The sequence below is a fragment of the Schistocerca serialis genome, chromosome 3 (genome assembly GCF_023864345.2).
Source record: "Schistocerca serialis cubense isolate TAMUIC-IGC-003099 chromosome 3, iqSchSeri2.2, whole genome shotgun sequence".
Taxonomy (NCBI): domain Eukaryota; kingdom Metazoa; phylum Arthropoda; class Insecta; order Orthoptera; family Acrididae; genus Schistocerca; species Schistocerca serialis.
In genome coordinates, this window is record NC_064640.1 from 192,667,286 (window position 1) to 193,820,718 (window position 1,153,433).

The following is a 1,153,433-nucleotide window of genomic DNA, read 5'->3' on the forward strand; positions in this document are numbered from 1 at the left end:
TGACATAGGAGAGTGGATTGGGAAGCTGTGACAGAACAGAGGAAGAGGAGACTGTGGGGAAAGCTATGTTACAAGGATAATTCTCATCTATGTAGTTTCAAAAAGCTGGTAATGGGGAAAGTATGTAGATGGCACAGATTGTGAAGCGGGCAATGAAATTGAGCATGTTGTGCTCGGCCGTGTGTTCTGTCACTGGATGGTCAACACTGCTCTTGGCCTTTATTCCTAAGTTATTTAAATTCTGCCAGAAATCTCCATTACATATTCATTATTTGGTTTGATTGATAACATATTTTAATAAAGATTTTGTATTAAAACTACAAAAGCTATACAATCAGTTGAGTTTATATGGATGAATGCTTACATCTTCATATCATTATCAGACACACAATGAGTAAATCATCTGGGCAAATAATGTCACACCTGCATCTTATTTAACTCATTTGCAGAACTACAATGTTAGCAAATATCACAGATGCTTTACTAATTGTTAACATACGTTACACCAGCTTTTTGGAGTCTTGTGCTTGTGTTAGCCTACATTTATTTAAAATGCAGCTGTCGTGTTTTGAGAGTTGACTTCATTCCACATTGTGATGAGTGCATTATCGGGAAGTTCGAGAAAACAGTAATCCTAACCCTCCCATAGTTCAGAACGGACTGAGGTAGCTAAGTGTCTCCTCCACTTTATCTACCTGGTCTAAATGCACTGATAACAATAGAGGCATCAAAAGAAAAACTGCTTTACTTTCCAGGCATACATTTGTACTCAGCACACAATGTGTGACAGATATCATCCCTCCTCCCCTCCTATTTCCTACTCAACTTGTGAGTGGTATGCAGTATGAACAATTGATGGTACCCGTCTGTATAAAACCAAATTTCTGTAATTAACTTGGCAGTAAGGGGTATTGTGACTGTTTCAAATGAGGCAGAAGGGAAATGTGAAGTGTGTAATGGTTACTTGAGCCTGAACTCCAAGTTTGACCTGAGTAGTCTTTGTTGGAAGCTTGAGCTTGACCTCTATAGAATTGTACATGTTGTACAAAATTCCTAAAACAGACAGTGACATTTGTGGGGTCAAATTACTGTACACATGACTTGAGTTCCCCAAAACTGTAGCTGGAGGGAGGGAGGGGAGGGGGGGACATTTGCTACATATCTGAGCAGAAGCATGATACAGTGCAGCACACATATTCCTACGTATGTGCATATCTGTCTAAATAAGGAATAAAAAATAACATTACAGAAAAGAAAAAGCTTATGTGGCTGTGGTCATCTTCAATAGAACCTTTCCCATAATATTTATTACTATTACCACTATTTATTACCACTGAAATATCATTTGCCAGTCAGGATTGGTTGGACTGCATCAGTGTTACAAGGTTAAGATTACAAAAGTGTTATAACACAATAACTAATTAGTGTAAGCACGCATAATAATACAAGAACACATTTGCATAGGTATAGCATAACAATGATATATGGAGTGAGAACTTTTTAACGAATACATTTTCATTTCATTTCATACATTAGTGCATTGCTTAGACAGTACAGTTTGCTGTTTCACTGTCAAAGAACTCATTTAATTATACAGTGGTTTCCGGTGTAGGTTTTGTGACATCTTTCCTTAAAATTACACCAATTCCAATGACTGAATTTTAGTATTTAGATGGTTGAACATTTTAATAGCTACTGATGGAAAACTGTCATGTGTCATGGAAAGTCAACAGCTTGGGAGTCTATGTTTTCCTTATTATGTATGTTATAATTATGGATGTTACTGCTGTTGGTGAATGTTTCATGATTTTCTTTCATGTTCATGAGACAGGTGAAGACTGAAAATTGTCATCACTCCTAGACATATGAAGATGGGTTTGCAGTGGCCCAGTTTTCTGCTTGATGTTATGATCCTTACTGTGTTTTTTATAGTAGCAATATTTTCTTGCAGCTTGTAGAGTGACTCCAAAGTAACAGGCTATAGCTGACGTGGCTGTGGAACAGTGAATAATACACCATCAGCAGATAATGAGCAGTTACCACATGCTTCAGTTGCCTCAGAAGGCATATGACTTGTGACAGTTTGTCGCATACATACACAGTGTGTTCTTGAGAAATGAGTTTACTATCCACCACGAACCTCAGAAGCTTCACACTTCCTGCACTATTTAGGTATCCTTTGTCACTGAGGCAATATACCAATGTTTTTTTTTTTTGTTTTTTCCTCATTTATTTTCATTTTGTTTATAAAAAACCACAACTTTGTAGCATCAGACAAAGCATCTATTGCTTCTTGAGCCTTACTGGCAACAAAGCTTTTCAAGTACAGAGCTGTGTTATTTGCAAATTGCCAGTACTGTCCATGAGAGTGTAAATCGTCTGCCTTCTGTTATCCAAATAAGATTTGAGGGTTGCCAGAACAGTGCCTCCAGCACCATATTTACTGAGCTTGTTTAGGAATACTTGATGAGGAATGCAGTCAAATGCCTTACTAAGGTCACAAAGTGTCAATGCTACAGATTCTTTTTTCTCAAAACTTTGCTTTACCCTAGTAACCAAATCTAGTGCTGCTGTTGTTATAGATTTGTCTTTCCAGAACCATGCTGTGGATCTGTGAGATTAGATTAGAGATTAGATTAGATTAGATTAATACTAGTTCCATGGATCATGAATACGATATTTCGTAATGATGTGGAACGAGTCGAATTTTCCAATACATGACATAATTAGGTTAATTTAACAACATACTGAAGTTGATATAACAACTTTATTTTTTTGTGATTTTTTGTTTTTCTCTATTTTTTATTTTTATTTTTTTAATATATTTGTTTTTTTTTCTTGTTTTTTTTCTTAATTTATATCTAAAAATTCCTCTATGGAGTAGAAGGAGTTGTCATTCAGAAATTCTTTTAATTTCTTCTTAAATACTTGTTGGTTAATTGTCAGACTTTTGATACTATTTGGTAAGTGACCAAAGACTTTAGTGCCAGTATAATTCACCCCTTTCTGTGCCAAAGTTAGATTTAATCTTGAATAGTGAAGATCGTCCTTTCTCCTAGTATTGTAGTTATGCACACTGCTATTACTTTTGAATTGGGTTTGGTTGTTAATAACAAATTTCATAAGAGAGTATATATACTGAGAAGCTACTGTGAATATCCCTAGATCCTTAAATAAATGTCTGCAGGATGATCTTGGGTGGACTCCAGCTATTATTCTGATTACACGCTTTTGTGCAATAAATACTTTATTCCTCAGTGATGAATTACCCCAAAATATGATGCCATATGAAAGCAATGAGTGAAAATAGGCGTAGTAAGCTAATTTACTAAGATGTTTATCACCAAAATTTGCAATGACCCTTATTGCATAAGTAGCTGAACTCAAACGTTTCAGCAGATCATCAATGTGTTTCTTCCAATTTAATCTCTCATCAATGGACATACCTAAAAATTTGGAATATTCTACCTTAGCTATATGCTTCTGATTAAGGTCTATATTTATTAATGGTGTCATACCATTCACTGTACAGAACTGTATGTACTGTGTCTTATCAAAATTCAGTTAGAGTCCGTTTACAAGGAACCACTTAGTAATTTTCTGAAAGACAGTATTGACAATTTCATCAGTTAATTCTTGTTTCTCAGGTGTGATTACTATACTTGTATCATCAGCAAAGAGAACTAACTTTGCCTCTTCATGAATATAGAATGGCAAGTCATTAATATATAATAAGAACAACAAAGGACCCAAGACTGACCCTTGTGGAACCCCATTCTTGATAGTTCCCCAGTTTGAGGAATGTGCTGATCTTTGCATGTTACGAGAATTACTTATTTGTTAATGTCAAAGTAACTTGATATATGGTCTTTCATTGCAGTCTCAATGACTTTAGTAAAGGCTGGAATTATAGAGATTGGTCTGAAGCTTGCTAACATGGCTGGGTCATCCTGTATATAAACTGACACTGACTGTGCAGTTCCAGAAAATCTGAAAATACACCAGCAGTGAAACACCTATTAATTACCACAGCTAATGTTTCAGAAACTTCATAGATAATTATCTTGAGGACATTAGTGAACATCTCATATATTTCCTGATTATCAGAAAGTTTATAAGATTTTGCAGTCTTTATTATTTCATTTTTTGTAATTCTCTCCAGTTCATCAGGGTGCATCTTCTGTCATTTATAACAGTAGCAGCAGGGTCTGTATTTAGGTCTGCGATTTTACTTATAGCATTTTCCACAATGTCAATAAATTAATTTTTAAAGTGATCTGGACTACACAAGCTTAAGAGAGAGGTGTTTTTCTCCCTGTGTTCATTGATCAGATCCTAGCCTGCCTCTTGATGAAGACCACTAGAAACAGTGCTCAGTTTGTTGGTCTATATAAAAACATAATGAAGCAGTCACAAATCCAGAAATGTTTCAATGAAGAAAGTGTAATGAATATAGAATGTGATAGTAGATGTTCAAAAATAAATGTAGACCAAACTTGAGTAATACACCAGCAACTGCTTAAAATACAAGTCTGCTTTCTTCTGTAACCCATGTCTGTTTGTTTCATAGAATAAATTACTGTGTTAATTGTCTGTTATAATTTTATTAATATATAAAACACTTAATCTGTCTCTTAAACTTCAATTAATGAAAACAAAAAAATTAAGGAAGAGCATGTCTTGTTATATTTTTGTTAGGGAACAATTAACTGGTCATCTTGTCCAAGTCTCTACCTTTTACAGCTGTATTTTATTAAGAAGAAACTACTGAACCTCTATGCACTCAAAGCAGACAGTGACAGTAATTGTGTGTTTCACTATGGCACTTTGTAAAAAATGAAGGAACCAGAAAAAGAGTATTGTATTTAAAAATATAGTGAAGGCAAAGAGACCTGGAGAGAGTGGAAGGTTTTGAATAAATTACATAATGTTAAGACAGAGATTCCAAAACCAGATTTGAAATTACAAAACATTTCCAGGAGCAGAAGTGGACTCTAATCATAATTTATTGGTTAGGAACTGTAGATTAAAACTGAAGAAACAGCAGAAAGTTAGAAAAATTAAGGAAATGGGAACCAGATAAGCTGAAAGAATCAGAGTTTGTTGAGAACGTTAGACAATGATACTAGAACAAGGGTAAGGAACACAATATAAGATGAATGGGTAGCCTTGAGAGATTAAATAGTGAAGGCAGCAGAGGATTAAATAGATTTTAAAAAAAAAGTCTATTAGAAATACCTGGGTAAGGCACAAGGTATTGAATCTAATTGACAAAAGGAGAAAAAATAAAAAATACCACAAGTGAAATGCAGCAATGAAATTCTTAAAAAATGAGACTGACAGATGGCAAACTGGGAAAGCAGGAATGGATAGGCAAAAAATGCAAGGTCTGAGAAGCATGTATGATTATTGGAAAGAAAGATGTAGTGAACAGGAAATTTAAGGAGATCTTTCGAGAAAAGATAAACACATGTATGAATATTAAGAGCTCAGATAGCCTGTACCAATCAAATAAGGGAAGGCTGGAATGTGGAAAGAATAGATAGAGTATCTTTATAAGGGAAACAAGCTTAAAGACTACATTACAGAATGAAAAAAGCATGTAAATGAGGATGAGATGGGTAGTAAGTAGTATATTTGTCCAGTTTGATAAGGATGGGACAGATAGTTGGCCATGGCATTACAGTAGGAACCTAATCGGCAACTATCTCATGTAATTTAGGTGAACGATAGAAAACCTAAAACAGGGTGGTTGAATGGAGACTCAGGCCCCCATCCTCCCAAATATAAGGCCAGTCTGTTTAAAACAGAGTGATCTAATTTGGTTTAGCCCTTGCAAAGAAGTTATGTAATAATGTAAAAAGCTAGTGCTACATTATTCATTCATTTGTCAATAATGATCATTGCACACACTGTACACAGGGTCGGTTTAAGAAGTGCCACAAATCGTCACTTGGGTACCATGCTGAGAGGGGCATCAGAGGCACCACAACTGAGATTTCTATACAGGATGTATCAGAATTAGTAGCAGCTGCTTGGAGCCCAAGCTAAGATGGGTGCTGAAGTGCAAGATGTATACACACTACCTATTAAAATTAGCAGCAAAAAGTGATTTGAATAAAGTATGTGAAGTGATAAGGGGGGAGGGGGGGTGGGAGAGGGAGCACCAAATGATAAGTCACTTGTGTAGTAAAACATTCTTGGGTCGGCCTTGACTCATGTATCATAATGATGTAACATCACACACACTTTCATTTGGCCTAAGGACCACAGCAATAATGTTTCTCTTCCATATTGTGTTCCAAAAATTCCTATTTGCCTCTCTAAAAGTCTAAGTTAGTATACCTCAATAACGAGAGAGATGTTGACTTTAGAAAGAGCTTTGGAGCAGAGTTTACTTGAAATGAAAAAAATAATAAATGTTAAAGAGCAAAAGTGTCATTTGAAATGACAGATATGTTTTACTATCATTATTATTATTATTATTGTTGTTGTTATTTGTGTTATTTTTTTATAAAACCCCTACTTTGTGCAATCCAAGTAATCCATCACTGTATAGAATGTATTGCTTAACAGACACTTTTAAACTGTCTTTTTTAAATAAGTTTGTATTATTGACAGTAATCTCTTTAATCTCCTAGGGTAATTTATTTTACAGGGTCATTCCTTGGCAGAAAATTCTGTTTTGAGTTTTATATCTATTGTTCCTTGCCAAATGTAAGTTCGGTCTAGATTTTTTCCATGATTGTGGACAGAGCTGTTTGTGCAGTGATTTCCAAGGTTATTTTTTGAAGCGCATGACTCAATTGTAAATCTACTTCCATGGTGTGGTTAAAATAACCTGTGCTTTGAACAGATCATCAGAATTAGCCCAATTGCTATTTTGGTTATTATTCTTCTGGCCCTTTTCTGTAGTCTGAAAACTGTGTTCATGTTTTGTGCATTTGTTCCCCAGGAAAGAGTTCCAGAACTAAGAACTGAGTGGACATATGAATAGTATATGGCTAAAAGACACTGGCTGTTCCATGTGCCAGGACTCTAATAGCTTAACATGCTGATGATATTCTGTTTGCAAGTACCTTTGTGTGTTTGCACCATTTCAACTGTGAATCAATATTCATTTCTAGAATTTTTGTGTTTCTTTTGCAGTCTATAGGGGTACCAACTACATTTAATTTAACAGTCCCATTTTCCGTCTTCAAAATGAAATTCATGGCATTTTTTTTTTTTATTTTTTTTTTTATGTTGTGTATTGGCAATTATTGTAAACTTCCTTGAGGATTTCATTTACTTTCTCTGTAAGGAACTATCTTGGTTTTTCAGTATCTGTAATACTGAGGTCATCAACATAGAGAAATTTTTTGCCTATGATTCACACTTTTGCGAAAGTCATTGATGTACACTCCTGGAAATTGAAATAAGAACACCGTGAATTCATTGTCCCAGGAAGGGGAAACTTTATTGACACATTCCTGGGGTCACATACATCACATGATCACACTGACAGAACCACAGGCACATAGACACAGGCAACAGAGCATGCACAATGTCGGCACTAGTACAGTGTATATCCACCTTTCGCAGCAATGCAGGCTGCTATTCTCCCATGGAGACGATCGTAGAGATGCTGGATGTAGTCCTGTGAAACGGCTTGCCATGCCATTTCCACCTGGCGCCTCAGTTGGACCAGCGTTCGTGCTGGACGTGCAGACCGCGTGAGACGACGCTTCATCCAGTCCCAAACATGCTCAATGGGGGACAGATCCGGAGATCTTGCTGGCCAGGGTAGTTGACTTACACCTTCTAGAGCACATTGGGTGGCACGGGATACATGCGGACGTGCATTGTCCTGTTGGAACAGCAAGTTCCCTTGTCGGTCTAGGAATGGTAGAACGATGGGTTCGATGACGGTTTGGATGTACCGTGCACTATTCAGTGTCCCCTCGACGATCACCAGTGGTGTACGGCCAGTGTAGGAGATCGCTCCCCACACCATGATGCCGGGTGTTGGCCCTGTGTGCCTCGGTCATATGCAGTCCTGATTGTGGCGCTCACCTGCACGGCGCCAAACACGCATACGACCATCATTGGCACCAAGGCAGAAGCGACTCTCATCGCTGAAGACGACACGTCTCCATTCGTCCCTCCATTCACGCCTGTCGCGACACCACTGGAGGCGGGCTGCACGATGTTGGGGCGTGAGCGGAAGACGGCCTAACGGTGTGCGGGACCGTAGCCCAGCTTCATGGAGACGGTTGCGAATGGTCCTCGCCGATACCCCAGGAGCAACAGTGTCCCTAATTTGCTGGGAAGTGGCGGTGCGGTCCCCTACGGCACTGCGTAGGATCCTACGGTCTTGGCGTGCATCCGTGCGTCGCTGCGGTCCGGTCCCAGGTCGACGGGCACGTGCATCTTCCGCCGACCACTGGCGACAACATCGATGTACTGTGGAGACCTCACGCCCCACGTGTTGAGCAATTCGGCGGTACGTCCACCCGGCCTCCCGCATGCCCACTATACGCCCTCGCTCAAAGTCCGTCAACTGCACATACGGTTCACGTCCACGCTGTCGCGGCATGCTACCAGTGTTAAAGACTGCGATGGAGCTCCGTATGCCACGGCAAACTGGCTGACACTGACGGCGGCGGTGCACAAATGCTGCGCAGCTAGCGCCATTCGACGGCCAACACCGCGGTTCCTGGTGTGTCCGCTGTGCCGTGCGTGTGATCATTGCTTGTACAGCCCTCTCGCAGTGTCCGGAGCAAGTATGTTGGGTCTGACACACCGGTGTCAATGTGTTCTTTTTTCCATTTCCAGGAGTGTATATCACGAACAGTATTGTTCTTAATATTCTACCCTTAGTAACTCCTATATTAATGTATCTTGGTTCTAATAAGTGTATCACTAGACTTGTGTCATTTCTGCTCTCTGTACACAGTCTGCTAGACATGATCTGAACCAGTTATTAGCTACACCTCTTATTCCTAATGATTCAAGCTTTAGTAAGTCTTGTGGTCAACAGTATCAAAACCCTTAGGCAGATCTAAGAATATGCTTGTAACACACTCAGCCTGTTGAAGAGCAACAAATACCACTTTTGTGAACTCTACTATCGATGAATTTGTACTTCTACGACTTTGGAACCCAAACTATGATTCACTTAGGTTTCATTTAATCAAATAATTCATTAATCTGCCTTTCATAAACGATAGCATCATATACTGCCTGACAAAAAAAGTAATGTACCCAGAACACATGGTCAGGTGTCAATGTAACTTTATACCTGTACGCACCATATGCAGGTATGTAAATGATTAGAATATCAAATCTCTATGACCTATCAGAGTGCATTAGTTTTGTTTGCATTTATTGTTGTTATCAGGCATTGCAGGATATGTAAAGATGGTGAACAGTTTTAGAAGCTAAGTGATCTCTTTGAAGGACGTGGAGATGGGAGTGTACTCACGTGAGACAGCATTATCAACTCCTGACAGAGTTTTAAAGGCACATCGTTGTGGGTCTCCATTTGACTGGCTGGTAGAATCAAATAATATTCAGATATGTGGAACATTCATACGTGACAGTAGCTTGACATTGGACTGCATGGGACCGTGAGAGCAGGCATACTCATTGTCAAGGTTCCAGTTGACCACCACAAGAGAGTATCACTGTATTGTGCACTAGGCACATTGTAACCCTTTCACATTTGTGCCTGCCATCTAAGAGCAAGTAATGTCATCTTACACCATCGGTCAGAGAGTATCAGGAGCCAGGCGAGGGAATTACAGTGCCATGCGTAGGCTGCTGCTGATACCACAACACAAACAGCTACATTTGCAGTGGTTCTGTGACTGGGAAGTACAGATTGATGATGAATGGCACCGTATTGTATTCAGGAATGAATCAGAGCTCTGCAATACCCTGGATGACCATCATTGATGAGTATGGTGGGACCTGTGAAGAGATCCCATTATTACAAGGTTTTAGAGAAAGACAGGAATATTACCTCTGGCATCATGGTGTGGTGAACCATCAGGTATGACTTCAAGTTACAGCTGGTAGTGATTGACAAAAAATTTGCAGATAAGTCACAACTACTATGGAAAAAGCAGCACATTACCAGGTAATGGCAAAAGAAAAAATACTTGCAAAACAGTCAGGATAATGTGTCAGAATATTCAATGCCTCAGAAACAAAGTACTAGATCTAGAAGTAGCTTTAAATAATCTTGCTGATGTCTCTTGTATTTGTTTATCTGAACACTGGTGCAAGGCTAGTGAATTAAGTCTCATAAATATAAGCAAGTTTAATTTAGCAACACATTATTGCCGAAGTGTTTTTAAAAATGGTGGGGTATGCATTTACTCTAGAGTAGGACTGCAGTTCAAAGTGAAAACAGAATTGGACCATCTAAATATAGAAAAACATTTTGAATCATGTGCCATAGAGTTAAAAACTGAGGAGAAGAGTGAAAAACTAGTTGTCATTACAGTATATAGATCTCCACTGAGTGACAAAAACATATTCTTCAAAAAAATAGAAGCAGCATTAAACACTTTTTATAGTAATGAAGTGAAATTATTTTTATGTGGAGATTTTAATATTAACCTGTTAATTGAAAGTTATGAAAAAAGACAGTTTTTGAGTATACTCAGCAGCTTCCACATGAAACCACTCTTTACAGATGCCACCAGAATAACAGAACTGTCATCTTCTCTTTTAGACAATATTTTCTCAAATATGGAGAATGGTATCACTGAGCCACTAAACGTAAACTTAGGTCTTTCGGATCACAATACACTATTAACGTACATAAATTACTCTATCCCCAAGGCAGTAAATTATAAGTGGGGATACAAAAGGCACTTCTATACAGAAAAAGTAAATACTTTCATCCAGTTGTTAGCTAATGAAACCTGGGAAGATGTCTTTGCACAAACAACAACCGAGGAATCTTTCAATGCTTTTTCTAGTACATTCATGTCCCTATTTGAGATGTATTTCCCAAAAAAGCTCACAAAGATCAATGTCATGCCTAGGAACACAAGCCAGTGGATAACACCTGCTATTAGAGTATCTAGTCAAACACTAAAACATATCAGTCAACTCAAAGAAGATAACAAAGATGAACACTTCACAGATTATGTTAAGACATACAAGAAAATTTACAGGAAGGTGATCAAAAAAGCCAAGACAATGCACAATGACAGTGTAATTGCTGGGTCAGCAAACAAATCAAAAGCTATATGGAATGTAGTAAAAAAAGAAATAGGCCCAAGCAAAAATGTTAGAAATCCAGATGACTTTGTTTTAAAAGATGATCAAGGTGTGCTAGTCAGAAATCGTACTTTAGCAAATTACGTTAATGACTACTTCATAAATAGTCCAATCAATCTGCATAAAAATTGTTCTAAGATTAGTAGAACATCAATCCCAGAAGAACAAAGTGTTAATTCATTATTGCTACCTCCCACAAACAAATTGGAAGTTAATCAAATAATAAAAACAATGAAGAATAAAATGTCCTCAGGGATTGACGAGATACCTTGCTCAGTCATGATGAGATGTGCTAGTGTCATATCAGACCCACTCTCACACATCATAAACATATCATTTTCAGAAGGTGTCTTTCCACAACGATTAAAAATTGCAAAAGTAAAACCATTGTATAAAAAGGGCAATATACATGAAGTGGGAAACTATAGACCAATATCTTTATTATCAGTATTTTCAAAAGTAATAGAGACAGTCATGAAAAACAGAATTACAAATTACCTCGAGAAATTCAATCTATTGTCTGTAAACCAACACAGCTTTCGCAAAGGAATGAGTACAGAGTCAGCCATCACCCAATTCATTGAAAATATTGTAACGGGGCTAGATAAGAACAACAGTACAATAGGAATAAATTTGGACCTTTCAAAGGCATTCGATACTGTCCAACATGATATCCTGCTAGACAAATTAGAATATGTCGGTATACGAGGAGTAGCTAAAAAGTAGTTTCAGTCATATCTCCATAATAGTAGAAATTGCAACAACAAACAGTAAAAACCAAAGTATTGTTTACAGATCGGATATTCAGACTGTGCCGCCGGCCGCGGTGGTCTCGCGGTTAAGGCGCTCAGTCCGAAACCGCGCGACTGCTACAGTCGCAGGTTCGAATCCTGCCTCGGGCATGGATGTGTGTGATGTCCTTAGGTTAGTTAGGTTTAAGTAGTTCTAAGTTCTAGGGGACTGATGACCATAGAAGTTAAGTCCCATAGCGCTCAGAGCCATTTGAACCATTTTTTTTTTCAGACTGTGCCAATAGGGGTACCGCAGGGGAGTGTTCTAGGACCTCTCCTATTTCTTCTTTACATAAATGATATCAAGATTCCAGTAAATGGTACTCATATAACCCTGTTTGCGGATGACACAAACTTTGTAGTAACTGACATAAACCGGGTATTGCCAACATCTGCAACCAGAGTTATAGAATATTTGCAAAATTGGTTTGAAGTGAACAAATTAACCATAAATATCTCTAAAACTAATTATATCCATTACAGGAAAGCAGAGTCACACTCTGATCTAGATCTCAGAATACAAAATAAAGAAATTGTGAGAGTTGCTACCACAAAATTCTTAGGTGTACATATAGATGAAAATTTAGACTGGAAATCCCATATCCTGTATCTCTCGCATAAGTTAAGCTCTGCTTGCTTTGCTTTACGCGTTATTAGCTTTGTATGTAGTAGGGAATGTAGCAGAGCTGTTTAGTTTGCTTATATACATTCTGCTATTACCTATGGTCTCATCTTCTGGGATCATAGTAAGAAAAATCTCAAAACCATCTTCACTCTACAAAAACGAGCTGTTAGGATAATTACCAACAGTTCAAGGCTAACTCCTTCAAAGCAATTATTTAAACAGCTGAATAATCTACCCCTACCATCCCTCTATATACAGAAAAGCATAATTAATGTAAAACGAAATATTAACAATTTCCAATCCAACTCGGATCTACATACTTACAACACAAGAAAGTGCAATGACATTCATATAAAAAGAGTTAACAAGGCTTTGGCGCAGAAACAAGCAAACATACAAGGAAGCAGATTGTATAACAAACTACCGGTAAAGATAAAAGAAATAAAAAAATTGTCTTCATTTAAAGAAGCAGTATTCAAATTTTTAATGACCACTGCTATTATAGTGTAAAAGAATACCTGGAATAGCTTCATACTAAACAATTATATTTATGTACTCTGTGCCAATAGTAATTTTTATCTGACTGTTGCTATGATCTAAATAAATAATATGTACAAAAGTGCTAGAATTGTATGTGTTATATCTAAATATCAACTGTGTATTCCATGTAAAAAGTCTTTCTCATACATCAATGTAAATAATCAAAGTTGTACATGCTATTTCAATGTGGTCTGATGTTATGTAGTCTACTATGCACATCTGTATTTTGTATAGTATTTTTCACCCTATATGTGTGTATATATATATATACTATGTATTTTTTGACGAAATCCATGCAATGTAAATTGTCTCTGGATGAATAAACTACTACTACTACACAGACAACATCCTGTGCTCCTCCGTGTTACCTTTAATTTCATTGTATCATGATGCCAGTTTTCAACTGTACAATGCCCATCCACATTTGATAGGTGTCTCTATGAACTGCCTGCATGATGTTGAGTTACTACTGTGGCCACCCAAGATCCCCAGATCTGTCCCTGATAAACATGTGAAGCACAAGCTCGGATGCCAACTCCGTCGCAGTGTCAGTATCCAGGACCAGTTACAAAGTTGTGTGCCAGCTTGTCTCAGGAGAGTATGCAATGGCTTCATGACATCATTCCCAACCAAATCACTGCATGTATCCAGGCTAGAGGAGTTGCAGTATCACACTGATAAGTGGACTCATAGTGCCAACTTCTTTGTCATTTTGACTCGCATTTGGAATCACTGAAATAACATTATTCTCTCTCAGTTAATGAAGCTCTATTTTTTCACCTACTGCATTAATTTTATTTATCAAAGGCATGCCTTTTGGCTGTTTTAAACACTTTGGAAAGTTTCCTGATGCAAAAGAGTCATTAATTATGCTTGTTAAGGGAACTTGTAGTCTCTTTCGACATTGTTTCAGCACACAGATTGGTACTTCATCTAATCCTGCTGACTTTTTAGGTTTTGTACTATTTTAGTGACTTCATGCTCTGTAGTTGGCAATACTATCATTGTACTTAGTACATAATATTATAGATATATGTTTGTATATGGGAATTTATGGTGTAATTTCTCTGTAATACTTGAAAAATGCTTGTTCACATAGTCTGATTGTTCATGTTGATTACTTATTGCTTTATCCACCTCGATTATCAGTATGTTGTTATTCTTTCATTTGTCTTTCCCTGTTTTCTGTTTAATGACATCCCAGTATGCTTTTTATTTTCTGCACTATATATTACTTTTTCATCAAGAAATTGAAGATCATTATGACCTTTACTCATGAAACGGAGACTTAAGCCTGGGAGGATTTTCTAATATCTGCTGTCAATGTCTTATTTTTGTGAGATGTTGCTACTTTGTGTGTGTGTGTGTGTGTGTGTGTGTGTGTGTGTGTGTGTGTGTGTGTGTGTGTGTGTGTAGGGGTTACTTTTAGAAAAGTCTTTTCAAAAGTTCATTTTAAATAGTTTTGAGACCTTAGAGAATTTTGTATTTACATTAGTTTCTCTGTTCACTTCATCATGTCTTTGGTTTGCTAGTTCTCTTGAAAAAAGTTGTGTGCTGATGTTTGATGAGAGTCCTTTGTAGACTTAAGGTTAAGGACGTTTTCTTGGACCTGATTTTACTATTACTATTTGTCAGAAATTGTCTGGGAGTCCTAGATCATTTACAGCTACGTCATACTTTTCCTTCTCCATATTTGTAGCCACATTGTTGATTACTGATGCCATTGTTGTAGTTACCTTTGCTGCACTGTTGACCAACAGGGACATGCTAAAACTGTGAAGGATGTTTATGACGGTGCATCTCACTTGATATGTGGTATATGTGTTTATGTTTATGTCTCCATACAAAACTATGTTCACTTTTGTAGTTGAGACTATATCTAGAACTTCTGTTAATTTATTAAAAAAAGTATCCACGCTACAGCTAGGTGACTGACACACACACAAACTGGTTAATTTCTCATTGATTTCAAGCCTTGTTAATTCAATAGCTAATATTTAAAAGTGTCTGTCTTCACTAACTGTACTAAGGTCATATCTTAATTTATGTTTATTCTTTGATATGAATGCACGATCATCCACCCTATAGACATCAAAAAGTAAGTATGCCCTTTCATACGATAACAGCACTATACATTGGATGTGAGTGCCTCTACACCAGCACTCAGTGACACAGACTGCCATGCAGTTCAAAGACAGCAGTTCAACTTCAGATTTCTGTATTTTCTGTTTTAATGAAGGATTGTTAAGACAGTTAAAAGTCTAATGTTACTGGTCCCAATTGTTTCTTTACCTTTATGACACATAATGCCTTTTGGTTCAGTATAATCTATCTTGTGAGTGCTTATAGCACTAGCTTGTTACATGTTCCAGCAGTATGTGCTGATTATTTACAAATAAATATATTTAGCAGTAATTCTTAAGTAACTAGTTATTCTGAATTATTCAGTTGAATGAAGTGAGTGAAAGGTTTTGGAAATAAGATATCATGAGGAGATATATGTCATGAGCACATAAAATTCCAGTTTAGAGAAAAATTTGAACATAATGCAAAACAAACTAGCATATTTCTATGACAATGTGCATTGCATGAAACATGTAATAAATAGTATTTTTTGGGCTGAGTACATCTATACATTGCAAAACCTAAACTGCAACTGTCTGCTGAAAATCAGAGTAATTGTGCCTGACAACTCTTAGGACAGACACCCAGTATATACAACAAAAACTTCTAAGATCTTGTCATATTCGCTATGTTTGTGTTCTAAAGCTATCAGTATTGTTTCCTTTATTGTCCAGAACTGAATAAGTTAATTTTTCTGCTAATTATGAGAGATCCATTTGCATAATACCAAGCAGCTCTTTTAAATTGCATTATTTCCAACTTTTCTTGTCATATGTCTATTGAGATTGATCATTGTACTTGCGTCTTCTGGAAAAAATTGATTAATTCTTGATTTTTGTATATTAAAGTCAGTCCTTAAGAACACAATGGTTGTGTTAAATAGTTTCAGCCTAACATTTAGATACAGCAAGAAAAGTTATGGAATGTAATGATAGGTTCTGGGTCTGTTATTAGCTAAATCTATGTCTTCATATAATGAAACACACACACATATTGTGTTGTGAATGAGTATTTAGTTGCTTTATTGTGGGACTGTTGCAACAGATGTTTTGAAATGAAATGGTTCATTGCATAGGAATGTTCTATTTTCTGATAAGAGTTGCATCACATATTATGTGTGTTTTAGATGCAAAATTAAAATCTCTTTCTGAAAAATTACAGTGTCTGATATTTCGCATGAGAAAAATTCACAAGAAGTTCATACACATCTACAGTTAACACCAAGAAATTCTGTTAAAATTTTTCTAAATCATTTTTTTGCATTAAACATCAAGTTCTTTCGGTGATGTTACAAAACATCACTAGCTCACAGATCCCAAGGAAAGATAATGACACTGTAAGTAAAACAATGAGATTCAAAACATATAGAATGCATTTTATAGGAAACATATGATAATCCACAATGATACAGTCATTAAGTTTATAGTGCACAGACAGACAGACAGACGGCACATCAGTATTTCTCTGCAGCTCTCTTTAAATGAGCCTTTTATTGTTCAAAATTGTAACATCATAAATGGAAAAGATTTTTTTACATATTATTATCAGTTCATTTGTATATTCTGGAATGCCAGCACCAAGTTTCTTTGTAAACAACTCCATGAGCACAGAAATGGTTTTTTCTCACTTCAGGAACAACATATGATCTTTTCTGAGTAATCACATAAATTCTTCTAAAGAATGATTTTTCTGAAAGTAGTTGTTTAAGTTTAATGTTGTAAACCACATTTTTTTTATTTGGTACAAACAGAACTTTTTTACCAGAAATTCAACTGTCACAATAAAACTGCTGACAGACGTAAAATGGTAAGTTCTATTTAAATTAATTGCACAAGAGTTTTCATTTCATTTCTCCTGTAGTATACATATTCAAACTAAATGTTCAAAAGTAACAGTTGACATTTCTACAGGAAATTTTGAAACCTATTATGCTGTATACCCAACTTAAATATAAAGCCTGGAAAAATTAAACTGGTGTTTTAAAATGTTTTGTTTACATTGGAAGAGATAAATTATTTGTTTTCTTCATGACAAACAAACTTTCTTCTTCTGACAACACTAACACAGTTGACACACCACAGCTCTTTGGTTTACAGTTCGTTACTTAAATAACGAAACAAATACACTGTCAGGTTACACAGCAGAACAGGTGAAATTTAGGAAACAATAATAACCTCAAAGTTCTTTCTACTAAATTGAGCACATTATTGCTTAACTACAAATTAATTTACTCGACGCATAGGCACCCTCTGAAAATACTTCTCACAGTCCAGATTCTACACTTCTTTCAGTTCCATTGTGCTAAAATTTGAGCAGTCTCAACAACAGATCCTCAAAACATTTACTAAAACAACAACACTTCATTCAGAGGATATCATTACTGTCCCTTCTCTTTCAGACCGAGCAGATGTTCACCAGTTACTAATGAAGAGGCTGATGGCTGATGAGCATAGTTTCTAATTTGGTGCAAAGAGATCAGCTGGTTAGGGAACGTGTTTGAACCAGTCTTTGGCATCTCGACACCACCTCCACCCATGCCAGAAAGTTGGCCTGCTGCCGACGTGACAACTTTTGGCGGTGGAAACGGTATAGCGTCATACGGAATGTACGGTGGCCGAGTGGGAGGTGAAGCTATCCCCAGCTGGTGGTGATTCAAGTGATTGAGATGATGGTGGGTCTGTGTCAAGCCACCCATTGACTGTATAGGAGTGAAAGCAGAAGCTGACGATGGAGTAGTCGAAGTCTTTACCGTAGAATCACCATAGACAGAGGAAGGTGACGATGGCACTGTCGCTTGCTGCTGTTGCGATTGTGAAGTGGGAGTTGGTGGTGGAGCAGGTGGTGCAACCGAATGCTGCTGGTGTAGACCAGCAGCTCCACCCTGCTGACTCCGGATCACCACGAGATTCTCACTGTTTCCACTACCTCCATTACCACCTCCATCGCTGCCAGAACCATTCACGTGGCGACTCCCGTGTTCCAATAGACTCCTGTGATGTGACACGGCCAAGTGGTGTTCCCCGAGACCTCCACTGCTGGCGTGTTGCATGCATACCTCGTGCTGGTTCATTGCTTCGACCAGTGAGCTAGCAGTGTCAGGCGATACTTTAGGCCAGTAAGGATGTGGGTCAGCAACTGAGCTACCATTGCCGCCTCCGAGACCGGCGTTTCTCACATCAGGCCCAATACCTGTTATAGGCGGTCTCTTGTCAGTCCTTTCTGCATGCTTTTGCATATGTTTCGTAAGATACGTTTCTTGTGTGTATGATTTTCCACAGTATTGGCAGATGTGTGTCTTCAAATGCTTTGATTCTTTGTGCTTGGGAATGTGTTCAAGTAAAGATGGCTCATCTGAAAAGCACTTGTAACACGAGTTACACTTGTATGGCTTATCAGTCTGGTGACACCTTGAATGACTCTGCAAGTTGCTCAGCTGAGAGAAGGCTTTGTTGCAGCCAGGATGACGACACTTGTACGGTTTATCTCCAGTATGCGTGCGAATGTGCTGCTGCAGGTGAGAAAGTTGTGTAAATTTCCGTTGGCATATTTCACACCGATACGGTTTGATGCCTAGATGGATCCTCGTGTGCTGAGACAGGTAAGAACTGTTTGCAAATGCTTTACTGCACTGAGAACATTTGTATGGCTTCGCTTCTCTCATGTGGATCTGGGTATGAAGCTGCAAATCAGCCTTTGAACCAAATATCTGTAAACAGAAGAAATATTAAATTAAAAGAGTGCATTTAATACAAAACACTGCTTATTATGAAACAAAGCGAGATTAATTTTCCAGTGGAGATATGAATAACCCAAACTGTTTACAAAAAGTTTTATATGTATCAACTGAAAATTAATAATGAAGCAGCATACAGATCCAAGTAGACTGAAAATTATTTAACAAGATTATTTTCAAAATATTACATAAATGACAGTGGATTCATGTAACAAAATGTGTATGTATCCTTAGACACACACAGAGAAACTGATGACCATCTGAATTATTCAGTTAATGGATTTTGTTTTCCTGACAGGTTTTCGGTAACTTAAAGACATCACTTTGCAGAAAACAGGGCTTCACTAAACATGAAGCACATGGCAAAGAAAATAGCACTTTGCACAATATTTTAACTAGTTTTTGTAGAAATTCATACAGAGGATCAGGACATACACTATGTGATCAAAAGTATCTGGAAAACCCCCAAAACATACGTTTTTCATATTAGGTGCATTGTGCTGCCACCAACTGCCAGGTACTCCATATCAATGACCTCAGTAGTCATTATACATCATGAGAGAGCAGAATGGGGCACTCTGCGGAACTCACGGGCTTCAAATATGGTCAGGTGATTGGGTGTCACTTGTGTCACACATCTGTACACAAAATTTCCACACTCCTAAACATCCATAGGTCCACTGTTTCTGATGTGACAGTGAAGTGGAAATGTGAAGGGACATGTACAGCACAAATCCATACAGGCTGACCTTGTCTGTTGACTAACAGAGACTGCTGACAGTTGAAGAGGGTTGTAATGTGTAATAGTCAGACATCTATCCACACCATCACACAGGAATTCCAAACTGCATCACGATCCTCTGCAAGTACTATGGTAGTTAGGCGGGAAGTGAGAAAACTTGGATTTCATGATCGAGCAGCTGCTCATAAGCCACATATCACGCCAGTAAACGCCAAATGACGTCTCGCTTGGTGTAAGGAGCGTAAACAATGGGTGACTGAACAGTGGAAAAACATTGTGTGGTGCGACAAGTCACAGTACACAATGTGGAGATCTGATGGCAGTGTGTGGGTATGACGAATACCCAGTGAACATCATCTGCCAGCCTGTGTAGTGCCAACAGTGAAATTTGGAGGCGGTGGTGTTATGGTGTGGTCGTGATTTTCATGGAGGGGGCTTGCACCCCTTGTTGTTTTGCATTGCACTATCACAGCAGAGGCTTACATTGATGTTTTAAGCACCTTCTTGCTTCCCACCATTGAAGAGCAATTTGGGGATGGCAATTGCATCTCTCAACACGATCAAACACCTGTTCATAATGCACAGCCTGTGTCGGAGTGGCTACATGACAATAAGATCCCTGTAATGAACTGGCCTGCACAGAGTTCTGACCTGAATCCTATAGAACACCTTTGGGATGTTTTGGAATGCCGACTTTGTGCCCGGCCTCACCGACCGACATTGATACCTCTCCCCAGTGCAGCACACCATGAAGAATGGGCTGTCATTCCCTGATTGAACATATGCCTGCGAGAGTGGAAGCTGTCATCAAGGCTAAGGGTGGGCCAACACCATACTAAATTCCAGCATTATCGATGGAGGGCGCCATGGACTTTCAAGTCATTTTCAACCAGATGTCCGGACACCTTTGATCGCATAGTGTAGGTCCAGATGTTCACTGGAAAGTTTTTAAATCATAGTTATGTTTAAAATTTTCATCCTTTTCAGTAATAAAAGCACTTAAGCAGCCGGTTAGCCTATTATTGGCTAATTATTTAATTTAATGTTTCATTTGAGGAATTTTCAATGAGTACTGTAATGTTGGACATATTAAATCCTACACCAGTCACATATATTTCATAAAAATATGTATAGTTGCACACTGACTGCTTACAAATGTGCAACTGATCATGTGCATACATTCAGGAACTCATCTTTGATATAAAAGTAGTTGTTCACGAGCAGTCATTTAAGTCTGCCTTAACAAATAACTGTAAGCTAACTTTAAATATCAAAACGCAAGTGATCATACTTTTTCAAGTGTGTATATATTTTGTGTGTCTCAAAACACTTGAAAGAAGAGTTCATACATAACACATAAGAGAGTTCAAAAGGGGATGCATGAACTATGAAAATGTACATAAGAAGCTAAGTACTTTTTAAGCTATTAGAACATTCATCCTCTTAGAAGAAACACACAGATGATGAAATATATGCATAGGGTAATTGGAGACGGAAACATTCACTTAATCTTTACCAATATCTAGTTAAAAAGACTGAGAAATAAACTTTCTTACATCTTAAATTACACACATCTCCCTCCTACTGCTTTGTTAAAATTATGCATTTTATCTATAAACATTGATGTACTGCCAGTCATCAATGTGACATAAAATCTTACATAATCTACAGATCATTGTTGCAGAGAATAGTGATTCTACTTTTATTATGAATGAAGTCCCAAAATTATTGTAGAATTATGCTGGTGTATGGCTGCGAAATTAATTTAAAAGAGCACCAGAAGAAAATAGATTTAAACTGGACTCAGAGTAGAAGCTACATTATGAACATATTATGGTAGTATAAAAATTGCCAGATTTTGTTCACTGGTTCACTGTATGCTTAGCAAAACAACTGATTCCAAATCATGCAGAAAAACACATACACACAGTTTGGAAGGCTACCCCTCTTCAACTGTCCATTTTCCCCTTCAGTCCTACTTTTGAGAGAGAGAGAGAGAGAGAGAGAGAGAGAGAGAGAGAGAGAGAGAGGTGGTGTGGGGTGAGGGAAGGAAGTAATTTGCAAGCAATGGTCTTTCATTTATGAGACATGCTATGCCAATTGCAAATGCACAGTGAACAGTGGACAGAAGTCAGCTTGGCTAGTAGGTGGTCATGTGCACCTATCCAGTTTATACATGAATGTTTAACCAACATTTTATGAGCACAAGAATTTGACTGATTATCTTTACAAGATTACATGACTCAATGGAAGGAAGTAACAGTATTACCTGCAGTCAACATGCAATAGACTGGTAAGTTATATCATGCAAGCAGTACACAGACTTAACATGCGAACAAGCTTCTGGGACAGAAAGACCTTCTCTCCACAATATATGTACACTAGCATAATGTAACCATGCACTTTAGAGTTAACCTTTCATCTAACTTCACTAGCTGATTTACTGCACTTCCAACAGAAATAACAAGATACTAAGGAAGAAATGCTTTACAAATCCAGATGTTCCTAAAGACATGATATTGATATGATTTGAGAACCATATAACTCTTAAAATAGCATTTATCTTATGAATTTTCAAAAATGTCTGCTTATAGGACTCTTGTCTTTGAACATTGAACGAAAACATTTGAGACAAAAGGTAATGTGTAATAAAGAGTATTTTACAGCTCGTTTCCCCAGTTAATGATAGTAATATACATTTTAGTACAAAAAGTAATCCAGCTGCTGAATATCTAATGGAATGAACAGATGAGAAATAGTCTTCATGAATCATGATAAGCACAGTGAAATTTGAAGAACATTAGAGATAAGTGTAGCTTAAGCACTGAAGTTACTTGTGTAAGACCAGAGCACTAGCTTCCTTGGAAATGAATGGGGATAAAGAATATTTTAGTGATTCACTAAACGCACGTGGAAATATTTAATACTTTGAGCATTTCCCATCGATCGTTAGCAAATTAAATTTAAAAAAAAAAAAAAAAAAAACTTTTAAAACTTTTACAATTCAGTGTTTCAAGTTTCAGATTAAAAACAAGAAGAAGGTTGAATAGATTAAATGTCTGAATGATGATGATACGAGAATGAAGATACATCTAATAGTCTTACAAAGATGACTGCACCATACATCAGTGCTTTTTCGGGTGAAGTCAGTTTCCACACAGATTAAAATACTCACCGGTAAGACCACTTTATATAAAGGGGGAAATAGATGTGCTAGATAATTAGGGGTCAAGTTCATTAGATACAATGTTTTTCAGAAGATGATGGATATAATAACAGTAAAACAAATCAGTAAACATAAATTGTCACACCCACAGTATGACTTCCAGAAAGGACTGTTAACAGAATATGAAATAATCATTTCGTGTGTGATAGATGTAGGCTCTAAGAAGCAGTTGAGGCCAGTAGTTACCTTCAATGACTTACACAGGTATTTAACTGTGTGAACCACACATGCATGAGTTGATACATTATGGACTAAAGGGGAAAGGTGATCACTGGTTCCTTCTACATTCAGTTAAGAAGAAGCAGAAATTTGTTCTCCAGGATGAACAAACAGGGAACAAATTTTAATTTTATTGGTTGGTCTAAATGCATAAGATGTCTCATTGGTTTGTTTTTGGTTTACAGCATTTTTTGAAAAGTGTCGATGGTGTACTACTTAACATGGCAGATAAATCCAAAATTTTGTTATTTGTGGATGAAAGATTTTGATTATGAAAACTGTAGAATATTACATAAATTATTTAGCAAATAGAGAATAGTATAACGTTCGTAAGCAGCTTACAGATAACAGAACACTGACAGAGAATGTTGTTAAAGTAAAATTTGATAATCACAAGAAGATCAGATAATCAGTTAAATCTAACATTTTAAATGTCTAACACTGAAGATAAAAGAAAAAGTTTTCTGAGGAGAATGATATTTTGATATATGTTGGATAAAGCGAGTACTGCTGTCTTCACCACCAGGACAGTCTACAGTGTTACTTTCATTCAAAAGATTTGGAAAGCCTCAGAGTCGCCAGGAGCACCTCCAAAGATGTTCAGTGCAGTGCTGGATGAAACTTCAGGAACCAAAAAGTTTCTTTGACCATGACCATACAGCTCAAAAGACTCATCAGCAAGTATGACATCCAGTCATAAAAGTCTTCGCCGCATGATTCAAAAGATTACTTGTTTACTTTCTTTATTTTCACTTTATTATTCGCTGCTGTATTATACTATGGGTAAGTCTACAGATTAATAGAAGTTATTCTTATGTCAGAAGAGGGCTATTAGAATGACCTGTGATATGTGTTACAAAACTTTATCCAGGCTGCTGTCAAAAGAGGATAGGAATTTTCACATTTCTGTGATACTTCCAGTTAATAATATGAACTCTTTCAAATGGACACATAAGGGCTGTAGACATAAAAAATTCAGTATCTGCACTTGTAGAATATTTTCTTGTTCATTGCAGAGAAAGATCCATAGGCCATTATTCTGCAAGTTGCATGTCAAGAAGACTTCCAAAATAATTCAAAATTGAGAGCAATGAATCTTGTAGTTTCATCTCTAAGTTAAAAGGTCATCAAATGGCATATTCCTTACTTCCAGATCCCTGAGACCCTCTTTTAAGGATATGTGGAATACAACTAATAACATGTAAACCCGCAAAAGAGTTCTGCAGATTAGCTTAGAGCCTTTTTGCTGTAATATAGAACTCGTATGAACGTACTAAAGCAAATACATTTCTCTTCTTCTTCTAGTAGCTTTTTGTGTATAATATATGTAGAACTCATTCCAGACCATGTAACTTCGTCGCAAATGGACCCATAGAAATATTGTAGGAGTAGGGTGTTGGGGTGGATATGACATATCAAATATTGTAGAAGTTTACCCAAAATGATTAAGAGTAATTTATAATGGTCCATCACTAAATTTTTGCCAGTGTTTGAGAATAAACACTAATTACTGGTACCCATCAGTTGATACATTAAGCAAATGACATTTGTGTTGTCATCTTGCAAATACTTAGTTTTTCATTTCTACGGATAATTTGAATTTCTCAATTGATTTATATGGAAAATTAAATGGAAATGGAACAAAATTGATATTTCTGTCATTTAACAATGCAGAAACTTAATAAACCTGGTAACAGCTGAATTGTAAATGAAGATGCACGAGCCAAGTAAAATAATAGTTTCAAACCCTATACCCATTTCATTTAATTTCTGCACACGCCTCTGTTCTACCTCAAAACATTGGGTCTTTAGGGAAGTTTAACCTGAGGTGAAAAAGGTGGTCCCAAACAGACTGTTCTACACATGCCACTACAACATGCTAAGAGAAGGTGTTGAGCCTACCTCCGGGTTTGTATGGTCAATGCCTGGCCAGGATAAGCTGCCATCCCTCGCTTTGGCACCAGCTCGTTTCCTACCTCGGACCTGCCACAAGAGAGAGACAACAAGATATGTAAAATCCTAAGCAGAAATCATTTCTCTTATCCGGCTTGCTTTCTACCGTCGACCTAAAAGGAAAAAATCAGTGTTAGGGTTTAATGTCCCATCGATGACGAAGTCATTAGAGACAGAACCTCGGAGCTGCCACAACAGAGAGACAACAAGACATGTATAATCCTAGGCAGAAAATCACTTCTTCGACATCATCTGAACTATTAACCACTTCTTTTGATAGTCCAAACACGCTCCCTCTTAATTAAAATTATGGTATCCTCTTTTTCTTCTGTGACCGAGGACAAACCAACACAGCCAAATTTGAAAGCTCCTCAAAAGTACTGTATGGTATTTTACAATAATGTGTAAATTTTTTTCTTGACGAATTTCTTACCAAAACTTGTAGGTAGTTGTGCTCTCCTCAAAAGCACTTTCCTCTCCTTTACAGTTTGTTGACTTGCTCGCGTTCCAAGTATTAGTTGCCAACACAGGTACACTTCTCACCATGCCAGATATACAGTGAACAATAGGGCAGCGATAAGGTGCATTATTAAAATACAATATGTTATACAATCTTCAGTGGATCAACGTCTGAAGTGCAACAATGGACATTCAAAATGCCATGATAATCAAAACAGTTAGCAGACTACCTGGAGTTTGTAGATGCGATGTCAGTAACTAATTCTTACTCATCTGCTCTGCTCATCCAGATGTCACAAATATTTCCATCCCTCAAAATATATTGAAATAAATCAGACACTACTCAAAAGATTTCACAAACTACTGACGTTGGAACTTTAATAATGGCAACCATTTACTTACAACTTATACAAAATAGATGCAGGTTTCAAAGTTTTACTGTCCTTCAAACAAGTTACCAACATTCTGTATAACACTTTAACAGAAGTGTGGAAGTAGTAGGTAGCCTTAGCGGCGCCAATTGTGTTGACCGTTCGAGTGGATTGGTCCATTGCCCGACGAATCTCTGTAACAGTTCTGAAGCGAATGCCGTCAAGTACTTCATTCGCCTGAGGCTTCAAGTAGAAGGCATCTGGGATTACGCTCGGGGAGTGGCGCAAATTGTGACTGATTTGTTCGGTCGATTGGGCTGGGAAGTGCTGTACCATCCACCACACTTCCCAACGTCAGAACTTGTGACTTCAACTTGAATCCTCACGTGAGGGAAGTATTTCACGACATTCGCTTCACAACTGTTACAGAAATTCGTCGGGCAATAGCTCGCTCTTCTCGAACTATCAATACAGCTGGCGCTGCTAAGGATATACTACGACTTCCATATCCCTGGCAACGGGCTATACACAATGTTCGTGACCATTTTAGAGGGCAGTAAAACTTTGAAACATATATCTCTTTTGTATAAGCTGGAAATAAATAGTTGCCACTATTAAATTCCCAACCCTCGTAAACTACGTAAAAATATGAAACACTTGAAAATCAAAATAAATGTGGCACGACCACGTGGCATTTTGTAGTTGGATATCTCAATATTGGCTGCACACAGCAATGGATAGTCTACTTTCTAGAGAGGATCTCAGAGTTGAAGCGATTCTGGTCCGGTAATCCAGCCTTATCCGAGGCTAAAACGCGTTGTGACTCGATTCACTACGAATTTGGCCGGCTGCTGTGACCGAGCGGTTCTAGGCACTTCTGTCCGGAACCGCGCTGCTGCTACGGTCGCAGGTTCGAATCCTGCCTCGGGCATGGATGTGACTGATGTCCTTAGGTTAGTTAGGTTGAAGTAGTTCTACGTCTAGGAGACTGATGACCTCAGATGTTAAGTCCCTTACTGCTTAGAGCCATTTGAGCCACTACGAATTTGTTTTCTCCTCCGCTACTGGTTTCAGTACATTTAATAATTTCGAATGAGATAACTAAATATAGATTTAACTGACTTAAAAACAACAAATAAAGAAACAAAATACGTCTGGACTTCTTTCATCCCCATAGTACATAGTGCAATAACGCGGCGATCATTCAGATGCACTGAACATGATTTTTAATGTCAACATGTACTGCCTCCCAGGCCACATCACTCTTTGGTACCAAACTCTGAAGGGTGACTGGTTTGCCCTTTACATATTTCAATTTGCATCCGTAGCAGCTGCAATTATTCACCATTGCTGTTACTAATAAATAAATGTTCAAAAACAAGACTAGTATTTGTAATATCAAAGTCTCCGTTTTTTCGCAAAATATAAACAACTGCGTTAAACCAAAATTTATGTGAATTTTCTCCCCTGATGTTGGCGACGTGTACAGTACGCTATACTCGCTCCACAGATATTCTTACTGTGTTCTTGTGAGTTGAAACGCACACACATTTATTAGCAGAATTAAAAATTCTTTACATTTTTACATTGAAAATCCAGTGCTGGAATGTGCTGGTAACGTGCGAGAAGCCTCTATAAGACCCTGGCGACAACTGCAGTAAGCTGATAGGATTGGCACTTTTATGTACCGGGTGATATGATTTCCAAGCGTCACAGCGCCACCGCCCAGTTACAACTATGCCCACCAGGTGCCGTGATCAGTCATCGTTACTCATAGCCTCATACATCTGACCAGTCGCAGTGCAATTGTTGAGGTGTCAACACGAGCTCGGACGAAAGGAGCAGGGCATTACTGGTGAAGTTCTATTATCAAAACAGTAGTAATGCTGCAGCTTCACTTCGAGAAAATCGCCTGGTGAAAGGATTACGGAGGGGTCCTCTTTCTCCTCCTGCTGTGCGGAGTATGATGAGGAAGTTCGAATCAACTGGAGAACTGGGCGTCGCTCGGGGAAGAGGCCGGCGACGGTCGCACTACAGGTGGTTGATGAAATTGCTGTAGCTATGGCAGACAACGCTGCGCGCAATTCCCGATCGTCAGGCAGCGCGCGTGCTGTATCACGTTAGTTGAACATCCCGTGGTCCACTGTACGGCAGGTGCTTCCAACCATTCTCAAATGGTATCCGTACGAGATCCATATCGTACAGCAGCTTGCACCACAGGACGGACAACGACGTGTTGTTTTCGCTCTCCACTTTCTCTCAAGGATTAAAGTTGACGAGGGTTGGCTCTGAACCATCCTATTGACAGACGAAGCTCATTTTTCTCTGACGGGTGAGGTGAACACACAGAATCGCCGAGTATGGGGATCTTCACCTCCAGTCACTGTCATGAATGTGTCACCGTATGGTGTGGCTTCACGGCTACGTTCATCATTGGCCCATTCTTTTTTGAACAGGCTGACGCTCAAGGACCAAAGACGTGCAGTGCGACTGGCCAGCACTACTGCGATATGCTTCGCCAGCACGTTATATCCGCCCTACAGGAGAGAGATGCATTGAACTCAACAGTCCTCATGCAAGACAGGGTCCCACCGCACATCGCTCATGAAGTTCACCTGCTTCTCCAAAACACATTTGGCCGGCACGATCACCTGATCTGGCCGGTGTGGCCGTGCGGTTAAAGGCGCTTCCGTCTGGAACCGCGTGACCGCTACGGTCGCAGGTTCGAATCCTGCCTCGGGCATGGGTGTGTGTGATGTCCTTAGGTTAGTTAGGTTTAATTAGTTCTAAGTTCTAGGCGACTGATGACCTCAGAAGTTGAGTCGCATAGTGCTCAGAGCCATCACCTGATCTCACTCCCTGTGAGTTCTGGTTGTAGGGCTACCTGAAGGACAGGGTTTACCAGGGGATCTGAAGCGCAGCATATCAAGAGAGGCCGTGCTTTGTTCTGCTATGCAGAATGCAATGCTGCGCTTTCAGACTCCTCTGGACACTGACGGGAGCCATGTTGAGCCCCTTTTGTAGCAATAATAATACCGGTATTATGATGTACTTGCAGCAGCACATAAAAGTGTTTCAATTAAACTTATTCTGCGCTATTTCTTTTCTCCGTGTCCTTGACATTAACGCTACCAACTTTGGTCATCGTACGGTAATTGGTTTCCATGTTATAACGTGTTAAATTGGGAAAGTTTAATTATAGCCAACCGGTACCTCTGATGGCACGGTCTATAGAGGGAAGCAGTTTGTACTTACATTCAAAGCGGATCACAGATTAGCTTGCATTGTGATCCATTCTTGCATTTACATGGGTTCGCTGTGTGAAACTGTTGAGAAAAGGATAACCTGAAGTTTTTGAAAAACTAATTTAGTTTTCCTCTCCAGATGCAGTTCCCTTTTTTGGACGCCAACGTGACATGGACGCGACCGCATGTTTCTAAATGTACAATTCTTTTCTCCCCGAATTTGTATGAAACAGTGAAACGAGCATTTTCCAATTTGTTACCAAGCGCCCCTCCAATGAGTCCCGTTAACATCTGGACAACCTTGCACAGATTTGACGAACTCCGTCTCTTCCTATACATGCCAAGGCTTTTATCCTCCCCATACACTCTCTTCGCTCTACATTAGCTGGGTTCGAGTATTTCTTCCCATTCTTTTTTTATAACTAGCGAGCCTGGAGCGAAACTCTTCGTATTACACCCGGGCAACTAGATAATCGACTATTAGCTCGGAAGTTTGAACGAATTCACGTAGATCATGTGGACTAACAGGGAGACATGTAGAGGCACGGGTATTACTTCTCTATATCCATATCAGAAACTAGGCTACTGTCCTGTCTTCAGCTTCTTCGAATTTACCTCTTCTTTCGCCTTTCTACAGGTTTTGTTGTAAGTCGCTCGGACGCTATACAGTTGTTAATGTCTTGATTAGATGGCATTCAGCGGTAATTGAAACAACGCAGAGATGTGCTCAATGTAACTACAGTTAACTGTTGTTACATTGAACACATCTATTAGACTTTTGTGGAACATGTATTCTTTTCTTATACCTATTATGACGGTTTGGATTTTCTGTCAGCAAGAATAGAAAATGATTCCCGTATTCACCAGATCTTTCCTTTCCTTAATCCTGTGCAAATGGTCTACCAAAACAGGTAGATATTAAGGTTCAAATAAAAACAGTTGATAGCTAAAACGCGTTTTCTTTGTTGTACAGTATGTCCCAAACCATAAGATGAAGAATTATTTTATGTTGATGTAAACGACTTACACCTGACCGCGACTAGTGGAGATCGCCAATGCCAAAGCATGACTTACAACAGCGAATAATATTTTGCCGTGTCTTTTCTAACACTCCAAATTGTACAGGCAGCTAGGGGCCTAACAATGATTTCATGTATCCCAACCATTCTCCCCTCGATAGTGGAAAAAAACACAGGAGTGGGAGCCATGGATCGCGCTAGCCATGGGACAGGACGACCTTTTCCAACCCAACAATAAGGGTAGCCGTTGCTCAGGTGCTCACGGACATTAACTTTAAACAGGCCTGGTACACCATTGCGTCGAAACCAAATGTTCTCGCGGATAATAGGTAGGCCTACTGTCTCCAACAAGTGCGGTTGTATATCTCGAAAGAATGTCGATCTTGTTTTTTATGGAACACAAACAGTTCATAAACATGGTACTCACACGCATTGCTCATTCGAGACCTCGTAACACCTGAAATATTCATTCCCCACCATCGGCCCCTTGTCTCAAAATACTCAGTTTAGGATCCTCCTACGTCTATAATTTTGACCGTAAAGACTATGGGCGGCTTGTTTAAGTCGGAATGTGAGCAGGTATGCTTTATCCGGTAACAACTGTGTGTCCCTACGAGCACTTCATCAGATTTAGCAATGCAGAGTGATAACGGAGATCACTGAATGGGCAAAAGTACGGACGGCAGCAGCACCGCTACATCGAGTCGTACGTAAATGCCGCGCAGTGCGAGTGGCATAGCCTGCAGCAAACGTCTAACGTGCAGGAAAACAGCGGTAAGATAGCGCGCTCACTACATTATTCGAGACGGGTCACACGTTCGGATAGGGTGAAGAAGGAAACATCCTGGCATTCACCATTATCTGCTTCGGGAAAGCCGAAAGAGGGGGGAGGGGGATCTGAATGCGAGTACAGATTTAAGAGAAGCGCCAGCGGCTCCGCCTGGGAAGGACAGCACCCTCCGTGCCATTTTGAAGGAATCATTCCGGCACTCCCCTTAATCTGTTTAGGAAGATGGTGAAAAAGTTAAATTTGGATGGTCGGACGGGGATTGGAAAATACAGACTCCGACAAAATGTTCGTCAAGGACTGTATTTGAGCGAACTCAGTGTACGGGAAGAGTCAGCGATAAGATAATATCGGGCCCTGATCCTGGCGTAGGGTTCACGGTGATGCAAGAAGACAAATTAACATTAAGAACGAAAAACCGGAACCAAACGTCTGTTAAACAGTGACTGGAAACGAAATACACGATCTGTGAGAATATTCCTACAGACCATACGAAACGAGAAAATTTATTGGTAAAATGAGGGATGTAAACCCTACTACTAAAATATCGCGAAGAAAAGTGCAAACTGCATTTGGAGATGACAAATTCTTTGGGCCGCATAACAATAAATATAGTTACTATATACAGGGTGTCCCACGAGGGCTGGGCAATATTCAGGGATATGACAGGAACGATCATTCGAAGCAGAAAAGCCTAATAAACACGGGCTCTAAAAGGCACCCCTTAAGAGCAACGAGCATTATCTTCGATACTGTGAAACAAATCTCTGGTCCCGCAAGCTCTTTGCTTTTCATATTTTAGGAGGAGATCATGTGGACCAAAACAAGAAAAATATGGATTCTAAAACGCATACCTTAATAGGCATGAGCGCCTGTTCAGTAGAAGAGATGTGTTACCCAGTAGCGAAGATGAACAAGTGCTCATGGTTCTTAAGGTATGTTCTTTAGAGCCCGTGTTTACTTCGAGTGATCGTTCCTGTCATATCCCTGAATACTGACCATTCCCACTGGCACGCGCTGCATACACAGAGCAAAATGTTCAAATGTGTGTGAAATCTTACGGGGCTTAACTACTAAGGTCATCAGTCCCTAAGCTTACACACTACTTAACCTAAATTATCCTAAGGACAAACACACACACCCATGCCCGAGGGAGGACTCGAACCTCCGCCGGGATCAGCCGCACAGTCCATGACTGCAGCGCCTAGACCGCTCGGCTAATCCCGCGCGGCTACACAGAGTAAGTAGTAAAGGAAACTAGAGATGCATTTGGAAAATGTGAGGAAATGTAAAAAGTTTAAGGTCTGTAGATGGCATCACAGTTCTGTCAGAGATAGCAAAGGAGCTGGAAGAAAAAATTAAACGGAATAGATAGTGTCTTGAAAAGAGATTATAAGATTAACGTCAATAAAAGGGAAACAAAGGTGATAGTGAGGATGGGGAAACGAGATTAGGGTGTGAGAAACTAAAAGTAGTAGATGAATTTTGCTATTAGCACGGCAAAATACCTAACGGTGTAGGAAGATGGCATAAAATGTAAACTGACAACAGCGAGAATTGTTTTTTTCTGGAAAAGAAAAAAATGTTAACACTAAATACAAATCTAACATATGGAAGTCGATTCTGAAAGTATTTTTTTGGAATGTAGTTTTATCGGCTTATCTCAAAATACTCAATTTAGAATCCTCTTACGTTTATAACTTCGGCCGTAAAACAGTACAAACAAGATGAAAACACGAGTTTTTAAATGTGGTGTGACAGAAAAATGGTGAAGACGAGACTGGTAGAGCGGACAGCTGAAAAAGAGGTACTCAGCCGAGCTGGCGAGTAGGTGGCAAACACTTTCAGGGGTATCCAGGAACAATCGAGTTGGTAGTGTGCGGAGTCCGCATTATGGACGGAATCCAAAGCTTCACTATAGTAAGGGAACAGATTTAAATCGATGTAGGTTGCAGTATTTGGGCAGAGAGGAGGAGACTTGTACACAAGATTACAACAAAAATGCCGTAGATAAAGCAGTACTTCACAGGTGATTTGTGATTTTAGCTTGAGCTTAAAATTTTTGTTGTCTGTGAGGTTACGGTACAGATCAGACGTTTCTTTTCCTTCCGGCGGAGCGCAACACCGCTCCTGTATTAAATTCTTGTACACTACCAGTGAGTTGGCCTACTTCGATTAAACTTGTCACAGAGAAAGGAAAAAGTTTAAAGTCGGATAACAGTCGCACATTAATAATCCACGACACAATTCTTTTAGAAAAGCGAGCGTTCTCGTTCATTTGTGTCGAGTTAGTACACGACGAGACACTTCCTTGGATTTAACAGGTCTTTCTCGATGGATTTAACACGTCTTTCTTGACGCCGTCACTAAGCACAGACTAAAAACTATTACTCGGACAAAGATGGCCGAGAAAGACGTCCGTTGTGTTATCGAAGAAACAGAACACAAACGTAAAGAGCACAACAGTGCAGACAGAGGCTGTGACTGTACACGATTTTTGAAATAAAAGCTACTTAGCTAAAGCATGATTACGAAAAACGTTGATGGCTGTTAACAGATCTGACTATCTTGAAGTTTCATTTAACGTAACTTAGTAATAAGATATCTAATACATAAGTAGGACCTACTTCCAAGAGCGTAACAACACTAGTGTACGTGTGCTACGGCTTCTGAATAATCATCGCGTTTGTGTTTGTTTACATCAGGTTTATTTTTGTGATGAACAGAGTACTGTAGTTTTTTTTTTTTTTTTTTTTTTTTTTTTTTTTTTTTTTTCACCACGGACGTTTCGGGATAGCTAAGATTTTACATTTGCTTCAATTCACGAGTGACCCACACAGGGATCGCGTAAATTCCTATAATTCCAGTGTGGAACGGCCCCCTTTACAGTAAAGTGTGCGCACCACAGTTATTTCCAGTTAATGCGTAATTTTTTCACTTCTGATTCTCGTGGAACGAGTTCTTTAATGACCTCTTAATGCGTGGCTCGCATGGCCCAGTTCACACGATTTTTTGCAATTGAATTTAACGGTTCACAGAACTAAACGATATAATCGATATTGATCAGGAAGAGTACTGAGTCTCTACTGCACCTTTGCCTTTCTGGCAGCCAATGTCGCTGTTTGTACGAATTAATTACCTTTTCAGCTGTTTATCTCACTGCCTTGGAATGACATGTCAAATACCATTGTATAAATGACATATGGGCGACAAAACCAACTAACTTTAAAAGTTACAGTATCCTGCAATTAATAATTAAGTATAATTATAACAAATGAACACATTATGAGATATAAATTAAAATAAACACACAGAAATGAGAAGCAATAAGTAATACTTTCATTACGTCAATCCGTCACACTGTACTTGAATCTCAGCGAAACGGTACATGTGACGCCCCTCCGTACAGATTAAATGCAAACAGTAGGATATACCAGGTTTGCGACTTAATAGAAAATTCTGTGACAGACGGGGCGCAGTTCATTAACCTGAATGGAGGGTCATTTACAGACGCTGAAGTAACATCCGGTAAGATCCAACCGACTGAAATAGGTCCGTTGTTATTCGTTTTACACATTTATGTCTTAGCGGATAGTATTCAGGCCGTTAACAGATAATGCAGTACTCAATGAGAACATTCTGTCGGATAAAAATGCAGTAATATCCAGTTGTATCTTGACAAAATATCAACACGGTGGAAATAATTATTAATGAAGAGTAATGGAAAGTTGTGAACTTCATGAAACAAAAAGTGTACGATCCTTCGATTACAGCGTTAAGAAGCACAACTACGAAATGCTATGAGATAAAAAGAAACCCTGCGTGACAATAAAGAATGGAGCACTCAGAAGATGTGTCCGGATTTCAGTGTAACTTCTTACCATTCACATACACACCATCAGCGGGTATGTAAATGATTAGACTCGCAATTCTCTGTGACAGCTAGAATGGCCACCAGAGTGCATTAGTGTCGTTCGTGTTTAGTGTGTATAAGAGGTGTGAAAAGCTTCAGATGTTGAGTGGTCACTGTGAAGGACACGAAGTTACCGCGTACGGTACTCGTATGAGATAGCGTTATCAGTACGTGACAGAATTTGACAGGAGCCTCAGTGTGGGTCCCCAGTTGAAGAATTGGTCGAATCGTGCAGTAGCCAGATTTGTGGGAAGTCCTCATATAAAAGTGGCCCGATCTTGGGAACATGAGGTTAGGCACATTCGTCAACGAAGTTCCGCGCGGCCACGTCTGACCACGCGATTCTGCACTATCCCGGATGACAATTGTCGTCGTGTATGATGCCGACTTGGGGGGAGATCCCATTCTTGCAATGTTTTGCAGAGGACAGCGGTGTTAATCCTCTTGTCGTGGTGCAGGGAGCCATCGAGTATGACCTCAGGTCACGACTGGTACTGGCTGAGAGACCTCTGACTGCACAGCGGTACGTCACGGACATCCTGTGCTCCTCCAGTGCGACAGAATCGTGGTGCCATTTTTAACAGGGCAATGCTAGTCTGTATGAACTGTCTGTTTGATACTGAGGTACTCCTGTGGCCAGCGAGATTCCCGGGTCTGTCTCCGTAGAACGTGTGTGACCGGCTAGCACGCCAACTCCATCTCAGTGCCATTTACAACAGATGTGGACCGGCTTGACTTTGGAGACGATACAACGCCTTTATAATGCACTTCCCAACAGAATCGGTGCATGTATCTATGACATAGGGGTAGGGGGGGGGAGGGGTGCAACGTCTTATTGGTAAATGGATTCATACTAATAATTTATTTGTAACTTTGAATCGATTTTGTAAACACATGTGGAGTTTCATTTCGTTTCCTCCTCCCCTTCTGGGTGTGCGTATTGTGTATTGAACCGGGGACCTAGTATCCCTCAATGGTTCACAACCCCACAACAGGCCAAAGCAGTCCACCCGCCTCACCGCTGCCCCACACCGAACCCAGGGTTATTGTGGGGCCTCCAGTGGACCCCCTCCCTCCCTCCCTCCCCCCCCCCCCCCTCCGGTAACGTCTCATACCAGACGAATGTAACCCCAAATGTTTGCCTGGGAGAGTAATTATGGTGTACGTGTACGTGGAGACAGTGTTTGCGCAGAAATTGCGGACATAGCCCCTTCCGGGTGCTTCACCTTTTCTGTAAGGCAGTGTATTTGGAAGTAACATCGTGTAGTAATATGCAATGGAGCGATCACGTAGGCTCAGTTGCAGGAAAAGCAAATGCCAGCTTCCGATTCATTGGTAGGACACCGGGAGCTACAATCTGTCTACAAAAGAGACTTCGTGCACGAACTGACCTATAGATAACATCCCATAAATGTTCGGTGGGATTCGTGTTGGGCGATCTTGGTGGCCAGATCATTCGCCCGAATTGGCCAGAATTTTATTCAAATCAATCGTGATCAATTGTGGCCGAGTACATGGCGCATTGTCATCCATAAAAATTCTATCGTCGTTCGGGAACATGAAGTCCACGAACGGCTGCAAATTGTCTCCAAGTAGCCGAACATGACCATTTCCAATCAATGATCGATTCAGTTGGGCCAGCGGACCCTGTCCATTCCATGTAAACACAGCCGACGCCATTATGGATCCACCACCAGCTTGCACAGTGCATTGTTGACAACTTGGGCAGCCCTCGCGGGGTGTGCTCCAAACACGAACCCTACTGTCAGCTCTTACCAACTGAAATGGGGACTCATTTGACCAGACCACGATCTTCCAGTCGTCTAGTATCCAACCGATATGGTCGCGAGCCCTGAAGGGACTGTGCGGACAAAGTCCTGGTGTTAGCAAAGGCACTCGCGTCGGTCGTCTGCCGCCATAGCCCATTAATGCCCTGTCCTAACGGATACGCTCGTCGTACGTCGTACATTGATTTCCGCCATCATTTCTCGCAGTGTTGCTTGTCTTCTAGCACGATAACTCTACGCAAATGCCGCTACCCTCGGTCGTTAAGTGGAGGCCGTCGGCTTCTGTGTTGTCCGCGGTGAGGGGTAGTGCTGAAATGTGCTATTCTCGGCACAGTCCTGACACTGTCGATCTCAGAATATTGAATTTCCTAACGATTTCCGAAATGGAATGTCCCATGCATCTAGCTCCAACTACCATTCCGCGTTCAGAGTCCGTTAAGTCCCGTCGCGAGGCCGTAATCACTTTGGAAACTTTTCACATGAATCACCTGAGCACAAATGACAGCTCCGTCAATGCACTGCTCTCTTATACGTTGTGTGCGCAATACTACCGCCATCTGTATATGTACATATCTCTGTCTCATGACTATTGTCACCTCAGTTTATGCCACGTCAAGTCGAAGTAAGAGAGCACGTCAAGTCTATACATAGATGAGCAGAGTGAATGGTCAGTGGTTTGTCTGACAGGTGAGAGAGTGTAACAGAAATATCGAAAAAACGTAACTGACTGGTATTCGACGAGGAAAGGCACACAACTCGCGAGAATCTGATTAGAAAACTTTGACAACAATCTTTCGTAGGGTAGAAACTGCGAAATTTCTTCAGCCCTCTACGTACCAAGCCCGTAAAGATCGTACACATCGAGTTTTTATTTTATTTATTTGTCCTCTAGCTGTCCACCTATTTAGCCAGTATTTATAGAGTTAGGCAAGTAACAGCTCCCACAGGGGCGTATCATCAGTATTCCATCCGCGAATGCAATGGGAAGAAACCTTAATAAAAAACGGGAACATTTCCAAATTCAATAAAACTAGAAGCGATGAAGGAAATAAATTGCATTCATAGTAATTGTATCCTTACAACTCTGCCATTTACGAAACATTGATGGCATTTATCATTTTTTTTTAATTACGTCCTTTAGATGTGCATCCTCCTGTACAAATACATTCGTGAAATCTGCTGTTGAGATTCCTCATTGACCGCTGCAACATCTCACCTGGGATATGTGAATTGCATCCCGAATTCTCTGTTTTAACTAATCCAGGGTTCTTGGTCGAGTCGTGTAGCCTTTGCTCTTGAGGTAGCCCCACAAGAAAAAATCACAAACGGATAAATCTGGCAATGTAGGGGGCCAGTGAATGTCACGGAATCGTGAGGTCACACGGTTGCCAAACAATTCTCGCACATATGCCATTGATTGGAGTGCAGTGTGTGATGCCGCTCCGTCCTGTTGAAACCACGCTTCTTGAACTTTTGTTGTTCAATGCGGGTGTAACGAAAGTTCGTAACATCTCCACGTAACGATCGGCATTGACAGTAATTGTGTGTCCCTGTCCATTTGCGAAGAAATACGGTCCTATAACCCCATGTGATGAAACACCACACCATACTATCACTTTACTAGCGTGTAAAGGACGCTCATGAACGTCATTAGGATTTGTGTTTGCCCGGTAACAGTAGTTCTGTTTATTCACATAATCTGTGAGATGAAAATGTGCTTCATCTGAGATCCACAACTTGTTTAGAAATTCATCGTCATTGTTTATTTTTGTTGTCAGACTCCTAATCGTAACCGATAATCGTTGTCCTTCAATTGTTGCACCATCTGTGGCTTGTAGGGATGACATTTTAAATCAAGATAAAGAATTCTGCCAAGACTCTCCCGGGATATTCCAACCACTGCTGCTTGCTTACGAATTGAATGCCGTGAGCTCCGTAAGACAGACTCGCGTGCGACATCAATGTTCGCTGGAGAACGAACACTTCTTGGTCGTCCTGTTGGCTTCTTCTTGAGGGCAGATCCAGTCTCTTCAAAGTTATTAATCCAACATTGTATCGCGTCTTTCGACGGAACGGCATCATGACGTCCTAAATTACAACAACTATCATTGTTTTTATAAAACATTTTTATGGCTAACGAACGCTGTTGTCGGTTCCATTGATCCATGATTACTGAAATGGCGGTCTGTTTACTCGCTAACTGCCACGAACCCGCAGTGCTGCCACCTGCCCACGGATGCCACTGCTCATTTCAAACATTCCCGTTATTCTGTGTCACCCTGTATATGCTATAATAAAAAGTACACGCTGCCACGCACTTCACAGGGATTCGCAGAGTATTGATGAAGAGCATTCTCTGACCGTCTAGGAGTAGTGGCCGTCAATGTGACACTGGGGTCAGTTTCGCGATGCTTTACCGTAATAATACAATGTGAAATATCGAAGCAGCTTCTTATTTGAGGCCGCGCCGTGTCTTCCGGAGCTGACGTGGCGCTCACCGCGCCTGAGATATTACGGCACTGCTGTCAGAGACTGCCACTCAAGCTCGCCTCGGTCGTCGTATGGAGGGTGTTTCACAATTCGTGTTACACTCTTCTACAAGATGGAGAGATGAATTTGTAGATGAAGTTTTACGTAGGAACACACGTCCGGAAACGCCATCCAATGACGCTACAGAGCGTCAAAGTTACAGACGCCGGCACCTGTATATACACTCCTGGAAATTGAAATAAGAACACCGTGAATTCATTGTCCCAGGAAGGGGAAACTTTATTGACACATTCCTGGGGTCAGATACATCACATGATCACACTGACAGAACCACAGGCACATAGACACAGGCAACAGAGCATGCACAATGTCGGCACTAGTACAGTGTATATCCACCTTTCGCAGCAATGCAGGCTGCTATTCTCCCATGGAGACGATCGTAGAGATGCTGGATGTAGTCCTGTGGAACGGCTTGCCATGCCATTTCCACCTGGCGCCTCAGTTGGACCAGCGTTCGTGCTGGACGTGCAGACCGCGTGAGACGACGCTTCATCCAGTCCCAAACATGCTCAATGGGGGACAGATCCGGAGATCTTGCTGGCCAGGGTAGTTGACTTACACCTTCTAGAGCACGTTGGGTGGCACGGGATACATGCGGACGTGCATTGTCCTGTTGGAACAGCAAGTTCCCTTGCCGGTCTAGGAATGGTAGAACGATGGGTTCGATGAAGGTTTGGATGTACCGTGCACTATTCAGTGTCCCCTCGACGACCACCAGTGGTGTACGGCCAGTGTAGGAGATCGCTCCCCACACCATGATGCCGGGTGTTGGCCCTGTGTGCCTCGGTCGTATGCAGTCCTGATTGTGGCGCTCACCTGGACGGCGCCAAACACGCATACGACCATCATTGGCACCAAGGCAGAAGCGACTCTCATCGCTGAAGACGACACGTCTCCATTCGTCCCTCCATTCACGCCTGTCGCGACACCACTGGAGGCGGGCTGTACGATGTTGGGGCGTGAGCGGAAGACGGCCTAACGGTGTGCGGGACCGTAGCCCAGATTCATGGAGACGGTTGCGAATGGTCCTCGCCGATACCCCAGGAGCAACAGTGTCCCTAATTTGCTGGGAAGTGGCGGTGCGGTCCCCTACGGCACTGCGTAGGATCCTACGGTCTTGGCGTGCATCCGTGCGTCGCTGCGGTCCGATCCCAGGTCGACGGGCACGTGCACCTTCCGCCGACCACTGGCTCAAAATGGTTCAAATGGCTCTGAGCACTATGGGACTCAACTGCTGAGGTGATTAGTCCCCTAGAACTTAGAACTAGTTAAACCTAACTAACCTAAGGACATCACAAACACCCATGCCCGAGGCAGGATTCGAACCTGCGACCGTAGCGGTCTTGCGGTTCCAGACTGCAGCGCCTTTAACCGCACGGCCACTTCGGCCGGCCGACCACTGGCGACAACATCGATGTACTGTGGAGACCTCACGCCCCACGTGTTGAGCAATTCGGCGGTACGTCCACCCGGCCTCCCGCATGCCCACTACACGCCCTCGCTCAAAGTCCGTCAACTGCACATACGGTTCACGTCCACGCTGTCGCGGCATGCTACCAGTGTTAAAGACTGCGATGGAGCTCCGTATGCCACGGCAAACTGGCTGACACTGACGGCGGCGGTGCACAAATGCTGCGCAGCTAGCGCCATTCGACGGCCAACACCGCGGTTCCTGGTGTGTCCGCTGTGCCGTGCGTGTGATCATTGCTTGTACAGCCCTCTCGCAGTGTCCGGAGCAAGTATGGTGTGTCTGACACACCGGTGTCAATGTGTTCTTTTTTCCATTTCCAGGAGTGTATACGTATATACAGGGTGATTCCGTGATTATTTTATAAACTTTCACAAGTGAAGGCCGCGCGGGGTAGCCGCGTGGTCTTGGGCGCCTTGTCACGGTCCGCGCGGCTCCCTCCGTTGGAGGTTCGAGTCCTCCCTCGGGCATGGGTGTGTGTGTTGTCCTTAGCGGAAGTTAGTTTAAGTTAGATTAAGTAGTGCGTAAGCTTAGGGACCGATGACCTCAGCAGTTTAGTCCCATAAGACCTTACCATAAATTTCCAAAAATTTTCAAAGGTGATGGAGACGGATAAATGTACCAATTTGAGATAAGCGTCCCTGGTTTGGAAATGAATGAGTCGTAAGTTAGAAGGGAAAATCATTCTGATACAGCTGACAGTGCAATACATGTATCGGTATTGTTGCTACTAAAATTGTAGGGTTTGCAACTTTCAGAGGTGGTAGTATGGGCCAAGAAAATAAGAAATGTCTAGTAAACATGGGCTCGAAAATGCATACCTGAGGAGCTTTGAGAGCTTGTTCATCTTCGCTACTGTGAAACACGTCTCCTATTGAACAAGTGCTCAAGGTATGCATTTTAGAGCCCATGTTTACTAGACTTTTTTGTTTTGGTCCATACTACCGCCTCTGAAAGTTGCCAAACTCTACAATCTTAGCAACAACAGTACCGGTACATGTATTCCACCTCTAGAAGTGTGTAACATGAACAGTGAAACACCCTGTACATCTGGCAGGGCTGATGAGGCAAGCACTCGCTTTTCGCCCCTGTCTATCGAGACGGAACCGTGTATTGTGGAACATTTGTGGTTGCAGGCGTTGCTTCACGTACGCAGTTCCGGCACACGATTTGCTGTAGTCGCCGTGCTGTCACCCCTCCATTCGGGCGGAAGGAGCAGACAGTCTTACCGTTGGGTGCCGGAATGAACACCTAGCATGTGACTGAGACTCTTTCTCTGAGTGCGGTTAGTTTATGCCCAGCTTTCTTGCAGCTGACAGATACAGAGGCTGACTTTCGAGGCTATCTATAGTAACTCGAAAAGTGATAACTCAGCAACCCTATAGTCGAAATATCCGTAATAAAATCGTACGTCATGACTTAATTCGTCCATCACTACGCAACGTATTTATCAAAAAGTAGGGAACAGTGGCGCAAATAGCGTTGACTTGAAAGGGAATAAATCAATTAGGTCTTGAATTAAAGATTGGTCAGCTGTCTGGGAACTATATGCATGTGGAACCCAAAATATTTCTGATCGTCGGGACATTCACGAAAGCAGTAGAGTATGTAAAGAGTGAGAAAGCTGCCGACATCTCCAACCTTGCTGCTTGCGACAGGCCGTATTAATACATCTTTCTGCTTCCACAGCATGACAGTTGTAGCATGTAGACAAATGCTGCGACATTTTTATGTTAATCACTAATAACGGTAACACTAATATTTACAATAAAACAAAAATCAAGATATTAAAAAAACTTGATGAAATAGAACCAAGATAACATCGCTGCAAACTACTGCCCAGCCGTCAGGAGAAGAGGTTCCAAGAACTTTGCCCTGCTGTACCAAAATGTAAGCAAAATACGTAACTCATACATGGCCCGTATATATACTAATATGACATTCATGTCAAGTTATCAGAATGATGAGTATGACCATGGATACTTGGTATAAAGCGATTCCCGATGGCTAACACTACACATTGAATTCCGTCTGGAATTACCGTAGTACAGACCCTGTAACACGATTTTTCACGTTTTCAGGGGTCGTCTGTGTTTCCCTCTAATCTTCTTGTTTTAATTTTCTCCACAAATAAATGTTCAGAGGTGTTAGATCTCGTAAGCATGCAAGCCATTTTGTAATTCTCGAACGACCGATACCACAATCTCTAAATATTCTCAGAATGAGATTTTCACTCTGCAGCGGAGTGTGCGCTGAAATGAAACTTCCTGACAGCTTAAAACTGTGTGCCGGACCGAGACTCGAACTCGGGACCCTTGCCTTCACAGAAGAAGTTTGGAAGGCGGGAGACGAGGTACTGGTAGAATTGAAGCTGTGAGGACGGGTCGTGAGTCGTGCTTGGGTAGTTCAGTTGGTAGAGCACTTGCCCGCGAAAGGCAAGGAACCCGAGTTCGAGTCTCGGTCCGGCACACAGTTTTAATCTGCCAGGAAGTTTCTAAATGTTCTGTTAATGAGGCCTAAAATTATTTTTGCGGAATGGTCAGAACGTGCTTCATTTTGCTGGCCTTATGTCGAGTGAAATGCGTTCGCCATATCTGCTACCAACAGTGGGTACTTGTGCCAATTTAGAGCCCGTCAATAAAACTGGGACCAATGACACGATTCTTGAAAAGCCCGCACAACATGTTGGACCCAGGTCGTTGTTTATCAATTTCTCTCAGCCACTGTGGATTCTCAACTGACCAGTACTGCATATTGGGAAAAATTGATTTGCTCTTCGCAATTTCGAAAGTCAGTGCCACGAAGTGTTGATGGAATGAAATGTTGGAAGGATGGTCTCTCCTTTGGCTGCCCCCACTGGCCAATCAAGCGGCCTGGTAGTGACTTTTGAACTGTGTATGTCTCTGGTCAGTTGCTGTTCCTTTACGTTACAGCATTTTATTCTCACACTTCCAGTTTCTTTCTTTCTTTCTTTTTTTTTTTTTTTTAATGTTTGCAGATACAGTCTGAACAGGTTCAAGAGCAAGTTGCCTGACTGCTTCAACAGCAGAGCGTAGGCTGTTGGGACTCAAGCACAGATTGCGTGCTTGCTTACATTTGGTACAGCAGGGCAGCAGGGACAGCAGCAGACGTTCTCTTCAAAGGCTCTTCATAATGCCACAGAAAAAAGTATACAGTTCCACAAAAAACTAGTCGGTGTCTCAATGCGGCAGTTTGTCTCAATTCGGCAGCTATAAGCGTTGAAATTACTATCGTACAAAAGAAAATTCGGTACAATGGCTGCTATAACTTAAGAGAAAACAGACCCTAGATATTTTTTCTATTGTTCCCATACTTCGGGTGGAGCGCCTTGTAACAGCCTGTAGAACAGCAATTAAACTACGGGCACCAATACAGGGATAAAGAGGAGTTGAAACAAGCGATAAACATGTGTTCCGTATGCTAAGGTAATGTTAATTCAATTTAAGACGAAGATGATGGCGAAAGAAACACTAATGCTGTGAATATAAAGGTGATTCAGAAGTCATGTTCCATAGGACAAGGTCTACATTGATGATTCAATAGTCTTGAGCCATAGGACGAAGCCCTATTCAGAGACAGGAACGATTGTTCTCAGCAAAAATGCCTAGTAAACATGGGTTCTAAAATGCGTATCTTAAGAGCTGTGACCACTTATTCATCTTCGATACTGTGAAACGAATCTCTTCTACTGCAAGCTCTTCGTTTTCCGTACTTGGGAGGGAAGTAGTATGGACGAAAACAAGAAAAATCTGCCTGGTCAACATTGAATCTAAAGCGCAAACCTTAAGAGCGACGTGTACTTGTTCAGTAGAAGAGACGTGTTTCACAGTAGCGAAGATGAACAAGTGCTCACAGCTCTTATGGTATGCATTTTAGAGCACGAGTTTACTAGAGGTTTTGCTTCGAATGAGCGTTCCTGTCGTATCGCTGAATACGGCTTCGTCCTGCGGACCACCAATGTAGACACCGTCCTGTGGGACACGACTTTTGAATCACCCTGAATAACAGAGGTAGCCTGAGAAGCGCATGACGCTTCAGCTACTTGAATCCGTTTTCTTCCTCGATCTCGACAGTTCCATTGGAACTAATATTTGCCCAGAAATCAGGATTTCTTAATGCAAAGCGAACATCTGTGAACAGAGTATCACTGTTTAGAGGCGACGTTCCAATGGATTGCTCCTCCACTTTCTTATCTGTCCATCGTCTTTTGCTGATTTTACGCAGGCAGAGAAGGTATGGCCCACGTTCCGTTATCAAATGGATCGTGCCCATACTTGGGGTAACATACTGCAGCTTCATTCTGCCTGGGAGCAGTTGATGAACATTGTAGCTAGTGTCGTTGTTGTGACAATCCCTTTACCATGTACCGTTTCTCCACGGCTTTAGTTGAGCCCTAAGCCACAGAGGAAGTCATCTTACACTCTAATTTGTGTCTTCTTCTCCCACATGTGTAGCCTGCTACAAAAAATTTTACGATTTTTTTTTAAAAAATAGGGTCTTTCTTATATTTTACCCCAGCACCGTCATTTTAGCGATTATTAAATATTCCGTCTCGATCGCACATTTTTTATTTATAACGGAAAACCATACGTACGAATTTTTAGCCCCTATCATCCCAATTTTATTACAATGCATAATGATGGGCTACACAGACGCACATCTTGGTTATTCTGCTCATGTCGTACGATTTGACCCGGTACAGTGCAGGCCTGAATGGGATACTACGAAAAACAGGCAGTCTACAAAGGAGGCACTTGTGCGTCCCATTTTAGATCATTTCTCATGAGTGTGGCACTCACACCAAATAGGACTAACACGGAACGTTGAACGTGTGGAAAAGAGGACAACACGAATGCTTACAGATTTGTTTTACTTACGCGAGAGGGTTACGGGAATGCTGAAAACGTGAACTGGGTAGGTGACAACGTTCCTCCTAAAGCCTACTTCCAAAATAGTGGAGAACCTAGGACTGTAATTGAGCCCCCTACATATCAGTCCCGTTGTGGCAGAAAGGAAAAGATTAAACTAATTAAAACGCACACAGGAGCATTTAAGCATCATTCTTGACAATTGTGTTGTTTTGGAAAACAGTCTTACGCAAACAGAATTTATTTTTGTATTTGCCCAGACATGTTTCGACACTTATGTGTCATCTTCTGTGGGTCAAATTTTTATTTCTGTAAAATATAATGTCAAATTTGTGAAGAACCTCTACCCACGAAACAGTTCTTCACAAATACACAATAATTTTATTCATGGCTAGTTTGCAAATGACATGATGTCAAAAAACGACGAAAAAGGACACAAAAACCGATGTATAATAACGCAGTTCATCTAGCGATGTAATTTAAGGTGAGCGTGTTAACAAAACAAAGCAAAAGGCACATGTTGTAATTCTTAGGCCTACGATAGATAAATTATTATAAATTTGACATTATATTTTACAGAAATAAAAATTTGACCCACAGAAGATGACACATAGGTGTCGAAACATGTCTGGGTAAATACAAAAATAAATTGTGTTTGCTTAAGGCTGATTTTCAAAACAACCCCATTTTTAAATCGTAAACACGGAAAAACATCAAGAGAAGCTTCACTTAGTAACATGAATAATTCTTTACCTGCCCCATCGCGGTTGGAACGGGAAAAAACCCTAATATGTAGTACAATGCCAAGTACCCTAGCCATGTAGTTCACAGTGGTTTGCAGAGTACGTATGTATACGTAGATCGCGAAAGCGATTGACGCTTGAAAGAAGATGGAATTTTCTGGACAAAACTATTCACGACTGTGCGGCCGAATCTCGATGTCAAATGGGCAAAATGTTTCATCAACTTATCACCCCATCTGACAAGAATGTATCCTGTTACATTGTAAGTTGCTGGTTGATGTGATTGCCGGTAATCCCTCTCGCTTGTTCTTTAGCTCACGTGCGCCGAATCGCAATAATGATAACACAACGACAAAAAAAAAAAAAAAAACTTTTGCTTTCTGTTTCGGCAGGTTCAGTTCAAATACAACAGTGCCGCGTGATTTTCGTCGAGAGTACTGCACTGCGCCCACCGTAACGGGCGTACGAATCTCGCGTCGAACGTCGCCTCATCTGACGGTTTGTGACAGACTGTGCGCCTCCGCTTCCAACAACGCTGCCTCAACTGCGGCGCCAAACGCCTACAACAGTGGACGCAGACAAGCTCGCAAAAGTGTGGCACGAGTTTGACCGTCGTCTGAATGTCTGTCGTGGGTTTAGTAACACTTAAGAATGGTCTATGAAATTTTGATCCTAAACGTGATTTTATAAAGTACCCTAAAGTTGTCTGTGCATGCATGTATCAGTATATCCTTGTAAAATCGGATGGCTCTTTGAAGATAAAAACTTTGCAGTCCTACGTGTAAGATAAAATTCACCAACACCAAGTAGTAGTAGAAAAAGGTGCCGATAGAAAGTGAAGAATCGCAAACAATTTTCTCATCCACCACACTTCCCTTTGTGTCTGCCAAACGATTCCACAAATGTAACAACCCGAGAAACGAGTCAGATGACCCAGGACTGGCTTGTCCTAATGGCCGGGAAAAGGAAGTAATATTGTGGCGGGTGCGAGTGTAATGAGGAAGGTGACGCAGCACCCAAGGACACACTGCGGAAATACCTGCCGTTCCCTTGCGAGCCGTTTCCTTGTTCTTCACCCAGACGGTCTTATTTTTAAGGACAGTTAAGGTGGTTTTTTTGTCTATTTCGGTGTTATGTTATGCCATTTCTGGCGTTATTTTCTGCCAATTTCTGAGTTATTTTTTGCCGATCTTGATATCCATTTCTTGTGGCTTATTTTTGAAGTACCACATGTCTGTTATTCTAGTCTTACTTGTTTCAGTGTGAAGAAAAAAATGAAAATATACCCACCAATTACATTACATTTATTGACATGAAGACCACATTTATTAACACGATTAAGAAAGGGATCTATTATATTAAACCCATTGAATCTCACAAGTTAAACAAAAAATAACTTTGCTACCATATACTGTTAAAAATATTTCCAAAGAAAGCGTTGTCGTAAATTAAAAGTTCTCTTCTCAGACATTATGGAGGCGATCCGTCGACACTTCGGCCGGTCGCTGTGGCCGAGCGGTTCTAGGCGCTTCAGTCCGGAACCGCGCTGCTGCTACGATCGCAGGTTCGAATCCTGCCTCGGGCTTGGATGTTGTGATGTCCTTAGGGTAGTTAGTTTTAAGTAGTTCTAAGTCTATGGGACTGATGACCTCAGATGTTAAGTCCCATAGTGCTTAGAGCCATTTGAACAATTTTTTCGTCAACACTTCGCTATAGTGTGGAACAGCTTTCCAGAGTCTAAATACACTGCCTTCAGTGCAACACCAGACGTTTCGCAATGCCCTCATATCCTGCTTGCTTTTTGACTAAATTATGAAGGGATCTGTACCACTTCAGTATATCTTACGTGGCTGAAACTGACCATATGAACAGACTCTTTAGCATTCTTTGCATTCACAGAGTTCATCATCCTATGCTTGAAACAAGAGCCTAGAGCAGTGAACACAACTTACGGGGATGTGTGGCCATATGAGTTATTATCCTTATTTGAAGGTGCAGTCTAACGTGTTTCGGTGTTTCCTTCGCCTCTGACTGAAGTATGCGACCCTTCTTATTTCTCAGAAGCTTCCCATTTAATCGTTAAAAATTCATTTTCTCACAATAATGAAGGAATTTTAGATTTTAGCTTGGAATACAAGTCCAGCGACGTCATATTTCCTGATATTTTTGTGCAAAACGTCGAGCCAAAACGAAGGCGTTTTTGTGAGATCTCTAATGCGATGCACAATTAAATTCCATATGTTTGTAGTACATGAGTATAAATGTGAAAATCACCAAAGTATCTTCGTTTCACGTAACATCTAAAGCCTTAGTTCTTAATACGGTAAATCAGCTGTCATTTTAAGATTACGTACGGTTTTCAGTGTCGAGAAAAAAGTGAATATCTAAATCAGCATTCATTAACTGTCAGCTATCAATACTAACAAGCTGTCGCCCTCAGATAGTTTTACACAGAAACAGGGAAAATGCCAAATTTCGCACTGCACCCCACCGATTTTGCAGATCGTTTCGCTTTATCGTTTTATGTTTCTAGCCGTAAGCGGTGGGGAGGAAGTGCGGCTGGAAGAGACGCAAAATAAGCTGCGGCCGAATGAAGTGACAGTAAGCCATAGTTGGCTTTCTCCCGTTTATAATGTTCGTCGAGTATGAATTCCAATGCGACACAGTTTAACGGAGTGCGTTTCACATTATGACACGAAGGCAGAAGGGAATATAAGTGTGGGCCTGTCGTCTTATTTCATCTGACGAAACGAGTGTAGCATGTTTTAAAATTTTGTGATCTGTCCGAAACTCAGCCTCAACTCGTGGCTTCGAGGCTTTAGTGTTTTCAAGAGCGGTCGGTTCATGAATCCTCAGTTCAGTGATGAGTCGGCTAAATAAATATGACGCATTTTTTATCTCTCCCTTCGAGCATTATCTATTCTACTTGTCAATAATTCAAGAACAGTCTTAATCGCATTTATTATTGTTATAATACCGCCAACCGGTTTCAGCCCGACGTAGGGGTCATCTTCTGGGCGTTTACACCATTGGTCGACTGCTGGTGGTGTCACTCCTGTCTACATAACGGCAGGAAACTATCAAAAGTAGACAGGAGTGACACCACCAGCAGTCGACCAATGGTGTAAACGCCCAGAAGATGACCCCTACGTCTGGTTGAAACCGGCTGGCGGTATTATAACAATAATAAATACGATTAAGACTGTTCTTGAATTATTGATTAATCATACTAATCGCTGCTTCTCTCCACAACCATGTTGTCCAAAAATCTATTTTACTTTTATCTAAAGTTTTCACATGTGACATAGCTCAAGTTTTTAACACGTTTATGAGGGCGTCTGTGCATGCGACTTTAGAGCATTATTATTTTCTACTTTTTTAAAATTTTCCTCGCCTTTTATAACGCTTGTCTCTACGAGGGGCGTTCAATAACTAATGCAACACATATTTTTGAAATCAGATTTGTTTTATTCAGGATTACAATATACCATGTTATTCCCGTACTTTTGGCTACAAAATCCTGTTTTCCAACATTATATCCGTTCAATGCGATGACCTTACGCCACCTTACTGGGAGGCCCTGTATGTCCGCATGGTACCACTAGTCCTAACCAACGGCTTGCTGCATCAACGATCTCCGCGTCATACACGTACTACTTGCAGCGGACGCATCCTTCATTGAGCCAAACTCGTTGCTAGTTATGGTCTTCTGTTAGGTGGTGAGGAATCCAGCGGGCATACACCTTTGAGTTCACTAACTGGTGGACGAGTGTGTCAGCACTACCAACAGGGAAGTCCAGTTGTGCAGCGAGGTGTTTGTGATCCGCCGATCACCTCGAATGAGAGTGTCCGTACGTTCCAACACTGCAGGACTCAAAGCTGTGTGCAGCCGGCCGGCAGACGCGAGATCGGACATTTCTGCGTGATCTTGTTACGATGATGACAGACGCCTCACCCAACGACTCACCGTGCCTTTTCTCATTTCCAGGTCTCCGTAGACATTCTGGAAGCGCCTACGAATGTCTACTATTCTCTGGTTTTCTGCCAAAAGAAACTCAATGACAGCTCTCAATATGGAACGCATCTCCGTCACAGATGCCATTTTGAAGGCTACGTAGAGCGTCGCCACCTATCGCAACTTCATAAAACTGAAGTGGTAATATTCCAAGATATTACACAATTTTGCAATTGAAATGGCAGAGAAAAAGATGTGCTGCATTACTTATTGCACGCCCCTCGTAAGCATTTCGGTGCGGAGCTAAAGATCATGACGTCGAGGACCTGGAAACATCTATCCATCCTCCTCATCAGAAACATCTGCTGAAAGAAAACGTGGTCAAAACTATCGCTGGTTGTACAACGCTACCTTACGTAATCGACTATTTTCAACCTGGAACGTCAACCGCAAAGCTGATAGCTTAGACACGACCGACGTCCAAGCATCGCGCTCAAGGGATCTGTCGAAGGTAATCAGAACGACATTCGCCTCATCGGTTTAAGCATTAGAGCAATATCTGATAACAAAACAGAAGAGAAATCAGGACATTCTGTCAGCGAACTCCGCTTTTCGGCAGGATGAAGTACTCAGCGTTGAGGTATGGCTTCTCAGACGTTTACTTAGTGTGGCCACAAGCTTCGTTAAACATTTCGGGGCCGATTCCGAGTTTCGAACCCATCTCGCGACTACCTATGAAACTGGAATATGTTTAAATAGATAATTTAGAGCGCAATGAACTCTTTACAAGAAGAAAGGCGAACACTTCAGAACACAGAGATCACACTGTGGCCAATTTCCTTGTCAAGGATGATTTTGCTTCAGATTTTCTCAGCGAGCAAAGCTGTGTGAAATAGCACTGAGGGGGATACTAACGTTTCCAGTAAGTTTGCTGACTGAACTTTCTTCCCTCACAAATATGTTCCTTCTCGCACGGCAGCAGAAAAGAAGTTCTTAACTTCTGTTCAACAGGAAATGATTAAGGGCACTGTGTTACTACGGGGTGGGCATAAAATCTTTCCCTGAAATTATTTCTAAGGAAGTATGCTAGACACAAGTACGCAAGATTATTGCAAATGGTAGCTTAACCCATAAAAATTTTATGGCAATATTTCCATATGTCCGTGCCTCTATTTACGAATTGTCGGTTAACTCACAAGGTTTTTATGGATACACTTCTACATGTGCTCCTACAGACACTAATTTATTTTGTCCTCTCTCTCGATGCAGGTAGAATAATTTCGGAGTGCTGCTGTCACAGTGGCATCTATGCAGGAGGAAGCACAGTGCGTTTTGTGGTGTCATCAAACACGGTCGCCTATTGCAATTCGGCGACAGTTCCAAAGCGACTACGGTCGAGAGCCGCCAAATAAGAAGAGCATGTTTAAAGAGAGTGGCAGTGTTGGAGACAAGGCGAGAAGATGTCGTACACACGTGTACAGCATTTCAGCGCAGTCAGCGGAAATCGACGCGTCGTGTTTCCACAGCAAGCGGCGTACCTTAGAATACTGTGGTCAAGATTTTATACAAACGGTGTCCTTTCCGTGCATGTAAAGTGCCTCTCGTGAACGTTTTGCAGCCAGATGATGACCCAGACGCACTGAGTTTATTATGCTGGAACGAACCGATGCCGACAACGACTGCTTTAACGAAGTTTTATTTTCCGACGAAGCAACTTTTCGCATCTCCGGGAAAGTAAACAAGCATAATGTCCGTATCTGGGGGATCGGAGAACCGACATATCGTGGTACAACAGTGACAGCCCCGAAGTGAATGTGTGCTGTGACTTAATGCACAACACAATTACTGGAACGTTCTTTTTCAGTGAGCCTACCAGCACGCGAACAGTTTACCTGGACATGTCGGAACTTTACGTTGCATCCCCGTTACAGGAATATCTACCATGGGTGGCGTTTCAACAAGATAATACACAGCCAGTTCTCGGGTGAAACCTTTCGGAGCAGACAGATCGGCAGAGGCGGTCCGATGTCACAGCCACCGGATATAATCTCTCCTGACTCTTTTGTGGGTCACGTTAGCAAATTCTTACAGGACGAATACGAGATACTGTTGGAGCGGTGACAGAAGACATGCAGGCAAAGGCCTGGAGAGTAACTGAGTACCGCCTGAACGTTCTACAGCCAACAAACGAAGCACATGTGAAAGTGTATAGATAAAGAAAGTGTATACAAAAAGAAAAAGTAAGTCAAACGTGGAAAATATGTGTGAAATAGTGGAAAAGATGAACAGTGTAAACTTACCAAATAATCCCAGAAAAGCGTTTTTAACGTTTTAGCACCAGAATGCGTTCATTTCTCCATCGTTTTCGTACATATCACTTGATTCAAGAAGCACATTCGCATAAACATGTTTATAAACACTTCACAGATGCTTTTGTACATCGTGTGGTCAAAGATGAATTTGTCATAGTGCTAAAGATATAATTATTGAACAGTTGACATACACAGGAAACAACTGACATATGCAGGAAATAACTTTAGACTAAGTCTTTAAAATTACTGAAATAGCTGTGGCTTGAGAAATCTGTTTGTTCATTTAACACTGATTTTGGTTTTTTTTATTTTGTGGAGGTAAATCTCCAGTTGTTCTAACAGATTTAGGATCTTACCATTGGCTTCATTATGTAATACTACCAAATTGTTTTCTAGATTGTTGATGACATGCTTCGTTTGCAACATATATTGTGCAATTACTGATTTTTGAAAGTGGTTGAGCCTGGAAGCATTTACATGTTCTTGAAAACGAGTTTTGAATTTTCTGTCTGTTTTCCCTACATAGTAGGCAGGACAACTGGGGCATGATACTTTGTACAGTCCGCTGTGTAAAATCACACACGCAAACATACAACAACAGTGGAGTGTACTAAATATCATGCCCCAGTTGTCCTGCCTACTACGTAGCGAAAACAGGCAGAAGCTTCAAAACCCGTTTTGAAGAACATGTAAATGCTTCCAGGCTCAACCACTTTGAAAAATCAGTCATTGCACAACATATGTTGGAAACGAAACATGTCATCAACAATCTAAAAAACAATTTGGCAATCTTACATAATGAAGCCAATGGTAAGATCCTAAATCTATTAGAACAACTGGAGATATACCTCCACAAAATAAAAAAAAAAGACAGAATTGATGTTAAATGAACAAACAGATTCTCAAGCCACAGCTATTTCAGTAATTTTAAATAACTATTCTAAAGTTATTTCCTGCATATGTCAGTTGTTTCCTGTATGTGTCAACTGTTTAATAATTATATCTTTAGCACTATGAAAAATCTATCTTTGACCACACCGTGTACAGAAACATCTGTGAAGCGCTTATAAATATGTGTGTGCGTATGTGCCTCTTGAGTGAAGTGATATGTAAAAAACGATAGAGAAAAGAACGTACGCTGGTGCTAAAACGTTAAAAACGCTTTTCTTGGAGTATTTGGTAAGTTTACACTGTTCATCTTTTCCACTATTTCGCGCATATTTTCCACGTTAGACTTACGAAATTCGTAACCTGACTTCAAAACTTTAAATCGTGTGCGGCCATCCTGGCTTAGTTTCCTCACTAGCGGTCCTGCACTTGCCGACGGCCAGTTCCTTCCTTCGATACGATTCAGCTGGGCTAGTGCTCCGTCTTCGATGAGATATGTAGACGGAATATCAAGCGGTAGCATTCTTTCGTTCCAGGACAACTGCTCGAAACATGCGCAGCGGTACTAACACACTGCGGTAGTGGTCGTATTAGCGTATTCTGAGCCTTTCAGCGTTACGGAAGACACCTCGAATGCCGCTAAACACGCTAATTTTGTTGCTGACCACTAAGATATCTGGTGTCTTCTTCACTATGCACGACGTTTACGAATCGGACAGAAACTGCCAAATCCCTAGGTCAGAACGCACTGCTTTGGTCTGAGAAGCGTGATGGACTCCAGAAATAGGCATATCAAACATGACGATCATAAGTGGAATACGACGCCAGATCGTAGCTCAGTACCAAACTCACACTACACAGGGACGACGTGGTGTGTGGGCTGACATCCAGAATTAAACTGTACATCACCGCTGGCTGTACGATAGGTCACAACGAATTGCATTTAAAAGCGAAGCGATATGTTGCCGGGCGCGTGGTGGCAATAATTCAGCTGGTCAATATCTTTTTTTCTCAATTGTGTGGCAGCCAGACAGAACCGCCGGGTGACGGTCTCAGTCACGATTTCCTGAAGCTTCTCTGCATCACTATAAAATGGCTCTGAACACTATAGGACTTAACATCTGAAGTTATCGGTCCCCTAGAACTTAGAACTACTTAAATCTAACTAACCTAAGGACATCACACACATCCATGCCCGAGGCAGGATTCGAACCTGCTACCGTAGCGGTCGCGCGGTTCCAGACTGAAGCGGCTAGAACCGTACATCACTATAGGTGCACAGTAACGAGATACAGTATCTAAATCTGTTTACTGCCAATGGACTCGCCGAAAGACATAGGGGCTCGAGTTATTTCACTTCGCCACCGAATTTTAAGGACTCTACTTTAAAGAGCTGTCCGCCGCCTTCTTAGCTGTGATGTCAGCGCGACATACTGCCATGCGGGGTCCGGGGTTTCATTCCCGCTACTGCCAAGGATTTTTCTTGGTACAGGGTGCACTCATCCTCGTCAGGCCAATTGAGCAGCTGCTCGACCGACTAGTAGCGAACGCAAGGTCAAGTACCTCGATGACGCTGGCAGCCTGAGGACAGTTCACCCTCGCGTCACCTGTGGCCAATACCGCTGCGAGAAATTTTTCCCCGGAGCAACTCGAGGACAAAAGCATCTGCTTATCACCTGAGGCTAATCCTGCAAGTCAGGTAGTCGTAACACCACATCGAGAGGTTCAGCAGCAATAATATTTCGATGTTAAACCTGCACACATGCCGCACAAGTAATGCTTGCCAGATAAGCGAGCGAACCGCATTCGATGACGTCACTGGCAGAGAATGACAGGCGGTCGATCGGGTGAGAAAGGGGCACTTAACATTTTACCTTTACTTTAAAAAGTTAGAAATACAGAATGGATCCGCGAGGTGATAATTTCGGAGGAACTATTAGGACATTCACTTGTAGTTCTTTAGGAAAGCAGCGGAAAATTTGAGCAGAAGATCTTACTGGTATTTGAAAATTGGTCTGGGCGCGACTTCTCTCCCAGGAAATCTCGAATCGTTCCCTGTCGTTGTCAGTACTCAACATGTTCTCCGTTTGTAATAACTTCACAATTGGTGTGATCCAAAATTATGCATTCATCTCCTCATCCTTGCAGCTGATCCATCTATTGCCCTTTCTAGGTAGTCTGCCTGGCTAATTTGACACGCCCCTCCGCCACTCCTGCATCCTTTGCCATTCACTGTGTGCACAAAGTTGTGGTGCACATTGGTTTTACACGCGGCGACAAGGATACCTGTGTTAGGGTAAACTGTTCCTAATGTATACAATTCAGCGGACACCAAATGCTATTGAGGTCTTTCCTTACAAGATTGTAGTCTGGTATCATTTTCGAAATCTTTCGTGGTGAAAAACTGGAGCAATGAGGAGACGCATTGTTAATATCATTCCTGTCCCATTCTCCTGATGTCCCTTTAGTACCCAAAGAAGCGTGAAACAGTGCCCGCCCTTCCGCAAGCTAAGCGAGGCAGACGTAATACGAAATCTGACCCATCTGAGTCTGCGAAGGACTCTGTATTCTCCTGCAGTCCCAAGCAACTTGAGGTCATTAACGCGCAATAAGAGTTGATATTTGATTCCGGATACTGTGGTCTCTTTAGTCTCTTACACTTATCAGCGAGGTGATGTATGGCTAGAACTGATATCTGTTTGCTTATAAATCAAATTAGTTCGTTTTCGGGTCATCAAATAGTATGGTATATTATCGTTTGTTTCAGTCAGTAACTGTCATTGGTCTCTTTAAAATATCATCTCGTAATGGGCTCTGAGGCAGAACATTTAACAGTATATGCAATACACAAGCGATATTCGAGCAAACACGCGACAACAGAATATGGATAGGGAAACGCGTCGTCTAATTTAGCACAATATATTTATAATTGAATATCGTACGAAGTCTGGAAAAAATAATATTAAGAAAGTATCGAGAAAGGAGCTGAATCCTGCAGTCTTATTTGTTGCATTTCCACAGGAGTAGGCACACCAGGAATGGCTACTAATAATTTTATCATCCCTTCGTGTTTATTCTACTGCGCTGTGAACTATAACCAATAACGCATCACAGTAGCTGTAACAATGGCTTTATTATCGCGTCTAGCACAAAACGAATACTCTTTAAAATTGGTGATAGGTTGAAGATGTGTCAAGTTTTATTTTGCAAACCTATAGAGAGACCATAATGGATCAGTTAATAAGTTGTCTTGGAACTATCAATTTAAAAAAAAATATTCTTTGTGTGCTGATACATTTGTCATCCAAGATAAATGCTAGTTACTCTTTTGGACGTTATAAAAACATGGCACTTTCTTTCGAAACACATTCTTGAATTCGATATATTTATAACCGTTAGAATTTAATTTTTCGGGCAATAGACACTTCATCTTTGCTCCCATAAATTCTGCATATCAATATATTCAGCTTTCTAAAACACTATGTACTAATCGACTAGATAATTACATGGACACATCATCAACAGAATGTGGTCAAAGGTTTGATTGGACTACCGATATGTAGGCAAAGGCAGACAGAGCTACTGAGATAAATCTTTGTAAGTGTGTGGGAATCCGTACACAATATTCATGTGCACAACGCATTCGTTTGATTGTTCATTTTCGCATGCGCTAATAGAGAACATCTGACCAACCCGCAGTAATGAGGATACGAGTACGTTAAAAGTGCGATTTAAACACATCCCTAGTTCATTTACGTAGTCTTCTCGTCAAACTTCCTTGTTCCATTAGTTTCAGATCAGATTGTAAAACTGTTACAGTGAAAAACCAACCAACCAAACTACACAATTTCTTTATTCGGGCCTTTAGCGGTATGAAATTTACAGTGGAAATGAAAGAACTCTTTCTGGCTACACGTTCGAAGGCGTATCGTACAAAGACTTCTTTCCAGCTGCGTTCTGTGAAACGCGTACAAAACAGCTTTATTTTTTCCCTGTATGGATGCTAGAGAGGAGAGGAATGTCGGCTGGCTGCACCCCCGTCGGGGGACTTCCGCTGAACTCCTCAGCTAATCATGTATGGCCGAGGGGGAGCTCCCCAAACCCCAGATACGGACTCTTTCACTGAGAGGAAGCATTAACACGACCGGCCTGTAAACAAAGCCCACTGCCAAACGTTTTGCCCAATATATTGTTTTGTTAATTCCATTTCTGCGCTCTGATATTGCCGTATACGCCTCCGCTCGTAATGTTCATAAAACGTTTAAGTGGCAAGGACAAATTCATTAGGAACATTATGTATCGACGGTTCGCTACATTTGTGATTTAATAAACAGAACACTGCAAATGTTATTTATTTAATGAGAATTGAGGGTGCGAGATATTCGAAACTTTAATTAGACCATATTGCAAAAAGTAATTACAATTTAATGTGTTTACCCATCTCTTTTACTCCAAGTACTTTCAAATTTCTTCAACAACGTGATACACAAATTTATCGTTTTGTTTACCTTGTAGCTCATTGTTGATGCACGCGTGCAACAAAAGGCAAACAAAACCGGTGCAGTAGAAGGACGCAAGTTGGTACACAACTATGGATACTTAACGTGTCATGTATTTTCTTCGTTATGTATGATTAAACTGTTAGAATATTTTTAAAAAGTCGATGAATTGCTTGATAGACATGACATTGGGCGTTATGAAACATTTTTTTGTGAGAACAGTGAAATGTACCATTAAAAATGCAGAACAACAAAGATTTACTCAGAGCGCATCTCGTGCAATTGAAGCTGATTCGCACATGCAGTGTGATGAATCTGTAGAAAAATAATGGACTGAGCTAATTTCCGTGATGATATCCTCATGTTTTCCACAAAATGTGAAAAAAACTTAAAATGTCCAACGTAATATAGAAATTAGGAGCTGCATACATGTACTTGACAGATGAAGGACATTAATTTCACAAAACTCATGCCCCGAAGAAGTACCTATAGCAAATGCACTCTGCTCGCGCCTCATAGGTTCAGATTATTTGAAACAAACCTTGGTTTCGGCTTCGACTTGGGGGGATGGTGGTGCACTGTAACATCCCTTGACGTCCGCCGCCTCCGTCTGCGAATGGTCCTTGTACACTTCCGTATCGATGCAGAGCTTGAAAGACTTATAGTCTGTACTGTCACCGGCGTACTCCCGGTGGGTGTACTTGACGTCTTTTTCTTCGTGGTGGTCATGTCCCTTGTAGGCTGTCGCGTCGACGCACAGCTTGAGTCGTTTATAATCTGCGAGGGCGGAATGCTGGTCATGTCCGACGCCGACACCTAGCGGAGGCTGTTCCAACTCCGCCCGGCGATATTCCACAACCGTGCTCTCCAGCGTGAGGCGTCTCAATCCGTGGTACACTACGCAACACTTCACGCACGACAACCCCGAAACACTGTCAGCAGGCCGATAACATTGCTCCCGGCGCGACAACGGAGATATGTTGTCTGGGGAATACCGTCAGTTGAGAACGACAGGAGCAAGCAGAGGAAGACGCGCGAGGGGGCGACTCAGAACATCTTTTTTTTTCGTTATTTAGAGAAGCCCACAATGCGGCGCCGTGAAGCAGACTGCTAGTTTGGTAGAGAAAAGGGAGTGAAAAGTGCCAGGGAAGACGGAGGGTGGTGGGGGCCGGGCGAGCGTGGTGGGGCGCCCAGACTGACGGAAGAAGGAGGGGGGAGAAGTAGGAGCCGAGAATAACGCTCGTTCATCAGTTAGTGGCTGTGCGGATGGCCACCCTCTTCCTGCTCGCATGTGGTCCAATAAATAAGACTGCGGCAAAAGAATCTCGATGCAAGAGGCTGTAGAGACGTTAATCCCTCGCTCTCCTTGCGTGCAGCGTTACCGCAATAGACGTATTCGACCTTCGCTATTGGCATGTAACGAAGCCGCGTCTGAAAGGAAAAGTTTTCAGAGAATGACGTCGGCTAACTTTGCGTTACGTGGCACACCGTTTTAAGGTAAAAAAATAGAGTAACGCATTCAAAATATACGGCGTTTCTGGCAATGCTCGTGTAAATCAGCCAAACTATGTACTTGGTATGTTTACGCATCTGCAGATTGAAAATGTCTCGTATAGACGATTTTGATTAATAGAATAAGTGTTTCGCTTATTTACACGTTATTTCGTGGTTATTACTGGCTGCTAAGAAATGTAATATAGGAAATGTCTCAGGGCAAATCCAAATTCTCATTTATCCACAAGTGCATTCCTGTTTCGTGCTTCACTTTATATGTGGTAGTTGCGAATAGGTATCTTACTAACGAATCAGTGATTTAAAGAATAGAATGTGCGCTAGATTCGACCTTAAATTTCAGTATGAAACTTTGTGTGCGACATAATTCTATTCTCGAAGCAACTGAATTGCTTTCAACTTATTGCTCACAGTGAATCACGGAAGTAGATTCTGAAACTACAAGAAGTAAAACTCTTCTACTGAATACTGAAATGTTCAGCAATATGAAAGAGTACAGAATATTTACATTAGTTGCTTGAAATTGAATTCACGTACCGAGATATCTTTCGATCTGTATTCCTGCTGTTAGTTGTTAACGTTGTGGCGATCGTTTTAATCTGACGGGGATGAGGAAACTGAAAGTAACTTGTTCAGTCTTCATTTAGATTCTAGAGTATTGCAGGGAGATCGCTTTCAACCTAAGACTTTACGGACCGCATAGACATTTAATCTCGGCTTCACGGTATAACGTTATCTACCTTTCAACTCGTTCGTCATCAGCATATCAAGTACACTTCATACATAACAACGATCGGTTTTTCGAGTTCGAAGTGCCATCTAAAATTTGGGGGCGAATACATCATAAATGAAAATCTGTGGCATAGTAAGTTTCTGTGGCAATTTGTTATTTCTTTAGGTTCAGAAAAATGGGCTCAGTAACAAACGATGCCAATCTGCAAATGCAAGCAGTATTTATCTGTGTGTGTTAGTTCTTCAATGACCTCACTTCGGCGGGACATTAAACCCCCAGCTTCGTTCTTCAATTATGTTAAATATCTGTTTCTGCACTGAACATCGAAACAAATACATACATACTTCTTCAGAATGAGTCTCCTGAAGCTACAAAACAAGTGTACCACAAACGGATCTCTTTAAAGTTATAGAGTGTAATGCAAATCACTGCGAGCTTTGCAAATTTCAGTACATACAGCAATTATTCTCATAGAAAAATTAAGATGTCATATTACAGCCACATAAATCAGGCTTCACCCACGCATTTTTTTCCAAATAGTTGTAATAGACGCGGGCCTGTGATTAACGAGCATTTTCCGTAGTTGCCTACAAACACAAATCAGTTAACATGCCGAAGGCATCTCTCATCGGAAAAAAAAGAAAACGTCCCGGCAACACCGAAGCCCTCAAAAACAGGACAGAGTTTGAGTTTGACAAGAATGGGAAGGGAACCGACCTGGCCTTTTAGAAGGAACCAATTCGGCATTCGTCTGAAATGATTTAGAGAAATTACAGGAAACAAAAATGTGGGCAGCCGGACAGGGACTCCGAGTACGAAACCTGGATGCAACCATGATGCCACCTTTGCTGGTCCTTCGACATGGTGTTATATTGGCTGTCAGGAGCCTGTTGCGTGACCTTCACACTGACCTAACTTGCCTGCTATAGACTTCTTGTTTCGCGATTTCACTTGCACCTGGTTATCTCCCGTGAATTGCAGCCATGCCGCAATTGTAGAAATGACACTCCATCAATTAGCACAAGTCTGTGATGAAATTGACTTCAGATGTGATGTCTGCTTCATCACAAAGCGTGCGCGTATCCTACAAACTGACTGTTCTACAACAGATGCATTTTACTTAAAAATTACGCCTCAGCAGCAGCATATATTATAGTACTGAAAGAGGTACTGAACACTTCTTCTTTTGAATGCTCTTGCTGGAAGCTCCAGTTTGATCTTCACTTGGTTATACATCCTCTTCGACAGAGTGGTGTAGAACATTCAGCAGTATCAGCAGTCCCTTCAATTTCATTAGCAGACGGTGCGTTTCTCCACTCGGAGCAAGTGATAGTTATCGGTTGTCACTTGGTACCGAGTGACGGCTAACAGGTTGTAATAGACGCGGGCCTGTGATTAACGAGCATTTGCCGTAGTTGCGCTGGTGGCGTAAGAGAGGGATACCAACACTTGAAGAGAGGGGGAGAGGTTGTGCAGACACCCTCTGCGTCCTCACAAAAGAGCAGCCGTCTAGTGTTCCCGTTAGCGATCTCCAAAACGTGAAAGGAGAATCGTACAAACACGCCCGTTGGCTTCCGTTTTACCGCAACGCCTTCGTCTCTTATCATCATCTGTGCATCTACATAAGTTATTTCCTTGACTACGCTCCAGGTTAACCTTGGCACAAGATTGTACAGTACAAACGACTATTCGCAGTAATAATGAAAGCAGTGTATACAGCGAAACGGGGTAATATAATTCACAAGATTTTTAACGAGGTTTGTGAACTATGAAATGGATAGTTCCATGTTTGGAAAGCACTGTCGATAAAAAATTTTGCTCCTAAGTCAACTATGATAATTAAGCAAACTGTGTCTCTTTAAACATAGCAGTTCTCTCCGTATAACGAAACAAAACCATTTAAATGTTGGTAGGCAGACTTTACGTTTGATTCGTGCCGATCTTTTATTGTAAACTGGAGTTTTGAACTGGTCCTGGATCCCTCCAGCCTCCGTCTTGTTTTCCTTCACTTCTCCCACCTATATCATTAGAGTAACCGTGTTGCAGTTACTTCTCTGCTTCTTTGTGTAAGTTTCCGTTCCTGTTAGCTTTTCTAGATAACTCTGCACTCTTCACGAAAATTTGTCAATCGTCTCACCCCTGCCTGCACATTTTTATTTATGGGAAATCTTCGGTAAATGCGCTCTATTATAGTTTCTGTTTTAGTTTCCACGTTAAATGAATAAATGCTTATAGTTACTTTTCTCTCTATATGTCTACATTTAAATAAAAACGAATCCACTTGGGTTGAAACAGATTTTAGTATTTTGCAGCACGAAAAAGTCCTTTTTTATCGCAGAAAATGCAATCACTATAGCTGCTGTGAAAAATGATCATTGCATCAAACTTGTCCTCTCCCATACTTCGACGAAAATTTAGTCAACACGAATTGTATCACTTTCGAGTTACTTGCGTGTTTATATAAGTGACAATCCGTCTAAAGTTAAGTTTAGCAAAATGGTTTCATTTGAAGTGTCTACACATGTCAGCATCAGTCTAGCTTCTTGTGTAACCAAGTAGTTACATTCTTCTATACAGCTGAGATATCCGTGTGCTAAGACGTTATCCGGCTTCTCGCCGTGGCAGCGTATAGGAGCAAAGGAAAGCCGCAAACCGTTACGCTTGTAGTCTGAGTTACGCGCAGCTTACAAGATCAGGTAACTGTTGCATCTCGTTGCACTAGCCATCAACTCGGTAACATCAAAGCTTATAACCAACAGCATTTCACTGCCTTCTCCAGATTCCAAAGAGAAAATACTGCTACTCTCCCATTTAAATTATGACGGCTATGTGTCTGGGGATATTTTACAGGGATATTTTATATCTCCTCCGGAGATCTCTGTCTCAGAAATTCTTTTGACTTATGTACAACATAAGTATATTCCAGCCGTGGCACGCTGGAAACTGCCCGAAACTTTTACTTGCCCTAATGATACTACCTTCACAGAGGCTACATCGCTAGACAAAACAATTTGTTGACAACGTAGTGTAGATGAAGTTCAAAAAATGGTTCAAATAGCTCTGAGCACTATGGGACTTAACATCTGAGGTCATCAGTCCCCTAGAACTTAGAACTACTTAAACCTAACTAACCTAAGGACATCACACACATCCATGCCCGAGGTAGGATTCGAACCTGCGACTGTAGCGGTCGTGCGGTTCCAGACCGTAGCACCTAGACTGCGTTAAGGTGCTTGCTTGCAGCATTTTCAGTCGTTCGAAGTCGCAGGGTATCGCAGCGTCCATCACAACACGTACATAGCAGTAGAAGAATTAACGCTACGTACAAATCTGTCATAGTACCATGTGCGTATAAATGCGACGTGTGACCAGTTGCCATTGTGTTGGGATTTTTAAGTGTAGTTGTGCGAATTCTTAGTTTCACGCAATGCAGACATTTGTGAACGCAAGTCGTTATGCAACCAGTGAGATTCAAAATATCACTGCCGAAACCGCGAGCTGCTGAATGGATGGAGATTTCATCCCAAACAAATACGACTGATACGTGTTATTGGTATAACCTGTAAGTTAAACAACAACAGGAGTGGATTTTGTTATATTTACTGATGCAGTCTTTCCAAATTAAAACAGTAACGGGAATGTATAAAAAGTGAATTGTATTATGTGGCGTTCGAGTGTATCCAAATTTAATAATGTGATGGTTTAACAACTTACTTGTCTCGTTTTTAATAAGCCGGGAACGCAGAGAATTTATCGTAACATATCACCGATCGCACCAAAATAAGTTGTAGCTTTGTTGTTATGTCACGCTACTCTCAGAAATTTTTTAAGTTTACGATTTTAACTAAGAGGAGCCACAGGCTATTTGCAAGTAGACACGATACTCTGAAAGCTTGCCGGCCGGTGTGGCCGTGCGGTTCTAGGCGCTTCAGTCTAGAACCACGTGACCGCTACGGTCGCAGGTTCGAATCCCGCCTCGGGCATAGATGTGTGTGATGTCCTTAGGTTAGTTAGGTTTAAGTAGTTATAAGTTCTATGGGACTGATGACCATAGATGTTAAGTCCCATAGTGCTCAGAGCCATTTGAACATTTTTTTGAAAGCTTCTTCAATGAAGTTAGTGAAACGTGGTCGTATGGGTGAAGGAAAAACAAGAAAATAAATTTTTCTCAAGACAGAATATGTACTGTTAAAACAAGCACTGGCGCAAAAAGCAACCTTTCATAAAGGGGAAGACGAATATCTCTTATAACGCATACTGTCCTCCCAACACCTCTGATTTCGACAGTAGCAAATCTATCTGTCGGCAATGATTATTGTTACGTAATTGTCTGCGCTACCTACTTCGTGTCCTGGTACATTACGAATCAAAAATGTAGGTTTTATGAGAGCATTAGCAGGCTGGAGTCATTCTGAAGTAATTGTGGAATATATCATAATTATTATTTAGATCGAGAGTAAAGCTCTTTTCATTTATACGGCACATTAATGCATTCCTTCCTCCCTCCCGCCGTTTCAACCTTCACCTCAGCAAAAGAGAATTATCGTAATGATACAGGTTTATGCGACAGTCTGACGACTAAGTACGACATCGTGCAATGTTTTAGTCGGCAGCCGGAGTGCGTGCAGCCTTGTTTGTCAATCGCACCTCCCGGTCACGAGAGGAATGAGGCTCTCCTATATGGAAAAGTTTGTATTGTTTTTTAATTATCGGTCTCGAAAAAGCCCCTCTACGATGGTGGGTGAGATGCAGGGGTGTCGCGGAGCATTTTACTGTACACGTGGTGAAGGCCGCGGCCAACTAGCCAAACCGGATCTGCGGCTTAATAAGGCATGGCCCTGCTCTATACAACTTCATGAACATCCACTGTCCTCGCGGGTCAACGTCACAGCACGAGCAGAGGGACCTAGTGGTGGTGGGACCGTGCAGTGGGGCTGGCATCTGAAATCAAGTTGGTAGGCTACGCACCAGCTGTAACTCTCTCGGAGACCTTTATGTTAAGCAGCTCCAAACGATGCGTCGATCCAGCCGAATATCGAGCAGCTGCTTCTTCCACAAATCTTTCTCATTCAACAAACGAGGTTATTGCCAGTCATCCTTTTTAGCTGTTCGGTCGGTCGTCTACAATTCGACCACAACGTCTCAAAAAACGAGCCTGTTGACAGAAGGCTATTTTACTTTTTTCCTTATTTAACTACGTTACTAAGAAAACAGAGAGAGAAGCGTGGCAGAAGCAAGTGAAACGGAGTCCCTACTGGCGAAAAAAAAAAAAAAAACTGAAACAAACAAAGCAAATGAAACAAAAGCTTTGCGGGAAGAGATTAATCATTCTAAAGTAAGAGCTTACCTGCTGAGATGCAAAAATCTTAAAAAGTTTTGGTCCTACTTAAAATCGATAAATGGAACTGCCCTTGTGCTCGTTGATATGATGACATCGAAACGGATGCCAAAACAAGGGCTAAAACAGGAAATTCTGCCTTCCTAATTTGCTTCGGCGAAGATCACAAAACAATGCCAACTTTGGACCGTCGCACAGATGCGTCGTTCTTAATGGAGACGCATCGTCAGTCAGTGATGTGTAACGCCGGTGTCTCCCAGAGCTTTCCCGCAGACGACGCAGCTGTGTACAGTGTGGAGACATCTTGGAAAATTCTTGTAAAATGCAGAGAGAGCTGCTTGCGCAAAGATTCGTAGCTGACATTCGGGACGAATAAATGTGAGGTAGCATGCACAGAGAATCATGAGGTCAACATTATATTTAATTTGTTAACATTTCCGATAATCAGTTGTACAGTAGGCTGAATGGATCTGACATCTACGTAGAGTGATCTGCAGCTCAGAAAAATCTCTGTCACTTAACTGGGATTGCGACTGGCTCTATATAGCACGGAGGGCGATGACAATGAGTTTGAAAATCAATTATAACAAGTCTCAATTAATGTACAATAAATACATGGAAATAGAAAACTGTACATATTAACCGGCTGACATGTTTTAGTCAGTTGAGGACAGAAGAGTAGAAATGCTCTGGAATGCTTGTGGTAAACTAAATGAAGTTTTCAAAACGAAGTTTCCCTTGCAGTGTCTAAAAGGGAAAGCGTACAGTCAGTGTGTATCACCAGTTTTGACATAGGGCAATCAGAATACAGTATTCATTCAAAAACTGGAGTGTTATCGACGAACAGTGCAGAAATGTATGGTGGGAATTACTCGGAGCCGGCCGGAGTGGCCGTGCGGTTCTAGGCGCTACAGTCTGGAACCGCGTGACCGCTACGGTCGCAGGTTCGAATCCTGCCTCGGGCATTGATGTGTGTGATGTCCATAGGTTAGTTAGGTTTAAGTAGTTCTAAGTTCTAGGGGACTGATGACCACAACAGTTAAGTCTCATAGTGCTCAGAGCCATTTGAACCATTTTTTGAATTACTCGGAGGAGACGGGAAAACAAGCTGTATATCAAGGAACGGACGAGGCCGAGGGGCCAAGAAATAAGAAAAGAGCGAGACAACGGCGTAATGGGAGGTGGGAAGATGATATTGGGAAACGTGCAAGAGCAACATGGATGCATAATGCGAGGAAAAGTCTAAAGGAAGCGTTTACCGCTGGTGCACATGAAATGGCTTTTGATGATAGTTTCTCATCAGCTTCTGCTACCAGCCCTAGCTCAGTGATACAGTGGTTATGACACTGGGCTCGCCACGGGAGTATCCCCGTCCGGCCATCTACATCTATATTTTCCATGGTTTGCGGAACTAACGTGAGGCAAATTCCGACACGGTTCTTTTGAAAAGGTTGCTGTCGAGTTCCTTCCGATACTTCCCCAGTCAGATCCGATCTTGTGTTCTCTCTCTAATGACGTCGTCGTTGACGGGACATTAAACCTTTATCTTCCTTCCTTCATTTCTGATCTGAGATATCAATTGCAATTCGCCTGAAAGTTTCTGTTGCGACGTAAAAGTACATATCGATATTGTTGTGGCAATAGTTAAGTTAGTTAAATCGAATATCGGCAGGGACATGAGTCGAACCGTCGTTCTCACATCCTGAATTAGCGTTCCTGTCGAGTTTTTGAATCATATCAAGTCATTGTCTGTCCAATTGAGCGGTTAATCATGTTGCTTCGTAACGAACATGTTTTGTGGTTGCGCATTGGCAGGTGAGGTTTATTGAAAAGATGTGCTTTTTCCGTTTCGGCACGACCTGTGACTCGGTTTCCACGCAACATTGTGTCAACTTGAACGTTCAGTTATAGTAACACATTGATTACGCAGGTTCATATGCGTTTTTGCAGAAGATGTTATCATTTACACAAAATTCGATACCGACTTTACTGCGCTCGCATATGCTGTCAGAACATTCAATGTCGAGGCTATTACATTCGTTGGTTAGTTTCATGTTCCATGGATCACTTGTACGTTTAATCGTAATGATGTCGAACTAGTCGTTTTAAACGCACATGATACACTCATGTGTAAATATGGCTACACGCAGACCGTTTACAAGGTTGGCTTTTTTATTTTTTGTATTTTTATTTATTTTCTAAATACAGATGTGAGTTAGTAATTCCTACCTACCACATTTTATACATTACAGTAATAGAAATTCTTATAGAATTAGTTGTGAAGGAGAAACTTCTTCAGTTTGTTTTCAAATAGAACTTTGCTGTCAGTTGGACATTTTATGTCAATGGGTAGGTAATCAAAAATTTTGGTGGCAGAATTATGCGCCCCTTTTTGTGCTAAGGCAGCCCTAAAATAGAGTAATGAATGTTTTTTTTTTCTTCTGGTATTTTAGTTATGTACATCATCGTTCCTTTTGATCTGGCCGGCCGCGGTGGGCGAGTGGATCTAGGCGCTTCAGTGCGAAACCACGCGGCTGCTACGGTCGCAGGTTCGAATCCTCCCTCGGGCATGTATGTGTGTGGTGTCCTTAGGTTAGTTAGGTTTAAGTAGTTCTAAGTTTAGGGGACTGATGACCTCAGCTGTTAAGTCCCATAGCATCACATACTATTCTTAAAACACGTTTTTGAGCAATGAAGACCTTCTTTCCCAAATATGAATTACCCCAGAAAATAGTCTATATGACATTATTGAATGAAAATATACAAAATATGTCAACTTACTGTTTTCAACAAGATTTACAATGATTCGAAGTGCAAATGTGGCTGAAATAAGTTGTTTTAGGAGCTCAAAATTTTGTTTTCTTTTTAGGTTAAATTCTCAGTAGTGTTGACACCTAAACATTTTGAAGTTTCCACCCAAACTGGAATGTCGGATGAGGTGGAATGACGAGGAACCATTTCTGACCCACTGGATCATAGTTACTCTTACGCAATATTCAGTTTATTAACAGGAATCCTACTTTGCTCGGTTCCTCATTGGTTCAAATGGCTCTGAGCACTATGCGATTTAACTTCTGAGGTCATCAGTCGCCTAGAACTTAGAACTAATTAAATCTAACTAACCTAAGGACATCACACACATCCATGCCCGAGGCAGGATTCGAACCTGCGACCGTAGCGGTCATGCGGTTCCAGACTGAAGCGCCTAGAACCGCACGGCCACACCGGCCGGGGTTCATCATTCTTCAAGGCTTCTATAGTTTTCAGCAATGCTGGATCTTCCCTCTGTTCAGCAGCAATGTCATTTAACGCAGCGATGACTGAGATATCGTCTACGCTTAGTGTTCCGCCAAAGGATTCCTTAAAAGGCGGTCAGAGTCATTGTGTTAGTGTCCACTTCTGTATAGCACTGTGACGTTGTACTCCTAAAGTCTCATTGCCCGTCTCGCCAGTCGCCCCAATAGATTCTTCAGGCTAGTCAGCCAGCAATGTTCCGGTACTATGGTGAATGGTTCACCAAATAAATACGGCGGGAACTTGTTGACGGCCCAAAAAACTGCAAGGTACGCTTCCTCAGTTGTAGAGTAGTTCATCTCGGAGAGTACTCCTTACAGCACTTTCCAGAATTTTAAATAGAACTGCCCCTATCATAAACCAGCTAGTGTCAATGTGAAGTTCTGCCTTGACATTCCAGTCATACAATGATAGAACTCGAGAAAATGTTAGCGGTTCCGTAAAGACAAGGAAAGATCTCTCTTGCGACACGTTCCAGGAAAATATGGCATCCTCCTACAGTAGTTCTTGCAAAATCTGTGACTGGTGTTATTTTCTCTGGATTGGGGCGGACTCCATCCCCATTTACTAGGTACCCCATGATATTTATTCCTTAGGTGACAAAAAGGCACTTTTTCGAACTAAGGCGGGGATCTGCAGTCTGAGCACATTTCGACAGGGTTGAAGTTCTTTAAATGTATTAGAAATAACGACAACGTCATCCAGATAGCAATAGCACGTCATACATTTAGGGTATCGGAACAGGTTGTTCATTATAAGTTCGAAGGTGGCGGGAGAATTATATAGACCAAACGGCATAACTTCGAACTCACAGAGCCGTCAGGTGTTATGAAGACATTCTTTTCCCAGTCAGCGTCATCAGTCTCGATTTGGCCGCGGCCTGTCGGCATATCCACAGGTGAAAAATAAACTGCTGAACAAAAATTAGCACACCCTTTTAGAGATTTCCAATTCACTTAAAACTTATTGTTGAAACAGGGCATGTGGAGTATACGAAACGATTACATTTACAGATCAATAGCACAAGCGGTTCTGAGGTACCAGTTATGTACCCATGCTGAAATACCAGTATTAGCACGTGGTGTAGCCTCCACGGGCAGCGATGGAGGCGCTCACCCTGGCATTCAGTCGATCGTACAGATGGCGAATACGTCCTGGGATACGTTATGCCACGCTTGCTCGACTTGTCCACGCAGTTCTGTAAGAGTTGTTGGTTGAAGAGTCGTGCGAGTCGCCTCTGGTCCCATCATATCCCACACGTGCTCGACTGGAGAAAAATCCGGAGATCGTGCTGGCCAGGGAAGTTGCTGCGCACACTGTAGAGCACGGCAGTGTATGGGCTGGCATTATCCTGTAGCAACAACACATCACCTTCCCATTGCAAGAATGGCAAAAGGACAGGTCTAACAACATTCTGCACGTACCGAGAGCTGGTTGGCGTCCCCTCCAGGAACATCAAAGGTGAACGAGAGCTGTAGCTTATCGCACTCCAGAACATAAGACCTGGTTTGGGGCCAGTGTGTCTTGCGCGAATGCACTGTACGAGACAGCGCACACCAGGTCTACGTCGTACGCGCAAATGGCCATCACTTGCGTGCAAACAGAATCTGCTTTTATTGCTGAAGACCACTGCTGCCATTCCATCTTCCAAGTGATCCTCTGATGGCACCAGCTGAGCCATGCACGTCGATGGTGTGGCGTGAGTAGATGGGCTAGAGCTGTTAGTGCCCGAAGTCCTACTGCTTATAACCGGGTCGCAAGAGTTCGTGTGGACACGTCAGAATTCACAAGCCGTCTTATTCACGCCGTGGTAGCTGTACGATCTGCCACTGCTGCCCTTATAATGTGACGATCCTGGCGGGCGTCTCTACTGCGTGGACGTCCACAACCTCGTATACGGATGTGAGAATGTTCACGCGACCACTGATACCAGCATCGTTGTATAACTGACACAGCACATCCAACGGATGTGGCAGTTTTCCGAAAGGACCATCCCGCCACTCGGAAGGCTACAATTTGATTCTTTTCAAACTCGCCCAGTTGGCTGTAGGAAGCACGAGTGCGTCTCTGTAGCCGGGTGCTTTGAACCACCAGGAGCCTTCTCGCTGTGAGCATTCCGTATTAAAGGGTAGGGACAAATGGCGCTCTGGTAGCTATGCCAATACGCTATCTGTTGGCGGACGACATTGAAACGATTATCAGTACGTCTGTTATCTACCAGGTGGCATATGCCGTCATCGGATTAAAATCGACGTCGTCTTTCTAGGAGCAATAATTTTTTTCCAGCAGTGTACTTCGATCGTTTCAAGCAGTTCTGGGCGTCATCAATGCGCGGCAATGGATAGACATCTTTCTTCATGATTTTGTTCAGTCATCAGTAGTCGATGCAGAAATGCCATGTGCTAGCAGGACCACCAGTGAGGACCAGGGACACAGGAAGTTCACTGATGTCACCTTGCAGCATCTCCTTCACTTCCTCTCGGATTATCCGTCATTCAGCCGTCGACTCTCTATATGAGCGCTGGCTAACTGCGGAATGATCCCTAGCGCTGTTACGATGCTTTGCCACCGGTTGCTTGTTCTGTCTTTCTACACTCCAGATCTGAAAGCATCCGAAATCTGAAGCAGAATCGATCCCACTCTCCAACGTTGTTCATTCGTCAGGCCAGATCCTATTGATAGTAGCTTCCTCTGTAGTGGTAGCGGAGCACGGTTCTTCATCAACGTCATGCCCTCCCTGGACTGGCTAGGCTGTCCCTAAGCACATACCTTTAAGGATGAGTTGTGGGTGCTCGTCGCAGTGATCCACAGTTCTCCGTGACCAATTACAATGCTTACGATCGTCGATGGGATGCAGATTTATACTGTGAGCCTAACCAGCTTTTTGCAATCGACAAAAGCTTCACAGTTTAACTGAGTATCTCGACTGACGATTGGCACTCGTCAAGTTGATTATGGCAGAATAAATAACGTCTTCAAAGGCAAGCAACCGCCCGGGGCAGTCTCTGTAAAGTGGACGTGTTGCAATAGCATCGTCAATCTGAAGCTTTGGTCTTCCAGAGTCTATTACTGTTTAATCCTGCCTCGGGCATGGATGTTTGTGATGTCCTTAGGTTAGTTAGGTTTAAGTAGTTCTAAGTTCTAGGGGACTGATGACCTCAGATGTTAAGTTCCATAGTGCTCAGAGCCATTGGAACCATTTTTGAACTAATTTGAAGTTCTGTGTTCTGTCATTGATAGTTATTCTTGCAATACATTTTCCTATCGGCTGGACGTATTTCCAATTTGCGGCCTTCAGTTGAATCGCTTTCGTATCACGGAACCCGGTCTTTTTTAGCTGATGACAATAAGCATTTGACATTACAGCACCTCAGTCTACTTGCGATAGGACAGGCTGGCCGTCGATAATGATGTTGATGAGGTTTTCTGTAATTTTGGTAACTACCGTCCATGGAGGATTTTCATCTGTAGTCTCTCCTCCATAGTTGGTCACCTCACTTAGTTTTCTGAATTCGGCAGCTCGGTGATGAAAAATCCTTACCTAAGGACTGGGAAGGCAGGTCACACTAATACTCGAGAAAGGAAATAAGAGTAATCCGCTACAGCTCCATATCAATGGCGGTCGATTCACAGTAGGATTTTGGAACATATCCTGTGTTTGAACATTATGAATAACATCCAAGAAAAATATCTGTTGACACGTAGTCAGCACGGATACAGAAAATATCGTTTTTCTTAAACACGACTAGCTCTTTACTTACATGAGTCTTATGTCAGTGGGATCTCAGACTGATTCCATATTTCGAGGTTTCAAGAAGACTTTCGACTCCGTTCCCCACAAGTGGCTTCCAATCAATGCGTGTCCCTATGTAGCACCGTCTCTGTTGTGCGACTGGATTCGTAATTTCCTGTCAGAATAGTCACAGTTCGTAGCAACTGATGGAAAATGATCGAGCAAAGCAGAAATGCTATCTGGCATTCACCAAGGAAGTATTATAAGCTCTCTAACGTTCCTATTCTATATAAATCTTTTTAGGGGAAAATGTTAGCAGCCCTCTTCAACTGTTTGCAATCCTAGCTGGTAAGGATCCTCTGCCGCGCAGCAATGTTCCAGAGGACGACGTAATAATTGCAATTCCAACATATTTCAGTGAACTGACAGGCTTTAGATTTGTATGGTTTATTGTGTAACCGAAATTTAACGGATTCCTTTCAGAACTCATTCGGATGACCGCATACTTTTCATTGTTTGGATTCAATTGCCTCTTTTACTCCAGTCAAAAGTAGTATATCAGTGAGAGTTCTGGAACAAATAATGAAAGTATCTCAGGGTCACGGGAGACCCCCTAAGGGGAACATCCGCCGCTCAAACCCCCTATGCTCTCACATCTCAGGCCGTTGCCTATGGTAAACTCCTCGTCAGGATGTAATCTGATGTCTGTAATGTGTCAAAATAAGCCCCCTTCCCTGCCACCACCGACGCCTCTCGGGCAAATGCGTGACATAAAAAAGGTGGGAAAATGAACGTCACCATTCACTGTGCTGGTTCTGGCCTAAAAAATGATCTAAGACAAGGTCACCCACCGCTATCAACGTTTTCCCTCTAAGCCAATAGGAAGAATTAAATCAAGTCCTCACTCCCCCTTTTTTACAATTCCAGTTGTGTGAGTTTCGCCATTTGTGCTCTGTGCAGCATAGTGAAAGTATCATCACCAACCAGAATTTTCCTACTTCAAAAATACAGTAATTATTAGTGTAATTTTTCAGGGTTCCTGCAGTTGCAGTGTGTAACTGGGGCGCAGCTGAGTCGGCAAAATGGTAGGACATGTTAAAGTAATTTATAATATAAGACACATTGATATTATAATATATGACTGTGGCATGGCTGAATTACTATAATTTAATGACGTCATGGCATATTCTGCAAAATGACAGGATGTACACTGAAGAGCCAAATAAACTGGTACACCTGCCTAATATCGTGTAGGGCTCCCGCGAGCTCGCAAAAGTGCCGCAACACGACGTGGCACGGATTTAACTAATATCTGAAGTAGTGCTGGAGTGAATTGACACCACGAATCCTGCAGGGCTGTCCATAAATCCGTAAGAGAACGAGGGGGTCGAGATCTCTTCTGAACAGCACGTTGCAAGACATCCCAGATATGCTAGTACGGGAAAATCCCCACTTCATCGCTACCTCGGAGATGGTGTGTTTCATCGCTCGAGCACCAACTATAACACCATGTTCAAATTCACTAAAATCTTGATAACCTGCCATTGTAGCAGCAATAACCGATCTAACAACTGCGCCAAACACTTGTTTTGTGTAGGCGTTGCCGACCGCATGGCTGTATTCTGCCTGTTTGCATATCTCTGTATTTGAACTCGCATGTCTGTATCAGTTTCTTTATCGTTTAGTGTATTACAGTAATTTATAACATAAGACATTGACAATTAGAGTGTGATCGGGTCATTGCTGAATTATTATAAGTTAATGAGGTCCCGAATTTTTCTGTAAGCACTCCAGTGTATGAGTATCCCCCTTGCTATCTGCAATATTGGCAGAAATTGTTATAACTATACCTATTTTTTTCCAAACACCCATTATTCAAGAAGACACATGTAAATATGGGACTTTAAATGCTGAACAATTAGCGCAGATTGACATTTAAACAAATGCACTAATGGCACACTGCAACAAATACATACCAAGCTCGCTCCTGCATTATTAGTGAGCTACGAACAATGCTGTCACTATAAGGTTGTTTTGAATTATAGTAGAGTTGTAAATAATGACAAAAAATCCATGCTGAACAGTCGTTGAAGAGACACTTTTGGCAGCCCGTTGGTTCATCTGAACGGCCAGTTGCTCAACAGCTGCACGTCTGTTCGCCGGCACACATCCGCAGCGTCTGTTTACCCCTGTTTTCCAAGTCCCATGGTGCACCACAGTTGCGTCAGCGCCAGCTTTGGATAGTGCCATTTTGCCATCCACGGTGTACTTTAACCATGGCAGCATGTGAACAGTTTACAAATTTAACGTTTTTGGAAATGCTTCCATCTTTGGCCCGAAAGTCAATGGTCATGCCCTTCTAGATGTCAGATAAACTGCTCCGTTTCTGCGTTACAACAACTACACTGTTTTCTGTGTATTCTGGACACGCTTTATATACCTCCCGCTGCTAGTGGCTTGTGTGAGTGATTATTGCACATCGACATTGAACACAGACAGTGGTTACATTGATGTGACAGGACGGCGCGCGCGCGTTTGTGTGTGTGTGTGTGTGTGTGTGTGTGTGTGTGTGTGTGTGTGTGTGTGTGTCACTTTCCCAAACATAATTTCCATCAAGTATCTTTAGAATATATACGAAGCTTTGACAACCATAGCCGGATAGCACTTGTGTTATCCCAATATGGGAAAGTAGAGATAGATGTCATCTTTGTCAGGTGGTCATAGAGGTAGATTTTGTCAGACTCGGTGAACATGAAGTTGTGTTTAAGAAAGCTTAAGTTAGCACTCTATCTCAACCACAACCCATGTGTGTTTTAGAGTAAATTAGGGTTACCTTTGGCATTTAGCATTGTGTGTTGACAGGAGGTTTTTTTCTGGGTTGACATTTGGGAAAGCAAGAGGAACAAGTGACCTTGTATACACTTTTGTAGATTCTCTCTGGCTTGTTGGGGGAATCTGAATCAATTTTGGATGCTAAGGAAACCTGATAAGGTAATGAATAGGAGTATAAATATTCTTGTGCATTTACATATAGAGTATAGAATACAGAAAATATGGAAAATATGGAAAAATAGGAAAAATATGCTAGAGAAAGCTACAGGTGCTCCGATACACGACAAAACAAGGAAATTGAAAATCATTCAATATACGGAATGCATCAACACACTGGCCCTATGCAAAAAAATGGTTCAAATGGCTCTGAGCACTATGGGACTCAACTGCTGTGGTCATAAGTCCCCTAGAACTTAGAACTACTTAAACCTAACTAACCTAAGGACATCACACACATCCATGCCCGAGGCAGGATTCGAACCTGCGACCGTAGCGGTCGCGCGGTTCCAGACTGTAGCGCCTAGAACCGCTTGGCCACTCCGGCCGGCGGCTCTATGCATAATGTGGTATGTTGCACAAGTCACTCCATTGATAGAAAATATGTAGCACAAACAAACAAAAATCATTTGTTATATATACATGAGGCAGAGAGGTGTCTGGCAGAAAGCAGCGGCTGTGCTCAGATACTGTAGCGAGGCGTGGCCGCACTAGTTTCTGAGCAGATTCACACATGACCACAGGAGACCATGACATGTGCATCTCCACCTCACATTTTTGCTTGTTTTTAAAATGAAGTGTAGACCATGCCTATCTAAAGAAAGTGGAGGTGGTAGTTGATTACAGTGTACATTTCTTAAAGTGTTTTGAGCGTACATACTCTACTATAACCCTGTACTGTCATACTCCTGTAAGGCGACCTTATAGTGAATTCATTGTTTTTTAACACACTAATAATGCAGGGGTGAGATCCCTATAGACTTCGTACATATTTGTTGCAGTGTACTATTTGTTTTACGTGGAATGTCAGTGTATTTATTAATGTGTCCCACCATGCTCATTGCTTAACATGGAACAGTGGTGCGTTTGTTTCAATATCATGCTGTGCTGTTTGTTCAACAACTAAAGTCTCTTATTTATGTGTGTCTTCTTGGAAAGTAGGTATCTGGAAAAAATAGGCAAAATTATAACAAATTATGCTAAAATTGTTGGTAGCAATAGGAGTTGCACATACGTGCTGGAGTGCTTACAGAACATGTCATGATATAATTAATTTGTGGTAATTCAGCTGTGTCCCAGTCATGCACTGCAACGTAAAACCATCTTACATCATAAATTATGTTAATATTCCCCACCTTTTTCCAGAATATGCCATGATGTCATTAAATTATAGCAATTCACCCACACTCCAGTCACACACTCTAATGTGTAAGTGTCTTACCTCATAAATTATGGTAATGTATTTACCATCATTTTATGTAGGATAAGTCTACTGCTGATGATCCTTTCATTATGGTGCAGGGGGAGTGGGGCTTGATTTAAGTTTACCTATTGGCCTAGACACAAAAGGGAGAGGGGGAGGGTGGCCTTGTCTTCGGTAATTATCTGGGTATAGTGTACCAGTGACCTTCATTTTTCCAATATTTTTATGTCGCTCAACTGCCCGAGAGGCACGAGGGATGGAAGAGAGCGTTTGTCTTGACACGTGACTGATGTAAGGCTACATCCTTACCTTCAACGTACCACATGCAATTGCCTCGGAAGGGTGGGTAGAGGGAGGTAACCGCACAGGTGTACCCGTTACCTTGAGATAAGAGAATTATTTGTCTCAGAATTCTCACTGATATACTACTCACTACAAGTAGATCACCTAAATCATTTTGCATTTGTTTTCGATCTTCTGATGATTTTACTAGACGGTAAACGACAGAGTATCTTTACCAGCTAGGATTGATGGAGGGCATCGAAAAAGTTCAAAGAAGACCAGCTTGCAGCTTGGATTGGGGGAGTGGAGGGGAGGGGTCACGGACGTGATACGTGAAGCGGGATGGGAATCACCACAACAAAAGGGTATACGTTGCGGCGAGGTCTTCTTCACGAAATTTCAATCACTATCTTTCTCCTTCGACTCCGAAAATATTTTGCTGTACATCTACATAGGAACCATCGTAATAAAAGAAGAGAAATCAGAATTCGCACGGAAGGAGTTAAGAATTCGTAGTCCCCGCGCGATGTTCGATATGGAAATTTGTGGTAAGTTCTATGGGACCAGGCTGCGGAGGTCCCTAGGCTTACACACTACTTAATCTAACTTAAAATAACTTACGCTAAGGACAACACACACCCATGTCCGAGGGTGGACACGAAACTCCGACGGGGACAGCCGCGCCGACCGTGACAAGACGCCTAGAGCGCACGGATACCCCGCGCGGCATATGAAGGCAGAAAAATAGTCTGAAGTCGATTTTTTGGACCCTCTGCGAGACACTAAAGTGTGAGTTGCAGACTAATCATGTAGATGTAGGCGAGATGCTATCTCTGGACGGCGACGGGGAACAGCTACGGCATGTTGGGGAGAGACCTCGGTCAGGGTACGGCGATGAATTTTTTTCCAGAGGTCGACCGAGCGTCTGCAGCTGACTGATGCGAATAGGACTGTTATGACGGTTGACGTCTTGCGGCGTACTAGTCGTCGATCACTCACCTTCTTTCTGTGCAGTAACGTACAACGAGTCCAGGGCGTCCATAGTGGGGACCCACTGGCGTGTTACCCTGTGTTGTCTGTTTCTCTGCGGGGCGTGATACGTGGGGGAGGAGTTGGTTGCACCTGCACTGTCACAAGTTAGTTGCACCGTAATTCAGCGTTAGCCGAGACCATTTTTCATAAGCGTTCAACTGGTATGGAGATTGGTTCCCACAACTGCCGTTGTGACCACATCCGGGAGACAACCATACCTCTTTCGTCCGACACCTCTCTCTCTCTCTCTCTCTCTCTCTCTCTCTCTCTCTCTCTTCCTTTCTTTTGCATTTTCTCGATACGGTGGCACCACTTGACGAATTATTCTGTCCTTTAGCAGGAGAGTATAGTAGCTTATATGTCTTCTGCGACTCCTTTCATCAAATGTGAGATTTTGTCGGCTTCTATCACATTCACAATTCTGCATGACGCAGGGCCCTATACTTCATTTGTTCTATTAAGCGGACTCGTTCTTGAGTGTCACCAAATGTTTTCTTCATTTCGGCCTGCAAACTGTCCCCTCTATTTACCTTATGTTCGTTGCTATAACCGAAGACCAGGGCGTTTCTTCCGTATATACACGCAACGTGCACACTTTCTCCGCATTATTTGCCTTGGAACATTTGGCGATAATTCATCATTAATTTGCAAAAAAAATATATATATATATATATATATATTAAGGGGTATTTATGTCAATATACATGCACTTTGAGACCAGAGCTCGTCTAACCTTCATCCATAGAACAAATTTCGAGAGAAGGTAAATGCACTCATAGCTGTAAGTGCGAACTTACACAAATGAAGGAAGCTGATGGTGGAAACAGAAAGGGCTGAGGGTCGGGGGGGGGGGGGGGGGGAGAGGGGGAGGTGACCAAAAGCAGTTACAAAAACAAGCCGAGGTTTTACAATGGTGCTCGAGTAAGAGATAGGTGGTGCGAACCGTGTGGAAGAAATTTTCTTCGTTTGGCCGGACGGGGTTGTGGTGTACAGTTTCTACTTATCCGCCTTTGTGCCAGTGTCCTGCATTGAATTCCAAAGATCCCCGGTTTGCGTCACGGAGTGAGAGTATGTTGATAATGATCTGTCCGTCTAGCTGGGCTTGTTCGAGAGGAGGCGGCTGTCTGCTGTCGCCGAGTTTCGCCCTCCCTCTCCCCTCTCGCAACACAAACGTGACACTGAATTATACGCAAACTCCTCACAGTCGCTCACACAGGACACATACACCGTAGGAACAGTACTCACGCTTTGCCTTGGAAAGATGCTATTTTGAGTGAGAAAGAAAAACCTTCCCAGTTTGGCGGTTGCACAACGCATCTCTTAGCCGACAATACTTTTACCGAAGCGATACAGTAGAATTTTCTGTGTTTCGTTGAGCAGCCAAAAGGACGAATTAAGAAAGATTGGAGCTATCAAGAAACTATTCTCCACCGTACTAACTGAAGACCTCGGCTGTAAACAACGGCAAGGGACAGGCTGGTTGTTTTGAGAAACGGCACAGTGAATAAAGTCTCTCAAACAAGAAATTTCAAGTACGTCCAATGTGATTTTTCTATCCAGTGCACTTATCGTGGATTAGTGCTGGCTTACCACTGTTTCTTTGCTTGCCAAATTGACGAAATATTTCTGCGAAACCTTTCAAAAATATACAAATTTAAAAGTTCCGAATTTTTTCAGCTTCTGATATTAAGATTTTCATTAACAATTTTTGCAATAATAAAATACGACAACGTCAAAAATCAGTCTACGATTCGGCACAGTATAAAATTAAATTTAGCAAGCACCTTACTATAGCACGTAAACAGTGTTAGCCCTCAACATTATCATCACCCCGTCACGTAAACTTTGGTAAGGCACACAAATGAACACCGTTTACTCGCTTAAATAAATATTCAGATTTACCTGAGTAGCAACTACTTTTAAAGCGCATTCGCGTTCAGGATCGTTATCTGAGCCGTAGCTGTGCACATCACCGTCAGATTCATAAAAATCACCCCTACTGGTGTCACTCACCACTGTTTACACGCACATATCCTGACAAAGCTGCCAAGCGACAACGTTGATCGTGGAACTATGGACTAGTACTAATAAAGAATATGACTTACCATGTTTTTCACACAATAAAAATGTTTCTCGCGCGGTCTAAGGCGCCTTCCCACGGTTCACGCCCCCTCCCCCCCCCCCCCCCTCGTCATAGGTTCGAGTCCTCCCTCGGGGCATGGATGTGTGTGTTGTGTGTGTTGTCCTTAGCGTAAGTTAGGTTCAGTAGTGAGTAAGCCCAGGGACCGATGAACTCAGCAGAGTGGTCCCACAGGAACTTACCACCACTACCAACTATGTTTCTCATCCACTGATCCTTAGTATTGTTTACAGCCGATGTCTTCAATTGTGAACGAAGCAGGAAAGAAACCGAATAATACTGGTACGAAGTATCGTTGCCTAGACACTGAACAGCTGCAAATGCTGATATAAATGTAGATGTAGACGAAACACGACAATCGTATCTGCAGCGTGCAGTGATGTATAGGGTGTCTATTTCGCCGTAAGAGAAAGGATGTTTGTGAAGGACTGGCGGGCCAGCCAGCAATTCGACTGTTAGGCGCCAAGGCCGCCGCCTTGGCACGACTTATATTTCTTCTTAATTGTGACTGCGCAAATTGCTGCCTCCGTTGAGTGTTTCCCCACACAAAGTCTGCCGCTGGTCGCCTAATTTCAAATTCCGATTTAGGCCTATCGGGCGACCCATCACGGAATACATACGCGCAGCATTTTTCGGTGAGTGATATTCTCTGTATGTTTTAAGTATAACTTAAAAGGATACGAGTGTTTGCTCCCTTCACATCAGAAACGGAAGTCGTCAACTGGAGGGGTATTTTTCTCTTTGGTGGGCATATAATGAAATATTACGACGCTGCCTGCCGTGCGCTGCGGCACATTAACGGCGAGGTTATTAGCGTACTTAATACGTAATAAAATACTGACAAATGTGCCTTCTCGGAATTTATAAGCATGGGAGTGTGTAAAAAACGAAGGAGCTATAGAATGCACGAACACAAGGTTGGCTGCCTATGCGACCTATAACATTTGCATACGGGCAGCCTTCTGAGAATAATGCGCTTCTCACACTGCAGACGAACCCCAGTAAGTTCTAGCGGTGCGTAGTGCAACATTGTTCTGTAATGTCGTGGAGGCGAATTCGTTGCCGTGAAAGTAAGACACTCGTCTGAGGGGTAAATGCCGCCCACTGCAGCCCAGACGCCTTTCGTTCCCTGTCTTAACGCCAGCCTCATGTAAATAGCGTCGCCAGAAGCCGTTGCTGGATCACCATCTTCATCGGCTGCCTCTACACTGCTGGTGCAGCGTGTTTTCTAACGGTGTCTATACACCCTCTTCTAGGTCATTGTCTCATTCCTCTTTCTTGTTATATCAACTATCCTCTCGCGTAGCTACATTCCCGCCCTTTCCATTTCATTTCCTTGACGATCGTAAGTACATTTTCCAATCCGGTCTGGTCTTTTAACGTTTGTGTTTGCTATCCTGTGTCTTCTAGTAAGTCCTAGCATGTATCTCTCCATTGCTTACTGAAAAACGCTCAGTTTTTAAACGGTTTTAGCATTAAAGGTCCATGTCGACCAGCAATAAATCAAAACGTAATACGCATTGAGTGTAAAAAATATCGCGAACTAAAAATCATGTAGTTATGTTTTGGTAAAGAGGCAGTGCATCCTATTATTGTTTTTTTTAACTTGTATGTGATCCTACAAATTTCTCTTGTTACAATGTAGTAACTACTTTTTCGTATCTTTCAAACCAATTCATCGTACAGTTTCTACACACCATTACTTGTACTCCTATTACAAACACTTAAAGCTTCTGACATAATTAGTTTAAATAACATTTTTAGTCCGAATTAAACAAAAAAGAAGGAAAAAACGGAAAAGAAGCACGTCCTTTACGCGGCCATCGTAGCATGGCTGAATGAGGAAAAAAGCGTAATTTGAGGACGAGCTACTGGAAGTCCAGTAAGTCTTTGATTACGCACCCTCGCACAATAAAGAATTGAGAATGACACATCAAATCTTTAAACCATTCAAATACTCGAAGAAGAGAAACTTAACAATGAATTCTACACACGCAAAACTACAAAAACCGTCGTTTTTAGTTTTAACAGAAATAAACTGACATAAGCAGATCGATAGACACAACGTCGTTTTATTTTCGCAAGCAAAATGTTGCCGACAGAAGGAAAAAATCCGTAGTCGCGACCGGTGAGGCAGACTATTTTAATTTTTTACGAAGATTTACAGACAAAGAATTATTCGAGATTATATCATTGACTAAAATCCGTTCGTTCATTCCCTGGCTGTAAAATGCACCGCTCTGTACTTGTAAAACTGGCCGGGGTGGCCGAGGGGTTCTAGGCGCTACAGTCTGGAACCGCGCGACCACTACGGTCACAGGTTCGAATCCTGCCTCGGGCATGGATGTGTGTGATGTCCTTAGGTTAGTTAGGTTTAAGTAGTTCTAAGTTCTAGGGGACTGATGACCTCAGAAGTTAAGTCCCATAGTGCTCAGAGCCATTTGAATCATTTTTGTACTTGTAAATAATCTGTCTCGCACTGTTTCGTCTAGAATCTTTTGCAAGGAATTATTGATATGGGCGGCTGTTCAGAGCGGCCCGGCGTGCAGCCAAGGCCAGGGGATGCTGTAGTGTTCACACTTTCCGTGAATAAACATCGCCATCCGCTGACTGTCCCTGCCAGCATTCCTAAGTCAGGCAGTTTGGTGTTACCGTCCGCACAGTACTTAGTGTGCAGCTTTCGGAACATGCTGCAACAAAAGCGTTATGCGTAACGGAAAGGATTACTTATAAACCAACTTCCGAAAAAAGTAAATGAACGTATTATTATTTCACAACGGTATATCACGTAGTCAGAGAAATTCCAGCCAATAATACTTCCCGGATTTCATACGGCAATGGGGCAGGGAGAGGCGGTGCAGATGCGGGTATAAATAAGGATGTCTTATTCCAAGCGAGAAACGAGGACATGCAGCTTTTCTGGGAGGGTTGTGAGGGGTGGGAGGGGGGGGGGGGGGGCAGGTGCACGTTTGCCGCTGCCCCATTCAAATTTCTTGTCCGAAGCAAGTGGGTAATTCAAGACCTTAGCTGAGTGCAGCTCTGTCGTCACGATATCCCCCACCCACAAGAAGAAACACGTACCAAGTGAAACGAACGTCAGTACGATGCAATAAATGAGTCCATTACAAGCAGGCCGAGGCAAAAATTGTAAATTATTCCGATTCTTCCCCAGACGTGCTAGTAAGAGATGGACCTGACACAAAAACAAAAACAAAAATCTACGAAAAATAATTGGAAACTGCAAGAGGAGTGACATAAGGGATCCTGACATATCAATGAGTGCCGAGAAAGCATTACATTGCAAAACAATTCATTAAGGATTTTATAGCTCTTAGACAGCATAAAAATAAAATCTGAAAATATTTTAATATATTAAATAAATAGTACAAATAGTATAGAGAGATCAATTTGAAACGGCTGGTGCCACTGAGCTCCTTCTCCAAATATTTCGGTATATTATCTGTAAACTTGAGCTTTAAGTTTAGTAATGAATTACATGCATAAATGACTACGCTATCGAGTAGACTTTCTGCCGATGAACTTTAATGCAAACGTGAAATGACGATTAGAAACTGCTGTTCACGTTAAACAGTCGTATAGCCAATTGCTGGGACTTTATTTCAGTAAGCGTGAGTGATTGCGGGACTCGATAGGAAAATCTTCATGGGTAACACTATAAAGGAAAACCAACATTTCCGATCCACCACTCATACCACACTAAAGAAAGAAAGGGAAGATATTGTTTAACACCCCGTCAATAATGATGTCGTTAGAGGTGACACAAAAGCTCTGTTTTGATGAGAGTGGAGAGAGTACATCAGTAGCTGCCTTTTATAAGGAACCACCAACTTTCACTTATGTTTTGCGATTTCTTTTCCGCCAGTGTATATTTACCTGCACTATATAGAGCAATCAAAATGCATTTCTATAAACTCTGCGAAATCAGACGTACCTCCCATGGGACCGCTCATAAGAAATACGAAATAATACGTGAACTATTCCAAGAACCTATTCAAGATCCCAAATAAAGCAGGTGTTGACAGATGTGAAAATTACCGAACTATTAGTTTAATAAGCCACGGCTGCAAAATACTAACACGAATTCTTTACAGACGAATGGAAAAACTGGTAGAAGCCGACCTCGGGGAAGATCAGTTTGGATTCCGTAGAAATGTTGGAACACGTGAGGCAATACTGACCGTACGACGTATCTTAGAAAATAGATTAAGGGAAGGCAAACCTACATTTCTAGCATTTGTAGACTTAGAGAAAGCTTTAGACTGGAATACTCTCTTTCAAATTCTGAAGGTGGCAGGGGTAAAATACAGGGAGCGAAAGGCTATTTATAATTTGTACAGAAACCAGATGGTAGTTATATGAGTCGAGGGGTATGAAAGGGAAGCAGTGGTTGGAAAGGGAGTGAGACAGGGTTGTAGCCTATCCCAAATGTTATTCAATCTGTATATTGAGCAAGCAGTAAAGGAAACAAAAGAAAAGTTTTGAGTAGGATTTAAAATCCATGGAGAAGAAATAAAAACTTTGAGGTTTGACGATGACATTGTAATTCTGTCAGAGACAGCAAAGGACCTGGAAGAGTAGCTGAACGGAATGGACAGTGTCTTGAAAGGAGGATATAAGATGAACATCAACAAAAGCGAAACGAGGATAATGGAATGTAGTCGAATTAAATCGGGTGATGCTGCGGGAATTACATTAGTAAATGAGACCCTTATAGTAGTAAATGGATTTTGCTATTTGGGGAGCAAAATAACTGATGATGGTCGAAGTAGAGAGGATATAAAAAATGTAGACTGGCAATGTCCAGGAAATCGTTTCTGAAGAAGAGAAATTTGTTAACATCGAGTATAGATTTAAGTGTCAGGAAGTCTTTTCTGAAAGTATTTGTATGGAGTGTAGCCATGTATGGAAGTGAAACGTGGACGATAAATAGTTTGGACAAGAAGAGAATAGAAACTTTCGAAATGTGGTGCTACAGAAGAATGTTGAAGATTAGATTGGTAGATCACATAACTAATGAGGAGGTATTGAATAGAATTGGAGAGAAGAGAAATTTGTGGCACACCTTGACTAGAAGAAGGGATCGGTTGGTAGAGAATATTCTGAGGCATCAAGGGATCACCAATTTAGTATTGGAGGGCAGCGTAGAGGGTAAAAATCGTAGAGGGAGACCAAGAGATGAATACACTAAGCAGATTCAGAAGGATGTAGGTTGCAGTAGGTACTGGGAGATGATGAAGCTTGCACAGGATAGAGTAGCATGGAGAGCTGCATCAAACCAGTCTCTGGATTGAAGACCACAACAACAACACACAAGATATTCAGCAAATGAGAGCAATTATATCTTATAAAAAGGTTTTTCGCTTCCAGTAGGCTCCACTCGCCGATAGCCAAAACTTCATGCATGTGCGGCAACTGATTTGTTGAAATAAACTTGGAGGAAATAAGTTGAGTTTTGGCGTTAGTGAATGTGTGGTACTTGCTTTCGGCTTAGTCATCGTACGAATGATAATTTATTAAAAAATAGCGAAATGAAGTTGTCATCAACCCAAAGGCTTCTTCCATCACCACTGGGCTAAAGCTGTTGCAGGTAGTATGCCTCTGACATTCCTCCGACCTTCGAAATGACTTATCCAGCATTGTTAGGGGTGTCAAAAGTGACAGCTGCAGAGGAAAATCGTAATACTGACTGGGGAACGAAACCGAGACCTTAGGATGGGTAGAAGCAGAACCACAGCAAGAAATAATAGCTTTAAAAATATTTCAGCTGTGTAATGTGTAGTGCGCAAATGAAGTCATGTCCGGACAGGAAGAGGCTATTTGAATAGTTGCAGTGTTTCGCAACTGGGATAATTTGATTAATGCGCTTGTCGCTGGTCTGTGGGGCGTCCGCCAGTACCGCGGTGCTCGCGTCCTGGACCCAGCGTTCATTTCCTCAACTCGAACATCGCAGTGCATTACTGCGGATGGTGGTGTGTCCCGGCCTCTGAACCGAGGTGTCCGGCCATTTATGAGGAACCAACTGTTTAAGGTGGAATCCGAACCGCGGTGCAACCTGGCACATACAAATCATTGCGACTGGTGAAAGCAGGGATACACTCCTAAAAGCCGGCCGCGGTGGTCTCGCGGTTCTAGGTGCGCAGTCCGGAACCGTGCGACTGCTACGGTCGCAGGTTCGAATCATGCCTCGGGCATGGATGTGTGTGATGTCCTTAGGTTAGTTAGGTTTAAGTAGTTCTAAGTTCTAGGGGACTGATAACCACAGCACTTGAGTCCCATAGTGCTCAGAGCCATTTTTTTACACTCCTAAAAGAAATTCGACGCACACAGGAGTGGGTCCCGACGATTTGGATTTTCAGTGTGATCCTTACGCGTTTATTTTTTATCCTCCATTACCCCCTTGCGTGCTATCTTTTCACCCGAGCGGTCTAAGGCGCTGCAGTCATGGACTGTGCGGCTGGTCCCGGCGGAGGTTCGAGTCCTCCCTCGGGCATGGGTGTGTGTGTGTTTGTCCTTAGGTTAGTTTAGGTTAAGTAGTGTGTAAGCTTAGGGACTGATGACCTTAGCAGTTAAGTCCCATAAGATTTCACACACATTTGAACATTTTTTTATCTTTTCACTCGTCGTACCGCCTTCCTAGGAGATGTTTATCGCGTATTATACGCACAAATTTAATGAATCAGTGACCGTCCAGGTTTCTACCACACGTTTAGTGAGGAATCGAAACTGGTCCCCTCCGAAAAGTGAACTGAAAATTCTCTTCCTGTCATGAGGCTAATGTCGTTAAAATCCTTCTCGCAGTAAATTAAAGTTTCTTTCACTGGGTTCCTCCAGAACACAGGGTGTAACGAAAATTTATGACCAAATTTTCAGGAAGCATTCCTACACGAAGAGGAACTATGTGTGTTATACGGACATGGATCAGACAATGCTTTATTTCCACGTTAGAGCTCATTTTCTACTTCTCTTCATAATCACACTAATCGTGGGAAACAGAACGTTCCAGCATTACATTAAACTTTTTTGCATGAGATGTTGAGAATATCCTCTTGGTTACGTCTTGTTAGAACGTATAGTAAGTTGTAATTCGCAGTTTCAGCGAAACTGTTTGCTGTTCCAATTGAACGAACATAATGTCGACATGTGACTCATTTAATCTCTTGTGTCGACATGCGATTAACTTCATTGCTCTACGAGCATCAAGCACGTATCATCAACTGTTCAGTGATCATCACGGTCAAAGTATCCGGTACACTGCAATGTACGCGCACTTAAATGCGAAATTGGCAGCTGCCGATTTTCTGTACTGACTAGCAGATAGGAATGGCCGTGGCGCTAGACGTTCGTATCGGGACGTATTCCCAGAACGGCAGTGCTACGACAGAGGACGTCTGAAGCGATTGGTCGCGTTGTAGGCAGCATGCTTGTGTCTGGAGGGAGGCCAAGAAAGATGAGGGGAGGAAGAGCTTCTTCGCTTGGTTGACGACAACTCTAGTGTCAGAACAAGAGAATTAGCTTCAACAGATAGCGTTGACCAAATGACTGGCTAGAGAGCCGGATACAACCGGTTTGATGAAGTCACTTCCAGTGTCAGGCTATACAACTGAGAGAGTTATGCTCGAGGTCATCCATGGGAACCAACGTTCTACCTACACACTTGTATGTTGTGTATTCAAGGTCATCCATACCCCCTCCTCGCCAGGCCTGTCCACACACATTCAGTACAGCCGGCACAAGCACAGAACAAGTTATAGCAGGTCTGATGACGCACTTCCGGCGTTGGGGTGCACTTGACCTTGAGAGGGGGTATCAGGTTACACATGAGGCAACTGGGCATACTAGATCGCCTTGACCATTAGTATCATGTTAGACATCCTGCTCATGCACCCTCCCTTGCGCCCCCTCCCTTGCACCCCCTCCTGGACCAATGGGATTAACGCTTCCCTCCTCCTCCTCCTCCTACTCATCCTTTATAACTAGAGAAAATGCCTGGGCTGCATCGTTCGAGTTCTGTGGATCAAGTGAGAGGACCAACAGATTTGTTTGGGGTCTGGATACGGCATTGGTTATAAATATAATAATTAAATTTATTACAATTAGCTAAGTTTAATATATTGTAATTACATAAGTTTCGTCATTTGAGGTCTATGGAGAGGCTCAGGTTGTGGGTGTTTGTTAATAAGAGATTTAATATGATCACAAATATGCAATTTTTGTCATTTGAGGCTCCAGCAGAGACCAACGAGCACCCCCAGGCAAATATGTAACAACTCTCATTTTCCATATTTTGCCACATTTGTCTTATTTTTGTGTTTTCCCATATTTTCCACAATTTAAACATTTTGCCATATTTTCCTTAGTTTATATGTAAATGTACAAGAATATATTCTCCTATTGCAGCACATCATTTAATGTTCAAATGGCTCCAGTCACTATGGGACTTAACATCTGAGGTCATCAGTCCCCTAGACTTAGAACTACTTAAACCTAAGTAACCTAAGGACATCACACACATCCATGCCCGAGGCAGGATTCGAACATGCAACCGTAGCAGCAGCGCGGTTCCGGACTGAAGCGCCTAGAACCGCTCGGCCACAGCGGCCGGCACATCATTTAATGACAAATACTCTGTTTCAGAGACTATTTAACGGCAAATATACTCTTGCAAAGACTTTAAATGTTATAAAAATACCATTGCACAATAGATAAACAAAATAAACTAGCTACGCCATCCATACATTACTAGTGTGTGTGACGTCATAGTATCTCTGTTCTCCTATTAGTAAAAACCACGAGTTCACGGCAAAATCTCGGTAAATTGATGACCTCATAATAAAAATCTGAGGTTTACCTATTTCGAAGGCGTGCATGAACACTGTATGTACAAAACATTATGACCACCTGCTTAATAGCTTGCCACCTTTGGAACGAAATACATCACTGATTCAGCGTATCACGGATCCATCAGTTTGTTGGTACTATTGTGGAGGTATGTGGAATTTGATGTCTTCGCATAGATTATGTAATTCGCCTAAATAACAGTACGCTGATTTGCGTACGCGGTGATGGCGCCCGATAGCGGATCAGATCCATAGAATCTACATCAGGTCAAAGTGAATTCACTATAATGCTCCTCAAACCACGATTCTGGCTCCGCTACACGTACAATTGCACTGCTGAAAGATGCATCGCCTTCGGGGAAGAGCCCGCATCTCGTGGTCGTGCGGTAGCGTTCTCGCTTCCCACGCCCGGGTTCTCGGGTTCGATTCCCGGCGGGGTCAGGGATTTTCTCTGCCTCGTGATGGCTGGGTGTTGTGTGATGTCCTTAGGTTAGTTAGGTTTAAGTAGTTCTAAGTTCTAGGGGACTGATGACCATAGATGTTAAGTCCCATAGTGCTCAGAGCCATTTGAACCATTTTTCGGGGAAGACATCAAGCATAAAGGGATGCAGGCGGTTCGCAGTGTCAGCTTGCCTTCGGTTACTACCGCACGTCCCATGCAAAAGCAGGAGAATGTCTCCCATAGCATAATACCGCTCCCACCAGCCTGCGTTCGCGGCGCGCTGCACGTTTCGAGCCGCCGCCCACCTCGATGACGGCGTTTGTGGAGACCATTATCGACCTAAGGTAGCAAAAATGTGATTCACACAAAGAACCGACACGTTTCTATTGATCGACGATCGAATCCCGATTGTCCTGTGCCCACTGCAATAGTAATTGACGACGTCGTTGTGTGAACATGGGAACACGTAGGGGTGGTCTGCTGCGGAGCTCCATGTTCAACAGTATACGATGAACGATGTGCTCCGAAACACTTGGGCGTGCACCGGAATTGTGTTCTTTCGGCAAAGACGCCGCATATCACCATCTATCCTACTTTTACAGAGCGCCCAAGCCTCCGAACCTCACGATCTGTGAAGAGACGTGGAAATCGAACCATTTAGCGCCTAGTGGTAGTTTCACTGTCCTTCTACCTCTTTCCGTAGATGCTCACGACAGTAGCACGTGAACGTTCGAACAGCTTTGTCGTTTCCGAGATACTCGTCCACAGGCTGTGCGTAATAATAATCTGCCCTCTGTCGAGATAGTTTATCTCAGTGCAGAGCATACCTTCGCTAGAGTGACCCCGGCCGGGTGTGCTCCGCTTACATACTTTTGTTACCGCGTCACGTGACGACAACGGCAGGAGGCGGCGTCCAATGTCGGGGTGGGCAGTGGTCATAATGTCAGTGCAAGTTTTCTCGGCGAATTTCATACACGAAGTCTTCACGGGTTGTCAGCCGAGTAGCGTCGTCGTCTCGTAGCAACGTTTCGATGGAATGCGTCTCCATCATCTTCAGGCGACGATATCGCGACACTTCGCCTGAAGATGATGGAGACGCATTCCATCGAAACGTTGCTACGAGACGACGACGCTACTCGGCTGACAACCCGTGAAGACCTCATATATCAGTGGTCATAGTGTATTGGCTTATCAGTATATAACAAATACTACGCTGTTATAATACACACCTACATTACGCGGAACTCTCAGAATAAATGCGACACCTGTAGCGCGGGAACTCTATCTTGGCGCGACCGAACGAACCCGAGCAGGCAGCGGTCAAGGAATACATTTTATTCAAACAAACAATGTATGCGTAATCCTCTGAGTGCCAGGTGCGGCCATCCTAAATGCTGGTAGAGAAGAAATTGGTACGAAACTCAATGAGGGCCATCCTGGAAACGTGAATATCAAGAGACAGGTTGTGACGCGCTGGCGGAAATACGTGGTCGGCTTTGCAGATAAGAGCCATTCTCTGCCTCCCGTCTCTTTCGACCAATAAGAAATAATTGCAAATATCAATGAAATTCTCTAACAGTCCTATAAGTAAGATGTTATTTTATTTTATTTTGACGACAACCAGTTTCGGCATTCTACTATGTCAACTTCAGGACTTGTCCTCGAATGAAGCACTTGTGAAACGGTTTGAATTCACGAAGTGCAGGGATATATGGCACTGTGTGGCATTATCGTTTGTTTTGAGAGATGCACATGGGCCCTGAAGGTGGCATAGTGGAGTGCCAAAACTGGTTGTCGTCAAAACAAAATAAAATAACATTTTAGTTACACGACTGTTGGAGAATTTAATTGATATCGACAATTACTTGAACAGCTGATGTCCCCTGTCCATGATGGACCAACAGAGAATAAGAAACAAGGTCCCCCAATTACCCTGCTTTTAATACCAGAGAAACTGTGGGCGATATCTCTCTTTATCAGCCAGAGTTCCCAGGGTAAGAAGACAATTAATCTCCTCCATCCGGTACCGTAGGCTGGTTCGCGGAGTACATTTGTTCTGAGACACTTAGGGAGAGACCTCATGACCTTGTGACCAACTTATATGCATTATATACAGGTATATTAACAGAGACATTACAAAACACGGAAAATCTGCGACATGTGTGCAGAAATAGGGAACATCTGTCTGTTTGGCATATCAGTCGAGTAGTTGTTCCGATATATGCACATGTAAACCTTGATCTGGCTCCCCCACTCTGCAGTAAAAGTCTCGACCTGTTTTTGCCCTCCACCAGGAACCACACGGTGGTTTGTGGAGTGTATGCGTTCTAAAATTTAGGGACGAACGTCATGATTATGTGACCAACGTATAGGCGTACGGTGAGCTACAGTTCGGACCAGCAATGAAAAAACGCGAAGAAATCTGCGACATGCGCGGAGAATTGGCGAGCGCTTCAGTCTTACAGTTGTGCGGACACATGCATACGTAAACCCTGGACTGGCTTTCCGTCTCCCCAATAAAATAGGCTGGAGCCAGAACACAGTTCTCGCAGAACTCTGCTGCATAATTTTTTAGGGAACATTTGTTTAAGGTAGCTTCTGTGATAATTATACATCGCATCTATTAATCCAACGAGTAAATATAATAACCTCATGTTTTTACGTAAAAGAGCATAAACGCCGAATCATTTCCCGAAGTGTGGTATGAAAGTGGTAAATAATTATAGATGAAACAAGCATGACGGGTAATCGTGAGTATTTATCCAGTGCGCTAACCACTGTGCCGCCACGCTTCGTTTCTTCATTCAGACTCATTAGTCTCCCATTAACTGATGGGACACTAATGTGGTTTGTTTTGCGAAGAGTATGCAACAGATGGTAAAATATATAATGTAATCTTCAGCCCTCCTGGGACAATCTCTCTCATTCACTCTCATACTTTTACACAGAGCACCAAAAAATGTAACTCTCAAGACAGTTTGTGAGTAAATTACACACACTACAACCACACAACATCTAAAATAGTGAAACAGGGAGCTTTGCCTGGTTTATCAATTATAAAATAAAAAAATGAAGCAAACGCTTTGGAAACACGCTAGTCTTCTGCCTAAGACATCACAAAGAAGCTTAAAACACTGACTACATCCGTGTCTTCGCCATCTTAAATAGAGGGCAGGTCAGCTGCAGTTTAGTCTCTGCCCTCATATATTGATATAAAACGCATGTTGTTAAAATGTGTTCAGATGCCTGTACATGACAAGTACTGCATACCAGCGGAGGAATCCATGCGTCAGAGGACAGTGCCCTATTCGGAGGTGCGTTTAAGGTGCCTTCGAATATGGAAGTTATGAGGTGCAACTGCCCACTGCACAAGCTGGAATCATTCTGACATTGTCTTCATCTCCTGTTCTTCATCAGCGTATAAACTGGACTCAGATAAAGAAGCCGGCCAGAGTGGCGGAGCGGTTCTAGGCGCTACAGTCTGGAACAGCGCGACCGCTACGGTCGTTGGTTCGAATCCTGCCTCGGGCATGGATGTGTGTGATGTCCTTAGGTTATTTAGGATTAAGTAGTTCTAAGTTAAATCCCATAGTGCTCAGAGCCATTTGAACCATAAAAGAAAATGGAAGTACTGCGTGTTGCATCATTTGCCATGTTGTAAGTATTCCTGCAGAATTTATAAAATTTGTATCTCTCCTTCTGTGAGATGCTCTGTAACTGAATAACCTGGAATCAAAGGTTTGGAAGACAGGCGCAATAGGCAGTTACTATTTGTTATGTCTGGAATGTTAAGCACGGATGTGCGTCTGCAAACGCTGCCATGGCATGGACATTTTTAACATCGCAATAGAGAATGCGATAGTGCACGTTACAGCATAATCAAGTCTGGTTCTAATTTATCGGCAGGAGCCAAAATCCTAAAGAGTACTGTTCTCAACATATTCAATACTACCCCGCGCTTCAATAGCGGCCGGTATAGAACGCTACTGCCGTAGCACTCGCCTGGTGAATACATTTTCATTGCAAGAATATGGCTGGCAAGAGAATGAAAGATAGTTGTGTAAGGTACCCGATCACCTAATTATGCCGCGATACCAAATCCTCGACACAATGACCTGTGGAGTGAGGGACTCGATACGTCGATTCCTTTACGAACTGAAAGATGCGTCGTCGTCGGGGAAGACATCAAGCATAAGGGGATGCAGGCGGTTCGCAGCTGTCAGCTTGCCTTCGATTACTACCGCAGGTCCCATGCAAGCCGCTACTATCCCCACATTAACCGTTGATACTATTTGAAAGGAGCCAGCTACGTGCTATCCGGAGTCACCCTTCTATTCTCTCTCGCATCGTTTCAGTAATTTAAATGCAACTATATACTGGACAGAGACCCACTGGAGTGTAAAATTTGAGCTTCTCAAATGAAAAGTACCGAATGATTTCGAATAAAGAAACTGCGCGGAATGGCGCAGTGGTTACCACACTGGACTCTCATTCGGGGAGGACGACAAGTCAAATCCGCGTCCGCTCATCCACACTAAGATACTCCGTGGTTTCCTTAAACCGCTTAAGGGAAATATCGAGTTCCGTTCTTAGAAATGGCACAGCCAATTTGCTTCAGCATCCTTACAACATTCCGAGCTTGTTATCCGTCTCTATTCACCTCGATGTCGAGCGGATTGTAAACCCCAATATTCCTTCCTTCCGCATGAAAAAAGCCTTTTGCTGCCCGTCAGGACGCCCCAGCCCAAAAATCCACACGACATTTTCATTTTAAATTCGATTTACGTGTTAACTGTCACAGATGAATTAGTGAGTAAATCGAGTTCTATAAATCTGACTTACATGCTCTGCAAACAAACTGAAGACGTGGAGGCACATGGCTATCACTGTTTATTGAACTATGTAAAAAGCCTGACATTATCGGGAAAGACGGCAGCGGTCCTAACGTAATTTATTAAAATCAAAAAAAGTTTTATACGAAAAACTTTTATTGGCAAGACAATTAAAACATGCTGACTAGTTTCGTTTGCGTATAACAACCATCTTCACAACGTTCAAATCGTAAATGCAGGTGCATATCCACGGAAAAACATACATTCGTATCAAAAAAACAACTGCGGTGTCGTCGAGGTTCGAGAGCGGAGCAAGAAGTATCGACTACCACAGAGATACTGTATAGTAACGCGGTAGCAAGAGGCGCCAATGGAATGCTAGAAAGATGCGATCTCATCGGTTCAATCGGGTTAGGGAAGGATGGGGAAGAAAGTGGTTGTGCTCTTTCAAAGGAACCATCCCGGCATTTACGGGGAGCGGTTTAAAGAATCACGGAAAACTTAAATCAGGATGGGCGGACGTGGGGTTGAACCGTCGTCCTCCCGAATGCGAGTCCAGTGTGCTAACCACTGCGCCACCTCGCTCTGTCTCTGCCGTGAAATATCGTCGCCAGTGTCCAGCAGGGCAGTTCTAGCCGAGGTAGGATCCTGTCCAATTCCAGAAAGTTTCTGTCAGAGTATAACGTCGTTGTCCCGTCTACCCGCCGTTTCAGCCGTCGGGGAGTGAAGAGACTTCCGTCTCCCGTGAACTGTGCCTACACGCCAATGCTATCAGAACTGTGTCAACAAGTGTCTACGTACTTGTGTTTTCTCACACTGTACTGTAGCCACTTGCGTCAATCCGCCAGTCAATAATCGTGGCTCATTTAATGTGTTATGAACCGCAAGTCCGTGTGTGCAATTTCATAGCTACAGCCGAACAAAGATACGTTTTGTTGTAATTAATGAAGTATTTCTCATACATAGCGTTCTAATTAACTGCGTTATTACTAGCCACCTCAGTGTCCATGAAGTCGGACACAACAGCAACAACTGTACTAAGATGGTACCGATATTAAACGCATCGTCAAGGGTGAACCAGGTCCTAATCTGTATCATGCGAGACGCATCTGTCCATCTCCTCTACAACCACTGTCTGTGCACCTCCTCTACCTCCCACTCTCTGTCCATCTCCTCCTTCCCCCCTTTCTGTCCATCTCTTCTACATGCTCTGTCTGACCACCTACTGTACAACCCACTCCCTGTCCATCTCCTCTACACCCTCTGTCTGTGCACCACCTCTACATCCCACTCTCTATCCATCTCCTCCTTCCCCCCTTTCTGTCCATCTCTTCTACATGCTCTGTCTGTCCACCTAATCTACAACACACTCCCTGTCCATCTCCTCTACACCCTCTGTCTGTGCACCTCCTCTACCTCCCAATCTCTGTCCATCTCCTCCTTACCCCCTTTCTGTCCATCTCTTCTACATGCTCTGTCTGTCCACCTACTCTACAACCCACTCCCTGTCCAACTCCTCCGCACCCTCTGTCCGTCCACCTCCTGTACAACACACTCTTTGTCCATCTCCTCCTTCCCCCCTTTCTGTCCATCTCTTCTACATGCTCTGTCTGACCACCTACTCTACAACCCACTCCCTGTCCATCTACTCTACACCCTCTGTCTGTGCACCTCCTCTACCTCCCAATCTCTGTCCATCTCCTCCTTCCCCCCTTTGTGTCCATCTCTTCTACATGCTCTGTCTGTGCACCTCCACTACAACCCACTCCCTGTCCATCTCCTCTACACCCTCTGTCTGTGAACCTCTTCTAAATCCCACTCTCTGCCCATCTCCTCCTTCCCCCCTTTCTGACCATCTCTTCTACATGCTCTGTCTGTCCACCTACTCTACAACCCACTCCCTGTCCATCTCCTCTACACCCTCTGTCTGTGCACCTCCACTACATCCCACTCTCTGTCTATCTCCTCCTTCCCCCCTTTCTGTCCATCTCTTCTACATGCTTCGTCTGTCCACCTACTCTACAACCCACACCCTGTCCATCTCCTCCACACCCTCTGTCCGTCCACCTCCTGCACAACACACTCTTTGTCCATCACCTCCTTCCCCCATTTCTGTCCATCTCTTCTACATGCTCTGTCTGTCCACCTACTGTACAAACCACTCCTTGTCCATCTCCTCTACACCCTCTGTCTGTGTACCTCCTCTACGTCCCACTCTCTGTCCATCTCCTCCTTCCCCCCTTTCTGTCCACCTCTTCTACAAGCTCTGTCTGTCCACCTACTCTACAACCCACTCACTGTCCTTCTACTCTACACCCTCTGTCTGTGCACCTCCTCTACCTCCCAATCTCTGTCCATCTCCTCCTTCCCCCCTTTGTGTCCATCTCTTCTACATGCTCTGTCTGTGCACCTCCACTACAACCCACTCCCTGTCCATCTCCTCTACACCCTCTGTCTGTGAACCTCTTCTAAATCCCACTCACTGCCCATCTCCTCCTTCCCCCCTTTCTGTCCATCTCTTCTACATGCTCTGTCTGTCCACCTACTCTACAACCCACTCCCTGTCTATCTCCTCTACACCCTCTGTCTGTGCACCTCCTCTACATCCCACTCTCTGTCCATCTCCTCCTTCCCTCCTTTCTGTCCATCTCTTCTACATGCTCTGTCTGTCCACCTACTCTACAACCCACTCCCTGTCCATCTCCTCTACACCCTCTGTCTGTGCACCTCCTCTACATCCCTCTCACTGTCCATCTCCTCCTTCCTCCCTCTCTGTCCATCTCTTCTACATGCTCTGTCTGTCCACCTACTCTACAACCCACTCCCTGTCCATCTCCTCTACACCCTCTGTCTGTGCTCCTCCTCTACATCCCACTCTCTGTCCATCTCCTCCTTCCCTCCTTTCTGTTCATCTCTTCTACATGCTCTGTCTATCCACCGACTCTACAACCCACTCCCTGTCTATCTCCTCTACACCCTCTGTGCACCTCCTCTACATTCCACTCTCTGTCCATCTCCTCCTTCCCCCCTTTCTGTCCATCTCTTCTACATGCTCTGTCTGTCCATCTACTCTACAACCCACTCCCTGTCCATCTCCTGTACACCCTCTGTCTGTGCACCTCCTCTACATCCCACTCTCTGTCCATCTCCTCCTTCCCCCCTTTCTGTCCACCTCTTCTACATGCTCTGTCTGTCCACCTACTCTACAACCCACTCCCTGTCCATCTCCTCCACACCCTCTGTCCCTCCACCTTCTGTACAACCCACTCTTTGTCCATCTGCTCCTTCCTCCCTTTCTGTCCAACTCCTCTACACCCTCTGTCTCTCCACTTCTTCCATGACCCACTCTCTGTCCGCTCTCTCTGTCTATTTGCTCCTCCTTGCTCTCTCTGTCACCACCTCGTAACCCCTATCTGTGTCCAACCAACTCTTGCTTCTCCCTCTCTCTCTGTCTGTCTCCTCACCTCCTTTCTCTCTCCACGTTATGAATCTCACACAACAGTAGGCTGGGTGCTCTTAAATATATTTCGCATATATTTAACTCACTTTACATCCGTTTGTACACATATTTCGTCTGTATCTCTTGCGAATTTCGCCCTCTTGCAGTTCCACTTTCCTGCAGCTCAATGGTTATGATGTCATGCTCCCTGAATTATGTGCTGTACAAAGATTATTTTGCAGGTATATTCAGTGGTGTACACGTTGCTACTTTTTTCCTTTCATCGTTTTGTGGGGGTTTTCAACGAGAAAATGTTTCGCAGTGGTTTGAAATTATGTGTAAAGTTTGTTGGAAGTCACTAACTGCTCTCACTCTCAAATACTGGATGACTGAAGAAGGGAAATTCGCGCGTCATGGGGTACACGGTTTTTTCACTCTCACCCCTTTGATAGGTACGCGGTACTTACCCTCACAGCGATTCTTTCCAGACAGTAAGTGTTATACATACCAAGTCTGAATGAAATCGGTCCAGGATTAGGAACATACATTCATACATGCACACACACACACACACACACACACATATATATATATATATATATATATATATATATATATATGTGGATTCAAAATCGAAAGCAATGTAATGATGTATTTGGAACGGTGATTTTATTCATAAAATATATTTATTAATGAAGGTTGTGTTAATTATTTCCAACAAATCGGTCCGTTTTTCTCTGCAGCTACAAATGATTCTGACACAAAGTATAGATGAAATGGCTCTGAGCACTATGGGACTCAACTGCTGAGGTCATTAGTCCCGTAGAACTTAGAACTAGTTAAACCTAACTAACCTAAGGACATCACAAACAACCATGCCCGAGGCAGGATTCGAACCTGCGACCGTAGCGGTCTTGCGGTTCCAGACTGCAGCGCCTTTAACCGCATGGCCACTTCGGCCGGCAAGCATAGATCCATCAGGAAGTTGCTGATCTAATTATTTAGTTTCAGCCAGCTTAGAAGTTTTACGATTTCGTAGTTAGCGACTGAAAATTTTTCTGATGCTCCCGCTTCGTGCATTATTTCTCCGTCTCTTAATACGGAGTTATCAGGTGAACTACATCACGTTGTTAAAAATCAGAAATAAAGTTGATTGCGTAATTTTTTCGATATTTCTTAAATTAAAAATGTCTGTTTGTAGTTTACGGACTCACATAACTAAGACATTTAGTATAGTATTACCTTATACATATTTGTATATGTATTATTGTTCGGCTGCAGCCGTACCTAAATGCCGCAAGTGAACGTGTTGCTGGCGTTCAAAAATTAGCACTCCACGTATAAGTTAAGAGCGGCGATCCCTGGCATCGGTTTTCGGTACTGCGTACGGGCAGCGTTAAGAATTCAATAAATACAGAGGCTGGTCAGCGACTGTATAGCTCGGAGGCACAGCACACTGCCTGTTACTCAATCACCAGCAACTCGTTCCCCTCAAGCGGGCCTACTCTTCTTTTTAAGTCTGTCCTTTTCTGGTTTTCGGTTCACACGGGTCTGCTTCCTCCCTACGGGAAAGTACAGACAGGTTCACGTTTGCAGCGAATGGGCCCGCCACGGCTATAATTAATGTACTTTCACGTCGCTACCACACAGCTACTACATTAGGATCGTCGTCGCATCTCGCAGCAGACTCACCGCGGAGACTGTCTTATTTGTCAGACGGAGAAGTAGGAACACTAGTGCGAATATCGCCACCGCGGCAACTTAATACAGTGCAAAGCGTACAGTTGTATTTCACCACGTGCAATTTATTATCAGATGTTAGTGGGAAAAAGCGCGCTGTGGCGCGTAGGTGTTGATGTAAGATATGAGAACGGTGTGGTGTGGAATATATGTTAAAGCTCATTCTCGGTACATAATGTAAGCCTCGTAGGACAATTTGTCAGGCAGGATTGTCGGGTGAACGTGTGTGGAAGCGGAGGCTGCGGTGCCGGGCGGTAGCGGTGGTCCAGTTGCAGGAGGCACAGAGCAGCTAATGCAGGTGTTCAGCGGTGCCTCAGGTAAAAAGCAGGGACGGCGGGGACACGCGGTGGAGGGGGAACGTCTGGCGGGGAGGGTGCCCGCGGCTAGCGCAACCAGCCAAATTAGTACACACGGCCTCGCTTTATCGCCGAGCCAGCTACTTTTACTTCCGTGGAAGACGAGTTTCGTTTCACCTGTGAGCGACGCTGGAGCTCGAGTAGAACAACCCTTCCGATACTCAGTACCCTCAAAACAGCAATATATTGTTCATTACGCAAAATGTTATCTCGACTGCGAAAAGTATTTACAATCGAAAAGTTGCGTCGAATGTCTACATAATTTACAAATAATTGTCTTATGTACGCCCGATAGACACAATTTTGTCTTTATTGTTGTTTGCAGCCACGCCTGCCACACTGAGATTATCCTAACAATAGATTTTTACTCAGTTTCAGGAAGAGTTTAATAATTCGTAATTACTAATTGGCCCAAAATAAAGACTTGGCGCGTTTGTGAATCATATGTGAGACCAAAAACTAAATAACACAATAAAAAATCCTGGCTTTGCCTGAAGAGATTTAGGGAAAAATCCGTGTGGGCGGACGGGGATCAGTGTGCGCAACGGCCGAGCGAAGTGGCGCAGTGGTTGATACACTGGACTCGCATTCGGGAGGACGACGGTTCAAACCCGCGTCCGGCCATCCTGATTTAGGTTTACCGTGATTTCCCTAAATTGCTTCAGGCAAATGCCGGGACGATTCCTGTGAAAGGGCACGGCCGATATCCTTCCCCGTCCTTCCCTAATCCTGTGCTCCGTCTCTAATGACCTCGTTGTCGACGGGACGTTAAACACTGATCTGCTCCTCCACTGCGCAACGCCGCTCGGTAACAAATTTTAGTTAATAGCTACGTGTGAGCCAGTTGTATATTATTCTGATCGCATAAACGGAAATTTGTCACAATACGGAACGTGTCAATATGTTTACCGAGGCAACGCACTGCTCTAGTGCTTGCGCGGCTGTAAATGTGTTGTTCGTATCATATTTAAGAAAAATTAAGTTAAATTATTCGTTTGAAAGTACTCTCCCCTTTTCACATGCCCAACAATGATATTTGATTGCTCCGCTGCTTTGCCGAAGTCAAGCAGTTCTCAGGCAGAATATATTTTGCTTTTTCCACGTATTAATTTTTGGAAATCAATTCTGTTGGTTGAATATCTTTACGGTACAGAATTTATTTACACCGTATGTTATAATCAGATCGTTTGCCAGGCTAGAGTTAGGTCTATGAGTGTTAGTATTGTTTTCAAACTATAATCCATCGTAGTATCTTTCACAAAATAGCGACTACGATGTGTTACAAAGTGAGATGGTTACCAATTTTTTTCTTGAATGACCCGTTTTTCCTGGGAGAAACAGTTTTAATAAAGGAACTGCCCTTTCGTGTTTATCTTCTTAAGACTTTATTCTTAGTTAAGGGTGAATTTGTTTTCTGAAAAAGCTTTTAGTCCAGACAAGATGGGAATACTCATAAAACCAACATGACAGTCAGTTAATTAGACTGACGTGCAGTGTTAATGCTACGCGGTCGCCTAATAAAATCGCATGAAGCCCTTAATGAATGACGTACCCTCTCGAAATGATGTACACATAGTGCGTGCAAATTACTAAAAAAGCAATGTTATCCTAACGTATGCATTTTAGCAGCTGCATCTGAACCTGCAGTCTTGGTACGATCAGCAGGAATCGATGGCCGTCTACGAAGTAATATTGCTCATGTTTTCCCCTTCTGCTAGCTGCTTATGACTGGAAACTTGTGGAAATATGTGTTCTTGTAATAACATGCCGCTATAGCAATAGCGACAGCAAACGAATTTTGATTAGCCACTATCCTTACTGCGCAATAAGATGGAAACATGTAGCTACAAGCCGGCCGCGGTGGTCTCGCGGTTCTAGGCGCTCAGTCTGGAGCCGCGCGACTGCTGCGGTCGCAGGTTCGAATCCTGCCTCGGGCATGGATGTGTGTGATGTCCTTAGGCTAGTTAGGTTTAAGTAGTTCTAAGTTCTAGGGGACTGATGACCTAAGATGTTAAGTCCCATAGTGCTCAGAGCCATGTAGCTACATATCTCCCCCACAGGGTACGAGTAAGCTACAACAGACATCTGTGCAGGCGTCTTCACAAAACAGCCGCAACGTGATAAACCGGTAATAGCGTCACCATATCGTTAAAAATATATTGTCTGTCACAAGATGCTATAACGAGCGGTATGTTGCGTAGCTGCACAGCAGTGAAGATGTTCCAGTTTTTAGATGCATATATTTCAGTATAAGACATAAGGTACCGGAATGGGTACTACCCATGTGGTGCACATCGATGGTGAGCAATCAAATCTCTGAATTCCGTCTGTCTGTAAAAAATTGTATTTTCAGTAACCAGTAACTCCACAATCAAAGAGAGATTTGAAAGTGCATCGATTTCTCTAATCCATCAATAACTACGCTTCTACTTTACAGTTACACATGTAGCATGTTTCAGAGTCACGTATATTATTTTTGTAAGAAGCTTGGTTCAAATGGCTCTGAGCACTATGGGACTTAACTTCTGAGGTCATCAGTCGCCTAGAACTTAGAACTACTTAAACCTAACTAACCTAAGGACATCACACACATCCATGCCCGAGGCAGGATTCGAACCTGCCACCGTAGCGGTCGCGCGGTTCCAAACTGTAGCGCCTAGAACCGCTCGGCCACTCCGGCCGGCTTGTAAGAAGCCGTTATTGCTGCACCTGTAAAATTGAACAAAATGAAGGTACAAGGTTCTCAGTGCCTACCACCGACATGTGAAAACCTCGTCTTGTACTACATGCGTAATTTAATTTGACGCTGGGGGTGCTGAGAGGGTATGGAAGTAATTCCTCCGTTCCCGGAACACACCGCGCAAAATACTGTTGTATTGAGCATATGGTATTAGAGAACACATCTGGCACGGTTTATTAGAGCTAGCCCTTTAACAACTATATGGCGTATTTCGTGTTTTCTACCTGTTATGCGCGAACTACTTATAACTGTGTATGTGCCTTTAAAAAATTCGAGAGATGGTGCAGTGTTAGCCTAAACAGGTAGTAACACACTTATCAACGCGAAGGCCAGTTTAAGCGACTCATTGCTCGTGCATCAAAATAACATTAAGGAAAGTCAAGCACCGGCTATACGGATACGTAAAATCGCGTATATGCATTGAGGAGGATCGACAGTTTATAATTTGATTGACTGAAATGATCGTGTATGTCACACAACGCAGTCTAGTTAACGCGACGGACTAAAAAATACATCCTGAACTCTGTCATCCAGAGAGAAACACGAAGGAGAGCCACCAGATTAATTTTTCTTATCAAATTCGGTACTTTAATTAAAAAGCAAGCACTGTTACTTAGTAATAGCCTGGGGCTGGTACAGAGGTGGGGGCGCAAAGCTTTCTGTGCCTCATTCTTGGAAGTGGCTCCGGCTGAGTACGGGGCGGATTTCCTCGTCTACAGGCCGTGTTCTTAGCGTTGGGAGCATCTGAAAAGAACAGGCCTAGGGATGATGTATGCTGAGCCGTTCTCGCGGGTCCATTGAAGCTGTTACTGGAAGAGGCTCTCCAATCGCGGTTTTCTACCAATGTCACACCACTTATTAATGACACTGACGAATCGAAAATCTTCCTATACATTCAGAATACGAACTCACGTTTTTAGGGCGGGTGGTTATCTGTCTCGGATAACATATCTGAAATGGATATCCCTTCCGGAATAGCACCCTAGTAACGTAGAACGTGCGTCAGACACGTAAGCAACTAAGAATGGTCACCGGAAAGATAAAGAAGACGGAAGCAGATCAGTTAGTGAGAAAGAGAGAATGTTTTCCCCCTTTTTCGGTTGCGATCAAACATACATGTATCAACGGTATACCCGTCGTAGAATATGATGAATTACGCCCTCGAAACTAGAGCAATTTCCCCCTAAAAGTTGGTTACACCTATGTCGAATACAATACAGCTTGGCGAAGAGCAATTTTTGGCGACAATATGAAAAAAAAAGTAGATATTTTCTGCAGCTGTTCAGTCTGATCTGTCCTGTGCAAGTCATTTCATTCCTGCATAACAGTTGCACTCTACAGCCTCATGGACTACAGTCAACGTTCGGTCTTCATCTACATAGCTTAACCCTCGACGGCCGGTGTGGCCGAGCGCTTCAGTCTGGAACCGCGCGACCGCTACGGTCGGAGGTTCGAAACCTGCCTAGGGCATGGATGTGTGTGATGTCCTTAGGTTAGTTAGGTTTAAGTAGTTCTAAGTTCTAGGGGACTGATGACCTCCGATGCTAAGTCCCATAGTGCTCAGAGCCATTTGAATCATTTGAGCTTGAAACTCACAACTCGCTTCATTGCATATTAATTACTCCTTGATTCCTCAGGATGTGTCCTGTCAACCTGTATCTTCCTTTCGTCAATTTGTGCTTTAAAGCTCTTTTATATCCAAATAAATTCGATATTTACTTGACTTTGAGCTTCAGAATGCTTCTGTAGTATCACATTTCAAATGCTTCTATGCTCTTCTGTTTATCGGCCGCTTTCCACTTCCATATAAGTCTAGATTCCAGTTAAATAACTTCAGAATAGACTTCCTGACACTTACGCTTTTATTGAATGTTAACAAATTTCTCCTTATCAGAAATATTTTCTTGATATTCAGTCTGAACTGTATATTCTCTTTACTTCTGTCGCCGTCCGTTATTTTGTTCGCTGAATAGTACATCTCATCTACTGGTTATAATGTCTCATTTCCTAATCTAATTCCTCAGCACCAACTGATTTAATTCGACTATATTCCATTGCCGTTATTTTACTTGTCGATATTCATTTTACAACCTCTTTTCAACGCACTAGCCACTCGATCTCTAAGAGAATTACGATGTCATCGGCAAATCTCAACATTTATGTATTTCTTGTTCATGGACTTATATTTCCTTTATAAATTTCTTCTTGGTTCCCTTCACTGCCTGCTCAGTAGACAGTTGGAATATCGTGAGGACAGGTTATAAGCATGTCTCACACCTTCCTCAACAATTGCCGTCCTTCCACTCCTATAACTACCGTCCGGTTTTTTGTCTTAAAAAGTTGTAGATAACCATTCGCTTCTCGCCAATCAACACTGTCAAAAGATTTTTTCTAAATCTGCAGATTCTATACGTGCAGGATTGTTTTTCTTCAGTCAGTCCGTTAAGTCGTGTTGTCATTACTACCTCACATTTGTCCGGAACTCAAACTGATCTGGCCTGGCCGAGTCCTCCGGGTCGTTGCCACCCTTATATAGACAATTCGTGTTGGCATTTTGCAACCACAACTTATTAAAGTGGTGGTTTAGTAAAATCTACACCTCTCAGGGTGGAACAAGTTTATCACGTGGTTGATTTTTACAAGGATGATTTCGCAAGTCGCTATGCTCTGGTGAGTTTTACAAAGCTAATATTCAGATCCGGTGAGGGTCAACCAGCGGTGAGACTGCACGGCACACCAGTCTAAAGTGAGTGCGCGATTTGTCAATAACCTGTATGAAGCTTCCCCGTTGATCGGCATGAAAATTAGTTTGATTACTCGCACTTAGATGAATAACTCGTTAAAAGTTTGAGTAAAGCATGAATATCTCACAACATTGCCTGGTTTCATATACTTAGATTAGAATGAAGTTGCTCCTGGGTGTGCATTTGTCTCAAATTCGGTGAAAAACGAAAACTCGAATATTTTTTAAAATTTCCGTTAAAGTAACAGGATGAGGCATCGGCGAGAAGAGTAAAGTATCATAAAGATGGTTAATGAACATTTATGCCCTAAATGATTCATCAGAATTATATTGACTGAGGTAAGTCGATCTTTTAGAAAATCATTCGATAAGATGGTGATATCTGAAAGGTAAGCACACCAGCGAAACATCTCTCTGCTGAACTAAACACTGTGCATTAAACGGCTCATTAAACCGTCCGTCCACTCGACACCTTACATCATTTTTTTCTATCTGTGGTTATCGGTTAGTTAGAGAACCAACTCGTGAGGGTAACGTCTTAGACCTCGTAGCAAAAAACAGACCTGCACTTCTCGAATTAGTTAACGTAGAGGAAGGTATCCGTGATCATAAGGCTGTGACAGCGTCTAGGAGGACGGGTCCTACGAGGAATGTTAAGAAAGGTGGAGATCCACAGCGCAGTGGACAACGGCGCTCAGGTTAATGCCGTGTTCCTTGATTTCAGTGAGGCATTTGACACCGTCCCGAATTGCCATTTAATGAAAAGAAATACGAGCTTACGGAGTATCGGAGCAGACCTGCGATTGGATTCAAAACTTTCTTGCAGATAGAACTCAACACATCGCTCTTAACGGAACTAAATCGACAGATGTAAAGGTAATATCCGGAGTACCACAGCGAAGTGTGATAGGACCGTTGCTGTTCACAATATATATAAATGATATAGTAGAAAGCGTCGGACGCTCTTTAAGGCTATTCGCAGATAATGCAGTTGTTAATACCAAAGTAGCAACGCCAGAAGATAGTAAGAATTTGCAGAACGACCTGCAGAGAATGGATGAATGGTGCAGACTCTGGCAGTTGATCCTGATCGTAAATAAATGTAACATATTGCGAATACATAGGAAAAGAAATCCACTATTGTACAGCTACGCTATTGATTACAAACAGCTGGAGACAGCGTCTGCCGTAAAATATCTAGGCGTAATTATCCAGAGCGACCTTAAGTGGAATGACCATATAAAACAGATAGTGGTAAAAGCAGACACCAGACTCAGATTCATCGGAAGAATCTTAAAGAAAGAAGTGGCTTATAAGACGCTTGTTCGCCCGATTCTGGAGTGTTCATCTATCTGGGATCCCTATCAGGTAGGACTGATAGAGGAGATAGAGAAGTTCCAACGAAGAGCGGCGCGTTCCGTCACGGGATCGTTTAGCTGGCGAGAGAGCGTTACGGAGATGCTAAACAAATTCCACTGGCAGACGTTACAAGAGAGGCGCTGTGCATCACGGGAAGATTTACTATTGAAATTTTGGGACAGTACTTTTCAGGAGGAGTCAGACAACATATTACTCCCCCCCCCCTCCCCCCCCCCTCCCCACACACACACATACATCTCGCGTATTGACCACGAGGAGAAAATTCGAGAAATTAGAGCCAATACAGAGGCTTACCGACAATCATTCTTCCCACGCACTATTTGCGAGTGGAACAGGGTTGGAGGGATCAGATAGTGGTACCGAAAGTACCCTCCGCCACACACCATTAAGTAGCTTGCGGAGTATGATGTAGATGTAGATGATATCGGACACGATCCACTCAGCCAGCTTTCGATACGTAGCATGCTTCAAATTATTGTTAGTAACACTTATTTTAGTAAATAAAAAGTGTATTCAATCACAAATACACACACACACACTACTCGCATTCCAAACATTTTTGCGAAGAGGCTACTGTCGAGTTTCTGTGTTGGTTGTCCCTGCGAAGACGTGCCGGTGTGGGCAACGGCCTATTGCGAGGTACTCGACTACAAATGTCCGTTGCATGCGGTTCCCTTCCCAATGTTCGGTCGGAAGCATGTTGAGATGAACCTGCATTCACAGATAGCAGAAATCCCTCTCTGGTTTGAAACGATTTATCAGTGAGAAGGTCCCTGTTGCTTAGGATCTTTTTACCACAGTTCTTACGCCGCGTCGCACTGCTGCTGGTGGTATACCACTCCGTCTAGTCCGAAACTTCTATACAAGCGACTAGCACTGTTAGCTCAGCGGATGATGGTGGCATTACCAGTTCTACACCATCCACAGCCCCAAGGCAAACAATGTGCGGTGAACTTGTTTATTAAAATCACCGTATTTTGTGATAGTTTGTTGTTGGAAACAATATAAAATCATGTAGTGGGTTATAGTGCGATTGATAATCTTCGCGGAATGACTGCAGGAGAGATAATATTTAGTGGTGCAGAAGATGAGGCCCAAAAACAAATAACAAAAACTATTACAAAAGTTTTCGATGATGCTGAGCCTCACTCATGGAGTATTTTTTGATAGAATACACCGCCATCTGACTGTTTATCACTGTATTTTTCTCCTGTACAATTTAGATTTCGTGTTTTACGCTGTTATAGAGCACCAATGCAAAGAGTTATTAGGCCAATGTCACGCCACATGTGGTGAAGTCAGCCCAAAGCAGGTCAGCAAGCCTAGCACATGTCTTTAAGATGTTACTTCTATAGTTACATCTTAAATGCATGTTCTAGTCTTGTTTGCCTGTTTTAGGCTGGCTTTACCAGATATGACGTGTTAATGGTGTAAGAACTTTCAGCATTGTACTCCATAATGGCGCAAAAGCTGAAATCTAGATTGTACAGAAGAAAAATACTGTAACATACAGTCAAATGGCGTGTATTCTTTTTTTAAAGCAATTACCCTTTGTGAAAGACAGAGCTTCCAGTTAGGAAGCACATATTGACAAAAAAGAAAAAAATATTGAAGTAGCGATAACAGTGGGTCAAAGTAATGAAAATACCTCCTCCCCGCTTGCGTTTATCTCTGCCTGCGTTTATCTCTGTATTTTCCGTACGACACGAGAACTGCGGAATGTGTGATGCACATCTTCGCAAATTCCCTGACAGCAGAGGAAGGCTCGTAAGGGAGTAAGTCCATGACTCTCAGATTCATGATGCCTAGAATAAGAACAAACTATGCTTTCGCAACTGGTGTCAGCAGACACAACATCTTGTCTTAGAGCCACGAGCTGCCGATACAGTAGCATGAACAGCACTTCCATGCGCAACAGATGACCGGCTAGTTCAAATTTTCTCGCATTAGGAGAACGATTGTGAATGAAGAAGCGGGAAACTGCACTATGCGTTACAAAATATTCATATTTTTAATAACATAATAATAGTAATAATTTCACATTTTAACCTCAAGTAAACCCGGAACCATAATTTTCGGATAATAATATAAGCCATAAATAGTGTTACGCAACCTCTTCTGAACAAATTATCTTTATGAGTTGAACATTACTCTCAGACTGCTCTGTTGGCTGATAAATACATGCCTTATTCAGGTGAAATACGTATTTAATACAGACTCATGTAGTTCGGTAGATCTCAAATTTTATCTAATTGTTACACTAACTCTTTCCACTGGCACATACAAAACTTTTTTATGTCCTAACACTGTTGGTTAACTTCCAAAATAACTTGCTCAAAGTGTTTGACAGTAGAGCACGTCGAACAGGAGGAACCAGTGTGACTGGTGGCTGAAGATTTTTTTTTATAATACAGCTGTAACCCACAGGGCAAGTGTTTATCGTTGACAGAGAGCTAGGGTGAGCGGTGGCACACAATCATTGTGGCATAACACAGACCTTTGTGTGAAACCTGCTCGATTGCTTTCACTCGGCAACCAGCCACAATAGGAGTGCACTTGTTAACCCGACGGGAAGGGCGATCGGCACGTTCGGGCGAATGGAAATCGCTCATAAAAAATGCAGTTTATCTGCAGGGAGGGCGCGTCCGCTTCTCGGGTAACAGGTTAGCTAGCGCCACAATGCCCCAGCTACCTGTCCAATGGCGCTGATTCACTGCCGCTGGACTACGCCAAGGTCGCGGCAACTCGGAATGACTCGCAAAACTTCGCGCATCGCCACTATACGACGGGTCTAGTGTTTTAGTAAATGACCTCGATAATGAGTGGTAACAATACCGCCTTCATTTTTTAACAGTTTGTGCTCAGGGAGTGATCTAAATACCTGCTCACTTTTTTGTACTTATTACGGATATCCGCCCCGATTGGATCTTATCATTATCTTATTTGTTCACTAATACTAATATTTTACTGTGTCTTTTCTACTTCCTACGAATAAAATAAAGCGTATTAAACTCTAAATGTAGGGCATCTTTTACACAATGCATAACCTGTTTGTTGTGAAGCTGATATGTAAATACTTTGGCTTTTAAACCTTTGAAAAAAAAACTATGTTCGTTTGCAATATACCGTAAGAACAATATTGTGTCATTTATGTACGGTGAGAAGCATGTACGATTTTGTATATCAAAATGCAACACAAATGATGTTCGTCTTGTGCTGTAAATACTTTTCATATCTTTAAACTATTTAGTTTGTTGCATCTATAGACGTTGTGGCTAATTCGGTTAATTATTACCAGAGCAAGACGCAAGGAAACCTCAAACGCTCTCCCAAAAAACCTTGAGTGCTAGCAACTAAAAACAGCTACGTAAAAGTTGCCTTTCACCTAATGTTTTTTCATTTTAATGAACAGCCGCGGTCCTCACAACATACTTCATAATGGATGAAATTGTTAAAATCGAACGTCATTCAGGTGGTCATCTATAATACGCAACAGTCGATAACATATATTTATATAATGGCTTCTGATTTTTCTAATGTATTACTTCTCAGAACAAACCCAGTAAATGCTGTAAGAAATATCGGCCTATTCTTGTTGGAGTAATTAGCTGACTTTTGTGGGAATTGAACATTATGACGTTCTAAGCTGACATTTCATGGGAACTGGACAGCCCGCATCTCGTGGTCGTGCGGTAGCGTTCTCGCTTCCCACGCCCGGGTTCCCGGGTTCGATTCCCGGCGGGGCCAGGGATTTTCTCTGCCTCGTGATGGCTGGGTGTTGTGTGCTGTACTTAGGTTAGTTAGGTTTAAGTAGTTCTAAGTTCTAGGGGACTTATGACCACAGCAGTTGAGTCCCATAGTGCTCAGAGCCATTTGAACCATTTGGGAACTGGGCATATGATGTTCTTAGTCACTGCATACATTTTTTCACACCTCCTTATGTCTTGAATGGACTGTAAAATTAATAAGAATGCCGCTTTCAGCTATTCTTTCTTTAACGTTAGTGACCAACTGAGATATTCATTTACCTGTTTACGCCTCGAATGGACTGTAAAACTGACAATAATAGCACTTTCATTAGTTCTTGTTTCCGTTAGCATTAAATTTAAAAGTAAAATAGAGCGCAGAGTGCTTTTGATAAAACAATTAATGTTTTCAAAACAAGCTTCTGATGTATCTGAAATTAATATGTATTACTAGTTTTGACTTACGGCAATGAGACTTGAACTTTCAAGGCGAAAACTATTCAGAAACTGAGTTTCGCACAGAAAGCGATGGGGCGATTAATGTAGGGAATTACTAGTAGAGACAAAAAAAGGGCATACGGAAGAGACTGGAGTGGAAGTCGTAATGGGAATGAAATCAAGGTGAGCGGGACACGATACCAGGCACAGTCGCTCTTCGCTGAGAGATACGAAAAGACCGAGACGACCACCCGAAGGGCAGCACGAGATTACGAAACATAAAAGAGCAATCCATCCGAGTGAAAGATGACGTCTTCGTACGCACCCTTATCACACTCTTATTCTCATGATCCCTACGCGAGACATACGATAGTGGAAGCAGAGTGGTTAGAATTATCCTAACAACGTGTCTATGAATTGTATCGATGTCTGTTGTCATTGGCACGACAGGACTCCAAACGCTGGAACGCCTATCCTATCTAGAATTGGTCGCAGTAGCATTTTGTATGCGATTTCCTTACAGATTCCACCGAAAAATCTAACTGGCGGCTTCACTGAAGAATGGCGCGTGTGACAAGCTCTGAACTGGCTCAGAACATAAGTTGCATGTCAAAACACAATTTGCAGAAATGGGGTCATCCCGCACCATCAAACTTTGGTGGTTGTGGAGTTCAACAAACTACAGAGCACATGTACCAATGTGCTCTGTACAGATCACACTGGTATGCAAAACTTAAAAGACGAAAGTAACTTTCATGTCACGTGTCACTGCTCTTGGCAGCAATGCGAACAGTGCCATCTATGTGCAGGTGTCAACGGAACACAGCGCACAGGTCGTCGAACAAAGAGACACCCTCATACAGTCGCCGTGTCACTGATATTGCAGTCCTGTTACATGTGGTTGCAACTGCACCCGTCTTTTTTTTTTTTTTTTTTTTTCGCAACGTAGCGGTCACCTGGTGCTGTAGTTGACCGTAGCCCACTTCTTCCCCTTTCGCGCAGCATTGCCTGTGTGCGGAACGCTCCCCCATGCACGTGAAACAGTTCTGTGAGCAATACCAAAATCTTGCGTTACACTCGTCACATTTCGACCTTCTTCCAGTTTCCTGGTGATTATTTCTCGTGTGAAATCATAGAAATGTAGTCTCTGTGCCACGTTTCAGCGAACACCACCATGGAGTAACTCGCTGAGTGACACACGCCGTCTGTTCCCGTTCTTTCAATTGTCTCGTGTTCCGTGGGCCAGCCCCATTTGGCGTTACAGTCACGCTGACCTGTTGTCATGTGACATCCAACTTTCTGTGCACGACTGGGAGAGCTCTGGTAACATACTCCCGCACTTTCATCCATTTCTATCGAGTTGTTAATATGTTATCTTTATCTGTATCCTTCTTAGGTTTTGCAAAGCAGCGTATGTCCTACAAGATGTACCATTACTGAGCTGATGTCCGTCCTAAGCTCTGAAGCCGCAGTGACAGACAAATATTGGGCTAGAGTTGCTTAGATTGTTATCTTTGCCTTTAAATCTTCTGTTTCAACATTCATTTAATGTATTCTTCAAATTCCAAATTAGCATTACTTTATAAGTGACTATGACTGGAGCCGGCCGCGGTGGCCGAGCGGTTCTAGGCGCTTCAGTCCGGAACCGCGCGACTGCTACGGTCGCAGGTTCGAATCCTGCCTCGGGCATGGATGTGTGTGATGTCCTAAGGTTAGTTAGGTTTAAGTAGTTCTAAGTTCTAGGGGACTGATGACCTCCGATGTTAAGTCCCATAGTGCTCAGAGCCATTTGAACCATTTGACTATGACTGGAGTTCAACGAACTATACCGCTGTAGACTACTCGCATGACTTAAGATTTGAAATTAGTAATTAGTTTACAAATGCCGTTATGTGTGTATATACACGTATTATGTATGCTGAAGTTTGATGCCTTGGACACGAATACATAAATTTAAAGATGCACTGTACTTTCTGAGAACCCTTCCAACAAATCAGTGTGTTCATTTCGCCTTCCCTTATGCTAATTTTACGTATTCGACCCATTCCACATCAGTTCTTAGTACTACCCCTACAATAATAATTTAGTGTGGTCCAATGGTCAGGCCTGTTACAGGTCTTTCAACTGACTATCTGTCTGTACAAGTCTTTCTGTGTTTCCTTGCGATTTTACAAAGATGATACCTGTTACAACAGTATCGTCAGCGAGCAATATTACAATGTTCTAGGTCTATCTGATAAATACAATGACGGAAAGAAATGGGAACACCAAAAAATAATTAATGTAAAGTAATGAAATTTCGGGAATACATTTGCCTAGGTAACATATTTAAGTGATTAACACTGAAAGTCACACGTTAACGTAAGAGCGAGATAAGCCATTGCAAATTTGAAATGCTGGTACATTAATTAATAAGCGATGTAACCGCCAGAATGTTGAATGCAGGCACACAAACGTGCATGCATTGCGTTGTGTAGATGCCGTACGTCAGTTTGTGGGATGGAGTTCCGTGCCTGTTGCTCTTGGTAGATCGACACAGAGGCGTTTAATGCTGTTTGTGGATAACGCTGGAGATGTTGTCCGATTATGTCCCATATATGACCGATTGGAGACAGATGGGGTGATTGAGCAGGTCAAGGCAACATGTTGACAGTCTATAGATGTCAGGTTACAATATCGGTTTGTGAGCGAGCGTTATCCTGTTGGAAAGCACCCCCTGGAATGCTGTACATGAATGGCAGCGCAGCAGGCCGAATCACCAGAGTGACATACAGTTCTCCAGTCTGATTGCATGAGATAACTACGAGAGTGCTGTAGCTGTCATACGAAATCGCGCCCCAGACCATAACTCCAGGTGCAAGTCCAGTGTGTCCAGCACGCAGACAGGATACAGACATGAGTCGCATGTGTTCAGATCCGGAGAATATACTAGCCAATCAGGCCCATGCCACTGGCCTCTGGGTACCCCATAGCCAGAATGCGATCCCCAGATTGCTCCCCCAGGACATCGTAAACTCTCCTGCTTCGACGCGGTCAATCTCCGTCTTGCATAAACCACATCTTGTCGAAATCAGAATCACTTTGGATAATGGGGACGAAATCATCTTCCAAAACCTTGACGTACCGTTCGGTAGTCACCGTGCCATCAACGAATATTATTCCGTGACTGGACAGTGCACACCACATAGTCACCTGTTGAAGGTGTAAAGACTTTTCGATTGCAAATCGCGAATTCTCAGTCCCCCAAATGCGCCAGTTTTGCTTACTGACGAACCCATCGAAATGAAAGTGAGCTTCGTCGCTAAATCAAACCATACAGCGCATACTAATTCCCATCATGTCCCGCGGCCAACCACCCAATTTGAACGTCCTAACGCAAGCCGTTCAGAAGTTATGACGATTTAATTTCATATACGGTAGTTCAATATTTGTCACCGTGTATGAGCAGAGTACCTACGCTTGAACTCTGGTTCTTTCCCAGCGCAGCTACGGCAATAGACAATTACAATGCAGATTGTTGCTAGGTTTACACTCGTTCTGTGTCTCCCTTGAACTACTTTAGACTGGCGTCTTTTCCGTAGTTTGTCGAGGCACTCTAACCTAAAAAACCGTCCAGTCCCCTCCACACAGCTCCCTCTACCCGTGTCGTCGTTTCCTGTGTGTAGTGGATCCCTGACCTATTAAATGGATCCCGAAAACCCATCATTCTATGGCGCAAGTCGCGAAATCTGCAGCCTACATAGTCGCAGAACCGTATGAGTCTCTGATTCTGACCCTCCATTCGGTTCTCTGCCAAAGGTCCGGAGTCGTTCAACAATGTTACAGATGGTAAGCTCCATTTTCATCTCACAAGCAAGACTGGCAGTCTTCACCACTACAGCGAGCCATCCGAAACAAGAGAGAATCTATTCTGATCCAAAGCGACACACATCGTTAGCAGAGATATGAGCCGCCTCCTGCAGTTGGCTGTACCCTGTGCTTTTCATGGCATCTGGAAGCATCCGTTCCACATCTGGAATGTCTCCTCCCCGTATGCACACAGAGTGGGTACTGGATGATTCCTTCCCTTCCTTAGCAGTCATACCCATAAGGGGCCTCATTATGCGTCTACCGTTGGAGCTCACAGCTACCAGTAATCCCATCCTCTGTGACTGCTCAGATCTTGTCTGTCAAGAGGATTTCCTAGAAATAGAGCAAGCTACTGCATGTTGCTCAGGATGTTTTTCAGACACGACAGTACCACGTGATGTGGTGAGGCCCTTCGATTGGCCCATCGAAATATCTATGTCCGCCCCCCCCCTCCCCCCCCCCCCCCCCTCCCGTGATGCCTAACAGCCCAAAACTTGGGAGTTACGAACGAAGGGTCACCAACTCAGCTCACATCTGAATAAAGCAATAATAGTCCCCATCCATGCTAAAGACGACGGAAGAAATTTGCTCTGGGCAGTTATTAAAACGCGGAACTGTGCCTGATAGCCAGCCGTTGTGGCTGAGCGGTTCTAGGCGCTTCAGTCTGGAACCGCGGGACCGCTACGGTCGCAGGTTAGAATCCTGCCTCGGGCATGGATGTGTGTGATGTCCTCAGGTTAGTTAGGTTTAAGTAGTTCTAAGTTCTAGGGGACTCATGACTTCAGAAGTTAAGTCCGATAGTGCTCAGAGCCATTTTTTTGTGGCTGATAAATAAACAGACAGGAATAAAATTTAAGAGGTTAAATTAAAGAGCTCACAGGAAACTCAAAATATAGCACTTCTTTTTAGAAGCTGTGTGAACATACAAACGGAACAGTGTGCTTCTGAGCGCTGCTGCAGGGACGGAAGCTACCAATCAACTGAAGGAGCTATCAACTGCAAGTTTGAAACAGATAACTAAAAAGTGTTACTCCACTAGTCACTTTGGCCTTAACAAATGGAAGTCGTTTCTCTGCATATGTGCGCATTACTTACAACGATGCTGGGAGCTCAAATGCGCATCTTTTTCCATAATTTACGCAACTAATCAGAAAGAATGTCGCTTACCACAGTCTATCTTGTTCAGTGTGTTATGCCTATTGTTCTGTAGTTTCCCGAAGTACTAAGATTGAGAAACGAGATAAAAATATAATATGTCCATGAGATAAAATAATATGTCACAGAATTTGAATTTTTCCATGACATGGGGGATTGTCTTGCTAGCGAGAAGGAAACTTTCTGAAATACTGATCGCAGATGAGGCTACATAATGATTTATAGTCTACTGCAATGTCCTAGGCTGTTGTCTGTGGTGTGTTTTCGCGATGTTGATACGAACTTCAGAGAAAACACGGAAGGCAACTGTGTGAGTCTGAGATAAGGCAACGACTGAGCCAAAAGTTATGAAGCCAAACCTGTTGTCGTAAACTCTGTCAGGGGGCTAGGAAATCAGTAATTGTTGTTCGTACGCTACAATAAAAGGAATTATTGTGAACGTTATTGCTAGCAATTTAGGTTAGTAGAAGAAACACCACAGACTACATATGGCGCGAAATGTACACTGGCATTCTCAGTCGTCTTAGGAGACGAGGTACTGGAAGAATTGAAGCTGTAAGGACGGGTCGTGAGTGGTGCTTGGGTAGCTCAGATGGTAGAGCATTTGCCCGCGAAAGGCAAAGATCCCGAGTTCGAGTCGCGGTCCGGCACACGGTTTTAATCTGCCAGGAAGTTTCATATCAGCGCACACTCTGCTGCAGAGTGCAAATCTCATTCTAGTAATTGCAGTAGTCCAGAAATTTTTTCATTACTCGTTTCGAGACAGATAAATGAATTAATTGACAACACGACACAGCAGTAACTACATAAGAGTTACTATAATGCTGTACACAATATTATTATTATTATTGTTAGAGTGGTTAGACACAAAGCATTGACAGCCTGAAGTCGTCAAATTTCTGTCAGTTCAGAAACAAGGAGTGCAGCAATTAAGTGATTTACAAACAGTAAGTATAGTGCACACATCTGGACCTGTTTGATTTTAAATGGCGCTGCAGTGCGCAGGTCAAGCAGGTGTCTCAATGGAGAGTAATAGTACAGGGGATATATGTTTTGTAACAAGTGTCTAATCTCATGTGTATAGCTAGCTTACTTATCTGGGGAGGAGTTGTGAGTAACACTTGCGATGCACCACGAGTTCTTTCTTCATTCATTTTCACACACACACACACACACACACACACACACACACACAAACAAAAAATCATTCATCTTTCGTCATATTAAAAACAAAAGTGTCCCAAGAAATTCTTTCATTCTACAGTTTAGTTAGGTGCTGAAGTTGGTGATTATGTGCGGCAGGGGAGGCAACAGATGGCAGAGGTAGGAGGTAGTAGCTGATGTCTGATTGCACTCAAGGGTAATGGTCTAAGAAAGACTGGGAACCACTGTCTTACATAACCTGAAGTTTTATGGGATTGGTGGTATAGTCAACCAGTGGACACTGTCATATCTAACCAAAAGAATGCAAAATGTTGTACTTAGTAATTCAATCAACGTAGGCGGGAGACATTGTTTTGATTGGAGAGAAACCACGTATAGGGGTCCCCAAAGCTCAGTCATAGGTCCACTATTTTCCTTATATATGTAAACGATCTTCCGTCTAATATACAACAAGGAAAATTAGTTATTTTTGCAGAAGACACTAGTATTGTACTCAATCAGAGCATACACACAGAAAGAGAAGAAATGGTAAACAGTATCCTTAAAAGTATCGTTGACTGGTTCTATGCGAATTGATCACCCTCATTTCTAAAAAGGCACAACATATTCAGTTCTGTACAACTAGGGGTACTAACCACTGATAAGTGAACACATGGCGAGGAAATAATTAATAGGGCGGATACTTCAAAATTCTAAGCGTTCCTTACCAGTAAGAATTTAGAGTCTTCAGGACAAAAGGGGGTACACACTGCCACAATAAATTTTTTGATAACTTACGCAGTGCTATAAACTGTATGACAGACAGCAAAGCAAAATTAGAAAGCAAACTGAAAAATTTTCTCCTTGACAGCTCCTATTCCGTAGAAGAATTTAAATTACTGTAATGTGCTACAGGCGGTGGGTAGGAATTACTAACTCATATCTGTATATTTAATAATAATAATAATAATAATAAATAAAATTTATACACTGAAGAGCCAAAGAAACTCGTACACCTGCCTAATATCGTGTAGGACCCCTCGAGCACACGAGTGTCGCAATACGACGTGGCATGGACTCAACCAATGTCTGAAGTAGTGCTGGAGGGAATTGACACCATCAATCCTGCAGGGCTGCCAATAAATCCGTAAGAGTACGAGGGGATCGAGATCTCTTCTGAACAGCACGTTGCAAGGGATCTCAGATATGCTGAATAATGTTCTTGTCTAGGGAGTTTTGTGGCCAGCGGAAGTGTTTAAATTCAGAAGAATGTTCCTGGAGCCACTCTGTAGCAATTCTGGACGTGTGGGTGTCGCATTGCCCTGCTGGAATTGTCCAAGTCCTCCAGAATGCACAATGGACATGAATGGATGCAGGTGATCATACAGGATTCTTACGTACGTGTCACCTATCAAAGTCGCATATAGACGTATCAGGGGTCACATACCACTCAAACTGCACACGCCCCACACCATTAAAGGCCTCCACCAGCTTGAACAGTCCTATGCTGACATGCAGGGTCCATGGATTCCAGAGGTTGTCTCCTTACCCGTACACGTCCATCCGCTCGATACAATTTGAAACGAGACTCGTCTGACCAGGCAATATGTGTCCAGTCATCAACAGTCCAGTGTAGGTGTTAACGGGCCAAGGCGAGGCGTAAAGCTTTGTGTCGTGCAGTCATCCAGGGTACACGAGTGGGCTTTGGGCTCAGAAAGCCCATATCGATGGTGTTTCGTTGAATGGTTCGCACGCTAACACTTGTTGCTGGCCCAGCATTGAAATCTGCAGCAATTTTCGGAAGGGTTGCACTTCGGTCACGTTGAACGATTCTCTTCAGTCGTCGTTGGTCCCGTTCTTGCAGGATCTTTTTCCGGCCGCACCGATGCCGGAGATTTGATGTTTTACCGGATGCCTGATATTCACGCTACACTCGTGAAATAGTTGTACGAGCAAATCCCCACTTCATCGCTAGTTCGGAGATTCTGTGTCCAATCGGTCGTGCGCCGGCTATAATGCCACGTTCAAACTAAATTAATTCTTGATAATCTGCCATTGTAGCTGAAATAACAGATCTAACAACTGCGCCAGAGACTGCTACGGTCGCAGGTTCGAATCCTACCTCGGGCATGGACGTGTGTGATGTCCTTGGGTTAGTTAGGTTTAAGTAGTTCTAAGTTCCAGGGGGCTGATGGCCTCAGATGTTAAGTCCCATAGTGCTCAGAGCCATTTGAATTTGTTGTCTTATATAGGCGTTACCGACTGCAGCGCCGTAATCTGCCTGTTTATATATCTCTGTATTTGAATACGCATGCCTATACCAGTTTCTTTGGCGCTTCAGTGTAAATGATCAGCATGTAGCCATATTTACAAATTGCGAAGGGAGTTCTCCAAGTAATTCAACACATTATTTTCGGCCATTTTCGGTTGCGAAAACGCGGTTGTTGTCGGGCATCAAGGACTACTCCCGTTTCAGGCCCTATAGTTTCAATGGAGTTCCGATATGTGGCGGCGCTAGACGTAGCTTTCAAATCGGCGTCTGTAACGAAGGTGCGTCCCAATTAGAAAAGTGTCATTGAGTTCGTTTTGGCGGAAAACCAGAGAATCGCAAATATTAATAGCCACTTACAGAATGTCTAGGGAGACCTATAAGTGAACAAAAGCACGGTAAGCCGTTGGGCCAAGCGTCTGTCATTGTCGCAAGAAGGTCGCATACACCTATCCGATACGCCGCGTGCCAGCCGGCCGCACACAGCTGTCGCGCCTGGATTGTTGATGCGTGCGTAGACTCTTATTCGAAGTGCTCGACGGATCACAATCAAACACCTCGCTGCTCAAGTGGGCGTCCCTGTTGCTAGTACTGACACTCGTCCAGCAGTTGGGGTACTCAAAGGTGGGTGCCCGCTGGTGCCTCTTCGCCTAGCAGAAGACGATAAAGAGCAACAAAGGAACACCTTTGCAGAGTTGCTTGCGGGCTATGAGGATGATCGTGACATTCCTTTGACGAACATCGTGAGAGGCGTGGGTTCATCACTTAGAACAGTTTATGGAGTGGTGCCACACCACTTCTCCTCCGAAGAAAATGTTCAGAGCCGCACCCTCAGCCGGCAAAGTCATGGTCATTGTCTCCTGGGACTCTGAAAGTTATTCTGTTTGCTTCCCTCCCTCACGGTGCAACGATCAATTCTGAAGTCTGGTGTGCTACACTGAGGAAATTGAAGAACCGAATTCAGCGTGTTCTTCGTCACAAAAAAAAAGCAAACCAATTTCTTCTTCTGCATGACAACGCAAGGCCTCACACCAGTCTGCACATCCGAGAGGTCACAAAACTTCGTTGGACTGTTGTTCGTCATCGACCCTACAGTCCGCATCTCGCACTCTCCGACTTCTGCCTGTTTGGCCTGATGACTGCTGCACTTCGCACGTCGATGATGGGGAGGTTACTGATGCAGCATGACGGCGACCAGTAGAGTGGTACCGCGCGGGAATACAGGCCCTCGCGGTGAGGTGACGTAAGGCAGTCGCACTGAACAGAGATAATTTTGAAAAATACGGTTTTGCAGCCAAAGGAGTGGGGAACAGTATGCTGTATTGAAATCCTGAAAAACCTAGACTCGTTTCAGAAAAAAATGTGTTGTATTACTGACTGAACGCCCCCCGTAATTTGTGATGTGAATCTAAACTCATTTCACAATATTACGATCTACCGATCCATGGAATATGAAACAAACAAACTGTGTACTTTTTATGTGGCACTGGAAAGAGAGTTTTGAAGAGGACTTCAGTGATACAACATTTGTGAAACTTGATGCAATACTGAGGTGTGTAAGGAGAAGAGGTCCTATAAACATCTGTCCTGTTGAAAATAAACACGTAACTCTGGTACAGTTCTTGTGTTCCTTATTATGACTATCAATTAAAGTACTCAAAATATTGACCTCGAGCACTGGTACCTGCTACGAGGACAGTTCAATAAGTAATGCAACACATTTTTTTCTGGAACAGGGGTTGTTTTATTCAGCATTGAAATACACCAGGTTATTCCCCAATCTTTTAGCTACACAACACTATTTTTCAACGTAATCTCCATTCAATGCTACGGCCTTACGCCACCTTGAAATGAGGGCATGTATGCCTGCACGGTACCATTCCACTGGTCGATGTCGGAGCCAACGTCGTACTGCATCAATAACTTCTTCATCCGCGTAGTGCCTCCCACGGATTGCGTCCTTCATTGGGCCAAACATATGGAAATCCGACGGTGCGAGATCGGGGCTGTAGGGTGCATGAGGAAGAACAGTTCACTGAAGTTTTGTGAGCTCCTCTCGGGTGCGAAGACTTGTGTGAGGTCTTGGGTTGTCATGAAGAAGGAGAAGTTCGTTCAGATATTTGTGCCTACGAACACGCTGAAGTCGTTTCTTCAATTTCTGAAGAGTAGCACAATACACTTCAGAGTTGATCGTTTGACCATGGGAAAGGACATCGAACAGAATAACCCCTTCAGCGTCCCAGAAGACTGTAACCATGACTTTACCGGCTGAGGGTATGGCTTTAAACTTTTTCTTGGTAGGGGAGTGGGTGTGGCGCCACTCCATTGATTGCCGTTTTGTTTCAGGTTCGAAGTGATGAACCCATGTTTCATCGCCTGTAACAATCTTTGACAAGAAATTGTCACCCTCAGCCACATGACGAGCAAGCAATTCCGCACAGATGGTTCTCCTTTGCTCTTTATGGTGTTCGGTTAGACAACGAGGGACCCAGCGGGAACAAACCTTTGAATATCCCAACTGGTGAACAATTGTGACAGCACTACCAACAGAGATGTCAAGTTGAGCACTGAGTTGTTTGATGGTGATCCGTCGATCATCTCGAACGAGTGTGATCGCACGCTCCGCCATTGCAGGAGTCACAGCTGTGCACGGCCGGCCCGCACGCGGGAGATCAGACAGTCTTGCTTGACCTTGCGGCGATGATGACACACGCTTTGCCCAACGACTCACCGTGCTTTTGTCCACTGCCAGATCACCGTAGACATTCTGCAAGCGCCTATGAATATCTGAGATGCCCTGGTTTGCCACCAAAAGAAACTCGATCACTGCCCATTGTTTGCAACGCACATCCGTTACAGACGCCATTTTAACAGCTCCGTACAGCGCTACCACCTGTCGGAAGTCAATGAAACTATACGAGACGAAGCGGGAATGTTTGAAAATATTCCACAAGAAATTTCCAGTTTTTTCAACCAAAATTGGCCGAGAAAAAAAATGTGTTGCATTACTTATTGAACTACCCTCGTATATAGAGATTATGAACAGACAGAGCTTCACGTGGCATTTAATTTGCACTTTCGGTAGCGCAGGCCCCTGATGTGTGTCATTTCGTATCTTCGGGAGTCCTCTTCGTTTCGCCTCGTTGTACGCCTTTGTGTTTCTTCCAACCTCTACCTCCTACAGCCTCCCCCTAGGCTCTTGCCAATACTTATCCCACACCCTTTCTCGTGCATCTAAATCCTTCGGCTAGCAACTGTTATCAGGAGGGCACAACACCGCCGTCCTTACAGGTTTCGAGACCCACACATAGCAAACATCTCATCGATCTTAAGACCGTGGTTTTTATTGCTATTAACGTATATTATGTAGATTTAATTTAATTTATTCGAAAGCAGAAGAGAGCTGATATCGCCCCTTTCAACCCCCCAACAGCCGACCGGTCTCGAGGAGAAAAAAAATAACGTTAGTTTTCAACATCCCGAACCCGAATGGGCCAGAAACGTGTGTTGAGGTTCATTCTGCAAGAAGAAATTGAGGGCTGGGCTTACCTGAGGACACATCTTGCACTGGTACTTGCGCGGGGGCGGGCCGCCGTTGGTGGCGGGCGCCTGCTTGGAGGCGTTGATGGGCTGCGGCACGACGAGCATGGCGGCCGGCGGCGCGGGGGCGGCGCCGGCGTGCGCGTGCGGGTGCGCGTGCGTGGGCGGAGAGGCGCAGCTGCTGGAGCTGGAGGAGCGCGCCGCCAGCGCGCCGCCCAACTGCTGGTCCTCGGCGCCGCCGCCTCCGCCTGCGCCGACACACGCGTTACGCTCCAGAAATTCTTTTATATTTCTACGTCGATCATTTTCTAAATACCTTAACTAACCTACGGAAAATAAAACAGAATGAAAACTTAAGTGCCTTGTAAATGCCGCAAAATTTAACACAGGATAAGTTCCAGTTCTGTGAGTGCCTGGCCACGTGGAAGGGCTGCAGGGAACATTCCACAGCCTGACCGTACTTGCTATCAACAACAAATCCACAGCCAGAAACAGCAAATCACAGCAAGTTGAGTAAGGCAACACAGAAAGACCGTCTTTGAGAACTGAGGCACAAACGACTGAAGGAAACAGCGTTCGACTCATTAACGCGGTAGACAGTACACTAGCTGAACAAAAGTATCCGGACACCCTTCACCTACATACGGCTCGATCTCTATTGAATAACCTGCCTCGAGATGACTGGGTGTTTGTGTTGTCCTCATCATTTCATCATCATTCATGCAAGTGGCAAGATTGGACTGAGAAAGGGTTGGGAATTTGTACTCCCCACAATTCAAACATCATCATCACCATCATCATCTATTGAGGACGCTTCCAATAAGGTGTATCAGTGTCTGTCCAGGAATGTCAAACCATTGCTCCTCGAGAGCCGTAACCAGAGAAAGTAGTGACGTTGGATGCTGGCGTGCCGAGGGAAGTTGACGTTCTAACTCATTCCAAACGTGTTCCACTGGGTTCAGGTCAGGACCTTCGGCTGGCCAGTCCGTCTCAGGAATATTAATCTCCACAAACCATTGCCTCACAGCTGCTGCTTTATGACGTAGTGCATTGTCCTGTTGGTACAAACAACCGTCGCCTCCGAACTGTTCCTCTACATACTCTGTAGACAACGATGCAAAATATGTTCATATCCTTCCGCATTTAGCGTTTTATTAAGCGCAGTGAGGGAATCATACTCTAACCACGAAAAACAACCCCGTACCGTAAGACAACCTCCAGCGTACTTCACTGCGCAGCCATTCGCCAAACCCAAACCCTTCCATCGGATTGCTACGGGATCCATCACTCCACATCACTCGTTACACCACCTGAAAGCTCGCTTTGCAGACTACAGAAATGTGTGGCTTACGAAGAGGTGCTCGACCGTGGTACCCCATTCTTTCTAACTCCTTGTGCACAGTCATTGTGCTAGCTTTACTGCTGAGAGATCTTTGGAACTCACAAGTGATTCCTTCCTCAGAAGCCGCGCGCGGTAGCTGCGCGGTCAAGGGCGTCTTGCCACGGTTCGCGCGGCTCCCCCAGTCGGAGGTTCGAGTGCTCCCTCGGGCCTGGATGTGCGTGTTGTCCTTAACGTAAGTTGGTCAGATTAAGTAGTGTGTAAGCCTAGGGACCGATGACCTCAGCATTTTCGTCCCATAGGAACTTACTGTTGTGGACTGGCAAGACAGCCAATCCACAGTGACGGGTAACCGAAAGGCACGCGTTTAATTACACGCAGACTGTCGTGAGGTCTGAAACAGGATACGTAATGAATGCTATAAAGAAAAGTACGTAGCTGCTGGAATACTTAACTTTAATCCACAATTGGTGAACATTGGTCTTGTTACTGTACATGCTTCATTAGATACATAGCAAAGGATAAAATGGCGCCTTGCTAGGTCGTAGCAATTGACTTAGCTGAAGGCTATGCTAACTATCGTCTCGGCAATTGAGAGCGTAATTCTCAGTGAACCTTTCCTAGCAACGTCGGCTGTACAACTGGGGCGAGTGCCAGGACGTCTCTCTAGATCTGCGTGTGGCGGCGCTTGGTCTGCAATCACTGACAGTGGCGACACGCGGGTCCGACGTATACTACCGGACCGCGGCCGATTTAAGGGGAGTTGGAATGCCCTATCTCGCCAATGTTAAATTTGCTAACTTTGTGTACCTTTTTCTTTGGAACTATTATCTTCAGAACTTTGAAATTCTGGCAGAGGTTTTCAGCATATATTGTGAGCCCACTGAACTAGAACCAATGTTTTCTTTTTGTTGGTATAGTATTTATGAATTTTTTACCATTAAGCCATTTTTTATTGGAAAAAGTATAACATAAACTTCCCTAGTTCAGAGAATAAGCCAGTTCTTGTCATGATTCTAGTTCAGTGGCCTCTTTGAACTGTTTTGCAGCATTTCTGAAAATTTGAATGTTGTTGGTTGAGTGGTTTATGAGATAAAGGTACATGTAACACTAAAAATGTCAAATGCCAGAAAATGCGATTAAAGTAATTTATTATGAAAATTCACAAATACCTTTTATTCTATTATCAAAAGTGTCCAGCAGAGTAATCAGGGTCATCTTCTAGTTCTTCTTCTTCACCTAGAAGCTTTCTTCTCCTTGCTGCCCTTGCTTTTTTTGTATTAAATTCAGCTGCATACTGAGCCTTCCTTACTCGCACGCTGTCCAGAAGCTGAAGACCTCTGATGGTGTTGATACCAGGAGCAATGCCGAGCCTTGCCATGACCTTTAGCCTACCCATATGACCATCATTGAATGAAATAACAGCATCACTGACTCCCCATTTCAATGTTTTTATCCCAACAAATACATTCTTAGGTACACGAGTCCAAATGAGGTTGTTGAACGACTCGTTTTGATTCTGGGTACAACCATGAAGACATTTTCGCAGAAGATCAGGATGCCCCAAGTCTCTATATATTGGTTTAATTACTTCCATAACAGCCAATGGAATATAATTTTTATGGTGATAAGGATCCCCAGTAGCTTGAGATTTTCTATAATTGCACCATGACTGAGGACCATCTGGACAAGCAAAATGTTGAGGATTATCATCAGTTGATGATCGATGTAAATATGTGGCCCATACAGCTTGTCTCATTTCCTGCAAATTATTTGCATTATTTCTTATTGCCATACCATAGTATTGTTGTAATTCATTTATAATTTTATCTGACAGGCGACCTCTAATGGTTTTACCATCTGACAAAATTTTGTCCTTCAGATTCTGTTTCAGTTTCCTTAGACGAGTGCCCATTCGTTTCTGAACATGACCGACACATTCTAGTTTAGTTATTGTCTTATTGACATATGGCATGGATTCTGTAACACTTTTGTATGCCTTGGAGTCCCCATCTCCAAGGAATTTTGTGTAAAATACTCCCCGTTCTTTTTCTGATCTGCTAAACATTTTCACAGCAGCGGCAGCCTCCATGCCTCCACTCGTACCTTCATAATTCTTGCTACATATGTGAGCTGCTTCTATCTTACCAGATGCACAATGGTAACAATGTTTAGTGAGCACTTCATAGTCCAAAACTTTACCGCTGTCCACACTAGTAACAGTAGCAACAGCATTTTTGGATGTGTGACCCCTTTTCTGCCAGGTTCCATCAAAAGCAACAGGGATATCTGGGTTTCCTTCATTTATATATTTTGCTTCACTGGCAGCAGCTTTCATTGATAAATCTGCTACAGACTGAACAGCATCTCCTATCACTTCAGTGTAATTGTCAATTTTAGCAGGTGGAGGTGGAAGATTCATTATGGCACAAAATGTTTGAGCAGCAGTATGTCCTTTACCAATTGCTCTCATTGCATACATTAGCCTGATATTACTCTCAAACAAATTGCTACTGCATGTTTTAGAGCTCCAAAAACAGGTCTCATTTTCACAACTGGCACAAACTATAGCAATTTTGCAGGAAAGTCCTATAGATTTTGTTATGTTCATATCAAAAGAACCTCCACAAAGATTACAACACAAACATTTCTTCATAAACTCAGTAAAAACAGGAAAGTCGACTAAAACATATTGTTCATTAGAAGCTTCATCTGTAATTTCACTTGCACAGTTTGATAACTTCTTTTTTGATGCACTGGTGGGCGTGTCTCCTTCACACATCTCAGCTGTACAAACGTCAGAACTTTCACCAGCATCAACAGGTGCTGAAGCAGAATCACTTGAACAAACGTTATTTGTAAATCTATTACCGCGAAACTTTCGCTTTTTAAATAATGATGCACTCCTAGGCATCGTAGAAACTACGCACTCACCACTGAAAGTCAAAACAAGACAGATAACAAACTCCAAATGAGCGACAAACTAAACTCGAAGCTCAAAACAAACACTCACAGATCAAAAACTGAACAATAAACACAGCTAGTCGTAAAAACAATGGTACCTATGGAAGGATCAAAGATTCTACAACTGAAGAGTGAAATCCACAGCCTTCTATATGTAATGTTTTCGGAAATGCGAAGATTTAAATGTGTACAAATCACAAGATGGGTAACTTTGCTGGGCGCACATGTAATTTTGAAAAATTAAATAAAAATACTTCCAATTGGAATTTCTTAACAAATTTTGCACCATTTTAAGCAGAAAATTTCAAATTAAGTTATAAGGTTAAAAACTGAAAATGTGAATTTTTTCCATTTTCCGGCATTCCAACTCCCCTTAAAGGCTACCACCTAGCAAGTGTGGTATCTGGCGGTGACACCACACTTACCACTACCACGTTCCTCAGAATTCGTGTGAACTTTTACAACTACCCTACGCAGTGCTCGACGACCCCTGTCCGTCAGTACGTGATAATCGTCTGGTCTCGATTTAGTTGTGCTTGTTATTTTGCATTTCCACTCCGTAGTCACATCAGCAAAAGTCGATATGGGCTGCTTTTGAAGGGTTGAAATGTCCCTGATGGATTTGTTACTCAGGTGATATCTAGTGAATAGCGCAGGTGGGAAGTCATGAGCTTTCCTGGTGTTACTGTCGCTCTGCTGACTTCCTCGTGACATCTAGCGGTCAGTTAAGCAATACGTAGGGGTGTCTGGATACTTTTGATTAGGCGGCGTACGTTCACAGTGTCGTAATGCTTAGTGAAATATCGATAACGGTAAGTGGATACTACGATATTATAGCGTGTAGATTATGACGTTGTGAAAGTTTTCAGAGATTTTGTTGCTGTTGTAGAGCTCAAATCAATTGCATGATATAAGTAGTTCTCAAATTTTTTGACGTATTATTTTCAAACGCTGCTCTAATTAACTAATACAAACCAATTATTATTATTATCATTATTATTATTCCATTGAAACATTATATATATTTCGTTATAAATATACACTTGTTATTAATATATTAAAAGATTTTATATTTTGTAGTGACGTTATTATCAAAAATCGTAGTCATTTTAGAAGCGGGAGTGACGGGAAGTTCCGTTAGGAGTGGCTGGCTCTGAGCACTATGGGACTCAACTGCTGTTGTCATAAGTCCCCTAAAACTTAGAACTACTTAAACCTAACTAACCTAAGGACAGCACACAACACCCAGCCATCACGAGGCAGAGAAAATCCCTGACCCCGCCGGGAATCGAACCCGGGAACCCGGGCGTGGGAAGCGAGAACGCTACCGCACGACCACGAGATGCGGGCTCCGTTAGGAGTGACGGAGGGACAGAGTGACATTAACAAACTCATCTCTCTCCTCTCCCCCCCTCCCCCTCCTCCCAAAATCGAACCCTGAATGCGCGACTGACGAGGACATTACTCAGATCCTAATGTTGTGTATCGTACCTCGGTTTAGCTACATTTCTAAGAATACACATTTCGCCGTATTCCGCCTCGGCTATACAGTGTGTATCCTAAATAAAGGCAAAGCTCTCTGTGTCAGTTTTTCCCCAAGCGGCTCATAATCCGTTCGCGAGGTTGTTCCGCGCCCCTTAAAGAGTGTGCGCGTAATAACGTCTCGCTTGTGTCGACAGTAACCAATTCCGTTGCACTCAGATGTATAGCCTGTTCGCACTAGAAGCGGCAGACACGTTCCTAAAAGAGGAAATGTCGTATTTATCTGACGCTCAGTGAAATCTCTAACAGCTTGCAGCCATTCGTCTCACGCTATGACGTAGTAAGTTGACGTATAGCTTTTACGCTTGAATGCGGAGGGTTTAAAATCCCAGTCCGGTCATCCAAATTATATTTTCCGTTGCATTTCTAAATAATGTGTGCTGAGTGCCGCAACGGTTATTTTTAAATAAAAAATAAAAAAATAGAAATAAAACATTGAGTTTCCATTCTTCCACATTCGGAACTTGTCCTAATAAATGACTTCGTCGTCAAAAGGACCTTAAATCCTACTTTTTCCCGTTCCTTGTATCAGTTATGCGGCGAAGCATTCATCGAGAAACTTCTTTGAATTAGGTAAATCGTTCAATTTCCTCAGTACCACACAAGTGGCTCGTAGTGAAATTGCGTGCTTATGGAATATCGTCTCAGTTATGTGACTGGATTTGTGATTTCCTGTCAGAGAGGTCACAGTTCGTAGTAATTGACGGAAAGTCCTCGAGTAAAACAGAAGTGATTTCTGGCGTTTCCCAAGTTAGTGTTATAGGCCCTTTGCTCTTCCTTATCTATATAAACGATTTGAGAGACAATCTGAGCAGCCGTCTTCGGTTGTTTGCAGATGACGCTGTCGTTTATCAACTAATAAAGTGATCAGAAGATCAAAACAAACTGAAAAACGATTTAGAAGACATATCGGAATGGTGCGAAAAGTGGCAGTTGACCCTAAATAACGAAAAGTGTGAGGTCATCCACATGAGTGCTAAAAGGAACTCGTTTAACTTCGGTTATACGATAAATCAGTCTAATCTAAAAGCCGTAAATTCAACTAAACACCTAAGCATTACGAAACTACCTGGCAGATTAAAACTGTGTGCCGGACCGAGACTCGAACTCGGGAACTTTGCCTTTCGCGGGAAAGTGCTCTACCAACTGAGCTACCCAAGCACGACTCACGCCCCGTATTACAATTACGAACAACTTAAACTGGAAGGAACACATAGAAAATGTTGTGGGGAAGGCTAACCAAAGACTGCGTTTTATTGGCAGGACACTTAGAAAATGTAACAGACCTACTAAGGAGACTGCCTACACTATGCTTGTCTGTCCTCTTTTAGAATACTGCTGCGCGGTGTGGGATCTTACCAGATAGGACTGACGGAGTTCATCGAAAAAGGCAACACGTTTTGTATTATCGCGAAATATGGGAGAGAGTGTCACAGAAATGATACAGGGTTTGGGCTGGAAATCATTAAAAGAAAGGCGTTTTTCGTTGTGACGGAATCTTCTCACGAAATTCTAATCACCAACTTTCTCCTCCGAATGCGAAAATATTTTGTTGACACCGACTTAAATAGGGAGAAACGATCACCACGATAAAATAAGGGAAATCAGAGATCGTACGTAAAGATATAACAAATACATAATAATCTCCAATGCAACATAAAAAAATAAAAATTGTACTAGTACTTCTTTGGAGTTTAGTTTCCGTCTCAGAAGCTTTCTTTGCACACTCTGCCAATTTTTGTACAGTATTCAAGGCAGATTGCTGCTTATAATGGTAAACATAACAACTCTTCCTCTTCTTTTTTGGGTCATAGGTGGAGCATGTCTTGCGTTTTTCCAGTCGTTCTACGACGACTTCTGCTCCTGGTTCTGCTACGAATGGATGCACGAAGTTCACAACGTATGTGAGAGTAGTTGACTCGCTTTTTTATTTGTGGTGTCACCAATGTGTATGCAAGCTTCTTCAAAAACTTAAAGCGGTTGATTTGGGTAGTGTCTTTATTGGTGTAATGAAGGACAAAGGTATTTACCCCACTTAGGTCCAACATGAGGAAAAACGATGCCATTGGCCATCACGGGGTACGTCGTGCAGAGGAATACTTGGCACACTTCTCATTTAGGGCATCTACACCATCTTTACTGCCATTATAGTATGAAGTATTATGTATGGTTTCCTCCATCTTTACATTCATCATAGTGCACAGACGATATTAGAGTCACTACCCTACTCTTTTTCGGCATAAATGAAACTAGAGTTAGATCATGCATGAATGCATACATTGAAGAACTGACTTCCTTGCTTCTTCTCATAGGTAAGAATTCTTCTGGTATTTCTCTTTTATTTTTTAAATTTTTCAATGCTCAAATGGTTCAAATGGCTCTGAGCACTATGGGACTCAACATCTGAGGTCATAGTCCCCTAGAACTCAGAACTACTTAAACCTAACTAACCTAAGGACATCACACACATCCATGCCCGAGGCAGGATTCGAACCTGCGACCGTAGCGGTCGCGCGGTTCCAGACTGAAGCGCCTAGAATCGCTCTGTCACAGCGGCCGGCTTTTCAATGTTCCCACGTACGTTAGTCCTCTCGATCTGAGACATGTTGCTAACTCGATTGAGCTAAACCACTTATCTGCAGTAATGTTGCGGTTAGTCTGTTCAGTTGGTTTAGCTAATATAATCACAGTCTGGGTTGCTTTGTGGAACTTTTTTTTTTTCTACTGAGCTTAGATTTTTTCAATCGGAATCCGTTCCTGTGTAAACATATGCACAGATAACCAGTGCGAGCATCAGTAAGGCACATGACTTTCGAGGCATGCTTGCACGGTTTGTTCGGCAGGTACATTTTGAATCTGCATTTGCCACGAAATGATACCAGCATTTCATCGATATATGTGCATTCTCCAACGTTGTACAACATTTCACAGCCGTCAATAAATTGTTTAAAAATTTCTGACACTGAGCCAAAGGATCCTTTTGCTTGAATTCAGTATGGATTGCAGGGTCATCGAATCTCTAGCATGTTAAGAGTACACCAAAGTGGTTTCTGGATATAACGCACCTAAATATATCATGTCCAGTACTATCTGTGGCATACAATGATTTGTAATCTTATCTGGCCGGCCGCAGTGGCCGAGCGGTTCTGGGCGCTACAGTCTGGAGCCGCGCGACCGCTACGGTCGCAGGTTCGACTCCTGCCTCGAGCATGGATGTGTGTGATGTACTTAGGTTAGTTAGGTTTAAGTAGTTCTAAGTTCTAGGGGACTTATGACCACAGCAGTTGAGTCCCTTGGTGCTCATAGCCATTTTTTAATCTTATCTGCTGAATTTGAAAATAGTCGAATAAAACAGTAAATCGAAAAACGCTTTTAGTTCACATAAATCGGCTTCATACCAAACATTTGTATCATTTTCAGGCTTTTCTTTATTTTTACGCTAGTCTATTTCAGTAGAATACTCGAAATATCGTCAGTCACAAGCAAATTCCAAGTAGCAAGATGATCTAGTTTATTACCTACTTGAACAGGTGGCTGCACTGTCAGCAGACGAATGATGTTGTGCTGCTGAACACCATATCGCTCGAGAAAAGGCTTTCACGACGAGCGATACTGGTTTCGACCAAATATATTTCTAGCAGAACGTTTAGCTACAAGTTCAGTCTCTCTCCTTATATCCTCATCAGTCTGATCACTTGTTTCATTCAAGGGATTCACAGGTGGTAAAACAAATTCATCTTCACTTTCACACTGTTCCGATTCTTAATTATGTTAACTTTCAATTCAGCTGTTACTATCTGATCAAACACTTCCTAAACTGTCCTCAAACCATTTTACAACCGTACCCTCGAAGTCAGGGTCTGTAACAAGAACAGTAGACGAAGACCTGGCTACTGAATCTATAAACCAAAGACCCAGAGACCGCTAGCATGAAAGAAGCAGTAATAGCATCGATCGACGTCACGTTCAAGTGGCTAATGACGAAGGACACCACGGCAGAAAAGAACAACTAGACAACGCTGTAATCCCCTACCCCACCTCTATCCATTAGCAACAGAGTAACAATAAATGTTAGTGGTCTCTGAGACCGCGCCTAGGACGTTAAGGGATAAAACAGAGTGGGGGACGTGTGCTGCTGAGTACCCCGGTCCCGCTTTCCGCTACACGTTGTGCTACAATACAGCTCTTCGAACAACACGACGTTTCAACTTGAAATAAGAAAAGCCAGTGGCAAGTTAAAGATTTGAGTCGGTCAATACGTTGCGTTCACTGCTCGTGAAAACAGCTATCCCAATTAGGCGCACAGTTTTCCTCTGCCACATGCAGGAAAAGATAAGAAGGTCTCGGGTGTGAACTTGCTTCCTCAGTACCTACGTGAACCATAATTGTGACAAAAAGGGTTAACCTAATTTAGGATGGGTGAAATGAGTTCAAAAATGGTTCAAATGTCTCTGAGCACTATGGGACTTAAACGTCTGAGGTCATCAGTCCCCTAGAACCTGGAACTACTTAAACCTAACGAACCTAAGGACATCACACACATCCATGCCCGAGGCAGGATTCGAACCTGCGACCGTAGCGGTCGCGCGGTTCCAGACTGTAGCACCTACAACCGCTCGGCCATCTCGGCCGGCGGTGAAATGAGTCACTCCATATTTAAGTGATGCACTATTAGTCCGCTAATGAACAAAACCAACACACAATAAATTCAACAAATGTTTGATTTTATTGTGAAAGAAAAAAGTAGTTCGTGATAAGAATACGCTTCTATCTGGGTCTGAAAAACAGAGGTGCAAGAAATGCAAAAAGTTTCTCTAGAACTCCTTACATTTCCGAAATACATTCATGGACATACACTCAACGTGCAAATGCTCTCTGTCTGGCATTGACTGAATGGATGAATAAATTGTTGGTGGAGAAAGACAGTTTCATATCTATTTTCTTAGTTAAATTGCCAGTTTTTTTTGGGGGGGGGGCATCGTACACATGGAACAACGAGTTCAAACATCCACTAATTCATAACATAAAATCTAAAAAAGAAAATAGTGGCATAAATTATGTACGTTATGGATGCAGTCCTGCACACTATATTGTCGAAACAGGTAGAAGGTGCGGCACTCGTTTCATGGATGCATTTTGTCTGTATGAGGAAAAAATGAAACTCGCGGTCTAAGGGAGCCGAAATTCCTTGATACGTCGCAGAGCTCGACACTCATCAAGCATGGCTGAACAATGACGTTACTTTGACTCGCGCGTCGCGAAGAGCAAGCAGTACGCGATAAATTACGATCTAGATGCAACAACAAGTTTTTAGACAATTTCGAGAAAAAAGCACAGAAATAAATAGCATTCAGTTCTAACACAGCACGAACACTTGTTGTATTTGAACAGTTTTTCAATAAGAGTTCTCATACTAAATTATGATCACAACCGCCAGAATCAATTACGCGCTAAGATTCGTCGTGGCGCTAGTACCATTAGAGATCGCGATCCAAAACTCCGGTCGAGCCCGAAATTTCCCCAGCTGTGACGTAAACTCCTCGAGCTCTTCCACGTGTGCTCAAAAACTCAACAGCCTGAACCATTTCGACAAATCGCCGAAAGCTAACCATATTGACACCTCTGGACAACAATTAAATGACATACGTGTGAATTTAAAAATTTACGCACGAAAATTCGGTCGCAGTTTTTGAAAGCATCTAATTACACGATAAATGCAATAAACGGAGTTCTTGGATCGGCAGGAAAAAGAACTAAACTAATTTATAAAATTAAGTCTATTTCTAACAGTCTGAAGAAAACATGGCTTCTGGAATCGATACTGAATTAACATCTTTGCAATAGCTTGTTAGCTGTTACATCTGTGACACGTTTTCCGTAAGTTTCAGCCATTAACGGAAGAATGTTAACACGTTTTACTTATATTTTATAGGAATGAAAATTCACGTCATTGCAGCTGTATATTCGCAGTAAGTGTATTTTCAAATCTACATTAAAATATTTTCAAGAGTACGTTTTAAATTGATGAAAGAAACAAGAAAAATGTACTGATTTAAGATCGGACGTTAAACTCCAAATCGTTCCTCATCGAACCGAAATGGGAACTTTTTCTGTTTTTTCCTTCTGATTTTTAAGGTTATAAACTCAATTAGTGGCTGTGTAATAGGTTACATAACCTACATAAACTTGACTAAAAGTTGCTTGCATTTAAAAGGAATGGTACCACGTATCTATTGAGTGCACATTGGTTTTACAGTATTTTTTTTTTTTCATTTTCCGAGCGGTAAACATTAATTGCTATCAACATAATGGTAAGAAGGCGAAAAAAGTTTCATTTTCCGATTTGGTGCATTGAATATAAACGATTAGACACTCGCAAAATATAAGGACATGAATTTTGCACCCTAGGCAAATTTAGAATTTATTTGTGTGTGTACGTAGCCAATTTAAACGAATGTTGGTGTATTAAGTAACAATATATTTAAGCCCCTCGTGTAAAAGGTCAACATATGGTAGTATTTCATTGACAAAATATGTCTTTTTTTAGGATTCTGTGCCTTTGTCGTTCAAAACGTAACCCTTGTAGACTCACTTTGTAGTCTGTCTCTCAGGAATCGGTAGATGGATCAAGTTGAATGTCAAATACTAGGGTCTACGGTCCCTTAGCGGTGTAAAAAATTGAGTCAATGTAATCAAAAGATACGGCCATTTGTGTTTCCTATTTTGATACTCGCAAACTCACTTGTCAGGACCTATAAATGAACTGTCTAAATACATAATGTAATTGGTGCGGAACCGTCAGACCTCGAGTCCTACTCGCAATTGTCTGGTTTCTTCTATACCAACTGACACGTTCCACTATATAGTCAGACGTCATGAACAAATGCGTCGGCATTCGTACTCTTCGAAAATACTGCGGTACTGTTTGGACATAAAACTACAACAAGTTTACAAATCGATGTGTTCAGAATCTAAAATCGGTAGCTGAGGTCTGGAAACACTTCTCAGAAGCTAGTCCGACCAGTTCTAGTAAGTCACTTCGCATACAACACTACAGTGCGGCTATGCGACCATTTCTTGGATACAGTTCCAGCGTATTACAGCAGACATGGAAGGTGTAGAGAGATGCGCTGTCAGGATTGTAACAGGTCAGTAAATCCCACACAACATTGTTACAGAAATGCTCTGTTTGTCTTACGTGGAAAGATAACGTTCTAGCGAAACCTGTAGCGCAAAATTAGAGATGACTTCTGTGAAGACTACGCGACTATTCTACTTTCACTATCATATATCTCGCATAGCGATGATGGGAACAAATCGAGAGAGATTAAGGGGCGTGCAGAGGCATATAGCCACTAATTTGGCCTCCCTCCATTTGTGAATGTAATAGGACAGTAAATCGCAAATATTGGTGCAAAGTCACCTTCGCTTACGGAGTATGTGTGTAGATGTAGATGCCACTGCCGTTTGTCACTGAGACACTTGTGTGTGAAACAGAATATCGTGTTCACACAAGAAGGTGTCGCAACGGTGAACAAAGTAAATTGCGACATAACAGGGCAGAAATTTGCGTATTTGATAGTTGCACTACAAATGGCATTCGTGTCCCGGGACGCTCGAAGAATAAACGACACAGAGAGCTGTTTAGCGCCATTGTTGCAAAGCCATCACTGTGAAGTAGAATCGGAGAGCTAACATTCGATTTATGCAGGCCTCCAGCAAAACGTGGCAAGGAAATCCTTTACACCTGTTTCCTGCCGCACTTAACGGAGGCCTAACAACTTGTATGGCGAACGGGAAAACTGCTTCGCTAAACCACACAGATCCATAACTTTGTTTAAAGGAGCGAAGACATCCGCCTACAGAGACCAATAAATATGTATGAGCCATTCGGTAAGGAAAACCCATCGAATATAGCTTCCGACCCTCACGAACGTAGCCTTACTGTAGCCGGAAAACGTAATGGCACTGAAATTCAAAAGGTAGCAACTAAATAAATCGCACGCCGACAAGAAAAGTGACACTTGTCGACAAACGGCAATTTTTAATTTGTCACTGAAAAATAAATGTGAAGTGCCACAACTTGCACTAAAAAAATATAATGGAATTTACTGCCAACAATACATACTTGAAATTTAAAAGAAGCTTATACTGTTTTGGTATAAGTTTCGTAGAATTCATTTTTAAAGTCGAGTTTTCTGAAGTACTGTGTTGTTGAGCTGTGTTACTTTTCTTGCCGGCGTGCGAAATGTCAGTAACCCCTGTTAAAAGTTCTAGCTTCTCTCAGTTCGATAATAATTCTTTTTTAATTGTAATCGGAACTGTAAGTAGCGTCATGTTACTCGCATAGCAAAGTATTGCGAATAGTTGAACAGTGTTCGACTGGGAAATCGACTATCGTACGTCTACGTTTGTTAGGTTCTACTGTTGATTAAATTTTCTTTTATTGTATAGTTCTCATTTCAAACTATAACAAGTGTTTCACTGAATGTGGAGTCAATATGACTTGTAAGCTCAGGAAGACGGAAAATGTTGTCAGATTGTAGTTTCTTCGAATTTTAAAGACGGTTCAGTGAAGAATTATACTCGTCCTGGCACATGAGGCTCCCTTCTCACAGTCACATTGGCGAACTGGTCGTGGGATTAGCACGGCGAATAAGTCGCATTTGTCACTTGGTACACTGTTCTCGCAAGACATCATCATGCGTCAAAAGCAGTGCACCCGCCTGTTCCGCGACCTATAGCAGCGAATGGCGCATTTGACGACATAACTCACTAGCAAATTCAACAGCGTAGACAGTGTCGGTAGGCCGCTGCCGCCAAGGCAGATTGCACTGCGTTTGTTCGTTAGCAGTTAGTGATTGATGCTTCACGCACTTCCTGCATCTTTTTACATTTACAAGGTGAACTACAAACCGCGCACTTTTGACGCCACAGTGCGACTCCTTTTATACTAACAGTCAAAAAGTGTCTCCCAAAAAATTTCAGCCGTGCATATTTTCGTTCGAAAATGGACGTGAGAGAAAGGCAATTTGGAAACACTAGTCACGTGTGCAGCAAGAATCTTCATTCAGTACCGTATATCTGAGCCGGCCGCGGTGGTCTCGCGGTTCTAGGCGCGCAGTCCGGGACCGTGCGACTGCTACGGACGCAGGTTCGAATCCTGCCTCGGGCATGGATGTGTGTGATGTCCTTAGGTTAGTTAGGTTTAAGTAGTTCTAAGTTCTAGGGGACTGATGACCACAGCAGTTGAGTCCCATAGTGCTCAGAGCCAACTGTATATCTGTATTGCCAGTTAGGGCAGAGGCTAGGGTTTTGCGTTACAATACTTGGTTCGTAAACTGGATTCCTGGTTTAAATGCATTTTTTTTATTTTTATTTATTTATTTATTTATTTATTTATTTATTTTTTTTTTGCTGAGAAACTCGGCATTGCCCGGGTATATATCTATGCAAATCTTGTATTAGTCCATGATCTCCTCCTTCCTGTCACTGTCCATCTCCTCCTCCCTCCTCATTCTGTCCATTCCTCCTCCCACCTCTCAGTGTCAGTCTCCTCCTCCTCCTCTTTCTATCCACCTCGTCCTCCTCCCGCTCTCTATACATGTCCTCCTCCCTCTCTCTCTGTCTTTCTGGGATGATGGAGAAGGGTAAATGTATTAATTCTGGGTAAGGGGCCCTCGTCCAGAAACGACGGGGTCGAAAGTTATGAGTGAAAATCCTTCTCTAAAATGCATACCTTAAGAGCTATGGGCACTTGTTCATCTTCGCTACTGTGAAACACATCTTCTGCTGAACAAATGTCCACAGCTCATAAGGTATGCGTTTTACAGCCAATGTTTGCAAGACATCTTTTTCTTGTTTTAGTCCAGCACTGCAAATTTAACAGTCTTAGCAGCAGCTGTAACAGCACATGTATTCAACTATCAGAGGTATCATATCGATTTTTGCTTATAACTTTTGATTCATTTGTTTCCAGAACAGGATCCCTTACCACAAATTATATGAAAGTTTGTAATAACATCATGGAATCACCCTGTATATGCCACATATATCAGAATGCCCGATTCTCTCTTGTCTTACGCCATACGACTCCAGAGAGGATTTTAAATTTAAATGTGGTATTCAGTCGTGTGGCTTGATCCTAAATTCAGAAAAAACTTTTTACAAAGTTAATGGCTCGCTGCAGTGCTCATTCTCGGGATCTTGTTGACTGACACAATTGACAGTACAAATATGAGACGAATTGCACTTTATACGTTTAAGGCTCTTAGGCCGAGCCTACAAAAAAAATTCAAAATAATTCGTCCATAGCTGGCCGGAGTGGCCGTGCGGTTCTAGGCGCTACGGTCTGGAGCCGAACGACCGCTCCGGTCGCAAGTTCGAATCCTGCCTCGGGCATGGATGTGTGTGATATCCTTAGGTTAGTTAGGTTTAATTAGTTCTAAGTTCTAGGCGACTGATGACCTCAGAAGTTAAGTCGCACAGTGCTCAGAGACATTTGAGCCAATTCGTCCATATTGAATTTAATCCAATCTGATCACGTACCTTTGTAGATGTTTTCAAATATTTTACGACTGAACTTCGTATATTCACCCGCCGGTATAATGCATCACTCCTCTTGCTTTGTAACCAATAGCAGCTCGGAAATCTGTGCTTGTTACGACCATGCGCAGTAAGCCCGTTTCTTTCAAAAAATGGTTCAAATGGCTCTGAGCACTATGGGACTCAACTGCTGAGGTCATTAGTCCCCTAGAACTTAGAACTAATTAAACCTAACTAACCTAAGGACATCACAAACATCCATGCCCGAGGCAGGATTCGAACCTGCGACCGTAGCGGTCTTGCGGTTCCAGACTGCAGCGCCTTTAACCGCACGGCCACTTCGGCCGGCCCGTTTCTTTCACGTGGCGGACTGGAGTTCTATAACCAATAGCAGCTCGGAAATCTGTGCTTGTTACGACCATGCGCAGTAAGCCCGTTTCTTTCACGTGGCGGACTGGAGTTCTACAGCCTGCATAAGGCTGCGTTCACACTGCCGGCCGGGCCGCGCCGAGCCTGGCCGGGCCGTCGCCCGCTTCGATATAAAACACATGGTTTTGAATTGCGGTGTACACACTGGCGGCCGGGCGGCGCCGACACGGCGTGAGCCTCCCGGAGCCGAGCCGGCGACATCCCGAGTGTTTAATATTGCCGGCGCGAGCCGACCGCAGGCGCGAGCCTGTGGAGCAGCACTACAGCTTCTGCAGTACACGCATCACACGTCTCCCTTCTCCTTTCTTCACAAGTGTGACTGCACACGTCTTTTATTTTAAGATGTTACCTCACATTTCACAATCAGTGAGGAAAAATTACGTTTATTATAATGATACATGCGAAATTACTTTTATTTCATTTATTTAATCTGCAGTATTTACATGCATTTACAACAATAGCTTGCCAGCCATCGCGGCATTGCCGCCACTGAATAGTTCGCATTTACTTGTAAACGGAGACAGATATGAGTGTCACTGAGGGACGTAAAGTGTCCCTACCAGTTGATAATGCATTGTAAAGTCATGCTGTGGCAGTTCCTTATCAGTGGAAATAGAACCACTGAGTCAAAGGGCATTATCTCAAAACTCTTCGCCTATCAATCTGTCTATCTTACAAGGTAATGAAAAGAATTCTGTGAGGTCATCAGTGGCTCCACATGATGAACAATCACCACTGCCAAGCGCTGCATCATGAAGAAAAAAGAAGAAAAAAGTTGGAAAATTCTGAAGGAGGATTTCTGCGATTCTTCGTTGAAGGCACAGCAAGACATTACCCAAAATGACGAAACTAATTACTTACTAATGATTCTCAGGAGTCCCATAAACTCTCTTCCCCTCAGAGGTAAGCGTTTGTGAAATTTAAAATACAAAAGCATGACTACAATTAATTGGGGGTAGTGAATGCTGTACAAAGTTCTACTGCAAACCAAAAAGTGTGTACAAACGAATCTTACCTTATCGTTATACACAATTTTTCTTCTGCTGTTATACTTCTGCGAAAATTTGTGTTCTGCTTAGAAATTTTGTCTTGAATGTTCTGCAGCACATACTGAAATGTATTATGATTCATTCTGTAATTTGAATAAAATTTTTCAGGATAGTTTTTAAGTTCTTCATATAAAGAAAAAAACTCTCCTAAATGTCTGTCGCTATTTATGGGATGAATCCATAACCTCCTAGTTCTTCTGTACTTCAAAACTCGACGAGTTACTGCAGAGTCAAAACAATACCAATAAAAGAGTGAAGACATTGTTCTACACGAGAGCACAGACTAGCTAAAGACGAGCAACTGTTGACTGCAGCTGCGTTTTCTACTGACTTGCTTGTCAGCTGTCGAAGGGTGGGGATCTTTTTAAATTTATTTATTTGGCCTCCCACCAGCCATTTAGCCAAAGAGTGGGGATTACCAGCCATATAGCCAAAGAGTGGGGATTACCTTGACAGTGCAGCGCAGCCCGCCACAGAAGAAAAAAAAACAATGAAGAACAATGAAACGCACATCTGTGCCGATCTACAGTAGTTTCATTAACTCTCCATTATTTTTTCTGTCAAAGTAGACAACGAGACTACAGAATTGCGCTTCAGTTATCTTTTAGTTCGAAATACGAAATGTACAGCATACTAATTGTAGGATGTAGATGACAAATAATTGTTTGTCTTTTGTGATGCAACGTGTGGCCAATTATAAAAGCATAGCAGATGATTGTCCAGTAGCCGAGGGAAAAATTCTTATACATTTGGATTTATCTAGAGAATGAGACCATTAAAATAATAAGAGGGACCGGCACTAGGTCTGCGCTGATCACTAGTAATTAGTTTTTTTCTGTCCTGCATTATATGACTACACTGAACCAAGCTGTAACCGCACAAACTCCGTGGCTTGCGGACGTGGCACTGACGCCACTGAATAGCTCGCATTACTTGAGACCAGAGACAGATATCAGTTTCATTATCATTTCAAAAACTTTTTGGTACTTTTAGCTACATTTCATTCCCAACAATGTATGGTCTAAAACGGATCTAACAGTAGGCTACCCGCTACATAACTTTTTCACTACAAGATTTGTAAATCAAGTGCACAACGTTGACAAATAGCATGATTTCACAATGACTGTTAAGAAATATGGAAATATAAATGATTCAATACGAAGCTAAGATGTTGCACTACCACATGTACAAAAATCAGATTCTTTAGCCGCATACTTTCTTCAAAATCGGATGGGAAGCGTTACGAAACTAAGAAATCACGCGAAACGAAAAGTAGACTTTTTCTTTTTTCACGACGTAAGTAACGCTTTTAAGGAACGATGTGGCGAAGTCTTATATACCGCTAAGAATTTTTAGAACATGAAAATCGGAGAAGTGGATTTTCCCCCATTTCGCCGTCCCGGCTCGGCGCGGCGCGCAATGTGAATGCACTACTCGTCGGCCTGAGCTGGCTGGCTAGGCACGAGCCGAGCCATTACGCGTCAGCCCGGCCCGGCCCGGCCGGCAGTGTGAACGCAGCGTTGAGATTATAATTCTTTACATCAAGCAATTGTGCTAGATAGTATTCAGATGACCAGACTTTTCTTTTTCTACTGCAGCTGTAGAGTTCCATTTTCCTGCATACAAGCTTCTTGTTTGACATGTTTCAAAGTAAAACTGTGGATATAAGACGCTGTAAGCTTGAAATTGAAAACTGTATTAAAGCTGGTGAATGACTAATATGTGAGGAAATTATTCTGAAATGCATAGTGGGTGCTAAGAGCCTTATACATTTAACAGAAGTATCTGAAATAAATTTTAACGAAACAGAAGTAAGTATTCAGAAATTGAGAAGGGTAGTATTCAAAATAATTGACACAGTAGTAGTAAATATTGAAACTAGATTCCAGAACTTCCATGAAACAGATTCTACAGAACGTGTAATCGAGAAAACGTTCTCAGGTTATCGTAGGACAAACAATTTCCCTGTACGTGAAGTTAAAGAACTACGTAAAGTATATCCTTTATTGACAATCGAAAACTGAAAAGAGAACTTATGTTTATTTACAGCAGTGAGGATAAACTTCCAGAGCCTCAGGACCTCCTTACCATTATAAACAATGGATTAAAATTATGTTCTCTGAATGTGTGAAATTACTGTCGTTGGTTCTTGCAATTCTAACAACCACTGCTTCTTGCAAAAGAAGCGTGAGTACATCAAAACGCGTTAAAGCCTACCTTCGCACCACAGTGGCAAATGACAGACTGTCAAACTTGGCGATTTTGGCTATAGAAAAGGGAAACGGGAAATGTTCAACTAATCGGCAGGATTTCATATCTCTTATTATCAATGTTTACACCCTGAAAAAGGGTTGGAGGATAGAACAAATTTATAAACATATGTGACGGTGCATTACTATGTATTATATTTTTATGAATGTGTAGATGCTTGATATTTTTATGCATTTATTTATCACAGTTTCGGTAGTAGTTTCAGTCTTAGTAGAAATATGTAACCAAGTTCCTTGGGCAGTGTTTCCGTTTTACAAGATTTGTTTTAAGATTTTTTTTTTCATTTATCGCAATTCTAATTCTCAGCCTACCCTAAAGAATTTAAAGACTCACTGGCTCGTGCCTCTCTGAAAGCTTCGGAGCATAACTGCATCGCCAATTATTAGAGCAGGATGGAACGTGCTATCAGATCTTCCACATTGCAAATGCGTAGAAAAGTGCACGTGAACACTTCGTTAGTCGAAATGGACTGTTGTCCCTACCCGTGCGTCAACCCTTTTGCGCAGAGACGCCGACTTATAAAAAATATTTGGGGGGGGGGGGGGCATACTGGGGGTCTTGCCCCGAGAAATTTTCGATCAACATTAGATCCCCGAAGACTGGACTCTCGATAATTCGACACTGCGGGAAATTCGACAAGCCTACACATTTTTTACTTTGAAAAAAGAAACAAAACATAAACACGCACAGTATTTTCGTAAAATGCTAATTTAATTTAACAGTAGTAATCATGCTTATAGACTATTACAGAGCAGTGAATATATAGCTCTGAAAAGACAGAAATTATATTTAAATAAATCCTAAACCATCATTAAAAGAATAAAACATAAAATATTGCTGTCGCACAGTGATAGCACTTTGATTAATAAGTGAAATAGCTAATTTAAGCTTACTTTGAATAAGGCTCAGGGTTCATTAAATAAAAACAATATCTCGAAGTTAATGATTTAATACAGTTAATAAAGTTAATACAATATGCCTAATACTTTCAGTCAAAAAGTATGTAAATAGCGCGTTTTAATTGGGTTTTACAGCCTAATAATATTTAAGTATTTGAAAATAACTAATACAGTACTATAGTAATATAGTACTAAACTAGTACTAATATTTTGAAACTGAAAACATAATGTATGTATTTAATTCTCTATTTTATAAATATTTTTAATATTGGTCTAAATGCAATTGTTAGGGCTAGAGTGTCTTTAGAAAGGTGCAAATGTCGACTGTCTGACTGGATTACTGAATATGAAGTCGTTGATGACTGGTCGGATATCCAATTCATCCAAAACATCTCGGTGGGCATGAAGAATAACGAAGTTGTCCAATCTCTTCTGTCCCATTGTTGATAGGAGATATGACTTCAGACATCTAAGGGCGCTTAATGACCGTTCTGCTGTTGCTGTCATGAATGGAACTACTCGGAGAAGCTTAATGCACTTCACTACTTCACAAAACATTTCTCTCAATGTCTAGGTCATTTATGAAAAACTCAGTTGATTTTGCCAAATTTTTATCACCGCTCTAAAGCAAGCACTCTTGTTCAACTGCAATGACCTGTGTGAGTCCAGTTGAAGCAAACCGCTCAGTAATGCAAGATTGCACCGTTTCACAAACTTCAATGTAAATAGCTTTGTATTATTCCTTTGGGGGTTTGAAAGTGTGCGGTGAGCTGGCTTCGTTGTTTTCATACTTCTTTGGTATACTTCGATTCCGAGGAAGCGAAGGATCATCAACCTGTGAAGGTTTTTCTTTTAAACACAATTCCCAAAAGTGTAGTAAAAATTGTCTCGAGAGCTAAACGGCCTTTCTTCATAACTGTTCATTCAACTGGGAGGCCGCACTTCGGTCAGTGATAGAATTTATGCGTAAACGTATTTTCATGAAGATGGAATTTTTCCAAAGCCTTTTTCCAGTTAGAAAACCCTATGGAAGTAAATGCATCTTCTTTTTTTGAAGAAAATTGTAATAGATTTTTAGCATCTGCTTTTTTGTAGATTTTGCAGAAAACTTTTTCGGGAGATGCTTCATATTCTAGCCATGTATATTTGATCAACCACGACTTCTGAAATGATCTTCCTTTACCGAATTGTCCAGGTTTCGACTGTGAACGGTTCTCTCCTGAAGACGACGAAGCAATTGACGACGCAGTAATTGATGGAGGTTGACTTCCAGTATCATTAACTTCCAAGCGCCCCTTTTTGTAACGAATTTTTGCATTGCAAACTTAATTCACAATACACTAAGAGACCAAAATAAACAAATAAAATATAGTCATATAAAATAGTCCACTAGACACTTAAGTCGGAACACTAAACACATCTTCAGCGTACACTGAACGAAACTATCCACGCGGAATGACTGCGACAGCAGGGTGGGCTTTATATAGCCGCGGCGCCGTATTGTCTGGAAGCGTCAAGCCGACACGAGGCGGAGGGTTCCAGCCGCTTCTGTTCCCGTCCTTTTGATGTCGCCGCGGCCGCAGAGCTGGCCCGCCGGCGCCAGACTTTTCCCGAAGCGCAACGGGTCAAATTCTAAGTGTGCCCGCAGCACCGTAACAGTATCATGATTCACACCACTCGTCTTCAGTTAACCTGCTTACTACCGTAATAATTATTTGTTTTAACTCATTACTGGATGTATTTTAAAAGGTAACTACCGTCAAACAAGGAAAATAAAAAATTCCAACATAATTTTGTGATTTTACAAAGCATAATATAACTAATAATTTTCTTAAATTATTGGGGGGCGGGGGGGGGGGGTCCGCCGCGCCAAACAAATTTTTGAGTGAGCTCAGGCCCCATGGTGTCGGCACCTGTGATTTTGCAGGTTGTTTTTGGTGGTGTTTTTACAAACGGAGTTATGGAGGTAAACTTTGAGTTCTTAAAACCGAACTTTAAGTAGCAGCACATGTCTTGACAAATTCAAAACGATTTGAAGATTTTCAGGACACTTTGGGAGTACTTTTGGAGGAAACAGAATGACGATGAATAATTAATGATTCAAGAAAGAGTCATATGTATGTGATGTTCTTAACATGTAATCGCCTGTGTAGAATGCAGCTTTGTAGAAAGCAGCTTTTGTTCTCCATTATTCAGCTCAACACTGCTGCGAGAAAGGCGTCAGTTTTCAACTACGCCGTTTCCCTAGCAGCAATAGACAAGATTTTTCCTCATCCATGTTTTGTTGTTGTTGTTGTGGTTGTGGTTGTGGTCTTCAGTCCAAAGACTGGTCTGATGCAACTCTCCATGCTATTCGATCGTGTGCAAGCCTCTTCATCTCCGAGTAACTACTGCAACCTACATCCTTCTGAGTCTGCTTAGTGTATTCACCTCTTGGTGTCCCTCTACGATTTTTACCCTTCACACTTTCCTCCAATACTAAACTGGTGATGCCTTTATACCATAGAACGTGTCCTACTAACCGATCCTTTCTTCTAGTCAAGTTATGCCATACATTCCTCTTTTCCCCAATTCTATTCAGTACCTCCTCATTAGTTACGTGATCTACTCATCTAATCTTCAGCATTCTTCTGTAACATCGCATTTCAAAACCTTCTATTTTCTTCTTGTCTAAACTGTTTATCGTCCATGTTCACTTCCATACATGGCTACACTCCACACAAATACTTTCAGAAAAGACTTCCTGACACTTAAATCTATACTCGATGCTAACAAATTTCCCTTCTTCAGAATCACTTTCCTTGACTTCGCCAGGCTACATTTCGTATTCCGACCATTACCAGCTATTTTGCTGACCAAATAGCAAAACTCATCTACTACTTTGTCTCTCTTTTTCCAACCTAATTCCCTCAACATCACCTGATTTAATTCGACTGCATTCCATTTTCCTTTTTTTTTTTTTTTTTCTTTTGTCGATGTTCATCTCATATCCTCCTTTAAAGACAGTGTCCATTCCTTTTCACTGCTCTTCCAAGTCCTTTGCTGTCTCTGACAGAATTACAATGTCATCCGCAAACCTCACGGTTTTTATTTCTCCTCCATGGATTTTAATTCCTACTCAAAATTTTTCTTTTGTTTCCTTTACTGCTTGCTCAATATACGGATTGAAGAACATCGGGGATAGGCTACAACCCTGTCTCCCTCCCTTCCCAACCACTGCTTCCCTTTCATGCCCTCTGACTATTATAACTGCCATCGGGTTTCTGTACAAACTATAAATAGCCTTTCGCTCCCCGGCTTTGGAAGAGAGTATTCCAGTCAACGTTGTCAAACGCTTTCTCTAAGTCTGTAAATGGTATTAATGTAGGTTTGTCTTTCCTTAACCTCTCTTCTAAGAAAAGTCGTAGTCAGCATTGCCTCGCGTGTTCCTACATTTCTACGAAATCTAAACTATGTAGGCAATAATAATAATGATGATGGCAATAAAACATCATTGGAAGTACTTGTCGTTTTCAACTGCCAAAAAGTAACATGAAATTTATATAAAAACTAATGTGTGATCTATTTTAACAACATAGAACGTAGAAGGAACTACGTTCCAAGATAATTTATGGACGTCACTCCACAGATATCGAAACAAACTTGTCGTGAACTTATGTAATCAAAAAGAAATAAAAAAATTTGCTGCTAATTTTGCCAATAATATAATGAAAAATAATAATAGTAGTAATAGTAGTGGTAGTAGACTGAAAGCCGAAAGGCATTACTAGTCGAATAGGTTGGTTGGTTGGTTGTTTCGGGGAAGGAGACCAGACAGCGAGGTCATCGGTCTCATCGGATTAGGGAAGGACGGGGAAGGAAGTCGGCCGTGCCCTTTGAAAGGAACCATCCCGGCATTTGCCTGGAGCGATTTAGGGAAATCACGGAAAACCTAAATCAGGATGGCCGGACGCGGGATTGAACCGTCGTCCTCCCGAATGCGAGTCCAGTGTCTAACCACTGCGCCACCTCGCTCGGTTAGTCGAATAGTAACAGAGTGTGGAAACTACCTGCGGAGGGGGTTGCTACACCTACTGGCGACAAGATGCAGTAAAGAAATGTAACGGACATGGGATTGATAAGCATGATAGTTGTTACTAATCGATAGGACCTATGGCAGAGGCTATACTGCAAACTGGGTTCGAATGTAGTTGATGAAGTAGGGCAAAACAATACACTTACGCGATGTGACTATGTATTTTCCAGGCTGCAGTGGGAGGATCTAGGGTAAAAGAAACAATGATATTCCAAGAAGGAACTTTTTGTTGAGGGGGTGGGATGTATTTGAAGAAAAGTAATACAATGCTGACAATCGGCCGGAAAGCATGTAGGGGAATAGTATGTGGAACACAACAGAGTAAATGTTTCCACCCAAAAAGGAATATTTTGTTCTTAAAGAATTGGTGTCATTGCTGTACACAGTGTTCTGGGAGGAAAGGTCAATATTTTACACAGTGACAGTATAAGTAATTCTGAACAAAAAATGTTATATGAACGTAGGTCCGCAAATGCTTCGTTAGGGAGGTATGGGTATTGAAAGGAACTTTAATTCTGCAAAATTGATGTGCACAAAGTGAACGTATACGCAATGCAACTGGACCGTAACTTGATTTTCTTGAAAACAATGTTACAGAGAAGTACAGTTACGTTACACGTTTTTACATACTGTTTATTTTCTTTGCATTTAGTACATAATGCATTACAACATGCATGTTACATGTATTGAGTTGAAAAAGACGTGCCACCTCTTTTACAAACGGTTTTCAAAAATGGCTCTGAGCACTATGGGACTTAACATCTATGGTCATCAGTCCCCTAGAACTAGGAACTACTTAAACCTAACTAACCTAAGGACAGCACACAACACCCAGCCATCACGAGGCAGAGAAAATCCCTCACCCCGCCGGGAATCGAACCCGGGAACCCGGGCGTGGGAAGCGAGAACGCTACCGCACGACCACGAGATGCGGGCGCAAACGGTTTTAACACTTATCGTACAAACGTAGTACGGTTCACAGAACAAGTTCGAATATCCCACCATGAACATCAATGCACTTTTGCGCTCTAGCGATAACATGTTGTGTTGCTTGTTCAATTGCCTGTGGTTGGTTCCTAATGAATTCAGCAGCGTCCATGATATGGCGAAGCAGTTCATCTCGTGTATTTACCTTTACTTTATGCACCTCTTATTTCATCCAACCCCATGAACAGAAATGCAAAGGTGTAAGGTTAGTTGATCTTGGAGGCCAGTTAATACCACCGCCACGGCCAGGGCCGGCCTTAGCCATCCAGGTGCCCCGGGCGAGTCGTCCAGTTGGCGCCCTTTATTGTATAAATAGCGAACCTGGCAGTGCTTTGCAACACGGTATTTGACTGTTTTCTAGAAATCGTCTTAAGTGGTTAATGGTGTCATCTTATGATCATAACATGGTTTTTTCCATCGTAAATTTGAGTATTTTATTTTTTAAAATGGAAATTAAATCCAAATAATCTGAAAGCCCGCTAAGACGCTCCATGTGAGTCTTGTGTAGCCTGTGACGTCAGTCCAGCATGCTGCTGTCGCTGCCGTAACAGTCAGTATAGCAGTGATATATTGTTTGGGCATTCACGTTTTGGGAAATTGTCTAATAATATTGCGTAGTACTGCACTGTACATCTACAACAACTCCAGAAAATTGTTTTTGCGTGTTCCAAACAAAGAAAAGATGCGTAAAATGTGGTTGAAACAGGCTCGTATATCCCAAATATTTCTTTTCTTTTCTGAAGCACCCGTGTACTAAAGCGAACAAAACAAAACAAAAAGTATTCAAATTGGTCAAGCCATTTCTTTGTTTTGGTGAGACTAACACACAACAATTGATTTTTATATATAGGAGGTAATATGTATAACGAAAAAACACTAATTTTGAATTGGGTACCATATTTTTATTGAATTTAATATAACTGTAAGCCATAAACCTATATTTTCTGTCAGTCATCTGAACACAAAACATATTACGCCTAATGAAAAACAATTATAAACGACTAAAATTTTACTTTTCTCGCTTTTCTGTCGGCAAAGTCTCTGATCAGATTAGCAAAGTCCAGGTTTTCTGCAACTTCATTTTCAATGGACAGTGAGGCCAAACTGGTTAGTCTTGTTTGAGACATTGTAGACCGCAAGTACGTTTTTATCAACTTCAGTTTGGAAAAACTGCGTTCGCCGCTTGCGGCAGTCACTGGTATTGTTAGCAAAATACGTAACGTTATCCAGATGTTGGGATATAACTCTTGAAGATTATGCTTTTTTATAAGTTTAAGGCTTCAATAGGCGTTGCCTGGCTGTCTTCGAGATAGTGTTGCAGGCCTAAAATTTCGTCGCACAGCAAATTTCCATCAATATCTGACTTCATGTTGACAGTTAACTTTTCTTGTAATTTAGAACAGCATTGTATTAGTTCTTCTGTATTTTGATTTTTTTTAATGTCAAACAAGAAACTCCACGTCGCAGAAAATTCTTGCATCTGTTCAAATCTTTCTTTCATGGATATGTGCACGGTGTCCAACAGTGCATTGAAAAACTCTACTTTAAACTTCTTTTTTGGGTCAGTTATTTAATCATCAACAGCCTCTTCACCCGGCCTGCGTTTAATACGTCTTAATCGCATTTGTGGTTTAAATAATGGCTGCGTATCAAGATCCGAAGCCAGTTCAGTTGCTGTTACAATAGCTTGTTCGAAACCTGTTTGTCTATATGTTTCCAAATAAGAGCAACATTTGTCAAGGATTCCCATAATCTCGACAAAGTTGATTGTGGGTGACTGACTTGCTTTACTCACAACGTTAATTTGAAACAGAACATCATACCATGTCACGAGAGAAACAATGAAGCTGAAGTCTTTTAATTGTCCTCCTAGTGTTGTCGCTTCGTGTGACACCGCAGCATCGCTTTGTTCAGTAGCATCAGCCAAGGAAACCAAAGCGTCATGCATTTCGCATAATTGATAACGAACCGCTTTGACGCTATCAATTCGAGCTTCCCAGCGTGTATCACTTACATTTTTCAGGGTGTATATCTTCAAATGGTCGGTCAAAATTTTCCATCTATTAACCGATCCAGCAAATAGATTAAACATTTTTTGTAACATTCTGAACAGTGTCACGGATTTTACTGATGATTTTGCCGCATCACACAATACCAAATTATAACTATGGCATCCACATGGCACAAAAAAAGCTAGTGGATTTAACTTCTTAATTCTGTTCTGGACGCCTTTATTTTTCCCCTTCATGTTCGCGCCGTTATCGTAGCCCTGTCCTCTGCAGTCATTAATGTTAAGGTCAAGATCACTCAATGTTTTTAAAATGCTTTCTGTGAGGCCTTCACCGGTTGTATCATCTATTTGCAGAAATGAGATGAAATGTTCTTTTACACTTACGCCATCCTCTGTTATGTCGGCGCATCTTAAAGTTATAGAAAGTTGTTCTTTGTGGCTTATATCTGGAGTACAGTCAGCTGTGATTGCATAATACTTTGAACCCTTTATGCGGGATACGATTGTAGACATAACGTGTGATGCCATGAGTTCTATTAATTCATTTTGTATATTTTTGCCGCAATAATGGTCAGCCAAATCACCATTCAATGCCAGTCTGACGTGCTCTTCCATGATTGGATCAAACTTTGCCAATAACTGTACAAGGCCTAAGAATTTTCCATTATTTGGGGTAAATAATTTATCTGATAACCCTCTGAATGCCATATTATTTTCAGCCAAATACAAAGTAATGTGCATCAATCTTTGAAGCACATTGCTCCATCGTAAACTTTCTTTAGAAATTAGATTTTGTTCTTCCTTGTCAATAGCTAATCCAGCTTTAAACCTGATTTCAGCTTCAGTCCATTGAGTAAATGCTTTTTTGTGATTAGGACTATTTTCATGCAGTTTCAGAGCTTCACTTAAATGTTTCCAATTTCTGAATCCCACAGTGGTAGTCAAATTAGTAGTTGAATTTAAATCAAACAGTCGACAACAAAAGCAAAAGACACTGTCGTTTGATACAGAATAAACTAGCCACCGTCGTCTGATAGTTTCTTCGTTTGATAGTTTTCTTGTGTAATGAGTTGAAGAGAAATGACGCCCATTTTCATCTTTTGGAAAGTCATTTAGACATACTTGTGAGGGTCCACATATTATAATGCGATCTATATCTCTAGCATTAAGTACTTTTGGCCACGTACCTACATCAGAAACATTGTATTCTTTTATTGCAAGAACGTTGATACTTTCATCGACCACAGATGTCATGTGTTGATTTTGACTTGGAGAAATATCAGAGGATTCATGCAAAGATGTACTGCGCTGGTCAATTTGATCACCTTCAATAGGTGATTGTATATTTTTTGTGTATAATTGTTCACAGTCTGAAGAAATATTTGCTGATACATGGACTTTTGATTCAATATCTGAAGTATTTGCCTTAGAATTTCCTTTAAGGTACTTATAAAAATTCATGTGCTTTTTAGTTTCTTCAAGAACGAAGTATTTGCCTTAGAATTTCCTTTAAGGTACTTATAAAAATTCATGTGCTTTTTAGTTTCTTCAAGAACTTTTTCTTTTTCAGCTTTTCTTTTCCGATTTTCTGAACCAGAAAGCTTTTTTTTAATCATTTCCTTCTCTTCTGGCATGATTTAATAATTTGACAAATTATTGCTTGGACACTGCTCTATTTCGCGACCACAATATTCGATCTATAACAAATAAAGAAATTCACCTATCAGTAGATGTAACTAGAAAAAAACCTGAACTGAAAGATAAAAATGTTTTTCGCACCTACCAGAAAATTAAAATGTTGACACAGTCACGACACTCGTTTCACTCACAATTATTCAGCCACGAAAACATGACCGCTGCCTCCGACTCTTACTGACAATTACTGACATGCGGGTGCAAATCGTAGCGCTGCCAACATATGCAGTCTAACAAACATCGTGTGGCGCTGTATTGTTTCAGTAAGTTAGGGGAGAATTCTCTATGAATGCAGTGCACGCATTGCATGAGCTATTAATTAATGTACATGAGTTCATTAAGTCACAAATATTCGATATAAATACATTCGTATTAATTAAATCATAATGTAATGTATATTTCACAGTCTGTATTTCCTTTTATTTGGAGCGACCGGTAGTTTCTGTTGTAAACGAGAGATGGTGCGGCTGCATGGGCTCTTCCTTGTTGCAGTTCTTGAAACAAATAAGAGAGGCGCTTTGGTAGAGCCCGTGCTAGCCCGCGTCAAACATGGATGGTTGCAGACAATACGAAGATTGGAATCAGCATGATTTCTTTTCTGTTACCCCGAATTCATCGCGCATTCGTGAGATTAGCGACGTAAGTTGAATGAGACTGAATAATATTTTAGTTTCGCGAAATGGGTGATTGTAAATTGTAATTTTTTTTTTACATGCGTTTAGTACGTGGCGCCCCTTGGGCCCCGGCGCCCTGGGCGACCGCCCGAGTCGCCCCACCCTAAAGCCGGCGCTGGCCACGGCCAATCCAGCGATTACGTTTGGTGCGGTTGAGATGGTCCCTTACACGTAAGGTAACATGTGAAGGGGCACCGTCATGTTGAAAGTACATTCCAGTTCACTTGGCTAAGGGAACGTCTTCCAATAGTTCCACAAATGAATTTTCCAAAAAATGCAAGTACCTCTCTCCCGTCAGTCGGTGATTGATAATTAATGGACCTAACATAAGGTTACCGATCATGCCGCACCAAACATTTATGGCAAAACGAACTTATAAATTGCTATACACTAAAGCGTGTGTATTTTCCCGTGACCATGGATGATTATTGCGTGTGTTGCTTATTCCAAGTCGTGAAAACTGGGCTTCGTCAGTGAACCGTACGTATGGAAGCAAATGACTATTCTCAATTACTCAGTGACAGAACTGAAGTCGTTGCGCATTGTCGCCAACGTGGAGAGTTTGGACACGCTGTATGTGAAATGGATACAGGTTTTCCGCATTTAATGTTTCCCATACACATATCTGTGGAACACTGATACATAGGGACATTCTTCGTATGGTCGTACTGGGACTTCGCTCAACACTTGCGATAATTTCTTCACGTTCTTGAAAAGTTTTTTGACGTGCACGCTCGGACGAAAAATGTCTACTTGAAAGAGAGCCTGTTGCACGCAAAGTGATAAACATTTTGATTAAAAAAAATTCACCTACCTCCGCAGTCGAACTCACGAAGTCTAGAATTCTATGATAACAGTATACCTAGCGTCCTAATTGGACAGAACAGTTATACAGTACTGACTGAAGACACTTGTCATATGCGTGGTTACAGTGTTGGCAAACTGCCTTTTTTTGACGTCCATTTTCTACCGAAAATATGCAAGGGATAGAATTCTGTAAGAGATCTTTTAGGACTGTTAGTGTGCAAGGAATACCGCTGTGACGTCCAAGTTCATAAAATTTACATATCTTCAATTCGTGGTGTTTGCTACGGATTTTTTTCCTCGGTGGGATGACTGGGGCGGTGGAGCGCGATGCCATCCGCCACGTGGTGCCAGCTGAGGAGCTACGTGAGACACAAGTAGCGGCTCCAAGGCCCGGCGCCTCCACACAGCGTCTGAACGACGACATTGGCAGAGTGTGACACAGCGGCCGGTCGGTACTGAACAGCCAGTATCAGTATGCGGAGAGCAACAGCACACGATGGAAAAGGCGTTGCACACATTGTGTAATAATTAAATAGTTTTGGAGATTTTTCTCTCAATTTCTCATACATAAAAACGAAAAGGCCCGTTTCTTCATCTACTTCTTAACCAAAAATTGCTCTGAGCACTTTGGGACTTAACATCTATGGTCATCAGTCCCCTAGAACTTAGAACTACTTAAACCTAACTAACCTAAGGACATCACACAACACCCAGTCATCACGAGGCAGAGAAAATCCCTGACCCCGCTGGGAATCGAACCCGGGAACCAGGGACTTCTTAACCATTGATCAGTCTAATTTCTCATTTTGGCGCGATCGTCGTCCATTTTAGCGAAAATTGCGAGGCTGAATCGGCGTGACTAACGTCACCTTGTAAGCAGCCTTAAAAAGTGAGGAACGCAACTTCTGAATGTGAATGAAAGTGGCAGAGATATGCATCCAGGGTTCCTCAATTGCATGATGTAAGAAACTTACAGGCTTTGCGTTGTCCTGTATAACACTTTTCGATGGACGGACACATATTGTTCTCCAGAAACTAGTTAGCCTCGGTAAGCTTCATTACAAAGGGTGATACTTCACGATTTTTTAAAATAGGGCAGAGGTATGATGCAGAAATAATACATACATGTTGCGTATACTGTAGTTCGATAATTTATTTTAAACAGACTGATAAGGGTATAAATACCAATATATTACGTACCTAACTCAAAGCAGCTAGTTCAACGGAATACGGTGCGTCTCAGGACGAGTGGAAGTTTGGGAAGTGTAAATCTATTTTTCAAGAACGACTTGATTTTTGCTATCGAAACAGTGGCCTCTTCATATGCAGAGTGACTAAGACAAGTTAGAAGCTTATTACATACGCAAATGGAAAAGTATTGGTCGTCGTCACATGGAGTTGAGCTTATAGGCGATGAGTTCTTTTAGAATACAAGGAAATCCATAATTTGAGCCGTTACTGACCTCTCCACTATTTCTATGTAAACAACAAAGTGCATATTGCGGCTCCTGCAGGCATTACGTACGCTAACCTAACAAATGATTCCAGTCTGATACTGCTGCCCAGCATGTTATGAAGGACGACAGTTGCAGCAAACGACAAATAGTTTATGATGATTCTGTTGCTGAGGTGAATCACAAAATTTTAAAACTTGCAGGAGTGAAAACGTTTATGTGGTCGACTAACATGGTAGAGATTCTCTCGGAGATGTGTGTTTCGCGCCATTTCCGTAACTAATATATAATTATGCCTCTTTTTTCGATAAACAAACGTAATAGAAATTTTAAGACGTGGATATTTTACAGATCTGGTTGAGTCTTCAACTAAAAGATTCGAATGATATAATTTCCCTGCATGAGGGAACGCCATCTCACTTTGACCTGGAGATCTGACGGACAATTCAATTATTTCAATTCAATTCAATTTATTTGTTACTCTGAATTTTAGGCCCCTTTAAAAGGAAACTCTAAACTGGTCGTACATATTCATTAATCTTGGTGACATACAATGTTTTATATTATGTATGCTGTAGTAAATCATGTTAACAGCAACCACTGGTAATACTAAAGTACAAATAAAACAGAACAGTAGAAAAATAAGAATAATTTAAAATAATAATAATAATAATATTAATAACTCTGCTATTACCGATTCGAAGCCTGGGCCCCCTTTAGCAAATGACGTTGAAGGAGGAGAGGGAGGAGTAACAACCTCTTTAAAAACCTAGGTTCATCGGCCAACGGTCTCGAAGGCGGAAGACGAAGTCTGATTTAATTTCCAATGGAGGAGAGAACGGAAGAGCCTAGTGAAGTGTACCACGAACAAGAAATCAAATTTAGGTCTAACAATCGGATCTTATCGTGGTATCTAATTCCTTACTTTGTATGCAATACAACTTCAGTTGCACTATAGAAAGTCCACAAAACGAATGCACTCCCTCAGGTGGTAACTAAAGAGAAATCCACCATTGCATTACGCAGTGCATTGGGGCCAAGGGTTCTGGGGAGACCCAACAACTGCAATCAGAGGGTTGAATCGGAGCAACCGTGGAATCCCTCTAAAATAAAATTCAAAATGAAATTCTTTCCAGACACTTTAAATGTAAATTTTCTGCTCAAGACTGGTAAACAAAAAGCATTAGGAATATTTTTAGAGAAAAGCAAAATTTAAATTTTAGCAGTGCAAGGAACAAGGTTCCTAGGTGAAAATGTAGTAGATACTTGCAACTACTGAATCTTCAAAGACAAACCAGCAATCAAATTTATAAATCAGATGCCATTATTGGGTACAGCTTTCTATGTTCATAAATGTATAATAGGAAATGTAACAGAATTTAAATCCACCTTAGAAAGAGTATCTTTCCTACCAGTTAAATGCAACAATAAGGTATAGACACTTGTTAATTGCCATGCACCAGTAAATGAAGACAACAAGAAAAATCAACAAAAAACAGGAATTCTGGGATTATTAGAAACTGAAATATCAAAAATTCCAAAGATGAACGCCATGTTACTATTATACGACTTTAATGCACAAATAGGCAGAGAAAAGAAATTTAGAAATGTAGTAGGACAATACCCACGAAAGACAAGAAAGTTGCAGACAGTTTCTGGGAGGAGCTATATGATACACTGAAAAATATACCACATAGACATGTAAAGATACTCGTAGGAGATTATAATTCACAGATTGGAAGAGAGAAGCAACATGCAGTAGTAGTGGGCGAGTACCCTGCGCCTGTCTCCAAATCTTTTTAATAGTGTATTACAGGAAACAGTGAGAATTTGGAACGAAAAACTTATTGAACACAACATTTCGCCGATAATGTTAAGAAGAGGAATCAAAAAGATCGAAATCAATTGCCTTCCTTTTGCAGATGATTTTGCTATACTTTACGAAAACGTGGAATCTGCTATAACGCAAACAAATCTCGTGGAAGAAATAGGCAGGAGAACTGAGTTAAAGCTTTCTATACAAAAGAAAAATTTTTGACAAACGTTAAGGATGCTCCGAAATTCCCGAAAACATGTATTGGCCAAATAGAGAGAATAAAAAAATTCAAATATCTTGGGGAGATAATCCAAGAAAATGCTTTGGAAAGATCTGCAAGACAGAAAATGCTGCTTAAAATGGGAAGAGCATATGGTATAACGAGGTACCTCTACAAAAAAAGTGCCTATCCAAAAACGCAAAAAAAGGCATTATAACACACAACATAGTAGTGAAGCCAGAATGCCTATATGCAAGCGAATGGCTGGCATTGAACTATAATACACGTGCGAGTGGCCATAGCATTCTTTCTTTTTTTTCTCTTTTTGTAACTTTTGTATTTGAGGTTTCTCTTAATTAAATTTATATGTGCCTGTCATTATCTATAATTGAGGGAACGTTTCTTGTAACCTGTTGACACTATTGATATTCAGAGCGTCAACTTGATCTTGTAGACTAAAAGTTAAGCAGTTGCCTTTTAGATTTTCGATGTGCCACGATATTGACTTTAGTCCATAGGTTATGATCACTTACAGTTGCTTGCACATCGCAGTCTAATCGTCTGCAGTGTCTCTCTACATGAAAATGGGGGAATCTGAGAACGAGGTGATCAGCGGAACCGTTCTCCCCCATATTCAGAGATTGGCGTGTTACTACATCCCACTAGATGAAGATGTTTGGGATATGGACTGTCACCTGTCAATAGGTACACCATACCTTGTGTAGGGGCAATGTCACGCAGTTCGAGCCTGTTCCTAGTCCTTGATAATATGCCGTAAACGGACCTTGCAGTGCTCCTAGTGTCCCAGTCAGACTGCCATTCATCTGACTTCCAGGCTCGTAAATGTATTTTATCAGTAATATGCGTTCCTGTGATCTCGTACAAATGGCTCGATTATATTGCTCACGTCCCAACCAATAAAGAACTGCCCTGTAACGTACCACGATATCCATCGTACATAACCCGAGGATCACCTCTGAACCCTCTACATGTGTAGTGCGAAAAGCACCAGTGAGCCTCAGACGTATGCTCCGACGAATTCATCGCAGTATTGTTTCGTACCTGCCTAGTCTAAGGTGATGCGTCCAGACGCTGGCTGCGAAACCCACAATAGCGTTGAAGATAGCTTTGTGATATGATCGCACCACATGCAACGGAAATTCGTAGTCAGCAGTTACAGCACGGGCATTCTTATGCATAATTTTGGCCACTTTCTGAGTGACAGATTTTACGTGTTCTAGAAAGTTTCTTTTCTCGTCTAGAAGAATGCCTAAATATCTACAGACAGTTCAGCCTCAGGAAAGGATATCTGGCAAGAGAAAGTCTTCCCTTCAGAAGTGTGAATGTGGTTTTATGAAAATCTATAGCAGTTTGATGCTCTTGCACCAATACTGAATCTGAGCAAGCACATAATTCGCCGTTTCCTCAAGTCTCGCCCTGGAGTCTGCAGACACAACCTCAAGGATGTCATCTGCGTATGCAACTCAGTAGCATATGCATACTGGGGTTCAATATTACGATTCCAGAACAGTGGACCACTTATGGTGCCTTGAGAACAGCCCTTGGTAACCTTTATGATTGTCTTGCTCTGCCCCGCGAATCACTGAACAGTAAGTCCACCACAATAATCTACAAAGCTCTTAATAAGACATTTGGGGCCCTGAGATCTCGAAGGCTTGCGACCATCGCAGACCACCAAAGATTGTCGAATGCCCCTGCAATGTCAATCATGAGTGAGACTGCATACTTCGTTGTCGAATTTTCTACAATCTGAAGCGCTCTATTAACTGCAACATCTATAGACTTCCCTTTTCTGAATACATATTGACACTGGTTTAGACCCAAGAGCTCCATGTGCACCTGCAACCGATCATAAAGCAGACGTTCCTGAACTTTGGCCAAAATGTTTAATAAGCAAATAGGTGTATAGCTTTACGGTGATTTTTCCTTTCCCTTTTTAATCGCTATTGCCCTAGCTGTTTTCCATATCGCCGGCATCCTACCTATTCGCAGCGCCTATTTTGGTTTGCTGTCAAATATGGCACTGTTAGTGGATCTACCTTCCACACGACCTCAGGGTGGACGCCATCTGGACCAAGTACTTTTCCATTTCTGAGCTTGGAAATTGCTACAGCAACTTCTTCTTGAGTGAACGGCATCACCAACATCTGATTGCCGTATCCGTTATCCAGTTCACTTCTAAGTTGTGCGTGTATTTCAGTATCACTGTCTGAGTTATCATCAGGAAGCAATGCGGCTAGCAGATATTCTGCTGACTCCCTCCACCCAGCCATCATTGAGCCATCCTCTTTGTGAGTTGCGGACATGACTGTAGGCCCCTTAACCTTTTCAGTCAACAATTTACACGGTCTTCCCCATGTGTCAAACTGCAGTTGCCTTAATAGAAATTTCCCTCGGTGTATTCTTTTAATTTCCTGAAGCATTGTTTTGTAGCGCGTCTTAATTGCCCTATATTCATGGGGCCTGGCAGCCTGATTGCCCTAGAGCATGTTGATAAGGTCTTCTTGATATTACCGAACCCCTCAGCTTGGAGAGTTCTGAACTCCAAGTGAACGTAGCCTGATTGCTTACCTTTTTCCTGGGAATATAAAAGTCCTGTACTCTTTGCAAGAGTTCAGTTAGTAGCTGCGCACCCAAGACCACGTGTACCGGAAGCATTTCCATTGGGAATCCTGCGACGAAGGCAACTAAGCCATCCCAATCCGTTTTCCTGATGTCTAACCCAATCCTGCTTTCCTCTGGTTGTCTCCCTGTGTTACTATCATTTGCCCCATTGCACTTGCCAACTATTAATCTTAGTTGCTGCCATGCAGTTTGCTAAAGAGACATCTATGTTAGTTGCTACACCTGCTCGTCCCTCGGCTGGTCTTCTAAATTTAAAACAATGCGGTCCAGTTCCTGTATTGTGTCCTCTAGTATCTGATCTCGTTCGTCAGTTTGCCTACTGTGCCACAGAGAGCATTTTGCATCCGCATCTGTTGCCACAAGGAGGCACGCATCTCATCCATACAGAGCAAAGGCCCTGAGTTCATCCACATGAGGTGCGATGGGATGAGAATACACCACGTATATGCATACTACAACACTCTTTGCCTGCGCGTCCTTCACTTCTGTTGTGACCATCTGCATTGCTATGCCACCTTCGTCACAATGAATTTCCTACTTGTAACGGCAATGGCAGAAATTGTCTCATGGTGGCCAGTAACTGTTACCATATCCGCAGGAGAATGTGGGAGCTTACTGTTTCTACAGTATGGTTCTGGTGGACACCGAAATATCAGCGACCGTAGCTCGAGGCAAGTGAAAAGAGCATCTTGCTGTTGATTAAAAACATTTTCGCTGTTTATTGCTGCAGCCACTGAATGAAAAAAAAGTCACAGTAAACTTTTGACGGTTGGACACTATATTTTTTCTTACTCAATGTAATATTTGTTTGCCGGCCGGAGGGGCCGTGCGGTTCTAGGCGCTACAGTCTGGAGCCGAGCGACCGCTACGGTCGAAGGTTCGAATCCTGCCTCGTGCATGGATGTGTGTGATGTCCTTAGGTTAGTTCGGTTTAATTAGTTCTAATTTCTGGGCGACAGATGACCTCAGAAGTTCAGTCGCATGGTACTCAGAGCCATTTGAACCATTTTGTAATATTTGTTTGCGAATGTACGTAAATGGAAGGCCTGATACTCTCTCATATAGGTTATATAGAAATAAAAGTTGTGCGTACAGTAAAAGCGTCTCGTTGATTCCTGTGTGGCAAGAAATTGGTTATCGTTTTGATGTTTGTCGTATGACACATGGTCTTCAGTGAATGATTTGTCGAAATTTTTGTGAACGCTTCTTATGTGTTTCGTATTTCGTACTGAACTTCAGTACGAAAAGTAGAAGTGTTGCAGGGAAGTAGTGAATACTTAAATGTTTCGTAGCGGTGCCATACTGACAAGTTCATAACCAATAATTACACTTATTGCTACGCATACTCCCACTGGTTCAGAAAAACGGCATTCGCTCACATTATTGTTTTCACGCTTCACTCTGAAGTCATAGCTAGCTTCTGAACTAGGCCCAGAATAACTTCAAAACACATTTGGAAACACGAATGTTCCTGACTGCCACAGTGGCTACTACAGTGCTACACCCAGTACTGCCATTGTTTTCCGTCTGTTAAGCTGGTAGTGACCGGAGAGAAACGCTAGTGATCTGTACTATTCCGACTACTACTGACTTTCCCGATTCAGGAGACGTTAGATAAATAGTGCACGCCTACGAACGTTTCATAACAGTAATATGTTCAAATGTGTGTGAAATCTTATAGGACTTAACTGCTAGGGTCATCAGTCCCTAAGCTAACACACTACTTAACCTAAATTATCCTAAGGACAAACACACACACCCATGCCCGGGGGAGGACTCGAACCTCCGCCGGGATCAGTCGCAGTCCATGACTGCAGCGCCCTAGAGCACTCGGCTAATCCCGCGTGGCGTAACAGTAATACCTGAAATGCGTTTAAGGCTTTTGTAATGGATTTATATATAAATGTACAAGATGTTATTTATTTCGAGTAACTGTCCAGGAAGTCAAAGGGAACCACTTCAAAGTCTGTTACGTAAGGATAAGAACATATGTTTTAAGACAATTGAGGAGGATTGTAAATGCAGTCACATCAGACTGAAGAGAAGCGTATGGTAAAGACATCAATCAGAAGCGAATGACATACAAGAAGTTAGATAGGAGCGATCTGTATTGGGTGCTGTGTCTCCCAATTTGATTGCCAGAATTTGTTGGACCTCTCACGCCTCCAGGTAACATTTCACCTTTTCCGACAAACGGTGTTGTGATGCGTTTTGCCCTGCCGCTTTACTACTATGGTGGAAGTTTCACGTTGGCCTCGCTGGCCGTTGCGTCTGCGGCGATTATAAAGATTGGTAGCGGCGTGAGAGGAGTGCAAACAGTGAGAAGCGTATCAATCCGGGAGGCGGGAGCGGCTAGGAATGTGGATGTTGACAGGGGCAGGTAGCAGAGCCGAGGCCGTGCCGCGCCACACACTGTGCCAACAGCTCTGCCTCACAGCTGGCCTGCAGGCAGCCGCCGCCAAAAAGAACACCGCTGCACTTGCCCAATACTGCACACTGGCACAGGCACGCCCTGAGCCAGGTCCAGCAGTTTTTTGTTCGTGCTTGTTTCAGCCGTTTTTTGGCTACTTCGCAAGAGGCGTTATTGTTCTATTGCCGCGCTCGCCTTGTTACAGATACATAAAATATTACGTTACAATAAATTCTGTGCACATCAGATGATTGGTTACAATAAACGATCTGTCACTCTTCCACTGGGAACTGAATTCGGTATCCATAACTGCAAACTCTCTCCATTTATGACACAATTCAATAAAAGCCCATACAAGTGTTCACTATTTATCGCCAGATGTTGTTGTTATAATCTTACAATAATATTTCCCTAACTGGAGTATGTTTAGTTAGCATAGTTAGATTAACATAAATAAAACTAATAATACATATATTACACAGAAAAAACATGAAAGTGTCATCATCTTCCCGCTAGTGGGAATTTACACCAATATTACTCCTATTTGGAATCGTGTAAGTTTAAATTGTTTTACAATAATTGCTTTTATCTGTTATTATACTAATTCGGGGCTCACATTAAAGCAAATTTGTTCCTCGTTACCATACAGTTGCAGCCATGAAACCATTTTCAGACATTATAATTTGAGTCAACAAGTTCTATCATAAACACCACAATTAAAAATGAAGTGTGTCATATGCTAGGATCAGTTTAAAACAACCTGCTCATCCAATGACCATTACATCTGAATAGTCCCCATTGGAGTGCTTTTGGAAATGGCTTCGTTTTTTATCTATACAGTAGTGAGGAATAATGGATCGTTATACGTTCAGCCTGCTGTGGAACAATGTCGTTATTGATAACTTTTTGCCCGGCCGAAGTGGCCGTGCGGTTAAAGGCGCTGCAGTCTGGAACCGCAAGACCGCTACGGTCGCAGGTTCGAATCCTGCCTCGGGCATGGATGTTTGTGATGTCCTTAGGTTAGTTAGGTTTAATTAGTTCTAAGTTCTAGGGGACTAATGACCTCAGCAGTTGAGTCCCATAGTGCTCAGAGCCATTTTGATAACTTTTTGCGGAGCCTGAGGACAGACGGACATCCAAAATGATTGAAATCTGATTACTAAGTTCTTGGGTTTGGCGCTGAGTTAACGTTGCCATTTTGCTTCCCAAGTCGTCTTTGTCGGGGGTCAAGCGCTGTTTGGACTCCAAACTGTGAACACGACAAGCGGCTTGTCGTGTTAGCGGTTGTGCGCTGCGCCATCAAACAATCTCGCACAGATTTAAAACTAGCCAAACTGTGAAACGTTGTGGGTGAAGAAACTGTCGTATGATATTAACCTCACCAAAAGCGCGGAAATATGCGATTATCTTTGAATGGAGATATAGCGTGATATGTTTTCGCACGTGGTTGAAGCAGTTCATCGACAGATCCCATAATTTGCCGGCCGAAGTGGCCGCGCGGTTCTGGCGCTGCAGTCTGGAACCGCGAGACCGCTACGGTCGCAGGTTCGAATCCTACCTCGGGCATGGATGTGTGTGATGTCCTTAGGTTAGTTAGGTTTAACTAGTTCTAAGTTCTAGGAGACTAATGACCTCAGCAGTTGAGTCCCATGGTGCTCAGAGCCATTTGAACCAGATCCCATAATTTACTGAAATAAATGATCCGTCATTCTAAACTCTATTGCCTCCGTTACAACATGTTGGACTCGTACACCACGAGGCTGGTGAGTACACCGGACAAAAAATCAGTCACCAGGTTAGACGAACATTCAATCATCCATCGCACCTCGACTGCCCAGTTAAACCACTAAATCTTAATCGCATAGAAAATGACTCGGACTATTTGGGACAACGGGACAAATTTAGAAATTAACATCACAACAGTCCGATATCTCTACCGGATCTAATCATCAATGACTGGCTTCATCTGGATATGACGTACTTGAAGAAACTAGTGGACTCTCTTTTTTACTGGTCGAATTGAGGCCTGTATCACAGCTGCAGGCAGCCCTGTGGGTAGAGGGGTGACTAATTTTTGGTCCAGCGTGCTTACGATATAATTTTATGGAGTATCCGTTTTTAAAAAACGTAAGGCCAACATATCAAAAATTTATCATCTTTTTAATTTGTTTTGGCACATCCACATGAACTAACCAAGGATTCATGTGCCAATTCGCACTTTCGTCTCTTCTCGATGGTTTTTGAGACGTTTATCGGGGATATCTAACTAAGATGTTCTACAAGAAAATGATGTAATAATTATAATTTATGTGTCAGCCAATGCTCTTGCTGCTTTGGAAACACCGGTTCCTCCCCGATCACCGGAGTTAGGCAACGTCGGGCCCAGTTAGTACTTTGGTGGGAGACTGGGAGCAACCGGGTGCCGTTGGCAAGTCTCCGAAATGGAGTCCAATTGAAAGACTTGCTCCAGGCCGTGGTACGATACGGGATTATTGTTATTATTATTTATATGTTGTCACAAATAGCCGAAGATAGGCGACGTACTTTCATAACGCATAACGCAAACTTTTTGGACATGAATGCCTGGTGGTAAGCTATTGTCACCTCAGAGCAGAACAACAAAGATTTATTTTTGTAAGATCATTTTTACAATTCAAACGTTTCAAACACGAACGCCTTAGGGTGAGACGTAGTCACGTCAAAACGAAACGCAAAGGTGCTATTTGAAGATCTATGCTGCTAACAGCCGTAACAGCACGTTACCGAAATTGAAGTATATACACTAGAAAGCCGAAGTATTCTTCGAAACTTGATTACGTCATTAATACAAGTACAATAAATGACGTTACACAAAAACAGTTTTAAAAGTAACTAACATTGATCGTAAAAGCTCTTACCAATAATAGTTCCTACTGACGTCTGTCTTTGGGGTTTGACGGAAAACCGAATGTATACTGAAATAGCTGTACTGTGTGGAGCGTATTGTTGTTCTTCCGCAGTGCGTTGTTTCTCTTTAACCACTTAACTATTAGTTAAATTTGCAGTTATCACGAAGAAAGATGCAAATGATTCGAAACTTGTGCGGTGTTCAAACAAGGTATAAGATTTGACAATTTACAGCACAGGTAGGGAGAAAAAAAATGGTTCAAATGGCTCTGAGCACTATGGGACTCAACTGCTGAGGTCATTAGTCCCCTAGAACTTAGAACTAGTTAAACCTAACTAACCTAAGGACATCACAAACATCCATGCCTGAGGCAGGATTCGAACCTGCGACCGCAGACTGCAGCGCCTTTAACCGCACGGCCACCTCGGCCGGCTGGTAGTGAGAAAGTAGAGTGTTTTTCAATGTGGTGTTACAGAACAATGCTGAAGATTGGGTTGATAGATGAAGTAACTAATGAAGAGGTAATGAACAGAACTGGAAAGAAAATAGCTTTATGGCACAACGTGACTAAAAGAAGGGGTCTGTTGATAGGACACATCCTGATGCATCAAAGAATATTTACTTCGGTAATGAAGGGACGCGTCGGGAATAAAAATGGTCGAGGTAGACTAAGGCTTGCAGTCAGTAAGCAGGTTCAGATGGCTGTAGGACGTAGTAGTTATGCAGATACGAAAACACACGAGATAGACTAGCGTGGAGAGCCGCATCAAACCAGTGTTCAGACCGACGACAACAATAATAGTGCATGCATGGGCTGACGTTTAGGATTATAAAATGGATGCAGAGATCGTTTTATCACTGCCTGCCGGCAGTAAACGCCCAGTGAGATGTCACTGACCAGATGGCACCAGTGAAACCGTTACATAATTCGAAGGAAGGAGAATGAACCGCGTTCGGGAAAGCAGGTTTTCGTTGCTAGAGATTTGAGCCCGTTCAGGGCGTAATGTTGCTGCGGGGAGGCCTGTACAGAAACTGCGCTCCGAAGAGAATCGGACGGGTCTCTTAATCCAGGCAATCGATCACGAAATCGGACATCAGCACAGGTTGACTGATGCCACGTCTGCATAACAGGTTTATTTCGAATGTCGTCACAACAAACGTGTACTGCTGCAATAGCTATGCCATTGTCTGCGTCCCCTCCTCCGTCTGTAGAGCGAGATCACTTATCTTGTCCAGACTGCTGTAGAAACCAAACCGAAGACGCGCAAATGGCGTGTTAAAAATCAACGCATCGTTTTTCTTTGCGTTTCGCTTTATCTTGGATTGAATACGCGTGATGAGAGATGTACACTATTTTTCAGAGTAGATTATTCAACATCATAAAGCACAAGCTACTGGGATGGGGATCTGAAGTGGCACTAAATCCAGCTGTTCCGTACATAATGTACAGAATTTTCAAATATTTTTCTGCACTGCAGGTGTATTATCTTTCCTAGCCCGCTCATTTATTGGAAATATCAGCCTTTGAATCGTCCCGCCGTTACGACTGACGATAATGTAATGGGCAGTAAAGCTGAATTTTGGACTCAACGATCAAGTTCTGGATGCATGATGGAGATGAAGTGATTTTAACTGTAATGTGGCCGTGAAAAACAGCAAGATGTAACTGACAGTGAATGTGGTAGGCGAGGACGAGGAAAAACGAAAGGATAGGCTGGGATTAGGGTAGAATGGAGTGTTGTTTACGATGGCTGCTAGAAAGTGCATATGTCGGGAAGGATGTCACGGTTGGAAAGTGAAAGTTGTTTCATGTTCCGCCTGATTGGATGGATAAGGCCTTGGAAGTACATGGGAAGTTGAAAATAGTGATTAGGGAATAAGATATTGCACGCAGAGTGTAGATTTCTCATTTAATGAAACGCGTTCGAAGGTTCCCCAGAACGAGAAGAAGGTGTGGGAAATAGGTGGGATGGTGTAGGAGGCGAGTTGAGGAATGCAGGTGGGTGTAGAAGGCGAGGTGAAGGGATATGTATTGTCTGGGACTTGCAGAATTCTGGAGGGGAAATTATTCAGGCAGTACTGTTACACATTAGGAGAAGACCAATAAGAGTTTCACAGGTGAGAATGTTGGTAGAAGGATGTAGGCACCAGGTGCGTCATGTTAATCATTTTAGTGATTTTAGTCGGTTTCAGGCTTTTTTTGGATCCTGAGGTGGCATGTGTCCCAGGTTAGTTTCTTGTCAAAGGGTAAGTCTGAATACTTGACGGTGTTAGTAAGAGAAATTGAGTAGTTGAAGATGCAGAGGTGGAAAACGAGAACAGACTCAATGCGCGGCATATAGTGGCTTTTGAAGATTCAAATTTTGAAGATGTCTTACCCTTTCAATATTCTATTCTTTTAACTGCGTTCGCGGCGTTGCTCTTTCATAAACAGTAGTGTAGTAGTTCTTAAGCCAATCCTCAAGAAACACTCTGTCACTAATGGTTTGCAGAGAGCAAGACTAACCGTCCCAAGTAAAGTAATACGATTCACAGTGGGAAAAGCTGAACCGTTCTGCACTGCGCGCCTATATTTGACGCAGCGCTGCCACCAGAAGCCCCAGAACTCCGAACGGAAATTGTGTTATCTCTGTAGGGTCACGGAGTCATACAGTCGGACGAAAGAGATGCGCCCCATGTTGCGCCTTCTACTTGCTTCACCCGCGACCAAACGCGCGCCTTCAACCTCGTTCGTACTGTTACTCCTACGTGCTAATAAGAGTAAGACAACGGTTCCCGCTGTGAGACGCTTGTCTACGTGCACGCACACACCCGGTAACTCGAGATAAAGTGCACTGCGGAGAGTACTTCGTACCAGTATTAACTTACCCCTGTCCTATTCCACTGTGCACGCTAATCCCTCTTATGTTCTCATCATCCCTACGCAAGAGATACGATGGAGGCAGTAGAATTGTTGGCCATTCCACCTCAAAAACAGGTTCTCTGCATTTACTCGACAGAGTATCGCGGAAACAACCTTGACATTCCCAGTAAAGATACCATGAGCGTTTCTGTTGCACTTCCGTATGGGCTAGCACCACCATTATCATCAGACATTTAACATCTATTTCTGAAGAAAGGCCTCCCATGTTTTCCTAGAGACATTACGGTTTTCAGCGACAGCCTTCAATGCTGCATGTTTTCTAGTGACACCTATCCGCCTATCATCATCCCGCGCATTTCTGATGGCGTGGAATCCAGCCACGAACTTGCTTGCTTCATCTACGAGCCATTCGCCTGGCCAAATTTCTGCCAGGTCAGTTTCGTTTTCATTACGGCCATACTGAAGTGTATAGATACCTGATCCGTCGTTGATTTTGCTCTTTCTACTAGTAGTTCCCAACTCGGGCGCACTTCCCCATTGACCACTGAGAAAACCTTGAAAGAGTTTCACATTTAACGTACACGTCTACTACCACCTTAAGGCAAAACTAGTAATACACACCGACTACAAATATTTCTCTTAAGACATATCGATAGCTTAGGTTTGAAAATCCAATGCATTTTACCGAAAGCACTCCTGATAATTTCTAGTTTTATGTTCAATTCTTTTTTAGTGCACCCATCGTTGTCCATAACCATCGTAAAATCAAAAATCCATCAACTGATTCTGTAACATAGTGAATTAGTACAATTTACTTTTCAATGTGTTCATTTTACGTTATGTTAGTCATATTATAGTTGTTTTGCAGGTAATTTTAAATGGCTCTATTAAGATTTTTCGTTTGTTGTTTATGTTGATCTTCACTATAGCCAAAAAGGTTAATGTCATCGTCAAAACGGAAATGCTTCAAATATGTTTCATTAACGCATATTCGGTCTTCGTTTTCCAGTTTAAAGATATAAAAGTTTTTATAGACCAAGTGAGAATACTTTTGGTGATGTGGAATCATCTTGCAGTTGTTTTTTCACTCTCCTGGTGAAGCACAACCCGAGCTGTAGCATGAACGCCCACGTTCTTCAGTATATTAACCAACCCGTGTTCCTAGCAGCACGTCTGTATTTTCTCGGAAACTTCTGTCAGGTCTGCGTGATAAGCATTTCAATTACAGGCTACTATCATATTTCTTTCTGCGGCATGCACAAATCTGCGTTATCTACTTGTAGTGCAAGTTGCTAATCACGGAACCAGGCTGCAAAATTGCCGATAATTAACGCAATGTTTTATTCCGATAATACTAAATCGTAAATAATGACGTTATCTGGTTAATGGCTGTGTCTGCCGCCAGCTGTATCCGCCACGTCATTCATACATACTGGCCCAAACAAATGCGGGGTCACGCAAACTGTCAAACATTACATAGTCATAAATTTTGACTTCACACCGATACTATACGTTTGAGCATGTGAGCAGTAGTCCACTCTTCGCTAACTTCGCGACGTCGGTATATTTTTTTTCTTTATTGTTGCTCCATTTCCTCGGCCATCAAGGCAATGGTGGGCTGACAGCAATACATCGGCATTTTTCAGCCGCGGGCAATTATAAAATATACAAGCATAGTTTTTTAAAACATCAAATGTTAAAATATGATCAGTTGCATGAAATTATTGAAGCTAGCGGTTTGTTCATCGAAGATTTTAAATAAAAGTCGTTTGTCTTTTAAGATAAAAAAATTACACTGGTCTTAATAAAAAAGAAGCACTTCACTTTCCTGTACTAATTCGCAGGAAACACTTCACTTTCCTGTACTAATTCGCAGGAAGTGAGCTGTATGTTAGGACAGCTTTTTTTTTTGAGAAAGTGTTTTGGAAAGGATGTAGGATGAAGAAAATGGGTAGGACGATTCCAAACTAAACTTTGGGCTGAAAGAGGAAACTGAGTATTCTGCTGAAAGAAGAGCGAGGGAGAAAAAGAGAAAGGATGATGATGTTCTTGGAGGAGAAGAAGAAAATGAAGGGGCTACCTGTGGTCCTACAGAGACCATAATGGAAGAAACTTTCACAATGAAATAACGTAAGATACCTACACTTTTCAAGCCTTTTTCCACTTCTGTGAACTAAGCACAATAGATTTTTTATTTAAGGAGTGGACAAAGTTTCAACAGTACCACCCTTGTGGTCACATTATTCTCAGCTTACCACAATAAGAAATCCTTCAGTTCCGAGTGGTGTCTGTACTTTTCTCTATATGTGATAGCACTCGGTTGTGCTTTACTCAGCAGTTTTTATTTTCTCTGTCTGCTTAAGCTCTTTCTCAGACTCTTCCTTTCGTTGGCTTCCTGTTGTTTTGGCAGATCTTTCTGATTTGTTAAGAAGCAGAAACACTATGCTCTGTTACTTATACGAAACTCAGGAACTTTATTTTTGATGAATTTTTCTTTCAATGTAGCAGTAAGGGATAGTCAAATTTTAAACTAAACTAAACAAAAAAAAAAAACAAAAAAAATTTAAACTAAAACTATGCAGACGTGCTGTCTTTCAGTCATCAGAAATGAGTTTCCTGAGCATATAGATCTTGTGTATAGTAGCGTTTGAGCTTAGCCATTGATGGATACTGATCGTTCGTTATAAACAGCTTTGGTAAGGTGGTGTGCCATTTCCATCTTGTTGATACTTAAGATTCAAATGGTTCAAATGGCTCTGAGCACTATGGGACTTAACATCTGAGGTCATCAGTCCCCTAGAACTTAGAACTACTTAAACCTAACTAACCTAAGGACATCACACACATCCATGCCCGAGGCGGGATTCGAACCTGCGACCGTAGCGGTCACGCGGTTCCAGACTGAAGCGCCTAGAACCGCATGGCCACAACGGCCGGCAACGAGAGGGAAGACCGTCATGTTCAGCTTATGGCTGTTGCGCATCATATGGCGTCTGCAGCAGCAATTCGAGCAGCAGATTACAGCTGCAGACGCCATATGAGGGCGGATTGGAGGTATGTTGTTTTATTTGTTGAAAGCCGGTTCTGCCTCGGCGCCAGTGATCTTCTTCTACATCTATATATATACTCCGAATGCCACCGTATGGTGTGTGGCGGAGGGTACCCTGTACCGACAGTGATGGCCGTGTTTCGTTAGGAGGAGGCAAGATGAGCGTCTGCAACCAGTCTGCTGCTCAGACCCACTTGACCTACATCTGGAGTTAGGTCTGGGTTGCAATTTCGTATGACAGCATGAGCACTCTAGTGATTACCCCAAGCATCATAACTGCAAACCTCTACGTCAGTCTGGTGATTCAACCTGCTGTGGTGCCATTCATGAACGGCATTCCAGAGAGTGTTTTCCGACAGGATAACGCTCGCCCAGATACTGTTGTTGTAGCCCAACTTGCTCTGTAAATTGTTGAAATGTTGCTTAGACCTGCTCGGTCACCATAGCTGTCTCCAACCGAGCACGTATGAGACGTCATCGGACATCAACTCCAGTGTCATCCACAAGCAGCATTAACTGTGCTAGTGATCGACTACGTTTAACGGCCATGGAACTCCATCCCACAAACTGACATCCGATACCTGTACGACATAACGCATGCACGTTTGAATGCTTGCATTCAACATTCTGGCGATTACGGTTATTAATGTACCAGCAGCTTTTGTCGCGTTCACATTACCTGTGATCTTGCACTGCTAATAACTGAAATGTGTTAGCTAGACAAATGTATTCACGAAATTTCATTACTCTAAATTGATTATTTCTTGGTATTGGGATTTTTTTCCGTCAGCGTATACCGCCAGAGTGCCTCGGTGAATCTGTGTGCAATTTAGACGTGTTGTCCATAATAATCCAAATGTGTCGCATAGTTCAACTTTGGAGTATGTTTCAAGTTGCCGTGCCACTTTACTCCGACACTACGATGCGCATGTACCGAGCAACAACAGAACTGTGTCTGCAGGAGAGACAGAACATGTACCCTCTGGTGTTAGCGTGGGGCGGGAAGTGTAACTTACTCTTTGTAGTTCCCTCGTAATTATATATTCAGTTACTGTTTCGTCTGGTATAATATGAGATATGTTTCATCATATGCAAACTCGACACGACTTCCCTCCCCCCCCTCTCCCCCCCGACGGTTTAAATCGAGGAAATGGTACTGGAAAGTGGTTTAGCTCTAGTAGTGTTTGCAAAAACTGGATCTCTTCCCAGCGACCGTCAGCCTCTGATGACTCACACTGGGTTCTTCTTGACATTTTGACAATTCTGTGTCTTACTCTGTGACGCAAAGAGACAAGTTTTCAAAGTATCCTACGTACTGATCGGCACCTACATACACTTCTTAACAACAGTAGCGATTTCTGTGCTATTCTATTTGCGTATTGAGAGAGTGATAAATAACTGTCTATACGCCTCTACTTACGCCGTGTTATCTCGTATCTTACTCTCGTGATCCCTATGCGAGGTAGATAATGGTCGCAGCAGAACTGTGGTACATTCTTCCTCTAATATCGGTTCTTCAAATTTACACAAGTGTTTCACGCGAATAATGTCGTCTTTTTAAAAATATTCCACTGTATCTCTGTTACTCTTTCGCATCAGTTCTACCGACATCTTACGATGTTAGCAACGCGTCTCTGGTGTCGTTATACAGTGTGATTCACGAAGAGATGCAAATATATTAATTTGTTATTCTACAAGCAAAACTAAAGGAAAAAGTTCATATAAACATAGGTCCGCATATGTTTAGTTACGGAGTTACGTCTAATAAAATATTTTGCCTGAAATGTAACGACTTCGCTAATATGAAGCCATCGCAAAACGGTACGAGGTTAAAGTAAAGCACGATTTCCATTTATTTTGTTGTTATTGGTCTGGTGAATCTAATAAAACATGCCCCAGACGTGTACGTGCAGTAGTTTTCCAGAACATCCAGAGAAGCAAAGATTATTATACAAGTAAATTTGTTTCCTTTCCATTAAGAATGTAGAATCGTTTATGTCATTGTTGGCAACCGTTAGTGGGTTATTTCAGTCGTTTTCTGACCTTGAAACGAGTTAGTTTCTGTATTTTTCAGTGCAAGAACATAATAACAACAGTGTACTTAATTGAAACCACATAGTAAATGTTGTAATTTGTAGATTATTTATGAAATAGGGGTGCCTTTCAAATTTACGAAAGAGGAATACGCCGATATGGTGTTTATTTATGGCAAATGTGATGCTAATGCTGCGGCTGCAGTTAACGAATATCGCATACGTTATCCAACTCGGAGGATTCCGAATGCACGAACCATTAGTGGAGTATTTCGAATGTTACGGGAGACACGTTCTCTACTACTCCAGATACACGTCGTGGACATGTTTTATTAGATTCACCAGATCAGTAACAACAAAATAAATGAGAATCGTGCTTTACTTTAACCTCGTACAGTTTTGCGATGGTTTCATATTCGCGAAGTTGCTAAATTTCAGACAAAAACTTTTATTAGCCGTAACTCCGTAACTAAACATTTGCGGACCTATGTTTATAAGAACTGTTTTCGTTAGTTTTACTTTTAGAATAACATATTAAAATATTTGCCTATCTTCGTGAATCACCCTGTATCTCTGCTGTCATGTCTGCTAGGGACTCAACACTCACTTAGACTTACTCTAGAATTCCTCGTTGCAGCGTCTTGTATGCGATTTCCTTTAATTTCTTAAAACTCTTACAGCAAATCTCATTATTGCATTCATCTTCCTTAATAATGTATTTACGTGTTCGTCCCGTTTCACGTCGCTTCTTACAATTACTCCTACATATTTAAACGATGTTCGTGATCTAGACGTTTACCACTAATCTTGTAAATGGATAACGTAGGATTATTTCCCTTTATTAAAGGCATTCATATTCGTTTAGAAAGAGCAGTCATCGGTACACCAAGTGGAAATTTTGTCCAAGTGTTTCTGCATTTCCTTACGACCTCAAACGAAGATACTTTCCTGTTGACATACATTAAGGGTTCAGTCACTCTTCCTTAGGGTACGACTGGTGTTTCTTTCGTTTCTGCGAGTTTTTTTAAAGTGTATTTTCACTAAATAGTTGATGTATGGGTATTTATTTACGAAAATGTCCTTGAGAAATACAAATTTCTTTTTAACACCTCTAATGTTGTCGGTCTGTCAGTCTTCAGTTGCTGTTAATATTATATTGAAAGCTTTTAGGTTAGAATCGTCTGTTTGCACCTGAATAAAGGCAGTATTTGTTTTCCAAGCACGTTTAGTTCAGTCTATTTGGGCATCATCAGTGGCATGTAGAACAATGTGAACATACACAGGCACTGACGATGTCCTAACAGACTGAGGCGAAACGCGTCTGGCAAAACAAATATTGCCTTTATACATTTGCAAACGGACGGTTCTAACCTAAAAATCATTAATATTACACGTCGTCCAGCGTTAATCTGACGCAGTATTCTCCGAACTGCATTCAAATATTCATCTGTAATCTGTAGGCTACTGTGCTGAAAAGTACCTGTACTAATTTCATTCCCCTCGTTTTGATTTCATGCACAAATCGTACGCGGGGACTACACGGGCCCGAAGTGACCTAATTTCAGTGTCGTCTTTATTACACGAAATTAAGGTTGGAGGAAATATGTTTATTGTCCCATTTTGCAACGAAGACTTCCGAAATTTTGTGAGCAAGCCTCTCTGCGACGCACTTTATGTTTTTTTAACGTCTCCCAACGCAGTTTGTTGAGCATTTGTGTGACACTCTCACGGTGACTAAACAAACCTTTGACGAATATTGCAGCTCTTCTTTGAATCTTTTCCATCTATTCCGCTAATCCAACTTGGCGAGTGTCCCAGCCTAACGGACGACACAAAATAATTCGAAGGAGGGTATTGACAGCGTCACTTTCGAGAGTTAATTACACATTCTTATAAGTTTTAACATAAATGTGAATTTGCGTTTGACTTATATACTGCTAGATTTAAGTTATCGTTTTATTCCGCATCGTTCCGGGCAGATAATTCTACTAGATACTTGACTATTGTGACTGATAGCAGTGACTGATGGTCGAAGACGTACCGGTATTATATTACACTGCCTGAAAAAAACGTTAAACACTCAAAGGCGAGGAGGAAACGAAATAAAACTGCACTGCTTGAGAGAGTATATGATATTATTCCAGTGATTATGAAACTGAGTCAAATTTTCAAAGAACTTGGCAGTATGAGCCCACTGATGAGTATGACGTTGCGCCTCATATGGCATGGATACTTGCACTGACTCTGTTGGGAGCGGTGTCACAGAGTTGTTGTTCCCTCTCCTGTGCCAAGCTGACCCTTGATATCTTGGATGCTGGCGCTGGGACGGAGTTGACGTTCGTGCTGGCCCCCACACAGATTCTATAGGTACAGGTTTGGGGATCTTGCCACCCATGGGATAACCACATAACACGCATGCAATTCACAGAGACACTTCTCATGTGTGGACGAGAACTGTCAGAGTTCCCTCAATCACTACCGGTATTGACGTGAAGTCATACCTGATGACTTCCCCCCCCCCCCCCCCCCCCCCCCATTAGCGCCGGGAGTAATACTGCTGTGCCCCTCCAAAATACTGGAGGAATGGGACCTCAACAAAGTTCGCCTCCATATTTGTCGTCGATGGTCATCCGGGGTAGTGTAAAACCGCGATTCACCGATGAATACAATGCGACGCAGAAGTTCATGCTTCCCGGTCACGGCACCACTCCAAACGCAGCCATTTGTGTTGCGGTGTTAACAGCACGGGCCGGTAATTCCCTAGTCCCGATGCTACTGGTCTCAGACTAATGGTGCGGGATGGTACAGAAGGTTACAGGAGGTCCACTACTTGTTCTCGGATGTAAAGGATTTACGATGTGCTTGGTGCATAATACGGGAATTACCCGTTGTGATGGTCTGACGTGGTGCTTAACGGGACCTTGACGACGGGTATCCCTACCCTCACATTCTCATGCAATCAAACATCGGGCCGCTGTCACATACGAATGCTACACAAGTCTAGACACTGCACGATTCGGTTAGCCGACCAGATGGAGACCCACAATGAAGCCCCTTTCACACGATTCGATCAGCCAACCAAATGAAGACACACAATGAAGCACCTTTCAAATTCTGTCACATACTGATAACGCTGTCTCAGACGAATGCGTGGCATCTGTGTGTCCTTCACAGTGAATACTAATCATTTGATGCTGTTCATGCCCAATATGTACCCAAACATGTCTAGTTGCTGTTGTGGTTTTCAGTCCAGAGACTGGTTTGATGCAGCTCTCCATGCTACTCTGTCCTGTGCAAGCTTCTTCATCTCCCAGTAACTACTTCAACCCACATCCTTCTGAATCTGCTTAGTGTATTCATCTCTTGGTCTCCCTCTACGATTTTTACCCTCCACGCTGCCCTCCAATACTAAATTGGTGATCCCTTGATGCCTCAAAACATGTCCTACCAACCGATCCCTTCTTCTAGTCAAGTTGTGCCACAAACTCCACTTCTCCCCAATTCTGTTCAATACCTCCTCATTAGTTATGTGATCTACCCATCTAGTAACAACGCAAAATACGAACAACACTAATGCACCCAGCTGACCGCTCTGCGTGTCACAGAGAATTGTAACTCCAATCATTTATACATCTTCCGGCCGGAGTGGCCGTGCGGTTCTAGGCGCTACAGTCTGGAGCCACGTGACCGCTACGGTCGCAGGTTCGAATCCCGCCTCGGGCATGGATGTGTGTGATGTCCTTAGGTTAGTTAGGTTTAAGTAGTTTTAAGTTCTAGGGGACTGATGACCACAGCAGTTAAGTCCCATAGTGCTCAGAGCCATTTGAACCATTTATACACTGAAGCGCCAAAGAAACTGGTATAGGTGTGCGTATTCAAATACAGAGATATGTTAACAGGCAGAATCCGGCGCTACGGTCGGCAATGCTTATATAAGACAACAAGAGTCTGGCGCAGTTGTTACGTCGGTTACTGCTGCAACAATGTCAGGTTATCAAGATTTAAGTGAGTTTGAGCGTGGTGTTATAGTCAGCGCACGAGCGATGCGACACAGCATCTCCGAGGTAGCGATGAAGTGGGGATTTTTCCGTACCACCATTTCACGGGGGTATCGTGAATATCAGGCATCCGGTAAAACATCAACTCTCCGACATCGGTGCGGCCGGAAAAAGATCTTTCAAGAACAGGACCAACGACGAGTGAAGAGAATCGTTCAACGTGACAGAAGTGCAACTCTTCCGAAAATTGCTGCAGATTTCAGTGCTGGGTCATTAACAAGTTTCAGTGTGCGAAGCATGCAACGAATCATCATCGATATGGGCTTTCGGAGGGCAAGGCCCACTCGTGTACCCTTGATGGCTGCACGACACAAAGCTCTACACCTCGCCTGGGCCCGGCAGCACCGACATTGCGCTGTTGATGACTGGAAACATGTTGCTTGGTCAGATGAGTTTCGTTTCAAATTGTATCGAACGGATGGACGTGTGCGGGTATGGAGATAACATCGTGAATCCATGAATCCTGCATGTCAGCAGGGGCCTATTCACGCTGGTAGAGGCTCTTTAATGGTGTGTGGCGTGTGCCGTTGGAGTTATATAGAACCCCTGATACGTCTAGGTACGACTGTGACAGGTGATATGTACGTAAGCATTATGTCTGATCACCTGCATCCATTCACGTCCATTGTGCATTCCGACGGACTTGAACAATTCCAGCAGGACAATGTGACACCCTACAGGTCCACAATTGCTACTTAATGGCTGCATGAACACTCTTCTGAGTTTAAACACTTCCGCAGGCCACCAAACTCCCCAGACACTAACACTATTGAGCATATCTGGGATGCATTGCAACGTGCTGTTCAGGAGAGACCTCGACCCCCTCGTTCTCTTACGGATTTATGGACATCCCTGAAGAATTCATGGTGTCAATTCCCTCCAGCACTACTTCAGACATTAGTCGAATCAATACCACGTCGTGTTGCGGCACTTCTGCGTGCGCGCGGGGGTCCAACACGATGTTAGGCAGGTGTATCAGTTTCTTTGGCTCTTCAGTGTGTACGTGCACGATTTTACGTTGAAGTCTGATCATGTCTTCTGGGTGCATCACTTTTTTTGTTGGGTAGCGTATATTGTATCGGTCTGCCAGGTGAGGAAGAAACCCTCGATTTTATGCTCAGTTAGCTAAAATCACCCCCTCTGTCATTTTCAAACATTACACAAATGTGTAGTGTAAAGGACTAATGTGTCAAAAGTATATCAAAATGGTTCAAATGGCTCTGAGCACTATGGGACTTAACATCTGAGGTCATCATCCCCTAAAACTTAGAACTACTGAAACCTAACTAACCTAAGGACATCACAAACATCCATGCCCGAGGCAGGATTCAAACCTGCGACCGTAGCAGTCGCGCGGTTCCGGACTGAAGCGCTTAGAACCGCTCGGCCACCGCGGTCGGCAAAAGTATATCATGACCGACAGAACAGTGTAGAATATATCAACATGTAACAGCGTAATCATCAAATGGCATAATTTCGTATATTCGCCAATACCAATTTCTACGCTGCGAATGAATGACTGCAAACCATATTCGGGTCTAATCACATTACCGGAAGAAAAAAATGGTTCAAATGGCTCTGAGCACTATGGGACTCAACTTCTGAGGTCATTAGTCCCCTAGAACTTAGAACTACTTAAACCTAACTAAACTAAGGACATCACAAACATCCACGCCCGAGGCAGGATTCGAACTTGCGACCGTAGCGGTCTTGCGGTTCCAGACTGCAGCGCCTTTAACCGCACGGCCACTTCGGCCGGCCATTACCGGAAGACACAGTACATTATATTAATATAGGTCAGCATATGTCTTGGCAGATTAATGTATGACTATCAAATCGCATAATGCGTTACCGTGTGTGTAATAAGGCAAACCACACGGTCTGTACAAAAAAAGGCTACATCGAACACCAACGGCACACTCTCCACTACAGCCGAACAGACCTGCAGTGCCTGACCATTGTGTTTCTTCTGGTCATTCCATTAATTACAACAATGTTTAGACACTGCTCACAGCCTCATCCTTTTGAGATTCTGGGATTTAGGATGTCTGGAAATACGACTGGTAGATAATCTGCTCAGTCGCGACGAGGGCCTCCCTCTAGACAATTTTCGGAATCCTCTTGTTTCAAGTAGTCGCTCTCGCACCAATTTCTGGTTTCTATCTTCTCTGCCTGAAATTCAGAAACCTACCACGAATTTCAACATTGCGGATTCATAGCTTCTCGGACCAGTTTGCTTTTTATCGATGACACAAGTATTACCTATGATTGGGGTTGTTGTGTCACTTGTATCATCTATGACACATGCAATAAAACTAAGTTAAAAATAGGTACTATTTCCTAGTTCTGATCAAAGGGTTGAGAGATCTCCCTTGTATGGCAAAACGCCAGAATTCGAATTCCGCTCCTACGAGAGCCCCACTGCTAGCTCACTCATTATTTATTTGAAAAGACCCTGAGTCTATAATTGCCAGACCTGGAACAGACTGCTCTGCCTCTAGGGGTAGGGAATGGAAAGAATATGAAAGGAAACACTTACATGATATACCAACTCTCCTTAACAATAGCTGGAAAGGACCCAGCAGACACTCTGCAGTGGAAGCAATGATGGAATATGAAACATCTGTTTTGTTCACTTCAGACGTCTTCAAATTTCTATACTAAATTCCTCATCTGGAGCCGCATTTTCTCGTGTTTTCTATGGCCTGTCGTGTGATATACATTTAGGCTAGATTTCATAACAGTCAACGCTTGTTGCTAGATTTTTTTTGAATTACAGAAAAAGAGCACTTTTGGTTACTATGTATACTGTACGTTACAATTTATTCGCTAGATATTGGTTTCATTTTCTAGTTCTTTTAATAATGCTCAGTTTTCCCCTGACAGAAAATTCATAAAATCGTAGAAATTATTTAGATTTAAAAAAATTAAAATAAGAAACACGACCATGTTTTCATCTCAAAAAAAGTGGAAAAGTAGAGTGTAAAGTCCGTCGACAGCGAGGCCAGCTGAGACGGGAGACAATGTCAGACTGGGGAAGGGTGAAAAAGTAATTCGACTGTGTCTTTTTCATAGAAACCATCCTGATATTTGCCTTAAAGGAGTTTAGGCCAACCAAAGAAACGCAAATTTGAGTGACCACACGGAAATTTGAATCTCGCTCGTCGTGAATGAGAGTCCTGTGTCCTAAGCACTGAACCGCCTCGCTTGGTTTTCCGTTTTGTAGCCTCTGTTTTGTTTCTACTTCTAAAAATTGTAGCAATTTTGTATTAATCGAGATCTAAAATGGTAATCGTAATGAGAGGATAAACAAGCCATTGCCGGTGTACACTCTTTACTTCTGTGGCCAGGATGCTCCAATTAGACATTCCTTTGTTGAGAAAATATACGGAAGCGAGTGCAGTCAAACGCTAGGCTGTGTAGTTAGCGTACAGGCCACATCTATTGACCCGGGCTAATCAAGAACGGGGCGCGCGGTGCCTACTTTGCAGAAATGACTCAATTCAGCCCCGCAGGGACAGCATCTCATACTTGGCCACTGATACAGTTTGAGCTAGAGGAAAACTGCGTTTTAGCATCTGTGTCAGATCAGCGTAAATATTTACAACAAAAAAATAGCGAAACGGAAAGAACTAATTAACAGAGTAGATGAAGCTTTGGGAAACGAAACAAAAAAAGGTCCGCACATAGGTGCCATGCATTATGCGACTTTAAATATATACTGTCAGAACCATTACAGGGCAGTCACAATGAGTCTGCAGTGTCTAGTAGTAAAGGAAAAATGAGGCATCCCGTTAATCACGAACTTCACCCAAAATCACGAGTGATGAATGAAGCATTCTCTAGTACTGGAGATCCAGAAGTTGTCGCCATATGCTGTCAGTATTAATTTCGATACAGTTATACGTTGTACACTGACGTTACAAAGTCATGGGTTAGCGATATGCGTATATACAGACGGCGGTAGTATCGCGTACACAGGAATAAAAGGACAATGCATTGGCAGAGCTGTCGTTTTAACTCCGGTGGTTGATGTGTAAAGGTGTCGGACGTGATTATGGCTGCACGACGGAAATTAACAGACTTTGAACAAGGAATTGTAGTTGTAGCCAGACGCATGGGACATTCCGTTTCGCATATCATTTCCGATATCCACAGAATCAAGAGCCTGCCTGCCGAGAATACTACACTACTGGCCATTAAAATTCCTACACCACGAAGATGACTTGCTACAGACGCAACATTTAACCGACAGGAAGAAGATGCTGTGATATGCAAATGATTAGCTTTTGAGAGCATTCACACAAGGGTGGCGCCGGTGGTGACACCTACAACGTGCTGATATGAGGAATGTTTCTAACCGATTTCTCATACACAAACAGCAGTTGACCGGCGTTGCCTGGTGAAACGTTGTTGTGATACTTCGTGTAAGGAGGAGAAATGCGTACCATCATGTTTCCGGCTTTCATAAAGATCGGATTGTAGTATATCGTGATTGCGGTTTATCGTATCGCGACATTGCTGCTCGCGTTGGTCGAGATCCAATGACTGTTAGCAGAATATGGAATCGGTGGGTTCAGGAGGGTAATACGGAACGCCGTACTGGATCCCAACGGCCTCCTATCGCTAGCAGAGAGATGACAGACATCTTTTCCGCATGGCTGTAACGGATCGTGCAAACACGTCTCGATCCCTGAGTCAACAGATGGCGACGTTTGCAAGACAACAACCATCGGCACGAACAGTTCGACGACGTTTGCAGCAGCATGGACTATCAGCTCGGGGACCATGGCTGCGGTTACCCTTGACGCTGCATCACAGACAACAGCGCCTGCGATGGTGTACTCAACGACGAACTTGGGTGCACGAATGGTAAAACGTCATTTTTTCGGATGAATCCAGTTCCTGTTTACAGCATCATGATGGTCGCATCCGTGTTTGGCGACATTGCGGTGAACGCACATTGGAAGCGCGTATTCGTCATCGCCATACTGTCGTTTCACCCGGCGTGATGGTATGGGGTGCCATTGGTTACACGTCTCGGTCACCTCTTGTTCGCATTGACGACACTTTGAACAGTGGACGTTACATTTCAGATGTGTTACGACCAGTGGCTCTACCCATCATTCGATCCCTGCGAAACCTTACATTTCAGCAGGATAATGCACGACCGCATGTTGCAGGTGCTGTACGGGCCTTTCTGGATACAGAAAATGTTCGACTGCTGTCCTGGCCAGCACATTCTTCAGATGTCTCACCAATTGAAAACGTCTGGTCAATGGTGGCCGAGCAACTGGCTCGTCACAATACGCCAGTCACTACACTTGACGAACTGCGGTATCATGTTGAAGCTGCATGGGCGGTTGTACCTGTAGACGCCATCCAAGCTCTGTTTGACTCATGCCCAGGCGTATCAAGGCCGTTATTACGGCCAGAGGTGGTTGTTCTGGGTACTGATTTCTCAGGATCTATGCACCCAAATTGCGTGAAAATGTAATCACATGTCAGTTATAGTATAATACATTTGTCCAATGAATACCGGTTTATCATCTGCATTTCTTATTGGTGTAGCAATTTTAATGGTCAGTAGTGTATGTTTCATGTATTACCTCTCACCGCGGGCAGCACCAGTGGTCAACGGCCTCCACTGAACGACCGAGAGCAGCGGCGTTTACGTAGAGTTGTCAGGACTAAAAGACAAGCAACAGTGCGTGAAGTAACTGCAGAAATCAATGTGGGACGTTCATCACCAACGTATCCATTAGGACAATGCGGTGAAATTTGGCGTTAGTGCGCTATGGTAGCAGACGACCGACGCGAGTGCCTATGCTAAGAGCACGACATTGTCTGCAGCCCCTCTCCCGGGCTCGTGGCCATATCGGTTGGACCCTAGACAACTGGAAAACCGTGGCCCGGTTAGGTGTGTCCAGATTTCAGATGTTAAGAGCTGATGGTAGGGTTCGAGTGCGCCGTAGTCCTCACGGAACCAAGTTTTCAACAAGGCACTGTGCAAGCTGGTGGTGGCTCCATAATGGTGTGGGCTGTGTTTACATTGAATGAGCTGGGGTCTCTGGTCCAACTGAACCGATCATTGATGGCAAATGGTTATGTTCGGCTATATGGAGACCATTTGCAGCCATTAATTGACTTCATATTGCCAAACGACGATGGAATTTTTATGGATTATAATGCCTAATGTCACTGGGCCAAGATTGTTCGCTATTGGTTTGAAGAACATTTTGGACAGTTCTAGCGACTGGTTTGGCCGCCCAGGTCGCCTTACACGATTCTCATCGAACATTTATGGGACGTAGTCAGAGGTCAGTTCGTGCACAAAATCGTGAACCGGCAACACTTTCGCAATTATGGATGGCTATAGAGGCACCATGGCGCATATATCTGCAGGGGACTTCCAACGACTTGTGGAGTCCATGCCACATCGAGCTGCTGGACCACACCGGGAAAAACGAGGTCCTATACAATATTAGGAGGTATCCCATGACTTTTGTCACCTCTGTGTGTAATGGGCAGTCAAATGAAAACGACATAAAGTAAGTAAACTGTTTGTTATTTCAAAAGTAAGCGCTATAACTATTAATATATTTGTCCCATTGTGAGATTAGATGGTCAATGCCTTCATGAAAAAATGTTTGGAGTTGCCTATGGTATCATGATTGTACTGAAGTGTGCACCTCTTTGTACGGAGAAAATTGATGGACACAAAAATGTCATTCACTAGGGCTTCAAAAACATGGAAATCGCATGTGGGAGTAGGAACTGTGTGGAGGATGTGTAAGGGCTTCCCAGTGAAACTTCCACACCACAGTCGAAAGAACAGGCACGCTAGCTCCAGGAAAGTCATGACAACCTTTTACTTTGACTGCAAGGGCTCTGTGTGATTGACTCCCTGGAACACGGCGCCCCAATTATCTCACAGCGATATATGGACACTTTACAAAAATTGAAGTGCGCCATCAAGTCCAAACTCCCATCATTCTGTTGTGCAGGATAACGCCCACCCACATGTGCCAATGTAGTTTTCATTATGCTGCAGACCCTCCATTCAGACCTGATTTCTTCCATGGTGATTCCCATATTTTTGGAGCCCTGGAGACAGAGAGAGAGAGAGAGAGAGAGAGAGAGAGAGAGAGAGAGATAGTCATGGCCATCGATTTGCTTTGGATGAAGAGGTGCAAGCCTAAGTGTAGTCATGGTTCTGTAGGCAACTGCAAACATTTCTCTGTCTTGTGTCATAGCGGGATAAATGTATTACCAACTGTGGTGAGTACTTTTAAAATAATAAGCAGGCACCCACTTCTTTCCATCTGTCTCATTTTCATTTGACTGCCCATTATACACTCCTGGAAATTGAAATAAGAACACCGTGAATTCATTGTCCCAGGAAGGGGAAACTTTATTGACACATTCCTGGGGTCAGATACATCACATGATCACACTGACAGAACCACAGGCACATAGACACAGGCAACAGAGCATGCACAATGTCGGCACTAGTACAGTGTATATCCACCTTTCGCAGCAATGCAGGCTGCTATTCTCCCGTGGAGACGATCGTAGAGATGCTGGATGTAGTCCTGTGGAACGGCTTGCCATGCCATTTCCACCTGGCGCCTCAGTTGGACCAGCGTTCGTGCTGGACGTGCAGACCGCGTGAGACGACGCTTCATCCAGTCCCAAACATGCTCAATGGGGGACAGATCCGGAGATCTTGCTGGCCAGGGTAGTTGACTTACACCTTCTAGAGCACGTTGGGTGGCACGGGATACATGCGGACGTGCATTGTCCTGTTGGAACAGCAAGTTCCCTTGCCGGTCTAGGAATGGTAGAACGATGGGTTCGATGACGGTTTGGATGTACCGTGCACTATTCAGTGTCCCCTTGACGATCACCAGTGGTGTACGGCCAGTGTAGGAGATCGCTCCCCACACCATGATGCCGGGTGTTGGCCCTGATTGCCTCGGTCGTATGCAGTCCTGATTGTGGCGCTCACCTGCACGGCGCCAAACATGCATACGACCATCATTGGCACCAAGGCAGAAGCGACTCTCATCGCTGAAGACGACACATCTCCATTCGTCCCTCCATTCACGCCTGTCGCGACACCACTGGAGGCGGGCTGCACGATGTTGGGGCATGAGCGGAAGACGGCCTAACGGTGTGCGGGACCGTAGCCCAGCTTCATGGAGACGGTTGCGAATGGTCCTCGCCGATACCCCAGGAGCAACAGTGTCCCTAATTTGCTGGGAAGTGGCGGTGCGGTCCCCTACGGCACTGCGTAGGATCCTACGGTCTTGGCGTGCATCCGTGCGTTGCTGCAGTCCGGTCCCAGGTCGACGGACACGTGCACCTTCCGCCGACCACTGGCGACAACATCGATGTACTGTGGAGACCTCACGCCCCACGTGTTGAGCAATTTGGCGGTACGTCCACCCGGCCTCCCGCATGCCCACTATACGCCCTCGCTCAAAGTCCGTCAACTGCACATACGGTTCACGTCCACGCTGTCGCGGCATGCTACCAGTGTTAAAGACTGCGATGGAGCTCCGTATGCCACGGCAAACTGGCTGACACTGACGGCGGCGGTGCACAAATGCTGCGCAGCTAGCGCCATTCGACGGCCAACACCGCGGTTCCTGGTGTGTCCGCTGTGCCGTGCGTGTGATCATTGCTTGTACAGCCCTCTCGCAGTGTCCGGAGCAAGTATGGTGGGTCTGACACACCGGTGTCAATGTGTTCTTTTTTCCATTTCCAGGAGTGTATATATAACTAGTAGAGTAATGGCGTCATGAACGTGTTTTGTTATTGCGGGTTACCTACTTCAGTGGCAAGTATACGAGGTGGAATCCAAAATTTTCGGGAGTGGTGCTGCCATCTGGAAAGTGGGAGTAGTAGATTTTTGCATCTCTAGGTGGCGAGAGCTGCATATCTGATGAGTCAGTGTGCGGAGCGGCATTCAGCTGGGAGGACTTGTTGTGTGTCCACAGTGATTTCTGTAGTACTCTGTGTTTTGTGTGTGGCGATTTTACGATGGATAAACAGAACAGCGTTTGTTTATCAAATTCTGTGTGAATCTCGGGAAAAGTGCTATGTAGACCCTTGCTGGATTTACGGTTATGACCCAAAGACAAAGCAACAATCGTCTCCAAAACCCAAATAAACGAGACAGGTGAAGAGCAAAGGGAAGAAGATATCATCGTTTTCTTTGATACCAAGGGAATTGTGCACAAAGAATTCGTCGCACCCAACCAAACAGTGAATTCCACATACTACTGTGACGTTTTGCGAGGGCTCTGTGAAAACGTGCTGCGACGATGGCCCGAACTTTGGCGTCAAGGGAACTGGCTGCTGCATCACGACAACTCGTCCTGTCACACGTCCTTGCTCACCAGGAGCTTTTTGGCAAAAAACAACATGGCGGTTGTACCCCACCCACCATACTCGCCAGATTTGGCACCTTGTGGCTTCGCGCTATTCCCAAAACTGAAACTCAAGTTGAAAGGCCGTCGGTTCGACACTCTAGAGACGATTCAAGAAGCATCGCTGGTGGTGATAAACCCCCTTCCTAGAGCAGGACTTCCAGAAAACGTTTGACCAGTGGCAGAAGCGCTGGGACTGGTGTGTACGTGCGGATGGGAACTACTTCGAGGGTGATGGTGACCATTAGTCCAAATGTAAGGTTTTCAACAGATGGCAGCACCAGTCCCGAAAATTTTGGATGGCACCTCGTACAGTCAGAGGTAAACTTATTGTTCTCTTTTGATTGACAGATCATTAACCTACTGTTCTGCTAAGAGTATTATGATTCCCAGGGGATAATCCATTCTTTTGATTGACAGGTGTATGGTCAACAACGTTGCTGTCTCGGATTGGGTAAAGTAGAGTTTTTAAGCTTGGGGGGTTGCGGCCTTATATCAGAGTGGAATTATTTAGAACTACTGTATACATCGAAGCTGCAGCTGTTTGTTTCGCAGTGCATCGCTGCTGGTGGCGTTTGTTTCGCTGTGCACTGCAGCTATTGGCAGAAGTGGTCACCAGGCTTTGGCAATCGGAAGTTGCGGATTAGCTCAACCGGTGGCGGGTGGCTAGGTGCAAAGAATGTACTGACACGTTTTATCTTTCCCGCGGCAGTGGAGGCTCGTGAAGCGACTAGTATGCAGTTTGAGCGGTGACAGAAGCGGATGTGTGTGTTGTGTGAGGGAAGATTCAAATGACAGATGTTTGCGCTGGACATATTGATAACATTCAAATTCCTACCACTCCAATAATCCCCAGATGCCGTCCATGGCTAGGGATGGTGCACTCTGGTACACATGCACGCCCATTACTGTGGCTGTGGCGATAGTTTTTACTGACCTCTGAACGCTGGGGCCAGTGGCGTGCTGCATGTGGGCATCTGGACAAGAGCGCGTGGAATGTGCAAGTGTTTTCTGCGATCTCAAGATTCTAGCAACGACAACTACTGCTACGGATCGGATTGTGGTTTAAGTGTGTTGTATTTAGTCCTTCTCAATACATCGCTGTGGACTCCGCCTTGCAGAGGTATTTGTTGTTGTTGTCTCTATCCTATCACATGGTAGTCCCTTCCTCCTCCTTCCTCATGTAGTGGAAAGGACCAATTTAGGAATTCTGTTGTGTTTTAAAAACCCAGTCGCAACGTCAAATTCCTGATTGGTCAATTTATTGTTTCTCCATCCGTTTGGTACAGGCAGTCATGTTCTGTGCGGTTGTCACCTGGCCAGTGTGGACAGGGCTACCCTGTAGTCAGCGGATGGCGCGTGCCTCGCGATCGCTAGTTCGTGTGATTGGTAGGATATTTTTCACCAGATATCGTTAGTGGAAACGCAGTGGTGGAGGTGGGTATTTGTGCTCTCGCACGTTGATGTGTACAAGACCTTGTATATATGTAGCGTTAAAATTTCTTTGTGGTCGAAATTTCATTACTTGATTTTCATAATGTTTGCATGTGATACTCAAATGTTAAAAATACGATTTATTATGAAGAATGATAGTTGTAAAGTCGAGGTGAGTGGTTTAAGCGATGTATTTGACTTCTGTAAATTGTTAAACAGTTAATTTGATAGGGTAGTGCAGATGGATTATTGCACTCTATTTTTGGTATTGAAACTGCATCAGCTCTCCCTTAGTCTCCAGCATTAGCCAATAGGAACACCATATTCTGAGGAGAGATGAAAACCTCCGTCAGCGTGTTTCGAGACGTTGGTTCTCACAGACAAACAGGGAGTGGTCTCTTGAGAAAGACAGAAAGAGGAAGCGAGACTGGAATTTCCCGATCGACAGAATGCTGCCATTTGATGATTTCATTGGGCGCGGGGGGCGGGGGGGGGGGGGGGCGGGGGGGGGGGGGGGGAGGGGGGCCTGCGAGATGAACGGAGGCCGATATGCTGTCCATTGTATTTAGTAACATGATCTGTAATTAAGATATTGGGCTGTTTTGACCTTTGTGGTGGCGCCATGATGATGGACATACTCGCTGGAGGTAGTTGCTTCACTACACCTCATTCTACTCATGATCTGTAGACCACTGTTGCAGGGTTTAACTGTCAGTGCAATATGACTGCTGTGTGTTTCTCGATCTGTACAAAATAGTTTGCTGCTGAGATTCTAGTAATTTGTCTATCTGCAGTAAGTGGCGGTGGGTTTCGAAATAATATTTCTGATTTTCGTGTCTGTGCTCAGATACTAGTATGCTTCAAAAAGTGGGGGAAAAAAAATAAGAATCTTAACATCTCTGACTCCGGCAGCAAATATGACCTAAGCCTCCTCAGCGATTCCATGCACGATCAGAATAAAAAGTGCCACAGTTGTTTAAATATTTCATAGTGGCTTGTTACCATCAAATCGCTTCAATAAACAGTATTCCACTCAGTGCAGTCAGTTTCCCAACAAATTGTTTAACTAAATACTTAAACTGTATTCCAAACATCGCTTTGTGTCCCATAAATTTTTTAAATAAAAAATATTCCACACATTGACTTCTCTTCCAGATTTTGTTTAAACAATATTACATACACTGGAATAGATTTCTCACCAAATTGTTTAAATAAATAAATAAACTATATTCTATACACTGTCGTGGATCGCATAGTTTGTTTAAATAAAATATACTCAATGTATTGTCTAAATTGTTTAAACAATATTGCATACACTGCAATCGATTTCCCGCCAAATGGCCAATCAGCTGAGCCTTTGTCCCATCAATTTCCAGGCGGGAGAGGGAAGGGGAAGGGGTGGGAGTTTCCCAGAGGGGGAGGGGTTAGTTATGTGATTGATTTAATTAACTAGTCAATCAAATTGAAGTCAAAAGTGTACTTGTATCAGCGTGGGGATTTCCAAGAGGGATGAGGTGGGATGGGAGGGGGAACGGTGGGGGTTTCTTATAAAACCATTTAATTGAACTATAGGTTAAGGGCCTGTCGATGAAAAGGTCGGATTGTCCCCAGGGAATCATAAACGTCTTAGCAGAACAATAAGTTAAGGACCTGTCAATCAAAAGAGAACAACAGTTTTGTCTCTGAATGTATACTTGCCCCTGAAGTAGGTAAACTGCAGTAACAAAATGCCCTCATGGTACCATTACGCTACTACTTATATACACTGCCTGACAAAAAAGTGAAGCAGTGAGAAGACGTGGGATGATGTCAATGCAACTTCATACACGTACAAACCATTGGCAGGCATGTAAATGATTTGAGCTGAAACACACTGTGCCAGATAGAATATCCACCAGGGTGTATTAGTGTTGTACACAGGATGAGCTGAGAATGGCCCATTAGAATATACTGTATGTTTTGGGCCTTAGCGTAGTCACAAAGAATCGATGAACTGGGCGCCGTGCACATTGTAACCCTTTCACCTCTACACCTGCCATCTGAGAACAGTAGTGGACTCCTCGCAACATTCTGTATCATCCATATCATTGATCGGACACTGATAGCAGCCAGCCTAGGAAATTACCATCCCATGCTTAGGCTACCATTAATGGCTGTGTTAGGATTGGTGCTATGACGCGGCAGTGTGGACTGCTGATGCAATGCGTCACATTGTGTTGAGTAATGAATCTTGGTTCTGCATTTTCATTGGTGACTACAGTATGGTATCAATGGGCATACGAGCTCAGATAACGATACGTCTCTAGGGACCTAGGACAACAGCGTGTGGTAAATTCAACGTTATATTGTAACCTGATGACTACCACGTGTCAACCGAATCAGTGCATGCATCAAGGACAGACAGGCTGTAACGTCATAGTGATAAGAGTGTTAGTACTGCTAAAGTACTTCATAAATTTGACTCTATATTCCAATCTATGAAATAACATCAAATACCCTCTAAACACGTAAAGTTTCATTTCGTTTTTTTCTCCCATTCTGCTCCGGTCTGGTCTGGAGTGATGTGTGTGTGTGTGTGTGTGTGTGTGTGTGTGTGTGTGTATGAAGTAATGGTATCGGCTACAACGATCATCGAGACTGTTAATATTATTAATATAACATGTAGCCGTTCTCAGATGCCAATAAAAAGAAATATTAAGTAAACATGGTATAAAACCTCTGTAAAATATTTTTTTATTCTCTGTCTTATCTAGGTGTCATAAAATTCCTACAGTTTCTTAGGCCAGTACTTATCTACGCCGGTGGCACCCCTATTCGTTTCCCATAGATATTCAACAGCAGGAAGAGTGAAACAGGGTACTCAAGATATGCTGTATGTTTGGTACCTGACTGCAGTCACAAAGGATGTCGACGGCACCCTTCAGGCCATATCTTGCTAGGCTGGTCTTCACCGCTGCAGAAAGAACATTCTCCAAGTCTTCCATGGAAGTTTAATGCCAGTGGGCTCGTCCCCTTGAAGTGGACATCATCTTAAAGGTTCTGTGTTGAGCTGTGATGCGACAGAGTTCTTTGGTTTTAGTAGTTGTGGTACACCGACTTTATCCTCTGCTCAATTAATCTCACGTCTTTTACCATAGCCTTTATTGAATTTACTATGGTATTGATGAGCTACTCGTTACACTGTTGGAGCACAAATGTCTTCTGGTTTCTACACCTTGTTCAAATGTGCACCTTTCGTGCAATCAATTATTATCTAGCAAGTATAATAAAGGATGATACCTACTTTCTTCGCATGAGCGGATCTGTTCCAGTTTGACCAAGCATTGGCTGATTTTTGAGAGCAGGAGATTTGAACTCAATTTGTGGCGCACAGACTTTCTATGTGTACTATAGCTTGCTTCAGTATTCTTAATTGTATGTTTACAAACGTTTTCCCAGCAGAACAATCTCTAAGGTATGCATATGCTTTAGTATGCATATGCTTTAGTAGCTGGCTTACTATGGTACATTAAGTTTTATCGTGCTAGCCCGAGTACAGATGGAAGACACAGAATTCAGTCGCTGAAGAATTTTGTCTCTGCACTGTCGGTGTTAGATGTTAAAAGAATATTAGGATTTAAAGCCCTGTCGACGACGAAGTCATTGGAGACGGAGCACAAGCTCGGTTTGTGGATGGTTGGGAATAGAAACTGGTCATAATCTTTTCAAAAGAACCATGTCGGCATTTACGTTAAGCGGTCTACATAAACAAAGGAAAATGTAAATCTGGATGACCAGATGAGGATTTGAACCGCCGTCCTCCAGAATGCAATTAGTGTTCTTCTGATTTGATCTTCGACCTATAAGGTATATTCAAAAAGAAGCGAGGGGAAGCTGTAAAATGAAAAGCGGTGAAGGGATCGTACACCACTGCCTACGGAAGAAGTGTCATCCTTCGGCTCCAGAATCACCGCTGGGAGGCATGGGCACACATCCACCTGACGACAAAGCAGTTCAAATGGCTCAGAGGACTATGGGACTTAACTTCTGAGGTCGTCAGTCCCCTAGAACTTAGAACTACTTAAAACTTACTAACCTAAGGACATCACACACATCCATGCCCGAGGCAGGATTCGAACCTGCGACCGTAGCGGTCGCGCGGTTCCAGACTGTAGCGCCTAGAACCGCTCGGCCACTTCGGCCGACGACAGAGCAGTCACGTGCACGTGTCGACCGTCGACCGTCGACCGTCCATTGCAGTCAATAATGCTGAAAACAGGGAATGGAGGCTTCAGAAGAAGAGCAAAGGGGTGTAGTGCGTATGCTTCCAGGGAAAGAGGGTGGGGGCGGGAATTCATGAAAGACTAGCACAAGTTTTCAAAGAGCACTGCATGGCGGAGCACAACTGTATGAGGAGCACTGCATGTCCGTTGGAATTCCGACGCTCAGTCCGACCTTTGGAGCAATGGCTTCCATCGTATGTCACCGGTCTTCAATAATGAGGAGTCAACTTGCTGGACGATGTTATCGGAAATGCGGTGTGGCGTTCCAGATCGTGCGTCATCGGCCAGCGATATCCGTCCTTCATTGAATGGCTTGAGACACGCCTTGACCCTTGCAATGGACGTGCAGTGCTCTTCGCAAAGTTATGTCATTTTTTGGAGAATTTCCGTTTCCCGCACTCGTTCCGCTATTAGGAAACACATTACACCCCTTTGCTTATCTTTTGAAGCCTCATTTTCTGCGTTTTCAGCATCACTGAGTGCAGTGGACGGTCGACACGTGTACGTGCTCGCTCTGTCGTCACGTAGATGTGCGCCCATGTCCCTCTAGCGGCGAGTCTGAGGCCTCAGCTCTCTAATAGGGGCCACACCTTCTTCACAGCCAATACATTATAATCCCTTCAGCGGCTTTCAAAAAATGGCTCTGAGCTCTATGGGACTTAACATCTGTGGTCATCAGTCCCCTAGAACTTAGAACTACTTAAACCTACCTAACCTAAGGACATCACACACATCCATGCCCGAGGCAGGATTCGAACCTGCGACCGTAGCAGTCGCACGGTTCCGGACTGAGCGCCTAGAACCACGAGACCACCGCGGCCGGCAGCGGCTTTCATTTTACAGTCTTCGGATCGATTCTTTTCGAATGCACCTTATATTTAAGGGTTCCATCTTGTACGACGAGGGCAAGATCATCTGCGTCTAGAAAATTTCTGGCGTCCTGGAGAAGCAGCTGATCATTTGCATACAGGCTGAACAGTATTTGTGTCAGAAAAGCAACGTGATTTACTATGATTCGTAGCACTGGTATATAGATCCTAGTCAATCATAGCGTGAAGCGTTATTAGGGTATCCCAAAGTGTAATTCCAGTATCGAAGATAACGGCAGCTGCTCGAAGAGAGAGAATTTCTCACGTAGCGAATCCTCCCACGTAACTGCTCCCACGTACCTGGACAAGAGCATAAGCCACTTCTATATACAAAAAGATGAAGGAACGGATGCACAAATTTACAAACGAATATCGCCGAAGTTCGTCTATTGAAGGATCCTAGTGCATATTTTAACTCTGAAAATTATGAAGCTTCTCCAGAAAAACAGGCTTTACTAAAAGTATCAGCACCGGTTAAAAAAGTCCTGCCGTGTGAAACACAGTTTGCTTCATTCGACACGATACCTTTTAAGCTTCGATTAACAGCGAAGATACAGTCATACGGGACATCTTCACAGATATGCGATCGTCTCGAAGGATATTTGACTAACAGAACACAGCACGTCATACTGGTAGTGAAAGGTTAACGGAAACAGCAGTAACGTAGTTCGTCTTCGAAGGAAGCGTATGTGGACGACTAATGTTCTCAATATTATGATGACGTCCCATACTCCGACGAGTAGGGGGCGATGCGGGAGGCCCGCACCGCCGACTAGGCAAGGTCCTAGCGGAGGTGGTATGCTATTGCCTTCCTCCGACCGTAATGGGGATGATTGATGATGATGATGAAGACGATACAACAACACCCAATCATTTCGAGGCTGGGAAAATCCCTGACCCCGCCGGGAATCGAACCCAAGGACCCCGTGCGCGGGAAGCGAGCACGCTACCGCAAGACCACTAGCTACGGACGTTCTCAATATATCAGTAAGTAATTTATCATATAGGGTCAGCAGCACTACAGATTGTTCGCTAACGATACTGCTGTCTACAAGAAAGTATCGTAGCTGGACGACAGGAAGGAAACTAGGTACGAAGTTTGCACTTGATGTAACAAATGTGGATAAACGCAAGATATTGCGGATAAAAAAGGGAGCAACCAGACTGTGCCCGGTTGCAACAGTAGTAGTAAACTGCAGTAGGCCATCATATTCTTCAAATACTAAAAGTGTGATGAAATGCGACGAACACTTAAAGTCAGTAGTAGGGAAGGTGAATGGAAGATTTAAGTCATTGGCAGAGTACTGGGGAAGTACAGGGCATCTGTAAAGGAAACCGGATAAAAGGTTTCAGTTTTAGAGTACTGCCCCAGCGGTTGTACTCCCTAACATTGCGGCAGATATCTATCGAATTAAGACAGACGCGCTGCTAGCATCACAACAGGCCCGTATAGCCCAAATGAAACTGTGAAACTTAAATGGCAATCTTTGAATGAAAGATGACCTTGTTCTCGTCGCTAAATTTAAAGAACCTTTATTCGAGGAAGAATGTGCGATAATTCTGCTTCCTCGAGTTTACGACATTGGCGTATAGACGTTCAGTTTGCCCGCGCTCCATACGCGAATGGAATAATACAAAACATCGCAAACATTGGTACAAAATACCTTCAACTTTGCGGAATTTAAGTGTCGATGTATATGTAAACAGACTTTTTAGTGTCAACATCGACCTAAGAAAATAACAAAGATAAGTGTTTCCCTCTATGGAAGACTGCTATTAAGAAGTCACAAGTAGCTTGAAGTGTACATTTGCAGTACACGGAACTAAATATTCTTCTGTGTAATAGAAGCTTAAGTTATTTTGTGAGGAATTTAAAAATTCCCAAGGAGATGTCTTTATCCCAAAGCTAAGATTATTCCACCGGCAGCTGCGAAAAACGATGGCAACAAAGGGCCTGTATTGCTTTATTTTCGGTAAGTGCTGGACGAATGACATCAGTAGCCAGAAATACGGCGTACGTGCGCAACCGTTCCCCTCCCAGCTGCCTTCTGACGCTGCTCGTCTGAGGCGCGCAAACTTATTCGTTCGTTTCTCGCTTCGTGCTCACCGTCCGTCATTACAGACGTGGTATGCTTGGCGTGAATATTGAATCGTCGCTTCCTTAAGCCGGAGCCGTCGTAAAAAAAAGTTATGCCATTTATCTGGCGGATTATATGCTCCGTTTGAGTTTCAAAAGTCATTTTTTGCGTGTAGATGGCAATCTGGCGCACACAGTGTCGTGAACGAGATGACCTGAAGCTTATGATGGTTACTACGAGCATCACCGTTATGAGTCGTTTTTAACGACTCCTAATTCTAATACTCTTGTATGTATACGTGCAGTGTCATTAACAGTAGTCAACATTGTTTTCATAAGGAACACCATGTAGATTATATTGGACGAAGAGGAAGGAGGCAAATTAAAAAATGAGATTAGACGTCACCGAAATGGTGTACTACTCAGAATTGAAAGAGGAGTCAGGCAGTAAGACGAAGTACCACCAAAATTATGTATCGCTCAAACTGTTCTCTGCAGTTGTAGAAAAAGTTTGAGGAAGCGTAAACTAGGAAACCGAAAAAGCAATACCTATTAATTGAACAAATGTAAACTAATTACATTTTGCTGGTTTATTGTGCTCATTTAATTTTTACAGTCTCTCTTCGTTCACACTGGTTACCTGGAGGAATAAGCATTGTCGACGATCAATAGCTGTAGTGAATATTACGAAATTTGTTTGCTGATAACGATTTCTTTGACATCAACTACATTAGGTGTAGTTATACCTTATTCGTGATGCATGAAAATTTGTACCGGACCGGGACTGGCCTCGTACTCTTTCCATTTAGTGCAGATATACTGTACTTCAACAACGAATGGAAGTTTTTAAGTACGTCCGAAAATCAATTGTAACCGGAGTAATATAATGTATAATCGTCTTATCGAAAAGAAAATAGTATAAACTCTCAGTTAACTCACTCAAGAAGTTGATAAGTTTTTGTATTTGGGGCAGATGAAGACAACGACTGCATGGGCAGATAAGGGAAGTTTAAAACAATTTACGAAAGCTTGGCATGTTGTAAAGTGGAAATACTCGAGACAACTGAATTTTTGCTATGTCTTTTAGTCAACTGCCGCCTTTTGCCACAGTGATGCTATACATTATTTTCACGTGACACTGAGGTACCTTACTCATTTATGGACGTTGTTTATACTGGGTGAAAGTGAGTCGCTGCTCTGTAACTACTATTGACCCAACGATGTTCTGTCAAACCTGTTTTCTGGAAAAAGTTCCGACAGTTGATTGTAATAACATACTTTATAATAATTTACAATCAGAATTTGTTAATGCTTTTGATTTAATGGCGGTGAAACCAGACTTATAATCTGAAAAAGTTCAAAAATTGAGAGTGGTTCAGTGAGAAACGAAGAGATGCATTTTGAGTGATGCTGTCAGAAACAGGAAAAGAAACAAATGGACGCATCAGATAAAAACTGGAGTGGAAAATGTAGTTACGACTGGAAAGAAAATGAAAGGGAGGTGTGACATGTAGTCAGGCTAGTATATAGCAGATGGACCAGTGGAGTTCTTTGCAGGGTTAAAAGATATAAGTAAACATCGAGATGGCGCCGCAGTCATGGAAGGTACATAGATGATTTTGCGAAATACGCGAGAATATGGATATAGCTAAAGACCGTAACGCACAGGAAACTCTAGAAGAGGCCTTTATCTAGCAATGATTGTCAAATGATTGGTAATGATGATGATGACGATGATGATGATAATGGTGATGGTAAGATGGTGTGATCGTGATGAAAACAAAAGAAAGGAGCATAGGCTCACGATGGCTTAATAATGAACGAAAAATAGTCACTGGTTATGATTTGATAATTTTTTTCAGTATCGGTTTGTAGCGTTCGTGAAATGGTTCAAATGGCTCTGAGCATTATGGGACTTAACATCTGAGGTCATCAGTCCCCTAGAGCTTAGAACTACCTAAACCTAAATAACCTAAGGACATCACACACATCCATGCCCGAGGCAAAATTCGAACCTGCGACCGTAGTGGTCGCGCGGCTCCAGACTGTAGCGCCTAGAACTGCTCGGCCACACCGGCCGGGCCTTTCCGTTAAGAGTTTCATGGCCAGTTCTATTTGCTAGGAACTCTTTGAGCCAATCACAATAGCAAATCTGATGATCTCGCATTTTGTTCATTAGGCAACAGTACGCAACTGTATAGAACGTCTTCTGGAAGTTAAATATCATTCGATCTTTCTGCGACCCATTGTAATTACGTCTCAAACGAGGCTCTATACAAACACTGGTATGCTTGTTAATAATCTTCCACGTACGCCTCTTCTACCACGACGACATAAATATTCTTTCAGGTGATGCCAACTTGGATCTATGCGTTAAGGCAAAGGTAACGTTAGCCTGCACGAAGAACAGCTACATTTGATGGCATGAACCAAGCCATCACCTCTAGCCGAACTTGTACTCCAGTGTAAGCTGTACGTGCTGCTTTACCTCAGCGTGGCCAGTATACTACGCGTATGTTGGCTCACGTGTAACTTGACGGGACTTCGGCTTCGCCTTCCTCAAAGAGCTTTCCCAGGCCTGATCTTCAGGTTCCGTTACGAAATTTCGTAGCTTTCTTACACGGTTCAATTAATATTCTCGGAGAGGCACACATTCTTTCTGTACACCGATTGACAGGATACTTCTCAGACTGGACAGGTTTGTTCCACTCTGACCGTTTTGCTTTATATTTGTCGTAGTTCTGCCTAAAGCATTTATAAACGCGGCCCACTGTTTTCACGACTTTCATTTGTGTCAAATGATGCGATTTTTAATGACAAGCAAATTTTCTTCCTATGCTTCATCCTAAAAAAAAAAAATATTTCAGTGAAGAAATCTGTTCCATTAATTGTTCCTTTTATTCCACATCTAATAACGTTCTATGTGCTGTTACTTTCTGCATAAATGAGCACATACCCATACGCTTTGGGAAACGGCGGGCGTAATTTAAGCTGTTTAGTTCTGGAACTCACTGGAATATCTGCTGCCTTGATATAACAGAGACATCTGAACGGAGAAATCGGTACAATTTTGCTTCAGTGGGTGTTAATACAACTCACCCTCGAGAAGCTTTCTAGATAATCGATGAGTAGTTCTGCTGATATTTCCCGCTAGTCATTCCAGGCTTCCCTTCTGTTCTTTATAGTACGACTTAGTGCATCATATTTTCAGTGAAGACGTACAGTTGCAAATGGTCTTCGTCTCATATCGAATACTATACAGTGTTCTGAAGGTTCTGTGCCGCTACCAGAACAGTTGCCATCCTTTCGCAGTTTCTGCAACTGGAATTTTTGCATTCGTGCGGCTATTGCATGTTTCATAGTCTCTCTAATTTAACACAAGGATGAGGCCATTGTTAGTTGGTACATACTTATGCAACCTGCTTCACACGTAAAGGCGCCCGATGCGCTAAATTGCACAGAAGATTGGATACCGTGTGCCTGTGCTATGCCAAGAAAATAATTCAAGCCACGAAGTCTTCATAACCACTACGCGGAACATACGTTTCATAATAAAAGATACGCCGAAATGAAAGAAATACAGCATTCCACATGTTCATTTGACTGCTTCCCGATGAGGACATTTAGATATAGATGTTAATCGTGCGAATTTGAATCACTCGTTCGTCCACTTTTTAGTTTGTTTTTTTTTGCTACCATGCATCGATTTACGTGTTCAGAGTCATTTGAACCATTTTTTTCTTAACGGAAAGAAATTTACAGACGTAAAAGTAGTTTCTGAAGTACCTGAAGGGAATGTTATCGGGCCATTGCCGTTCACAGTAAGTATAAATGACGTAGTGGATAACATTAGAAGCTCCGTGAGACTGTTGGCGAATGATGCTGAAGTCACAACACTGGAAAATTTTCTAGTTGTTCAGGCATTAGCAGTTGACCCTCAACACAAACAAATGGAGCGCATTTCGCATAAATAAGGGAAAGCCTGGTTACTGTTTGATTATACTATTCTTGAACAATCATTAGAAACAGTCACATCCATTGCACGGAACGATTTAATTTAGAGGTACGTTCCTTGAAGAATCATTCAATATATTGCTTCCTCTTCCACATACCTCGCGAAAAAATCGTGAACGTAAAATTAGAGGGATTCGAGCTCATACCGAGGCTTACCAACAGTCGATCTTTCGATGCACCTTTTGCGACTGTACCAGGGAAGGGGTAGGCGACAGTAGAAGTCGAAGTACCCTCCGCGGTTTGCGGAATAATGATGTAGATAGATTATTCGTCGACTGTTTAAGACAAGGTTGTCATCTTGAAAGAAAAGGTGACGCTGGAATCATTTCGCATGTTAGATTCTAACAGCCATGATATCGACCGAATTTCTTAATTGGCGAATGCGCCCCTAATGCGAACCGAATAGGTAGAATGTGTTTTCTGTATTTATTTAGGCCAGTGCCGAGAAAGAATATGGTTAAGTGATGTTAGAGGTAGGCTCTGGCTCTATATGGGTGCCTTATACATATTACTCGTTTACGATCACGAGATAAATGTGATGGTGAAGAGGATGCAAAGCTCGGGCAGTTTGAAATGCCCACCCGCAGCTCTAACAAAACCTCGTAATAACGACTTCGTGCCATAGAAACAGACTTTACCAACAAGACTAATAGAAATTTATGTCTATCGAGAAGAATAAATTGATATGCTATGGGATTTTAATTCCATTAGATGCAAAGTACTATAAAACATTTTAGATCTTTAGACGTGGAAGTGTCCACTGCCCATGCTGATTGTACTCGTCATCCATAATTGGATAAATTAAAATAATGAAAGAAAGAACTGAACAAGTATAAGCATGTCCAGCTGTATATAAAATGTTATTCCAACAATTGTGGTGAAAACTGCAACGATACGAGCACCGAACCACGAGATATTAGAGTTTTGATTCAGCTGATCGATCTCAATTTATGAGTGCCGAAAGTGAGGGGGAGACGCCATTGTTGCAGAGAGGGGCAGTGATAGTCGTAAAAACGCGTTGTTGGGACGCGGGAGAAGCCACGGCGTAGGGAATGTTTCGAAGGCTGGCGGATGGATTCGAACTGTGTACTAAGCAAAAATACAGCGTAGTTTGCAGCGGCAGACTCCGAGCGGGTGGAAGAGTGCAAAGTGTATAGAGACAGAGGAAAAGTAGGATATGATAAAGTTAGGAATTGTCTTAGGAGATAGGCAAAATTCTGACAGATATCCTTCTGCAATGGAGCTGTCGACGGAAGTTTTTCTTGTACCAAAAACATTAACACTTTTGTCATTGTGGCTTAGGACAGGCAGCAATTGGGAGGACGCGCCATTGATCAGAAGAATGTGACTGGGGCCTGAAATGTCGGATGTGGTGTGAGAGGCAGCTGCACAGCTATGGCAAAATACGCTTTAACTTTGTTCATATTACACAAATAAGGTATTTGCAAGTTAAGCTGCGTAAGAAGTGAATTTGTTTGGTGACTGTAAGTATTTTTGATTGGTGACAAATTCGCAGACTTAGAAAGCGTCAGACAATGCGCAAAGCTTATGCCAGTCGTGATGCCATTACCGGTATTCGTGTTAGTTAAGTTGGGTGTCTTTGCTACTCCAGTGTTTACTGCTTCAGCGTTGTGTTTGTTGAAACACTATCCTGGTGATGTGGTAGCAAGACCTCTGTGGCTGGTACAGGTTTCAAAGCACAGCAGAATTGTGGCAGATTAGTATTTTACATTCTGGTGCAAGTAACTTTCTCTTGTGTATCGGTAGGGTTGGGGCGAAAGTAAAAAGGTTCGTTTGACAGAACATGATGAATTCTGAGCGAATCATTTATAGCTGTGTGCAACAACTGTAACGAATGTACACTTACACAGAACCTCGACAATATAATAAGCTTTTACTAGATTTGTCTGTGAGTCATTTACGGGTGTAACCACATCACCAGAGTGCTATTTTCGTAGCACATTCGATCCCAGAATTAATATGCAGGTGTGAAACGTGCTGTTACCTGCCCTGCAGGTAAGATCAGATAAGTCTGACAGGTGGGGAAGGCGTGGTTAGACTTCGAAGATACAGAACAAAAAGGTGGATCTGCTATTTACTGGACCCAGGTACCCCTGATAGACCATCGCTTCCTGATACAGGCAGTTTACATTTGGTACGTCGTTTGCCAATGTTTGGACTGCCGTTATTTCCTCTCGTGGCACACCGATTTTGTTTGACACGTAAAGGGGTGACAAGACAATTTTACTTGAAATACCAGATGAGTTAAGGAAATAGGTTTCAAACTGAAAACACAGTTTAAAAAACAGTTTCATTTGCTCATTATCGCCGGCCGGTGTGGCCGTGCGGTTCTAGGCGCGTCAGTCTGGAACCGCGTGACAGCTACGGTCGCAGGTTCGAATCCTGCCTCGGGCATGGATGTGTGTGATGTCCTTAGGTTAGTTAGGTTTAAGTAGTTCTAAGTTATAGGGGACTGATGACCACAGATGTTGAGTCCCATAGTGCTCAGAGCCATTTGAACCATTTGCTCATTATCAGACCATAATTACAGACAACTGGCTTATAATTGGCCCAAATCAGCTTTTCAACTCAGTTTTACCTTTACAACCTAGATATATACTTTAGCAGCTCTAAGGTAATGGTATATAATGAGAAATAGCCAGTCCATTCAAAGATCGTAATTGAAAATAACGCACCAGTACACGGGTGCGGAAAACTTAAGGACGAAAGTAACTCTTGCATGATGTGCCACTGCCAAGTAACATAACTCGATGAAACTGGGACCATACATAGAAAGAACTGCTATGGTGTAGTACAGAAGATAATTGAAAGGAATATACAATGAGACTAACAGAAATGACACTGTTATTCAAAGACAATAATTACGCTGAAGTCACCATAATTTATTATGGTACCCTGGACATAAAAAACGGCGGGATATGGCTCTTAATATGGTGTGGGCTCACCGTAGACAGCGCAGCATGCTCTGCAACGTGCTCCCATGCTGGACACAAGGTTAGTAAGGAGTTCTTGCGGTAGGACGTTCCATTCCTCCACAAGCGCGATTGACAACTGCTATGTGGTCGTTGGTGCATGTGGATGTGATGCAATACGCCTTCCCAACGCATCCCACACGTGCTGAATGGGATTCAAATCGGGAGAACAGGCAGGCCATCCCATTCCCCTCATTCCAAAAGCTTCTCCACCTGCACCGTTCGATGCGTTCGCGCATTTTTATCCTTAAAAATGAAGCATCTAAGGATAATTGATCATTTAATTTCACATAATTTGCTGTCAAATGTACAGCTTGGTTTTAGAAGTGGTTTAACAATTGCAAATGCTATATTCTATTTTCTCGGTGAGTTACTGGACGGATTAAACAAAAGGTGTCGAACGCTAGGCATGTTTTTTGATTCAACTAAGGCGTTTGATTGTGTTGATCACAAAATATCGCTCCAGAAGTAGGATCATTGTGGAATATGGCGAGTAGCTCACAATTGGTTCACCTTTACTTTCAGAACAGACAGCAAAAGGTCGTTTTCTACAGTACTGCGAATGGCTATGATGTGGGACCTGAGTGGGGCACAGTTAAATGGGGGTGCCCCAGGGTACATTGCTGGGGCCACTCCTGTTCCTCATTTGTATAAATGGTATGCCTTCTAGTATTACAGGTGATTCTAAAATATTTCTGTTTGGTGATGACACTAGCTTGGTAGTAGAGGGTTTTGTGTGTAACGTTGGCACTGTTTAAAGAGTGGAGTTCAAGAAGTAAGTTCATGGCTTGTAGAAAATAAACTGACGTTAAAACACAGTAAGACTCAGTTTTTACAGTTTCTAACACACAGTTCAACGAAACTTGACGTTATAATTAGACACAATGAGCATTAGTGAGACTGAAGGTATACATTAGGAAGGACTACAGGGTCACAATGTATTGGCCAGTGGATGTATCATGTTCAAAGGTTTGGAAATCAGTGTACTTACGCAATATTATGCCTTTCCACTCCCCAGGATCATTGTGAGCTCTGGCCCAAAAGTTGTTGACGTCAGTATCACCATTACTGGGATTCATGACATCAGCATCAGCATCCCAAAAAGCGCCAACATAAGCATCAGCATTCTCTCCGTCCTCCCCTTCCCTTGTGGCCAATGGCACTACATGTGTGTCGATATCATCACGCTCTCAGCCAGTTGTGTCGGAGCCATGGAGCAGTGATGCTTCAGACAGTTGTGTGCAAGTTCAGCCCTCCACCCATCAAGCAATTTTAATTTTTATAATTCTGTTGTGTGCGCGCCATCATTTGCCATCTATACTTTGTCTAGTATTAATATGCATGTACGCAACACAGCACTCCAATGTTGCATAAGAGTAGCAGCTAATATTGTACTACTTTCATGCTAGACATAGGGAACTATAGCATGTGTATTTTTATTGATGAGCTGACCTATTGTGATAAATTAATAACGTTACGACATTCTCTATAGATTTTGTTGTTATTCGTACAGCTCCCCATCTGATGCTGGTAGAATGTGGACACACACACACACACACACACACACACACACACACACACACACACATAGAGAGAGAGATGGAGAGAGAGAGAGAGAGAGAGAGAGAGAGAGAGAGAGATAGAGTGACCTTGATGATACATGCAGATTGTGCATGTGGCCAGCATGTGTCCTTTCTCAGTGCACTGCTTGGATTAAAAAACCTTCAATATCAATGTGAAGTGCAGAATAGTAGTTCGTGCCATGCTGTTGTGATGACACTGCATCACAATCCATGTAAAGCATGAAGAATCTGTGATGTGTGCAGAATTAGCTAGTTGTTCAGATATATGTATATGTAAACACTACATGAGTTTACATTGCCACAGTAAAATAGGCTTTGATCATATTTTCTCATGATAAATATACCCCAAATTCATTGATCCAACCTCGTAAGTGTATTAGGCAGACGAAAAATTCCTGTATTTTTTATATTAGCACATCACACAAATCAGAAACGTGTTTTAGAGGTGATTAATAATTAGAGACGGGATCGAAAGTGGCTGGTGATTGCGGATATTTTTATGGATGTATGTTTACATTAATGTAGCACAGTGGAACTGTAGTACATTTACACATGCAATACTGCATTCAGCGTATTCACATTGAAAAGTTACATCTTGTTCCTTGACACATTGCCTTCTTTAGATATCTACACTCCTGGAAATGGAAAAAAGAACACATTGACACCGGTGTGTCAGACCCACCATACTTGCTCCGGACACTGCGAGAGGGCTGTACAAGCAATGATCACACGCACGGCACAGCGGACACACCAGGAACCGCGGTGTTGGCCGTCGAATGGCGCTAGCTGCGCAGCATTTGTGCACCGCCGCCGTCAGTGTCAGCCGGTTTGCCGTGGCATACGGAGCTCCATCGCAGTCTTTAACACTGGTAGCATGCCGCGACAGCGTGGACGTGAACCGTATGTGCAGTTGACGGACTTTGAGCGAGGGCGTATAGTGGGCATGCGGGAGGCCGGGTGGACGTACCGCCGAATTGCTCAACACGTGGGGCGTGAGGTCTCCACAGTACATCGATGTTGTCGCCAGTGGTCGGCGGAAGGTGCACGTGCCCGTAGAACTGGGACCGGACCGCAGCGACACACGGATGCACGCCAAGACCGTAGGATCCTACGCAGTGCCGTAGGGGACCGCACCGCCACTTCCCAGCAAATTAGGGACACTGTTGCTCCTGGGGTATCGGCGAGGACCATTCGCAACCGTCTCCATGAAGCTGGGCTACGGTCCCGCACGCCGTTAGGCCGTCTTCCGCTCACGCCCCAACATCGTGCAGCCCGCCTCCAGTGGTGTCGCGACAGGCGTGAATGGAGGGACGAATGGAAACGTGTCGTCTTCAGCGATGAGAGTCGCTTCTGCCTTGGTGCCAATGAAGGTCGTATGCGTGTTTGGCGCCGTGCAGGTGAGCGCCACAATCAGGACTGCATACGACCGAGGCACACAGGGCCAACACCCGGCATCATGGTGTGGGGAGCGATCTCCTACACTGGCCGTACACCACTGGTGACCGTCGAGGGGACACTGAATAGTGCACGGTACATCCAAACCGTCATCGAACCCATCGTTCTACCATTCCTAGACCGGCAAGGGAACTTGCTGTTCCAACAGGACAATGCACGTCCGCATGTATCCCGTGCCACCCAACGTGCTCTAGAAGGTGTAAGTCAACTACCCTGACCAGCAAGATCTCCGGATCTGTCCCCCATTGAGCATGTTTGGGACTGGATGAAGCGTCGTCTCACGCGGTCTGCACGTCCAGCACGAACGCTGGTCCAACTGAGGCGCCAGGTGGAAATGGCATGGCAAGCCGTTCCACAGGACTACATCCAGCATCTCTACGATCGTCTCCATGGGAGAATAGCAGCCTGCATTGCTGCGAAAGGTGGATATACACTGTACTAGTGCCGACATTGTGCATGCTCTGTTGCCTGTGTCTATGTGCCTGTGGTTCTGTCAGTGTGATCATGTGATGTATCTGACCCCAGGAATGTGTCAATAATGTTTCCCCGTTCCTGGGACAATGAATTCACGGTGTTCTTATTTCAATTTCCAGGAGTGTATATCTTTGCCAGCAAGAGTCAGATCTCTAGAGATGCCTAGCTATCCTTTGCATTCCCATAGTTACTGTCATGGAGACAATGACTCTTACTGAGTTTTGTCGTTATTGTCAGCACTAGCAAAGAAAACCGTTTGGAAGATGGTTTTTTTTCCAGCCATAAAAATTGAAAATAGCCATATGTTGGAGTACTGGTCTAAAATGTCAGAATGGAGACCATTTACTGCATTAAGGGACACATGAAAAATGTTTATAAAGCTCCATTCTCACCTAGATCTGCTGAAAAAATGGAAGCTACATTCCATCTAAATGGAGGGGACTAGATGTTGTACACCTAGTCCTATGCATAGAAGTAGCAGTTTAGCAACCAAATGTTAATGCGAAAACAGAATCTTGTAGCTGGGAACAGAATGGATTGCGTGTTTCACCCTGTGTAAAGAACAAAAAGTACTATTTACAACTGTACTCAATGCCCCACTTCCATGTTGTATCAATCTGTTGTGGATTGGCAAGAGAGCCAACCCACTATGAGAGGAAGCCGAAAGGCACGCGTTTTAGCTCACGCAGGCTGGCGTGAGGTCTGCAACAGGACAAGGAAGTTAGACTTTAGCAAAAAAGGACGTAGCTGTTGGAATACTTTACTTTAATCCGTAAATGGTGAACATCGCTGTTGACGGTACATGTTTTACAGCATCAATAGTAACTGGTAATGGCGCTTTGCTAGGTCGTAGCAAATGACGTAGCTGAAGGCTATGCTAACTATCGTCTCGGCAAATGAGAGCGTAATTTGTCAGTGAACCATCGCTAGCAAAGTCGGCTGTACAACTGGGGCGAGTGCTAGGAAGTCTCTCTAGACCTGCCGCGTGGCGGCGCTCGGTCTGCAATCTCTGATAGTGGCGACACGCGGGTCCGACGTATACTAACGGACCGCGGCCGATTTAAAGGCTACCACCTAGCAAGTGTGGTGTCTGGCGGTGACACCACACAATCAATGAATAAGTTGTAGAACAGCTCCTGTGTGGTGTTTAACAGTGTTCTATAGTTTTTCCACTGGGGTGATAAGTGTTGTGCCACAAGAAAATACATTCGCCAGCACACTGATGGTTCTTTGGTTTGCTCCAGGAGGATATTGAACAGAACTATTACATGTAAAATATTAGTTCAGTTTATTACATTATAGAGATGAAGATTGACATAGATTTGTACAGTCAAGGAATGTTGTGAGTATTTCCTGCTGTCTCTTGAATATTAAAGTATCACTTGATGCAGACAAATTTAAAAGACTCTTCAGCTGATGAATAACAAATAATGTTCACATTAAGTTCTGCCTGAGACATACACTCCTGGAAATTGAAATAAGAACACCGTGAATTCATTGTCCCAGGAAGGGGAAACTTTATTGACACATTCCTGGGGTCAGATACATCACATGATCACACTGACAGAACCACAGGCACATAGACACAGGCAACAGAGCATGCACAATGTCGGCACTAGTACAGTGTATATCCACCTTTCGCAGCAATGCAGGCTGCTATTCTCCCATGGAGACGATCGTAGAGATGCTGGGTGTAGTCCTGTGGAACGGCTTGCCATGCCATTTCCACCTGGCGCCTCAGTTGGACCAGCGTTCGTGCTGGACGTGCAGACCGCGTGAGACGACGCTTCATCCAGTCCCAAACATGCTCAATGGGGGACAGATCCGGAGATCTTGCTGGCCAGGGTAGTTGACTTACACCTTCTAGAGCACGTTGGGTGGCACGGGATACATGCGGACGTGCATTGTCCTGTTGGAACAGCATGTTCCCTTGCCGGTCTAGGAATGGTAGAACGATAGATTCGATGACGGTTTGGATGTACCGTGCACTATTCAGTGTCCCCTCGACGATCACCAGTGGTGTACGGCCAGTGTAGGAGATCGCTCCCCACACCATGATGCCGGGTGTTGGCCCTGTGTGCCTCGGTCGTATGCAGTCCTGATTGTGGCGCTCACCTGCACGGCTCCAAACACGCATACGACCATCATTGGCACCAAGGCAGAAGCGACTCTCATCGCTGAAGACGACACGTCTCCATTCGTCCCTCCATTCACGCCTGTCGCGACACCACTGGAGGCGGGCTGCGCGATGTTGGGGCGTGAGCGGAAGACGGCCTAACGGTGTGCGGGACCGTAGCGCAGCTTCATGGAGACGGTTGCGAATGGTCCTCGCCGATACCCCAGGAGCAACAGTGTCCCTAATTTGCTGGGAAGTGGCGGTGCGGTCCCCTACGGCACTGCGTAGGATCCTACGGTCTTGGCGAGCATCCGTGTGTCGCTGCGGTCCGGTCCCAGGTCGACGGGCACGTGCACCTTCCGCCGACCACTGGCGACAACATCGATGTACTGTGGAGACCTCACGCCCCACGTGTTGAGCAATTCGGCGGTACGTCCACCCGGCCTCCCGCATGCCCACTATACGCCCTCGCTCAAAGTCCGTCAACTGCACATACGGTCCACGTCCACGCTGTCGCGGCATGCTACCAGTGTTAAAGACTGCGATGGAGCTCCGTATGCCACGGCAAACCGGCTGACACTGACGGCGGCGGTGCACAAATGCTGCGCAGCTAGCGCCATTCGACGGCCAACACCGCGGTTCCTGGTGTGTCCGCTGTGCCGTGCGTGTGATCATTGCTTGTACAGCCCTCTCGCAGTGTCTGGAGCAAGTATGGTGGGTCTGACACACCGGTGTCAATGTGTTCTTTTTTCCATTTCCAGGAGTGTATTTTATACACTGGTAGGCTATCTAAGAAGATGCTGACGGCTTGATCATTGACTGAGAACTGGGCTGAGTGTTCCTCTGCTCAACTGTAAGTAGACTATCGATTGTGATAGTGTAGCAAAGCTCTAGGAGGCGTGGCTACTCTGGCATTTCCTATTCATCAATGCAGCACGCAGTGAGTATACTCTTTTGGTTTTGTTGTGAGGTATTAATCTTTCCTACAGCACCCCTTTCTTTGGATGAGACCACAGTAAGCATATCTGGAAGAATGGATATACAGTATTCACACACATACAATTCTTTTCGGCCACTACAGCTGCATTTTGGACTAGTCTACCAATTTCCGATTTGGTTTGATATCATTATTTTATACTGTCAAAGTATCTGAAGGCAGTGTATGTGCAATTTATGTATGATATATTTACACACACACACACACACACACACACACACACACCACAAACTCCCTCTAGCTATTCGTTCTTTCTTCTTCATGGCATCACTCACCAGGTTTTCTTACATCCCACGTATTGTGCAAACTGCCCCCAGCATATATTGATTGCACTCCAGGGCATGAGGTTCATCCAGATTACATACTGTGCATCTTACAGGAAACAGGCTACTGTCTATCTCCCTCATATTGCCCCTAAATTCAGTAGATGGTTGTGACTCTACCGACACTGTATTGGGGGCTGTAACACTAGCAACTAAACCTAAGTATAAATGCAATAAATAAATATAGTGTGTACAGAAAACTCATAACATTATTAATTTATTACAACAGGTCGCCAAGTCTGTAAAAATACACATGCAGCAGTTCTCTAAGTCTAGCATGGAATTAGTACAACGTAAGTTGCTGCACTTGTGCCACAATGGAGTGCTGTGAAAACAAGCACATATTGGTAGCCTTTGCTACTAACAACCATACTGTTATCACAGAAAGAATTGACAGATACTTACTGTTAGGCTTCTTCTCTCTGGCTGATTGCTGCTGCTGCTGCTGGTGGTGCTTTGTATTGGACAAACTACAGATGACAAATGATCATGCACACATAAGGAAAGCATAGAAATGAAAATTGCTCAAGGTTTGGGGGCTGAACTTGGCTGAAATCCCAGTGTTTCAGGGCCCGAACACAATTATCTCAGCGCATGACAACTTTGACGCAGATACCATTGGTCACCATGGGAAGGAGGGAGAGGGAAGGGGGAGGGGAAGCTGATGCTGATGTTGGCAATTCCAGGAATGCTGATGCTGATGTCATCAATTCCAGGAATGCTGATGTCAGCAATTTTTGGGCCAGGACCTGCAGTGACCCTCTACTCGCCATAACTCCTGGTCTACCAAATCTATCACATTCAACAATTTTCCTTGTGCATTATGTGTTCGCAGCTCTCGCCATATAAGGGTATGTCTAAAATTGTTGAATGTGATCATTGTGGTTGTCCAGATCTTATGGTGTGGGGAGACATAAGGTTATATTGCCTGGCTGTTAAATCTTTCAACACTGTACTCCCACTGATCATTGTCACTGTGACATTGTACTGCTTGTAAGAGGTGCATACAGATATTTCTTCATTTTTATGGACGAAAATCTGTGACTGCATCGAACAGTGAATGTGGAGAGGCTCTTGGAAAGAGAATATATTCGGTGAATTGACTAGCCTGCCTGTTGCTGCAACTTAAATCCCCACACATGCTTAGATGACCTAAGATTAGATAGTCTTTTTATTCTAATGGAGCCATAGTGAAGAGATCCTCCAGAATGTAAAAAATCCCAGAAAAACAAAAACACCAATAAATATTTACAAATAAAAAGTTGCTAATGTACCTTCTACAGATCCCAAGTGATGTCCTTACAGGTGTGGAATAACATGTTGTGGTATGCATTGGGGAGATGTATTGCAGCATGTCCCCATGGACCAGTGACTATCGACCAGCTGTTGCACTAATGGAGAAATGGAATGCCCTACCACAAGAACCCCTTACTATACAGAGCATGTGTTGCCATCTGTGGTGACCACACACACTATTAAGAATCATGTTATGCCATTTACAATATCAGAAGACCATCATCAATCATGATGACTTCAGTGTAATGATTGTCTTTGAATAAAAGTGTCAATTCTCTTTCTTCAATTGTGTATGTCTTTCAGTTAACTTACATACTATACTGCAGCAGTTCCTACCATGCACGCACCAAGTTGCATTGAGTTACGTTATTTGATAGTGACACATCATGGAGAAGTTACTTTTGTCCTTAAGTTTTGCACACCAGTGCATAATCGAGTACTTCAGCGAGTTTAACTATGTGGGATGCTTGATTTCCAGTAATGAAGATAAACAGCTGAGAAACAAGTTTAGTAAATTCCAAATGATAAGTGGCTTTACAAATAGAACACTTAATGACATAATGTATGATATCTTATACAGTGTGGTAGCAGTGCATATGAAGTTGTATGGATGTGAGAATGTGGCTTCAAAGTAAAAGGAGAAGGTAGGTACTGAATGAAGAAGAAAGACTGGGTATATACTTAGAGAAAAAATGAGAAACGAAAGCATCAAACAAGGGAAAAATATATTTAATGTATCTAGAATGAAATTTTGACTCTACAGCGGAGTGTGCGCTGATATGAAACTTCCTGGCAGATTAAAATGGTGTGCCGGACCAAGACTCGAACTCGGGACCTTTGCCTTTCGCGGGCAAGTGCTCTACCTCTGGCGGAAGTAAAGCTGTGAGGACGGGGCGTGAGTCGTGCTTGGGTAGCTCAGTTGCTAGAGCACTTGCCCGTGAAAGGCAAAGGTCCCGAGTTCGAGTCTCGGTCCGGCACACCGTTTTAATCTGCCAGGAAGTTTCATATTTAATGTAACTGTAAATTAAAGAAAACAAAAATGTAGCTGGTACAAGCACCATTGCGAATGAACGCAAAAGGCCTGAGCAGAAGGCTCTGATCTGCAAAGTGGCTTGTCAGAGAGATGTTAGATGTCTTTGTAATGGATGGAAGGACGGTCCTGACATCCTATGATAGTAGATATGTGTGCCTTAGAATGTGGCAGGCTGCGGCCACGCCCCTCTCACACCACAATCTAAGATGGTTTCAAGGCCTGCTCCTTCTTATCAATGGTGTGATCAGGCCAGCTCATCTCCCCCTCCCACCTCCCCCTCTCTTCAACCAATCAAAACCCATTATGGCGGAATTAACCTAGTTGTGGCAAATTAATATTAATTTGCGAAAATCCATACTTTATTTATCCAGTATTTGAGAATGAGAGCACTTAGTGACTTAAAACAGACATTTCACATAATTTAAACCTTTACAAAATTTTTTCTCGCTGACAACCCCCGCAAAATGATTAAAGGAAAAAAAGGCTATCGCTTGCTGCATTTTTGCTGCTCATGCAGTAAAACTGCCATATGCAGTAAGACTTACTTCTTTATTACGAACTGTATTGTTGACACATTGTGCAGACAGTATACAGATACAGCACTGAACGCACCAGCGAAATTACATCATTGTACGATACATAGTTCAGGAGACATGATGATGTAAATACTGAGATGTGTGAAAAACTGCCGCACCATGCATGGCGTACAATTTATTAATTATTTGGTACTAACTTCATGCGCAACACATTTTGCAGACAGTATCCATATATGCCACCGAATGTGCCTACAAAAACATATCATTGTACGACACATAGTTCATTAGATATGACCTCAAACATTGAGTTGTATGTAAATGAATCTGTGCGCGAAATTCGCTACATATAGTTGTGAAATATGTCTACAAATATGTGTGCAATACTATAAATATATGTGAAATATGTTTGACATGTGCTTATGTGGGCAAAGCCATAGGTTAAAAGCTCATTGTAAACACCTGGAGCGATTTCAATCAAATTTGTTGCACATATTAGTTACACTCTGGAAATAAATACTATGAGTTAAGAACCACCTGCCTCCTATTGGGATGAGAGTGATATCATGGATAGAGAAGGTGGGAGTTCGAGATGGACAGAGAGGTGGGAGTTGGAGCTACACACAGGGAAGAGGGGAGCAGGACATGGACAGAGAGGGGGAGGGGAAATGGATAGAGAGAGGTGAGAGGAGGAGATGGACAGAAAGAGGAGGGAGGCTAAGATAAAAAGCAAGAGGGGGAGGAGCAGATGGGCAGAGTGAGGGGGAGGAGGAGAAGGACAAAGAGAGGGGGAAGAGGAGATGGAATTAGAGGAGGAGATGGACAGAGGGAGAAGGAGCTGATCGACAGAGGCAGGAGGAGGAGGAGGAGGAGATGGAGATGGACAGAGAGAGGAGCAGATAGGCAAAGAGGGTGGAAGGAGAAGATGGATAGAGAGAGAGAGAGGGGCAGGAGAAGATGGAGAGAGAGTGAAGGCTTCAGGAGGTAGACAGCCAGAAGGGGTGGAGGAGATGGTCAGTGAAAAGTGGAGGAGGAGGTTACAGAAATAATGCGTGTTTTTGAACTTGGTGTCAAAAACTTGCAGCTACATTCTGATCAGTTGTCTCATTTTAATACTTCATTAGGGGAGAGGGTAAAAAGCACAACTGGTGTAGTTCTGCCATCTTAGATTTTAATTTTAATTTGCCATTAGCTCAGCTGGGTTAAGTCCGCCATTTTGTATTTTGGTTGGTTGGTGAAGGGGAAGAGGGAGCAAAATAGGATTAGCTTGATGATGTCATTGATAAGGAGGGGCGTGGCATGCTGCAACCTTGGACTGTGGTATCAGTGGGGTGTGGCTTCCATCCACCACAGTCCGAGCATCTAATTCAGACAGCCCAAGGAATGGCCAGTGTGCGTATTTGGTCCAGAACCGTCATTACATAGTGTGTCATGAAGATGATGATCTTTACGAAGTTTTTCGTTTTGTTAAGCCGGCAGTAACCGGGAGTATTTTTAAGCTCTTTCACATTTTTCTGAAGAGAAAACTAAAAAAAAGTTGTATAGCATTATTGGTTGTGTTACTTGAGGGGGGCTGTTAGCAATCTAATTGCAGTGTCTTTCCTTCCTCGCGCGGCTAATGCCGTTTCCCACGTGAAGTGCGGTTTTTGTGTTTCTTAGCTCTCCCTGTTAAGTACAGGCAACTGTCATGAGTGCGTGTGAAATTTTAGCGTCATATTAGGACTGTGATGACAATGTGAGTGACGAGAGAGTATGAAATCATAACTAGCACCAGGTCTACTCCTCTCGAACACAATGGCGGGTGCGCCGAAGTTAAAATCCCCATCCGATGAGAAGTTTGGAATTTATCTTAGAACAGTGGCGAAAGGCTGTCTTGAAGGAAGTGTCTGGTCAGCAGCATCAGGTTGAGGATATGATGACAGTGCATAGCAGAAGTTTTTCAGTTTCTGATAAGCCATATACACGTACAGTATTTAATAATCGCTTTCTGAATATAACAAAATAGAAGTTTAGTTCCAACAGAGAATCATATAACTGTCTTAGAAAATAGTTTTCTGAGACTGTTATCTGAAATACTCCTAGATGATACCGACAAGGGAGAGTCTGCGTCAATAATTAAATCACTGAAGGCTAAGAACACTCATGGATACGATAGGGCATCTAGCAGAATACTTAAGTATTGTTCTGCATATGTTAGCCCAGTACTTAGTCGTATCTGTAACTTTTCCTTCCGGAATGGTCAGGAAACTGTCCTTAGAGTACTCTGTTGTGAAGCTACTTTCTGAAAAAGGAGAAAGTGGTAATGTAGACAGTTTTTGACCTATTTCTATGCCATCGGAGTTTACTAAAGTTATTGAGAGAGCTGTACACACAAAGGTGTTTCAGTTCAAGTAATTTGCTGTCAAATGTACAATTTAGTTTTAGAAGTTGTTTAACAACTGAAAATGACATATTCCCTTTTCTCTGTGAGGCTCTGGACGGAATAAACGGTTGCGAACGATAGGCCTCTTCTTTGATTTAACTAAGGCGTTTGAATGTGTTGATCACAAAATAATACTGCGGAAGTTCATCTCTTACGTTAAGAAAACACGTCAGAAGGTCATTCTCCGCAGCACTGAGAACGGCTACGATGTTCAGTCCCAAAGGCGCACAGTTTATTGGGGGTAATCCAGGGGTCGGTGCTAGGACCGATACTGTTTCTTATTTATATAAATAATGTGCCTTCAAGTATTATAGGTGATTCTAAAGTTACTCTGTTTACTAGTGACGTTAGCTTGATAGTGAAGGATGTTGTGTGCAGCATTAACACAGTATCTAATAATGCAATCAAGACATAAGTTCACGGCTTGTAGAAAATTGATTGATGCTAAATGATAGTAAGACTCAGTTTTTACAGTTTCTAACACACAGTTCAGCAAAAATAACGTTCTGATTACACAGAATGGACGTATGATTAGTGAGACTAAACAATTCAGATTCTTAGGCGTTGAGATAGATAGTAAGCTATCGTGGAAAACCCATGTTCAGGACCTTGTTCAAAAACTAAACGCTGCTTTATTTACGATTAGAACAGTATCTGAAATAAGTTGTAATTCAACACGAAAAGTGGTCCTCTTTGTTTATTTTCAATCGCTTATGATGTAAGTTTTTATTTTTTAGGGTTACTCTTCTGATTCAGAAAGGGTATTTTTGGCTCAGAAACTGGCGGTTCCAGCAATACATGGTGTAAGTTCGCGAACCTCTCATGGACCCCTGTTCAGAAGTCTGGGAATTCTGACATTAGCCTCTCAATACATATTTTCTGTAATGTATCAGTCTTTTCCCAAGAGTTAGCAGCTTTCGCTCAGTTAATATTAGGCAGAAATCCAATATTCATTTGGATAGAACCTCCTTGACTCTTGTGCAGAAAGGCGTGCAGTATTCTGTTGCATCCATTTTCAATAAAATACCACAAGAATTCAAAAATCTTAGCAACAATCCACGCACTTTGAAGTCTAAGCTGAAGAGTTCCTTCATGGCTTACCCCCTTTTGCTCTGTCGAGGAACTCCCGGGAAAATTTAAAAAAATTAAGCTAATTCCTGTGCTACGCTGTTGATAGAGAAATTAAATAAACTGAGAAATAAAGCGTAAAATCTTCTGTCTTTGACAGGCAATATACTATTAACACTGTTGGGAATTTAACATTCCCAAGACGAACTAGCCTCACTGATATACTCTAACAACGTAGATCGACGTAGACGTGAAAAAAATACGGTAAACAGAGAACCACTGTCTTCTAGGTCGGAAAAGCTAAGCGTTAATTTCGTTGTGTTCCTAGAAATTGAGGCTAAATCTATTGGCTCTGGTGGCAGGTGAAACAAAAATAATATCACATTGCACATAGAGTTTAGGAAAAAATATTGGCATCAGTAAAAATGAATTAATCGTGTGAAGATTCGAGAAATTACTTAAATTACAGAGGAAGCTACAGCGCCCCATACAGGTAGTTGGATAAGTTTGTGGAAACTATAGATGAGATAGCAGGAATCTGATCCCACTGCAGCCGCGGTAGCTGGCGGCAGATTGCGCGTTTTCACATACGATACAATGACAACATGCATAACGCTCCGTGGACATACATTTTCACCAGTAGGTGGTACCGGCAATTAAGCCAAGCTTTTGTAAACTTTTTAATTCGTGTTAGTATCTTAATTACCTTCCATGGCGTAAGTTTTGAACTGGATGCTGTGTTTCCGTAATACTGTCTCCTCCTTGCCCATATCGGCAACTAAGTAATGTGGCGTCAAAAAGTTATTCAAAAACTACCACACACTAAACATCGTGCCACTTTCTATGAAATAACAGTAATAAAAATGGTTCTATTGTGCACAAAAAAGTTCCTTGGTTCTCTTCCTTAAACTGGAAAACGATTAGGAACAATAGCGAGGAAGCTGTATGGCATTCTTGTTTGACTTAATTAGAATCTTTGATCTTCAAAGACGAAAGAAGTTATGGTCCGTCTAGTGACACCCATTTCGATTAGTTGATGCATCCTACAACACGGAAAATGAACTCTGAGAAACAACACAAAAGGGTCAGGTAGTAGACTGAAGTGGACTACGTAATTATGAATGTAATGAAAAAGATCGAGAAGACGACCTAACGGAGGGTTGATAGATGACATTAGAGAATATGAAGATCAAAGTGCATGCAGAAGTCTGGAATAGGCCTGTATCTATCTGTGGTTGCCGTATCGCTGCTGCTGATCATGACAGTGATGATGGTGATGAATGCTCCTACCAAATACGGCGCGCTGATTTCACGTTTCACCACGTCTACCAATTGAGGATCACGTGTCGGGCTTCGTCTGTTATGAAATCCGTAGCGTTCTCACACATTTGACCTAATTTTCAGTTAACCCTGTCAAAAAACTGGTCCTCACTCACGAAGAGATGCATATGATCGTGTACCGTTATTTTTTAACAATTTATATTTTGTTTCACGATAAATTATATCAATTGTCGATGCAATATTAATTGTACGTTTCTTATTGCAATACCTACATTCGAAAGCGAGGAGTGTCTGTTGTTGCAATGAATACCTGTTTTACTCTGTCACATTCGGTTTCTCAATGATATTTTCAAACCATATTTTGTCTTTTTGTAGAGTATTCTCGGAATTAACGTTTGATAACACAGGAATTTGGCAGAAGCGTAAAAGAGTTCACAGATTACTACTAATTCTACTTTGCATTCAGATCATCCCTACATGCATTACTTTGGACATACACTGTTGCTATAATGATAGTAAATGAAATATAGCTGTACAGTACACGAAGATCTGTAAGAACACCATAGTCCCTTATTAAGCATGGTCCAATTGGGAGTAGTATGTCCTTGTCTTGCTGCGGCTTCTGAACTGACTTATTCAGCCATTTGTATGGGGGAACTGCATTAAAAACCTGGATTTTGAACCATGGTGCAAGATGGCATTTTTCATGTGTAATAATCGTTACCATAAATGGAAGAAATGGTAAGTGACTGAAAACCATCTTAGGGCCAACTGGGGATCGGACTAGGGAACTTTGGATAACTAGTCTGGCATTTACTCATTCTTCGATGAACTGTGAAGAGGTAAACAGTTTCATCTTTGGCTTCCCAACAGCGCCTCTATTTGCATTCGTATGGTTTACAGGTTAATATTTAGGCGATACAGTGACCAGTAGAGACGTATTACGAACATAAGTTAACTTTTGGTAAGAACATGAGAGAAAGTCGGCTATTCTCTGTACGAAGAAATCATATTGGTTACCTGCTGTAATTTGTGGAAACCATAGAAGAGCTGCACCAGAAGGGACGGATTTCGGTGTGTTTACCCTTGAATGAAAGTCAACGGCTTTATTAAATTGATTCTTAAGTCTTACGATCACAAACATAGTCTTTCCCTGCCACGCCTCACCTTGAGGTATTTAGCCTGGTGACTTACTGCTATATCCGTCAGTACTTAGACGATTCCTGAAATACACGTAGTGGGTAATGGGAAAGAAGGAAAATGAAGGTAATAATCGAGTTCCAGAGCCTGAGTACGTGTGTGTGTGTGTGTGTGTGTGTGTGTGTGTGTGTGTGTGTGTGTGTGTGTGAGAGAGAGAGAGAGAGAGAGAGAGAGAGAGAGAGGGAGATACACGCGATCAAGCTTGGATTGGCACACCACATCTTTTTATCTGTAAGAGTCTTTGTTCTAGGTGTGTAAACAATTAAACATCGCCGTTTGGCAACCGATGTTATTACTGTCTTTTACTAAAAAGCAAACTCGATTCGTCCAGTAACTCGATCTTAAATACGAACGGAAGAAAAAGAAAAAGAAGAAGAAGAAGACGAAGAAGTGGAAGACAAAAACAGATTGTCTGACCCGTTTGATTTTTTACTGCGTTTTCTCGTTCTGCTCGTGTTTAAGAACCAGTTACTTTTGAAAGCCACTGTGGATCAGAACAGCAACAGCCCACTCCAATTTTTGGGTAGAAAATGAAAAGTAGGTATATAGAAATGCAGTAATTGTTGAATGAACTAGATATGTCACGAAGGGTATTGTAACCTACAATCAGGACCGACTCAAATTACGAAATCGTGTTAGGAAAACAGATATTATCTTTATTACCACTATATATTGCTCTATAATCAAAATAATGGCGTTTACATAGGTGTGTTTCGAAATGCAAAGATATTACTAAAGCACATGAAATACTATTTTCAGGACAGTACTGTGGAAGTGTTAATTTGTTTTCATTTTATGTTACAGTTTATTCTCTGATAGCAGTTTTTCGGTAGAGAAAATGCGCTACGAAACTTGTGATGTGCTTGGCTCAGAGAGAGAGAGAGTGAGAGAGAGAGAGAGAGAGAGAGAGAGAGAGAGAGAGAGAAACAAGTTGTGGAAGCCGGATAAATCTCGTTTTCATCGCACTTGTGACTAAGATAACGATTACGTAACGCAAAAGACAGGATTCCATGCACTCGAATACTGCAGAACAGAATTCAAAAATAATTCAGTCATGCATGCACACATTAATTGTCAGAGATAAGCGGTTGACTCACCGTACTCTAATGAAAGATCCAACAACATCGATCTTTTATAGGAAGCTGTTTGATGTCTAACGTATCGACAATAGACATTAGAAACGGTTTCTTCCTTTTTGCAGAGACAAATGACAAACAAATGCTCTAGTGTGCCGCACAATTATCCACGCGGTGACAATGCAGTGCCTCTTATCGCAGTCGGCAACATCTGCCTGTGTGACGTCAGTAGCAGCTCTTGTTTCAGTCCCCCAACGAATGACGTCAGCAGTCTAGGGCAACAATTAACTTAACGAAACACTGCACTTTACATAATGCCGGAACTTTCTTTCGGCTCTCACTGCGCTAGAACCTGTCGGCCAGCACACAACGCTCACTCCCGAGTACCACAACAACCGAACGACATTCCAGATACTTTATGGGTACTACCGAAAACTGATCAGTACTGCAAGTAACGAACAATGTATCCAACGCAAGTGGTAACAAGCCGGAACAACTATCAAAAGCATTGCCAACTGGACCCGGGCTGGCATTCGAAAGCTTAGTTCGTACAGCTGGACTTCCCCTCCTCCTCGGAGTCGGACGAGGAGGAAGGAGATAAAAGAAAGGAGTCGGGTCGATTCCTATTGGCCAGTGTTTTAAAAGCCGCAGTGGAGGAGGTTAGGGGAGTACCAATGGATAACTCCCCTCTTGTGAGGCAGCGTCCACCTCCAGTGTTACGGTCCTCTGCGCTGCGCTCACATATGCTCGCCGTACTTTCTCCGTGTCTGAGGTAGCGCAGGGCAGAAACACGTTCGAGGAGCGTGACTCCAATCCCCGACTGGGCTTCGGAATCACGATTGGCTTTGGATTTGGCGAACACATCCCTGAAATACGTATTTCACAGCTCACGGGATGCTATAGTACGACACCTTTCGAACTACGGAAGTGTATCGCTTCTAATGGCTTTTAACAACTAAACATAGGCCACAAACATTCCGATGTTAACTAAGAATTCCTGTCACCTTTAATCTACAAGTAATGAAGGTTCATCGAGCTAGAAAACCTAATACGATTCCCTCTTAGCAAAGGGTGGTATTGCTACTAAAAACTTGTTTCCGATCACAGTAAGCTGTTGAATGAAAGAATCTCGAATATCATTCCACCATACCAAAATTCTCTTTATAAAGCTCCGGCGTCTTAAATCAAGAACATTTTCTTCTCTAAAGATATTATGTAATAGTACTTTTACAAACAATCTGTAACAGGAAATGGAATTTAAGGAAGGAAAATGAGAGCTATCGTAGACTGAACAGCGCAGTTGCAAAGCATTCTAAGCTATATTACATCAGTTTCTACTACCATTCTGGCAAAATAAATAACATTAACTGTTGTGGTAAAATGCTACCAATCCAACCGCATCTTCTTCCAGGTGGTAATGAGAACTTTAAAAGCTGCATTTATTTGATCTGTGTTGCCCTGTTGCGAATCACAACGTTATGTCCTACAGGTCGTTAGGGAATAGGGTTGACAGGGGTTGGTGCTGTCTTTAGTGTCAAGGTTATCTCAATCTCACGTTCGTGTTCTGGGTGCATCTTGAGTCCCTTGCTACAGTACGGCGATAAATCTGCAACCGAGCGAGATGGCGCAGTGGTTAGCACACTGGACTCGCATTTGGGAGGACGAGGGTTCAATCCTGCGTCCGGCCATCCTGATTTAGGTTTTTTGTGATTTCCTTAAATCGCTCCAAGCAAATTCCGGGATGGTTCCTTCGAAAGGGCACGGCCGACTTCCTTCCCCGTCCCTCCCTAATCCGATGAGACCGATGACCTTGCTGTTTGGTCTCTTCCCCCAAACAACCCACCCCCAACAAATCTGCAAGCCAACTCTTGACCGAAGGTTAGGGGGTGTGATTCTCATGTAAGGTAACTGCACCAATTCTAAATATTTTTCGAATGACGGTTGTACTACAATTCCACAATCCGAGCTATAGATCATCGAACGAAGAAAGACATAGTTGTATTGATTCCGCAACAAAATTAGCAAGTTTGTTATATGATAATAGTTACCTGCTCGACTATGGTCGGCTTCTTGAGGAATTCCTTTAGGAACTATAAACAGTATGACTTCAACAAAATGCGAACAAGATAATTCAAGGTCACCCCCTTCTTTCGCAAGATACCGAAGGATGTAGAAATCAAAAGCTCAGCTCAGCTCAATGCATAGGAAAGGTTTTGATACAGTTCCAGATAGTAATTTAGTAAAACTATTTTACTCATTGTTGGACTAGATACGCGACTGAGCTGGTAAACTTCTAGCGCACAAAAAAAATGGTTCAAATGGCTCTGAGCACTATGGGACTCAACTTCTGGGGTCATAAGTCCCGTAGAACTTAGAACTACTTAAACCTAACTAACCTAAGGACATCACACACATCCATGCCAGAGGCAGGATTCGAACCCGCGACCGTAGCGGTCGTGCGGTTCCAGACTGTAGCGCCTTTAACCGCTCGGCCACTCCGGCCGGCTTCTAGCGCACAAACTCATTTGGAGTACCTCGTTAGAAGCGAAAATTACTTCGGGCGAACGGCAAAAAGTGTAATAGGAACATTGATAGTGACGGTATATCACGTAAACCATAGCTGGGATTTGCAACGCCACGTCCGATTTTCTGCCGCATCCTTGTCCAGTCCTGTCAATCTCTAATAACTTCGCCATCGACAGGACGTTGTCTTCACTGACAACAGTCGTAGAACTTGACGTCAATCATGAATAGTACAATAATCCTACTGTTCTAAAGTCAACACGGGACAGCGTTTGAAAAATTCAGTTGCGGATCTGCATCTTTTTTATTCCTGAAGTGTAGCACGGACAATACTGGTGCACGTAATGGCAAGGACCCATATGTGTCCTGTACAACTTGGAGAAAACTGTCATAAATGTAGTGGACCTGCACTCTTTTGTAAAAGACAGAAAAATGGCATGATCGCCCAAGAATACATATTTTAAGTTAATTTCCGACTGGCAAGATTTTTAAGACATCACTTCTTCTCAGGGCTGTGGTAATGACATTGATAGCTTTGCCTCTGTATTGTCACTATCTTTCAAATATTGAATGAAGATCAGAAATAAAAAGTTTTTATGCTTTATAGATTAATACATTGCACAATAAAAAGCAAAGCAAAAATTAACGGTTCGATACACCTACACATCTAAGAGAGAAGCACTTGGTTCAGGTGACAAACGTAATCAATGTGAGACAATACACAAACCTTTCTGCATGGAATGGTTATGTTGATCCAGCGTACTCATCTTCGCCTGAAAATAAGAAACATGGGAGTTAGTACAACTCTTTGTTTTGGCCTAAACATAGACATCACGTTGAAGAATCAAGTTACATAATACAATTTCTCTTAAACATAAGCACGTACAGTTTATTTTCTGAAATCAATATAACGTAAGTCGTACACTGTATCAGAACTACAACCTAACAACGGTGTTTTTACAGTGCCATATTAAAAACATCGAACCTCACCTTGTAATCTTACGTGTCTGTATCGGTCTTAAAGACACAAGCGCATTGTTATATCTACTCTATTTGACAAATGCTAAGACAAGGTCATGTATTATGAAGTAGGATTTCCTAATATGAGCACTGGCCACATATAACTATATGGAAAACAGAAAGTTTGCATTCAATTTACAGTACATTACTTTGTCCTTCTTATTCTGCTAATTAAGAAAGGGAGAAACGACTGTTGATAAGTCAATATGTGACCTGTTATTAGTCTTCACGGTTTACGTCAGAACTATATATAGGGTAAACATTCGAACATTACGCCCTGAAAACCGGTTCCTGGAATTTTCTAAATAGGCTTTTAAAATATTTTAAACCTCTTTGACTATCATTTCAGATTTTACACCATTTTCCTACACTTACCCGCTAGTCGCACGATCGTGTACGTAATTCCACTGCCATTATCCTTATCCGATCAAACACTCTTGGTGTCAAACCTGACATCTCAACAGTATCCCATTTCAGGTCTTACAGTTACTTTGTAAACATATATTGTCGTCGACAAAACGACAGTTTCTTAGTACCCTGGAATTTAAGGGGAAATCTACATTTAAATCTACATGGATACTCTGCAAATCACATTTAAGTGCCTGGCAGAGGGTCCATCGAACCACCTTCACAATTCTTTATTATTCCAATCTCGTATAGCGCGCGGAGAGAATAAACACCTATATCTTTCTGTACGAGCTCTGATTTCCCTTATTTTATCGTGGTGATCGTTCCTCCCTATGTAGGTCGGTGTCAACAAAATATTTTCGCATTCGGAGGAGAAAGTTGGTGATTGGAATTTCGTGAGAAGATTTCGTCGCAACGAAAAACGCCTTTCTTTTAATGATGTCCAGCCCAAATCCTGTATCATTTCTGTGACACTCTCTCCCATTTTTCGCGATGATACAAAACGTGCTGCCTTTCTTTGAACTTTTTCGATGTACTCCATCAGTCCTATCTGTTAAGGATCCCACACCGCTCATTATTGTCGAAAATATTCCAAGAAAAAGGAAATAAGGTTTTGGTTTAACGTCTCGTCGAAGAAGAGGCCATTAGAGACGTCATACAGGCTCAGATTCGGGAGAGGACAGGAAAGGAAATCGGCCGCCTCCTTTTCAAAGCAATCATACCGGCATTTGCCTTGAGGAATGTTAGGAAATCACGGAAAAACTATAACGGGATGGACAGACGCTGGTTTAAACGTCTGTCATCCCAGATACGAGCTCAGTGTGTTAGTACTGTGGCACACCTGGTAATATTACAACTTACTTGTTTTTAAGCTAAAGCTTCTATATACACCGGCACGCAAAACTTAAAGACCTATTTAACTTTCACAACACATGACACTGTGAAGTAACATAACTCGATGAAACTTTGCCCACACGTAGAAAGAACTGCTACAGTACATTACAAATGGTAATTGAGTCGTGCAATAAATTTTAGCTTGTAATAGCGAATATTCTGTTTATGGAAGTGTACATGGAAAAGGCCGGGAGATACGGAAAGATTCCAGTTAGATTACATCACAGTCAGACAGACATTCCGAATTTAGTTATTGGATAGTAAGGAGCACTCAGGAGCAGATATAAACTGAGATCACAATTTAATAATGACGGAAAGTAGGCTGAAGCTTAAGAGACTAATGAGGAAGAATCAGTGTGCAAAGAAGTGGGATACGGAAGTACTAAGGTATAATGAGATACGCTTGAATTTCTCTAAGGATATAGGTACTGCGATAATGAATAGCTCACTAGGCAGTTCAGTTGAACAGTAATAGAAATCTCTAATGAGGGGCCGCGCGGAGTGGCCGTGCGGTTAGAAGCGCCATGTCACGGATCGCTCGGCCCCTCCCGCCGGAGGTTCGAGTCCTCCCTCGGGCATAGGAGTGTGTGTTGTTCTTAGCATAAGTTAGTTTAGGTAGTGTGTAAGTCTAGGGACCGATGGCCTCAGGAGTTTGGTCCCTTAGGAATTCACACGCATTTGAACATTTCTAATGAGGGAAATATTAGAAATTGGAAAGAAAAACATAGATACCAGGAAGATAAGTCCGAAGAAATAACAGCTAACAGAAGAAATACTTCAGTTGGTCGCCGGCCGGTGTGGCCGAGCGGTTCTAGGCGCTTCAGTCTGGAACCACGCGACCACTACGGTCGCAGGTTCGAATCCTGCCCGTGATGTCCTTAGGTCAGTTAGGTTTAAGTAGTTCTAAGTTCTAGGGAACTGATGACCTCAGCAGTTAAGTCCCATAGTGCTCAGAGCCATTTGAAGTTTATTTTTTTTATTTTTTTAACTTCAGTTGGCCGGCCGCGGTGGTCTCGCGGTTAAGGCGCTCAGTCCGGAGCCGCGCGACTGCTACGGTCGCAGGTTCGAATCCTGCCTCGGGCATGGATGTGTGTGATGTCCTTATGTTAGTTAGGTTTAAGTAGTTCTAAGTTCTAGGGGACTGATGACCACAGATTTAAGTCCCATAGTGCTCAGAGCCATTTGAACCATTTTTTAACTTCAGTTGATCGACGAAAGAAGGGAATACAAAAATGTTCAGGGATATTCAGGAATACAGAAATACAAGTCACTTAGGAATGGAATAAATAGGAAGTTCAGAGAAGATAAGGTGAAAAGGGTGCATGAAAAATGTGATGAAACCGGGAAAAAAATGACTGTCAGAAGGACTGACTAAAGATACAGAGAAGTCAAAACAACATTCGGTGAAACTGAAAGCAATGGCGGTAACATTAAGAGTGTAACAGGAATTCCACTGTTAAATGCAGAGGAGAGAGAGAATGGGTTTGAACAGTACATTGAAGGCCTCTATGGGCGGGAAGACTTGTCTGATGACGTGATAGAAGAAGAAATAGGAGTCGACAGGGAAGAGTTAGGGGATACAGTATGAGAATCAGAATTTGAAAGGGCTTTCGACGATTTAACATCAGATAACGCGCAAGGGATAGATAACATTCCATTGGAATTTCTAAAATCATTGGAGGAAGTTGCAACAAAACGACTGTTCACATTGGTGTATAGAATGTATGAGACTGGAGATATACCATTAGACTTTCGAAGAAACATCATTCACACAATTCCGAAGGTAGCAAGAGCGGACAAATGCGAGGTTTATCGTAAAATCAGCTAAACAGCTCCTGCACCCAAGTTGCTGTGAAGAATAATATTCAGACGAATGGAAATGATAATTGAGGATCTGTAGGTGACGATCAGTTTGATTTTAGGAAATGTAAAGGCACCAGAGAAGCACTTCTGACGTTGCGGTTGACAATACAAGTAAGACTGAAGAAAAATCAAGAAACGTTCGTAGGATTTGTCGACCTGGAAAAAGATTCGACAATGTAAACTGGTGCAAGATGTTCGAAAGCCTAATAAAAATAGTGTTACACTATAGGAAAAGACGGGGAATATACAATACGCACAAGAAACGAGAGGAAAAAATAAAACTGGAAGACCTAGAACGAAGTACTCGGATTAAAAATGGCGTAAGACAGGGATGTAGTCTTTCATCGCTACTGTTCAATGTATACATCCAAGACGTAATGACGGAAATAAAAGAAAGGTTCAAGAGCGCGATTAAAATTTGAGGTGGAAGGATATCAGTGATATGATTAGCTGACGACATTGCTATCCTCAGTGAAAGTAAAGAAGAACTACAGGAGCTAACTGATTGGAATGAACATTCTAATAAGTGCAGAATATGGATCGAGAATAAATCAAAGAAGGCGAAAGTAATGAGAATTAGTAGAAATGAGAACAGCGGGAAACTTAATATCATAATTGGTGATCACGAAATAGCTGAAGTTAAGGAATTCAGCTACCTAGGTAACAAAATAACGCATGGCGGACGGAGCAAGGAGGACATAAGAAGCACACTATCACTGGCAAAAAGGGAATTCCTGGCCAAGAGAAATCTGCTAGTATCAAACATAGGCCTTAGTTTGAGAAAGAAATTTCTGAGAGTGTACGTTTGGAGCACAGCATTGTTCAAATGTGTGTGTGAATTCCTTAGGGACCAAACTGCTGAGGTCACCGGTCCCTAGACTTACACACTACTTAAACTATCTTAAACCAACTTATGCTAAAAACAACACACACACACACACACACACACACACACACACACACACACACACACACACACATACGCGAGGGATGACTCGAACCTTCGGCGGGAGGGGCCGCGCAGTCCGTGACATGGCGCCTCTAACCGCGCGGCTTCAGCATTGTGTGCTAGTGAAACATGGACTGTGCGAAAACCGGGACAGAAGAGAATATTCCTTCCATGGTACTAGAGGCAGCCGTAGATGGTAAAAACTTTAGGGGAAGACAGAGATTGGAATGCATTTAGCAAATAATTGAGAATGTAGATTGCAGTTGCTACCCTGAGATGAAAAGGTTGGCACAGTAGAGGAATTCGTGGCGCGCCGAACCAAACCAGACAGAAGATTGATGAAAAAAAAATTAACTTGGCAGTGATACATCATGCGAAAGTTACTTTCGTCCTTAAGTTTTGCACAGATGCTATATTTAACATTGGATACTACATAAGAATCACTCAACAGTTTGTTTAAATCGCAGTACACTGTCCACCTGACAAAACTTAAACATGCAATGTCGTCAGTGTTCAAACTGATGAGCGAGTGCGAGTATCTGGCGGATTGGTGAGTTATGGCGAAGTGTTCTTCCGCGACGATTTGTTGCCGGCGTGCACCCCTCTGCGCTTGAGACGTCTGGCGCCATCCCCTAGGGACGCCAGCAGCCTGCCATGTGTTCTGTCTTGCCTTCCTCCCCTCTCGCTACAGCTTTACGCCATTTCTGCTCTCAGATGGCAGACTCACGCGATTGGAACAGGTGGCAACGATAGAGATCCTTTTGAGATGTCTCATTAGTAAGTTACCTTACGCAGTTAGAGCGCAGTCGCTTAGGGATAGCATCTTATAGCTCATGTTTATTAACATACTCGAAAGTTTCGATTTCATCAGGTTAACGACGGGGAGGGGCGGAGGCGAGATCGACACTTTGGTGTTGCCGTCTCCTCCCCGCTAATAGAAACTTGCCGTAACCTCGCTTTTAACGAGCCACAGATACATTAACATAATAATAATAATTTGTTTACATCAGCACTTAGTAAATTCTTTAACATAACTTCCAAGAAAATTCGGTTCAGAGAAACACATCGCTTAGAAAGTACTCATTTGAGAATTTGAGAAATACAAGTGTCATGAAATTGATATAAAAAGTTGTATGGCTTCGACAATGTCATATTTTTCAAAATATAAAATTGAAGTGAGCACTCACCATTATCAGTATTTCAGTTACCACTACGAATAGCCAGGTCTATAGTCTATGGCTATACAAACGAAGTGTGCCGAGGTAATCCGTATATCCGCGATAAATACTATGCGTTGATGGCGCAGTGGTTAACTCAATTGCCTTGTAAGCAAGAGATTCCAGGATCGAGCCCAGTCCGGCACACATTTTGACTCGTCTCCGCAGTTACCGTATAAACTCCCGATGCAGCTGGTATCACCAGTTCCCTCTCTTTCCTTACCTTTCTCCCCAGTCCACCTTCAGTTTCCATAATTGTACCACAGCTGCGGATTCTGCGAGATGTTCTTTCGGAATTGTTCTTTCAGTTTTTCTGCCTATATTCGGGATAGCCAGTATTCCTGATATGTTTTTCTTAGCGGAGTGTCTTTCCCTTTCTGTAACATCTTACTCAACTTCCGGGAGTTTGCCGATTCGACTACTGGACTCATGAACCATGTTAGATGTACTGTTAGCAACAGTATAATCACCCTCTGAATCGACACTTTTACCTGGCTGGAATATTTTCTTCAACCACGTAGGCAGCAAACTTATACATGTGTACCAGCAACTGAAAAGTATCTTACGTTACACACATTTCGTAAGTGCCTTGCAACTTCCGTGACATTTTATTTTCGTGCTAACTTTATTTTTCGAAATTTAGTCGAGAAATTTGGAAATTGATATATAAAAGTAGTGGTACTGTACCATTTCAAGTGAAATCTGCATTCTTGCCAGATCTCCTCCCTCCTCCAAACCAGTCCACCTCTCCTCCTCCTTTCTGAACAAGCTGGGTGAGGTATGAATGGTAGGAAATTAAAAAGTTAGGGGTGGGGTATTATCCTATTCGCTGAAGCATAGCGGTGCAGCCTGAATAGTAGCCAGATTTTTCCCATATATATCTAGGTCCAATTTATTAGGCCGGCCGGTGTAGCCGTGTGGTTCTAGGCGCTTCAGTCTGGAACCGCGTGACCGCTACGGTCGCCGGTTCGAATCCTGCCTCGGGCATGGATGTGTGTGATGTCCTTAGGTTAGTTAGGTTTAAGTAGTTCTAAGCTCTAGGGGACTGATGACGACAGATGTTAAGTCCCATAGTGCTCAGAGCCATTTGAACCAATTTATTACCCAACTGTCTTAATGGTTATGATTTATGACCCCATTACCGAAAGAGACCTGCCTTTGTATTAGCATCATCCTTATCTTAATTTGTGATGCAATATAGCCGCTGGATATGTTCCCTCTTACACTCCTGGAAATGGAAAAAAGAACACATTGACACCGGTGTGTCAGACCCACCATACTTGCTCCGGACACTGCGAGAGGGCTGTACAAGCAATGATCACACGCACGGCACAGCGGACACACCAGGAACCGCGGTGTTGGCCGTCGAATGGCGCTAGCTGCGCAGCATTTGTGCACCGCCGCCGTCAGTGTCAGCCAGTTTGCCGTGGCATACGGAGCTTCATCGCAGTCTTTAACACTGGTAGCATGCCGCGACAGCGTGGACGTGAACCGTATGTGCAGTTGACGGACTTTGAGCGAGGGCGTATAGTGGGCATGCGGGAGGCCGGGTGGACGTACCGCCGAATTGCTCAACACGTGGGGCGTGAGGTGTCCACAGTACATCGATGTTGTCGCCAGTGGTCGGCGGAAGGTGCACGTGCCCGTCGACCTGGGACCGGACCGCAGCGACGCACGGATGCACGCCAAGACCGTAGGATCCTATGCAGTGCCGTAGGGGACCGCACCGCCACTTCCCAGCAAATTAGGGACACTGTTGCTCCTGGGGTATCGGCGAGGACCATTCGCAACCGTCTCCATGAAGCTGGGCTACGGTCCCGCACACCGTTAGGCCGTCTTCCGCTCACGCCCCAACATCGTGCAGCCCGCCTCCAGTGGTGTCGCGACAGGCGTGAATGGAGGGACGAATGGAGACGTGTCGTCTTCAGCGATGAGAGTCGCTTCTGCCTTGGTGCCAATGATGGTCGTATGCGTGTTTGGCGCCGTGCAGGTGTGCGCCACAATCAGGACTGCATACGACCGAGGCACACAGGGCCAACACCCGGCATCATGGTGTGGGGAGCGATCTCCTACACTGGCCGTACACCACTGGTGATCGTTGAGGCGACACTGAATAGTGCACGGTACATCCAAACCGTTATCGAACCCATCGTTCTACCATTCCTAGACCGGCAAGGGAACTTGCTGTTCCAACAGGACAATGCACGTCCGCATGTATCCCGTGCCACCCAACGTGCTCTAGAAGGTGTAAGTCAACTACCCTGACCAGCAAGATCTCCGGATCTGTCCCCCATTGAGCATGTTTGGGACTGGATGAAGCGTCGTCTCACGCGGTCTGCACGTCCAGCACGAACGCTGGTCCAACTGAGGCGCCAGGTGGAAATGGCATGGCAAGCCGTTCCACAGGACTACATCCAGCACCTCTACGATCGTCTCCATGGGAGAATAGCAGCCTGCATTGCTGCGAAAGGTGGATATACACTGTACTAGTGCCGACATTGTGCATGCTCTGTTGCCTGTGTCTATGTGCCTGTGGTTCTGTCAGTGTGATCATGTGATGTATCTGACCCCAGGAATGTGTCAATAAAGTTTCCCCTTCCTGGGACAATGAATTCACGGTGTTCTTATTTCAATTTCCAGGAGTGTATATTATGTACCCTTATTTTCATTGCTATAATTTGCGACTAAAATATAGACACCACAATCAAAACATGCCTGGTACTGCACCATAATGTTACAGTATAGGTGTAAAACCGGCTGTAAATTTAAAAAAATCAAAGGAGGAATATTTTCACAAATGTACATGTACCAGTAATAGATTAAAATACACATTGCAAGTCTCAGAAGTCATCGTTAAATTACGTCATGGAGGTGCATAAACAATAAGTTACGTTGATATCCCACAGTTCAATGTTTAAACAATCCTGTGGCCCGTCTGATGAAACAGTTTAAACAAATTCCCCCATCAGCTGCCAGATCTCTTGTTCTGTTACTACCAGTGCTAGGATAGGATAGGAACAATTGCACCTTTGTTATTTAAACAACCACTGCAGTGTGCAGTGCCTCACATGGTGCATTACACCATCCAGATTGTGTCATGTTGGAGAGCTACAGCTGACTGCTTTCATGCCAACAGAGCAGGGCCAAGCTACAGCAGGCACGACACAATTCGTCGTGCCACTCACTGCTGTGCAGTCCTCTATATGACTACGATAGTGGCAGCCAGCAGCTACTACCTCTGGCCAACTCAGAGGTGAAGTGTGATCAACAGCACTGTGTGAATCTAAGGGAGCAGCTGGCGGCACACATTCGTAAATAAATTTCTCACTCCTCCCTACCCAGGAGCATATAAGACGCATCCTTCCAGGCCCCATACCACCAGCTCGACACAGCATCTAAACGAATGTTGATACTTTGACAATGATGTATAGCACATAAGAAAACCGTGGCTAATTACAAATTTATTTTGGCATTGTCCATGTGCAAATTTCCTTCTCTACTAGTTTCTTTTGTCATTTACATTCTGCATATACTATCTAATCTAAAGTATCCAGACACATACTACTGGATATTAATATGTAGTGTTCTATCAGTCGAATAGCACACAGTATTTTAAATAAGAATAATACACTACTGGCCATTAAAATTGCTACACCACGAAGATGACTTGCTACAGACGCAACATTTAACCGACAGGAACAAGATGCTCTGTTATGCAAAGGATTAGCTTTTCAGCGCATTCACACAAGGTTGCCGCCGGTGGCGACACCTACAACGTGCTGACATGAGGAAAATTTCCAACCGATTTCTCATACACAAACAGCAGTTGACCGGCGTTGCCTGGTGAAACATTGTTGTGATGCCTCGTGTAAGGAGGAGAAATGCGTACCATCACGTTTCCGACTTTGATAAAGGTCGGATTGTAGCCTATCGCGATTGCGGTTTATCGTATCGTGACATTGCTGCTCGCGTTGGTCGAGATCCAATGACTGTTAGCAGAATATGGAATCGGTGGGTTCAGGAGGATAATACGGAACGCCTAACTGTATCCCAACGGCCTCGTATCACTAGCACTCGAGATGACAGGCATCTTATCCGCATGGCTGTAACGGATCGTGCAGCCACGTCTCGATCCCTGAGTCAGCAGATGGGGACGTTTGCAAGACAACAACCATCTGCACGAACAGTTCGACGACGTTTGCACCAGCATGAACTATCAGCTCGAAGACCATGGCTGCGGTCACCCTTGACGCTGCATCACAAACAACAGCGCCTGCGATTGTGCACTCAACGACAAACCTGGGTGCACGAATGGCAAAACGTCATTTTTTCGGATGAATCCAGGTTCTGTGCACAGCATCATGATGGTCGCATCCGTGTTTGGCGACATCGCGGTGAACGCACATTGGAAGCATGTATTCGTCATCGCCATACGGGCGTATCACCCGGCGTGATGGTATGGGGTGCCATTGGTTACACGTCTCGGTCACCTCTTGTTCGCATTGACTGCACTTTGAACAGTGGACGTTACATTTCAGATGTGTTACGACCCATGGCTCTACCCTTCATTCTATCCCTGCGAAACCCTACATTTCAGCAGGATAATGCACGACCGCATGTTGCAGGTGCTGTACGGGCCTTTCTGGATACAGAAACTGTTCGATTGCTGCCCTGGCCAGCACATTGTCCAGATGTCTCACCAACTGAAAACGTCTGGTCAATGGTGGCCGAGCAACTGGCTCGTCACAATACACCAGTCACTACTCTTGATGAGCTGTGGTACCGTGTTGAAGCTCCATGGGCAGCTGTACCTGTAGACGCCATCCATGCTCTGTTTGACTCAATGCCCAGGCGTATCAAGGCCGTTATTATGGCCAGAGCTGGTTGTTCTGGGTACTGATTTCTCAGGATCTATGCACCCAAATTGCGTGAAAATGTAATCATATGTCAGTTCTAGTATAATATATTTGTCCAATGAATACCCGTTTATCATCTGCATTTCTTCTTGGTGTAACAATTTTAATGGCCAGTAGTGTATTACTCAGTGAAGAAAGAACTTTTATGTAAACAAAGTCATTACTTATGTGTTTTGTATTTGCTACCATTTGTCTAGTACACAGATCAGCCTGAGAGATGTTTGGACATATGCATATGTAATTCCCAGGCTGATATCTCATCTCTGCAGTAAATGAGATTCCATGGAAGAAAGGCAATGTAGTTCTCAAAAAATCCTATTGTGTAATTTTGGGGAATGAGCTTATGATGTAGACTGTACAATAATTCTACTGGTGCCACTGTAAATGTCATGCAGATGCCATAGGAATAAGATAAAAGAGATCACAGTGTATGAAGACAGTCACTGTTCCGTTGCTTAACATCTGTACATGGCAGAAAAGCTGCTAAAATCTCTAGTGTTAGCTTCCGGCATGTACAGGGATTATGTATAAAAAAAGCGGATTCAATAATTTGAACTCTGCACTGCTTGACAGTGAGAAAAATGAGGTTACTGCATTTGTAATATACATATATAAAGGACTGTACTTGGGATTCCTAGGTTGAACGTAACGTATGGCTGTCAGTAAACTTCATAATAGTTCTAGTTTCTCTGATTTTCCGATTTTGATCATTTCATGAGACATGTGTGGAAGAAAGTAATAAGTTGCTGTATCTTCTTAATGTGTACATACTCAATAGTTCAACAAACCCTTCGCGTGATATGCAATGCTTCTTTTGTAGTGACTGCCACTGTAGTTGTTCTTTAGCATCTGTGTAATTTTCTAGCACTGACTAAGAAATTACATGCATGCCACTTGTCACTGGATCTTATCTGTCTCTTTTATTAATCCAACCTGGGAAGGGTCCCAGGCAGACAAGCAATACTCAAAAAAATCAGTCAGATAGATGCTTTGTAAACCACTTCTTTCGATAATGGATTACATTTCTTTAAGATTCCCATCAGCCTGGCATCCCCTTTTCCTACTATTTGTCTTACATGGCTGTTCGACTTTAGGTCTGTCTAGATGGTATTAGATATTTTGCGATTGTTACTGCCACCAGTGATTTATCACCAATAGTGTAATAGAACAGTAGTGAGCGGGTTTCTTCTCCTATTTATATGCAGTACATTACGTTTACGTGCCTCCAGTGTCAAATGCCACTCCCTCTATCAATATTCTGCAATTTGGTATAGTCTTCTGGCTTTGCTATCTTCTTCTTATAGACAACCCCACGATTTGCGACCAGCCTCATGGAACCCCCCTGTGTTTAAAGGGACACTTATATCAAGGTCACTGATAAAAAGTTCTGTTGTCAAGTTATACACTTGTGCTAGGTATATTCAAGGTTAACCCAACTCCCCTACCTCCTGGGGAACCACCAGCAATTTACCACGGTCATCCAGGGGAAGCCCTGTCCTACCCACGCACCTTAGGCAAATGGACTAGCTATATTCAAGGTCATAACATATCTCGAGAATGGTCACGTGATATAAAGTTGGTGAGAAACCCCTGGAACAATGGAAGCATTGAGATAGCAGGAAACCTCTCCTTCTCCCCCTGGACCAATAAGATTCAGGTTCCTTCTCCCCATTATCAGCCTTTGTAACTAGTTCAGTTGAGTAAGCCTCTTCATTCAAGTTCTGTGCATCATGGGGAAAGGTTCAGGTTTGCTGTAAACAAGTTATTTTTGAGAATAATTCTATACTGAAAGAGTTTGGAAATAATAACAATGATGTGGCAAATAACTAATGGTTTATTCTTAACAATTCCGTTTTTGGAATATAACTTTTTTACAATATTTTTTGTTGTTTATTAAATTTTTTTCTTTTATGATTTTATTTACAGATGCAATCTATAATTTTTTTGATGGGTTATATACATTGAGTTCCTTACAAAGCTATTTTTTCTGATGACTTATGACTATCAGAAGCATTTATTTATACTAAAACTAGTAGAGAGACGAACAGCTTAGGTCCTACGTTTCCCATTTTTGTTTCTAGATACACTTTTTATTCTTTTACACAAAATTTACATTTTAATGATTTTCTCTCTGATTATTCTATGTACAATATTTACATTTTACACATCCTTTTCCTATCATATTTCTATGTACGATATATATGTCGTCATGACGGAACAGCCCTACTTTCAGCTGCAGTGCAGTATGTACCTCATGGCCTCGTGATTGAAACACTACCTGGTGCACCACGTATGGAGCGGCGCCAACGCTCTCGAGCAGGCATCTATTGTAATCCTCGATTATGAGAGCCTTTGAGGCCCCGCAATACACATCCTTAGCCCGCCTCTGGGTGGCACCTGCATTTATGCAGTACGCATACATTTTCGACCTTAGCCCCCAAAACTCCACAAACTGTGAACCATTCGTCTCGTCTTTCATCAGGCTGATAGCTCTCTTATTTTGTGGTGTTATTGCAAAAGGATTATCGACTGCACATTCAGACATGTTGAATTATATGTGACTGTACCATATTACTTCATATGAATCGCAGCTGTTCACCAAGTAGAAGAAACTGTCTGTATCCATATAAAATAACTTGTAATAGGTGCAGTTTGGCTTCGCAAACTCATAGTAGAATCGGTACATGTGGAGTTTGGAGAGGTCCAGAAGACACGTACCGATAGAGACAGGTTTTGTGAACTGCGCTGAAACCTTGGCCATCTCCGCATTGAGTAATCCTTCTTTGAAAATGGCGGCATGCATGGAATTTGTCGCGGAGAAGTAATCTCTTGTGCCACGACAACTGTCTGAACGATAAACTAATTGAATTCCGCGTTCTCCTTCGTTTTTCCGAAAAAATGAATTAATAATCAATTTGTAAAACACTTTTGCAAAGTCACACACCGCGAGAGCCCTCTGTTCGGTGTTTAGATCACTATAGTCTTTTCACCAGCAGCGCAGCTTGAAGGAGGTGTTACAGGTGATTTTAACGGGTTCCACACTACTTGAGGTTTCTGTAGTGTAGAATATACTGCTTCTTGTTCCACAGCATTGCAAAAAGCTTCGGGATGGGGTCATTTCAGGGACTAAGCACTTTGGACACTATGTCGAGCCACTGTGTGTGTCATGTAAATGGGTGGGATGTGTCAGTTCTACCTCCAGAACACATCCCTCACCAGCATTAGCATCCACGTCATGGATCTTTTCTTTTGGTATGATAATGTCCTCTTCAGGCAGCCATTGGATTCCTCCAAATGAAGGAGTTTGTTGTATGGCTTTCCTGTAGAGGTTGTTTACATCCAAGTAAAGGATGTAAGTTAATAGTTCAGATGCCCTGTACTTCTCCTCACTCATTTACGGGAAATTTGCCTTAGCGTACCTCTGCACGCCCTGGCTAAATCCCGCCGCAAACTCCGCGTCCAAAGAACAGCAGCATTTCAACATCGGTCAACAGTTCGGTGCTCACACGTGTTCCTCAAAGCATTATGTCCCAGGAAAGCCGTGTCACGGTGATACAGAAGGCAGGAACCAGAGAAACTGTGTTTAGGCATAGAATTTGGCATTCCTCGAAAATGCCCTTAAGCAGGTGTACATTGGTGTTCATCTACAATGTTGGTGATTCTCCTAAATCAGCGATGCCAAACTCCTGCCAAACATTCATCGCAGGCTCATATTCCACATCCATTATGGCAGTGCCTGTCAGTTTATTAGAGAATCTGGTTATGTCGGGCAACGTGGTTTCATGAAGTCTCTTCATCAAATCCAGTTATTCGTATGGAAAGACTCACTTCTCGGTCACAGTATGAAACTTTAGATCATCAGAATATGTGGCTTTCGTGATAAGCATGTCCTCCTGACACACCATCTTAGCACATTTCTGAATAAATGAGTGTATGAAACGTAGTGTATCAACGAAGCCGAGCGGTAATTTTGGCATGATTCTCTTGGAAAAAAGAAGTATAGTTTTCAACAGTGTGATGAATAACACTGACTCTCTCATACTTTGAACCAAAACCATCCAAATGCTCAACGAGAAAGTGGGCATCATACCTGCTCAAACTGTGAACGACGACTGGTATGTGCCATGGCGGTTGATACTTCAAGTTGCATGGGTTGTGAGCTGCGTGTGGAACTTCCCTGTTAGATGGAATAGGGCTCTATGTAGAGTTTTTGCTTGTCTATCCAGTGGCAGCACACAAATATAACAATTAACTGCCTGCTCATGTAAGGCATCATTCTGCTATGAGTCAGTCACGGGAACGTTGTTGTGATAAATCCCATCAACTTCTCACACAAGATTTTCGAGCTCAGTGACAAACCATCTTGCAGGATTATCCCTGACGTAATTTTCGAATTTGTTGTGATTGGAGTCATATAAGAATACAATTATATATGCTACCACATACTGTACGTGCTGTTCTGTGAAGGTAGTATGGGAGGTATTGGAGTTGCCTTCACAATGTGCCACAAGAGCTAGGATGCACTCAGAATCATCGTATATGATGAAGGGACATCACTCCTGGTGGTGACATCCTTAAAGTCTAAGAACTTTTTATCCTCGGTAGGCATTTCCGCATGTACTAGTTCCTGGTTTGAGTAATCGATGAGGTATTTTCCAAAATTCTTGCTCTTGGAAAACGAGCTGAGACATCTATAGCAGAACTACCTTACTCCTTTATTTTTTAACAGTTGACACAGGAAACGTTTTTGATCCACACATTAAGTGTTGCTTCTCGCCCTCACAGAAGAGCAAAAAATCTACATGTTTAGGGCGCTGACTGGCTAGATTTGAAAATTAGAGGTGTCCAACTACTTCATACTTAACTTCTTTGTCCTGTACAGTGTGCTCATGGCTATCTTCTGCCTTGATATCAACATCTAGCCCGTATATGTGAACTGAATAATCAGGGTTTTGCCTCTCGAATTTTGGTACCTCCTGTACCGTTATGGGGAACGAGATGCCTTGGACATTGTAATGGTCACGGACATGAGATGTTTGATATGTTTTCGTATCAGCTGCATTTTTAGGGTAATTTCTATTGCAAGCAAGAAGCAACTATGCAAAGCAATATTTCTCCTTAAGATTATAAATCTCAATGGATGCTTTTAGGAGCAATAGTTTTTGGGACAGGGATGAAACTGGACCACCACTAAATGGATCAAAGGCATGTGAGTAAAAACCAAGATGGGGTACATGGCTGAGCGCCCTACCAGACCCTCTTTCCAGCATTTCGGAAAAATATCCGAGTACCCCCAAGTTTGGACGATGCTTTTTTTACTTAACAGTACCGCTGCCCTCTTTCACAGGATGCGTGAGTTCACAGGACATAACCGCTTTGCACTTAAAGGCAGGATATCGAGAGTCGTTGATGAATTCGGGGAGGTGCCTTTCCAGGACGACTTGACCACCATTAAGCAAAGTGGCAGGATCTCTGCTGCCCACATTAATGTTGTCAATGGGATCCTGTGATATCTTGTCAGCAACTGTACCAGCAACCACAAAGTACTCCGATGCAGCTGCAGGACTTACTTGGTGACCCATAATGGAGTGGGTGGGGGTGCTGCTGCTGCTAGACCCAGGGCAGTGTCTTAGTGATGCCCAATGGCAACGTTCATGTAATGGGCCAGGGTGTGGAGAGTGTGGCCTAGACCTTGGAAAAAGAACTTGAGTTGTAACGCAATGCCGTGGTGACGATGATGGACCAACCCGGGGTGAATACAACATTGTCATTGATGGGCCAGCCTGCGACACATCCAGCAATGGGTGCATAATCATTGTCGGTGAGAGGCCAGTCAGCAACAGTCTGGTCACTGCTGCACCGTCATTTATATCAGTTATTGTCACATGCGCAAGCCCACATATCTCATCCATGCCACCTGCAAAGAAACAAAAAATTTATGTATCATGTGTAATGAAAAGAAAGATATATGCAAGTTGGGTAAAGTACTTTCACATATGTTCCAGATTAGAAGCGCCCGAATCAGTCCATGAGACATTCGTCACACCACTATTGGCTGCTATCTCTCATAAGATCCTATCCAACTCTACGTTCAGATCGATCCGCACTCCCCTTGGGTCATGGCAATATTTTCATCAAGTGCACGCAGAAACTATCAAAATCACCTCATGTTGGTAATGCATGCAATTGTGTAGGTAACAAGCATGTTATTGTAGAAGAACAGAAACAACTTCTGCCCACGTATTCGTTCCTCAATGACTCGAGTCAACCCCCGTGAGCTAATTCTGGAGACTATGGTGCGGGTCCAGTCTCCATCATAGACTGCAGCACTGAATGAGCTAATTCTATCTCTGAAGCATCACAACGGCATCCACAAACAAACAAGAACACATCACATTAGTAATGCATACAGCCGTATGGGTAACAAGCATATTATTGTAGGAGAATAATAGAAAAAAACTACTACTTATGTATTTGCCCATCAATCACTGGAGTCGTTCCTGATGACCTCATAGTAGAGAAAGCCGATGGCTCGATTATGAGGATCATTGGCGCTATTATGTGAACACCATCCTTTGAATCCATCTCAGTAAGTGATTGCAGAACTGAGTTAATTGTTATTGAAATCGGCAATACCTGATCGATGCCCATAAGTGCGATTTTGTTGAAGAATTCTACAACAAACATAAAACAAGCATAACGTTCGATGATTGCATTATTCACACACATGGAGAGGGAGAGGTAAAATGGGTGCTTACGTTCACGAGATTCGGCAGTTACCGATGTACCAACCTCTGGAATGCAAAGTCGCTTCATCAAATCCTCAAGTGTACTGTCATTCATCGGAGCTGACGGTATGCACCCATGTGCAGCAGAAAGAGAAATTAGTCATCAGATTGTAGCTAAAACATAAAGACAAAAATAACAATATGGACAGAAATCATCATCACACGCTATGTATTTCCAACATGAAGTCAGGACAGCGTCAGCAACTTGGATAACACAAATTATTTATTGTAATTCCGTGATAGATGTGTTTTATTAAGTTGGCGACTAGTTTCGAACTAGCAGGTTCAACTGCACCTCATGAATCATCTACACTGTGAAAGTGGTCTAACATTCAGTGTGAATATGTATCACGTGTTTATTACCTATGTGTGAATTGATTATCGCCTAACCAAGCACTATTAGTGCAGCTTTAATAGGCCTGGCTTTAAAATAAATTTGGTAGTTCCTAACTAGTCGCCAGTATATTAAAACGCAACTGTGACGTTATTACAATAAAGGATCTATTACATCATCACATACCTGTAGAATCACTGGAGTTCAGTGTGGGATGCTTATTAGCACCACCATAGCTCACTGAACGATGACGAGTTCTGGGAAAGAGCTTTAAAAAAAAAAGGAGGAGCAGTGGTTTGTACTGAGAAGCACTGGAGAGTACTCTAGCCAGTTTACTCAGTGGGAAGGAAGGAATCCTGGGATGGTGGGATGGTTGCTATTGAGAATCACTAGAGAGTTGCTCTAGCCTGTCTACTCAGTATAGGAATGAAGGGAAGGCTGGGATAGGTATTGAGAAGCACCGAAGAGTGGCTCCGTACAGTCTACTCAGAAGCCAGGAAGGGAAATACCTTCTGTTAGTGATCCGACCGGAATGACAATCCACGACAAAGTGGTCCTTTCTATAGGCGAGAACTGCGTTCCATTGCTTATTTCAACCAACAGGAATCCAGGCTGCCTATCGCTGTGTAGCTGTGTAGACAGGTTGGATTCTGCATGCACAGTCTCGGGCATGCCAGAGCCTTCTCGCTATCATGCTAGTGTGTTCGTTGGTCAATAACTTGAGCGGCGGTGGAATTTAGCCTCATACTGAGAGCAATAGAAAAATATTTTCTTCCGACGTTTTGTGGCACCCAGTAAACGGCAGCGCTATCACACTGGTGTACATTTCACTGCAGGTATGCACTATATCATATTTGTCGTACGTGGGCTGCATCCCACCCAGTGAAAAATATTTTTCAGACACTTTGTGGTGTTCTACGTCAACGGTAGAGGATCGAACCAGAGATGAGAAAGATGGCCCCCGCTAACTGCCACGATGTAGTTATCTGCAGAGCTGTGCCCAGGCTGCTGGCCATTATCACTGGCCACCTGGGCAGACACGGCCACTGCTGCTCCGAGCTGGCGTTTGCCAGGGCGGCTCACTGCAGGCATTCGCCGTCACATGCTGTGGTGCGGTTACACACGTCTGTATATAAAAAAAATTGTGACATAGACGTCGCAGTGATGATGAAGAAAGTCCACTTTCCAGATGAGGTGTGCACTTCACGTCACATACGAAAAATTATTGGCCCATTATCGTGTACAGAGAGACCCGCATGGTGCCTTGGAAGCAGGTGACTATGCAAAGGTGGCACTTTCAAAAATGTCTAGAGGAGGCTTACAACCCCTGTACTCAGTGAACCTCACAGGCAGTGTATAATGAATACCTACCTGAACCCTCTAAGTGTATTGTGAAATAAATAAAATAAAATAATACACAGTTTAAAAAAAAGACAATATCTTTTATTGATACTCCAACTTAAAGGTCTTTGTGCTTTTCTGGAGCACACATATTATCTCTTATCTGTTTACCACACTTTTTCCTGAGTCTCTGATTGGCTGGGCAGCTATAATCTTCAAGATACCTTGTTGATGCACTTTTGAAATTGTCGCTAAGCCAGAACACTTTTTCACGGTCTTTGACGCAAACTTTGCTGTCTTTATCATCGTATATTCGGCGCGGTGTCGCTGTTTCTTAATACTGCAATCCGTCATCATCCCACCACTTTCCGTGGTGATAGTGAGACAACCAAGCAGCTGTCTGTAGAATCTTGGCACTCTATACTGCGCTAAACAGTTTGGGTGAAGCGACGATATTCAGCACCTCTCAAGTGTTGGAGAATGAAAGGAATGCAGCGTCTTTAGACACAAACTGTCCACACAGGCCTAAAAGCCCTGCACATCCGTGACGATGTTCGCTCATTGTGGTGTCGTCATGGAATGCTTCTGGTGTGAAGCCGCACTGACACATTTATACTAATCACTCTACAAAACCTGTGTGAGGTGAGTAATTTATCACGTGATTATGTAACAATAATGCGTACGCTATGGTGCTTGGAGGGAAATAGTCTAATGATTCAAATTCAGGACCGAGTAGTTAGGTGACACAGTGGTTAGCACAGTGGTTAGCATTCGAGGGGAAGACGGGCCAAATGTGCATCCGACCATCCTGATTTAGGTTTTCCATGATTTCCCTAAATCGCTTCAGGAAATTACTGGGATGGTACCTTTGAAAGGGCATGGCCGAATGCCTTCCCCACCCATCCCTAATCTGAACTTGGGCTCCAGCTCTAATGACCTCACTGTCGACGGGATGTTAAACATTAATCTCCTCCTCCTTCCTCCTTTCCAAATTCAACAAGGATGTCTATAGGGCCTATCTTAATACTCTAATTTTGCTCGGAGTAGTCGATCATGAGATCTTCGACTAATTCTTTAAACTACTGTGGGCTGAGCATGCATCCAAATTCATCACCCTCATAGTAAGAACAGCAAAACCTTGACTACATATCGTGCAGTAAACTTATTTTGTAATTGTTGATTATGATGTTTGGGTTGTAGGGCGCTCAACGGCGCGGTTATCAGCGCCCGTTGTAATTGTTCTAGTCAGGTTGCAGATTATCATGTGGGTAATATACTGAATTCAGTAACACCATTGCACTGATTAGGTTACAGTTGTTGAATACGCTGGAATCCTTATTCACATTCCCTCTCCTGTCTGTCTGCGGCACCAGAATAATTAATTGAGGAGTTTATAGTTGAACAGTTGTCTCTATTGACCAGCTATGTCCTGATGTTGTTGGTAGAACTGGATACTTGTAGTGTTCCCACTAACAGAACTTAATGGCAGCTGAACTCCAGAATTTACCACATGTAAAAGTCTAAAATGGTCCTCATCTGATATTGATATGTGCGGAACTTTACATACCAAATTATCCTAAACAATTTTATTTTCTGCTGTTTGCACTTGTCGAATGTACACATTATTGTCTGAAGCAATTTGAATGAGAGTCAGTTCTCGTTTGGCGTTCAAAAGGACTCGCTTATTATCCTCAAAGAACCCATAGACATTTTAAAGGGATACACATACTGAAGTCATTACTTAAAGATCTGTGATTAAACCATACTGTGTTTTGTACAGCATTCAGGCCTGAATTTAATGCGCGTACATAAGTTCTGAGTGTTGATATTTCTTGTGCAGTTGACTTCGACGTCATTACGTTTGTATCAAATATGTTGAGACAGAATGTGGAAAGCGTTATGTGTAAGTTGCAATGTTTCTGCTGAAGAGCTTCCATCATTCTTGATAAATGTGCCTTCCAAGTAGATGAAACCGTTGTTCAGAATTGTTAGATGATTCTGAAACTGAATCAGAATTCTTATTTTGTCGTTATTATCGAATGTCGCTTCAGTGAAAGGTCTGTGGGAGATACATTTCTGAAAGTGATTTGTTCATCATGTTGTTATATGGTGTGACGTCATTGTGAGGTTTCAGTACTGTTGACTTGAGGAACTCTTAATTCTTATGTTTTACCACACTGCCTGCTGTTGCAGAGTGGAGTACTGACAGGTGTGTGGACTGGTTTTGTACCTTATGCCCATAGCGCTGATTCAAATTAAAATGTACCATGATTTCCTCTGCTCGGAAAATCTACTGGATTTCAGTCCTGGTCAATAACGTTCCACTTTAAATGGTTTAATGCGTGTACAGTCACTGGAAGGTATATTGGGCTGCTCGGTACCTCATGAAATGACCATGACGAGAAAAATTCAAAAAATTAAGAGTTAATACAGTGACTCAGTGACAATCATTCTTCCCACACGCCATTCACCAATGGAACAGGGTAGGTGGATCAGTTAGTGTTCCCAGCAGTACTCTCCGCCACACGTCAGGTCGCTTGCAGAGTATGATGTAAATATGGATATCCTGGTTCCACTGTTGGGAAAAGTTTGTAGATAGTATGTATTAGTCATCTTTTAACGTATGAATTCATTGCGATATTACACTCGACATGTATCGTGCCAACAAGTGGAATATCCACTGATGGATCTGACTCTTAAATTTTCTCGGTATTATTAACCGAAATGTAATGCCTCAAGAAATCAAGTACTGATCTTGTTGAGCTGTCCTGGCTAATGTCTACTACCTGTTTTTATCGTTTTTATCTCTGTTTTAAATGTATTAATGTTTGTATATAAGTCAAATATTTTTACAGATTGTATTATAATTGCATTTAGATCATTATTGCTGGAAGAGTCAGAAGGAATCTCCACAATTTTGCCACCTCGTAGATAAAGTTTATTGTTTGCCTCAGAGGTATTTGGAATGCTGTTATAAATTTCCAGACTCATCAGTACAACGCTCGTCTTCGGCAAAGTATTCCACGTAAACACGCCACGAAATCTTGACATTTTCAGTTTCTTGCTGAATCCAAGCAGATCTATGTTGGTAAGTCGTCTGTCCAGTAGAATACTTAGGGGACTTCCTTTTTTAAATAAGCAGTCCAAGTCATTTCTGGTATGGTTTTATCCTATTATGACATTTTGGTTTCCTGTAATTGCTCCTGAGAGTTTTGTGCGTTCTTTACTGCTCAGAATACGGCAGCAGTTTCTTCTGCTAATGACCCAACTGCCTAAGCCCCGCCAACACTGTAATTAGAAACGGGATAATCCACAGAACCCTAGGCGTTTTAACATAGGTTCTTCTTCTTACTCCTTTCTTCTTCTTCTTCTTGAAGACACTTTATGTCCCTATCACTGCTGATAGGACTGCAACTTTTTAAACATGTGGGTTTCTTCTTTAGTGTATGACCAACTGCATTCATAATTTTTTCGGTATTATTCAAGCACCCAATTTAATTTTCGTATCCATTGCTTTATCAATTGTGAATATTGCAATAAGTTGTCCAATTCCCATGTCCCTTCTTCGATGTATATACGCGGCTTTATCGTTTGTCAAGCAGCCTAATAGCCTTATAACCATGAGCCAGGCTGTTTTAGTTTCGTTCCAGGTCCATAGAAGTTGTATCCAGGGATACAAAGTTCAAGTGGGAGTTTATCAAGAATATCATCGCCACCTCTGGTGCACTTCCTAGCAGTCATGTTATGTTACTGCACTGTCAGAGGTTGCGCACTCTGTTAACTACCAAATTGTGAACCTTCACCCAACTGTTTTGTGATGATGGAAAACTAAGCATCTCACTAAAGCCTTGATCCCGTGATGCCTTGTGACACGCTCTATGAGAAACACGTTCGGTTCAGAACTTTTCCATAATTCCTCCATTTAAAAACTCTCTGCAATATTCGCACATTAGTTGTCCTTTAAGATGAAAGTGCTTAGGTTTGTTCTATGTACTTTGGACACTGTAAATATCTCCGTTGACCAGTTAGGAAAGTAACACTTTTGAAACACAGTTTTGTATTTAGAAATTAGCTACAGTGAATTTCTGCTTGCAAGGATCCATCTTAATACGATTGTATGCTGTATTTAGAAGCCCACTGTTGTATATATCTATAGGTTTCATTTTAACTATATGATGTTCAATAAGAATGTAATTTGTGGGAGAGTGTCTAGCGATGTGTATGAACCATGGAGTTTAAATTGCATACACAAAGAGCTTTTTTCTGTTCAGACACTCCACATTACCTGCTTTCATGAGGGAGAATGTTGAGTAATGGTTTATTCCATATAACGTTATTACTAATTTGAAACACTTATTTTGAAATTCACTTCCGCGGTTGGTTTGTAGGTTTTCAGGGCACCGATTCGTCCAAGTCTGCAGAAATTGTTCGAACATCTGTGTAACTTCCCTCCCAGTCTTTACTTTCACAGGAAGGATCTAGGCAAACTTGGAATACATATCCATCATCATTAAAATGTGTTTGAAACCACTGGATACAGCTCCTGGTCTGACGTCGCACTGACACTGGTGCATTTACAGCCTCTATTGTACAATCTATAGCATTGTTAAAAACATAATTATTGTGTCACGTGGCTGCTTCACCTCACCTGCTGTGCACCTCAACACCTTCACCCTTTGCCATTTCTCTCATGAGTGTATTTATCATCTGCTGTTAATATACATTATTTACAGCATTGTATCCAACTTTAAAAATTTATCATCACAACATAAAAGACAAATATGCTGGCCTCTACTGCCAGTTCATCATCAGAATGAACAAGGTTATGATCCTTTGCAGACCGACAATGCTCGGCATTAACTTTTGTGGGGGGAATATTGTAAGTGATGTCCAGTGAGGCGTCAGCTATTTTGTGTATTCCTGATCATGTCACAGTGCTTCAGCTGGAAGACTATTGTTTCCAAGACGACAATATTCGTATTGTTGCCTATTACATGTTCGAGTTGTTAAAATCACGAAATACATGTAAAGTGCTTGTGAACATTTATAGGAAACACACTGAAAGACGCCACAGATTGTATGCTTTAAACTATTATTTGTTCCCTGAGTGGTTTACACCTTCACTGTGTGATATTTCGCACAAATTTTACTTACTGCCTCAAGCGTTTAAAAATGATCTGCTTCTTTCTATGTATGAGTCCTTATATAGACATTATGATGTGAATGCATTATGTGAATGCATTATGATGGGCCTCCTTTTACCTAATGGCAATTTGTTGGTTCTAAAAAGAAAAGTAAATGACTTACTTTTACTCAGTGTACTTGTATTAGCAGTATAATAAAAATATGTTAGACACAGTGGCTTAGCAAGTATGTGGTAATGTTTAGGAATCAAAGCCGGTTCCCACTAAGCTGCTGTGTGTACATCTTTGTGTGTGTACATATTATCACAGTCTCTTATTTCATAAGTTAATGAGGACGACTTGACTATATGTCAGTCTGCCCATTGTTACAGCGCTCTGTGGATGGCGGCTGCCCATTGAGACCTGATATGTCTGGGCTGGCGGCATCAGGGGCTGCAGTGTCGGGGATACGTGAGGGCTGACTCTTGGTAAGAAGCTATGTTTTTATAGGTAGTTTGATAGGACACTGAGGTGTGAAATAACAACAAAAAGAATTTATATATATATATATATATATATATATATATAATATTTTATTGATTTATATGTACACAAATTTCACTGCATGTGGCCAGAATAGAATATTGAAAAAAAGCTGCCTTCTGTAACCCTTAAATTCGACTTTCATTGCATTCAGTCCAGTAGATGGGATAATGTATATAGGAATTTCTTCAGTCAATACAGCCTCTGTAGACTTGATAGATTATACGCTAACACACTTTGGTACAGGGGGAATGCAGGTATTAATACACTGCTCTAATTGGTACGTAGTTACGGTATTTTTGCTTAAATGGTGAACAAACTTGCAGTAAAACCCCTTGCATATGGGCATCTACGGTACAATGTATCTGTGGTGATTGATAGTGGAAAGTACAGATCATCTAATTTCACAGCACTCGAATGTTTTAAGTACATGCCTGTTTCACATGAAGTTAATTCTAGTATTGCCTCATCGTAAATATCTAATACAGAGACTTTACAGCCATACATACGAAATTCTTTAGGAGTATGGGATGGAACATATTCGTCCATCATCTTATTCTTTATATACTCCATCATATTACACAGATAGTCCCACTTACATCACGACTATTGGACTTTGGCACCATCATGTTCCACATTTCAGCTTCAGTTACGACGCCAAAGTCGAAGTCCTGTACCAGGCTTATATTTACATGTTTAGATCCACTCACAGTCACGTCATAAGTGTTCGCAGACAGTAGCACTCTTGAGGGACACACCTGCAGCTGTGCCAGTTGAACGCCAGGTCTGATAAATTAGCAAGACCATCTGTTGGCTGGTGTGGCAGTGTAGCTAATGGTATGTCAGTGTTCTCGTCCAGCTGTTCTCTCAATACTAGATCAAGGCATGTTGCACTGGAGGAAGAAAAGTAACAAAACTTAAGTATAATCGAATATATTTATGAATAGCAATGTTAATAATTTCAGAATTCATAGATACTTACTTTCAAGTCAAACAGTCTTATTCTTCTTATGCCTGTAAGTGTTGGCTTCTCTCTGCTGGAGCTACATCCTTGCACTGTGAAGATCATACCTCGAATGTGGAGGGTGGAGGGTGGAGGGCTTCGGGCAGCTGGATTCATAATACAGGGTTTTCCATTTATCTGATGACCGCCTGGCAGGGGTATTGCAGGCCGGCCACGGAAACCGCGCCTGCCGGTCGAATAGGTCCCACGAGACTATGCCATGCCCCTCCCCCCCCCCCCCCCTCTTTTGTGGAGACTGTACAGACATACGCACCTTGTCAGACAGTGTCATTTGAGCAGTGAATCAGGCATCACGAGTGTAACAGGGAAGTTTTGCGAACACAGCAATGGCAAGAGCGAATTATTCAATTCCACAAGGAGTGTTTATTTACGATTCGTATGTGCGAACATAGTCCGCTCGTACCGTTCGGAGATTGTTTGAACAGAAGTTTGCAGGTATTCGAGTTCAGAATCGTGATGCAGTTCACAAATTAGTGAATAAATTTCGTGAAACGGGAAGTGTTAAAGACAAGAAACGCAAACGATGACGTACAGTGCTCACAGCAGCTCGTCTCGATGACATTGCATACCGCCTGGAAAATTCCCCTAAAAATCCCTGAGACGTCTTTCGGAGCAAACACAAATATCGTGCATCTCTGTATAAAGTATCAGTAGTACAAGAACTTCGACCTGGTGATCCTGTGCACAGGATTAAGTTTTGCGAATGGACTTTAAAACAAATGCATGACGGTAAAATGGATCCTTACCTCATTCTGTTTTCAGACGAGGCTCGTTTCCATTTACACGGGTATGTTAATTCCCATAACTGACGACATTGGAGCGCAGATAGACTTGTTGTGCTTCACGAGGAAACCCTTCATGATCAGAAGATAGGGGTGTGGCGCGCAGTTAGTGGTGACAGAATAATAGGCCCAATTTTTTTTTAATGACAGTTACAAGTGAAAGATATGTGCAAACTTTTTTTTGACCGTTTGTAATGAACTGAGTGAAAGGGAACGGAGTTTCGCATTTCTTCAAGAGGATTTGGCAAGGGCTCATACGGCCAGTGTTTCTTTGCACGCAAGTCACGATGTGTTCGATGAAAGAATGATTGGGAACGATATCTGGCCCGCCAGAAGTCCTGATTTAACTCAGTGCGATTTTTATTTTTGGTGTGCATTGAAGGGCAAAGTGCACACAACAAATTCTCACACGATAAAGGAACTCAAGGATAATATCTGTGAATCAGTTAATTCAATATCTCAGAGAATTACATCATGTGATGTATAATTTCTTGAGTAGATGTCAGAAATGCGTGGAAAATAATGGCAGGTGGTTCCAGCATCTCCTTGCGCGAGTACAAAATTTATTTGTTTATCTTTTAAATATGGTCATGTGGTACGTACCGCAGCAATAGACGGGCGACGCGGCATCTGATCGCCGGGCTACGGCATCTGACCGCTGGGCAGCGGAGCGCTCGCTGCCTGGCATCTACTGCGCCACATAGGCAGTTATCAGAGAAATGGAACACCTCTCTGGGAGGAGGCGAGGCGAGAGGGTTTGGGGTGAGCTTGCTCATCTGCCGGTGATTCCCCAGAGGAGGGGAGGGGGTGTGTAACCTTATCAGTGACCTTGAAGTAAGTGTCTCTTTGAAACCAGACCCGACAATGTTAACCTGCTGACGTCAACGTTGCAACTCTTCCAGAAGGCGTTCCATTGGGTTGAGGTTGGGACTCTGGAGTGGCCAGTCCATTTCAGTGAAATTATTGGCCACAGACCGTTGTCTCACACACACTGCTTTATGACAGAGTGCATTGTCATGCTAATACAATCATAATCTCCAAACTGTTCCTCTACAGTGTGCATTACACAGTGCTGCAACATGTGTTCGAGTCTTTCAGCAGTTAGCGTTTTCTCGACTGCGGTAAGTGAGCACACCCCAAACAAGAAAATCTCCCTTCTACCGTAACACCATCTCCGCCGCAGTTCACTGTTGGCACGTGAAGGCAGGAAACGTTCTCCAGGCATTTTCCAAACCTAAACCCTTCCTTCGGACTGCTACATGGTATAGTGTGATTCATCACTTCGCATTTTACTCTACCACAAGTACCGCTAAGCACTGACTACAGAAACGTTTGGCTTACGAGAAGGTGCTCGACCATTCTGCCCATTCTTTTAACTCCCTGCACACCGTCAACGTGTTAGCCCGATTGCTGACAGTATTTTGGAACTTAAGAGTCATTCTTTCCGCTGATTTCATGCGATTTTTTTACAATCAGCCTCTGCAATGCTCGACGGTCCCTGTCCATCAGCACGAGGGCTGGCTGGTCTCGGTTTAGCTGTTGTTGTTTCTTCGCGTTTCTGCTTCACAATCACATCACTAGCGGTTGACTTGGGCAGCTGCAGAGGGGTTGAAAGGTGATATCCAGTGTCTAGTCCACTTTAGAAGTCATTGAGTTCTCCTGATCGACCAATTCTGCTGATACTGCATCTCTACAGACAACACAATACTGTCCGCCTCCTTTTCTACTGTCGTGACATCTAGTGGTCAGTACCGCAATACATAGGTGTGTCTGGAAACTTTTGATCAGATAGTGCCTGTTCACAGTCGCACTGCTATGTGGAATACTGATAACGGTAAGAGCACACAACAATTTTATATCGTGTAGATTATGACGTGAAAGTTTTGACAGTTCTTATTCTTCTAGTTCTTAAATCAACTGCACGCTGTATGTACATCTCAAATTTTTGGACTAATTCTTTTTACTTGCTGTATTTCTCTGAACTCCAATTTATCGTAAGTTTACGTTAAAGCAATCTACTAATCACCGATCTAAACAAATTATTATTATTATTATTATTATATTAAAAAGGTTTTATGCATTTGTTGAGATAAATAATTTATTATTACTATATTAAAACATTTTATATTGTTTATTGTTGTTATTAACAAAATCGTACACACGTTAGAAGCAGGGATGACGGCAAGTTGTGGTAGGATTGGGGGGACGGAGAATAGACGGTGAGAGACAGTAACAAACTGTTTTCCCATCTCCCTCACAACCGAACATTGAATCAACTTGTGACGGCAAAATTACTTAGATCAAAATGTTGTATTTCGTTTGCAGAGTCATTTCGGTTTAGCTACATTTTCTAACAATATAGCTGGTTCAAATACTGGTGGTGGAAGAAGTTTTCATCGTCAGCATTCGGCTGCCAAGTGGAGGCGATGTGGTGACGTACAGCTGCTAATTATTCGTAGGATGGGGACGTTAAGCTCGGCGGTCCCTTTAACGGTTTTCGAGAGTAGCAGGCTATTTGCCGACACCGGGTTTGAAACTGTACCTCCCTTCTCATCCTCATCGACATCAACAACGAAAACTTGACAATAAACTCTATATGCTTTCGTCATAGTCACCTACATTGGATACTTTACTTAAAAAACCTGTGCTTTGTGAAGGAAAGCTGCTACTGCGTGCAAGGAATGGAAACCTATCCAAATAGGGTCTCTCAGCTGACAACGTCATATGTTTTCACCCGGTGTATAAAACGATGTACCTGCATGGCCGTTCCACTAAGTTCACCGCCTTCAAGGTACATCGCTAGGTTTTATAACTACATTTAGTGCACGAAGTGTGTGCAGTGTAGCCAGTGAAATGAAATTTAGATATAAACATTCGTATCGAGGTGAAATGTATCGCCTCAAAATGAAGGCAAAATATCATTCTGCATTTCAGTTTGAGGAAGGACAGGTATCGATCAGAAATCGAAGCACAAGAGAAGCACACTCGCAACGTATGATGTCTAGGTACAAGGGCCTTAGGCGCTTGCATTAAAAGATTAAGTTGTTAATAGAACGATATTAGCTGTCAGTTATAGTATTTTCATCGCTAATTGACACGTCTTCTGCTTGAACTTGATATCTGACGTCATCCCATCCTAACTTAATTAAAATTCAAAGTGAGAAAATTTATTGCTGACTGTAATTTAGTCGAAATCTTGAGGTGTCTGTGTGTCATGCTTCTTTTCCTAAATGCTCTGCAAGTTGTCGAGACTTTCTGGCGGAGAATACGTCGAGCGCTTTTAATGATACCCGTGCAAGAGCTAGGCAATAAAAATTACAAATCGACCGAAGAAGCCGTATTTCTGACATCTTTATTCCACTGGTCGGACACTTATAACTGACATTTATTTCATAGAATTTACGACAAATTTTAATGAGGTCATAAATTTTATTCGTACCTAATATCTGAAAGACGACGACTGAGAAATATTGGAGCTATTCTCCATGTAATCGTGTAGTGGCTTTGTATTTAGTCTATACAGTGTGCATTCAGAGACAGACATGTAACCACCAATCTGGTGAAAAGTTCTTCTTTCTCATCTGTCGATATTTCTTGAAGCAAGACTACAAGAGCGTAAGTGTACCCCTGTTAGATTTTGCTTGCCTGTCTCTGCTCCTTATACTTCTATTGAGCGTATAAGCTTTCGTAAAAAATTACGGAAGTTTGGAAAGTCTCTCCTACTTACAAGCTACACCGACAAATGAATTCATATTCGCTGTTTATGTTATTACTATGTAAACGAGTTGTCTCACATTCTTGGATGATACAGTTTCTCGCTTTTTAAGCGTATTTGTCATAATGACATTTTAGTAACAATTACATAATACGCACATGTGTCTGGAGTCGATGCACGTCAATAGTTTTCAGAAAAAAACAGCGTAAATTATTAGACACTTGTCTAATACATTTCTACCACAAGTATACGATTATCACGTATTCTTTTACAGCATGGCCTCTTTCTTTTCTTTTCTAAAAGTCTTACATGTATGTCTGTCATACAGGAATTACGTTTCAAGCGTGTCTCATAGCCCTTGAAGAGGGCATGTCCGTAACTCTCAAATGCGCTGCAAAACCCCGGAGGAAACAAATTCAGGTTCAGACAGCCTCATGGGAAGGTAATCGAACATCAGTATCGTTGAACAGTGCTCTCAGTTATGGAAAGCTCTTTTGTCCGGAAAGTTTTTGATGCGCAAGTGCTTGTTTTTCACTGTTGGCACGCAGTAGCTAATTAACACTACCAAATTTCTCATCCTCTATCCTGATGCTTAACGGTATATCGCCGATCGATAATATGCGGCCTCAAATAATGCGTTACAATAGTTTAAGGATCTGGCTCAGATTTTCCACGATTAAGAGATTTTGAAAAATGGTGGAGCAATCACTCACTTCTTTTTTAATAATTTGGACACACGTCATCTGCTCACACAGAATGGCCAAAATAAAACTTGTCCGAATAGTCTGTAATCAGTTACCAGAAACTGACTATATGGATGCTTTTGATAAGACAGAGCTTCAACACCGCATGCCGCAAATAACTCTGGCACGAGTTCGTGTGGTGATCGTTGAGGAGATGTCAGTCGGAAAAGGCAGTTAAATCTCCTGGCCTTCAAGATCGCCTAATCTCACTCCATGCGTGTAATTTTTGTCTGCGGGAAGAGTTCAAGGATCAGGTGTTCTCAAACAATCCCAACGCACAGCAACAGAACGTAAAAAACGATACACCTGCCATATTTGACGCGGAGCTGTTAGGCGTGTCTCATAGTGTGACTAACCGCTCACAGCGGTCATTTCCAGCATCTTGCGTATAGAGCAGGTCTCCTGTTCACTTACAAACGTAAATTATGTCATATATATATATATATATATATATATATATATATATATATATATATATATATATCGGGCGAATTTTACTTTGGCCAATCTGTATAATTTCAAGAATACTACATGTTGAAGCTTTTTCTTCTCTGCTGAAAATCTATGGCCTGTTCAGCCAGGATGTCATAGAGACTGGGGTAGTTACCGTGAAGCCGATTTCCTTCCCTACGCTTCCACTATCTGTGAACTCGCATTCGGGAAGACGATGGTTCAAACCCCCTTCTAAACTAAATTAAACTGAACTCTGCCCGAACAGACCATGAAGGCTCAACGGTACCGACCGGCCGCCGTGTCATCCTTAGCCCCTTTGGTTGCAAATATGGTGGAGCATCTGAACAGGGTACCATTCTCCCGGCCATTTGTAAGTTTACGAGACCGGAGCCGTTACTTCACAATCAAGTAGCTCCTCAGTTTGCCTCACAAGGGCTGAGTTCACCCCGCTTGCCAACAGCGCTCGGCAGAACGGACGGTTACCCATCCAGTTGCTAGCCCAGCCCGACGGCACTTACCTTCGGTAATCCGACGGGAACCGATGTTAACACTGCGGCAATGCCGTTGGCTCAAACCCCTTCTGGTCACCCAACTTTAGGTTTTAACTGACTTCACCGTTATGTTAAACCCTAATCTTATTCCCTTTTCCAATAACCCCATTTTAGACGGGACGTGAAACCCTAATCTTCCTTCGTTTTGGAATGGGACAATATTTTATTGGAACGTTGCTGACCATCAAACCGATTGCCAAGAATTATGGTTAAGTCCACTTATTTTGAAATCCTTTTTCGCTGTTGCAAATGATAATATAAATCGATTTCTCGATTCTAATATGTCAGGTAAAAGGTTTTTCTTTACCTATGGAAAGTTACGGCAAGATCTACGGTAAGGTGTCGTGGCTGACGTGCAGACCTCCACAAGATTTCATGTATACCTGTCATGAGCGTTTCGTATCTCTTTGGGCTCGGTTGTGTGTTTGGTACTTCAGCATTTAACAGGTCTAGGAACCCTGACATTTTTTTGTACGGAATGTGACTGCTAGAATGGTGGCACTCCAGAGACTGCACTTTTAGTCACTGTTATAAGAGAGGGAAACACGCAACTGTGTGTTGCTTGAGCAACGGCGAAATGCTCTTTAGATTGGTAATTCACTAAATAGCACAACGGATCTTTCTCAGGATTACAGTTATTAATGGGTAAGAAGAGATTCGCTACTCACCTCATATCCCTGCTTTGCGACGACCGACTGCCGCGACCACGCGTAATCCAGCTCCTTCCCGTGGGGGCCGCATTGCTGCCAACAAATAACAACCAGTTAGCAAACAAGGCATCAGTATCGCCACCTGGTAATTAACAACAAAGAAGCGGGTGTAAATACAGCTACGGTTGAAGGCCAAACCATCTGCTACGTCTAAAAAGATGCTATATATCTCATGCGTGCATTATGTTTCAGTTTGAAATGTGTTCTAGTAATGTACAATGAGCATAAGAGGGTGATTCCGGTAAATATGTCACACACATTATGAAAAAATACTTGCAGATCGTTTCGATCTACATAATAAGGACAGCAAGAACGATGCGCAGGAGAGTAGAAGTATCTGGTTGACGTAAACTTCATGCAGAATTATGGAACGTATATGACTTTTTTGAAAATCGAACAACTCCTACGTGAGAATAAACAAGGATATCACAAGCACTGACGGTGTGCAACCCAGTTTGTTCTGTTTATTCATGAGATCCAGAGATATTGGAGCAGGGTTGATATTGTATTTTGTGACTTAAACAAACCCTTAGATTAGTTCCACACCGACCCTTAGTAAACAAAGCACGTGCACGGAGGAAATGAGACGACACTTTGGATGGGCGATAGATAGTCTGTCACTGGAATGAGTCACCAATTTCATCTGGGAAACACCGTCCAGAGTGATTTAAGAAGCAACTACTACATAAATCCAGCTGTGGGGAAGGCACATGCCGGAATCAGCTTTATTGTAAGTACGCTGAAGAAGTGCATCAGGCGCACCAAAAAGGTCGCTTACGAAACGCTAGTTCGAACAATTCTTGAGCATTATTCGCCGATGTGGGCCCATATCAACTTGGTTAATGGAACAGGTACAGAAGATTCAAAGAAGAGCCGCACGATTGGTCACAGGTTTGTATAGTCGGCACGACGGCGTCACAGACATCCTCGAAAAACTACAGTGGGAGAGGTAACAACTAAAGTGTTGTTATTCCCGGAGTGCCTTACTCTACTAATTCCATCAGCCCATGTTACAAGACGAGCCGAGAAACGTGTGACCTCCTACAAAGTAATAAAGACTGCGCTAAAATTAGAGGAATTCTGCTTTCCCGCATACCTCGCGCGAATGGAGTTGGAGGAGGCGAAAATATTATTATACTTATTAAGATGGTTTGCGGGGGTAAGATGTAGATGTTTACTATTGTATAACGTACAAGTTATCTCTAATGGGTAATGTTAGCTGTAATTCCAGACTTTTCGAATGTGATGCAGTTAGCAGTGAGGAAACTCTTTTCAAATAGATTTCGATAACTCATCAACCTGGTAAAATTAGTTATTAATATTGACAAATGCAAAGATGTATACTTCACCAAGCGTAAAATCTGACATCCTTCGACTACAACATTAATGAGTTACGACTACCCAGTCAAGATTCATAAATATTTGCGAGTACAAATGTGCAGATCTACGAATGGAATGATCATATAGTCTCAGTTATAGGTAAAGGCAATGGCAGGTTTAAATTGATTGATTGAATACCGGGAAACTACAGTTTGTCTGAAAAACAGATCGCATGCGAAATATTTGTACGTTCCATACTAGAAAACTGTTCAAGCACACGGGGTTCTTTTCAGGTCGGTCTAATAGGGAATACCGAGTGTCTACAAAGAAGAGCGCTGCAGTGGTCCTATGACTGTTTTTCGCGAGAGTGTATCAGATACGTTGAAAACGATTAACTGGCAGACAGTGAAGACGTCTGCTATACATATCGAGAGAACATGCGAGGAAAACCTCAAGAACCGGCTTTCAGAACCGAAACTACGAAAATTCAATACCCTAGCTACGTATTTGTACCGCAAAGATCGTGCGGATGCAGTTAGGCAATTAACCCTTTCTGCGTTTGCGATTCCAAATGGCTTTTTTTAGCTTCCCAATGCTTCAATGATATAGTTTGGCATCGCTTCACGTAGTTCCAACAGATCAAAGTGGCGTTTGCTTTCGTGACTCGCCCTTTGTTTGAAGTGCAGAACAGAGAAGTGTCGTGAGTTGTGCTACTGAATTTGTGAGTGAAAAATAACTGTTGTGTTTAGTTTTATGCTGTGTGTAGTGAAATTCTTGGTTATGGAACCAACTTTACGTAGTTCCTCAAGGGCAAGGGAAAGAAATACGGTAAGTTTACAATACAGTTATATATGCATTTTTTGAGTAATTATTATGTAATTTCTAATGATGCCATTTGGAATCATTATTTTATTTATTAACCAATAGCTTCAAAAGAACTTTTGCAATGGATATGGCATATATGCAACATGTATAGTAAATATTCATTACAAAAAAATTTTCCCCAATTTTTTTTCTTAATGTAACGCACAAAGGGTTAACAGCTCAAACGCAGGCTACAAGCAGTCATTGTTCCCACCCTCCATCCTGGAATGGTAGCTTCCGGAAACATGAATGTACGGTACAATAAAAAGTACTACATTTTACAGTTATTTGCTGAATATGGGTGCAGGTGTATAGGGGTGGGATAATTCTCCGTAGTCATTCTACATCTACATCTACACTCCGCAATCTGAGGGTACTTTGTGTATTCCTGTTCCAGTAGCGTGTCGTTCGCAGGAAACACGATTGCTGGTATACCTCCGTGTGGGGTTGAATCTCTGCAATTTTATCTTGACAACCTTTCCGCGAGATATGCGTAGGACGAAGCAATGTATTAGTTGTTTCTTTTAGGAACGTATGCTCTCGGAACTTCATCAGTAGACAATGATGCAGAGCACTTCTCGTGCACTGTTTGCCACAGGAGTTGACTGCGCATCTCCTTGAAGCTTCCGCGCTTACAAAATGTACCTGTAACGAAACGCGCTGCTCTTCTATGGATCTTCTCTATTTCCTCTATCAGTCCTATTTCGTAAGGATCCCATACTGACGAGCAGTATTCAAGTGTTGGTCGAACGAGTGTTCTGTAAGCAATATCATACCAATATGCCAATATTGTGCCACGCTGGCCTCAGCTCCATTGTACTATTGTGCAATGGGGCGGTAAAAAAGTCAGTAATGCGCGGCACAGCTGTGGTATTCAACCGCTGCTGGAAACATCAATTGTCCTTCATGCTTTGCTGGCAGCCTCAGTAAATCCACTTGAATTGAATACTGTAGCAGACTAATTGGAGGTTGCTCTATCGATTGGACATAGGAAATTACAGTGTAGAGAAGTTTCATGTATAGTGAGAAGCAAAACGAAGTATTTTACACTGTTTATCTTCCTGAAAAAAATAACTGCTGCTCGTATTTTGCAGCGTTTTTAAAATTTCGTTTGCTAAAGACGATGAATAATTATTCTTTTGCTTGACTAGTGACTGAGGAAGAATGACCGCAATTGTTAACAATAAAATTTTTGTCCATTGACATTTTGCATTGCATGAAATGCCTCATCTGTAGGTATTCTTTTTGATGAAGCTACCTCCTATACATCACAATAACAAAATTTAAAACTTCATAAGAAAGACCACTTTACTTGTAATTGTGAAACTGGGTGTTTTCTATTATCAGCTGGAAAACGCTGCTGTCAGACACAGAAAGGCGAATATGCTCTTCTTTAAGAGACTGACAGGAAAATGGGGAACCATCTGCTTCAATCCTTATTATGCCGTACTCACCAAAAATTTTGCCATGCGAACATATTCACGCACTTTTAATACAGAACATTTTGAATCATTTTACCCAGTCTCTCTTTCTAGTGAAGCCTTCATACACAGTATTTCCCTCTCACTGCCACTTGTCCCATTCTTTGTCTCTCACTGTCTCTTTCTCTCGCACTTACAGTCAGTCGGCTGTCTTTCACTTCAGCCACCATTGTCTCCTCTCCACGCATATTCATGGGGATGGTCTGCTCAGAGTTTTGACCTCTAGACTGGGAAATGTGGGAAAGTGAGCAAGTTTTTACGTGCTTAAGTTCGCTGCGGTCGGGGGGAGAGGTCCAGACGTTCCAAGTCCATGTATGATCTCCACTCATCTCTATTTTTCATTTCCACTGCCTCCTCTCTCCTTTGCTCCCACTGCTACTATCTCCATCCATCTACCATCTCTCTTTCTCTTTTACTGCCACTATATCTCACTGACGATCACTTCTCCTTTCTCTTTGGGTCCCAATGCTATTGTCTTCATCCATTTCTCTTCTCTCTTTCTCTTTCACTGTCGCTCTTTCTCTTCCAGTGGCACTGTCTCCCCTTTCTTCCACCGTCACTGTCTCTCTGTTACTCTCTTCCATCACAAAAAAGCACGAATATGTTCGCACTCCAAAAGTTTTGGTGAGGAAGGTAGAATGAGGATTAAGGCAGCTGGTTACCCACTTTTCTGTCGGAATCTTTGAAAAAGGAGCATATTCGCCTTTTTTGTGCTCTGACATGAACATTTTTCCTTATCGCAACAGAGGTGTGCTGTTCATATAAAACGAACTGTGTAGATAAGTTTTCACATTTTGTTTATATACTTCGACATATTTAATTATTTTGACAAACATAAACAACAAATAAGTACTCATAATATAAGGTTAACACAAAATCGCCTCGCATACAATGAAAGTTCACTTTACACTACTTTACATGAAAATACACAACATTTTTAGGCCATACCTTCCATATACCAAAAATGCGGTATTTGATTTGCAAGTACAAGGAATTTCTGTGTCAAAATAATTTTTTGTAAGGTGCTTACGCTGCCAGGTGGCATCATCGAATAAATTACAGGTCAAGACAGCCTTTATTGGCGTGGAGTGCCCATCATACATGCTTTCTTTAGCTCGTCCATCAGTCGATGTACATATAGTAATTCATACCTCTTAATTCCTTAGTTCTGCTATTGGTTACCGTATATCTCTCTTCAAAGTATGTGATGCGTTTCCATGTACTTGCTCAACATGAGAGTCACGTATATGATAGTGAGAAAATTTTTTTGACATTTTTACGTACCCAATAATGTGTGACGCAGTAATGTTGAATATTATCTTGACAAACCGCTCTGCCTTAGGACTATGGTTCATATCTTAGTGTTATGCTCGGTTTCTTATTTTTGCCGTTATTTTCGGGCGTCATTTTGCAATATGGTGTATTTTTATTGAACTGACCAAAATGTTTTTATATGTATTTTACAATATTACAACGGAATTTATATCATGATAACAGTATACATGTTATGTCGTGTACAGTGGTGGCTCCCACACTTCTCGTTGCAAGTCAAGTATTATTTGCTGTCCCTCCCTACATTTTACAATTGTTGATACCTTTTTTATTCTGAATAAGTAGTGTGTATTAGCTCATCCATTTACTTGATATGCGTCATATAATATTGTATACCTGCTTCCGTCGTAATTCTGCTATAGGTTACTATATATCTTTCCTCAAACAATATGATGTATTACCATGTATTTGCTCAACATTATAAGCATGAATATGATTGTGAGAACATTGTTTTGGAAGCTCTATGTATCCAATAGCGTTTGATGTAGTGAATGTTGAGTAACAAACTGCTATTAATTTAGGACTATGACATTGATTTTTACACATTTTACATTTTACTGTTATGCTTACTTTATGTGGCCACATAACTCTTTCTGTTTCTTCTCATGTATAGTTATTTCTCTTGATATTGAACCGATCCCATGATTTTTTAATGTATTTTATATTATGATATTGTCATACTCCGTAAGTCATGAAGTACCTTATGATCCCAATACTGGCTGATACATTTTTTAGCGCAGTAACATTTCGTCACCACCCTTTCAGCATTGCATATTGGTTGTTGGGTCTGGCTTCTGTGTGCCTAGAAACAGTTTTCATACACTGATTACTTACGATATAAGGCAATCGTTATATCTGACACGCCAGCAGTTGATGGAATATTCTATTTCTGTTATCTGTGGAACTTTGGATGTACCTCGTGTATACTTTTGTTAATATGATGTTTAAAATAATGTAGTTTGCCCGGTGATAGGCCATGTACTTTATATAATATTTTATTTCCATTTGTATACCCGTAATGTATTCTTTGGTCGATGACTGTTTTTATACATGACATCAACTAAGTCTGGCACGCCAGCAAATATGTAATGTGCGTATGATACATGCAATCTAGAGTCTTAAGGTCTTTGGATGAAAATGAATCTATTACAACAAATTACCAGCTGCTGTCAGTTACCATGTGGTTGTAAGAAATTTGTGCAGTAAAGTTTTATCTTAATGTGAGGTGTGTAAACTGTTATTTATACATGGCAATGTATGCAGACAACGTAGTGTTTTTCTATGTTGGTTTTACAGGCACTTGACAGTGACAGGTAGTCGAAATTAACTAATCACACGATTAAAATCACAATACAGCCTACGACGGACCACGTTTACTTTTATGGAACATCATAAAGTTTTATTGATGAAAAAATGACAATTGAAAATGACAACTAAAAACATAGTTTCGTGACCACAGAACCCTTGTGATGGCCTGAGGATCCTTGTCATGTGTTCATAATTTATGTGCATTAAGTGTGGTAACTTTGAACCTCTGGTCTTCGATAATGGATAATAACACTGAAAAAAGTTTCAAGGTTCCCGAGAACACCATCTTAAGAACACATGGTATAAATTTCGACGTTTTACCATGAAAAGAAGTTATGGAAGCGGCCATACCCACAATTAGTACTTTTGGTACCCAAAAATCAGGTTTATCTTTGTAAGGGCTACAGGATTTCGAAAATGGGGAAAATGGCTTTCTACACGAATGTCGAAAGAAAGTACAGTTGAAACTGGAACCATCTGCTAAGGTTAGTTATTTAGATAAATGTGGTCCAATTTGTGAAAATTGCTAACAACCGTTTTTTGCATTTTTCTGCATAGGTACAGTAACTTTGTACCTCTTGGTCTCATTAACGAATAATGATACCGAAAAAGTTTCGACATTCCCCGAGAATATCATCTTAAGAACATATGGTAAAGAATTCGACAATTTGCCATGAACAAAAATCATAGAAGAGGCTATTCCGGGAGTTGGCACCTCTCGTATCAAAAAATCACGGTATTTCGGGATTTTCTCAGGAACCGCTGGTGAACAAATGGTGCTTTTATATACCGACAGTGTCTACCCTAGACCACACCTAATGCAGAAAAACCAACCGATTTGCTCAATTTGCCTGGTCTGGAGGAAGTGTGAAATGTTTAAATTTTGACCCTGTACTGGAGGATAACTACAGTATTCCCGTTGTTCCGATAGGTATAACATAGTCGCTAGGCCAAGGACTATCCAAAACATGTGACCCCTTAGCTCTGTGACCATGAGAAGGGTTTTTGGAATGTATTGGTACAGTGCACCATTGTGCATGAATCGATCTGAATGGCAATATTTTTGAGAGATTTTATTGCTTGAATGACAAAGCACTATAGTGTGACAGTATATAAATCATAGCGTGGTTAAATGTATTTGTACCACAGTTTATGTTGTCTGTAAATATGTGAGACAGTAACCAAACGCCGGCCACTGTGGCGGAGCGGTTCTAGGCGCTTCAATCCGGAACCGCGCTGCTGCTACGGTCGCAGGTTCGAATCTTGCCTCGGGAATGGATGTGTGTGATGTCCTTACGTTAGTTAGGTTTAAGTAGTTCTAAGTTCTAGGGGACTGATGACCTAAGATGTTAACTCCCATAGTGCTCAAAGCCATTTGAAGTAACCAAACTTCCTCTTCCACAAAACTCATAATATCTGTCATGTGGACCAGTGCTTATTGAGTGGATGACAAAGTAATGGACTTCACAGAATGATTGGATATAGTTGTCTTACACGTGCATTATAGCTGTGCCAGTTCTGGCCCACTCTTCATTGCTGCCAGATTTCTCCCACTTTCACGATGGGTAATAGCACTCTGCATGGAATGGCAGGAAATTCAGAACTTGGTGGGAAATTTAAAAAATGGCTGCAAATTCAAAAGAGCTCAATTGTGCTACAGTGCTTTCCCCCACTCCTGTGATACCACAGTGGAAATAGGGCTCTTATCCTAAATATAAATTGGTGGGAAATTCAAGATGGCGCATTGTCTCTGTTAGTTGAAAACTCAAGAGGTCAGCCCTATTATGTCAGAATTCAAGATGGCTGATCTGGGATACTGGCCCAGCCTGCAAAGTTATCAGTTTTTCCCCAGCCTGTGTCACATCACAGTCGCAGATGGCAATTAAAGATGGCGACTTCGGCATACTGGCATAGCCTGCATGATTATTGGTCGCTAAAATCCAAGATGGTGGACCCTGTGATACTGGCTCAGCCTGCTCAGTTGTCAGCTTTTCCTCAACCTGATGATGTTACAATTCAGTTTCCTAACTCAAGATGGCGACCTTGGCATATTGGCTGCCAAGTCACTGGATACTGAACCAGGCTGCATGGTTGTCATATCACTTATCCTAAATTTAAGAGGTGGGAATATCGAAAATCATTGATTCGCGCCTGGAGTCACATATCACTTGTCTTAAGTTTAAGTCAACTTGTGCTATGTTTAAACTACTGGCACCACTGATGGGGTATGAAAGGAGTGTTTATGTCTTTATTAAAACAAATACCAGTCTGGGGAGTACTATGCCTGTAAAATTCATCATGAAAAATTAATGCATTGTATCGGTAGCAGCTAGTCAATAACCAGCCCAACATTTTCGTTCAGTCATGTGAAGATTATATGCACCCACACATACACACCAGTTTTGAGAACGGAATAAACTCGTGAAGAGAGCAGACGAATCATGATCCTCAAAAACATGGGAAATATAGATGTGAAAAGAAAGAGATTTTATGACAGCAGTGGTCTGTACCCTTCTTATGCACAGCATTTCAACATGAAAAACTCTGTTATCACCAGAGATAGAGTGCAGCCCCAATCTAATGACTAGACATTGAACAAGTAGACCGCTAGCAGACACACACTACACTACACGTATCTAGGACATGACGAAGTGAGCAAGAGCTGCTTCGTGGCCAGAGGCAGGTATCTGATGTGAGAACTGTTCTACTAGATATGTATGTAACCTGTACGTGGGCAACTGTTCATTTAAACTTGAGCTACAGTTCTGCTGCGTGCTCCTGTCCGTAGGTAAAGTTAGTTAGTCAGCTAGTTAGTTCCATGTTCCAGGTATCATTTAAATGATTCATTTATTGAAATGATGGGGTACAAGTCAGTTTACAGGATACGTATACATGATTGGTGCCAACATTAATGAATACATTATTTTGTTAGCCTTTATCATTCAAGTACTCTTAAAAACAAGATTTTTTTGTATACAAGCTACCAGTGTTTAAATAGAAACTCGCCCATGGAATGGAAGGAGTTGTCTAGAAGAAATGTTTTAGGTTATATTTAAAACTTGCTTTTATACTTGTCAGACATCTGATGTTACTGGGCAGCTGATCAAATATTTTTGTTGCTGCATATTGAACTCCTTTCTGAGCCACTCATAGCTTTAATAATAGGTAGTGAAGGTCAATTTCCCTCTAGTGTTGTAGGTGCAACCCTCACTGTTTTCACTTTCACCTTAAGATATATCTCGACTGCCTCTTTATCATGATTACTGGACATGTAAATAATTGTAATTGTCATTTGCACTTTAATAATCTTAACTTTATATTTTATTCAACAAGTCTGAGATTTTTGATGAAATGGAATACAGTTTTGAGAAATAAATACTAATTTATTTTCTATTTTTTTAACTTGAGATTATGTTGTAGATTATACAAATAAGTACAAATTTACATATAATTTTCTAGCAATGTCAGATTGAGACGATCCTGATTCATCATACATATTGTATACTGAAGTGCACCACATATCAAAATTAGCAGAAAAGACTTCTTCTGAAATGTAATGATGGGTAAGCTTTGTAAGTGCATGCGATATATATCCAAAAAATCCATACACATATTCTGTACACCCAAGATGCTCATAAACGACACATGGAGTTTATGATCCTAGATTCCTGAAAATGAATGCACTGCATGGTATACTCATTGTTATATACTTTCAATATTCTTGGGTAGTCCCCAACACACATTATATGACAATTCAGTTACACTGCAGGCATTTGAACATTGAACACTGCAGTTATTTGTGTACATAACTGATACTATTCATTGTCTGAAAGCAGTACTGTTATGTCACTAAATAGTGAAGTTTCGAAAATTACTACTACATTGAACTCGTGATCTGAGAACAAGCCTAAAGTGATGTGTTTACTGTTACTTGCATTCAGCTTGTATGCTGCCAAGAATAAAACCACTTTCATAGTTGCTTCTTATGATGGTAGCAGCTCGGAGAGTGGTGCAGACAGTGGTAATGGGAATGTCGTGTGGCTAGGGCCTCCCGTCGGGTAGACCGTTCGCCTGGTGCAGGTCTTTCGATTTGACGCCACTTCGGCGACCTGCGCGTCGATGGGGATGAAATGATGATGATTAGGACAACACAACACCCAGTCCCTGAGCGGAGAAAATTTCCGACCCAGCCGGGAATCGAACCCGGGCCCTTAGGATTGACAGTCTGTCACGCTGACCACTCAGCTACCGGGGACAGTGGTGATAGTGGAAACCCAAAGTCTGGAAATAATTCTACAATGCTGGCTTGATTACTACTCTGAAGTATCAGGTGCACTGTGCAGTGCTGGTGGCGTGATTGTCGGTGCATATGCTTGATATATTAGAAACTTGAAGTCTGGAAACAGTTCTGTATCCTGCTCCCATATATCAGGCACTGTATCACGGAGTCTGGCTGCATGCTGACGTGATTTCTGCTGCTGCTCAGCTGTATCAGCCACTGCTTCATCTATGTAAGGGGTTGCTATGCTGAGGGAGAATTAAATGAAAACTTTGAAAACATGTACACATACACACAATGAATAATAATAATAAAGATTGAGAGAAAAGCACGGTTTAATACTTATAATCCACTGTATAAGTTAGTTTTTTTCTGTCTGGAGGTGGCAGATCTCTGATGATGCTTCATGATGATCAGCTTTTCACTAGGGTGTACTGAATATGTCTGCCAAGCTCGACTGATTAGTGGATACTGAGAATGAGCGGTGTGAAGGTAGAGTGCAGCTCTACAGAAATTGGAACAAGTATTTTGGAGTAGCAATGTTGCAGTCTGCACTCATATCCCCAGGTCAACAATCTTGTATCGCCATCTTGGATCCTGATGTCATTGATAACTTCATGGATTACCATCCCAGATCGCCACCTTGAATTCTGAACTTAGAACTATGCAGACTGTGCCTATACCTTCAGGATCTCTACTTTGGATTGTTCGCTATGCCGAATGCTTCAGTTTTGGAGCACTTTGTTACAGCTTTTGCTGTGGCATTTAAATGTATGGGGTGAGGTGCTATGTAGCCCCCACTATGCAGCATTCGAATTGTTCAATTTCCCACCACGTTTCCACTTCATATGCAATGTTCGAAGTCCAAACTTTGTTCAATATATTTCGGAGTAGCCTTAGAACTCCTCACCAACTTGAATAAATCATAGTTCGGAGATTGTCGGAAATATCTCGTTACAGTTGAACATTCTTCAGTGTCCCATATCTTAGCAGACTTGTAGAATATCTCCAACACTGAATCCCCCCTATTCCATCAATTGATTATGAACATTTTTCACATGTCGCTCACATCTTCAGATTCCTCAACTACCACCACTTATGAATCCGCTGGAAATGTTAGACTTTGTACGTATAATTTAAAAGGCAATTTATGAGAGAAATCGCCATAAAATCGTTTAAAAATGCACCGCTAACATGGATATTAGATTGCTTTATGTTTATAGGAAAGGTAATTGGAACTTACCGTTGTGTCTACATCGATATGAAATTGCCATCACACCAAGGCTTTCCTAAAGCGAAAATCAATGTTAGTTAAAGAAGAATACTGTCAAAAAGTTTGTGGTCGTTACGATGCAGCTAGTTGAGAATCTATGGTATTACCCTACTAGTATAGCTAGTGGGAACCTAGTTCAATCTTTCGTACGAATCTACTGCTACTGCCTTACTGAATTCGCCATGACCTACTGTTTGAATCCATGTAATGAATGTACTACTACAACAACCACTACTACTCTACCAACTGAGCCACACAGACCAAACGTCGTTAACAGCTACTATAACATATTTTCGTGTACAAAAAGTCTTATGACTGACTGTGGTCTAAGCCTCAGTTGTGCCGGAGTGGTTTAAAGTCTACTCACGTTGATATTTTAGGAATCAAATTCGGCTGATCTGAATGCATCTGGGATTCTATTGGACGTTAGCGCTACAACAGCAATTTACAGGAGTTTATGTAAACATACAACGTCAGATACATCCGGAAGAAACGGATGTAGAACTGATTCATCTGCATGCTGGATCTGCCAACAACCGTAAGCCTGTGTGTGGAATGTAATGTAAGTCATGGCAGCAGACCTCTCTATAATGAACATCTACAACCTTGGCCAGCAAAGACTTGCAATGTAAGTATGTTGTAGAAAGAATCAACCTGCATTCATTAGAAATGATTTAGAAATCCTAAGGAAGAATGTGAAATATATATCTGACAATTAACTCACAGCATATCTTCTGCGACAGTTTCAAATGGTTGTACTGTGCTACCATCTGTCTACGATTGCAAACCTCTGACACTTGTCGTCGTTCATCTAGTATGTAGCAACACTTCACTTTCATCAATCGAAAGGGATACTCTTCCATGTCTAGAACTATTTGCAGTGCTTGTGAGTCAAGACTTTCAAGCTACCTGTGTCAAGCTAGAAACTGTGATCGTAGATGCTGCTCATCTGCACTGATATAAAAATCCTGTGGATTTGATGTCAATGTCTGTCGTTCTTGTATATTGAGATGTGTGTCATTCAGATTCCAGTGTTATGAGATGTATTCCGTCTGTGGTATAAAGGCTGAATCATGCAATGTTGGTTTGAGGTTGAATAGGCTTCAATGTAATGGTAGTCTAATATATGCAGGACACTTCAGGTTTCTGTTATGTAAGCTGTGTGCTATTCGGTCGAGGGTGTTGCAGTTATGTAAAGATGAATTACAGCGAATGCCCTACTGTGAAATGCTGTATCAAACTTCTAGAGGAATTTTCTCCACCACATTTAGGATACTTGTAAGCAATTTGGAAATAAGCTGAATCATTCAGATTCATAGCTGTAGTGACTCTGAATAAGTGACAGGAACTGGTAAGATTCTACCAGCACCATGCAGAATTTTCTCTAACCATGTCCTTGACGATTATTGTGTGACAGAGATTGGGTGAGCCTCTGTTCAGTTCTGTTCGTGACATTAGTAAAATATCGGCAGAATACTGTTACTTCAAACCTCAAACACTGCTGCCTTGCACGTATCTATTCCTTACAAGGAGATAATAGTCTTTTAAGTAAAACCGATAACGAACTGTGACAAATGACACAACCACAAGTATTGGGTAAAACCAAAGACTTATTTGAAAAATGTGAACACTGTGTACAATATTATTCTCCAGATATCCAGAGTCGAAACATATATCACCAACTAAATACAAAAACATAATGTACTTGAGAGTTGAAGTGCAGCTAAATATTCCAAACTACTGCCTTAAGTACGTAGTTCTTCAACACTCCTCCGTATATGGTTTCTCAACCCTTTTTCTGTTTGGCAATGGCGATACAGGCAGATGAAATTGTGTCATTAGACCGTGTAAAACACGTGAAACCATTATTATTTCACAAGTACAGGGGAATTATTACTTGACTACAAACAGTACAACTCTTACAGCAAAGTATTATACATTACAGTGTGGATTCTAGGTTTTGTGTGTGAAATTCGAGACATATCACTAATGTCAGCAACGTTCTTGTCTTTTGTAGCACCGAATCAGCACTGTAATATGTATAGTGACACACTCTTAAGCAGTCACTCCCATTTTTTTAGAACGAGCAGTAAATCTCGTATATTTTCGGGTTATTGTATAAATGATGAAGTACTCTGCGTGATGATCTTAACCATCAAGTAGCGATACTTTAGTGAGGAGATAACGAGTGTATACTTCCATATAAGTCCTGATTTCTCATGTCTTCAGGCGTTCAAGGCTGTAAATCGTTCTGCAGTCTGCTGCAAGTGTAAGTTCCCTAACCTTTTTCAATAACTGCTCACGAAAAGAATGCCTCTGCCCTTCCAAATTGTTCTGACGTATTCCGAAACTGCAAATAACTGGAAAACGGCTCTTCTCAGAAACACAGCGACTGCGAGGTAGGGCTGTTGACTAGCTGGACAACCACAGCGCCGACAGAAAGTTACCGGTCGAGAGTGCAATGCAGGTGCACTTCAGGCGTACCTCACATTGGCTACCTGCCTCCAGCTGGGTAGTGACTTTCACTCAGTTTCAAGTCTCGGGTATACTGTGTGCTAATGGTGTAGCTGATCAGCATCTAGTCGCTAGATGGGGTTGCACCCTATCACTGGTGATATGAGGGGTTTTCCTTTGAAATGCTGTACATAAGAAAGGGTATGGGCCACTACTGTCGTAAAATCTCATTCTTTTCCAGTCATTTATATTTCCTGTTTCGTGATTATCTTGATTCGTCTCTTCTCTTCACATGGATGTATTTGATTCTCGGAAGTGGTGTGTATATGTAGATGTATGTGACGTTCACATGGCTGAATGTTGTGTATGCCCCCCTCCCCCCCCCCCCTCCACCCCCCACCCATTTGCATTTGTACTCTATAGTGTAGTGGTTTTCCGTGAGAGTTCAGTGCTGTGTGTCCCCATTTTTAAGTGATGCGAACAGAAACCAGACTGTCACCGTGTTTCTTATTTGTGCCTGTCTAATTACTGTGTGTTTTAATCAGCATCACCCACCCTTTGATTTTATATTTTCTTCGCAACTTTTCACCATGTTCGTTTTCAGCAGTCACAGTTTTATAACCTGTTTTTATTGTTATATCTCCTCATTATGTTTTTTAACTTACTCTGTAGGCTGCAGAGCGTCGTATTACGCTGCTGCCAGCCCGCCTCCCCCTCTGGAGGGGAATCGAAATACAATAAAGAAAAAAAAAAATGTGAAGTCTGCCCCCCCCCCCCCCCACCCCCTCCGCCGCCATTTGCCGTCGTGTCTCCTCTGCGGTGCAGTTTTAAGTGGGTGTTCAGTGTTGTGCGTCCCCTTTCAGTGTTGCGAACAGACACCATACTGCCGCTGGGTGTGTTTTTTAACTCTTGCGAACAGAAACCAGACTGTCGCCGTGTTTTTTAATTGTGACTGTCTAATTACTATGTGTTGTAATCAGCATCACCAACCCCTTTTTTTATTTTCACTTCGCAAATTTTCGCCATGTTCCAGTTTTAACCAGTGATCGTTTTGTCGCGTGTTTTTATTGTTTTGTTATCTCCTTTTATGCTTTTAACATTTGATCTGTAGGCTGCAGAGCAGCATATTACGCTGCCAGCCAGCCCCCCCCCCCCCCCCTCAGGGGAATGGAAATTCAATAAAGAAAAAAAGAATGTGTATGTATTCTACAGTGACGTCAAGTGCTGTGCTTTTAATCGTGTGCTGGACTCGTGTATAGTGTTACTGTCCGTGATTGTTCTGTGCTACGCCGCCCATCGCAACTTTTATGCTCAGACCGTATTTCGCCTTGTGTTCTTTTATTCGTCACACTTTTTTTTTTTAGATTTTCATCTCCATTTTTACAGCCACCCCCTTTTTACGCTATCTTCCATTATGTTTCCTCTTTTACATGTATGTTTCGCCATGTTTCCTTCTTTATGTTGTTTCAAATGTCTCCCTGTTCCGTACTGTCTCTCGGCTGAAGAGCGGCGCCTATGCTGCTGCCAGAAAAAAAAAAGAATGTGTATGGGGGGGGGGGGGGGGTGACGAGCTGCCACTCATACAACACACTGATTGTTTGTGGTAAATTTTACAAGCAAATACCAGAACATACACTCCTGGAAATGGAAAAAAGAACACATTGACACCGGTGTGTCAGACCCACCATACTTTCTCCTGACACTGCGAGAGGGCTGTACAAGCAATGATCACACGCACGGCACAGCGGACACACCAGGAACCGCGGTGTTGGCCGTCGAATGGCGCTAGCTGCGCAGCATTTGTGCACCGCCGCCGTCAGTGTCAGCCAGTTTGCCGTGGCATACGGAGCTCCATCACAGTCTTTAACACTGGTAGCATGCCGCGACAGCGTGGACGTGAACCGTATGTGCAGTTGACGGACTTTGAGCGAGGGCGTATAGTGGGCATGCGGGAGGCCGGGTGGACGTACCGCCGAATTGCTCAACACGTGGGGCGTGAGGTCTCCACAGTACATCGATGTTGTCGCCAGTGGTCGGCGGAAGGTGCACGTGCCCGTCGACCTGGGACCGGACCGCAGCGACGCACGGATGCACGCCAAGACCGTAGGATCCTACGCAGTGCCGTAGGGGACCGCACCGCCACTTCCCAGCAAATTAGGGACACTGTTGCTCCTGGGGTATCGGCGAGGACCATTCGCAACCGTCTCCATGAAGCTGGGCTACGGTCCCGCACACCGTTAGGCCGTCTTCCGCTCACGCCCCAACATCGTGCAGCCCGCCTCCAGTGGTGTCGCGACAGGCGTGAATGAAGGGACGAATGGAGACGTGTCGTCTTCAGCGATGAGAGTCGCTTCTGCCTTGGTGCCAATGATGGTCGTATGCGTGTTTGGCGCCGTGCAGGTGAGCGCCACAATCAGGACTGCATACGACCGAGGCACACAGGGCCAACACCCGGCATCATGGTGTGGGGAGCGATCTCCTACACTGGCCGTACACCACTGGTGATCGTCGAGGGGACACTGAATAGTGCACGGTACATCCAAACCGTCATCGAACCCATCGTTCTACCATTCCTAGACCGGCAAGAGAACTTGCTGTTCCAACAGGACAATGCACGTCCGCATGTATCCCGTGCCACCCAACGTGCTCTAGAAGGTGTAAGTCAACTACCCTGGCCAGCAAGATCTCCGGATCTGTCCCCCATTGAGCATGTTTGGGACTGGATGAAGCGTCGTCTCACGCGGTCTGCACGTCCAGCACGAACGCTGGTCCAACTGAGGCGCCAGGTGGAAATGGCATGGCAAGCCGTTCCACAGGACTACATCCAGCATCTCTACGATCGTCTCCATGGGAGAATAGCAGCTTGCATTGCTGCGAAAGGTGGATATACACTGTACTAGTGCCGACATTGTGCATGCTCTGTTGCCTGTGTCTATGTGCCTGTGGTTCTGTCAGTGTGATCATGTGATGTATCTGAGCCCAGGAATGTGTCAATAAAGTTTCCCCTTCCTGGGACAATGAATTCACGGTGTTCTTATTTCAATTTCCAGGAGTGTATTTTCATCTTGTTCGGAGTCAATGCACAAGTATTCCTCCAGGACAACGGATGTGCACCTCCCGATTGCTGAAATTCCCTGCGGCGTGTATGTTAGAATTTTAAATTTTCTCCAGCAATTTAACTCGTGTTACAGCAGCCGTGATGTTACAGGAGTTGTGCAGGATGCTACCCTGACTTCAGAGGGGTAGGGGGAAAATTGTTTAAACTTAGCACAAGTGGACTTGAACTTAGTACAAGCAGTATGTGATGTCAGGGGAAAGTCACTGATTTTTGAATTTCCCACCGTCTTAAACTTAGGATAAGTGATGTGACCACCGTGTAGCCTTGGCCAGTATCCCAGGATCAACCATCTTGGATCGCTGTCTTGAATTTTGGCATCATAGGGCTGGGCAAGTGTTCCAAGTCAGTCGCCTTGGAGCGCTATCTTGAATTCTGATGTCATAGAAGTGGGCCAGTACACAAGTCCAGCCAAATTGACATTATATGGCTGCCATCTTGGATTTCAACTTACAGGAGAATGTGCCTTCTTGCATTTCACACCAGTTTATGCTTAGGACAACAGCCCTACTTGCTCTGTGACATCACAGAAGTGTGCAAAAGCCCTGTAGCACTATTAGGTTATTATGAATGATGTGGAGTTCTGTCTGATATACAGTGTAGGAGAGATAAAGACAATGTTCTGACGAAAGTTTTCACTTAAACATTTCCTGACTAGGAATACCGGAAAAATAGCCGAAGATCTTTTCTTATGGCTGGAAAATTTCTGTGAAATAGCAGAGAATTTTTCCAACTGCTTCGTCGTAGGCAAGGGTGATTCCTTCAACGATTTTAAACCCCGTTTGAATGGGATACGTCAGCCACATCATTGTTAACAGCCACCTGAAATGATCAGTGTAGTAGCTGCTGTGGGACATTGTAAAAAGTTCCGTGTTATTATTAAACATTTTCATTTGGATGGTTGAATAGCTGGACAGATCAAAACTGAGTTGGATGAAGGTCACCAGGTCTCTGAACCAAAACTGAAAGCCATTTACTTTTGGATTAATAAGTTTCATCGTGGAACTAGATGGACTGAAGATAAAGCGTGCTTCATCCTGTCACTCGTGACCACCTGAACTGAAATCGTTGAAACAAACTCCATGACTGTAATGAAAGACCACCGAGTCGCGGGCAGCAAGCCTTTTCATTTGTCGACACTTCATCCATCTGTTCAATTACTTGTTCTGTTACACTCATTTGCAAAGCTGAGTGGACTCCTTCTCAGATCTTTCCACCCCACAAAAACCTGAGATGGTTACCGGAAATCGATCTCGGAACCTCAGCATGATTAGCCAGCAATGCCGTTTGGCATACTTACCACGCGGCCAAGAGCCCCAAGAAGTTGAGAGTGTTGGAATCTCAGCTGGACGAAATACTGGAAATCAGAAAGCTGCATGCGCGACGTGTGCCGCGGTACCGACTGTTGACCATAAACGCATTTGGAAGAATGTTTTACTATAGGATATTTTAGCTGATTCCGGACTGTCGATGAAACGCAGCCCAAAACAATGGACAAAGGCCATTGAGAACTGCGGCGAAGAAGTTACGTACTGCTCATCGGCTAATGAAGTAATGGTCACTTTTATTTTTGTATTCCCGGGATATAATCATCGTACATTACTTGGAAAGATCGAAATCATACCCACAACTTACTATGCTTTATTTCTGTATAGTCTGAAATATAAGATGAGCGAAATCGACCGAAATTGTCAGGCAAGAAGGTATTTTGATTACCGCAATAATGCATCGTTCTAATACTGTAGTAATAGCAGTAGTAAAAATGCGTGAAATGTTCTTCGAATTAGTTACTCATTAGGCGTATTCCATTGCTTTAGCTCCAAGTGACATTTTCTCATTACTCAACTTGAAATTTGGTTTGCGCAGAAGAACCTTTTATATTTCATGAGGAAGTAGTCGCTGGCGCCAATATTTTGCAATTTCATAAAATCTATTCTCTGACAGAATTAAAGAATCTGCAGCGCACTGGGCAACAGGAATAGTCACGGATGGAGACAGTGTTGAAAAACAAAATGAATTTTTTTCCTAAACTGATATTTTATTTTATTTTCAGTGCGTTTGTCAAACGACCGTCGTACTACTCACATGGACACTCGGAATATATCCGAGAATAAGTGAAGAAACTCGCTACGAGTTAAACAACTCTCACGAGTCTGAATATAACACCGAGAAAAGTTGCTACAACGCGATTTCTTTACTCAGAAAGTTCTTTTGAAGCCATATCGATACGAAAGTTGCTAATATTCTCCTCGGATGCTATTAAATTTACTTAATCCTGTTTTAAATGAAGCTATAAAGGAGTTTAACTAACAATATTTACAGGCAATTGAAAGAAGCCTATCAACATTTTTATGAAACCCTTACAAAGATAGATTAACAGAAACCGAAGTGGATGAAGCGATATTCTGATATTCTTCTCTACAATAAGACGAGAGAGCGTCAGTCGTTAAACGCAGCGCGACGTATAAGGAAACATTACACAAGCTGCTACTGTGCCTCATACTCCATTACAACGGAAGGGTACAGTCACGAGCGTAAAGGCTGCCAGCCACCGTTGGAGAGCCACGAGTCGTTTCTTATGGACGTGTAGTCCCGTATTTTGTTTGGAGCGCCTGCCCACGCACGCACTGTCTGCTGCAGTAGGCTGGGTCAGGGTTCTAACTTGGGTGGGGAGCCAGACGAGGGAGGAAAATCAATAAGGCGAGAGGACGCAACGCGCAGGCGCACCCCGATACTGGGTCAAACAGCGCCAAGGTCGCCCGCTTGCTCTGAAAAAAGCGACTGCCACGAAGAGCAGCGAGGAAAAAGTCATTTTCTCTGTAGCGTTTACGTTAGTAACAGGCTGCACTATCGGCTCGGAATGTTAAAGGAACGAACTTCAGGAGTAACTTGGCTTCTTAGCTCAAGACTTACGCACGTATTTGATTGTCCATCCCCGATCTGAAGTGACAGTCTGATCACCATTAGTTCGTGTGTTTCCATATTGTAATCGGGTGAGAGCAGACCACTCATTTTCCTTGGACACCTGCTTTCGGAAGCTGAGCCGCCGGTTATCGAACAATGAACGACTCTTTTTCTTTTATACAAGTATTAGTCGTGGGTGTGGGCATGCTATCGCCTGGTGATTTTTTGCTGCTTCAGAGTTTACAATTTGTATGAGTTTTTTCTCGCTGAGCGCGCCAGATTTCACAAAAATTATGCGTTCACTATTCTTATGAATCCTAATACAAAAGGAACTTTATTTTTACCTTTGGGAACCACTCAAATCTTCAGCTCACTCTTGCACACAGGAGCTTAACTTTTATGTGTATATAAGATGAAGGAAGCAATGGACGTGTAATGTAGGCTCGTGTTAGTTGAATCTTTCCCTAAAAGCACGTGGCGTGCAGCAACCCCCCTCACCCTGAAGATGGCAGCGATTCCACGTGGCATACAAGGCGGGAAGCATGAGGGGAGCCACGCTGGTCTACAGGCACGTCTGCTCTGCGACCGTTCACAACTCTGGTACATTGGTCTGTGCAGACTCCAGAGCACTTCTGGACTACATCTGTCATGTGCGCGATTTCATTATCCGTTACCAGTCTCTGTACGAGGATACTACTACCAGCATGACATGTACCATTTGTTTGTCACCTTGTGCACTCTGTCAGTGGTGTGTAGCAAGATATGTTCCGCTAATCTGCGTGGGCGACATTTTCGCTTATTCAGGTGCCCAACAGGGGTGTTCCCAGACTCGTGCTAATCTGTCTTCACCTTGGCGTGTCGTTAACAGTAAGACTCGTGTGGAAGTACGCCTCATGTATCCAGTAGTAAAGAGATAGTGCTAGATCTTTGTGGTTAATAATAGTTGCTGCTATTTTTTGTCAGTGTATTAATTTATGGCTCATAAGTTATCTGCTGCGCCATAAGCTAATAGCTAGTGACCTCCATCATCGCTGTGTTACTGACGACGGTAACTGGCTCTGCTGGTGCCAATTTAACTTGGATTGAGTGGCTCACTACAGACTCTTCACATGGTGCCTGAACGACTTCTGAGATAGTCTGGCATGTGAGTTCGCGCACCTTGTCCATTTCATACACAACTGTCACTCAAATAGCTCTTAAAAGATCTAACGACCTTTGTTTTACGCAACACGACGAAGTACGGCATTAACCAATGTGACCCAACAAAGTCTATGTACTATTGTAGATAAAACAGTTCCAGATTCCCAGACTCCTTTATGACTGTGTTGTAGTGTCCTCAGAGTACCTACATATTTATATTGCTTTTGTGATAGTGATTCGCCGTTAATGATATTAAATGTATTATAGCTGCCACGGGAGAACGACAAATTAGTGCCATGTTTGAGTGTACTAGTCCGTCTGTATCTTGAAAGAGAAGGATTGTCTCTAACTGCCTCAACGTCGACTTCTTTTTTTTTCTGAAAAGAAAAAGGAAGACGATAGACAGAAGAGAAGGTTACAAAAGAGAGTACTTAAAATGAACTAGGAAAGAAAAACGCGACGGGTGCTAACAGCTCATTAATATTCCGTCAAAACGTAAGTTGTTCATTAAACAAAAGTTGAGAACTGTGTCAGAAGCTTCCTAAAATAAAAGAACACAACATTTTGCCGATCACGATTATTTGCTACATTCTCTATTTTGTATAAGAATAAAACGAAGCGATAATGTTTTTGTTTCCAAATCGAATAAAAAATCTGCATTGGTGCCATAAGTCTGTTGTTTACCATGTCTCCCGTGGGAGTATTCTCGATAACGATGGTGACTTACTCTTCATTTTATACACCTTATTAGCTTCTTTCAGATATCAGCGAACGATAAACAACAGCTGGACTTCGATCCATTTCTCGTGACCCTCAAATAAAGCGAAAACTCTAGATATTATTTTTCTTACAATCAACTTACAATTCAATTATGATTCTCCGCAAGACTCTTCGTTCCTCGCACATCCTTATCAGCTTGGTGCCGTTCTCGGAAAAGTAAAATCACTGTACCCCCCTCCCCTCCCTCGCACGTTTATTTTGTATTTGAGTTATATAGTCAGTATAGTTCTCTGTGTTTTAGAGCTTTATTGGGACATTACAGGTCTATATTAGTTATTTAGAACAGCTGTATTGTTGTGTTTCTCAATTTGACAACATAATTTTGGCCAAGGAGAACTGCTAAGCTGGTTGATAGTGGTAGATTGAATCTGCTTAATTATATCTGATTAACAACTGTAAAATCGTTATTTGGTGGTATCTACGCGCCTTTTAAGCAAAGGAAATATGATTTACATCCCATATATGACGGTAGTATCTGTTCCCGATAGAACAGTTACCGTGGATGACCATGCAGCTTTGCTAGAAATGAAATGATAATTAAATGGACACCCTAGCTGCAAACAGGCGTTGATGAACTTCATTGGGGACATGTTGAAAATGTGTGCCCCGACCAGGACTCGAACCTGGGATCTCCTGCTTACATGGCAGACGCTCTATCCATCTGAGCCACCGCGGGCACAGAGGATAGTGCGTCTGCAGGGACTTATCCCTTGCACGCTCCCCGTGAGATCCACATTCCCAACATGTCCACACCACTACATTCGTAGTGCGCCTAATAGATGTTTGCCCATCATACTCATTACTCGTGGCAGATTAATCTACCAAGTCCCGTACGAGTTCGGGCATAGCGTGTGCGTTCGCACAAGGAGGTCAATGGCCGGGAAGCCATATTTTAACTATATATGACGGTAGTATCTGTTCCTGATAGAACAGTTACCGTGGGGAATGTGGATCTCACGGGGTATTTCGAACTTGTACATCGACTGTGAAACTTCAGTTTCTTCACAATGCTTTTCAAAGAAACTGTCGAAAAAAGTAAATTGAGGGGCTTCGTAGTTCGTGAAACTGTTCCGTACAAAACCTATTACGTCAAGCAGGATGAGAGGTGGTTCTAGCTTGAAATAAATATTAGTAACAGGGGGATAATTTCTAAAAAGGAACATAATTACAAGAAATTGAATTATAGGAAAAAGCTGATAAAGTACATACATTATAAATATCTATATGGAAGAAAATGTATAATTTGAAGTAATGTTATGTAGAAGCCAAATGTGTCTTGTATGTTAAATCAGAATCAGATTCATCAGTCGAAAATGTCGTTTATGATGAAGAAAGAGCCTTCCTTCTGAAACATGCGATTGCAAACTGTGCTCGCAATCGATCTTTGATTTCCGAAAATATCGGAGAAATCAACATAAGTATATAGTAGTGTGTAATAAGATGATGTGAATTTGCAACAATATCAACAACATCCGTGGAATAATCATTTATTAACTCAAGAAAACTCTGTTAGCACCGCATTATGTTATTGAAAACTGATCTGCAGATACAAATGTATAGTAATCCATGTGACCTATAACTTCACAATTCAGGTTATAGGTTTCTGCGTGACCTGTAATTTTGAGATTGTTGTTGTACTTTCCTTGCAGATCGTTGGGAGCTGAACTTGCTATGAACATTTTAATGAATAATCAAGAATAAAACCGCATTTCTCACGACCGAATGGCTGCACAACTTCAGCGCCAATTCTTGTACTCAGCAAGGTTACGTAGGTACTGGAAACGATTTGTCTCATGCAGAGGTCTGCACGCCAGCCAGTGAGTTGGAGTAAAATTTATACAGCGAAGTTACAGGCAAAATACAGCTCTACCACAATGTTTATTAGTTTAATCTTTTCCATTTTACCTCTTCTGCTTTTTCTCGTTGTTTTCCTTTTCCTGATATCTTCTGCCCCCCTCCCCCCCAATCTCGTTTAGGAACCTGTCCTGCCCCCCCCCCCCCCCCTCCCTCTGTGTTCAGAAACAACAGTGCTACTCTATTCCCATGCTTTTTTTTTTAAATTCAGTATACAGTGCTTTTTCTGTTTCGTCGGCTGTATACTTGATGAGACAGCAGGTTCAAACGCCCGTTGTTCTTTAATACGTCTATTTCCTTTCGCGTGCGTTTTGATGTATGTTGTCATATCTTCCGAAAAATTAATTTCACTAAGTTGCGCATGGACTTCATGGCTTTCTCCTCTACTGACATCTCAAACGGTTCAAATGGATCTAAGCACTATGGGTCATCAGTCCCCTAGACTTAGAACTACTTCAACCTAACTAACATAAGGGCATCACACACATCCATGCCCGAGGCAGAATTCGAACCTGCAACCGTAGCAGCAGCGCGGTCCCGGACTGAAGCGCCTAGAACCGCTCGATCACAGCGGCCGGCTTACTGACATCTCATTGCACTACCAGCTAACAGCACTGTCACAGTTCGACAAGATGTTGGTTTCGTTTTCCTACGCAATTCACCTTTTACCGTTCGTTCCGTCTTACATAACTTCAACGTCGGCGAACGTTAAGCAATCTTCTTTTTTCTTTCCTTTACCGTTCGTCCTAGTTTACTATTGTGTTCACAGCAGTTATCATATTTAATTCATAAAATAACAGTGTAACCCAATTGGGAGATACTAAAAGCCCATACTGTACAGGGTGTAACGAAAACGTATTGTCAAACTTTCAAGACACAGTCTTCGCACATACGAACAGAAAATACGAGTATGTTAAATGGACAAGGGCCTGGAAAGCTTTATTTCCAAGTCTGACTTAAGATTCTACAATTCATCATAGTGCGTTAGGTACGAGGAACACACAGGAACTGAACGTACTACCATACCTCACGTAGAACCTTGCTTACATGAACGGTTCGAATTGCCAGCTCGGTTGCGTCAGGGTAAGATTTACTCTTAAGTCACCCTGGCCCCCACGTTCTCAGGACCTAAATCCACTAGACTTCTATTTTTGAAAAAAATTTTAAGGCTCTTGTGTATAGAATTCCGCTACAAGGTACAGTGTCTTCGTGCCACTAATGCGTAAAGATACGAAACCGTACGCAGGATTTCAGAGATCATGAGCGCATGTGGTAATCAATCTGACGACGAATTGATCATGTATCAAAGCTAACGGAGATCATGTTAGACACTTTATGTAAGAGAAAATTGTATATGACGTGCTGATACGTTCTGTCCATATGTGATTACCATGATTAATGCAGTATAGAAGTTTATAAAATGAATTCTAACATGAAAATTAAGCGTTGCCGGACCCACGTACAGGCACATTATTTTCTTCGTCTGAGTGTAAGCAATATGTCACGAACATACGGCCGTATCATTTTGTTCCAGCGTGCCTGAAACAGTTGTATGAAATTTGGAACCCAGCGTTCACGCATTACCAAACAGAGCAAATGGACGTGAACTGCTTTAGAAAATATAATTGGGATGCTGCCTCTCTAACGCCAACTTTCGCATCCGACGGATGCGGCTGTCGATGTCCCGGTCTCCACTGGCAGCGACTGTATCGAGCAACAAGGTTTATATAGTTATTGAACTATATGAAAAAAAACGTAAATTAGTTACAAACTTCGGCGTGGACACACTTTATTCGACATGTAAACGTCACTAGAGATATTCGGATTTAGGTTATGACATGTTAGATATGACTGCCATCATTGGCGATGATGTGGTGCAGACGAATAGCGAAATTCTGCATGATCCGCTGAAGTCTCGGATCATCGAAGCTGTCGATAACCGCCTGAATGGCTGTTTTCATCTCAGAAATGGTTTTGGGGTTATTGGTGTGCACTTTGTTTTTGGTATAACCCCACAAAAAGGAGTCGTATATGTTCAGATCCGGAGAATATGGCGGCCAATCGAGGTCCATGCCAGTGGCTTTTGGGTACCCCAGAGCCAGAATGCGGTCCCCAAAGAACTCCTCCAGGACATCAAACACTCTCCTGCTTCGATGAGATCGAGCTACGTCTTGCATGAACCACATCTTGTAGAACTCAGGGTCACTTTGAATAATAAGGATGAAATCATCTTCCAAAACCTTCACTTACAGTTCGGTAGACACCGTACCATCAAGGAATATCGCACTGATTATTCCGTGACTTGATATTGAAAAACACACAGTCACCCGTTAAGGGTGAAGAGACTTCTCGATTGCGGATTCTAAGTTCCCGAAATGCGCCAGTTTTGCTTATTGACGAACCCATCCAAATGAAAGTGGCCTTCATCGCTAAACCAAACCATACAGCGCATACTAATTCCCATCATGTCCCGCGACCAACCGTGCAGTTCGAACGCTCTAACGCTAACCGTTCAGAAGTTATGACGATTTAATTTCATATAGTTCAATAATTGTCGTCCTGTATTTGCGATCTGGCAGGCCAGCTATCCGCGAGGAAACGGCGGAAGGTAGCAACTCATCAGCAGACGCTAACGGTTGATACCGCGCTAACGTATGCAGCGCGAGTCGGCGCATTAGTCGAGTCGCAGTGCGAGATAAAGCCCTGCCTGGAATACTAAGCGTACGCCGCCCCTTCCGTTCGGTGGGGCCGTTGCACAAGTAGATGCGTCCTCCCTGTGCTCTTCCGTTGCCCAAAATAAAACACCACCCCATCACCATCAGCAGCAAAAATAATTCTATACAATTTGTTCCTGCTTTTCTTGTCAGTATCTTCTATGCCTCAAGTACTCGAAAACACTTATCAACGGGTGAATGGTCAATTGAAAGGAATGGACAGTTTGTTGAAAGGATATAAGACGAACGTGAACAAAAGGTCCATGCCAGAATGCGGTCCCCAAAGAACTCCTCCAGGACATCAAACACTCTCCTGCTTCGATGAGATCGAGCTACGTCTTGCATGAAAGGCAATCAAATTAAATGAGGTATTACTGAGGGAATTAGGCTAATAAGTAAGACGTTTTTCTATTATCGCAGTAAAATAGCTGACAATGGCCAAAGTAGAATGGATATAAAATGCAGACTAGCAGAAAAGCGTTTCCGGAAAAGAGAAACATGTTAACATCGAATATAAATTTAAGTGTTAGGAAATCATGAATGCAGGTATTTGTCTCGAGTGCAGCCTTGAAAGGAAGTGAAACGTGTACGATAAACAATTCAGATAAGAAGGGAATAGAACATTTTGGACTGTGGTATTACAGGAGAATGCTGAAGATGTGATGGGTAGATCAGATAACTAAGAAAGAGGTACTCACTCGAATTGGCGATAAAAGAATTTTATGGCACTATCTGATTAAAAGAAGGAGAAGGGATCACATTGTAGAGGGTGCCCAACGTTTGGCTACAGTGAGCGGGATCAAATGGATGTGCGCTGCAGAAATGGATCAAATGGATGTGCGCTGCAGAAATGGAGAGGCTTACACAGGACAGACTAGCGTGGAGAGCTCTTCCAAACCTGTCTTCGTACTGAATACAACAACGACAGCGGCTACCGTAGCTTCCACTTTCGAACTCAAATATTAGCGTGTTGTAAAGACTGGTAGTAAAATGTGGCCACTTCGCGAAACTTAAAAGCTTGGTATTCTTTGACTACGGAAATAATGCGTCAGACCTAAGAGCCAATCACGTCGTTCACATATTTGGGAATAACGATATCTAGAGATATTAAGTGGAAAGAGCACATTCGGCCAGTTGAACGTAAAGCGCATTCATTGACGCGATGGTAGGAACCTGCAGTTTGTCTGCAAAAGAAATTGCATACAGAAAACTTGTACTAAATGGTTCAAATGGATTTGAGCACTATGAGACTTAACATCTGAGGTCATCTGTCCCTAGAACTTAGACCTACTTAAACCTAACTAACCTAAGGACATCACACACATCCACGCCCGAATGGTTCAAATGGCTCTGAGCACAAAGGGACTCAACTGCTGAGGTCATTAGTCCCCTAGAACTTAGAACTAGTTAAACCTAACTAACCTAAGGACATCACAAACATCCACGCCCGAGGCAGGATTTGAACCTGCGGCCGTATCGGTCGTGCGGCTCCAGACTGTAGCGCCTAGAACCGCTCGGCCACTCCGGCCGGCTTTCAGGATTCGAACCTGCGACCGTAGCAATTGCGCGGTTCCAGAATGAAGCGCCTAGAACAGCTCGGCCATACCGGCCGGCAAACTTGTACTAACCTGCATAAATACTACTGAAGCTTATGGGACCCTTATGAGGCCTGACTAACAGGGTACATCAACCGTCAACAAGGAAGGGCGCCGCGAATCGTCAAATGAGAGTTTCACTGGTGAGAGACGGTAGTACAAGTGCTAAAAAATCTTAAATGGCAGTCACTCGTAGGATGACGCCTTGCTTTTAGCGAGCGCTTGCTTAAAAAGGTTAAAGAAACGACTTACATGGCACAAAACTACTTATGTGCTCTCTCGCTCTACATACCTATTCCATTCAGATCGAGCAGATTTTAATTTCTTTATAGATTTAAATTGTGCTAGTTACAGTTCTCACAGTGGCGTACAAGCAGTTATTCTCGCCACTCTCTGTTAGTGTGTGGAACGAGAGGAAAACCTAATGTATGGTGGTGCGTTAAAAAGAACCTGCCACGCACTTCACACTGATGTGTAGGGTATAGATGTAGATGTAAAAAAACTTTCTTTCAGAACTGGAAATAGACAGTCAGAAGGTGCTAAATCTTACGAACAGGATCGATATTCCAACATTTCGTACATATATTCCCCAACATTTGTAGTCCCAACGTCCTATCTCATGTTTCTGCATCCAGTTACTCCGGAAGACTCGAGTATCCTAAATTTTTTATAGCTTTACACTCTGCAAGGTACTCAAAAGGAAAGAAATTGCTTCCCAAAACTATTGACCGAAATCTTTTAGGCATATAAAATCGATATCGCCTTATTTGAAGCAGCTTCCACACGCTGCTTTCATAGCTCTGTCGAATCTGGAGTGACATGATGGACCTAAAAAAGTCATCTGTAGCAACGAAAACACTTGGGATATTTTTAAAACAGCGCTGACAAATGCGTATCGTGTGTGCTGTGGAAAAGCATTTAACAGATGCGTTGTTTGGGCTGAGAATGACCCAACAGTGTAGGCCTGTCATTTTACAGGGACAGTTATGTATATGTACACGATATGCTGTTAGACGAATCTGCAAGGACTAGTGAGCTATCTATTAGTAAGATATTTGTCTACATGACGTGTTGTTTTAAGTTACACATCACCAGTTTAATGTAAATAATATAAATAACAACTGAAGGGCTTAGAGTAAAAGTGGTACAAGCGCTATTTTGTAAGAAAACGACCTAAATCCACATTTGGGAAGCTAAAGTGTTTGTATCTTCTGAGAGAAAGAAGTATAAGCGATTACCGCATAGTGCCGCACTCTCGGATGATGAAGTTTAAGCTCTAAACCAATCCCTGGACTGCATTTAGAATACACTGAGCTGACAAAAGTCATGGGATACCTTCTAATATCGTGTCGGACCTCCTTTTTTCTGCCGTAGTGCAGCAGCTCGACGTGACATGGACTCCACAAGTCGTTGGAAGTCCCTGCAGAAATATTGAGCCATGCTGACTCTATAGCCGTCCATAATTTTGACTGTGCTGCCGGTGCAGGCTTTTGTGCACGAACTGACCTTTCGATTATGTCCTATAAATGTTCGATGGGATACATGTCGGTCGATCTGGGTGGCCGTATCATTTGACGAAAGTTGAGCTCTAGTTAACTTCTTGGGTGCATGTTTCTGTAGACGTTTTTTAGATCTAGTTGTTTTCTCTTTACAACTTTTTCTGTTTGCCGCTTTTTCCAGCTTCAGTTTGTATGGACTGCTTGTGATATCTATGGCTTTCTGAGCCTTATTCAAGTTTATTTCTCGAGAGAGTTTTTCCAGCATGGGAAAAAATTTATGCAAGGAAAGTTTCGAAGCGCATGTTGCTGCGCCAACTGGAATAAATTCCGGCCTATCTTGACTTCTAGATGCGGGGACGACTGTATTGGGCCTAGGAATATGCCTTACCAAAATTAGCTCTTTAGCTTGTCGTTCTCTTATAGAAATATTGTTTGTTTCAAACTGCATCACAGCTACATAATGGCAGTACGGAAAACATTCATGTTTACTGACCAAACTACTGTTTTTGCGAAACCATTTACTGCACCCCTTATTGTTGCAACCTGTCCCTGTGCTTTACGTTGCAACCTGTCCCTGTACTTTGCCGGAGAGACACCCAAGGTGAAACTGCATAACAACTTCGTGTTTCCCTTCACTGCGTTTTTGCGTTAGAAAATCCTCCATCTCTGCAATTTAATAACTACTCAAAGGCTTAAAAATTGTGACACCAGTGGTTGTAACCTGTGGGTAGTGTGGTTTGGCAGTGACAACAGGATGACATCGTTTCCTCGAGCACTATAAAGGACATCGAGATTCTAGGTGTGGGTTGAGTGACCATCAAGTAGAAGCAATATTTTTCTCTCCTTTGAGGAGTGGAGTGAGTTGATGAAATGCCTTAACCACCTCTCATATATATCCCTATTGATAAATCAAAAATTGTTCCTTCTACTAACCCTTCATCCTAATAGGAACGTTTGTAAATCGTTAAAGATGGGACATACTGGCTAGTCTCTTCGCCACTGGCTGTTGACCCCACCATATTTTTACAGTTGTGGGCAAGTACCTTTCTTGGTTTGTTCTGAATTGTTGATAAACCTGTCTCGTTAACGCTGAATACTCGTATTGTGCTGAGCTGGATTTCATCAACGGTCTTTTCGAGTATATCAAAGAAGTGGATCAAGTTCTGTTTGTTAAAACCCTTACTTCGAGCATACGAAGTCGCTTCTGGCTGACGCAAACTAAGCTCAGGATGCCCCCCGATTGATGAATAATACCATTTTTTCCCTGGGGATTCTCTTTGCCGTACTGAATCTGTGTTAAATATCATTTCTGTCCGCTATCTCAAAGCTAATGAACATAATTCCTCTGGTATAGCGCCAAATATTAATTTTTCTAGTTTCAGGACCTACACAATTAGTTACTCCTCCACTGCCATGGGCCGGTCAGCCGTACAGCCTATAACTCTTTTGTTGTCAAGAGGAAAGTAGTTTTTCCTCACTAAATGTCTTTGTAAAATGGCTGTCGACACGCTACAAGTTCTGGTAGCCGCATTGATTCCCATATCACCATTTCGTACTGCAGCTAATGCACGATCCATATCGACTTCCTGCCACTCTCCATATTTCAGTCCTGGAGGCATCCAGGATAGAAACCTCACATGTAATATATGCATGTGTTAGTACTAGTATCAATTAATTAATTAAGTAATTCACTATTATCACATTAATTATGAGATTATTCATATGTTCAAATGTGTGTGAATTCCTAAGGGACCAAACTGCTCAGGTCGTCGGTCCCTAGACTTACACACTACTTAAACTAACGTTAACTAACTTATACTAAGAACGACACACACACACACACACACACACACACACACACATGCCCGAGGGAGGACTCCAACCTCCGGCGGGAGGGGCCGCGCAATCCGAGACATGGCCACTCCACGCCACGTGTGACATTAAATAGCCCCATAAGACTGCGTATCAAGGGAAAACAGCACGTGAGAGCTCATGTACTGCCTGGGGTAAACAACACCAAATATAGAATAATATATGATTTACGAAATTAAATATTATCCTTTGTCATGCACTTAATCATTACTCAGTTAACAGTTATTCAATTGATGGTTAAATTAATTTTTCAATTATTTTTATCAGATCTATCGTTATTATTAAATTGATTTTTCACTATTCGTTGCTCATATAGTTGTTATTAATTAGTTGCTTATTACTCATAAATTATTAGTCAGTTAGTTGTTACTTAAAACTTTAAGTCAACCATCGCATTTGTTTGGTACATAACTCGAACTCTTGTTGTGACAGTATGTGTAGAGATAGTTCCCATATTGGGCCACGAACGTATTCACAGAAACTGAAAATGGCTTGCTCAAGACAACTCGCATGGCATCGCTTAAGAATACCTCGTCTTCGTCCACAGCACGTATTGTGAATATGACAAAATGGTGTGAACTGCTCCTACTTTTCAATTATCGCCGCAGAAATTTAATCACTATTACAGTATCACTCCAATGTTTCAGTCTTTAACAGTATTCAGTTACGAGAACATACTGAAAATCTTACCTTATTTCACGGTTGCTTTGTGTTTTCGTGGAACGACTTACAACTAAGATAGCTAATCTTTGGCAACATGGGGTGCACTTAATGACCGCTAGAATGTGCCTATTGTCAATATAAGGAGAGAAATCAAGCCGGTTTATCGATGGAGCTGGTCCATCAATACTAACCTTACCCTACTTCTTTACACGAAAAGAATAAATAAACGAGAGTTGTATCTTGTATACAGCAACTAACCAGCTAACTACTGAAATAATTACAGTGTACCTTGACCGTGACTTAGCTAACACATAGGCAGTCAGTATCCGAAGACACAACAACACACTGTAAATTGACTGTTAATAAACACCATTGCTTCCAACCCTCTTGTTCTGCTCCTCCTTCAGTACATTTTGTGGCAGTGCAGTACACTCAGCTAAGACAGAAGCCAATACTTACCATGAAATCATAAATCTAAAAGTTTAGTGATGCTAATGATTTCATGAAAGTTTTTCACTTGAAAAACTTGATTGTGCCAGTACCTGATTGGAGAAGTTAACTTTCATTTTGAAAGGTGATGCAAGTCCCAAATAAAGAAGCATAAAATATAACTTGGAAAGCAATTGTGGTGTCTTAAAACATGATAAAACACAGGATAACTGTTATTTGTGTTAAAGCCAATACTTTGTCAATTAAAGCACTGTGAAGATTTTTAAGTTTTCTGCCTGCAAGAATTAAGCAACGTACTACCTCTATGTATTTACTGACAAAGCTAAGAATATCTGGGTAGAAAAATAGTTAAACTTCCAGACTCACTGAGAATCACTACAGCTCATCTTGTATGAACCAAAGCAGCAGCAGGTGCATTAAGTATGTTACTGTACCGAACACGCTCTCATTACTTCCACTATAATACTGTGGTCACATAATTGCTTCTCAGTGGAGTACACGTTAAGACGGTATAAACAAAAGCAGTTATAACTTCAATTAACTAATAACGATTTGTTATTACTTTCATGAACTTCTGTGAACAATGGAATAACCATTTTTACTATAATAGAATTAATGGAATGGAAAACACCGTTTCTGTCAGATATTTTCTACAAAATATTAATTAATGTATTTGCTGCCTGAACATGTAAACATGTAAATAGTTACTTCTCACTTTAATGTATATGTATAGAAGCTTTTCCATGTGGAATGACTGATGGATTTTGGTATATGTATCAGTATATGTAAAATATTTAATGATAATCGCTTTGAAAAATGCACACTCTTTCAATTGCTGTGAATCAGTAATTATGTTCACTTTGTTAGTAATTTTCATTAAATAACAGGCGCTAAATATCTATCTGATTTTAACTGTTCAAATTAACAAAACATAACTTATCTGAACCCTGTTACAAAACTAATGTATACAAAAATAATGTATACAATGTTTAGATCATGCCTTTTGGTGGTTGTGGTCGACGAAGTATGTACTCATTTTGCGGCTGCTCTTAGATACAATTCTCTACAATACATATCACATGTTAGTATACACATTATCATCTTGAAGTACCAGTATGTGCATTTATACTCTGCTTGCTGTATGTGATGCAGACAACTTAGTAGAGGCTGGTAATTGGTGTTTAAAGCAGAATACCCCACAATACATCTGCTCTATTATTTTTCATGCCACGCATCGTAGATCATCCATACCTTTACAAGAGCACACACCACAGTTTTTACCACTGCACTCGTATGGCAATTAACACAAATTAACTTTATCCACTAAATAAAATTCATAGTGCAGTACTCAGTCTCTTACTGAATTATTACAACTCACTTCATATCAAATTTACTGTTGTTAGACTATCAATTAGTCAAAGTTCTGACACCACAGAGCGACCATCCTCACTACATCTTACTTTATTGGCAGTCTACTTCATACAATGTCTTCATCTCTCTGTATATTCTTGTATGCATGCTAACTTTTTGCGCCATCCACATCATCAGTACTTTCCCATATCAGAGATATGTATTTATTGATACTACTCATGGTGATATCATACATCCAATTTTACATTACCATTTTCTCAGACTTCTTCCTGTACAATTTTTGCTGCTGCAATTACAATAATACATAGCTGCACTTAATTTGAATTTACATGAAATAATTTTAAAAAACAAATTTGTAAAAGTACAACAAAAAAATTTAAGATTTTTGTTGTTGTGTTAATGGTTAATTAGTGTAGATCTATTACTAACTGTAACTTTACATTCATGGGCGGTTTCATTTCTATGACTTGATACTGCGTAAGGAAATTTTCGTTTTCCCGTCAGTGTGCAGGGTCTCACCGGCATAACCCAATGACAGAGTCTCTTCTCAGGTAATTTACCAACAAATCGTCTCACTTGCTCTTGATGCTCGAGCATTTTAGTGTTTGCTTTCTTCACCCATTTCCACATACCCTGTAACATCTTCACAAACTTCTTCAATGACTCCCTATTTTCCCAACTCGAGACTCAATCACTTCAAAAGACCATGGCACCTTTCTTTCATTACCGACTATGGTGAGACCCCAATGCTATCATGTACATTAGAATTCTATGCAGCTACAACATACAGTAAATAAACTTAAGAAATTGTTATGATGGGTGTCCACATAATAACTTAACATTTTGGTGAGAGACCAGTGGATGTGTTCCATTCTTCAATAAGACTGAGGCTGTAAGGACAACTTCTTAGCTTCCAGATTCGCAATAGATGGCGCAAGTGCTTAATCAGCTTGAACATGAAGTTCGGGCCCCGATGTGTAATTATTGTGTTAGGAATACCACATTTCTGTAACCAGTTGTTTACTGTTGTCCGTGCCATCTTACTCACTTGCTCATTCAGTACTGCAAACACTGTGGCATAACGTTAGATGTGCAATATGATGGTTAACACATAGCTGTTACCTGCAGCTGTTAGGTTGAATCGATCCAAAATGTCCATTCCCACCATTTGGAATGGCTTGGATGCCCTCAGTACTCTTTGCGCTCTTTGTGATGATGACTGAGATCGGCATATTGCGCACATTGTACCAAATGCCTTACATTCTGGTCAACGTCCTGTCCATTTGTCCTCCACCAGTTTTGCTCAGCTTATGTGTGGTTGAGTTGATAGTTAATTTTCTGAATACTGCTTAGGCTAATGCTGAAAGTTGCGTTTATAAAGGAAAGTGTATCTATCCGAAAGCTTTATTAACAACAGTTTGCAAAACTTTCTCATCGCGGCTTACAAGGGGAAGGCCTCAGACACGGCCAACCGATTCGCCTCAAATTTGGCAGGTCGCTTGAGTACAACCTAAAACGAAGGAATCTAAGATATTTTGGGTCAACACCCCCGCAATTTTGAGAAAATCACCCCTAAAGGTTATGACGAGCAATCGACTCAAAATTGGACGGATCGATAGATAATAGTAAATAGAGCATTTACCATAATCAAGTATGGTGTCCGCAAACGCAAACTTTTCCAGAAATCGAGGTAAGAAACTTTTACAACTGCCGCTTCTGTACCCACATGGTACACACTGTTCACCGACTAGTTTGTTTTATTACTTTTAAATGTCTGTTGAAAATTGTGTACTACTGTGGAATGTTATGACCAAAAAAGAAAAAAAAAAAAGGCCAAGGTAACTGGCTGGCAATCGGAGAACTCGGGCTCGAAACTAAAAAAAAAACTAGAGGATGTTCTTCTTTTCGTTTGTATTTTTCCATATCTCAATTGATAGGGATAGCAGGGTTAATACGGTATGTATCAATAAGGAATGATAATAATAAGGTAGGCAAATAAATTTCTCAAACCTCTTAGGATAATAAACAACTAAAATGTTACTCCAGGTCACTTTACAATGGCTCTTCCAGTCACTGTTACGTGTCCTCACTTTTCTTCGAACAACTAGATGGATGGTACTTGTCATATAAAAATTCGAAACAAATATACTCACGGCACCAAGAACATATAATGAATGCAATCTTTCGACAGCTGCACTGTTCCTTCCGAAGAGTCGACGGGAAAGCACTTTGTTTACATTTAAAAATATGTCTTTTTCGGGAATTAATTTTAATGCGCACCACGCATGCGATATCATTGCCTGAATAATCGGTGCTGAAAGTTGGTTATGAATTATGCTGTGAATAGTTATTGCGTCCGTGCGGTTGTGCCATCACCGCTGGGTTTCCAGAAGCACACTGCAATTCTGAAGCCTGGATATAAAGTTTTTAACTTGGCGATAGAAATAAACATCACACAGCTGGTACACAGGTGTGCAGTTTGGCGGTATTACTTTTACTGTGCACGTCGGCTGACCCTCGTCGTATGTTACTTACGGAAGAACATTGTACTCATGCAATAACGTATTTCATTCGGCGCATTAGCGATGGAAAAATCACTACATGTATCCGAGAGGTTCGCGGCAGCCAAATGACGGAAAACAATTCTTTCAGATTGACTTCTATAAGGCTCGTACTGGACACCTTCACTCTTGCAGGTTCACAACTATGATATGACGAAGAGGCAACAGAGACAACATAACTTTCCCACGTGCATTCTGTCCCGTGCCTCGCTGTAAGCAAGCTTCGCGCGGTTGGCTATCTGTAATCCCTCGTGAGGAATTCATAGCACTCTTACTCGGAGTTGTTTTCATATGACAAGGCTTAAAAGTTTAATACTTTACTAACTCACGGCGTTTGGGAAATTAGTTTGCCTACCTTATTATTATCATTCCTTATTGATTTACTTACCTTATTAACCCTCCTATCTCTATCAGTTGAGATATGGAAAAATACAAACGAAAGGAAGAACATCCGCTAGGTTTCTACGAGATTTGAACCCGGGTTTTCCGACTCCTGCTAGTTACCTTTTTTTATTTTTTTAAATTTTTATTTTTTTTCTCTATCCATCTTTTTTTTAATTGCAAGTGCTCTACCAACTTTTTTTTTTTTTTTTTTTTTTTTTTTTTTTAAGGCAGCTAACCCTTTGGCCGAACGCGCTTTTTTTTTCAATGTCAGGCTTACCACCTTTGCTGACATACATTTTGTTGTACTACCGCACAAATTGTGTCTACAATGTCCATATGTTGACAAATAGTGGCTAATTAGAAAATTAATTAATAAAGGAAATGAAGAAAACTGTGCCGGCCGCGGTGGTCTAGCGGTTCTAGGCGCTCAGTCCGGAACCGCGCGGCTGCTACGGTCGCAGGTTCGAATCCTGCCTCGGGCATGGGTGTGTGTGATGTCCTTAGGTTAGTTAGGTTTAAGTAGTTCTAAGTTCTAGGGGACTGATGACCACAGATGTTAAGTCCCATAGTGCTCAGAGCCATTTGAACCATTTTTGAAGAAAACTGAAAATGCCCAAATGAAAGACAGGAAGACATTGCGGATAGGACAGATACAAAAGAAACATGCTTCTGTAGCAATGAAATGAAATTCGTGTCGGGGGCGACACCTGCTCACGACCCGACGTTCGATAGAGCAAGAGAGCCATCTATCGACTCGTTCCTCAGACGTTGGTGTAAGACTGGGTCGTCTTCTCGAAATTAACTAAGGGTCCGTAAGTGTGATCGATGTCTCTCGGCTTCTTCGTCTATCTCATCTCTCACCCGTCACACCCCATCTGGCCGGCGGGTCGATAAATGTAAGTCGCAAATAATTAGCGAAGTCTTGCCCATATCCTTATGCTGTTGCAACTTCGTGTGTCCATCCAGGAGAAAATGCCAAAAATCAATTTTATCCTTTTCCGATTCGTTATACACGTAGCCCACCACCATTCCCCGTACCCACGTCACTGCATTGGTTTTTTGGACCGGAAAATAAGATTCTTGGGGGAAAAAAAGTGTGTCTGACGAAACTGTGTGAGGGGCGGAGCGTAACAGGAACGCCAATATCTGTTGTGTTAAGTGCCACACTGGAGCCGACCCACTACATGCTAAACGATGTTCATCAGTGTCCACTGTTGCGCAGCCTAAACATAGTGGAGTGTCTGCCAAATGAATCGCGTGCCGCCGTTGATTCGTTGCGAACTTCCTATTTACCACCACATACCATGTTGAGCGTACCGACGTTGGGAGGTAAACGTTCCCTATAACGCGCCGTATCTGTCGCCAGTTCTTGTCTGGGTACTTCTTTTCCAGGGTATTTCTGGGGCACCGGCGCAGTAAGAATGGTTCAAATGGCTCTGAGCACTATGGGGCTCAACTGCTGAGGTCATTAGTCCCCTAGAACTTAGAACTAGTTAAACCTAACTAACCTACGGGCATCACAAACATCCATGCCCGAGGCAGGATTCGAACCTGCGGCCGTAGCGGTCTTGCAGTTCCAGACTGCAGCGCCTTTAACCGCACGGCCACTTCGGCCGGAGGCGCAGTAAGAGTTGGTATACATCTCGCGTCGTCGGTAGTCGTGTTGTTGGGAAGGAATCTCTGACATAGCTAAGCTCCAAAAAAAAAAAAAAAAAAAGACTTGAAATGTGACAGCTTCGGTGAAATATGTCCCACATTGACTGGGGGCAGCATTGAAGTGGGCGCTAGTACATCGGCCAACGCACCCGAGATATTGCGAAATTGGCCGCGCCACTGTCGGAAAATCGTACTGACGAATAACGCCCGTGCCTTTTCATAAACGTTCACTAGACCAAGTCCACCCTGTCCAGGTGGTAGCGTAAGCGTTGTGTATTGGATCTTAAACAGGTGTCCCACACTCACGTAGGTTCCGAAAGTTGCTTGTATCTGTGATGGCATTGTGCGCGTTAAAGGCAGGACATTCGCTACGTGAGTGAGTCTCGGCGCTAGGTATACGTTAACATAGGTCTCCCTCTGAATCATATCCAACGCTCTTAATTTCTGTAACATCACCATTGTCCGCATCAGCTTCAATATGTGTCGGTAGTTATCCGCTGCAGTCCGCTGCACATCCGTGTGGAATGTAACACTTAGACATTTTATGGTCTTAACTAACATGAGCGGGCCTTCCTCCCCCGGTTGTAATACTCGACCGACATTCATGCAGCGCGATTTCTGTAGATTAAGCACGCTTCCTGCCGCCATCCCGTATCGCTGTATCCATGCCAACGCCGTACGTACTTCGTCGCCTGTCCTTGTCACCAGCATCACATCGTCAGCACAAGCGCGGCAATGAAAGGTCAGTTGTGGCAACGGCACTCCCTCCAACCGTCTTCGGAGACCGTATAGACAGGGTTCCAAAGCCATTGCATACAAAAATATCGAAAGGGGGCAACCTTGACGAACTGACCTTGAAATAACAATGTAGTCAGTGCCCCGTCCATTCACCAAGACCTTTGATCGCACGCCGTGTAACAGTCGCATGATCACTAGAATGAAGGCCTGTGGGATTCCCAATCTGCCCATCACCGCATGCAAAAAGGTATGATCCACTCTGTCGAACGCATGATCGAAGTCAATAGCGACGAGTGCTCCACGCACTCGGCATGACGCTGCTAATGCGATGATATCTCGGTAGTCACCGAGCGCCGTATGTACGTTACTCTTACCGCCGAGGCAAGTTTGATCTATGAGGAGTCTATCAGAAATTGAAGACCGTAGGCGGGCCTCAAGGATGCGCGCGAAAATCTTATAGTCGCAGTTCAAGAGAGTGAGTGGTCTATAATCTCCTGGCCTTCTGCCACCGTGTTGTTTGGGTATTGGGATGATGATACCCTCCGTGAATTTGGCAGGTATCTCAGTCTGTGGTAACAGGAGTTCGTTGTACATCTGAATCCAGGTCCGTCCCATGAGGTATGCAAAGGCACGGTAAAATTCAATTGGGAAGCCGTCCTGTCCTGGGGACTTGTTCGGAGCCCCCCTGGCAACTGCATCTGTCAGCTCGTCCTCTGTTATCGCTGTGATGAAAGTCTCTGCATCCAGTGGTGGTCCTCTATCTGGCATTTCCGAGATGACATCATGTAGTGTCTCGTGGTTCACTTGTACAGGTCCATATAACTGGCGGAAATAGTCAGTAAACACATGAGCAATATCACGCTGGTTCACAACTTGCTGGCCAGTTTCAGAGATTAGTTCCCTGATCAATGTCCTGCGTCGTCGTTGGCGTTCACGTACTACGTGGTGCATGGACGGGGTTTCGGCAGTAACTGTGTCCGCCAATCTCGCCCGGACCATTATACTTTCCATTCTTAGTCTCGTCAGCTGTAATAACTTGGCTTTTATCCTGCGCATGGCCGTGTGCCTTTCCAGCGATGGTTGTTGGGTCATCAGCTCCTTCAGGGCTGTAAAATAAAAATCAGCCGTCGTGCGGTTCCACTGCGATTTGTCCTGCCCGTATCATATCAACGTTCTCCGTAACGTTGGTTTTGCGCATTTGATCCACCACTGGAGAACTGAGGTGTATGCTCGTTGGCGGCGAACGCAGGTCTCCCATGCCGCCTCTATCGACCGGCGACATGCAGCGTCACGTAAAAGTGCACAACTCATTTTCCAGGCACCCTTACTCCGCCATATCTTCTGACGCGTTAGTGAAATCGTACAGACGTACGCCATATGATCCGTAAAAGCCGCTGGCCAGATTTCGGCATCCAGTATCGCCGTCCGTAGAGCTCGTGTCACATACACTCTATCAAGTCTACTCGCCGAGTGTCCCGTTACAAACGTGTAACCCGGTCTGTCGCCATGCTGCAGTTCCCAGGTATCCAGAAGCGCCATTTCGGTAATCAACGCACGCAGTTCCATGCATGGCACGTAATGAGGTACTTGGTCCTTTTTGTCGACGACACAATTAAAGTCGCCGCCCACTATATAGTTATCATAGTGTCCAGCGAACAACGGTGCTACCTCTTCGGTGTAAAATGTCGCCCTCTGTCTTCGTTTTGTGGAGCCAGATGGCGCGTATAAATTGATGAAACGAACGCCGTCGACAGTGATCGCTATGCCACGTGCCGAAGGGAGAGACATGGCGTCCTCCAGTCCTATTCCTTCCCTGGTGAGAATCGCCACACCGCATTCACTTTCATCGTGCACTGAATAATGTGCCTCGTAGCTGTAGAACTCTGCCGGCGATGTGAAACGCACTTCTTGTAGGAGTACAATATCCACGTCCGCAGCGCGCAACATATCTTTCAGCATTTGAATTTTAAGCGGTGTCCGAATGCCATTAATGTTTATCGTTGCAAAGCGGTACGCCTGGCGTGTGTTCATCAGTTGGAGGGCGGTGTCATTAAGCGTCTATCTGCACCCCCGGCGCTCCTCACCACACTAAGTTGTTCAACATTTCCCGACCCCTCCCGGTCTCTGTCCAGGAGTATCCTCAATCGTCGCGTTCGTATTTTCATTCTGTTCCTGTTGGTCCAATTCTTGCGCCCAGTCCCCCAGCATATTTCCGGAACTGGTCGAAGGATGGGAGGCAACGTTGTCACCGATCTGATGTTGGACAACTGTCATCTCCACTTCTGCCTTCCGGTCACCAGAAGGAGAATTCAAGTTTTCGTCGCTGTGTAATTCCTGCACCGTCATCTCGGTGTCTGTTGAATCCACTGTCTCAGGTCGATACTGTCGTTGTCGTCCACTGTCCCATCGGGACTATGGCTATCGTCGGCAGAAGTCAGTCGACGCTTCTTTCTTCTCTTCGGCGAACGCTGTTTCCGTTGCCTTGCTTCCGCATCGGCCGTTGGGGTTGCGTATTCTCTGTCTTGGGCCTGGCCTATCACGCTATCGGTGGAAGCACTGACAGCCACCACGGATGAGCCTGGAGCGGCCGTCAGCTGCATCTCTTGTGTGGTGTCCTGTGTCTGCTGTGGTGGAACCGGTGGTCTGAGTTCCAGTCCGTTGGTGTCCATGTTCTCTATAGGGGGCAGCTGCTGGTGCCCATCGGAAATCTCCCTCGCGTCGCCTCTCAGGGCTTCCACAAAGGTCAACAACGGTAAGACAGTCATCTGTTGTGGTGTCTGAACGTCATCCCGTGGGGTTTGCACTAAACGTCGCTGGAGGCATTCCGAGCGGACGTGACCTTCTTTCCCGCACCCCGAGCAAGTGCGAGGTTGCCCATCATAGATTATAATCGCTCGACAACCTCCTATGCTTTCGCAGTTCTATCCGTATTTGTCTCACCCCATTTAAAACGGGGTACGTGGTAAAACTCGTCCATTTTTCGGCCACATGGGATAGAACTGTACCGTATGGTCGAAAGGCGTCGGTAACAAGTTCAGACGGGACCTCAAACGGAAGTTCGAAGACTCGTATAGTGCGGATCCCCATTCCCGCGTGATCGACCGTAACCACACCAACATTCCCGTCGGCATGAGGGAAACGATACCCGTTCGGTGATCGTTGTAGAAGTCTTTCGCAAGCAGCCTCGTCAACAAGCTTGACATAGACGATGCTTGAAACGATCGATAAATTGATTCCCACGATTTCCTGTGGATCGATTTTTACCTCTTCTCTTAAGAAACGTTCGATCTCGTGTGCCTTTGGTCGTGTATAGTCGTTCGCAAAACTGACCTTCAAGGTCGTTTTTCTGTACGAGTGTGCCATCTCGTTCTAGACTCACAACACCGCACACGCGATGCTGCTCCGGCGTAAACAAACAGGCGTGCGCACCACAGCGCGGCCGGCAGGCAACACGGTCCGCACTGTGTCACTGCCGAAGGCAGACTGCTGCAACACTGAAGCCTGGATATAAAGTTTTTAACTTGGCGATAGAAATAAACATCACACAGCTGGTACACAGGTGTGCAGTTTGGCGGTATTACTTTTACAGTGCACGTCGGCTGACCCTCGTCGTATGTTACTTACGGAAGAACATTGTATTCTCCCACGTGCATTCTGTCCCGTGCCTCGCTGTAAACAAGCGTCGCGCGGTTGGCTATCTGTAATCCCTCGTGAGGAATTCGTAGCACTCTTACTCGGAGTTGTTTTCATATGACAAGGCTTAAAAGTTTAATACTTTAATAACTCACGGCGTTTGGGAAATTAGTTTGCCTACCTTATTATTATCATTCCTTATTGATTTACTTACCTTATTAACCCTCCTATCAGTTGAGATATGGAAAAATACAAACGAAAAGAAGAACATCCGCTAGGTTTCTACGAGATTTGAACCCGGGTTTTCCGACTCCTAGCTAGTTACCTTAGCCGTTGCGCTAAGGGCGCTGTCGGCGAAAAGCGTGTACCATGTGGGTACAGAAGTGGCAGCTGTAAAAGTTTCTTTCCTCGATTTCTGGAAAAGTTTGCGTTTGCGGACACCATACCCGATTATGAAAAATGCTCTATTTACTATTATCTATCGATCCGTCCAATTTTGAGTCGATTGCTCGTCATAACCTTTAGGGGTGATTTTCTCAAAATTGCGGGGGTGTTGACACAAAATATCTTAGATTTCTTCGTTTTAGGTTGTACTCAAGGGACCTGCCAAATTTGAGCCGAATCGGTTGGCCGTGTCTGAGGCCTTCCCCTTGTTAGATACACAGCGTGGTGAGAAAGAGTCTGATAAGCTTGTAAGTGTGTTGCAGGGTAGGTTGTGCTGAGGAACAACTGTTAAGAAAAAAATTCGATACGCTGCACCGTTTCCGAGTTAATTACTCGTAGCATTGAAGTTAGACACTCAGGCCGCCGCGCGCGCAAATTCAAGCGGCCCGCCGGGGACGGTGTCGCCTAACGTGTGCTGCGTTTGGTTTCCTAAAACCGAACAAGAGAGCGATACTGAAGTTGGACATGGAACAGCATTAAGGTTCTAACCCACCAAAGGCTGAGCAGTCTCGTTCATTATCATCTACGCTATGAATTTGCGTTCAACGGCCTAATTGGCTGACTTCAATTCTAATTAATTCGGAAACGGCGCCACGTATAGATTTTTTTTCTTAACAGGTATTTCTCAGTACAATTTACCTAACAACGGCCTTACAAGCTTTTCAGACTGTTTCCGACCACGCTCTATTAGACTGTCTATAAGCGTTCGGTTCACAAAATAACTCCTGGATATCTGGCACCCCATTGTCCAGTTGATGGCATTACGTTACATTACAGTGACCGTATGGCGTGGATACCGCTGAGAGGGGTCTCTGGGATGCACAGTGCCAACCTGAATTGCAAAGTAACCTAAACATCAATTTTAAGAGATTCTGTAGAGAACTATTCAGTGTAGTAGAAGAAAACTTCATTAATTCAGTCTTCAACTCCGCCACATAAGCTACTAGATATTTAATATAGTCTGGCAGCGTGTTGAATACATACGTACCCATGTATCTAACTCCTTTCTGTACTAATCTCAACCCCTTTGAAGTATTTGTTGAGGTGGTTTTTAGTCCTAGTATAACATTCACGGTTTTCGTTACTCTTTGAGAAAACAGGAATATTTGTAACGACAAAGGACACTGATGAATGTGTGTGTGTACTTGTGAAGCCGTTGTCAAAATACCAATTGTTTTCAAGGGTTTTCTACGGGTTGTTCTAGGACTGACAGCAGATAAAATGTTAGAAATCGCTTGTTCATTCTGAAAATAATATCCTTATGAGTTGGGTTTCCACAAAACATGATTCTGTACCTCATTAATGAATGAAAATGTGCAGAATAAATTAGTTACTTCATTTTTAAATCACTTGTTGAAGTAATCATTCATACTGTAAATGTACCTGAACTAAGGCGTTTCATTGATTTTAGGGTGCGCGTTTTCCAATTAAGGCTGTGATCTATCTGTAATTCCACAACTTTACAAATGTCTACATGTTTTAGTAGTTGGTTTGAGTAGACTCTTTAAACCATGTGGCCACCAGTTCGCGTCTATTAACATCGCCTGATTTATTAGTGCGATATTCATTCAGAATTGTGACTTCAAAAAAATCTCGAAGTCTTTGCGACGGCGTATGTTGATAAAGTATTGCACTATTTGAGTGTTTTTCTGGAATCTTCGTTACTGTATGCGAGAAATCAGAAGTGATGCAGCTTCGCTGCGAAAGCGTTTTACCAAGAGAACAATTATTTTTCCCGTGCCTTTCACGACGACTGTTACCCAAAAATAAATTTTGCTTACGAAACAGAGGTAGTAGTGATTAAACAGTACATATTCGCATGCTGTCTCTACCCCTATTTCTCTCCATACGGGCACGGACTCTGAATACGAAAGAAAATAACGGTAGACTTAACTGTGCTTAATAACCCCTTCCGTCTGAAACGGAAAGGGCTTTGTCGGGACTTCTTTTATGCTGTCCCCACCCCATCTCCTTCCACGCCTTTCGTAATACTTGAGACGGTTTAGCATACACAAGTAGGAAAACCAATTCATCACTCTCTAAGCGAAGAAAAGGGATCCATCCCTAATTATTTTGCGTGACACTGGCCTCTAAATGCTCGGTCTCGCGCTCTTGGGCCGAAGAGATGTCAGTCAGTTAGTCGCACGAAAATTTCATTTACGTTCACTTTAATTTTACTTGGACGCCTTCTGGGGAGGAAATATGTCCCTTCATGTATAGCTTGCTGCTGTGATTTCGGGGAATGAAAGAATATAGCTGTCCGTAATCACCTGTACTCCGTACGGTGTTTGGCGTAGGGTACGTCCTGCACAAGATTCGTGTCCTTCCTGCCGTATAATATTCACAAATGGTACACAGGAAGAAATCCTCTCAGTGTAAGCCTGAATTTATCTGTTATTACCGTTGTGATAATTGCTTGATATGTATGTTGGAACTCGGAATTTTGTGTGGAAGGTTCTCCAGCATACACAGCGCCTCCCACTGCAATTTGTTGAGCATTTCTGACTCTCACAAAAAGAACCCAGTACGAAGTGTGGAACGTTTTTTTCACCTTCTCTCTCTCCGACGTGGAGACTAATTAGGCTAATCCAAATCTAATTTGTCTGACGTCTAATTACTTGTCTCTGCACGACAATGGTGTTACAGCATTAAATTCGAGCGTGCACAGGAAGTACTGTAATACGTACATACATGGAGAAATAGACACAAGTGAAGTTTTGGTTGATATTCAGGTCCTGCAGCCTTCGACTCCTATAATAACACAAAATACTTCATTCCGCTGTAAAGCGTCCAGCCATCTTATTAGATACAGTTTTACGGCCCAGGAGTTGGCTGGACGGTTCTCAGCCGAAATATCAGCCCTCCCTGAACTTTCTGTTCTAATTATTTTCAGAGTAAACCTTTTCTTCAGATAAACGTGTGATTTCTTTTGTTTCTTATCTACTTCTTCTGTAGAACTATTGCCTCGTATTCTGTGTATTTACTCTTAATATACGCTCAAAGTCACCCGGATGTAACTGCAGATTTGTATTTTCTCGAAACATAATAAGTCAGCATAGTCTTTTTTTACCTCGTTTCTGAAAGGCGACGTATAAAAGTTACCTTCCCATGGCTATTTATCATCGTTCGTTATTCACACTTACTCTAGTTTCTGGGTAGAACGAATTTATACTGCGACTGTTTACGTAAATTTTGTGTATTTTCAAAAAATGGTTCAAATGGCTCTGAGCACTATGGGACTTAACATCTGTGGTCATGAGTCCCCTAGAACTTAGGACTACTTAAACCTAACTAACCTAACGACATCACACACATCCATGCCCGAGGCAGGATTCGAACCTGCGACCGTAGCAGTCGCGCGGTTCCGGACTGCGCGCCTAGAACCGCTAGACCACCGCGGCCGGCTTGTGTGTTTCAACAGCTGATATAATTTCCATACGGAAGTGTAATAAATATTCCTATAATATTATAATCGTTATAGATTGCCTGCTTTAGTTGTTAAAAATTTAAAGAGCAATATAAAAGTTTGAAAGTTCCTCGTGCGTTGCGTCAGATACTGTTACGGAAACTGCACAATGACGAGCAGCTGCCGCGTTGATATATTGTGCAGTTTCCACAACACCATCCAACGCAACACCCGAGAACCTTTCAAGCAGACATTACGTCGGGGAAGCTGCAAACAACAACATAATTAGCGACTTATTCTATGGTCCCAGCATCTGTTTCAGCATTATTAACGGAAGGTGTTTTATTCTGTTCCACGAAATCTTAATATTCCTTTTAGCTTCACATCTCCATCTGTACTCCACAAGTCACCTTATGGCGCGTGGCGGAGGGTACTGTGTGTACCACTTTCACATATCCATTGACCTGCGTCAGTCGTGACAGATTCGCTTGAAGAAAAGTTTCTGGTTAGCCCCCGTGTGAGCTGGATTCTCTCTAATCTATGGTCTTTTGGCGAAGCGTACAGGGTTTGCATAGAAATATGGGAACACCGTGAGAAATGTATGCATGGACATAAATACAGATGCTAGCCAAGCGTGCAGGTTGTGCTATTCTACTTGACCACGAACTATACCTGTGCAATGTCCTCAATACGTTGCAAATGCCAATCGTGGTCAGAACAGTGTTCTGTGGAGTTGTGAGTGCGTTATATCGGAGCTAAGTGAATTCGAGCGTGAGAAAATTGTTGGTGCTCGTATGGTGGGTGCTTCCGTAGCCAAGGTAGCCCAAGCGTTTGGTGCTTCAACGTATCGAAGATTTTTACCCCTTACAGGGAAAGCGGAAGAATATCAACCGCAAGTCACACCGCGAAGGAAAATGTGTGTTGATTCATTACGACGGACGGTCACTGGAGAGTACTGTGACGAGAAATAAGAGGATGACAGCTGCAAAAGTCACTGTAGGACTCAACATCGCACTGGCGAAGCTTGTCAGCACAAAAACACTACAAAGGGAGCTCCAGCAGCAGGGAATTACAGGGAGAGCTGGAATTCCAAAACGACTCACCAGCGAGGCAAATGCCCGTAACAGAAAAACTTGCCTCCGAAGTCGTAAGGCCTGGACTATGGAGCTTTGGAAGAATTCGTTTGGTCGGATGAATATTGTTTCCAACTGTTTCCAACTTCTGGCAGAGTTTACGTCTCAAGAGCGAAACATGGCGGGGGTTCTTCGATGATTTAGGCAGCCATAACTTGGTATTCCATGAACCTAATGGGTTCTCTGCAAGGTCGCATTACTGCCAAGGATTATATGACGATTTTGTGTTGATCGGGTCCATCCAATGGTACAGTGTTTGTTCCAAAACGGTGATGCTGAGTTCCACAGCTCGCATCGTCCAGGACTGGTTTTGTGAGCACGAGGATGAACTGTCGCATCTCCCCGAGACGACTGGAAGCTGTTTTGTATGCCAAAGAGTTTCATACAACGCGTTATGTATGGTAATGTGTCGTGTTTGTGGTGTCTCCATATTAGTGTCCGCTCCATGTACGTAGGAGGAAGCAATATATTGGCTGACTCTTCTAGGAAAGTACACTCTTGGATGTTCAACGATAAACCACAATGTGATGCTGAACGCCTCTCTTGCAGCGTCAGGCACTAGAGTTAGCTATCGCGCGTACCACATCAGCCTGGCCCGGGTCTCGCGGCTGCCAGGGTATTGGTTGGTAATTGGCTGGCGTTCATGACGTCATAAGGCAGAAAGTCTGTAAGAGCACCGCCTCGTGACTTGGCCTGTAAGGAGCTCTACTGACAAAAGTGACGTCACTCACCTATTCACCAAATCGTTTTAATAGAGACCGAACCTCAGCTGTTATTACGGAACTTCTAGTCAATACAGATTCGGACTGGAACTTCGGTTATAAAAATGAAATGTACAAGCCAGATTCGATTGTGATAAACCACAGTTGTGGTGACAGACTGAACCGTAGCGTAGTCGGACTTAAAGATTAGATTGTAAGACGATTCTCTGAAGCCAGTGAATGTAACTACGAATAATTAGTCGAATGACAGACTGATTTATAGCATAACACAGTCTCCGTAAATCTGCATCTTTAGCGGCAATAGCAAATGCGGAAAATAGGCTAAATATGGATAAATGTTATCTAGTGGACACCCTTGCCTTTTTTCTTTTTTCTTTTTTTTTCAGTTTATTACGGTATGTGTAAGGAATATGCATCAAAATACTCGTCGGAGACTTATTCATTGTCTAATATACGTTCTCTGATTTGTTTTTGCCGTTTTAGTTTTTATGGCGAAAAGGGAGTTAAATATAGAAACGTCATTTAAATATGAGGCTTTCGTAAATGTTAGGCTGCGCTACACTTAAACCTGTCAACACAATCTTCGTTTGGCATTAACATTCAGAGGCTTCGCCAGCTCACAACCACATTACTACGTTTCAACCTACCCTACACCTCGGGATATGCTACAGATCAGTCTGTCACCACAACCAAGATTCCCTGGAAGGGTTTCCAGTATAACACTCTAGGCCAAATATGTGTTATGCTTAAATTTCCGTCGTTTTATTGTGAAAACAAACAGATATATTCCGACTGCATGTGACAATCTCATCTTCCTATATGTAGTTTTTCAAAATCCAGTTCATTTATCTGTGGCATTATGATAAATAGGGCTGAATGAGGAACAGATCTAGACAATACTCTTATCTCCAAATTGTGTTGTAGATATATGTCACTGATTATAACAGTGTATCTGTTGTATCATCAGCACTTTTGATGTGTAACCAGATATCTGAAATAAATCACGAAATTTTCAACTCACTAGCCTCAACTAATATGTTTTAATGTAGTACGTATTAAATTGCATATTTTCCGTATTCATGTGAAGGACATTGAAATACTTAGAGGAATTTAGTCATAGCACTTCCATGATTTCTATAGGACAAGTTAACGAAAATATTCAAATCACTTTACAGAGAACTTTCGAAACAATGACTTTACAATTTATTACTGCATCTGGTAGGATCCAAGGACGTGTATAAGATTCACTACTTCTTGAAAAGCTGCTGGCATGATACGTGCATAGAATGTTTTTCTTAGCTGAAACTCTTTATCGCACGCAAGGCACTTATTGGAATCCGCCATTATGAAACTAGAGCAGACCGACATCATGAACATTACCAATACGACGCCATGCACAACAGGCCGTCAGCAAACCCAATTCTTTGGCAGCTTCGAGATGCAGTAATGAACATTTAACGAAACACGCTGCTCTCCTTTAGATCTTCTCTCTTTCCTCTATCAATCCTAAATGGTACGGATACCAGACAGACGGACAGTATTTAGGTACTGGCTGAGCGAGGTCAATGAATCTGTCTGGCATCTACCTTACCTTTAATTAGTTTTTTGTGGTCGTTCCATATTAAATCTCACCGTACTCACACTCCTAGATATTTTATGGATGTGACTGGTTCGAGAGATTGTTCTGCGATCATGCAATCATACGAGAACGGGTCTTTCTGCCTGTTTATGCTAAATGCGTTACATTCGTTGATGTTGATGGTCAACTGCCAATCCCTGCACCATGCAGGTCTTCTTGTATTTCGCTACAATTTTCTACCGGTGGTACTTCTGTGTATACAACACCATTGTAAGCGAAAAGCCTCATGGAACTTACTTCGCCATCCATTACGTCATTTAGATATATTGTGGAAAGTGACGGTCCTAAAACACTTGAAGTTACTTTCGCGTATGAAGATTTAGCTCCGCTGAGAATAACATGCTTTGTTTTGTTTGCTAGAAACTCATCAATCCAACCACACAGCTGGACTAATAATCCGTACGCTCGTATTTTGTTCATTAGACGACAGAGCGGAACTGTATCGGACGCCTTCCGTAAGCCAATGAACACGGCACCAACTTGAGCGCCTATATCTACTGCTTTCTGTGTCTCGAGGACGAACAGTGCGAGTTCGGTTTCACACGAATGTCACTTTCTAAACCCATGTTGATTCCTACAGAGGACATGTTCGGACTCCAGAAATGTCATAATACTTGAGTATAAAAGATACTGCAAATATCTACCGCAGACCGACCTCAGAGATACAGGCTGTAGTTTCGTGCGCCAGTTCGACAACCCTTCTTGAAAACACGAATGACCTGCACTTTTCCCCAATCATTACTAACGCTTCGCTCTTTCAGCGACCTGCGGTGCGCTGAGAAGTGGAGCAAGGTCTTTTTCATGCTCTATGTAGGACCGTATTGGTATCCCGCCACGTCCAGTGGCCTTCCCTCTGCTGAGCGATTTCATGTGCTTTTCTGTCGCACGGACACTTATTTAGATTTCTGTCATTCTGGCGTTTGTGTGACGGTTTAAAGAAGGAATTACAGTGTGATGTTCATCAGTGGAACAGTTTTGGAAAAAGACGTTTAGTATTTCGACCTCCTCTGTGCCATCCCCCGTTTCGATACCGTCATGGTGACACCGTGTCTGGACAGATGGCTTGATCCGTTTACTGACTTAACATAAGACTGAAACTTCTTAGGATTTTCGGTCAAGTCAATAGATATAATTTTACTTTCGAATTCGTCGAACGCTTCTCACATGGGCAGCTTTGGCTTCACGTTATTCATAATCTCTTTCAAGTCTTCTTCCCTGCAGCTGACCGCGTTTTGCCACCTATATAACTCTAATTCATTGGAACTGTTTCCTGTTATAAATTTTGATTTCTTTCTTTTTTCCGTGTTTTTGACTTATCATACACACACTGTAAAAAATACAAAGAAAAGACTCTTTCACTGTGCCATAACATCTTTCATTTGACTTCTGTCATTTTGCTTTAAAGTTTTGAGTTTGCTACCAGGTATTGAATAATTTTCTTACGGTCATCGACCGTGAGCACTTACCGACCCACACTTTGTTGAATAGAAAAGGTCAAAATGATCTTTCTCAAATAATTTCAGTCCACTGTATAAAAAGATTATAGTTTCACACATGTACAGGGAGCAGACTGAAGATGGCGATAATAATCTTCTAGCTGTGCAATACACATGGATCTAAGAAATTTTCTTCTGCAACTTCAATATCAAAGATAGCTCCCTTGAGCTTTCCTAATACACAGTGCCATATCTAATGACAGATTCAACAACTACAAAATATTATTTTTTACGTGTCAGTAGCATTTGATAATATTTACATTTGAAAAATGCTCCGTTTATTCGCTAGAAATTGAACATGGTTAAAGCTTAAATTGTAGTCTGTATGTAGTCCATGCAATTGGATGCATCAGGTTATTTGTTAAGTTGACTGTATTGACCTTTTTTAATTTTCTGGAAATTTTAATGTTTGGCTCTAAAGTGCTCAATACAGAGTTTGAAGATACTCAGTTTCAATCCATAAATTTGTTACCATGTTTCTAGGAAAATGAGGTTTATCACACTGGAACATTATTTTGCAGCGCCATTACCATCTGTCAACATTTATGAATCGTCTGCAAATAGAATTTACATTAATGGGCAAGTCCTTTACGTAAAACTGAAACAGGCTTGGCGGTACAATAGTGTCTTGAACCACACTTCGTGATATTATACTCCACTAAGGAAAGAGAAGTATTCACTTCCGAGACTTTCACAACAAAACTAATAACACTGGTTAATTAAGATCTTAGGATTGCAAATGTTCCTCACGTTTCAGCGAGAGGTCTCGCTACTTTTCACGTGAAGAGTAGGAATTGACTACGGCCACCCGACACTTGTGTAGAAACATCTAAGGAGAAATGAACTCTCGGCATTACGTGAAATTATCCAGCGCTGTAGCGCAACGGAAAAATGCTACACCACGAACTGTTGTCTGTGACTCCTCACCGACTGTGGTTTTGCTAGATCGCTATACACTCATGTGATCATGGCGATCTTCGAAATAATTCATCACTGAGTAGCTCTTCTCCGTCCCAAACTAAATTCTTCAGGAAGCCACTGGCCGGCGGTTCGCCTCTGAGATGCAGCAGGTAGTACATGCTCAACACGTATCCAATGAACCGTCGGTGGTCCTGCTGACTCACGTACGAGACAATGAAACCTCAGCCAAGTTGCGTCCGCTGGTCCAGTTCGTTATCCACCAACGGTCTCGTTGTAACTGTCGGCAGATTCCCGGAGTACAAATGAGCCGAACTGAAACACAGCGAAAGAGATCTCTACCTAGATACCACTCACAGATTCACGTTTAATACTGGTATAAAAAGCTCAGACAGGACGACGACTCGGCAGTTGAGATTCGTTGGACGAGTCGAGGTGTGAGAACGAAGCTTCCCGCTTTTTCTTCGGCGTTTTTTCTATGCTCGTAGGGACAAGAGCGACGCGAATTTTTTTCTCATCGCCTTGAAAGCGGCGCGGTCCCCACCTCGGTTAGTTCTTACTTTGCATGCGTTATAAATGATGAGTACGGTGTTCTCTCAGTTGAATGTCTACTGCCTATTCATTTATTAACCCCTTCCCAGCGCTGGCTCTTGCTGATTGAGGGTTCTCCGAGAGACCACTAATCCTTTCCTTATGGACCCTCTGTCTCTCTCTCTCTCTCTCTCTCCCCCAGCGCCTTTGAAAACAAGCCTTTTATCTTAACCCCTGTATACCTTCGGTCCTTAGTAAAGATCTCGCATAGGACAACACCATTTGCATACTTAACCCTAATCTTTCTCGGGGGCCTCTCTGATCACCGTACCCCGGCAGAGAAATATATTTGCATACTCGGACACACACACGCACGAAGACGCTGCACAAAAAAGTCCGGCCCCTCTTTTTATACGGAGCCGTTAGAGAAAGACCGCTTATGTTCTTACAGCCATCTACCACCGGCAGATTATTTTTTACTCGGGTGCCTGGAATCAAGACAAAAGGAAACAGCGGAACAGTGGGAATGCCTAAGTGCGAAAGAGCGCCGCGAAGGGCCGTCCCGTCTGGGTGGGGATGTTATCTTCCGTGTATGTTTACGGGCGCGCGTACAAAGGGAGGGAGCGACAGCGCAGCTTCCCACAACTCCCGAACCGGTCTGCCGCGACCACTTGCCGTCATTTCCATTCAGCACAGGCGGTTGCTACTAGATCCTTTCTCATTCCCTGTCCTAATTCTAGGCATGATGATATTTCTTGCAAGCAGAATACGTATGCTATTGAATTCTGGAAACTTTGGCATCTACACAAATCTCTCGTCCCTGGATAGACAGTCAACAATTTTTATTTTTCTTAACCACATCTGTTTTACATGCGGTTCCACATCCACGTAGCTTTTAGAACGTCTTAGGTGGTAAAAGGCTAGTTTATCAAAAAGGGACGTAATTATCCCCTAAACGTGTTCGCTTTGTCAGACCGCTATCCCCCCCCCCCCTCCCCCCAATTTTGTAAATTGCATTAATTTCGTATTAAAATACCACTAGTATCGCGTTATTTACAACTGTCATCATCATGGCGTTTGAAACCCAGTGATAGACCTTTCCATACATTATTCTCTTCAGCTACGCGCATTTATGTTGCTCCTGCATGTTTCCTTAATATCATTTACCCGCTTTCTATTCGGTAGTCGTCTCCGTCGTTTTTATCTCTTGGAATCGAGCGAAGAACTTCTTTGGTCCACCTACAATCTGTTCACTTGCTTACACCTCGCATCCATCACATTTCAGTTTTATTACAGTCACAAGTGCGTCTTCCATTCCAGTGAGTACGCTGATCCATTTTTTTGCTTTCCAGATTCTCTTATGCATCTCTCGATTGATCGCTGAACATCCTACATCTACGTGTATACCTTTTTGCGTAGAGAGTCAGTATCTCACTCCCATAAATTAAAACTGCTAATGTAACTGATTGTAAACTTTATGTTTAGACAGTACAAAAGCTTAGTTTGAGACCAGATTAAGTTTAAGTGCTGCAGGCCACATTTAATTTCATGTTTATTTCTTTTACTTTCCATTTAGTTGTCGTTTCCAGATGCCCAAAATACAAAATTATAAAAAAATCTTGTCAACTATTTCCATTACTTCATTGTGAATCTGTACTTCTTTCTTTCAGATTTGTTCATCATACTTTATTTTAATCGTATTATAATTTATTTTCAGACCTGATTCCAACCTTGCTGTTTTAGGTTCTTCCATTCGTTATTGAAGTTTACATTCACTAGATACAAACAGTACGGTGTTATGGACAAAATGAATGTGCTTCGGATATGTTCCCTGAACACGCGTTCCTCCAGGTGTCTTCCCGATTTAAGGGTCAAATAACTTAGTTTAAAGATCAAATAACGTCCTCCAGGACCGCCGAAAATAGGTCCCGTGATACAGACTACTGGTGACATATCGCCTTCTTTCCAGATGCCTCTTTTAGTTCTGAATTTCGCTCTCTCCAAATGAAGTCCAATGGAGATTGTAGCATTTATGTATATATTCTTCAACATACAACATAGGTTGAATCAATGCCTTCGTTATGTACTCGTAGTACGTATCTTCTTAAACCTGAGTCAAAAGAGTTCTCCAGATCTGCGACTCCCTGCGAACGTGGTAAGTGCTTTGTATCTCAACTGCATGCAAGTGTGACTGCTTAAGCCAGTACACGGCCGAGCCCTCCGTAGTGTCCCCTCAGGAAGAAAAAATTGCTGGAGAGCAAAAAAGCGCTTTGTCTTCAAGCCACAGGTGTCCGAGTAGTGTCAAAAGCTGGCAAAACAACAACAAAAAACTGCCATCTCAATGACCGCAGAGCGTATTGAATGAATACAGCCCAGGTGGGGGCAGTTTTTTGAGTGCTTGTTCATTGGTCGACTGGAAATACGCGCGAGCAATAAACAGCCGTGGCAGTCAGCGCTTAGCTACAGAATCGTCCAGATCACACCAACCTTCATCCCTCTTGCGAGCCTGCTGCATAAGCATTGTCCCAGTTCGGAATTGTTAGTACGCAAATAGTGCGAGTTACGTCTGCCTGTTGTTCGTCATGTGGGGACAGTGAGTGCCAATGTAGTGATTTACAGAAAACGTATGTGAATAGTCTTTAGCCGTGTCGACTGCGTATGATCGGATCACACTTCTGTGCGGAGACAGACATATCGCTTCCACGTGAGTAATAATGAACTGTTGAATGGGCAGTTCGAAAATAGAAGTAAAGCAACATTACTTGACGAGCAGGAAAATGCGATAGCCATCGAGACAGTTGGTGTGCATTGGTGAGCTATTACAAAATGAGAACAGCAGGCTGCTAGCTGCAGCAAATTCAAATGTCAAGCAAGTTACTGTGTACCTCACAAAAAGCTGTAAACGACAGAAAGGACTGCCGTGTGTCCCTGGCGTGCGTTCCAAGAGGTATTGTTCAACAGATGCAAGGCATCACACCGACAGAGATCATATCTACTACACACGATTGCATCCGGAGAATAGTGACAGTGGTGAAAACAGTTGACGAAAGTCTGCGGTTCAGTGATCCGTCGACGACGAGGTCATTAGAGGTGGAAACACAGTGCTTCGTGGCCCAAAAGTGCAACGGTCAATCTGGAGTGTTGATCCCGTTATTGTCTGCTATAAAGTGAAAGGTTTCAGCCAAACCGTACATCGTTTGTCTGGTGCGTAAGTGAATATATGATGCGATTCTCAAGGCAGTGTAGCAGTTATTACGTCGCATGTGAGCATTGTTAAACCAGTATGTACCTTGTCTGTCCAAAAAGTTTCGAGACTGGATTAATAAAAAAATAGAGAAAAGTTAATATGGTGACTTTAATGCTTCAGGTGTGCTACATAGTCTGTCCCCACTTGCATAAAACACACAGAACGTTCATACAACCATGTGAAACGTTCAGAAAAGTCCTTCTTTGGGATGTTGTTCAACTAGCGCATGACATTGGCTTGAATATCAGTTATGCTGTCAAAGCGTTGACCCTGCATGTGAATTTCTGCACTTCGTCGTTTTGTGGTAGGTTCGTATTGATAACACCGAGTCTCGCCAACCGTGATGATGTTTTACAGAAAAGACTTGTTCGTGTGTTATATTTCAATCAAGTCGCGGCAGGCGTCCACGCGTCGACGTTTTTGTACGGGAGTCACGGTGTGCGGAACAAAATTTGTTTACGCTTTTCTCTTCTTCAAAACATTCTCAAGAAAGGCTTGAGCACTAGGTTTAAATATAGTACTCCATTACGATTTGTGATGCAACAACGCCGCCGCATGTTCGCTGCTTAACACTACTTGTTCACAATCGACTGGTCGAATGCATATCTGTTGTTTATTGGCGGACGGTTACTTAGAGTGCCCACGTGTTATTTTTCTGCTGTGAAACACTCAAAATTAAATAAATATATATATATATATATATATATATATATATATATATGGGCGTCAGATAGTAGCAGTAACAGCAGAAAGTAGCTACACGCCGGTATAGTAGAACAGGGCTTTTAATCTTGCTCCACTCGTTTACGAGTTCGGTGTGCGTCATCTCACTCTGCCACATTACCACGTAACTTGTAGTGGATATCGTTAAGGCCGACCGCTGTGGTCGAGCGGTTCTAGTCGCTTCAGTCTGAAACCACGCGGCTGCTACGGTCGCAGGTTCGAATCCTGCCTCGGGCATGGATGTGTGTGATGTGCTTAGGTTAGTTAGGCTTAAGTAGTTCTAAGTCTATGGGACTGATGACCTCAGATGTTAAGTCACATAGTGCTTAGAGCCATTTGGACCATTTTGATAACGTTAAAAACAATGGACTGGAACATTCTTGAAGTACGTCGCTTTCACAATAATGAAAATTCAGTATGTTATTTAAACAACATAAAAAGTAGGTAATGTCTGGTATCTCGAAAGCCTAATATTAAAGGGTCATAAAATGCGATTCTACATAAAGTGAGCAGCTCTTCCAGAAGCTTAACGCATACATCCTCATATTACTGTGCGGTACGCGCTTTGTAATTTTAATTCGTTGTATCCATTGTTCCTACAGGCACACAGGACAATGAAGACTCCAGAGTGCCCCCCGATGTGCTAACGCAGACATGCAGATATGAATATGATCCATCACCTACCCAGCTAACCAGCGCAGTTTCCTGAACAAAGACAACAAGAATATTAAGTTGTAACATCCTGTTGGGCTATTAGACACGGGGTACAGGCGGGGAAATCGGCCCTATCCTCTTCTCAGGAACAAACCACAGCAATTTAACATTTGTACTAGTCGACTACTACCAATGGTTAAATATTTAAAGAAATTCATGGCACACGGATGTATGAGTATTTACTTTACTACGACCAGATTCGGTCATTGTCTATTATTGTACTGTAAAAGCCTCGTACAAAATTGCGTTTTCTATCTCTGAAACTAATGTGATGCTCAGTTGATGTATGGCACCTTCAAAGGATGATAATGGCTAATGACCGAAACTGGTAGTAATAACATAAATACTCACACACTGACGTCTCATGAGTTTTATAAAAATAAATAAAAATAAAAAATCTAGATATGGATGTGCAGGCGGAAAACTGGCCGTCAGTCCGACAATATGCTAACCACTGTGCCACTTTGCTGACAAGGGGACGGCACCTGCTCGTCGAAATTTGTGATACATGCAGGTCTTGCGCAGAAACGAGTGACAGAAGTGCGAGATTCAGATGTTCAAGTATTTAGAAAAAAATAGTATTCCTGCTGCAAGTCAGGCGAGAAATGAGCCATTTATTTTAGCGTAGCTTCTATCAACTGTTTGTGCAGTGGAATGAGTACAGAACGATAGTTCGAGGGTCGCTGCATCGAGTCCCTATGAGGAAACTTTTTTAATTATCAGTTTTAAAATTACTTAGCGTGCCAATAATCTGAGATAATGCTCAATATATTGTATTTATAAAGGAAAGGCAAAGGAAAATTTCGAGGAAGGGATTGTACTGCTTACACGAGAACTCCGTGTATATAATTACATACTTTTGCTATTTTACAGTTGATGATTTAAATGTGCTTGGGTAATATTCCTCGAAAAAACAAGGGAAGCTGTAATTTTCTCGGCTTTCAGCACACGTCATAAACGCTGCATTTTTAAGCCGCTCCACTCAAAACCGAGGAAAGAGATTCGGCGTTTCCCGTTCTCCATTTTTATCGACGCGCGCGCGCCTACTGGAACAACTGCCTCACACCTACGTACACACTGACACTGCTCCATTCTGCACAGTTTTGCCCTGGTGTGCACCATTCTGCCCAGTGCGTTTCCGAGAGGCGCTGCGCGGCGCGGCTTTTACAGTTACATGGTTGTTTTAAAGTTTCAGATAAAAAACTTGGTTTACAGTCGTAAAAGGTTCTCTTTCATCGCAGAGCTTGACTGTAAACTACGTGTAACGAATAATTTTTCCAAATGTTGGTGAGGTTAGCTTGTGATGTACAATGGAATGTATTTTGATGCAGTCTTCTCGTAATGTGATTTGTTTGTCTGTCTCGACAGGGTAGGATCAGTTATGCAACTTTCTGATAAAATTATTTCGTTGACGATAAAAATAGACATTGCAGGGTTTTACTAGCGGTTTGCATTTGGTTGGAATCCCTTTAATACTGCACGATGGAAATCATTCTTCACCTCGTCGTATAATTGTGGATTTGTGTGTCCTCCTCACGAGCCAGTTACCAGAAAATTATGAGAAGAAATTCGTTCTTCTGCACATAGTGTTTCATCACATAAATACAATACACAGAGCATTATCTCAGTTTATTTTCAGTGTAAGTACCGTAAAAATTGAATACAGAAAAGAAACGAAGTTTCCGCATAGGGACTTGATTCCACAACCCTCGGGTTAACGTACTCTCTATGTTGCACCAACCGCTGTCTGACAACAACGCTAACATAATAAGCTAATGCCTCGCCCGACCCGCGCCAAAAATATTATTTTTTTTGAACACTTGGTCATCTGGAGGTCCCGCTTCTGTCCAAGACCGAGATCTCCATAAATTTGGATGAAATCGGTGATGACGAGTAAACGTGATTCCCCTGCGAATAGGAACGTTGATCTGTATTCTACACTACTGGCCATTAAAATTGCTGTACCAAGAAGAAACGCAGATGATAAACGGGTATTCATTGGACAAATATATTATGCTAGAACTGACATGTGATTACATTTTCACGCAATTTGGGTGCATAGATCCTGAGAAATCAGTACCCAGAACAACCACCTCTGGCCGTAATAACGGCCTTGATACGCCTGGGCATTGAGTCAAACAGAGCATGGATGGCGTCTACAGGTACAGCTGCCCATGCAGCTTCAACACGGTACCACAGCTCATCAAGAGTAGTGACTGGTGTATTGTGACGAGCCAGTTGCTCGGCTACCATTGACCAGACGTTTTCAGTTGGTGAGAGATCTGGAGAATGTGCTGGCCAGGGCAGCAGACGAACATTTTCTGTATCCAGAAAGCCCCGTACAAAACCTGCAACATGCGGTCGTGCATTATCCTGCTGAAATGTAGGGTTTCGCAAGGATCGAATGAAGGGTAGAGCCACGGGTCGTAACACATCTGAAATATCTGAAATGTAACGTCCACTGCTCAAAGTGCCGTCAGTGCGAACAAGAGGTGACCGAGACGTGTAACCAATGGCACCCCATACCATCACTCCGGGTGATACGCCCGTATGGCGATGACGAATACATGCTTCCAATGTGCGTTCACCGCGATGTCGCCAAACACGGATGCGACCATCATGATGCTTTAAACAGAACCTGGATTCATCCGAAAAAATGACGTTTTGCCATTCGTGCACCCAGGTTCGTCGTTGAGTACACCATCACAGGTGCTCCTGCCTGTGATGCAGCGTCAAGGGTAACCGCAGCCATGGTCTCCGAGCTGATAGTCCATGCTGCTGCAAACGTCGTCGAACTGTTCGTGCAGATGGTTGTTGTCTTGCAAACGTCCCCATCTGTTGACTCAGGGATCGAGACGTGGCTGCACGATCCGTTACAGCCATGCGGATAAGATGCCTGTCATCTCGACTGCTAGTGATACGAGGCCGTTGGGATCCAGCACGGCGTTCCGTATGACCCTCCTGAACCCACCGATTCCATATTGTGCTAACAGTCATTGGATCTCGACCAACGCGAGCAGCAATGTCGCGATACGATAAACCGCAATCGCGATAGTCTGCAATCCGACCTTTTTCAAAGTCGGAAACGTGATGGTAGCATTTCTCCCCCTGACACGAGGCATCACAACAACGTTTCACCAGGCAACGCCGGTCGACGGCTGTTTGTGTATGAGAAATCGGTTGGAAGCTTTCCTCATGTCAGCACGTTGGAGGTGTCGCCACCGGCGGCAACCTTGTGTGAACGCGCTGAAAAGCTAATCGTTTGCATATCAGAGCATCTTCTTCCTGTCGGTTAAATTTCGCGTCTGTAGCACGTCATCTTCGTGGTGTAGCAATTTTAATGGCCAGTAGTGTATTTTACAGATGTTGCTAATTAGATGAAATTTCGGGAATGCAAACAGGCGGTACTTGTTTATGCACTGATATCAAAGCCCCTTTACGACGATACTATAATTCTTTTTCGGTAGACAGTGAGAAAGTACATGCATGATAGACGTCGAAGATGTTGCAGCGCCCGACAGTGGTGTTAGCGAATCTGCACCATTCACGAAACTATCTGTCCGACAGCCAACACTCGGAAGAAATGTCTTAGGCCTACTGGCTAGAAGCGGGTCCCATCTTTTCAAGTCCGTCACCAATCATTAGTGATCATGATGCTATTAGAGGGACGATGCTCACCAAAGTGAAAAGATCGTCAAAACAGCTGGAAGAGTATGTGTGTCTGGTCGAAGTGATTGTGTCACTAAGAGCCTATTTAAAAGACGAACTGAGATCATTTTGTTCGAATACGAGAAACGCAGATTAACCATCCACCTAAATTGTTTTCTAGCTAAACACGTCCCACTTTGGGTTAATGGTACTATCTGGAGAATGGACTTTGGACTCTCGTTACAAAGAGAATAGAAGTAACTTATACAGTAAAGTTAATGGTAACTCTGCCATCTTTAAGAGGACTTTGCATCATGCATGCAATAATTTTCGTTTTCAGATCCTGGTGAAAACATACCAAAATATCCTAGGAAGTAGTGGTCACATGTAACATTAAGGTTAATGAATGGATCCAGCCTTTCCACCGAGGTGCCGTAGTGGTAAGACTCCGTACTCGAATTCGGAGGGCTGGTGCTTCAATTTCCCCTCTCACCATTTAGTCTTCCTGGGGTTTCCCTGAATCGATTGGGGAAAATTCTGGAATGATTCCTTTGGAAAGGTAAAGGCCGATTTCTTTTCCCATCTTTCCCCAGTACGAGCCTGTGCTCTGTCTCTATCGACCTCCTCGTCGGCGAGATGTTAAGCCTTAAATTCTTCGCTCCCTTCTTTTCAAACCTTTCATCGAATCACAAGTGGATCTGTTTGGTGTTAAAGTGAAGAAAGAGCATTTACAAATGTATTCTCACAAGAGAAGACAGCCACACAAATGTTCGACAGCAGAACACTCACTCAGATATTCTATAAGCTCCCATCCAGTATTGAAAAACGAGTAAAACTATTCAAAGCGAACAAGTCACTACGCCTTGACGGATTTTATTTTAGATTTTGCATTGAATACGCTGCGGGATTTTGCCCCTTTCCTAGCTCATATTTATCGAGGAAATCTTGCTCAGAGAATAGTCCCACGTGACCGGAAAAAAGCGCACGTCACCCCTTCTTTCGAAAAGGGTAACACGACGAATGCATTGAGTTACATACATCGGTCTGCTGTATGGGCCTAGAAAGAGGAAAAGAAGCTGCTCTGAAAGAATCAGCACGGCTTCGGGATACAACAGCCTTGTGTAACACAGGTCACACTAATTATCTTGCAGCCGGCCGGAGTGGCCGTGTGGTTCTAGGCGCTGCAGTCTGGAGCAGCGACCGCTTCGGTCCCAGGTTCAAATCCTGCCTCGGGCATGGATGTGTGTGACGTCCTTAGGTTAGTTAGGTTTAATTAGTTCTAAGTTCTAGGCGACTGATGACCTCAGAAGTTAAGTCGCATAGTGCTCAGAGCCATTTGAACCATTTAATTATCTTGCAAATAGTGGATGCAGTTGAATAGGCAGATTTTACGAGTATATTCCTGTTTCTTCAAAACTGTACTAACACCGTACCACACTGCCGACTTGTAAACTAGATACGATCAGACCAAGTATTTCACAATGTTATGACTGGCACATCACATCGGACAGGAAATGTTCAACAGAAAAAAGTAAGATCGTATAATCCACAAGGAAGCGTAATAAGACCAACAATATTCTCAATATACGTAAACGGTTTATCAGATAACAGTCAGCAGCAAAATTAGCTTGTTCACTTGCAGTGATTTTTTCTACAGGAAAATATCATCTTTCGTTGGTCATAAGGAAATCCAGAACGACTTGGCTGTAATTTACGCTCGGTGCAATTAATAGGATCTCTCTTTAAGTATAAATGAAAGAATATGTCCATAACAAAAATAATGTGACAATATCCTATTACAAGATTAATAGTGAATCTCTGGAAACCGTTACAGCATTTACTCGCAGATATTTAGAGGTAATGGTAAGGAACGATATTAAATGGGGCGATCACGTAAAATGAGTAGTCGAAAGGTGAATGGAAGACTTGGATTCGTTGAAAGGATTCCGGGAAAGTGCAGTGCAAAATTCACGTACAAGACGCTTTTGCGACCAGTTCTAAATTTCTGCTCCGGAGTTTGGAGTCATTGTTAAGAAGTCATGAGAAGAGACATCCACCGAATTCAGACACACGCTGTTTGGACTGTAACAGTCACGAGACCCTGTTGAGCAAAATTTAGAGAATCGCCATTCGAACAGGAAGACTGTGCGACAACATTGTATCCCACCATTACATACCGCGTGTAAAAGACCACGAGAGTAAGATAAGAGAGTGTAGGGTGCATACGTCGACAAATAGACAGTCATTTACCGTCACTCATTACGCGAATCGGACAATCGGACAGAATATCGCTGAAATCGGTACGAAGCATCGCCCGACACAAACTGTTTAGTGGCGTGCGGAGCACAAACAGTTGCAAAAAACCACAGTGCAGGGAAACAAACGACAAGTATATACTGGATTTACTGTCTTTAACCTTGGAATCTGTCTTATTGTACAAGGAACGTGGAAAGTGTGGACGAGGGAGACTCGACGTATACTATTTCAATTCCAGGAAAGGACAGTGACGTTGCAGTCACCCACTAGAGGAAAGCCATAACTTACGTAGAAACATAGTGGTATTTCATGCTCGTCTGAGATAAATGCCTTAGAGCCAACACTGAGTCTGGCCGGCAAACATTGGTATAAATTTAGTGCGTCGTCCACCGCTTCCCCGATGTTACCACGAGCTGTTATGGTGTGGCTTGTGGGCTAGGTCGTGAGCGTATTTTATGGGTTCAGGTGTGAGGCTTTGAAAGGGGCCAAGAGATTAAAGAACGCTGGTAGCGCGAGGGGATGGGACGCAGGGCGCGGCTTTTGTAAGCGCCGATATCCGAACGCCAGGTGCGTGTCCCTCTCTCTGCGCAGCCTGTACCCATCACAGGGCCGCCAAGTCCGTGCTCCATTGTTTACAATAATGTTTGCATTTCTTCTATTTTAATCACATCCACATCCGTACCAGAAAAGCTAAAGGGTGGAACAAGAATTAGACAAATTCGTGAACGAAAATTTACGCACAAGTAATGTAGCTTGTATCACGCTTTTGCGACTGCAGTAAAAGTGTTATTCAGACTAAACGCTTTTCGCTTTATTTCAAAGCATCCACAACGGCCACCATGGGTACGTTACAAAATTAAATAAGAAAATCCAGAAAACAATAAATATAAAACAAGCCAAGAGAGTAAAACAAGACAACACATATCCATGGACTCAAAACACTCACCACAGACACACATACTAACAGCACCACTACTTCACAACAAGGACACATCACTAAAGCTCAACAACCAAGCTAGTACATATTCACATATGGAAACAAGCTGACACATAGAATTGGTATTATCTTTAAGAAACAAGGAATAAATATAACTTGCCAAAGTTATAACTGAATATCGAAAGGTTTAAAGAAGGAGGATGGCACTGACGTATCTTGTGTTTAGCAACAAGAGAAACTCGACTTATATTATTTCAGAAATTTCAGGAAAGGACAGTGACGTTACAGTCACCCACTGGAAAAAAGCGATTATATTTACCAACGCCAATAGAATAGTTGTGATGTTCTATACTTAGGACATACCAGAAACCATTTTAAACAGGAAATAAAGAATATAAAAGAGCATGGAAATATGGCACCAGCCATTCAGGAATTGCAGAACACCTCCGACAGGGAAACCTTCCCCCAACCACTACAGAAACAGATATGAAAGCAATCAAACTCAGCAATGATCAAAATCTAACACGACAAGAAAACATACAAATTCAAAACGCAGTCACAGAAAAGAAACAGATAATAAACGACCAAACAAACATCAGAAACCAAACGTTATTTAAACTATAAAACATTTAGTAGATACCGTAAATAACAATCCCTCTAGACAACACAAGAACAGTGTCATATAAAACAGCCGACATACCCAGCCATGATCACTGTTTCGGCAACACAGTAGAGAAGCTTTAACAAAGTAATAATTTGTGTACAAAGAAATTAGAAAACATGTCTCTCCTGCACACACACACACACAAACAAACAAACAAACAAACAAACAGGGCGTGCTGGAAAGTAATGCCTCCGAATTTGTAAAAACTCTTAAAACTTTTTAAATAACACAAACGGTATTAACATTTCTACAGCTTTTTATTATTGGTGTCTACGTACTTGAAGTTTTTTACCGCTAGAGTGCTCCAAATTGTAGCGTGTAACATGGCGGCGTGTTGTAACTAAGTCGCTACGTGAGAAACAACGTGCTGTAATCGAGTTTCAAACTCGAAGAATTCGTTCACACATGGAACACCTCTCCTTCAGCGTGACAATGCCAGACCACACACGAGCGCTGCGATATCTGCAACAATCCGACACTTTGGATTCACTGCCATCGATCACCCTCCATGCAGTCCCGACTTGAACACTTCCGATTTTCGTCTTTTGCAAATACGTAGAGAACACTTTCGAAAACTTCACTTTGACAATGACGAGGCGGTGCAAGCAGTGGTGAGGTTGTGGCTCCGTCAAAAAAGTCAAACGTGCTATAACGGTGCTAGCAACAAATTGGTCTCTCGTTATATATATATGCAGTCACACATACTAGTCGGAAATTAATGAAAGCACACACAGACGAGCAACAGACACTTCCACAACCACAGAAAACAAAACATAAGACAATCGCATCTTGCAACATGAAAGCCGGCGGCTGTGGTCGAGTGGTTCTAGGCGCTTCAGTCCGGAACCGCGCTGCTGCTACGGTCGCAGGTTCTAGTCCTGCCTCGGGCATGGATGTGTGTGACGTTCTTAGGTTGGTTAGGTTCAAGTAGTTCTAAGTCTAGGAGACTGATGACCTCAGATGTTAAGTCCCATACTGCTTAGAGCCATTTGAACCATTTTGAGCAACATGAAAACAAACTGTACGAGGGCGTAAGTTGTAACTGCACAATATGACGACGTAAATATATATAGTGTCAGTGAAGACAGTGGTCTACAAATCGAGCGCCTATATGTGGAAGAATATTAGGAATGAAGTAGGAAACAAAAATCTTGAGTAATAATTGTAATTTAATACTGTTTAATAGTAGTAATGTAAATCATGAGACCTATTTAAGATCTTGACAAACAAGTCTGTAGGAAATATCCAACTATTACAGTGACCATTGACGATGCTCTAAAATAAAGCGAAACAACTATGGTCTAAATATGACTTTTATTATAGTCGCCAAAGATGGTCTATAAACAATATTCCTTGTATAAGTACGAATACGAAAAAACAAACCCTTAAAAACATTAACATAACTGGGTGTATTCTATCAAGTTTTGAAAAGACTGTAACCGTTACACTTCAGAAGAAAGAAAGAGCGGGTGGTTGTGAAGATCACTGTACAATCAGTCTATAGGCACATGCATAAAAATAATCGCTCGGGTACTTCATCGAAGAGTATCACGGGGAATTGGAATTAGATTAGGTGAGGATCTGGACAATAAATAGTTTGGACAAGAAGAGAATAGAAGCTTTCGAAATGTGGTGCTACAGAAGAATGTTGAAGATTAGGTGGGTAGATCACGTAACTAATGAGGAGGTACTGAATAGGATTGGGGAGAAGTTTGTGGCACAACTTGACTAGAAGAAGGGATCGGTTGGTAGGACATGTCCTGAGGCATCAAAGGATCACAACTTTAGCATTGGAGGGCAGCGTGGAGGGTAAAAATCGTAGAGGGAGACCAAGAGATGAATACACTAAGCAGATTCAGAAGGATGTAGGTTGCAGTAGGTACTGGGAGATGAAGGAGCTAGCACAGGATAGATTAGCATGGAGAGCTGCATCAAACCAGTCTCAGGACTAAAGACCACAACAACAACAACGAGGATCTGGAGCACTTTAGGAGAAGTATAGGCACCGCGAGCAAAGTTTACGATAAACGAGGAACACATATTTCATCGTAGATTTGGAGTTTGGAGAAGGACTTTTGAAAAATTGAAATGCATTTCCTTTATGCGAAGCAAGTTGGAATAATAAGCACAGAGGGCACTGTACAAGAAGACAAAATTAGGGAGGGTGAAAGGCAGACTTGCTCGTAGACAAATCTGTTGCTTAATTTGTATATAAAAGGGACAGTTAGAGCACCAAGAACTATCTCGATCGAGGAGTTGTTTGCTATGGAAAAAAATCAGCATGATATGGTTCCCTGATGAAATAGCAGTGGTCGCCGAAAGTTAGCAGGAACTGAGTCGGGTGCTTAATATTGTGAAACGTGTATTTGACGGCTCTAATATCGTCACGTAGAATGCGGAATTAAGTACCAGTCAGGAGAGCAGGACCGTCAATAGAAATTAATACTTCGCACCGAAAGCATTTTTTTAAAGCACACAGGAAGCTAAAGCCGGACCTGAACTTCCTGTCTCAGCGGAGACTGCTCCTATTTGTATACAAGTACAATGTGCTCCTATTCATATATACGTAGAATATTCTAGCAAATTATTTAATTCCATAAAGAAGTCCCAGAACTTAATAGAAATCACAAATGGTAAATAATTTCAGTAGGTAAACATCGAAGCAGTTATCCGCACATCTTCATCCACCGACTATAACCACTACGTGACAACGGACGTCGCAGAACGCGCAGCAATGTGCAGATAAAGAAAAAGAAAACTAGAGCTATAGTATGTTCAGTGGACATGCTGTACGTTTAATGCTAAACTTGGGCAAGAAAGTTTTGAAAAGGTGGACGAATTTTGCAGTCTTGCATGTACATTGGTGTGAAAAACTTAAAGGACGAAACAGACTTTAACATAATGTGTCACTGCTAGGTAACATCCATACATATTATACTATAAAATATGTATGTACGTTTGTTCCAAATCTCCTCCTAAACCATTTTACCGATTTCAACCAAACTTGGTACACATATCACATACTGTCTGGTTCAAAATGGCTCTGAGCACCATGGGACTTAACTGCTAAGGTCATCAGCCCCCTAGAACTTAGAACTACCTAAGGACATCACACACATCCATCCCCGAGGCAGTATTCGAACCTGCGACCGTAGCGGTCGCGCGGTTCTGGACTGTAGCGCCTAGAACCGCTCGGCCACCCCGGCCGGCCATACTGTCTGGGAAGTATCGCTATGGCGGTAAAAACCACCTACCTCACAAAGGTTTGGGGGTGAGGGTGGAGGTGAAAAAAAAAGTGTGACTCACGACGCGAGAATACGCAGATTTTAGTCATCCAGTATTTCAGAATGAGAGGACGTAGACACTTGGAGCAACCTTGACATATAGTTTCAAACCTCTACGTAACTTTTTCTCGCTAACAGCCCCCAGAAAATGATGAATCAAAATAAGTTTATCGCTTACTACATTTTCGCTCTTCATATAGTAAAACTGTACATCAGACATGACGTTTTAGTTTGTTACTTCTTTACTACTGTGTTCACGACAAAGTTAGCAGACGGTTTCCAGCATATACCACTGAATGTACAACAATGATTATATCGTTATTAGACATACAGTTCAGGAGATATGACGTCGTAAACACTTAGATGCGTGAAAAACTGCCGCATCATGTATGACGTTTAAATTTACTACTTATTTGTTACTAACTCTATTCGCAATACATTTCGCATACAGTATCCACATACGCCACTGGACGTACCCATAAAATATATCAATGTGCGATACTTTGTTCAGGAGATATGACGCCATAAATATTGAGCTGCGTGAAAACGAAATTGCAGGGCGAAATTCGCTAGAGGCATAGGTGAATTATTTGTGCAAAAATCTGAGTGAAATATGTTAAATATATATGACGTGTGTATGCGGGCAAAGCCACGGGTAAAAGCTCATTCTAAATCCTTGGATGGAATTCAACCACTTGGTACACATACTACTTACTGTCTGGAAAGAAACTCTGTGGACGTAAGAGCCAGCAATCTCGTATTGATATATGGGTAATAACGTGGGGAGAGAGCGGGGTAGGACGAGATGGACAGGCAGAGAGGGGAAGGAGGAGATTGTCACTGATAAGGGGAGGAGGAGATAGACAGAGAAAGGCAGACCGAGAGAGGTGGCGGAGTGGTTAGTACACTGGACTCGCTTTCAGGAGGACAACGGGTCAAACTCGCGTCCGGCCATCCTGATTTAGGTTTTCCGTGATTTCCCTAAATCGCTTCAGGCAAATTCGTGATGGTTCCTTTAATAGGGTACGCCCGACTTCCTTCCCCATCCTTCCCTAATCCGATGGGACCGATAACCTCGCTGTTTAGTCACCTCCTCCATATCAATCAACCAACCAGAGAGGAACGGAAGAAAAAGATGGGCAGAGAGAAGGGGGAGGAGGAGATGGATTCATGGAAGACTGAAATAAATACATACCACGGGGAACGCCGGGTACTCAGCTGTATCGCGATCGTGATGACTGGGTGTTGTGTGCTGTCCTTAGGTTAGTTAGGTTTAAGTAGTTCTAAGTTCTAGGGGACTGATGACAATAGATGTTAAGTCCCATAGTGCTCAGAGCCATTTGAACCTTTTTTGTATCGCGATAAAACTTGGACCAAACATAGAGAGAACTACTATAATATAGAACACAAGGTAACCTGAAGTAATACGCAATGATATGAACAAAAATGACACTTAGTTCAAAGAAGATATTTATACTGTAGTCACAGGGAGCCACGATGGCCTCCTGGACGCTGCAAAACGCCGAACTTAGATATTATCGTGGAGTGTGATCACCACCGACGGCACTGCATGCTTTACAACGCGCTCCCAAGTTGGCCACAAGGTTGGTACAGAGGTCTTGTGATCGGGGGTTCCATTCCTGCACCAGTGCGGTTGACAGTTCTTGGATGGTCTCTACTGCATGTGGATGTGCTGCGATAGGTGTCCCCAATGCATCCCACGCGTGCTCGATGGGATTTAAGTCGGGGAAATGGGCAGGCCAGGCCATTTGCCGAATATCCCTTCGTTGCAAGAGCTCCTTCACTTGTGCTGTTTGATGCGATCACGCATTGTCATCCATAAACATGAAGTCAGGGCCGAATGCATCGCGAGAAGAGGCACATGGGGAAGGAGTAGCAGGTCACAGTAACGTTAACCGGTGAAAGTAACATGTTCAAAGATTTGGGGGTCAAGACACCCATGTAACGTTGTGTCTATCGACACCATAGCACCTGGACCGCTAAAACGATCATGGTCGACGATGTTCCTGTGTGCATCACGTATCCTCATACGGCGAGAGGTGGAAACACATGATGCACCCAGGAACATTGTCGAACATGATCGTTTTGGCGGTCCAGGTGTTATGGTGTGGGGAGGCATAATGTTGCATGGGCGGGCTGACCTCCAAAGCCTTGACCGTGGTAACTCACTGGTCAACGGTATTGTGACACTGTACTTCTCCAACGGGAGGATGTTCGGCGAATGGAGCGGCTTCCCCGACTTGAATACCATCGAGCACCTGTGGGATGTGGTGGAGGGACGTTTTGCAGCACGTCCACATGCACCAACGACCATCCAGCTGTCGTCAGCCTCGCTGGTGGTGGAATGAAACTGCTTACCAGCCTTGTGGCCACACGGGAGCACCTTGCAGTGCATGCACTGCCGTCTGTGGCGATCACGCACCCATTAAAAACTATTTTCTGCCTTTGGTAATGACGAGAGGACCATCACGAACCGCGGTGAATTCAGTGTAAATATTCTCATTGCGTATTTCTTTCATTTACGTTCAGTACTATTCTGTAGTACATCTCTATACAGGGTCCAAGTTTCATCGAGCTATATTACTTGGTTGTGACACGTCATGTGAGAATTACTTTCGTCCTTAAGTTTTGCACATCATTGTAGAATAGACAAAGAAGGAGAATACAGGGAAGACAGACCAGCAAGGATTGCACAATGCAAAAAGGGCTTCCTATACAAAGAAGCAACCGGAGACATGAAAAATATAAACCGTGTGACAGCTATAGTGGCAAAACATTAACAATGGGGACGTCAGAAATGAAACCATTGGAGGCCTTTCAAGTGTTGTGTTACGGAGGAGGAATAAAGAATCGATGGATTGATCGTGCAATTGGTGAAGACATGTTGCAACGAGTCAACGATAGAAATGCCTAACAAAGAACATAATGAACCGAAGAGAAAGATTGGTTTCTCATATTTTACGACATTAGTCATAAGTGAAATTTTTAGTTCAAGGCATAGTGGAAGGCATGAATCGCAGGTGAAGGCCTTTCTATGTGTGTAAAAGGTAGATCAGCAATGATGTGGAATGTAGCAGTTGTGCGAAATGGATAGCTGGCAAATGACAGGATTGGAGGGAGAGCTGCATCAAATCATCACCGAAGCAAAAACACATCACACGTAAGTACAAGTGACAACTTCGTGATGTTAGTAATGCTTCGTGGATATTCAGAGTGAATCTCAAAGAACTTAGTGCGAGATCTTTACGTGTGAGAATTCTTCACAAGGAATCTTGGTGAGTGACGTGTGATTCAGCGTTAGATTTCCTCCTCCTGCCTTTGCTTCTAAGCAGAGCGCGATAAAAGAGTTTATCGACGCATGTCTTCAGTTTAAACTCATTTTAGTATAGCATAAGTTTACCTTAGCTTTCCGGAGCGACGGAGTGTGCAACATGACTGGAAATACGCGCAGGTCGTTCCTACCTACGAACAAGATCGTAAGACCGACACACAAAGACGTAAAATATATCCCACTGACTTAAATTTCTTGCCACAAGTATTATGGGTGAGAATTATAATGGATTTTCGGGAAATCGAGCAACTGCAAACACCCGTCGTGTGAAACGCAGCTTCTTCTGTAAATTCATACGGGGTGTCCATGAAGGAATCCCTGATTTCAGAATTAAATATCTCGAAAACTAAGAGCGACGAGTGCAACAAAGGTACCTATGCTTATTATGAAAGCTGTAAAAATGTTATACAGAATCTTCGAATAGTCTGAAAAGCCTTTAACAGATGGCGCTGTACGCTGTGCGGCTTGTTCAGTATCAGCATGCTTAATTAAACTTGTCCTCTGCAAGCTACCTGTGCAATCACTTCACAATGATTCCGGAATGTCCATTAATCGTAGGACGTAGGCGGTGCAAACGAACAATGAAATTTGCCATCACGTCCTGCAGTGTCTCAAGGGAAATACATTCAGAGTCCACACAGATCGCCTATTCAAGCTCGTCCATCTTGGTGGGATGGTTCCGGCAGACAGTGTCTCTCAATGTGCCCACAAAAAGTAGTAACAAGAAGTCAAATCAGAAGAATATGGAGGTCAATCCATACACGTGCCGGTAAATTTGCAATAATGCAACGCAATTGTTCCAAAATAGCAACGTAACGTTGACTAGTGATCGGGCATTTTCGGAACCTCAAAATCGCCAGTTTTATTTATTAGCGACTCCATTTCATCTGTGAACCACATACAGCCAACAGCAAATCCTTCCTTATCAGTCATACGGTTCACAAAATCAGCCCTCTGTAACACAATTGAGCTATGGCGTGCTGGCTTTGGATTTTGCGTGGAAACAAGTGTAGCTGTGTTACAGTATTTTCTGCGTGCTGGAACACTTCAAACCAGTCTCTGCTCTAATGCTTCGGACGGATGTCCCTGGATTTTGCTGAATAATCCAAGAAATCGTGGCAATATTTTCAGGAGTATACCCTGCTAGATCATCAGCAACGCTACTTGTCCGTTGGAGCAGACCATTGTGACCGATCGGTTTTAGGCGCTGCAGTCCCGAACCGCGCTGCTGCTACGGTCGCAGGTTCGAATCCTGCCTCAAGCGTGGATGTGTGTGATGTCCTTAGGTTACTTAGGTTTAAGTAGTTCTAAGTCTAGGGGACTGATGACCTCAGATGGTCTCATAGTGCTTAGAGCCATTTTTGACCGTTGGAGTTTGGCGATGAGCTTGAGAATGGTTTTCACATCGGGTCCTGTTGCAACAGTAAACCGTGTTTGGAAACTGCGCCTAGTTGCCGCAGGGCTGTGTTCTAACCTCTGGTATACCTGTACCAGAAAAATACGTTGCTCAGTGGAATACATGATTTATACTTCTTCCTTCGGTACGCTAACCGCCTTTTACGCTTTAACGGTGCAGCTGATAGCACTGAACTGCGGCGCACAAGTTATAGAGACTATGTATTGCGATTACAGTGCCATCTGTTAGCAGCTTTTCGACCTATTTAGAAACTTTTGTGTAACTTCTGCACAAACTGCTCACAGCTTTCACAATAAACATTCCTTTTGTTGCACTCGTCTATCGATCTTAGCTTTTGAGATGTTTAATTCTGAATTCAGGACTCTTTCGCTTGACACCTGTATTGACACCTTAGCGAACAAACCATGGTTTGACTCGTTTATTTATCTTTGGTCTGAAATACCAGTATACATTAAGTTGTCGACATTATTGACAACTATTAGCAGTCTAGAACACTTACAACCATTGTTTAAAAGCCAAAAGTACTTCAAAAGCTAAAACTGAGTATTATTTAGAAAAGTAAGTGTATTTCTTTACATCTGAATTTTTCAGGTGATCGTAAGTTTAACTTCGCGAATAGCTGGCTGTTTTTCAAGGACTTCCTTGTGGGGTGGGGGAGTGGCTATGTACGTAAAAAAATCAGTATTCCTTTTGAGTCCATAGACCTATCACAGCACTGCACTGAACAGATAGGTATTTGAATAATGTTCAGGGGCAGTTCAATTTAATGAAACTAAACTTCTAATAGTTGTTGTTTATAGGTCCCCTAACTCTGACTTCAGAGCATTTCTGCTCAAGCTAGAGAGGGTTCATGATTCACTTTGTAGGAAATAGCAGAAATTAGTTATATGTGGTGACTTCAATATAAGTTTTGTCTATGATGGTGCAAGAAATAGGATGTTGGTAGGTCTCCTAAATTAGTATGATCTGAGGCAGACTGTGTTTTTTCCAAGTAGTTTTTTACACCTTGTCAAGGAACAAGAGTGGCAGGATTTTTATAGTGCCGATAACATAGATGATAAATATAATGCTTTCCTTAACACATTTCTCATGCTGTTTGAGAGTTGCTTTCCATTAGAACGTTCTAAACGGGGTAATAGCAGTTAATAGGTGGCTGCCTAGTGGGATAAGGATATCATGTACAACAAAGCGGGAATTATATCAAAATGTTAGAAGTAGTCACAATGAGGCTGCAGTAGCGCATTACAAACAGTATTATAAAGTGCTTAAAAATGTTATTAGGAAGGCAAAGAGTATGTGGAATGCAAAGAGAATAGCTAATTCACAGTATAAAATTAAAACCATATGGTCAGTTGTGAAGGAAGTTTCTGGTCAGCTGCACTAGGTCGACGATATAATGTCCGTTCGCAGTAAAAATATTTCTGTTACTGAGAAATCAGATATATGTACGGTATTTAACAATCATTTTCTGAGCATTGCTGGTGAATTAAACAAAAATTTAGCTTCTACGGGGAATCATATAACTCTCTTGGCAAATGCCTTTCCGAGATTGATGTCTGAAATACTCCTCAGTGATACAGACAAGAGGGAGATTGAGTCAATAATTAAATCACTGAAGACTAAGGACTCTCATGGTTATGATGGAGTGCCTAGCAGAATATTAAAGAGATGTGCTGCACATGTTAGTCCTGTACTTACTTACATTTGTAATTTTTCAATGGTCAGTTTCCTGAACGATTAAAGTACTTAGTAGTTAAGCCGCTTCATTAACAGGAAGAAACGGATAACGTAGACAATTTTAGACTGATTTCCATGCATCAGTGTTTGCAAAAGTTATTGAAAAGGCCGTGTATGTAAGGATAATGGATCATTTTATATCACACGATTTGCTATCAATTGTACAGTTCGGCATTAGAAGTCGCTTAACAACTGAAAATGCTATAATCTCTTTTCTCTGTGATGTACTGGATGGGTTAAAAAAAGTTTTCGAATGCTAGGCATATTTTTTGATTTAACTAAGGCGTTTGATTGTGTTGCTCACAAAATACTGCTCCAGAAGTTGGACCATTGATTTCAAAAATCTTAGCATCCACGCGCTTTCAAATCGAAACTAAAGAGTTTCGTAAGGGGTCACTCCTTCTATTCTGGCGAGCATTTCCTTGAAAAAGAAAGTTGATTCTTGTTGTATTGTTAATTGCTTTTACTTAAACTTATGGATTTGCTTTTTCGGGTTCATAAACATTTTATTTTTATCTGTTTCTACTTTTATGTTGTAATTTCATGTACTGATACGTTACATGACCTTGGAGATTTACTCCTCAATTTGGTCCTACGAAACTTGGCGTGTAAATAAAATAAATAAAATAACATACTATGTGGTAATTTGGTAACACAGGAGACATTTGACCATTGACCATTGTAGATATATCTGAGAAATTGTAGCATAATATATGCCATTCGTAGTGTGAAATCTTTACAGTCATATCACTATATTGGCCTTTTCAACCATTACCAGTTTGCTGAACTCACAATCTGAATATAATCCTACAACCAAACATTTACTACCACTCATATTTAGACTGTACATTACAGAAAATAACATCACCTTAATAGGCGAGTTATGCCATGGTAGCAGATTGATGAGTGGTGCTGATGATGCCGATAATGGGAACTCGATGTCTGGGAATATTTGTCGTATACCAGGTAGCCTGTCGCTGTGACTGCTGCTGCAGTGCATATGCTAGCCGCGTTTCCCTGTCCCATAATTCAGGTGTCTGCTGCCGTGGTGGTCGTGCAGACAATAGAATCTTAAACACCTGCATGTTCTGGTCCAACATTTTAGCTAGTGCCGCATCACGGGGGCTTTTCTCTTTTGGAAAATAAAAAATAAAAATCGTCAGAATTTCCAAAAAACATATAGACTATTCATAAATATATACTCATTTGCGGAAAAAAGAAAAATCGTTGGTATATCTAAAAACACATAGGATATTAATAACTGATTAATAATGAAAGAGATGTATGTACTAATACTTACTTTCGAACGTGACAGACTTTTTTCTATTCTGGTCAGAGACAGTGGCTGATGGCGCTTCATGATCCTTTCACTACGGTATATTGGCCTTGAGTGATGAAACACTTACAGTTGCAATAGTAATAAAAAGGGTCGATGGCATGGGGAGAATGATTCGTATTGGACTAGAAGAAGAAGGCGACAGAGGGGGATGGTGACCTTCGTTTCCCCGCCCTTTTTATGTCACGTACCCTAAAAGTACGGGTGAGGTATTTGCTTACATCCGGACCTTCAATGACCCACACACAGTTACCTTACAGATGTGGGCAGTGGAAGGGGAGAAAACTTGACACATTTCAAGTTACATCCTGACCTTGAATGTACCAAACCCAAGTGGCTGACAGGTTTGAGGAGAGGGGGGTGGATTTCTCGGAAGTGTGGCTGTGACCTTGACATAAAATCATCATCTGCCCTCATAGTCTCCCTGCCTCTCAACTAGCAGCCAACGGAGACCACGGGTCCCTTGTAACAAAATGCTCATAAATTAGTCCTGAACAACATCTAAAAATTCGTGATTGGGTTCACCCTACATAAATAACCTGGCAGATGTCCGCCTCCATAGCTGAGTAGTCAGTACGGTAGAAAGTCATGCCAGGGGCCCAGGTTCGATTCCTGGCCGGGTCGGAGGTTTTCTCCACTCGGGGAGTAGGTGTTGTGTTGTCTTCATCATCATTTCATCCTCATCGACACGCAAGTCGCCGAAGTGGCCTCAACTAAAAATACTTGCAGCAGGCTACCGGTCTACCAGGCGGGAGGCCCTAGCCACACGCGCATTTACATTACGTGGCAGATGGAGTCTGTAGCCGTATGAGGCTCTTTCAAGATCATGTAGTTCTGCATAGGGAGGTGACAGCGTTAGAAATTTGTTTAAAAATGCAGACAGACCGTTAGCGCCCTGGCATGAGGCTCTTTCAAGATCACGTACTTCTGCATAGGGAGGTGACAGCGTTAGAAATTTGTTTAAAAATGCAGACAGACCGTTAGCGCCCTGGAATTAAATGTAAATAAACGTACTATAATGTGCGTAAACAGACGAATCGATTCGATATCATTTAACTACACTGTCGCCCACTAATTGCTACAGTCATTCATGGTCTTTAAGTATCTATAATTTTCTGTCCGAAGTGGTTCATGGCGGTACAGCCTCATGATACCGTCCGTGAGGAAGGCAGATGCCAGTCTCGGATGTATTGAAGGAATCCTAAAGTCGCAATAGAGGTCGGTTACAAAATCTTCGTTCAGAGAATTGTTTAGTATTGCTCGTAGATCTCGGAGCCCTTCCAAGTTACTTTACCGGAAGAGACAGAAAAGATTCAGAGATGTTGGGTTGGGTTGTTGTAGGGGAGGAGACCAGAGAGCGAGGTCATCGGTCACATCGGATTAGGAAAGGACGGGGAAGGACGTCGGCCGTGCCCTTTCAAAGGAACCATCCCAGCATTTGCCTGGAGCGATTTAGGAAAATCACGGCAAACCTAAATCAGGAAGGCCGGACGCGGGGTTGAACCGTCGTCCTCCCGAATGTCACAGTAATGTTCAACGAACTGCAGATGTTACGTGAAATACTTTATGGACCGTGGAGAGCTTTACAAAATTCCAAAAATTCCCGTTATGAGTCAAGGAACTTACTCCTTCTCTCCAACATACATCTCGCGTAATGTTCAGTACGGTAAAATTAGTGAAATTCGGGCTCATATCTTTTATGTGACAATTACGTGTAACTATCGCGAATGGAATAGGAACCATGGGAAAACACTGTGCAATCCCCGCCACACACCTTGCGGTGCCTTGACCCATGCATGTGGAGATCACTTCCTCACGCTTGCCCTTTATACTCGTACACTAGCAACTGATCTGGCAGAGTGCCCGAAAAAATTCTGGTCGTATGTAAAATCACTAAGTTGGTCGAAACCTTTCATCCAGTTAGCTGTTGACAAGTCTGGTGTGTCAGTTGAAAGTAGCAAAACGAAAGTCGACGTTTTAAGTTTCACGTTCAAGAAATCGTTCACGCAGGAGAAACGTACAAATATACCATCGTTTGACCATCGAACAGACTCCTGCAATGAGGACATAGTACTAAGCATGCCTGGGCTAAAGAAACAACTGAAGCAGTTGAAAAGAAATAAGTCGCCAGGTCCGGATGGAATCCCATTTCTATTTTTTAAAGAGTACTCTACGGCATTGGCCCCTTACTTAGCTTGCATTTATTGTGAATCTCTAACCGAGCACAAAGTTCCCAGCAACTGGAAAAACGCACGGGTCACTCCTGTGTTCAAAAATGGCTCTGAGTACTATGGGACTCAACTGCTGAAGTCATTAGTCCCCTAGAACTTAGAACTAGTTAAACCTAACTAACCTAAGGACATCACAAACATCCATGCCCGAGGCAGGATTCGAACCTGCGACCGTAGCGGTCTTGCGGTTCCAGACTGCAGCGCCTTTAAGCGCACGGCCACTTCGGCCGGCCTCACTCCTGTGTATAAGAAGGGCAAAAGAACGGACACGCAAAATTACTGACCAGTATCCCTAACATCGGCTTGCTGTGGGATCTGTGAACATATTCTCAGTTCGAATATAATAAAGTTTCTTGAGACTCAGAAGCTTATGTCCACGAATCAGCATGGTTTTAGACAGCATCGCTTGTGCGAAGCTCAGCTTCCCCTTTTCTTTCATAATAAAGTGCGAACTGTGGATGAAAGGTAACAAGCAGATTCTACACTACTGACCATTAAAATCGCTACACCAAGAACAATTCCAGATGATAAACGGGTATTCATTGGACAAACTAGAACTGACATGTGATTACAAAATGGCTCTGAGCACTATGGGACTTAACATCTGTGGTCATCAGTCCCCTAGAACTTAGAACTACTTAAACCTAACTAACCTAAGGACATCACACACATCCATGCCCGAGGCAGGATTCGAACCTGCGACCGTAGCAGTCGCGCAGTTCTGGACTGAGCGCCTAGATGTGATTACAGTTTCACGCAATTTGGGTGCACAGATCCTGAGAAATCAGTACCCAGAACAACCACCTCTGGCCGTAATAACGGCCTTGATACGCCTGGGTATTGAGTCAAACAGGGCTTCAATGGCGTGTACAGGTACAGCTGCCCATGCAGTTCCAACACGACACCACAGTTCATCAAGAGTAGTGACTGGCGTATTGTAACGAGCCAGCTGCTCGGCCTCCACTGACCAGACATTTTCAATTGGTGAGAGATCTGGAGAATGTGCTGGCCAGGGCAGCAGTCGAACATTTTCTGTATCCAGAAAGGCCCGTACAGCACCTGCAACATGCGGTCGTGCATTATCTTGCTGAAATGTAGGGTTTCGCAGGGATCGAATGAAGAGTAGAGCCACGGGTCGTAACACATCTGAAATGTAACGTCCACTGTTCAAAGTGCCGTCAATGCGAACAAGAGGTGACTGAGACGTGTAACCAATGGCATCCCATACCATCACGCCGGGTGATACGCCAGTATGGCGATGACGAATACACGCTTCCAATGTGCGTTCACCACGATATCGCCAAATACGGATGCGGCCATCATGATGCTGTAAACAGAACATGGATTCATCCGAAAAAATGACGTTTTACCATTCATGCACCCAGGTTCATCGTTGAGTACACCATCGCAGGCGCTCCTGCCTGTGATACAGCGTCAAGGGTAACCGCAGCCATGGTCTCCGAGCTGATAGTCCATGCTCCTGCAAACGTCGTCGAACTGTTCGTGCAGATGGTTGTTGTCTTGCAAACGTCCCCATCTGTTGACTCAGGGATCGAGACGTGGCTGCGCGATCCGTTACAGCCATGCGGGTAAGATGCCTGTCATCTCGACTGCTAGTGATGCGAGGCCGTTGGGATCCAGCACGGCGTTCCGTATGACCCTCCTGAACCCACCGATTCCATATTGTGCTAACAGTCATTGGATCTCGACCAACGCGAGCAGGAATGTCGCGGTACGATAAATCGCAATCGCGATAGGCTACAATCCAACCTTTATCAAAGTTTGATACATGATAGTACGCATTTCTCCTCCTTACACGAGGTATCACAACAACGTTTCACCAGGCAACGCCGGTCAACTGCTGTTTGTGTATGAGAAATCGGTTGGAAACTTTCCTCATGTCAGCACGTTGTAGGTGTCGCCACCGGCACCAACCTTGCGTGAATGCTCTGAAAAGCTAATCATTTGCATACCACAGCATCTTGTTCCTTTCGGTTAAATTTCGCGTCTGTAGCACGTCATCTTCGTGGTGTAGTAATTTTAATGGCCAGTAGTGTGTATTTCTAGATTTTCGGGAAACGTTCGACACGGTGCCCCGTCGCAGGCTGTTATAGAAGGTACGCGGATATGGAATAGGTTCTCAGATATGTGAGTGGCCGAAGACTTCTTATGTAATAGAATCCAATATGTTGTCCTCAACAATAAGTGTTCATCAGAGACAACGGTGCCGTCAGGAGGGCCCCAGGGAAGTGTGATAGGATCGCTGTTGTTCTCTGTATACATAAATGATTTGACGGACAGGGTGGGCAGCAGTCTGCTGTTGTTTTCTGATGGTGTTGTGGTGAACGGTAAGTTTAGTGACTATAGGAAGATACAAGACGACTTAGACAAAACTTCTAGTTGGTTTGATGAACGGTAGCTAAATCTAAATGTAAAAAAATGTGAGTTAATGCGGATGAGTAGGAAAAACAAACCTTTAGTGTTCGGATACAGCATTAGTAGTGTCCTGCTTGGCACAGTCACGTCCTTTAAATATCTGAACGTAACGCTATAAAGCGATATGAAAGGGAACAAGCATGTAGGGACAGGTAGGAAAGGCGAATGATCGACTTCGGTTTATTAGGAGAATTCTGGGAGGGTGCGGTTCATCTGTAAAGTAGACCGCAAATAGGACGCTAGTGCGACCTGTTCTGGGTACTGGACGAGTGTTTGAGATCTGTACAAAGTCAGGTCATAGGAAGACATCGATGCAATTCACAGGTGGGCTGCTAGACTTGTTACTGGTAGGTTCGAACAACACGCAAGTGTTACAGAGATGATTAGGGAACTCAAATGGATATCCCTGGGGGGAAGGCGACGTTCTTTTCGAGGAATACCACTGAGAAAATCTAGAGAACAGGTACTTGAAACTGATTGCAAAACGATTATGTTGCCTCCAACATACATTGCGCGTAAGGACCACGAAGGTAAGATATGAGAAATTATGGCTCACACGAAGGCATATAAGATAGTTGTTTTTCCCTCATTCTATTTGCGAGAGGAACAGGAAAGGAAATGACTAATAGTGGTGCAGGGTACCCTCCGCCACGCGCCGTAGGGTAGATTGCGGAGTATCGGTGTAGATTTAGCTGTATAACGCTTTCTCAGAAAATTATATCGAAAAATTAGTTCCGGAGCCCACTCTAAGTGTAAATGGTTGCGAAAACGTACTTGACCTCTTAGCAACAAATAATCCTGAGCAAATTGGCAGCATCATGACGGATAAAGTGATTAGTGACTACAAGGTTGTTGTAGGAAGAATGAATACTGTAACATTAAAATCTACCAAAATTAAACGTAGTATATGTCTGCTTGAAAAAGGAGATAAAAATTCGCTTGACTCCTGCCGAAGAGACAGCCTCCCCTCCTTCCAATCTGACTATGCAAGCGTAGATATGATTTTGTTTAGATTCAAAGTAGCAGTGTCGACGGCAACTGAAAGATGTAAAGTAATAAGAGATGGCACTGATTCCACATGTTGAACAAAACGGGTCGGAACACTGTTGAAGCAACGAAAAAAGTATCCCAAATTTAAAAGAACACAAAATCCCCAAGACTGGCGAAGTTTTACGGAAACTCGAAATTTAGCACGAACTTCAATGCGACGTGCTTTTAATAGTGTCGACAACGAAACTCTATCTCGAAGTCTGGCAGAAAACCCAAAGAGGTTCTAATCGTATGTAAAGAACTCCAGTGGCAAGATGCAGTTAATACGTTCACTACGCAATAGCGACTGTAATGTTACTGCTGACAGTGGCACTAATGCAGAGTTACTAAACACGGTTTTTCGGACTTGCTTCAACAAAGGAGAAGAAGTAAATATTCCATAATTATAATCAAGAACAACTGCCAACATGAGTAACTTAGACATAGATATCCACGGTGTAACGAAGCGGCTTAAGTCACTTAATAAAAGCAAGGCCTTAGGTCCAGACTACAGGGTGGTCCATTGATAGTCAGCGTGCCAAATATCTCACAAAACAAGTATCAAACGAAAAAACTACAAAGAACGAAACTTGTCTAGCTTGAAGGGGGAAACCAGATGGCACTATGGTTGGCCCGCAAGATGGCGCTGCCATTGGTCAAACGGATATCAACTGCGTTTTTTTAAAAATAGGAACCCCATTTTTATTACATATTCGTGTACTACGTAAAGAAATATGAATGTTTTAGTTGGACCACTTTTTTCGCTTTGTGATAGACGGCACTGTAATAGTCACAAACGTGTAAGTGCGTGGTATCAGGTAACATTCCGCCAGTGCGGACGGTATTTGCTGCGTGATACATTACCTTTGTTAAAATGGACCGTTTACCAATTGCGGAAAAGGTTGATATCGTGTTGATGTAAAGCTATTGTGATCAAAATGCCCAACGGGCGTGTGCTATGTATGCTGCTCGGTATCCTGTACGCCATCATCCAAGTGTCCGGACCGTTCGTCGGATAGTTACGTTATTTAAGGATACAGGAAGTGTTCACCCACATGTGAAACGTCAACCACGACCTGCAATAAATGATGATGCCCAAGTAGGTGTTTTAGCTGCTGTTGCGGCTAATCCGCACATCAGTAGCAGACAAATTGCGCGAGAATCGGGAATCTCAAAGACGTCGGTGTTGAGAATTCTACATCAACATCGATTGCACCTGTACCATATTTCTATGCACCAGGAATTGCATGGGGACGACTTTGAACGTCGTGTATAGTTCTGCCACTGGGCACAAGAGAAATTACGGGACGATGACAGATTTTTTGCACGCGTTCTATTTAGCGACGAAGCGTCATTCACCAACAGCGGTAACGTAATCCGGCATAATGTGCACTATTGGGCAACGGAAAATCCACGATGGCTGCGACTAGTGGAACATCAGCGACCTTGGCGGGTTAATGTGTGGTGCAGCATTATGGGAGGAAGGATAATTGGTCCCCATTTTATCGATGGCAATGTAAATGGTGCAATGTATGCTGATTTCCTACGTAATGTTCTACCGATGTTACTACAAGATATTTCACTGCACGACAGAATGGCGATGCACTTCCAACATGATGGATGTCCGGCACATAGCTCGAGTGAGGTTGAAGCGATATTGAATAACATATTTCATGACAGGTGGATTGGTCGTCGAAGCACCATACCATGGCCCGCACGTTCACCGGATCTGACGTCCCCGGATTTCTTTCTGTGGGGAAAGTTGATGGATATTTGCTATCGTGACCCACCGACAACACCTGACAACATGCATCAAGGCATTTTCAATGCATGTGAGAACATTACGATAGGCAAACTACTAGCTGTTGAGAGGAATGTCGTTACACGTATTGCCAAACGCATTGAGGTTGACGGACATCTTTAGAGCATTTATTGCATTAATGTGGTATTTACAGGTAATCATGCTCTAACAGCATGCGTTCTCAGAAATGATAAGTTCACAAAGGTACATGTATCACATTGGAACAACCGAAATAAAATGTTCAAACGTACCTACGTTCTGTATTTTAGTTTTAAAAAACCTACCTGTTACCAACTGTTCGTCTAAAGTTGTGAGCCATATGTTTGTGACTGTTAGAGCGCCATCTATCACAAAGCGAAAGAAGTGGTCCAACTAAAACATTCATATTTCTTTACGTACTATACGAATATGTAGTAAAAAATGAGGGTTCCTATTTTAAAAAAAACCAGTTGATATCCGTTTCACCTATGGCAGCGTCATCTAGCGGGCCAACCATAGCGCCATCTGGTTTCCCCCTTCAAGCTAGACTAGTTTCGTTCTTTGTAATTTTTTCGTTTGACGCTTATTTCGGAAAATATGTGGCCCGGTCACGATCAATGGACTACCCTGTATATTCCAGTTAGGTTCATTTCAAGGTATGTTGATGCAATAGTTCCATACTGAGCAGTCATATACAATTCTCGCTCGTCGAAAGCTCCTTAGCTTAAGACTAGACAGTTGCACAAGTCATACCAATACCCAAGAAAGGAAGTAGAAAAAATCTGCTGAATTACAGACCCATATCACTAACGTCGATTTGCAGTGGGAGTTTGCAACATATACTGTGCCCAAACATCATGAATTACCTCGAAGAAAACGATTTATTGACAGATACCCAACACGGATTAAGAAAATATCGTTCTTGTAAAGCACAGCTAGCTCTTCATTCACACAAAATAATGAGTGATCTAGACAGGGGACGTCGAATTGATTTCATATTTATAGATTTCGAGAAGACTTTCGACACCGTTCCTCACAAGCGACTTCTAATCAAATAACGCGCATACGGAGTTTCAGTTGTGCGACTCGATTCGTGATTTCCTGTCAGAATGTATGTTCATAGTAAATGACGGAAAATCATCGAGTAAAACAGATGTAATATCTGGCGTTTCCCAAGGAAGTGTTATAGGCCGTCTACTGTTCCTGATCTATATAAATGATTTAGGAGACAATCTGAACAGTTCTCTTAGACTGCTTTCGGATGATGTCATTTACCGTCTTGTAAAGTCATCAGATGATCAGATCCAACTGCAAAATGATTTAGACAAGACACCTGTATAGTGCGAAAAGTGGCAACTGAATCTAAATAATGAAAAGCGTGAAGTCATCCACATGAGTACAAAAAGCAAACAGCTGAATTTTTGTTATGCGATAAGTCACACGAATCTAAAGCTGTGAATCCAACTAAATACTTAGGGACTATAATTATGAATAGCCGGCCGTGGTGGTCGTGCGGTTCTAGGCGCTCCAGTCTGGAGCCGCGCTGCTGCTACGGTCGCAGGTTCGAATCCTGCCGCGGGCATGGATGTGTGTGATGTCCTTAGGTTAGTTAGGTTTAATTAGTTCTAAGTTCTAGGGGACTGATGACCACAGCAGTTGAGTCCCATAGTGCTCAGAGCCATTTGAACCAATTATGAATAACTAAAACTGGAACGTTCACACAGATTATGTTGTGAGGAAAGTGAACCAAAGACTGCGATTTATTGGCAGAACAATTAGAAGATGGAACAGGTCAACTAAACAGACTGCCTACTCTACGCTTGTCCATCCTCTTCTGGAGCATTGCTGCACGGTATAGGATTCACGTCATATATGACTGACAGAGGACATCGAAAAAGTTTAAGAAGGGCAACTCGTTTTGTATTTTCGCTGCGTAGGGGAGAAAGAACCACGGATATGATACGCGAATTGGGGTGGCAGTCATTAAAACGAAGGCGTTTTTCGTTGCGGCAGATCTTCTCATGAAATTTCAATCACCAACTTTCTCCTCAAATTGCGAAAACATTTTAGTAGGGAGAAATGATCATTATAACAAAATAAGCACTCGCGCGGAAAGATTTAAGTGTTTGATATCCCCCGCACTGTTCCTTAGTGGGACGTCAGAGAAACAGCTTGAAGGTCGTGAACTCTCTGCCAGGAATTTAATTGTGAACTGCAGAGTAATCATGTTGACGTAGGTTGTGCTGCTGAAACTATGTGTACTGCACCTAGTTTTCAAATACTGAGTTTAAAAATTCTTGCACCATCTAGATGTAGCTTTTCACTGTGCACTGTATCAGGAAAGAATGTCGTCAGCACACGAAACACCCAGGTTTTGTGTCGATTTTCCATAGCCCGCATACGTGAATTCTGTGCATTCACATATCCAACAAGGCGAAACTATTGGCCTGCCTCGTCGAACGGAAACCAATCATAGAGTTCTTTATTATATAGAGTTACAGAAGCCATGAACCACTGAAAGAAAGATATAAGTTTTTCATTATCCCCATGTGACAACTCACGAGCACCGATGTATATCTAGCATGCCTGCGTCTACGTCGTATTCTGCGCCCCTAAGGAAATTAGTTTTATGTTAGTGAAGCAAAGCTACGTTTGTTTCTGTAGTTCGTTTTTCGGATGTCATCTTCTTTTTTGTTTGTACACATGCAAAAATAAGGTAGTTTCTGGATTAGTGTGTATTCCTTATTTTCCAGTCTTTCTCATGCGATTGTAAAGCAACTATTCTGTAAAAATCATTGTTAATGTTAATTTAAAACTGACAATTAATTCGACGTTTATTCGTCGGGAAAATTACTGTGTGATTTTGTTCTGTTGAAAAGAGGTTAAAGAATAGAACTTAAATCTAGATTTAAATTGAAAATTAAACAACTTCTGTATTTTCATGAAACTTGTTTCCAAAATATTTATTCTCCTGTGTTTCCGAGTTATTTTTTAAAATTAATGAAACAGTTCTTAGCGAAATTCAGTAGAGTTACGTTAATGCAAATATCAAGTATGTATGATCCAGTGTTGTTTTTTAATACATTTATCAGTGAAATAATCTTTTGTATAACAAGAGAACAAGTGAAATCTGTGGAGCAAATTTCCGTAGGAAGAGGCAGCTCAAAACACCCGGGAATGAATACTCATTCGTGAACTGATAAGTTTTAACAGCCAACAACTATTCTCCTTTTGGCTTCGAGTGCTACCGAAACGAGCCGATACGCTACACAAACGAGGTCTTGTTTTCGAATGTAGTAGCTGAAAACTCGTTAGTTCTCGATAATACTAAGAACGTGCTGGAATCGAGAACTTCTCAGGTACTCTGTGCGTCCCGCGGTGAAGAGGAAGATCGAAATCACATTGTATCTGGCTGCATACGCTGGAACGACATGTCAGTTGCGTTACTAAGAAACCTCAGCCGTCTGAAACATTAGTTGTCAACCTTAGGCTCTGTACTGTTTCATCGGAAAACATTTTGGTATACAGAATTTCCATAATGAAAGCAACAGTAATTATATAGGAGACTTCATGAAATATGAAGCAACGATTTTGATGTGAGAATAGAATACGATCGTAAAGACTAGTGCTATAACATCAAGGTGGTTTAAATATGTATCTACACTGCGCAACAGAATTAAAGGGTCACTTTTAGAAACCCCGTAACTATTTCCCATTGCGAACTAGAACTTTGAATTTTTTTTAAAGATACCTGCAACCATCCTCTGTAATGGTACAAAAGCGTGGCGCGTTGCAACGTCATCCTCGGCCACGACAACGCTTCAAACAGCGACACACGCGAAATAAAGGCCGAAGGTCAGAAGTTCATGAGACCTGTAATGTGAGTTAATGGTGTTACATTGGCCGAAAGCTTCACCACAATTCTGGCTAACAGCACCGTGGAAGTGTCACACGATAGGAAGGTCATCACATTTCCTCTTACCCACATTTCACTTCCTCTTTTGACGCCTAGGCGACAGAGGGCAGAACAGCGACGCCTAGGGTTGAAATCACACGAGTTTCTTATAGGTGGCCGAGGAAAACAATTAAGCCACACCGCCGTTCAGGATCGACACAAAAAGGCGTCAAGGGTTGGTCCGCAGCTCGTGGTCGTGCGGTAGCGTTCTCGCTTCCCACGCCCGGATTTCCGGGTTCGATTCCCGGCGGGGTCAGGGATTTTCTCTGCCTCGTGATGACTGGGTGTTGTGTGATGTCCTTAGGTTAGTTAGGTTTAAGTAGTTCTAAGTTCTAGGGGACTTATGACCATAGATGTTGAGTCCCATAGTGCTCAGAGCCATTTGAACCATTTGAACCTCAAGGGTTGGCGTAAAAGGCGTGAATGAAACCACCACTTTCCTTGGGGCGTTGATTCTCACACATTTCGCGGTTTAAAATTAGAATTCCCAGTGCGATGAGCAACGACGACGTACTTGAAAACCTTTGACACTCGTCTGAGGGAGGGAGAGGGGGGAAAGCGGTGCGACATTGGTACATGGGTGAAGAAAGTGGCAACGAGTCCCTCTAAGACCACCAGTTCGGCAACACCCTTGTTGTCACCTGTCAGCCTTCGTTGAGCACTTTAAAAATGTGTCTGTACAGAGACAACCCGTGACGGAGTCATAGGCACTTGCAGACAGGCTACGCTGCTGCTAGCCGATGATAGCGGGTATGTTGAGTCGGTGGGGGGTCAGGGTGTTGTCAGCCTGGAGGTGCCTAGGACTACAGCAAGGGCTGTCTCTGTACGGGTACATTTTTAAAGTTTCCAATAAAGGTGTGCCGATGCCACCGAGGGTGTTGCCATAATGGGTGGTCTTAGAGGGACCCTTTGCCATTTTATTCATGCATGTGTCAACGTTGCACCCTCACTCTTCCCCTGTGATTACGCCACAAGAGGAAAGAGGGCGCGAAACAGGAGGGCTGAAAAAGCATAAGCGCCCTTTGCTGCTTCCGACCGCATTCAAACGTCGTCGAATAGTTTTGAACGGACCCTAATGATTCCACTCCGTACAACAGAGCTAAATTGCGGCCATGCTACACTCCAAAGTGTTGCGATCATGTTCGGTGGGATTTGTGGCCCACGATGTCCTTGGAGAAGGATTGTATCGTCCATGGGATGTCACTAGAATCAAAAGTTGCCGGGAACGTATTCCTGTTGGACATCACAGTGCGGAGTGTAGTTCTCGACCGCGAAATGTGTGGGAGTCAACGCCCCAAGGACAGTGGTGATTTCATTCACGCGTTTTACACCACCGCTTGAGGCGTTTCGTGTCGATTCTGAGCTGCGGTGCGTCTTAAATGTTTTCCTCGGCGACCCGTAAGAAACCCGTGTGATTTTGACGCTAGGCGTCGCTGTTCTGACCTCCATCGCCTAGGCGTCAAAAGAGAGTGAAATGTGGTTAAGAGGGAGTGTGATGACCTTTCTACCGTGTAACACTTCCACGGTGGTGTTGGGCAGAATTGTGGTGAAATTTGGGGCCAATGTGACACTATTAACCCACATTAAAGCTCTCATGAGCTTCTGAGCTTTGGCCTTTATTTCGCATGTGTCCTGTTTGAAGCATTGTCGGGCTCGAGGATGACGTTGCAGGGCGCCGGCTTTTGTACCAAGACAGAGGATGGTTGCACGTACCTTTAAAAAAATTCAGACTCATAGGCCGTATTGGGAGACAATTACGAGGTTTCGAAAAGATGGCCCTTTAAATGTGTTGTGCAGCGTATTATTTCATAACGTTTGAGTATATTTCCTTCAAGACTGGCATGTGTGAGGGGTAGTCGTAAAATTTTAATAATCGCATCCAACGAATCAAGCTGTGATCATGATGTAGGTGATCGTGTTAGACCTTCTCTACGTATTCACCCTTCAATGGAAATATTTTTCCCAACGGTAGATGACTCGGCGGAGACGGTTGTGTAAGTCTGATTTTAGCTGTTCACGAAACGTTGCATCACAGATATCACATCGTCGTCACCCTGGAAATGTCTGCCACTGGATGGTCTCTTCATCTGAGGCGGCAGGAAGAAGTCACTGACTGGGTGTCACGTCACGAGAACACAGGACGTGAGGCAAAATTTGATGGGCAAAGCAGCAACATGTGTGACTGTTTCCTATACAGAATGTACTGGGGCGTTGTCGTCGATCAAAAACAATCCCTCGGACGGCTTCCTGTGGCGCTGCATACTGACAGGCTCGAGTAACCTCATCTGGAGAGTGCCGTAGTATGATCTTGTGGCAGTTTGCCGCTTACGAGCGTAATCTGCACCTCGATCGACGAATGTTCTGTGTTCGCCTTCTTCGGCGTCAGTAAATCTACAAGTTTCCACTGCGTGCTTTGCTGTTTTGTGTCTGGGTCATCCTGAAACACCCATCACTCATCCATTATGATTAAACGGCTAAGGAAGTCATCTGGACTGGCCTGCCACTTCCGAAAAGTTTCCGCTACTGCCTCGGTTCGTTGGGAGAAAGACGGTTCAGATCACTCTGATTTAGGTTTATCTTAGCTTTCTCAATCGCTCCCAGGAAACGGAACGGCCGATGTCTTTCCCCGTGCTCGAAACAACGAGAACTCGTTCTCTGCGTCTCATGACCTCGATGTCGACGGGACGTTAAACTCTAATCTTCCTTCCTTGCTTCGTCGGGTCTTTTGAAACGGAGTGTTCATTTGTGGAATACAGTGAACGATGGGTGCGACCTCCGTCGTGTTCAAACTTCGTGCAACGTGGTGAAAACTGACCCACGACTGATTTTCATTTTCTCCACTATCGCCTCGATTGCGCCACGTCGGTTTTCGAAAATTAGGGCTCCTACTTCTCTCGTGAGTCCTGGCTGTTCACGGAGAAATTGTCTGTCACTGTGTTCTTCACAATTCAGACATCACTGACATTGTCTGCGTGACGTAACCACTGGGTCATTTGGTGTTGCACTGTTACCGTACACTTCCACCAATTCACCGGAAAGCAAATTATCGCACAATGGTGTATTTTATAAACGGGATGTGCCGTGTTCTTTGACCGCACTAGCAGCCTACTAGACCTACCGTGTCGGGAGAATTTCAGTGTGTACCAGTACCTGTAAAACAAACAATTAACTACGTAATTTTTTTTGGAGGTGATAGTTAAAACTTTATGCCCATCCATCGTATGCAGGCAGCTGACGCGGGGTCACCCGAAAGCTAGTAAAATAATTAAAAGACAAGTTGCGAGACGTCGATTGTCGGATTGGCCGAGACTAGGGTAGCGCGACTGACCTCGACGCCGTTCCACATGTAGTGCATGGAGTCGTGGTGCGGCGTGTTGATGTGCTCGGCCATGACGGACATCCAGTGCACTAGGCCCTGCGCGGAGGCGGGCGGCGCGTGCAGAGCGGCAGCGGCGGCCGCGGCGGACTTGCCCTGGTGCGGCGCGTGCGGCGGGTGCGGCTGCTGCAGCTGCAGCTGGTGCTGCTGCGACACCTGCTGCTGCTGCGGCGCCGGCTGCGGCTGCTGGTGCTGCGGCTGCTGCTGCGGCGGCGGCGGCTGCTGCTGCGGCTGGTGCTGCGCCTGCTGGTGGTGGTGGTGCGCCGACGACGACTCGCCGCCCCACACGAACGCTGCCTTCTGGAACAGAGCCGCCAGCACCGGGCATCACCCCTCACGTTTCAAAAAACAAATCTGTTTTATCATAGATTTGGGAGTATCAATTTATTCAAGAGGTTTGTCGAGTAATATGCTTAATCTAAAAAATAAAAACAGATGTTAACATTTTCATTTCTTTTAAATTAAAGAAACTTTATAGAGTTGGGCCAACGACCTTGCCGCAGTGTTAACACCGGGCTTGGCTCGTTCTCGGTCAGGTGACGGTCCAGATCTGCCGAGCGCTGTTAGCAAGCGGGAGGCACACAGCCCTTGAGAGGCGAATTGAGGAGCTACTTGACTGAGAAGTAGCGGCTCCCGTCACGAAAACTGTCAACGGCCGGGAGAGCGGTGTGCTGACCACATGTCTCTCCGTACCCGCATCCAGTGACGCCTATCGACCGTGGATGACACGTCGGTCGGTTGACACCGTTGGGCCTTCCGAGGCCTGTTCGGACGAAGAAGTTTAGAAGCTACAGAGATGGGTGATTACATTAAACCTGCACTAATTAGACTACCTGCACTAATTAGACTACCAAATTAGACTAAAGTAAAGGATAATTTGATTGGACATCCAGAGGCATCGAGAAATGGTTAATTTGGCAATAGAGAGAAAGTGAGAAGTGGAGTTTGTAGAGGAAGACTAAGGCTCGATTGAATACAATAAGCAAGTTTAAGTGGACGTAGGCTGCTGTAGTTGTACACACATGAAGGGACTTGCGCTGCAGTGACTGTCTCGAGAAGTCACATCAAACGACGTTTCACACTTCCAACTGCAACAATGCACTGAACAGATATTTGAGTGTTGTACAGCGGCAGTTGAATTTAGTGAAACTAAACTTATAATCGTTGTTGTTTATAGGTCCCCTTACTCTGACTTCAGAGAATTTCTGCTCAAGCTAGTGAGGGTTCTTGCCTCACTTTATAGGAAGTACCAGAAATTAGTTATATGTGCTGACTTCAATGTTAATTTTGTATAGGATTGTGCAACAAAAATTATGTTGGTCCTCCCCCTAACTCATATGATCTGATGCAGACTGTGTTTTTCCAACTAGGGTGCAGGGGAACAGTAGCACAGCCATAGACAATATTTTTATTAATTCTTCATTACTAGATGTGCGTTCTGTTAGTAAAAGGGTGAATGGCATTTCAGACCATGATGCACAAATTTTAACATTAAAAGGCTTTTGTACTCAAAGAAATGTCACATATAATTACAAACTAAGTAGGGAAGCTAATTCAACGGCACTAGAGAGTTTTTTAAACCTCGTTAAGTAACAAGAGTGGCAGGATGTTAATAGTGTCGATAACATAGGTGACAAATATAATGCTTTCCTTGACACATTTCTCATGTTCTTTGAGAGTTGATTTCCATTAGATCGTTCTAAACAGGCTAGTAGCAGTAAAAGGTAGCCTGAGTGTCTGACTACTGGGATAAGGATATCATGTAGAACAAAGGGGGAATTATATCAAAATCTTAGAAATACTTAGAATCAATCTACAGTAGCCCATTACAAATAGTACTGAAAGGTGCTTAAAAATGTTATTAGGTACGCAAATAGAATGGCTAATTCGCAGGATAAAATCAAAGCCATATGGTCAGTTGTGAAGGAAGTGTCTGGTCAGCAGCACTAGGTCGACGATATAAAGTCAGTTCGCAGTAAAAATATTTCTATTACTGATAAATCAGATATATGTACAGTATATAACAATAATTTTCTGGGCATTGCTGATGATTTAAAAAAAATTTAGCTTCTACTGGGAATCATATAACTCTCTTGGAAAATGCCTTTCCGAGAATGATGTCTGAAATGCTCCTCTGTCCTCTTCAAACCTGACAAGGGGAGATGGAGTCAATAATTAAATCACTGAAGACTAAGAACTCTCATGGATATGATGGAGTGCCTAGCAGAATATTAAAGTGCAGTGCTGCACATGTTAGTCCTGTACTTACCTATACTTGCAATTTTTCAATGGTCAGTTTTCTGAACGATTAAAGTACTCTGTAGTAAAGCCGCTTTATAAAAAGGGACAAACGGATAACGTAGAAAATTTTAGACTTATTCCTATGCCATTAGTTTTGCTAAAGTTATTGAAAAGGCTGTGTATGTAAGGATAACTGATCATTTGATGTCTCATAATTTGCTATCGAATGTACAGTTCAGCATTAGAAGTCGTTTAACAACTGAAAATGCTATATTCTCTTTTTTCTGTGAGGTACTGCATGAATTAAACAAAAGGTTTCGAACGCTAGGCATATTTTTTCATTTTACTAAGGCGTATGATTGTGTTTATCACAAAATATTGCTCCAGAAGTTGGACCATTACGGAATATGTGGAACAGCTAACAATTGGTTCACCTCTTACTTTAGCAACAGACAGCAAAAAGTCATTATTCACAGTGTTGAGAATGGCTGTGATGTGGGGTCTGAGTGGAGCACGGTCAGACGAGGTGGTGCCCCAGGGATGAGCGTTGGGGCCACTTCTGTTCCTCTAGTATTACGGGTAACTCTAAAATATTTCTGTTTGATGATGACACTAGCTTGGTAGTAAAGGATGTTGTATGCAACATTGGCTCTGTTTCAAATAGTGCAGTTCATGACATAAGTTCATGGCTTGTAGAAAATAAACTTACGCTAAATCACAGTAAGACTCGGTGTTCACAGTTTCTAACACACAATTTAACCAAACTCGACGTTTTAATTTCACAGGACGGCCATATAATTAGTGAAACTGAACAGTTCAAATTTCTAAGTTTTCAGATAGATAGTAAACTGTCGTGGTAATCCCACATTCAAAATCTTGTTCAAAGACCTAATGCTTCCATATTTACTGTTCGAACAGTATTTGAAGTGATCGTTCGACACGAAAATTAATCTACTTTGCTTATTTCCATTCGCTTATGTCGCATTGTATAATATTTTTGGTACTTCTTCCCATTTTAGAAGGATATTTTTGGCTCGGAAAGGGGCAGTTCAGGCAATAAGTGGTGTAAGTTCGCGAACCTCTTGTCGACTCCTGTTCATTAGTCTGGGTATTCTGACATTGGCCTCTATATATATATATATATATATATATATATATATATTCTTTACTGTCGTTTCTTGTTAACAATATCAGCTTATTCCCAAGAATTAGAAGCTTTCACTCAGTTAATACTCGGCAGAAATCCAATCTGCATTTGGATCGCACTTCCTTAACTCTTGTGCAGAAAGGTGTGCAGTATACTGCTGCATCCATTTTCAATAACCTACCAAAACAGTTCAAAAATCTTAGCAGTAATCCACCTGCTTTCAAATCTAAACTGAATAGTTTCCTCATGGTCACGCCTTCTATTCTGTTGAGGATTTCCTTGAAAAATCAAGCTGATTCTTATGTTCTATTCTATTCTATTGCGTTGACTTAAACTTATGGCTTATCAACATTTTATTTTATCTGTTATTACTTTTATGTTGTAATTTCATGTACTGACACGTTCCATGTTCTCGGAGATTCGCTCCTCAATTTGATCGTACGGAACTAGACGTGTAAATGAATAAAAAAATAAAAATAAACAACGACGACGTTTGGCAGGTTGTGGAAAAAATAGTCATCACATAGATCCAATAACCACTTAAACTGAAAAAAATAAAATTTTTGAAACCCTATAGTTATACGAGAAATATAACGAAAGCTTTCAGTAACAAGATGTTTGGTCGAGCGGTTCTAGGCGCTTCAGTCCGGAACCAGGGGCTGCTACGGTCGCAGGTTCGAATCCTGCCTCGGGCATGGATTTGTGTGATGTCCTTAGGTTTAAGTAGTTCTAAGTCTAGGGGACTGATGACCTCAGATGTTAAGTCCCATAGTGCTTAGAGCCATCTGAGCAAGATGCTTGGTTTGAACACCGCAATACTAGACAGGTCCAGTTAGAGGTGGTATATCCTTGTCTTCCTCCGACCTGATTCACCCACCAAGTCGTATAGGGTGATTCACCTGCATCTACCGACGTCGCTTTATACAACCCGCAATGTTACATCTGGCCTTCAAAACCCACGCGCAAGATTTTCATATTCTCTCGCTCGCTTCGCGCTAACTATTAGTCATATAGAAAAAAAGAAATCGGACAATCCTGTACGAAATTTAATGTTGTTAAGTTTTGTTCTGGGATGTGTTTTCGCTAGAGGCAGTAGTTTTCGAGTTATTCGAGAGACACGTACAAAAGTGACCTTCAAACGCACGCACACTCCTCTCCCACCGGTCAGGATTTCTAATATGTTTTTTATGCACTTCCTCCTACCACTGTACAAAAACTCGCGCCTGCACTAATTATTTCCCACATTCGACCTTTTTTGGTCTCCGTTGACTGACGTTTTATGCCACCGTCTTAGTCGAGCACTTGCAAATTTTCAAACTGACGTTTGTGTAAGTTCTACCTAACATCTCTGTAAATTTAAACAACATAAAATAAACAGGTACATCGTTGTATTCTTCAGGCTTTCTGACACGAAACTACTGTACTCATAAGAGTTAGCTTTGCATCGAATTGTGAACGTAATTAGTTCCAGCGAAACACTTACAAAAGTCGTTTTTCTTTCATTACCCTGATAGGCACGTTTAAATTGATATTGTTAACGAAGTAGCCGAATATGCTGATGGCGTAATAGCCCAATCGATAGAAAGCAAAAAAGGTCGAATATCGGGAATAGTTCGAGTAGTAGGAAATTTTGTAGGAGGGAGTGCCACGAACAACATACTATTATTCCCGTCTGGTGAGGATCGAGTATCGGGTTAGTGGTGCGTTTGAAGGTCACTTTAATAACTCGGAAACCGTGGCATCCAGTGAAAACGTATCCCAGTACAAAATTTAACTATATTAAATTTACTACAAAAATGTCCAATTGGTTTATTCTTTAGAATTAATAATTTGTGCGTAGCGAACAAGAGAATACGAAAATCTCGCTCGTGGCTTTTGAAGGCCAGATGTAACATTAGGGGTTGCATGAAATGATATCCGTAGGGGAAACTGAATCACCTTCTATAGGGATATACAGTGTGACGTGGACTCCAAATCACAATGTTACATGGTACTTTTCACACACAAATCATTGCCGGAGCTAAAAGAAGCGATAAATTATCAAAATCCTTAGACAGTGTGGGGATCGAGCCCTGGATTTGTTGTATGACACTTATACGTTAAGCTACCATCGACTAATCTCGTATGCAGTTAGAATGCAAAACGAGTTTCCACGTTTGTTTTAACTGTTTTTGACGAGGCACATTTGTAGACAGCTCCGGAAGCAATCTAGTTATTGCAGTGTCTATAGTTCAAAGTTCGATCACTTGACGATGCGCATGGGTTGCTACCGATACAGCTCATCTTTAGAGCTTTTTTGTCACACTTCTTTCTATGATTCTAAACCAAGGATCCTCACATCCTAATACAAGAAAAATATTTAGTATAATTATCGCTTCATGAATATAGGGGAAGACTACTCACGATTAAGTAATTAAAAAATCACAACATAGCAAATTCTAGATGAGTAACATAATTACTAAATCAGATACGTCAGATTCCGTGTTGGTTACTTTTTTAAGGACACATTCGATTTCTTTCTCCAGTCCAAACTTACGTCCACCACTGACAAACTCGGCGTCGACAGGACTTAATACTTGTAATTTACATTTTCTTCATTCACAACTTTCACAAGGATTCTTATACTTAGTTACTGGACCACATGATTCGTTATTGTAAAAGAAAAAAAGACGTCTCGGCATTTACAATATTTTTTACCTTGAATCTATGATTAAAATAGATGTTCTTCTGTTATTCGTCATTATCATTTTTAATATTTCCGACGTGGAAGTAATACCCGGTTTAGAGGTTCATGTTCGTGTCGATCATAGATGTCATAGTAGGATAGTTCATGACTGTGTATTTTGGTGAGTAAGCGTTCAGATATAGAGCGAACTTCTTCTGAAATGCTTTGATTGTTAGGTTATTATGTATTGTTGAGTTTCTACCAAACCGCGGTGTATGTAGTATTATTCGCTGTGTTTTGTTCGGAAAGTATGGAGTTTATCGATGAGCGTATGCGAAGTTCTGTATGGGATAGGCATGCGGCATTACCGGTCTTAGAATCGATTTGTAAAATAAGAGATTTCTCGATATTAACAGAATATCAGCCCAGTTTACTAAGTTATTGAAGGGGTACAGGATTTTCACCAATGGCTCAATCCTTCTAGCAAGCAAACAGTTTGAGCGGGACTCAGTCGGGAAATATTTGGGTAGCTCTGCCTTTAGCGATCGCGACGGTTTGACCTGTTGATTACTAACACAGAACTTCGCAGAAAAGTGGTTTTCTCTTGGTATGTAAACCCGAAAAGACTCTTTTGAACGCCGCTTTGGCGTTCTGGACGTATAATGCGTTCTTCTTCGTCCGGCGATTGAAGTGACGTACCCAGCTAGCTACTCGGGGATCCACAGTTTAAAGTGTACTCCGAACCACGATGCAACTTGCCACTTTTCACATTAACAAAACATTGCCATAAGTAAAGATGCAATAAGTGTTAGAAAAAATTCTGGGACCGATAGAGCATCCGATCCCCGAACCTTTCATAGTCTTCTTCTCGCGTCCTGAGGTTCCTCTTCATGAGTATCCAAGCCATAAGTAAACCTTCAGTATATTCTTAATGTGTACACGTGCAGTCGTATAGTAAAACATAAATACACGGACATGGTTTTTCAGACTTGTTGTTCTTATCTACTTTAGCTTTCAAACGGAGTCTTTCCAATGAAATAGTAATGTAACAGAAAAATAAATGAACGAAAAGATACTCCCTACTTACAGTTACGTAGCAATCACCACTTGAAGGAAGCAAGCAGACATTCTTTGTTTTTAAGATGTGCAAATGATCACCCCAGCCAAACGCTCTCCTATGACTGGCATTTATTCTTCTTTTATCTCAAATACAGTTGATAACATGCCCACTGTGTAGTATCAGTGAACTCCATTCATCCTGATAGCACTGCAGACTAAGCGGATTTTTGCTGGTGGACTTCCATGTGTTAGATGTTGCTTTCCATCTTCCTTTTAAATTTGCTTATAGATTTCAAGCAGAAGTCTTATAATTTCCGAGCGCTGACTTTTTCATTTGAGCAATACAACAAAATTGCTTACAGACAGAATAGTAGTCATATAGTGGGAGTTCGAGATTTAATGGAACATACTGTAAATGGAGGCGATTTAAAGGAACAAAATGGTTCAAATGGGTCTAAGCACTATGGGACTTAACATCTGAGGTCATCAGTCCCCTAGACCAGAACTACTTAAACCTAACCAACCTAAGAACATTACACACATCCATGCCCGAGGCAGGAATCGAACCTGCGACCGTAGCAGTCGCGCGGTTCCGGACTGAAGCACCTAGAACCGCTCGACAACAGCGGCTTAAAGGAACAGATATGATTCAAAGGGTCAGCAGATAAGCAGTACAAAATACGAGCCAAGATAACGATCTTATTTCAAGGTTACTGATACGGACTTCAGGTGTCAGGTTACACATTTCTGCTAGTAAATCCAAGGACACTTGCACTGCCTCCCCCTCACGGGGGACTACCAACAATTGATCCAGATCACTTGGGGTAATTCCTGTTGTACCAACACACCTTAGGCATGTAGGTTAGGTGATGATGTATCTCGATATTGGTCGTGCGATATAATGGTTCTGAGCACTATGGGACTTAACATCTGAGGTCATCAGTTCCCTAGACTTAGAACTACTTAAACCTAACTAACCTAAGGACATCACACACATCCATGCCCGAGGCAGGATTCGAACCTGCGACCGTAGCGGTCGCGCGGTTCCAGACTGTAACGCCTAGAACCGCTCGGCCACTCCGGCCGGCCCGTGTGATATAAAATTGGTGGGGAGTCCCTAGACTGATCGCGGGAAACCTCTCACCCCTGCACCAACAAGATTCAAGCTCCGCTTCTCCCTTATCGTTGTTCATAACTACTTCAGTTGAGTCTGCACGTCATGGGGAGATACTACACGTTATCAACAAACTTCTCATTATTTCATCTGTGGTAGTGTCAATATGTAATTCATGTGTATTACTTTAGGTTTACGGAATCTTATCGCTTTACACTCCATCCAAACACTTTCCGACATCGCTCGAGGTGGCGCAGTGGTTAGCACACTGGACTCGCATACGGGAGAACGATGATTCAAACCCGCGTCCGTCCATCCAGATTTAGGTTTTCCGTTATTTTCACAAATCACTTCAAGAAAATGCCGGGATGGTTCCTTTGAAAGGGCACGGCCGATTTTCTTCCCCATCCTTGAAACATTCCGAGCTTGTGCTCGGTCTCTAGTGACTTCGATGTCGACAGGACGTTAAACCATAATCTTCCACTTAAATACTTTCCGATTCTAAATACATACGATTTGCAACGCACGTGTATTGGGAGAGAATACCATAACATTCAGAATCTAAATAAATAACATTACCGCCTCGTCATGCACACAGAATTAGTGTGAGGATGAAAATTTCGTCTTGTTACTATGTCTCACTAGAGTGCGCATCTTTCGACTGTTGACGCATATGCGGTGTTGCATATTCTGATTACTGTGTCTGTATAATGCTTTTTAGTTCTATGCGTATGTGTGTTGTCATATGTCTCCATCCCACCGCTGTATAAATAACAAACTCGATATATTTTTGCGAAGGTGTCTGCGAGCGCTCTCAATATTCAGCGCTAAGCTCTCAGTCATTTTAGGAGCAGATGGTGCTGTGATTCTAATAGTTATCTTCCTTGGTACAAACTTGTAGCTTTCTGGGGGAATATCTAAGAGATATCCAGACACTTTCATCTACTGCTTAAGTCACAACTTCCGATTACTTCCTATGTATTAATACAGATATCCTGTATAACCGTATCACAACCAGATTTTACCGTATTTTTGACATTTTTTACTGTCTTCCCCATATTTTTCCATTTCTTCTGTTTTTCAGTATTTTGCCATTTTTCCACATTTATCTATATTCAGTAGGTGAATGCACAAGTGTATATATGCTATTATTTCTTACGTTAGCAGGTGTGGGTTGCTATTATTACCATGGAACTGAGATACAAACCCCAAACCCAGCCAGAGTACCTACAAGCTATACTTCTTCTAAATGTCAAATTACGTTACACTAACTGCCAAAGACAGAGCTAATACACTTACACACACACCTAGATCGATTGCTATGGAGGGAGTTTGTTGACAGTATTTCTTCCTACATCTCTCCGCCCCCCCCCCCCCCCTCCTTCCTCCCCTAAGCGTACTGCAGTGGATCCACCTTCGGACTATATCCCTGGTGGTATGTGGACATTGTCCCACATTAGGATGCTGCCCTGAACTTAACATACGTGGATCCATTTTCAGACACTTCCTATATCCACGTCTACATCAACACTTATATGAACCCGTCACGAAACGTGCTGCTTTTCATTGAATCCTCTCTATATCATCTACCAGTCCTACTTGATAAGAGACCAGGATTGACAAGCAATATTCAGGAATCGGTCAAACGAGCCCCTTTTAAGCCACATCTTTCCTGGATGTGTTACATTTCCTTGAGATTCTTCCTATGAAACACGGACGTAGCGCAGTTAGATCCACTCCGAACAATACCCCAGGTATAATGTTAGTGGATCCACTGGCGGATATTAACCTGGAATTAACCTCGGTGCACCCACGCCGAGTAATATGCCGAATGTATCACTGATGGAGCCACCTTGTGCAGGTATCGGCCCGTGTGTTTTCGATACACGCTGTGTCTCAGGTTTTTACCATCCTTCGTGATCAAGTTTTAGTTTCTTTAGCTTCTCAATGAAATGTCCTGAGTCCTTCAGGTACGTATCATGCTTTCTCACGTGCGGATGAAGCAGAGAGGCCAAGTTTTTCTCCAGTTTATACATTGATGAGCCAGGAGCTCTAACAATAGGTCTTATGAAATATTATTTTTATGGATCTTTGGTAATCCATACAACACTTATGTGTTGCGCAGGTTCCTCTGTATGTCGGCGAAGAGAGAAGACGCCTTGATTAACTGATTCGTATTTCTTGTGATCCGCTCGCCGGATCAGCGTTTAGTTTTCGGTAAGTAGTCAGATCTAATAGGTCCCGGATGTTCTGCTCATAAGCGCTGATCCGAAGCAGCGGATCATACGGGATACGAATCGGTTAATCAAGGCGTCTTCTAAATGGTTCAAAATGGCTCTGAGCACTATGGGACTTAACATCTGAGGTCATCAGTCCCATAGAACTTAGAAGTACTTAAACTTAACTAACCTAAGGACACTACACACATCCATGCCCGAGGCAGGATTCGAACCTGCGACCGTAGCAGTCGCGCGGTTCCGGACTGAAGCGCCTAGAACCGCTCGGCCACCGCGGCCGGCAAGGCGTCTTCTTTCTCGGCCGACATACAGATGGACCTACATAACACACAAGCTCTACCACATCGGCTATATGGATCAACGAAGATAATAAGAAGAATGTTCCATTAAGACCGATTGTTAACGCCCATGGCTCACCGGCGTATGAACTGGCGAAAAACTTGACCTCTCTGCTCCAGCTGCACGTGGAAAAGCCTGATACATACAAAAGGACTGAGGACATCTCATTGAGAAGCTGCAGAAACTAGAATTTGGATCAAACGACATCCTGGTCAGCTTTGCGTTGTTCCTTTGGTTAGCAAAGAACCGCTCAGTGACACTCTGGAGCACATCGGTTCCATTTTCCCAGAAGACATCATCGAGTTCTTTCATGCATGTCTCACCGCGAGCTATTTCATGTGGAATGTCAACTTCTGCAAACAGCTGGAAGGTGTCACCATGGATAAACCTCTTAGTCCAGTGATGACCAACTTCTTCGTGGAAAATTTCGAAGCACAGGCACTAGACTTGGCGCCTTGTAAACCTAAGGTGTGGTACAAATATCTCGACGAAATCTTCGTTGTATGGAACCATGATGAGGAGCAGCTCGGTGACTTTCTAAGACTCGTGAACAACCTCCATGCCAACATAAAATTTACCATGGAGGTAGAAAAGGACCAACAGCTACCTTCTCTAGATGTGCTGGTCACGGGAGATGCTGAAAACCTAGGACAAAGCGTGTACCGAAAACAGACACACACGGACCGATACCTGGACAAACTGTTAAATATTCACCCGAGCCAGAAAAAGAGGCATGATTGACACGCTCGAAACGCGAGCAAGACGAATATGTGAGCCGCAGCACCTCATACGCGAGATGCAGTACCTGGAAAGCGTCCTGAGGGACACGTACACCACTTGTTGCATCAGAAGTGTCACAGAATCCAACATACTGGGATTGAAACATTGGAAAACGAAATGTCGGGTACTTCCTTTATGCCATGTATTCCCAGAGTGACGGACAGAATCGGCCGTATATTGCGCAAACAGGCCGTGAAGACTGTTTGTAAGCCGACAAAGTATATCAAAGAGTGTCTCACATCGGTGAAAGAGAAATGGGACCCACTTGCAATGTCGAGAATATACTGCGTACTATGTACATGTGAAAAGCCTGTGTTGAAATGACTGGACGCTCAAACAACACCAGGGTCACCGAGCATAAGCGTCATTTCAGGCTGGAGGAGGTGGGGAATTCGGTCGTGGCGGAGAACGCGCTGTGTGGCACCTCATAGTAAAATTCGCTGACGCGGAATTTCTTGCTGTAGAGAAGAACTATCAAACCCGCTTATTCAGAGAAGCTATAGAAACACACAAACACGACAATAGCTTCAATGAGAAATAAGGAAGCCTCAAGGTGGACGGATCCTGGATTCCCGTGCTGCAGCGAACGACTGTTGCATGTAGCAAAAGCCACTGGGCGGGCGCGCCAGGTCACATAATTTGTTGCCGTGAGTTCGAGTTCAGTCCGCGGTCAGCAGTGCATGGTGAAGCGTTGACAAAGCCAGCGAGTCGCGCTAGCGAATCGTCAGAAAAATTAACAAACAAACGTCGGCCGGAGAACCCAAGGCAAAAGCCAACAGGCAGTTTAACCACAGTAAAAAATGTCGAAAATACGGTAAAATCTGGATATAATATGGTCATACAGGATATTTGTATTTATACATACAAAGTAGTCGAAAGTTGTGAAATAAGGAGTAGATTACAGTGTCTGAAGAGTTCTTTGATATTTTCTCAGAAAGCTGCAAGTTTGTACCAAGGACGAAAGCTATTAGAATCACAGCACCATCTGCTCCCAAAATGACTGAGAGCTCTTCGCTGAATGCAGAGAGGGGTTCGTAGACCCCTTGGCAAAAATATACGGAGTTTGTTACATATACAGTGAGATGGAAGAGACATGACGCCACACATACATTGAGAAATAAAACAGCATTACATAGATGGAGTAATCGGAATATGTCGTAGAGAAGGACTAGTGATCCTTAATGTAACGGATGTATATAAAAGTGATTTTGACGCCACATATGTTTCAATAGTGGATAAACGGTGCATTCTAGAGGGACATAGTGTCAAGACGAAACTGTCGTACTCGCACTACTACTGTGTGCCTGATGAAACGATAACACTATTTGTTTGGATTATGAATACTGTGATATTCTCTCCCAAAACACCCAACTTGTAAGACATATTTATTTGAAATCGAAAAGTTTTTGGATGCACTTTAAAGTGGTATGATTTCATAAACGAAAAGCGATACACATGCATCACATATTGACACTACTACAGATGAAATCACGAGAAGTTAGCTGGTCGCAGGTAGCATATATTTTCAGAATGAGATTTTCACTCTGCAACGGAGTGTGCGCTGATATGAAGAACGGGGCGTGAGTCGTGCTTGGGTAGCTCAGTTGGTAGAGCACTTGCCCGCGAAAGGCAAAGGTCCCGAGTTCGAGTACCCGTCCCGTGCACAGTTTTAATCTGCCAGGAAGTTTCGTATCAGCGCTCACTTCGCTGCGAAAGAAGTGTCCAATGAAAAAAAAACACCAACCATGTAAGTAATGAGGGTGGTGTAAAAGTTTATTTTCAGCAGTTTGTATTTGGAGTATCAATACTTTAGTACAAGTCAACTTTTGCAGTGTTTTCTGCAGCAATGTATTACTGTAATAGACATTTATTTTTCTACAAAAAAGTAATAAACAGTAATTTCCTTTGTGTTATAGACAAATCAACGCGCTCCTCAGGAGGATTTAAATCATCGCACATGAAACAATGAACAGGAGTCAAAAGTGGGGTCTTTTCGCAAGTCGTCTGTAGCTGACTGTCGAACTTCCGTTCCTTTGAGAAGCTATTTTGTCTTCACAATGTCAAATCAACTGAAATTGATTTCATTAGCTAATCACGGGCAAACTTTCTGGCTCAGTAGAAGGGGAAATTACTGAGACATAAGCCTGAATTCCTGCACACAATTCTGTGAGAGGGAACGACGCTGAAAAGGCCGAGTACTGCTGCACAGCCGTGCCAGGTGCACTAATAAATTTCCAAAGCTGTTGTTCGACACTGTCGCCAAAAGAAGCTATTGCTCGACACAGCCGTTAAAACAACACTCATAACCTAGAGCACACGAAGAGAGCCAATATTGCAAAAGCAGGGCAACTGCAAAAGCAGGGCAACGCTTGTAACTCATTACCACAGAGCGAGCAGAACCATAGCAAGGAGCACAAATGGTGCAGTATGACAGCATCCAAAATGTCTTCTCACACCTCTGGTTAACACTTTAGAAAAGAATCCCGAGCATAGCTCGGCCCACAACTTTATGTTAAAAACACCGCGCCTGAGCCACCTATCGCTCTAAAACTGGATTCATTTCGTATGAGAACAATGTACGGGCGTCTCGCTATCTGTCTCTTGACTGTTACTGCCTTCGGTTGTAAATCTCTATAATTATTTCGAAAGATACATTATCGAACGTTACGGCTACTGACACGAATGGCTGAGCCAGTATGAGCGCACTGAAGGTGTGTACTCGCTAGGTTTCACAGTTTGCTGTAATTCTGCTACAAATCCACCACGTTTGTTGCTTGAGCAAGAAATTTTGGAAGCTTAAGAGGAAGTAATTGCTCAACAGCTCACCCCACAATTTTTTCATGGAAGGATAATTATACGTTCTGTCATCATTATTTTAAAGAACTAAAGAATATATGAGAAATAAATCTTGAAGCCAGGTCCTTTTTGTCCAGTTTCCTAGGCCCGATATTCTTCTAAGTGGGCGGTCTCCAAAGTGTTATACGAGGGCAAATGGACGCCTAACATGCTACAAAGACTTCATGTCTGCCTTTAAGTACTTCAGTTCCAGACATCTCCTCCTCGGTGTGTGATCATTCTGTCTACATCATCGATCCCGGCGGAATGACAGCCTCGCTAATTACAGATTAGGCCTACTGGCCAACCGTGGTTTGTTGCTTGCTGCCTGCCTAAAGACTTCCACTACGACACTGCAGCCTGTCGGCTGTGGTGGGAATCCACTGCCGTGCGACCGCTACGGTTCGAATCCTGCCTCGGGCATGGATGTGTGTGATGTCCTTAGGTTAGTTAGGCTTAAGAAGTTCTAAGTTCTAGGGAACTGGTGACCTCAGATGTTAAGTCCCATAGTGCTCAGAGCCATTTGAACCACTCCACTGCCGCACGCTACTGCCACAGCCGTGACTGATAGAAGATGCGGACCTACTGGGTCTTCCTCTGATGAGGGGCCAAACCGACTAACTGCAAGCTTCCCTTCTGCTGGAGTGCCGACCGGCTTTAAGATTACTGCATTCCTGACTGTATGCTGCGTGTGCTGAGCGAGCCCTGGGTTTCCACCTTCACGACAGCTGCCATCCGGAAGATGCTGTGGGTATAGGTGTAAACGTGCATCCATCTTGGAGAGTCCTGATGCCCACTGTATCCGCAGAGGTGTGGGTCTGTGGGCCCTCTGCCTCACTACACGCCACCTTGCTGCCAGGCAGTGTGCCTGACCTGTCGCAAGCTACGTGAGCAGCGGAGTGTGGTGACTACCATTCCTCGCCGACATGTAACCGAGGAGCCCAGCCTGTTTCCTGTGCACCAGGTAAGACAGTGTGCATTGTAGAAATCACGTAAATAAAATATTACTGCAGATACCACTGTTTCAGTGACGCATTCGGTGCTAAGACTGAAACACTCACCAGCACTCAAAGCTCGTCCTCCGACACTTGTAGTGTCACCGTCTCATCTGTCCAACCTCGACGCCCACTGATCTCCTGAGCCGGTAGTTGGCCGTTACAGTACTATTGACTCAAAAATTAAATGATTGTTTTAATCTAAAGCTCTATGTAAGCTGCAATTTCCCAAATTATTTGCCGGCCGGTGTGTCCGAGCGGTTCTAGGCGCTTCAGTCTGGAACCGCGCGACCGCTACGGTCGCAGGTTAGAATCCTGCTTCGGGCACGGATGTGTGTGATGTCCTTAGGTTAGTTAGGTTTAAGTAGTTCTAAGTTCTAGGGGACTGATGACCTCAGATGTTAAGTCCCATAGTGCTCAGAGCCATCTTTGAACCAAATTATTTCATGAGGTGTGCAGCTGTAGATATTTGCAATAGGCTTTGTAAGCTGTAGAAGTATAAAATAATGATTTTTTTTTTACCTTGGACTACTTGTTTGATATCACTCTTCATGTACTATAGAACTCCGATGTCAGTTTGAAAAGAATTCAGTACTTCTATATGACGTTATTGGGAAGCAGAGTTAGAGAATCCGTTAACAGAGTCTAGGCAGTCTTCACTCTACCCACCCCCTTACAACCGCCGGCAAGTCCCACATCCTCATTTTCACAGTAAGGCAAAAATAATGTGATACACGTGAGCGGAACATGCGGGTGTCCAAGCACACACGGAATTCAGTCCACCATAATCTTAAGAGGCAAAAAACGAACAATTTAATGAAGCAAATACGGGTTGGCGAGCTTGGCCTTGAGCCATCTACCTTGGTTATGTGGTCCGAAAACGATGTGTCCGTGTACTTGTAAATTTATCTTTACTTTTTTTACTGTGGTTTCGTTGCCATCACCGTTGTATAATTACGGAAACTGCTGTTGCAATGTTACATATTATTGCTGCAATACTTTTTTCTCATCCACGGTATCCTGTTGAATTTACGTGGTAGACTTCGACCTATCGACATCCCAAGTGCGACTCTAGTTGCTGTTTCTTTACTGACCGATTAGTTTTGGGTTTTTCCCTTCTCAAAAGTCACTTATTTGGGTTTAAGATATGTTTGGTGTGGATAGTTCTATTTGTGCCATCGCAGATACGCGACTTTGGAAAATGGGAAAATCCCGAAACTAGTCAGCCAATAAATAAACGGCAGCTTGAGTGTTAAATATTTTAAAATGTGTTTTCTACAGTATCAGAGAGCTGTAAGATGCAACCTACTGAACACGTCAATACTTTTATTCGGGGTGCTAAATGTAACATATTACATATCGTCTGGTGAACTTACGTGTTTATTAACAAGGATTTTCTGGCTAATATCTCAAATGACGGAACAGAGTTGCGCATTAACAAGATTAACCAGAAATGGACGACAAAATCAAGTATCCAGATTGAGAACCTGGCTATTAGGTTTTGTAACTGTCGTGGCTGGTCTCTCACTTATACATTCGGACGCGGCATGAGAAAAATGTTGATAAGGCAGACAGTCTTGTTTAAAGAACTAATTTATCTGTGATTTCGCCCTCTGTTTTGGCTTGGCTGCGCCAAGTTTAGGGATATTTGGAGCTTGGACATGAGTGCAACTTCGGCAATAGTGGCCAGTTGTTACAGACAGTGCTAATGAAGAGACCGTCTAGGGATAGTACTTGGCTTTTCTCATTTTTTACATACTGTGTTTAGCCAGCATGTGAAGTTCCACAAAACCAAAGTCAAAGAAAAAATAGAATTCATATTCTGTTGACATCAGACGTCATTGGAAACACAGCACTAACATAGCTGGAGGACCAAGTGAACGTTGGTATGTATAAGAGGCTATCAAAAAGTTTCCGTTCGAAGGTCGCTCAGAGCAGAATCGATATGACAATCACGCCAAACCGCTGTTAGCACTGAGGCACTCATCCCACCGACGCACCAGGTTGAAGATAACCGTTTCAAATGTTCAAATGTATGTGAAATCTTATTGGACTTAACTGATACGGTCATCAGTCCCTAAGCTTACACACTACTTAACCTAAATTATCCTAAAGGACAAACACACACACCCATGCCCGAGGGAGGGCTCGAACTTCCGCCGGGACCAGCCGCAAAGTCCATGACTGCAGCGCCCAAGACCGCTCGGCCAATCCCGCGAAGATACCCGTTTCGTGAAACAACCTGTCCTACTGCATGGAAGAGTCAGTAACTGCCTGCTGCGCATCCTCGTAGGACAGGAATCGTCGACCTTTCCAGTCCTTTCTTAAGGAACCGAAGGAGTGATAATAGCATGAGGAGAGATACGAGGGCTGTCCAGAAAGTAAGTTCCAATTGATTGCGAAGTAGAAACCACAATGAAAATCAGAAATGTTTTGTTTGTAACAGTTGGCTACACCTTCCAGCTACTTCTCTACGTAGTCACCGATAGGACTTAGACGTTTGTCATAGCGTTGTACCAACTTTCCAGTACCCTCGTTATAGAAAGCAGCCGCCAGTGCTTTCCGCCAATTCTCTACGCTGGCCCACAGCTCGTTGTCTGTGCCAAAATGATGTCTTCATAGCCAGTGATTCATGTGAGCAGACATGAGACTCAGTGGGAGACAATTACGGGCTGTATTGTGGGTAATCAAACATTTCCAATTGAAAACGATGCAGGAGCATCTTCATTGCCCCTGCAGAATGCGGCTGAGAATTGTCTTGAAGAAGAAACCGGACGACACTTACATAATGTTGGCTGCATAGCTTCAGGCGAAATTTCTGACCAGGCCCTCGTACTTGGCGGGAAACACTATTTGCTAGACATCTTTACGCGCTCACTGTGAGCTCAGAAATGAGAAGTGCGACGTGTTGCTATCTAGGGTCGTACTAGAGACATTGCCCAACACATCTGTGCAAAGCTTTATCGGATTTTCATAGTCGTTTCCATTTCGCGACCGATCGGAACTTACTTTCTGGACACCCCTCGTACTATAGGGCGAGTGCTCGAGTGTCTCCCGCTTGAGTTGGCCTAACTTCTGCGTTGCGATTGGCTTGGCGACTTTTGTCGATTCGCGACCAGCACGGAGCTTGGCGCAACATTTATCACAAGAGTGGGTTCTAACAGACATGCTATCCAATACACATTCTTCATTCTCCGATGAATATCTAGCGGCGTTTGTCCTTCGGGAGCCAAGAAAAAAATAACAACACGTTAGTCCTATTGGTGATAATGTCGCCATAGTTTACGTTTCCGTATTCACCGCACCCACGTAGGAGAGACACAAATGCCACACCAATCCCTTGCCTACATGTCGGTGCTTATACGCCAGCATCAGCTTCACGCTACGTTGCATATAGGCTGCAGCAACGCCCTCAAACGGGAACTTTTAGATCGCTGCTTGTAGAAATAACCATCCAAGCTTTCGCATGAACTAATTTAGGGGCACCACAGCAAACTGAGATCAGGACCCAGAACCCTGCTTCTCCATAGTTTCGGACTTTTCATATTTCTTGGAATCCAGCAAAGATCTCCCTTCTTTCCTTTACCAACCTTCCGCCTGGCTACATGTCCAGCCCACAGTCATGTCAATTTCATTATAGTCATACTTATATCTTCCACTCCCGTCTATTCCGCGATGCATTTGATTGTTTTCTTGTTGTTGTTGTCTTCAGTCTACAGACTGGTTTGATGCAGCCTCCATGCTACTCTATCTTATGCAAGCTTCTTCATCTGCAAGAAACTGCTGCAACCTACATCCTTCTGAATCTCCTTAGTGCATTCATCTCTTGGTCTCCCTCAACGATTTTTACCTTCACGCTTCCCTCCAATACTAAATTATTGATCCCTTGATGCCTCAGAACATGTTCTACCAACCGATCCCTTCTTTTAGTCAAGTTGTGCCACAAATTCCTCTTCTCCCCAATTCTATTTAGTATCTCCTCATCAGTTACGCAATCTACTTATCTAATCTTCAGCATTTCGAAAGCTTCTATTCTCTTATTGTCTAAACTATATATCGTCCATGTTTCACTTCCATACATGGCTACACTCCATACAAGACTTCCTGATACTTGAATCTATATTTGATGTCAACAAATTTCTCTTCTTCAGAAACGCTTTCCTTGCCATTGTCAGCCTACATTTTATATCATTACATCGACCATCATCAGTTATTTTGATCCCAAAGCAGCAAAACTCATCTACTGCTTTAAGTGTCTCGTTTCCTGATCTTATTATCTCAGCATCACCGCATCACCTGATTTAATTCGACTACATTCCATTATCCTCGTTTTGCTTTTGTTGATGTTCATCTTATGTCCTCCTTTCAAGACACTGTCCATTTCGTTCAACTGCTCTTCCAGGTCCTCTGCTGTCTCTGGCAGAATTACAATGTCATCGGCGAACCTCAAAGTTTTTATTTCTTTTCCATGGGTTTTAATTCCTACTACAAATTTTTCTTTTGTTTTCTTTATTGCTTGCTCAATATAAAGATTGAATAACATCTGAGGTAGGCTACAATCCCGTCTCACTCCTTTCCCATCCACTGCTTCCCTTTCATGCCCCACGACTCTTACAACGGCCATCTGGTTTCTGAACAAATTGTAAATAGGCTTTCGTTCTGTGTTTGACCCCTGCCACCTTCAGAATTTGAAAGAGTATTCCAGTCAACATTGTCATAAACTTTCTGTAAGTCTACAAATACTAGAAACTTAGGTTTGCCTTTTCTTAATGTAGCTTCAAAGATAAGCCGTAGGGTCAGTATTGCCTCACGTGTTCCAACATTTCTACGGAATCCAAACTGATCTTCCACGAGGTCGGCCCCTGCCAGTTTTTCCATTCGTCTGTAAAGAATTCGTGTTAGTATTATGCAGCCGTGACTTATTAAACTGATAGTTCGGTAATTTTCACACCTGTCAACACCTGCTTTCTTTGGGATTGGAATTATTATATTCTTCTTGAAGTCAGAGGGTATTTCGCCTGTCTCATATATCTTGCTGACCAGATGGTAGATTTTTGTTAGAGCTGGCTCTCCCAAGGCGATCAGTAGTTCTAATGGAAAGTTGTCTACTCCCAGGGCCTTGTTTCGACTTACGTCTTTCAGTGCTCTGTCAAATTCTTCACGCAGTATCATATCTCCCATTTCTTCGTCATCTACGTCCTCTTCCTTTCCATAATATTGCCTTCTAGTACGTCGACCTTGTATAGACCCTCTATATACTCCTTTCACCTTCCTGCTTTCCCTTCTATGCTTAGAACTGGTTTTCCATCTGAGCTCTTGATATTCATGCAAATGGTTCTCTTTTCTCCAAAGGTCTCTTTAATTTTACTGTAGGCAGTATCTATCTTACCCCTTGTGATATATGCCTCTACGTCCTTACATTTGTCCTCATCCCTGCTTAGCCATCTTGCACTTACTGTCGCTCTCATTTTTAAGTCGTTTGTATTCCTTTTTGCCTGCTTCATTTACTGTGTTTTTATATCTTCTCCTTTTATCAATTAAATCCAATATCTCTTCTGTCACCAGCCGAAGTGGCCGAGAGGTTCTAGGCGCTTCAGTCTGGAACCGCGCGACCGCTACGGTCACAGGTTCGAATCCTGCCTCGGGCATGGATGTGTGTGATGTCCTTAGGTTAGTTAGATTTAAGTAGTTCTAAGTTCTAGGGGACTGATGACCTCAGAAGTTAAGTCCCATAGTGCTCAGAGCCATTTGAACCATTTTTTTCTCTTCTGTCACCCAAGGATTTCTACTAGCCCTCGTTTGCCACAAGCACTCGTCAATTTACTATTGTGTATATTTCATTTCTTGTCTATCCCGTCGATGTCATCAGCAGTCCTAAATATAAAAGCTCAATAAGCGGTTCTATAATTTCATTGTTGGTTTGTATTACGTTTCTTTCGATACTAACGTTCTTCCAGTCGTTGTTGAAGTCCATCTGCACTCAAGGCAAACAGTCATCCGCAAAAAAGTGGTTTAGATATATTCCATTAACACATATTCCTTCTTTGTTTCTTTAGTTTAAGGATTTTGGAATTTTCTCCAGTTCTGCTGAGAATGGTTTTACTCTACATCTAATTCTAAGTTTCCCGCATTTCCGTTGAAGTGTAATCGCTGACATACATAATTTCTTCGGTTTACTAACCCAAATTGCACCAATGCCTTGTTTCTGAAAAGCAGTTAGTACAAATTTAGATGAAAGTGAGTAAAAAACTATGAATCCCAGGCGAAGTGGTAATTCACACTTATTCTGTAATTTCTGCCACCATCTGAGTGCCCACTTCTAAAGCCAGCTTGTTCCTTTGCTTGATTGAACACCAAAGTTTTTTTCAACATTTAGTTGTAAATGGAAGTAATATATATTACAGAAACCCGAAAGTTCTCTGTTCCAGCTACACTGTTCTCTAAATGAAAGCTACTTTCTGCAGCACTTCATGTAGAAGGAAAGTGAGGCAGGTGCAGAATATTTTCTACGTACTATTTAGCTACTCTTGGTCCACGGGGCAAAGAAGGCCCGTCAATAGGGGTCTCTCACCTGCTTGGTGCGGCCTTCAAGCTAGGTTTGCACCAAGTACGGGGAACTGCCACATGTACCGTCCTGCTTGGCTTCCGAAAGAAATTACTCTGCAGGAAGAGCACATGTTTTAGGTTCTACAGCATCCAACATGACTACACGAGAGTGAATACTATTAAAGTTTGTACAGTGTCCTCCGGTGCTTCACGTGTCTCTGCTCATTCTATGAGTCTCTTTTCCCCGAGTAATTTAATACTAAACAAACCAGCACCCGGGCCTCAGTTAGCGCGAAGAAAGAAGGTAGTAAGAGACCCCAGAAAATTTTTGATCACATGGTTCATAACTACACTCCTGGAAATTGAAATAAGAACACCGTGAATTCATTGTCCCAGGAAGGGGAAACTTTATTGACACATTCCTGGGGTCAGATACATCACATGATCACACTGACAGAACCACAGGCACATAGACACAGGCAACAGAGCATGCACAATGTCGGCACTAGTACAGTGTATATCCACCTTTCGCAGCAATGCAGGCTGCTATTCTCCCATGGAGACGATCGTAGAGATGCTGGATGTAGTCCTGTGGAACGGCTTGCCATGCCATTTCCACCTGGCGCCTCAGTTGGACCAGCGTTCGTGCTGGACGTGCAGACCGCGTGAGACGACGCTTCATCCAGTCCCAAACATGCTCAATGGGGGACAGATCCGGAGATCTTGCTGGCCAGGGTAGTTGACTTACACCTTCTAGAGCACGTTGGGTGGCACGGGATACATGCGGACGTGCATTGTCCTGTTGGAACAGCAAGTTTCCTTGCCGGTCTAGGAATGGTAGAACGATGGGTTCGATGACGGTTTGGATGTACCGTGCACTATTCAGTGTCCCCTCGACGATCACCAGTGGTGTACGGCCAGTGTAGGAGATCGCTCCCCACACCATGATGCCGGGTGTTGGCCCTGTGTGCCTCGGTCGTATGCAGTCCTGATTGTGGCGCTCACCTGCACGGCGCCAAACACGCATACGACCATCATTGGCACCAAGGCAGAAGCGACTCTCATCGCTGAAGACGACACGTCTCCATTCGTCCCTCCATTCACGCCTGTCGCGACACCACTGGAGGCGGGCTGCACGATGTTGGGGCGTGAACGGAAGACGGCCTAACGGTGTGCGGGACCGTAGCCCAGCTTCATGGAGACGGTTGCGAATGGTCCTCGCCGATACCCCAGGAGCAACAGTGTCCCTAATTTGCTGGGAAGTGGCGGTGCGGTCCCCTACGGCACTGCGTAGGATCCTACGGTCTTGGCGTGCATCCGTGCGTCGCTGCGGTCCGGTCCCAGGTCGACAGGCACGTGCACCTTCCGCCGACCACTGGCGACAACATCGATGTACTGTGGAGACCTCACGCCCCACGTGTTGAGCAATTCGGCGGTACGTCCACCCGGCCTCCCGCATGCCCACTATACGCCCTCGCTCAAAGTCCGTCAACTGCACATACGGTTCACGTCCACGCTGTCGCGGCATGCTACCAGTGTTAAAGACTGCGATGGAGCTCCGTATGCCACGGCAAACTGGCTGACACTGACGGCGGCGGTGCACAAATGCTGCGCAGCTAGCGCCATTCGACGGCCAACACCGCGGTTCCTGGTGTGTCCGCTGTGCCTTGCGTGTGATCATTGCTTGTACAGCCCTCTCGCAGTGTCCGGAGCAAGTATGGTGGGTCTGACACACCGGTGTCAATGTGTTCTTTTTTCCATTTCCAGGAGTGTATATACGAAATGGACATATTAGTTATTTTGAGCAAGTGGATTGAACTATAAAGTAAGACACCGTAAATGGAATACCGTGATGTTCTTTTGTAAATAACTAGGATCGTATTTATGAGCAACTGGATTGCTTTGTTAGTGTCATGTTTTATAATAGGTCTATAAGTGTTACAAAAAACACAAATTTATTAACGTGTTGTTGTTTCCATATCCAACTATGTGGGAGCATATGTAATGTATTAATTCAACACAGAAGTATTCAAATGTTCAAATGTGTGTGAATTCCTAAGGGACCAAACTGCTGAGGTCATCGGTCCCTAGACTTACACATTACTTAAACTATGCTAAGCACAAAACACCCACACCCACACACACACACACACACACACACACACACACACACACACACACACACACAACCATCCCCGAGGGAGGACTCGAATCTCCGGTGGGAGGGGCCGCGCAATCCGTGATACGCGCCTCAAATCACGCGGCCACAAAAGTATTGAAACGACGACGAGATCACAGCACATGCTGCTCTTCAAAGTAACCCCCCCCCCTCCCCCAGTATTAGCCTAAAGTGATTTAAGGAAATCATAAAAGCCTTTATCTCAATGGCTGAACGGGAATTTGAACCGCGGTCCTCCCGAAAACGAGTGCAGTATCGTAACCACTACGCCACCTCGCTCATTGAGGCCGTTATAGCTCGGATAAAATAACTTTGTGGTTGATAGATTGAAGGAGTATAGTACATGTTGGGGCACTGCATATGCCTGCGAAACAGGCAATAAAACGTCCACGTGGTGTTCGAGGAAGAAAGACTGCTCCCTTCCAAACGACTCGCTGAAACGCCAATTACAAACTTATTGTAAGGGGAAGGAAATCGATGGTGTCCTGTTCGCAACAACTAGCTCTGCATTTGCGTTATGAGATTTAGGGAAATCACTAATCACTTATAAGTCGACGAGAAGGGGATTTGAAGCGTCTTACTCCTGCATACGAATGTAGCGTGCTGGTTCAAATGGCTCTGAGCACTATGCGACTTAACTTCTTAGGTCATCAGTCGCCTAGAACTTAGAACTAATTAAACCCAACTAACCTAAGGACATTACACACACCCATGCCCGAGGCAGGATTCGAACCTGCGACCGTAGCGGCCGCTCGGCTCCAGACTGTAGCGCCTAGAACCGCACGGCCACTCCGGCTGGCGGCGTGCTGGTCACTGCGCCACCTCGTTCAGTATATATAGCAACGAAGCCCAGTAGTCGTTCACAGGAGAGTGCAGAAATCCATGTGAGGTACTCAATATCGATCATGGTAGAAATTTTAAATCTGAAAACTGATCGGCGGATTTAAAGCAACTTATTTATTTGCTTCGAAAAAAAAAAGGCTCTGAGCACCATGGGACTTAACTTCTGAGGTCATTAGTTCCCTAGAACTTAGAACTACTTAAATCTAACTAACCTAAGGACATCACACACATTCATGTCCGTGGCAGGATTCGAACCTGCGACCGTAGCGTTCGCGCGGTTCCAGACTGAAGCGCCTACAACCGCTCGGCCACTTCGGCCGGCGGCTTCGAAAACATATGAGCAATTATTACAGTACGATGACTGTTACAAAGGGACAAGAAGAGCACTGACACATTGCTAGTAAAAAGCTTTTATGTAAACGTGTCACATTAAATAAGACCACACCAAAAATTATTCCCAATTTGATACTATTAGGAAAGCAGTGTTTTTCCGTGATGATGATACGAAATTTCAGGGATGATAAAGAAGAGCAAATATTTCAATTTAAGATGAGAGGCTATGGTTCGAGAATGACTGAGTCGAACATTATAGAGCCAAAAGTGTAATGAGGTAACTCTATCAGCGGAATACGAGAACCTACAAATCGTTGTTTGTACAGCGTAATGAACGGATTTATTTTTTATTTAGTTACCAACAGAGTAAGGTAGCCAAACCCGACCAACCTAGAGGAAAGGGAGATAAACTAATGTACTGCAGATGGCGTTATGTGTGAAGTGGCATAACGGGTCTTGATGTAACGGTCTGACTTAATAAATTGAGTTGTATAGTCGATGAGCCGTAGTGACTGGCGGTGTACTGAAAATTTGCAGACATAATAGTGGTGTACGCACAAGCTAACGGAAAATGCAGGGAATGTGACAAGTGCTATAGAGATAAGTATCCACGTAGGAGACATCCGACGCACACCATATTTCCAAGATTGTAGGAAACATGATAAGTGGTACCACAGTGTACCGACTGAGGAGAATAACGAGCTGTACAGGCTTCTAAATCGGAAGCAGCCTGCTTGCTCTTGGTATTCTGGAAGATGGGCCTTCAATCAGCAGTCGACCGCTTGCTTATAAAATGTGTTTCGTGTAGTGTCCTATATGTAAAGTGGTAACTGAACAGCAGCAAAAAGTACAAACTTTGACGCCTGATGACCTCCGGCATCGCGACGTCTCAAGCCACTGGGTGCTGCAGCACCTTGCCTTGCTGCAAACCTTCTCTTCTGAAATGAAGCCCGTGCAAGCAACGACAGAATGTTCGTAGTCGCAATAATCTGAATGAGCCGTTGAGGCTGCCCAGACTATGGTAGTGAAAAGTCATTAGACTTGTAGTGAACATAGGGGCGGCCAGTCTCAGTTGTTGCATAATAGGCCCGTATCTCCTCCTTCCTTCCTCCCTACCCCCCTCCCCCCTTTCAATCCCTCCGGTGAATACTGTGTTTCTGAGAGGCATCGTCTCATGGCCAGCACGTCCGACAATACTTGTCTTCTTATTGTTGTACCACGTGAAAAGTCTTGCGATTTTGTTGTTGTTATCTTCCGTCCGAAACTGCTTCACTGCAGTTTTCCACGCTGTTCTAATCCATTGTACGTACGCAAGTCCGTTCATCTCTGCGTAACCACTGCAACCTACAACCATTTAAACCTGCTCGTTGTAGTGAAGCCGTCATTTTCTTTACCTCTTACCTCTCGCCACACACCCTTTCTTTACACCTCAGGATGTTTCTCAACAAATTATCCATTCTTTTAATCGGACTGTGCCATAAATATCCTTTCTCCTCAATTCTACTCAGTACTTTCTTATTAGTTATCCCATCTACTCATATAATCTTCAGTATTCCTCTGTAGCAGAATATTTTAAAAGGTTCTAGTCTTTTCTTGTTTCAACTGTTTAACCTCCACGTTTCAGTTCAACACATGGCTACAGTCCCAGATCAATACCCTCCGAAAAACTTCCTAACACCTAAATTTACATTCGATGTGAACACTTTTCTTGTTATTGTAAGTCTGCATTTTATACCCTCTCTGCGTCAGCCACCGTCAATTATTTTGCTGTTCAAATAAAAAAAAAATACTAATCTACTACTTTTAGTGCCTCACTTTCTATTCTAGTTCTCTCAGCAACGCCTGATTTAAATCGGCTACGTTCCATTACCCTTATTTTATATTTGTTGGTAATCATCTTAAAGCTTTTTTCAAGACATTACCCATTCCGTTCACCTGATCTTCCGAGGGCTTTGCCGTTTCTGACAGCATTATAATGCCTTCGGAAACCCTTAAAATTTTCATTTTTTCCCCGTGAAATATTGCGTACGAGGTACCTATCGATACTGAAGAGAATCTGCTGCCAACAATTCTCCCTAATATGTTTCGACTCAGACAATTTTGAACCAAGGTTCCGTATGTCAAATTGATACATTTTCTCGTTCTCCTCGCCCCCGACTTTCATTGTATATATATCGTGGTGGTATAACGTAGAATTTTATATACAAAAAGAAAAAAACCAATCTGTTTGAAATTTGTAACAATTATGACTCTGCTTTCCCCCCTTCGTCCACACCCTTTGTTCCGTCACTTGTTTCGTTTCTTCACTTCGAAATACGCTCTTTTCATGTGTTTCATCGTTTCACAATCGCATTTATCTCAAAATGTCTGCACACCGTCTAAAATATATAACTCTGTGGAATCATCTGCATGTTTTACTTTTGCTTTTCTTGTCCTTTTTTTGTACTTATATAGTTTTTTTCTAGTGGAGAATTCCGAATTGCGTTCTCGTGTTTTGTGGGGAAAGGGTAACAGCTTTCTTTGGAAAGGAAAGGGCTGTTGGTCAACGGAATATGGTGCGCTCCGCTGCATCTGCCGGTTTTCCAGTGAGACGACCAACTTCCGCATAGTTGGCCATTTTATCGCCCAAGCGCTTTCATGTTAGTGGTTTGCCCTGCATAATTAGCTTTTCTTTGTTCAAGTGTAAGGGAAAACAGCGGCTGCCTGGGTCTGTTATTCTTCTTGTTTCCAGCAGTGTCGGAAGTCGAGTGTCCGTCCATGCGGAAAGTAATTCAAATCGGTTGCGCATGAAACTTTTTTGTCTATTATAGGCGTCAACTCGAACCTCATTGTTGTCCTTGTGGTTGGTACCATACCTGCAATGTGTCACAAAACATTTATCAGCAGCAGTATTCGAAATGCGTCTTAAAACCAAGGGTTGTCAAACAATGATGTGCCATTTTAATTTGTTAATTATGCGCTATTTCTGTGAGTGAAAGCGTTTCTGTGAAATGAAAACACGAAATAACTGTTAAAATCACGAATATTCGCTAGCTGAAATATATTAGTAGATCCTAAAGGAAAAGAAAAGGAACTATAGAGTTTAACGTTTCGTCGACGCCTAGATTATTGGAGACACTGTACTGGAGCTCAACTGATCGATGATAAGGAAGAAAATCGCTCATGTGCTTACTAAAACTAAATTTCAGCAATCACCTGCGTCGATATATGGAAACCACGGAACCGAAATAAGCATGACATGCGGGGATTTAAATCATGTTTGTCGCGAAATATGATGCAGTGACTTATAGCTGCAGCACCTCTTTCTGTCATACATAATGAAGAAATGGATTTTGTCACAGCACATTATTTATTCTCAGACAGCGACAAAGACTGTGGAAAAGTTAACAATGCGTTCGTAAAATACCATCAATCATAAATTTATGCCATGTACGTGTTAGCCGGACAGTTGAAATGATAGTTTGGCAAACAGTTATTGCAGTTTCACAAAACCTTATCCTTTGGAATGAACCTGACTGATGGTCACAGTGTGGTGTGATCCTTCCATTCCATGAATTTACGAACGTTGGTAGTGGGGCATTACATCCCTCATTAAATTCTCCCTCCGTTATTTTTCGCTGTTATTTATGCATGCCACCTGTGACGTAGCTGTGAATCAAGTCAATTAAAAGTTTTAATCAGTTACATTTCCGATCATAAACTGTAAGATGAACAACAAAACTAGGTGGTACATTTAATCTCAGACTATCACTTCGAATATCTTCGCAAACAAGAGATGAAATCAGATGTTGCGAAACTCTTCGTAATAGACTAACTGCAACCAGTTTTGCCCGATTAACAACACGTGTAGCGAACGTTGCTCAACAAGGCCAAATGTAACAGCCGTCATGCGTCCGATTTTTTCTACGAGTATAATTTTGTAATTTGTAGCTTTATGCAAATCTGAAATATTAGATATGAAATAATTGCCCGCTCATGGTAATGCAACGGTGAGAAGGGTTCAATACCGGCACATATATCGTAGTATTGAAGGATGACCGGTCGCGGTGGTCTAGCGGTTCTAGGCGCTCAGTCCGGAACCGCGCGACTGCTACGGTCGCAGGTTCGAATCCTGCCTCGGGCATGGATGTGTGTGATGTCCTTAGGTTAGTTAGGTTTAAGTAGTTCTAAGTTCTAGGGGACTGATGACCACAGATGTTAAGTCCCATAGTGCTCAGAGCCATTTGAACCATTGAAGGATGTCGCTTGTATTTTTCGCGGTGTTTTATTTAAAAATGAAGCATGCGTCAGTAGGAGACACCCTCCGACGTGTGCCACTATCACTCTAATTTATTTGCACTTTTACATTATTGCTTTTCACACATCACCTGTTAATGATGGTGACCTTTTTAGAGACGTTTAATCAACGTATAATGCCAGATAAGGTGTATAAAGCCATTCGAGTATGAAGAAAGAGAAGGCGCCTGGAGAAGATGGTGTTTCTCCAGAGCAGTGATTAGAAGATGGTGTTTCTCCAGAGCAGTGATTACAGTCGGAGGGAAAGTAACACAAAAGAAACTTGAAAAATTGTTTACGGAGTGTTTGCGGAGGACAGTCTTCCAAATTTGGAACAATGTTGTTAATATTCAACTTCACAAGAAATGAGAACTGCAAGACGTAAAAAACTGTAGAGGTATCAGCTTCCCCTCCGTTATGTACGAATAATTCACCTAAAGTAATACCAAACACTTATAAATCAATGTTGGATTTCAGTCAAGTAAGGGAACTAGCTGGCTTTAATAGTGGAAGTAGAACAATGGAGTACAAGCCTCGCCTGGATGAAACTGTAGAATGTAGCAATGAGTACGAAATACCACTTTACTTTGGATTTATACATTTTGAGAAAGCTTTAGACTCACTTTCCTCTAAATCAGTACTAACAGTTGTTTAGTAACAAGACACTGAATTTAACTATATAGGTTGTATGATAATTAATAGCAAAAACTGATACGGGTGATAGCCTGGAGGGCTTTTGGTAAATTAAATGAGCTTCTTAAGTTGAAACTTCCGATATATCTGAAAATACAAGGTACCAGTATTGAATTATTTACAATGAGACGTGCACACTTAAAGCGACAACTTTTCAAAAATTGACGGCTGATCAGCGAGAAATGGAGAGTTGCATCATTTTGGGAATTGCTAGGATTGACAGGCTTAAAAAAATAGGGTAAAGCAGTAAAATTCTGTGCTGCATTCCAAAATATAATAGACGATAGGGCGACTTAATGGAATGTGCATTGACGTATGCTAGACGATGGTAATACATGGGAAACTCTAGAGGTCTTTAATCAGTACCGGATGTCAGATGGCTAATGGTGGTGATGTTGTAGATCAAATATGAAGGCCACATTTCTCTCTTGCAATGTACAACGGCAACTTTTCTTTTCAAGGTCCGATCAGTCGTGAGATTAGAACCACGGTGAAAATCTGAGGAAACTTGGAACAAATGTGTTGTGCAGTGTCTCTATAGTTTGCCCATCGACCGCATCAGGTTGCACTTTCGAGTTGTGAGCTCCAGTGAGCTCGTAAAGGTACTTAGAACCATAGAGTCTTCCGCCAAGTGCGAAGTACGTGCTGTCATTCAGGGTCGCCTCCTGATTTCTGACAGAAACGTTCCTCAGTGGTGCAGAACGTACAGACCTTCACGATGCTGGCGGTCAGGGAAGAAAGGGAGTGTCAACCGACGATGTTGTTCAGGAAGTTGACCAGGAAAGTCGAGAAAATCGTCTACGAAGGGTAGTTCAGAGCAAGCGATTCGCATGTTGTCATCTACCACTGTGCTTCTTCGTGACATTGCTCGGCCGCGCACTCCAGCTATAACAAAGACATTCCTGCAGCGTTTTTGATGGGACATGTGTTATCACCCACCATACACTCCAGATTTGGCTCCCCCTGACTCATCTACTTGCTCTGTAGCTGCAGGCCGGAGCAGGGAATTGGCGGAAAGTGTAGGCAGCTGCGTTCTGTGAAGACGGTATTGGAAAGTTGGTACCACACTACGACAGATGTCTTAAGTCGTGGTGGCGACTATGTAGACAAGTAGCTGGAAGATGTAGCTAAATGTTGCAAATAAGAGAGTTTTGATTTTCACTGTCGTTTCCATTTCGCGACCGATCGGACCTTGGAGAGAAGAAAAAACCCTCTTATATTACTAAGCGCCGGCCGGAGTGGCCGCGCGGTTAAAGGCGCTTCAGTCTGGAACCGCACGACCGCTACGGTCGCAGGTTCGAATCCTGCCTCGGGCATGGATGTGTGTGATGTCCTTAGGTTAGTTAGGTTTAAGTAGTTCTAAGTTCTAGGGGACTTATGACCACAGCAGTTGAGTCCCATAGTGCTCAGAGCCATTTGAACCATATTACTAAGCGAGTAACTGGGAATCTGGATTTCAGTACCAGGTGAGGTTGCATATCTTACGGCTTCTAGGAGCAATAAAATTTTTTATTTCAGTATTTCGCTTAATTATGGGGGGAATTTGACAAATTTAAAAAACCATCATTATCTGCTCATAAAGACGTATAATCGTACGCTAAAACTTTAACACAATAAATAGCTTGTTATAGTTGTTTTGTCCTGAGGCTGCGCAAGTACTCGGGCTTTCGTTCAGTATTTGAGAACGAGAGCACATAGCGACTTCCAACAAGTTTTACACATAATTTCAAACCTTTACGAAACTTTTTCTCGCTGTCACCCCTCCCTCATACGAGAAGAAAGAAAAAAAATTTATAACGTATTACATTTTCGCTGCTCATGTAGTGAAATTTCATCATCGGACAAAACGTTTCATTTTATTACTTCCGTACTACCGACCCTGTTTGAGACCCATTCTGCAGACATTACTGCAGTCATGGACTGTGCGGCTGATCCCGGCGGAGGTTCGAGTCCTTCCTGGGGCATGGGTGTGTGTGTGTGTGTGTGTGTGTGTGTGTAGTCCTTAGGATATTTTAGGTTAAGTAGTGTGTAATTTTAGGGACTGATGAAAAAAATGGTTCAAATGGCTCTGAGCACTATGGGACTCAACTTCTGAGGTCATCAGTCCCCTAGAACTTAGAACTACTTAAACCTAACTAACCTAAGGATATCACACACATCCATGCCCGAGGCAGGATTCGAACCTGTGACCGTAGCGGTCGCGCGGGTCCAGACTGTAGCACCTAGAACCGCTCGGCCACTCCGACCGGCTACGGACTGATGACCTTAGCAGTTAAGTCCCATAAGATTTCACATACATTTGACCTTTTTTTTTTTTTTTTTTTTTTTTTTTTTGCAGACAGTATTCGCAGATACCACTGACGCGCCTGCAATATTATATCATTTCGTGCGACGTATTTTGACAGATATGACGTCATAGACATTTAGATGCGTGAAAAATTAGCTTCTGCTTAAAATGGCGCACAGTAAATCTTCAACATCGGGCACGATGTTTTAATTTGCCATTTCTTTACTACATATTCTACTCGCACCACACTTTGCAGGCAGTATCTAAGCATATTACTGAACGTGCAAAATTACATCATTGTACGACACACAGTTCAGGAGACATGACGTCATAAACACGGAGATGCGTGACAAACTCGCTTTTGCTTAGCGCAAACTGCCTAGTTTTTATTCATCCGGTGTTCCATAATACAACTTTTAAGCACAATTTCAAGCTTTCTGTAAACTTTTCCTTTAACGTTTGAAGCTTGGAGCTGGATTGTGGGTTATTGTGCTGAGGCTGGGAGCGTGTCTGCGGGCGCAGCGCCGCGGGCGACACCTGCCCTTGAGACGGCAGCGCCGGCCCACACTTCACACGCGCTGCGCCACACTTCCCACCAGTTTCCTCACTCACACTTCTTTAAAACCGTGACTGTTTCTTAAAATTTTGTAAACAGCTTTACCAGGGCCCGCTACCGGTCACAGTTTCTTCGTTAACTTGCTTAAATTATTTATTTTTGCAACGCGGTTTGAGGTATCACTTCATCATCAGGCGAAAGGTAGCAGTACAAAAGCATTTGACACAAATACACACAGATCTCAATGTAGTAGTTTTCTACTTTGGCATGTGCTGTGGCATGTGCTGTTCGTTAGAATTGGCTCTCTTCTTGCGGTGTATTCTCCTTCTTTAATTATTTTCTGCTATTTGTATTTTGATATTCTCATAAACAACTAAAGGTTATTTGCTTTATTGCTAGCACTAGAAACTAGCTGTGATTCAGATAATACTATCTGGACATTAATTCCTAACAACCGCTCTGTCCACAGCAAGAGATGCCTGCGTGTACTAAATAAATCTGGATTTCTGTATATCACGTGTAGAAGTATGAAACCGGAATTTCCCTATAGATAGTGCTAACCGTCAGTGTAGGGCCCATGAGACAGTGTCTGCAGCACCATCTGCTTCCTGTAACGGCTGACGACGAATGTCAACACACAGTAGCCCAAGTTCCGTACTTCGGTATCTGTTTAAAACCCATAAACATGTCGAGATTTGTGCCTACCAACTACGATTTTCGGACATCATTGGTTTTCTGTTATCATTTGAAGAAACCTGCTGCAGAATCGCATCGAATTCTTGTCGAAGCTTTCGGCGAACATGCTCTTGGGAGAACACAGTGTTTCGAGTGGTTCAAAAATTTCAGAAGTGGTTATTTTGACTTGAGAAACGACGAGCGCGAAATACCACCGGAAAAGTTCCAAGACAAAGAACTGCAGGCCTTATTGGATAAAGGTGATAATCATCCTCAACAGGAACTCGCGGAACAATTGAATGTTGATAGCTACGGGAAAGGTTCAGAAAGTGGGAAAATGGGTTCCGCATGAACTGAATGAAAGACACCAAGCAACTCGAAAGACTACTTTTGAAATGCTGCTCGCCAGATATAAAAGAAAGTCGTTTCTTCATGGAACAGTTACAGGCGATGAAAAATAGATCCTAATCGTCGCAAATCGTGGGTGAATCCAGGGAAACCATCGACATCCACTGCAAGACCAAATCGCTTTGGAAAATGCTCTGTATTTGGTGGGACCAGAAGGGTTTCATCTCTTATGAGCTGCTAAAACCTGGAGAAACTGTTAACACTGGTCGCTACCAACAGCAGATGATCGATTTAAATCGAGCATTATGTGAAAAACGAATGGAATATGGAAAAAGGCAACACAAAGTCATATTGCTCCATGCTAACGCCCCATCGCACACAGCAAACCGGGTCAGGGAAACGATCGAGGCATTCAGTTTGGAAATACTAAGGCATGAGGCTTATTCTCCAGACTTGGCTCCGTCCGATTATCTTCTATTTGCATCACTGGGACACGCTTTCGCTGAACAACGCTTCAGTTTGTATGAAAAGGTACGAAAATGGCTCGCTGACATTTTCGCTTCAAACGTAGAACTGTTTTCTTGGCGTGGCATCCATAGCCTGCCGGAGAGGTGGGAGAAATGTATAATAGCAACGGAGATTATTTTGTATAAAATATTGTTTATCAGTTTCAAACAACAGACGTGTAATTATTGCAACAAAATTCCGGCTTTATACTTCTACACTTGGTAAATCCGAATTTTTGTTGTCCGCTCTTTACAAACTTGTGAATAATTCTTATTACATGTTGTTTATTATAATCAGCGCTACTGTGGACTAGAGTCGAGGTGTGGAAGTCGAGCTTTTCCCGGCATGTCGAATGTTCGAGTAACTTACGCGAATGCAACCGGGTTACGTCGTCGACAACAGCCGATATTTCGACAGATGAATACAAGAAGTAACAAATGAAAGGAGAGCCCCCTTTGCCTCTCAACTTAAATCCTCGGTGGGCCACGCTGCGTCAACCGGAAGCTAAAAGCAGCATGTATAGAAAGCCGCACTTTAAACAACTAAGAACAAAAGATAACCAGCGCCGGAAGTTATCGACAGCGAAAGATTACTTAACAGCGGGTTAGCAAGTGGCAGTAACTCTGTCACTCTATTGTTTGGCCAGGGACAGTCACCGCTGATTTCCCATCCGTCATTAATTAATATTTTGCGACCGATAACTTCTGGCGTTGGTTATCTTTGGTTGTTGTTACAGCTTCTGTTGTCTTTGCTCGTACGCCTTCTGTTGTTTCTGGTGGACGTAGCCCAGTCCACTGAGGGTTTAATTTGCCACACACAGCAATCTCCTGTTTCGTTTGTGCCTTCAAAATGGGGAGTGTTTCCCGCCGAAATATCGGCCGTTGCCGACGACGTTAACTGGCTGCATTCTCGTAAGTTATTTCTAGAATGACGATCAATCACTAGAATCTTCATTCTAGTGCGTAGTGGTGTTGATTATAATAAACGTTTTGTAATGGCTCTTCACAAATAAACAGTGGACAACAAAAATCCAGATAGCCACAGCAACGGAAGAAGTGAAATACGCCTCAAGGAGACAATCATTTCTGATGGACATAGCAGGCCATAAAACATGTCAAAATAAAAGTAACTAAATAAAGATCTACGTGTAATGTTGTTAAATATTTTGTATTGCCTTTTTTGACGTACTGATGAGGTCATTCCTCGAAACATGTTGCAATATTAAATAACTTTAGCAAGTTAACGAAGAGTTGTTACTGGTAGCAGTTTGATAAAACCTGTTTTTAAGCATTTCAATTCATCGTCTCCGCTCGGTTTACCATTGTTTATCCGATAACAATCGCTTGAGATACGTCAGTTTCCACGTGACGTTCCCTTCTGCCTAAGCAAGTGATTCAGAATTAGATGGCCCCTTCCTCAGCCGCTAGGGGATTGATGGTACTATCCGGAAACTACAACCGCACACTAGTAAGAACGAAATTACGCTCTTGGGACTGTTGGCCCTCGACTACGATTATGCTTGCACGTAGGTCTTGTGAAATATCTGTGATCTCCTGCTACCTTCTTAGACGAACTGATTCCTTCAATTTATCCATGTTATATCGAACTTAAGAATAAACATTAATGTAATCGGAAACGTTGTCCATCTGAAAATAGCCCGAAACATGTTATGCATGTTATGGTACTGAAATAAAGCATTTTAAAAGCATTTACGACTGGTTGCCTTATTCACCATCAATCTCGGAAGCACATTAGAAGCAAGATACTTTTCTGCTTTAGTCGCATTTAAAAGCAAAGTCTAGTTCGACACGACGAGCTATCCACTAATTAGACATTATTTTCCCCGAGTGCATTTGCCATAAGTGCAGTGTTTTCGTTTTTCGCGTGCTATTTGGTTTATTGTGCAAGAAATAGATTCCTCGTCAGACAAATAACTAAATTTCGTCACAAAACTTAGCCAACACATTAAATAACAAAAATATCGAACTTATGACAAAGTACTCACCCAAAATAATGTATGGTTAATAGATGAGCATCTGGTGACGGCGGCATTCTACCCAGCGCCTCCAGTCAAAGTAAATACTGATACTGAAACGTGACTGAAGAGTAAAAGAGTGCCTGTTTATAAGTTAATAATTCCGGCTGCAATCGTTGGATGTGACTAATCAAGCCACCCAATCTCTTACAGGATTAAAGATCTCCATCTTTGGGACACCATATATGAAGAACATTAAAACCATTTCTTCATGGTTTATCTTAGAAGGAGGCAAAATTCAGAAAGTAGAGGGATTTAAACATCTAGGAGAGTGGATAAATGTTGATGTGACAGAAACACATTACTGTAGTACGAATCAACCCATTATGAACAGCTTTCGATCAATATAAAGTTAAGACATTATCAGCCTGTGATCTAACCTGAAAACTTGTAAGCTGCTGGGAGTCTGAATCTCTATTAGGAAGCTATAACGTTTGGAACTTTCTGAAAAATATTGTGTCCTCGAAGAACTGTAGACTGTTCATTTAGAAGAATACCTAATCAAGAGTAACATATCGGGATGGAAAAGATCTCGGACACTGCCATGAACAAATGGACTATTTTCTTTGAACACATCTGTAGAATGGACCAGCGAAGATGAACATAACAGTTTATTGTGAGCAAGAAATCCAAAGAGCGATAGATACAAGAGGTACAAAGAGCTATAGAAGAAACATGAGCACAAGAAATAGATGCATACCACAGGATAAACGTCAAATGAAAGTCGATGCTGCCACAGTTTCCTAGGGCAATAGGTGGATGACCAGAATGTCACTGACAGAGGCGCGAAGAGGGTTGCAAAGTGTGATAGCAAAGGCATACTGGACGAGGATAAAGAGCGAAAGAAAAGAAAATGATCCCAATTAATGTTGTCCACAGATGACCGAAACGAAAAGAAGAAAAATTTTGTTTGGGATCCTACAACTATCAATAATATAATTAAAAATAAACAAGAAAAAATAATGTAATTAATAATAATAATAATTAATGCTGTATTAATAAAATTTGCACAGGTGCAATACGATTGGGAATAATAAAACTGCTTAGGAACTAACAATGAAGAAAGAAAGTAAGGATACAAAAGTGAGATATTATAGCATATTGAGATACGTGGGAGAGGATTTCAGGGAGGCTATCCAAGCTCGGGAATTCGTGGTATGGAACTGAAATGTAGCCCACATTCCACCTTTTGACACTACGGAGGAATGGTTCGTTTCAGTTCACATAGTGCCGAAATAACGAAGTTGCACATTCTAGCGAAGAAGCGGGCAGAGTGCAAACTTCCAGGCAGATATTTCTGAAGGAGGCGAACTACGAGGTCACATATTTGAGCTCAGGACGACGCGTGGTGGCAGCAGCTATTGTAGTGAGGAAACAGTTGCTACTTGTTACATTCCTGCACATGGTTTCTAGAAAGAGTGTTAGAATTTGAGAACTCCTCCGAAGGTAAGCATTGCATTGCTGTCTGGTTATCAAATGGTTCAAATGGCTCATGGGACGTAACATCTGTGGTCATCAGTCCCCTAGAACTTAGAACTACTTAAACCTAACTAACCTAATGACATCACACACATCCATGACCGAGGCAGGATTCGAACCTGCGACCGTAGCAGTCGCGCGGTTCCGGACTGCGCGCCTAGAACTGTCTGGTTATCAGTAAAAGGAAAGACACTCTTTGAAATGGAGCGAGAAGAGCTATGTCACAGAAATGGAAAATATCGTAAAGTATGCCCTAACTCTCTCGATCTTACAGTTCAAGGTTCGCACTAATTTAAGGGCATGACAAAACATTTAGTTTGTGTACTGCAGAAGTTACAGAATCGCGGGTGTAGCGATTAAGACACTGTACCTGCTTTCGGGTGGAGCCGGGTTCAAACAAGACATATGATCAGTATTTATTTTTTCTTGATGTTTCATGAAACAAAATGACGCAGATACCATCATTTTTCATTTCAAACAGAGCTAACAGCATTCCTTTTCTAGCATTCTCTATTCCGAGCTTGTTCTCAATCTCTAATAACCTAAGGGACGTTAAACCCTAACCCCTACTCTTCCTTTTCCTGGAACGCACTGCTGCTGCATTGAAGACCACCGACGAGGACCTATTCCAACGTGTGAAGGTCAAACTTGAACACATGAGCAGCTGTAACTTGTGATGGAAATAGGTTAGACAGAACTTATAGTTTCTACTGCTTACATTGTGCCGCTAATTTTTTAACTTTTAATAAATTTGAAGTATATTTTTATAGCCCTATGCATCTGATAGAGAGACTTTGTTTACATCGGTAAAGATTGTGATCGTTATCGCTGTACAGCTCCGACAATCGACTGAAATGTATGTTCAACTATTTGGGCTCGACCAGAGAGAGGTAGAGGCAGTGCTGGTGTGTTATAATAAGAGTAAATGGAGTGCTCGGAGCGCGCGGCCACTCCTCGCAGTCAAACCGGCTCCCCGGGACTTCCAGCCATTAGTACTCGCTCCTAGACGCCCCCGTCTGCAACTGGAAGCTGCCACCTGAATATTCCCAGCGGATGCTGGAAGTCAGGTTCGAGTGCAACAAGGTCGCGCCCGCTCAGTGGCGTCACGCGGAACTTCCGTCTCGAGTGGCCGTGAATTAGCAACAAACAACTAGCAGGAATTACCATGCCGGCAGTGGAAATGGAGCCATGACGATATTACGAAACAAGTGTATAAGGGTAATCATTTTTGTGACTAATATCGACGAAATTAATAGTCTCACGTGAAGATTAACGCCTACAGCCAGGATTAGTTGCACTTGGCTTTTATTGGCATTATTATTCACGATTTCTGTATCTCTTTACATCTGCATCTACATATATACTCCGCAAGCCACTGAAAAATACCTGATGAACGGTACTTTGTAAAAGTTTAGCGATTTTCTGCCCAACTCGGCTCATGTATTGAATGAGAGGAAAGTGACAGTTCATATGCAGCAGTAAATGAAACCAAAGAGCAATATCGGAATGGAATTACAGTTCAGGGTGTAGAAATAAAAATTTTGAGGTTTGTCAGAGACGTCAAAGGGGATGGATGATCAAATAAATAGATGAACGAATGATCAGTGTTACGAAAAGATGTTATAAGATGAACTTCAACAAAAGTAAAATGAGAGTAATGGATTTTAGTCGAACTGAAACAAGTGCTGGTGATGGAATTAGATTAGGAAATGAGACACTAAAAGTAGTAGATGAATTCTGTGATTTAATCAGAACACTGGCTGAAGATTGCCGAAGTAGAGAGGATGTAAAATACTTTCTGACAATGGCAAGAAAATGGTATTTGAAAAAGATAAATTTGTTAACATACAATATGAGTTCAAATGTAAGGAGATCTTTCCTGAAAGTATTTTTCTGGAGTGTAGCCTTGTACAGAAGAGAAATGTTAACAATAAACATTACAGATAATAAAAGAATAGAAGCTTTTGAAATGTGGTGAAATGTGAACAGAAGACTGCTGAAGATTAGATGTGTAAATCGGATAAGTAATGAAGAATTAGTTAGTAGAACTGGAGAGAAACGAAATGTATGGCACAACTTGAGTAAACGAGGGGCTCGATTGATATGTCATTTTGGCAATGGAGGGAAGTGTGGGTGTAGAAATTGTAGACGAAGAGCTGTGTTTGACTGTAGTATGCAGGTTCAAGTGGGTGTAGGTTTCAGTAACTACGCACAGGATACACTACCGTGGTGAGTTACATCACAAGTTTTCGGACTGAAGACCACAATAGCGACGACGACAACAACAACAACAACTCTACGCAGTACATACGATGGAAATAGTGGATTTATCACATTTTCTTCCTCGAATGTCGCTTCTCTAAATTTAACCAATAGCGTTTCGAGAGAACACTGTCACCCTTCTTCAAAATATTTCCATTTACGTTGCATAATCATTTCTGTCACACTTTCGAATGGGCTATAATGATTTTCTGCGATTCTAGGAGTACGTAGCTCAATTCGTTCGATATCCGCTGTAATATATACTTAATAAGGAAGAGTACTGTAGAAGTGGTCGACTAGTGTTTTGTATGTGGTTTCTTTACAGGTGCGCCGCACTGTCCCAGAACACTGCTTGCAAATATATGGATGGGCCTTGACATAGTCTACCACCAGTTTCACGTTTATATCACATGCCATATCGCTTCTTAGCGTTAACTGAAAGTTTTTAAACGTTGGGCTCCAGAAATATATCAATAACATTTAATCATGTACTAAATGTAAAACTGTCTTCAGTTCCTGGTTTGATTTGAGTTACCGAGCCACACACAATCCAATAACGTCCGCTTCTTTCTCTTTTTCACAAATCTTTTATGTATATTGAAACGTAAATGTTTCTATCCTGGTACTTTGTGGGTTAGCCGGTGCTGGCCGGGGTGGTCTAGTGGTTCTAGGCGCGCAGTCCGGAACCGCGGGACTGCTACGGTCGCAGGTTCGAATCCTACCTCGGCATGGATGTGTGTGATGTCATTAGGTTAGTTAGGTTTAAGTAGTTCTAAGTTCTAGGGGACTGATGACCACAGCAGTTAAGTCCCATAGTGCTCAGAGCCATTTGAACCATTTGGTTAGCCGGTATTACATACGTTTCTGTCGATCATACGCTGTTCAGTTTAACGTACTGGGTTCTGTAATCAAAATTCTTAAACCCCTTCACATGTCTGTGAATATATTAGGTACAATCGTCTTTTGATTATTAGTCGACAGTATATTGGAATAAGAAATCTTCCCGTTCACTTGCATGTATTATTTACAAGACTTTGTGTGTGTGAATAAAGCGATCTGTGTCTTAAATTAGTGGTTCGACCGCACAATGCGTTGCAGCATCCTACAGCGTTTATACCCATTCATCTTGCGATTATACCCATTTTGACCTGTGCGCTTTTTCCGTCACACAGGACAATTCGCCGCACAAGATTTTCTTAGTAGATTTGGAACTAATTTAGTACAACGTCTAACAGGAATTCTGTGAGGACCTGGTGCCTTTTTGAACTAGAGTAGTGTTAATTGGTTTCAATTGCCTCACACAGGTGAGCGTGTGCAGTGACCAAACGATGTCGTGTAATGAGTGCCATCGGCAGGGGATCTCATATTGTATTCATATTTCTAGATCCCCAGAATGCTTTTGACGCCGTTCCTCACAAGATACTTCTAAACAATTTGCATATCTATGGAGTATTGTTACAGTTGTGTGACTGGATTCCTGATTTCCTCTTAGAAAGGTCACAGACCGTAGTAATAGACGGAAAATCATCGAGTAAAACAGAAGTGAGATTAATTGTTCCCGAGGGAAATGTTGCAGGCTTTCTGCTGTTCATAATACATACAAACGATTTAGGAGGCAATCTGAGCAGCCCTCTTAGACTGTTTGCAGATGATGCTGTCATTTACCGTCTGGTAAAGTCATCAGACGATCAAAACCAATTACAAAGTGACTTAGTTACGACATCTGTTTGGTGCAAAAAGTGGCGATTGACCGTAAACAATGAATAGTATGAGGTCATTCACATGAGTACAAAAAGAAATTCGTTAATTTCAGTTACACGATGAATCACATAAATCTAAAGGCTGTCAACAAAATACCTAAGAGCTACAACTGTGAACAACGTAAATTGGAACGATCATACAGATAATATTATGAGAAAGATAAATCAAAGACTGTGTTTCACTGACAGAACATTCACAAGACGCAAGAGGTCTACTGATTGCCTACACTACTCTTGTCGTCCTCTGCTAAATTACTGCTTTGCGTTAAGGAATCCTAACTAGACAGGATTGACGGAGGGCATAGAAAAGTCCAAAGAAGGACAGCGCGTTTTGTATTATCGCGAAATGGGAGAGAGAGACTCACGAATATGTTGGACTGGCAATCATTGAAACAAAGGCCTATTTCGTTGCGGCGATATCTTTCACAAAATTTCAATCACTACCTTTCTCTTCTGAATGCGAAAGTACTTTATTGTCCCAGCTTACATAGGAAGAAACGATAATTGTGAAAGAAATAAAAGAAATTAGAGCTCGTACGGAGAGATTTTAAGTTTTAATTTTCGCGCGTGTTTTTCGAGAGTGGAACGAAAACAGTCGAAATGCTTCGAAGAACCGACTGCCAGGCACTTAACCGTGACTTGGAGAGTAGTCATGTAATTGTTGATATAAGTGTGATAATTTCTTTATGCGTGAATTCAGTATTATTAAATGAAGTTCATATACGGGCTCTGTTTGTGATGTCTTCACTTTCAACACCACACTGATCCACGGGAGATTGGAAAGAGGGTTTTTATGACACATTTTTTCTTTCCAAGGTTTAGAAACTGTATTAATTTTTGGGGTACATGGCTGTGAAATTGTCTTCGGCATTACTATCAACTGCAAATCACCAAAACTAAGTGGAAGAACTATAAACGTCTGAACCTGTATTCTCGAGGTGTTATAGACTCAGATTTGCGCGAGCCATACCTCTTTGCGTTTTCCGATTTGGATAAGTTAGTCTACACGAGTGCGGAGTTAGTTCCTGTGTATATGCCTCACCCAACTCATTCATTAACATTTGTCACCGAAACTGGGCTGGTATCCATTTCTGATAACATCACCGTTGATACGAAAGTGAGCTAGCAGAAGAAGCGAAATATACAGGCTGAGGCGCCCAACGTTTTCACCTCAAATAACTTTTGACATTTTCACAAGATGTCTCTTTGTTAAATACATAGCCGGGCGGAGTGGCCGCGCGGTTTGAGGCATCATGTCACGGACTGTGCTGCCCCTCCCGCCGGAGGTTCGAGTCCTCCCTCGGACAAGGGTGCGTGTGTGTGTGTGTGTGTGTGTGTGTGTGTGTGTGTGTGTTGTTCTTAGCATAAGTTTGTTTAAGTTGTGTGTACGTCGGGGGACCGATGACCTAAGCAGTTTGGGCCCTTAGGAATTCACACACATTTGAACATTTGTTAAATATATCCTTTCACACCCACACCAACAGATTGGCGTTGCTGATCTCTTGTCATCCTAATGAAGGTTCTTAGATACCAACTGGAGCTCTGACGATGAAACTGTGTCATCGAAATGTACACTGGCGAAATAAAAAGTTATTAAAAACAGTAGACGGATTATATTATTAAGTTTTACATTCATGTTAATTTGATTTAACTCAGTTCAATTACATCTTTTAATCGAAAAGTTTCATTCTTCTTCCGTAAATAATTTCCAAAGAAAGTAGTTTCGTTATACGAGTAAATAGACCGATAATTTTACGCAGTGTTGTTGTTATTCGTAAATGATAATTTCGTACATAACGATTCTGACTTAGAGCACAACTGTGTAGCTTCCGACTCCGACTCGAGCACCGATAAACCACCTCAGTAAAATCTGTATTCGAACCCGCGAGTTCAGGATCTAGTACGGCCAGTGTAAAAGATCTGGGACGCCCCGTATACGCGACTGCCGAAGTTTGTTCGTACCTCAGGGGCGCGGGCGGCGGCGGCGGAAGACGCACGGAGGGCTGTCGGGACGCCCACGGAGACGCAGCTGGCCGCCTTGTCTAGCAGAGCGCTGCTGAGCAAGCTCTTGTAGAGCGCGGGCGGCAGCTGGAACGGCCTGGACGCGGGGGCGGAGGCGCGCTCGTCGTCGCCGGAGCGGGGAGAGGAGCCGCGGGACGTGGGGGCGGCGCGAGCCGCGGGGCCCGCGGCCCGCATCTGGCGACCTGCCGCCGCCGCACTGGGGCGCCGCGCCACCAGGCCACGCCTGCGCACCGGGCCCGCTGCCGATACAGCCAAACAAACGCGAGATCTCTTTCTCCTACCCACCACCTACAGGCACTAGTAGATAACAGCGGAGGAAGCGGGATCGGGATATATCTTACCGTCGACGGCGAGGTCATTCGAGACGGAGCAAAATCTCGAACTGGGGAAGAAATCCGCCGCAACCTCTCCGAAGGAACCATGTCGACACTCGACCTTAAGCGTGGTACGGAAACCACACTCCCTAAAACCGAATTCGTATGTGGAGATTTCAACCGCAGCCCTCCTGAATGTGTATTAACCACTGCGTCACCTCTCTCGGTGCAAAGTAACTAATTAATGTCTTTTAATCTCTCCTTTTCTAAAAAGTCTCTTCCTAAAAAGAGAAGCAACTGTGTAAATATTAAGAGTTAAGATGGGAGGCCACTTCTAAGCAAAGAATGGAAAACTGAAAGGTGGAAGAGATATAGAGAGGGGCTATACGAGCGAAATGAACTTTGAGGCAGTAGTGTAGAAAGGTAATAGGAAGTAGATGAAGATGAGATAGGAGATGTCATACTGATAAGTGGGCTCACACTTCCAAGTACTTCGTAAAACGGACTCCAATTTGCAGTCACTGAAGTAACACCGCATATCCTCTGAGCCCGTGAAATTTCGTTTCTTCCTCCACTTCTGGGTGCTTCACTTTTTTCTCGGGCGATGTATGTGAGACAGGCGAAATACCCTGAGACTTCAAGAATGAAATAAATCACAGGTGTGAATATTACCGCGGTATCATTAACGCTTGCGAAATACTGGTATGAATTTTAACAGAAGGGAAGACTGGTATTTGCCTTCCTCGGGGAACATCCGTTCGATTTCGGGAGAAATGTAGGAAAATACAAGGTGATACTGTCTTAGAAGGTATCTTAAAGAAAGGCAACTCGATGCTTATAACATTTGTAGAGTTAGAGAAAACCTTTGACAATGTCGATTAAAGTACACACTTTCAAATTTTGACGGTATCAAAGATAAAATACAGGGAATGAAATGTTATTTACAACTTGTACAGAAACCATACTGCAGTTATAAGAGTCGAAGGATATGAAAGGAAAGCAATAGTTGAGATGAGCGTAAGACAGGTTTTAAGCATATCCCCGATGTTGTTCAGTCTGTACATTTATAAAACAGTAAATCAAATTTTAGAAAAAGGTTGGAAAAGTGTTTAAAGCGCAGGGGGAAGAAATAGGAATTTTGAGGTTTGCCTATGAGACTGTAATTCTATCAGACACTGCAAAGCGCTTAGAACAGCAGATGAACGAAACGGATAGTGTCCTGAAAGTAGCTTATAAGATAAACATTTGCAAAAGTAAAACAAAAGAAATGGAAATTAAGATAAGTAAATCAGGCTCGAGCGATGCTTTCTGAATCCGTGATGATTTGTGGAGACATGTTTTTTTTGTTCCAAGGAAATTTATTATTTTCAAACTTAGACTATACTAAAAAATTCTGCAGCAAACCGAGGTTAACGGAACTGGTCTGTAATTTTCCGGGTCCGTTTCTCTACCCTTCTCATATACAGGAGTCACCCGCGCTTTTTTCCACTCGCTTGGAACTTCACGCGGGGCGAGAGATTCGCGATAAATGCAAGCTACGAAACGCGCCAGTGCCGATGAATACTCTCTGTACAACCGAACTGGAGTTCCATCATAATCTGGCGATTTATTTGTTTTCAGCTCTTTCAGTTGTTTCTTAACGCCATGGATGAATATTTCTATGTACACCATATGTGAGTCTGTACAACGGTCAAACGATCGTATGTCTGTACAGTCCTCCTGCGTGAATGATTTTTGTAAACTCGAACTTTAAAACTTCAGTTTTCCTTTTGCTATCTTCTGTTGCCACGCTACACTGGTCGATGACTGAATAGCAGCCTTCGACCCGCTTAGTGATTTTACGTAAGCCCAGAATTTTCTCTGCTTCTCGGCAAGATCTTTCGCTAACATGGGACATTCAAATTTGTTGTATGCTTTGCGCATAGATCATTTTATTGATGCACGAAGTCCTACTAACTTTTGCCTGTCGACATTTATGCGTTCCTTTTTAAACCGAGAGTACTAGAATCTCTGTTTCCTTACTATTTTCCGAATTTTGTTACTAAACCACAGTGGACCTTTTACTTCCTTAATCCACTTACTCGGCACATACTACTCTAGAGTGCGATTTACATTTACTTTAAACTTTGTACAAAATTCCTCTAGGTCCGTCGTATCGGAACTAAATGAAATAATTTCTCCTAGCTACATATAGATTCCTAACCCATACATATAGCTCTGAAAATTTGTGACTGAATATTTAATAGCTATGAAAATACTTGTAGGATTTGTAATGAAGAACATGGGCACTTGCAATACATAATTGATACACGAATAGTTCACCTCCTAACTATTACCTGTTACATGTACCCAGCGTCTTTCATTATAAATCATAGAAGTGGAATCTGTATGGGACTAGGAGAACTTATTTTATACCTTTTAGACCAGTTTAAAAGAGAGTTACATTCTTCTTTTTCTTGTGCCTTTGTCCCGAGCTTGGCATAGTTACGAACGAATTTGGCATGGGTTATTTAGAGGGTGGCCAGATGCGCTTCCTGTCGTAACCTTGTTACTCCCAGGGACGGGACGGAGTGTGTGTACTCCAGCTGTCTACTTTTAGCGTTGTACACTGAGGTGACAAAAGTCATCGGATAGCTTGGCGTACTGCAGCAGCTCGAGGTGGCCTGCACTCAACAAGCTGTTGGAAGTTCACTGCAGAAATATTGAGCCATGCTGTCACTATAGGCATCCATAATTGCGGAAGCGTTGTCTGAGCAGGATTTTGTGTGCGAACTGAGCCCTCCATTGTGTCCCATAAATGTTCTATGGGATTCATGTCGGACGATCTGAGTGGCCAAATCATTCGCGCGAATTGTCCACAATGGTCTTCAAACCAATCGCCAACAATTTCCATCGTTGTTCGGGAACATGAAGCCCATGAACGGCTGCAAATGTTCTCCAGTCAGTTGCAACAGCGGACCCACTCCATCCCCATATAAACACAATCCACAACATTATGGATCCACCACCACCTTGCACAGTACCTTGTTGACAACTTGGGTCCATTGCTTCGTGAGGTCTGCGTCACTCTCGAACCCTGCCATTAGCTCTTACCAACTGAAATCGGGTAGCCGGCTGCTGTGACCGAGCGGCTCTAAGCGCTTCAGTCCGGAACCGCGCTGCTGCTACGGTCGCAGGTTCGAATCCTGCTTCTGGCATGGATGTGTGTGATGCCCTTATGTTAAGTTAGGTTTAAGTAGTTCTAAGACTATGGGACTGACGACCTCAGATGTTAAGTTCAAAATGGCTCTGAGCACTATGGGACTTAACTTCTTAGGTCATCAGTCACCTAGAACTTAGAATTACTTAAATCTAAGTAACCTAAGCACAACACACACATCCATGTCCGAGGCAGGATTCGAACCTTCGACCGTAGCGGTTGCGCAGTTCCAGACTGTAGCGCCTAGAACCGCTCGGCCACCTTGGCCGGCTCAGATGTTAAGTCCCATAGTGGTTCAAATGGCTCTGAGCACTATGCGACTTAACTTCTGAGGTCATCAGTCGCTTAGAACTTAGAACTAATTAAACCTAACTAACCTAAGGACATCACACACATCCATGCCCGAGGCAGGATTCGATCCTGCGACCGTAGCGGTCGCGCAGTTCCAGACTGTAGCGTCTAGAACCGCTCGGCCATCCCGGCCGGCTCAGATGTTAAGTCCCATAGTGCTTAGAGCCATTTGAACCATTTGAAATCGGGTATCATTTGATCAGGCCACGGTTCTCCAGTCATCTAGGGTCCAACCGATAAGATCATGAGCCCAGGAGGGTCGCTGCGGGCGATATCGTGCTGTTAGTAAAGGTACCAGAGTCAGTCGTCTGCTGCCATAGCCCATTATCGCCAGATTTCGCCGCACTGTCCTAACTGATACGGTCGTTGTAACGTCCCAGATTGATTACTGCGGTTATTTCTCGCAGTGTTGCTTGTCTGTTAGCACTGACAACTATATGCAAACGCCACTGCTCTCGGTCGTTAAGTGAATGCCGTTGGTTACTGAGTTGTCCGTGGTGAGAGATAATGCCTGAAATTTGATATTCTTGGCACAGTCTTGACACTGCAGATCTCGGAATACTGAATTCCCAAAACGATTTTCTAATTGGATGGTACCATGTGTCTAGTTCCAACTACCATTGCACGTTCAAAGTCTGTTTAATTCCAGTAGTGCGGCCACAATCACGTCGGAAAACTTTTTCATGAATTACCTGAGTACAAATGACAATTCCGCCAATGCACTGCCCATTTATGCTTTGTGACACGACTCTACCACCATCTGTATATGTGCATATTGCTACCCCATGACTTTTGTCACCTCAGTGTACATGTAGAGGTCATGAAATTTTTTCCAAATTGTTTGCAAGTCGTGTTACTGTGGCAGGACTTCGGTACCAGTCCGGTATTCACCTAGTGGGATGTGGAAAACTGCCTAGAAACCACATTCAGTCTGATCGGCACACCGACCATCGTCGTTAATCCGCCCGGCGGATCCGATCTGGGACCAGCGACTTTCCTGTACCGGAAGTGGCGGTGTTATATTCTCGGCTATCCGGGCGGGTAAAAGAATGTTACATTAAAAATGTATGTCATTTAAATTATCATTTGCAGCTTCTTAGCCTTGTAAGTGTGAAATTTGTCAGTGGGTCAGTGTGTAATGAGAACGATGCAAGAGCTTAATGCAGTCGAGTGCAGTATTTGGACAGTAAGGTGGACGTGGCCCTGCGGCTCCGCGAGGTATACGCTGCAGAGGCAGTGCTGGCGCTCACAGATGCAGTAGTGCCGTCTGGCTGCCGACATCGAGTTCCACACATACCACCTGGAAAGCATTCCGATATTACCTGCACAACGAGCTGGTCCCGCATAGCAGCCGAGATGTCAGGCGTTACTAATCCTTTTCATCTCCAACCCCACACCCACCCCTGTGGGACCTAGGTGGATCAGACAGACAAGAAAGCGAGTTAATATTGCATTGACATCCAGTTGTGAGCTGCGTTTAAAATTACAAGTCTCTAGCTCATTGGGAACTTAGTTTAAAATCAACTGCAAAAGTTGCACCAAACAAACAGAAAAGAAGACAATCTAATAAAAACGTAGTAAAAAGAGGAGTTTGTTAACATATAAAAATCTGAGTGTTAGGAATTCTTTTCTGAAGGTATTATTCTGTAATGGAGCCCTTGTATGGAAGTAAAACATGGATAATAAACGTACCAGACAAAAACAATTGAAACGTGCTGCTACCGAAGAAAGCTGAAGATTATATGGTAGATCCCATACCTACTAAGGAGGTACTAAATCGAATTTGGGAGAAATGAAATTTATGGCACGTCTCGACTGAAAGAAGTGATCGGTTGACAAGAAATTTCTGATTCTTGAAGAAATCGTAAATTTGGTTTTGGAGGGAAGTGTTGCGAGTAAAAGTTGTAGAGAGAAATAAAGGGACGAATGCAGCAAGTAGGTTCAATGGATGCAGGTTGCAGTCGTCATTCACAGATGAAGCGGCTGGCACAGGGTAGACTTGCGTGGAGAGCTGCATCAAACTACTTGTTGGTCAAAAGACCAAAACAACAACAATCTCTCCATCATTTTCGACGATGACATCTCGAAGGCTCGCAAGCGAAATATATTTTATTAGCCTGTGTGAAATATTAAAGACTTCCTAAAGATGTACTTTATTGATGCTTATTATTCATGCAAGATACATTATCAGCTTCGAAATGCACACTCCATCATCAGGCGTACCTGGGATCCAGTACCGTCTATGTCCATCCAATGATATATGTCTATACTTGGATAGCCTCTAACCACTGATATCTTGCCATTCTGCTTTACTGTGTAGAAAAAAAATCAAGAAAATTTATGCGAACGCTTTTTGTTTGCTTTTGCTTTTCAACACATACGAAGTCCAACCATGTCTTGGACTACAGCAAGAAAAACAGAGGCTTCCATCAATCTATTAGGGCGAGTGACGGGACGCTTTCTTTGAAAAAAGATGACCGCAGTTTTCCTTCTCCTGTCCTTGTCTAACCTGAACCTATCTACAAGAGTGCATCCTCAACGGAAGATAGAGGAAACATGCACAATCACTTTGATGGAATTTCCACTCGATGTAATGAATGGCAGGTCTCTTTAAACGTCGATAAATGCAGTAATATGCAAGAATCCTACGGTATATGACTATAAGATTTGTACGGAGCTTATGAAGTCCGTTGTATCGTTTAAATGTTTAGGAGTAATACTAAGAATGGATATTAAATAGCACGAATACGTGAAATCTATCAGAGATAAGGCGAATTGGAGACTTGCATTTGTTTGATGGACTCTGAGAGAATACATTGTCTCTGCAAAAGAAACCGCATAAAAGACGAAAGAGCGACAAATTCTAGAGCACTGCTCCAGCGTTGGTTGTTATCAGGTAGGCGCGAGTGCACATATCTAAAGAATTCAGAGACGCGACGCTCGGATCGTAACAAATGGGTATAATGCGTACGAAGGTGTAAGAGAGATGCTCAGCGAACTTAAATGATAATCTTTGGAAGAAAACTGACGTATTTCTCGTCAAACTCTGTTGCGTAAATTTAGAGCACAGATACTTGAGTGCGCAATAGCTGCGCTGCCAGCTTCACGTATCACGCGTAGGGATGGTGAGAATAAGACGAGAGAGATTAGACTGCGTGCAAAGACATATCGAACAGTTATTTTTCAGTCACTCGATACGCAAATGGAATACGCAATGTACCTTGGTCTGCGCGGAATATATGTAGATGTACATATACATGTACTCCATACCTAGTCGTGACATAGAACACTAAACTTCCGTTCCTTCATCAGTGTATGATATTTAGATTTTACTTAAGACTAGATGTTTATTTCACAAGGTGTAAACTGTTGTTAGTGGAACTAATTTTATCCCATTGAAGAAAGAACTTGCTCGAAAATCTCGGAAGGACTGTCCGAATTTATTATAGCGTCACTAGCGATGGAATAGTAGCTCGGGTTGGACGAGGATAGAAAACGCTCTGCGAAGTGCTTGGCTGGTTGTGCCTTTTATTGTACCGCAATACTGGGTTTCATTCACTGACTATGCGTTGGAAGAATGTCTGTCTGTGTATCTCTGTGGCAGTAATTGTCAAATTTTATTTACGCTTTCTTAACTGGACGGATACCCAGGTAGCTGAACAATATTCGACGTTAATGGATATCAGATCCTCCTATCATGCGAAACACTTGTTTTTTTTTTTTTCATGTGATTCAAGCATGTCTCAGCAGCTCTGTGCTATCATCAGTGGGTTTTCTGTATTCAAATTTTAATTTTTACATTATCTGTTATACTGGAACATTTGTACATTATCGTGTACTGGTAACTTGTCATGGTTTTCTTTGGCAGATCCTTTTTCTTTTGCGTTGTCACCACTTATTGAGAACCGCACACAAATACTTCACATATAGCCGGCCGGAGTGGCCGAGCGGTTAAAGGCGCTACAGTCTGGAACCGCACGACCGCTACGGTCGCAGGTTCGAATCCTGCCTCGGGCATGGATGTGTGTGATGTCCTTAGGTTAGTTAGGTTTAAGTAGTTCTAAGTTCTAGGGGACTTACGACCACAGCAGTTGAGTCCCACAGTGCTCAGAGCCATTTGAACCATACTTCACATATTTTGCAGAACTTTGTTTTGGCAAAGTGAAAAGCGTTTGTTACAAACATAGTGCAAACGTTATTGTGTCTCCCATCCCAGTCGGCGTTCATTAGTGAACGAGCTGTTCACTTTCTTGGAACACATCCGGGACCAGATTAGAGAAAGAAGCGGCGTCACTCCCTGCAGGACCTGCCCATCATTTTGCAGGACATGCTCGAACGCCTCACGTGAAAACTCTGAAGCGTGCGTGTAAAAGTAACGAGCCCAGGGCTCGCTGAAAATCCGACTCGCGTGGTTGGATACATTTCGAAGGAAATTCATTTTTTCAGACAGCTTGTAGGGTCCGTGCCTGCCAACCGAAAGAAACTGTTTGTTCACATTACACTGTGCGATAAATTTCTATTTCTCATACTGAATATATCTTGGACCAAAGTGCATTTTCAACGGACGTAATAAAACAAAACTATGAGCGGTGGTGTAATTAGGCTAACTGATTCCCAGAGTAAAGTCCGACTTTTCCGCCCTCCCCTCGCGGTCGACGTCACCTCTATTTAGTGAAACTTGCACGTTTCGGTATCTCTTTTTTTCTATGATATAATTCAAAATATGGAAAACACATAGTCCAAAGTCACATTGCCTGCAACAGTAACGCTATTCTTTTTTCGGTTTTAATTGCTGACCAATACAAAGCCCTAAAAAAAGAAAAATATACTACTTACGCTTTCATTGCCATGGCTCAGCTGGCATAACGAGAGTGGCTCCATCTTGCAACCGACAAGAAGATACTCGCTTCCCCGTGCCAGCGAGAGCTAGGGATTACGTAACTACACCTCCACCCTCCTACCACTTCAGTGCCCTCCAATCCTTTCCCTTCTTCTTCTTCCTCCTCCTCCTCCACCTTCTGCTCTGCTTTCCCTCTTCCCTTTTTCTTTGGCCATTCCTTGTTTTCACTCGTCACAAAACTGCGCCCACACGGAAACAGCGCCCAGGGATCGCGCCCCGGCTGCCATACCCTACTTACACATCTGGGTTTAAGAACCTACTTAAGTTCGGTTATTTCATCTCGTAAATACATCAATATAATATACAAATGGAAAAAGGCGCAGCACGAAAGATAAGACTGAACCAAAGCAGGAACAAAAACATTTCAGAATTTCAAATGTAACCCATGTATTCGTTCTTTGCTTCAATATTCTCTTGACTGCTGATCCTTTTTCCACATGTATTTTGTATCGATGAATATGGGACCTCTTCTTACTGTGAGACTGTTAAATGAACGCATCCTCATACCTTTATTTTATCACGACGACTGTTGAAAATGGACTTCGGTTCGAAACATATTCAGCACGAATAAAAGGTTTATAGCGCAGCCATAGATGTATGAAGATGGTGCCCTCTCTCGGGCATGCAGCAGAATTGACTGGTCATTGTAGAAGTAGATTTCGACAAATTAACGTGACATCCCTATCAACTTACTCCTGCCGACTGTCGTCCTGTTGTTCGCAGGATATTCCTCGTTGGTTCTTTGATGTTCAGCATCTTACTAGAAGAAAAAAGAAATACGAACAGCTGCAGATAGTGTGTTTGGACATTTCCCAACTTTTCTATTCAGAGCTATGCTCTTGTTCGGGACATCCAGAATACGAAACTTTTCATTCATAATCTAATACACTTTAATTTGCAACTGAAGAAACGGCCATAAGAGATGCAATAAATGTATGTTTAAATTAAAGAAAAACGATTATTTGAAACAAGCTGCTTACACTATGTCATCAAAAGTATCCGGACACCTGGATGAAAATGACTTACAAGTTCGTGGCGCCCTCTATCGGTAATGCTGGAATTCAATATGGTGTTGGCCCACCCTTAGGTTTGATTACAGCTTCCGGTCTTGAAGGCATAGGTTCAGTCAGGTGATGGAAGGCTTCTTGGGGAATGGCAGCCCATGCTGCACTGACGAGAGGCATCGATGTCGGTAGGTGAGGCCTGGCACGAAGTCTGCGTTCCAAAACATCCCAAAGCTGTTCTATAGGATTCAGGTCAGGACTCTGTGCAGACCAGTCCATTACAGGGATGTTATTGTCATGTAACCAATCCGCCACAGGCCGTGCATTATGAACAGGTACTCGATCGTGTTGAAATATGCAATCGCCATCCCCGAATTGCTCTTCAACAGTGGAAGCAAAAAGGTGCTTAAAACATCAGTGTAGGCCTGTGCTGTGATAGTGCCACACAAAACAACAAGGGGTGCGAGCCCCCTCCATGAAAAACACGACCACATCATAAAACCACCGCCTCAGAATTTTACTGTTGGCACTACACACGCTGGCAGATGACGTTCACCGGGTACTCGCCATACCCACAACCCGCCATCGGATCGCCACATTGTGTACCGTGATTCGTCACTCCACACAATGTTTTTCCACTGTTCAATCGTCCAGTTTTTACGCTGCTTACACCAAGCCAGACGTCATTTGGCATTTACCGGCGTGATGTGTGGCTTATGAGCAGCCGCTCGACCATGAAATCCAAGTTTTCTCACCTCCCGCCTAACTGTCATAGTACTTGCAGTGGATCCTGATGCAGTTTGGAATTCCTGTGTGATGGTCTGGAGAGGTGTCTGCCTGTTACACAGTACGACCCTCTTCAACTGACGGCGGTCTCTGTCAGTCAACAGACGAGGTCGGCCTGTACGCTTTTCTGCTGTACGTGTCCTATCACATCGGAAACAGTGGGCCTAGGGATGTTAAGGAGTGTGGAAATCTCGCGTAGAGACGTATGACACAAGTGACACCAAATTACCTGTCCACGTTCGAAGCCCGTGAGTTCCGCGGAGCCCCCCCCCCCCCCCCCCCATTCTGCTCTCTCACGATGTCTAATGACTACTGAGGTCGCTGATATGAATTACCTAGCAGTAGGTGGCAGCACAATGCACCTAATATGAAAAACGTGTGTTTTTGGGGGTGTCCGGATACTTTTGATCACATAGTGTATATTTAGCACCGGAGACATACATAAAATTACAACCACGTTTCTCACTGAGCAACATTAGTGATATGTCCTAACTGGCGAGCCAAATAAAAACACTGTAGCTTCTGCTTAGCCAACTGAAACCTCCGAAAAAAGAGAAGCACATTCGCCAGCCGCAAGTCGTAGCATATCTTTCCCATTTCAGGTGCATCAGTTTGAGAAAAAGAAAGTAAAATTAGCTGACTAGAGCTTTAAAGTATACAAAAATTTTGCTTCAAGTAGGATCAGAGGAGTAAAAGGAAAAATTAAGGACTAATACAAATTCTCTGCAGTTTTCTGGCGTTTCAACTATATACGCACAAAGACACTTCCACATCTGATGACTTCTCCCCCATAAGAACGCATGCAGAGTTCTACCATTAATTATAAAATCTAAACGTTCGGGGATGAGTTTAATGTTCCCAGTTCAATTTGTCGCGTCTTTTGGAAGTGTAACCGGTGACAAACCCATCCGCCTGGATGTGTTAAACGTATGAAAGAGCTTGAAAGCCGGAGTTTAAATAGAATGTGGAATAGATTAACCATTCTACCTCCGGTGTACGTGCCTTCACTCCTCTATTCCTAACAGCACCAAGTCATTTGTTAGTGCTCTTGGTAATTCGCCAGTAAAATTAAAATTCGTCAGGCTACAGATCCAAAGGTGGGGTGTTCGGTGGACGGAGAAGCGATATCTCTCCTCACGTAGTATGGACAGTCACTATTGAAATAGTCGGCTGCTGCTACGTCGAACCTCGACAAATAGAATTTTTGTGTAAACTGTAATTGTTGTCAAGTATCTTAAAAACGATAAATCGAAGAAATCCTGTGTGATGTGGTACAGTAGAAAAAATTCTTGCAGAGATTATATAGCAAATCATTCGGTATCGTCTCTGCTAAATGCAAATGCACACGGTACGAAACATTTTGAAGGAAACTCTTCAACTGCACACTAAGAAAATTGATTATGTGCGAAGATATTTGCGTGCTTGCTTTATAGATTGAAGTGCTTTGCCAGACGAAGGCAATGTTGATAGTGGGCACTGTACGTAATTACCCCCATCTCGTCCCACTTCGTTGAAAAGTGACGAGTTGCACGCGGTTTATCTCTCAACCATAAAACCGAATTACAGCTCTGCAGGGTGTTTAGAGACCGGAGTGTGTTACGTAGGTGATTCAGCTGTAAATTCTCTCACGGAATGCGATAACTTCAAACAGAATGTCAAACGAATGAGGCAATGCCTGATGCTAAATGCAGACCGATCCATAGTACAGGGTAAGTTGGCTGTTTCTTGCGCGCTGCTGGACTAGGAGTCCGCCTGTGGGCTATTAGATCCTGTGCGGGTCTTCCTCTAATTATCTACTTTTTATGCTTTATAACTTCCCTATACACAACAGTATTATTCTACCCGCCAGAATAGCCGAGAGCGTACCCGCCAGAATAGCCGAGAGCGCTAATGCCCTGATTCTTGGACTCGGGTAGGCGCGCCGCCCCGGATTGAATCCGCCTGGCGGATTAACGACGAGGACCGGTGTGCCAGCCAGCCTGGATGTGGTTTTTAGGCGGTTTTCCATATTCCACTAGGTGAATACCGGGCTGGTCCCCACGTCCCATCTAAGTTACACGACTTGCAGATATTTGAATCAAATTCACACTATTTCATGATTTACACTATACGCAGACAGCTGGAGTACACTAATTCCGTCCCGGGGGGTACGGGGTGGCGGCAGGAAAATTAACTATGCCAAATCCGCACTTAGCCTTGCCGACCCTGCGTACGATGCAAATAAATGGTTCAAATGGCTCTGAGCACTATGGGACTTAACATCTGTGGTCATCAGTCCCCTAGAACTTAGAACTACTTAAACCTAACTAACCTAGTGACATCACACACATCGATGCCCGAGGCAGGATTCGAACCTGCGACCATTAACAGTCGCGCGGTTCCGGACGGCGCGCCTAGAACCGCTAGACCACCGCGGCCGGCCGCGTACGATGCAGGATAAAGGCAGTAGCAAAAGAAGAAGAAGAATACAACCGTATAATCCGCCTTACCTTCTTTATCATTAAGACTGATGAGCTAGAAATTCGTGTTTCAGAGGGCCGTCTGTAGAGCCAAGAAGAAATGACAGAACCGCTCATTTTCTGACTGGATGACGTCTTTGGTAATGAGTCCATCACACTAATCTTGTGTGGAAATGCAGGATGCGACTAACTGCTTCCCAGTATGAATGTGCAGAACTGTAACTAGCAGAATATTCAATCACTGTTGTAGATTAAATTTAATTGTGATATTCAAAATTGTTGTTACAGTTCGGCCACCACGGTGAATTTGAAAATAAACTGGATCAACAACAACCGCGATATTGGCGATGCAGTACTAAATTCATAATTATGTCGATGGACATTAAATCGTACCAAAACTATGCAGTTAAATTTAGTGCAATGCCCATATACAGAGTCAGCAAATTTAAATATGTGGCAAATGGCTTTCTGTAGACTAGATATCATGCAGTGAAGTAAAATTCCGCATTGGACGAGCTAGACAAGCGGTCTTAAAGTGTTTACAAGTTGGTATTTTGAACGGAACGTAAGAAAATAGGTTTTCAAAAAGGTCACGTTCAGTCGATACATCCTTACGGAGTAGGTTGGACACTAAGAAGTAAACACCATCAACAAAATAGAAACTTTCGAGATGTAGATGCAACGCATAGCATTTAAAGATACCGTGGGCAGCGGGAATAACAAATGAGGAACTCGTTAAGTGTATCAATAGAGACCGGATCTACGTAGTAAAATAAAGAAAAGAATGACGAGTATTTCGGACATATCGTACCAATAAAAAAAATACCGATTCTTGAAGCTGATAGCCGGTCGCGGTGGTCTCGCGGTTCTAGGCGCTCAGTCCGGAGCCGCGTGACTGCTACGGTCGCAGGTTCGAATCCTGCCTCGGGCATGGATGTGTGTGATGTCCTTAGGTTAGTTAGGTTTAAGTAGTTCTAAGTTCTAGGGAACTGATGACCACAGATGTTAAGTCCCATAGTGCTCAGAGCCATTTTTTTGAAGCTGATACCTGAATACAAAATTAAACGCGGAAGACGAACTGAAATATATAGGGCGTTTCGGCTGCAAAGTATTAGGACACAACGATATGCAATCACTGATATACTCAGCAGAAGAGCTAAAAATTCGTTAGTGGCTATACACTGGAATAAGAAGAAGACATAGTTGATGATGACAAGATCTTGCAGATCAGGCGTAGTTTGGAGGAAATCCGATTTTGCTGGTTGTGGTGACACTTTATTTCGCTGTAGATGGGAATTCCTGGCGCTTAATGAACGCGACGCTATCACCTCCCCTCCCTAAACCCGGGAAGGCCAGCAGTGAGTCAGGACGACGGTTCAATCCCGCGTCCGGCCATCCTGATTTAGGTTTTCCGTGATTTCCCTAAATCACTCCAGGCAAATGCCGGGATGGTTCCTCTGAAAGGGCACGGCCGACTTCCTTCCCCATCCTTCCCCAATCCGATGAGACCGATGACCACGCTGTCTGGTCTCCTTCCCCAAAACCAACCAACCAACCAGCAGTGAGTCTTCGTTGCGTGGCCAGCGATTGTCAGAGGCGTGGAGCTCGCGATGCGGAAGACTCAACGGAGAAATCGAGAAAGTTGAATAGGGGAATGTTTAATTGGCACACATACTAGAACGTTGCTACACGAAAGGCCGTGGTTGATCATTTAAACCTATAGGAGAGAGCCTTCCAATTGCTAGTAGGGCGGCAAAGAGTTTTAAATGAGATGACTAACATCTTTTAGTTCTTATTGCCCCTTAGCTACTGAAGACTTATCATCAGATTATTATCGTTTATTATTTAGCGTATGGGAAAATTGCAGAAAACGTGACATTTACAAAAGAGAAAAATAAGATGTAAAGAAAACGTACGAAATATTAAGGAACTAGTGTAAAATTATAGCGAGTGAACATTTAGAAACGTTATTAATATTACAGTTTCATTAAATCTCTATGTCCGAGAAATTTAACCATGCAGAGCCGGTTTGAGAATGTTTTTCCACAATAGCGACTTACTTGATACCTGCATCCCTCTTCCCTCTTTTGTCTCGTACACCACGACCGGTAAGCAAAAAAAGTCTTGCAATTGGATGCCCGTGGCACCCCTCTCGGGTTGTCTCCCCAAGCGGCAGCTGCTAATTGTGGCGCGTCCTGTACAGAAATCATACAGTTGTGGCCCCCGACAGCTTGGCGCCTTAAGCGACGACTTGGGCCGCTTCGGCCTTAAACCGGCCCTGTAACCACGCAGTAGCGTTTGCAGAGGCCTGTACGAATGCGTTCCAGTCTCCCTAAAATCTTCTTATTGGGCATTCGTTAATAATGCGATCTACTGTTCGACCTGTTTTGCCACATTATCGACAGAATACAAAATCCCATGGTTTGAATCTTTCATGCCCGGTTCTGTGCGACTCATGTGGCTCCAGATTTTTCTCCGTGGCTCCATGTCTTTAGGTGATATGACTGGCTCATATGAGTCTTGCCATGATTCATTTTATATGATTTACTTGAAAAAAAAAAAAAGGCTGCCCATGGATCAGTGTCGGCTCCCCTTTTCTTTAATTTCTAATCAAGTGTTATGCCTGCAACAACATCTCATTGTTAAGCATATGATGTTGCTCTGAAAGCACAATAGAAATTTTTCGAAGCAGACGAAGAAACTTCTGCAGATGAGCAAGGTATATCAAATCTTCTTCTGTTTTTCCTGGCCTTACCCATAATTTGGAGGGGTCGGTATATTAACCTGTATTTGGCAATCTTAGTGGTGGAGGATGACCAGGCGCCCTTCCTGTCGCCACCCGTTCACAAGAACTACATTTTGAAGCTAAGTCGGAATACTGACTAGCAGTTTTGGTAAAGATGATCTTACAACTTTCAAAAGTTGTAATAATGTCGATATTCCAATCACTGACGAGTTTAGCGTAGTTCGATTGATCAAAGTGATCTATTTCTGTTTCAAGGTCAGACACCATGGTAATCTTGGAGTGCTATAAAGCTAGTTTTGTTTTTAGAGTCTCTAGTATTACGTCATTTATCCGCCTGCATTCTAGTCAGAAAATCGTCGGAACCGTGGGTCTGTCGTGGCAGAGTCTTCCGTGGGTCTTCCGTGGCAGAGGGCGGCGAGCTTTGAGTGACAATGCCTGTGGAACACGGCGCTCTTCTTTTTGAGTATTCCAGACATGGGATTAAAATGTGATACCAACTGGCGGACACCGTACAACTCGCAAAAAGCTGATTAACGAACTCCAAGAAACGGCTTCGAGACCAAAAAATAAGAATATTCTTCAGCCTCTTCGTATCTATTACGTAGAGGTCGTCAAAGTGAGACGAACATGTTACATATTTCCCACGCTTCTTTCGTGAATTTACCGGGAAAAAATGGTATGGTATGGTATAGTGTATTGAAATGTATGTTCTCCTACACACTCTTAATTGTTGGTCGTCTACTGGATGAAATCGAAATATTACATGAAATTGAGAGAATTTTCAGATCAGAAGAAGTATATTTTGACTTGTTTTTCCCTAATGATCGTGACTTCTACGGTCAGGATCTATGAGAATATATCACACGGGCCGGCCCGTGTGGCCGAGCGGTTCTAGGCGCTACAGTCTGGAACCGCGCGACCGCTACGGTCGCAGGTTCGAATCCTGCCTCGGGCATGGATGTGTGTGATGTCCTTAGGTTAGTTAGGTTTAAGTAGTTCTAAGTTCTAGGGGACTGATGACCTCAGAAGTTGAGTCCCATAGTGCTCAGAGCCATTTGAACCATTTATATCACACGTTGTAGGTAGCTGCTCTTTCTGATAATACATTATTTCAGTTTGGTGAGGTGATCTGATCTCGAGAATCAAGAGAGAACCTAATGTAATTCGTCGTCTTCAGTGTATTTTCCTTTTTGTCGCGGTTTAACAGCTCATGTGTTTTAACTGACAGTCACACCAGTACGACACTGACGAAAGATGGGCTAGCAATGGTCTCATCACTTACGATGAGGTAGCAGTTCAGCTAAAGAAGGGTCGCGCAATTCAGATATGCGCAGTTCTCTAAAGATATTCAAGGTGTCACACAACGCTCAGCCATTATTTGTCTTTATGCGGTCGGTCACTGACCAACTACTGTAAGCTTTTAAGTGTGCGGCCAGCACGGATCAACGAAACTAGATGAAAATCAGCGTTTTAGGAGAAAAGGGAGCAAGAGCCATTGTCAGTATCATAGCAATAGACAAACAAGACACGTGACGAAATCCACCCCCCCATTCCCTCCCCCCCCACCACCATCCCCCAGGCACGTGAGAAGCTGCTCAGAAAACTCCAATGACCGGATTCAAGGGCAGAAACTACGAATATTATTAAACATTAAATGGCAACCACGCATTTCACGTACTTCAGATTGCATGAAGTAAAATGAACGAGAAGAAAGAAACTGGAACCAGTCATTACATTTTACATTTTTAACTCACCACATTGGGTTTCAGAGCCGAAGTTCCTTCCTTAGCTGATGTCAAGTGATTCAACAGAAACTTAAAGTCATGAATATAAAGTCTTATGACGTAACATGATCATTAAAATCAACAACCCCAAGCACGACCTACACACAAAGTGCTTACATTTAAAAAAATGGGTCAAGGACTCTAATCAAGGAAATATCAACGATGATGGTGTTCACCATTACATAATCAGAAAATTAAAGGAAGGACTGATTACGTCAGTACAGAATGAAGCTACCCTGCGAGCTCTACTTTTTGAGGAATACGGTTTTGTAGATGACATAGTTGTTTCCCAAACGAATTTTGAGTTGAGGGGGATGAAACTGAATTCTACGAGTTAACATTCCACGTCAGTTTTCTTTCCTATCTCATTCACGACCATCAACGACCATAGCGAAACTGGTAGCATTTTGGGAAATTCTCTACCGTCAACAACAGTCGTCGACGATACCGGTGCTAGGATAACGCGGTGACAAAGAGTAGGCAAAACTTATTGCTAAGGTCTCGAGCGGAATGTCATTCGTTGTCATTATTGGCTAACGCATCGTAAAAGTGAATGTATGAACGAAAATGGAGGCATAGAGCTTTTTGCAGGAGGCAGCCTTACAATGAGTTTTAAATAATGTCACTCTTCCTATGAACGACTCCCTTCTTCACGAACTGTAGAAAACAGGGAGATGTAACTTAAGTAGAATAAGGGTATCAGTGGCTGCGATAACCTGCGAAATGGCTGCTACCCAAAGAATCGAGCTCCTGTGACGGCGTCCGATCTGCCCGTGCCATCTAGTGACGGAGGCGGCAACTACTTGACCGAGTCTGTAGTCGTGTGGAAGGTATCAGCGAAATAAATAAAAAGAAACATGACGGAAAAAGAAAAAGTGTCTGAACGTGTCAGATTACTCAAGACGTTACTGCTGTCGTAAAACCAGTTAATAAGAGTTACTCGCTGCCCTGGGAAATACACTGAGCGGAGTATTTTATATCGAATCGAGTCTCCAGACAAGCCACATGTAAGAGTCATCAGCACTCTGGGGCATAATTTCAGATTAATATCGGTCTTTTCCAACATAAATGCTGTTGCTAAAAACGGTCTGCATGTAATCTGACACACTTTTCTGCATTATTATTGTTTCCTGGTTGTGCATCTTTAGGTCCGTCAGAAACTGGTCGATCATTTTTTGTGAAGTGGCGAGGAAAAATTCTTTGAACTACCCGTAATTAAAAGTTTTGAAAAAATAAATTGGAATATAGGGTTCCCCTATTTACTACAAATATCGAGAGCATTGAAAAAGTGCTGCAGACAGTAATAAACTATTGCAAATTGAACATCGGATTTTAAATGTGTCATTACTTTTAACAACTAAGATTTACTTTCTTAATACAAAGAGCACCAACAGCATATGGCCGCGACGTTTATCCGCTAAGACGATCCCGAATTAGAATTATTCATTGGATCGATCAAGTCCATTAACTATTGTTAATTATGGCGCATAGAAATGAAACACAATATTTAAAGAACTTTAATCACTCAGTAAAGATCCTCCGATTCGCAGATTACGAGTATAGATGTTTAAAAGGAATGTTTAGGAGAAGCTCCTTTGAGATAGCTGCCAGATATTAATTTAACACGGCAGAGACGTCCCACACAGACATACACAGTGTTCTGTTCTATTGCTAGTGTTCGTTGCGTTTCCTCGAATATGAATAAGTAATACGATATCGTCGACTAATAACCAAGATATAATCCTACGGAGTATTTTCACAAAAAAGCGACTGGCTCGGTGAATTTTTGACTAATAGAGCCAAGTACGTTATACCAACCGGCGAAATTTCAACAGGATCACTCTATTATCGGGCGTACAACTGTTTAGCATGGTTAGACCTATAATATAGGTTACTCGCTATTCATAAACTATTTATCATAAGCGCTATGGGATTATTAAGCGCCGACCTTTGTTGTCTACAAGAAAGTATTCTCGTTGGATGATCGTAAGAAATTGCAGAAAAAACGTGAAGAAAATTTCCTCTTGGCATAACGAGAATAATATAAGAAGTTTTATGAAATATGAAGAAATGAAAATCAATGTTAAGGGAAATGGAAGACTTAAATTTATTGGAAGGGTGGTGGGAAAGTGCTAGGTGTCTGTAAGAGAATTCGCATCGTTAGTGTGACCGCTGGAACGAATTCAGAGACGCGCTGCTCGCATTGCAACAGGTCGGTAGAGCCCAGACGAAAATGCAAGAATGGTCTGTAAACTTAGAATAGTGGGGACATTATTCTCAGGAAACTCTACTGAGTAAATTTTGGGATCCGATATTGCAGGAAGACAGTGACACAGTTGTGCTGCCATCATCGTATAACTCGCTTATAGACCATAAAATAAAGTAAAACTGATCTGGGCGGGTGCAAAGGCATAGAGGCTATCATTTTCCGCTTACACAATACGCCAAAGCAATCGGACAGAACATCGCTAATAATGGAACCCTGTGCCATACATATGAAGTGTGTAGTATACTTTATGCCAGTTTGACCAGCAGTGTACTCGCATGCTAAATAAACACTATTGTTATTGCTGTCTGAATGACCCAACTATATGTGAAGCCGAGTTATGTCTCATAACCGTACGAATGTATACCTGATGAGCGACGGTTTTGGGACCGAAGTTGTGGATAACGCCTAGAAAGACGCGTGGGCAACGTTCCGAAGTTAGCCGAATGTTGTCGATGGCGAAGAGCATAGAATGACGGCTGTCTCGATCCACTCGCACCGCCTACTGCGCGTTGCATTAGATGGAGAGTGCGCGACCTGCGTGCAGAAGCTTTTAGCCCACGTCCGTTCTTTCCTTTTTCTTTCCGATACAAAAAGCTAAATAATTAAAATTACTGTGCCTCCCGCAACACAGTAATTACAGGTAGGCGACGACGTCCTTCCGCAGATAACCGGTGAGCGATGTGGACGTTTAGCAGCCCATGTGTCGGCTGTGGGGGTCGAGTGAAAGCTATTCTAAGGTTACCTCTGCCAGCTAAACCCTCACATCCCAATACTTCTGAAACAAGTGTGTTCAACGCGGAGTTTCAATCACCACACTCTCGTGTCCTGTAAGAAATGCACTTGACACCAATTAAATGTAACGAAACTTGCGATTTATCAAAAGATGTCACAATAGCGCCGGCTGGAATGGTCGAGCGGTTCTAGGCGCTGCAGTCTGGAACTGCGCAACCGCTACGGTCGCAGGTTCGAATCCTGCCTCGGGCATGGATGTGTGTGATGTCCTTAGGTTAGTTAGGTGTAAGTAGTTCTAAGTTCTAGGGGACTGATGACCTCAGAAGTTAAGTCCCATAGTGCTCAGAGCCATTTTTTTTATCACAACAGCTATTTTTTTAAAACACATTTTTATTTTGCAGTCCGTCACATTATATGTGTACTAAGCTTCTCATCTATAAGCAACTACTACAGTTAACATTCTCTATAACATTCTAGTCTTTGTTTAACCCTACTATTTTTTCAGTCTGCTGCTACTACAGGCGCAAAGTTATCTATCCGTAGATACCTTAGCACACGTCCCATCAAGTTGACCCTTCTTTTGGTAAGGGTTTTACTGAGCCTTATGTCCTCATCACTTCCTATACTACTTCTTTATTTCATGTTTTAACTGCCTACATCCTACAGTAGCATCACATTTAAAAAATGTTTAGTTTCATCTTCCTCGGATTTCTAATCATTCGCGTTACACGTCCACACACTAACGTACCCAGACGTATACTTTCAGGCACTTTCTTCTCACAAGGGAATCTCCCCATCGCACCACCTTCTATTGGTAAGATGGTCTAGTGGATAGTCCGTGAAAAACTAAACACAAATCAAACATGAAAACAGCAAGAAGGCGTTCTGAGCTGTAAAAGAAAGAAAGAAAGAAAGAAAAAAGAATATAGAAATAGTGAACGGTCCAAGTTTAACAAGTGTAACATCGAGAGAAGAGAAGTAGCAGTGGCTAGGTGCCTAAGTGGCTACGGTGTTGGACTGCTAACCGGACGAGCCGTGTACAAACCTACCTTTCCATTTACTTTTATTATTTTTTATTCACATAACGGACATCCGTCCGGTCATTGATATGTTTGTTCTCTTTCTGTAGTGCTGGCAGTTGTCATACTATACACTCGCTATAGAATATGAGTCGTGTGATAAGAATATACACTAAAGAGCCAAAGAAACTGGTACATCTGCCTAATATGGTATAAGGAAAATTTGGTAATTTGTAGGAAGATCTTATGGGACCAAACTGCTGAGGTCATCGGTCACTAAGCTTACACACTACTTAATCTAACTTAAACTAACTTTCGCTAAGGATAACTTAAACTAACTTACGCTAAGGACAACACGCACACCCATGCGCGAGGGAGGACTCGAACCTCTGACGGTGGGAGTCGCGCGAACCGTGCTAGGATGCCCTAGACCACACGGCTACCCCGCGCGGAATGGTGTAAGGCCCCCGCGAGCACGCAGAAGTGCCGCAACACATGGCATGGAGTCGAATAATGTCCGAAGTAGTGCTGGAGTGAACTGACACCATGAAGCCTGCAGGGCTGTCCATAAATCCGTAAGAGTACGACGGGGTGGAGATCTCTTCTGAACAGAACGTTGCAAGGGATCCCAGATATGCTCAATGTCCATGTCTGGGGAGTTTGGTGGCCACCGGAAGTGTTTAAACTCAGAAGAGTGATCCTGGAGCACTCTGTAGCAATTCTGGACGTGTGGGGTGTCACATTGTCCGTCAAAATGCACAGTGGACGTGAATGGATGCAGGTGATCAGTCAGGATGCTTATGCAATCTTCACAAGGTCAGAGCCGCATCTAGACGCACCAAGCATCCCAACTGCACACGCCTCACACCATTACAGAGCCTCCACCAGCTTGAACAGTTCCCTCCTGACATGCAGTGTCAATGGATTCATGAGGCTGTCCCCGTATGGACACGTCCTTCCTCTCGATACAATTTGAAACGAGACCATATGTTCCCAGTCATCAACAGCTCACTTTCGCTGTTGACTGGCCCAGGCGAGGCGCAAAGCTTTGTTTCGTGCAGTCATCAAGGGCACACTAGTGGGCCTTCAGCTCCGAAAGCCCATAAGGATGATGTTTCGTTGAATGGTTCGCACGCTGACGCTTGGTGATGGCCCAGCATCGAAATCTGCAGCAATTTGCGGAAGGGTTTGACTTTTGTCACGTTAAACGATTCTCTTCAGACATTGTTGATCCCGTTCTTGCAGGATCTTTTTCCAGCCGCAGAGATGTCGGAGATTTCATGTTTTATCGGATTCCTGATATTCACGGTACACTGGTGAATTGGTCGTACGGGAAAATCCCCACTTCTTCGCTACCTCGGAGATGCTGTGCCTCATCGCTCGTGCACAGACGATAACACCACATTCAAACTCACTTAAATCTTGATAACCTGCCATTGTAGCAGCAGTAACCGAATTTAACAACTGCGCCAGCCTCTTGTTGTCTTATATAGGCGTTGTCGACCGCAGCGCTGTATTCTGCCTGTTTACATATCTCTGTTATTGAATACGCACGCCTATACCAGTTTCTTTGGCGCTTCAGTGTATTACCGTTGCAGGTACGAGTGATGAATAGTGAGAGCAGGCGAGATCCGTCGTAGACTTCTCACAAAAATGAAAACAACAAATAAACGGTTGTGAACTATGTTGTAACGAAGGAATTGAATAGTCAAAACTTTGGAAACGGAACGCAACTTCAAAAACGTTATAAATATATGTTTTGACAGAGCACAGATAAACTGTGTGATTGTGAAACTGTTGCATTCATTTGTTGCAGCTTATGTGACAGACTATTATGTTTTCATCATTTCCTTGGGGGAGGTCACATTCACATTCATACGCAACACCTAAATCGGGCAAGGAGGCATATCTCACTCACTCACCACGCGTATAAATTAGGTGCGTCGATAAGAGATTCGTATCATAAGACAGATGTACTGTCACTAATGCCGTGTATGACACACCAGACGTGTTTTCCGTTGGAGGATTCGGTTGACTTGTCGCCTTGTCATCAAACGTTTGCGGTTCCCATTCGAATGCTACTTCCTTTCGGCTGCTAATACGGTAGTTGTGCAGAACCAACTTTCATTATAGGTCCCTTCCTTACACCACGTTGATGCAAACGGACGTTACACCACGAAACAGACTCAAATTTCAATACAGCGAACAGCGGAAGAATCAAGCGAGCTTTGAACAGGGCTCACCCGCTTGGTAGTCTAAGACCGTGACCACTTGACCACGACTCCGTTACTCTTCTGCATTGCTCTATGTTGCACTTTTTGCGTGGACCGCTCACTGTTTCTGGTTTTTTTTTTCACAGTTCAGTACACCTTTTTCCTGTTTTCATGCTCGATCTGAGTGCAGTTTTTGACGGGCTGTCCACTGGGCCCTCTTACCACTAAATCTGTGGGGTGCGATGGGGAGTTTCCCTTGTCAGTACCGTATCAATATCTGACACAAGTGGAGCTGTTTTATTGAAGAATGGTACCTGGATGCGTGAGTGCTTTCAATTCTTTGACTAGTGTGTTGTTCCCTATTTTGATGTTACACAGCAGGTAGATGCTTACTTTCCGAGAATCATGAAGATGTTAGGTAACTGAGGTTAATTTGCTTCTGGTGATTTTGACACTGGCAGAACACCACACATCAGCAGTTTCAGTGGTGGTAAACGGGCTAGTCACCATGTTCCACCATTTAATATTCATGAGAAGCTGATCAATTGTTTTCTATTTGGTCCGTGCCAACGAAATGTGATTTTTCTCTTGCTCTTCTTTCTGACTTGCATACAGGACTCAGCAGCTGAGATATCTGGGGGTTTACCGTAATAACAATGATACAGTAATGTGTAAACCCCTTGGTTGCGAGTAATGTCACGATTCTTCAAAAAAGTGATTTTTCCATTAAGGGACTATGTCTACACGACTACCTCGCACAGTGACGTACGGCGACATTTAGCATGTGGCATACTGCGTGACAACAGCTGTCTTTCATTGCCCGTACTACTCAAAAATGTGACAGCTATTTGTCATACACTACTGGACATTAAAATTGCTACACCACGAAGATGACGTGCTACAGACGCGAAATTTAACCGACAGGAAGAAAGAAGATGCTGTGATATGCAAATGATTAGCTTTTCAGAGGATTCACACAAGGTTGGTGCCGGTGGCGACACCTACAACCTGCTCACATGAGGAAAGTTTCCAAACGATTTCTCATATACAAACAGCAGTTGACCGGCGTTGCCTGGTGAAACGTTGTTGTGATGCCTCGTGAAAGGAGGAGAAATGCGTGCCATCACGTTTCCGACTTTGATAAAGGTCGGATTGTAGCCTATCGCGATTGCGGTTTATCGTATCGCGACATTGCTGCTCGCGTTGGTCAAGATCCAATGACTGTTAGCAGAATATGAAATCGGTGGGTTCAGGATGGCAATACGGAACGCCGTGCTGGATCCCACTAGCAGTCGAGATGACAGGCATCTTATCCGCATGGCTGTAACGGATCATGCAGCCACGTCTCCATCCCTGAGTCAACAGACGGGAACGTTTGCAAGACAACAACCATCTGCACGAACAGTTCGACGACGTTTGCAACAGCATGGACTATCACCTCGGAGACCATGGCTGCGGCTACCCTTGACGTTGCATCACAGACAGGAGCGCCTGCGATGGTGTACTCGACGACGAACCTCGGTGCACGAATGGCAAAACGTCATTTTTTCTGATGAGTCGATGTTCTGTTTACAGCATCATGATGGTCGCAACCGTATTTGGCGACATCGCGGTAAACGCACATTGGAAGCGTCTATTCGTCATCGCCATACTGGCGTACCCCCCGCGTGATGGTATGGGGTGCCATTGGTTACACGTCTCGGTAACCTCTTGTTCGCATTGACGGTACTTTGAACAGTGGACGTTACATTTCAGATGTGTTACGACCCGTGGCTCTACCCTTCATTCGATCCTTGCGAAACCTTACATTTCAGCGGGATAATGCGCGACCGCGTGTTGCAGGTCCTGTACGGACCTTTCTGGATATAGAAAATGTTCGACTGCTCTCCTGGCCAGCACATTCTCCAGATCTCTCACCAACTGAAAACGTCTGGTCAATGGTGGCCGAGCAACTGGCTCGTCACAATAGGCCAGTCACTACTCTTGATGAACTGTGGTATCGTGTTGAAACTGCATGGGCAGCTGTATCTGTACACGCCATCCAAGCTCTGTTTGAGTCAATGCCCAGGCGTATCAAGGCCGTTATTACGGCCAGAGGTGGTTGTTCTGGGTACTGATTTCTCAGGATCTATGCACCCAAATTGCGTGAAAATGTAATCACATGTCAGTTGTAGTATAATATATTTGTCCAATAAATACACGTTTATCATCTGCATTTCTTCTTGATGTAGTAATTTTAAAGGCCAGTAGTGCAGTTACAGGAATATACTTTGGTGGTCACCAATATTTTTGCACCGCGATGACGGATTTAACAAACGTCAGATTGCCATGAAGTGTACTGCATGTTAGGATATCAAAATGAGAAGAATTTAGATCCAGCCGCAGGTGTGAGCAACGCTATCCACATTATGTATATAAGGAAAAATTAGGCAGCGAGTTACTCAATTAACCGTGCGGGATTAGCCGAGCGGTCAGGGGCGCTGCAGTCGTGGACTGTGCGGCTGGTCCCGGCGGAGGTTCGAGTCCTCCCTCAGGCATGGGTGTGTGTTTGTCCTTAGGATAATTTAGGTTAAGTAGTGTGTAAGCTTAGGGACTGATGACCTTAGCAGTTAAGTCCCATAAGATATCACACACATTTTTCACAGTTACTCAATTAGAAATCGCATTTGAATGTTAGTTGTTTGTAACAAGCAGAAATGTCAGCCAGCACTGTCGGCAGGAAGGTGTCCTATCGGGACTGCGGTTTATCGTTGCTCACGTTGGTCTGAATCACAAGACTCTCACGCGAATATGGCTCTGGAGGGCCATATTCGACGTATACCATATCTCAATGGCTGCACGCGGCTAGCGCCCTGGACGACACGTAGCTCACATCTGCCACGACTTGGCGAGACACTGGTTTTCTCACAATCGTCAGCCGCTACTCTGCCATAGAAAGAGGTACGGGTATCTGAAATACAGCCGGGTTAGAGACAAGAAATGGCAGCTCTGTCTATTAGATTTCAAACTCTGTATAACCGCAAATCATCGATAAATGTAATCATATATACTAGGAAAAAGGAAATATCGTAACGAAAATCTCGACAACGAGAAAGAAATTATAAGAACTCGTGATGAGGTGCAAGGCATAAAATAACGTCAATGGATTACTAAAACGTGGCAAGCTACGACCCCGAAACCTATACATGATGATCGTAAAGTGTAAGGAAATTTGTGGCGTCTATAAGAAACAGTGCTCCACCGTCCAACGGATTTCAAAATGCAGAGATGACATAACAGCATGTGACTGAAGTTCGGAGTGAAAGGTTGTTTGAGTTAACCAGTTCATCAACACCCTTAGGCGAAATGATTTTTGTCTGCGGGAACAACAGAGAAGGAAGGGCAAAGTGGATGGAGCGAAGTCGAGTTATCAGTCAAAGACAATTCGGGCACCTCTTTTCCTTAGATGTTAAGCACTTCTTTTAGTAATCACATTCTTTTGTCTTTGACAGTGTTGTCAGTGTTTGTCAATTGTTAAGCAGACTAAACAACTATTGAGTGTGTAGCTAGGTTTAAATACAAACAATCTCACATATCACCACTCGTCACTAATGTACAGTTGTACACATGTTGTTTCAGTGGATACGGCGAATATTTGAGAAGGTAGTACCGAAAGCTTTTGTATACATATATGTGTTCTGTGGTTTTTAGGTACTGAATTTCGGATGTTACAGTTATATATATATATATAAACAATCAGAGAAATTAGCAACTCTAGGGCAGTAGCTTGATGATAGACATTTGCCTGAAAGTATTCAAGTAAATTCTAGGAGTGTAATAAATTTTTTAACAATACAACGTCCAACTGCAGCGAACCATTGTGCAATATCATTGTTCCAAGGTCGCTCGTATGTTTTACTACGGTGGCGGCAATGTTGATCTGGTCTATTACCTTTATTCGTAATTATGTTTATTGTAATTCTGTAAACTTCAGTTTTTGTTAATACTTACGAGGAAAAAATCTGATGGAGTAAACTCAGAATAGATCGATAATCAACAAATGTGAACACTGCGGCCTAATTGTTCTCAGGGAATTCGTAATTAGTTCGCTGTTAAAAACATGTTTCTACGGGGCTGCGAGCTCCTGCCAAAAATTAAAACATGTTTGTCCATCATGACTGGTTAGTTTTGGCCTTAGAGGCGCTTCTCACGCGGTACGTACTGAGCCTGATTTACAAGCATGTGACAGGTAACGCGAGGGTTCGAACTTTTAGTAGTGGCAAACTTTTGCTTATAATTAATGCAAACTAGATACATGTTTCAGAGTTTTACTGTTCTTCAAAGTGGTCACCATAATTGTGTATAACCAACTGTCAGCGATGTGGAAGTCGTAGGATAGCCTTAGCAGCGCCAATATTGTTGATAGTTCGAGTGGAGCGGTCTATTGCCCGACGAATCTGTGCAACAGGTCTGAAGCGAATGCCATGAAGTGCTTCCTTCAGTTTAGGAATCAAGTTGAAGTAACAAGGGTTTAAGTCCGGGGAGTGTCGTGGGTAGTAACGGCACTTTCCAGCCACATTGATCGAATAAATCAGTCACAACTTGCGCCATATGCGGCCGAGCATTGTCCTGCAAAATGATGGGAAGGTCTTTCATGAAGTGTCACCGCTCCTTTCGCTAAGGTGTTCAGTTTTGGAACATAGCCTGAGCCCACGTGTAATACGCAAGCCTAGTGATAACTTTTAAAGCAGTAAAAATTTGAAACACGTGTCTACACAGACGGAAAAAATCGCAACACAAAAATAATTAATGTAGAGTAATGAAATTTCGGGGATACGTGTGTCTAGGTAATATATTTACGTGATTAACATTGCAAGGTCGCAGTTAATGTAAGCGCGAGATTAAGCCATTGCAAACGTGAAATGCTGGTACATTAATAACGGGTGTAACTGCCAGAATGTTGAATGCAAGCATGCAAAGTGCATACATTGTGTTGTACAGATGCTGGATGTCAGTTTGTGGGATATAGCTCCATGGCAGTTTCACTTGATCGGTGATCAGAAGGACGGTTAATGCTGTTTGTGGATAATGCTGGAGTTGTCGAGCGATGATGTCCCATATGTGCTCGACTGGAGACATGTGGTGGTCAAGCAGTCCACGGCAACATGACGGGACGAGCGTTATCATGCTGGGAAACATCCCCAGGAACGGTGTTTATGAATGGCGGGACAGCAGGTCGAATCACCAGATTGATGTACAGATTTACAGTCAGGACACGTGGGAAAACCACGAGAGTGCTCTTGCTGTCATACCAATCGCATCCCAGGCCTAGTGTGTCTAGCACGCAGAGAGTTAGGTTGCGGGCCCTCAACTGGCTTCCTCCTAACCAACACACGGCCATCACCAGCACCGAGGTAGAACCAGCTTTCTTCAGAAAACACAACAGACCACCCTGCCCTTCAACGAGCTCTCGCTTGCCATCACTGAAATCGCAAATGGCAGTGGTTTGGGGTCAGTGAAATGCACGCTACAGGTCGTCTGGCTCGGAGCTGTCCTTGAAGTAACCGATTTGTAACGGTTCATTGTAGCGGTGTAGTGCCAAATGCTGCTCAAATTGATGCTGCAGCTGCAGAACGATGCGCCAGGGCCATACGCCTAACACGGTAGTGCCACGTAGCCATCTGGAGCCCGGTCTTCTGGCGACCGTACATTCTCAAGACCACTGCTGCCAGCAATCAGGTACAGTGGCTACGCTCCTGGCAAGTCTTTGTGCAATATCGCAGAAGAAACATCAATTTCTCGTAGCCCTATTACACGACCTCCTTCAAACCCAGTGAGTTGTTGATAAAGGCGTCTTTGTCGCCTTAAAGACATTCTTGACTAAAATCAACTCACCACGTCCAATTCCATAGGCAAGACTCACGACAGTTACAGCGTGTATTTAAAGCAAACCTATTTTGCATCCTCATAGTGGCGCTGCAAGCACCGCTTTTATACGACTGGCGCGAAATTTGAATAGTCATCATCTTTCAGATGTAGAAACACATCAGTTAGCTTTCGTTACTGTCACACAACTCCTTCTCGGTGTTGCGATTTTTCCCCGACAATGTATTTTGTATAAGTGATAAGTAAACAGTTGAGATTATTAACGTTCTAACTCTCGTACTTGTGGCTATCAATACGAATTTGAGTCACGTGCTGCGCTTTATGACTGTTGTTTCGTTGTATCCCTTGAATTCACTGGCCAGTCATGGTGTACCAATAATTCTAGCTTCTGGCAAAAGCTTACAGTGTCGACGGAACCATGATTCGAACGGTTAATTAGTTTATAACGGCTGCTAAACAGAAAGTAAAAAAATGTTATCGTTAGTTTGGTTCAGTGGCAATGTCACTCAAGTACATAGTAGGCAGTTGCCAAGACGTATTATCTGAACATTCTCACACGTATAGCTAGAGTTCGTTGTATAGGAAGGTAACGGATATTATCTCTGAAGGGTCTTAAAAATTAACATTTGGGAAAAAGTAATACAGTCGGCTCATTAATATAGGTCGGAATATTCCTACGTCTTCTTTTAGCAATACTTTGCTTATAGAATATTTATGACACATGGAACTTCATTCCAAGCTATCATTAACTTTCATGCTTGCGGTAGTCATGTGCTGTCCTCTTCGTCAGTAGTCTCCACGGTCACCTGACTTACCTCCCCGTAATCTTTTTATAGGATTATGTCAAAGATCACGTCTTCCTGCTTCCACCGACACTTGCTTTGGAAGTGTTGCAAGGAAAGACAAGCAGCGCGGTCACTAGGATCATGACATGTTGGGACGTGTCTGTACTATGGTTGGGTCGCGGACGGTACCCACATTCAGAAACTAGAATGTGAGCAGACAAAGCAGGGAGGTGCTCTATCCACTGACGTGTGTCTACTTTCTGTGATATACTGAAAATGATGACATTTCCTGAACGAGGGGATGAAACGGTAGCATCGTATTCTAGGAGCTTATGCTGCCAGTATGTTTCAGATTTTACTCGATTTTATCACATCTGTTAAGCTGAATTCCCCAGAATAACGCATCGACGAATTTAAACCAAGGATTGTCCCTCTCTCTGAAAAGTTTTCAGAGGGCATCATTGACAATATTTTACCGAGTTCATTTCATGTGGATTAGTGTGACAAAGATTTCTTTCAAATTCTTGTTAAGAGAACTCGCCACCTACATGAGAACAAGACGCAAAGAATTCGTTTGGTTTAAAAGCAATGAGAGAAAGAGTGTAATGAAGCGATATTGAAGTAACGTTCGGTTTTCATCTTAAATAGCTCAAGGAAACTACAAAAAACCTAACTACAATGGTCGGACAAGGATTTAAAGCCATTCCTTGTCTAGTACAACGTTTGACAAGACTTTTTCTCCATGCTATGGTGTTTATTGTGAGCAAACATATTCATCTTTACTTGTGGCGACGCAATCACGGTATCTCTTCTTTCTTCTGAGTATCTGCAATTGAAAAAATGTTTTCATCGAAGAAATCCTGTGTAACATCTTCCGTTCCGTTTCGTTTGGAAATTTTCCTTTCCCGGTCTTTCGTAATGTAGAAATATAAGGCTCCTCCGCGGCCGGGATTACTACTTCCTGACAGTGTGCGGTGCGCCAACCAAATTATGCGATAAATTACACGGCTTATTGTTTCACGAAACGTTGATCAGAAGACCCAGATCAGTTTTCGGTACAGCTATCCTTGTGCATACAACCGAAAGCTGTTATTGCATATAACTATATTTTGCCGAAACTTATTTCCACTGTTCGTCATCATCTGGCAGACTTTACAGTTCTAAGTGGTATAAACCACGTGTCAGTGATTTCAATGTATGTTTAATACATAGTTAATGTTGCGTAAGTAAGTGGGTTTAGTGTATATCACATCATCACCCAGTACCCAAAGATACAAGATTTGTTTTGCGAGCTAGATGATGTCGTGCCGTACACTTCGTTCCTCAATGTTAACAACATATTTAACACACAGTGCAATCATGGACGCGTGTTTTATACTGCTTTTGAGATGTGAAGTCTGCCAGATCACGAAAAATCGAACCAAGTTTCAAGAATATAATAAGTATATGAAATGTCTCAGTATTCGCCCGTTGCCACAGTAGAATAAAAACTCCAGTGTCAGAAAGTTTCAAATAAGTGCACACTCCGGTGCAGACGGAGAATTCATTATGGAACCACCATCTTCTTCGTCAGGAGCAACTGACAGTCTTAAGTGTTGTGTGGTGACCGTATGTAACGAACAGTCGGCGTGTGATTGACGGACTTACATCATATAGTGCCGTGCTGCCAGAGATAGTGTCGGTACCTACAGTGTTACGATGTCACCATTCCTGTTGAAATGCCGAAAGCATCGCTGGTGTATTACTGTAGCATCTTTGTCGGTCATTCAATCCGTACAGTTTCCAAACGCTGTACAGAATACCTGGGACACCTTAAAAATAGTGTACCGCCAGGGCTTATTAGAAAATTCAGCGGTTGCTGAAAATTGTCTCACGAATAAACATAAAATTATGTTTGACGAAACGAAACTCTTGTCTCACGTATAGACCTGTCGGTCACAGGGGCCACTAGACCGTAATGTGCAACAATGGCTGTAATCGGGACAACAGCTACTATCTTAGTGTTTGCACGGAAGCGGGCTGTCGACGTTGAGTCGCTACAGAGGTATTCGTCGAGTTGTCTACGTTCCATCGGGAGCGGTGGTGCCGGCATCACACACATCGACACGACCTCTGGTAGCATTAAGTCACGATACTGTACGTCGACCAATCATAGGTCGATTATTCGTTGCGTAAGGCCATCACAGCATGAGTCAGTTATTCCTAGCAAAGACAATGGAGTTTTATTCTAATTCGACGCGGCAAAAAGGCTGGGAATTTTTGTACACTCTTAAGCTTGATTTCAAGATCCAGTGTCCCCCCTTCTAACGGAGCCAGTAGTATGAGAAAGTACGGTTTAACGTGGCATTAGAACCATCAAACGACTGAGTTTTTGCACATACTCTAAGCACTACAAAATATCAAACCTGCGGGTAAGGAATGAAGATTTGGGTTCAATGCCCTATCCACGATGGGGCCAATATAGATGGTGCTCAACGTCAGAATAAACAAGGTTGGGGAAGCAAATTTGCCGTGTCCTTTTGAAAATGCCCATGTGGATATTCATCTTGAGAAATTTAGGGAAACCACAGAATCTGTTGAGATCCAACCAGGGACACACTAAATAATAAGCAGCCACACATTTTGCTTTCTGTAATGTGAGAAACTCGTATTGAACGCGGACCTAGCGACCTGGTAGTTGATTTACCATTTTGGCTTTGTGAACAGCCTGATTTCTCGCCACTAGCTGGTACCGCTGTAGCTGCAACGTCATAGGCATGTTTACAAAGTTTTTGTGACGCTGCAGCTTTCTCGCAGTCCGATCTGAAATCATGCACGAGCGTCGCCGCTAAAACCGTTCGTGTTCCTCGAGAACGAGCTCATTGGGTATGTACGGAATTTCACTCCCGAATAAATGACTCGCCAAAACCTTACAAAAATAGTCCATTTAAAGAAACTTGTGCTATGAAACAAGTGATTCAGCAGGCCGGAAATAATGTGGACGAGGAAACTACGTGTAGCGTCGTCGTGCCCGCTGCGAGCTCTCGTATAGCGCGGGAGCGGCAAGAAACGCCGGCGAATGCACGGAAACAATCAAAGCCGCACGGGGCATGCTCTCTAAACGATTTGACACGGCCCGGGTAGAAAATGTGATACCGTTAAATCACGAATCCCGATTTGTTGCCAGCCGCTAGCGCTGCAGCACGTTCGTCCGCCCTCACCGCTAAACAGCCGCCCGCTGACCAAGCACATTCGATGCTTCCCGCTTCTGCTAGGGTTTCCCGCTTTCAGAAAGGAGCTGTCTCAACGCATAATGGGATTTATTTTAACTTTAAAGATTTAGTACCAAATAGGTGCGACATAATCGCGAAAGGTGCAGAAGTAACAAGGCTAGTTTAATCTTTGCTATTTATATTTGTTGACAAAGAGGGTTGAGTATCTAGAAGCAAAGGTCCGATGCCGATACGATTCCTTACACATACGCACCACTAGAGGTATGTTAGTAATTAAGAGTTGCAATCGTCTGTGATGGCTAGGATGTCCGCCAGACTGCATTAGTTCTTCACTGTGTGACCACGTTATCCGGGCTGACAGTATATACGATAGGTGTGCAGTGCATCATATCGTTGACGAACATTTTGAAGGACCACGGAGAGTGCTCTGTGCTCACATGAGACAACATCAGCGTTTGACAATTTGAAAAGTGCATCGTTGTGGGTCGGCATGTCCCGGCTGCTCGATTACGCAATATTCAGGCATTTGGATGTGACCGTGATCCATTGTTGGACTGAATGGGATCACGAGGTGAACCACACAAGCCGTCGATGTTTTGAGCGACTGATAGAGTACAGCCATATTGTTCACCAACCGTAACCGCTTCATGTTCGCACCTTTTATCTTCGCACAAGTAATGGACTCCCTACAATATCCCGCACCATTGTCTGGAGACTAGCTGAAGCTGGGCTACTGAATCGCCATCCAGTGAGAACACTGCCGTTAACACCGTAATACAGGTGGCTTCCTTTAAGAGTGGTGCCGCACTTGGGGGCGTGGACTGCTGACGGGTGGCGTCGCATCATCGTGAAAAATGAATCTCGCTTCTGCAGTACCTTGGGTAACCACACTCTGCATGTATGAAGGCCCCGATGGGAGGGGATACATTATGCCAATGTTTTGGAGACACAATTGGGTTTTATCCACAGCTTCAATGTGTGGGAAGCCATCGGGTATGACTTGAGTCCACCTCTGCTAGTGATTCAGGGAACTCTGAAGGCCCAATAGTACGTCACAGACAGATGTTAAAACACCTGGAGCACCAAAACCATCATGTTCGACAATATTTCTGGCTGCATTACATGTTCCCACCTCTCGCTATATGAGGGTGCACGCAGAATCACTATTCAGACTGTATCTGCTCCCTTCCGAGAAGAGCATGCACACCATTCATCATTGGTCTAGTGCCTGTGCTCTTGGCACCATCCCAAACAGTGAGGTTGTCAACGGACGCACTGGTTGTCGCGTAAAGAGGCCACCCCATGCTGTCGCCATGCCACTGTGGACGAGATTGCGTGCCTTTCAGTCCTGTTAAATAGGGTTGCAATTGCACCCGTTGTTTATGTGCGTCCCCTCTCGCCCGTTGCACAATGTACCGGTCATCTGCTGTTGTAGTTGTCCGTGGTCGATCAGCTCTTCTCCTTCCGGCAGCATGCCCATGGGTCAGAACGTTACCCACGCACATGAAATAATACTCTTGCGCTACACTCGTCACTCTTCTTCCAATTCCCCGATAATTCTTGTCCGTGTGAAGTCGTCCGTAGGTTGTCTTCAGGCCATGTTGTAATGAAGAACGCCACCACAGTACACCGTAACTATTCTCTGATTGACACACACTGTCTTTCCCCATTCCTTCAGCTGCCTCGTGTTGCGGGGCCAGCCCCATTTGGCGGTTTAGTCACTCTGACCTCACACCGAGGCCAACGAGAAAGACAGGCCGTGGCGCGTTGGTCACAGCACGTGACACTGCAGGTCTTCCGAGTGACAGCAGCCGTCTCCGGCGGGGAGCGAGTAACTACTTCAGACGAGTTTAATAATTCTTGACTACGCGTTTAAACACATGCAAACTCTCGATAGCTAACAATAAAGTCAAGGCCTTTAGTGAGGGTCTTTTCAATTACACATTGATTTCTCGTGGGCCTTACAAGGAGTCGAGCGTTCGCGAAGTATGGTGGACAAACTGACTAGTGTGACGTCACAAGTATGTTTCAGGGCCCGTATTTTTCATAGGCCCCATCCCACGCCATGTGGCGTCCAGCTTTCTGTGCAAGACTGGGAGACCTCTGGCAACATGATTCCGCACTTCCCTTCATTTTCACGGAGTTGTTAATACTTTATATTACTTTGTCTACCACGTCCTTGAATTTTGCAGTGCAGCTATTTACCATGAAAGATGACCTTATAGAGTGCTGAAACCAACTGACATGAGGCTCACAAGTTTCCTTGCAAAATGTTAGACTCCGAGCAGAAACATTCATGGTAACCTCTTCAGCAATGTCTTCTCTCGAAATAAGATATTGCTCCAAATCTGTGACATCAATCGTATGCCGGAAATAATCATGACTGTGACTATTCCGATGAATATGCACCATATATACCAAAAAGCTGTCGGCTTATCCAGGAAATCTACTATCCGCGTAGCATACATCAGTCAAAAGCTGGGCGAGGAATTAATTTACGACACAAGAACGCACGCAGAATAAAAAACAAGCAACAGTGTTGCATACGAAGTTTGCTGTGAAAATGGTTCTGCATATTACGTAAGACAGACTGAACGAAGTTTTAAAAACGCTTTGAAGGACACTTTGACGGATATTGACTGAACCACTTCAATGAATTATCCATAGTATCACACATGCAGGGGAGAGGTCACAAAACGCATGAAACAGATAACACATTCAGTATGCGTGACACCACAGTAACGAGAAATATTCCAGTCTTCCTACCAAGGAAAAATAGCTGATAGTTTCGGGAATTCAACCCAAATTCTCCATATAGCAGGTAGACGCTCTGACCATTCAGCTACAGAAGTGGACGAGTGACTTGTACAATAAGTAGGTTTCAATGTAGCTTACTGTTTAGTCTGTGACATCTAGGGTGGTCATTGCTTCACAAACTCTTTTGTCGATCACATTATTAGTGGTGGATTTTAGTTGTTACATCATTCCAGTTTGTATTTGAAATTAGGAAACATCGCAGATAGTTAAGACATAACGGTATTTATGACGAAGCTTATGTACCCAGCACACACGTGTGCTCCACGCAACTCACCGAGTTAGATGGTTTTCTGGTTAGGGTTCTGGACTCACTGTAGGGAGGAATGGAGTTGGAATTTCTGACAAGGCTACCTGGAATTATATTTTACGTTGTTGTCCTGACTTGTGGTGGTTAGCTTTCAGTCGACGCTATTTTAGTTCTCGCCATTAAACTTTAGGCACGTCGTCTGTCAGTACCTGCGTTCAACAGCAGTGCAGCTTTTAGTGTTCGGCACTGAAGTCTGAAACTTTCTGGTAGCTTAATACCAGATGGAAATCTTCAATGATACGCTAAAAATAGTCGGTTGTCAGTACAATCTCACAGTCTGTTGGTGTAGCCTGATCACTTTTGTTGGCACTCTGAGGCAGTTTCTTAGAGACAAATGTATTAATGAGCAGTAGACTGCATATCTGGCTTTTTCATGTATTGTTTGGCGAATATATTTTGCATGTTTGCAATTTACTTCACCAGAACAAAGGGTTTGAGTTTCCATTCTTCGAATTAAGTACGTTGGTTTAATTTCGTACAATGTCGCAAACCCATTCCCCCGCTAACGGCTGACGCTGGAAGTCGTCTATCAGTTTATCGAATCAAATGTGGAGGAGTGAGCAGCCGTCGGCGCTGTCCCGGCGTGTTTTCAGCGCCGCAGGCTGGGTGCGGCCGCGGCGCACGCGTCTCTATCGCGGCTCGCACCCTCGCAGCCATTCATTTGATCGATCGCCTCGTAACGCGGAAAAACTGTACGTATTAACGCCTGTCCCCACACCTCTTAATCAATCCGACGACGTCAACTCACACGTAAAACTCAAAGTAGGGAAACAGTTTATAGTCAGCTAGAAAGACGACGTGTTTAAACTGATTGTGAAAGAGCAGAAATTGATAGCGTCAGTGTTAGTGAAAAACGCGAGTGGTAAAAAGAACATTCAGGCTGAATCACTCGCACAAGAGAAATGTTCAAATGTGTGTGAACTCCTGAGGGATCAAACTGCTGAGGTCATCTGTCCCTAGTCTTACACACTACTTAAACTAACTTAAACTAGTTTATGGTAAGAACAACGCACACATCCGTGCCCAAAGGAGGACTCGAACCTCCCGCTGAAGGGGCTGCGCAATCCGTGACAATGGCGCCCGTAACCGCGTGGCCACTACGCGGGGCACAGGAAAGAACAAAATTTTTTACATCGACTGGGGTCGAAAAGCGATTTATTTCCTGGTTAGAACTCATTTTCACAACTTTCAAAGTACATTACTCATGGGAATTACGCGGGAACAGAACGTACTTGTAGTATACCTCATAAAATTCTTCCTTGCACGAAATGTTGAAAATATGTTCCATTAGTAGCACCGATACACGCACCAACTTGATGCGCAGGAAATCTTCGTACCCGTGTTGTGGAAAGCAACCTAACTATACACAATACGCCAGGGATACATCAGCGCATCTAGCATTCAGTACTGAGGCGAGTTGAAGCTGCATTTAAATTTCAAAGGTGTGTGATGTCTCTATCCAATACGAGGCCTTAATATACAGGAAAGAAACCATCTTACCAGGCAGTGCTGCTCCAGACGTCTCCCGAGCGCTGTTGTAGTCGTGTAAGAGACCTCGGCTTGTTGCTGGTCTGCAAATCAGCGATGATAGTGCACGATGGATGAACCAGAGCCCTTCCTGAAGGGCCATAATATTTATGATCCGACGGGACACAGAGTTTTGCAGATTTTGGTAAACTAAGCACTATTGTGCGTTGCTTTTGGAGGGAAATTTTTTGATGCGTGTGCATTTTAGCAAGGGAAAACAGGACATTACTCAGTAGTAGTAAGTTAGCTAATGTTAGGATTTGTGGGACTCAGAATAATAGTTGGTTATCAGAAGTAAAGACACGCAAAGGGAAAATTTGGTAGTATGTCAGGGGAGACAAGAAACTGATACTCTGCTGCCAGGGGACACTTCGTTACTGCATCTCATGTGAGGCACTTCCGTTTTTGCTGGAAGGGCACTGAAGATTTTGCCAGATTATCAGTACTTACACTCGAGGCCAGAGTCGTTGCTGTTAAATGCTCGGTGTAGCCTGGCCCACTCGCTGCCAGGAAGCCGACACCAACAAAACCATATTTCAAAATGGATTATTCGTGCTATATGAAAGCAATTGCGATTTACTTTAATGATCTAATAAAATCTAAGTAAAAGTGTCAACGTTAATGTGTGAAAGACGTTACGTGAGTTACAAACAACACTGATCTCTCCGCAGTAGGAAAACGACAAAGTAACCATTTACAAAGTAATAAAAAAACACGTCGTGATCGCGTCTGACTCTCATGCGGGAGATCCAGGTGCAATTCCCGGTACTGCCAGGGATTTTTCCATGGTGGGAGGGCCGGCCGCGGTGGTCTCGCGGTTCTAGGCGCTCAGTCCGGAACCGCGCGACTGCTACGGTCGCAGGTTCGAATCCTACCTCGGGCATGGATGTGTGTGATGTCGTTAGGTTAGTTAGGTTTAAGTAGTTCTAAGTTCTAGCGGACTGATGACCACAGATGTTAAGTCCCATAGTGCTCAGAGCCATTTGAACCATTTGAACCATCGTGGGAGGACTGGAATGGGATACACTAAGCCATCTGAGGAGCTACTTGAATTAGTGGTGGCTCCAACGTCTGGAAGTCACCAACGGCAGGGGGAGCGCTGTTGTGACTCCGTTGCCCTCCACCATAGTAGCACAAGGTGACGCGCCGGCTGTTCGACGTCGCATAGTCTTCAGGGCATGATCATAGACTTTCTTTTTTTTTTTAATGGTGGTCTCGTAGAACACCTTCCTAGTGTAGGCAAATCTAAGAAATATTACTGCCACATTCTCAGTACACGAAGTTAGTGATGAATGATCACTTCACTGCCAGGAACAACATCCAGAGAGATTTAGCATCGACTTAGACTTACGAACTCTCTTGCAGAAAGATCTAACAGTAGATCTCACCACCACTGTGAAGATCGTATTCGCCACGGTATGGAATAGTGCGTATTATAAATTATCGTGTCAGTCTGCATTATATTGCAGTAAACCTATGCACTTTAAACTTAGAGAAGTCAAAATGAGTGAGTCAGGAAGTCCAGGCATAATGAAGATTATGGGCATTCGTGCTCCTCGGAAAAGTCGGTTAGGACGTATATTTCATTTTAAATACAACACTGCAAGTTTTCTACCCACTATCTGTCCCACTTACACGGTGACATCTGGTAGTTCGTCTACTCCCTGGGCCGTCTGAGAAGCGACTATAAGCCAAAGGTATACAGTTGGCGACTTGCCTGGCAAACATCTAGGTGACCGTTTCCTGCTCTGCTGCGATGTTCTGATCGTTCTTACAGAAACAATTTAAGGTTCGGTTTTAACGTCCCGACGACGATGTGGTCATACGAGACGAAGTACAATCTCAGAAAAGACAACGAAATCGGTCGCATCCTTTGAAAGACTCGATGCCAGTATTTGATTCAGGGGAAACACGAAAAAAATCATAAACTGGTTGGGTGTTTGAACCGCCTACATCTTGAGAGTGCACCACCTGGTTCGGTTACCGCCAGAAATGTGCTGAACGAAACGTACGACTTTCGTATAGTTGACGATTTCAATTCAAGGTACCCGCAATTTGTGTCGGTCGTGATGACGATAAATCCTTCAACCGCTTGCTTAAAAATGGTACTGAAGGTTAGACGATGTAGACAGCTTTTTATGCATCCAAAATACCGGTGCAGTAATGCTGCTCAGCAGAACGCATTGTCGCTTAGATTCTGTTACAATGATGGCTACGTACGCATCAGATATTCAGTTTGTCATACACTATGACGTGTTGTATCAGATTATGAGTGACAGTGCAATGCGGATTAGGCGCCGTCAGATATCTCGTAATAGTGATTTTTACGTTTACGAAGCTCCAGAGAGCAAAGTTATACTCCTCAATGTCCTGATTTCCCGTCGACAGCGATTCACTACTTGGGCTGTCAGCAAGAGCGCGCATACGGTTCGGTTGTTGCAAAGCCCCGTGTGCAAATATGAGCGGTGAATGCTGTGTTATATCAAATGCATGGCACTCGTAGCATATTTTAGAAAGCTGTATGTTGCGCTGAGACCCAGGTTGTTTCAGAGACGATGACACAAATTCTTAGGACCAGTTTATTAATATGAGATAGGAAACCCTACTTCGGAAATGGCGTATTCGAAGTTACTAGCGAAAGTGAGGAAATTTACGAGTGGTATGTTGACGATATTAAAAATGCAAGTAGATACATTTTTGTAATAGTTTCATTTATCTATACTACCTGCGCTTCACAACATTTATTCAAACTAGCATTCCCCAGATTCTGTGAAGCCACGTCATTGTGGCACAAAGTTCGGTCGTACTCTTCTGGAAAATCCCAATGCTGCACGTTTCACATGGCCCTCAAACAGACAAAGTGGTTTCAGGTCAGATGAACGAGCTGGTCACCATACAGGATTCCTCACGGCGTACGCCTGTGTGTTGCTTGGGTTTGCCTACTTACCAGTGTTAGCAACCACGTAAATAGCAAATCAGTTTAGTACATCGTAAAAACAACGACTCATATTCCACTGACCGAGTTATTTCACAACATGTTTTACTTTGTAACTTTCGATTCAGTAATTTTTTGGCCATGGTTCTTTACCTCAGACTGATACCTTGCTCCAAAACCATTATCTCGGAAAGGTTCACCACGAAAACAATGCAATTTCCACGAAAAAATGTAGCCATAATGTTATACCTGACTATTATCCTCTCCCAGCGACTCTTCAGTTTTGTTCTGCTTCGATTTTATCCTTAGCATTTTCACTGTTTAACTTTCGACCAGACTACACATTACCTCCTGTAGTTAAACGAATGGGCTCTAGATTCCTGCAAGGCTATTAAAACCCACTGATTAAAATATTTTAGGATTTCTGTTCTTTGTTCGAGACCATATTCTGTCTCGTCTGTGGTGTAAGCCGTCTTCATCTGTGAAAAATATGCAAACGGAATGCTACTGCGACTCAGTTCCACATCACTGCAATAAATTTTGATCCAAAACAGTGCGAGATCCGACATAAATTGGATTCGAATCTCACTGTTACTTTTCGGATAATGTCGGCCATATACAAGCAATTGTTAGTTGTTCGGCCGTATTTCCTGACTCCAGCTGATTGTCTTAAGCAGCTCTTGTCGTGTGCCTCTACAGGTTACCAGCGTTACTTACTGTCCTGATGTTTGGTGCTATTTATACCTCACTTAGAAGATACCTCAGCGAGGCTCTTATTTAGTCTTGCTACGTTTATGTTTCAATCTCCCTGCAAGCGTAACGACCACAAAAAAGACTCATAATGAAACGTAATTTAGCCGCGAAATAGATAACTTATAAAAATCTCGTTCGACTAATTCTTGAGAATTGTTGGTCATTCCAATTTCTTGGAGGAGGTAGAAAAGATTCAGAGATGAACTCGTTTCATCAGGGCTTCGTTTAATACGTGCGAGTAGAAGAATATCATTGTACTTGCTATTACAGTTCCGTGGGCGTACTTTCAAAGAAGTGTTTGACAACATGTTACTTTATCATACATATACAGTGACTCCAAAAAGTATTCATCCGACCATAGCGCATAGCATGTAAGCAACCACAGTTATAAAAATGTAGCTAAGAAACGAACAGTATCCATTTTCCTTGCATCGGTTTATATCAACATATAGAAATAAAACTCTATTTGGGTTCGTATGTCGCTTAATTTATGAATAAATCCACGTTATTTAACATCATGCCCCTGTTGATATCAAACAAGTATTCTCCTAATAAACAAGATCCCAGATGTGGTGCCGCACTGACACACGCCCCTCTCCCTTTCCTTACGCAGCTGTGTTTCATAGACTGTAGTGGATAGTTCCGTCTCTGTTTCAAACACTTAAGTAGCATGGGCCGAAAACGTCGCGATATTACAAAAGAAATCTGCATCAAGTTTTTAAAAAATGGTTCAAATAGTTCTGAGCACTATGGGACTTAACATATGAGGTCATCAGTCCCCTACTTAAACCTAACTAATCTAAGGACATCATACACATCCATGCCCGAGGCAGGATTCGAACCTGTGACCGTAGCGGGCACTCGGTTCCAGACTGTAGCGCCAAGAACCGCTCGGCCACACAAGCCGCCGAAAATCTTTTCGATAAATCGGAGAAACCATTGGCAGATCTACCAGTATAGTGAAGACTATTGTATATAGGTTTAATCAGAAAAAAATGTGAAGCTCCGAGAAGAAATGGTCGAATGTCGATGTAACTTTGTACACGTACTCACCATCGCCATCATTAGAGTCACAATTTTCTGTGAACGTGTAACGGCAACTAGTAGATGTTAGTGTTTAGTGTTTCACCAAACCTGGCAGAGTATGAAATGGAGCGACAACAGCGAGAGATGTTGAGCAATCACTGTCAAGAACACAGAGATACCGCATATTCGTACGAGACAGCGTTATCAGCATCTGACAAGATCTTGAAAGCGGGCTCATTGTGGGTCTCCACTTCACTGGCTGGTCGAATCGTGCTTCATGCAGCTTTGTGGGGCATTAGGATGTGACACTGGACCTATGTCGGGCTGCATGGGGACATGGGGGCAGGCATATGCGTCATCAAGATTCCGATCGTCTCACCATCACAAGGGAGGATCGTCGTATGGTGCACCAAGCACTTCGTAAACCCTTCACGCCTGCGCCTCCTAACCGAGAACAAGTAATGGTCTCCCTGCAGCATTCTGTGTGATCCCACAACTTTGGTCGGAGGCTAGTAGGACTAGGGAATTACCGTCGCATTCGTAGGCTGCCGTTGGCACAGTAACTGAAATGGCTGCATTTGGAATGTTGCCATGATCTGGAATCTTGGAGAGCTCACGAATGATATCGCATTGTGTTCAGCGGTGAATCGCGGTTCTGCGGAACCCCTGGATGACCATCGTCAACGAGTATGGTGTCGACCTGGGGAGTGGTCCCATTCTTCCAGTGTTTTGGAAAGGCACGGTGCTGTTACTCCTGGCGTTATGGTGTGGGGAGCCATCGTGTATGACTTCTGGTCATGGCCGGTGGTGACCGAGAGAACTCAGACAGCACAACGATACGTTACAGACATTCTGCATCCTCGCGTGTTACCTGTGATGCGTTAGCTAGTAGTGCTACTTTTCAACAAGACAATGCTCATCCTCACATAAAATGTGTCTCTAAGGATTGCCTGTGTAATGCTGAGTTACCCCCGTGGCCAACCAGATCTCCAGATCTGTCTCCAATAGAACATAAATGTGACTAGCTCAGACGTCAACTTCGTCCCAGTGTCAGTAGCCGGGATATCAAGCACCAGTAGCAACTGTTGTGTGCCAGGGTGCATCAGAACAACATTCAGTAGCTTTATGACATCCTTCCCAATCGAATCAGTGTATGCATCCAGATGAAACGTCATACTGATAAATGGGCTAATACTGCCAACTTCTTTATAAATTTGCCTTGAATTTGTAATCAGCGAAACATCATCACATACTGTCTCAATTTGTTTTCTCCTTTCCTTCATGTTGCTGAACTGTTCTTGTCAGGCAGTGTAGATTTAAAACCGTGTGAAATAGTAAGAAGCTAGAGGAAAAAAATGCAATTCTGGGAAACGAAAATACGGACGATGTTGTCAGAAGTGTCCGCTAAACGATTTGTGTCGCGAGAAACAGATTTTTCATTGCATTTTCATGAGAAGTTACCAGTGTCACATAAAATGCAGGCAGAAATTCGGTATCCTTCGCAGTTTCTGGGCTCACTCCAAAGAGATCGGCATTTACTTTGAAGACGAGACCACACACTTTCACAGCACTTTTTTTATCCAGAAAGTATTTCATTCGCGGGAAGCATGGGATTGCAAGTAATACTATTAGCTAAGCGATTAACGTATTAAGTGAACAAGCAAAGCTCATTTAATGCTTTCTTGGTCACGTAAGACATTAACTGAATGTCAATTAAGTTGTTTTTGCTTGAAGGTCTCCTCTCCTCTTAGCATTGGCTCGTAGTCCGTCGTATCGGCTAGCCGGTACAGTTGTACCAAGTAGTATTTTTCAGTGTTGACGGGTATGTGTTAATGTAAACCATGGTCACATGTTACCGGTCCGTAAATAATGCGAACTGTGGTTTTCCGCACAAAATTTGACGTTTCCCAGATTTCCGCGCCCTAGGTAGATGCTTAGTTTGTGTATACCCTGTCTGAGTAAGGTGTCTACCAGAGTCATAACACATTTCAAAGTTGATCTCAGCCACTGCAATTGTCTGAATGATAACATTTCACCACAACGGCTACCACTGGGCGCATTACAAGTCCCTTCATTTTGTTATTATTACTGAACAATTTTGGTGGTGAACTAATTTACAAATGTTCTATTTGTAAAAATGATTTGTAAAAATGAAAGTACTTAAGCTAGAATCCAACAATTCATCAAAACACGTGGGATTACCAAGGAAGTACACAGAAAGGGACAGAGGAGGGCAGCTGCCTCATCCCTTATCTAGAGAAAAATTATGATCTGCGCCAACTGAAGGCTTATGCTGTCCGGCACACAGACCGACGTAGTTCAAGTCGAACAGAACGCGTCATATATGCTGACTAGATGCAAGTGTACCAACAGCCATTTGTCATGAACTTTTAAAACTATTTCGCCGTTCATCAGTATTCTCCTTGCAGCTGAAAATGGCTGATGTCTCTGGATCCTTGAAGCTTTCCTTAGCGTTGTTGTTTCAGATCACGATGTATTTTCAGGTACTACTCTACTAAACCGTGGAAATGCAAAGTATTCGCGCGTGTATGAATGTCACTTTCCTGGCAGAAAAACAATAGTACGAATGTCATACAATCTGTACACCGCAGTTAAGTACATTGTACGTCGTGGGTACTTATGAAGGGGTAGCATTAGGATGTTTACTAACTGGACTATGTGTAGCAACGTGTCACCTGAGATATGCCTGATCACGTCTCTAATTGTGAAGTCCAGTATTGTGGCCAACCTCCTACGCTTGCACCATTGTGTGATTTGATGAGTTATTGGGCTCTAGACAAAAGTGTCAAATTTGGTAACTTGTACATACAAACATTTGAAAAGCGCTTCACAGTCTAAACTGTGCAGAGACGGAAGCAAAATTAATGATATGTACTGGTAGCTGTTTTGGTAAGATATTTGCGATATGACGAGAGTCTTGTGGGTGTTTCGGGAGAAATGGGAGGAGCACGTGGCCGCTGAGACCTGGCGACGCCGTAGCTGCCGCGTCCTCAGGGCTGCTGCAGGGTGCGCGTCTAACCGACATGTCCATCAGCTTCACCAACTGACTCGCTCACGTATTCGTTATGAAGACCATTCTCCACTGGAACTAGGTATCGAGGATACTGTCGCTCAATCAAAGTAGGAATACGTTTGAAACATAATCGCAAGGTCTATTTGGCGAACATTTATTGTTTAGTATGTTACAGCCTCTTGCATTAGTGGTACAAAGCGAGCTATTCTGCGCTGAGCCACAGTCCATCAGATTTTTTAGTGTGCGTAAGAGCAGCTACGAACGCTGATATTTAAACGACTACTAAAGAAACTTACAAATAAAAACTACGCACAGAATACAGGGAAGAAACGGTTTACGTAACGGTAATTTTCAATGAAATACTACACTTACCCTGCGATCCTTCCCTCCGTCATTTCACATAAACGCAAACACTCGCGCCACCGAGAAAATCGCTTCCGAGAAACTAGGAACGCAAGGAGAGCATCGTGAAGGCGAGAAGAAGAGGGCTGCGCTAAAAAAATAAAGCCCGGCGCAGGGGAGAGTGCCGACTGTCTACTGTTAGCGTTGCTCAGTTACCGCCACGCAACTTCGCCTTTCGGTCCGCAGATGGCAGCAGGGCGCCGAATCGTGCGCCCTCCCCGCCACACCGCAAATCGATAAAAATGCCCAGCATTTTTACAACCCGCGTTTTCGTGTGGTAATTGACTGAGCGCATCTTTGTGCAACAAATTTCGCAGCTTCTGCTCTAGATTTGATGCCCGAACTGTGAAGGCGGACTATCCATTCCCGGATAAATAACAGAGGGGCAGGAGAGCTATTTCGCGATAAACACTGAGGAACGCGCGTTTTATTGTTGTTATATATTTTTTTATTTTTTTAAAGCGGCGCCTGTCTGGTAATACAGCGAGTGCAAAAAGGAAGCGCTGTGCGCAGAGCTTTAATGAGGCCCTGTTGCACCGACGTAGGTCGTAAAATGCCGAGAGTGACGAACGCGAAAAATTGAGGAAGCGCTGTTAACTTTCGCGGTTCCACGAATTTTATTCGGCTATCGCGTTCTGAGTATAACGCGTTTTGTAAATAACTTAACACAAACATATATACAGCTTCGCCTTTCAAACAGGTTTGCCCCCTGTGACGTGTTCAGCTACAAAGGAGAGTAAAAGTCATGGACCTTTCTGAGCTCCAGGTATAGCTTCTGTTTTTATAGCAAGTAATAAGATTTTGAACAAGATTAAAAAATATTTTTACCGTATCCTGTCAACTTTAAAAGATGAGAACGCCGTATACAAATCCACTTTGCTCACACCGTCGATAGACGCTACAAAAAGCGCGGCTTAGATGAAATACGGAGCTGGATTGCTAGCTACGTCACGTTACACCGACGGCGAGCATACTTACGCCTGTTCGCAATGGGATTCGAACTCGCTTCCCGTCTACACATCTCAGTGCCCAGCGCTTGGGCAACGCTTATTTAAAAACGCATCTCATCGTCTTGCTATGTACTCTTACCAACACAACCTACAAGCAACTTGAATCCTGTATTACTTATAATGATATAGTTTTTGGAGTTCCTGCAAATGATTAAACAACAGGAAACGTCCCGCGAAGCACAGAACTAAATGGATGCCAAGGGGCACAGACAATGGTGGCGCAAAGGGAATTTGGAACAATGAGATTCACTACATCGTCATCTTAAAACTTACGTCCACATCTACACATATTCTCCACAATCCACGCTACAATGAAAGGCGCTCTGTACGCCCCCAATCTCTCTTATTTTCACGAGTCCTTTGCATATTATGCAACAGTGGCAGCAGAACTCTGTTTAAAATACCACTTTTCTAAGTTTTGCCAATACGGTTTCTGCATCTGTCTTTACACACATAGTCTGCAAAGCACTGTGAAATGCATAGCAGAAGGCGCTTCCTGTTGGACTTCTTATTAGAGTTTCTTCCCTTTCAACACACGTAATCCAAGGAACAACGTCGCCTTTCTTCTTGTTTGTATCCCCTGAGCACCTCTATTACTACTCCACAAAGACTATACTGATCTGCTACGATCGTAGCAGCGCTTCTCTGTATTAGTTCGATGTTTGGTGTAATTTTTACTTAATAACGTACCCAAACGCTGCAGAAATAGTTCAGAATTGGCCACACTTGTGTCTGGTATAAATTTTTCTTTACATACGCACTACACTTGCCCAGAATCCATCCAATTTATGTAACTCTTCCCTTCGTATTCCTTAGTACGCTATTTATTTTAAACTGTATATTCATGCCATTTCAAATCACTTCTCGTTATTATACATAAATACATAAATATTCAAAACTATCTGACGAACTCCAAAAGTTAACCACTAATCTTGTAATTGGATTATGCTGTGTTCTTTTTCTTTGCCATGGATTATCCTAGGCTGTCCCTATGATCGAAAGTTTTGGCTCTGAGCACTATGGGACTTAACTTCTGAGGTCATCAGTCCCCTAGAACTTAGAACTACTTAAACCTAACTAACCTAAAGACATCACACACATCCATGCCCGAGGCAGGATTCGAACCTGCGACAGTAGCGGTCGCGCGGTTCCAGCTGTAGCGCCTGTAACCGCTCGGCCACTCCGGCCGGCGATCGAAAGTCCACTCTTATAACAATATGTCACTTCTAACAACGCAGATGTAATGGCACACAGCACTTATACGAATAGTTCCGTCGAGAACAGTGTAGTAAGTGTAGCAAGGAATGTAGCTCAATATGGGATGTGCTTTGATGGTCCGACAGTAGCACTTTTCTTCTATCACTAAATTTCGTTTCACGGTGAGCTATGAAATGAACAGAAATACGACTGTTAATTGTGGCCATACTGACTGTGTACATGGTGGCTACAAATGAATGACGCAGCTTCGCCATTGCAGCGTAGCTGTAGTTTTTGAAATACTATTGTGGGGTTTTACAGTCACACAGAGGATCGTATAAAGCTTCAGTTAAAAGTGCTGAATGTATTCCCTGTAGTTAATTCTGCAGATATCGAGTCTGTAATCAAGCTATTACGACACTCAAAGTAACATATCCATATCAGTCTTTTCGAAGGCGCTGGTGGTATGTTAGGTCTCCTAGTAAAGATGGCACGAGCGCTAAAGAATATCGCTTGAAGCAAAGTTAGTTGATTGCGGATGCAGTTGTAGGAATTTCTCATCGTCATCCCCACCACGATTTATCCATCAGTTCCCCACTGTTGTGTTTAAGGATTGACGAGCATGGAGACAGATATGTGGTGAACCAATATCTTGTCGGTAGATGAAGTCCACGCTGTCCATCTCTAGCTAAGGTATAGGCCAGTTTCGCAACATATCCTCACAATTTTCTGCTCCATGAAGGAAATGAGATCGCAAAACCTAATAAAAATATCATTTTCGAGCAATAACCATCCTCAGATATGCTTGCAAATATGAAGTCTAGGAAAAAAGCAAACAAACAGAGATATATCAGCAAAATGAAATCCAATAACAGGATAAGTTCACCGAAGAAAGCATTAGTCACCTTAAAAGAAGACACTGGTCACTTTGCAGTGCTGTTGATGGTGAGAACTGGTACCAGTTTTTCGTATCATACCTTGGGCCACTCATTCACGTAACTGTGATCGTCAACCACGATGTTTATTTTAACATTCGGTGCTCTGGTGTTGTCCTTTCTTCTTCATCTTCAGGATGAGTATGCTGTGGACAATCTTATCTACTAAGATGACAACTGTCGTGTTTTGAGGCCTGCAGGCAAACGTGCTGCTTTGACGAACATGCAGGCATCTCCAGTGTACCGCTAAATCAGCCGATCTTGTCTGGGACTGTTTGGAACAGCGAGTCAAACGTAACAAATAAAATTGCGCGCAATTTAGTAGCTTTACGGAATCTAATTATCAGTGAGTGGCTTTGCAGGATATGGTATACCTGAACAAACATGTGGAGTCTCTTCTTCCTTTATCAAAGGTATAGCTTATGTTCTACACTATAGCTTCATGGCTCTTGGGGTGATTCATTTGTTACCCGGTCTGCTTTTGTGGAATCAATGCAACATAGAAAGAAACTAGAAAATGTAGTGCATCATATAGTCGACTGAAAGCTATAATCTACGCATATTTGCCTGCCATAATTAACTGAAAATAAACAGAAAAATATCTACACCTCGTAGATCGCTGTGTTTCTCAAAGCGATAAAACTCATAAAACATTAATCTTTGGTGACTTGCGAACATACTGCATAATAGCCCGTGAGTTTTGTATTCCCCAGATTCGCACATTATCTGTTTACTTCGCCAGTCACAAAAAGTCTTGACTCATAGAATAAGGTAAAACAGTTTCTCAGAAAAAATATCCCTTTTAAATGATACTGCACTCCTATAGCACACTCAGAGTGACTGATATTGTATACGCTAGTCAAAATTTGTTGCAACAGAAAGCGATAACATTCTTATTTCAATCGTTTCCGTATGATCTCCTAAACGATTCTAGTGGAATATTTAGGTTTCCGTTTGCTCTGTTCGGCGGCTTCTTGAGGGTACGGGGTACTATCAAATTTAAGACCAAAAGTCTTGCCCATGTAACGCGAAAAGTTGGAAAAATTGGTGCCCTTTAGCGATTTAAAAAAACATTAGCACTTAATAGATACAATAGGAGAAAAAGACTACAGATTTATGTTTTGCAGTTGCATTATGTCTGGAGCAATATTACCAGAAAGAAGTCATTTTCTCAGAATCGAGATTATTCGAAAATAATGGGCCTCTGCAACCGATGACGAAAAAACAGTTGCTGCTACTGTATCGTGTGGTTATAATTAAAGTGCAGCTACTCACAGAGTGTGAGCTACAATTATCGTATGGCAAGGAAGCTTGGTATATATTCTAATCTTTTAAAGCGGAACCGATCTACGCTGGGGGAAATTAGTTAAAATTGTGTCCACTAGATGCAAACCTGGCGCTGTGAATGCAAGAAAGACGTATAGAAATGTTTCCATATGTACTGCATTAGAAATGGGACGTGTGCAGGAAATTCAGATAACCGAGAATGACATAATGTCGATTTTATTATTAACCGCAGCTTACACAATTTTTTCACTATGAGCACCAGATACGTCGACGAGATGCTGTACAGCGCCAGATTTGTACCTGGTGGCCAAAATTGGAACTAATTTTTTTCCAGCGTAAGTCGATTCCCCATTAATGTATTAGAAAATCTATCAAGTTTCGCTGCCATACGATAATTACAGCTCCCACTGGACCTCCGCGGGTAGCTTCACTTCAATTATAGCCACCTGGTACGTACTGTGTGGCACAAGAGTAACAGAGAAAGTAAAAAATTAGCAACTTGGTAAGTATTTTCAGTAGCGCGGTACGACTTTCACAGAGCGCCAAAGTGGTACTAGAGATGACATTAATAACTATTTAAATATACGCTACTGGCCTTTAAAATTGCTACACCAAGAAGAAATGCAGATGATAAAGGGTATTCATTGGACAAATATATTATACTAGAACTGACATGTGATTGCATTTTCACGCAATTTGGGTGCATAGATCCTGACAAGGGAACCTCCCCATCGCACCCCCCTCAGATTTAGTTATAACTTGGCACAGTGGATAGGCCTTGAAAAACTGAACACAGAGCAATTGAGAAAACAGGAAGAAGTTGTGTGGAACTGTGAAAAAATAAGCAAAATATACAAACTGAGTGATTCATGGCAAGATAGGCAACATTAAGGACACTGGAACCGTAGCAGCGCCGTGGTCTCGTGGTAACGTGAGCAGCTGCGGAAGAAAAGGTCCATGGTACAAATCTACCATCGAGTGAAAACTTTAAATTTTTATTTTCAGTTTATGTGACAAACTCTTATGTTTTCATCACTTTTTTGGGAGTGATCATCACATCCACAAGAAAACCTAAATCGGGCAAGGTAGAAGAATCTTTTTACCCATTCGCCAAGTGTACAAGTTGGGTGGGTCGTCAACATATTCCTGTCATATGACGCACATGCCGTCACCAGTGTCGTATAGAATATATCAGATGTGTTTTCCTGTGGAGGAATCGGTTAACCTATGACCTTGCGATCAAATGTTTTCGGTTCCGATTGGAGAGGCACGTCCTTTCATCTACTAATCGCACGGTTTTGCGATGCGGTCGCAAAACACAGACACTAAACTTATTACAGTGAACAGAGACGTCAATGAACGAACGGACAGATAATAACTATGCAAAAATAAAGAAAGTAACATTTTCGCTCGTGGGAAGACTTGAACCAAGGACCTCTCCTTCTGCAGCTGCTCACTCTACCACGGGACCACGGCGCTCCTGAGCTTACGTTCTCCTTTATGTTGCCTATGTGGCCAAGACTGATGACCAGTTTGTATATTTTGCTTATTTTTTCACAGTTCCACACAACTTCTTCCTGTTTTCTCAATTGATCTGTGTTCAGTTTATCAAGGCCTATCCACTGAGCCAAGTTATAACTAAATCTGAGGGGGGTGCGATGGGGAGGTTCCCTTGTGAGAAATCACTACCCAGAACAACCACCTCTGACCGTAATAACGGCCTTGATACGCCTGGGCATTGAGTCAAGCAGAGCTTAGATGGCGTGTACAGGTACAGCTGCCCATGCAGCTTCAACACAATACCACAGTTCATCAAGAGTAATGACTGGCCTATTGTGACGAGCCAGTTGCTCGGCCATCATTGACCAGATGTTTTCAGCTGGTGAGAGATCTGGAGAATGTGCTGGCCAGGGCAGCAGTCGAAAATTTTCTGTATCCAGAAAGGCCAGTACAGGATTTGCAACATGCGGTCGTGCATTATCCTGCTGAAATGTAGGGTTTCGCAGGGATCGAATGAAGGGTAGAGCCACAGGTCGTAACACACTTGAAATGTAACGTCCACTGTTCAAAGTGCCGTCAATGCGAACAAGAGGTGACCGAGACGTGTAACCAATGGCACCCCATACCATCACGCGGGGGGTATGCCAGTATGGCGATGACGAATACACGCCTCCAATGTGCGTTTACCGCGATGTCGCCAAACACGGTTGCGACCATCGTGATGCTGTAAACAGAACCTGGATTCATCAGAAAAAATGACGTTTTGCCATTCGTGCACCAGGTTCGTCGTTGAGTACACCATCGCAGACCTGTGATGCAGAGTCAAGGGTAATAGCAGCCGTGGTCTCCGAGCTGATAGTCCATGCTGTTGCAAACGTCGTCGCACTGTTCGTGCAGATGGTTGTTGTCTTGAAAACGTCCCCATCTGTTGACTCAGGCATCGAGCCGTGGTTGCACGATCCGTTACAGCCATGCGGATAAGATGCCTGTCATCTCGACTGCTAGTGATGCGAGGCCGTTGGGATCCAGCACGGCGTTCCGTATTACCCTCCCGAATCCACCGATTTCATATTCTGCTAACAGTCATTGGATCTCGACCAACGCGAGCAGCAATGTCGCGATTCGATAAACTGCAATCGCGATAGGCTACAATACGACCTTTATCAAAGTCGGAAACGTGATGGTACGCATTTCTCCTCCTTACACGATGCATCGCAATAACGTTTCACCAGGCAACGCCGGTCAACTGCTGTTTGTGTATGAGAAATCGGTTGGAAACTTTCCTCATGTCAGCACGTCGTAGGTGTCGCCGCCGGCGCCAACCTTGTGTGAATGCTCTGAAAAGCTAGTCATTTGCATATCACAGCATCTTCTTTCTTCCTATCGGTTAAATTTCGCGTCTGTAGTAAGTCATCTTCGTGGTGTAGCAATTTTAACGGCCAGTAGGGTATTTGCTAGCTGTTCGTATGTGAAATAATGCGACAGGCTATTAAATGCCACATGTACATACGATCTATATCTTTGGCTTTTTGTGAGTGTAAATATACAGAACTGTCAGATGTGTTAATCCAATAAACAAACTATTGACTCAAATGAAGCTCTAACCACTTGTTAAGTAAGTAACAATTCTGTTAATAAATTGTTATTGCATAATGAATGTCACGTTCAGCTGTACATCAATGTGAAAACTGAATGGTGAAATTCTTAAAATGACGATGTATTTTACTTTTTCTGTTAATTTTAACTAGCAAAGCATTAGACCAGACGGCAGAACTGACATCTGGGTGTATGCGATGTGAAAGTGCGCAGTAAATGGCAAAAAAGGATGTAAACGTCGTCCGCAAAATGTAACGCAGCAAATAGAGCTCTGTCTGGTACGCCACCACTGGGCCGTTCTGTGCACACACCGGGTGGTTCCTCTTAGAAAGAAACCAAGAGGAAATGATTAGGTAGGCGAAACACAGTTCATAATTTGCTCTCTGTAAATGAAATTCTCACAACAGAGAGCAGCGATTTGCAGTTGTGGTCGCATGTCCTTGACGGTAAATTGTTTACAGCTTCTGATTTCCTCCTCAAAAGTGAATCTTCCTTTTCCAGTCTTAACTATTTCAGAAACGTTTCGAAGGAACAAACCGACGGTGGGAGAGAAGTGTGAAGAAAGGAAACTGTTAGTATAGCGCAACCCGAAGTGCGCTTACCGTCGAGATGGGAACTAAGCGAGAAATGGGTGAAAGCCACGTAACAGACTAACTGATATTAGTTTTCGAGTAAGTTTATGTAATTTCCCAGACATACGTTATGTGTCACCGATTCCAAAGGGACATAAATGATACGAAGATATTACGGAAACGGGTCGTATGGGTGACAAGAATCAGATAATAGGCTGTTGCCTTTTGAGAGTCGTCAAGGCTCTGACCATCAATGCGGGGCTGTTAATTGAAAGGAAGGGAAATTACGGTTTGTGGAAAGAATTGAGGTTGAAGGAAGGAAACGGAGGAGAACTACGGTTTAATGTCGCTTCAACTTCGTCTCCATTAGAGAAAGAACTCATCCTCGGAGTGCGTAGAAAACAAAAAGGGTTTTGCCATTTTCAGATTAACCACAGCTGAAATCGGTTTAAGCGATTTAGGGGAAGGACGAAAACATAAAACTTGGTGGCCATAGTGGAATTTGATTACTTCAGTCCGAGACAGCGTTCCATCTTCAGTGACCTCGTAGCCAGTGAGACGTTAGATCCTAATCTGCTTTTGTCTTTCAAACCCATTAAGCAATAACTGGGTGTTAGTGCGTCTCCCTTAAGATTTATAACACGTAGCACAAGCTATGCAGCGAGCATAAACTCACCAGGCTGAGAGGCAGCATGTTCCTTCCACAGCCATCTGTACTCTATCTTCACAGACTTCTGTCGGTAAAAGTACTGAAAAATGGTTTGTCATTAAGAAGGCAGTTGTTTTTTTCCGATTTAGTGTTGGCACTGGTCTGTTTTTCTTAGTGCGACATTGTTCGAGGAAAACTGTAATCTGGCCTTTGTCCAGGAATAGCATGTTCATTGGGACTCTGAGCACTATGGGACTTAACATCTGAGGTCATCAGTCCCCTAGAACTTAGAACTACTTAAACCTAACTAACCTAAGGACATCACACACATCCATGCCCGAGGCAGGATTCGAACCTGCGACCGACCGTAGCGGTCGCGCGGTTCCAGACTAAAGCGCCTAGAACCACTCGGCCACACCGGCTTGCAGCATGTTCATTAATCGGGACGTGGAACCTATACAGAACGAGGCACACGAGTCAAAAATCTACATGCACATGCATGTATATACATCGCAAGCCACTATGAAATGTTTGGTGCAGGGTTTTTCGTAGCTATATTGTCGATTTTGTGTCCTTTTCCATTTGTGTACTGAGCGGTGAAAAAATTACAATCTGTATACGGCTCTGGAGGCGCCCTAATCTCTCGTATTTCATTCTAACGGCCCCTACGAGAGATGCAGGTCGGTGGTAACTGAATTGTCGGACTCTAGTCCTCTAATAACGATTCTCTAAATTCACCCATCAGCGTTTCGAGAGTACTAGGTCGCCAAAGGTTCCCACACAAGTTTCCTGAGCATCTCTCTGTGCTACATCGGCCTGTTACGATCCTAGCAGCCCGTTTATGGATGCATCCACGTCTGATGTCACGCCTACTTAACTAGAACACTAAACGCACTGGCATCTTGTCTGAGGCTTCGGTTGCATATGCACTGCTCTTCTCCAGAACCCTTCCAACAACTCTAAATCTTTCATTTTAGCCTTCTCTGATGCTTTTACCTGTTCGTCCCATTCCATATCAAGTTATACTATTACGCCTACGTACTTAAACGACGTGACGTGCTTCATGTGCGCCATTAATCTTCTAATCAGATACTGTTGAGTTCTCTGTGTTTGTTAAAGGCATTATATTGAATTTAGCCACAATTAAAGAGAGCTACCGTCCACTACACCACGAGGAAATTGTGGAAATTTTATTCAAGTATTCCTGCAGCTCCTTACGATATTCCAACAGCAATGATGACCTCAGGCAAATGTCGAGATGACCACCTCTAAAAGGCGAATTTCCCTCCGCAGTCCTAGCTTATGCTTCGTATCTAATGCCTTTGGTATCTGCGGTACGTTAAAACCTAATGTGTCATTTGATTTTAGACCCTTTTATCAGGAACTAGGTGTTACTTCATCTTCGCCGAGTCCGATAACACTGTAGTACAAGTTATCCGTCGAATAGCAGGTCGCCAGAATGAGGGACAGGATATTTCTTTCCGCAATCACCTGTAACTTCTTCCTTGCGGCATCCTCTTACACTTCTGAGAGTCTAAGTACAGAACGCAGATTTTTCATTAAGAGGGTAAGGGTAACGGTTTGTTTGATTATAGCTCTGCTCTATTTCTCCTTGTCTCATTGTGCAAGGACGATAGAACTCTGGCCTTTGCGCAGCCATAGCACATTCCTCATAAAGCTTACGAATGTCGCACCTACGCAGAACTAGTTAAATTGTTCTGTTATTTATAAATCAGTGAATGTTTCGGAGTGCCACAACTTTTGCAGTTCATTATTGTTTCTTACTGCAGAACTGTGGATTGACTATTTCACTGATCACGAGCTTGTCTTCAGCAGTGTTTAATTTTATCCGTCGTTTGTTTCTGTATTTCTTGGGACTCTAAGCTGTACTAACGACTGTAACCTAGTGTCGGCGGTAATTGGTTCGGCAGCAGTCATCGATGTAGTCCAGCAATCCTTTACGGTCCGACGTAGCTTTATTGGTAGTAAAGACGTTAAGAGTGTATCCGTTACAGTTAATTACGAAATGTTGCCAGATAGCAAACTTCTTGAGCGTTTCAAACGCGAGTTTGAACTCAGGCTTCTAGTTACATCATCCGAGCCTTCTGTTCTGAGTGTTGCCAGCACATTACTCTCGAGTTTTACGTTACACGCAGGGCGTCCCCAACCCTTAGGGTTAATATTATACACGCTATAAGGGATAGTAAACTGAGTATTTTGAGATAAAGAATCAGTGGTCAGCAATGAGTATTTCAGGCGCTACGAGATCTTGAATGACCAATGTGTGTGAGGCAAGTGTTTGTAAACTGTTTGTTTCATAAAAAATTACTGCTTACCGCATCAACGAAGGTAGCCGCACTTTGGTACACAGTACTTGGTCGTCGGCTGTCTCGTGTGGGAGTAGATTCATCAGTAAGCATCCTTAAGCTTCACCGTGAAAGAGAATAGTGCGAAGAATACTTGCGGAGCAACAAACAAACATGTGTGAACCGTGGGGACCAAATGATTTGTGTGCACGGTTCAATTCCGTCCGTGGACTATTTTGCAATGCATGTACTGAGACTGATGGTCGTCACTTTGATCAGTTGCTATACCTTAAGTTTTTTGCATATGAAGTGTAAGGTGAAAAAGTATATATTCATTTCCGGTCATTAGTACCAAACACTCAGTTTACAATCCTCTACCACCTGCATAATGTTAACCCTAAGGATTTGGGGAACAATCTACGATGGACGGGCTGGATTGCGGCAGTTGGTCTCCTTTGTCATGAATGGAAGGAGGCCTCGCACAAAATTTATTTAGCAAACTACAGAGAAGCTAACTTTGGGTGTTGTGGTTTGCTTTAAACCATGCTTCTGCGTCATTTGAGTTCAGAGTTTCACTGCTTGGCTGTGCAGGGCCTCTGACGCCGTAAGTTGACGGAAGAGATGTTGTTCTTAGCTAAATAGTGAGCACTTATAAGTTGAATTCTTATTTTATGGACCAAGTTGGGTAGTGCATCGCTAAGAGACAGTGAATGATACTTAACGTGATGGGATGTTGGTTTTGAAGTTATCAACCTGCTCATCTTCCGTATTTACCAGCACAGAACAGAATGATTCTTTAATCATTGCTACCAATGATGGTTTTGTGCAGGACTTCTCAGATATGAAATGGAGTCTTGTTCTTCACTCTCGGGATTTTTTCGGTCCATCACAACTCCAAACATTGTTTCTGTCGTATTCACACGAAAGTTCTATCCTCCAGTGACTACATTAATATATTAAGAAGATAAAGTGCTAATATCGAGTGTGGCTTAGCTGACGCATGCAAGCTTTCAGTGCGGATATTATTCCAACTCCTAGCTCGTTGGTTTGGAATTTGGGCAAGCTAACAACAATGTTGTTCACATGTTCTATGTTGATTGAAAACGATCAAATTTATGTGATTGTGTTCCTCACTTCTTTTACACCACGTAATTTAATGTGACAAGGCATTTTGCACGCTCAAAAAAGCTACGTTATTTTTCTAAAAACTGTAAGATTGTTTTTGACGTCTGCCACGTAAGTGTCTAATGCCAACTGTAATGTCGAAGATGGTGTGCACATTAACAGAACTGCCCGAAAATGGAACTAATTCTTTACCTGCTGTCGTCCGCGGTTGTAGTGTGAAAGTCACACCAAATAGAGAGTAGCGTCGCAGGAAGCGCAAATTATTCCTCGCGGGGCTGCGAGTGAACAGCAAGCCATAGCGAATGCCCCTCATTCAACCCTTCTTTCATTGGAATTCAAAACCCTGTCATATATTACGCTTTGCTTCGCAGAATTCACTTCGTTTCACTTGCATCCACCCCAGTCGTCCACACATCATGCTTCAAAAATGGTTCAAATGGCTCTGAGCACTATGGGACTCAACATCTGAGGTCATCAGTCCCCTACAACTTAGAACTACTTAAACCTAACTAACCTAAGGACATCACACGCATCCATGCCCGAGGCAGGATTCGAACCTGCGACCGTAGCAGTCGCGCGGTTCCAGACTGAAGCGCCTCGAACCGCTCGGCCACACCGGCCGGCCATCATGCTTCACTATCTATTATTCGTCTCTTCCACGTCATTTCTTGCTTACATGACGGAAGAAGGAAGCCTAGGAAAGAGCAGTTAAAGTAGAATTTCACACTTTTAGTTGCCGAAGAATTTACATCTTACGAGCGTTCAACCAGGATGTAGAAAATAATACTCAACATAAACGACAAATTTCGCGTTTCGGACTATTAATTCTCCTCCTTTAAAAGCCTGGAAGTTATTTGTTCTTCACAACAAGCTTCATAAGGCAGAACATATATTGTAAGACTGTTGACAGTGTGCCTAAACAGTTGCCTACAGTTCGACGGTTCACACGAATTTCATGATAGCACGCTTCCGAGCAACGGCCGATTGACATCTATATGTGGAATTGCCTTAGAAAATTATTCCATGTGACATTAATAAATGGAGTTACGCGCAGTAAGCCAAGTTTCTGATTTTTTACCACCAAACTCAGTAATTACAGGGAGAGCAAGTTTACCTGAATTCGGGTGTTTAAAATTTACAGAATATATTATTTCCTATTGAAGTTCTAATTAGTACGCCCGCCCTGGAATTTCAGCAATCAGTTTTACATATTTCCTCACTATTTTTATCACTGACGATGATATAGCTAATTTTATACGCAACTGAATGAACTGTGCTCTTTTGTAGGTTAAGTGTGTGTCCATTTATCGAGTCGTGGTTCGTTAGTTTTCACATGGGGATTGTAAACAGTCTCAAAATGATGCACCAAAGAAAATAGTTCACTGAATAGACGATCTAAATTATATCGTCTCTCTGAAGATCACAGAGATCGAAAGATTAATGCACGCTTTTATTCGACGGTAAATTAATGCCCAGCTTTACAGAGGAAACATTTACGATTACTCGACAGCAAAACCACTTACTCTACTTTTCGGTAGTTACACAGCTACGAGTAAGCAAGAAAGACTGAACTACAATGTGTATCACTGTGGTAGAAAACGGCTTGTATCATGATATAATTAGACGATAAAGTTTCATCGCTGGGGAAACCTTGTATTTGCTGCTCACTGGTCTGTAGAAATGTGTAGTTCTGGCGGAGCGCCGTGGTCGAGAGCGTTCCCCAAGGCCGTCAGCTGCGAGACGTGGAAAGAACACGGACGGTGCAACTGCACTTGGACTTTGCCCCGAGCAAAAGTTGCAGTCCCGCTCTGTCGAGGTACCCATTGTCTCAGCAGCACGCCGAGTGCACGCCCCCCTCATTTCTAGCATGCAATATACTTAGTACGAATATAATGTGTTCAGCAGCTCTCGAGTGATTTGCCAGCACTGGTTCTCCTTCAGGCGAGGCCTTCTTCAAGGTGATCCGCTGGCGGGCTCTCAAACTACCACAACTTTCGTCACTTATATCGTAGTTCGACCTGTCGGAATTTTCCTCGGGCGATGATCTCGAAACGCCCCAGAAGTCGAGCAACGGGGACTGTAAGATATTTTCGTTTGTCTTTTGCGCCCGGAAACACATTTGCGTCTATAAACTACATTATTATTATTATTATTATTATTATTATTGGGAAGATTTTTTAATATCTTTGGTATGTGTTGCCCCTGGTTAGATGTAAGAGAGGACCTTAAGGTCATAACCTTGTCAGGCTAAATAAGCAATAAATAGAATCAATAGACTCTGCAACGATTTCATTTGGACTGCGATGCATACTTACAATGCCTTTTGTCAAAATTTGCTAAACCAGTAGAACACAAGTGACTGAAAGGGATTTTGTACATAACAATATAGAAATGATTAGCATTATAGAATTGAAAATGGTCTATTACTTTGAGAATATAGTATAGCTTGAAGTCTCAGTTTACTGCAAAAAAGAGTCTCTAAGAGTCGTGCAAGTTAATTCAAGAAACGTTCATATCCATTTCTTGGGAATTTCATTCCACTATGTTTTAAAACTAGGCCACAAACTATCAACAGGTTTCACTGGTTAACTGTGACGAACTAGTTGCCGCTCAACAAAATCTAAGAAATATTCGATAGACGTCATGTCAGAGAAGCAGTGATATCTGCTATTCTTCGAAGAAGACTTGCACGTCCTTCGTCACTTGTGGCTAGGCACTTTCCTGCTTAAATATAGCATGTGAGGATGCCTTGTGTGATGCATCAGTTGCTGTTCGAATTACCGCTAATAAACTGCAGTCGAGGGCACATGTTGTTTCTAATAGCTCCCCAAACCATCATACAGTTTTCATTTATATCCTCAGCCATGAAAAAAAATAGCTCTGAGCACTATGGGACTCAACTGCTGAGGTCATTAGTCCCCTAGAACTTAGAACTAGTTAAACCTAACTAACCTAAGGACATCACAAATATCCATGCCCGAGGCAGGATTCGAACCTGCGACCGTAGCGGTCTTGCGGTTCCAGACTGCAGCGCCTTTAACCGCACGGCCACTTCGGCCGGCGTCAGCCATGAAAGATGCCTGTGTTACGGTCAGCATGATGGCATCTGATATGTATGAGGCCATGACTGCAAGACAAGTTCAAGTGGGACTTTACGTAAGGCACCACATTCTGTCATTCAGAGGAGATAAATGCCAACGGCAGTCTAAGACGATTTTAGTAAGTATTCGGATACTAACGAAAATGCGACTAACGAAAAAAAAAGAAAAAAAGAAACCAGACTCGAACCCGGAATTCCTGTTTATCGCGAGCAGTCGCCTTAATCATAAGGCTCTATGAACACGTCTCCAGTACCATTAACAGGAACTAAACGTATGCCTGACAAAGTAACCGCCCGTAGCAGCTGGTGTAGCTCCATGATGACCCTCCTGACAGAGCTGTTCAGTTGGGGCCGATCATACTGCATGAAAGCAGGAAAGAAGCCAACATTTGTATGGTTCGTTGCAGATGCTATTTTAACCAGGTCACTCTCAATATTGTTGCCCTGATCCCTATGAATACTGTTTCCTGCTCCACCCGCTATCACAACATGATCCTGCTTTGTAAAATGCTTGCACAATGATCCTGCATCCTTTATCACTTGGCTAAGACAAGCACTGGGCTTGAAAAAGATTGTGACCTGGTACCTGTCATCTAATTTTTCCAGCAGGATGTGGCCCACACCTCTTCCATGGCTAGTGTCTAAAAACAGAACTTTCCTCCTACTTTCTACGTTGATGGTTGTGGGGTAACGCACAGATATGAATGGCACCCGTTTCCCTACACGTCACACCAACAAACTGTGCCTCAAAACACGCGTTTTTGAGAGTACAATCGTTTTATATTCACCCCATCTTCAGATGTTTAAATTTATTTTTGCTTTATGAACACTGTTTCGTTACTTACAATGCTTTACAATAGGTGTATTAAAAACTTCCGTTGCAAAATTCTCACCACCGTTAGTAAAGAAACAATGTTCTGACACATAAGTAAATGTAAATATATGAAGATTGGATACCAGTCAACCTGAAATATCATTGCGAAAAATTAGCGGGTATAAAAACTGTTTGCAGCTAAATCATTACAAAGTACCTTCAGTTTCAACATTTGCAGTGTTCTAGTACGTCCACAATGCACAAGAATTATTTACTAATGTTAATACGAGAAAGGTTAGAAAAACAGAATAAGGCAATGAGATAGGCAGTCCCAGCCGCAACCAATCAAGAATATCTTTGATCTTTTTAATCACAGGCAGATCATTCGAATGTGTTAATATCGAGAAACACTGTTAGCAAGCATTTATTAAAAAATATTTGTTCAAAAATACTTTTGATGACTGATCACATAGTCATGGGTTGCTTCTGCAACATTAAATAAATTAAACCATCATTTATTTGTTCATTATAAAAAGTTTAAAAGTCTAAATCGATTGACGTTAGCATATATCGGCTGTATCACACTGAAGAAAAACTGGAAAAATGCGAACAAAGGAATGGCGAATTATCAAATCGATAATACTCGCCCTCACACACTTAATACGCATTGGTAATACTGAGGATATTTAGATCGTCAATATGTCTCGTACTGACAATACAACAATACTTCGGGACAAATTTTCATTGTCGTCATTCTCTTATATAGGTGATGGTTGGTGCTATTTGCAACTACGAATGCATTTCAAGGATCTGATAGTTCCCTGCTTTTTTATGGTGGTTCCATCACTTCCGTGATCCACACTTCCTAGGTGGCAGTGGGAGGGTTTTAATTCTTATGTATTAAAGGACATCTTCTATTTACGGTCCGCAGCTCGTGGTCGTGCGGTAGCGTTCTCGCTTCCCACGCCCGGGTTCCCGGGTTCGATTCGCGGTGTGGTCAGGGATTTTCTCTGCCTCGTGATGACTGGGTGTTGTGTGCTGTCCTTAGGTTAGTTAGGTTTAAGTAGTTCTAAGTTCTAGGGGACTGATGACCATAGATGTTAAGTCCCATAGTGCTCAGAGCCATTTGAACCATTTTTTCTATATACGGTGAGCTGCACTAGAAACGTTTATTTGCGAAAACCAGATGCCAGCCCTGATGACCTGGTTATGGAATAAGAGTTGTGTATGCATTACTTGACCTTTGGGCCCTATGGTAAATTCTGTCCGTGAAGATTTAATGTTTGGCCTGTTAGGGCATTTATTGCTGAAATATACAGCTGTTGTATTTAGGGAGCTAATCATAAATTTGATGTTCCGACACCATTGAGACATTAAATTAAGGTGAACTTGCTATGTGTTCCTCCGCTATAATCCATTCACCATAAGAATAAACCTCATTAAACATTGCATTATGTATTCTTGCGCGTTTGCTGGAACCTCATTGGATTTCCGTTTCACATAGGACTTCAGCCCAGCTGTCTCGAGTACTGTCAAGTACGATAATAAGAGTACGTTTTGTGCTCTGCTTTGCTCGCACATTGACTTAGCGATAATACGGGACAACAGCTTTACCGGCACATTTAACTTGGACAGCACTGTCCGTTCAGCTGGTAGAGCTAGCCTGCATTGACGTGACCGGCTGTAGTTCACACGTAAAACAACAGAATCCACGAAGCCAACCAGGCGCAGCATATTCTCTTCTTCTTTTATGACGAGCTGTTCTATATCCCGCCAGCGATCGGCAGTGACGTGTGAAAAAGCTGCGTGCGTTATTTCCAGTAAGTTTGGCAGCTTAACAGTCTTGTTACTTCTCGGGCCAAATCCCGCAGCTTGACTCCAGATCAGTTCTGTTGGGTTCATATTGTAATGGGCCAGTAGCAAATGTAAAAATGCAGCGTTTGTTCGATGTATTCGATGCTGTGAAAATGATTGGTTTTCGTGTTTCTGTGATACGTATCTACCATTGTGGTATAAAACGATGGGCATAGTCCAAATAAAGAGGATTGGTTTTTTTTCATTTTTGCTTTAAAAAATTAAACTGTCATGTTTTCTTAATTTCAACAACTTTTATGAACAGTATTTCATGAAACATCGATAATTAAGAATTTGTATTGCAAATGGAAACAGGAATTTCGCGTCCAATATGTAGAAACAAGAAGTCGTGCATTATTCATAAAAAAATGATGGTGAGTTTTATAATTACGAGATGTAGGTATTTCAAATTGAACGAGAAAAAAATGATACTGTGGAGGCTTAAACCACAGCACGAACAAACGCATTTGGCTCATATTTAATTACGCTACCGACTGCGCTATACTTTGAATGTGAGTTTCTTTTGTCAACTGCAATATATACACCACTGGGAAAACTTCAAAGCCGATTATCGTCGTAAATTGATGAAAAACATTAAGAACAGCCTATTTCTCGGAACTTATTAACTGTCTCATTACGGAACAGAAAGCAGCCACGGCCATTTTCATACTGCGCTTTATCAGCGCGACAGTCAGAGCGCAACGCTGCAGAGGCTGTGGCTGTACCCAATTTTTTAACTAAAAACTATATAGCTAAAGCGTGATTAAGAAAAACGTTGATGGCGGTTAATATATTTGAATATCTTTAAGTTTCATTTAACGTAACTTACGAGGGAACCTCCCCATCGCACCCCCCTCAGATTTAGTTATAAGTTGGCACAGTGGATAGGCCTTCAAAGACTGAACACAGATAACTCGAGAAAACAGGAAGAAGTTGTTCAGAACTATGAAAGTTATGTTCATTGGCACGGGACTTCGCGTGGAGTGCGTTACACCTCTCACCACCGTTGATACCATTCGCTGTTTGGGAATAGATTTTTCATCTGATCTCCGGCGTTCAGCCGCCATCAACTGTCGACGCCTCCTTTTAGTGATCAGAGCAGGTCTTATGGACCATCGCCTTCGATCCCTAGATATTCTCCAGCGAGCTCGATATTTAATATACACTCCTGGAAATGGAAAAAAGAACACATTGACACCGGTGTGTCAGACCCACCATACTTGCTCCGGACACTGCGAGAGGGCTGTACAAGCAATGATCACACGCACGGCACAGCGGACGCACCAGGAACCGCGGTGTTGGCCGTCGAATGGCGCTAGCTGCGCAGCATTTGTGCACCGCCGCCGTCAGTGTCAGCCAGTTTGCCGTGGCATACGGAGCTCCATCGCAGTCTTTAACACTGGTAGCATGCCGCGACAGCGTGGACGTGAACCGTATATGCAGTTGACGGACTTTGAGCGAGGGCGTATAGTGGGCACGCGGGAGGCCGGGTGGACGTACCGCCGAATTGCTCAACATGTGGGGCGTGAGGTCTCCACAGTACATCGATGTTGTCGCCAGTGGTCGGCGGAAGGTGCACGTGCCCGTCGACCTGGGACCGGACCGCAGCGACGCACGGATGCACGCCAAGACCGTAGGATCCTACGCAGTGCCGTAGGGGACCGCACCGCCACTTCCCAGCAAATTAGGGACACTGTTACTCCTGGGGTATCGGCGAGGACCATTCGCAACCGTCTCCATGAAGCTGGGCTACGGTCCCGCACACCGTTAGGCCGTCTTCCGCTCACGCCCCAACATCGTGCAGCCCGCCTCCAGTGGTGTCGCGACAGGCGTGAATGGAGGGACGAATGGAGACGTGTCGTCTTCAGCGATGAGAGTCGATTCTGCCTTGGTGCCAATGATGGTCGTATGCGTGTTTGGCGCCGTGCAGGTGAGCGCCACAATCAGGACTGCATACGACCGAGGCACACAGGGCCAACACCCGGCATCATGGTGTGGGGAGCGATCTCCTACACTGGCCGTACACCACTGGTGATCGTCGAGGGGACACTGAATAGTGCACGGTACATCCAAACCGTCATCGAACCCATCGTTCTACCATTCCTAGACCGGCAAGGGAACTTGCTGTTCCAACGACAATGCACGTCCGCATGTATCCCGTGCCACCCAACGTGCTCTAGAAGGTGTAAGTCAACTACCCTGGCCAGCAAGATCTCCGGATCTGTCCCCCATTGAGCATGTTTGGGACTGGATGAAGCGTCGTCTCACGCGGTCTGCACGTCCAGCACGAACGCTGGTCCAACTGAGGCGCCAGGTGGAAATGGCATGGCAAGCCGTTCCACAGGACTACATCCAGCATCTCTATGATCGTCTCCATGGGAGAATAGCAGCCTGCATTGCTGCGAAAGGTGGATATACATTGTACTAGTGCCGACATTGTGCGTGCTCTGTTGCCTGTGTCTATGTGCCTGTGGTTCTGTCAGTGTGATCATGTGATGTATCTGACCCCAGGAATGTGTCAATAAAGTTTCCCCTTCCTGGGACAATGAATTCACGGTGTTCTTATTTCAATTTCCAGGAGTGTATATATCGCATCCCGAGTTCCCCATGTAGCACAAGTTCTACCTTTCCCGCTTACTGTGGCACGTCGCATGTTGGCAGCGATGGCATCTTTCGTCAGCTCTGGGCTGTTGTTCAAAGTTAACTATGCAACCCTTACTCTTCCCCGCGAACGAGGTGGGATAGGTCTGTTTCATGTGCCGGATAGAGCTCGCGCCCTATTTGTCAGCTCCCAGATGACGGTATGGACACGTTGCCCAACGAGCCTCACAGGTCTCCTCCTGTCGGCATATTCGCCGGTTTCACTGTCAGCCCCAGTGATGAGCTCGGATGTTCCGGCTCAGTTCCATTATATACGATACTTCTTTCTTGAACTCAGTTATCTACGCATCACCTTACCAAGACAGCTTTTACTCAAGACAAAGGCAGTATACAATGTCCTCCAATTAGGTCGTCCACCTAACCCGACTGAACAAAAGTTCCCCCAGGTTGACTGGCGTCATGTATGGCGCGCGGTTTTCGCCTGTTACCTTGACACGAATGTTCAATCTGTCTGGTACCTAACTGTCAATGGTAAGCAAATTAACCAATTCCGCCTTCATCGTATCCACCTCACCCAATCACCTCTCTGTTCCACGTGTGGAGTGCCAGACACTAATGAACATCGACTTGTTTGCGGACCGGCGGAGGAGGTTTGGCACTTGATTCGTCGTATTGTCGCTTTTCTAACGCGGGACATTCCGGATCGGATTACTCCCCTTTCATTATTAGTTCCGGAACGTGAATATTTTCCTCGGACAAAGACCAATGCTGTGAATTGGATTCGCGGACATGCCATTCACTACCTATTTTGACAAACTGTAAACTCTGTACTCGATTTTTGGACATACCTCAATGACCGTCATTATGTCGTTGTCCGTCACCCAAAATACAGAAAATTTTTCTCGAACTTCCTTGGGAGTGCTTTCCACGACCCGCCTCGCAGCTGGAATGTGTTAAGCCAAGAGAGAAGAAGGTTTCCTGTTTGAACCAATGAACATTTCTGAACAATTGAACGGAACACATCAATTTCGAGAAGACGTGACTCAACATATTACCAGCGGGGCGCAGAAGGCCTCTGATCGATTACACAAAAAAAACATAAAAACAATAAAAATATAATTCAGGGAAAGGAAGGTTTTGTTTTGTTTGTAAGGATAGCCCTAACCTTGATTTCCCATATTTCCCCTGGTATATAGGCAGCTCTCTGGGGTAGGTTTCGTCAGGAGCCAACGCCTGAAGTGGACCAGATTTTTTGTTATAGGATGAAAAGTGGCGGTGGCACTTGGCCCTTTTCTTTATTTATTTATTTATTTCTTTTATTATTAAAGGGTTTTCAAAAAGAAAAGAAAATGTTAAAACAAAGAGAAAAAAAACAACAAACAAAAAAATTAAAATAAAAAAGTTGGTAGAAAAAAGTAAAAAATGAAGAAGAAAAAAGAAAAAAAGAGAAAAAAAGGGGGTAGCGTAAAAAAAATAGTCCCGTGGTTAGCGTGAGCGGCTGCGGAACGAGAGGACCTTGGTTCGAGTCTTCTCTTGAAGAAAAACTTTAATTTTTTATTTTCAGACAATTATTATCTGACCGCCGAATGTCATTGTGAATTGCAGTGCGTCAGGAAAAATGGAGAAAAGACTAGTGAAAGACTTTAATGAACGTGTGATTGCTGATTACGCGGACAAAGTTTTGCCTTATTCCTTGACAGCTATACAGGACAGAAGGATCAGGCATTGTACAATTTTAGTGTGGGAGTAGACGTGATCACCATTACTCCAGGTTGTACACCTCTTGTGCAACCGTTAGATGTGTTTGGTTTTCGACAAGTGAAATACTTTGTGAAAACATTCTATGATTTTGCGAAGCTGCACAGGTACACAGAGCAGTATTGTTTACGTGATCCTGTGTCAATTATCAAAGTTCAGGCACTCACATATAATCAACTTCACTCTCCAAAATTCAAGGACATGTTCAGATTTGCTTGGACGTATGCAGGATTTGACGGTCTACACACGGAAAAATTTGAAAACGTTAAAAACATATGTTTTGACAGATCACAGGGAAAACTGTGCGACTGTGAAACGGTTGCATTCATTTGTTGCAGTTTATGTGACAAACTCTTAAGTTTTCATCACTTTTTTGGGAGTGATTATCACATCCACAAGAAAACCTAAATCGGGGAAGGTAGAAGAATCTTTTTACCCATTCGCCAAGTGTACAACTTAGGTGGGTCGACAACATACTCCTGTCATGTGACGCACATGCCGTCACCAGTGTCGTGTAGAATATATCAGACGTGTTTTCCTGTGGAGGAATCGGTTGACCTATGACCTTGCGATAAAATGTTTTCGGTTCCCATTGGAGAGGCACGTCCTTTCGTCTACTACTCGCACGCTTTTGCGGTGCGTCGGAAAACACAGACACTAAAATATTTTCAGTGAACAGAGACGTCAATGAACGAACGGACAGATCATAACTTTGCGGAAATAAAGAAAGTAAACTTTTCACTTGACGGAAGACTTGAACAAAAGACCTCTCATTCCACAACTGCTCACGCTAACCACGGGACCACGGCGCTCCTGAGCTCAGATTATCCATGATGTTGCCTGTCTTGGCCATGGACTACTCGGTTTGTATATTTTGCTTATTTTTTTCATAGTTCCACACAACTTCTTCCTGTTTTCTCGATTGATCTGTGTTCAGTTTTTCAAGGCCTATCCACTGTGCCAACTTATAACTAAATCTGAGGGGGGTACGATGGGGAGGCTCCCTTGTTAGTAATGAGATATCTAATACATAAGTAGGACTTACTTCCAAGAGCGTAACAACACCAGTGTACTTGTGCTACGGCTTCTGACCAATCAGCGCGTTTGTGTTTGTTTACATCAGGTTTATTCTTATGCTGAACGGGCTATAGTCAGGGAGGTCGTGTCTCAGCAAATAGTGTCAATGAGGTGTTACTGGTCATCGGCACGTCATTAACGTAAATTGTGTATAGTACAGGTATTAAGACAGAACATTGTGGTATTCCTGGCCGTAGTCTTTTGGTGTCTGTTCTTTTTCGCTCGATTTTAACGATCACTGTTGTGTCTTTTAGAAAGCTGGCGATGAGCTTCGTGTCCCAAAGTGGTATTGTTGTTTGGTCATGTATCTTCCGTATAAGGTTGGTTTTCCAAGTTCTTAGCAATGTCAGCCTGTGCACTTGAAGCTCCGCAGAGATCGTCCTTCGGAAGTCAGACTGTTCTGTTCTGATGGTTTCATCATTGGCGAGTTCTTGGATCCGCTCCTTGAGCAAACTTTCAAACACTTTGCCTAGACTGCTTAGAAGGCTTATTGGCCGATGGTTTTCCGCTCCTGAGAGGTCTTTGTTATGTTTAGAGATAGGTACGATACTTGCTAAATTCCATTTTGTTGGGAAGTGGCAGTTTAGTAGACAGCTGTTATAAATTCTGGTTAAGAACTCCTTTGGTTTTGTCGGTTACCATTTTAACTGCTTGTTAGATATACTGTCCCATCCCAGTGCTTTGGAACTGTTCAATTTTTATCGTCGCCCTTACTTCTCGTGGTGTAGTTGTTTGGGTTGGACGTTGATGTCCGTATTTACTATTCTCTCCACCACCTGGTTGATTATGATATCCCGTTCTCGTTCTTGTACGGTGGGATCCTCCTCGAGAAGTGTGTTTTGATCTTCGTATACATCTTTTGGAGATTTCTGCTTGGCCACTGGGTCTGTTATGAGTCCTTGGTGGGTGCGAAAAGTGTTCTTGTGTGGTTTTTGCAACCGTAACCATTTCGCTTATAGCCATTCTTCCTTTGTTTGTCGTTTAAAATTATTCGTTTTTTCCTTACACTTCTCTTGTCTCTCCTCTATTAATCGTCTGTCGAGTTTACTCTGCAGTCCATGAATTCGCCTTCTGTCCCTATGGTTTCTGAGTTCTTGCCAGAGTTTACAGAATCTTTTTTTTTATGGTTAAGTTTCCGGAGAAGTGGCGGTAAAGATTCATTCTGTAGATTAACATATATTATTGTAATAGATGCTAAGTTCTCCGCTTTGTGCAGTTTCGGTCACATAATGCACTGCTCTGTCAATCTGTTGGCCGGCCGGGGTGACCGAGCGGTACTCGGCGCTTCAGTCCGGAACCGCGCTACTGCTACGGTCGCAGGTTCGAATCCTACCTCGGGCATGGATGTGTGTGATGTCCTTAGGTTAGTTAGGTTTAAGTAGTTCTAAGTACTAGGGGACTGATGACCTCAGACGTTGAGTCCCATAGTGCTCAGAGGCATTTCAACCATTTTTGTCAATCTGTTCTGGTGTTCTCAGTTCGAATGTGGGGACAAAAATGGCTCTGAGCACTGTGGGACTTAACATCTTAGGTCATCAGTCCACTAGAACTTAGAACTAATTAAACCTAACTAACCTAAGGACATCACACACATCCATGCCCGAGCAGGATTCGAACCTGCGACCGTAGCGGTCGCGCAGTTCCAGACTGAAGCGCCTAGAACCGCTCGGCCACTCCGGCCGGCGAATGTGGGGACAGTATTGTGATTTAGAGATCTGGAGTATCTCTCCTAGTCCGTTTCGTGTCTAGTACGCAGTGTTGGTATTGTCCTTACTCGTATTTTTCCAAGTACTGGCTGGTGATCCGATGACTGTTTGTTAACTGTCATGAGCTCAGGGTCGCATTTCACTCCCTTAATCATCACAATGTCGATTACGTCTGGCATTTGGTCTCGTTGTGTTGGCATGAGTGTTGGGTCTACTGGGTCCCATATCATTGCACCAGTTACTTAGGTTCTCGGCGTTTAAGTTGCCTCCTACAATTAATCCGTTATATCTATCAAAATGTCCCCGGAGTGCTGTGCAACGAACTGTGCATTTGGTATTAAATATGCTACGAAGTACTCGGATTAAAAATGGTGTAAAACAGGGATGTAGTCTTACACCTCTACTGTTCAATGTGCACATCGAAGAAGCAATGACGGAAATAAAAGAAGGGTTCACGAGTGGGATTAAAATTCAAGGTGAAAAGAAATCAACGTTAAGATTCGCTGATGACATTGCTATCCTCAGTGGGAGTGAAGAAGGATTACAGGATTTTCTAAATGGAATGTACAGTCTAACGAGTACAGAATATGGTCTGAGAGTAAACCGAAGAAAGCCGAAAGTAATGAGAAGTAGCAGTAATGAGAACAGCGAGGAACTTAACATCAAAACTGGTGGTCACGGAACAGATGAAGTTAAGGAATTCTGCTACCTAAGGAGCAAAATAACCCATGACGGTCGGACGTAAAAAGCAGACTAGCACTGACAAAAGGGGCATTCATGGCCAGGAGAAGTCTACTAGTATCGAACATAGGTCTTAATGTTAGTAAGAAATTTCTGAGAATGTACGTTTGGTGCACAGCATTGTATGGTAGTGAAATGTGGAGTGTACGAAAACTGAAAAAGAAGAGAATCGAAGCATTTAAGATGTGGTCTTACAGAAGAATGTTGAAGATTATGTGGACTGATAAGGTAAGGAATGAGGAGGTTCTCCGGAGAATCGGCAGGGAAAGGAATGTATGGAAGACACTGACAAGAAGAAGGGACAGGATGATAGAGCATGTGTTAAGACATCGGGGAATAACTTCCATGGTATTACAGGGAGCTGTAGAGGGCAATAACTGTAGAGAAAGAGAGCTTGGAATACATTCAGCAAATAATTGAGGACATGGATTTCAAGTGCTGCTCCGAGCACAGTGACAGCTGTCTCTTACAGTTGTTGTAATTGTTATAATTTTTGTTCCTGGTGTGTGCTGTGTTGTTTGAGAAAGATGGCGGTTCCTCCTCCTCTTCTGTTTATTCTGTCTGCTGGATATCCTATCGTGTTCCTCAACTAGAGTGGTTTGGTTGTCTGAGGTGGGTTTGGGTTAAAAATACGAAGTCTGCAGTGTTGGATATTAGGATGTCTTGCCGTTCTTCTTTCCTTTTCTGAGTGCTGCTGCTGGTCCAGATACAGATTTTTAGGTCTTTTGTTCTGTTTCTGGCCATTGTGCTTTACTCAAAACAGTTCACTATTTCCTTAATCAAGGTGATGATCTTGGACGTTGTGTCTGGTGTTCGTTTTATTACCTTTCTCGTCTACTGGTCTTTTACAAAGATTGTCGATAAGCAAGAAGTGGACCAAATCAGCAAATTCACTGATCTCTTAACTTGTCTCGGTATTGTCTGATGTGGTGGCGTATCTTGCTGTTTACTTCCCTCCTTGTTTTGTAGGACGTTAGATTAGAGTTTTCCTCTCCTTGATGGTGACTGCGATCTCAGGTGGATTTCGTCCTTGTTACTGTCCTGTGGATGTTGCATCTCTTTCCTGGTTTCTTTGTTCCCCCATGGGACCCATTCGGTTCTTTTCTTGATAATACTTTTCTGTCCTGCCTCTGTAATGGATATGTTCGCTACTACTCTGCAGGCTTATAATGCCTTGAAAACGCCGGATGTCCTCTCTCCTTACAGTTGGCACATCTTGTTGGTTGGTCTTTTCTCAGTTTACATGTCTGTCTTTGGTCGTTGTCTCCACACTTAACACATGACGACGGTAACAAACAGTAGTTACTTGTTTCCAGCGATGAAAATTTTTACATTTAGGTTTTCGTCCCTTGACACATACTTTTCATTCTCACCCTGGTGTATAACATACATATGACGTCGTAAATTGCACCTACTGCTGGGTGACTGGGAATGTCTCCGTGAAGGTGGCCTTTCGGATGATCTCTCTTGTCGTTTCATATGTCGTCATGTACTGGTGGATTTCAGTAACCTGAAGTCCTTGTGTAAGTATGTCTTGTTTGATATCTTTCTTTTAAGTTTCTGAGGGATACCATTAATCAATACTTTGAGCTCAGCTATGCCTGTCTGATGGTGGACATAGAGTGGTTGTTGTTATGGCAGAACTGGGAACCCCTCTTATAAAATAGTCCACAGAGTCAAAAGTAGTACGCTATGTTATCTCCTCGGGCCTTCAGTGTTTCGTTTAGAACGTCCTTTGGTAGACAGTTGACAGCTTCAGCTACTGAGCCTTTGTACATATCAGCGCACTTAACAACAGAAAATAAATTAACTCGATAAAGTGAAAATAACTCGACTATATAAACATGAGTTCAATAAAGTTACTTTGCGTACGCACGTTAGAGAAGTGTACAAAAAACGTTGAGGAGGTGGTCCTGTCTGTAAACTGAAAACGGAGAAGCGCTCTTGGTGTGGAAGCTGCCTTTCTCGGAAGAACGCTGCAGCTGACGTACAAGATCACTGAGAATCAGTTTCCCCTCTAGCAGTGTAGAACAGTTTGAAATATATTTTTTTCATCTACATCTACATGACTACTCTGCAATTCACATTTAAGTGCTTGGCAGAGGGTTCATCGAATTACAATCATACTGTCTCTCTACCATTCCACTCCCGAACAGCGCGCGGGAAAAACGAACACCTAAACCGTTCTGTTCGAGCTCTGATTTCTCTTATTTTATTTTGATGATCATTCCTTCCTATGTAGGTTGGGCTCAACAAAATATTTTCGCATTCGGAAGAGAAAGTTGGTGACTGAAATTTCGTAAATAGATCTCGCCGCGACGAAAAACGTCTTTGCTTTGATGACTTCCATCCCAACTCGCGTATCATATCTGCCACACTCTCTCCCCTATTATCTGATAATACAAAACGAGCTGCCCTTTTTTGCACCCTTTCGATGTCCTCCGTCAATCCCACCTAGTAAGGATCCCACACCGCACAGCAATATTCTAACAGAGGACGAACGAGTGTAGTGTAAGCTGTCTCTTTAGTAGACTTGTTGCATCTTCTAAGTGTCCTGCCAATGAAACGCAACCTTTGGTTCGCCTTCCCCACAATATTATCTATGTGGTCTTTCCAACTGACGTTGTTCGTAATTTTAACACCCTGGTACTTAGTTGAATTGACAGCCTTGAGAATTGTACTATTTATCGAGTAATAGAATTCCAACGGATTTCTTTTGGAACTCATGTGGATCACCTCACACTTTTCGTTATTTAGCGTCAACTGCCACCTGCCACACCATACAGCAATCTTTTCTAAATCGCTTTGCAACTGATACTGGTCTTCGGATGACCTTACTAGACGGTAAATTACAGCATCATCTGCGAATAACCTAAGAGAACTGCTCAGATTGTCACCCAGGTCGTTTATATAGATCAGGAACAGCAGAGGTCCCAGGACGCTTCCCTGGGGAACACCTGATATCACTTCAGTTTTACTCGATGATTTGCCGTCTATTACTATATGAGATTCTCTGTTAATATTGCTAGTAACTCATATCGGTATTCCATGTAGCCAGTGATTGGTAAGGCGGAGGGTTGGTATATCTCTGTGAAACACCCTGCTTCTTGTGACTTAGTGGAGAATCTGCGCGCTCTTCAGTTAACAGACCTATGAAGGAGGGAAGCGCATGGCCACAATCCAGCGACCTACTTTCCCTCGCACTTCTACCCTCCAACCCCGCCCGCTCCATCCTATTACCACCCCCCTCCCTCCAAAAACACAATCTGTCCCTTAATACGATTTTATTGTACGTAGGTGAGATATACAAATTTAACATTTGTTCTTCGTCCATTTCAGTACAGAGATCACTAGATACGTGCTTACCGCGATTCCTATGTTTGTGCCCAGCATTGGCGGAACTAACGGCCGTGCGATTAATGTCTAGGTGTTCGAGTTCGTGCGCATCCCTGTAACGCTTGACGACGGGGATACGGCGGACGTCGCAAACGAAGGAGAATATTGGGATAAAAACTACTCGATTCTTCCCTAGTTCATTTAATCGGCACGAGAGCGTCACAAAGATATTCAGCAATTCCTAGCAGGAGATGTTAAAGGTGGGCCGTTATGTGAAGGCTTACTCTTTAAAATTCCTAAATAGCACTTTCGAAACTAGTCGAGAATTGTAGCGCCGCCACCGAAAGAGCACCTATTACGAACAGGAAGACCTTTATGATTGGAAAGTAAAAATGACCTAAAACTCTCTGGCACGAGAAATCTTTGACGGGAATACCATAGACTTTACGTTTAGAGACAGATGATGACTGGGAATAGCAGTCACACTATTGTAATCGTGATCAGTCTTAATAACTCTCATGGTTAAGAGCAGAGTTTTTTATTCTGGACGTAAAAAGTTGTCCGCGTTCACTTGTCGCTGCCGCGAGACTTCCTGTACTGGCGAACAGGTCTTACGAGTATTTCTTTGCAGCAGCCAATACTGTCCTTTTTGTTTTGACTCCTAGGACTTACGGTTCGGAGGAATGAAACTTGCAGGTAGTTAGTAACATGTTCCACAGATCATTTGAACGATTCTTTTATCGAAATTGTATAGAACGAGTCACTTTATCACATTACAATTCGCTATACATTTGCTTGTCGCCCAATGCTGCATTAGAATTTAGCGACATGTATTACACAAAGGACCATTTTTTCGAATTTGGCAAATGCTTTAAAAATGCTGAGCTTGAACTGCCGTCTTGTGCAATGCTACCAGACATTGATATTAAACGATTCAAGAAATATGTAAATAAAATTGGACACTAAAAGATTTATAATGTTCCTTGCAAAAATTATTAAGGGCTTCATAGATTTTAAAGTGATGCAGTGAATGTTTGTTTGTACTTATATGGAAATAAGAATGAAAAAGGCATTAGATGACTTTTTTACTTTCCTGCGTGTTCCATAATCGATGTGTACAAGGTGATCTCTTTATCTATCATCTTCTTTTCTTCAGAGATGTAAATCGAGTCCCGTGCCACAGTTACGTCTGTATGTTCGCATTAATCTCAGGAACTACTCAAAGGGGGTTCAAAGGGCTCTGAGCATTATGGGACTTACCGTCTGAGGTCAGCAGTCCCCTAGACTTAGAACTACTTAAACCTAACTAACCTAAGGACATCACACACATCCATGCCCGAAGCAAGATTCGAATCTGCGACCGTAGCAGCAGCGCGGTTCCGGACTTAGCGCCTAGAACCGTCGGTCACAACGGCCGGCTGAGGAACTATTGTAGGGATTTTCATACTGTTTATACAGATGGGCAATATGATTTACAAGAAATGTTTCTTTGTAGAGTTTATAAATGTTTCGTGCAAACTGGCTGAACTATGATGAGTTAATTCCCTCACTGCTATGCAAACGATGCCTTTCCTATCTAGTGGTGAATGACAGAGCTCCTCGGGATTATGGTAGCTCGTGCGGCCAGGCGCTGCTGTCGGGTGGGTACTAATGTTACGTGGCATAGGGTACTTTGTAGCAATGTTGCTCGAAAGAATGTGCATCGTGCTGATTTCGCGTGGCAGCGAGCGCTTTGTAGCGTTGTTATGTTGGGAAATGCAGGAAAAGGTCACACAGAAAATGTAGCTCGCGCCAGACTGGCGCTGGAGTTGACCAGCCGGTAAGTGGCCGAATCAGGTGCGATCGCGAGGTCCGTGCGTACTCGCAATGCAGTCGGGGGTCGGCAGCGGGCAGATGGCTGGTGAATTGGCACAATGCCTCGGTAGTTGCGGGGTCAGCGCGGCGGGTTGCTAACCGCTTGGACCCGCGTTCGATTCCCGGCCAGGTCGGAGATTTTCTCCAATCGGTACAGAATGTTCTGAATTGTCGCGACACACAGTCGTATCGCCTTCCCATTGTTGAGGTGGCTGTGTGGGCACGTACCGGAATAAAAAGCAACAGTCGGGCGGGCCGGGCGGCGCAGCAGATCGCAGCTGCCACCGTTGTCACTCCAAACGCCAAATGGTTCAAATGGCTCTGAGCACCATGGGACTTAATAGCTGAGGTCATCAGCCCCTAGAACTTAGAACTACTTAAACCTAACTAACCTAAGGATATCATACACATCCATGTCTGAGGCAGGGTTCAAACCTGCGACCGTAGTGGTCACGTGGTTCCAGACTGAAGCGCCTAGAACCGCTCGGTCACCACGGCCGGCTTCCAAACGTGAAAGGGCTACCAGTACGAAGCCGCACACGTCGATGGCATTCTTTTGTTTTAGGCACATTGTACAGCAGATTTTTCCTCGTGGTAGTATACTGATAGCTTAGTTGTAAAGTACGCGTTTGAGTTAGTGTGGCCTGATTTGTTTGTCATATTCCCGAGTCGTATGCATGTTCTATCACGCAAAAAGTGTTACGCCTCAGAGGACCGAGAAGTTCTCCATTCATTCTTTTCTTGTTTCCATAGCGAACACTTAATTAATATTATGACCAAAGCGAGAACTGAGGAAGGAAGGGGAGGATTAGAGTTCAACGTCCACTGAACTAAGAGATTGTTAATGATGGAGCACAAGCTCGGATTGGTTAATGACGATGTACCAAATCGGCCGTGCCCTTTCAAAGGAACCGTACCAACGTTTGGATCAAGCGGTTTAGGCAAATCACGGAAAATCTAAATGTAAAATCTGTACTTTTGTCCTCCCGAATGCGAGTTCAGTGTGCTAACCAATTTTCAACCTCGCTCGGTATTGTCGCGACCCTTACGCTACTGAGAGCAGGCCGAGGTCCTCCACAAAGGATTGCAAGTCACTTAGAGCGGTTGCTATCCCTCGTCGTTGCTGCAAGGTTTAAGTTGCTTACATCAATAAAAAGTTGAGTATTTCATGAGCTCTTTCCTCATTTTTTGCATTTTACGTCGTTCGTTAGTTTCTTCCGCATTCTTCGACATGTGGTCCGTCTATGCAACTAAGTGAAAGGCTGTTTGTTTTGTGCCATTTGCATTTCACTTCTTTGTATTTATGAAACATCTTTAGTAGCCTGTAATGTATGTTTGTTTTATGTACATAATAACTGCGTTATACAAGGTGATTTTCCCACTTTGTACAAACTCTAGGGATTGATCGATGAGAGGATATGGAACAAATAAGCTCTAATGAACTGTCCAGTGTCTTCACATCTGGAATGGGCTCTGAATACACAATACTTTTGAGATGCCCCCATAACCAGAACCCGCACGGGTTGAGATCCGGTGAACGAGGAGACCACGCAGCTGTACCCCCTCGTCTTACCCATCGACAAGGGAAGACCCGATTGATATGCGTCCCGCCGTTAACGGCGAAATGGGCTGGAGCACCATCATGTAGCAGCCACATAACCCTTCGAAACATCAGTGACATTTCTTCCATCAGTGGACACAAAGCCACCCGCAAGAAACGTCGATAGTTCCGGCCTGTTAGGCGGCGTGGAAGGAAGACTGGTCCCAAAATAGGTCGCCAATTATCCCAGCCCTCACATTGCGGCTGCACCGATGTTGATGAATCGCTGTCACCATACCAAGGGGATTGTGCGTACTGTCCCACAGATGACTGCTAGGAAAGTTGAAGGTATCACTCTGCGTAAAGATTGCCTCGTTTGTGAATAGGATGGCTGACACAAATCCCAGAATCGTTGGGGAATGCCTGGTGGGGAAACCAGTGACAAAACTGCTCCCAATGTGGAATGTCTGTCGCTAGTAAGCCCTGCACACGCTGTACGTGGTAAGGGTAGTAACAATTGTCATGGAGAATGTTCCACTCGGTCGTCAGGCTTACCCTGTACTGGCGGGCCAACTGCCTGGTCCTGACACGTCGGTCGCCTTCCACAGTGTTAATCACATTTTCCTCCAAGCCTGGTGTCCCATCATTTCGGGTAAGCCCTTCAAGATTTCCTGCTTCCTGGAACAACCCATGCCTCGGACAAACAGCGAAAAACTGTTGCAGACATTGAATGCTGTGGTTGTTGTCAGCGGGGATAGGACTCCTGATACAACCTTGCTGCCCGCCGCCAATTGCTATTCACGTTTCCGTAAGTAAACACGCTGTCGGCAAGTCCTCGATTCGAATACGGAACCATTGTGTACAATGCTGTATCACATGAACTACGAGGTGAGTAAGCAAGATAAGTGGATCGGACACAAAATTACCAATTACTATGGCAGGGGAGGTCGCTGGGGCATGACGTATGAGGAACAGTACCACCCTCTGGGAGGAAACCATGCATACTATAACAGTGGCTGCATGGTAAAGCGCGTATTAGACAAAGTATGATTGAATAAATGGTCTCTAGCATGGAAACCATGCATTTCAGGAAATAAGTTCATTAGACCTTTTTTGTTCCGTATAGCCTCATCGATCAATCCCTACAGTTTGTACAAAGTGGAAAAAGAAAGGAGCTGGTACATACCGCTTAGAATGCCAAGACTGCAAATCGTTGTATCCGGGGACAACAAGCAGAAATATCAAAACTAGATACGAAGTACACATAAGATGATGGAAGTATGAAAATAGTCTTTCTACGTTTGCTGAACATCTAATAAAGCCTGGGCATGTACGCTCTAACGCAGAACATGGTATGAAAATTATTAGAACGAACAATTACAACAGAAAACTCCTAACACTACAGAAAAACGTTTACATACAGGAGCCACTGAAATGAACAAGAACGTAGTAAACGACATAATGAATATAAGTAACAACTCACTGATCATGTTAGACACTAAAACAATAGCAAACAGAAATGTAGGACTTAACCGAGTTAAGTAATAACTTAATCTCCCACCACAAAAGTGCAAAAAAAAAACCGATTTCCTCTTCGGAGCAGGCCCCAGCACCCACAATAACACACTCAGACACACAACAAATAACAATCAAACAAAATTGCATACAGACACTACCAAAAAAGAAACGAACGAAAAACACAGCGGCAGTTGGCAACATTATAATCAAAAAACACCCTTCTCCTATATACAGTGAAACAGAACTGTTCAATACTGAAATGTGATCGAAACCAGGCATCCTGGTGTCTGTACGCCAACCAAGTACAACTCCAGGACGACAAATATGAACTAATAAGATCAAAATACAGCAAGCAGAACCAAATATGGATTTAACCTTACGAAACTCACGCCCCTAAGAGTTGTTCCTGACTTAACCACGAGAGAATAACAAAAAATGTAGCATAGTAACATATGTAGAATCATTATATAAGACAATTATTATACATGATGTTTGTTGTAACCTGAGGTAACTAAATATCTCCAAAACGACGCAACGTACGAAACAATATCCTAGGTGAAAACTTAATAGTAATAAAGGGGACATCTGTCTCTGCTTCAGCTCGCCAGCTCCTAACCACCCCCATTTTTATTGCGTATTCGGGTTCCATGAAAAAAAATACGTGCGGTTTAGTGAAACCATTCCATTCGCGGTAGGCAGCGCTGTAATCGACAAATATCAAGTGTGCCTGTGTTTGCAATTAAGAAGCGATGCATTTCATTTTGTGTTTCATTTACGATGTAAATGTAAACCTTTCTGCTCTAACGGTCGATACTGATGTTCCAACGTTACTTGAGTCGTGTGTGATTGTACAGTACAGATAATATGGCTAGACATTGTCATGTCTGACAATTAAGCTACTTGTATGGTAACGTAGTTTTCTGTTCCCTGCGGAGTTTATTATGGCGCGTCTCCAGATGCTTGATTTCGGTGGCCGCCCTCGAACCCCGCCGTCAGGGTGCCTGATTTTTGTGCTCTCATCCAACCGCCGTAACTCTCAAGCAGGCTGCTAGAGTCTACCAACGAAATACAAACCACAACCACTGTAATAAGGTAAAATGTCCATGAAGTGATAGAGACAGGCGCACCTGCCATGGATACTCACCGAAATCAAGCACCACAATGGTGAGGAGCAAGGACACTCACCGAAATCAGGCATCCCGATGGGAACACAAAACTATTACATCCAAGTCGTTGTTCCTGGATCACGCTAAACGTAGTTTCTAACCAAACATTGACAAGTCTAATCATATTGCATTGCCCAACAATTTTTGTAACAATAAAGTAAATTATGGACCTAAATATCAACCGTTGGAATACAAAGGTTTACATTTACATCGTAAATGAAATGTAGACTAAAATGCGCCAATTCTTAATTGCAAAAACAGGCACACTTGATATTTGTCGATTATAGCGCCGTCTACCACGAATGGAAAACAATAGTTTGAGTAAACCGTGCGTATTTTATGGCCTAGAATTAGAAGTTGAGTCCCATGGCCTAGAATTAGAAGTTAAGTCCCATAGTGCTCAGAGCCATTTGAACCATTTTTTATTCAGTTATGGGTGGTCTCCATCTGTATTATTTTAACCTTACATGTTTGGGACAGTATGTATTAAGAAATTACGAATTCACGACATTAATGTGCTGTTAGCCAAGCTTTAAGGAAGCGTGAGATGTGTTACTCGCTAATCTGGATATACTAGGAGGCTTCTTTGAAAACTTCATCGTTGTGCATAAAAGCGCAGTTAATCGGCATACTGTAACTGTGCGATGGCGCAATACTTGGCTTAGTGATCAGATATTCGATATTTATATCAGTTGGTTATTTTTGGGTAATACTATTCATGTAAAATATTAATTTCTTATCCGTAGTTCGTAATCTCAAAGTACTCACTTTAGGATCAGCTACCATCGTATAATTTTGACCAGAATGCTTAGAGACTTTCATCGCAATTATGCAATGAAATGTGTCAAATTTGTCGGTATTCCTGCTGCGAATACCATTTGTGTTTAAGAGACTGGCAGATGAGCTCGGCCGAGAATTGGTTTCAGGTGTGCTAATGCCGCAGGCGGGATGAATACGTATGAAGAGGCTTTGACGTGCGCGCCGTGACAGGTACAGATTGTAAGAATGGTGAGCCATCCATTAGCATATTGACTGACAGCGGAGTTGCATCAGCAATAAAGTGTAAGCTCGCTGGAGAAGCGATGGCCCACGTAACCCGAATAGTGTCAAGGCCTCAGCATCGCACACCCTGCGTACACGTGTGCGGCCCTTCCTGCAGCGCAAGCGTGTAAAACCCAAAACATAAAAAATGGGAGGCACAATTACAGTAGCTGAGTAACTAGTACTTAGAAACAGGTAATCTGATTACACTGTATTTAAAAAATGTTATTTGTATTGTTACTTTTGCTTCCAATGAGAAGGTATATTCAGTATTGTTCTTATTTTATCCGTTTTGGTTAGCGAACACCGCAGCTATTTTCATAACTTACACTGCAGGAAATACTGCAACCATCCAAACGTTTTTTAAATTATTTTATTGTACCATTACTAGTTTTGGGCCTGAGCCTATCATCAGATGGTAGCGTTGACTTCTTCGCAAGTTTTGCGTTTGTGTCTTCATCAAGAGCCCTCCTTTAAATATTGTAAGACAGAAAAAAAATCAAACTTCTGCCTTATAATACAAAATGGCTTTTCATGAAGACACAAATGCAAAACTTGCAAAGAAGTCGACGCTACCACCTGACGATGTGCTCAGGTCCGAAACTAGTAATGGTACAATAAAATAATAATAATTTAAAAAAAAACTGAGGTGCCTTGCCACGATTTGCGCGGATCTCCCTGCTTTGAGACGTAATAGTGAGCCTATTGTTTACTACAAAAGGCATGAAAAAGAGCTTATGTCAGTGAAAAGCTGACAGAGTATCTGCAAGTTAGAGTATATATGAGTCAGAAAACGTGGATGGCATAATATGTGCTTTCTGAGACCCAATACGACATCAAAAGCCAAATCCAAACTGAATAATGACACTACTATCGTGACTGCAGAGCTTGCTGCCGACCATTTATTAACGGACAAGTCTGTATTAACATTGTTTAAAAACCTGAAGAGACATTCAAATCACCCGATGTGTGCTAGATAGTGACTTATAAATGTCGGTTGTCTATAAAGGGACACCATTTCGCGATTTGTAGTATAAGAGGCCATATAAACAAACGAAACTATAAAAAAGCTGACACTCTTGTGAAAAAAGCTGTTTGCGATGGCAAAATGCCATTGGGAGACTTTATCCGCTAGACAAAGCAACTCGTCAGAAAAGATTGGGACAAAGAGCGGAGAGGCTCGCAGGTAACAAGGGGAAGACACTAGTGATTATACCAGCTATACCAACCTAACCTTGATACCGTGAGTTCAGCTGCGAATACGAATTCTTAGTTGTTGTATACCATACGATTTTTAACCACGGTCGATACAAATAACACCTCCTTTGCATTAACATCACTTCAACTTCTATGTGGGACTGGACTGGAGAGGAAATTTTAAATCACGTTCGCTTTCGTTGCATATGACGGAAGGAAACATTAATAGCGTTACTACGAAATATTAGCCCTCTGAATCATGAATTACCTTCGACTGTTAACATGAAAAGACAGTTTAATTGATAGAAAAATACATTATACAGTAGGAAATACAGCAACCAGCCAAAAGTTTGTTCTGAAATTTGGAAATTTGTGGTAAATTCCTATGGGACCAAGCAGCTGAGGTCATCGGTCCCTAGGCTTAGACACTAGTTAATCTAACGTAAACAAACTTACGCTAAGGACAGCACACACACCAATGCCCGAGGGAGGACTCTAACCTCCGACGGCGGAAGCCGCGCGAACCGTGGCAAAGCGCCTTAAACCACGCGGCTTCCCCGCACGGTAATAGATACTTCTCACCAATATTAGTGATTTTTATTTGTCCCATTCCATTCGTCTATTAAGTAACGAAACGCGATTGACTCAAGCGTCTGTAACTCTCATACTCGAAATACGCGATGGTGGAAGCAGTCTTCCTTGACTACTAGTTCTCAAATTCTACTCAAAACGGTTTACAAAAAAACGATATGGACTTTGACGAGCTCTTTTCGGCCTTCTATCAATGTGGGTGCTCTGAAATTCGACGACGTTTCTGTGAGTGTCAATCTCATCACCATCAGAAGATGAGATTCATATTAACGTCTCGGAATTTCAACGCAGGCACCCGGATGGAAACCCGAGATTTCGTCATCACTACGCGTGGGGAAGTTTACATTCACAATACTGCCTATCTTTCAATCCTTCAAGATCCCAGAGCATCTCTGTCAAACTTTTATATGGTCTGTACCGGTCCCTTACGATCGTAGAAGCGCGCCTCTGAATTCGTTCGCTGTGGGCGCATTTGTGCTTATTTGACAAGGACTCAAAACGTAAGAACAGCACTCCGGGAACTGTCTCATTAGCTCCTTTACAGATGCACTTGCATTCCCAGAGCCCTTGCAACAAACGTAAGTCTTCCATTTACCTATTCTGCTACTGATTTACCATGCCTTCATATCGTTTCATAATACACTGCCGGCAAAAACTGCAATGCCCTGAAGAACAAAGTCATGTTAAATGATAATTGATTGAAACCCTCAGCTGCCGACACATGATGTTGATATACCTCTATGGGGAGAGCTGAAAATGTGTGCCCCGAGCGGGACTCGAACCCGGGATTTCCTGCTTGCATGGCACGTGCTCTATCCATCGGAGCCACCGAGGACACAGATGAATAGCGCGGCTGCAGGGACTTATCCCTTGCACGCTTCCCGCGAGACCCACATTACCAACTGTCCACAATCTACGTATGTAATGTACCTAATAGATATTCGCCCATCCACTCATTACTCCCGGACACTAAGGTGATGATTCCCGTAAGAGTTCGGGCAATCTGTGCGCAGTCGCGCAGCCCCTGCAGTCGCGCTATTCATCTGTGTCCTCGGTAGCTCAGATGGATAGAGCGTCTGCCATGTAAGCAGGAGATCCCGGGTTCGAATCCCGGTCGGGATACACATTTTTCACTGTCCCCATCGAGGTATATCAACAACACCTGTCGACAGCTGAGGGTTACTATTAATTATCATTTATTCTAGAGAAGCTGCACGGTCATCAATGGTATCTGTTCTTTCGAGAACAGTTACTATCTTCATATGCAATGTCATTTTATTGACACGCGCTGTGAGACGTAGTTCATCGTTTTAGGAGTGCATGATAACAAATTCAGACCAAGTGCGACACACGTCACACTAAAGGCTGTCTAAACAGTTCCATCAATACACAGTGTACCACTCCCTGCCGGCAACGCAGACGTGTATCCTCGCATGCAAACCATCATAAACGTATCGAATGACATCCTGCGACAGATTGTCTCAAGCAATTGCTCCCTTTGTTGCGATTCGGCAATGGTTCTTGCAGTCTCTGTACAACGTGTAAGTTCCCGCATCATGTCCCATACATCTATAAGTACATCTACACTCTGCAAACCACCGTGATGTGCATGGCGAAGGGTACGAACCATTGCACCAGTTATTAAGGTTTCTTCCCGTTCCATTTACGTATGGAGCGCAGGAGGAATGATTGTTTAAATGCTTCTGTGCGTGAAGTAATTATTCTACTCTTATCCTCACGATTCCTGTGTAAGCGACACGTAGGGGGTTGTAGTGTATTCCTAGGGTAATCATTTGAAGCCGGTTGTTGAAAGTTCGTTAATAGACTTTCTTGGGATAGTTTACGTCTGTCTTCAAGAGGTTCCTAGTTCAGTCCCTTCAGTACCTATGTGCAGTCTCCCATGGATTAAACAAACCGGTGCTGCCCTTCTGTGTATACATTCAGTATCCGTTGTTAGTTCCATTTGGTACGTCTCCCACACACTTGCGCAGTATTGTAGAACTGGTTGCACACGTGATATGTAAGCAATCTCCTTTGTAGATTGAGTGCACTTCCCCAGTATTCTACCAATAAAACGAAGTCTATCACCTGCTTTACTCACGACTGAACTATTGTGATCATTCCATTTCATATCCCTACAAAGCGTTAGACCCAGATATTTGTATGAGTTGGCCGATTCCAATAGTGACTCACTAATATTATTGTCGTAGGATACTACGTTTTTTCGTTTTGTGAAGTGCAAAATTTTACGTTTCTGAACACTGAAAGCATGTTGCCAATCTCTGCAGCACTTTGAGATCTTTTCAAGATCTGACTGAATATTTATGCAGCTTTTTTCAGGTAGTACTTCATTATAAATAACTGTATCATCTGCAAAGAGCCTGATTTTACTATTAATATTGTCTGCAAGGTCATTAATATATAACACGAACAGCAAGGTTCACACATGGCTCTGAGCACTGTGGGACTTAACTTCTGCGGTCATCAGTCCCCTACAACTTAGAACTACTTAAACCTAACTAACCTAAGGACATCACACACATCCATGCCCGAGGCATGATTCGAACCTGCGACCGTAGCGGTCGCGCGGTTCCAGACTGAAGCGCCTAGAACCGCCACTCTGGCCGGCGAACAGCAAGGGTCCCAACAAACTTCCCTAGGGCACACCCGAAGTTACTTCTACATCTGACCCAGACTCTCCATCCAAGATAACATGCTGTGTCCTCCCTACGAAGAAGTCCTCAATCAAGTAACAAATTTCACTTGATTCCCCCATATGATTGTACTTTTGACAATAAGCTTAGGTGTGGTACTGAGTCAGATGTTTTCGGAAATCAAGAAATACTTCATCTACCTGACTGCCGCGATCTAAAGCTTTCTTTGTGTCATGTGAGATAAGTGCGAGTTGGGTTTCACATGATCGATGTTTTCTGAATCCATGCTGGTTGGCAATGAGGAGGTCATTCTGTTCAACATATCTCATTATGTTTGAACTCAGCATATGTTCTAAGATTCTACAACAAAACGATATCAAGGATATTGGACGGTAGTTTTGTGTATCACTTCTGGTATCCTTCTTGTAGTCGGGTGTGACCTGTGCCTTTTTCCAAGAACTGAGCTCGGTTTTTTGTTTGAGGGATCTACGACAGATTATAGTTAGAAGTGGGGCTAATTCAGCTGCAAATTCAGTGTAGAATCTGACAGGGTTCCATCGGGCCCGGGAGCTTTGTTCAATTTTAGCGATTTCAGCTGTTTCTCAATACCACTGACACTAATACGTGTTTAGTTGGAGAGATATCTGGTGATCTTGTTGGCCAGGGCAGTTCTGTACACCATTAAGAGCACGTTGCGTTGCAGCAGCCGCATGTGGATGTGCACTGTCTTGCTGAAAAAGAGCATCACTTTCCTGTCGACAAAATGGCTGTTGTCTCCAGTGATGAGAATAGGTTCTATCTGTAAGCGAGTGATGGACGTACACGTGCATGGCGTAGAAGTGGTGAGCTGCATATTCAGAATTCATTCGCTCGCGTCACAAAGGTCCCATCTCAGGCTTCGTGGTGTGCTGGCCAATCAGTTACAACTTGAGTTCACACCTGGTATATCTGCAGGGTAAAGAAGCCAGTGTCCGCTACACTGCGCAGGCCGTTATCTCCGTCCAAGAGTGACATTACACATTACGCATTACAGTTGACACCTTCACGACACCACAGGATTCATTCTTGGAGGTGTCCAGGTGTCAGTGGTAGCCTGACCAGAGGCACACGTGATTTAAATTATACTGTAGGCAGATGGTTCTCAGTGGTCCCTGATGGCATATCAGGTGCAGCATGTGCCCGGATTTGGTCCCTGGATGATGACCGGTCGGCCACCGCTGCTCGCACAATGCATCGATGTTGACGTATGTCTGTACTACGACGACGCCCAGAAACTGATCTACAGGTGTGGTACTACTTCACAGACCACTGCTGAAACAACGACACTCCGCGACACATTGTGGCCAACACATGCAGCAGTCCGTCGACACGTCCATCCAGCTTCCTGCATCCCACTATGCGAGCCTGTTCAAATGGCTGAAGCTGATGTAGGAGCACATACTTGTCAGTGTGGCAGAGTTGTATCCCAAAATGACTGTTGCAAATACTGTTCACCACTAAACTGAGTACAGTTACCGGCTACAGTGTGATCGCCGATGACAGTGGTCAATGAATCACTTAACACTATAGCCCCTCAGTAGGCATATAATACACCTTGATGCCCCTGAACACAGTACTTGAGGATGTTGCATTTTTTTCCAGCAGTGGGTAACTCTCAAGTGCTTGAACGATGTGACATTCTCAAAATGTTCCCCGCTAATCATGCTATAGGGTACCATCTGGATCTTTCTCTTGCGCGTCGACCTTACCTTGATTTTAAAGAGAGCTGCCGATCATTACATCGAGCGAACATTTTCTCTAACGAAGATACTTTCCTACGGACAACAGCATGGTCAGCAAACATTCTCAGGGTGTATAGGCGGACAAGGAAAAAAAAAATCCCGGATTTTTCCCGGATTTCCCGGTTAAAAATACACTTTCTCCCGGATGAAAACACGCTTTTTCCGTGTTAAGTGACAGTATATTTTCCCTTATCAATCCTTTGAATGGTTATGGTTTTACACACGGGCGTAGAATTTCCCGGCACTTTAGAAAACGAAACTCAGGGAAACAAGACACGTTTTGGAAATATATTTGATGTGCAGCTACATGCACGCTGCGTATTTTTGTATTACGAAAGCATACATTGGAATTCCACCAAACACCGCATGTTACTTTCCGAATCATTGAATTCGAGATTGCGAAGCGCTTTTGTAAGCCAGTTATAGCTTATGTCACGTGATCTCACCAGCCGATGACGGCTGATATCCAGAGCATAGGACAGGTGATGTAGTCAGCCAACAGCAACATCACTGTTAAGTAGCACGAACACACAAACAGGAAAAGTTAATAGTTATATTAATATACATAGTCTTACTACAAGAAAAGCAAAGCTTTCGCATATAATATTGGTCTCTAAGGTTAATAAGCTGCAAGAGAAGCTGAGCTTACGCATATAATATTGATCTTTCTCGCGCGTGTTACACTTTAAGATATATCACACAAATGTGGCAGTAAAATTTTTAATAATGACATAAATGTATGATCTTCAGGGTTTGAAATTCTTCTAAATGGCTCGTCATCAAAGAGTTGATTTTTAAATGAGAGTCAAACGCTCTGTGAATTAAGATATTCATGGTACATTCTCGCACATAGTTCAACTTACGTAAAAGGATATTTACTTTGAAAGTAACGCTTTTCAAACCACCATTCGCAGTGTTTTCCCGCGACCTGTTAGAAATAGTTTCGTTCGGCAGTTACCAGAGAGCGCAGATAACAGGCGACACCGCGCTTGCTATCATGACGTAGGAAGCCTGTATGTACATACGTGTAAAACATTGAAAGATCATACATTATATCATAAAAGAAATAAGACATCAGAGGATACTCCAAGAGCATCGGAATTTCGTGAACCATACTAAAATGTGCACATTTAAAGTGCATACTTAAAGTGCACATTCGTATGTCCAGATTCCCAATGAAGTAGACCTCGACATGATATTAGGCTTTTCAATGTGGTTTTCGGGATGTAAATTTTCTTGGAGCACCAGTACTGTATTATATCATGTTTGGTACTTTATTATGGCATAATGCCATACGTGCTAGAAGATGAAAACGGGCACTAGAAATGCAGCGAACAGTTGAAACTAGCCAGTACTGTGCAATTAAACATTTCGTTTCAAATATATTGACTGCCTCTGCGGAAAAGGTTAATAAAAGCCAAATTTCTTCAGCAAACTGACAAAAATAACTTCATTGTTCCGCAAGGCGATTAATGCCTGTCTGTCAGAAAGGTGGAAATAAAATAAAATCTCAAACTAATGACATATTTTAGCCTTCCGTAATTATGTGAATGAATTTTAATTCACTTGATAGCTCCCGGCCACAGATATCCGTTTTGTTTTCATTTGACGTGAGAGTAAACGAAGGGGAAACGGCAAAATCACTAAATGTAAGCACGGGTCACGTGGAGACTGCCCACTACAACTCAGACTGCCCTGTGCGTCAGCCCCGGATCTACGGATATTTGTCAATATTAAAAAAAAGAAAAATCTAATATTCAAAAATATGTTCATCTTGTAGCGTACATCTTTCAGAAAAGTCTAGAACATAAAACATATGTGTTCGAGGAAATGTAAGACATATTGTTTGGTCTGAAGTGTGCCAACGTGCAGTGCCACGCCAATTCATAAAGCATTCTTCTATCACACGTCACTGTATTTCGCTCTGTGGAATTGAAACGTGTATATTTTGTAATGTATGCCATCAAACTATTTTCAGGACAGTGGAAATTGAAATGCCCTGTGGTGCCTCTCCTGCTCCCAGTCGGCTGGGTTGACAGCCTGCCCCTCTTAAAAAATATCTCGCGATTAATAGCAGATGGGATTATTTGTAATCGGGAGAACACGAACTCTTCAGAAAATTTGCACTCTTTATTGCCTATTAGCTAATAACTTGCTGTTTTGTGTGACATAAAATTAAATATAGGATACATAAAACCAATAAAGACAAGAGACAAGCAAGAAAGTACACATTTCTTCAATCCTTAGCTCCTAGCATTTTTTGCTCTCTAATCTTGCTACAACTTTACATGGCGTGCTTTCCTTTCTGCGAAAGAATCTATTACCTCATCAAAGTTCGTCGAACGTTTTGCTAAATGAAAAATCGAAATGTCGTTATTTAATACTGAAAAGGTGTTAACACAAATAATAACGAAGACTGGTGTGGTTTCTCGATCTGATTACGTCTATTCTGTGACTGTCTTCTAGATAAAACAAAATAGGCCTTTCTAATATTGCAGCAATTTTGTAAAACACACCAAATAAACGAAACTGTTTTGGCACAAATGGTCATTTTCATGACACGACGGAATATAATTCACGAAGTACCAATATCAAATGCCTATTAGGCCTACTACAAGCAAAAAGCTTTATGTTAGGAAATAGTTTCACGTTTCGTTCATACGCACCAGTTTCTCAAGCATGAGATCGAAAAGTGGTATTACGAAATTTTTATATAAATTTGGAATAGTCTCATTCTTCCATAATTTGTGTGACGTCCCCGTTTCCCCGTTTCTTCTCCTTCCTCGTTCTAACAAACAATCTTGTCATCACCGATTTTGTAGCTATTCCTGCCATTGTCAAAATTTGTTCGCCGATTAACTTTACTAACCCCGGCAGAATCACAGGTTCAGTTATCCCGCGATTATTTTCCGGATAGGCATTATTACGTGTTCGTACAACACGTTTTCCGCGTTACTTCCAGAATATAACTTAAGCGGCTGCTAGCCGGGGACTGTACAACTGGTCCTTACTAGTGTAGCGATGTGAGCAAAAATTTTCTGTCAAAACTTCATCTTCTTGGATACACCGAGAAGATAATACGTAATCTTTCTCACCTGTTATTCCTGCCAGTCGTTTATTTCCATTTTGGTAGTGTGTTATAATTACTGGCGAAATCCATTGATTCAATGCTGATCATTCGAAAACCCAATCAACCACATAATCAGACAGCGATTCCCATTCATCCGTTGGGCTTTACTCCGCTCAGCTCGTATAGCCCCCTCCTCTTTTGTCTGCGGAAAGTTTATTTCAAGATGCGTCGAGGATTCTCCTGACAGAGACATCACATACACTATGCAAGCATTCAAAAATCAAGTTATGATTCATTCAGAAATCAACTTAAAATGTGTTCCAAAATGTTCAAAAACCAACAGGGAAGCGTTTCGAAATCATATGAATAGACAAACGTGCTCTTGACGCTACGCGCTTTGTGAAACAAGATTTTTTCCTCAAGAACATGAATTTGGCGCCCCCTTTTCCCGGTAGCATCTAGCTGCTTGCTGCGACTGCTTGCACAGCCAACAGCCACATTCCTGTAGCCAGAAGCTAGAGAATCTACTACTCAAACGCGACTCACCTGCGCATACGCACGAGCCCGCTCGTAACTGCTAAAATGAATCAAATGTAAACAGTTGTGACTTCACGCTCATCGGAGGCAATTTGTTGTTATGGAGCATCGCGTAGTCTTTCTAAAGCCTTTGACACATGTTGCTGTTGGGAGACGCTTGCATGAGTCTGTGTGTCTTTGTATGTGGCGCATTTCCTTTTCAATTTAAGTTATTTTCGTTTTTTCTCTCGTTTATGTTTTATTGTTGAAGTATTATTCTGCAGTAGCGGCATACACTAATATCCTTTGTTAGAGTATCGATTCTTACCAGTCAAAATTACAAAAATTTAACTGAAAACTAAAACAATGAAAAATTCCCGGAATTCTAAAAAATTCCCGGCTTTTTCCCGGTTTTCTCCCGGATGAAAAAATTCCCGGGTTTTTCCCGGATCTCCCTGTTGTCCCGGGTCGTATACACCCTGATTCTGATAGTCTTGTCGACCTTATCTGACAAATATTTTATATGTATGAAGAATGTTAGAGATTTAAATTGTGGTTTCTTGGGACGCGTAGTATGTTACGTTCGTTTCTATTGAAAAATCGCCGTCCAGTATGACGTATTGCATACTGTTACTCAAATTTTCATCGAGTCAGTCGCATATTCATGAAGCTGCTCCGTTTGATTGTATCATTGTTAACGGCAATTTCAAGTGAACTGTTGCACAATGATTACTTTCATCTATACGATGGCAACTTTTGGAACCCATGTATCGTTTTTTCTTTGTTTTGATGTGTTTTTCTATTTGAACCAACACCGTTAAGTAATGGCAGACGCAGGCATGGAAATGATTTGGTCTTTAATGGCTCACAAAATGTTGTAATATCATGTGATGACCAGTAAAATTTCCGGCCTAATATTTTAGGAAAAAGGATTGTTTCGTAACAAGCAGTGTAATAAATAAAATATAGCGATAGATTAGTTTAATACTGAGAAAAAGAAAACAGCAACAGCGTTCACTCGCTCTGCAGACGAAAACCATCCCACTCAAGCGGTAAAATACAGAAAGGAAGCAGCAACATCTAATAGTATTTGGAATGCTCAGTGAGGAATGAAGGTGGCTTCAGATGGTGGAAGCAAAACAGCAAATTCTCTGTAATCCATGCTGTGAAGGGGCAACTCGTCTTAAAGAATTGCTCAGGAACGTGTTGTAGGAATAATACGTAGTGCTCACCCAGGATCATCTTGTATACTTCTGTTTAAGGAACTGGGGCCGCGCGGGGTAGCCGCGCGGTCTTAGGCGTCTTGCCACGGTTCGTGCGGCTCTCCCCGTCAGAGGTTCGAGTCCTCCCTCGGGCATGTGTGTGTGTGTGTTATCCTTAGCGTAAATTAGTTAAGTTAGATTAAGTAGCGAGTAACGCTAGGGACCGATGACCTCAGCAGTTTGGTCCCATAGTAGCTTACCACCACAAAGGGATTGGGTATTTAGTCTACTGGTGGCATTATATTGATTCCCACCTTAAGTTTGTTGCAAATAACCCACTACAATTGAAAAAATTATGTACATCATTAGAATGCCAGAAGAAAAAAGACAGTGATTATTCCGCATCAACATTGTCCTTAGGACCATACTGCCACCAAAATTTTTGATGACTTACTACCTACTGACATAATTTGTCTAACAGATAGCTAAGGTAAATTTGACAAAACCTTCTATTCCGTAGAAGAACTATTTCTTTGTACTGTGTTAAAGGTTGTAAGCAGGAATTAACAATTCATATCTGTATTAAAAATAAAATAAGTAACAAATTAACAAACACACCAGCAAATGGCCAGTATGGAACCATATTTACATATGAATGTGTAATGTGAACGTAAAATAACTCGTTCCACAACATCTCGATTAATCGTACAAATGATTCACGCAATATTCGCAAGAAAATATCGACAAATTTCTGTCTTTTCGCTGATAGATTGCATCCCTGCATTCTGGCAGAGGATCTACAACTGTCGACACATTGTGAGGAGTAAAGTAATTCGTAGGGAGCGTTGATTCTAGTCGTTTAAAACGTCACGTGAGACGCTGTTGCAAGCGGGTAATTTTCATCCTACGGAACAACGGTGGGGAATTTGGTCATCGAAGCGTATTGTGTTGTGTGGCGTTTCGCGTTGACTGATTTCGAAATGAGTTTTTCGCCCAGTTGTAAAACGAGGACCTTGCGGGCAGGCGCAGCTGTCCCTGTGGGGCGACCTCGAGGCGGCCACGTGACCTGCACCTGCGGCGCTCCTTGCTAACTGCCCGCGCACCGCTCGTCAAATGACACTTTCTCTTCTCGCTCAGGACAATTACCACTCACAACTTTCCGGGGCGGACCCTAGTTTTAACAAATTGCCCCGCTCTCGCCACATACTCTTTGGGAACACCGAAATGTTCCCATTTTCGTGTTACGAAGCGTACGTTTCCATTTTCATATTTAAACTAATCAGCCGACTGTACAGGATGCCTTCTTTCAGAACAATGGTCGAAGTTCCCTTGCGTTAATTTAATTATTGTATGAATTTGAAGAAAAATTAAGCAGTGTCAAGGTTCGAGTTCCGTTCATGGTGAATTATTTTCTATTCTTGGAAAACAAAAGTACAAAGTAAACAGTAAATTATTGCAACACATTTAGTTCATAACGGAGAGGGTGAGAATGTTGGCGCGAAACTTAGAATTAGATACGGAAGAGGAACAAACGTTATAGCTCATGCGAAGGCAAACAGACATGAAATTTCTGTTCCAATTAAATCGCCAAGGTTTAAAATTGATAACTGCATCTTGGTGAAGCCAGTTACAGACATGGAAAAACGACTTGCTAGTCAAGTAGCTACGTCTGAATATTACACTGTGATGCGCAACCATTGTCTTAGATTGTCGAATTGCGCGTCTGATACAATTATAACGATATTGCTCCAGAAGCTTTCATGTTCTCAAACTGAAACTAATTTAATGACTGTGAATGTAATTACATCATTTGATATGGAACAATTAAGAAATTATCTAAAAGAAGTAAAAAGTATTTCAGTAACTATTTACTCTTCTGACCACGCAGATTTCAAACCTATTTGTCTATTTGTTGTTTTCCTACATAATGGTATCATAATATTCCCATCAAGTTCAGTCCAGAATTTGAAATGTTTCTGTGGAGTCTACGTTATATGCTCAATAATTTATTTCTGTTCTATTTTGTTTGAATAAATGAGTAGTATGTGTATATGACTGAAAATTTTAGTCATGTCCTAATACTGATAAAGCTCTCTAAGATATATTGTGCAATACTTTGAAAATGTCCTGGTTTCCCTTAAAAAGCATATGAGAACCAAGGGCAAGCTATTTGGAAAGAATACTGAACTGATCTGGAATCGAACCTTTGATGCCAGGCTGTTTACAAGGAACTGTATTGTCTTTCACTAAAATGCTGCTGGCCATTAAAATTACAAATGTGAGGAATTACGAAACGGTCCAGTCACATTAACGTGACCAGCGCCTATGTTAGACGTCAACGTGCAATAATCACTCACAGAAGCCAAGTGGCAGCACTAGCAGTGGAGGGTAAAGCGTGTCGGGGTAACGCAGAAAGCAGTGCAGCCGTTGTCGTAATACGGAAACTGGGCGATTTATGTGGCGTCCAGAAGGGCACGATCATTATCTTTCTGGCATCAGTGGTTTTCAGGCAACGGGTGGAAGCATTACCGAAACGACTAAGTTTGTAAACTGTTCGCAGTGGGAACCGCGCGACCACTACGGTCGCAGGTTCGAATCCTGCCTCGGGCAAGGATGTGTGTGATGTCCTTAGGTTAGTTAGGTTTAAGTAGTTCTAAGTTCTAGGGGACTGATGACCTTAGAAGTTAGGTCCCATAGTGCTTAGAGCCATTTGAACCATTTGTTCGCAGTGAAACCGCGTTTAAAATGCACCGTGTGTGGCAAAATTGGTGCTATCCAAAACCGGCGCAGAGGAAACTATGGTGCACCACGGTCCATAGATGACAGTGGTGAACGACGGCTGCAGAGATGCGTACAGGTGAATAGAAGCGCAACTGTCGATCAACGTACCGCCCAGATGAACAAGGAGGCTACCAACAGAGTCTGCTCAAGTACCGTTCAGCAAATGTTGCTGCGTATGGGCCTCCGCAGCAGGTGCCTGGTTCGCGCACCCACGCTGACTGCTGTTCATTGGGGACGAATGCTGGAATATGCACGCCAGTAACGCAACTGGACGTCCACTGGGTGGCGATAGGTGACCTTTTCAGATGAATGACGTTTTATGCTCCATCGAACAGATGGCCGTTGACGTGTACGACGTGAAACGTCTGAAAGCAAACACCCTGCAACAATAGTCAGACGGGTCTAGGCAGGAAGAGGGAGCGTTACGATCTGGGGAATGTTTTCGTCGCATTCCCTAGGAAATTTCGTCATTCTGGAGTCACAGTGGATCAGCGTAAGTATATATCTATCCTTGGGCATCATGTCCACCCCCTAAATGCAGTTTATTTTCCCTCGATACGATGGCATCTACTAGCAGGACAATGCAATGTGTCTTGCAGTGTATGTGTGTGGTTCGAAGAACGCCAGGATGAAATTACCCTACTCCCCTGGCCACCAAACTCTCCAGACGTAAACCCAGTCCAAAATATGTGGGACCACCTCGATCGGACTGTTCTCGCCGTGGATCCTCGACGGAGAAACCTAGCGCAGCTGGGCACCTCACTGGAGTCGGCACGGCCCCACATCCCTGTCAGTACTTTCCAGAACCTCACTGACCCTCTCCTGCATGTCTCGCAGCGGTGCCACTGCAAAAGGTGGTGGTCATTCAAGCTACTGACAGGTGTGATTGGACAGTGAAGTATAACAATAACATGATCAAATTTGTAGGTGATTTGGGGTATAGAGAGTGCAAAATTTAGTACGCAGGACTATCACTTTCAGCAGTAACAGCTCTAATCCGAATGGACATCGAGTCGAACTTAGCTTGTATGACAGAAACGGGTACGTCATTTCATGCTGCTTCAACAGTATGCCGGAGTTCATCAATCGTAGTGGGTGGCGAGTGTTGGCACAGCAATACCTCTGATGTCGGCAATCCATGACAAGGCATTTCAGTTGGTGACAGATGTGGAGAACATGCTGGTCAAGGTAACAATCGAACACCGTCTGCACCGAGGTCGGTCAGGACAGCACGAGCACCGAGCAGTGTCGGGTCATCTTCTTGAAAGCTAACGCCACAGAGACCTCGAAGGTAAAACGCAGCCACCGGCCGTAACACATCAAAAATGTACGGCCCTCTGTCCACCTTCGCGGCAATGGGAAGCACAGGTGATCTTTCTGTGTACCCAGTGGCACCCAATTCCGTCACACCATGTGCTCGACCTATACGATGATAATGAATGTTCGTCCTCATCGTGATGCTGTAAGCAGAAAGGAAAGTCGTCTGAGAAGACGCCGCGATGCTATTCCCCGCACCTCTCTGCTGCCGCGCTGCCAGTCGTGGTGCTCCACACGTCAGATGTACTCGCATCGTCCGTAGCGGTACTCGTCTTGCTGCAAACAAGCCCGTTTCCTGGCTCGAGCCAGGTCATCTCGATGTACGATCCTACACGGCCGAGTGTCAGTCCACTTGGCGCCAGTCACCTGGGGCGTTGATATCATATGGCCGTCTTATTCCCATCGCTTCCATATTAGAATGACAGCTGTACAATCCCGACCAACGTGACCAGCAATATCGCGAAACGATGAACTGCGATACGTGCTGGCAGATGTTTCTCATTCTTACCCGAGGCATAACACCATCTTCTCACCAACAACCAACAAAAATGGCTCAAATGGCCCTGAACACTATGGGACTTAACATCGGAGGTTATCAGTCCCCTAGAACTTAGAACTACTTAAACCTAACTAACTTAAGGATAGCACACACATCCATGCCGGAGGCAGGATTCGAACCTTCGACCGTAGCGTTTCGCGGTTCCAGACTGAAGTGCCTAGAACCACTCGGCCACACCGGCCGACAACAACCAACATTCATATGCTACAATTCAATGTGAAACCGAGAATGTTATCTTTTCTCGAATACAGAATGTAGGAGGCGTTACTCAAAACTACTTTGTGCAGTTGCTGTGAACTGCTAATGATTAGTATGTCAAAGGACGCACAAACACTTGATGCCAGTTTTAAATTTGTTGCATGACGCGTTCAAGGTGTTGTAGCTTTAATAGCCGGCAGTGTATTTCAGAAAACTCTTCGTTGATTGTTTTTGACAAACATCTTCGTAAGTTTATCGTGTATTCGTGTTCGAGGTATTCTGCTTGTCGGAGAATACATTAGCGTTATAAGATCATATGAAACATCTTTGAAAAGTCTGATGGACGAATCTTTTGTCTATATCTGCGCAGCCGGCCGAAGTGGCCGTGCGGTTAAAGGCGCTGCAGTCTGGAACCGCGAGACCGCTACGGTCGCAGGTTCGAATCCTGCCTCGGGCATGGATGTTTGTGATGTCCTTAGGTTAGTTAGGTTTAACTAGTTCTAAGTTCTAGGGGACTAATGACCTCAGCAGTCGAGTCCCATAGCGCTCAGAGCCATTTGAACCATATATCTGCGCATACGTAGACGAACACTATGAAGTATTCGTAGTAAGAGAACTGAGGGAGACGCTGTAGTTATATGAGTTACGTTTGCTCTAAACCAGGAATCAAACTTACGGAAATTTTCTTCCCATATTATACTCAATCATTTATTATTACTGTTAGTTCTACAAGAAAGCACTATACTGGGATACAGACTTACTTTTTAAAGTTTTGTCTTTAACTGAATTTTTGCCCTATAAACGTTACAGTCACTCCATTTTTCCTCAATATGTACAGACAAATTGAAGCTGGTAAAATTGTAATTGTCACGGAAACCAAATAAAACAAATAAAGACTCCGAGATAGGTGCCTCTTCACTATTTGACCCCTAGGATATTTCGATTAAATTACGATAACGGCAAGAAGCCAAACACTAGTTGCTGAAATGGAAGCGCTCAGTAACTCATACCAATGGTTATTATTCTCATACGTATTACAAAGATGACAGCAGTACTTCGATATCTGTTCTTTTGTAATTGTGACCTATAAAATCGTACCTTTATATTTTACAATCCACCTAACCACATGTGGCGGAAGTCTTGACTCGCCGCTATAATCTCATCCTTTCCTATTACGGTAACAAACGGTGCACGGAAAGAAGAAATGGCGGTAAAGACTTCATTAGGGTTCAGATTGCTTTCATTTTTACCGTCATGCTCATTTCGCGAAATAAATTTGGGTGGAAGTAATATATTGCTTGAAACCTCTTTGGATGCACGATCTTTGAATTGTAACCTCTGTCATGTACAACACAACACGTCGCTGCAGCGCCTGCTACTAGAGTTACACGAGCATCTCTGTGACGCTCCTGTGTTCAACAAAGAAGCCTGTGACGAAATGCGCAGCTCCTTTTTCAATCATCCTCTAGCTCTTCCATTCATACTACATGGTAGGGGTGCTATAATGAAGCGTAATTCTTCAGAGTAAGTCGAAGGAGGATTCTGTAAGATTTATCTCTCATGAGTGGAATACGTTACCTTAGGATTGTTCCGTTTAACTTCGCTGTAGCATCTGAGTTTCTTACATCTAGTTTTATGTGGTTGTTCCCCTTTAAATCGCACTGCATACTTCCCCCCTGGATATTTAAAGGTGGCTCCTGTAGCCAGTGATGGGTCGCCAATCGTGTTAGCGAACAGTCGTGGGTCGCTCGCCTGCTTATGCTCATTACGTTATGTTTGTCTCCTTTGAAGATCAGCTGCCATTCTGGAAGTCTGCAGTCCACTCAGAAAGCTACTCTAATATTCCGAAGCTCGTGTTTTGTTCACTAGGTAGCAGAGCGGAACACTTTCGATCTCTTTCCGGAAGGCAAGGAACACGGCATCGAGCTGCGACTGCTTTCTGCTGGGTGCTCCAGATGAAGAGCACAAGATGAGACTCAGAAGATCGCCGACAGGCACTATATCATGATCTTCCTCGATGAAAGAGTTTCGGACAACAGAATTAATTGTTTCTGCTTTCTCTGTATCATCCGGAATGGTCACTGGGCGACTCGATAGATGAGTTGTCAGGTTTACTGATTTTACGCAAAAACAAATCGTCATTGGGATTTCTCGTCAGCTCGACCGATAGAATTTTACTATCGGATTGGATGGCCTTGCTTACAGCATCTGTGGCTTTGTATTCATTGCAGCTGTCTAACACGAGTATTGAAGCATCTTTCACAGCCTGGATCTATACGTATCTATCTGAACCACCACTCTCGAATTTTGAACATTGGTACTGCACATTTTCATCCCCACTGATAAATGTTCGATGTCGATTGCTCAGGTAGTCGCCCTTATCGAGCGAGGTGACGTGGCTCTTAAGACGATGGATTCGTCCAACCATCAAGCTGATTGAGGCATATGTCGGGATGGTTCTTTGAAAAGGACTCGGCCGACTTCCTTCCCCATGCTTTCCCAACTCGAGTATATGGTCCGTCGCTATGGATCTAATCGTCGAGGGGACCGTAAGCTGTTGTCTTCCTTCCTTCCTGTCACACTAGTTAAGCACAAATATTTTCGTACCTTTCTTAAAATTCCTGTCGACACCTGTAGTGACTGCTGCTGTAACAGACTTATGGTCAGTGACTCTACGTTAACTGAATCGAAAATTTTGAGTCTGTTTGCCTCCACAGGAATTAAGATGCTATCGTAATAAATCGGTCCTCTGGCTATTCATGTATTACCGATGTGATGATTAGTGCAATATACACAGATCCCTGCCACTTACACATTTTCTAATCGCGCGAATGTCCTAGTCTATAGCTAATAGTTTGAAGTGTCCCCCAATTGCCTTTCATGATAGGAAAATTACGTACGATATTATCCACGTTTTACACGAAGCGTTCTGTACACAGCTCCAGAGGCAGGTGGTCGTTAAAACACACGATTACCAAGTCTGACTCATCTGCGAGCTCACTGCTTCCGAAATTATTTCGTGTTCGGTATCTGTAATATGGATGTGATCGAGTTCGTTACCGCAATAAACACGTCGCCACCATCAGTGTCCAGCCTATCCTTGCGATTTGTCTTCCGTTCGGACTAAAAAATATCGCTGCTTTTCACTTCTGTTTTCCATCAGTTTTCTGTTGCTCGCAGCACGTAACATTATTTTCAGTAAAGGTTCTTAAACGTTCTGGGACCTTTCCTGTAGTTAACATATACCAGATCAATATTATCGCATTTCGTATTTAATGAGGTTGATCTACTCTTCTCTCCGAATACGTCACGTAATTGATGAAAAAGCCTGTTGAGGAGTTCCTTTATCCTACAAATTTCTCGTGTGTACGCCGCACGTATTCTGCTACCCGAATAGCCGCACCTGTTTGTAGTGGATACCTGACCTGTTAAAGGTTGGGGGGGGGGGGGGGGGGGGGAGAGGGAATTTCGCCACCCATATCGGACGTGTGAAATTCGCATCCGAAACCGTTACAGAGTAGTCTATCCTGAAGTGTTAAGCCTTTTACTTGACTCCAAACCAAAGGATCAGTTCTGGGGTACAATGCTACAAATAGTGAGCCGAGCTTCCACCCCGAGTCTGTCTTCTCTGGTTCGTCCAGCCGTCTGAAGGGATCGAGGATGACCTCTGAACCCGCGTCAAGCGTCATTCATGGCGGCATGAGCCATAATAGCTACGCTGCTACGCAAAACAGAGCAAAGGAGAAAGTATTTGGAAGTGCACCGGAGCATTAACAGCAACCAGAGTTCTCTGATATAATTACTCACGTATAATCAAAAAGCAATCATGAGAAAGAGGTGGGTATGAAATATGTCTTGCATCACAGGGTATAGGGAGTTTATTTTTTTTTTAGAAAAAGGGAGACAAGGAACGAACTGGACATTGTGATAAAATCCAGGAGGTTACTCCAGATCGGTGAAACACCTGCAGTTGTCCGCTAGTACGTAACCTCAGAGACTAGATTTGTTGTGGCCGGCGAACGCCATCCAGATTCGTCGTTTTGTTAAAGCCAAGCATCGCATGATTACTAGTAGCTCGATGAGAAAATGCTGTTCGAAAATATTACGTCGCTGTATCGATAGCAGATACAATTTTCATTGATACTTACTGAGTCGAAACTGCGAGTGGGTCGGAGTGATGAGTTTTGGACGTTTGTATTCTACTACGCAATGAGCTGCAGCTCTTCGTTAGATGCAAATGCTATAGTTGATTTATAGGAATCTCGCATTTAAACAATATTTTGCAATTCCGTTCAACAACCTGCCATTCGATAAGCCTATGTATATGCTATTAGGCTCATGTAACACTAAACATTTGCGTGTCGTTTGAATGTGTGACCCAGAAGTAGTCATAAAGGATATTTTTTCGAATACGACGCTACAATTTTATAAAGACATCGAAATGCCACAAAACATTCCACCGAGGTAAATGCATTCTACCATTTAGATTTATGGATTTATGGAACCTCATGCTGTTACTCCAAGGTATTCGGATGAAATAACTAACATAAGGTTATCAAATTTAAGTACTGTGTCATGCTGTTCCGCTACGTGCAACTCTTGTTTAACAATATGTGGTACATAATTTCACTGTCACCAGATGGATAACATAGTCACTTGCGATTTGAAAGAGTAACCACTGTCACTGAAAAGCATAGAATAAGTTTTTTGGGAATTATACAGCAGCATTGACGAATAAGAAACTGCACTTCCAAGAAAATGAAAAACAGTCCAAATAGGAAAATAATTATAATTCCGACCGATATGTTTAAGCTGTTGGCTGTCAGTTTTGTCGGCGCTTTACGCTGCATACATCTCAAGAATCTTTTCCATAGCTGTCACATATTGTCGTGAGGAGTTGGCATGCGATTGGGTTATTGTGAAATTTCCGCTTGGCACTCGGCAGAAGTAGGAAGAAAGTTGATAATTTGAGGTCGCGTAGGTGACAACATCAACAGCAACGGAGTATCGTCTCGGACTGGGGACGAAAGAAGAAGAGAATCTGCCGTGTTCTTTTCAAAGGAACTATTGGGCTTAAACGATCTTGCGAAACCACGGAAGACCTAAATCTGGATAGACTGACGGGGAACGAATACCAGTTCTTGAGAACTCTATTCCAGGAACTTAACAAATGCACCACCCCGCGCGTCTATTTTTTCAGCCCACCCCTGTAAAATTTAAGAAATTCTTATACTTTATTGGTCGTAGGGATTGACTGTAAAAATACCCGCAGTACGTAACTTGTTTGTGATAACGATACTCGAGTATGTTACCTGAAATGTGGAAGCTACATGTTTAACAGTTCATTATCTTAAAAGCAATCCAGCTCCATAACCGATGTCGTTGAAAACTCCCACTGGTCTTCTAATAATATAATTTTAATCGCCAATAATTGACGGGAAAGGAGGAGATAGGTAGTGGCGTATATTTCCTGATCATCAAACCTTCCGCCACATCCTAGGTTGAACTTCGAAACTCTCCGCAGTGTCTCATGGAACGAAGGCATGTGACACTACCGATGGTGATTCACCCGTTGGCTCAGGTTGATGAGCTCGACGGCCCACTTGATGCTAATCGAAAGGAGTGGCTACGTACAGGCACTGGGTTTCATCTTCTCCCTTTCCTTTCTCATCATCGTCATAAAATCACTAATATCTAGATGTACTATCAGAGTCACCTGCACTCAGCAGATACGCTTAACACTTTTCGCGGAGGAAATATGCCACTGTGCGCGTAAAAGGATTACTTTTCCAATCAGGCTGCTGAACAACCCCTTGTGGGTCTTCCACTTCCCCACATTCAGCCGAGAGGCTTAATACAAAACACTTAACAGTACGCGGAGGAAGTATGCCACTGTGAGCGAAGAAGGAATGTTTTCTAATACGGCGGCTGCACAGACCATAGCAATGCATAAAATTTTACTCTTTCTTATGTTCGAAATGTTGAGAATCAGTCCATTTCTTGGGATATAATAAGAGATGTTACTAACTGGTTGCGGGATGAGGATTGAAAGAGGCAGATTTTGCACCCTAAAGGGTGGAAGATTATTTTCTGAATCAAGACAGTTCTGGATGTCGACTCTCTACGTCTTCCGTCCCGAATGCGATAATACTATTTCGAAACTATTTGACAATAGACTGCAAATGTTTGTAATGTTTCAGACTTGATGAAATGCACTTTTCCACTCTCAGATCTTGCTTGGCCTGCTACTCCTCACAGGGACGACCTTCCCTAAATGCGCGACGCTGTTGTCTTAATATTCTTTGAACCGTAGCTAAGGTCCATAGATGTCACTCTGTTCACTGTGGATTCCAGACGTATTACGCCTGGTTTGTACTGGGTAAATTAAAACTGACCATAGGGATTACCTGTTTCTGCCATCTTTTCATCTGCGTATGACAGAAAGAGAAAGCAGAAACAATATGAGGAGTTTGGGCTACGCACGCGCGGAGGACCGGAGCATGCTAGTGGACAGGCTCGAACTGATGACTGCAGACAGTCATTTTGTTGCCAATCGGTCCTAAAATTTAAGACTCGCTTCTTATGGTTACTACGTTCTCCACGTTTTTATTATGTCGAGCACCAAAAGCAATGGAATCGGCGATCTTCAGCCATGACACGTCATCCATTTGTATTATCTCCTTCTGTTCCGAATTTACTAATAATATCTCGGAGTTGTTTCTGCGGGTGAAGTAGAGAGCGTGATGAACTACGTTCCTGTCGCAGTGTTGTTCATATCGTGTTTATCTTTGACGAAATACGACCTTGCATTTGCAGTAATTTGATTCTTCTAAATGTTCTTAGTAACTGTGTGTCTGTGTGCGGCTGCCTCCCATTAACTTGAACTACTGCTCTCGTAGTCTCTAGAGTTCCTCTATACTTTCTACAGTGTAGCTGATTACGGCACATTTCAAATGTATTCTAATAAATATTGTTAGATTAAGTATGTATTAGTTTTTGAGCTGACCTGCTGGTGGTTGGAGCAAAAAGTCTTCTGTGAAAATCTGAAAATCTGACTATTTTGTGCTCAAAGGAGGGAAATGAGAATGCTTACGGACCCATTTTTCTTGCGGGAGAATACCACAGGAGTATCAGCTGGCATGTACTTACGGGAAGTCGTGTAAAATGTCGCGAAAAATTACTTAGAAGAGCCCAACAACAGTTTTTCGGTGTCGCATCTGGAAATATTCTTCAGTCTACTATGTATTGCACCTGTAGAACTGTTGAATATAATATTGAATTGCCTCTTTTCGCAATTCTTACAGAGCCTTAGAGACAGTCGTTCTCTCACACATTACTCAGGAATGGAACAAGAAAGGGGAGACGGTGTAGTGGTACGGACAGTAATCCGGTTCAGTAAGTGCACATGTTGATTTAGATGTAGAGCCATACTGTTAGGCAGCTAAAGCAAAACACGAAAACGTAAATCGGAATGACCGGCCAATGACGGAGTGAAATAGCCTTCCTTCTACTTTGACCACTGCTCCACCCTGCTCGACTCTTTACACAACGCTCATTCTCGCTGAAGCTGAAATAATCGTATTTAAAAAATGGACTCTCTACCGATGAGTAAATAATGACAAACGAGCAAATTTCTAGTAAAAGCACATACTAAACAGACAACTACATTGAAATTAATCTTATGTTTATGCTAATATATTGACACAGTTTCCATAATTATCAGTAATTTAATTTTGTGCTGACAAAATAATTCACGGATATTCTGCTAAATGTCAGCCTGACACCGAGATAGGCCACCCATCTGTGAAACATATTGTCATAATTAAAGGGGTACATCCTTTTGTTGTAATTTCCGCATTTCCAGGGAAAAAATTACCTGCCAGATTATGTGCGTAGGTTTCGTATCGACGTAGATATCGATAAGACAACGACTGACGTTGTTCAGATGGAAAACACGATATAGTTACCACCTGAATTTTGAATACGTTTCTTGAGGGCGGGAAGTGAGTCAATAACACTTAAATGCACGAAGTTAGTGATTGTAGCAGGAAGAAGGACGTTATGGAGGAAGGCGAACTAGGCTCAACTAACAAAGCTATAGCTTGATTATCAGTCTCAAATAATTGCCAGATGACCAGTGAAGTGTTTCTCACCGTATAGTACACGCAATACGAATCATGGAGGAATATGAAAAACGAAAATTTCGACGCGAATACGTTTCGATTTTTCTTATGTGAAGTGGAAGAGGGTTTCGTAACTTATGACGACATAAGACTGGTTATGAGATCGTTTAGTCGGTGGGAGAGCATTACACAGATTTTCAATGAGTGACAGTGGCAGATTCTGCAAGTGAGGCGTTGTGCATCTCGGATAGGTTGAAGTTCCGAGAACATATGTTTTAAGAGGAGTCGGCCAACATATTACTTCGTCTCACGACGAGAAAGAGCTTACACGGAGGTTCATCGACAGTCGCTATTCCCACGCACCATTCGTGAACGAAACAGGAAGAAGGGAAGTGGTTATGATACCAGAAGTTCACTGTAAGGTGGCTTGTGAAGTAGACATGTCAATGCAAAGAGGAAACGCAGACATTTCCTGATCGGGCAAAAAAAAAAGAGTTGTAACATTTTATTTACGTAATAAAGTAGAGCATGAACTGTTCAGCCTCTATTTTTAACAAACGTAAAAACAAAACTGTATGTTAGCACAAAAAAATTTGTGGTATATGCCTTTCATGTAAAGGATGAAATCTACGTGGAAATTAAATAGTAATATAGCAGCAATATAGACCCCATCTTCTTCGAGACAAGCAGAAACAGAAGCAGATCTAACTTTATAACCACAGCTCAGCACACACGGACGACATGGGACTCAAGACCTTGAAAAAAGAAGAATTAAGAATAAAAGTCAATTTTTGTAGAGATAACGTTACTGTTGTCAAACAAACGTAGCTGATAAAGTTGTTATTTTAATGCAGCCCCTACCCCTGTTGATAGTCATCTTTCCTCTTCCTTTCGTTCCACCATCTCTTCAATTACAATTTTCGGATTCGACTCATGTCGTAATACGCACCCAACCATCCTCTCTCTTCGGGTAACTTTGTTCTTTATTCGTGTCCTAATATGCACCCAACGTTTTATTCGTGTCGTAATATGCACCCACCTATTTGTCTCTGTGGTTCATTATGTTCTCGTTCTGCACTTTTCGCTTGCTGAATCGTTGTGGCATCTATACCTTTCTCAAACGACCAATATTCTTGATCGACCACGTTCTCATGTAACACGACATTTCAAGGGCGTCTAATGGTTTCATTTCTGTTTTCCCCATGGTCCACACCTCACACATGTACAAAGCTGTGTTCAAAACATTTTCATTTTGCTTTCTGGTCACAAAGATTCTATTGTATTTCAATATGTTAGTAGCTGTATCTTGTTATAGAAAACCGTTTCCCCTGTTGCACTCCGTGGTACTTTACCTTTCTTAAACGGTCTTTATCTGATCTACTTGCGACATAGAAAAATCCGTCCGCCTCTTCAAGAGCCACTTTCCTATATTCAGCACTAGCTGACTACCTGTCCTTGGCCAGGTACGTATTCATTCCAGCCTTCTATTCTTCCATCTCCTCCTTCCCCCTCCCCCTGTCCATATCCTTCTCCCACCTCTCTCCATCCATCTCCTCCTCTTTCCTTTCCCTGTTAATCTCCTTCACTCCTCTTTCTCTGTCCATCTCCTCCTCTTCCATTTCTCTGCCCATTTCCTCCTCCCCTCTCTTTGCCCATCTTCTCCTCCCCTTCTCGCTGACGATCTCTTCATCCCCTTGTCTCTGTCCATCTCCTCCTCTTTCCTCTTTCCGCCTACTCCCCTCCGCTCTGTCCACCTGCTATTTCCCCCTCTGTCGATCTCATCTGCTCCCACCTAAGCCCTTCTCCTCCTGTCCTACTATCTCCACCTCATCTCCTCTATCTCCTTCTCCTTCCTCTTCCGTTCATCTTTTCCTTCCCCCCTCTGTCTGTCCATCTCTTCTTCCCCACTTCTCTCTACACGTTATCACCCCAATCCAATAGGAGATTATTAGTTTATATCCCACAGTATTTCTCTGTAGATAGTAAACAATAAGTTTACCAGGTTTGGTTAAGATCTATCCAGGGATTTAGGAGGCGGCTTTTACCAATCGTTTTGACCACTTACGCACAAGTCACATATATTTGAGTTACGTTTAACATATTTTACACATATTTACACACACATTTCACCTGTATCCCTAACGAATTCCGTTTTCACGCAGCTGACTGTTTATGACGTCATATTTCCTGGACTATGTGTCGTACAATGATATAATGTTGCAGGTACGTCGAATGGTATATGGAGACACGGTCCGAGACATGTGTTTCGAGTAGAATTAGTAGTAAAGAAGTAAGAAATTAAAACGTCATGCATGATGCGGCAATTTTACTGCATGAACAGCGAAAATGGAAGCTATAAACTTCTTTCTTTCATCTTTTGTAGGAAGTCTCAGGGAGAACAAGTCTCGTAAAGGTTTGAAATTATGTGTAAAGTTGGCTGCAAGTTACTAAGTGCTCTCATTCTCAAATCCTGGCTATTTCCACATCATGGTTGGTTGGTTGGTTTGGGGAAGGAGACCAGACAGCGAGGTCATCGGTCTCATCGGATTAGGGAAGGACGGGGAAGGAAGTCGGCCGTGCCCTTTCAAAGGAACCATCCCGGCATTTGCCTGGAGCGATATAGGGAAACCACGGAAAACCTAAATCAGGATGGCCGGACGCGGGATTGAACCGTCGTCCTCCCGAATGCGAGTCCAGTGTCTAACCACTGCGCCACCCCGCTCGGTCCACATCATGAACTCTACCCCTTTGTGAGGTAGGTGGTCAGTTACAGACACTAAGTGAGATTTATACCAAGTTTGGTTGAAATCGATCCAGTGATTTAGGAGGTGATGTGAAACATACATTCATCCATTTTTAAAATATGCATGGACTTAGTTTTGGAAATTTGTGGTAAGTTCCTATGGCACCAAACTGCTGAGGCTATCGGTCCCTAGGCTTACACTACTCAATCTAATTGAAACTAATTTACAATGACGGGACGGCTACGACGCGCGGCATGGACAGCTAAAAATATATGTTGTCACATCAGTTATGATCACTAAATATCGACGTTTAGTTATTGATTCTACGACAGCTTTTGTCTTGGTCAGATTGACGTTGCTAGATACATTTTTCGTATGGTTCAAATTCCCGCCAGCCCATCGTGATTTACATCAGTTCCTACGAATTTAATAAAGGTTCTGTCAACAAATCCGCGACGCAGTTCTTCCTACAGACCGTAATCTCTGACCTTTACATAATTCTTCCTTGCTCTGATCTGCCTCTTACAGTAAATTCAACTTGACCATCTGGGTATCGAACCTCGCTAGTTACCCAGTATAGCGTCTAGAGTATATTTGGGATACGACTTCTTTTTAAACTGGAAAATAAACATTCACGTTAATAGAGGACATAACGAGCCATAGTTTTACCACGCTCAGCCACATTACCAAGACTCGACTGAGTAAAGCCATTCGACGTGTGAAGGGATGGAAAGGAACTGGAGGAGATAGTGTTTCAATGAAAATGGTTAAAACTGAAGAAAAAGTTATGCCACAGAAACTTGCAAAATTATATTCTGAAGTTTTCAAAGCTGTGAACGCAATTGTAGAACGTAGCAGTGAATGTGGATTGCCTACCACTTTGTTTCGGATTCAATGGTTCAAATGGCTCTGAGCACTATGGGACTTAACATCTATGGTCATCAGTCCCCTAGAACTTAGAACTACTTAAACCTAACTAACCTAAGGACATCACACAACACCCAGCCATCACGAGGCAGAGAAAATCCCTGACCCCGCCGGGAATCGAACCCGGGAACCCGGGCGTGGGAAGCGAGAACGCTACCGCACGACCACGAGATGCGGGCTCGGATTCAATGATTTCGAGAAAACATTTCACTCAGTTTCAACAAAATCTACACCTACAGCCTTTGAGAAACAATATAATGATAGTAAGAACTTCAGAATTGAAAGAATTCATAGCGGTTCTATAGCGTGTGTTTACATCCTTAAAACTAGCCAAAACAGAGAAGGAATACGACGTGCTAATGGAATTGTTTGAACCACCTTCGTTTGGATGATTACAGAAATTAGGCTTGAGATCAATTTCAAGAGGACTAAAATAATCTATAACCAACATATCGTAAAGACAATACTAGAAGTAAACAAGGAAGTCAGAGAACTATTTCGTGAATTTTTGTTTGTAGGGAAGATGAAGACAATCGCAGTACGGACAGCAAAAGAAATGAACAGAAGAGGAGAAATGGCCACTAATCCCCTTTGATATACTAAGCAGCGTTTTAAAAGCTATGGGGTTCCCGTTTGTATGAAAAGAAAAATGTAAAGTCAGTGGTTATTACCACTTCTGCCTTAGGCCACTGGGATTTGGACTGATAATGCAAAAAAATAATAAGATAAGACCGAGAAACAGCTGGATATAAAACATTCAGGAACAAAATTATGATGTAAGTAAAGTTGATGTCAAATGACTAATGAAGAAGATGATAGTGATGCTGATGAATTATCATGATGCAAGAATGATCACGACTGCTGTTATCCTCAGTGAAGCAAATCCGTAACGCTCCTCTCGTATATGCATGAGTTGAGATGCACGTGAACACTTGTGTTCTTGACACAACGACTGAGATTTTACTGTCCTCTAGTTACAAATCCCGAATGAACACGTGCAAACATTCGTTGTGCTATGACAGCTATTGCTTCGTCTTGCTGAGTATCGGTGCCCTCGGCCGTCTTCTGTTAGTTTATCGACAAACATCTTTGCTGTTTTGATCACGTATTTACGGAATGCAGATAACAATTTTCGGTCCGGACGCATTGTATAAAATGTGTGTCGATTTTAATCTTACAGAGACGGGGTTATTGTGCCATTTTCCGGAGAACTCGCGACAACGTCATCAGAATTAGAAGAAACATCTCAGCTGGACGCAGGATACGTTTCTTCTGCGATACCTTTTTCCTCTCTACGGGTTTGGTACTTCAGAGGGAGACGCACTAAATTATAAATGCCAAACGTCCCAGATATCATGCATTCATTTTTACGTACCTATACGTGGGGTTGCTATTTGAAAATTTCGTGATTGATACCTCGTCTCATTTGTCTGCAGTGCGAAAGTAGCTCTCTTCCAGTACGTACGTCTTGGGCTACGAGAGCAAAATAAGCGTCTTAAATATTTGATAGACAAAAAGTATGAGACGTTAAATGATTTTTATTGAAATTTATGGTAGCGAAATAAAATGTAACAATCGTGGGTTTTAATAATCGTTTACACAAAGACCATCTTTGTAAAATTTAAACTTTCACGGTCCGAAATATAACACTTACTAAAATATTCTTCAAGGGGGGAGGGGGTTGTATCTTCTTAGAAGAAGAACTCTTTTTAACTGAAAGGTTCCAGTCGTATAAACACGGTAAAATATTTGGATGCTGAACGCTTGTACGTTATCCTTTGCAAAGGAAGTTTGTAAAAATGTGTGGGATCCTCGACGTTGCATCTGCAGCTACCGCCAATGGAAGGCGAAGTGGCGACAAACACGACCGTGGCGCATTCTGGTGCCAGTACGCGGAAGCTCGTCGCAGGGCAACAAGTCAGCGCGACGCCGGCACTGCCTAGCGGCCACACATCGAAACTTGATATTACTGGAGAGTGTAGCGCGCGAAGATCTAATGATCCTATTGTAATTGTTTTACTTTGTAGAATACGTGGTCGCCGTTGCAGGACTTACTGGATATTCTCACGTCTCAGTTCAATCAGATTTCGAAACAGTCATCTCATTTAGGAGAGCACATGACGTTAAATACGATGAAATGTTCAAACAACGTCATGTTCCTTACCCGAAGAACAACTTCTTTTGTTGCTTCTGTACTAAAATTATTGAGAATTGTTTATAGCTAGCAAAGTCTCAAGGAAATTACGGTTCATCCTAAAGCTGAATACGCAAGAAAGCGGAATGAGTGTGTCTTGGCTTCCCAAGTACTTTCATCCTTTACTGCGCTGGCATCTATTAAAGAAAATCTTATTGAATGTATTACGGTTACAAATAATATAAATATTTCTCCTGTCTTATCGGGGAGATTTTTAACGTGTGTGAATTTATATCAAAGCCTACGGTGCCTTGGTGGTGTAAATATTTTAAGCTTCTAAGCCAACGAAGTCAGAGGATACATATTTCGATACGCGCAAACTCGCTCATCAATACCTATGGATGAACTATCTATACGGAGGCCAGGCCTGGTGGTCTAACGGATGCCGTCACGGTAGCTCAGCATGTTCGGTCAGAGGGCAGCGTGCACTCTGTAATAAAAAACTGAGTCAAGGAATCAACGATCAACTTGAACAGATGTATTGTGACGTCCACCCAGACCAAACGCAACGAACTAGATAGAACAAAATTAAAGAAAGGAAAAGAAAAAAAAAAAAAAACAAAAAAAGAGAAAAAAAACGGTAAAGCGCGTGCCTGGAAGCCGAGAGATCTCAGGCACGAATCTCTGTCGGACCACGGATTTGTCAGTCATAGTTGTAACCTACTATTCACCTTTTAACGATGTGATTAGTCGCCAGAAATTACACGTGGTTCGGTTTCCACGTTAAACTGTAGGCCCCTTCGTCCCGTTGGATAACTGGATTAGGTGAAGGACACACAAGTCACTCAAGCGACGTCCAACAGAAAGACTTGCACCAGGCCATCGGGCCACAGCCACACCAAATTATTGTTATTATCCTCAGAGCGCGAGTCCTGCTCACACTTGCCCGGTTTTTTTAACAACTATTCACATTTCCACGTGCTCTACTGACTACAGCTGGTAGAAAGCATTAGAAATCAACAACTGTGCCTAAAATATCCCAGTATACACAGTGTATGCAGTGAAATACGTATCTTTATGTTCCTTTCTGTATGCTTATACTTCCTGTGTGTACATTACATATTTCACTGGGGACATTTGCCAGTTTAGACCGGAGATTAAGTTAACTATAAATTTTCTTTTGATTGGAAGCAGCGACTGTTGAGTGGACTGGTAAACTAGACATTGTTCAGTCTGCCCTCTTCTGGACTAAGCCCACACAGAGTTGCCAACAAATGCAATACCATAGCACGTTGTTGTATAAAAGAATGCAGGGTAAACTAGCTTCTCCGTTTCAGTACCAGAGACTGTGCAGGTTATTCTTACAGTAAGGACAGCGTCATTTAGTTTGTGCACAAGCACCTGTATGTGATAATTCCCAGACAGTTTTTCATCTATCTTCAGTCCTGAGAATTAAAATGTGCAACTTCGTCGATTATTTGATCAGAATGTGACAGTAAAATTTCTCTTCTAGGCAGAAAGAGAGAGAAAGATGTGTGGTAGCTACAGTGCTCACGAGCGAGAGCGCTCAGTGAGCTACCGGGCAAAAAGCACATATTTGTCTAAACTGGACGCGCACAGTATCTGTTGACGTGGCAGGTTCTTCAATTTGGAGCTATTGTATTTCTAGCGGTTTTTCATGCAACTGAGTAAAATTGAAGCTGTAGGCCTTACCCTCTTTCGACCTTCGGATTGACTTATTCAGACCTCCGATACAATGTGCAACTTAGGATTTTTCTCATATACGAATAACTGCCAAAGGTTAAGAAAGTGATAAAGGATTGAAAAGAAATCTAGGTCTGCGCCGGGATTGAACCTGGAACATCTGGATTTGTAATCTGACACGTAGCCAGGGAATTGCATTCGGATGTCCAAATATTTACTGGTTCTACCTCTCGCGCATGCCCATTTCATTAGTTCTACGTAATAAAACTAATATTTCAATACAGCCCACAGGTTGTATTTCTCGGTATTATTTTGAGGTACTAGTAACTTCAAGTAATTCGACTGTGAAGGCTCGATTGGAGCTAAATATACAAAAAAATAGAGCTAGTACGGGATAGAAAACTGGGAATAGGAAGCAGAATTACACCGAAAGTGATGCTACAAATATTTTTGCTCTATTGTACGTTTTCGTTTGTTTGGCATCCTTGAAGCGTGGAGGAAGGTGCACGGAGCAGTTAAAGCATCTGCCGGCAGCCTGCTATCCTTTTTCTTCCTCTTTGTTCATTAGTTAGACAAGGTCGCACTGCCAACTGCACACCGTTGGATTTTCCTTGAAATATTGTTTCGTCACGCTCACATAACAGCCCATACACCCTTAATTATCGCTACTGAAATCGTGATTCAAATCATTAACGTTATGAGATGAAGTAGTTACTGAAAAAAAAAGAAAGAAACCGTTTGCGTAAATATGTCCCACGTCAAAGCATTCTCCATCTCGTATCTAATTCCTATCGGAAAAGGAAATATGACAACACAAGTCTCCTCGATGTTAAATTACTTTGTACGTCAGACAATCCAAAATGATTACATCGCACATAGACACTCTGTTTTAGGGTCAAGCGGTGTGTAAACAGAGAATATATCATTGTCACACACGTCAATATCTAACTAATTGTAGCTCCGTTTTGTTGTGCTTTTGCAATCTGTCCACGCAGCAAGGTGGCCAGAACGTCCGTGAGCGATTCGGTCCGCCTCCCTGCTCTCGGTTTCGCGTGCCTCGGCCAACACCTGTTCCCGACAGTAGCGGGAAACGATTATCTCGCCTGACGCTAACGGCAACCTAATCAACTTCACTCCAAATGTCCACCAGTCTTCGTGTTTTCAAGCGTACCTAAATTAAACGATGAACTATAAGGGACAGTCAAATGAGACATTGAAAAAAGTAAGTAAACTGTTTATTATTTCAGAAATAATTACCATAACTGTTAATACATTTATCCCACTGTCTGAAGAAAGACGTCCGTGGCCCTCGATTTGCTTCGGACGAAGAGGTGCACTCCTGGGCGCAATCGCGGTTTCGTGGAAAACCGAAACATTTTTCCACTAAGGCATTGACTGTCTTGTCCCACAGTGGGATAAATGTATTAATAGTTATGGCGATTATTTTTGAAATAATAAATCTGTCTAGTTTTTGTTTGACTGCCTCTTATACACGAGAGAAGAATTTACTCCGTCTAATGTCAAGTAGCACTGACGTTTTATGATGTGACAAAAAGAGAGAATCGGTAAGCGAAAGGTACGCATACTTTATAACACCCACCGTTTGTCTCACCTTTTGTTTCTTTTCTCTTGACCGTTACCAAAGAATGAAGGGAGGTAGAGGACTAGGTCCTTAGAAGGGGGTAGGACGGGAAGGCTATATCCACATTCTTTTCAAAAGAACCATTCCGGAGTTGCTCAAGCGATGTAAAGAAGCCACTGACACACAAACTCTGGGTGACCGGACGGAGATTTACAAGGTCGTTCTCCCGAATGCCCGTCCTAAGTCTTACCACTGCGGCAGACCGCTCGGTCGTTAGTAAAGCGAAGAAATATTTTCAAGGGGCATCATAATTGTAATAATTTTTATGTAAATATGACTGTATGCTGATCGTTTACGGAGCAGTTCACAAACAGAAATTAATATTTTGTTTAAAAACAGAAATAAGTACACTAAATAAGCTACAAGTTTCCAAGTAAGTATTTTTCTATGGAATTGGACCTGCCTAGAATAAATTTTGTAGTTTACGTTAAATGCAGATTTTCGATTAATATAACTGAGTATGTCTCCAAAAACTTCGGCAGCAGCATTATTCACCACATTTTGAGCTAAAGTCAGTACTAATGGCAGTGATTTTATCTGCTGGTGTTGCAGTTACGGACTTCATTACTCCTTCTGAACTCTAATAGGTTGTTTACAACAAATCTGCCTGGCGCTTCAATACACACCGCAGCTTTGGTACAAGAAACGAAGCATCCTTCAGGGAGCATTCGATCGTAAAGTAAATCTCATTGTTCCACGACAACATACAGAAACAGGAAAGTAAATGCTTTTATTTTGAGATTAGGTGATCTATTCACTACGATAAAATATTTATAAGCGTGGTGCAAGGGAGTATATTCTAATTTGTTAAAGACGTTTTCCTGGTGAATAATGAGAACATACTCTTACGTGTTTTTGTATACAAAACATGTCAGATCTACTTCTCCTCTGGAGCGGCTAAGCGCTTCTGGAGAGCAGTGCAGCATACTACCTCGCTAATGTGGAAATGCGTTTACGTTATAAATGTTGTCTTGAATGAGTCTGCTCATGATCGTTTAAAACGACCATGAGAACGGCACGTTCAGTGCTCAGTATTGGCGTTTGCTAACTTACATTGCTATCAACAGGTCCCATAACTCCCCAGTGGCACTCTTGAGAGATCATTCTGTTTCCAAACGCGGGCTGGTTGGAAGTGAGGCAGTTTTAACATTAATGGGTAAAATTCCACGATAATCAGTACTCAAGTGATCGGGTAGAGTACATTTCTGAATTTTCGACTGACTGCTTCTCATTCATTTTACGATACTTAACCCTTTCTTCAGCCTAACTGCGCGATAGAATTAGGAATGTACGTTAGCCCATTTCTCAAAATGGTGGATTTCTTCTGGAGATTACATGTAACTGTTCGGTCATAAGGCAGAAGTGGAACTGCAGGTTTGTGTATTTCCTCCCATATATTCCCCTTCCTCCTCTGGCACAATTCACAAATATGATCGTAAAGGAGGAAGATTTGGGATTAACGTCTCGCCGATGACAAGGTCATTGGAGACGGAACACGAGCTCGGATTGGGAAACGAGCGTTGTGGCGGAGTGTGGTTAGCACACTGGACTAACATTCGGGTAGGCGACGGTTAAAATCCTAGTCCAGTGATGTAGTTTTAGGTTTTCCATGATTTTCCTAAATCTCTTAAGGAAAATGCCGGGAAGGTTCCCTTAAAAAACGCAAGGCCGATTTCCTTCGACGCCCTTTCCTAATCCGAGCTATGATCCGTCTCTGATGACCTCGTTGTCGACTGGACATTAAACTATAATTTTCCTTCCTGTTTTTCAGATTGAGGAAGGATATCTGCAGTATCTTGTCCGAAGGAATTTGCCTTTAGCTATTTAGGAAAAATAAAAATAAGTGGCATATGACGGGCATTTAGCGTCCTCCAGTCTCTTACCAATGCATCCCTATCTGTTTTTGTGCTTTGTTTTCCTGCTCAAAAATGTAAAATAGTAATCCATTTGGCTACCTGAAGTAGGTGCGACTTGACATTGGTCTCTCTGAGTGATGATTGCATGCATTTAATCTTCTCTGGCAGTAAAACATGATTCCTCTACCGCCTTTCCACATACATATAAATGGCAGGACTCATATACGATCCACTAGGAGAGATGAGCGAAAATAACAATCATAGTGCTTTAATCAAAACGGTGATCTCCTTACTTTCTAATTAAAAAAATGGGTAGGTGCCATGCATTTGGTTTCTTAGTGTTCTTCCTCCAACTAACATCTTTTGAATTATATCCAACATTTGGTCTCCCATATTTTATTGGGCTTGTACATGTAAACCTGGCTGAGGAGCCATTTAAATATGGATACGAAGGAGCAATAATTTTCAGATATAAGGCGTAACACGGACATATAGCTGGCCAGAACAAACCGGTTTCTTTCCTAGACGATCGTATTTCTGGTGGTAGGAAGCAGTCAACTCTGCCTTGATGCGGGATGTCACATAAAGTCGTCGATTTGCGCTGAAGAAGGATTACATGTGCCACTTCATGGCCAGATATTCTATTTCCAGCTTGGACGAAACGCGGTAAGTAGAATATATGTCTGTGTCCCACAGTTTAGTACCGGTATGAAAAACGTCACCGTAAAACGCGCTACAAATGAGAACGTATTGCGAACGTGACATATGAGATATTTTGTTTCTTACTGGACGTAGGAAGAGTGAGAATAAATTCAGAAAAATAAGATGTAATGAAGGGAGGTGAACGAGTGTAGAAGCGAAAACAAGATCAAAAGAGCAAATGGGCGGGATGGTTAAGTCACTGGACGCGTATTCGGGCGTGTCGACTTTCCTCCAGTTTTCCGTGGTTTCCCTACATTACTCAGGCATCATGCAAAGACGGGTCATTTGAAATGTACAAGCCAGTTCCGCGTTCCTATTCTTGGGCAATCTGAACTTGTGCTTCCTCTTTCACGCAGCGGAACCTAAAACGTGAAGCTCCCTTACTGGTAATTAAAAGCGTAATAGCGAAAGAAGCTCGGTTTGACAGCTGTTAAAATAAACATAACCCATTGTCAGTTGGAAAAAGATGACAGTTTTACTTGAGGTATAAAGTCAGATTCATAAATTGTAGGACAGGCAGGTTTTCGTGTTTTTTTTCCATGTCAAATTTATATTCACACTGGGGTATCAAAGGCCTCTTTATTTTCATTATTTGGAATTGAGTGTGAGTATAATCGTGCAAAGATACAGGAGGATTAGTCATCGAGTGGGCAAGGACCAGAGCACATTTTATGTGCTTCTTACATTCACAGTCGTTAATTAGGTGATCGGATCTGTAAAAGTGCGTGCCAAGCCATGTAACTGAATACTTTAAAAAAGATGGAGTTACGAGAATTAAAGTTTTAGCAATTTATTGTGCCTGTAGTTGGAAGACAGTGGAACACGAATTTTTACAAGAACACACTACCGGAAGACACTGAAAACGAAGAAAAGCGCGTCCCAGAGCAGAAATATTCACATAAAATTCACATTTGGAATGGGGCGTTAATAATAGGCAATTCAATTTGTTGACAAACTATCATCGAATCCTACATTGATCAACAGGCAAATCTCCATCAAAGTACTCTCTATTGAATCTGTGTAGTTCCAAAACAGTTCTCACACAGAAACATGAGTTGCTGTGTTACGTGAAGAATTTTGATATCCTCGCTAGAAAACATGCAAGGGTTGTATCTATACTTACGCATCTTCAATCGTTTCTAACCTATTTCTAAACAAGTGCTTAATATTTATAAGGTACACAGTTTGACCTTGCCTAGTCGGCGGTGCGAGTCTTCCGCATCGTCCCTTACGCTCCTCGAAGTATGGGACCTCATCATCATCATCACATTTGTGTGCTGCATGAGGCATTCGTCACACTTTCACATAGAAAAATGTAATCTCTTGACAAATTTTGAGAAATGGATGCAGACAATTTGTACCAAGCGATTACTGTGTCCCGCTGATACGAAACAAAAATATCAGGCTGAACATAGTTCCAATTTCCCTTCGTTTTTGAGCTACGGTTTGGGCAAAGCTTATTCAAAAGTACGGTAACAATAACTCTAATCTAAAACTCTCTTTTCGGATTTTACAGAGAGCTACACTGATGCATAACAGTCGTACACATTAAACTTCAACCTGATTACCATTATTGAAACATTTGTTTCATCAACACAGCTGCCTATCGATTATGAAGGCGAACTGGGTTTACTCATTGCTTCTACCATGTCCCGAACACAAGGAAATTACTGTGTACTGATTGGGCCCAAAGGGGAAGACGGTCTATTAACTCTGTTTCGCGTGAAAAGTTCTATAACTTAGCGATAGTGAAAAACCGAAATTGACAGACGCTTGAAGAAAGACGCAAATTATTCCGGCAGAGTGTACTTAACAAAGTTCGCGCAACCAGTATTAAGTGAAGAATCTGGGAACATACTGCAGCCCACAAGGTATTGCTGTTGTGGGTACCGCGAGGACAAGATTACACTAATTACAGCGTGCACCGAGGCATTTACACAGTCGTTCTTCGCGAGGTTCGTATGCTCATGGAAATGGAAGTGATAAGTACCCACTGCCATACATTCTACGGAGGTTAGCGGAATATCTTTGTAGATCGAGATGTAAATTTTCACCCCTTCGATCCATTGGGGACAGCGCAGGTACGGATATTTGGCACACCTATATTATTTAATAGTAAAGAATTAATGTTAGAATCTTGTGTACAGGCACCGATACACGAGTGATGCAAACGGAGAAATGTGAGGACGGAACGTCACGCTACAGCGCATCAGAATAACTGATTGTAGGATAAAGTTTGACTATGAGAACTGTTTATGCTTTATTTTCTGCATTAGACTCGTAGAAACTATAACAGGGATGAGAAACCACTCAGTGTACAGCACATGACGGGGAATAGTTCTTATCATTGCTAGTCGTTCCCTTTCCTTTCCCACTTGTAAATGGAGCGAGGAAAGGTTGACTGCCTTTACGTCCCTGCACGAGACCTAATCTCCCTCATTTCGTCCCCGTGGTCCTTCCTATTGGATATCCCAAAAAATTCTAGAATTGGTGCTGAATCTCCAGTCTTTTCCAAATCGCCGTTAACCATTCCCCTTCCAAGCAGCTGACCTTTGTGCTCGTTCAATTTCACGTCGTTGCGCAGCGTTACTGCTGTATACTTAATCGACATGACTGAGTCAATCATCACACCATTAAGGCTGTACTCGGACATTGCAAGAATTTACATCCTACCTGCCTGCATTAACTCCAGTTTAACCAGATTTAAAGCAAGTTGCCATTACTCGCACTAAATACAAACTCTGTCCAAGCTATGGCTATTCATTAGAAAACGCCTTAGAATATTGTTTAGATGTGTGAAACCTATACCAAATAGGACTGACAGGGATCATTATACAAAGAAGGACTACACGATTGGTCGAGTTTTGTTTAACCCGTGGGTTAGCGCCACGATGTTAAAAAACAGAACTGGCACACGTATGAAGGTAGGCGCTAACTAACACGCGAAAGCATACACACAAAGTTTTGAGAACTAGTGCAAGGTTATGGAATGGGAGTATACTACTGCGCCCTACGTATCACTCCTGAAGGAGTCGAGAAAAACTAATTACAGCAGAGGCGTTTCAGCAGTCAGTCTCCCGGCACTAAACACGCACATGGAATGGAAAGAGAACCTGATACGCGCTACAGTGGAGAGTACTTTCTGCCATAAAATTTTACAGTAGTTTGCAGAGTATGGATGCAGATGCGGAATCCATCTATAGTGACTCAACGACGACACCTTCCCGCACAGAACAGTGCCACCAGCAAGAAGTCTCTGATTACTGCCGACCCTATGCGACAGGTAGTTTTTGTATATGGAGAACAGGAGCGGTCCTGTCAGACGCTCTTGAAGTTATCTTCGTCTCTGATAAAGACTAGCCGTCCGGAACAACGTACTGGATTCTACTGCTCAAACCTTCTTCGTGCCAGTCAACAATCTGAGAACTTATTCCGTATGATAAGCTGCGACATGGTCACGAATTGAACAGTGACCCGAATATAGAATAAATTTCCTTTACTTCACGTCTATGGATGGGCATAGAAGGTAAGAAAACTTCCCGTGGAGTTGATTTGAGATAGTTTTTCTTACCGAAGGGGAAGCGGGAAAAATTACACGAAAATTTAAAGGAAGATAGCTGGCGAGAACCGCGGCACTGCAATTCATCGTGTGAGACTTACAAGTACAAAAAGAAGAATCGGAGAAGCCTCATTTGGTGCGGCGCTGTTTCGAAACAGAACGAGTAGTTAGATCAACAACTTACTGGGCGTAAGGCCAAGTTATTTTGTGGAACTAACTCACGACTATAAAATTAAAGCTGACGTTTTGAATGACTTGCAGCACTCTTCTTCAGATCGTCGGAACTATTGGGATTTAAATGTTATCATCTCTATACAATGCGTCATATTTCGGCTCTCATGCGATATCAGAACCTAGTAGTTCCAACGCCCCGAAGAGGAGCTCTCCAACTCGGACGAAACATTGGTCTATGTGTTATATAGTTGCTGTTTAGTTTTAGACGTCCGCCTCCGTAGGTAAGTAGTCGGCGCGGCTGACTGCCATGCGGGGCACTCGGGTTCGATTCCCCGTATTGCTAGGAGGACTCGTTCAGAGTGCACTCAGCCTCGTGAGGTCAACTGAGGAGGTACACGACCGATTAGTAGCGGTGCCAGGGTGAACAAACCTGACAACGACAGGGAGAACACTGTGCTCACCACATGCCCCTCCATGCTGCATCCTGTGACGCCATTGGCAGAGGATGACACGGCGGACGGTCGGGCCCGATTGGCCTGTCTAGGGCCAGAACGCGGAACTTTACGTTAGTTTAGAGAATGACACTACATGATACCCAAAATGATTTTATTCAACTTTACACTGACTGTAGAAGAATTCTCACTTAACACTGAAATGAGCAGTGAATTCTACACATACTTTGAAAATGTTTATCGATGTTTTTCTATATGTAGCAGCGCAGTTTATGTAGAACATGTCAGACTATTAACTTCTATTTGTCCCATTTGCTTCTCGGACGTGCACTACACTGTACGTGCGTATATTAAAGGTGTCCAGTCAAAGGTGACCAATGTTTGCGTCACTGTTGAGTAAGTCAGAGGAATTCCCCTGGAAGAAGATTAAGGTTTAACGCCCCGTCGACGACGAGGCCGTTAGAGACTCCTTAGAAAGGGAGTTGCTTCTGTTGTGGTCTGCCGAGGAAAGGTAGCGGCTGAAGCTCCAACCAGCAGACTGTAACTCCTAATGCGATTGTCACGGCTCTTCCGGTGAAGGGCATTCTTCTGTCAACCAGGCGGCCGTTTTTACTGCTGTTGCCGCTAGTGCGAACGCTGCAGAGGAATGAGACAATTTGAGGCTCAGTGGATATTACCAATGAATGAGGCGGTACAGTAATTACAGCCCACTTCGAGCGGACAATTGCACTCGAAAGGGGAGCTAGTATATGGCAGCACCATTATAATAAGCAGTCCTGTCATGACTAAATACGGAGTAAAAAAAATGAAAGCTACCATCAACACGAAGTTTGGACTGAATACCGCAGTGCATTATTAGGCTCGCTCTTCCGGGGGTGCTGCGCCGCTGCCTTCAAACTTTGAATTGCTTTGCCTGCCATTTATAGGGGGTGTTAAGTTTAACGTGGACGGCGAACCGTGACGCAGCTCAGTACTTTTCGCTTTAACAGTTCATTGCCAGGGACGACAGAAGCGGTAAGTGAAGGAAAAGATTCTGTGGACCGAGCTGGGACTGAAATGCTTACCTCCGGGTTTATAGCCTGATACCTGCCCACTGAGTCATCGAGGCACGAAAAGAAGTAATATCCGCACAGGAAAGAAGAAGTCTACAAAAAATGGTTCAAATGGCTCTGAGCACTATGGGACTTAAATTCTGTGGTCATCAGTCTCCTAGAACTTAGAACTACTTAAACCTAACTAACCTAAGGACATCACACACATCCATGCCCGAGGCAGGATTTGAACCTGCGACCGTAACAGTCACGCGGTTCCGGACTGAGCGCCTTAACCGCGAGACCACCGCGGCCGGCAACAGTCTACAGAAATAGCCAACTAGCAACTGAAGAAATACGCAGACGGCATGATCTTAAGCCAAAAGAAAAGCTCTGAACATTGCGAGATTGTGTTGGAAGGTTGCCTGATCATGTCCACTGAAACAGTATATGATGCCATGACTGAGTGAGTGTAGTAACGCTTCCATCACGCTAGTGACGGAGCCAGTGAGTTGCCCATATTTGTCTTTGTCCTGCGGGTATCAAGGTTATATCTTCTAAATTTGTGAAGCCAGACACTTGAGGTAAATTTTAAAAGTATGACTGCTTGTCGAAGACGGAGCGTTACTCGTTGCAGGAACTTGCGGACTTCTAATTAATGTATGGTGCACTAGAATGTGGTGCATAGAAATCCGAACGAATATTCGGAGACAAGTTTCATAACATGTGTTATTTTAATTGCAAGAAACTTATTACAGTGACTGGAAACTTACAGGCACATAGAGATGTCCAGTGTAGTCGAGGACAAATTTATCGCACAATAAAATTGTGAGAGATGGTATTGGACCATGTGGGAAAAGATGCATCAATAAACGTACATTAACTTGGCCACACACAACACACTGCAAAAAATAGTGTGAGAGAATACTTTTGCAACATCAATTAACCCTATCACAAACAACGTATGTTAAGTCCCATAGTGCTTAGAGGCATTTTTGAATAAACAACGTATGCAAGCAATAGTGACCAAAGGATTATGTTGCAGTGTACTTAGACAGACAGTAATCATTCTGAACTATTGTGGTTGTTGACTGAATCTTCCGTACGCTGTTGGTAGAAAAACATTATAATAAATGAGAAGCGCTAGTTTGCTTTTGCAAGCCGAATACCGGTTAACGCAAAAAATTAATACCGCAGAACAAAAGGAAACTAGTGTTTTTCATTTGCTATTATGATTACTCTACAAACTGAAAGTTGTTTATGTCAGTAAAAAACGAATCATTCATTTCCACCATTTATTTCGCCAGCACTCAGTTTAGTATCATCTAACATCTGTTCATTTTTGTTCCTTAGAATTTTAGGACACCCGGTTTTACAAAATACGATTTCATGGCAATAATGTGATTCTTAGCAGAGGCTTAAGACAGCGTAATATGTGTTACTCACTTACTGGGCTCGATCTCAAGATGAAAACTTAATCATTAAGAGTAAAAATTAGGTAATTAGTCCATTGCAATTGTGTGTATCACAACTGTTGCATTGGTGATAACTAGTTGTAAGCTATACTTCTATGTTACGTAGTGCACGTTTAAAACGGAATTTTCATTTGGTATACTGACCTTCATGAACGAGTTTTAGTCCCTATGAATTTCACTGCAGCATACTCTTTCAGTGATAGCCACACTAGTTACTGAAAGGTTCAACTTTTATCATAGGTATATCAAATTCGTTTTGCCCACTAATAAAAATACATTTTGATTTGGCCATATGCGTCTTATTTTTTTCATTTGAAACTGTGGTTGCCAAACGTATGAAGCTTCTGAGCTACCCTACTGTTTTCAAATACAAATGCGAGCTACCAAAAGAAGCTAGCACGGAAGTAAGAACTTCTTTAAAAAAATTGTTTATTGCCTGTAAACTCACATTTATAATAAATTTGAAATGAATTTTAAATAAACTGCACATAAGAAAAATAAATTGAAACTGAATTGTACGTAAGAAAGAAACTGAAGTGTAGTTAGCAAACAGATTACAGATGTAAGAACAGATTTTACCTTTCCTGAGAAGGACGACAGTGTTTTTTGTCATCACAAGTTTTTTAGTGGTGGGAGAACAAGTAGTGGCTGCCATTCGACTACAGTTGCCTAAGTGTTCATCAGTCAGTCTGTTTCAGAGGGTGTTTTTTTTAAATTATATTTATGCTGGGAAAAGAAACCTCGGATAGATATGTTGAGCTGAACATTGACTTCATTTTGAGACAAACCCGGACCAAAGTTGGATATTTTTCTCTAGGAACAAAATACTTCACGATAAAAGTAGAGAGCTCTTCGGCATAAATCTCTGTAGAATGCGATTTGACAAAATTTGCGATAGTTCAAATTCTTTTGAAAACTTGAAAGTGTCTGTTGAATTGACTTCTCAAACATTAAAGAATTTCGAGGTATTGTTTGCTGTTGTGGGGAGGTGTTGAGGAGCCTTGCTTGTCAAGGGTTTCTTTCAAACAGGTATTGTATTGTATTGTATTGTATTGTATGTTAGCCGGGGACCTAGAAACGACAGAGTTCAAGCAGGTAAAGTGTTTGTATTCACCCTGGACAAGATTTTTGTCTCATAGTTCCAGCTCGTTCGAGAATGAAGCACCATTTGAAATTGTTCCGCCAATATCTTTATCCTTACCTCTAAGCTGCAAGTTATGGATATTTAACTTTTCGGTGCTGTCTGAGAGAATAAAAAGTCATGACAGCCAAACAAGATCTTCTAGTTCACAGAAGGATTTACCTCGTTTTTTAAAAAATTCTAGTAAGGTGGAAATAAACTCTTTAAAACGTTGTAAAACTCTGCCTCTACTAAGCTAAAGAACTTCCGTATGAAGCAGTAGATCACCATGTCAGTGCCTTGAACAAACAAAAATGGTTCAAATGGCTCTGAGCACTATGGGACTTAACATCTGTGATCGTCAGTCCCCTAGAACTTAGAACTACTTAAACCTAACTAACCTAAGGACAGCACACACATCCATGCCCGAGGCAGGATTCGAACCTGCGACCGTAGCGGTCACGCGGTTCCAGACTGTAGCGCCTAGAACCGCACGGCCACACCGGCCGGCACCTTGAACAAACGTCTCCTATTTTGTTCACTACTTTTACGACTGTTAGCATTATATTGTTCATACTTAAAAACTTTCCACACAGTGACTGCTAATGTCTTACACAATGATAAGACTGAAAGGTGTTGGTTTAGACATAATCCCTTCTCTCTCGCCCTACCATCGCAGGAGCTCCATCAGTTGCTAAGCCCACCAAGCTCTTTACAATATTCTCAGAGTTTATAAGATCTCTAACTGCTAAAAATATGTCCTGTGCTTTAGTGTGTCATGTTAGTGGTATAATCTTTAACATTTCCTCTCTTATTCCGAAATTAGCAAAATCCATTCTTGCCAAAATGGCAACGGAGCTATGTCAGCTATATCTGTCGATTCATCAAGTTGTAGGGAAAAATAGCTGCAGCGATCAAAGTCAAATTTAAGTTGTCAAAACTAATACCTCAACCATTCTCATTACTATATCTGCAGAAAGCTGTACACATTTGATAGCAGGCATTACCTCAGTTTTATTTGTGAAACTGTCAAATAATGAATCTGCAGATTTAGAAACGTAGTTTCGATTAATTCATCGTCATTTTATTGTGTCTTATTATGAAAAATAATATTTGAAACTCAGAATGCTCCACTTGCTGCTATAGTCTTGTCTAATGGTTTTAAAAACCTTGATTGTTGAGCATTAATTTTGGATTTTAGCTGCCTTTCCTTAAAGTTCCTTAGAACAGAATCCAGTGGGAAATTCTGTCCAATCTTTCAAAAATGGCTCTGAGCACTATGGGACTTAACATCAATGGTCATCAGTTCCCTAGAACTTAGAACTACTTAAACCTAACTAACCTAAGGACATCACAACATCCATGCCCGAGGCAGGATTCGAACCTGCGACCGTAGCAGTCGCGCAGCTCCGGACTGAGCGCCTAGAACCGCGAGACCACCGCGGCCGGCGTCAATCTTTGAGTGAACGGTTTTGAAGTGACGTTCGACGTTTCCTTTCTTCCCAACTGGTACCTTTGCATAGCACAACTGATTAAAGGAGTAATCGGGTCTCCATTCAGAATGAAAGTGGTAATTTTTTTACTTTTTGTTTCCACACGTCATACGATAAACTTAGTTCAGTATCAGTGCGTAAATCAAACTATCCACGTTATCAAATGTCTGATATACGCAAGAGAAACATAACGTCCACAGCTTCCCGCATATACAATGAACTAAGAGGCTGACAATGTAGTATTCGTGAATGACAGTGGCAGTTGCACGGGAGAATCGAGCAGTTGTTGTCGTGAGTGCGGTCTTTACTGAAATCCGCGAAGCAATCCAGGTTAGCCAACCTGAGCATTACCGCCATCTACCGAAAATGTACCCGCGAACTACTAGTTGCTTGCGATCAACGGTTTGGCGATCACTTACATGGGCGTGTCGTCTGCATGCAAATTTTTCTAGTATTCCTGCGTTCATTTTGGATTGCAGTATTACAAATTTGTTGACGTCCAACGCGACACGTGGTTACATCTATGTACGTGTGTGTTTTGTATGTGTAATACTGTCAACCTGAAGTTCAGATTTTCACCTTATCTAAAATACTTTATTTTGATCTGTGGCTTGCCATATGTGTACAGCATGGCACATTTGGCATTTTTACTAGTTGCAAAGACCTTTAATAATTGCTTTAATAATTGTAAACCAACGACGGACAGTATCAGCACACAAAAAAGAACTACTGTAGTATCGTTTATGATATGTAGGGTGTGTTTCTGTTCCATGGACAGGATGCTGCAACATATTCTGAGCTTAAGTGTAATGGAGTTGCTGGAGGAAAAGAGGCTTTTCTCGGAGAATCAGCACGGGCCTGGAAAAAAACACTTCTATGAAACATACACGATACTTTGCAAACAGCAAAATGCAGGTGAGCTGTTAGATCCCGTTACCTTAGCTTTACGGAAGTTCGTCGATACTGTACCGCATCGTCGACTGATAACCAAGACACGATGACACGGAGTATCTTCGCAGATATGTCGTTGGATTTATCATTTTTTGACCAGTGAAATCCAGTTCTACATAGTGGACGGCGAATGTTCAACAGAAACGCCGGCCGCTGTGGCCGAGCGGTTCTAGGCCTTTCAGTTCGGAGCCGCGCTGCTGATACGATCTCAGGTTCGAATCCTGCCTCGGGCATGGATGTGTGTGATGTCCTTAGGTTAGTTAGGTTTAAGTAGTTCTAAGTCTAGGGGACTGATGACTTCAGATATTAAGTCCCATAGCGCTTAGAGCCATTTGAACCATTTTTCAACAGAAGCGAAAGTAACATCGGATGTGTCCCAAAGAAGCCTAATTTTTGTGGTAAGTTCCTATGGGGCCAAACTGCTGAGAACAGCGATCCCTAGTCTTACACACTACTTAATCTAAGTTAAACTAACTTACGGTAAGGATAACGCACACACCCCTGCCTGAAGGACGATTCGAACCTCCGACGGTGGGAGCCGCGCGAACCGTGGCGAGGCGTCTAAGACCACGCGGCTGCAGCGCGCGGCAAGAAGCCTAATACTTCGAATAATATTCCCAAGATACATAGACAACTTATTAGCCACAATTAACTGATCCATCAGATTGTTACATGACTGTATTGTTGTCTACATAAAAGTACTGTCATTGGACAATCGAAAGGTAGTGTAGAAACACTTAGACAAAATATTTGGTGCAATGACTGGCAGCTTTCTCTAGTGGCAAGATAGTGCCTGTATCAAGGAGGAAGGATCCGATAGTATCAGATTACGGGAACAGTGGTGAACGTCTGGCGCATTTCGTACTGTTTAAACATTTAGGGACAATACTAACAAGCTGTATGAAATACGACGAACACACAAAATCTGTAACAGTAGGATGAATGTAGGATATCTATTTTTTGGAAGGGTTCCGATAATGTGCAGTGTATCTCTAAACAACATCGCATACGAGACGCTAGTGCGACCAATTGCGGAGTATTTTTCCAGCGTTTAGAGTCCTTATCTAGTAGGCACGTTAGCAGACATCGAACCAATTCAGGGGTACGTTGGCAGCGTGGTAATTGGTCGGTATAGTCCGTACGAAAGTGTAACGGAAATGTTCGGGGAACTGAAATGGGTATCTAGATGAAATGTGCTGTACTGTTGGCCAAATTTATGAGAACCGATATTCGAGGATGACTGTGCGACAATTCTGTTAGCACCATCGTATATCTCGCGAAAATAAGGTAAGACAGAGGCATAGTTATTAACATTCGTTTTCGCTCTATCAGTAGGTGAGTGGAATAGGACAGGAAGTCGTTAATAAAGGTAGGAACTACGCTGCACCGCGCCCCGTACAGTGATCTGTGCAGTATATACGAGTATGTAGTTGCAGACGTAGACAGTAATCGACGGGTGGTTCTCAGTTTTGCTGACCGCAGATTTGCGCATTTGTTCTTAGTTTTCAGTCTTTCGTCGGTTCCTTCCGTTTAGACTATTTTATGGAATCTAGCCTGGGGGGCGCGCGGAGTAGCCACGCGGTCTGGGACGCCTTGTCATGATCCGCGCGGCTCCTACCGTCGGAGGTTCGAGTCCTCCCTCGGGCATGGGTGTGCGTGTTGTCCTTATTGTAAGTTAGTTTAAGTTATATTAAGTAGTACGTAAGCCTAGGGACGGATTACCTCAGCAAGTTGGTCCCATAAGGCCTTACACAAATTTCCAATTTCCAGCCTGGGGCACGATGTACCTCACGGTTTCTCAATAGAAATACGGAACAGAATGCCGCTGTTACAAATTTGTTCTCATTCGTAGCTTCCTGGCACTTTCTGTCTCTAATCCTCGTCACGATCGGGGAGAGAACTCACCGTGTTAAATGCACATCCATCACTGTAATGCTCTTTACCGAGCAATATGCATACTCGACAAAGTTAAATCAGATATAACAAATATGTTGTTAGGGTTGTTCTTTCGAATATTCTTACTACAGGCATTTTTCAGCTATTGAGGTTTCCGAGAAGTTTTAGCGACTGTCCGCATCCTCTCCTGGAGTCTGATCGCTGGAGGACTGTCCACTTTAGTTACTAAGTTAGGGTATTCTGGCCAACTGTGGCGGCGCGTCGTCGCAGTGAGGGGACACTGGATGATGTCACCGAGGCGCGCCCATAATGGCGCTTGTTAATCGTGCCCGCAGCGGCAGCGGCAGCCGCAGGCTTTCAGTTTTGCTTCCCACGGCCGCCGGCCGCTCTTCCGACATCATTAGGCTGGAATCCAGGCGGTGGCCGCGGCGCACGCCGAATGCAGTTTATAGCCGCGTTTTATGAGCGGCGTCGCGACGCCGGCGTCCGTGTCCGTGTTATTTTGCGGAACCCGACGGACCGGCTCGGCGCGACCTGAGCTGCGCACTTTACGCCGCGGGCCGCCGCCGCCGTCGCGCTTTTCATCGGGCGCGGAAAGTCCGCAAAAATGAGACTATCGACCGACCGAGCAGCTGCCGCGCGAGCTGTCGCTTATCCTGTTTAATGCCGCAGCTTCCAGTCATAGACATTAATGTGAGCGTAATCCGTCCAATATATTTGTCCACCTATGGCAGTAAAACCCGTCTGTCTCCCTTCCTATTTCGCAAGAACGCCTAACAGCACATTGCGCCTCCTAGAGAGCCTTCTTTCTTCCTCAGGCAGCTATTAAATACTATACAAAGGAAGAGATTTCAGCGAAGAGCTGTTCGCGTCTCCACATCTCGACACCATTACGAGTTTATTACAGGTGCCTTTCGATGGCGGAGCTTCATCACCTGCGAAGTACTCTGTTTCTTCTACGAGTTTAATTGCAGATATCATTGGCTGCGGGGAACACTCACAGTACTGAGTTTAAAATAGAGTGGAAGGGGGCGGGTCGAGCGTCATCGACACGCGAGTAAAATAATTTTCCGCAAATATGTGAGGCGTTGCTACTGTCCTTTCGAAGTTCGACTGCAGAATTGAGAGAGGGCACATAAGTTTTCTAGAAGACAACTTCATTCGAATTTCGCGGTAGTTCGATAAGCGGCTTTTCGCATGTAGGTAATAGGTGAAGTCTGGCCAGAGCACGGCTAGTAGGCCCCTACTTCTGTAACTGAGAGGAAACCTCTGTGGCGCAGAATTTAAATCTCCAGTGGTTTATACAGAGCTGCGACCAATGGCTGCCTGATGCTGTAGCCTTGGAATGCTTACGATCTCATACAAATAGTCACATTGTTAAGTGTGATAGAAAATACCTGTCCGCCTGTTGGAGAACGACCGAAGCCAAAATTTTTAAGCGGCGCTCATTTCCCATGCTCCAGTACGACTATATCCACAGGACTCACTTATGAAAAGCAGAGTGTCTTGCGGAATCTGTTATGAAAAACCTGTTGTTATTACTGTTTATAATAAGTTCCAGATAGATGTAATGTCTAGTACTGTTAGACAGCAGCGGAATTAGTTGTAGCGCAATAGTATTAGTACATATAGTTAGTTATGGTAGTAGGTGTAGCCTTAATTATTTTCAGTAACTTCTGTAGTGGTGGCAAGTAGTATTATGTTAGCTGCAGCAGTACATGTACTTTCATTAGTTGCCGATGTACAGAAAACAATATTAACTCTTCGTGGAAGTAATTTGAGCTACAGTCAATAGCCTGTAGGCCTATTTAAGTTATGAGAATAAAGGCTACAATGTAAGAAATAACTAAGTAACTTCTCTTCGATTTTAGGTTCGTAACTAGTTAACTGAGAGCCGAGTGTTCAGATGTGGAGTTGTGAGTGGTCAAAAGAACGATATGATAGAGCTCTGGGTTCCTTTCCGGAATGTTCCGGTCGTGAGGTCCACCACGCCAGTACCGCAGCAAACTTCGTCTTTGCTCAGGTTCGGCAGTCACACATTACGGTACGATACGATCACAAGCACTTGCGTGTAGTCTTAGAAAACATTTGTCACGTACTGGTTCCATCTTCAGATACTAGCTGCTGAACTTGAAAACCTTAACAACGCCTTGTGGAACTTCGTGAGGAGAACATACGAACAATTGCTATAGCATTATTATATTCATCAGCTGAATCATGCTCTTCTATATGACAACAGTTCCCTCTCTCACCAACTGCATCACACAGTGAGAATCAAATCTGGTACGCTGTTCTCCATTCCCGTCCAATGGTCGCCCGTATAGAACAACATATTCTCTCACATAAGACTGCAGAGCGCTCTTTACAGACTATTGTCCAGAATACTGAACAACTGCTGTCATCCCATGCAGCGAGGAACAGAAGCACTTGCTGTAATGAGATTGAAATCCTGTAAACGTGCTTGGATGAAGGCCCAGGAGTCAGTCGGCCTGTCTTTTACACCTGATAAAGCGTGGAGACATGCACGGTCTCAAACAAATCTTGATGACGTTATCAGCTCCCGCGTTCATTGCTCAGAAATGACTGGCTTCAACTTTCCTCGTTCCACCTGGACCAAACTTTAGGCAGGATACGCTGTGGTGCCGGAAGTAGTATCCCCTGAGGCAGTTACATTGCTGAGAGGACAGCTTCTAATAAACCCACGGAGTGCCCAAAGCTCTCTATTATTGCTGTATTTGAATTTCTTATGTTGTAAATGTTGTGGCCTGGCAAGACAGCCAAGCCACTAGGAGGAAGCCGAAAGGCACGCGTTTAAGCTCACGCAGGCTGGCGTGAGGTCTGGAACAGGACAAGGAATTGAGACTAGCAAATAAGGTACGTAGCTTCTGGAATACTTAACTTTAATCCATAATTGGTGAACATCGGTCTGAGGGTACATGCATCACAAGATAAATAGCAAAAGATAATGGCGCCTTGCTAGGTCGTAGCAAATGACGTAGCTGAAGGCTATGCTAACTATCGTCTCGGCAAATGAGAGCGTAATTTGTCAGTGAACCATCGCTAGCAAAGTCGGCTGAACAACTGGGGCGAGTGCTAGGAAGTCTCTCTAGACCTGCCGTGTGGCGCGCTCGGTCTGGAATCACTGATAGTGGCGACACGCGGGTCCGACGTATACTACCGGACCGCAGCCGATTTAAAGGCTACCACCTAGCAAGTGTGGTGTCTGGCGGTGACACCACAGTAAATATATTTCTGTTTACAAACTTTATTGGAATAGATTGTTAATGTAGCACTCTACGCCAAAAAACCTACATCTGCGTCCATTTCCCGTTTTCGCTCCAGATCTACGTTCAGCAACGCAGGTAAACACCATCCAGACGCTCGTCGAGACAAAATTCTCCATCACCTTAAAATACAGAACAATGTTGTGTTTGTTAGCTCGGTTGCCCGCATACCTACAGCCGGAAGACAGCTGTAATTTCTCAGTCTTAGCGTGACTTAGGCTTCGTGTGTGCATTCTCCGTTAAAACGTATGTATTATTCACAATTCGTGGCTTACGCTGGATTCACACATCGAAGTATGATCTACTCATTTACGAACTCCGGAAGGCTAGTGCGGGGCAGCTGCGCGGTCTGCGGCGCATTGTCACAGTCCGCGCGGCTCCACCCGTCGGAGGTTCGAATCCTCCCTCGGGAATGTGTGTTTGTGTTGTCCTTAGTATAAGTTAGTTTAAGTTAGATTAAGTAGTGCGTAAGCTTAGGGACCGATGACCGCAGCAGTTTGGTCCCATAAGACCTTATGACAAAGTTCCAATTTCCGGAAGGCTACTGACAGAGGACCCCCCCCCCCCCCCCCCTCACCTAATAAACAAAGTACTTGGAACATCGGAACAGATGTTCAGTTTGACTGAAGGCTACGAAACAGAACTCAGTAAATACTTTTTAAACGTGTGTAGACAAATGAGGATGTATGAGGATAACAAAGTTCACTATAGGAAGAAATAAAATTCGGAAAGACTTACATATCACCAGCGCTTAGTGGAAAAATTGACGTCTAATTCAACGTCAATAAATGTAATATAGATAAGATACGATACGATATCCTTTGACCGTACGATCGGCGGTCCGTTACTCGGTCAGTCATAACTGTCAGGTACCTAGGAGTATCTATCCACATAAATGTGGTCGTAGAAGGCAGATGCCAGACTATCACTAACGGCGTTCTCTTCCCGATGATGTCGCTATCGAAACATTCTTCCCACCACTTCTTGAGTAGTGTTCATCTAGATCTGTTGCCAGAGTTGAATATTGGAAGATATAGAGAGATGACTCAAAGAAGAGCTTTGTAATTTGTTCAACATACACCTCGTGTTACGACTACACTGTAAAATTAGAGAAATTTCGTATTATACGGTCGAGTTCTGGCAATCGCACTTACTGCGTTCCACTCGCGGTGGAACAGGAAGGGAGGGGAAGGATTTTGGAACACTATATACCCTCCGCCACATGCCGTATGTAACTTGAGTGTTACTCATGTAGATGTAGATTTAGATGTAAATATAGGTGCTTTAGCGGAGCCATCCAAAGTGCTGATATTTCGACCTGTTTTTCTTCAAGTTACACTTGCCAAGTCTGTGGTAAACAGAAGAGTCTCAGGCAAACAAAGAAGACTCGCAAGAAGAGAAGACACCATAATGTGTCACAAATGCCACAGACATGCGTCTTGCTAATACAGAGATACATATTGTAGGTAAAACACCGCATAACAGGACGCATTGGAGCCTTTTACTGATCGATGAAATATAATTTACGTAATGCAATGAATTTCTTTCATTTTTTGAATGTCATTAACCTTACAAATGCTTGTTATAAAAATATAACGTTTTATGGTGCAACATGTTAGATACATAAGGCAGCGAAATCAGTACCAGAGCGATTATTAAACTCTTTGTACAGGTACTAAATGTCATAAGCTCGCTGGCCGACAAATGAAAGGCATGCGTCAATACTGTACCTGCGAGCTGCCCGCAAGACGTAAACGACACCAGCACATAAAAAGCGTACGGTGTAACAATCTATCAGGTTTCGCAATCCATGAGTTTGCGAGTACAGGTGTTTTTCTAGTGAATGATCGTTTGAGACTGAGGCTGGAGTTACAACGGCGAGAGAACATAGAGGCCACGGAAGAGATCGTGCCGTCAAAGGCAAGGTGGCTGTACTCACATGATTTTGAGGCTTTGTGTTAAGCACTGGAAGCAATGCAATGGATGAGCCTAGCATGGAACCAGTAACGTTAAAGTTATTTGTCATGAGATCTTTCCGAAGGAAAATGGGAGATATTTACGACTATTCTGTCCTTTGTGAAACTGAAGAACGAGTTCGTAACTGCTCTGAATTTGGTCATTTCTACACGTGCCATATTTGCAGAAGGTTCGGTTCTCCTGCAGTATCAGAACTGTCTAGTGTTAGTAACAGTCTTTAGTGACAACTATTTTACTCACATTTGATTTAAACTGAACGTATACAGAAAAACCCTGACGCTATATTCTGTCATGAGTATGTTGTCTTCTGTTCATTCTAGTAACGTTGCAAATATATCCTGAAACGACAATAATAATAATAAAATAATAATAATAGATTCGCAGTTCAAATCCCGTGGTCTGTGAGATAGTCTCTGTTGTGCCTAAGAATTCAGTGTATTCTGTTCGCTATACAAAGAATCAAACAACTCGTATTATTATAACAAGGCAAATACAATACTTAACATTGATAGATTTGTCGCAAGCAAAGGGCGACATAGAAAATAATCAGTCTTCTTCAGAATAGACAAACACGTGTCTGTGCTACGTAGAGAGTAAAATGATCTAGGGTACGATGCGCCAGTTAACGAAGTGGCTAACATTCAAGCTGCCGTCGAAGTGGGTTGCCACTAGACGGGCGCGGCGCTTGTATCCACTTCACATAGGGGCCGCTGCTGTCGCGTTGTCGTCCTGGAGGGAGATCGACGAGCGTGCGATTGGCTTAACTCTTCTCACAGCCGTATCTTCTCAGTCGTTCCCGACTGGCGTGCCGGCGCTAGCTTTACGCCGTAACAGTCTCATTGCAACGCTCGTGGAGCTATGAACCTGTGCTCTCTGTCAGAAATCCAACACTGAACTTATGTCAGCTATCGGAACATGGTTTCGGTCTCATACAAGTCCGCTTGCGTAACATCGCCTGTTATGTGAAATGGAATTTGGTGCAGGGTAACGAATACTGCACTGAAAGGATTTAGTAAAAATGCTGCCACTGAATTTCGTATTGTGGATGGGCTCCTTTCACTGTATTGTTTTTCGTGTATCATCACTTACCTTACTTGGCAGCTTCCTGAAAAGACTTCCTTACTTCCTCATCTCGTGTCACACAAAGAACATGTCGCTTGATGCTGATACGCATGCGCTATGCGGCTTCGTTGCAGCTTGTGGCCCACGCCCACGCTTTCCATAGTAATTCTCTGTCGTCGAATTCCGGAAGGTTCAGTAGTGATATTGCAGTGCTGTGTAATGAGATATTCTCGCCATGGTGGCTCTGCCTTGTGACAGGACGCTCTCGACTTTCCGCGGCCCTGTGCCTCTCCCTTAATCAATTTTTAATTTCATCCAGCACTTCAAGTCTTCTTCATCCTTATCCTGATTCTCCTGAAATCATTCATTCAACGAGTCTTCGAAATAATGTCACCGCCAAGATATTCTTCTCGCTCTAATCATTCTCGTTAGCTTCCTTTCCGGTATATATTTTAACCATGTATTCGTCCTTCGTTCGCTCAGTCCATTTCACGTTTCATATTTCTAAACAATGAAAATATTTTTCTGCGTTCTTTTTGGCCACTCCGTGACGTAATACTACACCCCAGGTACATATTATGAATGATATTCTTAGTTGTGCTCCCAAACCTTTCAATATTTAAAAAGCCTTTTTACTCATAAAATCTACTTTTCATTCCCTCCATACAGCTTCTGTTGTCTACTAAACAATTCCCTAAGTACATAACTTCTTTTACTCGTTCCAGATGCCTTTCTTCTAATGATACATTGACAGAACCAACAGAATAAATTTTCAAGTATGCGACTGGCCCAAAGCTTTTTATGAGTCATAGAACTCAGTAGCAGGCATCACACTAGGACTGTTTGCTGATGAAGTTCTTGGACAGGGGAAGGCGTTGCCGTGTAGTGAGTGTAGGTGGTTTCAGGATGTATTGGAGACGGGTAGAAGAAATATTCCTAGAATGTTCGAATAAAATAATAATATTTTGCTGCTTCACGCAGTCAAGTCTACTAAATATTCAGGAGGAACGTTGTGAAACGACATAAAATGAAAAGAGAACATAAGGTCAGTTTTAGAAGAGTGAATGGCGGGCAGTGAGTGAGTGAATGTGTAGCGCACCTATAAATGAGATTGCTACAGAACGGTTGTGGGACCCATTCTTGTCAGTGGTCAAATGTTTGGATCTTAAAGGAAGACGCCGAAGCAATTCAGAAGCGTGCGGCTAAAATTGATGCCGATCGCTTCGCTCAATATGAGAGCGTTAAGGAAATACTCCCTGACTTTAGAAAATGATGTTCTCACGAAACGCCATTGAAGAAGTTTAGAGAACAAACATTTGCGACAGTCTGTAGAAAGTTTGTACTGCGCCCAAGCGAGAAGAACATGAAACGTAATCTAATTTATGTAGATGTACAGAGTGTAAACGTTATCTGTTTATTGCATCTCACAGTTGTGTAGGGCAAGTCCAGATGAATAATTTGAAATAGGATACTTACGTTCTCTCTAGCCAGAGAAGAACCTCAAATTTGCTTACAAAAACTACCTAAGCTACGGCGCAGGCGTATCGTGCGAGGTGTCGGAATATCTTCTCGCTCTCTCAGGCCCTGGATTACTCGGGCACTTAGAAATTTTAAAAATTCACGTCTGTACAAGTCTTAAACCAGAATTTTGTGAATTTTAGCAGCGTCAAATTAACGAGTAAACCGTTTTGTTTCCCTGGCCCTCTTACTATGAGACTACTGTGCTTATTAGGGTTAAGATTAGATGGGACTGGAAATTTAACTAGATTCAAGAAAAGTCAGCTTACTAATGTTAACTAAAGTTGATGATGTAAGAGGGCGGGAGGATATTCAACTTCCCGCGCGGCACACTCACGATGTAGCTTATGTGCCTTTTGTAGACCAGTTTGTCTTATTTTTTTGTCTCGATATCCCCTACATCACTGTGATATGTTGTAAACAGTTACCGCTTACCCCCTGTAGATTAAGCCTTTTGTTTTTATCGACGCTTTAGTTCTTAATTTCTTAGAAAAAATATTGGAAAACCTCGGTACGAAACAGGGAATAGGTAAGCGTTGGTAGAAGGCACTGAGCGAACGTCACACAGACAGTCGTGCCAGTCGCACGCTTATTACTGGCGGAGCGGAGAGGGCTGAATGGGCTGAGTCGGTGGGAGGTAACGAAGCGCGCGACAGCAGCAGAATCCCCCCACGATCCTCTCGCCCCCTGAGACCGCCGCGTCTGTCAGGCCCCAGGCCGCACCATGTAAACGTTGTTGCCGGCTGCCGCACCTCCCCTCTTCGTTTCGCGAATGGTGCATCGGAAGAAGACTGTCAGTAAAACAATTTGATTTTGTTTGATTTCCCGACACGGTCACTTCGCAATTCGCAATACGTTATGTAGAAAGATTTATCGTGCTGCACGGATCTTCGTGGAAAGCACGCCCGCGGAATTTTTGACAGTAAGCTTCTCCGCGGTATACAGCATCTTTCTCGAAGCGTCTTCTGCCACTGGAATTTCACGAGTATCTCCGCCACGCTCTCGCGTTAACTAAACGAACCCGTGACGAAATGAACACCTTTTCTTTGGATTTTTCTCTGCCTCCTCTACGAATGCAATTGCTTGTGTTTCCAGACTCACGAGTAATACTCAACAGAACGCGCGTTTTGTGATTACATCTCTCGTGGGTGATTTACATTTACTTACAATTCCTCCTGTAACTCTCAGTGTGCCAACTACTTTTCCGACAAATAGTTTTTGTGGTCGTTTCACTCAAGATACATATGTATTACCCTCAGGTATTTTACGAAATATCGCTATAACGTTTTGGCTTTGCAGCTTTCCTATGTACTGTACAACAGCATCATCGGTGCTTCCACTAAATCTTTTATATATTTCGCGAATAGTAACGGCCCAGTAACATCCCTTAGAGTGCTTTCAAAATTACGTTTACATTCAACGACTTGTCCGCTATAAGAACGACTTGTTCAGTACTATCTGCTAAGAAATCCTGAATCCTGACACAAAGCTTGTCTGACATCGAGTCCATTTTACCGCGATTACAAATGCACTGGTCTTTATCTTATGAGACGAAACCGGAAGATTCGAGGAGTGAAGACATTTTGACTTCACGTCTCGTCGACACCGAAGTTATTAGACACAGGAGCACGATTTGGTTCTGCGGTTGCAGTCGGGACTTTTCTGAAGATATTATAGAAGCGTCTAAATCTTAAATGACCTAGATCGGGATAGACATCAGATCGTAATTCCCGAGCGTCATTTAGATGGGTACTGATTCGATTACAGAGTCTTTTCTTTCTGACATGATATTGCCTCAGCCTTTTCCTGTAACTGTTGTTACAAGCTGCGTGAAACTCGAGAATTCAGACTGCTCGTCAATGGACCGAACTATTCACAAAAGCATCCTGCTATATGGCAGTCTTAAAAGGGCGTGACGTAGTTACCAGAATCGCATTATATTTAAATTGTTGGAGCCATGTTATCCTGATTACGTTCGTGAATATTTTGATACTGATCAATATCTTAATGCCTTTTGCTTAAGTAATGTACCATTCTGGAAGCTGTGAATCGGTTTTTTGCCTTAGAACATGCGAAGTGGTCTAACGTCACGTAGTTCAACCGAAATGGCACAAAAGGTTTCAACATCCTTCGTACCAGAAGGGCCCTGTATTAACTCCATGACACGAAGTTACACAGTGTTCAACTGAGAACGCTTGACATACGCAGCTGGAAACTATAGTTTCTCGACACTCTATGTTTAAACCCAGGGTTTCGCGGTTGGAAATTGGTACACTAATGTGTGAAGGGGTAGGACCATAGGAATATTTACCCTCCATTTTAAGTTCATGTATTTTCCCAGATTTTACAACTAATTTTACGTAGCACAACTGACCCACACCTGGCATCAAGGATTTGTTGTCGTTTTGTGCATTACATGTGTTGTCCAAGTCGCGTGTTAGTTAAAATGACATGTGACTGTAGGATTTCCCGGCGTAAACTATTGATGAAGGTTTCTCGGACCCGAGAAACCTTCATCAATCAGTTAAAATGACGTTACAATGTGCTTTACACGTGACAGAGTTGACTTCGCAAAACAATCTGTGTGGTATGTGTAATGTCATATGCAACTTTGAGGTGATGTACTTGCGTAATAGGCTACTTGACCCGCCCAAAGAGGCCTCGAAAGGCTCAACAGTACTGACCGATTGCTGTGTCGTTCTCAGCCGATGGGCGTCACTGGATGCGGATATGAGGGGCATGTGGTCAGCAGACTGCTGTCCCAGTCGTCAGTTTTCGGCCCCGGAGCCGCTACTTTTCAGCCAAGCAGATCTTCAATTGACCTAACAACGGCTGGGTGCACCAAGTTTGCCAGCAGCGCTCGGTAGTTCCGAATGGTCATCCACCCAATTGCTAGCCAAGCCCGACAGTTCTTAACTTTGGTGATCTAACGGGAACCGGTGTTACAACTGCGGTAAGGTCGTTGGCAATAGGTTGCTTGTTAAGTGAAAGAAAAATGCGACGAAGTACGAACTTAACAAACATTGCGAACAAATGCTCCCCGATTACTGTCATGTGGTAGTAGCTGACTGACGTTTTGATGACTTCGCTTTCCGTATATTATAAGCATGTCACCAGTCTTAACGACATTTGTAGGTGACGTGTGGCACTGCACTCTATCTGCGTCCACGCCGCACTTGGCTACAGCTCATCTGCTATTTTAATGTCACAATCTTCTCTAATGGAATTAGCCCAGACACCGACTGTTCACACGCGACAAACGTCTCTTATCATATGGAGGATGTGTCCGGATGTTGATCCAAACTTTCAGGGGTGATTAAGAAGGACATACGCATCAGAAACCCTGGTCCATAAACGACTCTGTCGAATCCTACGATGCCAGATTTGTTGTGGCATAAATTTGGCCGTGGAATACGAGAGCCTACGAATAGTCGTTAATGTGATGTAATAATCTGATTTGCCGTGTACCTGGCTGTGAAGACCGCAGGGTAGGCAAACCCGTCCAACAGGTAGGCGTACATGGCGTAAAACATTAGCTATAAGGGCAGGAATTTCCAGTAATGCTCTGCGGATGGTTCGCTTCGCTACAAGACTTCAACTAACACGCAGGTGAAATGGGTGTGGCGAACATTGCAGGGTGAAACACAAAAATTACTTCGCTACAAGTCTCACAAAGCGTAAGCTTTATCTCCCGGTAGTATCAGATCTCACATCGTGTTGAGTCTATGGATGCTGCGCCAGTTAAAAAACACCACAATAGAAATGGAGAAAAATAGATATTCCAAATCAGTACAATTTATGAAATAATATTTTAAGAGTAAATAAACAAATGCCCACTGAGAATGCTACATTTGTGGTGAAACACGTTTGAGTGAAGACAATTATCAACTGCTTTCTAGAAGGCGGACCCTTCCTCACTTTCGGGTATAATTTTTAGATTTATCACGACTGAAAGTTTGTAGCATAATCCCAGAAATAATTTATATAATTTTACGATAATTTTCTAGCGTGCGGGTGACTTTTCGGGGTAGCACAAAAGCAAATATATCTCGTACCACTCACGCCACGCACAACGTGGAGCAGCGTCAAATGGGACATATCAGCTGTAATATCTGCTCGTTAAAAGTGCGCGCCTGTACTACAACATAAGTAGGTATCCTAAACGCGAGCAGATTAGCCGCTTGTTAGCACACTCGAGGTAGCTGCTATATCGAGTTAAAAGAGAAAAAGAAGGTCCGCGTGCTAAAGAAGGCTTGCGCGAGCACTGAGCACTTCCCACGTCCCGGTGCCGGCAACATCTGGCCGTCACGTGGCAGCAGCCGCCGCCGCCGCAGCGTACTGTACGTCCCCAACACGTGTCGCCGCAAGTACTCCGCTTCTCACGCCGCCTACCGATCTGCAACTCAACACCACAGCCTACAGTCCTGCACAGTTTTAACGAGAATTACACAAACTGGTACCAGAACCGAGAACTGTGACTAGCAAGTATCCTTTAACTATACACAATTGTTGAATTTAAACTGATCACCCCACACTTTTCGTCACTCTCCGAAGGTATTCCTCCCAGACTAACTAGGTAAACTCCGTGCTAGGCAATAAGATCTCAGTTCAGTACGTTTGTGCGACTATTTTTTGTATCGAAGAACGCGTCATATATTTTTTATATTTTTATGAAGCTGGATAATTAATAGAAAATATGATATACAGCATTTTAAGTATTTACATATTTTAGTTTTTTTTCTTTTTAATTATCATCTGGCACAATCGCGGTACTTTCTTCACTAAAACTACCAGTTTCTTTCAAACAACAGACACTGCTGCATTATGAAATTCCCACAACGTTGATCCAGATACAAATTATGATGATTCAACGTATGCCCTTTAATTAATGTCATTTCTTACATCTTGAAGATGATCTATTTTTAGACCGAAACCGGTATTTTGAATGAAGTGACAACAGATATCGTGCCAAATCACGATTGTTCAGAAGAAAGATGTACCTCTGATAATTTTTATATGACGATATTCCACGTTGTTTCAAATATTTAACGTGTTGGTGCATTGCAATGTGTCCATTTCCGTATCTTGCAGGACGTCTCAAGACGGGATTGAATCATCCCGAATCGATAATGAAAAGATAAGACAGTTGAGTGGAACTTTATCCAGTATACGATTAATTATTACTTTTGTTTTGAAAAGGATTTCAATAAGCACGAAAATTTAAGTGTTTAAGACCGTTCCTTTGACCAACAATAATGGCTTCCCACAATCTAGACAGTCGCGTTCTACATCAGTATTCTTACGTACCCTTGGTTTCAACCTAACTAAAAATTATGTTACTGATTCTTTCAGCGCGTGGAGCTGTGTAACTTACACCTCGATTATTATATTTTTCGATAGATTTCAGAGTCTGAGTGGCTCTTGATACTTCAAAATTTCAGGAAGAATCGTACCTGTTCGTGGATGAGGAAGCAAAATAAAAGAAAGTTGCACCGTCATAAAACTGACGCGAAATGTAAGATGACTGGGATAGGATCGACAGTTGTTAGAGAGACTAGCAGTTGATCCTCGACCTAAATAAATGTTATGAATAAGCGGAAGACCCATTACTGTTCGATGACAGTATCGGCGACAAATCACACTTAAAACAGTAATCTGGAAGTAACTGTGATGGCAACCCAAAATGGAACGACCACAAAAACTAGTAGCAACAAAATCAAGTTCCACCGTGGGATTCATTGGAAGAATCAATAGGAATTTGTAATTCATCCACGAGGGGAACAGCTGTGGAAAGTCTCGTGCGACCGATTCTTCAGTATTGCTCGTTAGTCTGGGACACGGCGTCGCTTTCATGGAGGAGATAGAGAGGATGTAAAGAACGTCGGCTGCTTTCGCCACTGGTTCGTTTAGTAAACGCGAGAGAATCGTGGGGGTGCCCAGCCAACACGAGGGGAGACGACGTGCCTCATCGAGTGTCGAAATATCTGGAGCGTACATTCCAAGAACAGTCCTTCCGCATACATTAAAGAAATCCGAGCTCATACGGAGACTTGCGGGCAATCGGCCATCCTTCCAGGTACACGTGAATGGAAGCGGAAAGGAGGTATCAAAATACCCCACGCCACACACCACAAGGATGCTTTCCTCAATAGTATTTGTAAATGTTAGCCAAAGTTAAATTATCCTCATATTCTCCACTTGTTTGGTGATTTAAATGCTTGAGTGTGAATGGGGAAAGACTGACTAGCATGGACTTCCCTGAGGAAGTGGAGGTGGAAGAGAATGTGCTATTCTGCACCCGACTTCATATAAACCTGTGACGTTCGAACATCGCTCAGCTTTTTTATTACGTCATGCAGAAAGAGTCGTTGACGGCAAAACGATCTCAGCCAATATTTCATACACGTGTGTCAGCTCCTGGGAGTACATTTACTTTTTATGTGTAGTAGTATGATACAACAATAAAGCAGATTACTCGAAAACAGCTCTCGGCTGCGCCTGCCGTAAATTTTAATCTAGGGGAATTAGTGGACTGCGATGTTCGTGACACATCGTGAGAAAGGCCTCTGGGAGTCAACGGTAAGTGAGCCAATTACACCAACATAGCTGGTGCCGCCACGATTTTTGGCCTGCATTGAGTTCCTCGCTGCAGTAAATGCTGCCTTCCCGTTTTATATCAACACAAAAGCACGGAATCGATGCCGTAGAAAGGAATGTATTTCTAAGAGTAGCAAGATTAAAACTGTTTCTGTCCTCTGTTCGTTAAGTACCTAGGGGGACAAATTATTGTTCAAATGCCTACTTTTCCCCATCGCGAAAGCAGAACGCTACTTCAGTTATAAGCACTTTTCCTTTGGAATCCCATAGGACGATTGTATTCTGGACTGCGCTTTCACTAGTGCTATCGAATTTCAGTGTGCTAATCCTCTTGAAATGTCTATGACACGTGATAACCCACGTTCGACTGATATAATATAAATACGAAGATGGATAAAAATTGCCGAAAGACACCTATTTGAGCATAAAACGTCGGTCTATTACAGGAATCAGTCCCAACAGTCAAGTATCTAGTGGTATCCATCCGCTGTGACCTAGCGGTCACATAAATCCATTTCTGCATTTAAACTCTGCAAATCACAATGACGTATATGACAGAATGTACTTATTATTGACTATGTTTTAATATTTCGTTCCATTCCCTCACGTACGAAGCGTGGAAAGATATGTACGAGTCAGTGCGAATCTTACTGTGACTAATTTTATCTGCTCGATTATTGCTCAAATATGCCTGTGGCATTGACATTGCTTTTCTTTCTACGAACGCGATGTATCCTGGTATCTATCCCGTACAGTTGAGCAGTTTTACAGTGAGCACCGTAGATGTGTTTTGTATGTTATTTCGTCATACACGATTACAATAATACCGAGGAATCGAAAGCTGCCATTTGCTATACCTGCAACTGACACTGTTGGTCGTTTCACCTCCTACCTCAACAGACAGTTACTTGCAAATATTTATAAGATTTTTCTGATTCTAGTTTTGACCCACCCGTCAAATATGTAGCCAAAGGGTAAGTTTCGTAAGTGACACAGCTTCGACTTTTCCTGCATGAAGAGCTAATTGCCAGTCTTTGCACTAGGCTGATATTTTGCAAGATCTTGATGAGTATTGCTATAATTGTGGTTCATTCATTACATTTACACGTTCACGAAATCTCTGCAGATTCTTATTCGGTGGATCCATATATTTCTTAAGAATAATTGCAACTGCTGTTTTACAATAAACACGGCCAAACCCACAAATATCAGATTTAATTATATCCGACGTACAAGAATCAGACACTTATCTATCGCACAGTCAATGACTTACATTTACTAGGGCGTGCTGAAAAATAATTCCCCCGAAATTTTTATGTGAAAATTCTTAAAGCTTTTTAAATAAAACAAAGGTTATTAACATTCTACATCTCTATTCTTCAGCGTGACGGAATGTCAATCCTAAGGTCCCGGGTTCGATTCCCGGCTGGGTCGGAGATTTTCTCCGCCAAGGGACTGGGTGTTGTGTTGTCCTAATCATTATCATTTCATCCCCATCGACGCGCAGGTCGCCGAAGTGGCGTCAAATCGAAAGACGTGCACCAGGCGAACGGTCTACCCGACGGGGGGCCTTAGTCACACGACATTTCATTTCATCTCTATTCTTCATGTCTACATATTCGCAACCCTCTACCGCTAGAGGGCTCCGAATTGTTGCGAGTAACACAGCGGTGTGTAACGTAACTATGTCGATGTCCGAGAAACAGCGTGCTGTAATCGAGTTTAGAATTCGAAGCGTTTGTCCACACATGGAGCACCCTCTCTTTCAGCACGATAATGCCAGACCACACACGAGCGTTGCGACATCTGCAACAATCCGACGCCTTGGGTTCACTCAAATCGATCAGCTCCCATACAGTTCCGATTTGGCCCTATCCGAGTTTCATATGTTTCCAGAACGCAAAGAACACCTTTGAGGACTGCACTTTGATTGTGCCGAAGCGGTGCAAGTAGAGGTGAGGTTGTGGCTCCTTCAACAAAGTCAAACATTTTATAGAGACGGTGTTAACAAACTGGTCTCTCGTTGGGAGAAAAGTGTTCGTCGACAGGGCAACTATGTTGAGACATAAGTATGTAGAAATGAAGAATAAAGATGTAGAATGTCAATAAAGTTCGTCTGATTTAAAAAGCTTTAAGAGGTTTCACATTCAAAATTCGGATGCATTACTTTTCAGCACGCCGTCACACATGCAACGGAAGCATATTAACTTCTCTACTTATAGATGCCAATTGTCAAGTGGTCCGGCACAACGTTCTTTACCAACACTGATTGATACCGTACGAACAACTGCCTTATTTTATCGAGAAGCTTCGAAATACAACACAGAGCCGAAAATTAGCCTCTGCTCAGAAGTAAATAGTTATTTGTGTTACGCATTTATTTCATCTGGCAAAATTAACGCCTGCAGGCATCCTTGGTGAGTTAACATCGCATTATTCATAGTACTTAATGAGATTAATAATAAAAACAATATTAATACAACGAAATATTTTGAACAAAGAAGCTAACTTAGCAAGGACAAGTAAAATGTAGGTGCTTTCCAACTAAAAAAGACCTGTATAACAAAAATCTATTTCCATAAATGCAAAATTCCGGCACCACAACACTGTCATTAAACCAGAATGCCTGTATGCTTTGTAATGGCTTTCACTGAATACAGATAAAAAATCAGGTGAAACAAAAGGAAGTAAAGAAAAATAATCAGAAAAGTCTTGGGACGAAGACATGAGAATGGGTAATGGAAATTAGGAAGTAATAAGGATATTTATTAAAAACAGAACCAATATCAGACACAATGAAGAAGAGAAAGTTGTATTTCATGGACACTTGAAGCGGCTAGATGAAAAGAGGATAACAAAAAGAATTTTTAACTTCATTGACGAAAGTTCAAAAGATCAATGACATGGATCAAAGAAGTTAAAGCATACCTGAGAGAAATGGAAATAACGGGGGAAGAAATAGCAGAACGAGGAAACTTCAGAGCAAAAGTAAATAGTTTCAAAGGCTTCCAGGGGAAAACAAAGCAGACGGGCGCAGTATGAACAGAAGAAGGAAGAGAGAAAGTTAGCGAAAGAATGAAAAATTACTGGAAAGAAAAAAAGAAGAAACGAAAGAAGACATAAGTTATTTCATGTGGTCCTTAGTAGGCCAAAACCAATGAAAAAATAATAGTCGTATCTATATGAATGGCACATGAGCAGTGCATAACATGTTGAACTGACTATAAAAATATGGATCAATAAAATAAACGAAAAGAAAGTTTCTCTCAGGAGGAGAACTAGTGACCTCGTCGCCGACAGGAACTTTAGCCCCTTGTTACTACTGCACCGCCAAACGCTGTTTGTTTCCTCACCACTTCTGCATACTTACAGGATACTTGAACGAATAACTGGTTGATTCCTCCCGCTTTATTGCAACAAGAGAAACGTAGTTATTACACTGTGTTATGGGTTTCGCTTCACACAACATCTATTTTTAGATCATATCACTACTATTTTAACAAAACGTTCACATGTATTTGAACTGGCAATTGTTAGTTAGTACACTACCGTGACAGTAATATGACCGGAGGACTGTTGTATCAACCGAAATCAGTAGTACATTGCAATAATGGTGGTTTTGTCGGTTAAATAAACATTTTTGAGAAAGCCTCTATCTCCTCTGATACAGGGTGAAACGATGTGGTGGCGCTTAAGCTGGCGAGAATGAGGTTGGGCAGCTGTTGCCACAAATATTGTCGCTGACAGCGGGCCATGCTGGCGCCAGCTGCTGGGCCCGGCCCGCCCCCGCACCACGCAAGCTCTGGCGTGCTTCTTCCATTAGCGTCTTCCTACCACAAACTCACGTGGTTTCCGTCATCAACCCTAACGTTGCTTTTATGCGGTTATCTAATGCTGTCGCTAGCCAGATAGCATCTTCATTTCAGAATAGCTGCTTCTTCTCACATCGTGTACGATCTGCCTTACGTGCGTATCCAAGTCTGTTCTCGTGATTATTTCCTTCCACCGTTCTTTCAACGACAGATTCTATCAACTCAAGTCGTAATATATGCCTAAACATTCTACCCCTTCGATTCAAAATATTCTGTAGCAGGTTTATTTTCTGATTGACTCGTTGCAAGGATTTTGAATTCCTCACTCAACCAATCCATCTGATCTTTAACAAACTCCTGTAAGACCAGATTTGAAAGCCTTTTAATCTTATTATTTGTTTCAAATTCTTCTCGGGTGTTTAGCCAGGTGCAGACGATACTGCACGAATCTGCGGCTAAGAGACTTGGTGCCATCTTCACCTAATAACTACATATTCACCGGCAAAATGTCCGAGCGTTTCATTTATGTGTTGTTCTTTGTCCGTGTCTTGGTGTCACACAGAGCTGTCCACCAGACATACCTTTTCTTTTGTAATCATGTGTGGAAAATATTGTCCACATCGTTCTGTATTACCTTACGAGCATCCAACGATGATACTTCCCTGTAGACAACTGCACTGGCAGCGAACAAAGTGAGAGTACTATTGTAACACGTCGAACTTTTCCGGGTCCACCACGTGACGAACCGTGAGCAATCACTCATGTGACAGATTCGGCACCCCATTTCTGCCTCTGTGTGTAGTGCAGAGCCAAGTGAAAGAACAGGCCACAATCCGTCCTCTAAGTAGGCACAAAGTGTAACTTCCATTCACCGTTACCATCGAAACCGCGTCTTGCTGTAGGAATTTGCTGCCACATAATAGTAGCAGTTTAGCTGTTCACTGCTTTAAACAGAACACAGCAAACCAGAGGCCCCGGGCTTGTGGTAAGATTCACCGAAATCTCCAGCTTTCTCACCTTGATCTGCTTCCCACTGTTCAGCATTCCCTCTCCGATTTGATCGCAGTTGTGTGTGCCTAGCTACAGTTTCAATGTTATACCCTCTTTGTCGCTTATCATTGTGTAAAGTCAGTGAAGGATGCCCTAGGTTAAATATTCTGTTTGCACCATTTTACTTTCAGAATATATCCCTATTTTTATGACTCTTTATTTCGTTTTATTAGTTTTGTGATATCCTCTCACCTTTGCTAGTACCCAAACAAATCTGGGACCGTCTGCAAGTAGGAACATTGCCGATGCCTTACGTTTTCGGATCAGTTTAAAATTTCCGCGACCTGTAATATTTACCACACCACAACTGGGGCAAACTTCTTACATTTTCGGTCCTGGGATTACGAGGGCTGTATAAGACGGCAGGATGAGGCAGAACACTGTGTTCATCTTCTGCAACCAGGTGACGGCTGCAGATGTAGCTTTTCCAGTATGACATTCCCCATCCATAATATTTTCTAACCATACCATTTCAGTTATTTGTCTCGACGCGCTACAACAACTTACAGGGCCACGAAAGATGGTATATTTCTGTAGCATGTATATAGTTTTATGGTGGCTACTTCAAATTCTGTTTAGGTGACGCCGTTCCTGAATTGCTGCTACACTGTAATTGGCGTTATAGAATCTTTTAGGTCATTACGGTGAAATTTCAACCTGCCCCTGTTCTGTTTTCATGGTCCCTCCAGTATAGGATTTTGGTGCTTAAAGTAAATGCCAACGGGTTCAAATGGCTCTGAGCACTATGGGACTTAACATCTGAGGTCATCAGTCCCCTAGAACTTAGAACTACTCAAACCTAACTAATCTAAGGACATCACACACATCCATGCCCGAGGCAGGATTCGAACCTGCGACCGTAGCGTTCGCGCGGATCCAGACTGTTGTGCCTAGAACCGCTCGGTCACTCCGGGCGGCGAATGAATGGTTTATTTCACTATAATTTGTTCCGGGACTGGGCCATCGCCAGACGGTATCGAGGATTTCAAGTGCCAATGTGAGATATTTGTCTTGAAAATAGGCGTTTTCTTTGTACGTTGTAGTATGAAAGTCTGCATCAATGATACGTGACATGCTGAAACCGTGAGCTGGACTGTTTAGTGGCTATTTTAGCATACTTTGTTAAATTTATTCAAAGAGTGGCCGCGGTGATCTTGTAGGCGGAGCCCTCTCCAGCTCTGGAGGTCCCGGGTTCAGTCCCAGGAAGGGGCGGGGAGTTTTCGTCTTTCCAGTCCATCCAGGATGGGCTCGCCATCCTCCCCCTCCTACTGAGGCTGCATTCAGCCACACGGCTGTTCTCGCGTTGAACGCCGCGAATTTACTATATTTTATATTGATTTAAAATTTCACTCACAAATTTCTATTTCAGCTCGATTTCGAGGAAAAATTTTTATATGACTGTTGGTATGTCATCGGCGTATAAGGATTTAAGTTTCATAGCTGAAATAATGTTCTATGTAGTATAGATTAAATGTGTGCTCAATACGTAGCTGTCTTATTATTATATTTTGTTGATAGTAAATTGGTTGTTGGGTGTATGTCCTGACAGAATTTTCAAATATGTAATTTTCGTGACTTTTTCCATGGGTTAGATGAGCTTTGAAGAAGAGGTGGTTCTCTTAAGATTTCGAAATATGTTTCTGAACACATTGTGACATACGGGGCAATCATGCAACGAAGACTACCAGTATTTCAGTTTTTTTTAAAATCCTGTGTGTGTGTGTGGTTAAGTTTAGAATAAAATAATTCATGAGAATTCTCTTTACAGGTATAAGGCATCTAAGACCAAACTGCTGAATGTAAATAAAGGACATTACGAATGTACCGTCTGGCACAGTTGGTTTGTAAAACGCAAGATTGTCAATCCACTTCTCTGGCGTTAGGGTCGCAATAAATTTGGCGTGGTATCCATTGTGGCATTCAGAATGTTGGTACAGACCATCTTAAAGCAACCACAGGCATAATTTCCTAGATATATTTGAAATTCAGCAAACAGTAGCCATTACATCTGTCTTCCTTGATTCAGTGACTTTATGGATTATTGTTTCTCTTTAAGTAAAACGTTTAGAAGAAGATTGGAATTTCCCTTCTTCGATTATTCCCTTCATTTCTTGTATGTTTTTGAATTTCTGTTCCATTTTTCGTTCGAAATTTATAGCTTTAGGTGGCCGAAAAAGAAACCGTCCTTTCCTGCTCGAACTAATGGTTGAAATTTAGATTTTGCAGAATGATTTTTCAATTTTTCTCCTCGCCAAGTTAATTAATTACAGGATCTTGCAATATTGGCGCTGGCCGGGGTGGCCGAGCGGTTCTAGACGCTACAGTCTGGAATCGCGCGACCTCTACGGTCGCAGGTTCTAATCCTGCCTCAGTCATGGATGTGTGTGATGTCCTTAGGTTACTTAGGTTTAAGTAGTTCTAAGTTCTAGGGGACTGATGCCTCAGAAGTTAAGTCCCATAGTGCTCAGAGCCATTTGAACATTTTTTTTTTCAATATTGGCGCAAGTGCAGGTAAAACAAGACTGGAAGAGCCTTTACATTTTCGTTTGTAGGAAAAGATCGGATGTGAGGGTATCTTTCGGAAGCTGCACTATCGGGGTAGATTTTTTAATTCTTGTAGCTTCTCTAATTAATTATTCTTTTTGTATTTTTAATATTCTTCTTACATTTCTTAATTTTTAATTAACTGCGAATTAATTGCTACAAAAGCTTTAACCAGAAAAACTCATTGAGATTTAGTTATGAATTTAGATACTGATAGTCGGCAACAGCATCAAGGATGCAGATTATTCATAGGTATTTCACAGTATCACAATGCCATCTAAAATATGTAATAATGATAGTAATAATAATTATTATTATAAACAAATCTACGCATGACCTGAATTGACTACAAAGTAGTCTTTGACTCACGGCCACATAGTTGGATCATAAAATACCCAGAAACCGTCGAGATTAGCAAAAAGGTCATGAAATTCACAGAAAATCCGATGAAACACTAGAAGACAGAACTGAAAAGAAAGTTACGGTTAATCTACACGAAGAGAGGCATTTGTCAGGACACTTCCGCGCTGCTGTTCATCATCGCCTTGACCCCACTGGCACACATTTTACAGAAAGCAAATCGGTGCTATCAAACAGCGAGAAATTCACAGAAAATATTCCTTCTGATTCGCATGGATGACCTGAAGCTCACCGGAAAATCTGAAACTGAAATCCAGTCCAAAATGAACACACCCCGAATCCTCATCAGTGACAACAGCATGGAATTCGGCTTCGATGAGTACGCCACACTGGCACAAAACAAGGGCAAAATCTCAGAAACTGAAGGATCGGTATGCCAAATGGGCAAGCTATCAGGTGCCAGTAACCCATAGCCTACAGTTACGTAGGCATTTTGCAGCTGGGCGACAACAAGTATGTGTATGTATAAAGTGTGGACAGAACAGGGTACACGCAAATGGTCAGTAAAGTTTCTAACGTCAAACTGAGTGGCGGTAATACCTTCAAGGCAATCAATACTTGGGCCATATCCATCTTCAGATACACTTTGGGCGTAGTGAACTGAACACCAGTGGAGTTGTATATTCTGTACAGGAAAACAAGAAAACTGTGGTAACTGACTTTGTATTTCACTCTCGTGGTGACGTCAATAATAGGCTTATGTACTTACCCAGAAAAACAGGCAGTAGAAGCCTCTTAAAAGTGAGGCAGCAGTGGAACAAGAGAAGACTGCATTGGCAGACTATGTGATAGACAGCCAAGAATCAGTTCTGACCGAAGTCAACAAAAGAAAGCTTCTCAAAGTACAACAAACCAAGAATCAATACTAGAAAGTTGTACTCCAATGCCGGACCAACAGCCGGCCCAATAAAGCAACGGCTGGGCAGTTTTTGGATAAGAACGGAGGAAAAATAGGCAAAGAATAGGCCTGGTCTTATCTGACCACCGGAACCCTAAAGCAAGAATCTGAAAGACTAATGTTTACTTCTCAGGAACAAGTCATCAGAACTAACGCTATCAAAGCCAGAACAGAAAAATCAGCAGAAGATTAAACTTGCAGACTCTCCCAAAAAGCTGAGGAAACAACTGACTACTTCTTGAGTTGTTGCAAAAAGAGCCCCCAGAATGTTTACAAGCAGATACACAACGATGTGGCACGAATGATCCACTTGAGCTTATGTCAAAATTGCCATCTACCGGTTGCAAAGAACGAGCCAAAAATGTCGTTGATAACGAAAATAACGAATTACTGTGGGACTTGCGACATCAAACAGATCGAATGTTAGAACACAACACACCAGACATCATAATTTTGGAGGAAAGGAAAGTATACATCATTGATACTGCCATCCCAGGTGATAGCAGAATCGACGAGAAACAAGTGGAAAAACTCCTTACGAGGTATGAAGGCTTTAAAATCGAGTACAATGAGCATGGCGAAAATCAGTGAAAGTCGTCCCTGTGGTTCTCGGCGCAGTGGGAGCAGTGCCAATGGGTATAACATCAATGCCAATGATTTACCCACTAATTACAAAAATTCGCTATACTGGGATCTGCACGAATTATTCGCTGATCGTCACCAACTGTAGGCCGACCTGAAGTGTGCTGCTAGTGACCAAATAGCAAATGCAACATATGATCTCGTTTGCTGTGTATGTTGTAATAATAATAATAATAGTAATCATGATGATAAAACTATAACTATGATGGGGAATTGGGGCTGTATTTGTTCCAACTGGAAGGGACGGGTTTGCACCCCTTTGGCAGAAAGATGAGTGTATATTCTTCTTTTCGGTCCTTGAAACAAAGTGCCAAATGTATATCCAATCACTCCATCAATTTCAATAATATCTCGCGATTTTTATAGTTAGCACAGTACCCCAGCCGCTATTATGGTTCTATAAATCTTTAAAATATATATAAAAAATTTTAAAACGGAAATTTTGAAGAGATATTTGCTATACTTTTCTATCCTAATATTTTCGTTACTTTTATCAGTTACGTTTATCTAACATAGAGATTTTACTGGAGTCCCCTTCTGTAGTGTTATCTGTTTCAGTTTTGCGCAGGTGTTCGCATGCTTTTGGAGATGTACCACGATTTAAGTTGTGGGTTATCGATGAGGTCGCATATTTTCTGTAGTACTACTTTTATTTATGTTCTTGTTCCCGATATTAAAGATCCAATGCGATCGTATTATCAATAGAAATTTTCCCGTGCTACGTCTTACAGTGGTTCTTTGCCCAGGAACCACTGTTTTGGTAATAGTCTTGTGTTCGCACGAATCCAGAAATTGACTAAGGTAACTTATTAGAATCGACTCGCAGAGGTGATATCAGTCATATTCTACGCTTCTGTCAAGGATTTAAAATGAATTCTTCTACATTCTTTACTCTAGTCTTATGTACCCCGTCAGTCATAAAAGTTTCGAGACATTTAAAAAATAGAAATACGTTAAGATGATGGTTTTAATGCTTCAGGTGGCCTATATAGTCTTCCACCACTTGTGTACAACGCACAGAACATTCATACAACCATGTGAAACTCTCAAAAAGTCGCTCTTTGCGATGTTCAACTCGCGCGCCACATTGGCACGCCCCTCGGTTACATCGTCAAAGCATTGACCCTTCGTGTGAATTTCCACACTTTGTCGTTCTGTCTTAGGTTCGCATTGATAACATCAAGTCTTATCACCTGTGATGTTTTTTTTTCAGAAAATAATTTTCTGCGTTTTTTATTTCAATCAAGTAGCGGCCGGCTTCCAGGTCGTTTTTGTTTGCAAGTCAAAGTGTGCGGGACGAACGGTGCACACCGTTTTCTCTTCTTCAAAATATTCTGGAGAATGTCTTGAAAATTTGATTTAGAGATGTTGCTTCATTGTGATTTGTGACAAAAGAACGCTGACACTCGGTGGTCGCACGTCCACCACTTCACTCTGCCAACTCTCATCTGACGGGTAGAATGCACATCGGTTGTTTACAGGTACTGTTGGTGCAAGCTGCAACCGCAGTTACTGCGCTACCATCGGCTGTACGCCAGGAATAAAATCAGCCTCGGAACTTTCGGACGGACCGTGTCACACATAAGATAAATTTAGGCAAAGCTTGTACGTTACCTCCAAAAGTGCTGAAACTTTTTTCCACCGTAGTCAGTGCAGAAGCATCGCAGATTGACGTACCTGTAAGAAAAAAATAACACACAATATAGTTTAACTAACGACTTTTTCAAGTTTTAATGTCAATCTCAAAACAAGATCGCTATTTAACGAAGAAATGAATATTGGAGTAGGTTTCAACGGAACCTACCAAACTCACATTTGCTTTATTGATGACATTACGCTATTTACCTCTGTAGTGAGCAATGCAAAGATGCATGTTACAAATTACTAAGAAATGGGAAAACAAGTAACTATAAAAGGAACAGGCTGGAATGGAATACATAAATAATTGCTATAAGCGTGAGAAGGAGGTGCACACGATATACAATCAGGCGAATGATTGGTCGATCGATAAACCAAATAAATACTTTGGTGAATTCCAAGAGACGAAAAAAAAAACTGAGTGGACGCCGTAATTGAACATTTATAGAAAGCATACAGGAGTTATGTGGATGCGTATAGCTAAGGACAGTAATACTGCATAGAGGAATTTAGAGAAAACCGACACCCAAGGGCTCTCGTTTGCGATGTTTGATTACTTATATCTTTTTGTACGTTCAGTATCATGTCCATCTACTTTTAATGTATGAACGTCGCATGCCGTATATCCCGTACTAACTGATATAGTATTCACACATCTGCGAAAACATGGAGTACATTCGACAATCATGTCTGCCGCAAAATCCCGACACCCCACTTCATGTCCTATCGTTGAGAAGCCGTAAGGTCAAATAAATCTATAATCCTGTCGCCTGCGCTTCTTTGTACATGTTCATACCCCATATTCCTCCAGTGTCATACGAATCACGAACATCCGGGCGGTTTCAGAGGGAAAGTCCTCGGATGCCTTTCTCAATGGAATCGAAGTTTCGCAGTAGCTCTATGAATATATCTCAGGTGACTAATTGAAGAACAGTGTTGAGTGCTGTTATTTAGGAGTCTCCTTCAACTCATTCACTTTGCACTGATATAGGTGTAACGTCGGAAGCACCGATATGCTCTTCGCCGAGGATCCTGTTGTGTACATAAATTTGCGACCAAGCTTTCTCGAGAATAATGTCGTTATCTTTATAGAGATTCCGATTTAAGTTTCCTGAACATCTCCGTTGCAGTTTTGTATGGGTTATAATGATCTGTTACGTTCAAAACATTTATTATTATTTACGTTTGGATGCTACTGGATAACGCGGTGTCCAATAAAGGCCATTTTCAGAGTTTGTTTCAGCTTTTCTTTGTGACTGTATGACCTTCAGTCTTTTCCTATTGTCAGTACATTTTTGGAGGTTGGCAGCCCTGCAGCCAGGCGACTAGTGCGAGTTTTGGTGTTCTCGTGAAGATAAGTTATTTTAGATTATAATAACATTTAGTTTAGTACTGATTCCTTGATAAATAGGTGTATTAGTGTACTTTTTAAGCGTACCATGAAAGGTTTCATTTTTCTTTACGTAATATAGCAGCAAACGCGAAAAATCTTACAGTCGGGATATAGTTGTATTTCCTGTTTACGTTTGGCCGCAGAAAATCTATAGAATTTCGTTTAATTGTTCTTTGCTCTCTCCAGTAATTTAGCTTTAGCATACTTCTTCATTATTTAACTCACATTTCCGGAAAACAGCATAAAGTTTAAGTTGTTGTTTCAGAAACTCTGCACTGTTTTTGTTTACGTACAGTTGCGTATAGGCCAAATTTGTGGAATCAAATTTTCGTGTTTATCTGTAATTTAACTGACTTATTCTTAATAAACCATTACGTTTATCATGAGTGACAAGTGCTTGATTTGCCGTAGAATTGTTAGGTCGGGGTTTCGGTGTGACGTGTGCTGTAGTTTTTTACATGTGGGTGACTGTAGTGGCGTGGGAGTAGGGGAAGTAAATGAGACTCATCAGTGGTTTTGTAGGATATGTAGTAGAGATAGGAAGATACTAGAACAGCAGGGAAAAATTGCCGCCATTCAGACTGAGTTAGACAAGCCAAGGGGTGATCATGACAGGTAAAAGAGGGAGACGGTAAAGAGAGATGGGAAGTGTCAACAGGCAACAGGAGGAAAAGGCCTAGAACTTTGTCTGACAGCTTCGTGGTGAATGTGTAAAATAGATTTGACCTGTTGCTTCAGTTAGAAGCTGGCGAGCCTCAAGCAATTGAAGGTGTAGACAGGGTACAACAAACTTTTAGCAGCAAAATTGAATAGTAAGACAATAGAGAAATCAGTAAAGAGAAAGAAAGTGTTGTTAGGTAGTTCCCATTGAAGAAGTGTTGGCGAACGTTTGCAGGATGAACTAGGATCAGAATACCAGGTCACCAATTTTTTTAAACCTATTGTTGGTCTGGAGCAGGTGACAGAGGATTTAGGATCACTTTGCAAAGATATTGCTAAGGAAGACACCGTCATTATAGTGGGTGGGCCAGGTAATAGAATTGACAGAGGTCCTGGGTACAGTATAGAATGCGACCTGCCAAAGATTGCATCAGCATCGAAGCATACTGGTGTTGAGTTTGTATCTGTTCTTGGACGCCATGACTCTTCTGTCGCGAGAGTTAATTTGGAGTTGGAACGGCTGCTTATGTCTAATGCAAGGTCACACATTGGTGTGGGTCCTGTTGATTCAATAGGTGGGATTATACTAGGCATGGCTTTCACCTCAACAGGAAAGGGAAGGCTAAACTGGCTGGGAAAATAGCAGGAAAGTTAAAGGGGGGGAGGCACTGTCATGAGTGATAAAATACCAGCAGTTATAGGGTTCAGAAAAGATCCTTTTTAGGATAGGGAGGACAGAAAGAATCCAAGTTTTAAGAGAGGTTAGGATTGAGACAAACCTTCAGTCTGAGAAAGAAACCAAAAAGCATAATTTTAGCTTATTATATCAGCGTAAACAGCTGTTGGTTAAGAATTTTCAACACTCAGCAGAAATTTCAACTCTACCCAACTTTAACTCAGTCATTGTGAAATGTTAGCTATCTTTATTGCATCAAAATATTCGAGGACTAAGAAATTAAATTAATTCATTAATTATCTGCATATATGTATCAGATTCCTCAAACCCAGCTGACATAATCTGCCTCTCAGAACATCATGTGACCACTGGTATAGAACTTTTAAGTGTTACAGGATTTAGGTTAGCATCTCACTTTTGTAGAGCAGAAATGGAAAAAAGAGGAGTTGCCACATTCATCAGGAATTGTCATAAATTTAAGAACATACGACATTCATAAATTTTCCCTAGAATTGCACATGGAAGCATGTGCAACAGAAGTAGAATTTCACAAAAAAAATCCTTCATAATATTATGAGTATATCGAGCACCTGCAGGTAACTTTAACGTGCTCATAAACCACCTTGAAGCTATAATGGTCCACTTAAGAACCAAAAACCAAGAAATAGTGGTTGCTGGTGACTTTAATGTCCATTTCCTTAAAGACTCTCCAAATAGAAACTTATATGAGTAGGTAACACTATCATTCAACTTAACTCCTACTGTAAAGTTCCCAACTAGGGTAGCGAATTGCTCACAAACAGCCTTTGATAATATCTTTATAGATAAGTCCAATGAACAAAATTATATTACCAAACCAATATTCCATGACGTCTCAGACCATGACATGCAGTTCCTTCTGTTAAATGTTAATACTGAACAGGATATAAAATCTGTGAAATCTGAACTCAAGAGGGTGATCAATAAGCCAAAAATTGAGGTATCTTGTAAAATAAAAGAAAACGTATCTGTCAATCCGAAACAGTTCTGATATTGATGCTACAGCATATTACAAGAAATACTGCAAAATATTAAAGACTATAATACGGACGTCAAAGCAAATATATTACAAGGAAATGATAGTCATATCAGATAACAAAATAAAGACAATATGAGATATAGTGAAGGAGGAGACCGGAAGAACCAGACATGAAGAGGGGCAAATAGCATTAAGAGTAAATGACACATTGGTGAAGGATGTGTATAGTATTGCAGAACTTTTTAACAAACATTTTATAACTGTTACTGAAAAGATGGGGTTGTCAGGTACTGTAGATGCTGCCATGGGATACCGCAAATCAGACATTTCAAATGGTTCAAATGGCTCTGAGCACTATGGGACTTAACTGCTGTGGTCATCAGTCCCCTAGAACTTAGAACTACTTAAACCTAACTAACATAAGGACATCACACACATCCATGCCCGAGGCAGGATTCGAACCTGCGACCGTAGCGGTCGCGCGGTTCCAGACTGTAGCGCCTAGAACCGCTCGGCCACTCCGGCCGGCTCAGACATTTCAATTAAATTCCATAATATGAATTTGATCCTCACTATCCCACCAGAAGTAATGTCCATCATAAAATCTTTAAGCTGGCCGTTGTGGCCAGGCGGTTCTAGGCGCTTCAGTCTGGAACCGCACGACCGCTACGGTCGCAGGTTCGAATCCTGCCTCGGGCATGGATGTGTGTGATGTCCTTAGGTTAGTTAGGTTAAAGTAGTTCTAAGTTCTAGGGGACTGATGACCTCAGCTGTTAAGTCCCATAGTGCTCAGAGCCATTTGAACCAAAATCTTTAAAATCAAAAACATCTAGTGGGTATAATGAAATATCGACGAAGTTAATTAAAGAATGTCATTCTGAGTTAAGTAGCATATTAAGATATGTGTTTAACAAGTCGTTATCAGTGGAATATTTCCTGAATGGTTGAATTATACTGAAGTTAAGCCACTGTTTAAGAAAGGAGATAAATAAATAGTGTCAAATTGCCATCCAATTTCACTTTCGCCAGCATTCTCAAACATTTTAGAGAAGGTAATGCAGTTCAGAACTTGTAAAGGGTGTCCCACGAGTGTATGCCTATCATATCATGACAAGCAGTTAGAAGAAGTGGACAGTGTTAAATTCTTGGAATTACAGCTTGGTAATAAGTTCAACTGGGAGGAGCACCCACAGAACTGCTGAAGTGTCTAAGCAAATCTCTATTTGCAATGCGAATTCTGTCAGACATAGGTGATATAAAATGAAAACGTTGGCATACAAAGCTTACTTTCACTCCATAATGTCATATGAGATTATTTTTTGGGGCAATTCATCCAGCCAAGCTAAATTTTCCGGGCACGCGAACGTGCAATAAGAGTTATACGTGGTGCGAACTCAAGAACATCCTGCAGAGGCCTGTTTAGGGAACTAGGGGCACTAACTACTACTTCCCAGTATATTTATTCCTTAATGAAATTTGGCATTAAAATATATGACTTTTTCAAAACAACAGCTCAGTTCATGGAATCAATACTAGAAATAAGAATAATCTTCACAGGGATTTAAAGTCACTTACTCTTGTACAAAAAGGTGTGCATTATTCAGGAACACAAATTTTCAATAACTTGCTAGCAGCCATAAAAAGCTTGACAACCAATGAAATTCAGATTAAGAGAAGCCTAAAGGATTTATTGGTGACCAACACCTTCTACTCCACTGATTAATTTCTCAATAGAGCCAACTGATTTTGTGTGTGTAATCGAACTTGTGGACCGTTTCAGAGCAGTAATGTGTTCATTCTAAATAAGTATTGTAGTAGTTCTATTATATGTTTATTACCTTAAAAATAAAAACTTTTTTTTTATTTTAAATTCAGTGCATTAATGCGATCTTAGTAAATGAGTGTTGTATAATGATCCTCTCATATAGTGTACATCTAAAAAAAGACGATCATTCCATTTGGTACCTGTGGAAAGTACATTAACTTATTTGTTTTAGTTGTAAATGTTTGTCGTGTATAATTGTTTTTCTGTCATGTTCTACAGACTGGAGGCCCGCCTCACTACGGATCAATTTGAATGAAAGTAAATCTAATCTAAAAGACCAGGTTGTTCCCGACTTTTCTATTTTCTGCCAGGCCAACTGTCCAGTCCCAATTTTTTTTCTGCGTGGCATATCAACTTGTGTTATTCCAACTTTATTAACATCTTCTGGTATTTAAATTTATTATTCCTGTGCCTTCCATATGATTCCGCAACCTGTGTAGTTTTTCTGGTTTGTTCCATTCTTTTAATACGCCCATAGACTCTTAACATTTACTCGTTACTTGCAGCTGTTAACGTATAGTTTACCGTCTAAAATGGGTCATATTTAACGCTGTTACAACTTTTATATTTGTATTACTCACTAGAGAAGCACCATGTAGTAGCACACGCTGTTATGGAACATCGAGAGGCGATTAAATCGCTGGTTAGTTTCACTGAAACCTACGGAACAAAAATGTTTACCCGACTTATGGAAAGAAATGTATTTTCAAGCAGTCACATTTTCATTAATTACGTACAGGAAACTCGGAGCATTGGAAAACCGTAGCAAAATATAGAAGGAACGAATAGAAGCTTCGTCAGGTGCTGAGAATTGACGGCGAGCATATTGTGCATAAATAGGCGTTAAAGACCGATTATCGTTCGGTTCCAAGGTTATTGATCGTACTAGGAGTACGTGTTCGCACTGTGAGGGACGGGAAAAACCCACCGTGGTACAACAACAAAGTTAGGAAACTACTGCGAAAGCAAAGAGAGCTCCACTCCAAGTTTAAACGCAGCCAAAACCTCTCAGACAAACAGAAGCTAAAAGATGTCAAAGTTAGCGTAAGGAGGGCTATGCTTGAAGCGTTCAGTGAATTCGAAAGTAAAATTCTATGTACCGATTTGACAGAAAATCCTAGGAAGTTCTGGTCTTACGTTAAATCTAAATCAGTAAGTGGCTCGAAACAGCATATCCAGACACTACGGGATGATGGTGGCATTGAAACAGAGGATGACACGCGTAAAGCTGAAATACTAAACACCTTTTTCCAAAGCTGTTTCACAGAGAAAGACCGCACTGCAGTTCCTTCTCTAAATCCTCGCACAAACGAAAAAATGGCTCACATCGAAATAAGTGTCCAAGGAATAGAAAAGCAACTGGAATCACTCAATAGAGGAAAGTCCACTGGACCTGATGGGATACCAATTCGATTCTACACAGAGTACGCGAAAGAACTTGCCCCCCTTTTAACAGCCGTGTACCGCAAGTCTCTAGAGGAACGGAGGGTTCCAAATGATTGGAAAAGAGCACAGATAGTCCCGGTCTTCAAGAAGGGTCGTCGAGCAGATGCGCAAAACTATAGACCTATATCTCTGAAGTCGATCTGTTGTAGAATTTTAGAACATGTTTTTTGCTCGAGTATCATGTCGTTTTTGGAAACCCAGAATCTACTATGTAGGAATCAACATGGATTCCGGAAACAGCGATCGTGTGAGACCCAACTCGCTTTATTTGTTCATGAGACCCAGAAAATATTAGATACAGGCTCCCAGGTAGATGCTATTTTTCTTGACTTCCGGAAGGCGTTCGATACAGTTCCGCACTGTCGCCTGATAAACAAAGTAAGAGCCTACGGAATATGAGACCAGCTGTGTGGCTGGATTGAAGAGCTTTTAGCAATCAGAACACAGCATGTTGTTATCAATGGAGAGACGTCTACAGACGTTAAAGTAAACTCTGGCGTGCCACAGGGGAGTGTTATGGGACCATTGCTTTTCACAATATATATAAATGACCTAGTAGATAGTGTCGGAAGTTCCATGCGGCTTTTCGCGGATGATGCTGTAGTATACAGAGAAGTTGCAGCATTAGAAAATTGTAGCGAAATGCAGGAAGATCTGCAGCGGATAGGCACTTGGTGCAGGGAGTGGCAACTGACCCTTAACATAGACCTATGTAATGTATTGCGAATACATAGAAAGAAGGATCCTTTATTGTATGATTATATGATAGCGGAACAAACACTGGTAGCAGTTACTTCTGTAAAATATCTGGGAGTATGCGTGCGGAACGATTTGAAGTGGAATGATCATACAAAATTAATTGTTGGTAAGGCGGGTACCAGGTTGAGATTCATTGGGAGAGTGCTTAGAAAATGTAGTCCATCAACAAAGGAGGTGGCTTACAAAACACTCGTTCGACCTATACTTGAGTATTGCTCATCAGTGTGGGATCCGTACCAGATCGGTCTGACGGAGGAGATAGAGAAGATCCAAAGAAGAGCGGCGCGTTTCGTCACAGGGTTATTTGGTAACCGTGATAGCGTTACGGAGATGTTTAATAAACTCAAGTGGCAGACTCTGCAAGAGAGGCGCTCTGCATCGCGGTGTAGCTTGCTCGCCAGGTTTCGAGAGGGTGCGTTTCTGGATGAGGTATCGAATATATTGCTTCCCCCTACTTATACCTCCCGAGGAGATCACGAATGTAAAATTAGAGAGATTAGAGCGCGCACGGAGGCTTTCAGACAGTCGTTCTTCCCGCGAACCATACGCGACTGGAACAGGAAAGGGAGGTAATGACAGTGGCACGTAAAGTGCCCTCCGCCACACACCGTTGGGTGGCTTGCGGAGTATAAATGTAGATGTAGATGTAGATGTCCTAAATTGGAACGACCACATAATAGGAAAGACTGGAGCCCAGTTAAGAGTCACTGGATGAATCATAAGGAAACGTAATTCGTCCAAGAATGAGACACGTTACAAAAGTCTCGTTCAATAGTCTGTGGTGCACTGCTCGCCAGTTAGGGACCTGTAACACACAGAATTAATAGCAAGATAGAGAAGATCCAGAGGTAGACGGTGATTTCGTTACGGTTTGTTTTGCTCGCGGTGATTCTCATTCATCGCCACTGGCAAACACTACAAGAGAGGTGTTGTGAAGCTCGGAGAAGTTTACTGTTAAAATTCAGAGACCATGCGTTCAGAGAAGAGTGAGGAAGCCATTACAGTCGTAAACGTATATCTAACGATAGTTGCGATGTATAGGTGACGAGAATTACAGAGAAATTATAACTCGCGCGTAGCATTCCTAAATGGGAGAAGGGGGAGGGGAGTGGGAGGAAGAAATAATGATCTCTCAAGTGCCCTTCACTGCACACATCAAGGTTCTTTGAATGTAGCTCTAGCTTTCAAGTCGATGACGCCTGCACTTCCGATTGTCATTTGTAATGCCAACGACCAGCTTGACGTTATAAAGTCATAGAAATAGGACATTTCATGGAAATATATATCTGATGCTACAATCGACTGGAATAATTTTTGCTAGCACTTTCGCGTACAGGGAACTAACTAACCGGAAATGAAGCTGCAAATCAAAACGTGTACTGGAGAATAAAATGGAAATGGCTCTGAGCACTATGGGACTTAACTGCTGTGGTCATCAGTCCCCTAGAACTTAGAACTACTTAAACCTAACTGACCTAAGGACATCACACACGTCCATGCCCGAGGCAGGATTCGAACCTGCGACCGTAGCAGTCGCGCGGTTCCGGACTGAGCGCCTAGAACCCCGAAACCACCGCGGCCGGCAATAAAATGGACATTTAATAGCAGTTCCAGTGATTCGTGCAAAAAATCACCGTTCGGCATTTTTGTTAGTGAGGCTGGTGCGCTGACGATAGCGGTATGCATCTAAGGGCTCTCTCTCTCTCTGTCTGTCTCGGACGTCAGAAGGCGACCTCGGCACACTGACGCAACGGAAGCTGTGACTTGCGCTGTCAACGACGCCACGCTCTCTCCTTCGCCTCGTGTTGCCGCCGTACCTAACGCTGGTCGCCGTACCAGTTGTGTGCTGTCACCGTAACTAACGTTCCTCTGGCATCTTGGCGGTGTAAGCTAACAACGCTATTGATTTTCATGTGCACAATCCAATACAGCTTCGGGTAGTTTATGCACACGCTCACTGTCTACAGAAAGGTCTGAAAGCATAGAGCTACAGTCCATCAGAAAATATTTTTTTGCCGACGTTAACCAAAAAAACTGTTTTAGTACACAGTTATTTGTTAATTAATCGGTTAGGGAAGTGTGTAATCAAAAAATCAAAATTTCTGACATTTTACAAAAGAAGCTGAACAATATTCTTCATTCTTTCTTGCACAAAATGCTGTATAACGTATCTTTCTGTGACGTTTAGAAGTATTTTACTTTTAATTTTATTATATTACTTGCGGATCTCCGACACGACCTTATTTCGGACATGCATCTCTTTGTATGCGATTCTAAAGCCTGTAAGGGAGTAGTTGAATCAAATACATATGAAAATGTAGAGTTAAAGAAACTGGAATACGACGGACATGTACAAAATAGGATGGGCACAAGCCTCAGAAAATTGAAACGAATTATTGCCAATAACACGCAGATGGTGAACCTACTGAGGTGTCGCCTGACTGATAAAACAATAGATCAGCTTCAGCAGTATTATAGAATTGCCATCAGGAATAACGAATATGATTTAGAAAGGATGAAGAAAGCAGTTTTGATCTCACAAGTCCACAAACTCTCTACTGAAAGAAAAGCGACGCACTCAGTTCACCAACCTGGACCTACATCATGGTGTAGATTCCTGAAGGCTGAAGTTTCAGGAGTGTATTTTGAACACAAGAACTCTATTCCTGAAGCTGTTATGGAAGCCATGAAGTGAATTTATAGGAATCTAGCTCACCCAGACCTTCTCTGAAGGTGTCTACATAGGTGGATTCCGAATTCCAATGAGCCTTTCGATAGTATAATTTTCAATGCGATAGGGTCTGCAGCTGCGATGAATTTTTTGAATGATTTCGTGATACCTTCAGCTGCCACTCTATTTATTTAATGTACGATTATACAACTTTGGCCTTAGGCAACTTTCAAGTATCTAAAACGGAAGCTTTATACATTGGATACATTAGTGACACTTGTGATTTTGATTGAGGAGCGCGTCATATCTGTAGATATACTAGGCGCATTATAACTTAATTTAGGGATGATTTTTGGTAATAAATTGTCTCATGTATGTCGTTGTACCCATGACTCCATGTTAAGCTCATAAAGTAAATTCCAAAGATTTAAGCTATTTTAGGACCATGATACTTTCGAGCAGTTGTTGCAAACCTCTTACGTACACTGAAGCTCCAAAGAAACTATTATTGGCATGCGTTTTCAAATACAGAGATATATAAACAGGCGGAATACGACGCTGCGGTTGGCTAACGCCTATATAAGACAAGTGTCTGGCGCATTTGTTAGATCGGTTACTGCTGCTACAATTGCAGGTTATCATGATTTAAACGAGTGTGAACGTGGTGTTATAGTCAGCGCACGAGCGATGCATCTCTGAGGTAGCGATGAAGGGGGGATTTTCCCGTAAGACCATTTCACGAGTGTGCCGTGAATATCAGGAACCCAGTATAACATCAAATCTCCGACATCGCTGCGGCCGGAAAATGGTGCTGCAAGACGATTGAAATGAATCGTTCAACGTGACAGAAGTGCAACCCTTCCGCAAACTGCTGCAGATTTCAATGGGCTACGAACAAGTGTCAGTTCGCGAAACATTCAACGAAACATCATCGATATGGGCTTTCGGAGTCGAAGACCCACTCGTATACCCTTGATAACTGCACGACACAAAGCTTTACGCCTCGCCTTGGCCCCTCAACACCGACATTGGACTGTTGATGACTGGAAACTTGTTGCCTGGTCAGACGAGTCTGGTTTCAATAGTATCGAACGGATGGACGTGTACCATTATGGAGACAACCTCATGAATCCGTGGACGCTGTATGTCATCAGGGGGCTGTTCAAGCTTGTGGAGGCTCTGTAATAGTGTGGGGTGCGTGCATTTGAGCGATATGGGACCCCTGACACATCTCGATACGACTCTGACAGGTGACACGTAAGTAAGCATCCTGTCTGATCACCTGCATCCATTCATGTTCATTGTGCATTCCGACGGACTTGGGCAATTCCAGCAGAACAATACGACACTCCACACGTCCAGAATTGCTACAGAGTGGCTCCAGGAACACTCTTCTGAATTTAAACACTTCCGCTGGCCGCCAAAGTCCCCAGACATGAACATTATGGAGCATATCTGGGATGCCTTACAATATGCTGTTCAGAAGAGATTTCCACCCACTCGCACTCTTACGGATTTATGGACAGCCCTGCAGGATTCATGGTGTCAGTTCCCTCCAGCACCATTTCAGACATTAATCGAGTCCATCCCACGTCGTGCTGCGGCACTTGTGCGTGCTCGCGGGGGCCCTACACGATATTAGTCAGGTGTGCCAGGTTTTTTGGCCCTTTTCAGGAGTGCACCACACGAAGGTAGCAACTACTCGGGTAACAGAGTACTTGTAGAGTGCACATGAGGGTTTTTTTAGACTAGGCGGTAGTTTGAGGTACTCTTATGAACACTCGACAGTCGATACGCATCAAGGGAGTCAGACCGCGTTCAGAGTAAAGACGCTTCGACTGTCAAAATTTTATCAGTCATTTGTCGAAATATTCATAATAAAGGACCCGAATTTACTGCCATCCAGAGACGTTCTCGCGCTCAAATTATTTTTGGGACTGAAAGCTGGCTGAAACCCGAAGTGAAAAGCTCTGAGATATTTAGTGAGTCATGGAACATATTTCGAAAAGACTGATTAGAGGCCATAGGAGGGAGAGAGTTCATTGCAGTTGACAAAAATAAATATTGCCTCTATCCAGGTCGAAGATGAGTGTGACAGTGAAGTCATCTGGTCGAGTATAATATGTTCAGGTGAAACCAAGTTAACCGTTGGATGTTTTTACGGGTCGCCCGATTCTGATGTGACAGTTCTAGAATCATTCAAAGAAAATATACGGTCAATAACGGGCAAAAACCCAGATCATGCAATACTAGTTGGAGGCGACTTTAACCTGCCGACTATAGACTCGTATTTCTATCGATTCACTGCAGAGTCGTACGCGATACTTTTGTACTCGTTTCCTGAAAACTGTCTTGAACAGCTAGCTCGATAACCCACACGCTATCTTAGACCTTGTATCTACGTATAGGCGAGATCTTCTCGACAATGTGAGTATAGAATTGGGGATTAGCGATCATGATGTCATTATAGCAACTCTGGCTACGAAAGTTAATAAATCAGTCAAGAAGGCTAGGAGCGTATTTCTGCTAGATAGAGCAGATAAGCAGTTGTCAGCATCTCAGTTATAGAGTGAATTGACGTCAGTTAGTTCCAGTAATATGGACGTAGAGGGATTAGGGGCAAAGTTCAAGCAGAATGAAAGTTTCACTCTGCAGCAGAGTGTGCGCTGATACGAAACCTACTGGCAGATTAAAACTGTGTGCAGGACCGAGGCTCGAACTCAGGACCTTCGCTTTTAGCGAGCAAGTGCTCTGCCAACCGAACTACCCAAGCACGGCTCAGGAATCGTCCTCATAGCCATACTTGCGCCAGTACCTCGTCTCCTGCTTCCAAACTTCACAGAAGCTCTCCTGCACAACTAGCACACCTGGAAGAAAGGATATTGGGGAGACATGGCTTAGCCACATCGTGGGGATGTTTCCAGAATGGGGCAACCCGGTCAGGCTGAACGCCTTAGACACACTGTCCAGCGAGTGCAGCAAAGTGGAGGCGCCCTGCTGCTTTGGGGTAGTATGATGTGGGGCCAACGTACGCCGCTGGTGGTCATGGAAGACGCCGTAACGGCTCTACGATACGTGAATGCCGTCCTCCGACCAATAGTGCAACCATATCGACAGCATATTGGCGAGGCTTTCGTGTTCATGTACGACAGTTCGAGCCCCCATCGAGCACATCTTGTGAATGACTTCCTTCAGGATAACGACATCGCTCGACTAGAGTGGTCAGCATGTTCACCAGACATGAACCCTATCGCTAATGACTGGGATAGATTGAAAAGGGCTGTTTATGGACGACGTGATCCACCAACCACTCTGAGGGATCTACTCCGAATCGCCGTTGAGGAGTGGGACAATCTGGACCAATAGTGCCTTGATGAACTTGTGGATAGTATGCCACGACGAATACAACCATGCATCAATGCAAGAGGACGTGCTGCTGGGTATTAGAGGTACTGGTGTGTACAGCAATCTGGACCACCACCTCTGAAGGTCTCGCTTTGCGGTGTTACGACATGCAATGTGTGGTTTTCATGAGCAATAGAAAGGTACAGGTTCCGGAACTCTCGGAACCACGGAGATGCAATACCTTTTTTGATGTGTGTATAGCACCGTCACAAACCATGCAATGATTATATTGATCTTTCGGAAGACTGTACTGAGGTCAGCCATGTTGATCTTCTCGGTGAATTCTGCTGACGTATGAGTTCTCTTATTTCTGGTGTCGTATTCGAAATTTCCTAATAATGGCTTCTACTTTCGCATATAAATTCCGTATTATTACCTTTTAGCGGAATCTGCTATCACTCTCCACAGAGCTTATCTACCTGGTCTTCAGAATATGAGCACGTTCGGGCACGCACCTGAATGATGTATAGGGAATATCTTTTGGAGCGGACGTCATTTCCGTGCGGGAGCTACCATGCATATATATATTTTTTTAAAAAGAAGTTTATTTCTACAGTCCCACTTGCATGGCATAAATGATGACTAGTTTCGATTATATACGTACAATAATGACAAGAAATCTGCGGAACTAGTCAGCAGTGATGTCATGTAACTTTTCTTGAAAGCGATACCTTTCGTGTATTTTTAATATAAGTCTTGTTATTGTATCTCGTTTAAGAACCATAAACCGCAGAGGCGAAGATAAATTATTTTTCGCCCTTTACATTCGCAAATAGAATAACAAAGGAAGTAACATTGGTATGAAGCACCTTCTGGCAGTGACAGAATAGGGGTAGAGGGAATGCAGATAGGAATCTACTGAGGCGGTAGAAGCTGCTTTACTGTCTGCTCCTACCTCCAGACAGATGTCGCCGCTTCCGGCGCCTGCTCTCTCGGCAGGTGAACATTGTCGAACCGGGATTCCGATTGCACACTCGTCCTATTTTAAGCTTTGTAACGTCTCTCAAAAGAGGTATAAAGCCTGTTTCTCCTTGTTCTTCATTTAAACAGGTGTTCTTCATCCAAACAGAAACTTTTACTTGGCAAGTACTACACTGAAGCGCCACAGAAACTGGTATATGCATGCGTATTCAAATACAGAGATATGTAAACAGAATACGGTGCTGCGGTCGGCAATGCCTATATAAGACAACAAGTGTCTGGCACATTTGTTAGATCGGTTACTGCTGCTACAATGTCAGGTTACCAAGATTTACGTAAGATTGAACTGGTGTTGTAGTCGGCGCACGAGCGATGGGACACAGCATCTCAGAGGTAGCGATGAAGTGGGGATTTTCCCGTACGACCATTTCGTGAGTGCACCTGCAAGAACGGTACCATCGACGTCTGAAGAGAATCGTTCAACGTGACAAAAGTGCAACCCTTTCCCAAATTGCTGCAGATTTCAATGCTGGGCCATCAACAAGTGTCAGCGTGCGAACCATTCAACGAAACATCATCGATATGGGCTATCGGAGCCAAAGGCCACTCGTGTACCCTTGATGACTGCACGACACAAAGCTTTACGCCTTGCCTGGGCCCGGAAACACCAACATTGGACTGCTGATGACTGAAAACATGTCTGTTCGGACGAGTGTCGCTTCAAATTTTATCGAGCGAATGGACGTTTACGGTATGGAGACAAGCTCATGAATCCATGGACCCTGCATGTCAGCGGGGGACTGTTCAAGCTAGTGGAGGCTCTGTAATGGTGTGGAGCGTGTGCAGTTGGAATGATATGGGACCCCTGATACGTCTAGATACGACTCTGATAGGTGATACGTACGTAAGCATCGTGTCTGATCAACTGCATCCATTCATGTCCATTGTGCATTCCGACGGACTTTAGCAATTCCAATAGGACAATGCGACACCCCATACGTCCAGAACTGCTACAGGGTGGCTCCAGGAAGGCTCTGCCGAGGTTAAACACTTCCGCTGGCCACCGAACTCCCCGGACATGAAAATTATTGAGTATTTCTGGGATGCCTTGCACCGTGCTGTTCAGAAGAGATCTCCAGCCCCTCGTACTGTTACGGATTTATGGCTCAAATGGCTCTGAGCAGTATGGGACTTAACTGCTGTGGTCATTAGTCCCCTAGATCTTAGAACTACTTAAACCTAACTAACCTAAGGACATCACACACATCCATGCCCGAGGCAGGATTCGAACCTGCGACCGTAGCGATCTTGCGGTTCCAGACTGCAGCGCCTTTAACCGCACGGACGGATTTATGGACAACCCTGCAATATTTTCCCTCCAAGACTACTTCACACATTAGTCAAGTCCATGTCACGTCGTGTTGCGGCACTTCTGCGTGCTCGCGGGGCCCCTACACGATATTAGGCACGTGTACTAGTTTGTTTGGCTCTTCAGTGTATTTTCGAAATGTTAGTTTTACAGCAACTTGTGCACCTTTGCCGAATTCCAGCTTTACATTCTGTTTGTTCCTCAAAACACCCTGATGAGAAGCACACCTGCGTCTAAATCTTACAGTATGTGGCAGAGGGTGCTTTGGGTGCTGCTGCCGCTTCCCCCGTTTCCTATTCCAATCGCGAATCATTCGCAAAAGAACAGTTATTGACGATCTGCGTGAGCTCGATCCTCTCTAATTTTATGTTCATGGCCTTTTTGTGAGATAAGCTTGGGAGGGAGCAATATTTTGGTTGACTCTTCTAGCAATGTAGGCTCTCGGATCTTCAACAGTAAACGGCATAGCAATTCAGAAAACCACACTGGCAGCGTCTGCCACTGGACTTGGCTGAGCTTTTCCATGACGCTTTTGCTCTTACTAAATGAACCTGTAACGAAGCGCTTTGTACTACTTTGTATCTTCCATATTTTCTCTTTCAGTCCTACCTGGTAAGGATTCTCCACTGACGAGCATTGTAAGGTACCTCCTTCGTGGTTTGACTATACTTTCTGAGGATTCTTCGACTGAATCCCAGTGTGGCATCTGCCTTACCTACCATTAGTTCTACGTGGTCGTGCCACTTTCAACCGCTCCGTACGCGTACTGGTTCAAATGGCTCTGAGCACTATGGGACTTAACTTCTGAGGTCATCAGTCCCTTAGAACTGAGAACTAATTAAACCTAACTAACCTAAGGACATTACACACATCCATGCCCGAGGCAGGATTCGAACCTGCGACAGTAGCGGTCGTGCGGTTCCAGACTGTAGTGTACGCGTACTCCTAGATAAACCAGTGATTGTCCTGCAATCGTGTGATTATATGATAATGGGCCTTTCTGTATATTTGCGAGCAGTACGTTATGCTGATTGTTAAGTGCCAATTCCTGCACCAAGCGTCGATCCCCTGTCGGTCTTCCTGAATGTCGCTACAGATTTCTAGCGTTGCGTCTTCTCCGTATACTACAGCATCATCCGCGAAAAGCCTCGTAGAACTTCCCAGTTATCGTCGAGGTTATTTATTTATATTGTAAGTAGTAATGGTCCTACAACACTCCCTTACGGTTCGCCCCAATTACTTTTACGTCTGAAGATTACTCTCCGTTGAGAGTAGCATGCCTGCTGAGTTCTTTTTGCTATAAATTCTTCAGTTCATCACACAAATCGTCTGTTATTCCGTACGCTCGTATTTTGTTCATTAGGAACTGCATCAAACGTCTTCCCGAAGTCGAATAACACAGTGTCAAAAAATGGTTCAAATGGCTCTGAGCACTATGCGACTTAACTTCTGAGGTCATCAATCGCCTAGAACTTAGAACTATTTAAACCTAACTAACCTAAGGACATCACACACATCCATGCCCGAGGCAGGATTCGAACCTGCGACCGTAGCGGTTGCTCGGCCCCAGACTGTAACGCCTAGAACCGCAAGGCTACTCCGGCCGGCGAACACAGTATCAACTAGGCACCGATACCTACTGCTTTCTGGGACTTGTGAACGAACAGAGACGGAAGTGACCTTAGCTTTTCTCCAAACTCTAGCGACCTACAGTACAATTGCTACTAGCAGAGGAGCAAGTTCTTTCACATACTGAGTGTAGAATCATATTGGTATCAGGTCAGGTTCATGGCCTTGCCTCTATTGAGTGATTTCCGTTGCTTTTCTGTATCGTGTTCACTTACTTCGATATCTGGCATTCTGACTTTCGTGCGACAGTTTAAACGAGGAAATGCTGTGTTACATTTCTCAGCGGATCAGTTTTGGAAATAGACGTTCAGTATTTCTGCTTTCTCTGTCATCCTCTATTTCGATACCATTGCAGTCTCACAGGTTGTACAGCGGCTTCGATTCGTTCACTGGTTTAACGTGAGACCAAAACTTCTTGGGACTTTCTGTCAAGCTGGTAGATAAAATTTTATTTTCTAGTTCGTTGAACCGTTCACGTATGGATCTGCTTACGCTAATTTTGTGTTTGTTCAGTTTTTGTTGGTTTTTAAGGTTTTTACTACTTTTAAATTTTCACTGAAGCGCTCTTTGCTGTCGTAGCAGCTTTGTAACACGACTGTCGAACCACGGTGGGTCTTTCCCATCCATCACAACTTTTCTCGGTACATACTTGTCTAAAGCGTATTGTACTATACTTTTGAACTTCGTCCGTTGAAGCTTAACATTGTCTGTTATGGAGATTAAATCTTATGTTGACCGTTCAGATAATCTGAAATCTGCTTTTTGTCGCTCTTGCGAAGCACAAATATCTTACTGCTTTTATTCAGAATCCTATTCTCAGCCGTATTTAGTGATGCTGCAACGGCCTTATTATCGCTGATTTCCTGTCCTACGCTGAGTCAAAAAGTTTGGGCCAGTTGGTGACTAAAAGACCAAATATATTTTTCGGAGCAGGGTCTCTCATTAGCTGCTGCAGGTAATTTTCGGATAAGGCATTTAGAACAATTTCACATGATTCCCTCTCCCTATTACCCGCCTTAATCACTTGAGCTTCCCGGTCTATAGCTGGTAAGTTCAAACTTCCACCTAATACTATAACATGACCTTACACGAAATATTCTCCAAGTTCCCCTAAAATACTCCGCCACTACTGCTACTAAGGCAGGTGGTCTGTAAAAACTTCAGGTGACTATGTTTAATCCACTCTTAGCCCTTGGGTATACAACAGAATGTGGAATGTGTTGACCGTTCACGTTTCAGCGGCCTATTTTAAGTAGCAAACTTATCTCAGAAACTATGTTGCAGTTGTTCAATTAAACATGAATTATCGGTTAGACAAAACAGTATTCAAAACGTACGTAGAATATTCACCGAAGTATTAATTTACCGTAATAAACACATAAAAATTATTATAATTTGCTTATTCATGTAACAAAGTAAAATCTTACGCGAATACGTCTTACATTGATGGCAGTCCTACAATCCTTTTTGAGCTCACCAATTTTAAATATAAACCAATCACCTGTTTCTCATTCAACACTGAAGTGGCGTTTTAGCAAGTTGTAAAATGACTTTTAGTCGAATTTTAGTTCATCGTACTTTAGCAAGAATTTAAGCTCGATATTGAAACAGACCTGCCTCACTTGGCTTCTAAACAGGAACTGCGCTCTCATTTATGGACTGCTCTGTCTATTGCACTTAAAAAAGGCGGAGCCAAGCACAAATTAGCAAGCATTTTAGGAACTTCCACGTACAGCAAAGAAAATTTCTTAGTCTAAACTGAAAGTAATTATGTGCGTTACGAAGAAAAATGTATGATAGTTGTTTCCAGTTGTAAATGTATCGTCACAGCGTCGAAAACGTGCCAAGAATGTATACATAATTATCTATTGCTAGAATTATCAAATGCACCGTGACATATATTATGTGACGGAATATATATGAAAAAATCAAGCATCCAGCAGGTCTTAATTTGTGTAATGTAAACTCAAGAACAGCAGACTGATTTAATGATATGACGGTCACAGCCTACATCTAGTTTAGAAGATGTAGTTTTCCGATATAGTTAGTAAAATTTCGAACAATCTTAACCGCATTTCTACCCTTATTTACTTGAATTACACCTTTTAATCCCAAATCACGTCACAGAATTTGCTGAAATTCGGAAAAATTATGCCTTGAGACACATACACTTGAGTAGCAGAAACATCATGAGCTAGCCCACATTTCATAACTCAGGGTCAAATTGATGATGGATGAATAGAGAATTTTACATTAGCACAGAGAAGAATATCAAACACCGTCGTGTAAGAACATGTAACGCGCTAGGACAGACTACAGTTACTGAGTTCATTCATAATTAACGCTGAGAATAATTGTGTACAAGTGTATTTTGGTGATTATGTAATTATCTTATTCAGCGAGATAGACGAATTACATAAAAATGCGAAGTTGTCACAGAGTATGTGGAGAGCACTTACTATAAGAAGGGACATGACAGGAAATAACTTCCATGTTAATGGAGGGCTAAAAACTGTACGAGAGGACAAAAATTAGAATGTGCTCAACAAATAATTGCAGTCGTTGGGTGTAAGTGCTACTCTGAGATAAGAGCTCGGCGCGGGAGAGGAAATCTGGCACGCCTCGTGACGCCATGCAGTGACAGATGACACTCCCCCCCCCACCCCCCCCACCCCCAACCACCTAAAAAGGCCAGTAAGATGTACATTGCGAAATATTAGATATGCAAATTGTCTTAGTATACAAACCGGTCAATCTAGCAACTGTGCATTTCAGATACGTCATACTTCAACTGAAAAAAGTCCATTACTTTATGTAAAATCATTTTTGAAGACAAAAAGAAAATATAAACGGTGGAAAGAAAATACGATTTATACAGTGATCTTGTGAGCAAGATATTCAGATGTACATTTACTCATACAATGTCAGGAGGAAGAATGCTTATCATAAAAAGAAAAGAAAGTCGCAAAACAAAACCATGTGTAATCGTGAGTACTTGCTATTCATTTGTGCACATTACTCACCGAGACAAATGAAAATTTAGCCACACATTTATTTTAGTAGGCAGTTGCTACAAATCAAATTAAGAATAACTCAGAAATAAATTCGATTTACGTTAATTTATGTAGAAAAAAATGGAATTCAGATTTTCAGATGAGAATACGTGTGAAATGTCGCTTCTCCATAGTTCTGTGTTCTGGAATTCTGCACTGCATCATCAGCGTGACAGTCCTGTGTTATTCATACGCACGTGAGGATTCATCAAGTTCTGTGGCATACATATGATCAATAACGAAATGGGTTAAAAATCGAGATATAGTTTCTGCGGTAGATTGATCTTTAAATTCTCATTGCTTTAACGTTCTGTTGCTTGATTCAGTTCAATGCATGAGTGGATTGCATATTCTATTGAAAAACCGAATCCACGAAATGAATTTGGCCGTTTTAGGTAAGATCATATTACCTTTTTTGATAATAACGTATTTTATACTAGTCTTGCCGCATACGTCAATACCAATAATCTCTCCCACTGTCCGTCGACAGTGATAACTCGCGTTTTATCTTCAATAACAGTTAAATGTATGTACGCCTCATATGTTTGAACGATACGGTAGTTACTTATTATTTTCCACTGAAACATGTAGGATTAAAACTGTAGCTTTCCTGTTCCTCGCACACAGTACTCCAAATTAACTTACAATTAGTTGCTAACTTACTCAGTCGTGAACTCTTCTATGAAAGGTTTAATAGGAAACACATCCTGAGTACAAAGTATAATTTGTTTTACGAACCCTTATCCTCAAAATTGGAAAGTGAATCGAAAACTGGTTTCGAATGGTCTGACGGAGAAGGTGTGGACATCTTCAAAAGTTCGAGTTTTTACTTAGATTTGACGCAACTTGAACACTGAGAGGATTTAATGCCCGGATCGGTTTTCTGTCTCAAATGTCTTTCAGATATACTGTAACTACTGGTATTCTCATTTATATCACTCTTATAAACAATATTGTATATGTGCTCTCATGACCAAAAGTATACGAATGTCCTCGATTGCATTCCGCCTAGTTTGCTTGCAGCCCGCATGACATAACTTCCTTGCTGGTCCTCTACGCTGTTTTACGTACAGTCTTGTGACCACACAGAATGGTTACAACAGACCCCTGGAGAACAATTTTCTGTATGGTAATCAGTACAGATACAAATTAAAACCACGATATTTCAAATGTCAGGAAACAGGTTACCAGAGATGAGATAATACCTAACGCTTGTAAACTCAAATTTACTACAATATGTGGTTTTTCAAAATATAACCACTCTCATTAGCATCTGAGACAACTAGAATTGCTAACTTTGTCACATAAATGTTTCAGTAATTCTTACTAAAAACTATTTTTTTTCTTTAATAAGAGCTTTTGTAAGAATACCAGGACTTCTACTGTTCTACGATAGTTAGAAATATTCTTTCCATTCTAAAAGGTTTTCCAACCACCTAAAAGCCATCATTCGCTTGGTGGGTGATTTTACACAATCTCATTAAAGATATAACCAAAATGAAAACAGCAGTTAAGAGCCTGATGTGCTTTACGGAAATCTTAAAATCAACAGCATATCACTAGTAATTTCACTGTAATCATAATAGTTTATGAGTTCAAGTCACCTCTCGCCCTTGTTATCTAAGGGATTCAAAAGCAGCTATTTGCGCATATATTTGAACTTTAAATGACGTGCCCAGTTGCTTTGTACTGGATTTGGTCTCCAATCTAGCACCTATGGCCAATGCTAACCAACCAAAACTTTCGTGCCTCATTAACACTCGAACATACACCGACTGTCATTGCTGAGTAGGGATAAACAGACGTGAAATATATGTTTTTTGGCCAGTATTAGTTTGAAATATCGTGGTTTTAATTTGTATCTGTACTGATTACCATACAGAGAAGTGTTCTCTTGGGGTGTGTTGTAACCATTCTGTGTGGTCACAAGACTGTACGTACAACAGAGTAGAGGACCTGCAAGGAAGTTACTTGAAATTACATGTCGAAAAATTTTATACTAGTCCGAGACTCCTATCCAGCAACTATTGTCTCTGTAAACTAACCACGAAAGATGTTAACTATGGTTTCATTACAAGTAACAAAGTGTGCACCCCTTAAATCCTGTCGGACATGGATTCGGAAATGCCACTATCAGACTGTAAACTAAGCAGAGCCAAATGTTACATACAGAATTTTTGGTGGCGGTAGGTTCCTATGGGACCACACTGCTGAGGTCATTGGTCCGTAGGGTTACACACTGCTTAATCTAACATAAACTAACTTACGCTAAGGACAACACACACACCCATGACCGAGGGAGGACTCGAACCTCCGACAGGGGAGCCGAGCGAACCGTGGCAAGGCGCCTGAAACAGCGCGGCTACCCGGCGCGGCGCTGTTGAAGATAAGAGTCAGCTGGAGGCAGTTTACTTCGTCTCTGCTCCACGACTAACGTGGACCTCCCCTGTTTTAGCGTTGCTGGTGATTGCAGTAATGCCTGTCTTAACTAGGTGGTATGTATACAGATTTGTTCGGCTAGTGTTTTTGAAACGACACCGTTCCTGACGTCTAAGTAACAACAGGTCTGAGGCGCCGGCCAAGTGTCAGTCCTCCTCCAGGTCTGTCATTGCTCTAGTGTGAAGCACCTCCTCCTCTTCAGAGGTCCTGTGCAGCGTCTTTGGCAATTTCAGCTTACTGAATCCTCGGTCTTGTGCCAGGCGCCCTAGTTAGCGACGCGTCTTGCGATACCCTACTCGTCACGTCATTTTGTTGAGTCGGTCACTACAGCCGTCCGCTACGCCAGGTCGAACCGTGGCGCAACTAACACAAACACAAACACAAACACAAACACACACACACACACACACACGCGGGCACACAACATATACAGAGACAGACAGGAAAAAAATAAAGTAACATTAGGCTTGCATCAAGAATTTCATTAGGTTGACAACACTTAAATAAAAAAAATAAAAAAAGAGACACCAGCTCAGCACTGATATAGTGGAAATCACTGACAATTATCGCAACAAAAATCTGCAGTTAGTGCCAGATTAGTGATGGTGTTCCACAACAACATAACCAAAATATCGTGACATGAAAATGTGTGTATATTTTGTAAGTGAAATGATGGTGTGATCTCTAACCAATGACGACATGGGAGAAAACGCAAATTTTAGATGGGAAAAAAATAACCGTAAGTAATAACTTATTTACGTAAAAATTATGACGCGAAGTATTTTCTGAGATTCGTATATAAAAAGAAAACTGTATTACTCGGGATTAAATCCACTGAAGATATCTTACTATAATAGACGAAATGTGCCTGGAAAGTAAGTACGATGTAGACTGCAGCAAGAAAGAAGGGTTTGAACTATAAAACAAATATTATGGTATTAATTCACATTTGAATTGGTTACCATGCAGGGCAATGTTTTCTTGCGATCTCATATAATAACCACATTTTACAGTCACACGACTGTGCCTAAAAGAGAGTGGAATACCTGCAACATAGTTACGTTATGTGGGCTGTAACGATACCACGCAGTCTGAGCATGATCGTATTCTAATGTTCAGAAGTGTCTGAAAGAAGTAAATTTCTTTCTGTGTGATTGGTATTCCACTCACATAAGATAACTTTCTTGCAGGGCCTCTAATCTCTTCTAGGTACAATCGTTTGACTATACAAAATGGTTACTACAAGAGACCACTAGGGCATACTGGTCCGTATGGCTATCAGTCCAGATGCAAATTAATACCATAAGGCATATATCAGGAAACACATTACTGGAGTTGACAGTGTTAAACTCGTACAAACTTAAATTTATTGCAATAAATGACATTTCAAAAAGCATGTTTCAACTTGATTACATGACGAAGATGTTTGTACTGGAGCAGGACTCAGCAACTACTGCCAATGCCATTTTGAGCTTTACCATGTGCAAACAAAACTAGAGGTCAAAAGTAATTATGATTTTTAACGTTGCTCCGTGTGTTATCAACAGTAACCATCGGTGCCCGTTACACAGAGTTTTCGCCCTATCATTTCTGGTTCAAACATGCCGCTCCTAGCTATTAGCCAAATGAAACCATTAGTTAAAGTTTCTTCGTGTGCAGCCAACAACGATTATATGTGTGGGTTCGACTCGTAACCAGCACGTAACTTTTCATTATATTATTTCCAGTTCAACATTATATTATTTCCAGTTCAAACATAGACACATCTCACTACTGGTGAAATAAACAGATATTCAATGTCTATTCGTGGTTTGCAAAGATCGACGACAGGTGTCGGGTTCGAGTCTCGGTAAAGCAAAACTCTTTCGTATCGTCATTTCGCTACTGGTGAAAAATGTCGACTAACATTTGGTTGTTCTTATTAAACAATCGAGAAGGTGCTGGGCTCGAATCACTGCCCAACACAAAACAGTAAGGTACATCATCTCCAGTTTAAATATGCGCACACTTTGTCACTTGTGGATGAAAGCAGTTTTAAGAACTTTCGTGAGTAGTTAACACGGACAATAGTTTCTGAATAGAGTCCCGGGTCCTGGTCCAGAACAAAAACTTGTGTAATGCAATTTCAAGTTGAAACTAGCGTTTTTAAATGAATTTTATTGTAATTAATTTGAGTTTACAAGCATTAAAGACTGCGTCACCCCTAATAACGTATTTACTGTTTATTGCACTCGTATCGTGGTAATAATTTACTTCTGGACTGATTCCCATATAGAGCAATGTTCTCTGGTGATGATTTGTAATAACCATTTAGTATGTATGTCGCGTAATACAAATCACTCGGAAAGCAATTCAGGTCGTTTGGATACTTTCTTGTATGAGAGTACGTTCACATAGGTTCAGGTTATACAGGATGTTTCACGTTTCCTATTCTAGGGGTAATAGACGGGATTTAGTAGAAAAAAGTTTAGGTAAGATGCCCACGTCCAGAACTGTACGGTTTGGATATAAGATAAGTTTGAAGATGAATGACTTTCGTATCTCCCACTTCACGTTACACAAGTAGTGGTAGAGCCGCACACCGCATTACCGATAATGTTTTCCGGATCACCTCAGTCCATCACCTACCACTTTCGCTCAGCTACAACAACGGCTTAGAGGAAGTGGGACGCTCATAACCAGAAGAGTTAAGGGACCACTAGCTAACACTGCTCTGTATTGTAATAACAAATCCAGACATAAGATAATAGCACGATGCTACAAATATCAGAGAACACATTATTAAAGGTGAGACAACTCTTATCGCTTATGAACTCAAACTGATTACAATAAGTGACAGTTCTAAAATGTTAACACACTATTTAGTATCCGAGATGACTAATGCTCGTAACTCTACCACATAAATCACTCCCTAATCCTTAATCAAAACGGAATTTTTTCGAATAAGACATTTTCCAAGAACACCTGAACACCAAAAAATTCGATGATATTTCGAAGTATTCTTCCCCTCTAAAAGGTTTTCCAACCACCTATTAACCGTCGTTTGCTTGGCGAGTGGTTCTGTATCAGCTAGTTACGGACAGACCGCAATTTACAGCGTGTAGCGCTCAATGGAACTCTCACCATCGATACCTTCTTACTGTCCGTCCCCGGTAGGTGAGTCGTCAGCGCGACAGCACATCAATCCTAAGGGCACGGGTTCGATTCCCGGCTGGGTGAGAGATTTTTCTCCGCTCAGTGACTGGGTGTTGAGTTGTCCTAATCATCATCATTTCTTTCGCATCGACGCGCAAGTCGCCGAAGTGGCGTCAAAACGAAAGATTTGCACCCGGCGAACGGCACGGGTTCGATTCCCGGCTGGGTGAAAGATTTTTCTCCGCTCAGTGACTGGGTGTTGAGTTGTCCTAATCATCATCATTTCATTCGCATCGACGCGCAAGTCGCCGAAGTGGCGTCAAATCGAAAGATTTGCACCCCGTCTACCAGACGGGAGGCCCTAGTCACACGACATTTACATTTTAATTTCCCGTATCACTAGTAACATCACTGAATCCATCATGGCACGTGTATCTATGTGCAGATCGAAAGACACTTATCGCACTAGTTATCTAACGCAAAGTGACATTAAAACGAGAATTTTTCATGAGCTGCTAGTTGTGCGTATGTTTGAACTTTAAATAACATTCGAACTGTTTTGATCTGGATATGGCTTCAAACACAGCATAAGTAGGCAATGCAAACTAAGCAAAGCTCTCTGATCGAGACTCGACCACAGCACTGATCATCACTGCTGAATAGGCATTAAAAGACGCTGTGAGTGTATTTATCAACCGTCATTTTTTATTTGTAGTAGTGTTCCTGAGTTGACATATGAAACGTTGCATATTTTAAGGTTTTGCGTAGTGTTGTTCATGGGTCAGAAACCGGAGCGTTAAAGAGAAAAAAGGATACAATTTTTAACATTTCGTTGTCTTTGTATTTAATAGAAGGTTCAAGGGAGCTGAGGTAGCTCGAACACTTGTGCCGTGTACGAGATGAGTGCTATCACATCAGCAAATAGTTTTCTTGGGTCATGTAGGATGGTTTCGATATGAATTATTTACCACATTGAGGAAGTCCAACGGCTGTAGTTCTGTCACGTAAGAGGTCAAACGCTGGTCTTTCATGAGATTGGAATCCAGAACCAACGCAGAGTTGGACTTGCAGCAAGACGACGTTCGCAGCAAGACAACATTACCACAAAGCTAGCAATCAACTGCAACAATCAGTGCTCTCTCATTGTCCTAGTCATAACTAAGACAGATAATTCGTAATGAGAAAAAACCAAATTAGTTGTATTTTCTGCGTGTAATGACCTTTCTGGACTAAAAACGTAAATTTTATAGTAAAATGAAACACCATAATTGAAAATAATTCAGAATATTTCATTAAAATACCAATAAATATCAAGTGAATTAAGCAAGATAATTCTATGTCACTCCAGGAAGTAACTTGACTATAACAAGGTGGCCAGGCTTATTCTGCGATGTTGGCAAGGCCCAATCCTTCTCGCAGCGTGAAGGAATACGTTTCCACAGCTGATGTGTTCCCTGAGTGGACTACCAATCCAGGGGTTACTTTAAGTATATATAAACGTATATATAAAAATAATAACGTAGTGCTCATTCTGTGGAAGAGCCCAGTTACAGCAAGTCTTGAAATAGACAACAATTAAATAAACGTAGTCTGGAATGGTATTTACACACAATGTTGCACAACAGCATGTGATGACTGAATGCGTCGGTATAGACGGGTAGGATGATGCTGGAGTGTGTGGAGACTATCCAGTCGTCGTAGAATTATTACATTAAAGTACCATGATTCGTTAACAACCAGATTATATTTCAAATTTGCTCAATAGAGTGTGAATAGCCTCCGCGGTATTGCATCCCACACTCATCACAGTCCCATCATAAGATGGTGAATACTGAGCAGGTACCACCACTCTTTCTTTTGGTAGAACTAATAACTGTCTACTTATTGTTAAAAATCTGTTTACGCATTTCGGGATAGCACATCATCGCTACCTCATATAAAATGTTTTAATACATAGTTTTTGAGCTGATAATGGCAGTAGCCAAACCTTCTTAATCAATGAAGAAATATGTTAAGTGGTCTAGACGATATGATTCACAAAACATAGTGTTGTGTCACGCGATTTCAATCTTAATTTATCAACAATGTTAAGATTGAAATCCTGTGACGTGATACTACGTACATTCTAAGACAAAAAAAGACGCATCACGAAGTAATGATCCGAATGGGACGGAAATCGGTAGATGTGGTGTACACATACAGGCAAACAACTGAAAAGAATTTCAGAAAAATTGGATGATTTATTCGAGAGAAAGTGCTTCACAAACTAAGCAAATCAATAACGTGTTGGTCTACCTCTGGCCATTATGCAAGCATTTATTCGTCTTGCCACTGATCGGCAGAGTTGTTGGATGTCCTCTTGAGGGATTTGTGCCAAATTCTGTCCAACTGGTGAGTTAGATCGTCAAAATCCCGAGTTGGTTTGAGGGCCCTGCCCATAATGTCCGAAATGTTTTCAATTGGGGAGAAATCCGGGGACTCTGTTGGCCAAGACAGGGTTTGGCAAGCACGAAGATAACAAGTAGAAACTCTCTCCGAGTGCGTGCGGGTATTTTCTTGCTGAAATATAAGCTCAGGATGGCTTGCCTTGGAGGGCAACCAAACGGGACGTAGACTATCGTCGACGTACAGCTGTGCCGCAAGGTTGCAGCGGATGATCACCGAAGGGGTCCTGCTACGAAAAGAAATGCCACCACAGCCCATCACCACTGGTTGTCGGGCTGTGTAGCGGGCGATACTAAGGTTGGTATCCCACCGCTGACAGGGGCGTCTTCAGACACGTGTCCGCTGGTCGGGGTCTATTCGAAGCGGAACTCATCACTGAATTCAATTATATTCCAGTCAATGAGATTCCAACACAAGAGGTGTCTGGAGATGCCCCGGACAGCGGTGAGATACGCCCCTAAAATGAGAGGTGTCTCCCTGTTACGAAGAAAATCGTCTACAGAAAGGTACAAGTAAAGAGCGTATTGCTGTGATTAACTAGAATGTGATGAGGCTGTGTTGTGTGTGGGATAGAAAAGGTGTTGATGCTGTCCACACACCGTTGACTAATGCTTCCAATCGTAGAAAATTAGTTTGAATTATAACTTAGCTGACAATGATCGCTATTAAACAGACTTTGTAATTTGGCTTAATGAATCAGCAGCATCTGGGTTGTCTACACACACTCCAGTACCGTCTATCCATCTGCACCGACGTATTCGTTTTCCCAGACGTTGTTGTGGGTCAATGCGTGTAAACGACACTACAGTCTGCTTTTTAAAATTTCCTTCTATTTAAGGATTTACTGTCATTGAGCCATTCATCAGAATGAACACTAAGTTATTTCCTTATTTACACTTAATGCAGCAGTCTACTCTAACAATTACTCCTCGATAATTCTCCTGCGAATATACTAAAAACGTGGAGTTTAACAAAATTAAAATAACGACAGCTATGACAAGGAGGGCCGTCCAGTTAATTTCCCCTCCTCTTTGTTTATGATGTCACGGGCGGCTTACACACCTTGCCCTATATCTGTCGTATTTCAAACTTATGTCAATTTGGCGGCAGTTTCCATTTTGTCTTCGATGCGAAAGCTTTTGTCCTGGAATGCTAGCCCGCTCAAGAAACACATCAGTTGTGGAAACGTATTCCTTCCTGCGGCAAGGATCACTGGGACTTGACAACATCGTAGAATAGGACTGGCCACCTTATAATTTTCGAGTAGCTTCCTGGAATGATACAGAATTATACTGCTACATTCAGTTGATATTTATTGGTATTTCGATTAAATATTCTGAATGAATTTCAATTATGGTGTGTCATTTTACTATCAAATTTATGTTATCAGTCCAGGAAGGTCATTATACGTACAAAATACAACTAATTTCCCTTTTTCTCATTACGAATTATCTGTCTTAGCTATCACTATGACTATGAGGGAGCAGTAATTGTTTCAGCCGATTGCTACGTTTGTGGTTTGTCGTCCTGCTGCAAACGTCGTCTTACTCCAAGCCAACTCTGTGTTGGTTCTAGGCTCCAATGTTGAGAGAAACCAGCGTTTGACCACTTACGTGACAGAACTACAGCCGTTAGAATTCCTGAATGTGGCGAATAATTCATGTCAAAACGATCCTATGTGACGTGAGAAAACTATTTGCTGATGTGATAGCACTCATCTCGCATTCGGCACAAATGTTCCAGCTACCTCAACTCCCTTTACCCCTCTATTAAATCCAAAGAGGAAAAAAGTTACAAATTTTACCCTTTTTTTCGGTTTAATCCTCCGGTTTCTAACCCATAAACAACGCTAATCAAAACCTTAAAATATGCAACGTTCAAGATGTCAGCTCAGGATCACAAACAGGAATAAAAAATGACGATTGATATATACATTTACAGCAACCCGTATACTAACACACCAAACATCGTCGCCCCGAACTTCTAGGCCAACCTACTTTTTTCGGATGATTTTTGCCCGCAATGGCAGATTGCGTGCTTAATATACCTCACGTCGTGTGCTGTGTGAACACTGGTTACAACGTTGTTTTTACTGCATGGAGTACACTCGGTTTATCGAAAATATGTCACGCTGAAAACCAAAGTACAATATGAAATAATTTTACGCTAGCCAACGTGAGTACAGGAACGTCCGCTGTAGATCATAGGTAGTGTAGAAATTGTTCTGATTAGGAAAGGCAGTCACGAGCTCTTTCAAGGAAATGTTGTTCCAAGCCTTTGCTACTATTCACGGGTTAGAAAACGAAGTGAATTATTTCTGAGCTCCGTGGCTTAAAAACTTACAGAGAGAGTGAGTTCAATAACTCACCTTTTCTTTTGCACTGTGCGACGAATAGATTGTAAAGCAGAGCAGCTGGGATGGAAGGCTCTATCTAGATGAGTACTCAGCTTTGTCCAGGTGTGTATCTATTCCTATCTTTTATTAGTCTCTCTCTTCCTCCCCATCTCTCTGTCGATCTCCTCCTTCACCCCCTCTATATCCATTTTCCCCACCCCCTTTCTTTGTACACCTCCTCCACCCCCTACTCTCTGTCCATCTTCCCCTGCCACACACCGAGCGAGGTGGCGCAGTGGTTAGCACACTGGACTCGCATTCGGAAGGACGACGGTTCAATCCCGCGTCCGGCCATCCTGATTTAGGTTTTCCGTGATTTCCCTAAATCGCTCCAGGCAAATGCCGGGATGGTTCCTTTCAAAGGGCACGGCCGACTTCCTTCCCTAATCCGATGAGACCGATGACCTCGCTGTCTGGTCTCCTTCCCCTCAAAAACAACCAACCCATGCCACACTCTCTGTCAGTCTCGTCTTCCTCCCTGTGTGTGTCAACCTGCGCGTCCCCCTCTGTCCATCTGCTCCTTTCTCCTCTATTTCCTCCTCCTCCTCTAATTCCCCCTAACCTTCTCTCTGTCCATTTCCTTCTCTTCCCTTTCTATCTCAATTTCCTCCCAACTCCTCCTATTTCCTTTATCTGTCGAGCTCCTCCTCTTCTCCTTCTCTGTCCACTTCCTCCCCCCCCCCCTCTCTGTCCATCTCCTCCTCTCCCCTGTCTGTGCCAATCTCCTCCTCCTGCTCCTTCTCTATTCACGTTATCACGCTTCCCCAAAATAGGAGGTTGGTGGTTCCCACTCAGTCAGTATTTATTTCCATATTATAAATAATATATGTACCAAATTTGGTTGAAATCATTCCAGGGGTTCAGGATGACAGGACGAGCATTTTCCTTGTGGCTTTTCCCACGCACGCACATGTCAAATATATTTCACATATATTTCACGTTTTTCACAAATATTTGTACACGTATTTCACCTGCATATCTAACGAATTTCGCCTTTTTTTCCATTTTCATACAGCTCAATGTTTATGACGTATCTCCTGAACTATGTGCTGTACAATGATACAATTTTGCATGTATATCCAGGTGTATATGTGGGTGTTGTCTGCGAAATGTGCTGCGAATAGATTTAGCAGTAAAGAAATAACACGTCATGCATCTCTGCAGTTTCTCACGCAACTCAGTATTTATAACGTCAGATTTCCTGAACTATGTGTGGTGCAATGATAAACACTATTTGATCAAAAGTATCCGGACACCCCGAAAAACACACATTTTTCATATTAGGTGCACTGTGCTGCCACCTACTGCCACGTACTCCATATCAACGACCTCAGTAGTCATTAGACATCGTGAAAGAGCAGAATGGGGGGCTCCGCGGAACTCACGGACTTCGAACGTGGCCAGGTGATTGAGTGTCACTTGTGTCATACGTCTGTACGCGAGATTTCCACACTCCTAAACATCCCTATGTCCACGGTTTCCGAAGTGATAGTGAATTGGAAATGTAAAGGGACACCTACAGCACAAAAGTGTACAGGCCGACATCGTCTGTTGACTGACAGAGACCGCCGACAGTTGAATAGGGTCGTAATGTGTAATAGCCAGACATCTATCCAGACCATCACAGAGAAGTTCCAAACTGCATCAGGATCCATTGCAAGTACTATGACAGTTAGACGGGAGGTGAGAAAACTTGGATTTCATGGTCGAGCGGCTGCTCCTAAGCCACACATCATGCCGGTAAATGCTAAACGACGCCTCGCTTGGTGTAAGGAGCGTAAATATAGGACGATTGAACACTGGAAAAGTGTTGTGTGGAGTGACGAATCACGGTACACGATGTGGCAATCCGATGGCAGGGTGTGGGTATGGCGAATGCCTGGTGAACGACATCTGCCAGCGTGTGTAGTGCCAGCAGTAAAATTCGGAGGCGATGATGTTATGGTGTGGTCGTGTTTTTCATGAAGTGGTTTGCACCCTTTGTTGTTTTGCGTGGCGCTGTCACAGCACAGGCCTACATTGATGTTTTAAGCACCTTCTTGCTCCCCACTGTTGAAGAGCAATTCGGGGATGGCGATTGTATATTTCAATACGATCGAGCACCTGTTCATAATGCATGGCCTGTGGCGGAGTGGTTACACGTCAATAACATTCCTGTAACGGACTGGCTAGTATAGAGTCCTGACCTGAATCCTACAGAACACCTTTGGAATGTTTTGCCAGGCCTCACCGACCGACATCGATACCTCTCCTTAGTGCAGCACTCTTTGAAGAATGGGCTGCCATTCCGCAAGGAACCTTCCAGCACCTAATTCAAAGTATGCCTGCCACTGTGGAAGCTGTCATCAAGGCTAAGGGTGGGCCAACACCATATTGAATTCCAGCATTACCGATGAAGAGCGCCACTCACTTGTAAGTCATTTTCAGCCAGGTGTTCGGATACATTTGATCACATAGTGTATCTTTTCTGGTACACTCAGTGGTATACGTGAATACTGTCTGCAGAGTGTGTCGCGAATATAGTTAGTTGTAAACAAGTAATAAACTGAGATGTCAATACTTCATTCGACAGTTTAACTGCGTGAACAACGAAAATGTACTAAGAGATAAGCTTTTCTTTCCTTTCACCATTTTTCAGTTTGTGGGGATCACCAGAGAGAAAAGATTTCGTAAAGGTTTGAAAATCTGTGTAAAGTTAGTGGCAAGTCTATAAGTGATCTCTTTCTCGAATACTGGATGACTGAAGTATGCGTGTTTGCGCCTCGTGGCCGACGCAACTTTCTCAACCTTCCCCTTTAATAGGTAGGTGGTTCTTGCCCCCACAGCGATTCTTTCCAGACAATACGTGATATGTGTACCAAGTTTGGTTCAAATCGATCCAGTGGTTTAGGAGGAGATGTGGAATATACATATATACGTACATCCATTTTTATAATACGTATGGATTACAAAATGAGATTTAATGTAAACATTGGACAGTTAAGGCAGTTAGTTAATGGCGATTCGCTCGAACAAGTAAATGAATGCAGTGAACATATGTAATCAGCTTCAGAGAGTCATCATTCTCATCCAGAACGATGATGATGATGTCTGGTTTGTGGGGCGCTCAACTGCGCGGTTATCAGCGCCCGTACAATTTGCCATCCTTTGCTCAGCCCAATTTCGCCACTTTCCTGGATGATGATGATGAAATGAGGGGGACAACACAAACACCCAGGCATCTCGATGCAGATGAAAATCCCTGACCCCGCTGGGAATCGAACCCGGGACCCCGTGGCATCCAGTACGAGGCTCTGCGTTACGCCAAAATGGTGATACGGTCACATATAGAACACGGTGATGTGGTGGACTGATGCTAGGCGTGGGTTTGAGTCTCGCTTCAACTGAAGGTAGTTACTTCCCACAAACAGATCCTGTTAACTTCTGGTTACACCAATGAAGAATGTACGATTGTACCGTAATTCTATATTCACTATATTGATGGTGCCCCTTCGCTGCCGAGAAGAGGTTAGGTTGGACCACGACAGAGACGGAAGATACGGCATGTAGAAACTTTGTCACCATTAACCATTCTAATACCAGTACTGTTTCAGTTACTAAACCAGACTCCATGTAAGGTCATAACGTAGTTATTCCATTTTTGATTTGAGCATGATGTGTTGAATGTATTGCTTCTCGACTGTGATTCGACCTCGGATCCTTCGTCTAGCGGTATTTGATCGTTTCATGGCGACACGGTTCCATAAATTGTTTTTTTGCTGTAAATTCCAAACACCCCAACGTCTTCACGTCCGGCGCTTGTTGTGGTTGGAATCCTGGTCTGGCATAGAAATTTTCTTTGTGTTTTTCAAGCTATAGCATGAACAGATCTATCTGCTCATGGGAAATAGCTTTGCTTTTTAGCATCTCTTCCTCCTTTCTCAACAATAACGACATGTGAGGACTTCTGCTTCCAGTGTGACACGTAACTTTTCGTCTCATCATTTCAAGTTCAAACATCTTACTCCCAGCTACTGATGAAACATAATTCGATAGTTAATGCGTTCTTGGTGTTTAGTCAACGACGATATGTGTGGGGCCCGACTCCCAGTCAGCAGTGAATTCTTCATCATGTTATTTCTCATTCAGACATGAGCCCATCTCGCTACTGAGGAAAGAAACTTACGTTTAATGTCCACTCGTGGCTACAAAACTAGGAGTTTTGTCATCAGATTTCAAGTTCAGATTTGCAAACTGATACTGTTTCAAAATTTAGATACATCACGGTTCTTTATGCCAAGTCAGTAATGACGATTTGTTCTGTGTTCCATTCTCGATCAGGCACGAAAATTTTGCTTAGTTTTCATTACCGTGAATGTTAGATTTGAATTCATCTCCAGAAGTAAACAGTTCACATCATCATCTAAAGTTCAAACATATGCACAATTTGCTGCTCACGGACAATTTACATTTTTAATGTCACTTTTTGTTAGATAACTATGGCTATAGGTGCCTTCCGAACTGTACTTAGATCCACTTATCATGATGAATAGTGCGATATTACTAGTAATTAAAGTCATATGCCACGAATGGGAGATCCCGAAGGACAGGTTTAGCCACCTAATTGTAAAACTTTTTCTTATTCTTCGCGCCCACAGGCACATTTCCTTCGCCAAGTATGAGAGCTATGTGGGTAAGTGTACCTGTGAAGCGTAAGTGACTGATGTGTGTGTAGTGTAGCGTCATGTTCGTATCGGAGATGATGAGAGACGGGAGAGGGTGCAACCCGATGCCGGCACCTAGCCTGCTCCTCACATGTAGCACCAAGGCGGATGCCGAGTTTGACGTCCCCATCCGACGAACGGATCACGATCAACAGCGTGACATGCTCACGAGAGACACTGCGGAGAGCTTTGGAATTTAATCCAAGATATTGCCGCAAATATTGGTGACCAGAACCTTTACGCCATCACCTATTCCCCCGTTGCCAGCCAAATACTCGCAGTGAAAATTTCATCCACCGTTCGAATCGTTTACCTCCGAGTCGAGCGCCACCGCACGAGCGTGCGTTAGCGACCTCGGCTGCGGAGGCGTGTCATATTACTAATGATACGTTGTTGATCGTGAGGTTTCCATAAAGCGCTACACACTGTTAATCGCGCTCTGTCTGTCTCGTTAGGGCATTAACCAGTTGATACAAAACCACTCGTCAAGCGAACGACGGTTAATAGGTACTTTGAAAACCTTTTAGAGAGCAAGAACACTTCAAAATATCATTGAACTTCTGGAGATAAAATCTTCTTGAAAAATACCTTATTCCAAATTTAATTATATTTGAGTAAGGATTAAGGAATAATTTTTGTAGTAGAGTTACGGGCATTGGTAGTCTCAGATACTAATGAGAGTGTTAACATTTTAGAACTGTCACTTATTGCAATAAATTTGAATTTACAAGCATTAAGAACTATCTCACCACTACTACGGCGTTCTCTGATATTTACAGTAACGAGTTATTAATTTACATCTTAAATTATTGCCATACAGAACACTGTTCTCTAGCGGTCACTTGTGGTAGCTATTTTCTATAGTCAAAGGACTATACCGAAAAGTGACTAGAGAACCCGCAAGGAAGCTATGTAATGAGGGTTGCGTGCCACTCAGGTGGAATGTAATTCAGGTCGTTCGGATATTTTCGATCATGATGCTAGATATAGTATCCTTCAAATATCAATCTCCTGTGATATTTGCTGTTCCGCCGTATCGAAAAGCGCCGGCACGAAGGCGAAGAACGCAAGACCAGAGAAGGCGGTGAGACGACGTCAGCCAATAGCGCGCTGACCAGGATGTCACCACGATAGGAGCGACATCTAGACGAAGTGAATACAAGCGCCGCTCCTGCCAGCCTCGTCCGGACAGTATTCGCACAGTACTAGGACAATACTACGATGGAAGTGACGTGTGATCCATACCAAGTGCTTACATGGATCTTGTATACAGCAAAGGACTTTGTTTGCATGTCATACATCGCTTGCGACTCCAGTGTAAATTCAAAGTTAAGCATTATCAATCTGCTTTATTGAAATAAAATTACTAATGTAATTTACTTGAACTGTTGTATAGCATTCCGAGAACGCAGCATCCCTTAGGCAGGCTATAGGCGACGAGTGGTCAGGACCCCACATTTCCATTGCGGGATGACAGAGAGGACGAGCCAATTTCTTCAGCGCAAAACGTCTAATATGTATAAATAAATGTTATCGCTGTCCTAAATACAGATTTAAAAATTGTTGAATATAATAATATACTTAAGTTCGTTTTCTTTTTTGCATTGAGATAAATACGAAGAAAAGAATAAAATGCATTTCCCACTCGGAAGAATCAGTCACATCGACAACTTAATATAAAAATGTTAGCATCACAATAAATTTTCGAAACAAGTCGTACTTAGAACAAAAGTTTCAAAAAATGGCTCTGAGCACTATGGGACTCAACTGCTGTGGTCATCAGTCCCCTAGAACTTAGAACTACTTAAACCGAACTAACCTAAGGGCATCACACACATCCATGCCCGAGGCAGGATTCGAACCTGCGACCGTAGCAGTTCACGGTTCCAGACTGCGCACCTAGAACCGCGAGACCACCGCGGCCGGCAACAAATGTTTCTTCTGTCGAAGTAGCATATGGCTCCGTACCCGCGACGTGCTGGAAATAACGATGACTGTGACAGTCATATGAATATATACAGCGTGCTTCTTGTTAACGTTTAAAAAATCCCGAAGCGATGTAGATGACGCTGAGACAAGTATTAATATAAGACACATGGGGCCGCAAATGTCGGAAAATACCGCAAAAGTGGATGACAAATGTTGGACATGTGACGTCACCAAATGACGTACCTCACCTCACGTACAGAGATTTGACTTTTCGATCCTACCCTCGCCGGTAGCGGTCAGTGCTACACATCTCTCCGCTAGGTTCCTCTATTTTAGAAAACCTGTTGTAAACGTAGAAGCTACAAAATTATTGTCCTCGCTGTAAACAAGCAAAAGCTGCTCTTATTTTATGTTTCTTTCGTTTTGTCCCTTCTTTTTTTGTTAATAGAGCTTATTTAGTTAAGAACACGTGGGTCATTTACTGGTAGCGATGCAATTCAGAAGCATATAGTTATTTATTTGTGACGCAATATAGTAGATTTTTGCTGTACAGTATTTTGCAGGTAACCAGTGGAGGCCGTGAGACAGCTAAATAAAATAATAAATACTGCGTCAATGTAAACACATAATTGTCTAACGCAAAATGCTGCCTGTCAGACACAAGACTTGATCCATGAGATCGACACGCTAAAGTAGCCGACGTGGTCCCGGAGCCACGCCGACGTGGATACTTGATTTGACTTGGGATGGGACAGACCGACAGGCTCCGCGGCTGCACGTGCGGTGACATACTTCATCTGATGACCTCCCATGTCCAACACTTTCATCCCATTTTTGGGTATTTCCCGACATTTGCGGCCCCATGTGTCTTATATTAAATTACTTGTCTCAGCGTCATCTACGTCGATTAGAGGATTTTTAAACGGTGATAAGAATCACTCTGTATATACCAGAAAACTGTCGACTTATGCAGGAAATCCAGTATTCTCGTAGCATACACCAATGAAAAACTAGAACAACAGTTAATACATAACACAGGAACACACACAGAATTTAAAAAAGCGCCGGCCGATGTGGCCGAGCGGTTCTAGGCGCTTCAGTCTGGAAGCGCGCGACCACTACGGTCGCAGGTTCGAATCCTGCCTCGGGCATGGATGTGTGTGATGTCCTTATGTTACTTAGGTTTAAGTAGTTCTAAGTTCTAGGGGACTGATGACCTCAGATGTTAAGTCCCATAGTGCTCAGAGCCATCTGAACCATTTCAAAAAAGCAACATCGTCGTATGCAAAGTTTGTTGTGTAAATGGTTCTGCACATTACATAGGACAGACTGAACGAATTTTTAAAAAATGTTTTGAAAGGCAGCTTTACGGGTTTTGACTGAGTCACTTAAAAAAACCATCCACAGTGACACGCATGCAGGACATAACTCACAAAATGCATACGAGAGATAAAACACTTAGTATGTGTGATACCATATTAAAGACCAAAAACATTAGTTTTACTAGAAAAGCTTGAAATTTACTGGCACATATCCATGAGCCAACAGATCTGCTGAGTGAGGGAACTGAATTCCACAACCACGACTTTATCAGTCACCTTCCTGATGCAATTATGCTGAACACTAAAACATTTTGGATAAAGATCAAGATCGCTAATTAGACACCCACGTGGATTTAATATCTCTAATTAACTGGGATGTCCGAAAATATAACAATAAAATATCTTACGAAATTTTGTCTTTAAATATAGCAGGTATTTTTATGATAACGTCTTTGAACATAAGCTTTTATCTTTGCTTTGTTAACACGGATTGTTGACACTTTGTAATTTTCCTAAGTTAGTTTTGATTTAGAACTATGTCACTTAGTAATCTGTCTTGGATTCAGGTTACCATAGAAGGCAAAGTAATTTGTGTAAAATAATTAACATTCGATTTGCATAGTAATATTTTTATATTTTTTTCTGCATAGTATCGTTTTTGTTAACAACAGACACGTGTAATTACAGAGGACGACTCACGCAGAAGCTGTACAAGCCAATTAACCTAAAGGTTGATTTCACGTGTCAGAAATGTCGTCGTGTATAATTTAAAATAAAGTTACACTGTAAGGAAATACTGCAACAAGTCACATACCGAAGTTTCTGTGATGCATAGTTTACGAAAATGTTTTATATTTGCATCCTAAAATGTAACAAAGTTTTTATGATTACATAGTTTTTCACTTATATACGCTCTATACATTGAACTTACATCTTAAAAAGCCCTCCTTTATATATTATAAGACACAGGATTATAATTCAAACTGAACTAAATACAAGATGGCGGATACATTTGTTGACATAGACTGCTGATTTGATGTGCCAAAGAACGTGATATGTATATAGATATGGCACACTTCTGGTGTTACTTCAGAGATAATTCTGCATAGTATATATTATTTTATACAGTCAGACATTTAATAATTTAGGTCTTTAAAAGGTGTACAGATAAATTTGTTAGAGGAATTAGAAACATACAACCACATTCACAATAAACCTGACTGCATACTGAATGATAAACTAGAACCAAAATACAATGTGGCTCCGGAACTTCATACAATTCCTATAACCTGAAATGATAGAAATAATAATTAATTGACAGAGAGTCAATTATTCAGTGGCCATTACTAGCATCTTTAAAACCCAAATACTTTAATGTCTAACTGTATAAAATTATCTGTTCTATGCAGAAATATCTTTGAAGTACTTCCAGAAGTGCGCCATATATTTACAAATATCACGTTCTTTGGCACATACAATCAGCACCCAACGTAAACAAAAAATGTATCCGTCATCTTGCATTTAGTTGATTTCACTGATCAGTATGAATTATAGAAGAGAATCAAATCTTTGTCTTACAATTTGCAAAGGAGGGCTTTTCAAGAATTAAGTACAATGTATAGAGCATATATGAGTGTAAAACTATGTAATCACAAAAAGTTTGTTACATTTTAGGATGCAAATGTAAAACCTTTTGTAAACTTTGCGTCACAAAAACTTTGTTATGTTTTAGGACATAAATGTAAAACCTGCAAAGACATCAAGTTACCATCTAAAGATAGGCTAGGGCCCGAAACTAGTAATGGTACAATGAAATCACAACAAAAATTTGTGGCTGGTTGCAGTATTTCCTATAGTATAATTTATGAAAACAATTTCGGTGTTCTCTGACCAAAATGCATAAAACAATAGAATGAAGTGGTTTTGATACTGACTGACACATTTATTTGTATGACGTAACTGATTAGTCTTTGTTAGTATAACCCGACAGAATCCACAATGCAAACAGTATCCTTGCTCTTAGGACTGAACGTCTCATTGTCTGTTTAAGAAGTTGGGCATTCTGACTACCGCTTCATAGTCTATTTATGTCATTAAGAAGTTATTTTATATAATCCACACCAATTGAAAAGGAACAATGATATACATCATTACAATGCTGGAAAGAAAAATGACATTTACTACTCCACATTAAGGTCGTCTTCAGCACACGAAGGCGTGCACAATGCTGCACTAAAATTTTTGATAACTTATCAAGTGGTATAAAATGTCTGATACACAGAGTAAAATTTAAAACAAACTGAAAAAGTTTCTCCTTTACAACTCCTTCTATCCCGTAGAATAATTTCTATTGTTTTAATATGTAAAAGGCGGTAGGTAGGAATTATTAACTGATATCTGCATTAACAACAGCAACAAAAAACATTCAAGTTATAAATTTTCAGCATGTAGCCATTTTAAAAATTTTAGTTGCGATGTGAATGTAAAATGACTCGTTCCACGTCATTACGACTGATCGTGCAAATGATCTGTGGAAAAGTAATCTAACCAAATAATTAAAAACCAAACAATCGTTCGGTCGAGCTAGTACCTGGAAAAATTCGTCGATGGCATCGTTGAAGGAATCATCTCGGCCTGCGCGAAACAATAAGAACAGTAACACTATTCAAAATATCTGAGAATATCCTAATTTGTGAATATTTATAACAAAGTTGTGGAATTGTCCAGGAAATTCAATATTCGTGTTGCACAAGCAAGGAGGATGTTACATGGATTATAGCGATACTTCCGGTAGATAGGTTATCTAGGGAACTAACCGTTATGTCGTCTTCCGTATCGCAAATTCATACGGACATATGATGTCGCCAAACACTAGAGTAGAATATACGGAAGACGGCGTAACTGTCGTGTGCAGGTATGTGGTGAAGCTGGCGTGACTGGGCGTCTAGAAAAAGGGACGTTCGTACGAGCTTTTTGAAATAAAAGGGAAGTGGCGCGCTGGTATAATGACATCCTGGACGAGGCGGTCGCATTTCACGCGAGCTCTGCCCATGTAACGACGAACGGGGGCCCTCAATCTATGACAAATGTCATTCGAAACACGCAAATTACCAGCCGCTGAAGCACAACGCCCGTGAAAACCCGATATTCACGATGCCACTCTTTTTCCCCTTCCAGAAAATTAGTAAGTTATCGTTTGCCGCGACTTTTCAGAAATGAAGAAATGTTAATAACGGCTAAAGTAAAAGGATTAGATTTTGCGTACAAACTACGTAAGCGAAACATCTTGCCGACAGGCTTTATTGTCACGGCACTCGCAGCGTAGCATCTGTAGCTTTTATAGGTGCTTTCTGTTCCGGTGCCCGTCTCAGCTTCACACCACCACTTCCACATGTCATCTCACACATGACACCATACCGGTGCACTTATTGCTCTGTCCGTGACGATAATGCTGAAAAGGCGTACCGGGATTGCTCCGGTCGGTAAACAGCACTTACTTCCTATATTCCTAAATATGCAGGGTTTCCCAAATCATTAGGATCGAAATAAAGCACACGGTAGACCAACCTAAAGTGAGTATTTTGAGATAGAGAAACAAAGATCGGAAATGAATATTTCAGGTGATAAAGAGGTAAAGTAAAGTCGTGTGGCATGATCTGCTGGGATACCCATAGCGCACGTTCAATCGCCTGAATTGGAAAGAGGTTTGCCGGCCGGTGTGGCCGTGCGGTTCTAGGCGCTTCAGTCTGGAACCGCGTGACCGCTACGGTCGCAGGTTCGAATCCTGCCTCGGGCATGGATATGTGTGATGTCCTTAGGTTAGTTAGGTTTAAGTACTTCTAAGTTCTAGGGGACTGATGACCAAAGATGTTAAGTCCCATAGTGCTCAGAGCCATTTGAACCATTTTGAAAGAGGTTTTATATCCTTCGCATCCATAGGCATCTTTCCTACACGAAGTATGGGCGTTTTGTATTGTTTAAGTGTAGCTGTTAAGTGTAGGCGACTGTAATATGTTTCTGTTGTGTGATGTCATGTAAAGAGCGTGAAAAAAATATAGAAATACTGTATCAAAAATGCAACACATTAACGTGCCTAATACGGTGTAGGAAAACCGTTGGATTCAAAACAGATTCCATTCGTCTCGAAACGGATAAATACAGGTACTTCATGGTTTCCATGGGAATCCTATATCATTCTTCCTACAAAGTAGTGGTAGTTTCAGGCAACGATGATGACGGTGGAAAGCGATTATGTAACCTTCTCTCCAAAGCAGACCATAAAGGCTCAATGATACTGAGATCTGGTGACTTTGGTGGCCAGGCATGATGCGTCAGTTCATCCTCGTGCTCACAAAACTAGTCCTGAATAATGCGATGTATGTGAACAAAGCCCCCGTCATCTTGGAAGATAGCATCACCGCTGAGGAACAAACATTGTACCATGGGATGGACCTAATCAGCCAAAATAGTCGCGTAATCGTTGACAGTAATACCACCTCGAAGAGTAATCACGGGGCCCATGGGATACCACAACACGGCTGTACAAATCACCACCGAACCCTCATCACATTTCACTCTTGGGACGGAAACAATGTGAAACATCACTCATCCGATCAAAGGACTTTCTTCCACTGCTCCACAGCGCAGAGTTTACGGATTCGGCAACACACTTTCCTGTTAAGAACATTTGCACCACTGACGAATGGTCTTAGAATTCCGGCTCGCTTGCTTATGAAGCTTCCTTCGAGTTGTTTGGTGCTGACAGGATTTACGTGCGTGGTATCCAGTTTTGCAGTGACTTCGCAGCTGTCGTCCTCGTTATTTTTCGTCACAATTCTCTTCAATGACCGTCCATCGCTATCACTCAACACAAACTATCGTCTGCGTTGTGACTTAGCGGATGTTTTTTCCGCTTTACCTGTACGCGGTTTAAAGTTTCCGCACAGTTCATGTCGGTTACAGAGGCACCCACCATAAGAGGGCCTACAATTTCCCCACGTTGACTTCACTCACCTCCGACATAATTCACTCACAACTACACAGAACACTGTTCTCAACACAACACTTGCAACGTGGTCAAACAGGACAGCGCAACCTACAGGCTCAGTTAGCTTCTGCATTCATGTTGAAGCATGCGTTTCTCGCGGTGTTTGCATATTTTTGTCCAACTTCTGTAAGTGTAGGATGATGATGAGAGATGGGAGAAGGTGAAAATCAGTGATGGCACACAGTCTACTCCTCTAGAATAGCACCAAGGGGATTGCCAAGCTTAACGTCCCCGTCCGACGGATGGACCAACATCAACACCACAGTGTGGCATGTCCTTATATCAAGAGACACTGCTGAGAGGTTTGCTATTTAATCTGGGATACTGGCGCAAAGACTGGTAATCAGGGATTTTACTCAACCAGCCCTCTTCTCCCCCCTGCTGAAAAGGCAAAGGGAAAATTGTCAGCAGCGCGCGTCGTACCCGATCACCCGTGCAAGTACTGGCCACGCCCGATAGTGCTTCACTTGGTTGCGTTGACAGAAACCACTGTATCCACCGCAGCACCACCGTTGACAAAAGGAGGCTTTCGGTGATCCATGCGCGTGAGCCACGTATTTATTTGTGAATGCATGTTTCATAACTTTCTGCTCTGTGCCGAATCATGTTTTTGATGTCACCTTAAAAACAACACATAGCCGTCTGTAATGTATCACAGGTGGGGTCCATCGGTGTTTACAGACCATGAGGGGTTGTCAAAGATGAAGACTTACTCATTGTAGGAAATAGTAGACGTGCATTTACTGTGTGGTGCAGTGGGATGTAGTGGTCTGAAAACTAGACGAATGTAGAAAGAAAAATTCCCCGAGAGTCATCAGCCTTACTGGAAGAAATTAATCACCGTGTAAAGAAACTTAGAGAAACTGGATCGTTCAAGCCATTGAGAGTTGGTCTACGTTATCCACAAAAAAATGCACCCAAAGTAGAATTTGAAGAGATCGTGCTGATCATGTGAAAGTGTATTCATTAATAAACACTCGCCAACTTGCTCGCGAAACATTCATTTTGAAGAATACAAAGTAGAGAGCAGTGATGTGGGAGAAATTACTCCCCTATCATATAAACAACGTGAGCAAGCAGTGGAGCCAAACGGTTTTGAACTTAGTTTTCAGTTCTACAAATGAATTACCCAGCACTGTACTGCAATGCCGATCTTCCCACAGTGTGTATTGCCCACATGTGAATGACCTTTCATTCGTACTGGTGCTGACAACTGCTAGAACAGCAATGACTGGAGTAATAAAAATCTGTGAACGTCGCTGGCCTGCATCATGAGTAACAAATCTTCAGCAACTCCTGTGTTACAATTTTTCAAGATCAACTAGTAGGATCTTATTTGCTGCTGCATTTTCTGAAGGGGGGAGGTCACCTGTGTTCATTAGAAATATTGTGCCACAGTTGTTTGCGACAATACCTCTTATTTCCCTTGAGAGGGCGTGGTTGCAACAGGATTGTTCACCGCGCCACATCCATATTAATGTCCACGAGCACTTGAACAACAGATCCCTTCTTCGGTCGAGTAGAAGATAGTTTCTCGTTCTATCGGCTTGCTGGAAGTCGTCGGTGGATGAAATCGCAGCAAAAACTGAAGGCGAACTGTTTGTTCGATCATAGGTACCGCAACAGACAACAGCGTGTGCCGCAAAATGCATACCGTTGTAATGCATGCATTGCGACCTAACAGTCGTCATTCTGAACACCTGCTATGAGCTTAAGTTGTTGCTATAAGGGATACGTTATTCATGTCAGTAAGGAACCAGATATTTATTTCTGGCCATTTCTTACTTACATCAAAGTACTCACTCTGAGATCCCTAGCATCTGGACAATTTTGACCTCAGGGACTTGTAAAAAAATGTAAATGTCGTGTGACTAGGGCCTCCCGTCGGATAGACCGTTCACCGCGTGCACAGTGTGTCGATTTGACGCCACTTCGGCGACTTGCGTGTCGATGGGGATGAAATGATGATGATTAGGACAACACAACACCCAGTCCCTGAGAGGAGAAAATCTCCGACCCAGCCAGGAATCGAACCCGGGCCCTTAGGATTGACATTCTGTCGCGCGAACCACTTTTTTAAGAAACCGCTGCAGGAGCAGGACGACCAGCTACCGGGGGCGGACAAGGGACGTGTGACATGCTGTATATATTGGTGACCCATACAACGGAATGTTTTACTAAAACAGCGTATCACTGGCGTTATATGGTGGAACAAAGACGGTGTAATCATCGATGAAATGCTCTCGCCACTGTGTGAAACCTACTAATTACTAGAGTCTAATTTGTTGGCCAATGACCGAATGAATTTCATTTTTCACGTTACTCTCAGCTCCATTACTATGGTTAGAGGTGCAATATCTACGACTATATGCAAATGAAGGCAGATGGTAAGCAGTGTCCGTTTATACAGCATTTTTTGTTCAATCTGATCGGTAAATATTGTTTGTAGGCAAATACTGAGCAAAAAATTCCAATTTTTTTATCGACATATTGGCAAACCGTAGATCTAGTTTTTGTCTTAACATAACATGTTAAAGGAGCTGAGTAGCACCGAACATCCAACACGAACGGTCTCGCCACATCAAAATAGTCACTCATCTGTGTCACGATTATAAACACTAAAACATAGGGCACACACACAAACAGAGAAGGGGATACAATCCGTGTGACATGCTACGAATGTGTAAAGTTACAGTATTAATCAACAGTCAGTCATTAATCCTTATAGTTTAAAAGGCATCATCTTCATCAGCAGCAGCAACATTACGGTCTTTAGCTGTGACCATTCATGGTGCTCTTGCATGTTTGCTAATTTCATTCACACACCTTCAGTTAAATAGCGGTCTCGGTCTTTCCTTATTTCTTAGAATCCGGCAGATATCTTTCTTTTTCCCTCTACTATCCATTTGCCTAGTTATATACGCGACACCTAATAGCGTATGGGACGGCAATTTACGGTTTGCTGTTTCATCAGCAGAAGGAAACCTGAGACAATGACCACATGTTATTAGAGACCGTATCTTCATCTAGTTGTTAGGTTTGACATAACACAATGAGAATTTCAGACAAAACATGTTACTGTTTCAACACGGCAAATTTATACGTGTTTTTCGCACGCTGTTGCCCTGCTGCGGAACTGATTACACCTCGCTAGAAAGAAAAAAAATCCAAATACTCATTACAGCTATTCCACTTTCGTACTACATCGATAGGCCAGTGACCTGTTTTCGCAGTTTCCCGATTTGTGTTATAAATACAGTTGACTTTGCATGATACAAAATATGATAGTAACTCGCTAAACCGTAAAGATGTCAGTCTCTGTACTAATCTAGTAGTACTAGTTCCTGCAATGAGGACAGAAACGAAAATTCGGGACTCCACTTCTGTTCCTCTCTTTCTCAAACAGTACTATAATGTCAGCCGAAAAGGGAAAGAAAATTAGGGAGAAATGGAAATACGGTCGGAGTTCGAATTGGAGGGAAATGAAATGCTTTCTTTTCAGCTTATTCTGTGTTTCCAATTCACTCTAAAGAGACTGTGACCATCTGCATCAATCAAATTTCATTCCCTTATTACACTCATTTAGTTTTCATTCGTTGTTTGCTGGCAAGCAAGATCGCTAGGCACCACCATCGCTTTAGTTTTCAGTTACTATTTCAGATGACACACAGCAGACAGCATTAAAATTAATTATCGCTGCAGAGCCTACATGCAAACACTCTAGCGAGCAGTAATATGAAACTACTTTGTGATTAGGGTCAGTTGGACCCAAAGAGTGAAAAAATATTTGCGCGCTCTCACTTCACACTGTGATTCTTTGCTTTCAGCAACAAATTTCATCGTATTTTCGGTAAGAAATAGACATGACAAATGACAACTGGGCAACGCTGTAATAATAAGTATCTTTACTGGAAACGGAATAGCAGCTCAGACCAGTTACTGCAGATAGTAGAGTGTTGGGTTAGAAAATCCGACATGAATGCTTAGATTCCGGAAGTAGCTTATTTTTTTATTATTTGCTATTTTATTCTGCGTGGTATAGCATCTGATTTCTTAATCGTTGTACAGTAATTATAAAACGTACTGTACTAAAACATGCAATTAAGTAACACTGACACAGCAATGAGTGTACAATAGTTATTATTATTATTATTACTCTTTTGAAGGAGCGTTTTGGCTTTGAAAATTTATTATGTTCTATCACCTATACCTAACAATGGTTTCAGCCTTTTGTCGTTATTGCTTCCTCTTTCTTCAGTTAAATCCTTTTCCTAAAGGACAAAGAAACTAACCCGTCTCGTTTTTGGTCTAGCATATGCTTCTCTTCAACTATTGAATTCATACGTCTCTGTAGATTCCCTTCGACCATAAACATCACATAGCTGCTTGATTTAAGGGTTTGGCACAACTTCATGTTCGTACTACATTTGAATCCAGAACACACTGTCTTGAATCAAAAAGCAAGTCGTACACGTAATTACAGTCTTACCGCATTGCTACCGTTAGACGTCGATTTTCTACCGAAAAAAGCACGCGAAGAAATATTGTTGCTGACATTTTCGTTTTGCTAATATGGAAATAACCCTGCTGTGAATTAAGAGTGTGTGAATTTTCCTCTTGCCTCTACAACTCTTGGTGACAGAACCGTTGTCGCTGTTTTCGTCCTCCCCTTTGCTACACCTCCTTGTATGACCCACAATGTCGTTAATCACCACCTTTTTTACTCTAACACGTCGTCATGGAGAGGGGAGAACTGAAAAGAAACACCAATTAAATAATTAATTAATTAAGACAAGTAAGACGTAAGTGAGCGCTAAGTGGAAGTCAGTTCGGGCAAACAGTGCAGCTGCTGGCTGCACTACACAAGAACATACCAACTATTTATTTAAGCGCTAAGATGTTTCTTGTCGCAGCTGCCGCTCGGAAGGTGATGCAAATTCATGATTAAGATCTAAAGTGCAAAGGTACACCAATGAAATGCCGTAATGCACCTGAGGAGAAACAGAAAGGAATTTTAGGTTTATTAAAATAAAAGCTGCAACGTAACGACGCTAAGAAGACCTTAGACTATCTCTAAACGACAAATACGGAAACACTGCCATGTCAATCAGAAAAATCGATCTGATATGGGGCTACAACGCTGGAACTATAATCGTGGCATCCTCAATGTTCAGCAGTCGCTGCAGGATACGATTAGAGCAACACACATGCCAATCCACCGGACATATAACTCGTTAGCTGCCGCTCCCGTCGGTGGCCTAACCTGAAGCATTTGAATATGATATGAAATGCAAAACATGTACCTAGAAGCATGCTGGTCAATTCGTACAGGCATCAAGTGGCACTTAATTACTCACATTTTCGTAATTTACTTTTTGTTGTTGTATCCGATAGGTACAAGTGAATTTCTTTTATATCTTACGATCACATAGTGAAGATGTAATTCCTTGACAGACAATTTCCTTTGTCAAACAGCAGCTATAACGCGGTTCATTCTGTATACCGCGCAATAACGAAGCAGTGTGACAAAATGAAAGTAATTACACGAAGAGCGGGAAGCGTGGGTAATGTAAAAAATACGAAAACTGCACATGTGTATTGGTATGCTGCAATGCACCAAGTTTGTGTTCGGGCAAGTTTGTTTAAAAATGTGGAAATACTAAGTGCTTCAGCATCAGATCTTGAAGTCGTACCCTCATACATTGTGCACTTTAGTGTTGTAATCACAGGAAAATCCTTGTTTCACAAGAGGCCAGTTTCCTATTTTCGGTTTATGTTTTAAATATTTTTAATACTTATCGTTTTGTTTTAAACGAATTCCTGCCCATCTTCTCAGCAGCTGTCAACGATCAGCAAGCTTCCCAGCTTCCGTCTACCATTTTACCTATTGTCGTTGGACATTATGCCTTTGATGTGAGTATTCTTTGCAATGGTTGTTCGCCCATTCCGCAGTTTCGCCGATGGCCGGCTTGCTCAAGATCCTCAACCGGTATCCAATACAGATTCCAAAGAATTTATCTGGAATGTCGCTCCTTAGTGACATATTCGAACGCTGGCGGGGTCGGTCGCACTGTAAATGCACCGGATCGGAGTTTCACTAAATAAAAGTTTTGGATTTCGCATGACCTTGGATAACATATGAATTATATTTTCGTGTTGTCTAATGATTTCTTTATGGTGCTGCAATTTTCACTCTAGTGTATGTAGAAACTTTAAATACGTACTTTCCCCTAGAACTGTTCATTCATAACACGTGTCCAAAGTCGAGATTGTTCCCTTTATTGGCAATACTTTCGATTCATTATAGGAACTCCACTCAGCCCTACGGGATTGTAGTGTATAAACAAGGCTCCCCGACCAGGAGCAGAGAATCATACGACACTGACCGGACGCCGTGCTGTCCCGTCGATGACGAGGTCATTAGGCACGGAATATAAGTTCGTGATGGGTAGGACGATGAAGGAAATCAGCCGTGCATTCCCCTGTAGCCATTTAGGAAAACACAAAAAAACCTAACTCTAGATGGTCATGTGGGGATTTGAACCGCCGTCATCCAGATTACGAAGCCAGTGGCTTACACTTGCGTCCCAACGCTCGGTGGGTTGAGGAGCTGCTCTCTCGCCCGTTACCAGCTTTCCGAATTACATCTCGCTCAAGCAGCCCCTCATTTGGCTGTACGAGGCTAAGTGCACCACTTTCCTTTCCTCTACCAAGACAAATCCATAGCTGTTCCACGAGTCGAATCCGTGACCTCTGCAAAGCATTTAGACACGCTTACCACTCGGCTATGGAGACAGCATTTCATTATGTATCTTGTAATAACCATAGAAACGACATTCTTTCGCCATAGGTTTTCAATACAAACTAGTGACAACCTGAGTTCCACCGTTACTGCAGGTTTTGTAGCTGTGCGATGACACAACGCGATCGTCACTTGCTGACATAGCAGGGTTTACAGATTTGGCCAGATAGTAATAATTCATTGATCATTCGATATATGTCTTCTCAGTTTTCTTTATCAGCTATCGTATACGACAGTACATATTTGATAACATTTCACTCTATCTTCCGTGCATTTTTCTTAGGAAGAAAGTGTTTCCACTCTTCTCCCTACGAACATGGCGAGTAATGCCAGTCATTTTCTTTTACTGTTCTTCTTTCATGTTTAATCTCTACAGACTGTAATTTGCCTGAGTATAGCTTCTTGTTTACCTGTAACAGTAGCTACTCCAGTTACCTGTTTTTCAAGTATGCGTTTCCGCTCCGTTCTTGTGTTCTTCTCGTTTATTATCTGTTCATCAAGAACAATGTACATCGTCTGAAAGCTCACAACTTTGTATGTTTTGTACATTTCGAACATGCTGACTTTCAATTCCTGTTATGGGTTAACATGATCAAATATCAGTTGCCACATACGGAGCAATAATAGGCTCCTCGTTCTCGGTAATCCCCCGATCACCGTATGGCCTTTATGACAAACCATCATCGTGCACGGAATAAGCGCTTCGGTAAACTTCGAGGCGACGATAAATTGTTAGTTTAAGTGGCATCGCCTGACAACATGTGAGAAACGTGTGGTACCGAACGGGAGCGACTGTGTAGTTGATTTTACTGACATGGTATTGGCCCCAGGGAAATTTAATCAGTAGAACAGATAATGACGCGCTCTTTCTGAAGCGCAAAAATTAAGGAACCTGTGACACACGAAATTTTTTAAGGAGACAAGTCACCTCGTTGAAACCTAAGTAATCTATCAAATAAGATCCATTTTGGCAAATGATACTTAAATCCAATTTTCACACGTAACCTGACGATGGACTTATCTGCGAAACCGATTAGTTTCCTAACCGAAAAGAGGCTTCTCAGTTTCCATACGAGTTGCCCACGGAACCTAGCTATAAAGGGAATAACAACACAGTGGCAACCCGTGACACGATAACAACGACCAAAAGAATGCGCCTAATAGGTTTTTTTTAATTTGATCATTAGAGTATTTATCTTTATAGTGTCACTTGACTACGAATGAGTCGTCTACGCAATGCGTGTTTAATATCAGTTTATTCCCTACGAGTCGCAGTTGTAATGTAAATTGTTTCAATTTCATGGTGCAAGGAACAACCTCGACGCAACAGGAGCCGTAGCCTGACAATATGTGCAGTGTAGCGGCGGGGTGCCGCCACGCAGCCAAGTGCGCGCTAATTGAGCGGATGGAAGGCACGCATACCGGAAGGCCGCCATCCCGCCACCACCAGTTCCAGCCTCTGCTCTTTCCTTTGTGTCGCGCAGATAAACTCCGTTACCTTCCTCTTTCTCTACGCTAGTTACTCCAGAAAAGATTACAGAGGGTCATTTTGAAATGTGATTCCTTTCAGAAATCAAGGATGATTTCTTCTTGAGACCATTACATTACTATCCGATCATATCTGGATCTACAGTCAAGCCCCATGAAGTGTGAATGGTTCTTCCCGATCTTCTTTGTATACACTGAAATGGAAACCGTTCACTTGACCACCATTCAAATAATTGGTATGCATTCTGTTTTGTAGAAAACTGCAGTGTCCTATCCGTGAATGAAGCCTACCATTTCCTTCGTCTACAGGTGATTCTGAGCGATTGTTGCACTTCACATCTCGTCGCATTGCTACTCCCAAATTTCATTCATTGTATTACAAATTACATAGACTCTTGTAACTACAACAATAGTCACGTACTGCCAGTTTGCAAACATATGCCGTCTCAACTTTGTGTAATGGCCACTGGGTCATATCAGAAATTCGTCAATACTGCATTAACACCAAATGGAACGGAAACTTCCTTGTTAACTCTAGAAGCGCTATTAGTTCGCAGGTTTGACTAGAAAATCGTAAAAGACGCTGTATGTGAGCTCGATGAGATTTTCCAAGTTTTGGATTCGTGAACTTTGCTGAGTGGCATAACCCCATTCACAGCAATCAGAAAACACTTTTTTGTTACATATTTACTGCAGCAGAACCTAATACAAACTGTAGATTCCATAGGCTGCAACAGAGATGAGAATAACTGCTTCTTCTGCAGGTCTGGTATACCGCGTTACTTCTGTAGTCAGTTGTCGTAGTAGCCGTGTGTTATTCACTACGTACTTCTCTAAACTTGCAATCTATGTAGTGTGCCAATCACTCACTGCTTTGTTCCCTTTTGCCCACTGCTCAACACTTCTGAGGTGTCGTTTACCCTTCGAATGTCCTCCTCATAGTAGTGCCATATATTGTTTTCATAAGCCGACCTCCAGCATCGATCCGAGCCCTTTTTCTTCGCGGATGTGGAGTAACCCCCAGTACCTGGGTCATCTTACGCCTTAATTTCCCGTACGCTCCTTGCACTCTCTCACATACCCCGGCACTTCCTTTGAGTATCCTGTGCCTTTCTGTTCCCTAACGGAATTTGTCGAACGCTTCTTCCAATCTTCTCACTTCGTTACATATCCCCCATGCGTTGAGTACCACGTGCATCACCAAGAGATGAGTGGTGATCACTACTACTTCCTGCTTGGCGAACAGCTCTCCCCCTTCCAAGTGCTGGTTCCGTAACGCTTTCCACACCGACGAAGATCAGTAGTGCCGATATGAACCGCATCATTTCGCCTTCTCTTCACCTCACCTACGGGCAAGAATACCTATTACTTTCCTCCCCCTTAAATTCATTGCTGCTCCGCAGCTGCTTAAACTATCCACCCTAAATCTATACCTAACCTAAAAAAATATTAAATGATTATCTCCTAGGCCTTAATCCATACGGGTTCCTCATTACCGTTTCATTCACCTCCTCTTATTTATCTTCCGATACCTTCCTCGTCTCTCTCCCTTTCCGGTCCGCATCTCCTATCCCTGGAATAACTTCCGGAATCCTTTGAAAAGGTTTCAACCACCCTACATGCACAATTGCCATTCACGTCGGCAACTGAATCTTGTCATTTACTGGCGACGTAGTCTCTACCACGTGGTATGGTTCCTCATACTTGCCGGCCGGAGTGGCCGAGCGGTTCTAGGCGCTACAGTCTGGAACCGCGCGACCGCTACGGTCGCAGGTTCGAATCCTGCCTCGGGCATGGATGTGTGTGATGTCCTTAGGTTAGTTAGGTTTAAGTAGTTCTAAGTTCTAAGGGACTAATGACCACAGCAGTTAAGTCCCATAGTGCTCAGAGCCAGCCAAATCCTCATACTTCACAAGAAACTTCTCTGTCTTTCCATTCGGCGCACACAAAGTTGATAGCATCATCCACTGACCAACCTTATACTGGGGCATTCTTGCCATACGGTCCACTGTTTCTTCCTATTTCTCCAGTGCTCGTGTATTCGAAATTTACCATTCACTCTGGCAAATTCCTTTCAGCCTCAATAATCTCCCCTTTCTTCGCTTTTAATATGTCGAAGGGTTTTACGACCATATAATACTTCATACTGCAATAATCCTGTATTCGTATGCTGTTCTGAGTTGTAGAAGAAGATGACGTACTTCAAATAGACAGCACAAGCCCAGTTGGCGTGAAGTGAGTCATCGTAGTATCCAAGCATCTTCCCGATTTTCCTATGCACTCTTTTTCAGTTCTTCCATTAGCTTGTGGATGGAGAGGACTCGTCATTAACTTCTTCACATTCAGTAATTTACACAAGTCCTTTAGTAGATCTGATATGAGGCTCGTTCCCTGGTCTGTTACTTTTGTTTCAGTATCCAATTATTCACAAGTGCTTGTGCCACTGTTGCTGTCTGCTGGTTTGACATTGCGACCATTTCTATGTACCTCGAAAATGATCTACGATTGTGAGTACGTACCTACTCGCTACAGGTATTTTACTGAACGGACCTGAAACATCAGTACCCAGAAATTCAGATGGTGCTGATACCTCAGGTAACATGAGCGATGGTACTCTTGTTCAACACAAATCCCCGCTCTGTGCAAACTATATGCAGTTCCGCACGTATTTGTTTACGTCCGTCTGTCTATTCCTCCACTAATACCTTTCTGCTGCTCTTCTGTTGGTAGATCTGCTACCTCCATGACCTACTAATATGTGAACATGAGCTTCCTGTAATACTCACTTCCTTACCTTCGCTGGACCACTACCCGCGGTCTCAACTTGGTTTCTCTACATAGCAACCCATCCCGCATACAAAACTGTGACTGCTTAAAATAATGCTTACATTCGTCATCCGCTCTCTGTTCAGTTTGCCATTCCTTATATTCATTACTCCCGACTGCTACTTTTCTGTTTAAGTCATCAACATTTCCGTGCTTCTTCCCACGTTTATGCGTGACTTCGAAATCATTCACTTAGTCTCACTACCCATCGCGTCAACCTACTACAAGGATCCTTTACCCCCAACAACCATTTTAATGGCGCATGATCTGTTATTATTCTACACTTTTTACCACGTATAAAATATTTTAAATATGTGATTCCATAAATAAGGCTTAAAATCTCTTTCTCCGTTTTAGAATAATTTGTTTTTGCAGAATTTAGTTGTCAAAACGGTTTAAATGGCTCTGAGCACTATGGGACTTAACATCTGTGGTCATCAGTCCCCTAGAACTTAGAACTACTTAAACCTAACTAACCTAAGGACATCACACACATCCATGCCCAAGGCAGGATTCGAACCTGCGACCGTAGCAGTCGCGCGGTTCCGGACTGAGTGCCTAGAACTGCGAGACCACCGCGGCCGGCGTTTAGTTGTCTTGATACGTAAGCTACAGGATGTTTTACACCTTCTACCTCTTACAACACACAGCCATGGGGGTGGTTTGATGCATCACATGATAAAACAAATTCTCTGTTAAAATTCGGAAATACCAATATCGGACTTAGCACTCTTCTGGCCACACAAATTTAGTACCCTTTTTTAACAACTGTGTCGACGGTCTGTCAATATTACAAATCCTTTTACGAACTAGCGGTAACAGTTCGTGACTCCTAAGAATGATTGCAACTCCTTTACAGATTCTGTCTTAACCCCCTCTATAATTACGATATGACCTAGGTGTGCCATCTCTTCCATCGTAAAATTACACATTTCTGTTCTCAGTGTTAACTTCGCTGCTTTTTAACTTCAGGAATGCTTCTCGTTATTGCTGGATATGCTTTTCCATATCACTCCTATCGAGATACGTTAAGCATTGCCGTTGTTTTAAGTCTACGAGTACTCCGTCAAACGATCTCTAAAACGTTCGAGGTACATTTTTTAATCCGAATGGCAAGCTTGTGAGCTGGTAGTGCCCCACGGTGCCTAAAACGCTCTTCCATGTCCATCCTGCGGTGCAACATCCATCTGGTGATAACCACTCTTGAAATCCATTATTGAAAAATATTTGCGTTGCCGTAAATGATTCATGGTTTATGTGACTTTTGGCAAACGCTACGAGTCCGTTATGGTTTTCACATTTAGATGTCTAATCACAAAAAAAGCTATATTTTCGTGCTCCATCCGTTGACTTTTGGCTCGACGAATATTTTGCAATATTACTTTCTTCAATTATTCCACCTTTTAGCTGTTGATCGCTAAATTTCTCCAGAATTGTTTGCAAGTACTTAGCTATTCTGTTCGGTTTTAGGTAGACTAGTGATTCATTTCTCGTCGGTATGCAGTGCTGTATAGTACGCGTAGATGGTAATGGCCCTTTTGGAAAAAATAAATCCTTAAATTTCAGAACTAATTTTTCCATCCGTTTCCTATTGCTTCCCTCGAGGTGCCTCATTTGTCCTTGTACTGTAGTTTCAATTGCGTCAGACGACTGTCCGTGGCTAACACACTTCGTGTCCCATTCTTCTTCCTCGAGGATATCCATATTAGCGAATAACAACTTCTTTGTTAATCCTGTGTCCTCTGCGCCTAAATTATCTCTAGTAACACGTATCTTCTTTTTACCCTTTATTTCTTGCGTGGGTACTACGCAATCCGCCTGATCTAATACGTCAGTATCTTCTAACAGTTTCACCACACACAAAATTCCTGCTGGCAAGCTAGACTCAACACTGACCCAAAGTAATTTCCCAGCACCCTTAGGCATACAATCGTGTGAATCAAGTCTTAATGTGATCGTTCGCGGTTTAATATGTTCGTCTTTCGCGACAGACTTCCCTCGCGACATCGCTACACAGCCAATGGCGTCACCTTACTGAAACATTTTCCCTTCATGTTCCACCCTGTGTTGCCGAAGACTGATTATGGCACACTGCTGATATAAGAAATCTGATCCTAGAATCACGTTGTAGCCCACTTTGCACATTGTTTAAAATTGAACCACATCCAGGCAAAAGTCCATGTCCACCGATCCTGTTGGTGTGACATCTTATCCCCCACTCCATGCAGTCTGTACTATGGTGAGTGCAATTGCTTGCGTTTCACCAGATCACTACTGGCGACTGTGGAAATGAGCGTTTGGCGTCATTGGCCGGGAGGCCCCTTGCGGGGCGGGTCCGGCCGCCTTGGTGCAGGTCTAATTACACATTCGACGCCACATTTGGCGACCTGCGTGCCGGATGGGGATGAAATGATGATGAAGACAACACAACACCCAGTCCCTGAGCGGAGAAAATCCCCGACCCAGCCGTGAATCGAACCCGGGCGCGTAGGACGACTGACCACTCAGCTATCGGAGCGGACACTGGCGACTGTGTCCAGCAATATTCTGTAACGCTCTTTTCGTGCTATTCTTACCTCACAATCCACCTCTGCATACGATTTCGTAGCATCTAATGTTACTGGAAATGCCCGTAGGTGGACCTGGGTTCCAGTTGGCATTTAACACCTTATTCTTCTCCGGTCCTCTGCTTCTAAAACTATTACTTCTTCTTACTTTACTCACATCACTCTGAGGCTGTCGACACTGCCTATTCACATGCCCCCTTCGTCCACACCTGAAATATTTTGTACTAGCTGCAAACATTGTCCGTTACCCTGCATTCTAGTCGACAAATCGATCTCCTCAAACTCTACAGCTAACCGCACTGCACTGCGCAAATCCGTCGGACCCCTGTCCGTACACAGTCTTGGCATTTTCGCATGCAACCCTTCTAAAAATCATCAGCCGCCATCTGCTCAGTTTCTTGCAAAATGATTTCATTGACTGCAGAATCCTGCCCTAATTCATAGGTACAGTATTTGTCTTAGTTATTACCCCCAATTGTTCAGTATAGTGTCCGGCACTATTTCGTTTCGCATATCTCTGAATTAACCCTTTCTTAAATTCTTCGAATGTTGCGGCTCCCTTAAGGGCTTCTGTATACGCTTCAGAAGTTTTAGCTTCCCCTGTTAGTCTCAGTTTTGCAGCACTCAATAATTCCTTGTCAGACCAACCTTCCATGTCAGCCAGATTTGGACTCCCCTAAAGGCCAGCACAACCTCCGCTGCCTTACCAGAAAATGGAGAAATTAAAGTTGGGACTGACAAATCTTCACCCCACTATGACGATCGCAGTTCCACCAACCCACACATTTGTCTGTTATCCTCAGTAAATTGTGCTACCTTTTCTAACAACATGCGTGCTGCTTCCATCTCTGACACGCATTGCATTTCTGGATCTACCGAAGCTTTGTCCATGACGACACCCATTTTGAGAACTAACACAAGACAAGAAAATAAAATACGAGGGTTGCCCACAAAGTAATGAACTCATTTTTTTTCTCAGCCGAAAACAATGCTACGAATGCGAAACGTTACGCATGTATTATTTGAAGTTTCCTGAGTGAGCGCACCAAGTTTCCCTCACTTCCGACAGATAGTGTAGCTGTAGGACAGCTTCAAAATGGTGTCTGTAGGTGATATGCGTTACAAGCAACGTGCCGTCATTGAATTTCTCAGTGCAGAGGTGGATGCGACCAGTTGCCTCTCATGCGAAACGCTTGCGCAAAATATACGGAGCATCTGCTGACGACAGAAGGAAATTGTCTGTCAAGGAATTACATCTTCACTGATTATGTGATCGTAAGATATAAAAGAAATTCACTTGTACCTATCGGATACAAGTCATTAGGCATGGAGGGTGAGGTCATCAACAGGCGGTTCAGCGGAGCTTCACGATTTGCAGCAGTCGGGAAGAAAATCCATGGCTGTCACACCTGACATGTTACAGCGAGCTGATGTTGTCATTCGGGAGAACAGACGCATTACAACTCGGCAGTTGGCGTTGCATCTGTCAATCAGCAAAGGAAGCTCACACAATGAAGAACTGCCTCCGCCACCAGGACATGGACTGGTACCGACAGGGCACACATGCCCTTGTTTTGCGCTGGTTCAAATGGCTCTGAGCACTATGGGACTTAACTTCTGAGGTCATCAGTCCCCTAGAACTTAGAACTACTTAAACCTAACTAACCTAAGGACATCACACGCATCCATGCCCGAGGCAGGATTCGAACCTGCGACCGTAGCGGTCTTTTGCGCTGGAGGGAGGCTATAGAACGGAATGGAGATTACGTGGAAAAATTGGGTGTGTGATGAAATAACATTCTTTCGTGTGTGTGTAAATCTCATTATGTTGAATAAAGGATTGTTGAAGAAAAATGCGGTGCATTACTTTCTGGCCAACCCTCGTACATTTACTTAATTCTTATGTCTAATCATGAGCCATCTCGACCCCTGGCATTTCCCAGCTATATGCCCCCAATGATTACATGTATAACGTTTTGCTGGAACTGATTCTGTTCATGGCGCAGAGCGGCCCTGATGACACCAGTGTTAGATGACCCATGCATGGATTGTCCTCCATGGAGAGTGAAATAAGATATCAGGATGACAGTAGGTTTGTTTTATTAACTTCTTTATACCGGCCTTCAGCCAGAGTACATCAGGAACACGTTGGTGGAGGCGTCCAGTTGCCTCTCATGCGAAACGATGGATGCCTGGCATTGCTGTCAGGCAAAGAGCGGGGCCAAGCGTGGCGCCACTCGAATGCCGCTGTCAGCGACGTCTCTGGCAGCGACCGCGGTGGCAGCGCGGCAACACAACTGACAATACCGCGGCGATGGCAGTGACCTCCCTCCAGCAAGAAGGATGCTTTCTGCTCAGGAGGCGGCTCGCTTCTAACTCAGGCAGGCTGTCCTGTCACATGGTCGAACAGCGGACCACGTACTGCATTCCAGGATGTCATTACAGGTGTCACAGGCTTCTTGTATAGGCTGTGATACTGAGACAAGTATATTTTAGTACACGAATGGCTGAGAACTTACACGCTCAAGACAGGATAGAGCTTACGGCACGTACTCTAAATACTTTCGTGGTGGCAAGTCAAGAATGGTTCCAGCCTTCCGTTAGTGTATTGCAACAACATCTGTTGCTATACCGCACCCAGATGGCTCTGCTTCGCAATACCTGTCGGCCGTGTTTTGCTTAGCAATGCATAACACTCTTGCCTGTTGCAGCTAACTTCCGCTCTGGCATATTTTTTGACCAAATATGGTCGATACGCTGCACAGTGTATGTGAAAGCCCAGAGCAAGGGGATAGGCAACCCACAGTTCCGGTGATCAGATAACGCTGTAACTGATAATTAGTGGGTCATCAGTACTGATTATGGCCCAGATAATGATCTTATCTCAAGGTCACTAATAAGGACTTCGTATCAGGTTCCACACTTTGGATAGTTATAAACGTGATATAAAACTGGCGGGAAATCACTGGACACACACATACAACAGTGGAAAGCAGTTCATCCAACTAATCCACACACACACACACACACACACACACTCACACACACACACACATCCACAATTTACAAATAAATAAATACACAGCCTAACACTCAATCACTCAATGAATAGTTTACCCGTAGAGGTTGTTTACTTCGAAGTAAATGATTTAACTTAAATCATCTGATGGCTTGTACTTCACCTCGCTCATATGGATGTTATTTGCGTTGGCGTACCTGTGCATGCAGTGGTTATGTCCCCTACAAATCCCGTGTTCAAAGAAGAGCAGCTTGTCACCAGCGGGAAGCATTTCGATGCAGACATGTGTTCTTCTTAACATTGCATCCCACGAAAGCCGTGGCATGTTGTAATGGAAGCCAGGATCCAGAAAATGCGTCTAGGCTTAAACTCCGGAGTTTCTCGGAGATGTATGCGAGCAGGTGTACATCGGTGCTCGTGTGTAATCAAGCATATTCCCCTAAATCAGAGATGGTCATACATCACATCCATTATGGTAGTGCCTGTTAGTTTACTGGAGAATGAGGTTACATAGGGCAACATGGTTTTGTTGAGTCTCTCCACCAGATCCGGGTATTCACATGAAAAGGTCCCTTTCTTCGTCACAGGCTGAAACTTTGTTTCATCGGTATATGTGGCTCTGATGATATGCATATCCACCTGAAACATTATCTCAGCAAGTTTCTGAAGAGACAAATGCATCAAGCGTCGCGAATCGAGGAAGCGAAGTGACATTTTTGGCATGATTTGCTTCGAAAATGAAATACACCTTTCAGTGGTGCCAAAAATGACTCTGACCTTGTCATCTTGAAAGCCGAAGTCACCCAAGTGCTCAACAAGTAAGTGAACATCATACCCCCTCAACCTGTAAAAGTAGACTGGTATTTGTCTTGACAGTTGTCCTTCGTGTTGCATGCATTGTGAGCTGCACCGCTGAACTTCCCCATTAGACGACAGTGGTCTCTATGTAGAGTTTCCTCTTTTCTATCCAACAGCAGCCCACAATATGACAATCAACTGCCTCTCATACAGGGCATCATTCTCCTGCGAGTCAATCATGAGAATATTCTTGCAAGAAAGCCCATTAACTTTCTAAATTTTTCGAACTTAGAGAACAGTCATCCAGCAGGCCTATTTCCAAAGTATTGTTCGAACTTGTTGCGATTGGAGTCATACCAGCATACAACTTTATAGGCTGTCACATAGAGTACATGCCGTTATGTGAAGGCAGTATGGGAGGCAGTGTGCCACAGTAGCTAGGAGGTACTCGAAGTCTGCATGTACGACAAAGGAAAAGCGCTCCTGATTGTTGGTGTTCTTAAGCTCTAAAAACTTTTTCTCCATGGTAGGGCCGGCCGAAGTGGCCGTGCGGTTAAAGGCGCTGCAGTCTGGACCCGCAAGACCGCTACGGTCGCAGGTTCGAATCTTGCCTCAGACATGAATGTTTGTGCTGTCCTTAGGTTAATTAGGTTTAACTAGTTCTAAGTTCTAGGGTACTAATGACCTCAGCAGTTGAGTCCCATAGTGCTCAGAGCCATTTTGAATCCATGGTAGGGATTCCCACGGCTATCGGTTCCTGTGCTCGGGCAGTCAATGACGTGTCTTTCAAATCTATGCCAAAAGACTTTTATCACAAATTTCTGACAATTTGACGGGGCATGTTTTTGATCCACGCTTGCCCCTGGAGAACAGCAACTAATCTACATGTTTGTGCCACTGACTAATTTTTAAATAGTAGCAAGGGCTTTCAACTTTGTGCTTTACTTTTCTCTTCTTCTTCTTCTTCTTCTTCTTCTGGCCAGCTGTCATCAACATCCAGGCTGTATACGTGGGCAGAATAATCAGGGTTCAGCCTCTCGAATTTGATCGTGGCAGACCCAGCTGCGATAGTTTTTGTGAGCACGGCGAGTACGTCTTTGACAAACCAGACTCGAGCAACAAAAGCATCATTGTTGCGTCAGCTGGCGGAGAAGTTGCAGGTGCAAGCCCATGTCTGCATATGGCCTCCAGCTCATCTGCAAGTACAGAACTATTGTATCAACAACTCTGAAAGGAAACTGACCGGTACGCAATCTATTTCTAAGTTACTCATATTGACAGTAGTTCTTGATTCGAATTCTAGGGTATTTAATTCGTCTTCTTTTGTGAAGGAATTTCGGAAAACCGTGTTTAGTAGCTCTGCTTTACTGGCACTTTCGTCAATAACATCACCAATGTTAGCGCGCAGTGAAAGTATTGGTTCAAATGGCTCTGAGCGCTATGGGACTTAACTTCTGAGGTCATCAGTCCCCTAGAACTTAGAACTACTTAAACCTAACTAACCTGAGGACATCACACACACCCATGCCCGAGGCAGGATTCGAACCTGCGATCGTAGTGGTCGCGCGGTTCCAGACTGTAGCGCCTAGAACCGCTCGGCCACTCCGGCCGGCAATGGAAGTATTCACCGCGTCTTGCCACTAGTGTACATTACATACCATCAGAATCTTTTTGGATTTTATGCTAGATTTCGAGACAGAATTTCGTTGTGAAACTATTAAAAGCACACTGAAGTGCGCGATAACTTTCGAGCCGCTGTAAAACTTCACCAATCTTGAGATTTTGTGTTCTTTTAAATTTGGCGTGTTTTTTTCGTTGCTTCTGCAACAGTTCTCTGGCCTTTTTTTGTGTATCGTGGGGGATTCAATACCATCTCTTATTAATGTATTTGGTACATATATCTCTCAACTGCCGTTGATACTATTTCTTCGAATTTAAACCACATCTGGTCTAAATTTACACAGTCAGATTGGAATGAGTGAAAGCTGTCTCTTAGGAAGATGTCAAGTGAATTTTTATCTGCTTTTTCAAATAGATGTATTTTGCTTTCATTTTAGATGGGTTTGGATGTTACAGTATTCTTTCGAGCTACAACAACCTTGTGGTCACTAATCCCTGTATCTGCCATGATGCCCTTTATTTGGTTAGGATTATTTTTTGCTAAGATGTCAAGTATATTTTCGCAACCTCTTATGCTTCAAGTGGGCTTCTGAGGTATTTGTTCAAAATAATTTTCAGAGAAGACATTCAGCACGATTTCGAACGATGTTTTATGCCTACCACCGACTTTAAACAGGTATTTTCGCGAACATATCGAGGGTACATTGAAGTCACCTCCAACTATAATTGTATGAATGGAGTATCTATTTGAAATGACACTAAAGTTTTGTTCGAACTGTTCAACTACTATATCATCTGTTCGGAGGTGGGTCGGTAAATGGAACCAATTATTAATTTATTCCGGTAGTCAAGTATAACCTCTACCCATACTAACTCACAGGAACTATCTACTTCAACTTCACTACAAGATAAACTACTTCTGACAGTAATTAACACTCCACCACCAACTGTATTCAGTCTATCCTTTCTGAACACGTTTAGGTGCTTTGCAAATATTTCGGCTGAATTTATTTCTGGCGTTAGCCAGCTTTCCGTACCTATAATGATTGGAAATCCAGTGCTTTCGCTTAGCGCTTAGAGCTCTGATTCTTCTCCAACACTGCTACGATAACTACAGTGTGGGTTGTTCCTATGTCTATCCCCTTTCTGTGTTAGTTCTGCACTCTTTGAAACTGAAGCCCTTTCTGCACTTTCCCGAGAGAGTAAATGTATATTAAATACTTGGCATGTCACGAAAGCAGTCATACGCTATAGTCAGAATTACAAGTTATGCTATATCGGAACCAACTTTTAATACGAGTAAACTTAATTTAAAAAACAAAAGAGCTTTTCATCTGAAGCAATTGATCAATTATCGATTGTGTCCTTTGCTATCGAGCAGTCTTTGAATGCAGAAACTGGTGAATTCATAAGAATAATATCATGATATACGTTTATTAATGAGAAACCTTCGAGAAAATCACATAAATATAGTCTATATTAAATAAAAACTTATATATAACTTTTCAAATACTTATAAACAGCAACTTAATAACTTCACTTGATCTACAGAAATATTTAAGAATCCTAAGGTTAGATTAAGTCATTCGGAAATTAAAGGAGAGTGCAGGATACGGGTAATAGACGAATATGTATTGAAATTCGTGTATAATTTATTACCATGTGTTGTTCTTGTCTCTGGTAGTTACTGTGTACACTATTGGTAGCCAGTCATTTATCTCTGTCGAGGAGAACAGTCACCTGTTCACGGCACCATGTTGTAAGTGCTTTTCAGTCCTTGGTTGCCTTAGTTTCTTCTGGAACTATGCGACTGAAAGTGTATTAACACTCAATACGTCGTAACATCGATAATTCATTCACAACAATTTTATAATTCGGTCAATGTCACGCCGGAGCACTCGTAGGCGAACGAATGAAGTATGACATTCACCTCGTTTCCGTTGGAGATGAGAAAGACTTTTTGCCACAAAGTTAAACAAAAATAAAGTTTCCAAATTACGAAAGACAGCAGAAGACACAATACGGGATAAACGCTGGGGACGATAGGAGAGATTTTCCTCGTTTCCGAAATCTCTTTTCTCATTTCGTTCTGCGTGCCCAGGTACGGATGCCGAGACAACTGGGGCAGATCACAATTAGTGTAGTGTCACCACACTACGGACCTACTTGCCCGTTTTCCACGAAACCACATTAATCGTGCGGCGATAATGATAATGACCGCGATGATTGAAGACGAGCTCCCCAGGCACTCGTTAATCATTATCGTCCTCCTCTCTTCCGATTTTCTGCCCCAAAAGTGACACGGGACAAATGTGCAGCCGCCTGCCGGCTCAGCGAAAAGTTTTTTCCTGCGGCCGGCCCCCATCCTGTCACAAGTCATTTGGACTCTCCGGCGCCATGTTAATTTCACAGCCGAGCAGGAGGAAGGCAGGACGAGAGGGGAGACGGAAATTCGGGACGATTTGCCAAAGTCTGCCCGCGGCCGAACTCAGCTCCAGCACGCACTACTTTCTTCCGCTACCTAATGCGTAAAACATTACGCCCCTTCCCTTTCTAGCCACACAGTCCTCCTGCACTTTTCTTCTCATAGTCGCTTGTCCACACAGCTCAGTCATTGCCACAAAGAGAGTGCACAATATGTCACCGTGTGAATTAGTGTCTCTCATCCGAGAGAAATCTTTCCTAAAAGATAAACAGAATCAGAGGATATCTTTACGGTGAATCAGCTTTTAAAGATATGAAATATTTCATTTTAAACTTCACTTCTCTGAAACGCTCAAATCACCGTTTTCGTCGCAGGATGAAATTGAAAATGGTTTATAATTAAATTTTGGTCTTTAGTTTTTCGAGTTTTATGTGAATCCTCATTTCCTTTCCTACACTTCTGTGTTACTGCTTCTCTTCTCGTATTCCTCAGTGAAGACAGGCGCTATCTTTTTGTTAGAGGACTATTGTCAAGTGAAAAAAAAATCTGTAATTGCTGTGGCTTCAACAAAAAATTTAGCGAAAGAGCACTTAACGCTAACATTACGAGCGTGGTGATGAAATTTGTGTACCCATAATGAAAACCCGAACGCAGTTGTGGGACGCTCAAATAAAATTCGTAGTTAATCATCATACGGCTACAATAATTATAAGAGCATTAAATTCGTGTGTACAGATAAATTTCCGCGTGCATCCAAACGAACGGAGAAAATCTCCTGCATTCTCATACTTCATCGAGATTATTTTCCAACTGATTAGATTCTTGTTGGGTCCGCAGCCGGATTACACAGCACTTACCATGATATTTGTTTGCATATTTTAACCACTGACTGCTTTATTTCTGCATTTCCTCTATTGTTCCAAAGATTTGTGTTGATACTGTATATTACTACTGTAGATGATGTTTCCGGCCGATAAAACCTTCGCAATCAGTAAACATAAATTTAGTACACACTGACTTAGTGTCAATCATCATATTACCGTCTTCGCCTAGTCATAGTAAGATTTGATGATGCAATATTAAACTAATTTTTACTATGTCATTCATCCGAAACCAGTAGTACATCAACTTCTATAACAGCACTTGTATATGTTGACGGTTTGATTCTTTTTAAAAAATCACGATGAAAAATCAGTGAAATACTAAATAAAAATGTGCGTAACTATAAATTTAATGAAGAACATTTTATAGCGCTCGAATAAGGTACATAAAAGCGCAGAATTAGCACGCCATCGAGGCATACTTCCTTCCATCGTGTACTACTGAGGCAGGTATTCAACTTTCATATTGTTTTTGGTTCCTCAATCCTCGTCCCATAACCACAAAGAACTGATGTGAAACAAGCTCTTCAAGAACCATTCAATCAAACACAAATATGTACTCGTACGCAAGTGTTTCCCAAGGGCGAGTGCTATAAGGGGCTATAAGAAACATGTGTCCCGAACGTAAGCTGTGTATGCGCCAAATTTCTCTTGCAGTGAAGAAGATGCAAGTCGAGTCTTCTTTGAGTGTCAAAAAATTGTCACAAGCAATCAGTATCTGCATAAAGCGGTTTGTTGCTTGGAGTGTGAACTACAAACTTGCATGAGTACACAGCTAGTTTCCAGAGACGTGGATGTATAGAGAACAGTATATAATAATTCAAGTGCCATTGTACTATATATAGAACAATTTATGTATAAATATATTACTAGGTAATGAAATTACATTACATGGTTGAAACCGCAGAAAACAATGTACAATGATGAGTAATGTACATTTCATCATCAACATGTGTGCTTGTTCGTGTGTGTGTGTGTGTGTGTGTGTGTGTGTGTGTGTGTGTGTGTGTGTGTGTAGCTTTTATAATTATTATTTCCAACACAGAATAAATACAAAACTAGAATATTGAAACTTACCATATTGGCTGAAATGTGAACTGATATACCACGTAATGAATTTGTTGCGCAACTTTGTAAGCTATGTATTAGTGTGATGGTGACATTTGACCTCTGAAAAACGTGATACGATTGATAACTACTGAACTGTAACTAACTACTGTCTCTAAAATTGTAACTGATTATTGCTGATACTTGTGAACCATATCAGAAGAAACTCAGATAAATACTATTTTAGTGTGCATTGCTCATTATTCATCAACGTCTGCTGCACACATGCCGGGATGGTTCCTTTGAAAGGGCACGACCAGTCTCCTTTCGGATCCTTGTAACATTCCGAGCCTGTGTTCCGTCTCCAATGGCCCAGATGTCGGCGGGATGTTAAACCCAAATCTTCCTTCCTTCCTTCCTTCCTTTCGTTCGCACGTGCCTCTCGTAACAACACTGTATCTGTCTTTGTATTTGTTGTAATCTTCTATCCTGTGCAAGAAAACTGGAGGTAATGTTCACTATATAAGTTTTTTATTCTGCTTATGTTTGCCGTCACTCTTTATGCGGTAAGTCACATCCATTTACCATTAGAGCAAACTGTGCCCCAGTGCTAGCTAAAGTAACGCTCATTGTCACTACCGTCTATTTGACTTTCTATCAAATCGCCTTTTAGCAACTTTAACAGAAGCATAATACCACACAAACTTCTTTGACCGAATAAAAATATGTTTCTAGTCACACTTAGCAGTTTTGCACTGTTTCGATTCCTTGACGACAACAAGAGAGAGCAGTTCAACGGAAATAAAAATGTGTGTCTCTGTTGATTGTTTTTGGAACCTTTGTTGCAAACGGACTCAAAGTGCAGAAGATTTTTTCAAGTGAAGAACATATTTCTATGTTATAATAGTTGTAATGGCGATTACATACCGCGAAATAGTGCTTTACAAGTTATTGGCAGCACTTCCATAGTTTCCACGGAATGCACGCATTGATCGATTATTTCTCCAGTCATCTCATACTCTCTTCGCCCCCAGGCCTTCAGAAATCCACGGAAGGAAAACCCATATAACTATCGATCCGGCTTCGAATTTCATAAATTCTGTATCAAGCCGTTGTAAGAGTTCAAAAAGTATAAAACAAGACAAACTACGCCGGCCGGAGTGGCCGAGCGGTTCTAGGCGCTTCAGTCTGGAACCGCGCGGCTGCTACGGTCGCAGGTTCGAATCCTGCCTTGGGCATGGATGTGTGTGACGTCCTTAGGTTAGTTAGGTTTAAGTAGTTCTAAATTCTAGGGGACTGATGACCTCAGATGTTAAGTCCCATAGTGCTCAGAGCCATTTGAACCATTTGAACCAAGACAAACTACAACGTGACTGCGCTGTAGCCTGGTGACTGTACTGAAACTCCATTTATTACGTTACCGGGCAATAAAGACAATTTTCGTTCCAAGAACTTTTGCATGCACAAAGACATAGTATAGAATGTACTGAACACAGAGTTTTTTCACAATCTGTAACAGAGCTCTGAAAGCTCAATCTTTCCGAAATTCGAACAGTCAAGGTCACCTATCCTATTCTCGTGATCTTTCTAGTCAAACCGACAAATTAGGTGGGCACGAAAAATGAAATTTGTAACACACAGAATAAAAAAGTGTGGTACTAGAATTACGTTTGGTATTAATTCTACAACAACATGTAGAGACCGTTCGAAAAAAACTTGAAATTTCGACAACTGCTTCACAATACATAATTACATTAATTAAAGTCCTTTGTCGTTACCAATATTTCTGTTTTCTCAAAAAATAGTGCAGAACGTGAATACAATACTAGTACGAAAATCAACTTCTGGAAGTACTTGACGGGCGATTGAAGGCGGAGTTCAATTATACATTCATTTGAATCAACAGAATTACGGTCATTTCCCTCCTAATGGATGTGACCGAGTACCTAGTTAAAGTAGCCCCGTGTGAGAATACGTTTACAGAAGAAGGAGAAGGATGTTGTGTGGCAGCCGTCGAGTACGTTCCCACAGCGGCGATACACATTACGGCTTTGCTGGTCACACGTGGCACTTCCGCCGCGCCGCCGTCAGAGCAGGCTGCCAACAGTATTTGAACGCACACATGTGCTCGTCCCGCCCGCTCCACCGATGCGTGTTTTTCCACTCTGTGGAGACGCCATCAGCAGATTAAAAGTTTGTTCGCCTCCGACTTGAGCTTCCAACCCGCTCGTAAGTAAAGGATGATTAGACTCTTATGTCCCGTCTACTTCGCGTTCGCTGGACACGGGTGAGGGAAGGATGACGAAGAAAATCAGTAGTGCCCTTTCAAAGGAACCTTCTGGCATTTATCTTGATAGATTTACGGAAATTATCGGACACCTACTCAGGTAGTCTAGAGGGAATGATATATACCGCCATCCTTCCAAGTATGTGTCCAGTGTCTTAATGCTCCACCACCTATTCAGTCACTGTTGAGTAAGGGCAAGACAGCTGCTATATAAAAATATCTTGCTAACTTGTTGGAGAAAGACCCCTAGTTATAAAGACTTTTTGTTATACCTTTAGCGGTGGTAAGTATCTGAACTAATTGCTCGAGCCGTCAAGGGACAGGGAGTGAGAGACTCCTTGTTCTGAGCAATAGGTATGGCCTGTACGGGGTGTAGCATAATTAATAGCGACAACTGACACAGGTAACAGGTAAAAATAATCCATAACAGAAGCGGACACTTTGCGGTAAACATGGGTCCGCAAACGAGCTGCGTGCAACGTAACTGCCAATGTGAAGTCACGAGCCGCTACTAGCTTCAGTCTAAACTTTTGCCCTCGTTAGTACAAAAGTATTTGAAATGCAAGCTTCTATATTTACAGTAAATAAGCAATATCCAGGATATTACTTACTGTAGGTTTTTTTCTCAACATATAATGTGGTTTACCAAAGCAAGTACTTTCAGGACATCATTGGAAAGTTTAAAAATTACTTGGCAAATCAAATCATCGTAGAAAGTACTCTTTAAAATAATGACATCGGGTGTTCCTAATAAAATCAAAATATTATTCACGGACTTTTTTTTAGTAAGTCACTTGGCCGCCTAACGACAGAGTCACACGTAATGCGTATGCAAATGTTAAAAATACGGCGCAGGAATGTCAGCATTGTGATACTTTAATAAGGTGGGAATTTTAAATGGTAGTAATGCCGTTGGAACACGAAATTAGTGATCAAGAAACTAACTAGGGAATCGGACGGAAGCACTACTGATGTGCCACCACAATCTACTTATACAGCTCACGAAACCACAAACACTTTACGTGGTGTCTGTTCTTTTGGATATGTCCGAAAGAACAGACACCACTATACATATTTAAGGCGAGGACAAACAGCGATCTTCTCAGTGCAGATGTAATCCTCTGTTTGGGAACTGGTGAAAATGCCGCGAGTAATAAGGGGCACTAGATTAGTACTGCCTGGATAAGTTCAGAATTTGGGTCTGACGGGAGGCATGCTACAGTAGTCCGTGCATTTGCGATGACCGCTTTGTCCGGATGTCACAGTGGTCAGCACATCTGCTTAGTAAGCTGGAGACCCGGGTTCGAATCTCGGTCCGGCACAAATTTTCAACTTTCCCCACTGATTACATCAATATGCCCACTCGCAACCAATGTCTGTAACTCCTTTGTGTTTTAAAGACTTTAGCTTTACTACAGAATTCATGACTGCAGTTTGTAATCAATAAGAAACATTATTCACAACGGGTTTGTTCAGACGGGTTAAAAGCACTGGAAATGTTTGCTTTTATTTCCCCAGTGTGTCTATCCCTATCATATGTATGATTCTCGAACCGGATACAGTGAACACATCAATTTTGTACACCCATAACAGACATGTCTCATTGCGCTCCATCATTTGAACAAAGGTCAGAGAATGCACCTGCTAGAAGAATTAGAGACGGTTCAAATGGTTCAAATGGCTCTGAGCACTATGGGACTTAACATCTGTGGTCATCAGTCCCCTAGAACTTAGAACTACTTAAGCCTAACTAACCTAAGGACATCACACACATCCATGCCCGAGGCAGGATTCGAACCTGCGACCGTAGCAGTCGCACGGTTCCGGACTGCGCGCCTAGAACCGATAGACCACCGCGGCCGGCAATTAGAGATGTTTTGACAAAATAAAATATCGTGAAATAACTGATGCCCTCTTCACCAAAGCCACGTTTTCATCTGCAGAGAAGTATATAATCTTTGAGATATCCGTGTTCTTTTGTAAATAATTTATGTTGTGTGACCCTGATGTTCCAGATCGCGAAATACCTATTACACAGTAGCTAAATACTGCCACCGTATAGTTACATAGTTTTAAAAAGTGAACTTAGATTTTTTTCATACAGTGGTTTATATACAATGGTGGAAGGACGCCCTGTGACTGTATGAATGTAAGTTAATTCTTAAAAAGAAAGAAATTTATGTTAGCACTCATATTGTGAATGTTGTTCTGACATTTTTATATGTAATCCTCTGTTTGACTGATAGTCCCGAGTGATGTGCTGCATTTTAAGTTTTGTTTCGTCTATTTTTGACTGTAAACCGATGAACAAAATTAATTCACTTTTTAAAACTACGTAACTATACTGTAGTACTATTTAGCTATTGTATAGTAGGTATTTCGCGTTTTTGCACATTCGCGTTACACAACATGAATATCTCAAAGATTATACTCTTTTCTGCAGAGGAAAACGTGCATAAAGTGAAAGATGGGATCAGCAGTGAGACGAAGTCAAAGACCGGCCGGAGTGGCCGAGCGGTTCTAGGCGCTACAGTCTGGAACCGCGCGACCGCTACCATCGCAGGTTCGAATCCTGCCTCGGGCATGGATGTGTGTGTTGTCCTTAGGTTAGTTAGGTTTAAGTAGTTCTAAGTTCTAGGGGACTGATGACCTCAGCAGTTAAGTCCCATGGTGCTCGGAGCCATTTGAACCATCTGAACGAAGTCAAAGTGGCTACAGAGACTTGCCCATTGGACTAGACTACGCAAACAAACGTAAGGGCAACACAAAGGATCATGAATATGGACAAGAACAAGCAGCGAAAACCTAGTGTCTTAAATAGCTGAAGTGTCCACTAAAGATAAGGAAGTGATATCCCGGTTAACAAAGGACATACACAAAAATCATCTGAAAATTTTAATATGAGTCGGCGTAAGGCAATTAAGAGACATCGCCTTTCAATATTAGCACGCTTCCCACATATTTTTGCGTAACTGTTTAATAGTAACAAGTGTTACATCACTGTATTTGTTCTTTCAAGAGCTTTAGAATACCGTTAAAAAGTATATTGTTACATTTAAAAAAACCATACTTCCTTCACCATCTCGGTCGATACAGGAGTTAAGGACATTGACCATGTAACAAAATTAAGTCCCCCTCTCATTTTCTGGAAACGTTGTTTCGATTTCTTGAACCGTTCGCGAAATGAAAGCGGTGTTACGTCTTACGCAGCTTACCCTGTATGTACAGGGCGGTTACAACGCTCCTTACGACAGGTAACCCAGATTACATCATCCGTATCCTGCAGCGGATGATGGAAAACGGTTTGCACGAAATATTTTCAAGGTCAGTTTGAGTCTGCTCAACCTGCATGTCATCACAGAGTCGTGAAACACACGGAACGGAAAATAGGTGTTCCTAGGTGAAAAGCACAAAGTCAAAGATATAAGCAGAAAAAAAGCTCAGCAACACGGTTTCAAGAACAAAATTAGTGCTGGGAAATACATGGTTTCAGAGAGAAAATGGGAACACAGTCGTAGGTGATCTTTTCGATAGCCGAGTAAAGTGGTGCAGTCGGCTCACATTTGAGAGGACCAAGATTCGCATCCCGAAGAAAGAGGGAAGCACGTTAGTTTTCAACGTCCCGTTGATCACGACGTTAGCAGAGCCAGAGGCCACGCTGCTAGAGGAAGTCGGCTGTGACCTTTTCAAACACCCATCCCGGCATTCGCCTCAAGCATTTTAAGGAAGCTACGGGAAACGTAAATAACACTGATCGGATGGGGAATCAAACGGAGGCCACCAAAGAGAATCTAGCGTCTGAACTACTGCCCCGCGTTGTCGACGAATCCCCGAACCGCTATCATGTTTTTAACACGAATTCCGGAGTGGTTTCTTTGAAGAGAACACCATTAATTTCCTTCTTCGTCTTTGTCCATTCTGAATTTGTGCTCCGTCTATAATTGACGTTAAACTGTAACTTTTCTTCCTTGCATCCAAAAGGACGACGAAAGTAAATAAGCGACAGAATGAACTAAATCGGCGAAGTGTCAAAGATAATACAAAAATATTTGTGTATACCGAAGCTGTTACTTCGTAATCCGCATAAAAACATATAGGAAATGGACTGAAGAGTGGGAGACACGACTAAAAAAATTTATTTTTCATAATCATTAATAAAAAGCAGGAGAGAGTGTCAGAATATTTTCGTAAAGCAGCAAAAGGTTCGAGAATAGCGGCGCCCGAATTACGGCCACAATGGGAGACGTGCGTTACGAAATCCCTTTGCAGCGTCCCCTGCATGCTTCTGCGTTGCTTTTACAAATTGTACGGCGTTCGCACAAACTGCTTCTTCAAGAGAATGGGTAATGTGGCTGCATCGCCACGTGGCTTTAACTGAGGAACAACCCCTTTATACGCACTAATTCCACTGTTAATATGCTCCAAACTCTTTGACCCGAAATGTAATTCGGGGGTTAACCTAAGAAAAATAAGTTTTTATGAGAGCCAGTATATTAACTAAATAAATGATTATTGAAGCATTTCTACTTATAACCTCATCCGGCACCGCACCATTACCGGCTGAAACACCGATAAAGAGACTTCGTCCTTTGAAATGTAAAAGGGGTTATTCTCAAACGATATTATTTTAAAATGGAACTACAATGCTTCACTAAAATTATTTTCATCCTAAATGTTGTAAAATAGGTGAATGTGTTCATTACTTTCCTCCAACATTTGAGAATTCATCCCACACTAAATGGAAAGCGCTGATAGCAACGATGGACGACTTCTGGCAGACTCGACATTTGATTAATCTTTGGCCGTTGAAAGAACTATGTAGGCGAACACACAGCTTAGAATCATGAATAACACATTGGCCAGATTGACCATTGTAGACGATTCACAAACATATTGCAATGTAAACATTTCACTTCAGGATTATCGCAAGTTTTGTACACTGTCGAAGTCGGACGATACACGGGACTCGCCAGCGATCATCGCTGCTCGACTCCAGAAAGCAGTTTGGAAGACGGTCACACGTCGTTCCACGTGGCCCCAGGACATCGCTTCACCACAACCTGCAGTCACCACTTAAACAGAATTTCTGTAATTTGTCACACCTAACACACTCCTACACATTTTAGGCACAGCCTTCTCACCATAATATTTCAAACAACAGTCCCGATCCGTCCAATCGATACACCACTGCACCCAAATATTCCCTTCGCCCCGCACGTACCACTGAATACATAATACATTTTTCTTTTCCTCTACCGCCCTCCAAAATATCAACTCCTTTAAAGGATCACGTATCTTTAAAGAAATTGAAATGGTTATGAGCTCCGTATCTGAGTTGAACGCCATACCCACTAACTTCCAAAACCACTCCCATTTCACTCTCTCCCGCGTACATACTCCTGTTTAGCCCCTCTCTGGAATAAAGCACACGTGAGATCAATATATTGGTGAATCAACAGGCTTCCGTTAATATTCAATGAGAAAGAACAAGAAGAATCAAAATTCTTCTAAAGGATAATCCTTGACAATATACAGCTAATAAGAAACATGCACATTTGTAATTTCCAACTATGCGTTGCGTTGACGCAATCTATACACACACTGCCATTCGACTCAGGGTGAAGTGTGTATTTACCTAAGCACTTTCCTCATCCTTCATCCTTCATATATTATGGGGACTGCAGTTAACACTCGGCATTCTTTATACGAACCTACGTGTCGTTTATGGGGCGCAGTAGTCTTCAAACGTAGGGTACATAGAGTCCTGTGCTGGCACTCTCACTGAATTTCCCTTTCCACCTTCGTTGCCGGCCGGGGTGGCCGAGCAGTTCTAGGCGCTACAGTCTGGAACCGCGCGACCGCTACGGTCGCAGGTCCGAATCCTGCCTCGGGCATGGATGTGTGTGATGTCCTTGGTTCTAGGTTCTAGGGGACTGATGACCTCAGAAGTTAAGTCCCATAGTGCTCAGAGCCATTTGAACCTTCGTTTCCTCACTCTTCCCTTCGCCGTGCGAAGTGGCACGGTGATTAGCAAATGGACTCGCATTTTCGTACTAAGACCGAAGTTTCATAATTAGGTGATAGATACATTATGTGGACACAAATATTTAGTTGTGAATTTTAATGCTTCATAAAAGACCTTTCTTGCCGTCAACAGTACTCCTCGGTTTAACTGAATGGTCGCTTAATCCTGATCAGTGAATCAGGATTATTAATCTAATTTAATACTGCACTACTGACCAAAATGTTAAATTAAAATTTTTATCAAGGTACATATTATTATTTCTTAATCATATTATTTAATTGCCTATGACTAAACTTATGCCGCTAATTATACAAGGTGGTCAGAAACAGTCTGAAGAGCTTGTAAGGGTGTTGCAGGGGAGGTTGTGCTGAGAAGTAATTGTTAAAAACATCGGTATGTTGTGCATTTTCCGATTTAATTAGCATCCAATTTATCCAATCAGGGCGTTGCGCGCGGGAATTCAAGCGGCCCGCCAGGTACATTTAGTGATAGCGTAGATGACAGCGCACGGGACTGCTCAGCCTTTGCTTCGGGTTCGATCCTTATTACCGACCCAGGTCCAATTTTTGTATCGCTCTTTAGTTTGGTTTTAGAAAAACAAATGAAGAGCGTGTTTGGCACCACCGTCTCTGGTGGGCCGCTTGAATTTGCGCGCGCAGCGGCCTATTTAGCTAACTTCAGTGCTAATTAAACCTAGAACGGCGCAGCCTATCGAATTTTTTTCTTGACAATTATTTCTCAGCACAGACTACTCTGCCACACCCTTGCAGACTTTTCAGACTGTTACTGACCACACTATACAAAGCTACATTGCTTCGTCAAAAATTAAAGGTACAATATCAAATTAGTGTTTTTGTTCTGACAAAAAGAACGTGTTCAGGCTGGCAGTGAACTGAGACGTACAGAACTAAAACACTTATCCTAAATAGTTAATTAATGGAATTGGCAAGAAATATAACGAAAAATTGAATGGAATATTTTAAATGATAGGTATATTTCAGTGACAAAGCTGTAATTCATCTTTTCTTGAACTACGTGCAATGAGCACTGTGACAAGTTTACTGTACACACAACTCAGTAAAAGTGTGGCGAATCACCCTTATAAAACAACTGGTATCGTTCTGTTGCTAATAGTTTTACAGGCATTTTAAGTTGACTGTTGACAGCTTTAGAGAAGTAATTGTTAATTTTTGCATAAATTCTATAGTTTGCAGCAAAAGAATTCTTGAAGCGTACACTTTGGTCCTTCTATTGCGTCGTCACAGTTTCCTGTCGACTGTATTCTGATTCAGACCTACTTATTTACGAAAAACTAAAGAAGGGTTAGGCTTCAATGTCCTGTCGTCGTGCAAGTAATTAAAGACGGAGCACAGTGTCGGATTTGGAAACTACGAGAGAGGGATATGATGAAATTGGCAATGAACTGTTCAAAGGAAAAAAATCTCCTGCGTATTTGCCTTGAACGGTTTAGGGAAAGCATGGAACCTGAATCAAGTATGTACTTATATGGATATGGTGTCTGTTCTTTCGGACAGACACCATTGATGACCTTCAGCCGTCTAGAACGAAATTAGAATTAAATTAATACCTTCAGCTGCTGACGAGAGTTGATATATATATCAACGGGGACTGGTGAAAATGTGTGCCCCGACCGGGACTCGAAGTCGAGATCTCCTGCTTACATGGCAGACGCTCTATCCATCTGAGCCACCGGGGCACAGAGGATAGTGCGACTGCAGGGACTATCCCGCGCACGCCTCCCGCGAGACCCACATTCTCACCTTGTGTGTCCACACACTACATTCGTAGTGTCCCACCCAAACACACTCATTACTCGTGGAAGATATTCTTACCAAGTCCCGTAAGAGTTCGGGGAATATGTGTGCATCCGCACAGAAGAAGGTCATAGCCGGTATTGCCAGAACTATATACTTACATGGATATGATGCCTGTTCTTTCGGATATGTCCGAAATGTGGGTCGCGCGGGAGGCGTGCGCGAGATAGTCCCTGCAGTCGCTCTATCCTTTGAGCCTCGGTGGCTCAGCTGGATAGAGCGTCTGCCATGTAAGCAGGAGATCCCGGGTTAGAGTCCCGGTCGGGGCACACATTTTCACCTATCCCCGTTGATAAATATCAACGCCCGTCAGCAGCTGAAGGTATTAATTTCATTCTAATTCCGTTTTAAGTATGGTTCAGTTTCGTTACTGATGAATTGCCTTCTTCGGGACACGCACAAACGAACAGCTCTACACAATAGTATGAAAACAAAGTGTACGTCGTAGCCAGATACACTGCAATGAGTTACTAAGCGAGATGGCGCAGTGATTAAGACACTGGACTCACATAGAGGTGGAGCGGCATTCAGGTCCCCGCATTTACATGCTAATTTAGATTTTCCGTGATTTCCGTAAGTCATTGAAGATGAATATTTAAACGGTTTCATTTAAAAGACACTGCCTATTTCCTTCCCTATACTTTATCTGTCGTGTGTATTTACTCGTTGTCGCCGTGATGTTAAACGCCAATATTCGGTTCGTTTTAAGGATTCCGTACCTCAGTCGGTAAAAACGGAACGCTCATAGGATCGCTTGGTTGTCTGACTGTTAGATCCCCTTTATTCTCAGGAACGCTTAGAGGTATCAAGTTGAAATTTGTGTCACATACAAAGATCTATGGTTCCTTCCCGCTATCAAAGATTTAAGCTTCTAAGTCAATGCATTCAAAAGATACGGCCGTTTATGTCATATATTTCAACACTCGCAACTTCATTCATCAGAATCTATAGCGCACTTCCTGTTGACTTAAACTCATGAAATTAGACAAGAAACCAGGTTTCACAGTACGAGTGGAGCAAAAATGTCAAAATTACAATTGTGAATTGTAATTATATCACATGAAAATAAACTCTTTGCCATTCCGTCAGTCCATCTGTCTGTCTGTCCGTCCGTTAACAGTCCCTTTTTCCAGGAAGTTGACATTTATGTCAAATACTAAAGTCTACGGTCCCTTAGCGGTGTAAAACATTTAAACTTCTCAGTCAATGCAATCAGAAGATACGGCCACAAACTTCACATACGTTGCCACGCGCAAACTCACTCATCAAAACCTACAGATAAGCTGTCTACATACATGTTGAGGCTGGTGGCCTAGCCGTAAAGTGCGTGCCTCGAAACCGAGAGATTGCAGCCTCGAATCTCCTTGGGACCAAGGATTTTCCAGTCTTCGTTTTAACCTAGCCTTCGCCTCTTAACGTTTTGAGGAGTCGCCACAAACTACATGTGGTTCGTATTGCACGTTTAACTTTAGGTCTCCTTTCCCCGGTTGTATAACTGGGTTACGTTAGGATACGCGATTCACCCAAGTGGCGTCGAATGGAAAGACTTGCACCAGGCCATTGAGCCACGCGAAATAATTATTGCTATCAATATCCGTATACGTTTGCACCCGACTGGCGGAGCGCCAGTCCTACTTACAGTTGTCCAGTTTTTTAAACGAGTCGGCTTCCTCATTGCTAGGTGCAAATATCCTTAAAGCCCGTTTTGACTCTTTCCTGAGCAGTGTTATTAGGGTATTTTTGCGAAAACCACTGTTCGTCATTGGTAGCTGAAGATACACACACAATAAAGCTACTGCTGACATCCACAGTACCATATTACAACATTTAGGGACTAATAGGTGAAATTTATTTTTTGTCGTTGTGTTATGGGGATCAGGTAGACCTAGCCCCAATATTTCCATTACCATACAATTATTGATGTTTTACTTACACTAAAATGGCATGTATATCTATACGATAAAAATATAAACGTGTTCTGCGGGGATTTTGCGAGATGAACAACTGATCACGTCTTCACCAATTTCTCCAGTGAACAGTATCGCAACTAAGAGATAAGAGCTTAAGAGCTTTTTTTGAGGACACGAAGTGAAAAGTATGAAAGTATCTTGGTTACTCGAAGAGTTGATTTGTTTATGGAAACGTTCGTAGCAAAACCAGAGGCCCGTAGTTTCCGGTGAATGCTGCCAGGCGCTGTTGAGGCTTTCTCCCAGCAGGTGAGCACATCGGCATGACACAGCGCGAAGTGTTAGCTTCTGGACTTGCATTCCACGGGCCGTTCCGGGTTTTATTAAACCCCGATATAATGGATTAGTCGCAGCAAACATCCCGGCGTCGGTTCACAACACGCTGTATACTAAAGTACGAAGCGAAGTAAAAACTTGTGCAACAGCAATGAGTTTACCACGCAAGAGGAGATTTTCAGTGCGTACGGACGTCCACAGAACTCGAACATTGGGACCTATAGCGAAACCAGTTGCGACGACAGTTACGCTGTGCAATCTGAGTTTTTAAGCGTTCTGGAGATTTTCAGAATCAGATTGAAGCTATGTTTCTTGACATCGAAAAATCTTCGATACTTAAAGTTGCAGGAATGCAACCGGATGGCGTCGACACCTTGCCACAATATTTCGGCTGACAACCATACTGCCATCTTCGCGTGAGCGTTTTACACTGGAGTGCCCTGATACACGCAGCGTGAGCCACATGCGACGAGGGAAGTCTCTCTACCGAGTTGCAGCATCTGCGCAAAACCTCCGGATACTCGGAGATACATATAACACGCGCTCTCCATCCGAACAAGAAGAAGAAAGAAAACAATCGAGAAGAAGAAACCAAACGCTTGGCATTCCTCCACTACGCAGAGCCGCCCACAGCCAACATTGTCAGGACGGTGGAGAACCACCGGGTAAAAACTATTTTCAGCTCAACGGTTAACATCACGAATATGTTGGGTTAGTCAGACAACTAGGGCTGCGGGCAGCTGGCGTCTACAACATCAGTTGCGAGTGTGGTATGCAGTACATCGACCAGACGCAGAGCTGCATCTCGTAGCGCCTCTTAGAACGTGTGAGGAGCGTTCGCCTCGGACAAACCGAGAAGTCTGTAGTGGCAAAGCACGGCATCCACAGTGTTCCTGAACAAAGGTGCTGTGCCGCACCAACGGTTTCTGGGATTCGACCTTCAAAGTAGCTTTGGAAATGAGAGTACACGGCGATCTTACTGGCTTATGTGGCGCCAGCAAAAATACGCCAGGAAGGCTGTGATGCGAAAGCAGTAGAGGCAGAGGGCTGAGGACTCGACGCCAGGACACATCCCGCTCCACCGAGGCTCCCTCGCCGCCAGCAGCAACACATCTTTTGCCATTTGGCCGTCCGTTGGGCCCTGGCCTGGTACAAGTCTTTCGAGTTGACCCCACTTGCGTGTCGATGCGGATGAAATGATGATGATAAGAACAACACAACAACCCGTCCCTGAGCGGAGAAAAATCTCCGACCCAGCCGGGTATCGAACCCGGACCGTTAGGTATGACATTCTGTCGCGCCGAGCATTCAGCTACCAGGGATGGACGCAGTGAGCGATACGATCTATATAAATAACCTGGCTGATAATGTTCTGTTTCTGTTCACAGGCAACGCATTGGTGTACAGGGACGTGACACTGTTTAAAATTTGTTACTAACTGCAGAGCGACTTGCGGAAATCAGCGTCTGGAACAAACATTGGCAGCTATCGCTTGACGTAAATAAATGTAATGTAATGCGTGGAAATGGATGAAATTGTCCTACGTGGTTAGTCTCCTCGATTGGCATTCAGTCACTGCAATCAGCTGCAAATCTGCCTTGCGGAGGTAGATCTTGGACTCAGATTTATTGGAGGAATCTACGGAAGTCTAGCTCACACACGAACGCATCAATTACAAGACCGTCATTCGACAAATTCTTGAGTACTGTGCGTCAGTCTGGAACTCTTACGAAGTTGGATTAACGGATGACGTATAAAATGCTTAAAGAATAGCTGCACGACTCGTCACATGTTTATTAAGCCGTCTTGAGAGCATAACGAATGTACTCAACAAATTACAGTACGAGACGTTGCAAGTTTGTGATAATCATCGCAGAGCGACTTCCTCACAAAGTTCCTGGAGTCCACGATCCAAAATAAATCCAGAAACGCACTCTTTTTTAAAACATACATCTCACATAAACATCATGGTGCTAAAATTAGAGAAATTCGAGCCTCCGTGGAGTGTTACCGCCAGCCCTTCTCGTTTTAAAATTGGTGACTCTCCACGCTCAGGAAGACCTCCGAGGTTTGATGAAAATCGTTTCAACACATTAATCCACAACGATCCACGTCAGTGTAATGGAGAACTGGCAGACGTGATGAACTGTGATCATTCCGCCGACGTGCGACATTTTTATGCAATGCGGAAGGTTGAAAAACAGGGGGTTTGAGTACCGCATGCTCTTAGTCAAAATCACAAAAATCAGCACGTGGCCACATGTGCATGGAATGGTTGAGCCAGAACAAAGCAGAACTTCTCGTACAAAACCTGCGCGCACCCACAAAAGATAATGTTGTGCATCTAGCGGAACAGCGACGGTGTGGAGTACTACGAATTGCTTCTCCAAGGTGTAACCATCACTACCGGAATTTATTGACATCAACTGAACGTCTTGCAAACGCAGTCCAAGAACAACGGCCAGGAAGACCGCGTGAAGTGATGCTACTCCACAGTAACGCCCACACGCATTCTGCTAGACTGACAAAATACACTGTACAGGAGTTGGATTGGGAAGCCATTCCGCACCCACCTTATTCACCTGATCTTGCGCCCTCAGGTTTTCATCTTTTCCGCTTTCTATGGAAGACATTTCAAGGACCCTCCTTTCCAGATGAAAATGCGCTCCGAAAATGGTTCGACGAGTTTGTCGCCACAAAACCAAGTGATTTCTTCAGTGGTGGAATCGAAAAGTTACCCCAGAGTTGGTAGACAGTTGTAGACAGTGAAGGATAACATATTATTGATGACTAAGGACTCTGTTATGTGCGTCAAAATGGTTCAAATGGCTCTGAGCACTATGGGACTCAACTGTTGAGGTCATAAGTCCCCTAGAACTTAGAACTAATTAAACCTAACTAACCTAAGGACATCACACACATCCATGGCAGGATTCGAACCTGCGACCGTAGCGGTTGCGCGGTTCCGGACTGTAGCGCCTAGAAGCGCTCGGCCACTCTGGCCGGCTTATGTGCGTCTGTTGTGTTTCTTAGATGGAAAAACTCTACGATCTTATGCACCAACCCAATACATAAGAAAAAATAGCTTTGTAAAAGAAACACCACTGTGTGTATGTCATCAGAAACAAATAGCTTTGCAAACAACAACGCAATAGGAAAAATGTTAATAAGTAACAAAATTTATTGTAAAAATTGTATTGCAAAAGAAATTGTTAATAATAAATCATTAGTTAATATGTTGTATCATTGTTCTTATTTCCGAACCCTTCCACTATAAAATTATTGTCAATAATAGTTTGTTTATAACATACCTGAACCTCCCCCACAATGCACAGACCTCGAATGGAGAGGCCTACACAACTGAAGTAGTTACAAAGGATGATTAGCGGGAGTGGGAGCTCGAATTTTATTGGTCCTATCACCTGACGTGCGGATTGCCTATCCCCCTTTCCCTTCGGTTCGTGTGAATCTTAGATAATTAATAACGTGTACTTTGCTCAGTTTTGCAAAACTTGCGATTACACATTTCCCAGCTGTGTGATAGACCGCAGGATTAGATGCCTGATTGTTGTTTGTAGGGCATATGACACATATTCATTGACTTTCGCATCTGAGAATGGCTACACAGTCGATACTGGTTTAAATAAGCACGGTTCTGTGGAATTATAAAGGCTAAGGAGAAATAATGTTCTCTTTCGTGAAAGATATAATATGAAATTAAGTACAGCGTCATGTTGGATCCTATGTCCGTAGCAGAATCATGACTGGTTGCCTAAAGCAGAAGACTGAGGTGTAAGGCTTGAGTAGTGAGCGTTCGCGATGCTGCAGCCAGGGAGCAATGCCGCGCTGCCTCGTCAGCGCTGCCCTTCTTGCGACCCTCCTAAGCAGCTTTGTTTGCTGTGTGTACGGGCCTTTGGTCACTTATTTAATAATAGCGCATAATGAAAGAGGAACACACACGCGTACGAAGGAGGGAGTAATTTACAATCATGCAAATTTTCGGACCATAATACCTCCGCTCCTCCCTGTTTGCTCTTACGTTTGCAGCTTAGAAACAGCCAGAATACCTGAACTGAATTTAGATGTGTCATAACGCTGCTACAGTGTACTATCGTCTGAAAACGCGCTAGCTTCTACTACATACGATCGTCCATATCAAGAATGTACATATACCACCCAACTCTCAACAGACAGATTTTCTGGCAGTATACGATCTTTCTTTTCGTAATGAATCTGATAAACTGATAACAAACAGTGCCTGACTGAATACAAGGTGCGTCTGAAAAGTTCGATTAATTAAAGGAAACAAGAGTTACAAACAAAATACCTTTACTGACCTTCAATGATGCGCCAGCAGTTACAACACGTTTCTGACATCGGTCGTAAAGCTCTAGGAAACGTCTTGTGGAATCGCTCGAAGCAACGTGCTCACTAGTTGTTGGACATCCGCAACTCCTGTGTGCTCAACTTTCTTGCTCAGTGCAAGGCGACTGTTCTTCAACACCCTCCTTATTCTCCAGATTTGGCGCCGGCAGTTTACTTTTTGTTTCCTCGCCTTAAATTAGCGCATGACCACGGTGCTTCGAGCGATTCCACAAGAAGAGTTTGCTGACAGTCTTCAACAGCTTTACAACCGATGTCAGACGTGTGTTGTAGCTACTGGTGATTACTTTGAAGGCCATTAAAGGTATTTTGTTTGTAAATTTTGTTTCATTTATTTTCTGGGTCAATTCACCGAACTTTTCAGACTCACCTTGTAATTTTCGAAATCAGTTTCCACACGTATCGACAGTACATCTCTTATATTTTCAAGCCGGCCGAAGTGGCCGAGCGAGTAAAGGCGCTACAGTCTGGAACCGCACGACCGCTACGGTCGCAGGTTCGAATCCTGCCTCGGGCATGGATGTGTGTAATGTCCTTAGGTTCGTTAGGTTTAAGTAGTTTTAAGTTCTAGAGGACTTATAACCACAGCAGTTGAGTCCCATAGTGCTCAGAGCAATTTGAACCATTTTCATTAAAACTTCTGTATTTGAAATGGTGCACTACTTTCGGATATATAAGAAATAACCACAAAACATTTAAAAATCTATTTTTCGTTGTTAAAGACGTTCGCCCAAAAACACACCACTGAAGTTTCAGGTTTCCCAACGCACTCGTATTTCGCTGATTACTGAGGTCTTGGCGCGACACGTGTGTAAAGAAAAATAGTGCATTCTTAGGTTCCTCAGAGAAAAGTTCAGTAGCCCTTCAGAGGAGCACGGCACTTTTTTGCTAAAGCTTCCCATTGCAATTCGTTGCTTATCTCCGTAACGCACTACCCCCAATACAGAAAGCTAGAAAGCTGTAACCAATCCCGCAGATATTGTCAGAGACGTTTCAGTAGTTCCACTCGTTAAACCGGCAAGGATGACCAGCGCGAATAATACATATTCCGTTACATCTGTCCGAGGTCCTGACAATAAAGCACAGGCTACAATCACTTTACCGTAAACATTACATCTAATACTGCATATCTTAATACGTTACACCACGATACTGGAACGACGTCAATGATTTATCGCTGAGTCTATAATCATAAAAACAGCGCATATTCGTCTCCATGTTATTTCCACGCTGAATTTACCACTGTTTAATCAGCTATCGGTCTACATCTGCATGTGAAAGGTGAATGAGGTTCTCCTACCGATGTCGTCTTATGCAACCCATAATTTTATATCTGGCCTTCAAAACGATGTCATTTTATGCAGCCCACAATTGTTATATCTGACCTTCAAAAACTACGTGCCAGATTTTCAGATTCTCATATTCTCACGATCGCTACGCAGCCACTATTAGTCCTACAGGAAAAAGAACAGGGCATTTCTGTAGGAACTTTCAGTTCGAAAGCCACACTAAATCCTTGTTTACATGTCGGTGCTTATATACCTACATTGGGGTAGCGCTGGCTTGCCTATAGCTGCAGCAACGCACTGAAACGGTAATTTTCTGATCGTCCCCTTACATACTCCGAAAGCCATTATACAGAGCTCCACGGAGGGCACTAGGGCCTGTATTGGTCATACACATTCCTAACTTGTTCGCCAACGGAGTGAGGGCAAAATGACTGTCTCCTTACTCATCCTAATCTCTCAAATTTTATTCTTACTATCACTACATGAAAAGTGCGATGGTGTCCTTACCGGTTGTCTAAATTTACGAACAAGGCTTTGCGAGAACTACGAAGCTATTCTTACAAAAATTCCTGTTTAAATTTATTTTCCTATGAGTTTAGTGATCTGTTACGGCCAAAACGTTTATTTATTTGCTTCTCTTTTCTTGTAACCTGGCTAATAAAGGTCGCATTTAACACAGTTACAACAAATTTATATTATTTAACAGATGGCTGAACTTCGGTATAACTACAAAAAAAGTTAAAAAAATCAAACAGCACTTGTACTCAAAAAGTAAATTATTTGGTCGGTTATAAGTTAATAATATAGAGACAGAAGTTAAGAATGTTATCATGAATAAGAACGTAAAATTCAATAATTTCATAACTTTAATGACCTAATGCAACTGCTGCTAAAAGATGAATATGTAAAAACTTATCACTATCTCCAATCAGCGCGTATCTGTATTCCTTCGGTGACTGCTGTGAAGCCTACATCTACATATACATCTACGGAGATACTCCGCAAGTCACCGTACGGTGCGTGGCGGAGAGTACCCTGTACAACTACTAGTCATTTCCTTTCCTGTTCCACTGATGACCACAGCTGTTAAGTCCCATAGTGCTCAGAGCCAGAGCCTTTCCTGTTCCACTCACAAATACGGTGAAGGAAAAACGACTCTCTATATGCCTCCAAATGAGCCCTAATTTCTCGTTTTTTAATTTTTGTGTTGCTTACGCTCAATATATGTTGGTGGCAGTAGAACCATTCGGCAGTCAGCTTCAGATGCCGCTTCTCTAAATTTTCTCAATTGTGTTTCTCGAAAAGAGCGTTGCCTTCCCTCCAGGGATTTCCATTTGAGTTCCCGAAACATTTCCGTAACACTTACGTGTTGTTCGAACCTACTGATAAGAAATGTAGCAGTCTGCCTCTGAATTGCTTCGATGTTCCCCTTCAATCCGACCTGGTATGGCTCCCAAACACTGGAGCAGCATTCAGGAATAGGTCGCGCGAGCCTCTTATATGCGGTCTCCTTTACAGATGAACCACACTTTCCTAAAATTCTCCCAGTACACCGAGGTCGACCATTCGCCTTCCGTACCGCAGTCTTCACATGTTCGCTCCATTTCATATCGCTTTGCAACGTTGCGGTCAAATATTTAAACGACGTGAATGTGTACGCTACTAATGCTGTATCCGAACAGTACTGGTTTGTTTTTCCTACTCATCCGAATTAACTTACATTTCCCCACATTTGGAGATAGCCGCCATTCATCATACCAACTAAACGTTTTGTCTAAGTCATCTTGCATCTTCCCACAGTCATTCAACTTCGACACTTTAGCGTACTCCTCAGCATAATCAGCAAACAACAGCAGATTGCTGCCTACCCCCTCCACCAAATCATTTACGTGCATAAAGAGCAACAGTGGTCATATTTCACTTGCACGGGGCACTCCTGAAGGTATCCTTGTCTCATATGAACACTCGCCGTCGAGTAAAACATACTGAGTTCTTTTCCTAAAGAAGTCTTCGAGCCACTCACATATCTGTGCAGTTATTCCATATGCTCGTACCTTCGTTAACTGCCTGCGATGGGCCACCGTGTCAAATGCTTTCCGGAAGTCTAGAATTACGTAATCTCCCTGTTGCCCTTGATCCATAGTTCGCATTATGTCATGCGAGAAAAGGGCAGCTGAGTTTCGCATGAGCGATGCCTTCTAAAACCATGCTGATTCGTGGACATAAGCTCCTCACTGTCAAGAAAATTTATTATATTCGAACTGAGAATATGGTCAAGGATTCTGCAGGAAACTGAAGTTAGGGATATTGGTCTCTAATTTTTCAGGTCCATTCTTTTACCTTTCTTAAATACTGGAGTCACTTGCGCTGTTCTCCAGTCGCTTGGGAATTCTTGCTAGGTGAGAGATTCGAGATGAATGCAAGCTAGGTAAGGGGCCAATGCCGTAGCGTACCCTTTGTGAAACCGAACTGGCATTCCATACGGGTCTGGTGACTTATTCCCATTTGCTTTCAAATCTTTCAGTTTTTTCTCTACGCCAGGGATAGTTATTACTATGTCGTCCATACGGGAGCCTGTTCGATGGTCAAATGACGATATGTTTGTACGATTCCTCTGTGTGATAGTTTTTTTGAACGCGAAATGAGAAACTTCGGCTTTCGTTTTGCTGTCTTCAACTGCCACACAAGACTGGCCAACCAAGGACGGAATGGAAGCCTTAGACCCGCTTACCGATTTTACATAGGACCAGAATTTTCTCGTGTTCTCTGCCAGATCTTTTGCTAAGGTATGACAGTGGTAGTTGTATGCTTCGCTCATACATCTTTTCACAGACGCACAAGTGCAACAGCCCCTGCTTCCCCATCATCTTCCGAATATCCTTATAAAACCATGACGGGTCTTTCCCATCCTTTATCTAGTAACTAGGAACAGAATTCTGCAGACCACGATTTATAATCTGCTTGAACTTTGAAACTTCCTGGCACATTAAAACTGTGTGCCGGACCGAGACTACAACTCGGGACCTTGGCCCTTTCCGCGGGCAAGTGCTCTACCAACTGAGCTACCCAAGCACAATTCACGACCCGTCCTCACAGTCCTACTTCCGCCAGTACCTCGTCTCGTACCTTCCAAACTTCACAGAAGCTCTCCTGTGAAACTTGCAGAACTAGCACTCCTGGAAGATAGAATATTGGGGAGACATGGCTTAGCCATTCTGGAAACATCCCCAGGCTGTGGCTGAGCCATGTCTCCCCAATATCCTTTCTTCCAGGTGTGCTAGTTGTGCAAGTTTCGCATGAGAGCTTCTGTGAAGTTTGGAGGCAGGAGACGAGGTACTGGCGCACGTATGGCTATGAGGACGATTCCTGAGCCGTGCTTGGGTAGTTCAGTTGGCAGAGCACTTGCCCGCTAAAAGCGAAGGTCCTGAGTTCGAGCCTCGGTCCTGCACACAGTTTTAATCTGCCAGTAAGTTTCGTATCAGCGCACACTCTGCTGCAGAGTGAAACTTTCATTCTGCTTGAACTTTGCCCCTAATCCCTCTACGTCCAGTCCGCAGCTCGTGGTCGTGCGGTAGCGTTCTCTCTTCCCACGCCCGGGTTCCCGGGTTCGATTCCCGGTGGGGTCAGGGATTTTCTCTGCCTCGTGATGACTGGGTGTTGTGTGATGTCCTTAGGTTAGTTAGGTTTAATTAGTTCTAAGTTCTAGGGGACTGATGACCATAGATGTTGAGTCCCATAGTGCTCAGAGCCATTTGAACCATGCCCGATTCTATACTGACATTGTCGAGAAGATCTCGCCTATTCGTAATTACAAGGTCTACGATAGCGTGTGGGCTATCGAGCTAGCTGTTCAAGACAGTTTTCAGGAAACGAGTACAAAAGTATCGCGTACGACTGTCTGTCCGTTCCCCCTGCAATGAATCGATAGAAATGCCAGTCTATACTCGGCAGGTTAAAGTCGCTTCCAACTAGTATTGCATGATCTGGGTATTTGCCCGTTATTGACCGTAGATTTTCTTTGAATGATTCTAGAACTGTCACATCAGAATCGGGCGACCCGTAAAAACATCCAACGGTTAACTTGGTTTCACCTGAACATATTATACTCGACCAGATGACTTCACTGTCACACTCATCTTCGACCTGGATAGAGGCAATATTTATATTTGTCAACTGCAATGAACTTTCTCCCTCCTATGGCCTCTAATCAGTCTTTTCGAAATATGTTCCATGACTCACTAAATATCTCAGAGCTTTTCACTTCGGGTTTCAGCCAGCTTTCAGTCCCAAAAATAATTTGAGCGCGAGAACGTCTCTGGATGGCAGTAAATTCGGGTCCTTTATTATGAATATTTCGACAAATGACTGATAAAATTTTGACAGTCGAAGCGTCTTTACTCTGAACGCGGTCTGACTCCCTTGATGCGTATCGACTGTCGAGTGTTCATAAGAGTACCTCAAACTACCGCCTAGTCTAAAAAAAAACCCTCATGTGCACTCTACAAGTACTCTGTTACCCGAGTAATTGCTACCTTCGTGTGGTGCACTCCTGAAGTATCAAAGGGTGTCCTATAAATCCCCACCCGATAACGCAAGTTTATTAACCAATTTCTGTAAAATAATTATAATCTTCCTAGTGTTAATGACGTTAAAACATGGACCATATACACGGAAGGGCCAAAAAACCTGGCACACCTGCCTAATATCGTGTAGGGCCCCCGCGAGCACGCACAAGTGCCGCAGCACGACGTGGGATGGACTCGATTAATGTCTGAAATGGTGCTGGAGGGAACTGACACCACGAATCCTGCAGGGCTGTCCATAAATCCGTAAGAGTGCGAGTGGGTGGAAATCTCTTCTGAACAGCATATTGTGAGGCATCCCAGATATGCTCCATAATGTTCATGTCTGGGGACTTTGGCGGCCAGCGGAAGTGTTTAAATTCAGAAGAGTGTTCCTGGAGCCACTCTGTAGCAATTCTGGACGTGTGGAGTGTCGTATTGTTCTGCTGGAATTGCCCAAGTCCGTCGGAATGCACAATGAACATGAATGGATGCAGGTGATCAGACAGGATACTTACTTACGTGTCACCTGTCAGAGTCGTATCGAGATGTGTCAGGGGTCCCATATCGCTCAAATGCACACACCCCACACTATTACAGAGCCTCCACAAGCTTGAACAGTCCCCTGCTGACATACAGCGTCACGGATTCCAGAGGTTGTCTCCATAATCGTACACGTCCATCCGTTCGATACTATTGAAACGAGACTCGTCCGACCATGCAACATGTTTCCAGTCATCAACAGTCCAATGTCGGTGTTGAGGGGCCAAGGCGAGGCGTAAAGCTTTGTGTCGTGCAGTTATCAAGGGTACACGAGTGGGTCTTCGACTCCGAAAGCCCATATCGATGATGTTACGTTGAATGTTTCGCGAACTGACACTTGTTCATAGCCCATTGAAATCTGCAGCAGTTTGCGGAAGGGTTGCACTTCTGTCACGTTGAACGATTCTTTTCAATCGTCTTGTAGCATCTTTTTCGGGCCGCAGCGATGTCGGAGATTTGATGTTTTACTGGGTTCCTGATATTCACGGCACACTCGTGAAATGGTCTTACGGCAAAATCCCCCCTTCATCGCTACCTCAGAAATGCATCGCTCGTGCGCTGACTATAACACCACGTTCACACTCGTTTAAATCATGATAACCTGCAATTGTAGCAACAGTAACCGATCTAACAAATGTGCCAGACACTTGATGTCTTATATAGGCATTGCCGACCGCAGCGCCGTATTCTGTCTGTTTACATATCTCTGTATTTGAATACGCGTGCATATACCAGTTTCTGTGGCGCTTCAGTGTAGTACTTGCCAAGTAAAAGTTTCTGTTTAGATGAAGAACACCTGTTTAAATGAAGAACAAGGAGAAACAGGCTTTATTACTCTTTTGAGAGACGTTACAAAGCTTAAAATAGGAGGACGAGTGTGTAATCGGAATCCCGGTTCGACGATGTTCACCTGCCGAGAGAGCAGGCGCCGGAAACGGCGACATCTGTCTGGAGGTAGGAGCAGACAGTAAAGCAGCTTCTACCGCCTCAGTAGATTCCTATCTGCAATCCCTGTACCCCTATTCTGTCACTGCCAGAAGGTTCTTCATACCATTGTTACTTCCTTTGTTATTCTATTTGCGAATGTAATGGGCGAAAAATAATTTATCTTCGCCTCTGCGGTTAATGGTTCTGAAACGAGATACAATAGCAAGACTTATATTAAAAATACACGAAAGGTATCGCTTTCAAGAAAAGTTAATTTTTACCGTGTCAGTTACATGATATAAATCACTGCTGACTAGTTCCGCTGATTTCTTGTCATTATTGTACGTATATAATCGAAACTAGTCATCATTTATGCCATGCAAGTGGGACTGTAGAAATAAACTTCTTTTTAAAAATATATATATGCATGGTAGCTCCCGCACGTAAATGACGTCCGCTCCAAAATATATTCCCTATACATCAATCAGGTGCGTGCCCCAACGTGCTCATATTCTGAAGACCAGGTAGATGAGCTCTGTGGAGAGTGATAGCAGATTCCGCTAAAAGGTAATAATACGGAATTTTTATGCAAAAGTAGAAGCCATTATTAGGAAATTTCGAATACGACACCAGAAATAAGAGAACTCATACGTCAGCAGAATTCACCGAGAAGATCAACATGGCTGACCTCAGTACAGTCTTCCGAAAGATCAATATAATCATTGCATGGTTTGTGACGGTGCTATACACACATCAATAAAAGTATTGCATCTCCGTGGTTCCGAGAGTTCCGGAACCTGTACAGAAAATTGGAATAGAGATCAACATAAACATCATTTCCGCCCTTTCTATTGCTCATGAAAACCACACATTGCATGTCGTAACACCGCAAAGCGAGACCTTCAGAGGTGGTGGTCCAGATTGCTGTACACACCGGTACCTCTAATACCCAGCAGCACGTCCTCTTGCATTGATGCATGGTTGTATTCCTCGTGGTATACTATCCACAAGTTCATCAAGGCACTGTTGGTCCAGATTGTCCCACTCCTCAACGGCGATTCGGAGTAGATCCCTCAGAGTGGTTGGTGAATCACGTCGTCCATAAACAGCCCCTTTCAATCTATCCCAGCCATGTTCGATAGGGTTCATGTCTGGTGAACATGCTGACCACTCTAGTCGAGCGATGTCGTTATGCTGAAGGAACACGAAAGCCTCGCCAATATGCTGTCGATATGGTTGCACTATTGGTCGGAGGATGGCATTCACGTATCGTAGAGCCGTTACGGCGTCTTCCGTGACCACCAGCGGCGTACGTGGGCCCCACATCATACTACCCCAAAACAGCAGGTCGCCTCCACTTTGCTGCACTCGCTGGACAGTGTGTCTAAGGTGTTCAGCCTGACCGGGTTGCCCCCAAACACGTCTCCGACGGTTGTCTGGTTGAAGGCATATGCGACATTCATCGGTGAAGAAAACGTGATGTCAATCTTGAACGGTCCATTGGGCATGTTGTTAGGCCCATCTGTACCGCACTGCATGGTGTCGTCGTTGGAAAGATGGACTTCGCCATGGACGTCGTTTGTGAAGTTACGCACCATGCAGCCTACTGCGCAGTTTTTGAGTCGTAACACGACGTCCTGTGGCTACACGAAAAGCATTATTCAACAATCTGTATGAGACATGTTAACGGCTGGTAATAGACTGGATGTGTGAATAAAGGAAGATATGTAGCTGAAAGCGGAGATGCGTCTGTTTTCGCCATATGCCACTTCTCTCATATTTGTCCTCTTAACAAGTTTGTAACTGCGACCGTTTTTTGTAGGCTTTTTCTTTCTTTTCATTTTTTGTAACGAGATTCTGGAGAATGATGCCAGCTCACTTGGCTGAATTCTTTATGTTCGCTAGTATTTTATGGGTAACGCCTACTTCCACATCTATACTTCACCAGCCACCTTGCTGTGTATGGCGGAGGGTACTCCTGGTACCAACAACTGATTCCCCTCCCTGTTCCAATAGAGAGTATTTGCATGTAAATCTCCGTATTAGCTCTAGTTTCTCGGATTTTCTCGTTGTAATTATTTGGCGAGACGTACATAGGAGGAAGCAATATGTTGCCAGACTTTTGACCGGAATGTAATCTCTCGAAATTTCAGTAGCATATCTCTCCGTGATGTACAACGTATTTCTTGTAATGTCTACTGTTGTAGTTTGTTGCAATGCCCATTTCTGCTGCTATAAATACAGTTGTGTTGACGTAAGTTTAAACATTCCCATAATTTTTATTGTTATGGATAATAACGACCTCCACCAACGCGTACGTGCTTATGTGAAAACATTCGGCAATATCGTTCGGCTTTCCACAGCTCAGATCCTAGTAAAAGACGTAAGAGTTCACGGAAATGTTATTCGCGACAAATTTGAAAAACATGGTTCATCGCAGGACTAACAGAAAAGTGAGTTTCTCGTGGTTGGCTACATAACATTATTTAATGTCGTTTTATTAATTAGCCCATGACCGGTTGGAGGCAGAGCCGCGCTAACTGCGGCCGGCCTGAAGTGGCGTTGGCGAAGCTCACCCACAGCTTTCTGCTCTCATACATTCTTTCTCAGTATCCCATACTGTTAACGAAGCACTCTGGTACACAACCCATGACTGGAGATTATGCAGAGTACCTGCAGTCTGGAGATACGTACTACTGGGCTCAGTTCGATGCAGTCACAACCTTCAAGTATTAAGGGCATTCGTCTGTAGGAACGACAATTAACTGAAAGAGATTTGCTTCAGTTGTGCTAATTATTTATTCAAACCACGAGGAGTTTCGGGATTTTAAAACCCAATCTTCGGGTCTATAAAACTGTAACATATAAAGGAAAGGAGGGAAGAAATATAATGCAACATACCTCTAAAAATCAGGTCAAAAACAAGGCGACTCTCTTATTGTATTTGCTAATGCATTAACAGGCGCTCGTACCAGTCACTGCAGTAGCTCCATATCGCTGCATCTTGGCTGAACTAGAAAAAAGAAGAGGGCCTGATAATCAGACTGACCTAAAAGTGTAACGTCCGGGCGGGTGGGCGAAGGAAACAGAAACTTAGAACGAACGCTGTGCTCACACTGTGTGCCGTCCGGCAGCCGACTGAGTGGAGGGCCACGCCGGAGATCTGCAGATAACAACAGAGATAAAAATTACTGTTTTTATCTTCGCTAATAACATCAGTTCCGCCGGCCGGAGTGGCCGTGCGGTTCTAGGCGCTACAGTCCGGAACCGAGCGACCGCAACGGTCGCAGGTTCGAATCCTGCTTCGGGCATGGATGTGTGTGATGTCCTTAGGTTAGTTAGGTTTTAATTAGTTCTAAGTCCTAGGTGACTAATGACCTCAGAAGTTAAGTCGCATAGTGCTCAGAGCCATTTGAACCAACATCTGTTTCCTTGTTTGTACACCGTTGGCGCCTCCAGATCTTTGCATGTTACTGTGTTATACGCCTGAGGATGGGATTTTAATATCCTAAAACCCGTCGTGGTTTAAACAAATAATTAGTACAACTGAAGCAGATCTCTCTAAATTAATTATCATGCTTCTTGGTTGCGGATGTCCTGCATAACAAATCTTGTGTATGTGGAGCGAGGTTATGTATGACGATTACGCGAATCTTGTAGTGGAGAAAGTAAATGACAGACTGAGATTAATTAGAAGAACACAGATGAAGTGTAATTTAGCATGGAGGAGGTTGGAGAGAGACAAAGAAGTACTGGAAAATCTCCAGTTCTAGCCACAAAATTAAATATGTTTCACATCACATGAAAACTTGCTCTTAAAATTTTAAGAGCGTACGTTTGAAGATGAATCACGTACTATATCTACATACATACTCCGGAAGCCACTGTTCATTCGGTGTCGGAAGGTACTTCGTGTCGTTGTTGTTGTTGTGGTCTTCAGCCCAAAGACTGTTCTGATGCGACTCTTCATGCTACTCTATCCTGTGCAAACCTCTCCATCTCGGAATAACTACTACAATCTTCAGCCATTTAAACCTGTTTACTGTATTCACCTCTTCGTCTCCCTCTAGAACTGTTAACCGCTTCTGCCCCTCTCCCTCCCCCTACACACACAATTCTCTCATATACTAAACTGATTTTTCCCTGATGTCTCAGGATGTTTCCTATCAACCAATCCCTACTATAGTCAAGTTATGCCATAAACTTGTGTTCTCCCCAGTTTGATTCAGTTCTTCTTCGTTAGTTAAGCGCTCTATCCGTCTAATCTTTAGCATTCTTCCGTAGCATCACATTTTAAAAACTTATATTTTCTTCTTGTTTGAACTGCTTATTGTCCATGTTTCATTTCCACACAAGGCTAAATTCCAGACAAATGCCTTCGAAAAAGAGTTCCTAATACTGAAATGTGTATTCAATGTTAACAAAATTACTTTTTTTTTAGATACGCTTTTCAAGCTATTGCCTGTTTGGTAAAACCTCCTGAGCTGTTGTGTGAAGATGTCCGTAACTGCCTGCTGCACGTCCTCGTCCTGTATGAATCGTCGACCCTTTAAGGCATTTCTGAAGGGACTGAAGACGTGAAAGTTGCATGGTGAGAGATCAGGGCTATAGGGCGGGTGCTCGAGTGTCTCTCACTTGTCCGTAATGGACGGGGCTGACCTCCGAGACCGACCACAGCCTTGCGTCGAACCGCGACTAGCACGGATCTTGTCGCACTGTTCCACAATGGAGGTTTTAGACAGACCTGCTGCCCGCTACACAGTCTTCATTCTGCGATGGATGTATACCGGTGTTTGTCCTTCGGCAGTAAAGAAAAGAATAACAGCACGATGGCCCTGTTTGGCCGCATTTCATAATAACATCGCCATACTTCACGTTCCCGCATTTACCACACGCTTGTCGGAAAGAGGCAGATGACTTACTAATCCCTTGGCTACATGTCGGTACTTATAGTCGCAGTACGTTGCATATACGCCGCAGCAACGCCCATAAGCGGAAACATTTTGATTGTCCCTTGTATATAACATTTTGATCCCTATTTATTACCGTTACTATCTTCAAAATTTCAAGGAGTGTATTCCAGTCAACACTGTGAAAACCTTTCTCCAAGTCTACAGATGCTATAAACGCAAGGCCGGCCGCGGTGGTCTAGCGGTTCTGGCGCTGCAGTCCGGAACCGCGTGACTGCTGCGGTCGCAGGTTCGAATCCTGCCTCGGGCATGGGTGTGTGTGGTGTCCTTAGGTTAGTTAGGTTTAAGTAGTTCTAAGTTCTAGGGGACTTATGACCTAAGATGTTGAGTCCCATAGTGCTCAGAGCCATTTGAACCATTTTTATAAACGCAGGTTTGCCTTGCTTTAACCTGTCTTGCACCTTATGTCGTTGGAATTATAATTATTACAGTCTTTTAGAAGTCTGAGGGTATTTCCCCAGTCTCACACATCTTGCACACCAGGTGGAAAAGTTCTGTCATGGCTGCCTCTCACAAAGACATTAGTAGTTGTGAGAGATGTTGTTTCGACTTAGGCCGTTCAGTGCTCTGTCAAATTCTTCTCACAGTATCGTATTTCCCATTTCATCTTCATCTACGAGCTCTTCCCTGAACGCCTTCCACCTTTAAGCATTCCCTTCTTGGCTTAGTACTGGTTTTCCATCTGAGGTCTTCACACTCGTACAGCTGCAACTCCTTCCACCAAGATCGTCCTTAATTTTCCTATAGGTGGTAGGCTACCTTTCTTGCCACTAGTTATACGCGTTTCTATAGAATTGCCTTTGTCCTGTAGCCATTCTTGCTTAGCTATTTTGCACTTTCTGTCAGTCTCATTTTTGACGACTGTGTTACCTTCGTCTACTTCATTTGCTGCATTTCTTTATTTCCTCCTTCCATCAGTTATGTATCTCCTGCGATATCCAAGGATTTCTACTTGGCCTTCGATTTTTACCTATTTGATCTTCTGCTGTCTTCACTATCTCATCCCTCAAAGCTACCCATTCGCGTTATATCGTTTTCCTTTCCCTAATGCTCCTTCTCAAACTCTCAAGAAACTTCGGCTCTTTCAACTTATCGAGGTCCCATCTCCTTAATTCTTGCCTTTTTGCAATGTCTTCAGTTTTAATTTATAGTTCTTAACCAACAAATTATCTTTGGAGTCCATATCTGCCGCTGGAAATGTCTCACAGCTTAAAGTCTGGTTCCGAAATCACTGTCTCACCATTACATAATCAGTGTCTTCATCATCTGCTGAGCTAGTTGGCATATAAACTTGTATACTATGGTATATGGCAGTGAAACATTGCCGATAAGCAGTTTAGACAAGAAGAGAATACAAGCTTTTGAAATGTGGTGATACAAAAGAATGTTGAAAATTAGATGGGTAGGTCACGTAACTTGTGAAGAGGTGCTGAATAGAAATGGGGAGAAAAGAAATTTCTGGCAAAACCTGACTAGAAGAAGGGATCGGTTGATATGACACATTCTGAGATATCAAAGGATCACCAATTTAGTACTGGAGGGAAGCGCGGGGGGTAAAAATCTTAGAGGGGACCAGGAGACGAATACAGTAAGCGGATTTAGAAGGATGTAAGTTGCAGCAATTATTCGGAGATTAAGAGGCTTGTGCAGTACAAAGTAGCGTGGAGAGCTGCGTCAATCTAGTCTTCGGACTGAAAACCACAACAACAACAACAACACCTATGGTAGGTATTGGTTTCTTGTCTATTTTATGAACCGCTGTCTTCCAGTTTCTATTTTACTCCCAAATGGAGCGAGGGAAAATGATTGTTTGAATGGCCCTGTATGAGCCCTAATTTTCGTTATTTTGTTCTTACCTATCACCTGATATAAATGACGGATGGAGTCGAATCGTTCTGCAATCTGCCTGAAAAGCTGTTTCTGTGAACGTACTCAAGAGCAGTATTTGTTTTGTAAGTAAAAAACACCGTCAGTTGCTGCACTGTATTTTATTTCTCCCACTCAGACGCTTTTCGCCTTTTTTCACTTCAAGGCGTCATCAGTGGGAAATTTCCTCGCGTTTTTAGGTGGCATCTGGGTTCGCTGTCTTCTTGTCACCTGCTGGAGGTCGCACTAAAATTCTATTTACGGAACATGAGCATGTTTTTATATTCCTGACTTTTTTCTTACCATTTTCCATCTTGTTTGCCCATATTGTTGCGACGCACTATCAGTTTTCTGTCACAAATTATAGATAATCGATTGAAAACTGTGGTTTCAAGACTACTTTGAGTGAACCCATAGTTTTCTATCAATTATCCGTAATTAGTGACAGAAAACCGTAGCAGTCGCGCGGTTCCGGGCTGAGCGCCTAGAACCGCTAGACCACCGCGGCCGGCTATTTAGCGTAGGCTTTATTCGCAACGGTTCAGTAACATACACAGCATACACACACACACACACACACACACACACACACACACACACACACACACACACACACACACACCATGCGTAATGAGAAGGAGACAGTTCCAGACATCTAGATTATCGAACTAGTGTAAGCATTCCAGTGAAATGAGCTATACTGGAATATAGGTCCATAAGAAAAAAAGGGCATGCTACTCTTTGATTACGAAGAGCCAGGCAAAATGTTTTGTTTTCATGAAGTAATAAATATATCATGATATCATTTGCGACAATATAATGAATATCTGATTATAGAAACGACTGCAAAAAACTAGAGTATGTAGAAGACAAAACAAAAACTTACATTGAGTAGACATCAGATTTGTATGTTTTGTATAGCTGAAGAGATGAATCAGAAATAAAAATATTTCGCAATGAAAATAATGATGTTTAAGGAAACGTATAAAACCGTCCAAGATTGGGGAAAGGGAAGGCACCAGGAGATGATGATGATGATGATGACACCACAGGAGTGACTGAAGCCAGAGAAAATGTGAAATGATCTTGCAAAATTATTTAGAGAACTGTAACAATGCTGCTTCCCAACAACTGAGACTGACAAGATATAAGAGACTGTGTATCCATTTGCATCCTCGTATTCACTAAAATTACCACCAACCACCTAGAGGAAACTTTTGATACTCTTATTAATGAGTAGAAAGGATATAGCTAGCTTTAGGAGTGGATATAGTGGAATAGGTTATTTGCAAGTAGTGTACGAAATCATAGACCGAAGGGATAAGTGTGAATTACCAGTTTCTATTGGGATTCACAGTTTTTGAAAAAGCTTTCGGCGCAGTATCAACAAAATCTACGGGAAGATCTTGAAAAAGAACTTATTGGCTCACCCTATGTTATCAAACTAAATTGAGTTTGAAAACTAAGCTTTCGACATGCCTGAAACCTGAGGTTTACAATTAGTGTGTGCTGTTAAGTTTGTCTTGTAGCAGTGAGACACTCAGCTTTATACGAGTAAACTATTCAATAATTCAGGGATGCTCAGCAAGCAACGGATGAAAATAAAATGGTTTCGGAAGTTACATGTGGCCGGGACACTGAATGACAGGTGAACCAAAGAAATTTTCTGTTAGATTTCAAGAGATGGGGAAAAGACTGAAGCGGCTGTTGGTAGCGACGTTAGAAACAGCGACAGAGGTGTGTATGGAAGAAGACGGGAGAAATGTGGAGCAGGCCTGAATCCAGCAGTGGCCGTGCAGACACACAAATTTCGTTCTCATTTCTCTTTGCGCCCTTGTTATTCATTGCCTTCGTCTACTCCAGACTGTCTTCGCTCTCTGCCATTGCACACGGACGTCTCTTCTGGTATACGATGTTACCGTTCTTTGGATGAACTTAATTTTATCCCGTAAGAGAGAGAGAGAGAGAGAGAGAGAGAGAGAGAGAGAGAGAGAGACGAGCAGGGAGGGGGGGAGGGGGGGGGGGAGGGATCAATCTTATGATGATCGTATCACAAGTTATTAACAAAACAGTATAAGTGTTACTTCGTTTACGTTTCGTCATTACGTTTGACTCTTTCGCCGAGAATCAATTGATGAGGTTCCTTACACGGGGAGTACCCCACCTGGAATGACTAAAACGGAATTAATATGATATCAGAATGTGGACATGTGTCTGTTATTCCAGTTATTTATCTGTAAAGTTCTTTATTTATGTGTAATCGGTGTTCGAATATTAACCAATCTAAGGACTTCGGAATCGAGAACCACTGAAGAGGTTATACCATCTGACACACAATTATGACCAGCAGATTGACACGAGTAGTAAATGATTCATTGCTGGGGAAAATGCTAAATATTTGCGTGACACATTTGTAGTAACACATTCAGTACTTACAGAGTTATATCCAGAAATAGAAGTTGCTATATTATCCGACGTTCCTTCCTTATTCGTCATCGAATTGTAAATGTGGGATATGAATGATGTGATTAAAACATAGCAGAATGAAACAGTATGTACACTTGACAACAAAAACTTGTAGACATGCTACATCATTTGTAACGAAATCGCACTGCATTACTCCCAGTATCAAAAACCACAGTGATCACATTATGTTACAGTGAAACAGGAATATCAACTTCATTACGAAGCTATCTGCTACACATACATTGGCACGGCTCTAAATCTCGGTACGGAAAGTTCTTTTTAGGTAACAGAATGAGAACGGATGATGAAATATGTATCATTTAACCAGCAATTTGCCATTTTGAAGCGTAGGAAACGAATAAAACGTCTGGCTTAGAGTTTTCACCATGTTTAAGAAAAATTTAGAAAAAAACTGTCAAATGTTTTTTTAAATGAGTTGTCTAAAAGTACGACAAAAAATAGATTGCAGAAACATTTGACACGTATTTGTAGGAAGCTCTAAATCATGTATAGCAATGGAAGTGCAGACTGAGAATTTAAAAATTAATGTTTAAATTAGAATTTTAAAATTAAAATGTTCAAATGTGTGTGAAATCTTATGGGACTTAAATGCTAAGGTCATCAGTCCCTAATCTTACACACTAAGGACAAACACACACACCTATGCCCGAGGGAGGACTCGGACCTCCAGCCGCACAGCCCATGACTGCAGCGCCTCATACCGCTCGGCTAATGGACGCGCGGCAGAATTTTAAAGATCTGGCGGATGATGTAGACCATGCAGTCTACTGTTGTACTGTTGTGGGGCCTTGAAGTCTTTCTGTCAGATATGCCGAAGATGTAAAAAAGGTCCAACAGTTTTTCTGTCTTAATGATTTTAGCTGCATTGAAAAACATTCAAGAGCAACAGAGATGTGTGCGGCAAGTGCATCAGGAAAGCGGGAAAGAGAATGCGTGTGGCGCAAGAAGTAATGTCTGCTGCCGAAGTCATTGTCCATGCTTACTTTTCCCGACAAAAAAATAAAAAAGTAAATTTAAGAGCAGCTTCATTCGAACTACGGATTCAACTTAATGATCTTTCTACGTAACTCAGCATTATTCAAAGGCGCGACAAATGTTTCTCTATATTGTTTTATTTCTCACTTTTAGACAAACTATTTTTTAAAAAAATTTACGGTATTTTCTCTAACTTTCAATTTGTTCTTAAGTACTCTCATTACTTCACTCTGGTCAATTTGACAGCCCTGTTTTCGTTCATTCAAACTTTTGCTGTTAGACGCTATTGTTTCGTCATCGAGTTCGGATTCTGCAGTCTTAAAATTCGTTAACTTTCAACCATAGAGTTTAAAAAAATGCCGAATTATAGACATACATCGTCTTGAAAGGTGAGAGAACAGACACATTTCTGTATCTTAAAGTAACTTTTTTCTTCGGATTTAGCCGCTCCAGTGGAGGTACTTGTCTTGTGAGCAGTGTAAGTATCTAATCCAGACATGGATTGACTCAAATGAAGTCCACTACCATAAACTGAACACGTTTTGTAATTACATAAATCAGCGGCTTCGATCTCGTTTCTTTTGTGACAGACCTCGAGCACGACAGTTTCCGGCGCTGCGCGAGAACACGTTCATAGTAAACGGCAACACATTCTCAGTGAACGGCTTGTCCACTACCACTGAGCTGATCAATTTTGGTTACACTTGTCATACCACAAGGACTCAGTTGAAGCTTGAACAAAAGTCGAGCTGTAATCTGCGTCGAAAAGTAGTTCCTCAATAATGCAAGCAGTTTCAAATGGTTCAAATGGCTCTGAACACTATGCGACATAACTTCTGAAGTCATCAGTCGCCTAGAACTTAGAACTAATTAAACCTAACTAACCTAAGGACATCACACACATCCATACCCGACGCAGGATTCGAACCTGCGACCGTAGCGGTCGCTCGGTTCCAGACTGCAGCGCCTAGAACCGCACGGCCACTCAGGCCGGCTGCTAGCAGTTTCGTTGGCTTCGTCGTGAGATAGTCTTTTCTAACAATTACGTTGTTCCAGTGCGCGACGGGACTGTGAGAACATGACTCACTGTCGGTGCAATACTGTACCAACTCACACAGTCTCTGAAGAGCTATAGAAGGCTGAAATAACGTGCTTCAACTAGGCGTCAGTGTATGGACCTAAAAAGGGGTCTATCACATCGAGAATGTGTAATTTGATGCGTGTTACACAGCGGAACCTGCACTGATATGGAAGCCAGGCTTAATATAATAGCGCCAGATGACTTCCATGGGCTGCGCTGTTTTATTTCCCGAACATAGCATTAAGATTCGCTTATCTAGTGGATTCACGATGTGTGGTGCTGAATTATATACGATCTAGAGGGCGCTGGAGTAAATCAACTGTAATCTTACTACCAAATTTATACTCTGCACTGACTGCCGAAGAGCCCTTCCCGATGTCCATCAAATAAAAGAATGGAGCAGAGTGTACCAGATTTGTATTTCATATTTTACGGGATTGATGCTGGTAATTTGTGTAACAACTTAAGATGTTCAAGTTCGTGGTGGTCGACTTCATTTGAGGCTACACAAGTCTGCATTTAGTCCTCACACTGCTCAAAGGGGAAAAAAGTATACAGATCATCCACGACGGCCTTTTCTATCTACTGAACCAGAGGATAGGTGCCGTCATTTCACTGGGTGCTAGAGCACGTGGGAATTCAAAGAAAGTCTACGCTCAGTAGCGCGGAAATGCCCAGTTCAGGCAGTATTAAATGGAGGTGACATTAACCTGCCGAGTACAGAACGGGAAGTCTATAGATTCATTGCAGAGGATATGAACAGGCAGTCTTTTTAGGTACTTTTGAATGTATTTTCCGAAAACCGTCTTGAACAGATAGTTCCATAACCCGGACGCAATGGAAATGGTTCAGACCTTGTGGCTACTAACTGGCCCGACCTTATCGACGGTGTCTGTAGAAGGACACGAATTAGTGATCCTGATGTCATCACTGCAACGATGGTTACTAAAGTTGATAAATCAGTCAAGAAGGCTAGGAGAGTATTTTTGCTAGCAAGAGAAGATAAGCAGTTGCTATCATCCCAATTAAACAGTGAATTGATTCCATTTGGTTCCAGTATGGTGGACGTAGAGGAATTGTGGGCAAAGTTAAAACGGATTATAAATCGCGCTCTCGAGAAGTATGTGCAGATTAAGTGCATTAAGGACGCAAAAGACTCACCGTGATTTAATAACAAAATTCGAAAAATTCTGAAGAAGCAAAGGGAACTGTGATAGGACCGCTATTATTATCTACGTACATAAATTATCTGACAGACAGAATGAGAAGTGATCTGTGGCTGCTTGCTGACGATGCTTTGGTGTACGGAAAGGTGTCGTCTTTGAGTGACTGTAGGAGGAAATAGCATGACTTAGACAGAATTTCCAGTTGGCGTAATGAATGGCAGCTCGCTCTAAATGCAGAAAAATGTACGTTAGTGTAGGTGAATAGGAAAAACATTCATGTAATGTCCTAATATCATGTTAGTGGTGTACTGCTTGCACAGTCGCTTCGTATAAATGTCGAGACGTAGCGTTGGAAAGTGACACGAAATGAAACGAGCAAGTTAGGAAGGCGAATGGCCGATTTCGGTTTATTGGAGTTTTATGAAACAGAAATCCATCAAAGGAGACCGTGTATAGAACCCTGTGGCGACCCATGCTTGAGTACTACGTGAGTGTTATGGGTCCACCAAGTCGGATTAAAGGAGAATTCAGAGGCAAGCTGCCAGAATTGTTGCCAGTATGTTCAGTCAGCACCCGACTATTACGGAGACGCTTCGTGAACTCGAATGGGAATTCCTTGAGGGAACACGTTCTTTTCGCGAAACACTACTGAGAAAATTTAGAGAATAGGCATTTGCAACTGACTGACGAACGATTCTACTGCCGCCAACATCCATTTAGCGTAACGACCGCCAAGACCACACAAGATAAATTAGGGCTCGGACGGAGGCATATAAACAGTCGTTTTCCTTCGCTCCATTTGCGAGTGGAATAGGAACGGAAATGACTAATAGTTGGAGATGTAGATGTGGAAAGTCTCACTTTTGTAAGTATTCTAGCTGTCACCACGCACAAAACGAAAACATTGGCAGATTCCCTCTCTGGAACAAGCTACTCTGCATTCCACATACAATTCAGTGCTTTGCTGCACTCGATAAATGCTGAAGCACTTCCTTCTGTCAACGTAATGACCTTTACCTAACAATCAACACATCCGGCGTATTTTGCCTCTATCATACAAGTAAAGCAAATGCCCCCACAGCCTCCCAGTTACACTTCCGTCTGTCTTCGTTTCTCAGCCAGTCATGTCATTTTCTTTCCCACTCTCTTCGGTGCTATGACTGTCCCCTCTTTCTCTCTCTCTCTCTCTCTCTCTCTCTCTCTCTCTCTCTCTCTCTCTCTGCCACTCCTTCCCCCAGGTCCGTCGGTGGCAGTGCCCTCAATTTAAATCTACCTGATTGCCCTCGGGACTGGGAGAGCAGCATGCTGTTTGCTGATGATGCTGTTGTGTACGAGAAGGTGTGGTCTTTGAGCGACTGTAGGAGGACACAAGATGACAAGAAGGAATTTCTAGTTGGTGTGATGAATGGCAGCTAGCTCCAAATTCAGAAAAATGTAAGTTAATGCAGATGAGTAGGAAAAAGAATCTCGTAATGTTCGAATACAGTATTAGTAATGAGCTGCCTGGCACAGTCAGGTCATTTAAACATCTAGGCGTAGCGTTACAAGGCGATGTGAAATGGAACGAGCTTCCGAGGACTGTGGTGGGAAACGTGTATGGTAGACTTCGGTTTATTGGGAGAACTTTAGGAAAGTGTGGGTCATCTGTAAATAGAACGAGACCGCATACAGAACACTGGGCCAATCCTTTCTCGAGTACTGCTCGGATGCCTGGGATCCCCACGAGATCGGATTAAAGGAAGAAATCGAAGCAATTCAGGGGCGTGCTGCTAGATTTGTTACCGGTAGGTTCGATCAACATGTAAGTATTACGGAGATGCTTTGGGAACTCAAACGGGATTGCCTGGAGGGAAGGCGATGTTCTTTTCAAGGGGCACTGTTGAGAAAATTTAGAGAGCCGGGATTTGAAGCTGACTGCAGAACAATTCTACTGCCGCCAAAGTACATTTTGCGTAAGGGCCACGAAGCTAAGGTAAGAGAATTAGGGCTCGTAAAGACATATGTAGACAGTCGTTCTCGCTCGCTCTATTGCGAGTGGAACAGGAAAGAAAATGACTAGTAGTGGCTTGCGGACTATGTGTGTTGATTTAGATTTAGTTGTTGTGGCAGCAGCTAAGTATGCCTCCGTGGAAAGTACAATTTTCCAATGTGCTGCACCCTTGTATGCAATTCTCTGTTTGTTGAGACACAAGATCTTGCGTCTGTTGGAGGCAGGGTCAGGGATTTTCTCTGCCTCGTGATGGCTGGGTGTTGTGTGTTGTCCTTAGGTTAGTTAGGTTTGAGTAGTTCTAAGTTCTAGGGGACTGGTGACCATAGATGTTAAGTCCCATAGTACTCAGAGCCATTTGAACCATTTTTTTTTGTTGGAGGCGGAGTGTTTGGGACTGAGACGTAAATAAGCTACTGTCGGCGAAATAAGTGACACGGCCGTGCCATTCCTCCTTCCGAACGCTGAAGCAGGAGGAAGTACTTCTATCGCGCCTGTCCTCTGACCAGAGAATCTGCCCGTGTGAAATGCTTGTTATCTTTACACTAAACTTGAAAAGAATGGGTTTTTTGTCAGTGTATGAGGGCTGCAACTAAATTACCAGCTGATCTGCCCTCTACTTTGGGTGACTATGAAACGAATGTGGTTTGTGTTTTAAGATTTTGCGTAATGTATGACCTTCTGAATATGTTATTAGAAAGAGGATTTTAAATGTATCTTAAGGTTTAGTGATTCATCCCTTTTTCCCAGCGATCAATCAGTCACAATTCGCTGTTACATCGATTTAAATGTCATGTAATGCACAGGTATATTTTTATTCCAGTTCTATTAGTCCATCTCCTCCTCGTTCTCCCTGTCGTTATATTTCTCCCCTATATCTCTTCCACCTCTTCAACCGCCCACTCTCTTTCCATCTCCTCCTGCCCCTCTCTCTGTCCATCTGCCACACACCCTCTCTATTTCCATATTGTCCTCCCCCTTCCTCTGACCATCTCCTCCCCCTCTCTCTCTGTCCATCTCTTCGTCCCCCTCCCTTAAAATTTCTCCAGTTTCTTTCTCTGTCCATCTGCTCTTCCTGCCTCTCTCTGCCCATCTCCTCCTCTCCCTCCTGTGTGTCCGTTTCCCCTCGCCCTCTCTACGTTCATCTCGTCATCTCTGTGCTCATCTTTACTACTTGAGAGGGGCCTCATGAAAAACTGGTGATCGTATGGCAATGAAACTTTGTGGAAACATTTGTAAGGACATGGGAAGGATAAATAACGAATAAGTCAGTGAAAGAAACACATTTAATTTGCACACGAGTGTAATATTTGCGTACAATGTTTACGTTCTGGGTGACGACCATCTGGATCCACAACAGCCTGGATCTGCACTAGACATATCATTCTATAATACTGTTCTCAGCACTCTGCGAACGGTGGACCACGGAATGTTCAGCTATCCTGACACAGCTCGTGCGCAGCTTGAAGACCGCGCGTTGCGTCCAGAATTCTCAGCCGTGGCAACGGTAACGTATTCAATAAACTGTCGTGCAGCTTCACCGTCGGAGCAATTCACAAATCACCAGTTAAATCGAACTTCCGAATCACGTCTTTCAACGACGGTGTGGAAAGAGGACCTCTCCGTATTCCTTTAATGAGTCGATACTCGCGAAGAGCAGCAGCACTATTGCTCTTGTTTTGATAAAACATATTTCCGAGTAAAGCCCTGCTCATCATTCCACGTTCAAAGTCCGTTAATTCCCTTCATGCGGTCATAATCACGTGGGAAACCTTTTCACACGAACCACCAGAGTACAAATGACAGCTCCAGTAATGCACTACCCTTTTATATCTTGTGTAAGCGATACTATCGCTATGTGTATCTGCGCATATCGCTATCCCGTGACTTCTGTCACCTCAGTGTAGTCTGGATATGTGCGCGTCCTGAGCTACGCTTCTTTCTCACCCCCCCCCCCCCCCCCCACCCCCGACCACCACCCCACACCCCACCCTTTTTAGGGGTAGGTGGCCCTTACCCTCACAGTGGTTCTTTCCAGATAGAAAGTGGTAGGTGTAAGAAGTTTGGTTGAAATCGATCCAGGGGTTTAGAAGGAGATGTGGAATATACATACATACATCCACTTATATAATACGTACGGATTTTACCTTTTGAAATATACGACGGCGTGCTGAAAAGTAATGCTTCCGGACTTTTTTTCTGTTGTCAGTATAGGTAGAGGAGAATGTAAAATTAGAGAGATTAGAGCGCGCACGGAGGCTTTCAGACAGTCGTTCTTCCCGCGAACCATACGCGACTGGAACAGGAAAGGGAGGTAATGACAGTGGCACGTAAAGTGCCCTCCTCCACACACCGTTGGGTGGCTTGCGGAGTATAAATGTAGATGTAGATGTAGATGTCGTGCATGTTGCTCGTAGACTTGCCCGTTTCGCTGACGCAAGTTGCAAACATCTGCTACTACAAGGCTCCGAACTGTAGCCTCTAACGTGGCAGTGTGTAACGTAATTATGGATGGTGCGTGAGAGACCCTCAGAAAACTGAAGGCATGAATTCGAAGAGTTCATCCACACATGGAGCATCCTTACCTCCAGCATGACAATGCCAGACCACACACGAACGCTGCGCCATCTGCAACAATCCGATGCCTTTTGTTCACTGTAATCGATCACCGTCTGTACAGTCCCGTCTTGGCCTCGTCAGATTTTCATCTGTTTCCAAATCTCAAAGAAAATCTTCGACGATTTCACTTTGATAGTGATGAAGAAATACACTGAGCAGACTCAGAAGGATGTAGGTTGCAGTCAGTACTGGGAGATGAATTAGCTTGCACAGGATAGAGTAGCATGGAGAGCTGCATCAAACCAGTCTCAGGACTGAAGACCACAACAACAACAAGTGATAAAGAGGGGCTAGCTGATGTGAGGTTGTGGCTCCGTCAACAAAGTCAAACATTCTACAGTGGCGGTATCAACAAACTGGTCTCTCGTTGTGAGAATTGTGTTCGTCGCCAGGGTGACTATCTTGAGAAATAAATATGTAGAGATGAAGAATAAAGATGTACAATACTAATAAGGTTTGTTTTATCTTAAAAGCTTAAAGAGTTTTCACATAAAAAAGTCTGAGGTATTACTTTTCAGCACAGCCCGTTTTAAACGTGGGTGCCATATTCATATTAAATTGGTTTAGTAAAAGCGCTGATAACCTCACTGTCGAGCGCCTTATACATGCAACCAGCCAACCAAGAAGCCGTTGAATTAATCTTCATCGTCAACCAAACACGCGTTTTTCTCACATTGGATAATATCTCGGTGGTGAAAAGGTCATTCGAAAGGCAAGATCCAAAGATTGTTGAACGACAGTTGTAAGAAAATTTGAGAGTTATGTGCTTCCCACAGTCTCACACCCAGGAGTCCTGGTATTTCTCATTTGTCGCAATTGGATGACACCATTTCATTTTTCGGCGTTTTGTAATAATAATAATAATAATAATGAAACATTAAACGCTGATTTACGCAAAATTTTATTTCAATCGGATATCACCGTAGCTGGCATCTGGCAGGAGTCAGTTACTTCGTCACCAGTAACACTCAGTCTTTGGTTACAGTCTAATGACGACATTAATAGAGAAATAAAGCAGCACAGATTACATACTTAGCTGGTACCATACACCAAGAAAAATCCCCTAAATAGAAATGAGACATTTGAATGTAGGGACAGTTACTAAGCTTTATGAGAATTGAAACAATTACCCATAATGAAAGAGAAAAAATTCTTTGCTGCAGTGTGTGAATACATAAAGTGTCCCAACCCCATAGGGTCAAAATATTATATATGGTAGGAGATCGTAAACTGAGTATCTGAAGTTAATAACTGATGGTTGGAATCGAATAATTACTTTGTTTTTCAGAAACAACTTTTAAACTGACAGCCACCAGCTTTAATGCAAGCGTTACAACATAGTCCATTGACATACCTGAACTCTGCGTTCAAAATCAGTTTGTCTCACTGTTGATAGTTCGTTACTGACGTGGAGCATTATTTGTTACAGGAACCCGCAACTCTCTATTTAATGTATAGTGCAGGAGGATGCAGTCAGTACTCAGAAAGCCGAACCAACGTAAAGAGAAACGTTTCGCAACAGGAATCATCCTAATCGGAAGAAATTTATCACCACGCATACGAACTTGCGAGAAACTGGCTCACTGAAACCTCAAAGAATTGTTCGAACACAAGAATCTGAAGGGTTGGCGTTGCTTCGCGTGATTGAAGAGTTATCAATGAGCACTCGTGAAGGGCTGTCTTCGAAGGAATCAATGCGAATTACATTTGTGGGGTAGCAATTACATCCGAATCGTAAACATGCGCAAGCGGTGGAGTCAAATGACTTTGAATCCAGAGTTCAGTTCTAACAATGGATTATGCAGGAATTCAGACTGGCGGTCGTAACTTTGAACAGTTGTTATCAACTTAAGTGTAAGTTGTTTACGTTAATATAATTCGTGTTGATTTACGAACATTATTTCTTTAGCTCAAGATACTAAGTTTAGGACCTTCTGCCAACTGTACAATGGAACATTCCGTGCAAGGTGTGTAATCGATTTGTGTTTATTCAGAGGACGAACTTCGGCTGAGCATGTAACCTGGAATAGTAGACAGCAACGTCAGAATCAGCTTATGATTGTAAGAAACGTTTACGTGATACAGATGCAAATTCAGGTACGGAAGGCTTTGCTTCATCTTTGGAAGCATGCCTCTAAACGGCAGCAATAGAACCATATCAGTATGTCACAAGACATTCGCTCTTGATATGCTGTATCTCTTGCTACATGTTTCAGGAATAAAGTAAGAGAAAAAAGGTTATCAGCGCACGCCCATCGGTATTCCGTAGCTTTTCTCATTTCGGTTCAGGTCTTCCTATGGTATGACTGCAAAGGTAATACAGTTTGACAGAAAAGCCGCTAAGGATCTGTTTGATTTTAGTACTTGCACGAATGAATAACGTTACTGTTCTTCAGTATTTGTCAGATATAGAGCGTAAGTATCTGTTGGATCCAATTTTCTATCTATTTATGAGAACACCGAGCTTACATGCCCTGGAAAGACAGTATTTTCAGAGAATTATCATATTCCATTGCAGTTTTGGAATATAATCATTCCCGACCGCTTATAGAGGTACAGGCAGTACTAGTATAGGAGGTAATGACCGTCCAACAATTTGTGATATAGGCGCAGCATGAAGTGGGCGCTTTAAACGATAGGCGTGGACCAGGGAGGGTTTATTTTGCAGGTTGCAATCGGCGGCCACCACCAGCTGACACATACTCTGCTGTATGTCGGCTTTGTTTAAGCAATTGGGCGGATGTGACATCATCGCGCCTGACTCACGGAACGCAGCCCCGGGCCCAAGATCACATCTCGCTTCAGCACTGCCCTGGGTCCCCACACTTCGTACAGCGAGCATCCTGCACTTGCTCTATACCGCGTAAGTCGCACTCGGCCTCGTCATAGAAAAATATCTCTGTGACTGTAGTAATGCACGTAAGGCTCCCTGTCATAGCTTGTGAGTTAGTTGAAGCCCGTTTCTCTCTAGCGAGAGGTGTGACATCTGTTTGAGACGTTTACATCATCTCAGATAGAAGAAAGGCCGAGAGAAAACGTTAAGAAGGTTACTTTAATGTGTTTTTGGCTCGACTTCTTAGGGCACAGGAAAAATAGAACAGATATTGCGTACAATCTTTACCAAAAGATTAAAATATTACGTGGTTTGACTATGAAGTGGGAAACGCGACGCGTGGGGTGTATGGTTAACTGATAAAGATTTCAACGAAGGAAGTTTAACGAATCCGTAATTATTTTTCCAGGCTAGAAATTTCAGTTTCATAGTCCAACCAATACCGAATGAAACAAATGAATTATGCCTGTTGGAGTTCTCATCTCAAGGTACAATCGTTTCATGCATATGTATAAGAACAAAGGGATCAGATGCAACCATGATTTGATTTTTTTTACGGTGCTTAATGTAAATGTTCAATAAAATTATCGTCATCTGCTGAGATAATCTATTGAACTTCAGTTTGAGAGCCCGCATCTCGTGGTCGTGCGGTAGCGTTCTCGCTTCCCACGCCCGGGTTCCCGGGTTCGATTCCCGGCGGGGTCAGGGATTTTCTCTGCCTCGTGATGGCTGGGTGTCGTGTGCTGTCCTTAGGTTAGTTAGGTTTAAGTAGTTCTAAGTTCTAGGGGACTGATGACCGTAGCAGTTAAGTCCCATAGTGCTCAGAGCCATTTTTTTTCAGTTTGAGAAACGAGAAAGGTAGATTTACAAACGCTGGCTTGTGTAAGTCGTAACTGAAGTTATGGAACGGAGCACTGGATATGAATTACCAGCTTTGATTTGACTATGTTAGCATACGTCAGTGCAACATTTTCCATTAGAATTCATCGCGATAGGGCTGAAATTCAGAATTAACAGAGCGCCCGGCAAGGTGAGTCCTTACCACCAAAATAATTTCAGCAGCCTTAAATGAACTCTTCAGATCCCTAAACTGGGATAAAGGATGAAGAATAATGGAACATATCTGAACCACCTTCGTTTCCCAGGTACAGGTAGACTTCAACAACGAATGGAAGCACTTAATAGACAACGTTTGATAACAGGCCTAAAATTTAATAACAGCCAGATAAAAATAATGTATAACACATCGAGTAAAATAGAATATATTAACAATGAAGTTATAGAAACAGCTGATGTGTTTTTGTAATTAGGGGCAGTTGTGCACAGGGACGTAGCGAACACCGGAGAAAATAAACGTAACAGTAGAAAGGGCATTAAGTACTTGCGTTAAACGGAAGTGTCCGAAACAGAGCGCAATGCATCTGTTTTGACAAATGGGTACGCAAATTGAACTTGTAAAGAGAAGACCGTTCAATATTTTAGGTCCGCTCACTGAGCAATGAGGAGATATATGAGGGAAAACTACTGGGAGAGGTAATGAAAGCAAACGAATGAATCAAGGCATTTGGACTGCAGTGAAAAATATGTTTATGACCGCAGTGAAAATGAAATTGAGATAAGTGGCATATGTAACCAACCGAATAGCTGGTAGATGAACCACTAAAGTTTTTTTTACTTGATTCCAGAAAATAATAAAAGACCAAGCGATGGGCAGATGACAGTAGAAAATATATACGATAAGCATGGAGAGAAGACCGTAACGCACCTAATAGACTAGAGGGGGCATTTGGAATTTAGCGAAGAGTGAATGTCCAACGGTGGAAGATGATGAATATCAGCCGGCCGCGGTGGTCTAGACTCTAGCGGTTCTAGGCGCGCAGTCCGGAACCGCCCGGCTGCTACGGTCGCAGGTTCGAATCCTGCCTCGGGCATGGATGTGTGTCATGTCCTTAGGCTCAAAATGGTTCAAATGGTTGTGAGCGCCATGGGACTCAACATCTGTGGTCATAAGTCCCCCAGAACTTAGAACTACTTAAACCTAACTAACCCAAGGACATCACACACATCCATGCCCGAGGCAGGATTCGAACCTGCGACGTAGCGGTCGCGCGTTTCCGGACTGAGCGCCTAGAACCGCTAGACCACCGCGGCCGGCGATGTCCTTAGGTTAGTTAGGTTTAAGTAGTTCTAAGTTCTAGGGGACTGATGACCACAGATGTTAAGTCCCATAGTGCTCAGAGCCATTTGATCCATGATGAATATCGAAATTGTGTTTCCAGCAAAATATACTACGACGCTGTACCTAACGAGTATACGAAACTGGAAAGGAAATAGTGAACAAAATCCTAAGAGTCGCACAGGAAACTTAAACTACCGCAACCGAAGTGTAATTTGAGATGTGAGTCCTTCTGCTTACAATTTCAGTGTCCATTAACTGAAGCCTTTCAATGACTGTTGTTGGGTCACCGTAGAAATATCGCAGAGTGCTAACGGCCACGCTTTTAGGCTGTTCCGGGCCTTCCAAGAAGTACAGGCAGTTCGGTCAAGCGTGAACGACAACTGTTAAGTGAGGAAGAATGGCACAGTCTGAGCTGAATCGCTCCTACAACTGACACGCGTTACTAAAGTGCCTGCGCCCAGTCACTCAGTGCACCTTATTTGTAACGGCGTTTCTTTAGCTGCTCTTCTGTGCTACGTTCGACGTAATGCCCTGCTGCAGCAGACATGTGGTTTGCAATAAACTTTCTGAAATAGTGTAAAACGAGAGGAAACCGTTGTATTACTGAGCGGTTGTTATAAAACAAACATGAAATTTCGGTACACAAAGGACCACTCGATCATCATAGTTGCTTCCTCGAAACATTTTTCAATTATCGAAATATTTCGTTGATCCGGTTTATGTTTGTCACATCGAAAAATTCTTCCGAGAGAACTTTGAAACATTTAAATGATTTTATACTCGGGTAAGTGCGGAACAATAGACGTCCATTCACGCGTATTGTGGAAAGTAACTGCACAGTAAGGCTCCTCTGGAAAGTCCCTGAAGTTAATCTGACATATGAGAATTTCGCCTCGTTTATACTCCACAAGCCACCATACTGAGTGTGCTTGTCATTTTCTGGACCGGTCGCAAATGGGATGCTGGTTGGACGACAGCATGTAAGCTTCCATGTGAACTAGATTGTCTCTAATTTTACCTTCGTCAGCTCTTCATGAGACAGATGTAGGAGGAAAAAACATACTGTTTGACACTTCGTGCGAGCGTACGCTCACGCAGTTTTATACACACATCAAAAAAAGTTTTGCATCACCCCAGTTCCCAGAACTCCTGAAGATAGACGTTGACTGTGGATATTGTATCACGGACACAGTCCCTTTGACTCTTCAGAGATGTCACTAAACCCGCCCAAAGATGTAAAGAACCATGCATGAGCAGCGCCTATTAGACGGAAGGGGTCCGACAGACGATCGGTTCCAGTCATTCCACCAGGAAGGAGGTACACGGCTCGTGTTGCCCGTTGTCCAACCATGCCTAGACGGTCAAAACTGCGGTTCGATCGCGTCCGCACTGTTACTTCGTGCCAGGAAGAGCTCTCAACAAGGGAAGTGTCCAGGCGTCTCGGACTGAACCAAAGCGATGTTGTTCGGTCATGGAGGAGATACAGAGAGAGGAACTGTCGATGACATGCCTCGCTCAAGCCGCCAAAGAGCTACTACTGCAGTGGATGACCACTACCTATGGATTATGGCTCGGAGGAACCCTGACAGCAACGCCGCCATGTTGAATAATGCTTTTCGTGTAGCCACAGGACGTCGGGTTACGACTCAAAAAGTGCGCAGTAGGTTGCGCGGTGCGCAACTTCACTCCCGACGTCCATGGCGAGGTCCATCTTGCAACGACGACACCATGCAGCGCGGTACAGATGGGCCCAACAACATGCCCAATGGACCGTTCAGGATTCACATTTTCTTCACCGATGAGTGTCGCATATGCCTTCAACCAGACAACCGTCGGAGACGTGTTTGGGGGCAACACGGTCTGGCTGAACGCCTTAGACACACTGTCCAGCGAGTGCTTCAAGGTGGAGGTTCCCTGCTGTTTTGGGATGGTATGATGTGGAGCCGACGTACGCCGCTGGTGGTCATGGAAGGTGCCGTAACGGCTGTACGACACGTAAATGCCATCCTCCAACCGATAGTGCAACCATATTGGCAGCATATTAGCGAGGCTTTCGTTTTTATGGACGACATTTCGTGCCCCCATCGTCCACATCTTGTGAATGACTTCCTTCAAGATAACGACATCGCTCGATTAGAGTGGCCAGCATGTTCTCCAGACATGAACCCGCTCCCGTTTTTATGGACGACATTTCGTGCCCCCATCGTCCACATCTTGTGAGTGACTTCCTTCAAGATAACGACATCGCTCGATTAGAGTGGCCAGCATGTTCTCCAGACATGAACCCTATCGAACATGACTGGGATAGATTGAAAAAGGCTGTTTATGGATAACGTGATCCACCAACCACTCTGAGTGATCTACTCCGAATCGCTGTTGAGGAATGGGACAATCTGGACCAACAGTGCCTTGATGAACTTGTGGATAGTATGCCACGACGAATACAGTCATACATCAATGGAAGAGGACGTGCTGCTGGGTATTAGAGGTACCGGTGTGTACAGAAATCTGGACCACCACCTCTGAAGGTCTCGCTGTGTGGTGGTACAACATGCAATGTGTGGTTATCATGAGCAATAAAAAGGGCGGAAATGATGTTTATGTTGATCTCTAGTCCAATTTTGTGCACAGGTTCTGGAACTCTCGGAACCGTGGTGATGCGAAACTTTTTTTGATGTGTGTAGTAAACCACTTCATGTTGGACAACACCTTTCTTACGGCGTCTGCCACTAGAGGGAGATGAGCATTACTTAACGATTTCGGGCTTACTATAGAAACCAGTAACGAATTGGTGTGGACCTCTTCTATTTCTTCTACCAGTCTTCCTTGGTAAGCGTCCCAGACTGAAGCACAATACTGAAATATCGGACGAACGAAGGTTTTATGGAAGACCTCCTCGTGGATGCACTGTACTTACTGAGGATATTTTTTAATCACTCACAGCGTGGCATCTGCCTTTCCTACGATTTCTTCTATACTTTAGTTCCACTTAAAATCGCTCTGTAACACTTATCCAAAATATTTAACTGATATTTACAGTGATTTTTCGGCAGTCGTGTAATCTAACAATAACAGGTCTTTCCACCTATTTTTACGCAACACGCTGCATTTGTTTATGTCGAAGGTTAACTGTCAAACCCTGCGCTAAGTGTTGCTCCTCTGCAGATCTTCCTGCATTTCAGTAGAATTTTCTCGCGTTTCGTCTTATCTGTATACAACAATAGCATCCGCGAACAGCCTCGTGGAGTTCTCGACGTTGCCTACAAGGTCATTTATTTATATTGTGAACAATAATAATCCTTTAACACTAGCCTGTGGTACGTTCGAAGGTACTTTTACATCGTAAGATTTGTCTCTGCTGAGAACGACATGCTGCATTCAACTTTACAGGAAATTTGTAGTCCAGTCAGAAAACTAGTCTTATATTACGTACGCTCGTAAGTTGTTCTTGAAGCTACAGTAGGAACTCCGTCGAACATCTTCCTGAAGCATTAACCAGGGCACTGATATCTACTACCTACTTACGAGCGACGTGGTGAACCATAACTGCTAGGGCGTAGACTAGATTGGTGGGAGAAGGCTGTTGACCTGTAGTGTAGCCGCGTTAAAATCCAGCTGCAAGTAATGTAGCAGCAGCCCAAAGCCTAAGTGATGGCCGAACCGAGAATCTTAACTGGCCGCTCCGCGACGCGGCTTTCACTCGGCCTGCTGTGTGACGTCACACCTCGACTGCCCCCGGCAATAGAGCGTTGACTTGCGGCCGAGGCCACGGGCTGCTGGACCTGTCTCTACCGTTGCCGAAAGAGACTTCGAAACGTAAACAACCTGCTATCAGTGCCACCGCCCATCACTCGTGGAGTGTCGCTAGCCATCATGCATGCAGCACAGTTTACACTGTATATCACGCCGAAAAAACGACTTGGTCTCAGTTATGCCTTCCACGTCGTAAAGTGGGTCGCTTTTCACGAGGACCTTAGACCAGTCTGTTTCATCTCTTTGACGCGGATGGTTTATGAACGTTGACTGCTATCGACTGTGATGCGGATTTTGTGCAAATGTTTCCCATTAATTTTCATTTATTAGTCTGATAGGTGAAACACACGTCTGCATGTGCAGCCCGCATCTCGTGGTCGTGCGGTAGCGTTCTCGCTTCCCACGCCCGGGTTCCCGGGTTCGATTCCCGGCGGGGTCAGGGATTTTCTCTGCCTCGTGATGGCTGGGTGTTGTGTGCTGTCCTTAGGTTAGTTAGGTTTAAGTAGTTCTAAGTTCTAGGGGACTGATGACCGTAGCAGTTTAGTCCCATAGTGCTCAGAGCCATTTTTTTGTTTTTTTGTTTTTTTGCATGTGCAGCCTCCAAATGCGAAAATTAAAATACTGAGGAATAGTAAAAACAGCAGGTTCACTGTTTTTATCATACTTGAATGATAGACAGCACAGCGTATCTGTCCCATACGATCGCTCAATACACATGCAGAATTTGAAGCGGTCAGACATGGTGTACCACAACTTTCTGTTTTGGGTCCTCTGATGAGTTGGGTAACTGGCGAACGGTTCTAATGCCGGCAACATACACTGCGCCTAAGTCACGCGAAGATAATAAGGAATGAGAAATTAGGGCTCATATGGAAGCACATAAACAGGCGTTTTCCCTCGCTCTATTTTCTAGTGGAACATGAAAGAAAATAACTAGTAGTGATACAGGGTACCTCCGCCACGCCAGTACGGTGGCTTGCGGAGCATCTATGTAGATTTAGAGGTAGATGCAGATTCTTTCAAGGGTGGGGAAGGAAACAGGCTGTGCCCTTTCAAACTAACCATCTCTGCATTTGCAGACGTAATGGAAAACTTGAATTTGGATGGTCAGACGCGGATATGAACCGTCGTCCACCCGAATGCGAGTCCAGTGTGCTAACCACTGTGGCACCTCACTCGCTCTATACTTTAGATAAGAATTTCTGGAGCACAAGTTGTGGTTCCGGGACACAAAATGTTTTCGGTGAAACAATTTCCGTATATCAAAAGAAAACAGAAATATGGCGTTGTACTGTCAGAACAATGTCAGTCCACCATTCATATGAGCAGCCAATTTTTCGTATAGTGTGCAAGAATGGCCGGTTGATCGGTACAGTTTCTTCAGGTTAGATCAGATTTGTTTTTTTCCGCTTCCCTGAGCATTTTAGACAAAACCAGGAAGAATTTCATTAGTGTTAGCGCTCACTGCTACCCTTAATTGCGGTTCAGGAGAGGAACGCGGCGGTGGGTTGATTGTCTCCAGCAGCGTGCTCCCGTCTCACTCTGCGTTCCTTCCTTTCGCGTTGAGGATTGACAAACCACACTCTTTTAGATGGTTGCCGACAAATTTTCTGCAAGCTAACAGTACAAGATTTTCGTCTCGTGGGTATCATTTCCTTCTCAGTATCTCTACTTCATCGAATTAACACACGCAAGAAGTTGATTTAATGTTAAATGCTATAAAGTTGTTGGATGTAAGGTCCGCCAGTTATGCAAAACACCATTTTTCCCACGTTTTCAAACATGTTTCAGCACCATTGTGCCATTATCAGTGGGTTTCTGTTTTATTTAATCTGTAACATGAACCTTTTTACAAAATTATTAGAAAATTACGGGAATATTTAGTTCAAACAACAATTCGTTTCTTTTTGTTAATACATGTACACTCGGTCTGCATCGTTTCTCAGGACCAGTTGCGTATTATTTATTACAGGTAGCGTGTCATCTGCAACCAAATGATGTTGATGAGAAATTTTGTTTGGGATTAACCTATAATTTTATGCTCTAAACCTGATTTAGTTTGTCGCGCTATTTCGCACCTATATTCGTTTCTATTTACGTTTTTGTGTGGCAAGCCCTTTTTTTCTCAGCTTCATGGTGGGGGTGTTTTGAAGCACGCGTAAATATAACACATATTTTCACAAATACGGTCGTAAAAGCACTTTGCACTTCACCAAAATACACTGTAACTGTGGTTGTTGTGTATCCCAGTCCAGTCAGTGTTCATTAGTTCACCAGTGTGTTTGGCGCCAAATTCGAATTTTGTTTACATTTTATATATATATATATATATATATGTGTGTGTGGGGGGGGGGGGTAGACTTTTTAGCTGAACTTCACAAAAAAGACAACACAAACGGCTAAAAAGTCTACACACACACGCGCGCGCACACACACACACACACACACACACACACACACACACACACACACACACACACACGATAAATGGATCCACTACACTCTGCAAAGACTCACCATTTTACACACTGAAGGAACATCACGTAAAAGACAAGACAAACAGCTAAGAAGCTACAGAACACACACACACACACACACACACACACACACACACACACACACACACAAGCGCGCGCGCGCGCACTGGTGAACATGTGAACACTGACCGGGCTGGGACACACAACAACCACAATTACAGTGTATTTTTGTGAAGTGAAAAGTCTTTTACGAACATATTTGTGAACATATGTGTTATATTTACGTGTACTTCACAACATATCACCATGAAGCTGAGAAAAAGGGGCTTGCCACAGAAAAACGTAAGTAATAACGAATATAGGCGCGAAATATCGCGACAAACTAAACCACGTTTAGGGCATAAAATGTTAATTTCCAACATAAGTTCTCATCAACATCGTTTGGTTGCAGATGACAAGCTTCATACAAATAGATTCCAGAATATAAATCACTTTCGGATGACGATTTTTCTGTGTTGTTGTTTATTATGAACTTTTTGGTGGTCAGAGGAACGTACGTATTTGCATGGAGACCAAAGACTACCGACGCATAATATTAACATAGGTTCTAAAGATTTGCAAGCAGAAGGCGGCTTCTATCGTGTTCATCAACGACTTTGATCTATTTCCAATGAACTGATTTGTAATTCTGCAGACGTCTTAAAGTCCCGATGGGTTTTTATCAAAGCTCAAAACGGAAAACGTATTACAGACATCATGGTTCATTTAAGTAAAATAGTATATGAAGCAATAAAGTTTAATTTTTTTGCGGTAACTTCATCTACTCTACTGCAGCCAACTTTCACTGAAACTCTTAAATTTTATATTTTAGGTTATTTCACATGAACATTAGCATTGTAAGACAATTATATTTCATAATGTAAAGTCATTTCATTGTACTGTACTTAAACGAACTGAACAGCTTTGTCTACTTTCTACATCTCAGACACACCTCTGCACGGGGTCATGGAAACGATTAATGCAATTTCTACATATCCCTGAATTATTTCTTATTGTTAATATTTGTAGCCATTCTTTCACAGCTGCTGACGGATGTACAATAAGAAGCATAAAAGTAAGTTTTTTGTTGTTTAATGTGTGTTCCAGCTTTGGTATTCTAATTAAAGTATAATTTAAAGAACCGCTAATGGTGTTATAAAGCCTCATTTCTAAAATCAAAGTAAGGGTCAGTCTGCATCTTTATAAATAATGTGGATCTTAAATTAACCTAGGACTGCTACTGACGAACACAACTATCATGCAGCAAAATATTTATAGTTAAGGAAACAATTACTTGTTGTATTTCTTTCATGGACGACTATAGAAACCTAAAAATATTAGGCGAAACGTATTTGGTAAAAACAAATGAAATTTAGTGAGGAAGACAAGTAACAGTTAAACAGGAATTGTGTTAATAACTATATTATTTGCCGTGACATAAAGAAACTGTATAGAAGCCATGGTTCATAGTAAAGGTGATTTCTCAGAAAACCAGGGTCATGGCAGCCATTCAGTTATTTTCTTGTTGCTCTTAAGTCCTTGCTTCATTTCCTGCTTAAGAACTGGCGCGTTGAGTTGTAGTGGATGCTTGCTCCACTGTGTACCGTGCACAAAACACGGTTGTTAGAAACACTTGCAATTAACAGCCCTCTAGCATAATGAACGTGTGTTTAACGAAGCAAAAATTGGGAGAAAGTCAAAAATAAGTAATGCAGAGGTCGAACTAAGAATCTAGTTTTGTTGCATTATATGAGAACAATTGAAGATACCACCGCTGAAAATAACCATACAACTTTTTACGATCACAACAATATTCAAGGCTCAAATCGCGTATCTTGCACAAGATGATTAGCTGATTCTCACTGGGCTGCGCCATTAATTAAGGGTCTGACCGGACCTGCCAGTCGTTAACATTGTCTTTGTATCTGACGGTTTAATGAAGCAAAAATTTGGACTATCGTCAGACTAATGAGCGACGTTTAAGAGAAGATAAACTACAATTTATAAAAATGGAACTGAACTCTGGAAGTTCTTTTTTGAAAGAATAAAAAGTTCTCGGAAATTTTTTGTACTTTAGTGTCATGAGAACAACGCTTCAGTAGACCGTCCGCTGCGTAAATTATTTCGAAAGTTCAGTAGATGAAGAAATCATTGCGGAAATTTCTGATCTTAGCATAAGTTGTAGTGCTAAGAGAATAGCGACTTCCCCATTTGGGTACTTACACAAAGACAATAATGGATCACATCTTTGAAATGACGTTGTGGGTCAATTGGGTATGTAATTACAGGAAGGCCAATTATTTTCGTAAAAAGTTTCTGCTAAACTCGCGAAATAGTTCCAACTACATACACTGAATTCTACAAATGAGAGAACAGAAATCATTCAGGAAAAAAAGAAGCAATTGACTCGAAAGCTGAATGAATCTTTAGCACTGTAGTGACCTCGAATGATTTTAAAGAATTCCGAGTGCGTCATCTGTGTGTAGCAGACAATTCTGTTTCAGCACTGATGTGTTTCCTGAAGTAACACCCACTCGACCCGCAGTATGAGCCTTTAATGTGGTTAAAGGGCGTAGGTAAATACCCTGTATAGCTGTGCGTAACAATTTTTTTTCGTAAGAGGTGTTTCCTCTTCTAATATGACAAGTTATATTTTGGAGTTCCACAAGCAAAACGTGGTACAGCATTTCCTTGCACGTTAAGGCATTACGTTGTCTCTATTTTGCTCTGCCTAACATAATTTACATTGGAAAACTCTCGTCGTTCGCAAACTTCCTATCTCGTAGCTGTTTATTCACACTCTGGCCGGTGATGGTTTACGTTCGTTCCTGCTGGTGCATTCAACCGTTTTGAAATGCACCCTTTACTCTTCAGATTCAGAACTAAGTTTCCTTGAGAGAAGTCGAACTTTTCGACGTTCTCTGCTACAAAATTAATTCTCAAAATCAATTCTACAACTAACCCCAGTATTACAGGAAACCTAAGTACTACGGAAACACCCTCAATAGCGAGCTGCAATCTTACCCGAAAAAAAAAATGGTTCAAATGGTTCTGAGCACTATGGGACTTAACATCTGTGGTCATCAGTCCCCTAGAACCTAGAACTACTTAAACCTAACTAACCTAAGGACATCACACACATCCATGCCTGAGGCAGGATTCGAACCTGCGACCGTAGCAGTCCCGCGGGCAATCTTACGCACAACGTAACAGTGTTCGTCGTCGTTTCAGTCGCTGCAATTATTCTAATACCACTAAGAGGAAGAGAAGGCACGAAGTGCTTTTACAAATGTTACTTAAAAAAAAAAAAAAAAAAAAACCTCGTTAAGACAACGCAGCATGTCATTCTCAATGGAGAGAAGTCTTCCGAAGTAAGAGTGATTTCAGGTGTGCCGCAGGGGCGTGTCATAGGACCGTTGCTATTCACAATATACATAAATGACCTTGTGGATGACATCGGAAGTTCACTGAGGCTTTTTGGAGATGATCCTGTGGTGTATCGAGAGGTTGTAACAATGGAAAATTGTACTGAAATGCAGGAGGATCTGCAGCGAATTGACGCATGGTGCAGGGAATGGCAACTGAATCTCAATGTAGACAAGTGTAATGTGCTGCGAATACATAGAAAGAAAGATAGATCCCTTATCATTTAGCTACAAAATAGCAGGTCAGCAACTGGAAGCAGTTAATTCCATAAATTATCTGGGAGTACGCATTAGGAGTGATTTAAAATGGAATGATCATATAAAGTTGATCGTCGGTAAAGCGGATGCCAGACTGAGATTCATTGGAAGAATCCTAAGGAAATGCAATCCGAAAACAAAGGAAGTAGGTTACAGTACGCTTGTTTGCCCACTGCTTGAATACTGCTCAGCAGTGTGGGATCCGTACCAGATAGGGTTGATAGAAGAGATAGAGAAGATCCAACGGAGAGCAGCGCGCTTCGTTACAGGATCATTTAGTAATCGCGAAAGCGCTACGGAGATGATAGATAAACTCCAGTGGAAGACTCTGCAGGAGAGACGCTCAGTAGCTCGGTACGGGCTTTTGCTAAAGTTTCAAGAACATACCTTCACCGAAGAGTCAAGCAGTATATTGCTACCTCCTACGTATATTTCGCGAAGAGACCATGGGGATAAAACCAGAGAGATTAGAGCCCACACAGAAGCATACCGACAATCCTTCTTTCCACCAACAATACGAGACTGGAATAGAAGGGAGAACCGATAGAGGTACTCAGGGTACCCTCCGCCACACACCGTCAGGTGGCTTGCGGAGTATGGATTTAGACGTAGATGTAGAACAAAAGAAAATACTTTTAAAATACTGTATTACCATATTCTATCGTACTGAAATTTAATTGGTACATATTTGGAGTGCGTTCTGTTTTTTAAATTGTATCTTCGTTTTAATGATGTCCTGAAATGACATAATGTTACTTTCTCCAATATTCTTATCAGGACACCACATATATTTTTCTGTAGGATGATCTGAATTTCCTGGATTTTAAATAACACCTATGTAAATAATTTGATGGATATGAGCAAAAGTGAAAATTCGATGGAACTTTGCACAGATGTGTTGGGCAGTCTCTTTAGTGTGCCTGTTGATCGCTTCAAGTCGCTCTTTTCAGTTCAGAGCGCAAAGTGATCAGGTAGAAACGCCTAAACCAACAGTGTCTCCTGCCAAGTATGTGGATCTGGTAAAAGATTTCGCCTGAAGCTATGCAGGTCACATACAATTAATGTCATGCGTTTCTTTCTTTCAGACAATTTTCTGCAGGGGCAACGGAGAAGCTCCTGCAGCGTTTTCGATGGGAAGTGTTTCGTCACCCACAATTCAGCCCTTAATTATCTCCTCCCGTTGTTCATCTCTGCTCACATGAACCGCTGGCTACGCAGACAACATTTTGGCACAAACAACGAAAGGCAGACCGGCGTAGAGAATTGGCGGAAAGCACAGGCGGCTGCTTTCTGTGACGAGGGTACCGGAAAGTTGATGGAAAGTTTATACAAGTCCACGACAAATGTCTAAGTCGGAGTGCTGACTATTTACAGAGGTACGTGGAAGGTGTGGCAAACTGTTGCGAATAAAAAATTTTTGATTTTCACTGTGGTTTTAACTTCGCGACCGATCAGACCTTACTTTCCGAGCAGCGCTCGTATATAGGTATGTAGGTATCTATGCTAAAAGTCGCCAGGTGCATTCTCTCTGGTATTTCGGCAGATACTTTCAATTTCGGTTTTGCATTCTGAAGCTGGAGTCAGTCCGAACAAATAGTGCTCCTTACTTCTCACATGCGGAGCCCGTTGTCTGTGGAAAGTGTCGTTATGTTTCCTGTTACAAACAAAATGATTTTTAAAGCAGAGTTTTGCATGGCCATGCGATAGAGCAATCCCAGATTAGTCTAGTGCGTTATCTGCTTAATCGTTGAGTATTAAGAGAGGTAAAAAAAAACTCCAAGAGTAATCAGTACTCTAGCAGCGACAGCACCGTCCTGGGCCTCGTTGACTACTACAGTCGAGCATGCAGCGCTACTGCGTCGCTGCTGGGCAGCTTTTAATTCTTCGTGTTTTACCGTCCCTATACATACCGATAAAACAAATATCACACTAGGCTAATCTGGGACCACTCTATCGACTGGCCTGTTAAATTCAGCTTTAAAAATGATTTTGTTTCTGACGGGAAACAAACCGACTTTTTTCGTCAACAATGGGCGTCGCTTGCAAGAAGTGATGAGCACTATTTGTAGCTACACAATTCAAAAACTAAATTGCAAATATCTGCTGAAACACCAGAGAAAATGCGCCTGACGACTCTTAGGAGAGACACCCTGTATATACGGGGTGTTCAAAAAGTCTCTCCGCAGTGCCGTATGATTGTTAGCCGCGAGTGCCGTATGATTGTTCGCCTGCCAGGGTTACTTCCCTTCAAGTGGACTCTCCCAGCATTCCACTGTTTCGTTTATCTCAGCCAGCGTCAGTAGTATCGTTGGTGTGTGTCGTTACGTGTTGGCGTGAACGTTTAAGTTCTATTGTTCGTTTGTTTCGTTTTTATCACCGTTAAAATGCTAACCATTGAAAAACGTTTGTTTTTAGTCGAACAAGTGTTCAGAGCTGGCGGTAAATACACTGTTTCAGTTCGTCAAACATTTAATTCAGTTTTTTCGAAGACAACACTCCCACAACGCGATACTGTGCGAGATTTGCTTAACAACTTTCGAAGTACGGGTTCAGTGACAGATGCGCCGAGAAGCGGTCGTCCTAGCGTTTTGTCTGAGGATACACTACTGGGTATTTCCGATAAAATGTCCATGAGTCCGAACAAGTCAGTAAGAAAATTCGTCCAGGAAATCGATGTTAGTGTCTGAACGGCCCACACAGCTGTAAGGAAAAAATTAGAACTTTTCCCACACAAAGTGACAGTCGTGCAAGAACTGAAAAATACTGATCCTGGAAAGAGACTGCATTATTGTCAATGGTTCAAAAATTTCGTTCAACAAAATGGAACGGATATTCTTAATGGAACGTTTTTCACTGATGAGGCGTGGTTTCACTTATCCAGTATGAAAATAGGAGTTTGGATTGCAATTTCTAGACGTCGTATTGTGGGTCCCATATTTTTCAACGAAACAATAAACGCACAACGATACTGCAGTGATATTCTGTACCCATTCATAGGAGAACTTGTGTTAAGTGAAATACTAAACGGTTATTTTCAACAAGATGGTGCAACCGCGCATACAGCGCGCGTTTCGATGTCACTGCTTGCTGATGTTTTTGGTGATCGCATAATTTCACAGGGACTTTGGCTTCCACGATCGCCTGACCTAACACCACCTGACCCTTTCTTCTGGGATGCAGCGAAGCAACTGTTTTAAAATCTTCAGTGTTTTTCGGTATACAGGGGAAAAATAAAATGCAGACGGAAACCCGTGCGAGAAACACTCATCCACCGAGGCAACAGAGTATCACCTTCATTGGAGACTAGGCCTTTCTATGTAGCAGTTAGCGCCACTTCTCCACTGGCGGTAGTGGCAGCAGTCGCAGTCACTGAATAACAAACAACATTGAGTACAAAGTTACATTTGCTGAAGAAAGAGGGACCTAGTGGCCAGCGCCGGCGCCTCTGTAGCGTCGTTAGATGACGTCTCCGGACATGGAATCTTATCTTCAGAACACTAGAACAGTAGAAAGGGTATATGATGCTATTTCAGTGAATATAATACCGAGCGAAATTTTCAAACAACTTGGTAGTATGAGCCACGACGTAGCACCCCCTCTGTCACGGATGCATGCACTCATACGGTTGAGAAAGGAGCCCAAAGCTGTCATATCTCCTCCTGAGGCAAGATGACCCACAACTGCTCTGACCTATCCTTCATATTCTGGATACTGGCACTGGGAGAGAGATGAAATCCGAGCTGGTCCCAAGTATTTTCCGTCGGGGACAGATCTGTGGCACTTTCTGGCCACGGAAGTGCCTCAGCATCACGTTGACAACGTAGGCACGTGTGCCACATGTGGACGAGCATGACACATACGATACTGTCGCATAAGAGGTTGTCTGTGTTGCATCTTTGTGCCGTCAGAGTTCCCTCAGCCACCACCAGCCACGACCAAAGTCATATACGATGGTGTCCACATTATGAAGCCAACAGTAATACCGCTATACCTCTCCAGAACATTGGAAGAAGGCATATGGGGTAATGCAGAACCGCTGAACATAGTGCGACACCAGAATGAGATTTTCACTCTGCAGCGGAGTGTGCGCTGATATGAAACTTCCTGGCAGATTAAAACTGTGTGCCCGACCGAGACTCGAACTCGGGACCTTTGCCTTACGCGGGCAAGTGCTCTACCAACTGAGCTACCGAAGCACGACTCACGCCCGGTCTCACAGCTTCACTTCTGCCAGTATCTCGTCTCCTACCTTCCAAACTTTACAGAAGCTCTCCTGCGAGATACTGGCAGAAGTGAAGCTGTGAGACCGGGCGTGAGTCGTGCTTCGGTAGCTCAGTTGGTAGAGCACTTGCCCGCGAAAGGCAAAGGTCCCGAGTTCGAGTCTCGGTCGGGCACACAGTTTTAATCTGCCAGGAAGTTACAGTGCGACACCATTCATCACCTTCCATACTTCCCAGTCACGGCACCAATCGAAACGCACATACTTTGGTGTTAACGGCAGCCTATACTGTAGACGGTAAGTCCTGCTGCTGTTACTCTCTGACCAAAGGGCAGGATGACACAATGTTTCTACGAGTTCATTACTTGTTCTCGAATGGCAGACAGAGACGTGAAAGGTTTACGATGTGCCTTGTGCACAGAACAGCGATCCTCCTTTCTGCTGGTCAGACGTGACCGATTGGAAGCTTGACGACTTGTTTACCTGCCCTCACCTACCCGTGCAGTTCAACATTGGGCCACTGTCACAACTGAATGCCCCAAAAATCTGGATATTGTGCGATTTGTCCAGCTGGCAAATGGAGATCTACAATGAGACTCCTTTCAAATTCTATTACGTGCTGATAACGCTGTTTGACGGGATATAGATCATCCCAGTATCCTTCACACTAATCACTCGACATCTCACGCCGTTCACACTTTTTATGTATCCCACAAATCCTGGTAAGGACACTAAACGCAGACTACACTAATGCACTCTGGTGTCCATTGTACCTTTGACAGAGAGTTGCAACTGTAATCATTTACATTCTCGCCGATGGTATGTGTGGATACAAAATTATTGACTTCTGATCACGCCTTATGGCTGAAATACTGTTGACTCACTAGTGAGGTAGCTTGCATAACGATTCGACCGTGTCTCTAGTATTCTGGTCAGTCAGGTGGAGTAATAGGGGGATAGACATCGTCCACAGAAGAGTAAGAAGGGTGCGGCATTTCGTTGTGGGTTCATACAGGAAAGTCACCAAATTCAGCGACAGATGATATAACAGAGGCTATGTCAACCATGGTGAGGTTTATATTAAAATTTTCGTGCTCGAGCATTCCAAATAGACACACACAACATATTAGTTCCTACCACGCAAATCTAGTGAAACTATCGTAATGAAAAAATTAGAGATACTGAGCCCATTTGAGGGTTTATCAACAGCAATTTTTTCTGCGACCCATCCGCGAACAGAAAAAAAAAAAAAAATGGGTGCAGTGACAGCGACACCCTTTGCTACATACCTCTACGTAGTACATTCGAGGCATTGAAGATTTTATTCTGTCAATGTGTGGAATGCATTCCGAAGCTTTCACAGTGGAAGTCAGAGGCGACGGCTAGTCAAAGAAGTGGAACTGGAGCACTTTCATACCCCACGAATGAGGGTGGGTGTAAGACCGAAAGCAAGGTCATGATTAACTAAATAAGTAAAAGACGATAGAGAAAAGATGCAGTATAATTCTCACATGTTGACCTTAGAACTTACCACAAGTTCCTTCAATTAACTTTGGAAATAGTAAAAATTATCGAAGTGATGATATAGAGATAGCTTAGTGGGGAAATCAAAACTTCTGTCTGGCCAGTTTGTCCTACCTTTTTTGGGAAACAGAGAGGAGCGGTTTAGAGCTGTACGAACTACCACTTACCGAAAGATTTGAAACAGTTTCTTAGTTGAATGCGAGTTGGAAATCCTGTTAATCAACTGCTGATACGCAAAGGAACTGCAAACCCAATAACTGCTTTACGTTTCAGAAAAATCTCAGTAAGCTGCGATTTTGTCCATACTGTAGAATGAATACGAGAATTTAGATGTATGAGAAGAAATTCTTTCCTTATTGTCTCATCTATGAGAGCATAAGCGGCGTATTAAACGCATACTATCAAGTTTTGAATTTGCAGGCATTAGATGTTGGAGCACTGCGCTCCGATATACGCTTGATAACAGAACTACTATGTTATCAAACTAGTTACGTTCTAGCTACTGAAATAGTAATGGCATCTGTACTAAAAATACTTTTTCGCATATATCCCAGTTTGCATGGCTGCCGACCCACACCACTCAGTCATCATGAATAAAAGAGTAGAGAGAATATGAGAATTCGTTGTCGGCATCAGATTTCCCATCTCTTCAAATTTTTGTATGGTTACGTAACAAGTGGACATGTGAACCAATAGCAGATATCGTGAAAAAACTATATCAGTGTTACTTTCTCAAGTAGTATTTGATTATAATTGTTAAAATCGGATCATTTTTGTAAAGAGAGACAATAAGCTTTTCCAAAAGGAGTTTGTAGCGACCAAAAGTAGCGGCTCGCAATCGAGAAATCGACATTTGAATTCCGGTAAGATTCATCTCATTCACATAAAAGCCATTCTTCTCAAAGTGCGCTAATTCTTCACCCCTAATGACCACTCTGTCGATTAGATACTACGTCCCAACATAGCAAGTTAAGTGTATTAAGTAAGCAAAGAAATCCTCTTAGGTTTAACACTGATACTGCTGTGGTTACACGATTTACGAATGCAGGTAAATAAAATAAATTTCATAAACATAGCGTTTCATGCAGTGCAAGGCAGCGAAGAGTGTTTATCGGGTGAGTAGATAAAACGTGACTGGGGAAAGAGCATAATACTGCCCCTACTATACGGAAAACGCCTCGGCACGTTTCTTACCGTACGACCAACATGCTGTTGCAGAGGGCGTGCTAAACAGCAAGAAGACGGGCTAATGAGGACCGGATGGCGTGTTGTCGCTTATCGTGGCGAATGTCTTTCGAAAACGAAGCGGCTTTGTTCGGAGCCGACATTTTTTGCTCATCAGTAACACCCTGCTGCAGCAACAACGACTTTTAGCGCTTGTACTAAGTAATAATAAAATTTAATTGGAGTTATATAGCCGACTGAGATCAATGATTCAAAGTGCGGTGGCCGTTTGGAAGTTTGGCGCGCATAAAATTCCAATGAAACTCGGCGCCACGCTCACCAGTGTGTGGTCCCAGTCTTATAAACTGAGACCTTGAATTCGCACATGCAACAAAATGTTTTAAATTTTGATTGTTTTTTATTCACAACATTTTTCACGCACGAAGTCAAGGAGGCCGAAATAGCTCTCGTTCGTAGGACGAATAAAAAAAAAATCGAATTGCAAGCATCACGTATGGGCTCGAATAAACCTGATTTTGGCCATCATGGTCACCTCGCGAAATATTGGTGGTAGAAAGCAATACTTGATTATTCGATGGTAGGTCCACAGCTGTTCAGTACTGAGGAAATTGAATAATTGTTTTATTTCGTCCGTCTCAGTTGCATTGATACAAAATTTTATATCAATGCAACTGAGACGGTTGAAATAAACTGTTACCCAGTTTCCTCAGAGAGCAATATGTTGACTGACTCTTTATGTAACATACGCCTTTGTAATCTTAATTGCAAACCTCTACTTGCTGTACTACGACTTACTTGTAACGTCTGTTGCGCTTACTAATCGATCTGGTGACGAAGCTCTCCGTTCTTCATTGCATCTTGTTCCGTTTCCGGTCTGAATCTTGCCTGATAATGGCCTAACACTGACGTACAGTACTGTAGAATTAGTTGAACGATTTATGTTGTGGGTGAATTACATTTCCTCAAGATTATGCCAGTGAATCTCATTCTAGAATCTGCTTTTCCTCCAACTCGTTTTATGTGATCGTTCCACTTTATAGATCGTCCCCCAAGCATGTTACTATCTATTTTACGGTTGTTATGTTTCATTGTGGTTGGTCGCCAATCGTGTAATCAGAGAATAATGGAGCTTTACGCTTATATAAGCTCAGTGCGCGCTCTCTCTCTCTCTCTCTCTCTCTCTCTCTCTCTCTCTCTCTGTCGCATTCACACACACACACACACACACACACACACACACACACACACACACACAAAAGCGCAGATAAAGCTGTTAGGTAGCAGGCAATCCGAGAAAATAATTAAAATCCTGATAGCAGAAACACATGATGGACAAAATTTGTAACATTTAGTACTGAAAACTCATTGCAGAGAATATAAGTAGTGCTTTGCGAATATACACACCTTTTAATTCCAAAAGAGAAGATTTTCAGACTCCAACAGGAGCAGTCTCTCTCTCTCTCTCTCTCTCTCTCTCTCTCTCTCTCTCTCTCTCTCTCACACACACACACACACACACACAAACACACACACAAAAGACTAAAGAAAGCAATGAACTTGTTAAATTGCAGGTAATCCGAGAAAATAATTAAACTCCTGGAAGCAGAAACATGTGGTAGAGAAAATTGGTGCCACGTAGTTCTGATAACTCCTTGCGAGAATAGAAGTAATGCTTTGCGTTTCGAGGGGACACATTTCGACGCATAAGTTCTAAATTTGACTCAAATATGCGTACAATCTTCTTCTGTAATGGTGCAAGAGAGTGGCTCCCTGCGACCTCACCCTCGGCCTCCTCGAAGCTTGAGACAGCAAGGTGTCGACACGCAAAATAAGGTCACAGCTCAGTAGTTCATGAGACCTGTCAGATAGGGTACCGCTCTCACGCTGTCACCAATTTTCACCACACTCCTGCTCGATCCCATCGTGCACGTGTCACATGATGAGTAGATCCTCACACCCCCTCTTACCCACATTTCACCTCTTTCTTTGTCACCATGTGGTGGAGGTCAGAACTTCGACAACTGGCGTTGAAGTCACACGCTTTTCTTACGGGTGGCCGAAGAAACCATTTGAGACACACTGCCGTTCAGAACTGACACAAAAACGTCTCAGGAGCGTCGACATTTCGCAGTGTGATAAGCAGCACGATGACGTCCTTGACAGAGTTCTACTCTCCTGCTACCACCCGAACGTTTCAACCCGAGTCTAAGGACATCGTGGGGCTGAAATCACATTGAACGGGATCTGACCCGTTTGGAGTGTAGTGCGACTGCAATTTTTGCTCTAGCATACATGATGGCGATACTAGAGACCGTTGAAAACGATTCGACGAAATCTGATGCTCTAGTATACATGATGGCGATACTAGAGACCGTTGAAAACGATTCGACGAAATCTGAAATGTGATTCGAAGCAGAAATACCCCCCCCCCCCCCCCCCCTTTCTCCACGATGTGCTCAGAATACGGCCGCAGCAGTGTCGGACGTCGTGAAGAACATCGACCCGCTGCTCATCGCACTGTGAACTGCCGTTTTCAACAGCCAAATGTATGGGAACCAACGACCGAAGCCTAGTAGGTGGTTTCATTGACGCCCTTTATGCCACTCCCTGAGGCGTTTTCGTGTTGATTCTGAGCGGCGGAGTGTCTTAAATGTTTTCCTCAACCACCCGTAATAAAACCGTGTGATTTCAACACTGGTTGTCACAGTTCTGAACTCCACTGCTGTGGCGTCAAAAGAAGGACTGAAATGTCGGTAAGTGCGGGTGTGACCGACCTTCCCATTGTTTGACACGTGTATGGTGGGGTTGAGCAGAATTGTGGTCAAATTTGGTGCCCATGTGACACTATTAACCCACCTTACAGTTTACATTACGTTCCGAGCTGTGGAGTTTTTCCTTACACGTGTCATCAGCTTGCTTTTTGAAGCATCGCCGAGCCTGAGGGTAGCCTCGCAAGCCGCCACGCTTGTGCGTCATTGTAGAGGAAGGTTGTAGGCATCTTTCATCAAATTTGAAACTTATACGTCAGAATGGGGGACAATTATGGGGTTTTTAAGAAGTGATACTTTAATTTTGTTGCGCAATGTACTTTCAGAAAGGTGCATTATCCTTCAGCTAGTGCCGTAAGAGCGGACTAAAATGTCGGCCACATTCTTTGCTGTAAAAGTAAAATTTACTGTCTGGTTTATTGCTTACGTTTGAAACCTGCGTATTTTGCCTGGTACCTAATTAAGCCATCAGGAGGAAAAGTTTGCATTTTCTGTGAATGGCGTTGGTTAGCTGCTGTTTCCGTACCAAGTCGGCAAAACAAAGGTTTTCTTGTGATATGGTGCAACTAATCGGCAAGGAATGCTCTATTGCATTTGTTATGTGAAATGTGGACAAATAATCCACATTTCAGTGCAATAAATTTGGGTAATTTCTGGATCTGTGGATCTGAAGACGTCATATGGTTCAAACTGAACCTCTTGTGTAGCTTAATGAATAGCATTATCTTGCGTCTGAATCTCGTTATGAAATACCTTCTCGTATGTTAGTTGTGTGTTGATTTGTTGCGATCTATTCTGGTTCTTTAGCGGAAAATAATCTTAAACGTAAAGGACAATGGTCCAGTCCACTGTTCCCTCTATGTGCGCCTAGCCCTGGAAGAACGTGTTCCAGCTAGCCGACTCGGATGAGAGGGGCTGATAAAGCACATTGACGTCACGCTTTTTGTATGGTTTAAGAAGAGTATTTAAACACGTAGAACACGAAAAGTGCGGAAAGTGCTCATGCCGCTCAGATTTTGGTAGCTTGCTTAGTAAGCGGAATGGGCGGAACTAAATTAACAATTCCATTGAATTTACTGACGTGAAATTGGTGGAGATAATGAGGATGAAATCAACGGAGATGCAATGACATGACGTCAGTGAAGTACTGAGCAGAAACGCTGAACGCCAGTGCAATGAATATGGTTAGATTTTTATGATGGCGCTTATATTTTTCGGCAAGACTGACATCTTTCTTAAATACATATAAATGCTTGTTATGACAAAACTAACTGAATTACTGTAATTTGTTAAGTCACATTTGTGAATATATGGCCATTACTCTCTAATAGAACGTATTTTAGCAAGTAAATGCCCATATTCTTTATATTTTCTCTCTTTCAAGACGTAAAGAGCTATTCACATTCAATGTCTTTCTTGGGTGCTATGTTTCTTAGAATAGCATCTAATCTTGTTTCCTGGAAAATGGCAAATATCCACTTTACTCTCGTATTTTGTTTGAATTTACTATACGGAATTCATCCTTACGCTGTAGTGAGTTTGTGTAGCCTATAGTTAGTATATGAGCATGTAACTGCTTAGGCCACGGTGGACCCCCGATTGAAGACAAGTGTCTTCTTAAAGTCAGAAGTGTGTGCGGAATAATTCAGAAAATATGTCTAAAGGGAAGCAAATTATTGAAGTAAAATTACAATAGCTCGAGTCTCAATATGACGAGGAAGTATTTGCGACTGACGGTAAAATACCATGTTATAAACTGTACGTCGTAAGAGTAGCTGCAAAGAAGTCATTTGACAACAGTGAAACACAAACGTGGAATACAACAAATTGAAAAGGTGAAAACACTACAGCGAATTGTTCTAGAGGAGTCCTGCCAATCTTATTCATCAAACTGTCTAGAGCTGCGTACAGGTTTCCTTTGTGCTGACACTCCCGCAATTAAACTGAATCTTCAGAAAATTCGTGAATTCTTTGAAAAATACACAGGAAAATCCTGTAGTGAATCTGTAACTCAGAGATGCTTTTCGTGAGAGGCTCTGTCCGGTCTCCTGACGAAAAGAGAGTCGCTAATTAAATGTAATTTACATTTACGATCACAGATTCGGATTGCTTTTGGAACTACGGATCTAATGATATTCGTCACTAGTTGATCGAGTAAGTAATTTGAAAGTCGACAAAATTATTTCTTGAGTAAACGACATTAAATCAATTTTCCCCGCGAATCTGAGCCCACCGATAGCTTGCCTGAATAGAGAGCGACTTGGGAAGGCGGACAGATTTTAAGGCCTGTGGATTAATTATTGCTAATAATTTACAAAATGGTGAAATTGTGTAGCGGTTTCGAGACGTTCTTTGAACTTCAAGCCACAGTTACGTCAGCGCGCTAGTACTCGAGGCCTCCCCTTTCCGGGTTGTCACTGCAACCGCCAGTTCTGTTAGGTTGGCTGTGGGACCTCTTTCTGCCGGGGACAACTACTGTGCTGAGGCGTCCGAATATACAAAAGTGCTGAAAGACACTCTCAGCACCCCACTGCGTTGCAGTTCTTAGTCCGAGCCACATGGTGTTAGCAGTAGCGCAGGTGGTGTGCCGTTTTCAGCGTCTGTGCACTTGCCAGCGTTACTCAGTAGTACCAGTGGGCAGGGTAGTTCGTCTTAGTACCACAGTTTTTCAGTGGAATGCTCGCGGTAATTTCGGTTCCAACTTCTTTGCGATGCAACTGTTCACGTCGCCATCGTCGGACATGACGACTTTTACCGTGCTGGTGGGATAAGCTACTTCGGGGTGCCTCTGTCCGGGCTATCTGTCAGGCAGAAAATTCATGACTATTAACTGTTTCCCTTTTGATTAAAAATTCTAAAATTTCCTTGCGATTTTCTGTGAGCACACTCTTTCAAAAGGGCTGGACGAAATGCTCGTATTTCATTTCTTATGTTCGATTCAGTTTTATTGTTTTATCTTGACCTACAGCAAGACGTTGTCGGGCTTGGTTATTTGTTGAACTGTGACTGAATCGATCTCTCGTAGAATGTAACAGGCTACCTCACATTTCCTGAGTTTCATGGTGCATGAATCTGAATTATGCACCAAATCTGTCTGTTTGCTGGTCTGTAACATTCCCCTTTTGCCCTATATCAATAAATTCCTACTTTGCAGTTGAATCACTTGCTAGGCGAGAAGTCCAGTGTCACCACGGTCGAAAGAACATAGGATTAGTAGGTGAGATTAATTTTCCAGCTAGTAGCGGATCAGCGACAGACAGGTCATTAACCTCGTTTCGTATCACATTTTGTCCAGTTTCAATAAACAACACCTTCAGTTTTTCGAGACTGAGAAAGGATTACATCATCAGAAACTACGAAGAAACAATGAAACAAATCAGACTACGGGTTGTGAGTAAAAAATGTGGCATTGATGAATAAACAGGCAGCAAATGTCGCTGTAGGAATTTTGGAAGAAGATGGTTCAGGCGAAAAGTTTGTAATGAACACTGAACAGGTAGAAAAAGTAAATTTTTCCACCATTAGTAAATTGCTCGATAGGTCTATGCGTGTCATATGGTCCAAAGCCGTTGGGCATGACAAAGTATTAATCTTCATATCGGATGCTGCGCTTTATATGGTGGAAGCTGAAGATTCACTAAAAGCATTATACAGAAAAATGGTGCATGTGACATGTTTATTTCACGCCTCCCACATAAGTACGGAAGAGATTCGTAGTAAATTCAGAGATGCTAAGAATTTTATTGGGGGTGTCAAATTGGTGTTTCTGAAAGTACCTTCGCGTGTTGCAGCATTTAAGTTGTTCCTTACCAGCATCTCCCATTCTGACAAATGGGTTTTCTGGACTGATACCTGTAACTTCAAAGTTGTGAAAAGCAATATTGATTCATTCGGTACCAGAGAAGCCGCTTCAATTGGACCAGGCCAATAATTAACGTCCGATGCTTAAATTTCGGGCACACCTTCGTAAATAAAATGAAATTTTGGATTTATTCCTGCTGCAAAAACTGCTTACAAGGGAACCTCCCCATCGCACCCCCCTCAGATTTAGTTATAAGTTGGCACAGTGGATAGGCCTTGATAAACTGAACACAGATCAATTGAGAAAACAGGAAGAAGTTGTGTGGAACTGTGAAAAAATAAGCAAAATATACAAACTGAGTAGTCCATGGATAACATAGGCAACATCATGACAATGAGAGCTCAGGAACGGTGTGGTCCAGTGGTAGCGTGAGCAGCTGCAGAACGAGAGGTTCTTGGTTCAAGTCTTCCCTCGAGTGAAAATTTTACTTTCTTTATTTTTGCGTAGTCATTATCTGTCCGTTCGTTCACTGACGTCTCTGTTCACTGTAATAAGTTTAGTGTCTTTGTTTTGCGACCGCATCGCAAAACCGTGCGATTAGTAGACGAAAGGACGTGCCTCTCCAATGGGAACAGAAAACATTTGATCGCAAGGTCATAGGTCAACCGATTCCTCCACAGGAAAGCATGTCTGATATATTCTATACGACACTGGTGACGGCATGTGCGTCACATGACAGGAATATGTTGTCAACCCACCTAACTTGTACACTTGGCGAATGGGTAAAAAGAATCTTCTACCTTGCCCGATTTAGGTTTTCTTGTGGATGTGATAATCACTCCCAAAAAAGTGATGAAAACATGAGAGTTTGTCACATAAACTGAAAATAAAAAATTAAAATTTTCACTCGATGGAAGATTTGAATTAAGGACCTTTCGTTCCGCAGCTGCTCACGTTACCACGAGACCACAGCACTCCTGCGTTTCTTATGTCCTTGATATTGCATATCTTCCCATGAACTACTCCGTTTGTATATTTTGCTTATTTTTTCACAGTTTCACAAAACTTCTTCCTGTTTTCTCAATTGATCTGTGTTCAGTTTTTCGAGGCCTATCCACTGTGCCAACTTATAACTAAATCTGAGGGGGGTGCGATGGGGAGGTTCCCTTGTTAGTAGCAATCGGAGGTGCCACTAGTAAAGCAGGTAGAATAAATAGAAAAAATATGAGTAAATTAGACGCTGTTTATGGTAAAGTAGAAGAGAAGTGTCATAGAAAATAGAAAATATGTTGGAAAAATCTATGTTTTATTTCAATTTGTTAGACGAAAAGATCTGTATTAATCATTTAGATTTACATTCAAATGATAGCGTCCATTTTAAATATGCTCCTCTTGGGTTAGCTGAAGCAGAATGAAATGTTCTGAAGTACAAGGCTTTTTTGGCTGGCAGTAGAAAACCTTTATTATCTGAAAATTTGCACAAGGTATTCATTGTATATTGTAACTCAAGCCTCAAGAAGTGAAGTAAAAATGAGCAGATACAAACAAAAGTTTAACTGTGTTCTGATACTATTAATAAAAATCATACCACAACATCAGATTCCATAGTTTAGCCTGCTTCTCATGTGCATTTTATTCTCAAATAAATGGTTCATTATACTAAACTGACTTATTAATTTATTTTACAACAGAAGTTTTACGTCATCTTAATATCGTTCGGTCATATTTTTTTATGTTATTGCGCTTATTATATATGTTTTTGCTGATAACAGCATTTTCTTTGCATATTATGGTGATTTTTACCTCATAAAAATCCTAATGAATATGCTGTGACTACGGAAAATCTGTGGTGGACTGGGACGTGAAACCGGATTTTCTGCTCTTCGCGAGCAGTCGCTTTAACCATTTGAGCACCAATGGTTTCAGCCACACACCACAATTTTATTGATTTTGTTTCGAGGTACCACTGCCTTTCGCATGAAACCACCGATGCTGTTGCAAGACAAAGACAACTAGTGGTACACTGAGGTACTTCTACGAAGACATTGAATTGTAGCACTCACTCACAGCGTTCAAAGCATCCGTCAGCGCGAAGAATATGCTACGTGATTATAGGAAATCGTGACATTGAGTTTTCTTATAGTGGCCATGTTGAGGGGGCCATTGACAGTAAATGTAAGTATATCTAAAGTTATTGTAACAGAAATTTGAGTCTGTACTACTACTTTTATGAGTGGTTTCGAAATGAAGAACTGCGGGCAGTATGGACTTTTGATATACATTTATCATATTTTAGAACCATTGTTGCTTGTTATTTAGGGCAATAACTTCTGTACTACTACTTTTATGAGTGGTTTCGAAATGAAGAACTGCGGGCAGTATGGACTTTTTATATACATTTATTATATTTTAGAACCATTGTTGCTTGTTATTTAGGGCAATAACTTGTTTTAGGTATTATGAATTCTTGGAAATTTCGAGACATGGGATTTTGCCTTCGAGAAATGCGAAATTCCTTTCTAATATATTACATGAAATGAAGGGTGGTTGAAAACTTGGTTCTAAAGTGAAACCACCACCTTAAGAAACTGATTGTTCACTTTTTGCCAAATTCTTGCTTTATTCGTTGTTTACTGTGATAATAATGAATAATTTTGTGAAAATTTTAAACTTTATTCGGAAGTGAAACGACCTCCAACCTTAAAACAATTGATTGTTTACTTTTTGCCAATTTCTTCTTATATTCGTTGCTTACTGTGATAATGAGGGTTAAGTTTTTGAAAAATTTTAAAATTATACTTGTTTCATATTGTTATGACTTACAGGGTTAACCATTAGACTATCTGAGCTCGGCTCTAGGTCTTAATGTCACTGGGGAAAGGACTTGGTGCAAAGATCAGTTTCATTTAGGGTGGAGTTGTGTACAACAGCCTAGTGGTTGAAGCGACTGCTCCCGGAGAGCAGGAAAATCTGGGTTTCATTAGTCAAGGCATAGGAGATAAGTCACTCGTGGGACACCTCACGCATTGTCAAAGGAGCTCGGATTTATGTAATACCTTTCAATTACCTTATATTACTGACGTAATTGGTCGTGTTACTAAAGAGTCAATAAATGAACCTATACTTTTCTTGCAGTTGATTAGAAACTTACCGGTGTTGGGGTGTTTCACTTTAGACTTTGGGTTCTAAGAAGTATCATCCTGAGAACCGTATTTTGCATGTCAGTTAAGTAGTATGGTCGGTGTCTCCGTTAGAAACAACACACAGGCCTAATCAGGAATGGCTGTTCTAAAAGTACGGATACACTGATTTCCAAGCTGATCTACAGGATTCAAAATTCAGCGGAATACAATTTTCAATTACAGAAAAAATTTCACTTTGAAAACTTATCGCACAAATGTGATCTCCATTAAACAAAAAACAACATAAATAAAAAAGCCTCCGTACAATGATTAAAAATTTAAGCGCGAATGTCACCTCCATTAAACGTAAGATAACACAAATTAAACGCTGCTAAATACCGCATTGTCGACAAGATCGAAATATCAATTAAATCAAAAAGACAACAATTTAAACATAACTGAGCGTAAAATTACAATTTATAGAGCATTAGAATAGAAAAGGTGCTAAAAAATGAAAAGGAACTTATAATTCGTGATAAGTTTGTTTTTAAACAAAAGAATGTTGTACGAAGAAGTTTATTCTTACTAGGTTTCCCCTCGTTTCAGCACGGACATGCGGCTTGCAATATCAGTTATACAGGGTAAGTCAGCAGAGAGGTAAATGCTTTGGGTGGGTGGGTTATAGTTTTAGTGATCCTGAACAAAAAACACAAAAACGTCATATGGACATGTGCCCTATGGTTTCGGAGAGTGAGCACATTTAATGAACGTTGTTATTTACTTTCTGTATCGTTCAAACATTGTCGCCGGCCGGAGTGCCCGAGAGGTTCTAGGCGCTACAGTCTGGAACCGTGCGACCGCTACGGTCGCAGGTTCGAATCCTGCCTCGGGCATGGATGTGTGTGATGTCCTTAGGTTAGTTAGGTTTAAGTAGTTCTAAGTTCTAGGGGACTGATGACCATAGATGTTAAGTCAGTGCTCAGAGCCATTTGAACCATTTGAAAAGCTGCCTGGATGCTTCCAGATGTAGAGGTAGATGGCTGTAGCTGTGAACGTGTACATGAAGTCGCCTGCAGCATATTCCACTTGCCCATCAACACACAATTAATAGCATGCACTGTGCCCCTGGCTCACCCCCACCCTTGTCGAGGCAAGTTTATTAAAAATAAAAATAAAAAAAAGAGTCGAAGGAAAGCACCAACTTTGAAGCCATATTTACAAACACTCTACAGAGACGTCAAATAGCTGTAGCGACGCCATCGCTCCAAGCGGTTACATTTCACATTGCAGTGAACAGAAGACGAACGACTTTTATGATCAAATCTACGACGAGGCCCTAGATTTGATCATATTTATTTGAGGAGAGTTGACATTGGTCAATGTTCCCTATTACACTATCAAATTTCTTTGACATAAATATTTGACATATCAACTCTGACAAAGAAATATGATAGTGTAATACCGGACACACCTAAGCTACAGCGCATACACGTCAAGCGAGATTTTCAGTATCCTCGCGCTATCTTCGCCCAAACTATTAGTCCTACAGAAAAAATGAATGGGACCTATTTTGTACGGAATTAGTTTAGTTTTGTGCTGGGGCACGTTTTCGCTGGAGGGTGCGGTTTTCGAGTTATTAAAGAAAAACGTACAAAAGTGGTATTAAATGTGTTCAGCACGACCACTCACATGAATGTGACCACCTACGTTCGACGTCTTAGTGCAATAACCACACACAGATGCAAAAAGCCAGTACTAGCATTCACCGTGTCGGGGGACTAGGAAAACATTGCATTCATTGTCATAATGCGGAAACGGAGCGATTTATCTGACGCCCAAAAGGACACAGTCATTCGCTTTCGGTCCAGGTGTGAAAGCATTTACGAAACGGTTAAGTCTGTAAGCTGTTCGCGTTATTAAAGTGTTAAAATGACGCTACCGAAACAGGCGCCGAGGCAACTACGGAGCAGTACGGTCATAGATGACAGGGGTGAACGATGGGTGCGGATATGCGTGCGGACGAATAGACGTGCAACTGTTTGCAGCTGACCACCCAGATAACCAGGAGCCTGCCAACAGCACTCCTTAACGATAGTTCAGCAAACGTTGCAGCGTATGAGCCTCAGCAGCAGCTACCTTGCTCATGCACACATGCTGACTGCTGTTCATCGGCAACGAATGCTGGAATTTGCAAGCCAGTACCGCAGCTGAACGTCCACTGTGTGACGAAAGTCGCTTTTTCAGATGAATCACAGCTTATACTCAATCGGATAGAAAGAAAACACTCTGTATCAGTCGTCGGAAGGGTGCGGACCGGAGGAGGGAACGTTATGGTCTGGGGAATGTTTTCGTGTCATTCCTTGGGCAATCCCATCGTTATGGAAGGTGCAATGGGTCAGCACACGTATGAATCTATCCTTGGGGATCATGATCCCTCTTAAATGGAGTTTGCTTTTCCTCGGCACGATGACGTCTACCAACAGGACAATGCAATGTGTCATACATTTCGAAGTGCACGTGCGTGGTTCGAAGAGCATCAGGATGCGTTTACCGCACTCCCTCGCCACAAACCTCCCCGGACTTAAATCAAATCTATAGTCTGTGGAAACATCTCGATCGAACTGTTCACGCCATGGATCCTCAGCCGAGAAAGCTAGCGTAGATGGCCGCGGCAGAGGAGTCGACATGGCTCCACATCCGTGTCGGGACCTTCCAGAATCTCACTGATTCTCTTCCTTCACGTCCACGTTGCAAAAGGTCATTATTCTGCCTTTTGACAGGCGATCACATTAATGTGATTGAACCATGTATCTCGGAATATGCTCTATGTCCATATGAAGTGTTTGGTTCCGAATCACTATCCGGCCCCAAAGCATATAGCTCTCCTTCTGACTCGCCCTGTATAAAAAGGGACTTATATAACTGTTGTTGTGAATAACAAAACAACGAAACTGATTTGTGATTGCAAAGCTTTCTTAGAAACATCAACTATTTTTTAGTGTATCAAGAATGCAGTTTTGAGACTAATGTATATCTAAAAGGTGTAATGAAATGAAAAGCATCCTACTGATCATAATATGGAATCAGCTACAGGTGCCAACAAACAAGTCAATGCAGATGGCTGTGGACGGGGCATTTGAAATGTGTCTGCAATTCAAATTGAAATTCGGACTTACTTTCAATTAAACTCCATAAAAACTTGCTGCCACTCGGTGCTGACATGTACGGAATGACGTGGATTCATGTGTAAAAAAAATAGCAATACAGGAACAGCCAGTGGTATATATTGCAATCCTTGTGGACTCGCGCGTGATGTAAGACTATTTTCGAAAATAGATAAAAGCCATGAGACAGCGTATGAGATCTTCGGAAACAGTAAATTACTTTCGTTTTTGTTTTCTACACTCTCTCTATACTTCGAATATATTAAACAATTTAGATCTACTTACGTACGAAGGCACAAGAAGAAATCGAGCGTACGTTTCGCCATTCGGTGTGACCTCTTACCTGTGAAGAAAAAGATTATTTATTAAATACCGCTCTCAGAGGCAGTTAACAAATGAAAGAAACATCGAAATCCAGTAGCGCAAAGAAAATTAATTAAACCTACTATAGTGTTTTTGTGTGTAAACGGAGCTACTCGGTTGTCTTCTAAAAAGCTGCTGCAGTGACAGCAGTTCCTCTAAAGATTTATCCGTGCATTCTCATTGTCCAAGTATATTTAAAATAATATCTTCGTCTTAAACGAAGAAAGTACGCTAATTCTAAATCCTAAATTAATAACACATTTAGTTTGATTTCCTAATGCACAACATTAGAGGAAGGAGTGGTACATGTTTCAGAGTGTCGAAAGCGTGGGGACAATCCAGAAATCACGCCTGGTCAAAGTTAGCATCATTATCTTCAGCGCCATTATGATAATCATCATCACCATCTTCATCCACGGGAGGGTTTGTTTCAGCTGCTGCCGTCTCTCGCAACTCAGTAGCCACTCATGTCAGTCCTCCCAATTCCCCGATTGTAGACCTCGCGCTGCCGTGGCTGCTTGATCTTCCTTATTCGAATTCTGTCTAGCCGTCCTCTTTCCCTTGTCTTCATCGCGGTGTTCACAGTATTATTTCCTTGGGCTATCAGTCGAAAGACATTCTCTCAACGTGCTAAAACCACATGAGCCGTTATTTTTCAGTTGTCTTTACAATATAAATTTCAGTTCTTATTCTCTTACTTATTTCGTTGCCTCCTTTTGTTTTTATTGACGCTCCTACTTATTTATATAATACACTAATTTTGATTACTTCCGACCTATATGCAAACGACGCCCCTTGTATACAACTACAACCTATTATATCATATTTACATTAATTATTAAATCCCAATTCTCATGCTCTTGTATTAATCTGCATAGTTTATGATGACCATTATTCTCTCTCATGGCTAGAATAACTTGATCATCGACAAACTGCGTAATATGAAGAGTACTGCCTGCAACATGTGTTCCCATGCCATGGCAGTTTCCTCTCGAGTTTGGAACGGCATGCTGTACATGAATCTTAAAAGTAGTTGTCGGACCTCCTTCTGCCCGGCTTACTGCAGCAACTCGACGTCGTTGGAAGTCCCCTGCAGAAATATTGAGCCATGCTGCCTCTATAGCCGTTCATAATTGCGGAAGTGCAGGATTTTGTGTACGAATTGGCCTTTCGATTATGTCCCATAAATGTTCGATGTGATTCACGTCGAGCGATCTGGGTGGCCATAAACTTTCTCTCGAACTGTCTAAATTGTTCTTAAAATCAATCGCGTGGCCGAGTGACATGGCGTATTGGCATCCGTAAAAATTCCGTCACATTTGGAAACATCAAGTCCATGAATGGCTGAAAATGTTCCCCAAGTAGCCGAACGCTACAATGTCCAGTCAATGGTCTGTTCAGCTGGGCCAAAGGATCCAGTCAATTCGACGTAAACACAGCTCATACCATTATGAAGCACCACCAGCTTGCACAGTGCCTAGTGGATGACTTGGGTCCATGGCTTTGTGGGGTCTGTGCAACACTCGAACCCTACCATCCGCTCTTACCAGCTGAAATCGGAACTCATCTGACCAGGCCACGAAGTCGTCCAACCGATATGGTCACGAGTGCAGGAGAGGCGCTCCAGTCGATGTCGGGTTGTTAACAAAGGCACTCGCGTCGGTAGTGTGCTGCCATATCCCATTAACGCCACGTTTCGCCGCACTGTTCTAACGGCTACTTTCGTCATACGTCCCACATTGATTTCTGCGATTATTTTACGCAATGTTGCTTGTCTGTCAGCACTGACAACTCTACGCGAATGCTGCTGCTCTCGGTCGTTAAGTGATGGCCGTTGGCCACTGCGTTCTCCGTGGTGAGCGGTAACGCCTGAAATTTGGTATTTTCGGCACACTCTTGACATTGTGGACCTCGGAATGTTGAATTCCCTGACCATTTCCCAATTTCAATGTCCCATGTGTCTAGTTCCAACTACCATTCCGCTTTCAAAGTCTGTTAATTCCCTTCGTGCGGCCATAATCACATCGGAAATATTTTCACGTGAATCACCTGAGTACAAATGACAGCTCCACCAATGCACTGCCCTTTTATATCTTGCATACGCGATTCTACCGCCATCTCTATATGTGCAAATCGGTATCCCATAACTTTTTAACACCTCCGATAATTAACCATGCTCAGTAGTCTAGCTGTAATCGGTTGGTAGTATACTTCACGCAAGTAGCTTGCGGTGGCTACTACTGCTAATGCCTGTTAGTTTCTAATTGGACAGTCTCCGCATCCGTCAATGTTCTCCTTCATGGTGGGATTTTCGAAACGCGTGCGTGAATGAATGAATGAAAATAGTTACAACAGCAATTCAGACAGTTTTTCTGCTCCATTTCTGAGATATTCACTGTGTATACATCCTAGTCCGGACGTCCAGCTCATCTGAATTGATTGCACCGCAGTTTTGACATAATTTATTGGCACTCGTTGCGGGCGAGAATTTTCATCAGTAACCTGGCGTGTAATATGTAACAGTATCGTGATGAGCCCCACTTACCTGCACTGCAGGGTTTGCGTCAATGAAAATGAGTGTGTTTAGCACGAGGTAATGGATGTGATTTAATCGCTGTGAACACACGAAGCACTCTAATTGAAAAGAATCAAGGCGACCCATCCTCATACAGCATAGAAATTATTGTCAGCAGTGGCTTTCATCCCCAGTCCAGCACATGCAAAGAGGCAGCTGTGGAAGGGCCGTGTGTTGGTTAGCCCAGCTCAGCAGACCAGCAATAACTGCAGAGGTGGAAAAGGAAACTAACTGTTCCCACGACAAGTCGGCCTCACTACTGAGCCGCCTCAGTTAAGCACCGAGCCAGGTGTTCAATGGACGAGCTACATTTAAAATCTGCAATGAAGAGCCAAAGAAACCGGTACACCTGCCTGACATCGTATAGGGCACCCACGAGCACGGAGAAGTGCCGCAACACGACGTGGCATGGACTCGACAAATGTCCGAAGTAGTGCTGGAGGGAACGGATACCATGAACCCTGTAGGGCTGTCTATAAATCCGTAAGAGTATAAGGGGGTGGAGATCTCTTCTGAACAGAACTTTGCAAGGCATCTCAGATATGCTCAACAATGTTCATGTCTGGGGAGTCTGGTAGCCAGCGGAAGTGTTTAAACTCAAAAGAGTGTCCTGGAGCCACTCTGTAGCAATTCTGGACGTTTGGGGTGTCGCATTGTACTGCTGGAATTGCCATCCGCTGGATACAATTTGAAACGAGACTCGTCCGACCAGGCAACAAGTTTCCAGTCATCAACCGTCCAGTGCATGTGTTGATGGGCCCAGGTGAGGCGTAAAGCTTTGTGTCGTGCAGTCATCAAGGGTACACGAGTGGGCCTTCGGCTCCGAAAGCCCATATCGATGATGTTTCGTTGAACGGTTTGCACGCTAACACTTGTTGATGGCCCAGCATTGAAATCTGTAGCAGTTTGCGGAAGGGCTGCACTTCTGTCACGTTAAACGATTCTCTTCAGTACTCATTGTTCCCGTTCTTGCAGGATCTTTTTCCGGCCTCGGCGATGTCGGAGATTTGATGTTTGACCGGAATCCTGATATTCACGGTACACTCGTTAAATTGTCGTGTGGGAAAATCCCCACTTCATTGCTAGCTTGGAGATGCGGTGTCGCATCGCTCGTGTACCAACTATAACACCACGTTCATACTCAGTTAAATCTAGATAATCTGCCATTGTAGAAGCAGTAACCGCTCTAACAAATGCGCCAGACACTTGTCTTACATAGGCGTTGCCGACCGCAGCATCGTATTCTGCCTGTTTACCTATCTCCGTACTTGAATACGCATGCCTATACCAGTGTCTTTGGGGCTTCAGTGAATTTTCTACTGGCACGACTAAACGAATACTCGCACTGTACCGTCCAGGCTTATGTGCATGTGTCACCAAATAGAGTAGAATGTCGGGCGTAGTTGTCTAGCAGGAAAGTACTTCACTGGAAATCGAGAGGTCGCGGTATCGAATCACTGCCGGTTCCTGGATTTTTCAGCCTGCGTTTTAACCTAGCCTTCACCTCCAAACGATGTGAAGATCAACAGAAACTACACGTGGTTTGGATTCCACGTTAAAGTAGGTCCCCTTTCGCCAGTTGGATAACTGGGGGTAGGTTAAGAATACGCAAGTGGCCGAAGTGGTTTCCAATTGAAAGACTTGTATCAGACCTGTGAGCCACACGAAGTTATTGTTACTGAGTAGAATCCCATCATTGGCAACGTTTGAAATTCACTGTTCGCCAACTAATACAAACGCTGTAATATTATCTATCTTGCCGCATCCGAGTAGTCACAAGCCATAGACTCGAAACTACTTTGCTGACACAACGGCGTATGAAACTTCAGTCCTAGACACCGAAACAGTAAAATCAGAATCATCAGTCATTTGACATCTACTGTGGTGTCACCGCCAGACACCACACTTGCTAGGTGGTAGCTTAAATCGGCCGCGGTCCATTTAGTACATGTCGGACCCGCGTGTCGCCACTGTGTAATCGCAGACCTAGCGCCACCACCAAGGCAGGTCTCGTGATACGAGAGAGCACTCGCCCCAGTTGTACGAGAACCTAGCTACCGACCAGATGTACGAAGCCTTTCTCTCTCATTAGCCGAGAGACAGAATAGCCATCAGCTAAGTTAATGGCTACGAACTAGCAAGGCGCCATTAGCCATACAGTGATTGTACTTAAAGCCTCCTGTGTATCGTCAAGATCGATGTACCTCAATCAATGAGTAAAGTTAAGTATTAAACCTGCTCCGTACTTTTCTTCCTAACATTAATTACGTATCCTGTTCCAGTACTTCACGCCCGTCTGCGTTAGTCTAGCTTGCCTTTTCAGCCATCTCAACTTCACGGTGTCGGCCCAGCTACCGACACAACATCTACTGTTGAATCAGGCCTCTTCTTGACTTTTGCATACATTACGGTAGTCTTGTAACACCCATGTTGCTCGTGCATGACTTCTGATCCATTGTACCTACCATTGTGAAGCCCATCGTATCACTCCCTTTTTATCACTTGGAATCCAGATAACGTCGTACCATCTTTCACCGGTTACATGTCTCAGCCTCCTCCATGTAATAATCATTACAGTCATAATTACGCGCCGAGCGAGGTGGCGCAGTCGTTAGCACACTGGACTCGCATTTGGGAGGACGATGGTTCAAACCTGCGTCCGGCAATCCTGATTTAGGTTTTCCATGATTTCCGTAAATCGCCTCAGGCAAATGCCTGGATGGTTCCTTTGAAAGGGCACGGCCAATTTCCTTCCTCATCCTTCCCTAATCCGATGGGACTAATGACCTCGCTGTTTGGTCCTCTCCCTCAGATCAACGAACCATAATTATGCCATTCGCTCCAGTTTGTTTCCGAATCATTTATGTGTTTTCCAGTCTCACTTGGTTATGTCCAGTTAGAATCGCTCCATTTGTCTCTGATCAACGCTGTCGCTAGTCAAAAAGTAGGTGCTCTACGCCCGGGTTTATATTGTAAACAAATGTTGCAAAATATGTGGGGTTGATAGCTGTGTTAGTATTGGAGAAACACGCCTGGGTGAACTGTACTGCTTTGGTTCGGGCTATCGGTTTGTGTGTAAAGAATCTCCATAAATATTGAAAATGCGCATTGTGCTTTGTCAATGTTTAGTAACGAAAAATTATGGTTTCAGTACTTCTTAAACCTTCTATGACTAAAACTTTTTATTCTTTTAGACGTTTTCATGCATATAATACTTTCGTTCTTATAGTTGTTCTGAATCGGTTTTACTTCGGCGGATAGTGTAAATCTGCTGTGTGGGTTTCTTTGCCAGTTCCATTTCCCTAGTCTAGTTCTTATTGTCTTCTTTATCGTAACCTTTTGACTGTATCCACTCTTTCATGTATTCGAATCTGTATACCTGCTTAATTATTCCGCTTGTAATTCCCCAGTCCATCATGACATTCATTACTAGTTTATTTTGGTAAGAAATTTTCAGGGTTGTTTTCTGGAGCTTATGAAACGTCATGTTTCCCTATTCTCCTGTTTCATTTAGGATAACTATATCATCATCCAAGGCTAAGCAATCTATGTTCAAGTCGTCTTTCTTGAACCCAGTATTTTGCCTGTCACGCTTTCTTTCATACAGTCTGCTCTCCATTTCCGGATAGTTTTTTCCAAAACTACATAAAAAATGTTTGGTGAAAGTCAGTCGCCTCGTCTCACTCCTGTCTCCATGGCAATCTTCTCCCGCTTACTCATTATAAGCGTTTCCTTGATCGCTGTTCCAGCCATGTGGTCTATGTCGAATGTATCTAAGATATTAAATATTGTTTGTCTGCGTACTGGGTCATGTGTCTTCATAGAATCCGCAGAAACCAACATCATCCTTTTGTTTCTTAGTTTCCAAAATTTTATGGTGGTTTTATGAAATATTATATTGTTGTTGCAATCATCAGTCCGAAGACTGCCTTGATACAGTTCTCAATGGTGATCTGTCTTGCGCGATTATTTTCATATCTGCATAATTACTGCGCGCGAAATCCATTTGAACCATGTTACTGTGTTCAAACCCTGGTATTCCTCTACAATTTTTACCTTCCACACTTCTCTGCAATATTAAATAACCTATACCAATCGGTTTCCCTCTGTTGTCAAATAAACTATTTCTAGATGTCTCAAGATTTATACTATCAAAAAACTTTATTCTATAACTCTGTTCAGTGCCTCTTCATTAGTTAACCAACGTAGCCAACTTATTTTCAACATTCTTCTGCAACATCGCGTTTCAAAGGCTTCTATTCTCTTCTTGTGTCAGTAATGTTTACCGTCGATGTCTCACTTCCATATAAGGCTACACTTCAAATAAATACTTCGAAAAAGACTTCATAACGCTTAAATTTACGTTTGATGTTAACATATGTCTCTTCTTCAGACGAAAGATTTTTGCTGTTGGGTCTACGGTGTTTATCTTCTTCATTTATTCCGTCGTCAGTTAATTTGCTAGTCAAATACAAAACTCGTATATTACTTTCAGCGTTTCATTTCCCAGTCTAGTACCCTCAGTATCATCTGATTTAATTCGAGAACGCCCTTTTAGTTTAGATTATATTCATCTTATAATCTCGTTTCAAGAGACACTCCGTTCATCTGATCATCCTAAGTCTGACGTCCCTGACAAAATTACATCTACATACCCATCTGTGCTATGCTAACCACTGTGAAGTGCATGACAGCTGTACGTCTCACTGTACAAAGTCATTGTCAAATGTCATCTCAGAGATCTTATTTCTTCTTCTTGAACTTCAATCCACATTTCAAATATCCCCTGCACCGCTTGCCCGATATACATAATGGATACCATGGGGGGACGCGCTACAACCTTGCCTCACTCCCTTGTCTATTACTGCGTCTCTTTCATATCCTAATCTTATAATAAATATGTCAGCGTAACACACTGAGACTGGTATAACGATGAATTGCAACATTTCGGTAGCACTGGCCAGGTTTAATTCTTCTATGTGAAGGAAAACGTTATGAATTATGGTTCTTCGTCTTCTGAGAAGGGGCACAATGGAATGAAGCGCCCTTGGCAAAGAAGAGTAGGCACCCTTTCTTCACATGTTTCGTAATTTTTGCGACTAGTCTTCCGTTAGGCACAACGAAGGACTTGGAGTGCAGAACGCTAATGGATCATTCTATCCCCGGTGTCGAAGCGTACCTAAAATGGATTTTTTTGTAGATAAAAAGCCGGCCGGGAGATGACTCACCACAAACTACCATTCTCAGACACCCAAAAAGAAACGGTACGAACGCGGAGGAAATAAAAAGAGAGTGGCGCGGAATCTGGTTCAGAAAACCAAAACCACCAAGTATCTAACCTGAATCATCATCGTGAGCCGTGAAGCGTACAGGCCGTCTAATAGGCCGTGTCCTCGGCCGCGCTACGTGCCCTGGCCAGCCTTTATCAATGGCCACCATTGTTTCGCTGGTGCATAACACAAACGAACCTCTTGGCCGCCGTATTACACGTCACGCGTTAACTGCAGCCGCCCGGCAGGTGGCGTTTTTGCATTGCGCTGCTTTTTAATGGGGATGACTGATCTGCTTGGCCTTCCCGCAGAATGGTTAGAGCAGTGCGTAAATGTGGATTACGTGTAACACTGGCCGTTTTCTGGGTATGATGTTTCTACAGATAATCTCAGATAATCTACTCAACGAAGTCCAAAAAAGGTCGAATAGCGAAGAAAATTCCTGTAGTTGCAAATTTTTGTACAGTGGTTGGAGGGACTGAATAAACAACATACTAAAAACTCCCACCGATGGGGAGTGAGCATGGTGGGGGCGTTTAAAGGTCACCAGTTACGTGTTTTTTGAATAATTCGAAACACCGCATTTTAGCGAAAATGTTTCCCGACACAAAATTAAATTACATAAATTCTTACGAAAAAGAACCTACTCATTTTTTCTCTAGGACTAATAGCCTACGCGTAGCAGGGGATGCAAAATCGCAGATAATTAAAAATATTGCTTTAACAGTATAAAAGTAAGGTTTCTATTAAATGAAGTGAGAGTTAAGAACAAAAATTAAAAGTATGTACCACGTCTGCTTGCAGTAGAGCCGTATGAAGGGATAAATTGTGTTCTGGGCATGTAACACGGTGAAGCGAGCGTGGATGGATGGTACAAGTGTGAAGGATAGTATGTCGCCGAGTCGGAGTCATCCACTTTTTTCCTTCGTAGGTCGCAAACTGAAGACGAGCACGTGATTTCCCACTCTATCAATCCCATTACGTCACAAGAAACAACTGCATGGTGTATCACGAAGTTATACCGACGCTTTGTAGCGCGCCTCATGACCCACTGGCGACGCAATGCGCGGACATGCCCAAGGCGTGTTTATTTTTCACATAGTGCATTAACACTACGTGGAATACACATATGAGTTACTTATAGTACTGACGCAAGAAATGCATATGGACAGGATGTACGTAAATGTCTACACGCTGTTCTACACTGATAGACGGGAAACTGATTGTTAATCGTCCTTTACGGCAAGTCTAGCGTTCTTCAGGGAAAGACAGCTTCCCCAGTCACGAGCGCTGCTCTCTTTTCATGCTGTAGACAGTCTATACGTCCCCAGCATTTCCTGACCGGTTCTTAGCTTCACCGAGATCGCGTTTATATCGTGGAGCGAGTTTCAGTTTATTAAGAGAGACCTCATTTACAATTGTTAAGTGAGCCATTTTGTAAAAATGTTCGAGGCTGTCGCAGCTGTAAAATGCTGTTAATATGTACTCGTCAACGCTGATTTTATTGTCTTCACTATCATTAGGTGGAAAACTTTTCCCAGCATGAGGGGTATCAGATGCATTACCCAACCTCAGCTCTCCCAACAGCTGAAGAAGCCCAGGGGCTTTAATTAACTCCGTCTGCAACAGAAGAAGGTCACCATGGTGTTACGGAACTTCAGATATTTCACCATAAGTCAAGCAATGCATAACAGTAGATTACTGTTTTAGACTTGAACTTGATCAGTTCCATTCCATCAGCCATATTCACACTCAGCTTGGAAGATACCCTGTGGCCTCACTCAGTGCTGCCCATTATACAAGTGTCAGCATTTCCTCAATGGAAGATATTTATGAAGTCTGCCAGTAACACAGTTTGATGGTGTAAAAGTGCAGTAACTTTCTGGTCATTCATTAATTCACCAACAAGTGACGACAATACAATTACACGGCTTTACAATACACTGACAACAATAGACAGCAGCAACGTGCCACATTTACCAATCCAGTCCCTTTCCCACCAACATTACAAAGGTCACTGACAACATCATACTTACAAATTACGCACTTATCAGGTGTATAAATGTTCATGTAATAACTGCAAAGCCGCGCAGGATTAGCCGAGCGGGCTAAGGCACTGCAGTCATAGACTGTGCGGCTGGCCCCGGCAGAGGTTCGAGTCCTCCCTCGGGCATGGGTGTGTGTGTTTGTCTTTAGGATAATTTAGGTTAAGTAGTGTGTAAGCTTAGGGACTGATGACCTTAGCAGTTAAGTCCCATAAGATTTCAAACACATTTGAACACAATAACTGCAAATATGTACTCCTGAAATACACAGAAAATAACTCCACTATATAAACTCGAGCTCAGTGAAGTTAATTTGTCTACTCACATCAGAGAACAGGAACGGAACCGCAGCGCTCGTAGTTCCTTTCCCAGAAGAATGTTACAACTGCTGTACAGGAAGACGAAGCTACTGTGCAGGATGACTGATCATTAATTTACCCTGCAGCAGTGTAGAACAGTGTGCAGAGATTCCGTCCGTATTCCATGTAGTGTTAACGTAATTTGTTGAAAATAGCCCCCACCCCTCGTGCTTGCCTGCACATGCATCACCAGTGTTCACAAGGCGCGCGCGCACTGCGCAGGTTCGGTATAACTTTGTGAAACGTCCTGTACTTGCGTCTTGTAACATAGTTCCACAGATAGAGCGGGGAATTACATGCTAGCTCTTCAGACTGCAGACCTATGAACGAGGGAATCGATTGAGCACAATCCGGCGACTTATCTTCCCTTGCTCTTCTGTTCTCGAGTAGCCAACGTCGACGCTGTTACACCCGCAGAAGACAATTTATCCCTTAACGCGGCTCTACGGCAATTAGACGTGGTACACACATTTAATACTTTCCACAAAAGAAGTATGTAAAGTGTAAAATATAGGCTGTGTGAGCACATAGAGGGTATTACAGTCGATGGAGCCCTTACTGTGGCACTTTTCTTGAAATCCTAGGCCACGACAACACAGGAATAAAAAATTGTTAAAAGTGCCACACAGGTAGGAAAAGGTACATCGCTCGATGCAATCGAGGAAGTGGAAATGAATGCTTCCAAAAGCCTGTGGCATTACTCAATAAACGTGTGGGAAAGAAATTAGTGATTTTTGTTCCATCGTTCATAGTGTGATGAAATAAAAAGCAATACCTAGGTCTTCAGGGTCAGTACGCCAACCTGTGGCACAGAAACAGAGTCACATAAGCAACTCACAGTGTGGAACTCGAGGGACGCGCGTTTGTAATATCTCACAGCAACTGTGGACAATATATTCGATTAAAAAATATCAGCGAGTCACTTGAAAACTGGTACTACTTTTCTTACATCTATGACAGTGGGCTACTGTCTGAGCGTGCCACCCATAAATCCTCGTACATCGTTACTTACCTAATTTCAAGGTGGCTGCTACCAACTGTAAATGCGACAGTATATTTCTGTCAGTAGGACCTTAGATATATAAGTTTCACGGAGATTATCTGTACTTCTCAGTACCAAACGTGGCCTATTTTGATAACATAAGTACATTTGCAAGGTGACGAACAATGGGAATAATGTAGCAGATGCTTATCACTTTCCTGCAAGGTATACTCAGTAAAGATAAAAAGCAAACAAAATATTCCTGGAGCACTAAATATTTTCTAATAATATGCGGGAATAAAATCACAAGACACATTGTAAAATTGGTACTTACGCGAAGGAAGAAATTATTTTTGTTTATGGGCTTCTTCTAACGCATAGCTCCATGCTTCAGAGACCATTACAGTAAATGACCAGAAATGTGTAAATAGTCCCGTATTGACCGACTGAAACTTTTTGCCTAACAATAATAATACGACAACAGGAATCGGCAGGTATGATGACGACTACGCGGACTCTACATCCAGATAGTATCGGGGTCACTCATCAGTAGAGGGAAACGGAAACTCACCGATGAAATCTACGAGGTCGTACAGGGATATTTTCTGACTATTTTGGTACAAGCAACACGTGCTCTACGGTGGCTCATTATACAGTAATCGCATTTAGTTTGATTTCTTACTCCCTTTTATCTTCGTATCTGTATTGTAATGAAAATATATGCACAACCGTGAAAATACCGACAGTATGCGCTGTTTGCCTGATTAGGAAAGAGACTTGTTCCATTCATACACGGTACATGCTCTTGAAAACAGCTCACTTTAACATCCCGCCCCAAAACTTCCATTCAGTACTGCTCGAGTCTGTTTTTGCCGAAGCGTCAGCTGTGCGTTAACAGCGAGGTTAACTGATGAAGAGTTGCCGACAAGCGTCCCGAATATGAGCACTCTAAACGTTATGAAAGAGCGGCACGACGATGCTAAATTTCCGAAAATCATTTGACACGTTGTCGTACTGTAGGCTGTTCGAATGTACAAACGCACGGAATAGGCTCCCAGACATGCGAGTTGCTCGAAGACTTCTTAAGTAATAGAACCCAGTATATTGTCCTTGACGGCGAGTGCGCATCAGAGACAACGGCATCTTCAGGAGTGTCCCATGGGAGTGCGATAGGAACGTTTTCATTCTCTGTGTACACAAATGAACTGACGGACAGGGTGAGCAGCAGTCTGCGGGCCCACATGTTGCTAAGGTTGTTTCTACTACGCTGCAGAAGTTTCGCTGGGAAGCCATTATCCATTCTCTATACAGTCGTGATCTCTCCCCAAGCGATTTACATATTTTTGGAGTCCTGAAGAGAGACATTCGTGGCTGTCGCTTTTCTTCGGATGAAGAGATGCACGCCGATATACAGTCCTGGTCCCGCAGGCAACCGCAAACCTTTTTTTGTAAAGGCACTGACCGTCCTATTTCAGAGTGAGATAGTTGTATTAACAGTTATGGCAATTACTTTTGAAATAACAAACAATTTATCTGCTTCTCTAAGATGTTTCTCATTTTCATTTGACTGCTCTTGGTAAAACGTCATGCTGATGCCTAAGTGTGACTTTATGTAGTAAACGGTAAACATGTTTTCCTTTCATCATTTTGTAGGGGTGTCAGCGAGAAAAAGTTTCATAAAGATTTGATATTATGTGTAAAGTTTGGTGGAAGTCACTAAGTGCTCTCATGCTCAAGTTCGAGTATCTGGCGCGCCGTCATTTACGCTTTCTCTAGACACACACTCACTCACACTCACGCACACACACACACACACACACACAATTTCTGCCTGTAATACTTGTCTTATTGTGTCAAAGTTTTAGAATAACATTATACCTTTTAATGAGTAGAATATGACAGCATCTCATTTTTTTAATTCGGTCAGTAGTTCCGCGAAATACTGAAAATCAAAGTTTTGTTGCCCTGGAAGCCATTACATAGGCAAACTGCTGCTCGTATCGTGTTCCGGAATAATGATATACGAGCCCGTGCTCAAAAGTGATGTCTCCAAATCTTTTATGTTAAAACTTGTAAAGGTTTCTAAGTAAAACAAACGTTATTAACATTCTACATCTTTATTCTTCATCTCTACATATTTATGTCTCAATGCAGCCACCTTGTCGACGAACACATTTCTCCCAACGAGAGACCAGCTTGTTGGTACCCTCACTGTAGAATGTTTGACTTCGTTGACGGAGCCGCAACCTCAACTCTGTTTACACCGCTTCATCACAATCGAAGTGAAGTGCTCGATGCTGTTCTTTAAGGTTTGGAATCGGATGGAGCCAAATTGGGACTGTATGGGTGATGATCGATGACAGGGAACCCGAATCGTCGGATTGCTGCAGACGCCGCAGCGCTTGTCTGTGGTCTGTCATTGTCATGCGTAAGGAGAGGTGCTCCACATGTGGACGTATTCTTCGAATTCGTCATTCGATTACAGCACGCTGTTTCTTGCCCACAGGCACAGTTACGTTATATACAGCCACGTTACACGATACAAGTCGGAGCCCTCTACCAGCAGAGGGCTAAAAAGTTGTAGATATGAATAATAAATATACAGAACATCAATAACGTTTTTTTATTTAAAAAGCTTCATTTGTTGTCACATAAAAAATTCGAAGGCATCACTTTTCAGCCTGACCTCGTAGGTACTTACTTTTCTTCTAGAGCTTGCCCATTAGTGCCAGTAACCTAAGTGCAGGAAAGATTGCTATGGACATTTGACATCTATAACCGATGACGAATAAATTTTAATGATCACGTGCGACTTCGTACTTCATGGTGAACAAATTAGCCTTTACCTGAGACACCGTGAGGAAATACGCAGGGAGGGAGAAAGATAGTTGTCGCACAAGTCGGTAGGTGTTTGCATACCAAGCGCTCTCCGCTGCGAGGAATTGGGACAAAACAGCAAGTCGGAAGCAGTTTTCTACTAGAGTAACCACAAAGGCTAAAAGAACGTCAGAGTGCTTTGTCTCTGTGGTGGCGCGCTCAGCTGCACTGGTGCGTGAACAGAAATCTAGGCCTCTTTGCACTGAGGTTAGCAACGTCAAAATCTGGCTGAGCTACAAGTACAGCAATAAACGGGAAATCTCATTTGTGCACTTGCTTCCTTTTGTCATCTCCTGAACATAATATTACAACAGTAACTCATTATGGTTGTCTGTAGCCGGCAAGATCCGTGTTTAGTCAGCTGACTATACTTAAAGTTACATTTAAAACTTGCTTTGCAACCTGTCGGACATTTTATGATATTGTGCAGATGGTGAAAACTTTTTGTTGCTGCATACTGAACTCCTTTTTGAGCCACTGACAGTTTTAGCAATGGATAATAAAGGTCATTTTTCCTTCTAGTGTCGTAGGTATGGACATTGCTGATCTTGTCAAATTGTGATGGATTATTTACGACGAATTCCATTAGCTAATATATGTATCGTGGACGCATACTTAAAGTGCCTAGCTCGTTGAAGAGGAACCCACTGCTGTCCACGAGTGAACACTACATATTATTCCTACTGCTCGCTTTTGTGCAATCAATACTTTCTCTCTAAGAGGTGAGTAACCCCAGAAACCTATTCCATGAGACATTATTAAGCCGTAATATGTAATATACGTCAGGGGCTTGAATCTTTGTTTCCAAGACTAGCAATTATACGAAGAGCAAAGGTAGCTGTGCTTAACTGCTTGAGAAGCTCAGTACTATGCTTCTTCCAATTCAGAGTTTCATCAATATTTCCAACCAAAACTTTGGAGCATTCTACCCTATTCATTGCCTCCTGCTCAGATGCTAGATCAATTGTTAGTATGACTCTATATGGTTGACAGAACTGAACATAGTGTGTGTTTTTTTTCAAAATTTAGAGATAATTCATTTTCTGAGATCCACTTTATAATTCTTTGGAAAACATCACTTAAAATCTCTTATATTTCTTTCTTTCTTTCGTTTATTCATCAGCAGAAAGAACGAATTTTGTTTGTTGAGCGTTAAGTGGAAGGTCATTAACATATATAAGGAATAGGAGTTGATCCAAAATTGAACCCTGTTGCACTCCGTTTATGATTTTACTCCAGTCACTAAAATTTTCTACCTTTCCGGCATTGTCTGAATTATCCAAGACAGCCTTTTGCATTCTGTTTGTCACTTGTGATTCAGATCAGCTGTGTGTAAAGCTATCACTCACACAAAACTTGAGTGTTCCTAAGAAAATAGCATGATCTGCACCATCTAACACCTTGAAAAGGTAACAAGAAATACCAATTGGCGAAATTTTGTTATTTAAGATTTGTAATATTTGATGAATGTATAATTAGCATTCTCAGCCGAACAATCTTTCTGGAATCCAAACTGTGATATGTTACGCAAAATGTTTGTATTTAAGTGTGAGACTACTCCGGAGTACCTTACTTTTTCCCATATTTTGGAAAGCTGTCAGTAAGGAAACTAGACGGTAATTGTTTAAGTCTGCCTTGTCACGTTTCTTATGTGCCAGTGATGCATGAAGTATGTCACTGGGGACACTACTTATAAAATAGGGACAACTTTTCATAATTATGCTTGAAATTCCGTCAAAACTACATGAACTTTTGTTTTTAGAATTTTATTGATTTCGCTGAAGGATGTTCATGTTACTTCTAGTTGCTTAATGTTTTATGGGGTAACATTTTAAATATTTGATGTACAGTCCGAAAGTAGAAGACCAGCCCAAATAACTGTAACGCTGAGAATGTCTCGTGCCAATTTCATCTAACAGTCAGTGCTTTAATAGCTTTTTTCTCATGTCGAAAAAATTTCAAAAAATATTTTCAGGATCAAAACCGTGAGGATATGTAAGAGACTGTAACACACGATAGTATTCCAAGCGCAGTAATGATACAGTTTATTAGACGAATAGAGTATAGTTCTTATTGGGCCGTTCATAATTACACTACCTGTGGTCCAGACGAAAGGTTGTCCTAGTTTCGTAAGATTCACAGTTGTGAAGACGGTAGAGGAACATAAACTGAGCGTCGGAAGAATGGTCGGAAATCAGTATTTCAGGCAATAAACTGCTTGTTTCTGCATTGACACTGGTCGCACTGACCTGGAAAAAATACACATTCATTTCTGGCGTGTCGACGCTGGATTTTCTTCTTTGGTTTTACATGAAGGTGTTAGTGCATAAACTTCAGAAGAATTTGGAAGGGAACTGTTTCGGTGAGGCTATAATAGCAGTTTCGTTTCATATCTACGGGGGGACGTCAGAAAGTTAGTTACACCTGTCGTTCCACATTAAGACCATCGTGCAACAAGACTGACGCATTGTCAGAAGAGAGTACATGCTCTAGGTTTCCTGCAAACGCAGTTCTATTGCGGTACGGGTAACAGGTGACTCACACCGTGGCGAAGAAGTGGCGCGGCATTTGGAAACGTTCTCCAGAGATTAAGTATGCAGGACAGTACGATTCTGGTGGGAAATTCCACGCTGATTCACTGTGAAATGCTGATAGTATATGGACCGAATGGAATATTGCGCTCAGCCGTAGGGAAATGGTACCGACGACTTGATCAACGTGTGTGAAACCGATCAGGAAGAAAGACCATCGACAACAGACGGCAATGTACACACAATCGAGGAACTGATTGGCAGCAGACGCGGGTTTCCGGTGATGAGGGTGTTCACTCAGTCGTTGTCGAATTGTTCCGTGACCGAGGAGCGGAATTCTATCGTCGAGGAACTGAACGATTGGTAGAACGCTCTAACCGTTGTTTGAAGGTACTTGTACACCTACATCTATACTCTGCAACCTAGTGGCACGTATGAAGCGCGGGAAGAATGGTTAGATGCCTTCGTGGGCTCCGTAGTCAATTTAATCTTGTTCCTCACGATCTCTGAGGAAACGGAACGTAGGAGGTAGTAGTATATTCCTAGAGTAGTCATTTAAAGGCGATTCTTTAAGATTCGTAAGTAGGTTTTCTCGGGATAGTTTGCGTCTGTCTTCGAGAGTCTGACAGTTCAATTTCTTCAGCATCTCTGACACTCTCCCAAGGGTCAAACAAACCTGTGACGACAATATTGAAGGATGGTCAGACGAGTGATCTTTAAGCAATCTGTTTTGTAGACTGATTGTATTTCTCTAATATTCTACCAATAATTCGAAGTCTGCCGGTTGCTTTTCCTACGATTGAGCCTATGTGATAGTTCCATTTCATATCCCAACAAATGTTATAGCTAAGTATTTATATGAATTGACTGTGCTTCATTGATAGTGTTGTACTTTTTCTTCATTTTGTAAAATGCACAATTTTACATTTTTGAACATTTAAAGCAAATAGTCCATGAGCTTTGCTATTTGCCATTAAAATAACTGATGATGTCCAGATTGACGAACAATGGCAAGGAAAGCGTTTCTGAAGAACAGGATATTGTCAACATGGAATACAGATTTAAGCGTGAAGAAGTTTTCTCTGAAGGTGTTTATTTGGAGCATAGCCTTGTACGGCAGTAAAATGTGGATGATAAACAGTTCAGAAAAAAAGGGAATAGAAGCTTTCGATCTGTGGTTCTACTGAAGAATGCCGAATATTAGATGGGAGTACAGAACGAAATTGCGGAGAAAAGAAATTTTTGGCATAACTTGACTGACTAAAAGAAGGTGTCGGTTGACAGGACACATTCTATCACAGCAAGGAGTCACCAGTTTAGTATTGGTGGGAAGTATGTGGGGGGGGGGGGGGGGGGGGGAAGGGAGTGCGGCGGGAAGAATTGTAGAGGGAGACTAAGAGACGAATACAGTAAGATGGATGTAGGTTGCAGTAGTTAGTCGAAGACGAATATAGTAGCGTAGAGAGCTGTTACGGCCATAACAATACAGTTGCCTATGTACTTTGGTAATCATTGTTACTACAACTATTTCGTGGTCACTGATCGCAGTTTCTATGTGGAAATCCCGAGATTGGTCAGATCTATTTGTTGCTATTAGATCCAATATATTTACATCACGAGTGGGATTCCAAACAGTCTGTTCTAGGTAGTTCTTAGAGAACGCATTTAGTAATGCTTCAAAGAATATCTTGTTACGCCCAACACTTACAAAATTGTAATTTTCCCAGTTGATATTAGATGATTAAAAGTCCCCTCCAAGGATGGCAGCATGATTGGGGGATTACACGTATTAGCGAACTCAGATTTTTTGTTAAGTTTTCTGTTTCATCTGGAGGTGACCACGTTAAAAAATAGTGTCTTGTATCTGAGTAATTTTAAAGTTTAACGCAGCATTCAATTAAAGTTACTTGGCTTGCTATAGTATAATATTACGTACTTTTTGAATGCCGTCATGTAACAAGAATATTTGAGAAAATGTTTCAAAGATTTATACGCCATTGTGGTGCATGGATCGAGATTGGCAGATGTCACTTTTAACATATTCTATGAACTTTAGTTTGTACTATAATTCCTAAGTTTTTTACGTGATTATAAAGATAAAGTTGGGTATCTCAAAGTAATAAACTTAAAGATCTGGACACCGTTTATAATGTATGATGGATACTCTACAATGGATTGTAGCAATAGATTTATTCATCACTTCGTCCATAGTAGACTGTTGGCTAACACAAACCGAATGTTGGTCTGTATTTGAATCATCTATGTCACTGTCTCTCAGCTGTTCTAATGAAATGCGCGTCTATCATAACAAAAATTGTTACGAAAGGATTAACCAGCTCAGTGCAAATTTTACACAGAATTTATTCATCGGCTTAAAGTTTGAAATCAACAAAATAAAATATTAAATTAAATCAAAACTGTAGAGGAGAGAAAGTTGAGCATAACAAAAAGCAGATTGCAGATGGTATTTAATTTTTCTGGTAACCAGCTCCGGTCATAGATAGACGGGGTTCAGACCAGTACGTATCTCTGAAAATAATAGAAAGTGGGATGGTAACTCGTGCTGTGTACAGGTGGAATCCAAATTCGGTTTCCTAGAGAGTACTCTACGGCATTGGCCCTTACTTAACTTCCATTTATCGCCAATCTGTCGCCAACCGTAGTCCCTAACAACTGGGAAAAAACGCAGGTGACTCTTGTCTATAAGAAGGGTAAAAGAAGCGGATCCGCAAAATTACTGACAAATATCGTGAACATCGGTTTGCTGCAGAATTATTGAGCATATTGTAAGTTCGAATATAAGAAATTTCCTTGAGGCAGAAAAGCTGCTATCCAAAAATTAGCATGGATTCAGAAAACGTTGCTCGTGCGAAACTCAGCTTGCCGTTTTCTCGCACGACATCCTGCAGACCATGGATGAAGGACAACAGGGAGGTATCATACTTCTAGGTTTCTGTAAATATTTGACACGGTGCCGCACTGTGAACGGTTAACGAAGGTCTGCTCCCATGGAATAGGTTCTCAGATATGTGAGTAGTTCGAAGACTTTTAAGCAATAGAACCCAGTACGTTTTTCTGTGCGGCGAGTGTTCATTAGAGACAAAGGTATTGGCAGGAATCCCCCATAGAAGGGTGACAGGTGCGTTCTGGTTGTCTACAGGGTGGTCAGAAACAGCCTGAAAATCTTATCAGGGTGTAGCTGAGAAATGATTGTTAAGAGAAAAAAATCGGTACGTTACGCCATTTCTGAGTTAATTAGCACTGAATTTAACCAACAGGCCGTTGCGCACACAAATTCAAGCGTCCCGCCAGATACAATTAGTGTCAGTTGTTCTCATAGTGTAGATTATAGCGCTAAATACTGTTCAGCCCATGGCTCGGGTTCGATCATTAGTACCATCCCGTGTTCTTTTTTTGTATCGCTCTCTTGTTCGGTTTTAGGCAACCAAACAAAGAACACGTTTGGCGTTACTGGCTTTATAACGTTGTGTTACAGTCGGTGCACGAGCGATGGGACACAGCATCTCCGAGGTAACGATGAAGTGAGGATTTTCCCGTACGACCATTTCACAAGTGTATCGTGAATGCCAGGAATCCGGTAAAACATTAAATCTCCAACATTGCTGAGGCCGGAGAAAAATCCTGCAAGAATTGGACCAACAACGACTGAAGAGAATCGTTCAACGTCACAGAAGTGCAACCCTTCGGCAAATAGCTGTAGATTTCAATGCTGCGCCATCAGCAACTGTCAGCGTGCGAACCAATCAACTAAACATCATCCTTATGGGCTTCCGGAGCCGAAGGCCCACTTGTGTGCCCTTGGTGACTGCACGACAGAAAGCTTTACGCCTCGTCTGGGCCCGTCAACATCGACAATGAACTGTTGATGACTGGAAACGTGTTGCCTGGTCGGACGAGTCTCGTTTCAAATTGTATGGAGTGGATGGACGTGTACTGGTATGGAGACAACCTCATTATTGCACGGACCCTGCATGTCAGCGGGGGACTGTTCAAGCTGCTGGAGGCTCTGTTATGGTGTTGGGTGTGTGCCGTTGGAGTGATATGGGACCCCTGATACGTCTAGATATGACTCTGTCATGTGAAACATAAGTAAGCATCCTGTCTGATCACCTGCATCCATTCATGCCCACTGTGCATTCCGACGGATTTGGGCAATTCCAGCAAGCAATGCGACATCCCACACGTCCATATTCCTACAGAGTGGCTCCAGAAACACTCTTTTGAGTTTGAGCACTTCCGCTGGCCATCAAACTCCCCAGACATGAACATTATTGAGCATATCTGGGATGCCTTGCAAAGTGATGTTCAGAAGAGATCTCCACCCCGTTGTACTCTTACGGATTTATGGACAGCCCTGCAAGATTCATGGTGTCAGTTCCCTCTAGCACTATTTCAGTCATTAGTCGAGTCGATGCCATGTTGTGCTGCTTCACTTCTGCTCGCTCGCGGGGGCTCTAGACCATATTCGGCATGTGTACCAGCTTCTCTGGCTCTTCAGTGTAGATGGTGTGTAGCAATGGGTCAAAATAGTGATTAGTAACGAAACAATGGGGAGCGTTAACATAATTTCCTCTATTTTTCATATGATATTAATTACTTGATGATGTGATTAGAAAGTTACAGAAATCTAGTATCTATGTGGAGCTATCAAACGGTATTTTAAAAGTAACAGAACAGTACATTGTTTAAACTAATGACAGTTCTAGAGTTTTGTACGGGTGTCAATTGTGGACATTTGCTAAACGACAGATCAAAATATAGGAAGTGCGGATGTGAGATTTATGACCTGTTCCTACAGCAAGGTGCCAAAAGTCGTGGGATGCCTCCTAATATCCTGTCGGACCTCCGTTTTTCCCGGCTTAGTGCAATGACTCAACTTGGCATGCACTCACCAAGTCGCTGGAAGACTCTGCAGAAACATTGAGCCATGCCGCCTCTGTAGCCATCTGTAATTGCCAAAGTGTTGCCGGCGCAGAATTCTGTGCACGAACTGGCCTCTCGATTATGCCCCATAAATGTTCAGTGGAATCCATGTTGGGCGATTTGGGTGGCCAAATCATTCTCTCAGGTTGTACAGAATGTTCTTCAAACCATACGGAAACAACTGTATCCAGTGACACGGTGCACTGTCGTCCATAAAAATTCCGTCGCAAATGGGTGCAAATGGTCTCCAAGTTGCCGAACATAATCATTTCCAGTCAATGATCGGTTCAATTGGACAAGAAGACCCAGTCCATTCCATGCAGACACAACACATACCTTTATGGAGCCAGTACCATTTGCACAATACCTTGTCGACAACTTGGGTTCATGGCTTAGCGGAATCTGCGTCACACTCGAATCCTAAAATCAGCTCTTACCAACTAAACTCAGGACTCATCAGGCCAGGCCATGGTGTCGTCTAGGATCCATCCGATATGATGAGGAGCCCAGGAGAGGTGTTGCGGGCGATGTCGGGCTGTTAACAAAGGCAGTTGTTTGCTGCCGTATCCAATTGACGCCACAATTCGCCGCACTCTCCTGTCCTAAGTTCGCTGTTCGTCCCACATTGATTCCTGCCATTACTTCTACACAGTGTTGCTTGACTGTTAGCACTGACAAGTCTATGCGGTTGCTGCTGCTGTCCGTCGTTAAGTTCATGCGTTGTTCATGGTGAGAGGTAATGCCTGAAATATGGTATTCTCGGCACACTCTTGACACTGTGAATCTCAGGATATCGAATTCGCTAACTATTTCCGAAACGGAATTCCCATGCGTCTAGCTCCAACTACCATTCCGTGTTCAAAGTCTGTTAATGTCCGTCGTACGACCATACGAATCGCCTGAGAACAAGGGACAGCTCCGTCAATGCACTGCCCTTTTACGCCTTGTATACGCTATAATACCGCCATGTGTATATATGTGCATATCGCTGTCCCATGACGTCTATCATCTCAGTGTATAATGTAAAGCACAGCGCGCTGGCTTACGAGACAGGGAAGTGAGCCAGATCCGTGCGGCGGATTAACGACCGGGGGTAGGACACCGGTCTGCCTGAGAGTGGTTTTAAGCAGTTTCTCATTTTCGTTTAGGCAAATGCTGCACTGGTCCCTAGCTTCCGTCTCAGAGCAGAAACGCAGTCGGTTACATACGTGAATACACAGACAGAAGGCACTCACTATTTCCCTCTCTCAGGTTAGCTTCAGGACTGTGGCGTTAGTTAGGGCTCCCCCCAGAGAGTTTGTAACAAAATAAAATTGGACAAATCCTCGAAAAGTGTCCCCCGAAATGGATGTGATAAACGCTAGGCGAAAGTAAGCAGGTATGAGATTTCTGAGAGTAATAGCTGGCTACTGATTATTTGATAGGCAGAGAAGTGAAGATACCAGAAAAATAAACATACTGAATGAAAAAAATAACGAATTATCGGAAGAAATGGACAGAGCGTGTAAGAATAACAGAGTCGCTGCTGAACTATAAGCCAAAACAAAGGAGATGGTCGATCGGTCAGGCAACGGAAAGATGATCACAGCAAATACTTGTGAGTGGAAGAAACCGGAGATAATTTAATCTTTGATGTTAATATTGACGATGACTCATTTATTCAGCAGTAGACGTCAAGTGCGTGTAACTAAGAGTCTGTGACAGAATATAGGATGTGTACACGTCTTCAGTTTGGTGGACCTTTTCGAACTGCAAGATTGCAAGCATTCGGAGATTTCAGCATTGGTTGCGCATCAGCTGTGATGCGTACGTTCCGCTTGCTGTGGCTCGCTATTTACGCTCCTGTGTGGGTAGTTGAGAAGACGCCGCCGAACAGCCGGGAGGCAGATTACGTTGTAAACGTCAGCCTCTCCAGACTCAAAAGTTACGTCCCTACGATGTAAGTTTCATGGCCTAACTCTCACGTGCTTCTGCAGCCTTCCGCAGCCAGAAGCCACGCCTACTGTGACGACGAGACAAGATTTCCAGCTTACTCGTAGAGCAGAGAATTTACTCTTACTTCAGAGTTATCCGTTTTCTAGTAGATATGTGATCTGCACTATTATTAGGCACTGGGAAACATAGTTAAGTACAAGGGAATTCTGTTCAGCACTTTTTAAGCAGTAGACTAATGTTTCGCAACGAGCCACCAAAATTAAATGAACGTGTCATGAGAAATGAAAATATATGCTCAGATGATCCATATTTTTATCACGACTACTTGTCATAACCAGGTGATCCGGGTTCGAATCGCTGTCTAGCGCAAATTTTTATTTTCTATGACAGGGTCGTTCACCGTTTCTTATGGGATGCCATTGTCATCATTTCATGTCACTGCACTCAATGCTCATTAGATACCTCCATTTCGTTTCAGTGAAATTAATGTGATCACCTGTCAACCTTTTGCAGTGTTGACTGCTGAGAGAGTTGTAAGATGAAAGTTAATGAGGTTCTGGAAGAGACCAACAGGGATCCAGAGCCACGCCGACTCCAGTGCCTTGAATAGCTGCAGTCGGTTTCTCGGTTGAGGATCGATGGCACGAACAGCCTGATCGCAGTGGTCCCGCAGATTCTCGACTGAGTTTAAAACCAGGGAGCTCGGTGGTCGAAAGAGGACAATAAACTCATGCTGGTGCTCTTCGAACCACGCACTTCCACTGCGAGCTGTGTGGCACATTGCGTTGTGCTGTTGGTAGATGCCGTCGTGTCTAGTGCATGTATGGGTGGACATGATCTCCAAGGATAGATTCGTACGTATGCTGATCCACTGTAACTTCCAGAATGACGATATCGCCCAGGGAATGGCACGAAAACATTTCCCAGACCGTAACTTTCCCTCCCCCGGCCTGGACCCTTCCGACAATTGGTGCAGATTGTTTGCTTTCTGTCCGATGGCGTATGAACCGTGATTCATCTGAAACGGCTACCTGTCGCCACTCACAGTCAGTGGACGTCCAGTTGTGGTACCGGTGTGCAAATTCCAGCCTTCGTCGTCGATGAACTGCAGGTAGTAGCACGGGTGCGTCAATTAGGCGGCTGCTGCGGAGGCCCACACGCTGCAACGTTTGCTGAAAGCTCGTGGAGGAGATACTGTTCGTAGCCTCTTGGTTCATATGGGCGGTCATCTGGTCAACAGTTCCACGTCTAGTCGGCCGTACACATCGCCTCAGCCGTACTTCACTCATGTCGTCTACGGCGCACGGTGCACCACAGTTGCCTTAGCGCAGGTTTTGGATAGGGCCATTTTGCCGTGCACGGGAACAATTTACAACCTTAGCCGCATCGGAAAAGCTTCCACCCTAGGCACGAATGTCAATGACCGTGCCCTTGCCGGCCGGTGTGGCCGTGCGGTTAAAGGCGCTTCAGTCTGGAACCGCGTGAACGCTACGGTCGCAGGTTCGAATCCTGCCTCGGGCATGGATGTGTGTGATGTCCTTAGGTTAGTTAGGTTTAATTAGTTCTAAGTTCTAGGCGACTGATGACCTCAGAAGTTAAGTCGCATAGTGCTCAGAGCCATTTGAACCGTGCCCTTTTGGAAGTCAGATAAATTGCACCGTTTCCGCATTACCACAAGACTGCAATGTTTTGTGCATCCCTCTCCGACACGCTTTCCGTATTACCACAACGACTGCATTGTTTTGTGCATCCCTCTCCGACACGCTTTATATGCCCTCCACAGCTAGTGCTGCCACCTGCCGTTGTGAGTGGTTACTGCACGTTGTTGTCCAAAACAGGCCGTGGTCATATTAATGTGAGTAGACCGAGTATATGTTTGCGTAAGGTACAGTACTTCATCAAATCTATTCCCCCAGTGACGTTATTCCCACATACCTGCGTCAGACCATATGTCTGTTAAGTTCTGAAATAATAGAAAGGAAACAGCGAAACTAAAAATTTGAATCGAGGCTGGAGACATGCTCAGATAGCGTAACTGTAATGTTAGCAGGAATGTAGTAGGAACTTAAGAAAGGAAATGGAGGGAGATTAGAGTTTAAAGTCTCGTTAGCGACAGAGATAGAGCACAAGCTCGATTTTGGTGAAGGGTAGTGGAAGGAACTCGGCCATGTAATTTTCAAAGGAACTATACTGGCACTTCCCTTAAGCGATATAGGTAAACTAGCGAAAACCTAAATCTGGATGTGATCTCTGAAGGAAATACATTATCTGATGAAAAGTACCTGGGCAGCCCTATGTAATGCAGAAGTGACTTCTAGATATCGCGAAGGGCGGATCCGCCGGTGTAGAAGGAGACGTGAAGTACTGATTTGTCAGTAGTGAAGCAGTATCAGCAGAATGGGTCGGACAGGAGCTTACTGACGTCGGACATGGGTTAGTGACCGGATGTCACCTGCGTAACAATTCCAACTCTTCTGAAGGAGCCCAAGTCAACTGTTGGTGGTGTGACTACGAAGTAGAAACTCGATGGAACCGCAGCTGAGGCGAAACAAGGCAGACCCCATCTACTAACGGACAGGGACCGTCGAGCGTCGAGGAGGCTGGCTGTAAAAGTCGCACGAATTCAGCGGAAAGAATTATAAGAGATCCAAAGTGTTAACCAGCAGTCCATCTAGCGCAACGACAGAGAGCGGGGAATTAAAAAGGATGGCGTACAATGGTCGAGCTGCTCCCCGTAAGCCACAATTTTCTGTTGTAAATGCCAAGCGACGCTCGGTATGGTGTAAAGGGCAACACCACTGGACTGCGGATGAACAGAAACAAATGATTTTGAGTGATGAATTATACTGTAGCCTGTGGCAATCCGATGGAAGGGTATGGGTCTGGCGGAAGAATGGAGAACGTTACCTGACATCGCGTGCAATGCCAGCCGTGGAGAACGGAGGAGATGGTGTTACGGTATGAGGTTGTTTTTCGTAGTTAGGGTGTGCTCCACTTATTTTGCTTAAGAAAACGTAACTGCGGAAGGCTGTGAACATATTTAACATCATTTTGTACTGTGTTCAGTGAAGGAGCAGTTCGGAGACGATGATTGTATCACCATGAAAGTGCATATGTGAGGAAATGGTTTATGGACAGTGACATTGCTGAAATGCACTGGCCTGCCCAGAGTCTCGACCGGACACCACTGGAGCACCTTTGGGATGAGTCATAACGTCATTTCGCTCCAGACGCCAGCGTGAAACTTCTGGTTCCGGCTGCTGAGGAAGACCGGGCTGCTAGTCGCCCACACACATTCACTCACTTTACTGGAAGTGTCCCAGCGGAGTTCACCCGTCATAAGGTGAAGAGTGGACGCACACCATATGAATGGCCACTAATAGGTGTCCGGATACTTTTGATCAATTAGTGTACTCATAACTACAAATGTCCACTGAGAGGCTCTTATTACGGATGGAAGTGAGTGAGCAGAAAGGAAGTCTTTTTCTTGTCGTTACATTAACTTCCAAAATGCAGCAGGGGAAATATTAGTTGTTGTAGACATCGGTCACTTTAGCTGTAACATGTGAGTTACTTCAGCACCCGTCTAGCTTCCCCCAATAGAATCCCGGCTCTCCTTTTTCTCACCGAACACCTTGGGATTCTCTACACTTGCCGTGAACTTGACACCAATCATCCAATTAATTCATCCTCGAATATCAGATTTCTTATTCTGCCGCACTTGCACCAGCAGATACTGTCAACCAGTCATACATACTGTCAAAATCCTATCCCAACAATACTCTAAGCACGTCGCCCTACCTGAGCGCGACATCCGCGTAGAGATGTAAGCCGCCCAAAAGGATACGTCTTTCCTGTCCATGTCAGTGTACTTCTTCTCGCCCCTCTTCATCATCTCTGTTCGCTGTTCTCATCCCTACCTTCTTCATACTGTATCCTTTGCAAAGCAGCCTTGCACAAAAATCCTTATGACATATAAGGGTAACTGATAAAGGTTTTGATTACAACCTCGAATAAATTGGGTTACATAATTAATTTATTATTTGTTTGCAGGTATATATGTGTAGTTATTTCTGTGCCACAGTACTAAAACACGCAGGTAGTGGGCCAAGCCAAAATGTCGCAGCCCCTCTCCACTTCGTACGGGCTGCGGCTGCGTCATTTTGGTGGAACTCCACCTCGTATTGCTCGCCTCCAAATCATAAAAAAATCGACTTTTATCTTTTAAGAGCACCTCGAGAAAGTCATAGAGTTTTAACTTATGACATCACCGTCGACAGTAAATGAAAGAAAAATGGTCCTCTGTGCGATTTCGAACACGAACGCAAGAAATAAAAGTTTACTTTTTCCGAGCTCGAGGAGACGAGCTTTCAGTAGGCATATCATGGAGTCGGTTTTTTAAACTAAAAAAAAAAGGATAAGTCCGAATCCGCGAGCTAAGATATAGAAGGCTGACACGCTAACCACTTCTCCACAGATAGGGGCAATAAACAAATAAGTAAATAAAATACGGCGAAGTTAAAATTGCTAGCGGTTGCGCGATGGAACTGGTCTTCACGTACTCGCCTCTCGAGTCGGGAGCGGACGAGATGGAGTGCAGGCGTGTAATGAGCAACGACCAGTGACAGTGGAGCAGGGAGTACGGGCCGGCTCACTTTTATGAGGGGATGTGGTAAACGACAGCGCGACCGCAGCGGCGGAAACCGCAGCTAGGCCTTCGCCGGGGCAAATGACCTTGCCGCCGCCGCCGCCGCCGCCGCCGCCGCCTCATTGGCTGCCGACACACGCGGCCCAGCGCCGCGCCGCGACAGACGCTGCCGCGAGCTCGTACCAGCTTTTGTTCCGAGGGCTGCACTCGTCTTAAAGTGAATACCGGGAGCAGGATACAGTTCCCTTCACACGCTTCCTCTGTCCGAGTTTGTGCTCCGTCTCTAATGACTCGGTTGTGGACAGAACTTTGCACCCTAATCTCGTTTCCTACTGGTGGTCAGAATTACAAAACTATTGCCAGATAAGGTGTATAAGTCATTTGAGGAATGAAGTAAGAAGGGAGTTGGGACATGATAGTGTTTCGAGAAATGCGAAGTTGAACCTTTTCTAAATTTTGGCCGTATTCTGCTCGTCACAAAATTGTGCTTTGCAGGAGGTACTCCCCACTGTAGCACTTGCGTGGGTTTCTACCCGTTGGGGAGCGCGGCAAGAATGACTGCTCGAATGGGTCTGTGCGCGTTGTAATTAGACTAATCTTACCTTGGTGGTTCCTACGTGACCGACATGTAGAGCGGTCGTAGCGTATTCTTAGAGTTATTACTTAATACTGGTTCTTAAAACTCTGTAGGCGAGGTTTGGCGGTATAGTCTTCGTCTATCTCCAATCGCTGCCAGTTCAGGTTTCTCGCCCTCCCCCCCCCCCCCCCCCCCCCCCCCCAGATTTAATCAAACCCGTGAACACTCGTGCGTCCTTCCTCTGTATGCTTTCAAAATCCCTTGTTAGACTTACTTAGTGTGGGTCGCGCACTCCTGAGAAATATTCAAAGAAGGGTCGCACGACTCTCACGTAAGCAAACTTTTTTGTAGACCGCACTTTCCCATTATGATAACAACAGAATGAAGCTTGACTCCTGCAACCCACGACCTGACACATTCTTTAACTAAAGATAGGTTTATGTAGTCATTCCATTTCATATTCTCAGAAATTACTACACCTACCCTATATTGTATGAGTTCCATTTGTTATTCATTGATAATGTAGTCGTAGGATACTTACTTAAATGTGTTTTATGAAGCGCAGAGTTTTACATTTCTGGACATTTAAAGCACGTTGTCCATGGCTGCATCACTTTGAAACGCTATCAAGATCAGATTGTATAGTACTCATTATAGATAATTGCGTCACTTGCAAAAAAATGGTCTGAGGTTACTACTGTTTACCAACTCGTTGATGAGCAACACAGGGTCTCAATGCACTTCCGTGCTCCACTCGTGAAATTACTTTTACGTCTGTTATGAATCACTAAACATAAAACCATGTTATCTTCTGAATACTGAACTGATGACACAAATCAGTCATGTCATAAGAATGGTGGAGACCAACAATGCGTAAGGTATAATGTGCAACGACTATACAGGTTCAGTTGTAGCAAATGAAAATGTCAGGCTACGATTCATTGATGGAATTCAGGGTATCTGTCTACAAAAGAGATTGCATACAAAACATTTGTGCGGCTCATACGGAATACTGCTCTGGTGTATAGGACCCATATCAAGTTGAACTTACGTGGCACATAATGTACACACAAAGAAGTGATGTGTAAGGGGTCACAGGCTTGTTTCTCGGGTGAGAGACTGTAACACAAATGGTGAAAATTTTAATTGACAGACACTACTTGAAAGACGGCCTACATTTCGCAAGAACCTTCTTACAAGCCTTGAAGGGTCGTCTTTCAGAACAGAAACTACGAATAGTCCTCAGTCCTTTACGTAAACCCGTGGAGACACCGAAAACAAATAACAGCTCGGCCAAAGGCATACAGTTGTTCTTTCCATACTCCTCCCGCGAATGGAACGTGAGCGAACCCTACTATACGGTACGACAAAAAGCACACTCTGTCTCGCGCTTCACCGTGATTTGCAGAGTATGGATGTAGGTCTAGACATAAAATAATGATGATTCAAACTGGTGGAAAAGTTATATAAAAACAACTTGCAAATTACTTATAGAGTCTGTGGAAGAAAATTTCCCATAATTAAAAGCAAAGCCCTAAAATATTGTACTTTTGAAGAAAGGAGAAAGGCAAGACATCAATAGCTTCTTCTTAGAAATGTATAGGATATTCGCTGAAATTTTCGCCAGTAACACAGGATTTTAAACAAACAAACAAACAAAAACGCTGACATTTAAGTCACAAACAAACAAAAACGCTGACATTTGAAGTCACTGCAGAAACTAATCTCAACAGGTGTAGATAAAATTTTGAGATCGCTAAACTGGGAATTAGTAGTAGAATAGGAAGAAGAAGGCTTGCGTGTTAACGGAAACTGCTCAAACTAGCTTCGTCACACTGACGATACTTTACAGTTTGCCTCTAATTCGAACTAACTACAGTAACTAGCTAAATAACTTAATGTAAAAAAAGTTATCGAGGAGGTTCGAAAATAAATTTTAATAAGATTAAAATAATTTATAATGCACATATCGAAAAGAACGGTAGAAATTAGTAATGGAGATCCAGTGTCAGTTGACGACTTTTTATGTTTAGGACAATTAAAGACAAAGATTGGACGTGTAGGAAAAGAAATAAATGGAACAATAAAAATGATATGCGGTGATTTTTGCAAACTAAATACAGTTTCCAAAACTAAGTTCATGATGTGTCTGAAAGTTTAACTTTACAATCAGTGTGCATTAGCAGTTTTGTTGCCGTATGGCATTATGATAGTCAAACATGTACTTTCAATACGAAAATTATCGGAAAATATGGGATGCTCAGCATACAATGTTGACCTACATGCTGGGGAAGTCTTTTTTTTTTTTTAAAATCGTCTCGAAAAAGTTTCACATTAGTGGCATATGTACAAAGTTTGCGGGCGCAAATTCGAGGGGAGCAGAAAACGAAAAACTGAAAAAGTAACTTCACTACGAATTAAAACAAAATACTAACAAAAATAATCGCTCTCCCTTCGAAAGTGCACATATGTGAAATCAAAATCGACTGCTGGGTAACACTCAGTACTGAGCTGGATCCTCGTCGGAATGTTGCTGCCGAATCCTGTCCATGCTCAATCGGACTCACGTCGCCAGATGACCCAGACCAGGACGCGATGTGCTAGCACCACTTTGTCTTCACAGCTGAACTAACCGCCGAAATGTTGACTGTCGGGCTCGACAGTATTTTGAAGAAAGAAATCCCGATACTGCCCAGCCCTTAAATTTAACCTCGACAGCGATGATAGTCGTCTACCACGACTGATGTTCCCTCTTCTGAAATGTATGCGTGAGACATCCATTGGTACCTGCACACTGTTCCATCACTATCATCAGCGTCAGACAAATTCTGCGCTAGTTGATGAAGAGAACCAGACGCCACTGATTTAATGTGCTCCTTTGCCTACATTCTTCGCGCATCATGGTGCTGCGGGCATTGACGGTTAGAGACGAAACCTGATTGTGGGGATTCGGCTGAGTATTGTCTCGGTCGACACAGCCTCCGAAAGGCAGTCCGCAGTTCTGCTGCATTCCTCTCGGAGTACCTGGGAGCCGTAATTCGTAGATTGTGGTCGTCAGTTGGTGTTATTGATCACTGGCGGCCACTAAGAGGCAGATCTTCAATGATTTTGTGTCTCACGACATCGGTTACTGAGAATATACGTTCACATTTAATCCTATGACATAGACGACTGTGCTTAGCAATTACTAAAATAGGAAGAGTATTGACAAAGAGGTTTCGATCAAAGAATCACGAACTATATAAGTCACGAGTTCGGTACAAAATTATTTTTGAATAATTTACGAACTTTGATACCTTCTTTTGTATTTTTGGTCACATATATAAGATATTTAGTGAGTCACTATGTCATACGCTAAATAAGTATTAAATATAACGATGTGAAAATAAAACTAGGCCGCAAAATAATTCTAACACTGTCGCGGAACTGACCCTTGTTAATGAACAGAACTGCCCGTCATAGAAAATGCCGGAAATCGTTATTTCTATGCACAAATCGGTTACTGCCACATGACTGTTCATGCGCATCTGCCACATGCTCTGTCACGAGTATTCTGATGTGTCATCACGTTTATGCGAATGAGGTGCGCAGACGCGTTTAGTGACCAGCTGAACGCAACACAAAATTATGTTTACGATAAAACAGCGCGTGTTATGGACAGCACAATTCGTGGAAAACATACGCGTCACTGTTTGCGCAGGAGTTTAAGACTGAAACTGTCCTGATAAAACCTCCAGCAAAGTTTGCAATGCAAAATGGCGTGAAACAGGCTCTGTAGCAAATAAAACCGTAACTATCCGAAAGGAGTTAGAACACTAGAAAACATTGCCGAGTGAGTGGCTCGGCTGAGTTTTATTTTGCCCAACCGTAGTAAGACGCGGGTTGTTTGTCTACGGTTGTGCTGTCGATTTCGAGGGCAGGCTTCCCGAAACAACTTTTTTTTTTTGGGGGGGGGGGGGGGCTGGAGGCCGCTTTCGATCTCTGAAAATTTTTTAAGCATTGTCGGCAGATTTAATCGCTTCAGACTTCTTACGCTCGTATCTGCAAGCCGGCGAAATTCGGATGAATTCCGAGCCGGGCTTGTGTGCTCGATCTCTGCGGAGATAATCCAGAGTGAAGTTATTGCGGTCAAGGATGTTTAACTTCCCCAGCTGCAGTCTTCAAGTTCGTCACTGCAGTCAATACTGCGGACCAAGAACACGCTAGCCGCCGTGACAATTCTAGCGCTTGAAATGCCGAGAGAAAAGCATACTGATCTCCAGTGTACGGTAGACTTTCCGATGCTAGTTCATCGAAGTGATATAGAAGATTATCGTGCAGCGTCACGCGTTGAGGTCATTAGAGGCGGAGCACAAACTCGGATAAAGCAAGATCTAGAAAGCAAATCGGCATTGTCTTGTTCAAAAACCCCGACCCGCCATTCGCTTTATATGTTTAGTGCCAATATTAATAAGCGGTATTAAATGGGGCAATCAATAGCAGAAAACGCGAATTGAAAACTTATATTTGTTGCAAGGATTCTGGGAAAGTGCAGAGCATCTCTAAATGAAGTCGCATGCCAGAGGCCATTGCGACCAGTTCTAGAGTATTGTTCCGGATTTTCGAATGTTTATCAAGTAGGCATTACACTAGATATAGAAAGAATTGAGACGTCTACTTCTAGGTTCGTATCAGGTCCTTGTAACCTACAGGGAAGTGTAACATAGACGTTCTGGGACTGACTGTAAGTAGGAATTTTCGGAACAGGCGACGTTGTTCTCGCGAATCTCTATTGAGGAAATTTAGAGAAGCTGTATTAGAGGATGTGTGTGAGACGTTTTTGTTGCCGCCATCGCATTAGATATACGATGGCGTAGGGCCCGCCGCCCGTGGTGGCCGAGCGGTTCTAGGCGCTACATCTACATCTACATTTATACTCCGCAAGCCACCCAACGGTGTGTGGCGGAGGGCACTTTACGTGCCACTGTCATTACCTCCCTTTTCTGTTTTAGTCGCGTATGGTTCGCGGGAAGAACGACTGTCTGAAAGCCTCCGTGCGCGCTCGAATTTCTCTAATTTTACATTCGTGATCTCCTCGGGAGGTATAAGCAGGGGGAAGCAATATATTCGATACCTCATCCAGAAACGCACCCTCTCGAAACCTGGCGAGCAAGCTACACCACGATGCAGAGCGCCTCTCTTGCAGAGTCTGCCACTTGAGTTTGCTAAACATCTCCGTAACGCTATCACGGTTACCAAATAACCCTGTGACGAAACGCGCCGCTATTCTTTGGATCTTCTCTATCTCCTCCGTCAACCCGATCTGGTACGGATCCCACACTGATGAGCAATACTCAAGTATAGGTCGAACGAGTGTTTGTAAGCCACCTCCTTTGTTGATGGACTACATTTTCTAAGGACTCTCCCAATGAATCTCAACCTTGTACCCGCCTTACCAACAATTAATTTTATATGATCATTCCACTTCAAATCGTTCCGCACGCATACTCCCAGATATTTTACAGAAGTAACTGCTACCAGTGTTTGTTCCGCTATCATATAATCATACAATAAAGGATCCTTCTTTCTATGTATTCGCAATACATTACATTTGTCTATGTTAAGGGTCAGTTGCCACCCCCTGCACCAAGTGCCTATCCGCTGCAGATCTTCCTGCATTTCGCTACAATTTTCTAATGCTGCAACTTCTCTGTATACTACAGCATCATCCGCGAAAAGCAGCATGGAACTTCCGACACTATCTGCCAGGTCATTTATATATATATTGTGAAAAGCAATGGTCCCATAACACTCCCCTGTGGCACGCCAGAGCTTACTTTAACGTCTGTAGACGTCTCTCCATTGATAACAACATGCTGTGTTCTGTTTGCTAAAAACTCTTCAATCCAGCCACACAGCTGGTCTGATAGTCCGTAGGCTCTTACTTTGTTTATCAGGCGACAATGCGGAACTGTATCGAACGCCTTCCGGAAGTCAAGGAAAATGGCATCTACCTGGGAGCCTGTATCTAGTATTTTCTGGGTCTCATTAACAAATAAAGCGAGTTGGGTCTCACACGATCGCTGTTTCCGGAATCCATGTTGATTCCTACAGAGTAGATTCTCGGTTTCCAAAAACGACATGATACTCGAGCAAAAAACATGTTCTAAAATTCTACAACAGATCGACGTCAGAAATATAGGTCTATAGTTTTGCGCATCTGCTCGACGACCTTTCTTGAATACTGGGACTATCTGTGCTCTTCTCCAATCATTTGGAACCTTCCGTTCCTCTAGAGACAGTCTGAACCCGCGCGACTGCTAAGGTCACAGGTTCGAATCCTGCCTCGGGCATGGATGTGTGTGATGTCCTTCGGTTAGTTAGGTTTAAGTAGTTCTAAGTTCTAGGGGATTGATGACCTCGGAAGTTAAGTCCCATAGTGCTCACAGTCATTTTTGCGTAGGGCCCATGAGAAGGTAAGAGATTAATTCGCATTCAAAGGCACGTAGATGTAGAATCGATTAAGGGAATCCAGCAAAATGCAGAATGAGGCTGCCCGAACAGGTATTCGAAACCAGAACATTCTGACGCGAGTGCAGTGTCTTAATCACTGCGACACGTCGTTCGATAGCTGTAAAGTGACTATAAGCGTGAAATCCACAGAATCTGCAGTACATTAAGAAGTATAGGTTCCACGCTTAGTCGTGGTCAATGATTTCAATTTTATATCAGTCACATCTCTGCTATCCTGTGTACAGCGTTATTGTATACTCTTGCTCGTGGCCTCATTTCGGACTTCTGCAGCGTCAAATGTGAGATGAATTAAATGCACTGAAATGAAATGAATATATTAATGAGGACGAAATCAGTAAAGATGCAGTAACATGAAAGGATATTACTGTAAACCGTTCAGATATGCTGAACCTGGAATGTAATGAATATGTAGACGCAAGTGAAAATCTGTGCCAAATTGGGACTCGTATCCGAATTTTCTGCTCGTCGAGAGTAGTCGCATTAACCATTAGCCTATCCGAGCCTGATCGAACTTTAATTGTCATTGTTCTATGATTTCCGCGCACTACTAGCAGAGGTTCTCCCACGAGGATTGAGGGACAGCACCGCTGCCGTAGTGGACTCATCGGAGGACCGTAGCTTATCCTTCTACGACCGGGAGTATCTGCCGGGAGCGATTTGTTTGCGGGAAGGACACATACAGCTAACGTTGGCCAAGGATTTATTGGAAGAATCGTCAGGAAGAGTTTTTATTATATGAAACAGGACGCTTACAAAACATTTTTCAAGACCTCTGAAGTAATGTCGAAAGTGGGAGAATAGGAGCAGAGTATTGTACAAGTGGGATGATTTGAAACGAAAGAGATGTCCAGATTCCAGAAAATGAGCGGGGCCGCCGTGGAGTTACAGTTCTAGTGCCGACACTTCTTTAGATGAAACGGGAAATGTTTCAGAAAAGAAGATTGATCGGAGAAGAAAGCATAGCGGATGCTCTATTAGTAACATAACGCAACAGGGAAGATATTGCCTTGGCGATTCGAAACCTTGTCCAGCCAAACAGATTTACGTTTCCCGTGGCTTCCCGAAGCGACTCAGACAAATGTTGGGATGGACACGGCCAGTGTCTCTTCACAATCCGAGCACGTTTTCTGCCTTTAATAGTGTCGTCATTGACGTGACGTTATCCCCCTCGTCTCCTCTTTTTTTTCTTTACGGGAAGGGATGGAAGTACATGTGACATTGTGCTGAATAACTGTAACGAGCAGTAGAGCCAGAACTGAAAATGCTACTAAAGAATGTACCGAGTTCATTGTTACATTGTGCGAGAGTGAGGTGACTTGCTGCAGCGAGAAAGGCTCGCAACCGCTTTCGGCGATATCGCTACCTGATGCCGCCTCTTTCACAGCAGTTTTTACTTCTGCTGCTCTTGATCTACAACTAAAAACGTAAGCTTTGGAGAAAGGAGCACGGGAATGCACAGCGAAACGTCGCCACGGTATAAACGCCGGTTTCTAATGTGGTTCCGTGAGATGCGCCATTTGAAAAACAGACGTCCGAATACTTTCTACAGCAACGTACAGTGATTGCTAACGATGGTTATACGAGAAAGGTTATTGACCATTATGAGTGTCAGTACTCTCGGATTCTTCTGAAAAAGTTTAAAGGTTGATGATTTTAAAATTATTGAAGTATATACGCTACTAGAAGAAACTGCAGACGATAGCAAAACGAAAAGCCGAAAATCATCTACTACTACAAACTGTATTATTTTGCACAACACGGTTGCTAATTACACTCCTGGAAATTGAAATAAGAACACCGTGAATTCATTGTCCCAGGAAGGGGAAACTTTATTGACACATTCCTGGGGTCAGATACATCACATGATCACACTGACAGAACCACAGACACATAGACACAGGCAACAGAGCATGCACAATGTCGGCACTAGTACAGTGTATATCCACCTTTCGCAGCAATGCAGGCTGCTATTCTCCCATGGAGACGATCGTAGAGATGCTCGATGTAGTCCTGTGGAACGGCTTGCCATGCCATTTCCACCTGGCGCCTCAGTTGGACCAGCGTTCGTGCTGGACGTGCAGACCGCGTGAGATGACGCTTCATCCAGTCCCAAACATGCTCAATGGGGGACAGATCCGGAGATCTTGCTGGCCAGGGTAGTTGACTTACACCTTCTAGAGCACGTTGGGTGGCACGGGATACATGCGGACGTGCATTGTCCTGTTGGAACAGTAAGTTCCCTTGCCGGTCTAGGAATGGTAGAACGGTGGGTTCGATGACGGTTTGGATGTACCGTGCACTATTCAGTGTCCCCTCGACGATCACCAGTGGTGTACGGCCAGTGTAGGAGATCGCTCCCCACACCATGATGCCGGGTGTTGGCCCTGTGTGCCTCGGTCGTATGCAGTCCTGATTGTGGCGCTCACCTGCACGGCGCCAAACACGCATACGACCATCATTGGCACCAAGGCAGAAGCGACTCTCATCGCTGAAGACGACACGTCTCCATTCGTCCCTCCATTCACGCCTGTCGTGACACCACTGGAGGCGGGCTGCACGATGTTGGGGCGTGAGCGGAAGACGGCCTAACGGTGTGCGGGACCGTAGCCCAGCTTCATGGAGATGGTTGCGAATGGTCCTCGCCGATACCCCAGGAGCAACAGTGTCCCTAATTTGCTGGGAAGTGGCGGTGCGGTCCCCTACGGCACTGCGTAGGATCGTACGGTCTTGGCGTGCATCCGTGCGTCGCTGCGGTCCGGTCCCAGGTCGACGGGCACGTGCACCTTCCGCCGACCACTGGCGACAACATCGATGTACTGTGGAGACCTCACGTCCCACGTGTTGAGCAATTCGGCGGTACGTCCACCCGGCCTCCCGCATGCGCACCATACGCCCTCGCTCAAAGTCCGTCAGCTGCACATACGGTTCACATCCACGCTGTCGCGGCATGCTACCAGTGTTAAAGACTGCGATGGAGCTCCGTATGCCACGGCAAACTGGCTGACACTGACGGTGGCGGTGCACAAATGCTGCGCAGCTAGCGCCATTCGACGGCCAACACCGCGGTTCCTGGTGTGTCCGCTGTGCCGTGCGTGTGATCATTGCTTGTACAGCCCTCTCACAGTGTCCGGAGCAAGTATGGTGGGTCTGACACACCGGTGTCAATGTGTTCTTTTTTCCATTTCCAGGAGTGTATATGTATTCAGTTACTTATAATCATCGTGACAACAAGACTGCATCAGTAAATAAGTAAGATTTTAATTAGTACGTATAAAGTGACGTACAGTCTTAGACACGAAACCTGGCCACCGGCTGACCACCCCAGAGACTTAGTGCGAGTTTTCCATTTAAGGCACCAGCAAAACTGTCTGGAGGAAAAGTTGTCTGCTCAAATGTCTCTGAGCACTATGGGACTCAACTTCTGAGGTCATCAGTCAGTTGTGTGCTGCTCAAAATGTTACAGTGATATGCCTGCTCGTAGTATAATGGCAAAGTCGCGTTGTGTAGATGCGAAACCGACCGTTCGAATCCACCCAGTATATTATATTTTTCCACCTCATTTCCACTGTCTGCTAAAGGTATCGCTCTGAGGAACCTCAAACATAATTCGCTCCACTTTTTAACAGACCATTAATAGAAATACCTTCGTGTTTCCCCGCTCTACAGCGGCCGCCGTCCACCCGACACTAGCCGCCTCAATCAAATGACCGCGGCGCACTTCGGCTCGTTTTTGCTCTCGCATTGTTATCAAATATAGTTTCTTATTGTTGTACGACTTTCCAAGTGAAATAAATTCGATAAACTGAATGAACACCGCATTGTTACACAGGACATGTAGGTTGCTACGAGTGTATTTATCGAGAACTATAAAATAGGGTCGATAATGGAAAAAGTTTAACGCTTGCGACATATTGGTCGCTTTGGGTTTAATGCAGGAGTACAGGAAGCGGAAGCAGATCGGAACACTTGTACGGTGTGTGCAACGAGTGCAACCGGACAAATCACGTAAGGTAAGGGTTTTCTTGTTTCGTGACACATCGTTCAGGCACGAATGGTTTTCCACATTCAGGAAGTCTCGATGGTTGATATATGTGGTGAACAGCGGCATTTGGATTCAGTAGGCTACGTTCAGAGGTAGGGTGTATGCTAATTCAAAGCAACAAAAATTAAAGGTGTGACTATCACTAAATTCTCGTACGAACGTAATCATTTTGCTCTATGAACATTCCAATGCAATTCTGTTAGCGGTGACTAGTTGCGGTACCCTTATGTTAACTTATTAAGAAAGAATTAATGGTGAGCCGTCATAAAGACAGTCCATCGAGCAACAGGCATTGCGATCACATAATATCTTGCATCTAGTGGCATAAAATAATGTTGTACACTACAGACACCTCCATAGCGATGTTTCCATCGCAGCTCGCATTTTTGCCAACAACTGAGACACCTTTGGTGTTGTAACTTGCACGCTTTGTGTTTCTTTAATGGATACAGGAGCGAGGAACAGATACGGTTCGTGGACAGAGAATTCAGACATTAATTTACTCTACATCTAATATCAAATAGTAAAAGTAATACATAACTTCGAGTGCTGTAGTTGCAGCGTCAGTTGCTAACAGTAGTTTGAATGTTGGAATATATACAGTTACGAAGATTTACAATTCAGTCAGTCTTCAGTACAATGGCCATTCCGTAGACGAGGAGCCCTGACCGCTATGAAAGTCTGTAAATGTTATGAAGTGGCAAACACAGAAAATGGCGTTTGAACTTACGTAAACTCCCCGCTGGAGCTCCGGAGAGGGATGCTTGCATATCACTGGCAGCGGTGTAGGCGTCCGTGGCATCACCCTCATGCCACAGTGGCGGCGGCGCGCGTATTTTATAGTGCGGCCGACCGGATGGCGGCCGATACCGCATTTGGTTGCAGTGTAGGAAAAACGATCAACAAAACTGCATCAAGTGTCGTTACTAAACGATAACGCATTCTGCTGATTTAACAAGCAGAACTGTTCAGGAGGTTGGTTAGGAAGTCATTTCTCAAGCACTTATTCATATGAACTTGCGCCCTCAAACCTTTCACGCCCCGTATCGAAAAAACATATAAAAATTCTTATCCGTACGAAAACCCACCTCTAATCTAGCTTGACGCCATCTTTCCAGTAGATTTCTACAGGCGTGGAATCGGTAAACTACCTGAGCATTTTATATGTCTGAGTCGTGTTTCTTCTGCCGGACACCAATCATGTATATACAGTCCCACAACTGCCAAACATCTTTTGCGTTCTTGCCAAATTTCAATCGTACTATCAGCAGGAAGAAATCGTTTCACCAGCCGACGTTTTCCTAGAGCGGGCGCGTAAGTCACTACGGCCAGCGTTTGAGACACGCGGCCACCGAAGGCCGGAATACCAAAGGTACATGTCAATGAGCATTATTCCTGTTTCTCTAACTAGGTTTAGCGAGTAGAGTGCACTTATTAATGACATTCAGATGCACCAACTCCAAACTAAACGTCATAAATCATTATCACGAATATTTTATTCAGTCCCTTGTATACTGAAAATTGTAAAGGTAATTCACCAGTTCAATTCGGATGCTTGGAATGCCTCCAGTGGTTGTACTGTAACATTATGAGTAGGCGATACGCTCTTTGGTCGTTATAGGCTTAGTAAATGTTTTTCATAAGATGCTGTCATTGGCACTATCCCCAAAACAGAGCCGGCCGTTGTGGCCGAGCGGTTCAAGGCGCTTCGGTCTGGAGCCGCGCCACCTCTACGGTCGCAGGTTCGAATCCTGCCTGTGGCACGGATGTGTGTGATGTCCTTAGGTTGGTTAGGCTTAAGTAGTTCTAAGTTCTAGGGGACTGATGACCTCAGATGTTAAGTCCCATAGTGCTCAGAGCCATTTGAACCATTCGAATCCAAAACAGAGTGGCAGAAATGAAAAGACAGTAACAGAGAATTGGTTGCAAAACGGAAACAATCACGCAGAGATTCAAATGGTTCAAATGGCTCTGAGCACTATGGGAATTAACATCTATGGTCATCAGTCCCCTAGAACTTAGAACTACTTAAACCTAACTAACCTAAGGACAGCACACAACACCCAGTCATCACGAGGCAGCGACACGCAGAGACTTCATAAATTACAACTAATATAAAGTTCCAGATCAAGAATGACCGAAATAGTGCGCTTAAAAAGCTGCGGAGAAAGTGATACCAGTGAATATGTGCAGTACGAGTTCGATTCCAGAATCTGCTACACGAGAGAAGAAGCTGTTTTCATCAGAATGTTGAACAAGGAACACAAAACACAGACAATAATGTACAACTTAAGTCATGCTTTAAAAAACTGTCATTGAGGCTATAAATACAGAGCGAATAACAAGTATCACGTACTCATACTGATTACAGTATAACGGCTCTTGATGTTTTGTCAATAAAAGCGAAGAGCACCTATGTTGAAGTGCTTTTCAACCTACGATTCTCTTCTGACCGAAAGAACCTGAAATAACAATGGGTTCACCAAGCTGAGGTTAGTGCTCATATTCTACGCAGCGCTTCACAGTCGAAGCAGTGTGTTATTAATTGGGTCACTTATGGTTTCATACGGATGATGCCTCTAGGCTACTACAATATTCACAGGAGAGTTATCGAGGTGTAATGCGATGGCAGATATGGGCAGATGGTTCTAATATGTGCAAAGACTATCCATACGCCGCTGATTCATGACAGCAAAGACTGGTTTGATGCGGTCTGCTACGAATTCCTCTCCTGTGACAACCTCTTCATCTCAGAGTGGCACTTGCAACCAACGTCCTCAATTATTTATTGGATGTATTCATTTTTGCCCTCTACAGCTCCCTCTAGTACCATGGAAGTCATTCCCTGATGTCTTAACAGATGTCCTATCATTCTGTCCCTTCTCCTTGTCAGTGTTTTCCACATTTGCCTTCCTCGTCGATTCTGCGCAGAACGTCCTCTTTCCTTACCTTATCAGTCTAACTAATTTTCAACATTCGTCGGTAGCACAACATCTCAAATGCTTCGATTCTTTTCTGTTCCGTCTTTCCCACAGTCCATGTTTCACTACCATACAAACGTACATTTTCCGAAATTTCTTTCTCAAATCAAGGTCTGTGTTTGATACTAGTAGACTCCTGTTGGCCAGGAATGCATTTTTTTGCCATTGCTAGTTTGCTTTTATGACCTGGTTGCTCCGACCGTTATCGCTTATTTTGCTGCCTAGGTAATAGAATTCCTTAACTTCATCTACTTCGTGATCATCAGTCGTGATATTAAGTTTCTCGCCGTTATTTCTGCTACTTCTCATGACCTTCCTCTTCCTTCGATTTACTCTCGATCCATATTCTGTACTCATTAGACGGTTCATTTCATTCAGCACATCATGTAATTCTTCTTCACTTTCACTAAGGACAGCAATGTCATCATCGAATCGCATCATTGTTATCCTTTCACTTTGAATTTTGATTGCACCCCTGAACATTTCTTTTATTTCCATAATTGCTTCTTTGATGTACAGCGTGAACAGTAGGGGCGAAAGAGTACATCTCTATCTTACACCCTTTTTAATCCGAGCACTTCGTTCGTGTTCGTCCACTATTATTATTCCCTCATGGCTCTTGTATATTACACGTCTCTCCCTACAGCTTATCGCTATTTTTCTTAGAATTTCGTACATTTTGCACCATTTTGCGTTAACGAACGCTTTTTCCAGGTCACAAATCCTGTGAACGTGTCTTGATTTTTCTTTAGTCTTGCTTCCATTATCAATCGCAAAGTCAAAACTGCCTCTCTGGTGACTTGGCCTTTCCTAAAGCCAAACTGATCGTCATCTGACTCATCCTCAGTTTTCTTTTCCATTTTTCTGTGTATTATACTTGTCAGCAAATTCGATGCATGAGCTGTTAAGCCGATTGTGCGATAATTCTGGCACTTGTCACCTCTTGTGGTCCTCCGAATAGTGTGGGTGAGATATTTCCGAAAGTCAGATAGTATGTCGCCAGACTGGTACATTCGACACACAACCGTGTTGTTGTCACTTTCCCCGATGATTTTAGAAGTTCTGATGGAATGTTATCAATCCCCTCTGCCTCATTTGATCTTAAGTCCTCCAAAGTTTTTTTAAATTCTGTTTCTAATACTGGATGCCCTATCTCTTCTATCTCCTCTAAATCGACTCCTGTTTCTTCTCCTATCACATTAGACAAATCTTCCACCTCATAGATGCCTTCAGTGTACTCTTTCCACCAATCCGCTCTACTTTTAACAGTGGAATTCCCGTTACACTCCTCATGTTACCACCATTGCTTTTAATTTCACCGAAGATTGTCATGCTTTTCCTATATTCTGAGTCAGTTCTTCTGACATTCATTTCTTTTTCGATTTCTTCGCATTTTTCATGCAGCCATTTCATCTTAGCTTTCCTGCACTTCCTATTTATTTCATTCCTCAGTGACTCGTATTTCTGTATTCTTCAATGTACCTGCTGAAGTACTTCTTCTGTTACCCTTTATGTCGAATTATAGCCCAGACTTAATATCTGTCATGGACTGTGCGGCTGGGCCCGGCGGAGGTTCGAGTTCTCCCTCGGGCTTGGTGTGTGTGCTTGTCCTTAAGATAATTTAGGTTAAGTAGTGTGTAAGCTTAGGAACTGATGACCTCAGCAGTTAAGTCCCGTAAGATTTCACACACATTTGAACTTAATATCTGCCTGTGAAAGAATTTCTGAACAGTGGGCGAATAGCATCATGATCCACACATAATACGGCCTTTTGTATGCCAATTAATCACAACGGAATGCCCTGTGCTTTCATCTTTCTGCCAGTGACTCAATTTCTTTCCTGCAGACTGTCACGTCACTGTGGATATGTTACTGTCTACCGCACCACCGATCAGGTCCACTTCGTCCCTCGACCAGCACACCCACTGTGAATGTATCAGAAATTATGACAATGTCTTACTGGTTTCTTGTTGTCAGCATTTCTAACTGGGTATCCTGCTGTTGCTCCGAAGATAGATACTTAAGACAAATATGAACATTTTGTGTAGCGAACATCCGGTATTTTCATTCTTTCAGCTCCACCATAAAAATGGTAAAAATAAGCAACAGAAAAGCGCTTACAAACTAATAAAGAATAATTTAGTAATACTTAGTGATGCTTCGTAAATTCCATCAGTCATATGACGATTATGAAAATCCGCTTTTTTAATCTACACAGCACTGCAGTATGAAGTGTTTGGTTTCTTAGGACTTTGTTATTAAATTTCGTTGTGGTCGTTTCAAAAACATCTAACTTCAAATATTTCTTCCTGTGAGAATCTATGACTATAGCTGCAGTAGCACACATCTATCGAAGCAGCGGTAATGTGAACATTGTCTCTTTCCTGTAATATAAGATGAGAGAAATTATAATTTACGTGTAAAATAAACTTGTTGCAGTCGAAAAATTAAATCTTCTAACTTACTGTCTCTTACTATACAAGAATTTTTCATAATGTTTCATTAGATTTTCAAGCAAATATCTGGTGACGTTATATGACGATCTTAGAGGACTGGAACTGGACTATCCTACTACCAGTGAATTGCCAAACATTTTCCCGTTTCGCATTTTTACACTCGTAAGTCATTGTTCTGTGATGGCAACAAGCCATGTCAAACACACGTGAATCAGATGCAGCGCCTATTTATTCAAACAACTAATGGGCGGTATATTTCAGAACAATGGAAGCAGGAATGTAGCGAAGTGATTATTTATCTCTCTGTAACATACAGATGATGTGTAATGACCGTCATTTGCGTTGCATAGCAGACAGTAATATTTATTGTACACTTATCAGCAGAATGAGTGTAATTACAACATTGAACTCTCTTTAATCATAGAATGCAGTCTTTCACAGCCGGTATTTGCGTTACTGGTGATATTTGTTTTATGAGCAGTGAAATATGCATTCGACCAATCCCATACAACAAAAATCATCAGTAATGAACTCTATTGCCATTTTTGTGTCATTAGTAGCTCATAAATTGAGGGCTAGGTCAGATTGTTCAAAGTGATGTAGGAAACGTTGTTTTCCAGTTGATCCTGAGATGTGTTTTACAAACAGCGATGCACGATTTAACTGCGAAGCCATCAATGTTTAATGTGTAGAAATATTATTTACGAAATTAGGTGCATAAAGAAGCATTACATGTGCAAAAATGGTACTATAACAGGTGAAATGAAGTGTGAAGCAAACTGTGTTGAGTGTTACTGTTTACATTAATTAATTACTTGATGAAAGATTGCAGCTACTGTCTGTAAGTATCCTTTTGACGAAACTGAAGCATGAGTATGTATTACAGCTGCAACGGACAAATTTAACTTTCTTTCTTCCAGTTTGCTATTGTAAAGTTGTGATGGAACACTTATTTGCAATTTCACTGAAAGCAGCACAGAAGAGTTTGCATAGTTACAGAGATATTATATGGGTCTTTAGTTTTTCTTTTGTCAGCCTGTAGAAGCTGTAAAGTTTCTTGTTACAGTCAAAAGTATACTTCCCACGAAGCGAGATGGTAGCAACAATATTTTAAGTGAATTTTCCAGAACTGATAGATTGCCCAGGACTATAGCCAAAATTTATCTTTACTCCCATAGACGTAAGCTTGCTGTATCAGGATCAAAATAAACATTAAATAGCAGTGAAGGAGAAACAATTAACTTTGGTGGTGCTTGTAACTGTCACTCGGCATTACATTGTACAGGCTAACTGCAAAATAAGAAAATCAACGACATCATTAGGATTGGAATATGTCATGGCATGCACCACCACTAATTTCATTTAAAGCAGGTAGGCGGTGTAATACCACCCAATTCACTGAACACCCACGCCATTCTGGCCATACAGTTGTATCAACAACTCGCAAAGATTACAATATAATTGCTGCTGAAGATTTTCCAAGAAAAGCGAAGAGCACAAAGCGTCTTATGTCTGAGATAACCTGTTTGCGGTATGCCTTAGACAGAGAGAATCCGAAATAACAATAAGAGATTAAACATACTCAGCGAATGTAAAAGTATTCATCCATTTACTCAAGTCCTTGTAGTCTGAGTTTAAATTTGTTCCTGATAGTTTCACTTTAAGGGATCTTTAGGGTATAAGGTTATGGATATAGGAATTATCCAAGTGTAATAACTATAACACTACTGCCTTAAGCAGTACTCCATTTGGCATTGAATATGATTCGGAAGGCAACGTTAATTCGACTTTCAGTCCATCTCCTCTCGACATCCTGAATTATTTCTGAACTGCTCTGACTGTTGTGCTGCCTGTCTCAGGAATTGTGTAAAGCGTTGTGGCAGTTGGCAGTCAGTGCTGAATCCAGACATACGCAAAGATCTTCGCTGTTCTAGGAGGTCACTCTCCTTTCCTGCATGTTCCCCATTCCATAATTATTAAAATACCGTTAGACTCATTCGGGTGGAAAGCTTAGGGTCAGGAACTTCTTAAAAAAGAATCTGCGAGCGATATGAATGGAAACAATGGAAACAGACTGTGGGATGGAAGCATGGAGAACTTCTTCGTTCTTGCAACATTTCTGATCGCGAAACGTCGTGATATAAATTGTTGCGTTTTAGTTTCTGAGAAACTGCAAATAACCCTTCCATGACACCTTTAAAATACATTGCTGATAGAAAATTAACTTAAATTTGCCTTGTGTAGTTGCAACACGTATCTGTATAGCAAATTAGTCAAAAGTGTACTTAGAGATGGTAGCTGCGATTTTTCTCCAAATAAGCAATTACTATAAGTAATACTACTCAGCACTGCTGCATTCACACAGTATCTCGCCTGTTGCAGTACCATTTTTTCATATGTAATGCTTCTTTATGCACCCCCTTTCACAAATAACATTGTTACCTATTATGCGACAGGTTAAATAGTGCTCAGTTTGCATTCAAATCGTGCACCGCTGTTTGTAACACACACACACACCAAGACCAATTTGAAAAAGTCTCCTGTACTTTGGATCAGTTTGCAAATTTGATATAACGAATTTCTCAATTCCTGAGCTGCTAATGATACAAAAATGACAACAAAGTTCACTGTTTTAATTTCATTAATTCTGCAGATATCTGCATAACATATATTACTGTCCCCTATGCAACTGAAATGACAGTCACTAAGAAGTTTTATATGTTACAGTTAGGTAAATAATCAGCTCACTGCACTCCTACTTCCACTGTTCTTAAATATACTGACCATCAGTTACTTTACAAAATAGGTGGCGCACGCTGAATCACGTGTGTCTGGCATGGCTTGGTACCATCACAAAACAATGACTAATGAGAGAATGCCGTTCAAGTATTATTACACAAGACAAATATTCGTAAATCACCTGTAATGCACAAAAAATAAATATATATCCTCTTTGTAAAGTGACATCCAGAAAAGTTTGGCAAATCAGTGATAGTGAGATAATCCGGCTTCAGTTCTGGAAAGCCATCGAATAATTTCACTAGATATTTACTTGGACATGTGTTTTAAAGTCAGATGTTTTTCGTCTGCTTTACTGTAATCTAAAAGAACCACAATGAAATTAAGTAATGGAATTGTGAAGAAAACCCTTGAGTTCGCACTGCAGTGCTGTGTACATAAAAATTTTTATAATCGTCAGATGATTGATGGAGTTTACCAGACTTCACTAGTTATAACTAAACTATTATTTATTAGTACGTAGACAGTATTCTGTCACTTATTTTCACCGTCTTTTTAATAGTGGAACTGGATGAATGTAAACATGGGATGCTAGTTGACAGCATATTCGTTTTTACCTTAACTATTCATCTTGAGAGAAACAGCAGAATACCCAGTCAGAAAAACTTGTAACAAGAAGCTGCTAAAGTAGGTATAAATCTGTTTCCTTTTCAGTTTTCAGTATACATAAGACAGAACAAACAAAAGTAATCATGAGAGTTATTGATTTATGATTATTTTGTATTTGGTACATCTGAATATTACTCTCTGCTTTCTAAGCCTAGTTACAGAAATTGGACTAAAGCTCATTGATATGTAATTTTGGTATTCTGGACCTTGGTGGCCACATCTCTCAAACATAGGCTGTAGTATCTTCCGCTCCCGATCATGGAATATATCAGCTGGTGAAACGATTTCTTCCTGCTGGTAGTGTAAATGAAACTTTGCAACAACGTAGAAAATGTTTGGGCAATTGTGTTACTTCTGAGGTACTTCGGAGATGGTAGAAAATCATCCTGCTAAATTCATTGGCTATTTTCTTTTCATTTTCTTTGAACAGTCTGAGGGATTTTCATCTAAGGGGTAACTTCGGGTTATCAATTTATTGTTTTGGACCTAGGGAAGTCGTGTCACGCGGAAATTGCAGCTGCTATTGTCTTACACGTCGCAGTTGATCTGGAGAATCATGAAAGAGATGAATAGCGCAGCTCTTCGCTATCACTGAGGCAGTCTGGTTGTGCTGTAAAGTAAATTCTGTGTTTAGTCGCCGGCCGTTGTAGCCTAGCGGTTATAGGCGCTTCAGTCCGGAACCGCGCTGCTGCTACGGTCGCAGGTTCGAATCCTGCCTCAGGCATGGATGTGTGTGATGTCCTTAGGTTAGTTAGGTTTAAGTAGTTGTAAGTCTAGGGGACTGATGACCTCAGATGTTAAGTGCCATAGTGCTCAGAGCCATTTGAACCATTTTTGTGTTTAGTCTTGGTTCCAGCCTGGATGGAGACCAGATTTTTTTATCTATTTTGTGACATACCGTCCATAAGCCAGATCAAAAATCAATAAGAATGTCGTAAGAAAATGTCTCCATTCTAAGCCCGCTTTCTACTTCCAGTAGCCCATAGTTTAAGGGCGAAAAACGTATGTAGTGTTCAAACTTGGTAATGCTTTTTCTGTTTCTACCGACATAATTTATGGTTTTTATGGATACAAAAATTTATTTTTGAAATTGTGGCACTGAATAATTCCATACTATTTGAGTATGACACGGAACAACACACAAACAAAGACCGTTTAGAAGCCCAGAGTGCTTAGCATTTTACTAATTCATGCTGGTTTAGACACGTTCGTGTTACAGATACTTAACGTTTTATTAAAACAGACTCCCGTCGTAAGGTGGGTGCAGTAAGTTGTAATTCATTTGTGTTAGTGTAGATTACATTTTAATAGCGTTTTTCCATTAGTTTATTGAACACAACAGTCAACATAAGAGAAAAATTAGTCTTCAACAATATATTCTCTAACACGATCTACAACAGTCTGACAATTCTCAGGCAGTTTACCGATTACACGTTTGTAGAAAACTACTTGAAAGGTGTTATCACGCCAGGTTTGTGGTGCGTTTTCGTCCGGAGGGGAATTGTCTTGACATTTTTTCAACACAGAGTCTGAAAGGTAAACGTTTGCTAAAATACGGTTAAAAATTAATGAACTGAGTGAATTTTAACTCGCTACTTTGCGTCTACATCTTGCAACTTTTACCAGTAGACGACGCTCAGATGCAGGACTGTAATATCTCGAGTGGAAGACATTACCTCCTTCAGACACTTCTGCATAGTAAAATTTTTCCAGATCGTGGAGATGGTCGGATAAAGTATTCTGAGGGGTGGCCAGTTTAATTCGAGTCTTAAGTGAACGACTCGAATACTTTCTACGGTGGCCGGCTGGCGGCCAGACTTTATGCCTGAAATTGTACGCTGGCTTATTGTTACGCCAGAAAAGTAAATTGAAATATACTGTTATTATACTCAGTAAGACTGCTTGTTGCTCCTCACTAATGTCACGAATCGGTGATTGAATTACTACCTTTTTTTGTTTTTCATTTTTTCCTGGCTAGAGTTACGCCACCTTTTAACTGAGATGACTTTGTATTAAAACATAATACTTTTTATTGTTCTTAACTTATTACAGATGTGACGGTTCTTGTGTGACGCAAGTGTTGTCTCCAACGTTGCCTGGGAAGCAGGTCACCCTAAGCAGGCTCTGATCAACTCATGGCGCTCCAGCTCATGCTCGAATACAGTGGTAGATAGCGCTTCCGTTTTAATCGAGAGTAAACTGTAAGGCTCAAGTTCGATCTTGCCAAGAAGTCTGAGAAAACCATCCGACAATAAACTGTAAAACTCAAGTGCAGCCTTACCAAGAAGTCTAAACAAAGGACTGCGTCATTTAGCAGTTGGCGTCAGTATCATCTGCTGCCGGTGCTGTGCACAAATTCATACTGAAACCTTATATAGTAACAATGGTGCATCGATTGACCAACTCATATAGTGTTCCTCAGCATCATTGCTGCACCTTGCCATTGCTGTCTTTGCGTGACGGAAAGTTTGATCCTGAAACCCATCTATTTTACTGATGAAGCTTGGCTGCATTTATTGGCACGTGCGAACTTGCGGATCACAAGTATGAAAATCTTCATCAGCTACATTAAGAGATTTTGCATAATTGAAAAGAGGAGAGTGATGTGAAATTGTGTAAACATGGATTACTGGACTGACTTCTTCCATCAAACCATAACTTCCAATAGGTATGTGAACAATATATGGAAACATTCTTTTAGTGAAATAACAACTAACGAAAAGACCTGGACAATGCAAGAGAGTACTCCGCCAATATGTCTACGAGAGAATTACGAGGTGTTTTTAATACGAGCGACTACCGGAGAAGGCGGTTCGTTCATTGCTGAAGTTTATCCAGGCAGTAATGCAATTGCACAATTCTTCTGCTCCCAGAATATGAACCTAAAAAGTGCGTCTCATTATTCTCATGCTCTATCCCTCTCATTTCATGTTTATAAACTCTTTCCTGCGTGCTAGAGAAAATAAATAAATGTACGACTTTTGAGTTTTCAGAAGTGAGGCTATAGCTTAAAATTAGCAAAGGAGAAACGTATGTAGGTATTTGTTTAAACGTAGAATAGGCTTAACTACATAACATTGTAGTGAATACACGCTGCATGACCTAAACTTTTCGGGACGCATTCTCAAATCCTCTCACGGCGACGGCAAATCGAGCCACAAAATACATTGCTAAATCTGCATGATGACTGCAGACAAAGTCCTCCAAACACTTAAAAAAAAAAAAAAAAAAAAAAAAAAAACTTGAAAATCACAGTTAGACACTGTAGTTCAGTTTGGGACATCAGAAGAACAAGTTTTGAGTGTCAGTTGTAGAACGAAAAAGTAGCTCTGGATAAATGTCAGAAAACATTACAACAGCTAAACACTTGGAAAGATCACCACATCTTGAGAGACTGAAAATCGCGTGACGTAGTAACGATCGGTTATCTTCGGAGGACCGAGAGAAAGATAGCTACAAATGTTGAACTTAAGAAATGTAGAGGATTTTGGTAAATATCCTCTGTGTATACTGAGTAGGCCACAATTCATTGTAGAACACAGTTGGTGACGAAATACATTTTGAAATTACACTTACAAGTGGGGCGTGCCTACTCGTTCTCATCCGTTTCTTTCAATTTATGGTACATGCAGGGCTAGGCCACAAATGACAACGACAGGCATGGGAGCTTTTAGAAAAAAAAAAAGCATTTTTGGCGCGTGTCGGGGAAGGCGTGAGCCATCTGTCACCGTAATTTGCAGGCAGGCGTTAGCCCAGCGGAGAGAGTACATAAACGTAATCCAAAGGTCGTGGGGTCAAGTTTCTATGCATAAACAATTTATATTTTTATCTTCATGTTTTACGTTATTTACGTTGAAAATGAACAAAAATAATACTTAAGATATTGGATTTATTAATAATTTCGTAAAGCCAAAGGAAAATCTAGAATTGCAAACAAATTTCCTGGAAGGAATTGCAAGTGTACACGAGAACTTCGTAGTCTGCATAAAATCAGATACTTTTATTATTTTCCCGTCGATGATTTACAAGTGTTGGGGGTATATTTATCGCAAAAACAAGGAAAGGAGTAATATTCTCGGCGTCTTGCACACTTTATAAGCACCGCGTTTTACAATTACTTGGTTGTTTTAAAGTTTCTATACAAAAAACTTGTTTTACTTTTATAGAAGTTTCTGTTTAATCGCACAGTGTAGCAGCAAACCGAGCACAACGCATCATTTCGCCAGATACTGGCGAGTATATTTGATTATGTGCAGTGCAATGTATTATGATGCAGTCTTCTCGGGATGGGATGTATTTTTCTCTCTCGATGAGACAGCGGAAGTTTTGCAGCTATCCTTTTCATGACTTTAATGAAAATATGAATAAATACAATATATTGAGCGTTATTTCGGTTTATTTGCAGAGTGAAAACAACTTAAACGTTTCCGCACATGGACCCGATTCTGTGCTCTTTGCCGGCCAGGGTGGCCGAGCGGTTCTAGGCACTACAGTCGGGAACCGCGCGACCGCTACGGTCGCAGGTTCGAATACTGCCTCGGGCATGGATGTGTGTGACGTCTTTAGGTTAGTTAGGTTTAAGTAGTTCTAAGTCTAGGGGACTGATGACCTCAGCAGTTACGTCCCATAGTGCTCAGAGCCATTCTGTGCTCTTTCCGCTGCCTGGGAACTACACAAACACATGTGGCTCATGTCACACCCGACCCACACCATAAATGTTATTTTTTTTAAACGCTTACCCATCTGGAGCTCCCGTTCTGCCTCTTTCGTTTGTGGCCAAGCCCTGTATGTAGCATAAATCTGAACGAAACTGGTGATGACGAGAAGGTGCGGGCGGTCACCGTGTTAGACTGACTTTATACGACTTATGGAAGCCACCTTACGGTCTGTGGTAGAGCATAATTGTGGTACCACTGTCTTGTACTCGCTTTCTCTGTTCCATTCACTACCGCCGCTTGGGAAGAAAGACTGTCGGTAATCCTCCGTATGAGTCCTAGTTTCTCTGATTCTCTCGTGCTTATTTCACCATACATAACTAATATGTTTCCCGTCACTTCTTTTAACATATGCGCTCGGAATTGTAATAATGAACTTGTCCGTGAGGCACAACATATCTCTCTCTTAATTTCTGCTAGCGAACTTTGTTGCGATCCTTCGTAACGCCATCGCACCGACTCAGCCAAAGCGTGGCGAAACCCGCCGCTCTTAGTCGGATCTTCTCTACCTCTTTTATTAATTCAACTTGGAACGATCCCAAACGGAGGAGCAATAAACAAGAATCGGTGGGACAAATGTTTTGTAAGCCACTTCTTTTCTTGGACGGAATACATTTCCTTAAGGTTCATCTAATAAATCTCAGGTTGTCAGCTGCTGTTCCTACAGGTCTCGCATACCGTCAATTTTAGATGTTTTACAGTTATTTCTGTTTACAATTTACTTCTAACAGCGTGATCGAACAGTAGGCTATATTTATTTTCGTCCAGGGTTAAGTGTGAGTCCTCGCACCGATCGCCGATCCTGTGTAGCTCTTCGTGCAATCCAATGCATATTATGGCGTCGAAACCTTCTACTAGACAATAACGTTGTCTGTGAACAGCCTCGCCGAACTTCTGTCGTCGTCAACGGGATCATTTATGTACAGTTAAACGGTAACGGCCCTATAAAACTCTCTATACGATTATTAGTTTCGTTATGTGTATTAGATACGCCTTAAGATCTCGTTTACTCGAATTCAGTACTGTGGGTTGAAATATGTCTTCTAACAGCAAGAAACGGAAAGTGCATTCGAGTCGACTCATTTTCTTTGGAAAGAATTTTTAGCTGATTTCTTTGGCACTGCTAAGAGATATCTCGCTATTGCCAAAACAGAGCTCGTTGTTTCTGGTTATCTTTATGACATTTTAAATATCGGACTCCACGCTTCGCGCCAGCACTGTATCGGGCTGTCGCCTAAGAGCACAGTCACCGCCAGCCTAACTGGCAATGAAAATCCTAGCGAACTTCTGCGCAAGAGTGGAAATGTCAGTCGGTGGGTGCAGATAACGGCTGGTGTCGCAAGGCACGCATAGAAGAGTGCGATAAGGCAGCATATGCGTCGGCGTCGGTGGCTGCGGCGAGTGTGAGAACGCGGCGGTCGCAAAAAGCGGCGCACATGTGCGTCGCGTCTGCAAACAAGCGGACCGCCGACCGTCGCAACCCGCAACCACGACCTAATTGGGACGCGCCTTCTGCTTCCTCCTTGCGAGCCCCTCTTCCTAAAATCACCGCTTTATGAAATGTTATCCAAATGTCCTGTGAAACATACAGATTTGACCTATCTGTTCGTGTTATTCCTTCGTGGACCTCAGTACGAAGACTGGTTTGATGCAACTCTCAACTCTAATCTATCCTGTGGAAGTTTCTCCATAGCTGCTGCAACGTAAATCCGTTTGTACCTACTTACTGTCATCAGGCTTTGCCTTACCTCTACAATTCTCCCCCCCCCCCCCCTCAACCCCTCTGCCACCCTCTCCCCACTTCCCTCCAATAACAAACTGACTAATCTTTGATGCCTCAAGAAGTATCCTATCATCCTATCTCTTCTTCCATTCAAGGTTTTCCATAAATTTCGTTTCTCACCGATTTAATTACGTATATCTTCATAGCTTACTCCACCTACCCATCTCATTTTGAACTTCTATTCTTATCGTATCTATCCTGCTCATCGACAGCGTTTTACTTCTGTACAAAGCTACTTTCCACACAAGTAGTTTCAGAAAAGATTTTCTAGCAATTAAATACATATTAAATGTTAAAACGTGTCTCTTTTACAGAAAAGCTTTCTTGTTCTTGCAAGTCAGCGCTTTACATCCTCTCTTTTCTAGCAGCTTCAGTCATATCTTTGCTCCCCAAATAGCAAAACTCGACTATTACTTTAGTGTCTCATTTTATAATCTAACCCCTCAGAATAGTCGTTTTAATCCAAGATTCCAATACCATTTGTTTTACTTTTGATTAGGCTCACCTTGTAACCTTGTTTCAAAACACTATCCATTCCGGTCAACTGCTCTTCCAAGTCCTTTCCAATCTCTGACAGAATTACAGTGTCACTGATCTTTAATTCCCTTTCCAAATTTCTTTGGTTTCTGTACAATTCTGTCTCAGTCTCTTCCCTTTCTTGTCCTCCGACTTTTATAACCCCTGTCTGGTTTGTGTATGTTGCAGATAACCTTTCGATCAGTGTATTTTACCCCTGAAAGCTTCAGAATTTCAAATAGTTTATTCTAGTCAACAACGTCAAAAGTTTCCTCTCAATCTAAAAATGCTAAAAAGTGTACATTGTAAAGCCGTAGTGTCAGCATTGGCTAGTGTGTACTTATATTTCTCCAGAATCCAAAATAACCTGCTTCAAGTGGTCTTTCCATTATTCTGTAAATACACTCCTGGAAATTGAAATAAGAACACCGTGAATTCATTGTCCCAGGAAGGGGAAACTTTATTGACACATTCCTGGGGTCAGATACATCACATGATCACACTGACAGAACCACAGGCACATAGACACAGGCAACAGAGCATGCACAATGTCGGCACTAGTACAGTGTATATCCACCTTTCGCAGCAATGCAGGCTGCTATTCTCCCATGGAGACGATCGTAGAGATGCTGGATGTAGTCCTGTGGAACGGCTTGCCATGCCATTTCCACCTGGCGCCTCAGTTGGACCAGCGTTCGTGCTGGACGTGCAGACCGCGTGAGACGACGCTTCATCCAGTCCCAAACATGCTCAATGGGGGACAGATCCGGAGATCTTGCTGGCCAGGGTAGTTGACTTACACCTTCTAGAGCACGTTGGGTGGCACGGGATACATGCGGACGTGCATTGTCCTGTTGGAACAGCAAGTTCCCTTGCCGGTCTAGGAATGGTAGAACGATGGGTTCGATGACGGTTTGGATGTACCGTGCACTATTCAGTGTCCCCTCGACGATCACCAGTGGTGTACGGCCAGTGTAGGAGATCGCTCCCCACACCATGATGCCGGGTGTTGGCCCTGTGTGCCTCGGTCGTATGCAGTCCTGATTGTGGCGCTCACCTGCACGGCGCCAAACACGCATACGACCATCATTGGCACCAAGGCAGAAGCGACTCTCATCGCTGAAGACGACACGTCTCCATTCGTCCCTCCATTCACGCCTGTCGCGACACCACTGGAGGCGGGCTGCACGATGTTGCGGCGTGAGCGGAAGACGGCCTAACGGTGTGCGGGACCGTAGCCCAGCTTCATGGAGACGGTTGCGAATGGTCCTGGCCGATACCCCAGGAGCAACAGTGTCCCTAATTTGCTGGGAAGTGGCGGTGTGGTCCCCTACGGCACTGCGTAGGATCCTACGGTCTTGGCGTGCATCCGTGCGTCGCTGCGGTCCGGTCCCAGGTCGACGGGCACGTGCACCTTCCGCCGACCACTGGCGACAACATCGATGTACTGTGGAGACCTCACGCCCCACGTGTTGAGCAATTCGGCGGTACGTCCACCCGGCCTCCCGCATGCCCACTATACGCCCTCGCTCAAAGTCCGTCAACTGCACATACGGTTCACGTACACGCTGTCGCGGCATGCTACCAGTGTTAAAGACTGCGATGGAGCTCCGTATGCCACGGCAAACTGGCTGACACTGACGGCGGCGGTGCACAAATGCTGCGCAGCTGGCGCCATTCGACGGCCAACACCGCGGTTCCTGGTGTGTCCGCTGTGCCGTGCGTGTGATCATTGCTTGTACAGCCCTCTCGCAGTGTCCGGAGCAAGTATGGTGGGTCTGACACACCGGTGTCAATGTGTTCTTTTTTCCATTTCCAGGAGTGTAATTCGTGTTAGTATTTAACAATAGTTATTGAACTGATTTTTCTGCACGACACAATAAATGCATCGAGTCGGAGGTCATCACTTTGAACATTTGATTTCATAAAACGGTGAGATGCAAGGGATTTACGGACAACAAGCAGGCCGAAAGTGAGAAGCGAGGGGACTCACTGGAAACTTAAAATTTACACCCTGTATATTAAAGTAATGGCAAAGCTGAGGTGTTATTGGATGTGTAATCATTAATGAGAGAAACGATATTACGAAACTGCTGCTAGGAGGTGGCTGTCTATTGAGAAGGGAGTATCGAACATGTGTGCATATGGGCAGCCGCCGCTTTATGTCTGTATACACCAAAGGCCGTAAATCAAACTCGCTTACTTCTAGTTAACGGTTGTAAGTACGTTTGGTCACTATGAAGCAGAGGCGACCAGATTTGTCAATATTTATACCTATACGGCAATTGAAAAACCCGTAAGGTGGTGATTAAAATCGATGTCGCACGACGTTACGATCCTTTAGACAATTTGCATTTGCGGTTTTCCATAGTAGTGCAGTACATGAACTAGCAGTACATGAACGAACAGTCTTTTATCCTTACCTCGCTGTAAGGTAAATAGTGGCGGCATTACTTGTACGTCATTCTGCATTTTCACAAGAACCTGGAATAAGATGGGTAGGTGGATTACTTATTGAAAGGAGGTCTGTGCATTCTTTCGAATAGGATAGTGCCATGCGACGAAAAGTAGATGCTATACTACGAGTGTCGTCTCTACAGAGCCTTTCATCCTGGAAAGACTGTGGTAAAGCAGTGCCTGCTGTGGCGTATTTCATACGGTCGAACGGTGTTTGACAAACTGTGGCTTGCTAGCAACTTAATCATTCATACAGCAAGCTGAGAGGCCTCTCTCATGCTCATAAAAATCTCTTACCAAACGACTGCGCCACTTAAAAGTATTTGTTCTATTTTCTAACAGACAAATGATTCACAACTGAAGCATTTCTCACAGAAATGCTAAAATGCTAAGGCGTTTCTCTGTCCTGCGTTACTGTAATTACGAGAAAACGATTTCGTTTAAAATAACCTGATTTAAAGTGTAGTCTATCGTCGATACGATAAAAGACTTAATTAACAATTTTGTACTTGTTCAAATTCTACGAATATTGGTGTTTTATGCATTACGGAAATTTATCAAGAAGATGCTGAAAGTCAAGATTGATTCAACTGTAAGACTAATGAAACCCTGTCTGTCAGTGAGGAACGTAGAAATTTAGAAGTTAAACTGCAAATTCAAAGTAGAGTACCACACAGCGAACGAATCATGTTTACACGTAGTTTCAATAGATACATGTCCTGGCATCTATCACCACTAGCAACCACACACGATTTGCGCATCAAGAACCTTTCAGGCGCCGTGTTTCTTAATTCTTATTATGTCCCGCAGATAGTCACTGACTGATTTAAAACTTTGAAATGCAGAAAACAATTTACCAAATATAACGTATTTTGTTAGAGTTTCTGACTCGTACTACTGTGGAAAGTGTGGTATGCTAGATCGTTAACTCAAAGAATACGAGGTTTTGCCAGACTATTGCTGACATTGGTAGCGTGTCCGAGTGCCAACAGAACAATTTGACGGTGCTCTGGGAGATTTTCGGTCGCCTGTGCTCTGTGGGATTCTCGGTCACCTTTACCAGAAAATTAGAAATTTAATTACCTCACTTCTTCAGGTTTTCGCGGAACTTCCCTGCGCGCAGTGACGTTTAACGTTTTTGGTATTGTCGGAGGTCGTAAGTGCTAATTACAGTCTGAAAAATAGTTCCGTAAATAATCTGTTTCCCATCTTACAGTGTAATCATTGGAAGCATGTCTACCAGCAAAGATGTACACGGATGTGCGTGCAGGCATACGCTGCAGCAAACGAGCGGGAAGTGGAAAAACGCTCTCGCTGTCTTCCTGTTTGTTCTAGCTGATGGACTTCTGCAGCGATCTTGACTTTCCTATACAGCCGAACACAACATCACAAATACCTTCCCGCCGTAACTCATTAAAGTATAAAGTGTAATCAGCCCTTTCAAATTAAAAGTGCTAACGCGTGTACTCAAGTGATAATATGCTTCTTTAATATACAGTATGCGAAGATTAAAATCATTATCAGATTCCGTAATATTAAACTATACTTTTAGCGTCGTGGCGACAATACGTGCTATCTACGGTATAGAATATCCATTTCTCCACTGTTTTCTTCTTTTCAGTGCTCCCTGAATAATTATATCGACTTCAGGCAGCAGTAACCTACGCGACCTGCAGAAAAAGTTTGCGTTACCGTAAGTTTCTGAGCATTTTTGCGTCGCGTCGTTTTTCTTTTGCGATTGATTGTATTTATCGACGACGTAAAATCGAAGTGGGTGTGCAGTGAACCAATGAAATACATTTGAAATTAAAGTGTTAATAATTCAGTGAGTTTTTTCAGTTATCGAAAGCACATTGCTGGCAATAATGGAATTTCTGCTGTGCCATTTCATCGTTTAAGGAAATAATTGTTATTCCAGATCCTTGTGAAACTGGTTCCGTCGGTGCATTACATATGGTGTCATTTGATGAATGACCCCAAAAGCAAAGACGTGCTGCTTCTTGACAGCCAAAGGGCGCAGTTAACTTCCTGTGACTTCTCAATCCAGTGAGGGGTATCCATGTTGCTCCTGCGGGTTTTCGAAAGTCGTCTGCCCACTTTCCATCACGCTCTGTTATTATCACTTGACATAGAAACTTCAACTTCCACGATCCATTTCTTGTTTATTCGTCTGACATGTCCCACACACCTCAATTTCATTTTCACTACGGTCATTATTAGCAGTCTGTTCCACAATCCATTTGTTTCTATTTCTGTCTCGTCTCGTACTTCCTAACTTGCATCTCTCCATTTCTCGCTGTGAAAAACTCAGTTCATAAACGGTTTACGCGATTGAAGTCCATGACTCGCCGCCGTCAGTAAAAACTGATAATACACTGGATAGTAAACTTTTCTTTTCCAATACATCGGGCCCTGTTTAGTTTACCAGAAGAGCAGAAGAGCTCCGGGTTCACTTTACTGTTCTGTATATTTTTGTTTTCCTGGCCATTCAGTCGTGGTGTTCAGCTACCCTCCCCCTCCCCCCTCCCAACGCCCCCCCCCCCAAATAAAATCAACTAATTACTTGGCGTCATGGCTCATTCGAAGAATTTTCTTTTTGATGCATTGTCTACAAGTTAATTTGGTCTTACTATCATAGTTTTCAGGCCTGCTTTCAAACATTCTCTGTTAAATTACTCCATTTATTGTTGAAGTTTATCAGCACTCGACGGAACCAGCAGTACCATAATGAGTATGAAGTTATTCCCCTTTGTTTATTCAGTGTTTCATCTACTTCTATAACGTATTATGCCAGTGTATGAGTCTTTTCAAACTGTTAACTTCACAGTGAAATTTTAGGACGATCCTATTATTTATTAGGTTCCGAAGTTATGGAATCTCAGAAATAAAGGATCGTTCGCTGCCTTAGGTAGCCGATTGTATGCAAGCTAAGGAGTAAATTGGATTCTGGTGCAGTCAACAATACGTGCAGTATATGACGTCACAATCCTATTTTCGACTGTTGCACGCGCCCTGTGGGATCCCGATTAGCACATTTTAAAACTGAGTCGTCCAAACATAAATTATCAACTGACGTTTATTCGCAGCTACTTCTGGTCTGCAGTAAACGCAAGAATGATGCAATTCCATAGAGCACTAAATGTTAATTATTTTGTTATTAATTGATGTGACAGTATTTGACATTTAACTTTAGCTAAACGGTCGCTTAATACACAACTCACGACCGCGCGCCGCGGCTACTGCCTTTCAGTTCAACGCGCCCTCGCAGATTCACTGTGGCTCCTACAACGCTGCCTAACTTTCAGTACCATTCATTTACAATTGTCCAAAACTATGTCCTCATAAAAGCGTACCATTGCAATCAGGGAATTACTGAGACCTCACAACCTTCTGCTCCGAAAACACACTGTTAACATGAGGTAACATGAAGTAAATTGTATAATAAAATTTGTTTTGCGGGTGTACAAACGAAAACTGCATGCTTAACATTCACTTCCGCTTCGTGCAGCGTCAGCTTCAGTGTCCTGCTGTACATCGAGGTATAAAAAGTACACAGAACAGTGCAGTCAAGGCAGACAGGCAGGTACAACGTGGTGTAAGCATAAACACGTCAAATGTATACAACATACGCAGATGTTGTCTAGCTACAGGCGACAAACAGTTCAAAGATACACAACCTAGCAAAGTATACAGCATGCAACAATTTTAGTCTATTTGCTTTCTCCCTGGCCGCTGACACTATAAACACCACTATATAGATGACGTTGTAGGTGCGGGCAGAAGGTTGGGCAATGTGTACATAATACTGCGGAAGAAATGGTGGACACAAAATTTGATTTCTAGTTATTAATACCATTCAGCTATCTTACTTAGTGTAAATAAGTTCCGACCTCTTGAAGTAAATCTATTTTTGTATTTCAACCTGCAATGTATATAACAGACACTTTTTTGTGGATAGGAGCATCCTGATTGTGTATCGTCACACATTATTTATCGAAATAATGTAGACTAGTAGCACTTCCGTGTTTTCTGAAACGTTATCCGAACCTCCTCTCTGATTGTACCATGTGTAAGGCAAAGTAGTCTTTGTGATATAACTACACATACCAGATCCCTATATATATTACCTAAACTGTATGTTAATGAAAGCTGGCTCAAAATGGCTCTGAGCACTATGGGACTTAACATCTGTGGTCATAAGTCCCCTAGAACTTAGAACTACTTAAACCTAACTAACCTAAGGACATCACACACATCCATGCCCGAGGCAGGATTCGAACCTGCGACCGTAGCAGTCCCGTGGTTCCGGACTGAGCGCCTAGAACCGCTAGACCACCGCGGCCTGCTTAATGAAAGCTGGAGACGTTTATTTAAAAGGGTACGTGCATATATATCAGTCTCCTTAAATAAATATTCTAGATTTTGAGATACATCGTCGTGTGAGGAGATGCTGATATATGTCCTTGATTCAGTGTCACGAGTATGTTAATTGTGTTTGTGGGTACCTGGAACAGCAACCATAACGGACCAGGCGGCCTGTTTGAGTATCCATTTCCTGTTGGGTAATCTTCGAAGAAGTCAGTGCGATCATTCTGCTGGCACCATCGTATGTCTCGCGTAGTGTAATGAGAATGAGAATGAGATGAGAGAGACTACCGCGCGTACGGAGGCATTTACACATTTTTCCCTTGTTCAGCACACGAATGAGACTGGATAAAACTGGATAATATCGGCACGAATTATCCTCCGTCATGTCCTGTGCAAGTGGGTTGCAGTGCGTAAATGTAGACGTAGAGGTAGGTTTTACCATCATCAAGACATCTCGTACATCTTAAGATGAACATCTTTGCCTTCTCCGATACCAAGCAATTTAAAGCCCATAGCACCGTATTCTTCGTGGTCGTCATACCCTTCTTCGAACCTAGCGTCCGTAGTCATAAGTTTGCCTTTGAATACCGTTTTGGCCCATGCGTAGTAGATGGCCATGTCATTCCTTTCTATACTGTGGGATCTTTTCTAGTATTCGTACAACATGAAGCTCCTCTCTTATCATACTGGTCCTCTTATGATCTTCTAATTTGTATCCTGCCAAAGGTCTTCGAAGTCTCATGTCTGCAGATTCAAATTTCTTTAACTGTTTGGTTGTTAAATTCCATACTTTGGATCCATAGAGCAGTAAACGTAAATCATAGTATTATAGAATTTAACTACTGTCTCTTTGCAGGCTTTGTTCAGGAGCGTTCTCTTAATCGTACGTAACATTTTAATTCTTTTCAGGGTAATTTTGTTTGAAGTTATCCCTAAAAACCAGATAACAGAAAAGCACAGGGAATTTAATATCCCGACGTATATAGCTTTTGTGGATTGTGAAAAGAAAAGATTGGTGTTTAACGCACCGTCTACAAGATTAGCGTTTAACCTCCCGTCTACAACGAGGTTAATAGAGACTGAGCGCGGGCTCAAATTATTTTTTGAAGGATGGGGAGAAAAGTCGGCCATGCCCTTTCAAAGGTACCGTCCTGGCATTTTCCTGGAGCGATTTAGGGAAATTACAGAGGACCAAAATCAGGATGGCCGGACGCGGATTCGAATGGTCGTCCATTGTGCTAAACCACTGTGCCATCTCGCTCTGTGGTTATGAAAAGGCATTCACACGTGGTGCGTTATAAGTTATTGGATATTTAAGAGAGTATGGTACTCTTCAGCATTTAATAGGATCAATTCAGAGTTTGCATGCCGATAACAACAAAAAAATGGTTCAAATGGCTCTGAGCACTATGGGACTCAACTGCTGAGGTCATTAGTCCCCTAGAACTTAGAACTAGTTAAACCTAACTAACCTAAGGACATCACAAACATCCATGCCCGAGGCAGGATTCGAACCTGCGGCCGTAGCGGTCTCGCGGTTCCAGACTGCAGCGCCAGAACCGCGCGGCCACTTCGGCCGGCGATAACAACATCAAGAGAAACGTCAGTTCAACCATTAGTACAGGAATGAGAAGAATCACGCAATAAGTTAGACAAGGATGTCCTTTATCACCCACACTATTTGACATATGTGGAAATCACATTGTCGATAAATGGCTAAAAAAGTGTAAGATTTGTGCTCAAATAAATGTGCAGCCTTTAATTCTCTCCTTTTGCATATGACCAGGCTGTATAGGCGGATACGAAAGACAACCAACAACGAGCTGTATGGTTCTTACATATAATGGCAGAAAAATGTAATTTCACCGTAGCCACAGAGAAAATTACAGTTATGGCCTTTAGTGGAAAAAGAGCACGTTAGAACTAAAAATCATGATTGAGAATAAACATAATGGACCAAGTCCGAAAATTCAACTACCTGGACTGTGATATCTCTTATCCTTATGATAATGATTCCATTGATTTTAATTGTATTTATTTCTGTTTGTAAACCGAAGAGATATGAAAAGAAAGAAACTGATCAGGGGACAGACAGGAGTAATAGATAATCACAGTGCGAATAAATGGAAGTGCCCAGCATATGTTGCAAACCGAAAAATCCAAACTGGACCGAGGAAAATCTTTTTTGGAAAGGAGTAAGAAAGACTGAGACTACGATATAACAGAAAGTTGGTACACGACTTTCGCAAACAAGTAAGAGCAACATGTATGCGTGGTAATGAAGTCCGTAATGCATAGAATAGTTTACAGGGCGCCTTTATTCAGTTGTTCGTGTCAAATGCTTGATAATTAGTATGATAATGACACAAAGCCTTGGTAAGGGGTCTCCACAAGTAACAGAATTTTTGTTTTCCTTACTATAGTATATAATAATTAATTGAAACATTAAACTGTTTAGAACTTCCTGATAACTATTGTCTTTAATAATAAGTACTACATGCGATTCTACTTAAATGGCCTTCATGACTCTATTAAACATCCATGCTCTTTAAACGACAATGATCACGAATTTTCTGCATGAACTTCGGAACCTCGGCCTTAAGCTCTCGCTAAAGACAACGTTTTTCCATGTAATACAGCTCTAAATGTGAACTTCTTTCGTTCTTCTTTTATGGATTAGAACGTGGTGTACTTGATATTTATTCATTATGACCTGCTTGAGGGTTTTATTATATTCCTGCTTCACGCTCTACAGAAAATGTGATGGCTTTGTGTAATATATTGAACTCAGCACACAAATTAATGATTTATTCTTCGGTGCCATTAAATATCAATGAATTTTTTGCCGTAAGTCATGACTTGACAAAGACTACGTAACAGGAGACATGTTGATGACACTTTATTTCTATTTAACGCCACTGCTTCGTGTACTGAGCACATAATGCCAAAGGTGATGCTGACACGGTGATGTGTGTCGAGAGTGCAAATTTAGTTTGTGCGCAGGTAGAATTAATAAGTATTTTACTATGTTAGTTATTTCATATTATCGAAAGGATAACAGTTACTGAAAATTACCTGCACTTGACTTTGGTATCATGGCAACATAAATATCATGAGACGTAACCAATATAAGTTTTTGCAGTGAAGGTAGTTTTTATACTTACATACTTCAATTTATCACAGTTAATGATAATTAACATGGGATAAAACTTGAGATCAAGTGCTGAGAAGAAGGTAAAATGAATGTAAGCGTATGATTTTTCGTAAATGTCTCCATTATAAAATTCATTTTCATTGCCAAGGATTTCCTGATGATATTGCTATCACACAATGATAGAAACTACACAAAATAGCGGAAAAAACCGAACACCTAATATAGTAAAAGAAGACGCAGTTACAGCAGAAACAAGATCGGGATTCAACAATCAACCTTTACTAACTAGATTCGGGAATATCTTCCAACTGGTCATTAAATATTTCCATTAGATTACTGAATCTGCAGGGATAAAAGGGGAAGCTAACAAACAAAGAACTGCAAAAGTAGAAAGTACACATAACCTCAATTGGAACAAATATAATAAAAATCATTTAAAAAAAGGAAACTTGCGGCATTATATTACAATTATTACAAAGGAGTTCTTTGTGTGTTTGTAATTATGACAATTACAATTGGTGACATACCTCAAATAAAATAAAAAAAAAAAAAACTCGTAAATCGCCAAATATAAATTCCAAAATGTGAAAACGTAATTTAGATGAAGAGGAAATCATATAAAACCTGTCAAGCTATAGAAAAAATCACCGTCACAATCGCAAAATGTTTATTACAACGCCGTGGTCACTTTCATAGAATGGATATAAATGGCTCACAAAGAAAATACTGAAATTTACCTTGTTTTCGAATAACTGAAACAAATAGCTAACAGAAATGTGTGAAAACCTAAGGGAAACTGACATACATGGAGAAATCTTGCAAGACAGAAAAATATTTGGAGCCATAGTTAACAATAAAAAATTTTCTGAGAAGCCGCCTCTGACAAATTACGCTCAGGGTGGACGAATGAATGGTAAAAGAAACAAAGCGAACAGGTGAAGAGATACTGGGAAGACAAGACGAAATAAAGTGGAACATTAGTTCCGACGCGCTCTCTAACTGGGCATAATAAATAAAAAAATCTCTTAAAATTGTCTGATGTACATATGTACTGAAAAAATTTGTTGCTTGTAGTAAATCTGCGTAAAAGCTGTGTGCATTAAATGCAGTATCTTAATTTGTTGTTGTTTTAAGGCAGAAACCCCGACGCAAACATTTTTGAAGCAAGTTAAGTAAATTTCTAGAGATAGTCACCCAAGTCGGAAGATCAGTAGCACGGTGAGTTTCGCTCAACGATGGCTTCTGCAGATCTCTGGCGTCAGAAATAGAATAAAATAAGAAACTACAGAAGAGTTGAGTCCATTACAGGCTCTGTCTTCCACCGCATTGGCGAGAAAGCAGGAGGAGACTGTTTTTCGCAAAGTTACAGGTCGGACTGACCGCAGCATCAAAAAAAGAAAAAGAAAAAAAGAATTCACGTCAAGAGCCGAGACAAAGAACGCACGCACAAGAATTTGCAGTAAGGGGCGTATAAGCATACAAAAAGGCAGTTTAGACTTCCAAACGTCCGCGCGGCTCGGATCAAAAGAATCCATCAATTGTCTGATAAATAATTACATAATGATGGCCCGCACGTCCGTTGCCTTTACATTATTGTGTATCCCCGAGTCAAAAAGGATGTACAAGCTAGAGGCTGCAGTGTGTGCCGAATGAACAATTAGCTGTTAGTGCCACCACTGTGGGGAGCAAGTCATGTAGCTGCGCGACAACACTTTGCGTACCAGCGCCACCGGTAAGGGAAAATGCAGATGTGATACATCGTAGCAAGTCATTTGTAAAATGGCCGATATTCTCCCGTACAGAAGAGCTTTACAACTTGTCTACATCGAAACGTTGCGCAGTAGTAGTAACCCATGTAACAAATCGCTGTGTGTGAATGAAAATGCTCCCTAACGCATTTACACTCTCACTTGTCAAGAATGTCAGTGTTCACCACAGCCGCAACTTCTGTGGGGGTTTAGAGGCGAGATACGTTAGCTTGGCGTGTGCTTAGTGACAGAGCGTTAGAACATAAAATATCAGGCGTAAAGATTCAATAGCAATGCTTATAGAAGATGAGAGTTTAACAACTAGTCATGATGCAATGCGAAGCTCAAACTCTGAAAGAGAAGCTTGGGAAAAGTTGATCGGCATTCACATCAAGCGAGTTTTCAAGTGATTTAGGAATAGTCAAATCAGTGTATGGACTGGAACTGGAGTCCAGTGTCGTCAGTAACCTCGACCTCAGTCGGTACTAATTTAATAGACGAATGTGATGATAAATGCGTCAGTTCTCGTAGCTTAAAGGTTAGGGTAATGGCTAACGGAAGAGTGAACTGTAGGACTCTGTACCTGACTCGTGCTAACAGCTGCGTTACATGTAGCGTTTTCTGTTGGAGGAAACCAGTTAAATTATTCATTTATCAGGTTTCGTGGGACCGTGTGAACGAAAGCTACTTGGTCATGAGCCTGTCAAATCATTGTTTTCAAAATGTTTCCCAGAAAATTTATAATCTAGAGAAACTAAAAAATTAAGAAAACGCAAAAATCTGTTGCAGGAGAGAATTAAAGAGGAAAGTTCTCAAGCACTGCGAGTAATTCCTATACACAATAGAAGGTGTCTTTCACAATACTTCCAACAATTATAGAAATGTATAAGTTTGCATAAATCTGTTACATTAATGAGCAGGCTGATGAATCGAATAGAAGTTACAACACAGAACATAGAAGATACTTAAACATTACCTAGAGGCAAACGTCATGAAGCATTACGTACTGTCCTCGAGCTGGACGAACACAAACCCACGTTGCACTTACTATGATAACAGACTAACTATAGCTAACAATAATGTAGTTTTCGAGTTCCAAACACGTAATTTTGTGACCACATTTGTGATGTGTGTTAGATTATCCTTTCAAACATGATAAAACTGCGTAACTAATAAATATACGGCGCACTAAGAACAAATGGAAATACACTACTGGACATTAAAAGTGCTACACCAAGAAGAAATGCAGATGATAAATGGGTATTCAGTGGACAAATATATTATACTAGAACTGACACGTGATTACATTTTCACGCAATTTGGGTGCATAGATCCCGAGAAATCAGTACCCAGAACTACCACCTCTGGCCGTAATAACGGCCTTGATACGCCTGGGCATTCAGTCAAACAGAGCTTGGATGGCGTGTACACGTACAGCTGCCCATGCACCTTCAACATGATACCACAGCTCATCAAGAGTAGTGACTGACGTATTGTGACGAGGCAGTTGCTAGGCCACCATTGACCAGACGTTTTCAATTGGTGAGATATCTGGAGAATGTGCTGGCTAGGGCAGCAGTCGAACATTTTCTGTATCCAGAAAGGCCCGTACAGGATCTGCAACATGCGGTCGTGCAGTATCCTGCTGAAATGTAGGGTTTCGTAGGGATCAAATGAAGGATAGAGCCACGGGTCGTAACTCATCTGAAATGTAACCTCCACTGTTCAAAGTGCGTCAATGCGAACAAGAGGTGACCGAGACGTGTAACCAATGGCACCCCATACCATCATGCCGGGTGATAGACCAGTATGGCGATGACGAATACACGCTTCCAATGTGCGTTCACCGCGATGTCGCCAAACACGTATGCGACCATCATGATGCTGTAAATAGAACCTGGAATCATCCGAAAAAACGACGTTTTGCCATTCGTGCACCCAGGTTCGTCGTTGAGTACACCATCGCAGGCATTCCTGTTTGTGATGAAGCGTCAAGGGTAACCGCAGCCATGGTGTCCGAGCTGATACCCCATGCTGTTGCAAACGTCGTCGAACTGCTCGTGCAGACGGTTGTTGTCTTGTAAACGTCCCCATCTGTTGACTTAGGGATCGAGAGGTGGCTGCACGATCCGTTACAGCCATGCGGATAAGATGCCTGTCATCCCGACTGCTAGTGATACGAGGCCGTTGGGATCCAGCACGGCGTTCCGTATTACCCTCCCGAATCTACCGATTCCATATTCTGCTAACAGTCATTTGATCTCGACCAACGCGAGCAGCAATGTCGCGATACGATAAACCGCAATCGCGATAGGCTATAATCCGACCTTTATCAAAGTCGGAAACGTGATGGTACGCATTTCTCCTCCTTACACGAGGCATCACAACGTTTCACCAGGCAACGCCGGTCAACTGCTGTTTGTGTATGAGAAATCGGTTGGAAATGTTCCTCATGTCAGCACGTTGTAGGTGTCGCCACCGGCGCCAACCTTGTGTGAATGCTCTGAAAAGCTAATCATTTGCATATCACAGCATCTTCTTCCTGTCGGTTAAATTTCGCGTCTGTAGCACGTCATCTTCGTGGTGTAGCAATTGTAATGGCCAGTAGTGTATTTAGATCCCTGTTATTTTTACGGAATGTCGACCACTATCCTCCAATGAATTATTGCTGAAATGATCTTTTGTTTATTCTAGAGACAATTACTACGGTTAGATTTGGAAATGATTCAGACAACATTTCAAGCAGTGATTACAGTATGTATATTACTGCTGCCACAATTTCCTCGAGCATTTGAAGCCATTAATTCCCTTCTTAGTGAATGTTACACGAACATTTCTCAGGAGCATATGTAATTATCAAGTCGCATCTGAAGCTGCTGGTACACCAAATTTGTTCACGAAGTCCAAAGAACGATCTTCAGGGCGCATCACTGATACCGGTGAGTCTGAAGGGCGTAAAAAATGTCGGACAGATGGGAAAGTTAAAAAGGTGATACATTGTTGGTGACGTACTAAAGTTCAAAAGTAATAAAGTTTAGTAATGGAAAGAGAGCAGATGCCAGTAAGAAAGAAGCCTGCAAGACAGATGTGTATACATGAAGACCAACAATGCCTATATCCAGAAATCGATATGGAACGAAAATTACTTTTTAACGCTCATTGAAAACGGTATCATTAGCGTCTGAGTTCAGGCTAAGGTTGAAGCTGGATGGGGAAAGAAGTCGGCCGTGTCCTAGACAAAGAAAAAAATTGGCATCTGAACAGCCATCTACCCGAATGTTAAACCAGAGTTTTAACCACTGCTCCACCTCGCTCACTGGAGGGTGTTAGATGGCTGTTGAAGTGTGATATATATAGTCACCCTATATATTAAATACGTTTATATTGACCACTCTAAGTAGATTTTCGTCCAGAAGCAAAATAAAGAAAATATACCGAGCAAATGTTATCGCATACCAGGGAGACATTAACCAGTATGATTACCTTTCTTGTACCTTTGTTCGTTACGAAGATATGGGCAGAAACTCTTTTTTAAAATAACACCCTACACTTTTTATTCGGTAAGCTACTTCTTCTTCTCAAGACCTTTTGATAAAACATATCACACTGTACGATTAACGTAAACATGACAGTATTTGAAAAGTAACACAAAACTGATTTTGAATGTCCTGTACTAGCTGTTTCACTAGCTGGAGTGGACAGTACACAGAGGCTAGCAAATAGTCGTTCAGTCAACCTTCTTGAGTTGATGGCTTGTGTGAACAGAATGTACCATAACGAAATGTTGTTTGTCTGTGGAGAAGAAATGAAAACGATTGAGTGAATGACCGGTGTGCATATCACCTGCGCTTCCATTTTTGCGCTGGAAACTCCACCAAGTGGACGTTTTCTGTTTCCCGGATATCTGCGTTGTGTGCTAACTCGAGAGAGTCGAAGTCAGTTTTATGTTACGTTTTTAACAACTTTGTATTTACGTTAATGGTACATTGTGATTTGTTTTTGAGCCGGTCTTGAGCAGAGGAAGTGAATTACCGAGTAAAAAAATATTGGGTGCTATTTAAAAAAGAAGTACTCATGTTCATATCTTCGTAATGACAGACTTACAAGAAATGCAGTCGTTCTGGTTACTGTCCCCGTGGTTGCCACACAACATTTGCTCGATACATTCTTTATTTTATCTCTGGACAAAACGTTGATTGGAATCGAAAAGGTACGTTTCATTTTTCAAGTACATTAAATTTTGTGGAGCTATAGCTGCACTCCTGTAGTTCACAAACAGCTAGTCACAAGAGAAAAAAACTAATTCATACGTAAATTAACATTACAATGATTTTATGGAGATGATTTGTCTAACAGAAAGCACGTTGGTAGAAAAATGCACAAAAATTTTCGGTGTTGAACAAAGCAAAAGTAGGTTGTAACTTTGGAAACACTGTATTTTGGGGTTTGGTTGCCAATACTACTTGTCGAATGTCGCGGAGAAAATGCGACATACATATTCTTGTAGGTATGCACTGCGTATTGTGAACGTGAACTATGAACTCATTTGCGCTGCTAGTTGTTCTGACATCTTCACTCGTCTACCTGTTCTCACACCAAGTAATTTCCAAAGGTCGTTCCTTGAAAAAAAAAATACTTTGGCTTAAATACTGACTAAATCATTGATCGTACAACAAATGGAAGAGGGATTTTCGTCTGAGAATTTTCTGTTCTTTACCCAGGCATCCTTTTCGTACGCGTGGAAAGGTCGCACTGTGTAGCTTATGTACCGTGTAATTCTTCTAAAAGTCGTCAGGCGCATTTCCCTTCGTGCTTTGATAGATATTTGCAGTTTCGTTTATGCAATACGTAGATAGCGTCAGGAGAATAAACTACTGTTCATCACATAATTCCTGCGACGCCCGGCGTCAGCGGAAAACTATTGCCTGTTTCTCTTTATAAATTATATATTTTTAAAACTGACATGAATAGAGCTGCCGTAAATTCGTGTAGTACGATATTCGATTTAGGACTACATCTACGTCTACACAGATACTCCGCAAGCCACTCACAAATAGAGCGACGGAAAAACGACTGTCTATATGCCCCCGTACGAGCTCTAATTTCTCGCATCTTATGTTCATGATCTTTACGCTAAATGTACGTTGGTGGCAGCAGAGGCGTTGTGTAGACGGCGTGAACTGCCGGTTCTCTAAATTTCCGCAATAGTGCCTTATGAAAAGAGAGTCTGCTTCCTTTCTGAGGTTCCCATTTGAGTTCCCGAAGCATCTCCGTAATACTTACGTGTTTATCGCACCTACCGGTAACAAATCTAGCAGCCCGCCCCCAGAATCGCATCGATGTGTTCACTTCATCCAACGTGATGGGGATCCCAAACAGTCGAGAATGGGTCGCACAAGTACTCTTTACAGATGAACCACATTTTCCTAAAGCTCTTCCAATAAACCGAAATCGACCATTCGCCTTCCCCACTACAGTCCTTACATACTTCTTCCATTTGATATTGCTTTGCAACGTTACGCCTAGATATTTAATCGGCCTCACCGCGTAAGGTAGCACACTACTAAAGTCGTAATCGAACGTTTGCTGGATTTCCTACTCATCTGCGTACCTTCCAGTTTCCTACATTTAGAGCTAGCTGCCATTCATCACACCATCTGGAAATTTTGTTTAAGTCATCTTGTATCCTCTTACAGTCTCTCAACGACGAAATCTTCCTGTTCATCACTACATCATCGGTAAACAGCTGCAGATTGCAGCTCAACCTGTCCGTAAGATCATTTATGGGCCCGCATCTCGTGGTCGTGCGGTAGCGTTCTCGCTTCCCACGCCCGGGTTCCCGGGTTCGATTCCCGGCGGGGTCAGGGATTTTCTCTGCCTCGTGATGGCTGGGTGTTGTGTGCTGTCCTTAGGTTAGTTAGGTTTAAGTAGTTCTAAGTTCTAGGGGACTTATGACCACAGCAGTTGAGTCCCATAGTGCTCAGAGCCATTTGAACCATCATTTATGTATACAGAGAATAATAGCTTTCTTATCACTCGTAACTGGGGCAGTCCTGACGATACTGATGTCTCTGATGACCACTCGCCGTCAGGACAACGTTGTATTACTTAAGCAGCCTTGGAGCCAATCAATTATCTGGGAGCATTTAACGTATGCTCGTACCTTCGTTAACAATTTGTAGTGGAGCATTGTGTCAAATGAATCTTAGCCGCGCTGTCTAGGGCGCCTTAACACGGTTGGCGCGGTGGCTCCCCCCCCCCCCCCCCCCCCCCGTTCGGAGGTTCGAGTCCTCCCTCGGGCATGGGTGAGTGATGGGTGTTTATGGGTGGGTGTGTTGTCCTTAGCGTAAGTTAGATTAAGTAGTTTTAAGTTACGGTAGATTAAGTAGTGTGTAAGCCTAGGGACCGATGACCTCAGCAGTTTGGTCCCGTAGGAAACTGAATCTTAACAGAGACTACAAAATAGGTAGAATAAGCACTACGCCAGAAGCGACTGAGTAGTGCTGCTACAGACTGGGCCGGTTGGTATGACTGCTCACCGATTGTTGTTGGACTGGGGAGTAGCTTGCTGTGCTGTGCTCGGTTTTTAGGCGATAGTCGACGGTGGCGTTAGTGGTCAACACATTATTGCTCACGGCAGTTGACTCCGTCGGGGACTATTTCCTCGAACCGAAGTGCTCACGTTATGCAATCCCACTATGGCACCACGCCGGGAATGGACTGTCCAACAACATGGATAGCCACCAGCCAAAAGTGATCAAATGCGCCGATACCTCGCGCCTTGCCCATCCTGTCTCTCCGGTCTGCAGGCAAAATCCCGACATTGCAGTTACGTTTCAGGCCAATCTAATGTTTGCATCGCCCTACCACAACGGTTACCTGCTCAACTGCTCATGAGTGTGCATTTATTTGTCAGGTTCCCTGGGATCATTCGGGCCAGAACTACACGGTCATCGAACGACTCAGTAAGTAGCTTATAGAATGCTGATTAGAAAATTGATAAACAAAAGGAACGAAAGAATGAATAAAACACAAAAAATTGTGAAAGACTGTACGAATTAATAACGCAATACAGGGATAAATTATCAACTATTTCGAGGACTGCCCTGCTTAGATTTGAAGACTTGGGGTGTATAACTCAATTTTTTTTTCAGTTTTTTGGGAAGCCTGTTGAAAATGAAATCCACTTAATCGTGAACACCGTTCTATACTATACAACTGTTGAGGAATTGTTGCTGTTGTGGTCTTCAATGCGAAGGTTAGTTTGATGCAGCTCTTCCTGCTGCTCTATCCTGTGCAAGCCGCTTCACCTCTGAGTTAACTGCCACAGCCTGCATGCATTTGGACCTGCTTGCTGTGCTCAAGCCTTGGTCTCCCTCCACGGTTTTAACCTCCATTACCAAATGGACAATTCCGTGATACCTCAGGATGCGTTCTATCCACCGATCACTTCCTTTACTCAATCTATGCCATAAATGTTCTGCCCATTTCGATTCAATACCCTCTTTAAATGATCTAGCCATGTAATATTCAGCATTCTTCTGTAGCACCACATTTCAAAAGCTTACATTCTCTCCTTTTTTGAACTATTTACTATGGCCGTTTCACTTCTGTACAAGTCTATACTCCAGAGAAATACCTTCAGTGAAGACTTCCTAATACTTAAATTTATATTATATGTTACAGAGATCCTCTTTTTAGAAATGCTTTCCTTGCTATCACCAATAAGCATTTTGAGTCCTCTCTACTTCAGCCATCATATTTTTTATTTCCCCAATAGCGAAACACAACTACAATTTTTAATATCTCATTGCCTAATCTAATTCGGTTACACTACATCACCTTTTGTTTTACTTTCGTTGATGCTCATCTTACAATCTGCTTTCAAGACACTATCCAGTTCATTCAAATAGTCTTCCAGAACCTTTGCTGTCTTCCAGAACCTTTATTGTCTTCCAGAATTACAATGTCTTCAGAAAACCGCATAGCTTTTTTTATTTCTTCTGCATGAACTTGAATTCCCTTTCCAAATTTCTCCTACATTCCCTTTACTGCTTGCTCATGTACAGACTGATTGACATCGGAGAACGGCTATAGCCCTTTCTCGCTCCCTTCTCATATACGGCAACTCTTTCGTCTCATTCGACTCGGATAATTGTAGTATAGTTTCAGCACGAGTTTTAAATAACCTTTCACTCACTGTATTTTATCACTGCTACCATCAGAACTTCAAAGAGTGTAGTCCAGTCAAAACTGCCGAAAGCGCTCTCTAAAGCTACAAAGACTATAAACGTAGGTTTGCCTTTCTTTAACTTGTCTTCTAGTATAAGTCGAATTGTCAGTATTGCCTGACGTGTTCCTACATTTCTCCGAAACTTGAAGAGATCTTCTTTTTCCATTCTTCTCTAAATAATTCGTCTCAGTAACGTGTAACCATTTCTTGTTAAACTGATGCTTCGTTAGCATATACACCTCTCAGGTCGTGCCTTCTTTAGCATTGGAATTATTACATTCTTCCTGAGGTCTGAATCTATTCCGCCTATTCCATACATCTTGCACACCAGGTGCAATAATTTTGTCAGTTGTGACAGGTGTTTCAGTGTTGTGTCACATCTCCCATTTCATCTTCACCTATTTCCTCTTCTCTTTCTATAATATTGACCTCAAGTTTGTTTCCCTTACATAAACATTCTATATATTGTTTTCGTCTCTGAGTTTTCTTTTATTTGCTTAGTATTGGCTTCGCCATCGGAACTCTTGACAGTCACGTTACTGTTTCTCTTAACTGCAAAGGGCCCTTTAATTTTCCTATTCGCAGCGTCTTGCATTTGTTCTCTAGCCACTCTTCCTTAGCCGTTTTGCACTTTCTGCACTCACGCTTTTTATGCAGGGTGATTTTTTCCATCATGTACAAACTCTAGGGAGTGATCGATGAGAGGATACGGTACAAAAAATGTCTAATGAACTTATTTCCGGAAATGTATGGTTTCCATGCTAGAGACCATTCATTCAGTCGTACCCCCGTTACAGAGAGTGTGGTCTAATACACGCTGTACCATGCAGCCACAGTTACAGTACGCATGATTTGCTCCTAGAACGGGGTACTGTTCCTCATACGTCATGCCCTAGCGTATTCTCCTGCAATAGTAATTGGTAATGTTGTGTCCGATTCACTTCTCTTTCAGACTCACCTTGAAGTGGATGTGATACAGCGTTGTACACAATGGTTCAGTATTCGAATCGAGAGCTTGACGACATGATGTTTACTTACGGAAAGGCAAATGGCAGTGGGTGACGGGCACCAAGGTTGTATCAGGAGAGCTGTCCCCGCCGACGACAACTACAGCATCCGATGTTTGCAACAGTGTTTCGCCGTTTGTCTGAGACAGGGTCGTTTCAGGAAGCAGGAAATCATGAAGGACGTATAAGAAATGTTCAGACTTGAAGGAAAATGTGATTAACACTGTGTAAGGCGACCGCCGTGTTAGTACCAGGCAGTTGGCCCTCCAGTGCAGTGTAAGCAAGACGACCGTGTGAAATTAAAAAGTTAAACTTACGAAACAGTGTTTTGGAAATCGTAATATGACACTGGAAACAGAAATGAAGGTAAGCCTAACACACGATGCTTAGAATGCCTGCACTCGAATACAGCTTTTTCACTCTTCAGAATTCATATTTGAACGAAAAACACGATTTATAATCGGTAAAAGACATGCAACGTCGTCGACAAGAAGGAATTTTAGGTCTTCGCTGGCCATTGAAGAGTAATCTTCCTTTCGTTAACAACTTTCAGTCGGAGATGCATAAAGAAAGTCGGTTTGCATCGCGGAAAGAATTGGTCTCAAAACTCCGACAGTTTATCTTCCAAAACGAGTCAAGAATCACAATACTTCGTACTACATAAGAGAACGACGCCAAAATTAATCATGCAGAGGGGACCAACAGCCGGCGCGTATCGTACGCAACTCAGCTAGAAAGGGGGGTAGGAAATAATATTAGTACAGTCTGGCACACAGCTTGCCGTGGCTTCTGGAGTGAGGAACGAGTTCTAGATGAAAAAGACGTTCAAAAGTTCTTGTGTTCAATGTATGGTGTTGAATACACATACAACAAGAATCAGTTTTCACTTGATAATGTGCCAGAGGAAACTATAGTATCTCACGTTGAAAGTCTCTACCAGAGGAAAAATTCTCCTATCGGAACATAGAAAAGGCGAATATGTTCCTATTTATTAAAAGAATCTGATTGAAAAGTGGGGTGCCAGGTGTCTCAGTCTACGTTCCTCGGCGTCTTTAAAAATTTTGGCAAAAATATTGGCATGTGAAGATATTCACGCTATTTTTTAACGTGTAAGTCACTTCTCCCTCCCACAAGCACCCAACTCGCTCACGCTCACTAGTCCATCGTTGTAAATCTCTCATACCCATCCACTTCTAACTGCCTATTCTCGCTCACTCATTTGGCCCAACTCGATTTCATTATCTCTTTGTGCCTCTCCAACTGTCACTGTCTCCTGTCTCAGCACAGTCTCCATTGTTCTGTTCTCCTATTAGTGTCTCTTATCACTGTCACTGCCTCCCTTTTGCTCTCTTTTACCGCTACTATCTCATTCATTCCTTCCTACTGCTGCTGTCTCTTCTCACTGTCACTGTCTCTTCCTTCCCCGTTGTCACTGTCACAGACTCTGCTTCTCATTATCAGTGGCTCTCACCCACTTCCGTCTCTATATTCCTCTCCCACTGGCACTGTCTCCTTCATCCTTTTCCTAGCACTGTTCTCTCACTGTCTACAGTACTATGTTTCACTGCCACTTTGTCCCTCTCTTTGTCTCATAATTTTATTGCCGCATTCCTCTCTCTAACCACAACCACTGTCTACTATCTTCCAATATTCATTACTTCTCCATCTCTTTCCCGCTGCCATTGTCTTCTCCTTTCTCAGCATAAAACAGCGCGAATATGTCTGCATGCCAAAAATTTTAGGAACATTTTTTAAGGTGATGAGGAAGGTACACTGAAGCAGTTGGTACCTCGCTTTTCAGTCAGAATTTTTGAATAAAGAGGAGCATATTCGTCTTTTTTGTGCCCCGATAGGAACATTTTTCCGCTGGTTCCCTTGTATTTCCTGTCACAGCAGGGCACGTCAGTCATATGAAAAGAACTCAACTGGTCAGTAAAATTTTGATAGTTTACTTATGTGAAACTGAAATAACGCAAAACTAATTTTACACCTCAGGCCGGATTTTACGTGCACAGACGTACGTGTGTTTCAGCACTACAATGTGGGGCTTCCAAAACCGTTTTGATGATAACGGTACCACTTTACACCACATTTATTCGTGCTACGTCACTTCATAAATTACGTTTCCGCCTCACACCCATCTTACGTGCGTATTTTACGTGCACAGAGAGGCTAACTTTGAACCTCTGTGTCTCGGAAACGGATAAAGATATCTGGAAAATTTTCATGGTTGTTCGAAATTGAAATATTAGGAATATATCATAAAAATTACAACCGTTTTCTGTACATAGCCGTCTTCGAATCCGCGATTGGGGTGTGGTCTGTCGTTGACGGCGAAAATATGGTGAAAAACGCTGTTTTTGGGGTTTCCTCAGGAACCACCCATGAATTTTCGCAAATGCATCATTAATTAATTCATTTCACTCATTCATCCATCCACGGGTATATCCGTCAGTGTAATTAATCACGGTTTTATCACGAGTATACCCGTCATCGATCTATCTTTTTAATTTTTATGTGCATATTTTACGTATACGAGTAGGGTAAATTTGAAGCTTTGTATCTGGAAAAGCGATAAAGATATCAAGAAAATTTTGACCGTTATTGGAGACCGGGATCTTAGGTACATATTGTAAAAATTTCAATCATTCGCTGTGCGTAGCCATCTTGGAACCCTCGTGGGTTTTGGTCCACTGGCAACGGCGAAAATATAGTAAGAAAACACCTTTTTTAGGGTTTTCCGAGTATCTTCCCATGAACTAACGGTGCCCACCAAGCCCCCCGTAGGCTACATCAAACGCAAAAAGAACCAACCGATTTTCTTCATTTGCCTAACACGGAATAAGTATTTAATATAATCCATTATGGAGTCGAGGTTGCAGTTGTCGTTACACTGGTTATCACTGTTAGCATTCAACCGCGATTCTTATACATATATTTTAACAACGCGTTTCAAGAGACAATGCCCTCATCATCAGGTTGTAAAGTCTATGTCATGAAATTAAACGGACTAAAAAGACAAAATACCATCACAAACAGTTGGGAAGTCCATATAGTAAAACAGAATTAAAAGTATATTGGACTGTGGGTCCTGGTCTTACAATGAAGTTGTTGACACAAGTCGATGGCCGTCCTATATCTACCAAGTATGCTGTCGCACTGTGCTGGCTCGGGAGCCGTTGTGGACTGACGTGCCTAGGTGTTGTGGCGTGGTTACAGCCGTGTGCTTGACATTAACGCTATGCTGTTGGGCGCCTTGCTTCCTTATTGCATTGGTCTGCCATCGTTAGCCTCTAGCAACTCCGTCAGTGACATGCTACCAACTTAAAGTCGCATACCTACCCTAAAATAATTCTAAAAACCCGCTAAAAATCTCATTTCTTTAAAATTATCTTGTGCATTTAGAATATTGCTTTGTTTCTTTTCATGGATAGCTATCTCGAATTCCTCTAGTAAATCAAGTTTCCCCCCTTTCTTATCTACGTCCAATATTTCCACGTTATCTTCTATGCTATTAAGGGGATGGCCTGTTTCATATATATGGTTCGCAACAGCTGATTTGTCATAATTTCCTAACCTGAACGCATCTTTATGTTCTTTATACCGGATCGCAATGATCTTCCTGTCTGCCCGATATATTTTGCATCACAAGTTCTGCACTGAATCTTATAAACTCCCGATCTTTCAAACTTATTTCTCTTCTCGCCAATATCGCGCTTAAGGCTATACCTCACTAGATTATTAGTCTGAAAAGCTATTTTAACATCGTATGGCTTAAAAATATTTGCTATCTTTTGTGAGACTGTTGCGTAGTATGGCATCGTGATAATTTTCTCTTTCTCTCCATCAGGTTTTTTCTTTTTGCGCTTATTACTTTTCCGTAACAGTTTTTTTAACCATATCTATTCTGTAACCGTTATTCATCGCTATTCTCTTAACGGTATTAATTTCAGTCTCCCTATCTTTTTCGATCATAGGTATATTGACTGCCCTATGCACGAGACTACGGAAAGCAGCTTCTTTATAAGCCTGCGGATGGCATGAATCATTCGGGATCACGGCATCAGTCGTAGTTTGTTTTCTATAAACGGGGAACGCATGTTTGTTGCCCTGCTTTTTTATATTCAGGTCCAGGAACTGTAAACAATTTCAGTTTCATACTCCACGGTAAATTCTATTTTATTATGTGCGTCGTTGAACTTTTTTACTATTTCCTCAATGTCCTCACGGGAACCATCGACAAGTAACAGAGTGTCGTCAACATAACGTTAGTAATAAACAATTTTATCCATAATGTTATCGTAAACCAAACGGAATAAGTATGTAATATTCACACTTTGACCTGTACTTTATAAGAATGGCACTAAGACGATCCCCCTGTTTGGGTATTCAAATGGTCCTTAACCCAAGGACTATCCAAAACGCTTGACCCTACCTTTTTCTCACCAATAGACCGCGAGGTATGAGCATCGGAAAATCCAGGTTTTATATGCGGCGTTTTGGAACATATTTGTAAGCATGTTGTCGTCTCCAGAATACGAATTATACAGGGTGAACCAGATCCACACTGACAGTATTTCTGATGTTGTTGAGGCGTATTTCCGTAGTATTTTCGTATAAGGGACCCGTGGTCTGAGGTGTCTTGTTACAGCGTAATAATCATTTAGTTTGATTTTTACGCTTTGTATTGGTATTGCACTGAAGATATCTGCACAACAGTGCAAATGTCGACCTTATGCGCTGTGTGTCTTGTTGGGAAACAAACTTGTTCCATTCACACGCGGTACTTGCTACTGAGAACTGTAAGGCCTACTTTACTCTTGGTACTCAAGCTTGCATTGAGAAAATTTCGGTCCTGTTTCGGGTTTGTTTTCCAGGTAGTTTTGTTGTGCGTTAACAGTGACACATAGTAGTACGGATAGGTTTAGTGATGGAAAATCGGCCGATGTGCATATCGTTTACAGATTTACCTAAAGCAACGGAAACAGGTACACTATGTGATCAAAAGTATCCGGACACCCCCAAAAACATACGTTTTTCATATTAGGTGCATTGTGCTGCCACCTACTGCCAGGTACGCCATATCAGCGACCTCAGAAGTCATTAGATATAGTGAGATAGCACAAGGGGGCGCTCCGCGGAACTCACGGACTTCGTATGTGGTCCGGCGATTGTGCGTCACTTGTGTCATACGTCTGTACGCGAGATTTCCACACTCCTGAACATCCCTAGGAGCACTGTTTCCGATGTGATAGTGAAGTTGAAACGTGGACGGACATGTACAGCAAAAAAGCGTACAGGCCGACCCCATCTGTTGACTGACAGAGACCGCCGACAGTTGAAGTGGGTCGTAATGTGTAATAGGCAGACATCTATCTAGACCATCACACAGGAGTTCCAAACTGCATCAGGAGCCACTGCAAGTACTGTGACAGTTAGGCGGGAAGTGAGAAAACTTAGATTTCATGGTCGAGCGGCTGCTCATAAACCACACATCATGCCGGTAAATGCCAAACGATGCCTCTCTTGGTGTAAGGAGCGAAAACATTGAACGATCGAACAGTGGAAAAACGATATGTGGAGTGATGAATCACGGTACACAATGTGGCGATCCGATGGCAGGGTGTGGGTATGGCGAATGCCCGGTGAACGTCATCTGCCAGCGTGTGCAGTGCCGACAGTAAAATTCGGAGGCGGTGGTGTTATGGTGTGGTCATGTTTTTCATGGAGGGAGCTTGTACCCCTTGTTTTTTTGCATGGTACTATCACAGCACAGGCCTACATTGATGTTTTAAGCATCTTTCAGCACGATCGAGCAGCTGTTCATAATGCACGGTCTGTGGCGGAGTGGTTACACGACAGTAACATCCTTGTAATGGACTAGCCTGCACAGAGTCCTGACCTGAATTCTAAAGAACAGTTTTGGGATGTTTTGGAACGCCGATTTCGTGCCAGGTCTCACCGGCCGACATCGATACCTCTCCTCAGTGCAGCACTCCGTGAAGACTGGGCTGACATTCCACTAGAAACCTACGGGCACCTGATTGAATGTATGGCTGCAAGAGTGGAAGCTATCGTCAAGGCTAAAGGTGGGTCAACACCATACTGAATTCCAGCATTACCGATGGAGAACGCCACTCACTTGTAAGTCATTTTCGGCCAGGTGTCCGGATACTTTTGATCACATAGTGTACAACGACGCCATTCTCAACTGTCCCCGCAGCGACGGCATCCACAGCACAGTAGTTTTGCATCTGTACATAGGCGCCCACGAATAACCGTATCCTTTTGCGCTACTACGGTTTGGTGATTGCATATTACAGGCTTTTCCACTGTTGTGAAAGCAGTTCCATAGAAAAAAAGATGATTCTCTTTACGAAGCCGAATAGATCATAATTACATAATTACTCTGTAACGAGTGTTCGGAGATCACAGGTCCAGTTTACCGTTGAGGAAACATCCCTGAACAATCTCATTAATCGTGTCGGTGGAGTTGTGGTTCACCCCGCATACGGTCATCCAACGCAAACTACGCCCACGGTCCCTAGCGGTTCCGTCGGTAGCGACCGACCGGCATGTTTTACCCTGGCAACGATAAATCTCATTTTCTCAAATTGACGAGGTTCAGTCTGGGATATACTGCTATACACTGGTTCGTATTTCGTCTCCATAGCTGAGTGGTCAGCGTGTCTGGCTGCTTCGTGGGGTACCCAGGATCGATCCCCTGTGGTGACAGGGATTTTTCCTTATCTGGAGGACTGGTATGGGTGGCACTCAGCCTCATAATGTCAATGGGGGAGCTACTCATGTGAGAAGAAGCGGCTCCGAGATCAACAAAGCAATAATTACCGAGAAAGTGTTGTGCTGACCCCATGTCTCTCCATACCGCGTCAGAATGACGTATTGGCAGAGGTTGACACGACGGTCGGCCTAGGCCTGAACGTGGAGCTTTGCTTTGCTTTTACAGTGGTGCACAGATCGACTCCTCACAAATTCCTTTCTGAAACTCGTATATACCCTATAGTTTTGCCTGGAATTCAAGAATAACTTATACTACTGTTCGCTGAAGACATTGCAATGGCAGTTTCTTGTGCGCCTTGACAACACAGATTCCTGAAACTACAATAACAGTGTAAAATTAGCTACGTTAAAAAAACAATAACTGACAGAAGTCGTGGCTGTAGTCACAATTAAAGCTATATCTCCACTCCATATGCCACCTTGCGCGTGGGAAGAATGACTGTCGAAAAAGCTAAGTATGTGCTGGAATTTTCTGATTCACTTCCCAAAACGTATATGGAAGGTGGCAATATGTTGCCCAACTGTTGATGGAACGCATGATCGAGCGAGGTGGCACAGTGGTTAGAACACTGGACTCGCATTCGGGAGGACGGGGTTTCAAATACGCGCCCGATCTTCCCGAGTTATGGTTTCCGCAGTTTCCCTGAATCGCTCCCAACAAATGCCGGTACGGTTCCTTTGAAAGAACACTCCCAATTTCCTTTCCATCCTTGAAATAAATCGAGATTCTTCTTGGTCATTAATGACTTCGTTGTCGGCGGGGATTCTGGAACGTATACTCTCGAAACTTCAACACTGATCGTGGCCCTCATGCACAACCCCCACCCCCTCTCGTAGCGTCTGCCGCTGCAGTTTGTCGAGCGTTTTGTTAACAGTCTCGGACCGAGTAACCGGTACTGTGATGAAACGCGTCCCTCGTGGTGGAATATTCTCTGCCTCCTCTACTAACCCTATCCAGGTAAGGGTCCCAAAGTGACAAGCGATACTCAAGAGTTGGTCAAATGAGTGTTTTGTAAACTACTTGCCGGCCGAAGTGGCCGTGCGGTTAAAGGCGCTGCAGTCTGGAACCGCAAGACAGCTACGGTCGCAGGTTCGAATCCTGCCTCGGGCATGGATGTTTGTGATGTCCTTAGGTTAGTTAGGTTTAACTAGTTCTAAGTTCTAGGGGACTAATGACCTCAGCAGTTGAGTCCCATAGTGCTCAGAGCCATTTTTTTTTGTAAGCTACTTATTTTGTGGACGATCTTTATTTCCTTGAAACGCTTCCAATCAGTCTCAGCCGGGCATCTGATTTTCCTACTATTTGTTTTATGAAGTCATTTCACTTCAGGTCGCTATGGATATTTACTCGTAGTTATTTTACGGTAGTTACTGTTTGCGGTGATTTGTCACTAACTGTGTAATCGAACAGTTTGTTGGTGTCTTAGCCTGTCTGTACGTAATACGCTACATTTACCTACGTCCGGCCCTGTGCCAGTTATCGAACCTCTGCTGGTGTTCCTGTACTTCGCTACAGTCTTCTCGGGTTGCTGCCTTCCTACAGACGCCAAAGTCGTCCATTAACAGGACTCTGAATCGCTGTTTATATAAACAGGTATTTCTCCTTTATTGTTGTTTCAACTCTCTCGCCTGATACGTATGTTTTTGGGTGTGTGTGTGTGGGAGGGCGAGGGGGGGGGGGGGGGGGGGGAAGGAAGTGTCATCACACTGGTGAATTTTAATATACACAAAATTCAAACAGTAGAATTTAATAGGTTAAACATTTACAAGCGGTTTTAAAATTATCAAAATATGTCATTGATGGATCGTATTAAAAATGTAATCGTTTAATTTTTGGTTGTGAAATTACCATAAAGAGATGGATCGGGAAAAAATAAAGCAGCAAATTCACTGAAATTGGAAGAGATTTCTCGATCGCGAAATGCGGATTCTCCATCCCCCAAATGCACCAATTTTGCTTATTGACGAACCCACCCAAATGGAAGTGGGCTTCGTCGCTAAACCAAACCATACAACGCATACTAATTCCTATCAACCCCCGCCGCCAACTGTGCAGTTCTAACGTCCTAACGCAAACCGTTCAGAAGTTATGACGATTTTATTTCATGTAGTTTAGTAATTGTCACCCTGTAGAAAAAAGGACCACTTTACTACACTAAGCAGGAGGAAGTGAGCAGTGAATTAGGAGCGTTGTACTGGGAGAGTGTTTCCGGAAGAAAGAATAGGTAGACATCTCAGCAGATTTCGTTTTAGTGATCGGATGTGCAGAGTACGAGGTTTGATAATCAGTGATGAAAGATATTGTAATCGGTGTCACGTTAGTGAGAAGTTTATTACATCGGTAGTTATTCAGTTTGAGAGTGGTAGGGCGGGGGGTGGGGTGGGAAGAAAAAAATAAATTCATGAAGGATGCGAGTAGGGAAGCAGGCGGGGCGGAGTGTATGGCTTTCGAAGATTTTGAGCTAGCGGTAAGGTTGTGGTCGAGTGGGAATCCAGGCGCAACATGTTATGAATACTTGCGCTAAATATACTACTAAATATCTAATTAGTTTACGACGCGAGATTCAGCATACGATGTGAGATAAGGTATATGAATCCAAATGAATACAACGGAAGTCTCGTGCAATGTGTGTGTTTGTATGTATGTATGATGTACGGTGGGAATGGTAGAAGGCAGAAAGGAAAGATGGAGGTGGAGAGCTGTGAGTACGCTCTTTGATGCGACGAGGTTCCCGTGGCGATAGTGGCTCCCTCGGGAACTGGCCTGTCAAGTGTTCCGCCTTCTTACATACGACAGATGGCGTGCTCTCCCTCACACGTATCAGCCAAATCGACGCTCTTCGCCCTCGTTGCTTCAGTGCGCGCGTAAACAGCCTTTCGATTATCTAGTAAGAGTGCTCTTCTGTATTACTGCGCCCAATATGTTACTTGAGGCACCCTCTATATTCATGGAAATGAAATAAGAACTAATTATGAGAGCGTTACTGTTGAAACACGGTATAATATATGGACCCTTTCCTCTAACAATATTTGCAGGTTAGAAGTTCGTGAACAAGGCACTGTGTATTTCTAATTTTATACACAACTGTGACTATTCCTTTACTTAATACGTTATTAAAAATAATTGTAATACCATTTGTAGATTTATAAAAAGATTTCACCAATATTCATTCGTGCGCAACGAGTGAATATCTTACTTTGTTCGTGTATGTTGTTTTGCTCTATTTTGTTCTTGGAAACTGCTTGTTGGTATGACTTTCCCAGTTCATCTGAGGCCTGTAGATTTGTGATTCAGATTCCGTAATGTACTCTTCTCTTTGTTTGTTTGTTATAGTTGTGTCTAGTAGTCTTTTTGAAGAAGATGTAAATCTGATGAGGTCGTCTGTTTGAAACATGTTTTCCTGTTCACCCCATGAGGTGGATATTTAGTACATGCACTGTAACAATGACTTTAAGCATTTTCCTGTCGATTTCTGTATTATGGTTTTGGTGATACAGCTTTTTATCTTGCTCCAAAGATTTTCACACGATTGTACGAGTACGTTCTTGGTCTTCTAAATGGGATTTTTAAATATTTTTATACTGCAGAATAAGTGTATTTTATGTGTGCATAAATTTCGGGAAAGGCGTTCTTGTTAGATGAAATCTGTTTTATCAAGACTGTATTCTATGAACTTTTTTTCGTAACAATTTTCTGTGATACATTCAGTTAGGTAATTAATTTCTTTGACACGGAGTACTTTGTTTTCCCAGTTTTTACCAGACTTGCTTCTGTATTGGCAACAGTCGTGAACCAGATGTTGGTAGTTCCATTTACCCTGCTTGATTGTGTGACTCTTCAAGTTCTGTTTGTGCGCAGCTGACGTTTTTAGCAAATGGTTCCATGTTATTTGCAGAGGCTAGGCAATCTAATTCTACATTTTTGAGTCGATGTGTCGGAACATCTATCGTCTTGAAATTTGTTCATGGGCATATCTGAATAGTAATGGGGGTAGACCATCGCCTTGCATGTCCCCGTGTTTGTTTTAAATAATTTTTTCATGTTCTTCCATAAATTTGACTTTTGACTTTGTGAGATTCTCTTTTAAAATGTCTGTGGTCTTCTGTTCTAATCCAAAGGCAAATAGTAGGCCTATTACTAAATTATTCTTGGTCTGTGCTGGTTTTTTTTCATATCGACAAACGAGATGAAATACCATTTACCAGCTGTGTTGGGGAAATATTCAATCGAATTTCTCAGACTATGCACGATCGTGCTTTCCTAAATCGACCACGGTATTCCGCTAGTGGAGCTCCTAGTTCAAGTTCTCCTCAGTTGCCATAACGAAATCTGTAATGATGTTTGTTATGGTTTTGTCCATCATTGTCGGGCTTGGTAGTCTTGCCAAAAGGTGCCTGACTGGAAACCGATAGATGGCGGACTGGAATCCAGCCGGACCACGGAAGTTTTCAGTCTGCTGTTAATCTAACATTAAGCTCTGAACGATGTGAAGAGTCGCTAGAAACGACTTGTGACTCGGATACCATACTGATGTGGAGAAACCTTTACTTCGCTCGGAAAACTGGGGTGCGTTAGGTACAGGCGTCACCGAAAAGGCGTTCATTCGAATTGCTCCTTGGGCCACTGTGCCACACACACTTATTATTCTACCCCATTAATGAATCAAGATAATTTTAACAATTTATTGTCTAGGCTGAAGCCCTTGGTCGTAATTGGGCATCGAGTTCTTCCTGTAGTATCCTTCACTATCATCTTGAAAGACTGTTTTGTTCATAATTGTGATTCTCGTCTGATGTAATTGGTATTTTTATTATGTATAGAGCGAGGCGGCTCCGCGATTAGTCACTGCTTTCATACTTGGAAAGAGTGGGGCCCGCATCTTGTGGTCGTGCGGTAGCGTTCTCGCTTCCAACGCCCGGGTTCCCGGGTTCGATTCCCGGCGGGGTCAGGGATTTTCTCTGCCTCGTGATGGCTGGGTGTTGTGTGCTGTCCTTAGGTTAGTTAGGTTTAAGTAGTTCTAAGTTCTAGGGGACTGATGACCATAGATGTTAAGTCCCATAGTGCTCAGAGCCATTTGAACCATTTTTTTGAAAGAGTGGGGCTCAATTTCCATACGGCCTTGCTTGTCTAAGTTTTCCCAAATCACTATGCCGGTAGTTCCTATACAAAGTCACAACAAATTTTCTCCAGTTGTTGTTTTCATCATCAACACTATGGTTTATACTTCCTGAAAGCGTAAAACTGTGACTAACTAGTACTCGAAGTAGGAATCCTTGCCCTTCGTGGACAAGTGCTGTACCTACTGAGCTATCCAAGCACGACTCACAACCCGTCCCCACAGCTTCACTCTTTTCCTAAATTAAGCGAAAGGCTGCAGGTCTGCGCCCCGTTCCGCGCACAGGTGTACGCTATCAGGAAATTTTAATTCGACGCAGACGCCATTGCAGAGTGAAAATTCAGTCTGGTAACTTTGTTTGAGTGGTTCTACATTACTTGTCACATGCCAGCCATTCCCCTAATTTCCGCGTATGTGCTATATTGTAAAATAGTAACAGTCTGCTTTATATACTCACTTATAGACACATCCCTGCGATCTATTCCTGCCTCCTTCCCTTCGAGTAAAGAATGCAGAAATGACTCGTGTAGCGACACAGGATGCAGAAAGTGATGACAGGTCAGCGCAGGATACAGAACGCCGAATAGAGCAAAATTTGATGTGTGAGCATAGGTCGGAAATGCACCATTGTGGATAACAAGGCATAAAAGGTAGACGCAAGCTAACTTTCCCATCTATGCCGATGGGGACAGCTGTTGTTTAAATTGGCTAAAGATAATTGTTTTGGCCGAAGAGGCAAAGTGAGACAAACTCTAAATTCCTGTCCACGGCTGGTTTCATCAGACGCGATTTCTGTACGTGTACTGGGTAAAGCCTACGCTCAACGTTCCGTAATAAAACTAAATTGTCTAGGTATTAGCCGCGTTACAAGAACAGTGCTGGAATTAATTTGTCGACATAAAATAAGGGATACAGTGTTTTTAATACTGAATTTTAAAGGTCACTTGTTTTCATATTGACTGTGGTGTAAAGAGCATGAATAAGCTTTTCTTCTAACAAGTGACTGCACATCGGGCATAGCCTTTTCTCACATGGCTTCCTCCTCCTCCGGCGGGAGGATCCACCACTCTGTGAAGTTTGTGGCGTGCCGCTTTCAGTTCAGCATATTGTGGCTACGTGTGTCCTATATACTGATATTGGGGCAGACCTCAGTCTCGCTGGAGATCTGCCCACCATCCTTGCAGGTACCGATGACGGTCTTACAAGAGTGGTGAAATTTTGTGAACTGTCAGGCCACATCCCTAAATTGGTGGAGAAGGGCGGCAGACTTTAATACGTTATAAACTGCTTCGCATGTGGGAACAGCCTTTGTCCCCACCCAGTAGATTTGCATGCTGACTTTCCGCCGGGGCGCTGATGACCATGATGTCGAGCGCCCCCTCAACCCAAATCATCATTTTCTTCTTCTTCTTCTTCTTCTTCTTCTTCTTCTTCTTCTTCTTCTTCTAACAAGTAGATAGTTAAATGTAAAGTAAGAGACTGACCTAAAAGAAAACAGCGATTAAATTTGAACATTAAATTTTTTTCAAATATGCTTACAATAAATACTCGAAGTTTCCGCCTTTACCAGTGGTACAAAGGTGACACCGTCGAAGAAAGGAAGAAATTATTGATCACCCTCTCAACGTTTCCTTGCATGTTGCGAACGTTCGTTGCCGCCTCAAACGTTACTGTGATCAGCTCTTGATGGGCGTACTTTTCGCAAATTGGCTGCAGTCTTGTGGCCACAACGGTAGATCTCTGTCCGATTATTATATGACAAATTTGTTCGTTTTGACGTACACTATCTTGACCTGTCATTAACAGGTACGTTCTTCTGTGGCATGTATTTTCACAATCGTTCTGTCTCATCGAGTCATTATATTCTTTATTAGGCTATTTTTCCTCGCCGAAGGAGATCTTAATTCGTTACTCGATCAATCTCTCTGATCGTCAATGGTCTCCTTTAACCCAAAATTTCAAATCTTTCACCTACAGCATGTTAAACTCTACCCTTCTAGACTTCGGTCTGTATGAGACGCCAACTTAAAAGATGTTCATGCTTAATAGCACTTTGCGCACCGTATGCTTCTTATTGAAGTTACTCGTAAATCCGTTTTCGTTCAAGAGTGGCATGTGTAAGACCCTGGAATTCAACACACAAATCGAACAACGTACTTAAAGCGTGAGACACGTGAATTGTCATTATATTTTTGAATGTTTCCAGTGTCTTGAGTAGGCTGTGTAAAACGGAGCAAACTCACAATAAGAAATGCCAGTGTAGAACTAATTTCTTGTTTCATCACACACATGCTAATCTTTATTTGTAATTGTCAGTAAAACTAGGACTTTGCTAGACATATTTCTTGATATTTTCTGTTTTAGCCTAACCTACCATTAGATTCTGTTAAACAGAACGGAAAAAGCAACTAATGAGGAAAGTATCAAGCAGTACAAATTATTGATATTTTCTGCCATTATTTCCAGTTGCTAGAAAAGATTTGCTTATCTTGTGAAAGAAAAGCTACTACTGAATTTTGTCGTTGATTTTAATCAAACATGTAACCTAACTGTTGGTGGCATCTTCAGTGCCAAAGAAAATTAAAGACTTAATACTTTTCATAACTATAATCACTGTGCTTTGAGATATAGCGTTTCCTAGCACCACTTTTAGTTTAAGTTAATCTCAACATTATTTACAAATAAAGGATGTAGACTGGGCAGGAAGATTCAAGTAAAGCACATAGTTATTTCTCTTATTTATTTTGTAGATTGCTGACGATGCCTATAACAATCAGGTTGAATCGGAGTGGGGAAAGAGAGATGCACATGATGGCCATAGTTACTGTTATCTAAAACACAAATAGCAGTTCGTAATAAGTACACTGTGAGCCTTGGTCCGGAAGCAACGCCAAATAAAAACATACCACACAGACGAAATTGTGACACCATCCGGAATTTGCTCTACATTGGTAAAAAACTAACTACATTTTTAGCTGAATAGTCACTGTTTCATATTATTTGATCACTGTTAATAACAGCAGGCCACTGTGGCCGAGCGGTTCTGGGCGCTTCAGTCCGGAACCGCGCTGCTGCTACGGTCGCAGGTTCGAATCCTGCCTCGGGCATGGATGTGTGTGATGTCCTTAGGTTAATTAGGTTTAAGTAGTTCTTAAGTCTAGGGGACTGATGACCCTAGATGTTAAGTCCCATAGCACTTGGAGCCATTCGATATTAATAACATTGAGTTTTTATATCCTCTGTGGTGCCCATAAACTATTAAAAATATTTAGCATATTAAAATTAATTATATTTATTCTGTTTTTAGGTATGCATGTTACTGATATGTGTAGCGTGATACCTTATCTTCCATTAACTCCGCGGCTTCGCCGACTTGATCGCATCGCCTGATACCGGCAACGACACAGGTACACTACATATATGGAGCAAGTCATCGACTTTACTGCTTATTCTCATAAACAAGTACTCTTACACATATCCAAGGCTTTGCTGTTTCCATCTGGGATATAATTTTTTGCAAGTAAATAAAAATATTTCCCATTTCTCCGCTCTGGCCAATGTTTTCGGGAGAGTTCCGTTGGTTGTAAGGCAAATGCCAAACCTGAAAATCCCCTTTTAAAACTGTGTACCTCTTTGCCACCTTGCTTGCAGTTTGTCTGGAAAGATGCTCGCCCCCTCTATCTTTAGGTGCAAAGAATGGAACGTATTTAAAAAAATAAAGAATTGTACGAGTTTGTTAGTCACACACTTGAGACCACGTTCAAACCATTTGATTATTGTCTTATTAGAGTTTTTTCACTTTAAAATATTATGATGGCTTGGGCCAAATTCGGCAATATCGTGAACTACATGGCCCACGGAGCGATCTAGACCGCAAAGTACAAATAAAACGCTGATCAATAGTCATGCTGGCAGAACGGTTTTCTTTAATTGTGTTATAAAGTTGTCACTGCTATAAAGTGATACGCGTATCCTGCATGTTATGCTAAACACTTACTAATATGGTCATAAACTGGATTATGTGTTGTACAAACAACAATGTGGACACGAACTTTGTCAAGATGGAACAGGCGGATGTCTGATCTCTGTGTGTAAAACGATGACGACAAACAAAAATTACAATGAATAATCGTGTTTAATTATTATAAGTTCATATTTCTGTAATTTCATCAGCGACGATCTCCACCGGCGATCACTCGTATCCTTAAAAGTATCAAGCATTTTCAGTCTATAGTTAGGGCTTGGTGGCAGAGCTTTTGCCATCGTGTCAGTCCGTCGTGGAATGTAATACCTTCATCTTCATGTTATTTATTATACACTATACGATTATTGTCATATTAGAATTTTTCACTTTAAGATATTATGATGGCTTGGGCCAAATTCGGCAATATTGTGAACTACATATGGCCCACGGAGCGATCTAGACCGCAAAGTACAAATAAAACGCTGATCAATAGTCATGCTGGCAGAACTGCTTTCTTTGATTGTGTTATAAAGTTGCAAAGTTTGTCACTAGCATAATATCGCCGATAAACAGCTCCATTTAAGCACAACTGTTTGGCGAGGAATGCACAATATTTTTTTACCATTTCTATGTGGAGATGCATACGATATGGACCGACTGAAGATCCTGGCAACTCAACAAATCAGCGATAATCTCGTTAATAGTCGTAGTAATATGAATAATATTCACGTGATTTGCAGGCCTTGATGCCTGAAGATCAGCACTAGTGGCACGTCGCCAATAATGTAATGTTCCAAGATTAATAATCTGTAAACTTGGTGACTGGTTGCGATACATTCATGCAATCTTCACGAATGAAGAGCCGTTGAAAATGATCACGAACTTGGACTCTAACGCCATGTCCTCAACTGATAAAGGCTGCAAATCGTTGCTTGTCTAGAAATCCACCGATCATACGAAAACACTATGTTGCGTCAACCGCACCTGAGTTTTGCAGAGTTGTCGATTTCTGCTGTCTGTTTCTGTTGCCTTACTGCACAAGTTATTGGTACCGGCGCAGTTGGCAACATTCTTTGTCCAGCCGATCGCCGTCTGCCATCCTAATTAGTAGTGAAGCGCATCGCATCGTATTCTGCAAGGAGGGATCCGCGACTGAAAATTTCGTTCTTACAAAATGCGATCGCCGCGGCTTTTGTCCGTGTAATGGGGCGCGCCGCTGCTCTGGAACCGGATCAACTGGTCAACCATATACGACTCCCTCGGAAACTTGGTTCAATTAAATTAAGCTCGCTGCAATAAGAAAAAACGCGCTATCAGGATAGCCGATGCGTTAATTTCCCGGGGCGTAGCGTTTAATTACACATTTTTAACGGCGCTCCGGTTTACGGGATCGCTCTTAACACTGCCTCACGTCGAGTCTGCTATTATATTTCGATTTAAATCTATAGAAGCGTGTCATAAAACATCGGCAATGTTACCCAACTCCGCAGCAATGGAGCTAATCGAGTATAAAAGCACGCCAGATTTCTTGCGTTTCAGGCCCAGTCGCTGATGAGCGATTGGGAACGCTTAACTGCGGAGGGTAAGCTGCAAGCTGGCACTTCCCACGGTTCAGGTGCAAAGTCGTAGCCAGCAACGCGGCCTGCGCAATCACAAGTATCTATCGCAGCGGATTCGCTACATTTTTGCGGTCACTCCCGTTCTAGAGTAGTTGTCTATTTTCTGGCTTCTTTCTGTTCACGATCTATTAGGTGCTACGTGCCCTAAACGTGGCTGGGGAGCATTCGCGGCGGCGACCAATGTTGTACACTAGTTGCACGGTGTCTTGCATTGCTTTCGATGGACAGTTTTTTCCCATCTTCACGAAGGGTCGTCGGGCATATACGCATACTTATAATCCTGTACCATTGACAATTTGTTGTAGAATTATGGTGCACGTTTTCTCGGAAAATGAAAACAGGAATCAACATAGGTTCAACGAGAAGAGGGTTTATGAAGTCAGCTCACTCTGTGTATCCACGGGTCCAAAGGTTGTAGATAACGAAGCTAAGGTTGCGCAGTTTTTATTGACTTCCGGATGGCATTCGATACAGTCTCACACGTCGCTAACCAAAACATATTGTTATATAGAATATTAGACTAGCTTCGTGATTGGATTCGCGACTTCCTAGCCAATAGAACTCAACAGCGCGTTCTTAACGGAGAGAAATCGGCGACGTCAAAGTAATCCAGTGGAGTGTTGGAAGGTTGTTACTTTTAACGATGTGTACGAACGACCTGGTGGACTACGTTGGAAGCTCAATGTAGATGATCCATATAAGGAAGTTGTAGTCAGAAAGCTGTGGTGAAGTCCAGGAAGCCCTGCAGTGGATCGACGCTTGGTGATGGTATTGGCCACTGACCCTCTTCGCAAATAAATGTAACTGTTGCACATGAATGAGCGGAAAGACTCACGGCATTTTTAATTTCACTATTGACGATAAATCACTGGAAATAGCGACAGCCATACGATGCCTAGGAGTTCCCATCCGGACCGACCTGAAGTTCAACGACCAGATAAAACCAGTTGTTGGAAAAGCAGAAACCAGAATTGGAAGCGTCCTAAGGAAATGTAATTCATCAATGAAAACATTTGTTTACAAAGCACTCGCTCTTTAGAGTCTTAAGTATTGCTTACCAATTAGGTTCAAATTGCACCTCATAACTAGCTTTTTTCACTACATAAATAGCTGAGGCAACTGTGTGTATTCCAAACCCTTCGAAACGTATTGATATAACGGTGGATCCACTTGGTCTAAAATACTCAAAAATGGTTCAAATGGCTCCAAGCACTATGGGACATCACCTGAGGTCATCAGTCCGCTAGACTTAGAACTACTTAAACCTAACTAACCTAAGGAGATCATACACATCCATGCAGGATTCGAACCTGCGACCGCAGCAGCAGCGCGGTTCCGGACTGAAGCGCCTAGAACCGCACGGACACGGCGGCCGGCACCAATTAGGTTTAATAGAGAAGACAGGAGATCCAAAGGTGATCGGGGCGTTTCGTCAACGGCATCTTTAGTACGTGGGAGATCGTTAGGTTGATGTTCATCAAACACTGGCATACATTGCAAGCCAAGCACTGTACATAACTGAGAGGTCGACGTTAATCGTATAAGACTACATTATCGACACACATACATACCAATGTGCAAACCTTATAAGATAACAAATATTATGAGTAAACTTTTTTATTGATGCCCGAAGAAGTCAAATTCGAGACGCAGGCAGTAAGATACTTTCATTTCCTGCTACTGTTAACGCCAAAAAATAAATATAAAATTTGCTATTGTTCGATACATAGACTTTTCATACGTATACGGCGTTTATAGAGTTGTCCTCAAAGTTCTTCCATTCGCTAAAAAGCATTTGGTAGACGGATTGTTATACATGGTTCCGTTGCTGGATAGATTAATGCAAATTAACAAACTGATGGCTGCTCTGGATTACTGGACCCTTGCTTGTGGTAGAACACAGAAGTTGCAAAACAGTAAACGTCAGAGGAGCGCTCCTGGGTTTGGCACCTTGAGTATCTCAAAATGGCATTAACATACTACTTATTACCCCTTCCCATCACGAGTAAATGCTTTCGTTAATGACCACATTAGCGGTAAGTGTCTGCTCTTAACGCGTTGTTTAATGCCTGTGTTAATTTATTCCTCCCTCTCATTGTTAAGTCTCAGGATTCAAACAGCAGAGCAATGTCTGTTACTGCACAAGCTACCGAAATGATAAAGGAACATGACTAAACTGCATTCAATATGGATGGTTTGTTATTTATAAATAAGCAGCTAAAATGATTGATTTAGAGACATAGGGGTCAGTAGCCTTTTAATTTCTTAGTCTGAATCTCATCTTTTGCTGAAGACCATGTTCTCGAACGTGTTCAGTAAAATTCAGCCCTGCTTCATTCGCGTCCTATTCGTTTAACAGCTCGATAATACCTTGAAGTTTCAAAGCTACAATGACTCGGTGAAATATGAGCTCTGAGTCAGTAAGAAAAACGTAGAACTACCGTGACCAAAAAGCCTAGTAAATCTAGTGTGATAAAAATGGCGCTAATACTAGATCCTCTGTTCCTGCAACAAACATGTAACTTCATTTATATTTGGGAAACGATACAACTCCATCAACAAACCTTCATAAAATGGAATCATTTATACTACATGCCGTGCCACTTTTTGCTTGAAACACATGACTCGCCAACAAGAGGTGCGTACAACAATGGAGACCAAATCATGACTGCACATGACAAAGCTATTTAGGTTCATTCCTGAGAAATAGATTAGGTAGCTAGATTAATGGAATACCTCTTATTCTGTGTCCTAAAATTAAGTACAACCTTTGATAGGGTACGAATGATTTGTAGCAGAACAGCTGCTAATACGTTCAAAATGGTTCAAGTGGCTCTGAGCACTATGCGACTTAACTTCTGAGGTCATCAGTCGCCTAGAACTTAGAACTAATTAAACCTAACCAACCTAAGGACATCACACACATCCATGCCCGAGGCAGGATTCGAACCTGCGACCGTAGCGGTCGCCCGGTTCCAGACTGTAGCGCCTAGAACCGCACGGCCACTCCGGCCGGCGCCTGCTAATACGTAGTTCAAAGTTCATGTTCTATAGGTTTCTGAGCTATTTCGCATGTTAAGATATGCGAAGCCAATTTCTTTAGTGGTGTTAGACGAAACGAAATACAGTCATCTGATTGTTGCTGCGCGTATTCTGTGCGTGAGTGGTCTTAAAGAAGGTGCTTGAGGCAGTGTAGTGAGAACTGTAGTTCGCTACTTCATCTGTACGCAGATGGAATATCGATTTATTTGAATCAGTATACATTTTACTAAACTTCTTCGAATTTACAAAAACTCGCCACATTCCCTGTAAATTATTATAAAAGTCATAATTTGTGTTTTCATTTTACACTGTGTAGCTTCACATGGAAAATGTACCAATTTTTGATATATTATCAGAAGCAGAGGTATTAAGTCGGTCGTTGGAACGAAGTATTATTTGATGTGTCTGTGTGAAGAAAAGTTGTCAGTACACAGATTCAATAACTGTGTTGATGAGTTTGAAAAACAGCAAGAAACCTTTGACAGAGCGGCTTTCACCTCGACAGATAGCGTAATTGTGAAGGTAAACTTCGTAAGGCTATTCGAATAACAGTTGTTGATGTTGGAATAATGTGTTCTTAATGGTAATCACGTACACTACATGGTTTCTCACATTCAAAAATACATCTTCGAATTGAAACGCACTTAGACAAAGTTAAGGACAAAGCATAGAACTCTGTTACTAAGGGACGCGGCGTTAAGTTTCATAATGCTGAAGTATACTCACACAAGTTGTTTATAGTGAGAGATTGTTGAAACAGAGGTACGAAGGAAATCCTTCGACTGCATGCAATCGGCCATGTACGTATGTATGCCAGATGTGTTCCGCGTTTTACACATTGCACGAGAAACGGTTGCGTAAAATGAATAAATTATTAAACTCATTACTTAGGACCAGAAACGTCATAAACGTGTGAATATAATAAAGGACACGGAATAGTTATAAACTACTAACAGCGTGTATCAAGTGTTGAGTTAAATGTTGTAGTACCAAGCAATTGCATAATTGGCAATATCAGGGAACACATAATTTGAAGATAAAATGAAAAATTCTCACCAATTGCATTTTAGGTTTCTGAGCTGTGTTATACTGTATATAACCGATTTCTAGCCCAGCAGCCCAAAAAGACTGTTCGCTCACGGTTCTGTCGTCTAGAAGAAAGTGTCGTCGTTGGGCTATGGTAAGGCAATGCAGAAAGATTTAGACAACATTTCCACTAGGTGTAAGGAACGGCAGACCTCTTTAAACGTGAGACAATGCCTATATCAAAGAGAAAGCAGCCAATACTATCATATTGCAAGATTAGATTATATCATATCATTTTAACATTTACAGATAATAGACGCGATATGAGATTTGTCGAACACGTAGAATCAGTGTCTTGGAAGGTGAACAGAAGACTTAAATATGTTGGAAACGTTCTGAGGAAGAGTAGTGCCTTCGTAAAGAATATCACATAGAAGATGCTACTGTGGCAAAATCTAGAGCATTGCTTCAAGGTCTCTATCTAGTCTCGGTCCAGCAAACAGTTTTAATCTGCCAGGAAGCTTCATTCCTCCAGACTTGAGAAAACTCAAGTAAGTATGAGAGAAGACAACGAACGAATTCAGAGCCGCGCTACTAGGGTCGCAACGAGTCGGTGTAGTCCATACTGTAATTGTAACAGAAATGTACAAGTTACTTATATGGGAATCGCTGGAAGAAAACCGATATCGTTCTCGCGAATCCCACCTGGACAAAATTTAGAAAACCGATATTTGAGGAAGACGGTGCGGCAGTTGTTCTGCCAGTATCGTATACCACTCTCAGAGGTTATGATAATAACTCAAGGAATATTGGGTCACGATGAGAGCCGTGTAGACAACAGAAAATCTCTAATATTGTTACCAAGTACCCTCTCCCACGCAGCCTATAGTGGCTTGAGCAGTAGATGTAGGCGTACTCCGTATAAGGCGGACGATGAACACTCAACCATGAGAACCAGGTTTTTACGAGGAACGTTAAGGAAATTCTACAAGTGGCCTGCACGAGATGACGCTTAAGTCAGCAGGCGAGATAAGATGCAGCCTAAGAGTAATTTATGCCGCGGAAGGTAGGACACGTAAATATGCCAAAAGAAAGCGCCTGCTGCGTTGTCTGCTGATCATCCTGCTCGGGCCTCAGTGAGACGACAGCAGGCCGCGTCCGTGGCACCGATTAGCGCTCCTGGAAGGGAACTGTGCCTGCCTCACGCTGGATTCTCTTCGACTCGAACATCAATGGTGTGATGCGTATCACCTTGGGACTGTCTCTCTATGCTGCGAAACTATTCAAATTCTATTCGAGAACTGCTGAGTTGAGTATAAAACTGTTCAAATCCAGTCTCCAGATCGCTTTCCTTTATTTCCGTATGACCGGTTTCGGGAATGCCCATTTTCAGATCTTTTGCGAAAACCTTTAACTATAACTGGGTTGAACTACAACTGGTTTAGGATGTATGTTTACTAAGGTTCAAAAGTCTTACGAAATTAGTTGCAATAAGAGGAATATGTCTAGTTTTGATAAAGTAGTAATATTGTAGGATCTCGGCACAACATCAACAGTTGTATACGTCACCTGTGGAAAGAAGGAGACAGAAGGTTGTTCTCCAGTGCAAACCACTAGGGAAGAGATATGAATCTTACTGGAGTAATGTGTGTAGGTGTGTGTGTGCGGGGGGAGGGGGGGGGGCGGTTGCAGGTGGTTCTGTTTTCGTTCCGTTGCTTTTCTTGATATTGCTAAACATGATGAATGATTCAAAAAATTCTTCTCTTATCGGATGACACAAGTGCTGTGAAAGACGTAGAACGTACAATAAATGATGTGGCTATTAGCGTAACATCAACAAGTAGCTTTCAGGTGACGGGTTAGCTTGTAACTGTAACAAAACACAATGCATGTAGTTTCTAACGTGGAAGTATTATAAAACTAAATTATATCGTCCCGACGTGGTCGGTTAGTCTGTGATGTCTACAATTTTAAATGATAAGGATTGACGTTTTCTTGGAAGTATCGCGTTCAAGATCTTGTGCAAAAACTGAATGCCGCTGTCTTCACTGTTGGAATAATCTCCACTGCCTCTGACACTGGAACGGGAAAGCTAATTTACTTTCTCTGTTTCTCTCCTAAGGCATCATGCTTTGGGACAATTGTGTCGACTTCTCAGTATTAGTTTTACCCAGGAAAGAGAAGTCAGGCAGATTTACCTTTTGTCAGTGTAGGTCGTGGTTCAGGTGTGTTGGAATCCCACCGAGCGAGGTGGCGTAATGGTGATCACACTCAACTTGCATTCCGGAGGACGACGGCTCAGACCAGTGTCCGGCCATCCAGAGCCAGATTTAGATCTTCCGTGATTTCGCTAAATTGTTCCAGGCAAATTTCGGGATAGTCCTTCACGAGGGCACGACCGATTTCTTAGCCCCAGCCTTAAATCATTCTGAGCTTGTGCTCTGTCTCAAATGCCCGTAATATTCCTTCCTTCCTTTCTTGGAATCCTAACTCCTATCTCTGTTCATGTACTCCACCGGTGGATTTGCTGTTGACAATATTGACTCCTTCAGAATAAGCAACGACATTCATTCAGTGAACATATGACGGAAAAATATTCGCACTTGGATAACACTTTCTTAACCATTGCACAGAAATGTGTGCACTGTTCAGCAGGTTTCATATCCAGTAACATTCCGAAATAACTGGAAACATTGAGTTACAAGTCCTAAGTCTTCAAATCCAAGTTGAAAGATTTCCTTATGGCAAACTCTTATTCAGTACAGATGTTGGATGCAGTAGTTCGCACATTTTTCTTTGATGTGTTATTTATTCATATATTCTTTCTCAACTTTTTGGGTTTCATTAATTCTTTAATTTATTTTGTTTATAAATTTGTAATAGACATTTTGTGCACTGCGCACTGACTCGTTCCTTGGACAACTGACTTCCGCATGTATGGTCCTTCGGAACGTGTAAAAAAACCACCACTTTCATGTTTATACTCTTAAAATATTTAAGTTGAATATCCATGCCTTGAGGTGGTATTGAGATCTTTAAGCAAGCGCGAGGAAAAGCGAAGCACTGCTGATGTATCGGACAACATTGAATGCGCATGACCAGGACAGCATCCAGAAAGATACACTTGGTTGTTGGACTCAGGTGGAGGAGGTAACGAGCATCCTGGAGCTCTTGCAACTAGGAAGTGTTTGCTGACGATGTTAACTTCGAATCGATCGTTGAATAGACAGTTTATACTGAGAATAATTACTTTCCGATGGAGATAGTGATAATTTAAGGGAGAGTAAGCTAACGCGCTGCAAGTTAAATAACTTCAATTAGCAACAGTTAAACTGCTAACCTGACATAGATGTTAGCGAAATTTCGTGAAGAGTCAAATTACATTTAGAGCAATTATTAAATTTCATCCCTCTATTGCTAAAATTCTACGTGTGATAGTTTATTTTCTCGCAGTGTCCTTACGTGCGCGAAATTAAACAATGATTCACCGTCACGTTTAATTGATTTAGTACAGGGATTATTGGCTTTGTGTATGGTACAAAAATAAAAAAACCCCTAATATTTAAGCCGCGCGGGATTAGCCGAGGGGTCTAGGGCGCTGCAGTCATGGACTGTGTGACTGGTCCCGGCGGAGGTTCGAGTCCTCCTTCGGGCATGGGCGTGTGTGTTTGTCCTTAGGATAATTTAGGTTAAGTAATGTGTAAGCTTAGGGACTGATGACCTTAGCATTTAAGTCCCATAAGATTTCACACACATTTGAACCTAATATTTAAAACAATTTCCTTATCGAATTTATTTCACTAGCTTAATGTTGATAGCTGTATTGAAGCTAAGTAACAATATGGGTGTGAGCATTAACATCAAAACACTTGGTATTAGTTAGTCAAAATATAGCCTGATGTGCCTTAAGCAGAAAGGCGCTTCGTAACTTACATAAACCAAACATAATAACTGTCCTTAAATGCAGTACGTAGGTTACAACTGTTTGTATGGTGCAAAAATTGGCAATTGACCCTACATAAGGAAAAGTGTGAGGTCATCCACATGACTGCTAAAAGGGAATCCGTTAAACCTCGGTTACACCATAAATCAGTCAAATCTAAAGGCCGTAAATTCAACTAAATACCTAGGAGTTACAACTACGAACAACTTAAATTGGAACATATAGAAAATGTTCTGGGGAAGGTTTACCAAATACTGCGTTAAATTGGCAGGATACTTAGAACATGTAACAGATCTGCTAAAGAGACTGCCTACACTACGCTTGTCGTCCGTCCTCTTTTAGAATACCGCCGCGCGGTGTGGGATCCTTACTAGATAGGATTACATCGAAAAAGTTCAAAAAAGAGCAGCACCTTTTGTATTATCGCAAAATAGGGGAGAGGGTGTCACTGAAATGATACAGGATTTCGGGTGGACATAATTAAAACAAAGGCATTTTTCGTTACGGAGGATTCTTTACACGAAATTTCAGTCACCAAATTTTTCCTCCGAATGCGAAAATAATTTGTTGACGCCGACCTACATAAGGAAAAACGATCATAATAATAAAATAAGGGAAATCAGAGCTCATTCGGAAAGATACAGGTGTTTGTTTTATCGCGCGCTGTACGAGATTGGAATAATGGAGAACTATTGTGAAGGTGGTTCGATGAATCCACTGCCAGGCACTTAAATGTGATTTGCAGAGTATCGATGTAGATGTAGATGTAGGTGTTATAAGTTTGCTTTGAACCAGTCCGTTTCACACGGAAGAACGTAGCTAATGAGGGCGAATCTGCGTCACACCATACCCCTCGCCTCGCTATACCTTTCCTTTTTCTTTCCTCTTTTATTTATATAGTTATCTGGAAATCATCCCGAAGGAAGAACGGAGGATTATGAAGAAAATGCTTAGCCTTAGATCAATTGAGATGGACCAAACTGAAATCCTTAAAACGACAGGCAAGTTGTCTAACCTAACCGAAGATATTATAAAATGCAGATCTAAATTTCTATGAATCGTTCAAAGACTACTAACGACGAAATGTACACACAACATCTAGAGAAGACCCACGCAAAATAAGTAGATGTAATAAACAGGAACTTTTTCAGTCAGTAGGTAGACTGTTTGTTAGTACAGTCGGAGAATTAAGTTTCAAAGAGACAGGAACGAATAGAGTGAATAAAGAGAAAATGTGTCATGTGTCATGTGCAAGATCCGACAGACGACTCATAAAATTAGTGTGTGATACAATATGAGCAAATGGCAACTACCAATGACGACAACAACAATATAAACAATGAACACAGTCTAACATAAAATAGCGGACACAATGCACATACGTAGAGTTTTACGTTACGACCACACATGAAGCATGTACGATTCCAAATGGACGAAACTTACTTTCAACACATCAGATAGAAACAAGTATACCCTGGTACGTGAATGTCAAAAAAGACGCGAGTAAATGAGTATGCAGGCAATAGACACGAAATCTAAACATGTTTGCGAAAACTGGTACCAAATAGTCAGATGACCGCCGTGCTAAACACAGTGTGTTGATGAACTGCAATGGAAAAAAAATGGCCTACATCTGTTTTGAAGGCAGTATGTACCCTTGATTTGATAAGGTAAACTTTGAGCTTTGGGCGCGACTGCAGACGGCGTCAGCATCGAGCTCGCTTTCACTGGCAGATAAAACGTTGAAGTTTCAAGCTTTCTAGTCTCGCTCACCGTTTTGTGTTTCCATTCTGGCTGCGGAAGGATCAGGTGCGTACAACACATCTCTTCCTTGTAACAGTATGTGAAAGAAGACTCCAGCAGTATATTTTGCACAAAAAATCTTTTATCGAAACGAGTCGCCGATATGGCGTCAAATCGCAAGGCTTACACCGTTGTGTGACCACCATGACATTATTATTATCATCATCATCATCATCATCTAAATTTTATCAATTTAATATATTTCCGCTATGTTTTTGTTACCTGAGGCTTGTAAGATGTTGAGGAATAAGAGTACGAAACGGTAGACTTTGTCCACATCACATTTTCCGACTGCATGTAGGGCTATTCAGAATAAAGAAATAACAACGCTGAAAGCTAACAAAACGTTAGGTGTGCTAAGATTAACTACTCCAGACTTTGTACAATAAAGGTAAGGAAAGGGACAATGCAGTAACTGCAGTAAAAATAAACAAAAGAATATTAAAAAATTGTGTTCTTGCAAGAAGACCGCCCCCTCTTTAATTGATTATTAAAAAGAAAAGACTGTTAACATATGGCATAAAATCATAATTAGAAATGAAAAAGGTTTATAGAAAACAAGTGCCGACAGTGTGTGTGGGAACAGAGCTTGCTAATTACTGCATCGGCATGCAAAATAATTTCTTCGACCTTTACGGAATGTCAAAGCAAATGACTTTCCGACTGACTATAAGGATCCGTTTCCCTTATTTGGTTTCTAAAGTAAACGACAGTGCTGACTGGAAATAGTTGGCTTTAGTTTTGAAGAAGGATCCAAATTTTTGTCAGAGCCTTTAAAGAGCTAGGGTCTAAAGGTACATTGAAGAAAACGCAAATTCACTTTCTCAGTCTCAAAAACTGATTTATAAGAAAATAAAGTACAATCAGAACAGACTGTTTACCGATTGTTTTCAACAAAACTATTAGAACAGCTGTGTGTTAGTCTTCAAATCCAGTTAACGTTATATAACCTTGATTTTGTAACTGATATGTTTCTCGAACTGGCAACTTCTATAACAGATGGCGCAAATGGGATCAGTTATTTGGAAAATTCCTATCTTCAATTTTTTTAAAGTCGGTTGAATAATTTCATACAGAAAACTGAAGTAGAATAGATATTTTACCAGCCTCTGAGTTTCCCGCTTTATCTGAATACACATGAGGGGAAAATAAAAAGTAGTAAGGATGTGCGATATTTGGGACACTCATCCGAAGTTTAACGGTGTATAGAAATAGGTTGCAGTGGCATTCATGCCGGCTATTGTCGAAATAAATGAAAAGATTTTGACGAATCCAGAATAAAATTCTGAGCCGAAAGCTTCACCGCAGTCAACTTGAGAAGTGTAATCGCGGTAATGTTAGGATGTAGCCTGCAACAAAAGGCGCTACAGTTACTGTTCGCGACAATTTATCGTTGCAAAGGCTATGGCGGAAGAAAAAGTGAACGCGTTCCCTCTTCAGGGTGAAGTGCGTACATGACCATTTGCTGGGAAGCCTCACCTTCTTGCTCACGTAACAGGCGAGACCTGTGCGTGGACCATTAAACAGTAGCCTGAGAAGTCTCGCGTGGTTCTCTGTACTGGCACGGCACACACTCTTTTGATTCTTACACACAACTTTAGTCATCTAAGTGTAGAGACAGGACCGCTCGACGTGCTTCCTCATTACACTATCTAGAAGTACAGACAAACCGATTAGAGATCAACGTTCCACAAGGAGGCGCAGTAAGCTCCTCCCACGATCAGCTTGGTTTTTATCGAACCTAGGTTGCGCAGTGGTCGAGATTCTGGAGTCAAATTCGGAAGGAAAGAGACGCCGATCCAGCCATCCAGATTTAGGTTTTCCCTAAATCGCTTAAGCTGGTGCCAGGATGATTCCTTTGCATAGGGTAAGGCTGATTTCCATCCCATTATTTTCTATTTCGATTTAGTGTTACGTCTGTAATACCCTTATCGCCGATGGGACGCTACACTTGTCTTCCCTCCCTGATTTCTGGCCTGTTTTCTTAAAGATAACCTAAAACTGGAGATACCTATAGAAAACAGTCTAGCATACAGAAAAAAAAACTACGGGACAGCCTAAGATTATTGTTGGGATCGCCGATAACCTTGCAAATAAAAATCATCGGTGTAATTAACAGCAAGTTTTTCGTTATACAGGGTGGAGCAAATAAAAGTGGCCCGGACTTTGGCACGTTACATTGTCAACAGTTTGAAAGCAATTGTGAAAGCATTAACTGAGGAAGAAAAGACGGACAGTTACTTCCAACAGAATGGAGCAACTGTCCATACAGCCGGCCGAACCGTGGAGCTAATTTGCATAATCTTCACGTTTGACAGAGTTGTTAGCATAGTCACCTGATCTGTCAGTGTGCGATTGCTTTCTGTGAGGAGTATCACAACCACCTTCGTAGTCTTAAATAACTACGGCAGAAAGTTTCGAATGAGACTGCAGCAATTCCAGCAGTTCAGCTTCGATCCACCTTCAGCAACTTGCTGACCACGGCCCAAAAGCGCCAAGAGATTAGTGGTGGTCGTTTTCAACATCTGGTATAGTCAGGTTAGTACTGTATTTCCTTTCCTCTGCCGTGTTTCCTTGTACCCTGGCACTCTGTTCTCCGGGATACTTTTATTTGCCCCACCCGTACTTGCATTAAGAAAGAGTATGTAGGAGAAATTCTGAAACTTTTCGTGCTATATAACAGCCGACATACAAGAGCCTTCGTAATGTGGCGCATAGTTTCAGTTTACAAATATTTTGGATGAATTCTGGAAGTGTTTTATTTATCATAATTATAATATATTAATTTGTCTTTTTCCTATAGAAACTGTGTCTGCTTTTTTTCGTCAGGGAGACAACTGTAATGTGGAAAAATAAGCAGGTCCGTGGATAAAAGTCCATTGGAAGCAACACCACTGAAATTTTATAAGCCCATGTTCTTTTCCTACTTTATTGTATGGATGTGAGTTATAGATCACATATAAACAATAAGAGACTAGAACTGAGGCAGCAGAAATGAGGTTCTGTGAACTGTAAAAGTACGTACGAGAGTAGACAGATTTAATAATGATCACATTAGGAATGAATTGAATATGTATAAATTAGGAAATATATTCCATGAAAACAGAATAAAATGGAATGAACGAGATGAGTAGCCAAAGACCTCATTTCCAAATTATGAAACACAAACCTAAAGGAAGAGGAAATCGAGGAGGACCGGGGGAACGATGGGTACCGCAACGGGCAATCGCCCAATACTTCAAGTGTACTAAAATAATTTCATTTCCTGACAGATTCACATTTATGTTTTTATATTAACAGTTTCATCCGTGTCAAACTGCCATCTTACGATCAGTGTGCATTACTGTAATTTTGTTGACGACTGGCGTGCCTTAGTTGAGGACTATGCGTTGTCACAAACTGTACAATGTCTGCTTTCGCACACTGTGAAATGAAAAGAGAATACTGGAACAAATTATACATTTAGGGAAGGAGCCTCGAGCTCTTTCATTTTTCATTGAACTTTGGAACGAGACCTCAAATGGAAAACCGCACTACTATTTGTAAAAATTACATTAAGTGATGATCAAAACTCAATAATATATAGTCCAAATACTATATAGCCATACGAAAAAGAATCATAGAAGTTAGAGAGCTATAAAGCAGTGTATCGTGGCGAGAAGTGAAAACTCTATCCGCTTCACTAACACCATCTAAATTCTGAGGAATATAGTCATAATGGCTTGGAATATGTCCCTGAATATTACTTTGTCAGACAGTTTCTTTCCGAACCGCGAAAAGAAGCCTTGAACACTGCTCGCATGTGGGCAAGTAGTTCCTTGTAGAAACAGATCCTCAGAAATGTACAGAATGGGGGAACATTTCTGGAGTGAACACATGTGCTAATGTAGTGATCGCTTTAAAAATTCGGCCACGCTGTGCAATGGGCTCCAGGCTGCAAGTTGGGCTCAAATCGGGATGGAATGTGTCTCTGATTCTGGTATACTCGGCCACGCTATAGCTGAAACAAGAATCTGCTGATAACGGTTTTATCGATTTATACAGTGACGAGCATACTGTATTAGGACATGTCTTGTGTTTTGAGGAACGGTGTCCTACGTAAAATAACTGCCATACACAGTACACTGTGCTAGCCAGTGGTAGAAGCAGACAATGACTGACCTGTCGTAACGCTCCAACACATCATCTACTGTTCCAGTCTGCTGTAAGGGTATAGTGGAAAACATCTGTTGCCCTCAGCCCATATCACTGTAGTAGCATTACACATCTTGTATGCGGTAGTTACAGAAAATTCCATCCACGTTCATTGAGTTCAACCATTCACCTAAGATTTTACTCCGTAACTAAAAGGATTGCTTCTTTTCAGTTTTGAAGCAGCGTAGTAACCTGCCACGCTACGCATACGTCCGTCGGCGGCCCTTTCTACATAGTAAGGGGCAGTAATCACCAGATGCCTGTACTGTCGTTCTGTAATTTACCTTTATAGCTACTTTCTGTTTCTGTAAGTGCATTTCTTCGTGGTATTCCAATACTTGTGAGGTGATGACTGTATAGTCTAATTAAATGAAAGTCAGATGCTATAAGATCATTGTAGGTGCACATGAATCACTGTATTCGTCTTGCATGGGAAATTGTGTCATTCGGAGTTTAATTGCCGACTAAAATAGAAGGCGTTAGAAACTGGAAGTAGCTCCTTTGTTTATAAGCGTGGCGGCGCCCTCTGTTCGAATGAACTGGAAGCATGAACCAAGGCGAATTCACCTGCAATTCGTGCCGTTTCCGCAAATGAGAATTTACCTGTTCCTAGTTTTATTTTTTTAATATTTTCGATGGTAGGGGGTGGCACATAATGCTTATTACATCTCTCTTGACGTGTTCAGTATAGCCTGTATAGAATGTGTTCTGCCACTATACTGAAACTTCATTGTTGCAATTGTCGGTCTTTGGCGTAGATGGCTTAAATAATTTACTGCGATTCTGGTGAATTATGTCTTCCAGAGAAGCAGAATATTGTAATGTATGGAGCCGTAATCAACGGTTGTTGCCAGAAAAGGTTCCAAACTATTATTTACTTTAATTATCTTAGAACGTTTCCTGATGGTATTCGGAAACGTTGTGGTAGCTAACAAACACCGTGTGTAATATCACCTCTTTATCGTTGCGATTTTAAGGACTGTATCTTCACTGTATACCACATCATAAGCTGTTTGTACAAATATTTACTAGCAATGGATACAAAAGCAAAGTCGGTATTTTTATCATAGTTGTTATCCTTACATCACGAAATATATGGAATGAAATCCAAAACAGGAGTAAACGACAGAGAGAAAGGAAAAAAAGCAACAAAAGTTGCTATATTTTATGGCAATGCTTCACGTGGTTACTCAGGAATCCTTTCAATCCATAAAGCATACAACTTTGTTAGTACTGATCTGGTTTCATCCTTTTTTTACCTTTTGCTAATAAACACGGCATAAGATCCTTAACCCTTTTCTGGTGGTTATACCTCACTCAGGAATGTTATTCAGGTGCTGTATCTAGATTGTAAGCGGACGCGCACAGTGGTCTACCGTTGAAAGAACTATTGTCCATTTAAGAAATTATTTTTAAAGAGCTCACATATTTTACTCAACATATACGTAGAAACGCTGAAAATCGAATAACGCTATCCTACTTGAGGGATGCACATCACATGTCATCGTCAGGGCAGTCTTCGTTCGACGCGACGTGTGCTGCCACCTGGTTAGGCGGCCAGAAGCTCAAGGGGATCGAAGGCGAGGGAGCTGCCGGAAACAGCCGACCAACCCCGACGCGCCATTTTTGACATGAAATAGTCGCCGTACACACGAGCTTCGCAATACTCTTCGTTATAACGCAGAGTTAAAACCGCTCGTCTTCTTCCGGACACCACCTTTTCGATGCTTCTTTTTGATGTTCTGCTAGCGTTTGAGTATTTTCGCACTTATCCGACTTTTTTGGTAACTAACTTGCATTATTTTTATCATCTGTGGAGTTACAGTGTAGCGTAATTGGACTGAATTATAAGGTGCACATACTTGGCGATATATTTTTTACGAGGATCGCTGCCAATGGTGTAACTGTTTGGAGAAACGTTGCATTCATAGTCGACGTATACGCTATCTCGGTTAGACATGTAGTTGCTTGTCTAGCACTGTCTCGGTATTTTCAGACTCTGAAATAACGGCTTGATTCCAAAACAAATTGTCAGGGTTTTTAAAAAATTTCCTGTCTTTTGTGAAGTACTGACCTGCTTTCGATAATTTTGAGCTGGTACACCTATATAGCCACATATCGTGAAATTTAGCAGCGATACAAAATTTCTATATAATCCATACTCTGACGTATGTATTTCCTATTCGCACAAGCTACTGAATGTATTTTAAGTTTTATTCAGTCATCGGAAGATAAATTTATTCATACGCTTCCACAACGGTCATAAACTTCCATGAAATCTGACCTTTTTCTCCTACGTGGATAACTGTACCGTGAATCAACCTATCGTGATGTTTCCTGCAATATTTTACTAGAAAGCGCCCCACTGGGAAATAATTTTACATGTATAAATGATGACTTTTCGTTGTACTGTTTTCAGCTGCAGCAGATATTTCCAGTTTCAACGTCCATCGGAGGTTTCGTGTGTATGCGCAAAACGTAGGAGGTGGACGGTTTTGTATGTCAGTTGTAGTTGCCTACCTGCCGGGTGTATAGAGGAGAAGTTCTATGATGGTCTGTGAATGAATTTTTCAAGTAGTGTAAATTTTTCGTTTGTACATAATTGAGACGACACTCTACAGCATTTTTAGCCCATAGTATTCACATAACGTGAAAAATGCAATTTATTGTAGAATACTACCAGAGCAGAGTTTTACAAATGATAGGAGAGACTGTGAGCCTGGAGTTTGCAGCAGTGAACCAGCATTTCCACTATGTGAGAGGGTATTTGTGACAGTGGAGTGCTTGTAAATCCTTCGCGATTAAAAATGTAGAACATTAGAACATCGCTGTAGTTGAATGAAAGTAAATGTGAACATCGATAATGAAACTCAGGGCCCAGGCTTTTTAGAAGATAAAAGTCCCATGGTATAAAAAGCGCCCCAGCATTCCGGAATTGTCATGGACGCCTTGGTATGTGTAAGAAACATAAAATCCACGAGGACGGTGGCGCAATGATTGAGACACTAAACTCATATTCTGGAGGACGGCGGTTCAACTCCCCGTCCGGCTATCCGAATGTAGGGTTTCCCCGATTTCTCTAATTCAGCCGGGATGGTGGCTTTGAACTGCACGCGGTCAGTTAGTTTTACCATTTTTCCCGACCAGAGCTTGTGATCCGTGCCTAATCCTATGTTGCTTCATAACAATAAACAAATAACATGTTTTCCTGTACAACAGTAAAAAACTACGTAAACTGCGACGTGTTCCCTTCTTAAGCACTGTTATGACATACTGTCGAATAGAGAAACAGTGACAATTGAATTTCTTTCATTACAATGATGTAGGTCAAAGCACTTTGTATAGGTATGCGGCCATTTTTTGTTCAGCATTTAATAATAAGTAGGAAAGTCTTGTTCCCATCTTTTATTTCAATTTCTTTAACCTCCAACTTCCACGTCATAGTAAAACTAACAACCGTACATCTCACACAGCTGCAACAAATCGCAGATTTTTATTAGTTTTCTCCCTTATCTTTCCTTAACCTACACTGCTGGCCATTAAAATTGCTACACCAAGAAGAAGTGCAGATGATAAACGGGTATTCATTGGACAAATATATTATACTAGAACAGACATGTGATTACATTTTCACGCAATTTGGGTGCATAGATCCTGGGAAATCAGTACCCAGAACAACCACCTCTGGCGGTAATAACGCCCTTGATACACCTCGCCATTGAGTCAAACAGAGCTTGGATGGCGTGTACAGGTACAGCTGCCCATGCAGCTTCAACACGATACCACAGTTCATCAAGAGTAGTGACTGGCGTATTGTGACGAGCCAGTTGTTCCACCACCATTGATAGGATGTTTTCAATTGGTGAGAGATCTGGAGAATGTGCTGGCCAGGGCAGCAGTCGAACATTTTCTGTATGCAGAAAGGCCCGTGCAGGACCTGCAACATGCGGTCGTGAGTTATCCTGCTGAAATGTAGGGTTTCGCCGGGATCGAATGAAGGGTAGAGTCACGGGTCATAGCACATTTGAAATGCAACGTCCACTGTTCAAAGTGCCGTCAGTGCGAACAAGAGGTGACCGAGACGTGTAACCAATGGCATCCCATACCATCACACCGGGTGACACGCCAGTATGGCGACGACGAATACACGCTTCCAATGTGCGTTCACCGCGATGTCGCCAAACACGGATGCGACCATCATTATGCTATAAACAGTACCTGGATTCACACGAAAAAATTACGTTTTGCCATTCGTACACCCAGGTTCGTCGTTGAGTACACCATCGCAGGCGTTCATGTCTGTGATGCAGCGTCAACGGTTACCGCAGCCATAGTCTCCGAGCTGATAGTCCATGCTGCTGCAAACGTCGTCGAACTGTTCGTGCAGATGGTTGATGTCTTGCAAACGTCCCCATCTGTTGACTCAGAGATCGAGACGTGGCTGCACGATCCGTTACAGCTATGCGGATAATATGGCTGCCATCTCGACTGCTAGTGATACGAGGCCGTTGGGATCCAGCACGGCGTTGCGTATTACGTATTACCCTCCTGAACCCACCGATTCCATATTCTGCTAACAGTCACTGGATCTCGACCAACGCGAGCAGCAATGTCGCGATATGATAAACCGCAATCGCGATAGGCTACAATCCGACCTTTATCAAAGTCGGAAACGTGATGGTGCGCATTTCTACTCCTTACGCGAGGCATCACAACAACGTTTCATCATCAGGCAACGCCGGTCAACTGCTGTTTGTGTATGAGAAATCGGTTGGAAATGTTCCTCATGTCAGCACGTTGTAAGTGTCGCCACCGACGCCAACCCTGTGTGAATGCTCTGAAAAGCTAATCATTTGCATATTACAGAATCTTGTCCCTGTCGGTTAAATTTCGCGTCTGTTGCACGTCATCTTCGTGGTGTAGCAATTTTAATGGCCAGTAGTGTAGAACGTCTTGAAGCGATGCTGAATTCAAAATAAACATAATATATTGCGAGGTAATCACTTAATCGTACTGTTTATTTAAAATAACACGATGGTGCACGAAATCCATTTTCCGGCAATCAAACAAATACCAGCTATTACAACTACAAAAAGCCGTTCGACGCATGGAGAAAGGGTAGACATCTGGAGATGACAGGCTTTCAGTATAAATGACTTAAACTGGAGGAAAAATTATATGAAAAGAACATGTGAAATTATTTGCAGCATGTTTATGGAGTTAGAAAATCCCCCAATACTTTAGCAATCCTTTACCTATCCTACTTCACAATGAAGGAGACGCGTAAGAGGTAAAAAAATGTAGTTCTATTAGCTCCGTCTCCGTAGCGTATAAGATATTTATTAAACTCATCACCAAATGCAAAGAAAGGAAACATCAGACAAGGGAAAAGCTTATTTGGAAGTAGATATAGCACTGTGGACCATTTGCAAGTTAAGAACAAAATCATAGATCGGGGCAATGAGTATGAATTACCAACTTGTCCAGTATTCATAGATCTTGAGAAAGATTTTGAATTAATTTCGGTTCAGTCTCTAGCAATACCCCTAGAAACACGAAGCACTGATACAAGAATATACTGAAGAATGTATGTGTCAAGGGTATAGCTTCCATTAGACTCTCAGCATGGTAACAAAAATTTGAACTAAAAGATGAGCCATTGAAGAAGATATCGTATTACGAAAGGTGTTCTCAAGAGTTGTAGAGAAAGTTTCAGATCTTTAAACTTGGAATACGAAGGAGAAATACTTGTTAACACATCCCACTGGAACCGCATTCGTTTCACTGATGGCACTATACTCTACTCCATGTAGCAAGTTTGAAAATGGACTTGGGAAGTAATGGTAATAACACAAAAACGATGTTTATGTTACATATCGAGGACTAAATAGCTGAAATTAACGATGAATTCGTAGAAAAAAACGACGAATTATTCGGTTTAGAGTAGTTGATAACTGCAGGATGCAAAACAGGAGTAAAAACATCCTGCAGTCCTTTTGATAAGCCGGCCGGTGTGGCCGTGCGGTTCTAGGCGCTTCAGTTTGGAACCGCGTGACCGCTACGGTCGCAGGTTCGAATTCTGCCTCGGGCATGGATGTGTGTGATGTCCTTAGGTTAGTTAGGTTTAAGTAGTTCTAAGTTCTAGGGGACTGATGACCACAGATGTTAAGTCCCATAGTGCTCAGAACAAACCGTCTTCAGTCACGAATCGTGATATTTATTTCAATAACGATGTATTTAGAGCCCTAGGGCTCATCTTCAAGAGATTGATCAGAATTCATAATTTTTCAAGTTCAGGTTACTATTGATTCTGTTAAGAGTGCGTAGGTGTATTACAAAGCGTCTCATTGTGACTACAAATTTTACAAAAGTAAAAATTTACTTACTGTTTCCAGTAGTGGTTACAAAGTTTTTAAGTACGTTATGTATTCGGCTCATAGCACATTTGCAAACAAAATTCAAACAACTCAAAGAATATCCGAATGTAAAGCTGTTACATTTCTGCACAGGTGTTGTTATTTCAAGATGACAGAAAGATGCAACCTTATTGTTTATACATAGATGTCATTATGAAACAGTTATTTGTGCAGATATCAGATATGACGTTATGTTATGAAAAGTTGCAACTATCAAATACCTGTTTCTTTAGAAAAAATAAACTTTTGAAATTACTGAAAAATAGGCTGTTAAACATTGCTTATTCATTCAGCATGCTTTCGGACTGTATTTCTTTGTGTAACAGTATTCCTAATCGTTCTACCAGATCAAGTTGTCTTCGATTATATTGTGTGTGGAGCACAGCTACACTATTGTGGATGCCACCATTGGTTTATTTGTAACGCGTATGGGAAGTTCTTCCTGTTTTGTCTACGTAGAACATAGTACAACATTATATATTCCACTGTGTTCTGTTAATGGGGTGTTTATGTGAAGATGTGTGTTGTTCAAATGGCTCTGAGTACTATGGGACTTAACTACTGTGGTCATCAGTCCCCTAGAACTTAGAACTACTTAAACCTAACTAACCTAAGGACATCACACACATCCATGCCCGAGGCAGGATTCGAACCTGCGACCGTAGCAGTCGCGCGGTTCCGGACTGCGCGCCTAGAACCGCTAGACCACCGCGGCCGGCATGTGTGTTGTCAGTTGTTTTCCATGTAGTACTTCTTTTAAGTGAACTCGTTATTCTTTAAAGCCGGCCGGCGTGGCCGAGCGGTTCTAGGCTCTTCAGTCTGGAACCGCGCGACCGCTACGGTCGCACGTTCGAATCGTGCCTCGGGCATGGATGTGTGTGCTGTCCTTAGATTGGTTAGTTTTAAGTAGTTCTAAGTTCTAGGGGACTGATGACCTCAGATGTTAAGTCCCATAGTGCTCAGAGCCATTTGAACCATTTTTATTCTTTAAAAAGTAATCACCATAACTGTTAATACATTTATTCCACTGTGAGACAAGACAGTCAGTGCCTTCATGGAAAAATGTTTGCGGTTTATCTGTGGAACCGTGATTGTACCCAGGCAAGTACCTCTTCGTCCTGGGACCGATGACCATGCAGTTTGGTCCCTTCCTTTTCAACCTTAAACCCCCCACCACCCCTCTTCGTCCAAAGCAAATCGACGACCACGAATGTCTTCGTTCAGGGCTCCAAAAATCTGGAAATCGCATGAGAGAGATCGGGACTGTATGGATGATGTGTAAGTGCTTCCCAGCGAAACTTCTGCAGCGTAGTCGAAACAACGGACACGCCAGCTCCGAGACAGGCGTATGACCTGTTGTTTGCCTGCAAGGGCCCACTGCTCACTGAATTTCTGGAACACGGCGCCACAATTAAAGCACAATGGTACGTGGACACTTAGGAGACATTGAAGCATGCGATCAAGTCCAAACGCCCAGAAATGTTGACAGACGGCATAATTCTGTTGCAGGATAATGTCCGCCCACATTTTGCCAACATTGTTTAGACTACGCTGCAGAACTTTTTCTAGGAACCTCTTACACATCCTTCATACAGTCTGTATCCCTTTCCATTCGATTTCCATATTTTTGGAGCCCTAAAGAATGTCACGCCAGATTTGCCACAGATATCCACCCATCCTGCTTTATGCAGTAGGCGAGCTTTCGAGTTCCACATTCTGCCATGAGGGGTGGACGTCCAACATCTTGTCGCCTATTCGTGGTTTCCCTTCAGCCAGTTTCCATAGATGCTCACGACATGAGAGCGATTCCTCATTCATCTTCTCTCCACGCATGTACCGAAACACCAAGTAGTGATCACATTAATGGGACGGAACCGTGTATAGGGGCACACCACGTTGGACCGCACCTAATTGAGCACTGTTCTGTTCAAACCAGTCTTGGGGTTGGTAGGCAGCTCTACCTTTGCATTACTTGACTTCTGGGGTTCGAAACTTCTTAAACGTCACGGCTAATGAAATGTGGGTAGATGACACTGACACACTGAACATTACGTAGTTTAAGATGCTTGATTCACTCGTTATTCACAGACTGAGAAAAAAATGTCTGTTTCTGTGTGTTCTAATCTTTCTTCACTTACACTGGACTATGTAGGGTAATGCTGAATACGATTAAAATACTTTTCCACAGTTACTCGTCAACGGTTCCTGCCTTCCTTCACACAGTCCGCACGTAAGGTCTTCAATCATCTCCGAAACACTCCCGTGCTGACTAATCACGGAGTTTACTTGTCTACCAGCACGCCTCCAAATAACTAAGATCGCCTCTTTGAACCCTACCCGCGAGTGAGCACACGAGGGTTAGTCAAGAACAGATCGCACTCGGAGTTTTGTAAGTGATCTCGTTTACAGATAACGATAGTGAAGAAGAGGACTGGGTTGCTCGGGGGAACGAGTATATGACGGTGCGTGTGTCTGCTGTCGGGTCTGAGGCCCTGCAGACGTCCGACGAGGGGCAGAACTGGACACTTCCGTGACGCCGGAGTCGACATCTTAGCGATCCGAAAAATAAAAGTCGACTCGCATGTCTGGAGCCGGCGTCACGCGAGCCCCCGTGTGTATCAACTTGTGCGCAGCCTCCCCTCCCATTGTCTGTGCCATCATTTCCGTAAATGATCAGCTCGTTTTCTTCGCGGAAACCTTTTCGGAGCTGCCAGTACTGTCTGAGAGACGGTAAGCTTACGTGTTCACCTACTACAGCTACTATGCCTCACGCAGTGCAACTGATCACGCGCAGAAAAAGAAATTGAGCGCGAGTCCTGCTGCCACTAGGAAGTCATCCTAAAATCTTAAGTGGTTTGCATAATGAGTGCTGCACTCAGCATCGTTGTGTAAGCTGTTCTTAAACATCCTGCCAGACTAAAAATGTGTGTCAGATTAGGACTCGAGGCAGCATCTAAACTTTCGGGGCAATTTCGTATCAGCAAAAATATCTGGGCACCATTCAGGAAATTTGGAAATTTGTGGTAAGGTCTTATGGGACCAAACTGCTGAGTTCATTGGTCCCTAAGCCAATCTACGTACACTAACTTACACTATGGACAACACACACACCCATGCCCGAGGGAGGCCTCGAGCCTCCGACGGGGACAGGCACGCGGACCGTGACAAGCGCCCTAGACCTCGCGGCGGCACCATTCAGGGCCTTAATTTCTGCTACCTTCAAAACTTCACAGTTATGTAGTTAAGAAGTATTTTCAACGTGTCATCTGTGTGTATACAACTTTAACGCTGCACATTTTCACGTCTCACAGTTAAAAATGGATTTACTCCAAAACATGTTCAAGTGTTGATAAATGAAGTATTGTGGCAGCTATGTGGTGTTCATGACATTTATGTAATTCGGGAAATTTTTATTAGAAGCTAGACACATTGTTCATAAAACATTAGTTCTTATCATTTCATTGCAAATAACAATTCGTCAGATGGAAATAAGACAGTAATTTCGTCACACAGTTTTTAAAAAGGGCCTTTCAGGCCAAAAATAAACAGGCGCTAGACGATCCCAAAGTGAATATTTTGAGATAGAAACTAATGATCGGAAATGAATATTTCAGCCTACAATGTCTCGAGTGAATAATTTGTGTGAAGCACGTGCTTGTAAACTGCTGCATCAAGGATATTACTAGCGCTACCTTAAAAACAGTACTGTGTCGTCTGTAATATTGTCACGGTCGAGTTTACAGCTTGTTTCTTTCTTGTGTATACGGACACACAGTGCGCCACAGAAGTATGTCTTCCAGTAATGACAAAAGAATTAAACCATGAAACGCATATTTTCCCCCCTTTTGTGATTATAGGATGTATGGCACCCATTATGTTTTTCTGTGAGTCAAAAACCCGAACACGGACAAAGACCATATTATCTCGACAAAGTACCAGCCTGCGAAGCACGCAACTAATAATCTGTAACTGTGTTGTAAATTTATAGCTGTCAAGAATGGTTTTTTGTATTAATATCTATATATTGTTAAGTAGATCTTAGTTTTAAAAGTATTATGAACCCTTGTACCTAAAGCTGTAACGACTCATGGCTTTAGGCTGAAGTTAAAATGTAAAGGAACATCCCCGCGGAAGGGTAAGGCGGGAGAAACATTGCGACAGAAAATTCCAGAACAGTTCTCTCTGTGAGTCGGAGGGTTGTGAAGAAGTGTGTGGTGCGATGCCCACGTACTGTATTGTGTGGTGGTTAAAATGAGCACAATAATTGTTAAACGGCGTCGGATGGTCGGGAAATTATTGCTACACATAATTTGACAGTATGAAGAAGCTGTTTGTCAACCAAGCAGAAGTGGCAATATTATTACGAGGACCAATGGGAAGTAGTTTGCTGTGAAGGAGGCATACATTATGTTGCAGCATTACCCACTGCACTGGCCAAATATTACGATGGGAATTACGACTCGGAAGCCGCTGTGTGCAAGTTGCTAAACCATCCATCGGTACCAAAATCACATGAGTGGCTGCAATACGTTGCTCAACACCACAAAAGGACTGAAGTGTTTATTTCTATAGTGAAGTTAAGTATATTTTGTTTTTCATAGTGACGGACATATTGTAAACGTCATGATTCGCCGTCCTTGTGCACAAGTTAATTACTCAAAATTAAGTGTTTAAAAGCAACAAGTTTTATGGCAGTGTTGTTATTTCAGTAGATGCTTAGTGTGTCCTTTTCACATGCTGTGATATTTAATCAGCAACATTTTCAGGTCATAAGCTGGTTGTATTTAGGCCTATATCAAGTGCTTAAAATTATTATTGCCATATTAAGCAGAGCATCAGATTGTGTACGAAGTACTATTTTATTACACCGACAAGCATAATAAAATCAGTTGCAGAAAAAGACAACAAAAGGTGTTGTGCACATTTTCATTACTACAAAAAAGATTTTTACTGTGGTGTTCAGAACATACGATTTAATTCATTGCGCCTGGCGAACTAAATTTTTGTTTCAAAAAAAGTGCGGGAAAGTGTTATTGTCACATTTCATTGAAGTACTATCAGTTCAAAAATTCTTCACGTTGAAAATTATCAGGAAACATCAGTGTAAAAACTCATTTTCAGTCAGTGGTCAATTCTGTGTAAAGATAAGGTTAGAGAAAGATGTTTATTATTATAAAAATTACAAATAACACTACCACGGTAGCTACGAAACTTCAATGTTTAGCAGTATATTCACTCAACATTTCAGTGTTATTTTACACAAAGGTGTCTCAAGTTTAAAATAGATTTATTCTGTACTGATGAAAGTGTCTTTTGCTGCGGTAGCGAAAGTAATACATGTGTAGGATCCATATTGTCCAAATGCAATGTATGTCGCTATTTCAAAGTGGTTATGACTTCTATTACGAGCTCTCCTCCCTCTTGACTGCTCGTCAAGTTACTATATCGGTTCTCATTATTCAAAATTAAATATTGTGGGGTAGGAGCTTAGCTTAGCTTAGAGCGATTATTGAAATCAACACTGAGGTCTTACTGCACGGAAGCGTCTGCAGTTACGAGTCCGGTCGCAAACCACGATCATTTATAGGCGAAAACTGACCCTTACAAAGATAGAACTACTACATACTACATGTGTGTGTGTGTGTGTGTGTTTCTGTGTGTAAAAAATTATTGTGCTGGATGATGATGATAACGACGACGATGAGAAGGGAGAGGGTGAAACTTTGTGCCGGCACATAGCCTACTCCTCGCGAATAGCACCAAGGAGGCCGCCAAGTCTAACGTCCCCACCGACGGAGGAATCACCAACAGTGTCACATGCCCTCACTTCACGAGACATTGCGGAGAGGTTCGGCACTGTATTTAAACCAGGACATTGGCGTGAAGTATGGTGATCGGGAACTTTACACCATCTCTCTTGCCGGCCGCGGTGGCCGTGCGGTTCTAGGCGCTACAGTCCGGAACCGCGGGACTGCTACGGTCGCAGGTTCGAATCGTGCCTCGGGCATGGATGTGTGTGCTGTCCTTAGATTGGTTAGTTTTAAGTAGTTCTAAGTTCTAGGGGACTGATGACCTAAGATGTTAAGTCCCATAGCGCTCAGAGCCATTTGAACCAACCATCTCTCTTCCCCTTACCGGCTAAATACTGGTAGTGAAAATTTCTTCCACTACCAGGATTCGAACCAGCTTGCCCCCAGGTCGAGCGCCACCGGACAAGTGTGCGTTATCGACCTCTACCAAACATTTAATAAACGACTAAAACATCTACACATTTATTTACAGTATGTGCATCACAGTAAAATTATACATATCTTCATTATCACTGTTTGTCTGTTCTACAGCGATTCAAAAATTGTTGTGTATCATTGTTGAATGTTAATAACGTCGTCCAAAGTTCGTAGCTGTATTCTCACTGCAAGTATTCCTAGATGGGGGCGGCACGAGGCGGTCCACATAGACACCATCGATCATGCACATTTCTCCTCTAGCCATTTTTTCATACCAGTTTTGCGCTTTCTCTCAGTCTCATTTTTTAGATGTCTGTATTCCCTTCTTTTATCTCATTATACATTCTTTCAATCTTGTCATCATCTGTGGAGCTAGCTGGCATATAAACTTGGACCTCTGTGATGGGTGTTGCCGTCATGTGGCTACCGTAAGGCGTTCAGTATGTTGTTCATTGTAGCTTACGCGCATTCTTATTTTCATATTCATTAGGAGTAAATGAATATGAACCTGCAGCAAGAAAGCATCTAATGAAAAATATAAGTCTACGGACACCTATGATCGCATCTGTAATCTATTGGTAGGCCTAGGTGAAATTGCTTTCTGTTCGTGGAAAGTAAGGTTAGGCGCAGTTATCGTTGGGCAGCGCACGTTAGAAGTTCTCCGGGCAATTCATTTCCTTCTGTTCGACAGTAAACACTGTTGTTCTTACCGTGAGCGCAAGTAAGCACAGAACTCCGGACAGGTTTTTGACTTGTGAGTATGTGTCAAGACCTGAGCCAGCCGATGTGGCCTAGCGGTTCTAGGCGCTTCAGTCCGGAACCGTGCTGCTGCTATGGTCGCAGCTTCGAATCCTGCCTCGGGTATGGATGTGTGTGATGTCCTTAGGTTGGTAGGTTTAAATGGTTCTAAGTCTATGGGACTGATGACCTCAGATGTTAAGTCCCATAGTGCTTAGAGCCATTTGAACCACTTTTTTTTGTCAAGTCCTGAACTTCTGCGACGAGACGGCGATGTGGAACAGTGCTTTACCTCACTGCAGTTCACGCGAATGGAATGAGTGTTTAGAAAACACTTGGACAGATCTGGATGACAAAGAAATGACAAGACATCCAACTACATCCTCCGAAGAAGGAGTTAAATTGGCCGTTGTCATCAACGAACAGTACAGAATAAATAAGTGCTTATATGTCAGCTCTTTCTGGGCTCGGTTCCTGCGAAGGAAGAGGCATTATCGAGACTTGAAGTATCTACGTCTAGCAGCAAATCGGTTTTCGGAAAAATGAAGGCCGTAATTGTAATGGTATTCACTGAGGGAGGCGTTTTACAATGGACAGCTTCATGATGCCTGCATGAGGCACGGTAGCTGCTACAGAAAGCGGCTGTCCGCACATCTTGCATATCATGTAGCTATTCAAGTGTAAGATCTGGTGCACTCGCAAAGAAAAATATGAGAAACACCTGTGTGTGCGTGTGTAATGTACAAAAAAATAATCCGGGTTCTAAAAACATCGTTGCAGGTTTAAGTTTCCCATTTGTTATTTTTAGTTTTGATGCCATAATAACTGAACTTACGACGTCAAATAAGCGATAGTCTTAAACCTTTTGTGACCGATCTTCGGTTAAGACTCAGCTACCTGAGTCATTGAAACTTTGGCCTGTCCTCCGGTACAAATATTTCGTGTATGTCACAATTTCATTATATGGGTACTTTTAGATAACGTGTTATTGACGAAGAATATTTTAAATTGCCAAAGTTTGGACGATTATCCGCTGCAGGGAAGCGAATAGCGGATTATGGAGCCGTGATTGTATCAAAACCTCTTCAGGAAACACATACAGTTCGATTCACCTTTCTGGATTTAAGCTGTTTTTTTTTTTTCTCGTTAACGGTTAGTGCATTTGGAGGTCTTCGAGAATTACTCAATAAAAAAGGGTCAGCTTCCGATGAAAAAATCTCACATAATATTCCGTCAATATTGCACTGTAGGAGAAGTGCTGATAAACTGATGCTGAAAGATCCCTGAGTTCTGTTAGTTAGATAATTTAATTTTATTTGCCAGCTCCCCAGATATAGTTAGTGAAGATGAGACTTTACCTTCCGAAATGTTCGATAATACTGAAAGAAAAAAAGTAAATTTCCCTGTTATCTGCGCTGTTACTGCCACTCTAAATACAGTTTTTATTTTGTGGTATTCATCCCAAATACTGGTTTGACTCTAGCCTATCCTGGATAAGATCTCGTCGTCTCTGCATATCTGATAACTACTCCAACCTACATCCATTCGAACGTATTTGCTGTAGTCAAGTTACCTCCATTACTACACCTTTCTCACGATTAGATTGAGCATCTCTTCGTTAGCTATTCGATTTACTAGTCTAATCTTCAACACTCAATACCGTTATTCTTACATTTAATATTATCAACAGCGTTGTTGCTAATATGTTGTTTTTCATGTCTTTGATGACTATTAAAGTACATTTGTTGTTCATCATTTCTTTCAGTATTAAAGAGACGCAATCATTTCGATTTAAATCAAAACCTGATGTTAAATGTTAGGCAAAAATTATCCCCACATGCTTACCGTCCCTGTACTGTATTTGTCTACTACCCCGGCGCTATCTTCTACAAGGTGTCCCAAACCTTTAGGATCAAAATTATACAGCCGGTAGCGGATCCTAAACGAAATACTTTCAGATAACAACCCAATAGTGAGAAATGAATATTTCAGGCAGTTCAACTTCTTGAATAAGCACACCGTGTGTGCAGCATGTTTGTAAGCTTTTATGTTTATGCGTCGATGATGGTGGCTGTACCTTGAAAGTCAATACTCCACGGTGTACACTTTGTATGATGTTGCATGTCGTGGGCATATGAACGCTCAGCATATAACGAATAGGAAAGTGTTCGTTGGGTCCCAGCTTTATGCCTTATTGTAAAGAAGATGACAGGCGTATTTCAGAGAGTGGTCAAAAATATTATGCGTTGTTGTAATGTGTACATTGCGTATGGCGGTAATCGCGGTGAACAGTTGCTTAGATTCTAAATTGTTACTGTACGGTTTATGTTCTTTGTGCTGGTAACAAACAAAATACTATATTCCTAACATTAGTTCTCGATCTCAAAGTACTCAGTTTAGGGACCTCTACTACGCGTAGAATTTTGAAGCATCCTGTATGTTCTCGCGCCCATCTATCTGTGTTCCTCTCATATGTTCCTACGCTGCATCTTTTTTTTCGGACAGAATGAGTTTTATTTGAGAGTACCGCAAAACGGGGCCTTGTCAACCCACAGTGTGTTCAGTCTTTTTTGGGACTTGAGTGTGTAATGGGTGATTACACCTATGGCATTTTCACAACCAATATTAATATCTCTCTTCTCACTGCTTCAGTCAGTTCTTTAGTAAAATTTTCCACACTGGCTTAATTCATTGTAGTTTCCATAGATGATCACTCAGTCAACCTCGGAAATGATTACACTTAGCAAGAAAGCATTCGCATAGCCTAAAGTACATTTGTGAATCAGTGTGTGACCGGTATCAGAGCGTAATGATACATATTCCCCTTTGTTTTATTTCTTGTTTTGTGTTTAACTGTGTCGGAAGAAACTTTCATAGACTGTCCCTCGTTTGTAAAATTTGGAATGAGCGCTTATTTGTAATCAGGTACGATAAAAAAATCACGAAAGTCAACGGGCACTGAGAGGATCAAACAGTTTTCCCTTTGCTGTAACGGGTCACGTGATAAATTATATCAACAATTCACTGGCACGGACACCAAGGCAGTAGAGGCGGCGACGGAAGGGATGTTGGTAAAGACATAGAGAGAATCCGAGTACCGCCTAGACGTTCTGGAACATTTTTCCACACAAACGAACATTTTATTTGGCACCATTTCCGCCTTCGTACATTTGTTGCCGTTCTTTGGGCTCCTGTTAAGGCTTTTAAAAATAAATCTAAAGCAATTCATCCTAGAAATAGGTTATTTCCGTTACTAGTTACGATACTCTGTGTACAAATTTGGCACTTGGGTCGTCTCTGGCACCCCCAGGCGGCTGCTAGTATCACGTTTCACGTGCAACGAACGGGGAAGCGTATCTGCTGTATCTGGCATAATCCATTAGAAATTAATTTTTGTAATCAGGGATAGACTTTGTCCTCGCCTTGCAATGCCACGACTAAGAAACTTTGAAAAAATCACCATTTCAAAAAGATAAGCAAATTTAAAATTTAATTCCAACCAAATTATTGTAACTATAGTGTGGCATTACTGACTGCGATAGTCAATACGATATCAGCTGTCCAAACCGGAAGACGGTTTTTTATTCGAACGCACTTGGTATCCCTCCATCCAGGTATGTGAATTTCGTGTCTTAAGAGTAACCGTTTCGTATGGGTAGTTGTGGTAAGTGCATGTTTGTGATATCGTTGTGTTGTTGATAATGATATGAGGTAGATACGTGGAGAGAGAGAGGGAGAGAGAGAGAGAGAAGGGCGTATGAGAAACAGCCTAAGGGGCCGCCGAACTTGGAATTCATGCAGAAGGGGTATGCCATCAGTGTTGCCGTATGCTCGTATGCCGTGGCCTGAAGTGAAACTAAAAAAAAGAAAGATAATGAGAAATTTAACTGGAAACACATTCTGAAGTGTCATTGCGACCAATTTCTATCTTTACAGGAGTGACGTGCGGCAAAAACAAACAGCATTTCACGCCAAAATTCGCCTCTGTCTGTAAAACATTGGATGTTTACTAAAACAGCAATAATACCGCAACGGAATATGGGGATAATCGGGATACTATACGACATTCTTTGTTGAGACTGACGAAAAATGAAACCAATAGCAAAAGAGCATTTTTTTTCGACATGGAAATGTCTTGAAAGCTGAAATTTCGATGGCGAGTAACTCAAATAGTATAATCAACGATACGTTTCAAAGTTTGGACATCGTTATGTCGAAGATTATAAAGAGTGAGTTGCTACTTTCGGAGTTTGGCTAAAAGTTGACTCCTCTTCTGCTGATTGAACAAAAATGTTCGTTGGAAGATATGAAAGATGATGATCTTCGAGTCCAAACGTTAAATGTTGAATAGATTAATTAACTTCAGTAAATGACTTGTGAAACGTGAGAGTAACTGCGCAAAGCCCCAATTAGAGAGAAGGAAAGGCAGGCAGTGGCGAATAAGAGGTAAAGTATAGTTTTACATATTTCGTGGATCGTAACGGTGAACATAATCTGGAATGTGTGCGGAAAATATTGAATAAACAAATCCCACACGCCTGTTTTGACCTGTGTCTTCATGAAAATGGCGGAAACAAGCAACTCGTGGACTTCGAATATGCGTGAAATACATGCCATAACAAGAATTTTAATTATTCCCATCGCTTCACGTTGCTGGTATCGTCAGCTCAGCCCAGGCTATTGAACTTGTGCTAACATAGATCTGGGCTACGTTAGATATCACTATGTCAACACAATGAAGATTCCGCATTCACATCCGTATGCTTCAGCATCTGACAATCAAACTGTGATCTTACAACCTAACCTATGCTTCAGCTTACACTACTTACATCACATGCTACATCCCAAAAAGATAACACCGCCGCCGTTCTGGCGACGGATAGCCGATCGGGGCAACCGATCGACGTGTCGTCCAGTAGCCAATGGCGTCATGCAGATTGCGATATGGAGGGTACAGAACAATCCCAACCGTTGTCGGGTGAGCAGACGACACTGAATGCACCCTGCTCCAGTCCTCCGACCAACGGAAAATAGATGGGAGTACCGGGAATCGAACTCGGGTCCTTCGCATGTCAGTCAGCCACACTGACCACTCAGCTGAACTCATAAAAAGCAAGTTAAACATTATTAATGTTCTTACCCGTCTCTTTTATCACACGTATCACGCTCCAACACATTACTTTACGGGTCCAAGCTAACGTCCGGTATTGGCAGTTCAACCGACCTGTATCAGTTAATTAACAAATGTAATAACCCTTCAATGAAAAATATAGCAATATGCTGACAATGTACATGATCTTCTTTTACATCAGTCTTAAATTAACGTTAAATCTTTCTAAGTGCTTCTAAGGCTCTCTCTCTCTCTCTCTCTCTCTCTCTCTCTCTCTCTCTCTCTCTCTCTCATACACACACACACACACACACACACACACACACACGAATTGTCAAGTAAATAGGTTTCTGTCATTGTTAGAAGTTAATTTCATTACCTATTAGGTTCTGCACACCACCGAGTAAGCGTTGACGATACTTACGGCCTAGTGATTCAGATAAGGACTGCGTGATGGAAACAGTAAGCCACTTCTGCTACTAGTATTTTATTTATATCGAAGGAGGAGAAGCTGGCGAGGGAAACTGCAAGACTGAGTGGGGCCATCCGATGCTGAGCCCGCAGGATCCCACAAACGGGAGAGCAGGCGGAAAGATCAGGAGAAGGTGCGGATGAGACGGGGCGCGTTTGTTTAGCACCTTTCGCAATTAGCTTTTATCTGCCGGCGGGGTTGTTACGTAAGGTGTGCAGGCATTAATTTTTGCCGCATGTGTGCATGTCATCAGCGCGCGATGCAACACGGAATGGAGACATTAGCGGCCGTAAGAAGGTTCGCGTGTGGCTGGGGCGGCAAAAACGGCTCCGCGGGAGAGCGCAGAGCGCGGCTGGCGCCGGGAACACATCATTAAGCGCCGCCGCAAAAACAAATAAAATATCTCCACAGGAAGGAACAGCTTAGGCCCCACTCCCAGTGAAAGAAGCCAGTTTTCTCATTATTACAGATATTCCGCAGCTGCAATTCTGGTCACTGGCTTCGATAGCGTACGGAAGTGAAGGAGGCGGCGCCTCCTGTCGCGCCGCCGTTTTTGGACGCGCTCCAGCTTTTTGCCAGGCTTTTTTTACCGCTCTTCTTTCGACGCCGATAACTTACTTCTCCTCGTTCGACGTACGTCGATGCCCTGTCCCTTTCTCTGGCAGTGCCGTCACCCGGCTTTCCCTTCCGAGATAAATGTTTCGTGTTTCCTGTACTGGCCTTATTGAGCTGTTAACAAATCGCGAGGTCATACGTCAACTATTTGACTCTCTACATAATCTGGTCGTACTTTTTGTGATCATCCGAACTGACTCGCAGGTTCATTCCGGTTGAAAAAAAAAGGCTTAAGTGGGCCACTCAGAACTCACTGATAGCCATTTCGAACGCTAGATTACAGACCACAATGATAAGTGACGTGTTTAGATTACTTAACCAGAATTCTGTGCAAGCCAAATAGACGATTTAGTGAAGTATCACGTAGTTGTTATCTTTCCGTGCATAACGTCTACGTTTATTAAAAACTGACATAAAGTGAGAATAGGAGGGTGATGACTTCGTAGTCCTTAGCCCCAATGATTAAAATTTTAATTTTTACGACGAATTATGTTACAGAATTTAATTTTTGAATTTAATGTCGATTTTTAGTCTATGTATGGCGGAAGCAGCATAGTGTATCAGTGTCCCCCCACTCCTCCACTCCTCCCTAATGTGAAGAAACACTGTCTCCTTTCTGTAGCTCTACCATAGTTGTCATCACGCAAGATTATTACGTTTCTTGTCTGCTCCGGAACGTGAGTCTCTCCGCGCTGCATAACGTTGAACTTGTAGCGTCTCCCACAGAATTGTTTTGAACTTACCTGTGACACTCGTACGCTAACTACTAGTAAACAAATCCACGACAATTCGTGCAAATGCTATTTGACTCTTTCCTATCGTACCAGTTTGGTAAGGTCTGCCGTTTTCATCCCCGATCATACAAATTCAGTACGGCAACTTCAGTAATTCACTGCTATATATATATGGTTGCCTACAGAACATCAAAACACGATTAGAAGAAGGGCAAGTGAATAACACATCTAGCTGCTAGTGATCGAAGAAAGTGAGCCGTACGGGCGTTCTATGACAATGAAAAACGACCTTGTTCTAAAGAAAATTAATTCTGTTGCAAATCATTAGTACTATTAAAATGAAACTTGAACAGCTTATAATTTTCTCATTATTACATGACCCAACATAAGGCCGTTGAACACCTCATAGTTCAGGGTAAATACACATATGTAAAAGTGCTCTTTGTGTAAGACGATTTTTCCTAAGTATTTATATTTTGTGACAATGGTCCTTATGGACCAAATAATGTTACTTTGAAAGATAGAACGAATAAAGCTTTGAGACTGTGGGACAAGGGAAGAAGTTACCTCGTCATCCGTTCTCCTTGAAATTTGCTCTTAACGCTTTTGCTTCGTCGCCATTTTCGGATTGCTTTCAGCTTCTTCCTCCCTCCCGCAGTGGTCGACACGGCAGCACATTGAAGTGGGTATAAAGTGCCTCGGTTCCACTCCTATGCTTGTCTACGCATTACATTAAATTACGTTTCTACTGTTCCATGAAACGGCTCCATTACATGGGTACAGAGTATTCAGTTTTACAGAAACTCTCTAAGGAATACTGCCCCAAAGACACTGTTTGCACTTTTATAACAGTGTTCGGGTTTTCCATGCAAACATTGTTCTAAAAATTCAGCCTCCTAAGAGTTTTGAACCCAGCTTGAGTTTTCCCAGTATATAAACGCTCAAAACGTCTTCGATTGCAAGAGCCTCCTTTTATATCACGCGTGTTGTACTATTTACACGGTCTGTCTGTATCGTTTGGGCAATTGTTATATTCGGAGTTGGTGTCGGTTGAAAAACACCAACACTGACGTTCGACTTTCTACTAAACTTCACGAGTTTAGCATGATGTAGGATCGTTAGATATTTGCAGCTTTCCTATGGATTTCTATGATAATCTGTGCGCTCCTGCAATTGGTTTCACATCGCGTAACCGTTTATCCCAATTTAAATTTAAAATGTTTCGAATAAAATCATATTCTCCTTTTGATATAACTACACTCCTGGAAATTGAAATAAGAACACCGTGAATTCATTGTCCCAGGAAGGGGAAACTTTATTGACACATTCCTGGGGTCAGATACATCACATGATCACACTGACAGAACCATAGGCACATAGACACAGGCAACAGAGCATGCACAATGTGGGCACTAGTACAGTGTATATCCACCTTTCGCAGCAATGCAGGCTGCTATTCTCCCATGGAGACGATCGTAGAGGTGCTGGATGTAGTCCTGTGGAACGGGTTGCCATGCCATTTCCGCCTGGCGCCTCAGTTGGACCAGCGTTCGTGCTGGACGTGCAGACCGCGTGAGACGACGCTTCATCCAGTCCCAAACATGCTCAATGGGGGACAGATCCGGAGATCTTGCTGGCCAGGGTAGTTGACTTACACCTTCTAGAGCACGTTGAGTGGCACGGGATACATGCGGACGTGCATTGTCCTGTTGGAACAGCAAGTTCCCTTGCCGGTCTAGGAATGGTAGAACGATGGGTTCGATGACGGTTTGGATGTACCGTGCACTATTCAGTGTCCCCTCGACGATCACCAGTGGTGTACGGCCAGTGTAGGAGATCGCTCCCCACACCATGATGCCGGGTGTTGGCCCTGTGTGCCTCGGTCGTATGCAGTCCTGATTGTGGCGCTCACCTGCACGGCGCCAAACACGCATACGACCATCATTGGCACCAAGGCAGAAGCGACTCTCATCGCTGAAGACGACACGTCTCCATTCGTCCCTCCATTCACGCCTGTCGCGACACCACTGGAGGCGGGTTGCACGATGTTGAGGCGTGAGCGGAAGACGGCCTAACGGTGTGCGGGACCGTAGCCCAGCTTCATGGAGACGGTTGCGAATGGTCCTCGCCGATACCCCAGGAGCAACAGTGTCCCTAATTTGCTGGGAAGTGGCGGTGCGGTCCCCTACGGCACTGCGTAGGATCCTACGGTCTTGGCGTGCATCCGTGCGTCGCTGCGGTCCGGTCCCAGGTCGACGGGCACGTGTACCTTCCGCCGACCACTGGCGACAACATCGATGTACTGTGGAGACCTCACACCCCACGTGTTGAGAAATTCGGCGGTACGTCCACTCGGCCTCCCACATGCCCACTATACGCCCTCGCTCAAAGTCCGTCAGCTGCACATACGGTTCACGTCCACGCTGTCGCGGCATGCTACCAGTGTTAAAGACTGCGATGGAGCTCCGTATGCCACGGCAAACTGGCTGACACTGACGGCGGCGGTGCACAAATGCTGCGCAGCTAGCGCCATTCGACGGCCGACATCGCGGTTCCTGGTGTGTCCGCTGTGCCGTGCGTGTGATCATTGCTTGTACAGCCCTCTCGCAGTGTCCGGAGCAAGTATGGTGGGTCTGACACACCGGTGTCAATGTGTTCTTTTTTCCATTTCCAGGAGTGTAGTTCGGATATATTTTTGTACTGGACCACCATATCGTTTCAATTCCTCAGAAAGTTGAGTGGTCGATAACTGTCTAGCGCTTTCCAATGTCATCCGAGACACCTGTAACAACACCGTTCAGAGCTGAATGCCCTGTCATCAATAGTTACATCTCTGATTTCAGATTCTCCATTTTCATCAACAACTTCCTCCATAGAATGTTTCACGTTTTCATAGCGAATATTCTTCAGAACACAGGTTTTTATTGTGGTTCACCTTACATTCAGTGCGCATTGTTTGTGTGAATCTACAGACGTCACTTTGACACATAGTGCCCTTTTACGCGGAAGAATCCCATCTGATTTCCGATGCATTCGAGTTCCACCACCAGAAAATGTGTTCACATGTTGTGATACCATGTTCATATTTATGATTTCATTTACGCTGTTGTCACCACATTTATGTTTGAAAGCTTTATGTTATACTTCATACAATGTACTCGTGAGTTCTTGTTTAGATACGTACAGTGGCTTGTCAGTAGTATCAAAACTGGAATGAACTTCTTTTTCTATTCAGCAACAGTCCTGATCGGGTTCAAATGGCTCTGAGCACTATGGGACTTAACTTCTGCAGTCATCAGTCCCCTTGAACTTGGAACTACTTAAACCTAACTAACCCAAGGACATCATACATATCCATGCCCGAGGCAGGATTCGAACCTGCGACCGTAGCGGTCGCGCGGTTCCAGACTGAAGCGCGTAGAACCGCTGGGCCACTCTGGCCGGCTCCTGGACTGGACAACGATTCAGTCTGCAAATCTGGAGCTTTTTGAGTACTGCGTATCTATTTCTGGCTTTATTTCTCGCAAAAAATACTTCGGTTATGTATTTACACAAGCTACTAAATATTGACGTTATTTAAACATACGCGAAGTATTTATCAAATTTGATTTTTTGAAACCTTTATTTTTGTATACTTTATAGATCAGGTCCTTGTCCGATATAAGGGGCCACAAAAAAGTTTCCCTTCTAAGGCCATATAGTCCATATTTGGAATGCCAGCGCAAACACAAAACCGAATGATTATCAGGACTTTTTCTCAGAGAAATATGAGTGTCATCATATACATGGATCCTTGTACACCACATTTTCATGCTTTATCTGTGTGCCACAAAATTGGTTGTTCAAGAAAGCACAAGTGAGCAACGCGCCCAGAAAAATTAGTGGAGGATTACAAAACCTCAAAGGCAAAATTCTGTTCGTTAAATTCATGTTGGAAACACCAACATCTGCTAAGATGGAACAGGCACAGAAGTGATCATCTCAGCACCCCAGCGCGAAAACAGTTTTAACATCGAAAGTCACCATTCTGTGACGAATATAATGGCAAACAGGCTATCAAGTAATCAAACATAAGCTAAGGTAACGACAGTAATGTAATTAATTCCCACTTCATTTAGAAGAGAATGCCTACACCGAAAATTCACATCAGCGACAAGTAACTGTTTTCTTGGAAAAGAAGAATGAAAAGTAGCCAACGGTGCCGTTATTTGAAAAATATTTTATTCCAGTCTATTGAAAAATTTCACAGTGCTACACACAGCAAGTTCTAACAAAACGTTTCCGAGAAAGGCTTTTCCCATAATGAACACGTTTTTGTAAAGTTTCATTTTTTCCTCACTTTTGAATTTTTAACTTTCCCAATTTACTTTGTAATGATTAAAATCCTTCCATTTATTACGAATATCGATAGAACATACGTTGTAGTGAACTAATGTCTTGATTGAATTTTCGAGTTACTTCTGCCGATGAGTCTGGCGACGAGGAGTAGGATCCAGTTACAATGCCTAGTCAACAGTTCACAGTAATTTTATAAAAGTTTATCTGCGTGCCCATACTCCGCAGCAAGCACAGAAATACTTGTTTTGTAAATAAAACAGCCTTATCTTGCTGCAACTTAATTTACTTTCCCCAGAGGCGTTTAGTCTTTGGTTCAAATGGCTCTGAGCACTATGGGACTTAACATCTGAGGTCATCAGTCCCCTAGAACCTAGAACTACTTAAACCTAGCTAACCTAAGGACATCACACACATCCATGCCCGATGCAGGATTCGAACCTGCGACCGTAGCGGTCGCGCGGTTCCAGACTGTGGCGCCTAGAACCGCTCGGCCACCCTGGCCGGCGGTTTAGTCTTTTTCTTGCTGTAAGACATCATCAGTGAGATCTATAACGATACAGTTTTGTTATCTTTAGATTATCAACAGTTCACGTCGCGATTTTTTTATGTAAGTAAGTAATTAGTTACCGTTTGCTGTGATCTGCGTTTCCTCTCATCTGGTCTGGAGGTCGCACTACCACTTTATTTCCGATACACAAGAACAGTTTTGTATTACGAACTTCTTCACCCTGTTCACCACGTTTCTCTTTTTTGTCGTGTACTATTGTTCTCTTTCCACTCTATATACCTATTTCCTCGGACACCATGCTTTTAACAACGTAAATATTGTAGCTTTATTACGTGTTTCCTCCTCTTTGGTTTGTTTACCTACATGTTGCCAACCTAACGAAGTATATGTTCAAAACCAACTTTTACTCATGATGTTCATACAGACAATTCTGTACAAAAATACATCCCAAAACTGAGAAAAAATAGACATTTACCAGAAAGCAGGTATATATCAACTACAGTGTAACACTCGTGAATGTAGATGCATAGAACAAACAGGTAGAACATTTGATGTGAGACACAAAGAACTCATGAGTGCCTGGAAATATGGGACAAACCACTCCACATTTGCAGAATACCTAAGAGAACATAACCACAAACCAACCACTAGAGAAGAAGACATGAAAATAATTAGAATCAACAAGAAAAAAACACCTCCTAACCATGCAAGAAAATTATCACATACAGAAACCAAAGCAAAAAGGAAAACCCTGTCGAATTATCAAGTTCACATGCCAAACAATACATTGTTTACACTAATAGATAAAATAATAGAATAACGCTTCCAAAGAGGATTAATATAATAATACCACCCAATATAACAATAATACCACCCAACATCTTTAGACTCACTTATCAATGAACCCTGAACACTGAAACTTAAAGTCAAATCAACTGTCACCAAAGCTTTCATTACGTTCATATTCAGCACTCTACAACTCAAATCACACCAACTCCCCCCCCCCCCCCCCCAACCCTCCCCCCCCCCCCCACACACACATACTCTCTCTCCCCCTCTCACACACACACACACACACACACACACACACACACACACCAAAGAGGAGGAAACACGTAATGAAGTTACAATATTTACGTTGTTAAAAGCACAGTGTCTGAAGAAATAGCTATATCGAGTGTCAAAAGAATAATAGTACACTATAAAAAAGGAGAAACATGGTGAACAGAATGAGAAAGTTTGGAATACAAAATTTTGCTTATGTGTCGGAAATAAAGTGGCTCAAAATGGTTCAAATGGCTCTGAGCACTATGGGACTTAAAAATAAAGTGGTAGTGCGACCTTTGGTAGTGCGTCCTCCAGACCAGATGAGAGGAAACGCAGATCACATAAAACTGTAAGTAATATCTTACTGGCATAAAAAATTGCGATGTGAACTGTTTAATAATCTAAAAATAACAAAACTGTATCGTTACAGATCCCACTTTGATGCCTTAGAGCAAGAAAAAGGTGAAACACGTCTGGAAAAAATAAATTAAGTTGCAGGAAGATAAGGCGGTTTTAGTTACGAAAAAAGTATAAATTTATACAAATGTCACTATCATTTAGGAAAATTGGAACTAGAAACAAAGAGCTAAATGAATCCAAATTTGGAGAGAAAGTAGAACGGTGTAATGAAGTGCTTCTTAAAATAAGTACTAGACTGGAGAAACAGATAGATACACTATCACGAAATACCAACGCGAAGTATTCTACGCCCAACTGAATCTGATGCTAATGACGGGAGTAGCCACTGTGAATCACTCCTGCACATCGGTCCCCCGTTCGTCGTCTCATATGAGCATCACCGTAATATGCCTCGAAGCCTTCAAATGGAGCGTGTAACATGGTTCAGTTGGGGTAGAACGGACGTCTCCGGGAAACGTGTTTGCTACACAAAGCCATTTCAGCTTGTGCAGTGCATGTTGCGAAGAAAGTGGCGCACACGTAGAACCGGTGGACAAATATCTTGCTAGCAGAAGGGATCCCTGGACATTTAGTGTCTCTATAGCGAGAGATGGCCGCATGGCAACAACAGACCTTACGGATTCGTGTTGAGTGTTGCTCGACGCTGGAGTAATCCAACAGGCTGTCTGCGTAGATTGTTGGACGGCGTCGTATGTGGGTTGGAGTTCTGCCACGCGCGCCAGTGCATCGGTTTCCATTGCACAGACCGTGTGAGGTGGCGCAGTGGTTAAAACACTGGTATCACATTCGGTAGCAACAGGAATCAAGTCTCCTTACATGCATCATGAGATGGGTTTTCCATGTTTTCACTTAACCCATTACAGCTTATGGAGTAAAGGACGCGGCTAATTTCCTTTCCTATCCTTCTCCTGTCCGAGCCTGTAATAACTTCGTCATCGATGGGACTTCAAATCTGAATCTTCATTGTACTCCATTATCTAGAAACCTGAAGTGCGTCAGATTACGTTGGAAGCGTGAATGTCATTTCTGGCGTGCTGAGTGGAAAGGTGTCCTACAACGATGGTTGCATACTTGTTAGACGCTACTACGTTGAGAATTATCAGACATCCGGCACTGGTGACCGTCATAGCTGACAAGATACATATGTTACGGTTTGAGACACAACAGGATACAATGTGTGATACTGATTCGGTCGTATTGAGTGAAATCTGAAAAGCAATCGCCACATCGGAGCTGTTTTAGAGTCCTCCTGTACGGCAGATTACAGTCACACCACAACCTTTTTCTAATAACAATGAGTGCTGCTGCCCTCAGGCCAATATATTCACTTGGTATGTTGTCTGTCGAAAGTGTCTGGGATGCTTCTAGTCCGTGACATGTCTGCCATGGTTTTCCAAGAACAATTGGTAAAGCAATGCGGAACAGCGCAATGAAGCTTCCCCAGAAAAGCAAATACTTCCGCTTTGATTCAACGCCACGATCGTTACAGGCTCCGATTGGAGGACTTGTCATCTGAACTGTGGAAGCTGGAGGTCGATCGTATAATCCAAATCATCCTGTAGGATATCTGCCCAGGTTTGCGCCTGGCCACAAAATCCGCACAAGCAGGACACAGGGATTTATTCTGGATAGAGAGTAGCTTTCAGTCACTGAAGTAATATGTGGTGCATCCCAAGGGAGTTCCGGCTCGTGTTATACATTAATGACTCTGCGGATGATAATAGCTACAATCTCAAGATTTTCTCAGTTGATGCAGCTGTCAACGAGAATATTCTATCCCGTAAAAATTGTACTAATATCCAGCTATACCTCGACAAAATATCAATCTAATCCAAATAATGAAAATTAAATATATCTTTATGTAGAGAACTGTAATATTTGCACTTCATTAAACGTAAAAATCATGGAGAATTTTGACAACAGGATTACTGAGTCACAAATAGTCAGTGATATCGCATAGATATTAGGAAATGAAATTATGTAGTGATATACAGTGGACGACCATATGGGCTCAGTTGTAGGTAAGCAAATGACAGGTTACGCTGCGATTTCGCGGTATGACTGTGGGCAACTGCAGCTTTCCTTCAAAAGCAATTGCATACTTGAATACTGTTCAGGTGTGTGGGTCACAGATCAGGTCGGATTTACATGGAACACAGACAAGAGCGGCGGAAACAGCTATAAACCTGCTAAACTAGCGAGAGGACGTAACAGATGTGTACATTTGCCGAGAACTTAATAAATTTGAAGAACGGTCTTTCAGCGCAGGAACTATAAATATTCTTCAGCCCCTATGTATGTTTCTTGCAGAATCGTGCAGATAAAATGAAGCAAACACCAAATTCTTGCCACACTCCGGAATGAGACGAAATGTGAAGATAGAGTAAAAGAAAAGGAACCTCTGTTACGCACTTTATAGTGAACGGCGCAGTATACACGTAAATGTAAAATTTCTTCGGTGATCTCTTTAAGTACCTTGTCTCTTTGATGGTAACCTGGGCAGTGATTGTGAAGTAAGTATCATTTTTCGTGATTGTAATAAATACTTCGATAGATGAGATCCATAAATCCATCGATATAACCACGCTAATCTGTTCAGGGCGCTGAAGACTTTGCTGTCGTGCGCCCAAAAAAAAACCCTCTGCTGCTACTACTACTACTAATCTTTTCAGTTCATAAACAGCCTGTAATCTTACTCTAACACCAACAGGTACCCATTTCTTTTACCGTAGACTTTTATATTAAAGAGAAAAGAACGACGTGACTTCAATACAAGAAAAGTTATTATGCATCTTAACAAGATATCAATAACTGTAGGAAAATTTAATGACCGAAAGTATGTAATTTCAGACTTAGTAGTTAATTAAGAAATAGCTGGCGAATAAACGGTGACAAACCTGTCATTTCATATGATGATATGGCAACTATTTCAGAAAGATGTAGATGCAAACGTAAGTACTTACTGATGTTCAGATATATGTATATGGTGTTTAAAAAAAGAAAGATTAGGCAAATATAAACTTTCTGAAACATTTGAGAAGGGCAGAAAATATATACATAAGTCTGCAGGCTTTAGTGGCCATTGTAACTGACGTTAAAAATTCTGGGTTGTTAGGCCGCGTCATATTTCTTCTAAACGCTCGCCGTTTCGACCCCTCTGCTGGCATCTTCTTCAGGATCTTGTGGTGTTCACTGTTGATTGAACACTGATGTATGTAACGAATGTAACTTTCGCAAGATATGTTACTGCCAAGTAACATAGGTCGAAACTTTTACCACGTGCAGGAAACCTATTCGGAAAGTAAGTTCGGATAGGTCGAGAGATGGAAGCGTAAGTAAAAATCCTACGAAGATTTGCACAGATATGTTCGGCAGTGTCTCTAGTATCCCTGTCGATCGCGTCACGTTGCTCTTTCCGGTTCTGAGTGCACAGTGAGCACATAAATATGCATAGAACAATAGTTTCTCCCGCCAAGTATGGTTACCGGCCGCGAAGTTTCGCCTGATTTAATGCAGCTCCACATAATATACCAGTCGTGTATTACTTTATTCATGACAATTCTCGGCCACACACTGCGGAGGCAATGTGGACGCTGCTGCAGCGTTTTCGATTGGAAATGTTTGACCACACACCCTACAATCCGGACTTGGCTCCTTCTGATGTTTGTCTATGCTCACTTGAACCACTATGCTATGCTACGTAGACAACATTTTGGCAAAGACAGCGAACTGCAGGCCAGCGTAAGGAAGTGGTGGAGAGCACAGACGGCTGCCTTCTATAGTGAGGGTATTGGAAAGTTGGTACAACGCTATGACAAATGTCTACGTCGGAGCGGCGACTATAGAGATAGGTACCAGGAAGAAGTTTTAACTGTTCAAAACAAAACATTTCTGATTTTCACTGTGGTTTCCATTTCGGGATCAATCGGACATTTCTTTCTGAGAAGCCCTCGTACAAAGAACAGCTACAGTATAGTATAGAATGTAGCTGAAAAATACGCAATGAGACAAATAGAAATGACATTTTATTCAAAGACAAGACCCACAAAAGTCACCGCGATTTATGGTCCGCAACACATTACAAATGGTGGAACATTGTTCCTAATAGGATGTGTGATCACCACGGAAGGCATTACATGGTCTGCAACGTGCTCTCATGTCGGCTACAAGGTTAGTACGGAGTCCTTGTAGTAGCGCGTTCCATTCCTCCACCAGCGCGGTTGACAACTGCTGTGTGTTCGCTGGTGCGTGTGGACGTAACGGAATACGTCTCACCAATATATCCCACACCTACTCGATTAGATTAAGTCGCGGGAACGGGTAGGCCAGTCTATTCGCCGAATAACGTTTCGTTCCACGAGCTCCTCCACCTGCGCTATCAGATGCGATCGCGCATTGTCATCCATAAAAATGGAGTCAGCGCCGAATGGATCCCTGGAAAGACACACGTAGGGCAGGAGTACAGTGTCAGATTAGCGTCGACAAGTGAGTGTACCGTGATCAATGATTCTGTGGCCAGTACGGACATGCAACGTTGTGTCTTCCCACATCATAACTCCTTGACCACCAAAAGGATCATGTTCGACCATGACATTACTTGTTCCCATTTCTCGCCAATGAGAGTTCGTACAGAATCACTACTCAGCCTGAATCGGCTTTCATCCGACCCCACTCCTCGTTGGTCCAGTTCCTGTTGTCTTGTCACCATCGCCGATGTGCGGGTGTCAACGGAATACAACGAACTGGTCGTTGGGCAGAGACCACCCCCATGCAGTCGCCGTGTCTCTGTGGAGCATGATATTGTGTGTCTTGCTGTCCTGTTAAATGTTGTTGAAATTGCACCTGCTGTTTGACGTGGGTCCCTTTTTGCCCGTTACGGTCATCTGCTGCAATATTTGACCGTGGTCGATCACCTCCTCTGCTTCGGGCAGCAGTACCTTAGATCCAGAACGCTCGTGAAACAATGCTGTGAACAATACCAAACACCTAGGCTGTAGTCGTCACATCCGCCTTCTTCCAGTTTCCCGATGATTCTTTCCAGTGCGAAATCATCCAAATGTTGTCGCCGGGCTGTGTTTTAATGAAGAACACCACCTCATTGCACCATAATTGCTCGCTGATTGACACACGCGGTCTTTTCCCGTTTCTTCAGCTGTCTCGCGTTGCGGGGTGTAACGGGACATCCTCCTCTAGTATTACTTTTCCTCAGCAGTAGTTGTCGATATTTTGTATGTTATAGTCGATAATTACTAGTTCTGAATGTACAGTTAAAGTTTTTTTAGAAACATTTGAAATTACAAGTTATTTGGCACTCTTAAAATTTCTGTTATTAATTACGCAGTCTAGTACTGTTTACTATGTTCACTTCTTGATTCATTTATTAAATAATAATCGAAACTGATAGAAATTAATTTGTCAAGAAAAATTGTAAACCCTTTGGAATATTGTTATTTCCGGTGAGTGAGACAGTAGTAAGCATGCCTCTGATGTGATCAGACGTAGTTTTGTATTTTATGTGAACAATGTAATTTCGGCTTTGTTAATGTGAAAAATTAAAAGACTATGATATGCTAAAATGTGACAAAATATGTTAACGTAACAACAAAAATTCTGCACCAAAAGACTTCAAATTTATTTAGGACCTAAAATGTGTGAATTTCAGCTTCAAGAATCAGACCACTAGACGAGAAGAACTGAAGCCAACTCTACGTGAAAAGATAAGTAAACTAGAAAGTTTATTGTAATCTTCGCTCCTCTCAAATCTTCATAAAAGACTAATGTGGATAGTAGCTGCAAGTGGTAAGGTGGGGACAGATTACGGGGCCAGCCACATTTGGCGCTATAGTCACGCTGACCGCACGCCATGTAGCCCCTACCTTTCTGTGCACGACTGGAAGACCTCGAGAAAATGTTCTGCGCTTTCATTAATTTTCACCGAGTTGTTAACATGTTACGTTACTTTATATGTCTGCGCGGCCCCTCCCGCCGGAGGTTCGAGTCCTCCCTCGGGCATGGATGTGTGTGTTGTTCTTAGCATAAGTTAGTTTAAGTAGTGTGTAGGTGTAGGGACCGAAGACTTTAGCAGTTTAGTCCATTAGGAATTCACTCACTTTGTATGTCTCGTCCAGTTTTGCCGAGCCGACCACACTGATGAGCCAAAACGCTCTGACCACTGCCCACCACGAGGTTGAAAACCTCCTGGTGGTGTTGAGGGCACGTGACGCAGTAAGGGAAGAATATAAGCGGAAGAGAGACGAATGGGCAGACATTATAGCGAAGATACGGGCCGCAGATGCGGAAATCGACTGATAGACGCGGTATTGACAAGGGGCACATTATATGTCAATTGAAGGCTGCGAGGTAGAAAGGAAAGGAAAGGGAAGGCGCTACTGATGCTAGCTGCATCGGGACTCTTCGTAGAATCAGCGAAGACGAGTGAAAATGTAATACGGACCTGGATTCGAACCCTGGATCTCTTGCTTACTAGGCAGTTGCGTTAACCACCGTACCACCCGGAGACAGCGTTTATCGTAATTGAGTCCACTATCTCGGTAGGCCTCTCGGCCGACGCACATTCCCACCTAGCGCCACTTATCTGCAGTCCCTGTCCACGTCCCCCATGCTCGCTGCTTAAGATTCCCGCAGGACGTCAGACGTAATCGTGCATCCCTGCACTGAAGAAGACGGATTCGTTGCCCATCGCGGCGAATCAGTTATATGAATGCGTAGTGTCTGATTTTTCGGAAACGTACGAAAGAACAGACACCACGCATTTCGACAAGGGGAACATTGCTGTGGCTCTGAAACGGCCAAGCTGGTCGGCTGTTTGCGTACTACTATTGTGAACACCTGTGGAGCGTGACTGATGGATGGAGGAATAACACGTAGGCTGTTGGTACTGGACGTATACGTCACAAAACGTAGACGTCGGGGATTACCCACTGTGTAATCCAGGATAGGCAGCGATCTGTGGCAGATCGTACGACAGAGAACAATGCTCGTGCAGCAACAAATGATTCAGAGCACACCATTCAAAGGTCGTTGTTGAACATGGAGCTCCACATCACACGCCCCCCCCCCTCCCCCCCACGTGTTCCAGTGTTGACCCAACAGCATCGTCTGTGATAGCAGAGAGCACAGCATCACTGAGTTTTCACCGTGGATCAATACAATCGCATTTCTTGTTACACCAGGCCGGTGGTTGGATCCTTATTCGTCGTCATCCAGGCGAATGGCTGCTTGAAATGTGCACCGCGACACAGATGCAGGCTGGTGAGAGCAGAATCGTGCTATGGGGTGCATTGGGTTGGACTTGTCGAAACTATGGTAGTACTCAAAGACACCGTGACAGCAGCGAACTAGGTGAACATTATTGCGGACCACTTGGCATCCCTTCGTGGTTGAAGTCTTCTCTGATGGCGATGGCATCTTCCAGCAGAGTACCTCTCTGAGACACGAGGCCAGAGTCGTGCTACAGTGATTCGAGGAGCACGATAGTGAACTTACATTGATGTCTTAGACAGCAAATGCACCTCATTTGTATCCACTGGAATACGTATCGAGCACCAGCTGCGTACCCAAAAACCACCGCCCCGTAATTTGCGGGAATTTAGTGACCTGTGAGTGGGCATCTGGTGCCAAATATTTCTGGAAACCTATGAGCGACTTGCAGAGTCCATGCCAAGCAGCATCGCTGCTGCAGTGTGTTTGAGAAGTGGACCAACACGCTATCAAACAGGTAGCCATAATGTTTTGGCTCGTCGGTGTATATACTGTAAGCATTAATAATCCACGGTGACAGTGGGTGAAAAAGATATCATTTGTTGAAAGGATATGTCTGGAAGTCTGGAAATATAAGAAGAAGCTTCTAAGGACGCTTACATTTCAACTACTGGCGTATGTGAAATGCGTAGGAGATTTTCTGCTACGTTCTTAACGGGTTTCGCAATTACGAATAGCCAGCGTCAAGAACAAGAATGGTGGCCTAACAACGTACGTAGCGTGGCGTGCAACGACTTTCTTGGAAGGTGCTCCCTCTTTTCATTTCTCCCAAATCGAGAGTTTTTGTACCCTCGTCTTGGGCTTCTTTCCAGGAAAGCGGGATCTGTTAGGAGAGGCTCCCCGCCAGCTGCTTCGGCACTGCAAATGTCTCTAGCTTTTCACATTAGTATACAGTTAATTTTTATCTAGGGGGAGTATACCCCCAAGAGCCTTGACTCCATACGTGCGGGAAAATAACATTGCACGTTCATTCCATTCAAAATCTCTGAACGCCACCAGGACTTTGCATTGTTTTTGACAATTCCTTACATATACTTCCATTAGTTACCTACCACTAATACAGTTTTAGAAACTAACGTTAGATGCTTTGCCATCATTTCCGTTCACAACGAAAACTATAATCGTAGCTGAAGTTGCTGGAGTATGCTTGTGTAGTGGTTTTCGAGTCGGAGCTAGCGCTAGATTCTTTGTGGTAAAATAAATGATCACCCTTAGTACTTCGCTGGGAGTGGAAGGAGAGACTGTGGCTTTACGTTTCATACCTCCAGACTTGGTCCTGGATTATATTTCAAACAGCTCCGCTGTATCTCATGGAATGAAGGTATGAGACACTTGTTGGTGGTCCGTCCGTCGGGTTGGGACATTGTGCTCAGTGGCACCACTGGTGCTATTACAGAAGAATAGGCTACGTGACTTCCTACTGTTAACTTCGTAAACAACGCTAAAACTCCAAGGATTCTCATCACAGTCATCTACATTTAACAGGTACACTTAGGACAAATTGGTACATTTCGCGAAGGAAAAGGGCCAGTTTGTTCGAAGGCAGAAAAGTTTGATATTAGGCAGCCATACGTCTCGTTCTCTTTGGTTCAAAAATGGTTCAAATGGCTCTGAGCACTATGGGACTCAACTGCTGTGGTCATAAGTCCCCTAGAACTTAGAACTACTTAAACCTAACTAACCTAAGGACAGCACACAACACCCAGCCATCACGAGGCAGAGAAAATCCCTGACCCCGCCGGGAATCGAACCCGGGAACCCGGGCGTGGGAAGCGAGAACGCTACCGCACGACCACGAGATGCGGGCTCGTTCTCTTTCAACGGAAACTTTAATCGCTCTGAAGGATCTATAAATTCATCTCTCGTGACTGGAAAACATTCTGTCTTCTGTATCTGATCCGAGTTTCCTTTTTTTCTCTACTGCTACAGTCAGCATAAGTGATTTTCATAGCTATATTTACAAAATCTACTCAAACATTCTTTTCAAAAATGGTTCAAATGGCTCTGAGCACTATGGGACTTAACAGCTGAGGTCATCAGTCCCCTAGAACTTAGAACTTCTTAAACCTAACTAACCTAAGGACATTACATACATTCATGCCCGAGGCAGGATTCGAACCTGCGACCGTAGCATTCGCGCGGTTCCGGACTGAAGCGCCTAGAACCGCTCGGCCACCACTGCCGGCAAACATTCTGTCGTGGATCTGTTGGCATATTGCTAACACGTTTTCTTAGTAACCAAAATATACTCTGATCATAAAAGGTTCTTCATCTAGTAGCACCTGCAACGACTTTTGCTCTCAACATCCTCAAAAACATAGAAGCTTGGATTTAATTTCAGATGGATGTCGTACGACAGCTACTGGCAGTTTCATTGTGTCGAAAGTGAATCTTTTGAAGAAAAGTTCGGTTATGATTTTGTCCAATAAGGAAGCGTAAACAGCCATCTGAAAATTTTGTTTTGAAAAACTTTGCAGTGCCTAAAGCACAATGTTTTTCTTCTTTTCGTTATTTATCATTACATGTTTCATCGCCTATATGTCATATTCTGTGAATATCTTTTATATATATATATATATATATATATATATATATATATATATATATAAACTTCTGTTGATTTTCTATTTTAGGCCTAAAACTATAACATGTGCATTTATTTTATTGCGACTGCTCACTCGAAGTTGCACCAACTTGAAGTTTTGATTGTAAATGAAGGCATACTTTTATTATTTTCATGCTTTGACAGGATTTTATCTGCTAGCCGGCCGCGGTGGCCTAGTGGTTCTAGGCGCTTCAGTCCGGAACCGCGCGACTGCTACGGTCGCAGGTTCGAATCCTGCCTCGGGCATGGATGTGTGTGATGTCCTTAGGTTAGTTAGGTTTAAGTAGTTCTAAGTTATAGGGGACTGATGACCTCAGATGTTAAGTCCCATAGTGCTCAGAGCCATTTGAACCATTTTTTATCTGCTAAGGAGTCGGAAAAAAGTGTGTTGCCTTACTCAGAAAGTAACTGTTTTTGTACACATCTTCCTGTGGTAACAATAGTGGATGTTAGATAGATACGTTTTTTATCATATTGTGCATCTTCGGTGCGTTTTGAAGAGTGTAACTGTAAACGCCGTTTTCCACATTTTTTTCGCTTCATTGCTACCTGGTATCGCGGAGTGTCATTCTCAAAACGAATTTAGAGTAACCCACGGCGCGACATTCATCGAGGAGTTATGTTGCTGCAGTTGGTAGCTTGTTAATGTCGTTGTATTTGTCCAAAATGGAGAAACATGTATTCCTAAATAATAAGATAAAATAGAAACCCTTCGTTTTGCAAAAGGTGGAGTTTTTAAAACCTAATTTAATATGTAAACACGGAGAATTGGCAAAAGAGCTTTTAACATCAGTAAGCCTTGCTGAAGCGGGCACTTTGCGATAGGCATGACGGACGCCGCAGCATGTTGTACTGGTTTACAGTGTGATTGGCCATAAAGTAAACAAACAAACCTCGCTAGAACGCCTGAGCCTGCAGCTCCGATTACAGTAAAAGCTAGCGAGATCACATATTACACCCACACACGCTGTAAACGACCCTTGCGATAAAATGCTGGTCTTTCCACTAAATAACTTTCTTCGTTCTACTACTACTCATAAAATATAGCTTTCATTATTGTGTAGCATAAACACTTCAGACTATCATGAATCATATGCAGATCACCTTTAATAGGTTTTGCCAGTCATCTGTAACAAGAGCTCACTTCACTCATCCCACAGTTTTAAAATGCTCTGCGTGCCCGTCAGTTTGACAAATCACAGTTGCAAAATAGTGACAACAGTTATTTACAGGAGAAAGGGAAAACTAGTAGAAGCCGAGGGAGTTCTGGAAAAGTTTAGAGACACGCGAGGCAGTACTGAGCCCATGACTTATCCCTGAAGATAGAATGAAGGAAGGAAAACACATGCTGCAATACGGACCCCTCAACATATCTTTGGAGGTAGAATGAGGAAAGACAAACCTATGCTTGTAGCATTTGTAGATCTCGAGGAAGATTTTGAAAATATTGTCTGGAATACGTTATTTGAAATTCTGAAGATACCACAGATAAAATACAGGGAGCGAAAGATTATGAACAACTTTGCCATCGGTCCATTTTTCATTCACCACACAAACTTTCGTGTTTTCTGTAATGCAGTGCTTTCCGGATGTGTGTGATTGTATCGCTGATTTAAATTTGGTTTTCACATTTCTTTGTGACAGTGCTGCTTCGTGCTGTGAGATAATTTAAGTGGAAGCTCCACTTACTGTGAGCTGATGTAAATTCGTTTTATTAAATGTAATCTGACATTTCTGTACATCTAAAACGACACCTTCTTTAGCTTATGCAATACGGATATAACGCTGAAGGTCTAGAATTACGTCATTGGTTCGTTGCAATCAAACACATTTTCTTCGTAGCATTGAGATACGTTTCTGACTCCAGTTTTCTAATGATTTTTTCAAGATCTAAATTTTAGTAGATATATTTTCGTATGTGATGACGTCTACTTCACTGGAGCAAATACCTTTATTCCTTAAGAAATGCAGGAACCGAATTAACTCACAACTCGTACACGCCACGAAAATATTTTTACTTGCAAAAAAGAAAATGTTCCTATTTTGTACAAATTAATTAATGTGGATCGGAATTTACCTTGTGTTAAATGTGTGAAACAAACTGAAAATTAGTATCAATATCTGAGAAAAGAAATCTGACAAGTACGAGTAGGATTGATGCTCCGAGATTCCCGTCCAAACTTAATTTTGTACATAGACAGCTCATTTATAGGTTTTGATGTGTGGGTTCGAGAGTATCAAAATATTAGACATAAATGGCCGTAGCTTTTGACTGCATTGACTTCCTGTCTTAATTTTTTCACATCGCCAAGTTTATTTGACATAAATTTGAACTTGATACCTCCACCCTCTCCTGAGAAAAAGGAAGACAGACACACGGACAGACCGACAGACGGACAACAAGTAAATCGCATAAGTCGACCGGCCTAAGGCTTATCACAGCTAAATGACAAAGGCATCGTTTTTACAGCGACAGGAGACTTCACTTAGCTTTGCGAATTAGCACGAAATATTTATAAATTGTATGCACAACCCCTCCTCGTGAATCGCTCTACATGTTAATGAAAACTAGATCAAAATCTCTATTGTAGTTCCTCAGATTCCTGATGGTTTACAAATGAAATGAAAGTTTGTGATGCCAAAAAAAAAATGTTTTTTATGTGCTATAATTATAAATTAACAATTTTAGGACTTTTTCCTTATCGTGTACTGCGAAATCTTCCTTCTAGACAAAGTTCAAGATTTATTTAAACAGAAAGTATCCCACGGGTTTTAATGAATGAGTACAGCGAAGTGACGCCATAAGGGTCTCTTTTTTACCAATTGAAGTACGGGACCTTAAAAGTGTGGATTCTTTTCACAGAAATGAAGAAATAATGGCAGGCAATTTATCATTGTCATGTGAGGCATCAAATAACTGTAATAAATTGGCTACTGAATGTCTAGATCGAAACACAGGTCACAGATACTGTGCAGCCGGCGTAAGTTTTGCTCAGGGCCGTTACTACCCCTCAGCGGTTTCAGTCCTCAAAACCCAAACAGCAAATAACTTTTCGATATCACGTCAAGTCTGCAAAATCTAGTGCCGGCCGAAGTGGCCGTGCGGTTAAAGGCGCTGCAGTCTGGAACCGCAAGACCGCTACGGTCGCAGGTTCGAATCCTGCCTCGGGCATGGATGTTTGTGATGTCCTTAGGTTAGTTAGGTTTAACTAGTTCTAAGTTCTAGGGGACTAATGACCTCAGCAGTTGAGTCCCATAGTGCTCAGAGCCATTTGAACCATTTTGCAAAATCTAGTAGCATGTAAAAAGTTCCAGGGACCTAAAGTTTACTATCACCTAATGACTCAATGATTTGTCGGCTTCCTGCACATTGCAGAAAAGGAATAACACTCTGAATTTCAGTTTTCTTAAGTAACTTAAAATTACCCCACGAATAAGGCCGTACGGCACAATAACTGTTCTCTACAATTCTTCCAGAACGGAAACTGCATAGCAGCTATTGCTATTGTTTGTGTTCCCAAGAAACTTTTTCTTGTAAGTGTAAATTGGACACGAATGAGCCTCGAGCTACACTGCGGCCAAATAATTCAAAATAAATGATTTTTTGTTGGCTATCCTTTGTTCAATAAAATCACTTAACATGTGTTACACGTACTTCTATTATTATTACAGATGACAAAAATTTACGCAGCATCATTGACAAGTAAGTGACTACACGCACGTCAGCTCCCAATAAAATGTTTCCTCCAGAAGAATAACTAATTAGAACAATAAAACTACGAGTACGGATAATAATTTCTCACAACGTAATGAAAAACTAAATAATAATAAAAGTGTAGCGTTTACTTTCAGTCCTGTTTTGAGGATCGTTAGAATTTTGATTCAAACATAAACCAAGGGTGGAGTGAATAAATGTGTGCAATTATATGTCATTCGACTTTATACTGAATATCATCCAGGCACAATTGTAGTTATGTTAATTATCCACGAGATGTGTGTTTCTGTTTTTTCAAAAATATTTTTTGCAATATGGAATTGGAAATTTGTGGTAAGGTCGTACGGGACCAAACTGTTGAGGTCATCGGTCCCTAAGCCTACACACTACTTAATTTAACTTAAACTAACTTTCGTTATGGACAACACACACACACACACCCATATCCGAGGGAGGACTTAAAGCTCCGACGGGGGGAGCCACACGGCCCATGACAAGGCGCCGAGACCGTGTGGAAACCCCGTGCGGCTGCAATATGGGAATGAAGTTCTTCATAGCTGGACAACATTACTGCCACTGCAAAACTCTCAAGCGGGTATATTCTTTCATAGTAATTCGAAATGATCTGACACATACATTTCTGTTAGTCGCTATAAACAAAGATAAATCACACAGTTTTAATACATATTCTACTTTCACAAACTTGCTTTTCCAGTCTTCTGCATTTTTTAATTTTATCTAATTACGTGTGATCAACTCGCTTGGGGTTATGAGAAACCACATAAGACGCAATGATATAAATTGGTGGTTTACTACAACTGTGGTTTCCAGTTCTTTTACCCTCGCTTCTGAAGAGCCATTTTTGTACTCACATGGCCGCTTCTTCACAAAATTACTATTATGATGTTTCATTCATCTTTATTCTTGTTGAGATTAGGGGTAACGTATTTATATTATTTTACGAACTATTAAACAATGTTAGCGTTAATTCTAAGTCTGGTTATTCTCACTTGGTGTTGGCTTACGATAATATCTGTATACACTACGTCACCTGCTCTCAGACGAGAAAATATGATAAGTGGTGTTCTGTCCGTACCTGTTCAGTGCAAATTGTCCTATATTACTCGATGCTTTGAGGCACATTCACACCATCTATGATTTGCTTGAGCCTCGCTAGCGTGCTCTTAATGCCCAGCCCTTGAAAGACACGCTCAGTTGTTGCCTAAATCATATTTAACGCATGCGCTTTGCACAAATCATGAGGCTTTGACCTCGTACCTCGTAGGAATGCGATCAGACTTTGAACAAAGTGTTTCTGTCGATTTAGCTCTGATGGCTGTCATTTGTGGCTCTTCTGTGCCGGTTAAAAGTATAACAACAAGAGCAAAATAAAAGATACCTTTTCTTCTCCTTGATAATTTCGAGCGCCAGTCGTTTTAAGTAGTATAATAACGGGATAGGGATGTTTCAGCATCATTTTTGGATGTACCTCCTACTGCTAAGATGTCTTTATTTTACTGGCACAAATGTTTTGTGCTTATCACATAAGACAATTTGTCAAAGATCGTCAGACCAATTTTGAAGCATGAACAATGTATGCAAAACATCATACTATTTTCTGTTATATGGTATATGAGTCAATATACCTAACAGGCGCACTAAATTGAAGGCCATAACGAAATTGAATCAATCATTTCAGAGTAATAGTTTTTAATTGTGATTTGCGGTCTCCAGGAGTAATTAATCACACTATAATAAAGAGGGGTCTTAAGGCTGCTAATTTTATAAGAGGATGACAAAATTTTTTTCATTCATTTTGGAAAGGCCCCTATTCCTGTTGATGAAGCAATTTAACAGAGAACCGTCATTGTTAACACACTAAGAATAACAAATGTACGATCCGCATCGTAAATCCTGCGGGAATTTTAGATTTTAAGGGGTGGTGGTCGAACTTCTGCAAGAAGTGACGACTTTACATGGAATCTCGAGGAAGGAAAGTGGGACGCTCTGTTTCTATTTGTTCAGAACTGACACAGTCATCACTTTTATATTAATTGGTGGGCTTGTAAAACATACTTTAGTCTCAAGTTTGCCAATAACAAAACGTGTTATTATTCCTGGGCGGTCAATGTACGACAGAAGCGTTCGAATGAAGCGTACGAAAATTCAAGGCATCGAGAAGGTTATGAAACAGATACCGTCTAAAAATGTGCCGTATTATGAAGATATATTAAGAGTACTTTTAGAAAAGGTCCAGCGTCATAGACTTAAACATTACTAGAGGCAAAACCCATCCTAGTTCCAGCTGTATATGCTGCTTCTGTAATCATTGCACAGTAAATAAATCAAAAGTCACAAGCGGCTATACCTGCTTTTACAGAGATATAACCTTAAAAATTCGATGCCGATTTGTGAAACTGATAAATGGCACTTCTTTCACAAAATTTGGAAGCTTATAGCTCAGAAAAGTTCAAATAAAATAATTATCTGTGTCAATATTCCTTTTTATTTCATTCCACGACGCGTTTCGAGAGTTTACACTTCTATCTGCAGCTGGAACAGTGATATTGTTTTATATATTTGCTATCTGTATGCAGCCAGTTGTCCGTTGTGGTTTCATTTTTAAACTGTTTCAGCGCACAGAACCCTGCGGATCGTCATAAATATACATTTTTAACTTAATTTTTCACAAAACACGAACCAATAACATAAACAAACCAAAGAAGGAGTCCAACATGGACAAAATTAGTTTATACTTTCTTCTTTCTGAAGGCAATAAAAATGAATTTAGTTGCTTTAGAATAAACTCTTTCATGTTCACTACTGACGTGAAAACTAGTTGCTCTGGGACCAACTGCCTGATTTTAAAACACATGTTTGTGTTTTTCTAGACGCTAGCCTTTGTGGGTGACGGACCTTTTTCGAGGCCGATCCTATGACTTAAAAACTGTACTTAACAACACATATCTAGGGGACACTTTGTGGTTTATTCACTCAAATTCAAATTTTCTGCTTATTCCATAGGAAACTAAAAAGAAAGACTCCATAAACGCGCTACTGAATACTGAATAAGAACAACACTTTAGTAGTAGCACGTATCAGGGCACATTGTCTTTCACTGAAAATCAACGATAAACGTGCAAATAGTTGTATGGATAGATACAGGTGAGTGAGAAGGCCAAGCATACGCTTACTGGTGGCAGCGGGCGAAGCGGTGAGGTATGTCGCGCCAGGCGACCGGTCTGGAATTGCGATGGGAATTTCCGAACTCGCTATGTAATGCAGTTGATTGATTTCCACCAGCTTCCTGTGCAACACTTCCCGCTGCGGCCGGTAATCAATTCTGCTCTCTTACGCGTACCGCCTGTAGCTCTGTGTAATGGCTCTTTGATTTATACTCTCTGGGCAGAAAAATCTTTTGTTCTTTCTGCGTCAACCAGTAATAACGGTCTTTTGCGCACCGTGTTTGCAGACTAATGATATAACAGTGCTCCCGGCACTATTCGTCAGCATCACGATGAATATATGCCGAAGGAAACGAAACCTTCCGGCTCTGTCACTGTATCGCGTAGAATAAGCTAAACACCATCAGTTGCCGTTAATGCTGCTACCTAAGATCAGTAATAGAAGAAAATGGGAAAGAAACGGTAACTGAAATTCGTATCTACTATACAAGAATACTGTCGTATTTCGTGGAAAATATAAATTTTGTTACACAGCGAGATGGCTGACAAGGAAAGACCTCAGACACGGCCAACCGATTCGGCTCATATTTGGCAGGTCGCTTGTGTAAGACATAAAATGAAAGACTCCAAGATATTTAGGGTCATCAAACCCTCGTTTTTGAGAAAACTACACGTAAAGTTCATGACGGGCAATCGACTCATAATCGACGGGATCGATAGCTAAGTGAAACCTGAGCATTTTTCGCGAGATGTATGGGATCCGCAAACTCATGTTTTCCTAGAAATCGAGGAAAGAAACTTTTTCGACTGCCACTTATGCACCCGTAAGGTACGCGCCGTTCAACGCTGGCGTAGCGACCGAGGCATCGGCCTGCGGAGCGATGAACCTGTGTGCGATTCCTAGTTCCATTTTGCATTTTTTTTATTTGTGCTTCTTTCCCTTTCGAAACTGGCAGGCGTAGGAGTGTTAATAAGTTATGTAAAGCAGTGTGAAATAATATCAAGGTAGGCAAATAAATTTCTCAAAGGACTTGGATTAGTAAGGAATTAAAAATTTAATCGTGGTCGCTTAACAATGAGTTTTTCATTCACTCTGTGACATGTCCTTAGCTTCCTTCGGACAACTAGATGGATATAAGCATTCGAAATAAATATACTCGCGACATGAAGAACGTCAAACGAATGCACTCTTTGTACAACTACATCGCTTCTTAGGAAGATTCGAAGGAAAACAAACTTAGTTTACTTTTAAAAATATTTATTTTTCGGGAATTAATTTTGATGCATACTACTTACATGATAACAGTATCTGAAAAATCGGTGTTGAAAGTTGATCCTTTCAATTGTTATTGCATCCTCTAGGTTGTCTTATTCCCTCGTGGTTTTCAGATGCAGACTGTAATTTTGAAGCTTCAAAATAAAGTTTTCACTTGGTGGTAAAAATAAGGATCACATGGATTGCACACAGGTGTTCAATTTGGCGGTGTTACTTCTACCGTGCGTATCGGTTGACCCTCGTCATTTATGAGCATGCTGTCATTCGTGATGGATTAGTTTACCCACTCCAGGAATCCAATATCAGACAAAACGTGTTATCAGCAACGTATGGTTTTAAAATGTTCTAAAGATATATTTTGTGAATTGAATTGATCTATTTACCGGATTTGGAGCAAGTCAAGTAAAAATTTTTAACCAGTCGATTAGACGCTTGACCTCTTACGTATCCCGAGGCCCAAATTCATAATTAGTTTCTTACAACTGGGGATAAACTGTGGGAAACAAATTTTTAGGCAGTATGATGGAATACTGCGCGGTGTACGAATGCGTTATTTTGTATGCACTACCAACTACGACGACGGTTAGTTTTCCTACCTTATGCCATAACGTTCGCCGGATGCTTGTCTTCGTAGCAATCTTACTCGCTATTATTAGCATACAACAGGGATTAAAATTTTAATTCATAACTAATCCAAGTCGTTTGAGAAATTGATTTACCTACTTTCTTATTGTTTCTTACTGATTCACTTATCTTATTAAGGCCTCATATTCCTACAATTTTCGATGCGGAAAAATGCAAAAGAAAAAGAAACTACAGAATGCAATTGGTAATTGGACACAGGTCCTCTCCACAGCTCCAGTTGCCTCGGTCGCTATGCCATCGGCGCTTACGTTACGTAAGTGGCAGTCAAAAAAGTTTCTTTCCTCCATTTGTACGAAAATATGTGGCCGCTGACCCCTTATATTACGTTGAAACAAAAAAAATTCAGTTTCCAATTATCTGTCGATTCCGTGAATTAAGAGCCAATTGCGCATCTTGAACTTTAGGGCAATTTTCTAGAAAAAGGGGAGTGGCAGGGTTGTTGGCCAAGATGTCTTAGACTCTATCATTTTAGGTTGTAGAAAAGCGACTTTCCAAATACGAGACGAATAGGTTGGCCGTTTCTGAGGACTTCACTTTGTCTGTGGTGAAGACATCGAACTCGGATTCGAGAACAGAGAGTTACAAATTTCCGTAAGCCATTCAGTTTCTTCATGATTTCCCTCAATCTATACACGTGAATGACGGGTTGATTTTTTCACTAAGACCACGACCGAATTCGTTCTTCATTCTTGTCGAATTGAGCTTGTGTTCCGTCCCTAATAATATCGATGTCTACGGGACATTAAATTCTAATATTTCTTTTTATATTTATTGGAAAATGGTCTAAAGAAGGAAGAAATATCAAGTTTCCATGTCTTGTCAACTACGAGGTCATCAGAGACGGAGTAAAAGCTCGCCAGTGGAACAGCGGCCTTTAGTGACCTCAGGAAAGCACGCAAAATCTAAACCTAGAATTGGACTAGCGTTCTCCCGAATGATAATCTGGTGTCTTCCACTGCACCACCTCGCCAAGGGAAATGATCTCTTTTTCAGACTGCTAGCCCGTTGACATCCAGCGTTAGAAGATAGGGATGGGCTAGTCAGGACCCAAAACATTTGTAAGACCATTGCTATAGTCGGAAGTCATTGACACACCGGTTAAAATAACTGTTATGCCTAGTATATAACGTCTTAGACTAATAACAGACGAAAGTCTCCTTCCACTTATGTGCTAGAGAAGCGCAGGTGTGCAAAGGGTGGCCCAAGACCAAAAATGTAAATAGCTCTTGCGAAACCAGCTTTCAGTACAAAAGAGGGTATATCGTCAGGTTAGAGATGCAAAGATCACACAGTATCATAAACATAATAGTACAGAGATATATTCATTTATTTAATCGTCAGTGGCAATCAAAATTATTACCTATCGAGGTGGCACAATGGTTAAGGCGCTCAATTCGCAGTGGGAGGCCTGCGGTTCAAATTCCCTTTCCATTATCACAATCTACTTCCCCTAAATCAAGAGTTAGTCCTTCGAAAATAAGAAGTTATGCTCCTTCTGTAATGGCCTCGCCCTCGACGGGAAGTGAACAGTAATCATCCTGTATTCCTTCAGAATTATTGTTACTGGTGTGTTTACCAGAAACAACGAAAAAAAACTTTCTAAAGACTGCAATTCACTACGTGTTGGTAAATGGTAAGAATGGTGGAAACTGTAATTGTCATGCTGCCAGCTGACTTGGGTAACAAAAAATGGTTCTTATGGAGAGTGATAAGTAACTTGGGCTACCGTTTCACGTGCCAGATCTTTTTTTCTTTTGGTCACAGTTTGTGTGATACTAGCCGCTCTGCGCTGGATGAAGTTCATCTTCTTCTCTTTCGAAGTCGTGGTTAATTACACGAATAGGGCTGTTAAAATAAGTCTTATCAAAAGAAGATAAAGTTCCTTGAAAGTGAATCTGAGGCCACGAATCGCTATGGCTCTTACGGGGCAACATGGTGGTCACCTTAGGACTACATAGCGTTGTGAACTGACTGGACGGAGAACTAGAATGTGTGTGTCTTCACGATCATCGTCTTTGATACTTATTGTTATTCTTCTTCATATTTAAGTTTCTCACCGTTTCAGCGATTGCTGCTGAGGTTCGTTGTTGTTGGCCTGTTATCTCCATGTCGTCGCGTTAAACATCAAGTCGCCTCCAAGGTGAACCGTGACGTTGAATGTAGCACCGCGGACTGCTTGAAGATTACAAGATGGCGGAAATTCTGGTCTTTCATAGCCAGTGCAGTTTTGAGTAAACATGATGACATTCAACAATGTTGTTAGTTTATTTGCTGCGAGGATTGAAAAAAAAATTGTCTCGCGTAATTAGATGTGGTGTTCAAACCATAATTAGTTCTTAGTTTGTGAAAGGAAAGAAAGAAGGACATGACGTTCTGAGTTAGATTTACAAGCAATTTCGTAATAACTGCGAAAGTTCGAAGATATTGTCAAAAGGAAATCATATCAGAAAAGCAATCATCAGCTAACACAACAGTGTCAGGTGGCATGCTTGAGCTACTCCGCGATGTCTCTACACACCCAGTAGATACGTTGACTGCGAGATGCGAACTGTTTAACAGATGTCACTGTGTCTCAACGGCGTAGAAAACCCGCTTCTGTATCAGGGCTGACCAACGCACGCTTTTAGGGTGCCTCGAGGTGTAACAGCATGATACACTGTTGATGGTGACCTATCCGTGGGATTGGGATGTTAAGCTCGGCAGCCCCATTCTTGCTATTCGAAAACATTAGGCTATGCCCCTGCATCAAATTACACCATTTCCTTTCTTTCTCATCGTCATCAGCAACACAAACCTGATATTAAATGCTATTCGCACAGAAAAAGACATTGGACAGATTCACCTAAGACGTAACACTCACACTTCGGAATGGAGAGATGAAGAATGGAAAACAAATTGGCGGCTGAGCCTGTCCCTTGGGGTTCCCAATCAACAATGCCATACGAATTTACTTTACTTTATTGGTGTAGTGTGTGCCCGAAGGAAAAACCGCGCCGTGATTGCTAGTATAGACCTGTGAGCGTTGCCCAACAGCGGGAGAAGACAGTAAGATATTTCTTTTGCGTTATTGGCTGTTTTAAAGACTGCGTACAAGTGCATCTTTTAATGGGACCCCTTTGTTTCTCGAGTATTGATATTTCTTATTACAATGAGCACATCATTGTATGCAATACATTTAGTTTGAGAACTACTTTTTTCATGTTAGGCTACGTCATTTTTTTTAAGTTTCTGATGGGTTGGTCAACACTGTTCTTACCATCGACCCTCTCAGACGCTACAAGTAGTTAGTAAACTCGGTCACCAATCTATATCGTTCCCTCAGCTCGCTTCTGGTATTCCAGTTGAACAATAGAACGTTCGATCACGTGTTGTCCCCTCTGCAGTCTCAAAGTCTTTGTAGAAGCACGAAAGATACAGCGTCTTGCCTTGCCAGACGTTTTGCTAGACATGGATCTGAATGAGCACATGCCCTCATTTCGGGAGACACTGCGGAGGTGTTAGGAATTTAATCGAGGTCATTGGCTGAAAGACTGGTGATAGGAACTTGACGCCCCCACATCTCCTCCCCTTTCCAGCCAAATACTGACAGAATTTCAGCCACCATCCGAGGTGAGAAACGGCTTACAACCGAGTCGAGCCCCAGTGCACAGGCGCGTGATACCGACTGAGGCAACTGAACGCAAAGATGCAGTCGTCGACTGTACAAGGATTCGTGCTTATTTGCAGATTACTTTTTGGGAGACTTGTTGGGAAACAATAGCATTCGGTAATGCATAGTGTTCTGTCAATGACAAAGAGCTGTCTTGCTAATTGTTATTGATTTTATACTGTTGCCGAATTGCCCGGAAGGAAAGCATTTATTACGAGTGAAAAATATTTTTGTTTACTTCTTTAGTGCTGTGATTACCTATAACATATATAGACAAAGCCACAGATATGATTGCAAGTTCACTCATTTTTATACTGTTCTGTAAATAGTGTATGACATCCTCAGCTTGAAATACAATAATCTGTACATAATACTAAATTAAAGTCTCCCACTGTATATTCCTGTCTGTATGTCAGGAAGTACTTTAGGGATGTTGATATGGTTTCCACTTTATTCCTGAGGAAGATTTGTGTCTATAGTCTGCTGCCGTTAGGCCAGAGAAGTCATCCTGCCGTAGGTACTCGGTGTCAGCCGTGCGAAGGCGAGTCGGGTATCTAGTACACTCTAAAAACATTAAATATTGGCGCCCTAGAAAGTGTCCCCCTTCCTTCCTCCCACTTTCTTAATGTAAGATTCGTTAAAAATTAAAAACAAAAAGGCTAGATCGTCATGAAGTTTTATTTTCCGACTTGAAAATTTTTATTTGAATAAATATCGTACTGCAGTCTGAGATGAAATGCACAGTTGTTCTTAGTCGTTCAATGTGGGGTCATAGCAAACATTCCCTTAGCGTTTTGTACGAATTTCTTGGTTTTGTAAAAAGTTATAGCAAATGGCATTATCAAATGCTGTAGGAAATTATTCAGTTGAGAAGATTGTAAACTTTACTAATGGAACACGTCATCGCATAGGTACGTAAGGCTAGGTGAGTTCCATTTCAACTGAACTAAATGTTTTTATGCACCATGACATAGATTTTCAACAAGTGTAACAGAGACGCCGTCGTCTCCGTTTCACGGAGTAGGCATAAATTCCTGTTCCATCTTTATGTATCTTCCATATCTTACGATCTTTCTAAATATGATCCATTGCTTCTTCTTTCTGTCGAACTGTATGATTATAAATATTTCGCGTACCTTTGATTATCCATTCGTTGCAGATACGATTTCCATTTCCTACCTTTTTTCCGGAATTTATCATTTATGTTGAAAATATTTTTTTAGCTTTCCCTTAGGATTTTTTGCGCTTATTTCACACTGCAATTTAGCGGGTTCTACCCAGAAACTTCATCTCTGTTTTCTGGCTAATCCTAGTATCTGTTTTGGTAAACACCGAATGTTTCCTGTCGTACGTAAGCCGGCCGCTGTGGTCGAGCGGTTCTAGGAGCTTCAGTCTGGAACCGCGCGACCGCTACGGTCGCAGGTTCGAATCCTGCCTCGGGCATGGATGTGTGTGATGTCCTTAGGTTAGTTCGGTTTAAGTAGTTCTTAGTTCTAGGGGACTGATGACCTCAGATGTTGAGTCCCATAGTGCTCAGAGCCATTTGAACCATTTTTTTGTCGTACGTAAACATCGTGGAAGGCACGTTAGGTTTAACTTTGAATTTGTTTCTCATGTCACTTCTTTTCAAAATGTTCCTTCTACTGCTCCACTAATGTACTTATATGTGGACGGTTTAGTAATTCTATCTCCGTCCGGGTCAAGTGATTTCACTCCCAGGTACCAAACGTCTTACTCTAGTTCTACCCCTGAATAATCTAAACCGATCTTAACCCTAAAAATTTCTGTTCTTCTGAAAGCCTTGGCCTTGATATGTGACTTGTTAAGGCGGAGAACAACGCCGTGCGGTTTTATTAACAATTAAATTTATTGCGGGCAAATGCGGCGTAAAATAATGCTGCGGCTACAGCGATTTCGACTTTTTCCTTATTTTGACAGGCCATGGAATGAGTCTCGGCCTAGAGTTCGTCGTAATATATTGAGCGTCACCAGCAAACTCTACAGCATAGATATAGATGTATTTAAGAAGGCAGGCGTTCCTATAAAAAGGAACTGAGATTAGACTTAACTTCCTTCCGACGAAGAAGACACAGTGCAGTTTGGGTCTGAGGTCAAACGGGGAAAGAAATCGGCCACTCTTTTTCCGAGTAGACCATCCTGGCAGTCATCTTAAGTGATGAAGTGAAACCGTGGAAAACTTAAATCTAGGTTATCACGTAGAGATGTAAACCCCGTTCCTCGCCAGCAGACTTGACTGCCTTCAGTGCTGTATCCTTGGCGTACCTAACATGGATGAGGAGTTCTGATTGTCTGCACAACTCCGCGGATGGATTGGCACCCTCTAGGCGCTCAGTCTGGAACCGCGCGACTGCTACGGTCCCAGGTTCGAATCCTGCCTCGGGCATGGATGTGTGTGATGTCCTTTGGTTAGTTAGGTTTAAGTAGTTCTAAGTTCTAGGGGACTGATGACCACTAATGTTAGGTCCCATAGTGCTCAGAGCCATTTGAGCCATTTTGATTGGCATCCAACGTTACACTGACTCATCTTCTCACTAATTGCACCTCATGAGTAGCTTTTTTCATTACATAAACAGCTGAGGCAACTGTGTGTATTCCAAACCCTTCGAAACGTATTGATATAATGATGGATACACTTGATCTAAAATACTCAAAAATGGCTCAAATGGCGGTAAGCACTCTGGGACTTAACATGCCCGAGGGAGGATTCGAACCTGCGACCGTAGCAGCCGCGAGGTTCCAGAGTGAAGCGCCTAGAACCGCTCGGCCACAGAGGCCGGCCTAAAATACTCGAGGCCTTTATCCTGACAATGTATTACACGGTTCTACTTTGGTTAAATTTTATTTTAAATTTTGTTGGAACTACCATATTTGTAAAAGAAATTTGAAGTTCCCTATACAGCCCCATTTTTATAATTTTATATGGGTTGACTCTTACACATAAAATTACAGCAACCAGCCACTTTTTATAATGCTATTTATTTATTTATTTAAACAGCGCCGTTACCGTTTTCGAACCGCCAGGTTCATCTTCAGACGGCTAGTTCACGTTACATTAGATTTCGCCTTTTGTTTCTCCACCTGACGTTCCTTGGGGGTGGTGGTGCCGATGGAGATTGCTCATCATCATGCAGCGGCGAAAACTACATAATGCACTTTTTGTGCATATGTATGCACATAATGTTGTATACAATGATACCTCCATGTGACGAAACTTCTTAGTGTGGGAGTGGTGCCTTATATTATGTGCATATATGTACACAAAAAAAGTGCATTATACAGCTTTCGCTGCTGCAAGATGATGAGCAACCTGCTGTGGAACATAATGGCGCGGATTCTTCATCGGTACCACCACCCCTAGGAATTTTCAAAAATGGTTCAAATGGCTCTGAGGACTATGGGACTTAACTGCTGTGGTCATCAGTCCCCTAGAACTTAGAACTACTTAAACCTAACTAAACTAAGGACATCACACACATCCATGCCCGAGGCAGGATTCGAACCTACGGCCATAGCGGTCGCGTGGTTCCAGACTGTAGCGCCTAGAACCGCTAGGCCACTCCGGCCGGCTAGGAATTTTCGTCACATGGGGAAGCAAAAGAAGAAATCTAGTGTTTAACGTGAACTAGCCGTCTGAAGATGAACCTGGTGGTTCGAAACCGGTAATGGCGCTGTTTAAATCAATAAATAACACTGTAAAAAGTGGCTGGTTGCTGTAATATTCTGTGTAAGAGTCAAACCATATTCTATACATAGCCACGGGCGCAAAATTTCAGTTTTTGAGAAAATAGGGTTTATAATTTTAGTATTACTGTGTTAATGAAAAAGGCAAATCGCGGTCAAGGTGTGCTTTTGTTATTCCTAACATTCCATGTGAAATATCTGAACTCTGAAATTTTGTGATAGTCGCACTTTGTTCACTGTAAATAAGAAATGTACCGATGAAACAACATGCTTGTATAAAATAACGCACAGAGCGCTAGTTGGCGAGACGCGGAGGTAGGCCAGACTCGAATGGAGCCGTGTGCCGACTGGGTCGGTTTTAAGGCAGTTTCATACAGTTATCAGGGCAAAAGATGAACTGTCTCTCGTTCAAACAACATTAAACCATACTGAATAAGATTTTCGTTATTCCCTGACAGGTGGCATTTACGACTTACACTCCCATATTATGTTACAGTAAAGTCGTGATGGCATTATTAGGATGCGGTCACAAAAATATCATAATCTAAAATACAGGAGGGATGAAGCTCTACGACGCACGAACCACGAAAATGCATATCAAAGTGAAATAGAGAGAGAGAGAGAGAGAGAGAGAGAGAGAGAGAGAGAGAGACGGCACGAGTTAGTTTTTTTAGGAAGAAATCGTTTAGCGGTCATTAAATGAGTAGACACTAACTTGTTCGTCCCTCATAGTATTCGCGTTTTTATGTTTATAATTGGTAAAGTATTTTTCTGTATACTGTAGTTCTTCTGTTAGCAAGGGCGTTGGCTGATGAACAGGAATAAAACACGTGCTTCCTAAATTTCTTGCTTATGGGCAAATGAGTTTTCTTGATAAGTCATTTCCGGACGAGCAGGATTCATTACGAATATTTCCAAAATGTATCGAACACGCCTTATGAAAGAGACAGACGCTTTTAGCCTGTTTTGTATGACATTTTAATCCGTACATGTGTTCAAGTTATTGTTTCTAACACGCGTAACTTCGCATAAACCTCTTTCAAAACGAACAAAACCGTACCAGAATACGTAGTCCACGCATTCCTTGGATTTTAAAAGAACATGAGCAATGTTTTGTATGTAATAAACGATCTGTACATCAACTAAAAGTTACCTGATGTTCGATAAAATCTGGATTATAGCTGCCACACTAATAATGAAATCGGAGACTCCAAAAGAATACAGTAGTCGAAAGGAAGGCTAGTTACATTAAGAAAAGTTACATAATGACTAGTTACATCAGAGGAAGGGAAATACTTATTTCATGATTATGCAGTATGAACAGCATCAACATCCAGAAAGCAGTTTCATTGTCACAAACAGCTGACTTTTACTGTAAACTTTTCACTACGATTTATAATAATCTGACGTTTCCTGTTAACATCTAGAGTTTAACACAAATACAGCGGACAGTTTGTTTACAATACTCAGGGAAAGCGTTGTACGTGCTCAGTACGATCCAGCACTTTATTCATCAAACTGCAAAATTCGGTAGAGCGCGCTGTGTGAATAATGTAACGTGCGTCTAGCGCCGAGTCTCACATCCGGCGTCGAAATGTAAATTGGCGCATTTTGCGGACCAGCTGTTATCTGTTTACAAGTGCCTTCATAAACATTCCGAGCAAAATTTCTGATTGAACAACCCTCGACTGAGAAAACTGGAGCTAAAATTTTCAGCCTCGCTGGAACAGTATGCTTTCATGCAGGTGAGTAAAATGAAGGCTGTGGCGTATTCGCGAGGGAGAGACGCATTAATATTCACATTGGCCGCAGCCCTGGGAAAGCCACTTACGATTACGGCGGCGCCTCGGAGCACGCAGAAGAAGTGTATGCAAATAACGATAAGAATAATGTGAATCATCAGATGGTCAGCTGCTGGCCAAAATAACAACGGGGAGATCCGCGGCCGGTGCATCTCGTACCGTCCACGGTGTACTCCTTCTGTTAACCTAGTATTCGCATGCTTAATGTCGGGGTTTCCACTTTTTGTCCCTTCGCTGACGTAATACATAGTGCACGGAGCTGCGTAAGTTAGGAGGAAAAACTACCTGCAAACCCCCAAACACGAATGAAGAAGAAGAAGAACTCGTAAAAATTGATTTGCAGTAACGGTTTCTGCGCGCTTCCTTTTTCTATCCAGTTTCTTTACCACGCAGAGCGATGGAATGCAAATTGCGAAACCTCGGAGCACCTCGACCCTTGTTCGTCTGCAAACTACTGGGAAAGAGGAAGAACTTATGTCGTTGTTGAACAAGCACGAGGCATTAGTCTTAAAAAGCTCGCGCAACAAATTATCACTACAGACGTTCATAGCTGAAGCAGGCTGCAAGGGTTACGACTAATTTCAGAAGTTTGCTAACGTACTTGATCTTCGTACGTATGGAGGCTTTTGTGGAACTACTCAGACTACATGAAACCTTTCGATAGTCATTTTTAACATTCCGCATCTACGATCATACTTCCCAAACCATCTTACGGTGTGTGACGGAGGGCTTCGTTTGCGTCCAACCATTTCCTCGTTTCCTTTCCATTCATCAATGACGCAGGGAATAACAGCTGTCGGTATAACTGTCCGTTTGAATTTCGCTGATTTTTCCATAAAGATCATTTCGTGAGACGTATCAACAATGAAGCAATAAGTTACTTAACTCTTTTCGTTCAAAATCTACTGAAAAATCTTGAACATTAGGATAACAGTTCTAGCAGAGGCACCTCTTTAGGATGAAAGTGGATTTAGAAAAGTAACGGTATTGTTGCAATAAAATGACTCCAAGAAAAACAAACAGATTTTAATCTTGAAACCCACATCGCTTTTATAGATTTTGAGAAATCTTTCGATCGAATCAATAAAAATAAATTCTCACTCTCGGTAGAGATAGAGAAAGTATAGATGCAGTACATCGCCTTACAGAATAAAGTCTTAAAATTTCACCACATAAGACGAAATCTACGGTAAATACACGATAGAATAGGAGATAGTAACCAACAACGAGAAATTAGAACATTTTAAATATCTCTGATGCAACAGCGATTATGAAAGTGGTAGTGATGTAGTTCAAACCCTGCACACATTTCAAGCAATATATGGAACAACAACAGAAAATTTAAGCATAAAACTCGAGAAGATAGCCAAATCTTATTTCATAGAACTCTGGCGACGCTATTACTGTGTTTTTTATGCGAGAGCTGGATAAATAAAAAAGAAAGATGAATGCAAGCAGCTGAGATGAGATTTTTCAGGAGAGTAAAGGGCAAAGTTGTGCAAAAAGAAATCTAAATATAAACGGTAACGTTCGAAATGAGTTGAATGTACTTGTTCCTGCTGTTGATGAGGAAACAACTGAATACAGAGACAAATGGAAACATCGTGTGAATACAATGAGAGATGAAAGACTAAGCATGAAAATCCCGAAAGGAAGGAGAGGCAAAGGAAAGATGGCCGTTTCCCTGAACGTAGCTCCATGACGACGACGACTTCTCAGTAATGCACAAAGTCTCTTTCGTAGCGTCTCCCTCTGGAGATGGGTGAAAATCTCCATGACGCTCTCGTAAAGTAACATGCTGCTCCTCTCCCTCTGTCGTTAATGATAGGCCCATACTGACGGTCAGTACTCAAGCACCAGCGTTACGATGTTACATCCTTCGTGGTGGATAGCTTTTCGTTAGGATTCTTCTTACGAATCTCAGCCTGGTATATGCCTTTACTACAAGTTTAATGCGCTTGTTCCACTTTGGATCAGTCCTGACGAGTATGTCTTGATAATGTCGATTGTCTGTCTCTAGTAATTGTTTACCAGTAAGGCAATCCACATTCACATTTAACTTCTTTACATTGAGGATCAGCTTCAAATTCCTGCACTAAGCGTCTATTTTTAGTGTTACTGAATGTCGGTACAAATTTCTGGCGTTACGACTTCCATAAAAACAGCAGAATCTTCCACAAGTGTCCCGGAGGAGGTTCGAGTCCTCCCTCGGGCATGGGTGTGTGTGTTTGTCCTTAGGATAATTTAGGTGAAGTAGGGTGTACGCTTAGGGACTGATGACATTAGCAGTTAAGTCCCATAATATTTCACACACATATGAACATTTTTTTTTCTTCCGCAAGTAACATTACAGAGTTTCAGATGTTATGTTTCACACCACTTACACACATCCTGAACAGCGTAGGACCTATGTTACTGTCTTCGGGTACGGCCCAATCCTTTTTCATCTCACGTTATGGGCGAGGAGTGTTCACTTACATGAGATGCACATTGCTGAAGATTACAGCAACGCTATCGAAATACTGAGTAGAAGTCATCTGAAACATTGCTACCAACTGAGAAGATTGTAGGCTGTATTTGGGAACTTGTTTGATATGGTGGTCATAATCACCAACATAATGTACCGGTTAAAACGCTTCTCTGAGGCACATATACGATCGTTCAGAAAATAATATAATTCATGTTTGTATTCTGTTTATGCCGAAATAGTTACACTGAGAAAATGAATTCACAAAGAGATTTAGGGAAAAGTAGATACCGAAAAAACTTAATTTCGAGCCAATTAATTTGTTTTCGTATGGTTTGGTCAGAAGCAATGGTTACTGTCGAGTTGTAAGTTACATAGTTAGCTGTTCCATGGGCTACCTTGACCGATATAGCGTAATGACGTGCAACGATTCAGCTTTCAGATTATCATTTTAATTGCTATTTAAATATTGTTGAATGCTGACCATTTGCGGATGAGTTCACAAACAGAAAACTCATTTACTTTAATTACAGACATAAATATGTAACACTTTTGTACTATGTGTGTATGAGTTCTTAAAGGGACCAAACTGCAGAGGTCATCGGTCCCTAGACTTACACACTACTTAAACTAACTTAAACTAATCTATGCTAAGAGCAACACACACACACCCATGCCCGAGGGAGGACTCGAACCTCCGGCGGGAGCGGCCGCCCATTCAGTGACATGGCGCCTCTAACCGCGTGGCCACTCCGCGCGGCACTTTTGTACTAAATAAGCTACAAGTTTCTAAATAAAAATTCTGTTGTCGAGTACAGGAAGTTGCCCAGAAGGAACTTTTTCAGCAGGTGGTAAAGACAACAGTGTATTGAGACCAACGAACGTTGTTTTACGCGTCTGCCCCTCTCTCTCTCTCAATCGCCATTCTAATTCACATGAGAAATGCTAATGCTTTCTAAATTTGACTGCCTACAGAAGTAAAAAAAAAAAACTTAATTTTTTTAAACTTTTAGGTGTTATTCATTATTGTGAGAAAAATTTGGAATTTATGACGTTTGTTGCACATCCCTTCTATAGAATGCATGAAGCAGAACCCTGCGAACGTTTACGGTGGTAGTTAAAACGATTTCTCATCCCTAGCGGGTACTGTCCTATCGTATTTCAACATGCAGCTCCATCTATAGCTCTGAAACTGACGGAGAAGAGGTAGAGATTTTCCTTTGAGCCCATAAAGTAAAGAGGCACGTTAATTTGTATCAGACTGTACCGTTCCAATCCAGTGTCAGTTGATGGAAACATTATCTGCCGTTTTTGAAATATTCCTTTGTCGATTATAACTACAGGAAAAATAACTTGCAGACAACTTGATTCACTAATTTTCGTTGCACGGAAAGATTAGAAAGTTTCTTTTGTTCGTAATTTTGAGCAAATGCTCGAGTGGAGCCCTCAGGCTGTTAAGACGTCAGTATTCTTCTTTCACACCTAAATTATAACACTACTTTTAATATTCGCAGGCACCGTGAAATAAATTTCTTGCTTAGAAACCATTGGTGTCTGTTTAGAACTTCCCTCTACGACAGCATTCTGATTTTATTACTCTTCCATACCCCACGCAATAAGAAACCAGGGGAACTCACAAAAAGTGGAATAAAAGCTTTCAAAAATGTTTTTATCTTTGAAGCACACTTAGTTACTGAAAGAGCCCATTTTGTCGAAGAAGACCACAATCTTCAATTGTTGTTATCCCATTACCTGTTTCGAACCGCCCAGCGATTCATCATCAGATGATATGTATTTATCGATTGTTTGCAGCAGTGTGTGGGAGTCGTGTAGCTGTGGCAAGATGTTTATACACTGCTACAAACAGTCAATGCCTATATACCATCTGATCATGGATCGCTAGGTGGTTCGAAAATGGAAATGGGATAGTAAAAATTGAAGAGCAAAATAAAAAGCGGCTGGTTGCAGTAATTTCAAGTAACCTTTATTCATCACAGTCGCAGTGATCCTCATTCATAATGGTTAAAATTTTAGATCACAATCCGATTTTCAATTGTATCAGTACGCGTTGCTTCTCTGCTTTTGCTGTGGAATATTGAAACTTATATTTCTTTCTCACGCTAGTTTGTGGACCTCGATATGTGTCGTAAAAACAATGAACACTAGTTGCGTGGAATGTATAAATGGAAAGACGATATCACAACTTTGCTATATCATGCCTGTGTGTCATCAGAGTATCTAAACACCCTCATTTCCACACGTAATGAGTGATTTTGGCATCTCCTTTTCTTTTTTTAATTTCAGTGCTTTGCGTGATGCAATAAGAGTAAAAATTTTATATTCTGTAATACAGTGGCCTCGAAAGTTACGTCTTATAGAGGGAAAATATACTCTGAACAGGCATGTTCCAATAGGGGCATGCCAGATAACGTACTGTGATGTTCAAACAAAATACCGCGGTAATGTGCGCTGTAGTCTTTACGTCTAGAAAAAGCTGCAACAATCTGGAAAAGCACCTCCTGGTTCTTCAAATAGCTTTCTAAATGGGGCTTGACTCTTGTGGTAAAGCAAGTTAACATAAATGAATCACGTTTACATCCTTAAGCCGCAAATCGAATTTTCTTCGGCGCCGCGTACGTTAATAAAAATGCGGTAAACACAATAAACTGCTGAGCGACTTTTAACTTGTAATCTAATAATATAATTCCAGTGCCTAAAAATAGAGCAACAAACATTACGTTTATCGATGAACGGAAAGCTCTGATAGTGTAGAAAAACTTAACTTCTGCGAAATATGGATTGTAAGGGTAGAGATATAGATCCTAAATTGGAAGGATCGAATCTAACCTTACGCGCCTTTACTACAGGGCAGCGGCATAGCTGGCAGGGATGCCCCAAAGTTTTAGATGGGAGAGATGGCTTCTGGATATCTTTGGCGCGAAGCTGTGAGTCAGTCGTGCAGGAGCATGCTTAACAGGGTACATCTCGAGTGCCTGCGCTTCTCGCTGTCGCGCATAAAAGTGAAAGACCTTAGTGATAGTCGCGCCACGGTTAAAGACGAGTAGAACGCGTATGTGTGTGAACAAAGTTAGAATTTTCAAGTTCAGAAGAATATTTCGTGTCCGGGAGAATTGTTACGTAATAAAATAGCTGTCGTACGGTAATGAAGCAGCAATGGTGAACTCATACAAGCGCGTGCTAAGTGAATGACTGCAATTGTAATATGGATGAAATCTGAAACAGTAGAGACGTGTTAGTTGAATTTAAAGCAGAATAAAATAACTGTATCGTACAAAAGTGTTCACGTATTAACCAGTTTTCATTATTAATAGAATGTTTTGGAAGGAACAGAATCATAGAACAATGTGGGAACAGAAAGAACATACGTCGTGGGCTAACTGTCACAACTTCAGTTTGCGGCGCAGTATGTTGGGAAGAAGTATGTGCTCTATAACTGCTACTTATTAATGCCCGATGCCTAATTTTTCTAATCAGCTAGACTATAGCAAGTATTAATTACCTATATTCATAGAGAAAAGAAATAAAATACTAGGACGTGGAGGTTGCTTACAGGATCCAAGAATAAATATTAATATCTCTTCCTTTTCTATCGTTTGTCCCATTCTGTAGTGTTCGCTGTTTTCATGATTTGTCAGACCTATAATAACTTTGCCGCCACAGTCGAAAGCTCATATAAGGAGGCAAATGGTGGGCGCCATCTGTCTGCGAATCGCGGAAACTTTCTTCTGTGTGTGATCGTACTTTAAGTGTTAACGTACCGTGCTTTGTGAGACGGTGATCGGGAACAGCCCGGTATTTGCAAAACAAACGTAGAAAATCGCGTGAAACCACACTCCGGCTGATCGGTCATTAATGTGCCACATGGACTAGTTACAGGTCTCGCTCACCTCTCTGACACGCAAGCGAGCGAATGCTTCTTAAACTATACAAGAAGCTCCGGCGAATAGATAGTTATCGTAAATACACAAGATTATACAATTACCCATAGAAACGTTGCTACGTTTGTTTTGCACAGTATTTAAAAGTTTTAGAGTCTCTATTCAATAACACCTCCCCCCATGAACCATGGACCTTGCCGTTGGTGGGGAGGCTTGTGTGCCTCAGCGATACAGATAGCTGTACCGTAAGTACAACCACAACGGAGGGGTATCTGTTGAGAGGCCAGACAAACGTGTGGTTCCTGAAGAGGGGCAGCAGCCTTTTCAGTAGTTGCAAGGGCAACAGTCTGGATGATTGACTGATCTGGCCTTGTAACAATAACCAAAACGGCCTTGCTGTGCTGGTACTGCGAACGGCTGAAAACAAGGGGAAACTACGGCCGTAATTTTTCCCGAGGGCATGCAGCTTTTACTGTATGATTAAATGATGATGGCGTCCTCTTGGGTAAAATATTCCGGAGGTAAAATAGTCCCCCATTCGGATCTCCGGGCGGGGACTACTCAAGAGGATGTCGTTATCAGGAGAAAGAAAACTGGCGTTCTACGGATCGGAGCGTGGAATGTCAGATCCCTTAATCGGGCAGGTAGGTTAGAAAATTTAAAAAGCGAAATGGATAGGTTAAAGTTAGATATAGTGGGAATTAGTGAAGTTCGGTGGCAGGAGGAACAAGACTTCTGGTCAGGTGACTACAGGGTTATAAACACAAAGTCAAATAGGGGTAATGCAGGAGTAGGTTTAATAATGAATAGGAAAATAGGAATGCGGGTAAGCTACTACAAACAGCATAGTGAACGAATTATTGTGGCCAAGATAGACACGAAGCCCATGCCTACTACAGTAGTACAAGTTTATATGCCAACTAGCTCTGCAGATGACGAAGAAATTGAAGAAATGTATGATGAAATAAAAGAAATTATTCAGATAGTGATGGGAGACGAAAATTTAATAGTCATGAGTGACTGGAATTCGGTAGTGGAAAAACGGAGAGAAGGAAATGTAGTACGGCCTTGGGAGAGCCAGTCCTGACAAAACTCTACCATCTGGTGAGCAAGATGTATGAAACAGGCGAAACACCCTCAGACTTCAAGAAGAATATAATAATTCCAATCCCAAAGAAAGCAGGTGTTGACAGATATGAAAATTACCGAACTATCAGTTTAATAAGTCACAGCTGCAAAATACTAACTCGAATTCTTTACAGACGAATGGAAAAACTAGTAGAAGTCGACCTTGGGGAAGATCAGTTTGGATTCCGTAGAAATACTGGAACACGTGAGGCAATACTGACCTTACGACTTATATTAGAAGAAAGATTAAGGAAAGGCAAACCTACGTTTCTAGCATTTGTAGACTTAGAGAAAGCTTTTGACAATGTTAACTGGAATACTCTCTTTCAAATTCTGAAGGTGGCAGGGGTAAAATACACGGAGCGAAAGGCTATTTACAATTTGTACAGAAACCAGATGGCAGTTATAAGAGTCGAGGGACAAGAAAGGGAAGCAGTGGTTGGGAAGGGAGTAAGACAGGGTTGTAGCCTCTCCCCGATGTTATTCAATCTGTATATTGAGCAAGCAGTAAAGGAAACAAAAGAAAAATTCAGAGTAGGTATTAAAATCCATGGAGAAGAAATAAAAATGTTGAGGTTCGCCGATGACATTGTAATTCTGTCAAAGACAGCAAAGGACTTGGGAGAGCAGTTTAACGGAATGGATGGTGTCTTGAAGGGAGGATATAAGATGAACATCAACAAAAGCAAAACGAGGATAATGGAATGTAGTCGAATTAAGTCGGGTGATGTTGATGGTATTAGATTAGGAAATGAGACACTTAAAGTAGTAAAGGAGTTTTGCTATTTGGGGAGCAAAATAACTGATGATGGTCGAAGTAGAGAGGATATCAAATGTAGACTGGCAATGGCAAGGAAAGCGTTTCTGAAGAAGAGAAATTTGTTAACATCGAGTATAGATTTAAGTGTCAGGAAGTCATTTCTGAAAGTATTTGTATGGAGTGTAGCCATGTATGGAAGTGAAACATGGACGGTAAATAGTTTGGACAAGAAGAGAATAGAAGCTTTCGAAATGTGGTGCTACAGAAAAATGCTGAAGATTAGATGGGTAGATCACATAACTAATGAGGAAGTATTGAATAGGATTGGGGAGAAGAGAAGTTTGTGGCACAACTTGACCAGAAGAAGGGATCGATTGGTAGGACATGTTCTGAGACATCAAGGGATCACCAATTTAGTATTGGAGGGCAGCGTGGAGGGTAAAAATCGTAGGGGGGGACCAAGAGATGTATACACTAAGCAGATTCAGAAGGATGTAGGTTGCAGTAGGTACTGGGAGATGAAGAAGCTTGCACATAATAGAGTAGCATGGTGAGCTGCATCAAACCAGTCTCAGGACTGAAGACCACAACAACAACAACAACATTCAATAACAGCCTGGAAAACTGAAGGGGAGAGAGGGAGGGAGAGAGAGAGAGAGAGAGAGAGAGAGAGAGAGAGAGAGAGAGAGAGAATGAACTCCAAAAAATAGGCAGATTGGCGTGCCCTTATCACACGAAAAGTACGTTGTACAAAGTTTTATTTATTTTTTTTTAAACTTAGGCTGATGTCACAGTCACTCTGTAATTTTGAAAGGACATTTTCACCTGGAGGCTTTCTGTGGCTTCTACAGTAACATGACAAGGGGTTTAAATCTGGAGTATTAGACAGCTTTACACCAGACTAAGCTGAAGTATTTTGTGCAACACGTCCGTGTGGTGAGAAGGTTCTGCTACTATAGTTTTAATATTCTTAAGGTCTGAATCTACAAAACTATGATGTACATTTTAATCTTTTAGTAGAAGAATTTAGTATAATTATGCGATTCACAACAGCAGCTCATTCTGTGTAATTGTTCTACTTAAGCAAGGAAGGGAAATAAGGTCTGAGTCATTGCCTATGCGAATTGTATGGGACACCTCGTAACTCTTATAGCCATGAAGTATTCTTTAAATGGATGTACAATTATAAGTGCTACACTGCTACGTGTTACTTATAAAAAATCAATCACTTCTAAAAGAGAAACGTCCGTAATAGTTTACGACTATTGTCAGAATGCAGAAATTACCAGATGATTCTCCCCTTCCACTATCGTATTCGACGTGTTAGGTCATAATTATGCGTTCTCTTTGTTTTTAGCGTAACATAATGGCACACAGTGTGGTTTTAGTCCTACGTTTTCAGCCAGGCAGACCTGAAGAGTTAAACCACAATAGGTATTACCTCGTTTTCTTATTTAGGTGCTTCTGATGTGAAACAGTGATTCTGTTGCTTTCGTTGTTATAGTTTTGACGTAGTTTCGAGTATGTGTTGCAGTTATCATACAGATAATATAATTAAATAATAAAAGATATATCTAGTTCCAGAGCGTCCTACGGACTGATTCACTTTAAGACTGTGTGGAGGACATAGTTGGAAACGGAGCCTATAATAACAGGTCACTAAAACTTTGGGATATTTCACTTACTTTTTGTACATTAATAGTACGCAATATAGAGTAAACAAGAGAGCCGCGCGGAGTGGCTGTGCGGTTTAGGGCGTCCTGTCACGGGCTACGCAGCCCCTCTTGCCGGAGGTTCGAGTCCTCCCTCGGGCATGGTTGTGTATGTTGTTCTTAGCATAAGTTACTTTAATTTGTGTGTAAGACTATGGACCGATGACCTCAGCAGTTTGGTCCCATAGTACCTTACCACAAATTTTCATCAGAGCAGTCGCAATTAATTTTACTGTATTTTATAGCAAGTATGTGCAAATGGTCTCACGACTTAAAGACAGGTGTCGGAGAATATATTACTATGTTCCATTTTACATGACTGCAATGGAAATTGCGTCTTGTCTCTCGCAAGTGGTTAGATTTAAGAGGATAACACGTCATTAGGATGGAGAACAAAGTAACTTACAAAGGAACTTACAAAGGAACTTTTATCCAAAGATAGTGACATAAAAATCATGGTGGAAATAATCAGTTCGGACCTTTGACGCCTCTCGAGAAAATAGGAATTGTAAACTAAGCAACGAACAGTTAGTTCAAAACTGTCCGTTGCCTCATTAAATAGGCTACGATTGCGAGACAAATGTCAGTGAACAATGTAATCTATTTGAACAATGACGATAACAAAAAAGTGATCATTATGCACAGTTTTCATGGTTAAGTAAGGAAAACGAGTGATCCATTGCGTTATAGTTGTTGTAATTCTTACTTTCGGGACATAATTAGTAAACGTTCATGCGTAATTGACACACCACTCTTTCCAAACCATGTTTTAAGCTGTTGATTTGCTAATGTTAGGTTGTAGGTATTTTTCCAAAGATGCGTCTGGTTAATAGATACGCTATAATGGCACATAACAAAAGAGTATACGTAGGACATACGGGTTTCTGCAAGTTGTGAAATTGCGCCTTAGTTTGGCTGGAACTGTTGAACTGGCGCAGACCTACGCGGAGTAGCAACTTACTCAGCGACGCGGAACACTGGGAGATCTATGTGCCAGTGTGACAGGCCTTGTCTACATTATTTTTGGTGCCTTGTGAAAAGATATGTGGATACAGCTGCGGTCTATTCTTAAGACAACATTGTTGAAACTGACGTACTGCTATGCCTTCTCGTGTCCACTTAGTCGACGGGATGAATTAAAGATAGAAACCACATGTAGCTTTTTCGCATTTAGACAAGCGGATGTTGTGTTACTTCCCGATTTACACTTCATGCAATTTTGCTCCAAATACTTACATAGTATCATCCAAAAATGTGCGAGGCTGTTATCAGATCTTTGTCTGACTATTTCACAACAGGGCGACAAAAGAATAAAAAAAATTGAAAAATAAATAAAGTTTTTCTGGCACAACAGTTCTCCTTTTGTGAAAACCAGCAAACAAGCTACTACTTTTATTAACGAGGACATTATGAATATTGTGGCCAAGGAAGTGCAACAGGGAGAGTACTATTCTCAATATACATTCTGGATTTATTGAATATGATCAGCAGCAAGTAGTTCATCGGTGATGCTTTCGTCTACAGGAACTATCGGCTTTGGACGATCGCGAGGAAATGTAGGAAGAAGCGGCTAAAACTTACACTTGGTGCCCCATAACCCAGTTTACATCTGTTGGAATAATAACACGGAGCAGTATGAAATGCGGTGAATCGATAGTAGTGAAGGCGAATGGAAAACTTTTATTTGCTGAAAGTGTTGTAAGAAAGCTGATTGCATAAGTAAAGGAAACCGCATACAATATGCTAGTGCGACCAGTTCTAGAAAATGAAGATGGTATCTGTTCTTTCGGACATGTCCAAGAGAACAGATACCATTGGTGATCTTGCAGCTCTCGAAAAATGAAATTTCAATGAAATCCAGACCATTAGCTGCTTACAAGCGTTGATAAATAGCAACGGGGACAGTTGAAAATGCGTGCCTCGACCGGGACTCGAACCTGGAATCTCCTACCGACATGGCAGACACACTATCCGACTGAGCCTTCGAGGACACAGTCCGAAAGCACAGATACCATCTTCATATAGATAAGGCTTACCGACGAATGATCTTCTTCAGTGCAGATGCACTCACATTGCCACACACATTGTGTGGACAGTAAGTTGGATATGAATGCCTGACGGGGAGCGTGCCAGCGATAAGTCCCTGCAGTCGCACTATTCTCTGTGGCCTCGATGGGCCTGTCGGATACAGCGTCTGCCATGTAAGCAGGAGATTAAGGGTTTGAGTCCCGGTCGTGGCATACATTTTCAACCGTCCTCGTTGATATTTATCAACGCATATAAGTAGCTAATGGTCTGGATTTCATTGTAATTTAATTCTAGAAAACTACGACAGCGTTTGGAGTCCTGGCAGCAGATATCAAATGATTCAGAGAGGCGCTTCTAGGCTCGTAATAGGTGAGTTTAGCGCATACTAAACTGTAACACAGGTAACGATGATGGAGGTGGATAGCGCTAACGCGACCTTCTCTCCACAAAGACTCAGTAATGTTGAGATCAGATGATTGGTGGCCAGGGGACATGCGACAACTGATTTTCGTGCTAAGAAGGTGGTCCTGGACGATGCGAGGCCCTGTCGTCTTGAAACACTGCACCAACATTTGAGAACAAACCTTGTATCATGAGATGGAACTGATCAGCCAGAATTCTCACATAATCCTTGGAATTGACGCGATTTTGCAAGGTTCCCATGGGGCCCATGGAATATCACGATAAGGCTGCCCAAACTGTTACCCAGCCACCTCTATATTTCTTTCTTCGGAGGGAGACTCGGCCAAAAGTTGTGAAACAAGACTCTTACTACCAAATGACATTCTTCCATTGCTCCATAGCCCAGGTTGTACGTCTAAGCACCACGTTTTCCTATTATGGATATCTGCACTACTGATGAGTGGTTTTGGAGCTCCAGCTCCAGTTCGCTCTACAAATCGTAGATTATGGAGCTCCCATCGTATTGTTTTGGTACTGACAAGGTTTGCGGGTACGACATTCAGTATCTCAGTGACTTTTGCAACTATCGTCCTCTTATTTTTTGTCACATTCCTTTTCAACGGTCATCCGTCACGACCACTCGGCACGCACTTTCGTCCGCGTTGTGACTTGGCGGATGAATTTTTTCCGCCTTCCCTGTATGCCGTATAAATCTTCGTCTACCTTGGCTACGGAAGCACCCACCATATGAGCACCATCAACTTGCCCACATTCGAATTCACTAAGCTCCGTCGTAATGCACTCACAACTACACAGAACATTGTTCAAAATGGTCCAAATGCCTCTGAGCACTATGGGACTCAACTGCTGTGGTCATAAGTCCCCTAGAACTTAGAACTACTTAAACCTAACTAACCTAAGGACATCACACACATCCATGCCCGAGGCAGAATTCGAACCTGCGATCATAGCGGTCGTACGGTTCCAGACTGTAGCGCCTTTAACCGCTCGGCCACTCCGGCCGGCCAGAACACTGTTGTGACCACGACTGATAGTAGTAACGTAGTGAGGACATTGCCGGGTATCATTCGTGATAAAATAGAACAGTGAAACGTGCATGCTTGGCTAGCATCTGCAATTATGTTCGAGCATATATTCCTCGCAGAGTTTCCATATTTTTGTCCAACCCCTGTATGTAGATGTAGTATTGTACAACAAAGCAATACAATTGTTGGCCTTAGGTAGAATATGTTTTATACAGCAACATCGTTATTCCTTTATTCACTGCAGAAAACAGCGGTAGCCACTGTTACAAGTAGTAGATCGTTGAGAAGAATCAGTTGTTTAGAACGATCTAACTTACGAAAGGAAAGATCTCGTACCTATTACAGCTATTAGCTCCAGTCCAAGCTGTTGCAACGTGTGCTCGTACAGGAGTCTGTTTTTATCAGTTAATCACTTAATGTAATGTAAAACATCACTAGCAATTACAATTTGCTGTTTATACTACAATAACACTGTTTGTACATACATCGCTCTGAGCAAACTAGTGAAATCCTGTCCATAACTTTCGGCAATTTGTAAACACGGCCTGACAAAAAAGGTGAAACACCAAGAAACGTAGGAGGAAACGAAATAAAGCATCACGAGTTGACAGGGTATGTGATGTTTTTTTCAGTGATCACAAAATCGAGTCGAATTTATGAAGAAAGTGGCAGTATAACGTTGCATTCCGCTCTAGCCTGGGTGCATTCACTGATTCGGTTCGGAAGGGTGTCATAAAGGCGTTGTATCCCATCCTGAGGCAAGTTGGCCCATAACTGTTGTAGCTGGTCCTTTATACTCAGCGTACTGGTGCTGGGACGGTCTCGAAGTACGAACTGGTCTTATGCGTGTTCTGTCGGGGACACATCTGGGGGTGTTGCTGGCCGCAAGAGTACCCCACGATCACGTAGGCAGTTCATAGAAACACGTCTCACGTATGGACTAGCGTTGTCCTATTGATAAATGGCCCCAAGACACTGTCGCATGAGGACACGGAATGTCCGTGATGTACCGTTGTGCTGACACAGCTCCCTCAATAACTACCAGCCGTGACCTCAGGAAATAACGAATGGCTTTCCACAAAATGCAGCCAGGAGTAACAACGCTCTGCCTCTCCAAAAGATTCGAAAAATGGGATCTATCCCCAAGTCGCTACCGTACTCGCTGACGATGATCATACACACTTGCACAGAAATACGATTCAACGCCGAAGACAATGCGACGCCATCCACGAGCAATCCGTTCAAAAAAATGGTTCAAATAGCTCTGAGCACTATGGGACTTAACATCTGAGGTCATCAGTCTCCTAGAACTTAGAAATACTTAAACCTAACTAACCTAAGGACATCACAAACATCCATGCCCGAGGCAGGATTCGAACCTGCGACCGTAGCGGTCACGCGGCTCCAGACCGAAGCGCCTAGAACCGCACGGCCACACCGGCCGGCTTTGCAGCACTAAACACTAACAGCAGTAATGCTGTCTGCTGGCCGTTCTACCTGTCGCAGAGAGATGGTGTGTGCGTGTACCACCGTACATTGACATCCGGCCATGTCTTCTGGGTGTTTGTTTTTTCGTCAGGCAGTGTAGTTTCTCATATGTTTGGCACTGCTTTGTATATGCGAGAAATCTTATGTTGAACTATGGAACGGAATGCATGTTGAACTGTACATCTACTTATAACTGGCTGCATACATCAATAGACAGGCCAGAAGAAGATGAGGACATACGATTTCCAAAAGGAACATACACAGTAAAGCACCAACCAAAGAGAGTCCTTTACCTATTAAGGAAGAATACAGAACTTTGTTCTTTCTGAGTGGATGTTGGCATGATTGTAGTTCCAGGCGTCTCCCTACACAAAAGTGTTCACATAGTTTTTGATTAGTGAGTCAAGTATGCATTTCCATAGAAAAAAATAATAAAAAAATAAAATGTTCGAATGGTTTCTGATTAGACAGTAAAGTAGGCAGTAAATTCGCACAAAGGATATAAATTTGCGGTATCATTTATTTTCATATTTGTGTACTTCTCTCGATGTCTGACACTCAGTCGGACAATGGCTTCAGCTTTCCTACATAAGAGGCCTGATCACTGCTGCAGGATGTTCACTGACAAGCCGGCCGGTGTGGCCGTGCGGTTCTAGGCGCTTCAGTCTGGAACCGCGTGATCGCTACGGTCGCAGGTTCGAATCCTGCCTCAGGCATGGATGTGTGTGATGTCCTTAGGTTAGTTAGGTTTAAGTAGTTCTAAGTTCTAGGGGACTGATGACCACAGATGTTAAGTCCCATAGTGTTCAGAGCCATTTGAACCATTTTGTTCACTGACAGAACGAAATTCTCGAATTTTTGAAATTTAATTTTTTCAATTACATCTTCGTGCAGTATATGTGTACTATTCAATGGACTGAATAATCCTGTGGCTTCCGATGTGTAGAATACGGAATGTTGTTCCAAGTTAATAGAGAGCATATGATGTGGGCAGTATCCTGTGACAGACCACCATTTCTTGCTCGAACACCAGGATATGTTTCCAGCTTTTGCATTTTACATCCAACGTAATGGCCATGGCTGCAAAATTACCCTAATTCAGAGGCACTGGCATTCTTTATTGCCTCGCCAATCTGAAAAGACAATGGGAAGGAAGAAAAATGATTCTCGTATAGTGTGTACGCTTCGCACTGCACAATTCGGTTGCTTATAAAATGTAAATTTGGTATTAATTAAACGGTATGCACTTATGAATACTGATCCGTAGTTTCGGATTGTTTTTGAAAGTAAAATCTACCAGAGAAGTGAATTTAAAGCTTATAAAATCAATTACGATTGTCCATAAACAATACTGGATGGAAAGATTTATAAGTTTTCGAACACTACCGTTGTAGTAGTCTACCAAGTAAGATTTTTCATACCGAAGGCAAGTCGGAAAAGTCTCTTCGCTCTTTTCTATTCTACAAAAGATCTGCTTTCTGATACAGAATAGGCTTAGTAGTACACGCGTCAAACCAGTTCGTTTGATTGTTCACTTGGTCACCCTCTTTGCCTTGCTTTGTCGGTCGTACGCCTGAATTTCACTCGCACATTGTACTCATAGCTGAAATACTCAGTATGTACGCTCTTTTGCGAGTTTCATGGTGAATGCAGCCGTTGGCTGGTGTCAGTGTCGATGAGTCATTGGTGGCAGGCAGCCCGCCGAACAGTACGGCTCGCTTATCGCTGTGCGCCGTCCGTCGAAGCTCAGGCATTCTTACATGGCCAAAGAAATCCTCTTTGCAAAAAGATACCAATATAGCTGTTTGCAGGTAACTCAGCAAGCTTTCTAAAAGCTGTAGTATCCCGCGAACTGACAATTCTTCTGCATATAAAAAAATTAAAAGTTCGCTGGGGAGTACCTATACTTACAATAAAGAACTTTAAAAGTGCTGTAAATCTGTAAAACCAAAAATAAAAAAAAAATACTCGTCCGTTAACAATGTTTCAGTTTAACAGCGAGAGCAAAATTTTTTGAAACACGAAAGGGGTCTTCCGTTATGATCCGTTGCAAAGTATAGAAAGAAGACAGAATACGGCGCAAACTATGGCCCTGCCCATGGCAAAATTTATCCATTATATTCTGGAATTTTTAACTTAAATTTGAAATTACAAGAATGTCTGTATATATATATATGTAATATAATCTTCGTCACAACTCAAATGGTGTCATTTAGGGACTCGCCAAGTAATTTTTATCGGAATTAGAAGTCTAATTTGTTAACCATTGTACTATCTACAGGGTGAGTCGTACGTAATAGCTTCTGAAAGGCGCCACTCCATCGAAAATTGTAGATCCATTACTTTGTTGCCGTTTTGTGCGTTACAAGATCGTTACACAAGTTGACCACTTGTCAAGTCTCTCAAGAAACGGCAACCGCAAGAGAAAATAACTAAAGTAAGTTCAGAGTAGCACGGCTGGAAACTACTTCCATGTCCAACATACCTCATATTTACGGCGAAACGCGTCACAATAATTACCTCATCATTGCCATCCCTGATTTTGATTCAAATCTTCCGTGGTCCAGCTTCCTGTCCAGGTAAGTTTCAAAATGATTTCTAGAGCGAGGCTGCTGCTATAATTCTGCTGTAACTCTCTCTTCGATAGTACTTTCAGTTATAAAGGAAAGTTTATTTTTTTTATGCCTCGTTGAGGTGTTATACTGGCGCTCATCCCATCCATTACAGAACAGAGCAGTAGAAGTCAAAAATATAGGAAAGTGCTTTATTAACAGACATTGACACATGATCTAGCAAAATTTTATCGTAGATTTCCGAGCAACCAAACGTCTCATGCCACTTATCACATGAAACTCGGTATAGGCGTTCTTTTCAAGCATTGTCAGAAGTAAAAGAAGCGTTCGGCGTGTCACAAAGTGTTAGGACCGTTAATATGCACAATGCATTCACTATACAGGGTGCAAAAGAATTTTCTTTCTTTCGCTTACCCCATAGTCCCGCAGCAATCGCGGGGTCGGCGCGGTTAGAACGGATTTGGCAAGGTGAGTTTTAGGCGTCGCCGGATGCCCTTCCTGCCGCCACCCCGTACCCCCAGGGATGGAATCAGTGTACCCCAGCTGTCTGCATCTAGTGTAAATCGTGAAATAGTGCTAACGTGTTTCAAATGTCTGCTACGCGTGTAATTGAGGCGGAACGTGGGGACCAGCCCGGTATTCACCAAGCGGGATGTGGGAAACCGCCTAAAAACCACATCCAGGCTGGCTGGCACACCGGCCCTCATCGTTAATCCGCTTGGCGGATTCGATCCGGGGCCGGCGCGCCCACCCGAGTCCAGGAAGCAGCGCGTTAGCGCTCTAGGCTACCCTGGCGGGTACAGGGTGCAAAAAATCAACGTATGTAAAATTATACAATTTTTAGAGGCGATGAAAAGAAACACACTTTTTGACAAAAATGCCACAGGTAAACAGTCTCACCGGTAAGGGTCCATGAAGATTGCTAATGATTGTCTAACACGACCGAAACATCCAGTTGAATTTTTCAGCTAAAAAGGCAACCAGCTCTTCTGGAGCATCTATCGGTGTCTCGTATACCAAACCATTCATCTTCCCATGGAAAAGTAGTCATATTTGTCCAGGAACATCTCTAAAATAAGATTCATCAGACACCAGTTTGAACACCGTCTCTTATCATTACTAGATCTTCATGGACCAACTGCTAGGAAACAGTGAACCTGAAACATTTCGTCACATTGTCACATACAAGGAGTATTTCTTTTTATCTTTTCTAAGCACTCTGAGATTTTGTACGCGTAGTTTTTTTACACTCTATATATGCTTACGACACACTTAGGTAACGCGAGAACTGATATTGGATGACAAAGTTGTACATATGGAGATCACAACTCTACACAGGTCGTGCGAAGGGCGGAAAGACCAAGAAATGATCAGATAGGCGAAAACTCCGTCATCATTTGACTACACGATCGGTGACCAGTTACAACCGTCAAATGTCTAAGGGTATCCGTATGAAGCGACTGGGGCGTAAGCCAACATAAATCAAGTCTTGAGGAAGACCGGCAGTAGACTGACTTTTATTGGGAGAATGTGACTGTAATGTAAATGTAATTGTCCCGCGAAAGGAGTTGCTTAAATCACAAATGGCCGATACGTTGTTCAGTATTGTTCGCAAGTTTGGGCAAAAGCCGTCGGCGATAATTCCAGGGATATTTATACTTGTTTTTCAAAAAGCAGAAAAGGTGGTACAATGAGAAGAATGAGAGCCCTTTACTTATTAAGGAAGAATACAGAACGTTATCTTTTCTGAGTATATGTTGGCATGATTGTAGTTCTATGCATCTCCCTACACAAAAAAGTGTTAAGATAGGTTTTGATCAGTGAGTCAAGTATGCATCTTCATAGACAAAAAAAATGTTCGAATGGTTTCTGATTAGACAGTAAAGTAGTCAGTAACTTCGCTCAAAGTATATAAATTTGCGATGTCATTTACTTTAATATTTGTATACTTATCTCGATGTCTGACACTCAGGCGGACAATGGCTTCAGCTTTCCTACATAAGAAGCATGATCACTGTTGCAGGATGTTCACTGACAGGACAAAATTCTCGAATTTTTTAATTTTATTTCTTTTTTCAATTACATCTTCGTGCAGTATATGTGTACTATTCAAATGACTGAACAATCCTGTGGCTTCCGATGTGTAGAATACGGTATGTTGTTCCAGGTTAATAGAGATCACATGATGTGGGCAGTATCCTCTGACAGACCATCATATATTATTTGAATACCAGGATATGTTTTCTACTTAATGTTATTATGACACTTCATTCCTCCACATATTGTTAATAGCAGTTGTTTATATGAGATAGCCAGTTCCGCTTCTCGAAGGCTGCCATATTTTTAAGATCGCATTATTTTACTAAAATAGTTTTGTTTTAGGGATAATTTCCATTATTGGCAGAAAACTATAGACTTGTAGGACTAAAATTCACAGAATTCCACGTTGTTAGTGAATAAGTGAGTAACATTAGTCCCTTAGTCTATCGTACGCTAGGTGACCTCCGTATCAATTGATAACAACTTACTGCATTATGCTTCCCATGAAATCCGCGAAGTTCTCCAACTGTTACGAAATTTCGTTAGTAAAAGATAGTATGCCCATCAGTGATATAGAGTCCGTGATTTATAGATTCTGTTAGTGACTTAAGACAAACTGAAAGGCAGTACATCCGCGGATGTAGGGAATAATTTACCGTAGGCTCTGCTGTCTTTCTTTTGCGAATTTGTGTAACCTTAGCAGGCTTGCATTGTAGGTACAAGGTAGTAGTCCCTCCACTACCACGTTACATGGTGTCCAAATTTTTCCGTTTACGACGACGACGACGACGACGACGACGACGACGAACCGCCTTTGCTGACTGCCTCTGTGCCCCTTGTACAGCCTGAAGTAGAATTGCAAATCGTTGAAACATCACAACCGTTCCAAATCTTAGGTTTAGCCCTAACCGAAAGGAATGTGGGCCAGAGCGCAAAGTCACGAAGGGATTAGGAGGTAGGAGCAGAGCTGCAGCAATTAAACAAACTTTAAATACATGTAACGCTGCTTGTAATTAACTTAAGGCGAGAAAGAAATTAAGCACACGGTGGAGTGTGCCGTTCTCGACACAGCCGACTCGCACTTTCTGTTTACTCAGTGCTGTTTCGTCAGCTAACGTTTCACGAAACAGGGAAAGAAACGTTCTTGTGTTGCTCTGGCATGACCACTTTGTGCCAAACTATAAGTAACTAAGAAACTGAGAACAGGAGGGGATTGTGGAAAGGGGTAATTAAACACATTTAGCTGTTTTGGAAGAAATAAAGTCCATCAACGTTTATACGTACATATAACTTTGTTTTGTTCACTGTTGGAGCGAGGAAATATCTCTACACGTAGTCAAGTCTTAACACCGTGAAAATAATGAACGTAAAGCGAAAAGTACACACAAAATAATGTAAGCTTTTACCTGACTGCCCCAGCTAAGCAGTGCGTTATTATGTCGAATCTAAATCCATGTCTTAAATTTAACAGCTCATAGCCCATATTTATATGTAAGTATGAAACTATGAAATAGTGAAACTATGGTTCCTCCCCCGGTATGACACATTTCATAACCGTCTCATCTTCGAGGTTTCATTTTTGAGACGTTGCACTGTAAAGAGCACGTTAAGAATACTAAATGTTTCCGACCAGATAAGAGAATCATTTCACATAAAACGGTTGTTTAAGCTGGAATAAGTAGTACAAGAGCTAAGGAAGCAACGTAAACATTAAAATTTAGTTGACAATGTTTGGGAAGGGCAGAAACATTTTTGTTGCAAGCTGCATATGTTAGCTTTTACTGTCAAAGGTAACTGCAGTATTGATCCTTCTGTCGGTAGAAATTCCGGACGTACCTTTCAGTGAAAATGCTACACTCTCTAGAGTTATTTCTTAACACTCTACCCGTCTTAAAATTTGACTAGAATAAGAGTCTTATGCTTGCCACTCAAGTTCACCATAAAACTGAAAAATGTTTCTAGTCGCAGATCAGTTGCTGTCGCGAATAGTGGATAGGTTTGGTTTTGTGATTTTACTCTCCGTTACAAACGAGCAACACCATTGGTAGAAACTCTGTCGGCTTTAATAAGCAAAGGTCTGTCTCTGGGAACTAGCAGTTTCCTACTATGTCTGTCTATATTCTACTACCATGCAAAGCGACGATCTTAATAGCAGAATATGCTGTTGGAAAGACAAAAATGTATAACAAACTCACGGAGATATGAAAATGACACGGTATTAAAAAAGAAAAAAATTACCGAGAGAGGCACGTGAGTTTTCACCCTTCGTGTTCCTATCTCCTGCGTACGAGAAAAAAGCCCTTCCCTCGGCCCGCGACTGTGAACGCACGCTGTTCTTAAAACGACATTTCTGCAGTAGCATCATAAGGAAACGACTACTACCGAACAGACAACTACCGCTAACGTGATCTATGTGGCAACAGTGCACACACATTCAGCTGCCGCCTACGCAGCTCGCTTATGATCAACAATGAAGTCGTAGCTGCTACTTCGCTACGGCACTGCAGTCCCAAAGGTCGGCGGGAGCGTGCTGAGGCAAATATGTTGTTGGACCGAAGGCCTCTGATTCTTGCTGATTTCTACGACTGAAGTCTGGAGCAAGGCACGTCATTGGAGGAATCAATCAAAGAACGTGGAGGGGTATATAATTTATTTGCTCTTCCAGCCATCAGTTTTGCTGCTCCCATGTCTCGGTTGATACTTCCTAGAGTGTCAATAAAAAAGAATTCAAGAATAAGCCTTCTGTTGAATCACCATGCAAACGAACGTAATAGCAACTTTTTCTTAATTTTCAACTAAACCTCTTTCACATTAATAATTTAAGCAATACTAATAGTTTATAAGGTGAAAATAAAATTTGTTGTTTACTACATCTCGTGCTAAAGGAAATGAATAGTAGCTATAATAAACGATAAGACTGAGATTTTGTTTTATATTGAATTTCTTAAGTACTTTATAAAATTTATAATTTATTTACTGCAATGATATGTTCAATTTGTTATGTGCAATATCACTGTAGTTCATTTACATAATAATTTCAGTAATGCTTCATTTTCATTAAACCCACTTACAGACTTTAAAAAGGCTAAATCAGCGTAGATAAAACCGCAGAAAAGTATTGTAGTTTTAAGGGAAAGGACTCACAGGTGTATAGTTCAGGTAGGGGCGAAGGATAACCTCGATGCAAGTCCGGTTATGATATTAACTCCATCGAGAAGGGATTAGATCAGAGTCATGAAGGATCGGCCGGGTGTTTGTTGGTTTCAAGTTACTCGTCACTACCTCGCTGGGTAGCAAATGCGCATGCCAACCAACAAAGTTTACAAACAACGTTACACTGCTAATTTAACGTGTTAGGCACCAATGAACAGCAGAACGTTTCGAAAAACGCGATTTCTTCTACCAAAACGTTTTCAACTGAATGAATTGCTTAAATCACAGCAGATTCATAAAAATAAACTGCTGATTGTTTGCTTGTGGTTTCGACCACACAGATCATCATTAGATGTCCAGTATAACAGTCTGCAGAGTACTCGTGTGGCATTAACATCTGTGTTCATTAAATGCATTTAGGTATATACGTACTGAATTTGAATGTTTGACGGTAAGTATTAAGATAATCAGTTATATAACGTTTGTTACTTAATATGTAAATTTGCAGCGCTCTGTTTTCTTATTACGTTTCTGGTTTCATTAATGATCTTGGTGTGTAATATCACATAATCCTTTGGGTAAGGATGCGAAATGTGTGTGCACTGTAAGTCGTAAATACCTATACCGCTTGTTGATACATACACATGGTATTATGTCGCATTTTTTTAGTTTATTCATGAATACGGTTGAATGTCAGTGAGGAGAACAGCTCCTCCATGATCTTTAAGTGTTACGTTTTAACACTGTTCATTGAGTACCGTCATGCATATTTCTTAATTGACTCATCAGAGTAATTCAGCTGTTTCGGGTGATTTCAAATACCCTTACTGCACATATAATGACAAGAGCTGTTGATAGTCAAAAGAACGTGATGTGTATGATAATTTGATTCGTGTTTATTAATGCTACATGTTTTTGATCACATAATAACGGATATCGCGAAATTTTTGTCCACATTTATTATAGGGATCAATATAAAAATTTCCCTGTTTTTCAACTGAGATTGTCTTCTAAAAGAACACTGAATGTTATATTTGTTAGTCGGCCATAATTTACCTATTTTAAATGTGCTGTATTTTCATTTCATGTTAGTAATTTAGTTTTATTTGTATGTTACTACAAAGCATTTCTTTTTTTATGATAAGGAAGTTACATGTTTTCAAGATGCTGACTATTATCTGTGTGACTGAAATTGGTAGTAAATAAAATTTACTTCAGTCAGCAGCTTATATTGATGAATACGAAGTTATGTCTACATTTACAAGTTGTTTGCACTACCTAAGTAAAAATATACTAGATGGAATGCAGTACTGTGTGTCTTCTGTAATAGAATGTCTGATCCACATGTTTTGCAACCTTGACCTGGGTTAAATCCAAAATTTTTCTGCGTTGTGTCATGGAGTGAGGACATATGACACCGTTGGTGGCGATGAGGATGTGGAGTAGGCCTCTGGCGGCACTAGCTTTCGTCCTTTTCCTTCCCGCAGGATCAACAACACAGACTCTATAGTATGTGTGCGCTTCTCAGAGTCACGTGCAGGAAGTAGTTACGGTTAAGGCACCTGACACGCAAACCACTCTAGTGGCCGCAACGAGGAGTTACGTTATTGGTTCAAATGGCTCTGAGCACTATGGGACTTAACTGCTGTGGTCATCAGTCCCCTAGAGAACTACTTAAACCTAACTAACCTAAGGATATGAGTGCATTACGACGGAGCTTAGTGAATTCGAATGTGGGCAAGTTGATAGTGCTCATATGGTGGGTGCTTCCGTAGCCAAGGTAGACGAAGATTTATACGGCATACAGGGAAGGCGGAAAAAATTCATCCGCCAAGTCACAACGCGGACGAAAGTGCGTGCCGAGTGGTCGTGACGGATGACCGTTGAAAAGGAATGTGACAATAAATAAGAGGACGATAGTTGCAAAAGTCACTGAGGTACTGAATGTCGTACCCGCAAACCTTGTCAGTACCAAAACAATACGATGGGAGCTCCATAATCTACGATTTGTAGAGCGAACTGGAGCTGGAGCTCCAAAACCACTCATCAGTCATAAGTCCCCTAGAACTTAGAACTACTTAAACCTAACTAACCTAAGGACATCACACACATCCATGACCGAGGCAGGATTCGAACCTGCGACCGTACCAGTCGCGCGGTTCCAGACTGTGGCGCCTAGAACCGCTCGGCCACTTCGGCCGGCTTACGTTATTAATAAAGTCAATAAATTCCTAAAAGAAGTCTGCGATGATTGCACGCCTTTGTGAATAATGCTGCTCAGATCGGGTAATGTTTTTTTTAAATTTATTACGTTGTTCAAGAATTGCTACTTCCATCATCAAATCGAAACTTTGACGTACTGGAACAAAGTTCAGTGTCAATCCGTCGCGAAACCTATGCGAATCAGGGCGTGAAGTCTAGGAAGGATTTCAGCAGTCCACGATTGACGTGAGTCAGTGACAACACAGAATCATCACAGCTCTTCTAGGCTTCCGTGCAGAAGACAGGAGCTCTCTTGTAGTTCGGTAAGTACTTCTGCCTACCCAAGATATTCTAACATATTGAAAATTTAATGGTAAGATGTTATTTTCTTCATAAAATAAGACAATTCCTTTTTCAAATCTTTGGAATTAACGTGACGTGGACAAGAGTGGAGGGGCGAAAGAAGAGGTGTAATAGTCGCCAACTGCTAACGTTGCCCGCTGTGTTATAGACTGTCAGTGCTAGATGGTGAGACAATAGGCCACTTGCTGATTTCTGGAGCAGTAGCCGGTGTGCCAGACAGGTGTCTCACAAGACGTGCGCCCACGCTAGTAAAAACGAAACTCCGTATAAATAGCTGCGACTGCTGCACTATCAGGTAGCGCCTTCCTTTTTATATCTCGCAGCTATTAACGACTGCCGAGAGCATCTGCTTATGAAAGTATACCGCATAAGAAACAACAGGACGAACGTGGCAAAACACATGGCGGGAAGCGCCAACGAAATGAACCGCAACTCTGGACGACTAACGATCAGTTTTACAGACGTAAGTGCAGTTTTTATGAGGAAACTATGAAGAAAACAACACAAACTTACAGGCGCAAGCAAACAGAAAACGATTTAGTGACAGAATGCGGACGCCGTTACACTTCTGTTCGCCTTATAAACATCTGTCACCGTAGTTTAACAGGTAACAGTTTTACAGAAATGGCGTACACCCGTAACAAAATGCCTCAGATTACAGTTGTGCAACATTATTGCTTACATGAAACAACGAGATTCATGTACAAATTGGCCTTTAATATTTTTTGTTTGTAATACTCTATTGAACAAGAGGAAAACAGCCATTAATATCTAAGACACACACAAAGAGTTTTGGATGCTAAGCCGACCGGGGTGGCCGAGCGGTTCTAGGCGCTGCAGTCAGGAACTGCGCGACCGCTACGGTCGCAGGTTCGAATCCTGCTTCGGGCATGGATGTGTGTGGTGTCCTTAGGTTAGTTAGGTTTAAATGGTTCTAAGTTCTAGTGGACTGATGACTTCAGAAGTTAAGTCCTATAGTGCTCGGAGCCATTTGAACCATATGGATGCTAAATAATGCAATAATATCCATCGAGCTCGCGGTAATGAAAATGAAGCCTGTCTGACGAGAGGATGTGGTAGGATAGAATGAGAATTTGGTATGAGATGCAACTGCAAATAATTAAACTATGAAGAAAACAAAAAATAGTGTTATTGGGAAACACCACATTTCGTCAATTAAGGTGGGAAAGAGCAGAGTAACCTAAAATGGTTGTATAATTAATTATATGAGAGAGAAACGCAGACAGACCATAAGAAATGTAATGAAATTCCGAAAGTGACTCCATATGCAGTGTATAAAGCATGAAGACAGGAAATCGTGGGGTTTCAGCAGAAATGATGAAAATAATAACAGAAACTCGTAAAACTACTTACAGAATGATTACAAAAAACGGTTCCCCAAAAGTGGAACAACGCTGCAATTATTCTCGCTCACAAAAAAGAGAACAGACAAGAGATAAAGAACTATACATCTATCATCCTTCTCTAGGAAATACAAAGAAATCCACTAATATTATGTAAAAAATGAGGTTAATTAAATAAAAGCACATGGTGGCTTAGAAGTGGATATAGGACAGTCAGCGAGTTGAGAACTACATTATAGGACAGGGCGATAAGTATGAATTATCATTTTGTCTCCGATTAGTATGTTTTGAGAAGCGTTTGACTAGATTTCGAAAATTTTTTAATAACCGCCGTTGAGAAGTAAGTCAGGGATTCAATCTATGTCAGAATAATCAAGAACGTATACACCATTGCCACAGCTACCACTAGACAGACATAATAAGACCAATGAGAAACTGAGAACATAAAGAGGAGCCATGCAGTAAGGCTGAATGTCATAAAAACCAGTCTCATCTGTCCTAGAGGAAGTCTTCAAATGCTGACACTGGGAAAATGAAGAAGCAATGCGTGTTAATGTAACACATCTAAAATACCTTCATCTTGCGGGCAACATGGTACTATTTGCTACAGGTGCAGATAAAATCCAGTGATGAATGCAAAACCGTAACCGGAAAAAATTTAAGAATGGGCTTCGAAACTATGTTAAGACTACAATAATATGTAAGCGACATATAGAAAAGGAAATAGCGAAAAGTAATCATTAAGTCTTAGAATGAGTGGATATTTTTTTTTTGTGCTGGGCAGTTGAAGACAGTGACTGGATGGACAAGGAAAGAATGAACAGAATAGTGAAAATGGCCTGCAGCACTTCTAGTAGCATAAACAGAGTTTTCTAAACAAAGCTTCTGATAAGTCTGAAAATGAAAGGTCATAATTGTTTTATTCTAGATTTTCTCGGCCAACAATGGTGAATTCCTTGCTGGGAAGTACTCTACAAAGAAAACAGCAAAAGAAGTACACAGAACAGTCCGGACTGGAGACGTAATTTTGACTACAGTGAAAATGAAACCGTGGTATGCTGGACCTCTAGCCAGGCGAGTAGATGGCAGATGCACCAACAGAATTTTTTTCGCGGTTCCGAGAGACGGAAAGGCCAAGACGGCGGATGGTGGGTAGATGACATTAAAGATGCTTGTAGCTGAAAACCGTAATGCATGGAAAACTGCGTTTGATGTCAAATGGTTGGTAATGGTTGTGATGATGATGGTGGGGATGGTGGTTGTGGTGGTGGTGGTGGTGGTTGTGATGATGACAATCAAATGTGTTTTTGTTATTCGAAACAAAGTGACACGACAGTTTTCATATGTATGTTGATACTAAGAACGGAAGACGATTATGTATGTCTAGAGCTGCATGTGGTGATATACCCTGAAAACCATTGAGTACTACGTAGTATAAGGTGCTTGGTTCTGTCGTTATTGACAGAGTAAGAGGAAAATGTCACTGTGTGCGTTCTAATCTCTTTTGACTTGTTCTTATGCTCATTATTAAACGAAACACGTAACTGATGCACTAAAATTATTGTATTGTCTATGCAAAACATTGGTTTGCTACAATTACTCCTGAGCATTTTGGGAAAAAAAACATTGACTTTCTTTAAATGGTTTCCATGAAGATCTCCGTATAAACACACTCATCATGAAAAAGTTGGAAGTCACAAATCTAGCAGCCCCGTTCTTAACGCTCTCCGTCTAGTCTTTTATCCTTGTCGGGAGAGGTTCCTAAACGCATGCGTATTATTAAAGAACAGGTCGCACCAATTTCTTGTAATCAATCTCCTTTGTGTCTCCTAGGCAAATGAAGTCATTCGTAGTATTTAGAACGTTACACTAGGGAATGTAATCGATGTGGCTTAGTCCTGTGGTGGACCACCAATGTTGCACGCGATCGTTAACGATTTCTACCTCCTATTCGTGCCCAATATTTTACATTTATTCACATATAACCAAATCCACGCTCATCTGCAGAAAGACATGATTGTCTGAGGCTTTCTGATTTTCACTACAGTTATCAACAGTAATATATTCGTAACAACATCACCAGTAAACAGCCTGAAAGTGCTGCTCACCCGAACTAAAAGCAAAAACGCTTCCTCGGGGTGCTCCCCGTATACAGTATCGCACTAGCTTCAAATAGTTGAAAATGTTGCAGGCCACTCACGTATTTCAGAAGATAATACCATGCACTCGTACCTTTGTTTTCACTAGAAAGTATGATACGCCTTCCGAGAAACCACGAATACACTATCTGTCTCTTTGTCTGTATCCGTCTCTTTGTCTGTGTCCACAGTTTGCAGGCTATTGCGTTGAGAAAAGCAAGCAGTTTTGTTTATGCGATGTAAATGTCACATGTTTATGCCCTGACATGGTTATGCGTACGTCGTCCTTCTGGTAACGCACTGATGATGACTTTGTTATAGTCGAAATATAGTTCTGCAATAAGTTGCGGATTCGGCGGCTGACTGCTGTCCTTCTTCACATCGAATATTTAACGATCGATGTGTACTACCGGTAGCTAATGGTTTTCAATTTAGTTAAATCAAGCAGTGTTTCAGTGAAACTTGGTTGATTTTCGAAGACAACCTTTTCTTTCCCTACGAATATTCTTACACTAGAACTTGGGTCAACCATTCTTACACGTGGTAGTAACGAATGATTATTTTCTTCTGAAAGAAAATTGTTTGAATTGTTGTCTGAGCGATAAATGTAATTTAATATTATCAACTTCGAATGGATATTGTCCATCGTCACATTAGTACTAGTAGCCGTGTGTCATAGTAAATCATCGTACGTTAGCACAGAGAGGATGGCGTCTAGTGATGTGTACGATAAATAATTCTATAGACTGTATGTCTGAGGCAGTCATGTCAAACAGTTCCTATATGAATGTACTGCGAATACATTTCTTTTTCCCCGCAGTGGCTAATCGTATTTTAAAGATATATTTCGATTCTGTAGTTAAAAATCTTATTGCAAACGACGTACGTGTAACGGAAGAAAAACGAACAAAATATACGATTGGTTGGTTTGGGAAAGACCAGACAGCTTGGTCATCGGTCTCATCGGATTAGGGAAGGATGGGGAAGGAAGTCGGCCGTGCCCTTTCAGAGGAACCATCCCGGCATTTGCCTGGAGTGATTTAGGGAAATCACGGAAAACCTAAATCAGGATGGCCGGACGCGGGATTGAACCGTCGTCCTTCCGAATGCGAGTCCAGTGTCTAACCACTGCGCCACCTCGCTCGGTAAAATATACGAGTATGATCTTATGATTGTTTACAAAAGTCCGAAATAATGCAGTTTGCTAGGTATTGCTATAAAGCACCTGAACTGATTGTTTAAAATACGGTTCCGTCATTTATTGAAACTAATAAGTGCACACGTTTGCAAAAAGTAGTAGGAGAAGGAAAAAATCGATGTCGCGAAGGCGTGCAGCATGCCTGCAGCTAGTTTTTTAAAAGGTTTTATTAGGACCGTGTTCAGAAATTGAAATCTATGCTCAATTCACAAAAGAGTAAGTTTATTATAGATTTGCTTCTTTACCTGTTTATGCTTTAGAACTTTGTTTCGATACCGAAATACTTGAATCTGTGGGAATGTTACACTGATCATTAAAACACACCGCCATTTCCTCTCGTATGTACCGAAGCAGTACATAAAACAGAAAGTATCAGTAAAACCTCCTCTGTTTAAGACCTGCTAAATTTTGGTAAATACTTTTTCTTCATACAAGTTGTATAGGAAATATACATCTACTTTGCTAAGCAGGACAAAAAGCGTTGCGTGACTTACCCCTCCCGTTTCCAAGTGTAGCGAGAGATGGCCACGTGTGTGTTGTCGAACCTTAATTCAGTTCGCTAGAAAATTGCTATTACTGTACAAATATTACATGAACACTACATGGTGTCCGACATGTCTGAAGTCTTTCTCTGTTCAAAGAAATTGCAGAAACAAGAAGGATTTAAGTAACTTCCATTGTACGAGTGTAATCTCTAAGGATGCGAAACAACAAAACAGTATAAAGGGAGAGTTTAAAGCTAGTGAAACAACCAGAGAAAATATGTACGACAATTACACCTAGAGAGAAGTAAGACAGAGTGTAGAGACAAGAAGGAAATCCGGCAAAGTAAGTGTGAAACCGCAACTCAGTGTCAAAGGCGCATCATGCGATTCCATGGTGGAGTGTCTTAAAGTCACTGTTTGTCTTGGGAAGTAAGTTAAGAGTTCTCCAGTGGTAATTGTTACTTGTTTAGAAGACACGTTCATTCCATGAAAACTGTTGTTAATAATGGAGACTATTTCTGAAGTTTGTACCAAATTTTCACTAATTATCTTTTATTTTGTAGCGAGAAGCAAAACTTTCCACAGATAATTGCCAGACTTTTAAGAAGTCAAAAGAGTAATTCGTTGTCAGAAAACTCACCATATTCTTTCAGACCAACATTATAGTGCTTTAGATTTTTAGAAAGAGCGAGGCGGAGCTAGGTTTAGCACATTGAACCAGGTTTCGGTAGGTCGGCGATTCAATTCGCCATCGAGCAATTCATATTTAGGTTTCCTTGTTTTCTGTAAATGGCTTAAGGTAAATACCATGATGGTTTCTTTAAAAAGGGCATAGCTGATATTCTTCCCCATCTTTCTCCAATACGACCTTGTACTTCGTTTGTATTGATATTGTCGTCGACGGGACGTTAAACTGTGTGTTCATTCTCTGTCCATTTTCAGTGAATACAATTTACTAAACTATGAGAGAGACAGCTGACTTTTCGTACACAGGTAATTATTCCAATTTGACGTTTATGTGAATAATGTCGCTTACCAAGAGCTGCCGGTTTGAGAAACGGACGCACAGTGAAAGATTCTGTCTCCCGGGTTACACACAGAAACATACCTGTACAAAGAGTTACGTAGCCATATATTTTGAGTCTTTTAGTGTCGTGCTATATAATAGTCCATCATAGTTCAGTCCACCACAGCGATAAATTAAACGGCGCGAAATGGGTTATCACTTCATATTATTCGTGTAACCTACGAAATGTGTAAAAAAATAACTTTAGTTTGCCTTCTCTGTAATTATTATCGATGCATACTTGTAATCAAATAGTTATAGCCGTTTATAATCGCTGTATCCATTTTTAATTGCTCTGTACGAAAAGTTGACGTGCCTTAATTCGAAACATGTACCACATCGTGTAGACTCGCTATTATACGGTAGTAACATTTTATTTTCGCTGTAGACATATGATGGATGCTAGCATATTTCAATACTGCAAAGATACACGCTCAGTTGCAGTTATTAAAACATGCGAGGCTAATGTTATTCGCTTGAGGTTCTTAGTGAAATTCATTTGCTATTATCTGATTGTTACAAACCAAAACTGTGTACTTCAACGAATTCATAATGGTTTCGCTTGGTACGGAGAGACAGTAGACAGATATATATTTTTCTGAGTAAAAGTTGGCGAACCATCTTCATTTCGGTTTTTATTTACATTTTTGGCGTACTTGCAAGACCTGTAGTTGGAACTTTCGCTCAGAAAGACGTTTAGGTAAATAAAAAACGGAAATACAGGAAATGTAAAACAACTATTAAAACATAGCGATATATCAATAATAACTATAAATAATCTAAAAGAAAGTTACAAAAAGTTATATGGTTTACAGGTGTGCTATGTTATTCCCCTTATACACATAAATAAATCTAAGCGATAAGCCGTAAATTCTGAACCATATCGGAGTCACCGAAGCAAGAGCATTAGAAACGCACATTTTGAATTTTAGAATTTTTTGCAAAAGTGGCACGTACACGTGGTCTTTCATTTGACCCCATAAAGTAAATCCAGGGGTGTAAGATCCCAAGCACTTCTTCACGGCCGGCCGGAGTGGCCGAGCGGTTCTAGGCGCTACAGTCTGGAACCGCGTGACCGCCACGGTCGCAGGTTCGAATCCTGCCTCGGGCATGGATGTGTGTGATGTCCTTAGGTTAGTTATGTTTAAGTAGTTCTAAGTTCTAAGTTCTAGGGAACTGATGACCACAGCAGTTAAGTCCCATAGTGCTCAGAGCCATTTGAACTACTTCACGCCCAGCGCGACCGATCCAACGATGTGGAAGATGTTGGTTTAAAAATGTGCGAAATTCCTTACTCTAATGAGGTGGTGTTTTATTTTGCTGAGAGTTGTAATCTGTGAAATTCGGATCAAACTGTGGCAATGGCCATTGTTGATGCATGTGCAAGTAAATGGTTTTAGCTCCATATACGGCGCGAAATGGGTTATCACTTCATATTATTCGTGTAACCTACGAAATGTGTAAAAAAATAACTTTAGTTTGCCTTCTCTGTAATTATTATCGATGCATACTTGTAATCAAATAGTTATAGCCGTTTATAATCGCTGTATCCATTTTTAATTGCTCTGTACGAGAAGTTGACGTGCCTTAATTCGAAACATGTACCACATCGTGTAGACTCGCTATTATACGGTAGTAACATTTTATTTTCGCTGTAGTCATATGATGGAGGCTAGCATATTTCAATACTGCAAAGATATTATATTGTGCGATTCGTGTGTCAATACAAATCGTAGGATCACGCTGCAATCTATTCTTCAGGAAAAAAGAACCCAGATTTCCCCTTAGAGTTAGGGGATGTCATTCTACGCAAACTAATTTGACGAATTTGACTGTTTTTTCGAGGCTTTGTTGTTAATCTTCGCGTGAATCTGAGCAGTATGTTCATAACTCCGAGAGCACCCTAGATTGCTGCACTGCATCGGTGGGAGTCTCACCTGTCATTTAATTGATATATATATTTTTTTTTTTTTTGGTGCGGTTTTGTCGGTTTGTTCGTCCATTGATGTTTTCATGCCTTTAAACAGTTTCGAATTTGATGACTAGTTTATCTAATACGTATTAATATACTTCTAGAAATTACATTCAAGAGAAGTTTAGCGTGCTTGCACTTATTTCGCATACAGTACTCATTAAAATAGTAAAGAGCATATGAACTATCGGTTTATTGAGACACTGTCAGCTATCTGCAAAGAGTTTTCCAGTTAGCAACGTTTTATTTAATACTGAAATTCCGTTTTGGGCGTGCCAACTGTACATGTGTTTGAATATAACGCTTTATATATAGGGCATCCACAGTTGAAATTTTCCATGTTGAATAAAAAGAACCCCTGCGACTGTTAAAAATCTTTATTCAAAGACATGACCGGTTTTGCAAGCTATACTTCCATTATCAGGGGTTTATAACGAATCCATACAAGCGATTTGGTTAAAAGCCGGAAAAAGTCAGAAATTTTAAATACCTTGATGAGAATGTTGGGAAAGGTGCTTATCCGGCTTTTAAACAAATCGCTTTTATGGACTGATTATTAACATCTGATGATGCAAATAAAGTTCCCGAAATGTATTTTAATAAAGATGTTTAATAGTCTCAGCGGTCCTTCTTATTCAGCAGTTGTACGGATGATACGAAAATATCTTCACATTTGAGACTAATCTAAGGCAAATAAAGATTTCTGAGTGCATGTGCAGCCGTCATTCGCGTTTTTGCTAATTATAGTCGCAAATTCATCGACAATGTCACAAAGAAATTTCTATCTGATTTTTATTAAACTTTGCTGGGTTGCAAGCCTTGAAGCTACTAAATATTACTTGAACGACGTCCTTTTCACAAACCGCCGTATTCTGTTAGTACCAGAGTATTTCGGAATTAGCAGCAGTCAGATCTTCCACAGAATAAATGCAGTCTTATGAAAACCATTTTTAATAAATTACAGTTGGGATTAAAAACGCACAACTCAAGTGGTAATAACTCACATGAAAAGGTGCAGAATTAATATCGTTTACGGTCGGGTATGACTATTTCAGACGATACTAGGTCCCGAATGAGCAACGCATGTCAACTGTTCACCGCATTCCATACACTGACAGACGATACACAGTGGCCTGTAATGTGTCTTTGGTGGACTCTTCTACGGTCCACGAACAGTTGCCGAAGATGGAGAATTATTCGTTACAGAAACATATTTAATGTACCCTTTGTAGTGCAGCAGGGCGTATTGTCTAGAAAGCCGAACGTTCATACATAGAACAGTTCTGCAACAAACGTCAATCTAGTGGACAATATGTATATATAGCTTCCCGCTGTGGTTGGAAACAGTGACGTATTGGGACGTTGAAGCGACGTAGAGTTGACCGCGGTTATCGATAAAGAATTTTTCCAATACTCGTGGTTGCAGTTACGAAGATCAATCGCGAAGCACTCTACCTCTTCCCGTGAAAAGCACACTTCGTAGGAAACGGCATAGCTGCAAATGCAACCCATTATGAACAAAGTGTGCAAGAATTGGGGCGAAATGGTTTAGATATCAGGCTTCATTTGTGTTGTCACTGTGTTTTAATGCGTGCATACACACTGGCGGTAGTCACACTGAAAAGTTGCTATGAGTTTACCATGTTGTTAGCAGATGACAGTTACTTATGTCAATAAAAAGCAGATATTCATTTCCCACCATTTAATGCTCATTTCATACTACTCAGTTTAGGATCCTCCACCATCTGTGTCATTTTCCTCTTACAGATTTGGAACTTTCCGTGTAACAGTTGAGGGCCTTCACTCCGTGTACGAGGCGTACGGAAGGTTGGTGATTTAAGATACTTTGACAAGAGACGATGTGAGAGCGCGAGACGAAGGGAAGTATCAGAGAAACGGAGAAGAAAGGAGGGGAAGAAAAATTAGGGTGTAACATCCCGTCGACGATGTGATCATTAGAGACAGAGCACAAGCTCATATCGTGGAAGTGTAACGATCTCGGTCATGTCTTTTTTAAAGAAACCATCCTGACATTTGCCTTAAGCGATTTCAGGAAACCACGAAAAGTTAAATCTGAACAGCCAGTTAGCGGGATTTGAACACCGATTCCCCAGAATGATGCCGTCACCAGTATCGTAACTATATAAGCAACAGTGAATAAGTAAACGACAAAGGATCTCACCCAAGAATATGTAAATCAATGGCTTGCTTCCTGTGTAGAGCAGTGCGGACGCCAATCTGTTGTGTGCCTGCCGTTGAGTACAGTGCTGGGAATGCATAATTTTTTCGCAGCTCACCGTTACTCAAGCGTTATTGGATTGGGAATTCTCGGGGTATCTGCGCTCCTGATGACAGGGCGGCGTTGTATGACGATTAGAGTTGACATGGGAATATCGTGGGAATTAAATTACCTGGCCACGTGACTCGCTCTCCCTGGAACATCACACCCATGGCGTCGTCCGAGTCTGTCATATAAAAGGATCTAGAAATATGACGATGACTGGGTCCACAGCCATCGTGAAATTTTTGAATGAAATAATTCCACTTTAGGCTGTTAAATCATTATTTACTGCAATTTCGAAACGTGGTGATTTTCAAGCATTCTGAAGGCATTCAGTAAACACAAGTAAATATGAAACTGACAAACGTTGAAAATTTCAAAGCTACTTACGTGAGATGTAACCCACTCAATAATATAAAGCTGTGACGTTCTGTGTAAGAGCAGTGGCTTGTGGTAGTGTAAATTTATTTACTTTTGCATATACCATACACATTAGGAAGCTGGTGAAATAATGATACAAACACTTAAGTTTAAATCTCGTGTAGCAGGCGTGGTAAATGTATCACAAAAGCGACAAAGACGTAAACATACAATGAGTAGCAGCTATGGTGTGAAAAAAAAATGCTAATATATGGAGTCGACAAATGACTACGCAGAAAGGAGAAAAGAGACAGAAATATGTATTGAATGAAAACAGAATTCACAAATGTTACTGAGAACGTAGATTAAAAGTAGGTGAAAAGATGAAGTGTATTTTATGGGTGTTATTTAATCGTGACCTGATAATTACACGAGATGTGATGGCAATATGCCGCTGCAGGTAACCTATGCTTGTTACACAAACTGCGCACGTGCATGGCTCAATAGGTTATGTAAAACTGTAAATCCGAATATATGGGTTTCAATTCTTATCTGACGCTGGAAATTCTTTGTCACGTATCCCTTCTTACAGCTGTGGCAATGATTTCTTATTGTAAAAACTATCAGTTTGCACCGTTGTTTTGAGTCCATATGAAACTGTAGGTCCTCGTATACTTAATAGATCAAAAGTTTTTCTTAAGGGAAGGTCGTACCAGGAACATGGCCAGTATATTACTGCGGTGTTCAAACCAACCATTGGTTTTACGATAGTTTTACCTTTACTGCATTCGTTTGTGGATGTTGTCGTCCTCAGCGCATAGGATTTCACGAGAGCAACAACTGGTTATACCAACATGTTAGAATATAAGTGTGCCATACAGTTTGATCAACTCCGGTTTCTGTCCCGTACCTAAACTCAGCCGGATACTAGTTCTCCTGGAGATGCCAGCTCATGGCTTACAAACCGCTTCTTCGGAATTTACAGGAAGTGCAGGTTCTGTGGATGGACATTCGCTGCCATCTTCTTCCGCGCCTGTACCAAAGCGTTGTAAAGTCCGTAATAAGTACAAAATCTTTGAGGCGTACTACACCGACGTCTACGCTACATAACTTCAGTCGTGCAAGACCACAAAAGAAGACAAATAAATATCTAGTTGATACATTGTCTCTTAACGAGCGAAGTTAGTACTGTGTTACTACTTTACAAACTTTAATGTATAGTACTTTAGAGCTAATGAAATTACAATTTGTTTGAGCCTGCTCTGTTTTGATTCGTATGCGCGTTGCTCGGAGTGTTCGTTTCATAAAACTGGGACGCTAAATGTTAGCAGAGTTCACTTGTTTACCGGAAATCGTGGCAAGAGGAATTACTTCTCTCCGGTGCCAGAAAGATTAATTTAAAAGCTTTAAGCCGATTGTATTTCCAAAGAGTTCCACTCCGGAGACAAATTGACTGCAGTTGTGTGGTTCAGTCTTCATAGATGGTGGAGGCATTTGTTTAGCAACTGTTCTGCTTAGAAACTTCGTAGGCTATCATTTTGTTGAGACATAACAAGAAGAGAAGATACTGAGAAGTGATTCAAACAAGTAACTAAGCATAGCGAACGGCAGAACTCAGATGTTGGATGTATTTGAAAGAAAACGCCTTTTAACAGTCGACTGGAAGATCGTAAAATATGAAAGACCTGTCCTTCCAGTGCACGACTATGAATTATTTTATTAGACGTATTAACAGCAGACTGTATTACACCAAACAGCAGTAACAGGTGACACAAGAAAACAAATTATTCATCGCTTATATTTGACAGTTAGACAATGAGTAAGTTATTAGCTATGATTGAGATTTTTGAGACCATATAACGATTTTACTCACCTGTAGTCCATAAAATCTCAAATTCGATGTAATTTCAATCGCCATTGTGGAAAGAAACATTATATCTGTGTTTTAGAAACATAATAACTCTGATGGCTAAGTTTCCGAAATGAAATGAAATGATGGTGGCTAATTTTACGAAATGAAATGATATGTGGTGTGGTATTATGTGCTGTCTGCGGTTGTTTGGTTGCCTAGTGGACGGCTTTTTATTTGACATCACTTCGGCGATGAAGATGACATAAAATGGTTAGGACAGCACAAACACCCAGTCCCCGAGGGAAGACAATCTCAAGACCCGGCTAGGAATCGAACCTGGGATCCTGCGATCTAGAGGTTGCGACGCTAAGCACAAGAGCACGAGCTCCAGACATTTTACGAAATAACTGAGAAACACCCCGACGTGTGCAATTGTGTTTTCACGTGGATTGTCGCATAGCTACAGCAATTATTTGTTACTCGTTCGAGATAGCTCTTGATATCCGAACACGAGATCGGTCTGTATGAAAGGTTGCTTGCATTAAGCGGAACAGAAAAGAGTGTTTCTTATTGAATACTAAAAAAAGCTTATTAGTGTGAGGACTCTATGGCACAAAGATGATTAACGGGTTTTTACTCTAAAAACTAGTGTAAATGCTGGCACAGAGATTAGCACACGATATTACAAGTACTTTCGTAGCAGTTCGAGGTGCGAATGATTCAGCAGTATACAGTACACCGCTAATAGGTGAAAATTATCTTAAGAATACTCTCTGCTCACCACTTACGACAGCATCCTTGTCTGTAGTGGCAATTAAAATCAACTTTAATGATCAATTAAAAATCTGAACAGAGGGAAAGGGGTACATATCCCACTTCCTTGTGCTATTTGAGAAGCGTATGAAATAAGAACTGTACGCGTATGGCTGTACAAACGCACTCCGGACACCTAAACTTTAAGAGGATAACTAACGCTAAAACAGATGCACATATTAAAACTAACAAGACAATAATATTGACAAATCTGAAGGCGAATGACAGACATTTTATGCGTGTAAATGGTTCGTATTATTGGTTCTTTGAGTGTAATATCAACTGTTATTACTTTAAGCGAATGGTACATGGCTCGTAAGGAATGTTAGAATTTTATAAGCACATGTTTTAATTAAATCGCCGACAGCAGTGTATTAACGAAACTAGCCACTGTTCTTTATGATGGTGATAAACATAACCTTTGCTTCGCTAAATTGAATATAACATTGAATTAAATTAATTATATTTGAGTATTTAGCGGAGATGTCGGGTAGCTTAAACACATTATTAATGCTGTTTTGTTGAAAACTGACATGATGAGACTAGTGCAGTGTAATAATATAGGTTAATTCTTACAAAAAAGAAAAGAAAAGAAAAGAAAAGAAAACGGGAACCAGGAATTGTTAAAGGAAGGAAGAAGAAGAATGGGTTTAACGGCTCGTCGACATCGACGTCATTACAGACGGAGAGCACAAGCTCGAATGGCATCGAGGATGGTGAAGGAAATCGGCCGTGCCCTTTTAAAGGAACCATCGTGGGATTTGGATGGAGCGATTTAGAGAAATTACGGGAAACCTAAATCTGGACGGCCGGACGTGGGTTTGAACCTTCGCCCCCCGAATGCAGGTCCAGTGTGCTAATGACTGCACCAACCCGCTCTGTACCAGTCACTGTCAATAATGCTATTTATTAAGAACTAACGACGCAGTTGCCGTCACAAGTTCCTCGTCAGACGGCTGTTCCAGTTTCAAACTACATGTGGTTTATCCTGCAGATGAGGTGTAGGCTGTTTTTCCTTGTTGCGAAAGTTGTTCGTGTTGGTGGTACCTTACAGCAAAAAACGATTTATAAAAGGGCTACGTTACTGTAACTGGATGTAACATACAACTAAAACAACACTGATAGCTTACTAAGATAAGGACTGAGTCAATTTGATTGACACTGTTGACTGTGCCATCAAATAATGCAGGATTTTCGACGTAACATCTCTTTCTTACACCGCTTTTTTTGCTGTAGCGCAGCATCATTTCGAGGAACATGCGCCACAATGAAAAGCAGCCGACACTGCATGTAAAGCAGAATCAAAATGTCACTATAAGCGTGATAATAAACTTGTCGGTTCGAAACCGGCAACAGCACTGTTTGTTCTCGGAAAATGGCGTTATTAACACTGGCTAGTTCCTGTTTTTACTTTTTTGTAAGATCAACATAGGTACAGAAGGAAATGAATTTCCTAGAGAAATAAAGGTCTGCAACTGACTAGCGGCATAGGGTGAAGCGAGGGGACACATATCGAGCACTGGACCACTTTCTCACGGGTCTACCTTTCCTACTTCAGATCATCAGTTATCGTCTTTATTCTACGAGGCTTGTCAGCACAGATCATATCATTATCGAGTGTAACTACATATTCTATCTAAAATGGCGTCATTGTCAGAGGGAACAACAGTAAGGAACCTACTGTACTGAAAAGTCGGGCCGGCTGGGGTGGCCGAGCGGTTCTAGGCGCTACAGTCTGGAATTGCGCGACCGCTATGGTCGCAGGTTCGAATCCTGCCTCGGACATGGATGTGTGTGATGTCCTTAGGTTAGTTAGGTTTAAGTAGTTCTAAGTTCTAGGGGACTGATGACCTCAGAAGTTAAGTCCCATAGAGCTCAGAGCCATTTGATCCATTTGAAAAGTCGGGCTTTGTAAGCATCATAAACAGATTGCACATTACTTGCCGACAGACAGTGAGCAGAAAAATGCAGCTGCAAATACAGATAACCCAACAAAGAATTAAATCTTGCGAAACACATATACTTTCACGTCTGTTTTTCCTGAGGTTCATTTAGGCATATGAAGCAGCCCTTTGGACAGTGGTGCAGAGCGTTCCTGGAGTTTCTAGCTCGCAGCATTGCTATCCAAGTACTGGTTTACGACGTGTCGAATGTTATGTGTTTTGATCGTAAGTTATGGGTCCGCGAATATTGGCTAGTTGTCCGGTTATTGAATTACAAGGCTTTATAAAAGGCACGTACTTGGTAGTAGCGCCTGCGGCCCGGCTGTTAAACGTGGCGAGCAATGTTGCGGTGAACGCGCCGTGACAGGCGCCAAGGCTATCCCATCTCTGTTGCAGAACTCGCCCCGTCATCGCAAGTCCTGCTTGCCGTTCTTTTGTCGCACTTCGTACCCTACTGCGGCACATCCCTATTACAATAAACAACTCGTAAAGCAAAATATTCTACCGAATAATTTAAACAACGCTGGAAGCGTGCGAAAAGTTTAGTGATTTGGGAGAAATTACGAAGAGGAATGCCAGAGGGTTCGATGATAGGTTCACTACTATTCCCCACGTAGGTGAATACCCCTCCTCTGAACATAACTCGAGCAGAATTTGTACTGTCCACAGACTTTATACGTGTTATAATTAATCCTGTTAAAAGGAAAACAACAGAAGAAATTTTAACAGTATTTTAAAAGAACTGTGAAGTGGTTCTTTAAATATGGCCCATTATTTGGCTAAAAAAGTATACTCAGTTGCTTACAAGCAATAGAATAACGCCAGAAATTAATGAAGCACACGAGTTCAAGTTCTACCCTTTTTGTCTGTGGTGGACACTCGAATTTCGTTTCCACTTTTGACTATCTTCCTAAGGTATTGGTGAGGCTGGTACTTCATCAAAGGAAAGTCATTTACATGGAATTCAGCGGGATTAGGAGGTCCTCGAGATTGTGGGGTATTTTTTGTTGGTCTTATTCGACGTGACGTGTTGGCATATTTTTTACGTTCTCCAGGATGTGTGGGAACTGTCGAATGAGAACCCTCACCATCGTCGAGGTGCGAGGCTGAGGATGAAAGCTGTTCGCCACGGAGAAGTTCTTCAGCCTATGAACTATCATTAAGGAAGGCCTAGCTCTCGTCAGTTTCGACGTAGCTAATGTCTGACACGCCGTCATCAGAATACGTGGAAGAAAATTCAGACGGACGTTTTCTGAGAAGTTTTTCCTTCTTCGAATTGTCAACTTTAGCCATGTCACCTTCTTTCATAGGACTGTCTGTCAGAATTGCAGTGAATCTTCTTTTTCGCCCATGGATGTATTGTTGTTTTGGCATAGCTGTGGGACTGGGCGATTTTCTACTGGGGTGATGTGTATTTATGTACTTTTTACAGGAAGTGTTTATTTTATAACGAATGTTAATCGAGGGCGTTTGTTGACATACATATTGGATGAGTCGCCATATGTATGCCTTCTGACCCTATGTCTAACTGTGCCAACTAGTCCCACGGCGATATAAAAAAGGAAATGGATGCCACACAATCCCAAACATTAGAAAAAAAGATTATGATAGGCACATACAACAAAAATTAACCACTCTTTTCAAAATAGCTCTTAGTAGCGCCCCAATTAGATTTTCAGATTCACCAGAAAAAAGACGAAAAAATTTACTCACTAGTCATAGAAACGATAAAACAGGGGTCCTTCCTTCGTCGTGCTTCCAAGTAGACTAAAGTTGCGGTGGATCGTGATCTTTTACATACGCTCCACACTAGCACGATGGCAGGACATACAAGCTGTGTGTCAACTAGCCCCAGTCTCCCCTACATATTAACAATAAAGTCATAGAACCAGTGGATGAGTTTTTATATAGAGGGCAGTTGAAGATAATGCCTGGATAGACAGGAAAAGAAATAGATGGATAAAAATTGAGTGGAGTTTTTTATAAATCAAACAGGATTTTCGGATGAAAGCTGCCATTCTGTCGGAAGAGGATAGTTTACAATTAGTGCTTATTATAAAGCCTGATACTTTTAATGCGTAAAGCAATCCAAGACTGAGGACGGACCATCGATCAATGAAGAGATGCATTTTCAGAATTACTAGAAGCGACAAAAGTGGATGGCATAATTAAGATCGTGAAAAAAAGAAAATGATAAATGGAGGTGGCCAGGACACATAACAAGTTGAATGGACAGCAGAACAACCGAGGAATTTCCTTGCGGGTTTCTAAGAGGTCAGAAACTAAAGAAACGACGACCTATGGAAAATTGATAGAAGACATTGCAAAATATGGAAAAACCACTTGGATGCGTACTGCTGAAACAGTAATAATGGAAAATACTACAGGAGGCGTTTACTCCGTAGTGGATGTCAAGTTGCTACTTCTGATGATGATGTTAACATGGATTTTAGTGCACGTTTCCCTATACTCAATCATTCCCTATACTCTGCCATTTTCATAAAGAAAAGTAGCAAAACTCATGAACAGCGGTACCGAAAACAAGGAAAGTTCTTTTAAGTAACTGATTATTTGAGTTTTGTATTGATCGCTTGTTGAATAAAACTGTTGATAATTTTCGTGGTGTGTAGCCTACGAGTTTAATATAAACTAACAGGCAGTCAATGCATAAGAACTTCTTTGCTTGTAGATTTTACGCCCAGTGGTTTGCGTTGTAAGAAGTGTGATATCATTTTCATGAGTGCGTAGTGATTTTCCATTTATTTTCAAATTCCTAAGGGTAGGGATGTAGAAGAAGAGGCCTGTGAAAGTGCACCGATTACCACCGACTTCACGCCTTAGCTTTTTCTTCATGCAGTTACACGAAGACGTCAGCACAACGAAATACTTTCTATACATCACAGAAATGCACTTTAAGCAGTTGTATCTCATTTTTGTACGTGCGCTTGAAATTACCTAGCCACATATATGTTCATACTAACATACGTACAGTTTCTGACGACGTCAGTTTCGTTGTTTGCGTCGTCGTCCCCACCCATGGTATGTCGTTTCGTATTCCTTGGTGGAGATCGATGTAAAAGCTCTACGAAGACGTCGGTGTTATTTTATTTTCTATCTCAAACAGCAGGGATGAATGAGACGAAAAGCGGAATTGACAGTGGTTACGGTGTATGATACGGGAGTAGCATGTCTTTTTGAACTGTTACGCCTCTAAAAGTAAACAACTGTTACTCACAGGCTTGCTGCTGACGAACCTTCTGTTCATATCGTCTTTAAAACAAAAGATAAATACATAATGGCAAATGGCTAGCCATAATTGCAGGTACTTTATTAAATATCGTGCCTGATTCAAAGTACTAAGAAATTCTTCGAGGCAGTAACGTATTCACCGATCCTTAATCCATTACTTTAATCTATTTACTGATTATAGTGGACGGATTATAATGTTAACTGCACCTCGAAAACCATTACTAGTTGCGAGAAATTAATCTTACAAATATTACTTTTTGGAAGGGAAAATTAAAATAGATTCCTATAGCTTTAAAGGTGCCGATATAGATGTTACTAGTACGGGAAGAATAAACCGTGTCTCTTGTTTAAGAACGGCTGAATGTAATCAGGTAAAAGCTAAACAAATGAAAGATGGTGGAGCTACGCGAGCGCCAATGTATGCGAGATCAATTATTACGTTAAACATTGCATCCAAAACAACATACTAAATGGATGGTAAACGTACAAACATACCTACACGTCATCGCAAATCTTGCCACCTTCGTGAATATTATAGCCAGTATAAAGAATTGTCCTCCCTCTACGTAAGATATGTTATCTTACCCGAGATGTAAGAAATCAACGGCCATGCCATACGAAGCAAAAAATTACGTGGAAAGACTGTTTTAGAAGTTCCTACTAATGTCATTAAGAAATATTCTGATGCGCCGTAGCAGACGTTGCAAAACAGTGATATTATCAGCAAATACATCTTACTGTCATAATAATTGTAAATTTTAACGAAAAAATTTCCTTTCTGTAAAATTAAAAAAAAAATATGTAACGCGTATAAGACCGACGCAAAATCAGTTTAACGAAAAAACTTAATTTTTTACTGTTTTTCACTACATTCGAGTAATGAAAATTATGTAAGAGCTCTTGAACATTTCTGACACGTCTGTATTCTCCTATTCTTATATCTACCATGTACTTCAGAGCGGCGAAAGACACAAAATACATACATAACGTTCATATGCCCACGTGATTACACCAATATGAACATGAAGCTGCATTTGAGTTCATCTTTCTTTCAGAGCTCATTAATAAGGAATTTAGAACATAGTGCTTATCAAACATTATTTTTGCAATGGTGAAACAGGAATTAGCATTGACTGCCGAAAAAAGAATTTCCTGTAATAACAAATTCACAACCATCTGACCACAAAACAGAAGAATGACTCGATAAGGTCTCCTTAAATCAGACCTAAATTTGTGTGCACAACCACAACGTCAAGTCAGGTCCACAATGGAGAATTAATTTGGTGTGCAGGACTAGCATGTTTTCGGTGAAATGTATGCCTGGCCCTACGCCTAGCTGAAACAAATTCCGAAGACAGCGATCCAGAGGTTGACTGCAGAGACCTTGCAGCTTGCAAGCGTACGCGAATCTGTCCGTGGGTGATCTTTGGTTTCCCTGCATGTTTGTGATACACAGTTCGCCATATATTACTTCACTTTCTAAAAATATAAGTTTTATAACGAGCTATCGGAATGATTGCGTACTGTAAGTTTTGCGTTTGGAATGGCGAATGCAGCTAAATAATGTAACCTGTATAACATTTAGCTGTATTGTGTGGTGTCGCAAACAGGTACGCATGTCGGTAGCTTGTGATAAGAAGAAACACCCTGCTTTTAGAGATTATTATGAAAAAAATAGAAGCCCTACGGATACGTTATTGCGTTCTTACTACTTCTTATTTGCCTTATGTCTAGCACATCTTTTGAGGGCAATGTTCTCGATGAGACGGTGAAATGTAAACACTCTTGAGTATCCGTATTCAGTTAGAAGGGAGGGTGTAGGACTGACATTAAATATTACGTTACTAATGTACAACTGTCTTACCTTGAGCAAATACCAGTGGTACAATTACATTTAATTTTTTGATCACGCAAGCGGTTTAGATAACTATGGGCCTCAGGGAAGAATAAATACGTGTTTCTCTTACAAGAACTGGCGAGAATGGCAAGTTCGTAGGCATGTTTATCTTAAAAAAAATAAAAAACTAGTTCACATCGCGTAAGATACCCGCTATGTTAATACTGCAAGTTGTGTGTGAAATCTTATGGGACGTAACTGCTAAGGTCATCAGTCCCTAAGCTTAGACACTACATAACCAAAATTATCCTAAGGACAAACACACATACCCATGCCCGAAGGAGGACTCGAACCTCCGCCGGGACCAGCCGCACAGTCCATGACTGCAGCGCCTGAGACCGCTCGGCTAATCCTGCGCGGCATATTGCATGTTATTCCCGTCGACTCACAAGAGTATGTACATCACGAAAGTCTGATGCTGAATGCTGCTAACGTTTAATGAAGACGGGTTCCGATGGAAGAAAGTGAAATACTTAAAATTGTTCTAGGAAGTGGCGGAGAAACTATTAAGTTCTGGGTTTGACATTTTGAGAGGTAATGGTTCTTCGTTTTTGTCAACTAATGGTAACGCTTTAAAAACATTAATCATTTATGAGTGCTTCAGCGTTCATATTGTGTTTAAGACTCAAACTGAAAGAAACTATCAATTGTAAGTGATTAAATGTGATCGGTTGAAATTCACTCACCGGTAACGTCTTGTTTATATCAAGTGGTACTTTCAAAATACAATTCTATACCGTATAATTAAAAAGCATTATACAGATTTGTTTCCTAGGTGGTAAAACTAAATACTGTTAATTTTACAATAAATTTCGATTGAGATAGACTTATAGCGTTATGCAAATAATTTAGAAATCATACAAACGTAGAAGCTGAGTTGAATCATCCAAAAAAAAAAAGTGCGTTCTTCAAATATTTCGCATTCCACCATCGTTGTTCTTATTGTTTAATTTTCCAAAATTTATGCATCTGTTCTATATCAACGCCTGTCTTCGCATTCTGTCTGCCATTATGCAATATTTCGCGGAAATTACCAACATAAACAACCTCCGTTCTATTTGTTTGTGAATGTTGTGTGGAAAGAGCATGTTTCTGGCGCCTCTGTATGGGTAAAATTTCTCTAATTTTACCATCGTGACATTATGCGAAGTCTAGGTGAGGAGTTGTATTGGATCCCTCGACTCTTTTCGGTACGTAGATTCGTATGCCGATGATATTCGACTAGCTCAGGCTAGAAAACGCCGTTTCAAACCGATAAGCTCTCCCTTGACACTTCCCATTTCTTTGGTTAAACGTTTTCGGTAACGATCACAGACTGAAAAGCAGGCAGTACTCACAAAGAACTTGGAAGAGAGATTAGTTAGCGGACTCGTCCGTAGATAAGTTACATTTTTATAAAAATTCTTTCATTAATTAGAAATAGAAAAAAAGTCAATTGAATGGTTTATGACATCAATACGACTAGGCTACTTACAAGTATAAGGCGGGGTACCTATTATAAAGGTAGAGGAGACAACAGCTACTTTTCAAGATCGACAGTTGATGTAATTTCGATCATTTTGAAGTAAAATAATGGAATGGCATGAGCTAGACGAAAGTACGGTTTTAAAAATACAGAACGTACTTTGTGTTCTAGCTAGGTAATAGCTAGTAGCAATACGGTACACTACCGTCTGGTGTCTCCATAAGTTAGCGAAGAGAGCTTCAGAATCTTCTGCATCGTGGTATTGAAACTTTGGGTTACATGCTGGAAACATACACTAATGCAACGAAACGTAAAAAAAGATGTAAAACAATTGTTACCCCACTCGCGCTAGCACTAAATGCGGAAATACGACGGGGCATTAGTGTATTGCAAAATATTTTTAGTGACGTGTTAAAAGAGCCTTCGATCGCAAAACCTATCCTTCGTCGGGTCTGTCACCTGTATTGAAGACGAGACCATCCGAATGCAGAAACTTTTTCTTGGTATAGATACGTTGGACACCAGGAATACAACCTGCATGAAAATGCAGCTTCAGACGATTTCTTTCTTTCTTTTTAGTTTCTAAAATCATCACTTGCTTCACACCTGCAGAGGGAGGTGTGTTTCTGAGTAGTGTGTCGTCGCCCCCTGAGGCATAGCAGAGTATGCCTCTACTTTTATTTTAGGTTTATGGCAATAAGTCTTGCTACTAACAGCACCCTGCTTTACGTGCTGCGTCGACACTAGAGGATGGCGGCATATTTGGAGAGGAAAAGGTAGGGCTATAGGGGAGGTAGGAGGCCCATTTTATATATTACAAAAAAAAGCCATCTTCTTTATTCCTTGAAGAACAGCTTCTCCACTATCTCAATATACGAAACAACACATAAAATTTTTTCCACTTAGAATGCTTCAAAATAAGAGAAACGAAACACGTATGACAATGGAAGAAACAGACTCTCAGGGACAGGCCTCACATAATAAGGAGACAATTCATTTAAGTTTTCGCCCTGTCAGCGAATGGCCTAAAGAATGCAGATGGCAGCATTGTTTTTATTCAGTATCTTGATCTCAGGAAATGACACAGTGATAACATATTATAAGACTAATAAATTCTTCTCAAACGTCAGTTTGTTCGTCGTTGTACATGTTAACGTGGAATAACTATTTACTCAAACTTAAGAAGCGAAGATTTTCTAAAACTTCGAAACTAATATCTTGATTACGTTTAAAAGATTACGTTTGAAACGTTAAACTACTTTATAAAACAATATGATGTGAAAAATGAAGATTACAGTGTTACAAAAGCGTAGAGCTGGTTAAAAGATCCTGGAAAATAACTATGATATTAGACTTTCTGCTGGAATGGACATGCTTCACGTCAACATCACTGCCAAAACACAAGCAAAATTAGTATGAATTTGATATTCGATAATAGGTTGTAACAGCAGTCCTTAGATGATGGTGTCCTCTTCGTAAATCTCTAACGACTAAATTAACAGCTCTAAAATATTCCAAACGCCCTGACTGGACGACAAGGACTAGTATAATATTGCAGTCAAATGAAAATAGTATCCAACTTCATTGATTTAGCAGTGTGGTGGTTATGAAATAATAAAATAAAGTATGCACTCCGAAAGGAATTGCATACAGAGTTTCGTCTACGTCCTGCATTGAGTCACAGCACGCAGACAGTACTTGAGCTTCCGTATACAGAACTTCAAGATCAAGGGAAACGCCTACTGTGGAACTACGCATAAGGTTAACCCGCCTTCATAAGTTTACACGCACAGAATACGCAAAGTGTCTGTGGTGACTGATCTAGGCAGCTGCAAGCAAGCACGTATTGTGTGCGAGTACCTGCCTCACGTCCTCCGCCAGTACAGGTGCTGTTCTGTCAATCCTCGTTTGCTGGGGGTAATTAGGTTATGTCTATGTGCAAATGAATAAATGCCTATTTGTCAGAAGCGTTTCGGCTTCATTTACTGAGATATCATGAAATACATGTTCGTGTTTACTTAAATGCAGTACTTTTAACCTACTTATTGTGCCGTTGTACTTATGTTTTGTTACTTATAATGCCAGGGTAAGAACATTTTATAGTACATATGTGTACAGGAAAGTTGAAAGTGCTGCATTAAAATAAAATAAATGTATCCCAGGCCATCCAAGATGCTCTAATAAATTAAGTGAAATGGGTTTAGAGATATAGGACTGCGTTTATTCAATTGCCAAGAGACGTAGCATAACAATCATTAATGTATTACTACCAAAACAACTCCTAACCAGTAGTAATTCTAGGTATAGAACATTACAAAATGCATCATTCATTTTAGACATCTACATCTTATGACATTTAACTGGTCAGCAGCTTTGCTATAGTGAAAGCGGCAGAAGAGTCTCAGCAGGGTGCCGCACTTGGCAGCGCGGCTGCAGGCACACTCAGCTCAAAGTATACCTCAGGCGAAAACTGTGTACAATAAATGTTTTAATTTAATTATGACTTTTAACAAGATGTTTCACGTATCAAAGTTAGCTGCATCGTGTTAACTGCTTCTCAGTTTTAAGTGAACTGTATTACATCTTTTACGCAATATCTTTTCTACAATTTAATACAGCGCACTATCAGCGCTGTTCCTCTCCCAACACGGTGCAGGGGTCTGCGCGATGCACAGTCGATTTAGCAAACTGCTAAACGCCACGGAATGTTGTCACAAGTGTACTATAGTGCTGGTCCTTTTAATTTGCAGCTCGTGACTATCATGTTACAGAAATTTGACCGCCGGAGTGAGTGTTATGATTGTCACGGTCCAAAATTCGCCTTTAATGTTATATAAGATAATTAGCGTTCTTAAGTCATGATATTGGCAGAAATCTGTGGGAATTTGTTATGAAGACTGTTGTTTGTGTATTCTAACAATGTTCTTTCTAACGAAACAGGTTGTGAGATAATAAATTTGTACCAGTATTACTAAGGTGCTTTCTTATTACTATTAATAATAAATTGTAGCTTTTTATATGTGTCCAGTTACTTAGAGTAAAAATGTTATAAACATTGAAACATGTGCAAAACAATTATTTTAAAACCGTAATAGTTGCACGTCGTACACTGACTATTTGCGCCAAGTACAAAGCCGAAATCAGTTTCACACTGAGTCACTTTAATCCCGAGCAACGTTCTAGTGGAAGTCTTTCTCTTAGCTATAAGTTTTTTTTTGTCTAAATGACTATGGTAAGGATGTTTTGTTGATTTTGTTATAGAATAAAAGGAAGAGCGAGAATAAAAAACTCGTATCACGCCTCATTGCACGGACGAGTCACCATCAACAGGGTCACATCCTTCCTCTTATTAGATCTACTCTTTTTTTCTATTTTCACCCAATATTTCTTCGTTGTATTGGACTTCAGGATACAAAAATATGTTAACATCATCCAGTCGATAGTTCTAAATTCAATGCAGAAGAGGGATTTAACTAATTTGACAATACAATTATTAGAAAAGAAAGTTATGCCAGATGTAGAGAGAGTATGTGACGTGTGCTCCAAATACGTAACTACATAAAGTTTGAGTTCTGTGTTCCGAAGCCGATCGCAGCCACAGAGCTTAGACTTTCCAGAAGTTAATATCAGCCATATTGAGAAATTCTATATACGTAGTGAATGAAGAGACAGTTGCAAAACAGTTTCAACGGTTGCATAAACCGTGCTGTCACGATGCATTTTTGAAACATTTGATGACAGAATACGTAGAATACAGTAACATTTACATGAACACCATGGCAGCGGTCGAGGGAATAAGAAAAACTCAGTTTTCGGTAGAAACTGCAAAAAAATGACCTTGTAGAACGATAGTACACGAGTCATGATTTAGTTTCAATTTTAAAGATCTTTAACGTTGTTGCAATAAACACGACACCTAATTGTGACTCAGAAGAAAAATCCCCTAAGCCTCGAAAGTGGAAGATCGGCATAAGAAGTGTAATAACCTTTTGTTTGATTTTCACCTTATATCACTTCGACATCCTTAATTTAGAGTTACAGAAATATATTAACTTAATTCAATCAAGCGGTTGAAATGCGATGAAAATTATGGAAGGAAGAGAAATCAGTACTGTATTGTGAATTGACTTAAATGATTCGACTAAAGAATTACTTCAGAAGTAATGAGTTCCGTATTCGCAAGAATATTGTAAGCACAGAACTTAAGCTTTGTAGAAATTAATACGAGGCACTCTGAGGAGCTTTAGGTAGACACAGAGTGGAAGGTACGATGCGAACAATCCTTCCATTAATAGAAGCCATAAAAAAATTATGCATTTGTGAAATATTTCGTGGCAGAACACATCAACTGCAGCAGAGTTTAATTGATAACAATTGAAGCTCTTGAAAGATGGCGACAAACTCAGTTTTTGATATAGACAGAGAATAAATGACAGTCAGATTACAGTATGTCTCTAAGCATCGTATCGGGGAATTCCAACCCTTTAAAAGTTTTAATTAGGAGCGGATGTGACACTTTCTTGTTAAGACTCGGTATGAGATAAATATCCTACACGATAGTCTTGTTATATCCAGAAACGCTAGTAGATAGCATTTGGAAGGTAGTCGTGCTATACGAAAGAACAGAAAGAACAATAAAAATTAACCTTTTGTTGTTGGCAATAGTTGCTTAAATATCTACTGACAATAATTCTTTGATTGGCCAACCACTTATATTTTAATGATTCGATAATAGACGTGACTACTACAGAACTGTGTATCCCGGTATTCCGATATAACGACTCGCTTTTCCAAAAGAAAACTTGGGGCGTTTGGTGTAGTGGTGGGGTTGGAGGACAGGAGACGAACAGCCCAGCACGGCGCGTGTGTAGACATCCCGCGCGGGTCACCTGCCCAAGCAGTGGTATACGTCTCGGGCGATTTGCATAGCGGCCTTCTAGCGTCAACGCTTTAACCACGTGCGATCGTGGACTAGTAATAAACCGTAGCCAATAAACAGACGCTTAACTCGAAATTTTTATGCAAATGTAATTGTAGCCGATAATAAATGTAGTTAGCTACTGTGGTAAATTCATATAGACACTCCTGTGCGACAACAATCAAAAAGAGACTTAGATATTTCTCATTACAGCGTGCTATTCTAGTGTCCTCAGTGCCACGCGGGTAGTTCAGAAGTACAAAGCAAAATGTGTCATACACCAATACTAAATTGATGGATTCAACAATGCTGAAGTTTACTAAGATAATACTTTTAATTCCAGATCATCAGTTCAATTCTGTCTTATTGAACAAAACTACTTGCAAAGGTAATTTTGTGTATCAACAAATACGAACTTACGTCGTATTCGCTAGAGTTGTCGTAAGTATGTCAAATACTTTTATTATATTTTCTGTTGAATTTTGCTCTCTGTGTTTTTTGGTGACTGTGTGTCACTAGGTGTGACTACTCTTATATTTAGTATAGTGTAGGCACAGTGTTCTGCGTGCTTCCATCTCTAGCGCTGAAACCGGTAACTGTTAAGTCAAACTTTAATACTGCCAAGATACGACATGGTCAGTGATCCAGAAAAATGTAGAATAAGTTTATTTCCGTCAATGATCACAAAATTATTAGGAAAAGGATCTACCAATTTTGTGATCATAGACGGAAATAAAGAACTTTATTCTTTAATATTGAGTCAAAAATGTATTTGTGTTATCGGAGAAATCAGCGAAAAATACAGAATCTGCATCTAAATCTGTGCTCTGCGCGGCACCTTACGATGTATGGCGGAAGGTACTTCGCGTGCCAATATCCAAATTAGTTCGCGATTGGTGTGTAGGGAGCTCGACTCTTTGTAAACCCACCTATGAGCTCTAATTTCTCTGATTTTTCACCGTGATCGAGATTTTTGTCGATAATGTAACTTTATGCTATATATGCTGGGCAGATAAATCAGCCACGTTCAAACTTCAAGTGTCCCTGTTTATATATACAATATACAAAGATTTCATGGTGCGTGGGGAGTATATTCCTCCAGACTGTGCTGCCTGTGCGTAAAAGTCACTGGTGAGGGGTCAGAAGTAAGTTTAGATGGAGACGTACCTTCTGCTTAGGCTTTCGACGAGACTAGTCAGGAAAAACTTTTGAAAAAATGAGTTGCAGAATGGTTTTCACTCTGTTTTAGTCTAGTGATTGTACAGCCGCATTTACCTGATGTAGTATTTTAGGTCTTTCGCATGCTTTTATCCTCGTTATAGAAAAATGTGTGTGTGTGTGTGTGTGTGTGCTTGTATGAACATTTTTTTGGGTAATTATTATACTTTAGTTATTGATAATGTTTCTTTGTATTCCCATTTTAACTACGTGGGCATTTAAAGACCTATCTTTTATGCGTCCAAACCAAGATAACCTCGCAATGAAAAAATTTATGTTTTTCGAGTAACGTGTTGTTATTGGCTTTAATATTGATATTAAAACTACTTTTGTCAAGTAACTGTAACTCGCCTTTCAAGCTAAGCTACCTGACAGCTGACTCATGTATCGTATGGGTTAGAGTGTGAAATAAGTCTTTGCATTTTAATTATAATATTAACACGAGCATGCATAAAACGTGATTCTACACAATGGCGTAAATTACAATTACATACCCACTAGCACTCATTTGATTGGTAATGAAAAATCACTTAAAATGTGTTATTGACTGTGCTATATTTAGACTGATTGACCTTTATATGGGAGCACACGCTAATAATCGGTTAAGTTCTTCATTGCAGGTCATTGGTCACATATATTTCGTGGCACAATTTAAAAAAAGTGCCTCTGTCTGGAAACAATATAGCTGATTGGAAAGAGACAATATTTCAAAATCCGTTAATTATACGAAGTGAGCAAGAGGTTTTTACATAGGTTCAGGATGCCAGAAAGGCATAAAACTGAACAAAAGAAGTTCATTACAGGATTTTGAACTATGGGCGCCGAAACACTTGGTGAATAAAGTCTATTTTTCATCAGCACGAACCAAATTATTGAGAAACACGCCATGTTCTGGCGTCTATAGTGGAAGCCACATCAGAAAATTGTTGTTCATCTCAGCGATGTTTCTCGTTGTTGACCTTTCTACAAAGGATCGAATTTTGTTTGACGCTGTTGCAAAGTAATACGGTATGTGACGTCGGCCGGATGCCTCTGTTCTTGGTGTTGTCGGAGTTACCGGGTGACAGAAAAGATGTCTTCTCGCGTGTCATTACAAATGTGTACCAATCTATAATTTATTATTAAACTGTAGGAGAGCAGAAACTTATTTTTAAAAAATCCGAAACAAGTTAAGATCGACTCATGATACACAGAAATTCTTCTTGAGGATTAGTCTAAGTTGAGGCACAGAAATTCTAATAATGCATGCGGACGTGTCTTACTTCTGTATGTTTGTTTAGGGTGATAAAAAAGATGACATTCCTTAAGAGTGCTATCGCGTAACTCATTCACGCTTAGCTTTTTCTGGTTCATTGTCATTCAGTTTTATATGTCCATAAAAACTAATCTTTTATGCTCAGTCAGTTTCCAGCAGTCTCCTATTACCAGCAAAAAGCAAAGCCTGCAGCGATAACATTTAATAAAGCAGCAGTCTGTTTTCGGATGACGTACGGTAGTATATAGAGATATGTGTAAAGTGAGATTTAACGGAAAAGAAAATTGAATATTAACTCTAGAAATGAAGTTCAGCTACCAAACGACGTTAAAATACCTCTAAAAATAACAGCCAGAAGATATTTCATAACTCCTAATCGTCTTTACGAAACTTGGCGATTTGTTCAATTTTTGTTTAGAGGTCTGACAGTGAAAGGATAAGTTTTGTACTTTTACAAGTGGCCAGATCAGGCAGATTTAGCTAGAGATGAAAAGAAAACGGAACGAAAATTTGGTCTATCTTTTTCCACTGCTGTCTGACTACCCTGTTAAAGCTCCTAAAAGATTGAGGTGACAGAGTAGTAAAACAAGAACGTACGAAGCTGAAGCTGTCTCATGACCGAAGGAATACGGACGCGATGGGTTTCTGGATTAGTTTTGATAGGCTGACGTGTTAGCAACAAGCCTTCAGAGTCAGAAAGAACAATACTTCTGCGTTGCAACCAATCGTATGAATACAGCTATAACTACTGCGAGGACCAACATACGACGTTGGGAGAAGTGAACAGCGAAACTGTAAGTGATTGTACAGTGTGTGGTTCGCCAGTCATGTCAATGAACATGTCCTGTTTGCAGCAGATACGCGAATGAAGACCTGCCTATTTCGCGCATAAAATAACATAGAGCAAGAATAGCTCGAAAAAAGATATAAACATCATTTCTTAACCAGACACACAAAAACTGTGACTGTTAGTGTCACCAAGAATATTCCATCGAAGACAGTACATACGGTTTGGGACGATATATGGCTTGATTGAAGTAAATCTCGCCGGGCTCACTTCTACAGTGTATTGTTTGGTTTGCGATTATTTAAAAAGCTAAGAAAGTCTAAAGAATGATGACGTTTTGTTTAGCGTCAGGAAGTAAATTTTGCCGCGCATTTATTTTCAATTAACGTGATGTAAATTGAAATCATTTATTTCATACCCGCTTGGTGATGTCCTTCGGAAAGGCAAGAAGTTCGCGTGAAACACTATTCTTTCTAGCTCTTATTGAATATTTCACAGCGGTATAGACCATTCAGCTACACATGGAATTTTAAATTGAGTCGTAGTAAGTAACGCAACACTCCTTAAAACATTATCAATGCGGGCTCAGTAATATAACCACGGCGCTACATGACGGTTTGGACTAAGCCGCGAAATGTGTTTCCCGTTTTTCTTATTAGAGATTAATTTTAACTGTTATTAAAAGGAATAATACTTAAACAATTTCTGTCATATACTGTGTGGGTACGAGTGCCAGCAGGCTGGAAGTGTGTTCTGTATAATACATAGCAAGCACACAGGGCTCCACCAACATTTTGCTATTGGACGTAATGGGATGAAAGTTTACTTTGATGGCAGCTTTAAGAATATTTGAAAGAGACCGTCAGTAGCGCATAGAAGCGGCACATATAATTTGTATGATTTTTATATCATAAATGTTACAGTAAGATTGATTTAGACAACAGAAATGTAGCGATGCACAAAATATAAAATCAAATAATAAGAAATCCAACAATGGCAACGCTGCAATCGTACGGTAACAAATATTCTGCCATTACAACATTGAAATTATTGTTTCGCAATGGATACTGTCAGAGAACGAAGTACACAATACTTAGTTCTAGGGATCGGTTCCTTCTCTTAACAGTTTCTCATGCTCGACAATGGCAGTTAAACATTTAACGTTGGAAACCTTTATAATATATTATCCGGAGCAGAAATGGGTAGCAAAAGCGAACGTGGTCCTTGTTTCGATATTTGGCCAGGGAGTCGCACTTAATGCTATAGGTGCTTAACTAAATGTTTAAAATTCACTGACGGTGTAGTTATTGTACAAGGCTCTGAAGGCAGCTGCTACGTGTGAAAGACCACCTGTTCGAACCAGTTGCAGGGCGTATCGTATTTACAAAGTTTTTTTGTTTTTTGAATAAAAGTATATTTAGCTTTCAGTTAAAAGCCGGAAGCCGTGATTAAATTTCACACTGCGGAGAAGCCAAAACTGCGATATAACCAAGCTGTAGAAAGAGCTTGTCTTAGCACCCAGAGCAACTAGGTTCACCAACTTTAGTCCTTCTTGTCAGCGCAAGTATTGGAGACAAACAAATCAACATGTTTTGCCTATTTATACCGATTGTGAGTTTTGGATGAATATTCCTGGGCAGATAATAGTTCAGACTGAATCTTTTAGCTGCGTACATACGTGTGGCGTACAAGTAATAAATCCGACGAAGGCTTTGTGAGGCGCTAAATATTTTCCCTACCGATGCAGTACATACATTATCTAATGAAATTTGTCGCATATAATCCATTGTGAACCAAAACGAATAGTAATGTGCATTGCTACAATGATGTTTATTGCGAAAAAAGGAGTAAATTACGCTGTGACAAAAATTTTCGACCACTTGCCTTACATTTTAAATTAACTAGCAAGTGCAGAAATTAGCTTCACAGACAAATTCGAAATATTTATTAATGGCATCGCCTTCTCTTCCGGAGCAGAATTTAATTTATACAAGTTCACTACTATTATAAAAATAGAGTGATTCTTAGTATCGATGAAATTTATACATATATGAGCAGTATGTTCCTGAGACCCTAAATCAGTTTTGAGTTCTGATGCGTGCTTCCGTTATTAAGATGCAGCTTGAAAATTATCAGCTGGACACGAAGTTACCATTCCGCCATAACAAGCGGCAGTTTCAGTTTTGTCTGAATATATTACGACAAACTGCAACAGAACACTATGCAAATTCATCTATAAACGGACACCCTGTTTCCTTGTACAAAAGTTATTTGTGGTTCCAGATACTTGCTTCCATATAAGGCACAGAGGGCGAAACTGTCAAATGAACACGAATCTAGCAATCGTCTGTAAAGAGCAGCAATTTAAATTTGCTTTGCACGGGCTGTGATGTGGAGTAGGTTGCAGGCTACAGGTGTGGAGGCGAGGATGTTTGATTGAAAGAGGCGGTGTGAGGGCGCGTCGCTAATGCGGCCCTTCTGTCGCGCCGATTAGTCTCAGCCGGGAATATGTTAAAAAGAAGCGGACGAGTAACAAATTTTCGGCCGTTCTCGGCGAGAAGCGAGAAGAAAGGAGTTGGGCCGGCCACGGCCGCGTCACGGGCTCCTCTTCTTTCCACAAACTGTTGCGGGCCATTATTTTTTAATGCACTGCGCCGACTGAAGGGCGCCCGACCGATCCGTTCTGTGAACATTTCTTCGGCCAATCTAGCCGCCAGTGCTCACTGGACTAAAACTTGCTAGCCGCATTACATTTACGTTTTATTGACGTTATTTGGTACGTACTGCTTAGATTTACCGATATATTCTTTTATCTGTGCGTGTTACAGTACTTTTGGTTGTCTACCACACTTACGAATGTGGGCTATGTCATCTTCAGGCACAAGTTCATAATGTTCTGTTACTTGAAACAGTAATCTCATTCTGCCCAAGACCGCACTGACTTCGCACTAATGTTTGTTAGATGATACTATTTTCCTCTACGGCTGTTTTTAGTCCACATAATTCTTTGTCATCCTGACGTATAATTTATTGTTGTCGTTTAACTCAAATCAGCCACGCAAAGAAAATGGTTTGACGTAAAAGGAAATCTTGTCGTAAGAACATCATATATGTTTGAAAATTACGTTTAAGGATTGGGCCTGAACATAATTACAGCATATTTGAATGTTACTAATTTGAATTTTCTTCGAGTGAAGTTAATTTCTGTCAGACGTCTGTAAACAAAACTGTTCTCCTTTACATTTAAAATTTTTCGAGGCACTAATTTTTTGTTCCGGTGTACCCGACGCCCCATAAGGACCATTTAGATATACTTACGATCAGCTCTTGTAATACATGACACGTAATAGCAAATTAATGTAGTAGCGACACAGATAAGTTAATATTATGTTTATCTACTTTGCCATTACCATTTGCCCCAGAGTTCATACTTTATTTTTATTTTCCTTTTCACTGTGTTTGCAACCTTCACTCTTGGTTAAAATTATTACGAAATTTTTATGCTCTACTATTTGGTTAAAACCACCTTTACGATACATGAAAGAAGTAAGCATTCCTGAGAAATTTTCAAGCGCGTTTACAGGCATCTTACGTTGTTCACTGTCCACTGTACTCTGTAAAGCGGGATAAGTGGCTTGGTTGCTTTTTTCCAGTCATATCGAAGTTTTATTAGGAAACCAGAAATTCATATGGTCTGGGCATCGATATTGAGAAGAACATTTGCCAGTTTAGGTGAATTATCTGCAAAGACATAAGATGTGGACAAAGACAACTGCGTCGGGATGGCGAGCTGAATACACTTGAAAACTGTTAGCTTTGTACAGTGCCCTCTGTATTTCAATGTGGAAGGAAAGCTATCTGGAAGTGGTGCACGCACACGCATCCAGTTGTCCAAACTTTAGTATCTCCTACTACCGACAGAAGAATCGACTACTTTTCATCTGTTGCTTTGCTAGTAGAATTTTCTAGAACGCACTAGTGGACATATTTACAGTATTACTTTCATACTTGATTGAAGGAGAAGTGCAGTAGCGAACTGTAAACTGCCTGGTATAGGCCTAACTGTGGTGTTGTCTGTAGAATATAATAACGCCGAGCCGGCGGCTGAATTGCGAACGGTATTTTCCCGCGCAACACACTGCACGTCCAGAGATTCAAATTTACCTGTTTAAAACGATGATAAATGATGAATCTGAAGTGTTGATTCTTTCAGGAGCTAGAAGTCTGCAAACGAATTCCGGCTATTTAGAAAATCGCTCAAAGAGCGGAAGTGGAGCGTGGCAGTATGTTGTAAAATCTGTGTTTAATTTTTCATTACTTAGCTTTGCAAGGAACGCTCATAGAACGAGGTTGGTGTAGTAAGTGATATTGCTCATATCTGGAAAAAGTGTGGTAGACAACACGGACGAGATCATACAGCAGACAGATAATAAAAACTATTTTGCTAGATGAAAAGGATAAGTTAATATTTTATGTTGTTGAAAATATTTTAGGTGTAGCATTATCACTGCAGGGGTTTATTGACGCTGCCATCCCCTCCCCCCTGCCACTCAAATATGTTTTTCTGTTTCATATTAAAACACAAAGAAAACTCAGTTTTCACAGGAAAGGGGACTGGCGCGTTCAGCCTCTACTAAATTTCTGTTCTCTCTCTCTAATTAGTAAACATTACAGAAAAAGACTTTTAAGGTTTTCCCGCGTGGTTTTCATGATTTATATTTCAATTAATTTGTATGTGCCTACCATTAAAGTAAAGGTGGCGTAATATGTTTGCAATATCCCCTTCTGTTATAAGATTAACTACAATCTTGTCTAGCGAACATGAATTATAAATATTTTCCAGATGGCGGCAAAACGAAGAACAACAAAGGAGGAAATGGGTTTCAGAAGATCCTTGTAAAAAGATACTTCGTGTCTGTTTTGTGCAGTGTATAAACAAATTAACTGTCTTAGTACCTTCTAGCGTACTGAAATGTGGGGACGAAATGAACATTTCATCGGATAGCTGTACAACAATAGATACACGATCCTACTAACGGGCCTACACGAATCACAACAGAGAACTTGCATTTTACTTATACAACGTGTGTTAACTGACATCACTTGCTGATGACATTCGTAGTGTATGTTTCCAGAGGGGGAGATATATATTTCTTAGTTGCAAATCACCACAGAAGTGTCGGCCAACACATCGCCTTCCAATATGGAACAATATTCCAAGTTTCCCGCTGATGTTCCATTTGACTCGGGTGCAAAGAAAAGTCAGATTACAATTCCCAATATTTATATTTTCATTTATACTCTACGCAAGACCGAAGAGTGGATATCTTTCGAATGCCTATCACGCGGACATGTGTTATAAGCTGTTCAGCTGCTTGTTGCATTTATTTAATTATAATAATTGCTAGAAATGTAACGTCACTGTTGTAGCTGAAAAAATTAATGTTGATCTTCAACAAGTTCTTCAGCAATAATAGAAGAATAAAAAACGTTAATAGGAAAAAATAAAATTTATAACCCGTAACAATAACAACCGGAAAGTAAGCGCACAAAAAATTTAATTCGAAACTAAAGACTTGTGGGAAGTGTGACTATGTTTAAAAGCGAAATTTAGGAATTGAACAACGACGCCTATCTGCGCACTTCATGTTGCAAATGTTATGGTTTTACGCAAATCAAATGCGAAATTACACAGAGGAATGCAAAAACAATACGCAGAATCGCAGACGTACGAACAAGACATTTTACAGCATATCAAGAAGAGATTGACTTTTATCCGCGCATGTTTACACGACGAGGGAATCAATCTGTCAGCTCACGTGTCTTTTTCACTGACGTTAAACGGATTCAATATGATTCATGCCTCATGTTTTGTTAGAATTATGACAACAGAGACGTTTACCGCCAGCAGATGGACTGGATCAAAATTTTCCACTGCTGTACTCAATACCACAGCGCATCTAAGCAGTTTATAATTCATAACATAACCCACAATTAAACAAAAGTAGAAGATGTTTCAGTAAGTCCGTAACTGGGCTGCGCAACTATATCATGTCTGAATGCACCTACGTTGGCTAATAATACTCATCTCGAACATTGGTCTTCAATATTTGTGAAACTGACGAAAATTTCCAAGAAATGTGGCTAAACGTTATCAAAGTATTGTTAGCGAAAAATGCTCAGGCGGCATACCATCAGAGACGCTGCTTCTGGACAGTAATTTTAAGTTCCAGTTGGGCAGCACATTCACTGGTGGTGTAACATGGTCACTTCTTACCAACGAAATACTCGTACCTAATTATGATTCAATTGTATCGTCCAAGATTTAAGCACAAAACGCTGCTGCTCTTATCCACAAATCACTACAACGACATGTTGTTTAAAAAATAATATTTATATTAGTGCATTACAGTCTTTATGAAATTTTGTAGAAAAGTCAGCGATGCAGATAATAGAAGCAAATTCCAAACATTTTCGTGACTCGCTTCGTCTACTGTATTTATTATTCTGTATTTCACAGGCATAGGTGATCAAAGACTATGTTTTGTACACGAAATTTTTCTAGCTAATTTTTTCTCATACTACATCCACAGGGAAAAAAAAACTCTGTACGTTTACACTCGTAAATTTGTTTTCAAAGAATTTCATGTGCATATCGTTTCAGCAGTTTCCATGTAGTTTTGCGTCAAATGCCAGTTATAATTTTTACGACGCCAACTACATGCAACATTCGCAATGACTGTTACGTGCTTAACTAGTTATCTGTACTTGCATATTAGGAAATAAATAAGTTATCACTTTGTATTCATCTACTTTGATAGATTATCTTGGCCTAGCACACAGAAGACATGTATTTTTATCTTGCATACCGGTACCACGGGTTGTGTTTGACAACTACAGGTATGCACGGGAAACAGGTGCGTTTGAAAATGGCGCTATTTGTATTGTGCACTGGACTTACCTTGGTCTGTGCAGCGTAATCTAGCGCCAGCATGCAGTCGTTGTAGCCGTTCTCCGTCTTGATGGTTGTGGACATGGGGTTCGCCGGCGGGCAGAATTGCCCCAGCTGGCTCACAGAATCTCGATACCACGGGTACATCTCGCTGGCGTCGATTGTTGCGGCGGCCGGCGGTGCAGTACTGGGACGATGACGTATGTACGTAGGTACAAAGTCTACCTCGATAATGTCGTAACGTACATGTCGGGAGAAACAGACAGATATAGTTTAACTATGCTGACAAGCTGGCAAACGCACTGGCACACGCGATGTCGGCTGCTGCAAATCTGTTTTGACACGGTGGGGTGGCGCGCCAGTTCTCCTGGCGCCAGCTCCCCAACCGCGCGCCTAATTGTTGCCGTGCTGACAGCTTCCCATCGCTATTGTTGCCATTTAGGCCCCTGCAGGAAAAGTGCTTCTGCTTCGTGCAGACGACACTGGAGTTCGCGGCAACTGTCACTCGCCGCAGACGACTGTCAACTGTCGGAAACTTCACAAAATACCCGGCCGCGCGCGCGCGCGGTTGCTTTCGGGCAATATAACACTCAAATTAACAGCGGGCGACACTGTCTGGCGGCAAGTCGCTTCGAAATGCGAGCGTCGGACGCCGGCGGCGGGTTCTTCATCGTTACGGCGCTCGCAGCGGCTGACATGCAGAATAACGGGCGAAAATGTGACGCGGGAGCGCAGGCGGCAGCGGCCGTGAGGTGTATATCTGGCCGTTTCGTTTGGAACACCGCACGAAATACAAACAAGAAGGCGCACGCGACACCCCGATCTCCCGCTCCCGCTCGCCTGGCTGGCGGCACTTCGGCTGCTCTCGGCTGCCCCCTTCGGCTACTGTCGTGCGTGATGACGGAAAGGGTGCCTCCTCCAGCCCCGCTGCTGCCCCCACCACCGGCCGGCACATGTACGCGGCTACCACTCGCGTAGCGCCATTCATAATGCGCTGCGCTCCGATGCACGCTGCCACGCTGCTCGATATCGCAGCGCATCTACAGCCAAATTACCTTCCGAAATGCGCTCCTTGCTTTGTTTACTCGTTTCTTACACCGCCAGAACCAGAGCGATTTCTCCCGAATCGCCACTTCAGGGTGCTGAACTCTTTCCGTTGCCCCTCGGGAGAAGAAATGTATGAATTTATATGCGCCACGTGTTTGTCTACGTTTAAGGCGCACTCGAACAGTAAGATAGCCATCACCAAATCGTTGTCATACTGGTCACTGCTTGCTATAGAGCACAGTTTATGCCTACCGTACGCGAAGACAGAATTGTCTCTAGTTCGAAGCAGTGAAAGACTTACGCCAAAATTCTGTATTATATTACTGATCAGTCAATAATACTTTACCCTACCTATTTCTATGTACCTAACGACTCGTAACGCAGTGCAGAGGTAAGTATAAATGTATTTCAATTCTAAAAAAAGTCTTAACTATAAAACATTCTAGTTTTTATCAAATGTTGGTAGATAGTTTTCGATATATCTAAATTCGTGTAAATCAGGATTAAATGATGGGACTGTTCAGCAGTCGTCAATACGTGCGTGTTACCATTCTTTTAAATTCACACTTTCCGAATTCTCTATTACCTCTTTGGTTTTTCCTTTGACATTGTCAGGGTTCTTGTTTTGCACTGTGTTAGATTGAATATAGTAACTGATATTCTCCCTTCAATCAGCGTTGCTGAATAAATGTTAACTGGACTATTGACACTGGAATAGACGATTTATCAGCAGTTACATACAACTTATAAGATGTATAGAATTGTGTTTTATTATAGCACGCACGCATAGTTCACAACACATATTTTTAGAGTTACACAGGCTGTAGCCTCTGAGATGAAAATTACGCAGATGTTAGATGATCTTAGACTGAGTTCTCTGAGATAAGGCACCAGTCGTCGGAAATGAATATTTCTTTTTTTTTTTGACAAAAGAAATTGACCCTTTATAGCAACAACTTGAGCTCATAACAAACGTTCAAAGAGAAGACTCCCAGTATCAGTGCATGACCTACAACGTAATCCATTGCCGTAATTGAGCTTTTGGTTCAGAATCATGTGGGTCCATTGGCTGAACACGGTTTGTGTTATAGGAGTGTAACTGTTGCGCTACCAGCGGTCTACACCGTATTTTTCGAAGCGTGTGGTTCACGGGCAATTGGACGGGTCCTTCCCGACGCAATCCAACGCTACCTTCTCAATATTAGGTGGCGACTCATTCTTTGTTTAGAACCTTTCCCAGGTGGATTGAAATATCTAAATTTTTCGTACGTTAATTTTCACAGCAATAAATTTTTTCCACGTTAACTTGGCACCTGTTGCTTTATCTGAACTTCTGTTCGCCTTTTCGGGCACTGCATCCTGCTGCACCATACACTGAAATTATGTCTGAAAATTTCCACAACGAGTAATACTCCGTCGTCGACAAAAAGTCATATACCATAAACTGATGTAAACTCCGCTGTTGGCGCGTAATTATTTTTCAATGTAGCGTCACCAACGTCTGTGGGACACTCAGTTGCTTGTTACGAAACGCAAACAGCAGACACGTGCGTGCCTTGCAGCCATTGTTCACTGAAGACTTCATACCACATGAAATACTTTGTTTTTGATCAATGATTCCCTGTCTTAGAACAGTCCTTTTTCGTCTGCATGATTTGTATGACTAAAATGTGGGATGTCTAAAATATTTTCAGGCGTCATACCTCAACAACAGTGAAACGCTTCTTTATTGTTCAGTATTGCTTACTCATGTCGATGGTATACTAGCCCCTAGAATGCTTATGAGCGGTCTCCGAAACATATGTTCCATACTTGTTTTAATCTTCAGTCCGAAGACCCTTTTGATGTAGCTCTCCGCCCCATGCATGTCTTTTTATAACTACATAACTACCATCCTACAAACAATTGATCTGCTTACTGTATTCAAACTATCATCTCCCTCTTTAGTTAGTACCTCTTACACTCCATTAGCACATTAACTAATCTTGATGCCTTGGGAGTGTACTATCAGCTTACTTTTACCTTTACTCGATTTGTGATTTAAAGATGGTTTTCCCAATGATTTGTTTGAGCGTATATTTATTAAATATCCGATTTAGTCGCCTAACCTACAATATTCTTTGGTAGCGTTCAATTCAAAAGCTTCTATTTCCTTCCTCCATGTGCGATTTATCACCCATATGACGCTACACTCCAAACAAATAATTTTGACAAAGACTTCTTTACAGTTAATATTTATATTCAGTGTTAACTTATTTCCTCGTTATAGGAACGTGTTTCTTGCTGCTGCCAGTTTGTATTTTGTATTCTGTTTAGTTCTCACGTTGTCAGTTACTTGGCCGCCCGAATATCAAAACTCGTTTACACTTTCTGTGTCTCAGTTCCGTCAGCACCACCTGTCTCAATACGACGACGCTCCATTACCCGTGTCATACTTTTGTTGCAGTACATCTAATGCTCTGTTTTGAAGCCACTGTCCATTTCGTACAACAGATCTCCAACGTCTCGTGCCGCCTCTGACAGAATTAAGATGTCATCGGCAATTTCTTGTCTCGCGTGCCGTTATCGAGTGCGAAGTGCAGGGAGCTGACAAAGGAAGCTTGTGGAGACAGGACGACGCGGCCAGCCAATATTGACTTCTAGCGGCGTGAGGCGCCCTCCTGCTAGCTGGTCTACGTACATTCTTCCTCGTTAACCGTGCAGTTCCCTGTTGCGCTTATACTCGAGTAGTATATTGTTAGTGTATTGTGAAAATGCAGTCAGTCATCAAAGGAGATTGCTTACGAATATTTCTGAAATGTGTAAAGGCTTACACAAAATAGGTCTAACACGGTATACAAAGGACGGCGAAGGGCCAAAGATTTGTTTGAGAGTGTCAGGGGAATAATGAGAAACCTCAAGTGGTAGACGGTTCTAGAAAGACGCCTTCTGTCACGCAAAGGCTGGCATGCAAAATTCCAAGACTCAGCGTTAAGGGGCGACTCTAGGAATAAACTACAACTCCCTCACATCGCTTCCGTAGTTACTGCGAGGACAAAACAAGACTAAGGACGCTTCAGTATAGGATTCGCTAAGGTATTTGGTACTGAAACCAATACAATTTTTTTTACGATACCTCGACAACATCATAACAAAAGCATTGATACTGGAATTGTCGTTAGCTATTAATTAATATACCTTTGCTTTTTTTAAGTTTATCTTGAATTCAAAAGGAGTTATTTGGAATACAAGGAAAAATATGGAAATTTTTATGTTGTCATGAACCAACTTCTGTACGAAATCAGTACTCGAATCACTTTACCAAAGCAGCTTAGGAGATACTTAATATTAGTGCTACACAGTTCTGAAACCTGAGCTGTACACTGTAGAATGAATTTCTCGGGAACGCACTTGTGTTTTCTGTATACTACATAGATACTTAACATTAATGATATACCTTTCTGAAATCAAAGATATTAATTATAGCCGGCTGCTGTGGCTGAGTGGTTCTAGGCGCTTCAGGCCGGAACCGCGCTGCTGCGAACGTCGCAAGTTCGAATCCTGCCTCGGGCATGGTTGTGTGTGACGTCCTTAAGTTAGATTTAAGTAGTTGTAAGTCTAGGGGACAGATGACCTCAGATGTTAAGTCCCATAGTGCTAAGAGCCATGTACCATTTCATTACAGACTGCACATGGAATGCAATTCAAGTTACTACACTTGTGTTTCCAGGGTGCTATAAAGATACTGCATATATTTAAATTCTTATTAACTTTGTTGCGAAAGATTGTTACTGTCCACGATACACACGCGATACTTCCGATGCCGCTACTCTGATATTTCCTAAGATAGTACAGAATTACCGATTTAATGTTAAGAAGTCTTAGTTTATTTCTGTAAATGAGCAACTAAGTAAACAGAAATTTCGTTTTGTCAGATGCGCTGGACCATTATTTATTGATGCATCTTCGGTGGCATGAAATACGTAGACATTCTCGACTTAATTCCCGTATTTTTAAGTCACTTATTGTGCCGTTGTACTTACAAGGAGTGATAATAAAGTTTTAGTTATCATCTCGAAATAAAAGTTTCGTAATAGCCTCTTTTTAAATTGGAGGTACATGTTTGCAGTGCTGGTACAAACTGAAAGCGCCCGCTGCAGTATCGTAGCACACCGGTACAGGAGCAGAAACAAAATCCATGTATGCTTTATCGACAAACGTCTTAATTATATAACTATTTTTTCGAGGTGATAATGAAAGCTGTATAACAAACTACTCTCACTCGTAAAAGTAATATCGGAACGTCGCTAATTATAGCGCGCAAAGCGCACAGATGCATTTAAGTAGTCGTTCCTTCCACACTCCATAAACGAATGGAACAGGAAGAAACCCTAAAGTATGTTACAGTGGGAAGTACCGCTCGATAGTGGTTAGCAGAGTATGGATATAGATGTAGTTTGAAATACTCGCTAGCTGAACACGAGTGTAGTTTGAGGAGCTGGGGCTAAGTGATTGCCGTACATTTCCGGATGAGCGGGAGAGCGGCGTGTTTTTTTCTTTTGGTGGGCCGGCGCGTCACTTTTTCCGCCGCGGGCAGCGCTGGCGGCGACTTCACTGCCGCTGCCGGCCACTCTGACTCCAAGGCTGCGCCACAAAACCTGCTGAGGCCGACTATCACCTTATCTGCCATCCACCCACCCCGCTCATCTTTCGCACGCTTTTGTAACAAACGCTGCTCTAGAACGATGCGCTTCTCTGCCGTTTTTGAGATATCGAGGTTCGAAATTTTACAAGGCTGTTGGTACGTACGAAAGCGCTAGTCGTCAGTAGCGGCGTTAGCGCAACAGCATTAAGGCCTATTCACGCTGGACGTCAACAGAACGGAACGTCAAATCGTGTTCAAACTAGACGGAACGTCAACACGAAGTCTCTTCACTTAGGCCTATAGCGGACGGGGAAAGTGAAGTTATGAGATAACGTCCGTTATGCAAAAGATCGGAATATATAAGAATTAAGGAAATAGCACTGATAAAATGTATTAATGATCAAAGGAAATTCATAACGGATGTTCTTGACGAAATTTGTAAGGTAAGCCGCTAAGAAGTCAAGCAATAGAAAAAGTGCCTTCCCGGCACCTTACTCATACATCTCGGTACCAAGTAACGTCAAAACAACTGCATTTTTCTATTTCAATACAACTGACATTATCGCTGTTAAAAAAAAGTTATTCAGTGAACATTATTCTCCAATTTATGCTCCTATGTACGCAGAATATACGCTCTGTTAGTGTCTAGATGTTGTAAAATCTAAATATCTGTCTCTTTCAGATATCTGGCCTGTTCTTTTGCACGAACAGTCGTAGGAAATATCGAAGTCATAATGTAACCTATGCAATGTGGCAAAATAAATAAATAAATAAAAGTCCGATGTTGTTTACATCCCGTTCCGTTAACAGCATTTGAGAATGCCGCCATTTGAAATGTATTGTGGATTATTTTGGCATTCCATTCCTTTCCCCCAAGGCTGCAGATAACAATCCTTCCGTTCTATGGCTGAATCTCATCATTTTTTTTTTCTAGTCAGCCACTTAGTATCGTACGATGACTCTTCAGCTGAAGATCCCGGTCACGGCTCCTTTCCAATTTTGCAGTGCACAGTAGCGAACCATCGCCCTGAGCGCTTGTGAACAATTGTATAATAGCTGGCTCACTTCTAGCATCGAAATGAAACGGTTTGTAAAACAGCAGTTAGAAAAACAGGCAAAGCCGGCCCCCTGCACGACTAGGGAGCACAGCTGCTTTCCATGAGCAATGGCTTCACGGGAATAAGTGCACAAATGTATCGATAAGTATTATCATTATTATGATTCCTTTCCGAAAAAATGATTCGTTGTAATGGTACAGGTGCTTGGTGTAAGATTTGGAAAAAAGAAAGACTTCTAGTCTGGCATGTGAACATTTTTTGATAATAATTGAAGTTTATTTAAAATAATAAAAAACAAAATAAAAATGAAGTTCGTATATTACAGCATATTATATGTCCTTTTGAATGTGACGTGTGTTCCTTGCCCGACTCATAATTTCAGACAGCGTTTTTTCCCGTCTCTAGCTGAGTGGGCAGCGCCGTAGAATGCCTTGCGAGGGTCCGGGTTCATTTCCCGGCCGCGTCGGAGATTTTCTGCGCTCGGGGACTAGATGTTGTATTGTCTTCATCATCATTTCATCGTCATCGACAGGCAAGTCGCCGGAAGGGCGTCAACTAAAATGAGGCGACTGATCTACCCGACGGTAGGCGCTAGCCACACACACACATTTGATTTCAATTCACCCATAAATTAAGACTGGAGGTGCACAAAGGATATTTCTGTCTTTGTTATCTGCAGCTTTTCTCCCTGAATCTTCGACTGTGTCTCTGGAGAGGTGAGGCCTATTCTTGCCTAGCCGACACTTCACAGTAAGTGACCTCGCGTTACATCAAGCTGAATAAATAAATCATAATAAAGTGATTTAAACAAATAACCGAACGACTAATTTTTTTCCTTTGTTCGCACCAGAAACCTTTCCGTTCCTTAATATATACACATTTTTAAATTAAACTAAGCTTAATCCAGCCTATTTATACACTGTATATAGAGTGAGCTCTTGTGTTGTTGTTGCTGCTGTAGACTGGTTTGATGCAGCTTTCCTCGCTACTCTGTGCTACGCGAGACTCTTATTCTCTGAATAACTACTGCAACATACATTTGTTTGAATCTGCTTACTGTATTTGCCTCTTCGTCTCCCTCTACAGTTTTTACCCCCACACTTCCCTCCAATACTAAACTGATTCAGAATGTACATCATCAATCGATAGCTTATTTTAGTCAATTTATGCCACAAATTTCTTTCTCTCCATTTAGTTTCAGAACTTTCTCATTATTTACACGCTCTACCCATGTAATCTTTAGGATTCTTCTGTAGTACTGCATTTCAAAAGCTTCTATTCTCTTCTCGTCTGAACGTCTTATCGCTCACGTTTCACTTCAGTACAAGGGTACACTACAAACACCTTCAGAAAAGACTTCTTAGCACTTAAACTGATATTAGATGTTTTCCAGGAATTCTTCTCTCGCTATTGCTATCAGCATTTTACATCCTCTCTACTTCAGCCATCATGAGTTATTTCACTGCCCAAAAGCAAAACCCATCTACTACTTTCAATGTCTCATATCGCAATCTAATTTCCTCAGCGTCGCCTAATTTGACTCGACTACATCTCATTGCCTGTGTTTTGCTTTTGTTAATGTTCATTTTATATCCTTCATTCAACTGCTCTTCCAAGTATTTGCTGCCTCTGACAGAACTACAGAATCGTGGGTAAACTTCTAAATTTTATTCGACTTCCTGAGCTTTCATTTCTTCTCCAAATGTTCCTTTGGTTTCCTTTACTGCTTGTTCAGTGCATAGATTGAATAACATCGGGGACAGGCACTACTGTCCCAACCATTGCTTCCTTTTCATGTCCTCCGAGTCTCACAACTGTCGTCTGGTTTCTGTAAAAGTCGAATATAACATTTCGCTCCCTGCGTTTTATCTCTGTAACATTTAAGATTGCCAAGAGTGTGTTCCATTCAACAATCTTGAAAGTTTTCTCTAAGTATACAAAAGCTATAAACGTAAGTTCATCCTTATTTAATGTATCTTCTAAGATAAATCGAAGTGTCAGTATTGACTCGCGTGTTCCTGTAAGGGGCAGTCAGATAGAAAAAAGTAAGTAAACTCTTTATTATGTTAAAAGTAATCGCCGTAACTGTTAATACATTTATCTCACTGTGAGACAAGATGGTTATGTCTTCAAGGAAAAATATTTGCGGTTGCCTACGGAACCGTGATTGCACCCAGTTTTTCAGCTCTTCGTCCATAGCAAATAGACGGCCACGAACGTCTTCCTTCAGGTCTCCAAAAATGTTGAAATAGCTTGGGGAGAGACCGGAACTGTATGGAGTATGTGTAAGGGCTTCGCTGCGGGACTTTTGCAGCGGAGTCGAAACAACCTTGGCAAATGTGGAGGGGAACACAAAGCGATCTTCCCCGTCTTCGGCTTCTACAAGTTCTTCCATATTTCTGTAAATAGTTTGTCAGTATTTTTCAACCGTGACGTATTAAACTGATTATTCGGTAATATTCGCATGTGCCAGCACTTACTTTCTTTGGAAATGACAGTCCTACATTCATCTTGAAGTCAGTAGGTATTTCCCCTGTCTCAAACATCCTGATCGCCAGGTGGAAAAGTTTTGCCATGGCTGGCTCTTTCAAGGCTATCAGTAGTTCTGAGGAAATGTTGTCTACTCCAGTAGCCTTGTTTCGACGTAGGTCTTTCAGCGCTCAGTCAAATTCTTCTCGTAATACCATATGTCCCATATCATCTTAATCTACTTCCTCATCGCATAATAGTCTTGCCTTCATTTTCCTTGTGCAGCCCCTATACGTATTAGTTCTACCTTTCAGCTTTCCTATCTTTGCTTAGTCCTGGTTTTCCGTATGAGCTCTTGTTATTCATATAGCTGCTTATTTTTTTCTCCGAAGGCCGCTCTAATTAAATTTTAGGCGGTATCGATCTTACTCCGAGTCATACAGGGTAGTCAGAAACAGTCTGAATAGCTTATAAGGGTGCTGAAGAGTATATTGTGCTGACCAATAATTGTTAAGAAAAAATTCGATACGTTGTGCCGTTTCCGAGCCAGTTAGCTTTGAAGTTATCCAATCAAGTCGTTGCGCGCTCTAGCGGCCGCCAGTGACGGTGACACCGAATGTGTTCTTCGTTTGGCTTCCTAAAACGCAGCAGGTCAGCGATACAATGATAGAACATGGGACGTTAGTAAGGATCGAACCTGAGGCAAAGGCTACGCAGTCACGTGCTCTTTCATCTACGCTATGAAAACAACTGAGACTAATTTTATCTGGTGGTCCACTTAAATTTCTGCTCGCAACGGCCTGATTGACTAATTACAATGCTAACTGGCTCGAAAGCGGCGGAACATATCGAAGTTTTTCTTAACAATTATTTGTCAGCACAACCTACCCTGCAGCACCATTACAAGTTTTTCAGACTGTTTCTGACCACCCTCTACCCTATTTTAAGGACTACAAGACGCTACCGACTATAAGACTCATCTTAAGTGTTAAGCTTTTTTTTTTTTTAAAAAAATTAACATTTTTACCATTTCTATTATTGCACTGCAAAGCCAAATTATAAAATTCTTAGTTTATAAAACCGAAGTAACCTTTAAAATCCCTGAAAATCGACATCTGAACTTTCTTTTTCTTCTTCTTCTTCTTCCTCCTCTTCGTCGTTATCGTTGTCCTTTTCATATATAAGATGGTCTTCACTGAGCGTCACTTATGCTAGACTTCTGGAAAGATTTAACGATGTCTTTTCTCACCCTAGACCACGAGTGTTTTATCCACTGCCACACGTGTCTGCTTGTAGGTTGTTTTAAAACTCCCTTCAACGTGAATTCATGTTGAGTTTCATCCATCATCCATTTCTTCCATTCCTGTCTCATATACACTTTGACTGATTTATTTATCGAGACATCAATAGCCTGCAATTTGAAGTAAGTCGTTCCGAAATAACAGCAAGCTCTGTATTTCCCTGGCTCTCTTTCTCTTTCACAGAATTTTTCAACTGACTACCTAACTCATGTAGCACAAGAAGGGAACTCTTCTTCAACAAAGCACCTTTACTTCTCTCCCAGACTCCGTTAATCCATAATTTCATACCAGCCTCGTGCATCCAACCCTTGTCATGTACGTGAACAACACTACCTGGTGCTATTTCAGAAGGTTTCGGCATTGTCTTGCGGCTGAAAATGATCATTTGATTTAGTTTAATACCATCAGCACAACATGAAAAGACAATAATGTACCGCAATTTTTTCATGTCAATTTGTTTTTATAGTTACAGTTTTAGCACCTTTCATAGCAACAGTTCTGTTATTCGGCACATCGAATGTCAGAGGAGTTTCGCTGTTAGGCTTAGTTCCACACTGGCTTCCTTTCGATGCTGAATAATAAAGCGATGGAAAGACAATATTTTCTCCTCATCCTCTAGTGAAATTTTCTGAGATATTTTGGTTTTGTTTCGCATGTTCAAATGGTTCAAATGGCTCTGAGCACTATGGGACTTAACTGCTGAGGTCATCAGTCCCCTAGAACTCAGAACTACTTAAACCTAACTAACCTAAGGACATCACACACATCCATGCCCGAGGCAGGATTCGAACCTGCGACCATAGCGGTCGCGCGGTTCCAGACTGTAGCGCCTATAACCGCTCGGCCATCACGGCCGGCTGTTTCGCATGCTAAGTCCATGACGCTTCATAAACCTGTAGCACCAACCAACTCCACCATTGAAGTCTGTTAACTGCCACCGTAGTGCTAGTTTACGAGCGTGTATTAGAATCATTTTTATATTAATTCCAATGCCATTTTGACGGTGGTCTTGAATCCATTTCAGTAGGTTATCCAGTTTTGGCCATTTTTCATTCAGTCCTCTGTTTGCACATGTAGTCTTCATTTTTTTCAGTTCTATACTAGTCCGCCAAGCACGAATGGTTTTTTTCTGTGGTGGAAGGCCGAAATGCCGCTGAACTCATTTGTTTCCATGTTCTTCTGCATATGCTATTACTTTCAATTTTTAGCCTGCATCATACAAATACCTTTTATTTTTTCCATTACGGAATCAGCTACTAACAAAAATATTGTACTGTTACCGATAACACAAATCATTATCAGTTCAAGTTCACTGGCACCGTAGACTGCAATGACGCATCATAGGCTAGACAGTGTTCAGGGTTTGTGATGGCGGAGCGGCAGGGAGACACTGTTAGCAAGCTTGTGAAAGCCCACAATTCGTCGCATCGGTGCACTGCTGCTGCCAGTTGAATCCAATGTTGCCAGATAGAGATATGTTTCCCGCGACATCGAATACCTGGTCATTTTTAAGACTGGCAAGAATTTTAAATCAAGCATTGGACATTTTTATATTAATTTCGAGTCTAAGATGCACCTGAATTTTGGAGGCAATTTTTCGAAGAAAAAAGTGCGTCTTATAGTCCGTAAAATACGGTGTATGCATCTATGGACTTGCTTTAGGACTCCAGCCATTTATGCCTAGCCATTTTGCACCTTCGACCAATTTCGCTTTTTAGACGTCTCTGATCATAGTTTGGATATTAAAGGTCTTTTTTTCAGGGATCGGCGCCTTTTATTGAGGCCACAGTCCTTCATGTCATCTTACTAAGCAGTATCTGCGAAAAGTGTGTTTAATATATTCCCGTATGTGGCTGGTGAAACTTTCGTTGTTTGTGTAATTGTGGCCAAAAACGTAATAAAATCATTTAGCTACTACTTTATTGACTATTTTGTAAAAATGGTTCAGAAGGCTCTGAGCACTATGGGACTTAATATCTGAGGTCATCAGTCCCCTAGAACGTAGAACTCCTTAAACCTCACTAACCTAAGGACACCACACACATCCATGTCCGAGGCAGGATTCGAACCTGCGACCGTAGCGGTCGCGCAGTTCCAGGAACTATTTTGTACCACGACGGCTTAAAATAAGATGTATGAAGTCGGTTGCTTATGGTTTTTTTTTTTTTTTAGTGTTATGGTCAGTTTTTATCAGCATACTTTTCCTCCCACTGTTTCCTCTTTCATTGACTTCCTCATTTGATTTTTTGTTTTGTTTGTTTGTTTTTTTTTTTCCTTCAAGGCTGCCAAGATTCTCGTATGTAGCTCGTTTCCATGAGAAATTCTTTTACACATTTTGTCCTGAACTTTATTTTGACCCAGTTGATGGGGAATTACAAAGTTTCCGGCCTTGCCACTTCAAAAAATATAGTACGGACGAGATTAGCTTTACCTAACAATATCTGAAGCGTCCACCTAATGAACAAACCAATTTACTAAATTTATTAAACGATTTTTAGTCCGCGGCTCGTGGTCTTCCGGTAGCATTTTCGCTTCCCGCGCACGGGGTCCTGGGTCGACTCCTGGCGGGGTCAGGGATTTTCTCTGCCTCGACATGACTGGGTGTTATGTGTCTTTCATCATCATTTCATCCTCATTCGCTCGCAAGTCGCCATAGTGGCGTTAAAGAACTTTTGGAGCGGCGGCTGAACCGCCTCGCGAGGGGTCTCCCGGCCACCAATGCCATACGCTCATTATTATTATTAGGATCATTTATCATTGTTTCTGTTTTAATTTCAAACAATGCATCCTTTGACTGTTCTTTAGGTCAAAAGTAATATTGGTGCTGCGATGTGTAACCAGTTGCATTAACGGCACTGCTTATGACTGGCGCCCACATACTCTATTCAACACACTAGAAGAACTTTGGACCTCGATTTCTCGAAAACACGTGAGAAGCGCATTGTTACATCTAATAAGCACTACAATAGTGTGAAAGAAGACCAAACTGGATAACCCATTGAATGTATGCTTCCCTTGTGAGTTGACATACGTACGAACGTTCCAATATCAAAGTAATTTGTTGCCAGTTGAATTTAACTCGTCCGGAACCTGTTGCAGGTGATTCGGAGACTATCCTACTGTACGTTTTCGTTGGAGATGATTACGTTAAGAACGGACTTCATCAAGCTATAGAGTAAAAAAAATTTAAGGATGGATAGGCCAGCTTTCTATTACCGCTGAAAATTAGCCAGGAAACAATTCGGAATCATGGATAACTGTTTTCGAATACTTCATGACATCATTAATTTATCTTTGAATCGTGTCGACTTATCGTTCTAATGTGTGGTATTTTACATGCATTTCTGACAAATATTTGTTCCACACATACTGTGGAATACTGCAGACAGAAGGGGAAAATCAATTTTCATCTCCTATTTCGCTGACCCACTGCGGCCTACTAAGACCTCGAAACTCGTGTGCTTCGGCTAAGCTTGTTCGTGGAATGTTAACGAATATTTTATTGGTGAGGGGCAAGTGCCTTGGTAAGAATCAAGAATACAAGACAATATAAGTATATGTAAAAAACATAGTCTGTGAAAATACACAAAAATAAGGTATGTTGGCTTGAGAAAGTAAAAACTAAATTTTGAAAAAAGATGATTAAGCGTCAGACTACATGTCCAAACGTCCGGGGTTCGATTATGAGTCGGGCCTATCGCTTCTTTTCTGAAAAGCAATCGAATTACCTTAAGAATTGTCAGCATTCTTGTCGGAGACTACAAAATGGTTCAAATGGCTCTGCGCACTATGGGACTTAACTGCTACGGTCATCAGTCCCCTAGAACTTAGAACACTTAAACCTAACTAACCTAAGGACAACACACAACACCCAGCCATCACGAGGCTCGGAGACTACAGTTACAATGTAGGTCGTTAAATAAGCAGAATATATTGAATTAATGAAGGCTTTAGTTATTGGTGTCTCCGAGAGAGTTCTAAAAGCTGTAACGCATCTGAAGTGGAGTTGCCGTATTCATAAATAAACTGTGGAAATAATAGACAGGTTTATTTCCTAGCAGTAACAACGGGAAAGGTAATTAAATTTGAATGGCTGTTACCTCTCGGTAATACACACAGTGTAAAGGCAAGTTAATTAGCAAAAGAAGCAGCACGAACTAGCGAAGCAGTAATGCTGAAAATCCCCTACACGGACTTTCGCGAGAAATTTCTGACTCGTGTAATTCGTCTCTGACAAGGGGGATGGGATACTGCGAAAACCACTAGAGGACGGGTGTACGCCTGCGTACAGCGCTTTATTCCCATAGAAGTGTAGTATTCCAATAGTGTGATGCCCAGAAATATTATAACGTCTACGATCTGCAGTGTGTCAGAGACACAGCACTCCACTGCGATGAGACATCGTGAAAGCTTTAAATCGTATAAACTAGGAGTTTATAATACAATTGAGAACGTTAAATCAGCCCTATCTCTTTGCGCTACCACAGCACTCTTAGGTTTATGAATTTACGGTGTCATTACAGAATTTATAAAGGAATCACGGGGTGGCTAAAGATATGTTCACAATAGTCTTCACGGAGCCAGCATCAAAACAGCACTCACACATGCCGTCAGCGAAACGGAGCTTCACCGTCAAGGGTCCTCGGGAAGAACATTTTGAAATTGAAGGAACGGCCTCGTGTCTAGATGCCACTAAACTTATTCTCATGTTTTAGTAGTCTACCGGAATGTTTTGCTCATCTGTCTTCTTAGTGTTTATTTTACTGCTCGATTCGTTTACGAAGGTTGCATGATGAGCCAATATCTGAAAGCGAAGTAAGGATGATAAAGCAAAACAATGATTTGTGTACTTGCGAAAAGGCGGACCCACCTATTAAAAAGCCTATACTGCGCATAAGCAGCGTTAATAGAAAAAATATATTGTTTAGAGAAAATTTCTTCGACATCGAATAAGTTACCTCTGTGGATAGGGAGAAATATAGTTTTTTGAAGCTAGTCAACAGTTAAAACTAATACAAGACGCTAAGGTAAAGACGAAAAGGCGCTAGATAATGCCTTCTGGATATTGTATATATATATATATATATATATATATATATATATATATATATATATATATATATATAAACCTTGTCCATTTGAAATATTTTCAAGCCACTTTCCCTGCTCTCTTAATTTCGTAACAGTGTGTGAGATATACCATACATCCTTCGTCAAGAGCACCTACTACGAATTTTGCTTTGTCTTTTACCTCTCTTCTACCATCGGAAGTTAATTGATGCTAGTTCTACCTTAGGGCTCCTTGTGAGGCGAACGGTCCCTCATAACTTCACTTTAACATTCAGTATTGCACTGAGCGTCGTGTCATTGTGCTCCATGTGAACACACCGCTCTTTGACGCAGAGTTTCCGTTCCGTTCCGTCACGGTCCGTTGGGATCCAGTGCACCCGTCCTTAACTCACTTCAGACCTAGGAGGAAGATCATAGCGTACCGCCTCCAGTGGAACGCCATGATTTTCAAATCAATCCGACGTTGAGGTCAACTTCAGCCACTCGAATGCAAGCCCAGTATTTCAACAAACGGACACGGAGCTATCAAAAGCACGATATTTCTGTGCTCGAAAGAACGGCGATAGTAATGCGATGACGCTCGTAAGTCATTCCGCAAGCAGCTGTTTCGTTTCCGCGAGAGTGTGAGAGCCGGGTCCTTCCGGAACGACGAAGTGTTAATCGCCTTCTAGCCGCAGCGCTTTCCTTACTTAATTTCGAGAGATCGCCGATATGATGAACGCCAGCTGTGAATGAATGTAAGATAGTGCCTATAATAAACACAGATATACTGATAATCGCCGATTACAAGATTAATGGTAAACTGGTGGAGCCCATTTTACCGTTTGAGTATTTAAGGATTATACCAAAAATAGTGAAATTTGGAAAGTTGTTCAGTAGATTGATGCTAATAATACTGAAGTGATGTTCAGTGAAAACATCGAAAAGAAAACTGTAAAAATACTCTACGAAGTGCTAGAAGCACTTCATGAATTGTCATAATTAGCGCAATTGAAGACAACGGCTGTGGTGACTACAAAAGAAATAAACGGAAGAGTAAAAGCGAGCAATTATAATAGCTAACGTGTTCTAAACTAAACTTCTGGTGCGTCTGAACAAGAATGATTACGTCAGTGAGTGTTACGAGATTTCATTTATTGCAGTGGGATACGGACTTTTAACGTCAAATCTATTCAAGCATTGACGGTTACTGAGCAAGCAGTGGATACGCGGAACGGGAATGACCGGGAGGGCCAGAAAAATAAAGCAATGGACCAGGAAAGAGACTGTCGTGCAGGACGTCATTCTGACTGTAACAAAAATGAAACAGAGGTGGGCGGGTCACGAGGCAATGCAAAGAGATGGCAGATGACTCGAGGAAGTTCTTTGCCGCATTCTAAGAAGTAAGGAAAGTCCGAGACAACGACCTAATACAAAACGTGAAGGAGCAATACGGGTGCGTGTAGCTGAAGATATGTAGCTGAAGACGGCAAAGTCCAGAGGACGCCTTTATGTAGCAGCACATGTCAAGTGGCTGGTGATGTAGGCTGAGAAGTAATGTTAAATGGGGCGAAAAAAAATAACATCACTGGTAGCGAAGGTGACTGAAAGAGTAAGATTTGTTAAAAGGATTCTGAAAAGTGTAGTGTACTTTTGTAAAAGACCCATTCTAGAGTACTGTACTAACATTTGGTGCCCTTGTTAGGTAGGCATGACGGCAGGCGTTGTGCCATCTCACAGACACATGCCTTTATCGCAACACGTCGCTGACGGTGATGACAATGAAACATAAATGGGAACCGAAAAAAAGACGATATTGCTTTCGTGAAATCCTGTGAAATAATGTAGAAAATATGTACTCTTATTATGCACTGATGAGCCACAACATTATTACAAGCTGCTTAACAGCGTGTTGATTCACCTTCGGAACACAATGAACCAGCGATTCTGCGTGGTACGGATTCAGCCAGTAATAGGCAGGTTTCCGGAGGCACGTGGCTGCGAATGTTTACGCAAAGGTCAAGCACTTCTCGTAAATTACAGGAACCGACCTGGCGCCCGAGAGCGTGTCAGATGCGCTACATCGGATTCAGACCAGGTGAATTTGGCGAATTCACTATCCTGCTCCTAAAACCGCTTCTGGCCTTGCGCCAGCTTTCTTTCTGGAAGATGTCACTATCGTCGTGGAAGACATCAGTCGTGAAGCCATGCAGGTGGGGTACAGCTGTCACGATTGTCCCCACAGCACGGTACTGCCCCAGCGGCCTGCGCCCGTGGCGCGGTGCACTTACCGAGCAGCTGGGTTCTCCTGTATGACGCAATTTCCGGACACAACCATCGAAACTAGAAACGTGGTTCATCCAATCAGACAACACGTTTCCATTGATACAAGGCCCAATCTGGATGATCCCGTGGCCATTGCAATCGTAACTGACAATACTGGGTCAACGGGGGAGACGTAGTGGCCATCTGCTGCGGAGCTCCATGTTCAATAAAGTTCACTGAAGTGTGTGTTCCAAAACACTTGTGCCTGCACCAGCATTGCATCCTATCCTGCTTTACAGATCGGACTACCTTCCGACCTGCACGTTTTGAGATGGGATGTGGATATCCAGTGTCTTGTCCCCTACTCGTGGTTACACCGTTCTGCAGCCACTTTCCATAGATGCTCGCGATAGCAGCACGCGAACATTCGACCAGATTCATCGTCTCCGAGGTGCTCGTTCCCAGGAGTCAAATCACAACAATCTGCCATTTTTCAAAGCCGTTTTTATCAGTGGGTTTCGGCATTCCACTCGCTGAATATCCTCTCGTTCCGAGAGCTCCTCCACCTCCACTGTTCGATATCGTCACGCACTGTCGCCCATAAACATGAAGTCAGAGCCGAATGCACCACTGAAAAGATGTACATTGGGAAGGAGTATAGTGTCCCAACAATATCGACGGGTGAGTGCACCGTATTCCAAGATCTGTGGGTCAGTACGCCCGTGCAATATTAAGCCTCCCCATACCATAACACCCTAACCACCACAAACGATCATGTTCTACAATGTTCCTGGTTGCATTACGTGTTCCCATTCTCGACATAAAAGAGTACGTCGAGAATCGTTAGTTAGACTGAATCTGCGCTCATGTGAGAAGAGCACATGACCCAAATTCCCTCCAGCCCAATTCCTATGCTCTTAGTACCATCGCGACCGGTATCTCGGATGTGGGTGTCAACGGAACACAGTGTACTTGTCTACAGGCAAAAAGAACACCTCGTACAGGCGTTGTGCAACTGTGGAACGTGGAAACGCGTGCTTTGCACTATGTTGAATGTGGAAGCAACTGCATTCACTGTTTGACGTGAGTACCTTATTGCCTGTTGTTGCATATTGTAGCGATCTTCTGCTGCTGTAGCTACCCGTGATCGACCATCTCCGATGCTTCGGGCAGCACTGCCTCTGGTTCGGAACGATCGTAATGCGTGTGAAACAGTGCTGTGAGCAGTACCAAACTACTGGGCTAAATTCGTCAAACTGCGACCTTCTTCCACTTTTTCGATGGTACTTCCCTGTGTGAAGTCATCGAAGTGTTGTCGAAGACCACCACAGTGCACCGTAACTGTCTTTTTTCCGTTCCACAACTGCCTCATGATGCGGGGTCAGCCGTTTTGCCGTTACAGTCACGTTGATCTCGCGCCATCTTTCGTCCATCTCTCTGTTCCCGACTGGGAGACCTCTGGTAAAATGCTCCCGCACTTTTATTCATTCCCGCCGAGTTACTAATATGTTATTGCATTATCTATCTCGTCCTTAAGTTTTGCAGAACAGCATATTTTTAATATTTGCGAACTGCACAGCTCCAAGTTTGTACGGCATTCCTGTTACGCTAATATAGAGCAGCCATACTCATAGAATTTCTGTTACATCCATAGTGTATGTCGCGTAGAGAAAAATTAGGCTACGTACAGAGGCATATAAAGCACTCCGTCTTCAGGCCACAAGTGGCCCATCGGGATTATCCGACCGCCGTATCATCCTCAGCTGGGGATGCGGATAGGAGGGGCGTGTGATCAGCACGTCGCTCTCCCGGTCGTTATGATGGTTTTTTTGATCAATGCCGCTACTATTCGGCCCAGTAGCTCCTCAATTGGCATCACGAGGCTGAGTGCACCCCGAAAAATGACAACAGCGCATGGCGGCCCGGATGGTCACACATCCAAGTGCCGCCCACGCCCGACAGCTTTGGTGATCTGAGGGGAACCGGTGTATCCCACTACGGCAAGGCTTTTGACCACAGAGGCATATAGGCAGTCACTATTCTGTTGATCTCTACGTGATTAAAATGGGACAGAGAATCTCTCATATTATTATGAAGCACACTTCGCTATTCACTGTACCACGACTTTTATGGAGATACAGATGTAGAAAGTGTAATAATGGAATAAAATACACTTTGATAATGAGAAAGTCGATCAGAAACAAAGAAAGCAATTAAAATGTTATGTCCGACTCTGAACCTTCCATACAAAGACTTTTATACTTGTGTAGCGTCCAAAATTGCGGATGCAGTGCAACAACAATGGAACGCGTCTAAAAATACTGGGAAAATGGTTTACGAACAGATGCAAAATTCGCTCCCATATATATACTGGTAAGTCAGAACATTATGACCACCGACCTGCTATCGATATAAACCCATCCAGGCGATAGCAACGGCACCTGGGCGAGGAATGACTGATAGTCAGACGCACGAACGGTGCATCTGATACCAGTGAGTGTGGTGTCCGTGCGTAGAATTGAGAAGGCACCCGATCTAGCTGAGTTTCATACTTGTGATGGCCTGGAGGCTCGGCATGAGCATTGCGGAAACTGCACGACTTGGGTGGTCGAGGAGCTCTGTGGTGAGTGTCTTCAACACGTGGCAAAATCAATGTGAAATAAAGTCCAGACGTCGTCGGCTTGGGCGGCCACCCCTAGTCACAGATCTTGGACGTCATAGGCTGAATAAACTGGTAAAATAGGACAGGCGGTGAACTGTGGCGGAAATAACATTAGCCGTTAAAGCTGGGCAGAGTGCAACTGTGTCTGAACATACAGTGCACCGATTACCACTAACGATTGGCCTCTGCAGCCGACGATCCACTATGTGGCAATGTTAACACCACATCAGCAACTGCGACTGGAAAGGGCAAGTGACCATCGGCACTGGACGTTGGCGCAGTGGTAGATTGCTGCATGGCCTGATGAATCCTGATACTTCCTTCGTAATGCCGATGGGAGGGCGCGAATCCATCGTCTTCCAGGGAACTGCTCCTTGACACCTGTACTTCGGGACGGAGATAAGTTGGCGGCGGCTCCATTACGCTCTGGGGAACATTCACTTGCGCATCTATGGAACCAGTGGAGCTCATGCAAGGCATCGTGACGGCCAAGGAGTATCCTACACTGGTCGTAGACCCCGTATACCCTTCATGAGGACCATGTTTCCCGGCGACAGTGGCATTTTTCACCAAGATAATGCGCTACGTTGCAAGACCGGGAATGTGTTGGAGTGTTAGGAGGAACATAGTGGCGGGTTCCAGTTGACACCCAACTTTTCAGATCTGTACCCGATCGAAACAATCTGGGATGTGATTGAACGTGGAGTCAGAGCTCATCGCACCCCTCCCCGGAATTAATGGGAATTAGGTGAATTGTGTGGGCAAATGCGGTGCCAACTCCTTCCAGCGATCTATCAGGGCCTCATTGCGTCCATCACACGTCTCGTCACCGCTGCTTTCCGTGCCAAAGGAGGACATGCAGACTACTAGTTAGGCGGTCATCATGTTCTGGCTGATTAGTGTATCCTCGTTTAAAGGTTGCATTTGTCAACATCACTGTGACTTGTAGAAGTACATCTGTCCATTGATATTTTCCCTGTTATAGGCATAGAAATTCTATCGAGAAAACACCATCTGTGACTTTCTAAATGCATAGATAGGAGTTATAAATTTTCTCTTACTCTCGTAAGAGGAGACATAAGAATTCATGCAACAACTGAGACCATTACGAGCTCATCTCGTACAAAATGTCAGCTCAGTCTTCAATCGAGGCAGTCCGGATATTCTTACCCAACTTTTTGAGTTTGTATGGGGAACTGATCGTAATAGACGAATTAGTGTGTATGTTAGTCTAAGGTTTTAATTTCTTGTGAGCTGTCATATCGAAAAATGATGATAGAATTACTGAATAATGTTTGTTTCTGTGTGGTTTAGCTGGTATGCGCAGTGGGGTCTGATTTCACATTTAGGTGTTAAGATATTTGCCGTGATTAGCTAGAAATGCAAGAGACACACAATGATACTTCCACCATCCTCGTCCAAATGAGCTATAATGACTTGCAGAAATCCCAAACAATAAGAGATGTATTCCGAAATCGTTAGCGAGATACCGACGAGAGACCTGTTGGCGTAACAGAGCGTCGAGGGTGAAATGAACAGGTTGCCGTTGGTGCTGCTTCTCTGGTATAAGTGTCTTTGAAGAATACAGAACTGAGATATCATATTCTGCGGTGAGCCTATTTTGTAAGGAGCCGCTGGATCCTAAACAACGTCGGCTGGGTCTTCGGTACGTGGTGACGGTATTGGCGGCTTTGTCGAAGGTAAGGTTAGCTCTCGTCTTAGAAGGCTCCAGCGCGCCAGAGCCCGTTATTTTGCGCCAGTCGCAGGGAACAGGTTCTCGTGCACCCTGTCAGGCGGCAGCTGATTTTAAGTGTTGGGCGTTCGCTAGGAGGCGACCGCTGCGCTTGCGGCTCAGTGCTCAGCACGACAACGAGGGAAACACCACTTACACACGCCGCGTATAAAAAATGCGCACTTAACTGTGTTATCACATTGTAGCCAAATATTTGCAGTACGTTTTGTAGGTTTTGCATAAACCACGAGTGCGACGTACTTCACCAAATGAGTCTTCATGTCTGATATCTTGTACCCCGCGCAAGTGATGATGGAAGTGAAAGAATATTGCAGAATAAACGTGCAAGGAGTACGAAAAGCAATGCTGTATTTCAGGGGGGACGTAGAGCTTCTGGACAGATGGCACTAGGACTTTGAAAGGAATTGACATTTAACAGAGTTCGGCTTTAGGGTAAACAAAGTAAATAGGAGGATGATGAAGAAGAGCAGTAGGAAGGAGAATAATGACTTGCTGAACATCAAATCGTGATCTACAACCGTACTGGAAGAAGTGAAAGAATTTTCCTATCTAGGAAGCAAGATACATTCGGTGGCAGAAGCAAGGGTAATATTAGGCGTAGGCTGACAAAAACGAAGAAAGCTTTGTTTAATGAAAGATGTCCTCTGATGTCAGATATTAGTATGAAAATCAGGAGGAGGTACTTGATAGTATACGTTTGTTGCACGGCACTATTAGAAGTGATACGTGGACTATCAGAAATCAGTAGAAGCGAGGAAGGACGTACCAAAGAGGAAAGAAGTCGGTGGCTGAACTTAACGTTAGGTTTGAGACTTGACTGTGTAACAAAGCGTCTTTCTCATCCTTTTTTTAGTACAGTGATCAACGAGCCTCAATTATCTGTTGTACTACCTTAGATCTTTCCATTGTCACATTTCTAAAAAATGATTTTAAAACTGACTGTAAACATGATCTTGGTGCTTTTCTCTGTCTCTCTCTCTTTTTTGCTGAATTATTTTAATAGTTTTAGAAATTATATGAAGACCAAAAATAGCTGAATTTAATAGTTTGAGAAGCTCAGTAATAGACTTCTTCCAGTTCAAGTTTTCATCAGTATGTACACCAATAAAATTAGAGCGTTCTACCCTATTAACTCACTCCTGTTCATGTGGTACATTAAGTTTTGTTATGACTCTGTTTGTTGTACAGAACTGAATATTCTGTAGTGTGTTTTCTCAAAAAAGGGAAAGCTCGTTTTCAGAGAATCACTTAATAATTCTTTGAAAAAATCATTAAAAGTCTCTTCTGTTGCTTTCCCTCTAGTGGGATTTAGTACCAGTTTTGCTTGTTGAATGTTAAGTGGAACGTCATTCGTATACAGGACCGACATTAATAACACCGACAAACTGCAGGGACAGATTACTGTCCGGAAATGGAGGGCAAACTGTCCTACGAACATGTGTCCACAAATGCATCGTTGCCACGGTAGGTAGCGCTGACGAATGAAAGTTGCCCTGGACGTTCGACAACGTATCAGCATGACGGTTGTCCAGCGCATTACGCAACTGAAGCACGGTATATATTAGATGTTTACACTGATCAGTGGATCGACAGAGGTGGCCCTATTAATTTGCCCGCTAGGTCGCCGGATTTGACATCGCCCGATTTCTTTCTGTGGGGACAGCTATAAGAGAAGGTGTACCAGCAAGTGTCAACAGGCCTCGAAGATTTGGTCGACCGCATCAGAAACGCCTGTGCTGACATTCCCGCAGATATACTTCTGTCCTGTGTGCGGTCATTTGAAAATCGGATCCTAAGTGTATTGAAATTGGTGGAACTTCGTTTCAACACGTACTCTAATTGGAAAAGTAGACCATCGTTCGCCTCAAGCCACAACCACAGTGGCGTGTCCAGTAGTCTCCTGTTCGGTATGTCGGAGAAGTACAACGTTACGAACGGGGTTTCCGATTAGAAGTTATGAAATACTTTCCCGCCCTACCCTGTCCGACGCATTTCAGCTTTGTAGTAAGTTTCCAGTGGCCACGTTATTTCACTCCCGCACTGTGTATGATACACCTGCTATCTCTACTGCAGCCTAAGTATTATAATGAATTTTGGAGCTGGTGTTAATAGCCAAGCACCTAAAGCAACAACAAACATCACGTACTAACTACAAATGAAAAAGACACTTTTGTATTGAACGATTAACGTCATGCTGTGGTCTGTAGCTATCCGTTTCAATGAACAGTCCACTTCAGGGCTCAAAATTTCATGACGTCACGTGCAAGTACGTGTACAGTTCATGAGTGTGAATTATTGTGTCGACCTTTCAAAAGTTTAAAGTTTATTCAGCGACTAAATGAAGCACTGTGCAAAAAATTGAAAGTGACAGTCATTAGCGCAAACGAGTTCAAAATGAAAGCACACACACACACACACACACACACACACACACACACACACACTCACCGACGCGCATACACACACGTGCGCACGAGCAAAAATTTCAAGATGTTACATAAACTTATAATTTAAAAACTATGATTTGAGTCTATCACTTATACACACACAGTCGTTTATAGAATTATATTGTTTCACTGTCACATGAAAAAATCTTCTACCACCTGTACATGGCCATCGAGATATGCTCTCCTTGATCTACTGCACTGTAGCGAAGTAAATCCTCTGATAAGTCGAGAGACATACAGTCCTCTATTTATTTGCTGAGCGGTGGACCTCACGCATCCCAGGATTATTTGGTTTATATCAGTCCCAACGTCCATATCGTATCGGCAGTGAACTTCAGTTATATACGTATGAGCTGGGTATGTTATATGAACTTTTCTCAGCGTAATAGTACAGACCGAATGTTTTGGTAAAATATTTAAATGAATGAACAGTGCACGAGAAGAACGACAGCGCTAAGCCTGCGTATGAACTAACCACGGTCGTTTGACGAGATGTATGTGAGAGGAATTGCGTGATCAGTTTTGAACGTATTCTCTTGTTAAAAATTTTCGTGACTCTCAACCTCTTTCTTGTAGTGGCTGCAGTCGAAGTTTGACGAGCTTCCTCGTGACGCTCTCGTTCTCATTAAATGAACCAGTGACGAAAGGTGCCGCTCTTCTCTGGATCACGGCTCCCTCCTCTTCAAATCCTGGTGAGTCTCATTAAGTGACGAGCATTAGTCAAGGATCTCGTACCGAAATGCCATCTGCTGGCTGGACCATCTGTGCCTGATTTCTTAAGTACGCGAATCGCTGAAATTTTGTCCGTCCGACAGAATGATTCCAAATCGTTCTAGTGCGCCATTCGATTTAAAAATACGTCTTGTTAACAGGGACTTTAGGACACGAAGAACATCAAGACCCCGAGCAGCCACTGAGTAGCACTGCTGCATGGCTGTTACAATCAGACATCCCGGAGCCGGCTGGCACACGAAACGAGAATGGCCGATTCGGACAAGAAATACGTGCTTAACAAATGTTTACTAGTACGATAAGTACTAGAGCGCATTTCGGACCAGACTAATTTTGAATCTCTCCGTTGAATGTGCACATAAAATTCAAAATTACAGAAATGTTTGCACCAATAAACAGATGATGTTTCCGTTGACGGTGGGGGCTGCTTGGAACATGTCGTACGCCATTTTTGTTGGGGAATCTCCTGCCTACATATTGTGAAAACGAAGCTGCAGTTATGTTCCGAAACACTAGAGGAAATACGCCTGTCGACTAGAGATTGTAAAATGAACTTCAACAAAGGTAATGTATTGTAAACGCTATACAGAAGGCGACTCTGAGGGAATTAGTAAATGAGACATCAAAACTAGTAGATAAATTTTTCTATTTGGGTAGAAAAAAAATAGTGATGGCCGAAGTAGAGCGGATATAAAATACAGACTGGCAATAGCAAGCAAAGCATTTCTGAAAAAGAGGCGTTTTTTTAACATCTAATAGCATTTTAGGCATTAATAAGTCCATAAGTCCATAAAAGAAGGCTCTATACATGGAAGAAATCTGGAGATACTGACAGGTTTCAGATAGATTATATAATGGTAAGACAGAGATTTAGGAACCAGGTTTTAAATTGTAAGACATTTCCAGGGGCAGATGTGGACTCTGACCACAATCTATTAGTTATGACCTGTAGATTAAAACTGAAGAAACTGCAAAAAGGTGGGAATTTAAGGAGATGGGACCTGGATAAACTAAAAGAACCAGAGGATGTACAGAGTTTCAGGGAGAGCATAAGGGAACAATTGACAGGAATGGGGGAAAGAAATACAGTAGAAGAAGAATGGGTAGCTTTGAGGGATTAAGTAGTGAAGGCAGCAGTGGATCAAGTAGGTAAAAAGACGAGGGCTAGTAGAAATCCTTGGGTAACAGAAGACATATTGAATTTAATTGATGAAAGGAGAAAATATAAAAATGCAGTAAATGAAGCAGGCAAAAAGGAATACAGACGTCTCAAAAATGAGATCGACAGGAAGTGCAAAATGGCTAAGCAGGGATGGCTAGAGGACAAATGTAAGGCTGTAGAGGCTTATCTCACTAGGAGTAAGATGGAAACTGCCTACAGGAAAATTAAAGAGACCTTTGGAGATAAGAGAACCACTTGTATGAACATCAAGAGCTCAGATGGAAACCCAGTTCTAAGCAAAGAAGGGAAAGCAGAAAGGTGGAAGGAGTATATAGAGGGTCTATACAAGGGCGATGTAATTGAGGACAATATTATGGAAATGGAAGAGGAGGTAGATGAAGATGAAATGGGAGATACGATACTGCGTGAAGAGTTTGACAGAGCACTGAAAGACCTGAGTCGAAACAAGGCCCCGGAGTAGACCACATTCCATTGGAACTACTAACGGCCTTGGTAGAGCCAGTCCTGACAAAACTCTACCATCTGGTGAGCAAGATGTATGAAACAGGTGAAATACCCTCAGACTTCAAGAAGAATGTAATAATTCCAATCCCAAAGAAAGCAGGTGTTGACAGATATGAAAATTACCGAACTATCAGTTTAATAAGTCACAGCTGCAAAATACTAACGCGACTTCTTTACAGACGAATGGAAAAACAAGTAGAACCCGACCTCGGGGAAGATCAGTTTGGATTCCGTAGAAATGTTGGAAGACGTGAGGCAATACTGACCTTACGACTTACCTTAGAAGCTAGATTAAGGAAAGGCAAACCTACGTTTCTAGCATTTGTAGACTTAGAGAAAGCTTTTGACAATGTTGACTGGAATACTCTCTTCAAATTCTGAAGGTGGCAGGGGTAAAATACAGGGAGCGAAAGGCTACTTATAATTTGTACAGATACCAGATGGCAGTTATAAGAAACGAGGGACACGAAACGGAAGCAGTGGTTGGGAAGGGAGTGAGACAGGGTTATAGTCTCTCCCCGATGTTATTCAATCTGTATATTGAACAAGCAGTGAAGGAAACAAAAGAAAAACTCGGAGTAGGTATTAAAATTCATGGAGAAGAAATAAAATGGTTCAAAATGGTTCAAATGGCTCTGAACACTATGGGACTCAACTGCTGTGGTCATTAGTGAAGAAATAAAAACTTTGAGGTTCGCCGATGACATCGTAATTCTGTCAGAGACAGCAAAGGACTTGGAAGAGCAGTTGAACGGAATGGAAAGTGTCTTGAAAGGAGGATATAAGATGAACATCAACAAAAGCAAAACGAGGATAGTAGAATGTAGTCGAATTAAGTCGGGTGATGCTGAGGGAATTAGATTAGGAAATGAGACACTTAAAGTAGTAAAGGAGTTTTGCTATTTGGGGAGCAAAATAACTGATGATGGTCGAAGTAGAGAGGATATCAAATTTAGACTAGCAATGGCAAGGAAAGCCTTTCTTAAGAAGAGAAATTTGTTAACATCGAGTATAGATGTAAGTGTCAGGAAGTCATTTCTGAAAGTATTTGTATGGAGTGTAGCCATGTATGGAAGTGAAACATGGACGGTAAATAGTTTGGACAAGACGAGAATAGAAGCTTTCGAAATGTGGTGCTACAGAAGAATGCTGAAGATTAGATGGGTAGATCACATAACTAATGAGGAGGTATTGAGTAGAACTGGGGAGAAGAGGAGTTTGTGGCACAACTTGACCTGAAGATGGGGTCGGTTGGTAGGACGTGTTCTGAGGCATCAAGGGATCACCAATTTAGTATTGGAGGGCAGCGTGGAGGGTAAAAATCATAGAGGGAGACCAAGAGATGACTACACTAAGCAGATTTAGAAGGATGTAGGTTGCAGTAGGTACTGGGCGATGAAGAAGCTTGCACAGGATAGAGTAGCACGGAGATTTGCATCAAACCAGTCGCAGGACTGAAGACCACAACAACAACAAGTCCTTTATGAAGGTACTTGTCTGTCCTGTCGGCTTATACAGACGTGCAAGATAAATAGTTCCGACAAAAAGAGAATAAAAGCCTTAGAAACGGGGTGTTACGGAAGAATGCTGAAGTTTAGATGGGTAAATCGTGTAAGTAATGAAGAGACATTGAATCGAAATGGGGAGACTATAAGTTTATGGCACAACTAGACTAAAAGGAGGGATCGGTTGATAGGACACATTCTGTGGCATCAAGGAATAGTCAGTTTCCTACTGGAGGGAAGTGCCGGAGATAAACATGGTAGAGAGGCCCAAGGCTCGAGCGCAGCAAACAGGTTCAAACGGATGCAGTTTGCAGCTATGCAGAGAGGAAGAGGCTTGCTTGCAGAGAATAGAATAAAAAGGACAGCTGCATCAAACCAGTCTTCTGATTGAAGACCAGAACAACATTTTGTACTTTCACAGCTTAAATTTATACTGCGAACCAAACTGTAACTACGGGACACTTACATTAAAAATGTATCTACTTACCTCTGAATGCTTGGAACGGAATTTATCCCCTCTTGATTATGGAGATTTCGTAAGGTTATCATCATCGCCTGGGAATTAAAAAAAGTTTATTTTTTTATTCACTTTGGCAGCTACTGACACATCAAGAATGCAAAATTTGTTCACAATTCTAAGTATTAAGTCCGCAGCTCGTGGTCTCGCGGTCGCGTTGTCGCTTCCCGAGCACGGGGTCCCGCGTTCGATTACCGGCAGAGTCAGGGATTTTCACCTGCCTCGAGATGACTGGGTGTTTGTGTTGTCCTCATCATTTCATCATCATTCATGAAAGTGGCGAGACTGGGCTGAGCAAAGGTTGGAAATTTGTATGGGCGCTGATAACCGCGCAGTTGAGCGCGCCACAAAACCAATCATCATCATTATCATCATCATCATCATCTAAGTATTAACACTCAGCTGCTACGGATAGTATAAGCCTCAACGGTTGTTATGAATCACAAAAGAACCGAACGATTTAAAGCACCAACAAACATCTCCGCATACCTGCACGCCAGAACCTATTCTCCTAGACCATAGGCGATCCAGACCGCACATGATGTCATTGTACTGAAACCAGAACCTCAATCAGCCGTGACGGGTGGATTCCGACTTTATGTGGCTCATGGAGGCATTATGTTTTTCTTTTTGTGGTATTTTAGGTATATTTGTTTTTAATAGTGTAGAAATCTTGTGAAGTATGAAGGCGTGCTGAAAATTAATACCTCAGCATTTTTATGTGAAAGTTCTTAAAACTTTTTAAACGAAATAGCTGTTATAAATATTCTGCATCTTTAATCTTCATGGCTTCGGCGCTCTGCCACTAGGGGGCTCCGAATTGTAGCATGTGACTTGTAACATAACTGTATCATTGGGTGAGAAACTGCGTGCTGTAATCGAGTTTCAAACAAACGTTCATTGTCACTGGTTATCACCATACAGTAATTAATTGACTACACCCAGTTTTCTACTGTTTCAAAAACTTAAAGAACATCTTGGAGGACTTCACTTTAATAGTGAAGCAGATGTGACGTGGCTCTGCCAACAAGGCCAAACTGTCTACAGTAATGAATCAACAAACTGGTCTCTTGTTGGGAGAAATGTGTTTGTCGTCCTCATGATTATGTTAACTAAATAAGTAGACGTCATGAATAAAGATTTGGAATGTTAATAATTTTTCTCATTTAAAAAGCGTCAATAGTTTTCCCACAAAAAATTCTGAGGAATTACTTTTCAGGACGTCCTCATATTAATGCGGAAGTGATGCGTACCGTGATAGCTACCGGGCTTTGAGCGACGTCTGATGCTTTCATGTGACATCAGTGGCTTCTGCGCTAGCAAACACCTGTAAAAGACGCGTTACTAATATATGTGTGGTATTCTTTGAACAGAATCGAAAGCGGCATCTCGGCCGGGGTGGCCGAGCGGTTCTAGGCGCTACAGTCTGGAACCGCGCGACCGCTACGGTAACAGGTTCGAATCCTGCCTCGGGCATGGATGTGTGTGATGTCCTTCGGTTAGTTAAGTTTAAGTAGTTCTAAGTTCTAGGGGACTGATGACCTCAGAATTTAAGTCCCATAGTGCTCAGAGCCATTGAACCATTTTTTTTTTTTTTTTGTAGCGGCATCTGATGCGTGTGGTTACTATTTTGCAGATCGGGGCGGGCAGCAAATTTCAAAGCACTGGATAATTATTGTTCTCTTTCATCAGTGGATGTACCCTCCATATGATGGACCAGTGCACGCACCTGCGCTGAAATATGGCCCTATATTTAAGACAATCGGTGGTAGTGGTGTTCAGATAGCCTTGCTTAAACATAGCCGGTGTTATCCTGCCTTACACTACGTGACTCGATTCCTGTTGGTTGAAATAAGCAGAGGAACGTGTTTTTCAGCTATAAATATGAGTCGTTTCGTTACGAGAAGTCATTCCAGCCTGGGACTTGGTAGCAGCAACATCAGAATCACTGGTAGAATCAGCAGAAATGAAACGCCATAAATGAAAGGGTTATGATGACGGTTCTGTGGGAAATAAGCGTCTCCAATTTGATTGTAGCCATTCTACAGGTATGTATTTAAGATGAATGTTTTGCACGTTTGTGAGTGTTCGTTATAGCTGCAATCTGATGTTTAATTTGTTCTTCTGCCGCTGCTTCATATGTGAGAGTTGTGTGTGGTATCGCACCTGCAATAGTGCTCCACAACCTGGCACAATGATGATGAGTTCGTCACTCCAGCTCGGTTCTGTCGACGATGTATTCACCGAGAATGAAAACACTACCACATTCGGTCGTCATCACCACGGTATGGGCTGATGACATCAGCTCGTTTACCAATTCCAACATACTCTCCACGCCCTGGACCATCTCGCAGTCATCATGAATTTCTGTTTCTAGGCGCACTCGATGATAATGTTGAGATGGATCGGCAGGATATATTATTAAAGGGTATCGTGGCAAATGACAATGTTACTACAGCCTCGTCGACTTATTCGGACGCCGCTAATTTTGAACGTAAGTATAACTACTATTGATCTCTGCATATATCTTTTTTTCTAAAGCATGCTGGTTAATAATGTTTCCTTTCTTTGCAAATGAGATTGACGTCGTTTGTGAAGATGGGCTTGCACCTGCAACTTCTCCGCCAGCTGACTCAATGATGATGTATTTGTCACCCCAGCCTGGTTCGCTGACGTTATATTCGCCACGTCCACAAACACCACCGCAGCCGTGTCCGTCATCATCAGTGTGGTATTAGCCGATCACAGGGGCTCATTTTCTGATGAAGCTATGTTCTCTGCGTCCTGGATTGTCTTGCAGTCGTCGTCATTGGACATCAGTCTAGCTATAGCAGCAGCGGTAGATCTGCCCACTTTGTTATGTCACCAAGTAAATCCTGCAGACGCATTCGACTGCAAAGTAGCTGCAGGTGCCTTTTGGTGGACAGGATCTCACAAACTAGTATTAAAAACAATGTGGGCTACCGAGAACCTCCAGCTTTTCTCGATGCCTGCCAAGGCGATTTGGAAGAAGTGCGTGCCAAAATAGTCAGCGACACGCAGTATTTCGCCATTAAGTGCAACAATGCTCTGTACTGTAAGTTCATGCTACTTCCAAAGGGGGGTAGTGATGCCGGTGAGGAAAAGAGCATCGTCCAAATATGGGGGAGAAATGGCATGATATCGAGGGGCGATTCAATTGCAGAGTGGTTCGGTACTTTTGTCAAGAGTGCCATACTCGGCCATTTCTACAAAATGCAGGAAAGAGGGTCGGGTAAGGCACTCACACATGGACTTCACTCTGTTATATACTCAAAAGTTTTTGATCTAGTTAATGGGGGAGGGGGTCCTCTTTCATCCCTCTTCCAAAGGATATTGCCGTTCAACAGGCACGTGTTAATGTTAGGAATCTAGATGAGTGGAATGAATATTACCTTGTATGGTCACCTCTAAAAAACAGTTACACAAAACATTCGTAGCCTACAAGTAAATACGTTAAACCTAATGTCAGCAGGAATTGTGATTTTAAAAGCATCTTATTCGACGCAAAACTCCAGGACCTACCAAAATTCGAGAGGCAGAACTCTGATTATTCAGTTCAAGTATACAGCCTCGATGGTGATAATAGCCACTGGAAGATGATGATGATGGCCATGAGCACACTTGTAGACCAAAGAGACAAGGCATAAAATAGTTGGACCAATCTACCTTTGAAAAAATAGCCATTCATCACCCAAAACACGTAATTTCTTGTTGTTCTCCGAGGGTGAGAAGCAACATTACGTGTGGTTCAGAAAATTTAATGCCTACTTTCCTCCTAATTGTCAAAAAACAAAGATGCAATCTATTTTTGCCATAGATTCCTCAGTCCTGTTATCAAAAGTATCTTGAATGGCACCTCACTGACTGCTTGAGCTAGGAATGGGTACATGTGGAAATGCCTATCGAAGATAAAAAGTACGTGAAGTTTAAGAACGTCCACCAGCAGGAGTAAAGTCTTTTCATCGTATACACTGACTGCGAATGCTTCCTACCTCCCGTGGCACGTTGTGAAGGTGACTCCACTGCCTGCCATACTATCTTCACAGAATGGCACATACTGTATGTGGCATTGTGTCAAGTTGTATGAGTGTAAGACTCAAATCGCAGCAAATTTGAATCATACATAGGAGATGATGATGATGATTATTATTATTATTATTACTATTATTATCGTATGCATCAATTACAGTAATAATACATAGGAGATAATCCTGCGAGATGGCTCCTCTCTGAACCTGAAAAATTTGCGTGTGAACCCGATGGGATCTATCCCAACAATATTCCCATAACAGACTGCCAGTAGAATTGTGCAGTATGCAAGCACGCAGTTGGTTGTCATATTTGAAGACTGCCATTGGACAGAAGAGCGCAAACTCCATGCAGAGACCACTGTCATGTAACAGGGAAGTTCCACGGTGCAGCTCACAATGCATGAAACTTAAAGTACCAAGTGCCATGATACATACTGTTCTGCTTTCACGGTTTGAGTGGATACGACACACACTTCCTCGTTGAACACTTGGGTGTTTTTGGCTTGAGTGATGACAAAGTCAGTGTTTTCCTGGCACCACTGAAAAGTAAGTCTCATTTTCCAAGAGAATCGCGCCGAAAATATCGCTCTGCTTCCTGGATTATATATGATTCATGCATGCTTCTCTTCAGAAACTTGCAGAGACGATGTTTCAGGATGTCATGCATGTCACCAGAGCAGCATATGCCAATGATACATACCTTCAACTTGTAACAAAGTAGTGGGTCTTTCCACATGAATACCTGGATTCGATGGAGAGATTGTGCAAAACCACACTGCCCGACGTAACCGCATTCTCCAGTAAACTAACAGGCACTAGCATAACGGATGTGGAGTATGAGCATGCGATGAACGTTTGGCAGGAGCTCGGCATCTCTGATTTAGGAGGATATGCAAAGCTTATACATGAAGACTGATATACGATTGCTCACAAACATCTTTGAGAAATTCTGGAATGTATGCCTGGGATCATACTCTCAGGATGCTGCCTTCTACTACACTATATTAGGGCTTTTGTAGGACGCAATGTTAAGAAGAACACGTATCAGTGTGTGAACCCGACGTTGACATGCTGCCCTTTTTCGAATGCGGGATTCGCGGGGGTCTGTACCAGTGTGTACACAGGTACAACATGGCAAATAACCCATGAACGAGTCAGGAGGGGTACAAGCCATGTGACGGTTTAAGGTATATCCTTTACTAGGATGTAAACTATTTCTGCAGGTACACCATGAAAAAAACTAGCGTTTGGGGTGTTCTGATGGCTGTCTGAGGAAGAAATTGACGGACTAAAGAAAAAGATCCATGATGTGGCTTCTGATGCTGGTGAGGGATCAGTTATGGAGGCAGAACTGGCTCATCCTGTCCATTTTCGTGACATGCACAGCAACTTACTGATTTGTCCAGAAAGCCTAGTCCAGCGTAATTACTTTTCCTGGAGCTGCTACCTGCTGACAACGCCGGGGAACAAGCAGCGAGATATTCTACACTACAGGAACCTCCAGCAGCGTCTCATTTTAGAGATGGAACTTGTTAGAATCATCCAGAGTATCTCCTTCAAGAAGCATTGCTCGTTGAAGGAGTCATTTGTGTAAGCACCAAACTGAGGGCTATCACGACGTGTGACCTTGAAAAAAGGTGAAAAGTCCAGTTTTCGGAAAAACAATGGAGATACTCGGGAATTCAACGAAATTCATTTAGTTTATCGGGGTAGAGAGTGGGGGGGGGGGGGGGGGTTGCCATGCCGCAAGAAATTACATAGGCCAGGACTAGTCACTGTGGAGATGGCCAAGGTTTCAGTGCTGTTCAGAAAACCTTTCTGTACTGGTGTGTGTGTTCTGGGCCTCTTCAAACTCTGATGTGGAAAAGACAGTTGCATCTACTGGGTGAATGGCTGCGATCCATATGAAGTAATTAGATAGAATCACGAAGAATTCGACACTTCTGGATATGCTGTCGATAATCCTTATGGAATAACACCAAAGAACAAGAAGGTTGTTGGCTTGATGAAAGAAGAGGTCAGTGGTTTACAAACTGCGGAGTTAGTGAAGCTCAATTCAAATACGTATGCATACAATACAGATGCAGGTGCCATCAAAAGTGTTAGGATGTGCATCGTGCAGCATTACATGCTCTCACTATTGAGGATTACAAGACGTGCCTGCTCTAAGTCGTCGATGCCACACTACATATGGTGTGCCAGGTAGTCTTCCGATCGTGAGGCTCTGGATGAACTGCTTGTCATAGTTGTGTGTCTGAGTACATGTGAGTAACTGCACAACTGCACACTACATGTGTGTGTAAGTTGCGTTCACACTATGTTGGCATGTAAATATTGCTGATATTTGTTTGGTGTACGTGTGCTATTTCTTCAGATGCTGCTGGTAGTCCGATATATATATATATATATATATATATATATATATATATATATATAGCTTTTACACAAATAATAAATTAAAACAAAAAGTTATCCAAGAGCCTCTGCAGGAAATCAGGAATATACAAGCTCAAATGTGATACAAGCCCAAAATTCCACATTGGACAGACAGGCAGAAGTTTTGAAGTTAGATACATAGAACATATTGATGCTTTAAGAAACATTGAGAACAGCTTAAAAATTTTACATGTAGCAGAGAAAAAAGGAGCCACTTTGAATATATTAGAAGAAATAGAAATACACACACACAATAACAGCACCCCAGACTATAACCTTAATGAACAAATTGACTTAGCTAACACCCCTTTCCTAAAAAATTTCCAAAAATTATTTTCCACCCTCCAAAGCAAATAATATTCCAACACCCATCTGCAGATCAAGTAGCAAATTTGTATGTTACTACCATTTTCATGATGCTAAAGAAATCTAAATTAAATTTGTGGCTGGTTGCTGTGTCAACACCATCAACCACGGAAGGTGTATCATAAATAAATGCGAAACGCAATTGTTGTGAAATTCTCTTTAATTAGAGTGCAGTAAGCTTAAGGCGGAAAACAGTAGTAACTGATCGTAACAGCTACTGTGGAAGACGGACATCGAAACAAACATATCACTTTAATAATCCTTGTCATACTAAAATTGTTATTTCTTAGTTAGCTTTGGTGTAAAAAAGGTACTGTATGTATGAAACTCTGGTCCGGTGTAAGAGAGGGCCTTGTGGCCCTAACCAGATCAGGGTCAATAAATAAATCAAAAAATGTACGCCATTTGTTCCAGGACAAATCAGTAGGTACCCGTAACTATTGAAGACTGCAGCGAGAATAGAACCCTCAGACGATCTGGTATGATGGAGCAACGTGGCTGACTACTATAGAGAACTGGAGAGTGTAATAAAAAGTTGGGTCCAACCTTACGGGACACTTTTCATCACATCCTTTTCTTCACACACACTTTTCTTCACAGACACTCTTTTTCACACCCTGAAGGACATGCCCAACCGTACACTGTTCGTCCATAGGTGGCGATCTCGTGCACTTCTGCTCCAGATCTCATGGGCAGACAGCTGCTGAAGGTCCTTTTGCAGTTTATCCTCACATTACTTCCTTGGTCTTCGAAATGGACAGGCACCATGAGAGCCTTGTGTTAGCAGAGCTTTGGTCAGGCAAGTTTCTGGCCTCCTGGAAATTTGTCCTGCCAGGCTTATTCCGCAAGTTTCCATTTTCTGCACGATGTTCAGTAGTTTGATCAGTCCGCGAAGAGAAAACGTGGAGACGTAGAAAGGACCAAGAACTCCTGGTCCTTTCTACGTCTCCAGGTTTTCTCTTCGCGGACAACTTGAAAGATCTTTCTTACGGTTTTCCGTTCAAATATCATCAGACACTCTTCATCTTTTTCTGTTGTGGTTAAAGTTTCTGTTCCTTATAACAACATTGGTACTATCATAGGATTATAGGCTTTACCTTTGCTTCTAAATTTATGGATTTTTGACATCATTATCTGCATCAGTCTGAAATAAGTTTTAGGCCGATTGACAATACGTTGATTAAATTGTTGTTTTAAATTATTATGCCTGTTGAATCAGGAGCCAAGGTATTTAAAATTTTCCACTCAGGTTGTACTCTGTATTTCCACCACTAATGAGGCGTTGTTAGGGGCTCCTCTGCGTTATTCTGTCATTTCAGTCTTTTCCTCTTCTCCACAATAACCCTCACTCTTTTCTTATTGGCATTCTTTGCTAAGTAGCCAACAGTTTTTGCGATATCTTCCGCTAATGCTGCAGTGTCGTCTGCATATCCTAGTAACTGTATTCTTCGATTTAGCTTCACCTCTTTACCTTTCTTTTTCATTTCCCGAATTAGTATCTGCAGGACCAAATGAAGAAGCAATGGTGAAATGACATTACCTTGTCCCACACTTGTTCTAATGCTGAGCTCCTTGGACAACGACTGCACTGTTTTCCGCGTTCCCCGACACGCTTTATATACCGTCCACTTCTAGTACTGTCTCCTGCCGCCTGCGAGTGGTTATTGCACGTTGACATGGTGACATTAATCTGAGTGGATCGTGTATTTTTCCGGTGATCATTAAGCCTCCTTTCAACATTGTGGTTTGATTCCAAGACCTCAAATTTGTGTTGTAACCTGATATTATATTGGTGTTACAACTATGGATCCTTAAGCTTCTGAATATCAAATTGTCCGCTGACCATGTTTTCCTTCTTCCTTTTGTGCTATACCTGTAGCTATAGTTTGGCGATTACTACGTAACAGTCCGTGTCCACATTAGCCCCTCTGTAACATCTAATATATATATATATATATATATATATATATATATATATATATATATATATATATATATATATGCGTACGATCGACCTAATGACTGTACTACCACATGGAGAATCTAAACCCCTTTGTGTATCTGTTTGTGGGGGAAGGTCATCAGGTTCGCCACTAGTTTCTAGCTTAGCGCAAAACTGATTGGACAATGTCCATTGTTTTACGTTTTCGAAATGTATACTCTCTTTCCCGATTGTTAGCCTATACATGTCTTCCTGCCCCATTTTGGCGTTGAAATCCGCCGACATGATCTTAATATTTCTGGTACCAGTGTGTTCCACAGTTCTTTCTACTTTTTCATAAAATTCACTTTTCTCCTGCTCGTCGCTTACGGTTGTTACTGCATGTCCGTTAAGAAGTGCTGCATCTCCATACTTATATAGTGACACATGACATCTTCTTTCTGAATGCATTGAGGCTCTTCACTTGCCTTACCAAACGGTCGCTCACCACAAATGCTGCCCCACGTTCATGCCGTCCATTGTCTTCGCAGTCTCTATAAATGATGACATTTATTCTCACGCAAAACCTCCTTCCCTACACCATCTAGTGTCTTGTAGCACTGTGACATCAAATTTATTTTGCGTCAATTGGAGCTCTACAATTTTAGCAGCTTCCGGTCTGTATAGTACTCTAACTTTCTATGTGCCGACTCGTAAACCAGTGGGTCTAGCTTCATTGAAGCGCACGAACTCTTCCGTCCGCACGGACAGTGCTACGATAAGATGATGCCTCCTGGGAGAATAGGAAAATATCTTATGTGGACGTGGGTTCAGATACTCATTATTTCGAAGTTAGTGTTAATTTTTTAGAACTTTTCACAGCACATCAATCGTGGGAAACATACATAAACAGAACGTAACAGTACAGTGTATGTAAGTCTTTCTTATTTGAAATGGTAAGGATGACCAGTTGATTAAGAATGGTATCAATTTAATGACTGACGGCCTCTGTACAACAAGTTACGTTACTTACGAACAGGAGGAGATGGCCTGTTCCCTGGTCTCGACGTTCTATGGACCTAACCTCATTAGACTTTAATATATGACGGCATTTGATAACTTCTATGCCTCGAACCCCAGTACAAGATATACAGAATCTTTGTGCCCTTGTTGTGGAAGGCAGCGTAACAATAAGTACTCAAGGAACATATCAGCGTAACTGAGATTCAGTGCGGCGCGGGGTTGATGGATGCGTGAATGCTGACGAAGGGTGTGTTGGAGATTTTATGTAAGAAATAGTATCATGTGCTACGTTCTCTTCCTGTGTGTTTTCCATTATTAATATTCTATGAGAAGGCTAAGAAATTTAATTCTAATAAGAAAATAAAGCGATTCCAGAAACACTTTCGTGTAACATATTTTCTTCTTTCTCTTTGTGTGGAAGAATACGAGTATGTTCTGAAAATTTTTCCCTACCTTTTTTTTTATACCGTACACATACACAGAATTAAACGCATTAAAATTGAGTGCATGAATCAGTGAGGATGAACTCAATGGAATACAATTATAAGAAATGAGATCTGAATAATCTGTTCAGAAATGCTGAACCTGCAACGTAATAAATATGTGATGACAAATGAAGTCACTGTGCCTTATAATATCCATGCCCCTGGTGATGCTATTTCCACATGTCTTGTATGGAAACGCTTAGTTAAAATTGTCGGAAGGAGAATGAAGGGAGCAGTAGTGACGTTGTGTGTTTCTGTTAGGTCTGGAGATGTGTTCGGATGCCCTAATGTTGAGCGACTGCATTCTTTAAACAGGAGATCCGGGTTAGAATCCCAGTCTGATACATACTTTCACTGTGTTTACGACACGCTGAGAAGTTCTGAACATATTTCACTGATATCATTTCACGTTACTGTATCTAATTGTATTCATTCTAAGGGATTACATTCATTCCATTTCACTGAATTTTATTCAGTTGATAATTAGCACCTAAGGAACGAACTGAATAAGAAGATCGCGGAACATTTTCTGCTGATACTTGTGACATCAAAAGCATCTCGGTAACAATTGATTTAAATGAAAATACACCATGAATAAACAAAGTTCTTGCAGATATATCTGTAAAAATTTGATTAGGAAAAGCTGCATTTGGTAAGTGACTCACAACTTTTTATGTACTTCTCATTTAACTGAAACACTACGTAATATTAGGTTCCTGACCAAAGACTTTCGTTTTGAGCACAGACGACTGTTAAATCAGAGTGTAGATGAATTAAAAGTCGCGTAGAAACCTGCGTGTCTAGTTGCTGTCGTGGGAGATTTGTAAATAAAATCGTTTGGCACTGTTTTCTCTAATACCTTACGGGATGTGTTCAGGTGCCTAGTTTGGCTCCGCTAACAAAAATGTTGGAACATAGCTTTTACCGTAACAATTTAGATTCAGATTCAGCCTGTATTACACAGATACTGAAACTTATACATACCACTGAATATGGCTTTGAGAGGCAATAAACACAAGGGTAGTTTTCATAGATTTGTCAACAGTGTGTGATACCATCAATCAGAGACGATAATTAAAGATTACACTGTTCAACAGGAAAAGTTATAGAAAATAAATAGGCTAAAGGTTGTTGACTGAATTCTAAACTAGCATTAAATTTCGCGTTTTAGCTCTAGTTTTTCAGTTGCAGCTATTACCTGTAATTAAAATTTGTTCACTTAATATGAGGCCAAACATACAAGCAGTGGCAGCACTGCCTGAGGATGTCCTAATTCTCACAGCGTGATATCGTCATGTGGTAGGGCATGTGATCTGCGCTTATATATCACGTGATTAGTAGTTTTGCGGTCAGAAAAGGGTCTTGAACTTTTATGAACTGTTGCAGCATGGTTCAAATGGCTCTGAGCACTATGGGACTCAACTGCTGTGGTCATAAATCCCCTAGAACTTAGAACTACTTAAACCTAACTAACCTAAGGACATCACACACATCCATGCCCGAGGCAGGATTCGAACCTGCGACCGTAGCGGTCGTGCGGTTCCAGACTGTAGCGCCATTAACCGCTCGGCCACTCCGGCCGGCCTGTTGCAGCATGTTTCGAAGTTTGTCGAAGTGTTGTCATGAGAGTAGTGTCGCGACATGCTTCCACTTAGTAATCTACATTTAAAAGGCATGTACAACAGTTTCTAGTACATGTGTTAATTCACACTCAAATTTTGCTGTATTTGCTGGTGATATGGCATTTGTTTCAAGGAAGTATTCTATTACGCCTTCTATTAAAAATAAAAAAAATTAAAAAATAAAAGAAAAAGCAAGATAAAGGTGATTTATTTACAAATGAATTAAAAAGTTCGTTGGTAGTACGGTAGCATAGGTAACTGTCGGGGAGGCGTTCATGGTCTGGGGCATTGTGACGGTTGAAATTCCATTTGAAGAGGATGTGGAGGGTGTGAAGGTGCAAGATTTGTGGGATGTGTCCGCAGAGGCGCGGCAGCGTATTAGAGTTGGAAATTATAGGGGAATGAATGAGGTTATCGGAGTCAAGTTTATGGATGGTGTAGGTTGTTCATAGGTGTTGAATATGAGTGAGGACAGGTGGGAGTTTGATGAGATGATAAAGGATTCGTGTAGGGGGAGGTAAACGGGTACGAAAGCGAGTCGGAGTGTATGGCGTACAAGGATGTTAAGGGACTTCTAGAACTTGGGTGAGACAGATATACATGCAAAATTTGCAAAGGAGAGGATCGGTTGGATCAAGGTTTTGTAGGTGTGGAGGACAGTGGAGGTGCGGAACCTCCAAGTTCGGGCTCTTGGTAGTTTACCAATCACTACAGTTATTAAAATATTTAACGGTTGCTATTTTTAAAACAGTACGAGAACATCACAGTATGGGGCCCTGTCGGGGATTAGTTTGTCAAAATTGGAAAAAAGAAAAAGAATCAGTGTCGTGATTGTTTCATGTGCGATATCAGAAGAGTATGCAGACGACGAGAAACTCAAGAGGATCGTTTGAAGTCCAGTGAAGTTGGTGAGTACAAACCACCAGCAAACCACGTTGTGCTTCCGTTGTGCTTCCGAACAGCTGTAGGCAGCGGGAAACTCTGCTAGCGGTAACAGTCCATCCAAACCAGGAAGTGGGAAACCCAGCGGCAGAGCAGCGTACGGACACAAGACACCGAAAGTTGAGTACAAACGGCGAAAAGTGAACTGTCTTGTGTAGCGTTGTGTTTTTAATACGTGTTTGGCTCATAAAACGTATAAAAATGAATAATTTGAATAATTCAGACGGTATTTATGATAAGAGTCACCAGTGGTGGCGAAACTTCAACCAATGAGAGATTAGCGTACATTGACCTAGTAGCTGTGAAACAAAAGTGGATGCAGTAAATTTAATATTGGAAGCTATAGCTAAAGTGAATGTACAGCTCGTTGAGATTAAGAAGAGTATTAAACAACAGGTACTTGAATTTAAGAATAACATCCAGGTAACGGAAAATGTGTGGAATAATCGGTTAACTGGTGTTGGAAACAAGCTGAAATCAGAGAAAGTAAATCAAGCAAATGCGTAAGATTGAATGACGAAGTTAGGGACAAGATAAATAGAATAGATCTTAAGTTGGGAGCTGAGTGTTTCAAATTAGAAGATAAAAATGGTACTGATGACGTTTTAACTAATGTAAATCCGAAAACTAGAAATAGTAAAATCCACGAACCATGTGGAGATGAATTCATCATAAGTGACCAAAGAGGTGCAGTTTTAAAACTGGTGCCCACACATTTTCGCAAACTACCAAGAAAAGCCAAAATTGGAATATCTCCGAAAGCAAGCTTCGGAAAACTTCCACTGGATCATATAGCCTTTGTAGATCTAATACCGTGAAAGTTATAAATGTTACAGTAATCAGAAACGGAGAATTTGATTCAGATAATTATTCTCACATTTAAAATAAGAGAGACAACTAAGAAAATAATCAGATACAAGTCCACCACAGGTAATATTACAATAGAACATATAGGAAAATTTAGAGAAGAAATGGGGGCAACAATACTGGTGATTGATATGAACTCTAGGTACAAATTACTAAATCAGCTGAGAGAACTTAAGGATAAAAAGAAGACATGGTGGAACGAAGAGTGCGAAGAAACACTTGAACAATGAGCTCAAAAATGGAGGTAATGGAGGGGACAAAAAAAAAAAAACAACAATACTTACAACACTTCAGAGACAAAGGAAAATCATTAATAATCCAGATAAAAGTAAACAGAAGCAAATTTATTTGACAGAATAGTTAATTATTCAGTTCCTATAGTTAAATTGATTGGAATTTCCAGCAGTGTCGCGAAATCTGGAGGAAAATTTCCCTCCAACGTAGCGAGAAACTCCTGAAGCCATCAAGTCGCTCAACAATAACAAAGCAAGTGGTGAAGAATCCAGTACAGCAAAATTATCGAAATGATCAAAACCAAATATTTTAAATGATCTACAATTGCTTTTTGAGAACATATGGAAAACTGAAAAGATTCCAGTAGAGTGGAAAACATGGCATTAATCCACTTGCTACATGAAAAGGAGGCAAACAAAATGTCAACAATTACAGAGGACCGTCGCTTCTGCCAGTGGCATATAAAATATTATCAAAAATTCTCTGGGACAGAGTTGCAGAAACTTTAGACATGCACCCTGCACAGGACAGGTTTTTAATTTAGTATCAATAATTCATCACGTACGTTAAACAGCAAACCTATAACAGCATCATTTATGGATTTCAAGAAAGCATTTGATTTGGTGATCAGAGAAACAATAGATAAAGTCATTAGAGAATTTGTTGTTAAAGCAAAATTAACAAATATAAATCATAAAACTGTAACAAATACGATATCTAAAGCGAAATTTATGGGAGAAGTATCTCAGCCATTTGAAATGAAAACTGGTGTTGTACGAGGGAATACTTTACCACCTTTACTGTTTCACACTGTTAGTAAAAAATGTAACGACATGGAATTTGGTGGTAAGAAATCATAAAATTTAACTAATAATTCTGAGAGGGAAAACAAATGGAATTTACAATTAATAAAGTTTACATTTTACAAATGGAATTAGGTAAAATGCTTGGCGTTTGCAAAAGAATTTGCAACACTTTCACAAAATCTGACAGAAGAAGTTATTCAAATAAATCTCGTGGAAAAAATATCAAATAGAACTGGTCTTAAAATTTCAGCTGAAAAACCAAAATTCATGACGAATGTAAAAATGCACTAAAATACATAGGAACACAAATAGATAAAATAGAGAATAAGTAAATTTAAATATCTTGGGGAAATCATACCTCCGCAAGGGCTAAAAAAATTTTCAGCAGATGTGGAGTTAACAAAATGGGAACAGCAACAAAATAATATTTACAAAAAAAGGATAACTAGAAAAACAAAACTAAAGCAGTATACCAGAGGGATGTGACTAATGTTTTCATGGATGAGAATGACTAACGATAAACTATAAGTTGGATAGCATAGAGGTAATTCAAAGAAGGATTATTAGAAAAATAAGGGTTGCAACACAGGCTACTGATGGTTGGAAAATGAGAAGTAATCAGAAGGTCTACAAAAATATCAGAAGTAATGGGTAATCAAAGATTAATATTTCTTGGAAACCTAAGACGAATGAATGAGAACAGGATAACGAAGCCAATATTCCTGTGTTTCTGGAATAACAAATCGACAATAGCATGGATTACAGAAATAAGGAAAAAACTGGAAAGGAAGAACACCGAAGAATCAGAAATGACGTAAAGAAAAGTTTTAAGAATGAAATACTAAGTTTTGAATGCTTTCGATGCAGACGTAGTAAGAAATGGGACAGAAGAAAGGAATAGACATAATGGGGAGAGCCCGCATCTTGTGGTCGTGCGGTAGCGTTCTCGCTTCCCACGCCCGGGTTCCCGGGTTCGATTCCCGGCGGGGTCAGGGATTTTCTCTGCCTCGTGATGGCTGGGTGTTGTGTGCTGTCCTTAGGTTAGTTAGGTTTAAGTAGTTCTAAGTTCTAGGGGACTGATGACCATAGATGTTAAGTCCCATAGTGCTCAGAGCCATTTTTGAACCATAATGGGGAGAAAATGAGGGATTAAGGAAAATGATTCTAGGTGGTCTACATCTACATATATACTCCACTAGCCACCAAGCGGTGTGTAGCGGAGGGCACAATTCGCGCCAAAGTCATATTTCTCCCCCCCCCCCCCCCTCCCCAGCTACCACCCACTCTGTTCCACTCGCGGATCGCACGAGGGAAAACAGCTGTCTGAACGCCTCAGTACGAGCTCTAATTTCCCTTAGCTTTGAATACGTAAAAAGAAGGTAGCAAGAATGGAGGTTACGTAGCGCAAAGAATAAATAGTATGGGAACGAAATTATTAAATGTGAAGCAAGGAACAGCAGTAAACTATGTTCCTATTATAATGGAATGGGGGTTATTAGCAATTCAGGAATGAGAAGTTTCAGTAGTGCTGGGAATTTGCATCTTTTAGATGTTTAAAGATGTTGTGAGGATAAAATTAAATTTGTGAAATGTTTATTGGAAGGGAATCCTTTATTGTGAACGAATCAGAATAGAGGGTATTGTAGGAGGTATGAGGAGTTTGTAAACGGATTTATGTGCTGATATTGGGGAGAAGCAAAGGAGTATAGGATTCAAAATAAGTTTCTGAATGGTTCATCGCACAGACCAGGTAGACAACGAATGAAAGTATTCTGTGTGGAAGAATTTGAAAAGTTAATGTATTTTGAGAGACCCTTAGGTGCAAAAACAATCATTTCTACGTAAAAAGGATGCTACATCACAATTTTCAATGGGATTTGATTAATCCACCAAAAGAAGACACAGATATCTTCCTAGAATAGATAGAAAGGATGGATGGAGCTGTATGTTTTAAGAATGGCAGGCACACCTATCAAAGGGAAATGCATGTGGATGGAAATATAAATGCATCTGACATGAACGTTTCAGAATGAATAAAGAAAAATCTAATTGGCAGCATAGACCAAGACATAGGAAGGAAAGAAGAGAGACTTAACGAGAAGGAAGACAGTAACAGAGGAACCTAGATTATTCAAAGAGACTGAAGGAAAAACACTATAATGAATGAACAAAGACGGCAAAAAGGAACAAATGAGGCGGTAAATGTGTGAAGCGAGTGGGTATCTCACTACAGGTCCACATTGGTATGAATAAGATAGGAATTGTAACATGGACTAAGCAAGGTCAGGCAATAGATAAAAACCAGCCAAGACATGTGAAAATGTTCTTTAGGCACAGAATTTACGAAGAAGGTGATTTTTGGCACGACTTTTGTATTAATCAAAGGAAAAAGCACAACAGGAGCAAAACTATACGTTCTCCCCATTTAAGGCAACTACTAATATCATCTGCTATGAATTTAGTGTTATGGCAGTGAATATACAGGGTGAGTCACCTAACGTTACCGCTGGGTCCGCAGTTCGTGGTCGTGCGGTAGCGTTCCCGCTTCTCACGCCCGGGTTTGCGGGTTCGATTCCCGGTGGGGTCAGGGATTTTCTCTGCCTCGTGATGACTGGGTGTTGTGTGATGTCCTTAGGTTAGTTAGGTTTAAGTAGTTTTAAGTTCTAGGGGACTGATGACTATAGATATTAAGTCCCATAGTGCTCAGAGCCATTTGAACCATTTTTGTTACCGCTGGATATATTTCGTAAACCACATCAAATACTGACGAACCTATTCCACAGACCGAACGTGAGGAGAGGGGCTAGTGTAATTGTTTAATACAAACCATACAAAAATGCACTGAAGTATATTTTTTAACACAAACCTACGTTTTTTTTAAATGGAACCACGTTAGTTTTGTTAGCACATCTGAACATATAAACAAATACGTAACCAGTGCCGTTTGTTGCATTGTAAAATGTTAATTACATCCGGATATATTGTAACCTAAAGTTGATGCTTGAAACCTCCGACGTTCAGTTGCGTGGTGTAACAAACACGGGCCACGGTCGGCGAGCAGCATCTGCAGGGACATGTTTACGATGACGACCGTGTTTACGAGTATGGCTGTAGTGCACTGTTGTGGTTTGGCCTAGCTGTCGCAGTGTCCGCATGTAGCGCTTGCTGCTATCGTTATTCTGCATTCGTCTCCGCACGCAGACAACTGTAGTACACCGTGTTACCAGACGTCTGTGATAGTGTAGTGTTGTAGGAACTGTGACCATGGTGTATTCGAACTCTGAAAAGGCGGAGATGATACTCATCTATGGCGAGTGTCGATGAAATGCAGCTGAAGCTTGCAGGGTGTATGCAGAACGGTACCCGGACAGAGAGCATCCAACGTGCCGCACATTGCAAAACATCTACCGCCAACTGTATGCAACAGGTATGGTCGTAGCAGGCCCGTCACAGGAGAAGCGGATGCAGTTGGTGTGTTAGCTGCTGTTGCCATGAACCCACACATGAGCACACGGGACATTGCGAGAGCCGGTGGACTGAGTCAAAGTACTGTCATGCGCATACTGCATCGTCACCGCTTTCACCCGTTTCATGTGTCGCTACATCAGCAATTACATGGTGATGACTTTAATCATCAAGTGCAATCCTGTCAATGGGCATTAACAGAGAATGCGTTGCAGTTGTACCTGTTTACCGATGAAGCGGGTTTCACAAACCACGGGGCAGTGAATCTACGGAACATGCATTACTGGTCCGTGGACAATCCTCGCTGACTCAGACATGTAGAGCGACAGCGACCGTGGACTGTAAATGTATGGTGCGGAATCATTGGCGACCACTTCATTGGTCCTCACTTCATTGCAGGGGCCCAAACAGCTGCAACATACATCGCGTTTGTACAGAATGATTTGCCAACGTTGCTCGAAAATGTCCCACTGGAAACGCGTCGACGTATGTGGTATCAGCATGATGGTGCACCTGCACATTCCGCAATTACCACTAGGCTGACCCTTGACAGGATATTCGACGGGCGTTTCATAGGACGTGGAGGACGCATAAATTGGCCAGCCCGTTCTCCTGATCTTACACCTCTGGACTTCTTTCTGTGGGGTACGTTAAAGGAGAATGTGTACCGTGATGTGCCTACAACCCCAGAGGATATGAAACAACGTATTGTGGCAGCCTGCGGCGACATTACACCAGACGTACTGCGGCGTGTACGACATTCATTACGCCAGAGATTGCAATTGTGTGCAGCAAATGATGGCCACCACATTGAACATCTATTGGCCTGACATGTCGGGACACACTCTATTCCACTCCGCAATTGAAAACGGAAACCACGTGTGTACGTGTACCTCACCCCTCATGGTAATGTACATGTGCGTCAGTGAAAAAGACCAATAAAAAGGTGTTAGCATGTGGGCGTAGTGTGCTGTTCCAGTCTCTTCTGTACCTAAGGTCCATCACCGTTCCCTTTGGATCCCTACGTAATTCGGTGCTCTCCGATACACACGATCGAACAGCGGAGGAGTGGTACTCAAGCGTCAACTTTAGGTTACAATATCTCCGGATATAATTAACATTTTACAATGCAACAAACGGCATTGATTACCTATTTGTTTATATGTTCAGATGTGCTAACAAAACTAACGGGGTTCCATTTAAAAAAACGTAGCTTTGTGTTAAAAAGCATACTTCCGTGCATTTTTTTACGGTTTGTATTAACCAATAACACTAGCCCCTCTCCTCACGTTCGGCCTGTGGAATCGATTCGTCAGTATTTGATGTGGTTTACGAAATATATCCAGCAGTAATGTTAGGTGACTCACCCTGTATAGCACCATTGGATGGAAGTGATGGGAATAAATGTTTGCAGCAACGAAATAAAGTGAATGAATGTGAGAAAGTGAATAGAGAATATGCATGTTGATGTAGATCACGTTTCTGCGGTTTCAGAAGTAAGAAATACTTCTTATGATAGTCTTGCTGATTCTTGTGTTGATAATTTTATTTGTGTTAATGATGAAGCGAATGACTCTGAAGCTGCTAATGATGTAGTTGGTAGTGATTCAGGCATTGATGTAGCTGATATTTATAATAGGAAAATGTTAATGAGGCTGAAGTCCTTCTAGTGGTGAGATCAGATGCGACATTTGGGGAAAATGAAGACGATATTGTGAAAGCAATGGGATTTAGATCGAACATCTGTGCCTTAATAGAAAATTATAGAGAATATGTAGCACATAAGATTGGTAAAGCTGAAAAATTTAAAGGTATAGGAGACTTAGAATAGTAGTTAACAAATTGTAGGAAGGATATGATACTATAGAACAGAATAGCTGGTTTTATATAAATAGAAATACCTACAGTCAGTGGGACTGGGAAGAATTTGCTTGTCTGTGCCAGAAGACATGTGTGAATTATTGGGAAGCTAATAAATTCAAGTTTTTATGGGAGTTCTTTGTGAGGCACAATATTTCGTGGAAAAAGACATACAAAAAGATTTTGAGGGTAGAAACAGTCGCCTGAGAAGGAAAGTAATGTAGGTAGCATGCAGTCAGTTGGTTGTGAAGATAATTCTGGAAGAAATTCAGAAGAAAATTTCCTAGCAGATTAAATCTGTGTGCCGGACCGAGACTCGAATTCGGGACCTTTGCCTATCGCGGGCAAAGGTCCCGAGTTCGATTCTCGGTCCGGCACACAGTTTTAATCTGCCAGGAAGTTTCATATCAGCGTACACTCCGCTGTCAAAATCTCATTCTGAAAATTCAGTAAGATTTGTTAGAGGATGAGTAGCTTGACAATAGAATTAGTGCCAGAATACAGCCAGTGGTAATGTAAAAATAGGCGGAAGCAGAGGCTTTACTGACTACAGGGAGTCAGGATTGTGGTGTGTCATAAATTTTTTTAGATTACATGAGGACACACTGAGTTAGTTAAGATGTCAGTCACTGGTGTGAAGGTGCAAGGAGCAACAAATGAACTGAAGCAGTTCTTCCTAACACTCAGCATAGACGATATTGAATTTAGTCGGGTTTGTTTAGTGATACCCAATCTAAATCTGAATTTTATATTAGGTATATAAAATTCAAATTTAATGAATGACAAAAGTATGCCCCATTATCAATTGCAGTAGGCAACAGTCTGAATTTACAGTAGGAAATAACAGTTGTACAGCTCCATTTAAGAAGATTTTGTCAGGCAACGACGCTTTAGCATCCATTCATCTATACTATGAATCTTCTGACAACTGTGGGCTGTGGGGTTATCTGGAGTTACGTGCACTTAGCGAGAGAATCGAAAGAGTTGTTTAACATATGAAGCACAGGGGGAGAAACTCTCTTAAGTGTTAGAAAAAAGTATTGTACTAATTCTCTAAAGCTCCAGGAAGTTAGAAATATACAAGAGCTGACTGTGTGATAAAGTGCCTGGGTGTGGGTAGTGTGAATGAATTAAGACTGTCGATGTTTTATTCTTTTTATGTATTTGTCTGATTTACGTTTTATCAGCTGATATTGTTTCTGTTTTTGGGACTGTTTAATATAGAATTGGGGGGGGGGGGGTAGGATTCATTGTATTCATAATTCTAAGGGTGATGATTAATTGTATTTTCTGTAGTTATGTAAAAAGCACTTATTAATGGGAAATGAGAATAAAAAATGAGGTACTATGCGATGGCAAATGAGAGACGTGGGGTACTATATGTGTGTGGCGTGTGTGGACATAAAACGTTTGTTTGCTGCCATGTAGACTAGAATAGTTGTAGTTAACAGTTATACAGGGTGTGGTATTATATCACTTGGACAGATCTGGTATTATTAATGTCTGCAATGTGTTTCTTTGCGGGTGCTTGTGTAAATTACACTATATTCCTTTATATTCATCAGGATATACACTAGATAAATTACATAAATCATCATTTGCATCATTCAGGAGACCAAAGCCTGAAATGAGGCATTCAGCTGAGCATTCAGTCTCATGAATTCAGTTTTTTATAATGTCTATGTAGTTGTAAATAATTTTTTTCTTGCATTAATGCAATCTAACTTGGCTGCTTGATTTTTGCCTTATGTCAGAGTGACTGAGACTGATTAATGCTGTCAGTGGGTAATAGACCTGCGCTAATTTGAATCATTGATATGTACAAACAGCTGAAGCTGTCCTGGCTCAGAGCACTGAAGATAACAGGAGAGGTTGTGTCATGATATTATATAGCAAGAAAGCAGCATGATAGTACACCCAAAAACTCAAGAATATGTTAAGTGAGCGTGGTCAGAGTGGTTCCAAATGGAGTGAAATACCCATTCCTCTTATTATTATTATGAAGGCTGAAGCGTAGAGTGCAGTGGTTTAATACTCATAAACTTAGATTTATAAATGCAAAGGTACACCGGAAATATGATTATTTAATATTCAGTAGAACTAATCTACATTTTCTGTTTAAAACTGATGTTAGATGCTGTTTTCATTTATTATTATAATCAGATATTCGATTTGCTGAACAGCAAACCCAGTGAAGGCATGCCATTGCAGTCACACATTTCACAATTAAATTACACAATGTACACAATGAGTATTTACTGTATCTTTTAACTTTATTTTGTTTGTTTACTAGTTCCATGACTTCAGCACATTATTATCATTATTAGTATTATTAGTGTCAATTTGTTCGTTCTAAACGCTACAGAATTATTGTTCTTTCATTTCAGTGTTACATAGCTGATAAGCAGTAGCCGTTTTTTTAAAAAAATTATGTTTTAATTTTGTTCCTATCTGAATTTGGAGGGTTATTGTGATAGTACGAGTCACAGACTCTGCTAAAATATAATAAATATTTATGTATGTGGTAAAAAGTTATTTTAAGTTGCAATGATTTAGTAAACGCACCCTCTTGTAGCTTGTGGATGTGATATCAGGCAAGGGGTGCTGGACAGTCTGGGAGGAAGCAGCAGACACCCTGTGTTTAATTACCGTGAGGACAACATCTCTTGAATATGTTCATAGCCTACGAGTTCAGTGTATGTGTCCAGTGCAAATGGAACTTTTATTTAAACAAGTCACAATTACACTACTAGCCATTAAAATTGCTACACCACGAAGATGACGTGCTACAGACACGAAATTTAACCGACAGAAAGAAGATGCTGTGATATGCAAATGATTACCTTTTCAGAGCATTCACACAAGGTTGGCGCCGGTGGCGACACCTACAACGTGCTGACATGAATAAAGTTTCCAACCGATTTCTCATACGCAAACAGCGGTTGACCGGGGTTGTCTGGTAAAACGATGTTGTGATGCCTCGTGTAATGAGGAGAAATGCTTACCATCACGTTTCCGACTTTGATAAAGGTCGGATTGTAGCCTATCGCGATTGTGGTTTATCGTATCGCGACATTGCTGCTCGCGTTGGTCGAGATCCAATGACTGTTGGCAGAATATGGACTCGTTGGGTTCAGGAAGGTAATACGGAACGCCGTGCTGGATCCCAACGGCCTCGTATAACTAGCAGTCGAGATGACATGCATCTTATCCGCATGGCTGTAGCAGAGAGTGCAGCCACGTCTCGATCCCTGAGTCAACAGATGGGGACATTTGCAAGACAACAACCATCTGCACGAGCAGTTCGACGACGCTTGCAGCAGCTTGGACTATCAGCTCGGAGACCATGGCTGCGGTTACCCTTAACGCTGCATCACAGACAGGAGCGCTTGCGATGGTGTACTCAACGACGAACGTGGATGCACGAATGGCAAAACGTCGTTTTTTCGGATGAATCCAGGTTCTGTTTACAGAATCATGATGGTCGCATCCGTGTTTGGCGACATCGCGGTGAATGCACATTGGAAGCATGTATTCGTCATCGCCTTACTGGTGTATCACCCGGCGTGATGGTACGGGTTGCCATTGGTTACACGTCTCGGTCACTTCTTGCTCGCATTGACGGCACTTTGAACAAAGGACGTTACATTTCAGATGTGTTACGACCCGTGGCTCTGCCCTTCATTCTATCCCTGCGAAACCCTACATTTCAGCGGATAGTGTCAATCCTAAAGCAGCGAGGTTGCCATAACGACCGCATGTTGCAGGTCCTGCACGGGCCTTTCTGGATACAGAAAGTGTTCGACTGCTGCCCTGACCAGCACATTCTCCAGATATCTCACCAATTGAAAACATTTGGTCAATGGTGGCCGAGCAACTGGCTCGTCACAATACGCCAGTCACTACTCTTGATGAACTGTGGTATCGTGTTGAAGCTGCATGGGCAGCTGTACCTGTACACGCCATCCAAGCTCTGTAGACTCAATGCCCAGGCGTATCAAGGCTGTTATTACGACCAGAGGTGGTTGTTCTGGGTACTGATTTCTCAGGATCTATGCACCCAAATTGCGTGAAAATGTAATCACATGTCAATTCTAGTATACTATATTTGTCCAATGAATACCCGTTTATCATCTGCATTTCTTCTTGGTGTAGCAATTTTAATGGCCAGTAGTTTAGATAAGGAAGAGCAGAGGGCCTATAACACTACATTGGGGAACGCCAGAAATCACTTCTGTTTTACTCGATGGCTTTCCGTGAATTACTAGGAACTGTGACCTCTCTGACAGGAAAGCACGAAACCTTTCACAAAACTGAGACGATATTCCATAAGCATGCAATTCGATTACAAGCAGCTTGTGAGGTACAGTGCCAAAAGCCTTCTGGAAATCTAGAAGTATGGAATCAATTTGAAATCTCTTGTCAACAGCACTCAGCACTTCGTGTGAGTAAAATCGTCCTCCCAAATAAACAATATGTTTTGCATTTTACTGATTTAAGTTAATATCGGCGTCCCCCTAAAATCCGTACCTCGCGATTCTGACTAGGTGCACTTCACCACATCAGAATTGTAAAGGCTCTGATAACCTAGCTGACGACCTCATCTAAACGCAAAATAAACACACGCTCAACACCTCAAAAAGAGAATCTATTATCATATGAAGTGTGTAGGTTGTAACTGCATATTTTATCAACATAACATATGTTTTTCTTTAATTCTTAGGTTGAGATTCGCATTTCCTATTAAAAACATAATGCATGTTGTGGTTAAAACAAAAAGTATGGAAATCGGCAGTATGAAAAAACACTTTCCTTCTTTCAGCTATCAAGAGATTTGGAAATAAGAAGCTAAAAACTGCTCACATACGATCTCTAAGTCTGCTGTGGAGGCCAGTCAGGGACCACTGATAACGTTTTTCTCTCTTTCCCGTAGGAACTCCAGAACGTCATTTTCTTCAGGTTTCGTGAACCTCGGAGTAAACACATCTCGTCGCGTGGTAAGTACCCATATCTATGGTAGATCGAACACTTTTGACGTTCCAGACGGGACACCTGGAACATCATTTTCTTCATTTAGTTGGAAGATCATAATTCTCTCCGATTCCATTCCTGCTTATACCGCAGCGTGGCATGACGCTGAAGGCGTTATGGTATCTCGTTAATCGCGCCATTAAACTGTAAGTTTCCTGCAGCGAGAAGACAGACACTCTTTACGATACTAAGGTTTTTCCACCTGAACAGGTTCACGCCATCATGGCGGTTGCTTCATATCACGCAAGTCTCGTTTTGCTGGTTGGCGCGTTAATGAGGTGGAGATGGAAAGCCTAATGGTAAACTATTGCAGTGGAAAAGGATGTTAAATTGAAAGTTTCGAACGTTTTATATAAAGTAAGAAATATATGATTTTTACGCTTAGAACCTCGGTTTTCTACAACCAGAGAAATAGTGTCAATCCTAAAGCAGCGAGGTTGCCATAATACTAGCTACAGCTAGTTAACTCAGTCCAGAAAGTGACAGCAGTGAGACCTTGGGCCGAACTTAAGTTTGCGGGAAGAGACCAAACAGCGAGGTCAGCAATGTCAATTAGGGAAGGACGGGAAGGAAATCGGCCGTTCCCTTTCAAAGTAACCATCCCGGCATTTGCCTGGAGCGATTTAGGGAAATCACTGGAAACCTAAATCAGGATGGCCGGACGCGGGATTAAACTGTCGTCCTCCCTAATGTGAGTTCAATGTGCTAACCACCGCTCCACCTCGCTCGGTTGCGAACTTAAGTGTTTACGAAAATACAGGCTCCATGAGGTAGAATAGACAACAAACTGAAATCAAAAGGTAAAAAATCAGTATACATGCGAAGTGGTATGTACAAGATTAACTATCACGGCCGGGCTGCAAGTTGCAGTCGCATTCTTCTACCTGTTACCAGACTCGCCTGTATTGTACTACGTACATACGTGGGAGGGCTGAAAAGTAATGTCTTGTTTTGTTATCAATATTGAGGTATTACATGTCATACATATTACACAGTCGACTTTCCCTCTTCGCTGATGCAAGTTGCAATCCTCTGCTGCTGGAGGGCTCCGGATTGTAGCGCGTATCGTGGTTATATGTAACTTGCGTGACAAATAGCCTGCTGTAATCGAGTGTCTAACCACAGAAAACGCGCCTTCAATTGAAATCCACAGGAGAATGATGCTGCGTTTGGTGATGATTGTATCGACGTCAGTAATGGGCGACATCTGCAACAATCCGACGCCTTGAGTTCACTGTCATGGATCGGTCCCGAGTTGGCCACATCCGATTTTTATTTCTTTCCTACACTTAAAGAATGCCTTCGAGGATTTCACCTGAATAGTGATGAAACAGTGCAAAGAGGTGATGTCGTGGCTCCGCCAACAAAGTCAGACATTCTACAGCGAACGTGTCGACTAACTGGTTTTTCGTTGGAGGAAATGCATTCGTCGCCAGGGTGACTATGTTGAGAAGTAAATATGTAGACATGAAGAGTAAGGATACAGAATGTCTTTAAAGTTCATTTTATTTGAAACAGCTTTAGGAGTTTTCGCATAAAACATTCGGAGGCATTAATTTTCAGTACGCCGTCGTATTTTCTGGGAATTGATAGTTATTCACTTGCCCTTGGGGAACACATACTCTTTTACACATCTTATTCACATAGGTTTCCTAATCGTACAAAAATGCAGTAGTAACCACAAAAGTTAAAGATGTTTTCAGGTACGACATGACATAGGGGAAGTTAAAAATTCATTAGAAACAGATGAAATAAAACTTGCTGTGAAACTGTTTGAAACGCTTTTTTAATTAGCTAGAGCAAATGGGTCAGAGCCATACCAGTGATAAAAGTATATTACATTTGCTGTTCAGACAATGAAAATGAAAAGAAATTGAGGCTGGAAACAGAACGGTGTATCAAGGTTTGCGGTGTAATTTAGAATCCTAGAGGTCCCTTTTGTTAGATAAGCAATGTTAGAGTCTTCTTATGCAAAAGCGTCTATGGGTTATAATAAAAAGAGTAATGCGGCTGATAAAGGCCTCTCCCAGACTTCTCCATGCATTTCCAGCTTCAGCAGCACACATCCATACTGCTCCTACGTGGTTTGTAATGTCATATACTTGCCTTCGATTAGGAAGTCTTGTTAATCTATTGTTATGCCTCGAAATCCGACAGCAGCCTCGTCGGTTCTTACAGGATCCACTGGTCTAGCTAGGAGTCCTGCCCACCTACGTCAGTTTCGTTACACTCAAAATCAACTGTTCGATCGGTGTTCATTCCTTGACCATTGTTTAATCCATATCTCTCTAAGTAATTGGCAACATTCGTTTCCCCACTGCTAGCTCAGCGTCCCGCTTTTGAATGGGTTTCATAGCAAAAGACCACGTCTCAATGTCGTAAGTCACACCTGGCTGTAGGGACTGATCGTAGCCTTTCCACTTACGGCACAACTTCCATAAATACGTAAACTCATCAGTAGTTCTTTGATTATTTTCTTCATTTGTACTATTTTCATTTCACTCTGTTGATTAAATATTATTTAAGTTTGATTATAATAAGGACACGTTTGGAACTTTCTGTATTAAATGCTATCATCAGTTGCTGAAATGTACTTGCGCTCGAAGTACGTTGTAGAATGTTATCAGGAAGACTAACGTAGTTTCGATATGCTCCGATAATACGTATTCCTTCTGCAGCTTTCTAGTTTAAGTATCAGAAACTTTTCACCTGGACTGTTGAGGATGGAATCTCCTTATCTGATTTGTCTTTCAGTTCCGAATTTCCCTGAAATGGAAGTTGTAGTACAGACTTATGTAGTTTTCTGTATAATAAAGCAGACAGAATCAGTTCATTGTTTTTTTCATTGAAGCTGAGTGAAAAGATATGATTAATAGATAATTCATACTCAATACTAAATATTATAACTTTGTTCACGACTTGGAAGTGCCCAATTTCTGTTGCCAAATTTTTATTATTTATATTCATTTTTCAGCTTAGAAATTAATAACACAATTACAACAGTTCAAAAAGTTTTAAAAACGTCCACGCGCAAAATTCGATCTAAGTTAGACGTCACAGGAGAAGTAGTTGTCTTTTTTTGTCTTGGTGTATCTCTACATTTCTTTACGACTGCCGTAGTGTGTACGATGTGAACTAGCTGACAGCCTTGTGCTTTCACCTTTCTAATCAAAGTTCATGCCTCTGTTCAGTACCATAACCAACGATCTAACTGTCACAGGTCTGGAAATCTTGGAGGGCAGGACCAAACACCAGGTTAGGGAAACTGGCTGAAACGTTGTCTAGTAAGAATGGTAGAACGCGGAGGCGCTCTGTAGTGCTGGAAGCTCATTGTGCGGCCAACGGAATGTTCTTTGTTCAACTAACCTGTTTTCCAAAAAGTAAAGTGAGGAGCAAAGAGGATAGGTGGACAAGCCGGAATACATTTCACGTACATTGGTATTCTCGGAGTGGTGCTTTATTTCTATTTTCAAGAACCATGCGAAATAGAGAATATGTCTAAGACAGTGTTATTGCTTGAAATGACCATTTGTAACAACGTAAATTTGTTGAGTAGGTATCCACTGTCACGCTGGTATGAAGAGACTCGCATATTGAGATACAGCAGCACATCGTGCCATCGTGAGGAGGACATTCCGAAACAGTGAGTGCCACGTTATTTCTATTCTGCGATAGCACAGCTAGTTAGGAGTGCACGACAAGTAACAATCCTCTCGCGTGGTGGTCCAAATATGTCGAGGTAGCCGGACAATGACGAATGTCTACGCTGCTTCGATATTGTAGTGTTAGCTGGTCACACGCGGTAGTTGTGCCAGATTTGTTGGGGCAGGGAGGGGGCATGCCGGGTCGGGCCTGTGTCGCGGTTCTTACTCCGCCGGGATCCGGCGCGACAAAAAGTACCTGCTCGATACGCCGGAACGCCGGAATCGATACGGCCGCCGCTGGCCCCCAACTTGTCTCCTTTTCGTCTAACGTGGTTTCAGCACACGGCTACAACACCTAGATTTGTATCCCAGCATCCACAGCCACTTTGTAAATTTTCACGGCCCATCGTCGTTAATTCTTTGAATATTGCCGTTTCTAACGACTACTGGAGAGGTACAGCTACAATCGTCAAAGAGTATCTGCTGTTATGTCTGCGAAGGAGCATTATTGGCTGGTTTTATACATGAGTACATGCATGTTGCTAATATTACACTATTTCCAACACTTACTGGATGTCTCAGCCCTTCTGGGTCAAAATGCAAGATTGTGCAGATTGGTATTGTTCATTAAGAATTAAAGATTGGTAAATAATATTTAGTTTTAAATTGACTTAATTACTCCTTATAGTAACAACTTAGTGATGACCGCCAGCACCAAGTCGTGCACTAGACATAATCTATTGAAAAAGCTGAAATTTGGGTTTCAGATCATTTGGCCTCACTAGTTGCACGCGTTGTTGAGGATAGGAGTGTTCCCATTGCACCAGTACTCTACCAACTGTATTCTTGGAAGCGTCCATTTCACGGTCCAGTTGGGAAGTATTTATTGACACATCTTCTTACGCACGATTCAACACCAACTCCTCAGATTCTAAGTGCGAATAATTCTTCAGCGAGAATCATGGCCAGCTTGTGGCTTGAACGGTGCAGTTTATCGTAATATTTAATCCATGGTGAGAAATTTCTTCCAATAATGATGGTGCCTGTCGCGAAACTTTTTCTTGTACATTACTCTATGCTGCACTATATAGGAAATGCGTGTCAGCAAGTTCTTGTTAAGTGTAATTCTCTGTCTCTGAATACCAGCCATGAGCTGTAAATAGTAGTTAACTCCACTGAGGTCGTATTGGAGAGGACTGTGTACTGTTTCTCAAGGTAGCTCCCCCAGCAAGGAATCAGATGGCAAATGTTTGTTACCAAACACAAGCAGTTTAAAAATAAGTACATAAAACTTATTACTCACTCGAGACCCCATACCCTCTGTAATGTTAATTTCTAACGTTTGGTTCCGTAGCTCAGCATACTCATGTTAGGATCCCGTACTGTGTGTATAAGTTTAATTCTAAATGTTGGGACACACTGTGCACAGGGTGCTTTATTGATGGTGATACAACTTTGAGGGGTGGTAGCGAAAGGCAAATGGAATGAGAGATAAGGGACGCTGATGCCAAGACTACCAAGTCGAGCGCCTCGATGCCGTTGAGAATCCCAAGATATGATTATGCAGAGCCGTCAACACAAATTTGTAGATAACTTGTGTGCGTCGTCAACGGCTGATCAACAGGCCGGCATCTGCTGAACAGGACCACAGCTCACCGTATTTCTAAGACATACTCCCACGTTGTTGCAAGATATCCTCCTTAATCTTCGTGAACTTGGGTGGTTCCAACAAGACGGAGCCCCATCTACACATTGGTCAGATGATCCCTCAAAGGCTGGTAGGAAGAATATGAAAAGTCATGCGTACGAAAACCTCGTGGAGACTCAAGAGGATCTTCTCACTGTTGTGATATTTTCAAAATTACTCTGGAGCTATTGAAGGTTGAAACTATTTTGCTGTCTTCGCTGTTTCTTTATTTCAGTAGTTAAGACACTGAACTCGCATTCGGGACAACAGAGGTTCAAATACTCTTCCAGCCTACCAAATTTAGGTTTTAGATGGTGCCTCTAAATTACTTAAGGTATATGCTGGGATGTCACCACGCCGATCTTGTGATCTGTCTCCAGAGACCTCGATGTCGACAAGACGTTTACTTCTAATATTTTTTCTTTTGTTTGATCAGTCACTTGTAGATTATCATCTGACGTTGGCGTGTGACCAGTACCAAGTGATTAAAAATGAAAGCTCCATCTACACTCCGAAAGGATAGGCTAAACACGGTTGGTGGTGGCGTGTTTGTTGCTGTCAGAAGTAGTTTAACTTGTCGCGAAATTGAAGTAGATACTTCCTATGAGCTAGTATGGGCAGAGGTCATTGTCGGCAACGGGAATAAAATAATAGGATTCTTTTACCGACCTCCCAATTCCGATGATTCGGTTGCTGAAAGGTTCAAAGGAATCTTGAGTTTGATTTCAATCACGTACCTGACCCATACAATAATAGTTGGTGGTGACTTTAATTTACCCTCGATATGTTAGTGAAAATACATGTTTAATTCCGGAGGTACGAATCAAATGTCATCCGAAATTGTGCCAAACGCATTCTTTGAAAATTATGTCGAGCAGTTAGTTCATGAGCCCACGCGAAAAGTAAACGGTTGTGAAAACACACTTGACCTTTTAGCAGTAAATAATCCTGAGTTAATAACGAGCATCAAAACCGATTCAGGGATTAGTGAACACAGGGCTGTCGTAGCGAGATTGAATATTGTACTCCCCAAATCCTCGAAAAATAAACGAAAAATATACCTATTGAAATAGGCAGAGAAAAATCCACTCGACGCCTTCTTGAGAGACAATCTCCACTCATGCCAAATTAATAATATAAGTGTAGATCAGATGTGGCTTAAATTCAAAGAAATAGTATCGGCATCATTTGAAATATTTATACCAAATAAATTAACAAACGACGCAGCTGATCCTCCTTGGTACAGAAAACGGGCTAGAACACTATTGCAGAAACAACGAAACAAAAATGCCAAATTTAAACAGACGCAAAATCCCCAAGATTGGCGATCTTTTACAGAAGCTCGAAACTTAGCGTGAACTTCAAAGCGAGATGCTTATAACAGTTTCCAAAACGAAACTTTGTCTCGAAACCTGGCAGAAAATCCAAAGAGATTCTGGTCGTATGTGAAGTATGTTAGCGGCAAGAAACAATCAATGCCTTCTCTGCGCGAAAGCAATGGAGATACTATCGAAGACAGTGCTGCCAAAGCAGAGTTACTAAACACAGCCTTCCGAAATGCCTTCACAAAAAAAGACGAAGTAAATATTCCAGAATTGGAATCGAAACAACTGCCAACACGAGTAACGTAGAATAAAATATCCTCAGAGTAGTGAAGCAACTTAAATCACTTAATAAAAGCGAGTCTTCTGGTCCGGACTCTATGCCAGTTAGATTCCTTTCGGAGTATGCTGATGCATTAGCTCCATACTTAACAATCATACACATCCGTTCGCTCGCCGAAAGATCCGTACCCTACCCAAAGACTGGAAAGCTGCACAGGTCACACCAATAGTCAAGAAAGGTAGTAGGAGTAATCCACTAAATTACAGGCCCATATCGTTAACGACGATATGTATCAGATTTTAGAACATATATTGTGTCAAACATTATGAATTACCTCGAAGGAAACTATCTATGGACACACAGTGGAAATGGGTTTAGAAAACATCGTTCCTGTGAAACACAACTAGCTCTTTATTCACATGAAGTGTTGAGTGCTATTGACAAGGGATTTCAGATCGATTCCGTATTTTTGGATTTCCGGAAGGCTTTTGACAGTGTACCACACAAGCGGCTTGTAGTGAAATTGCGTGCTTATAGAATATCGTCTCAGTTGTGTGACTGGATTTGTGATTTCTTGTCAGAGAGGTCACAGTTTGTAGTAATTGACGGAAAGTCATCTAGTAAAACAGAAGTGATTTCAGGCGTTCCCCAAGGTAGTGTTATAGGCCCTTAGCTGTTCCTTATCTATATAAACGACTTGGGAGACAATCCCAGCAGCCATCTTAGCTTGTTTGCAGATGACGCTGTCGTTTATCGACTAATAAATCCATCACAAGATCAAAACAAATTGCAAAACGATTTAGAAAAGATATCTGAATGGGGTGAAAATTGGCAGTTGATCCTAAATAACGAAAAGTGTGAGGTCATCCACATGAGAGCTAAAAGGAATTTGTTAAACTTCGGTTGCACGATAAATCAGTGTAATCTAGAAGCCGTAAATTCAACTAAGACCTTAGTTATTACAATTACGAACAACTTAAACTGGAAGGAACACACAGAAAATGTTGTGGGGAAGGCTAACCAAAGACTGCGTTTTATGGGCAGGACACTTAGAAAATGTAACAGATCTACTAAGGAGACTACCTACATTACGCTTGTCCGTCCTCTTTTAGAACAATGGTACGCGGTGTGGGATTCTTACCAGGTAGGACTGACAGAGTACATCGGAAAAGTTGAAAGAAAGGCAGCATGTTTTGTATTATCGTGAAATATGGGAGAGAGTGTCACAGAAATGATACAGGATTTGGGATGGACATCATTAAAAGAAAGGCGTTTTCCGTGCGTCGGATCTTCTCACGAAATTCCAATCACCATCTTTCTCCTCTGAGTGCTAAATTATTTTGTTGATACCGTCCATCATAGGGAGAAACGTTAACCACGATAAAATAAGAGAAATCAGAGCTCGTACGGAAATATATACGTGTTCGTGCCGGATAGGGTCTCGAACACTGTTCTTTGCCTTTAGCACGCAAGTGGTCTACCGTCTGAGCTGTGCGAGCACAACTCAAGACCCGCCCTCACTGCTCTGCTTCCTTTAGTACTTTTCTCCTATTTTCCACACTTCACAGATGTTCTCTGGCGTTCATTCTGGTACACGATATCCCGAATACTTGCACCGGCACCGAGCTGACGTCCGACTTGTCTCACACATTTTCGATCGGAGACAGATCTGGTGATCTTGCTCGCCTTGCGAGTACCGCAACATCACCCAGGCAGTTGACAGAGACATTTCCCGTGTGTGGATGAGTAATGTTCTGTCAAAAAATAGCACCGCGCTACTGTTGCATGATAGGTAAAACATGAAGACGCAGCAAGTTTGTGACGTATCATCGTACCGCAAAAATTCCATCAAATACCATCAGCCATGACGTGAAGTCATATCCGATCCACGTCACGATGCTAGGAGTAACACCACTGTGCCTCTCAAAAACGTTTGAAGAGTGGGACGTTTCAGCATGTGGCCGCTGTACTCGCCGACGAGGGTCATCCGGGGAGTGCAGAACTGCGATTCGTGTTGAACAAACTTGCGACGACATTCACCAGCAGTCCCTCCTTCCCGATTACGGCACCGCTTCACACGCGGCCGTTCCTGCTGTTGTGTTACAGGCAGCCTACGCGTGTGCAGTAGTTGCCTACTCCCACTGCTGCTAGGTGTGCGATGACACAGAATCTGACTGGGACACTGCTAATTGTACTTGGGTGGCCGGTGCACATATGAAGGACTACGATGCGCGTGGTGCACAATACGGCTATCCCTCTTTGTGATGATCAGAAGTGATCGACCGCAACCTTAACGACTAGTATGCCTGCCCTTAATGTCCCATGCAGCCCAGCAGCGGGCCACTGTCACATATAGATGCCGTACTAATGTGGATATTGCACGAATCGCCCTAAAGTAAGGTCTGTCAAACTCTGTCACGTGCCGATAACGCTGTCTCAGACGAGTACGCGGAGTCTCTGTGTCTTGCACGGTGATCACTCAACAGCTGTAATGGTGTGTACATTTACGAACTTACATTGACATCCGACCACGTCTTCTGGGTGCTTCACTTTTTTGTCAAGACGTGTATTTCACGAGCTTTTAGCTTTCCTCGATCGCAGTACTCTTTACCTTGCAATTTCAATAAACACGATGGCGGTTTATAACGTTCAACAAGTTCGTCGGTGGTGTTTTTGGGACAAAAACCACTAAAAACTGCGCTAGAAATGGGACATCGTAAACAACAGAACTCACCTTTGAAGTTATCACGTACTGTCCCGATGACGTGAAGACATAGGTCAAACTGCTAGCTCTTGACTTGAAACCTGCTTACGCGATTCTTATAGACCTGTCGGTATGGACTCCAGAACGGAGAAAAAGTGAAATTTACATTTTTCTCCGGTCAGCGGTACTGTCTTGTTCTCTTTTACAGATTCCTTAGCACATACCCTGGGATTCAGGTACGTGTACAGATCTATCGTCGACGCAACAGAAGTTCTCAACTTCAGTTGTGACCCTGGCAGTGAGTGAAGAAAACACGTTGGCCGTTGTAGGCACGCTACTCACATTGCCTGACAAAAAGTCTGAAGCACCCAGAAGGGAAGCAGCAAACGAAATGAAACTTCACGGGATGAACTTGACTAGTATGCGTTGTCGTGTGTGGAGACCTTCAGGTGAATAGTAGTGTGTGTGTGTGTGTGTGTGTGTGTGTGTGTGTGTGTGTGTGTGTGTGTGTGTGTGTAGGCAACTCGTCCGCTCTTTCAGATTTTCCGTCAGTTTCCTAATACGCTTAAGACAAATTCCGGAATGGTTTCTGTAAAATGAAAGGGCCGAATTTTTTCCTGTCATTCCACAATCTAGATTGTTTACAGGCTGTAAAAACCTGGTCGTCGACGGACGTTAACGCCTAATCATTCTTTGTGGAGAGAAACATTGCAAGTAAATATGTACATGTATACATCGCAGGTAAACAGAATCGGGTTTAGGACTCTTTTCGTGGAGGTGGTGAAACCCACGTATTTATTGCTACATGAAAATGGGGGTTCAGTTAATCCAGTATATATTCGAATTCGGTGCTCTGTACTAACGAGCCGTTGCCACTTTAGTATAACTTTTGCATTTTCCTGGTTGACAATATGTTTGGGTTCGAGTGGAGAGTGGAGCCGGGAGCAGGTGCGCTGTGGAGGCCACAGAAGTGAAAGGGAGCAGCCAGCAGCGGCCAGGAGGCTGGCCTGTGTAATTTGGCGGCTGCGACACGTAGTTTGCGGTCAGGCACCAACCTTTTCTAAATGTTTATTCACGGAATTCCTGTAAAAACACTGTCACAACACCGAGCAACAAAGAGCTACGCGGAGGCTGCCTGCCGCTCATTGACGCGTCGCTCCTCATCAGGCGTCACAGAGGAAAACTCAATGGCTCCATTCAGCACATCTGTACTGCGTGTGGTGGGGGTTACTTCCTCTACCTATATCATTTTCACCGCTTGTTCTATTCTGATACGCGGGAAGAAAAACTGCCAGAAAACTCTGTACAAGCTCAAATTTTTCTAATGTGCCCTCGTGGTCGTTACCCGAGACGTATGTTGAAGGAACTAACATGTTTCGTGATTCAATCCTTTCCCTTCCTGTTCAAATGTTCGGAGAACTCCTAAGAAATAGGCGCATTTCGCGTACTTGTGACAACGTCCATTTAGTCTTTTGTGGATCTCTCTCGTCATAAAACAGAAGTCAGTAAACACAAAGCGTAAATATTAAATTCCGCGTTTACTTGTAAAAGTACGTGTGGTTTTAGCATATGGGATGAGTGGTCTCCGATTGTTCGTTATAGTGTAATAATGCGATTACGATTTACGTTCGCGCAAGGCGCCGACTACTGGTAACAAGATTATCACCAATCGAGTGTATTACCTTCTCTTCCAGACTGGATATTCTGGTATACCCCGGACGGTTAGTATCTTCCATTCCAACACAGAAGAATCCACTTTGACGTAGGCGTCTATGTACAGATAGATAAATACTGTGATGCGGGAACAGCTCAGCAAAGTGCCGCTCACCATTGCATTCGGGGACCCTACAGACGAACTGCACATCGGTCAGTTCTTCGCTAGTAAAGATATCCCTAATATTGCTCAAAATACAAACCCGAGATAGGATGTGGGGCGCAGTCGGCATTATTGTTGTCAACATCAAGTACTATGAGTGAATGGAGAAACTTTCTTTCCAAACAGGAGACACAGCGCATACCGTCTACGCTTGCCTTGTGCAGCTAGTTTAGGTTCAGTACAGATGCTAAAATAAAAGGCAATAAGAAATCAGACGAAATGTAATTACTCTGTAATGAAACACCAGAGACTACCGAGAGCAGCCAGAAAATATCTCAGAACAACTTTCGAAATTATGTTGCTAGAGTTCAGGTTCACCCCTGTATAAGCACCGCTACTGAAACACAGAGAAGACTAGTCAATGGGAAAACGCATCAGGTCCTGACGGTATTCCAGTTACATAAAATAGATGTTAAATGAATACGCTGCGGAATCAGACTCTTTCCGAACTCGTTTTCTTTTTTATTCGTACTCTCTTCCGCACCGTACGGTCCTGCGTGAGTGCAAAAGAGCGGAAGTCACTCCTGTTTACAAAAAGAGTACGAAACGGATATTCAGAATTAACGACCGATATTGCTGATATTCGTCTGTTACAGGAGTCTAGAGAATGCTCTAAGCTTCAACATTACAACATTCCTGGTACAAAGCGAGATTCTTGTTAAGAACCAACACATATTCATGAGAAAATATTCGTGTGAAACCCAACTTGTTTTATGCATACACCATGCGTCGTAGACAGCAGATGGAAGTAAACTGCCAAAAGCTGTCTACCTAGATTTTGAATGTACTAGATATCGGAAATGAGCTCCGTATACTCGCTTCAAACTAGACAGCAGGTCCCATGACGTCTTCTCCTGACGCACCGTCTCTGTACGCTTGGAGACTGGACTCGCGAGATCCTGCTGCTGCCCATTCAACTGAAAACTCTTCTCTTGAGTCTGTTGTCGGCTACAAGTGAACCTACATGCATAGAAAGAGAGTGAAAACAGCTAGCAACCGTTCGGTATGACCATTATTAAACATCAGTACAATGGCTGATCGTTTAGCAGTGATTACTGATCATGTATGTGGTACTGTCCAGAGATTGCGGGGCCACACCAAAGTTGGCAATGCACGTCGATAACACGCACGTTAGACATGTTTCGCTGCAATCCGTGAAGACGAATGGCAGATGCTGAAGAAGACACGCCGTCTCCTTCAGCAAAGCAGCACCCTCGCACAGTGGTCAATATAGAGCCGTGCGTGGAAGCGCTCTGCCCCAGTTTGTGAGACCAGCTGAAGCAGGCAACGTCATTAAGTAGCACTAAAGTGTTATTCAAGTCTCAGATGGAAATATACTTTTGTAACTGTTGAACATTGTACTTTAGGAGCACAGTATGTTAGTTGACACATCAGGTGATGCTTAAATAGTCAATGACAGGATTATATGAAGTTAAGAAAATCTTTTAGTTTATTCGTTAAATAAAATGAAATAATATTTCATATTTTGCAGTTTCAGTGAGTCATCTCCCAGAGCAGTCTAAGAACCCACAGTTGTGGCCAGACGTTTCTAGTTTCGTCTGGTCATAATAATGCATATGTGCGAATATTTATACATTGATTAGCCAGAATATTATGGTCACCTAACTAACTGATGGTATTTCCACCTTTGGCACGGATAACAGCCGCTATGTGTCGTGGTATGGAGACAATGAGGCCTTTATAAGTCACTGGAGGGAGTTGGCACCACATCGGCACACACTAGTATACTAATTTCGGTAAATTTCGAGGAGGGGGGCGATGAGCTTTGACGCCAAGTTCGATCACATTGGAGATGTGTTCCATCGGATCAGACCTGGCGAGCTGAGGGACCGGCAGATCAAGGAATTCGTCAAAGTGTTCCTCGAACCACTTCATCACACTCCTTGCCTTGTGACACAGGGAATTTTCTTGTTGAAAAATTCCAGTGCCGTCGGGAAACATGATCGTCATGAAGGGTGTACTTGGTCTGCGACCAGTTTACTATACCCCTTGACAGTCATGGTGCTTTGCAGTAGCTCTACTGGGCCCATGCATGCCCACGTGAATGTTCTCCAGAGCATAATGGAATCGCCTCCTGCATGTATCCGTCCCACAGTGCAGGAGCTGTTCTCCTGGAAGACGACGGATTCGCGCCCTCCCATCGGCACGATGAAGGAGGTATCGGGATTCATCAAACCATGCAACGCCCTGCCACTGCGACAACGTCCAGTGCCTATGTTCACGTGCCCGTTTCAGTCGCAGTTGCCGATGTCGTGGTGTTAACATTGACGCATGCATAGGTCGTCGGCTGCGGTGGCCCATCGTTAGGAGTGTTCGGTACACTGTGTGTTCAGATACACTACTGGTCTGCCCAACATTAAAGTCTAATGTTAGTTCCGCCACGGTTTGCCACCTGTCGTGGTTAACCAGTCTGACCAGCCTACGGCGTCCGACATCTGTGATGAGGGGTAGCCGCCCAACCCGACGACGTCTGGACGTGGTTTCACCTTGGTTTCGCCACGTGTTGAATACACTCACCACAGAACTCCTCGAAGACCCGACAAGTCGTGCAGTTACCGAAATGCTCGTGGCGAGCCTCCGGGTCATCACAATCTGCCCGCTGTCAAACTGAGATAGATCGCGCTTTCCCCATTCTACACACGAACACCACACTCACTTATATTACATGCACCGTTCGTGTGTCTGACTGTTAGTCATTGCTCACCAGGTGCTATCGCATGAATGGGCTTATGACGATAGTATGTCTGTGGTCATGATGTTCTGGCTGATCGGTGTGTAAGAAGTAGGGCTATGAAGCCTTTAGGTCATATCTTAGGATTCCACCATAAGTTGACGCTGCAGTGACACGGCAAATTAAAAAAAAATCTAAGATGGCGGATAGTTGCAAAGTTAAAAATTGGCGGTAAATTTAAAAATTGGAGGTAGTGGTGGCGGGAAATTCAAAAATGCAAGATAGTTGGAGATTCATGACAAATTTTAAAAAATTCAAGCTTGCAGTAGTAGCTCAGTTGTAATTTATATGCTCTTTCGGCCCTCTTCCTCCCCACTCCCCTCACCCTTCTCCCTCCCTCCACCCTCCTTGCAATTCACTACGGTCTTCTGATGTTGCAATCTATTAACAGACAACTTCATTGTATGCAGACAGCCTAGTAGAGCTTCTGGCGTTATACACAAGATCATTTATATACATTGTAAACAGTAACCGTCCTATCGCACTTCCTTGGGGTACACTTGGAATTACATTTACATCTGCCTATTTTGTTCCGTTATTGATGACATCTTGAATTAAAATGAAACAACAAATCAATATTCTTAGATGGTGGAACTAGCCCAGTTGAGCTAGTGGAACCATTTTTAAAAAAGCCGCGCCCCTTTTCCTTTCTCCTCTTCTCCAGCTGATCACAGCGTAGTATAAAAATGAAGCGTAAAGTGTCAGGGTCATATAAAATGGCATGCCCGTCTCTACCACATCCATTGACGTCATTGGTGGGCGATGACATGGCGGTCGGCCGGTAGCGATGGGCCTACCAGGGCCTGTGGACAATGTTTACTTTTTGTACGCTTTTACTGTTTCAAGTGATTTATTGACAATAGTGTAATCGAAGAGTAGTGCATTTCTTTGCCTATTTTCTGACGTTTTGCACAAGAACATTTATACATATTGTACACAGTAACTATCCTACCTAGTTCAAATGATCTCCATGGATTTTTGAAAGGTTAAGCGAACACTTGGACCGCGCGGTCTACGGGCGCCTTGCCACGGTTTGCGCGGCTTCTCCCGTTGGAGGTTCGAGTTCTGCCTCGAGAATTTGTGTGTTGTGCGTAGCACAAGTTAGTTTAAGTTAGATTCAGTAGTGTATAAGCCTAGGGACCGATGAGCTCAGCAATTTGGACCCATAGGAACTTACCAGAAATTTCCAAATTTTTCCCGAACACGAAGTGCTGGTCATCTTACTTAGGTTCTCACACTGAAAAATATAATTGTATAGTTAACTATTGCGAACTGTGTGAAAGGACATTTCATTTGATTTTTTCTGCAATAAATTCAGTTTGTGAAAAGATTAAATCGCTATGAGAAGTGACCATAATTTCATCGCAAATTCATGCCTGCATACTCTTTAAACTTGTTACTGATGTAATTTACGGTTTTGGTTGGCCCCTGGACAGTGAGCTAGCCAATACTGTGAAATCCAATGACGCATAAGGAGACCCTATGAACAGTGCTTTTCTTATTTAAAATTTATTCATGCTGATGCGTGTGGGGGCTCATGAGTCGATATTTGGTGACAGGAACAGTGATTACCTTCACCATTAGACCATCATTTATCTGAAAGGAATCAGCAAGAAGAGAAGAGTGAACATTCATGATCATTTTACATTCACGATATTACCCATTTACGTCCAAACTGTCGAGAGTGGTTGTAAGAAATCGCATGTAATCAGCGGAAACAACCACTCTTGAGGTCCAAAATTGTTTCAGAAGTCCAATGACTAAGTGTGGGGAGTTAAAAAGAATGGGGTACAATGGTGAAGCAGCTCCTCATAAACGACAAATTTCTTTAGTCACTGATGAGCGACATTTGAGGTGGTGTTAAGAGCGACGCCGCTGGACAATGGATGACTGGAAACGAGTGATTTGAAGCGATGAATCACGATAAACTCTGAGGGAGTCCGATCGAACGGTTTGGGTTTGGGGAATACGTGGGGAACGTTATATGCCATCATTTGTAGTGCCGACAGCGAAGTACGGAGCAATAGGTGTTACGGTATGGGGGCGTTTTTATTGATTTGGTTATTGTTCCTTTGTTGTGCTTAAGAAAATTTTAAATGCAGGAAGATTTAAACACATTTTACGGCTGTACAATAGAGGAACAGTTTGGAGACTATGATTGTTTGCATGAGCATGGCAGTGAACCTTGTCACAAGGCAGCATCTGTGAGGCATTGGTTTCTGAACAGTGATATTCCTCAAATGGACTGACCTGCTACGAATCTAGATCTGAATCCAATAGCACACTTGTGGAATGAGGTAGAACGTCGACTTCGCTCCATACCCAGCGTCCAACATCACCCATATCTCCTCTGGTTTCAGCTCTTGACGAAGAAGCTGCCATTAATCCACAGGCATTCAGGCACCTCACTGAAAATGTCCCCATCAGAGTTAAAGCCTCATAAAGGCGAAGGGTGGACATATCGCAAAAAAAATGGCTCTGAGCACTATGGGACTCAACATCTTAGGTCATAAGTCCCCTAGAACTTAGAACTACTTAAACCTAACTAACCTAAGGACATCACACACACCCATGCCCGTGGCAGGATTCGAACCTGTGACCGTAGCAGCCTTGCGGCTCCGGACTGCAGCGCCAGAACCGCACGGCCACCGCGGCCGGCGGACATATCGCATATTAATATTCAAATGTGTGTGAGTTCCTAGGGGACCAACTGCCGAGGTCATCGGTCGCTACCCTTATACACTAGTTAAACTAACTTATGCCAGAAACAACACACACACCCATCTCCTAGGGAAGATTCAAACATCCGGCGGTCGCATATTAATAACCACTGACAGGTGTCCGGATGCTTTTAATCAGTTAATGTGCACAGGACTAAAAATTTCATACGATTTTTTACCAGATCACTAGTGAAGATTTTTTGACTTGGCTTAAATCTGGGATAAAGTTCTCTGCACTTTCGTTGCAACATTCTGACACGGCTATTCAAAGATGGTGTATCTTTCGCCTCCCCTAAGGCCTTGCTCAGTACATTTTGGTCAAGAGTATTGAACTTTGCGTTTGAATTTCATCTCTTCGTACTCCACGTCTTCGTTCTCAGAGCTGTGTGTTTGATGTTGACTCACACAGGCATTCCGCTATTTTTCAAGAAATGGTTCAAATAGCTCTAAGCACTATGGGACTTAACATCTGAGGTCATCAGTCCCCTAGACTTAGAACTACATAAACCTAACTAACCTAAGGACATTACACACATCCATGCCCGAGGCAAGATTCGAACCTGCGACCGTAGCAGTCGCGCTGTTCCGGACTGATTCGCCTAGAACCACACGGCCACCGCGGCCGGCCGCAATTTTTATCCTGTCACTCTTGTTTATTAAAAAAAAATTCTTAACTTTCTTAACATTATGGTCACTGATGTCCTCATCTGCGATAGATGATTCGAATATTTCGCGTCTGTTTATTGGTAGGGGGTCTAAGAGTCGATTCTCTGACACTATGCTGGAAGTAATGTTGGGAAAAAACATTTAGAACTTTCTCACACGAATCTACAGCGGCGGTTTCGATCGCATTTCTCACCCTGACCATAACTGAAAAATATTGAAGTCTCCCATTATTACACAGCATGGTTAGGAAACTTACTCGCAATATTCCGCACGCTTTCTCTGAAGCGCTGTGCCCCTACAGCTTCTGTCGCAGGTAGCCTATAAGGCATCTTGATTACCACGGCTTATCCTCCTTTGGCTTTCACATTCACAATCCATAGAAACATCATTCGATATTATCATATTCTCTATGTCTACGGCAATAAATACGCCGCCACTATCGGGCATTGTTACCTTTAATAAGCGACACTAACTCTGGGAGCATACCATGTATGCTCCTGCAGTTTACTAATATCTCATTCACATTTTTTCTCTTCGATCTGTGAGGACGAGCATTCTCTGAGAGTAATTTGGCTGATCTATCTACGACTTCGTCTGGCAAATCATCACTGATCATAACTAAGAATGCGTCTCCTCCGCATGTTGGATAATCTTGTATACCTGGGTATTGTTGTAGAGTTCTTTTCGAAGTTACTGTATTTCAGATTTGTACCATTGCCTGAGAGTGAGACATTACGCATAGCATTTTTTTAAAGTGCAGATCAAACCGCTGTTAATTCTGTTGTCACGGTCTGAGTGTCGTGGTGCAATCAATATCATCTTTCGACTCGCAAGGCGGAGTTTAAGTCTGCATAGAAAGTACCCGTAGTTATTTTTGATCTGTCTCTAAATGAAGTGTAAAAAATTATCTATACAAAATTTTAGAAAGGAGATAAAAAGAAATACTTTTTGTGTGATGAAAATGTTACCGGTGCGCCGTTTCCCCGCTAGGGGTCGATGAAGGTTTTCACCATAGCGATGTTCAGAAACTGTATTGAAACTGTTGTGTGGTGAATATTGTTTGAGAGATGTTGCTAAAAATGTCGTCCTGTTTACATTAATGCACACTATCAACTGTGTACTGATTACTGTCTAACACGCTCGAGAGAACCAGGGTTTCATGAATAATTGCTGCATCTCGGCCAAAGGGCCAACCATGTGTACTGGAGTTCTTTCAGTTTCTCGTACACCAAAACCCAGACAACACACATGTAGAAACATTACAACAGGCAGCACCACATTATAGCACCTTACCTAACAGACCTATTAAATGACTCTCCACCGCTGAGTAGGGTGCCTGAATCATGGAAAGCCAACAATCCTGTTATCATCAAAAAACTTGCAGACAAAAACCCATCAGAACCTAACTCCTGCGGACCTATATGGCTCATCAACTCCCTAGTTAAGTGGCAGGAACGGCTCCTGTGTAATTGGCTACAGGATCAGAGACAACTCTACGGTCTTAGCCCCCCATCAATATGGGTTCAGAGTAGGAAGATCAGTAGACGCTTCAGTATATATAGTCTTTAACATCATAGGTCATACTCACCTTAATTGCACTATCACTATCTTAACCGATACTGCAGGCGTCTTCGATAATCTTTGGTGGTCTGCATTGTTGGCTCGATTCCGTGAGCTTCTGGTATCTGCATGCCTCTACAATAGTTTCCTTGATTATTGCGTAAACAGAGTCGTTGAGTGCCTGGCGGGAAACCAAACAATAGTCAAAAAGAGGGATGCCTCCAAGGTTTGATTTGCGGACCCATATTTTGGGGCAGCGCATTCAAGCCCCTCTTGCATCTCATAGACGAGGCTTTCGATGACACACATCAGAGCATACCACTGTTGTCTCTACGAACCCGTATCGAGCTTCGCAGAAAGTGTATAGGCATATAGGCTTGCTCTATTGAGCAACAGGACAGCAGTGAGGCGTGGACAAAGGAATGTTCTCTTGAGACTGTCAGGGGCATTCCGCACTACCTCAAAAAAGGTTCTACATGTGGTGTTGAATGTATTCCTTATCGACGTAACGATCAGATATCGGGCCACACGTTACTGGCTGAAGAGGTGAAGACATGATAACATCAGGAAAACAGCAGGGGAAGACGTCGAACGAAAACATCAATGAACATAAAACGGTTGGATGTCTGGCGACGGGAGAGGGAGCAAAATGACAAAAGCCGTAGGGTGTACAACTTTTTCTCGAACATCAGGGAACAGTTAGGGGTGAATCATGTTAATACCGGCTGTGGCATGGTTTATTTCCCGACTAGAGATGGACCATATCCAGCACACCTGTGGCCCTTGTCGCTTTGGTTAGATGGGAACCGCCAATGCAGTGAACACAAATTCCCTGTTCCGTGAGCGATACTGTGAGAGTACTGCAAAACGTAACTGGTGTCACAGATGAAAGACTACAACATACACTCATGGACTCACACAAATGGGGACAACTAAATAAAGTAACAGACCACATCTCGGAGACAAAATAATAAACAAAAGAGGCTTTGCAGACATCGTAGCAAACTCCAAAGAGAGACTGGGTTAGTTCAAATGAGGATTCCAGTATTACAGACGCCTCCAGCACCGACACAGAGGACATAGCTCACGAAGAAGAACATGTAGACACCGAAATATACGAACATTTAACATAAATCAAACCAGGGAGATATGTTATCATGTAATCATGGCAACCGGTCGGAGTGGCCGTGCGGTTCTAGGCGCTACAGTCTGGAGCCGAGCGACCGCTACGGTCGCAGGTTCGAATCCTGCCTCGGGCATGGATGTGTGTGATGTCCTTAGGTTAGTTAGGTTTAAGTAGTTCTAAGTTCTAGGGGACTGATGACCTCAGAAGTTAAGTCCCATAGTGCTCAGAGCCATTTGAACAATTTTTTTTGTAATCGTGGCCGGTTGTTGTACCAGGCACCACGCTAAAACTGTAAAGCATTAACTCAGCATCAAGTAGACTAGCGTATCAACATACCTTAGTAAGTGAGCTTGGGAGGCACTGAACAGGGATAGCGGGCGCGAGGTCACATTCCCGGACCTCCTCCTTGGGCAGAGCAGGTGAAGGATCTCTACTACTCACTCTACTCTATCGTCTTTTATCGCTCTTCCTCAATAAACAAATATTTCTTTTATGATTTCCTATTTCCAGTATGATATGTAATAGTTAAGTGTAATACAGCTGCCATGTACAGAAAGAAAGGGACACAAGATCTCCACGTGATGTTGCATGTGCAACGGAGCCCGCGGCCTCAGCTACGTAACTGCGCGATTAGGGCAGTTAGTCCCTCGTAGGTGGACTGAGTGTAGCACTACGGTGCGCACAAAACTTGGTAGTTCACATGCAGTATGAAAAAAATAGTAATAATCTAATCTCTAAAACGTGTTTATCACACGGCAGATTGAACACCGTCTCTGAACATGACTAGCGTCGGAACCTTAGGGTGACTTTTGTCACAGAAAATAAAAATTTTTCTCTCTTCATTTCCTCTAAAAACTCTAAATTTTTTTATATGTCGTTTTTTTACACCCCATCTATTAATCGAGGGCCTTGCCAGGAACTGTAACGCTGCACTTACATTGTCTCTTACGTCGGGTAAGGTGCACCGCTTTGAGTGCTGTCAATGATACGACAAGTTGTACTCATAGAGCTATATCACTGTTCAGGTTATCATATTGTTTTGAGGAATGTTTCAACAACACCTTCGCAGTTATGAACCGTCGACGTAGATGCAATGGAGGTTCCCGAGTCTCAGATAATAATGCATTAGTTGTGTATAGCTCATAGCACATAGATATAAACGCGACACTTTATAGACTTAAGCACCAAACAAAGTGATATAGGCATGCGTATTCAAATACAGAGACATGTAAACAGGCAGAATACGGCACTGTGGTCGGCAACGCCTATATAAGACAACAACTTGTTATTTCGGTTACTGCTGCTACGGTGGCAGGTTATCAAGATTTAAAGGAGTTTGAAAGTGGTGTTATAGTCGGCGTAGACGCATGGGACACAGCATCTCCGAAGTAGCGATAAAGTGGGGTGAAACACCCAGTTTAACCCGCAGGAGAGCACAGATAGAATAAATTGTGGAAAGGGGCCAAAATAAGGGGCTGTCAGTTACACTCGAACATACAACTTTATTATTTGATCAAACGTTACAAGAGCCCAAAATAGTTTTTTAAACACACAGCTTTAACCTTTGGCACTTAATTACCGGCTTTAATTTAAACTTTAATTTAAAAACAGCTGAAGGCCAATAACTTAAAAAGCAAGCATAATCAGAACTTTAAAAGGCAAGCATTCTCTTAAACAGTTCTTTAGTTAGGCTGAAGTAAACAAGTTAAATTCAAATCGGCTGAAGGCCGAAGACTTAAAAATTAAAAAAAAAAAAATTAAAATGCCAAAGGGCTTACGTGAAATAGTACTTTAAACTAGGCTGAAGGCCTTAAGAGTAAAACAACTCTAATTTAAAACACAAAACCGGCTAGAAGCCACACAAGTACCAACAACAAGGACAAATTAAAAAAAAAAGGCATTCCACATAAGGGCGCCCAGATGTTCCAGGGTCGACCTGTAATTCAAACACTAACGCTCGCTTACGTATGACAGACAGTCGGGCCAACCATTCATGATCCGATGACAACACAACCGACCGACAGTTAGCGGACCCACCGAAAACATGGCTTCCACTTCACCCGACCAGGGCACAACAGTAAGTTCAACGGAACAACCAATCATACACGGAGCTGTCAAACTACACACCGTGCTGGACAGCAACAACACGATGAAGGAACTACACTGCCTGAATTTTACGTCAACGCCCAGGGCAGGTAACTGGAACGTTAACGGCCACAAGGCAGAAGATTCCGCTGGTACACTTCAGTTCAAATCGCCAAATACAGTGAAACTCCACCGGAGGGTGGCTAGAATTTTCCAACTTGAAAACCACGTTGTTGCTCGCGGGAATATCCCAGCAGCCGACAACGAACTCCAAACGACGCCATGTGTACAGTCTTGACTTGTTGGTAGGTTAAATCAAAACTCAACCTTCGTGTCCCGCCGGCCGGAGTGGCCGAGCGGTTCTAGGCGCTTCAGTCTGGAACCGCGTGACCACTACGGTCGCAGGTTCGAATCCTGCCTCGGGCATGGTTGTGTGTGATGTCCTTAGGTTAGTGAGGTTTAAGTAGTTTTCTAAGTTCTAGGGGACTGGTGACCTCGCGCCGGCCGCGGTGGTCTCGCGGTTCTAGGCGCGCAGTCCGGAACCGCGCGACAGCTACGGTCGCAGTTTCGAATCCTGCCTCGGGCATGGATGTGTGTGATGTCCTTAGGTTAGTTAGGCTTAAGTAGTTCTAAGTTCTAGGGGACTGATGACCACAGCTGTTAAGTCCCATAGTGCTCAGAGCCATTTGAACCATTTGAACTGGTGACCTCAGAAGTTAAGTCCCATAATGCTCAGAGCCATTTGAACTTTCGTGTCCGGGGTCGGTGAGCAACGGACCTCGTAGCAATGGGAACAGCGCCACACTTTCCGACACAGTGTAGAGACTGCCAGCGGGCCTCGGCCAAACTACGCCCCGCCGAGAATTCCTCACTGCTCCACGCCAACCAACCGACTCCTCAGAGCCAGTACGCCGACAACATTTATAATAACTTGTCAGTCAAAATCACACAAACTACAGTTTCACGAACACTTGCACGAAGAACTAGACAATGCTAACGGCAGTGCCTGTAGCATAACAGGGACGAACCACGATTCGGCACACACAGCCAACCCATAAGCGACCGCCGACCAGATACACATCGCCCGGCAAGACGACCGACCGACGACCATCCAAAGTCGTCCCCACTCGGCAACCGTCGGGAGAGTCATGGCGGTCCGGACCTTACTACTGCCGCGCCCCGACTGAGCTTGTGCCGCGTGTCAAACACTGCCAGGTCCGAACTAACTGCTGGCACGTTCCAACTGACTGGTCGATACACGCCGGCCGGGAAGTAATAGCAGTCCAGCAAAGATAATACGGCAGGGCTTATATCGATAAGCGCTGCTGCTGCCGCTCACGGGTAGGCAAAGCAGCAACTCAGTGACACAAGTATTTGAAACTAACATAATGAGGTGGCAGTATGGCAAAAACAGGATGTTAAATAAGAGATGGCACTAACACGAGCCACGCACGGCTCTTGTGTATTTTCCCGTATGACCATTTCACGAGTGTGTCGTGAATATCAGGAGTCCGGCAAAACATCAAATCTCCGACATCGCTGTGGTCGGAAAAAGATCCTGCAAGAACGGAACCAACGATGACTGAAGAGAATCGTTCAACGTGACAGAAGTGCAACCTGTCAGCGTGTGAACCATTCAACGAAACATAATCGATACGGGCTTTCGGAGCCGAAGGCCCACTCGTGTAACCTTGATGACTACACGACACAAAGATTTACGCCTCACCTGAGCCCGTCAACACCGACATCGGACTGTTGATGGCTGGAAACATGTTGCCTGGTCGGACGAGTCTCGTTTCAAATTGTATCGAAAGGATGGACGTGTACGGGTATTAAGACAACCTCATGAAGCCACGGACCCTGCATGTCAGCAGGGGACTGTTCAAGCTGGTGGAAACTCTGTAATGGTGTGGGGCGTGTGCAGTTATAGTGATATGAGACCCCTGATACGTCTAGATACGACTCTGTCAGGTGACACGTGCGTAACCTTCCTGTCTGATCACTTCCATCCACCTATGTTCATCGTGCATTCCGACGGACTTGGGCAATTCCTGCAGGGTAGTGCGACACTCCAGATGTCTAGAATTACTACAGAGTGGCTCCAGGAACAGTCTTCTGAGTTTAAACATTTCCGCTGGCTAAGAAACTCCCCAGGCATGAAATTATTGAGCATATATGGGATGCTTTGCAACGTGCTGTTCAGATGAGATCTCCACCTCGTCGTACTCTAACGGATTTATGGACAGCCCTGCAGGATTCATGGTTTCAGTTCCCTCTAACACTACTTCAGACATTAGTCGAGTCCATGTCACGCAGTTTTGCGGCACTTCTGTGTGCTCTCGGGGGTCCTAACGATATTAGGCAGGTGTACCAGTCTCTTTGGTTCAAAAGGCTCTGAGCACTATGGGACTTAACAGCTGTGGTCATCAGTCCCCTAGAACTTAGAACTACTTAAACCTAACTAACCTAAGGACATCACACACATCCATGCCCGAGGCAGGATTCGAACCTGCGACCGTACCAGTCACGCGGTTCCGGACTGAGCGCCTAGAACCGCTTGGCCACCACGGCCGGCCAGTCTCTTTGGCTCTACAGTTTATTATACAGGTGTTTCAGAAGTGATGGTCAGTAATTCGCACGTGGAAAATACAGGCCGAAAGTAGCTAAAAAGCTCCAATAAACATGGGTCAACAAATCAACCGTTGTCGAAATACAACACATTCTCTGTTGCGGTTCATCAGTGTCTAGGAGCACATGGTATCTTTAAACGTTAAAGTAGGCGCTTCAAATGTCCAGGCGTCTGAATGCAACACTGAACTCGTCTCTGAAATGAGTTGCGAATCCTCTGAGGCAGACGCGGGGAATTCTGTAATGCTGGAAGGCTGCATCAGTCCGCAAGCGTAATTACTGAAGAGAGTTGACCTCGGTACCGTAGACCAAGTTTTTGACGTGTTAAATCCGGAGACCTTGGAGGCCATGGCACAGGCCCTCCTTTACGTATCCAGTGCTGACCATACGTCCGAGTTAGAAGCCAGTGCACTCGTAAATGAAAATGTGCTGGAGCACCGTCGTACATGAACTACATGTTTAGGCGTTCGTTCAGTGGGACATCATCATGTACATCTCGAAGTACAGTCCGCAAAAACCGCACGTCCTTCTCTCCGGTTAATCTCTGTGGTAGGAAGTGTGGCCCAATTATGCGGTCTCCGTGCAGTCCTGCCAGACGTTCGACGTATAACGGTGCTGATGTCGCAGTCCAAAGTTACGTACGTCAAGAATCACATCAAAACACTGAGGTTTCCATCAGGTGACTATGTCAAACTGTGACAGCTACTAGACGAAAAAGTCAGGTATAGTAATACAGTTCCAAGATATAACCTCTGTTGTTACATAAGCTGCAGCAACTTTAAAAACAAATGCAGTGTACTCACTTTCTTTCTTCTGTTAACAACTCTTCCAGCTATTTTATAGCTCCCCGTTATAATAAAACGTTTCCTCCGATCGAAAACGAGCGCATGCAACAGGCCGAAACAGTCGCCTGTAACGGGAACGCACAGAGCAGTCTTGTAAGCTGTATGTACTCTTACACTCAAGAGGGCTGGCCAACTGGTGAGCTTCCAGTAACTCCCAAAATTATTTCGTCGTTGAGGCTGCCAGCCGGATAGGGCTGAAGTACAGGACAACTGGCATTTAACTCAAACATTGGCATCCACACTGGTCATCAACTTCTCCTTCTAATGAAACTCGTGTTCTGAATACTGCCTCCTGGTACGACTTCACACACCATTGATGTTTATAATGTCTGTGTTTATGCAGTCTGTATCTTCATATTACGATGTCCTTCAGACATAGGCAAATGTCTGAAAGAATAGACACTGTTCTGATAAATACAGTTGTGTTAAATATTACAAAATTGACACGCATTTTGCGAATCTCGATTGTCGTCAGCTGTTTATGACAGATGAAAATTTGTAACGGACCAGGACTCGAAATCGGTTTCCGGCCTGTTTCGACTCCCAGTCGGTCACAAATTTTCATCTATCACAAACGTTTGAGATCAATTGGGATTCGAAAAATGTGAATCAATTTCGCAATACTTGGTGCACTATTTTCTGTTTCAATGGGAGTCTGGGCACGGGGCTTTCGAGGCCTGCGAAAGAATCATATGTAGGGTCCAAGAACGTCGGCACAACCGCAGGCGTTTCTCACCAAGTCTGGAACCGCAAGACCGCTACGGTCGCAGGTTCGAATCCTGCCTCGGGCATGGATGTTTGTGATGTCCTTAGGTTAGTTAGGTTTAACTAGTTCTAAGTTCTAGAAGACTAATGACCTCAGCAGTTGAGTCCCATAGTGCTCAGAGCCATTTGAACCATTTTTTTTTTCTCGCCATATGTTTGTTCACCAAATACGTTAAGCTGATTAACATCGGCAATAGTTACAGCTTCGTGAGGCGTAGTTTCCATGTAGATGCTGTAAAGAGGAACGGTAAATGTAGAAGTCTATGACTGTATATTAAATTTATTATGTTATGTATTTAGCCACTTTTCTGTGTGATTGGCATTAAGGTACTGATAAGCGGGTGCTGTAGTCGGTAAGTAGAGAGAGGAAATCCTGAATGATGAGCTAGTGCTTGGCCCTATTGGCTTAGGAATGTCTTCATTGCAGACGTTTCTTCAGTTCGTTGCACTAATAATTGTATGACAACATGTATCAACGGATTCTCGAACGTCGTCTTTATGATAAATGGAGTAAAAAAAAAAAAAACTTGCAGTCTGTGTATGGCGTGGAAAGCTTCACTATTTTACCCACGTCTATGATACGTTCCTTGAGTTTTATCTGTTACACAGTATCTAAATGTCATAAAGACGGATCCGACAGCATATAATGAGCACGTTATGGATGTACGATTTTCACCTTAAGCAATTACATAATGACTGTGGGCTTTGTTGTGCACGAAAGTTTTTTCTTGGTAGACCTAATGACTGTATTGAAACTAAATCTTAAATTATATTTATGATTTAAACATTGACCTACAGAATTTTCCCTGACAAGGACAACTCAGTCTGAACCTATTCATTTATTACCCACATTATACAAGCCCAACGCAATCTGACTGCTATACAGTGACAACATGACTTCCAATAATTAATACAAAAGAATGGCCCTGAATTGCAAGAAATCCTAGCAATAATAAAAATCCAGAAAATATGAAATCAAAGAAATATGAAACTACCTCCAGCTCTGTTAATTTGCCTAAACGCATTTCAATCACAAGTCCCGATCGTGGAAACCCCATATTTTTTTTATAAGTCACTTACATCACAGAAAATCTTCTTAACACGAACTATAGCAATTACAGGAAGCAGCAGTTACAGCCAGATACGTAAAAACATTCTAACTACTATAGATTCATACTACTAGGAGGCATGTGGTTTGAAAAAGAAAGATTTTGTTGGCGAGCAGACAATGCATTTAGAAAATTTTACCTTATTCATGTAAAATCCACTTCCAAAAAATATATAGTTGTCAATAATTCCACTGCTCAAACATTACCAATCAAACATACGTCATCATACATCTCCTTGCTTCTCACTTTACAATGCATATCCTACCAACACAGAGACTCCACTAAGAAAGGAAGAAAAAAAAAGCATGTCCATACACTTCTCTATCTACTCGCTAACAGCTAGTCCGTCCAACCAGAGAATCTCTTGCCGAGGACGTAGAGCGCTGTCAGCGATATTAACAAAGTCTGCAGCGCTGCCAACATACAAACAGGCTACTTACAATATTAAGCTAATGACACAGCGCAGTGGTGGAACACACAATTTAATTCAATACATAAACTGTCGATTGTAGGGTAAAGCGTTACTTGTTCTACATCTCGATGAAATGTACCTGGAAACAAAAACGTGCAACGCTACGACAAGTTTTCGATTTAAATATTTAAACGTACTTTTGCAAATAAACCTAGCGTGCAAAACGAGTACCATTTTACAGAAACGTTACGTTCATGGTCTCTTACCCACGGCTCTTCCGCACGCTTCGAAAGCCGAATTTCTGGTTCGCGACTCCTCGTGTTAGTATTACTTGCAGTGTACCGAACATTATCGGAAAAGGTCTAAAACTTCTACAAGTCTGCCACGCTCGAAACAACATTCAGAATGACATGTTAATCCGTCTTTAGTCCATCTTATGCTGGAAAAGGAAAACATCAGCTGTCAGCTACAGACAAAAACTAACATCCGTCTCGTGGAACAGCTCGTGCCTTGCTTAGTGGTATCATCTCCTCGTAAAGCGCACTTACCTATCGAGCCAGGCTCAAATGACGTTAACTGCCGAATACAGGTCAGATTATAAGTCGTCAAAACACTTCTCCCTACTGGCTCGGAAACGGTTTGCCATAGTGATAAACCTGGCACTGCCTTAATGTTTCTGGAAACCAGAGATAACGAAAATAAAGAAGGAACCTTACGATTTAACGACTCCTCGACGATGAGGTCAATTGAGAAGGAGACAAGATCGGATGGTGAAGCATGGGGAATGAAATCGGCCGTGTCCTTTTCAATGGAACCATCCCGGCGTCTGCCATAAGGGATTCAGGGAAAGGACGGAGAACCTCAAGCTGGATGGCCCGACGAATCTTGGAACCACCGTCATCGCAGTATTACTAGTGTCTCACTTATCCACATAGATATATCGAGGTAATGAGAGCAATTTCAGACGAGAAAATTTGCATCGTAAATAGGAGATTACGAAATTGAAAACAGCTTTTCCTGTCTGCAAAGTTTATGGTACCTTCGGACTAATCGATCCTGAAACAAAATATTGTTGGGGGCACAACAAACAGGGCTAGCACGAATGTTGAATATTTACAAAAAAAAAAGGGCAGTAATAATAGTCACAGGGTTCTCTGACTCATGGTTGAGCATTACGGAAGCACTGTCAAATCTAACCTTTCAGGTAGGCATTAACTATCCCGCACAAGCTAACTTACAAAGGTTCAAGAACAAGAATTAAGTAAGTAATCTAGGACATACTACAGCCGTCTATATATCGCTCCCGTAGGCATCGTGAACAAAAGATTAGAACAATTTCAGCGCGCACATAGCAGTTACTCTTCCCACGGTTCGCACGCGAATGGAACAGGAAAAACTCCAATATCCGGTGCGGAGAGCTCCGTTTCCAGGTACGGACGTAAGAAAATACGACTGGGAAACCGCGAGATACCAGGAGAAATCCGTTATGACTGCCAGAATGAAGAATGTGACAACAATCCGATTACTGGCGCGCCAGTGATAAGCGTGAGTCAGTTTTGACAGACGATCTGTGTGGAGCAGAGCGATTGCGGGGAACCTGTTGCTCCATTCATAAAAAATGCGGCACGTAGCTGCTGGCTGCTGGCTAGGGAGTCGTTGACACGGCGAAGCAGCAGGCCAGCGCCCCCTGCAGCTACTCGCCTAGCTGCCTTCCCTTGCGGCCACTGTCTCACTCAGTTTTCTAGCTGTTAGCAGTCTTATGCAAGAACTAAGGCGAATGCAATGCAGTCAGCTTCTGTCTGCAGAAAATACGCGTGGAAACGTATTACAGGTGCGAACGTACTCTTGCGACGTTAGTGATTCGTTGGTATTGCACATAGGTTTAACGACAGTTTGACTTGTGTTAGTACTAGATGGTTTAACAATGATGTTGTAAACAGGATTAAGCAAGTTAGTGGTCAGTAACGCATGACGAATTATGTGATGCCGTAATGCAACACGTTCGGCGTATCTCAAGGACCTGTGACAGCGCAGCTGCTGTTGATGATGTTTATAAATGACGTAGGGGGTAATGACTATAGCTGTACGAGACTGTTTGGAGACGACGTAGTTTTTTTCCGTTGGAAACCTATTATAAAACGCGGGCTGGCGTGCAGATACCATTTGACTATGAGATCGGCGACCAGTCATTGCAATCAGTCACAGCTTTCAAATATCTAGAAATATTTATCTGGCGTGATGTAAGGTAGAACGACCACATAAATCTAGCAGTAAGGCATGCCCATATCACACTCCAGAATCCTAACAAAGTGTAATTGACGCCTGGGAGAAATTGCTTACAAACAGTTGCACAAATTCCTGAAATTGTTCGTCGATCTGGGATCATTACCAAATTGTGTTCACTGGGTTGATAGAAAACATTCAAAGAAGAGCTACACGATCTGTCATGGATTAATTAAGCGTTTGTGTGTCACAGTAATTCTCGACGTAGTTGGGGGTGGGAAGGGGCGGGAAAGGGAGAGGAAGAACGGAGGGGAAAGGGTGACAATGGATGTTAGTTTCACGGCGAATGACGAAATAAAAAAATGGTTCAAATGGCTCTGAGCACTGTGGGACTTAACAGCTGTGGTCATCAGTCCCCTAGAACTTAGAACTACTTAAACCTAACTAACCTAAGGACATCACACACATCCATGCCCGAAGCAGGATTCGAACTTGCGATCGTAGCAGTCGCGCGGCTCCGGACTGCGCGCCTAGAACCGCGAGACCACCGCGGCCGGCAATGACGAAATAGCTCTGAGGTTTAACGATAAATGGTTCTAAGTACACTTACTATTCGTGAGTATCAATTACATATTCTACAATAGGACTTCTTCCCGTTCCATTCACTTACGGAGCACGGGAAGAATGATTGTTTAAATGCTTCTGTGCGTACCGTAATTAATCTAATCTTGTCCTCACAATCCCTATAGGAGCGATATGTAGGGGGTTGTAGTATATACGTGGAGTCATCATTTAAGATCGGTTCTTGAACTTTCAAAAGTAGACTTTATTAGGATAGTTCACGCCTATCCTCGTGTCTGCCAGTTCAGTCTCTTCAGCATCTCTATGAAACTTTCTCATGTATCAAACAGAACTGTGACCATTCGTGCTGCCCTTCTCTGTATACGTTACATATTTCCTGCTATTCCTATTTGGAGAGGATCCCACACACTTGAACAATATTCTAGAACCGGTCGCACTAGTAATTTGTAAGCAATCTCCTTTGTAGACAGACAGCATTTCCAAAGTGTTCTACGAATAAACCGAAGTCTGCTACCTGCTTCACCCACGACTGAACCTATGTGATGGTTCTCTTTCATGTTCCTACTAAGTGTTACACCTACATCTACGTGATTACTCTGCTATTCACAATAAAGTGCCTCGCAGAGGGTTCAATGAACCACCTTCAAGCTGTCTCTCCGCTCTCGAACGGCACGCGGAAAAAACGAGCACTTAAATTTTTCTCTGCGAGACCTGATTTCTCTTATTTTATCGTGATAATCGTTTTTCCCCTTGTAGGTGCCAACAGAATGTTTTCGCAATCGGAGTAGAAAACTGGTGATTGAAATTTCATGAGAAGATCCCGTCGCAACGAAAAACGCCTTTGTTTTAATGATTGCCACTCCAATCCACGTATCATGTCTGTCACACTATCTCCCCTATTTCGCGGTAATACAAAACGAGCTTCCATTCTTTCTACTTTTTCAATGTCATCCGTCAGTCCCACCTGATGCGGATCCCACACCGCACAGCAATACTCCAGAATGCTTTTTTCGTTGCTTCTGCAAACAACGATCTGACCCGTTTTGTGTACCATGGGGGATCAGTACCATAACTTATGAATTTATGTGGTATATATCTCTCAATTGCTGTTGATACTATCTCTTTGAAAACATTCCACAACTTTTCTACACCTACATGATCAGATCGGAATGAGTGAAGATCGCCTCTTAAAAAGGCGTTGAGAGCATTTTATCAGCTTTTTTAAATAGATATACTTCGCGTTTCTTTTTGATGGTTGTAGGCGTTACGGTATTCAGCCTAGCAGCAACTGCCTTGTGGTCGCTAATCCCTGTATTCGTCACAACACTCACTATTTGTCCAGGATTATTTGTTGCTAAAAGGTCAAGTATGCTTTCGCAACCATTTACGCTTCGAGTGGGCTCATGAATTAATTGTTCAAAATAATTTTCTGAGAAAGCATTCAGTACAATTTCCGATGATGTTTTATGCCTGCCGCCGGCTTTAGACGTATAATTTTGCCATCATATCGAGGGTAGATTGAAGTCACCACCGACTATAATTGTATGAGAAGGGTGCTTATTTGAAATGAGACTCAAGTAGTTTTTGAACTGTTCAGCAACTATGTCTTCTGAGTCGGGGAGTCGGTAAAACGATCCAATTAATAGTTTAGTACGATTGTCATGTATAAACTCTATCCATACAATTCGCAGGAACTATCTACTTCAATTTCGCTACAAGGCAAACTACCTCTGACAGCAATAAATACTCCACCACCAACTGTATTTAATCTATCCTTTCTGAACACAGTTAGATCGTTTGAAAAAATTTCGGCTGAACTTATTTCGGGCTTTAGCCAGCTCTCTGTACCTACAACTATTTCAGCTTCAGTGGTTTCTATTAGGGTTTGGAGCTCTGGTTCTTTCCCAACACAACTACGACAATTTGCAACTACAATACCAATCGTTTCTACAACTACCTTACTGTGTTTTACCTGCCCACTTTTAGACGGACGCCCCTTCTGTGGTTCCCTGAGACCATCTAACCTAAAAAACAGCCCAGTCCCTTCCACACAGCCCCCGCTACACTTGTAGCTGCCTCCTGTGTGTAGTGGACTCCTGACCTATTAAGCGGAACCCGGAAACCCGCCACCCGATGGCGCAAGTCAAGGAATCTGCAGCCTACACGGTCACAGAACCGCCTGAGCCTCTGATCCAGACCCTGCACTCGGCGCTGCACCAAAGGATCACAGTCGGTTCTATCGACGATGCTGCAGATGGTGAGCTCAGCCTTAATCTCGGAAGCATGACGGGCAGTCTTTACCATTTCCGTAGCCGCCCGAAACCAGACTGAATCTACTCCGATCCAAAGCGACACACGTCATTGGTACCGACATGAGCCACCACCTGCAGTTGGGTGCACCATTTACTCTTCATGGCATCCGGAAGCACCCTTTCCACATCCCGAATGACTCCCGCCGAAATGCACAAGGAATGCCCACCGAGGTATTTGTATGAGTTTACCGCTCCAGCTGTGACTCGGTGATATTATATTCATAAGATACTGTGTTTGAAGTGCACAGTTCTACATTTCTAAACATTTAAAACCAGTTGGCAATATTTGCACCACTTTGAAATCTTATCAATATCTAACTGGTTATTTGTGCAGCTTTGTTCAGGCTGTAATTCATTGTAGATAACTACATTATCTGCGAAATGTGTGAGGTTATTATTAATATGGTCCGTTTGTCATTAATATACAAAATGAGCAACAAGGGACCCAACACTCTTCCCTGGGGTACACCCGAAGTTACGTCTACATCTGTCGATGACACTCCATCCAAGATCGCATGCTGCGACCTCCATACCAAGAAATCTTCAGTCCAGTAACAAATTTCGCCTGATGCCCCATACGATCGTACTTTTGATAAGCGTATGTGTGTTACGAGTAAAATGATTTTCGGAAATCGAGAAATACTCCATGTGCCTAATTACCTCGATCAATGACTTCGAGGATATCATGTGGCAGAAGTGTGAGGTGAGTTTCACGTAATCTGTGTTTTCGAAATCTACGCTAGTTGGAACGGAGGAGATCGTTCTATTCGAGACACCTCATAATATTTGAGCGCAGAATATGTTCTAAGATTCTCTAACAAATGGATATCAAGGATATTGGAGTGTATTTTTGTGGATGACTTCTGCTAGCCCTCTTGTAGACGGGTGCGACCTGTGCTACTTCCAGCTACTGTTTTTTATTCGAGGTATCTACGATAGAGTAGGTTAACACAGGTACAAATAGGGATTCCACCGGGCCTTGACTATTTTTCAACGCCACTGTCACTAATATTTATTGCCTTCAACTTTTCAGTAGTACGAGATAGTGGAGCAACACTCATAGGTTTTCCTTTGTGAAGGAACATTTGACAACAGAGTTAAGCGTTTCTGGTTTTGGTTGTCTACGTTCAGTTTCAGTTCTTGTCTTGTGTATGAGTGACTAAATGCCACATTTTGTGCCTCTAACAGGGTTTACATACGACCAGAATTTCTTTGGGTTTTGTGAAAGATGTTTCGACAATATTCTGCTAGTGACAGCAGGATTCACGCATTGTTCACTTGACGGCCAGACGCGATTCATTCAGCATCTCTCTATCTATAGCCCTGTGGTCTGTTTTATACCTATTATGAAATAGCCTCCGTTTCTTTAGAAGTTTCTTTACCGTGATTGTATGGCATGGAGGATCTCTCCGATCATGAACTGTTCTTCTTCTCTTGTCTTGGTTGTGTGTAGACGGACATCTTGCGAGTGCTGGCAAATGTAACCATATTTGTATGAGTTAAGCATATAATATATTCATTTAATATTATTGTGCACTTTTAATTTGTAAGAGGTGATCCCGATTTCATGTCCGCCTTCCTTGAATTAACCTGCATTCAAGTAATTTACAGTTCAACAATCGCAGCGGCCGATGCAGCCAACGACGCCATTACGTGGCGATATTAACTTATGAGAAATTAGCGGAAGCGAAATACTCGCCCGCTTTTAACATAATATTAATTTTTCTCCACAGCCGCCCGACGTTGCAGAAAATACGTAGCTTTAAGATTCTTATTTTCAGTACCATAGCCGAGAGCCAGAGCCAGGACTCCGACTACAATACAATGGTTAACGGAGGTAAGAAAAAATACTCTCGCGCGTGTGTGGGCCGCAATTGTAATTAATAACTAAAGATTTCTTGCTTTAAAGTGAACTGACTAGCCGAGGAAATTGATATGAAATGTTTATTCCAATGTTCAACTTTTATGCTCATGTTTTAAGATTCAGCGAGTCTAACATTCACTAACGTAACAAATAATTTGAGATTAATATTGTTAAAAAGGAGAACTTTCCAAAAGCATTTAACCGTAAATCAAAATTGAATGAAATATCATTTTTATTAAGGCCCACCACGTAAGTCGGCAACAATCAAAAAATCAAAATAACAATAATAATATATTAAATTACAACGGCCGACGGACGCAAGATTAGCGAATGCATGGTTAACTATTCTCTTAAACTAGAGCAATAGTTTCTCTCCATGCTTCTGTCTTCAGCTAGAAGTTTCGAGTTTCTCACAGAGATAGGACACTACTGCTTCTTTTTCTAGTTTGCTGAACATATAAGTCTTTCGGCTTGTTTTAGTTTCCCTTCGTTCTTAGGTATTCACTTTTGCTATAACTGCCTCATGGTCCCTGGTACCTGTTTCGACGTGGACTTCCTCAAATAGGTCAGGTCTGTTTGTTGGCATTAGATCTTATATATTTCCGTCATGAGTGGGGTTCCGAGCTATTTGTTCTAGGTAGTTTTCAGAGAAGGCATTTATTAATGTTTTGCAGGATGTCTTCTCGCTCTCAACGCTAGCAAAATTGTAATTATCCCTATTGATTTTTGGATAATTAAAGTCTCCTCCATGATTACAATACAGTGATTAGAGAACTTATGTACAAGCGAACAGAGGTTTTCTCTAAAGTTTTCGGTTAGTGTGGAGGTCGGTAGAAGCACCCTGTTATAATTTTATGCTCATACCTGGTGCTGACTCTTGCACAAAAAATCGCCCACGCAATTTCAGTTTCTGTCGCTATGGATTTGAGTTTCTTGTCTACTGCGAGAAATACAGCACTTCCGTTTTCCATTCCCTATCCTCTCGGGATACGCTTAAATTTTCCCCAAAATCTCTCTACTGTCAACTTCAGGTTTTAACCTGCTTTCTGTGCCTAGTACTATGCGAGCTTCAGTGGTATTTAGGAGGACTTCAAACTATGGCACTTTGTGTGATTGCTTCGGGAGTTAACTACTACTATTTTAACACTCTCAGCTGCTGGCTGCGGCAGCCCTTTCTTTGGATCTTACACTAATACGCGCTGATACTTCTGGATATTCTACAGCTACTGTTATTTTGATTGGACTCCCATGCTCCTCGCTGGGTCAAGTCTTGGGAGATGTTACAAGGCCTCACGTAGAACCTTATTCACCATCAGAAGCGTGTCGTGAAACATAACGCTTCCTGCAACATAGTCTCATGTTATGGCAATGAAGATAAACTCAGAGAAATTTGAGAGAAGAAAGGGTTACCGGCAATCCTTCTGCTGGCGTATCGCCCGAAAATTGCAATAGGAAAAGGGGAAGTGCAGTATTACGGCAACACACCGTACGGAGCTGAGGTGTACAGATGTAGGTGAAGAAATATACAAGACAAGGGACTGTTAGACTGAACGATGAGAAAAGAAATTAAAAAGCGAACGAGGTAGAGCAGTGATTACAGGCTTCGTGGATAGGCCCTATGTCTCCATCTATCGTAAATTACGTCAGAGGAATCCTAGAACGATTCATTGAGTAAATTCGCAGCCGACTTACTACCCTATTGCAGTCCTAATCAGCTAGTGCTCTGTCACCAAGGACCTCGACATCCATGGAACGTGAAACTGTAAACTTACTTCCCATTTTCTGAACACAATAATGAAAAGAGCTCCACGGTATTCCCATTAACGTATCACTGAAGAAGCTTTGCCTCTTAAAAATATGTCTTACTCGGAGAGGAAATTGGAGATCACGACCACATCTCTTTGCTAATTCTGTAAGTGTTATAATAGTGGATCTTCAACACTACAAATGTTAATAAAATTTTCTTGAAAGTTACCTACTGGTTATCTGCAAGTGGACGGTCACTGAATTTAGACCGAACGCAAAACGTGCAACCCTGTAGTGCCCAAGGCCTCACCGCACTGCTATAAATAATGCATAAAGAAAAATCAACGAATGAAACTATATATGCACTAGAAGGCATTCTATAGATCTCCCGAAAATCTACGTCCTGCAAATTTTGCAAAAAAAAGCTTTAGAGATTAGAGAAAAGTTGGGTCACTTTTCCTAATTTCACTCACCGGTTTCCTATAACCTAACATTCTATGAAATCTTTCTTTAAATAAGAAAGTGTTGGTTGCACGGAAGCATGTAGTGAGGATAATATGTGATGTCGACTCTAGAACCGCATTTCCTGCCTTATAGAATTTGCGGTCAACAATCAATGACATTTCGAAAATAATAATAATATTTATAAATAGAACGGACGGGGATTCTACTATCCGTAACGTAGCCTTAGTTTTCCACAGAAAGGGGTGAGGTACTGAGCCCTAAAATTATAACCACTTAACCAGTGACGTGAAAAATCTAATAAACAATAAAATTTACCTCAAACTCGAACTGAAATCATTTCTGCTTAGCATCTCCCTCTGCTCCATGGAAGAATTTCTGTGTGTGTAATGATATGATGTGAGTGAGAAGAGAGAGAGAGAGAGAGAGAGAGAGAGAGAGAGAGAGAGAGAGAGAGAGAGGAGGGGGGGGCGGAGATTAGCGATTGAGTTAAATGTAAATCACAGTATAGGAAATACTAAAGAAAAGACAATACATGGTCAGTATGTTTTCATATTTTTCAGTGAGAGAGCACAATACATTTGGAAACTAAGTGACAAAGTTCACGTCATAGCGAGAGATCACAGATCCGTGGAACATGCCGATCCATTCAAGGCAACAACTTTGAAGTGGAACACGTCTGATGTCTATGCAAATGAACTGTCGGCGCTGTCTTGGTGTGAGTTCATTCCTTTCTCAGGCAGTGCGGAGTATTTAAGGAGCAACGACGTTGTGCTGTCGAACTGTAACAATGGTGCTTTTCTTCTCTATACTTTCACATGGTGGCAACACCGTTCAGTGTTACTTACTTTTGTGTGTCGGTGACCCTGTGCTCATTCGATGCTTCTGTGCTGCAGTATCACCTACGTACGGCGTATCACATATATGCATATATTTTTTTTTTACTAATGAAATGGTTTTCAATTTTTGATGGTCTAGGTGCGAATACTTGGATTGGAGGACAATTTCTGTGTTAAAATGAGGTTATAGCGTGAATGTTTATGTAGCATTTTGCTGGTTTGTATTTCATAGAATATTTGAGGATTACACTTGGGGAAACATTACTCTCGTGGTTATCGTAGGTCCATACGTATCAACAGCTAGAAATCTCAGAAGGTAAAAATTCTTACTATACCGGTAGCTGAAAGACAGACATTTTGTACAACTTCCGAAATTTCATGTAGTAAATGAAGTTTGTATGCAGATGGCATAAATATAATTGATCAGAAGATAAAAATGCACAGACGTCGTCAAATAACTGTGACGAAATTCTAGATGCTAAAAATTGGGATAACATTCAATTAAATGTCGACAAAATATGTCCCTGTTGCAAAGACTGGCAACTAGTTCTTAATGTAGAGAAATGCAAAAGTTGTGCACTTCCCGTGGTATCTTTTCACTGAACGATAAACGTGCCACAGTTAGAGTTGGGAGTAAAAGTGTGTAGCGGTGTGAAGTGGAACTACCATACAGGCTAAGCAAATGTAGCGAAAGAGAATGGCAAGAAACGATTCATTGGTTGGATGTTGGGAAAATAAAATGTTTCGGCATAGAAAGGCTATACACAAACCACATTTATGATCCACAGTTGAATACTACTGAAGTGTATGGGATCCATATCAGGTCGGGCTAACAATGAAAACCGCGAATACTCGTTGACCCCTTAGAGACTGTACAGCTAAACCTTTTAAATAGCACAAATACGTACAAGCATTCACTTTTCTCACGTTCCATCGGCTAATAGAACGGGAAAAGACCTTAATATGTGGTTGAATAGAACGCTGGCTGTGCCACGCACTTCACAGAGATTCGCAGAATATGGATATAGAACCATTTCAAGCAGTCCGATTTGAATCATAATTAATTTCTGTTTGTTAAGTCACTTAATGAGGATATGGCCAATTACGTCTTTGCAGCAGCTGATAAAAAAATCAGTATCTACAGAGAACGAATTCATGATCTGTAAGTGCTTCCAACTTACTCGACCTAAGATTTTCGTTAAAAAAATCCGAACTGAACCATTGGTTAGGATAATCTAATGAGAGTCGTAGAGTCGAAGTCACAGATTTAAGTAAATTATCGTCGCATATAATAATGAAGGATAACTGTGTTTCTAGGATGGTCTAATTTATCAAAATATTACATTAGACACAATAGTGTGAAGGTACGTACTCGTGTGTAACTGGTTGATTACAGATCTGCAAGTTGCACAGACGTTACGTATTTATAAGTGGCAGTCACATGAAAACGAGACAGATGGAAAAAAGTAAATAAACTATTTAGGATGTCAAAAGAGATCGCCATTACTGTTAAATACATTTATCACACTGTGAGACAAGACGGACTGTGACGTCACTGAAAAATGTTTTCGATTGCCTAGGAACCATGACCATAGGGAAGATGTGTGAAGGCTTCTAAGCGGAACTTCTACAGTGTAGCAGAAACAAGCCAACAAAATGCCCGCCCACATTTTGCCAAGGCTGTTTCCACTATGCTGCAGCAGTTTCGATTTGAACCCCTTCCACATCTTTCATACAGTCCCGATCAGTCCTCTCTTCTTATGCGCCTTTCATATTTTTGGAGCCCTGAAGAAAGACATTGATGGCCGTCAATTTGCCTCGGCCGAAGCTGTGCACGCCTAGGTACTATCATGGTTCCGTTCGCAACCGTACACATTCTTCCACATAAACAGTGACTGTCTAGTCTCACAGTGGGATAAATGTATTAACAGTTACTGCGATGCTTTTGAAATAATAAACAATTTATTGGCTTTCGCCATCCGTCTCGTTTCCATTTGACGGCCTCTTATACATACATACTCTAAAAAAAATCTATATAGCACGATGCACCACGAAGGGATTATCCGAATGGAACAGAAATCGGCAGATGTGGTGTACATGCACAGACAAACAAATAATTACAATTTCAGAAAAATTGGATGATTTATTCAGGAGAAAGAGCTTCAAAAACTATGCAGGTCAGTAACGCGTTGGTCAAAAAAAAAAAAAATGGTTCAAATGGCTCTAAGCACTATGGGACTTAACAACATCTGAGGTCATCAGTCCCCTAGACTTAGGTTAGTTAGGTTTAAGTAGTTCTGAGGACATCACACACATCCATGCCCGAGGTAGGATTCGAACCTGCGACCTGGAATCGCTCGGCCACAGCGGCTGGCTGCGTTGGTCCATATTTGGCCCTTATACAACCAGTTATTCGGCTCGCATTGACTGAAGGAGTTGTTCGATCTCTTCCTGAGGGATATCGTGCCAAATTCTGTCCAATCGGCACGTTCGAACGTCAAAATTCCAGTATAGTTGGAGGGACCGGTCCACAATGAACCAGACGTTCTCAATTGGGGAGGAATCCGACGACCTTGCTGGCCAAGGTAGGATTTGGAATGCACAAAGACAAGCAGTAGAAACTCTCGCCGTGTGCGCGGGTCATAATCTTGCTGAAATGTTAACCGAGGATGGCTTGCCATAAAGGGCAACAAAGCGGGGAGTAGAATGTAATTGAGGTACTGCTGTGGTGTAAGTGTGCCGCGGGTTGCAACCGGAGGGGTCCTAATATGAAAAGAAGTGGCACCCCAGACCTTCACTTCTGGAAGTAGGGTCGTATGGTGGACGCCATTCACGTTGGTATCTCACCACTTTCCAGGGCGTCTGTAGACACGTTTTCGCTGGTGATCGGTACTCGTCACTAATCACAATTCTACTCCAGTCAATGTGATTCCAGACCGAAGAAGTGTCGGCAGACGTCCCTGAGAGCGGTCGTATATCGGCATGACTGTCGTCCACCAAACGGCTGACAGCCAGGAGTGATGGTCTGCGGTCCCACTTCTTTTCATAGCAGGATCACATCTGTAGCACCCTTACTGGACAGCGGTATGTCGACGATATTCTACGCCCTGTTTCGTTACCTCTAATGGAAGCCGTCCAGGGCTTACATTTCAGCGAGATAATTATAAAGGGAACTAGTGAAGTTCGGTGACAGCAGGAACAATATCTCTGGTCAGGTGAATATAGGGTTATAAATACAAAATCAAATAGGGCTAATGCAGGAGTAGGTTAAATAATGAATTAAAAAATAGGAAGGCGGATAAGCTACTATGAACAGCATAGTGAACGCATTATTGTAGCCAAGACATACACGAAGTCATGCCTACCACAGTTTTTATGACAACTAGCTCCACAGATGATGAAGAGATTGAAGAAATGTATGATGAAATAAAAGAAATTTTTCAGATAGTGAAGGGAGACGAAAATTTAATAGTCATGGGGGACTGGAATTCGATAATAGGAAAAGGAATAAAAGAGGAAGCCGCCCGGTAGAATTTTGCACAAAGCATAACTTATTCATAGCTAACACTTAGTTTAAGAATCATGAAAGAAGGCTGTATACGTGGAAGAGACCTGGAGATACCGGAAGGTTGAAGATTGATTATATAATGGTAAGACAGAGATTTCGAAACCAGGTTTTAAACTAAAAGACATCGGTCGGCTTGGCCACCCCGGCCGGCTTTGCGTATTTTCTAATGTATTCTATCCACCATCCCTTTTATCGTTGCTTCAGTCTTTTCCTATTCCTGAAAGGCAGAAAAAAAATTGTGACCATCCATCCGGTTGGCTACACGACACTCCCATCCCCATTTCTGTTTAGTACTCTCTTTGTTGCGTCATGCACTTCAGTCGTTTCCTAATCGAGTTGTTTGTTTTCCTGCATCTCCTATTAATTCTCAGATGAATCTCCTTATTTCTCCCTGAGAAGTCATCAATGTTTGGTTGGTTTTCACATGTCTCACTGCCACAAGTCAGGACCGTTAATCGTGCCAATTGTGGATTCCCCTCGTCAGATACACCGAAAACTTAGTTTTGATAATTCTATTTAATTCACCAGACCGTTTTTGCTCTTCTGCTTTCTTCTTCCGCGGGTCAGCAGGTCATTTTCCTTAACTGACGTAAAAAGTTTTATCTGCTGGTGTTAATTTGTACCATTTTTCGATATGCTGGTTATACATTATATTAGACTTATAATTAATTTGTGCGATCTGGTTTCAAAATGTCTCCATTAATGTTTTACATCCGTTGTGAATTTATGCATCTGGTAGAATTTACTTAGGCAGAGGTAGTTAAATCAGTTGTTATATTTAGTTAGCATACCAGACCTTAAAACGATTGTAAATACAATAAAACAATAATAAACCCCCACAGAGATTCACCTTCTCATTATCTGGCTGTGCGCGTAAAAATCCAGAAGATTCCAAGATCAGTATCAGTTACCTGATTGCTTTTCGACTGATTGCTTCTGACTTACAGCCCTTTGTGTCTTGGAGCTGAATTTTCACAGTGATTTAATTCTCCATTGGACGTTGAAGTTTTACAGTAATATAGGCAAGCAGTATGATGCCAGCAGCAAAATGAAGAAATCTTCCATCAGCTGCTTCTACTACTACTATTTTACAGTTTAAAGGTCTGAACACTTTTTGCATCGGCGCTCTGAAGAGTTTTGGTGATATCGATTCTGCCTGCTTGACTGGTCTTTCAATTCTGAATTTCGCACTGGCCTGACAAAACCTAACATATGTTATAGTATTCTTCAATCTGAACACCGATTTAATGCAACTTCCCTCGTCGGTCTGTCTTCCACAAGTTTCTTCATCTCTGCGTAGCTATTGCAGACGATAAGAAAACTGACTGAGAAGCCAGACTAGGCGAAGAAATTACGATGTACTTTTGAAATTAAAATCAGCTTTCTGTGAAGTGCTTTAATCTCTAAACGCTTGTCGAGCATTACGTCAGATCACCTTTTTGTGCTTCATCCGTGAACAGTGTTTTGATTTGGCATGCAGCTATCAGTAAACGTTTCTCTTCATCATCACGAACGCCCGATGAGGCGGCCAGTGTATGTAACTGTGTGTAACAGGTAGCTCTAGGGACGGAAAGGCAGCGCGCGTGTGGAGTATTTGTGGCCGCAACCGCTGGAAGCGAGGATCGGAGCTTGGCCGCGGGCATTGCCTCTGCGTCAGGCAGGAACAAGTTTCTCTTTTTGCTGCGACCTTCGCTGGCCTTCACTTCAGCTAAGGGAGGCCCACGTGCCACTGCCAGGAGCTAGCTATTGACGTGGCCTCCGGTGCAATTGGCCCATATGTTGGAACGCCAGGGAAGACGACCCGGAGCAACAAACGGCTGGGGATCGCTGGCGGTGCGCAATCTTCGTTACCAGGAACCAATGTTCCTTGTCTTTTATACGTGAATGAACTAGTCGTTGACGCAGATACTACTACTACTTTGCGTGCACGTTGTTGCTTTGTCAATGTCAACAAAATTCACCAACAGCAGTGTAGCTGAAGATACTATTTTATTTTTTTGTGAAGGCTACCAGTTTCAATATTTCATTATGCCATCTTCAGGCCCCATACTCATCTATTCAAATAACGAATATATCGTATAGAGCTATAAACCTTTGGGTATCGAGAATTCGATCGTTACACTACTGCTTCATTGGAAGACATGATAGCAACTGAGCACACCTGCAGTCCATGAACGTGGTCAGATCTTTGAATTCACGATATCCAGAGGTTTATGGCAGTATACAACATGTTCGTTTGTTTGGATAGATGTGTATGGGGCCTGAAGATGGCATAATGAAAAGTTGAAACTTTACAAAAAACTTTACAAAAAAATAAAATAAAATCTTAAGTTACACGGCTGTTGGTGAATTTGATTGACATTGACAATTACTTATCCAGTCGATGTCCCCTGTCCATGGTGGGCAACAGAGATTTCTGTTGCTTTGGTCATCAGTGCTAAGGATGGCCGGCCGGGGTGGCAGAGCGGTTCTAGGCGCTACAGTCTGGAACCGCGCGACCGCTACGGTCGCAGGTTCGAATCCTGCCTCGGGCATGGGTGTGTGTGATGTCCTTAGGTTAGTTAGGTTTAAGTAGTTCTAAGTTATAGGGGACTGATGACCTCAGAAGTTAAGTCCCATAGCGCTCAGAGCCATTTGAACCATTTGCTAAGGATGGACTGATGCGATGCAACTGTCCATTGCTGCCACAATTGTCCCCATAAAACGAAGTCAAGCATTCGCCTTCCGTACTAACAACCTGACGTTCTCACTCCATTTCATATTGCTCTGCGACGCTGCGCCTACATATTTAATCGATGAGACTATGCGTCAAGCAGCATCCTACTAATGTTGTATACGAACGTTACAGGATTGCTTTTCCTACTAATGTGCACTAACTTACAACTTACTTCATTTAGGGCAAGCTGTCATTCATCACACCAAATAGAAAATCTGTCTAAATCATCTTTACCATCCTTCAGTCACTCAACAACGACACCTTTACGTGCACCACAGCATCATCATCAAGCAGCCGTAAATTGCTGCTAGCACTGTCAGTCAGATCATTTATGTTTATAGAAAATGACAGTGGTCCTATCACAATTCCCTGGGGCACTCCTGACGATACCCTTTCTCACCGTAGATGACAACGTATTGGATTCTATTACTTAAAAAGTCTTCGAGCCACTCACATATCTGGGAACCTGACCCGCATGCTGGGACCTTCAACAGTCTTTAATGGGGCACCGTTCAAACGCATTCCGGAAATCTAGGAGTATGGAATCTTCCTGTTGCCCTTCATCCAAGATTTGCAGGGTATCGTGTGAGTCAAGGGAAAGCTGAGTTTCACACGAGCAATGCTTTCTACATTCGTGCTGATTTGTGGACAGGAGCTTTTCTAACTCAAGGAAATTTATTATATTCGAACTTACAATATTTTCAAGAATTCTTTAGAAACCTGTTGTTAAGTATCTTTCTCCGTAATTATGCGAGCCCGTTATTTTAACTTTTTTATTACGGGAATCACGAGCGCTTTTTTCCAGTTGCTTGGGAGTTTTCGCTGGGTGAGATATTCACTATAAATGCAAGCTAAGTAAGGACCAATGACACAGAGTACTCTCTGTAAAACCTAATTGCGATCTGGACCTCTCTATGCCAATTTTTATGTCCTCCATGCGGGAGTCTCTGCGACAGTCAAAATGACGGAATGTATGTACGATCCTCCGCCGTGAATGAAAGCTTAAACGTGAAATTTAAAACTTCAACATTCCTTTTGCCGTCTTTTATTGCTACCCCAGACTGACCGACAAATGACTGGACAGAAGCCTTCGACCTCCTTACGACCCGAATTTTCTCGGGTTGTCAGGAAGATCTTTCGCTAAGGTATGACGGTGGGAGTTGTGGTAGCTTCTCGCACTGATCTTCGTCTGGACGCAGAATTTCTTCTTACTTTTGCCTATCGACGTTTGGATGTCCTTTTTTTGAATCGAGAGTGCAACAATCTCTGTCTCCTCAGCATTTTGAAAATTTCTTTTTTAAACCATCGTGAGCGCTTTCCTTCCATAATCCACTTACTCGATACGTACTTTTCCACAAAACAATTTACTGTCAGTTTAAACTTTGTCCATTATTCCTTTATATGCGTCACATTGGTCCTAAATGATGTCCATTCATTGTCAGAGTGGGATGCTAACAACTGCTCATCTGCTTTTTTTAGCATAAATACTCTCCTAGCCTTCTTGACGGATTTATTCAAAATGGTTCAAATGGCTCTAGCACTATGGGACTTAACTTCTGAGGTCATCAGTCCGCTAGAACTTAGAACTACTTAAACCTAACTAACCTAAGGACATCACACACGTCCATGCCCGAGGCAGGATTGGAACCTGAGACAGGTAGCGATCGCGCTGTTCCAGACTGCAGCACCTAGAACCGCTCGGCCACTCCTGGCGGCACGGATTTATGTACTCTAATAAGTATTGTCGCTATGATGACAGCTTCATCACTAATTCCCCCTTCTATATCGACCGTGTCGGTAAGGTTAGGTCTGTTTGCAGCTACAAGGTCTGAAATACGTCCATTGCGTGTGGGTTGTTGACTAGTTATTCAAGGTGATTTTCGAAAAACGCATTCAAAAGTGGCCCACAGGATTGTTTGTACCGCCTGCAGTTAATCCATAGTCGTCCCCGACTGTACTCAGAATATTAAAGTCGTCTCTAACTAATACTGCATAATCTGGGTGGATTTTAGAACAGTTACGGCCGAACCAGGTGGCCGGTAAAAACATCCGACAATAAAAGTAAGTTTACCTAGGCCTTGTACTCGTGTCCAGATAACTTCATAGTCAGACTCAATTTCGACTTCGATAGACGCAATATTTTTGTCAATGTCAATGACACTCCCCCTCCTATGGTGTCTAATCTGTCTTCTCGATATACATTCCATGCCTCGCTAAATTTTTCAGTGCCTTCCACTTCAGGTTTCAGCCAGATGTCTTCTCCCCCGCCCCTCTTTCTGCATCCGTGGTAACACCGCTACCCTTTCCTCGACAGGCAGAACGATGGACCGGAGGATATGTTACAGTTCAACATATCATCGACATCTTTGTCAACAGAGACGATGACATGCTTGCAATTGATAAGTATTTGAAAGAAAGCTATCATACAGGAATATCCCTGACGTGGTTTTGTAAAACAACGGGAAACCTGTATCAGGATGGCTGAACGGAGAGTTTGAACTCAGTTCCTCAGGTGCAATGTGTGTGCCATTATGCCACCTCGCACGATGTCCTGCACTAGAAACTTCTGGGAAACCAATATTGGTTACAGCTACGAACATGGGGCTAAAAGGCTTTTGGTTATATAGCCATTCAAAATATTTGTCATACTACAGCTACGTTGCAGTATATTAAGCAAGTTTTGAACGATGAAACGGAGCCGGTTCCAAGGCAAATAGTGCGAATCAGTCAATTCCTTTACCAAAAGATTTTAGCCGACTGAAATTAATGCTCAGCTAGTAACAGCATTTGTATGTGCACCGTTCGGATTTTACGTGAAAAAGTCATCCTTGTTCCGAGTTTAGGTGCAGAAGCAATCGCTTTAAATATCTCCAGACTGGGGGAAAACTTATGATTCAAGTTTCGTCCGTCGGGATATCGGATCTTGGTCTAAGAAAAGTTTTAACCTTTTGAAAAAATTTTACATCGTTTGGATTTTACAAGCAAAAAAATAAAAAATGCCTTTCTGGGACGTTTTTGAAGCGCTCTACTTCTGTAATTTAAACTCATACGAATCGGTTCAAACTTTGAACGATGTTAGATAAATGTATAAAGTCCAAACGAAATTTTTTTAATCCAATAACCTTTATCTGTCGTCGAGTTGCGATGGTTTAAAATAGAGTTAAGTATGACAAGTAAAATTCTTTCGTACGTGAACTGAAAGCGCGGAAACGGTTTAAAGCGAATCAAATACTTGTTGTAACTGTGGTCTTCTTACCTAAGACTAGTTTGGTGCAGCTCTTCATGCAACTCCATCCTTTGCAAGCCTCATCAGCTCCGTGAAACTACTGCAACCTACATCCTTCTGAATCTATTTATTGTATTCATCTCTTGGTCTTCCTCTACGATTCTTACCCCTCACGCTTCCCTCCAATACTAAATTGCTGATCCCTTGTTGTCTCAGATTGTGTCCTACAAACCGATCCCTTCTTCTAGTCACGGTGTGCCACAAATTCCTTTTCTCTCTAATACTGTGCGGTACCTCCACGTTAGTTATGCGATAAACCCATATAAACTTCAGCATTCCTGCCGCCCGCGGTGGTCGTGCGGTTCTAGGCGCTCCAGTCCGGAGCCGCGCTGCTGCTACGGTCGCAGGTTCGAATCCTGCCTCGGGCATGGGTGTGTGTGATGTCCTCAGGTTATTTAGGTTTAAGTAGTTCTATGTTCTAGGGGACTGATGACCATAGCAGTTGAGTCCCATACTGCTCAGAGCCATTTGAACCATTTTTTCAGCATTCTTCTGCAGCACCACATTTCAAGACCTTCTATTATCTTCTTGTCTAAACTGTTTATCGTCCATGTTACACATCCATGCATGGCTACACTCCATACAAATACATTCAGAAAAGACTCCTGACACTTAAATCTATACTCGACGTTAACAAATGTCTCTTCTTCAAAAACCCTTTTCTGTCCATCGCGTCTACATTTTATATTCCCTCTACTTCGACATTCCTTAGTTATCTTGCTGCCCAAATAGCAATACTCAGCTACTGCTTTAATTGTCTCATTTCCTAATCTAATTCCCTCAGCGTTGCCTCATATAATTCGACTACATTCCATTATCCGCGTTTTGTTTTTGTTGATGTTCATCTTACATCCTCCTTTCAAGACATTGTCCATTCCGTTCAGCTGCTTTTCCAGGTTCTTTGCCGTCTCTGACAGAATTACTGTTAGAGCGGCAAACCTCAAAGTTTTTATTTCTTCTCCCTGCTTCTCCCTGAACTTTAATTCCTACTCCAAATTTTTCTTTTGTTTCCTTTACTGCTTGCTCAATATACAGATTGAATAATACAGGGGATAGGCTAAAACACTGTCTCACACCCTTCTCAACCACTGCTTCCCTTTCGTGCCCCTCGACTCATATAAGTAACATCAGTTTTCTGTACAAATTGTAAATAGCCTTTCTCTCCCTGTATCTTACCCATGCCATCTTTAGAATTTGAAAGAGAGTATTCCAGTCAACATTGTCAAAAGCTTTCTCTAACTTTACAAATTTTATAAACGTAGCTTTACCGTTCCTTAACCTTAACTGATGATGGTCGAAGTAGAGAGGATATAAAATGTAGACTGGCAATGGCAAGGAAAGCGATTCTGAAGAAGAGAAATTTGTTAACATCGAGTATAGATTTAAGTGTCAGGAAGTCGATTCTGAAAGTATTTGTATGGAGTGTAGCCATGTATGGAAGTGAAACATGGACGAGAAATAGTTTAGACAAGAAGAGAATAGAAGCTTTCGAAATGTGGTGCTACAGAAGAATGCTGAAGATTAGATGGGTAGGTCACATAAATAATGAGGAGGTATTGAATAGAATTGGAGAGAAGAGAAATTTGTGGCACAACTTGACTACAAAAAGAGATCGGTTGGTAGGGCATATTCTGAGGCATCAAGGGATCGCCAATTTAGTATTGGAGGGCAGCGTGGAGGGTAAAAATCGTAGAGGGAGACCAAGAGATGAATACACTAAACAGATTCAGAAGGATGTAGGTTGCAGTAGGTACTGGGAGACGAAGAAGCTTGCACAGAATAGAGTAGCATGGAGAGCTGCATCAAACCAGTCTCTGGACTGATAACAACAACAACAACAACGACAATAACAACAACCCATCTTCTGTGAGATGTCGTAGAGTCAGTTTTGCCTCGCGTGTTCCTACATTTCTCCGGAATACAAATTGATCTTCCTTGAGGTCGGCTTCTGCCACTTTTCCCACGCCTCTGTAAAGATTCGTGTTAGTATTCTGCAACCGTGATTTATTAAATTGATAGTTCGGTAATCTTCACACCTGTCAACGCCTGCTTTCTTTGGAGCTGGATTTACTATATTCTTCTCGAAGTATTCGGGAATTTCACCTTTCTCATACCTCTTGTTCAGCAGGTGGAAGAGCGTTGTCATGGTTGGCTCTCCCAAGGCTATGAGTATCTCTAACGGAATGTTGTGTGCTTCCGGGGCCTTGTTTCGACTTGGGTCTTTCATTGACTTGTCAATTTCATCACGCAGTATCAATCTCCCTTCTCATCTTCATCTACGTTCTCTTCAATTTCTATAATACTGCCCTCACGTACATCGCCCTTGTATAGAGCCTCTATGTACTTCTTCCACCTTTCTGCTTTCCCTTATTTACTTAGGACTGGCTTTCCATCTGAGCTCTTGATATTCATACAGGTGGTTGTCTTTTCACCAAAGGTCTCTCTAACTTTCTTGTAGGCTCTGAGCACGGTGGGACTTAACATCTGAGGTCATCAGTCCCCTAGAACTTAGAACTACTTAAACCTAACTAACCTAAGGACATCACACACATCCATGCCCGAGGCAGGATTCGAACCTGCGACCGTAGCGGTCGCTCGGTTCCAGACTGAAGCGCCTTTAACCACGTGGCCACACTGGCCGGCTTTCCTGTAGGCGTTAACTATCTGTCCCCTAGTGACATACGCTTCTAAATCCTCAGATTTGTCCTCTAGCGATTCCTTTTTAGCAATTTAGCACTTCCTGTCAGTCTCAATTAGATGTATTACCTTTCGGCTGCTTCATTTAATGCATTTGCTAATATTTTCTCCTTTCATCAATTGAATTCAGTATCTCTTGTGTTACTCAAGAATTTCCACTAGCCTTCGTCTATTTACCTACTTGATTCTCTGCTGCCTTCACTGTTTCATCTCTCAATGCTACCCATTCTTTTTCTGCTGTATTCTTTCCTCCGTTCTTGTAAGTCGTTCCCTAATGCTCCTTCTGGAGCTCTGTACAATCTCTGGTTCTTCCAGTTTATCCAGGACGCATCTCCTTAAATTTCTAGTCAAATACTTAAAAATGCCTTCTTACAACAAAACTGAAAACTTGCTTTCAGAAATGTAGCTACACTCGGATTTTACGTGCAAAAAATATTATTTTTTTGAGGGTTTCTTACGAGCGCCACTTCTATGTTTGAAATTTGTACGAATCGGTTCAAATTTTGTTAGAATGTAGACAAATACCGCTGCCTCGATATAAGCAACGTCTTTCGAAAGACCATAAAAGAACCTGTACCGTATCACTCGTTACCCGAGTAAATAAGGATCTACATCGGTTACCAAAATATGGCGGTCTAGTATCAAAATTAGTGTAGAGTAAAAGTTAGGAACCAGACTGAAAAATGCGTCCATTGTAGCACAAGGAAGTGAATATGTACTGGGCAGAGTTAGAGATGTAAAAGAAGCTTTTCGACTTATCTGTCAGCTTCAAACACATTTAAATCGAAACATCTTGATATATTCGCCCTTTTTTACGAGTTTATCCTACGTCTCCAGCGCAGTGAGCTCTCTTAGACCCACCCCCCGTTACATGTGTGGTGAGGGATGTAAGAACAAATAGACAGACATTTATGAGCTTGTAGGGAGTGGGATGGATCTACAATAGAAAGTATCCGAGAGTGAGGGTGTTTTATAGTAGGGAGTATCCTAAATTTTAATGAGACCCTGTGTCATACTGCACAACATGAGAAATGTCATATTGGATAACATGATGGCATGTGCAATGTTATGCGGCGTGACATTATGTATCACGTTAATTTACTCGACACAGTGCATTATGGGTACTAACACTAAGAAGTAAAACAGCGCGAATATGTCAATCTGTTTTGATTTAAATGTCCTTGTAGCTACCAGATAAGTCGAAAAGCTGGTTCCCTTCTTTTGCATCTCTAACTTTGCGTAGGACACTCCACAGCTTTTTGTGCTACGATAGGAGCGTTTTTCATTCTGGTGTGAATATAATAATATGTATACTGCACCTGTTGAGGACATTAAGGTGGCTTCATTGATCTTTAATAGAACATAATTATAACAAATATATGTGTACAGCTGGCCGGCCGCCGTGGCCGAGCGGTTCTAGGCGCCTCAGTCCGGAACCGTGCTGCTGCTACGGTCGCAGGTTCAAATCCTACCTTGGGCATGGATATGTGTGATGTCCTTAGGTTAGTTAGGTTTAAGTAGTTCTAAGTCTAGAGGACTGATGACCTCAGATGTTAAGTCCATAGTGCTTTGAGCCGTTTGAACCATTTGTGGACAGCTGCGTCGTAAAGTAACGAACAAACAAGAATTAAAAGTTTCACATACGATTTAAAGTACATTGTGAACATTTTTTACCGTCACAAAAACAAGTGCTGTGAACCGATCATGGACCTCGGGTACAACACTGTGATGGAATGATCGTTTGCGACTGGAATTCCACCATTTTGATGCTGTTCATTGATAATTCTACAGTTATGGACCACACTGTACACTGTCGGCCGAGCGAGATGGCACATTCCTTAAGGCTCACATTCCCATTAGAGAGGAGCGGAGAGTAAATTCACATCTGGCCTCATAGGCGTGTCCGCCTCCGTAGCTGAGTGCTTTGCGGGGGTCCCGGCTTCGATTCCCGCTGCGGCCAGGGACAAGTCGAGGGTCCCCCCCCCCCCCCCCAACATGAAAATACAAATATTTGATGGTAGCATTCGTAACAAAACACAGTCCGCCTGCGCACGCATGACCTCGCATTCCTACTTGCGTTACGTATAAACAAAGCCCTCGCTACGTGGACTACTGGACTGCCCTGCCGTAGCTTCTTGCAAAGTACAGTGTTTCAAAGCGTCATCATAGCAGTTCGATATGTAATTATATTAACTCACTGAAACTAATAACTACACTCACTAACGTAAGTTCAAAATAGCCACTGACTATTGTCTGTTTATTCGTATCTACCACATAAGGTGGCACATTCGCTAAAGGAAATGGTTCAAATGGCTCTGAGCACTATGGGACTTAAGATCTGAGGTCATCAGTCCCCTAGAACTTAGAACTACTTAAACCTAACTAACCTAAGGACATCATACACATCCATGCCCGAAGAAAGATTCGAATCTGCGACTGTTGCGGCCGCGTGGTTCCAGACTGAAGCGCCTAGAACCGCTCGGCCACACCGGCCGGCGCTAGAGGAAAACTGTTTACTTACTCATACGCTCTTGCTATATTTCTTGATGAGATTACAGTTTTATGTTTTCAACATGCTGAAGACATTGATATTTTCTAGCTCTCACTGCTTCCACTTCAACAGAATTGGGGTGAACGGCGTTCCCAATTGTAAATAACTTAGGTAAATTACGGAAAGTTCCACTTTCTTTCCTCATGGACGAGCCAATAGGGCCGGACCGACCGCGGGGTCATCATCTGCAAATGGTGCCGTTGAATGCGGTAAGAGGGGCGTGTGGTCAGCACACCACCCTCATGGTCGTTGTCCAGGTTCTTGACCTTGGAACCGCTACTCATCGGGCGAGGAGCTCCTCAGTTGGCCTCGCGAAGCTACGTGCACCCCGTACGAGTTCTCCAACCAAGGAAAAAACTCTAGCTTTACCGGGAATCCAACCAGAGTCCGCCACATGCCAGTCAAAAATGCTACTCATACAGCTATAGACGCGAAAACTAACTTTAAATGGTCTATCACAATAGTCATTGATAGATGATTTAGTATGCCTCTGAATTAGTATCAGGTAACCTGCGTTTTACGTAACAGTTTTCACTATTCTGTCATGTGCACGTTTGCTTTCCTCTTCCGTCTTTGCCACGCTACTTTACTCGTTCTTCTTCCGCCTTCTGAAGAAAATTGATGTATTCATCGAAAATATTGCATGTTTCTTTACCCAAAAGAACAGTGGATGGCTGTAATCCAGTGGTGTTATGACACAAACTATAACTGTTTCCAAATAGCGCAACCTTTCCATCCCCTTCTCGTGGTTTTTCCCACAGTGTACGTGGAATAGGGGTCCCAATTCAAATATTATTCGTTCTGATGGTGCGGTGCTGGCCTATAAGAATATAGCAATATGTGGCGAGTTCTCCATTCTGTATGAAACCTTTCCACAGAGCTGAATAGAATTGAGGACCATTGTTTCATAAAATGCACTTTAATCTTTCAATTACGGCCGGCCGGTGTGGCCGTGCGGTTCTAGGCGCTTCAGTTTGGAACCGCGAGACCGCTACGGTCGCAGGTTCGAATCCTGCCTCGGGCATGGATGTGTGTGATGTCCTTAGGTTAGTTAGGTTGAAGTAGTTCTGAGTTCTAAGGGACTGATGACCTCAGATGTTAAGTCCCATAGTGCTCGGAGCCATTTGATTTAAAAATGGTTCAAATGGCTCTGAGCACTATGGGACTTAACATCTGTGGTCATCAGTCCCCTAGAACTTAGAACTACTTCAACCTAACTAACCTAAGGACATCACACACATCCATGCCCGAGGCAGGATTCGAACCTGCGACCGTAGTAGTCGCGCGGTTCAGGACTGAGCACCTAGAACCGCTAGACCACCGCGGCCGGCATATTTGATTTAATTACGATTTTGTTATTGGCTTTTCTTACCGGACAGAGCCGTACAAATTCCGAAAAGGCGTCCGTAACAATCAGAATTTGTGTAAAGTTTCCCTTAGGTCTAAGCAACGAGCCATACGAGGACCGAGATTTCTTCAGGTTTCTGTGGTGTAATACTGTTCATAAAATCTTTTTATTGAACGGTAGATACATTAGTTTTCTGAGCTAGATCGCAGTACTTCATGTTCGATCTGACTTCCTGGGTCATATTGTCGAAAATTACTCTATCTTTCCACTTCAGCCTGCACTTGCTTGGTCCGAAGTGCGCATCATAGTAGAACAGAGTGGCCCGCGGCTTGTCCGGCCCGCTAGCGATAGGAACACCCGAATCAAAACATTCGACTCAGTTAGTTGTATCTTTATGTATCGGCTGGATTAGCATTCATTCATTTTGTTCGGGCCAAACCAGTCTGTGGGAGTAGCCTAACGAAAACAGTCGACCCAGTCCGTTGTAGGTTTGCATATTTACCGAACTATTCTTTTTTTCTTTTCAGGTGAAACCAGTCTGTAATTTCTCTGTCTATTGAACCACATATTCTCGTTCGTTCAGACTGAGTTATCTATTCACTCTTCTGAGTGAAACCAGTATGTTGTACTTTCAGTAGTTGAATTAAAGCAGTGGTATACAGCCGGCATACACATATCTCGGGGGTTGCCCTAACGTCCGTGGGTACGAGAAGAGGAGACACGCCAAAGTTAAAATAAACAATATTGTGCTTGCTGTGGTCAGTCTGAAGACTGATTTGATGCTGCTCTGTCCTCTGCAAGCTTCATCATCTGCTGCAACCAAATTATACATATTCATTCAATTGTTTACTGAAGAGACAGATTCTTCTTTTCGTCTTTTTAAAATCGATTAATGTATTGCTATGGACTAAGTGGCTCCAGATGCAGGTAACTTAAGGGTATCTGAAAAGGAAAGGAACACTGCCAAATTTTTGCGACTCTTTGCGTTTCGCGTCTCTGAAAAGTTGTAATTATATCTATTAATTAAAAACCGGTTCACTCTAGACCTTTAACACTTATTCAGCCTTATATTTGTGTGGAAGATAAAAAATGTACATATATTATGCAGAAAATTACGTTACCGGCTATGCACGTACAAATCATACGCATGCACAGAAACGTGTGTACAGTTTATAGCGTTTGAAAAGTAGCAAGTGTAGTATTTCACGCTTATGAATAGTATATTCTCTTTCATATCTCCATTAAGCCTATCTCTGTAGCCACAATCCACGTTCTCAACGCAACTGAGCGTTAAGAGTGATGTGCGAGCAGTGGCAGCGGAGAGGTGGCGAGTATCGGCCGCTGGCTGCAGCCGTGTCACAACAGGCGCCGCTCCTTACCTCTAGCACTCGCCACCTCCTGCGTTCGGCAGCCCACCTGACCGACCAGGAGGCTGTCTGCGCAGCCTCTTCAGCAGGCACGGAAGGAAATTGCCGGAGGGCGTGGGGAAGGAGTGGCGGGAGGAAGACGGTGTACAAACCCGTACCAGGTTTAAGTTAGTGGCTAAACTTATTGCCATCACTCATCACCATCCCAACCGATGCCAGCGAAAATAATCGCAACAGATCGGCCTTGTAAACACGCAAATACACTTACATCCATTAATCATTAGAATTAAGGATCCTAGTTTTACTAATGCCAGTAGTAGACTTAAGCCAGGTAATGCGATCCTACCATCATTCGCCAATATAAGCAAGCATGATCGCATCAGTCCAACTAGTACGTTCAAATAAGGACTCTGATCCCCACAAACAAAGGTATAAATTATCTAGTCAGTGCCCAGTGCATAGCTAAAGCTGGAAAAAATACAAGAGTACTAAAAACGAAACAAAAATCTCAAAAGTCCAAACACAAATAAAAATTACAGAACACAAAAATGGCAAAAATATTCATTTGCACATCGTATTAACTTTATTTTCTTTTTATTTGTATATTAGTCAGTCCAAAAAGTCGAGTTATTGACAAAAATGCAGAAGCCGACAATACAGTCACATAGGTCATAGTTATTTATATAATTAGTGTGCCACTAGTGTTGAAGGTGTAGCCGCAAATCTCTGTACTCTTATATCAGATCGGACAATCAAGTTGCCCAAACAACTTCTCCGTCGGTACTCGTAGGTGAGTTGGTTGATTTGGGGGGAGGGGACCAAACAGAGAGGTCATCGGTCCCATCGGATTAAGGAAGGATGGGAAAGGAAGTCGGCCGTACTCTTTCGGAGGAACCATACCGCCATTCGCCTAAAGCGATTTAGGGAAATCACGGAAAACCTTAATCAGGATGGCCGGACGCGGGTTTGAACCGACCTCCTGCCGAATACGAGTCCAGTGTGCAAACCACAGTGCCACCTCGCTCTGTGGCGCCCGTGGAAAGCAGCTCTCGCAGTACACTGTTCGCGCTCGCAGTTCGTACAGTATCCAGTAATGGTCCGCTGTGAGTTCCTTAACGTAAAACCCTCAAAAGACCATTTCCTCATCGAAGTCATATTTTCAGAAATACTGTTTTCATTCGGCTCTCCCTTACATTATTTGTCTCCAAAAATGTTGGCAACCTTAGTCGCAGTTCACGTATAACACTCACAAAGGCTAAAAAAGTATGTAAGAGACTGAATGAAAATAATCATAGAACAGACGCAACTTTCAGAGGATTGTGCCTGTCGGTTGTCTCACCGAGCGAGGTAGCGCGGTAGTTTGCACACTGGACTCGCATTCGGGAGGACGACGGTTCAAACCCGCGTCCGGCCAACCTGATATAGGTTTTCCGTGATTTCCCTAAAACGCTTACGGCAAATGCCTGGATGGTTTCTTTGCAAGGGCACGGTCGATTTCCTTTTCTATCCTTCCCTAATCCGAGCTTGTGCTCCGTTTCTAATGACCTCGTTGTGGACGGGACGTTGGACACTAATCTCCTTTTCGTCTTCCTCTGTTGTCTCACATTAAGTAATAAAACACTCAAACCCGAGAGTGAGTCAAAACACTGATATAGCTGACGTGGCCACAGGGACTAGTTTCATTCGATTCTTTAATTATACTTAAAAAAAACGACTGAACGAAATAAGAATCGACTAGCGAGTCTCCTGCCAGCCTGTGGCTCTGTGCTAGGTGGACATCCGCACTACGCGACTCGGGACACGCCTAGCGTTGCTATGCGCCAGGCGCTTCCTACGGCACCGTTTCCTCACTCAAAGATTTTTTTATTTAGAGATGTCTTGCTCGCATTTGTTAGATGTAATTTAAACGATTACAATCGGTGGTTTTTTTAATGACGACTTTATGTGTTTCTTTCGTAACAAGGTAACTAGTATTTAGTCGGATGGTTGGTTGGTTGTAGATTAACGGGACTAAACTGCGTGGTTATCAGTCGGATATTTTGTCCTGATGAGGACTTATTACAGTCGAAACCGGCAAACAGCAACATATAACAAATGCGATCAAGAGAGTTGCGAATGAAGTGATACAGTTTTCTAAATATTAAATTTAAAACATGATAAGTTAAGACTGAAATAAAGCTGCCAATATTTGCCTGCTACTCAATAATTATTTGGAAATAAGCTGAGTTTTATTTCATTTCAAAAATTCGAAACTTATTTTAACAACAGTGTACTTTAATCAAATATACGCAACTAAATGCGCAATAAATGAAAACTTTTCCACGACTGCAAACAACGGAAAACCAAACTTAATGTTCGAAAATAGTTGTCTAGAATAGAGTTACTATCAATCAAAAGAAGAGCATCGACATCGTCCGAATGTCAAATGGTTCTGAGCACTATGCGACTTAACTTCTGAGGTCATCAGTTGCCTAGATCTTAGAACTAATTAAACCTAACTAACCTAAGGACATCACACACGTCCATGCCCGAGGCAGGATTCGAACCTGCGACCGTAGCGGTCGCTCGGCTCCGAATGTAAATGTGACCATCTTGTACTGAGAATAAAATCAGCAGAACTGAAATTTCTTTCTGAAACACAGCTAGATGCTTGTATGCACAACCTTTTTCTGACAAACTTCTGAAGAGTTGAAAAATTTTGACCTGTAGTTGTCAAGTAAGAAACCACATTTTCTTCATTTTGTAGTTTTAATTTAAATATCTCTGCAGCTCATCTACTGGAGTAATACTAAAATCGCCATCTCTCCACAAAGCAAACTTCTTTACTTCATCTGGTAATGGAGTTTTTGTGGAATTTGATTTAAGAAATGCCTCTTCAGGGTTTGTACATTCCTCTTTCACCATAATCTTTTTACCTAGCTGAAAAAATTCAAAATCTCTTTAATAAATCGTTTTGCAAATCTAGCTGAAAAAATTCAAAATCTCTTTAATAAATCGTTTTGCAAATCCGCGCCAATGTGAATCCTACACTCAATATGAAAGTTTATTGAAAATAAAACCAAATACTCTGTTGTATGTATTTTCATTCAATATCAGGCCCCCGCCTAGGTCGTCCACAAATTCGATCGGGTCTTCTGATAAAGGAGACACATATATTCGGCTATTCTTTAGACGAGGGTACATCGACTCTCAACATGTGAGGCCTATACTCGATTCTGTGACCAACCTTGGTTTCGACTGCGAGACGTCAGTTCTCTTCGGAACTGACCTCTAGGGTGCTACTGACTTAGCAATAAATGGAATGTGCGTCTTACTTCTACCACGAATTCGCGCCTCTTATCTTCAGATATCACTTTTAAATTACGAAATCGTGGACAGAGAAAAGTTGCTAACTCATGGCACCTCTGGACAGTTAACATTTCCTATAAGTATAATATGAGACGTATACGAAAAAGTCCTATTTCAGAGGCTTCTCTGTCCTTGGGTGCTGACTCAAATGTTGTAGTAGTGTCATTTTCCATGGCAACAGAAGGTGCAGTGCAGATGATTTCTCCAGTCCTAATTCGTGGGAAGCCTCCTTGAAAGGCTGAGAAAACGCTAATGTTTTAAAAGCTATAAAATAAGTGATAACGTTTAAGAATTACAGTAACGACTTTTTATAGAAGATAGGATAAGGAAAGGCAAACCTACGTTAATAGCATTTGTAGTTTTATAAAAAGCTTTTTACAATGTTAACTGCTGTACTCTCTTTCAAGTTCTAAAGATGGAAAGGGTAAGATACAGGGAGGGAAAGGCTATTTACGATTTGTACAGAAAAGAGATAACAAATGGCAGCTATAAGACAGGCGTGGGTCACGAAAGGGAAGCAGTGGTTGAAAAAGGAGTGAGACAGGGTTGTAGCTCATCACCAGTGACATTCAATCTGTATATTGAGCAAGCAGTAAAGGAAACAAAAGAAAAATTTGAAGTAGGAATTAAAGTCCAGGGAGAAGAAATTAAAAACTTCGAGGTTTGCCGCTGAAACAGTATTTGTGTCAGAGACAGCAAAGAACTTGGAAGAGCAGTGGAAAGGAATGGACAATGTCTTGAAAGGAGAATATAAGATGGACATCAACAATAGCAAAACGAGGATAATGGAATGTTGTCGAATTATATCATGTGATGCTGAGGGAATCAGTTTAGAAAATGAGGCAATTAAAGCAGTAGATGAGTTTTGCTATTTGGGCAGCAAAATAGCTGATGATGGTTTAGGTAGAGAGGATATAAAATGTAGACTGGAAATGGCAAGCAAAGCGTTTCTGAAGAAGAGAAATTTGTTAACATCGGGTATAGATTTAAGTGTCAGGAAGTCGTTTCTGAAAGTATTTGTGTGGAGTGTAGCCATGTATGGAAGTGAAACATGGACGATAAATACTTTGGACAAGAAGAGTATAGAAGCTTTCGAAATGTGGTGCTACAGAAGAATGCTGAAGTTTATATGGGTAGAACACGTACTGAAAAGAATTGGGGAGGAGAGAATGCTGTGGAACAACGTGACAAAAGAAGGGATCGGGTGGTAGGACACCTTCTGAGGCATCAAGGAATCGCCAATTTAGTACTGGAGGGAAGTGGAAGGGGGGAGGGGGGGGGGAGTAAAAATCGTAGATGGAGACCAAGAGATGAATACATTAAGCAGATTCAGAAGAATATATGTTGCAGTAATTATTCGGAGATGAAGAGGCTGGCACAGGATAGAGTAGCATGAAGAGCTGCATCAAACCACGACAACAACAAGAGCCTTTGCCTGCAGTGTCGACTAACGTCTGAACAGTATCCAGAAAACCTCCCTATAATTCCGTACGGCCAACGGCCTTGCCGCAGTGGTAACACCGGTTCCCGTCAGATCACAGAAGTTAAGCGCTGTCGGGTCTGCTGAGCTTTGTTGGCAAGCGGGGTGAAGTCAGTCCTTGTGACGCAAACAGAGGAGTTACTTGATTGTGAAGTAGCGACTCCGGCCTGGTAGACTGACATACGGCCGGGAGGGCGGTGTACTGACCACATGCCTCTCCATATCGACATCCAGTGATGCCTGTGGGCTAAGGATGACACGGCGGACAAGTTCATGAATCCATGGGCCATGTATGTCAGCAGGGTACTATTCAAGCTGGTGGAGGCTCTGTATTCATGTGGGGCGTGTGGAGTTGAAGTGATATGGGATCCCTGATACGTCTAGATACGACTCTGATAGGTGACACGTACGTAAGCATACTGTCTGATCACCTGCATCCAATCATGTCCATTGTGCATTGTGCATTCCGATGGTCTTTGACAATTCAGGCAGGACAATGCGACACCACGCACGTGCATAACTGCTACAAAGTGGCTCCAGGAACACTCTTCGGAGTTTAAACACTTCCGCTGGCCACCAAACTCCTGAGACACGAACGTTATTGAGCATATCTGGGATGCCTTGCAAAGTGCTGTTCAGAAGAAATCTCCACCCCCTCGTACTCTTACGGATTTATGGACAGCTCTGCAGGCTTCATGGTGTCAGTTCAATCCAGCACTATTTCAGACATTAGTCGAGTCAATGCGAGATAGTGTTGCGGCGCTTCTGCGTGCTCACTGGAGCCCTACACGATGTTACTTAGGTGTACTAATTTCTTTGGCTCTTCGGTGTATCTTATAAGGTAACTGACTGACTGGCCTGTTAACCATCCCCTCCTCCAAGAATAGGAACGCTGTTGTGTACAAACCAATCACGTGTCGTCGCAGGCGTATGTGTACAATTGTGTAAATACAGATTCCTGTTCGAGCCGAGGGGCGTGTCCTGACAGTGCGGAGCATGTGGTCGCTGCCCCTCAGCTGTCTCTCTATGCCCGAATCAGGTGCGCATATCTAACATTATTTATGAGTTCATCTATGTGTCTGGGTACATATAGACCCTGTCTATCTGAATTTACATTAGTTTTCCTATACAACTCGTCTTCACGTTTTAAATAATATTGACGTTTGTTGACGCCACCATCTGTGTCATGATCTTCACATTTTTCCTTGATCATCTTAAGAATTTCATCCATTGCCCTTCTTCCTGCGATGCACAACATTAATCGATTCCCGGCAAGCAAAAGCGAAACATTTCAAAACACCTTACAATGACAATTGCTTATCTTCCCATAACTGTGTATTTCCTCTTGCACTTAGTGATTATACGACAAGTGAATGAGACGGTACGATGTTCAATGAATCCATTAACTTCAATCAGCTGATAAAATTCTGCACCAAGAGAGTAACTACTAGAATTAGTGCCAAGATAGAAATTTTAGCTCAAATCAGGATGATGAAGTATCAGTGCCTCAAACAGCTGTTTTAAACTAATTCAAACGCGTCTTGATATTCTTTATTCCACTTCCATACGGTATCCTTCTTCAAAATCTCCGTAAGTGTAGTTGGAGACTAAAACAACATTTAGGAAGAAAACGATCACAGAAATTGCAGAACCGGTGAAGAGACTTTAGATGTTTACGGCACTTTGGCGCTGGAAAATTTCTGACTGCTTGTATTTTCGTTGGATCCACACGAAGAAACTGTATGTCTAAGGAATTTAATTTGTAACTTGGTGAATTCTGATTTATCCAAATTGTCATTTACGCCTCTCTTATAACATTACTCCTCATAGAATTTGTCAGTGCTCTTCCCATGAACCTCTACTGCTTAGAATATTGTCTACATAAAGTTTTACATGTCTCAATAATACTTCTCCCAGAATTTCATCTAACGCTCTCTCTCATAAGGGCCGCAGATGATATTGACAAATCGAAAGACATTCTTTTAACTGGTAAAATCTTCTGGTATGTAAAAAGGCATTGATAACTATACGCAAAGTGCCGTCCTTTGCTGCAATGCGTGCATTGGTTTAGAATGTTCGCTATCTGAGTGTTGAATTATCTTATTGCCCAACACAATCTTAATTTCTTTACTAACTGTTTCTCTTTTGGCCTTAGGCATTGTTTAATGTGACATGGCTAATTATTCTTGAATTTTACAACTGAATCGTTTGATCAAAGCAGTTGTTTTTGAATAATACTTCTATCAGTTCTTCCCGTTTAGCTTCAGGCAGGTCCACTAACGTATGAATCTTGTTTTTAAAACTAATCAGAGCACATTCCCAATCATTATTACTACCAGTATCTTCCTCAGAATCATTTAAAGTTGCAGTTGCCTCTTCTTCTCGAAAATACAACAACCTTATACTGACGCACTCACCACCCTTACTATCTTCATGCACTTGTGCCTTAAATTTAATTTTTTTCTCCCACAGTATTCAACTTTGTACACAGACCGACCTCTTCAAAATCAATCTTATACCTCATTTCCGGCAACCAATCAATTCCAAGGATTAAACACACTCTACTCGTATTCATCTTTCTGAATTATGAATTTTGATAGTACCTGACCTTTAATGGGTTTGCTTTGAGAACCCACAGCAATGACTATACGTACGCTTTTAATAAGAAATGTTAAAAAGCAACCAAATTTTTCAGTTGTGAAATTTTTTGAAATAGCAGTCGTTTTGCTCGCTAAATCCACTAAGGCGTCCGTAATTAATTCACGTGTTTCTACATCTAGAAAAGGATTTACAACTTCATCTTTCTCTTTTTCCACTCAGCGTAGGTCTTCCTTCATGTCTGTGACACGTTCACACTTAATAGCTTTTGATGTCACTTCTGACCCATTTCTCACGAATTGGTTTCGGAGCGGGCTGTTTCCGAAACTTCATTTAGTTTACCGTTTCACGATCTCACCTATTACGATTGCAGTTTCTGGTACTTTCCGGCCCATGGGATGGTCGATTTCTTTCATGATGTGAATTAAACCTATTGTGTGGAACGTATTCATTCTTTCTTTGCATGCTACTGCCTCACCGATCGAACCTGCTTTGTCCATAGCATCGCGGTAGGCCAGCACTGAGATTTTAACGATCGTCATCATTTCTTTCCCGTTACTCTCGTTTTACTTTGAGAACTTCAGTTTGGTCAATAATTGAAGATACTTGCTCCATAGTCCATCATATGGGGTGAGCACCTACTTTTCACGTACAACGAGTGCTAACTTTTGTATTAGAATCTTTCTGTTTCACAGGATGATCGACACAGGCATTGTCATTCCAGTATTTCTGCATATATTCTCATATAGTACCATGATGTCTTGCGTAGTTTGGCGACCTAAGGATTTTCGATTTTACATCATAGTTGTTTTCTCGAGACCAAAATTTGTTTAAAAGTGGAATAATTTAAGGATTCACTCATACCCTAAATATGTGCTACTCCTTTCATCGGATGATGCACATGTCTATTTTATCCGATTCGATGTAATGTTTCGGAAGTGTATGTTTGAACTGTTTGATGACAGCCACAGCATAGATTCCTTGTTTGAGTTCATAATTTAGAAAATTTCGCATGCTCATTCCATTGTCTACAGTTACATGAGACATGTTAACAATGTTACTATCTATTTCGCGTAATGCTGAATTAATATCTTCCCGTCCGAGTTCATTATTCACTCCATTCCACTCTTCGCCTCATTCTATGACTTTCTGGTCGGATTTCGTCTACTTCAGTGCTCAGCTCATTGCACTGCCTCTGAACGTCGCAAAGTAATACAATGAGCGCTTTTTTTTTTTTACTGTAGCAGGTACTCTTGATTTTCACAACTGAGCCTTGCTGACTAACATTTTCGTTCGTTTGCATTGCTCAAGTGTCTTAAACTCTCGAAATTCAGTTCCGATTTCTTGTGCGACCTGACATTCTTCTAGGAGTTCATCATGCTTTTGATTAAATATACACTCCTGGAAATTGAAATAAGAACACCGTGAATTCATTGTCCCAGGAAGGGGAAACTTTATTGACACATTCCTGGGGTCAGATACATCACATGATCACACTGACAGAACCACAGGCACATAGACACAGGCAACAGAGCATGCACAATGTCGGCACTAGTACAGTGTATATCCACCTTTCGCAGCAATGCAGGCTGCTATTCTCCCATGGAGACGATCGTAGAGATGCTGGATGTAGTCCTGTGGAACGGCTTGCCATGCCATTTCCACCTGGCGCCTCAGTTGGACCAGCGTTCGTGCTGGACGTGCAGACCGCGTGAGACGACGCTTCATCCAGTCCCAAACATGCTCAATGGGGGACAGATCCGAAGATCTTGCTGGCCAGGGTAGTTGACTTACATCTTCTAGAACACGTTGGGTGGCACGGGATACATGCGGACGTGCATTGTCCTGTTGGAACAGCAAGTTCCCTTGCCGGTCTAGGAATGGTAGAACGATGGGTTCGATGACGGTTTGGATGTACCGTGCACTATTCAGTGTCCCCTCGACGATCACCAGTGGTGTACGGCCAGTGTAGGAGATCGCTCCCCACACCATGATGCTGGGTGTTGGCCCTGTGTGCCTCGGTCGTATGCAGTCCTGATTGTGGCGCTCACCTGCACGGCGCCAAACACGCATACGACCATCATTGGCACCAAGGCAGAAGCGACTCTCATCGCTGAAGACGACACGTCTCCATTCGTCCCTCCATTCACGCCTGTCGCGACACCACTGGAGGCGGGCTGCACGATGTTGGGGCGTGAGCGGAAGACGGCCTAACGGTGTGCGGGACCGTAACCCAGCTTCATGGAGACGGTTGCGAATGGTCCTCGCCGATACCCCAGGAGCAACAGTGTCCCTAATTTGCTGGGAAGTGGCGGTGCGGTCCCCTACGGCACTGCGTAGGATCCTACGGTCTTGGCGTGCATCCGTGCGTCGCTGCGGTCCGGTCCCAGGTCGACGGGCACGTGCACCTTCCGCCGACCACTGGCGACAACATCGATGTACTGTGGAGACCTCACGCCCCACGTGTTGAGCAATTCGGCGGTACGTCCACCCGGCCTCCCGCATGCCCACTATACGCCCTCGCTCAAAGTCCGTCAACTGCACATACGGTTCACGTCCACGCTGTCGCGGCATGCTACCAGTGTTAAAGACTGCGATGGAGCTCCGTATGCCACGGCAAACTGGCTGACACTGACGGCGGCGGTGCACAAATGCTGCGCAGCTAGCGCCATTCGACGGCCAACACCGCGGTTCCTGGTGTGTCCGCTGTGCCGTGCGTGTGATCATTGCTTGTACAGCCCTCTCGCAGTGTCCGGAGCAAGTATGGTGGGTCTGACACACCGGTGTCAATGTGTTCTTTTTTCCATTTCCAGGAGTTACTAGTAAGCTCTGTTCTCACACTAACTTACTGTAATCTTCCTTCATTTCATTTCGAAAATTTTCTATTTTTCACTCATTTTTGATTTGAAATTTTGATTATTGGATCAGGCTTTTGCAGTATCTGTGACATTAGATCATTACTAACAGTACTCTGTCTCGCTTTCTGACTGACTGTCGGTGTTCAGCTTTGCATTGCCAAATCTAAATCACCAATGCCACTGTCTTCTCTTATACTAATTGTTTTATTTTTATTTTATACGTCTAGTTCTGTAGGACCAAATTGGGGAACAAATCTCCAAGGTCATGGAACGCGTCAGTACATGAAATTACAACATAAATGTAATGACAGATAAAATAAAATATTTATGAACCCAAAAACAGATAAGCCATAAGTTTATGTAAACGCAGTCACAGGAATCAGCTTAATTTTTCAAAGAACTCCTCGACAGAATAGAAAGAGTGACCCATGAGGAAACTCTTTAGTTTCGATTTGAAACTGCGTGCATTACTATTAAGATTTTTGAGTTCTTATGACAGCGTATTGAAAATTGATGTGACAGTATACTGCACGCCTTTCTGCACAAGTGCGATCCACATGCAGATTGGATTTCTGCCTTGTATTAACTGAGTGAATGCTGCTAATTCTTGGAAATAAGCTGATATTGTTAACAAGAAACGAAAGTGAAGAATATATGTATTGAGAGGCCAATGGCAGAATACCCAGACTAATGAACAGGAGTCGACAAGAGGTTCGTGAACTTACACACCACTTATTGCCCGAATCGCCCGTTTCTGAGCCAAAAATATCCTTTGAGAATGGGAAGACCTGCCCCAAAGTATAATACCACACGTCATAAAAATGAAAATAAGCAAAGTAGACTACTTCTCGTGTCGAACTGTCACTTACTTCGGATACCGTTCGAATAGTAAAAATGGCAGCATTAATTCTTTGAACAAAATCCTGAACGTTTGCTTTCCACGACAGTTTACTATCTATCTGAACACCTAGAAATTTGAACTGTTCAGTTTCGCTAATCATAAGCCCATTCTGTGAAATTGAAACGTCGGGTTTTGTTGAATTGTGTGTCACAAACTGTAAAACTGAGTGTTACTATTATTTAGCGTTAGTTCATTTTCTACAAGCCATAAACTTATGTCATGAACTGCACTATTTGAAACAGTGCCAGTGTTGCACCTAAGATCATTTACTTCAAAGCTAGTGCCATCAGCAAACAGAAATAATTTAGAATCACCTGTATTACTAGAGGGCATAACATTTATATAAATAAGGAATAGAAATGGCCTCAGCACTTATCCCTGGGGCACCCCACATTTGACCGTGCCCACTCAGATCCCTCATCATAGCCATTCACATTGTGGTTCTCGTAAGTTCACAATTCTGTTAAACATTAACCGAGTCGACAAAATGACATCCTACATTAATAGTATCACCACCGTTTGGCTCTGTGTTGGCCATTGCAATAATGTTAACGATAATCACTGTTCGTTATAACTAAAGCGTATACGTAATTTAAAAATTCCTTCGCGAAATTAAAGTTATTAACAAGTCCACTATTTCTTTCCTATTCACTCTTAACAATGTTGCTTCCAGGTCTGTACGACGCGCCACTACTGCAAATAGCTGATGCACTTCCGTGTTATTATGTTATCTTCCCGGATGCATCCGAAGATTGCCTTTGTTTCAGGGTCCTACAGCCGCTCGTCACCAGATGCAACGAAAAAATGCCTTTTGGGACCGTTAAACCTTTTACGTACAATAAGACCTTTGTTGTATTTATGGTGATGTGATATTATTCCTGCCGGTTATTATGCTGTCCTTTGTTGACTGATAAGCTTTAACTAAGTTTGACCATTTAATTATTTTGATAAGTAAATTCTTGAACACTAGTTATTAATATTAAATCACTTTTCGAGATGTACACATTTCACATTACATGTTATTTAACAATACTGTGTACCATTAGCTTAAACGCGAGAACCGTTTTTCTGTATGACCGCTCTTGGCTCACCACAGTGAAACACCAACTAACTCTTCGTTCGCTGCGCTCGCTACTGGACATTGTTGGCGCCAGCGATACTGTCTTCAAACGTGGAAGGGTACAATCCTGTCACTAAGGATATTTTTACAAGCAGTTTTCTTATGCTGTGTTACATCGTTGCGAGTGCCACATCACTATTTGTAGACTCGCTGGACAGTCCGATGCCGCGCAGGATTAGCCGAGCGGTCTAGGGCGCTGCAGTCATGGACTGTGCGGCTGGTCCCGGCGGAGGTTAGAGTCCTCCCTCCTTAGGATAACTTGGGTTTAGTAGTGTGTAAGTTTAGGGACTGATGACCTCAGCAGCTAAGTCCCAAAAGATATCACACACATTTAAACATTTGTTTTGACAGTCCGAGTTGATAAACAACAACAAATCAGGCAGCATCGTTTACAGTGTGGTCACGGGCACGCCCAAACATGGTAGTTCCTTTCCGTCATTCTGTCACATCTTCAGACCTATCCATCCTACTTCGCTTATTCCATACATACGTATGACACATACACTTTACTGCTTTGATGTAGGACAGCATTCTACGGTCACGTGACTTGTACAAGTTCAGGGCACCCCAAATCGACTAATATTATCTTTTAACGGGGTGATTAAATTTAGGCCTGTGAGCTTTCTCAATGCCAGGAGACCAGAAGTTTCGACATCTCTTTCTCTCAGCACGATGAAGGAAAAAAATACATGAAAATTTTCAGATGTGGCATGAAACATCTTATATTCAGATATATTTGTAGGTTAACACAAGCAGAAATGATATTAGGCCCAGTACACGGTGATAAAGATTGATTATTTCTCTCTCTTACTCAATGAACCAGACAGTTACCACGTTTGCCGGCATAGAATTGCTGTCCGTTTGAAGAATCAATTTTGGGAAACGTCAGCAGTCATGTGATACAATTAATGGGCCATATTATAATGGACCCTGAATTTAAACGCAGTCTATCAGTTGAAACGAAGTTAAGATAAATTAACAAAAATGGTTCAAATGGCTCTGAGCACTATGGGACTTAACATCTGTGGTCACCTTTCCCTTAGAACTTAGAACTACTTAAACCTAACTAACCTAAGGACATCACACACATCCACGCCCGAGGCAGGATTCGAACCTGCGACCGGAGCGGTCACGCGGTTCCAGACTGAAGCGCCTTTAACCGCACGGCCACACCGGCCGGCGATAAATTAACATAATGGTTTAACGTACCGCTGAAGACAGTGTCCTTGGAGACAGAATATTATCTCGTATAGGGAAGGAAATCGGCCATGAAGTCTACAAAGGAACGATTGAAGCATTTAAAGAAACCAAGGGAAACCAGATGGCCGGATTTTATAGGCGCTGCTCTATAATGTGAGTCCACCACAGTCCCATCACCGCAGCCACCATTCTGCTGAGGCAGTTTGTTTTAAGACTGTTGCTTGGGAAGCCATAGCTGCATCGTTATGCGAACTATGCATCAAAATAACGAAATGGCTTGTAGTGCAATTTGTATTTCATACAGTTTTCAATTAAGCTGAAGCTTAATTTTCTACGTTTACCGCACTTAAGTAGAAATGGAAGTCCCTCACGGAATGCTGGTTCTGTTTGTAGGCAAATAATGTGTTGTTTCAACCAGATTGACACGAGAATAGAGGTGTTGAACCACACGACAAAGAAAGTTGTTATAAATGTGGAAGAATAAAAACTGAACAGAATGTTACTGTTTTATACACAAGCGATATAACTAGACTTGGGGGGTATCATTCTGGAATCAGATTTTGCTCGGCAATATATTTTGAAAGTTATTTATGTATTCTTACTGATATTTTAATTTACTAGTACTGATAAAAACACCCTTTTCGTACGTGAAAATAGTTTACTGAATACCTCTATTTCGATCTATAGCTTTGATCTAGATGATCATTCCTTTCAACTAATAGTTTTTTTAAAACCGTCGAAAAAAGTGGTGCAGTGTTCTCATATCAGGCTTAGGGGAAACCAGAATTGAAAACTTGGATTACACACTGATAGCTGATATGATAAATGTTAGGAAAATTATTAGTTTGAAAAATGACCGAAAGTATGGCGCAATTTTTTGTTGCTGCCAAAGGCATCCTTTATGTCGCTTAAGAACTAAATTTCAATACTTCAGAATATAGCTTGAAAGGAAACAAAGGGATTTCAGTTTGAAGCAGTCGATTAGATGTCCGTCGAGGGTTTCCAGTCGACCTGTGGCTGACAGAAAGAGTGGTGAATTCAACAGGTTTAAGTCACAAAGGGTTCCAAGTCCATTCGTCGAATTGTGAGACCAGCGGTTTAACCACTGCAGCTATCCGTACAGAAAAACAATTTGTCTCTCACAGTTACTTCAATGATGGGAAAGGAAATCTGTGTTTCGGTATAGCGAGTGAAATAGGTGCAACGTTCTCGAAACATGGGGTCAAACGCATAGAGAAAGAGTAGCTACCTGCCCAGTGAAACGGAGTTACGGTGCTGAAGAAACCACTGACAATACTCTACAGTTGGTCACGCCACTCACACACTCAGCATTTCCTTCGCTGTTCGGCGTTATTGTGTAGGTCTGTGAATGGTAGTCTCAGGACAGATGGGCGAGAATCGAAACGAGATGCAGAAAACAGCCTAACAATTGGCATGCGCTATGGCCATTGGCCCGACGCGTCACTACCACCGAGATCCCACGGGAGGCCACGAGCCAATAGTTCTGTGCGACGCGCATATATTCGACCATCTCGCAAATACAAAGACAGCTCCTTCCCCGCCTGCTGAAACACTGACCGACAAACAAAGCACAATACTCTGCACTAAACTGATTCTGAACGGCGGATAAATTATTTGGTTTTCCAAATAATATGTTTAACAATATGATAAAAGGCCTGTTCAAAAATCAAGGCCGTTTACATATATCTGGAAGTTGTCTCAGGATGAAACGGCACGACTGTAAAAGTAATGGGGCTGAGTAGGTACAAGGCCACTCTGCGCTGTTGCCAGATTTCCAGTTATGTCATCGATAACATCACTGTGCAGCATTGCCAGATGTCCCCTGCCCTCACCCTTCTGATGTCACAGCAGATATAGGCCTATTGCCCTGTGTATGAAATGATGCAGAATTCAAAAAACTGCGAAAAATCCCCAAGCATAATTGTGATAAGTGTAAAATGACGGTAAAAGAAAAAAAATCTGGGATAGTAGACGTAGTTCAGTTATCGAATGGGTAAAATCGAAAGTGGCGGACCTGAGGACAGTCTGTATGTCGTCAGAATCCAAGATGATAAACCAGGATGACAGATCTGGTCAGACCTGCCAACATAGTTGCCAGGTCACTTGTATAGAATACCAGATGGCAGACCTGGCAATATAGAATCAGCCTGTATTGTTACCATGTGACTTGTCCTAAGTACATAATTCAAGATGTTCAGTTTTAAAAATCGAAGATGGCTACTGGGTATTCCATTGAGATCACAGTGGAACTAGGCCACTTGTCATATGTATAAAATCCAAGAGTTCAGTTTAAAATGGTGGAATTTAAACAGCAAACTTGTCCTAAGTTTAAAATGACATCGAAAATATTTCGTCCACCCTTTGACATCACAATTCACAGACACAGCTTGCCTGTGTAATCAATTAGACCCCACACCACATGTCAATTGCAATAGTCCAGTTGTCCTAAACTTAAAATGGCATCTGTCTTAACATTTATGGTATATATATATATATATATATATATATATATATATATATATATATATATATATGTGTGTGTGTGTGTGTGTGTGTGTGTGTGTGTGTGTGTGTGTGAGAGGGGGAAGGAGAGAGGGAGAGGAAGAGGGAGGGAGGGAGAGAGAGTAATAGTAGTAGTTGTAGTATAGAAAAGTTGCATCTTTATTTAAACAAATGCAGGATACCCCAGGAAGGCACCTTCCATTGGCCACCTTCAAGGTCTCTGAGTATCTCACCTGCACCGGCAGTCACTAAGACACTGGGCTGCTCGTCAAGTGCGCTTAACTGTCTGATGTAAAGTGTGGACAGTGCTTGGCGATCTCCCAGATCACAGCAGGATCATATTATAACAGTAGTGACATTCCATGGCTGACACAGCCTGCATGCTTACCATGAGATCATGTAATGAAACGGTTGTCAGATTTAGGTCACTTGGCATATTGCCAAAGGTCACTTGTATAAGTACTAAAATGACATATTTCAACCCAAAAACACTGTTAATGAAACGTAATACATCCCTTCTCGTAGAAAAGACGTGCAATCCACATGTAACTGTGCACTGCGTGGTCTCGCAATCTCTTTTCAAGTGCGTAAACAGTTACTTGGAAACTATGACACGTTCCGTGTAGAAAGATTTACAAGTGACTATAGTTTAACAAAGTAGAATGATTTGTTCAGAACTGTAATACACCTTTTTTTAAAAATATATTTTATCCTTTACAAACCAACTGAATATGTTTTTCAAAATGTATGTTCCACAAGTTGGAAAAGTTCATACAATTCTCTTTATGCTACACTCCAGATAACATGTTTCTACAGAAAACAAAGTACAAATCTGCATACAATATTTACAAAATAATTTATGGTATTTACAAAACATTTTGACGATATACAAAATTTGTACATAATGGGCGACAGTTAGAAATACTTTAACACTCTGAGTACTGGACAGTTATGGTGTCGTTCAACTGGCTGATATAGCACATTTTGAAAGTTTCTTTGAATTTTGTGTTACTGGTTCTGTTTTATATGATAGACATATATTTTTCTGAAATGCTGCAAAGAAACATAAACTTAAATTTATGACAATTTTTTGTATTGAAATGAAAATGTTATTTTCACAATGACAAATTTTTTTCACCTTTAATTTCCTAAATTGAGATAAGATTAGAATTTGTTTGGACTAAAAATAAAATTGTTGGAAGACGTGGTTTCCTTTATTTAAAATTATTTAGTTACATTTAGTTTAGTGCTAAAAATTTTGAAGCATTCTGGAAAACAAAGTCTCACATCACAGTCTTCACAACAGTACTTGGCATCTTTCCTTGCCACTCTGCCAGATTTTGCCTTTTTTCTTTCTGCACAAATCTTACATCTCCTCTGACGCCATTTTGAATTTTCTGAACCTGGAGTCAATTTAGGAAAATGTCTTTCACTGAGTTCATTTGCAGGTGAACTGTTTTGGGTGAAGGTTGATTCAGCCAGGTCACCTTTGTTCACCATTGTCGCTGCCGATTAGGTAATGAACTAAGCAGTATTTTTATTAGTAGCCGTCAACTTTTTATGTAGAACATACGAACTTACGACCATCATCACGAAAAGTAGAAAAAAACTTCCTTCCATTACTTCATTTGTTTCCTCTCAAAAGGCTAGCAGCTCATTAACTTCTCGCTGTGGTCCACACCAGCCTTGATTTATTTCAATCCATAAATGATCGTGTGGATCAGGGATAATGTAGAAACGATCCGCGTGTGGAATATGGACTTCACCATAGAAACTTTCACCCAATATGTTCACAACTTGATAAATTCTGTTATTAGTATTTGCCTGATTATCAGAATATATTTCATAATTCAAAATGTTAGATCTTGAAACTAAACCTGCGAAAAGTCAAAATTCTCTCATCTATAGTGAGATTTTTTTCCTGCTTTGAACTCCCTTTCACATTGTCACGAATATATCAAAGATGGCTCTCACTTCTTGAAGAGGAACGTGCCCTTCTTGATTTTTGTGATAAAAATCGCGTATCCAAAAATTTAACATTCGCATAATTGACATATAACGTAACTTACTTACTGTAGGGCATCCAGCATAATATGTCACAGTTTGTAATTTTGTATAAAAAACAATTCGTTATCTACTGAAAGGTTTATTAATTCAATACTATAGGTCTCCCCCCTCCCCGGACATTGCCGTTGGTGGGGAGGGTTGTGTGCCTCAGCGATACAGATAGCCGTACCGTAGGTGCAAGCACAATGGAGGTGCATCTGTTAAGAGGCCAGACAGACGTGTGGTTTCTGCAGAGGGGCAGCAGCCTTTTCAGTAGTTTCAGGAACAACAGTCTGGATGATTAACTGGTCTGGCCTTGTAACATTAACCAAAACGACCTTGCTGTGCTGGTATTGCGAACGGCTGAAAGCAAAGGGAAACTACAACCGTAATTTTTCCCGAGGGCATGCAGCTTTACTGTATGGTTAAATGATGGCGTCTTTTTGGGTAAAATGTTTCGACGGTAAAATAGTTCCCCATTCGAATCTCCGGGCGGGGACTACTCAGGAGGACGTCGTTATAAGGAGAAAGAAAACTGGTGTCCTAGGGATCGGAGAGTGGAATGTCAGATCCCTTAATCGGCCAGGTAGGTTAGAAAATTTAAAAAGGGAAATGGATAAGTTGAAGTTAGATATAGTCGGAATTTGTGAAATTCGGTGGCAGGAGGAACAACACATCTGGTCAAGTGACTACAGGGTTACAAATACAAAATCAAATAGGGGTAATATGCAGGAGAAGGTTTAATAATGAATAAAAAAAAAAAAAAAAAAAAAAAAAGGAAAACGGGTAAGCTACTCCGAAAAACATAGTGAACGCATTATTGTAGTCACGATAGACACGAAGCCCACGCCTACCACAGTAGTATAAGTTTATACGTCAACTAGCTCTGCAGATGACGAAGAGATTCAAGAAATGTATGATGAGATGTTGTTGTTGTAGTCTTCAGTCCTGAGACTGGTTTGATGCAGCTCTCCATGCTACTCTATCCTGTGCAAGCTTCTTAATCTCCCAGTACCTACTGCAACCTACATCCTTCTGAATCTGCTTAGTGTATTGATCTCTTGGTCTCCCTCTACGATTTTTACCCTCCACGCTGCCCTCCAATACTAAATTTGTGATCCCTTGATGCCTCAAAACATGTCCTACCAACCGATCCCTTCTTCTAGTCAAGTTGTGCCACAAACTTCTCTTCTCCCCAATCCTATTCAATACCTCCACATTAGTTACGTGATCTACCCACCTTATCTTCAGCATTCTTCTGTAGCACCACATTTCGAAAGCTTCTATTCTCTTCTTGTCCAAACTAGTTATCGTCCATGTTTCACTTCCATACATGGCTACACTCCATACAAATACTTTCAGAAACGACTTCCTGACACTTAAATCTATACTCGATGTTAACAAATTTCTCTTCTTCAGAAACGATTTCCTTGCCATTGCCAGTCTACATTTTATATCCTCTCTACTTCGACCATCATCAGTTATTTTACTCCCTAAATAGCAAAACTCCTTTACTACTTTAAGTGTCTCATTTCCTAATCTAATTCCCTCAGCATCATCCGATTTAATTTGACTACATTCCATTATCCTTATTTTGCTTTTGTTGATGTTCATCTTATATCCTCCTTTCAAGGCACTGTTCATTCCGTTCAACTGCTCTTCCAAGTCCTTTGCTGTCTCTGACAGAATTACAATGTCATCGGCGAACCTCAAAGTTTTTACTTCTTCTCCATGAATTTTAATACCTACTCCGAATTTTTCTTTTGTTTCCTTTACTGCTTGCTCAATATACAGATTGAATAACATCGGGGACAGGCTACAACCTTGTCTCACTCCTTTCCAACCACTGCTTCCCTTTCATGCCCCTCGACTCTTATAACTGCCATCTGGTTTCTGTACAAATTGTAAATAGCCTTTCGCTCCCTGTATTTTACCCCTGCCACCTTCAGAATTTGAAAGAGAGTATTCCAGTTGACATTGTCAAAAGCTTTCTCTAAGTCTACAAATGCTAGAAACGTAGATTTGCCTTTTCTTAATCTTTCTTCTAAGATAAGTCGTAAGGTTAGTATTGCCTCACATGTTCCAACATTTCTGCCGAATGCAAACTGATCTTCCCCGAGGTCCGCTTCTACCAGTTTTTCTATTCGTCTGTAAAGAATTCGCGTTAGTATTTTGCAGCTGTGACTTATTAAACTGATAGTTCGGTAATTTTCACATCTGTCAACACCTGCTTTCTTTGGGATTGGAATTATTATATTCTTCTTGAAGTCTGAGGGTATTTCGCCTGTCTCATACATCTTGCTCACCAGATGGTAGAGTTTTGTCATGACTGGCTCTCCCAAGGCCATCAGTAGTTCTAACGGAATGTTGTCTATTCCCGGCGCCTTGTTTCGACTCAGGTCTGTCAAACTCTTCACGCAATATCTTATCTCCCATTTCGTCTTCATCTACATCCTCTTCCATCTCCATAATATTGTCCTCAACTACATCGCCCTTGTATAAACCCTCTATATACTCCTTCCACCTTTCTGCCTTCCCATCTTTGCTTAGAACTGGGTTGCCGTCTGAGCTCATGATATTCATACAAGTGGTTCTCTTCTCTCCAAAGGTCTCTTTAATTTTCCTGTAGGCAGTATCTATCTTACCCCTAGTGAGACAAGCCTCTACATCCTTACATTTGTCCTCTGGCCATCCCTGCTTAGCCATTTTGCACTTCCTGTCGATCTCATTTTTGAGACGTTTGTATTCCTTTTTGCCTGCTTCATTTACTGCCTTTTTATAGTTTCTCCTTTCATCAATTAAATTCAATATTTCTTCTGTTACCCAAGGATTTCTATTAGCCCTCGTCTTTTTACCTACTTGATCGTCTGCTGCCTTCACTACTTCATCCCTCAGAGCTACCCATTCTTCTTCTACTGTATTTCTTTCCCCCATTCCTGTCAATTGTTCCCTTATGCTCTCCCTCAAACTCTCTACAACCTCTGGTTCTTTCAGTTTATCCAGGTCCCATGTCCTTAAATTCCCACCTTTTTGCAGTTTCTTCAGTTTCAATCTGCAGTTCATAACCAATAGATTGTGGTCAGAATCCACATCTGCCCCTGGAAATGTCTTACAATTTAAAACCTGGTTCCTAAATCTCTCTCTTACCATTCTATAATCTATCTGATACCTTTTAGTATCTCCAGGATTCTTGCAGGTATGCAACCTTCTTTTATGATTCTTGAACCAAGTGTTAGCTATGATTAAGTTATGCTCTGTGCAAAATTCTACAAGGCGGCTTCCTCTTTCATTTCTTCCCCCCAATCCATATTCACCTACTATGTTTCCTTCTCTCCCTGGTCCTACTGACGAATTCCAGTCACCCATGACTATTAAATTTTCGTCTCCCTTCACTACCTGAATAATTTCTTTTATCTCGTCATACATTTCATCAATTTCTCCATCATCGGCAGAGCTAGTTGGCATAGAAACTTATATAGTACTGTAGTAGGCATGGGCTTTGTGTCTATCTTGGCCACAATAATGCGTTCACTATGCTGTTTGTAGTAGCTTACCTGCACTCCTATTTTTTTATTCATTATTAAACCTACTCCTGCATTACCGCTATTTGATTTTGTATTTATAACCCTGTAATCACCTGACCAAAAGTCTTGTTCCTCCTGCCAACGAACTTCACTAATTACCACTATATCTAACTTTAACCTATCCATTTCCCTTTTTAAATATTCTAACCTACCTGCCCGATTAAGGGATCTGACATTCCACTCTCCGATCCCTAGGACACCAGTTTTCTTTCTCCTGATAACGACGTCCTCTTGAGTAGTCCCCGCCCGGAGATCCGAATGGGGGACTATTTTACCTCCGGAATATTTTACCCAAGAGGACGCCATCATCATTTAACCATACAGTAAAGCTGCATGTCCTCGGGAAAAATTACGGCTGTAGTTTCCCCTTGCTTTCAGCCGTTCGCAGTACCAGCACAGCAAGGCCGTTTTGGTTAATGTTACAAGGCCAGATCAGTCAATCATCCAGACTGTTGCCCCTGCAACTACTGAAAAGGCTGCTGCCCCTCTTCAGAAACCACACGTTTGTCTGGCCTCTCAACAGATACCCCTCCGTTGTGGTTGCACCTATGGTACGGCCATCTGTATCGCTGAAGCACGCAAGCCTCCCCACCAACGGCAAGGTCCATGGTTCATGGAGGGAAGATGAGATAAAAGAAATAATTCAGACGAAAATTTCGTCGTAATGGGGGACTGGAATTCGGTAGTAGGAAAAAGGAAGAGAAGGAAAAATAGTAAGTGAATATGGAATGGGGGTAAGGAATGAAAGTGGAAGCCGCTTGGTAGAATTTTGCACAAAGTGTAACTTAATCATAGCTAACACTTGGTTTAAGAATCACGAAAGAAGGTTATATATATGGAAGAGGACTGGAGACACTGGAAGGTTTCAGATAGATTACATAATGGTAAGATAGAGATTTAGGAACCAGGTTTTAAATTGTAAGACATTTCCAGGGGCAGCTGTGGACTCTAACCACAATTTATTGGTTATTAACTTTAGACTAAAACTGAAGAAACTGCAAAAAGGTGGGAATTTAAAGGGATGGGACATGGATAAACTGAAAGAACTGGAGGTTGTAGAGAGTGTCAGAGAGAGCATTAGGGAACGATTGAGAAATATGAGGGAAAGAAACACAGTAGAAGAAGAATGTATAGATCTGAGAGATGAAATAGTGATGGCAGCAAAGGATCAAGTAGGTAAAAAGACGAGGGCTAGTAGAAATCCTTGAGTAACAGAAGAGATATTGAATTTATTTGATGAAAGGAGAAAATATAGAAATGTAGTAAATGAAACAGGCAAAAAGGTGAACAAGCGTCTCAAAAATGAGATCTACAGGAAGTGCAATCTGGCTATGCGGGGATGGCTAGAGAACAAATTAAAGGAAATAGGCGCATATATCTCTAGGGGTAAGATACATACTGCCTACAGGAAAATAAAAGAGACCTTTTGGAGAAAAGAGAACCACTTTCATGAATACCAAGGGCTGATACGGAAACCCACTTCTAATCAAACAAGGGTAAGCAAAAAGGTGGAAGGAGTATAGAGAGGGTTTATACAAGGGCGATGTACTTGAGGACAATGTTATGGAAATGGAGGAGGATGTAGATAAAGATGAAATGGGGGAGATGTAATATCGCGTAAAGAGTTTGCCAGAGCATTGAAAGATCTAAGTCGAAACAAGGCCCCGGGAGTAGACAACATTGTATTAGAACTACTGTTTGCCTTGGGAGAGCAAGCCCTGACAAAACTCTACCACCTGGTGAGCAAGATGTATGAGACAAGCAAAATACCCATAGACTTAAAGAAGAATATAATAATTCCAATACCAAAGACAGCAGGTGCTGACAGGTGTGAACATTTCCGAACTATCAGTTTATTAAGTCACAGCTGCAAAATATTAACACGAATTCTTTATAGACGAATGGAAAAACTGGTAGAAGCCTACCTCGGGGAGGATCAGATTGGATTCCCTAGAAACGCTGGAACACGTGAGGCAACACTGATCCTACGACTTACCTTAGAAGATAGATTAAGGAAAGATAAACCTACGTTTCTAGCATTTGTAGACGTAGAGAAAGCTTTTGACAATGTTGACTCGAATACTCTCTTTCAAATTCTGAACGCGGCAGGGGTGAAATACAGGGAGCGAAAGGCTATTTACATTTTTTACAGAAACCAGATGGCAGTTACAAGAGTCGAGGGGCACGAACGGGAAGGAGTGGCTGGGAAGGGAATGACACAAGGTTGTAGCCAATCCCCGATATTATTCAATCTGTATATTGAGCAAGCAGTAAAGTAAACAAACGAAAAATTTGGGGTAGGAATTAAAATCCATGGAGAAGAAACAAAATCTTTGAGGTTTGCCGATGACACTGTAATTCTGTCAGAGACAACAAAGGAATTGGAAGAGCAATTGAAAGGGATGGACAGTGTCTTGAAAGGAGGATATAAGATGAACATCAACAAAAGCAAAACAAGGATAATGGAGTGTAGTCGAATTAAATTAGGCAATACTGAGGCTCTGAGAATTTGAGTAGGAAATGAGACACTTAAAGTAGGAGATGAGTTCTGCTATTTTGGGAGCAAAATAACTGATGATGGTCGAAGCAGAGAGGAAAGCGTTTCTGAAGAAGAGAAATTTGTTAACATCGAGGTAGATTTATGTGTTTGGGAGTCCTTTCTGAAAGTGTTTGTATGGAGTGTAGCCATGCATGGATGTGAAACATGGACGATAAACAGTTTAGACAAGAAGACAATAGAAGCTCTTGAAATGTGGTGCTACAGAAGAATGCTGAAGGTTATATGGGTAGATAAAGTAACTAATGAGGTGGTACTGAATAGAACAGGGGAGAAGAATAATTTGTGGCACAACTTGAATACAAGGAGGGATCGATTGGTAGGACATGTTCTGAGGCATCAAGGGATCACCAATTTAGTATTGGAGGGCAGCGTGGAGGGTAAAAGTCATAGGGGGAGACCAAGAGATGAATACAGTAAGCAGATTCAGACGGATGTAGGTTGTAGTAGGTACTTGGAAACGAAAGAGCTTGCACAGAATGAAACAGCGTGAAGAGCTGCATCAAACCAGTCTCTGGACTGAAGACCACAAGAACAAGACCTATATGTCTATTTTGGCATTAGTGCCATTTTGTCTTACAGCGTGCAACTAATAGGAACGGTATAGATATCGTCTATTTGGTGTTAGTTTAAGTAAAAGATGTTTGACAGTTTTACTTAGGTCTATGTTTGCTTGACGTATTCACGTTTTGCATTGTCTTGTGGTCATTGTTTTCTCTCTTTATCTATTGTGAAATTTATTTATTTAGCGTAATTTTGACAACTAGTTTGAAGTTTGGCAGGTATTGGACGTACTGGTGGATGTTTACATTTATTTATATTTGTCGTATATGATGTTTAGATTGTCGTCTATAGTCATTATGTGTTTGATATTTGGATTCTGGTACTGGGTGGTTTATTGTGTAGAATTTCAATAAAATTTTCTAAGTAGTTTTATGTTTTAGGTCTGATTCTCCGTTGAAAATAGTTTACAGTGGATTTTCTATATATATATATATATATATATATATATATAATGTAAATTTCTGTTTCTTCTAAAATATTCATGATCTCTTCAGGAATTTTGTGTTACAGTTGGGGTGCAGCGTCTGTGTTTTCTGCTATATGATTTTTCGTTTTTATATTTAGGAAGAAGTGAGACTGATTGCTATCCGAATCTCTTCTGTATTTCATTTATCATCTGGTGAAAAAAAAATGGTTCAAATAGCTCTGAGCACTATGGGACTTAACTGCTGAGGTCATCAGTACCCTAGAACATACAACTACTTAAACCTAACTAACCTAAGGACATCACGCACATCCATGCCCGAGGCAGGATTTGAACCTGCGACCATAGCGATCGCGCGGTTCCAGACTGTAGCGCCTAGAACCGCTCGGCCACTCCAGCCGGCTCAGCTCGTGAAATTTCTGCTTGTTTGTCCTATGTAGAATTTGTCACAGTTATCACATTTAATTTTATATGCTACTGGATATGGATGATTTCGTACGACGGCTTTTCCTGAATGGATTTTTGTGTTCAAATTATTTGTTGTTGAAAACTGTATTTTAATCGTCGAATTTTTCAACGTGGTGTTAGTTTTATTCCAATATTAGCCACGTGGGCGGCAGTTATGTATCTGGTTGTCGTTTTTGTTGGATTTTTTCGTTTGAGTGTTATATTCTTGTTTATTGAATGTTGCTTGGGCTTACAACGACATACACTTTGGTTACCACATCAGAAAGTTTACAACCTTTGCAGCATAAAGATTCATTTATTATTTGGTGAACTGTCTTGCGTTAACTCCTGCGAAATCTATCCATGTTGTATTCATGTACTGAGTGTCAAATACATAGACACACATCAAAAAAAGTTCTGCATCACCCCAGTTCCCAGAACTGCTGAAGATAGACTTTGACTGTGGATATTGTATCACGGACACAGTCCCTTTGACTCTTCAGAGATGTCACTAAACTCGCCCAAAGATGTAAACAACCATGCATGAGCAGCGCCTATTAGACGGAGGGGATCCGACAGCCGATCATTTCCAGTCATTCCACCATGAAGGAGGTACACTGCTCGTGTTGGGTACACTGCTCATGTTGTTTGTAGTTCAACCATGCCTGGACGGTGAATACCGTGGTTTGATCGCGTCCGCATTGTTACTTTGTGCCAGGATAGGCTCTCAACAAGGGAAGTGTCCAGGCGTCTCGGAGTGAACCAAAGCGATGTTGTTCGGACATGGAGGAGATAAAGAGAGACAGGAACTGTCGATGACATTCCTCACTGAGGCTGCCCAAGCGATGACCGCTACCTATGGATAATGGCTCGGAGGTACCCAGACAACAGTGCCACAATGTTGAATAATGCTTTTCTTGCAGCCACAGGACGTCGTGTTACGACTCAAACAGTGCGCAATAGGCTGCATGATGCGCAACTTCACTCCAGAAGTCCATGGCGAGGTCCATCTTTGCAACCACGACACCATGCAGTGTGGTAGAGATGGGCCCAACAACGTGCCGAATGGACCGCTCAGGATTGGCATCACGTTCTCTTCACCGATAGTGTCGCATATGCCTTCAACCAGACAATCGTCGGAGTCGTGTTTGGAGGCAACCCGGTCAGGCTGAACACCTTAGACACTCTGTCCGGCGAGTGCAGCAAAGTGGAGGTTCCCTGCTGTTTTGGGGTGGCATTATGCGGGTCGACGTACGCCGCTGGTGGTCATGGAAGGCGCCGTAACAGCTGTGCGATATGTGAATGCCATCCTCCGACCGATAGTGCAACCATATCGGCAGCATATTGGCGAGACATTCGTCTTCGAGGACTATCCGCGCCCCCATCGTGCACATCTTGTGAATGACTTCCTTCAGGATAAGGACATCGTTCGACTAGAGCGGCCATCATGTGGTCCAGACCTGAACCCTATCGAACATGTCTCGGATAGATTGGAAAGGGCTCTTTATGGACGACGTGACGGACTAGCCACTCTGTAGGATCTATGCCGAATCGCCGTTGAGGAGTGGGACATTCTGGACCAACAGTAGCTTGATGAACTTGTGGATAGTAGGCCACGACGAATACATGCAAGCATCAATCCAAGACGACGTGCTACTGAGTATTAGAGTTCTCAGTGTGTACAGCAATCTGGACCTCCATCTCTGAAGGTCTCGCTGTATGATGGTACAACATGCAATGTGTGATTTTCATGAGCATTAAAAAGGGCGGAAATGATGTATATGTTGAAGTCTATTCCAATTTTCTGTACAAGTTCCGGAACTCTAGGAACCGAAGTGATGCAAAACTTTTTTTGATGTGTGTATATGTAAAGTGACGGTTTTAACTGAAGGCATTGAAATATCTCGAAATCTACACATCGGATAAAAAAATGTTATAATTCATATTTATTTGTCTCGGAGAGGGACATCCAACGATACCACACTTGACACACCACCGCACCCAATGGGTGGCTGGCGGGGGGAGGGGGGGGGGGCAAATTTGAAATCTTCATATATATTTATATGGGAAAACCTTAAAACTTTTACCGAGCGAGGTAGCGCAGTGGTTAGACACTGGACTCGCATTCGTGAGGACGATGGTTCAATCCCGCGTCCGGTCATCTTGATTTAGGTTTTCCGTGATTTCCCTAAATCACTCCAGGCAAATGCCGGGATGGTTCCTCTGAAAGGGCACGGCCGACTTCCTTCCCTATCCTTCCTTAATCCGATAAGACCGATGACCTCGCTGTCTGGTCTCCTTCCCCAAAACAACCCAACAACCCAACCCCTTAAAACTTTTCTGCTGAAAGGTAGACCTTCACATTTATGATGTCTAACCGTTTGTGGGAGAGCAACAGCATATTTGTGCATTCCTGAGTGGAATCTATGTTATCTAGAAATAGCATTGGAGAAAGTAGGTCAGGGAGTGCAGTGTTAATAGCATGGTGAAAGAGATGCACTATGTGATCAAAAGTATCTGGACACCTGACTGAAAATGTCTTACAAGTTCTTGGCACGCTCCATCGGTGATGCTGGAATTCAATATGGTGTTGGCCCACCTTTAGCCTTGATGACATCTCCCACTCTCGCAGGGATACGTTCACTGAGGTGCTGGAGTGTTTCTTGGGGATTGGCAGCCCAGTCGTCACGGAGTGCTGCACTGAGGAGAGGTATCGATGTCGGTCGGTCAAGCCTGGCACGGAGTCGGCGTTCCAAAACATTCCAAAGGTGTTGTATAGGATTCAGGTCAGGATGAGCGGTTCTAGGCCCTTCCGTCTGGAACTGCGCGACCGCTACGGTCGAAGGTTCGAATCCTGCCTCGGGAACGGATGTGTGTGATGTCCTTAGGTTAGTTAGGCTTAAGTAGTTCTAAGTTTTTGGGGGACTGATGACTTCAGATGTTAAGTCCCATAGTGCTCAGAGCCATTTGAACCATTTTTAGGTCAGGATTCTGTTCCGGCCAGTCCATTAGAGGGCTGTTATTGTCGTGTAATCACTCCGCCACAGGCTGTGCCGTAAGAACATGTGCACGATAGTGCTGAAAAATGCAATCGCCATCCCCGAATTGCTCTTCAACAGTGGGAAGGAAGAAGGTGCTTAAAACATCATTTTAGGTCTGTGCTGTGATAGGGTCACGCAAAACAAAAAGGATGCAAGACCTCTCAATGAAAAACACGACCACACCGTAACACCACCGCCTCTGAATTTTACTGTTGGCACTACACACGCTGCCAGATGACTTTCACCGGGCATTTGCCATACCCACACACTGCCATCGTATCGCTACATTGTGTACCATGGTTCGTCACTCCACACAACGTTTTTCCACTGGTAAATCGTCCAATGTTTACGCTCCTTACGCCAAGCGAGGCATCGTTTGGTATATACAGGCGTGATGTGTGGTTTATGAGCAGTCGCTCGTCCATGGAATCCAAGTTTTCTCACCTCCCGCCTAACTGTCATAGTACTTGCAGTGGATCCTGAGCGCAGTTTGGAATTCCTGTGTGATGGTGTAGATAGATGTCTGCCTATTACACATTACGACCCTCTTCAACTGTCGGCGGTCTCGGTCAGTCAATAGACGAGGTCGGCCTGTATGCTTTTGTGCTGTACGTGTCCCTTCACGTTTTCACTTCACTATCACTTCGGAAACAGTGGACCTAGGGATGTTTAGGAGTATGGAAATCTCTCGTACAGACGTATGACACAAGAACACGAAATCACATGACCACGTTCGAAGTCTGTGAGTTCCGTGGAGCGCCACATTCTGCTCTTTCACGATGTCTAATGACTACTGAGGTCGCTGATATGGAGTACCTGGCAGTAGGTGGCAGCACCATGCACCTAATATGAAAAACGTATGTTTTTGTGGTGTCTGGGTACTTTTGATCACATAGTGTATGTTGATGCACACTTAAGTGCGCTTTCATATTGTGGAATATAGGTCAGGTATAAATAATCACCTTACTAAGTTTGGTTTAGATACTTCCTCACAGATTTCAACATTCGTTTGTATTCCTGTGTTCGCTATAAATAGAACAGTGACACAAATGTGCTGCAGCTTAAGATGCACCAGAGACTGCAATCGTACTGTTTCTGGAACGCTGGCTGACTCACGTGTCGGTCGAAACGATGCAACGCCGCTAAGCAGTGGCAGTCGTCATGGTAGGGGAGGCTGGATAGCCATCTCCTTAATGTACGTATGTGGGGTGGGGTGAGGGGGAGGCAGGCAGTACGAGGAATGCGTCTGGGTAGTGCTCAGTAGTGCTGTGGCCGCTGTAGTGTGCAGACAGAGGCCAGAGTTCGGTGGTTGGTGGACGTGGCACGGAGCACAGCGTAAAGACTTAGCAGCTGGAAGCACAGGTGAGGTGCCCAGAGACCTTCTTAGCACACTGCAGTAGGAGCCTCCCCAGTACATCCTGCATTTGATTAAAGAAACACACACAGAGACACACACACACACACACACACACACACACACACACACACACACAAAAATCAAGCTGTAAAAATATAACATGACACCATTACAAACTTAGGGCACTAGGTCTCTCTTGGCATGTGGGGCAGGGGAAAATAGTTTAAACGTGGAAGCTGTGTCGAGAAATTGTGACATCGGAGAGGTGGGGAAAAAGTTTAAATATCATTTTAAACTTATAAGAACTAGAAAATTTGAATTTCCTACTATTTTAAACTGAGGCCTTGAAATTTGTATTATGACAAGTAGCTTAGTTCCACTGTGATGTCAGTGGAAAACTCAGTGGCTCTCTTGGATTTATACGATTGACCATCTTGGATTCTATACTTAGAACAAGAGACCTGGCAACCGTGTAGGATTTTCCTGTATGCCCAGATTCACCATCTTGGATTCTGACGTCATGAAAGATGCCCTGAGGTCAGTCATGTTGGATTTTATACACTGGACCGTTGGGCTAGGACTTCCATTATGGAGTTTTGAATTTACCACCATTTTATACGTAGGACAGTTGTCTGCGACCTCAGAGGGTTGGGGGAAGGGAAATCTGGCAACATTATATGGTGACATATCATCGATGACGTAATCGGAAGTCTGGTTACAATGTAGTTTTTTTCTCATACCCACTCATTCCCGCCATTTGTAGTGCCATGTAATGACTGTATACCAATCCACGGAAATATTTTTTTATTCAGTAGTCGTTTTAAAGAGGGTGAATTAGATATGCCACTGTCTACACGGTTAACGTCTGAATGGCTGTAACGGCGTGCAAGGTGAGTACCGAAAATGCTTACCGACCAACACAAAGCGCAAAGAATATGGAACTGAGAAGCGTTTTTGGCACGGTATCGACAAAATGAAATGATTTCTTTTCACACGTTCTTAAGGGCTATGAAACATGGATATCCTGCACCGATATAGTATCAAATCTATAGCGCCATTCAACTTTGCCAAAACTGAAAGTATTCCACCTATCTCCTTATTCGAGTCAAAAATAATGGTTACCGATTCCTGGAACGATATCGAGTTTATAACATAGCAGACCTAATTTTAAATAGTGTTTAAGACTGTGTAATCTCGTTACGTTATATCGAATGAGCTTAAGTGTCTCAGCCAGGAGCGATTACTTCCACGTGTGGAATTCTGAGGTGAAAAGAATGAAATTGAATTTGTTGTTCAATTTAAAAGCAATAAAAAGTTACTCATATACTCGTTCTACAAAGGGAAACAAAAAGTAAGATCAAAAAAAATGTATAAACTTCATACTCTGACATAAAATGTAGTTTACACACGTACATAGTACCGTACCACTATTGTTGAATAATAACTATGCGCGGACCTAGAAATACATTCCGTTGCTAGAAATAAAACCCATGTAACTAGCATAATAAACTGCAGGGAGAAAAACAGTGCACCTGGAAGGACGATGTCGATTTTGATCCAGTGACAGCTTATGCCACATTGGGGATATCAGATGTACAGATAACGGTTACATCATCACCCGCCAAAAAAAGAGAGTAATGACACAGTGGGACTACGGTCACGCACACCTTAGCCCGTCATCCACTGACGACGCAGCATCGATGTACACGGTTGTCAGAGGATCATTTGGAAGATGGAATGGCATGCCACGGTCTTAAGCGATAAAAGCAGATTCTGCCTGCATGCAAGTGATGGCCGTCTGCACATGCGGCGTAGACTTGAGTCCTGCATGACCGAGTAAGCGAGCACAAAATACGAGATGGGGGCCAGCACACCCTAACTGGATAGGCTGCCCGCACTAGTCCTAGTGACCGAGCATAGAAGCCGAGACCGAATACGTAGCACGTAACTTCAAACACATTACACGTGTCATTATCCGTCTGAGACTGCAGCCAGTACCGGTTTCTCATTTGTGGTGTGTGTCTCTCTGTAATCATGCAGCGCGTGGAAGCCAGTGCAGTAAGACGTAAGATTGAAACCAATGTTTACACATTGAAGAAACGGGAAGGTCTAAAAAGCCAAGCATGGAGTACATTTCTGTTGGTTGTAGACGAAAATAGTGCGTCCACAGGGTACGTATCGTGCATAAACTGCTCCACATTATTGTGTTTCCAGTCGGGAACCATTCATTTAAAGAAACACAGTTGCAAGAAACCTCACAAAGATACAGCTCCTTCAGGGATACCTGCAGTAATAAAAAACAGCATTACAGCAAAGCTTGTTGCAATGTGTGCTAAAGATATGAGACCTTTTAATGTTGTTTCGGGTGAAGGTTTCAGAGAACTAAGCCAAGAATTAATATATCTAGGCGCGCATTATGGAGTAGTTAACGTAGCAGATGTCATGCCACATCCCTCTACAGTAAGCAGATATGTCAACAAACAAGCTGATGCAATACGAAACAGCATAATGCCTTCTGTTATTGCGGAAGTTATTAATAAAACATGTGCTCCGACAGTTGATATGTGGACTGATTCGCACAATCAGGTGCACTATTTGACGCTCACAACACATTACATTAACACAGATTGGTCTCTTGTAAACAATGTTTTATTTACAAGTAAATTCCCGGACGTTAAGAAGACGGGAGTAAATATTATGAAAGAAATTGACGAGAGGATGGCTGATTCAGATATTTCGCCGGACATGCACAGTTTTGTTTTTGTCTCCGACCAGGGTGCCAATGTAATAAAGCCTTTGGAAAATCCCGAAAGGATTCCTTGTGCTGCTCATTGTATAAACACAGCACTTAGCCATACTTTCGATGAAGATAACTTCTTGTTAAATACTGCAAAATGCATTGTAAGGAACATTAAGGAAAGCGTCCTCTGCTCGTCTTTGAAATCATCGTTGAAACACGAGGTCTGCACATTCTGGAACCGCTTGTACACTATGCTGGAATCCTTACACACTCAGTGTAACGAAGTTGCTGCTTTGCTGACGGAAAAGGACTCCGCTTACAGATTGCAAGGATATGATAATGAGCTTGCAGGAAAAATTGCGCCTTTTCTGAGACCATTTAAAGAGGCCACAGATGAATTAGAAAGTGAAAACGAACCGACAATCCAGTTACTTCTTCTTTGGTTTCACGAACTGCAACAAATTTACAGTGTCAATAACACTGACTGTCAGATGAGTAATTACTGCAATTAAAAGCACTGTTTCATTATGATACGATTTGGCTCTGAGCACTATGGCACTCAATATCTGAGGTCATCAGTCCCCTAGACTTAGAACTACTTAAACCTAACTAATCTAAGGACATCACACACCATGCCCGAGGCAGGATTCGAACCTGCGACCGCAGCAGCAGCGCGGTTCCAGACCGAAGATCCTAGAACCGCTCGTCCACAGCAGCTGGCTCATTACGATACGCTATAGATTTATAATTAACTAGCGTGATTGATGTGTACTAGCAGATATGTATTTTTAACAGGAGGTACAAAGGATTAAAAATCGAGCCTTGACTTTCGTTTGTGAGTAGTTTGTGATCACTGGCAGACACAAAATTGCTACGTTTCTTTGGCCGTCTTTCCGTGATCTTAATATGCTTGAAATAAATGAAAAGCAGGAAATTCTTAGCAATGTGCGACAAATGCGTGCTACTTACGCAGGTACAACATGCAATCATTAACATACTCGTTTTTGCGTAGTTAATGGATAGTGTTTTATAGAGAAACGGGAATGTTATAATTCGTATAATATTTCATTAACGTAAAATACGTCGTTTTGACGAGAACGTTTCGATGATTTCCACGTCAGTTCTGTATTACTTGTCCCTTTTGTTTATTATCATAGATCATTCAAGTACTGTGTCATCACCACCAAGAAAGAGAGATCGTTTCAAGGACTGGAGGAACAACAGATCATTCGCAGCAGATGAAGTAGATCTCTACATTTTAATGCACGCCAGAGATGATGATGACATCTTAAAGTGGTGGAGCAGACATGAAACGGATCTGCCAGGCCTTGCTGCAGTTGCAAGACGTATTTTATTTATCCCAGCAACAAGCGCACCTAGCGAAAGATGCTTTAGTAAAGTCGGCATGTTACTAACAAATCACCGCATCCAATTAAATCCGGAACGCGTTAGTGATTTACTGCTGATCAACAATAACTATAATTTTGTTTCTGTTCCAAACAAGTGAAAAGTATGACAAGTTACGTCTGTAAATGTTTAATGTTCTTTGTATGCTTTCTTTTTGAAGATTGTTGTCTTCTAGATTACAGGGACAGCACTTATTTAATGTTTCCTATTAATGAAAGGAAAAATATATCTTCTGTTTGGAAATGAGACTCGTCTTCTATACGCTATTGTATTGGAATATCATTTTACATTCCAAGTGCTTTATGAATTTAGCTGTGTCACGTACACGTACACGTTTTTGTTTTAAAAGAGAGAGAGAGACAAATACATTGTGTGTGTGTGTGTGTGTGTGTGTGTGAGAGAGAGAGAGAGAGAGAGAGAGAGAGAGAGAGAGAGAGGTGTTGGATTTGTACAGTACAGAGCAGCGAGCCGGGGCGAGGCGAGGCGAGGTGAGACGTCAGCGGTGGCCGGTCATGCTCGGTTATCCGCGTGTCCGGAATCCGGACAACAGACACGGGGCGAGTACGTGGCCGAGCCGAGTCATGTGGGGCCGGACACGAGCTGCTCGGTGCCCCCGTCAACAGGCGAGTAGTGACCGGTCAAACATCGAGCGTTGCAGCACTCTAGCGTAGACCTCGTGAGCGCTGTGTCGTAGAGTGCGTTCGTCGATGACACACTGGTCCTAGCTCAGGCCTTAGGGTCTGGAGTACGATAAGCTACAACCGTCGTTCACCTCTGGTGTTTCTGGAGGGGACGCTAACCAGCGCCCGGTATGGACAGAATGTTATTAGACCCATTCTTGTGCCGTTCTAGCAAAAGGAATGTGATGCCTCTTTCTGTATTGATAAGACTCGCCCAAACAATGCCCGCGAAACTCTATGTGCTCTGCAAGAGTGCAGCAAATTCCTTGGCCGCTGTGTTCTCCGGACTTGTCTCTAATTGAGCACGTGTGGGATGTGATGGGACGAGAAGTGACTCGTAGGACTCGCCAACCAATATCTCTTACAGTTCGATCAGACGTGACGTAACCTCTTCCAGGACAGTATTCGCCATCTGTACGATCGACTGGATGCGAGAGCGAGCGCCTGCATTGCTGCCCGCGGAGATTACACTACATACAGATATGTTCACCGTTGCAACAAAAAACTTGAGTAAATTGGAAGCCTCTAACAGAGTGTGCTGATTTTTTTCTGGCAGTGAACTGCCAACAAACCAGTCCCAAACATGTGGACATCAGTCGTCAATTGCAAATGACAACGGGAGGGGTACTGTTGACTCTGCAATTTTTATACTTTCACCCTTGTTAAGTAAAAATATTTTGCCACATTTTTTAACGTCCCTTGTAACACTCGCAGTCATAGACGCTACCACAGACTTACAATCAGCGATGCCCGCCTCAATGTGACGTGATTCGGAAATATAGGTCCATTTGTGGAAAGGAGGTCCAGAATGTTATCCTCTTGAGTTGATTCTCTACATGCTCGAAATAATTTTCGAATAGGACGTTCAGAATAATGTCACAGGAATCCTTGTCTCTGGCACTAGATTTGATTGCAAGATTCTCCTTTGCCATAGTTGACAAATTGAAGTCTCTCCCTATAACAGTAGCGTGATCAGGAACTTGTTCATGACATTCTGCAAGTTCTCTCTGAACCGCTCTGCCACTATAGTTCCTAAAACTGCGCTCCATAAAAACATGCTGATGTTGACTCTTAAGAACTGAATATTTGCTGTTCACTCTGCAATTTTTTTCCTTTCACGCTTGTTAAGTAAAAATATTTTGCCACATTTTTAACGTCCCTTGTACCTAGATCGACCCTCCTCTGATGCTTAAATTCACGCAGATTATTTCACTTTCGGAATACGCTATAACCGCACTAGATATTATCGAATTCTTGACTGCAATGAATATGCCACCACCTATGACATCTAACCTATCCTTGCGATATTTATTCAAATCTGTATTTAGGATTTCTTTACTACTCACTTCAGGTTTCAGCCAACTTTTTGTTACAAATACTATCTAGGTTACCTTTAATAAAAGATATTAATTCCGGGACCTTACCATAGATAATCCTTCAATTTACAAATATCATATTAACCTTTTCTATTGACGACCTATAAAAACGAATGTTCTCTGCGAATAATGTGGCTGATGAATCTTTGACTGCTCTCAGTAATTGACGGATTCTTGACCGAGACCTGAAGATCGATTTGATTTTGTGTCTCCTAAGCAGGTGGCTTATCTCACCGGACACAGAGCCACAGAACGGCAAAAATGCAAACTTCTTTCCCTGCTCTCTATCGGTGGTCTTATCGCTATTCTTACTTTAGATCACGTCATTTACTTCGTAATCCTTGCAGCCCTTTTTATTGCAAACAACGCCTTAAGCGGCACACAAATTTTTTATATTGCAGACATTTAGACACTGTGCAAGAACGACGTGAGACACCGATAATGAACCCCATGAGATGAGTCACCTACCAAGGCTTTCGGGAGCAGTGGGTACAACTGTATAACGTTTCCTCAAGTAAGAATCGCTGTAATAACACTGATGAAGAGCGGGAAAAGAAGTTTGTTTATTTGCCGTTCTTTGGCTCTGCGTCTGGTGAGATAATCCGTCAGCTTGAGAGACGTAATGTCAAATCCATCTTCCTTCCTCTGTCACAAATCCGGCAGTTACTGAGATCAGTTGCGGCATACCTCAGAACACTTGGGATCTACGAACTCTTAATCCAATCTTATGTCGGTCAATGTGTACTGCAGAACAACGCAAGAAGGAACATGAAAGATCAACGTTACCCCGAAAAATCCTCTTTCTCTGAACATATTCTAGAAAACGTCCACAGGATCAAATCTCACGAAACCTCAGTCGTGCTTCGCACTAACGGCTTCTGAGAGAGTGTAATTGAAGAAACCAGTGAAACAAAAATGACTGACAATAATATTTCAGCCTGGCGTGAGATCCGGTGATCACGAGATTAAAGTAGAGGTGCCAACGTATGTTCATATATGGCAATCCCACGGGTACCAGTGACATCTCATCCGGCTGCTAGAGTAAGAGTACGGGGTGATGGAAACATTAGTACGGAGGTGCGTAAAAGGAATAACGAATAAACCATTGAAAGAAACACACAATTTCGGCATTAGAGGGCAAAATGTGTCAACTGTGCACCAATTTTACGTTCAGGGTTACAAACGCTGCTCAATGAGACGACCATCTGCATCTACGACACCCTGGAAGAGCATTAGAGATACCATTTCTCAGTTTTTCGTAGAATTTTTCGAACGGTGGACCATGGAATGTCCAACCGTGGTGACACAGCTCGTGCGTTGTTTGTAGATCGCACACTGAGTCCAACATTCTCAGCCATGTCAAAAGTAGCTTCATTAACAATTTGCGGGGGAACTGGCCGTCGACCTCTCCCAGGAGCAATTACCAAATCGCCAGTTAATTCGAATTCCCCAGTGTTGAAAGAGGAGCTCTCCGTATTCCTTTAATGCTTCGATACTAGCGAAAAACAGCAGCACTCCTACTGTTGTTTAGATAAAACAGCTTTACAATCAAAGCCTTGCTCACCTTGTGCAGACCCATGTTGAATATCAGAAATGTAATGCACACTGACGCTTGTGTTTCAACTACTGGCGCTTAATGGCAAGTTACGACAGTAACAGTACCACCACCGAAAATCTTGCAGCGTACAGTGTCAACATCATTCCTATAAATTTGGGTACATATACGGCAGATAGGCTTCTGCCTACACTGGCTCAAGCAGCTCAAGTTAAATTATTACCACCATGTATACGGGGTAAACCACGTAAAATTTGCACCGCAGATATTGCGGGGATGGAAAGTGCTATTGATCTGCGGTTTTCACAAAATGGGCTCATAGTCAGGGGTTCGTATTTTTAGCCAACAAACAGATTGTAATAATATTTATAACGTGTATTTTCTTGTGCAAACATACACAGTCCAAGCAGTAGGTCGTGAATGGACAATGGGATTCATAAATGAAGAAAAAGCCGACATGCTCATGGCGTATCGAAAGTGTAGGAAGAATGCAGTTCGTTCTTGTACGGTGTATGCGGCAACATTTCCTATTAGACGTCAACCATCTCAGCATTTATTTACCAACCTCTTCACCTATTTACATGGAAGTGGTAGTGTAACACCTAAACAACGTAACAGAAGATGCTGTTGCAGTTGAACGGCACGTTAGCTCCAGCGCAGTCTCACGAGGAAGTTTAGTGAGTCAGGCAAGTGTACTACGCATTCTCTATCGAAAAAGCTTCTATCCCTGTCACAGCTCTTTTCTTCAAGAGTTGCATGGAAACGGTTATGAGAAACGTGTCAGTTACGTACATGGGCATTAAGACAGGATACTCCAGATGTATCACGTATTTTGTTTAGTGATGAAGCCACATTTAGAAATCATGGCTAGGTAAACCACCGAAACATGCACTATTGGTCTGTCGACAATCCCCGTTGGCTTCGTCGGGTGGAACGTCAGCGTCCATGGAGCGTAAACGTTTGGTGTGGGATAGTGAAGCATCAGCTCATAGTTCCGTGTTTCATAGACAGAACAGTGAATGAGCACAAGTATCGGTGACTGCTGACACACCATATTCCACGGATGCTAGAAGACAGACTTCTACTGACGAGGAGGAACCTGTGGTACCAACGTGATGGTTGCCAAGCTCGTAGTGCACGAAGTATTACAGCATGTCTTTACGAATTGTTTCCAAATCTTTAGAATGAACGCATAGGACCCGTAATTTGGCCGGCCCATTCCACGGATTGGACGCTTGTAGCCTTTTTTTCTGTGGGGAAATCTGAAAGAGGCTATCTCCAATGACATACCAACTACATCCGATGATATGCAACGACGTATTAGTGCAGCGTGCTCGGACGCTTCTGCTGAAACGTTAGCACGTGTGCAGCAGTCATTCCATCCCAGAATCGAAGCATGTATTACCGCTCTCGGTGATCATTTTGAACACAATCTGTAACAGTCAGTTGTCTCGTTTTAGGTGATTCACTCTTTATACGGACATACTAGCAGTTCATTAGCAATAATGTCATTCGACAAAGGCCAAGGATTACTTGGTCGAGAGCTAGAAGCATTTTAACCACTTGACGCTGCTGGTGTTCAAGGCACAGGAAAAATAAAGACTAAATAAAAAGAAAGTGTTTTTAGTATGGTTTGTTAGGGTACAATTTTGGTAAATCGTACGTCGGTGATTAAAAGTGTCACTATTTCCCTAAGTGGAAAAAGTATAGGGCGAAAATATAGTCATCTCCAAAACTTTTAGTTAACCAGTGCCTGTGTGCATCTCCACTCATCACGCTGAGACGGTAACTTCGTCTGAGATTGGTAGTATTTAACTCATGTGTAAAAATGCTGTCAAATTACGTTATTTCCTATATGCATTTCCCTATCTCCAACTAGAGTGTAGTATTAAAAATAGCGCCAAAGACGTAGGAAAAAATTACGTAACCCTCGAATTCAAAAGTTTTCAGTATTTCCGAAAGACATTAATCTTTCTCGTAAAAATGGTATCAAATTTCATTATTTACATACACATACATACGTACGGTGTGATATTAAAATGAATACAAGATCAAAGATAGGCATTATGTGGGTAAAATGGCGCTCGTACACAAACTGATTGCATAGTGTTCCAACTCTCTCTCACGTCCTCCAATGTGAGCCTATTATTAAAAACACAAGAGCCAGCTACAATTTATTTATTTATTTATTTATTTATTTATTTACACGTCAAGTTCCGTAGGACCAGCTTGAGGAACAAATCTAAAAGGTCATGGAACGTGTCAATACATGAAATTACAACATAAAAGTAATAACAAATAAAAATAAATTTTCATGAACCTGAAAAAAGTCAGTCCATAAGGTAATGTAAACGCTATCAGCAATACAATAAGAATCAGCTTAATTTTTCAAGGAACTCCTCGACAGAATGGAAGGAGTGACCCATGAGGAAACTCTTCAGTTTCGACTTGAAAGCGCGTGGATTACTGCTAAGATTTTTGAATTCGAGTGGCAGCTTATTGAAAATGGATGCAGCAGTATACTCCACACCTCTTTGCACTACAGTTAAGGAAGTCCGATCCAAATGCAGGTTTGATTTCTGCCGAATATTAACCGAGTGAAAGCTGTTTATTCTTGGGAGTAAACTAATATTGGTAACAAGAAACGACAATAAGGTATACACATATTGAGACGCCAATGTCAAAATACCCAGACTCGAGAACAGAGGTTGACAAGAGGTTCGTAAACTCCCACCACGTATTGCCCAAACCGCCCGTTTCTGAGCCAAAAATATCCTTGTAGAATGGGAAGGATTACCCCAAAATATAATACCATAAGACATAAGCGAATGAAAATAAGCAAAGTAGACTAATTTTCGTGTCGAAGTATCACTCACTTCTGATACCGTTCGAATACTAAAAATGGCAGTATTAAGTCTTTGAACGAGATCCTGAACATGGGCTTTCCACGACAGCTTACTATCTATCTGAACACCTAGAAATTTGAACTGTTTAGTTTCACTAATCATATGCCCGTTCTGTGAAATTAAAACGTCAGTTTTTGTCGAATTGTGTGTCACAAACTGTAAAAACTGAGTCTTACTGTGATTTAACGTTAGTTTATTTTCTACAAGCCATGAACTGAGGTCATGTTCTGCACTATTTGATACCGAGCCAGTGTTGCACACAACATCCTTTACTACCAAGCTAGTGTCATCAGCAAACAGAAATATTTTAGAGTTACCCGTAATACTAGAGGGCATATCATTTATATAAATAAGGAACAGTAGTGGTCCCAACACTGATCCCTGGGGGCACCACACACTTGACAGTACCCCACTCAGATCCAAAATCACAGCCGCTATCAACATTGTGAATAATGACCTATTGCTGCCTGTTGCTAAAGTAAGAGGTGAACCAACTGTGAACTACTCCCCTTATTCCGTAATGGTCCAACATCTGGAGCAATATTGTGAAATCAACACAGTCAAATGCCTTAGTTAAATCAAAAATACGCCAAGCGTTCGAAACTTTTTGTTTAGCCCATCCAGTACCTCACCGAGAAAAGAGAATATAGCATCTTCAGTTGTTAAATGACTTCTAAAAAAAATGGTTCAAATGGCTCTGAGCACTATGCGACTTAACTTCTGAGGTCATCAGTCGCCTACAACTTAGAACTAATTAAACCGAACTAACCTAATGGCATCACACACATCCATGCCCGAGGCAGGATTCGAACCTGCGACCGTAGCGGTCACGCGGTTCCAGACTGAAGCGCCTTTAACCGCACGGCCACACCGGCCGGCAAATTACTTCTAAAGCCGAACTGAACACCGATAGCAGATCGTGTGATATAAAATGATCAATTAACCTTACATACAAAGCCTTTTCAATAACTTTTGCAAACACTGATGGCATAGAAATAGGTCTAAAATTATCTACATTATCCCTTTCTCCATTTTTATAAACCGGCTTTACTGCTGAGTACTTTAAGCGCTCAGGAAACTGACCATTCCTAAAGGGAAAATTACAAATATGGCTAAATACAGGGCTAACATGTGCAGCACAGTACTTTAATATTTTGCTAGACACTCCAGCATAACCATGAGAGTCCTTAGTCTTCAGTGATTTAATTATTGACTCAATCTCCCTCTTTTTCACAGGGGTATTTTAGACATCAACTCAGAAAGGAATTTGCCAAGACAGTTGTATGATTTCCTGTAGACACTAAATTTTTATGTAATTCACCAGAAATGTTCAGAAAATCATTGTTAAATACTGTACATATATCTGGTTTATCAGTAAAAGAAATATTTTTACTGGGAACTGCCATTATATAGTCGACCTTGTGCTGCTGACCTGACACTTCCTTCACAACTGACCATATTGTTTTAATTTTATCCTGTGAATTAGCTATTCTATTTGCATACCACATACTCTTTGGCTTCCTAATAACATTTTTAAGCACCTTACAATACTGTTTGTAATGGGCTACTGTGACTACTACTAACATTTTGATAGAATTCCCACTTTGTTCTACATGATATCCTTATCCCACTGGTCAGCAACCTGGACTGTCCATTACTGCTAGTACCCCATTTAGGATATTCTAATGGAAAGTAACTCTCAAAGAGCATGAGAAATGTGTTAAGGAAAGCATTGTATTTATCATCTATGTTATCAGCACTATAAATATCTTGCCACTCTTGTTCCTTGACATGTTTTAAAAAACTCTCTATTGTTTTTGGATTAACTTTCCTACATAGTCTGTAATTAAATATGACATTGGTTTGACTACAAATGCCTTTTAGAGTTAAAATTAGTGCATCATGGTCTGAAAGGCCATTCACGCTTTTACTAACTAAATTCCCCTCTAGTAATGAAGAATGAATAAAAATATTGTCTATGGATGTGCTACTGTTCCCTTGCACCCTAGTTGGAAAAAACACAGTTTGCATCAGATCATATGAATTTAGGAGATCTACCAACATCCTTTTTCTTGGACAATCATGTACAAAATTAATATTGAAGTCACCACATGTAACTAGTTTCTGGTACTTCCTGCAAAGTGAACAAGAACCCTCTCTAGCTTGAGCAGAAATGCTGTGAAGTCGGAGTTAGGAGACCTATAAACAATAACAATTAGAAGTTTAGTTTCAATAAATTCAGCTAACGTTGCACAACATCCAAGTATCTGTTCAGTGCAGTGTCGTGATACGTCTATGAACTCAAATGGAATACCGTTTTTTACATACAGAGCCACTCCCCCACCCCACAAGGAACTCCTTGAGAAACAGCCAGCTAATCTGTAACCTGGTAAAGCAAGCCTCTGAATTGTCAAATTATTTAAGTGGTGCTCTGATATACCAATAATTTCAGAGTCGACATCTATAAGCAGTTCACTAACTTTATCTCTAATACCTCTCATATTTTGATGAAATATGCTAAATCCTTCTCTCCTTGGAAACATTACATCCTCTTAAGGTGAGCCCTCAGTTAGAGGGACTTCCTTTAAGCAGGTATACCTATCAGCTGACTTCAATCTAAAAAAGATCTAGCTCTAACACCAACTACTACAGGAACTTTTTCATGAGTAACACCACCACCACCACCACCACCACCACCACCACCCTGTCACCTATAAGCTTAGCCAGCCTCCCCTTCCCATACCTATTGAGGTGCAGGACATGCCTAGTGAAACCCCATCTACTGATAGACCCAACTGGCACCACTGAGATGTGATCCATGGCCTCCGCCATCAGTGCCCTCCCCAGCCCCACATTTACGCGCCTAAACAGCCGCATTAACGTGAGGCCTATCATGACGCTGAAACAGTTGCACGAAATGCACATTAGTGCCACCACTTTGAGTAGCTATCTTAACCAGGTCACCACCCACATCATACTCCCCGTCCTATCGAGGCTGTTCCCTACTCCATCCACTATCACTACCTGATCCTCCTAAGTAAAATTCTTACATAACTCCCCTATGCTTTCAGTCACCTGAGCCAACCCTGCACTAGGCTTCACAATGCTGGTGACCTGGTACTCACTCCCCAACACTTCCTGCAACTGCTGGCCCACTCCTCTGGAACTACCTAACAGCAGAACCTTCTTTCTGCTAGACTTTGCAACTAACCTAGGCCTCCTAATTGGTGAGGACCGCTGCAAGTTCCCTACATCTACAGCTACACGAGGCTCCTCTCCAGTAAACACTAACAGTTGGTCATATCTATTGCATGTATGCAAAGTAAAACTGTCTGAATACCTTCTCTACCTAGCTGCCTTCTTGCCAACTGCCAGTTCCCATTCCCCACCACCCTTCACCCTCCTCAACCTATCTAGTTTCTCCTTTGTGCATTGTAACTGCACCTGAAGGGCACAGATCTTACGCTCCTGCTCTTGTATCAACTTATTTCTACTACAGATTCTGCATTCCCAGGAGAGGATCTCACTAATATCACCACTGGCTTCCCCAATGCATTCCCCCAATGAAAATACTTTGAACAAATCCCACACCGTAACCCACTACTCACAAACCTACGACAGAGCCCACACTTTTCACTCATGGTAGAATTTTACAGTTACTGAAATAAAAAAGAACTATACGTCTACGTTACCAAAGTTCAGTTACACCAGTAGAACTATTTAAGAACTAACAATAATGGTCTCGAAATTCTCTGCCTACTAAGAAAGCAACTACTTGTATTAATACTACTACACCACAGCTAAGACCAATACCAACAAATCTTCACAAAATTATTAGCTAAAACCGAAAAATTTACGGGCACTGTAACACTGATGTAATGTATATAGTATATTCCCTATAAATAATTGAAAACCAACATTTGTTTATAAAATATAAATAACGAATCAGAAGTGTGTTGTTGTCAAACATGAGTTTTGCCTTAAATACTATTCTGTAAGCTCTGAAAACGTGAAAAAAAAATCTGTTGAATCCTGCCTAGTCGTCGAATATGGGGTGTCTATGAAACCTGCTTCCTCGGATCGCTAGACAACATTCAAGAAAATCGCATTAATGAGTTTTATTACGAAATGAAGAATGACATTACTTAACTTCGACAGTAAGTCAGAAGTGTCGTAAGCAGAGGGCGACTTGCAAATAAGAAATCTCTTCAGCATATACAATTCCTAAGTCGCAAGTCTTGAAGTGCCTAATCTTGATGCTCCTGTAGAAGTGGGCCGTGACGAGTCAGGAGTAGCGCTTACGTTCTCTTCCCATAGAGGCCGCTGCTGTCGCGTTGTCGTCCTAGAGAGCGTCGGTCAGCGTGTAATTGGCTGACGTCTTCTTCACAGCCCTCTCTGCTCTCTCCTTTCCGACTGGCGTTCTGCGCTTGACTTTACGCCGCAACAAAATCAACTGCGATTTTACGTCTGTGGTGTCGTACGATGAACGAGCTACAATGTCAGAGCTGGTACCTCATGACAGAACTACAATTACTGACAGTCGCTGCCCGACGCAACAACGAACGGGAGACCTTATCGTTGACATGCCATCTACATGTTCCGCATGGCGCCCGTGCTCAGTGCTTGCTTACGTCAGAGCGCAGCACCAGTCTCCCCACTCGTTAATCATTGCTTACCACGACAGCACCGTATTGTTTCAGATCGAGCAGAGCGTGTTGTAGTAGAAGCCAGACGATCAAAGTCTATAGTGAATAAAACATTCAGTATCGAACCTAGTGTTTTACTGTTCAGCGACAGTAACGTATACTTCGTGTCCATAGTTAAAGTTCCAGTTTCAAAACGCTGCAGAAAGAGAACTACTCAGAATGTTGTCAAATTTGAGCAGCATATTACTGACGCAGAGGGAAGCGCCAGGCAAAAATAAATAAATAAATAAATAAAAATAATAAAAATGCAAATAGAGGGCGCTGTTAGTGTCAGCATATGCACACGAACAGACTGGCTGTCCCTCAGTTTGCGTCCGAGACGCCCAACATGACAACCTGAAGGATCGCTCACTGCTAATAGAGCTCTTTTACGAGAACGGTGACTGTGCGCCAATAGCCAAGAAGAAGTTCCTGACTCTCAAGGGCACGAAAAAAGTCATTTGTCCGATGTCTGAAGAAGACATTACAAAATTCGAAAACACACATTATTTTGAAGTGCAGTGCGGCAGAAGAAGGAAGCAGTGGTTCTGGCGTCTGTCAACGATGTGGTGGCCACGACATTTCAGGTGGGTCGAGCGGTGGTGTGCAAATATGGTGCACGAGGGACTGCCCGAACGTTGGATATGCCTACGAGCACGGCGCAAGCCTACGAAACATGGTCAGGAGTTTCCTCCTCCTGCCTGCTATCAAGACAAATCAAATGTTCGTTCTGGAACTTCTTGCTTGCCTCGAAGTGGGCAGTGAATGGCCATGGAGCATTTTGTTAACAGACGAATCCCATTTCAATCTACAAGGAGATGACGGTATGCCGAATTGCAGAATATGACTAACAGAAAATCCTCACGAATATCAACGGCTACCATTTCACTCTGCAAAGGTAACTGTGTGATGCGGGTTGACGGCATCGTTTATCGTATGGCTGTATTCTTTCGAAGAGATGAACCCTGTGGATCCTGTTACCTGTACCGTCACAGATAAACGTCATTCCAACCCTTCATCAGCATGGATGTGTGGGTAGTATAATTTTTATGCAAGATGGCGCTCCTCCGCATATTGCACAGTCGGTGAAGCAGCTGCTGCAGAGGCATTTCGAAAATGCTAGAATTACCAGCCGTCGTTTCCCAACAGCCTGGCCATCCAAGTCACCTGATCTTAATGCGTGTAGCTTCTGACTGTGGGGTTATCCGAAAAATGTTGTGCTCTGTGTTCCAATTACGAGCGTAGCTGAATTAAAGCCACGCATCGCGCAACGATTTCTGAACGTGACCCCTGAAACACTCCGATCTGTTGTGGAACACGCTGTTTCTCGATTTCATTTGAGGAAATATCGTGTAAAAAGAAAATTACAACACTGTTACAAACCCAAAAGTTGAAAACAATCCAACTTCAGTTCGCAGAATTTTTCGAGTCGCGTTTTAGTATGGGTTGAGAGTGTCAGCCGGTCCAGTCCCAGCAATATCGTGGAAAGAGAACAGTTTGATAATGGCAGTGTGGCCGTAACGTGAGGAGTCATCATGGTAGACAGGCATACAAAATTCATATCGTCGTTGATCATGTGAGAATTAATGCACGCGCTCTCAGTGATACCGCTTTCTTTGACTTCTGGAAGGCATTCGATAGAGATCCACACTATCGTGTTGTGAAAAAGGAAAGAAAAAAGCCAGATTGCTGATTATCGGACCAGATTTACAACTGGATTCAGGACTCCCTAGCAGGTGTTTAGTTTTCAGAGAAAAGAAGGAACATGCAAGGCAAAACTGTCCTTAGGGTGGTCCGCAGCTCGTGGCCGTGCGGTAGCGTTCTCGCTTCGCGCGCCCGGGTTCCCGGGTTCGATTCCCGGCGGGATCAGGGATTTTTCTCTGCCTCGTGATGACTGGGTGTTGTGTGATGTCCTTAGGTTAGTTAGGTTTAAGTAGTTCTAAGTTCTAGGGGACTGATGACCATAGATGTTAAGTTCCATAGTGCTCAGAGCCATTTGAACCATCTCACACGATCGCTGTTTCCGGAATCCATGTTGATTCCTACAGAGTAGATTCTGGGTTTACAGAAATGACATGATACGCGAGCAAAGAACATGTTCTAAAATTCTACAACAGATCGATGTCAGAGATATAGGCCTATAGTTTTGCGTATATGCACGACGACCCTTCTTGAAAACTGGGACTACCTGTGCTCTTTTCCAATCGTTTGGAACCTTCCGTTCCTCTAGAGACTTGCGGTACTCGGCTGTTAGAAGGGGGGCAAGTTCTTTCGCGTACTCTGTGTAGAATCGAATTGGTATCCCGTCAGGTCCAGTGGACTTTCCTGTGTTGAGTGATTTCAGCTGCTTTTCTATTTCTTGGACACTAATTTCGATGTCAGCCATTTTTTCGTTTGTGCGAGGATTTAGAGAAGGAACTGAAGTGCGGTCATCCTCTGTGAAACAGCTTTGGAAAAAGGTGTTCAGTATTTCAGCTTTACGCGTGTCATCCTCTGTTTCAATGCCATCATCATCCCAGATTGTCTGGATATGCTGTTTCGATCCACTTACTGAGTTAACGTAAGACCAGAACTTCCTAGGATTTTCTGTCAAGTCGGTATATAGAATTTTACTTTCGAATTCACTGAACGCTTCACGCATAGCTCTCCTTACGCTAACTTTGACATCGTTTAGCTTCTGTTTGTCTGAGAGGTTTTGGCTGCGTTTAAACATGCAGTGAAGCTCTCTTTGCTTCCGCAGTTGTTTCCTAACTTTGTTGTTGAACCACGGTGGGTTTTTCCCGTCCCTCACAGTTTTACTCCGCACGTACCTGTCTAAAACGCATTTTGCGATTGCCTTGAACTTTTTCCATAAACACTCAACATTGTCAGTGTCGGAACAGAAATTTTCGTTTTGATCTGTTAGGTAGTCTGAAATCTGCCTTCTATTACTCTTGCTAAACAGATAAACCTTCCTCCCTTTTTTTATATTTCTATTTACTTCCATATTCAGGGTTGCTGCAACGCCCTTATGATCACTGGTTTCCTGTTCTGCGCTAAGAGAGTCGAAAAGTTCGGGTCTGTTTGTTATCAGTAGGTCCTAGATGTTATCTCCACGAGTCGGTTCTCTGTTTAATTGCTCGAGGTAATTTTCGGATAGTGCACTCGATGCTCTGTCCGTACCACCCGTCCTAAACATCTGAGTGTCCCAGTCTATATCTGGTAAATTGAAATCACCTAAGACTATAACATGCTGAGAAAATTTATGTGAAATGAATTCCAAATTTTCTCTCAGTTGTTCTGCCACTAATGCTGCTGAGTCGGGAGGTCGGTAAAAGGAGCCAATTATTAACCTAACTCGGTTGTTTAGTGTAACCTCCACCCATAATAATTCACAGGAACTATCCACTTCTACTTCACTACAGGATAAACTACTAATAACAGCGACAAACACGCCACCACCGGTTGCATGCAATCTATCCTTTCTAAACACCGTCTGTGCCTTTGTAAAAATTTCGGCAGAATTTATCTCTGGCTTTAGCCAGCTTTCTGTACCTATAAAGATTTCAGCTTCGGTGCTTTCTATCAGCGCTTGAAGTTCCGCTACTTTACCAATTCAGCTTCGATAGTTTACAATTACAATACCGATTGCTGCTTGGTCCCCGCAAGTCCTGACTTTGCCCCGCACCCTTTGAGGCTGTTGCCCTTTCCGTACTTGCCTGAGGCCATCTAACGTAAAAAACCGCGCAGTCCACGCCACACAGCCCCTGCTACCCGTGTAGCCGCCTGCTGTGTGTGGTGGACTCCTGACCTATCCAGCGGAACCCGAAACCCCACCACCATATGGCGCAAGTCGCGGAATCTGTAGCCCACACGGTCGCAGAACCGTCTCAGCCTCTGATTCAGACCCTCCACTCGACTCTGTACCAAAGGTCCGCAGTAAGTCCTGTCGACGATGCTGCAGATGGTGAGCTCAGCTTTCATCCCGCTATCGAGACTGGCAGTCTTCACCAAATCAGATAGCCGCCGGAAGCCAGAGAGGATTTCCTCCGATCCATATCGACACACGTCTTTGGTGCCGACATGAGCGACCACCTGCAGATGGATGCACCCTGTACCCTTGATGGCATCCGGAAGGACCCTTTCCACTTCTGGAATGACTCCCCCTGGTGTGCACACGGAGTGCACATTGGTTTTCTTCCCCACTCTTGCTGCCATATCCCTAAGGGGCCCCATTATGCGCCTGACGTTGGAGCTCCCGACTACCAGTAAGCCCACCCTCTGCGACCGCTCGGATCTTGCAGACTGAGGGGCAACCTCTGGAACAGGACAAGCAGCCATGTCCGGCCGAAGATCAGTATCAGCCGGAGACAGAGCCTGAAACCGTTTCGTCAGACAAACTGGAGAGGCCTTCCGTTCAGCCCTCCGGAATGTCTTTCGCCCCCTGCCACACCTCGAGACGACCTCCCACTCTACAACGAGTGAGGGGTCAGCCTCAATGTGGGCAGTATCCCGGGCAGCCACAGCCTTAGTCCGATCGGGGGATGCGTGGGACGAGCTGGCCGTCCCCGACCAACCCCCATCCGGACCCCTACAGTGATGCCCATTGGCAACAGCCTCAAGCTGTGTGACCGAAGCCAACACTGCCTGAAGCTGGGAGCAAAGGGATGCCAACTCAGCCCGCATCCGAACACAGCAGTCGCAGTCCCTATCCATGCTAAATACTGTTGTGCAAAGAACGTCTGAACTAATCTACAGAGAGCACAAACAATTCGACACAAAATTTGAACGGTTATCAAAATACAACACTGCCTAGTAAACTAGATAATGCTGCTACTTGCGCACTGCTGACACACTGCTCGGCGGCAGAAGGAGACTACGCGATTTTACACTATTCAGGTACTAAAACGCGATGCTACAACTCCCAAATTCTATAATACGCCCGAAATTTATGAATTAAACAATGGAAGTACCCAAAAACATGCAATGATATTAAGAATTAAACTATGTAACAAGTAAGTGAGCTAAGAGTATACGACTTGCTGCTGGCAGCTGCTTATCCAACGGCGGCAGGGAGCACACTGGCTGTGGCCAACCGACCCGTCTGTCCGGTCGATAAAATTAGAAACGAGACTCGTCCGACCACGCAACAAGTTTCCAGTTGTCAACAGTCGATTTCGGTGTTGACGGGCTCCGGCGAGGCGCAAAGCTTTGTGTCGTGCAGTCATCAACGGTACACGAGTGGGCCTTCGGCTCCGAAAATCTATATAGATGATGTTTCGTTGAGTGCTTCGCACGTTGACGCTTGTTGATGGCCCAGCATTGAAACCTGCAGCAATTTTGGGAAGGGTTGCTCTTCAGTCGTCGTTGGTCCAGTTCTTGCAGGATCTTTTTCCTGCCACAGCGATGGCGGAGATTTGATGTCTTGCCGGATTCTTGATATTCACAGTACACTCTTCAAGTGGTCGTACAGGAAAATTTCCGCTCCATCGCTATCTCGGAGATGCTGTGTCCCATCGCTCGTGCGCAGACTCCAACAGCACGTTTAAACTCATTTAAATCTTGATAACCTGCCATTGTAGCAGCAATAACCGATCTAACACCTGCGAAAGACACTTGTTGTCTTATATAAGCGTTGCCTATCACAGCGCCGGATTCTGCCTGTACATATTTCTGTATTTGATCACGCATGCCGATACCAGTTTTTTCTGCGCTTTAGTGTATATCCTACAAGGCCTGGTAGTAACAGTAACGCACTCGGATGGCTGTTGTAGCTGTCTCAGAGAACTGGAACTCTAATGATTAACATACCCTCCGATGGTGTGTACGTGTACGAAGTTCCAACGACCATGTCTTCTGCGTGCTTCACTATATTTGTCAGATAGTGTACATACGAGATGGTGGGAAGATACTTTGTGTTCAGCGGTTATTCTCCGTTTTTCGCTTAGAGGGTTGGCTCTCCTAGCATAGCCTAATTGTTATAGTAACAATTTCGGAACTACATCCACGTGCAATTGAATAAATGGAATTTACAGAACGAATTTTCACACTGCAACAGAAGCACAATTACATATTCAAACGGATCAAGTATAACTCTCTCTGTAGGCATCACAAATGCTTTTAAGGGCTGACTGAACTACAGAAAACAAACCATAATAAAATGCTCGAAAAATCTGTAAACATTTCTAGCTCTTTGTTAATAAATGTTGATAGTCATGGGAGTAGAAAAACAGCTTCACCTGCAGAAAAGTAACATACATGTAGTGAAACATCAGCGCACGCGGCAAGAAACGACACACGTATCAGGTGTTTAAAGCCATTCGTCGTATGGAGACAGGAAATTCGCCTGAGAATGATGTAGTTTTGACAAAAATGATTGAACCTGGAGAGAAAGTAATACAAAAGAAATTTGCAGTTTTATTTAGGTAATGTGTCCTGCCGAGGAAAATCCTCCAGAACTAGAACAATACCGTATTTAGCGCACTTCATCAGAAGGAAGACAAATAAAACATTGGAAACTAGGGGCCTCTTTGTAATTTACGGAATAATGACAAAAATTGTAACAATGCATAGAGGAAAAAAATTACATTTTCCTCAAGGAGAGGAACAAGTTGGTCTTAGAACTGCATAGAGCCCAATGCACCATTTCCACGTTGAGAATGAAATTATAAAATGGAGCAGTGGGTGCCAATTACAGCTTGGTTTGCGATTCATAGCTTTGGAAGATCTTTTGACTTAGTTCTAACCAAATCTAGACTAATAGCTTTTCATAAATAAGGCGTCAATTCAAACTCCAATATCCCGTCATTTCAGAGATATGGAGAGCAACTCAGACATTATTTGCACAACTCATACTTCCGCCTTCGGCATCCGCAGGTCTAGGCTTCATAGCAAACAGGACGAGGCAAGCACTTCAAATGCATCTTCACACACACACACTATATATATATTCGCAAATTAGATTCGTCGTATATGATCCATCACAATTTGAGGTAAATATCAACGTCGATACCTTCAACACTAGAAGGTTTCAGTGGTTCAGAAACGAATTCAGTATACGTCGACAAATCGTGTTAATCATATTCCCAAAAACATGAAATATCTGACCGGTAGTAAAGCAGGCTTTAAATTTAACTTAAGATCATTTCTACTGAACAAGACCATCTATTCCATAGATAAATCTTGAATTAAAAAACTGCTAGGCTGAAAAAAAAACAAAAAAAAAACAACACGCAGTTTTAAGTGTAGCTGCGTAGGTAGAACTGGAAAATCTTCATTGATTTAATTTAGGCCAATGCGCCGTTTAGTAAACTGACTCGTTCCACATCATTTCGATAGAAAAATTATTCATGGAATATTCTACCTCTTTCGCTTGCGCCTTTATCCCGCGTTTTCTCAGGGTCGGCATGGTTAGATACGGATTTGGCAATGTTAACGTTAAGGGGTGTTCAGAAGCCCTTCCTGCCACCACCCATAAACCCCCCCCCCCCCCCCCCCCCCAGGACGGAATTAGTGTACCCCAGCTGTCTGCGTCTAGCGTAATCCGTGGAATAGTGTGAACATGTTCAGATGTCTGCGAGTCGTGTAACTTAGGCAGGAGGTGGGGACCAGCCCGGTATTCACCTTGCGGGATCTGGAAAACCGCCTAAAAACCACATCCAGGCTGGTCGGCACACCGGCCCGCGTAGTTAATCCGCCCGGGAGATTCGATTCTGGCCCGGCGCGGCTATCCGAGCCCAGGAAGCAGCGCATTTGCGCTCTCGGCTAACCTGGCGAGTTACTGCATCGAATATGCAACTAATTAAATAGCTGGCGCAGCAGGTTGATAGTGCCGTGTCGTATGTCCTTGTTGAAGCCATAGTCACGCCGGTTGTCGAATACGGCTGTAACCTCATTTTTCTTGGATTTGGACTTTGATCTGGATATCTGTTGGAGTGTTTGCTATAGTGTAAGACGATACTGGCTTCCGTTCATCGGTACGGATTCGAGCTTAAGCTACTTTCTAATGGTGATGGTCACTGTCGTTCCTGTTTGCTAGATTTTAAAAGATAAGAAAACTCTACGACAAAGAAATTATTTGGAGATGGGTAATGGTCATAAGGAAACACACAGGAGCAATATGAATGCATATTGCTGACTGCTGTAATACATGGAAAAGTTCGGAGGGTCCCTTATCTATCTGTAGATGTCAAATGACTGATGATGACTAAACCGAAACTTTTTATAACCCAAAAATACAATGTCAAAATAAGTAAATGACAAGTCCTGTATGTACGTGTGATTGTGTATATGTTTCAGGCTGCTAAAGTTGTTTTTAATAAATTGAGGCAAACGTGAACTGCAAACTGTAAATTGCATTTATTCAGTTAGACACAGTCGTAAATTCAAAACCGTTACTCTATTATCACTAGTAACTCAGAATTAGCAGGTCACCAAGATTAAAGAGCCGAGCCTAAACTTCACGAGCTGTGGACGCAGAATCACCTACACAAGCAATTTCTTCATTAGTCACCTCAGACGTTACTTGAAGTTTGGCTCATAGAATTAACGTTCATGAAAGGTGTCTGAGAGCGCAATTGTCGTTTTAAACTGATAAGGGAACGTCACGAACTGCTCTGCCATTTTTCATTTTATAAATACTTAAAAAAATCGTTGGTAACTGAACGAATGATGTGTTACTTTGGTTATAAAGTATCAGTACTCCTGAGCTAGGCGAGAAAAAATGGCAGGTCTACAAGAAGCCAGACAAAGGCACTGTGTTTACCGTCAGAGAAAAATTTTCAATATGAACGCAAAACTTATGCTACGTTTATCATATTTATGGCAGTTCTCGTGCTGGCAAGAGTTTTCTTCTCACCCATTCCAAATAATAATCGATTTTTTCATAGATATATGTATGGCATGTTCACTTCAACACTGCACGCAGAGATAAAGGTGTGAGTTTGATATTTTTGTTTATTAGCTAGAGTTGGGTAGCTTCCAATGATCACATCTAGCCACATAGCTCTAGTTTTTGTGGGTAAAACATTTGTCTGGTCAGTTCTATAAACCTGTGACCAAATTTTGTGAAGATACTTGATTTCAATAGGATGCTTAGAAGCGCATTGCGTTTGTTGTTGATAGATTCTTCCTAATGATTGCTTCGATGTAGGTTATTTCTGTATAATATATGAGATGCACCTGTAAATATTCCATTCTGGGTCGAAATAAATCGGCGTTCTTAAATATTAGGGTCGAAACATTCGCAAGATCTTTTCTTTGATGCGGATAATAAACAACGAATGTTCTAAACACAACAGTTCTCGGAAATCTTACAATCTTTAAAGAAAATTTGTTCGTGTATTTTTTTTTTTTTTGGGGGGGGGGGGGGGGGGGGGGGAGAGATTCGCATAGTACTGCTTCAGAGAATTGACGTTCTGGCAGTGACCTCTAAATTCTGTAAGTATGAACAAAATGGAAGACGGCCATCAGTCCGGAACCGCGCTGCTGCTGCGCTCGCAGGTTCAAATCCTGCCTCTGGCATGGATGTGTGTGATGTTCTTAGGTTCGTTGGGTTTAAGTAGTTCTAAGTCTACGGGTCTGATGACTTCAGATGTTAAGTCCCATAGTGCTCAGAGCCATTTGAACCATTTTTTTGAAGATGGCTACGCGTGGGCGTGGCCAATATTCACAACAGTGTGTGTCCCGGCCATACACGACGCACAGTAGGCCAGAATCCTGAAAACTTTGTCAGAATTGAAAAATATGTTCCAATATGGCCAAAAATTGGTATAATGGAATTTCTGACCCATCTTATATTGATTTTTGTATCAAAATTGAAAAATAGAATTATGGAACCAATATGGCGAAAAGAATCTGGAAAAGCTGATGAAGTGAACAAAAAGTGACTTCGATGAACATTTCTAATTTTAAAGGTAAATTTTATTTCAAAATAACTTCTATTAACGTCATCATTACAGAAAATATATATTAGTAAAAAAAATTGGCAGTTTTATAAGTTTTCTTAATCTTCTCCCTATTCTGCTTTTCGTTCCTCATTTCCTTCATCTTCTTCCTCACCAACATTTGTATCCTCTTATTCATCCTCAGAATCGGATTCCTCATAATCCTCTCCAGCACGTACGAAGACGGCAACAGCTTCCGACGACAAAGTTTTCACTTTCTTCTGAGATGGTTTCTTCATAGAACTATGTAACAGCAAAATATAATTCAACAAAATTAAAGTTATGGAGGAAAATCTTGTTGATATGAAATACTGTAATTATTTTCTAAAGAGTATTTTGTATATTTTTAATACGTTTAAAATACACTCCTGGAAATGGAAAAAAGAACACATTGACACCGGTGTGTCAGACCCACCATACTTGCTCCGGACACTGCGAGAGGGCTGTACAAGCAATGATCACACGCACGGCACAGAGGACACACCAGGAACCGCGGTGTTGGCCGTCGAATGGCGCTAGCTGCGCAGCATTTGTGCACCGCCGCCGTCAGTGTCAGCCAGTTTGCCGTGGCATACGGAGCTCCATCGCAGTCTTTAACACTGGTAGCATGCCGCGACAGCGTGGACGTGAACCGTATGTGCAGTTGACGGACTTTGAGCGAGGGCTTATAGTGGGCATGCGGGAGGCCGGGTGGACGTACCGCCGAATTGCTCAACACGTGGGGCGTGAGGTCTCCACAGTACATCGATGTTGTCGCCAGTGGTCGGCGGAAGGTGCACGTGCCCGTCGACCTGGGACCGGACCGCAGCGACGCACGGATGCACGCCAAGACCGTAGGATCCTGCGCAGTGCCGTAGGGGACCGCACCGCCACTTCCCAGCAAATTAGGGACACTGTTGCTCCTGGAGCATCGGCGAGAACTATTCGCAACCGTCTCCATGAAGCTGGGCTACGGTCCCGCACACCGTTAGGCCGTCTTCCGCTCACGCCTCAACATCGTGCAGCCCGCCTCCAGTGGTGTAGCGACAGGCGTGAATGGAGGGACGAATGGAGACGTGTCGTCTTCAGCGATGAGAGTCGCTTCTGCCTTGGTGCCAATGATGGTCGTATGTGTGTTTGGCGCCGTGCAGGTGAGCGCCACAATCAGGACTGCATACGACCGAGGCACACAGGGCCAACACCCGGCATCATGGTGTGGGGAGCGATCTCCTACACTGGCCGTACACCACTGGTGATCGTCGAGGGGACACTGAATAGTGCACGGTACATCCAAACCGTCATCGAACCCATCGTTCTACCATTCCTAGACCGGCAAGGGAACTTGCTGTTCCAACAGGACAATGCACGTCCGCATGTATCCCGTGCCACCCAACGTGCTCTAGAAGGTGTAAGTCAACTACCCTGGCCAGCAAGATCTCCGGATCTGTCCCCCATTGAGCATGTTTGGGACTGGATGAAGCGTCGTCTCACGCGGTCTGCACGTCCAGCACGAACGCTGGTCCAACTGAGGCGCCAGGTGGAAATGGCATTGCAAGCCGTTCCACAGGACTACATCCAGCATCTCTACGATCGTCTCCATGGGAGAATAGCGGCCTGCATTGCTGCGAAAGGTGGATATACACTGTACTAGTGCCGACATTGTGCATGCTCTGTTGCCTGTGTCTATGTGCCTGTGGTTCTGTCAGTGTGATCATGTGATGTATCTGACCCCAGGAATGTGTCAATAAAGTTTCCCCTTCCTGGGACAATGAATTCACGGTGTTCTTATTTCAATTTCCAGGAGTGTATATCTTTATATTACTAATTATATTTTTATTTTGTAATGGCTTATTAGCAGTGTTATAGAAATAAAAATTGTATTATTATGTGCACATATGTGTTTTATTCGTATATTAGTAACATTTTTAATTCTATTTTGTCAGTGTAAGCAACAGCATTTTGCGACTGCAGCTTGAAAAGTGGCTCAAACCAGGAGTTGCGGCTAGCAGCTGGATTTTAAGACTGATTCGCGAAGCTAGTAGTACATACCTACTTAACGTGACTTCTCACAGGGTGACAATTATTGAATTATATGAAATAAAATCGTAACTTCTGAACGGTTTATGTTAAGACGTGCAAACTGCACCGTTGGCCGCGGGGCATGATGGGAATTACTATGCCTATGGATCGATGACCTCAGCAGTTGGTCCCATAGAACTTACCACAAATTTCAAATTTTACTTCCTTCAGGATAACGACATCGCTCGATTATAGTGGCCAGCATGTTCTCCAGACACGAACCCTATCGACTCATGCCTCTGATAAATTGAAAATGGCTGTTTATGGACGACGTGACCCACTAACCACTCTGAGGGATCTACGCCGAATCGCCGTTGAGGAGTGGGACAGTCTGGAGCAACAGTGCCTTGCTGAACTTGTGGATATTGCGCTGAACCGACGATCCTGTCGCAGCAACTCAGCAACGATGTCTGCAGCAGGGGAAAGAAAGACAATCTGCAAACCAACAGGCTTCAAAACAGTCTAAACGTGTACCCAATATCGACGGCCAGCCGCAGATAAAATTATAAGTTCTTTTCCCAATTACTCGAAAAATCCATAAAGAAAAACATTAAGCTGTAGCAGATTCAATCTAGAAGATATGGATAGACGCAGCAAAATTCACCAGTCCCTGCTGTAGAAAAGATTTAGCGTAAAAAAAAAATTTTTTTTTGACAGTTCAACAAAGTCACAAGAGTTTTTATATGTTCGTTGTGCGGTCTGACACTCTTTGATATCTTTGCCAGGATGAATTGCAAGTCTCCTAATTTTTCCTTAAATAATTAATTAATGTCACTAAAGAATCAATCTTGTTCTCATTTAACGAAATATTCCACTTTAAAACCGATCTTCTTGATCACAATCGCCGATAAAGTTTTAAAATAGAATGTAGCGATTATTTTCAAAATGTCAATACGTGTCGACTTCTCATTAATAAAACTTTAAACCACTTAATTATTGAAGATCGCCAGCACTCCTGATAAAATTCTGCCAGAATCTCTTCAAGAAGTCTAAATTTTAATAAAATTTGCAAATTTCACACATACGTAATATTTACGATGTATGTCGTAACAACAGAGTCAACTGACTGTTTTAACTTCCAACTCAAAGTTTATTTAACAGTTGATAACCAGTTGACCTCCAGTTACAAACTTTATCATTCCACATTCAACATTGAACTCCTTTTCCTTTCATATAGAAAAACATAAAACATTTTTTAATAATAGTCAGCATAATGTTTCAAGGGTTCTTCCAGCCACCGGCTGTCGACCACGATGCAATAGTGGTTAGCTCTCGACGTCCGCCGCGTCTGGAATATTCACTGGATCATCTTGCTGCCACGCTCGACACGAAAGAAAAGAAGCAAAATCTTTTTAAATACCAAGTCTCCACTTAACATACTAAAAATAAATAAATACACTCCTGGAAATGGAAAAAAGAACACATTGACACCGGTGTGTCAGACCCACCATACTTGCTCCGGACACTGCGAGAGGGCTGTACAAGCAATGATCACACGCACGGCACAGCGGACACACCAGGAACCGCGGTGTTGGCCGTCGAATGGCGCTAGCTGCGCAGCATTTGTACACCGCCGCCGTCAGTGTCAGCCAGTTTGCCGTGGCATACGAAGCTCCATCGCAGTCTTCAACACTGGTAGCATGCCGCGACAGCGTGGACGTGAACCGTATGTGCAGTTGACGGACTTTGAGCGAGGGCGTATAGTGGGCATGCGGGAGGCCGGGTGGACACGTGGGGCGTGAGGTCTCCACAGTACATCGATGTTGTCGCCAGTGGTCGGCGGAAGGTGCACGTGCCCGTCGACCTGGGACCGGACCGCAGCGACGCACGGATGCACGCCAAGACCGTAGGATCCTACACAGTGCCGTAGGGGACCGCACCGCCACTTCCCAGCAAATTAGGGACACTGTTGCTCCTGGGGTATCGGCGAGGACCATTCGCAACCGTCTCCATGAAGCTGGGCTACGGTCCCGCACACCGTTAGGCCGTCTTCCGCTCACGCCCCAACATCGTGCAGCCCGCCTCCAGTGGTGTCGCGACAGGCGTGAATGGAGGGACGAATGGAGACGTGTCGTCTTCAGCGATGAGAGTCGCTTCTGCCTTGGTGCCAATGATGGTCGTATGCGTGTTTGGCGCCGTGCAGGTGAGCGCCACAATCAGGACTGCATACGACCGAGGCACACAGGGCCAACACCCGGCATCATGGTGTGGGGAGCGATCTCCTACACTGGCCGTACACCACTGGTGATCGTCGAGGGGACACTGAATAGTGCACGGTACATCCAAACCGTCATCGAACCCATCGTTCTACCATTCCTAGACCGGCAAGGGAACTTGCTGTTCCAACAGGACAATGCACGTCCGCATGTATCCCGTGCCACCCAACGTGCTCTAGAAGGTGTAAGTCAACTACCCTGGCCAGCAAGATCTCCGGATCTGTCCCCCATTGAGCATGTTTGGGACTGGATGAAGCGTCGTCTCACGCGGTCTGCACGTCCAGCACGAACGCTGGTCCAACTGAGGCGCCAGGTGGAAATGACATGGCAAGCCGTTCCACAGGACTACATCCAGCATCTCTACGATCGTCTCCATGGGAGAATAGCAGCCTGCATTGCTGCGAAAGGTGGATATACACTGTACTAGTGCCGACATTGTGCATGCTCTGTTGCCTGTGTCTATGTGCCTGTGGTTCTGTCAGTGTGATCATGTGATGTATCTGATCCCATGAATGTGTCAAAGTTTCCCCTTCCTGGGACAATGAATTCACGGTGTTCTTATTTCAATTTCCGGGAGTGTATATATATTCACATTTCTTACCTGGCGTCGCTCAAGCGATAAAGAAGCGCGATGTTTCCTGATTAGACTTTTGAAACACCACAATAGTATGCCACGACGAATACAGGCATGCTTCAATGCAAGAGGACGTGCTACTGGGCATTAGAGGTACCCGTGTGTACAGCAATCTGGACCTCCACCTCTGAAGATCTCGCTGTATGGTGGTACAAAACGCAATGTGTGAGTTTCATGAACAATAAAAAAGGGCGGAAATGATGTTTATGCTGTTCTATATCCCGATTTTCTGTACAGGTTCCGGAACTCTCGGAGCTGAGGTGATGCAGAACTTTTTTTTGATGTGTGTAGTTGAATTTAAATGAAATGAGCGTATGGCATCTTTGGTCGAGAGGCCCCATACGGGGAAGTTCAGACGCCAAGTGCAAGTCTTATTTCAGTCGACGCCACATTGGGCGACTTGGGGGCCAGTGATGAGGATGAAATGATGATGAGGACGACACAACACCCAGTCCCCGAGCGGAGAAAATCTCCAACCCGACAGGGAATCGAACCCGGGCCCACTTGCATGGGAGACAAACACGTTACCATCCAGCTAAGCAGGACGACATATAATTCAATAACTGTCACCTTGTATCTGCGAACTTATTTTCTTATTTAGAGCACTTTTTCTGGATTCTGAGCCAATGTGCGACGCCAGAACGTTGTGGCTAGAGGTAGTGTATCGCACGACTGTAGGCACGATATCAGAGCAGACGTGCAGCGAACATGAAAGCTCGTCGCGACGTAACCGGCTTTGAACATGGGATAAAAATAGACGCAACGCACGTGTTGTATAACATATCGGAGATTACACAAGTATTCGAGTTTCCGGGGTCACCAATGGGGGATGATTGTTGATATTTTGATGATTGTTCAATACCGCAGAGAGAGTGTTTCCACAGGCATAAACCGCCGTAAACGGCGACCGCAAGTGTTTGATGAATGGGTGCCACATCGCTTCGGCAGAGCAGTGATCCAGTGTGAGTCAGGTTGTTGCAGACTGGAATGTGGCGCGTCAGGAAGCACGGCTGCACGGAGACAAGTGCACCGCGCTTCCGCAGCCGGCCACCGACTTGTGTCTCGTGTCCCTTTGCCTTCCCATCACTTTCGGTCACTCGGTGTACGTAACTCACATTTTCTGACCGAGCCAGAACTCAGTCTACCGAAGTTTAGGTGGATTTGCTGAGCGGCAACACGGAGGTAGGCGGGAGCGGCCGCCGATCTGATGGGAGGTCGAGATGAACCTGTTGGCGTTAGATGCAGCTGCGGCTGCGGCTACGTATGATAAACAAGTAATCCGGTCCGGCGCGCAGCAGAGCGTGAAACCCGCTTTTGCGTACTTGTGGGGCCGCTGCGGCTGATGAACCCACGGCTCGCATCTTCTACAAATTACCGAGCCTCTTCCCTCCTGTCGATCTTTCCTTGACACAGAATAATCTCAGACCTAGAGCAGTTATAGGCCCTCGTCAGTAATGATGGTAAGTTACCTGGAGAGCGTCCACGGGATCGTCACATCGAGAGGTGTGCGCAGAGGTTGAGGGCGTAGAGCGAGAAAGAAAATTTTTTTTACCTTAATTTTTTTATGGCTGAAAATGTTTCTTGAGGTAATGTTTTGAAGATTTCGTCATTTGAAGTGTGCCATAAATGATGATAAAGGTTAAAACCGCGATTTACTGCGTGATTATGTGGCCCTTCCGAGCGCTCCAGCCGGTTGCTGTGACTAAGCGGTTTTAGGCGCTTCAGTCTGGAACCGCGTGACCGTTACGAGCGCAGATTCGAATTCCAAAAATCTGGAGAAAATCGCGAGTCATTGCCATCCTAAAACCAGGCAAAGAACGTGACAATCCCAAAAACTATAGGCCGATCTCTTTGTTATGCCATATGTACAAGGTTTTGGAAAGGATGAGACTCCACAGAATCACGAACACCATCGAGCCCCTCCTGATCGCCGGCCGCGGTGGCCATGCGGTTCTAGGCGCTGCAGTCCGGAACCACGGGACTGCTACGGTCGAAGGTTCGAATCCCGCCTCGGGCATGGATGTGTATGATGTCCTTAGGTTAGTTAGGTTTAAGTCGTTCTAAGTTCTAGGGAACTGATGACCTCAGATGTTAAGTCCCATAGTGCTTAGAGCCATTTGAACCAATTTTTCGAGCTCTCGAATGCAACCGATGTAATACTGTAATAGTTAGCAACGAAATAGGGTCCGTTAATTTCGGATAGTATCACGAGGGCATTAGTATCAATTAAAATACGACACGATTCCTCTTCGTTTGTGGTTAACAGTGTGAAAGCACGTGCTTGTCTCGCATATGCTTGTCATTTCGTTTGTTTTTTATACTAACTAGAATGTGGCTGCCTGAAAATGACAAAGAAACCAAATTTTACGAATAGAAAATTTCCGAAAAGTAATCCCAGTAGTGAAAAAAGTGCTTTGACTGCCAAGCGAAAGCCAGTTAATCGATAAAATTTCGTCAAAATGAGTGTGTTTCGCCGCGCGGGGTAACCGCACCGTCTTAGTCGCTTTGTCACGGTATGCGCGGCTCCCTCCGTCGGAGGTTCGAGTCCTCCCTCGGGCATGGATGTGTGTGTTGTCCTTAGCGTAAGTTTTGTAATTTGTCTGTTATTTTATTGAAAAATAAAATCTTGAGTATCGGTTCCAAACTTGAGCCTCACCTTGGTCTATCCCCTCTCTTCGCAGTCGAGAGAACGATGGTTCGAATCCCCCTCCGGCCATCCAGATGTAGGACTCTGATAGATTTTCTATAAGCTTAAGGCGAAGGCAGGAATGATTCATCGGAAAATGAGAAGTTCGAATAATTACTTACCCCTGCACACCCGCACTGTGCTACATCTCTTATGACCTCGTCGTATACGAGACGCTAAGTCGTACTCACACTTTTTTTAGATGCACATCAGTGATTGACGAGTAAAATTGTATCTTGTACATCGACCTTGGCTTTTCAGTAATCATTAATGCAATAGAAATTATCTTCTTCTTACTTACTCTTCAACACCGAAACTTTCAGTATATCGAATTTATCAGTTCAGTTTCTTCCTGTCACTCATGATTTCACTCCAGGCTGATTTCTAATTTCCTTTTGTTGTTCAAGAGTAACGTAATAGAGTCTAACTTTGTCTTATACAGGGGTTTCCGTTGTTAACAGGGGAAACTTACTCAGATTAAGGTATGTACCAACAGAAACTGTAACATTACATTAAATATAGAACTTTAAATGATCGGTTTGCGAGATAAATATGAATGTGGTGTTGTGAGCCGCCCCTAACATCACATTCAAATATTATGTATCTGTCAGCTCTTCTATTAAGTCTCTATCTAACTGAGCTCAAATTTCACAGATGGCTCATGTTTACAGATAGATTGTTTATTTAATCGTGTCAGAAGCATCGTACATAAAATCAGAATATTTAACACATACATATCAGGTATATAACAAATACAAAAAGAGTATAAAAGTATACAGATATATTAGCAGGGTCAAGTAGTTTTTTATTTTATGAAGTCTTGGACCAGAACTTGGCCACGTCCAGCGCTTCCGGGGTGGCATTCATCAAATCCTTCATGGTGCAGGTGGTTGGGCACAGCACACACTGCGTGAGGTGGGTGGTGGTTTGAGTGTGTCCACAGTCACACAGCGCCGGTTCATTTGAGAGGCTCCATTTGCGCATATTCTCTTCGGATCGTGTGACACCAAAGCGCAGCCTATTAAGAGATTTCCATGTCGCCCATCCTTCTATATGGCCGGGAGGGAGTTCTTCGTTTGGGACTAACCATTCACCAATGTGCGCGTTTTCTTCTCGCCACATTGCCAGCTTCACTTGCTGCTGTGTCCCGACGATGTTTTCTGCTGTGTGCAGGAAGCTTTTTCTAGATTTTAGTCGACGGCGGGCTGGCTGGTGTTTGTACAGAGGGTGGTTCAAATGGCTCTGAGCACTATACGACTTAACTTCTGGGGTCATCAGTCGCCTAGAACTTAAAACTATTTAAACCTAACTAACCTAAGGACATCACACACATCCATGCCCGAGGCAGGATTCGAACCTGCGACCGTAGCGGTCGCTCGGTTCCAGACTGTAGCGCCTAGAACCGCACGGCCAGTCCGGCCGGCACAGAGGGTGGGCTGGTGAGGTCAACGCCTTTGTCTTTTCCTTCCTGGCCGCTACTTTCCTTCTAATATCTGGTGGGGCCACGCCTGCCAGGCAGTACAATTTATCAGTCGGGGTTGGTCTCAGACAGCCTGTGACGATGCGGCAGGATTCATTAAGCGGTATGTCCACTTGCTTGGCGTGGCTAGAATTGTACCACACTGGGCAAGCGTACTCCGCTGTTGAATAGCACAAAGCAAGAGCTGTGGTTCTCACCATTCCAGGCTGTGCCCCCCATGTAATGCCCGTTAGTTTGCGCACAATGTTGTTTCTCGCGGCTACTTTGTGTTTAGTGTTCATGCAGTGCTTTTTATACGTGAGTGCTCTATCCAAGGTGACGCCTTGGTGTCTCGCAATGTTCCAGGGGCACTCCTTCCCAGTTAAGTTGTAGTCTTCTTTCTGATTGTCTGTTCTTTAGGTGGAAGACGCAGGTTTGGGTTTTCCCTGGGTTGGGTTTGAGATGGTTCCCCTTACAGTAAGTGGCAAGCTGTTCGAGGGCTTCTGACAGATTCTTTTCAACAGTTTCAAATCTGTCTGCTTGAGCGGTAATGGCGCAATCATCTTCATATATGAAGCTTTCGGTGCCTTGGGAGAGGGGCTGGTCATTAGTATATATATTAAAAAGTGTTGGGGCCAGTACGCTTCCTTGGGGGAGGCCATTTTTCTGCATCCTCCACCGGCTTCTGTGTCCCTAAAAGTCCACGAAGAATCTTAGATTCTGGATTAGGTTTCCAATCAGTAAGGTTAGTCTGTAGTCCCTACTCATTGCGTATATTTTCCCCAGGGGCAGTCGGTGGTTGACTGTGTCATAGGCTGCTGATAGGTCTAGGAAGACAGCCCCGGTGATCTTCCTGTTCTTGAACCCATCCTCTATGTGTTGCGTTAATTTTAGCACCTGTGACGTACAGCATTTGCCCTGTCTGAATCCTGCTTGTTGTGGGATCAGGAGGGCTTAAATGGTTCAAATGGCTTTGAGCACTATGGGACTTAACATCTTAGGTCATCAGTCCCCTAGAACTTAGAACTACTTAAACCTAACTAACCTAAGGACATCACACACATCCATGCCCGAGGCAGGATTCGAACCTGCGACCGTAGCAGTCCCGTGGTTCCGGACTGCAGCGCCTAGAACCGCATGGCCACCATGGCCGGCGATCAGGAGGGGCTCGATGGCGTCCGTGATTCTGTGGAGTCTCATCCTTTCCAAAACCTTGTACATATGGCATAACAAAGAGATCGGCCTATAGTTTTTGGGATTGTCACGTTCTTTGCCTGGTTTTAGGATGGCAATGACTCGCGATTTTCTCCAGATTTTTGGAATTTTGCAGGATGTCATGTAATTGTTCATCATATCGACTAGCCATTTCCTTATTACAGGTGCAAAATGCTTTATTTGCTCGACACATATATCATCAAGGCCGGCTGCTCTCCGCATTTTGCACTTACTGATCGCCTTCTCCAGTTCCGCCAAGGTAAATGGCTTGGACAGTTCTTCGGTCTCCTGAGGAGCGTTTCGTTCTATGCCCCTCTTTTTTGTCATTAGGTTGTCGTTATCTTGGTGGTTTCCCATTTGTGAGAAGCAGGTGTGCAATTTGGTCTGCTGTGACGTTCGCGTATAGATTTGGTTTGGTGGGGTCATTGGCTAGGCGTTTTATGAGTTTTCAGGCCTTTTGACTATCTCTGCCAAAATTAGTCTCCACCATCAGTTTGGTCCATTGCTCCCTTCTCACTTCTGATATCCGGGATGTAATAACTCGTCCTTTGGTGAGGGTTTCTTCACTGAAGGTTTTTTTTTAGAAGAGCATTTGATACTCTTCCAGTAGGGCTACTGTTTCCTGGGTGAGTTCTGGTGTGTAACTTGTTCTGCATCCCCTTGGAATAGACGCTCGGGAGCAGGTTTTGGTTTTGACGGTGTCCACGAAGCTGTCATAGTTCTCTGGATCTGGGCTGTGTGTCTGGACTCTCTCTTCCAGTATTCTGGTGAATTTGGGCCAGTCTGCCTTCCTGAAATTATATCTCCTTCTGAACTTTACTCTTCGTGGTTTAACTATTGGCAACACTTGGCACATTATTGGGCGATGTTGTGTCTTTGGGATGGGGGCGCAGATGGACTTAAATCACTGTTGTGCTACTTCTTCACCGACGAATAGGAGATCCGGGTTGTATCCGCGACGCCACCTACCGCTGTTGAAAGATTTGGGAAGTTTGCTGTCGTGGATAAGTGCCAGGTGGTTTGACTCAGTCCACGCCAGAACGGCTTCACTGTTTTTGTCTTCTTGTGCATATCCCCATACGTGACTATGGCTGCTGAAATCGCCGATGATGAAAGCCGTTTTCTGTTTACCGATTTTTACTGGTGGTTCAAAGTGGAAGTCTACGTTTGGGGGCTTATACAGTGAGGTCACAGTGCATTCGCCAAATTCCACCGTGATAATCTCGATATCTCTCTCCTCAGTGGGATCCGCCATCCTCACTTGGAGGTCCGGTTTGGTGAACATGGCACTCTCGTATTGCGCGGGCGATCTTTCTGCTACTAGTTTCATCCCTGGAATCTTGGGGCGTCGGTGTTTGATGTCCCTATGCGTTTCTTGCACGCAGAGTCCGTCACATTTGGTTTTTTGACAAAGCTCTCTCAGCAATTGCTCTTTTTAAGACGAAAAACCTATGTTCACAGAGATGATCGTCAAAGCCGGTTCTGATAAGAACCTATCCGGTTTTTCTCGAGACATTATGTCGCTCTACTGTGATGCTTCTGGTGTGAGAGAATCTGCCGACTTAGGGCCGTTGCCCAGGGGACGCCCGAATGTGTTATTAATGACACATCCTTCGCGGAGGCTTCTCTCGTGTCCCCCGTTATAGATTGTGAATCTGCATAATAGTGCAACGGCACAATTTGCTGCTGATGTATCACATCTAATGCGTCACTGTGGTCGAGCAGCGCCTGCATCTCTGCCACCGAGATCATCTCACCTCAATTCTCTGGATTTTTCTGTCAGGCGGCATCTCAAAAGCGAAGTGTACAGCACTCCACTTGAAACGGCTGAATAACTGGAGCAGCGAAATGTGATCTTGTCAAGATTTACAAGGTGATCTGTTATGTGTGAAAGAATTAGTAATTCACTGCAGAGGAGGGTGGAGTATTGTATCCAAAAGCGAGGACTGCACGTGGAAAAGCTTCTTTAAGAGGTGCGAGCTGTAACGTGCCTAAGCAGTACTGTAGTTCTCATTAAAATATTCCCTGGCTGAAATTTAATTCCAATGAGATGAGAACTTAATCGGAAAGTTTACATTTCAAAGAAATTTGTACTAAATAGGACAATATTTCATATTGAGGTCAGGCCCCGTCCATTACCGCACATTCGCCGTTATATCTCAAGAGGATGATACGCGGGCCGTGTTTACTGGGACGTTTTGGCCTCTGTTAACACATAGAGAAATCGCACCAAAAATAATTAATGTAGAGCAATGACATTTCGGGAATACATTTGTCTAAGTAACATTTAAGTGATTAACGTTGCAAAATTACAGGTTAATGTAAGAGCATGTGAGGTACTGGTATTTTAATAACCTGTGTAACCGACAGAATGTTGAATAAAAGCATGCAAATGAGCATGCATTGTGTTATAAAGGTGCCGGATGACGGTTTGTGGGATGCAGTTCCATGCCTGTTGCACTTGGTCGATCAATATAGGGACGGTTAATGCTGTTTGTTGATGGAACTCGAGTTATTATCCGATCATGTCCCATATGGGCTCGATTGGAGAAAAATCTAGTGATCGAGCAGACCAAGACAACATGTCGACACTCCGTATAGTATGTTGGGTTACAATAGCGGTATGTGCACGGGCCTTATCCTGTTGGGAAACATCCCCTGGAATGGCTGTTCATGAATGGCAGCACGATAGGTCGAGTCACCAGACTGACGTAGAAGTTTTCAGTCAGGTTCGGTGGGAAAACCAAGGGAGTGCTCCTGCTGTCACACGAAATGCCACCCCAGACCATAACTCCAGGAGTAGGTACAGTGTGTCTAGCATGCAGACAGATTGGTTGCAGGCCCTCCGCCGACCTGCTTCCAACCAACACACGGCAATATATGGCACAGAGGCAGAACCAATTTTCAGCAGAAAACACAACAGACCTCCACCCTGCTCTCCAATGAGCTCTCTCTTGACACTACTGAACTCGCAAATGGCGGTGGTTTGGGGGTCAGTGGAATACATGCTACAGGGCGTCTGGCTCGGAGCTGTCCTTGAAGTAACCGATTTGTAACAGTTTGTTGTGCTAATGTGGTGCCAACGGCTGCTCAAATTGTTGCTGCAGATGCAGTACGATGCGCCAGCACCATACGCCGAAGACGATGGCGTTCCCTTTGGGTTGTGCCACGTGGCCATCCGACCAGGTCTTCCTGGGACCGTACATTATCGTGACCGCCGCTGCTAGCTATCTTGTCCAGTGGCTACATTGCTGCCAAGTCTTTCTGCAGTATCGCAGAAGGAACATCCAGCTTCTTGTAGCCCTATTACACGACCTCTTTCTGACTGTCACCACGTCCAATCCCAAAGGCAACTAACGCTTACGTTACAGCGTGTATTTAAGAGAAACCTGATTTGAAATCTCATAGTGGCGTTACTAGCGCCACTCTAATGCGATTGGTGCGAAATCTGAGTAGACATTATCTTCTAGATGTAGAAATACGCCTACCTACTTTCGTGTATGTCGCACAACTCCTCCTTTTTTCCGTCAGTGCATTTTCAACAGTGTTAGTCTTCCTGTTAAATTATGACACGCGCTGTATATTCTCAGAGATCGACAGTTCTAGACGATACCAAAAGTCAAGCCCCTGCAAGAACATTAGAGATAATTCAAAAACACTGCAGACCATTCGAAAAAATTATACATCTCGTACCAGAACATTTCAGAACATTCGAGATCATCTCTCACGTTTACAGAAGAGTTCCCATCAGTATAAAATTATTTCTACATGAAACGTATTCGAAGATGCGAATGCGAACAACCATCATCTGTATAAGGGAATGGCGACACTGAAATTTTGTGGCGCAGCAGGAATCGAACCCGAATTTCCCGCTTTACACGAGCGGTCGTATTAACCGCTTTAGCTATCCGTGCGCGACTCACGGCAAGACCCAAACTTCCGTATTTCGTCGTTCCTGAATTACAACCTGTGCGCGTACACGCTTTATGTAATTATCGTACAGGGGAGGTAGGAAGACTGCATCTTTCTTCTTAACATAGGCACTGCAATATAGTAAAGATCATTTCTGGCAGTTGTGTTCGAAAAACACGACCCCGTCATTTAAATACTTTCGAACTAAAAGAAATAGCTGTGATTTCACCCATTTCTCACCCCCCTGAATTTCCACAACATCAAAACCGGAAAAAAACCAAACACCTATACGAATAGGTGTAGGTGCAAGGCATCACACCCGTCCATTGCGGCATAAACCTCTCCCACGGAGTAAAAAAAAATTATAAAACTTTCTGAATAATAAATCACTACCTACATAAAATATTTCCTCAACATTTAATTTAATTTAAACAAAATAAGTAGCTGTCTGAAGGTATTTGTCTGAATTATAGTCTTGTAAGGCAATTAAATTTGGACAATAAAGAGTTCATTAAAGAAAGGAATGAATTTTTTTTTGGAATATGGTATTACAGAAGAGTAATTAAGGTTACATGGGTAAATATGGCAGTTAATGAGAAATTACTGACTCGAATTGGGAAAAATAGAAATTTATGGCACGACCTCATTAAAAGAATGAATCTGTTGGTAAGACATCCTGAACCATGAAAGAATAGTAAAGTTTGTAATGATGAATGTGTAGGGGGAGGGGGGGGGGGGAGGAGGAGGAGGGGTAAGATGAACGGGTTTGCACATACTAGATTAGCGTTGAAAGCTGCATCAAATCAGTCTTCCGGCTTACGAACACAGCGACAACAACTAGCTGCCTCGATTTTGAAGTTGAGTGGAAAACAATGAAATAATGTACTGTCGTAAGGACAAAAACTATGGGATAAAAAATATCCGGACACCAGCACGTAATGCGCAACTGAATACTACATGTCACATAGAAAGAGGCGGTGAGTGTAGTATTGCCAGTAGAGAAGCAGTAACACAGAATAGGTCAGTAGGGCTCTGCGAATTCGAACATGGGCTAGTTCTTGTACAACAAAACTCATCTACTACTTTAGTGTCTCGTTTCTACATCTACTTGATTACTCTGGAATTCGCAATTAAATGTCTGGAAAAGGGGTTATAGAACCCACATTTAACCTGTTTCTCTACCGTTCCATCGTCCAACGGCACGCGGGAAAAACCGAGCGCTTAAATCTTTGTGTGCGAGCTCTGATTTCTCTTATTTTTTCATGATGATACTTCTCCCTATGTAGGTTGGGTGCCAACGGAATATTTTCGAAATCCGAGGAGGAAGTTGGTGACTCAAATTCCACAGGAAAATCCTGCCGCAATGGAAATCACCTTTGTTTTAATGATTGTGACCCTAATTCACGTATCATATCCGTGAAACACTCTCCCTTTCTCGCGTTAATACAAAACGAACTACCTACTTTGAAATTTGTTGATGTCCTCCATCAGTACAATGTGGCAAGGATGTCATAATTCACAGCAGTATTCCAGCAGACGACGGGCAAGCGTAGTTTAAACAATCCTTTTGTAGACCTGTTGCATTTTCTGAATGTTCTGGCACTATATCGCAGTGTTTGTTTTGCTTTTCCCACATTATCTGTGTTATCGTTCCAATTTAAACTGTTTCTAATTGTAATCCTTGACTATTTAATTCTGTTTACAGTCTTAAGATTTGTGTGATCGTGTAATCGAAATTTAGCGAGTTTTTTTTGTAGTAATCACGTGAATGACTTCACACTTCCAATTGTTAAGAGTCAATTCCCACTCTGCGTACGATACAGATACCTTGCCTAAAACATTTTGCTGTTGGTTTAGATCAACCGATGTCTTTAGACGATAAACCATACCATCACCCCATCACCGGCAAACAATCTAAGAGGGCTGCTCATTTTGTCTCGTATGTCGTTTGTGTAGACCAGGAATAGCAAAGAGCCTATTAAACTTTCTTGGGAAATGCCAGATATTACTCCTGTTTTACTCACTGATGTTCCGTGAGTTACTAATACCTGTGACCCTTCTGACAGAAATTCACGAATACAGACGCACAACTGATGCGATACTTCATAGACACGCAATTTGATTAGAAGTCGGCCGTGAGGAACGGTATCGAAGGCCTTGTGGAAATACAAAATTATGTAGTCAGTTTGACATACCCCGTCAACAGCACTCACTCATTACTCCGTGAGAATAAACAGCTGATTGTGTTTCACAAGAGCAATATTTTATGAATCCGTGTTGGCTATTTGTCAATAAATCGTTTTTCTCGAGGTAATTCATAATGTTCGAAAATTGTACTGCATTTTGATGTTAGTGATATGGATCTGTAATTCAGTGCGTCGCTCCTATTTCCCTTCTTGGGTATTTGGGTGGCTTGTGCAACTTTCAAGTCTTTAGGTACTGATGTTTCGACGAGCTAGCGGTTGTATATGAACTATTGCATTAGCATACTCTGACAGGAACCTGACTGATATACAATATGGACTGGAGGCCTTGCTTTCAATGATCTAAGTCGCTTCGCTAACCCGAGGAATGCTACAGGGTTGGACAAATAAAAGAGGCCTTCAGAACAGAGTTCCAGCGTACAAAGAAACACAGCAGAAGAAAGGAAGTACAGTACTAACCTCACTATAGCAGATGTGACCACCATTCATCACTTGGAACTTCTGGGCCCTGATTAGTAATTTGCTGAAGGCGGGTCAAAGCATGCTGCTGGAACTGCTGCAATCTCATCTGACATGTTCCGCTGCAGTTCTTGAAAAACTATGAGGGTTGTTGCGATACGCCTTAGGCTTGAGGGCTCCCCACACAGTGCAATAGCAAAATGACAGATCAGGTGACCTTGGTGGACAGCTACGACCGCTACCAGACTGACCTCTGATGACAGCTCTGTCAGGTGTGAAGATTTTGTAAAGCTTGTAAATTGTATAAACCGGTGTGGATCACGTGGAGTGCGTATACGTCGTGTGTGTGTGCGTCGCGAGCGTGGCTATGTGCATACACCGACGTCCAATCGAATCCACTCGTCCAGGTCACTTATTTTCCCTACCCTGTACCTCGACACTAATGGCCATGAAAATGCCGTGGGTCGTAACACATCTGAAATGTAACGTCCACTGTTCAAAGTGCCGTCAATGCGAACAAGAGGTGACCGAGACGCGTAACCAATGGCACCCCATACAATCACGCCGGGTGATACGCCAGTATGGCGATGACGAGTACACGCTTCTAATGTGCGTTCACCGCGATATCGCCAAACACGGATGCGACCATCATGATGCTGTAAACAGAACCCGGATTCATCCGAAAAAAATGACGTTTTGCCATTCGTGCACCCAGGTTCGTCGTTGAGTACACTATCGCAGGCGCTTATGTCTGTGATGCAGCGTCAATGGTAACCGCAGCCATGGTCTCCGAGCTGATAGTTCATGCTGCTGCAAACGTCGTCGAACTGTTCGTGCAGATGGTTGTTGTCATGCAAACGTCCCCATCTGTTGACTGAGGGATCGAGACGTGGCTGCACGATCCGTTACAGCCATGCGGATAAAATGCCTGTCATCTCGACTGATAGTGATACTAGGCCGTTGTGATCCAGCACGGCGTCCCGTATTACCCTCCTGAACCCACCGATTCCATATTCTGCTAACAGTCATTGGATCTCGGCCAACGCGAGCAGCAATGTCCCGATACGATAAACCGCAATTGGATCTACAATCCGACCTTCATCAAAGTCGGAAACGTGATAGTACGCATTTCTCCTCCTTACAGAGGCATCACAACAACGTTCCACCAGGCAACGCCGGTCAACTGCTGTTTGTGTATGAGAAATCTGTTGGAAACTTTCCTCATGTCCGCACGTTGTAGGTGTCGCCACCGGCGCCAACCTTGTGTGAATGCTCTGAAAAGCTAATCATTTGTATATCAAAATATCTTATTCCTGTCGGTTAAATTTCGCGTCTGTAGCATGTCGTTTTCGTGGTGTAGCAATTTTAATAGCCAGTAGTGTAAGTTACTCATGTTGCCAGTCGTTCTAGATTCGAATTCTGGAATATTTACATCGTCGTCTTTGGTGAAACAGTTTCGAAAAGCCGCGTTTAGTAAATCAGCTTTTGTGGCGCTGTCATCAGTGACATCGCCATTGTATAGCGCAGTGAAGGTACTGACTGCGTCTTGTCTCCGGTGTGCTTAACACATAACTAGAATCTCTTTGGGCTTCCTACCAGATTTCTAGAGAGTTTCGTTCTGAAAACTATTGAGAGCATCTCGCACTGAAGTTCGCACTACACTTCGAGCTTCTGTAAAACTTCGCCGATCTTGGAGTTTGAGTTTCTTTAAATTTGACATACTTTTTTCGATACTTCTGCAACAGTGATCTGACCCACTTTGTATACCAGGGTCGATCAGTTCGATTTGTCATCAATTTATTTGGTATATGTCTCTTAATTACCTTCGATATTACTTCCGTGAATTCAAACGACAGCTGATGTACGCTTACATAGGCAAACAGAAAGGAGTGGAGACTGTTCCTTAGGAAGGCGTCAACTGAATTTTTATCTGCTTTTTAAAGTGGATGTATTTTGCATTTATTTTTGTGGGTTTGGATGTTACGGTTTTCAGTCTGGTTTCAACAACCTCGTGGTCACTAATCCATGCGTACTCCCTGATGCACCCTATTTGATCAGGATTATTTGTTGCTAAGAGATTAAATATGTTTCCCCAATCTTTTACATTTCGAGTGTGTTCCTGAACTAATTGCACAAAATAAGTTTTTGATAACGCATTCAGTACGATTTTGAACAGTGTTTTATGGGTCTACCACTGTGTTTAAACATGTATTTTCACCGACATATCGGGAGTAGAAGTCGCCACCACCTATAATTGTAAGAAAGACTCAAGTTTTCTTTGAACTGTTTAGCAACTGTATCATCTGATCAGGGGTTGGTAAGAGGTACCAATTATTAATATTCCGGTTGTCAAGTATAACCTCTATCCACACTAACTCACAGGAACTATCTACTACAGTTTCACTACAAGGTAACAATATTAGGAAAAGGAAATACTGCTACTCACCGTGCTTGAAGAGGTTCTAATGAATGTGGCGAATATCTTAACCTTTTCCCGTGTCTAGGTAACGACAAAAACATATTTCCTAAATGCTTGCATCTATGCCAACTAACCCCATGAGTGGGGTTTTTGCATAGGGATGAGTTGGCACAAGCTGATATGCATAGGTATACTTAGACAGAACACAGCAGTTTTCGAGGAAAAACATGTATTTTATCAAAACTTAGGTAAGTTCCTTTACAAAGAATAAATTATTAAAAAATGAATCCCTTGTGGAAAAATAACCTTTCAACATGAATAAATTCTACTTGCATGTGTAAACACCAGTATAAACTTTAACGTGCGAACAAACAATGAATGCCTTAAGAAATGCAAATTCTGCTTATCATTATGGCTACCAGTAGTTATTCAAATAGAATTAGCTCAATATTTCAGATCAACTACAAATGTAGAAGTTGGGTGCTCCGTTATTTAAGTAGGTGAGTCCAGTTTCCGCACAATTTTACTTTGAACCTATGGAACTAGATTATCCTCATCTGGCCATCTACAGTTCTACCATTTCGCCACGGTGGACACGCAGATCTCGTTGCCATCTCATTCGACGAATTCCCATGCTACTGGCGGCGATGTTATTTCACCAAAACAAGGTCATTTACATGGCGTTCAGGGTCATCAGGCGGCCCTTGAGATTGTGGGGGTTCGTTGCTGGTCTTTTTCAATGTCATCTGTTTGGTCACATAGAACAATACGAGAATTAGTGGGAACCGTCGAATGAGAACTCTAACAATCATTTTGGCAGGAGGATGAGGATGGAAGCACCTCGCCATGGAGAGGTTCTGCAGCCTCTGAACTCTGGGTCAACCTGTCGTTATTCTTTGGACAGCTAATATCTGACACGCCACGGTCAGAATTCGTAGAACAAATCACAAATCGAAGTTTTATCGAAAGTTTTGTTTTCTTCGACTTGTGAACCTTAGCTATGGCACCCTTTCTGACTGTAGATGGATTTTTCTTCTTATTAGCCTTTCCAGCCATGATTCTATCTTAGAGAGGACTGTCTGTTAAAATAGCAGGAAAGCTAATTTTTCGGCCATGGTTGGATTGCCCTCGTGGCCCAGCTGTGGAGAAAGGACGGATTTCTTCTGAGGTGATGAGTATTTATCTTTTTCTACATAAATTGTTTCTTTTTTAATTAACAGTAGTGGAGGTTTCAATTGACATAGGTGTGAGACGAGTTGTCATAGGCATGCCAACTGACCCCATAAGTAACTATGCCATCTAGTCCCACAGTAACCTTAAAAATGAAAGGGATACCACACAATCCCAAACATCAGAAACAAAAGACAGGGACAGCGACAGGTAACCACTGTTTTGAAAACCGCCAGTAGTTGCTCTTCAGTTCGGTCTACAGGTTAACCAGAACAAAAAATTTTGGACGAATAAATTTTCTCACCAGTCATAAAAATGCTGAGACAGGAGTCCCTCCCTCATGCCACTTCCAAGCACATTGAAGTTACGGTGGATGGTGCACCTTTACAGACTCCCCACTAGCACGATTACAGCACTGTAATTCGACGGTGGCAGGAAATACCAGGTGTGTGTCAACTAGCCCCTTATACCAACCAGCCCCCACCTCCTCTATTTGTTCTGTGTAAAGTAGGGTTTGTTAATTGTTCATTACTTTGTAGAATGGAGATCACTGCTTTCTGAAATTTTTTTTATGTATTTTTCATTTTTTATGTCACATCGTAGACATAGTACACTAAAATCACTTTAATAGAACTGAAAACGCAAGTGACGCATCAAAAACACGCGTTTCCGTGAAATGTGGGAAATTCATTGGGTTATTTATCACACTCCATCTGTGCACTGTCGTCATATTCCATTGTAATTGTATATATGAATTCACAAACTTCAGTAAAGATGCACGTTTACGTTCGATCTCCTGCGGCAATCTAAAATTGTCAAGATTGGAGAACATGGACAGGGACTGTGGATAGACAGCGTTCAAAAATGGTTCAAATGGCTCTGAGCACTATGGGACTCAACTGCTGTGGTCATAAGCCCCCTAGAACTTAGAACTACTTAAACCTAACTAACCTAAGGACAGCACACAACACCCAGCCATCACGAGGCAGAGAAAATCCCTGACCCCGCCGGGAATCGAACCCGGGAATAGACAGCGTTAGGTGGGAGTGTGGAACGGCCGGGGAACGCACCGAGATAGTCCGCGCAATCACGATAAACATTCTGTCGGGGTGGCACAGTGGTTAACGCAACTCCCTAGTAAGCAGGAGGTCCCGGGTTTAAGTCTCGGTCCGACATGCATTTTTACTCGTCGCCACTGATCCCGCACAAATTCCCAATGCAGCTGACATCATTAGTTCCTTGCCTTTCCTTTCTCTCGCTTCAATTTACGTAGCTGCGTTTTCGTGCATTGTCACCGCATTGCTTTATAATAATAACCACGTTTTTATTTCTTGAAGCCGCTCCATGCATTGTCGTCGAAAAAGGGCGTTAATTACACTTTAACAAAGCAGACTCGAAAAATTATAAATTGCTTGGACAATGTTGTTTTATGCAACTTAACCCAGACAGCTAGGACATTTTTGTTAATTGCCTTGAAATCACATTACTGCCAATCCAAAGTGAACAATGTTGTTAATGACCAGTCTCGAACGACATTTCTCATAGTTACACCATTGTCCATCAAATATACACTAAAGCTCACGGATTGTGGCGGAGGTGGAGTGTACTACAGTGTTAGTTATCATATCGTACGTGTGTTGGCTTTAGCTGTCTTAAATATAGCTTTATGTTTACTCATCATTACAAAATCTTACTGCGTACCCATCTAACAAAGGTGATATCTATTTTTACTTTCTCATGTGTTATGTGTATTTTATTTCATGTGCTTGTAACCTCAAAGTAGTTTTCCAGTATTTGCCTTGTGACGTATCCTCAAGAGCTTTTGACTGCCTCTCTGCGATCTTGAAATAGGTCGAGCGGCGACGACCCGTATAAGGTCTTGTTTCAGCACTACTTTGGGGTTGAGGTCGTTGTCGCTACCTGGAAGACACGCTGGCTGATCTACGATCTTGATGGGAACGGGTGTCTCGATGGCTGTGGCCTCCTTCGCTCAGTGTCACCTAACGTGTTACTGAGGGGGAAGAAAGCAAAACTGTCGCAAGTCGTGTACACCAGAGTCGTGCGACAGATCTCTTCTCTCTCCTCCAGCAGTAAGGAAATTTCCGTGCCAGGGCAGGCGGCATTGCCCCGATATCCGCGCACGTGTATAACCGGACTGGGACCAAGTGGAGACCCAGAGGCCGAGGCTATTCCCGACCCGAGGTGCCAGCCAAGCGTGTGTCCAACGCCACCTGTGCGACCACACATACACAGTGATCAACGACAGGGACAGAGGCTTCCCACGATCTCTGAGCTACGCCACTCACACGAGGGACAGTCCAACTGCCAGCCCCTAACTCCCAGCATGCGGAAGTAGGTCCACAAGTGCGTTCTCCCAAGACGTGCAAGAATATAGCCTACGACATACGAGTTAAAAAGTCTGCCACAGGTTACCATCCACCCCAAGTTAGCTGGGGACCTGAAAAAGTTCCTCGCCAGTGAAATCTTAGCAAGCATAAAAATCAAAGTCGAACTTAGGGGAACAACGGCGTACAGCAAAAACGAAATCAGAGTGGCGGAAAGGGAAATAATGAGAACGCTCAGAAAATATGACTACACAGAGGCAGTAGTAAGTACCAAATCAACGAGAGAACCGAGGGGGCCGTTGAGTTTGCGCTTTAATAAACCCTTAACGAGTGTTATATTTAAAGATATATTCCACGGCATATCGAACGACTCATTACTCAAACAGTTGCTTGAACTGGGCGTAGATGTAAGCTATGGGGGGAGGGGGAGGGTGGGCGCTCTGTCGGTCATCCGCGCCCATCCAGGAAGCTCAAGACAGGAGAAAATATTTAGGGACCCCCTTGCTGGACGTTTCTCGAGCATTCGGCTCCGTCTGGCACGAGGGACTTCTGCATAAACTGAACACACTGGGAATATCCGCATCACATCACCGGCTGTTACCCAAATATCTACAAAGCGATACATGCCATGTTCGGACTGATGATGGCACCTCGACAAGACGTCACATCCGGACTGTTGTGCTTGGCCCGATATTGTACATCTTGTACACTTAGGACGTACCGCTCCAGTGAACATGGCGCTATGCGCTGATGACACAGCGTTATTTGCAAAGAATACAGCTGTACAGCTGATGCGGTACGGCTTCAACCGGCAACGGACACCTTGCCTGAATGGGCAACGATACCGTTTGACCTCCAATTCGCAGAAGACTCGAGCAATCATTATCACCTACCGACGAGTAACTTAAGCACTTCCATCAACCATATTGCGTGGCAATCCATTCTTTTGAAGACAAACAGCCATATACCCACGTGTCACAGTGGACAGACGTTTGACGTGAGGGTAGCACATCGCAGCAATTTGATGCAAAGGAAAAGGAAGACAGAGAACTACATCCAGTAGATGTAGAATTTCTGACCCTTTGAGACCTTTAAGGGACTGAAGGTGATTTAATCGTAGGGGGAGAGATTTGGGTGTGGGCAGGTGCTAGAGTGTCTCCCACTTGAGTTGGTGTAACTTCTGCACCACAACATTTGCGATAACGGCTGTGTGTTACCACGAAGCATCACCATCCCTTGACACACCATTCTATAACGATGGTTTCCGACAGACGTGCTGCCCCGTACACATTCTTCATTATGATGTGGATGTCTGTCATCGGTGTTTCTCCTTCAGCAGGCAAGAAAAGAATGATGGCATGTTGGTCCTGTTTGGTGGACCATTTGGTAATAACGTCACCGTAGTTAAAATTTCCATATTTACCGTATGCACTTTCGAAAGACACGAATAACACAATAATCCCTTGACTGCATGTCTGTTTTGTTATACACACATCGGAGTTATACGTATAAAATTGCATGTACGCTGAAGCAAATCCCCTCAGAAGGAAACTTTTTGATCACTGTGAATAGCTTAATAAACCATACATAGCGTGTTTAAGTTACCAATAAATAAAGGAAAAAATAATTTCTTTCTTCCCAAATCTCGAGCTAACAAACTGCTAGGCATATCAATATAAAAAGCTCAACAATGAACAAAACTAAACAATTAAAAGAGGGAAGTGGTGTCAGAATAAAAAATGATGGCTGAAAACTGCTGCCTACAATTACACTAAATGTCTGTTCAGAAAAATTTTTTCCCTGTTGTTTCCAATTACACCTATTTTAAAAAATACCTCACCTGGCACTATATATACATTTTCTTATTTTACTGCTTCTTGATGTAACTAGAAAGCAGTCGAAAATGAAACTATTTGGTTCCAACGAAACAGACCTCAGGCTTCCCTACACATTGTTCTGTTACCACACTGTAGATTCTGCCTTCGATATGAAGTTATTAATAATGGCTCTGTCTGGACATCCTTATTTAGGTTTTCTGTGATTCCTGTAAATTGGTTCAAGTAAATGCTGGGACGGTTCCTATATCCAGGCCTTGGATGGTCACCTGTCCAGACTTCATATAACTCACTTATGTACTAATGAAGAATAACATTTCAACATGAAAAGTGCAAATGTCCTACATACATATATGAATAACATAAACATCATCAAGTGGCAAAAGCAGATTAATGTCATTCTATGGTGTCATTAAAATAACTTGCAATTTTTGACAGTTGGCTTCAGAGGAAGTAGTTCAAATTCAAATGGCTCTGAGCGCTATGGGACTTAACATCTGAGGTCATCAGTCTCCTAGAACTTAGAACTACTTAAACCTAACCAACCTAAGGACATCACACATCCATGCCCGATGCAGGATGCGAACCTGCGACAGTAGCGGTCGCGCGGTTGAGGACTGCAGCGCCTAGAACCGCTCGGCCACCACGGCCGGTCAGAGGAAGCAGTGTGCGACTTGCTGCCAATATGTGCTGAGTGATTTGAATTCAACTATTCGGGCCATAATCAGTTGCATTGGGTAAGCTTTATGATCCGAACTGTCTACATCTACATACGTACTCCACAAGCCACTGTACGGCGCATTGCAGAAGGTATCTTGTACCACTACTGGTCATTTCCTTTCCTGTTCCACCCACAAATAGAGTAAGGGAATGCCTATGTGCAAACCATAACTTCTCTGATCTTTGTGGTCCTTATATAAAACGTACATTGGTGGCACAAGAATTGTTCGGAATCAGCTTCAAAACCTGGTTTTCTGTACTCTCTCAACAGCATTCCTCGAGAAGAATGTCACTTACCCTTCAGGGATTCCTACTTGGGTTCCAAAAGCATCTCTGAAATAACTGTGTGTGCTGATCCGGCGTACCGGTAACAAATCTAGCAGCCCGCCTCTGAATTGCCTCGATGTCTTCTCGTAATTTGACCTCGTTGCATCCTAAACACTTGAGTAATACTCAAGACTTGGTCACACTACTGTTCTATACATGCTCTCCTTTACAGATGACCCACACTTGATACCTTTGTCCCTTGACAAATACTCACTGTCGAGGACTGTGTATAGCATTCTATTACTCACACATCCGGGACTCTACTCCATATGCTTGCACGTTTGTCAGCAGTGGGGCACTGCTTTTCGGAAATCTAGGAGTGTGGAATCTACGTGTTGGAATTCATCCACAGGTCATAGGATATTGTGTAAGAGAAGGATAAGCTGAGTTTCGCACAAGTAATGACTTCTAGAATCTGTGGACAAAAGCTTTTATTATGATTGAACTGAGAATGTTTGAAGAATTCTGCAGCAAACCGACGTTAAGGATATTGGGCTGAGTCTTTCTGGTCCATTCTTGTATCCTCCTCATAGACAGGAGTCCACTGCACTTTTATCCACTTGCTCAGGACTTCATGCTGGGTGAGAGACCTGCAATAAATGCAAGGTGAGGGGCCAGTGCCGTAGAGTGCTGGCTGGTGGTTATGAAAATTTCAAAGAAGGCCTGCTGATTGTATTATCACTACACGGGAGAGAGAGAGTATTGTGAATATGCTAAGCGAATTGTGGCGACAGTGACTGAAAAACGGGTTTATCTTTGCAGTGAGATCTTTCCACAAAATTTAACTCGCCAACTTTTTCCTGGATTCTATTACGTCTTCAGGAATCTATTCCATATCCTTGTACGTTTGTCAGCAGTGGGGCACTGCTTTTAGGAAATGTACGAGTGTGATATCTGCGTGTTGGAATTCATCCACAGTTCGTTGGATATTGTGTAAGAAAAGGGCAACCTATTGACAAGAGATTTCAGACTGATTCCATATTTCTGGATTTCCGGAAGGCTTTTTACGCTGTACCACGCAAGCGGTTTGTAGTGAAATTGCGTGCTTACGGAATATCGTCTCAGTTATGTGACTGGATTTGTGATTTCCTGTCAGAGAGGTCACAGTGCGTAGTAATTTGATGGAAAGTCATTGAGTAAAACAGAAGTGATTTCTGGCATTCCCCAAGGTAGTGTTACAGAACCTTTGCTGTTCGTTATCTATATGAACAATTTGGGAGACAATCTGACCAGCCATCTTAGGTTGTTTGCAGATGCCGCTGTCCTTTATCGATTAATAAAGTCATCAGAAGATAAAAAAATTGCAAAACAATTTACAAAAGATATGGGAATGGTGCAAAAATTGGCAGTTGACCCTAAATAACGAAAAGTGTGCGGTCATTCACGTGAGTACTAAAAGGAATCTCAAATTTCAGTTACACACTAAATCAGTCAAATGTAAAGGCCGTAAATTCAACTAAATACCTAGGAATTACAATAAAGAACAACTTAAATTGCAAGGAACACACAGTGGGGAAGGCTAACCAACTACTGCGTTTTTGCTAAGGAGACTGCCTACGCTACGCTTGTCCGTCCTCTTTTAGAATACTGCTGCGCGGTGTGGGATCCTTACCAAGTAGGACTGACGGAGTACATCGAAAAAGTTCAAAGAAGGGCAGCACGTTTTGTATCATCGCGAAATACGGGATAGAGTGTCACTGAAATAATACAAGATCTGGAATGGACATCATGAAAAGAACGGCGTTTTTCGTTGCGTAGGAATCTTCTCACGAAATTCTAATAAGCAGCTTTCTCCTCCGAATGCGAAAATATTTTGTTGACGCCGACCTACATAGGGAGAAACAATTACCACGATAAAATAAGAGAAATCAGATCTCGTACGGAAAGACATAAATATTCAGTCTTTCCGCGCGCTATACGAGATTGGAAGAGAAGTGAATTGTGAAGGTGGTTCGATGAACCCTCTGCCAGGCACTTAAATGTGATTTGCAGAGTATCCATGTAGATGTAGAAACCAAACTCGTGACCACTTTGTCATCTGGGCATCCTCATCTATAAATGCCTCGTTCGTCCACTACTTGAGTTTACAGCGGTAGTCTGGTGTACTGTTGCCAACACCAGCATAAATACACTACATTGCCTACCGAACAGGGCCCTTCGGGCAGCCCTACACCTTCCAATTCTATTTTATTTTATTTTATTTACACGTCAAGTTCCGTATGAGCAAATCTCCAAGGTCATGGAACGTGTCAGTACATGAACTTACAACATAAAAGTAATTGCTGTTGTTGTGGTCTTCAGTCCTGAGACTAGTTTGATGCAGCTCTCCATGCTATTCTATCCTGTGCAAGCTCCACCTCCCAGTACCTACTGCAACCCACATCCTTCTGAATCTGCTTAGTGTATTCATCTCTTGGTCTCCCTCTACGATTTTTACCCTTCACGCTGCCCTCCAATGCTAAATTTGTGATCCCTTGATGCCTCAGGACATGTCCTACCAACCGATCCCTTCTTCTAGTCAAGTTGTGCCACAAATTTCTCTTCTCCCAATCCTATCCAATACCTCATTAGTTACGTGGTCTACCCACCTAATCTTCAACATTCTTCTGTAGCACCACATTTCGAACGCTTCTATTCTCTTCTTATCCAAACTATTTCTTGTCACTGTTTCATTTCCATACATGGCTACACTCCACACAAATACTTTCAAAAACGACTTCCTGACACTTAAATCTATACTCGATGTTAACAAATTTCTCTTCTTCAGAAACGCTTTCCTTGCCATTGCCAGTCTACATTTTATATCCTCTACTTCGACCATCATTAATTATTTTGCTCCCCAAATAGCAAAACTCCTTTACTACTTTAAGTGTCTCATTTCCTGATCTAACTCCCTCAGCATCACCCGACTTAATTCGACTACATTCCATTATCTTCGTTTTGCTTTTGTTGATGTTTATCTTATATCCTCCTTTCAAGACACTGTCCACTCCATTCAACTGCTCTTCCAAGTCCTTTGCTGTCTCTGACAGAATTACAATGTCATCGGCGAACCTCAAAGTTTTTATTTCTTCTCCCTGGACTTTAATACCTACTCCAAATTTTTCTTTTGTTTCCTTTACTGCTTGCTCTATGTACAGATTGAATGACATCGGGGAGAGCCTACAATCCTGTCTCACTCCCTTCCCAACCACTGCTTCCCTTTCATGCCCCTCTACTCATGTAACTGCCAGCTGGTTTCTGTACAACTTGTAAATAGCCTTTCGCTCCCTGTATTTTACCCCTGCCACCTTTAGAATTTGAAAAAGAGCATTCCAGTCAACATTGTCAAAAGCTTTCTCTAAGTCTACAAATGCTAGAAACGTAGGTTTGCCTTTCCTTAATCTTTCTTCTAAGATAAGTCGTAAGGTCAGTATTGCCTCACGTGTTCCAACAATTCTACGGAATCCAAAGTGGTCTTCCCCGAGGTCGGCTTCTACCAGTTTTTCCATTCGTCTGTAAATAATTCGCGTTAGTATTTTGCAGCTGTGACTTATTAAACTGATAGTTCGGTAATATTCACATCTGTCAACGCCTGCTTTCTTTGGGATTGGAATTATTATATTCTTCTTGAGGTCTGAGGGTATTTCGGCTGTGTCGTACATCTTGCTCACCAGATGGTAGAATTTTGTCAGGACTGGCTTTCCCAAGGCCGTCAGTAGTTCTAATGGAATGTTGTCTACTCCCGGGGCCTTGTTTCGACTCAGATCTTTCAGTGCTCTGTCAAACTCTTCACGCAGTACCTTGTCTCCCATTTCATCTTCATCCTCTTCCATTTCCATAATATTGTCCTCAAGTACATCGCCCTTGTATAGACCCTCTATATACTCCTTCCACCTTTCTGCTTTCCTCTCTTTGCTTAGAACTGGGTTTCCATCTGAGCTCTTGATATTCATACAAGTGGCTCTCTTTTCTCCAAAGGTCTCTTTAATTTTCCTGTTGGCTGTATCTATCTTACCCTTAGTGAGATAAGCCCCTACATCCTTACATTTGTCCTCTAGCCATGCTTGCTTAGTCATTTTGCACTTCCTGTCAGTCTCATTTTTGAGACGTTTGTATTCCTTTTTGCCTGCTTCATTTACTGCATTTTTATATTTTGTCCTTTCATCAATTAAATTCAATATTTCTTCTGTTACCCAATGATTTCTACTAGACCTCGTCTTTTTACCTACTTGATCCTCTGCTACCTTCACTACTTCATCCCTCAGAGCTACCCATTCGTCTTCTACTGTATTTCTTTCCCCCATTCCTGTCAATTGTTCCCTTATGCTCTCTCTGAAACTCTGTAAAACCTGTGGTTTAGTCAGTTTATCCAGGTCCCATCTCCTTAAATTCCCACCTTTTTGCAATTTTTTCAGTTTTAATCTACAGTTCATAACCAATAGATTGTGGTCAGAGTCCGCATCTGCCCCTGGAAATGTCCTACAGCTCAAAACCTGGTTCCTAAATCTCTGTCTTACCATTATATAATCTATCTGATACCTTCTAGTATCTCCAGGATTCTTCCACATATACAGCCTTCTTTTATGATTCTTGAACCAAGTGTTAGCTATGATTAAGTTATGCTCTGTGCCAAATTCTAGCAGACGGCTTCCTCTTTCATTTCTTAGCCCCAATCCATATTCACCTACTATGTTTCCTTCTCTCCCTGGTCCTACTGTCGAATTCCAGTCACCCATGACTATTAAATTTTCGTCTCCCTTCACTACCTGAATAATTTCTTTTATCTCATCAAACATTCCTTCAATTTCTTCGTCATCTGCAGAGCTAGTTGGCATATAAACTTATACTACTGTAGTAGGCATGGGCTTCGTGTGTATTTTGGCCACTATAATACTTTCACTATGCTGTTTGTAGTAGCTTACCCGAACTCCTATGGTTTTTTTCATTATTAAACCTACTCCTGCATTACCCCTATTTGATTTTGTATTTATAACCCTGTACTCACCTGATCAGAAGTCTTGTTCCTCCTGCCACCGAACTTCACTATTTCCCACTATATCTAACTTCAACCTATCCATTTCCCTTTTTAAATTTTCTAACCTACCTGCCCGATTAAGGGATCTGACATTCCACGTTCCGATCCGTAGAATGCCAGTTTTCTTTCTCCTGATAACGACGGTAGTAACAGACAAAAATAAATGTTAATGAACCTGAAAAAAGTCTGTCCATAAGTGTAAGTAAACTCTATCAGTATTACAAAAGAATCAGCTTAATTTTCCAAGGAACTCCTTGACAGAGTAGAAGTAGTGACCCATGAGGAAACTCTTCAGTTTCGATTTGAAAGCGCGTGGATTACTGCTAAGATTTTTGAATTCGAGTGGCAGCAGTATACTGCACACCTTTTTGCACTATAGTTTGATTTCTGCCGAGTAGTAACCGAATGAAAGCTGCTTATTCTTGTGAATAAATTAATATTCCCAACAAGAAACGACAATAAGGAATATACATATTGAGAGGCCAATGTCAAAATACCCAGACTCGTGAACAGAGGTCGACAAGAGATTCGTGAACTCACACCACGTATTGCCCGAACCGCCCGTTTCTGGGCCAAAAATATCCTTGTAGAATGGGAAGAGTTATCCCAAAATATAATACCATACGACATAATAGAATGAAAATAAGCAAAGTAGACTAATTTTCGTGTCGGAGTATCACTCACTTCTGATACCGTTCGAATACTAAAAATGGCAGTATTACGTCTTTGAACAAGATCCTGAACGTGGGCTTTCTACGAGAGCTTACTATCTATCTGAACACCTAGAAATTTGAACTGTTCAGTTTCAATAATCATATGCCCGTTCTGTGACATTAAAACGTCAGTTTTTGTCGAATTGTGTGTTATAAACTGTAAAAACTGAGTCTTACTGTGATTTAACGTTGGTTTATTTTCTACAAGCCATGAGCTGAGGTCATGTACTGCACTATTTGAAACCGAGTCAATGTTGCACACAACATCCTTTACTACCAAGCTAGTGTCATCAGCAAACAGAAATATCTTAGTGTTACCCATAACACTAGAGGGCATATCATTCATATAAATAAGGAACAGTAATGGCCCCAACACTGATCCCTGGGGCGCGCGCGCGCAACCCCCCCCCCCCCCCACTTGACAGTACAGCCGTTATCAACATTGTGAATAATGACCTTTTGCTGCCTGTTGATAAAGTAACAGCTGAACCAATTGTGAGCTACTCCCCTTATTCCGTAATGGTCCAACTTCTGGAGCAATATTTTGTGGTCGACACAATCAAATGCCTTAGTTAAATAAAAAAATACGCCAAGCGTTCGAAACTTTTTGTTTAGCCCATCCAGTACCTCACAGAGAAAATAAACTATAGCATTTTCAGTTGTTTAATGACTTCTAAAGCCGAACTGAACACTGATAGCAGATCGTACGATATAAAATGATCAATTAACCTTACCTACAAAGCTTTTTCAGTAACTTTTGCAAGCACTGATGGCATAGAAATAGGTCTGAAATTATCTAAATTATCCCTGTCTCCCTTTTTATAAAGCGGCTTTACTACTGAGTACTTTAATCGCTCAGGAAACTGACAATTCCTAAAGGAAAAATTACAAATATGGCTAAATACAGGGCTAACATGTGCAGCAAAGTACATTAATATTCTGATAGACACTCCATCATAACCATGAGGGTCCTTAGTCTTCAGTGATTTAGTTATTGACTCCATCTCCCTCTTGTCTGTATCACAGAGGAGTATTTCAGACATCAATCTCAGAATGGCGTTTGCCAAGACAGTTGTATGATTGCCTGTAGACACTAAATTTTTATGTAATTCACCAGCAATGTTCAGAAAATCGTTGTTAAAAACCGTACATATATCTGATTTATCAGTAACGGAAATATTATTACTGCGAACTGACTTTATATCATCGACCTTGTGCTGCTGACCAGACACTTCCTTCACAACTGACCATATGCATTTAATTTTATCCTGTGAATTAGCTATTCTATTTGCATACCACATACTCTTTGGCTTCCTAATAACATTTTTAAGCACCTTATAATACTGTTGGTAATGGGCTACTGTAGCTTGATTGTGACTACTTTTAACATTTTGATGTAATTCCCGCTTTGTTCGACAAGATATCCTTATCCCACTAGTCAGCCAACCGAGCTGTCCATTACAGCGAGTATCCCGTTTAGAATGTTGTAATGGAAAGCAACTCTCAAAGAGCATGAGAAATGTGTTAAGGAAAGCATTGTATTTATCATCTATGTTATCGGCACTATAAATATCTTGCCACTCTTGTTCCTTGCCAAGTTTTAAAAACTCTCTGTTGCTGTTGGATTAACTTTCCTACATAGTTTGTAATTAAATATGACATTGGTTTGAGTACAAAAGCCATTTAGTGTTAAAATTTGTGCATCATGGTCTGAAAGGCCATTCATCCTTTTACTAACAGAATGCCCATCTAGTAATGAACAATGAATAAAAATATTGTCTATGACTGTGCTACTGTTCCCCTGCACCCTAGTTGGAAAATACACAGTTTGCATCAGATCATATGAATTTAGGAGATCTACCAACATCCTTTTTCTTGCACAATCGTGTACAAAATTAATATTGAAGTCACCACACATAATTAGTGTCTGGTACTTCCTATAAAGTGAATCAAGAACCCTCTCTAGCTTAAGCAGAAATTCTCTGAAGTCGTAGTTAGGGGACATACAAACAACAACAATTAGATGTTTAGTTTCACTAAATTCAACTAATGCTGCACAACTTTCAGATATCTGTTCAGTGCAGTGTCGTGATACGTCTATGAACTCAAATGAAATACTGTTTTTTTACGTACAGAGTCACTCCCCTACCCCGCAAGGAATTCCTTGAGAAACAGCCAGTTAATCTGTAGCCTGGTAAAGGAAGCCTCTGAATTATGAAATTAGTGGTGCTCTGATATACCAATAATTTCAGAGTTAACATCTATTAGCATTTCTTCAACTTTATCTCTAATACCTCATATTTTGATGAAATATGCTAATTGCTTCTCTACTTGGAAACATTACATCCTCTGAAGGTGAGCCCTTAGAGGGACTTCCTTTAAGCAGGTATACGTATCACCTGACTTCAATCTAAGAAAGGTGCAGCTCTAACACCAACTACTACAGGAATTTTTCCTTGAGTGACCACCACCACCAACACCACCACCACCCTGTCACCTATAAGCTTAGCCAGCCTCCCCTTCCCATACCTATTGAGGTGCAGGACATGCCTAGTGAAACCCCATCTACTGATAGGCCCAACTGGCACCACTGAGATATGATCCATGGCCTCCGCCATCAGTGCCCTCACCAGCCCCACATTTACGCGCCTAAACAGCCGCATTAACGTAAGGCCGACCACGACGCTGAAACAGTTGCACGAAATGCCCATTAGTAACACCAGTTTGAGTAGCTATCTTAACCAAGTCACCACTGACATCATATTCCCCGTCCCTATCGAGACTGTTCCCTGCTCCACCCACTATCACTACCTATTCCTCCTCCGTAAAATTCTTACCTAACTCCCTTATGCTTTCAGTCACCTGAGCCAACCCTGCACTAGGCTTCACAATGCTGGTGACCTGGTACTCACTCCCCAACACTTCCTGCAACTGCTGGCCCACTCCTCTGGAACTACCTAACAGCAGAACCTTCTTTCTGCTAGGCTTTGCAACTAACCTAGGCCTCCTAATTGGTGAGGACCGCTGCAAGTTCCCTACATCTACAGCTACACGAGGCTCCTCTCCACTGAACACTAACAGTTGGTCATATCTATTGCATGTATACAATGTAAAACTGTCTGAATACCTTCTCTACCTAGCTGCCTTCTTGCCAACTGCCAGTTCCCATTCCCCACCACCCTTCACCCTCCTCAACCTATCTAGTTCCTCCTTTGTGCATTGTAACTGCACCTGAAGGGCGCAGATCTTACGCTCCTGCTCTTCTATCAACTTATTTCTACTACAGATTCTGCATTCCCAGGAGAGGATCTCATTAATATCACCACTGGCTTCCCCAATGCATTCCCCTAATGAAAACGCTTTGAAGAAATCGCACTCCGTAATCCACTACTCACAAACCTACGACAGAGCCCACACTTTTCACTCATGGTAAAATTTTACATTTACTTAAAAAAAAACTATACGTCTACGTTACCAAAGTTCAGTTACACCAGAAGAACTGTGTAAGAACTAACAATAATGGTCTCGAAATTCTCTGCCTACTAAGAAAGCAGCTACTTGTATTAATACTACTACAACACAGCCAATACCAATACCAGCAAAACTTCACAAAATTATTAGCTAAAACCAAAAAATTAAAACGACCGCTGTAACACCAAGCGAAGTTAAAACACTGAATGAAAATTTTACTGAAATGTTTCACTAAAAAGAATAATAAACGTCAGTTGACAACTAAAGCACGAAATTTACCAGACGACTTCAACACACTGAAAACTCTAAAGAACACAGCGAGCGAACGCTTACAAAAGTTTATTGAGTCGTTATTTCGCCACAAACGGCACGCAACACCACCGAAATCTATTAAATTTAATAACTGTATTACAGAGCACAAATAAGTTTGTCAGCACTTACCTTAAAACCGCTACAGCTGCAGTGCACGCCACAAAATGTAAACACACTACTGAGGGGCGTGGCTTAGACGATCGACGAAAGCACATTCCCAAATAATAGACCACTCGAGTCAATAACACAGGAGATTAATGAAAATCCGCTAATAAGTTACTTTTACGGCAAATATTAGCACAAATAAACTTTAAAATAAGTAAATGAAGTCTAAAATTAATAAAATATTAGTGAGCTATTTCAACAGCAGTGCAGCACACGTGACGTCACACCAGAGGACAATCCTATCCTGGAGCTCCATGACTTAGCCACCGTACTACATCTACAGGAATGCATCTTTGTTACATCAAGATAATTTTATGAGAAATGTGCGTGGTCCCAAAATGAAATCATTTGCTTCTCGGGACAAAGACTACACTGAGTACAATGAGTATTGTGGTCAGACAATAATAAATACAACTGTAATCTGAAGGCTCACAGTAACGCTATTATAAATAGCAATCTATGGTGAACTCTGTTGAAAAAGGAGAACAAAATCCCTAAACAGAAATGACAGCCAGAACAAGTCGGGTAGAAATGCACAGCACCGTCGATCGAGAAGGAAGAGCGCCAAGCGTTGATACTTCGGAAACAGGAACACAGAAGTTCTTTTGGAAAAGTGGAGCAATGGTGTTCCGTCCTGCGTTCGCGCCCAGGAGCGCGTGCTGACAGCACCTCTGCTGTTTATCCACCTGTCAACGAAGTACGTTCGATGTCTGCTATCTTTTTCTTCTGTCACTTCATGAGCGCTCCTGATGATGGCAACGTGGTCGCTTGCCGAAATACTGTGACCGTTGAACAATGTCATCCGGCAGTTCACTCATGAACTATTTCGACATTCTACATATTTATTCTTCATGTCAACATATTTGCAGCCCTCTGTCGCTAGAGGGCTCCAAGCTGTCATCTGTACCACGTCGGTGCTTAAAGTAACCGCGTCGGCGATTGAAAAACAGCGTTCTGTAACCCCTCAGAATAGTTAAAGCACGAATTATGGAAGTCATCCACGCACGGATCACACTCCCCTTTAGCATAACAATGCCAGACAACGCACTAGCGCTGCAGCATCTGCAACAATCCAAAGCCTTGGGTTTACTGTCATCAATATCGTCCGTACAAAAAAATGGCTCTGAACACTATGGGACTCAACTGCTGAGGTCATTAGTCCCCTAGAACTTAGAACTAGTTAAACCTAACTAACCTAAGGACATCACAAACATCCATGCCCGAGGCAGGATTCGAATCTGCGACCGTAGCGGTCTTGCGGTGCCAGACTGCAGCGCCTTTAACCGCACGGCCACTTCGGCCGGCTCGTCCGTACAGTCACGACTTGGCTCTATCAGTTGTTAAACTGCTTCCAAAATTTAAAGAACATCTTCGAAGGCTCCACTTTGAAAGTGACGAAGAGGTGGAAGCAAAGGTGAGACTGGGGCTCAGCCAACAAAGTCAAACATTCTACAGCGATGTTATCAACAGACTTCTTTCGTTGGGAGGAATGTGTTCGTCGCCAGGATCACTCTGCTGGGAAATAAATACGTAAACATAAAGAATAAATATGTAGAATGTTAATAACGTTTGTTTTATTTAAAAACCTTTAAGAGTTTTCATATAAAAACAGGGAGGCATTGTATTTCAACACGCACTCGTATTCGTTGCGACAAACTTGTAGGGGAGGTGGGTCACATCGTAAGGAATAATGATTGTGTAGCAACCCGTGGCAAACGTCACGGGTAATTGGTAGCCGATGTCGAAGATCAGAAGTGGAACAAGAGAGTGACTCATTTGAAACATTTGTTGTACATAATGAGTACACATGGTGTACGATATGGATACGTCTCTAATGTCACGACAACTGCTCCAAGTTTGCACCATCGGAAGCCATGTATGCCTGACATCGATAGAGCGCTGACTGCCTGACACGTTTCAACACACGGGGCGTTTCTTCGATAGTACCAGCAGCGCAGACGATTCTTGCGACGAGATCCATTTAAGACTCCACAGGATCGCGATTCAGGAGAGATTTTATGGATACCCATAGAAAAAAATCAAGGCTCAATAAATCCGGTGAGCGAGGTCTCCAGGGAATCTGTCCATCACGCTGAATCCATCGATACAGCATTGAGCTGTGCCTGCGAACAGCCAGTCCAAAATGAGTTGGCGCTCCGTAATGTTGGAACCACAGGCTGGGCCTCACATTTGCTGGAACGTCTTCAAGCAAGCCGGGAAGAACCTGCTCCACAAACGTCTGATAATTCGCAGCTGTCAAGCAGTATGGTAAAAGGTACGGCCCAACTAAGCAGTCGGGCAGTCGCCGACTAAACCCGTCCACACACTAACTGTGAAGCGATGTTGTGCCGCGTGGTGCCGCACATCGTGGGCGTTTCTTGGTGCCCATAAATGCTCATTGTGCTGACTGAAATGCCGTACGTAGTGAATGTGGTCTCTTCAGTGAACAGTTACAATAGTGCACAGTTACGAATTTCAGAAACTACAGCTTCTAAACTTTCCCGTGCACTGGTTGTTTATCCTTGGCTCCACCTAGCTGCAGCCGCCTAATGCCAGAGCTTGAAGTAATGTTCAGTGAAGTGACAACCCGCGCCCTCCTATTCGCGGGATGTTGAAGGTGAAGGAAGAGGAGGGGACAGGTGAATACATCTGCCCAATGTGTTTTGAAATCTTGTGTCGGGAACACATGCTATCCTACGTGAAAAATAGTAAAAAAGTATGAGTACGTAATATGTCAACCTCACATGCGTTCAATATTACTTTAACGATATTCTCGTACTGATGTTCTACAGCTATATATACCCCTCAAAATCAGAATGAATAAACTTAAGCAACTGAAGAATTATTATGAAATGAAGTTAACGATTAACGATTTACAACTTAATCGTACCAATCACATTGAATAATAGCCCATCTCCCGCAAAATACTTAACGTCAACAGTGCCAGCTTTAAAATCGAAGGGAAATAGCGCACAACAGTTACGTCAAATGTTCAAATGGCTCTGAGCACTATGGGACTCAACTGCTGTGGTCATAAGTCCCCTAGAACTTAGAACTACTTAAACTTAACTAACCTAAGGACAGTTACGTCAATATTTAAATAGGGCTACGCTTCTTCTTCAATGACACACACTTTCGTTTAATTCATTTGCATTCCATTTATGAATCGCAACATGAAAATGTTCACATCAAAGGGATTTCTGGTACCAGCTAAGGTTAGAAACTGCATATGGTTCAAATGGCTCTGAGCACTATGGGACTCAACTGCTGAGGTCATTAGTCCCCTAGAACTTAGAACTAGTTAAACCTAACTAACCTAAGGACATCACAAACATCCATGCCCGAGGCAGGATTCGAACCTGCGACCGTAGCGGTCTTGCGGTTCCAAGAAACTGCATACTTTGACACAATGAACAAAGCACGCCACCAATGACAAAACGGTATTTCACAAACTTTGTACTCCCTCCACTGTGTCGTACTTAGCGCTCGGGCATTAAGAAGCACCAGTTAATTTTGGTTCAAATTTTCGGTCTGGATCGAGTGCTACGCCTACTGTCTTGCAAGTTTGCTTTTTGTCTGTAAAATATGATGTCAAGTTGGTGACCGAAACACCCTCGCTTTGTTAGAAAACTGAGAGACGTCTCGATGTCTTCACATGCAGATTCAAGGAATTTCCGTGCGTGTCATAATTCAACTATCCTCCTCAAACGCATTGGCGAGGATCATTTGCCTCATCACATGTGAAATTCATAACAAACACATTTAAACGAAATGCAGATTAAGTAAAACTGTAGGCTTTCGTGACCATTGTGACTGAAAAAAAGTCGTCTAGAATATTAGGTAGCATATTCCTCTTCAAATTCTTCTATTCAATCGACGTTTGGACCCCTCTGCTTGGATCTTCTTCTGTATTTTGCGGTGTTCACGATTTAGTTTCGTACGTTGCGACTACTGTGTCTGGCGTTGTTGACATCTAGATAGATGCATATCAGGGCACCTTCTATAATCGATGATTAACTTTATTCACACCTGGACATGTACTTTTTCATATAAATCTTCACTTAACAGTTGGAATTCATTCACGTTAAAGAGTTGATTTCGATAAGTAATACAGACATTATTGTGTAAATTACACCACTGTTCAATACACTTATGTATTTTTGGCAGACATTTCAAATTTAATTTCGGTAGGCAAAATATCGCTTCAGGTACAAATAATGTATAAATGTGTTTTGTTTTGGACTGAGAAGTATAAGTATGTGATGTGTGTATGTGAGAGTGTGTACACGTTTAATATCAGTTTCTACTTAAGTAAAATGGCTCTGAGCACTGTGGGACTTAACAGCTGTGGTCATCAGTCCCCTAGAACTTAGAACTACTTAAACCTAACTAACCTAAGGACATCACACACATCCATGCCCGAGGCAGGATTCGAACCTGCGACCGTAGCAGTCGCGCGGTTCCGGACTGCGCGCCTAGAACCGCGAGACCACCACGGCCGGCCTACTTAAACAGTTAGTTTGCAATTTTTAACATCAGTAGTGAAATGCGGGAGGGGATCAAGACTCACTTAAAGCCTCGATGAGTATAGTATCTTATCTATCGCTCTAACCTTTATATTGTGTCACTGAAAGAAATGTAAGACTGAAGAATAAAAGACAATGAAGCAAAAATATAAGGGACGATCAAAAAGTTTTCGTTTGAGAGCCTTGCTGCAGCGTATATGCAACGTAGAGCAAGCTCCGATTTGTGTACATAAGCACCAACATATGGGCAAGGCATCAGTGTTGCAGAAGTGTCTTTCTGCGAGCGGTCTCATCACGCCTCCGTATCGCTAACTTCGTAACACAGAAGCTACGCCAACTCTAGTGCCAGACGCTCGAGTACGGCCCTAGAGTCCCGATCTCTCCCCATGCGATTATCACGCCCTTGCTCGGTTAACATAGGTGTCGAAGGGTCTACAATCCCTGTCGGACGAGGATGTGCAGCATGCAGTTACGGCCTTCTTCACGCAGCAGGACACGGTGTTGTATTAAATGGATGTCTTCAATCTGGTGCGACGTTGGATGATTGCCTTAATTCTCACGGCTATTTTGCCTGATTGGCGTTCCGATTCTGGACTGTACGATCTTAGAAAGGAAACTTTTTGATAGCCCCTAATAATTTTCTGATCAGCCAGTCAATGTCTCTATCTCATACATGGAACTGTAAGTGTGTATTTAATTTTGTGACTTAGGTAACCATTGCTATTTTCCTGTGTGTTGTGTGTGTGTGTGTGTGTGTGTGTGTGTGTGTGTGTGTGTGAGTGTTGTGCTCGTGTGCTCGCGGAACGTTTAACTCTCGTGTTTGCATCAATAACTGCTGGTGGCAACTGTAATGACATTGAAATTATTTGGGATGCTGCTATTATGGCTTAATGTAAAAATGAACTTTACGTGCCACAATAGACATATGTGCTCTATAAATATTGCAATATTGCAATAAATGTCTTTTTTATTCCATTAAACCACTTTCTGACATGCTGTGTGCACACACTTGCATGATGTTACTTATGAAGTTTATGATTATAAATAACAGAGATATTGTAAATGTGGAAATACAGTAATTTACACCAATATTGTCAGTATGTTTACGTATTTTTGATGATATGTGTGTGTGTGTGTGTGTGTGTGTGTGTGTTTGCTTGTGTGTGTGTGTGTGTGTGTGTGTGTGTGTGTGAGAGAGAGAGAGAGAGAGAGAGAGAGAGAGAGAGAGAGAATGAGAGAGAGAGAGAGAGAGAGAGAGAGAGAGAGAGAGAGAGAGAGAGAGAGAGAGATTGCATGCATGTGTGTATGTGTGAGGGAGTTGAGTACCAACAAGGAAGAATTTTACGTGCAGTATTTGACATAAACGATAAACTTTTTTTTTGTGATTATGTCTAATTACGTCGTTCTCGACGAGACGTTGAGACTCTGCTCTACAACTGTATATATTATGCGAAAGTCACTTCACAGAGTCTGCTCGTGGCTTCCAGGAACATCGTGACCTATTCCATTACTGTGTACTTTGCTACGCTTTCTAATCTCTCGCGATCCCTACGTGAGGTACGCAATGGAGGCTGCAGAATGGTTTTACAAACTACCTCGAGTGCCAGTTCTCTAAATTTACAGAAAAAATTTCGTAGTGATATCATCTTTCTGTCAGAGATTCCATTTTCCTGAGAATCATCGTCATATTTTAGCATTGGATACAACGAAAGTCTTTCATTAACCGTACCTAGGTCTCTAGTCGACAATATGGTTCATTTAATAACACGTACACCTTCGTTTATTACGTGGGAGATATGGTGTATGATGGTACACATGGGCGATTTTTCCTAAACCCGTTCTCACTCTTAGACAGAAGTTTTTATTTTTCACCAGAAGCGTGATAATATTGTAGATTAAAATAGGCCGCAGAATATGGACGTTATCGATGTGCCTGAGATATTTCTGGGATAGAAACGTAACGTATTTGAAGATATCTAAAGTGATACACTTTAAGGAAGTCAGTTATAATTAGCTTGTGAGACGATTTAAGGAATTACTGTTGCAGTCTGAGACGTAAGGTACGCTTTGAAAATGTAATTTGGTCGTCGTAGTTGAATACGACGGTGGAAAAGTCTAAGAACAGGCGTCAACTACACGAATGCCCACCTAGCGCCTGTTATAAATACTTTCTTATTCTCGTTTGATTGCCTCTTCAAATACTTATATTTTCGTTTGTCATCGTGACTAAGATAAGCAAGTATATTGCATTAAGAAGTAAAAAGATGAAGGGGAAAGTAATTACACCTGAGAAGAAAATGAAAGTCATTCTAAGACGTGAAAGTGCGGAATCTAGGGCGGAGACCAGGAGGGAGCGAAAACTTGAACAAGCTGGACTACAACGTTTCTTTTTGGCACAATGCACAGTGATGCAAGTGAGAAGCAGAACAACATTCTAACAACATCTATAAGTATGAGGGTAACATGCCAAAGATGCAACTCATAAGTTAATTACGAGTTTATCTGGCTTGAAATGTGAAATATTAAGAGTAAAAAGGTTGACAGTTTGCAGCCTTGACACCACGATTACAATGCTGAAGCAAGGAGAAGTCTTATTTGCGTAAACAACTAACTGTCTACAGCACCAATTTACCTCACAGCGACTACTCAGACAACTCCCAATGCGTTTCAGATCCATATAAAGGATTGCAGTATTCTTTCAAATATTGCTCTTGACTAGCACACATGGAAGAAATGGCTTAGCCAGAGCCTAGGAGATTGTTTTCTGAATGAACTTCACTCTCTGTAGCGGAATGTGTGCTTTTTTGAAACCTGTTGGCAGACTGAATAACTGAGTCAGTGAGAGCATTTCGCGCTAAAGGCAAGTTAAACTTCCTCGCCGGCACGCAGTTGTGATCAGCTAGGAAGACCCAAGTAACTGTCACTGCAATGCAGGGTGAAATATAAATTCTGTGTTGCTGTTTTCTGTGTCTAAGAGGAAGTGGGTAGTTTCCTGGACTACGACCATTAAAATGTCGGGGGCTGTTACGTCGAGAACGAGTAGTATGATAAACCCGACGTGTCGTAGTCGTTTCGCTGAAGGCACATTGCCAGGTTCTGTGTGAGGGGAAGGGGAGGGGGGAGGAAGAGAGCCGTGGTATCACTTCATTGTACGTATTACGTCGCTAATGACAGGTAAAACGTCGTAGCGAGGTAAATTAGGACCAGAGCGTGATGTCACAGCTTTTGGAATTAGAGCGCAGTTGTCCGTTATCTGGCGTACACTAGCACTACCGCCCCATGAAGAAAGACTGGTACACTTCCTCTCTAGTGCCGAAAGCCAGATATTAGATTTAGCGCATTCCTCTTCCCGACTGAAACTATTGTCGTATTTGGTAATCACTGTCTCTTTTCTGTACAGGTTTACAGAGTACGTGCGCGTGGCTGCCACGTACAGAGTCTCATCAAATTGAATACTGGTGTTTCCTGAATGGAAATCGTGTTCCGCTACAGTTGAACTATCATTTCTCTCCACTTCTACAATTTTCTTTATGCTGCTATATTCGTTTTTCAAAGTTCTCTTCACTGTACGTACGAACGCTTGCCCACAACTACATGGAATTCTTTACAATAATGCTTTTTCTATCAGATGGCAGGCATTCCTGACTGATTTTAAGCATTATTGTGCCTTGCACGTCATTTTATACGCTGTAATGATATACAGTTTTTCTAAATATTTACTACTCAGTGTCTTTTTATAAAGGTGTGGAAAACAATCATTTCTTCCACTGACACCTGGTATCAACCATGTTTGAAAGGATGTCATGGGGTTCCTCGTTAAACATCAGTTCACAAGGAGCAAATCCTATTGCATCATATTTAAGGTTGTTGATGATTTCTTCAAGGTTTTTGATATGATCCGTCAACGTTGAACGCTTCCTGGCACAATGAGTTCTAAACAACCTGTTTAAATCGCGCATAACCCTCTCGCTCATATTTCGCTGTGGAAAATACGCCGAGATCCTTATAGGGCGAATTCCGGCCTTTTATAGACATAATTTAAATTTTTCAGGTAGAAATAGCACACCTTTATCCGATAACAGACTCTTAAACTTGCCAATCTTTACCAAATAATCCTTTTCCAGCTTGTCTACCAGTGTTCTGGCATTAGCAGTCTTTATTGGACATTGTCTGAACACTTGCTATAACCGTCAGTCACCACAAAACATTACTACATCATCCTTTACACGTTGGGAGCAGGTCAAACAGATCGGTTGCATATAATTACAGGCGATTAGCTGGATCTACAGTGTGCGTACCTCTCTGCACTTTACTATTTACTGCACGTACCTTCTGACACAACAGAGAATGCTAGCGTCCTTGTTACTCTATGATGCATGTTGCCAAAAATCACCTTCTCATTTAATTTAACAATGCATTTCTTGGCTCCATAATGGCCATATCGTAGATGCTCCTAATATATAAGCAGATCAATGTGTTGGGATAGAAAACATATCTTTCATTCTGCAGAATCTAATTTTCTTCTTCGGAATAAAATTCTTTTATGGAGGCAATAGTATTGAGCTACTTTAGGATAATTAAGGACCGCTAAATGGCTTTTGACTAAGTTCCTTTAGATCACTATATATTATCACCTTACGGCCTAAGAAATAATGCTCAGACTTTTGCATACCAAACACGGTAGCCAGTGCCTCTAAATTCGAAATTCCATAACTTCGCTCAGCAGGTTGCAAAAAATGGTTCAAATGGCTCTAAGCACTATGGGACTTAAAATCTTAGGTCATCAGTCCCCTAGACTTAGAACTAATTAAACCTAACTAACTTAAGGACATCATACACATCCATGCCCGAGGCAGGATTCGAACCCGCGACCGTAGCAGCAGCATGGTTCCGGTCTGAAGCGCCTAGAACCGCTCGGCCACATCGGCCGGCAAGCATGTTGCAGTGAACGACTCGCAAACGCGATTTTTTTATGAGCTTGTTGATCGCCTTCCATCTGAAACATCTCTACTGTAATCGCATAACCATTTGCGTCAACTGACATACAAAAGAGTTCTGAAAAATCTAGATAGCGTAATAGTGGACTACTGGTCAAACAGTTTTATAATTCTTCAAAAGCGGACTGGCGTTCTTCAATCAAAACCCATGAGTTATTTTACACCAAGGTGCATTAAACAAATTATCTTTTACAAAACGGTGGTAGAATGCGAATAAACTGAACATTGACCTGAGCTGCTTTTTATTTCTGGGCGCTTCAAACTTTTCAAAAAAATGGTTCAAATAGCTCTGAGCACTATGGGACTTAACTTCTGAGGTCATCAGTCCCCTAGAACTGAGAACTGCTTAAACCTAACTAACCTAAGGACATCACACACATCCATGCCCGAGACAGGATTCGAACCTGCGACCGTAGTGGTCGCGCGGTTCCAGACTGTAGCGCCTAGAACCGCTCGCCACCCCGGCCGGTTCAAACTTTTCAATGACAAATAATTTGGAAGGATCAGGTAATATACTTGCCCCGCTAATTTCGTAGCCCAGGAGTTTTGTTTTACCTCTAACACACTCAGCATTCTCGAACATTAATTTCATACCTCCTTTTTCTATAGCTTCTAACACCATGTCTAATAGATCGATATGTTCTTCCGATGTGGGAGTTGCCAACAGAACATCGTCTACATAAATAAGTCACCTGATCTAACAATTCCTGCCCCAATATATGAGCCATTACTCTTACAAAGGGACACACAGAAATATTTAATGGAAAAAGGACTATTTTATATTAGTAAGTAATTATATTAGTAAGTAGTAAGTAATATAGTAATAAGTAATATATTAGTAAGTAGTAGTAATTATTATATTCGTATAAAAAGGCTGTATATTTACGTGGTACTTTTGCGAGGGGCAAATTCCAGTACCCACATGTTATGTCCATTGATGTAAGATACATAACTCCTCGGAACTTTTGTATCAGTTCGTCCATGTTTTGAAGACGGTCACTCTCTCTCTTATTACAGTTTCATTTAGCCAGCGGGTGTCCAGTACTAATCTGGCACTTTTGTCACGCTTAGGCATAACAAAAAGAGGATTATTATATTCACTGATTCCTTGCTTAATGACATCCCATGCCAATATACATTGAATTTCTTTCTGAACAGTTTGCTTTCTCGCTACATGTATGTAATAAGGTTTCTTGAAAAATACCTGCCCAGGTTTTACATTCAAACGGCACTCATACCCTTTAGCATCTCCAGGTGTATTTGAAGTACATTGTGATGAGTGGTTAATATTTCTCTTATTGTGCCCTCTGTTTATCAGAAAATTGATTTGTTGACTATTCCTTATACTATTTCTCCCAGAATATACTTCTCTATCGAATTAGAATCTTGCACATTATTCCCGAATTCAGTACCTTCCTACAAGTATCCTTTGTTCCTCATTACTCTAATAGGCATTTCCCATGCTTTATTATTACTGCCAACATTTCCAATGAAAGGCTCCGTAATCACTCGAGAATCCGATAAAGTTAACACTAAGTGGCTCTGATCAAAGTCAATCTTTCCTTGATATTTAGCTAAAAGGTCTGTACAAATCAACATTTCGACACTTAACCCGTACACGATTAAACAAGGATGATTTATTATTATGTTATCTATACGAGTTGGTATTAAAGCTTCGTGCTGTACTGGGCTAGAAATTTTTTCCAGATGTGCCTATTATTCTTAAACTACTTACGCTCAAGGCAGTTAACTCATTCTTATTAGGAATGGAATCGAAGATTGCGTGGGACAAAGCACTTGTTCCGCTGCCTCAATCAAGAGGACAACGCACTGTTATTATTGAGATGTTAGTTTTTATAGTAGGATGAGTTATTTCAGTTTGAACAGGTTCCTTACGAAAGTCTTCCAAAAATCCTTTTCAATCTGTGTCCAGCTAAAGCAATTTTGTTCAATTGCAAGTACATTTATGCTTAGATTCACGGGGTCATCAACCTCTACATTTGCCGCTGCCTTTTCCAACCTGTCCACCAGTTCTAAACCAAAGCACTTGACGACTTCCTATACTTTCGTTTGGTGCTCATCAGCTAAACTACTCTCTGCCTCTGAGCAACTTCAACATTGCTGTCTATAATACTGTCGCCTGCTTTTATAGTTTGTTGCAAGTCAGTTAAGCTAATAGGTTCTCTGACCTCATTATTATTGTTACCCCTCTCATCTAACAACTACTCCTCCTCAAAACCTTGCAAAATTGACTCTACTGCCTCTACCGAAACTCTAGCCTTCAGATTGCTACTGTTGTCGACGATGTAAGCCTTTACTTAATTTTCGTTCCCAACTGGTTTAAACCAGTTAAATTGTTCTTCCCTATTATTTGTATCGTTTTATTTCTCCCTCTTGTCCCATTTTTGTGATGTATCCAAAATGCTGTCAACTATTTGTCTCAACGGTACATTATTCATATTTCTGCCTCAGTCATAATAATTATTGTGAAAGTGGCTGTCTACCTCCTCTTCATCTATCACGGCCTTGACCACGATAATTAGATCGTGTACTCCCAACTTCCGTACTTCTGACACTGACGCACCCACTTGTCTTTATTTCGGTTGTTTATATGACAGGTAGAGGACCCATTACAACTTTGCACCTGCTCCTCAACAGAAGCTACACTGTTCACTCGCTTCAGATACTCAGTGAACCTATCCACATTATCTCCAGGTGCGGAAATGATTCTTTTCCGCCAATATCAAGGCAACTTATCTTCTAGTCCCATGATCATCATTTCCGTTTTCATCTTTTATGTCAGATGCGACACCCGTGGAACCCACTTTCTACGAAACTGTAACTGATTCAGGACCTCCAGTAAACTTTTTGTCACTCCAGAATTCTCTCAAAACACCGTTTTGTTTGTTGTGTGACTAGTATTCATTAAGGAACGCAGTTTCAAATTCAGAAAGAGTCAGCTGACACCACAAAGCATCTCCTGACATCATCTTTATCATTAGATTCAATTTTTAATAGATTGTTAGACGCAATTAACAAATACTTTAAATATTCTTGACTTGTTATGAAAGAAATTTTCTCACGTTCTGACCATGCATTGGGTAAAACATCCTCAAAATCATTCTAGAACTTCAACGGGTGAATTGGTTTGTCTGGATCAAAACGTAAAATTTGACGACATCCAATAAAAGTAGCGTCAACTGAATCAACATGCTGTACAGTAGTATTACAAGAGATACTGGAAGTTACTCTATTTCTATGTTAGTAATATTAGCATTTAGTTTTTCTACTTGTAGTTTTAGTGCTTCCAACCTGACAGAAATTTTTTTATCATCATCCTCAATCAGATTTTACTTTCATAATATCTTTTTCAGAAGCATTTACTTTAGTAATTACTTCGTCAAATCGATTAGAGCAATGTTTGAGTTCATTGCTTATTCTGTCTGGGAACCTCCCTTCCATAAGACCATCTGCTTCTTTAAAATATTTCCGAACTTCACCAATTTCGGTTTTGAAAATACTATGCAATTTAGTTAGCTGTTGCCCTAGTTTGACTTCCAGACCATGGTGGTTAGAATCAAGTTTATAATTTAAGCTATTCGGTTGTTAGTTCATTTCATCTGTTAGTCCTTTATTACTAGAATCAATCTTACTACTTAACTCTTTACTATTGGACTTCATCTTATTGTGCTGCAGCAGCTTCAGGGAGGCTGGGCAGCGGTGAGCGCGCGTAGTAGCTTGCAGCTAACTTGCAGGTTCACGCAGCTCCGTGATGATGCTCCGTCTTCTTCTAACCTCAGCGCCGGTGTTAGTCACGATGTGGTGTCATCTTCTTACCTCCTTCTGTCACGTTCAGGGTTACTCTGACTAACATTCACAACTTAATTGCCACATTCGCAAGCACATCTTGACACTGTTCTCGCACTGGTTTCGGTATATTTCACTTCGGTATGTTGTTAGTGCCTACCGAGTTCGCTGCTTTGTACCGCCGGCCGGAGTGGCCGATTGGTTCTAGGCGCTTCAGTCTGGAACCACGCGACCGCTACGGTCGCAGGTTCGAAACCTGCCTCGGGCATGGATGTGTGTGATGTCCTTAGGCTAGTTAGGTTTAAGTAGTTCTAAGTTCTAGGGGAGTGATGACCTCAGCTGTTAAGTCCCATGGTGCTCAGAGCCGAACAATTTTTTGCTTTGTACCGATCACTTTCACAGTTCCGTTTTCCGCGATTCACCATATGCGGAGCGGCGGGTAATAATCCAGATAATCGTTTTTTCTTTACGTTGGTATGAAAAGACACTTAAATTATCTGTGCGTGCTTTACACCTACCTTCGCCTTTTGCAAGAGCCTGAAAACTATTCTTGCAGTCAGCCAGAAAGCGACGTAGAAGATACTGCCCGTAATTTAAAGTCTGCAAGCCCGCATTACTCCTTGTGTTCACTGAAATAAAATGTTCCTACTTGCTTTTTACTCAGTGGGATTAGAAACTATGACTATACATAAAAGCTTTGACTTTTAACTGATTGATACACTCTGTAACAGTTCACACACAAAAAATAGAAGTCTGAGTATTTTATCTAATATACCTACCTGAAACAGCACTATTAACAGTTCAGAGTGACCTCTACGGGAAGCTCCAAATAAAATGGTCAATCACCCTGAATTCTCATTACTACCAGTTAATTGTTCGCCTTAAAAGCGGAAAATAATCTCGCCCCTTGCCACGCGGTTTTGTCAACGTTACCGGCGGCACACGAACAGCTTCTTCCGTGAAATCTAAGCGATCCAGGACGGTGTACAGTCCTCGCGCGTTCACTTACTACTTTTACCGAAAACGCCTTCAAGTCTGCCTAGCTCTGACGTCATCTGAGGCACCACGCACACAAGCGTTTGACTGACGCGAACCGATTGATATCTTGGTGCGAAACGTCTCCTCTGGCTGTATTTATATACGAGCGCAGGGGACCGCGAAACGAAACATCTACTATGAGCCGCCATGGGCACAGGAGCAGCATGTAAATGGCAGCTTTCTCGGACATGTATTGGTTGACAGTTATGTCGTTTAAAAGTTTCCAATCTTCTTAATATTTATACAAATAAAGATAAGTTTGCTTTAGCTACTGAAAAAGTTTTAGTTTGACGGCATTTAAGCCTGGCCGACTAGAATTTTTAAAACGGAAACGATAGTAGAACATGACGTCTGAATTTCCTCTTTAAGATTTCTTGTAGCCGTAGTTATTTAAAATACGGCATTGAAACTTGGTACAGCTGTATTATTGCATGAATGTAATCGAGTGCTGGAAGTAGAACTTTCTATTACGAATACAAAGTATACTTAATCTATCATGAATGGCTCAAATGGCTCTTAGCACTATGGGACTTAACTTCTAAGGTCATCAGTCCCCTAGAACTTAGAACTACTTAAACCTAACTAACCTAAGGACATCACACACATCCATGCCCGAGGCAGGATTCGAACCTGCGACCGTAGCGGTCGCACGGTTCCAGACTGTAGCGCCTAGAACCGCTCGGCCAACTCGGCCGGCAATCTATCATGAAGAAGGACGTTTTCGTTCCAAATTTACTTTTTAGTAAATAATTTGAAAACTAATAGAGGTAGCTTACTTCTGTCACATAGTTAATGCTTTATATGAAACTGAGGCTACAAACGAATTTTCATCATTCCTAGTCTAATATTTGGCGCCTTCAATTTCTTTGTGAAAACGACGATTTTGACCAAAATATTGCTCTGATCAAATTGAAACTTGTAACTTTTGATTGTGACATACCTTTGTATGTTCTGAACTATTTTTAGCTTTTTACTCTTATTATTCAGGGCCATTTTTTTCTTAAGATCGTATATTCTGCCTAGCATATTCATTTGCTCATTCTGGGACCTTACAATACTAACATTAATATACTGTTGCATACACTGACTTAGTTTGGAAAAGTTATTTAGGCCTTACTTCGTCGGTGTACTTTGAGACGGAAGGAGGTACTTTACCACGGGAGGTGTGCTATTTGCCAGTGAACTTAGTTTGTTTAATGTCCTAACAATTTTCCCTCACTGGACTCGTATTCGGGAGGACGACGATTAAAACCAGTGTCCGGCCGTCTTGATTTAAGTTTTCCGTGATTTCCCTAAGTCGTTTTAGGTTGGTTGCTTGAAAGGGAACGGCCGATTTCCTTCCCCAACCTTCCCTAAACCGATGGGACCGATAACCTCACTGTTTGATCTCCTCCCACGAATCAACAAATCAACCAATTTTCCCTGTCTTTAAAATAGAAATTTGTGTTAGTTGCCCATAGATTCTGTTTCAAACTTGTATAATTTATAAGTGATTTTTGATAATAATCTTCGTATTTTGATTTCGCTTACTGATTACTGGAATGTACTAGTGCAATAATGTAAGACATAGAATATTAATTACAGCAATGAAATGATTTTCTTGACTGCATTACATTTAAATTACGTGCAGCTTTCTCGAATGGTGTTTACGTTGTAAGAGAATGTGCTGAATAACGTGGTAGTCACGTGACTGAGGCTTTAAACAAGCATCCAGAGCGGAGGTACGTGACTTTGTCGAGATGCCTTAGTATGGTAAGGTCTTGTGGTTATGTTGTTTTCCAGACTGAGATAGTGGGGCCTCAGAAATTTCGTTATCGCGAGTTGAACTCTCAGAAATATTCTGGGGCTCTGAATTTGGGTGGGACTTAGAAACCTTAAAACGATTTTCAGTGACTGATTCTTTCCTTTCAAGCAAAATATATTGATATGTAACTATTTGTAGGCAGCTGTGAACTTTGGTGACTATGCTGAAATATAATAGTTTAACTGAATTGTGTGACCAGAATTTAAGTCCGTGCTGCTGATTCTTCGTGACTTAACTCGCCACTTATTCTGCACTACGTAACTAGAGTTCGCTTTGCTACATTGAACTAATATTCAGTTAATTTACCAAGTCGATATGAGACCACCATTCAGTTATATCTGTGTGCTTACTATGAACTTACGGTCAAAAGCTTAAACAGCATGTTGTAGACAATATCATTAGCTTACAGGCTTGTTCTCATATACAGGGTGACATTTATTGAAGTGTATGAAATAACATCGTCATAACTTGTGAACTGTTTGCGTTAGGACTTTCAAACTCCACGGTTGGACGCGGGGCATGATGGAAATTAGTATGCGCTCGCGCACGCGGTTTAGCTACTGAGTTCGTCAACAGGCAAAATTGGTGCATTTGGTTGACTGTGAATCAGCATTTCGCGATCTAGAAGTCTCTTCACAATCAACGGGTGCCAGTGTGGTGTACAGTTTCCAGTCACGGAATAATCAGTGTGATATTCCTTGATGGCACGGTGACTACCGAATGGTACGTGAAGGTTTTGGAAGCTGATTTCATCCCCATTATCCAAAGTGGCCCTGATTTTGAAAGGATGCGGTTCATGCAGGAAGGAGCTCGATCCCGACGAAGCAGGAGGAGCACTTTGGGGACAGCATTCTGGCATTGGGGTACCCAGAGGCCACTGGCATAGGTATCGATTGGCCGCCATATTCTCCGGATCTGAGCACATGCGACTCCTTTTTGTGGGCTATATTAAATAAAAGGTGTAAGGCAATAACCCCAAAATCATTGCAGAGCTGAAAACAGCGATTGACGAGATCATCGATAGCATCGATGTTCCGAAATTTCAGCGAGTCATGAAGAATTTCGCTATTCGTCTGCGCCACATCATCGCCAATGATGGCAGGCATGTCGAACATGTCATAATCTAAATCCGAATATCTGTAGTGACGTTTACAAGTTGAATAAAGTGTATGCACGCCGTAGTTTGTAACTGATTTGCATTTTTTTTCATACAGTTCAATATTGTTGCCCTGTATGTACCCTTCATTTTATTTACTTATTTATTTATTGGTTCATTCTTGTTTTGTATCGCTATTGTCGGCACTAGCAAAATGGCTTCAGTTGTTTATCTAGTCGCTATTGAGTTGAGGCTAATAGTGCCAAATAGGCATTCAAGTTGTAATTAGCTTGGTTCTTTCAGGAGTGGACTACATTAGCTATTCTGTGATTTATTTCTGGGATGTATGTCCCAGCAAATTCTTTTCCAGGCCTTAGTAGAGACAATTAGGGCAGGGGCTCTGAGCTTTCAAGTAGTGCAGCAGCGGCGCATGCAGTGCGGTCGCTGTGTTTAATAACACGTTATCAGTGGCAGAGGCAGTCCACGAAGGGAACAGAGGCGGCATCAGCGCAGCAGTCCACGAGGGAGCGGGAGGTGGGCAGCCTCTCGACGCAGGCAACAGCGTCCATGAGTGCGCGCAGCGTCTAAACGCAGCAGTGCTAGAGAGCCTGTATAGGGAGAGAGTGGCCAACCGGACGATACGGCGACCATTTTTGTGCCAAACTGCGGGCGGGACTTTTGAATGGTCAGTAGTGGAGTAGTGGGGTACACACTCACCGAATCAAAAGCACAAGACAATATGGCGAAATCATTCGTTAAATGCCTTTCTTTACAGCTATAATATACTCATCGTAGCCTACTACGTACAGCACAGGAAAATTTGATACAGTGGCTGTAAAATTATTCGTTACTTGGATTTATCTCCTTTAAACTCGGTTTACTAGACATATAGCAATGAAAGTAACGTAAATAAAAAATATAGTGTATAGAATTTGTTTTGTATCGGAAGTGCATAACGCTATAGATTTAACGTACCTGTATTACGTCAAATGAATGAAAGTTGTAAGCAGTTGTTTACAACCAAATGCAGCACAACCTGGCATCGTTTACGAACGTCTGCAGAACAATTACAGATGTCAAAAACAATACTGAACAATTACTAAAGTGTTTACTTCAAACATGTGGGCCTACCGACTTCATCACAAAACGCTTCATTATTTCAACTCGTATTTAAGAGCCGGCCGGTGTGGCCGTGCGGATCTAGGCGCTTCAGTCTGGAACCGCGTGACCGCTACGGTCGCAGGTTCGAATCCTGCCTCGGGAATGGATGTGTGTGATGTCCTTAGGTTAGTTCGGTTTAATTAATTCTAAGTTCTAGGCGACTGATGACCTCAGAAGTTAAGTCGCTTAGTGCTCAGAGCCATTCGTATTTAAGATCGCAAACGCTAATTCCGTGCTATAAACGATTCACAGCTAAATCGAACATGCATGCACAAGGCATAACAAGTCTCTCAATAATTCAGATACCTTTTAACCGTTTACAAATGTCCTCTGAATTCAATTCAACTCAAAAGCACGGCGAACATAGGAAGCGCGAGAGACGTTTGGCAGAAAAATGGCGCCAAAGCTAATCAACCAATCACGGGCAACTTCACGTATGGCCACTCTCTCTGTATACAGGCTCTCTAAGCAGTGCCTACACGCTGCGCCATCCTATGGCAAAAGCGACTTCACGCAGCGGCGCCTTCTCGAAATAGTCGCGAGCAACCACAGTCCACGTCATAGGCATAGGCAGCGCACCAGGAACAGAGCAGCGTTTAAGCACAGCTGCAGCTGCTCGGAATTACTGTTTCGAATCGAACTGATTAAAATAAGAATTGTTTGTGCATGACTTACACTCCAAGACAAAAAAATCCGCCATGGAGGAACTACACAAATTGAAATTGGTCACAAAGCGGTATTCATACTTGTATCGACAGAAAATGCGAAATTGTGAACTCTGGCAGCGCAATTTCACCGCGCAGCTGGCAAGGATAGTAAACAGGGTACATGTCGCTACCGAGGCATGTCATTGCGTCTTTTATTCATTGTACTCAGCTAGACAGTGCCTATGTTTCGCATGCAAGCGCGTGAGCAATGTAAGCAAATGTCACCGTTTAAGAGAGGACGCGTAACTGGGCTTAAAGAAGCCAGTTGTCGTAATCGGTGAAACCGCTGACATTTGAGTAGTAGCGATGCCACTATTCAACGATGTGGGTAGGAACGGGTAAACCGTGGCCGAACACAGCTTCAAGAAGGAAGCGGTCAGCATAGAGAGACGACGGAACGTGAGCACCGAGTAGCTGTCAGCGAGTCACTCGTATCCCGGATTCGTCTTCATCATCGATCCGACGAGCAACTGATGCATCAGTGACCACAGGAAACATTAATAGGCGGCTCGTGGGAAGGGGGCTTCACTCACGGCACGCCTTGCCCCGACTACCATTGACCTCTATACACCAACAAGCCCGTCTGCAATGGTGTCGGGCACATTCGCGCCGGAGGCTCACTGACTGGAGTAGAATTGTCTTCAGTGATGAGTCCCGCTTGGAACTGAGTCCCGATGACCAGCGAAGACATGTGTGAATGCGCCCCGAAGAGCGGTGGGATAAAGACTGACTGTCGCCTGCCATACGGCCTGGCAAATAGGAGTGATGGTCTGTGGAACGATTTCATTTCATGGCAGCACCCCTTTGGTTATCATTCGCGGCATCTTTACACCACAGTGATACGTCGACGATACTCTACGCCCCGTTTTGTTGCCCTTCATGGCATGTCATCTCGGGTTAATATTTCAACAAGACAATGCCCACCTGCACATGGCGAGAGTTTCTGATGCATGTCTTCGTGCTCGTCAAACTCTTTCTTGGCCAGCAAGGTCAGTGGATCTCTCTCCAATTGCGAACGTTTGGAGCGCTATGGGTAGGGCCCTACAACCAGTTCAGGATTTTGACGATATAACGCACCAGTTGGACATAATTTGGCACTGTATTCCTCAGAACGACATCCAACAACTCGATCACTCATGCCCAACCGTGTAACTGATTGCATAACGGCCAGAGGTGCACCAACGTGTTATTGACTTGCTCAGCTGTGTGAAGCTCTTTCTCTTGAATAAGTCATCCAATTTTGCTGAAATTGTAGTAATTTGTTTGTTTGTAGAAGTACATCACATTAAGTGATTTCCGTTCCATTCGGATAATTGCTTCGTGGTGCGTTGCTTTTTTTCTTTTCTTTTTTTCTTAGAGTGTGTAATACATATCTAATTTTTATGGTTCCATACTCAATCAGTAAAAATGCTTTTATGTTCACTTTGATGTCCGTCTGTCTCTCTGACCGAGTGTTAAGACCCCTTTTTCTCAGGAACGGTAGAGGCGTCAAGATGAAATTTATGTCAAATACTAAGGTCAACAGTCGCTTGGTGTAAAACTCGTAGCCTCCGTAACTACAATACCATACATAGTGGAAAAATTTTAAGAGCAAATGACTGGATTTAAGAAGACACATCAACGACGGACGAAATTTTCGTTGCCAGACAACTAAGTGAAATGCTTTGGGAATTTGATAAGAAGTGCTGTTGCCTGGTTATAGATGTCAAGTGAGTCTATCATCGTATCCAGCGGGGAAGCATATAGAGGTCAATGGATGAATCAGGAATATCTTTGAAACTGACCAGGCTGAGCAGAATGTGCACTGAGAAATGTAAATACACTGAGAAATCTAAATACAGAGAGTGTTTTGAAGGTAGGAAGTCTGAATGTTTTACAGTGGAGACAGGTGTCAAAAAGCGAGACTGCACCTTCCTCAACCTATCTAACGTGGTACCGGAGAAGGCTGTAAAAAGTGATTCATCGATTGGAAGGGGTATAAATGCCGATGTTCGTGTGAAACTGTTATGATGTTGTCGTTACAGTGGAGGAGGAATATGAACTAATAAGAACAACATAAGTGCTAATAAAGGATGTACAAAAAGTCGATCTGAGGATCAGTCAAAATAAATTAAAGTGTGTGATTTATAAGAAGAAACAGTGAAGAGGAAATGGAGGTTCACTGCCAATAGAATATATAGAATTTAAGAAGACTAGGTACTTGAAATATCTATGAAGTGACGTCAATGCGAACAACTGCACGGATGTTGAGATAACGGCATAAAATCTGGAGAGTGATATCTGTTCTCAATGAGCCAACTATACAGCAGCAAACAACGCATGTGCAAGACGATTGAGGGACCTGTATCAATGTATGGAGCTGAAACATTGACGGTGTGCAAGGAGATGCAGAGAAAAATTATTACATTTGAAAACAAGAGCAATCTTTGGAGCTGTGTCAGAAAACAAAATTTTTAGAAGAGGGGAAAACACAGAAATTTCGTATAATCAACCGGATGTGACAGCTGTAATGAAAAGTAGAATAATTAAATGGCTGGGACATTTACTGAGAAGAGGAGAAAGGATGATGAAGCTAGTGCTAGAATGGAAGTCTTAAGATATGAGACCACTTCGTCTCTGAGGTGGATGAATGGAGTAGAGAAAGATCTATAGACTCTAGGACCCACGAGAACGTGACCAGGGATAGAATCTAATGACAAAATTTAAGAGGTAGGGCGATGAACTGAATTCAGTTTATGTTAGAAACACGAAAAAAAAGAGATAAAATACGATAAGAGAGCATTTAATCTGGAAATATTACTATAAAAAAGAGGTAGTGATGGTGTTTCTGGTGCTATGGTGTGCATGAAGATGCTGCGACAGGCAAGTCTATGGAAGTTAACTCCTAATGCGTGTCATAAGAGAAAGGAAGGACGAAGGAGGATAAACAGACAGTACGGACGGATGGATCGCTGTATCTGTCAGGAGCGGAAGAGGGTATGTGAGAGGAGGGATTCATTTTCTTGGCCGGCCGTTGCTACTCCTACTGAGTCTGTCCTCGAATGTCTTAATTTCAACTTGCTTAGTACGCAAGGTTCTAGTGAGAGCTGTATGTGATGTGATGATTAACATTTACTAGGGCCTGGAGTGCTGATACATTCTGTCTCTAGATTGCTACTATCAGCGTTAACCGCCAATGACAACAGTTTGGCTGGTCCTTGTCTAAGTGGCGCCTGGTTATTGTATTTATATCTCACGATTGAGTTAAGCTAGCCAGTTGCTATAGATATACAGGGATAAAATTTTCCCTGGATACATTTTGCTGCAAATTACAATAACATTACTGTTACGTTTCTATCTGAAGTGATAGTGTGTCTGAGAGACACGTGACTAATTCTAAATGAGTATTTTCATAAAATCTTACAAGTTACTGAGAGGCCAGTTGTTATTGTGTGTTTAAATAATTTGAAACTGATTCTATTAATGAATGTTGTTGCTTGTACTCTGAATTACTTTGGTTATATCAATCACTGCAGTAACTAAAGACTACATTTCCTCGTTAAATCTTAGTAAATTGTTCTTCATTTTGATAATAGTTTTTGAGTAAATAATTTTTAATCACGTAAATGGTAATTTTAAAAATGTTTTGATAGTTTTATTTGTTATTTGCCTTGTTTAAATATGCCAAATAAATGTTCAGTACAACTGTCGATGGTGATTGCCTTGCTGTGTCACTTGGTCCAGTCCTCCCACCCCACAGTCTATTGCCGGCTGCTGTGGCCGAGCGGTTCTAGGCGCTTCAGTCCGGAACCGCGCTGCTGCTACGGTCGCAGGTTCGAATCCTGCCTCGGGCATGGATGTGTATGATGTCTTTAGGTTAGTTAGGTTTAAGCAGTTCTAAGTCTAGGGCACTGAAGACCTCAGATGTTAAGTCCCATAGTGCTTAGAACCATTTGAACCACTGCCTATTGTGCTGAGCTTGTGTCGTTGTGTAAAAGTTGAATTCCATGCTGTGCTGACACATCAGTAGCGAAATTCTGGGAGTGCTGAGATCCAAGCGACGTAGGTTAATGAAGGTGATGGTGATTCGAGAAACTCTCCTACTAAATTGGTACTGTATAGATTATTCAATACAGTTCTGTCATGGGGGTTGTTACTGTTATGCCTGATGTGAGACGTTTGGAATTCTTCCGGAATGTCTTTCGAGACTTTGATCATGAGCTGACACGATGAGAGTCACACAGAGTGGTTGCCGATAAACGCTGGTCACACGCCGATGCTGCCTGCTGTCGGACACTGCCAACACACCGATCGCAGGACTGAAGTACACCGACTAAATGTTGAATGTAGACTATGTTGTTGTTTTAAAATTTTATATTTTGATGAAAGATGTTAATTGCTTTGAGTTTGGCACTTCAGAGTAAAGTGTTAATTAATTTTGTACAGGGTGACTACCATACACCTCAGCCATGACACAAATTGCATATTTATTGCACGTATTTGAAATCAAAATCTGCTGCTACTATGTTGCTCTGTCTGCAAGGTGGGACAGTCGCTGCTGCTGACGCCTTCGCACTCTGCGACGGCTGCTCTTCTGATTACTGACGGGTTCACTCCTGCGAACAGCTTCCAGAGAAAGAGTTTGCTGTCATTTTACTCTTTAACTAGGTATCTGTATATCTGTATTTGCAGCGTTAATCTCCTTTTTGTATTGGCCACATATCTCAGAAAAATCCTAGAAGCCACGGATCAAAGAAATCAGGTAGTTTCAGTATTTATTGACTAAATAAAAACATTGAATAGATGCAGCACCACCGTTTAATAACATAAATACTAATATATCGGATAGCAAACCAAGTTTGTGACTGAGATGATGATTTCTTGGTAGCCGAAACGCAGCGCTTTATCTTATGTGGATTGTCACCTACGGAAGTAGAAGTAACTCCACGTGTGCCCAGTTAAGTGTGTTGGGATCGTTATCGTTGTATATTAACGGGCTGGCATACAATATTAATAACAACTGTTCGCAGATGATGCAGTTCATTGTGCATTACGACGGGCTTGGGCAATTCCAGCAGGACAATGCGACACCCCATACGTCCAGAATTGCTACAGAGTGGCTCCAGGAACATTCGTCTGAGTTTAAACACTTCCGGTGGCCACAAGACTCCCCAAACATGAACATTATTGACAATATCGGGGACGCCTTGCAAAGTGCTGTTCAAAAAAAATGGCTCTGAGCACTATGGGACTTAACATCTAAGGTCATCAGTCCCCTAGAACTTAGAACTACTTAAACCTAACTAACCTAAGGACATCACACAACACCCAGCCATCACGAGGCAGAGAAAATCCCTGACCCCGCCGGGAATCGAACCCGGGAACCCGGGTGTGGGAAGCGAGAACGCTACCGCACGACCACGAGATGCGGGCAAAGTGCTGTTCAGAAGAGCTCTCCACCCGCTCCTACTCTTACGGATTTATGAACTGTCCTGCAGGATTCATGGTGTCAGTTCCCTCCAGCACTACTTCAGACATTAGTCGAGACCATGCCACGTCGTGTTGGGGCACTTCTGCGTACTCGCGGGGGGCCCTACACGATATAAGTCAGGTGTACCAGTTTCTTTGGTTCTTCAGTGTATATGTTCGCTCCCTACATCATCACGCCAGGAGTTACACTCTTGCGCCTCTCCAAAACATTACAGGTACGGACCTATACGCACGTCGCCGTCAGACTCTGTAACGATGGTCATCCGGGGTAGCGTAGAAAGGGTTTATTCATCGAACATAATGGGAAGCCATTCATCTGCAGCCCATGCTTCCCTGTCAATGTTCCATTCCAAAAACTTACGCCTGTGTTATGGTGTTAACGGTAGCCTACACATGGGATGGTAATAATTCCCTAGTCTGGCTGCTTCTAGTCTCCAACCAATGGTGCGGGATTAGATGGAATGTCCCACTATTCCATTATGTATTCTGGAATAATAAGCGGAGATGTGAAGGAGTTGCAATGTGCTTGGTGCACAGTACTTTGATCCTCCATTGCCGTTGCCAGACGTGGTGGATTGGGATCTTAAGGACAAGTATGCATTCCCACATGCAGTCCAGCGTCGCGCCACTGTCACATCCCAAACTCCCACAAATCTGGATACAGCACGATTCGAACAGCCGACCAGATGGGGATCCACAATGAGGCCCCATTGAAACTCTGTCAGGTACTGATAACGTTGTTTCACACGAGAACAGGGACCGATGACCGTAGCAGTCTGGTCCCTTTCATCCCACAAACCAACCAACCAACCACACGAGTACGCGGCTCAATGCCCTTCACAGTGATCACTCACAATCTGATACTCATAACTGACATCTGATCATGTTTTCTGGTATTTATAAATAAATGATGGAAGCTGAAGAAATGCATTAAAATTTGTGACAAGGCTGGGACTCGAACCAGAGTCTCCTTGCTTGCTAGGTAGGAATGCTGAAGATATAATTCATTTCTTCAGCTTCTATCATTAGTGTATGTTTTGTGGGTGCTTCACTTGTATTTTAGGCAGTGTAGAGAACTTACCAATACGACTTGTTATCAATTATGACACATTCTCAGAACAAGACACTTTGAGGGGAACAAAGCGATTTTCCAAGCTCTATGCAACTGCAAGCGAATCAGTACTACACAGTCACAAGCCTTCAGAAATGTTATATGAGAACACATAAATTTTTTATCATGGTGGAAACTAGCATAAGTATAATAAATAGCTACGTTCAGAAATCTTTGTTTATTGGTTTGTACATAATTATCCATTTTTAGATATTTTTAAGAGATTGTAGACGATGATTCCAGTGCCGGAACGTTGTTATTGGGTTAATTAAAATTAATAAAAAATGTCTCTGGCTGCTATCTTTAAATATTCTCATCATTTTCAGTTTCTTATGTTTTGTGTTTTCTCTCTTTCTATCTAAACCTTACTTCATTGAGTACTAGCGATATTGAAGACATTAACTACATTCCTTAATACTTTATATAGTTCACTTCATTTAATGGCATTGTGTAACGTTAGAGACTTATGAAGTGAAAATCTCTGGTCACAGTGGTGATTTTTTAATGATTTTCTCACGAAATTCGCACGTGGCTCATGTCCGCTTTTTAAAAATAATTTGTGTTTTCCAGTAAACTGAGGAAGTTGAACTTTTTCCAGCTTCGCTGGAGAAAGACATCTTATATAAGAAAAATTATCTAACCAAGATTATTATGAAGAAAACAAATATAGTTTAGGGGATACGTAGACGTGTTTTACTCACTGTTCGAGTGACAAAGTAACGCCACATAAACAAAAAGGAGTTTGATTCGCATCTAGAATTCCAAGCGAAATTACATAAGTGCTGCAGCACGTGACTCTACGAATTAGTAGTTCGACGTAAAGTGGGGCGAGACCCATGTTTCACGTAAGGGTGCTACAGATGGAATTTGCAGGCACCGTTAGCGGAAACGATGTGTCCGCTCTTTTTCGGGTAAAATACATTTCAGGTGCACCGATAAGGGCGAATTGGCGAATAGTATGATGAAATTCATATCCCTTGGAAGCTGGTGGAAAATGGACACATCAGAAAAAAATTAGGTCCATTGAAAAGAGCTGTCAAAACTGAACGTTTTTTGTCTAAAAGCCTTTATGGATTTTGTGCAGTTCTGATGACACATTCGAAAAACCCTTTTAGATATTCTTATTAGAACAACACTGAAGGACAGAAAAAGAACTTTTGTAGGATAATGGATGCGCTTTTTGATGGTTCAAATGGCTCTGAGCACTATGGGACTCAACATCTTAGGTCATAAGTCCCCTAGAACTTAGAACTACTTAAACCTAACTAACCTAAGGACATCACACACACCCATGCCCGAGGCAGGATTCGAACCTGCGACCGTAGCAGTCCCGCGGTTCCGGACTGCAGCGCCAGAACCGCTAGACCACCGCGGCCGGCCCGCTTTTTGATGTTCCAGTGAGGGAGAGAGGGGACGTTTTCTTAGATTTTTAACTTCTGAATAACCTATATTGGCAATTTTAAGACTTAAAACAAATTCTTGGAAGATATCGCATTTTTATTGTTTGGTTTATGATCAAAGGTGTTCACAGTCGTGCCCGTTTTTGTGCACTTTGAGTACGCCGACACATGTGCATCTCGAAGCGATCAGCAGGCTTCGCGAATATTTTATTGCGTTGTACGACTCTGTTGATATATAGCGTCTATTGATGCATTTCAAAAAGAAAAAAAAGTAAGTGAAGAGTAAGTGAAGCAAAATCTGACTACCGTCACGATCAATCCATAGGCTACAAAAATTTTAATGTAATGTTCGCCATCCCACCAACGGAAAAAGGTGCTGGACACCAAACTTACAATAATCACATTAACAACCGTGTTGCTAATGGTATGTTTCTAGCAACCCCGTTAATGCATTTTTAAGGCAATCAGACCATGATTCGCCATTTCTTTGTTCATTTAAAAAGTCCCGGTAACTTTATCATTGCTGAGTCCACTAGATACTTACGCTTCTGACCTGCCGGTTGTCTCACTGACGTAGGCAGTGAACATTTTCTTCTGACCAACAGTGAGCATAGTAGATACGTGGCCGTGCTGAAAAGTAAGCCTCCTAATTTTTTACGTGATAACTAAAAGGTTTTTAAATTAAACTTACTTTAACAAAATTCTACATCTCTGTTCTTCATGACCACTGATTTGCAACCATCTACCGCTAGAGAGCACCGAGTTGCAGCGTGAAACACGGAGGTGTGTAGCGTAACTGTCGATGCGTGAGAAGCAGCGTGCTGGAATCGAGTTTGGAATTCTAAAAGTTCGTCCACACATGGAGCACCCTATCCTTCAGTATTATAATGCCTGTGCACAAGCCAGCGCTGCGACATCTGCAGCAATCCGTTCACTGTCATCGACCATCCTCCATACAGTCCCGACTTGGACCCATCCAGTTTTCATCTGTTCCCATACTTATAGAACATCTTCGAGGACTTCAGTTTGACAGTGATGAAGGGGTGCAAGCGGAGGTGAAATTGCCGGCCGAAGTGGCCGTGCGGTTAAAGGCGCTGCAGTCTGGAACCGCAAGACCGCTACGGTCGCAGGTTCGAATCCTGCCTCGGGCATGGATGTTTGTGATGTCCTTAGGTTAGTTAGGTTTAACTAGTTCTAAGTTCTAGGGGACTAATAACCTCAGCAGTTGAGTCCCATAGTGCTCAGAGCCATTTTTGGAGGTGAAATTGTGGCTCCGTCAACAAAGTCAAACATTCTACAGTGACGGTACCAACAAACTTGTCTCTCGTTGGGTGAAATGTGTTTGTTCCCAAGGTGAGCACGTTGAGAAATAAATATGTGGACATGAAGAATAAAGATGTACGATGTTAATAACGTCGGTTTAGTTAAAAATCTTTGAGAGTTTTAGTATAAAAATTCGGAAGCATTACTTTTGGGCGCGCTCTCATTTTTACCTTGGCATTAAATTTGAATGTAGCTTCATAATCCCACGCTGTAGTCTACCAGCCATAATGTCCTAATTTTGAATCGTAAACCAGGTCTGGAGACATTTCTTTTCCAGAAATCTTCTTCGCTGAAAGCATGATGGACCTGGACATGATACACAACTGTCATGTAGAATTCTTCAAACGGTACCTCTTATCACCCCATGATCGTGTGCTGTTCTACGTGTAGAAAGATGCGGCTCGAGATTTATTGCAGTAAGTGTATCAGCACTTATTCTGTCTCTGTTACGTCTTCCGACTTATATGTTACCACTGTGGGTCTATTGCACCTAACCATATCGCAAATCTGTTGTTCCAAACAGTGAAAAATATATCAAGACCAACGATGGCGATCTTCACACCTCACAGCATAAACCCGGTCTCTTGTAGGTAATTAAAGCGACGGTTTCCGAGTACCCTAAGCGTATCTGGCAAATAGGGCTATAGGTGACTGTTTTATAGTGGGCTTCAAGTCGGAAGGCGGCCTCGTTGTGAACCGTTATGCACATCTACTTCTACTAACTGTCGGCACGTAACGAGGTATCCTGCGGTGAGTAGCGACGTATGGTGATAACCGCTGGCGTCTACACCTCATTGGTGGTACAATTTTATTCATTTCGTGCACAATCTTTCAATGTTTGTTGGTTAGAGGCCTCACTCAGTCAAATTGCGTAAACGGGTCTGTATGTGAAAATCTTTTCGTCGCAGTTCCACATACATGTGACCAAATTTCTACGACACCGGTGAACATTACCGTCATCTAAAGGTCGATATTCCTTTAAGATAGATCATTATATTAAGCTTCGTGACACGTTAACGCCAACTAAGAACTAAGTGTGAAAAGCTTGTTTTCTGTGATATTTCAAAGTAAAATATAAAACTAATTTTCTTTTAGGTTACTGTCCTTTACGTAGTTATAACCACCAGAAATATTTTAAATGTCTTTTCCAGGTGGCAGTGCCACGCGGAGAGGTCGCGCGGTTTGAGGCGTTCTGTCGCGGATTCCGCGGTCCCTCCCGGAAGTTCGAGTCCTCCCTCGGGCGTGGGTGTGTGTGTAGTTCCTAGCATACGTTAGTTTAAGTAGTGTGTAAGTCTAGGGACCGATGACCTCAGTAATTTGGTCCATTAGGAAAAAACACACACACACACACACACACACACACACACACACACAACATAGACACACAGGTGACAGTTTGCGAATGTCTTCTGCATATTTACCCGAGTTGTCCGTGAATAAAGAGAAAGGAAAGAAATCATATTTTGTAGCTATTTTCAAGTTATCATTGTCATTCCGTAATCTGTTTTCATTGAGAGTGTTGCACTAAGGACACAATTTATTGAAAAAAATTTAAAAAAATGGATAGCAGGAAATTAATTTCACTTGTTGAAGACATAATTAATTGATTTCTAGAATTGCGTACTTTAGAAAGACAATATGTAATTAATAACACTGAGAACGATGTATCGTGTGCACAGATTAGTAATTGTGTAATTTGTAAATTCAACAAATAATTATGTAGTTGATTAGATAGTAGTCATGTAAGGGCGAAAGAATTTGTGCCCGTGCTGCTTCACGTTTTGGTCCGTTTGTAAGCCAAAAAAAATTTGGGTGCAGTGACGATTATATTCGAACATTACGTTCAGTGTTGTGTGGAAGCTCAACGTCGGTATCCTCTTTTACTGACACCGTAAAATGGAATAGTTCGTGAGCTGTTTGTTTGCGTACGCTGTTTTCCCCATGCTCATATGCAGCGGCCGTACGCACGTAATGATACTTCAGTTTTTGTAAGCTCCACATGTTAATATCGGCAGTATCTGGGTATGTTGACCAGTGGTATAAATGGAAAACGATCTGCGAACACCGAATGTGACAGCGGCGGGACTTTTTCTAGAGAAGTGGGCCCACTTGCTTAGTTTCAGCAACATTCCCACGGAAGCGCGTTTAGCAAGCTGCGTTATGTAAATGTTATTATGACATGTGTAAATCTCGCCCACAACAACACTTGTTCGTGGCTTTTACGAGCAGACTGCATTTTGATGGTGAGAACGCCACAAGTGACGCTGCGGGCCAGGCGCTGCTCCCACCCCCGCTTTCCGCCCTATTCACATTCGTTTTCGCTTCAGCGGCAATACTCCACGATACCTCTCATCACCTCTAAGACTCGAAATCGTGGCGAATGAAGTACGAATTTCACTATCTTTTATTTTAATAATGAACGATTTAGACTATAGTAGAAAATTTTTCAGACTGTAGTGTCACCCGGTGTATTGAATTTCTGCGTACAGGCACATCTCCACAAGCAGAATAGTCGACTTTAAAAACGAAATGTTTATTCTTATGCCAGAAGGGATTTTAGAGGATTTTTAACTTGCATGATATACTGTTCTACTGATTTCATTTGTTGCCTGGGCAAGTATTCTGGAACACATTCTGCTTTAATAAGGACTCCGGGCATCGTGCATTCTCCTAAGCATCAACATGGGAAACTGCATTCCAGTGTACTCTACTAATTAACTCCTAATGAGAAAGTTAAAGTTGTTCGGATCGTCTTGTTAGACATGCACAGGACGATCCGGTAGTCCACCGGAAATTTTTGCTTCGTAGTACACAGCGCATCATTCGTTAACTGAGAAAACTAGTCGTAGGTTGTGTTCCGAAAATGAACAGCATAGAGACAGAAGTCATGGCACTTTGTGCAGGACTTGACCACCAAATGGCTCTGAGCACTATGGGACTTAACATCTGTGGTCATCAGTCCCCTAGAACTTAGAACTACTTAAACCTAACTAACCTAAGGACATCACACGCATCCATGCCCGAGGCAGGATTCGAACCTGCGACCGTAGCAGTCGCGTGGTTCCGGACTGAGCGCCTAGAACCGCTAGACCACTTCCAGGACAATACTCAAGCACGTACAGTGCAAGCTGTTACTGATTTGTTTGACTGATGGAGCTGCTAAGTGCTATACGACCTACTGCCCTCGTAAGTTGAACTCGATTTCTAAACTGAAGGAAACACTTCACGGCATTCGCTTCAGAAGTGCTAAAATTGGTCGGGCAATAGACAGCGCTGCTCGAACTGTCAACACAACTGGCACTGCTAAGAGTATCCTACGACTTTCACATCGCTGGCAACGGATTATACACAATGCTGGTGACTACTTTGAAGGTCAGTAAAACTTTGAAACACGTATCTATTTTGTACGAGCTGTAAATAAATAGTTGCCACTATTAATGTTCCATGCCTCGTATACTGCCCAGTCACACTACTGTGACCACTTGGCTAAAGCCTGAATAACTCCCTTTTGCATCACAGATCGCTGAGAGATGTATAGGAAGAGAGTACTGAGGTTCTGGGAGGTACAGACAGGGATGTGGATCCATGGCCAGCTATCAGTGACGCGAACAACCCTATCGAGGTGGTCCCACAAATTCTAGATTGGTTTTAAATCCGAGGAGTTTAGTGGCCAGGGAAGTACGGTAAACTCATCCTGGTGCTCTTCGAACCGCTCACGAACACTGTGAGCTGTGTGAGGTTTTACATTGTCCTGCTGGTAGATGCGATCGTGCTGAGGAGAAACACACTGCATATACGGGTGGACATGGTCCCCAAATATATATGCATACATCTGTGCATACACTGTGCTTCCAGAATGGTGAGATCACCCAGGGAATGCCACAAAATAATTCCCCAGACCATACCGGTACCTACTCCGGCCTGGAACCTCTCGACGATTGTTACAGGATGTTCGTCACCTTCTCAGTGGGGCATAAAACGTGATTAATCCAAAAAGGTCACCTGTGGCCACTCAGTGGACGTCCATTTGCGGTACTGACATGCAAATTCCAGCCTTCGTCGCCGTTGAGCAGCAGTCAGCAATGGTGCACGAACCAGCCGCCTCTTGCGGAGACCGATGCGCAGCAATGCTCATTGAACGATCGTCGAGGAGACACTGTTGGTAGTCCTTTGGTTAATCTGGACGGTCAGTTGCCCGACAGTCGCCTGCACACATCTTCCCAGCCCGTGGTGCACCACAGTTGCCGCGACGTCGGTTTTGGATAGCGCCATTTTGCCATGCGGGGTATGCTTTAATCGCGGTGGCACACGAACAGTTTACGAACTTAGTCGTTTCGGAAATGCTTGAACACTTGACCAATAAACCAATGATCCAGCCCTTTCGGACGTCACACAAATCGTATTAGGCCAACGATTGCACTGTTTTCCGCGTCCCTCCGACACGCTTTGTATACCCTCGACGCCCAATGTTGCTTGCTGCTGTCTGTGAGTGATTACTGCACATTAACATCTAACATAGGCGGTGGTCATATTAATGTGAATGGACCGTGTATCGGCGAATACCTAGGAGCCGTCATGAATTACAAAATGGTTAAAATGGCTCTGAGCACTATGGGACTTAACTTCTGAGGTCATCAGTCCCCTAGACTTAGAACTACTTAAACCTAACTAACCTAAGGACGTCACACACATCCACGCCCTAGGCAGGATTCGAACTTGCGACCGTAACAGCAGTGCGGTTCCGGACTAAAGCGCCTAGAACCGCTCGACCACAGCGGCCGGCGCCACTAATTACAGTATGAAATACTGTCCTAGCTAGTGCAAATGTTTTGTGAAGTTTTCCAATGTTTTAACGGGGTAATTTTATTTGTGCGTCAGCAACTAGTGAAATATTTTTCTGAAAATATTACAAATCTATTTGAAACATAAATATTCTTTTAAGTTCCGCTCTAATTGTGCTCGAATTTAACCCACGGCCTTCCTCGAAAACTGCAATACTACCTCAACACATTAAATAAGAGATCTTTACATGTCGTCTTCGCATTTGGATGCGATACTGCACTTGTCTGTGTAGTGAGTTATGGATTGTTTCTAACACAGGCTAATCATTTCGTAAATCTTGACTAGATTGCACAATTCAACCATATCAGCAGTAGTTGTGTATACTTCACTTTTGAGATGACACCAGACAGAAAAACCGAAAATATTGTGGTGAGATGGTAATAGAGGACGAGGTACGAGCGCGCTCCACACATCCGTGTCGGCCCGTGTTGGCACGTTACATGACGTCTTATCTCAGCAATAAATGTGCCGGTGCGCCATCATGCATGTACCGCATTCCTCAACCATGGGTCTTGCGTGAAATTTGATTTCAGTTGGATAGGTAATTAATCGAAAAATGTACATTGCAAATACATTTGTACTAGCTAGGGCAGTATCTGATACTGAAGTCAGTAACCACGCATTCGCAGTCACCACGCAAACGGCTCGTTGCCGACGCACGTTTACTGCAACGCTTTTGCTTCTAGCATTCCTATATTTTCGCAGCTGCCATGTTTCGCTAATAATTATGATACACCGTGTGTGCATTGGAAAAAACGGAAGTATGGTACTTTAAATGTCTTTAGAATACTAACTTCTTATGGTGTTTAATATCCTGCAAGGAAATAAAATGTTTTCCACCTTAAGAGAGTGTAGCATCAGTTACAAGCATAGACGCATGATACACTCTCTTATGTATACTGAAGAGGCAATGCAGGAAGTAAAAGACTATATCGATATGGGAATTGTTTGTCATGGGCAGAATATGAGTACAGTATAGTTTAGCAGCAGTCACGGGAAGTGAGCAAGAACTAAGTCGAGTGACTGACGAAATCGACGTGTGCTAGCTAATAGCTACAGTATGCAGATATGCGAAAAGAAAACGAATGAAATGGTGCACATACTGGAGTGCTAAATGTTATACTCGCAGAAGAGAGCGTGGGAGACGTGGTCAAATTTTACTAATTTAGAAGTAGAATATACTGCCTGGAAAAAAAATGTAGCAAACAGAAGACATGAGCGGATGCCAGTGTAACTTCGAACACTACACACCATCGGTTGGTATGTAGATTATTAGTGTTGAAATTCTCTGTGACAGGTTCAAAGACCACCAGAGTGCATTAGTGTTTTCGTGTAGGGGCATTTTGATGCAACCATGGCCACCATCGGAGTGTATGGTAATGCAATGGCAGGCGTACTCGTGGTCAAGGTTTTGGTCGGTCACATCCCATCAGCACAATGGAGGATCGCCTTATTGTGCACCGAGCACGTGCGCGTGCGCCTGCCACCCGAGAACAAGCGAATCGCCTCCCTGCAACATTCTGTGCCATCCCACACGATTGATCGGAGACTAGGAGCAGCCGGACAAGGGAACTGCAGTGTCAATAAGGACGGCTACGTATGGAGTGGTGCCGTTACCAGGAACCGTGGACGGCTAATGAACGGCGTCGCATTGTTTTCGGCGATGAATCACGGTTCTGAACTACCCCGGGTGGTACCCCAGAGGACTAACGCCGACGAGAATGGCGTTCACCTGCGGAAACGTCCCATTCTTCTAGTGTCTGGGAGGCACAGTGGCGTTACTCACGGCGTCTCGTTGTGGGCAGCCGTAGAATATGACTTCAGGTCAGGGCCGGTAGTCCTCGTGGGAACTCTGCAGTCGCAACGGTACGTTACGGACATCTTGGTCCTCAAGTGTTTCTCTCGTGCGACAGTATCGTGATGCCATTTATCAGAAGCATCGTGCTCTTCCACATGTGGTATGTGTCTCTATGAACTGGCTGCGTAATGTTGAGATACCCCCGTGGCCAGCAAGATCTCCAGATATGTCACCAATAGAATATATGTGGGGTCAAATCGAACGTCGACCCCGCCCCGGTGTCAGTATCCAGGATATCGACAGTTACGTGCCAGCTGGCCTCGGGAGGCGGTACACTGGCTGTATGACAGCCAATGTCCGTGTCCAACCTAGAGGGGGTGCATAGTCATACTGATAAGTGGGCTCATACCGACAAGCTCTTTGTCAATTTACCTCGATTTTGTAATCAGTGAAATAACATGAGATATCCTCCCAACTCGTGAAATTTCATTTCGTTTATTACTCCCCATCTTGATACTTCACTTTCACTGTCAGTCAGTGTAGACAAAGAACGAAGATGCAAGAAAGACGTAGTATGTGGACGGCTCAAGGAAAAATGGCTTTTTATAAAAGTAAACAGCCACAAACATTGAAAATATAGACTTTGAGACGATAATGGGATAAAGGGGAATCTAAGTGTGGCGCACAGGTCTGTATGACTGCGAAATATGGGCAGTGGGTCTAAGGCGTGAAGAAATCCTGTAAAGAACGAAACAAAGTAGTGTAATAAAGACCATAACTAAACGAAGGGAGAGAATGATTGTGTCGATATTACGAGATGACTAAATACTCTAAACAATAGTTCAAGTGGTGGTAGAAGGATAGAATCGTCTAGATATGTGTACATTGTGCAAACTGTCGACGGTCCGGGACGCAGCAGTTAGGCTTATCTGTAAAGATGAGCAGGCGATAGGAATGGAGACCTGCTACGAACAATCTTCAGGTTAATAATATAATCGACAACAACGCATAATGAGCGAATACCGATGATTTTGGTGTTAGTGTTGTTTGCTGTTTGTGTCTCACCGTTGGGCATAGGTCTGTCTCAAACCCTTACTTATGCTTTCTCTCACTATTATGACGGTCCCGTATAAGTTTTCAACTCGTATACATTTACATCTACATGAATACTCTGCAAATCACATTTAAGTGTCTGGAAGAGGGTACATCGAACCACCTTCACAATATTTCTCTATTATTCCAATTTCGAACAGCTCGCGGGAAAAACGAACACCCATATTATTACGTGCGATCTCTGATTTCCATTATTCTATTACGATGCTCGTTTCTCCCTATATAGGTCTACGTCAACAAAATACTTTCGCATTTTGAGGAGAAAGTTAGTGACTGAAATTTCGTGAGAAGATTCCACCGCAACGGAAAACGCCTTTGTGCTAATGATGTCCTCCCCAAGTCCTGTATTATTTCACTGACACTCTCACCCCTATTTCGCGATAGTGCAAAACGTGCTGCCCTTCCTTGATCT

At 42.4% G+C, this 1,153,433-nt stretch overlaps 1 protein-coding gene, 1 long non-coding RNA gene, 4 other non-coding genes and 1 pseudogene across 7 annotated transcripts; 2 read left to right on the forward strand and 5 right to left on the reverse strand.

The window, feature by feature from the left end:
* Positions 1-16,350: 16,350 nt before the first annotated feature.
* Positions 16,351-917,051, reverse strand: LOC126469901 (zinc finger protein rotund-like). Of its 2 annotated transcripts, none has more exons than XM_050097250.1 (7): positions 916,211-917,051; positions 347,268-347,612; positions 255,623-255,697; positions 223,018-223,063; positions 123,111-123,349; positions 25,180-25,260; positions 16,351-19,063 (listed from the first exon to the last, which is right to left on the reverse strand). In XM_050097250.1, the coding sequence occupies exons 1-7, from the start codon at positions 916,346-916,348 to the stop codon at positions 17,735-17,737; spliced, it is 2,253 nt and encodes a 750-aa protein (XP_049953207.1). In that variant the 5' UTR covers positions 916,349-917,051; the 3' UTR covers positions 16,351-17,734. The 2 variants fall into 2 exon arrangements, with proteins under 2 accessions (XP_049953207.1, XP_049953206.1); XM_050097249.1 differs by having other exon boundaries at positions 347,268-347,615.
* Positions 96,411-97,791, reverse strand: LOC126469902 (uncharacterized). The gene is made up of 3 exons (XR_007586093.1): positions 97,683-97,791; positions 97,159-97,290; positions 96,411-96,498 (listed from the first exon to the last, which is right to left on the reverse strand). It is a non-coding gene; the product is annotated as an uncharacterized LOC126469902 (long non-coding RNA).
* Positions 278,517-278,591, reverse strand: Trnat-ugu (transfer RNA threonine (anticodon UGU)). The gene has a single exon. It is a non-coding gene; the product is annotated as a tRNA-Thr (tRNA).
* Positions 477,085-477,159, forward strand: Trnat-ugu (transfer RNA threonine (anticodon UGU)). Its single transcript has one exon. It is a non-coding gene; the product is annotated as a tRNA-Thr (tRNA).
* Positions 532,788-532,906, reverse strand: LOC126471974 (5S ribosomal RNA; annotated as a pseudogene).
* On the forward strand, positions 625,596-625,669 carry Trnat-ugu (transfer RNA threonine (anticodon UGU)). The gene has a single exon. It is a non-coding gene; the product is annotated as a tRNA-Thr (tRNA).
* Trnat-cgu (transfer RNA threonine (anticodon CGU)) lies at positions 675,585-675,659 on the reverse strand. The gene has a single exon. It is a non-coding gene; the product is annotated as a tRNA-Thr (tRNA).
* Positions 917,052-1,153,433: the final 236,382 nt, after the last annotated feature.

Bases quoted from the DNA above. Each gene is read 5' to 3' on its own strand.
- LOC126469901 (XM_050097249.1), bottom strand. From the start codon at position 916,348: ATGTACCCGTGGTATCGAGATTCTGTGAGCCAGCTGGGGCAATTCTGC. The intron at 347,616-916,210 runs GTAAGTCCAGTG...GCTCTGTTCCAG, and splicing joins ATTACGCTGCACAGACCAAG to AAGGCAGCGTTCGTGTGGGG. The intron at 25,261-123,110 runs GTAAGCCCAGCC...CTCTTGTGGCAG, and splicing joins AGTGCAAGATGTGTCCTCAG to GTCCGAGGTAGGAAACGAGC.